Here is a 1,048,001-nt window from a genome sequence, read left to right as displayed (position 1 = left end):
GACAGCCATCTTCAGACTCACCGCCGTGAAAACCTCAAATCCTACACAGTGCATCGTCGGTAATCCTTGTAATTTAGCGATTATGTTTGAACAGGACGAAAATCATTACGATGTGGAACCTAATGTAAAAATGTCATCATTGGGTATTTATGTGCAGTAATCTTTTGCTGCATCTTTCAAGGTTCTGCGCTTATCGTAAATATTGTCACGTAACTAAAGTGACGTTACATTACCTGCAATTTTCTGATATATTTAGTGAAAATAACACTTTGTTATCGACTGAAGCTTGCGGGGGAGACGAGCCACGTTTGTGTACGTATGTAATGCGAGATAGTGTGACGAGTTACACATCCTCGTAAAAGCACTTCAAGGTCATCAAAGGTTAATTTTTCATTCTATTTCTTCGAAAGAATACTGTGACATTGTTTTCACAGACAGACCGCTTATTGCCGAAAGTAGTTAACCTTATCTATCGACTGACGTCAATAGAAAGCCATTTGTCATGATTCGATAAGTTCTTGGCAATGGTTTCGTAGCGTACTGTCACGGTAGTGTTTTCTTCGAACCTGGTTCATGTTTTGATAAGAAATAATTATGCAGTTTCGAAAATTCGATGCGTCCGTCAAGCGAAAAAGGAAAGTTCACCTACCTAGTCAGTGGGACCAGTTAATGCTAAGATAGCTCAGTCAGTAAACTGACTGGCTATAGGCAAAATGAGCCGGGTTGTATTCCCGAAAAGGGCGGGGACGTTCCTGATCCTCTTCGCCATCACGTGAATACACAATTTTGGGGACCTACGCAGGATCGCATAAAACTGGCACACGCGGACATTTCTACCAAGTTGAAGTGGTGGTCACAGCGTAAAGCTGCCACTCACCGCCAATACTGCACAGGTCTAGAATGAATGAATTTTTATTTCCGTGTCCCCATACGGCTTCATTACAAGAATATAAAGCATGTTTTAGCTTCATCTTTATTCGAAGTCGAATTATTTCTGAGGGGACGGGGAGGTCATAAATGCTGCCTAGGTACTGGGTCCTCTGGAGCATCCTACGATGAACAGACGACTAAAATGAGGAACATTTTACCCAAACAGAGCATTGATTTGTTTGAACATGTGTAAATGGTATATTACAATACGGAATATTAACCTTGTTATCAATCTCCATGTGTTGTTTTACAGAAGATATGGGCGGTAGTCATTTTGAACAAATACGCCGGATTCGCTAACTCATTAAAAGCCACTGCTGATTTATGTAATTGTTTAGTTTATTAAAATGTATTTAATTCATTGAATGTGGGTATACATATTTCTGTGACATCCTGTAGTTCCTACCGTTCTTGAAAGGATCAAGTATCACGCCTTTAAGACGTATGAAGAACTGGAAGTAGTTTTAAGAAATTAAAGTTGCCTAAAAACAAGCAAGACACAACGGTTTATCTGCAGAACGAGAAACGTTTACAGGAAGAGAGTATAAATGGAATAAACTTAACTTCCAAACACGTTCTTTCTCGCCTCTTCAAAATGTTTGTCCAGAACACACACTTCCCTAAGTTCAGCGGATATGCAACCATCTTGTAGGCAGAAAACAGACCAACTTTGGTTTGAATAGAATGGATAGACCAGAAACTAGCACAGCCAGGAATTCAACTTAAATAATTTCTTCTTCCCCAAAGAAAAATAACTACCAACTTATGAGAGAGAAAAAAGCAACAGAACATCGCTCTGTAAAATATTTACAGTTGTAACAAATAACGCGATCTCAGTCGAGTAGGATTCGATTTGACGACCTAACCAACCCGTAAGTTAAAAGTTCATTTTTATTGGGTTGCAAACTAATATCAGAATAAATAAACACGTTATTATAACACATCTGCAGGACTGGAAGTCTACACAATCGTGAAGTAGGTTGTATGAATATACCAGAACTCCTTGTTTAAGGCCACACGCCATTAGCAATGATATGCTCATTAGACCACGGAATATTAGGGCAACATATTTTTGTTCCGAAATCCAGAAATACTTATACCGCATTATCTAAACACACCAAAAACTCTATTTTTTATCACCCGTCCGACTGCCAGCTACGAGTTCAGTCAGGAAGAAGAAGGTATGTTAAATCTGAATATGACGATCGTCGACAACAAAAGGTAGCTTTCCGTTTCCCCATTCTTTACAGTTCTTCTAAACCATCCAGGAAAGAAAGTTAATAAACTATAAGTGTTCTAATAAGTATCTGCTTATTGTTAAAATAGCATTTGACATAAATGTTATAGACAGGACGAATGGTGAAACGTTGAATATTAGTGGAATCGCTAGGAGTCGTATGACACTCCTTATCGACATTACATATGAAGTTCTGTTATCGCTTAGGAAATTATTGAAATTATGTGCGCCAGACCCTCATACAAGCTGCAGCAAGCGAACCCTCTCGTTTCATGTTATACTTCTGGCCTGCTGGTACACAGCATGTCCTCTGCTAGTTATATACAATACATAAGTAAATTTGTGAAACTGTTCAAACATAAGTCGGGCATAGAAGCAGCTGATTCTTTAATCTGCTGATCCGTCGATTTCGGGAGTACCCTTACTGACTTCTTATCCATATGAGGTACAGCAAGATGTTCAATATACTTCTAATCATTTTGCCGAGTTTTACAATTGGTAAGTATGCAGGTATGTATAAATGAATCTGTGCAATTAATTAGATATAGAACAAGATTCCTGAATGTATTTTGATGTTCTTTACTTCATTAATAGACACTTTTCCAAGTCAAATAACTTATTATGAAGAACTGGAAGGCAAATATAGAAAAATGAAGACAGAAGTACTGGTTTTATTGTCATTTTCCAGAATACAGAGATATTCTGATTTATTAGAATAGTCATTACTATCTCAGCATAATCCTCTGCTGCATCCTACTACAAGTTCTTGCAACTAAAAATGTGTATATATAAATGAAAAGGGTCCGTCCTATACATGTACATTCCTGTTCTCAATGCAGGTGTTAAAAGCTGTAGAAAATGTAAAACTATTTATGAATAAAATAAAACCAAAAAGCACATTATCAGACTTATAAGGGAAAATATGCAATGGAGGGAACTGAGTAAATATAGCAAGTCATTAAAGAAAAGGGAGACAGGTAAATGTTGCTAAAAATTGGATTAAAAATGGGATGGTGTTGGGTCTTCACATAAATAAATCAGATGAGTCTTTATGGATGACAGTTGGTATTTACATTCAGTTGTTAACAGTTCCTTACAAAATGCTTAATGGACACTTGGGTAATACAAATATCTCTCTCCTCTTATGAAACTAAATTTTAGCATGCGATTAATCAAAATGAAGCCCTAAACATCAAGTATTCATTGGTAAGGAGTGCAAAATGTTAAAAATATGATATGGAAACATCATACATATTATTGCTTTCATGAAAGCAATTCTTTTTAGCTTTACTTCTAATACCTTGATGCAGTATCACAGACATACATACAATGTAATTATAAAAAGGGGAATTTCATTATGATGTAAACACACCTGTGTTTTGCTGTCTACCTGCAAACACACATTTCATGCTCTACACCAACATATCCTGATACAATTCTTAATTAATAGTACATGCAAAATGGTTATTTAGAAGAATTATGGCAGCCAAAGGCATGAAATATTCCAAAACTGAAACTGTTGCTTTTGTGAAAGCTGGGTATTTTGAATAGTACTTACTGGAAAATAATTTGATCTTATCTGATATTTTAAGAATTTTTCTACTACAAAGTTAAATTCAATGTTAGTAATTAAAATTTTTTAAGAGATTTGTTCATTCCTAACTTTTAACCAAAGTACCAACTTGTCATGCAATTCAGAATAACTTTAAAACATTTCATACCATAAGTATAATGGTATTTCTGATATTATTACCTCAGAAGTTTGAACTCATGTGTGTTTAAATATTCATGCTTCAAAGTGACATACTTAATGTGTTACTCCCTTACTAAAATACAAAGTAATTTAATATTTGTTGAAGAAACCATCAATGGGTATCTGTTTGAAAATAGAGGGGAAGTATGGTTATCCAAGGCAAAATCTGCAGAGTAGAAATATTCTGATGTCATCTGCAAATATTACTAGATCACCTGTTTCTAATCAAGCAGAAGTAGCCTTACGCTTGCAAACGTCTTTGTAATTGCCCAGTTAGGAATATCAGAACATTCAGTATCTTAGCAGCATTTGAGGTTTTCAAGGCCCTGAGTCTCAAAGTGGCTGTCTTCTGGGTTGTAGTGCCTTGCATCTTATCCAGTATCTTCTTGTTCCCGAAAGTGGCACACAAGTCTAAAATACAGACATTCAGTCCCACATGTCACTTTCTTCAAACTGTTTGTGTTTTGGCTGTGTCTTGGAGTCATCACTAGGACTGGAGCTAGTTGAATTAATACCACCAGTGGATTTTGCTTTTGTATTTTTGTCACTCACCCTGTCACCTGTTACTAGAGAAAATTTTAATTACACTTAAAATGATAATGATTGCACACGCTATTTAATGACACTCTTACAGAAATTATACTGTGTCAAATGAAATATGAAGGTTTTGTGGATGATGAGAAAACAAGTAGAATGTTGTGAAAAGCTGTGAAAGCATGCAACATTGAAGAAAATCTTGACATCTTAATCCTAACAACTCATTAACATGTTATGCAAAATTAAAATCTGTGGTCAGATACTTAATAAAATTCTGAATGATTAAATACATTCTACATGACCATTATGTCATCTCACACCAATATTATTTAATAAAGTTCACGGAAAAAGTTCAAAACTGGCCTGAAATCAACAAAGACTTCATGCAATGAAATCTTTAGCTAACAGTTTTAGAGCACAAAATAAAAATACACCAACTAGAAAATCATTAAAATTAAAACATACTTTAAATGTGGTCCACACAAATGAGAAATATATTAACAAAGTTCACAGCATTCAAGTATTCTGAATACCTTCACACAAGGAATGTCACATCATGCAAATTATCATAATGGACTATACAGGCTTCAAAACTGTCCCATCATACCTTGACTACTGGCTGCTTGCTTAGTGTGTCCTACAATATCCATTTCTTGCTCCTCTGGTATTGGATCAATAATTCGGTTTGAGTAAGTGGTCTTGCTGCAAGCATTAAGAAAGGCAGGTTTAGGAAACAATTTTCACTCACCTATAAATTATAAAATTAATCACTACTTACTCTCCAAAGCTTAGACTTCTTTTCCGCTTTGGAGCAGATGTCTGTACTTCTGGAGAATCTTCTTGAAGAACTTCTATCAGTCTTCTTTTTCTAACACTAGCTGTAGGAGAGGATGGAACTGATTGTTTGGCAACAACCCTCTTCCTCACGCAGGATGAACACAAGGATTTGCCACCACTGTGGGCACATTTGCAATTAGTTATTCCATCCTGGATTTGCTGATGTGCTGCATATGTCATCACTGTATACGTATCACTCTGCGTCAGGGTCTTCCGGACAAGAGATGCTTGGTTGCGATGGTGAAGAGCTACATATGCAGATGTGTCACTGAGCCATGCAACAAACACAGAACCTGCAAATACAAATTTAAGTCCATCTGCATTAACCAAAAACAAATTTCAGTCTGTAGAACAGAGCCTCAAGACTGTTATAAAGATGTGTATATTGTCTTAGTTAGTTCCCTCATCTTTCAAAAGCATCACATCATTATTCACAGGCATGTAATTTCCAATAAAATGTAACATTTAATATTTTTTTATCATAATACATAAATGTAATGGTTTTATTGTGTTTTTATTTCATATATATGTACAGCCAATCATTTGTATGTAAAAATATACATATCTACCAGGAGACTTTATGCAGCCACATTTACATATCCCCATTTAACCCATAAGGCACAAAATATGTCAAACTTTAACTTATCTTACGCACCATTCTCAAGGAACTTGACCCTCATGTTGGATGAGGGTTTACTGTATATATAACCAGCAGAAACTGCAAACACTTCATAAATTTTTTTGTGTGTATCCTTTCAAGTTTTCTTATACAAATTTATTTTCATGGTACCAAGTATTTGAACTTAAATATGTTATTACTGACCACAATTTCATTATGATGATAATCAAAACCTTGTACTTGATTATAATCAGTACTTATTCACTAACTTCTTTCCCGAATTTTAATCCCATATCTTCAATTAAATCAATTTAACTTACCGAAGGGACTGAAAAGTTGTGTGAGGTCATATGTTTTCCACTCTTTTGGAAAGCTGACAAAGAAAACATGATCACGACGCACTACAGCTGAAAAGTGAACAAAGCACATGTATTAAATATTAATGATAACTTTCAGTTGCAAAGCATAATGCATCAATGTGACTAGATACTTACGATCTTCACCAATAAGATTGATGTAAGGCGAGTCTTGCACTCTTAGGAGAAACAACCTAAGACCCAAGGAAAACATGTGAAAGAATAAGAAACATATTTGTACATATTTATAACCTGGAGTTTTCATCCTGAAATGTCAGGGTGAGATACATACATGTGTGCGTGCGTACGTGTGTGAGATAATTTCAGAAAATTACAGTGTACTTTACCCAACTAATAAAATAATTACTTCAATGATGTGCACCACTCCAATATGTGATAAATATATTCTACAAAAGCGTTACTTTTTACAGTTCTGTATTAACTGGCCTCAATGATCATTTACTGAAGATACAAATCCACTGTCATAAAGCTACACATATTCTGCAGACAGAAATTGTTCCTCCGATTTTCATTACAAAAATAATATACAAAACAGTTTAAAGTAAAAGTTCTAGATAATAGTAACCGTTATGTTTTATGCCATACACCAATTTTTGATATAAAAATCTGTGTTTCAGAAAACTGCTAAGTTTCATTTGAACTTCACGTAAGTAAGTGTGTCACAATGAATGACTAAATACCAAAATTAAATCATCACAACATGCAGACAAACAACTTCCCTATTATATATTCATATGGTTTTATACAAACATGCATGAAAAAAAAAAAATGTCATTTGGTTCAACATATAACAGGCAACTTTCATGTAATAAGAACTTGCATTTCTTCACATAAACTTTTGAGTTTCAACACTGGAAAAACAACCGTTATGTGATAGGCTCATACAGACTTAGTTCTGAAAATGCCATCTTTGGGTAAATATCGTGATAGGGGAGAGGGAAGAAGGGTAAAAAAAGATCACAAACACCATCTCCTATCTCCAATCATTCAGTCTTACATTGGCAAATGCTTTGTACCTTATTATACTGATCTTGGACATGAACATCTGATACAGATATTGCCACACTGGTACACTATTTTTATAAAAGTTTCTTCCTTAGGTAAAATTGAAGCACATTTAATTGCTTACTTGTTCATATAGGGATTAATTAATGGTGATGAAGGAAGTACTGGATTAACTTCAGGCTTCTGCAGGGAACCTGCAAAACACAATAACTACACTCAGAAACAATTAGATGTGGTAGAGAAAAATAAAATAAAAAATCCTCCCTTCATATCACATTCAAAATAAAGTAATATTTATAAACACCATAATGATGGAATGAATTGTTTTAACAATGTTACCTAAGTGGTTGGCCATTGTAATAAAACAAAGTCCTGTAATGTATGCATCATATGCAGCTTCATGATATTTATCATCCAAGGAGCTATATCCATGTCCATCTTCCTCTGATTCTGCAAACATGACAAAACAATGTACATTATACACATAACATAATACTATACATTACATTTTCCCATTATCATCTTAATTATTAAATTGTTTTGGAACCAAATAACATTAAAATAATCATGCAGTAAAACATCTATATTATCATATTACAAACATCAATTTTCATAATGATAATGTACCATCAGTTCATATGTATAAACAAAATTAAAATAATTTGCTAATTTTTCATAACTGTCTTCTATGAAGTGCCCTCACAAGTGACTGATTCAAACAATATTGAAAGTCTGGTTAAAAATAGTCACAACCAACTGCATAACTATTTACTGTTTGATAAAATAGTAACCACTAATTAACAAACTCCATGGAGCACTGTCCTTCAGGAGGTAACAGCTACTCAGCTAGTAAAGAAATTCCCCACCTTTTATGTAACCACTTTCATTACTGTATTTACAAAAGCAGACAAATGAGGCACAAAATGTAACATTTTGTATCATACCAGTTTTTTTTAAAGAAGAGCTGTTAACCCCCTATCTAACCCTCAAGCTGGAGGATTACCCCTTGTTGACTGTACACAACTGCTTATCCGATAAATTTGCAACCATTCCCCATATCTGGAGGCCTTCTTCTCCATTCAGAACTATGTCCAACACTGTAAATTATCTAATTTATTTGACACAAAGTTTCTGGAATCCACTGTACTGTCTTCAGGCGATTACTGCCACCATAATGAGACACTTCCATTGTATGCTAAATGGCATACCATATTGTGCACAGCACACACACTCTGAGCAGGATTTGGGGCAGTGGCTCAAGTTTTGTCTTCTTTGAAACACAGACTAAACAAGATATTCAAGATCATTAAAATAATAAATGAAAGAATTATTAAAACTTACTTGCTATGCACATCTTGAAAGGTTCTTCAGACAAGGTCTTAAACAAATGGCCCAATGCATTTGAACTAATTTTATCCTTGAACAGAGGTAAGTCAGACATATACTTTGTATCCAGCAAATTAGGGAACACACATCTGACCATTTCTTTGAACTCTGAATAGTCTTCAGGTAATGGAAAGTAGCATTGATTGATAACATGACATACATCAAGCAGCATGTTATGTCCAACCACTAACTTCCCCTGCAACAGACACAATGACCTTATACATTTAACAGCTGAGCTCAATCAGTAGTATAATACGAGGCGCATCCTCAAAGTAAGTTTCCCTGGGGTCGTTTACAGAAACAAAACACAATTTCATGGAAATATTTATTGCAACAGATACAGCAAGTGTCCAGCTATTTTTCAACATATTCGCCACCGGAATTGAGACATTGGTCATACCGTGGGACCAACTTTTGAATACCTGTGTCGTAGAAGTCTGCCGCCTGGGATTGGAACCACTGTGTGACAACCATCTCCGCCTCTCTGTCATTCTCAAAACGCTGACGCTGACCGGACAGGAATTTCTTGAGGTGTAGGAAAAGATGGAAATCACTGGGAGCGAGGTCCGGGCTGTAGGGTGAATGATTAAACACCTCCCAGCTGAACTCCTGCAGGAGACTTGCTGTCCGTCGAGCCGTGTGCGGCCTAGCGTTATCACTGACCGCACTTCACAGTCGGCGGGAGCTGGAATAAGAACCTCCATCTTCAACAGCTGCAACGATGCTACTGTGAGAACGCGGGAAGTACCGTTAGTGCATGCGCCATGCTACGTCATTGCTCTATCACGTACGCACAGTCGCTTCACGCAATATAAGGTTTGCTAGCTGTGGGACGAGTGGGAAACTTACTTTGAGGACGCGCCTCGTAGATTAAACAAGCTTAAAACTGGCATATGCCATATGCACTTGACATTGTGAAGAGCTTCATCATTTGTACATTTCATCAAATATTATTATGATTAACAGATCAAGAAGGGTGAGATGGGATCAGAATGTAGCACACATATCAAAAATGAGAAATGTACACAAAACTTTTGATCAGAATACCTGGAGGGAAGTGTTAATTTGGAGATCTGGGCATAAACAGGACAATATTAAAATTAATCTCACCCAATAATGTGGGTGGGATGATGTGGAATGGATTCATTTAGCTCAGGGTGGGCACCAGCAGTGAACCCAGTAATAAAGGGAAGTGTGAGAAGATGGCACATTAAATATATTAAAAGTCACATTCTTCATGTATGATGTAAATAAACATGTAACTGTTATCTTCCTCCTCTTCTAACCTACTCAGAAAGGACACCACACAGAGTTCTAAAGCAGCCCACACATTTTTACATTAAAACCACCTGTACCAAATTCAGTAGATGTGAGGTGGCAAGCCTTAAAGCCGACTACACACGTACAGGTATACCTGTACGTGTAGCCGGCTTTACTTTCATTTCAGAGGGAATGATTCTGTGGTAGTTTGAAGTCATATTTTTGTGAAATATGGTAAGAATGTTAATCAATATAAATAAATTATTAATGAAACCAACCGACTCTGAGATCTTTCTCAAAACTGAAGTGAAGCCGACAGCATCCTCGAGATCCTGCAACTCCTTATCCTTCTTCTCTTGCTGTTTCTTCTTCCTCTCTTCTACACTTCCAGCCCGCGTCACGACCATAACACGATTCCTCTTGTCTGTTAGACGTGACTCCAGTTGCACTACACTGCTATCAAACCGCTGACCCACTGTTTGGAAGATAAGCTTCCGAACAAATGCATTGCAGCAACCCAATACCAGCTCCTCTGGCTCTGAACTGGCCAGGAAAGTCTTGATATGAGCGCTGGAGACAAAGGAAAATGTCTGATGTGTTGACTTACACCATATACAAAAGAAAATTTATAATTCATAATAATAAAATACAACATGTCTTTGATAATCTACTATAAAACATACAACCTGATGCTGAAGATCTTGCTACACATAAATTATGTAAGTGGTCATCCAGCTGAGAAAGCAGACCACAGGAAAAATGATTGTAACTTATACATCCATGTGGAAATTTTTGGAATATATACAGAAATATCAAAAAGAATAAAGTTCTGATAATTCAGTTTGCAGATTGTCACACAGAAGTGAGATATTCCATAAACAAACATTATGCAACTAACCAAAGACAAACAGAAGTGATTAGTATTATAACAACATTAGTGCGTATCTATGGGCAATCAGCTATAAAATCAAATTATACTCCGAAGACTTAAATAATATGAAGACAAGAACTGAATTCTACTGCCATCAAAAATGTTATTATATCATATTACTTTACTGGCCAATAACATTTTTTCATTTAGTACTAATGCAGCATAGCCGTGTTCACAACAATAAATATACTTATGCAGACCAGCCTTCCTATATGCTTTTTCTGTTATAAACTCAGTGGTTACAGCACTGCAGTCTCACTGTGGCAAAAGAGGTTCAGTTGCACCTGCAACTAGTGTGACTGACAGTAAACATAAAAATAGCAACAACAAAAATTATATGAACAAAAATACTACTGAACAAACTGTCTCAGAAGAAACAGCCATGAACATAAAATAGACTGGATGACCAGCTGTCTGGACACAACAAAAAGAGGACAAAATTTGTGGATGTAATATATTTGTCGGGGGGGGGGGGGGGGGGGGGGGGGGAAGAGCTAATGATAACACAGTACATGAGAAATGCACTTTTCATTACGTAAGACGCAATTCTGGTTATTAAGAATGTATCTAAATATTATACCCACCAGCTATAGCAAAATCAATCATATTACAAACAAAATTTTAAAACCATAAACTTGTAAGATTTGGAAAATAAAATTGCTCACACAGAACAACTAATTCCAACTTACCAACTGTCTTCAATTGTAGATACATATTCATCAGGAATAGGAATGGGTTGAAAAGAATCTTCATTACCAGGGGAGGAACTGATTGTATTGTTACAAGATTTATGTTTCTCTTCCAGATGTTCACGCAGTTTCTGTTCCTCTGGCTGCGTCAAGTATGATATTCCTAGTATGAAATATTTTTTCAATAAAGTTATTATTCATTTAATGCAATGAAGTATTCTAGAGCTGCAACCATTGCAGACCAGACTAATAACATGAACATGTAATAACTCTGTTTGTCTCATGTCTTTCATACCATTAAAAACTTCAAAACCCAATATGCTACAAAAAAAAAGTTTTAAGTAGTAAGCTTTTAAACTTTTATCAGTTCCTGTCATAACAGACTTTTAACAAATGTAGTAATACAGAACCTACAATAATAGTTTTTACATTAAATTCTGATCACAGACATTTATATTGGGCACAATGTATTATGATGATCCCATGGTACCACATAAAAATACTAACCCTCTTTGAATACTTTGTTAAAATCAAATCCTTCAGAAGCAAGAAACTCAATACTAGAACTCTGGCAAAGAAATCGTGGATCAGGAGCTGATCGGATCTGTGGTGACTTTGGAAATATGTAGAAATTGTATGCTTGATGTGTGTACCTGAAAGAGAAGAAGTGCTGTGTTTACTCTGAAGATTGCTACATGAAGATAGCAGAAGACAGATGCTACGGTATAAGTAATGCTATAACACAACAGTCAATGATGAGGGTTTTAATTTTAAAAATTCATCTTAAGCAGTAGTTAATTTTCAGTGAAGGACAAAATCATGCGACATTATTGTATGCACAGCAGAACAGATTTTTATGGTAGAACAAACAAGAACAGGCCAACTGATGAGGGTTTGACAAGGCACTGTTTCTTAAGTTATGAGTCTCAAGTATACCACAACATTATGAATTCAAGTGTGTTTCTCTTTACTTAACAACTGTCTACAATGTATGATAACAGAAGTGAGGGTTTTGTTAAATGTTTTCAGGAAAGAGATAAAAAAACACCAAATGTATGGGTACTGCATCCTTCCTCTTATACCTCCCTTCCTCTCAAAGGAAGGCCCTTCGAAGAAATACGTCACCAGTTCGTGGTTTACCTCCAACTAAGAATAAATACAACAGTGTAGGCGACTTCTGATAGCGCGTACTGACGGTTTCAAACACATGGTCACCGCATTGAGAAGTTATACAAGTTTAAACCAACTTACTTGTCATTTTCCTTATCGTAACTGAACGCACAAAGACCAAACTGAACCAGCAGGAAGTCCATCGAACCAGAACGAAGTTTAGAATAATACTGTGATGGTGTGTCAAACGCATTTACATCCTGGCCTGTGTGCAAACCGGTAAATTCCCCATCTATGGCAAGGAACTCTGCTGCCGGTAATATTCTCTCCAACTTTAACAACACCTCACGGAAATCTATAATCAAGTTATGTGCAATGTATAAGTTGATCAAGAAATGTCGAGTTCAGTTTTGAATTATCAGAGTCAACTTACTTCCTCTTGTCACTTCCATTGTCCAGAACCTTCCTTCCAAAGGAATCAGACATACGTACAGCAGCACACACTATAGTGCCTTCCAAAACCAGTAATCTTCAGCAGTAGTGAACTACGAAACGATCTATCGGGAGCTATCTGCATTAATCCTGGGTCGCAACCACTGCCACGTCCTCAGTCGATAACAACGTTAACTACCACGCAGGGTGAAGTACTATGAATGGTCCAACCTCAACAAACAATAAAAATAAACTGCAGATCTTCTTTCAGATCTAATCTACTCTAAAAGAAGTGAAATGATAACTTACCAAATTCAAAGGTCAGAATCTGTTATTCTGGAAACTATAGGTGAAATAATTGGTAGAATGAAAATGTGAACAAAACTCTCACTGCAATTTTGTAAGTCACCCACCAACCACATATGGACTAGCTGGGTTCTGTATCCATGTTCAAGTGCTGGCCATGAGATTTGCTGTACAGTTCCTCTGGTTTTATTATTTTAATACAGTTAATCATAAGCATATATTAATAAAATATTCATAATGTACAAATTTTACATTGTCTTCCAAAACAATAAAACATGCATATTCTTTCCATATATCAGTTTTCAAATAATGTGTGGGAAAAGTATTTCCTAAAGAACAAAAGCACTGATGGTTACCAGTCCACTTCTCATTTCACAGATGGCTTGAGTTTTGTGTTAACCATAACAATCTCATTAGCTGAGAGTACAGAAAGGACATCTCTACTTACTTAAAACATGTTAAAATAGCAAACATCTTAAATAAAGACAATTTTCCACATTACAAGACACATACCTTTCCCTTATGTGCAGAGTGGAACAAGACATGCTTCCTTAAAAACCTGCATGAGGAATGTGCATGTGTTTATAAAAATTTTGTTTAATTCCTGAGAAGTTGAAATTTACACTCTTTACAATGAGTTATCATTACTCTTATAATACAATAATATTGGGCACTGTCCATTATGTGAGGTATACTATGCATTGTGAAGTGGCTGTAATTTTGTCTTCAAGTGATTGTTATTTTAACAATTAATATTTCTTTTTGGTTAGTGGCAATGATCGCATCAGATCTGAAATGTTTTAGTGCTAAATTTGTACAACCCCATAAGAGATTACTGCATACTAAATTTGAATGTTAATAACCAGAACAGCCCTTTAAGTACCAATTTTCAATATTAACTACTGAAAAGAACACATGTGGTCTAATAGTTACCACAGTATTCAAACATTTCCATTTCTGATCCTAACTGCTGCCACAAATCTTGACCACCCCTAAAAATGAAACATACCTCAGAATATGGACAAGATCCAATATAAATGTGGTCTGTCACATCCCTTCAAAGCAGGCGTTCTCAACGCTTTCCCGTCCTAGGGCCAAATACACCCTTGCTTATCACCTTGTAACTGCATGGCTATAAATGAGGTCAGTTTATTGTAACTTCATGGCAGTTTATTTAAAATGCTGCAAACTTACTACTGAAAACAAGTTCACATGCATACAGTAACTCTTAACAGATTGTGTTTTCTGACATCAGGAAACCTTTTCATCATATGGAGAGACAATGTTACAAAAAATGTACATGGGTCACACACAAACCATCTTCAGGCCAGATGTGGCCCATGGTTGAGAACTTGTTTTAGCAAAATCAACACTAATCTTTCCATGTTCTCTCCAGAAAGTAACAATGATGTGCTGATAAGGAAGTGAACTCCTGCACCAGAAAAACATAATGTGGAAATTCAAACAACATATAACAAAACTGTATATAACAAGGATTCATGTCCTTCCTTCATACCACATATGAAAATGGTAGATGAGTGCATATGATTATGAGTAATCCTCTGTTAATTTTAACATTTTATTCCAATTCTAGATCCTGTCATGTTAGACACAACATTTAGAATACAAAAACCATATCCATGACTGAAATGCACAATTTACAGCAATGATAACTCAGCATCATATATTACAAATTTTATATTCCAGGATCTCAATATCAGAAACTCTGTATCAAAGTGTAAATAAGTTATGAGAAAAAAATGATACCTGAATGATTTTAAGGTTTCACGGCATCTAACATTAATAAAATCTTTTCATATACATATATAAGCTATAAGCCTGGTCCCTGAAACATCAATTTTTAACAAACAGACATGGCTTGTAGCCAGAGATTTTATTAAGAAATGAGAACTGTACACAAGATGAAGAATGCCAAAATCATAAAGCCAGTTCCATTGTAGCGAGTCAAATCACAGTTCTTTCCACATCTTAACCTATGATCCAAGATGCTAAACAATCCCAACAAAGGACAGTTTAATGGGAAGAAGTTTGAAGTGGTTACAGTTGACTGTTGTTTCTCCAAGCTTGCCTAAATGCATATGGGTAGACTTGGATGGCACTTTTTATCTAGCCTTCAAAGAAATGCAGATATCTGGCCAAATTAATTCCCTCCATCACCTTACCCTTGCAACACAGCTGGCTGAACAAAATCTGCTCATCTGCCTTCTGTTGCAAACCTTCTTCTTGACATCACTCTAGTGAGAAACATATCATATTAGAGCTGAAGATCAAATTGTTTTGTGACTTCTGTAATTCTGTGGATACAGACACATTACTTTTCTGTGGATGAAAAGGTTCTGGAACCATATAGATACAGTTAAACCAGCACAAAACAGAAAAGTAAGTAAAAAACACTGTAAAATTATGTTTGATGAAATTACTTTAAAATAGAAACTGAAAGGATGATTATTAACACAAAAGTCAACCTTGACTTGTGTTCACATAATTTTGTTTTACATTATTCTTGCTGAAATTCTTATTACAAGTTAAATTCCTGTCGGTAATAACAATCAAGAAAATAGGTGCAGAATACTTTAAAGTACTACTGGGGAAAAAACAAAAATACATCATTTTTCTTAGATGAAATGTTAGTTACCAATTAGTTGGTCAATTAATCAATTAGTAGCATACAGTTCAGTGAATAACATATTAACAGAATGTACTTTACATTATTTTTTTGACTCTGCACAGCTGAAGGATGTCAAGATGTAATACTCTTACATTTTTTATACAACCAGTCCTCCACAAGACAAAAGATGCTTCTACTCAAATGCGACAAATGGAAGGGTAGCATACATCTAAAACTATAAAAATCTATTCATATTTCAACTTAAGTTCATGTTTTTCAGACTTTTCTCTAATCCAAAACATGTTTGTGTAGTGCATTTAGGTTATACACCAAATGTATAATTCTGAACACGTTCAGAAACTTCTTCTGGAGGAAGCACTGAACAGTGCTAAAATCTACAATGCCTGAGCTTTCTTACTGCTACATTACCACATTTTTAAAAAAATAATTAGCCTGAGCACTTCAGATGCTGAATGACTGGTAAGCTCTGTATGTACACCATTAAGAAAATTACTAAACTGAACCAACTTAAAGATCACACTATACCACACCTGTGTCAAACTTTAAAAGCTGTTCAATTACCTCTTTTGGTAACATACAATTAATACTTAAATAAAATCTTCCTACCAAAACCAATTATTATTCAGATAAACTTACCAAATTCAGAAACAAAAATACAATAAAGATTCAGCATTAATATTGCAATGGCAAAGAAATGTTCTTCTTCCAACACCATTTCTTCATGTTTATTGGGCAGGAAAAGTTATGTTAACCTACAGAATATGCATTCAGTGCCTAATATTAAAAAGGTAAGTCTCCTTTATCTAAATGTATATCAAAAGACATAAAGGGTCAAAACTTCCACATAAAAGTTATGGTTGTTTGGACAAGAAAATTTACAGTTATGTTACAGCTGGTGTTTCAAATGGTCATTTTCCACCTGACATGTGGGTACTTACTAAGCAATACATTATTGAGCTGCCAAAATAATGGCAAACGCAAAACACGTAACATATATATGACATCAACATTTTGTTTTGTCTTTATCTGTCTGTATTTATGATACAGAAAGTAAGAACTTGTTGAAAATAAATTAATATTTTTTCAATTTCCTTTATTGTAATAATTCATTTTAACGGACGATTTCAGTTTTCTCTTCTAATATCTGTGAGCATGTGTGGTCTGAGGAAACCATTAACACCATATGGGCGGATTATCTCCCAACACAATGCTTGTTTCAAATGCCTTGCTAGTGGTGAGGTTTGAAACAGATATATACTCTAATTTCTGACATCATCATAATATAAACCTTCCTCAGCAGGGTCAAATTGCAAAAGTCATCACATTAAGGTTTTTCTGTATCTGTGAAATTCTGACACAAATAGTTTCACTTTAGCAAAAGGTTATTATAGCCCCATTATGACGTTATGTGTGGAAATTGTGAAAATTTTGGCATGCTTATGTGTCAAAAAGTGATTTGTCGACTACTGGGCTGCTCTTGCTTATTAGATGCTGGAATAAAAAAAGTTCAGCATTAAAATGCTTTCATGTGTGATTCTGATTGCTGGCACTAATATAGTAAATTAAACAAGTTGGCAAATGTATGCACAGTGTGACACTTTAAGGTGCATATACCATGGTTGATTTTTGTCAGATGAAATATTTGGTGAACACAGGTCACAGCTTGGTAAATATGGAAAACAAACAATAGTAACTGTGCTTATTTCTTAACTGTTGCAACAATAAGCTAGGTTAATGATGTCATCAGGAATGATAAAGTCATCATGGGTGTGGAGGATCGTAATGACATCATCTAACTAGTTTGTGCCCCAAATATGTTGGTATTATCAATTATAGGAAATTAAAAAGTGTGTACAGCCTACAATGATGTAATGTTAATACCAAATTTAATGCAAATCTATTCAGCCATTCACAATTTACATACATAGTCTACATTGTCATACAGGATTCAGAGGATCATGGGTAATGGACTCTTTATGGAGCATCACCCTTCTGCCACAAATTTTGAGCATCCATCACACTGGTATTAAAGAATGCATAAGATTAAATGAGGTTGGAGTAGCCTAAATGGTATAATGTGCATACCAAATTTTATGAAAATCCATTCAGCCACTCTCGAGATTTTTTATGCATACAGATGGATGAACTGACAAGGTGAACATAATAGGCAGTCTGTAGGGTTGCTGAAAGTGTACCTAAAAAGTAAGAAAATCTCGATCAATGCATAGGCAGAAAAGAGGAGCACAGCCAATTATAAAAGCTATTGTGTATGTTCTTAGAAACATAGCAGATTGTTGCACTAAATGGTTTCACATGATTTATTACACATTTTATCAAAATTTAATTTAATTTAGTATGCACACATTTCAATGATCAATTTTCTCCAGTACAACCCACTTCATAAGATATACTATTAGGAACTTGGCTAAAACAAAATTTTGACATGCTAAATATCACGATAGCATGTTCCAATATTTCTCACAGTAAATGTATAAACTGTGAATCAAACAAAAAAACAAATTACAAGGAATCTCATTTTCAGGCATTTTAAATGTAAATATTAGACTTTACTTATAAACAACTCACCACCAGCAAGAACTCTGGCCCAATTTATGGGATTCACAAACTCCTAAACCTTTATATGTTATGAGAGAAATGGATTAGGTTGAGCTGAAGGGAGTAAAGGAGTTGGCAGCACTGGGCGATGAGTAGGTGCAGGACCCCATGCACTTTCTGTGCTCCCCTGGCTTTGTGCAACACTTCCAACAAATGGCTGCTGTCTAATTTGATTGATGCTTGGCCGAACCTGTTGCTGCTGCTGTTGGAAGAGGTTAGGTGATGGTGATGGTGTGACACCAGCAAATGGATTTACTGTTGCCATTGACAGAGCCTGTGGCACTGAAAAAATTCCATATTTCAGTTTTATTACAGAAGCAAATGTGATGTACAGTGATGATAGCATAAGGTTTAGAAAAAGTCAAATTTAAGTCAAAATGGATGAAAGGGTAATCGGGTCCACTGGAAGTTTTTGGTATTAGTCATGATGACCACATATCATATAGAGGAACAAGATTTAAACAGAACATGCATGAAACTAGTTCAGAATCAAGTCCAGTAATGGGGCACTGGCAATAGCAGTTCTTAACTCACTGGACAGGCAGGACAAATAATATGTACAGATTTTACTGGGAAAAGCTTTTGGAAAGAGGTCATTGGTAAGACCTTTCAGGTGACAGGAGGCTGGTTTACCTGGTGAAGGTGCCACTGATGGAGGTTTGCTGACAGTCACTAAATTGTCCAGGTTCACAAGAGCAGAATTCTCACCCAGGAAACTATGTGGAGTCTTCTTCTGTGGCTGCTGCTTGTTCTCTAATGAATCTCCCAGCAGACTCATGTCAAAAGGGTCAGGTGACACTGCCCCACCTGTATGCAAGATACTTGCATCAGCAACATTCACCTTCTAGTGGATTTTGTACTACCATTTTGTAACAATAAAAACATTGATAAGACAAAACCTAAAATCTCTAACACACAAACAGTGTAAGATGGCAATTTTGTGTATCTTTATTCTGTAACCCTTTCTTCTTTCTTTCATGCTATGTAATACATTATTCAACAGATTTCAATATGCTGAATTTGTGAGTATGTGATAATTTCTTCTGTTTGTGTGAGATGCCTGCACACATCATGTGCATGGTAGTGTCATTTCCTGACAGACTATGAAATTACATTAATCCCTACTGGGAGCATATGCAAACAAAACAAGCAAATATTAAACTGGCTTACAAATTTCCTACAGAACAAAACTAAACATGTTCAGAAATGTCACAGGATTCCTGTGACACTGGAGAGCCAAGGAATCTAACTTCCAAATCTTACATGAAAATGTCCAAAATGTACACATTTATTCCTCAAAATACAAAACAGAACTGAATGCTGGTAAACAAAATGCAAAATCTTTTTTTTTTTTGAGATATCTGAAAACAAAATTACATATTATACTTGAACAAAACATAGTTAATTTCAATTTAGAAGTTCAGTAACACAATCAGTATGTGTACTTTTTAAAATTAAATAAAGAATTAAAACAACTAACCATTATTGTTAAGTGAGTTAACATTGTTGACCTGTGAATTGTTTAATGTTGGTCTCTCTCTGTTAGTTATAACATCAAACTCATCCAGATCTCCGTTTGGGCTCGAGAGACCACCTCTGGGACTGGCAGTACCAGGGCTGGAGTGGTCAGTGTTTGTACTAGGCGACCAGGGATCATTTGCAGGTACAGCTGGTTGTGAATGAGACTGAGGAGACACTGCACGCCATGGGTCCACCACTGCTGCTGTATTGTGATGGGTGGGTTCTATCGCAGAGGAAGGTACAGGAGCCCATGGGTCTGCTGCTGGTGTGTGAGATGCAATTGTTGAGGCACTCGGCACTGAACTGGCTGGACTATTCCATGGGTCATTCTGTTGGAGAGAGAAAATTGCATGTGTGTATGATGTCATGATGCTGTAATGGTGGAGGCATTAATTTGGTAAACGCAGAGTAAATTAATTACTCACCATTTATTATTAATGTAATTTCTTAATCTTACAGAAAATAGATATAAAATGTGTTACATTTTTCTCCATAAACTTGTGTTTGAATTATATTTTGTTCCAATAATTACATAGAGGTTTGGTTTAAGACATATGGAAATGGCATATGCCTTCAAGTAACTTGTCTGTTACTGCCAGAATGTGCTGACAAATTTTAGTAAAACTAACCCACATCAGATTTTATAAAGCTCTGTCCAGTGGTTGTTCAATACTTATATGCACAGAGACAGGTGCATTTCTGTAACTTTTAGCTGCAAATGTGCCAAGAAAAGAAAACTGATGATATTTGTGTGACTTCTGGTTCTCAGCGGTGAGTATGAAGATGACTGTCTTTCTGGATGTTGCACTGTGCAGTCTCATAGATGGTTACCCAGATAATGGAGGCAGCAAGCACTTGTGGAATGTCTGCCAATTTCTACGAGATTACATGGTGCAACATCCCAGTAGAATGTCATCTTCCTGGTGCCAATTGCTTGCAGACCCATAAACTGGCATGTTTTTGATGCATAAATATTATTATTTATATTAAAAAATCATCAGTTTTTAAATATTAGTTAAATGAATGTTTATAGAACATATTTCAATTTCAATTTTCATTTTTTGCTTTTCAACTTCAATCTATATAGCATCAATTCTTGTATAATTATACTTATCTCAAAATGAAGAGTTGATAAGCAACAATTTGTTATAAAGGATTATATGGAGTCATTAATCAACAAAACTGAAAAGGAACTCTCTGGAATACAGACATTCCAAAGGTGATTTTCATACCACATGGACACTGACATTAGCAGGGTGACCAAGGGAATAGCAAATGCAACAATCACAACAAAGGCACTAATGTAATGTGAGGTCATTGCTGAATGACAATAAAGTAACAATAACAAAGGAAATAACAAAAACACAACAAATGAAAATAACAGTAAAATTACAATCAAATGTATGGAGGAAGTAAACACTTACCTGTGGTCTGGTTGGTGGAGACTGTGGCACAGGTTGTGGAAAACCCCATGGATCCAATGTAGCAGCATGTGCTGGTTGGAGAGATGGGTTCCCTAGGTTTACATCTAGAAGGTCCAGCATGTGACTCTGCTTCTCAGCACCTGCTTTCCCTTGAGGATGACGATGTCTAGTGGGAGTGAAAACAGTATGTCATATTGCTTCCCTCCAACGAAAGACCTAAGACTGTATGTTGGGGGGGGGGGGGGGGGGGGGGTTGTTGTTAAACAGCTTTAAATAAAACTGGATATTGTTTTCATTAAAAATCTTTTGAACTATTTAGTTTTGGTGCATGACAAAGGACAACTCTCATTAAGATCTAACACATTTTTAAGAATTTCAGTTCTGTTCATTCAAATTTCCTAATGTCATCATTAGAAGTATGGACATAAAGTTGACAAAGACACCAAGCATTAATACATGAACCTCACAGACAGCCTAAAAAATTACATTCTTTAATAAACAAATTTCCCAACTGGCTAAAACAATAATCATATGCAAGGAAATAAACTTAATGAAGGGACTTAGTGTGACTAGGTGAATCAAAACTGTGGTTAAATTCTGAAACCATGAAACAGGGAAACAAGCTGAAACATTTTGCAATTTTTATCATGTCTTTTGAATGTTCACATAAGTAGTTCAAAAAATGGACTGAGAAAATTAAAACAAACCTTAATGGACATGATATATGTAATTCATTTTCAGCATCTGTGACATGAAATGACACATTAGATAACACTGGCTTCCACATGTAGAATTCCAAATTCTCAATAACAGATGTTTCTAAGAACACGTACTGCTACTCAAACATTCTGAATTTTCTTTTGGATCATCACATGCAAATAGCAAATAGTAAAAAGTGACAAATAACAAGAGGATATAGAAAGCAGTATAATTACATAGTTTCAAAATGAATGAAGGATGAAAATAACATAAGATATATAGTTGTAATGGCAACTGAACACAATGAAATCTCAGGTGATAAGCTTTGCAAACATGTAATTTGTTTCAAATGCAAGCAAAAAACCCAAAACTAATTTCATGCTGACATAGCTAACCTCAAATGAGGGGAAGAACTTACTTGAACTCCTCTTCACTCTGTGAAAGTGCCAGCTGGAGTCTCACATCGTCACTGCGTCTTCTCTGTTCTTCTTGCTCTGCCTCCTCTCGAGACATTGCAAGTGCCAACTGAAGTTGTAATTCTTCTTCCCCAACAGTCTGTGGGCGGGCTGTTTCCAATTCTAAAAAATGCCCACTTCACATCAGCTCACAACATGTAACAGTGTTTATAAGGGATGACTGATTATTCTTCTTCATGTGTACAATGTCACACGATAAGCATATTTTGTACTGACTTTGGAATACCACTTTTCTTTCCTTTAATTTACACCAATAACAGAAAATAACACTCACCTGCTGTCTGGGAACTTAAAGTATTGTAAACATTAGGAAACTACAAAGCAATTTATGAACATTTGTGCACACTACCATAAAATGAATCATGTGATATATAAGAAAGTAGTGTAGGTAATAATGATGCAAATTATTTAATTGAAAATTGGAGTAAAAGTGTTGGAAACAGTTGGACTAATGTAACTGTAAAAATAAAATAAACTACATAAATATACAAGTCATAAGAAAACTGTATTAATCCCTGAAGTCACATTTTACATCACAACTACACTCACTACACTCTGGAATAGTGTTTGAACTGCTGTGTAGCAACCTGTTCAACACTTTGCCATATTATGTAAAGTATTCAACATACTTAAATGAATTTTTGTGAAAACTTCCATTTTGAGAGAAAGGTAAATACCAAATAAATGAACCTACACACACTAATTATTTCCGCACACAAAATATTTACCTCTAGATGTTGGTTCTACTTCACAAGATGACCAACTACCTTGGAACTGAAAAAAATAAAATAAAAATTTACGATCAGATGTATACACCATGTTTCATAAAACTAAATAATCAACAAAATAAAATGCAGAAATACACCATGTGAGAGTTCAAATTCTTAAGGTGGTGGGTATGAAGATGACTGTTATCTGGGATTGTGAATCATGAAGTCTCATAGAAAGTGACCTAAGTTTCAGAGGTACTAACTGGAGGCAGTAAGCATGTCTCAAATGTTGGTCAACTTCTACAAGACTACAAGGTGCACCATCCCTGAGAACAGTCATCTTCAGAAATACACCTTTCTGTTCTCAAAAGTGACTTCATAGCCAAACATCATTCTATATATTTAATGCAAATGATGATGCCTCTTCAATTTATATGCCACAAAATATGTTTTAAAGCTGTCAAGAAATAGTTATGCCAGTAATAATTATATCTGTAGACTACTATTTGTGCTACACAATGTACAACAGGAAACAGACCTCCAGGAAACCCACTGCCATTCTATTGGCCCATGAATCAGAAAATGTTGAGAACTACTGAATCATAACATTTCCTACCAGTTTGCCAACAAGAGACAGATTATTTTAAAAGGAATGCTGTTCCTGGTTTCTTACTTATATCACCTTTGCCTCTCCCATGCACCTGACACTAGAATCTTCCTGTCATTGCCTTACTCTATCCAAATCACTCTCTTAAATGATAAAGTAGAATAACTAGAATAAGCAGTAGTTCTGAAATGGAAGGCTGTCCACATAACAAACAGTGACATACATGTCTGATCTGTAAGACTGATAATTTTTAATTACCTATACATGTTTAAACTGATTCACCTGTCCTGGCTCTAAATGTAATTCTGAAAGTTCTATCTTATGAATTTTTAAAATTTAACTACAAAAGGTATGAAAACATAATCACTTGTCTCTCCATCACTTCCATGGACATACCACATATCTTTTTCCCTTAGGCTATTCATTAATCACTTCTGAGATACAGAAAGGTTTTATTCTTTCTAGATATTTGAACCATTTTGTATGTCTCAGTTTAAAATATTTTCAGTTTCCTTTTTCTGCACTGTTCACAAAGTTTGTATAATCTGTAAAAACATAAGCATCTGGTCTCTACTTATAGTGAATACACACCCAACACCAATTAAAAAGTATCTTGTAATACAGAAGTTTTTTAATTATATCAATATATATATATATATAAAATTAAAGAACAGAGAAACCAAAGTGAAACACTCACACCAGCAGGGAAACTTGGACTCGAAGGAGAGACAGTGTCCTGCACAGAAACATCAAAACAGAGAGGTCAGTGTTAGCTACCAACAGGAAAACAACAAACCACATTAAGCACACATCAGAAAAGCAATTTTTAAAGGCAAATTATGCTAGTGTGATATAACGGCATATAATTAATCCCTACCATACTTGGAAATTAAATCCCAGTCATCCAGTCTGTAGCCAGTTACTTTATGACTGAGTTGCAAGTGATTATATCAGGAGTTATGGATGTGAATTCAAGCAGTTCTTAATACAATTTATTTTCACAGATTTCACATCACAATATCACTAAGCTGTTTTACAAGGATAAATAAGTTTTAGAATAGATGTCTCATTTCCAAGACTATTTCATACAGTTCCTATTGATTTCTTAACAACCATAACCCAAATACATTTTTAATTGGGATACAAAGTACTTGTAACTAATTATAAATTGACTTTGCAAAAAGATAAATAAAGGATCATCAGACATATTTTTGGCCAAGTCACACATGAGCACCATAAACATAAATACTTTCACTAAGGGCCACACTACTGAAACTTCACTTACCGTTCCCTCACTTCCAAACCCAGAAGCTGCTTGGGCAAAGCGCTCCTTAGCTTTTAAAGCACGTGCTCTTTCATTACGTAGACGCTCATCATCCTTCAACAGCAACACGAGCTGTTTTGCCTTCTCACGCACATTCAATCCCTGGTCCTTGCTCTCCTCAAAATACTGAAAATCCTTTAATGTCTGAATTGCATAGATATTTTCCTTACACTGCTGAGCAACCTGAAATATGACCAGTCATCAAGACACAATGTTCCTTTGAACATGGGAATCCAATGTCATACTGAACTCCCACATATGACTTGTCTCCCATGTACACCCTCCTTTCAGGTTTCCAAAACAAAACTTAACATGAACTTCAACTTTCACACATGCCAAATTTAGTAACAAAACAGAAAACCATATTCTACACATTTTATAAAGATGTAACAATGGTTGATTCATTACATAACTATGTTAGACACTGTCAATGGCTTAGTATCCACAGTATACACAGTGTTTCATAAGTCAGCTTATGCTTGTCTTTTGGCTGTCAATGCACTGACAATACACAATACGAATGACTGTCAGTGACGGATAAGGAGTTTACAACATAAAGCCCCAACCAAACTGTAAGTAAAGCTCACTGAATCACTGCTGCACTCACCTTTTCTGTGCCAGTTTTAATGAGGTATTCTAGAAGAACAAGGGCTTTGTAAACATGCCGCCAATTACGGCCATGGTCATTGAGCCGCTTCCATATCATCTGCATGATCTCGGTGAAAGCAACCACATTATATGTGAGGTCAGCAATCTCTGACATGAGGGTACTACTTGGGCCCCATGGATCATTGCTAGTTGCTTCACGAACTTTTACCTGCGCATCCGAGTAATTGTGCGCAAGATTCTTAATATTTCTTCTTAAGCCCGCCACGTTGACTTGCATATCTTCCTTCTGCCTCCGCATCTGCCACAAAAATTAAACACACATGATATACTCAGACACTACATTTTACTTCAGTGACTTAACTAGCATTACAAGAAATAATTTGTTGTAATTTTCTGTATTTCCAGAGTTAACTGGTGATACCGATTACAAATTATACAATGCATGTATTAAACCAAAACACACAAATTAAAAGTGAAAAATAAATGGCCTTTTTGAAACCCAAAGGTTCATTAATATATTAACAAGAACCAGCCATGTGACCTGTCCTGAGATGTTAAATAATTGTACTATATTTTACAATGCATTCAGTACCTAAACTATATATTGTTTCCAACACATCATTTACTAATCATTCTACTATTTGATGCTATGTAATCTGAGCTACTCATCATTAAATAAATCATAAATACAAACAAATTTTCCTACTCCTAAACAAGGAAGAGTAACAATACTGCCACAAATTTCTTACAGCAAAACCAGGTAGAACATAATATAATACCTGAAAATAATAATCCTGTATATTGCTTAATTTTCTAGCTCTCCATTTTGATTTTGTTACAACTCAATACCTCATCAGATTTAACTGAGATCATAGAATTTCCAAGTTTTATAAACAATTGTAAATTGGTTTTAATAGGAATCATTCATAATGTTCTGTTGTACTACCCATATTGTATGATAATTTTCCAGGATATTTAGCACCAGAAAATAAGGAGACATGCAACAAATACAAGCCACAACCACAATGATTTTACAACAAAAAGAAACTAAAATCCTTACCAAAAACAGAGACTAGAGTCCCAAGAGTCCATTATAAGACTGCAACATTTTATCAGAGAAGTGAGATAAGATACCATGATTCCAAAGAGTCTTTTGTGATAAAGATAAAGTTCTACCATACCTACCCAAACATACTGAAAAGAAGAAAGCCCACCACAAAAACTTGCCACACTTACAATTAAGTCTTTGCCGACCAACTACGTGTATCGCCCTGTTGACGTCCTATATCCAACACCTGTGGTGGGGGAAAAACACAATGATGAAACTGTAACGCACATAACTTACTATATTGGAGGATTATTATGTTTGAAGACTAGAGATAAATCTGTCTCTCATTTCTCATTTGTGAAGTTCAGCTGTCTGTATGCATTTCTAACTGGTAGGTGAGTCAACACATATTACATGATATGCCAACTGGTTTGCTATTATCAAAATATAATTTACATGGTTTTATTTCCCTCATCAACCCACAGAGGCAAAAACAATCATTTTAATCACACAGAATCAGCTACATGTGGCACATTTTCAACAACCTTGAGGCATTAGTCTTACACCCTTCAAGGTGTTCTTTCCGGGTGCAACATAAAATTCACAATTCAAAGCCAGGCTAACGTAAAGGCATGCTTGCTCTACACATGTAACCTCCCCAACAAAAGACCTGAAAGAGATTACATATTAATTTTTACTGCAATAAATTCCTTGCATTTACCCGACTTCCTTCAACACCTTTCATTGTTATGGATATCACACTTAATACACAAGGAAGAGAAAATTGGGTATTATGGATGCAACAGTTCTGCAAAGGTACAGTGTGCTACAACATGGACCTTTCTTTGCTGCCCGTAAATATACTGACATAGTTTAAGTTAATCATAATGGAGGCTAGTCACAGTCACGTAATTCTTAATTTTAATGTAACACTTTTGAAATATGCATAAATGAAAATATTTCGTTATGTAAATGCTCAGACTATGGTGATTACGGGCTAACATACAGCCTATCAACATATATAATCTTATAAACAGTGAAAGGGTAATGGACTCAATCTCAAAATACTTGTGTATAATCATACAGTTGATCAACTATGTAAGTTTTTTTACTAACAACAACAACAAAAATCCACCAACTCCATGCAGCAGAGTTCTTTACTAGCTAACAGTTCAAGAAATTACCCTCTTTTAAATATGAAGATTCCTTAACTTGTATACTAGAATCTTAAATCCTTTCATATCGTTATATATCCAACAACTACTAGCACTGAGCAGAACTATATTATAGAACAAAAGCGTTTTGGCCCCAAGGGGTCATCATCAGACCAGAAAAAGTACTCCCTGAGAGGATCATCTGATTAATAGTTAGTGAAGAGTAATTTTTTCCTTCCTTGACCCTTGTACTTTAGCATACGATTCTGAAACTTCTGAACACTAAAAATTGAAATTAATATTGCTTCGCTAACATCCAATATACTGTCCTGAGCACTTTCAAAAACCAAAAGACCTATAAAAAAAATTCATACATCATGGTCCTGGACACTGTAAAAATACCAAATATTTAGCTTTATGGTAAGACATAACAAGCATACTTTTCCAGGTTTCACTTCTGATCATGGGATCTGTAATTTAGTACGGAGTAGGAAGGTCAACAAACAGACTCACTTGTTCAAAATTGCAGATGTGGCAAAGAATATTAATTACTCAGTATACACATCAAACTTGCCTACCATTAGTTTCACCGGGGGTTGGGGGGTAATAAGATATATATATATATATATATATAGAAAATAGTTTATAATGCTGCACTCTGATATATTTAAGATTTTGTTTTGTAACCAAGGATATCTAATTGCAAAATTTGCACCAGAATAGGTGAAGAATGTGTGAAGGTAACACTCCATTCCCAAACATAACTTCACCAAATGATGCTTAATAAAGATGACTTCACCTTTACCTTAACTTTTTATTCACAATTTACAAACAAAACAAAATTACAAAAAATGCATAATACAAGAATTTCATACGTGACCACAAACTAAATTGTTAATCACTTGGTTTCTCTTAACTTGAGAAGAATAGCAATGTTTCATTTCTACTTCATTTAAAAAAGCTTTCATAAAAAATCTATCATATTGTGTATGTCAGTCTTCTGGGCAGTAATTCCATGTGGACTTACAGGCAGATACATATGTTTCAGAAGAACATTCTGCCTACCTGTGATGGTTCCAGCATATATAGTGTTCCACACTCAACATGGAAACAGTTATCATACCATACCACGCCATAGCATAGCAGAAGCAAACAAATTACTGAGAAATGAGTCAGTCAACTAGCAGGAGACTGCTAATGCATGCACAGTAGGTAGACTCTCTATGCAAGGAAAATTTCTCTAACCTCAGAACCTCTGCTTTACGTGTAGCAGATTATATTTAAAAAATTTCCAGGGGTAAGTAAATCATGACAGTTGCTAGGATTTACTTACTGTGCTTCTATATTAGCTAAGCCAACATGAAAAAATGGAAAATATGACAGCTGTCACAAACAAATTCACATCATTTTCGCATCAGTGAATAATGCTGCAATATGCACAAAATATGGTTGTGAAGTTACGTACCAACAATTCAGTCTGTCTTATAAAGTATTTTCTTTGGGAATGATCTGTTGTCTGTACTAAGAAACACATACAGGATTTTTAAAGTCAGCTATGAATCTTCGTTTAAGAGATGTTCCTTTTACATGAATATGAAGAGTTAGTTTTCAAAAAGTCAGAAAACATTTGATTTACACAATGCGCAACTTTGTAAACCTTAAATGTTGTACCTTTCTTAAACAGTATATTATTACGAGTGGAATATCAAGTAGTGCAATGCTAACGAAAAGTCACATACCTACGTGAGTATTTTCCATTAAATTCTTACGTAGGGCTTGAGCCTACTATAAGATATTACACCCAGAAAAGGACGTACTGCGCTATAGTATATTAAACATTTTACACATGTCTGTTGAACAACTATTATGGAAGGATAAGTAATACGTTATTCTATCTGTCACAGTGTTATATGAAATTACGAAATTGGCCTCGAGCATTCCATAACCAAAGATAGGCGATTTGGGCTTGCCCAAAGACCAAGAATTTTTACAATATCCATTGGTAGAAATTACCTCTGACAACAATTACTGGGTATCGGAGTAAAATATTCAACTTGTACACGAAATAAGTAAATTTATAAATTGCTAACAACCAAAATGAAACATAAGTAATGACAACCCCATTCACTTCTGACGAATCACGAAACAGTTACAAAAATGGCGCCTACTTCCGGTTTCGTCCACATTAGATCAGACATAATATCACTTATGAAGTTTAATAAGTTGCGAAAACATCATCTCCGATGGTCAATATATAGTTGTATAGTTCCCAGTTCGTCTTCATGCAAATTTTATTTTTTTCTGACGGGCAGTAAAAATGATTTATACTAAATTAGCCAGAATGTCCAACATGAATAGCCAAAACTGTGGTTTAACATCGTTGATTGACTACATAGAAGATGACTAACAGACACGGCTGACAACCCGAAAGTCATCATACTGAAATCGCCATGAAAGTTTCAAATTTTACAAAATAGCCAACGTTTGTTTTTGTGACATAACATAAAATTACTTATTTACTTAACCAACACACCGTTGTTAATATGAACTACTGTGTTCCACGATTCATTATGTTATTTAACTCCTTTTGTATTACCTATACATTTGTAATTGGATGACACTCATTTAGTTGGCCAACCTGATTATCCGACAGCGTTCAGTAGTAAATGTGACGCATTAAGTGCAATTAACATGTTTTGTCACCGTCTTAGGAGGGAAGTTTGAAGTGTTGATATAGGATTTGGTTCCCGAAACGTCGGTTAACTACGAAACAATAAATAAATTGTCATAAGGTACAATTAAATGATTTTTTAATAGTACTGTAGGTGTTAAACATAGGAGATTCCATATAAACGAGACACGTATTAGGGTTGTGTGCAGAACATGAAAATATTACAAAGACCTGAATATTAAAATGCTTTCAGATGTCAACCAATCAAAAAATTCTTACACTTGTTATGGTGCGTAAAGCAAATGCTATTCTGCTTGGACTCAAGAAGAGGGGATTTGGGGAAGGTAAATGGAATGGATTTGGTGGAAAAGTTGAAAATGATGAGACAGTAGCTGAAGGTGCTATCAGGTAATGCATATTTTGTTAACTTTTGAATCAATGTATTTTACTCTGTCGACTATGTTCTGATTTCAGTCATATTTAAAATTACAGAGAGCTTGAAGAGGAAAGTGGTCTTGTTGCAAAATGTTTGAAGAAGGTTGGAATTTTGGAATTTGAATTTGTTGGTAACCCCATTGTACTTGAAGTCCACGTATTTGATGTTCTTCAGTATGAAGGTGAACCAGTAGAGACAGAAGGTAATACATAGTGTACCCAATAGTAATATTTGAATAAGGACATATTACTTTTAATGTATACATATGGTTATATGAGTAGTGTGTTAAAAAAATTTGTTGCATGTTTGCTTCACCTTTAGAACACTATTATAATATCCCATGAATGTACTTGTAGCCAGATAAGAGAACTTAAAAGTTTACAATTTCACCAAGTTCAAGGCTGAAAGTGCAAACGTAATGTTCATATCCTCCACATGTCTGAGAAAGAAGTGGCATAAGTTGTCCCCATGACTTAGCTATTTAATTATATGTGGAAACTAGACTATTTTTTTTTAATATTTTTATGTTCATGTGAAGGAGAGTTTGTGTGAAGCAAAGCATCCTCTGTTAGTACTGTAGTAGATTGTTGGTAAAGTTGGAAATCACAAGAGGTGGAGAAGATTGATGATATATTTTCAACTTCATAACGCATCTGTAACATATTCCAGAAATGCAGCCTCAGTGGTTCCCTGAAGATAGTGTCCCATATGAGAAGATGTGGCCAGATGACATATTGTGGTATCCTTTATATTTAAAAGGCATTAAATTCAAGGGTTATTTCCTGTATCAAGGCCACGACACCATTCTGAAATATACACTGACACAAGTGGATCATTTGCCATAATAATCAGCAAGTTTGGACCTACTACAGTGAAGAACTATTGAGACAATCTGCATATATCATGGTGTCATGTATGCAAAATTTATTGAAGCTTTCTTCTGGTTTTTAATTATTAAGTATACAACCATTCCTTCAGGACTCAAATTTCATTTCACAGGAGAATTATATTTTTGGTTCCAGTATCTCTTTCCCTCTCTATAACATGCCAATGGAATTTGATAATCTGTCAGTTAATTCTGTCAAGGTACAGAACAATATAGAAACTTCTTTCAAAACTACACAGTATGGTAACTCCTCAATATGAAAATCTGTAAAGGTAATGATATATACCTTCCTTTGATGAAGGAAGATATACTGGTTAACTGAAGGGTTGAGATTTCATGTTCTCATGCTGGTGAGTATGAAGATGACAGTCTTGTGGGTTGTTATGCTGTGTGGTCTGGCAGAAGCTTACTAATGTTTCAGAGGTACTTGCTACCTCCATCATCAGGGTGATGCCTGATGATAGAGGCAGCAAGCACCAGGATGTCTTCCATGAAATGCATGTAAAATTTGTTCTTGCAGAAATAGAAATTGTCATTAGTAATATCCAGAATGATCTTAACCATTACATTTCTATTTCACTGCCAAACTGTAGCAACTTTTTGCAAGTTATGGTTAGTAGAATAAAATACTTGGGTTTGAAATGTTTGTTGCATTTCAATGCAGTCATATTAGTTCATTAATTGAGCTGTTCAATTTCTGCATCCAGCAACACACACACACACAAGACAATTTGGTTTTTATTTATGGTCCCATGAAAATTATGTCTAATTGTTAGCACAGCTCACGGGGGAGGAGACGATAGTAGCAAAGGGCTGAAAACTTCTGCTGGATACGTTCCAGTTTGTTGGCATCAGTAGTCATAATAGAATTCCAAATGGCAAATGCATACTCGAGCTTGGATCTAAGGTTACATATAAGACAGACAGTCGAGAGTAGAGAGCGTAAGGTTAGTGTGTGAACTAGACCCAGCAACTTAATACACTGTGAAAATATGTGGTCAACATAGTTGTGAAAGCGGAGCTTAGAGTCGATACATATTCCCAGGTCTTTAATAGCGTCAGTGCGTGGCACAGGGGACTGAAAAGTTTATAATCGAAGATCAAAGTAGTAGTCTTTCTGCAGAAAGAAATTACTGTAGATTCCCATTAATTGGGTCATCAGTTAATCGGGACAGCCGTTTATTTGGGGCAAATCTTAAAGAACAAACCTTTTTAACTCTTTAAGTGGAACTTACCATCATTGGGGCAGGCACTTAATTGGGCCAAAATGTTCTAGTCCTGATGTATCCCAATTAACCGGAATGCACTGTATTAAGTTTCATGAAGTTAGTAGTGCAGTCGTTAGGAGATTCTGTGGCACGAAATATATTAATTGCTGCGTATATCGTCAATAAATAAGCTGAACAGCAGAGGACCAAAAACAGATCCTTGTGGAATGAAAGAGAGCACTATAAAAGGAGACGGAAAAGTTACAGAAACACGAACCTGAGATTGTCTGTTGGTTAAGTGACTACGAAACCAGTTTACATAACGATCAGAAAGTGTGTAATCACCGAGCTTTTTCAGTAGTATAGTATGAGTGACAAGATCAAAATAAATGGCATCAGCTTGACCATGGGAGCCAACTATTGGGGTAATAAAGTCTAGATAAGTTAATAATAAAAAGGACCCCCACCCTCTTCTCAAAAGTAAGAGACCTAAATGTCCACTGGCAATAAACAATTTAATAAAAAATAAAATAAAGTGGAGAACTGGAGGACAGTATCACAAATTTCTTAATAATTCTTATATAAGATAAGTACTTCGGTTATTCTGAAAGGTTTTTAACAGCACAAAAGTATCTCGTCTATCACGCAATACTTTTAAAAACTATTCATAGCTGTTCTTTCCGATTGTTGACGTCAATATTTACTAATACAATAATGCCGACGAAAACTATGACGTAACAATTATTGTTTCCTCCATAAAGGAACTGTAACCGGGCGTCCGACTTTATTTAGTTTTTTAATTAATTTTGTAAATTTAATCGTTACTCTTCATTAGGTTATGAGCCTTTTATATCAATTTATTAACATTTTTTATTTCACATTCAATCCTAAAGGATTTGTTCAATTTAACACGTGTTTCTGCATCACGCAACTCAAGGTGTTCATTGCATTAACAACTAATAATACTTGGGATTTTAGCACATGTTTAGATCGGAAGTGGACATCCGCTTCTAAGGAGTGGAAGTAAGGCCAGATCACACTACATCGAAGCGAACCGAACCAGCAAAAATACTTCCCGATCTTATTTCCTGAAATGTTTCGCAACGGAAAACTCAATTCAGATCTGCGAGGTATTCTTGGATACCCAACCTCTATCACATGCTCCCAAATTGAAAACATTCACCATTTTACAAACACCAACATCACGTCCACCCCCGGACGGCTGCTGCTGTGCGGTGTCAACTAGCGGCACCTTGGAAGTTAAACAGTGGACGGTTACAGAATGGAGTGCATTTCAGTTTATACAGACAATTATATAGCACACAGATTATTAATAAAAATAAAACGAATTCTTTGCAGCTCGCTCAAAAGCTCTAACAAAGTTCATGGGTCAAGAAATCTAAAGTGATAGAATTATCTTTCGTAACAGAGGCCCCATTAAATTAACCATTTGATGCCGAAGCTTGTCTAAATATCATTGGAAAAATTCAGTCCGTACCGCACAGAAAACACTACACTTCACCATTACAAAGATCAACCGTTTAATGCATTTAAAGGATATTATTACTCTTTACCCTAAGAATCAAACGAATCCGACAAATGCATAATGAAAAGCTACTGACTGTTAAATCAGGCAAGTGGTATATATACTTGCCACCAGGCTTTCAAGGGTTTGAACAGTTTCATCAAGAATTTCGGCTACTAAAATGTCTTGTTGCTTTAGAAATTCGAATCCCACACTGTTTAACGGAATTCATTTATTATAAATGATGCCGTAAACAAACAGAAGTCAATGGAATAAAAAATTGAATTTGTGTTAAAAAGAAGACAAGCCTAATTCTCTTACAAGAGTTCACAAATGTAAATGAAAACCTGTAAATGTTATAAGCAATAATAATAATAATAAATAGGATGCTCTTACCTCACTCTTTCTTCAAGATGCCCACCTGCAAAATAAAATGGAGGGAGTGAAGAACAAGTCAAGAATTTCTTAGTAATTCACAGAAGATAAGTACTTTGGTTAATGTGAAATACTTTTAAAAGCACAAAAGTATATCGTCTACAACACACTTCTCCTACAAGCGATTCACAGCTCAGCTGTTTCCATAGTGACAAAAACGGATTGTTGACGCCAGTGTATACTAATGCGACAATGACGAAGGAAACTATGACATAACAATTAGTAAAGGAATGGAGTGCAATACGGTTTATTCAGTCTATTATGCTGCATGCATAAGAAATGATCCTTATGGCATGCTCAGTCAATATTGTTGCACGTGTGGTTTAGAAATTCCAATACTTATTATTACATTGTTGTACACGCAGGTGTCCATATAAAAGCTGACCATTGTCATTCTATATTTACACATTCTTTTTAATTAAAAATAATACAAAGAGAATTACTCAAAGATATAATTTGGTTACATTCCATGCTAACTGTAAAAAGCATAAATTAATATTAAATATTTTCTAAGCAGGAAATAAATTTAAAAGTAATGAAAAGAGGCATGAAGAAAATGTTACAATTTCATTTGCACTTATTTATAAATAACTTCCGGTTTTAGTATACTTTCCAGGGTGCTGTTGAGTCCATCTTTGGGTAAGAGAAAAATGTTTCCTTCATTCAATTCTCGGCAAAGATGTTTTTTGTTGTTCGGATAGTAAGCACTAGGAAAGAATGGCACTAAGGCAAATTTCGTTTGTCCCTGGGAAAGGATCTGATTAACTAAGGTCACAAACCCGAAAACTGTCCCGAGTTCCAGAAGATGAATTTGTAAGAAACTGTGGTATTTCCCCTTAGTAAATACTGCAGAATTTACTGGTCACATGTAAACTCGAAATTGAAGATTCACATGTTTCTTTACTCGTGAAGAAGAAACCTGGCGTAATTATACCTTAAGACAAATGAGAGTACAAAGAAATGTCAGAACTCTGAGAAAAGTGTCCAGAGTTCGATTTCCGGCAAGAGCGGTTCCTTCAACTCCGAAACTAAACAAGATACAACAATGGCACCAGGATCAGAGTTTTTTACTTGGAAGAGGAGATTACAGAAACAGACCTCAATACTGATAAACTATCTTGGATTCAAGTCCTGACAAGGATGGTTTCTGTTGATAGGATCGTAACTGCGATAAAAGAACGATGCCAAGGCAAAATACGTTTGTCCTTGGTTCGAGTCTTTCTTAAGATGTTGCTTATTGGGGTAAATTTTATTGGCATATTAAAGAATACACATTAATGATTAGGCCTATAAGCTTTACTGAAATTAACATTGATAAGGAATGTAAGCAGTTGTCTGAAGTTCCTGCGGTACACTCCAGGCACTGTTCGAGTAATAAATAGCCCAAGCATTTTAATCACTCACTCACTCTATGGTGCATCACAGACGACAACAGAATCACAATAATAAAGAAGGCGGCCATGTTGATTTCGGAGGTTCGTTTGATTCCCAGTCGTAGGTCAGAAACAAACAACATTCACTCCCCCGCATTTCTTAACAACCTGGTGCTTGGTTAAGCATCACAGATAACTGTACTTTCCCCTTAAAATTTAAAAATAATGAGGCCTTCATCTTCGTATTTTTGTTTAAATTACAACACAAAACATGAATATGGTAGACAAAGAACACGAGCAATAAAAGAAGTTACAGAGTACCGGGGATGAAGGAAAAGGGGCTACATATCACACTTTGCGAGGTCTCCTCACCAAGCCACCCCTTTGGATGCTTAAAACTGTTGTGAATTTTTCAGTTAATGTAAGCCTACAAAAACCATTTTTCTCATGAATCCACTCAGCTGTACAAAGGTTCAAATGCAAAACATGAAAACCAATCAAAGTCTGAAAATTTATGATGATGGTGCATTATAATATGTGAAATTATTATTTTGTATTTCGTCCGTCATCTAAATTATAAAATGTTTCAAAAGCTAGATTCCGCTTCTGTCTCAATCTGTATCGATTATTCTTCGAATTTAAATTTGTATCGCATATTTGCGGTGGCAGAAAGTCTTCGAGCCGACTTAGGACTCCTACATATATATATATGATACCCAGGTGTTTTATATGCTGCTTTGTGGAAACAATGTACCGAAACAAAAGACTGCTCACTCATCCATGGCTACTATTTACATGTCCTAATATACAGTAAAACCTCTCAAGTTGGACACCCCTATGTCCTGGACGCTTTTAATTGGAACTGGCGAATACCCTATAATTTTACATGTCCACAATACCCTGTATCTTGGACACCATTTTTGTTGTAAGTTGGACAGGTTCGTGCACTTAAGCTTCAGTGCTATTCAGGGAAATGTTTACAGTTACATATTTTGTTGTTTCGAATTACTGACTGATGAATGTCTTCTGTCTGGAGGATTAGCCTATGGTTCAGGGGGTAAGAGACATGAACCCATCATTGAAATGCAGTGAAAGTGTTTAGTTATTCTTTCTTTGAACCCACCACTGAACTACGAAATTGCAGACACAGTTTTAACTCCACCAGCACTGCGCTTGCATTTGAGTTCAATCTTTGTTAACAGAAACAGGATTTTCTTTTTGCGACGGGGAAAGAAAAATTGATGGAATTAACTTTATAAAATTTCATTAAGTCTGGGGTGTAATGTGCAATGAATGGGAATGGGTTTCAAAGGATTATTGATGTTATTTTTGACGGGTATTTCCCCAGTATATTTTATATTAGGAATCAAGCAGAGCTCGCAGAATGCGTACGAAAAAAAAATGTACAAAATTATGCACTATAATTCTGACAGAAATGTGAAGCATCAATAGAATGTTTGGAGCATATATTCAGTTTGCACTATGAACATCGAATTAAAGGTTTATTTGCACATTCCTCTAGTTCGCAAACTTGGCCTGTTCTGTGCAGACAGAATTGCGCTGGCGTTACGAAAGCCTGAGGTCGCAGATCAGCGTATTGCGTGGCATCACAATGTCACTAAATCACCTCCTCTACTATGCGCAAACAACAACAGTTTAGCTTCTAGCTCCTCAGAGACTAATCTTTCACTGTCCTCTCAGTGACTGGCCCACGCCCTCCGCTGCAATGTACTGGTGAATACCTCGCTGCGTGGTGGTGCGAATTTTAAATATACATTCCAACTTTGAGCAATTTTTTCGCACCCTTGCACAGCACATCAGCAGCTGAAATTTTGTGTTCATTACCAGGTGGGCTCTGTAGACGAGCAAATTTTCAGGTGAGGTTTCGGCATGACCAACCGGACCATTCCCTTGTAATGGGCACTGAGGGACCTTTTCCTGAAGGTAAATTGACGATGCCTTTGGTGCCTATGTGACCCATTTCATAAGTCAACAAAACTGAGTATTATTATTAACTGTTATTTATTATGTATCAAAATGGACAAAGAAAAGTTATGATTATTTTATTTCTGTAATCAGAGGCTGAAAAGTACAATATCAAACAGTAATGCTATATAGAACATCAATTTCTGTAAAAGCATTGTACTATATGATTACCAGAAATATATTGAAATTATTTCTGAAACTTTTGGTGTCTTTCTTTCTTTCTTTTCCCCCCCGGCTTAAGAGTCTCTTTCTTGACATTCATGACTGGTGGACGCAAATGCATGTGTTCAATCCACAAGGCATCCTTCATGATTGAGAGACCTCGCTAAGTTGCGTGCCAAAGCCAATCGGATCAACTTCACCTTTTCTTCCACGACACTGTTTGTATCAACTGACTGGTCTTGTACTGTCGTCAATTTGTTGCTTCCTGGTGTGTCTCCAAAGTCTGGAATCTGTCCCTCTCCAAGAAGCTCCTCCATGCTGTTCAGTAATTCATATGTGTCTTCAGAGGTAAGAACAATGTCATTTGATTCTAGAAGTGGCAATGCGTCTGTCAGAAGAGTCATCCAAAAGCTGGAAATAAAACATGACAATTCCGTGATCTTTTAAAAAAAAGAAGAGTGAACGTGCTTTTAGTGAAATAATTCTAGAAGGCGAAATACATAGATCTGGGAAGAGACAGGAAATTCGGGGTACACAGTGCATGAAAGAAAGAAAAATTTAAGAAAAAAATGTTTGATGAAAACTGTTATGTCGAACTATATAAAGACTTCAAGGACCAAAAATTGGAGGGGATTTGGGTATCTAGTAAACAATAAGAGATACATTGTGGGTCTCAATGAGGAGAAATGCATGCACCTTAATGGTGATTAAGAATAAAAGTATCCCCAGAATAAACAATAAATGTCCTTTAATTCCCATTGTTTTTCATCAGGGATTGATGACACCTAATGATGGGGGCAAAGACAGGCTTTGAAACAATGGAAATTTATTCCATTATTTTCACTAACCTTTTAGGAGCTAGTCTGGAAGCAAGAAGTGACACAAGTAACGCAGCTGCATCTCGAAACTCTCCGGCATGATAAAGCTGATGAAATTCACAGTACTTCCCTGTTGAAAATACAGATTTAATTAAAAAGGACCACCAATCAGGTTTTGATTCCTGTTTTCCTCATTTTTTCATTTTTATGCATTTGTTAAAAGTATTTGGGAAAATATTTGAACCAAAGAAGGGTGCAGTTTAGGACATTATATGATGAGGGACCTTATGATTTGTACAGGCCATTTAGTACTGTTTGGATAGTGAAATATAGGAGGCTATGACAGACTGGGCTCAGAAGATAAGAAAATGGGATGGAACATCAGCTTGGATCATAGGGATGTAGGTTGTGAAGACTAAGGATTGTGTATTAGTACTGTTGAAACATTAGGTTCTGCTACCACAACGTGAATTAGCATATGGTACAAATGCTGATGGATCTGAACTTAAACTGAAATATAATTTATGGGGCACATACGCAATAAAATATGTATGTACTTCCCTGCTTCAAACAAATAAAGAACTAAACTGTGTAAAGACTACATAATGAAATAAAAAGGAAGGATCATACTTGGAGTGTACATTTCACTTACCCAAAAATGTGAGTCTATCACTGACAAGCATACAAGAGCCAAGGTTGTCAAGTAGATCCAACGAATGGAACTTTCCTTCTCTGCTATATAATTCAAGGAACTTATTAGCCAGGTATGTAGCGAAGCCAGCATCTTGTGACCGCAGTGCCCACGTTAGTGCATTGCCCAAACGACGCTGTTGATAGGATCGCATTCCCATAATCTTGGAGGTGCTTGCAACTGAAACATTGATAAGAATTAATTTTACAACTTTCAATTTTATGTTCTTAAATTGTTTTTCTATAATCAAGGCATGTGGCAATTATGATGATGTTCCACACATGTTATATTTAATACTTAAACAAGATAATTACTCTGTACAAGCATTTCATAGTTAATTCTTTTCCTGTTACATTATACACATATTTCAGATAATACATTCTTATTTCTAGTCTTCACACACATTTTTTTATACTTCATTCAGTTTTATAATTTTTGTCCGTCCGAATTCATTAGAAAGTACTGCACTCAGAACTAGCATTTCTTTTAATATTACAGAATAATGTTAATACTGTCGGTCAGTGAGACTTAGGTTGTGTAGAAGTTGATTATTTTCAAACTTGGTTTTCTAATTATTTTTATGCTTTGACAAATTTCAATTTTTGTTATAATAATGTAGGCGTGTTTATATCAGATTCAGTTATGTATAAAAATTATTAAGTTCCAATTACAGATGACTAGGGATATTACTTATGTCATTCAAGGCTGGCTTCAGGTTTCATGCTCATGCCAACTACAAGGAAAAATTAATTTACATATGGCTTTCATTGTTCACAGCATAGCTATGTGTTGCATATGTCTCAAGCTGGACTGTTACAAAAACTTTTAATATGCATAATTTATGTGGTAAGTAAATTCACTATTTTATTTATTTATTTAGTGTTCTGTCTGATGACAGGTCCATATGAACAGGATCCTTCCACCCTTTTCTCGGACTGGGACCTGTTCATATACGTTCTTGGCAGATGATCCAGAAGTGGTTTGCCATTGCCTTCTTCTGTGTGTGAATGGAGTAATTGTTGGGATGCCACGGACAAACCGGGGAAGCCCCCGGAGGAAAACTCCGTGTTGCCTAGACCACGGCCTTGCCCAACACAAGTTATAAATTCGGGCACCGCCGGGAATCAAACCCGAGACCCCAGGATTACAAGGCCAGCGTTCTAACCGCTAGACCACTGTGGCTATAAATTCACTATACTAACAGATTAATTCAGCTTAAGCTCACCAATGTTATGCAAATCCCTGTCACGAGCCACTTGAATAATTTTGAGTGCTCGTGCCTCTGAACCAAGAGGCAACGTGGGAAGGAGAACTTCTATGTGGGCACGTCCTTCTGCTGAACAGTGATCTAGGTAACTGATGCCAACTTGCCAAAGAGAGCGATGAGACATCAGGAGTGTCCCATAGTTGAGAAGTAGTTGCTCATGTAAGTTTGTGGCCAGACTGTTACAAATTGTAATGTAATCATTAAATACATGAACAAACTGCACCTTTCACAGTATGAACTATGTACATTAAAAGAATGTTCAGGAAACCCAAAATAGTTTGGCTTTGTCATGGAAATTCTTAATGAGAAATTACAGAAATAAGATACTTTCAGTATATCACTGACCCAAATAACTGTTTGCGATCTGACACTCCAAGCATTCACAAAATGTTTTCAGTCTTAACAGGGAAACTAACCTCACCGACTGGTTCCCTTGCTGACTGTCAAGAATCTTAAGACAACCACAATGATGAAGTAGATTAGTAAGATGAGCTGCAAACCAACCATTTTCTGATGTTTGCTCAATCAATCTGATCACCTGAAACCATAGTAATAAAAGTATCACTACATGAGTAGAAAGAGGTACTTCAGTTTTGTGTGTATATGTATGTAATTCTTCATATGTGGTCTTTGTGATTTTACAGACATACATGTGAACTTATTGCTGATGTAAATCTTTTACACTCTATGCCCCCCCCCAAAAAAAAATCAAATCAAACACTTTAAACTTCCTAAACCAATCCACAATCTATGAGCTTTAAACACTGATATAATTTGTCTCATCAAGGATTTAATATTACATACCAGTTCCACATAGGCCTGAAGAATCTAATCAAACAATTTATTATAGTTGGGTGATTCATCACTACTTTATAAGCTTTCCATGTTCTCTGTTCTTCACACTGTATCATCAGCAAAGAACAACATAAGGTCCTATCCATGTCTGTCTGGTTTTCCAGCAGTAGTGGGCCCAGAAGTCATTGTTCCTTTTAATGATGTTATTAGATTTTTATAACAGGATAATACTGGCTGTTGAAGGTGGTCAGTGATTCTGAATCATATTTTACCTGAAGAAGAAGCTTTGTCAAAAATCTCAGAGCCTTCCTGGCATTTTCCACAAATGAATGTCAGATACCAAAATGGACAACTAATCTTAGATTTCAATATGCATGTATAGTTAAAAAAGATATGCTTTGGAGACCTGGTATATCACATAAAACATTGTTTTATGAAACTTCCTCTCCTTCCAAGATCAGAATTACGTCCTCAAACAAATATCATTTTCATATCATACTAAACACAAGTTTCATCACCTCTTAGGATGAAGAGAAATCAATTTAAACAGTGCTTCACCATTATATATATAGTTACTACATGAAGCATAAATGTAACTGCAGTCTCTAACGAAGTTAATGACTACAAAAAATTCATACTGCAAGTAAATTTAATGAAAAACTAATGACTGTAATTACCAGATTTTTCTCTAGCTATTTTAAAGCAACTTTTGAATATTTTCTATTTTTCCATTCCTCTACCATAAAAGTTAGGGTGTGAACAACTTCACTAGTTACAAAAATCATGGGCCTTCTACTTATTTTTGAGTTCTTGTGGATTTATTTTTTCCTAAACAGTACTAGTGCTGGACTATGACATTTTCACTTGCATGCATATCCATATATGAAAGTTGTCAAACTTAACCTCAAAGTTTATCCGTGGTGTAAGGGTCTTGCAAATTCTAAGTCAGTTTCTGTTTGCAAGCAACATAAAGAGCATAGCAATCTCTCTCTGGCCATAGTTTTTTCAACTACATATATCAAATAACCAGTTTTCCAGTTGTAACCACTTCACTACCTGCTGTATTTGATTTTCTGTAACTGACATTTCTTATGTGGGGGAAGGGGGAAATCAGTAGCTTCCATACCAAAAGATTACATCTACTAGAGGTAAAGCTATAATGACAATCAAAACCAATTTCTAGCTACCCTATTACAACTGAGATGCAGCATTTTAGAATACTTTGTTATATGCTACATAAAGTACCCATAATTTTATATGTAGTCACACAGTTGCATTTCTTTTACAACTATTTAGTAATTTATATTGACATTACTGTACAGAAAATATACTTTTATATGTGTATAGATGGAGTATGATCAAAGACTTGGTGTACATTAGAACAGATTTCTTTGCACTTTTAGAGAAGATACTGATTTATTTCAATGAATAATATTTAGCTCAATACTGAGAAAGATTACCTGATGAAGATCAGATTCCATTAGAGCAAGCAGGATGAGATCACTGTGTTTCAGTCTTGAAATACCACCAAATTTAGCAATGCACTGGTGAGCATGATAACTGAGGTCAAATGATTTCACAGTTGGTTCTGTATACAATAACCATGATGCCATGAACTGATACCATGTTCCACACTGATCTTTCACTTCCAGAAATGCTTCTTCATCACCTACCATCAGCTGAAACAGACATAACACCTATGAGCCTATACACTTAAAGTTCCCATTCAGTTTTATTATATTTTTCATAAGCGCATAAAACTATCAAATAATGGAAAAGCTTTGTCTGTCTGCAAATTTCCAATGACTGGATTTCAAATACAATGTAATACTTTGAATCTACACTAAAAGCTTATGGCTCGATTTAATGCTGTCCAATACAACTGCTACCTTATATTCAACCCAATCCACATAATCAAAATCCACTTGACTGGTCTATTTTAATATTGGCCTCCCATTCACTCAATACTCTTTAAAAGCCTTGATCTCCAGCTCATAATAACTGGTCTTTACAGTATTATGAATGGACATTAATTATGGCATTCTTCCTACTTCCCACATCATTAAATTCTCTTGTCCTTACATTTTCTTTCATGCTTTGTTTTCAATAAATATAAATATATATCCAGTGTTTCCTAACTTATGACTTACATTGAGAAGAATTTTCATTGAAAAGATGACAGTTACTCTGGTGATCAATGAACTCCGTGCTTTTATGGAAGCCAAAGCTCATGTTCACACAAACCTGTTACTGGACTCTCCTGAGTCTGTTTAATCCACTTCACACCTTCACATACTATTTATTTAAGGCCCATTTTAATATTTAACATTTACATATATATATTACAATATATAAGCAAATAAAAAGGAGTTCATGCTAATCTGGGCCTTCAATATAACATTTCAGTACATGAACTTCATACTTTCATTATAAGCTCCAGTTCTTTCCTGGATGCAAATGTTCCAGCACGAAGTTTACATGCAGTTTCATTCTGCCAGCCTTTCCATCTCATGTTGAATTCTGTCAGTGATAAACCTCCAAACACCTAAGTAATATAAACAAAGCATATAATTATATTTGCACTGAGAACATGCTAGTAGATTATTGTTATCTTGTAACATCAAGAAAGAACCCAGTTTATTAAGAAACTAATTAACATGTAGGATTTGAGGTTTTCATGGCAGTGAGTCTGAAGATGGCTGTCTTCTGATTAATGCCCTGATGATGGAGGATCAAGGACTCTGAAACGTCAGTAATCTTCTACCAGACTACATGGCACAACAACCCAGAAGACAGCCATCTTCAACTAATTAACAATTTTTGTTTTTACTCCTATCCCTAATGATATATAGAACTGGAGCTTCTCAGTAAAACTGAAGCCCAAAAATACAACTTTCAAATTAGATCAGCTAGTCAGGGGAACCACTTTACTTGTTAACAAGTGTTAATTTTTACAAATATTTTAACACATGCTAAACTGAAAAATGCATCCAACAAAATTTGTAGACTCAACAAATTATAAACTTCTGTATGATATGTTTTAAAATAAATGTTTATCAATATCTATAATGATATTGCTGACAGCACCTTTTAATTCTATGTGGTAATAACATATAATAGATAACCTATCTTTGACACAACAGAACAAACATTTTCAGGCTTAAGGATAAAATGAAATGATAAAGTCTTAATTTGAAAATTTCAGAATCTGCACATCGCTATTACAAAATCATAGGATAAAACATTTATAAGTAACTCAAAGTATCAGTATTCCTTATGTAACATTCAACTGTTCTACAATGGCGAGTGAAAGTACAGTTCTCCCTGTGCCCGAGCACCACATCATGAAGCATAGTGGATGCACGAGTGGAGGTAAAGATCAACACATTCTTAACCTTGACACTAGACCAATCTACCTCCAGGAAAAGAGCCCTTGGTTCCCATTAACAGGAGAATGTCTGGATTTCAGAATTTATTCTGCTCCTCCAGGGGATTAAAGTCCAGATGTTCAGGCAGTATCCATTCAGCTTAGCAACTGAGTTATACCGGCTCACACAAATTCTAACAATAAAGCAAATCATATTTTGCAAAAACATTCTTTCCCTCATAATAAACTTACACTATATTGAGGCATGGTCCTCATAACATAATCCACTGACTTAAATGGCTCACTAGGTGATGCAGAGTGCAGTTTTAATAGTGCTCTTGCACCATCTAGTCTGCCCTGAAGAACAAGACCAATTATAGTATTCCAATATTCTGGTTCATTCTCTGCTCCATTATCCAGCACTGAGGAACCATATTCACCACTTAAAATGCCTTTTGCTTGGCGTTCATAGTGGAAAAAGTGAAATTTTATCCATTCCATTATCTGTGGAAGAACAACATCACCTGAAAAGTAAATGGTAATTGTAGGTTAAAATTTAAGGAATAAAATGAACATGAAACACTTCAACACACTACTTTACACTTCACTTCAACCAAACCATACAATCTAGTAGCATAAACTGAAGGTTCAACACCAATAATACAGAACTCCACCCAGGATAGGATATGGACTTAGTTCCATCCATCTCCTATTCCAACACCTTATTTCCTTAAAATGTACACCAACACTGCCTCCTTCTCTGTCCTCACACTGGCTAAAGGTTATCCAGTAACATTCTGTATTTTTTTGTCCCCTCCATCAGCTATAAGTCTTGCCCAACATAACCTCCTTGATTTTGCTACTCTATCAATACCAGATGAGCTGTACATGCAATTCCTTGTCATGTAATATCCTCCAGCTGCCAAGCATGGGTACAGTTTAAATTTAATTTTCTTCTGATCTGTTATTTATGCATCATTTTAAATAGAAATTTAATACTTGAATGACAATAAATGCAAAATATCAATTTGAAAGGATGGGATCTTTTTTTTGGTTCATTCCATATAATTAGTTGTATTCTTACCTGGAATGACATCTACATAAAGAATTTCACACAAATGCCACAAGAATTCAACATTGTAGAAGATTACCACCAACTCTAAACATACTTCTTTACGGGAGGACTCAATCTTTGAAGCTTCTGACTGCAAATTCTCCAAGCAAGCTCGAACAATGGACCTCATGAAACATATGACAAATATACACAACTAAATACTGAAAAAATTTCAACAGTGCAGAACAGACACATCCTTACAATTCACCAATCAAAATCATCCTGAAATTCAATATTAGGTAACCTATGAGTCAACAAAACAATGTTAAACCACGACTCATAAATCACACAGAAACAGTGGCATATCCACAAGAGAATGGATTAAACACGATTTTTTGTTAAAGACTACTGTTTGTGAAAATATTCCAAAATAATAGCAACCTTTATGATAATCACTGTAAAGTTGCAGGTCCTGGAAACCTACAAAGAACATACAATAAATTCCAGGAATGAATTTTTGTTTGTACTGGTAAGCTTAGAATGAAATTGTGAAACTCGGCACATTACATGTAGCATGTATCTCACATCTGAAGGCAGAAGTATGAATTTACAATTTTATTAATTTTATTGTCTTTAAGATTATAACAATCAATCCAGTATGAAGCCTGACAAGCTACTCAATGCTGAGAGTTTCCAGATTTAAAATTATCTGACAGGTGTCTGCAGTAGTCAATAACACTCATCACTATTCAGGGTGTCTAAATTGTTTGCATATATTTGGGAAGATTATAAGTCCACTCTTGATGAAAACAGAAGTGATATACTGAAAACTGCTATCACTGATGCAAATATTTGGCATGCCCAGACCAATATCCTGTATCAAATTTCTCAAGGAAATAGGCTGGGAGAAGCTTTAACACCTGCCTTACAGTTTATGACTTAGTTTCTATCAATTTTCATATCACTGGGATACTCAAGGAGTCGACAGCAGTAAGGAGGTTCAGTAGCATGTTCTTTTGGAGGCTTAAAAAAGTTTTATGAAGGTCATACAGTTTCAGAAAATTGTATGTGGGATTAGGTGATTATTTAGAGAAACAAAGGTGTTATAACTATTGCAATATGTTTACAAGGTACAAAATAAAATCAGAGCCTGGAATATAGTGCGTGCCCCTGGTTATGGAGTGAAGATATTCTATAGAAAGTAGGCATCAGTACTGCACAGAATTGCCTGTCTTCCAGTAGAATGTACCTGTACTGTCGGCTAAGTTTCAGCAGTTCACCCCTAATATCAGTTCCACCTGCTTGTGCTACCAACTTCTGCCCTGCCAGAAATGTTCCATTGGACTCATTAATAAGTTTGCGAGCAATTGGATCAAACAGCATCACATCAAATCTTACAAGATGAACCATAGCTTCACATGGTGCAAACTCACTATACTTGTCTGAAAGAAAGATAGATACACTGAGAATATGGATTACTTTTGTGACTGGCATCAAAAATTTTCCCTTTCTCTTAGCAGGATGTAATTTTTTGATAATGAAATCATTATCTTCCAGTCTGAATGTGTTAACTGCTACAATAAATATATATCAATATGATGCTTCTTCCTGAGTTAATAAATACTCATAGCTGAGAGATGAGCAGCGGCAAACATATCCCAACAAAGATCGGTGGAAGAGGAAAAGAGTGTGATGGGAGAAAACAATGCATGGTACATCCATGAATTACAATTTTACTTTAACTGTTATTTTAACAAAGATGAGAACTCCAGTGTCTGTATTAATTCAACCGCTTTGCTTTACTAGGTGACCTTCTGTCGTGAGTAACAAACAAGTAACTTAACCTCACATTTTACACTTCCCGAACTCATTACCTTGTGAGTGAGCAGTAACATGACGGTAAGCATGTGCAGCTAATTTATTGCTGGGAAACCAAACAGCTGATAAACCAGCACGCCGACAAACTTTATCAGGTATCACCTGAAAAATAATTATGGAATTTTATAGAATGCCTACCGGTAATTCATAACATGTAGTTCAAAATTCGAAAATAAATTATTCTCACATACTACTGAAATTGGAAGCCGATATCATACAATAACATTTCTTTCTTTGGCATCATTCCATATTTACTTACAAACGTTCTTGCTTTATCCATCTTCAATTTCACGTAACTCTTACTTCCTAAACGCCATAAACACAAATCATAAATACCACGGTCGATTAGGTGCTGCACTCTAATGGTAAATTTTATTACAATCCGAACCCGTAATGTTGCAATGGCTATGAAAATGCTGACATTAAGAATATCGGTATGCCTGTACGTCAAATTTGAACTTCTACGATCTGTCATGCTGACGAAGCTACTATAGACTTCGTCTGTTTTCTGTTCAATACAATGGTGAATAAATTACAGAAAACGCGAAAATCACCTTTTGACAAATTGTTCTATATGCTGCTGATAAAGGCAGCAAGAACTGAAATGACCAGGATGCTACAACCCCCAAGACAGCAATCTTCTTTTCATTTTCCTTTGTTTCCACCCCATGTAGTTCATATTTTCTGTACAAAACAGCAACTGTGTAACTCTCAAGCTGATTTAACTAAGAATGGAGTGCCAATGTATTTGGCTTTTTTATTTATAGGTATGTGACACCTCTGTATTTCCCAAACACTAAACACTACATATATACAAGGCCAACCTAACTAGGAATGAGTTACTCAGTAAAAGTATCTCTAGTGATTACACTTTGACTGAACTGATAGTTATTTAATAACACTGTTTGCCACAAAAGATGAACTATACCTAAGCAAACCAGCATCATTACTTCAGTACATTTATGTTTAAACAATGATATGCATTATAAATATGCTACTGCATTTCTACAGACTCCAGTGAATGATGTTTTCTAATTTTGTACACACTGAGCAAGAGACAAGCTGATAAACAGAGATAAACCACACAATACAGGCAGCTGTCATTCATTGGTCATATTTTTCCTTCTAAACTTTCTCTTTGTTGTCTGTCCCTAAGAAATTAGTAGGTCAGTATTGTCTTTACACTCTTAGAATTTTGTTCAGGGGATAAGCAGTTTGAATCTTCATCATGTTACTGGCTATTTCAATTCAGATTTCTCACAGTTTTCCTCACTCCCTTCATTTCAGTACTGGGATAGTACTGTGACTACCACTGTTCAAAACCTTACCTATTCATCATTTTCTCATCTCACCTGACACTACATAATCCATGTAGTTGAATCAGTGTTACTAAATACTCTACGAATCAACCAATTCAACACCCTGAGTACAAGGCATGATAAAGAAACCCATGTGCAATTTTGTCATAAATACTATTTCTATGCCTTGTATGTGAAGGTATTGTATGAACAGTTCTCTCAAAAACACTTTTAGATGCATTATTATTAGGTTGATAATACATCCTAAGGTTAAGTGAAATACAATCTGAAAATGCTGTAATGAATAGCTGAAGCGTGACAGTTAAATTCCAGAAAATCCATAAGATGTTACAGCCATCTATCAGTTATTCTGGCCATTACTCCATCTGCACCTGTCTTCCCAGAAGAACTCGATTCTTTTGGCACTTTATTACACAGAAGAAACATTTAAAGGGGAAAAATATATACATTCTACAACAAATATATATAATTTAATAATAATAATAATAATAATAATAACTGTCATCAGATTAAGAAGGTACATGAAACAGCAACAAATACATAGGAATATTATAAGATCTAATAACATATTTCTAATCAATCTCATTATTATTACTATCATCATCATCATTAGTGGCACTAGTCACTGTGGTGATACTTCACTGGTTGCCAGTTGGTGATGCTATAGTTACTTTACTGTGGTGATATTTCACCAGTTGCCAGGTCTGGATATAATTCTGCTGCCACGACATCCAACAATGTGTAAACCAACTGCAAAGAACACAAAAAGGGAAATTGTACAGAATGAAGAAACACAAAATTCCTATGAAACAGGGACAGCAGAATTAAACAGAAAATATGTTTAGTCTGCCTCTTCAGCTTAAAACAGAAAAAAGTATAGTGATCCCTTTCCAAAAATAAGGTTTACATTAAAAAACCCACAGTGATTGGTAAGACTTGGAAATTCAGGGTTAGGGCAACTGCTACTGCTATTAACGCTCGTCAGATCTTAACTAAGCTGCCTATTTTATAACTAAACACAAAATATATGTAACATTAGACATAAAACATAAAAAGACACTGATAAAGTAATCTGGAAGCTATAAAATTGATTTTGGATGTCATTACAGCCCTGTTGCAACAAGTGTGTGTGTGTGGTATGGAAACCTATGATTTTTCCATATGTACAAATTAAAAACCACTGGTATAGGAAACCAAACATGACTGGCAAAATTGGATTAGAATGGAAAACAGTACATACTTCAAATCCATGGTTGGCATAACAACAATTGCTTAGGAATTTCTGTATTTGTATCTGTTTTCATCAACCACTGCATGTGTTGTCGCAACCAAGAAACACAGGCAACTTGTTCTAACTAAACAGACTGTAGATTCCTAGGTGGAAGCAATTCAAATGTCAGTTTTAAGTTACACTGATGGTGAATGTAAATAAGTGTGATTTCACAGGTGATATGAAAAATGATGAACAAGTCTTACCTGCTTATTCAGTGCAGGAGACTGCAGTGCACTGAAGAGTGTTAGTAGGCCTGCTTGATATGCTGGTCCAGCCCAGCGAGCAACGTAATTAGGAACCAATGTCTGCAGCTGAGCTAGAGCTCGAGAACCTCGTAATTCCAGCTCTGCTGGTGATGGAGCTGATCCTTTAGGTTGGAAAACAGCACCTAATAACAAATGTAACATTTTCACTCACTAGTAAGGCTAGAAAAATTGTACTATTGATGAAACTAAACTTTCATTTGGCACTCCAAAGTCTTTGAAAAAAAATTACCTTGTTATACTAGCCCATTATAAAATGTTAGCCTCTCAAGAATAAAAAAATAAAAACTCTGGGTTTGCATTCCTGTTAAACTCACCCATGGCTAAACAAAGAACTACTAATTTTTTCCATAGGAACTCCAAAGTGAACTGCCTTATAATAAAACTAAAATGTCACTTGAAACTTATGTCTGTACAATATCAATTAATATATAACATAGATGTTATTCATTTTCAAATTCATTGCCTTCCTATATACCAAAAATTTTTCAATTCAGACTCATTTGTCTTTTTATCCAAAAACATAAACATTAAAATATATAAAATAATATGGTGGAACCTCGATATAACACAGGTTTCAGGGGACTTCAGTACCCACATTATATGTGAAACTGACATTGGACATGATCACAGCCGTGGTATATCCAAGTCCGCTGTATAACGAAGTGGAATATATCAAGGTTCCACTGTAATTCTGAGGGTGTGTGAAAACATGGTGCTGAGGGGAGTACTTGGAGGAAGTTACAGGAGGCTGGAGAAAAATACATGAACAGCAGCTCCATAATTTATACACTTCATTGCATATCATTACTGTGATCAAATGACTGAAAGTGAGATAGGGAGGGCATGTTAGCATGCATGGCTGGGATAAGAAATTAACACAAAACTTTAGTGAGAAACCTGAAGGAAACAGATCATTTATGAAACACAAGCATAGATGTGAGAATAATATAAAGATAGATCTTACAGAAATAAGATGTGAGGAATGCAGAAATTATAACAGAAACATGCATTTTCTTGCATGTCTCTTACTTCCCTTTATTGTGGCCTGCTACTTTACATAGTTTTCAGTACAGTACCTTGCAGTAATCTCACAAGATGGGCAAGTCTTGGAGCAATGAGAAGTTTCCTCAATTTGCGATCCAAATAGAAACCAAAAAGTGCATTCACAGTGTTGTGTGCCACCGCTCGGATTGCCATGGCCACCCTCACAACAGTCTGTGGTGCTCCGAACACACGCACAGCTTAAAAGAGACACATAAAAATTAGATAGTCTGTTCAAAAATAATATAGTAAATATACAGATTGGGTGAGAAGTGTGATGCATTTTATACACATGCAAAATTTTAAAAATGTGAATAATATTCTTATCATTTCACGTTATAGACAGCAAGAACCCTAGAGCTGTACCTGAAGTCAGGTTCTATTGCTATGGATCAAAGAAAGTTTGAAACAGTTTACAATATCAACAGATGTCCCTCCAGGAACACAATACTCATTGAAAATCAAAACGATTAATGACAACAACCCTTTAGATGAAGCTAAAGGATGATTTACATGTTTTCCTGTCAACACACAGGCCATTCAAATTAATGATGTAAGTACCTTTATTATATACCAAAACGTTATTTCTATATAAAATATAACATGTCAGACCTCTCAGGCATTTTAATGCACTGACATATACCCATTCTTTCATATCCCAAATTACAGTGTAATTTGTGCTGAGGAAACATCTATGTAGCACTCACCAAGATAAAGAAGGCAATCAAACACCCCCTGCACAGGCAGACTGCTGCTGGAAGGTGATCTGCTGGTAGAAAGAGCAAACAGGGGCTGGTTGCTTGCCACACCAAAGTTGTTCTGGAATACTGACTTGGTGAGGCAACGGACTCTTCTTGGGGACTCCACATTCATATCTTTCCATTCATACTTGCTGTGAAAAGATAAATGTTCTGTAATAATACTGTCAAATAATTAGCATAACAGTGTATTGATGTTGGTCTTCTGCAGAAGAACACTGTGAAGACAGCATTACAACCCAGAAGACCAACGTCAACATCTTCACTGCTCTAAGAACATCAACCCAGATGACAGCCATCTTCAGACTCACCATTGTGAAAACCTCAAATCCTACAAGCTTTTACTAGTTTCCAAGAACTTTAAACAATCTGATTTTATACAGAGATACTTATGCACCATACCTAAATTTATTTTGCTTCTATAATAAATCCTGGCTCTTTAATTTTGATACATATTCATCAATTAGCTGCTGGAAAATGGATATCAAATGCAGTGAGTGATGTTATGAGTCAGTGTTAGCATCATGACTGTATTAAAGCTGTAACAGTCATAGGTCAGAATTGACAACAAAAGAGGTAGTCAATAAAAAACAATGCTTGGTCAATAAAATATTTTCCAATTATTTTTGCCAAAAGACCTGTCTACTATTTCATCCCAGTCTGCCGGTGCAAGAAAATATTTGAATTTGAAGTGATTCATATATGAAGAGAAAGAACTGTAACAATATAACTATGCTAACAACTATACTTCAGTATATAAGAATATAACCTAGTCTTTGTTTTGCTGCCCTCGGTTGAGGCTACAAATGCATTCAGAAATGTATCAAGATGCTGTCCTCTCTCCTTTCTTAGTCGTAGTGGAACAGAACGTCGAATTATGCGGCCTAAACCCTCAGGCATAGCTCCTGCAATGCCCCCAGGGCCTGCAGGAACAAATTCTCCTGGAGAACGCAGGAATGAATGCAAGAGATCACTTCCTCGAAGAGTAGGCTTCTGAAGGAGACGCTGCACAAATTCTTCAAACACCTGTTTCAACAAAAGGACTTCAGGACAAAAATTTAGTGACTGACTGGATTTTGCAGAATCTCCCAACTTTGTCACCACTCATGGTAGTATGCTTTTACAATTCAGAAACCGAGTCTGAGGTACAACATAGGATTAGAAATACATAACAGATCTAAAATTCTTTTTCCAGTCACCTTTCCAACATATAACTTACAATTATGTTTCCCATGAATGTTCTCATTCTCATTGTGTCTCACTGAACACAGTGATGTAATGGCTGGCACTTCTGCTATAGTACTGCAACACCATCTCAACCTGCCTGCTTTAAAAAACAGTTCTCCTTTTTTTGAATATTTAACACTACTCTCCCTGAAGTGCTACAGTGAACACACACGCTTTCATATTTCATTTAAAAGTGTATGACGGCTTCAGTTCTCCTCAACCTATACACTGTGTTTGAACAATAAACCTTGACTTCAGAGTACTAAAACAGGCCAAAACTGTTTCTTTCTACATTATTTCCACTTCTTTATTTAACATTACCACCTCATAAAATTCAATACGTGTGCTGTTGAAAAATGTTAAATAGACCAAGTACCACTAAGAGCATGTCCCTTGTATTTTTGTTTGTATGCCTCCAAGGTTCACAAAGTTAAGTACAGCTTGATAGATCACACATAGGTTGACAAGGAACTGTGTTTAGGTACAACAGGTAGAGAAACATTTTATAACTTGGGCCATTATATACAAATCAGAGATGTAAGAACAAATACCTGTCGTTTAGATTCCATAAACTCAATACCACGTGGGCCAAAGAGAATGCGCTTTGGAGGCAACTGGGTGTCAGGAAACACTCCATGAAACTCAGTCAGTTTTGACTCTAAAGTGTAGAAGTCATGGTAGCGACGATCAACTGTCCAGTGGTATGATTCAGGATCCTCTGGCAGAAAAAATGCACAGCACTACACTTCACTATCTCCTAAATCTTTTACTTTGATGTGAACAACTATAACTAAAGTACAGATCTTTCCCTAATAATATTAATAAAATCTTAACACTAGAATATGATATATATGATGGATGCCCACATACCTGAGCATCTTTAGCAGGCATTCACTAACAAACACCTCACAAAATTAATAGAGTACGTTATTCAATCATACTAAACTTAAAACATATGAAACTAAATTAACCTAATCAAACATAAACTGCCCACAAATTTGGATTTGTTAGGAAATACAAAGAAAATGTTCAAATATTACAATAAATGTTTTTGTTGGTACTGCTACAAGTATATGATTGGAAGAAGTGCAACTACTTCAAAACATTTCACATCTATGAAACCAGCAACCAAAGATGGTGAAAAAGCCTCCAAGTTTGGAAGAAGAAGAAGAAGGGAAAAAAAACACACACATTTGAACAACAGCTCTATTTAAGGACTTCAGACTTATGATTTTGAGTTACAGATGTTCACTTCTGAGGTGCAAAATTAAGAACACTGTAACAGTGACCTTCAATTAGTCACTCCCATTAGAATAGCTTTTGATAGCCTTGTAAATGTCTTACATTCAAGACAATGTATTTATATATTCCAGAAAAGTTTCAAAGTTAAATTTACATGCATTAAGAAAAAAATGCAATGAGATGAGCAACAGTGAACACAGTAATGAACTTTATGGTTCCATAAAAGGTAGGGATTTCTTGACCAGCTGGGTGACTATAAGCTTCTTAGGAACCTTGTTCTATCACATTAGATTACAGTGTCTAAAGCTTCTAAATATAGCACTCTTCTGTTGAACACACGAGCTCGGAAGGAAACAGCTGTGGGTCTATTTTGAAGTTATTCCACCATAGCATTTGAACGGAAGCAGGAAAGTTATATATGAAGATTCAAAACACCCACCTCCCACACATAAAGCAGTTCTTATTTATTACCACACAACATGCACTGATAACTCCTTCACTTTTAAACTTTCAGGTTCATGCAAATCTTATACACACATCCCCATAAATATTTATTCCTGTATATTTGAATTTCAGATACCTTCAGACTTCACATCAATTCGCTGAACGTCAATGTTAAACACTGGATACGGTTTATTGTTCACATCCTGGCGAGTATCGACACATGGAATTGATACTCTCCAAGCACTCAGGTCTCTGTAAGATTCTGATGAGTCAGACAAGTGAAGATCCTCAGCCTGGAACATACAAATGCAAAAATATGTCTTCACACAACTCCATATTTCCAAAGAAGAAAGATCAAGTTTTCAATCTGCATTTTGGAATGTGAAAACCAAAGTTTATAACTGCACTTACAACATACATGATAAAACAATTGCTTGTAGATAATATTTAGATACTAATATTTTACAAATGTAACCAAATGTTCAGACTGTAGGATTTGAGGTTCTCATGGCAGACAGTATGAAAATGGCTGTGTTCTGGGTTCTAGAACTGTACAGAATTGTAGAAGTTTATCAACATCAACATCAGCCTCTGAAATGTTGGTAAACTTCTACAGAATACATAGCACTATAACAGAGAAGAAGACAACTTCAAATGTTCAGATTTATTACATTATCTATTCTTCTTTTAAATAATCTTTTATGTTGTGATTTTTGGCAATGCATGCTTTGGTCATACATTTCAGTCTTCAATGATAAATGGTTCGAGCATTATTATAATAAGGTTACTTCAGATTTGAAACAGAGATTTTCTGAACATGAAGTAGAATTTCTAACCACTAAAACATGACATTTAAGTTTTCAACAGCTGTCAGGAACATACTGCTGACAGTGCAATGACAAGTTTCCCAACTGCTTTTCTCAAAATCTTCTGTTACATAACATACCAGATGCAACTATAATGTTGCCACAATACTGAGTATACTGAAAGATGAAATAACATTATACATATGTTTGTATGTAATGCAGATTTCCACTAATGAACAAGAGTGGAAAAGTGTACTCCAATGGCATTCACATATTTTCCAAATGCATTCTTTCCTGTTTAGCATATTTCAATGGCATAAATGTTCATTTATTGCAAATACAAATATATTGTTGCATAGATAATCATACTACAGTTATCACACTGTACAAAGTCTGAAAAAATGTTATTTTTTCGTCATTAAATACTCATTACACTGGCAAGTTGAAAGTTATAAATCTTTATTAGATGTACAAATTTTTATGTTGTGTACTAATCAGTTTGATTTCAGCTTCATTTAAATCAGTGTAAATTACTGTTAAATTCAATGACCAATTTTAGTACAGAAAACCCATTAACAATATTTAATCAAATCCTAATCATCAGTCTGAACACCAATTTATGTGCTTTGTGCAAACAATCCATAGTAACCAGTCTGCTGTAATGGTAAAGCTACATATGCACAATGAGACATAAATTATGTAAAGACATTTACTCACGTATTCCGTCTCGCCCAAATCTAATGCTGAATCAGTGTCATATACATGTCCCTCCACAGGCTGTGTTCGCAGTGCTCCCTTGATCTTGTGCAGTCGACTGCTGAGGCGAGCCACTGCCCCTCCGTCACTCCATTTCTTCATTGACCTAAAAGCAAATGACATAGCATGTAGACACAACTATTATATATTTCAATTATAATAGCAGACTGGTCTAAGAGATAAGGAAGAAGATAAAATCTTTAACTGAAAAATATCTAATGAGGAAAAATTAAACACCTGAGAAATTAAAATATATACATGCATTATAGGAAAAAACACATTATGTGAGTAGTAATTAATGGTTTTTATAACAACAGATTACTTGCTTCATTAGCCATTATTTAAAGAGCTTTCATTTATGCAAACTAATTAAAATCAGTGTAAGATTTAAGGTTCTCACAACAGTAAAGATGTTGTTCTTTTGGGCTGTGACATCATAATGGCAGATACCAACATTTCAGACAAATATAGTTGTCAGATAAGTCCATGCAGTGTCACAACCCTGAAGAACAATATTGACATAACTAAAGTTAAAATGATTTCAATTTCCAGTGATACAGAAATAAAATTAATTCAGAATTGCTTATAGTTGTCTAAATATAGAAAAATATAGTTTTGGAGGTATTAAATGCATTAGTTACATCTTACTATTACCTTCCTTTAGCAGGAGATCCTTGCAGCATAGGAGAACTAACAGACATGTATATTAGAATATAATTAAACATGATTATAAGAAAGGACACCAAATACCAATTTTAATGCTTAAAGTAGACTATATTATTGTGATAATGGGAGGAGAAACAACATATGACTGTTTTACAGCAAAGAATACTGGGACAGTACACACAATGGAAGTCTACTTGTAAAGTAAATTTAAACTCCTTAAATTCAAGTCCAGAACATGCCACACAGCATCAATATTACAGGTCTGAGGCTCACACAACAAAGTGGAACAATAGACAGGTTTTCTGTCCTTTTGACCTGATGATAAAAGCAGAATCAAGTTTTTAGAACATTGTGATATTATAATTCAGATAATGAACAAAGTCCAAAAGAATAGTTTTACACATAATTCTACTGCCACTTATTTGTCAATGCAATCTTATGGCACAGAGTTTAGTGCCTTTACAGTTCTGTAAATAAATTCCTGAAACATACTGCATGAAAGTTACTGAAGCTATAAAGTAAAGACATAATATGTATGTATTTAACATACAGAGATATTAGGTGGTCCATATGCATGACAAGACAACAGAAAAATCTCAAAATAACTGAAACACTGGTTTTGAAATTCTTTTTTTAATAGCTGAATGTGGGTGTGAATCTGGAAAGGTACTTGCATGTAAAAACTGTATTGGACTGAACAAGTCAACAGCGCAGTGCACAGCACATTGTGCATAATAAACAGCAGTTTCGGAGGGATACAGCATGCTGTAATATCGATCAATCTTAGCTGTTAGTCAATATACTGTGGCAGGTAGCCTGATTACAACTGAGTGCAGTCACAGACTTGTAAATTTTTGTTTTAAATGTAAGAATGTTGTAATAAAATCTATGAGGGTGAAATATAACATGACATCTAAACACTCACAATAGGTCTACAGTGATTACTGGATAAAAAAGGCTACTAACCAAAATATTTTCACAAGCAGTAAAGGGCTCAATTATGAATGATTTTAAAGAACCACGAGGAACAATACACTACCACTGGACACCAAGTATTTTCTCTGATATTTATGGAGACTTTGTATATTCTCACTGTGAAAATGCTGAGATAGTGCATTTACATAATCCACAGCTGTGCTGCAATCTGATATTCTATAATGTATGTAGTTGAAAGAATAGACTTAAAAAACCAGGAAAAAACAGTGCAATACTCACCTTGATCCACTTTTATTATACCCACTGGGCAGCCTCTGTCCACACAGTAAGGTGTAATACTGTTAACAGATCAAATGACAGAAAATAATACAAGCACAAGAAATTAACAACTGATTCCCTGAATCAGTTCTTCAGGCAAATAATATGAATGCAGCTTTAAGCACTTGGGAACTTTTTCTGAACCCTTCAATTTCTATAAATTACATATCCTGGAACAAAGCAGCAGCAGAAAAAACCTGGATTAAATTTTATCATATTGTCTATGGTGAGATGTCTGGAATAAGTAATAAAACAGTGAAGTATTTATTTACTAAATTACACATGGGAATTATAGTCACTACACCCATGCTTCTTTGAATATATGACAATCACAATTAATGTGGCCTACAAAATGTTTATTTGAAAACCATACAATGATGCTCTATGACCTACAGAGGTATTAAAAAGTCTGTGATGAGATAAGACTACAATTACGTCAACAGGCTTAAAAGATGTGTTGGAAACAATCATTCCTATCATAATGCACTATCTATCCTAACACTAACCTGGCACACCTGAAATAATTTAGAAGAGCTGAGTATAATATTAAAATAGATGTTTGGGAAACACAGTTTAGAGTGTGGATTTGATTAATTTGTTGCAGTACAAGGACCTATCTCAAGCTCTTGTGAACACAGTGATGAACCTTTGGGGAACTTCTTGACTAGCTGAGCATACCATCAGCTTCTCAAGAAGTACTCTGTTCAATGGAGACAATTAGACACCAAAATGAAGATTCAACCTTCACACCTCCCAAGCACAAATCATTCATGTTCCTACTAAGTTAATATGTTATGATGCATCTGCATAATATTACTCACATCATCGCTTTCATGAAACAGGGGGCAAAGCGAGTTTTCCAGGAGACTGTAGGCATACTCATAGGCTTGAAACAATGGCGGTGTAGTACGAAGTTTTACAATGTTCTCAGCTGGCTCCTGCAATACTAAAACAAAACTGGACATTTCAAGAAAGAAAATGCTATTTCATAACAAAAAACTAATAATTCCGCAAGAGATCTATACTCTACACTATTCTTAAAAGAAATTCCATGTCCACTGCTGGTTTAAAGAGCCCATCATCTAACACATTCCTCCAAGAGCATAAACAAATACAAATAAGTATGAAGACTATTGAGAGATTTTAAAAAAACAGCAGCACAAGCCCACAAAATGACAAAAAAGTGCTGAACACCACACTTTGAGAGACACTGACAAATATGTGAAAATTAATTTTAATTCAAAATGAAAATGCACAGCAGTTGAGAAACAATGCATTAGCAGAGCTTGTGGACATTTACAGGGTTTGGCCAAGAGAATTATGTTACAAACAAGATGTTCTGTGTTGTGTCTGTGAGAGTGAAAGCAAGGGTATACCTGCATGCATCTCAGTGACAACCTGCTGTGAGAAGTGAATCCTGTCAGGGGACTCCAGGCTGAAATACACTGAGAACAGATCCCAAGCTTCCTTATACAGATTTTCAAGGTCCTGCTTATTCACATCTGGTGTCAACATCTTGCGATTGAATTCTTCTGCAAACAGATATATATCAAAAAACATTAAACAATCATAATTAACTACTTGATGCTGGCACACAGTTGGTCACAACAATCAGTTCTGTATCAGGATTGCTGGATGTCATAAGATATGATGATTTATACATAAAACCACTTTGTAATCAACCACTCTTAAGCAGCAAGTTATGAATACGTATGAGAAAGTAAAGACTTAGTTTCACACATTCTCAACATTGTAAGTAAATGGAGATTAGTAGCCAACTTCACATCCTAGCATTTCACCTCTGAGGAAATAAAATCTATTACCCACTGGATAGAAGGCTGGTTGGACCCACAGCCAGTCTTCAAGACTAAAATCCTGCTCCTGCCAGGAATCAAACCCCAGCCATTACACTGACTAATATACTATCTCTTGTCAACACTGTAGCAGAGTGTTTGAAGCCTTGTATCTTACTATCATGTAAGGCCTTGGTTACCATGAGAACAATTAATGATGGTAGGTCTGTAAGTTAAATATGCAGTAACTGGCAAGGTTGCACAATGCTTTACATGTTTATAGGGAATTCACAGCAATACTGAAAGGATTTTGAGGAAATGATTTCTAGATGATTTCATAAATGGCACAGATGCTGGAAAGAGTATAAACAAAAGATAAGCACTCTGAAGGTGATCACATTAACTAAAGGTTAGTGATATGTTTTTATTTACAGAATCAGTCTGGTTATTTAATTGTCAGATTTCAAATGTTGATGTGAAAGTGAATTACAAAATAAACAGTTGATCTAAGTGTAACTTAATAAAGAATAAATGGCTTACATGGGAAATTCTTACATCCCTTTTAAAGGCTTACCACCTACCTAATGGCTACAATCTCCTTGCATGACACGACCTCAAAAGAAAAGAATGTCTTACCAACATCTAAACAGAACTGCAAGATGTTTACACAGCCCTCTACCTTCAGAAACTGCATGAAAGGATATAGCAAAGACTGGTCTTTCAGTACACTTGAAAGATCCAGTCTCAGGGCCTGTAAAAGAAAATAAAAATCATGTATCATACAATTACAAGATTCTTTCAAACATTTCACTTTCAATTACCTGTTATAAAGAGGTAAAAATTGAAAAATTCACAAGTCATTAAAACTCATCTTCAGAACGTAACATATTAATACATAACTAGAAACTCTTGTTACAGTAATCATTAATCCAACATTACAGTATGACCAGTGATCATCAGAAAGTAGATTTAAATGTAAAGTAGTTAGTTTCCGCATTAATTCTGAGTAAGAACTGATCAAACAGCTAAATCCATGAAAGCTGAAGAAGACTTGTTCTATTATTTAATTCTCTACCTTTGTTCTCATGTTTTGGCCACTAGAAAAGTCTTACTTTCCTCTAAATTCCCAGTCAGTGACTGTGATCCTGCATTTTTTTGCATGAAATGAAGCAAAATGTAGCAAAATTATTTAGTGTCTTCCTGGCCAGGCCAATGCAATGAAGACCTGAAAGGGTAAAACATTTTGAGGCATTCTGTTGGGAAGTTAAAAATCCTTTTTAAAATGAGTTCATTAACCATGAGCAGAATGACAATGTCTCTGCACCAGATGTGTTGATGAAAGCTCAATCTTTAAGTGACAATTATGGGCTAGAAGGTTAAGTTTAACTCCCAGTAGGGATGCTGAGATATTTTCTCTTCCATGTTCATACAGAATGATCCTGGTGTTCACCCAGCCTCCTATTCAGTGGGTACTAGGGACTGTTTTAATGGAAATGAAGGCAGATGGAACATGAAACTGACATCTCACATCCACTTAGTTTTAAGGTTAAGAAATATACCTCCATAACCACTATATACTTTCATTTCATGGTGCAAATTACAAGGTTAGTTTACCTTACTGCAGATTCAAACAAGACATTTAATTAAAGAAAACAGCAAGTAAAGTTCAGCCTGCAGACCACATGCAGCCCACACTCTGTTTGAGACAAAATGGCGCATGACAGATTTTCTGGCATCAAACTCTATTATGCATTGAGATTTCCATTTTTAAACTACAACTTTTTTAAAGTTTACTACATATTTGCTTTCCTGAAAATTTATCTGATACTTACAGAACCATGAGAAACAGGAACAGATGAAACAAACCGTGCTAAGAACTCAACTCTTGTGGGAGGCCGATTAGGATACTGTGAAAGTGTGTAGTTATCCAAGAGAAGCAAAAGCAAGCTGTTCACAACTGCAGGATCTGCTAAAACATCTGTTATTGGGAGGAGTATCCAACCACTCAGCAACTCTCGAATCAGTACACTGAAGTTCCTGCCAACACAACAAGGGTGGAAGAATGTACTCAAAATTGAAGTACATACATTTTCCAATGCACGCCTTGCAATTTTGTGTATCTCGTTGGCTTTGCTGTTCATTCACCACAGACAGAAAAATGCTGTTGGAAATATATCACACTGCATAATCTTCTCCTTAAAATGTATCCACTTTATGTGGGTTAGAATTAGAAATCATGTTCTTTTTAATTATATTAAATATTCACCATGCAAAAGAAAAAACTGTTTCAAATATAAGATACATATCTTAATGGGACCTACATTTATGGACTTATAATTTGTTTGTAAGAAAAATTGATAAGTCCAATTCACATAAACTAGAGGTTATCCTGTGACCAATATGTACCAATACCAAACACCAATATCTACCCCAATCAGTTCAACCATTTTATTCATCTTGTGCAAGGAAAACATAAGAAACTAAAAAATCATGTGGCAGGTACAAAGACAATATGAACACTTCTTGCACCTTTCCCAGGACACAACCATATCAATGTTAAATTCATGCTGTGAGCTCACAGATGTGGCAGAACACTGCCTTTCTTTCTGTCAGGAAGATTTAGAGTACACATTACTGGTACGTGTATATTATTACTCACCTGCAGTGTAACTGGCTGGATGGCAGTAGCTGCGGAAGCAACAAAGCAGTGAGCTGTCGCAGATACGATAGTTCGTTGTCTCGATTTCTAGCAGCAGGATGGAGACGGGGACCTAGATACTGAACAGCAGCCTTATCCAAGGGAATTTGCTGTCTACTGGACAGCCGCAGAACACCCAGATAATCATCTAAGTGACTCAACCCAGCTGGGACTAACTTGTTTATAATAACATAAGCCAAATCTACCTGATTCAAGGAAAATATCATAATTACAACAGAACTGTCAAGACAAAGTAAGAAAATCCCTATAAATAGCAAGTAAATTCTTCAATTATCTCTTAACATTAATGTTAATAATTATGTTGATATCTACAAACAAGTCATTTTTCACATGGTTTATTAATGCTTTCACTGTAGTAAACAGAACATCCATTTTCATTCATTAGCCACACACCATTTGCTCATTCAATGCCACATAATTTTACAATTCATAAAGTAAATAAACTAAATATCTACCAGTCAATCAATGCTGTATAAACTATGCAGTCAAAGAAGCACAATACTGTAAACCATGTAAAAGAGTTCAGTAATAGGTTTCCAATGACACACAGACAAAATAATAATTTTAGTATATGTACACGTTTTAGAAGATACCTGTAATCCTCTGCGAAGTAACACGCTGGCAGCATAACGAATGCTTTGCCTTAGTTCCAGTACAAAACTCTCATCAGGTGACAGATTGTTATACCATGAATATACAAACTCCTTCAAGGTCTTGTTCAGGAACTGGAATATGACAATAAAGTTATCAACAATTTTTAACATTCTTCTTTAACTCCAAATAGTGATAAATACTATTAAGGAAACAGCAACAATATCCACTGATTAGGCAGGCAGGTGTGCTCCAAAGCCGGTATGGGCACTGTGGAAAAAAAAAGTCTAATGGAAACTGAAGGCTGGTCATCTCTCCCATATCTAGAATTTAATATCTGACACTGCATCTTCACCTGTCAAATGCCAACATTATAATTTATAAGAAACCCTGTGATACAGAATACTTCTCCAGGTATGAAATTTTACAGTCATGGGCTTTGATTTTACAGTTTAATTTTAAAAGTCATATTATATTTGCTTATATATGATATTTATTCAGGATAGGGACCAATGGTGGGCTCCTGTAAAGATGTTAATGAACTCTGGATTCCACTGAAATGCTGAACAGATGTAATATTCTACATTAGTTAAGAAACTTATGTATTGATGGCATTTAGGATTTTCTCTATTTGGAAATCTTTGTCAGATTTTGTGAAACATTAAAAAATAAAAAAATAAAAATTGAATCACATAATTACAAATCTAATTTTCTAATACTGCATGAACTTACATCTTCAATAGCTTCATCAATCTCATCTGGGACTTCTAGACCAATCCATGGCTGCCGGGTATGTGAACTAGGGCCAGCACGATGTCGATTACACTTACCACTGCCGCACACTCCACACCATGCTTTTAATTGTATTACAGAAGGTGTGCCCCGCTCTTTCCCTGTCAGTATTGATAGGAAATTTGGAACCTCAGATCTGTACCTGATTACATCAAAGGGCATTGCATAAGTATCACAATCTAATCTTCATATAACAGTCAGAATAAAATTACTGTTAAAAGCTCAGTACAAGTACCAACTTACTTGAACACAGAATTAAAAATTATGAAACCTCCAATGTAAGCTGATAATACAACAATTCCGGAGAGGAAACTGAAATAGTAAAGAAAGTGACCTTCAAGTATAGATATACACGGGATATAATGAGTTCTGCTTTCAAAATTGAACAGCTAATGTGCTAAAGTACAAACCTAAACATTACAGACATAAACAGACACAATATTATAATAACTAAAATCGACGTTCGGGACAATCTGTCATTCCAAATTAAAAATATAAGTGTCTTGGCTTCATTCTCGTCCATTTTCCAGATGGAAAATTAGGATCCCGATTTTTTCAATTCTACTCCCATTAATTCACAACTGCTTATATTATGTTCATAAATCAGAACATATTCAAGTATAACTTAATTTGTTCTTACACACCTCCCACCAATACCTTTGACAGGAACAGTGAACTTCGTATTAGAAATTTCCCTCCGTCCAGCAGAGAATTTTCTTCATATAAGGCTTTCAGGGCAGGTAGTCTTCTCAGTTGTAACATGCTCACTTCTCCTACCAGAGTGCAGGCCATATAGTGAGCTCCTCAATAAATTTTTACTATAACTAAAATTAGATGCTTATAATTACAAAAACAATTGTTCTGCATTGAACACTAGCTTCCAGTACGTCTTGAATGGCGTACATCGTTTATCAATAATCGCTTCGTAACTTAGAACTCAATATTTTGTCTCCCAACCTCCCTGAAATTAGAAAACAAAGATTGAACGAAAGTAATACCAAGCCCACCACTTCCGAAGAAAATTTGGAATAAATATTCTTTGCGCATCATGCATTGCCAATCCAAAAATGTCTAGCCTGTTACAAACAACTTGATTTCACTTCCAAAAAAAATATACTATATAATCTGCATAAGTCATTAATTTATTCACCTCGTTATCATTTGTAACGGACAACAAAGAAACTCAGATATCCACAATATACAGACATAACCTTCATTTACCAAACACTAAACTTTGTAAATGTAAAAAAAGGAGTTTACTATACTAAAATTAAATTATTCAATAAACTTCCCCCACTATATATATAGTCTGAATCACGATATAAAGAAATTTAAGCCAGCACTAAGAACATCTATCTCACTTCTTTTACTCCACTGAAAATTTATCTCAACCAAAATTTCTCAGCTATTATAAATACATGTACACAATCGGGGTTATCATTTTTCATGTAATTATTTCTGCTGTAATATTGTAAATTACTGTTTTGACCATATAATTTATAATTGTATTAAAAACAAGTGTTTTTGTGCTATGATATGTTCAACATCTTTGGCTTAGGCCTGCAAAGGATCTACAAAATGTAAATAAATTCTATTCTATTTATCAGGCGATACCAACCAATGGTCACCTACTACCTCATGAGATTTTAATATTTTTCCAAAAACAACATATTATTAGAAGCTTGCTTTTTTATTTTTTCCCCTCGGTGTAACATACATTTCACACCAGTACAAAAATGGTAAAATTATATTTTCATGTTATAATTTTAAATTATTTACAAATCAGATGAGACAAACAGTTTTTGTACTTATTTTACTCCTGAAGGAAATGACATTTCAGGCATTGGATTTCACAATCATCCAAAATATGCAAGTGTACCTTTTTGGGTATAACTGGCTTTTTCAAAACAAGTGCCCACTTTGACTCAGAAAAACAAGAAGGTACAATGAATGCTATTGCAAATATCTGCAGAGTATTAGACAAAAGCATACAGCAATAGTCTGTAAGCAACCATGCACCATTACTACGCTACTTAGATAAGGCTGCCTACTTTCAAACTGCAAATTAATTGAAGATTTCTATCTTCTGGGTTGTTGCGCAACAACCCAAAGACAGAAATCTTCATACTCACCACCGTGAAAACTTCAAATCTTGCAAATTAATTCTTAACACATATTATAATGCCTATATAAAACCAATAACAGGTACCCTGTTGTCCAGTGTGAGTGTGATATTGCAGAATTATGAAGCTTTTACTTAGAACTGAAGAAGACTACAAATGAAACCCCAACTTTTTTATTTTGCTTCAATGCATTTAAAGAAATACTGAGAAAAGAGTGAAAAACAATGTATGCACTGCAGAGATTAAACTTTAAATCACAAACACTTTTTTAAGACAATATATTACGTCAGGGCAAAAAGCATCAAATATTACAGTTTGTCATAAACATGTGTTCATCATGAAGATATTGCTGTAACCCAGAAGACAACCATCTTCATACTAACAGCTGTAAAAACCTCAAATCCCATGAATGTTCATGAGCCAGGGAACTGGGGGGGACTACTCATTGTAAAATACTAACATATAATAAAATATTACAAGGACTCTGATGGATTAAATGATTCAGGAACTGATCAACAGCAGGTTGTTGTGAATATGGTAATGTACCTTTGGTTTGCATAAAAAGCAGGTAATTCCTTTATCAGATTCTCAAGAAAGTCTTCATTTCATATGGTTAGCTATAAAGGAGATGAACATGCAAAGGATGGACACCAGTGTTGGGCTTTGATCCTACCGTTTCATAGCAGACTTTCTAGAACAGATGCACATCTGTTAACTGTTCAGGGAAAAACCTGCCTCAGAGAACGATATAGTGTTCAGATCAAATGCCCACTAAAATTAAAAATATAAATGAATATTCAAACGTTCATTCAAGAATATAATGTATGTCAGCATAGTTCATACATAATTCACTTTATTAATGCATAAAGTGGACTTCATGAGTAACTTTAATCTTCCAAAGTAATGTTATCTTGGCAAACAGTACACACTTCCATTGTCAGTAAGAATTATGATACTAATAAAGAAATAACAGATATATGCAGGCTTATGTATTAGAGAAGATAATTTTAAGCAATACTATAGTCTGCTGACAGTGATTCAGCTATTACATGAAGATTTTCTTCTTTCTTAAACAATGAGTACATTTACAATACTTCGGTGGCTCAATGTATATGCTACCAAAATTTATTGCTGTAAATATCTTGTCTTAGTGCTAAGTAAGATGTCACACTCACCACATTTACTAAACTTGAATAATAATATTCTGCACGCTTTGACTACAAAAATTACACTTTATTGTCTGTTACCAGCAACACTCTTAACAAATTAAATGATCTACCTCACGACTGAATTCTTTCGCCTTGTGTAAGTGTTGCCTTTGAACTGACGGACTGGGTTGAACACATATAAGTCTTCTTCAGGGTTCTGAAATCTTGGAAAAGCTTTAAATTTGAATCTAGTATTTTTTACCAAATGACCAGTTCTGATATTGTTGAAGCTACTGCTTGAAGCACTAGCATTCACACCTGTTCTGACTGCAATTTTTGAAACATTATTTAAGTCTGAGCCCATTGAATTCCGCTTGGCAGATTGAAAGTGTTCACTTTGTTTACACAGTCTTCGTTTCTGACTACTTCTTGTAAATCTTAACTGTAGGCTAAAAGAGCTATTTACAGATCTGTCATAACTAACATCAGCTACAGACTTCAAATCTGTAATGAAAATCTTCCTCATTGCAAGACATCTATAGGAGCTAATGGGGCTACCACTCCAATTCAATTTATGTGACTCCTCTGGTGAATCTCTGTATACAACTTTGGCACACATATACAGGAACCAACAAAGAGAGCAGTTGCAAATAAGAGTGAAGGCATATTCAACAGGCATCACTTCCATTAACACATGCATAGCATCACAAATGAATTTCTTTATATCTGATTCTTTTGATGAATTTGACAAAAAACCCATACTCAGTTGATGGAATATTACATTAAATTTCTTTTCCAGTACACATCCATCAGACAGACCAAAGAATGAAGTAGAGCCAAGTTTTACAGTAGCACGGTCTGCAGGACCAACTTTCTCTTTTTCAAAACCTGGAGTACATGGAAGGGTAATTAAAATTCCTTCACTTGATGTTGAAAATATCTGTTCAACAACACATGAAATAGTAGTTATTGTTTGCTGCATATTATTGTACCAAACTTCATTATCTTCTGATTGAAATGGACTGATGTTATCCTGAAGCAATGCAGCAACAAAGTTAAAAGTAGAATCTTGAGATACATTAAACACATGTTCTTGAACAGCAGCACTCTTAGAATCAGCATCATCTAATGCAATAACATTTGGCGAATCATCTTCTAATGCAATAACATTTGGCGACACATCTTCTAATGCAATAACATCTGGTGAGGCATCTTCCAATGCAATAACTTCTGGTGATGCATTTGTTTCATAACAGGACTCGCTGGATTCATTTACATTTTTTGGACTTTCTGAATTATTACCCACATGATTTGGTATAATCACATATGTTAATACATTATTCATATTATAAGAACTATTGGGAGACCTGAGCACATTAGTGTCAACAGGAGTCAATATACATACATGTGATGATTCACTTGCTATACTGTGAACAACTCTTGAAAGCTTTGTTTCTGAAGATTTAGATTTATCAGAACTTATATCCGATATTTTTACACGTGCTGTATAACCTGGAACTGCCTGATGTATAGCAAGTTTAGTGTTGGTTGAGATCTTTTCCTCATTATTTTTATCCATGACAATTCACTATGCTATAAGGTGTAGTTCAAAAACCAATGGTTACAAATTCTGACTAACAACTAAGTAATAAATTTCTACTTTCCAGAAACACACAAAGCTCTGTTTACATCATAACTTACACATCTTAACTATAATTCACTATAATACTCTTTCTGTCTATATTTACTGTGGTAAACACAAATTGTGCCTAATTTGGTAAAATCCAAACTGGTTACCATTTAATGTTATAACACAATAAAGCTATTCAATAATCTTGTTCTTTTGCAGTAATCCTGTAACTGACTGTAAATTACTGTCATACCTAAGTAATTTATGTTTGTACTAAAAAGAAGTATTGCATTTGTGCTATTACATGTTCTACAGCCTTGGCTTAGGCCTATAAAGAATCTACAAAATGCAAATACATTCTATTCTATACAATTCTACAAGATTACCAGTGCCTGATATAACATCACAGTCCAAAACTTGTCTTTAAGTGACAAATGTGGTGTAGCTGTAGTCTCTAAGAATGTCTTGACTCTGAAACAAAGAATGTGAAATAAGGTTACATGAGGAGTTCACACATGGCATCCTGAGTGTATGTTTGAACTGTAAGAAACACTGAATTTGTAATATGTACCAAATCTACAAAAAGCCACTTCAATCACATTCACAATGTGCCAATGTTATGTTGCCTGAAAATACATTATTCACAATCAGACAAAATGAATATTCATGTGAGACATTTGAGGATTCAACGGTGATGCATATTTTCTCTGTGATGTTCTGGTTTAGCACAGTGCTGGCCACAATCCAAATTCATAAGAAATTTAAAGTTTTGAATGACAGTGAAGATTGTTAACACTGGGCTTCTACCATGAAGATGAAGATGGCATATTTCTCCGAGACGATGGTACCTACCTATAAATCGACATGACGTTACAAGTCAGAAGGCCATCATCGTCAAATATTCAGAAGTATAATACACATGTGTTCCTCTATGTACGCTCAATATTTGAACATTTAATCCTAATTGTTGACTGTACCTTGTCCCAAAAAAAATGACGGAATAACTAGAAATACAATTATTTACACATACACTTGAAGAATGTTCTTAAAGACCATAACCTTACATGAAGAAAACTCTCGTTACACCAAACTACAACCTTTCCAAGTCAGCATAATAAAGTAAAGCATATAATCCCAAAGCGTCCTGGACAACAAACATTTCATAAAAAGTAAATATTGTGCAATATAACACTTTGTATCCCAAACAACCTTTACTACAGCACACTAAATAAGATCAAGTTACTCTTGGTTACGACCACAGATAAAATAACGACTGCCGTGATAAGTAAGGTGTGTTCATGCGCTGCTGACGTGACGTAGTCTTGATCATCTTCCACCACAATAATCAACTCTGGAATGGATACTCGATTTTAATAACATTCAATATTGAGGAACCTAACGAAACATTGGCGAACCATTTAAATGTTATTTTATATCGAATAATTTTAATGGTTACCTTACATGACACAATAAACAATGTTTTGAGCTTATTTCAAACAGTTCAAGAGAAAAGAACGTTTGGAGGAAATGGATTGGATTAATATGGTTTAAGACAATAGCCCCTGACTAGTGCTTGTGAACGGTAACGAACTTTCGGGTTTCGAATGACTTATTTGTAAAAAGTAAACATGAACAATAAACTGAATAATTAGATTTAATCTTAGGTCTATTAATATTTGATGGCAGCCAGTCACTCCTCTGTTCAAGAAATTCTCCCTTTAAGAAATTTGACCATTCTTTCCATCTTGAATCCAGTCACCTTAGTAAGATGCTGGAAGACTCGATACAGCGAAGATGATATAGATTTTGTTTTGCAGCTATAATATTCAAAGTAATATAGCAATCGTGGACATAAGATGACTTAAATATTGTCTTTAGTCGTCATTTTTACTGCCACATTTAAATGCTATTTCAGTTCAACTGCAATTACATAACATCTTTTCAATACAGTTGTACATTTATATGCATAGAAGAATTAGATAAATTAGTAATAAATTAAAATTAGTGAATATGATAATTGTTGCTATAGTGGTTATATTTTAACGTATGTTTTATAACTTATATTGTAGGAAACTGGACCTTATTCATGAGGATAGTATCAGTTTAGGGTAAAGACTTAAATTATCAGTGATTCCAAAGATGGTTTTAATATATAACATTAGTACTTGGTACACACAAATTATACATTTGCAGTACTTGATTTTGACAACAAAGAGGAGGCAAAAGTGACAGTATAGGAATAGATTGTTGCATTTGTACATGTATTATTATTTAATTTTCATATCATCAGCAAATGCATTATTAAAATATCTTTTACAAGTATTCATGCTGAGTAACAGTTTTATAACAGTAGGTTCTCATACAATAAAATTAACAAAAATAAATCTGAGTGTTCTGTTTTTGTTCACTATGAAGTGATTTACTGTGTACATATTTCAAAATTGATAACTTATGAGTGAGGTAAGAATTTGTCAGTTCTGCAGAAATAAAAAATACATACTATTTAAATCTTCTGAGAATATAAAGACACAAAATGGAGACAGCACATTTATAAACAAAATCTGACAAGCAATTTTGGATACAATTTGTTTGAAAATCAAATTTATATTAAAAACAATACATGTGCCTAGAACATATACAAATAATTTTATGATTAATGGGTCTTCCTCTGCTTTAAAATTATGAAGTACCTTTGGCTTATATTTGAAGACAAAAAACAGCTACATGACTTAAAATGTATTTTTATTTTAGTACATTTTTTATATTTGAAACTAATTCAATTGGTATCAATTTTATTTCTGTTGCTATGATAGAAATACATAGACAAAAGGAAAACTCAATTCTGAAATATGCAAAATACAGTTAACTATTTTTGTACATCAGTGATATAACCAAGCCTCTTACAATTGAAATGATTTCTCATATTATCATACCATTCTTTAAATGACTATGTCTGAACAGAGAAGAATGAAACCTATTTTAAGTAATTATGTGCCCAGTACTTTGAGGGTGAACCGTAACATACAGTTCAATTTGATAAATATTTTTCATATTTCAAACATAGAAAATATGAAAAAATGAACTGCTACATTAATATTTACTTGTCTTATAAAGAGCTCCAAAATATTTAGGTACCTACATTGATGAAATCATAAGCATATTTTATGTTACAAATTAATCACACAATTATTGATGTATAATAATACATAGAATATGTGGGTCATATTGTTCACAATATATCAAAATATAGCCTATAATATATATTTTTATATACTGATGTTATTAGGCTTACATGGGATAAGTGATAAAATAATTAGTATATGCTGGAAACCCGTTTTACTCATAAATATGCCAAGTCAACAATCACTGCATAGCATTAGCAATTATATGTACAATATAAACAAGAAACCATAAAATACAGTGTTCATTTATGTTCAAATGGAAATATTATATGTTCAGGAATATACTGTAACTAGCTGAAATACAGTACTTTCAACACATAAACTTGTGCGTACAATGTACTGGTTAGAAGAAAATGGACAACCAATTTGGTCAGCCATATTCTTACCCAGTCAAGTGTAAGATTTTAGTAAATTACTCATTATTGACACCTGAGCATATAAAATAAGTTTCACAATGTTGCCACACTCCACCCTTTGGAGTAATTCCTTGATCCAATTGTATGAAAACTGAATCATTCACATGATTTTGTCAAAGACATTTCTAGTATTTTTAAAATAAAATACAATTTTAATTATCTCGTAGAAGAAAATTATTTACAATTAGCAGGCTGTAAGTAGTGAAAACAAGATTGGAAAGGTGTACTCTTCAGAGTACAATAAAGTTCCAAAAGTGTTCTTCATGCCACATTATGGGCAGTGATGTCAGCAGGTAGCTTTAATGATAACCACATCTCAAAATAAATGTGGACTTATATCATCCCCATTCAAAATGAATAAGAAGGACAGCAACAATGGCATCCATGGTCATTAATGTGAGTCAACAATGATTTGGTCAAATTTAACTGTGTTTCAAACTTACTTAGACTTTAATGTTAGAGGGGAAAGAGAAAAACATGACATATTATAAAGTAACAGTTTTCTTGATATCGTTGCAGTATGGTGAAATGAGGATTTTATTATTCTGAACTTTATTACTTTATATTAAATGAGAGCACTGGAAGTGAAAGGGGCAACAGTACTACATGATGTAAATTCAAAACTGAAAATGTTATGTGGTTAGATAAACCAAATACTTTTCTCTTCTGGGAAAATTTTTATGAAGGAGAGAATATGGAATGTAGGAAGAAGGATATTGTGAGACATCACATGTGTAATATACAACAAACAGCACAGAAAAATGATTGGAAGACAAAAGCATCTACTGACACCTATATAAAAATGAAGTGTAAGTCATACGAAAATCATGAACACATACAAAGAAGAGTAAATGGTAAACAGAATTCTTTTAGAAAATATATTATCTATATTTCCCAGGGAAATTGTTAAAAACTCCTAAGATTAATGATAATAAAAGATAAACATATGCTAGAAAAGTAGGACTCCCATTCACACTTTCAATAACATGCTACATCAAAAATCAAACTCATTCATATAATCCAGTGTTGCCATCTAATTACAACATTTTGTGCATTTCAAACAAAACTTTGTTGCAACAGTAGTGTTCTCACGGAGAATACCATGTAAGACAGAGCATTAACAATTACATATGCAGAATATTTTAAATTATAGTTTAATATTGCAAATAAATATAAAGATGGTATGTCATTGACACTTTATGAAGTATTTTCTGAATTATAAGCACACTTGACCATTAATTGCAAAATCCAATAACATTTCACACACTTTTACATTAATCTATGAAGTACGGTAATAACAGTTTGGCAATATCATAATATATTATAGTTATAATTTTTAAAACATGCAATCTTTGCCTGATATAAAAAGGATTAAATGTATTTTGTTGTTCTGTACACGCCTCCAGAGAATATATTTGATTTGACTATTTACTGACACATACATCACAGTGACAGTGGACCATATTAAACTGAAACAGCCAAGCAAAATTAAACAACATTATTGATCGTTTTCTACCTAAATGAAAATAAATAGCATTCTCATACAAAATAATTTTCTCATAAAATAAACATTCAGACTTGCATTTCAATTCATCACTTCTTAATTCAAATTTTGACATTTCATGATTTTCCAGTGCCATTCATGTTTAAAACATATGCTTTATGGCTATAATGAGAGAAAGTCACTCTCCATGATACAGCAACTGACAAATATAATTAATTGGTCCTTTCAGTGGAATGTAAAACCATAAGTGTTTATATTAATATACAAAAGCTTGGCTGAACATTGTTAAAGTCTTGTAAGTTATATTTACACAATTTAAACCGGAGAGAGGGAGAGGCTATTTATTTTTCCTGCATGTCATTATTGACTTTCTTTGGTGGTTACAGGAAACACCACAGAAGATTTTTCAGATTTTATACTTTATGAAAAGTCCAGTTAACTGTAAACATTCTTTGTAACAATTAAGAATACTTTTATGTGTTACCAGATATTACCCAGTGTGACTGAGAAATATGTCTAAAGAACTTCTGAACTCGGAGCAGAAGATACTTTGATTGTATAAATAATTTTAATAGTATAATATTTACTGTGTTTTTATAAAACAGATATAGATCTAACACATTTTGACAAGTCATACAAATCAAAGATCAATTGTATTAAAAGTTGTATTTCCTTCAAGTTATCTCTTATGAGTGTGTAGAATCAGTTTGTTGGTGCATTCAAAGGAGAATATATTTAAAAAGGCAGTATATAGAAATCACTTAAAAATTCCCATAAATTCCACTAATCTTATAGGCCTACATTTGTACTTTCCTTGTTTCCATTCACTTACACTGGCCTTCGGTAAGACATCTTTAAAATATACTTTCTTCTGTGGTAATTTTTTCAATATAAGAGCTTAACCAATGAATGCATAACAATTTAAACATTTTGCAATGTTATTTCACAATGAATTCAGCTTGTAAGTCACAATGCAATGTTAAAAAAAATTATATTGTGATTATTTATTGATTAGCTCTCACAACATCTGCGCAAACAGAGTGTAAATATAAATATACACACCATACTCTTTAAATGATTTTAAGTAGTGATTTTTTCGGCTTGTGCTTCGTTAGAATTGCTACTCATATTTACCAGGGCATCATGTTCTGAAGGCGATGACATGACGATATGCGCATCTCCACTACTACTTATGCTAGCACGTGGAGGCAGTTGGTCTGCTACACTATTAATGCTTCTATCTATAAGGCCCATCTCAGCATTAACTAATCCATCAAATTCAGCTGTGATGTCATCTGTTGTAACTGGTTTTGTTCCGTTTTGCATTTCAACTTGCGCATTTTTCTCATTTTCTGTACTGGACTGGGCTGCTGGTCCTGAATCTCCCAATGCAGAGGCCTGGGACTCATCCTTGCTCATACGCTGAAGAATCTGAAGTTGTTGGCGGCGTCTCATGTACCATGGTAGCACCCAACACCTGAGGGCAGTAAGTACTAAGCCCAGAATCATGAGGAATCCGCCAATGGCCATGAGGTAGTAACGATCGCGGTAACGATGCTGGTTTGCATCGGCACTGGGTGTCAGCTGGACCAACCCAACAATCAGCAGAATGGCACCAAGGAGAAGCGAAACCACAACCAGGTGCAGGATTGACACCTGAAAGTAAAGAACAAGGACTAATGCGAGCCTTTAGATGAATGCCTATGTTCAATTATTAAACAAAACAGAGTGTAAAGCAATGAACTGGATTTAAATGGGTCAGTATATTCTTTTGTGAATGCAGAGAAAAATATTCAGATTCTTCCCTGAAATATTCACATTTCTTAAGAGAATGGAAATTTTTGACTAGCTGAGAAGATACAGCATTGTGTACTTCAATAACAAACAATAAATTTTGTGGCACTAACAAGTTTATATAAAAATGTGTGAAATATTTATTTAAAAAAGCATCTAAATTAAAATAAGATGCATGTGACTTATTTCAATGTAGTAAGATTTGAGGATCTCTCTAGGTTCTATAGCCTACGAGCCATTTATCTTCATTTCAGCTTAGTAGGGAGACTGATACTAAAATGTCTGTTACAGAAATAGGGTGAGAGGGTGTGTATTGTACTGAAGTGGTTTTAAGTCGCCGATCCAGATTTACGTTGGCTTACGTCCAATGTTCTCTTCAATTTTCTCGGTATCAGTTGTAGAGTTGCTGCCTCTGCCTTTCTTAACTTCCGGATGAGTTTATACGCATTTCTATTACTTACTTAATGTCCACAGAACCCCAAAATAATAGGTCAGATATCGCTTTCAATTGAATGTCGTAAAATCGGTGAAGTACTTAATTTAACTTCTCTCTTTTCGGACTGAAGTAACGCTCAAGTTCTTCATCAACCCAGACAGATCGTCTCCGATGCTTTTAGCCAAGAACAATCACTCTTCTGGAATCATTAGCGGAAAATAAAATCTTCTGCCACAGATAGGCCATTTCTCACACATGCTGAGAGCAACGACTGATTATTGAAGTATAAAATAAGAACGATTAAGTATTCTACATATGATGCCTAACTGACAAATGCTGGTCCATTTATCACGCCTTTCCATGATATCTCCACATGGAATTAAGATCCGAAACTGTACTCAGTTTCGGATCTTAATCTTAATCTTAAGCAGCGATATTAAGATATTCTTAATTACAAAGGTCTTAATTAATTTGTAATTTCCAATATGTAGTTTATAGAAAATTGTATGTAAATAACACACACAAATTAGATACTTATCATAAATTTTATCGTAAATTAAAGTTATTATGTCCGTAGTACACGTATCACCATTATTTTTATTTTATAAACATAACTGGACATGAAAGTATGACACTAAGCGTGTTCAAAATTATGTTTAACGCGGGTCTTAACATTAGTCTTTACGCAGTTTGATTAGCGTTTAGAATATTTTGTCCTACTGGATTATTATTTAAGCAATCTTGTGTATTTTGGTGCATATATAAAATATATTCAGTAACTATGATTAATTGGGCGTTATTTAAATAATTTAAGATGCATTCACAACTAAAAACTGTAAAACGTGCCTCTTAGCTTCGATTGTCATAAGATTTGCCTACACATTCGCTTCTTTATTAATAATAATACGAGCTCACATGAAGACCTACACGCTCTTCTGAGTGCGTACGTTGTCTAATTTACTCAGGGATTCTTCTTTCAAAATAGGCCCATCCGGCCACCAGGACATAAAAATGGCAAGCTATAAAATGTTTTAATCAGTCCATTAAAACGGATAGTTGAATTTACAGTAAAGGGAGCAGCTTGCACAAAGCTAAATGCCAGAGGATTCTACCCCCAAAAAGTTAACGGGACGAAACTGTGGAAGATGAAAAAATATTAACTTCTCACGTGCCTCTGTATTAGTCGCAGGTGCATTAAAACACACGAATAAGAACCACATAACTGTTCTGAATCTCGACAGAAAAAGAAAATGAAACGAAACAAAATTGTTTTTCTTCAACTGACCTTATTATAAAACAAAGAAAGAGGCACATGTCTGGTTTGCATTGTCAGACACGTCGTGAATAAAAATATGTACCACGAAACGTACTTTCTAAACACAAAAATTAAACAACAGAATATATTCTTATATTCGTATTTTCGAGAAAGTACTTGGAGTTAATTTTATCAAAAAAATTCTTTAGTTTTCATGTTTCCGTGGTAACTTAAAACGCTTCCTGAAAGGTTCCATACAATTTGATGGGTGACAGAGACTAAATATCGACAGGAGGAGGTGCGTGCTTGCGTGTGTGAAATTACGAATTGTCTCCCCGTTTCTTCGTCACATCATTTATTTTTAAATCGCAATGCCGGAAGCTAGGCGCACAGAACCTGTAAACAGTTGCGTCTGAATCTTCAGCAGAGCAGCTAAATGCTGCGTGGACCAGATCGCCTCACCTTGCCACAAATGTAGAATTCTTGGGGTGTGTCATCGTTCTGGGTTGGCGGGCTCTGCAGAGGACTAGGGGTTGGAGACGACCCTCTGCTGGGGGGCGAAGGGTGCTTCAGCCCATATCCTCCCAAATACAGTTGACTCGGTCGTTTGCTTCGCTTTTCCTGTTTTCGTCGCTCGTGGCGTACCGCCACAGCTGGCATTGCCCCAATCATTGTTACCCCTGACAACATGAAAGTTACATTAAATATTTAAATATAGTGGCGATTAAAATTATAACTGTCGAGTAGGTAAAAGAATCGATATCAGGATCCGTGAACACTACAATCGACTATAACTGTGCAATTGTTCTTGCAAACAATAAAATAAAAATATTGTTTTCTGGATTACTTAGTTTTTAGACTTGTCCATCGTCTGGTATTCTAAAAAAAACACAGCGTTTCGGAGAATGAATGTGTTCGTCCTCAGGCGACTGGTCCAGTGACTGAGGTTAGCTGTTCTAACGGCTTAATAGAGTACCTGGACAAAGTTAAAAAAAACTCAGCAATCCAGATTTAAACACATCATTGTCAGACTCCTTTAAAAAAATTTCTCGCATCACACACAACTAATAATTTTTACTATACACTTACCTTTACAGAGAAGTCTGCTAGAAAACTACCAATATTCTTAAATGAGTGCCTTAAAACACCTAAGTCGGCTGTGAACGGAAATGACCGTAAGCTGTTTAATGGCGTATCATCTTTGGATGACTTTGCTTGTATCTTTGATAGGCTCCTTGATCATTTATTAGCAATCATAACTCCAGAGAGCAGAGGCCTCGCTGAGAAGCATAGTAGTTGAACTGGTAAAAATATGTCCCACATTTTGTGAATCCCTAAGGTTTACTCAGCTTGCTCACAAGATATCGCCAGCACAGCCCTATCCTGAGCCAGCTGAATTCAGTCCACACCGTCACACCTTGTATCTTTATTATAATGAGCTGGTACCTTATGAGATACAATTTATGTTTCACATTGCAGATTACAAACCCTGAAACTTGTTCACAAATCCCTTTATTCTTTGTGGGCAATTTATGCACATTTTCAGAATTCTCGTTGCAACACAAAAATATAAAAAATACTAAATCTGTATTTTTAATGATGCTTCTAACTACAACGTCTCCATGTGATCTCCACCCTCCCATCCCCACTAAAATTGTATATGCATATCTCGTCCTAGTGCCTGCTACATGTATCGTCCATCTCTTCCTGGTTTTTAACTGGAGAGACTGAGGAAAACCACAAACTCAGCAAGCAGAGGAGGTGTCTGGCCAGACATTCGAAGCAGCGATCTCCCGAATGTGAACCAGGGGTGCCGACCAGTGCACCACAACACGTCATGTATAATAATTGCAAACTGTCAAAATATAGGTAACTTCGTAAGGACCTGTATAGAACTAAAATTTGTAACAGCCTGTGCGGTCTTTGTTTGATTTCCTTGTAAACTCGAATCTTTATAAAATCCAGTATTTAAGAAATTCAATTCTATCAACGACGAACGATACGCTTCAGGTGGAAAGGCCGGACATACTTACTTCCTCAGTCTTCAGTAACATCCAATGAATTCAGTCCAAAATGGCAAATGCTCCTGAGCGAGATATCTCGTGCGTAACATGGAAATGACGGAATAAATAAAACATTTAAATGTGAGGTTATAAGTCTTTATTAATTGAAAGCAATATATACAAAAGTCATATAGAAAAAATGGCTTAAGAATGTTAGTTTTATCATCACAACTCTAGTATATGGCCATGCGTTGCAATGCAGTGTGTTTGTAGAGAATGTGATAGCATAGTTTAATGAGCACTCACTAAAATATCAGTAAATATTACATTATAATATAACAATTAAAGATGATCAAATTACATAAGAGAAACATCAATAATAATAAAATTACCTAAATGCAAGAACATTTATAAGAATATTAATGCCAGTAATTCTGCATCAACCCAGAGATTCTGAAAGAATAAATTACTTTACCCGTAAAACCCACATGTATTAACGTGCAAAACTTTGGCGTATTATTCTTAGTTGTTTCCATTCATTTTCACTAAACATATTAAGTTACAGATGCGGTGGTACCACGACAAATACAACTTAAACAACTTTGATACAGCTACTAGACGTAACAAGATTGGAAAGACGTACTCTTTGCTTTACACAAATATTCCAAAGGTGTTCTTTACGTAACCAAGGCTCAAAACAACTGGAGCTTAGACCACTCTTCCTGAATAGGAATACAGAATTGAACAATTGTATCTAAGATTAACGTAGCGATAAAGTGATCCTAAGACATCACTGTGAGCCAACAATAATCTCGGTTCATATTTTTTAATGTCTTCTGGAATGTAGTACCGAGCAATTTGGTAGAAACTGACCAAAGCTTCGCAAGATCGTACTGCTTCCATCATCAGATCACCAAGTGACGTACACTTAGTAAGGAACTGTTTGTGTTCATACAAATTGTCTCAAGGGGTTTGGCCAAATTTTGCACTTTTCAAAACGTGATTTAAATTAAGCATTTTGTTGTTACAATGTCATAAATGGTAAAAATATGTTTAAAATATATGTATTTAATTATGATTAAACTGGTCGATGATAAATTACTTATACACAGTATTAGAAGAGAAGACTACATATTATACATCAAATATTGATAATTTAAAATAAAATAAAAGCATTTTCATAAATTGTTATAAATGCGAAGCATAATTACAATTCCTTACTTCTGCGCAAAAAAAAATGTTTTTACATTATGTTGTTTCACACTAAAGTTGGAATTGATAACATTAAACTCCATATAAATTCTAAATGAAATACATCCACATTTATTATATTGTAACCGCTCATCCGACTTTAGTTTAGTTTTAATTAATTCATTTTATGTATTTAATCTTAACTCTTCATTAGGTTATAAGCCTTTTATATCAATTTATTAACATTTTTTATTTAACACTGATTCCTAAGCGATTTGTTCAATTTAGCATTTGTTTCAGAATAACACATCTGAAGTTATCCATTGTATTAACAACTACTTGGAGGTTTAGCACCACATGATTAGAACGGAAGTGGACGTCCGCTTCTAGGTGCTGTAAGTAATCCTTACGTTACGTGTGCAGAAAACGTATTTAGGGATTTACTTAGTTTTTGATCTACATCTAAATAGTAAATTCTGTTTACTACTCCACACAGAGTTACATTTAGGAGAAAGCATGGGAAAGCAGATTGTGCTAAAGTTGTCTCTCTCTCAATAAAATCTTCCCGGGCAATCAGCAGCGTTAACTGGTTACCGTAGTAAACCGACGTTTCGGGAACCAACTCTGTCCCCATCTTGAGGGTACTGATGTGACTGGATATCTCGGAAGTCGCCGCGAAAGTCTCAAATCCTATAAGTCTCTCTCTCTTTCATAGAAAAGGAGTGGTTCTTTACGCCAAACTCGGACCCTACGCCAATGGAAATTAGTGTTATATCTTTCTTGTTTGGAGTCTGCAGTTCGTTATCCAATGAGAAATGATTTGTGGGTGTTGGGAGTGACGGATTTCACTTCTCATTTGGCACTTGGCACTTTGCTTTCGGTAAGAAGCAGTTGGATTGTCCCTTCACTGCACATTTTGTAGCCTTAATTAGAAAACTTCACAAACTACAACCGAATTTCAAGTATGTAAATTACCAATAGCAACGTAAGCGATTAATAGCTTGAAAAACTTAAATCATTATCTGTAACTTCAGTGTGAATAAATAGTGGCGACTTCCTCGAAATCAATCAAGTGTTATTCATTAGCTGCTACGAACAGACCGGAGTCCATAAAACGACTAGCTAGGCCCCAACAACCATTTACCCTGAGATGCCCAACCTCAGTCACCTGCCCCCAAATTAAAGCATTATCCGTTAAACAAACACCCACATCGCCCCGGGAGCAGAGGCAGTTCGACGTCCACCCCGAGACGGCTACAGCTCCAGGGTGTTCAACCAGCGGCACCTCGGAAGTTAAGCAGTGGACGGTTACAATATACATTCTGTACTATCACCAATTACAAGTAACAACGAAATCATAAAGACATTTAAAAGTAACATACAATCAGGTTCCATCGTGAATATAATTACAGTTCATTAAAATATAGTCTCAAACATCCCTATACAAATTAGTACAAAGGTACACAATCAGTCTTCAAGATAGAGGCCGTCAACGCCGACACATCACATTTTACCAACAGTTCTATAAACATATCAACACGAAAATTCCCTTACACAATCCATAATTACGCAATATCAATTCATTACCACTTACAATATCGTCTGATGGCCTTACACGTGTTTTTCACAGAATGAAAAATTTTTGTTAATAAAAAATACCCCTCAAAATTTGTAACGATGGTGCATTACAAGTATTGCTGCTTCTCTGAACTTGTCTATCCTTAAATATTTAAAAAAATAAAGCCGTTAACCTTCGGGGGCTATTTCTGCTCCCGTCTTCAGGCAAGAAATATTTATTCTCTTAGTTCCGACGGAAGGGGCTGGTCCCAATCAAAGTCCCTTGTATCAGATCCAAAAAAATAGACATTTCATCTGAGAAGGGATCAGAACTAGCTCCCGAAACGTAATGGCTTGAATTTTAGAAAACTGAACGATGAATCATGTCTAAGCAGCAATACTGAAGGAAATGATTGCCAGAAAATACAAAATTTTAGTCATTACACTTTGAGTGTATAACGTCATAACCTACAGCATTTTACATTGTTCCGCACCTAAGAAAATTAATATTGATTCTATTACTTTCATGTAGCTACGAATGTAATGTTTTAATACCGACGTCCATGATGTTTCCCTTATGAAGCTGAGATTTTACGAGTATAAATGGCATTATTAATTTCAAGGCAATTTAATTGCGTATGAGATTATATTTTCTATCGCAAATGGTAATTTTAAAATTGCATTTCTAAAATTTCGTCGAAAAATTCTTATTTATAAACACTACAATACAGATTTCTCTCGATAACTCCAGATTTTAATTGTAAGCTATTTTCCACTTGAATACAGTTTTGTCTACTGCGATGTTTGGTTTTATGTATCAGCAGTTTTAAAATTTGTGTACACACGAAAAAATCGGTAATTTCCACATCAAGAGACTATATGCTGGTAATAGGCCTGAAACGGGATCATAAAACGGTTTCAAAGCTCCCAATTACCATAGCGGTACGCCTCTTTGTGGTATAATTTATTTTTAAACATGTTATTACGCACTTCCGGTCTTTCGTGAAGAAAGGGGCAACTTACACTTTGATATTTTAACGGCAGTTCAGGTTCCTCTAACCTCAGATTTCCCATAAAGCATTCAACTTTCTAAACTAAGCAATTTTCATTGACGTAAACTTCGCGGTTGGCAAGGAATCGCTGTATAGCAAAAAAATTGCTGTATTATTAAAGATACACAATTAGGATTTTCCGATAACCTCAGAATGTATCCCAAAAATTCATTCCTTCTGATCACTTCAGTTAAAAGTCAAGTAGAATGAAGGTAAACGTAAGAATTAAATTGTGCCATTGAATTAAGAATTATCAACCTTCGTGAATAGAATGTATTAAAAATTTTAAATGTATTTCTTTGAGTAGTAAAAGTGTTACGCGATATAAATAACTTACATAATTATACTGTGAATTAATTACTGTAATATGCATCAATACACTTCAAATATACAAACAATGAAAATATACCAGTATATAAAACATTTCTATTAATATGTACTTTCTTGCAAATATATTATTGTTACGCTTTCATTTTTAATTTATAGTTAAAATTTATTGGAATTAAGATAAGAATAAACCTTACTACAAAATTAAATGTATTTAAGTGATAAATTGATTATAGATCTCAACACACAATATCCGGTTTTATGAAACATATGTAGAGACCGATTTATTAAAATGATATGTGAAAGAATGGAATAAGTTGAAAGCAGTAGAATATTGTTGTAAAAACGTATCGGACGATCAGACACTTGAATCCGGAACACAAGTCTGTCATTTTGCAGACCATTCATGTGTCCATCGTCATTCAATGTTGATCGAAGTTATAGTCCGAGTACATACAGTGTTCTGTTACTCTTCATTCACACTACAATGGAAATATTAATGTAAATTTTCATTTAAATACTCCCTTTCAATAACCAACTATGACAAATTACACCAACAAAGAAATATACACAAATGTAACGTTTAAAGTAAAAAAAAAAAAAAAAAAACAGATCTGCCAACATTCCGAAACATGTAACAGCTTTCATATTTAATACGTCGCAATATTGTAAAGTAGTGCGTAAAATTATAACTTCTGTGATTTAATTTATATATATTCATAAATTTAATACATTCGTATGGATCTAAAAAGTTTTGCATTATCAGTAATTATTTAAGTAATGTTAGTAGTAACTGTACAAATGATGAAGAGATTAGTTTTAAACAACTCTACAGTCATCTTAACTTATATTATATATTATCATAATGTATAAGAATTCTGTAAGTACAATGAGATGAGGAATTTCGTATATGTCCATATTTACCTGTTAGACACGCGTAGATTCATTTACGACTAATGAAGGATGTGTAAGTTACTAAAGTAGTGTAAACAACACATATGAACCTTGATAATGGAATATAATAACAGCGCTTGTCTGTTTTACTCTGTCTTACTTTTAACAGCAGGTCACGCGCACTTACGGAAAGAAAGAACATTCAACATGAAGTAATTAAAAAAGTAATTAGTCAAAATTAATAATCCTAAAATTAAATTAGTGTCATAAATACTTCATTATAAAATACACAATGCACGATATAAACGACATATTTGTTGATGTGAGGTCATTCAGCTAGCACTGTTCAGTAAGATTTTAGAAATCCGCTTTGAACTTACTTTATAAGAAACCGAAAACACGATTGTGCAAATGTACTTAATGATTCACAATTCAGATATTAAAAAGATCATTCATAAAATAATATTAATTACTTTTTATTTTACCATTCTTTGTAAATGAGTTGGTGTTAGTGAGTAGAAATGACAGTTTATATAATACCTTTAAAAAACTATAAAAAATATATATAGCAAAATACAAAGTATTCATAATATTCTGTCAATAGCAACAGAGCTAAGAAAAACTGGAATTTGAACTATCATAAAATTGCAATAACCCAGTAGAATCAGAACAATGGCATCATCAATGTTACTTTTTTCATTACACTAAAATTGAGACATATAAGCAAATCTCGTTCAATGAACTGATAAAAATAATACTGTTACGTCATTATATGGAACATTTAGACGATTAGGCTTAATTAATTGCACATTCCAAACTTGTGCATTTTAATAGCATTTAGTATTTATATGAAATACATGGAACTAATAAAAACAGTATATCGCTAAATATGTAATAAAAGTGAAGAAGCTGTCAAATATGTTGTTGTCCACTCCATGCTAAAATAACATTGTTCTGATTCCATACATAATATTAAAGGTCAAATCGTCTGTTTATTTAAACAATTCATTGCGTTACTTTTAAGACTTACAGTGAACTAAGTCATGAAAGATGTGCATGCAAAAGTGCTCAATATAATATTAGTTTTATTTCTATTCTACACATATACCAGAATAATGTAATCGTTAAACACTGAGGAGTGATTTCGTGACGTGAAATACGCTCTTCGTGTCAGACATTTCCTAAAGTGCTTATTACTATGAGTGCAATGATTACAAAGATATTAAATACGATACTTTGGTTCATGTTTAACTTGTAAAGATTCAGAATTAATATACTTTCGATAGTCAACATCGGAAAGAATTTCAGAGAACCAATTCATCTGTCGATATGCCAGACATGTCTACTATCAATATAAAAAAAATATCAAACAAGTAAATTCCATATAAATTAAGTGCACTAGTACCTTGAATTATACAACGAACACCTAATAATATGGGAAAATGGAAGAAACAGTGAAGGTAACAAATGTCTATAAATCCCCATTTCCCACCCTGCTCTGAACATATCAAGGAATATCTGCCTCTAATGCAAACAAACGCAGCGTACGTGTTCCTACCTTCAGGCCGGTTGCATCGTCGTAGTATCTTTATTTCATTCTTGGAGCAAACTATAACATAAATGTAATATCACAATTGAATTTACAGATGTATTACGACTGAATAATCGATACATAGCGATTCCAATATGACGGAAGAACCTGGATTCTGCCGCCGGTTCCTTAAGCGTTTTCATTTTAACACCTATCCTTCATGCAAATATGCACAGAGATGCGTATAATCAGAAGTGTGGTTATGAAATCCATAATTCTTACAGGTAGTCTGAATCTATTTATGTTCATGGTAGCTCGTGTCATGAGTTTAATACGGAATATTTCTAAAGTATTCGATCATTTTTATTTTTGGATGACTACCTTTGTCAGGTTTGGACGTCATTATAGTTGTAACATCATTCAATGCAATACAACTACCTTATGAGAAGCTTAATTGTAAAATATCCCTTTTCATAGGCGATATTTAATTTTATTTGAATTCTTCAGCCAGATAAGTTTAGTTAGATTCTGGATGTCATAATATTCGAAGAATCGTCTAACAAAATTCTTCTCGGATAAGGGTCGTACTGCATTCCTTGTTCTCATATTTTGGACATTTTAAGATACCTCCCTGTTCCCGAAAGCAATTCATGGGTTTCGGACGGTGTCCCAGGACTCATGTTTGTTGTGCTCGACCCATTGGATATTATTTCCTTATTGAAATAATCCATCTTCCTAGATTCCTCTTCGCCTTTCTCTGATATCTCTTCTTCCATTATTTTATCCAAATGTGGTGATATAACTGATTGGACGTCACCATTCATAATTCGATGCGGAGAATAAATTGGCGATTTCTGAGGTGAATGGACAGGTACCACTTCTTCGTCCTCAAAACACATTTGCTCTTGTCTTCTGAGTTCTTCTTCCCGCTGCTCCATCTTCGCTCGCTGATCGTGTTTTGTTGTAAGGCATCCAGTCTCCACATCCCTAACCAGCCTGTGCCCAGACCTGGATCTTGTTAACTGTCGTTGTACGTATTCATTCAGATCATCTTCTTCGCGTTTGGATATTATTTTGTTGAGGCCAATAAGAAATATACCGACAATAAAAGCAAAACCTCCCGTAAGAACTAACTCGTTAAACCAACCACCCAAAGATTCTGAGCTCCATTGCGTCAAGTCACCGGGGATAAGTCCGGAAATGAGCAAGAAGGCTCCTAAAACCAGGAAGACGACTCCAACGTGGAGCATGCCTATGCTGGTAACTACTTTGGAACCCACGTCGTCTCCGGTTTGCTGGTCTCCGCCACTGCCGTACCGACGTCTGCGACCGCGTGTCTGAACGTCCAGACTGCCGATGCTGTTCCGCGGACTGGTGAAGCCGCTCTCCGTGGACTGCGAGCTAAAGCGACGCTCCCGGGCTCTCTTCTGCTCTTCCCGTCGTTTCCTCTGACGCTTGATGGCCAGAGCCGAGTGCAACCCCATGGAATGCATCCTGGAACTGAGCAAAGAATACGCACAATTGCAAGATAGCACTCGGTCACAATCAACTACAAGAAACAGACTAACTAGTCGACAAACTACAGCCACGTCTTCTTTCTCGCGAGCAGCCGTATAAGGAATTACAACAACGTTTCGGAGACTGTCTTCACCTCCATCAAAAGGGTCACTGAATTCGGTCACAACAAATTAACTGCATGAGGAAGGGTTTCTTTTTTTTGAGAAGCTAATAGTCACTTAGCTTATGGCGAAATAACTCGTATTTACGGAATTCAAAGGTTAATTACTTTGCTCAGAAGCCATCGCAACTCTGTTCTTTCCTGAGTTTGTTAAATCCAATCCACACGCCTAACCCTATGTCTTTAAAGTAATGTATTTTAATATTATTCTTCCCTGTACGACTAGGTCTCACAAGATGGTTCTTCCCTTTTCTGCATAAAATTTTGTATGCATTTCTCATTTCCCCATGCCCCACCAATTTGGCTCTCCTTTGCGTAATTCTAATTAAATGTTTTGTAATACGAGCCTTATTTAAAAAAATACAATTCGTCGCTTATAAATTTTATCTGAAGGGGGCGTTATACTGAACTAACAGGAATTACAATTACATTAATTTGACAATTTTAGTGTTGATTGACAATGCCGGATAAATTTAATAGTTCGAAATTTATTCTAAAGTTTATGTAATGCCCGTTCAATTGCACAGATAAGACAGAGTCAAATGATAAAGTGACTGGTAGGTAGTGAACTGGAATGATGAGTAAAGAAGCTGTCTTGGTCTAATTTAGGATATTATCCTAGATAACGCCTGGAAAAATTGATGAAAATCACATCAGTCAGAATAACTTGTCTCAGCACCGAGATATTCACCCGTGACCTCCGAAATACGTAGCAAGAATGCTAACCACTAGACCGCGACAGATATTCAGTATCTGTATGTGATCTTGTGTCTAGGCTGAGACACATATAAGACGTGACGTTGCGTCATCTGAGCTGTAGCATAAACGCATGTGAGGGATGCACAAGACAGCGATAGGGGGTTGGGGGAGGCGAGGGTGACGGTTGAATCAATATATCCTGCAGTTGCCATTAAGAGGGGGCGTTGGCAGCTCTTTAGGGGCAGAAACATCCCCCATTTGGGACAGCACACTGCACCTCAACGTCCCAAATAATACTTCTTAAAAGAAAATTTTATTTATGGCAATCTTTCATAAAAAGTGTTCCGTCGTTTTTATATTTAATTAACTATATGCAAGACATCAGAACCCCGATTATGGGTACAAAAATTATTCCCGAAACGTTGGTTTCTTCGTGTAACCACTTAAAGCTTCTGATTACACAAGAAGATTTTATTAGAATTAGATATCAACTTGTAAAAGTTCTGTTGTTGACATCTACATAACAGAAACCCATTTACGGGAGAAAGCTCGAATGATATGAAACTGAACAACGCTCCTATAACACAAGTTAACAAAGGAACAACACAAGATCTGAGGTTCTCAAGGTGGTGAAGATTTGATGCTAATCTTCTGAGTAGTACGCCACGTGGGCTTCCAGTCAACAACAAATTAATATTTGAATAACGACCGACAAATTATTCTAATGATTTAATTGCTTGATCATGTTATAATTCGTAGTTAACGACAAATCGTTCTTTCACTGCGTCTGTAATTCAATAAACGTCGAATTATATAAATGAAAGTAATAACGCGTTTTCCAACATAAACTTTCCTACGAGCCTTTAAAGTCTTCTGTTTTAAATTCTTCCACAGTAACCAGAGATTTCTAATATTGAAAACTCAGAAGTCAAAAGCCAAAGTCAATTTTTCAATTTTAAGTTCCGAAACGCGACAGACGACGTTTAGTGTCACCGACGCCACTAACACATTCTAAATGAGACGTCTCGTTTTCAGTGTTGAAAACGTTATGTTCATAATTGGAGCTCCGAGCGAACACATCAGAATGCAAATAAAAGAGAATAATTCAAACTAGTGTAAATATTTGAAAATTTTAAAGTATTTTAATGGTCATTACCAATTTAACTCAACATCTGTGTTATCATAGATCATAAACTGTCATTCGTGAAGTGATAAGTCAGACAAAGTAAGATTTAAGGATTTGCCCGCCATCTCTCGAGTTATTTGTGCTGTTAATCAAGCATTAAGAATATCAAGTTGTGCAACGAATAAAAACAAGAGTAGAAATGTTCTGCAATAGGAGTGTCCATAAATGAGGTTTCGCCCCAAGAAATATATATTTAAATTTATTTGCTATAATTTAATTTATGCCTGTATGCTATTTGAGCACAAGAGTACAGCAACCGACATTTAATTAAATAACTGTCATTTGGAAATGGAACACGTAATTCGTTTGTAATTTCATTTTGTTTAATTATTTACTGGAAGGTTTTTAAATTAATTTATATTCGAATCAGCCCACTGGATGGAAAAGCTGCGGACAGCTTGATTAATGGAGAACTGACCACTTGTGGATGTCACTGATGGATAAGAATAATGTTTGCGATTAAAACTGTTACTTTATGAATTTTAAACCACGTCAATTAAATTACATTTCGATACAAAGAGAAACTAAACTGTCATGTGGAAAACAGACAGAAACAAAATATTATCGATTTGAACTCGAAAAATGTAATATTAATTAAGTTTAAACGCAAATATTATATCGAAGATATGATGAGATTAGCACGCAATTCGAATGAGACATTCTAGAAAAGCACACGCAATTTTAAGTTGAAGTCTAAGCAAGAGATATCTTAAAAATAAGTAATCAGCCATGGCTACATTCAACTTCAGTAACGGTACGACGGACATGTTCCAAGGAAACCAGAAAAACGTTACTGGGTTTGTTACTGTCCGTAGTTCAGTAGAAATTTATTCAAAGACTAGAATAAGCTGTAATAATGTTATAATATACCTATTTTACTGATATATAGGCAAATATCTGGACACTCCAGCTCCAAGGGAATTATTATTTAACAACAGCTTATGAACGTTTATTCCTTACAACTGATATAATCTTAATGAACTTCAAAGTGAAAGTAACAGGAAAAACATAACAAATTGTACAAAATACAAATAATTATACAGGATACAGCTCCTAAAATCTACGACTCAGAACAAATGATGTAATAAATCATTAATGAGTGTGATATGAGTTTATGGATTTTAATTCAAACTATTAAACTGAAATAGGAATATGTTTTTTTGGTTTATATAAACTTTTGACATGACATTTTTTCGAAAATAAAAATATCTATACAATATTGCTAGCAGTAAAGATACGACACAGTGACCAATGTATTGTCCCTCCTTAAGCCTAGTGCAAGAAAGATTTCTGCATTAAAATCTACCAACTTCCAGACTAAGTAATATTAATGTTCTATTTTAAATTCAATTTGTAACATAAATCTACAGGTTGCTGATAGTCAAAAGAGAAGATAGCCGTAGGAATGGTTTAAATCTCATTATAAAAAGGCGACAAATATTTTAAAGCAAATAATATGACAGTCACTTACCTTGTTACTTAAGTTCTCTGTTCAAGAAATGAAACAGTTCCGAAGCTTTGGTCCGTGCACAGGTACAGGCTTATGAAGATTAGTTCCGGGAAGATGTCAACTGACACAGAAGATCCTCCCTTCTTCTCCTTACAAGTAGCTTTAAATTTTTGTTTTCATACAGTCACTGTAGTTTGGGAGTTTTAAAGTGAAACGCACAATTCTTCTCTTCGCAAAAATATTCAAAAACAAGATCTACATGGCACTTCCGGTCATCATATTATTCAAATACATTCCTTGGTCTTACTCTCTTTTCCAGTCTTGTATACGCAGTTATAATATTGCTGTGCCCCGCCTATGGGTAGGCATCCCGTTTCACGACGTTATTGGAAGATATTGTGAACGTTTCTAGCATTATTACTATAACTAGAGACTCATTCGTTTACATATTTTGTTATTCACAAAACTACGCTACACACTTGATAAGCTTAAACATTATTTTGTGCAAATATCGTGGTTGACACGAGAGAAGATTTTATTTATCTGAAAACTGTTCTGTGACAGAAATACGCCACGTCCCGTAATGCAGTATTAATTTTCACAAAATCACGACACGCAATGGATGGGCGTTGTACTCATTCTACTTCACGTTTGCTTCATATTACGCCTCAGAATGCAGTGCGTTTGTTTTGCAGTTCAAAGTTTACACAGAATTACTGATGTTCAGTGCTCAGATAATGAGATAATTTTGGCAGGAATCACTCTAATTTATATCTGAAACGATAAAAAATATTTTAAAATCCAAACTAAAATAAATATTAGCAATGTTTCGTAATGTTTTATAACAAAATCTTCACTTTTGTTCACAACTCGAGCGTAACAGAGGGCGGCAGAACATAGATTAATCAACGGAAAAATAAATTAACGTTTCGAAATATTGCGCCACATGATGAGTCACTTTCTGAACACAAATCTCAACGACAGTCCTCAAGCAAATTCATTACGCATTTTAAACAAAATGTTGAATCTTGAAGCAACTTTCACATCTCAATTACTATTTCGTTCCCAATATATCTGAAAAGAACTGGAGACAAATTCGGGTGCCGCAACTATACACGTCCCGACAGCAATAATGCACAGGGGTTTGGATGAAAACCCTGCTAGCTGGGTTTGTTTTCAGCAGGAGACACAGGAAGTTGGCTGAGTTTCCTCGTGCACTTCTGCGCCGTATATTGATTTGAAGCTCAGACGAGGGCAAAATATAGGGAGGAGGGATGGGCCGGCAGGTTTCATGAACACATCGGTGAAGTATTTCCAAGAACGGTAAACGTTTTTGTTTCGTGTGGCTAAGACTACAAGGGATAAAATTATGGCTGGTTATGACAGATGAAATGTAAAATCAAATTCAGTACTCTTCTTAATTCTGCCAAACGTTAGGGCATTTATCATGTTTCAGTCTCCATTATGGACGCCATTTAGTTATTTTAAGTAATTCATGTTCACAGGTTCAATGAATTATTTTAACAGATCATTAGTTTCTAACGACACTATCACAACTACAAATGCTAATTGCAAAATATAATTTATGGTGCATGTGGTAAAATTCGGAAAACGTGTTCAAATTATCATTGAATCCTCCAATAACAGGGTGACGCCCTGATAATGGAGGCAGCAAGCACTTCTGAAACATCGGAAAATTTCTACCGTACTACAAGGCGCAACAACCCAGAAGACATCCATCTTCGAATAAAAAACGTTCAGTTTTTACATGAAACATAGTACACAGCATGAAATAATCTTCAGAATGACCAGTGGGCTTATTATGTGGTTATAAACTAAACTGGGAGCCTTAAGATCTATGTGACACACGATCCATAAAGAAAAAGCATAAGAATGACCCTTATTTTCAACTGTACTCATACGTAAAATAAATTTCAAAGCCAATATTCAGTCTCTACATGATAATCATACAACCTTTATTTAAATGTCAGAAATATTTTAGCAGTGATTAAACCTGCTGATATACTATACAGGATTACACGAGACCCGTCAGCATAAATGATCATGACAAAACAAACTCCAAATAGGTAAGTCGGTTTTTTGAAACGCAGTCTCTGAGATCATAAAGAAATTCCCAGCCTTTTATGGAAACCGAAGCTGCATCACCGCGATCTCATGAGACTACCTTCAGACATTAGCCTAAACCATCTGCAGCCAATCCACCTTTGCACTCTGTTTCGATACATATTTCTGTATTATCCTCTCAGGGACACTTAGAACTCCCAAAGCAGTCTCTTTCATTCAGGTTCCCCTATTAAAATGCTATGTACAATCCTCAACTACACATAAGTTCAGATTACTGTAAATGCATAATTCATAGAAACAGCGTAGGAACGTAATTCGCTTTCCAGAAGAGTAGTTAACCTTTACTAAATGGCCAGCACTTCTGTTCCCTTTTTCTCCTTTTATATCTCCTTCCCGTTCCCTACTTTTTTCCCTTTGTTTATTTCTGATCTGACTTCGAGTTCAGTGAATTACAATATTAAAAAGATCATTTGTAAAAGACGCTTTGCATTGCGCGGGATAGAAGCCGCTCAAGTTTCAGCATAGTTATGAATTTGCAGCATTAATCGTTTAAAGAACTTCAGTGTTTGTCTTGTCATCAATAAAATTTGTTTGAACACAGTCATCATGGAGCCATCAACCAAGTGAAATGATCACCAACAAAACCTGCATTTTTTAAAATTCTATTACTACACACAATATCAAGAACTTCGCGTTTCTCCTGACTCTCAAGTTCGCTCGGCCGCCATGTCGGTATTATGTAAGATATAAAAGTGAAAACTAAACGTTGCGGTCATTTTTGTTGGCATTATTTTCACGTCAGGTTTTATAAAGATCCGTCCATTGGTTCAAAAGTCATCAGACAGAGAGGGACATCGGTATGATTCCTTAAGCATTTTCCGTTTTACAAGAAAAGCAGAGTAACTAGGTCCAATGATTACGTATTCTGTGATTGCATGGTTAATGCAATAGCACAAACGACTTTAATCCAGGCCTTGGATCGTGCAGGTTAACTCGTAGGTCGCAGACAGCGTGGTACAGTGACCTGTGACATTCGCTCCACTCACACTTTTCAGGAGTTCGGTGATTGTTCACCATGGAAACGCGTAACATGGCGAAGCTTGAAGGAAGGGAATGGAAATATGTCAGAGGTTAATGACCTACTATTTTTCTGATGCCAGGCGTCACGTGTCATTGGTGCCTCTACAACAGACAAAACTTCCTCGGTAATTGATACTTGTTAATTATTTCCGAAGAAATCAGATCTTGTTTAATGGTCATTTTATATAGGAAAGGAATAATGATAAGCACACCACTGTATAACATGCTTGGTGCAGGATCTTAATGCACTTGCAAATACAAAGACGCAGGAGGAATTACTTAATCTTAAATAAGTCTATTAATATGGAGTTATATAGTTCAGAAACACTATTGGTTTTAGTATTAAATGGCTAATGTTTGATGCTACCACGCTAGCAAAATAACATGTCTTGAAGATGGCTGTCTTCCGGGTTGTTGCGCCGTGTAGTCTGGTAGAAGTTTACCGATGTTTCAGAGGTCTTTGTTGCCTCCATCATCAGGGCGATGTGTAAGCCGCGCGGCTGCATGGTGCAAAAATCCAGAAGACAGCCACCTTCAGACTCACGTCCGCTAAAGCCTCAAACCCTACATAAAATATTTTGTTTAATATTTATGAATTACATACTGAGTATTCATGACTCTTCAAAAAGTATCGATCACCAGTCTTAGTAGTGACAAGAAAAAATAACTGCTTGCTCTCGTCTTAAAATCTCCGCATGGAAAAAGTTAATAAACACTGATAATTTGTATGAATTCTCTGCGAAATTATAAATAAAACGGAGGTGCAATTGAGTATCTGTCAGGCCACGTGTTTCACCTCAACAAATACTCAACTGGTGTCGATAACTACATTTTATACTGAGGTCTACAAATCTGTCGGCGGATTTTATTTCGGCCAGTATCGATACAAAATACAAGACACCAAGATCGAATTTAGTTTTTCTCAGCGATGACTCATTTTAAAAATTATTAATGCATACGGCAAAATGAAGATTGTGTCAACACCTATGAAATTATAATCCTTGTCTTTCCGTGCTTATGTTATGTGTCGTGTGAATCAAATGAAAGTTTTTTCGAAAAAGATTAGCTGTATTTTTCAGAGGAAATATAAACATTAACAAATATTTGTTGGGAAAGAATGGAACATATTTATTATTTATTTAGTTTTCTGTCTGACGACAGGTCCATATGAACAGGACCCTTCCATCCTTTTCTCGGACTGGGACCTGTTCATATACGTTCTTGGCAGATGATCCAGAAGTGGTTTGCCATTGCCTTCTTCTGTGTGTGAATGGAGTAATTGTTGGGATGCCACGGAGAAACCGGGGAAGCCCCCGGAGGAAAACTCCGTGTTGCCTAGACCACGGCCTTGCCCAACACAAGTTATAAATCGGGCACCGCCGGGAATCGAACCCGAGACCCCCAGGATTACAAGGCCAGCGTTCTAACCGCTGGACCACCGTGGCTCCTAATGGAACATAGGGGCAACATAAAACGTACTGGAGGGCCACATGCGACTTGAGAGTTGCGAGTTGAGTATCCTTGATGTAACCAATGGTTACCATTAAGAAAGTGGTTAAAGTGTTTCGTATTGGTTACTATGAATCCACCGGTTTCAAATAATTGCAATCAACGCTTAATTGGGAAGCAGTGACGTAACTTGTACAAACAACCAGCGTAATCACATCGAAATCCTCTTAATTAGACTGAGCTCTCTGAATTTCCTTTCGAAACTTTCATCTGACCATGCAGATTTTTTTTTACCCAGCTTCAGAACCAATCTCCATTTAAAGCAGTCGTACTTACCGAATGTATGTCTGTACGTACCCCCCGACAGCAGTACCTGCAGGATAAGACCGGCTGAACGACTGCGCAGCATACAGTGCGCCGCCAAACTGCAACAACACGAGAGGCATCTTCATTATCTGTTCACGCACTTCAATATGTTCAACAAAAACCAGCCCCAGAGCGATTATCAGATCTTCGAAGGGAAAAACCAATTAAGCTTGAAATGGGAACGTTCTCGTGTCTCCCGAACCAGGACCAAAGACTTGTTTGTCGGTTTGTTGTACGACTTTAGCAGATGTCTTACTCAGAAGCATGAAGTTACAGGTTGTGGGATACTGGGCACACTGTACGAAATTCCACGATAAAGGCATCACGCGGTTTCTGGGTCCGTGGGATCGTGGGATGCTCGGCTCAATACTACTTAAACATATTTCAGACAGGTCTTTGAGTAACAAGGCGTGAAGGTGTGGACTGGATTCAGCTGGCTCAGGACAGGACACATAAGTAGGCTCTTGTGAACACGATAATAAACATTCGGGTTCATATAAAATGGGAATCTTTTCGGTCACCTAAATGACCATTAGCTCTGCTCCATTGAGATACTTCTGTAAGTACGTGACGTACAGGCTGCATTACTAATATCTGATAAATTGTCTGACACCAATCAAGTAACTGGTTGCGTAATTGGTGATTAAACATTTATCAACTGGCTGGCCTTATAACTTACTAACGAAATTAATTTCCGACTAACTGGTCAATTAACAGACTGACTATTAACAGTATTCGCTCAATCAGTCCATATTATTATAGCTGTCGTCAAATAACTTAAAATAAAACAGCTGTAACTCCGAATTCAGACATGAGATACAATTACATTTGTAAATCGAGACGTTCTAATAGGGCTATTACCGGTTCTTCAATTTATGCGGTAACGGCCATGCTTGCATTGCGTGCTCGGCCGGGTGCACTGTTGGTGTGGGAGAGAGATAGCGTGTTCTTCCCGTGAGTCACCGGCAAATCAGTTTCAGTGCCGCTAGTAACAGCGAACTACGAATATTTCTCGTCACTAATACATGTTATTACATTAATTGTTCTTACCTTAAATCACAAAATATGTTCAAAGTGACTTCCTTGTGCTCGCAGGCAAGCTTCACATCTCGTTAACATATTTCTAAATACTCGACAAAGCTCTTCTTGGGATATGCCGAAACGAATTGTCGTTTCCTGTTCTTATTTTTATCCAAAACTGATTCCGTACTACGAAATTTTTTACTAAGCTCTCTATCATGGGCCTGCTAGGAACACTTTCACCAGGAAAATGTCTGCGATATTTACGACGGCATCTTCCGTAGGATGAATATTTGGCGTATGTTTGGACTAAGAACACACGTTGCTTAATACTATACACCATATTATCAACGTCAATCCGCGACGAGAGACGCAATGAAACTGATTCGCCGGTGACTCACGGGAAGAACACGCTATCTCTCTCCCACACCAACAGTGCACCCGGCCGAGCACGCAATGCAAGCATGGCCGTTACCGCATAAATTGAAGATCCGGTACTTTATGTTTCGGCGATAACAGAGGATGATAAGTATTATTAAGCGTTTTATTTGCATTTAGTAACAATTGCGCTGAGTTCGAAAGCAACTGATTTGTTTAGGTGTTTGTAAGCAGCTGCAAACGTTCTGTGACTTGTCACACAATTCCTGCTTTGGTGAGCACGATTTCCATTAACGAAAGTAAATACTTGACGCGGGAAGAGTGTTGATGGCGTGAACGACACTTGAGCTGTTTTTCAAGTTTGCTCACGTGCCCTTAATTTAAATACAAAACTTCACTTGCATTTGTGTCACTACCTATTTATTATGTTTCATAGGAAAGTTTAGGCCTTTAAAATTAAAACGGAATTCTATATTTTCAAGTAAAGACCAAAAGTCGAATATTTATGCTGTGTTTTAATAACAACCAATAAGGAATTTTATTAAGCGTAAAGAATTTTAACACGCGTGCAGATAAACTTTTACCATAGCTTTGTGCTGCTGTTTGCGAGTTCGTCTGAAATACAGCTCTGTTGATGTGTAAGATTTTTAATTAAATGCAAAATTGTGTCTAGACTCAGTAACAGCAGCAGAAACTGCCTGTAGTCGATACTTTTTAATAACCAATAAAAATTAAGTGGAAAGAGACACACACTTCAACGCTGGTAATTCTTGATTTCAACAAAATGTTGTGCATTCAAGATAATTGTCTTCTGGGATGTTACGCCGTGTAGCTCGGCAGAAGTTTATAGACGCTTCACAGGTGTTTGCTGATCGTCACCCTGATGATGGAAGTCAATAAACTTCTACCAGACTATACGACGCAATATCACAAAAGACAGTAATCTTCGCACCACCGTGGGAAACTGAAGTCTCAATTTATATATTGAAAAACGAAACATTAGGACACCACAGTTTAGTACTTCCGCCATGTTGTCATTACTAAAAGTAGGAAATAAAAGTGGACGGTTGGGGAGTTTTGGAGTGCCATACCGTCCTTGCCAAGTTTCGTGTAAAACGACCAATTCATTCTATAGTTAAAACAGGTGGTGAGAATTTTTCTTTAAGAAAATAAAGCTATAAAAGCTATCTAACGTCGATTCGGCACTAACGTAAACGAAAGCATGCAAAGTAAAATTATGACTGTTTATAAGGAAAAGCGCACGTCTGATTCAACTCAAGGTTGCTATTTGAATAAAATCAAGGTTAAAGCAACTTCAAAGATCGCACAATTCAAACACGATAATGGTATATTTGCTGTTGTGTGACAGCGGGGAAACCCAGACAACAGTGTACAGTCTATCCCAAAAAGCTTCAAACACATTATAGTACGGAATGTTAACCTTGTATTAATGCTTACTTTAGAGATACCTGTATAAAAAAAACACATGTTAATTTAACTACAGCAAACAATTACGTCACAAAAAGAACTTTATCCTACATCTCTGGCACTGGATGTATCAATACGCTATTTAAACGCTGTCTAAGTCAATGGATGTTCGCTATGTTTGGGATTCTTTCGCAAAGAATTGTCTTTGGACCCACAAGCTGCAAAAGGTAAGAATAGAATAGTAACACGTCTGTCGCTTTGAAGCTTACTGGCATGGTACAATTTAGATACGAATTCAAATCATTGTTGCATTGTATACTTTCTTGTAAAAATCTGTTTATTGTGTAAGATTTGAGGTTTTCACAGCGATGAGTATGAAGATTTCTGTCTTCTGGGTTGTTGCGCTGTGTATTCTGGTCGATGTTAACCAACGTTTCGGAGGTCATACTGCCTCCGTCATCAGGGCGATTCTTAGTATGAATATTTCTGTCTTCTGGGTTGTTGCGCTGTGTATTCTGGTCGATGTTAACCAACGTTTCGGAGGTCATACTGCCTCCGTCATCAGGGCGATTCTTAGTATGAAGATTTCTGTCTACTGGGTTGTTGCGCCGTGTAGTCTGGTCAGACTACACGGCGCAACAACTCAGAAGACAGAAATCTTCAAATCTGTTTATTGATGGTGTTGAAGACGAATTCAGCAACCTAAAACTTCCTCTCAGGACATTTTAATAGCAACAGTCGTTACTTCAAACTTCTTCTGGGCGTTGGTGCCTTATAGACCCGTAGGTAGATGTCATTGTTTTGGAGAAGCATACGGTCTCCATCTTCAGGGCTGAGATTGTGATGCCTGAAGTGGAAGAATTTAAAAAAAGTTATAGTAATTGATGGCTGAGGGAGTGAGTCAAATCAAAGTTAAGTCGAAGATGGAGGCAACCTGTTTCTCCGAAACGTTAGCATCTACCAAGGAGTGTACACGTTGCCAAAACCCTAAAAAAACATCATCATTTTCAACTCTGTGGAAACCTGAAATTTCTTAATAAATTATTTACAGTCATCCTCAACATATTCGGCTGATACGTCGTTACACAAATTAATAACAGACAACCCGCCATTACTAGAGGCACAATTGATGATTATGCATTTTGCATGTTACCTGCAGCAATTATTCATTCTTATTACATGCTTCCCTAAATAAGAAAACGAAGCACTTTTGTGTAAAAAAATCAAACACCAGTGTTAGTTAAGTGGCTTAATAATGGGCGCACCTGTTTCAGAGTATCAGCAACATGAGTTCTATAAGCAAGATAAAATCAGCCTTGGCCCTAACCATATGCGCTGTAGTGATGTCTCTGCCGGAAGTACACAGCGCTGCGGTAATTGTGTTCCTAATCAACTTATAAATAATTTCGCCTGAACAATGTGTAACATTTAGCAAGAAACACTGCATCTATTAGGGATCTGCCATGTACTTCATATTACTGGTAGTCAGTTTCAGTGTTTGTAATGTACATTTTTCAAATTTGAATAATAACAGTTAATGATATAAACTACGCTCCTCCATTTTATTTAACGGACCTCACTTACAGAGGATTCTTTTAGAAATGTGCATGTTAAATGAATTACTTCGGTGTCGAGATATAAAATGAATTGTGGCATTATTTGATTTCCACATTCTAACTCCATGTAACACAATTCGTTATGAGAAGCTGATAGTCATTCAACTGTTTACGAATTTTTTTGTAACAAGAAGCTTTTACAGTGTTCAAAAGATTTTCAAGTCAGTTCCTTCTACCGAAGTTTTTTCTGATCTTTGGACTTGCCACAAACTTCTTCCTTTCTCGGTTCGATTCCGTTGACACATCGGGCTGTGACACATGGACTACAATCTGAAAATGTTATAATGACGAGCCTGATAATATTTAATGAGCAATAAAGGAGAATAGGTAGGCCAGACATGTAGAAAGCATGGGAGAGATTAATAAATCATGGACGATTTTTACTCGGAGATCCTGAGTAGGAAAAACAATTTGGGAGGCCCAGGTGTGGATGGGGGGATAATATTAATCTTGATATTAAAGAAAATATGATGGGAAGGTGTGAACTTGATTAATTTAGATCAGGATAGGGTCGAGTTAATGGCTCTTGTAAACACAGTATGGACCTTATGGTTTCATAAAAGATTAGGAATGTATTACGGAGTGTCCGGCTATCAGCTTTTCGAGGAAGCTTAGCTTCTCCATAAAGTTAATTACGGCTTGTACTGAACCTTAATATTAACAAAATATTTAAAGAGAGACAGTAAACAATCTGTTAATCAGGCTTCCTATATCATACGATTTACGGAATATTAAGCAATATCTGTTATGTTCGCAGCAGCCAATTGAATTCATCAACTGTAATGCCCCAGTTATTGGCAAAGATTTAAGCTACGCCACAGAAAATGGGCATATTTCAGCACTCACAGAGATAAACGGGACTATGTTTCTGTTTACGGACAACGATTCATCACCCAAGGTAAGATGAATCAAGATGATGATAAAGCGACGCCTTTCAAACTGCGTGTGTTATACAGCGTCGAATCATAAACTAGGAAGCACGTGCAGGTAGCGGCCGTGGCCCACTTAATCTGCTTGTAACTTCTTCGTGAACGTAGTTTGTCGGTGCAGACTTCTTTGCTTGATTCCAACCACTACTACTACTACTACTACTACTACTACTACTACTACTACTAATAATAATAATAATAATAAGCCGTCACTTTCCGCTTGTAAATACGTGTGTATTAAATTAATTTTACGCAACTTCACTTAATAAAGAATGCAAAGACCCAGCGTAAAGTGACATGAAAATCCGTTCTTACACGCGGACAGACATGACGAAGTGAACAAGACATCTTTGCAGCTTTGTTGCTAAAGTGACTGGACACAAAGGGGTACAACATCACAAAGATCATCTAGTATTTACAACCTTGCAGTCGTAAGATGATAAGACTTATTAAATACCAAATAGGTAAATGCTAAAATCTCTGACAGTCGTATATTAGCATAAGTGTGTTTTTGGACATTGTACATTCCAAACAGAACACAGCATGACGTTTCGACAATTATATCTTCATCCTTTGGTAGAAGAGTGGGCGTAACTACTGGGCCCGTTAGAAAAATACTTCTTAAAAGATGGTAGCGGTAGGCAATATGTGATGTTTCTGGCCCGCTGGGTTCATTTTACAGTTTTTGTTGTAAATTTTAATATCTCTCGTCGACAAACCAGAGGCTTCTGTAGTTTTAGCTGACTTACTCTGGTTGCACATTGCTTTAGATTATCTGTTTCTAACGGGGTTATGGAGTAATTTCTAATCGAATAGCTACACCCAACTTTTCACTTCAAGACGCAAACCGATGCGGTGTTGGAAACGAGATATAAGAAGTGTAATAAGTTCTGAAGCACAGCTCAATCACTAATGAAAAACTCCGCTTTATGCATTGTCTAATTCATGGTTTGTTCTTTTCTTGTTTTAAATTTCAGTGGCTTTTCTACATGGGAGATTTCGACATCAAGTCACATACACGTAACTTAGGAAACCTGACGGACGTTCGAAGAACTGTACTTGACCTTGCATATACATTAAATGAAAAGAAATATTGTCTGCGACTTTCGCTGTAAACAGATTACATTAAGTGTATTTTTGTACCTTGTAAGAATTATATTTGTACATTAAATAAACGCAGATGTTTTAATATACGCTGTATGATATTAAAAATATTAAACTTATTTTTATATATTTAATAAATAGACAATTCTTTGTCGTTTCGTACAACTGTATGTAAATTGGACGTATCACAAATAAATAATATTCTAAAACTGTCAACCAAGATGTTTAAAGCGTCTACATAATATTTCACAATAAAGACAGAGTTACTCATGACCACGTGACAAAATAGCGTATATCACTGAGATTGTTAACATTTTATACTGTGAATGGCTAATACTAAGTAATTCAATTCAGTTCTTTACTTTAACGTGCTAACTCAACACATACACAAACCAATTCCAGGGTCAACGTAAGAAAATAACACAGACATAAAACGCAGAACACAGCAAACACAGTAAAACATTGCAAAGTACATAACGATTCTGAGGACAGTAAAAATGGAAATTTCCTATTAATCGATTTAAACAAAAGATTTGTGTTAAAAATTTTGTTATCAAACAAGTTGTTATTATGCAGGATTTGAGGTTTTTGCGGCTGTGAGTCTGAACATGGCTGTCTTCTGGGCTGTTGCGCCGTTAATTCTGGTACCAGACTACACGGCGCAACAGCCCAGAAGACAGCCATCTTCAAGTTGTTATTAGGAATATTACGAATCTCACTGCCAACGGGGCATTTGCCGGGTTAAGACGAACTGAGCAAAGTACTGAACTTTCCAAAGTTTCTGTTTGGATTTGTGATAGAGTTTCCAAAATCGTAATGATAATAATATTGTGTACTGGGGTATGCTGTAACACACACTTTTGACATTTAGCGTGTTAAATGGAGGGCCCCTATAGAATTACGTGTTCACGTAAGTGACAAGGTAGAGTATAAGTCTTGAAGGACAACGTTTCTTATCTAAGAACGTGAGTAGGACTGGACATGTGACTTGGAACTTCAGTTCTGTATTCTCTTGTAGCGTCCTTTGCAACGGAAGGGGTTTGGAAGCTTCTCAGCAGTCGCCAAAACACAAACATTTCCTGCAGTCTGACACAACTTGTAGCAAGTGAGGACATATTTATCAGGTAGATCGTAGAAATAAACTGATCACAGGATGTGCTATTAGTGTCCCCCGCTCCAATTTTCAGAATCAAGTAGCCTAGTGAAGTGTTTCACGGACCGTGAGCCGTCTGCAAATTCTAGCAAGCGTCGTATCATATAAATTACTACAGCTGGAAAAAGTACTTTTTAGATCGTATGAGGAATATCTGACAAACGACAGCTCGGAAATCGGCCATATTCCTGTCTCCTGGTGGGTATTTTTCATAACATTGACGTACGTATCTGTTGCTGATTCTGTTTTAATATTAGTGGCGACAGACGGGGTAGAACCCGGACATTTTGAATACTGTGTTAATATACTAACCACCAGACACTGACAGAAGTCTTGAGATATTAACTGGAAATAATTTATTACAATTTTAGAGCAAGGTGCTTTTTCAATTTTATTTTCGGGATTAAATAGTAAGCGTGTGGTAAAGTGAATCTACATTTCTTTGAAGCTGAAACTTGGAATGTTGTGGTATCTGAAGCAAATTAACCTACCAAGTGCCTCACTCGTGATTTATAATATTATTATTTTGTTTTAGAATTGCTACCAAATGCAATCTGTCCAAATCATGGTGCTATTTATGACAACACAATCATTTGTTTTCCTTTCATTTCTCCTTGTACTTCGGAAATATGACGTAACAGTGAGTAGAAGCATTTCCAATTTTGATATTTTTAAACCTCAAGTTTATGAATTTCGGTGTTTTTACAATTAACAAGCAACCACGATTTATAAAACTTCCTTCTACGAGCTTGTACCACACATTCACCGCAATTTACGTTTCGGGAATAATTATTTATGTTTCAAATGAATGGCTTCGCTGTTTGACAAAATGTTTATTTCCAACCGACTGCACTGAGTAGCCTATTGAGGGCGCCAATTGTTCTTGCGTCTTAGTTTATTCAACGATGCAGCAGACGAGAGAGAGAGACGCGAAAGCCATCTTCGTAGTTGCCGCCGTGAGAACCTTAAATCCGACTTTTAAAAGTACAATATGCAATGCACGTGACATTGTAATTTGGTTGTCACGTTTCAACTTTTACTTCCAGTGGGTTTATTATCGTTCGATGTTCACTTTGGCGAATGGTACCAACCTTTAAAACCAGACACAGACAAAGTTGTGTTCGAGATAAATTTCACTGTCGGCAACACGACACACTGCAGACGATTCCACATCAACAAATCCTGGTAATAGTGAAATACGTCGCTGGTAAACAGGGTCATTTTTAGACTACGAACTTGAATTATATGTGAGAACATCGCACCTGGTGGTTGATCTTAGAAAGTAAGGATTGTGAGAACATCTCATCTCACGAGAATTGAAGTTGCTATGGCTGTGTATATGCGGATCGTGGTATCTGGAGTTATTTCGGAGAAACGTTATGAATAATCATCTACAAGGCAACATGGCGTCATAGCCTATAAGACCACAATCCACAATGTCGCACTTGCGTTTGTACGTATAAAGTAAAAACTGTGATAACATTGCATCTTGTTTTAGAAAGTGAACGATTTTTAGAACACAGCACGCTCTATTTGTCAAACAATCTGACAACTGTAAGAACATCGTACCGTGTCTTTTGGTCCATCAAGTTGAAAGACTGGGTAAAATGGCACCATACATTATTGGTATAAGAACATTAAAACATTTGGAGAATAAATCATATTACATTGAAATACTAACGTGAAACAGAGTTTTTTAACACAAGCATTGGACTGCAGGTAGAAGTATCGAGCTTTCTGCGATTGCCATTTGAATTGCAGAGACATCTAGCGGCCAACTTATAAACTACCAGATACGGTCCAGATAAGGTAAATGTCTCCTCGAAATGGAAGTTCTCGCTGTTTCCATCTTGAAAGTCAATATCGAAACATAATCTAGTTAGACAAGATCCGACAACGCCTGAGAAGATGAACCAAGATTATCTGAAATGTTGCAGTGTAGTTACAAATTAATTGAAAGAACATCAGTATAATCTATTATAGGCATGGCTTGAGAATTAAATTATTTTAATTTGTGGGTTGCAATTCCCAGATCCGAATATGATGAATGGCCTGCAGCGAATTTAATTTCGTAATAAAATTTTGTTTCTACAAGCGAAATAAAGTCCGTCTTTGCTTGACGTTTCCTTTTCTGACGTACAAACACAAACGCATTAAACGTTTTCAAACAAAAAATTATTTTGAGGACCTTTTCGCCTTCATTCGACGTCGTCAGTGTCAGTCAGAGTTGTTAAACTGGTTCAAACGAGTTGATTCTGAAGGGTTTTGACGATAGTGTAATACTAACTAACTAACTAACTAACTAGATGGCTTACCGAACCCGAAGGTTCATCACCGAATTAACCAAAGCCCTCCACCGGACCCTGTCCTGGGCCAACAAAATCCAGTTTCCTTCAACTCCTATCTCGGATAGATCCCGCCTGAGATTATCCTCCCATCTACGTCTAGGTCTCCCCAGCGGTCTCTTCCCTTCAGGTTTCCCAACCAGTACCCGGTGCACACCTCTTGTCCCATCCATGCGCGCTACATGTCCCGCCCATCTCACTCTTCTCGACTTAATCACCCTCACAATACTGGGGGAGCAGTACAGATTTTTAAGCTCGTCATTGTGCAGTTTTCTCCACGCCCCATCGTCTTCCCTCTTAGGCCCAAATATCCTCCTCAACACCCGATTCTCAAACACCTGCAATCTGTGTTCCTCCCTCTGAGTGAGAGACCATGTTTCGCACCCATACAAAACAACAGGCAAGATTATTGTTTTGTATACTTTAATTTTCAGGTTCTTAGAAATCAGACGGGAAGACAAAATATTTTGGACTGAGAAGTAGCAAGCATTTCCGGAATTTAGTCTCCTCCTAACTTCCTCACAAGTATCATTTTGATTTGTTATTGTTGTTCCCAAATATTTGAACTTTGTAACCCTTTCAAAGGATTTATTAGCTACCCTAAGATAATTTTGCCCGCCTGTCTTCTGATGACGAGATACTAACATGTACTTAGTTTTTTCTGAATTTACTTCCAGCCCCACTTGTCTACCAGCCTCTAGTAAAACTTCTGCGTTCCTCTTTATTGTATTTATATCGTCCCCCAATAAATTAACATCATCAGCATATGCCAATAGCTGATGTGTCCCGTTCAATTGCAAACCCTCCTGCCTACCTTGGACCTTCCTGATGGCGTATTCTAGCGCAAAGTTAAAGAGCAAGGGAGACAAAGCATCTCCTTGTTTTAGACCGTTCTTGATGAGGAATGTCTCAGATACATATTTACCTACTCGAATTTTGCTGCAGGTTTCATTTAAGCACATTTTTATTAGACCCACTAGCTTCTTTGGTATACCAAATTCAATAAGAATATTATATAGCACTTCTCTCTTCACAGAGTCATAGGCTTTTTTGAAATCTATAAATAACTGATGTACAGTCCCACCGAACTCCCATTTTTTCTCTAGTATCTGACGAATGCAAAAGATCTGATCAATCGTTGATCTGTTTCGTCTGAACCCACACTGATGATCCCCAATAGTTTCATTCGCATATGGGGTTAATCTTGCCAAAAGAATGTTGGATAGAATTTTGTATGAGGTTGATAGCAGCGATATTCCTCGGTAATTACCACACTCAGTCTTGTCCCCCTTCTTATAAATAGGAATAATTATGGATTCCTTCCATTGATGTGGCATCTCTTCCTTATCCCAAATTAACTGAATAAGCTTATGGATCCTCATATGCAACCCTTTGCCACCTGCTTTAATTAATTCGGCCGGAATCTGATCAATTCCTGGAGATTTATAACTTTTCAACTTCCCAATGGCTAGTTCCACTTCATCTAAGCTAGGTTCTGGCACCAACAGTTCAGCTGTATGCATTTTAATCTGTCTAATATCACCAGTATTATGAACATTTAAGAGCTCGCTAAAGAAATTTTTCCACCTATTCACAATTTTTATTGGATCTGCAAGCAAATTGCCACTATCATCCTTTACCAAATTAGTCTGGGGTTGATATCCTTTCTTAAAGTTATTAATGCCTCTGTACAGGTCTCTGATGTTTTTTTCCTTATTATTTGTCTCAAGTTCAGCAATTTTGCCCTTCAGGTATTCCCTTTTCTTAGTCCTAAAGGTTCTACTAGCCTCACGTCTCACGTTACATAGATTATCCGCATTTGTTTTGTTTGGGTTCTGCAACCATTGAAATTTTGTTTGCTTCCTTCGATCTATTAATTTTGAACATTCTTCATCAAACCACGGTTTATTTTGCTTTCTCCTGTAGTATCCTAGTTTCTCTTTTGCTGAAATTTTGATGCAGTTTCTGACATTTTCCCACTCCCTGTTGATGTCCACACTTTCATTATCCTCATTTGTCTCTAAAATTTGAAACCTATTCGAAATTTCAACTTGATATTGTTCCTTTGCCTCTCCCTCACTTAATTTTTTCAAATCAAATCTTTCTGTGTCAAAATTTTGTTTAGTTCGTCTACTTACTGAAAGCCGCTCCCTCACTTTTGCTACCACCAGATAATGATCAGTGTCGCAATCTGCTCCTCTGAATGATCTCATACGATCTGGAATATTGGGATTTTAGAACTTGTCCATCGTCTTATGTTATAAAATACACAAGTGACAGAAATCATCTCATTCTAACAGACCCCGACATTTCATTCTTTTGTACCGATTCTTTACACAATGTTAATTAATGCGCATTTACGTAGGCGTATAATGACAAACTACATTAATTATAGCATAAAGTTGCTTTTATGATTCCAGCTGGAATTTTGACTGATGTAGTCATTTCACACAGTACATCCCAATACAGACAATAATGTAATGCGTTATATGAAGTTGTGACGTCAACGGGGTCTCGAAGGCATAGATATTACAAATCTAAATAACTTCATTAAACTGGAACCATCATTCGAAATATTACTGGCATTTATTATACGAACAGAGAAACAGTTGATTTGATGTAACACCAACCTAGAATTTCTGTTGCCTAGCAACTGATAATAATTATAGCAGCATAAAATATATTTATCGCTTTCGGCTTTCTGGCTCTATATTCATTTCTTTCCACATTTCTTCTGTATTTCACAATTATTTTGCTTTTATCTTCCCCTGTTCCTTGAAAACTTGAAACGCAGAGAAATTTCCGTTCCTTATTTAAGAAACACTATAAAGACTCGTTATGTTTTGTTCTATATAAAAAGGATCAACTGCAGAAAAAAAAAGTTCGGCCAATAAATATTTAGATTTTATTTCAAACGAAAACCATGCTTACTTTTACGTCAGCTTTGATGGCTGAAGTTTGGAATATATAGGCTTATATGTTTGTTCTACTTATTAATTTTTCACGAAATTTCTGAAGGGACAAGGTGAGGTGAATTTATCCCTCGTACTTAAATAAGCATCACGCCATGAAAGGGTGTAGGGAAGTGGAGTTATAGCTCCACTCTTTCTTGACCTCGACACTAGATGGGGGTGAGCGGTCAGCTTCACGCTCCAGCCCGCTTTACCCCCGGGGGAAGAATCCGTGGTATCACTGAACAAGAGTCTGGGCGAGCCCCGAAACTAGTCTGTATGCGGTAGTCAAGAGAAACATCTCAACACATGCCGGGAATCGAACGCAAGTTGTCCGGTTCTTAGTCTAGTCATTAATTTGTAAAATTACCTCAATATATTAATATATTCATCCGACTGTAAATCGCCTAAAGGAATAATTTCATAGCTGAAGGAGAATTTGCAGTGCGTTGCATTTCTGTGAGGCTTCCGGTTTTTTGCCTAAAATCACAAAGTTTAAAATATACAAACCTATCGAAGTTACTCGTAACATGGGTAACAAGGGTGTTTAAGAACGGGATGATAAGTAGAATATTTGGGCCGAAGAGGGTTGAAGTGACAGGAGACTGGATAAAACTGCGTAATTTCTATGTTGGCCACTACGATGACGAGACGGACGAGGTTTGTATGTACAATAAAAGAACACCAAGACCTTCCTGCACTTCTTTTAATCGCCGAGGGTTATTTACAGGAACGGAATTTCTGAAAAGTGATGGAGTTAGAGTTCATAAGAAAAGGAAATAAGGAACATATTATGCAGTGACTAATTTATTTTCCGTCAAACAACTGTGATCTCATACACAGGGTTTACGTCATGTAAGTGGCTAAAATCATAGCATAAACACGTGACACAATGGGATCAAAATAAAGATCTATTGTTATCTAACATCTCACTTTAGTCGCATATCGACTGAGCAGCTTGGAGGAGTCGTAACACGCTTATCTTGCATTTACTTATTTATGTTTCATTCGACTACGCTGTTATTAGTTCAAAATATGGCGTCGGATTATAGGATGAATAATGGATTGGAACGTACATGGAAGGAGAGGCCTAATTTTAGATACTATCCCGGAATTTATCTGGAAAACCCTAGGAAAACCACGAAAAACATCGATTGATGCGTTTCCCAAAAATGATATTGTTGCAAAAGTTCGGCGATTGGATTTTGCTGGCCCAGGACAGGGATCGGTTGAGGGCTTTGGTTAATTCGGTGATGAACCTTCGGGTTCCCCAAGCCAACTAGTTAGTTAATTTACATAACTTTGGATTTATTCAGTCCCCTTTTGCATGCATATCACAAGGCTTCATTGCGGTTTCTCCCCTTTCAATCGAAAAATTATTATTTATTTAACGAATGCGATATGAATAAAATGTTCACGATATTTAAATTATTCACGATTTCAAAGTTTCACGCTAAGTAACAGTGGCAAATAATACTGCTCATGTACACACACATACACACAAGCACGCGCGCTCGCATTGCGTCAGTGCAAAAATCAGGGCTACGACTCATTGTATTCCAAGAAATTGGTAATCAATCGGACGTTTCATCTACGTCACTGGTCCTGAAAAGCTTCCTGAGGAAGAACTCCATTCACACACGTACCCAAATGAAGTCCAGCGACGTCCAAGGAACCGAATATAAAACAGTTTACAATTTAACTTCGCAGTATTCTGCCATCGTTTCAACAAACGAAGCTGTCACTACATTTCAAACAGAAGTGAATAGAGAGTGGATGATGGGTTCCAGTTAAGTGAAAACTTAAACAAATAAATGACAAGTTCATTCCATTATTAGGGCCACCTGTAACCTTGGGGTCAGGCAACGCTTTCCTGGGTCTGCGCTGTCTGTTCAGGAACAGCCAGATAACAGCGGGTCTCTTCGCCAGACTTTCCCTCAGCTCTGGCAAAGGTAAGACGTGGACGTAGGATGTGCCAGTCCTGCTTCGACATTACGAGGACTGACCCTCACAGCATTACCGAGGACAGAAGACATTACGAGGACTGACACATGCGGATGAACGTTAGTTAAGTCGGATACAAAGACACGTCATCTTATGCTTCAGTCTCAGTTCACCATTCAGAGTAATCATTATCATCTTCGCCATTAATTTGTAAAGTTGAAACGATGCCTTTCAGTAATCCATGATATCAACAGCGTCAAACTCTCAAACGGAAATAAAGATTTGTAGCCCGAAATTGCTTCCTAACAGCGCTACGGCTGTACAAAATGTTAGGTCCTTCTCAACGTAAAGACCCGAATTAAGGTCCAATCCCACAGAGTCGACGTGTGATTTGTTGAAGACAGACTGGTACTGGGGAAGAAGATCTTCCTCCCAGTAAGCCCGTTCTCTCTTATTATTCATCATTCCACTACGAAAAACTTCGGTCCTTCCACCCGGCAGCTAGGCCGAGGTAGAGCCCTCAACTTCATATGTTATTCTTCCTTATTACCTGTTAAACATTCACCACATCTAAAATATCAAGTCTATAAGTCACAGACGTGAAAGATAACATGTATTTTATGTTGTGCAGTTTTTTGAAAGAAGGCTCAATTTTTAGAACGGTGATAAATTTCGATTTCAGCTTCATGTGAAGTAAGGGTTATATTGGGAAGATAACGAACTGAAATAAATTTTGCACCGTAACTCTTATTTTAGACAAGAATTCAAAGTTTGGCCAATTTCCGTTCAGTACATTCGGAGATCGGAGTTTACATCTGTGAGGCTGAACCGATGGACGCATTGGAATATATCAGGCATTCATTTTATGCACTTCGCAGAAAGACCGCATTGCATTAATTGCAATTCAATATAACTCAATGCGTTCGTCTTGTATTGATCCATGAACATCACTGGTCGTTTTATGAATGTACGAGCCAGCTTAGCTTGTAGCTCTTTACGGGTCACACAGGAGGTATATGAACTCTTTGTGGTACAGGCTACAGTGCTATTACTCAGAAAATTCACTTCCGTAGGTAAATTAACTTATGACATTATTTCCGTGCTGTGATGAAAAAGCTAATTTCAGTCGCTGGCGTGTTTGTTAATGATGGGGTGAAGAATATCTGGCCAATGGGCCGCCTAGTTTTCTGAATGACATAGCCCAGGGGCGGAGAGTTCAAGTTAACCGTGTTAGCTCGGCCAACACTTCGAGAAATGAAACATTTTGAGGTTCAGCTGTATTATGTACACTGAGACACAGCAGAATCGACCACATAATAAGCATAGTTAGCGAGTTCCAGCCAGGCGTTGTTAGCCAGCTAGTTGAGGCTTACCTGAGATCCTCCGCCTAAACGATATAATTCGAAATAATCCATGAAACTTGATAAAAGCCTGAATATCGATCAGAGACCATGTTACAACATTTTTTCTTACTTGTGATAATTCGTTTTAATGGCCTGTTAGAGGTTCGTGAAAAGGTCAGAGAGTTTACGGTGTACAGACAAGGCACGGATGGTGTTTCCATAGCAACAAGAAGAGTGGGCTTTGATGTGTCAGGAGAGCAGGATAAAAGAAGGGAACCCCCACAAAGGCTTTCAGCGGGTACAAGTTGAATAGTACTACTATTCGAAACGGAAAATGCGACTCTATCAAAATGCATATTCTCATTTGTTTCATTCAAAAAACAACCGAAACAAACATAAATGCTTATACACACATCGAATATTACTACCAGGAACTTTGTGTATTTTTTAAAAAAATTATGCTCTTTTTGCAATGTACATAAAATAAAATTTCGGTTTTAGGTTACTTAATTCCACCGGTTCTAAAACTTAAGTTCATCTTTCACCGTCACTAGTTTCCTTCTTCTCTCCGTTTCTGGCCTATTTGTTAGATGCCCATAAACTATTTGTACTGCGTATTCTGTAAGTCCAAATTTCGAATCGTCACCCGAATACCGACTATAATTAGGAACATAATCATAAAACAGTTGTTAATAATAAGTGACAGATTCAAAATAAATTTTCGTAAGATTTATAACGCCGTGGCCTACCGCTGTTATAAGTTGCTTTTGTAAGTTTCCACTAAAATATATAGACCGAATGAAACGCAAAGAGGTAGCTCAGTAGTTCTTCGTAGTCACTGTTACTGTACACCTCAACTTCACAGCAAACGAGGCCTGAGTTTATAAACGAGTTATCTCGTTCTTAGCATGCAGAATGTAGTTTTACGCAAGAGTATTTCGGGGAAACTTGTCCTGAAGGGAGTATGAAGTTCGTGACACTGGCCGGAGCGTCAAATACAGCCACTTTCAAAGGTGAGGAAACAAATATGAAGGCATATCACATCGCACGTGAAGCCCTATAATAGAATTTGTGGGGAAAAGTGTTGTGTATTCAAAAATTTTATAAATAATGCATGTTTTATTTTTTTACTGTCTACACTAACTTTACAAGTGATGCGAGTGGATGATACTAAATCGAATAGTACTACACTATATGTAAAAACTTTTCTACCTACCTCAGTGCTGATGGAATTTAAAGTGAATTATCTGTCCTAAGAAGCGCTGCGACAGATAAAGTTGGTCACATTGAAATTTCCAACCTAAAAAGAGAATAAAATAATAAGATAGTAGGTATAAAATAAGGGTGAAATGCTTAAACATAAAATGTCATTAAAAATGATAACATATATTTAAGTGTTCTGGGGCTGTTTACCAGGCAATACAATTAAAATGTAGATATTATTAAGCAATACGTTTTAACGGCAGAGGTTATGGGTCCAGAGAGTAGATTAAAATGGAAGACAATCTTAAACGAAGAGTAGATGATGATTTTATAACCAAGCAGTCGTGGCCTATTGTGAGGTAATATATCCCATACATTTCTTTGAGAAATCAGTTTACAGTTGCTAATCAGGATAAGATTCGCTTAACGCGCGCATAACAAAATCGGGAAACACAAAGCAATCGCCATTTGATGTTAAACTAGCGTCAGAATTACTGCATCTCATTGCCTGACAAGACTGGATACCTTTCGACGCAGGTAACAGTCTTAGAGTTTGGCCGCATATAGGATATTGATGAAGCTCCTCATGATACTTGAATAAAACCGCGGATAGCAAAACCGCGTCTAATGAGAGTCAATGTAAGCAAATTCATATGCTCTTACCACTTATATTCTCTTCAGAAGATAAACTTTATTTCATCACACGACAGAAACATGATGTTAACGAAGAAAAATTGACACGCGTAATAAGTAAGAGAAGAAATTATGTTGAGTGGGCGTTTCGATGCAAAATTTCTAATTTCGACAGCTTACAGCGGGCACAAGTCTTTACTCATAGTAATTGCCAAACACTAAGATATCCTTGAATATAACTTCTGAGTATAAATATTTATTGCTGAGTCTGAACAAAGAACTGTTTTCAGAATCTAGAAATAACGCACAACAAAGAAACCTGCGTGAAGGTTAGACTTATTCCCTAACGCTTTCAAATTAAGTTTACTAAACTATACAAGCTCTGTTTAAAATCCTGCAAACCCCATTTTAAACTTGTAAACATTATTTTACGAGCTGGTTAGCTTAAGTGACGCCTTTTCAGATTTGAACCCGGATGTACCACGTTCGTATACCGGCTGCTCTCTGTAAGATTATTCGTGATTTTATTGGTCCGTGGCTATGCTGGGCAGTAGCTCTCGTCCCCACAACGCGCATAATAGATTTACCTATATCTGCGTATCACAAACCACAAACTGGCCACATGACCCACAGCGCTATCCAACTAGTAGTTGATTCATATTGAATACAGTTTCTGTATATATCTGAATTACATGGACGACATCCACAGTAAGTCCGGACGCCGAAAACAGACCCACCTCAAGGAATCTAGTGTTGCTGTACAGTGGTCAGCACTCGATAGAGGTCCTAGACTGGAGTTAAGTAAGGTCTGGAGACTGACTGTTATTTCTAAGGTATTTGCTGGCTTACCTCAGTTCCTACAAGAAGATCCTGTCACAGGACCTTAAAGTAAGTCACGCCGTTTCCTTCCTGCTCCAGCACTCATTATCATCCACCATTCGACAAAGCAACGATTTGTTAAAAAACCAATACACGTAACACTTCTATAACAAGTTAGAATAGCGAAAATTTATATTCAGAAAGTAGCCAAAAACGGTTTGAATTCCGGCCAGGTTACCGACTGAGGCTTGATATGGTTTTACTCAGTTATACCACAACCGCCTCCTTCAGTTGCTTGCCTATTCACAGGACATGATAATTTTACCCGTTACGCAGAAACGTCGTGAAATAACACTCAATCATCTGTGCTCACGCAACTAAACATTTGAGTTGCATTCGTCTGTTCCACAGCCACGGACGTGACAGACATGAATTGGCGTAGCTTTCGGAACACTGCATGCAGATTGTAGTTTTTGAACGATAACACGCAGATATGGCAATGGGTGGGAACCCTGATCGATATAACGGGAGCTACGTTCGCTGGCCACCCAGTTCACTTCCCAAACGACATCACATATTGGCCTATCCACAGTGCAAAACTAAAACCCTGCCAGGAATCAAACTCAGGTCGTCCAGCTCATGGAATATCACTTTATTATGTCATTTTAGACCGTAATTTTTATATATAGCATTATATGTTTAATATTTCCTTCAATTTTGTGACAAATGTGACGTCTTCTTCGTAGCTGAGGGTACGGGTAAATTCCAAATAAATAAAATTGGATAAAGAAGTTAATATTAATTATAGCTTAAATTTATATCTAAATCCTTGAAATCTTAGCTGAAAGCAGTCTGCATGGGGAAGAGAGAGGATTTTAGAAGTTCATAAATTGGGGCACGAGGTGGTAAATGTCAGAAATATCTTCTTGTCTTGCAATTGTTTGAAGCACCCAGCTGCAATGCCTCTACTCACAGAGGAAAAACTGCAGTGAACTTGAACTTCCATGTTCGTACACTCGACTGACTTACTGTGATTATGTACACACACAGTTCTGCACATCATTTTCATTAGTTTCTTAGCAAGATTATTTTCTTCTCACTCACCGCTGTCAACTCTGAAAAGAAATTTCTTGTGTCTTTATGGGACAAAGGCTATTGTTACACTTCTCTTCCTAAAATAATCTTCCTCGCAACTGTTATCTTATAACCTTTCATATGAGTAGTAATATCGATTACACAAACGTTCCAATTAAGCTCGGCAGCAAAACCCCAACGTTCAACACCGCCAACACCAAAACCCGCGATCCTGAGCCAGTTATATCCAACTCCCACCCTCAGAATCTAATTACTTAACATCCACATTAGTGTTTTCCTTCCATTTCCTTTCTGTCTTCCACGTGACCACTTTCAAACATGTTTTCCGACTAAAATTTTGTAGTACAGTATGCATTTCTTGTCTCCCCAATCCGAGATAACTTCACAGTATCACGTAATCAGTATAAATCATAAAATGCCTCGTTACTCAACCTCCTAAATTGTTCACTTACTTCTCACTGCTTAAGGTTAAATATTATCTTCAGAACGTTCTATTCAAACAAAAGTTTATCCAGATAAGATACCGTGTTTCACACCCATACAAAACAATTACTATAATAATGTTCGTGTAAAATATTTCACTTAATGCTTTTTCATGACAGAAGTTTAAAAGTCCAACTGGAAACTACTTCAAGTTCGAATAACTAATCAGAAATTAAACTACATAATTATGCCCGCATATAACTTCGAAATACGCCCAGCAAAGTAAAATGTAAGCCCTTAACCCTTTAAAGCCGAAGATGAAATAAATAATATTTAATAATCCAGTTCCTACGCCCAACTAAAAACATTTTCCGGTTAATAAAATAATTGCTGTTAAGGATACAGCCATTCTTTATTATGAAAATCACATGAAACCACAAATAACATTTGTGCGAAAAATGCAGAGTTGCTAAATGATGAGGCTAATTCGATTTAAGTACCTGATACAGTTTGTAGTAAAAACCATTAAAAGGAACACCTTTATGTAGGTAAAGATTTATGTGAGCTACCTTACACAAACGTCCCGGCATAGTTCCACAGTAACAAGTTTAAGGCCCTTTCAGATACCAGACATGAACAAGGTGCAATTCTATCTATAGGGCCCTTGGAAATAAGCCAGAGGTCCAACGCAGACAATTTATTTAGTTTCTAAGACATGTTTGAAGTAAACTGCGATGAAGCAAACGTCAGTACAGTGCAAGAGTTGTTCTAGCTTACAACGCTTGCTTCGTATTCGGGAGGTCCCGAGTTCAAATCTCGACCCAGAGGCCTGCTATCCTGACTGGGGTTTCTCGTGATTTTCCTCAGTCCCTCCAGGCAAATGCCGGGATACGAGGTCGCGGCTGCTTCCTTCCACATTTATTATTCACTATATATTCGATGCTATGTAATCTCCTCAACTACTGACAAATTATCGTTAAATAAAATAAATTAAATAAGAGCTCTTCTACTAGGAGAACATCATTTCATGTGATTGCAGTGCTAACTTCAATAAAATGGCACACCCTTTAATCATTGCAAATTTCTGCTTTTATTTTGTTTGTAGTAAAGCTCTGCGTATTAAATTAATAAAATTGCAATTCTTTCATCACCACGAATTATGTAGGTTTAGTCTCACTTGCCTGTCTCTTGGCCCTGCAAACGCAGTCGATCATCTCTCAGATCTAGTATACGAAATATGTAATATAATAAACCGAGTTAAAAGAAAACATCATTAATGAAATAAAGGAATCATAATCTGACCAATAAATTATAAAATTATAATACGTTTTACACATAATTAGACAAAAATCTATTCCCACACACGCTGGAAAAGTATATAATTAGTTCTTTACGCCAATCTGTAATTATTCAGAAAATCAACAATCAGATTTAATTGTTCTGAGTAACTTGGATTTGGAACGGCTGTATAAAATAGCATTAAATGCAAGATTTTAACTCGTTTTAAAACAAAATATTTTGAAAAGTGTATCACAATTCTTATTAAATAATTCTCAAATATAATTTAGTATGAAAGTAACTGCCAAACGTGTCATGTTGAACGAATCACTATTATAATGCATGAACTTGTCCGATTTTAAATAATTTTCCCTTTCCTTCCCACTTGATAGAAGCAGAACTAGGTTACAAACGTGCCAAGAAGTACAAACGGGAAGAATTTAATTAGACATTTGCGAAACACTTCTTTTGTTTGCGTCATACACCTGGATTGAAAATAAAGCATCAGATTTCGTGTTTAAGGCGATTATTATGAACATCGCACAAGTTCATGAACTATTTTTGTGACACAAGATGTGAGAACTATTCTTTGCGATATTAATACCCAGGACAGGCAAGTTTAATGTTTTATTTCAGACGCAAAACACCTCAGAATTTCCGAGACTACTATTTTTAAGACGGAAGCTACACATCTATATCTTTACGTAAATGACAAAAACTGCGACCGAATCCTAAACTTGTTATCTTTTATGACGACCAATAGACTATAGTGCATTCAGAGGGTTTCAATAAAACACAGAAAACTATTTTACAATCTGCACAGTATTGTATCTCCATCGGCGATCAAGCCTGTTAAGAGCTATTTTACATCTACAATAAGTGCACATCAGAACCTAAAATACACAGAACATCGGAAAATAAATAAAATAAAACTAAGTTCACAAAACGATCACTTTTATCTTAGCGATATTCACTAACAATCAGTCCAAATAAAAGGACCACGTATAAATAAAGAGTACAGTTTATACTAAACACATTTACTACTATCGATGACACGCTCCTGCGAAATTTTACTTAACACGATTCTTTGTTCAGAAGGGAAAAACTTGCGGACTCTTTTGAGAATCTAATTTTGGAGTCTTGTTAAAAACACATTCTCTTTGCTCTGAGCTATCAGTAAGTGATATTAAACAACTATATTAAAACATTGGCTTTACTGCAACAACCGGTGAATGTACGTCGTTAAATGCAGGTGACGGTAATAACGGCCACGTGGATTTTGCCGTCCTTTAGTTACAAAGTGCTTTGTGTTAACAAACCAGCGAACCGAACGATCTGGAAACTTCAATGAGCACACTCCTTTTTGGAGTGCAAAACACTGGAAAGAACAACAAAGGGCTACAACTACATGGCTTAAAGGAAAATGACCAGGCAGGAATAATAGTGAAGTTAAAATATGTATAATATTTACAAAGATGATTTTTTCTGTGCTTAAGCGCCGCGCCACGAAGACGTGCCGAGAGACAAAGGCAAAGCTAATGAATCCTTAACTTTGATACAAGACGGATGTGAGTGCGTAACTTCACGCTTCGACCACTTTTCTGCCAGGGAAAAAGCCCTACCGTCGTTATCCGTAAGACTGGACTCGGGAAGGACCTGAGAACCGGTCTCGACTAGGCGGCGGATGAAAATCCTTTACAACACGGGGAATTGATTCTCTGTAGACCAGCCCGAATCAAATCACTTTTCTGACAGAGTTATCCCGATTCTTATTTAACTCGCAGGCCTAGACTGTGAAATTTTAGTGAATTATGTTGAATCCAAAGGTTTACTACCGCGTTTGGAAGCGTTTGAACCCCATCCCGAGCCAGCTGAAATCAATCCACACGCTCATTTTCTAATATACTAAGACAAATGCTCCCGTCTTCCGACTAAAATATTACATGGCCTAAATCTATCTCATCTCACCCACGCGTGCTACAGGTCCATCTAATCCTTGATCTGATAATTTAAATAGTATTGACACTCTCTCATTAAAATTTTCTGTGCACCTCTGCACTAAGCACTATCAGACCCGGTACATGATCACTCAATTATTGAAACAGATAACTTAATAAACAGTTTATTATAAATGATTCTGTTTAACAAGCACAGTTAATTGCTAGAAAATAAAACCGTTGTAACTGGTATTGCTGTAGAATCAAAGCGAGCCATCAACAGAGTGGCCTGAACAATCGTTTGAAGCGTGTAATTAATTTTATTTGACCGGATGCTCAAACCAATAACTCAGCCCCCGCTAATCGCCATCCATCACATTCCCTTCCGTCATTTCGCATAACAGCTGTCCACGGATACCAGCAATGAGCCATTTTAATCAGGACAGTGAATCTAATGCTTAATTTTTCCTTGAAAGAGGGATTTTCTTTACGAGCTGGGCCACTCTTACCTTCTATATAAAAACTCAAGTTGGTTAGCTTGAACATCTAACGTTTATTCATTCTATAACAAACACACACTTTAGAGGCTTAGTTCACTCTGCTTTCCATGAGTCGAAACGCATTTTACATCAAAATTTAACCCGCCCCTAAGTGCACAGATTTGCTCATCAACTTGATACAGGGAGGGATGAATTATAAGCGACTTCTTGTGGAAGCTGAAATCAGGACACACGTCAGGCGCGTCTACTGTCAGGGGCAGGCGTCTGCCTGCTGGGCGTCAAGTGGCGTCTACGTGCATAGATTTCGTTGTGAGCCCTTGAAATAATTTCTCTTTGCGCACTTAGATTGTCCACCAGAACACGACCGTCATTCCAATGAGGTCACTGCTTGTATGGCACAGTAGGCTTTTAATGTTCGTGGAAACATACCGGATTATGTTCTAATGATACAAGTCGGTGTTCAGGAACGGAATTATTCGAGTCATAGAATGGCTGGTGCGTACATCATGAATAATGTTCTCATATCTCGGGGTAGGACGACAAATAAATACAAATTATAACTGCAAATTTCTTTGTACGTAACGAAACAGTCCCTGATACTAAACGAATGATTTTATTTCTACATCGATGAAGGTTGTGTTCAGTTCTTTAAAATATCGCAGGTACATGTTTATATCCACTATTTTAATAACTTATATAAAACATGCTGCTTACATTATATCATTAACCGAGCCATATTATTCATCATTTTCTGAATTGTAAACCTTTTACCCTAAAACAATGACAAAAACAATATATTGAACCAGTTGAATCTATTAGAAGTTTTGAAGCTTCTAACGATGGCACATTATAACGTTTAAGATAGTCTTTTCTGGACATTTTCCACCGTCTAAATTACAAAATTACAACTTTTCGAAAAATGTATTTTACAATTTTATAGTCCAGACGATATACAAACAAAGATACCGTTGAATCCAGTCTACAACTTCACAATGCATTCTAAAGATTCTTCTTAATGGTATATTATAGCTGCTCTCGATGCCTGGCGCGCCAGTTGCCCTCTTTTCTTCAGGTGTTCCAAACTGAAATGCATGCACTTATCACCTATAACAGTGGTATTCAACCTTTTTTGTTTGCGTACCCCCACATATAATTTTTCTTCAACTTTGTACCCCAAAGTTGTTGGTGTATAATTCAAGTTATATATAGTATATAATCTACATCTAAAACAAATTAAATAAATTACATTACTGATTATTTAGTGTTTATCATAAATTTTTTTTTTAAATTTCACGTACCCCTTAAGATGTCTTCGCGTACCCCAGGTTGAATACCACAAACCTATACCATGCGAGCTACATGTCTCGCCCATCACAGCCCTCTTCATTTGATCGACCTCATTACATCTGATGACAGTTATAAATGCTGAGTTCCCCAGTCATAAATTTTATTCTTGCTATTGTTACGCCCCCTTTCTTACGTCCGGATATTCTCATGAATATCCTGTTCTCACACACCTTCAGTCTAAAGTGCACACGTTCTTCCCTTCTAACGTGAGAGACAGAATTCAATCGATATCCATCCAGCTTTATGGGTGCTCCTGCCACTCCTTGAGACAGACATGCACACCTGACAGGACGAAGAGTTGTCACAGGAATTTTTATTTTCAAAACTAACCCCAAAATGATCACTACAAACATAATTATCGCAATAGATTAGTACAGTAATGTCAGGTGTTTGTTCGCGATAGGAGGTAATTTATATAACATTTCAGTGTGCCACTTTGACTGAATACAATGACATTTTCTCAGCCGTGTGAGAATTCAGTTAATATCCAACGTCAATTACTGATTAACTCCACTCTCTAAGGCTGATAATTCTCCGGTTAACTGCGATGCTGACATTAGCCTCTCCTACTTCAGTGGCTTGTATGGACAATGCTACTAACTGAATTTCAGAGGCCGATCGGTTCTGAGTGCAGTGCGGTGTTGAGATAATGCACGATACATAACACACGGCATGTTCGCTTTACTTCATTATCATTACGTGTCAGACACATACATTAAGAGAACGTGATGATGACGATGATGACATCGAAGAATAACATTATTATGAATACAACAGGCATTGTGTGAGAGTGATGGATTTAATTGGCCCGCGTTAGGGTCCAGCAACGGGCTCCTGCAAACACAGTCACAAAACTTTGCCATTTCTTAACCAACTGAAGAACTATTAGCTTCTACGCATTCTTATCCACGGAATTACCTGCCTACTTAAGTACACGAAAGTCTACATAATTCATGATATTCCATCATCAAGACTGTTACTGAACCGATAAAAAAATGTTGTCATTAGACAGAACTTAAAGATTCGTCTCATTGTCTACAAAAGTCAGCCATTTAACTGTATCGTAAAGTTGCTAAGTCCATTTAACATTTTGTTATACAGAGATCTATTTTAATAATACCATTAATCCATCTCCTACACATTGGAAACAATTTCTCTAATAATGCATGAATTGACTGAACAATGTAGTATTGTGTTTTAACAAACAAGCAACTGCGAAGCAGATCTTGGCCAGAGTTTGCTCTGAAGTATTCTCCAGTTGCTGATTTCCCACTTAGGGATTCACCACCAACGAATTCCACTTGTGGGGATTCTCTACCCAGTCACGCGTGCAGAAACGCTTGTAGGGCCTCATGTATTGTCCATTATAATTATCCTATTTCATCCGAAACTGGAATATATCGACAAATTTTAGTAAATATCAACAGTGTCAGATTTCGTGAGAATCCTTTCAGCCAATCTCGAGTTATTACGTACGAGCAGACGGTCAAAACGTGGCAAAGCTAACAGAACAATCTTTGCAAATTTTAGTTCAAACGTCGCCTAAACGCGACACAGCCCCTTAATACGCACATTTTTTAAATTAGAAACTAAACGTCTTCATTTCGTTGATTTTCCAAAGCAATTTAGATTCTCATTATTTTGAATTGTCTAGAGAAGAAGGGAGACACAATTTTCATTGCCGCGACTTAAGACCAGAAATATTCACAACAGATGTAGCCCGTATTTCTGAACAAGTGATCCCCTCACAGCAAGGAAATGACTAATTAAAATGTATGTTATTTAACAGTGCACTTAAGTGTAATTCTCGCAGTTACTTCAGAAATAACGAAGTAAGCCATTAGTAACTTTTCAAGAATGATGACCACATGACCTAAAAATAAATAAGAAAAGAATTTTAAATGAGCAGGTAAGGAACAGGTTAAACATTCCTTTGTGTATATATATAGCGCTTTCAAAAATTTATAACTTTCAAGATGTCGAAAAATAAATTTCAGATAAAAGATAATAATTCGGAAAATTGATTCTATGAACGCTCATTAATTTAGAGGTGCAGTGAACTATGAGAAATTTAATGAGGTTGAAGTTTAAACAAAAGGCATCTGTGTGGATATTTTAATTGTATAATTTTCGTTCCTGTTTGTGTTCTCTCTACTAACGGTGTCTTGATCTTCTATGTAAAGAGCTGTTTAAGAATATTGTTCCATTTACGTGAAATTTAAAGCTGGTCTTTATAACTTCGAAGTTTCTTCAACCCGTTCAGATGTAACTGCTGTTCTTTAATTATGAAAGTTCAATAACCGTAATTTAATAGGCTAAAATTCGCCGTTCTAATACCCACAACGGTAATCACAGGGATCTTTCACTTGGCACGACTCCATTACGTAAAAATGTCGGGTTCGGTAACCCTGACTAAAAGAATGTTCGACAGAACTCTAAAACGGGAAGCGATGCGCACAGGCCATTACAAAACTCAATTTTATAAACATTCCTTGTGTATTAATTTCACGGCAAATTTGTGACACTTTCAACAAGCTCGCTCCTGTGATAACGTAGCGAGCCATCTGTATGTATAAAGCGTTCCAGCGTTTTTGGCCGCTGAAATTTGTGAATTGGAACATCGGAGCGAGTCACTTACCAGAAGTTTGCTGGAAGGGATGGCAGCAGGCCGCATAAAGAACACACCAAATAAAATATCACCACGGTATATAACACAGTAATGTCTATTTCACTGCACTAAGAATCACTAGAAAAATAAAACTGCAGAGAGTATTAGATCATTTTATCTTCTTCACAACTCTTCGGTCGTCTTCCAATTCTTCCACTCCCACAGACCATCGCTTTCTGACATCACTCGATTCGTCACTACCGCTTTTGCCGTCCGCTCTATTATCTTCAATTATAATACGTTCAATAGCGTCTTCGATTATACCTTCTTGCTAATAATAATTTTATTCTAATTTTTTCACATGCTGACATAAATTATCCCATTCCTCTTGCCTAATTTCTTCGAATCTCTGGCGACACAGATGCTCGACGTCTTATTTTTTAAATGTTGCGTTCTTGCTTGCAACCCATTGTTTTACGTCTGCCCAAAGAAGTTCAATGGGGTTTAAATCGGGAAGGTATGGCGGAAGTCTCAGCACAGTACGTTCTTTGTCTGCTAAAATCTGATCACTCACATAATATTTGTGCTTTGACTTATTTAATTTGATTAAATCGTACGGTTGAACTTTCAACATGTCACAAAATGATATGTTTATTTCCAATAGCCAGGCTTTCACTTCGTCCTTCTTTGATTAAGACGTCGGAGGTTTGTGTGTCTGAGTGTTGTGATACGAGGCGTTGTCAATGCCAGAAAGGTGATTGTAACGAACAGGTGGCATGTTGTTAACACAGCACAGTCACAAGACAAGAATTATCAGGCTTCTACTCTGCTGCACTGGCACAGACTGTACTGACCGACGAAAACTCCTTCTTTCCTTCATTGAGTGGTCCGCATACTGGGCTCTCCCTAAAAGATCAGCGGCCATAATCGGTGGATCCAGTTCTACGCATAAGAGGAGGTCCGGTGAAACAAATTTTAAAACTAAATGCTGGTTTGACCACGCTCCTTTATCTGGATTATTTATACAGTCAGTCTAAAATCAGAAGCATAGGCGTGGATGGGATGATAATATTAAAGCGAATATTATGAAATAGGATGTGTCTCCGTGGATTGAAATAAGTTGACTCATGAGAGGGCGTGGTGCTGAGCTCACGTGAATACAGAAAATAATCTTCGATTTATATTAAAGACAGAGAATTTCTTAGAGGGATTTAGATTTTGACGGCTATGAGGACGAAGATGGCCGTCTTCTGGGTGGGTTGCAGTCTGACAGAATTTAAAATTTCTACCAGACTGCCATCTTCGGGAACTTCTTAACCAGTTCCTAGGGAATTCATAGTTAACGTTGTAAATGTTGGTTATTTAGCCTAATTCATTTCACGGAGTTCGTTACAAAGGACGCCCATTGAAAGAGCCCCAAAGCAAGCAGAAATACTTCGGGTTTATAGCCCTTCGCTGTGGCAATAAAAGATTCTATTTACGTGGCTTGACGCTTCCACCTAACGTATGTCATGCCTTCCTGACTTCCTTTGTGTACTATCGAGCAAATCCTCATAACATTCTTCCTCTTTCATCAATACTGAGCGAATTTAATTAAATGAACCCACGTTTCTGTAACTATCGTACTATCACTACAAATTTATGACATCTAATAACAATTCTTTCATGCTACTTAGGAAATATTACGCTTGCAAGCTGTGACGTGTATGGATTTATTTGGTGTTTGAGAAGATCAGTGAAAGAAACGTGGCCCAAAAACTCCCAAAAAATACTGCTCGTTCTTTTATTCTATGTCTTTCTTCTTCCTTCTTATTTTCGAGGTAAAACTGAAGCAAATTACTTTAAATAAATAAGAAATAAATAACTTCAGAAGTCAGTCCGCATACGATGGTCCGTATGATGTTCAACATCGATTTGTCAATGGAGAGACGACACTTTCTTTTGTGGGCAAGAGAGAATATTAAAGACGACAATATTCTCTTACGCAATTACTTATTATTTAGTATTTATTCATTGGTGAAATAACTGTGAAGAAATGCACAGAACCTTTTGGTAGAGAACCTCAAAGGACGAAGCCACCTTATAGACTTGGAAATAGAGAGTAAAAGAATATTAAAATGGGGTTACATAAATCTATTTTAAGAGGTTAACTGGACTCAACTAAGAATATAATACATTGGCTAGCTTATCTGACACGATAATGAATCTTCTGGTCCCATGAAACAGGGAATTATTATGAACTTTTAGAAGATACATTGTACCGTGCAGTTTATAAATGTACTGAGAAACAGATATATGGTACATTTATTATATATATCCCTTACATTAATTCAACTTCAAGAATAGTAGTGATTCTTGCACAAGGTCGGCTGCGTGCGTTCACTTGTGCTATAATTTGTTATTTAATGGCAGGAAATAAATCGTGTAATTACATATTTAAAGCAACTAGGAAGTCGACAAATATTTGGCGTGTGCACAATTTCTATGAAGAATACTTCGAAATATTTAATTATCTTTAAATTCTGCAGATCATCGCTGTACAGTGGTTCGTATTCCGTAGGACTCGTATTTGATTCACAATCCGGATACTAACTATTTTAACTTAGTAATTCCTGGTCATTTTAGGCAAATGCTTTACTACAAACAACGACCGCTATAACCATACTATCAGTCATATATATGGTCAGTTATTCCGTCATGGCGAGCTGCGAAATGTATTGAAATGAACGGCTAAATTCAAAGATTTTGTCAGTGCATAAGACGAGCTAAAAGAGAGAGCAAGACAAGGGTGCTTTGTGCTTTGCGTTTTTGACAGGCAGGCGGGGCTGGAGGAATTTTCCATTGCAATTCTCTCCTCTCCAATAAATAACCATCTATCTTTCATACAACCGAAGACAAATGCGTTTCTAAGAACTAAAAAGTGCAGACAGACCGGCCCATTCTTCAGAGGCATTACGATCACTTTATTTTTCGTATAAACATTCTATCACGACGTAGGAGTTTTGTGTATTTGGATAATAAGAAAATATAGAGAGTTTTCTATAGAGGCCCTGTTGGATTTTTTTTATTTTTTACAGAAAAAGATGATAGAATTAATAATTTCTACATTACTTGGAAGATTCTCAGGCAAGAAGTATTTGCCTTCAAACACAGTGATACTCTACTTGAATTCTCAAATGTGTTTACTCTTTTATTTTTAAAAACCGACAATCTCTCATCTCTTATCAAACAATGAGAGAAAACACAACATTTAAGTTGATAAAGACGTCTCAGAATGATTTATCGTACTTAGCCAACTCGAAGCTCTGCAGTTTCAAAAGTAAGTGAAATTTGATTAAATACAATTACTACCCTTAAAATAATTCTCGTGACCAACTGAGATGTCTGGGTCACTTAAACGTGAGATGGACATCGTTCAATATCAAAACATATTAGTAAATGCATTTATATGCCACGTAAAAAAACCACGACTGTTTGTAAATAGGTTGATGAGGAGAATATCTGGACCAAAGAGCGAAGAAGTATATTAGAAGACTGCAGAAAACCGCACAACACGGACCTTCATAACTTTTACTATTCATCAAACCGGCGACCAAATCAAGGAGCATGATATGGGTGGGGCATGTAGCACGTGTCAAGTAAACGTAAACATATATACCACTCTTAAGTTTACATTAAAAGAAACAGTGTTAGAATATATCTGATAAGCAACGATGATAATGACAGCGATAATTATGACGACTGTTTCAGTAATATCAACAGCAAAGTAACAAGATGCAAATAAACTAGCTTAGCCTGTTTATTTAAACCAAACCGAAATGTAGCACTGCTTCTGTGGAAATTATATAGCTAATCACTTAGACTAGATAGTAGTAGCAATTGAGGTATTCAAGCCAAAGTTCCTCTCTTCACTAATCAGTTCAGGGCTACCACCTGTCAGCCCTTCATGTTACACGCAAGTAAGTTAATAAGTTAATTACGAAAACACAAAGGCAAAGTATACATCAAAACAATTAAATTGTATGTACCCACAACCAATTTCATAAAGATGTTCTCTGAACAGCAATAAACATACAACTGTGGATAACGTCATGTATCCTTTATTTAAATTAGTTGTATGTAAGTAACATTCTATAATTTAACTACCTGTCACATCAATAGCTTAAATGTATATCTCCAATTATAGATTACAAAGTAATTCAGCCGCAGACAGTGTTATTTTAGTTACATAAGGCCGTTGATTATATTTATTACCATTTTCACAGAGTATAACCTGGACCAAAAGATCTATGAGTTATGTACAAGAACGCTTTGGCCCAGAGAGTTTAACTTTTTACATATCCATCACTTCCAAACTTTGTACATTCGCGACATCTGATGGCATTGACAATTAACCCAATATAATGCTACTATGGCGCTGTCATTTGGTTTCGTAAATTTCCCGGTAAATTTTCTTTATGACTTAATACTTGATAAAATAATTTGTTCTGTTAAGTTTGCGAAGGCCTTGTTTCTTTCTGTCATGTGACTGAAATTCAGTGTGAATTTTGGGCGATCTAATGCGTTGTTATCTCATATTCCCTCGCCGAAAAGGAAATTCACTACGTCGATTTATAATTTGTTACTGATTAAACGCAACCAGGCTGTTTTTTTTTAAAAAAACTATCACTTAAGACCCTCAACAGTGTTAAGTGAACATAACTTGATAACGGCTGGAAAGAAATTTATGGAATTTTGCATGCAAGTTCTCCCATCGGTCGCTACTCCAGACTCTATACCATCGTGACAAATGCCCAAATTCGCAATGCGCGATGGCGATGATTTCTCCATAGGCACGTTCTTCAGCGCATGCGCATGACAGGTCTAACAAAACTTATTCAACCGTGATAACCGGCTGTACACTTTCAATAACTGTAAGGATATTTCTGGTAATCTGGTATGGACATTAGGCTATATTAGCTACTCCAAGCTCAATCTAGCGAAGCCAGAATTACAGCAAAACTATTTAGACGTTATAATGTGTATGTACCGTCCAAATCATAGATTAATATAAAATAACATGATTATAGAATAAAACTTGCTGGCAAAGACAATCACATTAATATCAGAGTACAATTTCAGCGTACCTGAGGCTTGTAAGTGACGTAAAACCTGAGTAGAGGACTGCAAAGAAAATTAATATTATTTGACGATCAATTAAAGCCACGCCTGTTTGCGTTAACGCCCTCTAGACAACGAAAACATTACTCTCGAGCAAATTAAATTACCCCCCCCCCTAGTGACACTTCAGACATTGTTGCTACCAAGCTCCCAGTAACGTAAAATCAGCCCAGCCTTTGAGAAGGTCATGGCGTTTACTTTACCTTAAAAACTTCAAACTTATTATAGGATAGTTAAATTATGTTTCACAGTTTAGTGATCTATTCTGTGCATACTTTACATTACAGATTTGTAATGCATTAAATTTCAATGCTACGCACTGACGCCATATTTGCCACTGGTAACAAAATCAAATTTATTTCGTAATTTGCGTGCATGTTAATTACCTACATCCATTCAAAACTCCATGTTCCTAGCTAGAATTGTTCATTAGTTAGTGCCATGAAGACGGAGGATAAGTAGGTATAAACTGTACGATCACGCCAGAATATTTTATACCCAGTACAAAATAAAAAGAGCATGAACATTACTTTCTTCCTTTGTCAGTCTTTTGTAACTGAAATAATGGTTTTAGAATCTAAACAGAACAGTAAAACTCTCCTCCGGCCGTACCATAGCTCAGGCGATTAGTCGGTAGCTTTTCAGTTTCTCACCACGGAGACCCGCGTTCGCGCTCAGGTCAGTCCCCGTGGGATGAGTGGAGGAAAAGGTGGCTCCTCGTCCTTTGGCGTTCCCCTGTCAACACAGCGTAAATTCTACCGATGTTCCATGTTCACTCATGCGTCATCTGATGGACGGGCAATGGGTCCGTTAGCGGTGAGTTCCATAGAGAAGTAATCTCTTCCTCATCGGAATATTTATAATGTTTCCGGCTAATTCCTATCTTCCTGTATTTATAGCAGCATCCTAAATGGGAATTTTCTGAATCTGAGAACTTCTACACAATTCAATCGATACGCCGCTAGAAACTACAGATAGATGTACCGTAGACTGACAAATTCGTTTATTTGTCATGGTGAAATTCAGTTTATTTACACAGTCTCTTACATTTCTTCTTACACCTTTATAAATTCATATTTATAAACAGAAGAACCTTCTCCACATGTCACTCTGTCGTATACGCTGAATATTATACAGAGTTGTTACATACACAGTACCTCAATGCAGACGTTGAAGACCATCAGCGGATAATACAGTTTAGAATGTGTGTATCTTTCAAAAATGTATATTTTTACAACAAATCCAGCTGTTTCCAGTAGAACTATTGGATTCTATCGAGTAAGAATGTAACAGAAATTCAAAATTATGGGATCGAACAAAGCTGTGTAGCTGTAATGCAGTGCAGTATTTGACGGCTAGCACGTTCTGACCTCGGTCGAGTTAACTGCTCTCTTGAATGTATCCATGTTTTTATTCAGCCATACGCAATTGTGGGCTATCTTGAAGTAGACGACGATCGCCTCTTTCCAAATCCTCACGTTATACAATCTATGTAGATTAAACATCGTCTATTCAACTAAATATTACAAGACTAGGCATCATATTTTATTCATAGGTTTATTATTTATTATGCCTACAGAACCGTTACTCAGATTCCGGGGTTTTTCACCCGAAATATTCAAGTATACTTCGTTCACAATAACTGCAGAGTGAAAATAAACATGAGTTGGGGAGGTTCAACAAAAAAGAAGGTCTCCTGCTGATAAAAAACTAGGCTGTTGCGGTAAGAGCTGTTTATGCAAGTTTTTTCCCCGGTAGATCAACAAACGTTTAAGATACACAGTAATATATCACGCGCACAGTGATGCAGTCTTATTTATTATTAGTAGGTAGGGAAATTACCGGTGATTAGCTGTGAGAAGTCGTGTTCAGAATTCTTCAACGTCTTTCCTACAAATGTAACAAAAATGGAGGAAATAAGAAATGTACAAAACATTTAAAATGGAAAACCTGAAGCGACAAGACCACTTAGTAACATTCCTAGGCGTAGATGACAGGATAATATTAAAATATATACTACATATATGGTGTTTGAGGGTGTGTATTTTGTAATTTGGCTCAGGATACGATAAAATGGCAAGCTTTCGCGAATACGGATATGAACAGCCATCAAAGGTAAGGAATTCCTTGACCAGTTCACCGACTATTGGCTTCTTAAGAAGGACCTATCCTATTTCACACACATAACAATTCTTTATACTATGAGCCATTTTTGAGTAATCCGACAAGTTCGATTTTAGTTTCATATTGAGCATGGGTTATATTGAATCGATATGAATGAGAATGAAATTCCTACACTTAATTTAGTGTGGACTTCAAAATCAAATTAGTCGGAATTTTCAAACAGCTAGTAGGCAGACACAGTCCTCTCGTAATGCATAGATTTTATGCACTTCTTTTAAACAATACGCAATAATCGTGACTTATTTCGGAGCCTAGCGCTGCTGTGATATTGCATCATTCCCACTTGAACCTATTTTTCTGTACAGACAATTTATATATAATTACAGGCGTTCTCATTCGGAATGCTACTTGAATGTGTCTATCCATTCTTTAATCTATTTCCTACTCAGATAATTTCGATGCATGCCTAATTTTTCTCCAATCGCTGGTATTCGCCGTGCTCCTGCGGCAACTTCTCCACCAAGTTTGTAAGCCAGGTAATCTAACACACAGACTTCACGCTTACCGTGACATTAATTTTGTAACGAAAACATGAAACCGCTCATCGTTGGACCGTAACCTGAGCGAGTTTTCTTTTCTTCTTTGTACCTGAACTCTGTCCACGTGAGATACTGAATCAATTTGATCCACGTTATAAGCCTATTGAGCTTAAAATTAATATAACAATTTGTTAGAACTTCGTAGATGTTACTAATTCATCGGTTCCGTGACAAAAATTCTTTTTGTATTTTATGGAGATCTTGTAATTCTTTTCGTCGTTGCGATGTTGGTGTGGAGCTTTGTTCGGGTTGATTTTCCGTCTGTTTAGGTCAATGGCTGAACCCCCAACATTTATCATAAAATCTTTATAGACCTGCATCTTGGTACAATGCTGCAGTTAGCATGGGTTTCAGGGGCGCTCACCCCATATTAGATTTCTAGTGAAAGAAGCCGGAAAAGAACCATGTTTATTTCGACCGTCTTCTTTCCCTTGTGTTTATGGTACTAGTTTCCTCATCATCCCCTAATTGCCACCAATAATTTCGACTGCATAATGAGTTCTACGTAGGAACATATAGAGAAATTGGGCTAAATTCTTGTGACGTAGTACTTTAGGTTGAGAAACACGAATTTTTAGAAAAATCAATAATGCAGAATCGTAGTAGGACAATGAAATTCTACGATTAACAGAATATATTGCTTGGTTTAGATAAAATACACTAAATAAAGTGATCATATAGGCACAGAGGCCTAAGCTTAATCTGAATTAAAACATGTAATTAAAAAATTTATCAGGACGTTAGAAGTAGAATCGATTGCCGAAACAGATATCGATAACTTACAAGATTTCGATTAACTGAATAAAGCCAAAGATGATATTCGAACTGCTTGGTGGACCTGTATGAACAGATTATACAGACTGCGACATTCTGTGCCACAGAACCTCAAGAACTGTTACCGATTTTAAATAATCTATTTTGAGAGTAATTTCTATTTGAGGCTATATTAACCGTTCGATGTATATGCACTCCAACAAATGACGCCACGCCTAGTTCAAATTATTTTGTTCGACTTTAAAAACAGTCGGGATTACTGTTATTATTGTCTGTATACAATTAAGATGTTCGAACGTGGTATACGATATAATTCGATGATATTCATACCAAGTTTCATAACAATTTGTTTTGTTTCATACTAATCATATGGAACAAATACACACAAAGACATATTTTCTCCCGTAAGTAATAAAGTTTAGAATATATATTATTTAAATCTTGTCCGTCTAATCACAATAAATTCTTATTAAATATTAAAATATTACAATAATTAACATTTAAAATATTTAAAATATTAAATGATGTTCTTTATCGAAATATTCGATTTACAATAGACCATCATTTTTCACGACATGTTTCAGTTCCTAAAAGAACTATCTTCAGGTGTATATAATTATATAAAAATTCAATTCAATAATAACTTAAATACAATTTCTTAAATACAATTTCTATATATTATTTTAGCGTACTTCTTGTTACAATGCACATAATTTTACTACTTATTTAAGTACAGGAAGGAAACTTTGTTGTTACGCGTTACTTTCCACCTATGTCCATCTGACGTGCCCGTCGTTTCGTTAAGTAGTCTACATAAATAAAGTGCTTGAGTAGCAAGCCCGGCGAGGTTTTAGCTCAAGGTTCGTTTCAATGTGATTGGGAGTTCAAAAATACCGACAGTTTATGCTTTAAAGCGAATCACACACACACATGGTAAAGACAAACAAAGCTAGTCCAATCTCATTCCACCATTTTATTTCTGAAACTGAGAAACGTGTGTCATACTTCGGCACTGGCCCAATAATACACGACAGTCTACATACAATCTGAATTTCATTTGTGTGCAGATTCTATATGTCCCATACGGAACTATGACATTTTGATTAAATACATCACTTCATATCGTGTGATTAAGAGACGGCATTTATAACACTAAAAGCGGGTTATAATTGCGGAATGCTTGTTATCATTCGGTTTATAATCTATCATCCTACCGTTGACTACCTAAATCATTAAAGATTTAAATTTACAGAATAATACGATCGCATACTGAGAGTGTTTTAAACAAAATTCTGAATAAAATTTCTAGGTCCAAAACAGAGCAAAAGTAATTCTATAACAGAAGCTTGGTGAAAATTACATAACGAGGAACTTATTAATATGTGCTCTTCACTTTTCAAGGTACGCGCAGTGTTTTGAGATCGACACGGAAAACACAGGTGTAACACGCAACGTGGACATGGAAGATATAAAATTAATACAAAAATTTTAAATGGAATATCTAGAGGAAAAAGACCTGGGAACTTATGAGAGGATAACGTTAAGACGAATAAGATAGTGTAGTTGCGTCATATTGTGACTTATTAAATTAAAATTAAATTATTTGGTTATTCCGTCAAATCACAATGTATTTAAAATAAGATAATTAAAATAATTAAAATATCATTCTGTGTTCCATATCGAATAATCGATTTTAAATCTTATTTTAAATACATTGTGATTTGACGGAATAACCAAATAATTTAATTTTAAGTTAAGACGAATGTTAAAAAGACAGTATAGAGTCTGGAAGATGGTCCAGTTAAGGACTTTTGTAAACACTGTAATAAACTTTGGGAATTCATACAAGGAGGAGAATTTCCTGTCAGATGTAAGTCCCTCTCTTACATTCTTTTTTCTGAAACAATGGAATTTTAATATGAAATACACACCTGCTACCTTCATGACTCACATAACATTTCCAGTGTAATTCATATTTCTCCTTCCGTTCAAAATCATTCCCTCAGCATTTACTAGCTCGTATTAATTCGGGTGAGAAGTGCTGTAAAATGTATAAAATGTGCTTTTACCTAGAGCATATCCTACCAAAATACCAAATGCACGAATGACCGCGTGCTATTAACACATACACAGAGGCAGGGATTAAAAAAACAATTCCTACGCTGCTGTCGCACAGAGGACAAAAATCTGGCTTGCGTTTTTCAAATGGTAACCTTATTTTGAACATTTCAGGGCAACAGTGATTTTCTATGCTAACCTGCTTTGAAATAAACAAACATACCCAAAATATTGCCTACAGTGTTTGCCAAGTGTAATTCGCATCGTAATTTCGCAGCTTTGTTGTATGTATAGATTCTACATTCCTGGCTCTAAAAGAATCTATACGATTAAATTAATGCGTATTTCAAAATAAAATCCAATTTAACACATTTACGTTTAAACATTATTAACAACCACAGGATAGAAAAACACATTGAAACAAAATACTGCTACAATGTACTTTTACACTAACAAAACAGTTTAGTACGCTAGACAATTCGTTGATGTTGTAACCCGAAAAATAAAAGTTTTCACAGCTGAAATAAATCTGATCAAGCAGGATATTAAATGATTAAATGTGAATAAAAACTTTCCAGTTTAAAACTGGCACATACAACAAAGTGACAATTTAATAATATGTCACAATTTTTTTATAGTAGATTTTTACATAAGCCTCATCGTAAACATATGAAAGGTTTTCCATCCCGATCCCAAGAGGACTGGTACATGAGTGAAGATGGAAGGGCAGTGGAAAGATCGGAGAAGAACCTATTGCATGCAACTTTGTCCATCACAAATCCCACTTGGACAGCCCTTGGCGAACCCAGGCCTCCGCGATGAAAGGTAGTCGACTAACCCTAAGAGTTATGTTCAAAGTTAGTATCGTTTCTATCTGATACTTCTATTTGATTTTACATTTAAAATTAATCGTTCAGAATTAAAATGTGCTAATAATTATTCATAATTAACAGGCCTACTTAACTAACTAGATGGCTTACGGAACCCGAAGGTTCGTGACCGAATTAATCAAAGCCCTCCACCTGACCCTGTCCTGGGCTAACAAAATCCAGTCTCCTTCAACTCCTATCTTCCATGGATCCCGCCTGACATTAACCTCCCATCTACGTCTCCCCAGCGGTCTCTTCCCCCAGGCTTCCCAATCAGGCCTACTTATATAATTTATAATTAATACGAAATTTACTTACTGCTGACGAAGATGTAATTCTTCTTAGTAGAAATCTCTGCAGAATCTTTCTCTGATGACTTTATATTGTTACGTAACACTTTCCTTCTGCAACAGGTCCTAAAAGACTCTGTCGAACACTCTCACCCACACTCACATGCAAGGAATCTGTCCAAACAGTCAACTATTATTACTTTGATATTTCAAGGAAAGATCGAAACTGGTGTCATTCAAAGTTTGCCGCGTAGTACTTGAATCTTACAGTTCGATTCTTAACATTCAATTGTCAATTGTTTAGTAAGTTATCATCCACTAAGCATTACAGAACCACTTTTCAATACAATATTAACTAACCAATCAATGTCCATGCATTCTGTTGTAACAAATAACTGAAAAACGTACGCTAACACTATTTACATAAACAAACCACAACACCCTGCTAAACAACCTAAAATGACAGCAGCCACCGTTGTAACCACTGTAGCACTACGAACTTTCATAAACATCCACCCTGCTACATGGCGCTAACAGTCAGCAAACGAAAGAGACTGAATAGGGATGTGCGCCGTAACCGTAACAACCATCCCCCTTCAACCGAGAGACGACAATGCTAACGACATCTATCATTAACAAAGTAAAATTACTTAAATAAATTATGTATTCAGTATACGCTATAACCAAAAGATGTCGATCATAACCCCTCTTGTTAGTTGGAAACAAGCAGAGTAGCTGCGTTTCAAATGATGAAAATAAGAGTATAGACGTTGAAATTATCCGTGATAACAAATAATTACACATGCTTCGCGATGTTTGTTCATGAAAACAATAACTGTACAATAAATAATTTGGAGGACTTATCTATGACAGATATAAGAGAATTAATAAAATGCACATGAGTAGGAGCAAAATGATGTTAAGTTTTTTTAAAAGTATTAACAGAAGCAAAATAATTCTCGTAAGACTGACTGTAGTTATAAACTAGCATTATGATTGCATTTTCAAATTTACTTGCATCAACTGTAAAAGTACACAACCCAGAAGTAGATTATGGCTATGTGAAAATGGAGACAGGGTTTACAAACAAATGTTTGTTAAAATCAAACATGTCAGTGTTTACAGAGCAAGTCAAATTGCTCTTTGCTTGAGTTGATTAGTGATATACAGAACAAATATTTTCACTACACCAACAGTGTAAAAGATAGACTTCCACAGTTCATTTTCTATAACTCTGGCTCAGACCAATGGTACATAAAGTCAGTGTGATTTAGTTTTGGTACTTATGTTTCCTACAGCATAAAATTCAAAAGGTTGTTGTCTAAATCCACATAAATTACCTAAGAAAATGCAGTAAAGTTTGTATCAATTTTAGAATGACATTAATTATAATTCAAACTATCCCAATAAGACTTACTGAAATAAGTGTCATTGTCACAGATCAGTTAGTAAAGCACACAATTCTGTAATACAAACTTAATGGCAAATCAATGTATCTTTATTAATGGTCTGACTCACATTTTACAATCTGGCACACTTGACCTGACAACCACAATCTACCGAGACAAAATATGCTAAATTTCTTCTGTTGCAATTAACTTAAATCTCAAGAGGATGACATTCCTGTATATTTTTAGGATCAGAACAAAATAGATGACTAAGCTAGGCATACAAGCTTTACATTGTGATTTTCAACCAAGAAGTTAATTTCTTGCATGTGGAGTTGGAGACAGAACAAAATCAAATGTAATCATAATATTTCATGTTGTGTTGTATCTGTTGAATTAAAACTGTACCATTCTTAAATTAGCATACTTTTATTACTTGCCATTTGTTCCACATTGACAAGGTTATATTTACTGTTATTGAAGGATGGAAAGTAAGAGCTTTGAAATCTTAAATTCCTTATTTCAACATCCAATTTCCTGACTAACAGCAATAACTTCTTTAAAGTACATAGCTTCAGAAACTTTAAACATTTAGAAATTCCAACAACTCTAAAACTCAAATGTACATTATATGCATATTGAACAGGTGACATGTGATTCAACAGACAAGAGAGCAAGGAGATGACAGAAAAAAATTCTAGAAAATTACTGTTAAATCTTTCTTTATCACCTTAGAAGTTTGATGTGATAAATATCTAGCCGTTTCCAACACATACATGGTTAAGTGCTACGTTGAATCCTATCTCACTGACTATCAACCTTACACCTTTCTTCTGAAACTATACTACTGTCCAACAATCTTAAAATCAGAAGCCATATTCAATTCTCTGTCTTAAATATTCTTCTGCTAAGGAAATTAACAAAATGGAGTCCATCCCCAAGGCAAAGGGGTGGTCTTATGTCATTACAATTAAATTATCTGACACTTAATTTCAACTTTACAATAAAAATAATGCTAAGATTGCCATGACATACAATAATGTCTTTACCACAGAAATAAATATAACTCTACAGTGACCCTGTCCATTTTACTTCAAAGATAAAAGTAGTTATAATTATTTCATGTTAAGAAAACTCAGGAACTGGAAAAAATATTTGAAAGGTAATTGTGATAATCATCACAAGGTGATAATCACAGCAAGTGTAATGTTTCATGCTGTGCTGCCAATTTGTGACTTTCTTCAGTTGTTCCAAGCAAATACCAGGGCAGTACCCTAAATTAAGCCATGATCAGTTACTTCCACATAATTTCCAATTAATCATTCACTAATAATCCTACAATTTTAACTATATATAATCAAAGCTAACAACAGCATCATTAAATAAACCACAAATAAATAAACAATGCCAACACACCTCATACATTTGCTGAAAAGTTTATGGAGCACAAAATTCTGTCAACTGTGTTTTTACAATTCACAAATCTGCTTGCACAAAATATATAATTACAGAGCCTGCTGAGATTTTGACAGCAATACTTTAAAAGACAATGACAATATAGTAGAAGAATATATGCAACATATTATATTATATAACATATTACACTTAACACACATCACCAATGTCTTGTACTAAAAGCTTTTTACAAGTTTTGATTAAGGTAGATAAAGTTTTAATAAACTGGAAGTCATGTTAATTTGTATCAGGAACCAACACAATTCTTTCTATAAATTTTAAGTTTACAGTCACACATGTGCTCATATCAGAAGTCTCTTTGCCTGGTCCATGGTATAAAGCAGGGGTGTCTTAAATTAGAAAATCTCTGCTTGTATACGAGGCGCGTCCCAAAAGTAAGTTTCCCTGGGGCCGTTTACAGAAACAAAACACAATTTCATGGAAATATTTATTGCAACAGATACAGCAAGTGTCCAGCTATTTTTCAACATATTCGCCACCGGAATTGAGACATTTGTCATACCGTGGGACCAACTTTTAATACCTGTGTCGTAGAAGTCTGCCGCCTGGGATTGGAACCACTGTGTGACAACCATCTCCGCCTCTCTGTCATTCTCAAAACGCTGACGCTGACCGGACAGGAATTTCTTGAGGTGTAGGAAAAGATGGAAATCAGTGGGAGCGAGGTCCGGGCTGTAGGGTGGATGATTAAACACCTCCCAGCTGAACTCCTGCAGGAGACTTGCTGTCCGTCGAGCCGTGTGCGGCCTAGCGTTATCGTGCAGGAAGACAATACCGGCACTAAGCATCCCGCGTCGCTTGTTCTGAATGGCCCGTCGCTGAAAATTGTCTGCACCAGCGACGCACCATCTGCTTGCTCATAACGTTAGGCCCATAGACCCGGCACAGCTGACGATGAATTTCGATCGGCGCTATGCTCTGTGCATTCAAAAACTTTATCACTGACCGCACTTCACAGTCGGCGGGAGCTGGAATAAGAACCTCCATCTTCAACAGCTGCAACGATGCTTAGTGCCGGTATTGTCTTCCTGCACGATAACGCAGAGATGGTTGTCACACAGTGGTTCCAATCCCAGGCGGCAGACTTCTACGACACAGGTATTAAAAGTTGGTCCCACGGTATGACAAATGTCTCAATTCCGGTGGCGAATATGTTGAAAAATAGCTGGACACTTGCTGTATCTGTTGCAATAAATATTTCCATGAAATTGTGTTTTGTTTCTGTAAACGGCCCCAGGGAAACTTACTTTTGGGACGCGCCTCGTATTTTCATGTAAAAAAAGTCGTTTCCTGCACCTATGAAGGCATAAAGTGACACAGATGTAGAACTCCATACATTCTTAACCTCAGCACTTGACAGACATGAATGGTCAGCTTCACTGTGGCCACTTTATCGCCAGAGGAAAAAATTCTGAAGCCAGGCATATACTACAGCTGTTGTAGATGATGTGAAAAACAAAAATTCCTGCTCCTATCAGGAATCACACTCTAATCATCTAACCATAACTAATAAACATTTACATGATCTGAAAATATTAGGCATATTGTTTCATGAATTCTCTAACAAAAGATTAATTTGTTAATGGTTCAATATTAATGCAAATATCAGTGCACTAATGTTAATGAGTAATTAGTTTATCATAATTATAAATTTTTTATACTACTTAAAACAAATGTGCTACATTTAGGACTGTAAATTTCTATGACTTCTGTGTATGCAGAAAATTTAAACATCCATACAAGCCGAATGCAAACCCCAGAAATCAGGCAGTTTTGTTACAGGTCCCATTTATAGGTAGCTGCAACAAGAGTAACATAATAAAATATTTAAAGACAAAATAAATAGTCTCATGAACAGAAAAGCAAATAAAACAATAAAAAGCATAACAAAGGAAATCGTTATTCAGGTTGGAACGTGACTGGATGATATATGTCACAACTTCTGATAAGTATTCTCTTATCCTCTGCAGTCAAAAACGCTTCACATTCATATGAATCTGTATTACACATAATGAAAGCACTGTAATATTTCAGTTTCTGTATGGAACTCTCAAGACTATGAAGACAACCTTGATGAAAATAAAACAGAGCAGAAATGTATTCCTATGTATCTACACACATCTTTCCCAAATGCATTCATTGTTATTTTGCACACCTCACTGACCTTAATAATCACCTACTCTACACAAAAATCTACAGTTGAAAAAGTTTCCATACTAGTCTAAATATCACGATTTTCCTTGCATTTCACTTAACATTCATCATATCAAAAACATTTAAAATAAAGGTTTCAAATCTTAATGAGAAGTGTTTTATTTCATATACAAATATTTTGTAGAATTATTTGTTTTTAATAAAATCAATGAATGTGAAGTAAACATTATGCTAGGCTGATATTTTTAGTCTACATCCCCAACACTAAATTTCACAAAAATCTGTTTCAGTTCTATCATAATTTGACTTTTACAATTTCTTAACTTATTAACATAGTTAGGCGCATATAAAATAGAGTAGGATTTCTATGTTATTCTCACTCTAATCCCTTTGTTTGTATTTCAGGTAATCATGTTATACACATATTGAGAAGGCAGTAGCATGTGTCCATTCCTTAACAAAATTGTAGTTTGCACTGAATATTCGTGCATACCATCAATTACACTCCAAGTCAATGACTGAACAGGGAGCAATTCATACAGCTTAATAAATAAACATATTTGTTAAAATTAAAGGTAGTTAAGTTCAAAATAGTATTTGCAGTCCCAAGCATTGAGAATTCTAGTAACATTTCCGTGTAACATCAACTTTCGCTTGAGCTGTACAGCACAAGTACACGTTTTGTTATACCAGCACTTACCTAGTTTTTTTTGTTTTGTTTTTTTGTCATGTGCAGTTCTGCCAGGTGGATGAGTAGAACTACCTCATCATCTCTCAATCTGTGAACAGTATATCAGCATCATACTATGTGAATATGAGGTGCCAACATCTGCCATAATTCAACGTGGTGAACCAGAAGGAAATAGGCACATGCTGATTACATTTTCAATGTGGAAAAGTTGAACAGCCTTCTAAACTCACTGTTGCACTTCTCACTTAACTCCGTTGCTCATTTTTCTGACAAGAGTCCGTAATAAGTCCTTCTGTTCTGATGTTAAATGACACCAAAGTTCAGCTTCAAGGATGCACAATGATTCCATATCATGTGACTGGCATGCCATAACTAGAGACTGGAGTAGAAGAAACTGATCTTCTGTCAGGAAACTCACTGCAAATATTAACAAGTCAATAATGAACCTTGATAAATACTACGTGAAAGTGCAATAGTTTCGCTCAGCCATTTATATTTTACAGTTAAAACTTCAAGAAGTACAGAAAAATATGTTTCAGAATTCCTTACTGCTTAACCTGTTAGCACCATCTGACATGGAAAGTACTACATTAAACAATAATTCCTCTCACCCCCTACATGTCTTGCCTACCATGTTTTAACAAAGCTGATAATAGCTGTGTAAAATACAGCGATTTCAATCTAGGCAATTTTGTGAGTATAAAGCCTTATCTTCTTTGCCCTCAGGATATATAAACTGATTTAAATGTTATGATCCTGAAAGGCTAAGCATGTGAACATACCCTTTAAAACAGATTGAAAGAAATTTAATTTTAATTACCTGGCACTTTTCCATCCTCACCCCAAGCATACTTCTCCAGCACTTGGGCGAGATCTTGAGGCAGACGTTGTGCTGTAGGTTGCAAAATTAACAGGAGTAGAACGCGTGTTACTTCACACCTTGAAGAAAACAATTCACTTTTTTTACAAATTGGGTTCTTCATGGATTTTGTACCTCAAATAAACACATACAAGAAAGGCCAGAACTGAATTCTACAATTCCTTCATGCAGTTGTTGTCAATGTCTGAATGTTATAAAGAAATAATCTTAATTTCCTACCAATGTTAACAACAAACAACTGAAAATAAGTTGTTGGAAGTGGGGTTATATAATGGTTTAGTGTGCTTTTAAAGAGTTTTATGCTATAAAAGTCATCTTTCTTCTACTGCAGTACAATACTCATTTTCAGCAAAGCACTATAAAGCAGATCATGTGCCTGCAGGATAAGTAATGTGCACAATATACCTGTGCATGATATCACAGTAAACACCCAATGGTGGCTTCCCACCATATTCAACAACTGACACCATCTCGTTAAACACAGACAGAGCGCCATCAAAGTCACCTGAAACAGAACATACTGCTGTTTCTCTACATGTCCTACCATTCTGATGCAGTCAGAAATTCTATTTACATCTTCCACAAATTTATGTCACAACCATTCCCGTAAAACTTATCAACATGACTGTTGCAGATTAAGTTATAATTACATAAAGAAGTGAATGCAGTTTATATGGAAGTACAATGGAATCCTACTACAATATGGTTTCATGCCAACTTCACGTTCTCGAAAAAAAAATCCATATAATAATGCTTTTTGCAGATATACTGGGAAAATAATCAACCAAATAACATCATGGGGCATAGTATTTCTTGAAAAGCTAAGTCAGTAAGGTAGTCAAGAAATTACACAGCTTTTATTTGTGGAACCCAAAAGATCATTACTGTATTCAAGAGCCTGCCACTGGTCCCTTGTGTGAGGGAAATGGAGCCTAATCACACCCTCACACCATATTTCCTTCAGATCCAGTACAATATTATCTTTCCATCTATGCCTGTGTCTTCCAAGGGGGCAATTTCCTTCAGGTTTTTGGTCACAGTACATATGCCACTTTCTATATACTTAATGTAACCATGGTATGTCATTTCGAAACTAAAACTGAACACACTGTAAAATTAAATGGTATTCAGAAAGTCCTTCTTCTGCAGGTTGGAATAGCAACATCTTACTTACTATGGCAATCACTGTGATACACTGTCAACACAATGTGAGATTTCAGGTTCTCATGGTGGCGAGCATGAATAAAACTGTATGCTGGGATGATGCACTGGGCAGTCTCACAGAAGCTGACATGCTTCAAAGGTCCTGATGATGTAGGTGGTAAGCACCTCTGAAATGTCAGTCAATCTCTAGGAGAACATGCAGTGTAACGTCCCAGAAGGCAGTTATCTGCCAATATATACTTCATCCCAACAGTTTACCGAAATCTTTGCTACAAATGATGAAAGCATTATAATTTAATGTAAAATAAAATGTGATGGCAAGCCTCCTAAAGGAGTTTTAAGTAATGAGTCTGACCTAGTTCAATTTTGCAGGTTGCTAACAGACCCAAACTGTTCAGCTGCTCAAGGGGGCTGCTCCGCTGCATATCTGCTGCATGCCTGTACTGTGTTGCTGCCTCTGCTATCCTGTCCAAGTCTACCCTAAGTGCCTGCCCCAATTCCAGCGCTAGGCCTGCAGCCAGTGGAGATTGTGACTGGTGACTGCCACTCAGTGGTTGGTCCTGGTTATGCTGGTGTTGCCATCTACTGGCAGCATGTGAAAATGAGCTGATTGCTGCCTGCAACACAAAACAGTCAAATGGTACCTGAATAAACCATAACTCAAAGATTGGATTTTTGTACCACGATGATGTATAGGACATTGCAGAATATTTTATATTATTCATGTTATGCAAATTATGACATGCACAGATAAGATATCTTACTCTCACTGACAAACAAAAGCAGAATGAAACAGAAATATAGTTCAGAAAATTATAAAGAAACTGCTAGGAGCCAGACATAGGGAACTATACAAACCAAGCCATTCAGATGTACGAGGGAGTGAAAATACAGCTCTAAGTATTCCTAAGCTCAGCACAAGACAGAAGTGAGTGGTTGATTTCATGCCTCAGCTGTTACATCCACAAGGACACAACCCTGATACCTACACTTTTACTATTCAACCATTTTTTAGTACATACACATACATCTGTCAGTGAGGGGGAAGAAAGCATATTTTATCTTCACAGATGGAGCAGAAGCCAGCAGCTTTATTTGTGTATTTTATTTTTAGTTTATTTAATAACGCTCTCAGCAACTCAGATATAGCATAAAATGAGGGGTTGGTAGAGAATAATGAATTGTAAAGGATGTGGACAGAAGTGGCCATAGCCTAATTTAAAGGTACCATACCAACATTTGCCTGTATGGACTGAGAAACCCCACGAAAAACACCTCAGTCAGGATTGCTGGTGTCTGTAAGAAGATTTTAACCTGAAACCTCTCAAACACAAAGCAGGAGTCCTAACCTCTCTACCAAAATGTTTGATCACAAGTCAACGTTGTCAGCTATCCAAGGAATAACAGCAAAAATCATCAGAAAGAACCATGATAGAAATGGTACGAAAGGACATGGCATTTGGAGTTGGAAAGGCATTGGGGAAACATTACCTGAGGGCAGTAACAGATTATCCAAATATTTAATGTGTTTAAAGTTACTACAGATAAGTGCTTGATTACGACCTCACCAGTTTATTGGTCAATTATTTACTGGGTTAGTAATCCAAATATAGTTCAGCAGTGGCTAGCAGAAATTAATCCAAAGTTTCTTTCACTTAAAATTAATTCGCAAATAATGCTGAAGTAAAATACAGATATTTAGTACCTGAACATGTTCACCTCCTGGACTTGGGCATCCAAGGTCTTTTGCACAGATTTCTGCCCTCAGAAATTGTCTTCCCGCACGAACTAAGTCCCATGCTTCACCAGAGGCATTTCCTAGTGAACTTTCACATCTGGCAGCTGCTATCCAACACAACCCTGCATATTGTGGCAGTTCCTCATGCTCACACTGAAGTGCAAGTTTTCCTGCATACACATAATACAAAAGATACATTACGTACATCGCACAAACTATATTAAAACTTTTAATCTGCAGACTTACACTGTTACATAAAGAAACAATTCACCGATGCTCACCAAATTGATCGCTAGCTTCAGTTACATTTGGTTTTCTAAGAAATCGCCTGAAACACAAAATTAATGTAATTCTTATTTTCATCTGACATATGACAGCCTCATTAACACCACCCAGAACTATCACGACCAAACTTCATTACACAAAATAACTTATTTGCTTTACATACTTCTTCAATTTATTCGAAATTGCTCGATAGTATCCTAAAAAGTCATTACAACCACTGCCACTATCTGCCATTTTATTCCTCCTGCCCTCTATCTCAGAATACTGAAACTACATGAAACAATTGAGGCATGCATGTAGGTATCGCTCAAACAGCATACGCAATAACATACGTTGTGACATCTTTGTGTCGTTATCAGGAACGTTGATTTAAATTGTTACTCCCATGCGTCACATAACAGCCTAATAAAAACCATATAAAACTTTTAAGACCATGCTTCATTACATAAAATTATTCTTTCATTTTATTTACTCTTTAAAGTTGTTATAAACTGCTCGGTACTGTATTACGACTATTAAAACACGACATCATTTTTACCAACTGCCCTCCTACGGAAGAATTATGAAATTACATTAAACAATTGCGACGACTAAATAACTCGTTGGTGCGAACACTACGTCGTCCAGTGGACAGCGTACGTTGTGACATCTTAGAGTCATTGACAGTAACTACTACCACCAGAAATCAACTTATACACAACAGATGTCGCAAGACGTCAGCGGTAGCGAAGATTTGTAATGTATATTCTGTATATCGAATGAAATACACTTGGGCTGCAAACCGCGTAAGCTTCTCTTCATATACTCTGTTTAATTTGATCATCTATTACATTCATGTCTTCGTATTTGGCCATATTGGTATCATTTTGGTAGTCGCTGACGTGAAAACACCAACAAAAATGGTTTGGAGTGTTCGGTGTATGTTGCGGAGAACATGGTGCTAAGATATTCATTTCTAATTCAGTAGTGTAGCGTGCTCTTCCGACTTGCTGGATTTCATCACATGCCAGCATGTTGTATTTTCTACTTTAATGTTTAGAAGTTGGTATCTTACATATAAATAGGGACAAAAGTAAACTAACCTATTTACTTGCCGTATGTTTTGTAGTGCTCGAAGTAGGCCACGTTATGTTAGAAGTAAATGTAATGTTTGTAGATAATGAAAGAAGTAAGAGAAGTAATTCTGACAGGCATTTTTAATGTTGGAAATAATATTTTTGTTTTTCTTTTCCTTTTTAGAAGAACAGCAAAAAATGGCCACTTGGACATCAAGCATGGATGTATTGGCGGATCTGGATATGTTAGCGGAATTTTCGGCCGGATGTAATTATGCAAAGGATATTCCAATTGTATCGTACGGACGTGGAAGCCTTATAAAAGAAGAGTCTTCAAGACCACCATCACCATTGTTTAATATGGTAAGACTTTCTTCAGCAGGTGTCTGTTATTGCAGTAATTCAAATTATTGAAGTGTGTAGATTGTTTCATGCAAGACATTTCTTCATTCTCTGTTTATGCAGTCTGCTAAGTTATCTTCACCTTTTCCTTAGGTGGGAGAGGCAGACTTACAACTGCCATCAAGTTTAGATCTAGGAGTTGGTAGAGGAGAGCGAATTTTGGCTCGCAATCAACACCGATGGGATGCATCTCTTCAAGATCAGATAAGAATGGTAAAAATTTACCCAGATTTATAAAACTTGAATTATTCTGAAAGTAGTATTTTGAACTGTCTCTATACTTCATTATTCAAGTCTGTACTGTATTAACTGCAATGGTTATGTGGAATCAAAAGGTGGTATAGTCAATCCCAGATACATTGCACTTCTCTATGCCACCACTCTCATATTGCATTTTTGAATCTATGATAACCTCTGAATAGACATTTATTATGTAATTTTAGAGAGAACCCACCCAGTAAAACACATGCCTGAGCTGCCATCCGCCAATATCTGGCAACACAGATGTACCCTTAAGCACTGTAATCAAGTCCAATGCAGTGCCATGCTATTTTGTTTCCATTGATTATACCAGGGGTGGCCAACCCGCGGGCCGCATGTGGCCCGCCTTGAACATTTTTCCGGCCCGCGAGATTCATCACACTTTTACAAAATATATTTATTTTATAATGGCCAAAGTAGTGAAAACCAATGTATTAAAAAAATACATTATTTGTGCATTCATATATTCAAAAATTATCTGTCGAAATTATGAGAAAAAATTAACTTTGATTTTAAAATAATATTCTTGCGAATATATGACAGATATTGCCTGGTTCAACTTACACCTGCGAATCGTTTTTTTCGAAAATGAAATTGACCAAACACAAAACACGCTCAAACATAACGGACGCTAACCTGCAACACCAATTACGATGTGCAAATACCCAAATTGAGATCGATTTGCAAAAGCTAAGTGAAAGAGTGGAGAAACAAATATCGCACTAGTAAAATAAATATTTTTTAATGATTTCATTATTTTTATTTCATTCATATTTATATATTTTTTATATTTAATTTTTAGTGCTATATATTTCTTTACAATGTACGCTTAGTATCATTATTATTATATTATCTATGTTTACATGTAAGAATAATAGTAAACACAATAATAATAACTCATTATGTTTCAATTTTTCACTCCAAAAAAATGTCTATAGTGTATCTAAATCTAATATGGGGATATATAATTTTATATGTGGCCCGCGGAGTTATGATGCATTTCCAAAGTGGCCCGAAAGATCATTTGGGTTGGCCACCCCTGCATTATACAGACCAACTGCCTGGAATTCTGCATAGAAATTAGACATCTGATGAACTCCAGGTGTCTCCCAGTTCTGTTTTGTTTTTAAGCTGAAGGAGAGATCTTTTGTATTGAATTCTATTTCATTGCATGATGATCATCATTATCAGTATCACTTTCATTGTCATTATTGTTCTTGTCATTATTTCTGTTTCCAGTGTCATTAATATCTTTACTATCATCATCATCATCATCATTTGTACATTATTATTATTCATCTTTCTTTATTGCAGGCTATGGGCCCTGGATATTCTAATAAAATAATAGAAGACTTCATACGTGGTGGTAAGTAGCATTAGGATCTACTGATATATATCAGTTTACATTGAATGTTTTAAATGAATCATTACCCTGATGATGGAGGTAGCAAGGACTTTTGAAACTTAGGTAAACTTCCACCAGACTACCAATTATGAACCAGTGTGTGTTACAAATTCTAATTATGAAGGATAAGACATTGCTTTTTTTGAAGTATGACATACGAATATAAAATTTATTTTTAAAATTTGTGATACACCTGAAACCTAGTGGTGGCACACTGGTTGCAGAACACTGCCTAAGGTGAGTGCATCATTTGCCTAGGTGATGATGTTTATGTATAATTTTTATCCCTTCACTGATTTTGGCAATCTCTTATAGGATACAAAGTTTATTCTCCCCAAAATATGAACATTGAAATTTTGATGATAATACAAGTGTTTTGGTTTGTGTAATGCATATATGAAGTATTTTAATCTGCTGTGCTTACAAGGGTGCATGAAAATGTTAACTGATGCCCACTTCAGATTTATTATAATGCACATCTTAGCACTGCAAAAGCACTAATCAGAATGTTATATATTTGTCATATGGTGTATTGATAAAATATGCTTGTTGAGGTAGCTAATTGAGTTACTTAACACTGTTTCAATTATAGAATTATGGGAAAAAAATTGCCCACTACTCTTGCTCTCTGGGAGAAACTGTAGTATAGATCAAAGAACATGAAACCACACTTTGCACCCATTTGTTGTCTTTTAATGCTGTGATGATGACATTTTACATGGTTCTTATTAATGTGATTACTTTTTCTAGAGTCTCCAAATGACCATTCAAACGTGGTTGCACAGTTTGATGATGCTGAAGAAGAGAACTCATGTCATGAGGCAACAGATGATGACGCTACTAATACAAAAGGGACATTGTCTTCAGCTGCGAAGCCTGAGAAAGCAGAAAGTAGTGATTCTGATCCACCTGCAAACCGCCTGATACCCAAGAAGCCACTGGGTCGTTGTAGGAATGCTCTTCTTAATAGTTTGGCTAATTTTAGTACAGGGTCAGTTACAGAATTTGATAATAAAAATGAAATTAATTCTTCATCACCAATACAAGTTCATAACAGTAGTTGTAATCAAGCTTTAACCCATACATATCCAATTTCTGACCATTTTAAAAATAAGACTAAAGAATCCTTTCCAATACAGATTGGTGGAATAAATCGTGATGTCATTACAATGCCTATAAGTAGAGCTGATGTTGGTTATAAGTTTAGAGAAGAGGATTTTCCACCATTATGATATATTGAGATACTTATTATTCCCAGCCCATAGATGAGATTATTTGGTAGGGCCTGCAGGCACCACATTTACAAGAATGTAAGCCATCCCCCCCACCCCAAAGAATTGCTTAACCTTAGGCTAAGTTGTGGTTTGTAATCAGAACGTTATTGTGGCAAGATAATTGTTCTGTATTTCCTGCCGTTAGGAACTGTTGCTTCATAGTATTTGACTTGCATAAACAATGCAAATATTTCAGTAATGGGAAATATATAAATAAGTTTTTTGCTCAGGAATGAATGAGTGAAATTGCATGAAATAATTCAGTTATTTTATTTAAGTGTTTAACAACAGCCAAAAAGGACAAGAACAGCCATTCACTAGGTAAAATAACTGTTTTAAAGGTTGCATCTTGGTTGATATTTTGGCAGTGAGGTGTGTTGATGCCGTTGAACAGGAAGTGGTAGAGGAGGTGCAGTTATGAACTCTTTTAAATAAACTACTTTTTAGCAGTATTATTAATTTAAAAACTTTGATGTGGGATGTAAATGACATTTTACTTTCATTTTCTTCTTAAAATTCAGGAGCAGCTTATTTTCATGTAAATGCAAAGAACTGATATGATATTACTACAGAAAGTACGGGGGTATAAAAAATAAAGGGGCAATTATTGTAATTATGTAAGATATTGAATGGTTAAAAAAATTATTGTGCAGAGAGTAAATTAATAAATGGTGCAATAGAAAGATCTTGAAAAGTAGAGTAAAGAATAAAGAAAATAGAATTTGAAGATAAACACCTGGGGGGGGGGGGAAGTTAACAAATAAAATAAGATGGAATTGACATATTACAAGAATGAATGCAGAGGGAATCCTAGTGTTCAGAAGTGTTCTGCAAACATCTTTCACCTCTAGCACTGCCTGATTTCTCATACAGGCATACCTCATTTTATTGCGCTCTGCAGATATTGCATTTTTTACAAATTGAAGGTTTGTGGTAACCCTGCGTCAAGCAAGTCTATCAGCGCCATTTTTCCAACAGAATGTGCTCACTTCGTGTCTGTGTCACATTTTGGTAATTCTCGCATTGTTTTTTTTAGACATAATGCTATTGCACACTTAATAGACTACAGTATAGTGTAAACATAACTTTTATATGCACTGGGAAACCAAACAATTCGCGTGACTTGCTTTATTGCCGTGGTCTGGAACTGAACCCGCAATATCTCCGAGTACACATGATGGCACACCACTAAATGTTGCCTCACAAAAAGGGGAAATGAAACCCTCTGTGGCCATAATGTGTATCTACATATAAATACTTGCCCTATAAGAATGCAGGATTATAAAAACAAAACTTTATATAGGTTGGGTAAAGCTATTGAAATTGTTATAACAGAGAACAGCTTTCATTTGTGAACACTATAGACATTATCTTAAGAAAACAACCATGTCTGAAAAAATGTCATTGTTCCAATCATTTTGTGTGCTGTACTGTAGCAAAGTTATAAATTAACTAAGTAACTAGATGGCTTACTGAACCCGAAGGTTCATCACCGAATTAACCAAAGCCCTCCACCCGACCCTGTCCTGGGCCAACAAAATCCAGTCTCCTTCGACTCCTATCTCCCATAGATCCCGCCTGAGACTATCCTGCCATCTACGTCTAGGTCTCCCCAGCGGTCTCTTTTCCTCAGGCTTCCCGACCAATACCCGGTGCACACCTCTTGTCCCATCCATGCGCGCTACATGCCCCGCCCATCTCATTCTTCTCGACTTAATCACCCTGACAATATTGGGGGAGGAGTACAGATTTTTAAGCTCATCATTATGCAGTTTTCTCCACGCCCCATCGTCTTCCCTCTTAGGCCCAAATATCCTCCTCAACACCCTATTCTCAAACACCTGCAATCTACGTTCCTCCCTCTGAGTGAGAGACCATGTTTCGCACCCATACAAAACAACAGGCAAAATTATTGTTTTGTATACTTTAATTTTCAGGTTCTTAGAAATCAGACGGGAAGACAAAATATTTTGAACTGAGAAGTAGCAAGCATTTCCACAATTTAATCTCCTCCTAACTTCCTCATGAGTGTCATTTTGATTTGTTATGGTTGTTCCCAGATATTTGAACTTTGTAACCCTTTCAAAGGACTTATTAGCTACCCTAAGATAATTTTGCCCGCCTGTCTGCTGACGACGAGATACCAACATATACTTAGTTTTTTCTGAATTTACTTCTAGTCCCACCTGTCTACTAGCCTCCAGTAAAACTTCTGCGTTCCCCTTTATTGTATTTATGTCATCCCCCAATAAATTAACATCATCAGCATATGCCAATAGCTGATGTGTCCCATTCAATTGCAAACCCTCCTGCCTATCTTGGACTTTCCTGATGGCATATTCTAGCGCAAAGTTAAAGAGCAAGGGAGACAAAGCATCTCCTTGTTTTAGACCGTTCTTGATGAAGAATGTCTCAGATACATATTTACCTACTTAAATTTTGCTACAGGTTTCATTTAAGCACATTTTTATTAGACTCACTAGCTTCTTTGGTATACCAAATTCAGTAAGAATATTATATAACTTCTCTCTTCACAGAGTCATATGCTTTTTTGAAATCTATAAATAATTGATGTACGGTCCAACTGAACTCCCATTTTTCTCTAGTATCTGACGAATGCAAAAGATCTGATCAATTGTTGACCTGTTTCGTCTGAAGCCACACTGATCCCCAATAATTTCATTCGCATATGGGGTTAATCTTGCCAAAAGAATGTTGGGTAGAATTTTGTATGAGGTTGATAGCAGAGAAATTCCTCGGTAATTACCACACTCAGTCTTGTCCCCCTTCTTATGAATAGGAGTAATTATAGATTCCTTCCATTGTTGTGGCATCTCTTCCTTATCCCAAATTAACTGAATAAGCTTATGGATCCTCATATGCAACCCTTTGCCACCTGCTTTAATTAATTCTGCTGGAATCTGATCAATACCTGGAGATTTATAACTTTTCAACTTCCCAATGGCTAGTTCAACTTCATCTAAACTAGGTTCTGGTACCAACCGTCCAGCTGTATGTATTTTAATCTGTCTAATATCACCAGTCCCATGAACATTTATGAGCTCGCTAAAGAAATTTTTCCACCTATTCACAATTTGTATTGGATCTGCAAGCAAATTGCCACTATCATCCTTTACCAAATTGGTCTGGGGTTGATATCCTTTCTTAAAGTTATTAATGCCTCTGTACAGGTCTCTGATATTTTTCTCCTTATTATTTGTCTGAAGTTCAACAATTTTGCCCTTCAGGTATTCCCTTTTCTTATTCCTAAAAGTTATACTAGCCTCACGTTTCACGTTACATAGATTATCCGCATTTGTTTTGTTTGGGTCCTGCAACCGTTCAAATTTTGTTTGCTTCCTTCGATCTATTAATTTGGAACATTCTTCATCAAACCACGGTTTATTTTTCTTTCTCCTGTAGTATCCTAGTTTCTCTTTGGCTGAGAAGCAAAGTTATAAATATTTAAAGAAATTGTATGAGTGTTAAAATATTGTATACCTAAATTAATTATTTTTATAAAGAAGCAAAAAATTGTTATTTTACTTCATGTATGAAATTTAGAAAAAATGAAATAATAATAAAAAATGTATATACATTTGTATTATAGTTATGAGATGGAAAGACAATTGAAATAAAAAAAATTTCATCAGTGTACCAGAATTTTTACCTTTACAAAAGATATTTAGTTAACCAATGAAGTTCTGTTTCAAATTTCTGTACCATTCTGCCATTAGAAGCAGCCAGTAGCATTTTAAAACTAAGGACTTGAATTTTTGTATTTGACGTTGGTTCTTACAGTGGTGAGTACAAAGATGACTGTCTTTGGGTTTGTAGCATTGTGATGTCTGGTTTACCCTTATGATGGAAACAGCTGGGACCTCTGAGAGCTCTGAAATATTCGTATACTTCTACAGACTACACGATGCAACAACCCAGAAGACAACCATCTGAATTTTTGTCATTCCCAAATTAAACCCATAGTAGAGGTTATCACTTTGTAATTATGGGCCATGTCATCTTACTATTTGCACTCCAAATTAATTCCAATTTCTGGAAAGTACTCTTCCAAATTTACCCTTCAATAATATTTTACGAATACATTTGCTCTTACTAAGTAATTTCTAGCTCAAATTATAATGATAATAATTTCTTGGAATAATTAATGGAACTGGCTTTGTGCAATATCAGAACTTAAAAATGGCGTGCGTTGTAACAACAAATAGGGTTAAGTTGGAAGATGAAAAGAGACAACTTTGTGCCCAACCAACAGATGGCAACACCGAACTACTTCATCTCAGAGAGGGGAACGACTAGTCTTCCAATTTTACAAACAGATGGCAGCAGGAGATAAGTAGGACCAACGGAGATTGGACAGAACTTCAGTAGCTGTTAAATAATAGCACACCTTTTCACTGATGAAGATACCGATCCCCTCAAGTCTTCTTTTGTATTTGCTCTATAATTCACAGATGGCAGAATATATGACTTTTGTCGAAATTTTAATCAATCACAACAGTAAGTCATCGGAGTAAAAAGTTTTGTCGGAAGTGAGGTTTTGCCAACCGTCATTGTGTACAACAGAAATTTTCCGTAGGCAGATGACTCTTGGTAAATGAGCGCAAACTAAAATAATTACAAGGGCATATTAAATTATTTAATCAAAGTACACTCAATGATATCCGGCTATTAATATGGCTCCGTGAACCCATTTCTGAGAGAACACCGACAAATTCTGACTCAACACCCGCAAGGTCACATCATTAAAAGCGATTGTTTTCTTTCGAGTACAATTATCTGTGCATAGAATCTTAACGTTCAGTAGCCTCCACTCCTACACAGCTTTCGGTTCCTCAGTCCACAACCATGTTTCGTCAATGTCATTCATATTTTAAAATTTCGTGATTTAATTGAAGCTGGATGTTTTTAAGTAGCCTAAAATGACTAGTTACAGGCTGGATGAGTGGTACGATTCCGCCGGGGCACAAGTATTTTTGACATCAATGTATAAATCTGTGATTAGGAGCCTGGTAGCTGCCTGCCAGATATGTTTCGAGGAGTTCCTTTCATGGTTGTATAGCGGCCTGACCATTTACCGCCAATTAACGCCGAAATTAAGAATACGCGGAGATTTACCACAAATGACATGGTGGCTAGATGCTAGGACAGCTACATATCTTAGAGGCCTATAAAAAGCCAACTACTTTTTTTTAGTAATGTGCGGGCCGGCATATATCAAACGTGGGCCGCTGGATGAAAAGCACTGCTCCGTGATGTTTCGGACACGACTGGTGAAACTGATGACCAAATCAACGGTCAGATTGTACTGTACTTAAACATTAAAATATTGTCTGTAACATGGAGTTGTAATTGATTTCACACTTTAGTGATTGGCAGTGTTTTATTTTTCCGTAAAGGTTCTCATTCGATTCCCGGGCTAAATTTTAAAAAAAATCTTTCACCGGATGTACAAATTCTAGTAGTTTTTCGTCGGCACCCTAGCCCCCTGATTGTCTGAAAGTGATTTCGTAATTGTCTTCCCATCTATATCTCTTTTGATGAGGCTTACTGGCCGAAATTCGTTTTGTGTTTTCAATATCATCCAATGCGTAATGTATGAAAGGTTTATCTCATTTTCCTTTATTTAATTGCCGTAAAAGTAAACAGATGACGATGACATTCTGAAGCTTGTGTTTACATCATAAGTTTGTCCTTCTGTTAGGTTTAATATTTTAGGACAAATATAGTATTTCTCAAACACCCCAAACCATAGTTTAAAACAGTGCATTTTTCGCGCTCCTGAAGAGCATATTCTTTAATTAAACCATCAATTGTTTACAAACTACCATGGACAAAGGCTGTTTCAGAAGGAGAAGGAGAGGTTACAAGTGAAGCTAGCACTATTTTCCGCCCAAAGTTCGCGCCTGTTGTTTGCGTTTAATGTCGTTTCTGTGTTTAATTTGTATGTTTTATCTAGTGCAAACAGTTTTGTGTGCCTGTTCCTTTGATAAATTAGCTTCTGGAAAACAACGGAATCTGAAGTCGTATAATGTAAGTAATGTTGCTTTATGGTATTGGATAATTAAGTGCAATGACAAAACGGAAATTTTATTATAGTAATTATTGTGCGTTAAGTAATCGACTTCGGATTTCGGGCATGAGTCGCGTTGAATGTTCAAAGTTGTCCAACGATTCTTCAGACACTGTAGTTTCCAACTTGAGGGTGAATATTCACCCTGAAGATGGCAACTTCATTGTTTGCCGAAACGTTGTTGTTGATTCCTAACCTTATCACACAGCACACGTCCGCAAACGTTTCTAGAATACAGAATAGGTTAATTAACAATATATCAACAAGTAAACTTTTCTTAAATATTGTCACAAATGCTCTCACCAGTATCATTTTTTAATGTCTTAAGGAATTATTGCTTCAAATGTGAAACTGTATGGTGCAGAGCCCTTTTTTAGAAGCTGACAGTCACTTAACTAGTCAATAAAATCTTTGCCATTCATGGAACTAGAGGGTTCACTACCAGTGTGTTCAGAAGGTAGTACTACCGAGTGCTGTTCTGCACCAGATGAACCCAGTTTTCACTTTCATGGCCCCTTTATTTAAGATTCACTATAATATTGTTTACTAATGAATGCCCAGGTCTGAAAAGTGGTCTCTTCCCTTCAGATTTCTTGACTACAATTTTGTATGCATTTCTCATTTTCCCCCATGTCTTTGAAGTATACCACCCTTGCTGATTTCATCACCATAATAATATTTGGTGAAGTGCTCATTATACAGTTTTCCCCTTTCTTATCTTTCTTCCTTCGTCTTAGGTCCACGTACTCTCCTTAGCATTTTCATTCTTTGTCCTGTCTCCGTTCTTACCTTGGTCTGAAAGGTCAATTTGCATTTCCACACAAAACAATACATAACATGGTATTTTTGTATATGGTACCTTCAAGTTTAGATATTTTGGTGTGGGACTGGGGGATGAAAGTGACATTGGGTAAGATTTAATTTGAAATAGCTGACAAGAAATTAAAGAACTGTATTAGGCTAAAATACCATATAAGATTGCAAGTTGTAGGAAATGGATGATAGTGTGGCTATCAATAGGGCTTGGTAAAGTATTGTAGAAAATATTTAACCTTCAGCCAAGTGTGGTTTAGAACATGTGGAATAGGGCTGTTAATTTTGTCTGTTGTCCTACAGATGTTCTGACACTGTGGGAAGGCCATAAAAATACACAGTAACAAACAACCTTTTCCTGGATATGGAGGGTTGATGGTGTTCATGATTAGTTGGGTGTGACAGCAGCATTTTTATTAGGAGAGATTTTAGGTTCTCATGGCAATGAATATGAAGATGGCTATCTTCTGGAATGTTGTGTCATGTTGTCTGTAGATATTGACTGATGTTTCAGAGATGCCTACTGCCTCCATCATCAGGGCAATGACCCTGAAATATCATTCAGTATCTGCCAGACTGCATGGCACATCCCAATTCTTCAGCACTTTTATTATTTTGTAAGGTAGCAGTAATTATAAACATTGAGTATTTAAGTTTGGAATGCTTTTTCTAGTGTTCCATAAAGAACATAAATCAGCCTTTCCAGCTGTGTGTTCCTCTTTTTACATCTTGGTTACATTGTGTTGTGAAATTTGAATTCGTAAGATGGTACCATCAAAAATAATGAAAATCAAGTGGAACTATTTATGAAATAGTATTCAAAATACTATTTAATAAATAATGTCACTTGAGAAGGAACACTAAGCAGTTACGAACAAATTGAATATGTAAGACAAAGTAAGTTTCAGAGAAACAGTAGGATGATGACAGCACATAAGAAGTCATCAGATTAGAGGAAAGAAAATGGACCTCTTGAAGCATCTTTTGCATTTACATTTGAAATTAACTATGTTGTTTAGATTGGTAAGATCAGTTTTACCAACACAAGAGGAAACACATTTTAAATACTGTAGGAAAACTTATTTTTTTCAGATTGTTATTTCAGAATTTTCCACTATTTTAGAATTTTGATTTGTGTTCCATTTTTGTGCAAGGTCTTTCTAATGTGGAAAGTGACATATTTTGGGGGGAAATCAATTGTCTGTAGTTATTCTTGAAATAAACTCTGCATTCTTTTAAAGAATTAACCTGATACAAAATTTCACATCTATTTGTTTAACAATAGAAATTGCAACAACAACAAAATTTAGTATGTGTGCCTATTTGTCTTCATGATTCATGGGTGGAATAAATTTACTACTTTAAAACCATTTTCTAATCTGCATAGGATTACTTGAAATTGTGCGAAGGTGCAATTCCATCAGTTCATTGTGGTGCTGACATTATTAGTCAATGTTTATAAAATATACACATTTAACACATAGAATGAGTCTTAAAGGAAAATTGAAAACATAGGTGCTTGCTGGTTGTTACTGTACAGTTCATATAAAATGCCACTTTAGCCAACATAGAATACCTGTTAGCCATTACAGATACAGAGCCTTTGCTAAATATGTATGAAAAATAGAAATACAAGGGGATGCAATGATATAAAATACGATGAAGCTGTTTAATGAAACAGTTTTTTATGTTCTTTTATATATTCACTATGAAATCTAAATCATTTTGATGTCTGGCAAACTTTTTTTTCATACTTTCACATCATGCATACCAAAAAATGCTAATGCAACATGAGCAGATGTTGCACCTCCAACCATGAGTAAGCACCGTTTTCATGATTTCACTAGAACAATGGCACAGTTTTGTTATTCTTCTGCTGCCTTTAGTACTATTTCAGGCCAAACGAAATTAGCATTTAAAGACACATTTGCAAATTTTTTCTAGATTTCTGAATAAATCCTCTAAAAAATTTCAATTTCATAAAGCCTCTGAGGTGAGAAAGTAAGACATAATGAGGAATTTAGTAACATAATGTAATACACAACAGTGTTCTAGGAGTGGTATTAAGATCATAGAAACGGAAAACTTACCAGGTGAGATTTTAGGTTCTTATGGCAGCTAGTGCCATCATCTTCAGAAAACTTAAATTTCTCATGTCAAAGTCTTTAAATGTTAAATCCTTATTATCTCTCATCTGCACATTGAGACTCTACATCAAATTCTTGAGGAGACGTGGTACAAGGATCAGTAGCCAGTCACCTTACAAATGCGTGCCTTATGGAACAGAAATTACAGTTTAGCCCGAGAAGAATTATTTACACGTTGCGCAAAATTACAGTAGACTGTAACATCAACTTATCTTACAAGATTGAAGGTAATGGCACAGCCAGATGTTTGGCAGTACATCATTAATGTTGACTAAAAACACTTTTAAAGTATCTGATGGGGAATCTGTGGTTAAATTTCCCAGCCTTTTGATATTGCACATAAGAATTCTGTTTGTGTTTATGACCCATACTAAAATAATAGATTTGCTGGGAGAAAAACATCAAATTCTTTTAATATATTTTAATTATTTACATCACTAGAAAATACTTAGTAATTATTTAATCATAAATATATACTGAATGTATATCTTTGCTATTAAAATACAATATGGTGTTTCTTAAACAGATTATTTAAATGGAATGGTATTGCTAGTATAATGTAGACAGAATCTTTAGACAGTATGTACATGCAAAGTATTAATACATAAATATAATCTTCAGCAACACTCAGAAAGGATTTTGAGAGAATATTGGACATTTCTCTAGAGTGCTGTTAGACATTGTCTGCATAACTGCAATTTTATATACAACAAGAGTGAAAATGCAGAAAAACTTATGTTTTCCACATCATTCATTCTCACTTTACCATTCGGAGGACTATGAATACTACATTGAATGAAATCTGATCATTAAAACAAAGTAATATTTGTCTTTTACTTAACGTAATTAAAATAACATATTGCGACATGAAAATATTTTATACCGAGACTTGAAATCTTGTTTTTAGATTTTCATTACACAGAATACCATATTGCAGCCTCTTCTTTATTTGAGCTTAGAAATACATTACATATCTAAAAACTGTTAATATTAAATACATTCATGCAGTCTGTTTGCATTTAATAATTTTAATGAGTAGCAGAAGATGGAATAATGAATTAAACAAAATGTCTTTGGTGTTTTGTATTCGTGAAATTCAACAAATTGAACACTTCAATATAGAGATAATTACATTTTATATGTAAGAAAAATATTTCTATAAGTTTTCAGATATTTTATAAACATTTACATGTAAAACACCAGCAGCTGATTATAAGTCTACAGGCTATTTGATTACTCATTTAGCGTATTTAACAAAATTATGTCTTGGATTCTATTTGCCATAAATTCACTCACAGAATTTATAAACAAAGATAAATATGACTTCGATGTCATAAATATGAGTAGAACCAAATCATAAGAAAGGTACACAACATATTTTAATAATACCTATTTGCGAATATACACACACATGTCCATATAATACTAAGATGGCAAATACCATATCAGGATAATTCTCTTTATGGTCATAGGCCTAAGACCATAAAACTGAGTATGAAGATTTAGTTTTTATATTTTAGGTTCTTAACGAATGTATTAATTGTGGGTATTGGACAGTTATTAAATTACTTTGAATGTGTAGTGTATTCAGTATGTATTACATTATTTTCGGTTTATTATAAAACTGAATTTTTATTTAATATTCAGACTGAGCTCATTCTTATTTAGAAATATAATGAAATTGAGAATTTTAAATAACTGTTATTAAACAGGGAATGTATAATCATATTAATGCAAATTGCATTGTCTTGGAAAGTAACTTACACTCTTTTAATGTACTGCAAGGAAACCAGTTAGGCTTTATCTGACTGAGAATCTAGAGAGAAGGTTAATACTTCAGGTTTATTCAGTTTGTACTGTGAAATTTGGAGGTCTTTTACTGTTAAAATCTACAATTATTAATATTTGGAGCATGCCTGCCAAATGATTTTAATTTTTGTTGGTGAGAGTAGACTCGTTGTGGTAGTGAGACTAAACACCACCTCGAGAAATTTTTGTGGGTACCAATTTGGATACTGTAAAAACAGGAAGAATTTTATTGTTAGTTTTGTGTATTTTGGTTATGAGTCATGTTAAAGGGAAACAAAAATTCGACATTTCGCGACTGTCCATGTTTGCCAACGTCAGCTCGGAACTTTAGGGTTGACGTCCCGGGAAGACTATATTGCATTTACTGACAAAGAGAACCTAAGATTTTGCACAGTTTACCTTGAAAATATATTTATATTTATTACGTTTTTCATAGATTTCAGAACAGTTTCAACTTACAATATTGAAACCGTGTGCATGTCAGAAAACGTTGCCTTTACGTGTCTTAAGAAGCTGTGGGTTTTTGATCAAACTACCCTGACTGCATTTATTCGTGATTTTCTTCACTCCCTCCAGCCGAAGGTCTGAAGAGTTCTTTAACGCTAATCATCCTTGCGTAACATTTCGACGATAAATAAACTTTACAGTTGAGATTATAAAATTAAATAACTTAATTTGCATCTTAAATCTGTAGTGTAATGTCACTGTTTATGAGTATTTATATGAATTTAAACTTATGATCTGTATAATACATTTTTTTAAAAATATGTTTGTTTACTTTGGTCTGCACGCCCCTTAGGAAACGCACGTATCTGAGATTTGAGGTTCTTACGTAGGTAAAGATGTCGATTGTGGGATTATAGATTGTGACGTAGTGTAGTATTTTAGGTGCGTACTAACGTTTCGGATGAACATATCGCTGCCTTCTTCAGACGTCACGCCCCAGAACACCACAGTCATGAACATATATTATGGTCCCTATTAGAAGAGGGTCACATTGTGAAATTACCTGCAGCCCCATAGTTTTAAAGCAGCTTTTTTGCGGGTGAAATAGAAGCAGTAGTTAGTTGTCAGTTCATGTTCGTGTCTGTAATTATACGTCACAGTTGCGAAGAAGACTAATGACATAGTTAGAATTCTGAGGAGCAAGTTAATCGTCTCCAGTTTCCCAATACCTTCACATTACATTTTTCCCACTTCTCTTTACACCTGATCTTCGTACGTTTTTCGATGTCGCCCGGGTCGCTGCTTCGCCGTAGGGTCTGTTGCAATCTTGCACTCACCACGCTTCAAACATTTCCTAAGCGGTGATGTAATACTCATGTCGTTTCTTGCACTTCTCTCGCATGATGTAGCAAAGTGCTATGGTGATTAAAATGGCGATGGTGATTCCCATACCAATGCTTACCCAGATGATTTCCTCGTTGATTCCACTGTGATTCCGGCCTTTGAACAAAGAAAACGCTGCATAAATATTTGTATATAATATAACGCTAAGTGCACTGGAATGCGAGCGTCGGTCTCAGATTACTTTTAGGAATCATCAGAGAATTCAGCAGTTATTAAAGACAATTTGACGACTAATACGGATAATATAATCAAAGAATATGCCATTACGTAATTTTATGGCTTGTCACCGTCGGTTATGTTTTAATTAAAACATTTATTTAATCTGTTTCTAAACAGTCCGCAGACCTGTTCGTTTAATGCCATTTTTCGTTATAGCTACTTTATTTTTGTCATGTATCTAAGTCCTGGTTAGTCATTTTATAAATTCTAGTGTTAAAAAAAGAAAAGATTTTGAGTCTGTTTCAAGTTTCGCCCAAAGTTCAGTCGATTCGAGATGACAGATCAGATTTTCATTTATACCTTAAATTATCTATGCTTTGTTGGCCACTTACGCCTAGTTTTGTTAGGGATTTTGAGTGTACTATTAGATATAAGGCAGTGCTCTGTCTTATATAAAGAAAACATTGCTTTTCTTTAGTAATGCTATATTGTATCTCAGAAATTGTACTGAAGAATATTTTTGTATTATGTTTTACAGTGTATCTCTAATGAAGTAAACACAGTATTACCACCGAGTTTAGTAAGGAACTGCTGATTTATATTCTCTTGACACATCTTATCTGTAATAGTTTGAAGTATTTTGTTTACCCTGATTTGTGAGAAAAGTGACAGACTAGACCGCTGCACCTGTGTTTGATTCCCGGCAGGACTCGGTGATTAAACCGCCTTAGCAGCCATTTGACTTCCCTCGAATACCTAGGCTAAGTATACGTGGAGCCTTGCCTCCATTCATGATGCTGTGCTTAGGAAGACGGAGAAAAATTTCTTTACTTGCTTTATAACCCATAAGAGCAGTTCGTGTTGCCGTTAAATGCTGACGTAACTGGAAGTTTGATACTGCGGTTATTACACGCGACTTCCGTTAAATTTCCAATTACAAACCGTTATTTCCCTATTAATATACTTTTATTACCGCATTTAATGGAAAATTACGGCTTTCATTAGACGTGGAATGTCTGCTGGTAATGATCACCCTCAGTTTCTTAATACGTGTCATATAAGTTAATATTTCACCACTAGAGCGTGGCTGTTATTGGTGCTATAACCTGTATGCAGAAGCAACGAACAGTAAAATTCATGCCCATTAAACCGACAGGATGAACCACGAACTCGGTTCACAGTGATTTTTCGTGTAAATCAGTAGACCAGTAGGAAACTCACGATAGCTCATAGAATTAATTAATCCCTAGAGTCCCATGTATTTGTCATGCGACACACCGCTACATCCATTTTGGTTTTTTTTTTGTTTCAACCTCAAAACGCTCGGTTCGGCTTAGCATTGGAATAGAACGCGATTTTCAGGAATGTCGAACGTGGTCGCGAGGGCTTTATCAGAGTCGTATTTAAGTATTGCAATAAGGAGCGTGTAATGCGAAAGTCTATTAAATAATTAATTTTAATACCAAATATATATTTATAGGTGTAGCTGTAACCGTGTAAAGTTTTATAAGAAAGTATCTGGTTCGATATAGGATTTGAGACTTTCACGGCGAGTACAATCAATAAAATATTATCGGGCAATCAGCCACGTTAACTGATTACCGTAGTGAACTGACGTTTCGGGAACAAACTCTGTCCCCATCTTCAGGGTTCTTATGTGACTGGATAGTCGGAAGTCGCCTGGTAACCAGTTAACGTGGCTGATTGCCCGAGAAGATTTTATTTATTTTCTGGTTCGAATTTGGGCAGGGTTACAGGCTGTCCTCGTTAAACATTTTCGTGCTTCTTCTCAGTATACCCAGACAGATTGCAGGATTGAACCTTAAAATAGCAGTGAAATAGTTTTACCTCCATTATTAATTGTGGAAGAGAATTTCGTTTAGTTTTATTTGCTAAGGAAAATATTTGGACCTAAGACAGGGGAAGTAATAAAATGGAGAGAAGTTTATATTGAGATGCTTCGTAATTTTTTCTCTTCAAAAGATATTATTGTGATCAGATCCATTTATTTATTTTAAATGTAGGACCTGAATATGTGAACAAAGGGCCGTGTAAAATAAGGGCTCCAAAATTAATTTATTTTGTACGTAAATAAATAAATAAATAAACATAGACAACAGATGGTTTGGAATTAATTTGCATCTAACGTTAATAAATAAGGAATCAAATAAAAAAGGCTGTTCCGTAATTAATGTGTCGATTGCAAGTAAGTCGAAAACACTTAAAAAATAAGTAATGGACAAATAACAAGTATGGACGCTATTTGCAGCTCAGTGTGTCGTCTTATTCTAGACGTTTCGTTAATCTGGATCGAAGCGTTGTTCGGTTATCAACATATAATAGTCAGTAATCTTTTAATTTTATTTGCTTTCGAAGATTGTACAATAAAATCTCGTTCTATACTGTTAAGTGCACTTTAGCACGAACATTCTACTCCAGCATTATATTCAATCAGTATTTTACGGTTTTCACGATGATCGTCACGTATTGAAGAAGAAAAGAGTTTTGTGTGGCGAAGTCTGAAAGTCTGGAGAACATTCGCCATAAAAATCTGATTGAAAGTACCGCTGAGACCTCACGACCAGACTCTCGTGACTTATTCTCTGGAATAATTAAAATAAATACATTAACGGCGACCCATATACAGATTTTCATGAAATTAGGCCGATTGCTTGCGTGTAGGCAATTGATACTCACAGGCTTAAATCGACGTCAAATGGAAAGTTATCGTGATCTTAAGAATCGGCCATTAGGCGGAGCCAGTTGAATCCACTGCCCACATATTACTTCACTAATATGTGGATGATGGTATTCGGGGTCTTCAGGGCAGAAGACAAGCGCTGGTGTGAACCTAGAACTCCACGCGGTTTCACAGCCGAGAACACGAACATCACCTTCACCGCCGTGAGAACCTCAAATGACATTTACGTCTCTTAGAGCCGTTTAATATTACACTGCAGCCGACTTGTACGTCTTCCAAGTCATCTCATACCTTGACCCGTTGTCTGGTTTTACACCTACAAATCATTCTGTCCTTCCAAAAAGGACTTTTCCATTTCTATAAATCGTAACCTGTTACGTTACATTTAATGTATTTTGACTCTGTATTCTCGGGTAGTGTAACAACTTAATTCGCTAACAACTTCACAGTAAAATTGCGCTACGTGATTAGTAAAGGTGCTGTTTAATGTTCCCGTCAAATTTTGTAAAATTTAATATTGCGTGCCAAAGCTTAGCCGAGCCAGTGAACCGTTAATTTAAGTCGGTTTGGCGTCATAGCAACAAAACAAGAGTTTCTGTCATTTCATTTTATAATCGTCCTGATAGATGATGGAGGCAGTGTGACCTCTGGAACGTTGGTAAACATCGACCAGACTACACGGCGCACCAGCCCAGTAGACAGAAATCTTCTTAATACAAAGATGTTTGGCTTGTGTTTAGAACGTCTAAGTTTGAGTGCAACTAACTACGAAGAATTTCAATGTTGATCTATTTTATAAGAACGTATCGCTGTGATGAAAAATGATACTAAACCTGACATTTCTTTGTACATGTGCCTTTCTTTATAGGTAAAACTTTATCTCAGATAGGAACATTTATCAAATGAAATTTTGTGCTCTCTTAATCGGTATTGTTCGGTACAATTTCTCTGTAATTTTTATGAGAAGGAATATTCACGTGACAGCGTTGAAGGTCCTAAGTTCGACTGTCGACTGAATATAACCAGACAGAAATGCATGCTCTTTAGCGACAGTTTAGTGTGCTTAAGCATCATAGATTCCTGGCTGGCGAGTTATTTGATAAATAATACGTTACATATGTATGTGTTGTGCGGTGAGTTTTAATGTAGGTCTACATTTAAAGCGAACAGTATTCAGGTTCTTTGGGATTCGATTGCAAACTTCTTCAGTGTACAATTTTTGCAGGCAGTGACAGCTAGAGAAACTGGGGTAGAAAAGATCTGAAGCAGCAGTTCTTAAGCCAGAATTGAATTTTAGTTTTCTCTGATAATGCTGTTCTAGGCAGACCCCGAGACGCGTAAGACAATGTTAGGTCGCGCCCTCCCGCATTCAGTTCATCGTTCATAGTCGTCGTACGTTAAAATGCTCTATGCGTGTATGCAACTGTGGAAGCTTCCTGTAACAAACCAACAAACTAACCGACGGAACAAACAATGTCTTTTTTAAAATTTCCAAAATATCAGTGGGATTTGAGGTCTGGTGGGAGTCGCTACTCATCTCCCTGATAACAGAGGCAGAAGAGACCTCTGAAACGTCGGTAAACTTCTGCCAGACTACACGGCGCTACAACTCAGACGACGGCCATCTTTATACATATCTGCTTGTTAGAAGGCTGGGATGGGTGGTAGAGCCGGTCTGGACTAGGTGACGAGGGGTGAAATACCTGCCCAGCGGGGGACTTTACCCCACCCGACCCTCGTATCCAGTCGAAACTAGGATTCACATTTTCCAGTCTCTCTTTCCGTTGCCTGAGATAGTGTTGAAGCGGTGATGTCTGTTTGTCTAGAGACCGATATACGAAGATGAAGAAAGTAGTGTGGAAAATTGCTCTGTTTTTATTTTGGACTTTCGTGATGAGGATGACGACGAAAGGATTCACAAGCCCACAGCACAGACATTCTTATCTGACGCTCTCAGGAGCGCTACACAGAATGAGATAATCTAACAGCGGTTCTGGGTATTTGGTATTGATCTGGGTTGTTTATCGTTACAGTTCAAGGGCGCGTTACTGTATGTTTCAGAACGTTATATACGGGCGTTAAAGAGCACAGAACAGTTGTTGAATGTTCAATAAACATTTTAATTTACCGATAACACTCCACAAGAACTTCATATTGCCCCAGTTTCTATTTGTTCATCATGTCGTGGTCCTGTTCGAATGTTTGGTAGTTACCATCATCACACAATATTTATTTACATATAAACTAATACACTTAGCACATTTACTTCACTGTAACACGAAACAAATTATGTTCTAAGTTCATGAATTTGTTTGTAAACAATTCTTGAGCGAAGACGGTAACTATCGAACATTAAAATTGCTTCGTCTGAAGGAATTTTTCATTGCAATAACGTAGCGACTTTCAACGTCTTGATCGCGAATATACCTTTCATAGATCACAAAGTTAAATTAGATAATTTAAATGTACTGTGTCTTATCACTAAAATCTAAAGGAAAGGAAATTAGCTATCAGCTAATGATTTTATAATAGCATATAAGTGTTTGTGATAGTGAGCCATCGAATGTTATATTTCGAAAAACGAATAGGGCTGTCTTATGGGTTGTACAGTCGTGTAGTCTGGTAAATTTGACGAACTTTTCAGAAGTCATTGCTGCCACCATCACCAGTGCACTCATCGCCCTGATAATGGAATCAGCAATGCCTTTGAAACGTCAGTAAATTTCTACAAGACTCACGGAGCTACAACCCAGAAGACAGGCTTTTTCGTACTCAACCGCTGTCAGAACCTCAAATCCTACTCAAAGTGGGTCGCTTAGTCTGAAAGGTTGAAAGTGCTTAAGTAGGAAGTCTGTTTTATAACATTAAACGCGAAACATTGCGTTCATTTATGGTAAAAAGCAAAGGAAGAAGACCTTCGTTTCTGCCCACCGTGCTGGATATTGAAAGGAATCACGTTCAAAAACTCCAACTGACTCTTACTCCAGCATTAATCAAGCAGCTCAGTTTGAAACAGTGGAAGGAAGTTCTTGCAGTTTTACTGTCCCCTTTTCCTTACAAACAAAACTCCCCCCCCCCCCCCCCAGCTGTAATCTATGTTAAACCCTGAATGTTGGTGCAATGCTGGTAGACTGCAGACAGCAAAACAAGACATTTCTTCTTTTTTTTCCCGTTACGTAAGTTTCTGGAGAAAATGGTAAATTATGGGTCCCACTGGAATTGACCGACTTAAACTTTAAACTAGATACGGCTATTACGATGTTAGGTATAAATCGCGATGTCAAACATCGACTGAAAAAATATGTCGAGGGAGATTTGGCTGCGGTCCGTAGGTACACCGGATGTTTTTGGAATAGACATACCGTACGGAATTCTAGTCACCTAAACGATCGTGCTTTTAGGCTTGGGAATTTTCTACGAAACATAAATATGCACTGAAGTTAAGGCACAGGTCACATTGTTTTATTAAGAAAATGCTGCTTGTAATGACATCCTGTCTGCGCTAGAGGGTGTGTATGTGTTTCGTCTGTGAAACTTTTCCGCATAGACCTAATTACTATCCAACTCTTTTGCTAATTAATTTCCAGCAATTCAGATAAGTTCCTTTAATCTGGAGTTAGTTGTTTCTCCTAATTAGTTCAGGTGATACTCTAGCTTTTGTCGGGATATGCGACATGTAATCCTTCGGCCGTCGGCATGTCGTCGGGCATTACACGCGCCCACTTGTAAACACAGGGGCACGTGGCTTCCGTTAAGAGGTTTCCTGTGCCATTCGGGGCGTGAAACTTTACAATGCACATTCTGTTGCTTCAGACTGGAGCATGACGTAGGCGTTAAATTAAAATGTTCCGCCAGCCTGTCATATATGGGGTTATGGTATTACGTCATGTTCTAGGTTGGTACTCCTGAAATATAGCGTAACTTTGAAACGTTGTCTTATTCACATTGTTTAATCTCTGAAGTTGTATAAAACTCGAGTATTAAAAAGGGCTGTCCGAGAGTGGACATTGTTTTAAATTGCGTTTGAGATAGTTTTGATACGCCATTAATCTCAGTGCAGATGCAGATGCATTGGAGCGAAGTCACTCACAGATATCACATTTCATAGTCAGTATTATGTTCCGCGACTTTTGATTTTTGAGAGCATGATTCTGAGGAGAAAATTTGGATCTAGGAAAGAGAAAGAGAAACTAACAATGATGTAGATTACGTGACGATGGCTTAATGATTTGTACTCTTTTCCGTGTATTTTTAGAATGATCAAAGAATAGAGGATGGAAATGGATAGGACATGTAGCACGTATTGGTAGATGCTTACAAAATTTTAGTCGGAAAACATGAAGAGACCATCAGGGAGAGTTAGGCGTAAATGTGGGACTAATAGGAAGATGGGTTAAAAATAGGATGTAAAGTGTGTACTGGATTCAGCTAGGATAAAGTCAAGTGGCGTGGCGGGCTTTTGTGAGCGCTGCAATAAACCTTCGGGTTCCGTAAAAGGTAGATTTTGACTATCAAATTCTAGAGAAGGTCTCTTGCATAGACATAGATGGTTTGTAGTTTGCTACATATTCACTGTATTTAATTAAACTGAGACTCTTACATGTGCTTCCGACCGGGTTTCGATTCCATGAAGGAATTTCTTTCTGTTAGGAACCGTGTCCAGGCTGACTCTGTATTCTTCGCAGATTCCTGTACAGTGGGTAACGGACGCTATTTACGAAGGGTTAAATCGAACGGAGCATGAAGCTTACCGCTCACTTCCATACAGAGCCGAGGTTAAAGATGTGTGGAGCTATACTTGGATCCCCGTCTTCATGGCTTGGTACTTAGCTAAGCACAGAGACGACATTAGTGTTGATGGTAACGGTTATGTGTAAAACTTCATGTGTGTGTGAGAAGATTAAGGGGTATTTTGGTCATTTTCGTCTTTCGCAAGAAAAATCAGTGTGTCAGCGGTTTGGGGGCCGTGAAATTACACGACGATAGAAATCACAATTTTCGATAGTAGTAACAAACAAACTACTTTGTTATAAAATGCAGTCTTGGTAACGAAGAGAAACAGGTGGAGTTGACGTTCACGTGAAGATATTACGTGACTAGGTTTTTGTTAAATATTTTAAAGTTATCATTATTACTATTTATACAGTTGTGTTTAACTTTCTTTCATCTACATCTTAAGATTCTTATTCAGTGACGCCTTATACTTGCAAAATTGATTTGCCCGGAGACATGAAAAAAACCAGAAGCTGCTGCTTCTTTGATGTTATGTGCAAAGCAAAGAAAGGCTGAATTTATAATTCCATCTGCCCACATTCAGCCCTCGACATGGGAAATTGTAGAGGAAAATGTGTCTGTTTTCATTCATTATAGTGCTGGTAACATATCAAGTCGAATTGTGGATACACTTTTGCAAAGTAGACCTAGGTCGTTTTGCATAATATTAAGTTAAAATTCTAATGCGTTATGTGTAAAAGAGTATGATAAAAAATTTGTTAAGTAAGGAAGGTAAAAATAATATTTTAAAATGTTAGGCGTAAATTTTTATTTTCTTTGTAACAAAAACTTTGTTCTTGTATAATAGAGTTTCAGAGAATTTGTAGTTATAGAGGGAGTTGCTAAATTGTAAATACACATACACTGAGGTTGTATGTTTTAATGTTGTTTCCTCTTTTAATTTATACTGATTTATTAAGCAGGTATGCAACTTCCTGATAAACATTGCTTCCATTTCAGACTAATAATCCACTTCATTAAATGTGAATTTTTATTACGACAGAAGAACTTCATATTTCCAGGTACATTAATTTTCGTATTCTGTTGATTACTTTATTGTATTACAGTTTACCACAGTAATGAATTTCGCTTTTAGTAATTCTATGCTAGTGTACCGTGTGCCTGAGAGGAAAGCCACTTAAAGAGAGGCGACAAGCAAAAAGTTAAATAAGCAACTTTGCAAGGCTACAGTTGTGAAAGCTCACGCCTGACTTCGTGAATACGTACAATTCTCTCCCGTACAAGCTGGCCGCTGTGTGAATAGACGCCAGTGCGGTGCACAAGGAAATGGAAACGTTTGTTCAGTTTATGTAGTGCATTGAATAAGAAAGCATTTCATCTTTCGGATCCTGACCATTGTTTATCGTCACATCGTCAAAATGAGGCTTTTGAATGCCGGCACAACAGTGCAAGCTTTATTCTGTGTTAGACATTTAGAAACGTTAATTCTCTACTGCTATAGAAAAGCTGAAATCAGAGACATGTTTAATATAGGTAAAGACATTCTATGATTCCAATAAATTTTGATAAATAGTTTGGAAAATTAGAAAGAAACCGCCTTCCACAATTGTAATTTCGTTGCCGACCGAAGAGGGCCTTGGACGCACCAGAGGCGACTTCTGGCACTCTCGAGCGAGAATTTTGTAACGAGGTTTTGGGCCTTCGATGTTCTTATAGAAGTTGCAGTTTCATCGCTTCAGACTAATAAGGGTTATGGGGGGGGGGGGTGCAGATTGTTCTGAGCCAGCGTCTTTTGGCGTGCCGGTCGTGCGAAACAACATGACAATTCGATTCAATCAGAGGTCTTAAGAAGAAAAGAGAATAGAAAAACGTGGCAGTTTGGAGTGCTTTGTTTTCCTCTCACGTGCGAAGTGAATCAGAGACTGGGGTGTCGCTGATTTAGTTTTTGCTTGTCCTTCGCTCAACATTTCTTTTTCTTTGAACTTCTTCGACCGCGAGTTTGTCGGAAAAAACGTGGGATGACCGGAGAAACAAAACATCTTGCAGAAGAATTTTTGTCCGTTTGGTATTTGTTATGTTTTTTTCAAATTTTCCCCGTTTTAAATATAAAATGGCCAGAAAGGAACCATTATTATTAGACACTATTATTATCATCATTATCATTAATATCATTATCGTTATTAATGTTGTTGGATAAATAACCTTCGATTATTCACTGACTTTATTTTCTCCCGTTTTGCCTTATCTTACTGTCATATTTTTTTATTTATTAATACACGTTATAGTCTAATGTAACATTTTTAGTTCTGCTAAACTTCGGTTTGTAACAGAATGATTTAATTTTAAAAAACTATGTTACGAAAATATGTCAGGTGTCAGATTTCTTTTAAGTATTTTGGAGTTGAAGAATTTCTTCCCGAAAATACTAACTGAAAGAATATTTCAGTAAAATCACTGCTTTTAAACTGGATCATAACACTGAACTTTCGGTTTCCATAACATAAGAATTTCTTCACCGTCTACGCGTACTGTCAACTTCTCATCAAGGCCTATGCTCCATGGATTTAGTTTGTGACGTATTATAATTATTCTGACAGAAATTAATGCTTGTCTTGTCAACATTACTAAGCCGAAATGACCCCAATAGCATTTTGTTTCAGTAGGCCTACTGTACAAGGTGTACCAACCCAACAGAGACACAACTTTGATGCTGTGTTCTATTTGTCTGTCTAATTAAGGTTGAGCTATCTCCAGCACAAACTTTGAACTACCATGCCTGTTATCACAGAAACTTCGTGCAAGTTTCTCTTTAACGCCAATTCTATAGAAGCCACCAATCCTCTCTGACGGTAATGTTGGGAAACCGCATTTCCAGGGGGGGCAGTTGCACTGGAGAATAGTTTACTCTGTGATTGGTTAGCAGTGAGGGGAAGGTGGGTTAGTAACTGGCTGTCCATTTTATAGTGTGGTGTTGTTAGTGTCGTGTTCACGAAGGCCCGTACTTGGGCGCTATCCTGAGGGAACCGAATCCACTCGCCCCATGACGCCGTATTTATAAGAGGTACGCTTAAAATTATCGTCCCATCTATGCTTAGATTTTTTCCATTAGCGATTTTTCGGCTACAATTTTTGTGACCATTTATCATACAGCATGAAGTATGTGGCGCTATAAATACATAATTACTTGCAATTTTCAAATTACTACGTTATTTAAAACCCAGTCTTGATTCTTAGTTGGTTTAAAACGCATTCCGACTGTCTGTATTATGTACCTTAGAGAGGTAAAGTGGTCTGGGATTGATAAATTTGAACTGGTGCGGACGTAGCTTTCCATACCATTAACAACAAAACAGTGTCCTGGAATTTGGCTGGAGGGACTGTAAAGGCTACCCCTCCAGTCAGGACTTCTGTCGTCCGTGGCGAGGTTTGAATTCTGGGGCTGCCGAATGAGAATTACTCTGTAGGGACGTTCGATTTCTGATCTGTTGCAGGAAACACATATCTTACTGTTTGAGAGGGTTGCTGGAAGACAGATAAGAAGATGCTCTTTCTTCACAGTTGCGTTTTATATATGACGAAGACAGAATATTCTGTATTGTACGTGAACATGTGAAATAATCTTAACTTCTAATGGCGCATATAAATTATTCTGGCGCTCGATTTATTTTTATTCTCGTGCCCAGCATTTATCTCCAGCTGCGATCCACATAAATTTGTTTATAGGACAGAACTCTCCTGTTTGTTGCTTTGTGCCTCATGGCTTCGGCATCTAATTAGAATTCTGAAGGGCCAAGTTAAATCGAAGTTCTAATTCCTCTGAATTTTATTAGCGCTCCTAGGAGGGAACTTGATGAAGCCTTTAGTAGTATCTGATAACTTCATCCCCATTGAATTCTGTATACTTCTGTATATTTTCGTAATTTATATTGTTACTGTCGATTTGACACGACCTGTTTTCCCAATTTTTAACAAATGCATAAAAATGTAAGAAACTGTAATTTTACCCGTTTTCCTGTTTATGCGCTTTGTACACGTACGAAATATGTCTGTTATCTTCGGAGAACGTACTTTCAGAACGAGTGTGTTTGACAACAGTGTGCTGGGAGGAACATGTTGAATGAAGTGGATACCGGATAAAATTGCATAGTGAAGAACTTCATACTCTGCACTTTTCAGCAGATAATATAAAGATAATTATAGGAAGGAAGTTTAAAGGGGCAGGGCATGTAGCACGCATTGAAGAGATGATAAATGCGTATAAAATTTTATCGGAGGTCGTGAAGGGAAGAGCCAACTTGGGAGACATAGGAGTTGATGGAGGCAGAATTGTAAACGAAGTAGAATGTGAGGTTTGTGACTTGATTCATCTGGTTTTCTCGAGTATGTCAGTTGTTTTGATCGCTTACCATTCTGTGTGGCAGACATGAAGCTCATCTTTCCCAGCCCTCTTCCTCCAACTGCCATCTTGTTTTCTGTTTATGACCTCGATTGAACTCGAATCCCGACCTTCAGACTCTGTGACCCCTCACTTCTGGTACAAGGTGTGACTCCGTCTCCGCTCTGGTACTGGTATGGTCTATTCAACGAAAGAAAAGTTGATTGCGCAGTCGCACTTCTTTAGTGATCAGTTTTGTTTAGGGTAAGGTATTAACCCTTTGGTGGTTTCGCTGTGGAACCAACAATGAATTCCTGTCTGTTACCTAGTGATAAAGTGGTTACATATACAACCACCTTCAATTTGAAATTTCAGTGGCTGAATATTTCCTCGTAAGTTACGTGCTTTAGTGATGAACAGCTTAAATATAAGGCAGTGTAAAATCAGACCTAAGTTCCAAAATTAATTCATGCTTCAAAGGGTTAAGAATAACTTTATATTTAAGTTATGGGTGGAATTAGTACATACAGTGATACATCGTTTTGTGACGTAATTGAACTCTCTTCTTACATGCCCTTTTATGGAGTCAGGATATTATCGCAACATTTTTAGCTAAAACAGTTAGGCCAAGGTGTCCGCACATTACCACAAAGTACTACGTACACAGACAGCCTTTAATTTTCCAATATTTGATCCAACATCTGAATTATCTTGGTCTTTGCATAAATATAATTAAGGAAAGGCAGTGTTTTAAGAGGCAGGGCTTTCTTTGTGGGGAGCGAATGCGTGTATGAGAGTTTGTGTCCGTCTATTTGATTGTCCACGTGTTTCTTTTCCGAAACTGCCGAACGGGTGCAGATGAGAATTCAAATCTGCTTCTCTTCACGGTTTCCCCATATCAAGGTTATCTTAACACAGAATTCGTCTTGAGAAGCTGATAGTCACTAAGCTCGCCTAGAAATTCCTTTCTTTTTACAGCACCAGAATGGTCATTATCCCTCGCACACAAGTGCCAGTCACTGAATCTCATTCCGAACTTGATGAATCAAGTACATAACCTTACATTCTGTTTGTTTAAGACGCATTTGAATATTAACATCCAATCTATGACCATGTTCCCAAAGTTGTCCTTTTCTTCAGGATTTCCGTCTAAAATTTTGTATGTAGATCTCATCTCCCTATAAGCTCTTCTCAATCCATGCTTCTCGACTGTAATGTTCTAAATGTTGTAAGTTGTACCAGAGTACACATCGCACTTAACAGACTGTAACACTGGGAGGATGCAACTTACGCTACCTTACTTGCATTGCATTGAAACTACGAAGGCGGAAAGGGGGCGTAGATGTAGAACGCCATGCACTTATTACCTTGGCACTAGCTCTTTACCTGACCCGTTTTAATCTGAGGAAAAGAGGTCTAGATAAAATGAGGAATCAGAACCCGTTTCGACGTTGCGGTAAAGATAAAATACTTGCTCCTGCAGGGAATGGAAATCTGAACATGTAGACTGTAGCCAGTCGCCTTGCAGAACTCTTACGACTCACACTGTTAAAACATAGTTCCAGTTGCCTCGATCTCTTTTTTTTTTGTACCTGAGCTACAAAGCAAGGATTGTACGGTGTTAATTTATTAAAAAGTTCTACGTGAAATACTTTATTAAAACCTTGTTTTTGCGTTAATTTTTATGAAAACTTTAAATTTGCATATTTAAAAGCTGCAAATTAATGTTTCAGCTGTCGAGGGAGATTTTGTTTCACTGGTACTGAGTACATGAAAGTTGCGGTTGAATGAATGAATTTAATTTAAAAGAGTTCTCGTATTTTTCAAACCCCGTCGAACCGTTTCAAACAAAATATTACGTGTCAAGTGTCAGTTTATTTTTACAGTTGTCTGTTACATATTATTCATTCAGAGTTCAAATCCTAAATACCTTTTGTCAGTTCAGTATTCTTTGTCGTTTTATTTGATTTTCGCGTGGATGTCTCTGTTCATCGCTCGTAGATTTCTGTATGAAAGATGATGTTTTAAAGATCACAACAGAACAACTTACCGTTCTGACGTGAAGATATAATTCCAATTTTCCCTGCCACCCGGCCTCCCACTGGCATTCTTACTTCCTCTTGAAGATCGAGAGCGAACCAAGCAGTAGCCAAAACGATGCAGGAGGTCGGTCAGCGTTTACCAGCAACAAACCTCCCCAGCATCAAATCGATCTGAAAATAAACAAAGCATTCTGGGAAGAACTTAAGAGTCTACTTTGCTTAAATTTGTCAGTATGTACAATGAGCTGTGAGTTAATAATTATAGATATTAGTTAGCTTACGTTTTGGTTGCTCAGAAGTGGTGCAGTGGACATGTTGAACCTGAAGCCACAAACCGTTTCAGTGCACAGGGACGGGCCCTTGCCACGATATGGTGTAGTAACTTGTAAGCAGTTACACAGTAAAGACCCTTCAGGGATCTGTACCATGAACCTATAACTCTTGTTTCTTAGTAACGTGGCCATTTTCGAGTGAGACATACAAGATTGTGTGTCAGGCAAAAATGTTCTTATGATTGCAGTTACATCTTGTCTTTTTATGGGGATATTATTTTCTCTCGTGGTAGAACAACTGCACCTTACATTAGAAATCCGTATTCTTTTACAGATATTGTATTAAGATATATTTAAAGTGCTTCTCTTTATTTCTTACAATTAAAACCTACGAAGATGGCTGTCTTCTATGCTGTAGCGCTGTGTAGTCTGTCCTTCCGCCTGTCTATTCGTCTATCTATCCAAGTACGGTCTCCACCCACACTTACGTCCGTTTTTCATCTCCATCATCCATCCCTTCACCCTGTCATTTATCCAGACATTTATTTATTCAAAACTGCTTCCATTCAGCCCACAGTTCCGTTGTACAGGCATTCACCCATCCATCCACCATTCACTAATCATTCTCATCCTTTATCCACCCTTCTACTTTGTTATTATTTTATCCAACCACTGATTTATTCATCAATACATCCATCCACCATTTCTCCATCCATCTCTGTGTGTGTGTGTGTGTATTTGAGCGTCATGGTAAACAATCATTGAAAAATGTTGTTGAATCTACCGTCTTCACACAACGAAATTATGCTCTTCGGCACTTGTATCTTATGATAGTAAGATTGGGGGGAGGGGGTAATATACATTAACCAAGTGCGCGTGAATTTTTTAATTGAACAATTTGTTGTGTGAATTCGGTAAAACCGCCAGTATATTTCAGTCTGTCTGGGTTTACTTCACGAGTGTCATGTTTCTGCAGCTCACTCTCTTTGCTCATTAGTGTGGCGAAGTCCTCTCATCTTTTTGCATCAGACCTGTCAGTCGCCTTGCCCCCAGCCAATAAATGTGCTTCGTATCATCACGAGCATTAGTTAGATACAGCGGTTAGTGGTCGGAACTCAACATTGTGAATATTTATGACGTAACACCTGGTTACCATTTCATATATAATACGAGTTTCCTTGCATAACATGGGCCACTGTGGGTGCAGCACTTTGTAAAAGCAAAATACTGCTCCCAAGGGATATTTAATTATTATGTAATTTCAAGGCGCTGTTTCAACTGCAGAAACTATACTATGGAAGGAAATGGGAAGATCGTAAATTATGTGAAACAGGCATGTTGATGTAGGATATAAAATTCAAATTAGTTATTACTGGGAAGGGAGATGCATCGCCCTGAATGAACTGAGGAGCAGAAGGTAATAATTGTCGGCCTATAAGGGATTTGATGAAAGTCGGGCACAATATAGACGAGAATTACAGTAGGTCTTGTGTCTTCGGTGTATGTGAATCAGGCGCTACGTGGCACCAACAGCAGATACGGAGTGGAGCATAATGCTGGCTGGCACTAATCAGAACAGAATCTCTAGTTTCGTACTGAATGCACAAATGACGCTCGTTACACCGCGATTCTCGTTTCGTATTCTGCCCAGCTCTCTGCTAGATTTGCTTTGTACAGGCCAATCCTTCTATTTCTTAATTTCCTTCCATCAGTATCACCAACATGGCGGCCATGCGAATTTCGGAGTCACTTAATGCAGTGTCCTGAAATTTTGTGTAATACTAGACCGAATAATGTAAGATCATTTCTTGATGTACTTTACTTTGTAGAAGGCTCAATAAATATTTATACAGAATGTCCAAAAAAGATGTATACACACATTCAGTGAATGAAATAAAGACATTTTAAGAAACTAAACCTTTACATACGTCAGCATCTGGCACTTCGTTAAGTAGAGAATCAAGTGTAGGTGTTCAAAATGACCACCGTTAGCTTTGTGGCACAGTTGCCAGGGGTGAGAAACTGACTGACAAGCAGCCAGCAAAGTTGCTGTTGTGTATACATCTTTTTGGGACACTCTGTATTTATGATTTGAGGTGTGTAGTCTGGTAGATGTTTACCAACGTTTGTACGTTGGTAAACATCTACCAGACTACACAGCGCAACAACCCAGAAGACAAAAATCTTCACTCTGTATTTAGTTCGTCATGGATGTCTATTAGATTCTCGGATCCGGTGTTCGCCGTCCTCTTTTGATACCCAACGACAATGGGTACCTGTCGGGTGGGGCGCGACGCAATATCGTGTGCAAGCATATGCAAATTAGAGCCCTGTTCCACAGCCTTGATAGACGCGTAATATGCCTGGTAAACGCCCAGGTCTTCAAGTAAATGCACGAACTGTAATACAACAGCCTTCCATAGAAGTCTCTGCCTGCAAGTTGTACGTTTGTGAGGTTATTTAACGACGTTTTATCGTCTTGATATAATATTAGGAATTTAAAAGGGTGTGAATATAAGCGACAGTGGTCATTGTTAAGGCACTGTCACTCTGTTTGTTTGTAAGAACTTGGAAATTCGACAAATAACGTATTTTCAAGTGTTTTTCACTGCTTTTAAAGAGCAATTTTTGTGAGTTGAATATGACAATTACATATTGTGTCGATAAAATGATACAAGTAATATTTATTTTAAATTATATTAATTTTAGTTATGAATGTAGTTTTGGAAAGAAAATCTAGATATATTTGCCCGCCTTTCACTCTGCCCGCCCGTCCTCTATAGTCTATTTACGTTCTGGGTGTATGCAAACAAACAAACAAACAATGACAGGCTAAATCGAGAGACTTTGAATGCGAAGGAAAGGATCAGGGAACATCTTGCAAGATCCGTAGCCTTGATGATTTCTCTGAACTCTGAATGTATGCTGTTCGTGGATTCAATTTAAATACTTGAGATATTAGGATATTAATCCGGCGTACAATGTAAAACTAATTAAACAACTGGCATAGTAGTTGTAAAGAGAAAGAGGGTTTGATTTGAATGGATGAAGATGAAAATGCTTCACGTTTTAATTAAAGTCCCAGGACGCGAAATTTACATTTCAATCAAAGCCATCCGAGGCAGCAGAATGGCTACAATCGGGACTTCTAACACTCAATTTGGAGTACATTCTGTGGTACTTCATCTGACACGGGGAATTCGTTCTTTCAGGGTCTGCGGAGAAGAACGCGACATGTAAGTTTTTAAGGTCTGTAAATTATATTCATTCCCTTATAAATAAGTGATTATTTGTATAGCAATATTGCAGCTGAAGCAAAACATCCATTGCACTTTTTCGGAATTATTTCTTTATTTAAGACACAGTGTAGAGGCGGACTCTTATCTTCATGGTAATGGACCCTTTAGTTCCAAAAAGAGCAGAGAAATTATTTACTACAAAGAAATGATTTAACCCTACGGATTTAATCTAGTTAGTCCAGTTATTAAGTGACTGGAATGGGCTGAGTGACCGGTGTTCGATTCAGGGCGAAAATATTAATGTATGTTTTCGCCTCCACTGTGGATCCTGCACAGTCTTTTGTTCAGTAGGTATCGAATTCATTATCCCCGGCGGTAAAGCGGCCCAAGTTCGGTAATGTTCAGTGACCTCTGTCTTGAGCAGACGTTAATAATTCTTGGCGCTAAACCTCCGCGCCCCATACGTGTTCATGGCGCTGTGATTAAGTACAGGTATAAATTTAATTTTATTAGTTGTATATTTATTTTTTATTGGACCTTTATAGTTGTAGTGTCTATGAAAGGGTAAGGAACTGTTAGAATAATTACCATATATTAAAAATTTAAATTATTACAAAGAGAAGTGGAATAATGTGTTTTTTATGATTGTAAAATAGAACTTTAGAAAAAATATAAATAACAAAATTCGTTTTAAGATATTCTTGTAAGGAACAAGAATTTACCACACGTAGAGAGCGGCTTGGGAACCGCTCAATTCGTTACGTATCTTGAAGTAACTGATTAGAATGCCGCGTCAGCTTTCTATGCCCCAGCAGTGGACAAGAGGCAATGGTAGCACAGGAAAGTCTGATTGGTGCGCAGGAAGAACATTCCTAACGCCATAGACGACTTTCTGCCTTCGGCGTTTTAGTCTTTAGCCACTGATTATGCAAAATCCCAAGATAAATTTTAATGTGGTCCTAATAATTCTTCCACTTCTTCTTCTTTTCCACTTCACTGAGTATGCAGTATTGTTTGTTAAAGCTTCAGTGATCAATAAAACTTTCCTTTCAATTTGTCATCTTTCTCTGCGTCTACATTTTAATACATTTTCCTTTGGAGGTTGTAAAATGTTTTTCATATTTCGAAGATTTCCACGACTTCGTCTCTCAAAAATTGTTTGTTAGACGAATACTGAATCAATTTTCCCCAAAGAGAACCTTCTTTTATTGTTTGCTAATGAAACATTTATAGTTCAATTTTTTCGAAAGCTTGTCCTAATTTCAACCAGTCATTTAACATTGAATTTAGACGATAAATTTAAGGAAAGGCAGCGTTAACTTTACTGAATATACGTTAAATCAGAAGGACGGACGGACGAAAGAACGGATGTACAGTCAGGGTCTAAGACAAATTTTATTTGCCAATTGTATTACAGTCTTATTTGTTCAAATATGAGAATGTCGATAACGCCTGAAGAAATTCCTTATACTGACCCGCTTAACAGATGTGTCGGAGAAGTTGCCGTGCAATCACGGCGATGTCTGTCGCAGAAACTGAAACGAATATAAGGCGTATTATGCATTGATCCTTTGTCCCATAAACAGCAACATTCCGAAAATACGCGCTGGTTGTACAAGACGAAATTGATGGGCACTTTTACAGAAGTTTAGTTGGCAACGCGCTTAAAAATCGAATTTATTTTCGTGAGAAAAAGTTGTAGAATGTTTCCTGTTATGGTGCCTTAACACTACACATCATTTACTTTTGTGGCATGATGAAAGTAAGCCGATGATTAATTAAAGTAAGTGTTCATTATATCGATAACACATAAGTTTCTTTAACTCTGTTTTAAGAATTGCTTATTTGCCCTAGACGCTGAAGACTCCAGCACTCACAACTGTCTTCGAGGAAATGATATTACTGTTTCCGACAGAAAGCCCGGTAACTTTCTTGCTCCCTTACAATCCCCTGGAGCGGAAGTTAAATTTGTTTTCGTTTATTTTCTTGGCCAGGGAACTTGCTTAGAGAAATCTGATGATGAGATTAAGTCCCAGGCGGTTTTTGTCGTGCGTGGAAACTGGGCCCAGCCCAGGCATTGTCGTTTGAGTGTATTACCTTGATTACTTAAGTACAAGAAAATCACATCAAGTCAAGTTTTTCATAACTCATCCCCTTCTCGATTCTAATAAAAATTTTCTAATTCGTTTGTTTTGTGAAGAGAACGAATCACAGAGGTCGGTGTGAAGCAAGGTCCTTCATTCTCCAGCCGCTTCAGCCCTCTTAAGGCCAAATATTCTGATCAGCACCCTCAATCCATATCCTTCCCCTATTGTGAGGGACCAAATTTGACACCCATACAAAACAGCGGACAAATTACAGTTTGATGAGCTCTTTTAGACTACCTCTATAGGTGGCAGGTGGGAAGACAGAAGATTCTTAACTGCTTGATATCTAACATTGCCCTAACATAATCTGCTCTTAGTTTGTTCATGAATATAATTTTGATTGGTTACTGCTGTTCCCCTTCAAAGTGTCAACAGGGTCTGTGTTTTTATTTTAGGTATTTATGTTTTCGCCCAATAAATTAACATAATAAGCTCATGTGTCAGTTCCATTCCCTCCTTTATTTCTTCGACTTCTTAACCGCGTGTTTTAAAGCAAAGTTTGAAAACATAGAAACAAGTTCTGCATGCACAGTCTCTTTTGATGCGTGTTTAACCGTATGACACCCCTCAGTCTCGAAAGAAAATGGGACTAAAACGCAAGAGTTACGTAAAAATAGAGAATTACTTTTCCTTTGTTCTTACTTTTTTGACTGGCCTGTCAAAAGTTTGATTTTTTCTTTACGTTTCTCTTATCCCGTTGGGAAATCCGAAAGCAAGATAGTGTAAAATAAAATCCGTGAGAAACGACGATAGGAAGGACAGCCGTGAGGTCTCTGTGCGAAATAACATTCCTCCTTCGCCTTTCCTTCTTCATTCTTATGGTTTTATGTTCTGTAAATAGTCATCGTATGTCAAGGCACGAAAGCAGTGATCCCGTTCGGGCATCTACATGTACAGAAGCTGCAAGTATCTCGGATCGGCAGAAGTGTATCGCCGCATATCTAAATAAATTTGTTTATATCATAGGATTTTTATTCGATTTTTGGGTTTCTAAAATGAACACATTTCCTTATCAGGCCGTAAAATTAATTTGTAGGAAAATTCATATTTTATTATCTAAAATAAGTGAGATAGCCCGTTGAATATTACCTAGTATTAACGTGGGACAAGCTCGTTCATGAAAACGCAAAAATTGCTTTGGTTTTGTCACGTGTTGCTATAGATCGTTACTTCCTCTACAGCGTCTCAGGAAATGCAAATGGAATATTTGCCCAAGGCATGAGGATTTATTGGAAAGGGTCAGTTTTATGAAATAAATTATGTGACATGTTCTGCACCTTCCTCTTGTCGTGTAGACTAATAATAGTAACAAAACGCTAAAAGGTAACTGTCGTCTAGGATGTATCGCCATGTAGTCTGGTAGAAATTTACCGACGTTTCATACTTGCTGTCTACCTCAATTTTCAGGGCCCTATAATCCAGGAGAAGTCCATATACATACTCATCACCGTGAGAACCTACAGTTCTACTTAATACACTTCTCACGTGATACAGAACTGTTAAACATATTTATTTTAAGCTGTCCGTTTCGGCCTGTTGACTCTGGTTTATTCCCAGTACAATCTTTTCCTCGTGGATATCGATATTCGGAATTTCGACACAAGCTGATCTCGACAACCAGCTTATTTCTAGATTGCCGTCTGGCGTACGCATTCTCTGCGGGCACATTTCCAGGAACTACACGCTGCATTTGATTAATGGAGATCAGAAATTAGACTCGTCTGACGTCTGTAAAATCGGTGATGAACGATGGTGAAGAGAGTTGTGTATGCCGAGGTACACAGATCGATCTTTATGAAACGTTCTCCACAAGCAAACCACCATCACCCGTTGCAGAATGTTCATTCATAGATCAGTAGTGATAATTTTAACATATAAAAATTAAATTTATCGTTTAATTTGAACAATATATTAAAGTTTCTGTAATCCAATAACGTTAGGAAGTTTCTAAACCTTGTACTGTGATTATGAATAGTGAATCAGGCTCTTGAGATGAAACTGATCAGTAATTTTCATAACAGTTCTATTACAGTTTCAGACGTTAAAAAGCGACAAATGAAATGCGATATATTCCTGAAATTTGAGTAGGCAATGGTTTGAAAGGAGACGGTCTCTGCCTGTTCAAAGATACTGTCCTAGCAGTCGCCTCGAGACAATGGGTAATCTACGAAGGCATCGCTTAAGGATTAAGATGTTGATCTTCTGGGTTGTGACACCGTGTGGAGTCGTAGGCAGATGCAAAAGTTTCGAAGAAAAATACTGTCTCCATTCTCAGAGCTGAACAACATCGTATTCCTCACCGCCGTGAGGACCAAATGTCACGTCGGCTAAGGAGTTTGTTACAAAGGAGCTGTAGACAATTCGAACGCTTTCTTGAATTGTCTCAAGTCTCGTCAGCACGCTCACGTTTGCCGATTGTCGATGTGGGTAGGGCATAAAGGCGGTTCCCTTGTGAGCCTCTGCGCCTTTCACTGAGCTGAAGCGTTCGAGTAAGTCCACATCGAAGTGAGTGCGATATTGATGTGAGTCAGACGCCGGGACTCGAAAAGTCGCAAAACGCCTCCGTTTGGCTCGCAGCGAAGCAAATGTGGACCGCCTACGATTTGTCGGATTGACCGCACAGCTTCATCCTGCGTCTTCACATACGTCATCTTTCGCTTTATTTAATTTCTGTTCACATTACAGTTCCATCTTATATTTATATTTATGCCATCATTTTTTTATTTTTAAATTTCTAAAATATATAGAATTGTTTAAGAAGCTCGATTCTCTGCTTGCTGTAATATATTGTTCCAGCTTAAATTTGAATATAATTTTTTCCCGCTATTTATTAGTCCCTTTTTTCCTCGATCATATTTTCCTTCTTTCACCGTACTTTTCTATAATTTGTGCTCGTGTATTTATCTTTTCGTTCTTTTATTATTCTCTTTACGGAGTGATCCTTAAGCAAGGGAAACATTTTACCATTTCCAATTTTCCAGTTTCAACGTTTTCAGGGCGACTTCATTCGTTTATATTTGGACAGTTAATGACTCACGCACATTTACGCCATCCTCACTATAACTTTCATCAAAACGAACATAACTTGTATATGATAATGATACCAAAATAACACACGTTCTGGTCGATTGATACTTTCCTGCAATAGCATATGGAGAAATCATATATTCCTTAACATTAGCTTGCCTCATTAACTTTCATATTAATTCATCTCCATACAGTATGTTTTATAAGATACTGAAGTTGATTTATTATCCATTGTAATATTATCTTTCTATCTACGTCCGCATTTTCTAGGTGGTCTCACTTTTCAGGGTTTGGTCTAATACCGTACATGAGCGTTTGTCATCCCTCATGCGCGCTGAGTGTTCCTCCTGTGAGCCCTCTCGATTTGATTACCGAAATTTGTATTTGGTGAAGAGGACGTGTTACGAAATGTGTCGTCTTTGTTCTTTTCGTCGTTCTGTCGCTTCCTTTGTTTCTGTTCTAGATATTTTCTTCAGCACTGTACTTTTTAACAGCTTCGATCGATTGGTCGTTATCCACCAAATGCTCTAATTCATTAATCACTTTCCTCCTGGCAACTGACGCGTTTCGTTTGAAATCGATAATGTAGAGTTCGTTACTGTACTCGTGTTTCTTTGACATCAGACCCCCAGCACTGAATCAGAAAGAAATATGGCCACTGCTTCCATTCGTGTTTTAAAAATCGACTTAGCATTTCATGCTGAACCGTTGCCATGCCAAGAGAAGTGAACAATTCTAGAACAGTTCAATAACTGTCGGCATCCAATATAGATTCTGTTGGCTTTCAATTCGTTATTTGCAAAGAAGTTTCTGTCTCCATGCCATATCTGACTGTAGGTGACTTTAGAAGTCACCAGTTATAAGCTGGACTACCGTGGTTCTATTCCCTGCGTGGTAATAGATTTTCCTTTCGTTTTCTGTCACGTCCATACTTGTTCTGGACCAATCCAGTCTCCCACTGAAGTCGACAAATCATTTCCATCTAGCACCAGGTTAAAAATGCGCTATGCTGTACGCCAGTTATCCGTGTGCCCCTTCATGACGTGGAGCGAAAGCCCAGAGATTGTACCTTTATATTACCGTCTTGTTTATTAAATTAAGCCTGCTACTGCAGTCTCAGATTACCGCCGCTTTAATTAATATGTCCAGAAAACTGTCAGAAGAGGACAGCGTTATCTGAGCGTGTCGTCTGCCTTGATGACATGATGCTTTATCACCTACAACCTCGAAACCGTGCGCGTATATCATCATCTGTCTTTTTGCCTACAATATTCTGTATCGTCTTCTTATTCCCTTCCCTTAAACATTTTCTTCTAGTTTGTTCTATTTTTATATCGCATTCCTCATAACATATGTGCTGTATTTTTTTTTATTTCTGAAAACTTTGCCCTAAATAATGGCTGTTCCGAGAGTAATCTCGTGTATGTACTGTGTACTTCGTCTAATGCAACTCGTAGAGCAGAATTTTTCTTTTTCTTGTTGTCGTTTCGCTCTCAGGTTCTAACAAGTCAACGAGAAGAGGAGGAAGATACGAAATAAATAACATGGTGCATGGCGAATAACATAAAACATTAAATAATTCTTATTAGGTTTCAGAACACGCAAAACTTGACCTAAAAAATGTACGTAGAAAAACAAGTAGAGTTTTTTATCTGTTGCAAATCTTGTCTTTCATTTCGTGCCTGGAGTTAGAATAGAGAGTTGAGGTTTTCGATCCCACGCGTGTTCCTGCTCGTTAAGATACCTCTTCTGTATTTAATAAAGATGTCGAGGACTAATAATTTTCTCCTGTCTCGCAGATCCGCCCCGTCTGATCGTTAATAGCTCATCTCTCTGGAATCGTGACATAATCATCAACCCGGTATCCATTCACTGAGCAGAATGAGCTGTATCAACTGCTTTTGTAATCAGCAGTTATTATTAACTTAAGAGTGCTCGGGGCAAATGCTTTAGTATAAGCTCTATATCACGTTAATTGAGTTAGAGCGACGGACTCTATCTTCCGAGGAAGAAAATAGATGTTAGCCTTGGGTTATTTCGTAGAGAATCAATCTGTGTTCATTATGTTACTTGTTGAAGGGTTGAACTCGAGACGCGTTAATTTTACTGGTTCTCTACGTCATTCAATGTTTATAAATGTCTTCGTCCCTCAAGTGCTTTTACGTAGCCATATTTTGAAGCGAGACTTTTTAAAAAAAACGCTGATGAAGGTTAGCAGTCTGCTTTCTTTCGTATCCATGACGCAGAACATTGTATTTCCATTAGGTCGTCTGCACGTTCAGTCCGGAAGATGGCGCACATCTGGATGTTATTCAGTTTTATATGAAAATGAGAGGCAACTCCAGGCGCGTACAGACGACTAACGTCCTTCGCAGCGTATACGCCGAAACATGCAGCAGTTGATTTCATCTCCTCTCTGCCGTAACCAAGGAAACGGCAATAAACGTTTTTATACCATCCGACCATGATAAGACCAGTGTAATCTACATTAACGTATTGCCACACTTTTTATTCCTTTAGTTACTGGGGATATTTTAAATGTAATGAAACAAACCACTTTTAGAGCAATGTTATCAAGAATAAGTAAATTCTTATTAAGGGGTTACTTTTTTTAGCAACAAAAATATTTAAATTAGGAAAATGCCTTAAATACGAGTACCTGACATAACTAGATCTATCAGATTTTTAGAATAGAAGATAATTTAAAACGAAGATTAAAATACAACCTACAAGGATAAAAGATTTACTAAGAATTTCAGAAAAAGATGAACAAATTATGAAACTTTGGAACTCTAAAATTTCGAAAGGCGTAATGCGGGGCTCTGAAAAGTAATGAACGAGGTTAGAGGTTCTCACAACGGTTAACAAGTCCATGGTGGTCTTCTGAGCTGTGACGTCGTGCGGGCCTGTATGCGGGTACCAATGTTTGTTTATGAGGAACACACTGCCTCCTTGTTCAGGGTGTCACAAGCCAGAAGACCGCCATCGACACTGAAAAAGAATATTCTTTCTCTTTCATGTCCTATGTTTTTCCTCACTGCGTTTTATTCGTCGCTTAATATTATTAGCGATACCAAATGAAGTAGGATGAAATAAGCGGTGGGAGGACCAATTGGGAAACATAGAGTACAGCGTAATTTCAAGGTGGTTCTTGGAGATACGTTGTGTGTGCTGGGGACTGGATTGAACTAGCTTAGGACAGGGTCTGATTGTGTTACTTTTCTAAATACGGTTCATTAAAACTTAGCAGCGAATTTCTTAACCGTCTTAGTAACTTAACTTTCCACTTAAGATCATGAAGCATTAAGTTTATGCGATAGAACTGGGTAAGATACCTTAGTTATCGTTCATTGTAGGGTTATAAATATGTAAACGTGCTAATACGAAGACGGTCCCGCTGTCTAGGGTTCATAGACCAGGGACAGACTACTTGACGGGACATAGAAGAGTAGGCCTGCTTACAAGGCGACGAACCCATGGGTGATAGCGATTCTTTGATGACGCTTACCTGTGTTATCGGCCACCCCGTTCCTCAGGTTCTCAACGAGCGAATATGAAACTTCTCGTCCGTATTTTCTGTTGTAACACTCACCGCCTACCTGAAATGAAGGAAGAAAGATAAAGAGATTCCCAGGTCGCATAGAACAATATGGACGGAACGTATTCAAGAATATAAACTCTGTTTCATTCTTACATCTGAAGTAATTAATGACGTGCACTGACTGCTTACAAGGGATAGGATAGGAAGTAAGTACTATGATGATAAATTCGCACGAAATGTAAATCACTTGGTACAGCCAGACATAGGTGAAGGGGTAATTTTAAAACATGTATGATTTCAGGTTTTCACAACGGTGAGTATGAAGATTTCTGTCTTCTGGGTTGTTGCGCTGTGTAGTCTGGTAGATGTTAACCAACGTTTCAGAGGTCATACTGCCTCCGTCATCAGAGTATGAAGATTTCTGTCTTCTGGGTTGTTGCGCTGTGTAGTCTGGTAGATGTTAACCAACGTTTCAGAGGTCATACTGCCTCCGTCATCAGAGTATGAAGATTTCTGTCTTCTGGGTTGTTGCGCTGTGTAGTCTGGTAGATGTTAACCAACGTTTCAGAGGTCATACTGCCTCCGTCATCAGAGAATGAAGATTTCTGTCTTCTGGGTTGTTGCGCTGTGTAGTCTGGTCGATGTTAACCAACGTTTCAGAGGTCATACTGCCTCCGTCATCAGAGTATGAAGATTTCTGTCTTCTGGGTTGTTGCGCTGTGTAGTCTGGTCGATGTTAACCAACGTTTCAGAGGTCATACTGCCTCCGTCATCAGAGTATGAAGATTTCTGTCTTCTGGGTTGTTGCGCTGTGTAGTCTGGTCGATGTTAACCAACGTTTCAGAGGTCATACTGCCTCCGTCATCAGAGTATGAAGATTTCTGTCTTCTGGGTTGTTGCGCTGTGTAGTCTGGTCGATGTTTACCAACGTTTCAGAGGTCACACTGCCTCCGTCATCAGGGCGATTCTTAGTATGAAGATTTCTGTCTTCTGGGTTGTTGCGCTGTGTAGTCTGGTCGATGTTTACCAACGTTTCAGAGGTCATATTACCTCCGTCATCAGGGCGATTCAGGGCGATGGTTCATTACAGAGGCCCACCACTGGACCTTATCCTGAACTTCTTGAACGAAGTACCAACATCCTAACATTCAATTTCTTTAAAATATGTTTTAATGTTATCTCCCCATGTGCTCAGTTAACCTGAAAAAATTCATGCAGGTGGGGTTTTGTTTTATAATTTAGTTCAGTATGAATTAAAATCTCGTCTGTAGTACCCTCTTTGTTTTCATCAGGAATATAAATGACTACTTGAGCAAACAGTCGTATTGAATGTTCTCTCCAACATAATCTGGATTTCTCATTTATGTGTTCAGACAAGCTATGTCGTTATATTTTTACGACTTTTCCGATATAAACCGTAGGTAAATTACGCGGCTAAAGACAGTAGAATCGCCAGAAGAATGTATCAACTACACCCTACAGAACGGCAAACTGAAAGACTTAAAGCGATTATGGTAAATGCGGGATACACAAACATTACGCATTTCAAAGTTACTGCAATCGTAATGTAAGCAGATTCGCTTCAGAGGCCGTTGAGACACTGCATGATCCAAATTTCGTGAAATCGTAAGGGCTTGAAATTTAAACGAAGAAGGTTATTGTGAAATAAGTTACCGCTCTGCGCTTTCCTCATTCTAGAACGCACGTCCTCATCTGGTGCCTGCCGTAGCAAAATCAGTCATCCAGAATTAAAACTTTCTTCGAAATCCTGCGCATTGCCTGTGGATTTATAATCATCACCAAGCTCCACTCACTACGCCACGCTTTATGCAAGAAGCTCTGTGAAGTCTGTGTCCGTAGTAATTGACTTTGTTTAGAACTGCAGTTTCTGCAAGGCTCTCATCTGGGATAAAATTGTCACTCATTTACAGTAGAATCAAGGGCGTAGCAGAGAATCCTAGGTCATGTAGCGGTGTCACTGTTCATGTTCTACATGACAGCCAAATATATCAATAAGGAAATGCACTTACTAGAGGGCGAATATATTAGCAGGAAGAATATAGGAATATACCTGCTTAAATACCTTGCATAAAGTCCATACTAAAATCAGACCTTAACGTTCTGCCCAGGCATCCATGCCTTTTTCGTCCACAAAGTTTGAGAATTGGTGTAACCAATCTTCCCAACTTCCGTCCACTACGATACATGCTAGTAATGCCACTGTTAGTTGTGAAAACATGAGACAGACTTATATGTGATGTGAAGCTTTCACTGCGGCTTTCATTAATAAAGTCTTCTCGGGCTATCAGCCGGGTTAGATGTTGATTAATCGCCGACGTTTCGAGGACCATCTCTGTCTACGAGCCACAGTCAACAACAGCCTTGAAAATGAGGACAGAGATGGTCCTCGAAACGTCAGCGATTAATCAACATCTAACACGGCTGATAGCCCGAGAAGACTTTATTAATGAGTCAGACTTCTTTTACTTCCATTTTTCTTAAGAGCAGTGACACCTGTACCTGTATAAGAATCATTAAACAGGCGAAATTTCTGGTTCTTACAGCGACTAGTATGGAGAGGCTGTCATTACCCTGATGATGCAGGCATTTAAACACCCCAGAAACAGTCATCTTCCTAATTAGAACGTTTATTGGGGTAGAACCGTATTTGCACAATCGTGATCGCTAAATTCAGCTCAGCTTTTGCGACAGCCTTTCTGCGACTGCTGGTGTCCTGTGTAAAGAGATTAACGACGAACGGAACATAACTCTTCCTAGCAACAAATCCGCATTGCCATTCTGGTTGCAGATCTTCACAGTTTACTCAAGAATTTATTAGGCTGGCCTTATTCCAAACTTCACTCTTCCTACTGTAAAACAGAATTTCGCCTTTATAAATGGCGCCGTGCAAAGTTAGGTCTAGAATATGTAATCTAGAATTAGATTCGAAAGTTTCATAAAAATGTGCACAATTTGTATTCGTTGTTGGAGTTGAAAGTTTAGATAGCTTTAGAGGGAAGAAATGTATGAGTCAGCGTTAAGTTGACGAAAAATTATATTTGCCGTGAAAATTTTGTGTGTTTCCTTATATAACTGCTTTTATTTAAAAATATTATTTAGTAGCTATTAGAATAGTATAACGGAAAAGGACCGCTTCCTTTCATATTCGTTTTAACTTGTTATTCAGTAATTATTTTATCGTCCGACGCTAAATAATTTAACCTACTGACAGCCATATGTAAACCATAAATAATTTAAATAAACAATACATAAGTGAATATAGTTTTGAACAGCGGGATTGCTTTGAAATTAAAGTGGTCGGAATCTACTACATTTCTAGGAAGTGACTTTTTATCGAATAATTTAAATATGGAGATGACATACAAAACTTAATTTCAATTCTTATTCGTATGCACCTTTTTATCTCCGATATTTTTTCTTGTTTCTACTGTTTCATCTTTTGATCATAGGTTCTTCTATTTGTGGCAGAAATAAAGCGCGCAGAGAACTGCATATCCACAGAGAACGGAGTTCAGACATCTCTGTGGGTGCTACAGTATCAGGAGAGACAAATAATTTCCTGAACAGCATCCAGGCTTTGAAAGGTTTAATCTTCCCCTCTCTGAGAAATATTATTTGGATTGATATTTCATTCATGGAAATAAAACTCCACAGTTTATTTACAATTTGCCAGATGTTATAATATCAGGCATGCTTTTACAGTTTCGTCTTTTATTGCATGCTAAACCTCTGTTACAGTGATGAAAGAAGCGGAAGACAGGACAGTTGTTGTTTCTTTGATTCAGACATTCAGACGGTGTAACTTGGCGTTTTGTTTTGGCTCGCATCCAGAGCTTTCCAATGTAGGCGCCACTACGGTACAGTAAGGTTAGTCCAGTTTCCCAGAAGGAGGATTCAGGAACTGAGAGTTACGACTTCTTGTGTTCCGCTAAGTTGCCTTTTGCGTCTAAAATTTGTAGCTTCGTGGGGATGAAAATTTATAATCTAAAATTAATATCAGTGGTCGTTATCAAAAAATGAAACCGAAAGAAAAATAAATGTTTTGTACGCATTTGTTTCTGTGATGAACTTTGTAATTTTCGCTATATATTTAATTCATATTATACACAAGGATTTATTGTGAGTAGAAACAGATTGTTGTTGATGATGTTTGAAGTGGCATAGGACAAGAAACGAAATTTTGCCAATTAAAATAAAACTACACATATGGTTGAAATTTGGCCTAAGTGACTTAGCTAATACGTCTCTGAAGAAACTGTATTTAAATTAGGCGTGGAATTAATGCACTACGATTCACATGGCTGGCCACAGGCTAACAACATCCATATAGGCTGCTTTTACACGGCGAAGTTCTGACAGATATACCGACACAATTTTATGGCGTTTTCATAGTCTCTGAGTGCATGCAGGGCTTGTAAGCGCCCTATGCAGAAAGATATATGCATTTCCGAACTGAGTATATAGATGTATTTGTGAAAGCTGAGCAGCGGAAGTTGACTTGGTTGCCCTAGCAACGTCCGATATAACATCACGAAACTCTGCTCTGCCCGGTTGCTATGGTGAAGAGAGAGATGACAAAACAAAGTTGACAGGTTACATGGTTCTCAGAAACTCTGACCTGTAAAGGCAGAACGCTGTTTCCAACATATACTATATATTATATTAGGTAGCCAATTTTTATATGTGACATGCCGTCAAGGGTATGAAGTCGTGACGTGCATTTCGTTTAACCTCTTTGGTTTTCACACGAGATGTATGGCCCCTTCTCCATTAACCCTAGTTTATGCTGTTCCTCGTCTCTCGTTCCTCACAGTGATGCACAAAATGCGTTTTGGCCGATATATCGATCAATCGGTAAGTCGTTAGCAAAATATCGATGCTTGAAAAAGTTGGTTGTAAAGAGTAGATAAATGTTTATATTAATTATGTACCGAATATACAGGGAATAAGAATAATTGCCATTTAAGGGAAGATGAAGTCGTTTTTTCGTAAAGCTTGTACATTAAGAATTGTTCATATTTACTACTTACCAATTATAACTACCACTACTACTGCGGAAAGAACTTATCATACCAGAACACTTTTAAGCTAAACTTGTAAACTATCGCTGCTTCTTCCTGTATTCTTGTATTCTTAGAAAGAAATTATCGATTACAGATGGCTGTCTTCCGGATTGTTGCGCTGTTTAATCTGGTAGAAGTTTGTCGTTTCAGAGGTCGTTGCTTCCTCCGTCATCAGGTCGATCGCCCTGATGATGGAGGCTACACGGCGCTACAATCCAGAAGACAGCCAGTTTCATGCTCGCAACAGTGAAAATCTAAAATCCTACTAAATTACCGATTGAATCTTGTCATATTTTAAGTTTTTTTAACTTACGTTACCTGCATAATGCCATGTGTTAGAATGATTTTGAATTAGAAAGGTTAAGAAGAAGCGATCAGGGCCATCTTTGAAGCCCTATTCCTGCATTTGCGTGAACAGACGAAGGGAAACCACGATAAACCATAGGGCCGCCGTTTTTCTGACCGAGATTAGATCCCGTTGCCACTCAGATATGAAACAGGAGCACATATTGAACTGTTCTTTGCTGCACTGGGTTGCTGCAAATGTAGCGCATCTAGATAGGTCATGAAAATCTGACAGCAGTGCCCTCTGGATCGCGCTCTCCCGGGAATGTTACTGAAATCTTAAATGTTTGCTGAGCACACAGTGCCTCGATCCTCTTCTTCTGCGATAGAATATGTAAATAACAACTGCACATCTGTGTGGAAAATTGAAATGTGGGAGCATACATATAGCGTATGTGTGTGTAGGTATACATATGTATATATGTCTATATACCTTCATAGTGAAGAGGTTGAGAGAGAGAGAGAGAGAGAGAGAGAGAGAGAGAGAGAAGCGAGCAAGGTCGGAATCGTCTAGAGTTCGATTTTTGCCTCTTCACAACTAACGCAATACATATTCAGTCCGGCGTTCAGTAAATGATTACGTGATGGATGCTGTAGAGCCGTATGAAATTCGCGAAGACGGAATTTAATGTCTTACAGTTTCTGCAGGTCTCCAGGGCAGGACGTGTCGTATGCACTAGGAGACGAAAATGCATGAAAAATGTACGTCAGAAATCCACAAACGAAGATACAGTTTGTGTAAAGTAACTGGATAATATTAAAATGAATATTAAAAATAAATAAACTGAGAGGTGGTGCAGTGGATTAAATCGGTTCGAAATAGCATCCGATGTTGGGCTATTGTGAACGCGGTGATGAACACGACTGTCTTCTGGGATGTTCATCATGCAGTCTGGAAGAAATTTAACGAAGTTTCATCTCCCTGATGATGGAAGCAGTAAGCACTTCTGAAACGCTGGTCTGTTTCTACAAGAGTGCACAGTGAATTATCCAGAAACAGTCGTCTTTGTGCTTGTCACCGTGAGAACCTGAAATCTCACAAGGTTATGTATGAGTCATTAAGTTTCATAAAAGGCGAAGATTTATCAGCTGATAGAGTATCAGCATCACAAGAAGGCTGAGCTGCGTGGATTTAATTATTAGTTGTCTGTATTAATAGCGTGTTCTAAGTACGAAAGGTGATTAAATTTGTACGTTGGGACCTCGATATAACGCGGGGAGCAGTTTCATTACCCGCGTTATAACTTACCGACGTTACAAGTGAACGTCGTGAAACATGTAATCGTATTGGGGGACAGGAAAGAGGGATAAAGAAGGAATTAAAGAAAGAGAAAGGATGAATAGAAGGAGGAAATAAATGCGGAAGGAGAGGAAGAAATATTACGCAAGGAAAAAGAGGAAGTTTATTGAGAGAAATAAAATGAACGTTCGGGTGTTCTTGAGGAGTAAAAACAGACTGTCCTGCACTGTGCCGTGAAGTGCGGAGGTTTGACACTGCCTTGTATGCTACAGCTTCTCGCCCGTGACTCTCATCACCGTATTCTCGGAGGGCAATGTTGGCACTCTGGTTATGACCAACCATCCCTTCTCTTTGATCAACGAGCGCCAGTGGTGCGGTCGCTGTCCCTCAACGCCAAGTACCACCCGGCAAACAATAAGCTTGGAAACAGTGTGCGCCGAGCATGACTTGAATTACGGACGTAGGGAAGAATCACCATCACGGCCGCCACATCACCGATCACAGTCCTGCGTGTCAAACCGAGTGCTTGGGCAATGCCACAAATAGTCTGTGGTCGGCTTTCGACTCCTTTATCATCCTTCTATTTCCTTGGGCATTCTAAATTTAGAAGTTGAAACAGTGTCGTTAAATAACTCACATGTTTTCCATGATAGATGATAAACTAATCATGAAAAGTGTACTTTTCGTATTTGGATTTAAAAGTTATTTCATGGCAGTTTCTCTGTATTGGTTCGGAGATGCCATATCAGATTTCTAAGACGTCAAGGCTCACCGTCTGGGGTGAGATCACATGCCTTTCTAAATGTGGCGCTTTATTTTCCACGCTTCTGTAATTTACTCCATCAAAAATTCTATTATTTTCGACGGATGCCATTTGATCCAAGGCACACAGACCTGGGATTTATTATTTACCTTGCTTTATTGATCTATGCCCGTTGGCAATCACATTTGGCCTTCCTGTTTATTGGTTGAATCGCGAGTGATGTAAACAGCTCGCTTTCACCTTTCGGCTGTTGGTTGTTCCCGCTCATTGTTATGCCAACTGCAGAATGTTTATTGAAACCGTTTAAATTCATTAACACACAGAGAACCGCTGTAATATCAGCTACAAATGAACCCGAACTGATGCCACAAATTATGTTAACAGATTTTATAACAGTTGTTAATGATATTCTTTCCTTTAAACGTGTTCGCAATGTAACATCGATTTAACCATTTATATCCTGCCAAATGTACATTTGTATTTATGATATTGTACCATATCCATCAGAAGAACAAATACATCCACCATTTTGTTAATTGTTCTGTAAAATAAAATGGCGCTATTATGTATAACTTCACGTTTCATTGTTTTCACTTTGAGCGGAATGACTTTCTTTCTAGACGTTATTTTCATAACACAGGATTAAATACTGCAGGAATTTATTCTATTAGCCTAGTGGGCCAACTTATTTACGTAATATACGAAGAAAGACAATTATTATAATCTAGCAGACCTCGTTATTGTTGAGGTTTATATGACGTTATGGCTTAGTGGCCTGAAATGGGTGGGCATGTACTACAAATGTGGGAATGAAAATGCGTACATGGAGGTTAATATTGAAATGTGTCTTAGAGAAATAGGGTGTAAGGGTGTGGGCTAGATTCAGCTGCTTGAGAATGCAGTATAGTGTAGACCTTTTGTGAACACTGTAATAAATTTTCGGGTTCCATGAAATTTCTTGGCGAAAAGATTATCAGCTCTTCAAAGACTAGGCTCCATGAAGGTACATGAGTTTTTCGCTCATTATAGAAAGCACTGTAAAGTGGGGGATAAGTAAGTAGCTTATAAAACAAGAGATTAATTACACCTGTTGGTCACGTGTAAGACCTGGATAATTTAGTTCCGTTACAAATTTTCTCCATAATTCTAAGGTTTTTGGTCTTCATTTCACGAACTTAATTCTGCATGTGCAATAAACTATTTTCATGGCTAGAATGCATATAATCTAAAAAAAATACACATTTTGGAAATCTATAAATTTGAAACCAGACTTTTCGTTCCCTTTGAAACGAGAGGGGATTTCACACAACGAGCGAGTGCCATGGGCCCACTCCAGCAACTGGAGCTTAACTTTTACTGTATTATCAGGTATCATTCGAGTGGCAGAATGAGATAAGTTTTTGTATGTAGTTCGCATTCGGCAGACTGAGAAATGCATACAACATTTTAATCGGGAAATCTGAAAAGAAATGACCACTTTGAAGACTTAGTTAGACAAGAGCATAATATTAAGATTGCATTTGAATGAATAGTGTGTGTTGTGACTTCTTGTGGTCTTGTAAGTAATTACCAACGGCAAGACGAACGTTTCGCTTTCATATTCATGGTGAATATAGGACTATCTAGCTTAAGATACGGACTGTTGGCAGGGTATTGTGAACTAGGTACCGTAAACTGCTGAAAATATCTTGACTAGTTGGGCGATAGTCACCTTCTAAATAAGGACTCAGCTTCATGGGCGTTAGTAAACTTATTCGTTGATTTATCCATCAAAGGGGAAAAACTAAGAAAGGAGTGGTACATGCGAGTTTACGCAAGTTACTCATTGCGCACTTGCTATTGAACCCTTTTAATTTGAACTTTGTACTAAAAACACTTAGATCGGTGTGTAATCTTCCCAGCGGTAACAGGAATTTTGAAAACTTCTTACGGCTTTTGCTGAGCGGAAAGATATTGTAAAATATAAATAGAAATGAGTTGTATTTACAGTGGAAAAATAAACATACAGAGTTTTAAGATATGGAATTCAAGGGACAGTCAGAAGGGAACCTGAAGCTGGTTGTTATTTTAGCCGAGTGGCGCTCCGTCTTCTATCACGGCATTAGCAAGATCAAAGTTGTGAACGTTTCAGATAAAACAAAAAATAACAAAAGTGATGAGCGCGTTAAAGTATAACAAACAAGAGTAGAAACGAAGTGTATAAAGAAATGAGAACGTCTGAAATGTCGTTGCTTTGACTAGAAACCAAAGTTCCATACAAATTTTCCAACTTCGTTACTTCATCTTCACGTACATAATCAGTCTTATTGTAAATCACAAATGTCATTCGATGATGATTTTTATCCAGTGTAATTCTCTCTCTCTCTTTATCATTAATACTGCAGAAGCGGCGGTGTATTAAATAATTCATTGCTCTTTCTAAAACTTCTTTTCCTGTCCTGGGAATTTAACAAATATGCATACGGATTTTCCTTCCATTTTCATTTTTTCTTTTTATTCGTTTTTTCTTCAACTTTTCATTGTTCTTCCTCTTGTTATTTCAACACCGTTTACATATAATCCTATAACTGAGCCCTTTTTAAGACGTTAACAGTCGCGAAGGGTGTGAAGAAATTTCCGCTAATTTAAAAAAAAAGAACCGGAGGTTCATTATCGTATTTACAAGACCCGTCCACTGGACCTTATTCAGAGCAACATGAATCCAGTCCACACATAAATAAAAAAAACATGCTGAACTCTGATACCTGCTCCAGTTTCATAAAATTATTTTATCTAAAAAATTTAAATTCACATGAACAGTTGTATAAGAAGTCAGTTGAATGTAACGAAAATCTGTGTCTTTTTGTGTTTAATACTTTTATCTTCTTGCCTCGTTTATCCCGAATTTCTTTCCCCTTTCCACACCTTAATTTCCCTGACCCTTCGCGCTTTTCCCAGCTTTGTATCGCCCACAACTTGATTTAATGGAGCTTCTTCCATGTTCACACGTTAAAAACCTTAACCAAACTTCCTAAATTAAAATATAAATATTTAAACATGCGGCCCAAACGCACGTAGTTGAAGACTGATGTAACATGCCTACTCTATAATCTGAGTCGAAAAGCGTTTCTAGGTAAAATTATTTCTTAAAGTATGCCGTTGCAGGAAAGCAAGTTGAAATTTTTTAATAAAACTCGATAAAGACCTCTCAGGTAAAGAGCCGTGTCAGTTTTGGACAGAAGCTCAACGTTTCGGAGACCCTCTCCGCTTCCATCATCAGGGAAACGTTGGGTTGACCGCTATATGACCTTTTAATACAAGGTTGATATCTCCCCCGGTGGGTAATGGCAGCCGAACCCATTGGTCAGAGGTTGCACAGCGGACATATCAACCTTGTATCCAAAACATCATATCGCAGTTCACCCAGTATAAATCCCCTGATGAGGTCTTCGAAACTTTGAGTATTGTTCCGGCAGATTCCATTAAGCGTGAAATGTATGACCTTGAGAATTTTAAATATTTGTATCTGGCAAACTTTGGGCCGATTTTGTCGTGACTTCCACATAAGCTTTACCGAAGAAAATGGGTATTCCTAATTTGAAATTTGTGGTCTGGATTGAACATGTATAATCTGGTATAATGTACTACAATACGCCATGTAATACATTATTCCATGTAATATGTTTATCTGGAATTATTTGATAAACTGTTGACACGATTATGCCATTCTCATCCATCATATTTCACTTGAGCGAAAGAATAATCCTGATTTACATTACCGTATCCCATAACTGCACTTAGAATAATCTGGATATACGAACATTGCATGAACAGGAAAAAGCGAGGAAGTAAACGCTGTTTAAATAAACGCAGCGGTAAATATTTCCAATTAAGTATAGAGTTATAGGCCTAAATACAAATGGATTATATCCGTGAATATAAATGAATTCAACCTCTCCTTGTTCTGTTGATTAGTTTCATCATGTATAAGGGCAAAGAGGATATTATCGAAAGAAGATTTTTAAGCCGGTAAAAGCAGGTAATAGGCCTATATAATAATAATAATACAGACTACTAATTTTGTATGTATTCTATAAATTACAGTTAATTGCTGGTTTATATCATCGCTTGTAATTGGTAATTAATCGCAGCCATCGGTACTTGATGCTGTTGGAATTATTGTCCAAGAGGAGATATGCCTTTAAATTCCATGGAAGGGTTTCTCTCGTTTCAGTAATAACGATGTATTAATGTACACATAACTTTTAACTACCTGATCCGTAATTTGAATTACTAATGTAATTGTGAAGTCTTATTTATGACCTCTTTGAATTATGCCAATGAAGAATTGTTTTGATATTAATCAAATCGCGTGATATAATTAAGGTTTTGTGGAGGGCATAGACTGGCTATTTTGACTAAGGTTCTTTGTGATCTTCCTTAGTTTCTCCAAGAAAATTCTGGGACTTTACCTTGAAATAGTCCACGATCCTTTCCTTCGACACTCTATTCGCATTCATCTACAGTTGATATAGCGTCGTTATGTAAATCAATAGTCAGTCAACTCCCACATTCATTTCATAGCATTTGGTGCCATATTTGTAGTTAAATTAACATCTGAGGTCCGTGGGAGTTTCGTCACCTGCTCCAGAGTACAGCCACTTATTCGTCTCGGGTCAGATACGCGGGTTTCCCTGGGGCTTGTTCTATGCTGTAAACAAGGTGCACTTAAGAACGTACTGATTTTTGCTGCGTACTTCTGCCTGTTGGCCTGAGAATAAACGCTGAATAAGCGAAGTGTATGTCATTTTATCGTCAACAAATTCGACAAAAACAAGTTAAAATTATGTCCACGAAGAAATTAAGAGTAGATGGAATTCGGAAAATTTAAAGATTGACTGATTTTACCAGCTGTTTCATATGGTTGTCAAAACTTACCCCCTCTCCATAAAAATATATTGAGGTGTTCCAAACGAAAATATTTAGACCTAAGAGAAGAATAAACAGGAGGTGAATAAAATTTCAGAATGAGCATCTTCAGTATTTATCCTTTTTACCAAATAGTATTACAGGGATCAAGTCGGGGAGGACGAGATGAACGGAGAATTTAGCACACATGAGAGAGATGTGAAATACACACAAAGTTTTAATCGGAAAACCTAGAGGAAAGAAACTCTTCGGGAAACACAGGCTTAGATGGGAGAATAATATTAAAACAGGTCCTAAAGAATAACATTTGACGGCGTGGACTGAAATCATGTGATCTAGAATATGCTTCAGTGGTCGTCTGCTGTGAATAAGTCGAGTCGACTTTTAGGTTTCATAAATGGTTGGAAATTTCTTCCCTGACTGAGCAATTATGAATTTTTAATAAGGACTATTTAACGGATTTGTTTCATTTTGAGAAATATCCGGACAGAAAACGGACGCCTAACAAAGTTACAATAAATATATCGAATCACTTTGACAGTTTTAATATTGAGTTTCTTCTTTTTTCCCAGTCAGCTGTTCAGCGTTGCGTCATGATTTACGATTGTGCCCAGGATAATTCCTCCCCGTAATTTTCATGTGACTCCTTGTTATGTACCGACTGTACATTACGCAAATTTATCGCTATGAGTTGGGAATCAAGCAGTCAAATTATTGACGTAACGCATGAAGAGAACTTTAGGTTGAGTGGCTGTACTAGAACACGGTGAAAATTCGTAATCAAATTTGTAGACCTTTGGAGCGGTTTGAACCTCGTCTAATTAGAGGCATGAGGAAGGCTACAAAGAGGTGGATACTGGAGGCGAATACAGTTCTTTAGTTGGGAAAATTAGCGTCAGTAGCCACTTCGGCGTATATAAACAACAGTGCGTGTTATTGAGGATGTTTTCTGCTGGTCTAATTTAGGTATCTCTTATAAACAGGTGAATGTAGGGATAACGATATTTATTAGAGACTGTGTTTATGCTGAAACGTATGGACGAAAGAATAGTATACTTAATTCAAGGATCGTGATATATTCTCTTTCTTTCGGAGTACAACGGATATGACATAGAGCGTTTCCTGTGGTATTCCACAGTGGCAGTTCTACTGACCTTGCCCTGAGCTACAATGCAGATAACAGAAACTAGATTATATATGTGTCCAGAGGGACCTTGCTATGCAGACCTGCAGACTGATGATATTCCGTAAGCAGTATTACGTGTTAAGAATGCTATGAGGAGTGAAGGACACTACAGTGCGGGTGGTATTTGATGCATTATTCACACAATGACTCTCGAACGACGGTCTGTTCATAAACACTTGGAGCGTCAATGGGGTCAAAGAGTATATTGAAAGCCGAAGGTTGTGGTCGAGTCATTTTCAAATTGACCGCCGAGAGAACCTGAAATCTTACTATGTTCTTTTATAACTCTGCACCATCTATTTTAAATCAGTAAAATTTAAATGTTTATCAGCTTCGTCACATTTAAATAACTTGCAAATATAGTAGAAAAAATATTCGCTTTGTTGTTCAAATTAGATAAACAACTTTATTCTGCTTTCAGGTGCTGATATTTGCGTTACATCGTCCTGGTGAGTAAACATTGAATTATTACGTTCTTAATCAATCTGTTACACAAGTATTTTAAATATCTTGATATAGCTGTGATGTGTCAGGAAAGTCAGTTTTGTAGTATTGGGCGAAATATTTTCAGCTGAAACAATGGATCACGTATTCCTTGTAAATTGATAGCCACAAAAATGCTTAATACATGTGTTGATCATAGCCATCAATAAATTAATTGATACCACATTAATGAGCTGGGGTGGACGGGGTCAGGTTGCTTGTAGCTAGCTATCTGCTGCATTAAAACACGGGTAGACGCATTATACATATTCGCCCAAGGTCTCCCTAGTTACTAAATTCTCCAAAACTTTGCATGTCATGCATAATGTTGTTACCTACAAGACTACATGATGTTTTCCTAGAACAACACAGTCCTCCTCTTCAATACTTTTTTCCTAGTAGTGAGGTGTAAGGATAAAATGTCGGCCCGACTGGCAGATAGCTTGAGGATTTTCTCTGTTTTCCTCAGTCCTCTGGTAAAATATTGGAATAATACCTTAACATAGTTGACGACTATTTCTTTGCATATTAGGTCCTATACCATTCTCTACAGTGTGCCTTCGGCTGCTGAAAGGGCATCGTTAAGTAGGTGAAGACTCGCGTTCTACTGAAGGCACCGCCATTGTAACTTAAACAGTTCTTGCCCTTTCGTGTCACTGTTTAATAATGGACTCGCTGCTGCCAGTTGTGCGTGTTCAAGGAAAATTGTTGAAAAGAAGCTTAATTAAAATAGTTTTCCTTTCGCTGCAAACCTTTCTGCGTTTCACTCCATTGCCGCCAGTCTTCTCTTCGTCAGGCCCCTCTTAAACCACCTTCGGTGGACTCTGAATAAGGCGCATTTTGCTTTCTGCTTGAAGTGAATATCCGAATACAAACAGGAGACACACGCAAAGCGGAGCGGGTCTGTGAATCGACTTTGAGTCTGTAAACGCTGTTCATTCGAACAGTTAATAGCCAAAATTTGTGTGTTCGGAATCTGTTACAATGAATTGATTTCCAATTAAAGAATTTGTGATTGTGTCTCCGACGTTTTACTAAAGTAGAAATTTCTCAGCACTGGTCGAATACTGCATTGGACTCTATGAAATATTCGTTGCAAACACGTTCAGTTAATCGTTTGCACTGATTTGTTTAAAAAAAATATTCCGCATTTTGAAATACTCTTGCTAAATATGCATGGTTTCTGAAGATTAGATACGATCTCTCGATGTACAGAACTTTCACGAGCGTTAATTAAAGCTAACAAAGCCAGTTTCATATTTAAATTCTGACGTTCCTGTCGTTTGTATGGTTGGACTTTTTTTTCAGAACTGTTTTGTTATGAACGCAATTTGTTTCATTGTTTAAAATAGTCAATATTTTGAACGTCGGCCGCTGGAATGGAATGTTATAACTCAAAATAAACAGGGCATAGTGTACAAGTGAAGTACGATCATATACATTTACAAATAATAAAGCGTGTTTTGTTATTAACAGAATTATTGGACAACAGTTATTTCAAGTCCGACTACGATTATAACTCCACGCGTATTTGAATCAACAATGCGTTAAAACACTGTATAATTTCTAGTATTATTCATTTGTTTGCATTACTGTGCGTAATTTTAATAAAGAAAACTGTAAAATATAATGGTTTTTTCCCAATGTCCGCTCACGTAATGAAAAGTCGATGTTCTTTTGTTTATTGGTTTTGTGCAAAGAATGTGGCCGATCACAGTGGCCGCACGGTCTTGGATGGTGGAACACCGTAATCGTGAATTCGAATTTCACTCGACGCATGATTGGCGTGTTCGCCATTCTGTGTTTTGCGCTCTGATGGCTTTGCGGTGGGCCCGTCCCCCATGAGAGAAATTCTGCCAAATGTCTAAAAGGTTAGGTCAGAAATTAATTTTGAACTGTAATAGGCCAAAAGGACTTAACTGTAAATAATAAAAAGAAGATTTGTACAAATAACGAAGCTTCGTAGCATATTTTTATAAAACCTTTGTTAGTATAGTTGTAATTATTTTTCTTGTATCGTACACTAATATGAAAAGGCGGGGTACAATATCGGAATTTGTATTGATCACTGTTGTTTGGAAAGTACTATAAGAAATTTCTAGTATTATTGCTGCTGTCGGAGGTGAGGAGCCATTTGACTCACGCCTAGTTATAACAATATCTATGCGCTGAACTGCGTCAGCTGGGCCTGCATCGTGACAACAGTCAGAGCTGACGTCACGATCACAGTCAGCAGTCTGAAGATGAGTGTCCGGTCAATATCAATGATTACTAGAGGGTAATGACGCAAAATTGAAGTGTATTTACACATTAACCGCTTGGAACATTAACCCTTCACTCGCTCAGCAAATTATTCCGATAGAATGATGAGCAGGTTTATTGTAGTATTAACATGATATTCCAAGTTCGAATTTTGTGAATTGGATCTGAACAGATTATTCAATAAGCGACAAAATTTTGAATTTACAATCGAAGTCTGAAGGTTCCTGACAATGGAACGTCGTAATATGTAAAGTGTCTTTTGGAATTCGTCGATCATATATATTATAAAATCGTGATGTAACAACGTTTTGGAAGCTGGATTCCGCTTTCATCATTAGGTAACGAAGGGAGAAGAGGCCAGAAAGCCTGTCTGTTGGGTCCCCTGGCCGAGCCAGCCTCACACCTAGACCCTGGTCGTCTTCTGATAGAGAAGCACGTGGTTTACAATTCTGCAAACCCACGCATTAGTGATGATTTCTTTAATAGTGGGCAGAATAGTTCCTGATAAAGCCAGTTCCTTTCCGAAATACAGATTGATGTCCGGTATTTAAAACATTCGTTCTGGACCGCTTAAGATCAGTTGCCGAACATTTATGCTGCCATGAAGCACAGATGGAGGCTGTTGCCCCCTTTCCAGTACCACCGCTTTGATGTTCTTCACTTTAAAATGCTAACGAGTACCATAGCCTCGCGTCTAATAAGATCTAAGAGCCCCCTACATGATCAAATATGTGGAAACAATATTCAGTCATTACAAGTAACATTTTACGGCGTTAACTTTCAGCGTTTCTAAGCACTTAATAGTCTTTTAATTGCGTTCTATAGTATTGTTTAGTGATTTGTTCTTATGGCATTCCTGCATTTCTCTGTCAAGTAAAATTCCGAAAGAAGATTCTTGGCTCTTTCCATGCTATGAACGAGCTATATAGATTTCAATCCTGTCATTCCCTGTATATTGTTGTTTAATATTAATCTATCGTGTGTCGTGCAGGCTCTTGACAACTTAAGCTGAACATTTGCATCTTCTTGCAGATTTATCTGTATATTACCGTGAAATTATAATAAATGTATACCTCATAATGCCGGCATATGCACCATTGATCAATGCGTAGTGTTTTCAAAAACGCTATTAATATTATAATAATAATAATAATAATAATAATAATAACGACGTAGTATTGTGCAGAAACGGAAACGCTGTAAAGGCGTCTGCGATCGTCAACTTGCTGTCGTGTTCTCTCATATAAACAGGCGAAGCGCTTTATGGCTCAAGGGAACAGCTTTTATAGTGCAACTCCCAAGGTTGAACTCTCCCGCGCTCGTTTGCTTTAATTTGTTAAATTTGGGCCCAAACGCCCGATGCGGCTGAGTGGACTTTAATATCGTAACAAATCAACGTAACAAGGCTCAAAACACATGAATGTTTTACATCTTTCGCCTTAATCACGTGGCGGAAATGAACACTGCCAGTTCGTAATGTAGAGTAGTGTGTTTTGTTAGAGAAAGTGGAGGACAATTCATTATCTCTCCATTTTATTTTATATAAACAACTGCAAAAGCTCCTGGTGTTTTAAAATAAACAATACTGAAGGAACGAAGTTCCTCGTTTATTGTGACAGGCTTATGAATATGCATTCGGGCTGACTAAAAATTGTTAACCCGTTGAGTCTGTAAATAATGTGGTTACTTCATATTTAGTATAGCGGTCTTTTATAAAAGTATGTTTTACTCCATTTTTAGTCTTTCCATCAAGCACTTTGCAAGAGAAAATGCAGTATTATTCTTACTTATTATTAACTTCTGAAAGGAAATGCAAATACATATTTTATTATTTACGACTAAATCGCGTGACGTTATAGTTTAGTTCAGTCATTGTGCTCTGTAGGGTCCACCGCAAAATGGAGAAAATTTAAAAAATAGACACGCAACTTATATTAAAGATTTTAGACCCAAGATCTCAGGTAGTTCTGCAATTTCAATATTCAATACACGTTTTAGTCTTGTCATATCTGGGATGTTGCGCCGTGTAGACTAGTAGTAATTTACAGACATTTCAGATGTGCCTACTGCGTCCATCATCACGGTGATTAAGACAATCATTTCTTGATGATAGAGACAGCACCTCTGAAACGTCGGTAAATTTCACCAGATTCCGCTGTCTAACATCTCAGAAAACACGCCTGTTTTCGTTTTCTTCGTCCTTTGATGATGCACTGTTGCACCAGATTTGTGCTTAAGACCAGTGAAAAGGCATTGACTTCTGTGTTTTTCTGCCCTCACTTAACCGATCTGTAGCTTGGAACGGCTGATTTTTATGTTTTACGAGGGCTTATACACCGGAGTACGACGTCACATAAAGGCAAGGCCGGTATGAAGAGAAGCGCGGACTGCGATAGAACTCGACAGACGCAGGGAAAGGTTTGGTCCAAGGTAAGACGAAGTTGATTAGTGCCGTCATTATAAGAGCGGAATATGAATCTTAATATTTCTTCACTTATGGAGCCGAAGGAATCTTTGAGGCAAAGATTAATCACTTGCATTGCAAAAGGGAAGTTTGAAGCACTTATAATGATAGTAGGCTATCCATCAGAAGGACAATGGGGCCTTTAGTGTGGGTAAAACTTGAATTAAAATAAAGGGGTGCATTTAAAAGAGGAGGAAATCACGTTAAATATCTTTGTTTAAATATGAGTTCTGTAATAATTGGAAACATCCTTGGGGTTTACTTTATCATGAGGAGCTTCGTAATTTATAATCCTCGCTGATATTAAGAGTTGTTAAATCAAGGAGGATATAGTGGGCGGAAGATGTCATGGAAGAACTGAGACACATACAAAGTTCTAGTAAGAAGACCTGGGGAGAAGAGACCACATAAGTACCTAGTTTCACATGTGAGGATAATATTAAAATTGATATTATATAGGGTGAGACGATGTAACCTGGATTCAACTATAAATAGACAGGGCTCAGTGGTGGGCTTTTGCGAATATTTTGATGAGTCTTTGGGTTTTGTGAGGGGTGGAAAATGTTTTACCAGTCAGGAAACTGAAATATACTTAATATCACACCATCGATCAAGCTGAATGGAGCAGGGATCAGATGTCGTTCTTTCATGAACACGTGTTGAAACTTCAGATTCTGTAGAAAACTATGTATTTCTGGACCAGGCGAGGAACTATTTCCTGAAAATGGCCTCTCGCCATTTGGTTTCATTCATTTCTAGCCAAATTATGTCGAGGGTCATTAAAGTCGAGGTGCGCGTTGGAAACTGTTGAACAGGTTGCCTACCTGTAAGAACCCATTTAAGCTCCTCTTATTATCACTGAAATTAGGTTTAACCGGTTTAAGTAGTACTTGCGGTATTATGACCTTGAGATTACGTAGTGAGCGTTGTCGAAGTTCTCTCTTCCGTCCCATCTAATGCTCTTATGTACGCAATATATCCTTACAGTTCAAAGCTTCAGAAACAATAGGCAAGGATAGGACAAATGAATAGTTAGCAGACTATTAAAATGAAATATGTAAGGAAACGTGTATAAGGTTTTTTGAGACGTGTTCTTTCATACAAGAAACGGACACCGTTTCGCAGTTTTCTTGTACGATATATCCAGCACTGTGAAGGGAATATGGTAATATGACAAGCGCCATCTTACCTCTTCGATTCTACGTTATTAATGTTGCACAGTTGTGGTGCGATACTTACGCCCATAAACACTGCACGTTCTCTTTGGTAGCACTGAGAGTGTTGATTGTGTTAGAACGTCACGTCGTCAACCAAGTTTAAAGTAAGTATAAACAGCAAGACATTGCCAACGTGGATATGGCGAAAGTTTATTAGGAGTAACTTGTAATTAGTCTCAAAACTTACCAAAGCATTTACTTGATTCATTAATTAGTTTTACTCTCTAGATAATGAGCCGGGATAGCTCAGTCAGTATAGTGACTAGCTACGGGCTGGACGACCGGGGTTCGATCCCCGACGGGGGCAGAGGATTTTTCCTCTAGCCTCTGCGTCCAGACCGGCTCTGGGGCCCACCCAGCCTCCTCTACAATGGGTGCCGGGGTCCTTTCCCGGGGGTAAAGCCGGCCGGGGCGTGATGCTGACCACTCACCCCCATCTAGTGCCGATGTCAAGGAAGAGAGGAGCTATACCTCCACTCACCCCAAACGCCTACATGGCGTATAGTGGGACAAACTTTACTTTTACTCTCTAGATAACGCGCAGCTTCTAAGATTACGTAATTTGGAAATGAATAGATGGAATGCGTAGAGGATAGCAGAAAATAAAGTAACACGTTTTAAGGAGAGATTCCAGGTACTAAATTCTGCGGGTTTAAAGACGATTTTTTGTGGGATGTTGAACAGTGTAGACTACTATAATTTTACCGACGTTTTAGAGGCGCTTTCCGTTTTCATAGCCATGATGAAAAGCCCAGAAGACAAGCCATCTTCATGCAGCATAGAATGCCAGGAGAACGATTCGGGTTCTACAGCTTGAAATCGAATCTCCCGAATACAGGTCGCCGCGTTGAAGAGAAGCCGTCTGAATTAGGAATGACGGATATGCGGTCACTGCAAAGTGCTGATTTGAGTACGAGCCCGAGCCCGAGGACCTGCTCATGAGACAAGGGAAGAGCTACATGCCGTCATGCGCGTGTTTACCTGTCGTGCTTAATTAGACCCTGTGGGACTTGTGTCTAGATTTCCATGGAAATAAAGGCGATATGAAGTCGATACGGCTTACATTATCTAACGTTGTAAATCACAAGAATGTAACGACATTCCGCTATTTGGACGTGTGATCGGAACAGACATATCTGAAATCGGTTCCGTTCTTCCACCTCTTGATACATTTTTACGGAATTTAGTATGTGGCACTCATCTCTTTGTTCCTTCGTTGTAGCTAACACCAAATATTCCATTTCGTTTCACCGCATGTCTCTAACAGTATCAAGTATGAACTAACATAAAGTAATGCAGTCACCAATGTTTGTGTAATCTTTCTACGGGGCTATTTAATTACAATCGTCTATTTTTTTAATCCTCTGTAACTTATGAATTAGAGAATGCGTCGTTAAATAAACTAAAATCTAAGGCATGTCTTCTCTTTTGCAGTTTCAGATGTTAGCGACCTTTACATATAAATAAAGAATCCATTTAATACTTTAAGCTCTTTATTTAAACGCCTTGTTTTATTCACAATATTTTGTTTAATATTGAAAACAACCTTAAATATTATTTTCAAAAAAGTTTATAATTTTAAGGATAGTATTTATAAGGATACAAATATTAATAGGTCTAATAAATTATAGCTAATACGAAAAATTTAGTAATTAATTTACTCATGTTTTATTTCAGTAAATACTTTAATGTATTTTCATACATTCTTTATGCAGTATTATTTCATCTTTAATTCCATCAAAAGTTAAAGGATATTACTAATATAATAGAATTTAGCAAATGTTTCGAACAATATAATAATTTAATAACACTTCACTAATTATTTGGTACAAATTTTTCTGTACTTATCTGCTACAGTTTCACAGCTTCTTCATGCAGTATTTAATTTTTACTTACATGTGCAGCCCTTTTCCTATTTTTATCGTAGAAGAACTTGCAGTGTGGTCTGGTTTGAGAAAATCAGACGAGACAGTGACGTAGGCTCGCGTTGCGGCTGCAGCGACAACTACAGCAGTTCCCTCGTCGTAGTCGAGATACGGACTGGCTTGGAAATGAGCTCCTGCTCCGGCTCCAGGTCCAGAGTCGCAGCTTCCCCCTCCCATCCCACCCCCTCGCAGCATCCCGTCACTCCACTCTGCATTCACCCCAGCGTTCTGTTCACCTCTCCTAGCTTTTTCATTCCTTTCTGCCCAAACTGTCCCTCTAGCCTCATTCCTCCACGACTGACCTTCATTCTTTGTAAATCCCATCCCGTCGCTACCGCCATTTCATCTTCAAATGCCTCTCACATCTCCAAGCAATTTATTATCTTCTAAGGTCGGGGCCAGAGAATTTACAACGTACCACAGAAATACCTATTATTCTGCTTCCTCTACGATTCCGTAATAGCAGTAGTAATAAAATCGCTCTATCAAAATTACTTTCTTCTTTCAAAAATATTGTCAGAAATGACGGAATGTTAAGTCTGTACTTATACTTCTTGACAAACTCCACGGAGAAGAGCTCATAAGCTGATAGTCACTCACACGGTCAATTTATCTCAATCTTTTTATGGAAGTCGGAAGATTTGTTATCGTGTACACAAGAGCTTGCCAGTGGATTCTGTCACGAACCATTTGAAACCATCCTTCACCCCATTTCTTTAATATTAATTCATATATCCTCCCATCTATTGCGTACCTATCAGCTAAATCACTGCAATTTCAAGCAGTAGGCTGATACTAGTAGAACGCCGCGATGGTGCGGCAACTTCACCATCTCCTCTGTTATGCGTGTAGGCTAAACACAGTGTCTCAGGCGGTTCATGCATCTAACTCGCTTGAATGTATTTCGACGTTTCCTGAGTTGTTAGGCATGAAAAGTAGATTTATCAGAGCATTGTTATTTAAATCTACCTTAAGTACCACGTCTGTATGTTCCCATCTGTTTGAGCGCGGATTTAATACAATAAATAGAGCTGGAGCGTATGGAAATAAATCCGCTGGCATTTTTGCAGACAATCATGAACGTTCGAATGCCATAAAAGAAGAGAATTTCTTGATCAGATTGACAACTATTGCTATAAAAGTTTCTAACGATGGTATGTTACGTTCATTATCGTTTTTCTTCTTGAACAGATCCATTGTTCTGTATATTTAAATGAAGCCACGACGTTTCAAGGGCTGACTGGCTCTGTTCCCTGTCTTCAGGTGATAAGAACATCACTATCTCGAGTCATTAGAAGATTGGGATTAGCCTTTCTGTTGGACCCAACAGAGTAGCTTTTCTTATCATATGAATAAGGTTGGGGGGGGGGGGGGGGGTTATCAGCTCTTGAAACGGCGCGGCTTCATTTAAATATGCAGAACAATGGATTTAGTCAAGAAGTAAAACAGTATTGAAATATTACTTTCTCGAAGGAATCTGCTCCATGGAGTTAGCTGGATAGTTAATTACTTTGTTAACTTGTAGTTAGTTATTTAGCTAGCTCGTTAGTTTGCCAGCGAGAGACGCACGTGGAACATAATTGAATGAACAGCAGTAAAGCAGAGAGAGAGGGAGATAGAGAAAGAAAACGAAGCTAGGCAACACAACAGATCTGACCCCACATCCTGCCAAGATGTTTACTACTTTAATCTCTCTTCCTCGGTCAACCAGAGCGATGGACAGACTAAATGTTCGGACCAGGCTTGTCGGATGCTCTGTAATTTGTGTGCTTTTAGTCGCATTAGGTTACCATTTTCTTTCTGCTTCAGCTTTCCCAGAAGTAGACGTTACAGTAATCGGATTAGGGTTTCAAAAGAATCGAATGCTACATTCTAGTGACAGTTTTATTTTTGTTCCGTCAGTGGAGATTGGAGAAGAATTTTAAGAAAGATATTAAGTATATTGACGTATAAAAGAGTTCTTTCATTAGTTTTTTGTGGTTGTTAAATGTAATCTCATACTTTGATGGAAGATCACAATTTGCAAGTCTTTGAAAACAAAGCGATTATGAAATTAGTAGAACCTAAGGAGTATGAATTAAGTAAGCACTTTAGAATAATGCATAGCTGGGAACTTTGCGATTTGTATGGGCGACATTTTTGTTTGTTTGTTTAAGATTGGAGCTGGATTTGTGTCTCGGGTAAAGGCATAGCGGTAGAGACGCCTCTTTTAAAGGGGTTGCCAATCGCATCTGAAATTATTTAATGATACTAACTATAACATGCACAAAATCAAAACATTTTACCGTATGTACATTGTAATTTAAAGGTGGAAATGCACTTCCTGCATTAAATTTCCCGGTTCCAGTATTCTACTTTCTAGAATTGTATTCCACCGTTAACACACTTAATTTGACATGTAATAAAAATGCGTTAACTGTGAGGTCAGACAACTGTTTTCTTGACGTTACCGTGAACATTTCTGTTCCTTTATATTGCGTTTCTATCTGGAATTATTAGCACTTATATTCTCTTGTTTTTCTTCTCTTATTCCGTCTTACAGCAGACGCTGTCAGTCTTCGCCATTACGACGTTGTCTCTATCATTGTTTTCCATTTTCTTTCGCCTGGAATCTTTCTTATCGTCACTGATGCGCTCTTCGTGATTTGTAACTTCCGATTTCTTTAGATGGAATGAAGCATGTACTTTTTCTATTAGTGTTTACAGCTACAAAGTTCCTCAGTTCAGGTCAGTTGAACGTACGTTAACTGAAGAGACGCTTTAAAACACTTTTGAAATAGTCCTTCACGTATCGCAGTGCCTTGTGACTCATCGCTAACTATCTAGGTAACTGTGGCTTTATGGTAATCTCAGAGTTTGGTAGAGACGTTCTCAAGTTTAAGGACGTCTGTAGCTGAGTCACCGACGTGAGTGGAGTAAAGAAAGGCCATTTGCTTGACTCCCACAAAAATGTTCACGTTCTTAATTGTTAATGTATTTTAAGTGGGTAACTCTGAAGCGCACAAGACAGCATTTGTCTCTTAGTATTTTGTGTTTTACAGCAGTTATAAAAATGTGGACAAAGTTATATTACGCGCAATATTTCATCAGCGCACAAAAAAAACATGAGGAATTAGAGTTCGATCTTTTTTTTGCCTGTGGTTATTAATAAGAAATTGTGTAAATTAAATACGCAGGAACGACCAAGTGTGCTATATTCGTATAACGAACAGCACAGCCTTCTCTTTGGCCCGAGCCGTATGACCACTCATCACTCATAAGCAGATATTTTAGAAGGGGATATTGATACTTATTTGATTTTATCCATAAATGTTATTTATTTTTATTCTTTGTTTCTGTTATATTAATTTCCTTCCGTGTGAGAGCTATTTAATGAACTCTGCCATCAGCCACCTTATAACCTAATACAGAACTCCATGTGTAAAGTCGTAGCTTGTAGTTGGTAGTAAGGACTTTTGCCCATTAAATTCCTTCTCGCTAAGTTCCAGAAGCGTTCCTGCTGACGTAACTAAATTACCTTTGAAGTTCTTAATTAAGTGAACCTTGGACTCCTTCGGGGTCTCCTGGTACCTTGGCAGAGCTTAAATTTACTTTGTGGTTGCCAAGAGAACAGACGGGAAAGAAAACTGAATGCGTTATCATTACCGACGCTAAAGTTTTATATATTTGTTTACATAATTGTTACGAAAGGTAAAAATGACATTTTAGACCTAAATGAGGCAATATTAAGTTTTTTCCTTAAAAACTTCATATGAGCCTAATTATGACCCCTTTCTAAAATGGTTGAATTTTAAATTATTGATGGAGTTATACTTGAATCTAAAAGCAAGTCTGGTAGAATTCAAGCGAGGAATCTAAATTTTAAATGAGTTCCAATAGCTCTCTACACCAATGAAAAGTAAAAACACAATATGGACTATAAGGATGAATGGGCCCATTGGAACATAATAGGCAGTAACACACAACAAAACCTAACACAAACTAAGGAGACTTATAGAAAAACCATTTACAAAGATTGAATTTAACCCTGTTGGCTTTAGCCTTTAAATCACGGAGACCTGAAGAAATTAAATAGGACATTGCAACATTTCACATGGTACGAGGACACTGAAGTGAAAGAAATTTGCGTTTTCTATGAATGTCTGTAGCTACGCAAAACTCTAATATTAATATGCCTTTCGTGGTTCTCACTTTTGAAATTCATAGAACCGCCATGTTCAGTGGCGCGGTGTTCTGAACACTAATGAAACTTCCGTTTTCACAAAAGTAGGGGAATTTCTTGGCCAGGTGACTATCAGATTGTCAACAATTATTCTGCTTTATTGCGTTATTTAATTGTCATATGGTCCACAAAGTGTACGAAAAGCTGCGTGCACTGAGTTCAGCATTTTTTATCCATTCTTTTTTCTAGAAATCCATGCACACAGGTCAAAGCTGGTGTTCTCTGCTTGACAAAATTCTCCTTATTTCACAGTACCTTCATAATGCCAGTTCATTTTTATATTTAATAAATAGTGATAAAGACATAATATGAAATAGCTTGAACTCGGCTAGACTTAATTGGATTTCCCGGGATCTATAAAACGTTCAGCAACATAAATTCCTGACGTAAATGAGAAATTCCACGTCTTTACACTACTGCATTGAAATATAATTTCTAGCCCTGAAATAAATTTCCAAGTAATGAAGTTAAGTTTGCCTCACATAGGATATCGTATTTTCCGTATGAATAATTATGCCTCATATTTTCTAATGTTTAACCATAGTATGAAGCCTCATGGAGAGTTTTGCTATGTCAGGAACTAATAAGCTTTATAGTGCGCAAATAGGTGACTGTAAAAGTGTCGTTAAAACATGTAAACAATTAATGGCAAAGAAAAAGATGCAATGATTCAACTACAAGAAATAAACATGAGACGGGTACGGAGGTTGATTCCAACCGTCGCTATTAACCTCATAATAAAACAAATTATGAACATCTGTATATGTAAAGATGAGATTGAAGGCGTGCGTATTATGAATCCAGTACACGTCGTCACCTATTTCCTTGATACCTCATTTTAGTATCTTCCCGTCACGTAATTCCAATGTCTTCCAACTCCTATTTATAATTTTTCGACGTTTTCAATATATAACTAATGACAAAATAATGTTTCTATGTGTACCGCTAGTAATTTGACAACTGTATACAGTACTTGTATCTGCAGTAAATGACAGTAAGTTCCAGTGATCGCAAATAACCCATTTTTGAAAGCTTCGTTCTTCTGTTGTTTTGCGGTGTCGTACAGGTACAGCGCATTGATCTTCCGTGTGTACACACCGTGAAGCCCAGAGTGCTTGCTTAAACCCTCGCTCACATCAATTTCGAGGCGTTGTAGCTTTTTCTAAATTCTTAGCAACAAGTAGCGCACTCTGTCACGGCTTCGATTGCTGTTTCTTCGGTCAACAGTGGGTTATGTTCGATCGTGGTCTTACAGGTGGTTATCGACGTTTCAGAGGAAAACATCGGCTCCGTCTACTCCGAAAGATACGTTCCACAGGTCTAGGACATTTAAACATAATATCTGAACTTTCGGTGTTAATAGCGAGGGAATTTCGTGACCAGCTGAGCGACTGTCAGTTTATCAAGATGGACTAAGATCAAATTGTTTTACTAAGGAATAATTTATGTATTCTGTCGGGTATTTGTGGTGGTCAGTCTTAAGGAACATATCCTATTTCGTAGAATTTGAGGTTTTCAAGGCTGTGAGCCTGAAAATTGCTGTCTTCTTGATTATTGGGCCGTGTGGTCTGGTAGAAGTTTACCAGCGTTTCAGAGGTCCTTGCTGCCATTGCCCTGATGATGGAGGCAGCAAGGACCTCTGAAACATTGGCAAACTTCTACCAGAAGGCAGCAATCTTTGAACATATCTCGCTTTTGCATTCGTCAGTGTCGCTACCTTCAGAGCAGCAAGCGGTTGGAAAGGAGTTGGGTCTGTGACCTATTTCCTGCTGGAATAACAGTGAGCTGTTCACCATGGAGTACGCTAATTTCCAATTGCTTTCTTTGGGATTATTGCACACCTCCCTGAAACGGTGTATTTTTTTTTAGAAAGTCACAAGTCGTGTAATTAATTAATTAGCGCCATGACACTAAATTATAGGTCAAATTTATGATTGCGCGTCATTTTGTTTTTATAAACTGAACTAACGTAGTGTGACCCGTCATAGTTGACGGGAATAAGATTTTTTCTGTTGAAGAGTAATACAGTTTATTGCGGAATTATATTTACAAATCGCATTGAAATTGCAAAATTTACAAAATTTCTTTCGTTGTATTTCTGAAGCCAATCTTTCCTGATTTTGTTGATTATGGTGATGATAATAATAATAATCCCGGGCGAACACGACATTAGGGAACTGCAGAAGACCGCCATTTTGGAATCTTCATACATCATTTCAAAGACGCTGTCATAAAATAAAATTATATACTACATGTAGCAGTTGCTAAAAACAATATATATCCCGAAAATAGCTGCTGCCCTATGTACATTAGGGACAAGGTCTGTCTCGGATACATGGAAGTACATATCTCATAAAGTGGTGAATAGATGGGATAATAATAATACATTTTTCCGAGTAAGTTTCTGCAGTTACATTTCATTACTAAGCTTTCCCTATCCCAGTTCTGCTACGATTATCTCGGTAAGAAGTAGTTTAACATAAAAAGTTTTTTGTTCGTTTTCGGGCCTGAAGGTTTCCTCCATCTTGAAAGCAAGATGGGCCCATTACCTTTGTCTGCACTTAAGACCGACGCCGTCTTTTATAGCAGATATATGAAAACTGCTTTTCTTAACATCGATAAATAGATTTTGTATCGCACAAAGGACTTGTTTAGTGCACGTATAGAATTCCTCCTCCAATAATAATAGCAGGAAGACTAAAGTAAAACACGTTTCATCCAAAGCATGATCTAGTATGTTCTGCCACTAATATGTGGACGCATATCCCTTCAGACACACCTAAGCAGGTTTTCTTCCTACGACATAACGTGTTTATATCAGGTCTTTATTTTCCTGCTTGTAAGCAGTGGTAGACTACATTAAGATGTTTATTAAAAGCTCTTCAAGAAAGACCAGACACTTTCTTTCCATTCGTCGCATTCACAAGCGACGTAGATACAATATTCAATTTGATATGAGACAAAATACTAGGCCTATGTAATTGAATGACTCAGGTCTCAAAGGGTCGTAAGCACGTGTAAACGCGTTCTCTCAGAAGTGGTTTTGTTATTGCCTGCTGTAATATTTATTGCCTTCTTCTGTTATATACACCATAAATTATTTATTAATGCAGACTTTCAACATCAAATTTCATCCAGATCTCTTGAGTAATTCAGGAGATAAAACATGCACGATATCCTCATTATGAATTCATTTTAAGTATTTGTAAAAATAGCAAATAATAGCAAAAACATCACTTTCTGTGATATCTTTAGTGGTGAATAACGTGGGATTCATCACCCTGGTAATGTAAACAGCAAGAATGTGTGAAACGTCGGTAAACGTCTACCAGACTACATGGGCCTAGAACCGAGAGGTTTGCCATCTTCGTAATCACTGCTGTCAGAACATCGAATCCTGCGAAGGACTTGTGGTTTGCAGAGTGATGACGTTTCGCCTTTATATAGGTTATGGCGTATGTAATTAAACTTTGAATAGACTTGCGAATGAAACATTAACGAGGGCGTTCACTACATAGGTCTTTATATATACATGCATGTATATATGTATGACCAGCACTTAACACGTTTGCTTTTATTTGGTGATGGTGCTATGTCAGAGCGCATCTGAACAACTAGAAATTTCAAACGTGGTTTTAATGAATGAACTTAATTATAACGCTCTTTCACGCAATTGGTAGATCATTAAAACGTGACTAGTACTGTCGTGTAAAAATACCTTTTTATAAAATAAAATATAAAATTAGAAATATGGCTGTCATTCTTTTTGAATGTAAACTTGTGTTGGAATATGTCAGAATTGACAAAACGGAGAAGTCCGTGCTTATAGCATTCAGTGTGATCTATTTAGAAATATATATATATATATATATATATATATATATATATATATATAAATGTATACGTGTACAAATATTCCCGGATTTACTCTGAAAACTGCTGCAGGACACGAAAATACGCTGCTCTAATTCATATTCTGAAAGGATTTTAGTGTTGAAATATTCGTAATGGTTACATCCACGAGTGTAATCATTGTTAACGGTAGACTTGGTGACTGTCAAATTTTGTTATCTAAATGAGAAAAAATATTGTAATAATATATTTAAGTCACTTATGGCATGAAATATTCTAGTAAATTTACATAAAAATATTATTTATTTAGTATTATTTTGAGTTTGAGAAACATGCCTCTTTAACAACTGAGGATGTTCGACGTTCATTTCTGTCCCCTTATTCTGCGTTGCCTGCATCAAATGCTCGAGAGACCCCAAAATGGACAGTCCGTGTCTGTAATTATCATGTTCGTAGGTAATGAAAGAATTTCGATGAAATTTTTTATTGGTGGTCTATAACAAACTTAAACTTTATTGGTAAATTAAATACCCACCTTACAAAAATCGTGAGCCGGGATAACTCAGTCAGTATAGTGACTAGCTACGGGCGACGACCGGGGTTCGATCCCCGACGGGGACAGAGGATTTTTCCTGTATCCTCTGCGTCCAGACCGGCTCTGGGGCCCACCCAGCCTCCTATCCAATGGGTACCGGGGTCCTTTCCCGGGGGTAAAACCGGCCGGGGCGTGATGCTGACCACTCACCCCCATCTAGTGCCGAGGTCAAGGAAGAGAGGAGCTGTACCTCCACTCACCCCAAACGCCTACATGGCGTATAGTGGGATAAATTTACTTTACTTTTACCTTACAAAAATCTCAAATAATGTCATAAGTTTTGTGAAAACAAATGTTTCGTAGTGTACGAAATTGTTACTTGGTTTAAAATTCAGAAATAATTAATGAATATCTGGCAGTATTTCTTCGGATGGTGAATTTCGAAATATGAAATTTGTTATGATGTCTGTTGCGTAGTCACAGCTTTGCAGCAGTAGGTTTGTCGCCTTTCGCTTCTTACAGTTAGGCCTTGAGGCCTATTCCAATTCAGACTTGCTTCCCAAATTACAAAACAGTTCAGACATTTGCCAGGGGTGTACTAGATTTATTTGTGGAGTAATTGAAAATGACGGATAAAGTCGTTAGAAGCTGTGTACTGTTCGAATCGGGAAACAACTAGCTGCTTTTCGTTGTGAACAAATGTCAGATGACTCAATCAACTTCCCTTCCGACAGAACTTCGGTCGAACGGAAGTAAGTGTTCATCGTAGAGAAACGTCCGGAATCTAAAGTTGCGACTCGTGGTTCCACCTTACGGCGAAGTAGAGAATTACTCCAGCTCGTCATTGCAGTCACGTGATCTACACCCACGTTCGATACCGTTCAATTACGTTCTGGGTGTCGCTGGCGGTAAAAGGGCTGCCGTAATTAGGAATTGAGGTTCTTACGGCGCTACAACCTAGAATACAACCATCTTCAGTCCACCCCTGTTTGTTGAAGGTTTGCTTTAATATTATCCTTTGCTCTCGTAATTGTTACTACGTCAGTCTTACTTATTATGAATGCTGACAACAGTGTTGAATTAATATCACAAAAGAGGCCTCGAATCTGTGGTCCTGATCAGGATTTTGACTTGATACTGATTTTTATAAAGGTATACGTTTTACAGCAGTGAGTTCCAGTGCAACGTCAGTCCTTTATAAAAATGTCTGCCCAGAATTCAGAGTGGTATCTAACCTGATGGGTGGCACAAACTGTAAGGATCCTGTTTGTCGTTGCTGTTTGTAGGATTAGGGGTCTTCATGACAGTGCAAGTTGTACTGCTTTGTTGAGGACTTGCCGTATCAAAACATAAGACCACATTCTAAATGTAACAAGTGTCTAATTGTAAGAAAGTCCTCGTTGTGTTCTGGAATATCCTTGTAAAATATATTTTTATTTGTTAACCGACTTAGTATACAGAATGAAATGTTCTGTAAACATATTTGGAAACACATCGTGGCTAATTTTATTGCATTTATTCGGGATTGGTCGCAGGTGCAACTTACAGGGACCACCACACCAGAAAGGTCCCCAGATGTCCGTTGCTTCTAAATTTACAGATCACCTTCAGCCTTTACACCCTAATTGAAAGTGTAATACTGTTTTGCAATTTATAATTACATTTCGTATACACTGCACTGCAAATTGTCTATTTTTACAGTAGGTGGTGATATTCATCAAATGTAATTACATTTAACGGATCTTATGTTATTGTTTTGTGCACAGCTTTTACCTCAGACTGTACACAACGAGACATGAACCCGGAGGCCTTTAATTCGATCAATTCCAATCATAAAAAGTGTGGGCATTGTGGTGAATTTCAGTTCTTCACCGCTAGAGTGTATTGTGTGCCTTGCACTGGAACGTTAGCTGTTTCAATTTGCTGTTCGTTTTGTCCCTTGGGGATATTCAGGGTTTATTCGTCTACCTGCAAGTTCACACAGCTCTGTTATCAGAAACTACGGCGAACTGCTCAAAAATAGTTAAAAGATGTTGAAAGAGTTATTCATTTACATTCCTCAATGTTGTTCTGTAACCATCAAGTCACCATATGATTGACTGTACAGGGTTTTCCGTAGTTCACAGTTGATCGATCGATGCATTGACCTCGGAGTTTAACTAACGTTTATCAGTTGTTTAGGTTATGTGTTGATACGGTTTTTGTATAATAAATTATTCATATGTCCCCTTTACTTCCTCTCTCTTTGGTCCAAATATTCTCCCAATATTCTTTTTAGTTACCCTCAGTCTGTACTCTTTCAGCAGATTGCGGGACAATCTTTATGCTTTATACTGCGTTTTGCGCTGACGAAGTTTTTACACGTGCAGAGAGAGAGACAGAAATATTTGTTTTACGTGACATTTCTGCGCTGACGAAGGAGTTAGAGGTGACGCTGTTGGAATTTATAAACTATAAGGGGGTGAGTTGCCAGGTTAATGTTCTGGTCGTCCTTATCTCTGGGGGAAAGCTCCTGGTCCTGGTTGATTAGAACTCTAGATCGGAGCATGCAGACATTATGGACCCACTGCTCAAGGGGGATAGCTACACAAATTCAAGGTTTTACTTACATTTGGAAATTACACATTTATGTTGGATAATAAATAAATCTGAAAAATACCGAGGCAGCAACACTTTTACAAGGATAAATTAGGACAGGAGTCTAAGATGACAAAACAGGGCTGAATAGGAGCTCACTGTTATTACAACACGATGTGGACTAATTTTAAACATGTGTCAAAATTTTAATTCATTGTCGGGCCACGCAGTCTGTGGTACAGATGTTAATAAATTTACAAACACTGAATTACCGAGTGTATGGAGGTTTGACTTATTTTACCAGATTCATTCACACGGAAATAATTTCTATAAAGAATTGTCTTTTAATCTGTTAAAGTTTGTCATGTTTAGGACGTTTGAATAGATTCTGAACAAATTAAAGTGTTTCCGCTTTTTGAAATGCTTTCGTGAAATAATGTGAGCGGCTGACTCCGCTGCTGTAACTTCAAACGTTTGTCAGCACAGCCTTCTCTTCCTACAAAACGGAAAACTCTTTCCAGTGCATTGAGTCCGCGGGAGGAGAGTCGCATTGTGTTCAGAAAAGGAATTGGATTGCGAGCGACAGATATGAATATTCTCTAGCGTCACAAATTCGGGTTCTTTATACAGGCTACGAGTTAAAAAAATAACCAGCTAAAGTGCCCGTTTTTCTTCCGGGCTTTTGTTGAAATAATCGTCGAGTGGCAGAAAATTCTGATTGATTAATTTAGTTGATAGTTTAGGAAGTGCTTGCAACCAAGAATTTCACTGGAGCGACTGGGGAAATAACTCGGGATAAAGTGTGTTTGGACGTAAAGCCTGCAGTAGAAGCTCGGGCGTTAACAGCCAAACAGCGAGGATGTTTCGGTTTGTTGAGCGGGGATTTTCCTTGGCTTAGCCCTCACAGGCGATTAGAAGGTCTGTGCATTAAAATCAACACAAACGTTAAATCCTTCTTTCGTTGTTAATACATATGTAATCCGAGAATATACATTGATAGTAGTAGCAGTAGCAGTAGCTGCTGTGGTAGTAGTCGTAGTAGAAATAGGCCTAGTAATGTGGCGTAAAGCAAAAGTCTGTTGTTTTGTAGGAGTAATGCAAAAGTAGCCTATCGGGTTCGACTGTCCATCTGTACGGGAAACGTATAACGACAAATACTTCTTTAGATAACTCTCTTATGGGATGTTGCGCCGTGCTGATTGGCTGAAGTTCACTGATGTTTCAGAGGCGCTTGATGCGTTCATCTTCAGGGCGATGATAACTGTTCCGCAGACCTTACTATTTAATTCGTACGATAGATGCCCTCAGTGCCACGTACGAATCCTGAGTTGTGTACTATTTGCTTTCCCCTTTTTGTAACAAACGTAATTATGTTGCCAGGCGGACGCAAGTGAGCACTGAATTTTTGAAAACGGAGCCATTAATCACAGTGCCAGCATTTTACCGGACGTGACGCAAACAAGCCGTGGCGTAGTGTTCGGTTCGTGGAGAAAGGGCGGCGTGAGTCTGGAGCGTGCCGTATCGATCTGGTGAGCAAGAAGTCCCGGAAACAACGTCACGCAGTGAGTCCAGGTTCCCCGGAAGATGAACCTAGGCCTAATATCAAAAGTCAACACGGCCTTCTGCAATGATATTTGAACTTTGTGCGATTTTAGACTGTTAAAAGGTCGCAGTGGTCTCCACGTTTCAGCACCGCTGTTTCTGAGCAAATTAACTGAGTTCATGAAAGTTTTTGCACTCCTATTCCATCATTCGGTAAACTCTGTCTTCGACGAAATAAATAAATATATCCAAAGTGATATTTTTACTTTAATAGCAAGGGAATGTTTTATTACACGCAGGTCGTTATCAAAGTAAATGATTCTTACAGAAGCATCCGTAGCAGTAAATTGAATATTTCGTGTACTCCTTCGTTCTCGCTTGAAAGCACACAACGCGGCATGACTCCAATTTCAGTGAAACAAACTACTTGTGACTGCAGCCACGATGTTCTCACACCAGCACTTACAGCGACTTTTTACAGATGAAAAATTGTGAAACTAAAATACTGCCAGAACTGGAACCCTGTGAGCCATTCAATTTTTATTTATGTTCATTTCAGATTATCCATGGGACCACCCGTTATTGTAGCCAATTAAGCCGTGATTATGTTTACAACATCTTTTAAACCTTACAAGTTACAGGCCACGGCTTTGGAAGAGGGTTTACTGTAATTTAGTTACCTTAACCCATGAAGGTGATGAACTGAAGAAACCAGTTGTCATTAAATGAGGTTCCTGGTCATTCAGTGTGCGGTGGATTCACATGCAACGCGCTAAGGATTGTTCAGATAAATTGCCTTGTTTATTAGAATCGTGGAACATGTGGACAGCCTGCGCTCTGTTCTCATCTTATTTTGCGGTGAATAGAAGCAGGGCAGCTCACGACAGATCACCTGTAGGGGGTTTCATTTGTGAGTAAAGCTACATCACACAGCGCCATATCATTAACTGTAATGTGGGAATGTCAGAAATGCTTTGTGTGATTATAATGAGTGAAAGAATGGATCGGCATTTTGAACGTTTGTTGAGAATGTCTACGGGCCAATTACTGTGACCAACATAGATAAATAAGCCTTACCTCTCAGCTGTAATTAGCGTTAACTTAATTGAGAAGGTGACAGGCACTGACCATGTCAAGAAATTAAGGTTCCTTTCTGCCTACACTGCAGCCCGACATAGAACATCACGTTCATTGCATTTCAAATCTTCCAGACCCATTTGTTTAATAACCATTTTAATATTATACCATCTTCTCGTGATTTCTCTAAGAGATATTTTAACTTCTGGTTTTCTGATTGAAATATTTATCAAATCTCCTCTCCTCTCTTTTAATGCAGCATGGCAAGTCAATCTCAACCAAATATTTGATAACTAGTTCAAATTATGAATTTCTTCACTGTGTAGTTTTCTTCATTCCTCTGTTGTTTACTCTCCCTTGTGCCAAAACATTCTTCTTAGCACAATGTTCTCAAACACCTAAACCAGAGTTAAATGTGAACTTTTCCCTCGTGTTTCCTCCTCTTTATGCAGGTGCTGATATGTTGCAAAGAGCAGGTCACGGGGTTTTCCGCTATGAGACATGCAGTGTACATTCTGCCGTCTTTCAGGACGTGAGACCCATAAAAATCGAGGGATAGGGCGCTCTTGTGGGACACCGTTTGGTACCACGGAGACAGAAAGCGGTGACAACACACAGACGAAACTTGAAACTGTCTCACGCGGTTTGAACATCGGGAGACATGTGCTTAAAACTTTACGGACATTTAATTATATATGACAGAATATCACCGTATGATTTAACCCTAACAATATCGATGCATTTATCGTTTCTTCGATTACCAATGGCGTCTTTCATCACAATCTGTTGTTATGCTGAGGGATTATGCTGAGGGATTATGCTGAAGAATTGTCCTTACGAATTATGCTTTGAATAATGCTGAGGGTTCTTGTTGAAAATTTTGCTAATGATTGAAGACAATTCAAGCTGCACTTTCATAGAGCAGAGTCTGTCTTGAGAAGCTGACAGTCGCTTGGTTGGTCAAGAATATCTCCCCTTTTATGGAACCTGCAAGCAATTAATCGTGTTCACAACAGCCTGCTGTTTGACCCTGTCCTGATAACTTTCAATCCAGTCCACATTATTATCCTCTTCCTACGGGATACGTTTTAATATTATACTCCCGTCTACGCCTAGTTCTTCCTAGTGCTCCCTTGCATTCAGTTTTCCGGTCGAGCTTTAATATGCATTTCTCAATTCCTTCGTGCGTGCTACATGTCCTGTCCATCTCGTGCTCCTTGATTTCAGACCGATATCTTCGGTCACGTTGAACCCGTGTATCTCAAATACGAAGAAAGAGTGCGTAACTTTTACTAAGCCCTGTGACAGTTTTCAGAGCGGAACCACGTATATGACCTTTCATTGAAATGCGTTGAGTATTGTGGGCGATGAAACGTTTGGGTGGACGTACACGTGCAGGCGAGACTGCTATGGGGCCGCGTCTGGAAAGAACACAAATATTTTCCACCTTTCTTTACATCCTTGTTTCAGCATCCACGGTTCGCACACGTCTCGTCTTTATTATGATTCTGAATTTCGATTTTGCAGAGCAAAGTTGTAGTAAGTAAATAAATATCTCAATTTTATTTTATTTATTTAGTGTTCTGTCTGACGACAGGTCCATATGAACAGGATCCTTCCATCCTTTTCTCGGACTGGGACCTGTTCATATACGTTCTTGGCAGATGATCCAGAAGTGGTTTGCCATTGCCTTCTTCTGTGTGTGAATGGAGTAATTGTTGGGATGCCACGGAGAAACCGGGGAAGCCCCCGGAGGAAAACTCCGTGTTGCCTAGACGACGGCCTTGCCACAAGTGAATATTCAGTAACAGAAAATTATTATATGTTTTGACAGCGTATGTGGGTTGGCATAGTGGTAGAATTTGTCAGTGAATCGTATTGATTTACTGACATGCGATTGGCAACTCAGGACATTAAAACAACAGAGTACGGCTCTAGTCATCTGTATTTCAGGGGAAAATACGTTAGAAAATCACGAATATAACTTGCAAATAATATAATATTTCTTTGATACAGTAGCAAATTTACATAACCATCTCCAACATATTTATAAATAGCATACATTTTATATGACAGCGGTAATGAATTCATTAATTTATTGCATATAAGCAAATTATAAAAGCAGTACATTTGTAATCAAACCAAGAACTTACATGCAAATATTGGACCTATATATTTTACACTACTACACTGAACATACAGCAATTAATTTAATTTCTTCAAAGAAACATCAATAATCACAAAAAGTGTTTTGGTTTCTGGTAACCCCAGAGTGCAATGTCAGCGGTTAGCTTAGAAAACTGGTTAAATGATCACACTTTCACAGCGATATCGAAATGTTGGTTGTTTGGACGAGGTGAGCGTTTGTATTAGACCCGTGTTATGCCTAAACTCCAAAGTGCTGCTGTTGTTGGCATTATTGGAATATTGTCGATGATAGCCTGTTTCTTCTGATTGTGTCCACAACTGACAATAAACACTTAGATTTCGCTGTTTAACCGTCGAGCATTGGCATTGTCAGGGATCACCTGCCGTGGGACGCACCAGAAACTTATTTCCACTTCAGGTCCCATCGTAAGATTAAGTCAGAAGAGTTTTATGAATTTGCTTTGAAGGAAATAAGCCAGACCCCCCCCCCCCCCCCCGTGGAGCTACCCTCCAATATGCCATTAAAACCCTCTATGCTGAACATACTGAAACCGGTGTTACTTATGTTAAGATAATCCGGCTAAATTCAGAATCGCGTGTTTACCATCGTATTTTAACCATACAATATTATTTTGGCTGATGTACATATTAACCGGATGAACTTAACACTAGTATATTTATTAAGTAGAATTTGACATTTTCATGGCGGTGAGTCTGTAGATGGCTGCCTTCTGGGTTGTCATTGCTGCCTCCATCATCAGGGCGTTGATTATCGCCCCGATGATGGAGGCAGCAAGAACCTCTAAAATGTTGGTGAACTTCTACCAGACTACACGGCGCTACAGCCCAGAAGTCAACCATCTTCGAACATACTGATTAATTTAGCCGTAATATATAAACCCACAAACTATTTCAGTGCTGTCAGCCAAATATTTTTCTGCCATTGCTCGCTGTATGTGTGATCACTTCAGCCAAGTTTTACAGCAAAGTTTATTTGAGCAAATAGATTTAGGCCCTAAAATATGTTTTCGTTTAGTATGTCGGTGTTTTATTCCTCTGCAAAATAAGATATATTATTAACTTCTCTCAGAATATGTTGATACGTCGAAATATATACACATGGTATGTTAGGCATTATTATGGTTTAAAAGCGTCTCCTATATAGTAAACGCAATTTCACAGCAAATTTGTGACAGAATCCTCTAAAATATGTCCTTAGCTATTTTTATACCAAATTTTGTGTGGATGCCAGTACGCTTACGTTTATGGAAATATTAACTTAATATACACCTATACATGATGTGAAGCTTTCAAGGCGGCTTTCATTAATAAAGTCTTCTCGGGCTATCAGCCGTGTTAGATGTTGATTAATCGCCGACGTTTCGAGAACCATCTCTGTCCTCATTTTCAAGGCTATTGACTATGTGGCTCGTTAGCCCGAGAAGACTTTATTAATTTACACCTGTTGAAATAGTTCTTTCAAAAAAATAATGCTCCATTGTAGTTTCATAGAGTTATCTTTCAATTTGTAGCACAAGACACTGATAAATTCAGCAGTTTGATGTTGTGCTACCGGAGGCCGTGTCGTCGGCGAAGCAAATTTACCGCTAACTTCCGACGAAGTGAAATTTCAGGTTCTCACGGCTGCGAGTTCGAAGATAGCTGTATTCTGGGTTGTAGCACCGTGTTGTCTAGTAGAAGTTTACCGACGTTTCAGAGGTCCTTGCTGCCTCGATTATCATCATCGCAATAACCCAGAAGACATTCATCCTCACTTCCACCTAGTTCTGAGGTTAATAACGCGTTCTGTTTTACCTCCACTCTCTATGCCTTTGTGCTTAAACAGAGAGATAACTTTACATTTGTAGATTGCATTTTGGAGCTGAATTTACTTAAGCGTTGCGATATATCAGAATATGTATAAAAAGTTAACTTCTAAATTAGACGTAAGTATTATTTGGTTGCGATATTGATTGTGTTTAGGTATAAGAACATATGCTAGTATACACATATAATTCTGTGTTCAGAGATAATTTTTAAATAATATATTTTATTTTGTACAGTAAGTTAATGAACTTGGTTTTAGATAAAAATTATGCAGTAAAACTTTCAGATTGCAAGAAATTGAACTTGAACTTTTATTTACATGTTAAATTAGTTAGTCGTTTTTACTAATGTTAGTTTTAAAATGTAATCAGTTTATTTTGTTACACAATTAAGCTTAAGTACATGTTATCACCAATGAATTAAAGGAGGTCACTATGAAATTATAAAATTATCATCATATGTAACGTAAGCGTAGTTTAAATAAATATAAAGCATATTAAAGGATAGAAAGCACACCTTCTACAAATTTGCAGTTTTTCCTAATTTCGTGCATTTCACGAACCAAATCATTCAAAGTACAGGTCTAATGTTACAGTTACAAAGGCATATACTGCTTACAGGATTAATTACATTTTATAGGGTTTTACTATTCAAATTGGCATTAGCAGTCGATTGGAAGAGATAGACAGATATCGATTACTGAATGTAGCGCAGGTCGTGAGCTCACGGTTGCCAGTGGCAGAATGAGAGAATGAGTGGTCTTGTGAGGACTCGAAGGAACACTTATGCATTAAGAGAAGGCACACGACACGTGGATCGTATTTAAACATATTTATGATTGATACGGAGTTATAAATAATCATTACGTGCATTTACATAGGGGGAGTTTGTTAAATGCGATGTAACTTTATTTCGCGTACGTATTGAAGTAACAAAAATGTGCGATACGAGATTTAAGTTGAACTCTCCACATTTAATATCAAAAATAAGTGTAAAGGTTGATTATTAGCGTATATACGGCGAGATACGTCTCGAAACTATAAAAAGATGTTATTTGATTTAATCTGGTTGGTAGAAGGATCTTCCTTCTAGAAGAAGTAAACATGTTATACAATTTAACAAGTTCTTCTTAGCAGTTTTGCATAGTTTAATCCATTTTCAAAATATTAATGCGATTTGTAGTTACGTCTACTTCAATTTGTATGTTGATAGGATTAATATGTGCGAGCGTGCGCTTATTCGTATGTATTTGAACTGAATGTCAAACCGGGCAATAATATTATAATATCGTAATATAAAAGCTTTGCAGGAAGTGTTGTGGAATTACATGCTACAATTCTTACTAATGTGTGAAAATTCATACTAAAACTAGAATTATTTATAAAACGTACACATATCGGTTATTGACGTATTGATTATTTACTTAATTTGGAATTAGTTCGGACATTTCTTCGGGAATAAGCATTCTGTTGGTATTCAGTTTAGTGTCATATCCATTATTGTGGATTTTTAAGAAAATACTTTAGTTGTCCAAATAGTGCCTCCAAAATGTTATTTGTATCTTAACGTATTATTTTTTTAAACATTTAATATTTTAGCTTACTTTCAGTAATCTTCACTTAAGTGATAAATGTGACTTTTCAAATTTTACAACTTCCTTCAAAACTCATCTATTACTTAATTTATATTTATATGATTTTGTGCCATAAGTTCTTAAAACCCCAACATTTAATTTTTATACATTTGAAAGATAATATATTGTTTAACATTTAAAGTAAATTAGTTACATTAGACTGTGATTTTATGTGATAAGTCAGAAAGTTATAAAGTGATATAATAATAAAACTTGCCAATTCATGAAAGTAAAAGCACCTTTTCTGAGGGGAATATTACGCTGGAGGTACAACAACTTTTAACATGCTAGCTACTTCTCAAATGTTCCCTAAGTTGGTATTTATAGGAGCTGGTCAAAACGTCGTCCGTTTTTTGTTTTTCTTATTTCCACATAAACATACATTTGATACAATTACGTCACTCTCATTATGACATTCAGCGAATAATACATTCAGGAAATCATTAGCGAATTAAGCTGTGCGAAGGCAAGTTTTATACAAACGTGCAAACATTTATAAAACATTATTTTACATTTATTTTAAATTACTAAGCGTTTCTTTATAAAATAGTGGGCCATTAAATTCGCTTGTTGCCAGAGTTTTCTATCTATCTTTTCTTTCTGCGGCGTGTTAACACGATACTAACGGCACTACGTGGAGACAGTGTTTAGCGTACGATCACAGGAATAGAAGAGAGATAATGTAGTTTGTTCCCATCAGAATTTATCACCGTATAATGTGTATAAAATATAAATTGCCGTCATTTTAATTGAGTTTGCCCGTGACTTGCACTGTGTACTAACAGGACGTCACGCTTCGCTGTTTAAATGAATAGAGTATTATATGTCCTCGCACTTATACGTATGTAGCGTGATTGAATTTATATATAATTATATCAGTTCACTAATAATTATTACAGATATATAAATTTTGTTTTGATTAAGTCCAAGCAACGCTCTTTACTTGTTGCTTTGAAATAAAATAATTTCATGAGTTGGGTTTAAATTGAAATAGAAAATTTCGGACAAGATTTTGTTTTGAGGCTTGCAAGTCTAATTTTCTAAAATTTACTCTTTAAGCACATCTCTTGAGAGAGAAGTACACCAATAAATACCCACTACTCTTTGTGTTTGTGTTCAGAACCCTGTTGTACAATGAAACGAACAGTTTCAAAAACCTATTGTTTGTTAACGTAATGGAGGCTAAGAGCTCGCTCTGCAGTATATGCTGCCTTTTATGTGCACATCAGTCGAGTTTACTGATACAGAACTCGTAATGTTGAAAGGTTTTCGAACGATGATTTGTGGCAGAAATTCGGTAGGCTAAAATGTAATGTGTGGAAAATGATCTTATGTGGTATTTAGACAATGATATATTGCTTACATAAATCCTCAATATGAGGAAATGTAATTTCATAGTTTATTAATTATATTAAGTGAGTGTGTTATATTAATAGCATCGTATTCTTAAAAGCAAACAATAAAAAATTGTGTACTCATTATTGATTAAAATAGGTTTGTAATATTTAGGCTAACTTTATTTTAACTAAAATAATCATGCTTTTATCTTGCAACATTACAGATTTATGCTAAACATATATAATGAAATGTAGTTCGTGTTAGGAATCTTCAGCCCTAACTTGTCTTTGTGCATAATCAAGCATGAAAAACATTAAACATTAATACTTTCAAGTCAAAATAAGCATAATGCAACTCCACATAATATCTCCAGCATGTAATTAGACGTAGGTTTAAAAGATATTCTCATTTAAATTCCCAGTCTCGACTTACTTGAGTTACTCATGTCTGCAGTGATGTCAGTAGATGGAACTACAGACTGCCAGGAACTTGTCTCCTTGCAATTCATTCATGTCCTTGTGTTTGTTCATTTTCGCATTTGTTCTTTGTGCCTTCACAAATTACACAGAGTGTATATGAGCAATCAGATATTTTCTTAATTACAATTAAGACATTAAAAAATTGTAAATTTCAGGTTTTGGTCCCGTCTTCGTGATCACTTGTTTATTAATTCACACACAAAGGCATAGGGTCATGTTCTGACCACGAAATATTTAACATCCGTTCACAAATTTGCCGCCGAGCACAACACAGATTAACATAATAAACACACACATTGCATCGTTCTTGAGAATAGAACGCGATATGTTAAAACGGAAATTGTAACTTGCAAAGATGTGTTGCTTCACAAAGCTATTTTGACTTCCAGATTAATTGTTAGTATTGAATACGCACTTAACTTCGTAAATCCATGAGCGGTGACAGTCATTGAACTGCAGTGTTGCTACATTCCCTTTGGAACGTGATCAACAAGAAATAAAATAAACCTCAAATTTTACAAATAAAATAAAGGAAAACCAATTTTAATAGTCATGAATTTAACCGTAATAACTGACCGGCTGTACTAATCATCGGTATTATTTTAAATTATGTATTTTTCCGACATTTCGTAAATAATGTTGGGTATGTGTTTGTGAAGACATAAATTTGTTGTTACATTACACTTCCATGCAGAATAAATAACTCAACGTTTAGCGGTCATTAAATACATTGATTTAACTGGGTACCTGGAGAATTCCATGATCATTATAAGGTTACTATTAATGTGAGCATCTTAATTAGTATTCGCACAACCCCTTCTAAATAGGGAATGCTTAAAAACTCAATTGCTTCATTCACATAAGAAAAACACATCATTATAGCTATTATTATTGTGTTTGAAAATTTTTAGAAAAATAAGAGTCAGGTAGTCATATACTTGCCTGCAGTGTTAATTTTTGACAGGGCCTGCAAGTTTTATGCTCCTTTTTAATATATGTTGATCAGTTAAACTATAAGAATTACTTTCTCTTTGGCGTTATAATACTGTGAAGTTCACAGTACCATTTACATTTCAGAAAGTTTAATACTGGTTTACTTTTGTGTTGTAAAAATGACAGCCATAGTAGCATACCCGCCTTTAGGTAGGCAGATCCATTCAGAATATCCACTATTTGTAGCCATAGGCAAACAAGATAGATATTTCTGTACTCAAGAGAATTTTTGATAATGAAGATACATATTAAAATGAATATTCTATCGGCCATGAACAGAACTTATACCAGCTTTAATTTCTGTACTTACATTATTAAATTTTATGTTAATTTCTGTTAATATTTAATCCTCCATTCGAAGCTCAAAGGGACTGTGCCAGCTTTGAAGTCTGATGAAAAGCAATCACACGCTCTCATTTTTGTATTATATTGAACTTAAATTACAACCGGCAGAGATGCTTATATAATTTCAGCAACTGTTGGCACTAACTGTAAACAGACGCTGTTGCCGATTATTGGGCAACTCTGACAGAAATTATTGGCACGCGTTTGACTGTTCCGTGATGAAGGAACTTCCCGTTTGCTGCAATGGGAACACGATTGACAACAAATTTTAGTGGTTATTTGTTCAAATTCACGTTTAGCGTTGTAACATTTAAAGCGGGTGTAATTGCACTTGTAGGAATGCTGAAAATCTCCAGAAGGAAGGGATAGGTGACGGTCATAGCTGCCACGTATAGAATACGACTGATAACAGATATAATTTGCGCTTTGAGGAGCCGATGACGATCTTTGTGTTGAAAATACACTGTTGTCACAGAATGAGCTCGTGTGACAAAAGAGTTGATTGGCAGTCTGAGACTTCTGCCGGCCTGCGTCAGATGTGTGTGTGTTTTTACAGCACACTGGACCATGTTGACACCAACGTCGCGCTGTGTTCGGTGAGTTCTGTTGCAGCATCATCCCAGGATATCCTCTACTGCCACAGCAATTACAGAAGTTGGCTACGACGCTGCCTGACACATCACGTGTGGATCTGTTGTTGCTTATGAAGGCGCTGCGGCTACGGCGAAGTGGCCTGGGCTGGATGGTCACAACGCGTCCGGTCTGTCAGCCGGAGTGCCTCCAATTCTAGGCAATTGTGACCAGGTGTTCTGGTTCGGGTGACCAGCAGTTGTCCGACAACCAGCAGCCTATGACGACGGTCACGAATCCTATCAGGAGCGCCAGAACGATGTACGGTTCGGCGTTACCTGCACAGATCCGAACATTGTCACGTCTTATTCGGCTAAAAGAAAGCGTGTTAAAACGCGCATGAGATTTTTGGATTTGTTTCTGCACCCATTTTAAGTTGATTCTCTTATTGTACTTATAGTTCTCCTTACTCTCCTAAATATTAAAGCGTTTGAGACAGAACTTAGAACTCGAAAATGAATAATATTTTGCCACAACATGGCCTGTTTAGAATTTTAGTTTCTCACGGCGTTCAGTATGAAGATGGCTGTCTTCTGGTTTGTAGCGCCGTGTAGTCTCGTAGAAATGTATTGATATTTAAGAGGTGCTTACTGCTTTCATCATCAGGGCCCCGATAATGTCGGCAGTAAGCACTTCTGAAACGTCGATAAACGTCTACCACTTGTAAGAAAACGCCTGAATAAAACAATTATATTTTCATTGTCTCCATTTAAGACCACGCTCGAAATCTTCACTACCCTGGGAACCTCAAATCCCGTTTCCATTCATATTAATTTATTTATTTAAATTAAAATAGTTCCCCTGTATGATGCAGGGTCATCGTGTTAATAATATCTGTATAACACTCTGGCCGGATTGATTTGTAGTGGCAGTTTCCGGCTCGTGGATATTAGTTTCTGTCCATCTGTATAATGTATTTGCTGATTGTAGTATCTGTTCTGTCAACATCAATTATTCATGTGAAATAAATGAACACTAAGACCATTGAGAGGTGAAAAGAGTGCACATTTTTACACTGGACGCATTCCTTCCGCTGTCGTAACTAAACTGCGCAGAGAGGAGAATCTCATTCGTTTCTGATACTCATTTTCGATCTCCATCTTTTCTTTTCACTCGGATAGAATTGACCGTAGTCTGCAGTTTATTCCGCCATTTTCACTGCATGCATTATTTAGCGACATGTCCATTACGGTCTGATACAGACCCGGCACAGTGTTTTGCTTGTGTGTTATCAGGCCTGCATACTAGATTTTCTGGGACTCGCAGTTGAAAGGGAGGGGGGTGTGCGGAGATCACCAAACGTGGAATTGCATTGTTTATGACCTCAATGTTACGTCTTTTCTGCTTGGTGACTGATAGTCCTGTGTGGTTTATTGATGTTCTAGATCAACGGTACTGTTCGCTTCAAAAGAAAGTGATCATATGTCAAATGTGATGTATCATATCAGTTTCCATATCAACTATAATGAAGTAAAAAGCGTCCAGTGACATCACAAGCATATTCCAGCCTCGTTTATAAATGACATACTTAATTAATGAACTGTTCTCTTGGAAAATTTATATCTGATGATTGTGTTTTGTGAAACGGAAGGACATAAAGTAGCTCTGAAAATGGATGTTAATTATTTGTTCAGAATTCTTTTCATATTTGTTATTGCGCGTAATTATTTAGTTGTCAGTACTTCTTCTTCGTATTCAACAATTCTTGGGGTCGAATCTCAGCCCTGAGTCTTTCTGTCGTGACAAAGTATTTTGGTAGTTTTCCTGTGTCATTCCAGTCAAATTAATTACGTTATTACCAGTCTTCTATGCGAAGATGTAGGGTAATGACACTTGCAACCTACAACTTAACACGTAACAAAATGGCTGTTTCTTCTTACCCAGTGGTGTTCTGCTCTTCCACAGGCGGTTAATGGGATAGGGGTCGCCTCTTCCTTTGCCCTTCTTAATGTTGCCACCACCTGGGCCTGGGGTACTAGGTGACCCCGCCTGGGGCTGTCCGTGTTGGCCTTGTGGGGCCGGAGATCCACAGACTGCAATTGTGAGAACCACAAACACAGAGAGAAAATAAACCCGGGAAAGAGTGGGTATGAGCATCATGTTACTCCGACATCGTAAGGAAAAAGCGTGGGTTGGGATTGTTTGAGAAACGGTGTTAAAGGGAATTGCTGATTATGACGTGAGAGAGAGGATGTAGCAGGATGCTTGAGAAAATTGCATGAGGAGCTTCATAATTTATATTACTGTTAAATATTATTGCGGTTATAAAATCAATAAGGATGACAGCGGGGCATGTAGCACGATATATTTATTCAAATATTTCCAAATTATCTCTAACAAATTGCATCTGATGAACTTAATGAATGCTCAATTGAATAAAAAATTTCTTGGATATTATCCATCGTCTAGTAAATATAAAACGTAAAACGACGTTTCGGAGATGGGACTCTATCTCCGTCTTCAGGTTCCTACACAGTTGGGCCCACTAGATAGAGCTAATCCCTATCTCCGGACCGGAGATAGAGTCCCATCTCCGAAACGTCGTTTTACGTTTTATATTTACTAGACGATGGATAATATCCAAGAAATTTTTTATTCAATTTACTCTTCACCATCGTCAAGAAGTTTTAGATTTGATGAATGCTTTTATTTATCTGGTAGAATCTATATCAAAGAGTGACAGATATAGCACATCTGCCTTACAGGACTGTCAGTCACAGAGCGACGGGTAGGATGTTTCTTATATGCAGCCTTACACAGTAGGCTGTACCGTAATACACTACGGTTCTCAGGTTACGCGTCCTTACAGTCGACGTCGCCTGGGAAGTGCTGTCTGCTAGTGCAAGTGACGGCACTTGTCTGCCTCCGCCTGAAGCCTCCTCCTTCCTGCCTGTCACTAATAGCTCCTGCAGAGTTTCTTTGATGACGTTTTCTGTGCTCCCTAAGGAAAGTCATCAAGTTGTCCCGGGATTCCCCACACCTTACTTTGGCGGCACGCGGACTCACCTTTCAAGAGTTGCTATGGACATGTACTGTTGAGGTATAATACTTGATTTGAATCTCGGCTGATGTGCTGTGGTTTTTCCCTAATCTCTCCGAGAAAATGTTGGAATATTAATACATTAGAGCAGGTAACTACTTCCATAAGTCCTTACTAGCCATATCGTGTTCGATATTAAGTAACCCTATCAGTTGAAACAGCAGCAGTAAATAACAATGGAAAGGCGTGCTCTTTGGAGTCCAATCCGACAAAGGCATGACCAAGGGGGTGGGAAATCAGGGGTAGCAAGCGGTTATGACGTAGTTGAGCGAACAGAAATTGTCTGGAGTGAGTGAGGAAGACGATGAAAACTTCAGTTAAGGTAGCCAATGTAAGGGCATTGATTTGAACTCGGTACCTCCAGAATACGACGCAGGAGTGTCAACCCTCTCAGCCGCGATATTTGATCATTCTGTGCCCAGTAACAAATCATCGCTCAGTTTAATAAGGTTTGGTGCTATTGTATAATAACGGCGTTCAGAACGTTATGTGGGTCCTACTGGCAATTCAGACTTGTTTCAATTATTAGAGACTGGCGTTTTTTCTCTCGCTGAAGAAAATAAAACTATGTAAAGGAATGGTCGGGTAATAAAGGTGAATAAGACGACCTTCTATGTAATGACAGCTTTGCTAAAACCCACCTCGTTCGTACACTGTTTCATACGAAGAAAGGGAACAGAACATAATTACTTTTTCGTCACGGTGTCATCTGTTTGTCTGTGTGCATGTTGATTGCTATGGAAAATGTTCTTTTTATGGGCGACAACATACTTCTTGTCGTGTTGAAATTAAAAGAGAAGGGCGACTATAAAACAACGTGTTCGCCCTTACTAGACGCGTTCGGGAGAAGGAATTATAAAAATTCCAAGACCCATATTTTTTACATATTCGTAACAGGAAATACGAATATATGGCTAATAAGAAAGAGGGTAGAAGTGGCTGTAAATACAGATGATTCACTCAAAATGTGCATCGGTCTCTAGTGACCGCATCCTTTTATATCATATTAAATTTCATAATTTATAATCCCACCATTCGACGTTTGCAGTTAAAAAGTTTCATTAAACACCCCAGAAAACTACCAACAGTTTTTTGCTGTTGATACATTTTCACCACTCCCATTAACACTTGATCACAAGAGAAGACTTGAACATGAGAGAAATGTAGAAGTGGCGGAGAATGTGAGAAACGCTGTAATTTGTTTTAAGCCCTATTTTAGTAGATAAATATCCTTAAACCACATGTAGATTGATTATGGTATTAAACAGGGGATACGTATTTGTAGGACGTGGCGTAATTTCCACGTATAAGCTTTTTCGCCAACAGGATAACTTATAGTAGCAACGAACTTAAATACATCTGTGAACTCTACTCTGTAACAATTGTAAATCCCTGGAGTACCAACTCGTCGGCTGTGTTTCGCCCATCGCACTCTTGCGACTCGATCTTTATGACGTGTACAATTACAAACGAAAGAGGAATATTCGATAAGTACGTTGAATGTTAGTGGCAAGGAACAGAAACTGTTCCCGCTAAGTAAGTGTATTAAATCACTCTGCTCCAGGTTTCACATCGTGTGCTAATTTAATTTTCCTCGTTGTCTAGACCAGTGGTATTCAACCTGGGGTACGCGAAGACATCTTAGGGGGTACGTGAAATTTAAACAAATATATATTTTAGTTTATGATAAATACTGAATAATCAGTAATGCAATTGATTTAATTTATTTTAGATGTAGATTATATACTATGTATAACTTGAATTATACACCAATAACTTTGGGGGTACAAAGTTGAAGAGAAATTATATCTGGGGGTACGCGAACAAAAAAGGTTGAATACCACTGGTCTAGACTGCACAAAATCCATAAGATGTTTCTTGCTGAGGATTTATGAACACGTAACAATAATTACAGGATTCCAGATAGTCCATAGGTACAATATTTACTATAGAGATGTTTTCCCAACACTAGTCGATTTTAGTTAGGATTTCTGTGTGCATTGTTTTAATTAAAACATAAACTAGTAAAGGTATTAGTTAGATTCCCCAGAGTGTGAATATTCCATATTTACTGTTAGTATATCCCAGATCAATAGCATTGGCGATTATTATTATTATATGCAAATGAATTGAATTTCTCACCTAGACTTATATGCACGTAAATCTACAAACGAACAGCTCTGTTCATCTGTAGCAATCAGAGAGGCTTCTCACTGTGCACTTTTCTCCAACCCCGGTAATCTTGGATCTAAACATTTTCTTCAGCACCCTGTTTTCAGCCACGTACATTCTGTGTATTCTTCCCTTAATGCAAGAGACCAAGTTTCACACCCATGCAAAATAGAAGTAACTTCATTAAATGCTACCAGGGATTCTTACCCCAGACTAAAGTAACAAGAGGCTGAAACTGGCCTTTCATGCGCTTCTAACGCCAAGATCTAGCTTACGTGGATCTTTATATTATAGCTCCTGCACACGTTTGTGACGCGGGGTTTAGGCATAGGGCAACATTTACGTTTCTGTGTGAGTTTCAGATTTCAGAGCTTCAAGTCGTTCTAACACAGGCATGCACGTTTTCGTAAACATTTGTGCGTGTGTTTGTATATCACTTTAAATCTATTAACACATAATCTGCAGTTTCATATTGAAAGTTGTCTGAATGTTTAAATATATATAATGAGATTTTAAACGAACCATTAATTATTAGAAGGATGATCAAGCAGGCTGTGAACAGCCGCTTCATGACGTCACCAGCCGACAAACCAATCAAAAGACGTACTGTTTAAGTTTCGTAGTGTATCTACACCAGCGCTACCTGGAGGCCATCTTGGAATTCGTAATGTCCTCGACAGTCTGGGAAGATGGTCCTGAAAAGCAACATTTGTTTTTAATTTAAATACGGGACTGAACACAAACACTTCAGTGTTTGTCACACAATTAAAATCACTCTTTAGGAATGTAATTATTTTATTGTTATTATTTTAGAAGATGTGTATTTCATAAAAAACATCTGTGTATTCGTTTATTGTATAATTTTATACTTTTTATTTTAAAGATTCATGTTCATATTGTCGGCTGAATTCATAATTTAATTATTGAAAAATTAATTGTGAAGTTAAATGTGTTTAAAATTTACTCACTAGATGGCAGGTGATGGCATTCTGGAGAATTGGATTTATCTCACAGACAGCTGATGTAGATGGCATATTGATTGAGTTGAATCATTGGAGAAGCGAGTGAAAAACCGCGATGAATAGTCCAAAAACTTATATATTTTAAAATCACAGTCTTTTGGTTAGATTCTTTACTGTAGTGTTCGATTATTAATGTATTCATATTTTAAATGCTTTAAAGTCTTAAGGCCCATCACCCGTACCTGAAAAGTAACAGAAAAGATTGAGTTTTAATTCGGTATAGAATTTCTTACCGAATATTTGTCATTAAGCATGTTTAATAATAAACATTTGTTTTAAACATATACGATCTTCTGTCTAAATTTAATAAATGATCGAAATATTAAATGTACGATTGAACGCGAAGTAAAGCAGACGTCCGATGTAACGAAGTAATACATATAGACACTCCAGAGGGGAACTGTTAGAATTTCTTCACATAACTTCGGAATTTTTATTAAATATTTTTAAATGCATTAATATTCGAGGCTCATTCTGGCGTGGGTTTTTTGCTTCCAAAACCAAAGTTTCAGACATCACAGCGTCCAAACAAGTGGTTGTAATTAAGCAATATATTGAAGAAACGGGATCGATTTCAAAATATGTTTTCACTTAATAAAATTGAAATGGCCCTAAATATATATTAGGACCATTTCAATGCTGACACTCTGTCTCACTAATATCTGCTTTTATTCGTACTCATCGCCCTGATGATGGAGGCAGAAAGTACATCTGAAACCTTGGTAAACTTCTACCAGACTACTCGGCGCAACAATCCAGAAGACAGCCATCTTATGCCACGAATATCTGGTAAGGGATTTGTGTTATTCCGTGCAAATTATAGGCGGTGATTGGCAAACAGTACAGGTCTCTTGCTTATTCTCACAGTTAATGCTCAGCTACACTCGCGTGACATTTGTAACACAAACTTCTCGCCCAGTAAATGAAACAACCCAGGAAACTTTCTGGCATTCTGAATCCAGTTTAATACTGAGTATGGCAGAATGTACGTATGACCTGCATCCGCTTCAGCGGGACTGAACACTAGCTTTTCCTGTGAATAATAAAAACTAATAATTGCTTATTTAAACTTAATTTCTATAAAAGCACAATATTGGAAATCCCTCGGTGCTGTTGGGCAAAGGTATGTTCTGTTATGGTTGCGTCTGGCGTTTTTGTGCTCGTTCTACGTTTCAATTCTGAGAGGCACACTTAAAAACTAATAATTGCTAACAGTGCATTGTTTCGCATTATAATGCCATACTACGTACTGTATTCAGTCAGTATGATACGTTAGAGTCTGAATTTATTTCCTCTACCTCGTGTGTTTGTGATATCAGTTCGTGTGTTTATGGCATATGCAAACAAACTTTAACACACATTTGGATACAATATTTATTTGTTTATTTGCATTACATACTTGCAGAACCAAAATGAAACTAAATGCTTCTACAGTTTTTATGGAAGGAAATTGCTAAAAGCAAATAATATGGGAACTCCAAATTGGAACAGTTTTCACAGTGGTAAAATATTTCTGTGTATCTTGTTTAGTTGTAAAATATTATTTGTATAATTACAGTTCATAAACAGGTCGACTTTCTTTCGTACGTTAACATATATATATATATATATATATATATTTAAGTGGACAGTTGAAGTTGTAATGAGAAAAGGTGAAATATCAGATATAAGTTAAAAGTTACTGTTTTATAATAATAACAAATTGTTGTTGTGTGACAGAATGTTATACGAAGATGGCTGTCTTATGGGTTGTAGCGCCGTGTAGTCTGGTAAAAGTTTACGAAAGTCATCGCCCTGATGACGGAGGCAGAACGTTGGTAAACTTCTACCAGACTACACGGCGCTACAAACCAGAAGACAGCCACCTTTCGACTCACCGCCTCGAAAACCTCAAATCCCACTTAGGATTCTATACGTCAATCTCGTATTCTCTTAGACTATGGATCTCCATAGTTTGGTGAGTCTGAGGCAGAATCTCTATATCATTTATAAAAAACTGTAATTACCAGTGCAGGATTCTTAATGAGCTTTTTATTTCCTTAATCCTCATGACCAAGATGAAGAACTATTACCCATTCCAATTTAAGCATGCTTAAATGATTGATTTATCAATTATAGCTGTTTGGGGAAGGGGCAATTTTTAGACAGACAATTCTTTCCACTTCTGCTATCATTTAAATTAAGAATATTAAAGAACCTAAATTCGGACGGAAGGGATCAAGGTAGACATTCGATGCAAATGAGAGCACAGCCAATTGCCCCAAGGCAATCTTGGTTTTTGCTTAAAAGACACGTGCACACAACAATTACGGCAACAACAACCAGAAGTGCTATGATAGCTATAGTGGCAGCTGACAGCTCATCAGAATCTTCCGCGTCAGACTCGTCGTTGTGATCTCTGTCCTTTGTAGCGCTCACGGTTTTCATTTCATTTCTGTAATTGCAATTCGTGCTCTCAAAGAATATCAACCAGTCTGTTTTATGGTCATTTTCAGAGTTTACTTCACATGTCATATTTTCAAATTTGATTTTTTGCGCCAGGAACGATATATATATTTCTTTTAAGCTACAGTGGCATGGAATAGGATTATTTTCAAGATTTAATTCCATCAGGCTTTTCAGAGAAACAAACATATCTATGTCAATAGAGTGTAAGTTGTTGTAACCAATATTCATTATTTTAAGATTTGTTAACGAATTTAAAGAATCCCTACTAAAGTAAGTTATTTTATTATGCTGCAAATATAGTTCTTTTAAGTTAGTTACGCCATATTTTATGGTGGTTTGCTCTATCCTGGAAATGTTGCAGTAACTGAGGTCAAGGACTTTCAATGAGTTTCCACTGAACATCAAACCATTCTTTAATGACAGAAATCTGTTATTTGCAAGTGACAGTCGTGACAGTTTCGGGGTAAATAAAAATGTTTCAGGGTAGATGAATTTGATATTGTTCCAAGAGATATTAATTTCTCTGACACGATCCTTTCCCATAAAAGCAAGTCGGTCGATACTATCGATAACACTGTTGCTGATATCGATAACCTCGGCCGACCTATTCCACAGGCTGTAGCGCTTTACACTAGAAATTGTGTTGTGGGACACGTTCGTTGCCTGCCAGTAGTCAGCAGGAAACGTTGTAAGTGAAGTATCAGGGCTCTCTACTCTTTCTTCTGAAGAACAATTGCCGTGATTAGGACATTTTGCTGTCACTTGAAAAATAGAAAGGAAAAGAGCTAAAATAATGTATGACATGATCCTCTTGTTATTTACAGCCAGTTCTTGTAACACACTCCAGCGAAAATATCTTGAAACAGTCCGGATAGATTATGTTGTAGATAGCCAAATCACCTTTGCTGCAACACTTCTTTTTTGTCCAAGGGAGTACAATTTACGAAACACAGTTCCTTGGAAAATGGGTTAATATCTATTATGTGATATTAAGTGAAATCATATCGTCACCGTCGCATTTAAAGTGTATAGGTTCAGTTACGCGAACTTGCTAAACTGTACTCAACCTTGCTAAATTTACACGTCTAGCCATAAAATAAAATATTTCTGCTTCTTTTCTGAAAACAATTCGAAGTATATTCTCTCCAAAAATGTGCCCCGTTTCATTTAATGAGTACTAAATCAGTGTCATTTGGGTGTTGCATTTTCTATTGGTCGTTCATTCACTTCTGGTTCGAGATGAATTATTCTCTTTAGACTTAATTCACGTGTTTTAAAGTTAAGTGTAGCGAACCTCCTGTACTTACTATCGTATGGTACACTTTTTAACGTCTTTAGTTTTTAACTGCATTTAAACCACAACACAACACTTTTCCTGCATTCAGGCCCACTGCACAATTTCACAGATCGTTCACTCTTCCGTGAACTCATAATTGCACTGACTGAAGTAGGTGTCGTTCATCTCACATTTCACTTCTTTGTAGCTGGATGAAGAATAATTTTTGTTTCCCCACGAACCTATAACATGAATTGCTAATGCGTCTTCGGTTACAGAAAGTGCACAATTTTGTAAAGTGCTTACATCAGAGTATTTTTTTTCTGGCCCAACAGATACTAAAACATGGCCTCCACAGAACTTCGTTTCCATTGTGTATTGTATCTCTGTTTTATCTCACCAGTTATCGCAATTCAACTTACTTTATGTCAAAGTCGAACCCTAAGGATAAGGTTTGTGATAACGATAAACGGTTATGCGGTTCCCTCATTTGTCTAGCAGCGTCAGGTCGGTTTCGTGCAAAACTTTCCAGAATGTAAGGCAATCCCCCTCCTCAAAACATAAATTTATGGAGTAATAATGATTCCACAGCCGTGTCTGATTTGTTTAAGATGCTGTTTGATGGACTTTAGAATCACATATACAGTTGATCTACGTTTACTTGTCGACACTACCCTTATCAAAAACTTTGAGCACTCACACTCCGTCCATTCTAGGTAGAATGGTAGTTTCGAAACACCTTATGTAGGCAACTTTGTGGACGCGTAGTCTTGTATATCCAACGAGATCTCTCATGTGGCGTTCCTGGTTTCAGGAGTTTATATTTTTAACAGTTTCATAGCAGCCTTCACGATACCATAGATTTGCATTTGTATATAATATCGTTTTAAACTGCCTTTCAACGAGGAAATTCCCGTTTAAGGGAATCTGTCACAGGTAGTTACGATTGAAAAGAGAATTACGTGTTCTTTCTGTTTATTTCTCACAAGCATAGCACGAGAGAATAAATGTTCTTTCTTCTGTTATGATGGCAGCAGCGCTGTAATGTCGTCTGTATCACCATTTCACGAAGTAAAGCAGTGAAGGAAATTAGTTACTAATTTGAAGTAATTTTATGTGCTTCATAGCTTTTAAGAATCATTTTTCTGTGTTTCTAGTGTTGAGTACCGGATTCTACACATTGTTTTGGTGTGCTATTTATAATAAAAATATCAGTCAGGAAAATATCGTTTTGTCTGGCAGCCATCTTAATTATATGAACCCCGTGTTAAGTTTGTCATGATTTTGTGAAGGTTGTCAGAAATACGTTTTTCTAATACGGAAGATTATAAATAAAAAGAATAACGAGAAAGTATTACCGCACACAACTATAATAAAGCGATATTGCAATTAATTCGTGATTCAGAAAAATCCTTATTCTTGACAAAGAGACAGTCGCCTTTCGAAAACTCATTTATCTCTTATTTTGTTCAGTGTGTGCATATACGGGTTCTATACCGAGAAGGGTATTAGAATTAAAGTAGCGATAAAGGAGAAGCAAGGAACGACCCAGTAGACGACGGTTCAGCCAACCAGAAGACGAAACGCTGGCAAGAAATCGTAAATTGAGGACCGAACACTTTTCGAGCTCGTATAAAATAGAAGAAGGAGGAAGAGAAGACGAAGAGGAAATTGAGGTTTTACGTTGACTACCGGAATGTAGAAATTACACCAATGGAGTGGCTTAAATAACACATTCGTAAGACCAAGTAAGAACGGATAATCAAATTTCCAGCATTATCTTATTGTTTTTTGTTTTATCCAAGTAGCTGGTAGAAATTAAAATGAAACCTTCGAAAGAAGTCGGCCACCTGTTGTTAGTATCGGTGATAACGTCCGTCCGTGCGTGTGCGAGCCTCGGCAGAGGTTGGCGTTCGCTTATATCGAGCGGCTTGGCTCAGAGCACAGTCCATTTGTAGATTCGCTCTGGGGTCTCGTACCTACCTCTACAGACGAAAAATATTCGCTGTTTCACTGCCAGATATGGGGATCCGACAGTTGATTTAACTCACACCGCAAACAAGAAAACACCAGATTTCCGTCTTCTGGGTTGTTGCGCTGTGTAGTCTGGTCGATGTTAACCAACGTTTCAGAGGTCATACTGCCTCCGTCATCAGGGCGAGTCAGATAGGCAGTATGACCTCTGAAACTTTGGTTAACATCGACCAGACTACACAGCGCAACAACCCAGAAGACGGAAATCTTCATACTAAGAATCGCCCTGATGACGGAGGCAGTATGACCTCTGAAACGTTGGTTAACATCGACCAGACTACACAGTGCAACAACCCAGAAGACAGAAATCTTCATACTCACCGCTGTAAAAACCTAAAATCTTACAAGAAAACACCAGCTTGCTCGCAGGTTCTCACACGTGATCTTTATGTACGAGGTTATGTTCGTAACCTTACAAGTAGGACTGAAATTGCAGCCATATGTTCGCTTATAAGTCTGGGAAGGACAAACTAGTTTGCCCCAGACTTGACATTCCTATGCCCTGAGACCAGGAGGAGATTTTATAAAGGTCAAAATTCTGAAAATTGTCCTGGCTTCTATTCCCAGCGATGGTGGTTTCTGTAGTTAGAAAACTAAACTCGATAAAGAAATGATGTCAAGACCATTGTTTACTTCGACGACGAGACTGGAGGAAAAGAAGCCACAACCCTGAAAGAAGTGTTTGGGTATTGACATCGAGGGTCGCCAAATACGTCATTGTCAACATTTCTTTCTCGCACTCCGCCTTGAACAAACCTAACCTAATTTAACGAAACCCGACCACGATCACGTGCCTCATGGGGAACACTGCTGTTATACAAATAGCACATATTAATGTTCAAATGTCACATATTTTCTATTTCTTGACTCATTGAACGCTGCCCCGGCGTTTTTTTAAGTATCTGAGTAAAACTACGAAGAGCTTTATCAGGCTGACATTCGATTCGTCAGTTTACAGTGATGCGCTGTCTTCATTGAGTTCCGTAGTCATTCTTATTAAGCGCTGTTGTGTTTCAGGCTTTGAAATGATTCACTGAAGCCAGTGACGTGATTGATGAGTTAAAGTGTGTGTCTGTCTGTCCCTTTGCCCTCGTCGTGAAAACTGGTTAGATATAGTAAAGGGAAGCTGAAATACATCGTATTCAGGAGGTCCTGCGTTTGATTCTCATCTCTGATATCGGCAATATTGAGTATATTTGTTCGTGGTTAGCCTCAATCGGTCAGGCTAAATGCTTATATATTAACTTAAAGCAGCCCACGGCCGCCTTTTTTTTTTTTTTTTGATTCATTTACAGTCATCCCATTCGACACGATGCAGTTGCTAAAACGCCGTGAAATAACGCACCGACGTGCTTTAGGATGCGTGTACGGTTCTGTATTGCGTCGTAGCTTTCAAAGGCTCTGCATCTCAGAATCCAGGGTTATGCAACGGCCTTGTTGAACTATAGACTCATTTCGGTAAATCAATATCATGATATACAGTGTTCTGCAAACGGTATTGTTAATTTCCAACGTTTTAATGAGCCTATGACGCCTTGTATTACTTGTCTCTTTGTCTGTACCTATGTATAGGCATCACTGCTTCTCCCGCCTAATTAATGTTTCCATTAATTAACATTATATTATGAGACTATACATCACACATCCATTTATGGGCCCCACGAGAGAATGTTTGTAATAAATATTATGATTTACAAGCTCTAACGTAAGTAGCAGGCGAGATTTACTGCAGGATTTAAAGTTATTTTTCAGTATCAAAAAACTAAAGTTGCCCCTGTGCTTAGGACGTTTAGAGACGTGGTGGTTAAGCACTACACATTCTGGATCTCGGATTATATGGTAGTAAGTAGACTGCTTAAAGCTTTAGCACCTGATAAAGAAACTCCTGTATCCATTTGGTGTGAGGTTCCGTAGACCTCAGAGCAGTTTCAGTCTGATGGAATTTATTCATAGACTCGCCTTGGTAAAACTCTCAGTTTCTACGTGTAGTACGTCACAGCATTTCGAACGGACGAACAAAGAGATTATAATTCATTCCGAATGTCTCAATCGCGCTACACTTAAAATCGTAAGATTTTTCGTGAATCTCGCAATTAATGTGGTGACAGCGTTAATTCATTATAACTGATTCGTAACTTTGTGATTGAATTATAAAAACAAATTAATGCTTGCGAGCAAAGAAATGTAATTGAAACATACAGCTGCATTACTCCAAACTCTCCCGTTATAGCGGGCAACACGGTAGGAAATAACGAATAGCCAGAATTTGACCTTTGACCTATGTATATTGCGCGTGACGTCAGAGTTGTCTAGGGCAAGTGGTATTTGTCCCCGCGCGCCATAGTATTTATGCTCGCGTCAGAAACTCCCAAAATTTGATTTTTTCCTCCGATGAATGCAGGGGTTTTTAAGAAATTTGTTTTTTGTATAGTCAACACTTACAATAGCTGTGTGTCAGTGGCACGTGGATAAGCTAGTTAAAAGTAGAGAGAATTTAATTTAATTTTCTATCCACTGCATCAAATTCCGAACTACTTGATCTAATAATTCAGTTAAAATGCGAGAAATCCTTTACGCTACAGTTCTTGGTTGTTAGGACACCGGCACTGAAATTACGTGCTGTATTACCGACAAATATATTTCTTATAACGAAGTAAGCTTAAAATTTATGTCTGCCCTTGTGCAAAACTGGTCGTTAAAATTTTCCATAAAAATTTTCTATAAAGAAACCACTGAAACCCACAGCGGCTTAAATGGGTCAACCCAGCAGTGAAAAGAGACATAACCGCTTGAATCATATAGTGTTTTCGCAACGTTATGTGTGTACTCGTAAAAACAACTCAAGTGTAAAATAACTTCAACTTATAATTCTGGATGCGAAAGATGTTAGTGAACTATAACGGTAAATAGTTATGTACGTGCCAATTATTCCTGTGGGAAAATAAATCAAGTTTTCTCAAAAGTGGATTTGTGAACTCCTTTGGTTTTGCCGTTTTCAGTTTTAGTGTAGATGAAAATAAACGACTTTGGAGAATCGTTGGATTATAGTGTATATATTTTACAGAAATCCAACATGAATTGAGTTTTGCGTTGGTGTATTTTTTCAGTGCATAACGTACAAAAAATGAGCTCGTATGAAATGTCACTGGATGCCGGACCGACATTGTTCTTCGAAAGTAAATTGAACTTGCCGTTTTTAGCAGAGTTCCAGTTTTGTTTATTCACGTGAAACACGCTGTTCGGAGCATTCCATCTCTTGCATCCCAATGGCCTCGCACACTGACCGACCAACTGCTCCTATTTAGTCCAGTTTGTCAAGCACACTTGTTATTTTGCAGACCGCTGTCACTGCGTAATGTTCAATGCTGGAGCATTTCAAGAGCCAATTTCCATCAAGTCTATTACCAGTTGGTGAAAAATTCATTACACTGAGCTTTATTTATGGCGGCAATGTAAATTTATAAATACCTGTGTTTATGTTCAGCTCTATTCGACAGTGGAAATTAACAGATCTTGAGAAAGAAAATAGTATTTTCTGTTCAAGTTTTAGACTACTTCTTTGCATGCATTTCTCGTTTCCATAATGCTACACAAAACCTGCCAGTCTTCTTCGAGCTGACAGGTGGAATGTATGAAGCTCTATTATGTAATCCCTCCTCATAAAATTTAGTAATTTGAGTGATTTCCGAGATTAAATATTCGGACGAGCAGGGGGGGGGGTGTAGATGCTTCCTTTCTATTACGTTCATTTCATGAAATTCGTGAGAGGAACGTATAAAGTTCTGAACACAATAAACGTTTTTACATCTTAATAAAAATTCTGTCAGATGTCGTATCCGTGTACTAGTAAGCTGCTTCCATTCGACACGGATACAACTGAGTGAACTGGCATGGATCTTGGAGAACTTAAAATTAACGTTCTTTTTGTAGAAACCCTTTAAAGAGCGTGTCAAAATGTGTGAGAAAAGGGGGGAATGTGCATTGTGATAGCCGTACTAGATGCCACGAATCTAACCGCGCCTTGGTGCTTTTCCTCCGCTCTCCCAGACGGAATAAATCCTTACCTTAAAACGCCAGGAAAGTGACATCTGATGCTGACAGACGTGTGAGGGGGTGGCTATATTGTTAGAATGTTACCAGACTTCGCTCATTCGGCCTTCTTTTAAGGGCATTATGAAAATGAAGATGTTAGAGAAGTAAGAAATACTCACAGCCAGTAAGTTCTCTTACTAAGATTTTACCCGTTTAATAGAACAGTCTAATAGCATTTATTTTAATCGAATTTATAACAGAAATCCTTAATCTGAATTAAGGATGATCTTTACGCAAGGTAAGTACCGGTATAACGTTTGATACTTAAAATTTGGAGGCTGGATAAGAATGCTACAGCAGTATGAATCTGTGAAGTCGTCACAAGATTCACTTAGAAACAAATTAACATCAAAAGCACACTCTTTAGGATAAATCTCCAGTCACAGAACGTTGAAGTACGCAGAATTTACACATAAGTAGTTACCACCACCCCTTCAGGAGTTAAATTTAAATGCACAGTAGTGTAAAACTAACGAGCTGTAGAATGGTAATGCAGTTTTAAATGTAAAACCTTTAATGCGTTTCCACTATAAAACCACCGAATCTGGAACAAAGTTTCTTTAAAAATATTTTGACAGGTGGAATCGAAGCCTGTTTTACTGACTCAGGCTTCGTAGGCCTATGATAGATCACAGTTTACGAGATCTCTCATTGTCGCTTGGCTGAGACGAATTGACGATATGATTTATAGCAACCACTCTTTTCGCAGTCTCCCCTTCCCATTTAGAAGCTCAATAGCCTAATGCTTTCAGCAGCTGTATAGAAGATGTTTCTCCTGGGTGATGCGTCGGCACAGTTCAGTGTTGTGGGTAAAATCGTTCATTCGTGAAACGTAGGGGAGAAGGGGGCTAGTTGGTATACGGGCAAGTTGTTATGTTTTAGTTTAAAAATCACTCATTTGCAGCAACATCTCATGAGTCAGCAGCTGATGAAGTCTCTTCTTGAAGAATCTCGTTAAAACAAACTACTAATATATGATGAAAATGTTTCATATGTTTGAAGTTAATTTCTGTAATTAATTGTTAATTGGTATATTGTCTGTAATTAATTACTTAATAAAGGTCAGAATTGTTCCTTCTGTTTACTAATACAATATGTTGTAACAATTTTTCCCCTCACTGTAACAACTAGCACCATAACGGGGCACATTGTTACAAACCGCCTTTTCTTAAATAAACAAGTTTTGTGATGAAACAAAAATGAATAGGCCTTTGAAAAAATGTTATTAATTTAGCCGAATGGTAGTAGTACCTGAAACCATAATTACTAACTTTGTAAATTTTAAGAATAAATGTACAAAAAATTGTAAGAACTAGCCCCCTACACCCCTACTCTGGTAAAGCAAATTTGTTACAAATGTATGTCTCGTAACCCTGGTGATATCCATAAAGATGTCTGTCGTCTGGGATGTTGAGCCGTGTAGTCTGGTAGAAGTTTCCAACGTGTCAGATGTGCTTACTGCTCTTCATTATAAGGGCACCCACCTGGAGTGACTGAGGAAGATGACAGAAATCGAAAATACGTGCGACCCCCAAAAAATAAATCCATCTCTTAACCATTGATAACTGCTACTAGACATCAGATATTTCGTATGGTGAAAGAAACGTTTTGTGTGTACTGAACATCGCAGTCATAGAAATGCTACGGGCGGGTTTTATGAGGGCTTTCCCTATACAGCAGTCTGTTATTAGCTCCATCGATTTGCCCAGTCTTCTCCCGCCACGTACGTTGCTGATGCTGAGTGATGTTCATCTTGATACAGATATTTCAGTTTTATTTTGCAGAATGTTCCTTGACGCGCGTGCGAAATTCGGTCAGGCGGGTGGAGGGACGATGTTTAACATCGAGGTGCTGAAGATAAACTATTCGGATTGTTGAGTCTTAACGTGACAGAGTAAGAGAAACAATTATGAGATGAGCTTGCTAATTTGTACCACTTCACATCATGTTGTTAGGGTGAAATGCGTGTAAATGTGCAAGTGGGAAGGAATTAATTTGAAGATCTAGAATTGTATGAGAGAATGTCATTAAACTAGATTTTATAGAAACAGGTTGTGACTGTTTAACGAAGATTTAAATGTCTCAGTAAAATGTCTATTAGCAGGATTTTGTTAATAAGAGAAAAATATAAATTCTGAGTTGTACCAAACGCCAGAATCTCTTTACCGTTCTAATAAGTCAAATGGAGACTGTTGTTCATTCTCTTTAATAAAAATTGCAGTATTCAGCAAATAGGTTACGAGTGCCATGACATTATTATGGACAGGAATAGAGAATTATATAAACGAAAAAGAAGCTAAAGCCATCTGTTGTAGGAGGATTAGGCATTGGGAAAAACTGGAAAACACAAGAAAGAAAACGCCAGTTTGTTTCTTTATAAAACAGCAGTTTTATGCAGCTCAGTAAGTAGTAATTGGTCTAGAACCTGAACTGCCAAAGATCGATTTCCAGTACCATCAGGAATTTTTCTCTTTGCCTCCGCCTCAGTCTGGAATTTCCTATTCGAATTGCTCGTGGTATATATCCGTTTAATAGCACCAAATTTTCTTCGGCGTGTGTATTCTCGAGGCACTACAAATTGCCTCCCTGGGTCAGGTTCTCCGCCCAATTTGCTGTTGTGAATCATAGCGCCTTTCCTTCGTTCCCGTCTTCCATCGCAATATTCACACTCACTCGTTCATGCATGCGACAGCTACCAATTACGTGGAAATGGCCACTACGAAGGCGATGTAATATAAAAGAAGTTGTTTGTTTACGCGTTGAGGCCATTAAATAGACGAACAGCATCCTTGAATTGTCAGAGAAAATCGTAAAAATGTTGCAAGAAAAACTGGAAGCACTTTAGCGCAACTCTTGTCTTTATCTCTCTAGTTGTTCCGCTTGAGGTTTCTTTGCAGAATTTCTTTGTTTACGATCGCACGGCCTCAACTTCTATGGCGAGAATAAGAACAGCGTGCTCCGTCGCCTCTGCAAATAACGCAGTATAAACCTTATTAACCTGAAACTAAATCATAGCAGAAACAGCCATTGTACAATTTCAGAATTTCAAACATTTCCGTAAGAAACTTGCATGTTTTATAGCTGTTCGATAACTCCACATTTGTATTCAGAAAGAATCTGATTCATATATCGCTTACGCTAGGCTGGTTCGACTTTTTTGCCTTATGTATCTGAAGGCGAATGTCTTGATTCTACATCCAAATAGACCATGACCACTTTTCTCCATGTCCTTTCAAACTCATCATTATTAGTCATATAGCACTGTAACTTTTTCAATTAAAAAAGTGTCGTTAAATAACCAATAATTTATAATCAAAGCCGAATTTTCATGCAGGTAATATCTTGGAAATGATGTCCCTGGCAATTTTTTAAAATTTAACTATCAGGAACTAAATGTCTCTGCTTTCTCGTCTCCAGTTATTAAACTATTGCGATCGGTAACAGTGGCCATTGACATGCCAGAATTCTACAAAATAACTTAAGATATAACGCAATGGTGCAGGCTAGTTCTTCGATAATATAACCTATAATTTCTCAACTCGACAAGAAATTCTTCACCTCTTATGGAAGACGAAGTTTCAATAGTTTTCTGAAGAGTCGTTCGCCACTGGCCCACAATCTTAAGCCAGTACAATCCAGCACACACTCTTTCTCCCTATCCGTCCATCTGTTCCTTCGTCTCCCAACTAGTCTCTTTCTTTCAGATTTTCCGCCTAAAATGACGTTTTCATTTTCCCTATGTGTTATACATTCCCCAGCATTTTCAAAATTCTATATTTAATCAGCTAATAATACAAATTAGGAAGTTCCTCAGCGTGTTCTCCATGTTTTTGTGACCTTTTATGTTCTCAGATGTGCATACTCTCCCTTCACGTGACACGAAATTCGAAACACTCCCACTCAACGTCCCTACTTATTCCTTAGGGCGAAAAGTTTCTGACCGGTGAAGTTCACTGATATGTCTCACTGGTATACAACTAGCAGGCGCGATAATGATGAATGATACGGATACGGGATTTCCCTCTGGGTCCTGACCGTTTACTGACTTCACGCGTGGCCCCATATTTTGAGCCAAGAACTCGAGTCCTTGTGACCGTCTAGTAGGCCTTTCGTTAGAATATTTAAACTGAAGATTTTACGATGAGCTGGTCATGTAGATCCGATGGGGAAGACAATAAGTGTTACACAGAATCTTTGCGTGATAACCTTTGGAAATATGGCGCCTAGAAAGGCCAAGAAGAAGATCGTACGATAATATCAAGATTGGTTTATAGATACATGTTGTGAGCATGTGAACTAGATAGAACCACCTTAGGATCTTCCAGTCGTAGGCTTAGGAATTAGTGTCAGACAAGTATTTCGGCTACTTGTATTGTCATTTATGTTGTATTTTTGTATCGGCTGTATACATTAGTAACGCGAATGTGAAATGCGATGTGTTGATTCAACACGACGCTAATGTGCCAAGAAGGGACAAAGTTGTGAGCTTAGAGCCCTACTAGATCCCCGTCTCTCAATGTCAGTTCTGACGACGAGATCAGATACTGGACTAGCCCTAGTGCATACAATATTATATCTGTAAACGTTTAGTTTGTAAAAGTGGCATATAAAATGGTATAATCTAAATTAATCACTCCTTAAAATGAACTGCAAAATCAATAAATAACGACACTGAGCGGCACCATTTTAAAATCGTAATAGAATTTTATATTGAATATATTAGAATCCTCAGAAGATGACCCTTTGTCTGCTGTCTAAAGAAATGTAGTCTAAGCCTGTTAACGTTCATTACAAGTAATATACTTGGTCCGAAATGAATTCAGCGAGCGATCACCCTGATGGTCGAGACTGTAAGTACCTCTGAAACGTCGTCAGTTTCTGCCAGACTACACAGTGCAACATATCAGAAAACAGCCACATAAGATCTACAGTATAGTTACAGTTTATCATTCGAGAGAAATTACCATCTGTCTTACACTGCTGTAAGGCGAAGTTCTTGTTTCTACTCTTATATTTCCAACTCCACGAAGCAAAATTCTTAAGAAACTCGTAGTTGCCTACCTCGTCGAGAAATTCTCCGCCTGTTATGGAACCTCGAGATGCACTGTTATTTTCAAAACAGCTCTCCATTGGAACCTACCTTGTACTAGTTGAATACAGTCCACAACCTGACACTCTACTTCTTTTAATGCTGTTTTAATATTATCCTTCCATCTGTGACTAGTTTTCCTTAATAGCTTTTGCTTTCAGGTTGTCCTACTAAAAATTCTGTGTGGTTTTTGTTTTTCACTATGCCCAGCTCAAATTATCTTCCTTCATTATGTCGCTCTAACAATCCTGATATTTGATGAGTACAAATTATAAAGCTCGTCATTATGCAACGTTCTCATTCATCATATTGTCTCTTATTATACAAAGTTGCGAGTTATGCAGTGTTATTACATTTATGCTCGTTCTTATCAGGTTTAACTTGAAATAAAACCCCTACCCGTCTAAATGTTATAAGAAATTAATGTGCGGTTCAGGGCTGAAATAAAGTTTTAATTCATCGCCATGTAAGTTTCTCTCCCCTAGCATCGTTTAGACGCGTAACACATGCTGTGGGCTAAATTAAAACAGGTGTGTCCAAACACTCGCTTATTTTGATGCGACACTGAAACACTCTGAGTTGGTTATTTACATCCATGACATCGCTGCTGCAAAATTAATTTTTCTTCTCAGGTCTTACTTTGAAGGACAGATATGCTTATGGTAGCATCACACGCTAGTCATATATATTTAAGAATTAGTAGGCGTCAGCTCTTAATACGGCCTTCTGTTGCTTTAGTATAAATTGGTTCCGATTTTAAAATTTAAGTTTTTGAGCTGAAGAAAATATAAAACTTGTTCAGATATATGGAAAACTAAATATTTCGGTGAAACATGCAAAAATTATTGTCAATAACTTAGTCTCTCATAAATATTTACTCACAGGAGACTGTTCCATTATTACAGAACTCTGTAATTGAACCACGACAGAATGGGATTTTGTACAGAGATTCGTGTAACAAATGTACTTGGACGTTTTGCAGCAACCGGAAGTCTGTCAGACGTAATTTTAAGTTTAATACTGTAGAGTGGAGCCCTCTCGAGCACCAGTCGTATCTAGTTTAGAAACGCGAGTGCCAACCTAATGAAATTTAAATCTGCAAAAACGAAGCCCTGCTTTTCTGCATATATAAATCAATTCTACTGACTGAGACATTGAAAGCCTGCAGTACGGAGTTGGGATCTAAATATTATATTTAGCTCAAAATTCGTGTTTAAATTTTCGTATGTATGCATGTTTGTGTCAGTGCGTATATTTGTGAATTTTGTATGTGCATGGGCTGATCAGTTGTTTAGATTGTAAACTTGGATTTTATTTTCAATTGCAAAGTCTACACTTTCGTTCTCAACACGTAATGTAAGAAAAATTACGTTGAAGATGGCTGTCTTCTGGGTTGTTGCGCCGTGTAGTCTGGTTGGTTTTGTGCATTTCCACGATACCTTTGTTATTTATATTAAGGCCAGATGGAAAGAGATGACAGCACATTTTCTATTGAAAATGACAGCCTTGTGGCATATTATGGCATGGGATTTTCCACAGAGCAATGAACCCTGATGACGGAGGCAACAGGCACCACTAAAACGTCTGTCAACTTTTACGAGTCTACACGGAGCAATATCTCAGAAGGCGGTCTTGCCATCTTCATAGTCGCCGCCATGAGAACCTGAAATCTCACTTAGAAATTATATTAACTGACAAAAACCCAGAAGTAGGAGCTTCTGGACGAGATATTGCGTTCGTAACGTGGAAAGAGTTAAGAAGTAAAGGAATGAAGAGGGTCTGTGTGTGACACTTTTGGCCGAATATCCTAATAAACTGCTATAAACTCTTCTAAGTTTAATTTTTTTGTTGCTGATTATGACAAGTTGAATCACGTATTTAATTTACTTCAAGATATGAGCTTTCAGGTTGTCTATTTGTAATAATTTCATCAGTTATCGGCGGGTTACGAGCGACAGTTGTTTAAACATGTCTAGGAAACAGCTTCTTGTTTCCAGAGGGACACGTCATTCGTCAGTTGCATTACGTAAGTGTGGAAATCTTTGAAAATTAATCGTTTAAACATCGTGCTCAATAAATTTTAGGTAAGTTTCTTTCTGAAGTACAGACCCTCCCATCGGACCGCGACATTTTCTGTGCAATGCATACTTTTAGCGTATACTCAGTGCAGTGACCCGATATGTTTGCCTTGAGTCATAGCAGTGAGGCAAAACGTAAAATGACAATTCACTGCAGCCAGTGATGGAGTGTCGAATGACTAGAAATGTCACATTTACATGAATGATGGGAATGAAAGATTAATGGGTGTCATTATATAGTTAATGTTTCACTGCGCTGAAACAGCTTCAACTCTCAGACTTTGCGGCATAATGTTTGACAGCATCAATCATTGTATCCACTCGGGTACGAAATTATAGTAGTCTAAACACCGAGATGTGTTGTCATGTAGCACTTCGAGAGACGCGCTGGAGCGGAACACACGGTCTTTCATGTGGTATGAGTAATAATGACTTTATTCTTTTGTTAGGGTCAGTGTATACGTATTCTGTGTGTACCCTAGAAGTTTTAAAATTATCAAATCTAAAACTTCTTGACGATGGTGAAGAGTCAATTGAATAAAAATTTTCTTGGATATTATCCATCGTCTAGTAAATATAAAACGTAAAACGACGTTTCGGAGATGGGACTCTATCTCCGGTCCGGAGATAGGGATTAGCTCTATCTAGTGGGCCCAACTGTGTAGGAACCTGAAGACGGAGATAGAGTCCCATCTCCGAAACGTCGTTTTACGTTTTATATTTACTAGACGATGGATAATATCCAAGAAAATTTTTATTCAATTGACTCTTAAAATTATGCTTTGCAATACGTGGCTAATGCTCAGGCTGTTGCTTCGAGCTGCTACCACACCGTGCCTCATCCTACTCCAGCATAGAGTCTCTGCGGCACCAAGTGTACTCCAGAAGAGTACACATATTTTCCAATTTCTTTCCTTATTACTTCCCCTGCACTCTCCAAAGCACGAAAAATGACAGCGAAACTTTAACCAACCACAAATGAAAAAAAGATTAATAAAGGAGTGTGTTTTATATCCTCTTAAATCATAAACTTTGCTGTTGTAATTACAAAAGTCCGTTAAGGAATTTGTAGAAAGTTTGTCGGAAAATCCATGTTAGCTTGTAGCCTGTTGTGATGGAGCAGGTTATGGGAGTTTTTCTTTCTTTCGTTATTACTTACAGTATGGAAGGATTTTGCGACGTAATAAATAATGCGTGTTGAAGGAACTACATTTCACACTGAAAAATAAGCCAGTATAATTGTTTAATATATCTGTATAACAATAATTTCTGTCAGATTAACCATTTCATATCTTCTGTACAACTCAATCCGATATGCTGTCAGAAGTAAATTGAAACCAATGAAATGTCTTGGTTTTTTTTTATGGCAATTTAAACTGCCTAGGACACGTGTCTTCGAATTATGGGTTTATTCGTGAACGAATAATTGGAATTGATTGGGAAGGAAGCGGTCGTGGTCTGTTTCAAGTCACTCTGTCGCCATTTATCTAGAGAGAATGAAGTAAACCACTTTTGCTTTTAATATTGCAGTACTGATGAATTTGCTTATGATTTTCGCCCTTGCTGTTCTTTTGTTTCAGGTAAGCAGACAATATTTTGTAGCAGGCTTACTCGTGCAACTCCTTACAAACGTAAGTAGACACGACCACAAGTGTTGCTTTAGACATTGTCAGATTCATTGAGTGTGCGTGCGAAAGATGAACGCCTCAGACAACCACGGAAACATCAAAACTTCGCACGCACTGACGAAGAATTAGCCACGCGGCAGAGAGAATAACACGAGATTGATGTCATGCTTTTCTCTCTGCTGTACGTGGTACCAGCTGAAGGTTCATGGCTCTGTCGTTTTGATAAACTGCACACGAATCATACACAGAGTTATACACCAATGTAGTAATTTATTAAATTTAAGATAATTATATTTTATTTAAGTAATGAAAGCATTTTTTCTTCATTCGACTCGTATTTCATCACAGACCAAGACTGTCTGTAGGAATTAAATTTTCCATTCCGATGAAGTAAAGCGATATTTTACTGAATTTCAGCATTGAAAGATTATATGTACTTTTCGTGGTTTGGTCCAGTGAGCTGCGTGTAAGCCTTTCTCTCCGCTGACCTGTACATATATATTTATCAATCGTGACACATGTCGAAGGTCGTTGAGTAACGGTAGTGGGCGGAAGTAGAACCGCGACTTTGGAATCAATATGCTACAACTCGTAGCAGCGTCTCTCGCCCTTCTATTTTTGCCCACAAAAGCTTTTAATATCCTTCTCTCCTTCCTGGACATGCCCACGAGAATTCTTCTCATCCCATGATATATTTTATCCCCAATCCTTAAACGTCATTACAATTCTGGTACGGGCTGTTCCAGAGTATGGGAGCAAACATTTATCTTTTTATATTGGTATGCAGAGAGGCAAACTACCTTTTCAATGTCACCTGACTTTTATTTGAAGTTGTAGCTTAAAAATAACAGCAGTTACCATGAACTCTTCACTTTTAACACTGCAAGCCTATATGCTTTCCAATCCCAAACTAACTATGAAAGAGCGTACAGTTATTATAGATTTTTCATTTATTTTCAAAAGATTTGTTTCTTAATTCGCATTTACAAGTAATTGCGCTTTCATCATATGAACTTTCTACTTGTCTGAGCTTGTACCACAAGTTTATAAGGTAGTATATTTGCGTCATATTGTGAATTAGGTTAATATTTTAATATTTTCCGTCAAATCACAATTTTTAATAAGATAATAAAATATAAAATATTTAAAATATCATTCGATGCGGAACGTGAAATGATATTTTAAATATGATATTTTAAATATTTTACATTTTATTATCTTATTAAAAATTATGATTTGACAGAAAATATTAAAATATTAACCACAAGTTTGCATATAGCAAATTTTCTGTTAAATATTCCAAATTCAAATTTATACTACTTAACTAGTGATTTATTCTAAATTTATTTCTCTCTGAGAATAGAACAGAATTTGCTTTAAATCACTTCTACAACTATTTTAGTTATAAAATACAACAGATCAAAATATAAGACAATTATTACTCAACCTAATGTAGACTTAAATGCCGTGATCCACACTAGGATTAAAGCGCCGTCAGAACCTGAAAGTTTTAATATTTCTTGTTGCAATTTTGCTTGGTGATGAGAAAACCGTCCATTAATAAAATTGTTTTAAAACATTCATTGAAGTGGAACGTTCAAAATATCCATAATACACGCGGTCAGAGGCAAATCGACTTACGTTACGATTAAGGGTCATGGTTTTTGATTCGTTTATTAGATAATACAGCGTTCTTAAATAACCCGTATGCCTAGCTTATATTTTCCACTGATTTTTAATCTTGCAACATGTCACAGACTGTATATCACAGGGCACACTGAAGGATGAGGTACTGATTATAGTTTAAGAAAACTTACGTTATAATGTTAATTTTATAGGTGAAACGACATTTCGTATTTAAAAAAGACACCAAAATGTTCGTCATGATGAAAAGGCTATACATGGTTTTAATTGGCCGTTTTGTTTTAACTGTTACTTTCGGTTGTGAATAAATAATAGGTATAGCAACATATTATATTTCATTCTAGATTTCAGTTGATAACAATGATAACTTTTCCCATGCCTGTGTTGTATTCTTGTTTAAAATTTGACTGTAAAAATCATTTCTCTACGTAAGAGACAGCATATTTAATGCACATAAGAGTTCGTATGCAAACTGTAGTGTATTCATTAAAATAACAAATGCACAGAAAAGCAAAGTACGTGATGTGGCAAACTGGACTGAATAATCGCTGTCCATATTTCGATATTATTATAGGAATACATTGATATCTTTAAGACATTTGCTTGGACATCCTAATGTTCAGTATACTATGATATAAATAAGGAATAAATTTTTAAATTGATTAGTTTGGTACTTTAACAGTAAACATATTTATATTATATTTAATGTTACTTCAAGAGACAAACCGTGGACATTGTGTGAATTACTTGAACAGTATAAATGCACATTATAATGCAGTATCCGGGGTAAAGCGGCCAGAGCGTAAACCTGACCATTCACCTCCATCTAGATCTGAGATTAAGAACGCATGAATTTGTTTCTTCATGGCTTGAAATTTAATCAAGATGCAGCATGTGACCTCAGTGGTAATCATTAATTGTTTTAAAAAAATGAGTTAATTATTTTATTACAGGCTTGTACGTGGATTTAAATTAAATTTCAAAACGTCTGCTGGTTTAATTGGTGTTTTAAACACTTGACGTATATTGAATCAGATGAAATATTCAAAACTAGATCATTTAAACTGGCAAGTACAGCAGCGAAACAAACGTATACACAATATATCGAGGAAGGAACAAATGCTATTAAACATACAACTTCCATTTAAGCTCGAAGCGAAGTAGTAGCACCTAGTAATTGCTATGGTGGGAAACTTACCTTGTCTCAATAAGCGCTCCGTTCCACTGAAAATCTGAAACGTCCTGCACTTCGCGGAGTCCGTGTGGTACTTGGTTTGTGTCCCAGTTCCGCGAAACCAACTCGCCCGCCATCTGAGAGAGGTTCAAGCAAACTGCATTTCCTCCGTACGAAGTACCACTACACAGCTTCCCTCCCCCATCGCCTACCCTTCGCGACTGCTCCTGTTTTATCCCTCTCCCACGCACCCCCCCCCCCCCACCCCCGCGAATACAGCGGCTACTTTGTCCCAGCATTTACGTCGGGACATACGCGTGAGTTTCTGGAACCAAGTAGAACTTTTCCGAGGGTCGATACCCTCTGTGTCTTACATTTTGCGTTACTGTCGACAGCCTAAGCATGTTCAATTACTGTGTGATAATTAACGAATTTAGGTAGCGCTGACATATACTGGGAAATACGTTTTAGTCTGAATTTCTGAAGGGCAGGGACCAGTTATACGTAGGCGTAGATGGGGTAATAATATTAAAGTGGATTTTAAATATATGAGGACGGCGACTGTTTCAGATAACACAGTAATGCCAAGTGGTAGGTTTTATGTCCAATGTAATGAATCTCCGAGTTCAATAAAATGGAATTCCTTGAGTAGCTGAGCGACCATCAGATTTTGAAGAAGGGCTCTGTCCCGTGGAGATTTTTATGCGGCGTTAAACCCCAAAGGACGTTGTAATTATCCAAGTTAGTCATTTGTAATGCACAAAGGTGTAATGAAATAATTATAAATGTTCACGTACTCATTCTTGGGTTTGTAACGCAACTCGACTTTCTTATTACTTTCTTCCCATTCTGTCATTCGCACCGCTGAACGAAATGAAGTTACAATATTGGACACAAACTGTGTAGTTGACGAAAGTCGATTAAAAATCCGTACTGATAAATCAGTAACCTTCCCACTTAACTAATTTCTTGGAGCACAATCGTTGAGAAGCCCATCATCTCGCAGTTCATGCCTTTTATGAGACCCGAAGATTCATTTCCGTGGTCATACCAGCTCACCACCAGTCCTTATCCTGCTAACTGAATCCATTACACACTTTCCTATCCTTTTTCCCTATGATCAATTTAAATAATATCCTCCCATCCCAGCATAGCTCTTTGGCGTGGTTTTTCCCCTTCAGAAGGTCCGTACACAATCGTGTACGTAGTTCTCACAGCCCCATGCGTGCTACATGCCCTGCTATCTCACCCTTTTTGATTTGTTCTTCCTAAAAATATTTGGTGAAGTGCACATCTGATGTTTCAGCCACAGTAACATCGCAAAATAGAATCCGAAAGCGTAAACATAAAGTAATGTTGACGCGGGCCACAGGTTGGGAAACACTAAATGAAATCTGTTGAGCGCAATGTTGTACTGTCTGAATCAGTGCAGAGTGAGTCACTGACGGAAAATAATGTAGTCAAACTTTTAATTATGTTTTCGGGAAACTAATTGAAACAAAAGTTTCAAATAAGCGGCCGTATTTCCGCTTTACTGACACGCCAAACCACGTGTACTGAATGAACCAGACAAAAGGCATATTTTGTAACGAATTGTGTCTGTTTGCAGTGGTCACATCTCGCTGAGACCAGATGTTCCAACGTCCTCGCAGTTCTTCTTTGTGACACTACAAGGCACTAACAAGCACTGATCTTCCATTTTGAATAGTGATTTCACGCATTCTTTGATCAATCACAAAGCTACGCCCCTCTAGTACTGACATCTGAATTACGATTATTCCGCGGTCCACTTATCGCCCTCAGCACCCAAAAAACACGGTGAAATATCACGCACTGAGTTACTAAAGCGCCCGTGAACAGGACCTGCCACATCTGCAATATCTCACAATACCAGAGCGAAATATGACTGCAGTTTAATGAGGAACAAGTATTAATTATGCTTTTCCTAACCGTAATTTTGCCTTTTTGAATTATTATTCTCATCTTCGTCTTATTTTCTTATACATTCCCCGTCTACCCGTTCTTCTTACCAGTAACATGGTACCAGGACTTCTCCAGGATTTCTCCAGCACTTCTCCATGACCAAAGATCTTCCGCATAATCTCTCCAGGACTTCACCGCCACTACTTTAGGACTTATCCAGGATTTCTCCAGCACTTCTCCATGACCAAAGATCTTCCGCATAATCTCTCCAGGACTTCTCCGCCACTACTTTATTACTTATCCAGGATTTCTCCAGGATTTTTGTGAGCTCCTCTGCAGTGTATATCCTTGTACACTGAGCAACACAACGTCACCGAAACCTGGAAATGTCTATTACTTCAGCCGTCACTTCTTTTCAGACGTTTAATAACAACGCGTGCACATGGATCAATTTAAGTGACTGCATTTCTTTGTCTTTTGCTGCAAAATGTGAAGATAAACGTGCAGGAAGAGACAGGCGAAATGTTTTGATGATATGAATTTCGAATGTCAAACGACATAAAAGCAGGTTCATTTTCAGGGTACAGTAAAGATTAAGATAGTCTTGAAGTTCTCTGCGTTGAAAAGAAAGGCGAACCGAGTTTGAAAAGCACTCCTTCTAGTATCGCTTCGAAGGCTTAGGCTGTATCGATTTTAACCTTTTCTGGTCGACGAACACGGTATCTCGCTTAGAAGCATTGATCCTCCGGTTGGGATTCGTTTGGCTTTTGAAATTGGTGAAATAATTGTGTCCCACCGTCTTTCAAAAGTTTTTACAAATGCCAGGTTCTAATAGTAGACTACGACCTGAAATACTGAGATTTTTTCCTTTTTTATTTATCCATAGTCTGGCATTGTAAGGTAAAACAAGATTTTGAAAACTCTTAACTCTTTGGTCCAGTGTTCGAGATTAGGTATTCCTAACGGGCCCAACAAAGTAACTGCCTCTCTGTCCTTCGCCTGAGGACGAAGACTTCCGGCTATCGAAACGTTGTGTGTTCTTTTAGAATACCAGACGATGTACAAATTCCAAAACTCAGTAATCCAAATTGAAATAAACAGTCGTCAGTAAAGTACAGGTTTTATAACGACCACCAAACAAATTTCACGTGTTAAGTCGCATGAATAAGCTCATACTTTTTTTGGGAAAGAACATAAATTTCATATTTTTAGAAAAGTTTGGGAAACTACTTGGACATCTTGGGCTGTTGATGGCTGTCTTCTGGGTTGTAGAGCCGTGTAGTCTGGTAGAAGTTTACAAACGTTTCAAAGATCCTTGCTGCCATCATCGACAGGGCAGTCCAGTTTAGAAATGTTTTGTCCTCCCATCGGATATTCTACCTGAAAATGGAAGTGGAACCAACAACCGAAACATTGTGGTTTTATTTACTACACGCAGACGATGGATGAAGTCTAACAATAATATAACATAACGTAAAATAATGTTAATGGCTGTCTTCTGGTTTGAAGCGCCTTGTTGTCTGGAAGAAGTTTACCAACGTTTCAGGGGTCCTTGCTCCCTTCATCATCAGGGCAATCTACTTAAAATAACGTTGCTTTTCCTTCTCAGTTTCTCATTTTCCCGGCTAAGACGCAGTCTGTTCAGTTGGCACAACAGAATTTTCTTATCTTGTCACACAATAGCGGTAGAGAACAAAAGACTCTGCTTTTCGTTTCAGGATGCTTGGTGCTCAGAAACTTTCCAAAAAAATAAAATAAAACTTTTCGAGTTTTTAACTTAGCAAATTTTTGTGTTGCTAAACTTTACTGGTAAAGAAAGTCTATATAGTATTCTTATGCTTGTAAGGGCTCTCCCGAAGTAAAGCCATTATGACGTCATATACGAGGATGCTTGTCAGTTTATCCGAAAAGTTAAATGAAATATGTTTCTGATCCATATTATTAACGAGGGACACGTTTCTGTTCAGAACACTCCTCATCGAAAGCGAATACAAACGAACTCATAACTGGAAGCCAAAATCACTTTATACCTGAACATTTTACAAGTCTACATTAATTTGTGTCAAATTCTGCAAACACACTGGTAGCACAACCAAGGCGAAAGTCTTGCAACCATATTTATAACAAGGAATAGACGGGTGAGGTATAAACAACAATTTTTGAGATCTGAGGTTCTCGCTCGGTGACCACATGGCTTTACAACCAGGAAAACCATCATTGACACAACAATCTTGATGAATTTCTGGCAGTAAAGTGGTTAGTACTATGGAAAAATGAAACCAGCATATTTTATACAAAGATACGTTTATAAAAAAACTGATAACTTCAGTTTTAAATTCTTGTACAGCACTGAGCTGACACATCCATTTTAGATTCTATTAACATAAATAGTAAATTTGCCCAAATGCGTACAGTAATTTGTAGTATGAAATATGCGGTCGGAAAAACTTACAAACACAAGTTTATAGTTTTGATGCGTCATGTTTGTGTTTATAATTCACATATATATTTATTATTCAAGTCATATACACAAACTTTTAAATTTTGATGTTAAAATTTAAAATTTAAAATTGATATTACATCGAGATAACGATGAATGGCGCAGAATATCAATTTTAAATTTTAAATTTTAACATCAAAATTTAAAAGTTTGTGTATATGACTTGAATAATAAATATATATGTGAATTACAAACACAACTTCGTATTATTCATTCGTTCAATTTATTCTGTGAACAGAACGAATACAGCTAGCATACTGTGACTGACGTACCGACTAATGAAATGAAAACGTAACTTCCAGTATTCGATGAGAAAAGTACGCCCTCGCCCTTCGCAGAGGCAGATCTAATCTGCGCTTCTGATCTTCATTGAGTGGTTTAACGCAAATCCCTTGCTTGCCATCACCGCTAAATGAGCTGTTTATTAAATCATTAAGTTCATATCCCTGGATACCAGATTAACCGGCTGAGTTTCCTCAAGTTTCTGGTAAGATTCCATAGAGGACCCGTAATGAATTATTGTGAGTTCTGAAACCTTGGGCCATGATTTAATAATTCTTGATCTAAAGTAATATTTGTTAGTGTGCTTAACTGGAATACTTTATCGTGCTTTTAAAAACATCAGTATTTTGACGTAAATACGTCATTTCGCAAAAAAGTGTTACGAAAAAGTGACAGGAAAATGTGTAAGATGGTTACCTAGGAAATATCAACAATTTGTAAATATGGGCTGAAAACAATGGTCAGCTTGCATGCATTGTTATGTTACCTAGGAAACGTCATCTGTTTACTCTGCATTGTTGTGTTACATTACTGCCGTCAACAATCCGCTTTTGTTATTGCGGAAAGAGCTGAGCTGTGAATCGCTTGTAGAAGAAGTACGTCGTAGACTAGATAATTTTGTGCTGGTAAAAACCTTTTACAATATCACAGGTACTTATCTTATGTAAGAATTATTACATTACATTTCATTTCATTACATTACAGAGACGTATTTACGTCAGATTCTCCGGAACCGTGGTTCCACTGTAACATTTTATCACACACATTACAAAATACAAAACATGAATAAATAGGATGCAAGGGTGTGAACTGAATTCAGTAACTCCGGCGAAAGTTAATGTTCTTTACATAGATCAGTTAGTTCGTGCAGTTTAAAAAAATAACAGCTGTTTATTCCGAGAATCATGCAGAACATAAATACTCTTCTTAGGCAGAATACAGAATGACATTGTCAAATCACGTGGTACATACACTTACCACTGGACTTTTAGAGGTCAGTGAAACACTCCAACACAGCATGATTCGAACATCGCCATATTCACAGAATACTTCGATGGGCCTGCCGGAAGATACGAACGTCACAGATGTTGTATCAGTGACCGCCCACTTGCGTCAGAATGATCATGAACGTTTATCAGTTTGCGAGGTTCTTTATCATACTGTGAAGTTACGTGTGATGTTTTATCGTTTGGGTTGTCGGTTAGTTTCAATCTTATCATTTCTTCAACAGAAATAACCTGCAGTTCTGGATATCCGTCACACCCATTTCGAAGAGACGGAACGAAAAATTGGAAGAAACCTGAATATAGCTGCTAGATAGCAACGCCACGAGCCAACGCATAGCGTATATAAAGCTCAAGAACCCTTAGGTGCATGCGTTGTGCAGTGCGCAACTTTGATTCGTTCTTCTGGTCAGTTCACACGAAATTAGTAGCACAACACAACATGGTGATAACCTTAGATTACAGAGAACAGTGATTTGTGGAAGAGGTTAATCTCTGACCAAGAATCAACGAAAACGGGGAATTATTTATTCCCAACGTACAAGATTATTATTTCAGTTTGTAGCCGTTCTTGTCCGTAACCGCGTGGCAAGAGACAATTGTTAATTTATAAATGGCGCCTCTTCCGGATTATAGGGCCACAGACACAGCCACTGAAAACGGTTTCCCTGCAGAATACATAGTCGCGATAATCGTAGGAGTGTTCGTGTTGCTCTGCGTCATTATTTTCGTTGTGTACGCGTCTGGGAAATTCGGACCTTGCGCCTGTTGTGGGCCTTGGCTCTGCTGTTGCTGTTCCTGTTGCTGTGAAAGCACCCCCAAAGAAACAATTCCCGGTCTCCCTGTAGAACGAAGAGAGAAAGACAAGTGCAGTTCGGATACTCCAGCTTTTCCGGTTTTCGTATGGACAGGCTGTTGCGACGGCGATGGTGATTGTTGTGGCGGCGACGATGATTGTTGTGGCGGCGACGGTGATTGCAGTGGCGGCTGCGGTGATTGCAGTGGCGGTGATGGTGATTGCGGTGGCGGCGGCGGTGATTACAGTGGCGGTGGTGGTGATTCCGGTGGTGGTGATTGCGGTGGTGGTGATTCCGGTGGTGGTGATTGCAGTGGATGTTGATTTCGTGTTTGAAAAACGTCATGAGATTATCAACACTGTGCCTAAACACGTTGTACTGACTTGATAGTGAGAAGATAATAGAAGTTACAGAACACGCAGAAGTCAGAAGTCCCTTGATGTTGACATGATCAGAATAAAGTTTGTCAGCAATTTACGCTTAATATAATTATAGTGAAATGCAAACATTATGTCACACGTAGTTAAAACAAACAAATTGACGTCCAAGTGTTGCAGAGTCGTATATACAATTTAATGTGCGTTCACTATTGACTTCAAAATGTTGTTTTTAAATAATATATTTGTTTATAATAAAAGTTTTTTAATGCATGGTTTCGGTAAGTTTGTGTTTCGAATAGGTTAGGAATCTTAATGTTAGTTTTGCTTTCACGGCAGTTAAAATTGGCTTGTGGTCTTGTAAACTACGACGTCGTAAGTTGTAGTCTTGTAGGTGGTTACCAACGTCCCCTTAACCCAAACGACCACATTTAGGATACTTTTAGTCCGCCTTCACGTGTTTTTGTTGTCATTCATTGCGACCCATTCAGAAACTCTAATATGCCTGCCGTTTGCATTCTGATGATTTTATGCGTACATACGAAAGCTCTTGTGTTACCTGTTATGCACCATTCATTTATATTTGCCGACATTCATTCATTTGCATACCGAAAACTTTTCTAATTGCATAGTCCTTGGCCTTCTTTGGAAACTGTAGTTAAGAAATAATCCTCACATCTTCGCCCAAGTTTATCAAATTTTTTCTTCCCTTAAGTGTTTCCGACCACCATTCTGTATACAATTATTACTTCCCAGTCAATGTTATCTGGTTCTCTTATATCTTTTAATTTATTTATTCACAATTATATCATTTACATTTCACAAATTATGAAGCTCCTCATAATGTAATTGTCTCCATCCTTCTGATTCTTTATCAACGAATTGTTAGCATTGCTACTTCGTATTCTGGAAGTACCTCTTCCAGATCTCAGCCCAGAGATAGGCTATCCTGACAGGATTTTCGTAGTTTTCCTCAGGTCTCCAGGGAAATTCTGCTATAGTACCTCAAATTAGGCCACAACCGCTTCCTTCCACATCCTCTCCATTTCATTATTCAATAGTCATTTTATCATACGGCTCTATGTAGTCCGAGCTAATGATAGCGTATTTAAATAAACCACAAATTAAAGAGAAAGATAAATTGTCTTCCTTTCCCTTTCTTGGGTCACCATAATATTCTCCTCTGTGCTCAGCTCAGTTGAGCCCATCTTCGTCTGTTTCAGTCAGACCGCTATAAATACGTTATGATCTGATCCACGCGGCCGAGAAACTTGAGTCAGGATAGACGGCAGTTACTCTAATCGAAATAAGTAGACCGACGCTAAGCTTCCCCACAGGCCCGGAGAATTTCTGGTCTGTGAACTATCAGCGGCAGCAAGCTTCAGCCGTTAGTATTCTCAGACAGAGAACTCGAGTAAAAACCGTTCCCGAGTAATGCGCTAATCATTTAGAATTTATGATTTAGGCCGTATATTAGGTTAAGTTGATCTGATTGAAAGTGCAAGCTTTAAGATTTATAATCTTCTTCGAAATTACATTATTTACATGTGTGACAATTAGGCATTGTGCAGTGATACCAGACGCTTATCGGTATCGCCTCGTCCAACTTCGATCTTTTGTTACCATACTGAATTAACGTAATTCCAGAGAATAACGATGCTTAGCAAAAAGTGCCTATTTGTAACAAGCCGTAACAATGCTGCATATCAGAAAACGGAAAGCTTGTCTATAACAGGATAAGCAAAACTATTTCCGTTCGAGCGTTCTCATACGTCATTCTACTAAAATAACTCACGGACCCTTCGTATTATCTTCGCGGGCACACAGGAGTCGCTGGTTTCTAGGCTGGGAACCTTACATGTTTATTATATATCTCATAAAGTGTTCTTCAGATAAATGCAATGTTACTACCGATGATAAATAATGCACAAATCGTCTGACTTATTAAATGTGAACAATTTTAGGATTGGAAGAAAAACTGGGATGAATGAAAATGTGTGAGATTCGAGATTCTGTCGGTGATGAAGACATGGATGTTGGTCTTCTCGCTTGGAGCGCCGTGGGGGCGGCAATTTCGGAAAGACATCCTCAGGGCTTCCTAATTGTTTAAATATTTTAAGCAGTGCATCGCAAAGAATTATTTTCGTGGTCAGTTGCTGAAATGTAATTAAGAAATTTTAGTGTACGTAACTTCTTATCTGTCAGTAAAGAACTAGACACATGAGGAATCGGAAGTGTTACAAGCTACGCGGTTCGGTCTGATGGCGTGTTTTATTTTTAAAGCAGAAGTAACATCAGGTTTTCGCTTAGACGCGCTTCCACGATTTACGATGCAGTCACTAAAAAAGTTGTCTACAGTTCGCTTAACTCTCGGGCTGAGAAAGAATCCCAGACCCTTAGATTTTGCATCGCTGCTCCTTATTCGAGGTTTGCAGCCGCTCCTTATCCTCGTGCATCTGCTACACGTCATATCCTCGTCTGCCTAGGGTCGTATTGTTCCCAGCGTGACATGAAACTGTACCGCGAAGCTTAGCCCGAGCCGTAATTTTCGAAAGTCTCCTGAGAAATGCCTTCACAAATTCTGACTCGAGACAGTTCCGTGGCTGCTGTGGCTGGACGGCAGGGGTTTGATTCCCTCCATCGGCTGGGACTTGTTTCTTCGCCACGCCGTCTTTTTCCTACCCAGCCGCCTGCCCCGATGTACGGGGTTCTTTGATCGACGCCATGCTCTGATCAGTGAATACGAAGCAGTAATGTGTTCATTCTTGTTGGTTCCTTGTCAGTAAACGCTTCGTACTGAAAACTATCAAAGCACAAATTCTCCTTCATGGCTGTACCAATATCGCCGCTAGGATACGATAACTTTAATTAATCATTTAATTAAGGTCTGAGAGCTGATATACGTTTATAGGTCATTACTTATTTCAACACCTTCGTGATAAAATCTCTGCTTCGCAGGCGGTTAAAAATTATGACACTTTCCACTTTCGATTTGCACGTAGTGTGGAGACGGTGCAGAACGTAAACTTAGTATTTGCTTTAGGAGAAATGTGGATATGGTTTATGAGTTTGTTGCTGTGTAAATGTCACGGGTATATCAGACTTTCTTAAAACTGTTACATGGAAACCGTAGGTTTCAACTTGCAACCTCAGTAGACAGATGAAGCAAATCATAATTACAGTGGGGAGGGGGGGGGGAGGCATTTATTTTATCCACACCTGGTACAGTAAACAAATTATAAAATTTTAGAGGTAGTCGTCCTGTTGCTGTTGGCCCATATTGTTTCAGTGCTACTTCAGTTTCAATTATTTTACTTGTATTTCTTATTTTTGTATTCATTATGAGCTCTTTACAAAGTGTTCGCGAGGTGACTTCATAATAGGGTTACCGTGTCCGTCCATCTGTCCGAATTTTATGTCTCCGAAATTATTGAATAGACAACTTAACCCATGAAACTGGGTTCTTCTTAAGAAAATGATAGTCACTCGGCTTGTCAAGAATTCCCCCCACCCCCGAATGTTCATTACTTTGTTCACGAGAGCCCGCCACCGGTCCCTGTCCTTGTACTTAGTTTTCTCTGCATTTAGCTGTTCCTAGACCGACCTTCTTACGGCAGTGAACAATTGTACCGAAGTCTTTCAGAAGATAATTAACTAAATGTCCTTCACATCTGTCCATCCAAACTCTGCAAATTATTTTCGATTTGACGGTTTGTATCATCATATTGGATACCGTCTTTATATACGTCGTTGTTACAGAAAGTGAACACTTGCCTTCAGCAGCGTTCTTGTGGACCACAAGTTGAGTACCCGAACTGTATAGTTTCTCACAATTCCTCGCAGATCTCCGTGGGTCAGAAATCCATTCTCGAGCCCTGGTTAATAATTGAGGCTAGGAAGGCGTCTTGATATCGGAGTCCTCTGCCTCGCACTGCTAGCCCCAGCATCAAAGACGGGTCGAGATGTGTGCATTGAGGCAGGTGGTGATCTTCCCCAGCCAGTTTATAGGTCTTCTTGTTTGTTTAAGCAGCTTAAGGCCTTTCACATCTCACAATTACTTTTATAAAAGTATTTTAATTAAATAATATTTAAATGTTAGACCCGGTAAGCAAACTAATAGGCCAACATGTTTCAATCAGTACAATGTAATAAACAATATCTTAATTACACTGTTTTAATGTTTTTGGACCGAGACTAAAATGCGTTCGCCACAGATTTCCTTTTGTTGGTGATATTTCCCGACCAATTAATCGGGCTGCTTGTTTGTTCTTGCAACGGACATGCATTCTGAAGAATTTAAGCGGGTTTAAACGTGTGATTCTAAGTTCGAATTCGTTTTATGCAAATATCTGACGTCTTACAGGTCGGCAGAATCCCTTCACTCAGCAAGTTATTCCGGATTTCTTCCCCTGAAGTTCTAGGGGTTACAGAATATTACCTGCTTGAGTGCTCCCTTCCCGACGTCGGAAGCATGTGGTCTCCACTCCATTTCCTCGGCATTCACGTCTCAATTACTTTGGCGTGCCCTGAAAGTTATGCAGGTTAACCTCTTGGTTCTCGATTGAAAAAGTTAGAACGGGATTCTGACACATGACTTCAAAACCTTCTTCACGTAACGGAGCACCGTGTCTGTCTGTCTGTGTTTGTCTGTTCATCGTCTTGTTTCATGTCCGAAACTGTTCTGTGGATTCCACTTAAATTTCATATTGTGCTTCTGCACTAAATCTTTTCGAAGAAATTTTATTGCTTTCTATCGGCCCAGTATAACGCCTGCTTTAAAATGCATTCCAATAGACATGTGACACGTTTACATAAAATACTTTCCATTGCACGTCCAAGAATTTGTACATCACGTGAAATACAGAACTCACAAGTTCTGCGACCCTTATTTGAAGAATTTTAACAGTCTAATACGAGACCAGTATTTGTTAAAATAATTCGGTTTTCATCATATTCAGCTTCTTCCAATGTACATCTTAAGGGAATTTCAAAAACGAAAGTGTGGTTCATATTCACTACGACAATGGAACAGTTTGTAATGGAAATTTCAGTCGGTATGAATCCAGACTGGGTGAAAATTAAGTTGAAAAATAGATACCCCAATATTCATGAGACGGTTAATATTAATACAACCCAAAATAATTTACGACTCCGTGCAATTTGGTATGTGCAGTATGAATCAGCTGTGCTGTACTTGCATTGAAACAATATAAAGGCGCCCAAACAGAAAATAAGGGAGTAACGGAAATTTTAATGTGGGGTCTCTGTGTACGAGCATGGAGGAGACAGATTTAGGGTTATGGACAGAAATTTCCTGTAGAAAGCTGTCGAACTGGTCATTTCTCCATTATCTTTTTGTTTAGTGAGGTTTGAGGATCACACGGCGGCGAGTATGAAGATGGTCTTCTGGGTTGTTGCTCCATGTAGTCTGGTAGGTGTTCCCCGACGTTTCGGAAGTGCTTGGCGCTTCTGTTATCAGGGTATTGTCCTGGAGGCTGAGTTACGTTGAGGAAGAATGTTCAGATGGAGCTGGAGACGCGGGGCGATAATAAGTGACAGAGCTGATCTCCGAAGTACGCCAGGCGATACAACACGCGGTCTGCCCGATGCGTTTTGTGTGGCCCGCGTACATTTTTATATTCTGTCATTCTATGTGATATGTGAAATATATAGGCCTTGGGTTATATGGTCTGAATATGAAGGTTAGTACTAGTAAACTGTGTTTACATTCTTACATTTTATTGTTTACAGTACTTAATCATGTGGTCTTTACATGGCTGTTGAAAATGAGCTATACATATTCTACCATTAGTATATAAGTACATGCATAATACTTTGACATATTACAAAAGTGTGGAACGTAAATACAGTTTTAATAATGCCTCATCCCATTTTATCTACAGTTTCTTTGGTACAATGAATGTCGGAAAAGTTACTTATCCCTGAATTAATATCATGATAGCAAGTTGTTAAGAAACACATGTAATACAATAGGTATATTATCTTACAATTTCTTATTAAATTTAACATTTTTCTCGTATGATTTACCTAGATATTGTCAACTTACTTGGTTAAAACACGTGTCGCAGAAGATTCAGAAATTCGCACTTGCTGCTTTGTAAGGCTGTTGTCTGGACGAATTTAAGATGAAGGATACCCTTGTGATCTAGTAAGGACTATCCAGCATTTCCTTTGTGCTCGATGGTAAAATATAGACGAATAGATAACATAGTTGCCTTAGTTTTCTTGTGGGTTAAATTAAGTTCTGCCATCCACTCATTTGGAGGAGGTAACTCTGGTGGTAAATTGGATTTATTAATGTCGTAATTGTCAATATTTATATCAATCTGAAAAAAGAAACAAATGATCGATATGTTGAGACTTAATGAGCTGGATTCGAATTTGTTCCTTAGAGTTTTATACGTATAGTTTATTTTCTAAAATTTTAATTTCTATCCCTCTTATCTCAACATACGTATTACTACTTGCATATTTAAACTGTGTTTTCTTCCTTATTAGTCATGCTAGAACTTGCCGAAGGACTCAGTAGTTAAACTATGTTAATTACAAAACTAAAATGGTTCTTAAAGTTTATTAAAGATAAGACTTGTTAATAATACTTGTATATTGTAAAAACCATGTACCCAAATCTGTTAAAAATATTCGGAATATGTACGTAAATCTCTGTCTGTTAAGTAAAGTAGCAAGTATATATGATCCAAATTGAATCAGAGTCACAGTACTTCGTCAAAATTTAGTGTAGTTCCGATATATCGTGTTTGGTGGAAGTATATGAAATAATTAGAACCCGCTGCTTGTGAATTCACGTGGTAGACACTGAAGTGAAGGTGTCATGGAGACATACCCGGTTATTGTGGTTGTACGATGTTCCGGCAAACGCGGCAGTGCAGGTCACAAGCAACAGAGCTTGTTTGGGCTTGAGGAAGAAGGTCATTAGGGCGAGTTGAGTTCTTACCTTGCCGACGCGATGCTGAAAAAATCATACCGACCGTCGCGACGCCCAGACACAAATTAACCCAACCTAAATTAATATAATCTAACGTAACCTAACCTAACCCAATCTAACCAGTTCAAAAACAACTCGATTTAAACCAACCCAACATAACCCATCCTAACCTATCCAAACAAAATCCAAACTAACCCAACCGAAGCTAGAGACACACAACACGATGATGGAAAACCGACGCCGAGCGTTGTGACGTCAACAGTAGAATCCGAATGAAGCAATGCCCTGAGTCTGTTACAGTGGGAAGGAAAAATGGCGTTCTCTATTCGCCGGACCTGGAAGTATTATTATGATGCTTGTCATCCAAACGTCCTGTAAAAGTGTTGATCGAAGTCTTGGTGTGTCACGGTGTTTATGTGATAATCGTGTTCTGTTTTATCGATTTACCTGCTAATCAAAGAAATTGTAATCCTCGTTCTCCATTTCCCTGAACATTGATATTACTAATTTCCCTCGAATTTAGGCAACTCGATATGTGGATCTGTCCCCGGAATTTGTAACTTGTTCACCATCAGCATATTTACCTTTTTAAGGGGGCATTTTCTCGGAAGGCCGGTGCACCTGCTAATTTCTGCGTATACTAGATCGTCGGCTGCAATGAAATTACAGAGGCTGGTCTCGGGTAGAGCTATAGGCCCTTTTCCGTAATTGCCGCCCCCAATCTTCTGGTATGTTTCCATGACGACCTGAAAATAATATAAATTAAGTAAAATTACATGATATGTGAAACAGAATAAAATATTTACCTGGACAGTATGTGGCTGCTCCTCAATTTCTAGTTTTCCGTGGAATTTTATACCGTTAGTGTTACAAATATAAAAAAAACATACATTTGGAATTTAATTTTTTAGGGTAGTTTATTGTGCGCTTATGCTCGTAGCAGGTTGTTCACAAGTGCCTGTTAAATAGAACTTGCAGCACATTTAATACACACACACACACACACACACACACACATATATATATATATATATATATATATATATATATATATATATATATATATATATATATATATATATATGAGGATGGCGTTATATGGTCTCAGTGACGCCGTAGTGAATAATTTAATGGAATTAGTCCCCGAATAAAGTTGTGTAGACGGTTTTATCATTGATATTTGATTAATTACGCAACAGGATGCAACTATTAGAAAAGGAATATCAAACATACATGCCACTTGATAATTTTAAGAGTTTTAGCAACATGGTACCTTATATAATATATTTAAAACCACTATAAAGTGTTATTTTTGCTCGCCATGTTTTAAGATCTCTAAAGTTTGCACTATAAATAAATACTTGCACAGAATTCCTTAATTAATGTCATGTAGTCGAATAGTCATATGTTATAGTCTTCGTCGTGTCCTTGGCGTATTTGTCACGAATTTTGGTCTGTTCTGTCATGTACGATGAGTTGTAGAATTGCATTGTACTATCGCTTCACAGCATGATAACCTTTACTTTATGTGAAATCTTTATAATATTCTGAATTGCATTTGTCTTTGTGTTTTGTAATGTTATGACTTATTCCACATCCTATCGTCACCGTGACTAACTTTTGGATCGAAAGTACGGCCGACCCTGGAGGAGGGGGTATCGACCTTTGGGAGGCCCTTCAAGTAGCTTATAATTTTCTACATTAAATTTGTTACTTTAAATTCTCTTCAAATTAAATGTCTAACTTGGGCGATTACTGTGTTTTTTTTTCATACAGAGTGATACAGTAATACAAAGACGTAGACCATATACTTATCGTCGGGCGCTGGTGGAGTCCCCACGTACTGTATGATCCTGTTCTGTTAATTGTATGTCACGTTGTTTTAAACAGGCTGTACCCTAGTAACGTAATAATCGAATATGATATACTTACCGTTGTGTCTTCTGGAATATCTTGCAAGAATGAGAAAGTACCTTTGAGGACCGACATTGTTCTGTTAAATTTTGCAGCTTTCAGACTTTTGAATGATACATATTTTCCATCCCCATAAGGTTTGTCCACCCTCGTCACTTGAAGTACGTAGTTGCGCTACAAGCAGATGAATAAAAAGATTATTATCAATAGTAATACAGTGTCAGTTGTAGGAGATAGAGCAGAAGTAGTAATAATATTAGAAGTGGTAGTAGTCATCACACTGCCAGATTGAGAACTCGTTATTCAATGCATCAAAATTCTGGTTTAGCTTTCTTTCAGCCCCAGACGGAAGTTCAGTTTCAAATTCACCATTAAGGGACAGTGACAGTTTCTACACATTCTTCTCTGAGATAGTACGAATGGGGAATATGATACGTGCGTATGAAATGTCTTTATAGGCTTGTGTTGGGCAAGGCCGTGGTCTAGGCAAAACGGAGTTTTCCTCCGGGGGCTTCCCCGGTTTCTCCGTGGCATCCCAACAACTACTCCATTCACACACAGAAGAAGGCAATGGCAAACCACTTCTGGATCATCTGCCAAGAACGTATATGAACAGGTCCCAGTCCGAGAAAAGGATGGAAGGATCCTGTTCATATGGACCTGTCGTCAGATAGAACACTAAATAAAAAATAAAAAGGAGTACGTCCTTTCTTACCTTCTTAGGCGCAGTTTCCACATATATTATTAGGCACGTTGCTATCACAAATACGAGAGTGCTAGTGACAAGGCGTCCTACACTCATGTTTCCGTTTGCTTCCGAGGGTGTTCACGCAGTAAACAGACTGAAACTAACCAAACGGTGGTTAAAATTGTGAATTTATATATTATGGTAATTGTGCACTTGTCGTTTTGTGAATTTTCCATATGACTATTCAGAAAATATAAGGATAAAAATTCAGTGTTCGTGATCACCATGCGTGTCAGTGAAAGGCATCCTTCTTTGTGTTCGGCACAAAAGCATACAGAATGCAAGTTTAATCAGATATCATTTCGGATGACATAATATAAGCGGGGAAGAGGGGTGAAGGAAACGTATAGGCAATGTTTGATTTCTAGGTCTTTCCGTGAGAGCCTGAAGATGCCACTTTATCACGAGGGAAAGTAAGAAGTTGAAGATTATTTTAACTTACATGTTGGCAGCACTGAAGGATTAGAAAGATCGCTCATATAACACTTATAGAGGCTCTGTTATTTGTACCTTGTCAGTTTTCGTTGTCTTATTGGTAGTAATAATGTAAAAAACATTTTCAATGGCTACTCCATTAGTAGAATGCACCAAAGAAAAACAGTGATCAGTATGAAGTTATTGAAATCAGTTGAAGAATGAAATTTCAGCGAAAGGAAAATTTATGAATGGGTTGAAAGATTTAAGGGCGGTGTTGATAAAGTGCGGTATGAGCGACAATCAACTGTAATATTGTTGAACTTCTTAAAAATGTCAGCGTATGCAAGGCAATCAAAGAACTGACAGTTGTGAAACAGAATCTGAAATGATCATCAGTTATGGAAGAATCTCAAACTTCCCAATTTAATGGAAAAGGTACAGTGTACAAAAATGAATTCAGGATACACAATATAAGTTTAGATATCATTAAGACTTAAATTGCTTTCAAACATTTTTCATTAATGCAGAACGAATTAAAATAGTGTATAACGCTGTTCAACACAAGGTTTTGATGTTTGCAGTATATAGCGTCAAATCCAATGTGACGTAAAAATTACTTTTGGAAAATATGCGTTGCTCGTTTGAGTTTACCTTTCTACAGTTGTAACACAGGGTGCCCCAAAAAAATATATATATACATAATGCTGACATGTTTGTGTACTTCTTTTTGGGACAACCTATATATATGACTTTTCATGGTATAGTTTCGAAGCTGCTTGGATGGAAACACAATTGTTACACAGTCACACAGGAAATGCTAAAAAAAAATCTCAGTATTTGAATTGACATTTTAAAAGTGATCTGATTACATTACAACATTTTCATGTTGTAACCGTATACATCGTTTAATTTTACATTGTTAAATTCGTACATATTCGGAAGTTCGTAAAATAAGGCTCACTAACTGTATAACTCACGTTACACACTTGTTATTGTATTTTACAAAACGGATGTCCTGTTCTGTAAAAAACAACTTATTAACAAATATTGCAACGTTCATGCCAGAACTACATGCCGTGCAATTAAGAATCTAGTTCTCCGAAATACTGAATAAGCATGCTCAGTTCGACACGCTGGGCAACTACAAGCTACATAGAGCTAAAGGTGATGTTGCTCAGGCGGTCAATAAGTTCCCTGACCTTCATGGAGCCAGAAGTCTCATTGCCGTGTTCACAAAATCCCGCAACCGGACTGTATCTTGAGCCGGTTAAATCCACTCCACACCATGTTTCTTTAAGATGTTATAATATTATCCTGTCATTTACGCCTATGCTTCCCAAGTGACATCTTCTAAGCAGGTTTCATGGGCCAATTTTGTTTCTCCCATTAATGTTACATAACCCTAATTGTATTAATGAATAATACGGACTGTGATTATATTATAACCATACACACAATAAATTGTCTGTTGATACTAATTGGATATGGGCTTCTTTATTGTCATGTTTTAACCCTGGGAAACCAGTAGGCCCAGAGTTGATTTGGACATGTGGCAGGAATCAAACTCTGGTCACTGAGCCCATAACCTAGTCATCATACTGTCTGTGTTACCTCAGCTATAGTGGAATATTTCATACGAAGAAATTGTATAACTTCAGTTAATTGACAGAAAATAGGTTACATTCCTGAGATTTCAGCCCCACCCCCATCCTGATATCAACATACAGTTGATGTAAATATGGTACAAAAATAATTGTTATCACTTAGTTCATATTTGTCTGCAATATGTAGTGTTCTATTTAAATTTGCTTGTAAATAAGGACAGGCAGTAACAAATATTGTCTTATGTATGATTTGCAAGTGGCCACAAACTGCCTTCAGAACAATAACAGTGAGAAATTGTCAATGTCTTAGAGATCTGCTTGCTGTGATCAAATGGCTTAGAGCAGTTTTGGGAACTGTTGACCTGTACCTGCCCGAAGTGTATGTGCAGACCATCTGGATAAAAGACATTGCAGAAGACTGATGGCTACCCCCCACGACCCCAACTTTGAACTTTACAACATTTATCACTGTAACTTTTGCAATTGTTTGTCCAGTTTTGTAAGTCATATCTTAAGAAAATTCAATTAATGATTTTAATGAGAAGTTCTGGGATTGATTGTAAGAAGGTACACCCTTTGCCTTGTCTAATGTGTATAACATTATATGGTGGCCACGAAGCTGTGGCTGCTCTGGAATCTTAGTTGAATCCACTCTTACAAACCTACATGCATAAAGGAATTTCCTGATGGTTGCATATCAGTGTCGAGTGTTGAGCATTGTGATACCACTGAGCATAAATATCAGGTGATCGTTGTCCAAATATTTTTAATGTCAAAATTTGGTGTCTGTAACTCTCATTGTTTATCCAGAATTTCTGGAAGGAATAAGAACATTTAATTCCCCCCCCCCCCCCCAATCTACAGCTGCTTCATGATGTCATTAATAAACACCCATCACTGAGAGTTTAGGATATGTCAAACATTTTTCCAGAAAAATATTGCTGACTCTGACTTTGTGCTGGATGTACTTTATAAAAAGATTGGTTCACAAACAATATTAAACCACTTTCCACACAATTTTTTTAGAAACACGTTCACTCCAGCATCTCTCTTACACTTTGGTATCACTGACAAAAATTTGCTGACTGTAACATGTGATATGTCTGACATGTCCAGAGTTGCCTTCTGACAAAATTTTCAGAATTACCTGCCCTGAGAATTACAATATAGGCAGAGGGTATTTTTATTTTTCAAACTTTCATAACAATGCTGAGATGAAGGAACTTTTTACATCAGTCAGAAGATGAAGCAGCCCTCTTATTTATGTGCATGGAGTATCCCTGATGCTTGTAGTTATTTCCATGAGCAAGAATGAAATCTAAATTGCTTGCATATATATAAAAATATGTTTTCAAGATACTGGCTTCTCAGTAACTCTGGTCTTAATTTCAGCCTCTTAAAATTTTCTTATAACAATTTTTCTGAAAAATGTTTTATATCACACATTCAAAGGATAATCAAGGTTGATTAAAACAAGCTGAATAAATGAATGAATATATTTATTTGTCAAAATGTACAGGTCATTTTACTTCCTTCACTTGCAGACCTGGGAAGAGAGAGAAAATATCATTACACCAGCATGACACTGTTGTTCAATTCAACCGTTTAAATGCATATGTAGTGGGATAATTAAATCCATATTGCCTGGCAAAGGCGACTCAAAGAATCTTCAGAGTAATTACACTGTACAACATAAAAGTTATTTTTCTACATAGTATCTGTGGAGACTAATTAGATACTCAAACAGTCATATTATTTGAGCTCAAATTTTACTGCTGTTTCTACCACATGTTTAGTTATCTCTGTATTTACTTTTAGGTTAACTAGCATCTAATAGAGCTTCTGTATTTATTTTTCTTTATGCCATTTAACCTTCAGCAATCAGAAGCAAATACTTCAAATAAAGGCAACTCACCAGGTGGCAGAGACTGTTTCAGTTTTTCTGCCTTTTCTTTGTCTGTGATAACCAGTGTGTAGAGAAACCTCGAACAGCGGACCTTAAACTTTACATTCTCAGCATTCTTCTTAATCTTTACAGCTGCAATTAAAGAGTTAGTGATCAATAATAAAACCAATACCAAAGAAGACTGTGGAGGTATAACCTGTGTCAGTTACCTTATGTCTTGGAAGTTTTAGTTACATTTCTAATTCAATATACAGTGGACATGATCATAACATGGTATCAAATGGTAAACCAGTAGCAAGGCAGAATGTCATTTACATGTAGTGTAAACCTAGCACTACAAGTCTCAACATTTTATGAGCATAAACTAAAATGACATTGACCTGTAATATAACATCGAAACTCTTTAATTAAAGTACGTACTTACATTTAGCATCTTTCCTTCTTGCTTTCAGGAGAAAGTCCTTGATTTCTTTAATTTCACGTGGCTGTAAGAAAAATGCCTTTAAGTGACCATGCATAAAAACGCCAAGCTTTAACCAACCTATTAACCCTTTAAGGCACAGTGGTACCTACATGTACCACGTGCTTTAACATTTTCGAACTTGTTTTGACAAAATCATTGTTTGTAAGCGAAAAATATGTTTCCCTTCAGGAAGAACCTGAAGTTTAAAATATTGGTTCACATGGTTAAGTTACATACCACTACTTGACATAATTTACAAGATCGCATGCAAAATGAACTGATGCTTACCATTTTTATATTTACTCAAAGGCAAGAATGAAAGAAATGTACTGCCAAGTTTCCTTCTGAAAATAGAAAACAGATTAATTAAGCTAACCAGCAAAGAGTAGTACATCATGGAATACAATTTTCATAACATTTAATAACCCGATTATATGGATAAATACTGATACTTGAATGCAAAACTCAATACAATTCCGGGCAGGAAAATACTTACAACCAGCAAGAACCTTACAGATTCATTAACAATTCTACCAACATAAAATCGTACACAAACAACAGCACGGTCAGGCACATTACATTGACCCCCTAGACAAATGTAAGTGGAAAGTTGGCGACGGTGCTGTTGCTAAGTGTAATATGTTGGCAGCTTTCGATCAATTGACCCAATAACAAAGTTGCTATGTAGGAACGAATCATATGGCAGGTATTGTGTGTACTCTTTGGTGGGGAGTAAATAATGTTTGATTTTGTGTTCTGTTTTTTTAAGTGTTGACAGTAGCTCATAACAATTAGGATGTGTTTCTCTGCTTGTAGATACTAGCAGTATTGCTGTCGAAAAAATGGCGTTCTTCTACAACACTAATTCCTATTGAACATTCCTGCTGTGCTGTTAAAAATGAAGCTAGTAAGTAGTTATATATTGTATCACTTTAATTGAAACTACGCTATGAATGTGTATGTGGTAGCATATCCACCCACTCTGCTGTATTTAGTAATGCACGAGTCTCCTGGTAAAATTGTAGTATACAAAGCCACGACATTGTTTGAAGTTTGTAGCACCAAAAATTTGCCACAGTTCCCAACCAAACTACAGTGTAGTGCCTTAAATCAGCGTACTAAGCTATCCTAACCTAACTAACTGTTAGATGGTTGTGATGGTTGGTGGCTTCTGTTTTCTGGTCGGGTTCTAGTTGCTGCTATTCTCACTCATGCTGTGCCTTGTTTTAGAGTATGCTTGTGATCACTAAATGATTGAGAACTAAAATAAAGAACATAAATTCTTGTTCACCATTTACTTCTGTTTTTGCACATTAACACAAAGTTCTCCCTCTGCAATACTGTTAGTGAATCGTGGTTTTATTTACATATCAGTGACATAAGCTGCCAAACTGCAGTAGTAGTAATTCTAATGACAAAGCCATAACATATTTTTTGGTTTATTTCAGTATTGTCTGAGCAGTGATCCAAACAGGCCATGCTATGTTCTTCGTTTTAAAGAAATAACACTGATGTTAGACTGTGGTTTGGCAACACAGACAGTGCTGAACTTCTTGCCCTTGCCATTAGTTCCTAGTACAAGATTAAACAACTTGCCAGGATGGATGCCACGTGATATTTCAGACCCACAGCTGGAAGGTGTAAGTTTAGATTTTTTAAAGGCTATCTGAAATTTAGCTTTTATGTAGCACAAAAGGATAAAGGAAATGCAATTGAAAATCATAGATGTAGTTATTGTAGCAAAAATTAAAACTGTAAACTGAACTGACCTAATCCAATGTTGAAGTAAATAGAGGCAGTATGTTTTTGAAAAATGTTGATAACTACCTTCTCACATTGATGAGCTCCCTATATTGCATTCCTTTCTTGCACTTTGTTCAGATAGTGCAGTTAATGTCTTGATTTTATATTTGCTCGAGATGTGATATAACTTTGTCCTTGTCCCTAGGAACTCAAGGAATGTTGTGGCCGAGTATTTGTGGATTCTGCCCCAGAGTTCTTCCCACCTCAACCTAAAATAATTGACTTCTCAGAAGTTGATGTCATCTTAATATCCAACTACCTTTGTATGCTGGCTCTGCCCTTTATCACAGAAGGCACAGGATTTGCAGGTGTGGTTTATGCCACGGAACCTACTCTTCAGATTGGAAGGTTAGTTCAATGCCATTATCAGAATGAGGACAAGAATAGTTCAATCTTTGAAGTGACCACTAGCAACATACTGGATAATGAGGGTATTATTCCCAGCAGGGAAAAATGATTTATTTCTTTATCATTATTTTTAGACTATGTATGACACCCACCTCTTTTCCTATCCTTTCCTTTGATCCAGTGTTGGGATAGTTCCTTAAACATGCATCCCATTCACATCCATCAGAAGGCCTGTATTTTCTCATTCTCTGTGCCATGGTCACTGCAAGCATATGTTTCAAAAAAATGTGGAGTACTTTAAGTGATCTATGAGTGATACTGTGAAACTGTTCTGGTAAATTGTCTAGGCAGCAGGTTATGTCTAGAGCCCATGAAGGTAGTAATTTATAGATAGAGAATGTATATAATAATTACAATGTATTTTAGGCAAAGATGCTTTACTAAGTCATACCTGAATTGGGTAATATTGATTTATATTAGGGTACGTCTCTTTGTCAGAAGTCTGTGGCCTTCAAAGTCAAAACGTAAGTTACTATTTATTTGGATCATTGGCCTGTATAAAATTAAAATGTTGCTGGAAGAAGAAGTTATTTAGAATTTACTGAATTTAATAAATACCAGAATTGGTTTAAATATTTTGAGAGCCCAACTAGATGCATTCTTAGAATAAAGTTGTTAATTTTTATAGAAATAAAGCAATATTAGAGTATGAGAAAAGGAGAAATTAGTTATGTATTTTCATTGTGTTGATACATGAAACTTAATCATATTAGTGGGGTATGTGGGCTTTATGTTCTTGTTCAAGGAGTTCAGTATAAGAAATAGATTGAAACCTCTGGTATAATGTGTTGACATCTCTGAATAACTGTTGCATTTGAGTCAGCTGTTAGTCAGTTAATCAATCAATATAATTTGAACAGACTTTTCTTGGAAGAACTGGTCCAGCACATAGAGCAGACACCAAAAGCGACACTGGCCAGTCATTGGAAGGAACATCTGCACGTATTGCCACCACCATTGTGTGACAGTCAGAAACCTCGCAGCTGGAAGCATATCTATAACATGCGTGCTGTGAACAGTAGTCTTGCTAGGATTCAGGTATGCAGCATTTGAATATCAATACTTCAGCTGTCCATGACTTCAAGATTCACTCAATTGGACAGGTGCAATACATAATGTTGAACACATAGTTTACATGTTTTCATTTTACCTAGGCAATCTGAGTGCTCCTGTTTGTTCCATATAAATTTGACGAAGACTTTAATATACAAAATCCTTTTCTTTCTCTCCCCTCACTCGTCCATCCTGGGTCTGCTGAAGTGGCTCTAGGTCCAAATACAGTTCCTCATTCCATGGCTTGATCCTCCTCTTAACCCTTTTAAGGTATTCCATAACTGGTATTCTTTAACATACTGAGGGAGAACATTTTCTGGTATTGATGATAGATATAGGATGGTTTGATATAGGATGTACAAATTTTAATGTTGGCATACATCCAAAAACAATTATATAAGTTCATAATTCAGTGGCATGAAGTAGTTCACTTTATAAGGTGAAAGTTTGCTATGTATTTTGCTCAGTGTTTAGTGTAATTAGTTTGTAAGCTGCATTTCAGTTGTATTTGCATTGTTTTTTTCAAGCCTATACTAATGAACCTTTGTTTTCCAGATGGTTGGTTATAATGAGAAACTCGATGTCTATGGAGCTGTGGGTGTAATGGCAGTTAGCTCTGGATACTGTCTTGGTTCTAGCAATTGGGTCATTTCCTCTCACTATGAAAAGATCACGTATGTTAGTGGCTCCTCTACGTTGACAACCCACCCACGGCCCATGGATCAGACAGCTCTGAAGAATGCCAATGTGCTTATTCTCACTGGTCTGACACAGACTCCAACTGCAAACCCTGATTCCATGCTGGGAGAATTGTGCATGACTGTGGCCACAACACTGAGGTGTGGTGGTAATGTTCTCATTCCTTGCTACCCATCTGGAGTTGTCTATGACTTATTCGAGTGCCTCTCCAGCCACCTTGATAACTCAGGGATGACAACAATACCCATGTTCTTCATATCGCCTGTGGCAGACACATCACTTGCATATTCAAACATCTTGGCAGAATGGTTGTCAACAGCAAAGCAGAACAAAGTGTACCTACCTGAAGAACCATTTCCTCATGCTTTTCTGGTGCGTAATGGTCGCTTGAAGCATTTCAAACACATCTATACAGAAGGTTTTAGCACTGATTATCGCCAGCCCTGTGTGGTTTTCTGCGGTCACCCAAGTCTTAGGTTTGGAGATGCTGTTCACTTTGTGGAGTTGTGGGGGTCCAATGTTCTAAACACTGTTGTCTTCACAGGTAAAGTGTGATCTGCACTTCAATATTGTGATATATGTATCTTAGATTTGTTATGCACTGATTGCCAATGCTATCCCATTTGTTTCAGAACCAGATTTTCCCTACCTGGAAGCACTGGCCCCATTCCAACCTCTATCAATGAAGGCAGTACACTGCCCTATTGACACTAGTCTCAACTTCACACAGGCCAACAAATTGATCCGGGACCTCAAGCCTGGCACACTTGTTTTGCCTGAATCATACACCCAACCTCCTGTGACAGCACCCCATCGAATTGACCTGGTAGTGGAAACAGACCGACCAATTATATCATTCAAGCGAGACGAGGTTCTTACACTGCCTCTCAAGAGAAAGCAAGGAAGAGTTGAACTAAGTCCAGAGTTGGCCGAGTTCCTCTTGCCAAATGAAGTGCGGACTGGAGTTTCATTGTCCACGCTCACTGGGAGCCTTCAGGTCAAGGACAACAAGCACACCCTCAAGGTAAATCATAGTTTCCTGTCTCAGATTTACTGCCTTGGTTATTGGTGATTTTATGATGCTATATCCATAGAAATGAATTCCAGTACTGATATATCTCAATTTACACAGAATTTGTATTCCTTAGAAAAAAACCCATGAACCAAACTCATTTTCATCAAAGACTTAGCTTTATGGACTCATGTTTAAAATCAGAGTCAGCTATATTCTGAATAAAATATTTTCAGTGGTTAACTAGATAAAAAGATTGGAGACTTATTGAGGGTACAGTGCTAAGGTTACTGTGCTTTCACCATGCTGTACACACTGTTGTCCATGCTTATGCCTCCATGTGAGAGATTATGATGTCTGGCAATATAGATGAGTTGTAATTACCCACAGAGCATGGCATGAAATGTGTATATGCAGAGGATAAACAGTGACTGTTCTTAGGGATCAAGACCACACAAAAACACCAATTGAATGTGCATAACTCAGGGTACAAAGAGCTAAAGGTACTGCAGCACAACATAGTACTCGTGTGAGCAGAGTGTCGGCTACGAGGAGGAGTGAGAGAAGATTAATCTATAACATACAACATTTACATTTTGAGTGCATAAAACGTGTCTTGCATGGCACTGAAAGGTATCAGATGAAATTAAGGATGAATGCCAGTTGTAAATTATACCATAACAGGTTTCACGCAACTTTATAATGATATTGAAAGGAACATTTTGAAGGGAATAACTTTCATTTGATCCAGAATAAAAAGATCTCTCTATGCATGTCCATATAAGACTCAAGTCATGTAACTGGTCCCACAGATGAAAAATATGGACAAATGGATACACACACTTGGCCTCTACTATATGCAGCCTACTCTGCAATGAGAAGCTAGCAATGAATTGCCTGTGCTGTGCTGCAGCCTGGCATGAGGTTACTTTCTTACTTTCAGCACTTGCCTGAATATCAAACAAACTTCTGATACAATTGTTCTGGTGTAGGTTTTAGAAGAAGGAGAGCCAAAAGCTGTTAGCACAGTAGGTAAGAAACGAATTCGGCTTGTGGAAGATATTTTGAATAAGAAACCAAGTAATTACACATGGGGATCACTGGATATTGATGAATTCATCCAGAAGATTACCCAGGAAGGAATTACTGATGCCAAGGTTGAACAGGTTGCCAGTGGCTACATAATTCATTTGGTAAGAAAATCACAACACTTTATTAGTTCAAAGGATAATTTATTATAATGAACCGACTGGAGCATTAAATATGGTCTCATACTCTGTTGGAAGGATATAAACTGCAGGTGTCTGAAAACAAAGTGCTGAGGAACATATTTTGATCTAGGAGGGAAGAAGGAATTGGGAAATCAGAAAGAACTCCATAATTCTTATCAGTTGTCTGATATTTTTAGGGTAGTCAAATTAAGTAATGCAATATGTTAGAAAAGATAAATAAGTTCTGAACACAGATACGTTATGATGAAACCTCTTTGAAAGTAGCCACTTTGAAGACAGAGAAAAAAATTGTTTCCATACTGAGATTTTCAGTGTAGATGCAGACATTTTTTATATATATATTTCCATTGTAATTTATAAATTCACTTTGTGAAATGCTACAGGTGGTTAGCTTGTGTGGGAAATAGGCAGAAACAGGGTTTTTTCACTGATAATTCCTTAAACCAAAGAAATGCAGTGATGATTTAAAAATTATATTTAAAATATGGGGTGTGTTTAAAAAGATAATTTCACAAAACTTAGTATGTACATCATGCCACTGGAGGCCTCATCATTAGGACCCGTGTTATTAATGATGCAATTGCAGTGGCACACTGTGTAAATTTGTGGGATGTGAACTGCACCAGCAAAATTTGTAATTTTTTTACAATGATTTTTTTTTCATTAGCTATTAAGCATCGAATGACAAGATATAGTGAATTGGAAAGGATGTGGAAGGAAGCAGTTGTGACCTAATTTAAGGTACTATCCCAGCATTTGCCTGGAAGGACTGAGGTAAACCACAAAAATCTCAGTCAGGATAGCTGATCTACAGGCCTGGGACCTCCCAAACACGAAGCAGGAGTGTTAGCCACTTGACCATAACGTTTGGTAATTGGTATGGTAACAGATCTTTGAAAAATATCACTGTTTAATAAGGCTGCTGTTTTTAGGAAAATGTAAAATAATAACATGACTACATTATGAAATATGTTGATGTGATTACAATAACTGTTGTGTCAAGTAATTTGACATGTCCAGGCAAGAAGGAAATGTTTCAGCACTTCCCATTTTCAGGCCTGCCGCAATATTCGCACATCACAGTGGCAGTGGAGTGTTGCAGATTGGTTCTTTCCGACACAGGGCAGATTGTACTTATATCATGTAACAAGGCTTCATAAGATATGCCATTAATGGTAATATGTGGTGGCAATGAGAATGCTCAGCTGCTATATACAGCAGACAGTAAATCCAAAGGGAGTGTATTTGTGCAGACCATTGCACTCTAGTGTACATACAAGAAACTTTTGAAATTCCTGTTGTAGGTACAAATGTAAAAGACGGTAGTAAATTAACAGGTTTGATATTATACTAAATAATGTTTTCTCTATTTCCAGCAAAATGAAGACACACTGATTCAGGTGGAAGACTCATCAACACACATTTTCTGTGAGGGTGATGAACAACTCCGTCTTCGGCTGCGCAACATTCTCCTCCAGTGCCTCAATAAGTTCTGATGTGTGCACTAAATGCCTGTGATTTAGTTGTATGTAAATAAATTACTATTATTATAACCATCATCTTTATCAATATTTCCAGCAGGACTGTTCATCTAATGACAAAAACTTTCCCATATTTCATGTAATTTTGTCCACACTATGTTCTGTAAATTATCTCTCAATTTACCAACTGAGTAGGTACCCCTCACCTGAAGATGGAAACAGCCAGTTACCAAAACGTGGTTTCTTCTTTTAAACAAGGCCGATGGAAAAAATCCAGATAGTGAGTAATTTTAAGTGAAATCCACTATCGCCAGAACTCTTTAGAATCTAATAATTACACCATATTTTTCCAAAAGAAATCTGTGATTGAGGCAGTGTAACTTTCAGTGTTAAATTAAAGCAGGTAAATGAAGATTATTTGTTTGTTCATAAAGGACTTTTTCTTGTATTACTGATAAACTGCCTGACATTGAAACCCATAAATTTGGTATAACTAATGCTGGTAGTCATTTGTGACTAATACTTGCCATCTGACATGATTCTAGGGCCTAATTCACCTCATTGTTATCCTCTCTTGAGCTGCCTTCCACATCTCCACCAAAACTCTGTTTCTGTCCCGTCAATCTTTAAAGTCCAGTCCATTATATCCTTCATTTTACTACTGTAACAGTAGGTAGGCGACCTATGTATGAATATGTGTACATTTGCTTATGGTTGTTTTGGCCAATTGCTATTGATATGCATGGGAAAATGTGCATTTAGAATAGAACACTACAATTTTCCAGTGGGGGTGATGGATTTAATGGTAAAATTGAAATGTTTTTCCATGTCACGTGCTATTTTCAAATCTACGGCGTGTAAACATTTCAGTATCAAACGAAGCAATGGCATTTCTTTGTCTTTTATTTACTCATCGTGTTGTGTTGTGACACGTCCGTGTTAGCACAGTAATGTCAGAATACAAGTTCGCCAACATAATGTTTACAAACATGAAATCATAAACATTAAACTGCTACTGGCTTTGTTTATTTACTTATATATTCAACGCAGTTCGCAGAGATATGAAGTTAGTGTGTATATTATTTACAACTAGTAACACAATGTTGATTCTTATGATACTAACGATTTTTGCCTGTAACATTGGCCTTACTGAAAGTGCGAATCCCATCACACGTGTTAAGAGGGACGAGTTGTGCAGAAAGTAGTTGAATTGTATGTGATTGTTTATTTCTATTAGATTAGGGTTAATGTGTTGATTTAGCTTCGTAATATTTTATATGCAATGTGGTGATTAATTTTTATCATTTCTGAGCTGTTTTTCAGCTGAATTGTGCAAGAAAATGTATTTTTGTAAGTTGTTGCTCAAGATGGCCGCCGGACTGATTTCTTTGACCGCGATCGCGGCTGTAGTAGCCGGCAACCATATTCCGTGGATTGCGATGGAATATTTTCTGTTCGTTACACTGTTTTCATTGATGTGCAGACTTTATAGATATGTTGGTACAATCCATGATCATTTTTAATTGGCGTGGTGTGATTATATCGTTAGCTTTCGTAATGGATAATCAGATAAATGTGAAAGTTGTGTTGCGTGTAGGTCGTCAGGTTGGAAGCGGAATGCGGGCGAGGCCTTGTTCACGATTCCGGCGGGTGATGGGGGGATCGCCGCCATGTCGTGAGGGACTGGTCTCGGTGACGTGCGAGGCAGGCAGGCAGGCAGGCGGGCGGGCGATCCCACCGCCCCAGCCCCGTCTTGATCATCCGATGTGGGTCGGTAACTTCGGCTAGCCTCGGACTGCGTGCCGCTTGTTACACCCGGGCTTTAAGACCGGGAAAGATGTGGTTGCTTGAGCGGTAGGCTCACAGCCTGAGAGCCGGTGGATAAGGCGTCTGAGTGCGGTGTACAGTGTTGGCTTCAAGATCTTCGCGTTTAAATAATAAAATTGCATACTATTTAGTAGTTTGTGCCAAGTATTTTATTCATAATTTTTATCGGGTTTGTGAATTGCATTTAGAAAATTATACGCTAATTAACGTTTTCTGAGGCCCAGTTCGAGGTAGATGATTATATATATATAGGTCCTCATTTTAATGTTTCTTGTAGCAGCGTCACTAGATCGAATTCCGATTTAATTTGACAGTTTCATTTCCAGAATTTGTTCAGTTTCACATAGAATATTATAAATTTGTAGTATAAGGGCCTAATGATTATAAGCAGAGACTGACCAACCAAAGAAAGACAAATTGTTATAGATAGGAAGTAAGTTGGCTCCTGCTGATCAGAACATGTGTAATATTTTTAAAGGGTTGAATGGACCTAATTATTTTTACAGTCTGCACACAAAGTTATCTTAACCCACCATGACAGTTGCAAAGTTATTCAGATGTTTGTGGCTCTACATCCCTTGAAGGACCTTGGCAATCTCATATGTGGTGTTTATTAAGCTGTTTAGACATTTGGTAGGACACCTTGGACAAGAGATCAGTTAGGCTGTCCCAAGTATTCTGCCTACATAGGACAACACAACTGAGGACAAGCATCTATGTCCTGGATAGATTCAAACCTAGGTTCCCATTGTCCGAGCAGTCAAGACGCACGCCCCTGACCATGCTGCCACAGTGACCAGCTTCTAATCATATTGCCCCACAGTGCACATTAATTAAACTAATAATCAAACAAGGTATATTAAATTTGATATGGTCATCTTGCCCCATAAATATCGTCATCAATAACTTTACGGATTGGGCCATTGGGCCTGTTCCATCTCCTCGGATTAATCACATCACTAAATGCAACCAATGATTTAAACATAAAACTGAAAAAAACAATAAACAGCTTCAGTTTCCAAGCCTGCAAGCCCAGAGATGCTTAACCAAAAAATTTCCAATTTCCTCTCCTTCAAACAGTAGAGTCTATATGCCAAGGAGACAAATATCCACTGCATTAGACAAATAAAAAGTTTATTTATACTACATTTAATTTTCTTAAGCATTGTGTTGAGCAAAATTGAACATTTTCTTGTCCTGAATTGGTTCATGAAACACAGTTTGGGAACAGTGCCCTACAGACAGTCATTTTATTCTGTTTCACAGCATCAGAGCTGGGGTATATATTTATATCTCATTTACAGATTATGAAGTAATGGTTTCAGAAATTTGCAAAAAAAATTCTGTTGTTTCATATTGGAAATTTATTGTTGGTCTACAGCTAGCTAGCACCTTATAGATAATTGAATTTGAAATTAATTGATCTTACAGCACATACTTCACCATCCTGACAATGGTGTCCAAGAAAAAGCGGCCACTGTCTCTTGACGTAGAAGTAACAGAATCTGCAGGCAAAAAGATGCGGTTGAATGACAGTGGAGGCACGAGCCACAGTATTACCTCAGTAGCCAGTAAGTCTTCCAGGACCATTGTGGGTGGATCACGGAGTAAGAAGTCAAATGATGCAAGGGACCCCATTGTCAAAACTGATGATGATGATGTAGTCCAGACACATCACACAAATCAGTCAAATGTTGGTGAGTTAATCCATTTAGTTTTGCCCCATGAAGTGAAGTGTTTAACCCATTGGCATAAAAGTTCAGTTACTCAAACCCTTTCATAATTTGGATTTCATGTATGTAAAAAATTATTGTAAATATGTGTTTGTCATATTGTATATTTTGATGGTGCTCTGCAGGTAGTAAAAATAATTCAACATCTACATGTATCTAACATGATTGTAAGATGTTAAAAATTGATGTATGCAGTAAATAATGTGATTTAAAGATTATAATAGTGACACAAGTATTATTAGTCTGTGATGCAACATATGAGCTGAGGGTTATTAACCTTGTGCTGTATGTGTTTCTTCCTTTGATTGGATCTGATATAGTTCCATTTTGAGGAAGATCTTTGTGCATGCAGTTTTCTTATCTGTGAAATTTCTTTCATATGACACTTTCTGATTCACTCTATAATATAACCATTTATGTAGAGCATATCATAAAGTGGAATACCATTATATTTGTTGCAGATATTCCTGACTGGCCAGAAGCAGACCTAATGGAACTCATGAAGCGTATGGAGAAAGATATTCCACAGAAAGACAGTCTTCGGTTTGACTCCCGTGCAGACAAACTCAACTGGGATAATGTAAGGCAGTGTTTATTTCTTAATTGGCTCAAATTCTAGATCCAAAATGTTACTTGCTGAGTGTAAGACACATCAAATTACAATTTTCGGCTAAACCTTGTGCTTTCCATCAAGTGCTTGTTTTATGGAGAGGTTAGCAGAAATTTATAGATCAGTAGTTATGTAAATTCTTTGATGGTTCCTTGTATCCTTCCGAAAACGTTTTAATATAATGTACGACTCTTAGAGGCATTCCTGTTTGGAATTCCTCAGTCTGAATCAGTCACAGTATTAAATCAATTTCTTTAAAAGCTTTCCTGTGTTTCTTACTTTCATCTGATGTTCTGATGATGGAAAGAGAGCTAGGTTCATGACTGAAATAGATATTTTTCTCTTCAGTACCACATCCAGAATGGCTTTTGGTTCCATGCATCCTTCTCTCTAGTGGGTCTGGAGGGCTCTTCCCTTGTTGGTACAGTGTATGGGTATCAGCCTAATCATCCTGTTACCAAGGTTAAGAATGAAGCTTTGCCACCATTGCTACTGGTACATGGTCACCTTCACCTTTACCTGAGCCTTATTGTCTCTGTCACTGTGTCTGATGGCTCTTGCTGTTCCATTTCTCAACTATCCAATTTCCATATTAGCTGCTTGGTGTCAATTGCTATTTTGCTCTTTCCAGATTAGCTTTGGAGGCTATTCAGCAGAGCAGTGTAAAGAAATGTGGGGGAAGATTCAGAAGAGACTGCGAAGATTCCGGTTATTGCGGGAAGTGCTCGAAGATGCAAAAACCTGGGTTTCTAAACCATGGACTAACTTCTATCGCAGTCAGAAACAGGTAGAGAATTGTTGTCGAGCATTATTATTTTAAGAAAAAAATTACTTTCTTTTAAAACTAATAAATTGTAATTCTCAGATATGTGTTTGTGTCTGTCCATCATACATTTTGAAGCACTTGCAGGTGCATTAAAGATTATGCTTGCTATAAAGGACAGTTAAAGATGAACTGTAATTTATAATAATCTAATATTACTTTAATGTGCTTGAAACAATGTATAAGTGTCTTGAACATATTGAAGTCTCTGGTCTTTCCCAGAACCGACACCCTGATCTGCCTAGACGACCTCTCTCAACATACATGCTCTTCTATATGGAGAAGAAAGACAGGGTTGCTAGAGAGAATCCTGGATTGGAGATGGTGAGTACTAATGATGGTCAGATTGCTGACATTTTTCAGGCTGTTTTATTTGCTAGTTTTATTACTATCAGCTGAATTCTAAAAGTTGAGATTTTTCCATGAGTTTTTAGTTTCATGAAATATAATTAGTTTCAGTCCACAATACATTATATAATTCATGAGTCATACTTTTTTCCACAGACTTTTAGTTTTATAATTAGCGTGGCTACCATTATTGTTTATTTATTTTATAATGCGTAACTATGTAGGTTACTTAGTGTGAATGCAGGATTTTTATAAATAATAACATGGAGGCAACCAGTCTGTGTCCTATTTTTAGGGCCTTTTGCAATATTTTCATGGAGGACTGAAGAAAATGATGACAAACTTCAAAAAGATGGCTGCCTTTTGGGCTGTTGCGCCATTTAGTCTGGTAGAAGTTTACAAGCATTTCAGAGGTCCTTACTGCCTGCATCATCAAGGTATCATCACCCTGATGATCGACTTCTAAAGTTATTGGTAAACTTCTACCAGTCTACATGGTGCTATAATCCAGAAGATAACCATCTCGGACTCACCGCCATGAAAACCAAATCAAACATGTTTCTGTGTTTTATGTTGACTACAACAAGTAGGCATATGTAAGTGGTTGACTTCATTTTGTTTTTATCATAACTAGGTAATTCAAAATGTACACAATCTCAAGACTCACTTCACTCAATAGCCAGATATCATGAGACCAAAAGCAAGTTGGTGTAATATGCGGTGGTCAAAGTAAACTTATATATAATACAGTTTTGCACACAAATATGTGTACATACTTATCTAAGGTTTGAATGTTTACATGAAGAGGCAGGAGTGTAAAACTTCTTTCAGACAGGTGTTTCAAAGTGCATAGCTGAGATGTACAAGAACCTGGCAGCCAAGAAGAAGCAGAAGTATGTTGACATGGCAGCTGCTCAGAGAAGAGAGTATGAACAGAAATTAGAAGAATTCTAGTAAGTTTGAAAATTTGCACATTAAAAATGTTTCTTTTTTGAGTGTGTTGGCTGTTGATGACATGGATTTTATGCCTTTGCAGCCGGGAACATCCAAATCTAATTCCAAAGCCAGTGCCTTCCAAGGAACATAAGCCAGGAACAGCAGTTGATATGGGACCACGGAAACCTACAACACCTTTCAAGGTACAACTGTTTGCACCTGTATAATTTTGGTGTTGGAAGTTGCAACAGCTTGAAATCGCCCCATTTTTACATCCAAGACCTTCATGATGGAAACAGCAAATTTGATTTCCTAGACTTGTTTCTTCTCTTATCTGTTTATGTCTCCTCAGACCACTCTCCTTGCCAGCTTATGATAGATACTTTGTGGATGTAATATTTTCACCTAAAAAATGTGCATGTAAACAAGCAATACAAAAATAAATTGTTATTGTTGACTTTTTGTTGAACAGAATCTTTGTTCACAACTTTACAACTCACTCCCCAAAGGAGATGTAAGATTATTTATAACATTTTTGTCATATAGCTGTTCTATGCAGACAAGGAAAATAGACATAAGAACGATCCAGACTTTGATCGGACAGAGCTGCTTGAGAGATGTAAGGAACAGTGGCGAAACATGAGTGACAAGAAGAAGGTTGTTTGGATTAACTGGGCACTTGAAGAGGAGACCAAGTACCAGGTAATTGAGAATCATTCATTAATATCAGTTTTGTATGGCATCACTAAGATTATGTATGTAACCCTTCTGCCTTTTTTCCAGACTTGCATGAAATATGCAGAAACAATCCTATTAACAAACAAACATTGCAAGAACCCTGCTGGGGGTCATATCTGATGCCCTTTTATTAAAATATGAAAAGTTTAAACAATGTGTTAATTACATGCATGCACATAGGACACCTCAAATAAGGCCACACTTTTCCAAAAATTAAAAAGTAGTATCTTAACATTGAGGTCAAGAAAGACCCAAGTAGCAGTTTTAAGGTGCCTTGATTTTATTTAAACATTTTATTCTGTCAGAAGATGCTTAAACAGCATTAAATAATTTTCTGCATGCCAACCATGATTTTGCCACTCATCATGAATGAGGAGAATTGTTGAGTAGCTTATTGAACATCCCTTCTCAAGAATGATCTTGGTTAGATTTTAGGTGTGAATGTTGACGCATGAATACATAGTTGAAGCAGATGAGGTTGTTCCGATGTAAGTGAATGATTGATCGGTTACAGGAGGAGCTGAAGGTATACATGTCTGAGAATCCCAACTTTGTTCCCACAAATGTGAAGGCTGTTCTGACCAAGGAAGAAAAGAATCTCAAAGAGAGGTAAGGAGTTAATTTGGTGTTTTTACTTGCTTGAAAGTGGCATGTTAATTAATCATTAAGATGTGGAAGCAGGTGCTTATGTTCTGTTTAGGGTAACTGTTTGGTCATGTAGATGATTGTCATTGAACCCCTGAAGGTACCACAGAACACAATTCAGGAATCTGAAACATTGAAACCTCTGTTTATATCCCAAGTAGAAGAACAATAAACTTGTTGCAGGGTGGCAGGCAAACCTGAAAAGCCCCCTAATTCTGGGTACAGCTTGTTCTCGCGTATCATGTTGGTGAGTCCAGAAATAAAGCAAGTGGCTGCAAAGGAACGTATGAGCCAAATCTCAAAGCTATGGAAATCTATGACAGAGACTGAGAAGAAGAAGTACCAAGAACAAGTAAACCATGTAAGTTAGTGCTGCAGTTTGTACAGCAGGCTATCTTGGTCTTATTTTCAGACAGTTAAGTGACTGGTTTGTGAAATACAACAAATTTAGTCACTGGCTACTCACCCATGATCTTACAATAATCCTTTATACAAATATTATTATAGTCATCATTCAGTCACTGATAACTCACTATGGTAAATAGTCTGGCATAATTTTAGAGCTGTGACAAGGTATAGTAACCCTTTGAGGCCGAAGGTTGTCTAAATAATACTTAATAGTTCAGTCCATGCCACAAAGAAAACATCACCCTTCACCATTAGAAAGATCAGCTTACAAATGCTGTTATGCTATGTTAATGGTTTTTTGGCAGATGCTGGATCAGTATAAATTGGAGTATGCAACATACCTAGAGTCACTTCCTGAAGATAAGCGACAAGAAGAGCTGCAAAACAATCAACCCAAACGGAAATCTAATACAGTCAAGCCAATTCCATACAGACCTGTCAGCAAGAATGTTAAGCCATTGATGTCACCTTTTGTAAGGAACCCTTTGTACAGCTTGACCTTAATTTAAATGTAATAAAACTTCTGTTTAAGTTACTCATGTTTACTGACATGACAACATAGGTCCAAGTGGTCTCAGGTTAATGCACTGAGTTCTCACTTGAATAATCTGCTTTGAGACAACCTGAGTCAACTTCCTTTTCCAGTCCCTCACCTCTGCAGAAGTCAGAACCTTGCTTGTGAGTGTTTTATAGGAATGTCTGGTTAGAAAGTAAGTGACTGTTTTCCCTTATATGTTTGCTGTATCCATCTGATCTAGCACTATATGAATTTTAATGTTTACAAAATTTAAGTTTGTTCCCAAGAGAAAGACATTGATGATGTCTTTGCAAGCCATAAAAGTTCTTACTACACTTGTGCACCCAAAACTCAGGATGCTTCCAGAAGTTGTAGAATACATAACTGGACTTGGTGTGCTGCTGCCTTACAGTTAGCTGTTATTATCATCACTACCATCATCATTATTATTTAATAATTAAAATGCACACAGAAATGAAACATATTTCTGTTGACAGGAGGGTGCAAAGAAGAAAGTAAAGGAAGTGTCTGAAGAAAAGCCTTTGTATAAAGGAGAACCAGAACCTCCACCTGTGTAAGTAATAATAAACAGTCATTGTGTGATGCAGAAATTAATACTGCAGTGTATTACAGATGACATGTTTGTGCTGGGTAGTGAAGTACTGACTAAGACGTTTATGTTTTGAAAATCAAACTGAATATTTAAGAGAGGAGAAGTTTTGTGGAAGTTCATAAGGTGATTCTGAGTATGTTCATAGTAAGTACTACATATTGTGATGTTTGTTGGTGATCATGTTCGCAGGAATGCTTATCAGTTGTTCCTGAAAACATTCATGACAGATGCATCACACATTGACCCTGAATATAGAGAAAGTGAAGCTCCAAGGTACTGGCAGATGCTGCCCGATGCAGACAAAGCGAAGCATCGAAAGCGATTGAATGACATCAAACAGAAATACATCAAAGATTATGAAAAGTTTCTTAAGGTAAATATACTGGTGCATTACATCAGACCGTCATCTCAGCAGCAGACTCCTTTCAATTATTAAGCCTAGTTGACCAGTTATTATATCAAATGAAAATATTGTTATTTTCTTTTTGAACTATGTAAGCATATTTCTTAGATTTTTTATTTTTCATATAATTCTTCTGTGGAGAGCAGCTAGTTCCAACTAATTTTGAAGTGGGAAAGTTTAAAACATTTTTGTATTTAATTTTTGAAACACCTATTAGATAATATTGAAGTTCCATTTCTCACTGTGACTAAAATAAGCATGATTGTGCAAAGAGACTGTATGTTAGTTCTTTTCTTAATAGTCCATAGAAATTTCATCTCTGATACTTATTATTTGCTTACTCTCTCTCACTCCATGTGCTAGTCTCTGTTCACATGTCAGAATAAAACAATGTTAAACAAATAAAATAATATAAAAAACTTGTTTCAGTGAACAAGTGTGGTTTGATAATGTAAATAGCTTCTTGCTGCTTCAGTTTATTTTGTGTATGTACCTTGCAGAGCCTGTCACAAGAGCAGTTGAAGGACTACTCTCTGCAGAAGGCAAACTTCAAGAAGGAAGAAGAGGACACCTCTGATGAATCAGACACTGAGGAGGAAGAAGAAGAGGAGGAGGATGATAATGATGAAGACAGTAGTGCAGATGGTAAAGATGGGAATTCAGGAAACCAGCAGGTGTGTAAATTTTTGTAAGGTCTCACATATTTAATGTTGCAGTTATGTACAAGAAACTTCACAGACACATAACCAGGAGTGGCCTGAGAATCTCAGACATCAGGAGATTGCTTTTGGTTATATCTTGCAATCACAGTGATAAGATTAATGTTCATGCCATATTTTTATGTATTTTGTATTCTTTGTATGAAGGACAAAATGAATGCATGATGGAAAGGCTCATGGGAGGCAGTAAGCAGTGTAACTGCTTGCTTTCATTTAGTAATCATGCTGTTCTGTTAATACAGTAAGTACACATGAAACAAGGCCATCCATAGCTGAGGCAGTTAGTTGCCAGCTTCTCACCATAGAGGCTGAGATTCACATTCAGTTAAGTTCATATTGAATTGTTGGTATACAAACTCCTCTATTATGTCTTCATTATGTTGCTGAGTGAAGAGAAAATTAGAAACAAGGATTGAATGTCATACAATATGAATTATTTGTTTTAGGGATCTAGTTCTGATGATGACTCCTCATCAGATAGTGGTAGTGACTCAAATGACTCCAGTGACTCAAGTGACTCAGGAGATAACAATGAGAATAATGATACTGGTGATTCATCATCAAGTGACTCAGACTCCGGTTGAATGGTTTTGAATAACCGTTGTTAAACTGAATGGACAAGCTGAGTTTCACATCATTAGGTAAATACAAACTCACATCATCACCAACAGCATATGGCCATGTTTGATTCCATTATCTTTTAAGATTAATTTAAAGTTGGTCACTGCAGCATTTCTTGGTACATCTGATGTTTCCTCAGGCTGTAGGTTTATATTGCTGTATTTTGAGAGGTACACGATTGAATCAACAACAAAAAAAGGTTTACCATCTGTTATGTCTATGATATTTGTAACATTAAGTTCTTGACGAATCTCTTCGTTGTGTTTATCATGTAATAAAGTGTAGCTTCCTCATGGTCTTAGCAGCTTCATTTCAGCAGCCTCTACCCTTTTCATTTGTTGCATTGTTAGAACCCATATTTTTGCCCCGTAATGTAACACTGATATGACCATAGTTCTATAGAACTTAGGGATTTTGGTCTTACTTTTTTGATTACAGATTTTTTATTGCACCTGTAAGTTTTTTAAATTGATGGGGCTTAGTGTCAATATCAATTGTTAAATGAATGAACCTGTTCTAATAAAACCCACAAGGGGGAGCATAATTAGTATGTTCAAGAGAACACAAGCTTTGTTATGACAGTTTGTTATAACAAACAATTACCACAAATGAAGGTTGTCTCTTTTGATTGTTGTGATTTATTTCTACCAGAATTTTAGATGGTTGAATGAAGTTTTCCTCTATTCAAGATCTTCGGTTGATTCACAAATCAATAGTTCCAATCAGTGATGTGATTCAAGTAAGTTTAAGTAAAGTCTGTAAGGACCTGAGCTCATTTGTTTCAGTCTGTCAGATAGCAGTACATTTCAGTTCAAGCCCCTGCCTCCAGTAAGGATATTGAAATGACTTTGTGTTAGTCTGATGGTTTTATTTATTCACATTCTATATAGAATCCTCCCCCTAAGAAAAATACTCTTACAGTTAGGTGGTTTCAGATCTTATTTAAATTGCATTTTGAATGTATCTTGAAACATTTCATCATGATACAGAGGAGGTATGATCAACAATTTAATGGCTCATCTATGTATTGCCAGTGAAACAGCATTATTTATAGTTTTATTCATTGGTTATTATGGTCATTCCATTACCCTTTCACTTGCAACCTCGTTTCTAGTTTCCAGAATAGTCTCACTGCGAGATGAACTCTGACGATATTCATTTTTGGTTTGCCCTTTACAGCAACCAGTATAACCTGATGAATACAGTATTTGTGAATGTTATGAATTCAAGGCTTCCTTTCCCCCCTAGAATCAATGTTAAAAATGGGTGTTACATTCCTGAGAGGATATTTTTCATTGGTAAACTGTGTGATGTGAGATTTTTCATTATTTGAAAGTGGCATATTATTGTAATAAGAAACAAAAGGAATTTAATGTAGAATTAAATAACAAATTAGCTTTAAAAATAATATTTGTTTGTTAACAGTACCAGCCACTGTACCCCTGGGGAAACAGCCCCTGGTACCCATTGAATAGGAGGCTGGGTAGGCTCCAGAGCCATTTTGGATGTAACAGTTGAGAGAGAAATCTCTTGCCTGTGCTGGGAATCAAACCCCACATGATCAGGCCATAGCCTAGGAACTATACTGACTGAGCTACCCAGCTTTTGTATACTGGATAGACTATTCCCCGTGAATCAGGATAACTGGAAATGGGCATTACAGTAATTGTGAAAAGTAACATTTTATTACATATTCTTTCTAGAAAGAATACAACAGTGGAGTCACCACTTTCAAGAACAGTTTTACATTTTAACAAATTACAATTTACATTAAAAATAAATTACCTGGGTACACTTTCACATGTTAACTTTATACTAGTTGTGCCAGATATAGGAGAAATACAGATTTATGATACATTTTAGTACAGAAACTTGTTGAAGAACACAGTTAACAAAACAATCAGTGCTCTAAATAAGGAAGGATGCCACACTTGATGGAATTCAACATAATCACACCACTCATATCAGACTTGTTCTTAATAAATCTCCCACCAGAATTAAACATCTAATATTTATGTTCATTATTTTAATTTCTTGAACTGATTAATAATATTAAATTCATTTTGATAACTACTCAATGAAATCCTCCAGTTCACATGCTGTGTATGCCGACATGTTTTTCATCTGTTATGGAGGGGTATGTTTTAAAAACAAAAACAATCTTAGAAATTGTAAGAGTTACAGTTAACAGTACAATGCAGTCTTTAGTAGCCATGAATTGTGAGTGTTGTGTCATCCCCTTCTTTTGTCTGACAAACCACTGATCGCTGGGAATGATGACTGCAACAAGATGGTGACTATATTACATGCATGCTACTAGATTACAGTGTTATCCGTTGTAACCATTCTGCATCAGTTATATGATAAAACATGCCTTTTTGGCATGAATTTGGGCACCACCAATGATCGAAATAAAACTCACTACACTTTATCTTACATTATTAAATCAGTCTAAATGCGTCCTTAACCCACTAAATTATAAATATATGTACTACACCAGAGATCTCCAGTTAGGAAGTTGTTAAAAATTCACTGTGCTTTGTGGCTATAAAAGTTGCATTTTAATACTGTGTGTCTGCAAAGGGGCCTGTAGTGCCAAAGATTATTATTAGTAGTAGTAGTAGTAATATGCAGATCACTGACCTGCTTTACACTGCAGCCTAGCAACATCTGCAGTAAACATGTGCTTCTGTTAATTAAGGGTCAGTTCAAAAACTTTTTGTTGCAACTATTATTTGTCATGCGTACATTTTTAAAATAAAAAAGCAAGGAAAATTCATATGCTGTATGTCTTCAAATTGAACATACTGAAGCCAAAAATATTATGCTTTATAATCAAACTGCACTTGTTTGTTTCTTTATGGCTGTACCTTCTTGGCCTTTATCGGCATACTTACATATAAGCTGAAGTTATGTTTACTGTCAATAATGGTCTGGAGAACATAACAGCTATTAGAACACACTTGCAGCCTAATGTATACTCTGAACCACAGTCTGATATTTCTGTTCCTACATTTTGACACTGTCAGAAATGGGGGATAGGAGAGGCATTTGGAAAAATTCACAATGCACCATTCAGTTTCAAAAGTCAGACTTGCATGATTATTAAAATTATTTGCCATCCACAAATCTGTAAATAACAGATCAAACTTCGCACTTTCTATGACCTACCATACTGAAAGAGAAACTTGTGAAAATTATAATGGTTTATCAAACTTTTAAATCATAATAGTATCAGGTATATTCAGTGTGACTAATTTCTTGTGCTGATGTGACTTACTCAGCACTGTACCATAAAAACCTGTAATCAGTTTTACAAAAGGTTTTGAAATCCATCTTTTCTGCTGGAAAGGACTTCGGGCAGATAATACGATGCAAGGAATGTGTATACACTGTGATAAAGTGAAAATGTTCATTTCTTGGATCATCTGGTTCTCATCAATTTCATCTTTGTCGTTTTGAACAATGCCTCTCAGTACTGTCTCCACCACTACCTACTAGTGTCTAGTTAGTAAATTAGAATAATGACATATACTGGAAAATAATTATAAGCTATATAAACAACACATTCTAATGTAATATAATACACAAGCCACCAGTTCACTAACCAGAAGCAATGCCAATTGCTACCCCAGCACTAAATGCCGCCAGGAAAATATGAATTTCCTTTACTTGGTATGGTTTCTCACCATTGATGAAAGTATGGTACCAACGTTTAGCTTTGCGCTCACTCCTCTTCAAGGTATCCTCTGCTTTGTCCAACTTGTGATCAACATAGCGTTCCACCTGACAATAAATGCAAGGTCAAGTTACACATGTACTGTGTGGGGTTCATGACTGCCATGTATGTCACTAACTCTACAAATATTTCCTGGAAATGCATAAGTTCATTTTGGTTCACAACCTCTTTCTTAATATTATCATACTCCCACAGAAGTGAAGACAGTCACAGAGACTTGACTTTTAAAGTATTTCTTTAAATAAAAATGTTGAAACTTATATTTTATTGCTTCATAATTTAACAAATGTTTTATTTATGTAAATCAGTAAATATTTCCAACTCTGAGTATTACACTATATTATAACATTGAATGTTTTATTAAACAATGCTTTGGCTCAAATTGTAACAAGCTTCTGATACACAAATTCCAAATAATGGCTTACTCCCACAGGTAATGAAAAATTGGATATATTATTCTGATTCATAACAAAAAAGTTATAGTCCTTTGTAGGATCTGGCAGCGAGTATAAAGATGGCTGTCATATGTTGTAACACTGTAGTCTGGTAGAAGTTTACCACAATGTTTCATATGTAGTTACTGCCTCCATCATTAAGGTAAAGGGAACTCATCACCCTGATAAAGGAGACAAGTACTTCTGAAATGCTGGTAAACTAGTATTAGACTACATAGCACTACAACCCAAAGAAGAGCCATCTTCAGTATTATTCCTTATCTTGCTCTTTCTTTGGTGAAAAATGGTTCCATTAAAACAGCAGCTTGACGCAATTTAGGGAGAAAAGAAATACCTAACAGAAGTACGCAATGTTTTATGAGGAGGCCAAGCCAAAGAAAAACCCCCCCAGAAACCCAGCAGCAGCCCAAGCATTCTTGCAGGCAAGTGCACCCACCTGCAACAACAAAATGTAAGCAAAAGGAGTAAATCATTTAGTATAAAATGGTAATCATAAATTAGCAATATAAGGCCTGTTTTGGTACTATATTACAGCATATATTGAAAAGTACTGTTTATAAAACATTTTAGATTAACATGCTGAAAAACTAAAAAATCAAAATTGTATGCATAATTAAATTAAGAATATTAAATTTTGGAAACACATTATAAGTTCAGAATATTTGTCTTCTGTTTTCCCTGTATCACTAAAATACACAAAGAACTATAATTTTATGTGGGTCTTAAACTTGGTCTCCTACTCTCAGAGAGAAACATGAAAGTTGTCTGAGAGCAAAGTTTTATAAAGATATGTACAGAAGAGATTTTTTTCTGGTGGTAGCAGCAGATGTAGGCTCTCCTGTCAATTGTATTCTGGCATTATTTCCAGTAACTGGAAAATTTCCAGTCACAAAAGCAGTGTTTTCTCTCAGCAGTTGCAGGAAAAATAAATAAAAATGTTTTAGGCTTTATTTCCTATGTGTCTAGTCTGACCACCAACCAATATTGTTCTTTCCTTCACTTTCAATGTGCAGATTTTTGTGTTGGTTTGGACTAATTTGTTGATGAAATTTTGAAAAATCCTTTATCTAATTTTGCAAGAAGGGGAAGTTACATGCACTGATGATTTACTAAATGATTCTCTCACTAGCCAAGGATATACAGTATTGAATGATGGGAAGAGTAATGAATAGTGTACTGGAAAGAATATGGAAGGAAATGGTCATGGACTAATTTAAAGTAAACAGAAATGTGGGTTAAGTAGAACAGTTATTTTATCACAATGGTTTTTGTCCATAAACATTAGCAGAAAACCAAACAAGTTTGGATCTGTATACATAGGATTCTGATAAATTTGATAGAATTTTACTTGTTGACCTGTGTGTAAGGTGCCAATGATGTCAGAGTGTGAGATTAATGACCTGAATGTACATGGGGTGTCTGGAACTGCTATTCCACTGTTCTTAAGAACTACCCATTTTGTTCCATTGCGGCATGTTTTACTGTCCACAGCATGCAAAATCATAGAGATAAGCTCAATATAAATCATGGTTCTCACCTTTTCCATCCACTTGGGGCTGTGTCCAGTAGCTTTATCCTCAACCTTCTCAACTTGTTTGTGTACTTTATCCCAGTCCACTTTGATGTAGCCTTGATGGTTTGCAACTTGCAAGAGTATTATGCTTCCTCCAACAACAACGGCAATTAGTTTTCCGACTTTCATAGTAATGAAACCTGTGCACCTGTAAACGAGTCCAAGCGGTTAGACGCTACTTGACATATCTGATTTTTAACACACAGGTTTCAATAATATAGGTTATGTGCTCTTGACATTTACCATCCAGAGATGCTTCCAAGTAGAAGTTGTTTTACAGCAGAAGATTTTCCTACGTCTCCTAATACCTTGTCAATGAATCCTTTAGTGCCATTGGATATATCATCAATATCTATCAAATCATTTTTGTCTTCTCTTTTGGACTTACTGGCTCCTGATGATGACGCCATTGGTTTCTTCCTATTTCTTTGTGAAATTAAGTTCTAAAATAAAACTAGAAATCAGAACAAACAGCCAAGTCACGTGTTACAAAAGAAGAGAGCGTTTTGACTTACTTTGCTTCTCATCGTATGTTGGTAATCCGTATCAGCGAACCGTCTTCTGTCATTTTATTATCTGTGCATATTTATTGTAGCCAATGGCGTAGATTAATGATTTCGTTGCAGCATTCAAAGCGTTACGTTCGGTCAGGTACAGTATTGCAGTGAACGAAGTATGTATTACCTGGAAAGGGTGCAACATGCTATGGGCATGAGAGAGTGCAAGGAAAGAAAATTGAACAAGAATTTGACGAGAAATTTATAGGTTAACATTTTAACCTCGTTTTGTACACAACACACATACTCCCCCCGCCAAAAAAGAAAAAGCTGGTACTGGACATGATTTTGTTTCAATTTCTACATAACAGAAGGTTGTTCCAACTTTTGAAGGTTGATCACGATATCTGGAAAGCAAGGAACTCTGAAACGTCGATAAACTTTACCAGATTACACGGCGCAACATTCAAGAAGGCAGCCATCTTCAAGCCTAAGAAAAGTTGCACGCAATTTGGAATTCAGGTGCAGGAAATTTAACCGTAACAGAGACATTTTAATTTAAAAACATGGTATTAGAGAGAAACGTGTATCTTTCCACACAGATATGTCGTTATATATGTGAGAAGGAAAGTCTTGTGTAGCAAATACTTTTTCCGTATTTATCACGGGACTTGTGGAGTGACGATACAAATCAAGTGATGCATCTTAAAGTTAAACAAGATGTAACTGATGAGATTTCAGGCGTTGAGAATTTGTAATTTAGAAATTTCAGTCGGGTGTTGCAAAATATTTTTGACTGTAGATTGATTGTGTTCTGTTCGTTCGCATTATCACTTCTCCTAATAATTAGCAGTTGTCGGTAGCTTGTAACAGTCTTCATCAACAGTGACATACTTATTGTTAACCAGTGGTGTTGTTATTTGGATTTGTCATATTATGTGCATTGGTCTGATTTTTCTCGAGATTGTTGTTGCTTTTAATTTAATTATTTTGTAATTGTAGTGGAGAAAAAATTGGCGGGGAAGATAACTCAGTCACTATTGAACCGTGGAAGCAATAATATTATTTCGTGGACAAGGTTATGTATTTAATTTAATGTGATATCGGGTGTTAAATGGGATCGTGATGTATGAAGATAATTTTAATCCGGTGCATCTAAAAGAAAAAGAAAAAATGAGTTAAAGCGAAAGAATCTACAGTCAAGTGTGTCACTTCCAGACATCTTGAAAAGAAATGAAGATGTAATTAAAATGTAGAAAGATTTTGGTGAAAATGAAAGGGGAGACTTGTATGAATCGGTTTTTTAAAGGGGCCATGCTAATCAATCTTGCCCAGCGCCACGCAATTGGCTGCACCGCCACTGGCTGTGACTTGCCTGTACCTATAGATATAGGCCTAGATACACGAAAGCTTCCTGGGAGGGCCTGTAGCAAATATTCGGTTTTCTTGTTTTACTTCATACTATCGATGAGAAATGAATGTTACCATGGTTACGTATTTCATTGTCACCAGCTTATTGTGACGTTAGTGACTGTCCTGTCCCCAACCGTCCTCCCACCCTGATATTACCTATGTAACAGCTGATTGAGTTACAAATATGTCTACCGCTTTGATATATTTCAACTTTGGAACTTCATACTTCAGACTTGAACTGCGTTGGAGGGGTCATGCGAGTGCTATGGGACTTCCTAGACCAAAGTCGAACGACCTTCAGATAATAATTATTTTGCGTTTTTAATACTCATAAAATGCGCGTTCCAATCAAACACGTTCATTTATAAGTTATTTAAAGTATTTCTTCAACTGATGGCATTACAAGCATAGATATTGTGTGTTATCAGAGATTTATTTAAGTATGAAGAAGGCATTTAAAATCTAACTTCCGAATACCCCATCAAACTTCTGTCTGGGAATAATAGGCGCGTGGATATTCTTCTCAAATAGTTTGTGGTTATTGATGGTTATTAGTGAAAGTGTTTCTTATTTTGAGTGAAAGTGAAGTATGAAGTAGTGTAAATAGTGCTGTGCCAATGATAAAACTGTAGACAATTGTTTCAGTGCCTTAAAATGGCGCAAGAACAGGACGATATCAATTTAACAAATCAAGAATTGCAGGTGCTGTCGGAACTTGACAGGTAAACAACATGGCCTCTGATCATCTGCTTTATGAGAAATTTCCCTAAAATATGAATATGATATATTCCCCCATTTATAATATTGTTCTTGTTTCCATGAGTCAGTTGGAGAGTACTGACGGAAGTTTATGACAGTGCTAATTACTCACTGATTCCCTTACAAGTGCTTAGTGTTATTCTAACCTAATTTCCCACATACTTGTTTAAAGTGGCCCATTCATTTTTCAGATATGTTTCATATTCAGTTGACTGTTCCAGTATTATCACTTAGTGACGTGCCTAGCATTTTGTCATGTCTCGCCCTTTGGCATATTTTGTACCCTGCAGCTTACATCTGTTTGTAAATAGTTGGAACATGTAGACCCGAAAAGGCTAACCTAGTCAGTGGGATATGTCATAGTAGAAACTACAAACATAAAATATTCAATTTGTTGTGATTTGGATAATGTAAGAGAGCAAATACTATTACTTTTCATCCAAAAATATTTATTAGAATTAAGTACTTTTTTTATTTTTCAGCCGGCAATTTGGATTTCTGAAACTAAACACACCAGAACAAGTCAAGAAGAAAGAGTTAGTTCTTAAGGTCTGTGTATTTTATTTTGTTTAGATCATTTACATTTGTATAAACATGACTTTGTAGTTGGCACAAGTAACACTGTGATAAATGTGCAACTCAATTGTACTGTAATAATGGTTTGTACAATAATGTGATGCTACTGCACATGCAGTAAATCAGAATTATTTCAATTCAGTGATTTTCAGACTGTTATTCCACAAACCCATTTCTGTAACCACAAGCCATTGGTGTAAAGGACTTTGGGTCCTAGCAAATCACTATGGTGCTTAAAATTGTCCTTGTGGGACATAGTATTTTCTTAAAATTTGTAAGGATTGTTCTGTATTTATGTATAATTGTACATGAATATATGACAGTTCTTAGAAAATTTTAAAATGCATAGTTTGTATTGCATTTCTGTAATCATATCTTCAATTCATGGCAGAATTGGAAATTCTCCTATTCAGAATGCATCATCAGTAAACAGAAAAGAATGGAATGTTGTGATTGACATAACTGGTAATTTGAAACCAATTACAGTCAATCTACATGCAGTGTACAGACTCCTGTTTTGATGGGTGAATGTAGGTACTTTACTGTAACATGTTCTTCACAATCACTGTTTGGCTTATGGCTTTTGGGGTTTTTGTATACAGTGTGTTTACTGATAAATTGGAACAAAACTGTCATGTCCAGGCTCCTGGCAGGTACAGCATGAATCACCACAAAGTGAATGGTAAAAACTTTTGTTTTACATGCAGGCGGTAAAATATCTTGAGCGAATGCTGGTGCAGGCTCAGAGAGAGAAGGAACGAAATAAACACTTGGCATTGGAGGAATGTGGGGGTGGTCAGCCGGCAGTAACTGCAGGCAAGGACATCAACATTGATCCTAAGACATACTGCAAACTCGGCCACTTCCACCTTTTGCTTGAGGACTATGCGAAAGGTGCGTAATAACATTTCATGTTGCTGCATTTAGAATAATAGCTGCTATCCAGCTAAGTCAGGGATATGAGAATGTGACATGAATTTGCAATTATGGATCTTTGTTCCTGTCCCCAGTTAACCCAGATAAATTTTAAAACTGTCCACAAGTTGTTTCTCCACTTCTTAATCTCTATAATACAGTGGTTCCAAACCAAATGTTGTGACCAAGTCAGGGTAACAGGGAAGTGGGGTCATGAAGGATCATTAGAAGAATTTTTGTAATACTGAAAATAACCTGAAAGATGACACCTGAATGTCAGGGGCCTGTTTATATTCAGCTTTGTAGAAAAAAATGGTCAGGTATCCAGTCCGTAGGTCTTGAGTATTAAATTTATAGGAGGTGTAGGTCAGATTTTTATGAAATTAAATCCTACAAGTTCTTATAGTTGGCCTTTTCCTGGCTTCTGATTTGGGTTTAACAAATTCGTTGTGAATTATAAGGTTCTGTTGTGGGCGAAAACAGATTTCAAATGGGATGAAGGTATAAAACGTATTGAAGTGTTGTATTTATTTGAAGTGTGTGAATACAGATATTGAGTGCTGTTTGGAGATACCGTAAGTTGGAGTGTCTTCCGAATTTTGCCTCAATTTTCTAATTCTGTGCAGTATATCAGTATTACTTGCCATTAATGCCTTTTGACATGTATGAATGATATATAGAAACTAAGGAGTTGTTCAGTATGAACTTTCATACATTCCTGTTTAAGTTAAAATAAGATAAAAAAGAAATTTAAAGAAATATTTCAAAATTAATTTTAAAAAATCACAAAACCTTCTAGCATTGGCAAAAATTGTCAGGCTGCAGAGCCTTTGCCATCACTGTTTCAGAAGCAATAGTACTTTGAAATCTGCAGATCAGAGGCTCACTATATACTGTCCATCTTTAAAATTAACTGAATTTTTCACTATTTGCAGACCGTTTTTAGTGGAATATAATTTCATACTGTGTGTGAAATTAAATAGGTATTTTTGAAATACAACAGCTGCAGATACTTTAAGTGAATTGTTTGAATTGCAACATATTTGCATTTTTGCAGCAATGTCAGCATACCAGAAATTCTTCAGCCTTAAGCAAGACTACTGGAAGGATGCAAATTTTTTGTATGGACAAGGACTTGTGTACTTCCACTTCAATGCCTTCCAGTGGTAAGTATCATGAAATATGTATTTATTGGAATTGGGGTGAACTGTTTAATTGTAGTATTGATTGACTGAAGTTGCTTGATTAAATAGTTCTGACATCAACTGAACTCTTACATGCTACTATGAATACATTAAATCAGTGAAATTATAGCTATAACTTATGTACTAAACTTAACCAAAATGTTAGTAGTGGCATTTCCTCCACATCAGGTATAATGATTTTACCACCATGAGTAAGTCTGTAGAGCTTTATTTATGGAATAGAGTGAGTGCACTGTATGAAGGTAAGGTTGATATTTTGGTAGTGGATCCTCCTTCTTATTCCCGTGATTAACATAATTAAATTGAGCTATATATCAAGTGAGAGTTTATTTTCTTCTGGAAGGTCACAGAATACTTTCTTGCCGTCAGTATATAATGTTAGGATATGTTTAGAACTTAAAATCCTTTGCATTGAGTTTTTATATAATTTGGCATTTGAATTATGAAGAATATTCCAAAAATGTCTTGATTATGTTCACTGTCCCTGAAGTAGAGGGGTAGCAGTGGCCGCGCGGTCTGAAGCATGGGCCTTGTACTGCTTGGTCACTGGGACCGTGAGTTCGAATCCCACTCAAGCCATGGATGTTTGTCCTCGTTTTTATGTGTTGTGCTGTCCTGTGTATAGGTAGATGCCTTGCGACGGGTCAATCCTTCGTCCAAGGAGTCCTACCAAATGTCAATAGATCATGTCAACAAAAAGTTGGGACCCGCAGTGCTCAGGCACTTGAAGAATGGGTCGTTCCCAGTATCCCTAGTGCCCAGTCCCTGAAGTAGTGGCTGCTATCAGCTTGTCCAAGTTTTGCTACATTTGTATAAATACTTTGGTTTTGTTTTACCTTATCTGAAAGTATATTCAGTGTTACAATCAGTATTTCTCACTGTTTAAAAGTGTGTGATGTGGATGCTTGTATGTGGAGTTGGTTAATTGGTAAATTTCAGAAAGAAAGCTTCATCATCATCATCATCATCATCTTTGTTGGTATTATCACCGCAATTTTCACATTCTATGATCATAGCTGTCTCATGTTCATGTGTAGCTTCATCAACTCTTCTTCCAGTGTCTTGACTGTAATTCCAATGGCTGATTATAGGTGGAAGTAGAAATTCATTTTGTTGTCATGAGCATGAGCTGTGTTTATTTTATTATTACTAAAATGTTGTTTGTATGTGACTGATACAAGTAGTTACTTGTTATTAGCTTTATAAAATTTGTGTTTGTTTTTATTCCACTGTTACATAAATAACTTTAAGCTGCATACCTCTCTCCTCCCATCAGAAGAACATAGGTTGAGAGTGTTGGAGAACAGGGTGCTGAGGAGAATAATTTGACCTAAGAGGAAGGAAGTGACAGGAGATGGGAGAAAAATTTAGTCAATGACAGCTTCCTTATGTAGGTTATAGGCAAATTGTTTCTACATACACAAACTGTGATGTAAATTAACTATTTTTCATTTGGACCCTTGTCTTTATTCTTGTAATTTACTTTCATTCAACCCTTATAATGGTGCCTGGAATGGTATACAGTGTTTGCTTTTGTTTTTTGTTTCTTTTTTACACCAAAATGTTTTTGTGTGTGCATACTTCTGTTCATACCAGTGACAGAGATCTCAGTTGAGTGTTGCCTTTAATTGAAGTGATATTTTAGACTTTTTCTTTTGTTATGAATTTTACCTTTTGTGAATGTTGTTTATATAATTTTCAGAATTTAAATAAGCCATTGAACTAATCCGTAAAGGCAATAAAAATAGTAAGAAAAACCAGATTGCCTTGAAAAGGCGCATTGCAACACAAAACCTGTCATTTCACCCCACCATATAGGTCTATGACCCTGCGGGTTGTTGGCACGTGCTGTTGTAACGAATATTTGGGGTGATTGCCAACAGATGGCAGCGTCTTCGGGAACGCTGGGTAGCTGTTGTAGAATTTGTCGGACTAGTCAATAGATGGCATGGTGTGTGTTTTGATTTACAAAGCCCACTTCCAATAGCAGAAAGATTTGCTAGTCCATAATGTGTGGGGGAGACGGAATTGCACTTTTTCATCGTGATGAAAATTGGTTTATAATCATCTGGCTCACAGAGCTCAGTAACAGTGTGAATGATACAGTCAGAAGGGCGAGGAAAATTAAAAGTACGAAGTCAGTATTTCCCAGAAAAATAAATAGAGATGACCTTTTTACCCTGAAGATGAAAGCAGCTTGTTCTTCAGAAATTATGGTAATTTACACGATGCCAGTATCTAGAAGACTACAACCTCACAGAATCCCGTCTGTGAGTTCTGAAAGAGCTCTTCATTCGTCGTGATGGTGTGTAAGTAGAAGGGCAAATTTTTCCGAAGACTGTGGTCTTATTCTGACGAGTATACTCTTAGGTAGTTAGCAACATTTCGGAGGAGCCTACTGCCTCTGTCTCTCACGTCTATAGGGTGCCATAAATTTGAACAACACAATCAGAAATTTCACCGCAGTGAGAACCTCATATTTCAACTTCACCTTTGCCCTTTAGTTTCTCTTTAATATGCTCAAATATTCTCCTCAGACCCCTGCTTTCAGACACCCTCATTGTATATTTTATTACTGTGAGATACCAAATACAAAACAAAAGGTAAAAAATTGGTAATATATGTTTTTTGAGGAGGTGGGGAGAGAGAGGAAAGTTTAAGAACTGATTGGTTGCAGTCATTCCCTGAATCTGATTTGCTCGTAAAACATTACATAGTTACGATTTGTCGCTGTTCTACCCATATATTAGGTGTTCGTGAGGCTTTAGCTAAGGAACTCTTTGTGCCGTGTTTGTCTGTCAGATCCGTTTTTCGTACTGCAAGGTTAGGCAACCTGCATGAACTGAGGTCTGTTGTTGAGGATGTGAGACCATTTGTATAATGTTTTCTCCTGCATTCCGGTGCGGAGACAATTTCAGTTTTGTCTTCTCCTGTGGTTTGGTATTTATGTATTAACTATGATACATTTTGCGCCAGCACAACTTTAATGATATCGGTACATTGTTGCTGATTGTAAATTGTTGATATAAACACACATGTATGACCCATATTTTAGCCTAATTAACACAGGGAGCGGAAATGTTCCATCCACTTTAATCTCTCCCTGATTTTATTGGAATTTGCGAACGTGTTCTGAAGCTATGTCGAAAAATCCTGGTCACAAAGCGTGTGCTTGTTGGATACCGTTCTGAAGGGAAAGTTCATCAAAAGATCCTTTATACAGACGTTACTGTAGATTTAGAACAGCGTATTTAGTATCATGAGTATGTCTCATTCAAAGAGAATGTTGTACAACACTTCTCTCTTAACTCAGACACAAGCTTTATCGGAGTCTGGACGGAGTTATATGTCTCTTATTCGGGATGTTCCGAGTCTTGGCTAGGATATCTGCTAACCTGACCGAATTTTTCCATGGTTTTCCTCATTTCCCCGGACTTCCGCTAGGGTAGTGCCTTATGTGTGAAAATTTTCCGTCACATCTGTCGGAGTTGGAACCCCGACCGTCTAGCAAGTCGAGCCAGTGTTGACGCTTGTTCACGTGTTTGAAGCTGCTGTCACTCATTCGATACCTGAAAAGTATTGCAGGGTACAAGACCACAGTGGGTAGACAAGTTTAAGTGAAGCGATTCATGGTCTTTACAGTGTTGCCAAATAATGCTGCATTGGGGTCATTCACATGGCCAACTAAACAGTGAGGCGTTGTGGAAGGTAGACGGAGTCAGACGGAACTGAAAATAAAACAAGTTGAAAAACAAAACCGGGAACTGGAGCCAAGGTCGGCCGAAAACCTTTCTCCGGTTCTCACTTTCGTCTGATGCAACAGCAAACATCTGTGCTTGAATCTGCCTTTTCACGACCCATAGTTCTGATATACAAGGCAGTGGAAATAACATGCCCAGTCTTCGCACTGAGACTTCGTTGTACGTATTACTTTGTATCGGGATGTCTAGAAAATGTTTTTTTAAGATACAGTATTTTCTTAACTGTTACTGTATGTGTTAGGTTTTACTGCACTGTTTATTTAACAGAATTCAGCATTTCTTGACTTCGCCTACGAATGTGTTCGAACTACACACGGTTGAAAACAGGCGTTCGTGTGTATCGTTCAGTTTATTTTCTGCTCAAGATATGAAAGATGAGTTTCATACGAACGTATTTTAAACATCAAGGTAACAAGCAAGAACAGCATTAAGGTAACAAGCAAGCACGTTTTATCTGCCAAATACTTCTGAGCAGATTTGAAAGTTAAACAATTTACTTGTGTCTTCTGGAACAGAATTTGGAAAACATTTATATTAATTTGTTCTTTTTCTGCCACATTTCACGTACAGGAGATTAAAAATGGAGAAGAAATTTATTGCATCGGGATTCGTACCCATTAAACTTTTCCGCGATTTTTCCCGACACCAACATACGATTTGTTAATGTGTGTATTGAATTTAACGTTTTAAATCCAACATTACAATTTCCTATTTTGGATTCAGAATTTCATTACCTTTGAGGCCTACTGTCTTTTGCAGTACTGCGTCGTGTACTTACCTGAAATTTCACCTTCATTAACTTTCTTTGCCTCCAGAAGGAGGATGTACAGCATTTCATACATTCTTTGTACGAAAGTTGTAAAATGAACGCACAATAATAACATCGACATCACATCCCCAGGACCACTCAGAATTTCGACGAGTTCTGATAATAGATGTGTAGGCCTGCTCGAAAATTTAACTCCTTTTTGTATCGAACCTCAAGAACTCCTACTTTTCACAGACTCTTACGAATTTTCTTAAAAGGTCTCATCGTAGAAAATGTTGGTACATGGCAAACCTTGGGGAAAATCGTTTTGTGTTTGGGTTAACAGTTTGCATTGTTTGAATTGACACAACAGTAGGTTTGTATCACTGGAAAATTTTACTGTTCTCTTTTGTTTCACTGTTAACTTTTCGATAATAGGTGTTAGTACTTACGTGCCTCTGCGTACCTCAAAAAGGAATAAATTTCGTGGTCACCATTTAACGCCTAGCGGTGACTATACGTACCACCTGCTTTTCAATCGAAAACCGTGTATTTTATATTTATGGATTTCCTATTATTGTCGTTGTAAACAGGGATTATTTTCTTCAAACAACTTTAACAAACAGATCCTTGTAATTGAGACGTTTTCTTTGAGGTACGGACTGAATTCTTGAAAGTTATTTAGATTAATTTCGAGCTTCAGAGTGGTAATATTGTATTTGCGGGTTGATGAACGACTCGGGTTACAAGCCTCGTCAGGTGGCTGAATGGTGAATAAATCACACCTTTTGTTAGCGATAACTGAATATATAAAGCCCAGTTGACTGATGGTTGAACAGAACTTATTTGGAAGCTGTGTGTATACGAAATAGGTTTAAAACTAGAAACTTTCTTGGATCGGCTGTAGGTTGCTGGAGTCAGAAACAGGGTATGTGTGAATGCAAATGGCCCACTGCTAATTTTAACTCCAGTTTATATTCTACGAGTGAACTGGGTCACGCGATATTCTCCTTTTCTTAGCTAGAAAACAAAATTCTTGTAGCTAAGTCTGACATTTTGAGATCAATAGATTGACTTTTGAGGTCATCGAACATGACTGTCAATTGTTCCTTTCTTAATACATTCAGCGACACTTTCTGAGATATATATGTGACGAGTTTATTGCGTCGAATAGGAGGAAAATTGGTATTTAGAAATTATTGTGGCCTATTTTAACCAGAGGGATGAGTAATGTTACGAACCGGCCTCCGAGCCGTCATCACAAATCGACCTATGGACTACTAAGAACAGACCTGACCAAGTTAAAGACCAACTTTAATTCACGCAGTTAAATTGCTGGCAACTTTAATTGACAGGATCATATATAATGTATAACACTCGCCAGTAGCAGACATGTGATGCATTCGTGGTTCCGAGGGTGTGGTTCTTATGTATTAAAATAATATAATTTCTCAGTAATTGGCATTTATGGACACATTTTGCTTTCTGTAACTTTTTTCTGTTGTACATCATTTAAGAGAGAGTCTTTGTGGCTATAAGCCCAACTTGGACGCATAGCCTACTAACTTCTGCACCCACCACAGCGTTGCGAGCCAATGCATTGGCGTTTTATAGGTCTACAACATTTATAAGTGTGTTTTAGAAAAAAATAATCTTATAGGAGATTACAATGGCAGGATTTGAGTATGGCGTAGTCTTCTGGGTTGCGCCGAATTGATGATGGAGGCAACAAAGACCTCTGGTAAGCTTTTACCAGACTACATGACGCTACAACCCAGAAGACAGTCGTCTTAGATTACAATCTTTCGTCAAACCATGGTGTTTGAGAGGCTGCCATGTCTTAATATGTTTTCTTCCAAAAACACGTAAAAGATGCATTTGTATACTTTAGTTACATATCTGTCCATGCAGATCTTGAATAACCTACTTTATTTAAAATGGCGCTGGTATTATTCCCACCTCATTCGATCGGTAATGTTGGTGAGGTGCAATGCAAAATAGGCTGGGGCTGTTCTCCAGTGACGCCATGATTTTATGGTGTACCACGGAAATTGACCAGTGCCAGCAATGTCGAGTTCCGAAATTTAGAGTGACGGACAGACACACACGCAGCTGCAGTAAGGTTCCGGAAAGGGGCAGAGTTTTTTTCCGGAAATTTAAAAGCATAGCTCGTAAATATGTTAAGAACTGCCCTGAAATAAAATATGAATTAATTGTTTGCTTTTCTCCACCGGGGTATTATATTTGCTAAATGCACTCATTACTATTTTCAGTAGACCTTCCTCGTTAGCATTGATGTTCATATTTTGCACTAATAAATCTGTTGTTTCAAAGGTAATCACATTATAGAGAGTTAGCAACTACGTTAAATGCACACCGTATCGAAAGTTACCCCAAATTATGATAAGTTAATCGTAATGAGGTGTGTTGTATGTCGTTAACACATTTTGTATGAACTGTTCTTGATAAAGTTGACAGTCTCGATATGAGACTGAAATTGGACCGGCAACGACCATAATTAATTTCAGCCATGAACTTTTGGCCCCAGTGCTGCATTTAATCGAAATTCATTTAGTAGTGTCGCATAATAAAACAGATACGTAAAGACGCGATGTGTACGCGCGCATTTTGTGCAGGGAATGCTTGATAATTCCATGGACCATGACCTGCGCTTGTGACACATTTGCTTATCAGGTAAATGCGAATTACGTGTTGTTAAGCGACGGTGGAACTTGGTTCACGAAAGAATGCATGTGGCTCCTTCACACGAACCAATTATCTCTTGTCATTGAACCCCCCCTGTGTTCCCCACCGAATGTCCTTGTCTAGAGATAAAGCATCCGTGCTTCGTATTCGGAGGTACTCGGTTTAAATATCGCCCTCACAATTGAACTGGCTGAAGGCAGGGTCCATTTGCAGACTTCTGCGATGAAAGTGATGGGCCATAGCAGTTTCTTACCATTTAGTAAAGACCCGATTACTTCTGGCTTGCCGCCTTGAAGAGGTCAACCAAATAATCCTCTAGTGTGGTAAAGCACACCCAGGACACTAGAAATAACTGCTGGCCTACTTTTTGTGTATGGCAATACTGCGACCCATAATCAATACAGGGGGCCTGCGACAGTGTTACCACACGCACAACGAGATTAATATCAGCGTGCCATTTATAAACGTCAACGGGGGTGTAGGTATATCGCTGACCTTGTGTGCGCAGAAGTAGAAAATGCCTTGTGTTCTAAGTCGGACATTGCAACTGCGCGCAAGTTGAAGGCCATGTCGTAACAGGATATTACGTGTACTATGAATGAATGAGAACGAAATCTGTATTGAATATTCTGCTCGCAGTAAAGTCCGTTACGATTACGATCTATAAACATGAGACGGTTATTTATAAATAGAAACAGTGGCATATTGTCGGTGGCGGAAGATTTGTAAACATTTCATTTCGGAAAATAAGTTAGCTTGCATTTCCTTGCAAAATTTATTAGGAGCGCGTGCCTGACTTTCCCCTGATTTAACTACTTCCTGAGAAGCCAACAGTCGCTCAGCCAATCAAGAAGTTCCATAGTTCATACCACCCCATCCTATTTCTCTAAGGACCATTCTAATTGTTTCCTCCCATTTATATCTAGGTCTTCCTAGTGGTCAATTTCCTTCTGGTTTGCCCACCACAACCCTGTATGCATTCCTCTTCTCTCCCATGCGGGCTACATGCCCTGCCCATCTCATTCTCCTTGACTTGATCAGTCTAATTATATTTGGCGAGGAGATTTAACTCCAGATATCAGTGTTACAACCACCAATGAATCGAACTGAAACTCGGTATTAACTTCATTTCTTCTGTGTCACCCCATCTTGGTACCTTGAGGACGACAGTGGGTAGTTGTATATAGAGGGAGCAGTTGTACTTGTGAGTTCGGGGAAATTTGTATGGTGACATGACCCAGATACTTCTGCTAGTAGAAATTCTCTTAATGTTATTTTGGAGATTTCCACATTCTTGTGAAATCTGCTTGAAATAAGGAGGAATTTCCATAACAGTGGCAGGAGTCTATTATTGTACCCATTTATTAAAAGGGTGATTAAAGTGATAATTATCGGGGAACACCACTCTTTATCAACTTCCTGCAGAATGTTATTCAGCCTTCTTCTCTCAGGATCAGCTCTGCATGTTGGAGAGACTGTTACGTATTATGATTGTGGACTCTACAGAGGCAAAATTATTTGCTGTCATCAGTATGGATTTTACATTCTGGACACACTGAACTACAGTCAGCTTCTCAGTAAGGACTGTTACTCGGTGAATTTTTGTTGTGTGATAAATGTTCAATATCGGCAGAGCTGTCTGCACAGACCAAAACATGAAGAGGAACGTAGTTCTATTACGTAGGATTTGAGCCCGAAGATGTCTTTCTTCTGGGTTGTAGATGTTCAACAGCGTTTCAGAAATACATTATCAAGGTGATGATCACCTCTGAAACGTCGGCAAACTTTTACCAGACTACACGGCGCTACAACCCAGAAGCCAGCCATCTTCGTAGTTTCATGAATTGCGCGACATTTGTACAATTGCCTTGCGTATCTTTTTTTTTTTTGTGGTCATGAGTTGGGGAGGTGTTATCTGTTTAAAATGCCCCCCCTCCCCTCGTTCTGAACATGTACTGTACTTGTTTCTGTTCCAGTTATTGCAGTTCTAGGGGTCATGTAGTCAGCAGGCCACGAGGGAGGGAGGTCAAGGCCGCGAGAGGCTGCTGGACCACTCTCTCCTCCCCTCCCTAACTCGCCGTCTGCCCCCCTACATTTTTTAAATTCTGTTTTGCAGGTCGTCATAAATTCTTTGTGTGTCACAATAGCGTGAATTGCTCGTGCAGGAAAGGTAATTCGCTTTTCAAGATTCCTTCTTCACTACGGTTATCCGCTTAGTTACGCAGAGATTTCACACGCTTGCAGCCGTACACAAATCTCGTCGTGTTTATGTTTTATTTATGTAAGTTTATTTTACAAGAACAAACTGTGTTTGTTCGTTGGCGTGGTGGGCTCGTGCGTGCATGGTCGTAGGTTCGAGTCCTTCCTCGGGTGAGATTTTTGGTCCCCTCAGTTGTGAAGGCTAATATTTTTATTGGTATTGATACTACTGTTGTAATCATCACCAGTGTTTTAATAATAATCATCGTCAATATTACTTTAATTCTGAGAAGAATTTACGTGTAGGTTCTGTTTGAGTTAAATTTCTCGGATAGAACGTCAAATTTCAGTGGTCAGTGTCATAACGCAGGCGGCTTGCTGAACTACGTTTCAAAAATGCTGCTGTTGGATTCGCCATGTCTGTCTGCATGTAAACAGCCCGAGATCTGCTGAACAGATTTTCATGAAATGCGATATCGAGGAGTTTTAACTGAAATTGGTAGACACATTCCAGTAAACAGTCTAGCAACAAACAAGGAAACAAAAGTTGTAGAAGAAAATGAAACACATTTTTTTCGTACGAAATGTAGTTTTCCGGATTATGAAAAGAGTTGTAATTGTATTCTGTGTCTTATCTTAACTCGAGAACCATTGGACAGATTTTGATAAGATTTTATACTGGAGGTCCTTGCTTATCCGCTCCGCCTATTTCGCGCTATTGACAGCATTTAAAATAAAAGAATATGAGATGGGCGGGGCATATAGATCGCACGGGGGATATAAATGCGTACAAAATGATGGTTGTAAATCTTGAAAAGAAGAGACCAGTCGGTTTTTGTAGGTTTTGTAGGTTTTTGTGGGAGGATAATATTAGAATGGATCTCAGGGAAGTGGGTTTGGAGGGTAGGGATTGGTTTTGTCCGGGTCAGGATAGAGACCTGAGGCGGGCTATTGTGATTTTGTGGATTCCATTAAAATCGTGAAATTTCTGGACTAGCTGAGCTTTCTGTTATTGTTTCTGAGTAAGGTCTCTGCTGCGTGGCATTGAAAGACGAAACATCTGGGATTGTAATGCTGTCCAAATGGGTACTTTCCCTAACTTGTTCAATTTAAAACGTACTTGTATCATTCTCTGGACGCATGACGTCACACGTCGGCTGTTGAACTCGAGTTCATGAACTGTTTTGTGTCTGTGGCAACGTTGCATTCGACAAATGATGACGCATATTTGCAGCATCTTCTCATTGGTAGCTGCATTGATGACGTAAGCTGATCTGTACATTGATTCGTTAAGTGTATCGCCGCGGTACAACTGATTTCAATTGGGATTCATAATGATACTTGTTGAGTCCAGAACTTTTCAGACACGGCACACAAGATTCCTACACAAGAAGAAATTAATACGCGCCTCGATATGTGTTGATCATCAGAGCATTAGGTGAACTGAGTTCGTAATATTTCAGGTGTTGTTGCCAGTTCTTTTCACGAATAATACATGAGCCAAGAAGTAGTGCGACCGAAACTCATATTTCTGTCAGATATTCGATGTTTGCTGCTTTAATTCGTCTGTTTGTAGGAAGAAAAGAATGTTTTAGCTTGAAAAGAATTGTAATTATTGAAGATATCAGTTCGTTGTTCAACTCCAAATGTTCGTTGGGTAATCTAAACGTTCTAGTAATTTATTTACTTCACACTGGCAAGAGAATGAAGGTTTTTTGATTGCTATCCTGGAATAATGTTAGATAGTTTACGGGATTATTATTTGAGCCCCTCAGAATAAAGTGGCATATTATTTTCTCCGGGGTTTAGGTGCATTCACATCCCCCTGAAGCGCGTATAAAAGTCCCTTTGTCCGTCTTTCCATCCGTATACACGCTCTTGAGAACGTGATAACTGATTTTCATGAAATTTTGTATTATGTAGTTTTGTTAAAATCTGAAGATGGCTGTTTTCTGGGTTGTAACGACGTGTAGTCTGGTTGAAGTTGACAAACGTGAAAATCACAAATCCTACGTGCAAAATATGTTGACACAATCAAGTTTTGGTAAACATCGGACCAAAATAACGGGTCTTTCTCATGCATTTCTGTGCTTATAAGTGACTGGCTAAGGATTTTCTCGTCCGGGCCGTTCACACAGTCAAATGTAGAATTCTGGCGAACGCTCCAAACTGTTACGCCACGCGTGCGTTTCTCAACCTGTTAAAATTCGTTACGCATTTGCGCATATTTTGTTGTTAGGCATGTTGTATTGAAGGCTAAGTAAATTAATTTGCACTGTCAGATCGAAAGGAACATTTCTGCTAATTGCAGTTGTGTGTGAATGCAAAGTCCGAATTCCTAAGCATCTAAGATTACATTGTCTATGCATCACTGACAAATGCCTGCTGGATATTGAAATAAATCGATATCGGTAAGAAACCGAACGTTACATAACTTCGTCAACTTCAGCGCAATTTTCCATTTGAAATTGTTATTTCCGTGCGTTTGGTTATGATGATCTGTTGGGCTGGGTACCGTCTGACACGATCGTAAAGTGACCTGTCTCAGTCATCGGGATTCCTACTTCCTCGTAGAGACAAAGTTCTTTTTCTAGTCCCCACGTCTAGGCTGCCTCTGGGTCTGTTCAGTCTCCTATACCATGGGTACCGGGTGTTCTCTTGCGCAGGGGCAAAGCAGCCGGAACGTGAGCCCAACCACTCTCCTCCATCTATAGCCCAATTTAAAATAGCACGGGCCTTCATTTTCATATCTGTCCATGTATGAATGACTGTTTGCCGTGATGCATAACACTGTGAACTTGCCTCGCGTTTCCGGGCTGTTTAAATGATGTGTTAAAACTTAGATGAGCGGTTAACTTCGTCCTCCATCTTAATTTGTTGAAAACGTCGCGTTTGAGGTTAAATAGGAGATTGAAAACCCCCAGGGCCCTGATGAGGGTCGAAGCGTGATTATTCAGTCTACATCACATCAGCAGAACAAATTGAATCTTGAATAGAATTCGTAAATTTAATTTGATACGATTTCTCTGACCACGTTCCTTGCATGACGTCTTCAAATTATACATTTTGTTGATTGTAAAACCCTTACGATAACGGAAAGATGAATGGAATATGGCAATAGGGAACCAGTTTCGGAGGATGCTGATGATAGTTCTGTATGCCAGAGAAGTTGTAGAAATTTTAGATGTGAGGTTCTCAAGGTGGTGAAGAAGTCAGCTGTGGTCCTAGAATTTGCTGTTGCGACGTTTCGGGAGAATGCTTCGCCTTCATCTTCAGTGGTGAAATGGTAACCAGTTACAAGATCGCGCAGTGTCAAAAGTAGAAGACTGCTTTCAGAATGTAGCAAGTTTTCATCGTCTTATTGTCTGCTTTGTTTTTGTGTTATATAGCATTCGGCGTATGGAAAAACTATGTGGAATTCGTGACCTATTTTAAAGTACTGTCGCTTGTTTCTGTGGATTATCTGGGGAGGGATACCAAACAGCTGTCAGGATAGTCGGCCTCCGGGCCGAAATTGCAACTCGTCTGTGGCGCCAATGGCGTAGGATATCTGTTTTAGGGAATTGATTTGTGACTATTACATTTTATTTTGAGGAATAAATATTTTACTTGTCCTCAACAATGTCCATTTTTATGATTACATTGTCACAGACGTATTTCAGTGGCAATTGTTTTCGAACTCGTGTGGAACTAATTAAGGTATCACTCGACGCCCGAGTCCCATACTTGGGTGTTTTTCCCCGTCACTGCAAGTCTTGAACTTGAGCGGATCAAACAGTTATCATTTGTGTGGTATCGTGTTCAGGGGACCGGGAACCCATCTCCCCTCTCTGCGCCACATCGACTCGTCCACTTCCATCCACCCCACTACTTCTGCTGCATTTGCTGGCAGACAAAGGAAACGCGACGCACGCAGGCACGCACGCACCGGTCGGGTCGGGTTGGTTGGGGTCGAGACTTTAGTTGAGGGTTCGAGTTAGATTGGAATGAGGTGTGACAGTGGACGGTAGTGTTGATTGTGTGTGGTGTGCGTAAAAATGTTGGCCTAAAAGACGTTTTTCTATACTAGTCCAGGTTTACATGTATTTGTTATTTTACGGTCAACAATGTGAGTTATTTGTTCAATGTGATGTAAAGAAGCAACATCCTCGATTGCAAAATTCACTGCCTTCTACAATGAAAACGTAACACAATTAAGCCGACTTAAATAACGTCACTGCCTTCCGTTACCTCAGTGTATTAATATTTGTGGTGAGACTTGTAAATGATAACATTGTGTTCAACAGTCACTGCCTTATTGTTGAGTTTATCTAGTCCATGTTGAAATATCTATCAACAATTCTGCTCAACAATCCACTAAAAACGTGTTCGTCGACCCTCCAGCCAGCCATTTAACTGTGACGTCATTGGTAAGTCAGTCACCTCAACGATTGCGCTGTTTTTAGCGCGACTGGGCATTATGCCAAAAATATCTTTCTTTTTTATGTTATGTAGCGGAACTATTTGTAATTTTAAAAAGTCCCAAACCAATTTCTATTTCACACAGGTCTAACTGATTTTAACACATAGTATGATGCACGTATGCATTGCAATTTGGCGCTTATACGATATTGTGCTGTTTCTGGGTTTGTGTAGTTGTTGAGTTAAAGTCTCATCTGTGGTTTTATCGTCGTTGCAGTTAATAGTAATAATATTAATAATAATAAATGATAAAACAACTACTGTAGAACTTCGCTTTCGTGAACATTAAGGTCCCATAGGGACGGGATATTTTACCGGTTTAGTAGAAACTGCGTAATGAATCCCTGAATTATATTCATTAATTTAAATTTATTTTTTTAATAATTCTCGCTTTGAGTTTTGTTCAGTTGTTGGACGTGCGGAATTTTTTTTTCGCTGTACTGAATAGCGGCTGCTCAAAGAGGATCTTGTGCAATAAAATTAATAATAACGCATCAGAAATTTGTGTTTTTGAAGAACAGTTGAAGTGTTGTAACAAAAACTCAGAAATTAAAAATAGCTTTTGTGACAAAAAAGAAACGTGATCCGTTCGATGGCCAAGATGAGGTACAATGAACACTTCAAGTTATGTTCGAGTACTCTGGCTTCTGTCAGTCGCACAGGAATATATTTCTTGATTTTCAAGAAAATGTATAGCTTCCGGAGAAGTTGTGGGTTGTTGCGTTAGCTATTCAGTTTCCAAAACTACACGGGGAAATAGTAATTCTGAACTTAGGTTAGTTTGAAGAATAAAAAAATTGTTCTTCCACATTCACATTCAAGATTCGTTGAGAATGGTGTTCCTTTGGTGTAGCGTGTATACCTGAAACTTCTGTAGCCCCTTTTTGATGAAATTCAGAGATCGACATCATTCAGTTCCTTTGTGACGGTAGTTTCCGGTTAAGATGAGCCTGTTGGTTGGCTTGAATCCAGGGGTACCCTACATAATAGAGGACTCAGGTAGACAGAATATATGGGTCGCAGTTCTCTTTGTTGATCCCAAACCGAGAGGAGTATTCGCTCATGTTCTTTAGAAACACATGTGTATTTTTAGTTTAGCCAGCACTGTACAAGGCATTGAACAGTCACGGCTGTGTCGTCATGTCCGCCATCTTCGTAGTGACATATTGCACGTCAACCAGAACACCTAAACTTGCTGCGTTGCCACTATCTAATGCTGTTGGTTCATGAGTTAGATTTTTTTCCCTGGATGGTAATGGCCTTCAGCTAATCCGCTTGTTTGTGTGGTTATGTATGAGACATGATCTGTTTGAGGGTAGACCATATTACTTGTGTAAGACTTGAGGTTCTCACAGCGGTGAGTATGAAGATTTCCGTCTTCTGGGTTGTTGCGCTGTGTAGTCTGGTTGATGTTAACCAACGTTTCAGAGGTCATACTGCCTCCGTCATCAGGGTGACGGAGGCAGTATGACCTCTGAAACGTTGGTTAACATCAACCAGACTACACAGCGCAACAACCCAGAAGACGGAAATCTTCATATTACTTCTGTTTGAAATCTGAGTGCCGAAGAACATTCTTGGAATTACGAGTGATGAATGAGTATTTTACGCAGCTAAGGGTTTCCAGAGATTTCAAGTTACGCGAGACTGGACATACAGCTGGTCCGGGGGTAGGAACGTTGTTGGCGAAATTCGTGGAAGGTGGGAGAATAATATTAAATAGGTTGTGCCATGGATTATTATCAGTGTTACTGGCGTCGTATCAGATTCCATTAACTTTAAGTTGGCTTCACTCCCGATTTTATTAAATATTGCACTCCTTAAGTCCCCCCCCCCCCCCCAACTAAGTAGTCTTCGGGATAGTGCAGCTGAAAAGTGATAACCACACCTTTGACTTGCGCTGTATTGTCTGTATGCGGGTGATGGTATCAGCGAGGTCACTGTTTACAGTTTCCGGACTGCCATAGGCTTATACCGGCCTCCCGGAACCGTTTTCAGTTGATGTACCCCATTGCCTCAGACCGAGACTTCACGTACTACGTCCCAGTGCCAAAAGACGTGTAATCGTTGTTTTAAATTAGTTAGGATACTCGTGACCACTTGTTTAATTGAAAATAAATTTTCGAAATACACATTTAAGTTTGTTGAAAATTGTTAGGCCCTGTTGTATTATTTGGCTGTGTATGAATCACCTCATGTAACATTGATGAGTCTTCACATACCCACGGGGGCACATGTATCCCAGGTTCAGGAACACTGCCATGTCACACTTATCCTATGTTTCATTTTTGAAAATGCCGTTATTGAAGAACCTTGCGTCTTATTTGGAACGTTAATCATCAGTATTACATTGTGGTTACGACATTTGCTGATTTGGAGGCCTTATGACGTCTTCTCCCAACAGCGAATTTGTGTAGCGTTCGATGAGATTGGTCGTTGCGTATTATACGATAATATGACGTGTCCGATGTAAGAGTATATTGTATGTTCTCTACAGTGTCAGTAATTGATAACTTTACCTGACTCTCAGTCTGCCTGTCAGTAAGTTATATTAATCCATTTTACTGAAAATCGTCTTAATAGATTTCATTACCCGGAAGTATTTCATTTCTGCGCAGGATTGCTTGAAACGAAGGGCTGGTGACTGAAGTTTTATGACGCCGACAGTGACTTGAAATTGAAACGGTTTAAAAGCCAACAAACTTGGTTGTAGGAAGAAATTCAGCTGTTCATTTTCGAACGAATATGGACTGTACTGTTTAAGTCAAAGAAACTGTCTCACGTAGTTATTTTTTTATAACGCTTTCGACAGAGATTACAAACCAAAGCGGCCATGGTAATGAAAAGGTTGGTGATTCTTGGTGTGAAGTGAAATAGGAATATGGACGTCAAACTCCTTTCGCACTCGATGGGTTTGTTGGTCAACTTCACCTTCCGGCAGTTTTATCTTGGGACAGAGAGGGAGATATCCCTCCCTTACCGATTAGATAAGGGGTAAATTTTGTTCCAGAGCCGGTCTGGTCGTGGTGACAACACAAGAATTCCTGCTTCTACCGGCAATAGGATTGCTGTAGTACATTTCGTAACCATTCGATTGCTGACAGCTGAACATTCGTATTGTGCAATGAGAGCAGGAAAAGATAGAAATGCGGCGAATGAAGGCCTTTCACAACAGATTCACTTGCGTTATCGATGGGAAGAATAAATAACATTTTTTTAACTTAGGGTTTTGAATGTGCTTAGTTTCGCCATGTTAGTGCTTTCTCCCTTGTCTGCGTAACTCGAGCTGTGGAACAAATTTTCATTTATTTTCATATAGTTTAATATTGGAGAGTTGTACTAAAATTTGTCTACACATGACAGGTTTTTGTTAAAATTTATCAGCTATAACATTCTTTACGTTCAGTAGCTGTAAAAGTAGAGAATTTCTCGACCAACTGAGTAACTACTGACGCATCAAGATATAATGTGCAGTGGGATTAGTTGATTAGACTGGAAGTTAATTCAGTGTAGAGCATTCAACGTTTTATAATCCAAGCCATGCAGTTAGTTACGAGGTCTGTGCGCTGTGCAGGCAAGTTATTTTATTTTTATAAATTTGTATTTCCTACGTTTTATTACAACTTCTCCACAACTTTCGACATTCAGTGCATGGAAGGAGTGCGTGTTACATCAGCAGTGAGAGTGCTCTTGTACTAGTTGACGGGTTTGATGAGCACCGGACGAACAGCTGTCTCACCCTGACCTGACCACATGACTCACACGCAAGATTATTATTTTCATGGAGAAAAAATCTGATTAATGCCTGTGTTGTCTTTATGCGGGCGGCGCTGTGTGGTTTGAGTTTTCAGAACGGCATACGATATTTGGGGAGATGATAAAGCAGGACACTTCCGCTAGGAAATACATGCCGACGTGTAGTTTAGGATTTGAGGCTTTCACGGCGGTGAGGATGACGCGGAGTTTGGCACCGTGTAGACCTGTTGGCATCTACGTACGAGTCTACACGGCTCCAGAATGCAGATCATCATCCTCAACGCGTGGGTTTTCCTGCTGTAACGGTCTAGATGTCTTGTAGCTGAAATTCAATTGGAAATTTAAAGACCGTCAGCTGCATAGGTTATAAATCTTGGCGTCGAGTGGTGGAAATTTTGATTGAGTGGAGGGGATATGAAAGGAAGTGGTCTTGGCGTATCGTAAGGCTCTGCTCCAACATTTTCCTGAAGGAGTCTTGGCCGATATTCGAACGCGACTCCTCTAGAATATTGAGAGCTGCCCACCAGGGCCACGACATTTTTTTCACTCGGGCCAAAAATAGTTTTCCCGTTGGACCCAAGGGCCAAGAAACCTCTCTTGGCACAATTTAAAGTCAACGAACAGCACGTGTACGTAAAGCAACAGCTCGAAAGGAGCACGGCGTTTATTAAGATATTTGGGGGCGAATGAAATAAATGTGCTGTTAGGATCTAGTAACAAACTAACAAATAATTTCGTGGGTCTGGCTTCGAGTGATATCGTGGTCGGTGGCTCGCGGGCCGCCAGTTGTAGACGCTTTGTTAGGCTTAAAGGTTGATGGCAGTGTGGCCAAAGTGCCCACGTTTTTTATTGCCTTCCACATCCTGGTCCATTGTTACTGCAGTGTGAATTGTGAGCAGAATTGGTATGTCCCTGCGGGCTCGGGACATGGAACCCCGATTTCTCTCTTCATGGCCCTTCCAGCGATCAAGGAATTGATTTATATCCACAGGGCGCGGAATTGCCTTCATTGCAACTTCAGAATTATCTGTCACACGTGAAATCTGGAAGTCTGATATTTATTGCGAATGGGGAGTTATAAATCATTGTCACTGGCTGTGTTCAACATGATCCTATGGTGAAGTCGTTCCGAAACTATGGTTCGCTAACCTGTTGTTCAATGCTGTCTGTTAGAAGGTATTTGCTGCCTGCATGGAGGTAAACGTCTACCAAACTACGCGGCACAACACCTGCGACAGCCGTGTTCAGTGAAAGCTGGTTATAACGGAACCCGAAAGGACCCAGTCACATTCCCATTTCTCCTGGACACATTATTGTTTGTTATTGGGATGAGTGACCCCGAATCACGCGTGTGCACAGTCCACATTGTCCTTGACCAATACAAATTTTCAGATTTCCTCATTTCTTTCTTCTTTCCTTTAGACAGACTCGTTTGAAACGCGGGCTGCCGTGTTTTGGAAACAGAAGATGGAGCTGTTGTGACTGCGTATAAACGAACACACACGTGAAGTGGAAGTAACAAGGGCTCAAAAGTTTTTTATTCATATCTGAAGTGGGTTCCTAGAAAGATCCTTTCTGTTTCCCCGTGTCCCTTCTCCGGGGTGGGGTGGAGCAAACTTTGTCCTACCCCTCGCAGCCAACTGGTGTACAGGTTATCAAGACTGTTTGATCCCTTCCAGGTCGGGCGACAGCCGGCCTGCTTCAGTTTGGGTTCGAAAACCGTAACTGCGCCGAATTTGCATTTCGTTTAGGTATACGAATTTACTGTGAATTTGTTTAAAGAAAATTTGTTGTTCGTCTCGGGGTAGGTATACACCGTTCCTATATGCGTTCTGTACTCCTTTTGCCTATGTTTATGCAATGGTTTTGTTTATTGGCGATACAGGTCTGAGAAATTGATTTGGTGGATACGATATTTTCTTTTTAATCTAAGGTTTTTGAGGGGAGTGGTAGCTTGACTAGGCTACGGGCATGGCTATGGCATTAAAATTATAAGTGATTTCAATGTTTTTGTCTTTATCGCCAATTTCTTTGGATCTTACAAACCTTAAATCGCTACGTTTCGTCGATGAATGGACCGGGTGGACCTAGCTATTTTCGAAACGTTGTTATTTTTGAGATACCATGGTGAGTAAAGAAAATACCAAAACAAGGGAAGAAGTAAGATGTCCTTCCATTACCACTTTTAAATAAGAGTTTTAGAACGTGGTTTAATTTTAATTTTTTTGCTAAGCTAAACACGTGGACCGATTTCTTTAGCCTGTTATGTGTGTTCATTACGTATAGCGCCGTCCTTGTCGAAAAGTGTTTGTCTGCAAGGGCGTGTTTATGTAAACAGCGGCTTGTTGGTAGCATCCACGTTGCACGATCTTGAAATGGTAACTAGTCATCTGTTTTTATACCTTAACGTGTGGCCTGTTTAGGGCCAGTAGACGCTGTCGGTTATCATCGTTTAGACTTAAAACTCCGTTTCTATTTTGGCGTAAGTTCATTATCACGTACGCAGCTCCGTATCGTTTTCATTTCCGCACAGCGTCAGCTGATCGAACCTGTTGCTACTTTGGACTTCATCCTCGCAAGTTACTATTTCATCTCCGGTTCGGGATGTAATGCGCGCCTTATCTAGGGGTTGGAGGTTATGATGGTACGAACTGAATTGAATTGACCGAGTATTGTGTCCAGGAGCGGGTTGTATACCTTCCGGTAGAAAGTGGGCGGTTTTAGCCTGTGCCAGTTGGGTCATCAGTAGTACGTTGAGTTTGGTTTGAAAAAGCCAGGCCACGGTCTTTCGTTGATCCGTTGTCGCTTAACCCAGCGAAGGAAATAAGGGGATGATACGACCTTCAGCTGTCAGTAACTGAATGTGCCACCCTCTTGCACCACATTTGTTCTACCTTTTCCTTATTGTTAAGAAACTGAAAGCTCTTACAACGATTGATTGATCCCGGAATAAGAATCTCGAATTGTCTTCGCCATGGGTCCCCTGTGTATGCTAGAATCTATTGTTATTTTATAAAGGAAGGCCCCGGTTTTTGTGGTAGATGGTCGTTCTTAGCCCCTGGATATTCCTGCCTGACTATTCTTTATGCCCAACGGAGTTCACGTCAACACAATGTGCGAAGGCTGTACGCTTCTGAATGTACAAAATAATTTTTGGGTTGCCTTTCGAGGACATTTAGATTTATTGGAGCAATATAACATTTTTTGCCTTTTTGGTTAGGATCTTACTATACTGTAAGATCGTTTTACGAATTAGTCGACTACTACCACACCCAACAACAACAAAATAATTCAATTTATTTATTGAAGTTCTTGACAATAGCCAAAAAGGCCAATAACAGCCAAGCACTAAACCAGAGTACAGGATAAAATATAATAAGTAATTAATTTATTTCAATAATAATAAAAGTAAAACAAACAAATGAAACTAAATATATAAATGTACCATATTAATAATAATAAGATTCATTTATTGAATCATATTTCACAAATAAATGGGCTAAATACGATACTTAAGTAATATAATTCAATTTAATAATTCTAAATAAAATAAATAATACTAAATAATAATAATAGTTAAATTACTTTGTTAAGTTAATAATAATAATAATATGTTTAATGCATGCAACACGTATTAAAAACAAAATGTATTTTAGAAATAACTGCTGAGCTATGTACCTTTGGTTCAAGGTTTGTCTCAAAGTATGCCAAAATGGTTATTCTAACAAACAGCAGTTTACAACAGATTTCGAACAATTTATCAACGAAACAGAAGAGATCTACCAAGTGATTTAACAGGACTGTCGTCAGTTTATGACTGTTGCAGTCCTACGGTGTTTGCTGTGTTGGTTAACTTTGCAACAGTAGATTGTTTTCCGAAAATAAATCATCTAGACATGTGTTCACTCATAGTGCACATTTGAACGCAATGTGTACGCACTACTTCAAGCTGTTTTTTCTGTGATGTCGCTTTGATGGGAGAAAAATAATGGGAGCCCATGTTTTCAAGGAAAAGTGGTGTTTGTTTGAACTGGAATTGTCCACAGTAAAAATCTGCATTCTCGAATGTACCTGTAAGTAAAGTTCTTGTCCGGCACTAATTCTGTTTGGCTCTGCCCCGTGACAGCTTTACTAGAAAGCGAGTCGTAAATGTTTATTGAAGGCATGCGAGGGTTCAGACAGTATAAATCAAGGTTCATTTCCAGAGAATTCTCACATTATATCTGAGGGTGACATTTGGAAGTTTTTGTGTCATAAACTTCGGGTTCATAAATTTCGAAAACCAGATATAAAAATAAAAGTGTCAAAATATTGAAGCTTTCATTGCATGTATTCCCAAAGAAACACCTTTAAAAGTTTTTCTCTCCTATCTCTTGAAAGAAACAAAGCCATTTCTTTGCGAAACCTTCCAAGACATTGGGCGTGTAGACACGGAGTTTCTTCGGCATATTCAGAAGGAATAAATCTCGATATTCTTTACTCGCTGTTGTTATTAATTCCGGTCTTTCTTTTTTGTGCGTTTTATGTAATCTGAAGGTTCATTACCGTACTCACAATATCCCCCCCACTGGTACCTGACCCTCATGTCCAATCGCTATTTTACCCATTTTAATCGTATCCTGTTGTCTGCTCTCAGGTCTTCCGAATAGTCTCTCTCCTTTAGATTTTCCGGCGAAAATTATGTGTGTATTTCTGATCTCTCGAGTCGCTAAACAAACCTCATCTGTCTCATTCTTCTTTCTTGATTTAATAATGTTATTGGTCGACATTGTGGAGCTCATTATGCAGTTTTGTCCAGACTCCGTCATTTCATCTGTGTTAGGGCCAAATATTCTGCTCCTTGCCTTTTTCTCAAAAACACTCATGTGTGTGCTTCGCTCATTTTGAGAAGCCAAGTTGCACACCCATATAAACGGTAGGTAAGATTAAAACTACTTTATTATTTCTTTACGTGTTTTGATAGCACACAGGGAGCCATTGGCTACATAAGGGGGGAGATTGACCTTCTTGGTTGGACCAGATTGGGAAGTTGTGTAACTTTCTTGAGGGTTGCTGTAGCTAGAGGGCGCGAGATTAACGTTGTAAATGTAATAAGTGTTTGAAAGACATGTCATTTCGTAGTATTTCCACACAGCCTGAGGGCCCTGTTTAACACATTTTCGACGAAGCAACTTAAAAATGTTCTGAGTGATTGTGTAGGGCGAATATGTAAGTTGTACATTATATCCTGTTACAGGGGCTGCATTGTTTATTTCACACGTGTGCCTCGTAGCCTTGGGTGTGCAGATAACACGCGCAGGCTTGCCAACAGCCATGGCAGGCGGAAATCTGAAACGAAAATTAAATGTGTTAAATATCGCTGACACGAGTCTATGATTTTTACCATTTTGTTTGGGTTTGAATTGCAGTCTTTCTTTTCTGGGGCAGAACACAGATTTAGGGTTTTTGAAAACGGGATGCTGAGGAAAATAAATACTTCTACTAAAGACAGATTATTTTGTATCGCCAATTTAGTTTTGTTCCTCGAGGTATTCCTGACGAAATGTTGAACGCATTTCTTCGTTTTCCCGATGAATGCCAAGTGATTCTGCAAATAAGTGAACACGTGAGACGAGATGCGGAAGTTTTGCGAAGGAGAGGCTTGTGACATGTAAGTGCACACCCGACCTTGAGGCCTGACGTCATGTAACAATCCCGACTTGTTTTTCTTGTCAGGCAACTCTGCTTGTGTCAGGGACATCGTGACGTCATAAGATCGAGGAAAAAGGAACTGGGTTGTGAACGTTGAGGGCGGGGGAGATACCGGATTGTGTTACTCGTGAGGTTTGCACGTCTCATTGTGTCTGTTGTCTTCCGAGTCTTCTCGAACCAGTTTGCTTATGGTGGTTCGGATCAGTAGACACCCCAGCAGTGTGGAATGAATCCAGTGTATGCTCTCGCTTTGTGGTAGTCGCAGATTGTGTTCATGTTTTCTCTGATGTCACCTCGTTTCCTAATTTCCCATCATTCTAATTAAATTTCACAAGATTGATCTTGAAGTAAAATGAGCCACATTAACTTGTTTTTTGGGAAATAAACCAGGTCCTTTCTCTCATGTTTATGTCCCAACGTTTCAGTTTCATCTTCATCGTCGCCACACGCGCTTGCGCACAGGCACACTATGTGGACAGTTTAACACTGTGATAACGTTGGACCTCGTAAATGATGACTTTCGCGGGTAATCGTCGGTTTTACTGCACTCAGACTTGTGATAAGCTGGGCGCATTCTTATCTAAGGCCTTAGTGACCTTAAACCTCTGAATAACTTGCATTGCTCGTGCGTAGGCGCAAGTGGTCCAATGGTCAGGTCTCCTGCATCCTTCCAGTAGATCGGGAGAGTGGCCGACGAAGAGATGTTGTTGCAGTTGCGTGTATTATGCATTTACTATACGTGCAACTGCAAGGTAAATGCACGACTGCTTGTATTTGCACATTTCAAAAAGAACGCTTGGAATTTCTTCTCTATCAGGCTAACGATGCATTAATATGATCGGGTTTTCGGTGTTCAGTGTATTAGAGTATCACTGAACCACAAAAGTAAGACCGAGTACTTTTTTTTTCGTTCTTCATTGTATTTGCTGAACCAACGCTGTTAACATGAACGCTCCGTCCTCGACTTGCACAGATTATTGATAACTCCTTCTACAATACAGGGTTTACACTGAGCTTTTTTTCTGCCCATGCTTTTAAATTCCGGTGTATACCATGTTTAAAAATGAAAAAAAGGTTTGAAAGCAGTTTTTTTAAGTGTGGAATTTCTTCTGACGTGTGCCCATGGATGCATCTAGATTTGTGTTAGTGGCGTGCATTGGCGGCTGTAGGATGTTGAAAGCTCGCGGAACTTCTCATTAGGCCTACTTTGTAGCATTGAAGGTTGTTCGGCGTGTTGGCGTGTCTGCTCATGGCCACATCACGATTTGATTATGCAATGGAAGTGATGCACGTGGAGGGGAGAGTTACGTGCCTGGTTTAGGAGTGATAATGTTAAGAGTGTGTAATTAGAAGTTCAGTATTCCGTGTTGTTTGCACGCCCGGAGCTGGCATTCCCTCTCAAGTGTAGGATAGTTACTGTAGGACATTTAACGACGCTGTTTCTATTTCTCAGGTTATATGCCTGGTAATGAGAATGGAAGATCATGATTAATATGGTTTAGCGAAGTTCTCATCCTGAAATTCGGTAGCAGAAACTAGGAAAACTACGAAAAGTTGGATACCTGGGAAACCGTCTGAGAATCGAACCGGGAATCTGCCGAGAGTGGTCAGAATTATAAGATTTTTTATTTAAAAGTGACACTCAACTTTGGGGGTGGATTGTAATTGAAGCTGAAAGTTTATCTTTAATACACAATTCCGCCATTGATTCACTGTCCTGAGTCAGTGGCATCTTATAAAAAGTTGTGATCAAGTGCTTACAACGCTGTCCCTCCCCTGTCGCGGGATTCGAATTCGCTGTTCCTTTATATAGGCTGATCGTGGTATTTAAATTTAACTTATTTCGTAACAGTTGGACTGTGGTATTTCCTCTGCTGCGCATGGAAAGGACATTGAACAAAGGATCTTCATTTGTAAGAGGTGAAGGCGTTTGCTTACGATCGTGTCTGTATTGCACCCAAGTCTCCACGCCCCGTGTACAGAAATGCCTTGGAACACGAACACTTGTTGCTGTGTGTTCTGCTTAGCGGATACTCGATATCCGGTTTCTAGACCTGGTCTTCAGCCGCTTATTTTGTTTTTGTTGCTTAATCAGACTTATTCCTTCGGTCACCACCCACCATTTTTGCTGTATGATCCGAATTGTTGCCTTGGATTCATGCAACTGCGGTAGTATTTTTCTCGAAATTTGATATCAGATGGTATTTGCCTCTTTTTGTTAGGATTTCCCCGATTTCAGATTACATTGTCATTTAATAAAAGATTTGAGTTCTTTCAACACTGACTCTTTTTTCACGTTATACGTTCGCTTTTCTTCACTTCTCTTTTTCTTTTCGCTTTCTTCTGTCTGTCCCCTTCCCTTCATCTTTTTATGTTATTTTTCATTTTCTGTTTAATTTCGTTCTTTTTCGTATGCAGATTGTACAGTAGACTTGCTTTGTTTCGGATCTTTATTCCAGCTTGCTGGTTTTAATAGGCGTGTCAAGCAGACTGAGCAGTTAACGTTGAGTGACGTTTCTGAGCCGATTTTAACACTTCCTCAAACCATGTTGATGAACGTTGCGTAGACTGTTTTAATACCAGTGTACAAACCACCAGGACATGCTGAAGTGGCTCGTTCCTCAGCCTGTTTGTCTTTCCGATTTCAGACGGAAATAGTAAGCACGTTATAGACAATTTAAAATGAGTGAACGTATAAAAATTCTACGGACGGTAGGCCTACACGTCAGGGCTAAGTTTTGAGATCGGTCTGTTTTGCGCGGAGATTTATGCAGACGCCAGATGGAAACCGACATCAACGTGTTCCCCCATCTGCTGTTCCTATTTTAGCGCTTTAGCCTTGGGGTGTGGAACTCAGCTCAGAGCACGTGTAATAAATAAATACATAAATAAATAAATAATCACTCGTCATTCGCATGTTACAGTGTAGGATTTCGAGATCAGGAGTGGGAGGAAATAGACTGCATTTGAAAGGAAAATGATTCCCTTAATAATAATAAAAATACGGTTTTTTTATTAAATTTGGGTCGCGCGGTGGCCCAGACAAAGTACTCGATCCTGGCGAAGGAAGAAGCACGAGCATTTGACGCATTCTCTTGGCTAGAACGGACCACCAAGTAAACGATGGTACGCTGGTAACGTACCTCGATACCTGCACGTCGGAGTAGGGACTTGTTCAAGCTTCTGGGTGGCGTATGACGACCCCCACACTTGTACGATGAGAGACCAAAAAGGCGATTGACATTTCACTGATGCTGAATCAACTGCATCTTATCTTTGAATTTTGGCAGGCCTTGGGAACGTTGACACATCTTAATATATTATCCAGGATGGAAATACACCTCGACGAGTGTATCCGGTTGCGTGGCCTTCATTTGATTCGGCGACCACCTGAATGCGAATCATGAGTGCTGACCACTGTAATACGATTGAATTTTGTATAACTTGAATCGAAATCTCGGTAGGAGACCCGTGCCTGCGGATGGACGTTTCGAAGTGTTGCTCGCTGAGTATGCCGACTGAAAATGGACTGGCGTGACGAATGCCTCTTGTCGGTAGCCGTGCAGCCCATCGTTACGTGTTATGTGCGATCAGGTGTTTCTGAAACGTCGGTCTTGACTTGTAAGGTGGTCCCTTTGTCAGAGGCACCGCTCCAGGATGACGTGGAATAGAGCTTAACGCATTTTAGTTCGAAATTGAGATTTATTTTCCATATCCGTCCACTTTATATCTCGAGTTTCCGTGCGATAGGAGGCTGGTTCGGTTCCACAGTCTGATCGTGGTGGCGAGGAGAAAGATCTGTCGTGTTCGTAATTTTTCCCTGGTCGGCGAACCCGTAGCCGCTGACTCTGCTACATGTCCGTCTACCTACCGTATTTCTGGTCTGTGTCTTATTATGTAATAGGTCTTTCCGTATGTTGCGAAATTCTCGCCTTGTACCATCCCGTATTTAAAATTCATTACAAGTTGTACGTTCGGTTCACACGTCTTCCAAAGCGTGTTGTTTTCAAACACTTGCAAGTTGTATTCGTTCATACACAGCGTGAGATGTTTGCTGTTCATATTCGGAAGTTGAGAGCAAGACTGTTTGTTTGGTGCATGGTTCGACCGTCAGATTCTCCCCTTCCTGTGGTATATTGCTGGAAAATATCGATTTGCAATTTGAAGTCACCCACCACAGTAGCTGTCGAAGCCTGTCTAGGACACGCTTGCCAACTTGCACACTTGCTGCTGTTGCCATCTCATTGTAGCAAACTTTGTTAGTCTTGTTTGTGTTTGTTAGGGTATTTTATTATTTGCCGTTCGAAATTTCTGCAGCGGCTAGGTCTGTGTAGGGTCTGATGAGGTGTGAAGATCTTTAAGGTAAGGATTTTGAAGGGTGACGTAAGCTACTATCAGGAATCTCGTGGCGAGAGAGTAGGACTGTCGGTAAGAAGATATTTTACCGATAGTTCGGTCTTATCCGACATTAGTCTCGTTTCCACGTAGTGTCCGGTTGTTCACTTGGATTGCTATGGTTAATTGCTGTTTCTTCGGTTTCATATTGCACTCGATCGCGTGGTCAGAGCTATTACTTTGTATTAGGAGGCCCCGTGTTCGACTCTTATTCTGGAGGCCATCTTTGTAAACTCTCTGCATTATTCTTGTTATTATTGTATTGTTGTTTTCTCTTCAGTTTGATATATTACGTTATTTCTATTGAATTTTGTCTCGTTTACATCTTAGAGCATTTCATTACAGACTGCATCACCATGTTTAATTTATTATTAACGTTTCCAAGGGCAAAATAAATTAGCACTCGATCGATCATGGACGCTTTTCCCATAAGACAAGTAAGGGAATTTTCTACTTCCCGCTTGAGCGTTTCATCCAAGACATATACATAGTCCTTCAGTGAGGTGCAGATTTTTGGACATTTTCAGCAAAAACGTTTCCCTTGCAGACTTTCTCGGCAGGAGAAAATGTTCGGCTTGATTATACATATTTTGCTTTGTTTTGCGTAGTTCTCTTGTTATTATTTATTAGTGTTTGCCGATCATAGGCTGTTTGCTGTTGGCAAACATTCTAATAAATAAATTATTATTTTTATTATTATTATTTCACTGTCATCATCACCACCACCTTTGTACGCCGATACGTGTGGTAACGTAATACCACGCGAGTTAAACCACAGCGTACGTTCTGATGCAAACAAAAAAGCAATGTTTGGCGTTAGTGATGCAGTTTCACAAAAGTTTCTATGAATTATTTTGACGATATTACCGGTGCAAAGCACGTTTTGTAACTACCAGCTGGTTGGTCCAGTTTTGTTAGGCTTCAAATTATTTGTGTTTAATTCCTTATGCGGATAATATGTATTGTGGTTGTACTTTGTTTTGACTTCAGTCCTTTAATTTTCTTCCTGAGGTTTCTATATCCCCTTTCTTCTTTATAATTAAGAGTTTCCATGTTTTTCTACAGCAGGGATTGCGGTAATCGTAGTTTCAATTTATTATGATTATGATTAGTGGTAGTATTGCTATCTACAAAGTTGGTGCTAGCATTCGTTTGTAGCGCACGTCACAGAACCTGTTGAGCTGGTGTGCTTTGCTGGCCACATGCAGGAAGCGGACACGGGTCTGGTCCTTGCACGTTTTGCTCCCCCCTCCACGATGCCCATTGTGACTCCCCTACATAATTCACCCTTTTAATCGAACTATGTAATATCGGTACCAGGAGTAAGACATGCGAATATTATATTATGAATAAAATACAGGTGTTTGACTCGAGGTGCCCGGAACAAGTGGTCATTGCGAACAGCTCGTCACTGTGTCTGTCAGGACGCTGGAATAAATGAGATAGGATGCGCCTCAGGGACCTCTTTCTGTCTTTATGCCAGTCCCAAGTGGTACAACACGCCACTTACAGAGCCACGAAAAACGTGAAGGAAAAGCTGCAGATTCCAGGGCCTTTAATACCGATGGTTACAGAAAATTGTTTATTTATTAGCCAGCCATTGCAGTTTAAGAATATTTCAATCTAAAGAAGTGAGAAAGTTAATGAGGACCTTAAACAATTTTACTCTTCACTTTTGTCTGGCTGAAGGACTAAAGTTGCTTACAAGCATTTTGAATTTAGCCTGCGGAGTTCCAGGTGTCCTCATTCTTAGAAGCCCTTGTTCCAATCCGAGCTTCATACCAAATGCATCTGCATCATATCTTTCATTTCAGTTTCCCCACAGTACCACACATCACAAGTGTTTCTCCTCACTTTGCCTTTCTGGGTTCCATATGTTTCCCTGAGAATTTGTTTCCAAACACTCATCGGAAGATGGACTCCAGCGACCGAGGCTCCACACGTCTTTGTTCTTTGTGTTAAAGTTGGCATTTCTGAGGTTCAGTAACCTCTGGGCAGATCTTGACCTTGAATCCAGACAACAGCTGACACACAACGCCCCCATCTGCTGGGGGGAGAGGAGATCTTTGTCTGCAATGCTGGTAGCCCTGCCGGAGTACAGCTGTCGAGGGGAGTAGGGTTTATCGAGACATTTCCAGGAACCGTCTGGGATCCTCTTGAGAGATTCCTGCAATCGCTGCTATAGTAACTAAGCCGCATGTGTCTGCTTTCTTGTTTCTTTGTGCACTTTTTCTGTCTTCAGCGTAAGAGTCTCGGAATTGTAACCGATACGTCGTCGCACGTTTGTTTCCAGTTTACTCCTGTAGCTTGGCATCTCTGCTTTAATGTGTGCGTTTCGCTAAATGAACTCGTAACGAAGGGTTGTGTATAGACGTCGCCTATCCATCCGCTCATTACAGTGCTTGAATTAGCAAACATATTACGAAGTTCTCAAAGCGGTAAAATGTCCATGTGTCTTCTGACCAACATGAGGAAATCTGATTTTAGTTCGTATCCGACCGACATTGGGCCGGAATGTTATTTTGCGATTGGCTGTCTAAATCCGGCAGAGAATCTGATGTTTGTCTCTCGCATACACAGACTTGCTCATTGTCATTCAGTTGTTTGAGTGCGCTTCTGAGAAATAGGGCCCAAACTACGTAACGAATTTCGATCAAACTCAGTTTGGTGGATTTAAAATGTATTTGTATGTTGATTTCGTTTCGGTAATTTTAAGTAAGTTTACTTAAGGGTGCAAATGAACTTGTCTGCCTATTATCCTGTTGCGTGATGAACTTCTGCTTGTGTCTTATGGATGCGGGTGTTCGGCTAACGTCTTTTCAGTTTTCTGTCAAATTTTGATAAAACCGTTTCACGTGGGTGCTGATTAGGACGTGTAAATTTCAGTCTTTTAATCGTGAAAGTATCTGGGTCAGTCAGTCGGTGGTTACTGTGCGTCATGTTGCCGCCCGCTGATCCTGCTTTAAGTGGATGCTTTGCTTGTCAGCATGAAGAATTGCTTCTACTTGTGCAGGCCTATCCACGTGTCTGGAAGCAACTACGTAGCTGCCCTCCATCATGGCAATCATCTGTCCCGAACGGCTTTGTGTGTGACATCGCAACAACTATAAATTGTTACCAGGAGCATACGTCGTGCTTTATATCAGTTAACCCTTCCCACGCTCGTTTTAATTTAAATTGCAAGAAAAAGAGATTGTTAAATTATACCTCGAGCAGTGATTATAAGAATTCTTGGGGAATAGAATTGTATGTAAATTAGTGTGTGTGTATTTAATTAGCCCGTTCTCAGCGTTTCGTTTTCGTTCGTGGTGGAGAATAGAAGATGGACAGTATTTTACCCAGTGACCTGTAGTCAGGAGGGTTCGTAAATTCTTTGTAAAGTGAATCTGTTCGTAGATCTGTCGATTCGTGTTGTTATTTAACTCTTTTATGACAGTGACCTGTAGTTTTGCAGTGACAGCTGTTGGGGTTTTTTAAAGGAGGTCAAGGTTTCCCATTGCTAGTCGTTTTCAGGTAATTTTAATAACATTGCGCTCCCTACACCCAGCCATCTGCTAGTGCGGGATTACGTCGCGTCGTCCTTCCCCCTTCCCCTTCCCCTTCGCAACGCCATGTTTATTTCCAGCCGCGTCTCTTTCTTCGAATTCGCTGCCCAGTTATTTTGGGACAGCCGCCGTTCTGAGTCTGAGGAAGTGACCCTGGACGAGAGATTACATTACATAACATCCAGAATACTAATAAAGCATCTGGGTGTTTAATGTGGCCTGGTACACAGTTTCACTCTTAGTTTTCGCCGTTCTGTGAAATTAGTGGAAAACAGTGTCGATAATGATCACAATCATTCACGGCTGTACATTTGAGAATGAGTGGAAGAGGTTTTTTATACACTGTCGTTATTAGCAATTTAGCCCACAATGTGACTACTTATCTGATGTTGTAAAGCTGATTCCACTGCTTAAAATTATAAATTGTTCTTTCGTGTATATCATTTAACGCATCGAAAAGTCTTTACAAAAATTTATGTCGTCTATACCTTGTTCACATCTATCCCGTTATTAAACGTTGCGTGTGAGTTTTATGTAGAAATTATATTTGTTCCTTATTCATCAGTAGAGTTCAGTTTGAGCAACAAATATGAAGCTACTTAAGGGATGTCCTCTGTGGTTGTTGTTCAGGTCTCCTTTTAGTATAGACCCTCCTTCCCCCTTGCCCAGTTTGAGCTCAGGCAAGATTTGAGGTCGAATAACATTTCTGACAATTATATGCTCTAAATAATTGGCGATTAGGAGGCATTGCGTGACATCTCAGGTCTTCCGTCGAGAATAATTGGGCATTTTCATAAATTTTGTGTAAATGCTAGTTTCCCGCTTTTCGGACCGCTGTTTGGGGAACATGTCATAGTGCGTGTGCGGTAAGTGTACGTAAGAAAACGAAAGCAGACCGGTATAAGAGCACCTGCAGTTTATTCCTTTGACAAACAACAGGTGACCCCGTAGAGTGGACAGCTGCATCCTTAATTCGAGACTTCCGCCCCTCGCGCCTGAAATGTTCGTTACTGCGGATGATTTGATTTTCACGAAATGTTTGAACTTGAAAACGCCTCATAAATTAGAGGGAGGCTAGAGAAAACAGTGACAGTTTCGCCTCACAAGAATTTCTTTTAAGAACTAAGTAAGTCTAAAGACGAGTCTTCTGGGTTACAACGCCGTGTAGTCTGGCAGAAGTTTACAAACGGTTCGTCAGGGGAGGAACATCAAATCCTAATGAGCAAGTCTGTTTTGCTTCTCAGAATGTTTCCTTCTATACACGGAGACTAGTAGGAATAATAAATTATGAGCTCATCGCTCTGATTGATGATGGAGGTAGCTAGCTCCTCAGAAACTCCATAAAACGTTTACCAGACTACACGACGGAACAACCCAGAAGAGCGAACCACGCAAGCTGTAGCCGCGTGATCGGTTATATCGTTCGATCTCTGTCTGTCCGTCCTAATGTTGACTTTGTCGCTGGGTTTGACGGACGGACTGTTGGATTAGAGCAGTGACGAGTGCATTTAATAGGTGCAGGTATAAATATATAGTCCAGCTGTAGGTCTGTTAGTATGAAGCTGCGTGAAGTTTCCTTTTGGCGTTGAGCTATAAAAACTGGTAAGACATTTTTTACCTGTTGGCGTTGCGGGTACCAGCAGTGTGCAGATATTAGATAGTTCTACGAATGAGAACAAATTACAGACAAGGTAACTGAAAACTGTAAAACCTGCACGTTGATTCGACCACACTAATAGTAGTTTTTTCCCCAGACGTCAATACTTGAAGGACCATAGACGTCAGAATCTAAACTAGTACATTTCCCAAGAATACCTTCTCTGTGTGTCCGATTCGCAGTAAGTTAAGAAGTGGAAACTTGCGGTTTTAACGAGTCATGTGCAAGTTCACCCGAATCTTCCATAAGTCACTTATTGTCGAAGTTTGTTTTACCAAGTTTATAGTTGATTTACCAAGATTCGCGTGAGTTTCGCTCCTTGTCTTCATGGACACGTAAGTGGAAGCAGTGGTTGACTATGCATTTGTCTGGGTAGACCGATTTGTGGGTTCAGATTAGAACCTGGAATCCCTGCTGGATACCATGTGACGTTCTGGTTACGAAGGTGGCTACGTTACACTGACCATGGCAAAACCATTGCGAAGGCAGGCTTCGAACGTCCAACCCCTGGTGACCTTGATAGATTTGGGAACGGTGACTGCTTCCGGGTGTACGTGATACGAAACATTTGTAACATGGCGGCTCATCCAGCGCACGTGCTGGGGCTAATCGATTGTTAGACGCCAAGTGCGCACGCAATTCATGAGGCATTGCGTTTGCCAGGCAACCACTGAATGGCCGAAGGGTTACGTAACACAGCGCTGTGATGCATACAGTGTTGTCGAATTTGTAGCTTTGTTAGTGTACCTTTGAGATACTGACAGGGTGGCATATTTAATTTTCTTTCGGGTGGGACAACCGACGTTTTGTGGCAGTCGAACGTGAACCGCTGCCTCAAGTAACTGCCTCCATAGCGCAGTGTCTTTTTTGAAATGGTTTATGTTGGCCAGGTGGTCAAAAGACACCGCTGTTATATATGTCATATATGTACCACCTGCTTTACATTCTGCACCTCTGTTGTTGGTTGCGTATGATTTTCAGAGTGAACAGTTATTATTTCCATAAACAGTATTAGCCAATTTACCTTCGTAATGGAGACGAGTTAAGTAGGCGAATTGATGAGCGTAGGGCTTAAAAGTGTTAATTAAATAGCATTAATCACCTGATTTTTGGAATTGACAAATGTGTATTCTTTGAGGTGAGAACTGAGTTTTAAAATATAATTTAGATAAGGTTAGGATTTGGAGGAATAACGAATGGTTAGTCAGTGGATTTGAATCTTACTACGATGTGCGAAGTTATTCTTTGACAAGGAACAAAAGGGAATAGAGTGCAACATAGAAGCTCGTCCTTCAGTTCCTGTTCATGTTTTAGTATAATTTAATCGTGTAATGCTTTCACTGCCACGACTCGATCTTCTGATATAGTAGCAGTTCCTGAACTTCAGATACTGTGATTTACCTCACCAACATTTTTTCTTGGGTTATGTAGTAATGTTTCCGCCATGACGTGGCCTTCTGTGTTATTTCTGCTGCATCCGATGTAACGGACGTCACATTGTCTGTTCGTCTTGAATTATTTTCATTTCCTTCCCGCGAAATGCGGTTATTTTGACATGACTCAGTGCCAAGAGTATGATGGTGTTTGTAAACGGACCGTATCATGCCGAGGTGGATTGTGGTACCGTTGCAGTTTCTTCGTAACGGACCGGCTGGAATACACACGCTATGGCTGCCACCTGTAATTATCGCAAGGTGTGCTGGCTTTCTGTCCGGTTTAAGATGGTATTCACCGTCGCGACTTGGTGCAGGTGGCGCGCACGTGGCATCGGTGCGACACCTGCTGGCCCGCTATAGACTGTTTCGGACAACACTATATCTATTTCAAATTGCTTTCTTTATGGAACTGGCTGACGATGTGTTATATCTGTTTGGTTCTGCTGTGTATGGAGTAACACTAAAAGGCTAAAGCAAGACAAGTTTTTTATGTTTTTTAAATTGTTAGCAGACCTACACGATCAACATGAACGCTCCGCCCCTGTAAGGAACCAAGACAAGCATGTCTAAACGTGTTTATTTAAAATATGATAAGTAGTGCTTTTTATAGATGAGCATAAAACCCCTTATCATGTGCACGGAACATTCGCAACTGAAATGTGTGCATGAGGGCATATGAAATCAGTTTCTAACCTAGGGCCGCGTCACAATCTCTGGGATACTGCAGGCGACACCAGAGCACATCTTTCGCGTCATTTCTGTGTCACGAAATCGGCAAATCACAAGAGAAGTTGCTACCTATGAAAGATTAATTTTTTTAACCGTGGTAAAATAGTGGAAGCTGCCATCTTCTTAGAGCACTGAAAACCGTTTTGCTCTGTAAGCGCGGCCACCGGCTGAACACCTTCCTGTGGCCCTGAATTGTCATTTAAGGCTTCTGTTTGAAACGACACTCGATAATAAAACGTTAATTGATTCTCTGGCCATGACTGCGTCTGCATGTCACGCTGATTAATGCGACAGAATGTCTACGTCTGATATGACTTCGTATCATCGTTTACTTATAATGCGTATGCAAATGATGATTCACGTGTTTTATCTTGTCAGAATTAGAGAAATTGTAATTATCATTGCTGATGATATGAGAATGTTAACTGTGCCCCGAGTGTGACAGGTTCTTGGGGCCACCTAGTGTAACGGAACAGGTGGCAAATTATTCCTTGCTGCAGGCGAAGCAAGAAGTTGCATGCAAGTTACAATGTCACGAAGTCCTGCAGCCATAATGATCGGATAAGGACGTTGCTTCAGCGTCTGAACTTGGGTCAAGGAGTACATGGCAGGATAGTGGTGGAAACTCTTCGTTGTTGTCGTGATTAAACTACGCGTAACTTTACGGAACGTTCTCCACAGATGTGCAGATACGTGAACCGTTTGATCAAGGAGGCAACTGGAGTCGAACTCCAGCCTAATAATATGAACTGAGCAGGCCATGGGAACATCTCACCCACTCCCATAAAAGAGAACTGCTGGAAGTCTCTGCCACAGGCCATGCCGATGGACCATCGCAGATTGTTCTCCTCAGAGCACAGACAGGTCCTTCACAGTCTTTTTCATTCTTATTTACCTGACATTTTCCTCCAATATTTGTTTCTTCCGCACTCCCCTTCCTCTCTGGTCTTGATTGAGGGTATTTTGCGGTTTATCTGAGTGTCTCCATGCAAACACCTGGATATTACCTTAAATTCGACCGTCTCCGTTTACTTCCCTATCATTTTCATTCTGTGTTCATTTATGACGATATTATTCGACGCTACAGTCTTTGCCACTGACAGCGTCGTTGAAGTACGGATAAAAGAATCTCCATTTCATTTGGAATCGTATGAGGTTAGAAAATGCACGTTTTATGAACCAAGAGTCAAGCCAAGGGATCCCGAAGCACGTTTTTACGTGTGTCATGTCTCAGCCCGGAGGCCACGTGTCACAATGCCTAGGACAGTTCGCGTGATTATGCCACAAGTAATAGTAAAGTAACAAATAGGTCGTAAGCGATCCTTTGTTTGCACCGTCAGTTGTATGGCGTGTGTGTGCGGGGGGGGGGGGGGAGACAGCTTTATTCCAGATCTCGCACAACAAAAACCAAAAACCGCACAGGGGAACTCCCTTCACTCTTTGGCGCCAACGTAACAATTAAGGAAATTACACTGTTTGAGGCAGAACGTGCATCATGCTATCGGATAAAATAAAACCGAAAGATAATTGGTATCGTCACCAGGTTGAAAGATCCCTTTGTTCTTCGACTGAGAGGAGCGTCCTTTGTGGACTGAACCTGTTTAACTAGTACCTTTACACCTGTCTCGGTGGATATAGCGGTTAGCATCGCCACAAGGCTTAAACACTGCATGTCCATCATCGCGCCATGAAGGCGTATAGGTGAAGTGGAGGAAACCTACCTCGGTGTGATTGCTTCATTATCAGCTTTATTTACCCAAAACATGCATCGGCTGGGTGTGTGTGTGTGTGGATGTCATTTACGTAGGCGTTTAAAATATTTGAAAAAAATGTGTTGAGACATTCCGATTTTAAATATATTCAGGCAGAAATAGCACTCACTTCGCGTGAAGGCCCGCGTGGATTTTCGTGCACGAAGTGACTTTACAGATAATTCCTGCATGGAGAATAAGCAGCCAGCCGGGTAACTACTTGGGGGAATCCCCGGTATGACGTCATCGTACGGCGTCTGATAATTCAGCCTGAGAAAGGTTATTGGCTCCATGCGGTTGTGACGTCACAGCCGGTATTCGCGACGGCGAAAGGTCAGAATAGGGCAAATATGCCAGAATTTTTGCTCTGTGTGTGCATTTTCTCACTTAATTGCGTAGGCTCCGAATATAGAATTCTATCTACAGTTGATGAGAAGTTTCTTGAATGAAGAACACTTGGACGGACTGATACGAGCGTCCCATTATGCTTTCAGTTTATTCAGTTCGCGTTGAGAACGCTTTGAAATTGAGGATACATAGAACTATTTGTTCTTACTTAGTCTTCTTGGGCGCACTGACCTGACCACCTGCGTCGTGTGTCTGGACGTAACAAATCTTTATGTTTAGCGAACAGAACTGGGCAAGTCTTAATTTGCCTGCTCGTAGTAACGAACGGTTTGTTATTGTAGGAACTGGACTCTGTGAACTGTTAATGTAATAACAGTTCAGTGTTTTCCTAAAAGAGATAAGGAGAACGTGGCTTCGTACGGGTGACACCAGTAAAGTATCATTGAAGCCAACAAGACCCACGATCTGCTCTAAAAGCAGAACGTACTGTCGCTATCAAACACGTTGTATCCGGTGTGAGAAACTTATTCACCGGGAACATGGCGAATTATGAGTCAGTTTTATCCTTGAATTGTGTGTCGTGATGTATTGCATCGCTAAAGTGTGACCTAAGCTATGTGCAACCTGACTGGACGACCGGGCTTTGATTCTACTTGGTGGCGACATTTCTATCGTGTCCATAATTCACTCCTGCTTCGTATTCGGGAGGTCCCTGGTTTGAACCCATGCCCGGAGACCGGCTGTCGTGACGGTTTTCGTGGTTTTTTCTCAGCCTTTCTAAAAACACGCCTTAAATTGGGCCGCGTCCTTCCATATTCATTCTAGTTCATTATTTACCATCATCCTCTCATTAGACTCTATGTAGTCTGAGCTACTGAAAAAAGCGTCGTTAAATAATTTCCGTGGTGGAGGCTTCCTTTCACAGGTGATCTGCGCGTGTAGTTGGTCACTCTTATTTAGTTTCAAAGTTTAGACTGTGTGGACCCCATATGAGGTCAGGAACCGCTGAAGTGACGGTCTGCCGGAAGGCCATGACCTTGATTTTCTGTCTAAACGTCTGCGTACTCCGATGGTAATGTGATATTTCCCGGGAGTAAAACAACCGGAGCGTGAAGCCGACAGCTGACGAAGGAAATGAACAAATTTGCCAGCAACAAATTGAAAACCTCGACTTTGTGGGAAGGAAGGGATTTGAGAAGTGTACATTCGCATTGTTTCGAAGTTTTCATGGTTTGGGGTTGCAGATTTTAATACCGCCTAAGACCGTGGTTTCCTGTGGTGTTCGACACCAGTTCCGGCAGGCCGGGCCTCATGTAAAGTACTGGGCAGGAAGGGGCAGCTTTGGCGCGAGCGACCCGTCAACAGTCAACGCAGGCGCCTCGGGACCTGCAGGCTTATTGATTTCTACAGACTCGGTCACTTCAGGTGGTTCAGCGCTTCTCCAAGAAAGTTAATTGTTAAGTTACACACGTGTGTGTGTGTGTGCGCGCTTTAAATTGTCAAAATTCCCTGCTAGCCTGAGATCGGTCCGTTGAAATCAGTGGGAAAGTGAAAGTGTCAATGCTGTATCTGATTCCACGAAATTAATTTCTAGATCCAAAAATACGGAAATAACTGACGCAGGATGAAATTATTCAGGCGAAAGAGTAACGTTTAAGGGTTTATTGTGGCATATAGTTGAAAGATTTCTGTCTTCTGGGTTGTTGCGCCGTGTAGTCTGGTCGATGTTAACCAACGTTTCAGAGGTCATACTGCCTCCGTCATCAGGACGATTCTTAGTATGAACATTTCTGTCTTCTGGGTTGGTGCGCCGTGTAGTCTGGTCGATGTCAACCAACGTTTCAGAGGTCATACTGCCTCCGTCATCAGGGCGATGAGTATGAAGATTTCTGTCTTCTGGGTTGTTGCGCTGTGTAGTCTGGTCGATGTTTACCAACGTTTCAGAGGTCATACTGCCTCCATCATCAGGGCGATGAAGATTTCTGTCTTCTGGGTTGTTGCGCCGTGTAGTCTGGTCGATGTTAACCAACGTTTCGGAGGTCATACTGCCTCCGTCATCAGGACGATTCTTAGTATGAAGATTTCTGTCTTCTGGGTTGTTGCGCTGTGTAGTCTGGTAGATTTCCACCAACGTTTCAGAGGTCATACTGCCTCCGTCATCAGGGCGATGAGTATGAAGATTTCCGTCTTCTGGGTTCTTGCGCTGTGTAGTCTGGTCGATGTTTAGCAACGCTTCAGAGGTCATACTTCCTCTGTCATCAGGGCGATGAATGCCTGAAATCCTACATGGCACACAGCTATTGAATGTATGCATGCGATTGTAGACTGTTTAGACAATAACATCGTAGCAATTCGAGAACATGTTTTACAGAAGTTGTCTTGACGCTAGTTTAAGAAAATATTTTGCAAACCTAATAAACATTCTAACTGCATTTCACACACCGACATGCAGCTGTAATGAGCATTTACATGCATGTGCGCACGTTCGTGAGGAGGCCACGTACTTTTATACACAACGGGACAAGGCTGATCGAAAGTTATTTGAAGGCCGATGTTCCGAAAGTTGTTATGGTAACCGTAAGTCTGATTGAAAAATTGTTGTTCTAGGCATCAGATCGTCTGTGCGTTTGTAAGCTCTTCCATTCATTCAGTTCAGTCAGCGGGAGATGGTTCAGCCAAAGATAAATTGTGACGTGAATGTGGAAGCCTACTCCGTGTGGATTCACCAGTTTTCAAAATTCTTGCTTTGAAATGTGTCCCTCCCCCACAGAAGCTTATCTAGTGCCGAGATTAAGAATGCGTGGTGTTTTTCGCACTCACATTGTGGCGTGGTCTTTGATCACAGGGACTTCATATTGAATGGCTCTGGTGTTCGCGTGGTTCAGTCAAGACAGGCATGCTACCCGCCTCCCATCACACGAACGCCGACATTCGATTACCGAAAAGAAATCCCAAGGTTGTAACGGAAGTGGGTAAAGTCTGTTTTGAATCATTCGTGGGTGTATCTGGTGACCGCAGATGAGAATCGCCGATTTAATCTGTAGTGTCAGTTTCACGCTGAGAGGGCAGTTGCAATTCCGATCGTGTTGTGCTCATTAGAACACTAGTGTGACGTCACACTCACGACCTTGACCTGGATTCGTGCCAGGATTTTTTTTACACCATCTCGTTTATTCTGTACTAGTGTTATCATATCGTGCCGCTAGAGGCGTTTGCGTGATGTCGTAAGGGAAAAGAGCATATTAGCAACGGAAGTACGTGTGTGTGGGCGAGTTCCTAAACTGGGGTTAACTGCTTCTTGATTGTGATATCGTTGTTGTAAAATTGTATTGTTTGCAGCCGAGGCCGTTGTCAAGCATACACGCATAAAAACAAATTTTCTTTCACGAGGCGGTGTTTCGCAGGGGGCGGGATGTTCATGTTTAGCTGTTGACAGCGTTAGCCCGGCTAACACGATGCCTTGGTCCATTAGTAAGTACTTCATACCGTGGCCAGAAAATGCATTTGGACAGCTCATGTCAGCCCAGCGTTGATACACTCGCGGCTACCTCAAGCCTCATCTAGCCCACAAAGAACGCCTGGCTCTGATGTATTCTGCTCTGTTCCAGCGAAAGGAGTGCCGCTGAACGAAAGGGAAGATGGCAGATTTCGTTTTTCAGATTGTTAGCCGGGCTAACATTGTCAGCATAGTCCTCAGTTTTGTCTTGTTCAGCTGTGGATGTATAAGAATGTTTCTGAAATACAAGAAAACCTTTATTTCGAAAAAGTCCTGATGTTCCGAGAATGTTGAGTGAATCCCTGAAATAATATAATACCCGTCGTGGACGGCACGGCAAAAGGGGGGAAACCCGGCGTTATTTAACTTACCATAGTTTGTTCCAGTCTTTTCCATAGCTCAGGCGGTTAGGTTGTGGTCTCCGTTCGAGTACTTGACACACTGGGAAAATTCTGCATGCAATTGGTTCCGGGAACAATTGCTGTTTGGATGGCAGATCTGTGTATTCCAAGCTTAATTATTCCTGGAATACACCCTTTAATAAAAGAATACGTGGTCCTCAGTGTAAAAGCATTGTGCATGTGGGCCTATGTATAATTAGGAGGGTAGAGGATACGAGAGAAGTCGGACAAAAAGATGGAGACATTTTTAATCCTGGAAAAGACCAAGAGTTTAATCTGTGACGCTCTTAATTATGAACATGGTGAGTCCTTTCTCTCCGTTCAGATGCCCATTTGACAGTTTCTGGTGCCATGCAGCAAATGTTTGCACATTTTTCACACAACCGATAAGGTAGAGTGCATCTTTAGCAGCTCCAGCCGGTCAGGCGCTGTCATGAGGAAACCTATTTATTTGCTTGCCCCCTAGTGATCGCCTAAGTCGGTCTGCTGTTGGTGCAGTCCTGTGGTTGTACATGACGTTACTGAATTCCCAACGTTTCTAAGCCTCTCTCCCTCCTATCAGGTTGACCGCCGTGGCCTTGCGGTGTAAGGCATGGATCTCAACTCCAACAACATTGGCATCGTGCGTTCGAATTCCACTGTCCGCGTTTTCGCACGTTGTGCTGTTCTGTGTAGGCAGAGGCCTTCGTACGGGTTGATCGCTTGCCCAAGGAATTTGATCACACGCATAAAAGTCATCCTCAATTTAAATAGTAATTCTGAATTGGAACAGACCACAGGGATTTATTCATAATAGATGGTAGAAGAAGAAGAAGAACAGAGCACCACAGCCGTGTTATTTTTATGAATTTGCTGTAGAAAGTACTTGATTATGATGTTTTCCAATCGCGAGACACACTATGTCGTGTCATGCTTAGTCTCCTGTGCGCAGAAATGGTGTTCCAGGTTTTGGACTGATTCTAAGAAATCGAGGCATGCGATGTAACAAGTATGAATCAAGAGAATTCTTCCACGAAATCGAAAACAGCTCGTGATGGCGCGCGGTAAAGTGGGGGCTGAGTGGGGTCGTTGGTTAGCAGTGGGTTTAGAGCCCTGAGCGCCTGCATACTACAGGCCGCGACACATTTTCGGTTCTCTTGCGAAGTTCAGAACGTAGCGCCTAACATTTTGTTTGAGACAATATTGCACCTGTATTCACGATTAAGCGGAGTGGATTTAAACGGTGAGTACCATTGTGTTCAGTTGCCTTCATAAGTTTCATTTTAGGATTGGTAAACGGGAACTATGTTTTATCCAGCGTACCGCAAATGTAGGCCAGTGATCACCGGAAAAGCGGGTACCCAGCCACAGTTCAGCCGAGGTGCACTTGTTCGTTTACGAAATTGTGGGATTAGAAAGTGTTTGTTTCTTTTTATTCTTCGTCAAATGTAATTGAAAATATGTTTAACTTAAAGCAGTATTCGGCTGGTATTCACTTGAAAACAATATTATACACCCTGATTCAAAAAGGACTTTACAACTTTGAAAGTGTATATAAATTTAATCAGAAAGCTTACAGAATCGGTTGAGGTGTCATTTTGTAGCAAAACAAATAAAGTTTGACTCGCGTTGTGCTGTAGTACCGAATTCCGTCACCGCGAGCGCAAGCGGCAGTGCATTTGAAAATGGCTACTTTCACAGGTGCGGAGCGCGCTCGCTGTGTGCTGTGGTTTGAAGAAACGAAATCTGCAACAATGGTTCAACGAAATTTTCGCACCCAGTATGGCAAGAATCCTCCCAGTAGACCTACAATTTACTCTTGGCACAAGAATTTTGTTGAGACTGGTTGTTCTGTTCGCCATGACAAATTTTCAGGTCGCCCGCGTGTTTCTAGTGCTGTTGTGGATCACGTTCGTGACAGCCCAAAGGTGAATGTGTTTTGTGCCCTTAGCAAAGTTAAAGTGTACGGCCCGTTCTTTTTCCATGAGAGAACCATCAACGGTATCGTGTATTTGGATATGCTCGAAAATTTTCTCATACCACAGTTAGACGAAGATGACCAAAAAGGACGCATTCACTTCCAGCAAGACGGCGCACCACCTCACTACCTCACAGAAGTCCGGGATTTCCTCAATAACCGTTTCCCAGGTCGGTGGATTGGTCGAACAGGGTCAATAGCATGGCCACCTCGTTCTCCAGATTTGACACACCTCGATTTTTTCTTATGGGGTTTCATTAAAGATCGTGTGTATGTTCCACCCTTACCTGCCAATCTCACTGAGCTCAAAGCTCGAATCACCGCCGCAGTTGCAGAAGTGACATCGGATATGCTGGATCGTGTTTGGAAAGAAATTGATTTCAGGTGGGATGTCTGCAGTATCACCAATGGCAATCACATCGAACAAAAATGACTGTTTGAGTTAAGACTTGATTTGTTTTGCTACAAAATGACACCTCAACCGATTCTGTTAGCCTTCTGAATAAATTTCTATACACTTTCAAAGTTGTAAAGTCCTTTTTGAATCACCCTGTATATTTGTCTAATAACCTTTTTTCAGAAACGAAAACGTGAAAGAATGTTTTTATATCGGCTAACTTCCCATGTGACTTGAAGGGCCGCCTGGAGGTTACATGCGCACTGCAGGTTGTCAGCCCTGCTGTAGACGTTCTGTAGGATTCTTTGAACGGGGGTTATCTGAAAGTACGATTTGAGGTTCTCACGGCGCTGTCTTCTGGGTTGTGGCGCCGTGCAGTCTGGTAGAAGTTTACCAACGTTTCAGAGTTCCTTGCTGCCGGCATCATCAGGGTGATGAGTGAACTCATCACTTGGGGTGCTGTCGGAATCATCATAGGTTATAAACTCAGTACCGTGTCCTTGGTCGCTTGTGTTGCGCAAGTGAAACGTGGTTATTATAGTTTTATTTATGTCTTCTCCAGAAATTATTTTCCTAGTTTCGGCTACTTGGTCCTGATGTACAACCTATTTGATGGCATGTGGCTATGATTTAAGGCCACCGTTTGTGCAATTGCCGGCTGGCGAAATATGTTCTTGAATGCTAACGTTTAAGTTCCACTGTGCGCGTAGAGGTTAGTTAACAATTATTGGCTACGTGACGTCAGTGTATTCCTGTGAAGACCTACGTACGATGTTTTGAGCTGTTGTCGGAAAGTGTGAGACACGCTATGTTTCATGCCGTGGTTTCTAGGAAGAATTTTCGTGCACAAATTTAATTCCACGACATTTCACAAGTTTGAAACGCGGGGTGAACGCACTGCATTCGGCATGGGAACGTTATCTCTAGGGGTCAAGATGCATCATGAGTTATTTTCGGTACTTCATTGTCGGTTTCCGTGCAAGTTACGCAGGTGGGGCCTACGCTCTAGGCGGTTCTGTCATGTTTCAGTATATGGAGTACCACTTTTCTTTTCTTTTCTTTTCGTTTAACAAAGTGTTAGCCGGGCTGGCACGGTTAATATGAAATCTCCGCCTCATGTTTCACTCTCCCACCAATCTCTAGTTGTATCCGCACATGGAATGCCTTTGTACACAGTTACGTGGATCACGATTTTCACCTCAGATTGAATTTGAAAGTTCTTCAAGAGCATTAGGCCTTCTTCATTAGTTGGACTAATTCAGCTGATTCATGATTTTCGAATGTTGACGTATTCGCAGAAGCGCACCAACAGATCCTGTGCCGAGCCATTTCCTTCCAATTTGCCCGCACGTCTGCTTAGGCCTTTCCTGTAATTTAACTTTTGATGTCCTGTTCTCATCTGTGCTTACGTTCTTGTCTTGGTCTTTTTAAAATAGAAATTGTGTATGCCCTGTGCATTTCTCGTGCTGTCCTAATTGTTTGTGTTGTTGAAGTTGCATTACTGCAGTGTTCTTGGTCGATTTGAAATGAATCTGATCGAGCTGCCTGTCATGACTGAAGTCATTCGTAACTTCTGCGGTCTGGCGAGACGACCCCGTGGTTGGAATGCAGTCAGCGCCGACTTTATAGTTTCTTGGCTTGATTTCGGAAGTCATTGACCAGAACAGTCATCATGTCTGGTGTGGGTCGCTTGCGGCGCTCCTGTCGGCAGTAAAGTGAATTTATCGTGGGGAAGGTCATGTCACTCGTGTTATCCCCACAGAACTGGTTTCATTGGTTATTATGATTATTAGGAAGAGAGAAAAAGGAATTGCAGGCAGTTCGTGGTCTTTTTGGTGCAATTCTTCCTCCGTAGGCTAAGCGAGTTTTCGTACCTTTCGGACATTCATGAACATTACACCAGAATTGGATCTTTGTACCTTTAACTCTTTGTTATAAGTTCAGGTACTAATAATATGGTTAACGGAATTCGGCAGAAGAATAGAATTAACAACATGACGACCGCGCAAAATATTTTTGTGTATTGGTAACTGATGACTCAGTAATTTGGCATGAGAAAGTTGTATGTTGTCGCCATCTGCTGTACGGCCTTAAAGTTTCCGTGTAGGAAAGTATTTTAAAATTGCTCAGTCAGTTTAAATTAGTGCGTAAAATTTGTGCGAAGACTTGTCATGATTGCATCTTCTACGCGTGTTGGTACGAGTGATATTTAAAACATTTTTCGGGACCCCAAGCTCACCGCACCAGTGACACGCTTTTCATTTATTCTTCTGTCTGTATCCAGATGGTGGTGGAATCCCCGTTCCCGTTGTGAACCGGAAGGAGTTTCACGCTTCTCTTCCTTCTGCAGTTTTTGCGTCCGGCTACGCTCTGTGCCTCGTGGATATCTCACGGCACCAGTACTTCCGCGTGACGAGAAGTTCCTCGTAACCCATTCATAAACACGCGTTACGATGTTACTCACTTCATGACTCATTCATTCATTCATACCAGAGTCTTCCACAGTCATCCATGCTTTACTCTGGTGCCAGTCGTAGATTGACTACGCATCGGTGAAGTTGTCTCGTGCAGCCAGTGGTGTTGGTGCAGTTTGCTTTCTTCGTCGTGTAGTTTTATAATTGTGACAGAATTTACCGACCTTCTCAAGTAAGTACTGATCGGTTTTTTTTCTTTTAAATGAATGGAATAGTTAGTTAATAAATACAGTAAAGTTTTACTAGAGGCTGGCAGAGACAGGTGGGGCTAGAAGTAAATTCAGAAAAAACTAAGTACATGTTGGTATCTCGTCGTCAGCAGACAGGCGGGTAGAATTATCTTAGAGTGGCTAATAAATCCTTTGAAAGGGTTACAAAGTTAAAATATTTGGGAACAACAATAACAAATCAAAATGATCCTCATGAGGAAGTTAGGAGGAGATTAAATTGTGGAAATGCTTGCTACTTCTCAGTTCAAAATATTTTGTCTTCCCGTCTGATTTCTAAGTGAGATGGGCGGGGCATGTAGCGCGCATGGATGGGACAAGAGGTGTGCTCCGGGCAGCCTGAGGGGAAGAGACCGCTGGGGAGACGTAGATGGGAGGATAATATCAGGCGGGTTCTATGGGAGATAGGAGTTGAAGGCTCAGGACAGGTGGAGGGATTTGGTTAATTCGGTGATGAACCTTCGGGTTCGGTAAGCCATCTAGTTAGTTAGTTTTAGTTATACGAACAATTCTGAAATCAGACCACAAGTAGGTTTAGGTTGTAACTACTCATCTACTACTGCATTGGTCATATGCGACTGTAAGCTTACTAAAATTACACCGAAACAAATAAATTTCACTAGTGAGACGGGCGCAAGTTTTGATCAAACTCTGTTCTCTCACTTTCCATGTGACCTTGGCTTGCCCTTCTGCTGATTCTTATTATATACGTTCCTCTCCACATCACTGTCTCAGAAATTATTAATGATATAAAAATCCTCATGTTATCAGAGGTAGGGAAAGGTAAAGTCCCGTGCTTAATCACCATGACATGAAGAAGTGGGAGCTGAGTCAGCCAGATAAAACTATTAAGAAAGTAGTTTTACCTTCAGCATTTGCCTGAAATAGTGCAGAAAGTTTAATTGAAAATACTTCAGTTAGAAAATTGTAAAGGCCACGGAGCAAGTAAGTTGTACTTTGTTGACAACGCAGCAAGAGCATGCTTGAGGATTTTGTTGGTAAACATTCTGTAGACTATGAATTGGTTCATGGCCTCACATGAGGCAACCATTCTGAGTTTCTCTGGCTGGCACAGTGTCCAGAGCAAATAAATGTCAAGTGCTCTGCATTATACCACCTGTGACAGCTTTATCCTGTGGAAGGAGATCTCGGCATCTGTTAGACAGATTCTTTGTCATGAAGCCCGTAGTCACCACTTCGCTGATTGAGCTATCCCAATTCATATCCAAGGGTTAAGAGCGCTGTTTGAAAGCTTGCATGAAGTGATTTGTTGGTTTTTGTGGCATGGAATTCAAACTAGAGAAATATAAGTACGCGAAGAAATGGATGAAATTCGGGATAAATGTTAAAGCTGTTCCTTAACATAAGTTTCTTTTCTTGTAGGGCAGTGAAGGCCTTTCAACAAGTGCTGTATGTTGATCCTGGATTTTCCCGTGCAAATGAAGTTCATTTGCGGCTTGGGTTGATGTTCAAAGTGAACAATGACTGGGATGCAGCACTGAAACACTTGCAACTGTCCCACATTGATGCTAGCCCAAGCACCTTCTCCAAGTTAGAGAGTGAGTTGTGATGATACCTTGTATCAGTGTGTTTATTTCAGTATTGCATAGGAGGAGTTGGAATATTATTATAATATTAATTCAGAATACTATTTGCCATTTGTTTTTATTCATCAGTGCGTAACCTGTCGGTTCATTTAATTCCCTTCGCTTCAAGATGCATGAGATGCTAAGAGGTATCGACAGTGGCGCGTCACCTTTCCACTCTGCAGATCAATTCAGTTGTAATGATTTGCATACAACAATTTGTTCATGTGGTTTCTTTATCTTGTGAAGGAAATATCTGGCAAGTAGAATTTCTGTGTAATTGGTGAACTAAGCCAACATTAGTCATCTCCTGACTGTATAGACACAGCCACAAATGGCACCAGTACCACAACTCTTCTTCTTCTTCTTTCCCATCTCCCTTTTTGCCTTTATAGCGTCGGGGTTGATTGCTCGGTCCACCTCCTCCATCCATGGAAGCTGTCCGGCCGAACAATCTTTATTTCTCTGAATCATATTAAAAACCAAATGTGGGTGATTGGCCCAGGTTTGGAGGGGCTGCCTCCTAAGCCACCCGGTTGGCCGTCCTCTGTGTCGAGGCCGAGGTTGGTCATTTTCTACCACCTCTGTAGTTCTGGTTTTCCCGCCAGTACTCGGGTGGCTGATCGCAGTGGCATCCCACTGGGCGATGGGCCAGAGTACCGCAACTCTGCAGACTTATTTTCTTCCCCACGCAGTCATTGATTGTGTATGTTACTTCATTTTATTCCAGTTCGTTTCCACATTGCTCACCTGTATGAAGTCCAAGGGAAATACAAGACTGCCAAAGAGAATTACGAGCAATTGCTGAAGGAGAAGGACCTGCCTACACACTTGAAGGCTGACATATGCCGTCAGTTAGGTTTGTGGATGACTTTGGTCACTTTTTTCATTCAGTCATTCAAGACAGGTAATTATTGCCTTAAAGGTAGTATCTCTGTTGAAGTGAGATTCTTGTTTCTGTCAGTCACACAGAACACAACACAGACTCTTGTGCTGATCCAGTTTCATTTAGTTCTTTGTAGATGATAGAAGATGGATGAGTAGAAGCTCACATGGTAAATAAAAGAGGAAAGAAAATTTATGAAAATTGTTTCACCCACACAGAACATAATGGTGAATAAGGTTTCCTGACCTCGGTACATACTGAATCTTACTGCCATTACTTTGCTCTGATCAATTGATTGTGATAGTGATACACGATTTCTGTATATGTACCCAGTTTGAATCATGGTGCAACTATTGGCTGATGTTTTATGGTTTTCCTCACCCTTTCCAGTTGAATTTCAGGGCCAATGCCTTCAAAATCCTTACTTACTGACCTATTATTGATTATATTTCCAACTCATTCAGTACTGTATAATTGATGTAGTTCATAAAATAATTATTTATTGAAGTATTAGACATAGATTAGTGGTCAGTTATGATAAATAGCCTTCAGAGTTGCACTTTTTTTGCTACAAGTGTGCCAGTTAATTGTTCACAAGGTTTTAGGGTATTTTACACTTCCACTTTATAGGATTCACAAATGAATTCAGTACTACTTGGTTTTTATTTGCACTTCACAGGACATACTCTTTGGAACTTACGAACACTTCGCACACAAGTTTTTTTAATCCTCGTCTGGTTTTTCCTTCATGTGTTGAATGCGCTGTAGGGTGGATGTACCACTGTGTGGAGTCGCTCGGAGAGAAGAGCCAGCGTGAAAGCGTGGCCATTCATTGTCTGCAGAAATCGATTGAAGCCGATCCTAAGTCAGGACAGAGCCTGTATTTGCTGGGACGCTGCTTTGCTAGCATCGGCAAGGTGCATGACGCCTTCATTGCGTATCGTAATTCGGTCGAGAAATCTGAAGGAAATGCTGACACCTGGTGTTCAATAGGGTAAGTTCAGGGAAGCTGAACTCTAGAGAAGTGTTGTCACAATTGATGTTACAAGGTTAGTAAATTAATTACATATCAGCTCATATGCGATTGCAATTCACAACTACCAAAATGTTGAAAACTGAATGTTAACTTAGTTTAATTATTATGTTGGTCTATTCTCTATGAAAAATAAAGTTGACACCATGAACACTCTTCTTCTGGAATTAGAAATTTCCTCCACACCAGATGTAAAAGTAAACTGCTATTACTTTGTGCCATTAGGGCTGTCAAATTACACACCTAAAACAATGACAGGGCCACAAATGGGGAAGAAAAGGAAAAATTGTTGTGAGGTTTGACATTCTGATAGTGACAAGTATGAAGCTGGCCATCTTCTCGGATGATGTGCCATGCAGTCTAGTGGATATTAAATGAAGTTTTACAGGAGCGCACTCCAGCATTGTTGATTTTAGAATGGAAGTATTACCCAGAACAATCTGCATAGAATAGCAATAAATTTTCAAGAATTCTAGAAGAAGAGGCACAGATCAATCCCCTTTTTGCCATGTTCTGGTTGGTTGATCAATCTAATATTGAAATGGCGATGGATTTTTTTACTGGTTTTAATACTGTAGCTTCATTTCTTGCTCACAAGTACAAGATGGACTGTAGTGAATTTGGGTGTGTGTTTGTGTGCAGTGTCCTCTACCAGCAGCAGAACCAGCCTATGGATGCGCTGCAAGCCTACATCTGTGCCGTACAGCTTGATAAAAGCCACACTGCTGCGTGGACAAACTTGGGTAAGTCAGGGTCGGCATTGTTTGGTAGTTTGGGATGCCATTCTGTTTTATTAAATACGAAACAGCCATAGTGCTTTGATACTAGCTGAACATTACAGTGTAGTTGTTAGTACTCCTGCTTCAAGTTGGAATCCCAGCGCAGAGACTGGTGCTCCTGAACAAGGATTTTTATTTCTTCTGTAATGTGTTTGCTAATGGTATTTTGGAACTAATTTCCTTATTTTGAATTTAAGGTTTGTAATTACCTTCAAAACTGACATTTGGAATGTTGAATCCTTCTTTGTCAGGGCCAGATTTAAGGGTCATCCTGGGGCCTCCACAAAACAGCGGCTTCCATAAAATTCATGTTCTTTTATGGTGAAAGGCGTCTAGGTAATCATCGCTAGAAACCAGTCATGAATCTGTAACTTGCATAGGGCGGAAGAGTGGAGGCATCATCTTCAGCCAGGTGTATGTGACAATATAAGCTGAGTTTATTTATACTGATAGGGGCCATTTTAATTGCCCTGGGACCCCCACATCTGTAAATCTGGCCCTGTCCTTCTTTATCAAGTGTAGAGGGGGGCCTCTACTCCTTTGGATCTGGTAGACTGATATATTCCTGATCCGTGATCCACAGTTACCCCGTCACCCTGTTGGTGACAGTGTGATTGAAAGAATTTCACCGTCCATAGTTAAGACTGAAATGTGTTGACGTACAGCTAAGCTGTGAGTGGAATTTAGATATTTAATCCTGGAGTGTGGGTGTTTAAGACTGCACACTTTAATGCATGCAGTCATCAGGATTGGCAGTAATGACTTAGTTTTTGAATGCCTCATAATGACTTATGCACTCTTGTGATCTTGTGACTCAGGTATCCTTTATGAGAGCTGCAACCAGCCACGTGATGCATATGCCTGTTACGTGAATGCAACACGTGGGGGAAGCTTAAGTCCAGGTGGGCCTGTGAGCCCAAACAATAACAGCGTGAATAGTAACGGAGGAGCCACACTGGTCGTGACATCAACGCCGGGTGGCCGAGTGCCCGGGGGCATGAATCCTAACCTGGAGCAGAGAATCAAGTTCCTACAAAGTCATCTTGCCAATCCACCCATGCCTAGTGTTACCAGCAAGTGAGTGCTTATCAAATTTTCTTCCAGTTCTCAAAATAGACATACTGAGGCGCTAGATTTGTGTATGGCACCTTAAGCGTTGGGTCTGTGCCGTATCAGGGTGTTCTGAATAAATTATTCTTTTGCTGTGTCATTAACTCTGCTTCCTGATACCTTTCTGAATCTAGCATTCATAATTATTATCCTGTCCCTTAACCTCGCATACTCTGTGCAATTGATAGTTATTATGTAAACTGAGATTCAAGCACTCCGCTTCTAGGGAGGACTCTGAAGATCTATTATGTTAAAAGTTTAAATTGCACATTTGAAGCATCTGCTATGCTACTTAGACTCAGCAAAACACTTAATTTCTTTTAAACAAGCATTGTGTTGTAGAAGCTAGAAACGTAACGAACCCATGACAGTGGGACGGGTAACAGAGAGAAGGAATAGACTGCCTGTGTTGTAATGGAACAAGTCACCAGGGTGAGAATGGTGCATTAACTGTATATCTGCATTGCTGTATGTTGTGTGATGTTGCAGTCTGTAGTGCATATTCGCACCTGCTCCTTTCTTAGTGACTTCAAGGAGGTTGAAAGAAATAAAAAAAATTCACACTCAAGTATCAAATAATTTGATCACAGTTGCCAATAGAGAAAAAGTAGAAGCAGTTTAATTACCAAGGTAGAAATCTACGTTACATCATACAGCAGTGTCAGATTTATACCCTGCTTAAAGAAACATGTACTCTGGTAACTGGGAGATTAACGAAATTGTTGTTTGCTTGAAGACCAAAATAAACTTTGTGTTTGTGAAAGAATCTGTTTGTGCAGAAGGATTTTGCATGTTTGAATTATAGACATTTGAAGTGAGATGAGTGTAAAATGTAATTATTCTCCATCACAAATTGGTAACACCAATCAGACTTCAGTCTTCTGCAGAACACATTGATTCAAAAGAAGGGTTCATAAAATATGGTCGTAGACAATGGGCAGACGCTATGCAAGGTACATGCTTGTAGATCAGAAGGCATGCACTAAAGAGAAATTGACAACTGACATTACTCTAAGCGTTGAAGGGAATGGATGGTTGGTTGCAGATTTACTGCAGAATTGACTAAACATCGAGGAAGCAGAGCTGGAGTTTTGTTACTGGACAGATACTTTCTCTTGTTGGACATCTTTGAGTTATCTCGTTAAAGCTTTGTATCAATGATTTTGGCTCCTGCCATCAACTCTGGAGGTTGACAGTTGGTCTTTAACCACAAGATAATTGTGTCGGTAGGCTGTTAAACACAGCATTTGATGATTTTATGCGGAATGGATTACTTTAGGCCACAATGAATAAACATCACGTGGAATGACTGATTAAGAACCATTTATGTGATGTAAGTCCTTCATTGCCTTAGCATTTGTGCGTGGTTAAGTGCACCCACTTTACGTGTAAATATGAAAGTGAGAATTGCATCTCCTTTACTGGCTTCTCTGCTCTCTCCAGACGTCGGCAATTGCCATCGATAGAGGAGGCATGGAACCTTCCAATCTCTGCTGAAATGTCATCACGACAGCAGCAGCAGCAACAGCAACACCAGAATTCATCCATTGTCCAGCACAGGACAAGTGGCCCTGCTTTTCAAAAAGGATACACACAGGTAAGGAAGGGTAGCTATGTGGCATTATTAATACTGTAAGGAAGCTTGGTCAGTTGAAACAGTACTGTGCATAACCTCACAATTTTCATATGAAGCTTATATATAATATTGTTTAAAGGTAGGATGTGGGCACCTTTGTTGGCCTTAAGAATGAGACATCAAGTGTGTATCGGATATGACATTAGTTTGAAGGGTTTTTCCTTTCTCCACTACCTTGGATTTGAATATCTTTGCATGGTAGTGGTACAGTCCCATCCATTATGGCTAATATGAATGTAGAAAAGTGACAAGTCTGCCTGTGTAATGAAAATGAATTGACTAGATGGAATGGATGCCAACCCTGAAAACATTATGTATATCAACTATGCCTCAGGCAATAGTGTCAAACAATATACATATAATGAGCCCCCTGTCATCAGAAACTTTTAGAGAAAGACTTTAAATAAGTGTAGGTTGGGTTTCCATTGCTTTGTTGCTAGGCTGGGCAGCAGCAGTTTCACAATGGTGTGAATGGTCATCATCAAGTTTCACCGCAGGGGCCACCTCCACCCTACCCAGTGCAGACAGCGAATCAAGTGACAAAGAGATTTAAGGTAAATATTGAACATGGATATTGTTAGAACTGATTGAAACTATTGACAGTACTGTTTCTTGAATCATTTTAATGGAACTATCTTTGTTCCAGAAGAACATAAAACTTTGCACTTGTTCTATGAGTACATTCAGGTACATGGTCACTTCTGTTATGTATTCCTTCAGTTTGAAGTTTTTTATATGTTGTGTGGGTTTGACATTTAATTTTGTGGTTTAAATCGCGGTAAATGACTTTACTAATGCAGATTGAATAATGAATGTTCTAAGCAGTATAAGAAAATATGTAAATTAAATTGTATTTTATAAATTTTGTTTGTAAATATGGTTGCAGCTGTTTGATCCTCAGGCAAAATAACTGGTCTGCACAATGGTGTGAAGAATTTTTAAAATGGCTTGTATGTGTTAAACTGATGGCAGTATCTGGATGATAGCTATGTTTATACCTTTGAAAAATTATGAAATGAATGTTCAGAAAAGTATATTACTGGACAGCAGACGTGCCCAGATGTAGGTATTGAAGTATTTGACTTAATATCGTGCATGTATTTTAGAATAGACAAAACTCAAGTGCTATGCCAAAAGGATATTGCAAATTTCACTTGCTGTTCATCGTGTGCGAACAGACTGGTGGAGAGGCGATAGAGACGAGTCCACCTGGTGCGCATGTTCCTCCGCCTGGCACTGCCCAACAAAGAACTGCCCCACCTCCATTTTACCTGAATCAGCAGCAGTTGCAGATGCTGCAGTATTTACAACAGAATCCTGCCAATCTTACACCTCAACAGCAGGTATTGCATAGTCCTTCACCATTCACAGAAAATAATGTAAGATCATCAGTCTTCAGTGTTAGACATAGTTACCTGTGAATAGCATGGAACAGAATTATGATTCTCTCAGGTCTTCCTGTGAACTGAGAAGTGTTCATATTTATGTATTCTTTGTTTAAAGTGCACAAAGTAGGGATTTGATGTGTTCACCCTTGTGTGTCATCTGCACAACTACATAGTAATTGAATTAAAAATTTTATATTACCTGTCCCCTTCCACACTGTAAGCTGTTTGGTGAATTTAATTATGATTCTTCGTTATTCCTTTTTATACTCACTCTTTTGTTCTGTCTTCTGTGCATGCAGTAGAGCCAGCTGCTTCCTTATCAGTAAATGTTATGTTGCTTAGCATGGTTGGCCTTGTTTCTCCAGGGTTTACTGCAGCAGTTGCAGGCTCAGTATAGAGCAATGCAGCAACATCAGCAGGTGAGGTTGCAGCAGCAGAGGGTCGGCGTTGTGCGATTGCAACAGCAGCAGCCGCCGCAACCAAGTCAGTATGGCAACTATCAGCAGCAGAGTTCCGTCATCAAGACATACACCATGCCACAGCAAACGGTGAGCTAAGGCAGTGATTTTCTAAAGTATTCATCTAGAAAAGGATTTTGTGAATGTGAGACAGTATAATTTAAGTTTGTTCTCTTCTGTTGCATTTGTGAATGGTTTCATTGACTGTACATCTACATACATACATCTTTATTACATTCCATGGATCCATAAGTTAGTCAGATGACAATAGGATGTAGAATAAGTCATAATAATACAATACATGTTATACAAATACAAGTCATATAAATGTCACAAAAATACAAACAAAGGATAAATTACGACTTACTTGTAGACATTAGGAATTCATCGACAGAGTAAAAGGAGTGTGTAATTAAGTATCTTTTCAATGCTGTGTTGTATATGTGATTGGTTTTGATGTCCACTTCTTGCAGATACCAATTTTTTTGTAGCTCGGGTAAATGAAAGTCAAAATACTGCACTGTATAAACTCAGACAATGTTTCTGACAAAGCTACTTAAACAATAGGGTATTTGTTCGACTCTTAAGATGATGCCTTTAGCTTGTTTTCCTTTTTGAAGAAAGTCTGCATATGAGATAACCATACTGTATGCACACCTGTAAGTTCACAATTACAGCCATGACAGTTGTGCTGAACTTTGAGATTTTACCTGACAAATTTCCTGTGGACAGATTCTGCCCATATTAGTACTTGAAGCAGGAAGGCTGGACATGCACCAACACAGATGTCAGCAGACTAATGTCAGCAACATATTTGATATTTTGAATGTTGTACAGCTACATCTGTATGACCAAAAAGTAAACTTATCAGGATAGTGGTTACCACTCCTTCATATATGGAAAATCTTATCTTGTAATTTCAGTGTGGAGACTGGCTGTTAGGTTTTTGTATGTTTTCTTCAGTCATTTGAGGCAGATTATGGTGTTGTGCCTTCTAAGAGGCAGTGAACAAACACTTCTGCACCCTTTCATTTGTGATTTACATTTCATCTTGCTAATCAATGCTTTATAACCTTTACAGTTCATAAATTAATTTGCTGAAATTTAGAATAACTGAAAGTTTATTGTGATGTGAGAAATGATGTTGAGGTTCTAGAAGATAGTGTTTCCATTATCCTCAGCAAGGGACAGTGGCCCCACAGACTGGGTTTGCAGACACAAATGTCGGTTACTCTGCGGCAGCCACTGCCAATACACAACAGTCACCTGGAATGCCTTATAAGTCTGCTACAGTAGAGCACCAATTGGCGTACCAACACCGCAGTGCCACACAACACCACCAGCAACCACAATACCAGTATGGTGGACAAGCAGCAACTACTGGCTACACACAGGTTTGTGCCTCTTGGGGTCCCTTTTTAAATGTACTAATATGTCAAGGTCCATATACTTGGCTGTCTATCTAAGCTTTTGCTTCTAGCAGAATTTTTAAAACAGCATTTTTAGAGTGAATTATAGTCCATAAACAAATTAAGAAAATGTAATTATATAAAGACTGGTATACAGAGAAATGTTTAGAGAATAGGTAGAACTATTTATGTTCATGCTTCGTAAATTATCACTTATGTCTCCACTATTAGATTTATATTGCTGTAAGGAAATGCATCACCTTGTGTGTGCACAAGTTGGAAATTTGTTGTGTTCATAAGTCAGATTCTGCAGCAATGTCCTGAAGCCATACTGTCCAAATTCAACAGCAGTTCCATTTACTGAAAACTTCTGTTTATAGTGATACCAATATAATTGTATAGTTGCTGATCTTTTGCTGCTAAGTGTAACATTCAGACTTCCTGTTCTTACATACTGCCTAGACTTGAACTACAAACTGTCCTTGGCATCTACAAGAGGTTCATCCAAAAAGCAGAGATATCTGTCACTAACAATAATTCCTGTTGTACATTAGGATGTGGCTTTTGTAGGGTGCTGTATTATAATTATGGTCCTCAGTGTGTTAATCTTGCCAATTTTGAAGTTGTTTCACTTTATTCAGGGTAGAATTTGAACTGAAAGTCAATTTGTTGTTACAGATTTCATCAACAAGCACACCCTCATCCACCACACCACAATCCCAGGAACCCGTATCATACCATCACTCCTTTCCATCCAGCTCTCCCTCGTCAAAGGAGATGCCTGTCAGTGATCAGGAACTGCAGGCTCTGCTGTCACAAAAAGATATTGCCACATCACTTGCTGAAGATCTGCTCAAACAATTTGGTTCCAGTAGCGATGACCTGGATGTGAAGGAAGAGGAGTCTGCTACTGCAACACAGGGCATTGTCAGTTCTGTGTCTAATCAGAATTCTACTAACACACTCAGTTCTGGTCCATTTTCCCCTTCAAATCTTCAAGACACGACAATAAATACCACCACTAATAGTGTAATTACGATGAACTGTGCAGTGTCTACAACAGTAGATAATGTTCATATAAAGCAGTCACCATCACCTGTAGCATGTAGTCTGACCAGCCCAAAACCTCTGGATCACCAGCAGATAGGAACGCCAACACCAGCCAGTTTACTATCATCCAGTATTGCATCATCTCCAGTGCATGAGAGGTGTTCAGACACTCCCAAGCTTGAAGCATCAAGTGTTCACAGGACCACGCCAACTTTGCGGCAAGACCTGAAGATGGAAGCGTCGGTGCTTGAAGTATGTGAGCCCCTGCCAGAGATCGAGTACAACATTGAGATGGATGCCAGAGCAGTGCTTGAATCTTGCAAGTGAGTATCACTGAATAAGAGTTTACACATGAGTCTTGAATATAATATTATTTGTTTGATCCCTTGAACTTTTGTTTATTAAAAATATTTACTTTTTAGGCATTTTGGGAACATTATAATTTTTTTCAGAGTGGGAGATGTTTGTTTATTTGTTTGTGTTCTTGTTTTTTACCTGGACTAACGTGTCAGTGTGTACTTCCAAACATTGCCACATTGAGACTATTTACCAAATGATTGTCACTAATAGAAGACCAGAACTTGTTTTTTGTAATATTTTTTAGATCTGTTTGCCTATAGATGTACTGCAGAACATGGGGATAATTTTGGTGGTATGAGAAATAAGTTGTGGACTTTCTGAGGCCTTTTTGGGTTGTAATAAACTAGACCTGGGCTCTACTTTGTGTGGCTGTACACTAAAATGTGTTGCTAGGAACTCAGGGGTTTTTCAAGAAATTCTGATGGATTCCACAAATTTCATTATGGTCACTAAGTTTGTGTGATTACTTACTAAAATTATGAGTCCAAAAGCTGTTTTTGCAATCATAGTTGTCACCTGCAAGTACTATGTAAGGCACTCAAAGTGCACTGCTACCATGAGTTTGTGTAGTAAAATAGTCATTGTTATGAAATCTCTTACATAGGTATTTTTATATAAGAATTGCATAACTTGTCTGATAGAGCAGAGTAAATTTGATCTAGTACAAAGCTAAAGAGAGGACTGTGATGTGTAATGCAGGATTTCCTGTTTTTATTTGTCATTGGTCACTTTTGTTTTATGCCCTTTTTTATAACGTAGTTTTGTTCTGTGTTTAGTTACATGGGCATTTGTCATGACCAGATATCTTACATATTCAAAAACGTTTGGGTAACACCCTGTAATGCTACTTGAATATGCATGAGCTTCAACTTATTTTCATTTTTAGGGGCCATGGTTTGAATGGAGTTCCTAACTGCAGCATTCTGTCTGATAAGGCACCTCCACCACAACCTCCAGAACCACCTCAGCAACGGTTGACAAGAGAACAGCTCCTTCCCCCCACTCCTTCTGTTTACTTAGAGAATAAAAAGGATGCATTTAGTCCACAGCTGCAGGAGTTCTGTCTTAAGCACCCAATAGCTGTCGTGAGGGGCCTGGCAGCTGCTCTCAAGCTTGGTAAGCGAAAGTTTGAGGCAAATGTTTGGTTGATCAATAGGTGAAGCAGTAGAGTGGACCTCACATTCTGGAGGTATCCAGTCTCAGACCCTGCTCTGAAATCCTGAAGTTGTATATTGTTTTTTTGGTCCTAACAAATTCTGATTTAATACTCTAAAGTAGACCATAGCAACTTTTTGCCTCTCAGCTTCCACCCTCTCTGGTTTATCTTTCAGTCTTATAGTTCTAGAGGTTTGTGAGATCATTTATAAAGATATCATGGTGTAAGTACACTCCTAGGTATCATCATAGACATAGTCTGCAGTCCAGACAATTAACCTTACTAAAGCAGGTGATGCAGCATAATAATGTAAGTGAATAAAGAAAGAAAAACTGAGGACTGGCCAGTCTACCATGAACATGTTGTACTTACTCGTCAAAGTGACTTCGAGTGGCATTGCTGTTCGCTTGTTTTACAGATCTTGGCTTATTCTCAACAAAGACGCTTGTTGAAGCAAACCCAGATCACAGTGTCGAGGTACGAACTCAGATGCAGCAAACGTCAGATGAAAATTGGGATCCACAGCTGGGCCGCAAAGTCTGGGCTTGCATCAGCCATAGATCCCACACCACAATTGCCAAATATGCACAATACCAGGCTTCATCATTTCAGGAGAGCTTGAAGGTACGATCTGTTCCTTGACTCGATGATGATTTGTTATTATCAGAGAGTGACTGATAATCCTGTATCTTCAGGAGGAGCGTGAGAAGGCGGCCGGCATTCATAACAGCAATTTATCGGACTCAGACTCGAAGGACTCGACCGGTAACGTGGTTCGTCGGAAGAGCAAAGGTAGTTTGGGAGGAGGTGGGGGCCCAGGTGGAACAGGAAAAACAGGACCCAAGATGCTTCGATTTGGGACCAATGTTGATCTCTCGGATGAGCGAAAGTGGCGACCTCAGCTGCAGGAATTGATGAAGCTTCCTTCATTTGCCCGTGTTGTCTCAGCATGTAACATGTTGTCTCATGTTGGTCATGTCATTCTTGGCATGAACACTGTCCAGCTCTACATGAAGGTGTGTATAATGTACAGCCATCCTTGTGCTTTGAGATGCACGGCATTAAAGGAGCTCCACATATTTTAATTTTTGGCATTGTATATTTCTGAGTGGTCAGTTTAACAATACTCTGCCAACTGCAGTAATTATATAGTTGATGATTGTGAATACAGAATTACTAAGAACATAATTGTGATGGTGGTCATAGACCATTTTTACTGTAGGGCATAAGGAGAACTATGAAAAACCATAGGAAATTTGAATGGACAGAATAAGAAAGATGGTTAAGCCAGATAACTGGAAGACCCCAAGAACAGAGGTTGATCTAAATATAAATGAAATGAAAATGGTTTTGTGGTGAAACACATAAAAATGGTTGCTTATATTTTAGTAACATATCGTCTATGCCCCTTATGACTGACTATCAAGGTTTTTCTGTTATGTGAATAGGTGCCAGGCAGCAGGACACCTGGCCACCAAGAGAACAACAACTTCTGCTCAATTAATATCAATATTGGCCCTGGGGACTGTGAATGGTTTGCAGTGCCAGATGCTTACTGGGGTGTAGTGTATAGCTTATGTGAGCGGAACAACATCAATTATCTGCATGGGTCGTGGTGGCCTTCACTAGAAGATCTCTATGAGGAAAACATTCCTGTATACAGGTTCCTCCAGCGCCCTGGTGACCTTGTTTGGGTTAATGCAGGTGCGTGTAGTAGAGTACAGACATGTAGCACACATTGTGTGGAGGGAGAAAGTTGTGATATTTTTTCAGTCTTTTTAATAATTCAAGTTTTTTTATATCAGACTATGAATTTTTTTATTTAACAATGTGACACCTCACTGAAGTGAAGTAAGGTCTACTACTCAGTTATGAAGTTCAGTAAAATAAGAGTAAAAAATGAAGTAAATTTATCATTGTTTCAACAGGATGTGTCCATTGGGTACAGGCAGTGGGGTGGTGCAACAACATAGCATGGAATGTGGGCCCCCTTACAGCACGCCAATATCAACTTGCAATTGAGCGCTATGAGTGGAACAAGCTGCAGAGTTTCAAGAGCATAGTTCCCATGGTGCATCTCTCTTGGAACCTTGCTCGCAACATTAAAGTGTCGGATCCAAAGCTCTTCGAGCTCATCAAGTGGGTGGTTGAATTACAGTTCTTGATGCAGTATATGTATCTAGCAGATAGTTATGTTGTGTGGTAATATTTGTAGTAGTATGACTGCTTAGTACTTCTGCACCATACTTGCCCCTATTTACTAACAAATTTAAAAAAAGAAAGTTTTAGTACTTGAGCACTACACCATGAAAATGTATGCTTACCAAGTAGATAAAAGTGTTTGTACACTGTCAGAGACTGTAGAATATCTCTGATGTTGCAGTGTGTCTAGCCTAGTCCTGGATATCAGAGGCTTAGCAGGCCAGAGGTTGTTGCATTTGGAATTGGAGTCTTTGGAAAGATTTAGAACTTCTTAGATATATTGTAAAACCATATTTACTATTTATGTTTTCTTGGTCTATTTGTGGTTTTCCTACTCACATCCAGATAAATTCTGGACTAATGCCTTAAGAAAGACCATAACTACTTTTTTTTTCACATCTCCAATGCATCATTTAACCATTGTGCCATTAAGTATAACCTGTGTGGCTGACTGGTATGTTACTTGAACCAATTTGTTGAGACAGCATCTTTAAATAACCTACAAACTAACCAACCAAACAATGCTCCACTGTATGAGGCAAAATGCAATGTGAGTTTTAACCCTTCAGCGTGGGAGCATTTAAATCCCAAGTCTATACCGTGCTGTGGGAGGAGTTTCTGCTTGGGGATTTAATTTTGAGCTGAAAGTGCATCATTTTACTTATATGGGCACAACTTCCCTAATAATTGATGAATTTTAGTGAAACTTTGAACAAAATGTTCACAACACACTATTCTTTATAGAAAGGTAAAAAATTTACCTTAAAAGTTGAGTTTTGTGTGGAATATCTTGAAACAGCCACACTCGGTAAACTGCTCCCACTTTGTTCACCGTCATTGTATTCATTTTCAGATTCGTCACATGTAAGAAATTCACGAACAGGTAAATCATCGATTACACTTGATTCATCATCTGAATCGAACACGCTACTTTCGGAATCAGTGAGAGGTTCGTCTACACTTCTAGCAATGTCTTGAGGAGACAAAAAACGCCTGCTACTCGAAGCCATATTCACGGCTGACTATATGTACTATAGAATTCTGTTCTTACCAAGGGGAGAACAGAGAATGCATTGACTAAGGTCGTTGACATCATATACCGTTAGAAAGGTTGGAATGTGTCCCACACAGCCGTCGAAACCTTAAATATATTACTCCATTTGTCTTCCCTAGAGAGAGCCACAAAGCAGAGGCTGAATGCAGTTGAGTTCAAAAATCGATCTATGTTTCAAAGTCGAAAAACACTGGTAAAATCGATCTGTCAGAGTCATGTTATATATCAATCGATAGCCAGATTCTTTCTCTACACGGCTACTGGAGCCAGAATACATAAAGTACAAGGTCAGTTGCTACGTAGAAGGAGAAATCTTAGCGCGCTTTGTGCGAGCAGTGTTCGGCACTCCACGCCATGGGTCGACTACGTCATGACGAGCGATGTTCGGCACTCCACGCTGAAGGGTTAATTAATAATTTTTAATGACCGTTACATTAGTGTGCTATTCTTTCATAGTGGTGATGATAATAAAATGACCAAAAATGACACTACAAATTTGATTAAAGTGTGTGTTCAGTTAAATTACTAATTGTTTCAGTACATACTGTGAATGGTGTTATGATGTTTGGTTGTACCTTGTGGCACAAATGCACAAGTATATGATGTATGATTTGGGCAAATGTTATAGATCTTGTGACATAAGAGGTTGCAAGTAAGTTTGCCTATTAAAATGCCATTACATTGACACCTGTTGGAAATTTATCGCTGCAGCCTAGCCACTTTAACATAGTAGCAAGTTTTTGCAACTGTATTTTACACCTTGAAATACTAATATTTCAGAGATGATTGTTTTCATATGTAAGCAAACTGTTCACATTGATGCCATATTGTGAACCAACTGCTTACTACATGTACAAATACCACATTAAGCATTTCTATATGCATGTAATAGAAGAAATGTCTAAATACTCTACAGTCTCCACTCCAGTGTAAATTAAACCTGTCTGTTATATGTTCTCCAGAAACTGTTTGCTACGGACATTGCGTCAATGTTCACTCATCTTGGAATTTGTCAAGTCCAAGGGAGTTGAAGTGCGTTTCCATGGGCGAGGAAAGAATGAAGCATCTCACTACTGTGGGCAGTGTGAGGTTAGTGCACATAGTTTTTGATAACTTCTATAAAATGTGTGATTTTTAGTTTGATTTTTTTTTCATTCCCATTATTTCAGTATCTATGCTGCCACTACAGTCTTAACCTCTGTACTATTTTGTCATAGTATTCAAATAAAATATTTATGAAAATATTGTGTAGTACTTGTATCTGAAAAGTAAATAACCTTTTTGATTTATTAAATATGATAACAATTAAAACATACCTCTTTAAATTATTTTTTCCCTCTTATTGTTTAATTTGTTTGTGTCGAAAGTGTTTTTTTGATTTGAAAGTTTAATTACATACATTTCTAAAACTTAGTCATGTCATGCTTATTTTTTTTTAACCAGAAACCTGTCGAGAAAAATACAAAGACTATAACATATACGTGTGTGCGAACAAAGCTTTTGCATTCTTGGGTATACCTATGGCATTGGTTATATAGCTGCTTACAACTATTTTGAATGATGAAAATAAGTCATAAAATAGACAAGTGTGTTTGGTTTTATACTAATTTAGTAACACTTGCATAGAGAGTCAGCTTCAAAGCAAACAGTGTATTTAAATGTTTTGCATTTATGGTATATGAATTACATAACTGAAAACCAGCCAGATCAGAATTTTCCTTCACTGCTAAATCACTTCACTGGCAGAAAAGTGTTTTATGTGTAGGCCCACAGCTTGCATTGTGTTAAAACTGTTGCATGGGTTCCTGCAGATTGAGGTGTTCAACATCCTGTTCATACGTGAGCAGGAGAAGCGTCATGTGGTGCATTGCATGGATTGTGCCCGTAAGCAGGCCCCAGGTTTGGAGGGTTTCGTGTGCCTAGAGGAGTACCGCATGGATGAGCTGTGTGAGGTGTTTGACCACTTCATGCTGCAACCTGTGGTAAAACAAATGTTACATTTGTAACTAGTTTGATGCCTTATATTGAAATGTTGGTGAAACATGCATAGGTATTGCTTTTTACATTTTCTAGTCTTCATTTTTTTTATTTTGGTCTCATGCTGTCATATTTATTTTCTTTGAGATGTTTGAATGTCTTTGTCATATATTTGAGTCTCACACTAGGCCTTTCAAATCATCTTGTATAGCATATACTCTGTTTGCCTGAATATACTGTACCCTCTCTGATTTAGCATTTGAAAACTGACTTGTAATTGTAAATAAAGTAACTAGCATAATATTTCAAATGGTTATGAAGGCCATCAGGAATGGTTTGTTGGGTGTGAGTATTTTATGAATTACTGTCGTTTGTAATACATATGTTAAAGTCAATGATAATGGAGCAGTGGGAGTTCTGCACTGAATGATGATCAAGTATTAATGCATATTTGAATTCCCTGTTCCCTTCTCATAGTTAAACATTCAAAATCTTTATTATATGGTTTGTAATCCTATTATGTTTAGTTTTTCTTCAGTCTCATTTCTGTTGTTTGTAGTTTGGTTAGATGTTCAATTGTTAATGTCACGAACCCTGAATGTATAGTACTGTCAGAAGTCAAGCATGTCAAAGAATGTGAAGTCGTCTCAGTTGCTGTGTCTCATTTAATTACATGCCACATACTTCAATCATTCTGAATGGTAAGGCAGGCTGTGTTATATCTGACATTTTTAATTGTTAATTATTGCTGCATTGGATGTTAAAATTAAATTATATAATAAAAATGTTCGATACTTTCCAGTTATTTTCTCTGAAGAAGAAACTTACTGAAGTCCTGCAGTCCACTTATAACTTAAGAATTTATTATGTGTGTTACAGCAGAGTCCTGGCACCAGCCAGGTTGGAAATCTTGTCTCATGATGACGGGAGTCAGTAGCAGTCGACTGATGGGATGGATTTTTCCGGTCTTTCCCAATTAACGGAATCTTGGAACATTGAATAATATGGCATCTGTCTTGTTCAGTAGCCATTGTGTTAGAGGCACCAAAAGACACGTGCATAATTTATGTTATTATAAAGGCATTAGACAAGAAATATATTCGAAACCAATTTTAATTTTATATTGGTGATGACTGTGAAGAATACATATATGATCTCAGAACATATTTTAACGAGTTAGAAGAAGAATTGAGCAATGTAACAAGATAGACATGATGAACATGTGGCCGGGATAGAAGTGGCATGTATATCAGTTTTAAAGGTTAAGTTGAAATTTGTCCTCATGTACATAACATAGAATTGAAGATAATGTAAGAAATTACTTATGTATGAAACAGAAGAATATGCAAGGTGGAGATAATTTAGTTCATCAAAGAATTTTGGGTGGATGTATAAAGAAGAGCTGTACAAACTAAAGTGGTAGACATTTGTAAATAAAAGTGACTTAAAACTTTATATGAAATGGGGGAAAGAAGTAACATCGAAAACAAAAAGAAAACTTCTGAAACGGGTGATCTCATGGAATATTTCCCCCCCTCTACCACGCTTGTAACTTATTGAAGAGGATGCTGAAGTCCATCATATTTGGCTGCTCTCAGAATACCGAATGCTTTAAACTGGTAATTTCAGTTCTGGAAAATAAAAATGCTGGTTATTTTTATGCTCTGAAAAGAGAAATTGTGAATGGAATGTGAAGTACATTGAAATCAAAGATTTCCAAGGAAAAAATCATATCCATTGTTACACGAAAAACATGTTTTGCATGTTTCACTTTGTTACTTGTGTTGAATTATTTCTCTTTTTTAGTGTCTTTCACTGGAGGAATGTTTCTACCCTTTTTAGTGAATATGAAAAAAATTGTGTTCTTTCTTATAGATTGTGTGCCTGGTAAAGCTACATAGAGTCAAGCCATTACAAGCTATGGGGCATTAAATTTTAGAACGATGGCCCACATCAGACTTGTTTTCTATATGCCATGGCATTTTTCTTATTTAAGTGAAGAACTCAAGTGATGCAATATACTTTAAGAAATGTGATTTTTGTGATAAAAGACTGATGTTTCACTGCCAAAAACTTAAACCTGACTTTTTTTAATGCAGGAAATAAATTATACCATTCAGTTGAGTGCACACATGTACCACTGCCTGTGTATTGAGTTTATTCTCCATAAGAATGGTGTTGGGGTTGGTTTTAAGGTCAATCTGATGTTTCAGTTAGGGCTGGCCATTTCTTTTTCTCTCTTGTTTCCTATTATTCTACCTAATTCATGGATGTGGTTTTCATGTGGCCATTATACTTATGGTTACAATGTGTTTAATACGAAGGAAAGCTGACATTGTCTTTTGACGTAAGTTTGTGTGCTGTTTATTGTTTTGTGGCTGTCCAAAGTGATACGCAACATGGTAGTTCCAACTGCATAGTTTGAACATAAAAACTTTTGTAAAGGGGAATTTTTTTGTTCTTTTTGGCTGGTTTAAATTTAAACAAGCTTGGAATACCAGAATACACATAATATCCTCATGCATTCCTTGCAGTGTGCACTTAAAGGTATTAAATCTGACTTGTTTGATGGTTCCCACTTCGGCCATGATGTCACAGCACCCCAGTGTTTACCATACAGATTCCCTCATGTTATTTTGTTATAACCACTCATACGATATTTGAAAGTATGGTTTTAAGGTCGTGCAGAATAGCACAGTCTCCATATAAATTTCATTCAAATCCATCCATTGGTTCTCGAGTGGAATAGACTGGACTGACAGATATGACCAACCCATAAAGCGTTCTTGATATGCCCTTAAAGCAAAGAACATGTAATAAGGATGAAAATACGCAGTTACGATGAGTAAATCAAATTTAGGAATGCTACATAACTGCATCATGATTTATTTTCAGTTTATATGTAATTGAAAAGTAAGATACAGATTTGTAACCACTAAATGTAACAGAAAAGCTCCAGTTCATTTGAAAAACTGCTAAATACTGCTATTCTCTCTTGTTTCCACCAGCTGTTTTCATGAATGGTAAAATTAAAGTCAGATTAACTTTTATTAAGGTGGTATCAGATTTGATTTTAATGTTGAGATATATCTTTTTCTGCATTTCCTGTATTAAAATGTGTCTTTTGCATGTCCAATGATTGGAACTTTTATATACTCCTATAAAGTTCAGAACATTTATATCAAAGTATGTTAACCTGAATATGCTACAGAAAGTTTTATACCTCTAAGGTACTAACAGTGGTGTTTCATTTCCACATACTCTTGTACATCTGTGAGTGTAAGTGTTATGGTACATTTCATAGGCAAAAGTAATCACTGATATGAATTCTTTTTTAATTCTCTCAATTTTGCACTGAGTTTGAGTTCAGGTACTTCTTTAATGCATTATTTATAAAGATGTTGCCTTAACATTGGATATTTTGACCTTCTAGTTGCCGACCATTTGGCATGGTTCCAGTGCAGGTCCATTTTGGGCGAATTGTTGAGTTAGTGGCCCTTGGTGGACTAATGGTTAGCGTGCTCGCCACTGGACCCAAGGTAGCACAACTTCCTTCATAGATTTGTCATAGATTTATGACATGTAAAAGAACCTTACGAGCACAATACGAGATGTTTTGTAAGCAAAATTTAGCAGCCATTTCTCACCCAAGACTCCATATTAACTTCTAGATGGCTCTGGCAGTCAAATCAATATTGAGTAGAAATTGTGCAGAGTCAGTGGGCTGGTCACTCAATACTTCATGACCACTACCAAGAAACCTCAGAAAAGGAGGTGACGAAAACCCACAACGGTTGTAGAGCTGAGAAACAACTTGTTGGGTTAGGAAATTTGAGTGGACTGATTATTGTAGCATTACCATGGATGTGGTTATATGTGTCATGTTTGAGGACAGTTCATTCCTTTATATTTCAGTAACCAGCAGCATACACTGAACACTGGCCAAATGTGACTACCATAATGAAAAATTCATATAAAATAAAACCGTCAATGCAACAGGCTACGAGAGTAAGTGCAACGCAAGTGAGTTATAGCAGAAGTAAACTTTTAGAAAGAATAGAGAAATTACTGTTGCTATGGGTGGATGATATGAATCGAAAAAACATTCCCTTGACTGGAGTTTCAATTTACGCCGGTTCCTCCAGGAACGCATACCCGGCGTAAATCGAGGATTACCTGTACGTGGTTAAGACCCAATTGTATTGTATTACACAATATATTTTCAAGCGTATGTTCGTTAAGGAGTCTATTCTTAACAAAGCATGAATGCTTAATTTGTGAGTGGTATGTTTTCAGTATTCTTAACTGCCAACCCTGATCACTCTTGTAGGGTGCTAAATCCAAGTATATTTGGTTCCAGTTAATATTTTTGTTATTCTGTTATGTGATTTGGGAATGTCTGAACTCTATGAAAACAGGCTGAGAAGACAGCTGTTCACATTCAGTCAAGGACAAAGCATGCCACTTTTAGTTGGGGAAGGAATCTGAGCTGAGTTCTACCAAGTTGCCTATTGCAGTATTTGTCTGTCAATGTACCTGAATCCTTCAACATGGAAACAAGATTCATAGTGTAGTGTTCGGCTCTGTGACTTGTGCAAACCTGATTGAAAGCAGCGAGGCAAAGTTTTGTACATGTGCACAAAGTCAAGATTTTTGTAGAAAATGTTTGCACTTTCATTAAAATTTGATTTCTGAAATCTGAGGAGATTTCCTCGTCTCTTCATGAGCCAGCTGTGCCTTTTTTTAAGGTGGGTGGGTGGGGGTGGGCTTCAGCACTTCTATTGTCATTCAAGAAAGTAAACCAAAATGACACCATTTATATGGTGGCCAGGTATGTCACTTCTTATGAGCAGAGCTGTTTTCCTTTGCAACGTTGAGCTATCAGTTGGTGTATGATCTGCAGTGGTTATTAATTTCCATGGAGGAGGACTTCATAGCATTGTCAATGAAACATTTTCTAATCATGTTTTTTCATTTTACTTTTTTTCAAATAAACTTTGCATTGACTACTTGCTCTGAGGGTGGGTGTAGGGTTTGGGATACACATGCTTCTGTTGTTCTTTGTTCTTATGGAGAATAAATGTGAGCCTGTTGAGAATTTTGCCACCATGCTTGTTCAGTTGTAATACACTGCCATCATATATCACGAGGCACACCTGGTGGAGACTCGTGAAAAGTGAAGTAAGCAATCAATCACTGCCGTGAAGAAACAGCATCATGAACTTTAAATAATAAATGTGCATGCTTCTTGTTAAATTTTGAAAGTGATAAGTAAATTGAGTGACATAATGTTCTATGAGAGGCTGAGATGGTTTATATTATGGTTTTTAAAAATCAAGCTTGAGAATTGGTAGATTTATGTAAATAGTACATAGCAATGAAGGAGAGTGATATAACAGATGTTGTTTTTCAGTAGGACATAAAAAGATACAGTTATATGATGAAAAAGTGAAAGTTTTTTAATGAAATCAAATCCTTATTTTTCCTCATGTATAAAAGATGAAAAAGTATCTTTGTTTTATTTAGCATAAACTGTATTAATTTAATTTAGTGTTTTAATTTCCATGTGTGAGATGTTATTCATAATTGCCAAGTGCCACAATATTGTCATAAGAGTAATGTATGCCATTCACACCTCAATCCCATAACTGCTACCACTGCCAGCACTCAGGACTTTTGGAAATGAAGTAGCATTACTTTGGTTTAGCTACAGTTTTGATTGTCCACTTGTTACAGATTATTTCTAAATATAAAGGCAATAAATATGTTTAACAAGTGAATAGTACCACATGTTTTAAAACCTCATTATATCATAAATGTTTGAATACTAGCCCAGGAAATCACAATTTGTAAATGATTGTCATTTGAGCATGACTGCTATTTAAATGGTGGCATTTAATGGAACATCTTACAGTTGTTAAATACATCTACTTTTGTTATGAAATGTAATGAAAAACATGTCTTCTCAAATGCTGGGCCCTCCACTGGAGACCTACCCACCAACAGTTTGCAGTTTTTCTGTTATAGCATGCATCCACTATGTTAGAACTGCCCACTTTATAATTTCTCTCCGAGTACTGATGACTAAGGTCTGGCCATAGTTCCGATTCTAAACTCAAAGCCAGATTTAAGTGCAAATTAAATAAGCTACAGCTTGTGCCTAAATAGTATTTATATTTTCATTAACATTTAAAAGTCCATAAATTGTTTTTTACATTAGCTGAGGACTCCCATATGTCTAACTCTATATTAATACTATCATAGTTACCATTGGGGTCCGCAGAAGCCGCGTGGTCTGAGGCTTGGGCCTTGTATCGCTGGGACCGTGGGTTCAAATCCCACTCAAGCCATGGATGTTTGTCCGTGTTTTTCTGTGTTGTGCTGTCCTGTGTACAGGTAGGGGCCTTGCGACGGGCCGATCCCTCGTCCAAGGAGTCCTATCGAATGTCTATAGATCAAGTCAACGATAAGTTGGGACCCGCAGTGCTCGGGCACTTGAAGAACAGGTCGTTCCCAGTATAGTTACCATTAGAGAACTGGCCATTGCAAATATGTGGTAATACTGGTTGCTGTTTGTGAGATCCAGTCCTGACTTCATATTTCTATGCTACCACTCAACTACAGTTTGAACACAATTTAAACTGTAAACTATCGTTCATTGAGAAATTGGTCACCAATGTGGACATTCCACTGGAAATATTATAATTGAATACTCCTGCGAGTCATTTAAATTATTTAGGGGTAAGTGTTTCTTTATAACTTTCATGTTCATATTTCATGCATATTAAAATAATAATGTGTAATATTTTCATAAAATTATCTAGTGACATGCCAAAAGTGATTACTGTGGAAATGTGTTTTGTATACTTGTGCACGCTTGTTCATATCGTGAGGTGATGTAGTACTGCTTTTGACATGTGCTTCATAGTGGACGGATATTGTAGTAGTATTTAAATAATTTGTGTAATAATTCTCGTAATTTGTTCTGATGTAGTGCCATGGGTGATTACTAGAAAGACATGATTTCCAACCAAAAAGCTAACTAAGGGCAGAGTCCTGTGCAAGACATCGTCCCTTCCTAGTTAACACCATTCCTGCGTACGAAACATTACTGGAAATGGTAAACAGAGCCTTGTAACTAAAACGGGAATTTGCTTATGCTAACGGTTCCGTCGTGGCGGGAGCCTCGACCATTTAAACTAGGGTCTGTTGCTGCTGATGGGAGGTTATCCCATCAGGCAACTTGTCCAAAAAAATTTGGTTGGTTGGTTCTGTGGGGTTTCAACCCAGAGAGGGAGGGACTGCTTTGGCTGAAAGCCTTTGTCATAGAACCTTATTAGGATACTTTGGCAGAGGGGCCAAGGAGGAAAAATTCCAAAATTTAAATTGTCATAACTTTGTTACAAATTGAGCCATGTTCTGTTAAATACCAAAGTTTAAATAGTTTTCAGTATTACAAGGTAAGTATGGCAGTACATGTTTTGAAACTCAGACTTCATATTTTATAATTAACAAATGCATATTGAAGCTGAAGATGGCACTGTGTGGGATTATATAATTCATGTATATTAACTGAATGGGAGTCCCGTATTATTTAGCTTGTTTAACCCTGTATGTCATAGAACTTAATAGTCAGAATGAGGGTTAATGACACACTTGTTACAGGAACACATTTATTTGGGAAGTGAAATAAATTAAGTGAAATGTATGGAGGGGTCAGCAGAGAAATGCAAAACTTCTAAATTCTGTCAAATTATAAATGGAATAATATGAAAGAGATCTGAAATCAGTGCAGAGAAAGAATTCATTAAGCAATTCCTAAACAGATGGAAGTATTGGTAACAATGGCCAATGTAATTTCCAGAACAGATGGAAAGTCTTGTTGAAGCAGGCTCCACTCTGATAAAACAATCTGATTCAAGCAAGGTCATAAAGAGGTGAACAAAGCAATAACATTTCAGAAACAAACAGTGGTAGCAGTGACTATGTTCACAGTGAAAAAATGGAAAGTAAATCACTGAACAGATGAAGTAAGTAGAAATTTGTCTGAAAAAATCCAGAATGTATAAAAGTGGTTAACACAGTAATCAGTCAATTTATTTTGGAACAGTTTGTACATAATTCACAATATACAGTTTTACATTACATCAATAAGCCCTTCATGTTGTCGAGACATTACTGCGTTCAACAAATGTTTTTATTTAACCCTGTTACTGTCATTCCTTATAGACACAGTATGTGCAAAATCTGCCATTGCATGTTGTTGACTTATAAATGTTATTTGAATTTAATATTTTGTATCTCTTGTTTAGGATTGAAGGAATGTATTTCTTGCTGCTGCTAATGGAAATTTTTGCCTCAACCATAAGGGGATAATATATCAGTACAAAATGTTGGACACATCATATATGGATGATAAATGTACCTATTCTGTTAATCTCATCAGTTTTGTCACTGTGAAGATTGATGCTTTAACCAGCAGTTATCTTGCTCCCAGTGTGTATACATGCATACATAGATCTTTATTACATTCCATGGATCTATAAGATAGTCAGATGACAATAGGATGTGGAAAAAGTCATAATAATAATACAATACATATAACGTACAATTCATACTATTATATAAATTTCACATAATACAAACACAGGGTTCACCTAAAAAAAGTAAAGCTGTCCCGCTATACACCATGTAGGTCATTTGGGGGGAATGGAGGTATAGCTCCTACTCTTTCTTGACCTTGGCACCAGATGGGGGTGAGTGGTCAGCATCACGCCCTGGCCGTGCTTTACCCCTGGGAAAGGATCCCGGTACCCATTGTAGGGTGGGCCCCAGAGCCGGTCTGGACGCAGAGGCTAGAGGAAAAATCCTCTACCCATCGGGGATCGAACCCAAGTCGTCCAGCCCGTAGTCAGTCACTATACTGACTAAGCTATCCCGGTTCACCTAAAGTAATGATAAGTTACAAATAAATCTACCAATTACAAACAGAAGATAAATTATCACTTATTTGTAAACAATAGAAATTCATCGACAGAGTAAAAGGATTGTGTAATTATCTTTTTAATGCTACATTAAATTGCGTCTTTTTATTTACAAGACTTGTGAGACTTGATGGTAGACTGTTGAAAATTTTGATCCCTGCGTAATATGCACTCTTCTGAAAACATGAGAGGTTGGCAACTGGTCTATGAAGCTGATTTTTATTCCTTGTGTTGACAATGTGTATAACAGAATTAGTTTGGAAAAGTTCTTGGTTATTTACAGTAAAGTTAATTAATGAGAATATACGTATATTCACAAGGAAGAGCTAAGATCTTTAATCTTTTAAATAGACTTGTACATGAATTTCTAGGTTTGACACCAGCCATTAATCTAACAATTTTCTTTTGTAAAGTGAATATCTTTTTGTAGGATTTCAGGTTTTCACAGAGGTGAGTCTGATGACAGAGACAGTATGACCTGTGAAACATTGGTGTATATATACCAGACTACACAGTGCAATAACCCAGAAGACAGCAATCTTCGAATATCTTTTTGCTGTTAAGATGAATTGCCCCAAAAAATTATTTCATACTTCATTATACCGTGAAAATAGGCAAAATATACTGATCTGAGTGTGTTGCTGTTCTTGGTTTATGAACGAGTTCTGTTCCAAGACGTATGGTTTTTCCAGATATGATCTTAAAACTGAATACTATGTATTTTGGTGACAAAGAAGGTGTCGCATATTCTGATGACTTATTCATAGCTCCAGATACAAATGTAGAGCACAATAAAATGTTAGAAGTTGTGAAATGTGCACTAAAATATGAGATTCAATTTCAGGAATACAAAATGCAGCACTGTAAAAGAGAAGTAAAATACATTGGATTCAAATTTAATAATAAAGATGTTTAATGATGAAGATAGAATCAAGAAAGTTAATGCATTGCAAGAACCAATCAATAAATGGAATTACAAAGAGTACAGCTAATTATTTATGGAGATATATTCTGCTTGAGACAGAATTGCTCTTCTGATCCTGTTTTTATATATTTTAGCTTCAACTGTTTTTGAGAACATGAAATTTAACCACTATTGGTATGTCTTAAAAATGGTACTATACATTGAAATTTCTTTTCTTTTTAGAGTTTAGCAAGTCTTTTTTTTACAAATGTGTTCCACCTTGCTTTTTAACATTTATAAGAGTCAACAACTCCAGGACAACAAACACAGCCCTCCTTATCACATATTTTATTACACCTCTTTATATAATTTCTTTCATTCCGTGTAATTATAAAACAAAAATAATTAATGCAATTATTAAGAACAATAAGTATTAAATTGTATTTCAGTTTCCACAGACTCAGCCATTTAGGTTTTATGACTTCCACATATTCTTCTATGTTAATTATTATTCCCCCTTAACTTCTATCAACTGAGTAACATGGCTTCCACATGGTCAGACTGACTGGTTGTGCATAACAGTAACATACTGCTAAATCATTAACCCTGTAGTTAAAATTTCACTGGCAGCTCCATAGTACAGGGATTTAAAGCTCCTGTTCTCATATGATAAAGGTTAACAGTGTTTCATGAGTAACGATAGTTCCAGTCATTATCCTAACCCTTCTATTTCATATTACAATAATATTTATAATGTAATTTATTCCTTTAATATTTATCAACTGACTGTCATGTTATTATGGTTCATATATACATATATATCCACACACAATTCCACTGCTGGTTTCTACGGTTACACAATATTCATTGGTACTACATAAACTACATGCACTACATAAACATAGTCTGTACGACATAGTTATTAAAGTAATGCTACAAATTACAACAGAGTTCTTTCATTTAATATGATTTGTGTATTCAAGAACAGATTTTAGTGATTAATTTTATTACTATGCTTGACAGCTATATTTTAATTATTGTTAAACTTTAGTGCCACTTGTTTAAATGTTCTGAAAACTCTACATCTGATTTTAGCCAAACAGATCTCACCTTTCCTTATTAACATTTTTCAGCTTTGTTCTGTAACTAGCTCAGTCACAATGAAATGGTTCTGAAGGGTAAATTTTTCACATTGTCTGAAAAGCGGGACAACTTCTAAATTAAGATATTAGCACTTAAGTAACTGAAATACCTGATGATAACTGACTGCAATCTGAAAAATACAAAGTAATGGATATAGCAATATGTAACAATTTTTTTATATGTAGGTCTTTGTTTCGATGACTTTCTGGAGTAAAAATATACATGTTTACATATTTCATACACAACAGAAACTCACAAACAAGAACAGCTTAGATTACACTGAAAATTCTCTCTACAGCAGTATATAACAAAAACAATGTCTTGTGTTAACACCCACATCAAGTAATAGAAAATTACTATGATATTTTTATACATCTGGCACAATGTTAATTCACTTTAGTCAGTAATGATCATTAATTGTTTATGTGCCCCTTGCAGCTAATTCATCTTCATATTTCCAGCACTATTTGGAATTTCTATGTCTCCTCATTTCATATTGGTTACGTTCCTTACATGTTAAACTGCTATTATTTTCAATGACACTTCATCAAACTTCACAGCAGGTAAAGTGTTGGCGAAGTGGACACCCAGTATAATAAGCCAGAAGGGACAATGAGCATGAATCCAAGAACAAAATCAAAAAATACTGAAGATCTGTACAGAAACATCAATTAAATTGCAGGATACTAACCTAAGAAGAATATATAAGTAACTGGAATGACACAAGATACTAACTTAGGATGAATCTGCAAATAATTGGAATGATAATCTGCTTACAGATCTTCATGGTATTCAAAGTAATTAATTTATAGTATGGTTTCAGGGTTAATATTCCTGCTAAGACAGAAATAAAATTTCAGTTCCTGTAAACATGTTAATCAAGTAATACAATATTCAGCTTTCCAAACAGTGGCAACAAACTGGCATTGGGACAAAATACAACCAAATTCACTGAACACAGTGACTTATTTTGCATCCCACATGACTCGCATCATGTCTGTATTACTGTAACATTCTAAATGATAGATTCTGTTGCTTTATTGACTCCAATGAACTAAATACACCAGTGAGGCTAAGTCTGTTAGCAATGGCCAGTGACCACATTTTATAAGTAATAGGTAAGTACCTTAGTTATTCTCTTGTGTAATATAATACTTTATGAAGCTGGACAGCTTCTGTTTGTGACCTGAATTACAGCTGGCTTTGAATCTGGAAAATGTAAACAAACAAAAAAACCAAAATATTTGCCTGATTTTTGGTTTTTATGTGGTATCATAGGTTTACCAGAGAAATATGTTGCATAATTTAGGATTATTTACCAACCATTACAATGGTACTAACAGTTTTGTTCTCTCATGTGAACTTCAGAAGGGTCATACAGGACTTTGGGCTGAAAATGCAGTTGGTAATGAGGAACAAAAAGAATCTAAGCAAATCTGCTTTCTGTTTCAGTAGTCACTGACCACATATTCCATGATCAAATGCATTTTAAATGCACCCTCTTAGACATTTCAGTTGTGTTTATATGCAACATAGAGTACAGTAAGAATGTGAGAAATCACTATCAAATAAACTAGCACACATCAACATTAATTGTTCACAAAGTGCCAAATTATAGCAGGGTATTTCAATATAAACTTGGATGTGTTCAAAGTTTTGCTGCTTTTGACATGGTGATACACTGGAAAAAGGTTTCAAGTGACATCTAATCTCATACTGGCTTATATTATAACTGTGTGAAAATAAAATAACATATTCTCTGTAATTTTACATGCCTCACTGACCCTTGATGTTCATTTATTTCTGATAAAAACTTGTACACACAAAATTATTTCTCATTTATATCACTACATCGGTAATCTCATTGATTTAAGTCTGGAATTGGATATCTCCTTCAAATATGTTGAATTCCCTTTACTTCTATAATATTTTTATTTACCTTTTGGTTGCTATATCTACCACCAGTGTTTACTCTCCTGGCCCATAGAAGGGTTCTTTTCTGACATAATCTTCCTCTCTGCTTTCCTGTATGGGGGCTCTTTCATATTGACCCAAGACAATCCACACTTCCCCTCTTTATCCCTTGTGTTTTAACCAGACAATTCCAATTACCTGTTCTTCTTTAACCCCATATTATAAATCACACCATTCCTCACACTCTTCACGTCCTGAAATGTTGGTAACCACCTAAAAGACCACAGCATTGCAACCCAGAAAACAAAACTGCTATAAAATACCTGTCAAATCATTGTATATCTTAAGTATGGTTTCAGGTTTTGACAGTGGTGAGCCTGAAGATGACAGTTGTCTGGGTTGTATCACTGTGTAGTCTGTACAAGTTTACCAGTGTTTCAAAGGTACATGTATTCATAACTTTAGCACTAGGTAGAAGTTGTCAGCTTCATACCCTGGGCACTTTACTCCCAGGCAGAGAATATTACTGGATAGGAGGCTAGGTCAGGATATAATGGCAAAGAAAAGAATCCTGCAGTGATGGGAAATGAATCCTAGTTGTCCAGCCTGTAGCCTACTGACCGACTGAGCTGAGATTTTTATGATTGTCCATCAGCAGTGAAACATGAGGAATTAGTTACTTTCACTTTCCTGTACTTGGAAGAATGATTATTTGTGAAGTTGTAGCACTCAACACAATTTGTCCTGCATGCCATAATAATGTTATCTCATTCAGCATAAAACAATTCTTGGTCAAGCACACTGCTGCACCACTCACTAAATTTCCAACTGCATGACTGTTTTATATTCTCTAATCTGAAATGTACCTTAAAATAAAAGGGATTTCTGTAGGTACCATAGATCATACAGAGTGATGTGGGAATCAAAACATCATCCTAAAGGAATACCAGATATAATCCAACAAATGGCAGGACTGCTGGCATCACAGTGCACAATCGAAAAGAACATTGTTTTGAAGTGGATAGATACATTTGATTAATTGTTGTGACCTTTGGTTCAATATTAAGACAATAAGTTCTGGACCTTACTAACCAGAATTCATATTAGAATTGTTTACATGAAAAGCATAGATTTTATTTTACACTTGCAGGCAGCAGAATCACCACATTTTGTTCGGCCAATGACAATCATTCTGTATGTTACATCAACAAATGAACATTTTATAACATTTAGTGAAGCAAATTCTGGATTACTTATCACAGTTTACAGAAAAAAGTTAATTTATTATACTGTAACAGCAAAACAGTTTTGCAATGGTTTTTCTTTCAGTTTCAATTTCATAGCTATGTTTAAAATTATACAAAACTCCATATACATAGAACCATTTATGTTAGATATGGTATGACCATTTATATATGTTATTCCTAATTTCTAAGAACACTGTTTTGAAGTGGATAGATACATTTGATTAATTGTTGTGACCTTTAGTTCAATACTAAGACAATAAAGACAATAAGTTCTGGACCTTACTAACCAGATTTCATATTAGAATTGTTTACATGAAAAGCATAATTTTATTTTACACTTGCAGGCAGCTAATCAGCACATTTTGTTGGGCCAATGACAATCATTCCGTATGTTACATCAACAAATGAACATTTTATAACATTTAGTGAAGCAAATTCTGGATTACTTACCACAGTTTACAGAAGAAAGTTAATTTATTATACTGTAACAGCAAAACAGTTCTACAATGATTTTTCTTTCAGTTTCAATTTCATAGTTATGTTTAAAATGATACAAAACTCCAATTACATAGAACCATTTATGTTAGATATGGTATGACCATTTATATATGTTATTCTTAATTTCTAAGTACAGTAACACAGACAACAACATTCTGAGAAACAAACATAAATCCACTACATAACCTACTTCCAGAAATGAACACTGCATATTTACTGAGTGACACATCTTAACCACATGAATTGGAAAATGTTATCCAAACATCTGACACTTCAAACTCACAACAAATAACAAACACATATTAAAAGCACCTGGTGCATGTAGGGTTATGAAGGCTTGGACCTTGAAAGTTTTAATGCCACACATCCTACTAGCAGATGTACTTATCTCACTTTAAAATTTTGTATGTCAAGTTACAAGTCATCAAACTAAAATATTTTGTGCGATTACGTTACTTTCCATTATCCCCAAAATGTTATGTTAAAGTCACATACTTTAAAAGTCTGTCACCATACAAAAATTAGACCCTTTCTGCTTGGCACTAATGCTGTTCTCAGCTTACAAGTTTGCTGGTTGCCATGTCGATATTGTATGTGACAAGGAGTTAAAATTTATGTATTTAATGGCTTGATGTTCATACCAAGTTTCACAGAACTCCATTAGTATCTGTATTATTGATTTCTATAGCTGAGTTATAAACAGATGTATGCAACTCACTAACAGGATTCTGAAAAACTTTTTGTGGAAACCTAAATGGGTTTTAGACCTCACCCGCCTGAGCCATAAGCAGTGGGAACAGCCTTTTTACAGAAATGCGGACATAAATCAGGATTTGCAACTTCAACAACATAAACCTACAATGGTTAGTTTAGCTTCTAAATTCAGAACTGCAGTTATAAAGGGTTTGCACCACTGGTAAATGTTACTTTGAAGTGGAAAAACAAATGGCAATTCACTGCCTGCAAAATAACTGCAACTTTTTCTCTCAGTTTGGCTTTCTCTTTCACCACTTCTATATTATGAACAACTATTTATTAATACTCAAGGTCATGCAGACAGCAGAACCTGTTCACAAATAATACACAACATTCAGTCAAGAGATTCTGAAGTCTTCTTATTTCATAATCTGTGCTTCACTACATATTGTGGATATTCACATTGCTCGATAAGGCCCCTGCATCTTCAAGAAATGGATAACAAGAGAGGGGCCCCCTGCTACAATCTCAGGTGGTATCTGTGACAGTGGGCTGTTTTCAATACTCATGATCTGCAAGTTTGTACAGAGGGCAAGTTCAAATGGCAAATTGTGCAGACTGGGGTTGTCGTTGATGTACAGTGACTCAAGATTCTCCAGTGTTCCAATTTCTTCTGGTAGGTAACTCAAGTTATTTTCACCAATGCTGAGGTACACAAGGTTTGTAAGATGCCCAATTGCTCTGGGTAGTGTAGTTACCTGATTGGACTGGACTATGAGTTTCTGCAAATCACGCAAGAACCCAATCTCATTTGGCAGAGACTCAATCTTATTTTCTTCTAGATCCAGAACCCGCAACTTACGTAGGTTTCCAATACTGGTGGGGATTCGTTTCAAAATATTGTTGGACAGTATGAGTACTTCTAAGGATTGCAGGAACTGGATGTCATCAGGAATCTTCATCAGCTGATTTGTACCAAGGTTCAACTCCACCATGTTAACCCATGTTCCCACATCCAATGGGAGGGATGTAAGCAAGTTCTCCTTCATGTTGAGTTTGGTTAGGTTCTTAGCACGTGAGAATATGCCATACGGAATCTTGTCAATCTGGTTGTGCTCCATATTGATAGAATACACACTTGTGAACTGAGCTGGGCCTCCAGATGGGTAGGAAGTAAATCCATTTCTTGATAAAGTGAGACTGGTCAGATCACATAAACTTGACAGAAGACCATCAGGAAGCTGTGAAATAGCATTTCCTTCAACATTAAATTCATCCATATGCACACAATTACTAAGTGATTGTGGTATTGCACTCAGACGATTGTACCTCAGGCCCAAACGTGTTAATGCTTGCAGGTTGCCAATCGATTCTGGGATATCCAACAGCTCATTGTGCTGAAGATCCAAAGTTGATAGCTGAACACAGTAACCTATTTCCATAGGCAAATGCTCTAAGTGATTGTGGGACACATCAAATGTTATGAGATTTACCAACTTTCCTATACCTGCTGGCAGTTCTTTTATTTTGTTCTCCCGTAGACTTAACATCGTTAGATTGGTTAAATTCCTGATATCCTCTCCTACAACCTTGATTCTGTTAAACCTAAGAAACAATGTTGTTAGTGATGTTAACTTGTAAACTACATCAGGAATCTCATTCAGTTTATTATGCCTGAGATCAAGGACTTTAAGAGACTTCAGATTTGCAAGTGCATCAGGCAAACTTGTAAGAGAGTTTTCACTTAGAGCCAAAGTATGAAGATTGACTAAGAAACCTATCTCTGGAGGAAGAGTCACTAACTTGTTGCCATAAAGGTAAAATTCAACAAGGTGGGTTACTTCCCGTACAGTCGATGGCAGCTGAGTTATACTGGACTTGCTTAAATCCAATATAGTCTCACCATCCTCTTTACACCTTAAAAAATCTTTCGATACATCTAAATCCGCAAGTATGGGTTTATTCTTTTTAACAGTTGGCTTCGGTTTGTTGGATTCTGGATGTTTGACTGTGACAACCTTTGGTCTCGCGCCATCACCACCACCAAGTGAACCCGACGACAACTTGAAATATTTCGTGTCCTTCGTTGTTGTACCAGAAGCTTGCTCAGCCGACTCCGGCATGTCTGCTGGTTGTGGTTAACACCACCTATCTCTTAAAGTGATTTAAATATTATCTACGTCATAAATGACATATCTCTCATCGCACAATACTTGCCATCTTCACCTATACTAGCCACATAGCTTCCTTGATTCTCTCAACTGAAAGCGTAGCATAGAAAACGATACCCCGTTTGTTTTGACGAAACGGCAAAATCGCATTGCTTAAGTGGAGAGAAACTATACACTTGTTAATTAATTTTTACAATTCTCCACGTCGTCAAAGAGGTTATGAAGGTGAACTGTTGCGAAATATGACAGACTATTATTAATCGAAGGACATTTGAACTGAAGTGAATGTGGGTATAGGAGTAATCCTTAGTCGATTAACTGGATAAGTGCAATTCTATAACCAGCTCTGCTGTTTGGTGTTGACATATTCATTGGACATCTTATGTTCACGATGTTGCGGGTTGGGCGTATTTTAAATTTTCCACGAAAACGAATTGAATTTTCAGTAGTAAATACAAGGTGAGAGGTATAACCTAAGGTGTTGCACAGTAAGTGACTTTGTAAATCTTCGATGGTCATTAAAAATGAAGGGGCTTTTATGTCGAAAGTTGCCCATCCCAGATCATAGTAAAATTCAATACATAAGAAGAAGTGTTGAAAATATTTTTCCAGATGGCTAGCCACGGCACCTCAAGTGGCGACGAAGGGAGAGGAGGTGGAGAAGGCCACTAGTGGGGCAAAGGAATCACAGTCATTCACCATGAACCTCTTTCGTGGTGTTATGGAGACTGCGCAAGTTTTCCCATTCCCTCAAGTTCTCAATGAAGAACAGAAAGATACTCTGAAGATGTTCATTGACCCGACTGCCAAATTTTTTGAGGTGTGTATATGTGTGAGGAGAAGAAAAATTTATGTGATCAGTTGTAAGGATGCAAGAGAATGAAATTCCATCTTCAGAACTCTGTTAACAAACTGCCTATCTGTTTGCTTTTTCATCCTATTATTCACTTAAGGACATCATTATAGACACTGATCTGACATTTTCTTCAGAATTCTTAAACTGAAACTATATCTTTGTTACTTTTTATTACTGTTCTTCAAAAGTACCGCAGAGGGGACATATTAACTTGTGTGCTGGGAACAACACAAGTGGCATATAGTTTAAGATTTTAAAGTTCTGTGATGATAGGTCTGTTTATTGATATAGTTATTTGGGATGATGAGAAGAAGAAGGTAACTGTATAAATCATTTTGCTCTGTTCATGATAACTGGTGATTTATTCTAATTTAGCAGATTATATATTTATGATGACTTGTTATAAAAACATTTCTGTTATGAATGGTATTAAAACCTACAAAGCCTTGTCCTTCAGAAACTTTAAATGCCCAACACCAATAGTAAGTACTTTTAAAGCTCAGTCAGTACTTGTTAAATTTCTGTAAGTTGTGTCTGTCCACTCATTACAGAGAATTACACTTATTTCTCTAGTAGTTCTGGGAGAGGCATATGATACCTACTTTTCTTTCACAGCTTGTAGCAACATTTATAAATTAATAATTATTCATTTAAGCATTAAATGTTGTGTAAATTTTTTGTTACTGTAGAAGTTCAATACCATATTTGATTTTCTTTCTTTCTTCTTTTTATATGTATACATGACCTGAAATGTTTGTACAAGTTTGGGGTTTGACATTTCAGCACGTATACTGTTTCTTACAGAATGTGTGCATATTTTTACAGTCTATCTATGTATTAAATTTAACGTGTGTATTGTAATTGGGCCTGATGTGAATTTTTAATACTGTGTAGTTCAATTACAGAAGCATAGAATTTCAGAAAATATGTAATTTAATACATATTAATACATTTAATGCATTGACTGAACACCCATATATTTCACCAATTTAAACTGATGTAAAAATCACTCATTGCTTCTGTACAAGTTTGTAACAGTTTATTTTAATAGCTGATTATGTTTCTCATTGGCTTATGGACAGTTCTGTTAACCAACATTCACTCATTAGCACTGGAAATACAGGGAGAATATTTGGTGGTGGTAAGTTACACAATGATGGTGCATAATGAAAAGGCCATCCTCTGCTGTACTGCAACCGAAGCCACCATATATCTCACTCTAGTGTATATAGAAGTCATCTTTTCGTAATTCAACCCCTTTGCCTCTGATCTATGCTGATGCTTAGAAGCTGGTTTTCTGTTGCATAATTCAAATCCATGTTACATGTTGGAACCACTGTGCAGAATATCTTTCACTGCTTTGTGCTTCTGTCATTGCTTAGAGATGAATATTTGTATGATTTACAATGATAGTTTATCAGTTGCATCATATGGTAAGTAATTATGAATTGAGAGTTGGAAAGGATGTGGAAATGATTTTTACCTATTTTAATATATTGTATAGTGTATCATCATTTATAAAGACTGAGTTAAACTTACAGTTCAGAAAGAAGTCAGTATTTGACTGTCACATCATTTTAATTGTGATGTTTCATGCAGGAGGTAAATGACCCAGCTAAGAATGATACTCTAGAGAAGGTGGAGCCTCAGTCTTTGGAGGGTCTGTGGGAATTGGGAGCATTTGGACTGCAGGTCCCACAGGATCTGGGTGGCTTAGGACTCAGTAACACGCAATATGCACGACTGGTGGAGATTGTGGGAGCCCATGACTTAGGTGTTGGGATCACACTTGGTGCACACCAGTCCATCGGATTCAAGGTAATGTAGTTGGTGTTGGTTTATGTTCAGTTATGCCTTGTTTAGCCTTCTCGAAGGTATCACCACCTTGTCGAAGGCAATCAGCCGGGTGAGGAGGCTTGCGTGCTCAAATGACCCTTAGGGCTATGCCGGCCTGAGCTTCGGCTCATGGTAGGGTCACCCAAGCCGGACAGGTCTAAGGAGATGCGCTAGACTAAGAGTGATACCCTGGTCCTCCAGGTTGGGGGTTGGGTGTAGGGCTAACAACCTTTCACCTTTAAAAAAAAATATGTGTTACGAAAAAATCAACCAAGCCTCGGATCAGGACGGACTCTTTGGCACGACCACGGCAATTGAAAAAGGACATGAGATTTGGTACCTGGAACATTAGGAGCCTCTATAGGGCTGGGGCACTGAAATCAGTGTGTAGGGAATTAGGGAATTATAAGTTAGACTTAGTGGCAGTGCAGGAAGTGCGATGGGAGGGGGAGGGCACGATCCCAGTGGACAATTTTACATTTTTCTATGGAAAGGGGAATGACAATCATCAGCTAGGGACGGGTTTTTTTGTTCATAGCAGAATTAGGGCAGCAGTTAAGAGAGTAGAATTTGTTAGTGACAGGTTGTCTTACGTAATTTTGGAAGGACGTTGGTGCGACATCATTGTCCTTAATGTTCATGCCCCAACTGAAGACAAAAGCGATGATATCAAGGATAGCTTTTATGAAGAATTGGAATCAGTATTTGATACATTTGGCAAGTATCACATGAAAATTCTGCTAGGAGATTTCAATGCAAAAATTGGGAGGGAGGATGTCTTCAAACCCACAATAGGCAGCGAGAGTCTCCATGCACTTAGTAATGATAATGGCGTCAGAGCAGTGACCTTCGCTACGTCAAAAGATTTAATTGTAAAAAGTACAAAATTTCCACACCGTGATGTTCATAAATACACTTGGACTTCCCCAGATGGCAGAACACACAATCAAATAGATCATGTTTTAGTAGATAAGAGAAGGCAGACAAATGTAATTGATGTGAGATCATTCAGAGGAGCAGATTGCGACACTGATCATTATCTGGTGGTAGCAAAAGTGAGGGAGCGGCTTTCAGTAAGTAGACGAACTAAACAAAATTTTGACACAGAAAGATTTGATTTGAAAAAATTAAGTGAGGGAGAGGCAAAGGAACAATATCAAGTTGAAATTTCGAATAGGTTTCAAATTTTAGAGACAAATGAGGATAATGAAAGTGTGGACATCAACAGGGAGTGGGAAAATGTCAGAAACTGCATCAAAATTTCAGCAAAAGAGAAACTAGGATACTACAGGAGAAAGCAAAATAAACCGTGGTTTGATGAAGAATGTTCAAAATTAATAGATCGAAGGAAGCAAACAAAATTTCAATGGTTGCAGAACCCAAACAAAACAAATGCGGATAATCTATGTAACGTGAGACGTGAGGCTAGTAGAACCTTTAGGACTAAGAAAAGGGAATACCTGAAGGGCAAAATTGCTGAACTTGAGACAAATAATAAGGAAAAAAACATCAGAGACCTGTACAGAGGCATTAATAACTTTAAGAAAGGATATCAACCCCAGACTAATTTGGTAAAGGATGATAGTGGCAATTTGCTTGCAGATCCAATAAAAATTGTGAATAGGTGGAAAAATTTCTTTAGCGAGCTCTTAAATGTTCATAATACTGGTGATATTAGACAGATTAAAATGCATACAGCTGAACTGTTGGTGCCAGAACCTAGCTTAGATGAAGTGGAACTAGCCATTGGGAAGTTGAAAAGTTATAAATCTCCAGGAATTGATCAGATTCCGGCCGAATTAATTAAAGCAGGTGGCAAAGGGTTGCATATGAGGATCCATAAGCTTATTCAGTTAATTTGGGATAAGGAAGAGATGCCACATCAATGGAAGGAATCCATAATTATTCCTATTTATAAGAAGGGGGACAAGACTGAGTGTGGTAATTACCGAGGAATATCGCTGCTATCAACCTCATACAAAATTCTATCCAACATTCTTTTGGCAAGATTAACCCCATATGCGAATGAAACTATTGGGGATCATCAGTGTGGGTTCAGACGAAACAGATCAACGATTGATCAGATCTTTTGCATTCGTCAGATACTAGAGAAAAAATGGGAGTTCGGTGGGACTGTACATCAGTTATTTATAGATTTCAAAAAAGCCTATGACTCTGTGAAGAGAGAAGTGCTATATAATATTCTTATTGAATTTGGTATACCAAAGAAGCTAGTGGGTCTAATAAAAATGTGCTTAAATGAAACCTGCAGCAAAATTCGAGTAGGTAAATATGTATCTGAGACATTCCTCATCAAGAACGGTCTAAAACAAGGAGATGCTTTGTCTCCCTTGCTCTTTAACTTTGCGCTAGAATACGCCATCAGGAAGGTCCAAGGTAGGCAGGAGGGTTTGCAATTGAACGGGACACATCAGCTATTGGCATATGCTGATGATGTTAATTTATTGGGGGACGATATAAATACAATAAAGAGGAACGCAGAAGTTTTACTAGAGGCTGGTAGACAAGTGGGGCTGGAAGTAAATTCAGAAAAAACTAAGTACATGTTAGTATCTCGTCATCAGAAGACAGGCGGGCAAAATTATCTTAGGGTAGCTAATAAATCCTTTGAAAGGGTTACAAAGTTCAAATATTTGGGAACAACAATAACAAATCAAAATGATACTTGTGAGGAAGTTAGGAGGAGACTAAATTCCGGAAATGCTTGCTACTTCTCAGTCCAAAATATTTTGTCTTCCCGTCTGATTTCTAAGAACCTGAAAATTAAAGTATACAAAACAATAATCTTGCCTGTTGTTTTGTATGGGTGCGAAACATGGTCTCTCACTCAGAGGGAGGAACACAGATTGCAGGTGTTTGAGAATCGGGTGTTGAGGAGGATATTTGGGCCTAGGAGGGAAGACGATGGGGCGTGGAGAAAACTGCACAATGACGAGCTTAAAAATCTGTACTGCTCCCCCAGTATTGTGAGGGTGATTAAGTCGAGAAGGGTGAGATGGGCGGGACATGTAGCGCGCATGGATGGGACAAGAGGTGTGCACCGGGTACTGGTTGGGAAACCTGAAGGGAAGAGACCGCTGGGGAGACCTAGACGTAGATGGGAGGATAATCTCAGGCGGGATCTATGGGAGATAGGAGTTGAAGGAAACTGGATTTTGTTGGCCCAGGACAGGGTCCGGTGGAGGGCTTTGGTTAATTCGGTGATGAACCTTCGGGTTCGGTAAGCCATCTAGTTAGTTAGTTATGCCTTGTTTAGTGTGTCAGGTAGCTCAATCAGTAGAATGTCTTACTATGGACGGGATGACGGGTTGAATCTACAGTAGGAGCAAAAGATTTTTCAACTAGCCTCTGATCCAGACCAGTTCTGAGGCCCACTCAGCCTCATATCCATTAGGTACTGGGTCCTTTCCAAGGGCTGAAGTGCAGCTAGGACATGGTGCTGACCACTTACCCTCATCTAGTGGCAAGGTCGAGAAAGTGTAGGAGCTACACCTCCTCTCCCCCAAGTGGCCTTATGGAATGTAGTGGACAGCTTTTCTGCCTGCCTTGTTAGCTTTTGAAGGAAGTTTTTTTCTGCTGCCATTACAATAGCTGATTAACCATTAAGCTTCTCAAAGGACATTTACATTTTTGAAAGTCTGTCAAGGTTTTATCATGTTGTCAGGCTGATATCTACTGCCACAGAAGTATTTGAATCTCAGTATATGACACAGTGTCACTTTTCTCATGTTTGTTTTCTGTGAATCACTGAAAGCTTTCCAACAGTCCTTGATTGAACTCTGATAAGGAAATCATCAGTTTGTGTAGAATTCCTGAGGGAGGTTTGTTTACTCTTTGTCTTCAGCGTGTAGTGTAACTGTAATGTGACATTCCAATACTAGTCAAGAATTCAGGGACAGTTTCTTCTGTAAGTAGGTAAATAAAGTATACTGCAAGTTTCAGATTTGATGCTGCCATGGTGGCAGTATACTATAAGTTTATTGGAGAGTGGATTTTGTTAAGTGGCTAATAGATATAAGTTAGGTTTCTGGAGTCCTGCCCATTAAACTCTGAAAATGATACACTCTTACTAAATAAAATATACTACTGTGGCTTCTGTGATTCTGTTAACTTACCAGTAAGAGGTGTTGGTTTCAGGGCATCCTACTCTTTGGAACTCCAGAACAAAAAGCAAAATACTTGCCTCGAGTAACAACTGGAAAAGAATTTGCTGCATTCTGTCTCACAGAACCTTCATCTGGCAGTGATGCAGGCTCCATCAGGTGAGAGGGCAGTGATAACTAGAGACTGATTTTAAGTACAGACTATGTGAGTTCAGTACTAATATTTTAGCTAAATAAATAAGTAATTAAATGTTGTAAAAAGTTTATGAAATGTGTGGCTGTCCAAAAAATTGATCATTGCATTTTATTAATGTCTGATGTATTTATATCTGACTTCAAAGGAAAACATTTTCCTGCACTGAAGTTAGTAAGTAAATATAATTGAAAGATGTGTACAATGATTATTGCTGACTGACTGACTGACTGATTAACTAACTTTTTACTGTTTGACTCATTTTTCCAATGACTAACATATGCTGTGGCACATGTAGGATAGTTGATGAATATCCTGATGGGTAGATGATGCTATGTTGTCATGGCACTGTGTCCTCAGATGCCTGCCATTGAATCCTGTCCTGGGTTGTTTCAGTCCCATTCACAACTTGAGAAACTATTAATCTGAAATCATACTTCAATCTTCACATTCCTCTGTAATGGGCGGTTTCAACAAACACATTGTATGTATTTATAGTTTTATCATCATATCTTGTCCATCTTGCCCTTGTTGATAATATATAAAACAGATTCCACCTTGCTTCTTCTTGTGTTACAGATCGAGAGCAGTGCTTTCTCCAGATGGCAAACATTACATCCTGAATGGGAGTAAAATTTGGATTAGCAATGGAGGATTGGCAGAGATTATGACTGTTTTTGCCCAAACACCCATCTTGGATGAAAAAACTGGTATGGTAAATTGAGAGATTGGCTTGTAGGTAGATTTAATTTGTTTCAACTATTTTATAACCAGACAATTTAAAGATTATACAGTCAAAATCACTAGGTGATAGTTCAGGTTCTTGCAGTGTTATGAAGATGACTAGCCTTCAGAGACATTGCACTATGTAGTCTTAATCATTGACAATCTCAAAAACATTGATAAAATTCAGAGAGACTACAGCACAACATTCTAGAATACAGCAGCACACAGCATGCCCATAAACCATGCATATATAAATATAAGCGCATATTAGCCAAATCAAAGTTACTGTGTTAAACTTGTTTGTACATACATAGTTTATTTTAATTTTTATGTCATCATACTCATGACTGGGTTGTGACTACTGGAGAATTGTGTTTTGTACAGGCAAGGAGCGTGATAAGGTGACTGCATTCATTGTTGAACGCTCATTTGGTGGTGTGACCTCTGGTCCTCCAGAAAAGAAGATGGGGATTAAGGCATCCAATACAGCTGAAGTTTTTTATGAGGATGTCAAGATACCCATTGAAAATGTGCTTGGGGGTGCTGGACAGGGCTTCAAAGTATGTGACTATTCATATGTTATTAATTTTATGTTAATGAACAGAGTTTAATTTGCAGTATTTAATGAAATCATATTTCATTTGGAATGATATGAAGATAAAAAATTAAAATAAAAGCTTGTAACTTTGCCACTGAACTAACTGAGTTGAAGCTGGTTCTGTTAGGGTTGCTCTGGTCACAGAAATGTATTTTTCGTTTGCCTCTTTCATTAAACAGCCAGGCAGTTTTTGCAACATAGATATGAGAGCAGGTTTATTGAAGGTGTAAAGAGATTAATATGCTTGCATTTTATAGTCTCTTAATTATCTACAGTAATGGAACAGGAAATTGATACAGGTGATTCAATACAGAGGATTCCCCATCTCCCCAATGGTGGATCTTCAGTTTATGTAACAACAAATTGTTCAAAAATGTGGATTGTCCAGACTGTTCTGATCCTCAGTTTCATTTGTTTTAATTTTCTGGCTGTATCTGCCAGATGATTTCACTGCCGATCAGTGCTTTGTAACAATTGACTTCAAACTGCTGTTTATTGTTGTAAGTATTGACATATCATGACCTTCAGTATGTTTTTAGGTGATCATGGATAACACAACTATGGAATTTGTTTCCTCTTTGAAACTGAACTTGAATTTCTTTTACATTGTTTGGAAATATTTTCCAAGATTTGCCGTATGTTAATTGGCCTTAATATTTTATATGCCCTTGTTGGTATTTAATGCCTTAAGCTTCTTCAGAAAAATTGTAAGTTCATTATCCTCATCCATGTGCTTATGAAGAATTATGCCCAATAAATGCTTTTTCATTGTGATTCTTTTCTATGTTACAAAATGTTAGTGAAAATCTTATTAGCAAGGAATCACTAGAACATTCAAAGTTACAGTGAATACTATATTGTTTCCTAATATTAATATTTAACATTTCTGATAGAGTTTTTAAACATCTATAAAATTTGTATGGAGCATATTCTAGATTTAAGTTGCAAATCTGAAGTACAGAGATTATTAAGTGTCTGTCTTCCTGCAGGTTGCAATGAATATACTCAATAATGGTCGTTTTGGAATGGCAGCATGTCTTGCTGGAACCATGCGTGCTGTAACACGAAAGGCTGTGGATCATGCTACCACTCGGCTACAGTTTGGACGTCGCATTGACTCATTCGGGACCATCCAAGAGAAGCTAGCACGAATGACATTGTTGCAGTATGTTACAGAATCATTGGCATATATGATCAGTGGCAACATGGACAGTGGATCTGTAGACTTTCATCTTGAGGCCGCTATTTCAAAGGTACTGTTGTGGTGTTCTTTTGAAAGGTTCTGACATTGTTACTTTTTAATCCACTCACTGCTTCCTGCATTACAGTACATGGGACAAATACTATTCATTTACTTACATAATTTCTGTATTGAAATGTGGCTCTAAATTCTCCCTGGAGTGAGTGGAAACAAAATTATTCCCTTTTTGCCCAGGACAAGACATTAGACACTACAGGAAGAAAGATGACTCTTTGTTTTGGTATCAACCATTCAAGTACAATTCACCAGCTGAGACCTTAATTGTGTGCAAATTTTAAAATCTGTTATTGGAGACAAATTACAGTGAAACCTCTATCTATCGTTCCCGGAACTATCGTTTTCCCGGATGCATCGTCCGTTTTGTTCGGTCCCGAATACATCCCATATAAAATAATGTTACATTTTCCCGCTTCTATCGTTCCTCGAACTATCGTTTTATCGCATCGATCGTTCAAAAATCTTAGTCCCGGCCCACAATTTTCCCGCAATGATCGTTTCTGAGAATTCAAAATGCTGGGTTTTGAGATAAATTATTACCGAAAGACGCACAATGTTTTTGGAATACGCAGTAGCGGTAACCTGTTATATCGCCCAACCAGCACATTCTTTTGGAATGAGGGTCAGCGGTGCAGGGGTGATAGTTGGAGTGAATGGCGGTGCTCATTGTCAGAAATTTTACGATTTTAATTAGGGTGCACTCATATTTCGTTCCAGCGATGCCAAATGGCATGTGCACTGTGAATTTCTTCACAAATGCTTTTATTACAAGTACAAAGGAAAGGCTGGCGGCACTTTTCATTCTTCTGGTTCATCTCGTTTCCAGTGGTTCAGTGTCTTCTACGGCTACGTTTCGTCGTGTTCGGCAGTAACAGTACTTCCATTCTTCCTGTTATTGTTCCAGTCTATACTTTTGTTGTTGTTCCCGTAAATATTTTGTTATTCCTCTTACTCCTGTTAATTATTTTGTTATTATTCCTGTACCATGTCTCGCCCACTAAAGCAAGTCAGAACTCTTCAAGAAAGATTAAAAATCATAGAAGAAGTGGAGAAGAATCCATTTGAAAAAAGAACCGACATTGCTAAACGCCTTGGATTAGCACCATCTACTTTAAATTCAATAGTTGCAAAGAAGAAAGAAATCCGAAAACAAACTGACAAGTGCGGTAATTCATGCAAAAAAAGGAAATCCGGAAGAAAATCAACTTTCAGTGAGCTAGAAAGTGTCCTCTTCACTTGGTACCAGCAATCGCGGGCCTCAGGAATTCCTGTTGATGGCAACATCTTGCGGGAGAAAGCCAAGACGATAGCCGCAAGACTGAATATTGAAAATTTTGCAGCGTCGAATGGCTGGATTAGTAGGTTTAAAGAACGACATGGTATGGTCTACAAGAAGTTAGCCGGCGAAAGTGCTGCTGTGGATGTGGAAGTAACGGAGCTGTGGCTCGAGAGACTGCCAACACTGCTGGAGGGATATGAGCCGCGGGACATTTATAATGCGGATGAGACCGGACTTTTCTACAACGCCCTCCCGGATAGGACTCTGGCATTGAAAGGTGAATCTTGCCACGGGGGAATACGTGCAAAACACCGAATTACTGTTCTTCTGTGTGTTAACAGTGACGGTAGTGACAAGCGGGTTCCGATTGTAGTTGGAAAATCACGAAAACCGCGTTGTTTCAAAAACATGAAAAAACTTCCGGTGAAATATCACGCCAACAAAAAGGCTTGGATGACAACAGACATCTTTACGGCGTTTTTAAGTTCTCTGGATGCCTCCATGGGCGCACAAGGCAGAAAGATTTTGCTGTTTGTTGATAATTGTGCCGCTCATCCGAAGGACACGACATTTCTACGAAATGTGAAAGTCGTGCAGTATCCAGCAAATTGCACGAGCGTCTTGCAACCGCTTGATTTGGGCATCATAAAATCTTTCAAGCAGTTGTATAGAAAGCGCCTTATGCAAACAGCTGTATGTGCATTGGATGCTGGGAAGGATGTCAACATGAAAATTGACGTGCTACAAGCAATTCATTTCACAGTGGCAGCTTGGCGGCATGTCTCCCAACCAACTGTTCTGAATTGTTTTCACAAAGGTGGCTACGGGTGTGAACTTCGCGCAGAAGCAGACTCTAACGTCAGTGTGGATGAGCATGATGGCTTTCACGAAGACTGGAATAGATTTGGCGCCGTGAAAGACGTGGTTAAATTTGGTGACTACGCGGCAGTAGACAGCGAGCTTGCTACATGCGGAGTCGACACGATTGATGAGTTGTGTGACGATCGCGAAGGGGGTGGGAGCGGTGAGGAAGACGACGAATGCGAGCCCGAAGCTGTGCCGAGTTTTGCCGAAGCACACGCTGCATTGGCAAAAGTGAAGTCGTTCTTTTATGCCCATAATATTAGCGAACGTGACGAGGAAAACATTTTGAACGTGGAAAGTACTCTGTTTGGTCTAAAACGTAAAGTTTCGACAAACCAGTTGTCCATTAAAGACTTTTTTGGTAAAAAGAAGTAACTTTGAAAGAGAAACATTGTTTTTTTTAAAATTTTTAATGCTTTCCCGCATCTATCGTTTTTATTTCCCACCCCCGCCGAAAACGATGCATCGAGGTTTCACTGTATATGCTGAAGTGGAAATAAGGAAGGGAGAAAATTACATAAAGAATATTTCAGTTTGTACTGTATACATAACAGTATTAGTGTGATTCAAGGATGTGATGAGAATGATAATTAGAATATGTGAGGAAACAAGAAATAGGTAAAATGTTTGGTAGGAAAAGCTTAAGGGAAGAGGTCACTTAGAAAATATAGGTATAGGTAGGGGATGAAAATGTATTTTGGAGAAACAGTTTATGAAGGTGTGACCTGGATTCATCTGGCAAGAATAGAGTTAAATGCCGCACTTTTGTGAACATAGTGATGCACCTTTGGACTTCCTTAAATTGTGGATTTTTTTTGGTTGATGGAATGAGGTTCAGCTGTTCAGGGAAGACTGTGTACTCTGTAACTGGTTAGGTCATTGGTTGGTGAGTTTGTAAACTGATTAACTTCAGTGTTAAATGAAGGACACTTCTTGTGTTTACAGGTATTTGCTTCAGAGGCTGCCTGGACAGTGACTGATGAAGCCATTCAGATCCTTGGTGGAATGGGTTTTATGAAGGAATGTGGCCTTGAGAGGGTCATGCGTGATCTTAGGATCTTCAGAATTTTTGAGGGAACTAATGACATCCTGCGGCTCTTTGTAGCTCTCACAGGTACTTTATAATACAAACATCATAATGACAAAATAAATGTTGTACTTGCTGTCTTCTTTCATGAATGTAATTATCTTCATGGTGCATTGTCTTTCTTTATTGTAGTCCCCATATAGCAGAATAAGTTGGTGATTGTGTTATTGGTAAATGTGTTTAATTCTAGAGACAGGTGGACACTTGCAGTTCATTAAGAGGGTTCTGAAAAATCAACTTTTGCTTCTTTAGAATCTTAAACAATACACTTTTTTATCTGTTAACATTTAAGATTCATTTGGTAATGTACCTAATTGTTCTGTTGCAGGAATCCAGTTTGCTGGAGCACATCTAAGGGAGCTGCAGAAGGCATTCAAGAACCCAGCAGCAAACCTAGGACTGATCTTTGAAGAAGCAACCAAGCGAGCCATTCGATCAGTTGGTCTTGGCAGTCCTCCTTCCTTGTCAGAGCATGTTCACCCAAATCTTGTGCCTGCAGCCACCCTTGCTGCCAAGGTGAGTGTGGAGTTTCTTTCTAGCATTTGGGGAATATCAATTCCAGGGCAGCAAGTAGCAAGAGTGGACACGTGCTTTACAGACATGCTGTTTGTGTAGTTACACCACTCTGCATGGATTCTTGATGAACATTGCAGGTACAGATGTTTTGTTTTGTATATTTTTAGGTTTTGTCAAACGTGTCTGCTGTGGTCCTAGAAATGTGTTTCCAAAAACTCTTCTCTGCAATATTATCAAGACTTCCTATGTATTGAACGTATCCCAGTCGATAAGTTGCCTTTCATTTTCATGTTTTCATCCCTCAGTGTGATACTTATTTCCAAATTTATCTGTATGAATGTGAACAGATATTTTCATTGTAGGTATGATGCAGTTTATGGTGTGAAACATTAGGTCTTACTGGTTCAAAAGATGATAATTTTTAATGGTATTCCATAAAATTAAGATTTTGATTTGTAACTTTATTGTGTATGAAAGCCTTTCAGTAGACAGTGAATGTGACTATATTTCTGCCTGAACTTATATTCTGGTTTTGTGTTTTATCTATTTTTATTCATTTCTTAATACTGTATACAAATTTCATCTCTCCTGCTTGTAATCTGCTTACATCTCTCTTACTCCTTGTTCACATTTCTGCTCTCTAGGTCTAAACAGGCAAGTAGAGTATCATTTTTCACAACCCTTAACCCATCCAGTCCAGCTTGTATCTTTATACATCAGTATGTTACTGTCTTTACAGTTGTTCTACATTTTAATTCATATTTGGTCTACTTATGTGGGAATGATGAGTCGCGGTAGCTCAATCAGTATAGTGACTGGCTGCGGACTGGACGACTGGGTTTCGATCCCTGATGGGGCAGAGGATCTTTCCTCTAGTCTCTGTGTCCAGACTGGCTCTGGGCCTGACCCAGGCTCCTATCCAATGGGTACTGGGGTCCTTTCCCAGGGGTAAAGTGCGGCCAGGGCATGATGCTGACCACTCACCTCCACCTAGTGCCAAGGTCAAGAATGAGTAAGAGCTATACCTCCTCTTCCCCCAAATGACCTACATGGTGTGTAGTGGGATAGCTTTACTTTTTACTTTGTTTGGAAATGCTGTTATTAATTTGTTTTGCAGAGTGTTGAAGCTTTTGGGCAGGCAGTTGAAGCTACACTAATCAAGTATGGGCGTGGTGTTGTGGATGAGCAGTTTGTACTAAATAGGCTTGCTGGTGCAGCCATTGACACCTACACAATGGCTGTAGTTCTGTCTCGAGCCACCATGGCACTACAGAGAGGTTTGCCTTCTGCACATATCGAGGAACTCATGACCAAAGTTTGGTGCAGTGAGGTGAGATTTTTGAGTTTCTTCTGTGTGGCAATAGTTGATTTTACTTTATCACAGTTTAAACACCAACTTTTAGCTCCAGACATTGGCTGTTTTCCTGTCCCACTGGCTAGTAATAACTTGAAAACATTGCATGGGTGTATACTCCTGAGATTACGAATTAATTACATCGCTGACACTGCTTCCAACCTTAGGAGTGAGTAGGATATCTTTATCTGCTTCAGTGGGGTCCTAGGCATCACTCTTGTCTAGAAGTGATTCAGGTCCTTGGCACAACTTCAAAACTTAGGACTGAGAACTATGGCCATAGTTCATGGACCATAATGCAAGTTCAGTGATGACAGACCAAGATTGTTGTCACAGTTGCTGTGCACCTGATTTGTATCCCAGTTGGATTACTGGATGTCCTCACCAAGATTTATAGTAGTTTTGCATAATTCAGGCAGTTGTGGGTATAACTTGAAATATGCCATGACAGTTTCCTATCTGGTCTGTTTCATTTCAGTCTGCAGAGTCATGTATTCTTCTTATTTTGCACTAAATAGCCTCCAGAGTTTTTTCAGTGTCATCATTTACAAACCAACCAACCAGTCATCCTCATACATATTCTAAGGGTAAAATCTTATTGATCGTTATTTTAGTTAGTCAAAATTAATAATCTATTAACCAAATAACTGCAAGAATACAGCAAATATAAAGTTAGTATGAAGCTATTTACCTTTACAGGCATCTGAACGAGTGGCTCAGAACTTGGGAGCAGTTCGATCTGCTCAAACACTAGAGAACTTCTCAAATCTTAGTGCCATTGCCAAGAATGTGTGTGAGAATGGGGACATTGTTCACATCAATCCACTGAACTTTTAAATATGGTAATTCTCATGTTAAAAAGGTAAGGTGACTGGTATTGTATCGCAATATATAATCTTTTATCACTGTTGCAGCGTTTCAGTTGACAGGCGTTTTTATGTTATTTTAATGTTTTATAATTTATGTAATTTTCAAAATTCATTCAAAATGATTTAACCCATTTGGTTTTGGTCTGGGTGCTAAAAGTCTGTAATGCCCTGTCATGGGTAAAAATTGAGAAAAATGTGATATTTTTTACAGTAATTTTGTTCCCATTAAGATTATACTGGAAATTTATTTTTCCACATTACTTATGAGTGTGTTCAGTGTCATTTCAAAACAGAAACCAATTTTGTCACATACATTCACTACACAAAACATCTTTGTTTTTAGAATAGCCTGTGTATGGGCCTTGAAAAAGCTTTATTATTCTTGATGAGTTATAATCATTTACTAATGCATATGACACAAGCTTATTTTGTGCTTTATGCAAAGCAGTTCAGTAGTTGTGAGAAACAATCCTTGAGATCAAGCTCTGCGACCGTAAAATGTCACACAAGCAATGAACAGGTTAATAAGTCTAGACTCTAAATGTTTCCAGAATCTGAATGCATTATCTAATCTAGACTCTATTATTAAAACAATACTTGTTATTTAAATTTTAGCACAGTAGCATTTTGTACTGAATGAAGATTTTGGTGTGTTTTGTAATTTTGGCTTGTTTCAGAGTATGTGTTTTTATAGACATGTTTATATATTATATTTTTATATTCTTTTAAGATACTGTAACCATGTAATAGTAACTCTAGTTAAAGTCAACATCAGTTGCCTTAGGATTTGTATTTATAAAATGAGTAAAGACTGAGGGAAAATCAGATTTATAGTCTGAAGACATGTGTCAGATTAATATACTTATGTTTTTTGGGTTATGATACTGTCTTGTGGCACATACATTATTAGTAGACAATGAAGTTCTTGCATATGCCATTTATTTCTGGAATATGATAACAAATGTTTGAAAGGTTTGTTTTCTGTGAAAATTCTGCAACTTTTAAAGCAACAAATATTTTTAGCAAATAATGTGAATACAGTCCTATATAGCTTGAGCATTATATACAATAAAGTAATCTGTATTACAACGCTAAACTTATTTACATTATCCCAGCATATTTGGCCCACATCAGCTGAGTATATGCAGTATGAGAATGAGGAGAACATCCTGATAGAGGGATAGGAAGGAGCAGCAGTGTATGATATGGTTCAAAACCATTGTCCAATAGATGTTTTAGTTATTGGCCAGTATTGTTATAACACACATATTGTAGGTAAATGCTGAAGGACATGTAATCATTATGGATGTGTTTTATCAATAGGAGTTTAAATTGATAGTACTGAATTTGTTATTGCGGAAATTTGTCAGCACTTTGCTCTCATTTAATATTTAACAGTTGACTTAACTTTATCAGTACTTGGAATTAGTTTAGTTTTGGAAACGTTTATTCTCTCGTGTATGATTTGAATGGAAATGTATATTTGCTATTATTTTGTCATCAGTAGTGTACCTGAATGGCTGTGCCCACATCTTGTACCAGGTCTAGATTGAAGGTGGCTGTCTTCTGCATTTTAGTGCCATGTAATCTGGTGTGACATGAATTTTGGCACTGTAATTATTACCCTTCACCTAACATTGTTAGGATAGTTAAATCAGGGATAAGATGTATGATAATACATAACATATATGGGATAACAAGTACAGCATGCAAAATTCTGGTTGTAAAAGCTCATAGGAAGAAATAGTGTGAAGCCTAGTGGGAAGTTTCTTAAAGCAGATATTATAGAAATGCATTGTGAAAATATGCACCATTTTGAACTGAAAGTGACTGGACTGAATAAAATCCTCTCAGGCTGCAAACTATCAGTTCTGGATAGAAGCCCGATGTTTCAGAGACCCTCTCTGCCTCCATCATTAGGGGAACGATGATGAGATTTATGATCACATGCTAACAGCAATCTTATGTATGTGTGCAATCTCTGTGCCAGGTAAATAACTGCTGTAAATTTGTCACAAGTGTTATTATTTTTAATTTTTTAGAGAAATTTACAGCAATTGCATACATACAAAATATATTACAGTCCAATAGGGAACACTAACTGCAAAATTTAATATAAATGTCATGACAGTTGAAAACCTTCATGTATTCTTCCCAGAAAAGTTTATTTTCATGGATTTATCTGTGCCAAGACCAACATTTCGTATATAATTATGACAGGAAACTGACACAAACAGAAAACGGGGCAACAGAAAGTTATAGCACTTGTTTAAAGTTATTGCTGCATTAGACAACCAGTACAGCATCATAATATACAATACAGAAAGTGAATAACAATAAATCATAGTAAATTGTAACACTGGTTACAAAATGTGTAACATATGCACATCTGCCACCAAGAATGTATGTGTTGGTAATTAATTTTGAGAAGACATTGCATTTGATTTAAAAATCATATTCTAACCTATTTAACAGGAAACAATAATTCACTGCTGATGACTGCAGCTGTTATTCATGCAGGGTTGTAGTTGAGCCAGGGCAGTGCTTTAGGTGCTTGAACTCTATTGTGTTCACAAGAATCATATGTTAATTCTGTGACCTGCAGTGTTCATTTTTGCATTTAAAAGTGTAAAGCTATCATTAAATACTATACCAGAGAGATTGGCCTCTTATCATGATTCATGCCCACTTCTTTCAACCTGGAACTGTGTGCCAGACTGTCCTGGCACTTTTATTTTTAGGACTACAACCCTGCACTGAAGCAAATGTCCTCCCACAGTGAACTTAGTTATGATGTACCCAGCATTAAGAATAGACTATGCTGTCTATAGGTTTTTCTAATTGCACCATGTCTGTTTTTCAACACTAGACTACGATTTAATTATATTTTCTCTACAAGGTTATGAAAGAATTCATAGTTCACTTTTTACAAAACTTAATTTTTTAAACAATGTCTTCCTCTTTAGATTATTGGAACAATGTTTTTTAAAAGTAACATCCTTGACCTCTGTTGCATTGTTTTCACATAATGCACATGATTAATCCAGAAAGCTCCAAAGGGACTGGAAACAAGGTTTGACTTTCCTGCCTTTACATGGTGAAATGACTGTGTTGATACATGCTGACTAATGCTGCAGAACAGAGAAGTTTGTGAGAGGAAATATACCACCTCAGTATAACCCTGAAACCAGTGAAGTCTTCCACACTGACTGTGCAAGTAACTTGTGAGTACTGTATTTGGGTGATGGGTGCTGTGCTTGCACCGTCATACTATTTGCTGTAATTTTGGTAGGTGAAGAACAATGATCTATTCTAAATGTTACACAGAAATATTTGTTTTTTTTCAACAGATTTCATTCACATTCAACAGCATCTTCACATGTCCTAGTACAAGCATTAAAAGTAAAGAGAACTAAATGTGTATTGACTTTTGACATGAATTTGATAGAAGTGTTATAAAATAAAAAAAAACATGTTTGTTTAACCATGGCTTCCTGACACGCCGGTTTAATCTTAAATTTACATTTGAAGACAATTATTGCCTTGAAATGGATGTGTTAAACTATGCACAGTAATTTGAAACTGGAAAGCTTACCAATTTACATTAAAGGATAACTGACTACTCTCTGCCATCAAAAATTGTATTCCTTTCCTCCAACACTCCACCACTTTACCCTTACTGCAAATGTTGGAGACCATCTGTCAACCACTATTGGACCGTCCAATGTAATATTACAAAATCATGTAAGATGCATAGTAATTATTTATACCACAAGTTAAATGTCTTGAAGCCCTCTCTGAAGACATACTAGTCAATGAACTGCACTTCAAGATTTCATGAATAACACCAACATCTGAAATGCACTTTTATATTATGGCAGTCATGCAAATGTAATTGAATATGTGTCCAGTTTTCAGTCAGCTTAATTCATTGACATAAAAATGTGGTAAACTTTCTTGTTCCTAAGATGATCCCACTTTATGTGGATCATCTGAGCAAAATTACTGTACTGACTACAAATACATGAATTGCCACCATGTAAAGGTTTCTTTCTCACAGCCTAGTAAAATTTTAGGAAAAAAATCGAAGCATATAAATAAATGTGTGCATACATACATACACATACACTTGTAGCACAATGGACCTTCCAACACTTACAGGCTCAAAGTTTCAAATTTACAGTGTACCTTTCCTTTCATTAAATATATGTACTCAGAAATTCATTATGAAGTGGAGGTTGCACCTGCTTGACATTTGTAGTTTATGTTGGTAGCTCTTAAAATAATTTTGGCAGTATTTTGGAGGAAATATTAGGGTGAAGTTACTGACAAGGTAGTACTGCAACACACTTCTGAATGTTGTCTCCCAGTGTTACACCACAGATATTCAGATTTTTTTTAGATTTAGGGGCCAGTTTCAGAAATCAGAAGCCACGATGAAAGTTTAAGAGACAGTGAAAATATATTATTTTTGTCAGTGATTATAAAATACATATTATTTTCACAGAAATATCACATTATGACAAGATATTTTTACATAGTTATTTTTGCAAATCCAGTATTATTTGACTATGATACAAGGCTGTCTTCAACAGGGTCTGACTTCTTGATGAAAATTCTAGCATGTGGCTGGAATAAGGTGTTTATCATAAAGGGGACCTCTACAATGCAGAAGCAGATTAGTTGCGATAGTTACAAATTACCAGTTATGCCAATCAAAACCTACCTACCTTAATCAGATGCTTCATGATGAAATTAGAATTATAACCGACAATGACAATTTTACAATTGTTCAATTTCATTCTGCTCTAAGAGCATTATGACCGATTGATCTTTACGTTAACAATGCTGTTTAAACTGCAGAGGTAATATATCATCAAATGAGATAGTAAAACAAAAATATGATTGAGGAGGTGGTAAATATTTGTAATGGGGGACAGGCATAGCCTGTGTACTATTCTACATTTACCTTTGAGAGACTGAGGAAATTTAAATCTGTTAGGACATCTGGGCAGCCTTGCTTAGATTTTAACCAGGTACTTCCTGAATACAAGTCTAACTTAAGAGTATTATCAGTGAGGGACAGAAATTTGTTTCTAAGAATTTTTATTAGCTACTTTAACAGTCCATCTTGGCCCAATTTCCATGTGAACCTGGAAAACAGAATTATCACATTCAGACTCAGTCAGATATTTCGGATGTGGTTGATGCTCTATCTGACAAACAGTTCTCTCAGTATGGTATTGAGAGAGAACAGGCAACATATTAAAATAGTGACACAAATGTATTAAGGCATGTTCCAAAAAACATATGCAAAGCTATTCTTTCTGGAAAAATAGTTGTAATTATGGGGTACAATGATGAACTTCTGTTGTGTCTGAATTTGTACGGAATTCCATAATTCAGCAAATAAAAAATAATTCAGACAGTGGGAGAATCATTATGGGTAAGTTACATACACTCTTTGTGCCAGGACAAGAGTCAGTCCAGTTGCAATGCTTTTTTTGGAGATGGAAGGGGAGACAGGACCAGAATGTAACTCAATTATGAAGACATTTCATCATATGCAAGAAAAGTTCACACTGAAACAGTAAAGTAACAATTAGATACACGCCTGAACATTTAAATTAATGTTTTATGTAATGTCAATTTTGGAGAACATTTCTCCTTTCCATGCAATACATATACAGTAGTGTTGGAACAACTGGACGAGCAGCTCCTGTTCATCCAGAAATTCAATATTCTCGATACGTTGTCGGTCACTAGCTGGGAGAGCAGCATACACTTCCACCATGTCCCATGATAGTGATCCATTCCACCCAGCTCTCAAAAACCTAGAAGAAGGCAGCCAGGTATCACAGAAAGATTCAGTAATATCCCTGGTCCCAAAAATTAAGAAAGCGTGGAAAGATTGGAGCAAAGATTAACTTGGAGTATTTTTTATCACCATGCCGAACATGTAAGTTTTCTATAGAGCCATCATCTACATCTACAGTCTCATGACAGCACAGTAATCACTTTAACGTCCTGCTAGCTGATGTGAGAGATTGAGTCGGCAACTACCCTCTCATTGTGAATGTGATAAACTGCATGGGACAACATTCACCTTGCTTACCTTTCACCTTTTATCACACTGATTTGGCAACTAAATGTGAAGTACATACTTTAAGGGCTTGGGTACCTGGAGGGGCTAAAGAACCCCTTCATAGACTGTTTTTGATTTCTCTGCTGCAGATTCAAACCAATTTATCATATTAATCATGGATAACCATCTGCAAGATTTATTCGGTGCAGAGGAAGTTCATTCTGGCAATCTCATGTATCAGGAGGGAGTGAGAAAGGGTCAAAGAAAAACTGAAACAAAGGTGGAGAAATGGAAAATAAACAATGAATGAACAGAAGAAAGAATGTTGTTTTAACTGTCATTTAACTCAATTAAAATTCTTTGCTCTGGTATCAGATAAAATGAACAGTTGTGACTAGAACATGCACCTCTGTCTCTGAGTGTTGAGGCTCTGGCATGCACCCACTCCAGCCAATGGACATCCACGTGCCCGAAGGTTCCGTAACATTACATCACCAAACTTGTCTCCCATATTTACCTGTAACAATGTGCACATCTCTATGATACTATGAGCCAAGTAGAAGCACCATTAAATATGTTGCATTTTAAGGCTCTAATGGATTTCTTCCTGTATATTACAAATTTAATACAAGTAAGGTTACTGTCATTTATCATTTGTCTGTCATTACACAAAAATATTTTGTGCAGTCATCATGTTATTTCTTTTTTGTAGGAAAGTACCCAAATAAAAATTTGCATACTTGACTTTGCTACATAAGAACCCTACAATGATCTGATGCAACTCTGTGCACAAGTGACTTAGTACAATGCCTGTGGCATGATAAATTGGTAAACATCAGTTCTTCTGTATATACTTCCTCTCATGAGTTGTTCATGTTTTCAATTTGAGGTCTCTTTTAAGGCCAGCAATAGAAACCAGAAGAATTTTAATTTTAGACTTGCAGTGACAGAATGGTTCTTGGGTTACTTGTTATAACCATATTAAGCTACTCAATAATTCCCATCCCCCCAACTATGAAACGTCTGAATCACGATATAATGAAGTTCAAACCAGCACTATACGAGTATCTCATATCTCACTCCTACTCTATAGAAAAATAACCTCAACCAAACATTCTCAGTTATTATATATACATGTAAGCAATAGTGGGTATGTTTTGTGTGTAATTATTCTTGTGTTAATACTGTAGTTGACTGTAAATTATTGCCGTGACTATGTAATTTATATTTGTATTATAAACAAGTACTGTATTTGTGCTATGACATGTTCTATATTCTTGGGCCTATGAAGGATCTATGGAATGTAAATAAATAAAGTCTATTTTAAGACAACCAGAAGGGTTGGTCCTACTACCTTCTTAAAGAAACATCCAGGAAGGCATACAACTACACACCTGTTCATAATTAACAAACAAAGGTGAATCAAACTTCTTTGCTATCCAGCTGAGCAGCTGCTCTACCTTGGGTGCATCAATGTAGACCAGAACACACTCTGCTAAGAATAAAGTTGGCATGTTGAACTTAACCTCAGATTCATTTAGTTTCACCTCAACTTCATGCAAGTTGCGAAGATCAACACCAACAATGTGGTAATTTCCTGCATGCAGATCTGTGGCACTAAGGCGTACCTCTCCATCTAAAAAAATCCAAATAATTTTTGTGACTTCTTAATGTGACATTAACCTGCCTGTTTGATATTTAAATTGTACTCCTCAAACAATGCAGTGGTCTGGTCATACAAATCCATTGAAAGGTATATAAATATAAACCAATTTATATTGTGTAATTTTTAATAAGCATTTAGGAATGTTGGGAATTTTATATTCAGCATTATGTTCAGAATAACTCCAGATGTGACCTATTCACTTATCCAATGAACAGTGGGGCCATTTCCTTGGTAATAAAGTGGTAAGAGCATGATGATAACCACTGACACCATTTATGCTGAGGTTAAAAATGTGTGTTACACAATACACAATGACTGTAACTTGTCTGACTTCATATTTACTATATCAATAATATACCAAATAAATAAAATATTCAAGAACCTTCCATGTGTATTTTGTCAAGCAGGACTTTGTTTCTCTTTATTAAGTAACATTTTCTAGCAGTGACGCTGGGAAAATCCACCTCAATGAAATTTGTGACATTTTTATTCGAATCCTTCAATCTCCAGTATAATGTATCAAAGCCTGATCCCAAGTTGACAATTTGACGTTCACTCCCACTTTTCTGGAATGCGTAAAAATGTGTGTTAAAGCAGAGTCAAGAGATAGTAAAACAGATGACAAGAAACGACCAATAAACACTATACCTTTAGAAATTTGTCAATAAACATCTCTACCCCTTTAGCCCTAGCATAATATCCACGGTTTATTTCGGGAGTCTTTTTCTCTCCGGCTCGTACAAATAACGAAATGTACCGATCTTCCCAATAACCCAATTGAACTGCGCAGCGTTTACATTCACTTGCATCGTCATTTGTAGCTTGTACACCTTCGTTGAATGCCATAGAACTCATAGTAAAAGGATATCAAATGTCTCACAACAAAAAACACAAAAATTAATCTATGATCATATTATGTGTTCCAAACTTCTCTTTCCCACTGTGGCCATATTATGTACGACCATTATTGCCACACGACGAAAAGGTAATTTAGGAAAATTGCTTAATTTTATCATGCTTTGAATTAAGTTCTTCACGCTATGGGTTATGAACACTAAGTTATGGGGTTACACGGTTTTAAATGCTTCCATGGCCTGTACGGTTGTGTTTAATTTGTTTCGGTTTATACACACAGAGTGTTATAATGCTCGCTATAAACATACAATTAATGTTGGTAGTGTCATGGGGCAATACTACGTACAGTTTTAGAGTATATTTAGAGTACATTTTGGTTAGTGGTGATGTGATACGATTCAGATTCGATGTAAAAATGTAACTTAATGTTATTTTATAATGAAATATATAAAGGTATTAATAGCATTGTTCTTATTAATTTGAAATTGTTATATTAACACACTTCGGATATGAAAGTTCGTCATATCCTGTTTATTGGGCGTATGACATTCTGCATAAGATAAGCGGGAAATGTCATAGTTACCATGGATGTTCAATCAGTTAAACTGTATCTTCAGAATATTGAAGAATATGTTATGGATGAAGATAAAATTGTGAGTTAATTGTAGTATTTTAGTCGCGTGTTTGTTTAGAATATTTAAAATGCTAACGCAAAAATTTATTTATTTTTCAGGTTACGTACAAATGGCTGAGTAAAAATCTGGGTATCCATGTAAATACAGCAAAACAGTAAGTATTTAAACAAAATGGAACAGTGAGGAGGTGATAAGATGCCCGTAAATTATGGCCCGATGTTGCATGATTTCCGAATAAGGTGTCAAGCAGAGGCCCTATTTGCAGTATACAAGGTCCGCCACAGAAAAAGTAGCATACATGAAATGGGGCATTCTCCGTTTCGGTGACACCTTACATCGGATGTTTACTCAAAACTGTATATTAAATTTGAGCTACATGGGACAAAGAATCACGTATTGGATACTAACTATGCAGTTTGTTCATAAAGTCTGCCATCATCTAAAGTCTGTAAAATGTATCTGATGTAAGGAATCTTGCAGGTTACTGTACACCTTTGCAACAGAACAAAAGATCAATGTGAATTTGACATACCTGGTTGGAGGTGTGCTGTGTGATGGAACTGGATGCAAGGTACAAATTGTTCGTGAAGAAGACCTGGAAAAGGCGAAAGCTGAGTTCAAAGCTTTGACATCAGAACATGTTTATAGTGTTCAGAAGGCAAAGATATTACCAGATCTTGGAGTTTTATATGCAGTAGACTGCCACAAGAGAGATGAAAATGAAGATGGTAAAAGGTTAGTTGACCAAGTAGGATCATTTGTGAGACAACTAGAATGTAAGACTTGAGGTTCTCACAGCGGTGAGTATGAAGATATCCGTCTTCTGGGTTATTGCGCTGTGTAGTCTGGTCGATGTTAACCAACGTTTCAGAGGTCATACTGCCTCCGTCATCAGGGCGATGAATATGCCAATAGGGTGTGAGGAGCTGGATTTATAGGTCGGGAAGTGAAAGGTGTACCCTGCCCCGAGCCAATGGGAGCAGGTATGGGAGTGGACCAATGGTAGCACGTGGGCGAGAGTGGGAGAGGGAGAGAAAGTAGAGAGAGAAAGGTGAGTTTGGTTGTATGGATAACGGCCCTGAAAAGGGCCGAGTTAGTGGTCTGGTTGGTTCTGGCGGCGCACCAACCAGACCACTAACTCGGCCCTTTTCAGGGCCCTTATCCATACAACCAAACTCACCTTTCTCTCTCTACTTTCTCTCCCTCTCCCACTCTTGCCCACGTGCTACCATTGGTCCACTCCCATACCTGCTCCCATTGGCTCGGGGCAGGCTACACCTTTCACTTCCCGACCTATAAATCCAGCTCCTCACACCCTATTGGCATATTCATCGCCCTGATGACGGAGGCAGTATGACCTCTGAAACGTTGGTTAACATCGACCAGACTACACAGCGCAATAACCCAGAAGACGGATATCTTCAACTAGAATGTACTCTGTTGTCAACAGTTGATTCTTTGCCCAGAACAATCACTTTACAAGATCATGTCTTCAGAGTTTGGTTTTATTTTAATGTAATTTATGGTTTAGTTTTAGTTTTGGTGTCATGATTTTGCATTGGTCTTTTATTGAAGTGCCTGAGTACAGTCATTGTATTGTGAAGTTTGCCTGTTTGCAGAGTACATTAGGTTTCCTTTGTCAAGAATCCACCCTGATATCTTGGTATCTCTGAACATATTCTAAACAAGAATGAGACATACAGTGCAAAATATGTGGTATTGCTTTCCCTTGTACTATTGCAGAAATGATTATGGAGGTTATGGGACAATTAAAGATATATTGTGATAAGTCTGTGGAAGAGATTTCTTGAACAACTACAGAGAAATGTGTTGATATAGCACATATTTAAACTTGTTAATGTATATCAAAAAGTAATAATTGCAGGTTACTAAATGGTAGCCTTGATGAATTATTTAAACATTTATATAATGCACTGGATCAGGTATTAAATGAGCATATGTATTTACTAATATGAGATTAACGCAGATGTCAAATAAAATAGTTGTGACCATAAACAGTTATTAGAAACTGTAAATGTATATAATTTAACATTAACCATAAATATTGTGAACATGAGTGTGCAGCATACAGACTGGAAATATTGGCAGTTTGACAAGAAAGTAACTAGATTGATTCTAGATCTATTATGTGTGTTTAGTGGTGGCAGTATTTTTGTATTCAGCACATTGGACTTGAAGTTTGCAATGTGTTTGTGGTTCTAAAGTTTCTACAACTGCATTTTTGTCCATTGTGTTATACATTTTACAGTGTCATGAAAATATATTACTTTATCACTTGTCACACACCAACAGGTATAACATTTTGTCAATAGAAGTTTCTGTCCTCTGCAGCAGTCATTTACTTTAAGTGCTAGGCCTATGGGACATAAGTTGAACTGATTTTTCTTTCATCAATAATGAATGTGTCTACGGAGGTTTGGTATGTGTCCATGCGGGACATTTTTACAGTATTTTGTACAGTATGCAGTAATAGTGTGTCTTGTGTCAGGCTGAGTGCTATCACATGCAGCCACTCAGTTCTTAGGCCCCAGGAGGAAATTGGGAGACTGAGGCTGAAGGCTCGAGCTGCCACATCTACTAGGGATGCAAAACGGTGGCCCACAGGCCATGCACCAAGTAAGAAAACAGCAGAAGCACACAGCAACAGTGAGGTACTTCTTGTCTCTTTTCACTCATTTTATTATTATAGGTTTGGCTATTCAGTGCAGGATTTTTACATGCTGAAATATTAGGGGAATGGAGAAAATTGCATGGGTTTTATATTTAGTATTTTTTGGACACTTAACTTTTATTTGCTGGTTTATGCTTGATCTGTGTACCTGCATGAACTGAACCATAGTTTTTGCTTAAATATGTTTTAGTTGAACCAATTAGTTTTCTGAGTGTACTAAATTTAATTAATTTTACTTACATATTATCTCTGTCTTCTCAATATAGAACGTGAAATGGGAAAATGATCTGGTTTTCAATATCCACTCTGAAAATATCCAATCATTTCTTAATTAGTTTTGTCTTTTTCCCTGAAAAGAAGCATGATCCCACTGACTTCAGATAACCTAGCAGCAGGAAGGCAATAAATTTAATTATATATTTCCCTTGCTATTTAAATAAATATAATGAACTTTTCTTTGTAAAGGTTGCTTCTACAGATGGATCTAAGGGCAAAAATGGTACAAAGAAGAAAGAGTTGAACACAGGGATAGCTGCCATGTTTGCAGCACAGACATGTAAAACTAAGCAAGGTGGCCCAAATGAAAAGGTGTGTTGAAAACATTTTACTTTTTCTTGTGTTGATAGACTTACATTGGGGATGAACAGAACCAAATACTGTTTGTACATCCATCCTTTCAGCATTTTGTGATTTATTGTTGCATAATATTTTAATGCACATAGTTGTATACTAGCATACTGAAAACAAGTGTCAGAGAAATGTTAAATCTGTTATTATTAAATAGTTAAATGGTTTTTTCCCTGGCATTATTTTCACTACGTAATATGCCAATATATGAAAATCATCTCATTATCTTTGTTACACAAGTTAGATTACAGAGTTAAATTCATGGCAAGGATGAAAATTTCTGCATTCCTAAGTAGTTTCTTCACAGTTCTGTACAACATTAGGCTTAATTGAATTCTTCCATATATTGTTAGTTTAATTCCTTACCTGTGAACTTATTTGGTAATAGATCAGTGGTTTTCACATACCCTAACTTGATTATATACTGTTATTACAGGTAGCCCTTGATTTGCGCTGTTTCAATTTACGCCAGCAAGTCAAAAAAGTGAAAAAAATATAGTTTACTATTATTTATAACGTTATACAGTATATCTCATACTGATTTTTATAAATCGTAATTCTTACACCGCTGATTTGGAATAAAAATTATGAATACAGTCGTCTCTGCAATTACGTATGTTTTGTTAATGCGAATTTGCTCCAATGGGATCGATGAATCGGTAAAAGCTGTTTGTGAAATGCAGACTTTTGCATATATGAGTTTGCTCTTATGCAATTTCATTCCTGGCGCTTTAAACTTTCATAGGATTAATTTAATCTCTGCGGAGGTACCGGGGTTATTTTTACTATGCGATTTTCTATAGGTCGGCGTCTTACATGAATGTAACTATCGCATAACAGCAGAGATGACTGTACACATCAATCATGTGAAAGAATCGCAGTCAATCGTGGGGACCAACGAATTGCCGATTGTAAGTGTATAAAATATATTTTTTAAATTCCCTTTATTTTATTTATGTTATTTCAGAGCTTTAAATGTATTACCATTATATTACTCGTCAATGTTTGGGTGCTGGGAACGCATGTCATTGACTTCCCATTGATTTACATTATAAAAGAGTTTCAATTTATGCCGGTTCGTCCAGGAACACGTCCCCGGCGTAAATCGAGGGCTACCTGTATATTCATATGCTAATGAGATTTATAGCAGACCTATCCTTAACATGTTTTATAACAAACCTTCCAACATAAATATATTATTTAAATCTATTATTATTATTAAGTGTTCTGTCTTACGACAGGTCCATTGCTCTGCCCAAAAAGAGCTCTCCAGTTGTCCCTATTCTCGGCTTCTTGCTTTAATTCCTGGAACTATTTAAATCTACTTATTGATAATTAGCACTGTTGGTAGTTAATCATTATTATGTACTTTAATGTATAACTATGTTTATATAGACATTAGCTTGGTTTTTGTTGATGTGTTTAATTTTCTTGTACTGACTCAATAATTGGCTCATGCAGCTATTGCATTAGCACTTAAAAATTAAATATTCAGTTGTTGTATTTATGATTTTTGTTCTCCTGTGCTGTATCAGTAATTGGCCACCTGGCTGTTCTTGAACACACTAGTAATAAAGAAATGAAATGAATTTCTTACAGCCTAAAGCTGCAGAAAATTCATCAGACAAACCAAAAACTAGCAGTGGCATCACTATGTTTTTCAATCGTCAGACAGAGAAACCAATAAAACCAAGTGTTTCGGCTCCTAAGGACAGTCCAAGCAGTGGATTAAGCCCCAAAGATTCTCATGGCAATGAAGTGGATGCAAGCTGTGCATCAGAGAAGCTGAAAGAGAAACAAGAAGGCAATTCAAATAAGAAAGGAAAAGTTTTAAGTAATGTTAAGAATAGTAGCATAAAAAACACTGAGCAGAAGTGGGGAGGGGGAAAGGGTAAAAGGGTGAACACTGATGAAAAGCTGCTACCAGCAAAGAAACGAAAACGAATTGTTGTTGTATCAGATTCAGAAGACAGTAGTGATGATGGTGAGTAGAAGCTGGACATTCATATTATGTATCCTTCATATCTCTTCCTTATTGCAGTAGGTTATGGGTACATGTCAGTTTTTGGTATACTGCTTATAAAGTGAACTGAGACTAATTCATAATTGTTTGTGGCAGATGTATTTGGCAGAGATGGTGGTGATGCCCCTGATATGCCTCCACTACCTGAAGTTGCTCCACATCATGAGAGCGATACTGATGATGTGATACCACCCACTCCAGAGGCTGAACTGAAGAGAGGCCGCAAACGTGTGCGTAAAATGAAGGACAAAACATACGTTGATGAAGATGGTTATATATGTAAGTATGGATCTGCCTTCACAAAGGTCTTTTTAGCAGATTATGTATGGCTTGACTGTGATACCTCACTGACCTATAGACTGCATGGATGGGTCTTGATTCCTGGTAGGGACACTGGGATTTGTATCTTTCCTACAATGTCTGTAGTGCACGTAGTCTCCTGTCCAGTGGGTGCTGGTGTAAGCAGCAGACCTGCACTTAGTACATCAATCATCAATGTAGAACACGTGAAGTTTTATCCCCCCCTCCCCCTACTATGACTTCATGGGCACAGAACAGCTTTTATTTTCTATGATTAAATTTGTCATAAGGCCCGGGTAGGGGTTTTGGGTATATTAGATAAAGAAGACATTTGTCGATTAAAAGATTTGAAGTGAACTCTGCTACATTTGTCAATGCACTAAAAATGAGACTGTTGTAAACCAAAATTTGGTAGCGTTATTTTCTCCAAACCATATGTAATGGTTTCAATGCCATGGCCTAGTCATGTTGTGTTAGATGGTTGCATTTCTATCACATTTGATGTAATGGTAAACACAGACACATTTGCTAGACTCTTGCTTTTGATTAAGGGTGTACCGCTTGACGGATGACCTGGGATTCACTTCTCATGCAGTATTTTTGAGCACGGAAGTTGAGTTTAAATACATTTTTGGTATAAAACATTCATATATAATAGCTTCTGTTTGTAAATGCATATGTTGTTCAGAGATACTATTTAATAACAATACATTAATTGAACCTTTCACATCTAACTTCTCTAAAATCTGTCTTAATGTTATTCTTCCATCTGACTCTTTGTCTCCCAAATGGTTTCTGCTCTTAAGGTGATGAAGAGTAAAGATTATGAAGCTACTCATGATGTAATTTGTTATATTTTCATATTACTTCTTCTTTCTTGTCTCCAAATATTCTCTTTAGCATTTTGTTCTGGAACATCCTCAACCTCTGTTTTCCCCTCAACATTGCACAGTTGGAAACAGCTGAGAACAGAGCAGATACTACAAGCTCGTAATATATTTTGTAGTATGGTGTTTATGTTGATATTATTGTCTGTTGCAGTGACCTGCAAGGAATATGTATTTGAAAGCTGTACAGATAGTGAAGTAGAGCAAGAAAAAGAAAATGAAAAAAAGTTATCAAAAGGAAATTGTGAACAATTTGAAACAAAGAAATCTGAAAGTGTGAAGCCAGTTAGTAAGGAACCACCAGCAAAGAAGAAAGCATCACCACAAAAAACTAAGCAGGCAACTCTCATGAATTTCTTCAAGAAAAGCATCTGAAGTTATATCACTTTCCCAGTTAATGTGTGTGTTATTTTTGAGAAGTTTGTACTTTTTTGTCAACTGTTGTTGAATGCAAAATATACAGAAGTTCAAGGAGGAGGGTAAAGTAAAATTAGTTACTTTCCCAAAAAGAAGTTGTGTTGTTTTATGAAGATTTAAAAAAAATTAAATTAGAAGAAAAGTTATTCATACATGACCGTTGAAGTATTTAATGTCACGTGCTGGACAGAAACCAAAGAAATTGTGTTGTAAGATCTTTTACAATAATTTTATTCTCATTGACATTACAGTGGAATAGTCACTTTAGAGTTTATGCATTCCCTAATTTTATTTCAGCTAATATGGCTAAGAAACTTACTATGTCATTTCAGAGTGTGATGTCTTGTCATTAATGTATACTGTATGCTGCTTTGTGATTAAGAAATGCAAAATTTGAGTCACAAAAATTTGAATACTTGATTTTTACCACAGACTTAGCTGCTAACATAGATATTGATGCTTTGTAGTGTACCATATATTAAATGTTGGTTTAGCCTGAATTGAAATCAGAAATTCGTTTTGAACATTAATGCACAAGTGTCACAGTTTGTTATCAGAGATCATGTTATTTCATTGTTTATGAAAATATGAGACAGTTTTTCTCCATTTAAGCACGTCTGTATTTCTTGCAAACATACTTGCATTGCGTCCATAACTTCTACAACTATTATCCACATTTGCACAGTTTACTGCTGAATCCATAATTGATAATACTGTAAGGACATCTTACCACATTGAACCCAAAGGGATTGGCTGCTTCTTTACATTTTTGCATTCATTTACTGAGCACCCTGAGCCAGGGGTGGCCAATTTTTCAGAATTTGATTGTTTTATGCATGCTTGGAGTCAGTTAACTAGAGAACAAACACTTTCTGTATTATTGTAAAAGTCATAGTGGTGCACCCACTGTTCAAAAAGAATAGCAAACTGATAAATGCAAATTTGTGATCAAAATTATTCTGCCTCTTTAGTATTTTGTAGGACTTCATTTTTACTTTGAATTACATGTTAATCAAATTTAAAATATCTGCTGTAAAGAGCACTTAAACTTGCATGTTATCACTCAGAGGTTAGCAGTACTTAAAATTATACAGGATTTTAAATCAGTTTGTGTCAGATTATTGAGGGTTTGCTAAAATCAGTCAGGAAATATTTTATTATCTTAGAATATATAAGTGAGAATTACTAAAATTGCTGTATTCATCCAGTTGTACAAGATGACCTTAAATATAAGATGGCTGCCCTCAGTGAAAACTTGTGAAGAAAAACTGTATAACTTGTCTACATGTATAATCCTTTCGTGCAGCATTAATTTTACATCTCTTCATAGTGACCTGTTTTGGATACACAGGATGCTTCTCTGGTAGAACTTGCTCATGTAGTAGAATCGGTGAAAGAATTGACACAGGTAATGGGAGTTACAGCCTACCCCCACCTACCTAATCTGTTACAGGGGGATGGACCTGCATTTGATCTGATTTTTGCACTGTAGTATATGAACATTGTTGGACTGCATTTTAAATGGTACTCTGTGTGTAGTTAATTTAATCTCTTTATTTTTAGGTAACAAGTGGAAAGGCAAAGGATTCTGAACTGCATCATAGGATTTCCCACATTTAATCTGGTCTTCATTTCTTCATGAATCCAAATTTTATTTGTTTCCAAATATTTTAACTTTGCCACACTTTCAAAGAATTTATTAGCTGTCTTTAAATTCTGCATAAATTTTATGAACTTCATTTAGAAGTCATATAAAAATCTCATATTGCAAAAAATTTAATGAAGTGCAAGCAGTCATGTTTTGATGTAAAAAGTAAAGTAAAGTTTGTCCCACTATACGCCATGTAAGCGTTTGGGGTGAGTGGAGGTATAGCTCCTCTCTTCCTTGACCTCGGCACTAGATGGGGGTGAGTGGTCAGCATCACGCCCCGGCCGACTTTACCCCCGGGAAAGGACCCCGGTACCCATTGTAGAGGAGGCTGGGTGGGCCCCAGAGCCGGTCTGGACGCAGAGGCTAGAGGAAAAATCCTCTGCCCCCGTCGGGGATCGAACCCCGGCCGTCCAGCCCGTAGCTAGTCACTATACTGACTGAGCTATCCCGGCTCATCATGTTTTGATGTACAATTTTGAAATTTGTTACATAATTTTAAAAGTTCCATGTTCCACAAAAAATATGTATTAAAATATTTTGTACAAATATGGTTCTTTTAGATGAATTTTTGATGAGATACATGTGAGGTAAGTTTTAAAATGTTTGTAGTTTTTCATTTAAGTGGTAGTTAATAGTGCAAGATTTTAATTAAAATTTAAATTGGTAGGCAGGTTTTAGTAAAACTCCCATATATTGTTTGTCATTACAGGATGTCCAATGGTTCTTGAAGTGAAGCTAGTGGACAGACAGATGTACTGATGAGCACAGCTTCCCTTAGGTGTACACAGTTCATGCACATTGTACAGAACTCACATAGGAAACCAATAACTCTTCACACTGAATTTACAAAGGTATTTTAACCATACTGTATAGACTTTATGTATAAATTTGTCCAACACCAATTTTGTATAACTTTATTTCTGGTAAATGCTCCTATTACATGTGATGATTAGAATTACACTGAAACAATAAAAAGAGCATAGATGGAATTAAGTAACAGTGTTTTGGGAAGAAAGTTCATATTTCTTCCAGATACAAAAATGTAATATTTAAGGAAATGGCATTCCCCTTGTACCTTCATCATTGGTCCAATTCAAAAATGAAATACTGGTAATTGTTAAATCTTTACATGAGATTTCATTCACAGTTACCTATGTCTGTCACAGTGTACACTCTGTCACCCATCAATAAATTGAACAAGGAATAACAATTGAAGGGTGCACAGATAATTCTCAATCCAGATGATTTGTAAATGGATAATTGGAAATATACTGTTCATTCAGGGATTTTAGACATAGGACTGGTAATGGATATGCAAATCCAGCATTGTGCATAAGATTTCCATCTTGAGATTTAAAGAACTTTGTCATCTCAAAACACTTTCATATTTGCTCAGGCATAAGACTAAAATTGATCAAGGTTTTACACTTTAAAAGTCAACAGATTCAGACCCATGAGACTATCTTGTAGCTTGATCATTTCAACCAGTATATAAATTTTAGTAGTAATTTGAAATATTTATATATCAGTGCATTTTTTTAAAAGATTGCCTAAGCTGTTCTCTACCCTATTTTGTAAGACATCAACTGTCCTTGACATAAACTACAAGAACAAGTGTTAAACCTTTCCCTGCAGGTATATAAGAGAGAAGTTGAAAGTTAACAACTTCTGGTCTGAATGTATTAACAATGATTAATTTTCTTGGTCCCTTGAAAATTGTACCAATCAAGTTTCAGTGTACTAGTTTTTGAAATAACATGCACATTTCCTAGAGACAAACTATACAGTTTAATTGATTTTAACATATTTGACATTGTTGAACATTTCTTTAATCAGAGACTATACTAGCATGTCACACATTGTCTAGTAAGCCCAGTTTTAAGCATTGCCAAACTACATGAACATGAGCTTCAAGAATCAGCTTAAGATTGAGCACACCAGGGCCTGGCGTGGCCTGGCTACCTGTGATGGAATGTCTTTTTGTATGAGAAATGTTGCAAAACAATTATAAATAAAATAAGCTTTGTAAGAGTTGAGGTTTTCACAGCAGTCAGTATGAAGATTTCTGCCTTCTGGGTTGTTGCGCTGTGTAGTCTGGTCAATGTCAACCGACGTTTTAGAGGTCATACTGCCTCCGTCATCAGGGCGGTGAATTACCCTGATGACCTCTGAAACGTTGGTTAACATCGACCAGACTACAGAGCTCAACAACCCAGAAGACAGATATCTTCAAAAGAAGCTTTGTTGAATGATGTGGCAGTTTATAAAAATAAGATTAAATATTATTACTCAGCTGTAGGGATGGGTTATTACCAGTAAATGAGATGTGAAGTGGTAATCTTAGACAAAAAATATGTCATCGGAAAGTCATACTCTACATTTTATGTACTAAAACTGACTGAATTCCTTAATAAAATATCACAACAATAATGCCAAGGCAAACTTCATATTCAATACTTTACACTGAAGGGACAATTAAGTGCCCCTTAAAGACTGATAAAATGAGAACTACAGTCAGACCAATGTTATATGGGTGATATTTTGCATATGATATCATGCATGCAATAAAATTTACAAACAGATTATCACTGATCCTGTTATATTTATGTGTATTGTATAATAAGAGAGGTTTTGTTGTTTGATTCTTAGTTGTTTGCAAGGTTATTGCTTCTTTGTAAAATAGTATTCGCTTGTGCTAGTTTAGCAGAAGGTTTCAGAAACAGGAAAACCCCCTGAAGCATCTAACAAGCTACAATAAACATTTTTTTTCATATGGGTCCCCATGGTACGATGTCACATTTCCAACATTTTGGTCTGGGATTGGAATTTTGATTTTATTGTTTGAAATATCTGTCACTTAGCAACAAACTCTTTAGGGACTTTGAGCCTTTCAAAATAGTGACATTATTGACTTGTACAGTAGTCATCACAGCAGATTTCATGTTGCTAGTTGTGTAAGGTGTTTGTTCAGTATGTTGAGAACTATATTTTCACCACTATGATTATACTTATTACCTAATGTAATGTCTGCTGTGCTACTCCTCAGTTCATTCAGTTTCAATTTCTTAAGTAGTTGTGCTCCATGTCAAAACTGAATGGCCTCATATTGCTTGCTTTGTGAGTTTGAATACTGGCACTAGATTAAAAGCTAGTATATATTTCCTCATCACAAGAATTCTACCAAAGGCTGTTGAAATATTGGTATAAATATGTGCTTAAAGAAATTTTATTATAAAATCTTGCAGTTGCTTGAAAAAGATATGGCATTAAAAGGGTAAAATATTTTGATTTCCAATGAAAGGAATTTTATATCCTTGCAAACGTTATAACATCTGTAGGATTTGAGGTTATCATTGGCTTTCATACCTAGTGTGAGTATTTATGTTACATACTTACAGGTTACGTGCATGTTAGTCAGTGTATCCATGAATTGGTACCTCTAGTTACTTGACAGCCAGTGTTTTTTTCTCCTAGAACTTACTAAGTTGCAGCTGTTAAAGTAAATGGACCATGCAAATGGAATAAAATGCCAATAAAGTAAAGCAATATTCAAACTGAATCCAACATAAAATTTTGTATCTTGATAGCATTTTTAGGATGTTTGGTTATTAATCTTGGTCCTGTTAAAATCTTCCCAAATAATTTTAAATTGAGATTACTCAAAGAAGGCAGACATATTTTACAGACATCATCATGATATTTTGGATTCACTGTGACTACTATACAAGGAATTGTTTGTGCTGCCTGCATAACCCATCCCTGTGTTTGGCATTCAAAATAGCTGTACATAATGAAAAACCATGTAGTTGTTACATAGCTATAAATTGACGTGCTACTAAAAATATGCCTCATAGAGATGGCAGCAACATTTCTGAGGCGAGACACGTCTTCCGAAGTGCTACCTTGCCAAGGCTCAGCACCTCCTCTAAGCGTTGCACTTTGGAGCTGCATTTTGTCTTGCACCGTCGCCTAAGCTTCTTCTCACGCCTTTCGAATTTGCTCGCATGCTCTGAAACATTCAAGCATTGCATGTTCATTATCTTGTACTGTTATTCATGTGACAGTTTTGTAGTTGTACTTCACTCACTCACAAAAGAAATTCACAACCTTTTGCATTACATGCAAAGATTATTCAAAACTACAGGCAAAATTATGGTTTTTATACAGCAGACAAGAAGACAAAAGGTTCTGAACTGTGAAGTTGTTTGAAAATGGTATATACTCCAAACTAGTTCTCTCTTCTGATGTCTTACTTCCAGATGTTGTGCCAAGAGGTACAAAATGGAACTTATGTCTCAGGTCCTCGAAGTTGCTTGCAGTGATTGTCTGCAGTTGGAAGGAATGGACGGCTCCATTTCTCATCACCCATGAGTGCAACTCAGTTTCGCCTGCCTTAGCATCTGGATGTTGGAATGCATACTGTAAGCAAGATAGTGACAGTTATCATGAGAATTGAATTTTGTGTAACCATGAATTTGTGTTAAATCTATATTGAACTGCAGTGTTTGTTGGTTGGAGAATGGATGCAGATCAGGACCAACTTAATTGCTGTTTGACAATTCATACAAAGATTTAAGTCAAAGTATTTATCAGACTGGGTTTCTTGTCAAACCATAAGAGTTACTGGCTGCTGTTTATTAAGTTAATATATCATATAGCTTTCTGAGTGAAGCAAGCAGTGGTCATTTCATGGGGAATAGAAATTTGGAGATGACTTCAAACTTATCATTCTGTCTTTGTCATTCTGTTTTTTGAAAAAGAAGTGCATAAAATGAATGCATGAAGGGAAATATGTGGTTGTGTGTGTGAGTGTGCATGTGGTTCTTTTCTATATATATTTCTTAGGCTAGACAAAGAATAAGTGACAGACTTGCACATTTGCTAACCAAACTACACACCTCACAGTGTTAGGTGCCAAAAATACTTATAAGTTATAGTGTGTTCTAGTATATTGCTTTCATTCACACCAGTTTCTTGTTTAATGTTGCTTTCAATTAGAATAATAATTAATATTTTTACTTTTGAATGTTTGGGGCCTCTTAAATTTGACACAGCTTAGGGCATCGGAAGGTCAAGTCTGGCCCTGCAAAGAATGTTAGTGATATCTGGTACTGAGGGTGTATATTAGAGGTGAATCTAATTTTGGTTCATATTAGTCCTGCATAATGGTATGCATAGAAATTAACTGACAATTTCTGACACATGAGTGTTTATGCTTACACATAAGAGGTTCGTACTTGTGGGTATTATGATGTGACCAGAAATAATGCTTTGACTCATACAGCTGTGAACTCAAGACATGAAAAGGGATACAGGCATTATATTATGTGAATTCTGTAAGCCAAACTTGGACAGACATATATGGGAAGCGTGAAGTTGAAGTCTTGGATATGTTGGGCATCTACTGATTTTAGCATTACCTTAAGATGTAACTTAGTTTTTTAATAAACCCTGTACAGTGAAAATTGTGATTGAAGAAGTCAAATGAAAGGGAATGGAAGAAAAGAATAGAAGAGAAGGTAAAGAAGAATAAAAAGCAATAGAATAGTACAAAACTCGAGACCTAGAGAAGCAAATAGAATAGAATAGAACAGAATACAGGAAACAAGTAGACTAATAGGAAGAAAAGAGTAGACAAGAAAATGATGAGAATGGAATAAAGTAAATAAATAGAAAAGAATACAGTGAGGCATAATCATCTTATTTTATATTTGATTTTGTATAACGTAGGAAGTCAACATGGTACCGTTAAATAAATTAAGAAATAAACACATTGTTATGACTATACGTGAAGATACAACCTGCAGAAACTCTGAAAGATTTCCTGCACCTTGGGCCCGGTATACAACCAGCTCTGCAGCTTTAGGGATGCACTGCAGTGCTCCAACTTCTGGTATTCCTTGTTGTACTGCTGACATAACTGCAACAGTGAGGTAACATCATAGACTATATGGAAAAGTGTTCCAACATTAATTACAAGGACATAATGATCTATATAGGATTTGAGGTTTTCACGGTGGTGAGTCTGAAGATTACTGTCTTCTGGATTGTTGCAAAATGTAGACTGGTAGAAGTTTACTGATGTTTCAGAGGTCCTTACTGCCTCCATCATCAGGGCAATGAGCAGCATCATCTTGCTGACATATAAGTTAATTTAAATATGCAATTATGCAAAGTCTGCTGATATCAATAACTGTGTTCCAAAACTTTAAATATTGTGTGCTTGGTTAGGAAACCTTAGAGAAACAGACTATTCTAGAGAAGACAGAGGTATATACCGAAGGATATCAAGCTAGATCTGGAGTAGAAACTGAAGTTGGAGACTGGATTTAAATCTCCTAGGATTGGGACAGTGGTGGCCTTTAGCATGGTAATGAACCTTCAGGTCAGATTTTTACTAGATTATAAGCAGGTCATTTGCAGTGTGACATTTAGAACCCAGCAGTTTCCTTTCACAAAAGTGCTACAAAGGAACAGGATCTTTTTACAAGCTATGGACATGTACAGAAGTGAAATCATGTGAGATGTATAACAAATAATTTTTTAGAATTATAAGAAGCAGAGTTTGAAGGAGGGGTTTTGTTTTATACATAATTTGTTCCAGGGTGTATTGTTTAAATCTGTTATTAAAATTTGGAATTTTGTTACTTCTTTATGTTTAACAAGGGACTTCTGTGTGTTTCATAAAATTAACTTGTGCTCATATTAATCTCCAGGTACCAGTTCCCCTATGGCCATCCATGCCTTCCTGTTATTTGAATAATGTTTGTTTGACAAGGGTATTTTAAATTTGGATTCTTGTATTATTGGAATCAGTGATGATTACAAATCTGGCTTTTATATTTATTAATACACACATCACATAATTTTTAAATAAAGTAAACTGCACTATAATACTTCATTGCTATTTAGGTAGTCAATCAGTTGATTAATTTATTAGTTAGATAGCTGAGAAATCAGTTAGTAAGGCAAGATTGATCAGTCAGTTGTAAATGGAAGGATAAGGTTAATATTGATCACAGAAATGTAGGGTGTTATGGTGTGTGACTGGATTCAGTTGGCTCAGGACATATCCTGTATTAGAGCTATTGTGGACTTAGTAATAATCCTTTGACTTCCGTAAAAGATGGAATTTCTTGGGCAGCTGAATAATCACCTTTTCAAGAAATCCCTGCCTCATGGAGTTATTTTTTCAGTTATACCTGTAATGGGGCAGATAGGGCAGCATTGACCAAACTGCTTTGCCGGCTTCACACATGGCAGTTCTGCTCGACTTGGACACTTGAATCTGTTGCACACAATGTTTCCAGAGTTACACTGGCACATGACACAATCCATTGGACCAAATGGACCAATCACAGGATGCCATGATGACCCATCTAAATAATATCTGTAATGCAGAGAAGAAAGTGACAGAACTTTTCAAACTATTAATCCTTTCCCTGTAACAGACTCTCACATATTATACTATGGATGAACTGATTCTTCCATATATGCTGAGTTCCATAACACTGATTTCTTAACTTCAGAAATACCACAGTGAAGAAATAAATCAACTTCGCCATGATGTTCGGTTCTATCCTGTAAGTGTTACTAAGTTTTCTTAACCTACATCCCTTATTTTAAATGCAGATAAATTCAGAATAAAGGAATATGGACAACTACTTATTTGTTACAGTTATCATCGTAGTGTTGGTAATTAGTGAATACATATATTGTGTGAAGATTGCTGTCTTCTGGGTTGTTGAGCCATGTAGTCTGGTAGATGTTCACTGACGTTTTAGAGTCCCTTGCTGCCTCCATCATCAGGGTGATGTGATCTAAAACGTTGGTAAACATCTACCAGACTACTTGGCGCATCAACCCAGCAAACAGCAATCTTCAGACTCACCATTGTGAAAACCTCAAATCCTATATATGTGTGTGTTTTGTTTTGATATGGTGTCCTATCACTATTTTTTGTTTATTATTGACCAGTAGCGTTTTGCAGTTCAGAAAGTTGACATTCATTGCGTTATACAATATACAGAGTGTAGACCTGGAGACTTACTTGCCAGCTGATATGCAATCCTTGTCTCGTCGGTCCCGTGGGGCAGTTGGGTCCTTGAATGTCACAGGGGATGATAATTCTCTGTTACCAGCAACTTCTGCAGAAAGACAGATTGATTGGGTCCTGGGTTAGGTAGGGTTCAGTTTGTTTATTATTGTGGGATGTTGACAGCTAGATATAAATTGAAATATATCTGTCTACACAGATATCAGATTGTAATTAGTTTTATTAATTTTTAACGTGTATGATTAATAGCAGTTTGTTATAACACAAATATAAATGAATATACTGGAATTATTTATAAATGTATCTAAATAGTTACTGAAATATATGCAACATGAATAGTATAGTAGATTTATTGAATGTGCCTACAAGTAAAGATAAGTTATGGTAAGTTGATAGCGGTAACATAAATATGATATGCTGATGTGCTTGGCCAGGGTATCTCAGTCAGTGTGCCACCGTATGCTGCAATGTGGGTATAGACTGCTACAACATTTTGTTTAACTTTCAGTTGTGTTTTGACACATTTAACAACTTTTCAGATTCTATGCTTATTTTGTTGTGACCTGTTCTGTCCTCCAGCCTGTAGTGTTGTTTCTTTAATTGTTGCTGCATTGATATTTCTTTATGTCATTTACTGAATTTTTTTAGAATAGTCATTTTTAATCCTAATATTTATTTTACCAAACTCTGATTATTTAATACTTTCTGTAAAATGTTGCTAATCTGTACTCTGCGTGCCCACAGTTCACACTGCATACACACAAGCCAGTGTTCCTCTTTAATATCTTCAGAATATTTGCCAGTACACAAGGACATTCTGAGTCATTAGTTGCTGGCATTAATCTCATCTGAGTGAGTTATGTATGGTACTGTGTATTTCATCTGTCTCTGAATCTGATGAAGTCTGATTAGGTTTATGTGTGATGTATTTTATTTATTTATAGCTTATTTAATTATACTTTTTCAGTAACTGAGGTTATATAGTGTGAAATGAGACAGTGATAGTGAATTGTAAAGGATGTGGAATGAAGCAGTCATGGCCTAATATAAGGTACTATCCTGGAATTTGCCTGGAGGAATGGGAAACCACGAAATATCCCAGTCAGGATAGCCAGTCTCCAGGCTGAGATTTGAACCAGGGATCTCCTGAGTACGAAGCAGGAGTGCTAACTTGACCATGATGTTTGGTATGTGTAATGTAGAATTCAAAGGTCTGAATAATTTTGATGCTGACTTCTCTCCTTTCTGAGAGTATTTCTCATTAGGATTCCTTCAATTATGAACTTGTCATTGAATTTCTAGTGGATGCTGGATGTAGGATTGCATCTTTGGGCTCCATAAAATGCAGGGAATGTACTTAGTTAACTATTGCCTTTTCAGGAACAGCTTTTGTCCCTGTAGTTAATTATGTATGATATGCTTCTGTTGTGATGTTATATATCCTTGCTAAGAATTCACTGCACTGTTCAAAGTAAAAAACTTGTGTCCCAGCAATGGAACTTGGAAACTTGCACTGGCCCTCACTACCTGCTTGAGTAACCCATATGTTTATTGTTGTCACACTAACCTGGGCATATAGGGCAGCAGTTGTCAGGACTGTGCATTGGTTCATGGCAGCTTGGCTCCTGGCATGTCTGTACTTCACATAATACAAGTCCTTCCTGTGCATAAAGAGAGATATGCAGAGATCAGTAGTGTTGGACTTTCTGTTTCACACGTGTACTTCAAAATGGATAGGTGTAGTTTGTACTTCCTGAACTTAAACCATAATGTCAAGAAAGAGATACCTGGCACTTGCATTGGACGCACTGGTTGGGGCTGTTAACTTTCATTCCAGTCGAGTTGGATGGGAAGTTCTGTCCATCCTTGTAGATACGTCCATTGTGGATGCACGCCACAACATCAGGTGATGCCGGCCTGTAGTTGGATGTTCGTGACTCTGCAGCAGTCATTTTATCAGTTGGCTTATACAGTTATGAAATTTCTCATACACTGATGAAGAGTCGGTATGAATAGGATGAGCAGGACAGAGCCTCAACTGCCTTAACATGATTTTCAAATGGTAATATAAATATGTTGCTTCAGTACCTAAACATGAAGCCATAAAAGTGACAAAGACTCATCAGCAAATCAAATTCTTTATTCTCATGGGCCAAACCTGCAAGCACCCACAGGGTGTGAGGATTCCAGACAACTGATTCATGATGGTTTATGATTATAACACCCACTGTGAACTTATAATAAACGTTAATTGTATTATATTTTGCTTCAGGTCTTGCCTGGTGTTGAACTCTGCCACTCACCATGTCTGTCGTTTATCTGTAAAAAAACTGTAACCATTTGTGAGGTGGAATTAATTCTTCCATAGAGTTAAAGAAAGTGTGAACTTACCTGTGCAGATCCTACAGCATTCTGAGGAATCCTCACTGCTGGAACATGTGATGGGGCATTCCCTGCTAGAGCAGTTCATTCTGCCTCCCTGCAAAAACAGAGCAGAGTGAAATTATGAAGCAAATTATGTTCCAGGTGTATGGCAATCTGGTGTCTGCCCGTAAGTGATGTCATCGTTGCCCAGACTGAACATTTGCAATTAAAATGTATTATTAAAGTTGTCAGATACCAGTCTTCCAAACATCTGGGGTGAAAACATGACTCATTTCCCATTTCTAAGAGATTCAGTGAATGACAACACAGCCCTGTGTCATCTCCGTCGTGATTTGGCATAGAACACCATTAAAAGCCGCAAAAGGAAGAGGGGAAATAATTGTGATGAAACAATCTATCTAGCCATTAAAATAAAAAAGCATTCAAAAAGCCATAAGTCTTAAAGTAGTAATGTTCCGATTCAGCTAGATGTAGTACTCACATAGCCATGTGTTTGAAGATGGATGTTGCATTAAGTAGTGTGAGAGATACTGACCGATGTATCAGAGGAGCTCACTGCCTCCAACATCAGGGTTATGATGGAGGCAGTAATTTCCTCTGAAACGTCTGTCAGTATCTGAATAAACAGAACGGGAAATCTAATTTCCACATGTGCCCATTTCAATTGGATGTTAGTAAAATTACAACATTCGTTAATCGAAATATAACCCTGTTAATGTTATAAAATTGTATGCTCATGTGTGGACGAGTATATAGGCTGAAAGCTAATTAACAGGTCCACTGACCACTGGTTGAGAAATCCTGTGCTAGTACACAGTTTGTTGGATCTAGGGGAACGTCGAAGGTTCACATTTAAAGTGGATTTTGAAGAAATGTGATTAGAAGTGGATGGAATTGTTTCAGGGTCGCCAAGTCTTATGATTCTGCAAGTGGTGCCACACCTGGTAACACTGGCAAGTGACGCAGAACACTGTGCCCTGTGTCTGCAGACGCGGGTGCCACGTTTGGCCTACGTCGTACTCTGCGCCTCCGAAACGGCATTTGGTCGGTGGGTCCTCGCTTCGGGTCCAGTCTGCGAACAAGACACATGTTTGCTGGTAAGTAATGCATACAGTTTTAAATGCCCTTACGAGCTTTTTGTATGAAATCGATTATCTAAATGACCGTGATCACCACAGTGGCACTCCATGCGATTACTGCACAAAAATTTGAAGCACGAAATTAAGCTAAATATTTTCTAAAATTGTAGTTCCCTCGAAGAAACAATTGATCAGTTGGTTAATGCCATTTATTGCTGTTTATTCTGAGAATGATGTGAAATCCATAAATATTCGGTGGGCAAAATACAGAGTTGTTGAATGTCAGAGTAAATGGTAATGTAAATTACCACGCTGCTTTAAAGAGTTAAGGTGAATGATTGCAGAAGTGACAATGTGTAGATATTTCCTGTGGAATATATGTTTCCTGCTTGCGTTCTTCGCGATTTGGCGTGTGCTTCAGCTGGAGTACACAGTTCTGCTTTTGTTTGCGTTCAGTGAAACCCAATCAGCGGTGTATCGATTACGGAGATGATCTCCCACGTCTTAGGGGTGATTGATGGACGGGCGCGCGCAGAGATTCTTGCTTGATTGGAGCCTGCTTCTCTTGTACGCACTACCGCTGGCTCAACATCCACCCTTCCGCCCTATCGACCCATATATTTCATATTAAACTGGTATGAGGGTATTTTAACAAATTCAGGGTAGGCTGTACCTTGAAAAACTTAGAGTAAGCTAATTCATCTCGTACGGGAATTCCCAGATTTCATGAAACACGAACGTTTATTGCCGTGTTGCATATTTGTGGTTTATATGGCGTCAAATTATGATTAAAGAATACTGCATTTTAAAACACGTGGAATGAAGTGGTCGTAATGTAAGGTACTATCCCGGAATTTGCCTTGAGGGAGTGAGGAAGACCACAAAAGATCTCAATAGGCGTTCTCTGGGCAGAGATTTGAACCCGGAACCTCCCAACAGAGAAGCAGGAGTGCGAGCCACTGGATATTACCGTGTCAGCAAAATCTCACTATTGAGCCCTACTCTGACCTAGTTAAATTCGGTCTACAGGCTCACATCTTACGTCTGTAAGATCTGTTGTAATATTATACTTTTTGTAAGCCTACGTGTACCGCGAGGTTTTCCAACTGAAATGACGTTGACATGTGCAGTTCTCATTCACCTTGTGATAAATTATAGTTTTTGAAGGACATATTGAGTTAAAAAATCTCTGAACTTAATGGTACACGAAGACTGTACTCGGAGATGTGTTTAGTTTTGATCCATTTCAATACAGTCCATAAATATAAATTAACCGGTTTTCTCAGAAACGTCTTATTGTACAAACATGCGCAAGGACATGAATTATGTAGAAAATTGAAGTCTGTAAGTTTTATTTGAAGAGTATCCGTCCGTTTTGTGTATTGAACGAAATATGAAGGGAAAATACTTGTGCTCTGTAATATCTGAAGCGATCCTATCTTAAATACAAAATTTGAAATTTGATTTGGCATTATATAGACTCTCTGAGATGTAAAATTCTATGAAAGGCCTTCGTAATATTTGTGTAACTTATTTAAATATTCGGCCTTATTCAGTAAAGAATAAATGAATCTCTACGTAAGAAGAATTGTATTTGCTTGTATGGAACTGCGATGATAAAAATTTATCAACGTCAGTTATAAATACTGACACAGTATCTGTATTGAAAAGTTAATTTGTTTATCTCTCTGGGAATATTATTAGAAAAATTGAAGGCAAAATGTCCTTAAGCACCACATCACGGCGACGTATAAGAGATATGGACGCGAAGCTCCACTCATTCTCCTGGCGAAGAAAGATCTCCCCCTCTCCATCCGGAATCCCCATGCACGAAGTTGGGCGGGTTGCATGAGGCGCCAAAGAGATAAATCCCTGTCCTCGACAGGAATCGAACACCTGTTGCCCGCCCCGTAGCCATTCACTTTACTGTCCGAATGATTTTGTCTCATAAAATTAGGTTAATGTTTAAGTCAAGAGGCCGATAAATTCTCAGATTCTTGTTATTATTTCGTGCCAAAACTGTTCTGTGCTAATTTCGTCATCCAAATTATATTTACTGGTAAGCTTGGAGAAGTTTCAACGTAGGTGATATAGGCTATACAATTTGATCGCGGTTACGAAATTGGTGCTCTACGTGATACTGACATGAAGCCGAGAGTCAAAATTTATCTTAAGGATTTAAATTGTGAGAACGTGAACTGGCTCAGAATCGAGTCCAATTGGCGAACTTTGGTATTGGCAGTTTTAATCCTCACCGCTGACCTAGGAATGGATGGTAAGAAAATATCAAAATGAATGTTAAAGAACAGAATACAGGGGGTGTGGACTACATTAAATAGGACATTGACAAATAGGCGGGAGAGGAGGGGGGTTGGGAGCACGGCAATGAACCTTCAGGATCCATAAAAGGCGGGGAATTTCTTGACAAGCTGAACGACTATTGATCTACTCAAAGGGTTCTTGACATCGGCCCTAGTTGTTGGGGATGGTCGTCGTATCCGCTGAGGGACGCGATGCTATCTGTAATGGCCGGGCTTGGCTCCCCGCTGCGCTGGCGGGAAAGAGTGTGTGTGTACTTTTCACTTTCATAAAATACCAAGAATAGAGTGCACTGGTTACAGCCTCAGTGTTTGTTCTTGTATCTGTTCTTGGCAGGACCAATTAACGTGTAACGAGTTTATGTGCACCGGCACGGATAGAAAGACGATAACTGCAAATAGAATTTTAGTCGGAAAACCTGACATGACAACTTTGGAGATCGGAAATAATATTAAAATGTATCTTAAAAATATGAAATTGAAGATAATGGAATGTATTATCTAGTACGGGACAGGAACGAATGACGGTTTCTTGCGAACACAGAGGTGAACTGCAGAGACTTCTTAAACGACTTCGCTATTCAAGGACTGTGCCCCTTGGAGGTAGTTGATGCACACGACGTGCATACGATAGTCTCCAAGATTACGAGGTCCAGTCTGTCCGTCCACTAATTGACCTGCTGAAATGTTTGGTTACACAATTCCACCCGGTATTATTGAGAAATAGGTAACATTTCTTCTGTCTTCGGAGAGAGATAAGAATCGGATATTCGCCTTACTGAGATCAGAGTCGATAGCTTTGTAGATTGGAAACAGATAACCAGGTGATGTGTTCACAGTTTTAGTTTGTGTTATTTAGTAAAATATACATTTTTCGTCGTAAATAATAAATAGCAAAATAGCCTAATACCTGTTGGTTGCTTGGTTAATAATTTAAAGTAATGACGCTGGTTTTCTCCTGTGGACATTTTAATGAAGGGAAAACTTAAGAAAAAGAAACACACGGAATAATTACTCATAGGGCACATTTGAGCAGTGCGACTTCATTCAGTACACGTGTGTCTCACGCTGCCACGACTCGGTATTGCGGAATCACCTCCACTAGAAATGCAATCCTTATGTCGTCATGACGTTGTCGTTTAGAATTAGTGATTGCATGTATTTTTATTAAATATATACTTCATGGCAGCTGGATGTTCTCTTGTACACATTGACATGCCTATATGAGATTCTAAAATTTGATAAGTGGTTATCGCTGCCTCGATCACTCACAGACCATTACATTTTAGACTGAATTCGATATTTTTTTTTTCTTAAAATGATGCACTGTAGAGCTGAAGGTAAAGTTTACCTAAGATTGTAAAGAAGAGTAAACGAATCGTATCCTCGAATTCTGTTCAATTTTATTCATTCTTCCTGATGGCGGAATGAAAATCGGAAAAGGTGTTCACCCTAACTCATGAACTTATAACCTATTTTTGTTGCGACAGAAGTGCGTGTTGACACGCTAGGCAGCGCGAATAATTGCTAAATGAGAATTTAGCGTCGTCTAAAATCGTTACAATGTGAAAAATTACTGTATTTTTTGTATTAATTCACTACAATTATTATAATTTTTAATTCGGTGTAGGTTCAATCTATTTATTTATTTATTTAGTGTTCTGTCTGACGACAGATCCATATGAACAGGATCCTTCCGTCCTTTTCTCGGACTGGGACCTGTTCATATACGTTCTTGGCAGATGATCCAGAAGTGGTTTGCCATTGCCTTCTTCTGTGTGTGAATGGAGTAATTGTTGGGATGCCACGGAGAAACCGGGGAAGCCCCCGGAGGAAAACTCTGTGTTGCCTAGACCACGGCCTTGCCCAACACAAGTTATAAATTCGGGCACCGCCGGGAATCGAACCCGAGACCCCAGGATTACAAGGCCAGCGTTCTAACCGCTAGACCACCGTAGCCGTTCAATCTATACAGAATATAAAATACATCGTTTATTAAATTATTCAAACAAAATAAAATAGAACCGAGTAGTTAAAATTATTTATCCTGTAAAATCTTGGCACTGTCATAATCACCAGTCTAGAAATTTTAGCATGTTCTTACAGTTTCTGTGTTACCACTCGGATGGTATTTTAGTTGAAACTGTTGGTTACAATTTTTCTGCTAGTGTTAAAATAAATTTCTACTACAGGCTACAGTTTATACCCCGGAGTTTTGGGTGTACCATTATGAATGATTTGGAGTACCGTTGATAAAATTGTAACACAAGGCTGCCTGTAGTAGGAAATGTGAACAGCTGAAACGTTAGACTGATTTACTCTCCGTCTAATAGAGTGATTTTGCGAAATTTCTGTGCCCGGTTGACACTGACCTAGGTAGAACTATCCTTTATAAAGCTGCTGATACATTTTCAGAAAAATGACAGAAATAGGGGTGGGTGATAGAGGGATGGGGTAGTTTCAACGCTGAGCCATGGGTACTAGAAGTTCAGTAGTAAAGAAGAAAACTTTGTTCGGACATAATTTTGATTTTGCAGAAGTCGAGTCCCGTCGACGGTGCCAAGAGTTCTGTTGCAGATATTAGTGAAGATACGGCCGACAATGAACGATAAAGATGCGGGCTGTAGCAAAAACAAATAAACCTATCAATTTGAGCGAGTGCTAAGGTAAAGTTGCGCATGATTAAGAGAATTAAGCTCTGACCGAGCCACTGTCTTTGCTGCAGGAACTTCGTCACTGGTACGGTAATGAATGAGAAAAGAAGTCAGCGTAAAGACCGAAGGAAAGTGAAATAAGTAAATGAGATAGAAAGGGAGGAGAGAAAAACAGAAGGAGGGTACAGTTAGAGAAATAAAGGCGGGAATGAGTAAAGTAGCAGAGAAATAAAGTGGGAGAAAAAATTAGAAATAAAGAAGGGAAAAACGGAAGAGAGAGAGAGAGAAGGTAATGAAGAATGTAGTAAAACAGAATGGAAGAAAATAAGAGGAATTAACAGAGATACGAGGCGAAAAGAGATAAAAAAGAGAAGAGGATAGGAAGATAAAAGAAGGCAGAGGAAATTATCTGTCCAAAGGGAGAAAAAGAAAGGCAAAACGGAAGAAAAGGATAAACGAAGGTGACAGAAAGAAGAGAGGAAAATCGGCAGACACAAAAACAGAGAGGCGAGAAGTAAGCAGTAGTAAATAAGTGAATCAGCATTTGGACCTAAGTCCCAGGATGCTGGAGAGGTCTTCATAATGAGGAGCTCCATAATTTCTACCCTCAGCAAATATTATTAAGATGAGGTGGGCGGGGCATGTAGCGCGCAAGGGGAAGGTGAGAAATGCATACATCTTCGTCGGAAAGCCTGAATGGAAGAGGCAGTCGGAAGACCTAAATGTAGATGGAAGGATAATAGTAAAATGGAGCTTAGGAAACAGGATTGGAGGGTGTTGAATGGATTTATCGGGCTCAGGTTAGGGACTGGTGGCAGGCTGTTGTGAGGACGGATTTGATAAAAGTGGGGAATTGCTTTAACAGACGGACGACCATAAACTTTTGAGCAAAGGCCCTTCTCTGTGGACCTTATTAAATCTTCAGGAAGTTGGTTGTATTTTTAGGAGAACAGAAAATAACGATGAGGCTGTAGCCCGAAATATTTTTACTTGATGAGTCATTGTATCTACTTTTATGTAATATTTATACCTTGGTCCATTGCAGTGTGGCGCTTGTAAAATTATAAAATTCCGGGAAAATGTTCTGTCTAATGTCTGCTAAACAGTTCATCCTATGGTTCGTTTCGGGGGGGGGGGGGGGGCGAATTACAGTCGAAAGCTTAAATTTCTTTGAACCTACAAGTTTAATCTTTCGGAACCCTAAACCGCAGCACTCCAGTAGCGAAAACTGTTGTCTCTTGATGCACCAACTTCGATTAATTTAATTCTGAACACATTTAGTGTATATTTGACGACAAATGGGGCCCGGTAATCTTTAATGTTCCTTAGCTCGTTAAATGGAATATTTGTCTCTGCATTGAATGACCATCACTGGTTGCTATATCAAAAAGAACGCATTTCGAAACTTCGAAAAGGAATATACTTTTGAGCGCTTTTAAGTAACAAAAGAGGAATGGAGAGATCTGGAGACAGTTGGCTTGCGTCGTTCGGATTTGCTGACGTAAAAGCATCCGTCTCTCTGCATTAATCATCGCAGTGGCAAAGTAAACATGTGATTCGTTTCTTATGTTTTTGAGGTGAGAGGTGTTTTCTGTTGTCAGCATCCGTATGTTTCAATATTAATGTTTGCCACGTCTCAGGCACTTTGATTCCTTTCAGACAAAGAGTATGTCTATAAATCTGTTAGAGACAGTTCCATATAATTTTTCTGTTTCGTAGAAGACGGGAATTTAACCACTGATGACGTACCGGGCTTTTAGTTACCATATCATCGGCCTGTGTCTTACCACTGCATTGTGTTGACAAATACTTCTCGGCAGCAAGTGTATAGATGGCGCACAATGTTTGCGGATTCAATTCAGATGCAATTTTAAAGAGACTACTTATCTAACAGTAGCGGAGTTTCTTCCAAGAGAGTGTACGTGCTAAAAAGAGGTACCTCGTTTAGAAACAACCGTTTTTTAAACTTTACATTAGGGTTGTTTAATATTTGTTTTATGTAGGCCTATGCTTTGTTTGAATGTATTTATTAATGTGAGTTACTACGGGCTGGACGGCCGGGGTTCGATCCCCGACGGGGGCAGAGGATTTTTCCTCTAGCCTCTGCGTCCAGACAGGCTCTGGGACCCACCCAGCCTCCTCTACAATGGGTACCGGGGTCCTTTCCCGGGGGTAAAGCCGGCCGGGGCGTGATGCTGACCACTCACCCCCATCTAGTGCCGAGGTCAAGAAGAGAGGAGCTATACCTCCACTCACCCCAAACGCCTACATTGCGTATAGTGGAACAAACTTTACATTACTTTTACCGGTGACGTTGAGTCGACCTGTTAACCAAGAATCTGAGTTACAGAATTTGGGATCTGAAAGGGGTAAAACCTGCCTGGAGGAATTTCAGCTTCTGGATAATATGTATTACGTAAGATTTCAGGTTATCTCGGCTGCAAGTATTAAAATGACTGTCTTCTGGGATGTTGCACCGTGTTGTCTAATAGAAGTTTGCCGACGTTTCAGAGGTAATTATTGATGCGGGCAGTGAGCACTTCGGAAACATCGGTAAACTTCTACTAGACTACCCAGAAGACACCCATGTTCAGACTCACGCCGTGAAACCTGAAATCCTACGATGGGCAGAACTTCGCAGACCGTCTGTCGGTTGTGGTATTCTGAGTTTTGAGCCGACTATTCTCGTAGGTAGTCGCCAACGTTTCGGAGGAGCATTTGCTCCCATTTTTAGGGTCAGAAGACCACACCGCCGTTAGAACCATAAATCTAAGCTTGATTGTTGGAACGATTACCCGCAAACGAATGATTAGATGAGTGGAACATAATCACTCATAGGGGAATTGATTAATGACTATAAAATGATGGTTGTAAAACCTCAAGGAAACAAAAAATATGATAGGTCGGGACATAGATTTGAGACTGCCGTAACAATACATTCAGATAATTTTTTTGTCAGTTGCCTAATTGGAGATACATCGTCGCAAACCCTAACGATCACAAAGAGAATTTAACGAGAAAGCTGCGTAGAAAAAAGTGGAATGGGGCTGAATTTCGATCATGTCGATTTCCGGGATTTGACGCTTTGTAAAAGCGGTGGTGAACTTCCGGTCTCTGATACCAGAAGGTCAGTTAATTAGTTAATATAGACGACACATTTTGAAACGATAGCTAATGCCAACGACTTTAAGTGAAGTGGTCAAAATTGAAGTTGCGTTGATCGGGCAGCCGTCTTCGGAAGATTAATCTCCACCCCGTAAGTGCAAGGGGAAACTGAACAGCCATTAGGGGTGGGCGGGGTCGGATTACTTTGGGGTGTTGGAGAAACTCATCCGTCACGCGGAACAAATGATTCTTCACTTCGTCGGCCTCGTGCCCTCGCCGTGTAAGAACTCTGCTGTTATTCTTCCCTGTCGCTGTTCTTCCAAATATTATATAAACATTTATCGAGACCGTACACCATAATAACATATTCAGGGGGGAAAAACGTAACAAAACGACTTTAAAATCACGGCAGCGCGTTGCGTAAAACGTTTTCATGGCGATCTTGGACAGAAACGTTATGGAAAGTTCCGGGTTCGGTTCTGATCGCCGATATCGGTAATCCGGACTGAGATTCTTGTAACGTTCCTTAGTCCTCCCTTAGAATAGGCCACAGTATATTCTTTGTACTTTTTAATGATCGTTCTTTTATTAAATGATACGTGAACTTATGCAGCTGAAAGACTCGTTGAGCAATCTCTCGACTATTCGTGTGGACAGCTATTTTAGGCCGCAGTTTCGAATCCCGCGTAGGATCTTGATGCTGATCGCCTATATAAGGAGCCATATCGCTTCTGTAAGTTACAGAATGCTTAGTCGAAATAAGCAACAAGAGGATTTTCGAACTTTTCACAGAAATGTAATTGCTCAAAAACGTTATATTCACTTTTCTATTAATTTGATGGAGCTTCATATTAGTAGGTGCGTCAGTGTTATTTCAGATTCTTAGAGAAACAATCTTAAGTACCTGTGTAACGTCTCGGTAAGTGACTTATTCACTCGGCTGATCATTAGTCAGTGAATCAATCTGTCATCCAGCCGGCCATTACGGTCCTCAGGCAGTCAGCGAATCAGTCAATATTTAAATTTAAGCAACGTTTGTTTGTTTGTTTTAGTGTTTATAACAGAAGCAGCTAATGTATTTTATATGTACGTCTGTCTGTCTGTCACAGCTTTCATGAAAGTCTGTGGTCTGAATGAAAGAAATTAAGGAGACGTGTATCTGAAGATGTCTGTCTTCTGGGTTGTTGTTTCGTGTTGTTTGATAGAAGTTTACCGACGTTTCGGAGGTCGTTGCTGCCTCTATCATAGAGACTACACGGCGCAACAACCCAGAAGACAGCCATTTTCAAACTCACCGCCGTGAAAACCTCAAATTCTATACAGACGTGTATCTGTCGCATTTTTGACTTTGGTGTTGTTATAACACAGCGTCATACAGAGTATTTGAATTTTCCTTATAGAAAGTGTTGAACTTCGTATAGTCGGCGTCTCTGAACTTACCTAGCATCTGGACCGCGACGAGTAATATCATAGCCCTGTGCAGTCTAAATCTTCGAGTTGCCATGTTGAGCATCCTGTAACAGAAATCCAGGTTTTAGGGACGTGGCTGGCATAGTACGCACATCGCATTCTCTGAAGTGATAATTGCTGTGTTCTGGGACGTTGCACCGTTTAGTCTCGTATATATTGACTGAGAGTCATCACTTCTGAAACTTCGTTCAATTTCTGCGAGACTACTTGGGGGTAACACATCAGAAGATAAACATATTTGTACTCGCCGTCTTGAGAACTTGAAATCTCACAAAGTTTGAAGGGAATTTCTTCACAATGGGCGACCCGCAGTGTTGTCACAGGTTCCTATGAATACGCTGAAAACACTGTCCTCAATATTCTCGCGGCATCGTGTCCGGTTGGACGCCTGGATAGGAAGCTATCCCACACAACTGCAGAGTCGGAAAGGTAATCTAACTGGCACGGCGGTCTCTAATATTACTGATTCCTTTTGTATTGATAAAATTTGATAAACTGATTTGGCCTTATTTGATGACACTGTATTGATAATTAAGATATGTAGCGTACATATTTGTGTGAACTGTCACTTCGTTTAACAAACCGTGTGTCTGGTCGAGTTTTCACGCATTTGAAATCCATAGAGATAACTTGAAAGGAATGCGTGAAGAGAATTTATCACAGTTGTGGGCCTCTAACAGTTCTATCTCCGTTTGATCACGCAAGCTCCGATGCAAGAAGTTTCGTTGGTGACTGGTTTTCTTTGTAATAAACAGCGTGTTCTTAAAAATATGCAGAAATAATCGTGATGCTAATCTTTGTGAGTTCTTAGATATTCTTATTTTCTGTTTGCATTTTTTTCCACTTTGCATAAACAATATCAACAGCGCGGCTTCGTGCAGTTATTTTTCCCCTCCCCAGAAACAAATTTCTGACTCATGGAGATATCAGGTTCTCACGGTAGCTGATATGTAGGACAACCCGAGACCCGATTATAAGGAGGATCGCGGAATTCTGCTAATCCAGCCCGAAATAAATATGAGACGCAAGAATTAATGACAATCGATGTTGTAGTGAAAGACTGTCACCTAATTTTCGTTCGTAATAAAACGCCACTACCAGATTCCATAAATCGAGACATATGATTTGTTTACCCCAACAGCGAATAAAGACACATAACCACATGAGTCATGCAGTGTTCTTTCAGTATTATATGGGTACTTGTAAAAGCAACACGGGTCCAAAATGACTGAAACTTATAATTCCAGATGCAAAAGATCTTGGCTGTATAAAACAAAATTAGATACTTGTCAGTTATTCTTGGAGGAAATAACAGCTCGTCTAAATGTTTAAGAATTCAGTCCGCACCTCCAAGAAAACACTTAAGAAGGACCGATTGGTTAATGCTGTGTAAGGAAATAATTCATTTGTGCAATACGAATTATACGAAACTGATAAATACTAAATATGGATCAAGTGATTGTTAAATGAGATGGCACATATAGTTACCACGGGACTTTAAAGGGTTAAGTGGTTTTTATATGTAAAGAATAACAAAATTTCTACCACTTTGCTGTTGCAACAATGTCATTATAACAATATGGTTTATAACTAATTCAAGTTACCACAGTGAAGAATAAAGTAACAAAGTTTCAGCCACGTCGCTGTGGCAGCATTGTGACTGCAGTGGTGTTTAAACGAGTCATATTTTTACCTTGCTTATAATAACAAGTACTAACAAATGTGCTACCGCGTTGCTGTGGTAGCACTGTGATTGTGATATCTCTTACCTGGTTGCTGTCGGACGGACGCCGTCTCTATGCTGTGAGTTCTGGTAGGGCGTCGAATTTATGCACACAAGAGCGTCGAACCTGTTGCTCGGCGCATGAGCACCCCGGCACCGTACGATTCTGGGAATTGATCAAATTTTAAACGTTTGGTTATTGTGTCGAGACTACATATTTCTTACATGTTAAATGTTTATTTTCCGCCAAACATTTATTTAAGGAACGTGCTCCATAATCATGACTTCTCATACATTTCAGTCCAGTAGCATAAGTTGTCCTGCGATATTGCAGATTTTGTGCCAGTATTCGGCCACTATATAAAATTTCTATGTAAGTACCTGGTCATTAAAAAAGTATTTATTTGCTAGTATCGGGTCAGTGTTTATTTCTATCTAGTATTTGAGACTTGATCAATATTAGCAATTATGGTACGCTACATGAGACTCGGGCACTGGAAATTTCTGGCTAGTATCCAGCTACTTTCTGATGCCCGGCTTTTATGTGACATTTCTGTCTTGGTGCCCGGCTACTTCTTGGGACTCGAAAAGTTTTTGTGCTAGTATAAACGCTGATCCGCATTGTAGGAATGCTTACTATTGAGGTTGTCTTGAACGTGATCTTTCGTATGAACACAGCTTTTCAAAACTGTAAAGAAAACTTGTCATGATAGTGAGCGTCCGAATAGCAGGAAGTCTATTGTATTAGACCTGACTATTGTTATGGTCTAGCGGTTAGAACGCTGGCCTTGTAATCCTGGGGTCTCGGGTTCGATTCCCGGCGGTGCCCGAATTTATAACTTGTGTTGGGCAAGGCCGTGGTCTAGGCAACACAGAGTTTTCCTCCGGGGGCTTCCCCGGTTTCTCCGTGGCATCCCAACAATTACTCCATTCACACACAGAAGAAGGCAATGGCAAACCACTTCTGGATCATCTGCCAAGAACGTATATGAACAGGTCCCAGTCCGAGAAAAGGATGGAAGGATCCTGTTCATATGGACCTGTCGTCAGACAGAACATTAAATAAATTAAATAAAATTGTTAACAATATAGCCTATTGTATGACCTGTCAAACGTTGGTGGCAATGAGCTTTCATATGTTGTAAACATTAATACAAAACGTTGCGTTTCAAATATAAATATTTATTTGAAAACTGAATTATATGTGAAAATATCTTCACGGCGACTGAAGCCAGATTCATGCCAGACGCACCAACGCCAAGATATTATTTAGATGAGTTTCGCCCCTAAATTGATAATAACATTAATCCAGTAAGGGACATTTTAATGGAGATGAAAACAATTCCATATAAACAAACTAATATGCACTATATAACGATTCTTTTCCTGTTAACTTCACCAGCAGAGTTGAAAATAATTGAAACAGCCGGCCGATGCTGCACCCGACATTCTCGTGTTTTGTAATTCTGTTGATCAGTTTAACCAATCCGGCCACGGAGTGCACTTTTTCGTAAGGACGCCAGTGTTTCTTTGATTGGTACCTGGTCCCTTTAGGAGCGAGGAGAAGGCAAGGGGAGCGTTACAAAGAAAACGTCAGCATTGTTGTATCCTACCAAATGAGTTTTCTGCAGAGGCCTGTGGGCTTTGTAAAGTGTGCGCATTTAGTTTCTTCATGTTGTATGCCGTTCCACAAATCGACTTACCGTCGCGGTTGCTTCAACGGTGGTTTCTTTTTCTAGCCTTCTACAAACCGCAGTGATATCTCGAAATAATAGGCCGTAAATTTGTCGCCCAGACCGTATCCTACGTAAATCTTATTGCCTTACGTCACATACAGTTTCCGCAACATAACTCCGAGCATGGATGACTGTTTCAAGGCGGAGGGGGGAAGACGGCGAAGCGATAGCGCATATGGAGAGACAGCCTCCACCCTTCTTTCTATACTGTCGGATATGAAATTGTTTCGTTCGGACTGTAGAAATAGCGCGTGCTGGTTAAGGCTTGTGCCCACTTTATAAATGCTTGAAAGTTCCTTTCGTCTACAAAATACAGTGTAGCATAGAAATGTAAATGCCACCGACTGTGTCGAAATTGAAAGGGGAAAAATTTCACAATACATGCGAAGACGGACTTTGCCGTCATGCCCTTCCCCTCTTAATGTGACGTAGCTGAATCTTGCAGTTATTTTGCGGAAACTGTTGAGACGAATCATAATTCGTCAGACAAGTCATACAGTCGATGTATTGTCTGATGGTGTATAATATTTTTGCTTGAGACTATATCAACAACTGTCTTAGTGTTTCCCACCCGACCTGTAACTTTTCCTGCCTCTCTGAAGTGAAAGTCCACAATAAAATAATCGGACTATACGCATCGGATTTTCACAGTGAATGACACGGAAAGTATTGTAGTACATTTCCCGGTATTGTGGGTGTCGTTCATGTGTAACGTTTCATTAGTTACTGACTTCGTCTATTGATTGGGTAATATAACCGCTTCGATTGTCGGAGTTAGTAGCACTATTTTCTCAAGAACATAACAGCTTGAAGCAAATAAAATATTAATGAGGCTAACTACTTTTGAACAGAAAGTGGAGCAGATATTTCTTTATCACCACTTGAAGTTGAACAACTGTTTGACTGCACAGCATAACTCGTGTGTACGTATGTTCTTAGGGCAGTATTTTGGACGTACCAAGGTAATTACTGTAAATAAATCGATTTTTATTTTTGTATGTTCACGTTATGCTGTTCGGAACCATTTTGAGAACTATGTATGACTGTCCATTACGACTAATAATTGAACAATTTTCGTGAAACTCGATTATTTGAAATTGCCTACACCTTTACTTCCTGTTATAAATGGTACCACTGTGGCGAACGTAAAACCTTCTGACGTTACGAACACTAGTGACATGCAAGTTTTCTGTTGTGAGAGACCTTTGAAGAACACGAAATTCTTACGAATTACTTTGGGAAAGTGTAATTCAGTTATATCACGCGAAATATATTCATTTGAGGAGCCACCGAAATGTGGTCTGGACGTGAACATTGATCGTGGGAAATAGGAAATATATATATATATATAGAGAATTTTGGTTGAGAAATGAGTTGGTAAGCGGGATGACAGCATTGTAATCATGTTAGAGAAATAGGTCGTTAGTAAACTCATCCAGATTTATTCGCACCCGATTGTGAGATTCGGTATTTACGAGGTTGATGGGAGAATAAGATTTTGCTCGTTACTGCAGTTTCACATCCAGCTGAAATCGAACTTTATAAAATTTCTCAAGAATGTGTCATTGTATAAAAATGGATACAAGTCATAAAATATATTTCACTACGACCACATGCATCTTAATTGAAACTTTATTCGATTTGTCATATATATAGCTTGTAACATAATCTAAGAAAAAATAATGTTACACCGTTATGGCCCTATAGTGTAATATATGTGCTGTTGATGTGTATCTGGAATATATGAATATATAGATATACGTAATATCGCGAAGATTGCATTTCGAAACTTTGTGTACTCGGAAAGGGGACTATAATCAAAGTACATGTATCACTGTTAGTACATTACATGGAGATGTGTACTCTGGGGCGTACTGTAGAGTGTTTTAAGGTTGTTGCGACTGGATTCTCTTACACATCCATTCTGTAAATAATGGAAGAAATTTCCCATTGCGCGGAGGTGTGTCTTCCGCCCTGAGGATTGCTGCTAATTGCGCGCAGGGCAAAGCTTTTGTTATCCAGTAACCTTCGAATTTAAGACATAATTGTCTCTCGCAACATATACATTATGCTGATACTGGTTTGGCGGTGTTGAACCTTATGGTTATGTTACGACAGATGAAGTTATGCACTCATAGCTGGTGACAAATTAAGAACGGGGTAGCAGAATGTTCCTGCACCTTGCCATCTCCCTCCACATCACAGTTTCCTCAATTTCGTAGTCGTCTCTTCAGAGAATAAACAGACAAACAGACGCGCTTTCAAGTTGAAGGCGTCTCGACGCCACTCCGATTTATGTTTTCTCTTGATTGAGGCGACACGGCGCGTCGCTTCTTAGCGCATGCGCCTTTCTTTAGGATATGATTGATGGTTACGGGTCCTCCAATCTGAAAAGTTTTGCAACATTTTTCCAGTCTGGTGTATTGATATGGAAAACCTTTGGTTCGAGCCAGTAAAATGCAAAATGATCCGAGCGGCTCACCCCTTCAAGTGCAGAATATTAACCGCCCATCTGTAATTTTCGTCAGTATTGGTCTCCGCTTTTAGAGTAATATTTTGAAAAATATCGTACAATATTTTGTTCTCGCTGAACTTCTCCGTCTCTTATGTATATGATCACTTCTGCAGTTTCACTTACAATTCACCATGAAATTGTGACTCTTTCCAAATAAAGTTTGCATTGATGCTGAATAACTGATGTGTCACATCAGTTACGTTGTTAGATCGATAGGACCGTACTTGTTTATAACTAACTAGTACTAAAATTAGAAACTTCTTAAACTCGTAAAACAAACGATGTTTTTGTCTGAAAATAAATCAACTAAAAAGAGAGAAAGAAAGACGAGTAAACGACAAACGAAAGGGAGGGGGGAAGTTGGTGTTATTTCTTGCCATTTCTTCCTTCTAGTGCAGATTTTGTTGATCTAGTAGTTCCCCGACTTCCAAGATGAATGTTTTCTATTGGCGTAGGGACGGGAAGTTTTCTGGTAACAACGTACACGCCGGCAACCTTTTCAGCGAGGGGACCCTGAGTTCTTATCGATCTATTTGTACTTTTACCTTAACTTACACAGAATGTAAAGCCTTCGTGGGAGATAAAAGTAAAGTTTTATTTCGTAGTGTAAACTAACTGCATGGTACAGAGTCTTTCTTCAGAAGGTAATAGTATGCTCCGGTCAGAAAATCTCCGTTCTTCATGAAGCACTGGGTTCAGTTCAGCGGTTACAAAAGCCGACAACCGGTCCGAGACCCGGGCGTCGGTGTTTGTGCCATAGTTGACGGAAAGTCTCAACTTGTTTCAGTTTATGCGTATGATTCTTTGGGATATTTTATTTTATTTTTAAAACTGAATTGATTATTTGTGTATATCTTAACTGGTGATGTGTCAAACGTCAAACAATAGACGTGCTTTTCCACGTCTGTAGGCAGCTGACATATTGTTGATTGTTAGCCTTTTTCCCCTGTCGGTAGGTGGCCTTAACTAGTCGTTGTCTCTCGCGTGAAGCATCAAATCTGCAGAAACAAGCTACAGACTATGTTTCATTATTTCAAATTGGAAGTGTTTAATGATGAGCTCGTGGACGGAGTTTTGAAGTCTTTGTTGGTGGATGTGAGGGTAGACTGTGGACAGTAACTGTTTCTTAGTGAGGGGAAAGCCATGAAGAATTCGTAGTTAGTAATAAAAATAAAATAACAATGATAAGAATGAAATTATACGTGTAATATGATTATCTGCTTTCTTCCCGGATTTCCGAAATTCGTCGAATCCAGGTACAATAACTTTTTAGGAATCTTCAGATTTTTTAACTCATTGGAAACCTTTCAGATTGTTTTGGGATAATATGGCTGTAGTGGAAACTTACACAAACTTCTATTAATTTGAAATAATCGAACTCGCAAATCTATATCTTGTTCGGCATAAAACCGTGAACTACGCGTAATCAAATTATTATTAACAGTGATATTAGTTGCTGTGTATTCAAGTTCATGTTTTGTGGCGACGTCGCAGGAACAAACTTTTACTGTTTGTGCTGTGAGTCTCCAGTGTCTCGTCGAGGCACTCCGAGCCTCATGTACATACAACTCTGCCGCTCCATGAATCTATCTAAAAAGCAAGGAACTCTACGATTGCATAAAATTACAGTACTGATAATCACTTCAGTATTTAGATGCGTCGAACGCAGTAGCGATTTGATATTAATTTCGTATAGCGAATACTTGCATTGAGTGAGATGCGTGTATCTGCAGTTTTAAACTTACAGTCGTCGTTATTATTAACAAATGTTTAAATTACATATTTAATTTTACATTTTATTTCATACGACACTTTCCAGAGTCATTTTTCGCCTTGTTTATCTAATATCCATACCAATATTATCCTCCAATCTACGCCTGTGTTACCCAAGTGGTCTCTTATCTTCAGGGGGTTTCTTGGCAAAATTTCGTAGGCTATGAATTTTTCGTCTCCCCCAGAAAGCAAATATAATTATGAAACAAATAATAAGAAAGCTTTACACGCTTTAAAAGCTTTAAAAGGAACAATAGGAAATTTGCAGATCTGATGTTTTAGTCATTCATCTAAGCTGGAAAATAAAATATAACCTACAAAGAATGGCAGACATCAAAAACAAGGAAACAGACCCAGACAGAATTGGCAAGGAAGTATTCAGAACAACATGGAGGGAATGGAATATGATGGCTTGAAGCCAAGGAGTAGGAAAAGTGACGAGTTCTTTGCAACACCTCTAAACCATTCGGTGGAAGAAGTAATTAGCATAAAGGCTTTGTGTTGCCATTTCCTTTAAGTTGGCTGCAGAGGCCCGGGGGGCTCTTCGCGTCTCTTGTCTCAGCACCACGACTCTTTTTTAACATTTGCTGTTGCTCCACGATGGGCCGTCGTCTACAGATTGCGCCACTGTCTGAACTGACTCGGCACCTAATTCCTGTAAATCGGTTTGTGGTGTTGCATTGCAGTAGACTGAAATACGTACACCAATTGTTTCTGAATGCCAACATGTTAAACGGAACTGAAATTTTGACATAACTACACTTGGCATTTCCTTCACATAATATTTCGATTTCCGTTTGCATTGTATTTAACTCTTTGACGCGGAGGGGCGTCTAAATAGTATTTAAGAATTCAGTCTGTACCTCAAACAAAACACAGCGAACCGGATCCTTTGCAGTACAAAGTTGCGGGCCTGGTACTAAAACACGATGGCGGATCTTGAGTAGCGTGGGTGGGCGTCTGTGGTTCTCTTCATATCTATTTGTCCGGATACAAGTACTTTAATGTGCAAATCTGCGGTGATATGAAGATGACGTCATCAACTGTTTGTACGTATGGACTTTAATAACTGTGGGAATTTAGAGCTGTTAAATTGTTCGTGGGCGTATGCGTCAGCTTACACAAAATATTAGATATTAATCTAATCAGCATCTCTGGAGTTCGTTGATAGAGGTTCCAGGGTCAATTACCCTGTGGAGGACGTCGTAATGTTCGTGATAGTGTGTTTAATGGCGCTGTTTAAAGAAAAAGGGTTTTAGAATGCGTTGTTTGCGATGTTTCATGTTTCGTGGACAGATTATGCCCACTACATTCGCCAACAAAAAAAAATCGGTGTAATCGTCCGCTGTATTAAACTGTATTCGCAGAATTTATTGCTCAAGCCTGAATGAGAAAGTCTGCTAAAGAGTAGACGTAACGGAGTATGGAAGTGTGGGCCTGTATTACAGCAACAGCTTGTTGATATGTGAATTTCTGCAGGGTAGGTTCCATTTGGCGGGATTTACTGGACACGGTGATAAACTTTCGGTTTCCGCGAAGGAATTAATCTTCCTGTCAGCTAATTAATTGTAATGTTCTGAGCCATGACTCTGCGCTATCTTGTAGTTTACCTGCGGGCTCCGTATTTACTCTCATGCTTTGTTTGTCTTGTATTTTATCTGGAAATGCATTGTTAGTGCTAGCTGTAGTGGCATTTGTAGAAAGACAAACATGAATGATGGCATCTATCGACCAGTCCTCACGGTACCAGAACCCAGATCATCATCATCGTCATTGTGAATGATGAATTCACACGCACCGACCGACTATGGTCGCCTTCGCCCATTTCTTGCGCGTAAATATCTAAAATCATTATATTTTTTTGTCTAAAATCGTCATATGTTGTTATATTCTATCATTTATTTCAGTCGTTGAAGGATGAATTTCCATGCGTTTGTATCCTAAAACGTTTGATTTTATCAAATACAGCATTTTATATACTTCCGTTACATGCGACGAATATGAAGGTGCAGACTTTTAAATGACGACTTTATATTTTGTTATAAATGCTGTAACGGAACTGTCAAGCCTTTGTTATCAAAGTATGATAAATTAATCTTTTCCTGCTTTTGATATCTATGGTAAAATATAAGCCTCTGCTGGTTAAAAGCTGAAACGTTTTTTTTAAGATAACTGAATCATTTTACGTAAATTCGTCTTTATATCTGATAGTGATTCAAAATATATTGTTGAACTAAGATGCAAGGTTATAGAAAGTAGTATTGTAGTAGGCGTAGTTCACTCCGCCTTTTCTAACACAATAGAACAGAAGTGAATTTACTTGCTGAGAGACTCTAGTAGCCTTCTCGTACTTAAAAAAGAAAAAGGCGAAACCGAATACTCTCGACGCCTCACATTTGAGTGAGAGGGTTGTTTATTTGTCGCTTTGTATATCTAGCGACGTATTATCAGTTGAGTAGACTCTATAGCGTCAAAGACAGGTTAGGTTAGAAGTGATTGAGAATGAAAGTAGTGAAGTTGTCATATAGTGCATTAGTAGTTTTGGATAGCAATGTTTTTGATATACTTATTTGCTAATTTTGTAAACAAGCACAACATTTGAACTAGAGGGGAAGGTTTCAACTTTATTCTCTTTTACAGAATTGAATTTCCTGGACACGACCACAGTTTTTGATACTTCACGTACTATAAGAATTCGCTTCATCATTACGCCTACTGTGAGGAAAACTTACGATAGGGAGGTAACATTTCTGTCAATAATCCCATTGTGATATAGAAAAAGCTCTAAATGTTAATTTAATTTGCCTTTGCCTTTCTTGTACGTACAATAACTATTTTGCATGACCAAAGTTAAGAACAGCTCTTGCTTGGAAGTAGTGTCTATCTATTTCTGCGATCTTCGTGAGGTCAGTGTATTCACTGTTACCACAATTTCTTGTTTTTCTCATTCCGAGAATAAAAAAGCTCTTTACGCTTCTTTCTCTCTTTGCCTTGTTTTCGGTTTGTTTGTTGTTTTTTGTTCTTTGTTTTGACCTTTATGAAGCTTTTTAGTAGAGTTTGGAAGGCCGGAAATAAATCATTGTGTGGATAAGTCGAGGAGATATGAGTGTATCCGTAAATCAGTTTACCACGAGCTTGTTGGAGGTCTCTGCAATCTTCCTATACCCTAGCGAGTGTTATTTATTGTTGAACTACGGTACGAAGACAGATTGACCAATCAGAACGTTCCCAGCCGCAAACGTATGTGACCTTAACAAACAAGAAAATATCCCAGTCTCAAAGTTGTTGGGGGGGGGGGGGGCTATAATTACTTGCGTGTGTGGGTTGGTGTCTTTCTCTCCTTATTACTTGATTTTATTCAGTGGTTTGAAACAGGTGGTGTTTGGTTTGCGAAGTTTTAAGACTGGAGCAGGACTGACTGTAATTTAACGTAGATCGTAGGCGAAAGGCGTAAAGCGAATGGTTTCGGAACCGTCGCAACGAACCCTTCGGATATTTCATAAAGGAAAGATCAAAATGACAGACACTGTGTGCCAATATTATTCGAAGGCAATTCTGTAAAGGTAAATTTTGTAGCTAGTCCCAGTTGTGTAAACAGGGTCTGAGTTCAAAGAAGCGAGAAACTCACAGTTCTTTTACTTTTGAATCGCTGTGTTTAAATGTGGCTGAATTGGGTTCAGAGAGGTAAAGCGAGTTGTTGGGTCATTTGTGAACTTTATTAACAGTTAATATGTACTTCTATTGTGGTGAATATTTAACGAAGTAAGATACGGAGATTTCCGTCTTCTGGGTTGTTGCGCTGTGTAGTCTGGTCGAAGTTAACCAACGTTTCAGAGGTCATACTGCCTCCGTCATCAGGGCGATTCTTAGTATGAAGATTTCTGTCTTCTGGGTTGTTGCGCTGTGTAGTCTGGTCGATGTTAACCAACGTTTCAGAGGTCATACTGGCTCCGTCATCACAGCGATCGCCCTGATGACGGAGGCAGTATGACCCCTGAAACGTTGGTTAACATCGACCATACTACAAAGCGCAACAACCCAGAAGACGGAAATTTTCTTACTCACCGCTGTGAGAACCTCAAGTCTTACGAAGTAAGATACCTCAGAACAATTTCGTTTTCTGTGATAACCGTTACTGCGGTTTTTTGTAATTTCCTACGAAAGACTTCTCAAGTCATGGAAGCTTTTAAGCGCATGGTGCCAGTTTCCGTAACTGATATAAGAAATAGAAAGATGACGGTGATTAGTGTGGAAGCAGTCATGTACTGGCAGCCGCGGATATTCGCATTATTGAGGCGGACTTGTCTTTTACCAGAGGACATCATTGTTGTTCGTGGAATTGCTATGAGCCCGAACCTCTTGGATTTTTTTTTTCGACTGAGGTCGGCGAAGGAATAGACAAAAGCATCGTGATAGCTTTCTGAAACTGCGTTTTGAGTTGTTTGGCATATTTCTGGTCTCTAGCAAAAGAAGCGACCCCCATCGCTTTTGTTATTTGTTCTAGTCTGTGCAATTACAATTAAAGGAATATTAAAATATAAAATTACAAAGAATTTTGCCATTTGCACTATGACAGCATACATAACCTATGGCGGATGTTTAAAATGTCCAGTATGTTACAATAAATGCAAAGACAGGTGTCGCAGTGAGGTCCACAGATAATGTTGTAACATGTCTCATAGATGGCGTAGAATCCGCGTCTGTCAGAGAGTCCATGGTTTGCCCAGAGGTCATTATTGTTCGATGCGGGAGTTTGGTAGAATTATGGGTCAGTTTGGTGCGGTTGGTATTGGCATCTCATGTGAATGAATAAAGCCAATAGAATCATTGCGTTCCAACGTGAATACTTTCATTACATTGCTTTTAAATATTCAGTTTTCCCATTGTTTTAATCACTGTTCATTTAATTTTCACTGCATAATTACTTTGCTTTGAAATATCAAAAATATTTTGTATGGTGTTTGAACCAAGTTTCATGAAAACTTGCCTGTCCATGAGTTGAGCCTCTTTGAGGAAGACAAAACTGACAGATGCTATAATCCTTTAGTATGTTTTTCATTTTGATCTCAGGAAAGTGGGCTAATAAATTATTTCGTTTCTTTAACCTTTAATGTAGTATAAGAGAGGAACAATGTGGAAGATTGATTATATTTTCAGGTTATGGAAATAATGTTGATATTGAGGAGTTCATTGACATTTGAAAATATAATTTTTATTTTTCAGGATGATGTCGCCCCTTGAGTAAAAATGAGTAATAAATATATTTAAACATGGCATATGAAGTTCATGTGCTGTGTGATGGGTATTCCAAGACAACAGAGGAGGGTATGGTTGCAAATTGTACTTGCACCCTCATAAAAGGCCAGAAGCATATCATCATAGTTGATACAATGACACCTTGGGATAAAGAAAAGATCATTAAAGGTAGTATACAGTATAATTCATACAGTTTCTTTTACTGTAGCTGAATACCAGTTCAGAACTTACCAGATGTCCCATTTCTTTTGTAATATTGAATTCAGAGGATGTAGAAGGTAGAGAGAGACATTTGTGTCACTTTATCATGCCACATTCCTAAATATTTTACAAATGGGAGTTAATCACTGCTTAGGCATAGTTTTATTATAATTTGTTGGCAAAAGAAAGATGTATTGTATCCCCCAAATTCTACAGGTATTGATTAAACTTTTAACTGTATTTCAGTATTTGTTTGTTATCTCATGCTATTGGATCAAGGATAAAGTATTACAGTCATTATGACTGAGGTTGTGTCTATCTTGCCAGAGACTTTCAGTGATTGTTATCAGTTCTAAGTGAGTGCCAGAATTAGTTGTGAGGTGAATTTTGGTTTAATTTGTATTGGTCAAATATAATGCCTACTTTCAATGCAGCCCAAATAAAACTATTACATTTCACAAAAATTGTTTATCATATAAGCATTTGCTCTATTAGTTTAAATATGGGTTTTATTGAGACCAATACTTTTATTTGAAACATTATGTGAGTTTTAGTTTAACACCTGTTTTAAGCATGGGGTGATTTTAACTTTGAAGTATACATTAAAAGACTTTGGGTGTAGTTCAAATGGATCATCTTGAAACCTTGCATACCGTGCAGTGTTATCTAAATATATGCATGATTTTATATGTTAAGACAGATCAGTTTCCCAGATTCTTGTTTTTTCATAAGTTCTGGTTCTCTGCACGCTTTGTTCTTGTCAGCAGCAGGTGAAGTCACAAGTATAACTTAAAGTAAACTAACTCTGTTGGTTTTGAGGTTTTAAAGCAACGTGAATATTCTGAGTTGTTCCCACATGCAGTATCTTGGCTATATTCCAGCATTCCAGAGGGAGCCTTGAAGATAGAAGCAGCAAGGTCTACCAAAACATCGGCATATAGTCAAAATACTACACAGTAGAACAATCTAGCAATCAACTTCTAAATTAGTTTAGTTGTATATACTGCATTGCAACATTGAATAAATGTATTTGCAGGTCTGTGTCATTATGGAGTGGAGTGCAATGATGTTGATTATGTTGTGTGTTCTCATGGACACTCTGATCACATAGGCAATAACAACCTGTTTCTGAGTGCAAAACATATTGTTGGGTTCAGTGTATCATACAAGGACCTGTACTTCATTCACCCGTTTGAAACAGGTGAGTTTCTGTTACTTGTAATCCATGGGTTATTTATGACACTAAATGAATATTGAAGAGACCAACAGATTTTTGATTGGACAGCATTGTTGTAAAGTTCTTAAGGACTGGTTTTCTGTTTGACTTCAGGTGAACCGTTCGTAATTGATGATGATGTGAAGGTGGTGCCTACTCCAGGCCATACTCTGACAGATGTGACTGTTCTGGTCAACACAAAGGATAAAGGACTTGTAGCAGTTACAGGTATCTGGGAGTAAGACATTGCATATTACCAGTATGCAAAATGAAATATCTCCCTGGTAATGAAAACTGAACAGTCGGGCTAGGTGATTGGTACTCCTACTCCATGTTTGGGAATTCCTGAATTTCATTATCATCCCAGTGGATGGTTGACTGAGGTTTATAATAGTTTACCTCAATTTATGTAGGCAATTGCTAAGATATTACCTTAAAATAAGCCTGGACTCTTGTTTTCTCTCTCAATTCATCATGTATATTCATTCATCATTCACTAAGACTTGAAACTTACTCTCTGGTAACATAATGTGGGAAGTTCAGTGCCTTTAGTACCAAAGCTTGCTGCTAGTGGAGATTATCTTCAGTCAGTTCAGTCCTACTTTTATCTTTACTACCCTTTTCTAGGATCCATTTTCATATTATGCTCATATTTTCTCCTTGTCTTTTAGGTGGCAACTGTTTTGCAGTTCCAGTATTTAATGGGTATCAGGCCTTTTCTGTCAAAATTAATGTAATGATTTGTATTCTTCTGGGTTGTGACACTGCACAGTCTTGTAGTTAGTGACCAGTGTTTCAGAGGATAGGGTGTCTTTAAGACTGAGGCTGAACGTTCCTCCAAAATGTTGGTACCATCTAGAAGACTACACAGCAAGTAATTTATCTTATTTTATTTTTTGTGTAAGTGAATTTATCTGGTTATAATGTGTCATGGTCCAGTAGACTACATTCCACATTTTCGCTGCTGTGAAAACCTCAAGTATCATTAAGTGAATCTAGCTGACAGTTTTATTTCTCTTTAATTTTGTCATGTTTGTACATGTACATACATATAAACATTTCTTCTAATTATGTGTGAATTACTGCTTATAATTCAACAACTACAAAAATGACTGCTGGATAGTCCTATATTGTATCCAATAAACTATACGTATAACAGATTTAATATAGACATAATCTGTAGTTAAGCCATAAAGATATTATTCCCAAAACAATACACCATCACTGCCACCAACAACAGTAAAAACAAGTCTATAACATATTTACAGTTTCAAGTAATAAACGATTCTGATTAAAGTATGATTTTAATGATGAACATGTAAACACAAGCCCAGCACATTAATTAAAGTGTTTCTAATTGTTGAGTTATAAACTGACACTGCCTGCATATAACATTAATTATTGAACTCAAGACATAAGTAAGAAGCTTTGTCAGTTTAGCCCTGAAATCCCTGTTCTTTTCCCATCTTTCGTTTTTGCTTGAATTATCATAATCAGCATAGTCTAAGATGATGGGGAAACAATGGAAATAACTAATGTGAAGATGAGTTTACATAATTAGGATGTTTTAAGAGCACTTGACAGATGTTGACTGGTCTCAGCAACTGGTATTAAAAAGATTATCCTTCATTTCACTATGAGGAAGACTGTGGTCCGTCATAGCTATATCTGTGTGATGTAAATATAGGGGGAAGAGTGTTGCTTAATCTGTAGGACCAAATTATCGTATGTATTAACAATGGCATGAAATTCAACTTAAGGAAATTTTGCTGACATGAGTTTTGTTACAACTGATACGAAGTTGGTGATGTCATCTTCACAGCTTGTAGCTAACCAGTTTCTGAGGTGTTAAAGAGACTTAACACACATGTAAACATAGCAAAGATAATTTAAGTAGTCCTTTGAATTACCGTAGATGAATGAGGGCAGGTCTTGGATTTTTCCTTTGAACCACTTCCATTTTAATATCTGGAATATTATGGTGTTCCTGATATTCATAAAACTTTAGTGAGAACATTTCAGAAGATATCACCTCATGGTGATCTTCAACTATGGGGCAAGTTGCAAATAGCACACTCCCCACAGACATGTGAGGAAGCTAGGAATAAAAGGTAACCAGAATAAATAGCTTTGACCAAGATTTCAGTCTTCTCAAGGTGAGGGAGAGTAATTAAGTGGCATGGTTACAATCTGAATACCACAGAACCCAAAGATGACACTGTGACATGGCAAGTAATTACTGTCATTAAATAAATGCTACTAATACAGGACATATGAGGCCTGAGGTTTAGTAATGACAGCCTATTTAAGGGATTATACCGTTAAAAGAAAACCCTGGTCCTCCATGTTGGGGGTTGTATGTTGTGATACTCAACTTATTGTTTGCTTGAAAGCACTAGAGTATCAGTTGTATAGATTATGTAGCATTTAATTAAATCAAAGAACGACAAATATGTTGAACAGTGTGGAAGGGAATGGTCATAGTTTATTGTAACACACAATTCAAGCATTTGTATGGAGGAATTGAAGGGAACTGTGAAAAATGCATGATCTAACTTTTCCAATTGATTGTTATTGAGTTCATCAAAAATTTTTTGTTCACAGGTGATTTGTTTGAACAAGAGGAGGATATTGCTAACCCATCATTGTGGCAGTATGTAGCTGGTAGTGATGACCCAGAGAAGCAGCGACAGAATCGAACTAAGATTATCCAAATTGCAGACTGGATTATTCCTGGTCATGGACCAATGTTTAAGGTTACAGAGGAAATGAAAAATGGTTCTAAATAAAATATGCACAGAAAAATTTTCTTAGATTATTCATTACACCAAACATCTCAGTTCCCTCATCCTGGAGGCAAACTATCCTGCCAGAGGTTTTTCATGGTTTTACTTATTCCCTCCAAGCACATGCTGGAACATTACATTAACACATTCGCTGCCAAGTCAACTTAGGTCAATCTGCTAAAACTTGTGTAAAATTGCCAGCATTGACTTAAGTCAATCTAAATATTCTTCTGTTCATTGTTTATAAATGCACTATTTACATCACAAGAGTGCAAAGTATATTTGTTCAGGAGCAATACCTGCCATTCTAAGAGGTAAATAAGTGTAACATATTTTTTTATTTTTGCCATTTAAAACTAGTCAGCTCTTTATATACCCAGTAGTGAATGTGTTATAAGCGCTTGGGGGAGAGTTGGTATAGCTTCTACTTAATCATAACACTAGGCAGGAGTGAGTGGTCATTGTCATGCCCTGGCCATGCTTTACCCCCAAGAAGGGACCCTGGTACCCACTGAAGGCTCAGTGAGCCCCAAAGCTGGTCCAAATGCAGAGGCTATAGGAAAAATGTGCTACCCCTGTCGGGGTTTGAACCCTGGCTGACCAGTATGTAGTCAGTCACTATACTGATAGCTATGGAAAGCCAAATTTGGTTTTGGATGCTAGAAATATGTTTCAAGAGTTACTAATCTGCTGTAACGGCAGACGGGAAAGCGGGAGAGGAAAAAAAATAAATGGTGCATAGATGTATTTTGTAATTGTATTACAGCTGTTTAGAAAATGTTTATATACAGTTGTAGTAATGATATGTAACAATTGATATTCAATTTTTGCACTATATATGGCTGTCAATAGGCAAAAATTATTTTTTTCTTGAGCCTCAAGAACGTAGTCTGGAGGTTTCTGGTTCTTTCGGCCGCGATGAAGTTGTCATCGGATATGTTACACCGAGTATTCTGGCAGAAGTTTGCTGACGTTTCAGAAGTACTTGCTGCCTCTGTCATCAGGTATCACAACATCCAATGAGACAGTCAAACGTCGTGTTACCAAAGTTGCTAAGTTAGATTGGTTTTCTCGGGCATATAGGGACTCTTACATTAATTATGTTGGTATATCTGTGTTGATTATATTGGTAGGTTATCTATGCTTGGATCTAATCCAACTGCGGTTAGTCGCGTGATACATATGACCGCAAACGTAGTAGTGTCGTAGGGCCGAATGATTGGCACCACAGCAGGTGTCGTTCGTACTTAATTCTGTAAGGGTTGCCAATAAAGTTGTTCATATGTCCCCAAAATATTGAATTAATGGGGACTTTAACGAAACGTTTAGGGATATAATAAACGTTTTATGTTGGTGTACTTAGTAATGTAAACATGGCGGAAGTGGGTGTAATGCGTGTACTTTTATTATTTTCATCATTTTATATATTTATGTACTGTGCAAATTCTGCTGCAACGGATATTGAGCTCGATGCTAAAGCACAGTTTACACATCGTATAGACAGTTTAAACTTGCTTTTATACACATTTTTGCTGATACTCACAGTGTTGACAATATGGTTGTTCAAGCACCGGAGATTCAGGTTTCTTCACGAAACAGGATTAGCTGTCATCTATGGTTTGTATAAACATTTGTTATATTCAGAGCAACGTATTGTACCAGTTTTTTTGTCATTTAACATTTCTCTTGCTGATAGTTGGAGTGGCGTTGCACTTTCTGAAGCGTTGAAGCTTGCTATTTGTTCATTATTTATTACAGTTTTATTCATGGATTGTTTTACGTTTATAATTCGTGAAGAGCTCACATACAGTCGACATGGTCATATTCCACTAACCATCTTAAACTGTTTACTGATGTGTCCCTATTTGCCACATGAGTAGGAGTTGAGGGTTGATTTGGGTTTGGTAAGTTTTATGTTTAGTGCCTTTTTTGGTTTGTTGTACAATTGGTAGTGTATTATTAAATAAACCAAGATATACAAATTTACAATTTTCCACTGGCCATGCAGATCTCACAGGAATAAATAAGAACAATACAAAAGTTACAGACCAAGGTATTGCAGGTTAAGCAACACATTATAGTGTATTTTAGTCTGGAATCCTGAATGTGTAGTGGTTAGAGTTGTAAATTAAATAAATAATTATATTATGTTTCATGTTTTGTTGTGGGGAAATTTGATTTGCTAAGTTGCAACAACATGTCAGTTATAGTCACACTAGAGTACACCAGGTGCACTTGCCTCTTTCATAACCACCACCACCACCACCTGTTGATATCCCCTTGTATCTCATGTTTATTTGCTGCAGGTCTGATTGTGGGAGCATTGATTCGCTATGCAGGCAGCAAGACACCAGTACTCCACATGGCAGTCTCTCCAGAGAAAGACAGCAAATACAACCTGTCACTGCCACCAGACACACTGTGGCTTCGATTTCCCAACAGAGGTGGTAATCCACCTCTATCCAACAAGACCTATGCATATGCCTTTCGCGAGGAGATCGTGGATGTTGAGGATAATGAGATGGATCTGAAAGCAACATTTGATCCTGAGATATTCTTTAATATAATTTTGCCACCAATAATATTCCATGCTGGTTACAGCTTGAAGCGAGTGAGTATTGACTCATTTGTTCACCATACAATATTGCCTGCTCTAAATTATCTAGCTACAGATCTGTACGGTTCTGATGACTGTTAATAATGAATTCTTTGAAAATGTAGCAGAGTTTAGTATCTTGGAATGTTAACAGTGGATCATAGTGTTATTCATTATACAGATTATACAAATTAACTTCAGGAAGGTCTTGCTGCCATTCAGTACAGAAGAGTTTTCTACTTGTGTCTTTATAAAACCCTGAAAGTTATTCTATGCCAAATCAACACAGCCATTCCATTTCCATTCAGTCCATATTTATTGAAGTCTAGGTCACTTTTAAGGCAACTTTTGTTTTATCTTCATTAGATTTAGATAGGGGTTCAGTGAATGCTTATACCTTATCATACAGTGAACATTTTGCGCCAGCCATTTTTGAGGACATTGCCAATAATCAGATCCATTGAACATTGTCAAATGCAAAATGTTGTTTAATGTAGAGTTCCATATATTTCTTGATACGCTGATAACATGTTAACCTAGTTAGAGTAAGGAAATGGAGTTATCAGTATATGTAACCATCCATAAAAGAAAGAGGTCATTTGGAAACTTTCTCCACAAAATATGAAGATAGCAGCATAACGGGCTCTGTAGTGCATTACATTTTAATGTGCATCAAAGTAAGTGATTTTGCCATAACAAGCATTAAACCACTTGGAATTTGCATGGTGCATTTGAGAACTGTGAAGAGATTTTAATACTGCTTGCACTAATATTAGATTAGTATCTGACTTGTTACCATACAAATTTTGGATGTCATGTTGCTGTGTTTCTTTGATTAAAGCAATTATATGTAATATTTTGTGTGCTTGCAATTTTAATATTTTTCCCATAAATAAATTCTGTAATAAGGTTGGAAAAATTTACATATATTTCACTGTAACTTGATAGTCTATATTGAGTAGTGGCTACTTAGTTTTTATAAAATTTATAACCCTAATTGAATGAGGAGAGGCACACAGCTCACTAATTGTGTTCTGAGAGATATAATGTGGTAAAAGTATTGTTATGTCAGAATGTAACTGTAATTGTTTTTCCTCTTCCCCTCCCCCCCACCTTCTTTATGTTGCTCCTACCCTTGCTGTTGGCTTTCCTGTACTTGGAACTTTAAAAACTGTATCAGTAAGTAGAATGTCCTGTAACTTATCATCATTCTCATTTCTCCAGTTCCAGTTTGAAGTGTCCTATTATTAATCGTGATGGTTAATCATGGATTTGTAAACTTGTTTTTTCTTTCTTTCTTCAGAAGTACTTCTTCCGCAATCTCGGAGCTATCCTGACTTTTGCCCTGATTGGTACGACCATTTCATCATTTGTTGTGGGGTAAGAGTTTTGTTGAAAAAATGATTGTAGATTTTGCCTCCAGTTAGAATAAGTTTTAAAAGCTGTTGTGTGGCAAATTCGTATCTGGGTCTGAATGTTTTAGTATGATCTTAATTACAGTGACCATATGGCTATTTATAAGGTATGAAATATTCTTTTATGCTGGTCCAGTCTGAGGCTCTGATTTCTGTCTCCACCATGTTACATAAATGACTTATTTTGTCTGCAGAGCCCTGATGTATGGATTTACCTATCTGATGCCAAACCTCAAGGGCAGCTTCACTTTCTTGGACACCTTATACTTTGGTGCCCTGATTTCTTCTACAGATCCTCTTACAATCTTGGCAATTTTTAATGACCTGCATGTGGATGTGAACTTATATGCCCTAGTGTTTGGAGAAAGTGTCCTGAATGATGCAGTGGCTATCGTGCTTAGTGGGTGAGCTTGTACAGATTGATAGATTTTTAAAAGAAATACTTATTATTGATCCATATACCTCTCTTCTAGAAGGTGCCTGACATAGGATTTAACACATTTATTGACAGGTGTTTAAATGTGTGATCCAAGCAGTCTTATACTAAGACTAATGTGAGTTCTCTGAATGGAAATAATGGGAAACTTTGATGACAAAGTTAAGACATTTTAAGCTCTTATTGGCACAGAGTGAGGAGGCGGTAGAAGCAGATGTGTTAACCTAAAGCAGGATACGGTAGTGATTATAACTTTATTACAGCTGCTAAATGTTGCATCACAGTAGTCAGATAGTAGGGTGAGATAGTCATTTAATTATTATCTTCAGTGACCTTTTTTTTATCAGTGGCATTATGTAAAGTGGTAAGTTTGTACAATAAGAGTTAGCATTGAGGTAGACCGCATAATCTAGCCAGCTGTGGAAGAAATTTAATATTAAGGAATTTGAACACTAAATAAGTTGTCTGAGACTTTAATTTCTTTTTCATGAGGCTCGTTATCTGTAGTTAACTTATAGATTTTGTTATATTACTGAAAATTGTCTAGCCAGTGCTGATACACAGGTGCTCAGCTAAATGTATCTTAGTGTAAATGTCTTAATGTGTGTAATTACTGTCTAATACAATATACTTACATATAATTAATATATGTTTCAATGTTTCCAGATCAATACAGAACTATGGAGAACGTTACCAGTCAGGAACAGGTGGTTTTGAGACACAGGCCTTCTTCAGGGCACTGGGTGACTTCTTTGGTATCTTCACCCTCTCTCTTCTAATTGGAGCACTTATGGGCTGCATCACTGCTATCATATCCTTTAACAACAGTATATAAGGGCTTGCTTTTTGTATTTTATATTGTATTGTTCTTAGTGGATGTTATGTGTGCATGTTTTTCTTGGCTGCATTTTCATCATTTATATTCTTAACCACTCCCTTGACATGGATTGCTGTTTTCATTTATGTGATTTAAATACAATGAATGTTAGAATAGTGGTCTGAAGTTTTATTTACAAATTGTGTGCATTTGCGTATGTTACTGCTGTTATGGCAGTCCCTTTATATTGTGTGGTGGGATATTTTGAGCTGCATTGATGCATAGTCATCACAAGTTAAATGCAAAGCCAGTGCTCAGTCATGTTTTAAAACTGGGCTAATTGCCATTACCCTGAGATGGCAGATTTTCTGTTATATGAAGAACATGTGTGCTTTATAAAAATGACATTAGTCTTTTGCTTTGAATGAAAATCATTTTCTAAGAATCATTTTACTACATAAACACAGAAAGGCTAATTTTTTATTTTTGTTTTTTGGAGTGCACTGGACCGCTTACTTTCATGATGAGTAAAGACAGTGCATTAGGAGAGAATACTGCTACTTGTAGCAAGTAGGGCATTGATAATCTGAAAAAGGGCGTTATTATTATTGTTGTTAATAGTGTTGGTGTTCTCGTTATTCATTTCCCATTAAAATAGGAATGGCTGATGGGCATGATTATAATGATGGAATATGAGTGGAGGTACATAATGACTTTCTGACCATTGCTAAGCACAGTGTGTTTGATATAAGTTTTAGAATGGTTATTGTGTTTACTGAAACATGGATTTGTATCCTTAACAATCCAGCACTTAACCAAGTTTACGCATGTGCGTGACTTCCCACTACTAGAATCAGCACTGTTTGTGCTCATGTCATACAGCACATTTCTCATAGCTGAGGCTTCGGAACTCACAGGTAGGTGCACTATTTAGTATGGTTTTTGTCTTTATTAAGTTTGAGAAATAAGTACATTGTTGCACCAAACCTTGTGGTCAATTAACTTACACTCCTGATGCATATTCAGGAGGTCCCTGGTCCAAATCTCAGCCATTCTGACTGAGGTTTTTCATGGTCTTCCTCAGTCCTTCCATGTGAATACTGGGATAATACCTTAAATTCAGCCATTCACATTCCTTCTAATTCATTATATACTGTCATCTTCTCATATGCTGTATAGTCTAAGCTACTGAAAAAGTGTTGTAAAATAAACAGTAAATAACTACATTATGGCCATCACTTCATCTTGAATGTGGAGACTGAAACATTTCTGGGAAAAACCTCTGAACTGACCTTCTGTGTAAGCCCCAAGAAAGATAAGTTTTTTGCATATTCTCTGATTTAAATCTTATTGTCTTGTACAATCATGGGACTACATATTTTGTGAACCTTGCAGGCAAATGTATTAGAAATATTGAAATTGGTTACATTCCCAACCCTTCCAATCAGCAACTATTATATCATTGTCTTAAGTTTATGGTACATAACATTGGTAGGTAATACAGCATTGTGTAAGCCATTTAACAGCAATGGGAAGATGGAACAGCTTTATGATCTCTTGGCACTTGTTTGTATGATGCTTATTTCTTTTCTTAGAAAGTACAGTGAAGTACACCAAGTTTTATATTTCTCTTTACAGGTGTAGTGGCAGTATTGTTTTGTGGGATTTGCCAGGCTCACTACACTTACAACAATCTGTCACCAGACTCTAGGTCGCGGACCAAGAAACTTTTTGAGCTACTCAATTTCTTAGCAGAGAACTTCATTTTCTCATACATTGGAGTGTCTATGTTCACATTTCCTAAACATCATTTTGATCCTGGTTTTATCCTTGCTGGATTTGTATCCTTCAGTAGCACATCAAAAAATATATTTAGTAGATACAATATTAAATAATGTTGGAAAAGAGTACTTTAGAGTGTGGTTTTCTGTGATACCAGATTTCATACTATGTTGGCTATCTTGGTAGTTTTACTTCAAGTTTAGAATATTCATGATATTCATGGTAGAATTTTCAGTTGTGTGGTACACTACTATGTTTTTTTAAGTGGATTGATTTGTTAAACCTGGTACAAGTGAAGGCTAGACAGAGACACATGACTTTTATGTGAAAATATAATTTTTATGCAGTTCAGTAATCAGAGTTTCAAGAAGTAAATGTTGCCACCACTGGGATGTAAGAGCAAAACCAGTAGTAGGGTTTTCATCATGTGACTCAGTTCACAAAGTGGACTTGAAAGTGAAATTTAGTAACACTGTTTGCTGTGTGTTTCCTTAACAGTTGACAGTTTTGTGCCATGCTGGGGCGTGCAGTTAACATCTATCCACTGTCATTTATTTTGAATTTAGGACGCAAGCCAAAGATACCACTGAATTTTCAGCACATGCTGTTCTTTGCAGGTACACTTTGCTCTATACAAAATCAAATTTTAAAAATGAATTTTCATCCATTTTGCTGTCATAATTTTAGCACTAACATTTCTTGTCAGTATCAGCCACTGCATCATGAATGAATAAATAGTGAGGCATTTCACAGTTTTTTCTTCACTTAATACTTTGTAATTTGTTCTTTGTGTATGTCAAGACTGAGGATGTGCAAGAAGTTTTGTCTTTTGATTTCTGTTCTTTTGCTAAAGGATCCTTCTCTCATTTAACTTCTAGTTGATCAACTCTGTATAATAAGAGTAAGTATAGAATTCTGTGACTTTGATGATTTGAGATTTCTGTCTCGTAGGTTTGCGTGGTGCCATGTCATTTGCTCTGGCTATTCGGAACACTGTGTCAGATGCAAGACAGGCGATGTTAACAACTACGTCACTGATTGTCATTGTGACTGTGATAGTGCAGGGAGGGGCCACAATGCAGCTTCTCACTTGGTTCAAAATACCGTAAGCACAAATAAAAGTGTCTCCATAAACCCATCACCAAAATTGTGGGCCATTAACCCCTTTCACCAAACCAACTACCATTGTGTGTGTTAGATTGGTTGGGCTGTTTTGTTATATTGAATAAGATTTACTCTGTACAAGATAAGCATGAAGTGTTTGCAAAGGCATTTTGCATGTTTATTCTCTGTGTATATTTTTCACTGAACTTTCTGCAGTAAAAAAGCAGCAATTGTTTTGGATTGTGGCACACCTACCACAACTTTTCCTAGCAACTCAGGCAAAAAACTAGCACTTGAAATGTTAATTTTAATCCTATAATGAATAGGGTTTTCTGTCATGCCTGGTATTTTTTCTTTTGTTGCATTTTAAACAGTTTCAACAAGCATGAATTTTTGCCCATACTGCATTGCTTTAATTAATCACAATCCATATATTGTGCAAAAGTTTTTTCTTTCTTTGTTAATTAATAGTGTGATGTTACACTGTTGAGAGGAAAACATGATTATGAGGTGTATAAGAATATTGCGAAACTTTGTGTCAGGATAGGAAATATTAAGTCTTATAGTTCATAAGTCTTTATTATTTTGTTATGGAAATTATTTATTTAAAAGTAATGTGGTGTTATATTATAAGTTGTTGTTGTTTATTGGCTCTACAACCCGATTGTGGGTTTTTGCTGCCTCCCTTTTCGAAGGTTTCTTGGTCTTCAAGTGTGCATTTGTGATTAGTGAGTAACCAGCCCATTAACTCTGCAAAACTTCTACTCAATCCTGATTTGACTCCCAGAGCTATCTAGCAGTTAATCAGGAGGCTTCAGTGAGAAATGGCCGCTGAATTTTGCTTATGAAACATCTTGTATCATGCTCATAAGGTTCTTTTACATGCCATAAATCTATGCCGGCTTTACTTCTCCTCCGAAGGAAGCTGTGCTATGGATTTTTATCACCCTTATAAATCCACCGACCTCAGCCGGGATTGAACCCTCAAACCTTGGGTTCAGTGGCGAGCACATGAACCACTAGTCCACCGAGAGCGATGGTGTATTATAAGTAACATGGTGAATTACCATAATGTATGAATTTCCCATGTACATTGGATATTTGTGATTGAATGTTGGAACATGTTCAGTAGTGCAGTGTGAGAAAGGTGTTGATGCATGTTGTTTTTGCAGGGTTGGAGTGGATGAGGAGGTGGAGATGCTGCCATACACTGGAGTGAGGAGTGTGAGTATTGTACTGAGAATGGGAAAGGAATAGGCTAATGTATCAGCAAGGTTGTTGTTTTTAATTGTCTGTGATGGCATGATGAGCGAGCATATTAGTCAGATTGTATAATTTTGTAAACAAAATTGGAACTATGTCAGACTTATGCATTTGGAAACAACAGGAATAGACAAAAATGAGATTCATGAAGAAATTATAAGCGTAATGAATTTGAGAAACACTTCTTATTAAAATCAGAAACTGTTATCTCATTTACTATCCAAAGTGCCAAATATCAAGATGTATAAAACTTTTTTTTTTTCCCCTGTATGTTTGAGAAATGTGGTCTCTTACTTGAATGGAAGAATGTAAATGACAAGTCATGGAAGACAGAGTGATAAAGAAAATATTTCTTATTAGATCACACAGGAAAGTCACAGTATTAGTATGGGTTCTATTGTCTGTTGTCCAAAGATTGAAATATACAAAACTATAATTTTGCTTGTTGATTTATATGGGTGTGAAATTTCATCTTTTGCTGTAAGGAAACAGCATATATATACTGGTGTTGATGGTATCTGAGAACAGAGTGCTGAAGGGAACATTTGAACCCTGGTGAAGTGAAATAATAAAGGATTAAATCAAATGCATGTATGTCTGGTAGGACAGTACGTCGTTCATAATGTTTATGGAGTGGGTATAAACATAGACATGGCATCAGGTGTGATTACTGATTAACTGGTTTGCAGTAAACTGACAGTTGTAATAAAGGAGTTGTAAAATTCTGAATGCCACTGATTACTAACCCCCAATGATACTAAAATACTTATGGTGTGATACTCTATGAATAATCTATTTTTACTGATTTTCTGTCTGCCTGTCTTTCTACCATAAGGGATAGAATTATACTATTTGGATGTTTCCTGTCTGAAACTTGGTATGGTACCATTATTTCATTGGTACTTGTTTGGTATGTGTGTTCATTCTATAGTCATCATGAATGACGTATAGTTTGTTTCTGATTACTTTGTTTTACAGACGCTAATTATCTATGCATGTTTCAGATAATTGTTCGTGTTACATTAATATTTCAAGCCAGATTATCTTCTGATTAATTTGTATTTTCATAGCTTTTAAACAGTCTAACTAATGAAACATCTAATATCTGTCTGTAGAGGTTGGTATCAGCCTTTCAGTATAATTGCATTCTCAATACAATAGATTGTATAATATAGAGATGTAGTGTCAGCTTGATACTCCAAGTCTCATGGCAGTATTTTTTCTTTCTTTTTGGATGTGACTCGTCACTACGTAGGTTTACAATTCGATGGGGACGACAGATGTGGTAGGTATTGCTTCCTAATATTGTTTGTTTTTTCTGTGAATTTGTTGAGGGATAAACATATTTTTTGGTGTGGAAATGGTGGAGGTGGTATACCTGGTGGAACTAATGTCATATGTCTTGACATAGCTTATTATCAGAGGCTAATTACCTACTGTTGGTTCCTGACTTGACTTTATTGCAATATTTTGCCTGAATGTTATCCATTGTCTGTTGTTTAAACATTTAGAATTTATTTTTTAAAATTAGCTTTATCTGACAGGCCATATTGAGTATAACCCTCTCACCTGAAGATGGAGACAGAGCCAGCCTTTGAAACCCATTGGATTTTAGAATTTTTAAACAATAGACAGTGGATAAGGTCAAGGAAGATTATAATAATACCAGTACATTGTTATAAGAAGACTCTAGAATAAATCCGAACTTAACTGCTTCATTCAGATGGAATATGTTTTCAGGAATGTTTTTAAGCCTTTTTGATTAATTGGTTGATTACAGGGTTTGTATAGCACAAATGTGATGGGAAGATGATCATGAGTTGTGAGTAGGTTAAGGATTAGGAAGGAAGTGGTTGTGGCCTATTTTAAGCAGTCAACCATTCACATTCATCAGTGTATGTGTATAGCACACCATTCAACTGATGCACTACCATTAGGATAATGATTGGTAACATTGATTACTTCACAACTCCTTTGTTACAATTATCAGTTCATAGCAAATTTGTTGCTCCTGCTGCCTTATCCATGTTACATCCAGTATTAAATATGCTGCTTCGTATCAATTGACATTGGGTTCGATTTCTGGCTTGAAGGGTGATTATCCTGGCAGTGTGATTGTCCTCAGTACTTCTGGGAAATCTTGAGATACTGCCTTAAAATAGGACAGAAGGACTACCACATCCTTCCCAATTCATCATTTGTCCCATTTAGTGTGCCATTATGTGGACTTGGAAATGAATAAGAAAGATTTGTAGTGGGTTGTGAGCAATATATTTCATGGTTTCATTTTCAATCCACATAAATGCACCAGTTTTATCCTTCCACCATCTGTGCCTCAAATGATTGTTGCTGTTTTATGCTTCATCATTATAATGTGTGTTTGTTTTGTAAATTGGATATGAATATTACTGCAGACATATAAAAATATATCAGCAACATATTAAGAGTTTCTTTGATATTTGCAGTCTCAAATTTTGAAAATTGTTTAGTAGAAGTACATAAACATGTTGGGTAAGATACTGCAGGTACTCATTAATACTTTCTTTACTGAAGAAGTACAGTCATCTATTCAGTGGTGTGTATTTATTTTCTGGGAAATTGTTTGGAGTTCTTTCCTGAAGTCAGATATTTAGGTGGAATGTGATTTTGCAAATCTCAGTTCGATAGGCACTCCCCTTTGAGGTTCAGTTGTATGAGTATATGAAACTTCACCATTAAAAATTTAAATTTATTTTGTCAGCATTTGAATTTTGGAAAGTCCAGTTTGATATCAAGTGGAACATAATTTTCCAGATGTTGGACTGAGTCTGACGTGTTACCTGTATCGGTCAAATATATGATGTGCTTTCATTCTTACCTGGTTTTTTGGTTTTTCTGGTGTTGTGGTCACATGTGATGGTATTACAGGCGGGTCCATCAGTGGAGCAGATTTGTGGTGATGGAGAAGCAAGTCAGAGGGACAAGCAGAGTCCCATGCTTGGGGTGAGACATTCATGCATGTATAGAATTGAATTTTCCTTTGAACTGGATGTTTTGCATTGTGCTCTTTCCTTGGGAGTAAAGTGGCCAGGGCATGAAGCTGTTATGCATGTATAGAACTGCATTTTCCTTTGAACTGTTTGTTTTGCATTGTGCTCTTTCCTTGGGAGTAAAGTGGACAGGACATAAAGTTGACACACTTGCCTCCATATAGTGCTGAGTTCAAGCATACATGGCACTATATCTCCACTCTACCATATGTCCGCATGGCATGGTTTTTTATTAAGCACAGAGAGAGCATTACTTACCAGTCCTTTCAGACAAATCCTTGGTTAAACTGTAGTCTGATCTTGAATTGTAGCACAGGAATCGTTTGTGGTAGGAAGCATTAGTGATTGTCTATTTGATAATTCTGATAGGGTCAGTATTTAATAGGATAAGACAGTTTTTAGATAATGTTTTCATATGTAGCATATTTTCTATATTTCTATCCTCTGTAGCTCTGAATCAATTGATGGATTCTACTCGAGCTTAGTGTGAGCATCTTGCCACTAGAGACCATAATTTCCTGTCATCAGCATTACTAGCTGGTGGCCATCTAAATTGCTGAAGTGGAAGTGTGTAATAGTATATCGTAGGAAAGTATGTAATTTCCAAAAAGGTACTTTTTATAAGAACATAATATAATGTGGTGGCTGCATGAAATTTGTATTTAACTTTCCACTTGAAGGTAGTAAATTGTGACATTAGAATTGGGCATGCAACATTTTGTATGAAGATAAATTTTAAACATACCTGAAAATTGTTCATGTTAACAATTAGCAAACATGGTGGTATTGTGAAAGGTTTAGATATCTGATATGAGATTTGAAGTTTTTGTGACAAGGAAGATATGTTGATCTAGGTTGTAATGCTGTGTGGGCAGTATTTTTCGCCAAAATGTTGGTACCTTCTTAGAAGTCTGCTCAGCATTACATCTCAGAAGACCCCCTTCAGCATGTATCTGACATATTTTTAACACATTGGGAATCTGTACTAGCATAGATTTATGCACACACTCTCATTAAGTTGTGTAATTATTAGTTTAGTTTGTATGTCTTGTTAGCCTTTCTATATACATTTGAAGGAAAGTAGGTATCTTCAGATCTTCCCAGAACTTTTTGTTTACATAATTTAATGAAAGTAGAATGTTTTATTTTAGGCAATCAATTTTGCAGATTCAAAGTAGTGTATTATTAAATTCTTGGACTTGCATATTAGCATAGATTCAAGTTGTAACTGGTTACAAATCCAGGCATTTTAAGTAGTAGCTTGAATATTTATTGTATATAATTGTTACAGCATGGTTATGTATATAATGGTTAAGTAAACCAAGAAAGAATGTATTGCACAGTATCTGAATTATTCCCATATTTGAACCTGTATTTGTTTTGAAACATTAGGGACTTACTAGGCACAAGAAAGTAATTTCAAAACTGAGTAAGGTTACCTGTAGTTAATACTATGTAAAACATCTGAAGGATATGTTGTGGCATGCTGATCTAAAGTCAAGATTTTCATTGTGATATTTCAGGTTCTCATGGCATTGAGTATGAAGGTTACTGTCATCTGGGAATGTTTGTACCATGTACTCTGGTGGAAGTTTACCAACATTTCAGAATTACATATGATCACCATTATCAGGATAATCATTGATGATAGAGGCAGTAAACACTTCTAAAATGTTGGCAAACTTCTACCATACTACACAGCACAACATTACAGAAGTCACCTTTGGAATTTTCTCTCTTTGTAGGAAATTGCAGATCAGACACGAGAAGGCAGTGCTGGAAGCAAGTTGAATGACAAAGCATGGCTGGCTCGCATATGGGGTGACTTTGATGTAAAGTACATGAAGCCTTTCCTGACCCATGCTCGGCCCACTCTGCTAGAAACACTCCCAGTGTGCTGCAACCCTGTAGCTAGGATCTTGACTACAACAGAACAGATGACACAGGTACTGAATGCCATCCACACTTCTTTTGTTGTTCTCTGTACTTGTTGCATAAATTGAATGCATTATGGGTGATCATGTCCACCAATATGCATGTTTCATTCCTGAAACCGATTTGCCAGATTGTGATGAAAGTGTGTTGGAGATTTACAAGTCTGCACTAAAAGTTGTAGGGTGCATTTAATTTTGTTTGTATTTATTCACTATAATTTACAGGCTACCATACAAGCTCCATGTTAGATATGAATAGTGAAGACATGCTCTGATTTCTTTACTGAACAATAAAGAATGGTTTAGTACTGTTCTGTTTATTGTAGGAGAATCTGTCCCGATCTCGGGTAGACTCAGATTCTGACCTCTGTATTGATGAAAATGAGCTCAGCTATGGAAATCAGCAGAGAACAAGTGCCCAGAGGGTGAGTACAGAGTACATTAAACATTGTGAATGTGTTCTTGGGAACAAAAGTGCAAACTAAATTAGCATTATGCAAGTTAATTTTCATGTAGTACTTTCAGAATTTTGTTCATCATTTTTATTAAAGTTACTTACAAAATATTTGTTCTTCACGAGATATACATATGTTATGATGGGCCTGGTTATGGCTGATTTACCAAGGAATTGCCCTCCTTGAAGAAGACACCATGAGTTGGTTGACTTGATTGAAGTTATTCTCAAGAAGTAGGATTTGAGGTTCTCATGGCAGTGAATAGAAAGATGGATGTCTAGAGTAGTGGCGTTGAATGGTTTGATATAAGTTTGCTTGTGTTTGAAAGATCCTTGCTGTCTCCATTATTAAGGTGATGAGTCATTGCTACTTGATGCTACAATCCAGACAACAGCTATCTTTTTGTTCTTGAGAGGCATTTCTTTGTATTGGGTGTCAAAGAGTGTTTTAATGAATTAAGATTATACAGCGAAGAATTAGATGGAGTATTACTGTGATGTATTTTTGGCTTACCAAGCCACCTCCAGATGGCCAGATACTTTATATATTATATTGTGAGATTTCAGGTCCTCTTAGCTGCAAGTATGAAGATGAAAGCCTTCTGACGAGACGACATGGCTCAATATCCAGAAGGCTGCCATCTTCATACTTACTATATTAATGGTGCAGTGAATATTGTTGCTTATACAGCAGTATGGGGGGAAGAACCAGAAGGGTGAGAATAAGAAGCAAAAACTTAGAATTTATAGATAAGTACCTTAGAAGCAAAATTAACAAATAATAGAATAAGGAGGTATGAATATGAAGATTTCTGTCTTCTGGGTTGTTGCGCTGTGTAATCTGGTCGATGTTAACCAACGTTTCAGAGGTCATACTGGCTCCGCCATCACAGCGATCGCCCTGATGACGGAGGCAGTATGACTTCTGAAATGTTGGTTGACATCGACCAGACTACACAGCGCAACAACCCAGAAGACAGAAATCTTCATACTCACTGCTGTGAGAACCTCAAATCTTACAGGTATGAATATATTTTAAAAATGAATGAAGAGAGAATCTCAAAGAAGAGCATGAAAATAAAAGGAAGACACCCAAGAGGGACGCTGAGGTCACAGTGGGAACAGCACATTAGAATTCAATTCCACTGCATGGGTCAGTTTTACTGTTACAAAATCTTTCAAAAACTAAAAATACAGTAGTGGAAAAATGCTAATAAGAGTTTGATGTTCATGTTAAACCTTATGTTGATGTGCTTTATCAAAGGCACCGTGAGAATCTGCAGACAACAAGATTAAATATTTTTGTTGAAGGCAGCTTCACCATTGATGTGTACTCCATATATTCTGACCAGTGGTTCCTAATCTTTTTAATTCACATGCATGGTGTACCTTATAGTATTAGACAAAAGTAAATGTTCTTGATTTGCTTACTTTCTATAGTGGTGTACTTTTTCTTTGGTGTCTGTAGGCGATATAGTAATTCATACTCACTTTTCTATCCTTCAACTTTGGTAGTGCCTTGATTCATAGAAATTTGTTACTAGACCATCACATTTATACAGTTTCAGTAAAGAGAATCAAATTCAGTCCATAGCACATAAATGATCTTCTCACTTGATACTAAAATAGGCAAGAATTTGACATTTGTATTAAAATTCCCATGTTACTATTGCATTTTCATGGCTAACTCTGTTGTATTTATTTCTTAACTGGAAAATCCAAACAGTGTACATCTCAGAAGACTAGTTTCACCAAACAAAGATAGCAAAATGTTATGAATGTTCAAAAACAAAACAAATGTAAATGCATGTATACCTCGGGTGATGTCGCATTAAGAAATATGTATACATGATTACTCATCAAAGGATTAGTGGGTAATGGGGCGTGATGAATGTATGGGCAGTCATTGTTTGAAGTATATTGTGCAGCTTTATTAAAGATCTGTTCATTGATGAAGATGAATATTTTTTCTCAGATTTGGTGGTGGTGTGGTGCTGGAGTTGTCATTGATGGTCTTCTGGGTTGTGTCTCCATATGGTCTTGTAGGTGGTTACCAACATTTCAGAGGAGCATATCATCCCCATCTTCACTCTTTAGATAGAGGCAGTATGTTTCTCAGAGATGGTAACTACCTTCAAGACTACATGGTGACATAACACAGATGACTTCCATTGCCATGAATATTTTAAGGGTTTTAAATTACGGTATACTATTAACGCAAACTTAAATACCGTATTGTCTTCGGCATGAACATAAACACAAATATTAAAGGAGCTGTGACTATATAGGACTCTGTAGATAATTGCTAATCCTGGTTGGGTGAATACAGGGAGTAATAGTTGATGCCATAACACATTGGCACGTTTGCATGTGGATTGCCCATTCCCCAGGCTTACATCAGAGAGTCACACTAGTGTGAACATGAATTCGATCATTTAAATGCCTGGTAGCTCATCAGTGAACCAATCTACTGCAAATATGACTAAGTGCCTGGCATGATTGTTAATGGACTGTGTAGGAAAGAAAGGATATGATGAAATTATGTGATACCTGTGAAGGCCCTTGCTGGAGTGGATTATGATTCTTTGCAACTTTCTTGTTGCATGTGAACATGGCAGGAGGATGCAGACATTCGCAGTCAGCTAAGTGTCGAAGCCCACAATTTCATGTAGGACTGTTTATTTGTTGCTTGGAGCATTCTACTTGGGTATGTGTTACAGTTGTTACTATGATGTGGTTTCTTAATGTGTAGGTGCAGATGTTGCATGACTGTATGCAGTGGACATTCTTTTGTTTATTAGGACAGGTTTCCCATACCCCCGTGACACTGAACCAACTCAGTGGTGTACATTCCTGTTTTTGTGGCCAAGGGGCCAGTGATGATCTTGGAAAAGCTTTGCTGACCCCTGACCACTGAAACAAGGAGGGTCAGGAGAATGCAGATAGCAATAAATGTGTTGGGGACAATATGTGTTAGCTTACATTTTCATACAAAGTTTAGCGCATCTTGTGGTGATGGACCTTGTCTTTCTTTATTCATTCTCTTTTTTGCCATCCCTCCAGTTTTTCTGTGCTAGGTGACACCTAGTTTGTCTATCAGTAAAACCAGTCATGCATGTTTGTACTTATTTGAGTTCTCATAGGTTAGGAACCACTGCTCCATATTAAAATATTTTGATGAGTAAGATAAGACATGCATCTTTGATTCCCATATTGTATGCTCAGTTGAATGGCAGCTGTCATAATTTCCAGTGAATGTATTAAACTTATCTTTTTATAAGCCACGTATTTTCCGTTGCATGTGTGTTAATATAAAGTTAAATCCTTTAAAATATATTGAAGTTCAAGTACTTTTGAATGACAACAACAAATCCTGATGAAACTGGTAATGAAATTAAGTGTGGATTATATTCATACATAATATTGGTTGGAAAACCTGAAGGGAAATACCACTTACAAGATGTAGCCATAGAGAGAAGTAGTGAAGGTGACTGGGTTTAGAAGTTCAAGATAGAATGCAATGATGTGTTCTTGTGAACATGCTGCTAGACCTTCAGGTTCCATAAAAGAAGGACATTTCTTGACCAGCTGAAGAAACAAAACTTTAGATGGATTATACTGTGTTAGGAGTATCTTTCTTCCATGCTCAGTGTTCCTTTAATGATCGGCCTAGCTGCCTGGGGCTGTGTTGAGCCAGTGACGCTTTTAAGTGGTAGGTTTACTCTGTCATTAAACATGGACCATTTCATCCTCTTCCTGATTTTCCTCCACCCCTAGCTGTCATCTGTAAGTCTCCCTGTCTTTCGCAACCCATTTGGGAGTCATCTTGCCCTTTGTGCATTTACAGAATGACTTACTAGTGAGTTGTCATACCCTTTTCTACAGGCTGTGGCCCACACGTTAGTTGTCCTTCAATATTGTTATGGGATTACTCACTGGTAGGTCATCCCTTCTCAAGCCATACAGTTCTACATGTGAGTCAACTCTATTCTGTACAGTTACAGAACAGCCCACTATTAGTTTCCTCAGGTGTGAACTTAGTAATGCGTTTGGTATGAAAATTGAGAGAAAAATGTCTTACATATGTGTTGTGTGCTATTTAACAGAGTGACAGTCTAATTGCCTCTGGAGACCTGGGCCTAGGTAGTCGATTTGTGGATACAAGAGTGCGTGTGCCTGGACCTGGAGGGAAGGACATGTAGGTGCGAGTTGTGATTGTATTGGTGCAATGGCTGTGAACATTAAGGGCTACTAAAATGTAGATTTTTGGGTTCTTTCTGGGAGTGCTGTACAGTGCAAGATAGAATCTAGCACCACATCAGCTACCGAAAATTTGGTTGTTATTGGGTGTCATCTGTTCGGGAGGTGCCACACACAGCACGTCATTGAATTCAGCATTGCTGTAACAGCTACTGAAGATTTTGGTTGATACTGGATGTCCTCAGTTTGGGAGTGCTATACAGAGAGTACATGATTGATTTCAGTATTATATGCATCAGGTGTTGAAGATTTAGGCTTATATTGGCCTTCAGTTTGGGAGTGGTGTACACAGTGCATGATTTAATTCAGTATTACTTTTTCACATCTGTTTAAGATTTAGGTTGTGGGTGCCTTCTGGTTGGTAGTGCTGAATACAATGGAAAATTTAATCCAGCATGTGCATGCTGCATAGCTTATGTTTTCCATCACAGACAAGTAAAATCCTCATCAGAGACTAGAGCAGTGTATTTTCTATCTTGGCTTGTTATCCATTACCCCCACCCCTTGCTATAAGGTATAGAAATGCAAGGTTTAATCAAAGTGATGAGCCTAAACTTACAGAATGTATTTGCACCTTATATGCATATTAATATTTTGCGTTATTACATGTTGCATTTTGTATGTCAAGTTCAGTAGCATTTGCAATTGTAAAAAAACCATTCATCCATATCATCAAAAGAAAAGGTGGGAGTAGCTTAGTGAAAGGGAAAAAGATGTAACAGCAGGATCTGTACTTAAACATTTAATCATGAGCTCTATATCTTTCTACCAGACAGAAGCTGAATGGTAGAGTTCATATTGAAAATTGTCCTTTGTAAATATAAATCATGAAAGGCATAATCATATGTAACAAGCTGGTGATATGATGTTCTAGCCAGTAATAGAGCAGAATTTGTGTCAGACATACAAGGGGGGCAGGGGGGATATCAGTTTTATGATGTATGTCTAGAAAGAATTTAAGATGCCTCCTTTTGTTTGAATACTTATTCTAAAAAAGGAAGTGTTCAGAATTTATCAGGTGATAATTATACTACTCACTGATATGTTATTATAAATAATTTTTGCTTATATATATTTCCAATACTGAAAATTGTACTACATAATTTCAAAGTTTTGTATTATTGCTGTGTTTGTAATTTTGTCACAAACTTCATAGTTTTTGTAAATGCCTGCGGCCACACCAAATTTGAGTTTCGTAGTTTTAGTGAGAATGTTATCACTTTTTCACACTGGAAATCAACTTGTAAGTTTCAAGCAGTTGTCAGTTTGTTATGTGGAAGATGGGGAGGGAAAGAGGTTTGCCTAATCGCCATGTTGGGGAATTAAAGTACAAAGGAGGGTGGTCGGCAGTGGTTTATGTTTGTCAGTCAGTTTGTTAGGATATTACTGGTGGGCAGATTCACACATAGACATAATAATAATAATATTCCTGTGAGGTAAATATGGAAATGTTTGTCATCTTTCAAAATATCTGAAGCAGAAATGTAATTAATCGAAAATATACAGTAGTTTTAAAAATCAAGAATTCAGAATCTCTGCATTAGAGGAATGCCAGTGTATAGCAAATCAACTGTTTTCAAGAGATGATAGTTTGGCACATGAAATATGACCTGATGTGAAAGCAGGAGGAGCTTCCAAAAAAATTGGAATTTTATCCAACACACATAGCTCAGCAAGAGAGTTATATAAACGTGGTTGTCTGTAGCATAGTGTTGATACTGCTGTTTGGAAGGTGTTTGTTCTCTCTTTGAGTGATTAATTTTTCACACTAGCCATTATACTTGTATCATGAATGTCTTGAAAGTGCATTGTCTAAGTGTATGGGTCTTCAATACATTCACTGCTGATTGTTTAAATGCCAGTTTAAACCTGTTGTTGAAGCAACAATCATAGTTAAAGATTCACACAAGTGTCTATTAAATTATGTCAAAAATCAATACATTTTGTATCAGTGCAGTATTTGATCAGATGATAAAAACAAATTCTGCTATCAAATGCATGTTGAAAGCTACATATAGATCACTTCCTTACAGTTTGTACTATCTGCATTTATGAGTCCTACTTGTTGCTGATGTTTACTTTTCATTCATTTGGCAGTTAAGTAACATATCTGGCAAATTATTTAGATGAAGTCGTTTAGCTATGATGTTTCAAACTGTATTTAGTTCTGGAGAGCATATTTGACAGCTTCTTTTGTTGGCAGTGAATGTGTTGGATATACAGTAGCAGGTAAAGCGATACATGCGAGGAATTCAGCCACTTCTGTTTCAGATGAGTTTGCATGTGCAGAGCTAATGTACAAACATCATTATGTACCTTGTGCCAGAACTTCCTTATATAGGGCAGCACATGTTGGTGAAGTGACTGCATTAAATTATCTTGCTGTATTCCATTTTAATTGTGTTATCTGAAACTTCTAGTAACCCTTAATACTTGTCATATATAGTCAATGTTTTTTTATGTATATATATTTATGACTAGATCATTAGATGTGTCTTATTTGTTTTCACCTTTTCATGAATTCTGTGTTGTGTCTTTTCCTCAGACTCTTGATATTGGTACAGAATTATCTTTTGTCTATTATATTACAGAATGAAATGGTTATGTGAGGCCATTTTGTTATTGCTCCTTTGAAGTTTATTCAGGTGATGTGTTTATTGTAGATAATGTGTGAGATGGAGGAAGTCTGCAAGATGGGTTCAGAGGGTAAGGGGCACTGGACAGTTTGAAAACACCTGTAGTGGTGTGGAAAGAAAAACTTTTTCTGGTGAAATTACATGCAAGAGAGAATCACAGCTGTCTATAAAGGAAGAAATTATGTTAATGAGACACTTAATGTTTTGTCAGCCTGAATTCTCAAAAATAATCCCATGTAAAAATTGCTATTCCTGACTGAAGCACTTGAAAGTTTGCATGACTCCTTTGTTCCCATTGTGACTTCTGTTAGAGATTTAAGATTTTGGTCCTCTGATGCAAACTCATTTGAATGTGTTGCTTAGGGTTGAAATTTAGAGAAAGGATAGAAGACCAGACCCAAAAGGAAAGTAGTGGTGTTTGCTAAATCCCAGGAAGGAAACCAACAGCTCCAGAGAGTTCCAGTTCAAAATAATAGCAACAGTCTTATTACTTTCCTTCATAGTTATCTCTTTTGCCTTATTATCACTGTGAAGTTCTCAATTGCATATTTTATATTCTTCTTGATAAGCAGTCTTGATGTTAAAGAAAAGAGTTGTAAAAGCTGCAGTGTAATGTCCAGTATACATTTTCTTCAGTTAGTTTCTACCAGTGAAAGAAATTGGCATTCTGGAGTGTTTATCCTGTTGTATACAGGTTGTCTGCCTTCCCCCATCACACGATGAAACTGGAGGTATTAAGAGAAGCATTATGTGTAATATATATCATTCAAGAAGTTATAGAGGCCTACATAATTTATTTGTTATATTGTAAAGAGAGAATATGAAATATTGTATATAAACATTTCATGTTTCATATGTGTGTTTGTTCAAAGCAGTGCCAATCTGAATTTAGAAGAAATGTTTAACTTTGAACTGAAATTTATTTCCCTCAGAGTGTCTTTGTATATATTAATACATGCAGGAACACTTGTATAATGACCATCAGCATTGCTTGGATCATTATATTAACTTTTCTGAAAAAAAGTTTTATAATATGGCATCAGTAAAAAAGAATTTAATTATATTAAGGTTACCAATGTTAAAACCAAAAAACTGAGACATTCTGTATTCTCCTTTCATATACTGATAGAAATGTCAGAATTATCTGAAAAATAATATGTAGAATTTCTTTATCACTTAGTTTACAATTTGTGTGCTTAGTATTAGGTTACTAAATGAAACTGTTTATATTATCTGTTCTAGTTCTAGCCTTTGAGCCCACCCAATTATTTAACCCCCACCATTTAATGAAGTATTAAGAATATCTGGAAATTCTTATGGTGGCAGGCAAACTTTCAGTAACATCCAGAGGGAACAAGTGAAACCGTGATCTTGAATTGCAACGTATGGAAATAGTGTGGTCTGTTACATACAAAACACTAGAGAGATATGGAAGGAAACAAAATTGAAAATTAGTTAAAGAGGTTTAAGGAACTGCTAATTTAATGGCATATAGAATTTTAAGTAATAAAGATTTCCTAATGTTTTGTTGTGGATAATATGTTATGGTAGGTCAGTTTTGGAGACATAGAAATCTGAATCATAAATCTTTAAAGCTTGAAGTTAATCAGGAAGCACATTCAGTTACAGAATAATTGGTTAATGCTATTTAGGGATATATCACTGTTTGTTCTAAGAATGGTACAAAACCCATAAATGCACTCTGTGCAAAATGCAGAGTTATTTAATGTTAAAGATGGTTGTACATACAGTTACCATTGTGATTTAAAGGGTTAAGGATAAAGTGATATGGAGACAGCATTGTCTCAAAAACTTCAGAAAACTGGCTTGTCATAACATAATAACAGTTTTGAAGATAAATGCATCTCATATTTACCATTGTTTTATTTTCATGTCTTGATTTGACAACTAAATTTGAAAACAAGTACATTCTGATATTGGTGCCAAGTGGAGTAGTGGTTTTGGTGCTGAACTATCTGAGTTCAGAGCTTAATTTATGAAAGTTAAGATAATATCTGCTCAAGAATTTAATCCGTATTTTTGAAAGTTAGTTCATGGAAAAAGAATTAGAACAATTATTAAATTTATCTCTTTTCCAGGGGTGTAAATACTACATAAATCAGAACACATCTATACTTGAAGAAGCTGAACTATTTACATGTCTGTCTGACACTCTAGGATGTACTCTTTGATTCAGTACTTCAGTTATGTACTTTGTAAACCATACAGTAATCCTATTGTAGCATTTCTGGAGTAATTATAACCTACTGTTGAGCCAAATGTACAGAAAGAAGCATACTTTATAAATGTGTGAAGTGATCATAAAATGCCTCACTGTTATTCTTTTCTATGAGAATATGCAAGTGTCCAATATTAAATTGTGAACAGGATTGCCAACAACAGAATAAATTGTAGTAGTGCATACTTTAGCATGTTTTAATTTTTTAACCTTTTCTTTACTGTGGACATGGCAGTTTCATTGTATGGAAAAGTAGGGAGTAACTTGTGCAGAATATACAGACAGCTGTGAGAATTGGTAAACATATTGCAGTCATTTTCTTCACTAAAAGAGTCAAAAAAAGGTTTAGTAAAAATATTATTTTTCTTAAAAGTAAACACAATTTTTAAATACTTGTATGAGCAGGTGTAGCTCAGTCAGTATAATGACTGGCTACGGACTGGATGACCAGGGTTCGATCCCTGATGGAGTGTTTGAATAGACATGTTGTTGGCAGTCATGTGAGTGACTCATTAAGGAGGTGTATTTTCTCATATGAATATAAGTGTTTATATGTAAGATAATTCTCTGTAATGTTTTGTTGTTGGTGCTTTTGTTGTTTTCTTGACAGATGCAGATTAAAGGTTGTGAAGATCCATAGCACAATTGAACTGACCTTCCTGTCCATCCTGGTAAAGCACCTAGTGATTGTTGAAGAAAAACTTTGAAGTAGAGTACACTGCATAACATCAACATATACAAACATGTCTGTCAATCCCATATGCTTCCCCTTCAGACATAGGATAGCTTTGCTCCTGAGCTTCAGCTCCATCTGCATTCTCTGTCTGGAATTGTGGTTCCATTCAACTAGCTTCTTCATATTTCCCACATTTAGTATAATTTAAGGCTTCTCATATTTCATCTCTGAACATTTCTGCATCTCTCTCTACAGTGAAAGTGTAGCTTGGTCTAGGAGTTTGAGTTCTTCTGTTCTTTAGTTTTATAGAATATGTTGCTGGCAAACTGGTCGCTGACTGCATTGGGATAACATACGACAGTCTGTCATTAGACCTGTCATCAGAGTCCTCATATGTCTTGAATCTTGAATCTGCGCTGTACACACGTCTCTTTTTTAATCCTGGCTGGTCTGTATCATCATGTATCAGGCTTTCTTGTTGCTCATTGTTTTTATCTTTATGTGTCATGTCACCATGTTCATTTAAAAGAGCAGAATTTTTATAACATTCTTTTTCAGGAAAGAATTTTCTCTTGATTTTCTTCATTATCCAGGCTATAGCCTCAATGAAAAGAATAAAGGCTGCAATTCCAAATCCAGCACCAAGCAGAAGAAACATTCCTGTTACATCTTCTAGAGTTAACTGCCGTTCCTCTGCTTTTGTAGCTTGCAGTGATGGTCCACTAGAAGCCTTCAGAAAGAACAAAAAGTTATGGTGTTAACACACATTGGAAGTCAGTTGGTAGATTGTGCTTTTATTATTTTTAAAAAGCAGCACATTTAATAGTAGGACTTGTTCAGGGTTTGTAGTTCCAGAATGATCCTAATCAACAGTATAGACAATGCAGTCCTTTTTCTTTGTTTCTGGTATATCATTAAATACACATCATGTTAAGAAATACATTAAAAAATTTCCAGTCATAACGAGATGCAGAATTTGTGTTATACCTTCATTTTCTGTGTGATAGAGCCTTCTTTATAACTTGATAACTTCATATTTAGCTTCACTTAACTCTTTGACACTGAAGTGTATCTAAATAAACTGGTTAATGCTGTTCATGGAAATACTTGCTATTTATTCTGAAAGTCATACAAACTTCATAAATACACAATGAAAAAGTGCAGAGTTATTGATTGTTGAATATAATTACCAGAGGGCCTTAAAAGGTTAAGTAGGAGTTACTTTTGATAAGTGCAGACTTAAATAGAATACTCCTGATAAGTTAACTGTATTTAATCCAGATCCATCAGCAGTTTGGAAGATTAAACATGCAGATGATAAGGGGTTCACTTTATGCAAGCACTGACCGCAAACAGTTTTCCTGATGATGTACGCTGTAAGTCCCACTCCATGTCTCGCTTCAGTTTCTTGAAGAGGCCACTCTGTATGATGCGCAGCAGCATCTGACTCATCACATTGCTGTGAGGTGACGTGGCCGGGAACATGAACACTACATTGAAGGGTACAAAACAATCTGTCCCCAAGTGCAGGTATGAGCGCTTGCCTTCAGACCTGTGGCAGAGATAAAGTCAGTCTTGTAGATACTTACCCCACAAAAGTTATATAACATCGAAACCCATAATGATACAAATACTAAGTAACTGACCAATTTACACCTTGATGATTCAGTTCAAGGTTCAGCAGCTGTTTTCTGTGAGATCTATTTTGAAGTTAATCCTCTCAGTATATCAAGTAAATACCAATTAAGTGATTTTCCTGTCAGGTTTGTGTATGCATTTCTTGTCTACCTTATCTGAGTTACGTGTTCAGCACATTGTAGCATCCTAGATTTCTGATCTGGATAAATGACAGACCTTAGAGTTAAGTAGATTGCTTGATATCCTTTGTAGATCCAAATATTTTTTGTAAGCACTTTATTTTCAGATACTTGTCATTTGTTTTATCTCACTATCATGCAGATGCTTTTGTATATCAATTTTTTAGTGTTTCAGGAATGGTTGGTGGTAAGAGTTTCTGTTGTATAATAAAAGGTATCTTAAGAATTTATTCTCCTCCTAATTTTAAGTTAGTGAGGAAGGCCATGTAAGCCTCAGTCAGGATATCCAGTCTCTTGGCCAAGATAGAATCCAGGACCTGCTGAAGAGTACCAGTCACTTCACTGATGAAGTTTACCGACCTTTTTGTGTAATTTATTCGGATGATGTAGTCGAGGAGGGACCAGGATCCCAGGAAAGCATAGTCTCGATAGTAAGCCTTGGTGATATTATGTAGTGCGGACTCAAGGTCAGGCAGGTATTCCATCTTCTCAAAGAGCTTGGTGGTGGCTGGGTCAGCAGAGTCATTGAACCATTCTTGCCATCCTCCATGACCTTTATATAGAAAACATGTTATCGTTGTTTAAAGTGGTTGAGAGCTATTGCCTAAAATGTAGAGACTCCTCAGTGTAATTGTACATTTGAAAGAGAAGGAAATTATGGAAATAGGTTGTAATTCTTGAAAGTTCTGATATTTTTAAGCCCTTAAATGCTGCACGCAGATACGTGGTACTTGTTTAGGTGTAAGACTTACCGAGAGTTCCAACTCTGAAGTCACGATCTAGCACGTCATAACAGTTTTCCACGTAGGATGGGTAGACTGCCAAAGTGATGAAGGCAATGATGCAGCCAGTGTAGCATGCTGATATTATAATGCTGAAGACCCAGTATGAACCTGGTGCTCAAACACACAAGTAGACAGTAATCAGTATCCTAACATATGCACATTCTGAGGATATTCAATGTGGGAAATGCATGCAGTTGTTCAACTTGAAATCTCTTATTTTCTTGTCCCTTTCAAAGAGTGAAGGTTTGCTTCAGTAGATGACAATTTTTTTATTCATTCTTTCTGGTTTTGCATACCTCACTGGCCTCTATTTATTTCTCACTGCTGTGAAAGATTTACCCCTGTATTGTGTTGATTGTACTCCATGGCAAGAAATATTTAAAAATTTGTAGACTTTAATGAGCTCTGTATTTTATGGCACATGCCATGTTCTTTGTATAATAAGCATTTTAAAATAATTTATAGGGGTTGATTTGAACATGAAGTGAGTTGAGTTATAATAGACTAGATTTAAATAAAATTGTTAGTAGATTTCTTCATAAACCTATAGTGTAGACACTTAATCCTGAATTTCATAAAAATCTGTTAAGTAATTTTGAAGATGGTACAGATGGACAGGCACAACATTCCCACTGCATGTTCATTTTACAAACTTTATTCTAAGAACACCATATAACCTAAAGGTTGAATAACTAGAAAATTGAGAAGTATGACACTGGGGTGCCCTCCAGTGGCATAATGCTCATACCAAGCTTAATGGAATTAGTTAATGGATTTGAAGTTTGGAATGGAGAAGGAAGAAGGCCCTTTCTGTTCATTTAAAGAAAGGAAAGTCAGCTAAAAACCACATGCAAAATTTTAATTCTTATATACAAGTTCCCTTAATAACAATATGGTGGATGATATAACTTGTGAGGTGTGAGTGATTTTTGAGATAGTGAAACCAAATCAAAACTAACAAAAATGAGAAATATGGGACTATAAGTCTTCTTGGACATGTGGCATAGTAGGGACCCTTACTACAATTAGAATAAACAATTTTACTGAATATCTTTCTCAGGACTACATCGTTCTCTCACCTATAAGCATCCTTGTGGCTGCTTTGTCAGACTTGCTCCAACTCCACTCTCCCTTGAATGTGAAGCAGTTGGTGAATGTTCCAAATACATACCAAAACATGTTCTCCACCTGCCAGGGGTCCTTCAGCAGGTGTTTCAGTGAATGGTTGTAGGAGAATGCAATGGGGAAGATGGCGAGAATGTAAGTCAGGGTGAGAGCTAGCCACACCGTCCAGTGGAATGGTCCCATTATTGCACGATACCTGCATAAAGGAGCATGATGTAGTATATTAAGTATGGAGTGTTTGGGAGAGGCAAACTGACAGGTTCCATGCTTTACCTTGGCAATGCAGTAGAGGCGAGTGTCATAAAAGTCACACAGTCCTGTGTGTGTGGTGATGATGTGATGAGTACTGCTACTCGTGATGGAGTTGTATAAATACCAGCCACTCCAATGTCGGCCCGACCTGCCAGGAGCTCTTTCACGACAGCGCTAGAAGCTTCAGGCCTGCAGCATTAGCAGTGTTTCTCATTAGAGCTGAATTGATATCTGATTCTAAGCATTGTGAACTTACCTTGAATTCTAAAACGCAACTGACAGACTCCTGATGAAGTAACCCAGCACCTATGTTACACACCTCACTAGAAAATTCCCAGATTTATTTTAAGGTTCACTGTGATAAATGTTTGCCATTGAAACCTGTCTTGTGGCATTTTAATCCACTTCACATCCTTAAACCTATTTATCTGTGATGTAGTTTAATATTATTCTCTCATCTACATCTAGGTCTTCGAAATGATCTCTTCCCTTGAGTTGTCTTAACATAAAATTTGAATGTGTTTTATATTTTTCCTCGAGTGTTACATTTCCTGCCCATCTCGTACTGTTTACTCACAGAAGCCCGCTGCTGAATCCTGTGCAGAGCGCACCAGTCCAGTTCAGAACTCCACAGTTCATTCTCTAACACCTATTTGAATACTGTTCTCCCATCATTGTGTAGGTCTCCCACATTGTTCTCTTTTTTGGTTTTCCAACTAATCTTTTGTATCCATCTCATGATTCCTTTGAAGTTTTGTTGCATTACATGGTTCCCCAGTACTGTCTTGTGGCCAATTCTTCCTTCTTGATTTAATTACCCTGAAGCATATGAACTGGGAAGTTCTTTGGCATGAAGTTCTGTCAGTTCCTATTGTTTTGTCTTTATAAGGGTGAAATAAATATTCTTCTCAGTGTTCTCTTCACAGATACTCTTAATTTAAATAATTTAAAAAAACTTTGTAATTACATGCGTTGATAATCATGTACGTAATCATATACATATGTCTGTCTCTGATCATCGTAACTTACAAGAAGAGTGCATCCTTAGGTTCTTCAACAGTGAAGGAAAAATTTAGCACCTTAGCCATGAGCCATAGAAGCCTGATTTCTGTCCCATCCCATGAGGTGACAAGACGCTGTCCATCAAAGAACTGCTCCCTGCAATGCAAAGCCGGTTTGGATACAGCCTCCATATATATAACTTGCCTGATGTTCCAATATTATATTTTGTTCACCCAAGAATCAAAATTGATGTGTTACAGTTTGAGTATAAGTTAATGTGTTGATATTTTGCAAATAACCCTTAGAGTTGAATGTTCTTTAAACTTATTAGTAAGTAATTAGTCAGTGTATGAATGAGTCAACTAGTTATACCTTTTCACCACAAATGGTGGCTGGTGACCTGCAGCAACCACAAACTGGTGCCCCATGAAGCCTGCACGCAACTTGTCAGGGAAAAGGTTAACTGTTGGGCGGGTAAGGGCACCACACCTCCAAGCAGTCAGGATCCATACGGAGCTCGAACCCAGGCCATTCACAAACAGGTCATGTGTGTACAGGTTGATGTCTATGTTTTGTTGCTTGATAGAGTTGGACTGGAACAAGCAATGAGCTAAATATATCTGGCTAATAAAAAACCCATGATGTCTTGCGCAAGTACATCAGTATTGTATGTATGTTTCATGTCGGAAGAACGTGATTTTTAATTTGGGTTAGTATTGATTAGTTCAAGGTCTTCAGTAATTTGTGGCCTGTTGAATTTTTCCAATTAAATATCCACAAAGGCAAAATAAAAATAAAAAGTGCCCTAAGATAGGAAAAAACTGCAGAGTAATGATGAACAATATAAATGGTTCTGTGTTCACGGAGTTCCTTATGCTCTAAAAATGAAAAGTTTGGAGTTAAAAAGTGACAAAGTATTTATATCGATTTACATTAAAAATGCCAAATTTTCAGATTTAAGGCCTAGTGTACAGCAGCTAAGCAAATTGAGACTAAATATAAGAGCTGCATTTTATTTTCTGTGTTAGTTTCATAGACCCACTCTTTACGAAACCAGATCTGTGACTCGCCTGGCTCTGTTTACCGATGACCAGGAGGTTCACTAAGTTGTGTGACAGCCTGGAGCTCAAGAACTCTCGTACGCGCCACCTGGAAGCCTGCGTCACCACGATGACCCTGCTGGTGCTTCGCCCTCCCACCACTGCCTGTGTCGTCTTGAGGTCCCTGACGAGGAGTAAGAAGTTCCTACACCTCGAGTCTGGCGGGTCGGTCAGACCTTGCTTGCCGACCTTGCCGTGGAAAAAAGCCAGTGGGTATGTGCTGAGGAGAGCTCGCAGGAGGTGGAACTGATTCTCGTAGAAGTCATCATAAAGGATCACAGATATGCAGTTGAACAGGTACTGCTCTGCTATGTAATTGAGTAGTTTGACAACGGAGGGTACTTGGACGCTATCCGAGGCGTTCATGCAGTTCTTTGCCAGTCTGTGCCCCGATGTCAGCGTTATCTTGTCTGTCAGCAGCCTTACTAACACCGACTGTTGAGCAATAGTATCTTGAGTTGGCAGCGGCGCTGAGGTTTCTTGTATCCTTTTGTGTGATAGCTCTTCGGATTTGTCACGTTTTCCATGATGAAAATGGTAAAATTTGTTTTGTTGACTTGGCAACAACTTAGACATTTCCTGTTCGTTCCTAAGCAACGCACTTCTTGAAATGCCGTGGCCGGACTTGTAGTCTTTCCATATTTGAATACTATTATTTCGATGTTTTCTTGGATTAGCGTGGTCACTTTTATCGAAGGTGCTATTGGCAGTGTGTCTAGAATCCTTCATTGATGTGTCGTCATAATGGTTATAATTGTTATTTATATTAGAATTATTCTCCAATTCGTTAATAATACCGAAGCCATTTTTATGTGGTATGGCTGAAACTCGAATTATGACAATGACTAGCAGAAACGCAGTTGTTGCCGGATACATCTGAATTACACTTTTAAGGCCTAGTGAATGTGACGCAGTTATTTCATTTTATCATAAGACGGAAAATGCACGTCACATATTGGGCAGTGGATGTTATAACTGAAATTAATTCTTAAATATTTCATAACTCTATTTTGTAGTTCATGCTTCACGTACTCTCTCACGGGAATTAGTTCCATATATAACTGACTTTCTTGGAAACACGCAACATTACTCTGTTATTAATCCCATTATTACGAAATCAACCCGTCTCGTATTGATAAATGGAACAAAATAATTAATGAAGTACGTTAGAAGTTGAAAAGCTCAACGGAACTTAATTTTATCGTCCCATTTGCACAAAGAAGGCTTTGGTAGCCGAGTTGTCACCATTAATTTGCTGTAATCTATGCACTTTTGGTTCTGATACAAACGGGCCGTTACTGTGACTGCCGCCGTATTTTTATTGGTATCCTTAATTGTTGTTTTAAACATTGTGGGACCAAGGACACGGCTTTTGCCATTGTCAGGGAATTTTATGTTATATATTATGACGAAAGTTTGAGCTGTGATTTAGTCAGTGGAGAGAAATTTCCTCCAGTAATAACAATAGAGCGATATAACGAGTACATATGGCATGATGGAAATGCCTACGACGGAAGGTGTTTTAAGTGTTGGTTATGAGAAAGATCGATGTGATTCATAGTTTGCTTCTATGAAGAAGTCGTCTGTGCCACATTTCATTCCAGGAGACTTCTGGAATAGTCTCTTTTTTTCCCTTCTCTTTCTTCGTGAAAGAAAATTCTTCTCCCTGTCCCAGTTTGGACGTGCAGTCCTCTATTGCTTTCACATTGCTGCTCTTGTAGAGAAATTCAATTTCAGTGCAAAGCTATGCTAGGCTGCCACCACTGGTTTCCCTTGTCTGTGGATTCCTCAACAGGCTTTAAGACCAGTGAACCAGTTTAAACGATTCAAACTTAGAACATTGTAAAAGCAAATTGTTTATTGTTGTTTTTGCCACCTGCTTGCTCATGTTTGCCGGAAGTGTATTGTGCATTTTAGTTTTAAATATTATTGTCAGACTTCATTGACATAGTTGTTAATTATACACATTCAGAACTTAAACATCACAAAACAACTTTTTTTCAATGCTAAAAGTTTTTAAGATTGGATCATACTTCCAGAACAGAAATTATGGTTTATTCGATTTTTGTACATTTTAGGTTTGAATTCATGTTTCCAAAAAGAGAGAAAAAACATGTACTTTTACATAATTTGTAAATTGTATCACAACTTATTTGTTGTACAAAGAATTGACAAAATTGTATGTTTCCAGGATGTAAGTATACCTGGAAACAGAAGTAAATCTATCATACACCATTTACATATCTATAGGAGAGCTCTTGAAAACCAACCAACTGTTTCACTCTTCTTGATTTTCCCTGAGAGGCAGAGAATCCCAGAAGTCTATGCGATCTTTAAATTTGTCAGGAACCACACTTATATGTAGTGGCTTGATGCCATAAATGGGTTCAGCTGGGGCATGATCCAACACATAATACACCAAGGTATTCTTGTTGGCACCGGCTGTTGGCCACACAACACCTTGAGGTGCGGATTTTGCATCAGGTGTTGGGTTCCTAATGAACGAGAAACAAGCGAAATAATTAATACAATAATGATGATTATAACAGCCATAAAACAAAGTGAAGTCCAATAAATTTGGGACAGATTGTAATTGGATGGATTACTGTACTGTTCTGTGGTGATGTTAATTTAATAGACAAAGACATCAGTAATGTAAAAAATACTGCAAACATATTAGAAAATTGCTGGGAGATCAGTCTATAAAAAGAAATACGGAATACAGCGTGTCTGGTTCATCAGGGGTCCGCAGTGGCCGCGCGCTCTCTGAGGCATGGGCCTTGTGCCGCTTAGTCGCTGGGACCGTGGGTTCAAATCCCACTCAAGCCATGGATGTTTATCCGCGTTTTTCTGTGTTGTGCTGTCTTGTGTACAGGTAGAGGCCTTGCGACAGGCCGATCCCTTGTCCAAGGAGTCCTACCGAAATGTCTATAGATCGAGCCAATGAAAAGTTTGGACCCACAGTGCTCAGGCACTTGAAGAACAGGTCATCTGGTTCATCAGTGTATAAGACATCATAATATAAAGTTTGCTAATAAATCCTTTGAAAGTGTGGGTAAATTCAAGTACCTGGAAAGAATAGCAACAGACCAAAATTATATTTATGAAGAAAGCAGATTTAATTCAGAAAATGCTTGCTACCATTTAGTTTGAAATTTTGTTATTTTCCAGTCTCCTGTCTGGAAAACTAATGATCAATTAAAACATATAATACATTTCATGTGTCATGTGTAAAAAAGAATGAGAGGGGTAGAACATCAAGTATGTGTGTGGTAGAATGGTGGGAGGAAGACACCATACATCATTCTGGTTTGAAAGTAATGAGTGGGGTGTAGTGCAGAAAGAATTGTAATTAAATCAGTTCAAGTTAAGTTTCTGCCGAATACTAATAGGATGATCAAATCAATGAGGATGAGATGGGTGGAGCATTTAGTGTGCATGAGGGAGATAAGAAATTTATACATAATTTCTTTTGAAAAGTCTGATGAGATTGAGGTACATAAAAGGCAGCGAATTAATTTCATAACTAGCTAAGCTTCTCAAAAAGAACTTTGGTGGTTCTTGGAATTTGTTTAGTTTCTAAGTTCTACTGTGATAAGATTTCAAGATACTTAGGGAAATTGGGCTGAAGTTTATCAGCCATACTAGAGCAGTAGAACGTTTTGAAGGTTAGGGCCACATCAGTCTCTTTCTGCATTTAATTAACCACAATCTCATCCTGAGGACATCCCCTAGAGTGTCTTACCAGTGTGTTGCAAAATTTGTCCACAAGGTGACTACAGCTTCAACTGTTTCAAGGTCAGGGTGACTTGGCTGCCATCTGTCTGCCATCAAAGATGAACTCAGAATAAATTCCATCTCATCTATATGGACAACTCCTGAAATAAATCATTGTTTCTTCTGTTAAATCAGTCTGTAATCACATGAATAGTACTTACATATTATCAAGGAAAGAAAAGTTTTACAATTAATTTATAAGTACATACTGTGGTAATCATGTCTTTATCTCTGCCTGCCAGTCCCCGTGCTGATTTAAATTAAATTTGTTATTGGAGATTTATATTGAAATTTATCAGGCCAGTTTATTTATTACCCCTGTCAGTTAACTTAATTTATACTTTACATAAACTAATTCCGTGGAAAGAATTAATTGTTTCTGACTAAAGTGTTGTATACTTTTTCATGTGCCATGCATACTACATTCCCTGTCAATCTCATCCTTTTTGATTTTATCACTCTAATAACAACTTCATGGGTGTAGAGTACATGTTTATCTGCTGTTTTTAGAGGCTGTTTTTAAGATGTAACCATCAGAAACTGAAAGAGAATCTCCTGTTTATCTCAGACATTTTTATGGATTCAATGTCTCATTTTACATAATGTGATTGTGCTGTCTTTTCTGTTTATCTGTAAAATTTCATTTTGTGCACATCATGCAAGGAATGTGTGATAATGGTGATAAAGCTATCAGCAATGAAATTGATTGCCACAGCCATTGTTTATGATGGTTAACAAACAAATTTGTGGTGTGTGTCCTCAAATTAATTGCATTTCAGGAGGAATAAACTAATTTGATAATTAGTAGTCACAATTTCCTTGAGCATCCCAAAGGTTGCTGGTATTGTTGAAGCTTTTACACATTTGGGCTAAACTAAAGAACCCTTTGAAATAAACTTTACTTATTTTTTGTATTGTGTAGTGCTTTAAAATGAATTAATGGCCATCCCATGGATGATCCTGGGGGTTTATATGACTTGATGAGTGGCTCTGTTTTAAACATCGCATTAACTTGCACTGAGCTAGGTAACCTCAATACAGCCAGCCGTGTCTATTGCATTACCTACCAAGGTCATACTGTGTCTCTCCATATCGTGCATTTGACAATGCACTGTACTTCCCACGGTAGCGCAGGTTGTAGAGGTAGATTTTGTCATGGCCTGACTTGAGGTGCAGTTCTACAGACTTCTGTACATTATGTTGCATGAACCGGTCCGTTGCTGCCTGTTATCACCACAGAAACGAACATTATTTTTAAATATATGACACAACAGGTGATGACGTGGAAGTCATAGTAAAAGGGAGGGATAATATTTTAAATATACATCTGATACCACAAGCCCATCTTTCCTTATGAAGTGGAGACAACAAGCACCTCAGAAACATGAGAAGACTTCTACTAGACTGCACAGCACAACATTCCAGAAGGCAGTCATCATCAATATTTTTTCCCCCATACTTCTGATTCGAATTTGAACTCAGAATTCTCCGATTATTTCATGGGACTTACGTCAATAATGTTGTGCACAGTGGCTGGGGTTATGATGCGGTCGCCGTCCAGGTAGAAGTCAACCACCTTCTTCCACGTGTCAGAAATATTGTCTTGTGGCACGCTTTCATGCAAGAAGAACGCGACTCTGCCAACGTCGTCCAAGTGGTCATTCAAGTAATCGATACCAGCTTGGGTGCTGACGAAAGCTGAGGAGAAACGAAACTATCCAGATTTACGACACATTGTATGCTAGAAAGGTGTACACTGTTAGGTGAACACATATTTTTTAAATGTATACCATTTCTTTGAGATAATTTATTGGCCTCACATTGCAGATATCACTGTGCATAAAATCTAACTACTTTCCCCGAATCCTTTTTAAGTGGATAAAGAACTCTATTAAGTCTTCACAATCTAAAGGAAATCCCAAAAAGATGTATACACAGCAGCAGTCAATCAGTTGCTCACCCTTGTCAACTCTACCACGAAGCTAACGGTGGTAATTTTGAACACCTGCAGTTGATTTGCTAATTCACTCCGTGCCAATGCTGACGTTTGTAATGGTTTACTTCATTTTTGTTTTGTTTCATTCATTAAATGTGTGTATACATATTTTTGAATACCTGCACATTTAAAATCCAACTCAAAAATACTCTTCAACATACGCCATTGTCACTTTTCCTAAATTTATCCAACCAAACTTTTGTGTGCATATGTTGTGACATATTTAGCTTTGCATTTACGTAGCAGGAATAAGGATCCTTCATGAGAGTTGGAGCCCAGCAACAATGGCACCCGGTTGAAGTCGCCAGACTTGATGACTTCTTGAGGAGGTGCCGTTAGGAAGGGCTCTGGGTTCTCAGCGGTCTTAACTTCAAGCACTGGACGCCAGAACATATCATACTGCACAAAAAGAAACGGTCTGACTGTGGTAACTCTTGAACTGTGCAGGTCAGATAAAAGAAATGTTGTAAACTGTCAGATTGATGAGTAGCCTACAAGATTCTAGCCCGATTTCCTTATTTTATAGGCTTATAATGTAATTATGGCAACACTAAAATGTTCCGCATTGTTGACAAGTGCTTATAAATTGTTTTCTCAAATCATAATATTATTATATTAGCTTACCAAGCAGAGAAATAATTGAAGGTTTCCTGGCTGTTCGTGACACTGAAAGAAATATTTTTTCGAGATATTAATATACATCCTATTAGTATTGTCCTTATTGTTCATACAATCCATTCTCCCATTGACAAGTCTAGTAATGCAGGCTTCAAGATTTGTACAGAAGGAGTAGTGAATAAAAATGTTGTGATTAATCCTCTTACTCCCAAGGTCTAGACGACGCTGAGGCAAGTCTGGTGTGATCCTGAAACGTAAGATTGGCTGTAACGTACTTACGTCGTCCGGTTGATTTTTCATGAGAGTGTTGACATCCACTGTCCTCAGACAGCTGATGAGTTCTTCTGTGTTCTCCTTGGGGCACCCAACAGCATCCGCCAATCGTTCTGCCTGCGAGAGCATGCCGGTGGCGCGAAAGGTCAATGGCATAAGTGCAGACCCGCTCTCCGAAATGGCCGCCTGGAACAGCCCCTTGCTGACTGGCGACAGAATGTGGAAGTGGGCCGACATAGCCCCTGCACTCTCTCCGAATATCGTCACTCGGTTTGAATCACCGCCGAACGCTTCGATGTTCTTCTGGACCCACCGCAGGGCTTCGGCTTGGTCCTTTAGACCAAAATTACCTGGCGCTGCGTCGTCTCCAGTACTCAGGAAACCTTTTATGGAATTTATCGACATACAGAACGCGCAACCTGCGGTTTTTATGGCGATGTGATTTTATGTAGGGGTTTTGTGAGTTTTAAGCAATTTAGTCCGATGTTTGTATATCCACTTTTCGAAAAAAACGTGCTGCCTCCATTTTGAAAACTAAAGTGAGGATAAATAGGAAGTTGATGAGTTTGTCGGGTTAGGTAGAGGATCAGTTCGGTCTTCGAGGGCCTGATTCTCCGCTGAACCCTGTTCTACCCACCAGCTTCCTAATACAAACCGAGGGCGCACTTTAAAAACATTATTATCCTTACTTTGATGCGAAACTAGTTCACATTCCAAGTTATAAGTTCAGACTGATTAATATGATGGATCAACTTTTACTAAACTCACCCAGAACGCCAAGACGATAGTTTATGACGACCAGGATGATGTCTTTGTCGAGCAAGTAATGAGGACCGTAATTAGGAGCCCTGTTGTTTCCTAAAATGTATGCTCCTCCGTGTATGAACACCATGACAGGCAGAAGTTCTGCAGTAGACTGCAATGCAACATTAACCAAGATCATGTTAGGTAAAATTCAGTACTAAGGAGGATGGCATGGATGAATGAAAATGTGAGAAAACAAGAAGTGAGAGCTTTGTCAAGTTCTCTTTTAAAACTGCAAGGGAACAGATGCCTCAGTAACTTAGATGGGACGATAATGTTAAAATGAGGCAGTTATACTTCCTAATATACTTTTGCAGGGCATCGGAACGAGCCAGTGAAATAAGGCACAGCTCCATATTTATGGGGCGTGTGACAGCCCTAAAGCTGTGAGGTCTGAGATAAAATGCCGAGAAAATTATTTGGGCGTAAGAGAGAAGAAACTGTAGAAAATTCAGAATCGAACAGAGCATTGACAGACCTAAGCGTGGATGGAATATAATATTAAGACTATTACAACAATACGATTTGAGGCCGGGATTGGATTGAACTAGCTCACGGAGTCCAGTGGATGAAGGTACGGGTTCCATTCAAGGCAGGGCATGTCTTGACAGACGAATGACTGTGAAGGACGGTCGTAGCATTGAATTAGCTTACCTGTGAGGTGTATACATTCAGATAAAGACAGTCCTCACTGCCGAAGTAAAACGAAAGAAAGCCTTGGGAACATGGGTTGCCATCTTCTGTTGCATTCAGTTCTCCCGTCCATGGCCCTCCAGGCAGCGGAGCCTGCAGCACAAATCAACGCTCACTGATCCGAAACACCTCGTCTTTCCAGGTCCATTCCTCTGAACACTCGTGTTCCTCCCTCTGCCATGATTACACTGCAGACATTGATAGTTTGATTTTTCCTAAAACTGGGTATGCACGTTTGAGATTTTACAGCTTCCCACTATTTTAACTCTAGTTAGTTAGTTAGTTTACTATTTTGTACGTCTGACAGAGGTCTGGAGGTAGAATGGTGCTTTCAGCTCTCAGTGTATGATATTATTCCAAACCAGAAGATTTACTCACCCTGAAGCGCAGTTCCCCTACTGGCGGCTCAGCGTAAGGAATGCCCCTATAAGAACAGAAATCTCTTCCGTGAAGTGACGTCATCACGGAACCCCTGACCGCACCCTGAGCGATGTTGACTAGACATTCTGCCTGAGCTTGTGACGCCATGTACACCAGCAGCAAGGAGAAGTGCCAGAAGAAGAACGAGACAGCTTTTGCCATCACTGTGACTTGCATCGTTTTCTTTTTCGTAGTAGAAGACGTTTTTTGATACTGCGATGAAATCTCAATTTAACCTGTTGATTTATTTGGGTATGAAACTTGATCTCCACATTAGTGAAGAACACATATTGAGAGTGCTTGAAAACAGGTTGATGAGGATAATATTTAAACCTAAGAAAGAGGAAGTTCCAGGAGGCTGGAGAATATTGCATAATAGGGAAGACTACACGAAAATTAATTTATGGTAGCACTAGAAGAAAATAGTGAATATTTCAATGGAATAAAGAATGTGTTTTTGATACACAGGTCATGTCATCTCCTAAACCACGATATAAACATCCGTCTGTCACATCTAAATATACATCCATCCATCGTACTTGTTCATCTGTCAGTCCATCAATCTGCCTTCACTTAACGGAGAGACGGAAACAAAATATTAACCGCTTACAGTGGGTTTAATTAATAACTAACTAAAAAGACAGACTGACGTAAAAATAAACCAGAGGAGATGACGTGAATTTGAAAAGAAATGTTTTGGTAACCCTGGACTTAGAGAATGTGTATAGTTCGCTTACCTTCGAAACTGAACAACAACTGATGTTATTTTGTTATGCAAAAACTACTTAATTTGCAGATACGATTTAATAACCTGCAATAATAGACATTTGACCTTCGTTCCATTAGAGCTTCAATCTTGAGAGCTGAGATAATATTATCATCTACGTGTTTATTTACAGATTCTTTTTGATAAAAGTGATTTATAAAACTCAAGCTGAAATGGAAAGACCGTACAAAAATTAATGTTAAAGAAACTGTTTTCAGGAATGTCAGATTGATTTTACTGACACGTACTTTTATGAATAGATTATGAACTCTCAGGTTGAATAATTTCAGGTTCTCACGTCGTTCGAGTATGAAGATGATTGTCTTCTGTATTGTAGCGCCGTGTAGTCTGGTGGACGTTTACCGACGTTTCAGAGGTAATTTCTACCTCCACAATCGTCATCCCTATGACTACACAGCGTTACAACCCAGAAGACAACCATCTTCAACACCTAGGTTGCGTAACGCAGGTAATTTCGTAACCAGTCGAATTACTGCTAAATGACCACCTAAAAATAATGCATTTCGTTAGTAAATTAGTTAAAGACGATATTTCCTAGCATCCATCGTGTTCATGAAAGGTACACTGTGATGAGTTTATATGTCCACTCCAGGTAACAGAGCGACTGGCGAGTAGCACATCATTAATTCAATATTTTAAAGAAGTGTAGACCGTTACATGAATCTACTTGATCAGAAGAAGGGTTTTATTATTCCTGCGGTCTGTATGAGTTAACGTGGTTCGTATGAGAAATTGACTTAAACAAAGAGCACTTCATTCACGTAACAAGATACAATATAGAAACATTGGTATGAATACTAAACTTTGTCACTTCATCAGTGCTTCTGGAGATAAGCACAATTTGGCATTGAAGCAGATACAGACCTATGAAGTAAACAGTTTATTTTATACATATCTCAAGATATACAAGAAGTTTACTTATTGAGGTTTAGATAATTAAAGAATTTATAAACTCCATGGTGAAATTTCTACCGCAAGAAACTTATTGTAATCCAGCTAAACAAGAACACCCTTTTACAGAACCGGAAGGTTCATCACAATATTTATAGAAGCCGACTGAATCCAGTTTGTAACGTTACAATTTTTTCCAATAGCCTATTATCGCCCAAAGTACGCATTGAATCAGTTCCTTTGAGGTTCCTAAAAAATTTTCCACTGATTTCCAAATTACTACTGTATGTTTTCATCTTGTCTTTCTAGCAGTGTCTTTGGCGATAGGTAAGTGGAGATGTATATGTAAATTGTTTGCGCAAAATGAATTGTACTGTGGATTTGTGAGTGCTCGTTCATTTTTGAAATCAATAACTATGCGATGATGTTCCTTTTATTGACGTAAATACGTTTATACGGAAGGGTCATTCGGCAAAAAAACTGTTACGAAAAAGTGACAGGAAAATGTGTAGGAAATATCAACAATTTGTAAATATGGACTGACAACAATGGTCAGCTTGCATGCATTGTTATGTTACCTAGGAAACGTCATCTGTGTACTCGGCATTGTTATGTTTCATTACTGCCGTCAACATTCCGCTTTCGTTATTGCGGAAAAAGCTGAGCTGTGAATCGCTTGTAGAAGAAGTGCATCGTAGAGTAGATAATTTTGTGCTGGTAAAAACGTTTTACAATATCACAGGTACTTATCTTATATAAGAATTATTAAGAAATCTATTGTTGCATTAGTTGTATAGATATGGTGTTTGCACGATATGTTGATACTCTAAAATGTACAAATTTTATAACATATTTCAGCTACCACAGACCCATCTTAAGCGTAACTAATTGAAGTTAAATAAGCAATGTCTTACTCAAATTTTAATCAATTGTAAAGCGTGTATAAAGGAAATATTTAGAATAAAGCCACTATATAAACTCATTACGGTATAGACGTATTTACGTCAAATTCTACGGAACCGTGGTTCCACTGTAACGTTTTAATCACTTATGTGAGTGACTCATAAGGTTTGCTGCAGATTCAACTGGGACCCCGAAGTCACTCCTTCATGTGAGGAAATTGGGTCTAATGTTCTGAGTTGCAAATGACCCCGCTGGCGGCATCTATTATGAGTAGTAGTAGTAGTAGTAGTAGTATGAATGATTAAAATAACTACACCGTCATTCATAGATGTCACTCACTATGTTGCCTTCTTGCTTTTAGCGCTACCTGGCGAGATCCTCTGTAGACTAAAGTAAAAGTAACGCATCATTTAGCGAGAGGTAATACAGTATTGCCAATCATAAGATATTGTCGTCTGTATTTAGTACACTTACTAAAACACAAAAACGATCGGATATCCAGTAATTGTAAAACTAACACGTTAGTACTTCGTTAAATAGTTGGATACACGTAAGTCCATATGCCGTATGATAACCACGCACCTTGTCATCCAAACATCTATTGGCGACATTGAAATGGACGAGTGATATAGTTAATCGGAAACCAAAAATAAAAGCTTAGTTCGAGAGGTGTGTTATAAATTGTATATTTGTTTCATTGGGGTTATAATTGTCCTTAATTAAATTCAGAAATCAAAGGTTTGTTTAAATACGAAATTAATTAAAATAGAAACAATCCGGAAGGTCAACGACTTAATGGTGTTGGCTTTGGTTGGTAGCAGACAACGCCTCTACATCGTAATTGATGTAATGTTCGTAGTTTCCAACGTTTTGGAAAAGTCGTTATTAAGGTATAAGGTTGTAGTGTACATTTCAGAGATTTTAAGAGCTATATATGAGTACGTGATTTGCACCGTTTGTAACTTTTCGATCGTCAGGATCGGACAGCATTATCTGTCACGGATATGATGCAGTGTGTTCAATGAGAATAGTGTGACCTCATATAATTAGTGTAGGCATTGATATATCTGAATACAATTGGTTTATTTTTCCTGGCGACATATATTTATAAATATATGTACGAAATTATTTTTAGTAGAGTATATAACTTCAATTCACATGTCATTTGTATTTTTCAGCATTCATCATTTGTACTGTACATATCCCTAGGAAAGAGACATGTCGAAAAAACCAAATCAACAACCTGCACTTCACAAAGTTATTATGGTGGGAAGTGGAGGTGTTGGAAAATCGGCCCTGACACTTCAATTTATGTATGATGAGGTTAGATCTGTTTAATAACACGGTTTTGTGCTGAATAAAATTTGGCAGAGGGAGAAGGTCAGTAATTTTATCGTATTGTTTTCAGTTTGTTGAGGATTATGAACCCACAAAAGCAGATTCATATCGCAAGAAAGTAGTATTGGATGGAGAAGAAGTACAGATTGATATTCTAGATACAGCTGGACAAGAAGATTATGCTGCTATAAGGTGTGTTTCTGTGTTTATTGTAGTGTGTTCGATAAAAAATGTGCAGTTTTCTTTCTCTTTTGTCAGTGTTTATTTAATATTCACTGGTTTCAGGGACAACTACTTCCGAAGTGGAGAAGGATTTCTGTGTGTTTTTTCAATCACGGAAGATGAGAGCTTCCAAGCTACTCAAGAATTTAGGTGAGGAAACAACTTTAGTATTTTAATATAATGGGCCTTAGTTTAAGATTTCCTGTTGTTTTCTGAAATAGTATCTGAGAAGCAGGTCCTTTATCTGAACCATCATTTGCATAATAACCTCTTCAATGGGGGTAATGGAGTATGCATTGTGGGTGCCTCCATATTAGAATGGGTTATGTCTAGATTTGTCTAGAGTCAGTAGAGGTCATGAACATTGTACGTGTAGCATACATGTTGTTGACTTACACTTGTAAAATATTAATATGATTTCTACCAAATTTCATGCATAAAGCAGGGTGACAAATACAGATTTTTATGCTGTAGAAGCAAAGTCATCAAATGGTGAAATTATGAATGGCATTGTTCCTTGCTTTGCATAATTAAAACTAATCTGCATTGAACTGCATACCAAAATGGGAGTTATTGTTATTATTGAAGAATTCTGGTGTTATGTGTTGCAGTGTGATGCTCTTTAGTAAGTGGTTGTAATAATGACATTATATCAAAACATTATATAGCTTATAATTGTTACAGAGATCAGATCCTGCGTGTGAAGAATGATGAGAATATTCCATTCCTACTGGTTGGGAATAAGAGTGATTTGGATGAGAAACGGAAAGTGTCACTTGCTGAGTCTAGTGCAAGAGCGCAGCAGTGGGGTGTACCATATGTGGAAACTTCAGCAAAAACGAGGGACAATGTGGACAAGGTGGGAGCTTTTTCATTGATTACATTAGTAGTAATTCTACATCTTTCATATAATAGTTTAGAAATAGCAGCAGCCACCACCAGCATTTCTCTGCAGATTACATGCCAAAGATTTACCCATTATTCACAACTGTTTGGTTTGTGTTTACATTATATTTTGCAAAAAACCTGTTTTCTTTGGTTTGAAATTCATGTTGTGAGAGTAATTAGGTAGACTTTTTGATGAAAGTACTGCATTTTGCATGCAAGTACTGAATATAAATAAGTTGTGCAAAAGATATAAAGGATGGTAGAATGTTCCATAACATTTATGCCTGGTAAAGAAAGAACACATGAATTGCATATCAAGTGAAAGAATACACTACATTTTCCAAATTTCAGATATGGATGTTTTAAAGAAGGATGCAGCAATTGTGGTAAATGAAGACAATATTTTCTCTGTTAATCTCAGTTGTGTGGGTTAATATATTGTTGCAGTAAAAAATATTGTAGCAGGCACTATTTATCCTGTCATATAACTTGTCCAATGAATAACCTACAAATGAACCAGTCAGTCAATCAGTCATAACCATCTTTATTCAAGATATGTTTTTGACAAGAGAATTATGTCTAGTTATTTGGTGGCCCTGCAACTGTATCTGAAAATGAACACATACACTACTGAAATTTTAATGTTATATGGTATATATAAGATTTGTAATGTGATTTTGAACCACCACATTGCACAGTGAAAATAATTAATGTGTGATTCAAATGCCCAAGTGTGTTCCCTGTGGTCTAAACTGGGACTAAAATAAAGTACTTTTTAAATTGCATTTCATGTTTTGGTGGTAAATGTTAGTTTTTGAATTTTGTCTGCTGCTTTTGGTGTTTGCTTTAAAACTGATGTATCAACCCCTCGCAGTGCTTGTTTCTTGTGTAGCTACTGCTATTTCTGTGTATAGTGTGATGTAGCATATAATGAAATTAAATATTTATTATCAAGAAGGTGCCAGTTAAAGAAATATGTTCACATGTTTAGGAGACAAAGATATTCCAGAGTTAACACTGAAGAAAGATGCTTGTGACATTTTCATATAATTCACTGAAGGTGGTTTAGTTTGTAATGGTCTCTGTTAGTTTGAGGGCTACCAAGATCTCATCCAAATGTGACATTATACAGGGTTATTACAAGTGAAGTGTGCATTTTTTAGAAAAGTATTTTGAAGAAATTGTCATTTAAAGGTTGTAAAAGTATCAGTTTAAACAACAGTATAAAATGTTGTTTAAATAATGGCAAGTTGTTTAGTTAAGAACATGCTATGTAAGTTTTTCTAATGGTATATAAGCATTTCCTGAAGGATTGTTTGGCCATGACCTCAAAAGATCTGTTGTAACTTGAGTGGAGTTCATTCTGTGGGGTTATGTTGCAGTATGTATATTCTTATAACTGACTTTGATGACCTGAAACACCAAATTGTGAAGCTATTACATCAGTTGAACCGGAAACCTTGTAATAGACAAGTTCTTTGAATATTTCCAGATGACAGCTGAAGTCATCCGTGAAGTTAAAAAAGCAGAGCTGTGTTTCTGTTGATATTAGTTTGTATTATATAACTATATACCGCAAATGTTTAAAGTGTTACTTAATTTATAATAATACTGTGTTTAATTATTTAATGTTAGTGCCCTTTACTTTATACCTGTAGTTCTTCACTTGTTAAGACTGGCTTGTTCTACAACACATAAGGCATGTTAATCAGGCAGTTTTTTATCGGCATAAGGAAAAGGGCAGTAGAATGTTCTGTAACTCACTTTTTCCTATGTTCTTCATGTAAACAGTTCAAAGCTTCTATTATTGTGGTACTTTATTAAGTTGTCATGTATATTTCTTACAGTAGGAGGAATAATTTTGCAAATTCTTGTAAGTTGTTACAGCAGAAGTAAATGCTGAAGTGGTAACATTGGATTGGTTTGTGTTTATTTGTGGTAGGACTATTTAGACATTGCTTGGCTGTGTCATAATTCAATTAACATCATTGAGGCATGATGTAATTTCTTTTATATTAGTACACACTGCATGAATTTGGTAGAATTTGTTTTCTGATCAACAAATTAAATTCCCATGAGAAGTGCTGAAGTGTTACTGTCTTACTAGCTGGCAAACATAGTAATAATTATGCTCCCTTAAAGGAATTTCTGGCTGGCTCTTTTAATGCTAGGAAAATTTATTCCAACATAATTTTCAAAGCAATTCACTCATAGAAACCTAATGTCAGGAACGCTGTGGACAAAGAAGTGTGTACATCCTGAAAGCTTCCTTTAAAGGAAATTAACATCTCATCTCTTTGTGTATAGGGTGTTGGTTTTTACAGATTGAGCATCAGCATTTCTTGATTTGGCCTCATATTTGAAACAGTTTTGTCACATGACTTCAAGATAATGTTAGAAAACAACACTCAGAAACATTTAGAGTGGGTACTCATTAATGCCACAATGGAAATGGTTACAGTCATATATGAAGGAACTAATGTGTGGATTATTTTCAGGAGTTATGATGAACTTCATAGTCAGGAGTACTTTTTCTCCAGTGCCCTGGCATTTACTACCTGAGAATGATTTTAAAAGTTTATAATTTGAAGTTCTTGATAAACATAAATTTAATAACACATCATGCATGATTTGAACTATGTTCATTGATTTAAGAGAGGCAGCTTTTGTTTTGTGTAGACATATACAAGTGGAGTTATGCGCATTTACAGGTGTTTTTCGACCTTATGCGAGAAATTCGGTCCCGGAAGATTGAAGATAATAAAACAAGCAACGGCAGAGGGAAAGACAAGAGCAAGAGGAAGAAACTGAAATGTGTCATTCTCTAGGTTTGCTTTATTTGCTTCCATTTTTATAGCATTATATATTTGTATATCATTGGCACCTTGTATCCAAAGCATTGAGTCAGTTTTGTAGTTTTGCTCGCTTACTGTGAGGAAATGCTTGCAGTTTACCATCACAGAGCTTGTACCACAGCTTATTTACATGTTGGTTGCAATATTAAAAGAGATTATTGCATCTTTTTCCCATCCCTTCATACATTCTAAAGTATCATTTTATGTTACATCACATCAGTGTTGTTAAGCATTACTGAATATTCCAGTAGCCTCCATTTGAAAAGTAGTAATATGGCTTGGAGATATCTCACCTGGTTTTTAGGTAACTTATTTTTTGTGTAACAAGGAAAAATATAGTTATCAGCAGTTATGATGAAGAATATGTTTTTTTCACTTCCTTATGCACTTTTTAGCATTTCATTAAAGTGAATAAATGATTGTAAATTCTTAATTTCAGTAAATAAGGAAGTTACAAATCTTGGAACTTTTCACAGTTGGTATATAAAAATATAAAAACAAACGTCCTAAAGAAATGTTGTCTCTATTATTTTGAAAGGAACTACATCTTTCGCAAGTATGAAAAATAATGTCCGCCCATATGCAATTACTATAATGTTTTCCCATGTTGTGATCTCAGTAGGATAAAATGGATTTGAGTGAGTATCAGTGGATATGAAAAAATAATATGCTTTACTGCATTATTTGATTCTTGTCTTTTATTATGAAGGAAACTCTACTTACTTGTATTTCCATTCCAATAATGTATTATTCAAGGTGATTACACTTTAATTATCAAACTGTTTTCAAATGGAGTGAGTTACTGTGACTTTGTCCTCAGAGCTTGCATGTGCTTATGTCTTGTCAGCTGATATTCTGCATGGCAGTCTTGAAGCATTCTGCAGACTAGAATTAAATGCAAATAAATAAGCTTTCATTCTAGCACTACAGCACTTTTATTTAAATATCAATGAAAGCTTCACATTTAACCATGTGACAGGGTATAAATAATCCTTGCTTTTAGTATTTCTTGCACAAGATTTTTTTTCAATATGATATTTTTGTTTTTGGTATGCCTGTTATGTAAAAGTTTCATGTTGTGTTGGTCATGGCATCTGTTGGTCTCAAATTTCTTCACTCTTTGTGAGACCATATGTCTTTATTGTGTTCAAAAAGATGAAAATGGAAAACAAACACAAACATTATGAAGGCTGGAGGAAATATTTGTATTGTTTATACATGTAAGTTTGACAATCATTCTGTTTTCATTGCTGTTTGCAGGTTTTCTTTGATCTGTTGCGTAAAATTGTGGCACAGAAAGCTGCTGAAAACAGTGTGGAGAAGAAAGAAGATACGGCAGCTAAAAACTGTTGTGTGATTATGTAAAATTAAAGTATAGTAAAAGAACAATGTTCAGAAGAGGTGAGAGTGCCTGAAGAAGTTGTTGGTCACAGTCTGGCCATTCATAATTGTACAGTGTGTCCACAAAGTCCCATCGGGGTTTTGAAAAATTGTGGCGCACAGATAAATTGAGCTAGCCACATGCGGTTTGCGGCAGATTACAGTGAAACTCTGGAAGTTTTTTACTGACCTCAGTAGACCTCGATGTGGGCTCCCTTGGTAGCACGGAGAACGTCCAGACGATATCCAGTGGTGTTATATTTGGTGAACGTGGAGGCCAAGGCATTGGACCATCTCTGCCGATCCATCTTCCTGGAAATGTCCTGTTTAGGTACGTGCGTATCTACAGACCCCAATGAGGTGAAGCACCATCTTGTTGCAGAATGATGTTTGGCTGTAAGTGCTCAATTTGTGGTACTCCGTATAGTTCCAGCATGTCCAGGTTGGTGTTCATGTTGATCGTCTGCTCTTGAAAAAAAGAGACCTGGCAAGAGCTCGAATATCGTCTGGACGTTCTCTGTGCTACCAAGGGAGCCCACATCGAGGTCTACTGAGGTCAGTGAAAAACTTCAAGAGTTTCACTGTAATCTGCCACAAACTGCATGTGGCTAGTTCAATTTGTTTGCACGCCACAATTTTTCAAAACCCCAATGGTACTTTGTGGACAGACTGTACTTGTTAAAATTATAATCAGAAGCAAGGAGAAATCAGTATATTTAAATGAAAAGAAGCTTTATATACTCATATTTACAAGAATTTCATGATGTTTGCGAGAAACATCAATCAATATTAGTTCTTGTTTCTTTTTACTGTCAAAGACATTGAGTCCAATCTGTTTGGTATAATTTATAATATATGCTTAATGTAACTGCTTGGTAGGTGCGTCATTACACAGATCATTTCAACGATCTCATTAGATGACAAAAATCTTATCAGTCATAGGTAACAAAAGTTGTAGATTTTTGCTACCTTCCTAATCTACCACATTGGATTTCTCTTCCAAAAATAGAAAACTTAATTATTATTGGGTAATTATACATTTGTAAGATAAATTAAAATTCAGAATTTGACCTCCCCCCCCATCATTGCCATTTTGTACAGTATGCAATGATCCATCAGGGCAGATTGAATGAAGAGTTAGAGTTTTACTAGGTGACTTCTCGTTTGGTTCTGTGCTGATGTTGAAAGAACTCGGTAAGGTTGAGGACAAAGGGCACAGTGAAGTAAACAGTTATCAGTTATTGTCATGGCCAAATGAAACTTTTCTACTTTTGTAATGATTATGTGAAAACCTGTTTTTAAAGGTTGCTGGTATGTGTTCTTTATATGGACTACTAACTGACATAGGTTTGCTGAATAGTTAATGAAACTTGTTTCAAGGCATTATGTCTTAAAAATTATACCCATACTTCCCTATGCCTCTATTACAAATACATTATTGACTGAAATCTGGTATGCAGTTCATTAAACTTATCATTTGCATTTTATCTAATTCATTTTTCATTGTTATCTAGATTTAAATATTTTGCAGTAGTATGAAATTTGCAGCATGTTTATTTTGGTAAAACAAACATACCATTAAAGTATTTAAATTCTTAACATGTCTTTAAGTGAGAACACTGAGCAATGGAGCATGTAAGTATCAGTAGAGGAATTATAGAACATCTGATACATTGAAAACTGTACTTTCAGGATGTCACCAAATTGCAACAGAATTCATATCTAGTCCAAGAAGAAATATCTTCTTTGTATTGTACGTATTTGTGTGGACAGAGTTTTTTTCCCGCCTTGTGTTGCAGCTGTATTTCCATTAACATTTCATTATTATACATCTGGATTACAAATGATGAAACTTGAAATGTGACTTTTAAAACTGTTTACATTTTGTGCATGGTTAGTAAATTATAATACTTTGTATTTCATCATGAGACAGAATTTGATGACTTCCAGAGTCCATTATAGTCTGAGCACATTTTTGACTATATAGATGTTCAGAGCTGGGAAGGTTGATTAAGAAATGGATTGGTCAGTCTGAGAAACCTAGATATTGCTTATATCTGAAGTCAGATGAAATAAGTCCAATCTTCAGTTGGCTTTCTCTCTCTCTCTCCCCCCCCCCCCCCATATTGTTATGGCTTTGTTGCTAAAATGTATCATATCCAAGATATGAGTCTTGTTTTTTGCATTAGGGGATAGGAGCATTAAGATTTAGAATACAATGCAGACTTTAATGAGGTTATTACAAATGATTGTTAGATAAAGTTTACCATCATTCTTGGAATTGTTTGCTTATTCAGGATGTCAATCACTGGAATGGCTTGTGCAATAAGATTGTGAATTTTCGCTGTGTAGATGATATAAAAATGTATGCATTGTGAATATGAACGGAACTTTTTTTTAAGCTGTCCCACTACATGACATATAAGGCAAGGCATAGGGAAATTATAAGAAATAATTATCCATCTTAAAAATGCTTTTTCGATCTGAGTGGTCACAAGAATTCTGAAGAGTAGCGTTTCCAAATACACAGACACTCACTGAATAATAATTTCTTTATTTTAATGTGCTGACAGCATTTACAGGAGCCAATTACAGAGTCAGCACAAAATGATAAAATAGGTGTGGAGTAATAGCAAGACCACCACCACCACCATCAGTAACAACAATAATGATAAGAATAAGAATAATTATGATGGTGGTGATGTTGATGACACCACCAGTACCAACAACAGCTATGATGGTGGAAGTGATCATTCCTTTATTGCAGAAAGCCTGTTACAGGCAAACAATAACAGTAACAATTAAACCAAACATTTGTTTAAGATCGTGTTCAGTTAATGTTTTTAGTTTTCTGTAAGTAATTTAAGCCAAATATGTACAATCAACTCTCTGTATCTGGGACAAAATTTTCCAAGTAGTAATCCACATTTAGAACAAGTCTTACATTGTCATGAATACAGCCTTATCCATCATTATTTTATCTTTCATTGCTTCAAGTAAATGAGAACAAATTCCAAAAGAAGAAACTGATCTGTTACCCGTTGTGTGGGCGCAAGAGGGGGAGGAATATAAGGATATTGAGTGAAAGTATAACACTAGCAAAAGAGGAGGTAGTAGCACGGTAGTGACAGCTTATGGAAAATTTTAACCTTCCAGTACAGTGAGACTTGACTGCAGTTTGGTATTACACATGGCTTTTGCCATTCTTCCATTAGACTTTTGAATGTAACTAGCTGTTTATATCTAAAACTAATTTACTATACAGATTCCCTCAATACAATCCAAAAATTTGACCATCCTTACTTGCAGCTATCAGGAAACTGACACATACACCGCCTAAATGGTACATGTCTGTGGGTAGACTTAGCCAAATCTATAGCACAGCCAGAACCCAAGGGCCCCAACAGAGTAACAGATCAATATAACTGGCAAGAAATTAAATTCCTATTCAGCAGTAGTAGTGAAGTGAAACTTTGTTCTGTTACTAGCATTGCTGTACATGGTTAAGAGGCATTTGTTATGCAAAACAATTGGACAAATGAATGTTTATTATATTTAATTATTAAAAGTTTAAAATTATTGAAACTAATTCAGAGTTGAAAATAAAACACATTTTCTATTTGATTTAGTGTGGTCACAAAGGCTGAATATTTCGTTACTCATGTGTAATAGAGGCATTATTAATCAAATTTTGTATGTGGAAAATGTAAGAGTCTGTTTAGCTATGAAAGCTATCCCATTGTGCTGGTCACATATTCCATCTGTTTGCACTGATTTACAAAATGGGTTTTTGCATACAGCACTGAGTGTATGTTCTTTAATGTCAGTATGTCAAGATTTAGCGACAGCATAAAACCACAGACAACATAAACATATTCTTAAAGATGTGAGGAAGTAGTTTATTATTCTTTCCTGTCTCTGACTTTCGTATAATTGAAATTGTGCTGTAATTCTAAGAGATTAGTTTCTCAGAAATATTTCTCTAACATTTAACATTTTGGCCTTAAGGTTATATTTCACAGTTGTTGTGAGTGGTTAAGGATACTAATGAATAAACATGTTATTTCTAATAAAAGTAAAGTGGCATGAAATTTAGTACATTTAATGATGAGGGAAGTTTTGTCACTATCCCCCAGAATCTATATGAACTATAATTGAGTGATGTAAGGAAAATGATATTTCTGTACTGTAATGATCTTTATCTTTTGTTTGGGAAGCAGTTGGTCTGCAGTCTGGATAACGAGAGACTTGTCAATAAATGCCAGTCCTGATTTATATAATCTATGCATCATAAATACTGAACAGTTTAATCTTGTCATTGGTGTGTTTGTTGAAATGTCAGCTAAACTGGTTATATAGCATCAGTCAGTTTTTAATAAATATAGTACTGTATAGTTATGTAGTATGTACTAAAGACTGTTTTTGTGAACAAGTCTGAAAATTCATTTGAAGTTGGGATACTGAAATTGTATGACTTTTGCTTTCCAAATTCAATGAAAGTTCTGAAGTAGTGAAGAAACGCTAGAAAAAAGTGGATTCACTGCCAGTACTTAACTGATATACAGTTATTTGAGATTTCAGATATTCTCTATTTACATATGTTTTATTAATAAGACATTTTGGCATACTCATTTGTTGCTAATTGTTATTTGTATGTACTGTATTTTATCAGCACAGTATAGTTTTTCTTTTCTGCTATAGAATATACATAAATCTGAACATTAAACTCAGTGTTGTTTGCTGGCACAATGCAAACGAATGTGATACTAAAGATATTTTCACAATAATTCAGAAATAATAAGAGTTATAGTGACACATTTTTATGTATCCTGTGTCTATTGTCTGTAGTCATCTTTAATTGAGAGTCAGAGGTGTTTCTTATCTAAGGCAAGGAGCTTCTTGCATCCCAGTATATCAGAACCTGTGTGTTGGAAGTGTCCCACCTTTTACTAACCATATTCTCAGGGACTTCAGTGATTGCATTGTGTTCTATATCCTTGCTAGAACTGACACTGTCTCTCATAGAATAACCTTAGCTTTGAAAAATATAAATGAGTAAGACATGTAGATAAAAAGAGCTTCTAAACTAATGTTAATTTGTTATTTATATGCTCATATTCATTACTTTATTTACTGTATTTTTTTCTTCTTCACATATTTGTTGTGTCTTACTATGGTAAAACTCTTCTCTTTTGCTCTGACTACTGTTTAATTTTATTAAATACATATTCTAAAAATTAACTTATGTAATGTACATTGCAATTTATATCAATTATGTATGCTTTTATTGTTAGCTATTGCATTACATCAGCATTATTTTTCATAGAACCTTACATGATCCTTAATCAGTTGAACTTCATTGTAAATAATAAGTAAACAGTAACTGTATATTGAGTCCTGCATGGGATTGATGGAATTATATAGTTTGTCTTTTCAGATGAAAAGCATGCACAGTTCTGTAGCATTCATACCTAATAAATAGATTTGTGAAGGATCATGTACCAGAGTAAAAACTGGCATCCACCATATGACTTGGTGGATTTGTTATTTTCAGAATAATGAATAGTTTTATTGTATGAGTTTTGAAGGGTCCATGTTCAAGTATTTCTCAATTTCTATGCTTGCATCTAAAGGTGAAGTAAGGGAAATTTCTTAATGGAAACTTGATGTATAAAAAAGTGTTGTACTGATTATTGCCAGTATATTATTAGCGACCCGCATTGTATGTATATGAATGATATTAAGGATAGTGTATAATAGTGAATGTTTACTGTAGTCAGTGTGACAGGAAAGAGAATGATGAAGCAGTATTTGTATAATTACAGAAGGTTGAAAGCCTTAACATTGTATGGTATTGCAGTTTCTTCCAATTAATTTGTACAAGTTTCGTGCAGTATAAACAATTTTTTATTATGACTAGATTTTTAAATATAATTCATATGGTTTACCTCAAGGTGATTATTGCATACAAATTCAAAGGAAAGCAGAAAAATTAAAAGGAAAGTAGTGCTTAAATGCAATATAAAATGTGAGGAGGTCACAGTTTAACATCGTTCCTTCTCTGAAGTTAATCTGAGCAAGTTAAGAAAACTGTGAAATCACTTCATTGTAATAGGCCTATTCAGTATTGTGTTATGAATGAATAACTACATTGTGCATTTAATTACAATAAAACTGCTGTTTGTATTATTTGATTGCTATATTGGGCCCCATTTAGTTGCATACAAGAGACACTTGCTCCACAATGTAGCTGGTAGTGAAAATGTATTCTAATACAAAAGAATTCATGTGAAATACGTATTGGCGAGGGCATGAACTAATGTAAAGAAAAGTGAACTGCCGCGCCATCTATTGGCGAGGTGATGAAGTAATGTAAAGATAAGTGGATTGCCGTGCCATCTGTCGGGAAGGTATTAACTAATGGGCCCGTGAAAATTTTCTGACCCGTTTACCTCCTTGGATATCCTATTACCCGTATAGAAACACCGAAAAATCAAATCTAGGTGACCTGCTTCGCCCTGTATTGGCAAAGATATGAACTAATGTGAAGATAAATAAATGGATTGTGGTATTCTTGCTTATTGCACTGTGTAGCCATATAGGTGATAGGTGTTTTGGAAGAATTTATACCTGAAGAGGAAGGTAATACATGTAAGATTTGAAGTTTTCACAGCGGTGAGTATGAAGATTTCTGTCATAGCCCTGATGACGGAGGCAGTATGACCTCTGAGACGTTGGTAAACAGAGACCAGACTACACAGCTCAACAATCCAAAAGACAGAAATCTTCAAGGTAATACATTCCTCAAAACCCTTGTTACCTCCCTGCAAAGTTACAGGGCATGATAATGAAGCTGATGCATTCTTCAAAAACATAGTAACCACCTATAAGACCACGTGGTATTACAACCCTGAAGACATTCCATTTGGACAAGTGGGAGGGGGTCATTCAGATGTCAGGAAAGTGAAAATATTTAAGAGAGTGTAATTTTTAAGGAAAGTTCAAGTTTTACTACAGGCCTGGAGAGCGAAGAGCCTTTACCTTTCACACAGCCAGCATATATATATAAACTTGTCAAAATAAGGTGGAAGGTGAGACTATAGAAAAGCCTGATATTGTACTACAAGTATAAGACAATGACCAGATTGATTTGATGATGAAAGACTTAACTGGATAAATGATGTATTTTAGTTCTCAAATGGGTAAACTGAATAGTTTTATTTGTAAAACTAAACAATTGATAAAATCTAAAGAGCAAGCAATATATATACTGAAACTTCTTGATGCTCTGCTATAAGTTCATTACATAAAGAGACACTACAAGGTAAAGATGCAACAGAAAATCCAATATCTACACCAGTGTGACAACCTCAGATGTTAAACATTCAATTTCAAGTACAAACGAAAGCAAAGTCCAAGTACTGATATGAAATGTTTAAGAAGTATAGGGGGATAGATAATAGGATATAATTTTGAGGTTACTTTTACAGAATGGAGGGCTCAGTAGCAGATGGCTATGATGGTGAAGCTGAGATTGTCAGCTTGTTATAGGAGAAGAACTGAAAAATATAATGTTGAAAGATAGTGTATGGACATAGAAGAATGGTGACTTGATAATTAGAAGTCATCAATTTTGTTCTTTGTTCGACATATGGATATAGAATAATTAGAAGAGCATTGGAATAGAGAAAGTGGCCCATGGGATGACTTAGTACAAGATGGTTCAGCCAGGAGCTAGGAGACACCAAGAAATGAGGGAGGAACTGGCAATAAATCGAAAAGAAACGACTGTAAGAATATAGAAGTGGAGCCTTTTTGTCCATAGACCCTCATGAACCGAAACGACACTAGAAGACGCTGTGTGTCGCTTCAGTACTCTATTAACATTAAATTATGTAAAAATTATAATACTATGTAAATTATACAGCCCATCATGTAGAAAACAATCCATTTTTCTCTTTTACACAAAAACAATAGTAAAAAAACAGGACATACATTTACCGTTTCTCACGTGACACGAATGTGGTATCAATGTTATGAAACGCTGTTGGTTAGGAGAGGGGAATATAATCCATGATAAGGAGCGATGTAAGGACAATGATAATTTCCATAGAGTCATTCTTTGATAGTTATGTGTGCCTGTAAGACGGCCCGTTATTTTTCCGTAAGTCCTAAATTATGGAATTTGTTTTGGGTGGAGTTGCTGCAATAGGTGCAGGTTTTTTTACTAATCCCTTGGATGTTATTAAAACGAGACTCCAGTTGCAGGGTGAACTGCAAGTCCGTGGAATGTATACCGTTCATTACAGAGGCTTTCTTCATGCCTTTTATGCCGTAGCGAAAGCAGATGGGGTTTTAGCGTTGCAAAAAGGCCTTGTCCCTGCATTGTGGTATCAGCTGTTTTTGAATGGTGTGAGGTTAGGAACGTACGACTTCGCGGAAAAAAGAGGGTGGACGACGGACAGTTCGGGAGAGATATCGACACCAAACTGCATCATTGTGGGAGCATTGGCCGGTTGCATCGGTGCTGTCACCGGGAGCCCCTTTTATTTGGTAAGGTTTATCACGAATAATGGTATCGAAAATTCACTCATCTACAAGATGTCCCTGTCTATATTTAGGAACTGTATGAAATCATAAACGCAACCTTTATTGTATGGGAATAGGGAATTTAAGCCCCATACTATGGGTCTGCTGGCTGGACTTAAGCTATAGAGTTAACAGTTTAGTGTTATGCTAGTGTGCTGCACAGTTCATATTGATCACAGGTAATCTGCAACATACAGATACAAACACGAATTATAATGGCCTGTCTCCAGTCAGAGATTTGGTTAACCTACATAGCATTGTAAAGAATTTGAGCTTTGTGATCACCCATTGGTTTAATAGTAATCACAACATACATATAAAGCTGAAAGTACCTGCAATTTTGTAAGCTACGTAGGTCTCTTGTCACCATGTCATATTTATCGGTTGCAAAGAAAGTTGGTGACTGGATGTGGGAAGTACCTATTAATGTGTTGAACAAGCTGTGGCAGCCAACAAGGAGTGATCCTCCAGCTTCTGAACTGGGAGGTTTTTTACATGCAAAAGAAAATAATTAGCATAATGGCTGGTGTCAAAAGCAGGGTATCTTGTAGAAAATTATTTCGTAAATTTAATATACTTCCACTTGCAAGTGAATTTATACTCTGCTTGCTATCATTTGTGGTGGAAAACATGGATAAATTTAAAAGAAATACAGATGTACATAATTTAAATACAAGACGTAAACATGATCTCTATGTGCCAAATGCTAACTTTACTAAATATCAGAAAGGAGTGTACTATACAAGTATCAAGTTATTTAATAATCTTCCACCAACAATTTAAAGTCTAAATTATGATATAAAGGTATTCAAGCCTGCATTGAAAGATTACCTCTTTACTCAAGCCTTCTATTCTGTAGATGATTTCATCTCTGCTGAAAATGTTTAAGCTTTATATCCATAATCTACGTATATGTAAAGCAAGTTTTGTATTTATATTTAAAATTCTGAGGTTTATGTATATTAATTTGTAAAATTATTTTTTATACTTGTATTGCAGAATCTGAAATTTATGTACATTGATATGTGAAATACGTTCTTGTACTTGTGTTGAAAGTTATGAAGTGTATGTATATAGTATGAAATGACATGGTCTACAACCTTTGGTTGAGACCAAAGAAGGATCTATGGAATGTAAATAAACTCTACTCTACTCTACTCTCCTCTAAATATATCATACTGTAAAGCACACTCCGTAAAGGGTATTTGAAAGGACTGGATTGAACTGGCTAATTTTATTTAATTTATTATATTTCAGTGGTTTCCTTTTGTGAATATAATAATGAACTTTGGGGTTTAATAAAAGCAGGGAATTTTTTGGCCAATTGAGTAACTATCACCTTTTTAAGGAAGACTCTGCATCATGGAATAGAGTTTGTGGGATAATATTTATAAATTTTTTGCCTGTTTTTGGTATGTTTTTCAGGTGAAAACACACCTGCAGTCACAGGCTGCAAACAGCATTGCAGTAGGCTACCAGCACACACATACAGGTTGCATTAGTGCATTATGGAAAATATATCTGGAGCAGGGCATTCTGGGACTCTGGCGTGGTGTATTTGGAGCAGTGCCTCGGGCAGGCATTGGTTCTGCTTCTCAGCTTCTCTCCTTCTCCCTCTGCAAAGACTACTTAGGAAATTATGAAGTAATTATTGCTTTGTTGCATAAATGTTTCATATATGTTTTACCCACTAATTGATTCTGGAGCTAAGTTGACATCAATTAGAGCCAACACAGGAAGTCAGAGATTTTTGTAATACAGAGTGTAAGTTCCAGAAATGCTTGCTACTTCTCAGTCCAAAATATTTTGCCTTCCCGTCTGATTTCTAAGAACCTGAAAATTAAAGTATACAAAACAATAATCTTGCCTGTTGTTTTGTATGGGTGCGAAACATGGTCTCTCACTCAGAGGGAGGAACACAGATTGCAGGTGTTTGAGAATCGGGTGTTGAGGAGGATCTTTGGGCCTAAGAGGGAAGACGATGGGGCGTGGAGAAAACTGCACAATGACGAGCTTAAAAATCTGTACTGCTCCCCCAGTATTGTGAGGGTGATTAAGTCGAGAAGAGTGAGATGGGCGGGACATGTAGCGCGCATGGATGGGACAAGAGGTGTGCACCGGGTACTGGTTGGGAAACCTGAAGGGAAGAGACCGCTGGGGAGACCTAGACGTAGATGGGAGGATAATCTCAGGCGGGATCTATGGGAGATAGGAGTTGAAGGAAACTGGATTTTGTTGGCCCAGGACAGGGTCCGGTGGAGGGCTTTGGTTAATTCGGTGATGAACCTTCGGGTTCGGTAAGCCATCTAGTTAGTTAGTTAGTTAGAGCGTAAGTTGTATGTGACAGCATTACTTTGGGAATTTACTGTTATTAGACTTGTTTGTAGTGTTTCCATAGTACATTCATGTTGCTTGTTTCCATCCATCTCTTCCTTCAAACCTTGATTCTCTTCACATTTTACTTACTTTTTGGGTGGGGAATATTTTTGCTAAAGACATACAAAAATTATAACTGTCACTTTGCTTGAAGGCCTAAATTAATTTTGTGTGTGTGTGTCATGAAATCCCTACATGTCTGCTTAAAGTTTTTCCTCATCCAGGATTTTGTTTCTGTTCTCTTTTACCATCTATTTGGCTTAATGCTAACACACCAACCTTGTATTTATTGAAGATTTCCACCTTCTGGATTGTTGCGCTGTGTAGTCTGGTCGATGTTAACCAACGTTTCAGAGGTCATACTGCCTCCGTCATCAGGGCGATGTATTTATTATTATTTATTTACTGCAATTGGGTTTGCACCCGTGGCAGTGGTCCTTACACTGCACAATTACAACAAAATACATACAATAAAAACAAGTACACTCCATAGAACACCCTACACACATAACTAGAACATCTACCCCTACAAAAACATCCACACCTTACAGGGACACACACAATACAAAAACACACATCCATTAAGTAATCACAATACTTTAGAGTAAAATATAAAGTCAAACCTCAGTACATGATACTTGATACTTTTATCCCAAAGAATTAAAGTCACTTCGAGACTTCACTTCCCTTATCACAATCTAATCCCCACTTAATAACCCTTTGCTTGTAACTACTTTCTTGACCCTCTTTCTAAGGGTGCTTAATTTACAGGGGAAAGACGCTAGTACGCCTGGAGGTAATTGGTTCCAGCTTTTTATGGTCCTATTTACAAAGGAATATTTGCCAACATCCATTCTTTGTTTTCTAGTCCTAATTTTCTGACTATGATAGTCCCTGCTCAGGTAGCATGACTTTAGTAATCTATCCCCTATCGTTTTCCAAGCCTGGTCCCCCGTGTACCTAATGATGTATTCAGTTTAGATCTTGGCCACAACACTTGATATCACCAAATATCATGCTCCTGCTCTGTGTGTGGAAGATATGGAGTTCAAATTTTGTTTCAGAAACATGCTATTCTGACTGAGGTTTTTCATGGGTTTTCCTCAGACTTCATCCTATAAATGGATTCTAGACTTGCCTAGGATTGGCATAGACCAGGAAAGGTCATCAAGGCTATTCCTGATGACTTTCAGTTCTAGTCAACTTTCCAAAAATGTTGTGGCACTGATGTCTACTCTGTGTAACATGGACAGCAATACATATTCCAAACTTTCTTGGTGTTTGATAATGCAGGCACAACAGTATGAAAGTGCACATTGATTCACATAGTCAACAGACACAATAATGGTTCACTTTATGTTTTTGGAAAAAGTGTCTGTTTCTACCATTCTCCCCCTTTCAGGCATTAGAATGCCATTTAGTTGACTGTAAACACAATAACATATTTTCTGTAATACTTATAATTGCCTCAAAGTGTTCTCACTTCAGAATTTATTGTCCGTTATTATTGCAGATCTTTGCCAAGAGGCCTCTGTTGAACACATTTACATCTAGTATGGTCGGAGGAGTAATTGTAACTATGTTTATAACACCATTTGATGTGGTCATGACTCGGTTGTACAATCAAGGTAATGTTTGTATTTTTTCACATTTTGAAATTTGATTATGAAACAATTTTATGATATTTGCTTGAATATTTAGTTGTTCTAGATCAGCAAGCAGTTACAGAAATGAAAGTAAATTAGTGATCCAGGAACTAAAAAGAATTAAAAATAGTAAAAATCATACTGTGAAGTTTGTTGTGGGGATTTAGTTCTGTTACCTGAGTCGACACTGTATAGCCTGAGCTACTGCAAAAGTGTCTTAAATAATCTATAAATAAATAAATGTTACCAGGTCACCTACAGTGCAACCAGCTTATCTTATAACTAGGCTTACATTATACCATATGTGGAAGTCATAACGTTCATTTTTTTTATACAAATTAATTTTTAGTTGTAATCTATTTACAAATGAAACTGTGTGTATTTTGCTGCTAGAGACATTTATGAATTAGGTGTCACTTCTGGGGCATTTGATCTGCATAAGTCAGCAGTAAACTGTGCCCATGATAATCTGTTGCTGATAATGGTATGTGACCTTGGTTCAATGATAGTCCAACTTATTGCATCACACCATCATCAAAACTCTTTAGGCTTAACATAGAGTATTCTTAGTTATATTATTCTACAGAAATCTCAGTAATAAAGGTACATAAGGTACAGGAATTCCTGTATGGATTTGTACCTGCACACATGTGTGTCATACTTATGAAACATGTGTCTTACTGTAATTGTGAAAGTAAACATTAGTATTTAAAAACCGCTATTGCTGTGCTATGGCTTTCTTTAGGAAAAGATAATTTGATTGAGATTTTAATGATGCTGTTTCTGTGACGTTTGTTACAGGTACTGATTCACAGGGACGAGGGTTGTTATACAAGGGTGTAGTTGATTGCTTCATAAAGATGTGGAACACAGAAGGAGTGTATGGATTTTTTAAGGGATTCATGCCAAACTACACACGTCTTGGACCACATACTGTTCTTTGTTTTGTATTTTGGGATGCACTTAGAGGACTTCAGACTAAGTTTGTAAATAGGCAACATAAGAAAGATGGAACTGTGAAAGTTGTGAGGTCATAGTAGCAACTAGTTTGTTGTCCTGTGTGTTTTAGGTGTTTCATTGTGTCTTAGCTTACTGTTATCAGCGGAAGAACATTTATATTGTTACAATCTGAGCTGAACTACTCTGAGGCAACCTGGACACCCAAAAATTATAACAAATAATTTTTATTCTGTCAATATTGGTCACCAGGGTTGTAACACCATGTCAACTTGTAGATAGATACAAACATTTCAGAGGAAAATATTGTCTCCATCTTCCAGGCTGAAGAGTTATTTCAGAGCAGTCTCCTTCCACATTTTACTGTGCAACATTAATGAGCTCTTCAGTAATAATGAATCTCACTGGCATTTCAAATGTTTATATAGTTACCTAGACTGAATTTTTCTTATTCCCACTTTTCTTCTTCTGTGAAATTTGTGTGTATAATTATTTACTTGGTATATTAATTCAGTAATAAACATATTTTGAATACAGGATAATGCTAGCAAATTCTAAATATTCTGCATCATTTCTATACAATTGTTGGTAGTGCTTTTATGTAGAAGATTAGGTCTGTTATAGTGTATTCTATTCTTGGGACATGTTTTTATGGTACTAATTTATGCATAGGTACTTTCTGAATATAATATATAATAACTTGACTTGTACAATAATTGATGAAATTATTATTTTATAATTTGTATTAAATTGTGCACATAATTTTTCATTGGTAATAAAATAGCAACAAGTGGACTATATCTTGCTTGAAAAAAGACGTGCTTTTTAATATAATAATAAGGAAATTAAAATGTTAAAACTATATGTGAAACTAGGTCTGTCACTGTCGACATATTGAGGGTGCTCGAGAAGAGTGTTGTTTAGAATATTTGGACGTAAGAGGGATGGTGTGACTGGAGGCTGAAGAAAACTGCATAATGAGGAATTCCATAGTTTGTACTGTTGACCATATGTTGGAGTGAGATGGATGGGACATACAGCATGTATGAGACAATGGACAAGGGAAGGAGATTTGTGTGAAATATTTAGGATTTCAGATTATGGTGTTGACTATGAAGATGGCTATCCTCTGGGTTGTATGGGAGGTAGCAGAGGTACCCACTGCCTCTCTGTAGTGATGGAAGCAGCAAGAACTATGAAACGTCGGTAAACATCTACCAGACTACATAACACTACAATTTTGAAGACAGCCAAAAATCAGTAAACAATGTTACCGACTGATTCAAAGATTAAGTCATAAAAGTGTTGCTGTAGATCATGTTGATAGATGGCAGTAATGTCAGATGTGATGTCAAACTTTGTAAACTATGTCTCGTATACTAACAAAATTAACTATTGACCTTTCGTTTTCACGGTGACTGGCATTACTGAAATCTTGTTCTATCAGCTGTATTATTTTGTTAAAAACGCGAGATGTTCATCCTTGCAGATTATCTGCCTCCAAAAATTAAATAATGAGTTCAGGCTCTCGTCCATCTCCCAGAAAATAGAGGAAACGACAGTCAGTTTCTACTATTCGGAACAACATTTCAGAGGACAGTTATCATTCTTCTTCTTGTTTCTGAGGTTTCCTAGTCTTTGAAGTGTGCATTTGTGAGTAGTGGGTGACAAGTCCACTACCTCTGCAAAATTTCTACTCAATCCTGTTCACCATATCAAACTATGCTCTCATCTGTAGTACCATAATACTGTTCATTAATACCATCTTATCGCTACAAAGTACAGTTTCTACTTGGAGATGAACGATGGGTTGGCATTATTGACAGTTGGGACGCGACATAACACTCCATATGTTATGTTGGTATAGTGTGAGAGGTTATCAACGTCTTTGGTAGTCCGTGACATAACCTGTTCCAAACACAAATGTAGCATGAATAACCAAGAATGAATTGTGACAGTTTCAGTTAAAATGTTGATGTGTTTACGTTGAATATATAGAATACTCTGGATTTTATTTGTGACACATATTACTGCGTAAGGCAGTAGTTAGACCAAGAACATGTGAAGTTCAAACAAGAAACTTGTTTTAACGCAATTTAAGGAGCTTTATAGGTTAAAGTTGAAATTTGACATCCATTACAGTGTTACCAATTGTAGAATCAGCACCAGGATTACAGAAAATGTCGTCTCGAACTATGTGCATTACCCAGGAAGGTCCTGCAAATGCGCTTGCACTTAATAAAGATTATTCACAGGTTGTCATTGCGGGGAGAAATGGTAACACCTTTATTATAATGTATTCCGGCATTATAAATTGTGACCAGTATCCTTGCTTGAGAATTTAGGTTTTTGCGGCGGCGACTATGAAGATGATCTTCTGGGATGTTGCATTATGTAGTCACATAGAAATTGACTGACATTTCAGAACTGCTTACTGCCTCCATAATCAGGGTGATTGCCCTTCATCCCAGAAGAAAGTAATTATCATACTTGCTGCCATGAGAACCTTTAATCTTGCAGGGTAGAGGATTGTTGTGTTTGTATTTTATGGGGGCTGCCAAGTTTTGACTGTGCTGAAAACTTGGTTTATCCTATTTACTGCTGAAGAGAATAAATGTTGGTTAGTTTGCTGATGGTTACATGTGAGGTAGTTTGTGTGGAATTGTTAGCAAGCATAAAAATTCAGGCTTTTAATGTTCTGCCTATACAAAGTAAACTATGAAGCAAAAAATTGCATAGCCATGTATGGGAGAAGTTGTGGCTTCTCAAGTGTAGTTATACAGCAGTAAAATCCAGTGTTTTTTTGTAAGCTTCCATGATAATTAATGAAAAATGTTTATAGCTATGCTGCTAATACCTATCCCTCATTTTCCACTTCCAGAGGTCATTGTCTTGCTTTCCTTCACTACTATTACCTTCTTTCCCTTCTTGTACTTTCAAGATGCCATCAAAAAAGTAATAGACCAGACACTGCATGTAACCAACAACATAAACATTATAACTGCAATAAATCACTTTTCTTCTATGTAAGAACATACGGACATCCCTCCCGTAGGTAACTCTAGAAACATTATCAGCTTCAGACTGTTGGATCTCTTGTTTTGGATATTTGTATGTTGTCATGCCTAAATCTTTATCCTGATTTACCTTTACAAAACAGACCCTTCAAAATCTATCATCCATTTTGGAGAAGTCTGTTACATTTTAATACCATTGTGTGTATGAATGACAATGAAATTCTTATTTTACAGTTTTCAAAGTATTTTCTATTGAAGAAGATGAATTTGTAGAGAACTGTAATCTCAGAGTTGGAAAGAACCTTAATCTTAATTTTTCCTGTAATGATGTTGCTTGGAACACAATTGAAGGTATGATAATGCATGTAATATAAACAAAAGTTTTGTTCTCAGTGTAGGCAGTTTTCCACTCTAAAATTAAACTTGTTTTTATCAGAAAGATTATGATGTGTTTATGTAATAAATGTTAATCAACATAAAGATTTGAAATAGTTATTGACTTTTTGTATGTTCAGTAAGACAAATATAATACTTCACTAAGGTCTTCAAGCATACTGGCAGTTTTAGTTGTGTAATATAGTAAAAATTTGTGTCATGGTAGTAAGCTTTAGTAAGAGTCCTTTACATACGATTGAATGAAAATACTCTTGTTCTAGTCATGTACAACAGACAAGTATTGTGTGCCCATTAGGCAGTGTTATAAATTTGTGTGTAAGTAATTTAAAATAGAAATTCATTAGTAAACCACTGTCAGCAAAATGAATAGCTTTCGCTTTCTGTCCATATATTTAATAATCATTCTATTATCACAGACCATATCTTAGCAACTGCTGCTACAAATGGTGCTGTTGTTCTGTGGAACCTGAATCGACTTTCACGATCAAAACAGGAACATGTATTTATGGACCATAAACGAACTGTAAACAAAGTGAGTTTCCACACATCTGAACCTACTTGGCTCATTTCTGGCTCTCAGGATGGGACCATGAAATGTTTTGATCTTCGAACAAGAGAAGCCACTCGTACATTTTACAGGTAATAAATGCTTCAAGGAATGATATAAGTATCTGTCTCAGCAATTATGAAGTTCATAAATTCCTATCTGTAATTTCTCATATACATAGACTTCATGTTCATGATTGGAATTATCATAATTTTAAATTTCACAACTTTTTTGTAGCTGTGACAAGAGGAAGAGATGGCATTTGATGTTGTTTATATACTGTGACACCAAACCACTGACATTGAATATTTAAGTAGGTAACAATGTGCTGCCTAATATTCCATTTCAGTAACACTGAAAGTGTCCGTGATGTTCAGTTCAGTCCTCATCTCCATCACACCTTTGCTGCTGTTTCTGAAAATGGAAATGTTCAGCTTTGGGACCTGAGACGTCCTGATCGTTGCTATCAGCAGTTTACAGCTCATAGTGGACCAATATTTGCCTGTGATTGGCATCCTGAAGTCACTTGGCTGGCCACTGCTAGTCGAGATAAAACAATTAAGGTGAAATTACGCATAGTTTTGTACTTATTCAAACCTCCTGGTTTACTGATTGTGATTTTTGGGCCTGTTTCAGTCCTGCTTGGTAAATGCAGCATTTAAATAAATGTGACTGCTTCTATTCACATCTGTACTGTATATAACCATATGTTCATTTCACATTGGCGCTACTAACATTTATAAGTGACATGGAATGTTGTACTCCTAACAAAATAGCCAATGTCAATCATGCTTGGCTGTATAAGTGCTCTATTCATGCAATGTGGAAAAAAATAAAATAAGTTCTGATGGTGGTTACTGTGCTAGAAAGAATTGCAAATGAGGCTGTGGAGGCACATATGGTGGGGTCTGGCAGAATGTATGTTTATCAGGAGTCTGCAGTCAGGCAGTTGGTGCATTTGGCAGGAATTTGACTTCAGTTGCCATGAAGATGTATTCACATTTGATTTACTTTGTAAATAAATGTAATTTTACTGCAGTATACAAAGATAATACTGTAGTCAATTGTATTACTGTTCAACACAAAAATTATTTATTCCCATACTCTTCAACAGGCCATACTACATTAGTCATTAAGTAAAAAATAAACAGTTACTCCATTGTTGAGACCAATGGTATTAAAATTGGACAGTAATTTATGTTGGTGTTATTATAAAACAAAGTGCAGAGTAAAAATGTAATTGATAGAAGGAAAATGTGTGGGGAGAATGGAGAAAATTACATAATAAAATGACATTTTTTGTACTGTGCAATGAATATTGTTACAATTAATTACTTGTAGTTAATTTAAACTAATTTTCATTTGTGTAGGTTTTGTAGTGCTAAATGGGAGAATGGTTATAAATGATGAATTGGGAAGGATATGAAAATGCTTGTGACCAATTTGAAGATATTGTCAGCATTTGCTTGGCAAGACTGAGGAAATCTACAAAAATCTCCGGGTGCAAAAGCTAGAAGAAGAAAGAACGCTCGCTTTTACTTTACCTTAACTGTACTCAGAGTCTATCATTGTTTGTTTGGCAGTTGGTATAAGAATGACAAAGAATGCATCTGAAAAATTTGTGTTTCTCTGATGTACATTTTTCCACTCATTTATTGCAGGTGTGGGATCTTGCAGGCAAGCCAACACTTGAATACACAATACACACCATTGCATCTGTAGGACACATTAAATGGAGGCCTCAGCGGAAATACCACATTGCCAGCTGTGCCCTGGTGGTAGACTGTAGCATCAATGTTTGGGATGTGAGACGGCCATATATTCCCTTTGCTGCATTTAATGAACATAAAGATGTAGCTACAGGAGTTGCGTGGAGAGGTGACCCTCATGTCTTCCTGTCAACAAGCAGGGTGAGATTTCTGAATTTTTACTTCGGTTGTGTAACAGACCCCATGTATTTGTGGAAATGCATATTTTGTTGCATTGACTAAACATAATTTAGTTAAATATCACATAAAGGTAAGATTAATTTTCCTTGTATGTTGGATGTAATACTTATGGTTTTTATAGCATGTATTTATACTGCATAGCATGCTTATTGATATTAATATCTGAACTCTGAACATTCAGTCCTTCTTGCAAAGAAAACACAATGTGTCTACATTAAAAGTTGAGTTTGTCAATGCAATACAAGAAAATAATCACTGTTTTTGCTGAGAGTCATACAGAAGCCATAAATATACTATATGGTCAAATGCATAGTTGCTGAATGTTAAAGCACTGGTCTTTAAATAATTAAGCATTATAAGATGAGAAAAAGTTATTTCACTACTTGATGTAAATTTCCATGGCACATAATATAAGCAGAGTTATTCATGTAAACATAAACTGATGAGAGAAATACTGTGCTTAAATTTTACATTATGTTAACCACAACTGCTTCCTATAGTTAATGAAGTGGGATCATGTTTGGGTATGATTAGCAAACATAGTGGTCAACATACAAGAATTTCTTCACCAGCTGATAAATTTCAGTTGCTTCAGGGAAATTTTATTATATGGACGAAGTAGTATAATGTATTCCATTTTGTATTCAGGACTGCACCTTGTACCAACATGTGTTCCAAGATGCAACACGCCCAGCCAGCAAAGCAAACCCTCAGGCAATATCTCTGAACAGCAAAGGAGATGTGGCCTATGCTTGTCAAGTAAACATGAACCCAGTGCGAGGATCAGCCAAGCTGTCTGGTATCCTTCGAAAGGCTCCCCCTCATAGTGAACAATTCTGCCAGGTGAACAGTGTCATGCACCGGTTCTTGAGTAAGAATCCGCGGGAGATGCGATGTTTCCACGAATGTGCCCGAAGGTACATCCTGACTGGTCGGCCTCTCTCAGATATTTGTGATCATAATGCTGCAGTAGCCAAGGATCTTAACAGACAACATGTAAGTAGCTCATTGCAAGCTAGACACATTTCACCCATTTTGAGAGAGTTTCCATAGTGGACAAATTTAGGGGTTCTGCTTATCCAGTTCTCTGATCTTTTCATTCATTGTATTTAAAAGTATTATACATGTGGTTGGTTGCATTGAGATCTTCTGTAACTGTATATGAAATGAATTTGATCAGTTGAACTGAAACAATGTTTTGTCATGTAATTCTAGATACCTAGACAAAATATCTAGGAAGAATCATAAAGCTTGGTTTTCCTTATGCCTGTAGCCTGTAGTTCCAAATTTTTTCTCAGTTAAAATTTACCTCTTTGTACTGGTTGCAGGTGAGTCTGGTATGGAGTGTTGTGAAGACGCTATATAGTAGCAAAGTGGGTGACTTTGGGCAACAAACTCCATCTGGAAATGTATCAAGAGAGGAAACTGGTTTGGGTGTTCCGCAGACAACATTAGGAACCAGCACAGGGGCAGAACCCATCAGTACTGGTGTAGGTGGAGATGGTGATCAGCACTCATTACTTGGTGGTGGTGGAGGAGAGACACCCGGGGGTGCAATGAGTGCAGGGGAAGATGAAACTGAAACAGATGAAACTCCAGAACAACATTTTAATGGGAGGATTGGTTTGGGAAATCTGTCCATCCCTCAGGGAGACTTTTTCTTTGGTGACGGAGAAATGGATCCATTAAGCGTGGACTTTGACCGAATGAATAATGGTATGATGGGAATGAGCCTTAGCAATGGATTGCTTGGAGGATCACACATATTGCTAGATGCTCAGGTGCAGCAGGACTGGACGCTTCCAAGCGAAGCATTTCCCTTGAGGCATGAGATTCAGGATCGTTCACCACCACCAGAGCAGTTTCCAAATCATGGATCACCAGATCTAAATGATCATGGTAATTTTTATATAGAGTGAAATTCACTCACACCTCTAGCAGATCTCAGAAATTTATTTGTTCAAATGGACCAGGTAATTTATATTTTAAATCAAAGTTTCACTATGTTGTATTGAAATGCCAACAAATCAATTGATTTAAATATTTGGAATCCATCACTTCTGTATGTTGTACATGGTAGTAACCATTTAAAATGACTGCTGTTTGTGGTGCAGGAACAGGTAGTAAATTAATTATTAATATCTTGAAAATTACGCTGTTCTGTCTAAGCTGACAAAATGTCACATTTAGCATGCAGACCATAATCCTGGTAGGTACTAGATATCATTTCAAGTAGCCATGTATTATACATTTTATCAGGATGGGTGTACAGAGCATATCAGTTATTCAGTATGAAAATAAGCTTTCATTTGTATTGGTATTTGAAACTTCATAAGTGTGACATGGATAGACTGAACTGGCCATTGACAAGGTCTCTTTTTGGGCTTTTGCTGCTGTGATCAGAATCTGTAATTCTGGCATTTCAGGAAATAATTAAATACTTGGTTTGATTCACACTTCAGATTCTCAGGCTGTAACTGTTGAAGACCAGCCATCTTCCCTTCTGAATGTAACAACTGTACCCCAAATTGGACTATGGGATCCAAGCCATATCATGGTGGAAATGTTGAAACATCATGCATCTCTCGGGGATGTTCAGACTTCAGCATCTGTTTTATTAGCTCTTGGAGACCAGCGGCGAAGTCTCACTACGTTAGATGAAGCAACTCAAGAACAGTGGCTGCTAGGATACCTGGATACCCTGACAAGGTATCGACTTTGGGATGTGGGTACACAGGTAAATATTCTGGTTTGTGATATCATATGGTGGGTACCAGTGTTTCAGAGAAAATACTGTTTCCACCTTCAGGGCTGAAGATTGACATTTTCATCATCATGAGGACCTTTAGTCTCTTAAAATGTCTTTTGTCCCAACTGGTTTTCAATGTGTATGTGTAGAATCCATGTTAAGTGATCTCTTCTCATCATGGCATATCCTCTGGTTACAGACAGAAGCCATGGCCTCCAAATATGGAAGGTTCCTGCATATATACTGAATAAACAATTACAAGCAGCTGACAAGAGATGGCTGTCCAATTTTGGGGTTCAAAATGTGACAAAAGGCCTTTGTGAATACCATGGAATTTGACCCCCCCCCCCCCCCCCCAACACCACCACTTTATTTTTTATTCACTGAACCTCACTGTATGCTGTGCACTGCATAGGTTTAACCTCTAAACAATAAATCTAAACTGCACAGCTTAAGAACGCTGCTGTAATGTGAAATTGCCTTCATGAATCCCATCATGGGCTAGTGTTTAATCACTGGAGTTACAAATGAGAGACTGGATTTTGTTGGCCCTGGGTAGGGTCCGGTGGAGGACATAGGTGATGAACCTTCGGGTTCTGTAAGCCATCTAGTTAGTCAGTTACAAATAGCATCTGTGCTACTTGTGATTCTAATTTAGTCAGTAATTATTATGCTATAGGCAGCAAACAGTTTGTTTTCTTCATTGATCCCAGGTGATTCAGCTTGCGTGGATCCCAAGTGTGATGCAGTTAAACCAGCAGTCCACAACAGTACACACAAGCTGTGGACATTGTAGCAAACTCTTGCAGCGAACGGGATGGCTCTGTGACCGCTGCCACAGTTCAGAATGTGCAATGTGCAGTGTATGTCACCAAGTTGTGCGTGGCTTGTATGCTTGGTGTCAGGGCTGCTCCCATGGAGGACATCTTGCCCACTTGCAGGAATGGTGGCAAGTCAACAAGCAATGCCCTACTGGCTGTGGACACATATGTGAATATAGCTAGCTGTGATGCAGATACCACTGTGAGTTTTCCATCATTATGCAGAGGACAAACATGAGGCAAGTTTAATGATGGAGGGAGACACAAAGCATAGATTGGTTTAACAATGCATAATCACATTGAGGTTATAAGGAAACCTGGTAAAATTATAAAACTTGCCCCTCCCAAAATAATGTGCAGAAATTAAAAATCCTTAAAATAAGATATATCAAGAAAGAGGAAAAAGATGTGCTAAAGTAATATGTGATATGTCAGGTAAGGTATGTACAGTTTTATCTGTCATATAATGCTTAAATGATGGTGTTAGAAATTGGCAGAAGAATTATCAGACTTTTATGTAAATGATGATCATATATTGTATCCTCGCATTCCCTAATGATCAGATGTTAGTTGCTTGTATAGGAGAAAATTTCCAGAAGCCTTTTATTTATTACACAATGCACTTAATACAGTGGAAACTTCCAGATTTTATTTTGAAATTATATGTATTCTTTCACAAAAATGCCATACTGGACATTGTTTCAGAATAATAATGTGGCACTTAATCTCCTCTGAGCCATAACTTGCAAGAACATACTAATACAGCTGAAATATGGAAAATCTTAACTGTGAGAGTATGTTATTTGTGCTAATTTTGTGGAAGTGCCACAGCATAGAAGAATAAAAAATGTTGTTTAATGTGAAGCTTTCACAGCAGCTGCTGTCATTAATAAAATCTCGGGCCATCAATAATGTTAGATGATTAAAACTTGCAGATGTTTCAAGGACTATCTCAGAGCTGCTCATGAGTATGAGTATTCCTGAGGATGAGGACAGATGGTCCCTAAAACATTAGCAAGTTTCAATCATCTGACCCGGCTGATGGCTCAATTAGATTTTATTGGTAAAATGTTAACAAATATCAGACATAACGGTCTTAAGAAGTCTGGATTATTTATGTCAGAGGGTAGTTATTTGTCTTCAGTATGGTGATGATATTCAGTACTCGGAACATTAAACTTTTTGTGTACTGTAACTTGTGCATTAAATAATAAACTACTGAGAAGCTACAAGGTTACAGTTCACGAGCAAGGTAACTGTTGGCCCAGATTTGATAAAATATTGGCATAAACCATGGAAAACATTTTTATTTTGCCTACTGAGTATTTACATACAGCCATATGTATGACTAACATGCCGGATATATTAATATCACATAATGCTTTTCAAATTAAAGTGATTGCAGAAGAACCCAGTATCCCATTTCAGACAGGTTTCTGAATATACATCTATATAAAAACTGCATAGTACAGAATGCATATGCCAAACTACACTGGTGCACATGGTTTGATATCCTTGATCTACATTGAAGTGACTGAAAAATGTTTTGTGTTGGTTTAACCATTGTTGTCCATGTGTCACAACTTATGTGTGGTTTAGCTGGTGGTAGTTCACACTAGCTTATCACCAAACTATTAACCCTGTAGTGTAAGTCCAGCTGGCAACTTCATAATATCAGAATTTAAATCACCTATTCCCATATGATCTATGTTATGTAGTAGAGTAAGTGGTTAAAGAAAGGTTGAGTTCAAATATGTTTGATAAAAACATTTTCCATTCAAGTTTGCCCATGCTATGAAGTAGTTTGTTATGACATTTAAATAAGCAGATAGTAGATTGATATAGCTGAACTTTTGTGAGGAACCCTCATTAGGAAGTAGCGGTCACTGCCAAATGGTCATGAGATGGGTGAAATCAGCCACATGCAGTCATTTTTATATTCAGAAGGAGTAAGTTTTGAATTGGTTTGCGTTGTTGAGGTCGGTTGTGGGAATGTTTCGGTTGAATAATAGCCGCTGTAGCGACTGAGCAATTGGGCACTCTTTGTGTTGTCACTATTTGGGGGGATAGATGGCAGGATGTACACTTTCCAGTGTTGGTGATCTGAAGACGACGTAATCATAGTTAACCGCTAAACGGAAGTGCTAATTCAGTGTTCTAGGTAAGGGAGATGTAAATTACGAGATGCGTATAATGTACGACCATATTGTAAATAATAATACCTGCTTGTATAATATGTGATGCCTCCTGATTTGTTATTATACGTGTTAATTTGTTTCAGAAAAACATGTTCATGCCTGCATATTAAATATGAGTGGAGTGAGGCTAGAAGTTCAGTGGTCTCCAGTTCATCCTGATAAATTCATTACTTGGGGAACGGAGATATTTCTGTATGAAGTAGCTTCTCTGAAAGATGCTACGAAATTAGCATGTAGGGCCGCAATATTATTTTCACCAGTGACATACATTACAGTCGGCTTTTTAGAATGTAAGACTAATGCATTTTTTTAAATTAGGTTCAAAGGTATCAGATACAACAGCTGCAAACTTGTTGGCAACGAACTCCAATCATCATTATGTTAAATGTGTTGACATCTACCCACAACCAGAACCTGACATTTTGTTGGCTATTGGTCAAGCTAATGGGAAAGTAGTTCTCACAACCTTTGGCCCTACTGCATTTGATGCACTTGGACTCACAGGCAAAGAATTAGGTAATAATTTTTAAAATAGGCCTAATTGTTGAGAGGAGAAGCTAAACTTTGTACCATAATTGGTAGACCTGACAAAAGTTACTAGGGTATAGATATCTATGTGTGAGTGTCTTAACTTTTTATGTTGCTTGATATATGCATTTTTACCATGTCAACATTCTTATCTTTATGTAAGATTTGAGGCTTTCTTGGCAATTGAATGCAGTGAAGTGTTCTTGGACTTTCAGCTGTCTTTGGTCAGTGCCTCATAATGGAGTCTTAGAGAGGGTCCAAAAAATTATACAGGAGTGTCTTGTGAAATTTTCTGAAGTGTTATTATTGTTGTTATTATTATCCCATATATTCACCTTTTTCAGGGTATTTACTTCTATGAACCTGAGACAAACCTTGCCCCTGAGGTACATAGTGCAGCAGCTATTTATGAAATACATTATTTATTATTATTATCATCATCATTGTCTTCATCTATTTATACACAACAGTTGCACTTAATGTCATTTCAGGCAAGTTGTGTCTATGTGGATAATAGTAATGCTGATGCAACGAATCACTTGAGAAGACTTCATTACAATGTTTTCTTAGACTCTGATGAACTTATCATAATCCATATAATACTATGAGTTATATCTTTCAGTGCTGGAATGGAGAGAGAACTCCAGTATATTGAAAAATGATGGTTTGATTTTGATTCCAGTGCCACGACATGCAAGACAGTGTAACACTGTAGCTTGGAACCCTGTGGATTCCAATCTTATAGCTGCAGGTCTGGACAAGTACAAGGCTGACCACTCGGTGCTCCTGTGGGATGTACTTAAGTGCCCTCATCATGGAGATGGAAGAACAGGCATGCCAAGTGTCTCGTATCAGCATCATGCTGCATCACAAGCACTTGAACTGGCCCGTCCAGTAGCAGAGCTTGGTCTGTCAGAAACAGCTCATTCTCTTGCGTGGTTCAACACTCAGTCTAGGAGTCTCATTATTGGCATGAACAACAAACATCTGAAACTTGTTGACCTTCGAGGTACATTTATGAAATTCATTAATTTCAGTTCAGTTTCTTTAAAGAGTATAAGTGCTTATGAAATTGTTATCAAATTTAATGTTGGAATGTTGTAATAGGACTTGAGTACAGAATGTTACTCTGAAACTACTGTAGAAAAGTTGTCTGGTGCTTTAAAGGGAACTACTAATCTGCTTGCCAGTGAAGTTCAGTACTTAGCTTGAAGACCAGAAGTAATATTTTAAGAAGCTTCATTTCATATTCTCCAAATAAAATAATGGTTTCAGACAACATTTTTATAATTAAATATAGTTTGCAGTATATCACTCACTTTTGTTCAGAACACCGAACCACAAATGTCATTTGAAAAAAAAAATGGAGAAAACCATGGAGATTTTTGAGGATGTGATGACCCAACCAATAGATTAGATCTGAGGTTCTCATGGCAGTGAGGATGTCAGTGTTTGTCTTCTAGGTTGTAAAGCCATGTGGACTTGCAGGTTGATACCACCATTTTTGGAGAAAAATACATGGATTTACAGCCCAGAAGACCAGCACTGACAACCAATGGACCATCACATGATTAGGGCTTTCATATGGATATAAGATTAGCTGTAATCAGATGTTGACTTTTTGTTCAGAAATATGCTGAAATATGTAATTATATAATATGCATTTCAGATTCTAACAAGGCAGTTAATTCTACGCCAACAAAGGCTGTATATGGGCTTGTAGTTGATCCTCACAATGATCATCAGCTAGCATCTTTTGTGGAGAATCAAATATCTGTATGGGACACAAGGAATTTTGAAAAACCAGTTCTTACTCTTATCCACAGTAAACCAGTTATTAAGGTCTTATGGTGTCCAACCAGGTACAGTTCCAGATTGTTATGTAACATTTATATGCATATATAAAATGTCAGTATATCCTTCACAATATGATGATTGTTACAGAATCTGTGTTGAACTAAATCTGTAGGTGTTTGGTGTGAAAATTCTTGGTATAACATACAAGATTAAGATGGCTGTCTTTTGGGTTGTAGTGCCATGTAGTCTGGTAGAAGTTTACCAATGGGCCCTGATGATGGAGACACCAAGGACCTTTGAAACATTGGTAAGCTTCTACCATACTACACCACGCTACAACTCAGAAAAGAACCATCTTCAGACTAACTGCCATGAAAATCTCAAATCCAACATACAAGACATTTATGCCCATGTGCAAGATACTTTTCTCTTTTGGAACTATCTTGTACCTCACTTTTCTTTCAATTTAAATACTTTCCCTTAGAAAGAAGAACAATTATAATAACAATAACAGTAATAATACAAAACAGGTCATTTAAAATTGTTAGGATAGTGAAATCTGAAAGGCTTAGATGGGCTGGTTATGTAGCCAGGTTTGGGGGGAGGGGGGCAATAAATGCTTCCTATAGTATTCTTTCCATTTTATCATTTAGCACCATCCTTCAAATTGATGCTGTATACTCACTGCAGTTGAAAAACATTATTAAATAAACCAAAATAAATCCAAGTGGTATAAGTTAATTGAAAAAATAAATTTCCTTTCCTGTTACAGGCACAATCTCCTGGGATCTTTATTAAGAGACAGCACTAGTTTACATTTGCATGATATTCAGTATACTGTTGTTGGCAATGATGAAGTTGAGCCTTTTGTTCAGGAGCAAAGTGTGCATCCTGGTACAGCAAATAACATAACATCATTTTCTTGGCATCCAACACATGAAAATAGGTTGCTAACCATAGCTCTCTCAGGTACCATAACAGACTATGTCGTGTTTGAAAGAATTACAATCAACTGTTCTCCAAATACCGAAATTGTATGGACACATGGCCGTTGGATTTTGAAACTTATTAATGATAAAGTTGCTGTGTTTAACTCCCTTGATGACATCTTAGTGATATTCAAGAGGAGGGCTCTGAATGATTATGGACTTAAAGTAAGTAGTATGTTTTTGATGACAAATAATACAACATATCCTTCCATCTACACAACTTTATTCAATATGGCATATCAATATGATATGTTTAAAGTTTTTTCCGTCTTCATGTCTCTTTTATATGAATTAGCACACATACTTTATTCACGCATCATACATAAGTACTTATTATCTCTCATTGCCTTCAAATGTTTTAGCCTGAGCTGTGGCAGAATGGTGATCTAGCGGAAGAGGAATCGTTGAAAAATTTGTGGCACTGGCTATACCTTAGTAGGTCACTTGTGGAAGATGGAAGTATGCGAGGTGTTGACAGCAAGCTTCCAGGCATCAGGTGAGATTTGACAGTCAGCAGTGTGGGTGATGGCTGCATGTATTGAAATACCATACACCCCTGAATGAGGTTTGTGTTCAGGTTTTACCACTTTAAATGCTAGTCTAAATCTCTCAGCCAAGTAGCCAGACTAACACAAGTTTGTATGTATATATATATGTGAAAGCAACCACTTGTATCCAACACATATAAAATATGTATTCTTTGTTTTGTTAGATGAGGTGTGCCATTAAACTGATACAAATTCTTGAAAATTTTCTTTCATCTGTTGCTTAAACAAATTTTAGAAGCAGATCCAGCTCCTGAAATGTGTGTTTTTTTGCCCAACAGATAAAGGAAAATGTCCAAAAATATGTGTAAGTTCACTGACAGTTCGTCTAGGAAAAATAAACTAATTGATTTTTTATGGTAGTAATGATAGTTGAAATGAAATATCTTTCTCTTAAAATGTTTCCACTTTATGTGGGTCATTCATAGTATATTCTGATACAGCACTCAACAGAATGCCATACAGAAATGAAAAGAGAAAAGCCTAGTTGTGAAAATACAATTACATCCTCAAATGGAGTTTTTAACAAGTATTTAATCACCTCAATATAACTAATATAGGGATTTAGAGTTAATAATTATACTTTGTATGTTTAGATGTGTCCTGAAAATTGACAGTAATGAGACAGATGGATCTGAAATGATAAGTAAACCCTGGGTAGATCTAGGGAAGTCAATCAACACTGTACGGATTTACAGGTGATTATTTTACACGCTTTTATTATTAATTCAATAGCTTACGATATTTTTCTCTGATCTGTATTTCAGTGTTTTGTATGGAAAGTCTCTAATTTTTCAGGGCATAAACTCCTGACCTTTGATATGTGTATTTAGTTTCAGACCTTAATTCCATCTGGAAGTGTTGTAGAAAGGCATGTTTGGCCCAAACTACTACTTTTACATCAACCTGTCTTTCATAAGAGATTCAGCATTTCTCCTCGACTGCTAATTACGAAGAAGTGAGATTGATGACAGTAGCAGAAATAGTCTGCCAGTGTAATTCAGCATAAACTTACCATCATTCTTCACCCCGGAAATCAGTTCACAGTAATTTATCAAACATGCCCTAAAGCTAAACATTTCAAATTGACATTTTGCAGAACCCATTTGAGCCACCAAATAGAAAGCTCATTGGAGGTTTAAAAATTGAAAACCAGAGCACATGAAAGTGACTTTGAAACCTGCTGTAAGCAATTGGATTTCTTAATTTCATTTACCCATTTTTAACTGATTTTGATAATAATAGGCTATGAAAGATTGTTATATTCTGTTCTTCCAAGTTCCATTAAGAACTATACTTGGAAGTGCTCAAAATCATTGCATCTAGACCACACAAAGTAGGATCACTTATTAGCTCCCATTTGAATTGTAAACATGTATTGCTCTGTAGAAATTAATTGCGTGTAGTGAAACATTTCTTTATAGCAGAAGAAGTTATGAAAGATTTTGCTGTAATAGGTTGAATGTCAGGGAATTGTACTGGTGTGTGGCTGAAAAACATTAAATTATGAAAAATACTACTCATTTTGTGCTGTATGTATTGAGATTTTGTGACAGAATCTGATTTTCCAGGAGTGAAAATCGTGAAAAGGCAATGCAGCTTTGTGGCTGGAAATTTGACAAAGAATCATCATTGACTTCATTCTTGGATCGATTGGAGTCTGAGGGGTTGTATACAAGAGCTGCTGCAATTGCCGTATTTAACATGAAACTACGCAAGGCTATTGACATTTTAAATCGGGCAGCTCTGTCACAGAATAAGCAACAGCTGCCTTCAAACCTGAATATTGTGGCTATGGCTTTGTCAGGTGAATAGATTATTGTAAATCGCTGATTGTTCTCAACTTGATGTTCATTTCAGTAACATTCTACTGTATATTTATACCATATTAATTATCTTTCTCAGGATTTTCTGATGACAGAAGCAGCATGTGGCGTGAGCTTTGTCTTGCCTCTCGTTCCCGGTTGTCGGAGCCCTACCTTAGAGCAACATTTGCATTTCTCACTGCTGAAGCAGACAACTATGAGAATGTGCTGGTGAGCCTACATAATGATGATGCATAAACATTATCATGATGGAAGTTGTTAGTATTAGAATATCTGCTGTGTATAATCACATTCACAATTAAATATTTCTCCACAGATAAGCAAAGTGAATATGGGTTGTAATTATTGATGTATATATTGAACTTTTCGTTTCAGAATGAAAGTGGGGTTGCTGTGGAGGACAGGGTTGCCTTTGCCTGTACTTTCCTTTCCGATGTGAAACTTAATGAGTATCTGAAGCAGTTAACAGCCAAACTGACTGAGGAAGGAGACTTGGCTGGAATCTTACTTACAGGTTTGTTGTCTTTTCAATTTTCATGGTACATTGTTTCGACTTATGTTGAAAAAGAATTTTATGTGTGATGGTTTGTTGTACTGGTGGGGTCTTCCCCCCTAGGGGTAAAGCATGGCTGGGGCATGAAACTGACCACTCTTCCTCATATGGAGCCAAGGTGAAGAACAAGTAGGAGCTATATCTTGTTACTTCCCACAAGCACCTTCATTGTGTGTACTGGGGACAGCTTTATTTACTTTACTCGCATCAATATTAGTGGTTTGGTCTTCATGCAAATTGTTAATATTAGGTTTTCTAGGAGTAGTATTTCTGTATGCTCTTGCAAATTAAGTGTTCTGGTTGTACTGTGTTTAGGGACAAGCAGTGACGGTGTTCAGCTCCTTCAGAGGTACCTGGATGTGACACGTGATGTTCAGAGTGTCAGCTTGTTGGCTGTCCGTGTATTCCCACGGGAATTGCTGCTTGACTCAAGAGTTCAAAACTGGATTGATAGGTACAGAGGGTATCTGCTATCTTCACCATGCATGCTTAGAGGGATAAAAAATAGTGTTAAAAATTCAGGATTAGAAGCAGCGTTTTTCATACCATTTACTGAACAGTATTACATTATATATATATATATATATATATATATATATATATATATATATATATATATTTTTTTTTTGTGGCCAATGATTTGAATGATTACATACATGTTGTACTGTTTGTAATCATCACTCTTTGGTGTCAGATTTGTAATCAAAGCAGCTGCCAAATATAGGACAAGGGACTTTCATTTATATGGTCAATATTTTGTTTGTTTTCCTTTTTCCTGCATCTATAATATAATATAGCTTGTGTGTTTCTTACAGTGAAACAAGAAACAGGCAAACAAGAAAGCGGTAATGTACAAAGTACAGTGTACATGACAGAATTTGTTTTATGAGAGTGATTAAATTGTTAGTGTGCAGTTAACTGTACTAGTCAAAATTTTGTAACTCCCTTGCAGTAGCTGTTGGCTCACTGACTTACAGTTTTTCCCTGACTGGCACCCATCAAATATGTGTGAGAAGTATTATAAGCATATACCCTCAGTTCCACTGAATACTTTTACTTTTATTATGAGATATTACAGGCTTATGTTTATAACCAGGATCTCCACTTAATTTTTCACCAGTGGTGCTTTTTTTATTGTCCATTAAACTGAAATCACAGGATCTCAATATTAAAATAAAGGAAAGAAATTATGAAAACAGAATGTGTTGGTAGCATCTTTTGGCCTACCCAATGAGGGTAGAACTGTACAGATATATGGAACATGGAATAAATTGACCAAATAAATGAGGTTATTGTTTTTATATTTGCAGCTATCGTGTTCTGCTCGATGCCTGGCGCCTATGGAATCAAAGAGCCCATTTTGATATATTACTTAATGCTTGCTCTCCAAATGACAAAGCACCACAGCAAATATTTGTGTCTTGTAACTTTTGTGGCAAGAGCATCTCAGCCCAAATGCAGGGAATCATCAGAAACAGAGGAGCCTATGCTCGTCTAGGAGCAACTTCACAGAAACTTAAGGTCAGTATCCACCAGTATCTTTAGTTAGGTGGGTGGAACTTCACTTCAAACTCATTCTCTGAACAATGAGTTAGAGAATAAGATTCTTATTCTTTTGTATATAGTACTGAGAAAAAGTCCAGCCACACAAATTCAGACTTTGTGTTTTAAAAAATTTGGTTCTGTGATTTAAGCACAATGGACAGTGTACAGTTGCATGTAATTTCAGTATAAGTTTCTCAAAATGGTGACAAAGAATATGCGTATTGTGTATAGTTCTAATTTTCTTTGCAGAGAACACAATTTTGAGCAGAATAAGCACCACAGTAAATTATATCTAAACAGAAATTTTTTAATGGATGAGTTTTATTTCATAGTTTATTTAATTGCAGTTTAGTTTAATAAAAATTGTTGTACTGACTGTATTTTGTGATTTCCAGTGTACAAATACTGTTAATAATCTGTAATGTCTGCTGAGTATGATTAACGATGTTTCTCAGTTGTAATTGTGCATAGCGAAACAAGAGATGTTATGCAACAAGTTTCTAGATGTTCCAAAACATTCAAGCAATATTTTGCAGATGTCATCGTGTCCCCAGTGTCGCAAGCCTTTGCCTCGTTGTGCCATCTGTCTAGTCCACATGGGGACACCTTCTGGGCTGCAAAACAATAATAGTATGAACAGCAATGGGCGTTCATCAACAGCCAATAATAAAATGGCAGAATTTTCATCTTGGTTCACATTTTGTCAGTCATGTCGACATGGTGGACATGCAGCCCACATGACTCATTGGTTCAGGTATGATTTTTACAATCCAAGTAAAGTGATCACAGATGACATTTAGGACTCTATTTATGCTACTTTCCAGATTATAATGATTCTGGTATGCTTATTTGAGTCATTTGCTGTAAGGTAATTTAAGAAAGGAAACAAACAAATATTTTGCTTGTTTTGTTTCAGGGAACACTCAGAATGTCCTGTAACATTCTGTACTTGCCGCTGTTCATCTCTGGATACGGCTCGTGAAGCAGCCTCCATTATCACTCATATTGCAAGAGTACAGCAATAAGCAGTTAATTTCATGGTAATTATGTAACAGAAACTGTTCACTACATATATTTTTGTTTCATATTCCATGCAGGACTTAATTTAAAAATATTATCTGATTTGAATTAAGGAAACGCCTATTACAGTGTGCTTGTATAAATCAGTACCCTTACTATACTTGACTGTATTACACAGACGAGGTTCCGGGTTAACATCTCATTCCAGAGACCAGCTCTCCTGACTGAAGTTGTTTATGATTCTCTTCAGTCCCTTCAGGCAGATACTGGAATAGTACCTTAAATTAAGACATGATCACTTCATTCCATATCCTTTCCAATTCATTATTTATTAATTGTCCTATCATTGAATACAGTCTAAGCTACTAACAATGTCATTAAACCATAAGTAAATAGTCTTGTCGGTTAATTGAAGTGATCAAAGGATTGTGAAAACATACAAAGCAGAATTACAAAATAAATAATATCCACATACTTATGACTCTGAAATGTGCACTAGTATCTAGGACTTGGAATGCTTATATAGGGCAGGTAGTGGGTGGTGAATTGGATTTGGTGGTGCCGATTATAATGGAAAAGCATATGCTCTAGTCCAGTTTGATTGTAGCCTACCATTCTGGTCCACCAACAAGCACCATCAACTCACCACCCACTATCTGCTCTATATAAGGCTTCCATAAATATCCAGTCATTATGTATTAACCTTGAAGATGGTAACTACAATGTTTGCCTTAGGCAAACTTGCAACAGCTAACTGTGACTGAGGTTGGTGTCAGTCTAGGGCAGGGGTGGCCAACCCGCGGGCCGCATGTGGCCCGCCTTGAACATTTTTGCGGCCCGCGAGATTCATCACACTTTTACAAAATATATTTATTTTATAATGGCCAAAGTAGTGAAAACCAATGTATTAAAAAAATACATTATTTGTGCATCCATATATTCAAAAATTATCTGTCAAAATTATGAGAAAAAATTAACTTTGATTTTAAAATAATATTCTTGCGAATATATGACAGATATTGCCTGTTTTATTCATGAGTTTACAGTTATGAGTTCGCAGAATAATTAAACTATATTCTGCGAACTCATGATGCGCGTGCATCTTGGAACATCTAATATAACAGGTTCTATGTTTCACTCTTAAGTGCCAAATGTCTATAGTGTATCTAAATCTAATATGGGGATATATAATTTTATATGTGGCCCGCGGAGTTATGATGCATTTCCAAAGTGGCCCGAAAGATCATTTGGGTTGGCCACCCCTGGTCTAGGGTGTTGTCATGTTACAGAAAGCAGCAGAGTACGTAATTGTAACATAGTCCCCGTTCATAGTTCCTTTAACAGCTTGAAACACTTCTGACCTTTTAGCTTATCTGTACCATGTGTTCTGTGTGACTTTTTTTATATTTACTGTGTTAGCACTGGTATTCTCAGTGAGATCTTAGTTTGCCATGTTATAATTTTCTTGTACAGCAAGCTCCTTTTGAAAAAAAGTATAAGTTCACCTGAAGACTTATTGTTGTCCTCCACTGCTGTTATAATGAAAAAACAGTCACTTCACTGTTCTTTTGTTTAAGTCTTAAATATACAAAACCTTACAAACTACTTTTCAGGTTCTTTGTATAGGTCTCAAAAATTAAAGTGGATAACAATCTACATAGAATTATTATTTTTATTAATATATGTAAATGAATTCAAAATTAAATTTAGTCATTATAAGCATTTTCATCCAGAATGTGATTTCCAGTTCTTCAAGATACCCATTGATTGGAGATGGTGTTCATTAATGTAAGTGCTTCATTGTACTGTTCAAAATCTGTAAGACACATATAAACAAAATTATTAACAAGTGCAGCCCAGATGAATTAGGGTGATAATGTTCAATAATATTTCAGTAATTATTTCATAAATTTATTTTCATTCTGACCCAACCATCATAAAACCAAGACAATGAAATGAGGCACTGATGTGGAAATTTTCATGTTCAGAATTACATTTATTGCAGTCCTGGAATGACTTCAGCTGACTAGTACCATCTTATCATCTTGTCCCTGGCTTCGGCTCAGTCCAATTCTGTCTACAGGACTGTTGCTTGGAATATTTTGCTATTTTTGTTATGCAGAATAAATAGTTCAGAAACTAGGCTTGACATAAAATATTCAAACTCAACTTTCTCCATCAGGACTAATGAAAACTGAGATGAAACTAGCATTGGGGTGGTTCCTTTGTGGTATAACCCGTCAATTCTCAAATTTAAGTTCTCTGCTTCAAAAGGTACCGACTGGTGACAACACAAAGACAGTATGCAGTCAATCAAAAAGTGAACTGTGCATGCTCTAAGGAAGGGTAGAGGGGTGAAGAGAAGAAGTTAAGAATCTTGATAAGCAGTTATTTGTGGTAGGAGGTACAATTCAAGAATTGGAAGGTTGAAGTGGTACACACATGACTATAATTTGAAACTGGAACATCAAGATTCTGGAAATCTGCATATTGTATCAGTTGCCTGGGATGTTTCACATCCACTAGGAGCCTTGAAGCTGGTAAATAGTGCATGATCTGAGGTTCTCAAAGCATCAAGTATGAAGATGGCATGTACCAGAACAGAATGTGAAGTGAGCAAGATTATGTAGATTAGCAGATCCCCAATCTACATGGTACAAAATCACAATACCTAGTTCCATTTATAATTTCACTGAAAGAGCTTATAATTTAGAAATTGACAAAAAGGAACATACCAAAATTTTCTGTAATTTCGGGGGGTAATGAGATATAGAAATCACTTGAAACAGTATTCTTTCCTTGTACTGTTCCATGAAACTCCACTAATCCTGACAACGGTTCTTGCAGAGGTTCTTGCATTTTTACTGTCACAACCAAGTTGTCAACTGTTTTGATCTCTACTGAAATTCCACTAGCATGAGTCTGTAACAAATCAAAAATATTTTTGTGACTTGTTGATAGTGCTGCATATCTGTACAGACATTATGACTGACCTGGAGAAATTTTACAATACAGTAACCATGTATACTTGGCACTCAATGTAAGATCAATTTAGTTACTAGACTGAACAGTTCCCATAACTAAATCTGTGTTGTATTTTATGTAAAGTTCTAATACAAATCACTGCAATGATCTAATAACACTAATTCAGAGATAGGTTAAGTTTTTGTGTTGGATCTAGCTTTTCCTTATAGCACTTTCCACAATTGTATTGAAATGAACAAAACTTCAATCAGCTTTCGTGGGCTGCATTTCAAAAGCAGACCTAAATTATTCATTGACATGTACTTACATCTAAGAAAAATTCATACTTTTATCATGCGAAAACTCACGTTTAAAACAGTTCCCATTATGCTAACTGGTTTTCCCATAAAACGAGCCAAAGCTACCCCGTTTACTCGCACCCTGGGTTCAATCATTTGTTCCTCCATTGTAACATATAAGTATTACACAGATTTTACGAAAAACCTTTAAAAAGCTTATTAAATTAATTGTAATAACACTTCAAATAAAATCCCGCAAAAAATAATTCATGTTAATATTCTCTGTGATTACAGCTTTCTTAATTTGAACGATTTCGATTGCTTGTCCGTTTCTGTGTTTCATAGTAATTTTTGCCGTGCGTATCCTGATACTCTTTGCAAGGCAGTGAACACAGGATGACCAGTATGTGTTGTGGTTATGTCATTGCGGTCCTTTTTAGTGGGGTTTTATACGGACTCCTGAATGTGAATGACTAGAAGTATGTCAGTTATGAAATCTTCGGAATCAAATCATTCTAACATAACTACAGACACAAATAATAGTGCGACACCCGGTAGCAAAGAAACACTAATGGATCTGTTCATAGATCATCAGAAACAAAGATACCCGTTTTGCGTTATTTGGACACCTATACCACTTCTAACGTATGTAATATAAAATGTATAGTTGTCAATATAGTGTGATAGTTATTTAAATGCTTAAGAATAAACTAAACTAGTGAGACCTCCGTTGTTATGAAGATGTCCCCAGAAATATCCCTCTTCAGAAAAGTTGTGGTTATTACTTTACAATAAGGTATCCAATTGCATTACATTGGTTAGAATTCACTGTTAGCTAAAGTAACGATGGTGAATTATTGTATACAAGTCTAGTAGTTCGGAAATGCAATCGCAACACAATGCTAGGGTGCTACGTAATTATCTTTTTGGTTGTCTTTTTCATGCCAAGTATTTCCTTTGTATTCCTTCAGTTTTAGTGATCTGACAGCATGCTACTAGCCAAACCAGGAATTCCTCAATGGCTAGTAACAAAAGAATGGGTTGATTAGGGTAGTTTAAGTTAGGCATAATTACTGCAAGTAAACACATACCACATTGTGACACTTTTTTAAACTGAGTAAAAAGTTTATAGTTTAGATGCGTCATGTTTGTGTTAAAACTCAGTATATATTTATTTATTATTTCAGTCTATACACAAACTTAGTTTTTAAAATGTTGTTGTTAAAATTAAAACGATGAAAAGCGCTAAATTTTAATTTTAACAACAACATTTTAAAAACTAAGTTTGTGTATAGACTGAAATAATAAATAAATATATACTGAGTAAAAAGTGTTCATAAAAGAGAGGAGACCCATCCAAACCATTCTAACTTCTAGTTCCATACCCAGTTGCTTAGTCTAGACTTTACTTCTAATTACAGCTCCAAATGCCACATTGCAAGCCTTTTTACTCTCTGTTTAGTTCTGATTAACTTTGTGACTTTTAAGTCAACTGATATAAAACAGCTGTTGTGTAATAAATTTAATACAGCCTTCAGCAACAGGCAAATGAACTTGCTTCTGAAGATTAACTATACTAGTGCTTAGTTGTAATTTAATCTCAAACCCTGCATGGATTGTTGAGGCCAAAACCAGTCATCTTCAGTGAGATTACTTCATGGTTGTTACTTTATGCAAACACTGATACAGTTATTTTTGTTTTTCCTCTCACATAACTAGACATGAACAAATGAAAATATTTTTGAGGACCAAGAGCTATAAAAAAATATCTGGCAGAATTGAAAATATGCATAGCCCTTGGTTTAGACTCTGTATGTAAATTGATTCACTTTACCATTACAAATTACTTAAGTGAAGACTGAAAGCCATTTGCTGAGTCAAAAAATTATTGATTTTGAAATGTTGCCATGTTGATACATTATCAACACAGACTTACTAAATTAAGCAGCAGTCCAAATTTGTGTCTGCTTATAGGTACACACAGTTATGACTTTTCCTTGGTTTCAGTTAACTTTGGTTTTAGTTACCTCCCAAAATGTTTATACCTTTAAACACAGATCTATACAATGTGTGAAAACTGGAACATGTTGACGAGGTGCTGAAAGAGACTTATGCTTATGAGATATTATCACATTTACATACTTCTTATTGCTGAGTTAAAAAATTAACTGAAGACAAACAATTTTTTGAAAAATTTGATAGGCCTGAAATGTTAAAAGCCATTTGAAAGAAAGAAATAATACTCAGCATCATTACTGTGAATTGAAACTGACAGATGTTTATCATGTAATTGGTTAGTGTGTTGGAAATATCGGTTGGTATCTTAACATCTCGCCTCACATCACCTTTTCTACCTATATTTGCTTCCTCGGTTTCTCCGTGGCATCCCAACAATTACTCAATTCACACACAGAAGAAGGCAATGGCAAACCACTTCTGGATCATCTGCCAAGAACGTATATGAACAGGTCCCAGTCCAGGATGGAAGGATCCTGTTCATATGGACCTGTCGTCAGACAGAACACTAAATAATAATAATAATACTGATCGTACCAGTCATCCAGCATGCAACCGAAAATGTTGTCAGTATCATCTCTGATATACTCTTGGAGAACTTATGTGTGTTTTATGAATACAAAATTTAATTATGAGAAATAATTTTTCAGATGGCTGTTTCCATTTATTGGCCACATGGGAATTGCCATGTCATCAGGTATAATACGAGACTTTGCAGGTCCATACTTTGTATCTGAAGATAACATGGCATTTGGTTGCCCAACAAAATATTGGCAGTTACGACCCCACCTTGCAAGAGGGGGGAAAAATGGCTGGGATCATGCTGTTACTGAGGCTTCTGAAGAGTATAAAACAAGGATGGTTAGAAGTTCCATTTCATGTTTTTTCTGTTCTTAGAGTAATAGAATGCATGTGTATATATTTGTGTTAAGTTATGTTTTAGATGTGGCTACTAGAGCATACATGGACTTAAAATGTGAGGCTTTAGCTTCACTCACTTCTGACCTTCAGGTTTTATGTAGTGATGCCAAAGCACCAGTTTACACTGCAGTTAATTTCTGTATGTTTGTTTATCAGACTTGTTTTCAGTCAGGGTTATGTCAGTTTAGGTTAGCTTATTGAATCCTGCTTGGGCTACCTTGCCTTTGCTACTGTTTTGTAACCTTTATCATCCAGCAGATAACATAACTTATGTATTGTCCAGCTGGCTGTGGATTCCACTAGCATTCTGCTAAACCATTAATCCCGGAGCAGAAGTTTGGTTGGTAGCCCCATAATACGGGAATTTAAATCCTCTAGTTCCTGCACGATAATCACCTTCAGTGGACCAGTGGTTAGTGTGCTCCCCACTGAACCCAAGATTTACAGGTTCAAACCCAGCCGAGGTCGATGGATTTTTAAGGGTGATAAAATCCATAGCAAAATTACCTTCAGAGGGGAAGTAAAGCCAGAGGTCCCATGTAGATTTACAGCATGTAAAAGAACAGAAAGAATCTTAATGTTGCATATGTGTGCCATTCTTTTTATTATGCATTTGTAAATTGTTAGTTGATACAGGTGAGCATCTTTGCTTTTTACCTTGAAAGGACACGAGTTAAAAGTGTATATCAGTGTATTATGCAGAACGGAAGAGCAGTGTGAAGGGTTGTGGGTTACTTAATCTCAGTTCTGTTTAGATTGTAGAGTTAATATTCAGCACCTTGTGTGTGGAAGACTGACATAACATCAGCTTTATGGAGCTAGGGTAATGCATATGCACAATTTCTTTAATATTCTTTCATATGAGCCAAGAAATGAGCATTATTCACACTGCAGTTTTTCTTATATATTTTTTCAGCATAATTTGTGTTGTGACAACTGTCACTCCCATGTTGCCATGGCTCTGAACTTGATGCATTATGATGGAAGCACAAACTGGAACATGGTGAAATTAGCATTTCTGATGCTGCTTAAAGGTAAATACGTGAGGTAAGACAGTTGTGTTTTTTAACTTGGTGCATTTGTGAGTGATAATGAAGAAGTTTAGAGTGCTATTAGTGACAGATATTTTGAATGTACCGACCATTCAAATTGAGCTCTTTCTGATGACATGTTCTAGAGCAAAATTCCTGGATCTATTACCTCCTTTAATTGATGGAAAGGTTTTGTCATATCTACATCTGTATTATGTTCTTTTCAGTGTTGCAGGCCTTCTGAAGACCTGGGTGCCATTCGTATTACTGGTCTGCATTTTTGCTATTATTTACATGTTTGTATGAACTTAATTTCTTTTTAAATTAGTTGGATGTATAAAGATTTCTTGGAAGAGTGAAAATTGCGTCAGTGTAATAGTGCATCAAGCAATATTTGTATAGCGTTAATATTATATAATGCATAACCAGTCAGTCAGCATGCATTTGATATGTTTTGATTTAATTTGTCCACCCTCTGTAAATGAGGTATTCTCTTTTGACTGTATTCTCTTATTTTATTGCTTCATTAATTTATTTAATGTCTATAATGTGTGTTACATTGGTGATCTCTGTGTATGTATCAGCTGCTATTTGAATAATTTTTATTTCCACGTACATCATCATCTCATTGTTTCTTTTGATCACTCATGTTTCACAGTCATGTATGTGTGTTGACACTGTGCTTTATATAACTTCATGTGATTCTAGTCTCTCCTTTCCTTCCATGACTCAGCAGTAATTGTCTTCATATATAATTGAGTCTTGTAATCTTCCATTCAATACCTGTCTGTGCCTAACTTTTTCATTTTATATCAAAAAACATGAACGAATGCTCTTGCTATGTGGATGGAGAAATATTTATTATATTAGTCTTTAAGGGCTGTTTTTTTATAAAATACCATTGTTTATATAGTAATGTGTGCATTATATTATTGGATAACCATATTTAATTCATTTTAACTTATCTGTTTTTCAAAGTATTGTTTTATATCTTGACAGGAATTGGTTGGTACTGTGGCAAATATTATGGTGGGTGAGGTGCATGGCATGTAGCAAAAATGGGATAAGATTATAAATTCATACAGAATTCTAAATGAAAAGCCACAGGGAGCACACTGCTTGGGAGAACTAGGCATACATGGGAAGATAATTAAAGTATTTCCATTACAGATTTCATTAGCCATTGTCTTAAAAACAGTTCAGTGTATCAATCAGACATGTTGTCATATTCTAGAAACTGTACATGAAACCTACAATACAGTAAAATATTTTATGAATTATTCACAAACATACATTTCTGCATGTGTGATTGAGTTAACTGGTTTCCCTTTTATCTTCACCCTTATTTGTTAAAACTTGTTTCAATATTATTCTCCTAGCCATGCCTCTGTCTCTAATTTTTTAGGTTATACTTTCTTTGGTTCAAACTATAAAATTAAATGAACTTTCATCATACAGGGATAGGGCCTGCTGAATTGCCAGTTCAATGCATGTCCATCTGAAGTGAGTGCAAGCTGCAACACACACACAGTAAATGTTATCAAAACTAAATGTAAAGGCTGGTGTTATAATGTTATATTTAAAATAATATGTCAACCAGATCACAGAGCTGCATAGGGACAGGCATTCTTAGTTACAAAAATGGGTAGAAAAAAAAAGTATCTTGGAACTCAGTTTAATCATGAAAAACACATTTACAAAATAAATCATTTAAAACACACAGTAAGAATCTGACTGACATCTGAGCACATTTAGTAAAACTTTTTCAGTTCCAGTAAAAACAATAACATGAGCACTATGTGCTATAGGGTCCAACCACTTTCTCAGGTACATTAATGCTATTACATATCAAATAAATCACTGCTTCAGTGTCACATTATGATGTGTGAAGGAATGGAAGTAAAACTGCACACATAGCTAGTTTGAATGCAGCGGTGAACATGAAATTCCTGCCCAGCCACTCTCTTCATTGAGCTATTCCTGTGGTCCTCATGAATAGTCTGTGCTTATGAAAGCAACAAAATGAAAAAGCAGCAGATATTGTAGCATGACAGGCAAAGAAACAAAGCTAAGTTAAGCTGTGTCATGGCTAATCCTTCAATTATCTTCAGGTTGATGTTTTTTGCCTGTGCCAACCTCTGGAATAGGAAGAGTCAAATTCTTCAGCATGGGCTCTCAACAGGTGGATGCCATTATGATGATAGTAGCTGGCAAAGTTTAATGTAGGATTGGAACCACAATGGGAGTCTGGTATTCTTTACATTAACAACATTTTATTTGTCAGAGATGAGAGAAGCGAATGGTATGCAGACAAATCTGCAATGCATCTCGCTCATCTCAAACCTGAAATTTTCAGCACGGTGTTGAGAATCTCGAGTTCTCACAGCCCTCTAATGCTAATTTTATATTCTGTGCAATTAACACATCTCTATACTCATCCACTAGCTGAAAAATCTGAAAAAGTTGCTAAAAGAACAGTGTGCTTCTGATTAACCCTAATATCTCAAACTTAGAGCACCATACTTTTTTCTACCTGAAAATCATATTCAAATGATTCCAAATTTAACTGCAATATATGTGATAAGACGTCATTAGCATGAATCCTACTTCCATTCACTGAATTATATATAAACGAACCGTTATCTACTGTTAGCTTAAATGGTACTCCATATAGAAAATTTTGATTCTGAGGAACGTTCAATGTGCTATTAGTGGAAGAATTCGGGGGAGCTTTACTAGAGTCTGGAACAAGTGAATACGGTAATTCGGGGTAGTGGCAGTGTCCACCATATCTGCTGTCACTTTGCGTATCTTCTTTTTTATCTACAAAAACGTAGTCATCACTATGTGACTCTGTAGCATTCTCTGGTAGCTCTGTATCAGAAGTCTTCTTCTTATTACTAAAGAACCACGACAGTGACATAGCGTTAATGATTCCTGTAGTACTCTATAAGAGAAAGAAATATTGGTTTATAAATGTTTAACTCCATTTTATCTGTATATGAAATCCGAATGTCAAGATACCTGTTCGGCTCAAAACAAAATATGATGGAATGAACAGGATGTATATGGATGATGACGAAAATAATAATATATACAATAAACCAATCTAAACTGTATGAAGTAACGTAAAATAAACATTTAAAATAATTTAAAACCTACTTTCTGATACACAATATTACTCGCAGGCTGCCAAACTGCGTTTCTTTTCAAATACAGTGATACCAACAAATAGAACAAAGCATTCATAGATGGCAGTAAAATGCAGTATTGCATTAGGCGGGGATTGCAAAACCATTTTTATATCTTGTGCAGAATATGTTGATTTGTCCACCCAGTCTTTCTATGAGAGGATATTTGATGTTTATTGCTACCCCAACATATTAAACCAGTTTTGAACGCTGGGTATCTTTAACACTCGTTGACAATTGGAAGAAAGAAGTTATGTTCAATAACACGAATTCTTCTTGCTAAAATTGTTTATGATCCAAGTTTCTTTTTGTAACATCTGGTGCATTTATCAACAGATAAAATATATATGTTCATACCATATTGACGATGCCAATAAACTTTTCCATATTCTTGTGCATGTACAACAGGCACGATAAGGACAATTATGTAGTAATGATGTATGTATTTAAATGGCATTAAACTTATCGTGAGCATTCAGCTTTTCGAGTCTGGTCGTCACGAAGTTTAATCGTGACAAGTGACAGATGCTGCTTTCATTTTGAATAATCATCTGTGATTTCGCGGGACCAAAAATGTATTTTGTCCTTCGCCCCCACTTGCACGGCAGTCAAAACCACCAACCATGACTTTAAATCCAGAGGGAAACTCCATAAGATAGGCCACTACTTCGCCGCTGTTGCATTTTCTCACTCATTGCATAGAACAACTGTGGAATTTAAAACTAATTAAACAGACGAAAATAACAAGGCTGTTAACTGCAGCCTCCTGTTTTGCAATATGTTGTTTTTGCTCTACAAAATAGAATGAGAGTGAGAGGCAAATATTAAAACATTAGAGGAATTTGTGTCTATAATTCACGTCCGTTGGCAACCATGATTGTTGTAGCAAATGGTCTAAAGATGGCAGTTCGGAGGTTTGTTTTTGTGCCTGTGGTTGTGTTCTTGTTGTGGGTTTTATAGTGAAACAGCTTAGTAATTTATATAACACTCTGGTGAAGTGAAGACATTTAAGAAATTTGGAGGTAAGAGTTTATTTTTCCTATCATGTTTATAATTGAACATGTTCTATTACAGGAAGTTTAAAAATTAATGAACCTACTGTGCAAGTATTCGAATTTACGGAATGACTTAGAAGGCATGTTGCGACATTTACTGGCAGCCTCCGTCAATTATTAATTAACACGCGGTTTAGAAATTTGGGGAAACACACTTTCTTCATTGACACGTGTATAATTTTAAAATTTGTATATAGATCTCTTTTTCTTCTCACCCCTCTCATCCTTCACACTGGCATTGGGACATGCAACATGGTTTACAGGTTGTTATAATTAATGATGTAACCATTACGCATATTATTTCGTTGCCTTTAATGTTGGTAGTTAGCCGATTCATATAGGCACAAGTTGCTTTGTAGCATTAGGAGCAATTAAATGGGCAGTGTATTTCCATGTAGATAATATCACATAAACTAAACACACTCAGGTTTTCACAGGATTGTACAATAGAAGGCCATTAAAACTGAATAAAAGTAATTCACCAAATTTTAAGTGTGTTGAACAATGTTTTATCTAGAGTATTTATTTATTATTAAACAGTTTGTGTATTTATTATTGGTCAAGATTCTTAATGAGAATATTTTAAAGAGGTTATTATCCTTCATTTTAGTGTGGTGGTTGGATTTATACTGAAGAAGCTGGGATAACTCAAAGACTTTGACAAAATTGGAATGTCATAGTATGCTTGTCTTTAGTCTGCTGGCATTTTTATTCTTTTGACCAGGTGATATGTATAATATTGTTAGTGAATTAGCTGATATGAAAAGTAATTCTGACAGACAAAAGAATGTGTGAGAATGTGCAAGAGATGGATATGTTGTATATGGAATAGCTTTGAAAGTGAGTTTTATCAAAAGGAAATTAATGATCGCATGAGATATGAGGCTGTCATAATGGTGAAGATGTTGATTGTGATATTCTGGGTTGTGATGCCAGGCCTACATGATACCATAATGGTGAAGGCCATGGTTTAAATTAACTCATGTTTTTGTGCTATTTATATGTCAGAAGTTTTATGACCTGCATTTTTGCCCAGTGCCTACAGGAAAATCTGATAAAGTATAATTTGAGTCATAACTGAATATGTAATGATAAATCATGTCTATTTTATGATTCAATCTGGTATCTTGGGTGTCAGTCAGAAATAAGAAGTTTTATGGAAAAATATTATTTTATCCATTGGATTTAAAATACATATTGTTTTCACAAAACTTTCAGTCTTACTGTACAAAATGTTTTTGAGTAGTTACCTCTGAGTCTGGTACTGTCTGTTAAAGTGTTATAACCAGAATAGGGCTGTTTTAGAAGCTAATAGTCACTCAGCTAGTTAAGTAATTGTGTGCATTTTATGGAACCTAAAGGTTCAATACACAAATTATGCCCACCACCATCCCTGCCCCAACCTATTTCCATATGATCCAGTTTAATATTATCTTCCCTTCATGTAGATCTTACAACTGATTTCTTCTTTTCAGGCTTTCCAGACAGAATTTTGTATGTATTTCTTACCTCCCACCATATACATTATATTCCTTGATTTAGTCATCCTGTTAATAGTTGTTGAATAATTCAGGTTATTGAGACTTCTCATTATGCATTGTTTTTCGTGTTCCTTTTACTTCTTCTCCTTTGGTTATCCTTAGTACTCTGTTCTCAGACACCTTCAGTTTATATGTGATAAATTTTAGAGATGACGTTCAACAGATGATTTTATAGTTTTACATTTTGTAAAATTCCCATTTTTAGGTAGTAGTCAGGAAGACAAAAATTCTGAACTTTGTGGTAGAAGCATTCTGCAGATTTAATCTGCTGTTATTTCTTTGTGAATGTAATTATTTTAGTACCCTGTCATTTCCAAATATTTTAACTTTGTCATAATTTGAAAGGGTTTATTGGCTATCTGATAATCTGGTAACAAAGTTGATATCTTTTAGCATCCTAGACAAATAGCAAGATGTAAAACAGAAATAAACAATAAAATAATACATTAAGTAAACTTTGTAATTACCTTTGATGCTGATCATCATATGAAGAAAAAGTACGGAACTTAAAATTTCTAAATGTCAAAATGTTTCGGGACTTAATGGCACAGTTTTCAAACCATCAAACGTTCATAAAGGCAGTCAAATAAAAATTTATAATATCTTAGGCTTCCCAACAAATTTATGTGGGAGTAAAACCTGTACTGTGAAAGCAAGAGACAAAAGCAGAGTTTTGGTGGCTGAAATGATATTCACATAACAAACAGCAACATACATTTGGATGTGATAATGTGCAAAGTAATTATAGTCATAAAATTAAAACTTGTAATTGAATCCAAACTATAAATGGGCTTCATACCATTGACCTTCCACTAATTACCTTCCGAAAATGAATATCTTGCATTAATATTATTTTATTTATAGTTTTAGATTAAGTTTGCGCGCACAGGAAAATATGATACGGAATGTACATGCCATTGTTCTGCACTTTGCCCAAAATATGTGGCTAGTAAAAGAAATAGGTGATGGAACGTGGAACCCTTAAATAAAACACGTGGGAATGAAGAAAAACTGAACAGAAGTAAAAGACAACCCATTAGCCCAAGATGCCATGCTACTAACTGAAGACAAAAGGTCCCCATTCACGTGATAGTCTGTCAGGAAATTTGCTGACTGATCACATTGTCGATTTCGTTACACTCACATCAACCATTTGTATTCAGTACCAAGTATTGCCTAGTTTGCTTAGTGGTTAAACCGGCTGTGCTGACGTCATTCTTTGAACCGAGCGGTTAATACATGGCGTGTTTCTGTTTAACCTAATCATTGTAGTTTAGAGTCACATGTTTATGAAATGAATTACATCAATCCACAAGCCGCAAAACTTGTTTTATTGTTTTCAAATGTGTTTCGTCGAAATTACCGATCCTGATGTTATCCTTCAGAACAGTAATGCCACCTCTGCGTCCTTGCTTTTGACACTTGTTTGCGGTAACTGTAAGGAGGGCAATAGCCAGATATTACACCATGTTTCCGATTCTGAGTTAGAAGTCTGCTGGGTTGTGACGCCGTGAATTTGCAGTTGAGTGCCTACTTTTCGGAGGAACATGCTTAACTTATTGGAAGTAGTACTTTTAGAAACATGTTTAAGCACGGGAAGCATGAGGAGGACTGAGGTGTTGAACGGACCACAGAACATCACGCGGTGTGTAGATGAAAGAATTTTGCGTAATTCGGAGATTTCTTTTGTCAGTAATTTTCGGATTAAGGTCAGGCCAGGTTTCGCGTATCCCCCTTTCGTCGCTTTCCTGTTGGAAGGCGTTGTATCATGGGCGTCGAGTAGTTTTGCCGTGGTGCTCAGGCGTCCCTTACGTTAAAAGTTAAGTTTTATTAAATAATTTCCTCATAACGAACATGTCTATCTTCTGGGTAGTAGCGCCGTGTACCTTGGCAGACATTTATCGTCGTTTCAGGCTGGTGATTGAGGCAGCAAGGATCTCTTAAATGTTAGTAAACTTAGTAATCAATGGCGTGAAAGAGTCAAATTCTACTTTATCGATGATCAGTTTTAATCAGCACAATTACGAGTTGGTGCTAATTTGGGCCTAGACAGGTTTTTTTATGTGTATGTGATTCAATGACTCTTCCCGCCTCAGTACTTTGATACGAAAGGAAGTCAGTTTAGTTGTACGCGTTAGTTTTGTTGATATTCGTAGGTGGCAGAGGCGAATGAACACACCACGTCTCAATTCCGTGTGCTTCTTGTATTTTTTAGTGCCGATTTCGTCATCGGCTGCGTTTTGAGCCCTCTGAGATAGTTTGCGAGGAGAATTTGTAACGCAAAGTTGGGAACCACTGAAATTTTGAAAAGTCGGCGTCCGTGTAGCTAGTGTACCTCGTTTGGCTAAACCATGTTGAGTTAGTCTCACTCGCCCATAGCAGAAAATCGACTCTAAAACTGTGTTACTGAGGAAAAGTTATGTAGTCAAGAGTGGATGTTTCTCGAACTGAGACATCACATTCTTAAGATTGTTCCCCAGACTTACCAGTTTTTGATTATATCCGTCGTCAACTGCTCTTTTAAACGACGCTGTGTAACCTGCTGCGTTGTTATGATGGGAAGGCATAGCATCAATTTATAAAGTAAAAGAGGATTTGGTACTCATAGATTTTTAACCATCTATTTCATACGTCTGTCACTTTTCGTTAAAACCACACTATTTTGTTGTTACACGTAATGTTGGTATAGTTGTTCATCATATATTATTTATAGCTTTTTGTCCACCTTGTCTGCCATTTTCGCAGTATTGACCAACCATTACGACACGTGTTTCAAGAAATGAGTAATGTACGGAGAGACATTTATGATACAGTGCTTGTCTATTTATAGACGGGAAAACCGATTTAGAAGGTTTATGACCTTGTACAGTGTAGAGTGAGCGTAGCTTACGACATACATGAGTAGCACTTTTTTTTGACTTAAATACATATATATTTTAGGGTCAGTGTCATTCGGCAAAAATGTGTTACGAAAAAGGGAAACGAAAAAGTGTAACTTCATTGTTATGTTACCTAGGAAACCTCATCTGTTTACTCGGCATTATTGTTACCTAGCAAACGTCAACTGTTTACTCGGCATTGTTGTTACCTATAAAACATTTCATTACATTACCTTACATTCGACACAGTGGTCTAGCGGTTAGGACGCTGGCCTTGTAATCCTGGGGTCTCGGGTTCGATTCCCGGCGGTGCCCGAATTTATAACTTGTGTTGGGCAAGGCCGTGGTCTAGGCAACACGGAGTTTTCCTCCGGGGCTTCCCTGGTTTCTCCGTGGCATCCCAACAATTACTCCATTCACACACAGAAGAAGGCAATGGCAAACCACTTCTGGATCATCTGCCAAGAACGTATATGAACAGGTCCCAGTCCGAGAAAAGGATGGAAGGATCCTGTTCATATGTACCTGTCGTCAGACAGAACACTAAATAAATAAATAACATTACATTACCTTACATTACATTACTTTACTTTACATTCAGCTACCACAGACCCATCTTAAGCGTAACTAATTCAAGTTAAATAAGCAAAGTCTTAATCAAACTTTACTCAATTGTAAAGCATTTATAAAGGAAATATTTAGAATAAAGCCAATATATAAACTTCCTTTCCGTATAGACGTATTTACGTCAAATTCTCCGGAACCGTGGTTCCACTGACAACGTTTTGTTTGTTGTAAGCAGTGATTGGTATTACTCAGCGTTGGATTTGTGTATAAGCTGAATAAAACACAACTTACGGCTCCAGGTATGAGGGATCTAGCAGGAGAGAGTGTAGCATAGTTCTTTGTACATAATAATTATATAATTTTGAGGGCCTGAATTGCGTTCATTGTTACTTGGTTTTCGTTGCAGCTCTGTTATTGATCGTTTAAAACCAAGATTTCGGTAATACTTATATATTTTTTTGCCTTGTTTTACTACAGGACTTTTGGGAATATCGGTAACAAATCATAATCGCTTTTACGAAGAAATTAAAAGCAGGTTAAATTCCGGGAAAGACGATGCAGTTCAGAATCTTTGTCTTCCCGGCCGCTGGATAAGAATTGAAGATTAATCCGTTCAAAACGAGAATATTACCCGTTGTTTTGAATGGGCGTAGAATTTTGTCAAGTTAAGGGAAGAACACAGACAGGGTAGTTTGAGTAGACTGCTGGTATGAATGTGTGGGCCCAAGATGTGTGAAGTGACAAGGCTGGAGAGAATCCCATAATTCATAAAATATTCAGATGATCAAATCAACGGAGGATAAGATGGGGAGGGCATGTAGCACACCAGGGGAGCTGAGACGTGCGTACAAAGCATGGTTATAAATAATGAAAGAAAGAGATAACTTGGAAAACCTCGGCGTAGATGGGAGGGTAATATGGAGGTGAGTCTTGTGGAAGTAGATGGAGAGTATTCATTTGACTCAGGAGAAGGACTGATTGGTTCCATAACGGCTGATAATTTCTTGACTAGCTGAGCGACTGATAGGTTATCAAGAAGGACTCTGCTTTGTGGAGTTAAAGAATTAGTGTAGTTCACGCTGCCGTGGTTGTTCTGTTGGATTTAAAGCAACAAGTTATGTGGTGTGAGCTAAAACTGTCCCATTTGACGTAGCTTACAAGAACGTGAGTAATAAACGACTTGAGTTAGAGGCACAAGGATGACTGCACCTGTTACTGTATCATTATTACAGTGCTTCTAAAATAGTAGCCTGTAACTTCATGGAGCAGAATTTTTATTGAGATGGTAATATTCGGTCTAATAATGATGGAATTGCCCGCCTTTCGTGGTTTGTTACCGTGTTCGCAAGAGCCAGCCAATGGATTCTGTCTCGAGTTAGATGACCTCACCCCACGTCATCGCATTCTGTTACTTTAACATTCATTTTTAATATTATCTCATTTGCATCAATTTCTTTGAAGTGACCTCTTTGTCTCAAGTGTCTCAATTGAAATCACGAATGTATTTTGAACATATTCTTTGTACTTTGTCCTGGTGTCTCAATCACATTTAAGGGAACGACCCAACGTACCCATGAAGTCAACCCCATGTCGTATAGGCATGTAAAAAAATATCTGAAAGAAAGGGACAACGCTTTCGATCTGTATTTATCGTTACTGCTCTAACATCAGGAAACTGAGCGAACCAGTTCACAGTACATCGAGTTCATTCCAGAAATGAAAATGCTGTTGCCTGGTCCATTGACGGCAATCCAAGTTTCTTTTCTGCTTCTTTATCTCGAGCTAACCTTGAAAAAATTGTGATGTTTACTAGTCATTTATCATCTCACAATTTAAAGTTTAAAATGATGTAACAGCAAAACCGCGTTATAGGAGGCCCGAGATTGTTTGTAGTTCTGTACCTTTTTAGAGCCTGGGTTTGTTCACATTGCCCTGACTGGGTTAACAGTAGCAGGAAATGGGGAAACATGTTTCGCCAAGCGCTAGTTCGCGTTACAGGGTCTGTGTATGTTCTGTGGTGTACAAATATGGGAACTGGAATCATTACGCATTCTTGCAAGGCTACTCAGTATCCAGGTACTCTGAAGGACAGCCGATATTTTCTCAGAATTGTGTGTCTGACGAATACCGCTTTGCATTGCGTTTGTTTTATTAATAGTGACATCTGTAGCACATTCATTGCCAACAGTCCGTTTGCCCAGGAGCAAACCACTAACACTTGGACTGGCGTATTTTTCTCCTAGATGGCAATCCTTTTTCTTCACTGTCATGTCAGCTGGAGCGCTTATATTTGTGTTCATAACTCAAGGTTCGTGGGTCGCTTGCGACTCGCCTTCACCTGCCGACCTTAATTTTGTGCTCAGAATTACGTACTGATGATTACAAATTTTATGTTTTAAAACAAGACGTCACACTTTTCTGTGTTTCTTGTAAGATTGTTCGTTTATGTATTTGGAAGCTTCTGTTACCACTGCACCTTGCATTTTACAGCCATTCATGTAATGTGCTTAAATGTGTTGTCTCCTTAGGCGCCCTCTTCAAAGAGCCTATTCGTATGAAAAAAAGTTGACAGTGGAACCATGGTTCCGGAGAATTTAACGTAAATACGTCTATTCGGAAAGGAAGTTTATATATTGGCTTTATTCTAAATATTTTCTTTATACACGCTTTACAATTGATTAAAATTTGAGTAAGACATTGCTTATTTAACTTCAATTAGTTACGCTTAAGATGGGTCTGTGGTAGCTGAAATATGTTATAAAATTTGTACATTTTAGAGTATCAACATATCGTGCAAACACCATATCTATACAACTAATGCAACAATAGATTTCTTAATAATTCTTATATAAGATAAGTACCTGTGATATTGTAAAACGTTTTTACCAGCACAAAATTATCTAGTCTACGACGCACTTCTTCTACAAGCGATTCACAGCTCAGCTCTTTCCGCAATAACGAGAGCGGATTGTTGACGGCCGTAATGTAACACAACAATGCCGAGTAAACATATGACGTTTCCTAGGTAACATAACAATGCATGCAAGCTGACCATTGTTTTCAGTCCATATTTACAAATTGTTGAAATTTCCTACACATTTTCCTGTCACTTTTTCGTAACACTTTTTTTTGCGGAATGACCCTTCAATATAGACGTATTTACGTCAAAAAACAGACGAAAGCGACTGAACGGAGTTTTAAAACAAAAACATTTAGAAATTTTAGTGAAATTGTCGAACCATCTTAATTTTCATTTAGATGGTGCAGTTTTAACTATCGCTTTACATAAGAGCATTTTATTGATGTAACGCTGTTTTCTTTAACAGCGTTAACCAATAACATTTCGGGTTCTCAAGGCGGCGATTATGAAGGTGGCTGTATTCTGGGTTGTTGCGTCTTTGCAGTCTAGTAGAAATTTACCCACGTTTCAGAGGTGCTTGCTGCCTCGATCGTCAGGGCGATGATGTCGCTCTACCAGACCACAAGCCGGAAAAACCCAGAAGACTATATTCAGCCTTCAGAATCTGTAATCTCACACAATGTTACGACTGAGTTTCTTAACATTAAAACGGGGAATTTGTGCCAGCGAAAGTATTTTAATTCAGACTCAGAATAGTGTGAGGGAAAAGTGGGGAGGAGGAAGTTCATTCTGTACACACGCCTAAATATCTCTGGCGACGGTACTAAGTTCCTGTTAGGTTTCTGTTTTTGCCCAAATTTAGTGCAGCTGTGGAATAAGTAAGAGGTGTCTTTGGTATCTTTCGATATGAAAGATTTGTGATAAATTGACAGGCCTGTATGTCTATTCACGTAGTTCAATATCCACGGATTCAGAATTCTCGTCACTTTAATATTCAAACAGCTGCATCGTGAGGCCGAAGTGCGAACTTGGTCTTCGACTGGTGTTTCGGATGTTGCAAAGTTACTGTGACGTGTTTTTGCTTGGGCAGACAGTATTCTGACATTGTGTTCCTCGAACAAAGCACAAAAAGTGAAAACATAAAACCAAGGTCGTGTCATTCCGTCTGACAACAAGTTTAATGGACTGGTTTCTGAAAGTCGCCGGAAGGAACGAAATCTTGATTTATTTCAATCCGGCTTTAATTCACATGACGCTAAATTTGAACCGTATCGATTCTCTAAAATATGAAATCGCGCGATCATTTTTCATTTTAGTTTATTGTGTTTTTTAACGACTTTCAAGGAAAGCATTCCCGTCTGTGGACCGTGTGATTTCTGTAGTGCGGTTAGTTTTGCAACACTGGATTTGGATTTGTATGTACAATAAATTAATATGAAGGCCATCGAAATAAGGAAAGTGAAAGACAAAAATACAGGCAGTTTTCTCCGTACTTCTGATGGAGGTGCACTTCCACACTCTTATTTTTGTTTCCTTTGTCGTCTGTCCTGATGAACTGCGTGACTGACATGGCAGTAAGTTCGCCCGTTTTCTGTTTTTTTTCTACATGAAAGTGCAAACTGATGAAATAGTGACAACGTTTTGAAAATTTAAATCCCATTTCTAAAGAGAAGACTTAATTTTGAAGATTTATGTCTTCTAGGTTGTTGCACTGTGTAGTCTGGTCGATGTTAACCAACGTTTCGGAGGTCACACTGCCTCCGTCATCAGGGCGATTCTTTGTATGAAGATTTCTGTCTTCTGGGTTGTTGCGCTGTGTAGTCTGGTCGATGTTTACCAACGTTTCAGAGAGCATACTGCCTCCGTCATCAGGGCGATTCATCAGCGCAACAACCCAGAAGACAGAAATCTTCATACTCACCGCTGTGAAAACCTCAGATCATACAGACTCAATTTTGTCTGCCGAAAGGAAAAGTTGTGGAAATTATCGTTTTCTGCTTGTAACTGATTTCTTATATGCAAAATTAAATAACGTCCTGTTCAAAACACACTGAAATTGTAACTTTCATGCGGTTTTTTTAGTGGATTGAACGAAATGAACGCATGGTAGTGATTTGTCCGTCCGAAGCTGATGAGCCTGTTTTGATTGGGGGTGTTTATAAGTTTCTTAAAAATTGTTGATTGGACAAAATAACTTCGTCCAGTACACAGCATTTATTTGAAACATTTTATTGTGTTGGAATATTTAACGAAATAGGTCTACAAAGAGCGTGATTGGAAATGCGTGCTCTTCGGTTTACACATAAATTCCAAAGGTGTTCTTCACGCCACAGCACGGGTGGTGACGTCATCAGGTAGCTTCGTTGATAACTACGACTCAAGAGGAACGGTAGACCTCTTTATGAATCTTTTACGTAAAGGCGTAGGAAATGCAGTAGTGGTACAAAGGCAACAGTTAAGTTCCCCGATGTCATTGTTGTGTCACAACAATGACCGTGATTCCATTTGTTGGACTCTGGGTCATGCTGGTTGCCTATTTCGTAGGAAAAAGTAGAAGGTTGTGGACGGGCCTTTATCATTTCGGTAGATACGTTAAGTGTCTTGGGGTACACATATCGGATCCTGTCGATACTTTGTTGTTATTGCGTTGTTGTTGTTGTATGTAGGTCGAAGGAAAAACTTCACATTTATACTCAAAAATTGTCAGAACGGCGTGTTGGACAGGTACAAAGTGAAGCGGTCATTACCGAACTGATAATAGTGTAGCAAGCTGTCACCGAATAAGTAATGTCTGTATTGTTTTGTCAGAAGTACGCATTTTTTTCGAGTATGTCCAAAACATATAATGTCTCTCGTGTATCGCGCCAAAAATACTTGGTTCTTTCATCTGTTTGGACCCTAGAAACTGCATTTATCGGGGCAGCCGTCTCTGAATGACGATGACGTTGAGGATGTGATGTCCCGATTGCAAGTGCTTGACTAGATTTTTTTTTGCTTAGGCAGCGCGCTAATTTCTGCTCGGACAGGTGCCCAGCTTGGTGGTGATGTAGAGGAAGACAGTTTTCGACTGCTTGTGAATGCGGTTGTAAAATTCCGTGTTACGGACTCCTGTGCCTACCCTTCGGAACATCCATCGCAAAAATTCTTAGTCGGAGAACTCGAAGGGAGCTGTGCAGAAGTAGGTGTGGATTGGACGTACCTGACACCAAGAGCGGGCTCATGTGAACACGGATAATGAACTTTTTGGTTCCACAAAAGGCGGGCATTTTCTTGATAAAGTCGACGAGTACAATATTTTAAAGGATTCTACTCCATGGCGTTATATTTATTTTGTGGAATGGCTCGTGGACAGTCGTGTAACAAGTACTTTATGCCAGATTGCTGTGGTTTTGTAAATGCGATGCAGATACATGGATGTTACTGCAATTGTTGATTCCAAGTTGGTTTTCCCATGACCGGTAGGTACATCCTGAAGAGAATGTTTTACACCACTGCTACGCCCGTAGGTTGTCACGAGAGCAGAAACGTGGGTTAATCCTTTCAGGCACAGTGGGCGGGTGTAGGCTGCTTTTATTGGACCTAATTTTGTACATAACAAGGCAATTGTGGTTAGGATGTTTTACATACCTTCATATGGCCCGACATGCTCATTAATAGATGTATGCCATTTATGGAATAACGCGGAGAAACACCTGACTGTAGAAAGGTTACAATTATTGGGGGCGTAGATGGATCTATACGATGGCCCCAAATCTACATACCACATTTAATGCTTTATTTCTCCTGAACTATAAGGCATAGAAATCTCGTTCAAATCGGCATCCCAAGCCTTCAATATTGCTGTGTTTCACGTGAATATTGGTTTCTGTTCTTGCTTTTAAAGGCTTTGAAAGTAATGGTTCAAAACTGATCCTGTCTAAATTTCTGAAATCGCGTGCCTGCCCCATCAAAGTTTGACGCCAAACTTTACCTAGAGCGCTTTTCTGACCTTTCACATGATCGAAGGTATTCTTCGATGTTGAATATCCCCTTCTCGGTACTGCACAAAATCGAACGAATGCAAACAAGTTGTGTTGCTAGCCATTTTGCCTTGAAGCTCTGGAGGGGCTTCTTCGGCTAGAATCTGAAATAATGCTGAGTGACCGGAAATACCCCACGATTTGTCAGCTGTTCGAAATGCGTATTTCCCTTTTTCATACGGGAGACTCGAGGTCCTCATGGTGGTGAAGATGTTGATGTTCGTCCTCGGGGTTGTAACGTCGTATGGATTTGTAGGTAGATTTATTTTTATTTAGTGTTCTGTCTGACGACAGGTCCATATGAACAGGATCCTTCCATCCTTTTCTCGGACTGGGACCTGTTCATATACGTTCTTGGCAGATGATCCAGAAGTGGTTTGCCATTGCCTTCTTCTGTGTGTGAATGGAGTAATTGTTGGGATGCCACGGAGAAACCGGGGAAGCCCCCGGAGGAAACCTCCGTGTTGCCTAGACCACGGCCTTGCCCAACACAAGTTATAAATTCGGGCACCGCCGGGAATCGAACCCGAGACCCCAGGATTACAAGGCCAGCGTTCTAACGTGGGCCTACTGTCTCCATTTTCAGGCGTCTTTCGTATCAAGTCTTGGAAAGTTCCGGAATGTTATTTTGAAAGAGGCCACCCATCTTCATTACACTTCCCTTCTGTTTCACCATTCATGATCATGTGCCGTACTTATGCGAACACCACAGTTGATACTTGAAATAGCAGCATGTTGATATGGATGTTCCAAAATACACAAGAAAATTCAGTCTTTGGGTATGTGAAAACATTTAGGCTCTGAGTTTGTTAATGTATACAAAAACGGAGGTGTTCAGCATTGGATGAAAACTTGTTATATTATTTATGAAAATAGCTAGCGGCTGCACTTTGTGCGACGCTGCTGCAGATGATGTGCTTTTCGATGTCGTACGTAAGTATGTTGGATCATATTTTCATTGTAGTGACACGTGCGAGGTCTGACATTTGAAAACGGGACTGAATCTCCACCCCTGTAGGTCTGTTTAGTGAGTAGACACCTTCAAAGTACTGCCCTTCTGATTTTACACAGGCATTCCAACGTCTGTGTCTGGAAATATTGCTGGAAGCCAGTTTTCCAAAGCCCGTCCCGCGCAGACTTCACATTGCTCTCAATTTCATCTGCATTTAATGCTGGTTGACTTTGTCTTTTGGCCATATTTGGCTTTAAGGATTATTTTGCGTGGAGGGGCACATTGTATGGTACAAAATTCACTTGCCAAATAAATGGATTTTTAAAGATGATTTCGTTGCCGTAAACGTTGGAAAGGGTAAGTTAAAATGTCTAGTTCACCACTTTGAATGAAAGCAAAATCCGTGGGTAGGAAATCCGTTTTATTTAAAGGAGCAGGGTAGTTTGATTTTGACCTTCGCTCTTTGTGCTGGCGTTTTATTTCTGAGTTGTACTGGAAGACCCATTTATCACTACAGTTCAGTCCTCCCCTCCCTCCATTAAAATACCGGATCCTTACAAAAATTTTCTGAAAGTTGTGATCACATTCTTTTTCCTTCTTTTTGACAAACAAAACACTCCACCCCAAAATACGTGGCTACTGCAGGGACCACCAGACGCATGCCCGTTGACACCAAGGTGTCCGCGAAAGCAGTTTAGTCTTTGCTTATTATATTTATTTTATTCTCTGACTTTCTTATTTAATTATTTCTTCTTGTATTTTGGATAGGGTTAAAATTTGGAAAATGCGAACGTAATGCCCCCTTAATCGCAAAATCATACGGTGCTGAATTTGAATTGAAATATGTTGCTAGTTTTCCTCACCCAGAAAAGGTTGGCGCCCCCTGGTCTATTGAATCCCACCGACTGTTTGACGCAAAACTGCAGAATTATGTAGTCATGTAATCCAGTGGTATTCAACCTGGGGTACGCGCGACATCTTAGGGGGTACGTGGAATTTAAAATATATATATTATTTTATGATAAACACTGAATAATCAGTAATGTAATTTATTTAATTTATTTTAGATGTAGATTATATACTATACATAACTTGAATTATACACCAATAACTTTGTGGGTACGCGAACAAAGAAGTTTGAATACCATTGATGTAATCTACCATTCACCATCGCACTAGTGTTGCCAGTTGCTACACAAAAACATAGGCCTGTTTGATTGATTATCAGACATCGTATGACGCAGTAGTCCTAATATTTTAGTTTTATTTTAATTATTTCCTGTCGTTTGAATCTTTGAAAATGTGTACTTATTCCCCAGTAAGGGAAGTTCCAAGTGTTATAACCTTTCTGTTTTATTTTCAGGGGGTGCAGGTGGAATATGGTGGTAGCCCCGATGTGACTTCATCGGCTGCATGAAGATCCAATATGTCCAGCCAGGCCAACGACAGCTCAGGCTCTGGTAAGTTCTGTCTTCTTTGTACATGCTTATTTGTTAATATTTTGTAGTTGACTGTCTTATTTGTTTTTGTCTTCAGCGAGTGCCCGTCAGATTGCTCAGTAATGTAAAAACCCAAGTACTAGAATTTGTTGCGTGTAAATAGAGAGTTGGAAGAAATATCTTTTCATTATCAGAGTAACGCAGTGTCGAAGGCCGTATTTGACCTGATGTGTCTGAGGTTTAGTACAACTAAACGGAGATTCAGCAGGAACTTAATAATAATGCAGAAATTAGCGAATAAGCTCAGTTGAATACAATGAAGGAAGGTGCGCATTAGAAGGACAGGAAGACAGCACTCAGTGCTAAGAATAAGATAAGAGCTATAAATATATAATGGGCAGTGCTGGTACGCTCGTGTACAGTTTTGAAGTGGTCAAACACCGAGCTTTGTGGTTAACGCGTGTCTTATTCGCACTTATCTTGCTGTATTAAGCAAGAAGAATGTCGCCTTGACAGTAGCATCAGGCAGAGGCTTGTTGAAGGAGGCCATTTGATAACTGCAAATTCAAAAATTGAAACAGAGCAGTTTGCAGTGTTGCGCACTGCTTGGACAGTTTTACCCTGTTGAAATGTTGCAGTTACAGATGAAATGACGAGAGTGAAAGGGATTTGCTTGAAGGTTGGCAGCTCTTAGATCACCTGGATCAAGAAATGGTTACACAGTTACAAATCGTCGCATTTTCTAAATTTATTCTGTTTCGCTTGATTCTATGGGCTTACCTTGTCAGTACGACTTTCACCTGGATCCACGGCTGAAGCAGCCCCCTCTGTTTCATAAAGACAATTCGAAATGGGGTTCAGAAACATTGACTAAAAAGAATTCAGCCTTGTACCGTTGAATCAACATTATTATTGATGTGGAATAGTGGAACATAGGCTAAAGCTGTGTGCACGAGCCGTCTTGTACAGGGATCACGGTCATTTGGTCAGTTATTCTGTGCTTGCTGGCGGGACTGTCAAGGACAGTTCTTTTTACATGCTTACAGGGACCCAGTATACGATTCTAGGCGATTTTGTATTGGCACGTGGAAAATGAATTTTGTAAATCAAGATTTTTCCGGCAAGCATGTGGCTCGCTTGCTGTGCTTTGGGGAGTGCTCACCTGGAATGCATAATCTCCGAAGATGCAATTGCATCTAGTTCACGTGAGGGCAAAGTAAAGGGATGTTTTATCGCAAATACACGCATTTGTCGTCTGTATCATGCCATATGGAATATTCAGAAGTTATCAGGATGTGTTTGAATTGAAGAGGCTGGTAATGACGTTGGCTTATTAGACGAAAGGTAAAGTACCGATGCCATAAACGACAATGAGATATTTTTACGATTTTATCACAGGTTTTACCGGATTTCCTGGATTCGGGCGTTATTTTATCAGCACAGTGGTCCATCTTGTGACCAACTCGCTACAAGTGGGAACTTAGGGCAGTGACGAGGATGACTCAACCAACCAACCAAAAAGCCAACTAAGGGCAAGCGTAAGACATCGTCCCTTGTTAGGTAACATAATTTCTGCGTACGAAACGCATTGCTGGAAATAGTAAACAAAGCCTTATAACTAAAACGGGAATTTGCTTACGCTAACGGGGGTTGCGAGGATGACTGGTGATGATAAACGCATAAAAGCTCCATGCCTTACGAAGAACTTTAACACGCGACCACGTAAGCAAAAGTCGTAAGCTTTAGACAACCGTAATCACCATGTCGTAGCATGAAGCTCATCGACACGCCATGTAGGCCAAAGTACGGTTATTGAGGGCAGCTACTAGGGCCTAATTACAATTGCTGATAAATTGTTTTGAATTTTGATAAATTCTTGGGACCAACAAAGGAAATGGTGTTCGCAATGGAATTAATTAAGCAGTAATTTCAGGAAGTAAGTTTAATGAGTTATCTTACGATGTGTGCGCTCCGTTTCATTTCACTGTGAAATGAGTTTCGTATTCTGGTGGCTGACCTCATGTCTTAAAAGAAATTAAGCATTTGGTCCTGTGAAGTTGCATAACGACGAATTTGTTGTAATTTTATTTAAGTAGTTGGTGTGAATAACGGAGAAAGTATTTGTTATAGAATTTTAGAAGGGAAACCAGAAGGAAGTCGGGCATTCTGGACGAATGTATCTGGCGAAAATGGGTTTGTTGTAGTTGAGGGTTCGATTTGAATTGCTGCATCAGTAATAGTGTATATCAATGAACCTCGGGGTTTGATAAAAGCCGGTGAATTTATTGACAGTCTGAGATGTTTCCGGCTTATCAAGAAGGACTATTCGAGAGGAAACGAGTATTCGTAATATATGTATGACACATTTTTCATAAAATTAAATATAGGCTATTATTGTTGACTTTGCGAAACTAACAGCGGTAAAAGACGGTATTGACACTTGCAGGTGGAGGAGTCGTATTTGCGAGACGTACCTAGTTGTCCTGCAACCCGAATTAACGACGTAGCCCGTAATGACGGACGTCTTAGCCAATTTGTAGAACACCGGATGTTTACATTTTCATTTCCTTGTGACTCTAGTTGTGTAATAGTCGCACATTATTGTAGTGGAAGTTTCCAAAATTTGTTCTGGTGGCTGCAGTTACGCGTTACACAGTGTAGAAGTTATGTGTTGATCTATCTGTCCGCCCGCACAAGTGAAATATGGATTTAGATGAAATTTGATATTGGGGTACGCACTAAACGTTGTCAGAATAAATTAATTTTAGTGCCCATGTTTAACATAAAACTCAAATTTAATATTCCTAAATATCAGCTCGTCGGACAAAACATTAATGAGACCTACATGACGTAGATATTGACGTAATTGAATTATACAATTTTAATTCCAAACCTCGTTGCAAACACGCCTAAAACCAAAATAATAAATCTCTAGTTGTAAGCACTGATGTGTCTGCCTAATAGGCCATTTATTCTGACTGCAATTTTCGGAACTGCACAAATTAATTCCTGTGACATTACATGAGATAAAGATCATGCGTTGTAAACTGGAAACGATGGTAAAGCGGACGAGAACTGTTTGAATAGGCCCTGTAGAATATTATCGCATGGAACGGCTTAGGTAAGCGTCGTGATCCCTGCGCGGTGTTCGGGCCGTCGTCGCTGCCTGTTCTGTATTTTTCTGGGTGGCCCTAGAGTCGTCCTGGTTGTGGGGTGAAGTTTCCCTTGGGTGGATATCCATTCTTCATGCTTTCACTGCATCATGTCCCAGCCTTACTATCGGTCTCCTGTAATGAAAATCCTGTCGCCTTGCAGCATTACATGGCGATCATGGCTGGCGATATGATCTTCGTGAGTGGTTGCACAGATGTCATTCGGTTCTTCGGAAGTGTCAGAGAGAGAAAAGTTGATACATACAAATATGCTTTTAAGCCGTCGCCTTTTGGCATTAGAGTAAATATGGCGCCGTTCTTCTTGTGGGTTGTGACGCCGTGTGTATTTGTAGGTAGATATGCGTTTTGGAGAAACATACTGAAGCCCTGAAGAAGGAGACAGTATATTTCTTCGATATGTTGATATCTTCCTACAAGTCGTAGCCTAGAACATCTTCACCGCCGTAAGAAACCCAGATCTCAAAATTGTTATTGTGTCAAACGTATGTGTCAGGAACACGTCGTAAATCTTGTAGGCCTACGTTATGTATTATGTTGCTGTAACTTAGGTTCTTGTACCAAAATTAACAAACATCCTGAGTCTGAAAGGTTACTTAGTCATGTGACGATTTTTCTGAACGTTCTACCATTGGAAGTTGAAAGAGATCTTCAATATTTGTTTTGAATGCTGTATTACATAAGCCATTCCAAGAAGTTTATATTTTTAAAGACCGATTTTTTTTTCATGTTTTGTCCGTCCAGAACACTTCCCCAGTACAACTGTAACTCGTGTGCCACATTTCTTGTATAAATTTCTCAGAATTCGAGTGTGTGTTTATGGTAATAAGCCTGTTTCCTCAAGGTCCTTTGGATATACGGCAGCAGAAACGGTATTTGTGCATTTATATGTTCATTCATTGATGGAACAAATTCACTTATAATTTATGAAGTGTCACACCAGTGAAACCATTTGCATGAGTTATGAGGCACTGGTGGAACGAGGCAAGAGATCTTCCGTTAATATTGATCTCCATCAAGAACAACAACCCACGGGAACCTCATTTTTTGCTTAACACGTACATAGGCCAATATAAAGACACTTACATAATGTCTGCCGAGGTAACCAAGCTTATTCTGGGTACCAGGAGTTTGGTCGGCTTATTTTTATCATCCATCAGCTTGAGCCTGCAAATACAAGTCGATGCACCCAATTCCAGCGGGATTCAGAACTGAAGGGAGTATTTTCAGCTTTGGTACTTTATATAATGCATGTTGATGTGACGGTCTACCAGAAACGAGTATCTGAAAATGTTGGCCTTATAGGCCTGTATAATACACCATTGTTCATCAACTGGTGGTCCATGGACCGCTGTAGGTCTGTGACCTCTACTTCGCTTTACGTTGTGTATATTTTATCACAGCTTTAAAAAGACTGTTTCAGCGAGCGTCTCTTTCGATTTCGTTTTCCTTTAACAAGCAAGTAGTTTGTGTCGATCGTTACAATTCTTTTTGCAGAGAAATCTCTAATATGGAGAAGAGTCTTTAGAAAGCGATAGTCTCGCTTCTTATGGATACAAGAAGGTTCATTACCGTGTTATAAAGAGCCACATGAATGTAGTTCACATGCTTTCACTATTTGATTTCGATAAATTTTAATTTTATCTTGCAATCTACTGCTACGTATTCCTAGTGGTCTCTGTTTTTCAGGCCTTTCAACCAAAATTTTGATCGCATTTATCACCTCCCTGTGCGCACTATATGTCCCGCTCATATTATCTTTCTTGATGTGATTATCCTAATATTTGGTGGAGTGTACATATTATGGGGCTTTCTGTTAAGTATTTTACTTTACTCTCTTGTTCTATTTTCACAATGCGAAATGCCAAGGGTCGGACCTCTAAGGAATAGACGGTAAAATTATAATTTTATGTTTGAATATTTACGTTTTTAGATAGTAGGCGGGAAGACTAAAGATTCTGAACCGAAAACATAAACCATACGCGCCTAAGTAAATACGTATGGGCTTCGAAATGAGCCTATAACACCGGCCTAAGATTCGGGAGATTATGTACTTTATATAACGTGCACGTGCAGGCAACCGCGTGATTATCCATTGCATTGTCTTTCCAGAAAGTACACTTCCGGCCGACACACTGCAGAATTAATGATTTCACCGGGTCACACCAGGTAATTCAGTTCTCTTCTGTATTTTAAAACCGATTCTACAGGTGCGAAGGAGGATGGTTGTAGTCACAAAATTAAGTATGTGTTCTCTAAAGCAATTAGGATACCATTAAATGTTTTGCTGCGTCTAAGAGGAAGCTTAGAATAATTTAGTTTTGGTACGTTTTGGTCCAGTATAAATTACGTTTTTGCAGAATCTCAAATAGACGGGGCCCAGAATTAACATGCCAATTTAAGTCAAGAATTCTGAACAATCTTTCATGTTTAGTTTGTTTCGGGTGGTCATGCAAAGAGACTTGTAATTTAAGAAAAAATGCTGTTTACCCTGAGTATTTGTTTAATAGTTCTGATGTGGGTTTGCTCCTTGGATCAGCTTTTCTCGAAGTGCAATCTCCCCTTCTCCCTGGGAGCCTTGAAGCTTTTGTCGATGGGCTGATGGCCTAATTATAATACACACATTTGTAAGAAAAGGCCTCATGATAATTACAAACATGGCTTCATAGGAAGCCTGTAGCCTGGTAAGTTACCGACGTTTCGGAGGAACTTGCTGCGTACATCAAGAAGGCAAATCATTACGATGATGGATGCAGCAAGCACCTTAGAAATGTCGGTATACGTTTACCAGGCTACACTGCAAAACAACCCTGAAGACAGCCGTCACCATGAAAGTTCATTGGCAATTATTTTTTAATTGGCAAAGTACATTTTAAGTAATTTTTACAGATTGTTTCTTATTCTCGTCAAGGGAGCCTCAGACCGAAAGAGCTAGGGAAACATTGCTTTAGATGTCGTAGCACTAGCAGTTTTTCATTCGAACAGCCAGCAAGCCGGTCAGGTAGGGTGCTGTCGATCGGCTCTCGGGGACGTGCTGGATTCAGCATCGTTTCAGTCGACGAGCGGGCGTCTCAAAGTAACAAACATCAAGGTCAGCGAGTCGGAAGTGCGGTTAGGTCAAGCTGTGATGGTGGGCGGTGTATTTTCTGAATGGCGTAATCAGCATTATTCAGTTTTTTATGCCACGTGTGTGTGTGTTCAGAAATAAATTGTGTTGTTAATAAAATTCAGGGTCTTGCTGCTAGGCTTGGTGAAGGCCATCCAGTTCGCTATTGATCGCGACTATTTTTAAACACGTCGTCGTATTTTGTGAGCGTGTGCGCGGTTCCCATAGTAGCTGCATTGACCGCGGACGGAAATAGAACTGCGCAAAACAGAAAGAGACGGAGGCCGAGGTTCGCCTCTTCTCTTCTCATTCTCTCGTCTTCGTACTTTCAAACCATTCTTTTTTTAAACCACGGTATTCTGTTCATATACCGTTACCACCCTCGCCTCCTGCCCATCCCCCCCCCCCCCCGCCCAAGGTACCCCTTTCCTGACACCACGCCCCGTTTTATTCCACTTTTGTTTGTAAAATGAATTTCACGTTGTGTTATGTAGAGAGCGCCTGTAATTGGCTTCGTTGTTCTTCAAACAAAACTGGAAGAAGCCACCGAGCGAAGAGAATGTCTGCGTATGCTGACAAAATAGGCTCTTTGATAAGATTTCGGCTTGTTTGAATAATATCATTATCCAAAGTTGGACTGTACTTATTAGCCCACTTTCTTTATTTTATAGACAAATAGGGCGACGTGTCTGTATCTCTTCCTTCTAACAAGATTTCAATAAACTGACGGATTTTTATGAAAATATGTCGATTGTATGAAACTAAATGCCTGCAGAAAAACCGAAACTATTTTTAATAAGACCATAATAAGAATATGGCGGTGAGGCAGGGGTTACATTACTGCCATTTGTTAAACGGCCCTGAAATTGTTTAAATTATGACACCTGTATGATCGAAGAACATAGAACTTATGTCAAGGCCTTTTTCTTTTGTAGAATGTAAAATAACAACTTTGCGGTCGTCTAAATTTTTCATTTAGCTTTCAGTTTGACAGGAATTAATAACGGACCGCTGGAGCTACGATTATGAAATTTCGTACGAAGAGAGGTTAAACGTACCTAGAAATTACGTATTACGTATTAATTATTATTTATTTAGTGTTCTGTCTGACGACAGGTCCATATGAACAGGATCCTTCCATCCTTTTCTCGGACTGCGACCTGTTCATATACGTTCTTGGCAGATGATCCAGAAGTGGTTTGCCATTGCCTTCTTCTGTGTGTGAATGGAGTCATTGTTGGGATACCACGGAGGAAAACTCCGTGTTGCCTAGACCACGGTCTTGCTCAACACAAGATATAAATTCGGGCACCGCCGGGAATCGAACCCGAGATCCCAGGATTACAAAATATTTAGTATTGAGGTTCTCACTGCTGCGAGTACGAAGATGGCTGTCTTATGGTTGTAGCTCCGTGTAGACTGATAGAAGTTTACCGACGTTTCAGTTGCTTCTAGTCTCCGTCAGGGTGATAGCAACGCTTCAACCCAGAAGACAGTCGTGTTAATATGAAATATTGTTTATTATTTGCAGATTTTTGGCATTAGCATTAGCAACAGTAGGATAGTAGAGTGTGTGCACTAGGAAGGCAGGGTTTGTGAGTTCGGACTGGAAGTTTTCATTTTGACCATCTGACACGGGATGACCTGACCAAGTGGCCTAAAAATCCAACCGAAGTATTGTATATCAAGTTTGATCAAAATATGTCATAGTATTCGAAATACGAGGCGCGTCCTCAAAGTAAGTTTCCCTGGGGCCGTTTACAGAAACAAAACACAATTTCATGGAAATATTTATTGCAACAGATACAGCAAGTGTCCAGCTATTTTTCAACATATTCGCCACCGGAATTGAGACATTGGTCATACCGTGGGACCAACTTTTGAATACCTGTGTCGTAGAAGTCTGCCGCCTGGGATTGGAACCACTGTGTGATAACCATCTCCGCCTCTCTGTCATTCTCAAAACGCTGACGCTGACCGGACAGGAATTTCTTGAGGTGTAGGAAAAGATGGAAATCACTGGGAGCGAGGTCCGGGCTGTAGGGTGAATGATTAAACACCTCCCAGCTGAACTCCTGCAGGAGACTTGCTGTCCGTCGAGCCGTGTGCGGCTTAGCGTTATCACTGACCGCACTTCACAGTCGGCGGGAGCTGGAATAAGAACCTCCATCTTAAACAGCTGCAACGATGCTACTGTGAGAACGCGGGAGGTGCCGTTAGTGCATGCGCCATGCTACGTGATTGCTCTATCACGTACGCACAGTCGCTTCGCGCAATATAAGGTTTGCTAGCTGTGGGACGAGTGGGAAACTTACTTTGAGGACGCGCCTCGTACATCGATAACATTTTCAGAACATGACGAAACTTAACAGGTATTTTTCGAGGATATTCCTTTTTAACGGCGCTTAGAAATACGACTTTTTACACATTTTTATATTTGTTTTTACTATTGGTACCTGTATCAATATATCGACTACATCAATATGGCATAGAAACGCAGTCCAAGCCTGACTAGTCTGGACCGTCTGCGGAGCGCTAATCCAGTGCCACTGTCATGTTCAGTGGCGGAATTTGTTGAAGGAACCTACTCTGTATTCACGTTCATTGTCGTTTGCAGACGCCTACAGCCGTTTCTCATGCACCACTAATCCTGTTCTGCAACACGTGCCAATGGGAAGCGGTCGATACGATTTTGAATGCCTGTCACACACACGTCCCAAGATTCGTCGCGTGATTGGTTCTCGTACCAGTTGCTTGGTAATGTTCCGCAAAATGTGCATTAGCATTAAAGTTGCAGATTTGGTGAGATGCAACTACAAAGCAAGAGAACATAACACACACAGCCTGCAGATGTTGAGCTGTGTCATCATATGCCGAGCCCAAATGGAATACTGTTTAATTATATTAAGCAGAAGACGTGGTCGGTTAGTTACGCCCTGTTAGATTTACATGGCTGTCTGCTAGACACCTGAGTGTCCATCTCGGTAGTTGCTATGGATAAGTCAAGGACGATTCTGTGGCCCCACGAAACTTTAATCTGTTGGAGTAGTAAGAAACTTGGAACGTTAGGTTGGCCATTCAGTACGGTATAGTGCCAGGTTATGATGACGTAAGGACCTGTTTCTCCATGCCTTCATTTCGGGCTTCTTTGTAGACGTGCTTCATGTTTTGGGTCTTAAATTAGCCTGCCAGCAGCCTGAAGAGAGTGCCAGATTGTAAGGTGTTGAATGATAAAGTTGCTGAAATCACATTGCACGAATGAAACGTAATTTTCTGATCAGTTGCGCTAATTTCGTTCATTGTTCAACATTATTTAATTTGTTTTTCTGTATATTGTAGTTAATATCTGCGTCTGGAATAAGGTTAAATGGAGTTGAAAAAGGGAAGTTTGATAAGTAAACTTTAGTTTCTGGAAGTCATCATGTTACATTCGTCTGCCATACGAAGGGTCAGATCCACATATGGAAGGATAAGTGATTTCAGTAGCGCGCTTTCTTCAGTTGAGGGAAAGAGGACATACTTGTACCTTATTTTCTTGCTATGGAAATATGAGGGCGAGGAATTGTTTCGCCTGGGGTCCTAAGACCAAAAATGTGATCACGCATTCGAGGTTTTTTCTTCTCATATTAATCAAATTGGTGTTATTAAATGTAAGACAATGCGGACACAATACGAATTTGGTTACAAAGCAGAATAAGTCATTCAAAGTTCTCCTTTAGAACACATCTGTACCGAGGCAGGTGGCAAAAGTACTGTACGCAGAGGTTCCGTCGCATTGTGACAAATATTTAAAAGAACTTGCACAAATTCACTATGTTAGGTAGAACTATTATACCCATAGACCCCTACTTTCAGCATCGCCCTCAAGAAGGGTCTTGAGATTAGTGTCTCGCAATCACAAACTTTTGTCCGTACAGAAGTATGACGGATGATGTGTTTATAAGTTGATTGTGTTTGTATTTTTCAGTCTCCTTAGTACTTATACCCAACCGCATCACATGCATGTTGAAGAAGTTGCCGGTCTGGCACGGCGATAGGTTACAGCAACAAGGGGAAACAGAAAGAGGGCAGGTGTAATTAGGCGCTTCTTTATGCTATAAAATAAGTCCACTCTTCTCCCAAATAATTTGAACTGGTATCATTTTCGATGTGACTGACCCCGGGGCCGCCACCAATTTGATTGTTTCCTCGAGTGTCTTCCGATTATAATCCGAAGACACTCGAAGAAACACGATAAGTAATGGACTACTGATTATTAGTCCATTATTTATCGTTATTGTATTAGATCGACATGAATTCATCGATTGTTGAATGTCTTGTTTTTCACTTTTATTCTTTCATTCTGACTCTGTGTAGAATTCTAAATACCGTTGGTTTAATGCTTTAGAATATATTTTTAATAAAATATTGTGAATGTAATTTGTATCACCCAGTACTTTTAAGCGACTTTTTCAGATTTCGACACATTCTTTTTACAGTTGCATAAAACGAACGCATAATACAGACATTCTGTGTGTCTGATCGTTTGTTGGAATGTTTGATATCCGAAGTAACTGTAATCCATCAGTTGGAATGGTCGGTAGTGGGGGCTCACGAAAGTAATTTTGGATGAATTTAATTATGTGCACTGACCATTATAACCTCAAAAATTGAATTTTTATAAATAAAAAATCGACGAAAAATATAGTACGTGTCATAACATGTGTTATAGAACTTAGTAAAACTGAACATTTGTTTGAGACGATTTAGTTAGTGTGAATATTTAAGGAAGTGCAAGGAAACCCCCGTCTTACCTTCTACAACAGATTTTTATCTGAAGTAAATAAACGTCAAGGCCAGTGAAATGTGCAAAACAGAAGAAATATGTTTTCTTGTGGGTGTTCACTTCCACTATTTTCCCGTGCTATCTTGTGGAATACCCGAGTGTAGGATTATGGAAAACGAAGGTGTGTGGTGACGTCATTGGTATATGCTAGGTTAGGAACATTGAACCTGGAAATGCTTATTTTAGTACAGTACTATGTCGTCATTGTTTCTTAAATTTGGTTTTTTACTGCTTTATAAGGGAAGATGGATCTGTACTTTATTAGGCACATCGCATGAAGAGCGAATCCCTGTGATTAATTAAGCACCATGCCACGGAGACTAGCGAACGGATTTACAGCTACACGCATTTGTATCCTACGTATTAGGTGAAGGTTAAGTGGTCGCTTTGACGTTTCGGCCGCTTTGCCCGTGTGGCAGAGTCCCCGGTGCACGTTGCGTGGGCCTCAGAGCCGATCTGAACGAGATTACGTGATCACATTTAATTTCTCCAAGCCAGTTCTTCGATTATAGTTTTGAAATTAATTGTCACCATGTCCTTCCACCGTTTGCCGTGAGTGAGTTTCTTCGTAGTTTCTACTATAGTCCCTGTAGGCTAACGTTAGAATAGTGTTGTTTTGTACGGGCGTGAAACTTGAGAGCAAAGTACCGAGAAGATTATTTAGACTTCAGAAGAATGAAGTGACAGAAGGCTGGAGACAACTGCATGATGAAGAGGGCCATAATTTGTATTCTTTGCCGGTGACAAAGTGTGTGTGAACTCGTTAATGAACTTTTGGTTCCATAAGAGGCGATAAATTTCTTGGGTAGCCGAGTGACCAAGAGCTTATCAATAAGGATTTTGCTCTGTGGAGTAAGAACCTCAACAAGAGGCCGGAATCGTTTCCTTCCTGTGCTTCCGAATTAAGCGTCACAGTCATTTTTCTATTCGACGCTATGTAAGCAATTGATAAACCGTAGTTAACTTAACAGTGAAACAAGCAGGCAGTAATCATTCTGCGACAAGATGTATGATTTATGACATCCGCTAGTTTATCTCTTTAAACCACAGAGATAACTATGTGTACGTATAACCAGCTTTAACTTTCATTCATTCATTTTGCACACGTGTTAATGATTCTCAGAATAAACACAAGTTTGTTCTGTAAATAGCGCTTGTTGAGGTTTGTAATGGAAATGTGGTGTATTTTATTCGAGGTAGGAACAGAATTTTTAAGTATCGTTTAGATGAGCTTCGCGCTTTAAAGGGCATACGCAAGCTCCTTTTAGAAAATTCAGATTGACGTAAAGGTTAGGTTAGGTTATACAGAATACGTTCTAATCGATCCTGAAGTCTACCAAGTACAGGTTATAACTCCTGTCTTGTGAAGCTTGTGTTAGACGCAGTCGGACGTCGTCTGCATTGTGTCTTATTTAGCTATATACCATATGTGTCAGATATTTGTTATTTCAAGAAAGAAAAAGGTGTCTGCATGAGTCACTGCTTCCCACAGTTTCCGTTCTGAGAGACATTTTCGCCCTGACTGTTAGGCAACCCACCCAGCACTCATAAAAGCGTATTGTTTATGGGACATAATCTGAAGACACACGAGTTAAATCTCATGAACTGATGATCAGGTTACTTCTAGACAAGGACATTGAGTAGTAGGCGAAACTCAATGTATTTCGTGATCTAAATCAGATGCCAGAAATGCGTGCTATTTGTGTAATGTCTGACCGTCATTTCTCGAGCCGTCTGCAATGTCTGGTTGCTCAGGAATGTAAACCACTGTGTGGAATGTTACGACTGCTAAGGTGCAGGCCTCTTACGCGTCTGCGAAGGCGGGAATTGGCTTAGAGAAACTGAATATGATCATGACAGCAGGCAGAACTAACAGATCCGCATTCTGTTGGTTTCCTGACTAAGATAACATTTACATAATTGAGTTAGAGACGGATTGATCGGGCAAGAGACAGATTCTGCGTGTGACCATTCGATTGATCGAGTGGGTGATGTCGAATGAATGAGAGTGAGCCGATGAGACGCATGCAGAAGAAAGCACTTGATATTGGTGCTTGTCCTTAATACTTTGTTTCTTTGTTGCAGGTAAGTTCTACCATCAAGACGAGTTACAACAGTAAGTTCTGTTGCTGAGAATAACGCTTCTATTTCTGTGCATGAACCGCTTTGTTCCACAACTCGCCCATATTCTTATTTGTATATTGTCGAATCATATTATCGTGATTTCATACAGTCCAAGGGATTGCTTCCGAGGTCCGAACCCACGACTGTAGCTTTCCCCAGGTCTAATGCCATTCGGCCGTTCGGATATCTTACTGTTCCCACGGATTGTGAATGGCGTAACGAGATTTTGTTGGTCGTTTGAATGACGTGCAGAGGCGATTATTACGGGAGACTTACGTTTCAGCAGAGTTTCGCCATTGCCAAACGATTTTATGTTCAGATTTCTTAAGTGTCCTGTTGCTTGTTATGAAGTGCATTAGGAAAGATGGAAACCAATACCATGATTATTTAAATATTAAAAATACATCGAATTGGAAAGTCCTTTTCATTGGAGCATTTTATAAATGAAATAACTTTTTATTTTTATTTAATTGTAGGTTTTCGAATAGCGTAGTCTGTAACGGCGATGGCCTCGAGAGCGTTTTCGTAAGTCTTCTTTAAGAAATTAGGTGGGAACCATGTGGACAGCCTTTTTGGACGATTCATTTCTCCGAAACGTTGGTAACCACCTACAAGATTACACGTCGTCATAACCCAGGAGACCACAGTCCACATTTTCCCCGCAGTGTTAACCTGAAATCTTAAATACCAGTAATGTTGTTCTTATTTGTGAAGCTTCACGCAGTGTTAAAACTAAAACAAGCTTTTTTTTTCGCACACCTCCAAAGTGTAATTTTGAACACACAACTTCCGCGCCATCTTCGTTTGCCGTTCCAGACGTTGTTACAAGTTTTTGCGATCTCAATGACGCTCACTTGCTGCTAGTCTGGCTGTTCAGTGGTTTTCGCGGTATAAATACTAGCTAGTTGTGTCGTGCATTAGAGGTCAAAATAGATTCTCCCTGGTTATGAAAGTGGAAAGAGTAGGATGTGATATTTCGGAGTCTAAGTGAGCCACCCCTTAGCTCTCCCTCCCGTGTGTCCCCACTGTACACGCTCCCATTTATCTGCGCACTGCAGAATACTTCATTTATTACTGTATTCGTTCAACAAACTGCGTCTTCTATGTGTCTCCGAAGCCTTGCTGAGATAACGCAGTTTAAGCTCGTTACTGAATGAGTGTGATGTCATTTGTGTCCTGGAGATGTAACAACGCTGGCTTCTTTCATGTGCTCGGTTAATTTTTCGTTTGACGATATTCTGGATTTTGGCACCGTGTATACTCGCCGGTAGGTGCCAACGTTTCGAAGAAACATGCTGTCTCATCTTCAGGGCTGAAGATGGAGAGTTGGAATCGGACGATAAAAGACGCTTTGTATGAAGATGCCAAAGTGACATCGAGTAATTCATAGGCAGACACCCTGCCCACAAACCACTTTGGGGAATCCACAATGATGACGTTATTGCAAGCCAGACAGACCCCAGACACTCCGCTAACCCAGGCGTCATTGATCCTACGCAACCCTGATATCACACGCGCCATTTTCAAAGGTCGAAGGTCATATCTTGAGGAAACAAGCAGCCTGCCATTACTATTAAAAGTACTTATTGAAGGGCGTTCACAAATTAAAGATCTAGAGCCATTAACAGCACGAAAGTTGTTACGCTATACTTACGTTTCCTAACTTGTTCTGATAAGCGATCAAGTAGCGTAGTTAAGAAGAATGTTTCAGGTTGGGTAAGCTTAACATTAATTTAAAATATCATATTTATTTGCATTACTTCCTACTCGCATATACAGACTTATTTTCACTCCTCGTAATTTCCCCAGCGATGTGTTCCTTTGTCACTAGCTTCAGAAATAAGTAAATAGTGTGTTAAGATACCTGACTTTTCACCCCGAACGTGCAGTGTAAGCTAATGCTAGAGCTGGAAGGAAGGAAGGCGTCCTAGGGAACAGTTTGCTTTTCTCGGAATGTGGCGATAAAGGAAAAATAAAGAAATAAGTAAGGGGGAATCATTGTGGAGGGTTTTTGAGAAATAAGCGCGCTTCACATGCAGTCCTACGGCTTATTTGATCGAGTCAGACCCCAGGGTGAATATCTGCCGTCCAGCTCCCTGTCATTCACATTTGAGCTTCAAACCGCGGTCCGTCCTTGGCCTGCAGGAATAATTCTTTTTCCGAAACAGTCTGTCACCCCAATGAGCTGGAGTTTTTACTTCCTGTAGAGTTCGTTTGGCGTTGAAGAACACAGGAAAATTGTATATACCGGTAGTGCATATTTGAAGGTCTGAAGAGTGTAGTGGCGTTGGAGTATTTTTAAGGTAGCTTTCTCAGATTTTTCATTTGGTGATATTGAGTATAACCACGAATATCGTCAGGATAGCATGTGTTGCTGTTGAGATTCGAATGGAGCACTTCCGGAATAAGAATCGACGCCTTGCGAACTTTACCGTGGCGTGACGTGCTTAGTACACAAGGGGAGTGGAGGACAGCATGTCAGGAATCGTAATGGTTTATACCAAAAATAGCACAAAATTGATTCTGGGAAAGGAAGTTTTTTAGTCAGAACGTTACATGAGCGTTCTATTTCTGAAGAGTGAGCACGCCAAGGTGAAGTGATTGCTCGTGGAACTCCATACGTGAGCTTTGTTCAGCAGAAGGTTTTGAACACTTTGTTGGCTGGAAGAAAGAAAAACACGATGTGTTCGCAAGATGTGGCCCGCTGGTCAGCGCTGATGAACTGCTAACAAGAAAGCATTCCAGACATCATGAGAGTGCAAAATACTTTTGCTGTCTGTTGTCAGTGTTTGGCCTGAGATTCTCAGCACAAGTAATTCTAACCGCCGCCTTTTTTGCGTGGTTTCAGAGGACATTGAGCTGTCATTTCCTAGATTCAGAACTGATTACTTTTACGGTAAGTATTAGCTATGTTAGTTGTCATTTCCCTCCACTGCTTGCTTTCCCAAGAAATTAGACAGGATGAGAAGTTTAATTAGTTGACAACTACAACTTTAACTTAATCGCACGTGAACAATTGGTTAAGCCTAAACAAAATAAGTGATTGCTTCGTCATCCATTACAGCAAAAATTACAGTATGCGTGCGAACTATCCCAGCCTTCAGTATTAACTACACTACTTATTATTGTTCACATGAACACAACTGCTGCTCACTTGACTTTAATTGTAGGAATATTTAACTCACAAAATAAATAGTCCGTTCTCAGCCGGTTTTCCTTCACGTATGCCAGTAATTATGTGGGTTTAATGAATTATTCTCGGGTTCATTCTCAGGGTAACCTGAAGACGGGGGGCGAAGACGGTTCTCCATTAAACCACCCTAAACGGCTTATAGGCCTAAGTAGAATCATTGTACTCAGTCGCCGTGAAAGCTTCAGATCATACAATAGTTTGGGTTGTTTGGATTTCCGGTGCTGTCATTTTTCAAGTGATTCAGTTGCTTACAGATTATAAAAACACTAGCCTATGTTTAGATTCTGGTGCGTGGCTTGTGGAAAGGAAATCAATTAATAATTCTTTTCTTGTAAAGCTGAGTCATACTGTGTGCCGTGTGATCTACACCGGCATGACGGGGAAAGTTGTGAACGGCTGCAGAGTTTCGCTGGGTGCGCCGTGTAGTCTGGTAGAACTTTCCCGACGTTTCAGAGATGCTTGTCACCTCCATCAGGCGATCGCGATCTCCCAGTCAGTACAGACTAGACCACGAACTATACGAATGGGATTCGAGCCGCAGCAAGGCTGGTTAGCTGTCTTCTCCGCAACGTCCAGACCGACTCAGGTTCACCCAGTGTCCTATCCAATCTGTACCGGAGTTGTTTCTTAGGAGTAAAGCGGCCGGAGCACAAAGCTAACCGCTCACCCCTTAGTGCCGAAGCTGAGACTGCGTGGAGATATGTCTACACGACGTGGTGTATGGTTAAATACCACGGATAACTTCACATTTTGCAACAACCCAGAAGACAGACTTAAAATCTCACAAGAACAGTATGGTATAAGGCAAGATTTGGAAGGAGTGTAGGCTTGCTGTTCGCTAGGTAATTGTCGTCCCGTACTTGACGTCTGGGTGGGAAAATAGATTTATCTACAGTAAATGAACTTCAAAGCTAATGACGTGTGCATAATCGCAAGGAAAATGCACTTCAGTTTGAATAATGCGCTTGTTAAACAGTGCAAGTGGTCACAAAAGCTTTGAGGCTTGGTGTTATGTCCGCTCCAGTCTCGGTCTCTGGCCACAGACAATCCTCTTATTGCGGGAAGGACGAATTGCTGCTGTCACGATATCTCGTGAATCTCCTGTGTTGTGGTATTCTGTTGTAATTGCTGGCTGGCTAGAGACGGATTTAGGTGTAAATCAACGTCGGGTCGTTTTCATCAAATATTTTAACGCATGCTTATAATTGTGAAGAATCTTGAATGTTATGTACTCGTTTTTTTAAGTTCAGTAGATATATGCTTGGATTTATTTTGAATTTTAGTCTAAGAACCTGAAAGGAAGAGACCACATGGTAGACCTAGGCGTAGATGTGAGGATAATATGGATTCACCTGGCTCAGGATAGTAATCAGTGTCGGTCTCTTGTGAACATTGGTTTCTTAAAGTTCGAGGAAATTCCAGACTAGCTGAGCGAACTCTTTTCCACGAAGGTTTTTATTTTGAAGACGTTCTTAATCTCTGAACGAACATCGTGATGCGAACTCTGAGGGCTTCGTCTTAAAATCTCCCCAAGCTTGGACTGCGTAACTTCTCCGATGCGTTTCCAAAGTCCTTTCAGAAGTGTGTTGGTTACTCAGTGCCCATTACGATGAATTCATAGGTGGCCATGTTTTACAGAGACGTATTTTTAAATCATGCCTGTGTTCTGTTTCTGTTTTGTTACTTCCATGTCAGGTTACGTCGAAGGTGTTTGTGGTCTGTTGGTCCGTTTGTCTGTGTTGGCGCAAACTCGACAGTCCTCGCTTGTTTTCAGTGACAACATCTCTGGCAAGTGGCCCCACTGGGGTGGGAATTCTCTGCGGAGATAATTAGTAGTCGTTCATCATAACAACCGATTCGATTTACGTCTCACTTTTATCGTTTTTATGTAGGCTGTATCTTTCATTTGATTTTTTCTTTCTGTATTCTGTTATGTCTTCTTCATTGGTTCTGGTTATTCGTGTTACCAAGTTACCTTACTTGCCAAAGTTAGTTCTCCTCCTCGTGTATTATAACCATCCTTTCAGTTTTTAAAAATTCTGGCTTCAGTTATGCAAGATTTATATGAATTTGGTAGAAATTAGACCACTTTAAATAAGAAACTGTGTTTTAAGAAAAGGACGTATGGAATATATTCTAGCTGTTCGTTGTTTGTTCTGTACTGTTCGCCGTGATCATTGCTGTTGTTCACGTTTAATCCTAATTCCTCGTTTTGACAGCCACACTGAAGTCGAAGATACACACGTGTTGTTTGTAGGCCAAGATATTTTACCCGCTGCTTTACCGGTCCGTACTTTGGAAAAGATCGATCATCTACCTTATGGAGCTCACGATTCGGGTGAACACAGTTCGAAGTCGGGATGGAGTTACAAATTTTTCTCATAAAGTGATTCTTCAGTGCAAGTATAAACTTAACTAACACTGGTGCTGGATTGGGTGGGATACGGTTCACCCCCAACCATCTCTCCTCTCTAATTCTCTGTCAGTCTGTTCTCTCTCTCTCCCTCTCCCTCTCTCTCTCCCGCCCGGCCTCAACTCGGCGGCTGTGCTAAATATAAACCATCCCATCTCTGTAATCTCAGCTGAGAATAGAAACCCCGCACCAAAATTAGCTTTTCCACTGCTGTCGGCCTGCTTGTCACTCAGTGCCTAATCTCACCTTTGATTAATTTAACGCACGAATAAAACAAGAACCTTTTATCACGCCTTTTCCCACTTCTTTTGCTTTAGGTCAGGGATGTGAATTAATTTTCGACTGCGCACTGTATGATGCAGTCTAAAATAGGATTACATTGAAGTTACTTTCAAGTTTTCAGACATCCCCCCCTCCCCCCATCCCCCCTCCACGGTAATATAACCAAAACTGTCCCGCGGCCTTCGAACTTCGTCGTCCGCGTTCTACAGCGAGGAATACGTGTGTTCTAGGCACCAGGGACGTAGTCTCGTAGATGTTTCGGAGGATTCCTCCGAAACGTTGGTATCTACCGACGATCTACACGGCGCCAAATTTCAGAAAAACATCCTCTAACGCAAAGTCTTATCATTTTATCATTTTTTTTTATTATTATTATACCAGAAGCCAAAGGTGGGATACACTTCTCTGTTGGTTAATTCCCAGTCTCATATTTTCGATCTCGCGTTCACTTATTTTATAATTGTTTTGTTTTCACACGAAGGCTAGACTTCATTCTTCGAATTTATTTTTCGATTTAGGTCATGACCGTCATGTTAAACGTGGATAATAAGGTACCTGACGCACTTGGTGACGTTCGAAAAACAACTTTTGTTAGAACCATGAAGTCTATTGTCCTGTATATCATTTTGTCATTAGAGGGAGGCCAGTCTCACTCACAAACAAATAATTATGCTACCTGTCCTCTTTGTGCGGAGTTTTGGCTTGGTGGGTCTACACGCTGCCAGTTATACAGGGTGTCTCAAAAACACGCAGCCGCAATTTTGGTGGTCGCTTGTCAGTCAGTTGCTCACCGCTGCCAGCTGTGCCACGAAGCTGACGCAAGTTATTTTGAACACCCGCACTTGATTCGCTAATTTACCAAGTGCCTTTCCTGACGTATGTAATGGTTCAGTTTATTATAATGTATTTATTTCATTGTTTGAATTTGTGTAAATATGCTTCCCACGTCTGTCTCATCCTGACACCATGTGACCAATACAAATAACATAATTCCTGGTTGTGTAATATTCTAAATTACTGAACTATCTGAACCTTGTGTTGAAGGGAATTGTACTTCAAGCTCTACGCCCCAGAGAAAGAGAGAACGTGAGATCTGAGGTGATCTGGGTTTTGGCGTCGTATAGACTTGTAGGTAGATGCTAACATTTCGGGGGAACATATTGTATCCATCTTCAGGATTTAAGTTAGCCTAGCTAGTTGGCTAGCTGGAGATGGCTAACGATTCACATTTTCTCGTCAGTTCTGCTGTAGGGGAAAAAGTCTGGTGACAACGATAAAAATTTGACAGTCTGTACTTTCATTTAACATTTGTCTACGATACTTCCAATATGGCGGTCTCGTGGTCACGTAGCTCGAAAGATGCCCAGATGTATTGGCGAAAAAATAATTTTAAAGGCTTGATTTCTCTTCTCAGAGATTGTATTGAACCTAAAGAGGGAGCCATCTTCTTTGTCGTTTTATGTTGAGCGCTGTACGTTTTGTGAGGTATTTTTGAGGAAGTACGAAGCCGGGAAAATGAAACGAAAAGTTGGCACTAATTGGAAAGTACAAAGTTTTCCATAGTCCATGCATATTATATGCACATAGTCTGTTATGCAACACTCTCATTAGGGAACTGGTAACGATTTGCAGGCCACCTGTTAAGAAACATAGCAACTGAACTGTGACTGACGTAGCCCTGTTAGCTGCCATTTTGTTTTAGAATACGTGTTAATAAGTGATGTGACAAAAAGTTTTGCTTTGGCCAATGTCCGAAGACGGATCGAAAATTTTGGTTGTGTTATAGACGGGCCGCCGACGACATAAGCCGAGGTTGGGTTGGCGTGACGTGTTCCTGTCACCACTCTGCAGTTTCGCACTTCTCGGCTTTCGGAGATAACCGCGCCCATTCTTAAAGGTTTTATAACATTCAGGCAAACTTCGCTTTTGCTATCATCAGTATATCTGGGGTGGAGTAGGAAGCACATGTAACTATGTGACGGTGGAGTTGAGTGGGAGGTGACATGTGATTGGGTGAGCTGACCGATTTTTCGTCGCCTCTCAAACCCTAACTCTTTTCTTAGCTGCACGGTCGCTTGTCATTGGATAACACTGCTCGCCCTAATCACGTCACCTCCCAGTCAACTCCCACTGCCAGGTATTTATTATGATTTGTCACCCCGTCGCCCACAGACATTTTCGCCGAAGGTGATAACTGCGGTTTATGCCGAAAAGTTTGAAAATCTCCAACGCGGGCTGGTCCCCGAAAGCCGAAGTTTTGAATTAAACTCCAGCCGGGTAAGTCCGCGGACTAGAAGTTGCACGTCGCTGTAGTGGTTTTGGTCAAGGTGGTTATGTTTAGTGACTCCACTTTATATGGAGGAAAGGATAAGGTAGATTTTGTTTTACAGCTCCGAAAGAGGTCTTCACGGCGGTGAGTCTGAAGATGACTGTCCTCTGGGTTGTTGCGCCGTGTTGTCTGGTAGAAATTTACCGACGTGTCGGAGGTCTTAATGTCTCCCTGGTGGTGGAGGTGTCAAGGGCCCGGAAGACAGTCATCTTCAAAGTGTGACACTTAAAGCAAATTGATTTGCGGTTACAGAATTGATTCACCCCTTGCGTTTATCGGAATGAAATGAGGACGGATTTTAAATCTCTGCATTGCAGATCAGCCTCATCTGTGTTTTGCATTTCTAAGTGACTTTGCGATGTGCACGAAGTTATATTTGTAGTGTGGGCAGGGGCGGAAGAGGGGGTAATGTCGAGTTCAGCTAATATTACTACTCTTTCCCTGCGGTTGCTGATTTTTTTTTCGATCTTCCTGTCGCGAATTGAAAAACGGCACGTGCAGCACTGTTTGAAGTGTTTATCACAGAGCTGTACGAGGTTTTCAAATGATGTTGCAGTATGCTTCCTTGTTTGTTTGTTTTGTTCACATTGAAATTATAAATGTTGCTTTTTGTTCACAAGACGCCGAAGTAATGTTCTGCTACACTTATGCTTAGTTTGTTTCGCAGAAAATTATATGAAACCTTCGTCTAATTAGGATAAATGAAATTACTAATTACTGTCATAGTTCGGGGTCTGGTTAAATTTCTGCTTTTTACCCCTTGTGTGTGCTGTAGGAATGTCCAGCAGGTAGTTTACTGGGGATCACATCAAGACTGAAGTGGACGAAACCTTAGATTTTTACTGTGTGTGTAGAAGTTGCTGATTTTGTATTTTATAATTTTATTTTGTGGGCTCATCAAGTTACTTTCGTTGTGGCCGAGACTTCTTCTGTTTGCATTCATGTTATGTCAATTTGTCCACACTTTGCTATTGCGAAAGAGTTTGGTATCTGTTCCACGCATTGCTACATTTTTTTTTTGTATCTACACGAGATACTGCACTCTGGCGACTTTAGTTAGAACTGATAGTCCCTCGGAGATTTAGCGTTCTTGGGCTGGATGGCGTGGCTTCCTGAGGAAACGCCGAACTTTTCACTGAAATAGTTCTGCGTTGCGTGTTTTAAAGCGAGAAGATGCCCAGATTCCTCGCAGACTTTAGAAGACTGTCGTAGGTTATGTTATAATGTCATTGGAAAGTTTTTCATTATGATAAACGTTAGGCCACTTTCCCGCAGGCCCGGCCCGTCTTAAATAATCTGGGTCCCGCACACAATTCAACTTCACAATGTCATTTCCTCCCACACGCTTATCCCATCCGAAGCCACCCAGAAGCTCTCGACGCCCGTTGCCAATAATCGAAATTTTACAGACCAGGGGTGGGGAACCTGCGGCCTTAAGACCACATTTGGCCGCCTTCTAGGCCCTTAAGTGCGGCCTTTTGACTGAATCCAAATTTTACAGAACAAATCCTTTTATTTTTATTAATACATTTTTCAACACGTCCATACCCATCTAGAGGATCAACTGAAACTGCGGACCGCCAAACTGCAACCAAACATTCAAATGCTTTCCAACAAAAAGCAGACACAACAAAGTCATTAAAAAATTAGCTAACTTTAAAATTAACAAATAGTTTTCATTTTTTGAAATTATTAAATACATAGTAGTTAGATTTTTACAAAATAATGTACATTTTTAAGTATATCTAATTGAAGTTTCTTGAATGCCGCCTTCCAACATGAAAAGGTTCCCCATCCCTGGTACAGACCTTTTGAATAACCTTTATGTCCCTTTCATAGAGTATTTTTTGTTTACGTGTTGTTACACGTTTTATCTTCTTTTAACGTGTTGACAAAATTTTTAACATGTGCAGTTCTGTTTGAGGTCAACTGTAACTGAACCAACTTAGTAAGTACCCTACATGGTGATATTTCAGGTTCTCACAGCTGCGAGTTTGTCCTAGGATCTCGCGCCGCTTATTCTCATAGAAATTGACCGACGTTTCAGGGGTGCTTACTGTCTTCATCATTAGAGCGGCAGATGTGAATACCAGTAGAAAAATGTCGATTGCGCCCTTTTAACAGCATCGTGTCAGCTTGCCTTTCATTACTTTAAAGGGTATTTCGAAGTATAGCAGAACTGTTTTCATGTCGTGGAAACTGAAGGAATTTTTGATGACATCTTCAGGAGTGTATTTTTGCACGGATTCTAGCAGTCGTGTGTATGCGCAAAACTTAACTGTATGGAGCAGACACGGTCTTCGAGAAACTGATAGTAACTTACCTAGTCAAGAAATACCTTTTCTCTTATGGAACCCGAAGTATCATAACCATGTTCACAAAAGCTCTCAGTCACTATAATCCAGCCCACTTCTTCGCACTGTTTCTCTAAGCTTCGCGGTCGTTCAAGAACCTGTAATGGTGGGGCTCATGTGCCCAGGGTTTGTATCACACGGGCAGATTTGCATAGTTGTACCCATAAATGACTTGTATTTGCCGACGAATGCCAGTCAGTGTAACGCGTTCTGCAGTCAAAAACCCGACCACTGCGTCATTTCCACGGCTGTAATTCAGAGATCCGTTATGACAGAACTGTGGAACTCACCTCAAAAAGTGCGGAGAAGTCGAATCATTGGCACATCATCCCCGAAGACCTAATGTCAGTACAGGTTCGTGACGTGTGTGGAAACGTGTTTCTTTCTTTGTTGTTGGATGAACGTACGAATTGGTACTCTTTTTGAGTTATAGCACTAATGCGAGGTAAAAGGATGCTTATAAATAGTGTGTGTTTGTATTCAGCCACTATGAACGCACTCGTAGGGATACCAGCTGCTATATATAGCGTTCGTTCCATGTGGTGTGGCCCTGATTAGTTATCGTTTTCAGTATTTCGTATCGTGTGTTTTGTGTTGGAACAGTGATGTGGCAAATGTATATGACCTTGTTGTCTATTTTTACGCGACTTTGTCATTGGATGGGTTCACGTAACGTAGGTGGTACAGTGCTAGTAACTTCAAAGTCTGAACGCTAAATGTCAAAATGATGCGAGAACAATGCTCGTTTCTGTGCCATGAACTTAATTTTAATGATTTTCGGGAGTGCTTGATGATGATGATGATGATGATGATTCAGACTTCACTCCTAAATGGTAATTACACATATTTTGATGTTAGTCGTTTTCGTGGGTACTGACGCCTCCATCTTCAGCGTTGGGCCGTGAAGATGGAACGTGCCTTGCTTTGGATCTTTATAGAAGCCCGCGTTCCTATCAAGATATCTTTGCTATAATTAAGGCAGCGATGCAAACGTTTTGTCTGTTTGAAACATGTCAAGTGTGATCTGAACGATGAACTGAACTTAGAATGTTTCTAAATTGCGAACGTCGAGTTCAGGTGCTTTTAGACTCTGAGTATTTGCGTTAAAAACTATTAACGTTGACATTTATAACGCTGTTCATGTAATGTTTCTGCCAGGAAATTCCTTATGTACCAAAGAATGCTGCAGTAGGCATTCTTTGCTAATATCATTTCTGATGATGGAAACTCAGCAAGGAATAGGGCCTATATGTTATTTTGAATTACATTTAGAGTTATTGTAAGCTTTAATTTTGTCGGTTTCAAAGGAAGCCAATGTTTGCTGAAGGTGCTGCAACCCGTGACCTACTTAAATGTTTTACTTGCCTCAAAAGATTAACGGCGAAGCTGTTGCCGGGTCGGGTCACAGCCGTCACGGAGGGTGACGTACCTGTGGCATTGCGTCACTGTTTTGTGATTATTTTGTGGGTTTTATGAAGTGCATTCCCGGTCCTTCAACTTTCCTGGGTTCGGTTTCTTGGCTTCCGTACAAGTTCTTGGAAATATATTAAAAATATTAAAGGGATCTGTTGAGCAGCTTAATGTGCAAACGTGTTTGCCGTATTAAATTTGTGTCTCTTTACTTAACTAGTGGTCGGTATGGTGAGGTTAGCAACAAGTAATCTTCAGTGATTGATTTGTGTGCATAATTCCTACTAGAAAACTCTGCACTTTTCGACTTCAGTTGAAATTGTCATTTAGAACTCCATGCATTCGTTTCATCACCATTTTTTGTAATCATTTGTATTTTTCTGGAGCTTAAAATACTGTGTTTTGTGGTCGTAACCGTCTGTTGTAAACTCTTAATGTTATGTAATAAACATATTTGCGCGTATTTCCACAAGAAGGCATCATACTTCTGCGTGTTTAACCTTATTCAGATAAGGAAGTAAGTTCTTGTTAATATGGAATATTCGTAACTCAGATATTTATATCTTATCGTAATTCTGAAGGTGACTATAAAACGAGAAAAAATCTCGTGTCTCGCGCGCATCCAAACTGGGCACTCTGTTCATTAATCTTCAGACCTCAGATCCCACGAAGCCTTTGTAGTCCGAAACATGTTCGTGTGGGGATGTGCACTGACGATCAGTTTTAGTTTTAGAAAACGAAATGTCTTTTGACCATTTATCGTCTAAAAGTTTTCGTCAATTCCGCCACTCTATGCGCAGACGATTGCCACGGGTTCGGAGCTATTTTTATGTCGGCCAGACGCGCCCATTTGTTTGGAATTACCTCTCAACGCAGACATTCGTTACAGAAAACGAAAAATTTCTTGCTAACATCGACCGTTAATTCGTAAGCGGTTAAACTAAAGCAGGACCTGAACCTGGTCAGTATATTTCCACCTTGAACATCTGTCTAATAGCATATTGTTAGCGAGTATAGCCAGCCGATACTAATGGGCCGAAGCCAGCTTATTAAACTGCCAGTGGTGTTTTATTTAGACTGCGGGCGACCCTTCTGAAACCTAAATTGAGCGACACTATAAACAGTGCATGTTTGTGGTGGTCGACAGATGAATGCTTCAAACTACAAGAAAATTCGTCAAACACCCATGAGAAACTATAAGTGTGATGTATTCTACTTATAGTGCTGTTTAATGTTATCGGCGGTTATCTCAGTGGTTTTCAACGCGTGGGTTCGGTGTTTCAGAAAGCCACTTGTGTTCAGAGCAAACCTTAATTGCTGTTATGTATTTCCAGTTGCGTAATTGAAAGTAAACTCGCTCCGAAATTAGCGTCGGAGACAGAACTCGTTGGAAGCTCAATGGTCCATTGATGCAGTAGAATCATCATCTCCGCTTTGCGTTTTAAGATTCTTCCAAGGCTGTCAGTGAGCTGAAATGGAGTTTCTTGTAGTTTTCCTCTTTTCTGTCATGGGTTCATATTTGTATTTTATTTTTTTATAAAAACGCTACCTGGACGAATGTATAATAGTTTTTAAAGATCTGTTTCAATACAAATTTTGATACGAGCTTCGTTTCTTCAAGTGGAGGTGGCTGTGCTTCAGCACATTTCTGCGATGTTGGTAACAATGACAGAAAATTAATGAGGTAGAAATGCGGTGTGGCCTGTAGTGATTCTTTGATAAAAAACCTTGTATGTTTTTCGAATATTTATTACCGTAGATCATTTCTGAATTCTATGTTATAAAGTGGCGCTGGTAATTGCTCCAACCTCACAAGTCCGTCATGCAGGTGTTACTTACTGATGGTCGGAAGTTAAAAATTACGAGTTCGGAATAGCTTCCAGTTGCAGAACGTTCATACCACATTTTATCAGAATCCTTTCACTTGTTCTCGAGTTGAAACACATGGACAGACAGCAAAGAACGCGTAACGTAATAAGCACTGAGTTATGCTGCCCTCGAGGGGCACGATGTTCGTTTCTTGCAGCTACTAAGCCAAAATTATATAGCCGTGATTGAACAGTGAATTTGAATGGGACTAGAAGGAAGCAGCCATGGTCCACCAATCCCGGATTTACTTGGAGGGACTGATAAAAATTACGGAGAAAAATTCAGTTATGATGGCTGATCTACAGACCGAAATTTGGACCTGAGACCTCCCGAGTACGAAGTAGGTGTAGTGACCAGTGTACCGCAGCGTTAGGTACTAAGATGTTCTGTAATTCTGGGAGGGGCAACGGACATACATACATACATACACATTTTTAATACTGTTTCTTGAAAAGTTCCGAAGAAGTTGTTCAGCCAAAACCCTCAAATGTCAAAAATGGAGATGTCGAGGAATTGAAACATGGCGCTCGTAGGGCTGTACATTCGACAGAACGTCTTATTTTTTGCTCAAAATACAATAGTAACGTTTATATTATTCAAAGCAAGGCGCAGTAGCACATGACGTATAGTGGGACAGCTTAACTTTCACATTTTTTTCCGTCTACTTTAGATTTTTATTACTTGAAAACTATTGGATACAGTGTCAGAGTTTCTATCCCCCACAATTTTGGTCTCGTTTGGCGCCCATAAATGACGTGTGTTTATGATGTCTTCATACCAAATTCCACATTCCTACCATGTAGCCCTTCGGTTATTCCTCGCTGACCCAATAGTAAAAGTAGGTTAACAGTTTCATTCATCAGGCTTAAATATAGATACATTCACTTTTTGTCAGTTCAAGTCTGCAGCTAAATGCGTTGTAGGCCACTTAATAAAGCGACGTGTAAGTAAAATGTGAGAGCTGCTAAGCATAGTTTCTCTAGTTAAAGAAATACTTATTAGGTCCTATTATTTTGATGCTTACTAACTAAGCTGTTTCGTTAGTTAGTCGTCGGCATTCTGGCAGCTATTAGATTTGTTATAGGCTACTAAAAATACGCATATAAGGTAATTAAACGTTTTCAAAATAAATGCTTCTGAATTATCGTGAAACTCCAACTTGGACCAAAGCGTACTATATCTATAGCGTTGTAAGTGAACTACTCGCATTTCCGTTTTCATTTGTTGACGTTTCACAGTCGTCAAAAGCAACCAGCGACGCCAAAATGGCCTGGCGTCTCGGATTCGTCAAAACATGCCGACAAATTTACAGCTCTAGATTTGACCATGGAACCACTGCCCCCAAGACAATGTTTAGGTCAGGGAGAGTGAGCCATTTTGCAGTCTGGTGCCAAATTTACGCCACGTTTCTATCAAGAAGTGGTTCAAGCGTCCTTAGAGCTCTGTTACCTCCCTGGTGGACTTACAGGATGTCTGATGCTGCACATTTTTAGACAGTTCTTGAATTCTTGGCGTGTGTGTGGTTGTTTTGAAAGCGACTTAAACGATACTCATTTCGTTTGTGAGACTGTTTCTTAAATCTAATTTTATGTATTTCTCGAAGTGAAAATAAATGGCAGGAAACTGTATCGAAAAGAAAATACAGCGTTGTGTTTGGTTGTAGCTGTTTTTCTGTAGGTAAGCAAACATTTCAGCATTCCGAGTAGCAACAACAAACATGTTTCTTGCGCAAAGAATTATGGCTTCATGAAGAATTAACTGTTACATTCTTCCAGTAGTCTTTCTTGGCTGTGTGCCAACGTTTCGGCGGAACATACTGTTCCCACCCTCAGGATTCTTTTAATCTTTTTAGAGGAACAAATTTCTTCCATGTTTATGGCTGAAGTGTGCCCTGAAGATGAGTACAGTATACTCCATTGAAACGTTTTCATACAACCAAAGTAGCTTACTACACGGTTAAACAGCACTTTTGACCAACATCTGTTTTGGTTTAAATATGTACAGTAGTAGATTCCATTCATTGTTTTTTAATACGTTCCTTTTTGGAAAATAAATAAATGAATATATGGATTTCTTAGCGTGTTTTGCCACCTGCTTGAACACGTTCTGACATCGCTGAAAAGGTTGTGTTTGTTCACGATACAAGAACTCTGCTATCCGAACAGTGGCTGTAACAAGTGGTTGTTTCGTTTCCTTTGGACATCCTAAGGGTGAGTAGTGGAAGGGAAGGGTCTGCACAGAATGCATTACAGGCATGAGCCAAGCGGTGGAAACACTGTTAATAATTATAACATTCTATTTGCATCTTTTATCGTATTGCCTGGTTATGCCGTATAGTAAACATCTCCTGAGTTTGCTACACTGAGGCGCTGCGGGGGAGGCGAACGAGTGATACAATTTTGAACACCTCCAACTCATGTATGTAACAAAAATAATGTTTTCGCTCATCACGTGGTGATGCTAGCGACTTTTCATTGCGTTCCGTTGGTACGTGTGCTGGTTCTCAGAATAGTTGTTTAGCAATCACTCCAGTGCACGCCCGAGTCCGTAGCTGGTCGCTTGTCTGTTGCTCAGTAGGAAGTGACGTTGTTTCAGTTGTGTTGATCATTCATCTGAGTGTTTTGTGCGTGGGGATGGACACAGCAGTAGGTACGCAATGTTGTTGTGTATGTAGAATCACGTCGTTAAGTTTAAGAATGTATTTAGACTGTTACGTATTTGTGGAATAAATGCCGTAGTCGCGTAAGTGTAGGCATTAATGGCAAAATATAAATTAATTTGTCGGTGGTAGACCTGAAGGTGTTTTTGCACAAATCTGAACAGGAAGGGAAAATGCTTTTGTTTGTTGATGTTTAGAAATTAGTTTTGACATCGCGTTAGATTTTTGTTGATGTCGGTATGCATTGAGGGTTACAAACGGTGTAGAGCCGGTTTAGTGCTGGGGCGCTGTATGTATTTTGGGTGGAGAAAGTATGCCAGACGAAAGATAGTGTAGTTTTGCATTATTTTTATTGCAGCTTTCAGTGCTGACAACTATTTACACCACCACCTACGTATTTTAGAGTTTAAGTAACAGGATTATATTGGGGAACTGTTTCCAACTTTTATGCAGAGATATTTTTCGTAGTGAATTTCGTATTCTGAAATAACACGAACATTTTATTTGTGCACACCGAAAACATTTAAAAGTGCTTTGTACAGGTGGCGATGAAAACGTTTGCACTGTTTGTTATTAAATATCTTTTTTGTCAGATGCTAAATTATAAATATGTTATATTGCAATTTTTTTTGTTTTGTAATGTAAAGAAACCGGTGCAGGGAAAGGAAATCGTTGAAAAGTGTGATCAGTTATAAATTCACTTTAATGTTCTAATCCGACATTCCGCAAATGTTATTCCGTAATTGATTACCGTTATTACCTGTGCGAGTTGCTTGCTCATTCCTCGTTTAACGGCATGTACAAGACCAAATATGCGTTCCTCGAGTCTTTCGCTTTGTGGTTCGTCCGGTGTTTCTTTAGGCATACGAGTGAGTGCTTGTTTATATGAGCTACAAACAAGCCGTTCAGTTTTACGGTCTTCACGAACATGGAAGGGCAATGAGTTTATGGAAATAGCATGTCCTTCCCGTCCTTTGTGAAAAATTCTTCTTTTAGAAAGGAATTTACAGGAGTTCTAGCCTGTGGATTTCAAACGAAAATATTACTTTGAGGTGCTGTGCCCTGCTTGAGAATGGCGAGTTCTGGAGGGAAATTTCAGCAGTTTTGTGTAACACTTGCCAGACAGTGTATATACACGATTATTCGGACCAGTACACAACGAAGTAGCGAGAGCCCAAAACAAGGGAAATGCCATTTTAAATTACACAAGTAAGGGCTGTACCGAAGTGTTGGTGGCCTAATGTTTAGGACCTAAACTGTCACGTAAATGTACGTTTCTGAATTTTCATGATACGTGCTCGGTATGAACATCACGCATCTTGATGCCATGTCACGTGTAGTCTCCGTAATTTGCTACCATCGTCTTTCAAAGTGGCGTCTGAACGAACTTCTGAGTAGGGGGCGACACTGGTTCTACTTAAATAAAGTAAGGCATCGAAATCGCTGCGGTAATGACGCGTCTGATCATACGCTTGTTTCTTTACTGTTTTTATGGAATGCAGAACAGGAACATGGCGGCCACGCGATAATGTGTAGTTGTTCGTATATGCCCAAACTACTGTAACATTTACATCTAGCTTCTCACACACCCATTATACTACATTTCTTAATTCTACAGAATTTGTACAATTTGTCGTCCTATTTTAAGCTACCACCTAAGCAATAATAAGCAATTTTTTTACTCAGAAATGTTCCATCTACTTTCTCGTCTGGATACATTTCATACAATGTGTGAAACACCCTCTTCATCCCTACTCAGAGGGAAACTTCCTGCCTCAAATCCCTTTTCATCATCTGTGTCAGTTTCCAAATAGCAGCCTTTAACCAAGCCAATCGCTTTCACAGTTTGAATGGTAATAGTGATGATGATGATGATGGTGGTGGTGATAGATATAATACTAAACGAAAAAGAAGTGTAGATACGTCAGGTAATTAGAAAATTACATTTAAGTGCGGATTGGCAGAAGAATATCAGACATTTCTTTGAAAGAAGGAAAAGAATGAAATTATAAAGAAACATACCCATTAAATGAAGACGTCAGATAAGGCCGTTCTGTTTTTAATATGTACGTGAACATATCTTAGTTGCCTTTACAGAAGGGACTTTTAATTACGACATGCAGAGGCCAAAAACAGACCTAATTGTGTTTAGATACAAGTAGGCAAAATTGCTTGAGATTAAGAATTCTTGCGAAGTGAGGAATTTCCATTAATTAATCTTCACTATAAGACTGTGCGAGAGACGGTGATGTTGGTATGAAACTGAATATATTTCAACGGAACGAGAAGGGAAATTCCAAGTAAGAAACCATACCAGATTTCTGTAGACTAATACCATGTCCTGTGCTTTTATATTAATCTGGTATTTTTAAGAATGGAAGAGACGAGAAGGACAAAGACGGCTGACATGCGTTTCATAAGAGTGGACTCAGGATAATAAACATAATGAAGGAACTAGAGAAATAGCAGATACCGACGAGCTTATTACCCAGCTTTACCAGTGTACACAGGTTAGAAGGTAGAATGTGTGGCGAATAAAGAACCCCAACGTCACTGTTCTGGGTCCATGGTTTGAGACTAGTCGTACTAGGGGCCGTGCAAAAGTACAATTCTTCATCTTGTCACCTGACACAATCAGTTTCTGAAACGAATTGGCTAAGAAAAGTGGGGCGAAAATATTAGTCTTAAAAACCCTCCGTTACTTTACAGTCCGCCGGGATGATCATATTAAAATACCCACGACTGCTTCCTTTCATATCCTGTACAATTAATCATTCACCGCCTTCATTCCTATCCACGCTGTACAACTTACGCAGCTGAAAAGTCTTTAAATAAGAAATAAATTAACTTGAAGGCGAATGACAGGTTTGCTATATTGATAATGATGGTGGACAATAACAGTGGTTACATCATGGGCCCGAAGGTTCAGTACCGTGCTTACAAAAGTCTGTCATCCGTGTCTTGTACCCAAATAATAATCCTTATAATTATGCTGTTTTTAAATTTTGTTTCGAAAATTAAAGGGAGTGCTGGGTAATGATCAAACGGTGAAAAGGCCACCGGGCGACATGTTTCCAGAAGTATTACTTCACAAGATGTTGATTTGTCTCATTCGATGTAAGGACCAATAAAGATTAGTCTACGAACCAGGTTAACCCATCTCTCAGCGCTCATAAGTGAAGCGTAAAGAATGGCGGAGACGTTTCGGCACGTCTGTTGTGAGCGAATTTCCGGCGTCCCCTGGACGAACAGAAGCCACGTGTCGATCCATCGACTGTCCGGTTAAGATTAAAGAAACCTAGCCAAACTGCTAACTAACCTTGTCCAAACCCTAGATGGGGCCGGGACAGATTGTCGGGATGAAGACGGTCCAGAATCCGAGACAAACCCTGGAAAATCCAGGGACGGAATTAAAAAAGAATATTGGGCAAAATTCTGTAAGAAAACTGGAGATGAAACGAGAACAACGTCCACGACAAATACCGGGACCACCCCGGGACCGTCTGGGCAGAATCTGGGACAAATTTCTGCACAAATCCGGGACAAATACAACAAAACGTCTGTGAGGAAATCCGGGAATAGAGCAGTGACAGAATTCTCTTTTCATCCATACTCTGCTAATATTAAGTTTAAGTCTGTTGGCTCAGGATTGTGGGGAAAGGACACGCGTTCGTTTGAATTTACTGATCTTGGTGTATAAAATAATTAAAGTAGGCCGAACACATTACTTGGAAGAACTATACTGGTATATAGAATGTGTGCGTTAAAAAGACGTCAGTAGTTTTCCTTTCTCTAATGTGCATTACACATTTGCAGATCAGGAATGCGTAAGAAAATATTAGTTCTCTGTAGCATTAGTAATGCAATGTTTACTTTTGTAGGAACAAATACTTTGTTGTGAAGTGTGGACGAGCTCGATTTTCTTTGAAGGACTTCATTGTGACTGTTGTTTTGTGAATCTTGTGCGTGTTAAAGATCATTGAATGCATGAGGTTCATTGGGAAAATATTGTGTAGCTGATACATCTATGGCACTGCAGGATTATGGTAGCTTCAGCTGTACAATGCACCACCACAACCAATTAGGTACGTATGCTGTTTGCACTGTTTGTTTTCTTGTGAGTGACCAACAGCGAAGAAGGATTTGAATTTGACCATAAGATCAGACGTACAACTCAGAAATTATTTTTCCTTGTATATAGTTAACTGTTAAACATACCCAAAATTAAGTCTCGCTAGAGTTTAAGGTTTGTATGAGAGATGTTTTTGTACCAAATTTCAGATTTCTGAGTACAATTTGATTTGAACGTCATGCACGTAAGGGTTATATTAATCAGTTATGAAAGAACATTTTTAAATTACCAAATTCAATTGTAAGTCTGTTACGTACTTTCAAACATGGAATACTCCATGAGGACGGACAGACGAACACGCCTTCTATTATGTATTCAGTTTCTGCAAAGAACACATAATTTATTCTTACAACAAAGGGCAAATTTATTATGCGCACAGTCCGGTGTCAGGGCTTGTAATAGTTATGTAACTGTTCTTGACAGGTGTTGAATCAAGGTGAAGCATACGAAAGGCTTTGATCACACGGTCTACTGGACACTGCTTCTACACGTCAGTGTTCTTCAACTTAGGTGCTGTAACATGGTTTTGTGTTTGTTGCCTGCCTTTATGTTCCGTACCTTGGACCTATTTTTCGCTTTGTCCACCTTTATGTTTATTGTTATACCTGAAGACTACGTATTAATCTGGCTCCTACTTCCTGAGCATCCTTTTGGCTGGATATTGCACCAGTTGGGGTGAGCCACGTGAAGTGACATTTACGGGCAATGAAACATGTGTTATTCACGTTAATTAAATAATGCAGTTTCTTCATGCAGGAGTAAGATCAAGTATACGTACCACTGTAATTGAGTGCTTAAAACAGGATTTGACGGTAACTTGGAGAAAGGTCTATATGAGTCGATACTTCAGTACTTAATTGGCGGTGGAGAATTTCCATTTATATTAACGTATTTGGAATGGAGTATCCTGTGTGTAAGTAAAACTTTGCAAAAATCCTGCATGGCGTATAGTGGGACAGCTTTACTTTTTCATCAGTTATAGTTGCAATTGGGAACGAGACGTATATACACTGGTAAACTTTGCCACATCTGAAAGTGTAGTTGTGAATTTTACAATATGTATAGATTCTGTCGTTTATAAATACATTTTTAACTTCTCCAGATTGAATGACACGCTCATATTTACAGCTTCATAAAAGGCGACGTTAAAGTATAATCGATGTTTGATATTTTAGCTACCTGTGATACTGACCACTATCTGGTGGTTGCAGAAGTATGGGAGAATCTCTCAGTAAGTAAATTAGCAGCTTCAATGATTTGATATCAAGTCGCTAAACATGTTGAAAGGTTAACATCTTAATTCGGTTTTCAGTGTTTTGGAAAAGTGTCTTACCGATGCGCTGGGACAGAAAACCACAATATAACGGAAGTATGCCCAATGTCGTACCCATTTTTGCTTTTTTGTCGTAATCTGTTGACGAGGTAGTTTCGTAAAATTGCGAAATATTCGTATGGTTGGTCTCCGCAAGAAAATTTTATTTATATTTTATCATTATCGTATTTGTGAAATGTTTGATGCTAGTAATAGTCTAATAGTAATGGTTGTGTGTGAATATTTTTATGGAAGTAATGTGCAAACATGTATGCAGAGGCAACTTTTTTTCGCCTCAAAATATTTCAGAAGGCCCTTGTCTTACCTCGGCTTTGGCTGGATGCTGTGTTGCGAAAAGATTAACGAAACGATGAACAAGAATATTCATTCGTATTGACAGTCCTTGAAATTTATTCCGAAATTATTTGCTCCTTCCCTTTAACTACAGTGCTGTAATTATGCAGTTCATTTGTTGCCAGCACACAGCCAAGGACCCATAGCAGTTATCGACCCTTCGCTAAACACACGCGGCCTTTATTTGAAATAACTTGCTTATAGTCAGTTTTTCTTGAAGCTTCAGTCTCCATTCTTACGTCTGAGCGAAACGCTAATGCTGATAAGTTACAAGTTATGAGGATAGCCTATCTAATCTAAGAGCAGTCTAATTATAACTAACTCGATATTTTCCGCAAGGACTTTAAAAATCATTTTTCTGAATTAGAGAGAGAAGAGAACATATTTGTTAGTATTTTTCGCAACTTTTACTGTGTTTATTAGTGATGCATGCATTTATTTAAATGCTTCCACATCGTTATGGAACTGTATAATGTGAAGATTCTAAAACTACGGGACATGAAGGCTGTAAATTAATTACCATATAAAAACCACTGAGTGTATCCGTGTGAAATCTCATTGTCTTTATTTTCTATGGAAAAGTTTATAACTTCTGTTTTTGGGGTGGGGGTCAGAATCGGGTGCGCAATAATTTTATAAGGGTTGGTGATGATATGAATTTTAAAAGAAAATGGATTCTGGTGAGAATTTCATGACACCTTTTTTCAGGTGATTCAGAATAGCAAGAATCATTGATGCGGTCATAGATATAACCTTCGAGTTTCGCGGTGTCGCCATGATTGTTTTACCATCTAATAATGCTGTACAGTCCTGGCGGCTCGGCCGCCAAATATCGGTACTATAGATCTCGAATTATTGATGGCAGGAAATTTGAAAATATACTGGTTGATATCCACTGGTAGCATAATGTGTGTATCAATATTTGTGAAGGTTTGTTGGTTATGAAGTTGTAGGATTTAAGGTTTTCACGGCGGTGAGTCTGAAGATGGCTGTTTTCGGTTTTAAAGTTATTAGGAAGGAAGAAACACACACAAAGCGCCTGTTTTTATGTATAAAATTTTACCAAGTTGGCGAACTTCATACTGACCACTTAAGTCAAAAGTCTTCTGTCCTGTTGCCTGATTTAAGTTTATAATGACGAAAATAGGTCAGACACGTGAAATAGGTTTTGTTGCGGTTACGACATTTGTTCTGGTGACCACCTTTTATCGAGGTTGTTATTTTACAATCGAGTAAAAATAGCCACACTTATCACTTTCTTACAGCAACTATTGATTTGTACCAATAATTTCGAAATGAACGGAGTTATCAGTCATGAGACTGTCTTATTGATAAAGTGTTGTTCACTCTTTGTGAAATAAGAAGTCCATTGCCTGGGAATGCCAACCATCGTATCTGGTAACTTTCCGTTTAAAACACGGCCGGTAGTATAAATAGTATCGTTAACACAATTATGCCGGAACTAAGCAGCCTATGTCCTTCAGCATCCTCGTTTCAAACAGCGTTGCAAATAATCTTGAAGGACTCCAGTACACGGTTAACTTGCTTTGGTTACAGTAGCATAGTGCAATCTAGTGACCAGGGGCTCTTCTAGTACCTCAGACAATCACTTTCGTTACCGGTGCGATGTTTTTGTCTTGGCGTTCAACTCCTGATTCTATAATTTGAAATTGCTGTCGGCCAGTGGCGTCACAAGGGCACCCAGTGCTGGTCCAGGTTTGAGTCTGCCAGAACCAGGGGGCCCAACGAATTGGCTTTCATCTTTCCCCTTTTTACGTGATGACGAAAGCATAATCCAGCTTTCGAAACGCTGTAATGTTATTATCGTCTTGCAATTTAAACGATGGACAGTGTCCAAAAGAACACAGTGTTAAAAATTGTTATACAGTTGCTTCTTAGACGTCTGTACGAAAGAGTAAATTTAAGTTTTGAGCTTAAATGTGTCATGTGCCATATCGCTTCTCGTTAAGAAGTCGGAAGAAGTAAAATTCTCACTTCATTTGTCAGATAACTGTTCTCGCTGTAGAGTCCAAGATCTGGCAGCAGGGCTACTTAATGTAACTGTACTGGCATCTAGAAACACACATTTCATTTGCAATTTGATTACTCACCAGATGTGCCAGGAGGGTTCTTGTATTGTTTTGTCGTGTCTTCGAGTGTAGTCAAAAAGGGCTTATTCTAATGCGTGTAAATTAAGAACCTATTAGAATAGCTGACTGTCGATTTTCGCAGGACATACTGACAAACAGCAATGCCTCAACCTTTGCAGTGTAGTGACTAGGTTACGGATTTGACGACCAGGGCTCGATTATCGGCTGGGTCAGGAGGTTTTACTGTTCACTGTGTCCAGACCAGCTCTGAGGCCAAACCGTGTCTCACGTGGGTTTTGACCACTCACTCCATATAGTGCCGAGGTCAAGAATGAGTGGAGCTATACCTGCAGGCCCCCTTACGTCTTAATAAGTATTGGGGACAACGTTACCTAAATGCAATGAAATGCGTTATTTTATAGTCGGAAATTACACGATGTCTCGCAATTGACCTAATGATGTAACGGTGTAGTTTGTTGCGTTGACGTATGTAGAGCTATGTATAGAAACAGAGTTATATAACAGAAAATTAACTGGTTTATGGTTAGGAATACAAGTGTAGAAACAGTTTTAACACACAGCTTTCGTAAGTATTGATGCAGTCTCTTGTTCTTGATTTGTTGCTTTGGTACTTATGTAAAATACGTATAGAATCAATAGCACGTTCAACCAGTAAGTCTTCCATAATTTAATTCAATTAAATTTATTATTTTATATTTTATTGACGACAGTTATACACTTCATGCACACAACTGTTATTTGCATCGATGTGCAATTTGGAACTCGATGATGATTATTTTAGGTCGAAACATGTAGTTCAGTTTTTACGAACGCTTGAAAAACAGTGAAACGTGTGTGTAGAAGTGGCAGTTGTATGGAATGGCTGACATATTGTGGACGTTGTTGCGACATATAATGAAGTACTCAGTAAAATGATTAATTTGATTTCACGTTTTTCTACTGAGGGCACAGCAACAGGAGAAGAAAGACTACGACGAAAGAGGCATGAGAAAAGTCGTAAGTCTGATATTTACTTTGATCGCAATAGAAAGGAAACTAGATTCATTTGTTGCAACGAAGTTTGAATTCTTTTATGCCCGTAATTTGGTACAGTAGTGTCATAGAAACTGTATATTTCTTGAAGCTTCAGTAATTACACATTTCGAGTACAATGAAACCCACAACCACTGTGGTAAAAATAAATATCCTGCTTCCACATCGGAAAGCGGAGCGTGATATCTCCAGTGGATTTTTGTGTATGATATTACTGCAGGAAGTGCCTCTATCAAGTCTGCATGTGCCTGTATTTATTTATAACCTGTGGGAAAGGTGAATTGCATTGTAGAAACGAAGAGATAACATAATGGTAAGGGTTTTGTGTGGACTTCATTATTCTGCTCCTACATAAACGCTAATTTTCATGTAGGATTTTTTGAGGTTTTCACGGCGGTGAGTTTGAATATGTCTGTCTTCTTGGTTGTTGCACCGTGTAGTCTGCATCCATCATCTGGGCGATCGCCCGGATGATGGAGGCAACAAGGACATCTGAAACGTCGGTAAACCTCTGCCACACTACATGGCGCAACAACCCAGAAGACTGCCATCTTCGTTAATTTTCATGCCGACAATTACTGGGACTTGGCAATTTAGACATTGTTTGGCATTCTGCAATTTGCGGTTCCGTTTTTCACCTTAAGATACTGTTGAACTGCTTACATTTCCCCAGCTTCGAACTGTAGAACCTTGAAGGCGATGACTTGCGAAAACGATCCCGAAATCAGAGATCTACAGAAAATGTAAAAAAAAAAAGTTCTGTTTTTCGTATTTATTATTATTATTATTTAGTGTTCTGTCTGACGACAGGTCCATATGAACAGGATCCTTCCATCCTTTTCTCGGACTGGGACCTGTTCATATACGTTCTTGGCAGATGATCCAGAAGTGGTTTGCCATTGCCTTCTTCTGTGTGTGAATGGAGTAATTGTTGGGATGCCACGGAGGAAAACTCCGTGTTGCCTACACCACGGCCTTGCCCAACACAAGTTATAAATTCGGGCACCGCCGGGAATCGAACCCGAGACCCCAGGATTACAAGGCCAGCGTTCTAACCGCTAGACCACCGTGGCTATTTCGTATTTACTGAAATAATATAGTGAGTGGGACGAGGAAAAAGTTTGTGTCCAGAATACAAAGATTTCAACACTTCTTTTCCTGGATCCAGGTTGGGATAGACGTTGTTGTTTATACAGGGAGTCCCACCCAACTCGGAACCCACCTGCTAGCATGCGACGGCTGTGACTTTACTTGTTTCCCGGAAGTTGGCCCGCTGCTGTTGGACATGCTGTCGTGGCGCGTTCCGCCTTAAGTGGGACACACTGTATATGACAATGGCATGCATTAATGCTTGTTTGGTCACCTGCTCGCCGCAGTACACCGAAGGGGAAATAGACACTGTTCTGTTTCGCTCTTTTACACCATAATGTGATTGACAACTTGCTTGAATGGTGTTACGTTTCTTCACTTTGTTTCTGTTGTTCTTACATCACCCAGAAAGCTTCGCTGTTCTCATTATAGCCGACATGCTTGTGTGTGCTTACGCGGTGGGCTATTTCTGAACCCTTGCAGCTTATCTGTCTTTCAACAGCCAGTCAGTCATCTCTCCATCCTTTAGGCTTTGCCTCGTGTTTAACTAAGCTGCCTAATCTCATAGACCTACTAGTTTATATGAAACGAACATTGAACATGTCTGTCATGGTTGTCGACGTGAACGCCAATGTAGCAAGTGAAGCAGGAAGTCCAATCAACGTTGCGGAAGAAATGTTTAGCCCTTCAGTTTGATTTTATATTTTAAATATCGTCTCCGAGTAATCCAAGATATTTTGACAGTGACGTCCTTGTAGGCCTATAAACTGTAAATGAAACTAAGTTGTGAAACGCTTAATATGTAAGTGAAGAACTGGACAGAGTTGTAAGAGGCCACAGGATGACGCCATCTTGATTCGTTGCTGAGTTTTTCGTGCGTTTAATGTACAGTTATCCGTGAATTGTCCGTATTAGTCACAGAAGTGACGTGCATGAGATTTATTTTATTTTGTTGTCATCCACGTGCTCTTAATTTTGCGGGTGATGGAAGGACAGCTGGAGCAGAGCGAGTAGGACGACGTCGTTCGGGGTTTTGACGCCGTGTAGACTCGTGGGTAGTAGATACTAGCGTGATAAACTATGTTCATCTCCAGGGATGCTGTAGTACTTTTGTCCCAGTGGACGGATTTTTATGAAATGTTGTATGAATGTCATTTCATCGAAAGCTTTGTGATTTCTGATTTACGAAAAATCAATAATATTTTATTAGCGCGAACTTTTTAACTAGGAGTGGTAGTTGGTCGTGTACTATTTTCAGATGGTGTGTCATGACGGATAGACTATTTGGATAATGTGCAACGAAAGTTGAAGAATTTTTTTTTAAATTTTTCAAATAACATGACGGCTCCGCGCAATCTTAAATTTGACACACCGATTAATAGCCCTTAATGTTACAATTAGACCTTTTTAGTATGGAGACGTTATAAACGTGTCTACATATTTTGTGCAAACATGGCGACATTGCGAAGCGTTGAAATTTTGTATGAAAGACATAGAGGACGTCGATTATGACGGGAATTAGGCCATTGTATCGAAAATGACGACTAAAAGATGCCTAGGAGGAACTAAGTAGGGGACAGGGGCATAAGTCACAGTCCGGGTGAATTTTTATAAATTAGGAAAGAAGACCGCTGAATGTTATCTTAGTCAAAATGCACGCGAACTGTGCAGATGTAACAGCCTGATATCTATATAGCCGACTTATCGGAAATTTTCCATCGTCCTTTGTTTCGGTTCTTCTACGAAATGCAAATTGAGGAGGGGGGGGGGCTTTGTTTTCCCGTAGATACTGCCTACTAGCCTCTCTACATATTAAAACGTTTAAAGGGAAGTTGTGCCCAGAAATTCTTGTTACTTATGTGGGAGCGAAGTCGTGTAACTCTGCCTTGAATGTAAAAATACGCTCTGCCGCTGTTCAAACAATTTCACTGTTATCGCTGATTATTGTGAAACGCCACAGACTCAGACACGCAAACACTTCGACTCTTTCGACCTTTCGTAACGCGGCACCTATAGCCCATGGAGTGGTTCAGGAACTCGGTGTTCCCGTTCGTGCCGGCGTTTCACCCCACTTTCCCGGTAATCAAATCGCAAACAACTCTCCACAAGCTAATATTTACTACAGACTTGTTATCAGCCGTACCTTTGACCCGGCTAGAGCCTTGATGGTTGCCCTGATTCTATTTGTAGATTGGTTTAATGACTTCACATCCAGTTCGTTATCACGGCTATGAAGATGCCAGTGGTTTTCTTCTGGTTGTAACGCCGTGTGGGCTTACAGGTTGATACAACCTTTTCGGACAAACACACTGTCTCCATCTTCAGGGCTGTTACCCCAAGACATTGGTATCTTCCCACAGCCCAGAGGACCAACTTTTCGACGCATTCAGTTCCTTCATTAGACAGATCAGAGTATGGTCGTTAAATTCTCATGTCTCTTTGTGAAGTTGAACGAATATTCTGTTCAGGTATTCGTGAATATGGAATGAGGTACCAAGACGGCTACTGTGTGAAATTCCACCTGTAGCCTGACTTGGAACTTTACTCGTATTTACTGTTGGAGTTTGGTTACGTAAATCTTATGTAAATGCTCTACCTAAATTCGAATGGAAACCGACCGTCGCTGTGTTATAATTTCGGCCCGACGTCTCTTAATTTTATCTTGGTTTCCATCATCTTCATCTTACCTACCCTAGTGATGGAACAGTGGCCTATCTTAAAACAGGTCTTCCATATTTATCATCGTCTCGCTATTCGACATTGTGTATTATGGGAATACTGTATTGGGTATTGGCCTTTGTCTAATGTATATTTGATATGAACGACGTTTCGGGAGTTGACACTATTCCTGTTTTCAGGTGATAGATTGTCATGATACTGATGATGTAACTGCAGTCTTTAACGTAGTAACCTAGCATTGGGAAGCTCCCGCGTTCGATCCCGACCGTTGTCACTAATAATACAGAAACGGGATCAGTCCCAACTCCCGAAACGTCGTTTATATCAATTTTACCTCAGACAGTGGATAATGTTTAAAGTAGTGTTCTTGTAATGAATCATGCATTGCCACCGACCTTTAGAGAATCCACACGTACGTATCTTGCATATGGGAAAATGCTGTTAAATGAACCAAAAGCAGATTTTAGGTAACATATTTTGAAAGAAAGATCGAAGTTGTGTTTTGAGTGGACGAAACGTAGACAGTTTGAATTTCATGTTTTTCAGCGTTTCTTCCATTATTTTGTGTTTACGTGATTGCCACCACCATCGCCGACCATCACTTTGGCTTGGTGTCTCTTTTCGTGTTCCGTAGGTGATGGGATTGAATTATGGCCCGTGGATCGCCTCTGTGGGCTGTTGGTTGGCATTGTCTTTCTCAGCACCTCGGAAGACAGCAAGCCAGCCACAGCTGCTTCTTCCGACGTCCTTCCAACGCATAATCCACAAACCAAATGATTCTACCGTGTTGACGCCATAACTGAAAAGCGCTCTTAAATAAAACATTTTATATATTTTTCGTTTGAAGTCAGTCGACTTTACATTGTGCTTTTTTGGAGCAGCCGTAACACTGCGAACAAAGATTTACACTGTGTTTGGTTCATGTGCGTGTTTTGGTCGCTAGAGATTGATCATTGTAATGTTCGGCGGAACTCGTGATTATGAAATGACGCATTCTGCAATCTGAAAAGTGAAGTCAAGGGGACTATTATTACAGATTCATATTTTTCGACGTGGCCCCGCTTTGCTTAGAAGTACGGCTTATTCTTTTCTTATCCCATTTTGAAGGAAGAGGTTTGTGAAATACCTTTTCACGTTTATTGGGCTACGGTTTAGATAGTTGGGTCGTAAAAATGCCTTTCTCTTTTTCAACTCCACTTCTATTTCGGAGCCCATTTCATTAGGTCATTTAGCACCGTTCTCCCGTCCGCCTATCTGTCCTTGTCACGTGTATTTATAACACAGCAGACTGGATCTCAAAATGAAGTCGAAGCAATTAACAAGATCTATTTTGAGCTCTTTTGTTTTTGTGACTGTTTTGGCAAAGTGTAGCAAGATAATGTTATTTCCAGGAAATCTAATTCGGAAGACCGGGTTCTTTTTATTTTTATTTTTCCAAAAAGAGAACATCATACTTGCTGGGGAGGGGATTAGGCAGAGTGTGGGGTTTCTAGTTTTCTACTCTGAATTGGATTTCCTGTTAATATTTGCATGTGTCTGTCTCTACGGTTACCACTTGTTAAACCGGCGTATCATTGTTGTTGTTGGTTTGGCCCGCCTCCATTTGATGAATTGCCATGGGATCTTTACAGCTACGACGAACCGAGATGCGCGTATTTCCTCAGTCTGTGCTTGGGGAAATTTAACGCGTCAGTTGAACCTGTGAATACACACTCACAAATGGCATTTTTTTTTTTCAAGTGTCTGTTTTCCAAGGAGCGATGTCATATTTTTTATTTACTGTAGCGCAAAAAAGTTTGAAAATATAATAATTATTAACTTGTTTAAACATAATAATCTAGGCATACATTATAAAAAGTTGCGAGCGGAACTACTGCGCCAGACTTACAGTCCTTGAACGGTTTGTTGTTTATTTGTGGTTAAATAACGGCTTTGTCATTTTCTCATGTAGCGTCGAATGATAGGCTGATTGATGAATAATGGATTAGGAAGGATATGGAAGGATGCGGACATGTGCGAATTTAAGGCAGGCCAGGAGAGGCACGAAATACTTATTAGGGTAGTTTATCTTAGGACCGAGCCGTGAACCCAAGGCCTCTCGAGTATGAACCGGAGTGTTAATCATTTTATCACTGTGTTCGATGAAGTTCTTCGTGGATGTCAAACGCATGTCTGTTATTTGATTATAAAATTAAATGTAGGTACTGAGTTCATATGCAGAGCACGAGAACTTGTTACTCTGGTTTCGTTTTGATTCTGCCAGAGCTAAGCGTCATTGCCATGTCTCCGTTTTTGATTTTTAAAGAATATTTTACAGGCCTATTTAACATTTAGGTAGGAATGTTTATAATATATCTACATGATAAATTTCATATTCCTAGCTTCGTTGGTTCATTACTTATCGGCTGTCATACCGAAAGCTGGGTAATATTTTTGTGCGCTTGCTTAAAATTTTTCGAAGGTCTGTTGCCATACATTATTTCACTATCCAGTATCAACTGATGATGTTCTTGCAGCTACATGACCAAGCTGGTAAACCCACCGTGTTTTTTCTCTGGTTGTAAGTTGGGATTAGTCTCCATTGCTATAACGTCCGTACCAAATGTCATAAATTAGTGAGTTGATTCAAATGTTGAGAGGTGACACAGACATCCTGATGATCCCAAATTATATTATCATGGTAGGATAATTGGATAGAAATATCTAACGTCGCGTAGCCTTCATACGAAGTTCATGAAGGACCTTCCATTGGGTCAAGAAGACGACATTCATTTATTCACACACGTAAAAACACACGGATATGGATATGATATAAACCTGTTTCATTTATCGTCTGTGTATACTGTTGGAATTGTCATAGACACGCCATGTGCTGTTCGTCACGAAAGGTACTTAACCGAAAAAACGTACGAATTTTTGCTGCAAGTGCGTCGTGTCCTGCCTGTCAGGAATGACAGTGATCATTTTTCTGGTTATGCCTTCATAGAGCAACATGTACTACGCTTCCGAGTAATAATAAAAATTGACTTCAAATTGTAGTTCCGTCAAGGACGCAAAATGCATGCATGTGAAGGTCACAGTTACGTAAACTCTCTTTTTATTGTTTCTTTCAGTTATTATTTGCATATGATAATTCATGGAAGTTAATTGGGAACGATAGTATTGTTTAGGGAAACAAGAGAAAACAAGAATTGAAGCCGAAGAAATGTGGTTTTGGAGAAGGCTAACAAGAACAAGTTGGACGGAAAAGAAGAGTAATGACCAAATACTAAAATAAATGAAGGAGAAAAGGAAATTACTGAAGGCAATAGGAAAGTGAAAATCGAAGCTCCTTGGGCACATATTGAGACATGACACCTTCCTCGAAAACATTTTTGAAGGTTGAAAAAATCGAGGGGACGACCAAGAATTTTACCTTAAGAACACGATCAGTGAGATGGGATGCGCTTCATATGCTGGCATAAAGAGGATCGCAGAGGGCAGAAGGATGTGGCTGCAGCGACAAGGAAATGATGATGAGTATTGTTAGCTCGGCCGTAGATTTCGATACGCCAATGTATATATACATTTAATAAACTAGAATTTACGTTATGCCTGTGCTTATACATCTCACCGTGAGATTATAGCTGTCAGGGAATCTTCAAACTGTAGAGGAAAGATGTAATGTGGAATGTAAGTTTTATATTGAAAACGGTTTCGGAAATGTTATATCTAATACGCTACGGAATTTTTGTACAATCTGAACAACTTGAAATGTGATACACAGTTTGGACGTTTGTTTAAAATGTTTATTTACGACAGAAATTTCTTTGGTACCTAATATGATATACTACAACAGACAATACTCTGTTGCCACTTTATGGAACCCAGTTGCACTTTAAACTGAAGAAGCGTGCAGTTCTCTGTACCTGAACATACAGGAAACACGCCGCGGTCGACAGTGAACAAAAAGGTAGCTGGTGTCTGACTTATCGTCCTGATGATGGAGGCAGTAGGCACCTCTGAAACGTCAGTGAACTTCTATCAGACCAAACGGCGCTACAACCTAGAAGGCAGCCAGCCGTCTTTTGTGTACAGTACAGTTTCTGAACGTCGTTTATTTATTTTGTGATGCAAAGTGGAGCTTCTGAGAAACCAGTGAATGCCTTTCTCGGTAAACAATTGCCGTCATATTTCCGTCGCTTCAAATTCAAATTACGCTAATACAACGCAGGTACATCGACTATGCCCACTGTGCGGGCATAGAATTGACTGAACTGTGGTGTCAACTTTTGGCCGTGCAGTAATTTGCTTCAGTGTGTTAATGATGACGGCGGCGGAATGCGGATCATTTGAGATTTGAAAGGAAGTGATTGTGTAGGCTAGTTAGATCCCAGATGTTTCTCCGGAGCACTGTAAAGACAGACAATCGATATTCGCCCATGGCCTCAATGACTTTGATGTCATACGCGTGGTGGCCTATGGAACGAAAACAAATAGTTATTTTTGAACACACGTGTTCCTTTTGAGTCCTTTTGCCCGTTCACTACACTAGAAACAAAGCAACGCCAGTCTCGATCAGGACAGGAAGACGTCACGCTAGCGCACACCAGAACTTGACTTATCGGTAAGGTAGTTGTCCTAAATTTAGTAAAAGTTAATAAACAGGTTGCCTGTGGCGTTAATTAAGCACCGCACCACAAATACATGTCGGGGAGTGGAGGTATAGCTCCACACATTCTTAACGGTATTGGATGAAGGTGAGTAGTTTGTTTCACGCCCCGGCCACTTTATTTATGAGGAAAGAACTCTGGTGCCAATTGAATAGGAGGCTGGTCTGAACGTTGCGGAGAAGACAGTTTACCCTGCTGAGAATCGAACCCTGGACATCCATACCGTAGCCTCGTAATCTTTGTACTGAATGAGTTGTCTTGGATCTTTACTTAATGTAATTGCGCAGTAAAACCTACTTATAGTAAGTAGACCTGTACAATATCCGTTTCCGTCAGGCCACATTTTAACCCAAATAGGCTAGATATTTCATTGTAAGTACATGTATTTTTATAATGCGTATCTCTCATTGGCGAACTTTTATTAGACGTCACAACTCATAAGCCCATTCCTATATACATCACATTGTTGTTTTGCAGTATGCGTATTCCTTTTCTCTGTTTTCCCGTCTCTTCATCTTTCATCTTCCTGAAAGTATTTGCACTTTTTCGATCTGCTTTAGTTCTATCGTAGTTGAGATGCAGACATTCGGCATCGGATGCATTTCAGTAATCACGTTTCGAAATAAAGTCACTGGCAAATACTCGAACACATTGCTATTATTCTTCGTTAAACGCGATGTTCTTCACCTTGAACTGTTTCCATTTATTAGAGGTAATTTAGCATTAATCTTCACTTTTGTTCTTGGGGCCAGATGACTATATTTGCATTTCCGTCTAATCCTGATTCCGCTTCAAACACGAACCTCTGTAGCTCTGATGCTCAATTTTATGAATAACTGTTAATTTCTTGCACGGGTTCAGCTTTGGTTCGTTCGGCATTGCGTGAAAGAGGTTTTTACCCATGCTTCCTGTTTCAGAAGGGACAGATTAATAAATTCGTTTATCGTTCATAGTTAATTGATTGACTGGTTAGTTGTTTAACTATAGTATTTTAATCGTGGATGTTTTAAGCTTTGAATGACATTGAAATAAGAATAGGCAAGGTTTTGGAAGGAAATGATTTTGGTCTAGTGTAAAGTAAAAAGCTGTCCCACTATCCGCCATTTAGGCGCTTAGAGGAGGGGATAGGAGATATAGCTCCTACTCATTAGTCCCTGGTAATCACCTAGAAAACTTAGGAATACCACGGAAACCGGTCGAGATTCGAACCGATTATCTACATTGTGTTCTTCAGTCCACTCGGCGTCACAACCCAGAAAATCAACATCGACCTACATCCATTTATTTCTTTGTCAGACTTACATGAAACACTTGTTTAGTCCCGATTGTTATGGATGCCGGTTACTTGTCTTCAGAAACCACGGCTGAAGTGAGGTGATGTTGCGCTGGACCAGCGCTGGTCCTCTCATCGCCCTGACTGTGGTACACCGAACTTATTCGATCCAGACCTCTCGTAACGTTTCCAGGTCATCCCGTTTAAGAAGTTATTTTAGCATTCCGTAAAATACAAGCAACATACATCTTTCTCCCACCACGCCGCTACCCACACTCTGTTCTTGAGTCACGATGCAGCAGTCGCGTGGGATATTTTGGATCTAGTCCAGGGATGACGTTTTTTCTATCTTCCAAATGGGAAATCTGAATTACACTTTAAAAAGACGGCACAGTGAGTACATTGCTATTTTTAGATGCATTACAGTGGACTTTCAACGGCAATGTTTGACGCTAGCTTGCCAAATTTAATTTATTTAATTTCTAAAAAGACCTGTATCGATTCTTGTACACTGAAACCTGCCTAAAGCGGAACGGAAATGTATCCGTTGACCGGAATATGGATTGAAAGTGACGTAAAATAGCATCTTACGAATACAAACTCTTTAATGTGGAAACGCAAGTGAACTGTAATTTAATCTAATGCAGCCTGATTGGATATTTTGTTCACATAATTTTGTTTTGTGCGACCTGGAACATCTGTCACAAATGGAAAAGAACTGAACCCTGAAGGTTGTCTCGTATCGCTTATTTGCTGCGGTCCCGGAAATCTCGCTCAGTTGGTGGACGCATTAAACAGTGATTTTCAGAGGCAGTGTTTATCTACGTTAGAAGGTTTGTTTTAGTTTGTTTGACACAGAAGGTGTTACAGTGGATACAGTTTTTTGAACTTTCGACGAACAATCGTTAATGTCTTGTTGGCAGAATACAACGGGGTGAAGTAACCACACGAAGAAAGTACTTTCGTACTTTCACACACTCATTAAAATGGCCAAAACATTCGGAACTCCTAATATTATTCATCACATGTGAGACAATTCACAATTCTGCCTAAATGCTGGTCCAGGAATGTTCTTTGCCTCTGTTCCAAACTTAGTTTACCACTTGGAAATGCACGTTCCGCACTCAGATGAGGGTCTTGGAATGCATGTCGCTTGGAGATTAATTAAAAAATCTGTAACTGCTTCTTTCAAATCTTGAACACTCACCAACTGCTTGTTGTGTTGTGTTGCCTACAAAAAGGGGACTTCATAGGTAAAGAAACTTCAGAGTGACGCATTTCAGACAGCCTTTTCGAGGACAGAAAGTGTGTCTAATGGGCACAGTCCAAAAGTAGGGATTTATTTTTAGGCTTGAATTGAATGCTTAAGCAGCTGAGTGTCTGCATACAATTCACGGACTCTAAGCAAAGATTATGGAGGCCCTCGATGTCTTGCAATATGGTTATTACTAGGGTTCGGATGTTCATGACATGTCATATTTTTATTGGGGCTTCTATTTCCATTCTAAACTAAAACTAAACACTAATTGGGTTATTATAATCACAATTAGACTGTTTTTATTTTGCATATAAATGCGTATTTAGATTATTTACATGTACTGTGGGCGACAATAAGATTTGGGTTTCGATTGATGAAACAACGGATGTCTGAGGCAGATACGTAGCGAATGTCGTAATTGGCACGCTGTTTGCAGACCGTCCTGGTGACATTATTCCTTCTTGATACATTAAACCACTCCTCTATCGCTGTAATTTTTGATAACGCCGTGAAACTCTTGTGGAAAGGCGACGTTAAGCGAGACAATATCCTCTTTTTTGTAAGGGACGCTGCACCGTATTTGGTAAAAGCTGCCAAGGGCCTCAGTGGTCCATTTAACATGTCTCGTTCGTGCCCTCCACAGAGTTGCCGAAGAAATTAGATGTAGTTATACTGAAGTCGACAAGTTGATCTCGAACGTTAAGAAAATGTTCGTTAAAGCTCCATTGAGGGAGCAGAAATTCAAACAACTCGCACCTTCATTGCCACTTTCTCCTCAGCCGGTACTCACTTGTTGGGGTACCTGGCTCGAAGCTGCTGAGTACTACTGCGAAAACTACGCAGTTATTGAAGAAATTGTTTACAGTTTTGACACTACTGAGGCATTTCCTATCAAAATTGTTAAAGAACTATTTCCCAGTAGTTTGACAGGAAGTCTGGCGTATATAAAATCTAACTAGAGACAGTAGGGGCAGATATACATGAAAGTTTGGAGCTGATCAAGGGACTAGAGTGCGAGATATGGCGAGCAAGAGGCAAAATAGTGTTGCTGTGAAATCAGAACTTAATACAGTGCTATGTCGAAATGATGGTTATGCGACAATTTGCAAAATAAGCGACATCCTAAGCGGAAATGAAGCTACACTGGTAGAAGATGAACCAGCGTTAAACAGCAATGACTTAACCCTCTTCAAATATGCTCCGGTGACGTCGTGCGAAGTCGAAAGGAGCTTCTCAAGTTGGAAGAACTTATTGAGCGTCGAAGAAGATTTTCATTCGAGACCTTGAAAATGCACATCGTTATATACTGTAATGCTGCCAAGAAAGAAAAAGGAAGAAATGCACGTAATATTTTGAATTTTATTAATTTATGTAATTAATGAGTTTGATATGCATGAAAGGCTCTTTTAAATTTATTTTCTTTTTATAGGAGCACGTATTCTCAACATCTGTTGCTGATCTAAAACGAGGCATTTACAACTTAAAGCGACTTACGTTTTTGATTAAAATTGCTAGGAAGTCATGTAATGTAATAGTTGTACATGCATATGTAAATAAATAACATGATTGAAATACAAAACGATTTTTTAAATTTTAGCAAAATTTTTTTTATAACAAATTAGGTCATATTTTGCCGTTTTTGGGTCATATTTAGCTATTTTCTGGCGCATATTTGCATGAATATTTCTCGGTTTTTTAGGTCATGAACATCCGAACTCTAGTTATTACACACTTATATATTGCTTTTAGTTACATAGGACAAGCACGCCGTAAAATAACTGAAAAATTGTGAGATTTTTTTGGAACGTTATTTCCAGCAATTCCAACGTTGTTCTGTTTTTCATATTTAACCACGTATTTGCTATGTTACTTTAGGCAACACAAAATAGTTAGTCACTTTATAAATTACTTTATTTGTAGTCTATACAGGCTGTTGGCGATGGCCCATTTTAAATAATTTTCCTCTGGAATGAAACAACTGTTATGGAAGAGGATGTACTTACAGGGAAGTTTAATGTCCGTTTCATTCACCATTTGTTTTTAGTTTTTGTTTTTGTTTTCTTTCCATGTATTTTACTTTCTTTCGCATATCTTCCCCAGGCTTAGCTATTTACAGATAACTTTTGAAATGTGAAGTGACTTTCACTTCTCAGACCTGAACTCCGTCTGACCGGTCCGACTGAACATCGATTTCAGTGCGGTAACGTTCGTGTGGAATGGACTTCGTCGTTTGCCTTGCTGCCATTAGTCACACGCTGCGCGTGTTGGTATAATACAGTTTATTCCATAACGTAACTCATACTAAACTACAGGTCCACAGAAGGTTCTCGTAAATTGAGGGAGACGTGCGAAGAGTAATTCCAGTTTTTGTTTTGGTGTTTGTATTTACTTTTTTCTTGTATGAGCGAGGCGCACACGTGCTGTCTCAGAGACTCCTAACTTTTTAGGTAGGCTAATGCTGTTGATCAGGTTTGGATCATTTCGTTTGAAATTTTTTTGGCGTTGTTTTAACTTTGAGTTGAACTTGTATAGTCCATGCATAGTTAACTTGTGCTGCTCTGTTCGTAACCTCGTAACAGTGAAGACTGGAACGGGTTTAACAGTCAGCTGTGTAATTCACTTGGGACGTAGTGTTCTGAAGTGTGCGGTGTAAATACTGAAATTAATGGTGTGTGTCTCCTGACCCAGTCGTGGAGACTGGTATGAAATTCGAGAAGGAGAGCCTATCGATTAATATGATGGATTAAAACCAGAGACAACCGATAATTTTAGGTGGGTGTTAATATTTGGAAGGTGCCTGGTTTTCAGGACTTAGCTATTTGCTGACCTCTTTTGGAGTGGGAAGACACCTTGTTCCTGACCATTTCCCGTCTTTTAAACACCAATTTTTACACACTCTTAGTTTCAGAAATTGTATTGTTCATATATTCTCTGTTTTATCTACAAAATGGAAGACATATTAAGATGGCTGTTTTCTGGGTTCTTGCTCCGGTAGAAGTTTACCGACGTTTCAGAGGTGATTGTTGCCTCCATCATTAGGGCGGCCAACTTAGTACTCGCTCCCGTGATGGTTTTAAATCTCAGTTGGAAATCATGGAAATTTCAGGAGTATTATTCTTGGTATGTTAACATCGTTGTGAAAAATGGAAAATTGTTTAAAAATAATCCTCTGAACGTGTTGTCAGCCTCGTATTAAAACTGGAAAGCACATTAGTTGGCAGAAATATTGTTCTGTGTATGTTCCTAGATTTTTCGAAAACTGCAACACCCAATAAATCCATCTTAAAACTTAAAAGTAGGTCAGCAGCTGTTTCAGGAGAGTGCTTCTGTGTTTGGACAGATCTAAAGTGTAACAAATATTCTTCTGGTTGTGTTGTAAGCTTCATCGGAGCAATGTAAATGGCTTTAGGCTCAAAATATTCGGCCGAGCGTGTTTTGAGTTTTTTTAAAGGCTTTTTCTTCGCTCTTCATATTATAATTGCCGGCCTGAAATAATATTCCCGGTGCTGTCAGTATTTGTTTTCACTGGAATGAAATTCAGCCACTACGGTTGGTTTCCGAAGAATTGCTACTGTTGGATTTGTGTAATTGAAATGGTGTGTTGGATCTTCCGCAAGAACGGCTTGTATACAGTAAGCTGCTGAGAATTGGCGCTAGGAGGAGACGTGGACGCTCCCAGCTCTGTGTACTCCAAATAGGTGCTGAATACTTGACTAGGGACTGAAAATAACTTCGCAATGAAACAAGTAGGCTTGACTGTACTACTATGTATATATACGTTTAGCAACCTTGACGTAAGTTCTTTGCTTACATCACGTGTTCAGTACAAACATAGCTCTGAAGCAGCATCCTGCTTGTATGGAAGGAAGAGAGAGACGTAATCAGAATATAATTTTTGTTCTGTCTTCTTAGGTTCTTCTTACTTTATTTTTTGGGAGGGTAGGGGGAAAAGGGGGGAGGGGGCACGCAGAAACAGAAAACGCCGAAGTCTCCATCTTGTCACAGTTGTCAAAACAGTTGCCAAATGTTTCCCTCGGACACAACGTATGACTTGTCAAAATGTAAGTTGACTTCGGTTTAAAATAAAAGTAACGAATGCCCCGAAGCGTCGATTATTTGGTTTGCTTATTCCCATTTTGTTTATTGCAGACCCAAGGTTAGATAGAAGCTAGTTTTGAAGCCATTAGAACTTCGTTTTGAAACCAAAATGGGTGTTAAGAATGAGTTATTTTTTGTCTGTCTTAGAAATAATCGAAGTGTTATTTGTACACTTTAAAATACATCTTATTAACAAGAGAATTGAATTTTGCTACTGTTTTTTACGACGAGAATGAACGTGCTTTCGAAGCTATCTGAAACGCGTTACCGTGGTCAGTTTTCTGTAAGGAACGCGTCCCCTATGCGTTCCTCGACTCCTCGACGCAAGACGCAGCAGAAGGGCGGGTCGCTGTACTTCCTTGTAATGCAGAATGCATTCTGTGCGTTTTTGCATTCACACCGAGCCATTCAGTGCTGGTTCGCATCGTAGCACAGCACCGAGATAAATTATCTTCGTTCTTCAATATCCAACAAAAGCTTTATTAAAGTACTTGTAAATCTTGTTCTGCATGCACTGGTAAATCACGCTAGATCTTCCTGGTTACAAATAAAGAGTTCTCGTATTTAGAATGGATTTTAGTGTAGGTTTTCGTGCAAGACGTATGCGAAATTCTTCGTGAAGTGTGGTTCTTTTTTATTTTATTTTTAACTTGTATGAAAATTATAAATTTATCAGTACACTTTTGTCAGTCCTTCAAATTCCAGTTGTAAGGTCCTGGGTCTACGATCCTGCTGAAAGTCACCTGAGTAGTATCATGATATTCCTGAGTTCAGCACAAACTGCTTGTGCGTGAAGATAAATGGAAATAATGGACCCGTCGTGTTACGTGTCAGAATTTTAAAAGTTTTCAAAATGCCCAAGGAAACCACAATTACTGAAGGTGAACCACATTAAAATATCCTTGGCCGCGTAGCGTATGGATTTTTGCACTATGCTTCCAGTGACTTTCATTTAGACAGACTTTGAGGTTTTACATTCTGATCAGTGTATCACTTGGTTTGTGTGATTGGGGGTTCCCCAGATTTATCAGCCAGTCTGACACTGATATCCTGAACGTTTCATGATTAATGGACGCATTCCGTGTGGCCCACGTCACGCTGCTCCCCTGGCCACCCCCCTTGCTCGGTCAAGGTCACTTCGAATCAGGGTTGCTCGCAACCTGTTTTCCCCATCTGACAGTGCCCGTGGTCTCTTTCTCACCTGATCGAGTGGCGCGTGGGACAGAGTAACTGCGAATCGAACAAGGAGTAGCGTCCTGCAAACATTTCGGTCCTTGTATTTGGCTTCCATATTGAGAATATTTATTTGTTCACATACTGGCTAACTGCCACGGTGGTTTAGCGGTTAGAACGCTGGCCTTGTAATCCTGGGGTCTCAGGTTCGATTCCCGGCGGTGCCCGAATTTATAACTTGTGTTGGGCAAGGCCGTGGTCTAGGCAACACGGAGTTTTCCTCCGTGGCATCCCAACAATTACTCCATTCACACACAGAAGAAGGCAATGGATCATCTGCCAAGAACGTATATGAACAGGTCCCAGTCCGAGAAAAGGATGGAAGGATCCTGTTCATATGGACCTGTCGTCAGACAGAACACTCAAATAAAAATAAATACTGGCTAATTAGTGTGCTGTACGTCTTTGTTGCGTTCGTAGGGTTTTTCTTTGTGGTTGTTATTATCCACACGAGTTAATGTTCGCCTGTTATGAACATTTTTGTTCAAAATATTCCTTATGATCGAAGTGTGACATCCATGCAAGGACGTATCAACAATCCTACCCTAAAAGAGGAGGTTTGTGCCTGTTCTTATGAAAGGTAGGTCGACGTTAACATTTGAATGTTCTGCTGGAAAGTTTCTTCGTGGATGTCCTAGATTTGCTTCTCATCCTCATTTGAGCAGCGTGCACAGACTTCGTGCCAGCTCATCGCTATTTTTAATAACCGAGCACTGAGAATATCCTGCGAAGTAAGAAGAATTTGCATATTCGATCAAGAATGGGAGGAAAAGCGGAAGCATAGATAGGAATATGAAATAAATCAGAAGTTGAAGCAGCCGAGGAGATTGTAACCTGCTCGTGATGCCTTGTTGTTCTTCCGGCGTGCATAACTTCATTTGAAATTGAATCTCTGGACGGACATGATCATAACATATTGCTGATGCTCGTAAATATCAGTTTGGCGACTCGGTGATCATTATTCCTTGTTACCGTCGCGTAAATTAGGCGAAAATCGTGTTACATCCACTGATTTCTGTATGTAATTCTGTTGGGTTAATTGATTTATAATCTGGTTACAGCACTGGTTCAGATTGAGGTCTTAGCAACAAGAGACCTAGTGCTACTTAAAACTAACTTGGCCCAATTTGTTGTAATGACATTTCTTCCACAGCCAGCATAATTGCTTTGTTGCTATGACTCGGGTTTCCTGAAATAGATTCAATAATGACATTTTTCTGTACCGGATGTAATGATTATGCGCTGACTCTGGTCCTTTAATTAGGTAGTGGAATTTGCTGCAGTTCTTCAATAAAGTTTGTGTGTTGTTCATTTCTAGTATTAGTGAAGAAACATCCAGAAATTTAGAACTTTTGCATGAATTATCGAAGTTATCCCCATGTCATCAAGGCAGGCTGCGGCCTGTATCGAAAATGTGTTGAATAAACGGTCGAAGAGAGAAGGGATAGTCTTCCGGCTTGGATTTTGCCCGTGGGTTGACAACCCTTTACCCCGAAAAGCTAGAATGTTACGAAATGTCAGGAACAGCTTCGGAATTGCACAGAATTTGTGACATTATCTGAACAATGAAAACTAAGAACGGAACTTCGGAAGCCTTGTGAGGCGATGGGAGTGTGGTTGGATTCGGGTGGCTCAAGATGAGAGCCCATTTGGCGCGTTCTTGTGAGCGTGGTGCTATGAACCTTTGGGTTCCTTCAAATCGACGGTGGTGGGGGTGTTTCGCCAGCTGAGCGACAGTCAAGCTCTCCAGATTTAATTTCAGTAATGAATTCATTCGTTACTAATTAATTGATTAAAATAAAATACATCGAGGGATTTGCGTTCTTGTGCTCAAGAGCTCCCAGTGTGACGCACACCATTACAAAGTCTGAAAGGAGAAAAACTTATCTCATACACATTTTCAAAACATTACGTTATAAATTGATTTGAAGTACTCATTGTGTTGCTGCTTATCTCACCGTGAAAATTTGGCGAAGATTTGAAAAGCTGAGCGGGGAGAATTTTGTGATTGTTTTCATAAGTGCGCGAAGTCAGGCCTAAATTTAGTTCTGTATCAGGGGTGGCCACCATTAGGAAAATGGATGAGGCTATTTCGGGCTGCCGCGGCAGAAGGAAATATGTTTATGCGATTACAAGTCTTTCCTGCTTCTTATCCGGGAAATACAGTAAAAATTGATAAAGAACCTTTTTTTTTTTACAATAATTCCTGTGGTCGTGTTCTGCCTACGCGTCCTGTGGACAAGAAATCATTGGTATCCTACTAGTAGTAGCGCTCCTTGTGTCCCAGGAACCAGACCTTCGTGATTTCGTCTGTGTACTATTACGGGTCTGAAAACCCCATGAGTTGTTGGGTCATACTAATACTGAGAATATTTCAGTGACGCACTGTCCGGGCTGTATCACTTACTTCCGGATCTCATTTGCTGTCACTCTACCAATGTTTCGATTACTCATGGAAATACATGATGTTCCAAAATGATGTACACACAGCAGCATTTGTGGCCGCTTGTCAGTCATTGCTGTCAGCTGTGCCGCGAAGCTAACGGCGATAATTTTGAACATCTATTACAGCAGGCTCTGTAATTCAGTAAGCGTCATTGCTGACGTATGTAATGGTTTAGTTTATTAAAATGCTAATTTCATTCATTGAATGTGAGTATACTTCTTTTTGGGACAACCTTTATTTCGTTTGCATTAGGTGGTCAGGTTAGGGACTGGTGGCAGACTGCCGTGAACATGGCACTGAACTTAACGGGTCGCAAAAAACCGAGAACTTTTTTCACTAGCTGAGCGCAGTCTTCTGTCACCTACTCAATGACGACTTTTCTCCATGGAACCACTTTTAGGTACTTTGAACCCCACAATGTCAACGGTTTAAATTTACACGTGGTTTGCTATTCGAACCTTAATAATAGGTATGATGAAATTTCATGTCATTGAACAACTGTCTCCATCATCAGGATGGCGAGAAAGCTGTCGAGGTTTACATAAATAGAAGTTCTTGCTTGTCGCGATTATGTAGTTCCTCTTCAGATATACAGAGCGCGGGTTTAAGCTAGTTGTGTTTTGAAAACTCCTTCTGGTCCTTGAAGTGAATTGCAGAATAGTAAAAAGCATGTAGAAATTATTATTAATAAAATAAATTATTATTTTGCAGTTTATTTGTATTCGCTATTTTCGCTGACCGTACGTTTTCTTGCTTTTCAGAAGACGTGGGGTCATACCGGAATGTGGAAATCAGTTCAGCCTTCTCCCATCTGCCACAAAAAGGTAAGCAGAGACACCACTGTCGTCACTGCCTTCAAATACAAATCGAAATGAAGTTTATTAGTGTTTTAATTCATAAATCCTGTTGTGAATATTTTCAAATACAAATAACAAAATTGTATCTCCGTCTCGCAACAATATTAATTAATTTATTAATAACTTGGTGATAAAATGAGCTACATGTTTCGGTTGCATTGGGCCATCTTCAGGCTTTGCGAAAATGTAATCTGAAAGCATGGTGTTTGTGTAGCATATGTATAAACAATTTCAAATAAACTAGTAATTTATTGGATGGTGTGTTACAAGTTATAGGTTAAAACATTTCATTTGACTTGTAGAACTGTTCATACAGGACCTAGAAGGTTTGTGTAGTTTTAGAGAGTTTTCGTGAAGATAGTTGCACCCCATCACAACCTGACTTGTTTCCAAAAGCACTGGCATAATTCGCAAAAATAGATCTTGGCTTGAACGTAAGTTAAAAATACTTAAATCGTACAGGGAAATTTTAATGAAACATGTAATTTCTAATTCGTTCGTAGTGCCAAATGACTTGCTTCTCATAACTCAATTTGTTAGAAGTCACTTCTGCGGTTTCTTTCTTAAGTAGACTTCACTCATTCCGGATTGATAAGATTTGTCACCTGTTGAGAGTTATGATCACTTTTCGTGTTGTAAACATTAGTAGAAGCAAGATTTATGCAACTCATGTAAAATGATGGCTTCTTTAAAATAAAATTAAGTATAGAATACCCATCAAATTTTGTGGGAACAAATTAATGACTGTAATTTTTTGTAAATCATTGCAATAAAATAATCTTGCAGAATACAGGGACGAGGAGGCCTGTACACAAGAAAGAGCTTGGTCTCGCGGTGGCGTCTTTGCTTGTCATGTTCATAATACACATCGCCCTGATGATGAAGGCAGTATGCACCTCTGAAACTTCGGTCAGCATTATCCCAGAAGACTGCCTTCTTGCTTGTAAGAAAGGTTTCAATCTTGCCTGGGCCGAGTTTATCTCTCTAGTCGCTAAGGTCGTGTGAGGTTTTCTTCAGCTGTTCCCGCAGACGTGTTTTTGAGGCAATCTTCCCAGCGTAATGCAGGCGTGTAGAGTCACCAGACTGTAATTTAGGCCTTACTAATGATTGACTTCGCTGCTGCACCGTTCATAGAATAGAAAGGAGATTACTGTGTTCTGTTGGGAGTGCTTCTCTCAAAAGACGCGCGTCCACGGCGCCGTTATGTAACTCGAAACGGCTGAAATAGTTGACCCCAAAAATCCATTGATAGATCCATTCAGAACTAAAAATACACCATTGCCAATCAGGAGCGGATTCACAGCGTTGCGTTCTACGGAATCGAATCTTCCTCGAATCTAAACAGTTTTTGAAAGAGCTTCTGTTCCACTTTTTAAACATTTTCTGCAATGTTATGTTTCCTGGTTGTGCTCGGTGCTGGGGGATGTCCAGGTAGGTGTGGTCGCACGTTACGTTTTGAAGACGATTGTAAGGAATTGCTTTATATTTGCGTTTCTAATCGTTTTCATAGTGAAATGCAGATTTAAATGGAATCTGAAAGTTAATTGCAGATTATGTTAAGTTCAGAATCGTTTAGGCCATCTTCCCGACTCGATTATAAAAAACTTGTTGACTGAAATACATAGCGTAATTGTTGTTTCATAAGAGAAGAAGTGATAAGAATGTTTGGCTTGAAAGAGTACAAGATGAATGGTTAGAAATCGATTTATGATTAGCATTCTTCACCACGTGGTATTATTGCGGTCGAATAAAGGAAGATGAAATGAGTAGGACATGCAGCTCGTATTGGAGATACGAGAAATGCATGAAAAATTTGAGTCGGATAACATCAAAGCAGTAGAGCAGCTGAGAGACCTGGGCTTATGAGAATGACTCTAAATGAATCTTAAGTAAACATGATTTAGAATGTGGATTAGAATTATCTGGTAAAGACTAGACGGCAACCCAGACGACATCCAGCCATCTACTTAGTCAAGACTAGTGCTGGTGGGCTGAATTCTGTGGACAGTAATGAAGATGGCTGTCTTATGGGTTGTAGCGCTGTGTAGACGGCCTACACGGCGCTATTAAAAAACTTATATAAATCTTCTAAAGGACCCCTGAGGCACTAATCTTGGACTTCTCCAGAATTTCTCCAGGAATTTTCCAGCACTTCTCCAGGACACCCCGCGACCACCTGATCAACACTAGAAATTCTCCAGGACAACCCAATGCATCTTAAACCAACACAACACTCTCTAACGTAACCTATAAAACCTAACCTAACTAAAGCTAACCTAACCTTACATAACATAACAAAACCTAACCCAAAACAACGCAACCTAACCCAAATTAATGTATCCAAATCTAACTGCAACTAATCCTACCTAATCGACAGCACTGGTTCAAACACACACAATAAGGACTTCCACAGAACCTTTCCTGGACTTCTCCAGCACTTCTCCAGGATTTTTCCTGCACTTCTCTATGACTACAATTTACGTAAATGCTCTAAAGGACTTTTCCGGCATTAACCTAGGTCATATCTAGAATTTCTCCAGGAATTCTTCAGCACTTCTCTAATACTTATCCAGGGCACCTCACGACCACCTGATAACACGCTAGTAATTCTCAGTACACAACCCAACCCATCACAAAACAACACATCATTCTCTAACCTATTCTAAGAACCTACCCTAACCTAACCTAACTCAAACTAACCCAAAACAACGCAACCTAAACCAATGTAACGTATCCCAATCTAACTTAAACAAATCCAACCTAACCGACAACACTGGTTCAAACACACACCCTAAGGACTTCCACTGAACCTTTCCAGCACTTCTCCAGGAACTCCAGCACTTCTCAATGACTTAAGAACTTACGTAAATCCTCTAAATGACTTCTCCTGTACTACTGTAGGAGTTATCCCTGATTCCTCCAGGTCTTTTTTAGGAATTCTCCAGGACTTCTCTAAGACACCCTACGACCACCTGATAGCACGCTAGTAATTGGCTGTCTTCTGGGTTGTTACGCCGTGAAAACCTGAAATCCTACTTCACAAATGAACTTTCGGCTTGCACACACACAAAAAAGGGGGGTTCTAGGCCCCGTCACTGTTTGCTTCTCAGGAAGGATTTCTCCATAAGGGTTTAGATTACAGAACATGAGTCTGTCTGTGCAGCATTTAAGTTTGGTTCGTACGCGTTACAGTCGAGATGCCGTTAATAATGCTGTGTAATCGACGATTTCCTTGTCATCCTGTCTGAATACACAGTAGGTGTCCATTTTCAGGGTACGGGCAACGTGTAAACAGAATTGCGGCGCCTGACTTTGTAGGCTACACGTACGACCTTATAAATATTTTAAAGACTGTCAGGCGCGATCATTATTTTACGAATAACAAGTTAGAGTTGTCTGTGCCGTAGTTTCTGTCGTCTCGTGAACGTATGGAATGCTGCATTATTGAAGATAGTTCTGCTTGTATATTTATAGCTGTATGTCGTTTCTTAACTATTTGAACGGCACTTTTCGGGCTGAGAATGCCTTTTGTGATATTTTGAAATATTCTGCTCTGGTTAGATTTGAAATCTGTGGCTTATAGAACATGTTAAACGAAAATGACGACTTGTTGGCTGCATTTCAGACGCGAGAGTACTTGTTGCTCTGATTTGGTACCCCGTCTTTGCTCTTTCTTCAGACGGATAAATACTGGATATCATCTCAAGCAGCAGGTAAGTTACAAATGTTTCAGAAACCTTACGTTTTTTGCACAGAGTTAATAAAACATTGCTCCTGCTTCGTGTCCGAAACTACTTGACAGACTTCGATAAAATTTAGTTTTGGAGGGAGTAAGTTAAAGTTGTTAGCGAATTTGGTTTTGATTCATATGGATCGAATATTCCAGGACAGGGTCCGGTGGAGGGCTTTGGTTAATTCGGTGATGAACCTTCGGGTTCTGTAAGCCATCTAGTTAGTTAGTTATGGATCGAATATTATCCCAGATTTAGAAGAACACACATTAAACTTCATTGTTTGTAAAGAAAAGTCAGATAAATTCGTGACATTAAAATATAGATCTGATTGAGGTCTAGAACTTTTCTATTTGTAACGTTTATCAGTATGGTGAATGACATTTAAGAAAACACAAGAAAAACTAATTTCTGTACAGCATTGGGGTTTATTTTCAATAGACTGACACAAAAGGCAGTTGGGTATGCATAATCGGAAAGGACGCCTGTGGATAATATTTGCCCTAGAAACTTCCTATCCATTTTTTACATTTTCATAACGTCGAATGTAATGTGTAGTTACGCCATTGTTTAAAAGTATCTGAATTTAGCACAGACCAATGTGTGCACGTGGTAGCCCCGTTAAGAAAGTTGACATACAATGACAGTTTTTATAATGGAACTCTATTGTACATGTTCGCCATTGTCAGGTGGGAACTTGATAACCCAAGGCTTTTATAAACATTTCAGCCGCTGGCCTCCGATACTCGTAAAAACCGCGAATATTCCACGTGATTATAGGACAGTGCCAAGGGCAAGACAACTATTGTATGGTGCAGAAGCACGATACTTCTCCAGCTGCGTTGATTGGACGGCGTTGAATGAAAGGGCCGTAGTGAATGAAGCAGTTGTGGCCTATTTTAAGTCGAAGATGGCTTCTGCTGGGTTGTAGCGCCGTGCCAACGTTTTAGAGGCCATTAAACTTGTACCAGACTACACGTCGCTACAACCCGGAAGACATCTTCGGACTTCCCGCCGTGAAAACCTCAAATCCTATTTTAAAATGCTTTTCCACACTGTACTTCGAGGGACTGAGGGATACCTCGAGAAATCATGTAATGATTCGAACTGAGAATCGATTTCAAGGACTTGTCAGTGGGTGATAAGATGTAGCGTTCCTTTACGACACTTCCTTCCGCTTGTCGGCGTAGGCAGAAGCCGTCCGGCATCGTCGAGAGTTCACCACGTCCGTCTGATGTCATGGTTAAGAATGCATGGAGTCATACCTCTACTCCTGCCTCGGTCTTTATGGCTCGATGCTTAATTGAGCATGGGAACAACTTCATATTTAGTGTCTCCGAAAATTCGAATTTTGTCCGCTGTTTTTCTGCACACGAGGTTTTTAACGCATTCTGTGTGTAGTTAATGTTTGATTGAAAGTAATTTTCGCGTAATGTGAATTTAACATTACGGACGCGATACTCGAATATGTATGCAGTTTTCTTAAATTAAAATGCCTTCATAAGAAAATGGGGCTCGCATTGCTGATTTTTAAAACTCTTAATTTGATGTTTCTGTCATTCATAAAGCTTTTCAGCGATAATATCAAGTGGGCTAATTGGATACACAGAAATGGCGAAGGATGGATGTGATTTTGGGGTGTTTTTCAGTACAATTTTTTTCAGCATGCAGCCTACTCTATGCTGCATGTTCAGAAGAAGAATATGCGTTTGTGAAGCACCGAGTCACTTCTGTATCGTCGCCTAGTTACGAGTGACATTCACGAATGTGGCTCATTTGATCTCTGGTTCGTCTTGGTAACCATGGAGAAGGAACGACGTATTTTATATACTCGATTCCTGGAATCTGTGTACAGATTGTCATGCATTGTGTCGATGTTTTGTGTGGGACTGCATGCCAGCGACACTTTATAATGCCTGTTTTGTGGCTCGTTATCAGTTTTGCATTACCCTCGGACTGCTTCTCCCGTATTTGTGAGGTTCAGGAATTTAAAGGGCGCACACTGAACAAGTTATTACGTATTATGGTAATGATGTACACTTGTATTCGGGATGTTGGCATACCTGGTTCGAATTGTGACCGAGTTGCTGGCTACCCGAATGAGCTTTTTCGTGAGAATTCAATTGTCTGATATGGGGGCAGCAAACACACCCGAAACGTCGGTCGGTTTCTGCGACACTACTCTGCGCAACATTTATCTTTAAGACTTTTGGTTGTTTTACTTCGTCTCTCCAGGCGAATACTGGAATAATATATAAACTGCCACGACTGTTTAGTTACAGTCCTCACGTACTTAAAATTTATGGTCGTCTTCCCAGTTCATTCGACGTTTTTAGCGTTGTTGAACCACAAGAGTCAATCAGTCATCTAAGGTCGCTTTTGCGAGTGCATTTTTTGCCTACCTACGTAGGCTGTACGGACTTTTACTTAACGAGAAGTTCATGCTTGTGATTACGAAAGGCTTGGGGATAGCCATTCGTCGTTCGCCGTTCGCAAAGGAATTGGTCCATCATACCACGTACTTCTGGTGAACGAGTTGATGAGGATCGAAGGTTGGCAGTGTCTTCGTTCATTGCAAACTCGTTCTGTTTCACCGCTACCCGAATTTACACTCGGCGATTCGCTCCGTCTGCTCTATGCCTTCCCCCTCCTCACAATCCGATCTGCTCGGATCCAGACAGACTCCCCTCCACTTGTTTCCAGTCAAAGCCCGGTCGTTGTAGCAGCTTGGCCCTCTTGTAGGAGGTCATTGTGGGCCTTTTCCACAGCGATCTTTTGAGTTATGGTTGCCGTTATGATCTTGTCTTAAAAGCCGACGAGCATTTCGAACAGGACGCTTGTAAACTTCCTCCCCCCCCCCCCCCCCCAAGTTTCATCGTTTAATTCTTCGAGGTCATTTTTCAAGAATGCGCATTAAGTAATTTTGTAATGCATTTTCAAAATCGTACCTGAAAAACAAAGTTATTTCTTTTAAATGTCAGCGTGCTAATAATTTAAGCTTGTTCTTGTCGGACGTTTGTATTTGACAAAGGATTTAATGCCCCGGGAAAGGCTTGGGCCACGCGAAGAACTTGTCCTGTTTCCTTTATCCAGTCGAAATTTTTGCAGCGTACAGCAACTGTCAGCACGGCCTCTATGTTGATGACACTCGTGATTGCTGCGGGCAAGTCCGGAGTGAAAGGCGGTAGACAAAGGAAATGATAGATTGCTTTACAAACAATTAATTTGTTTAATGTAACGCATAAAATGACAAATGAGGATAATGAAAGTGTGGACATCAACAGGGAGTGGGAAAATGTCAGAAACTGCATCAAAATTTCAGTAAAAGAGAAACTAGGATACTACAGGAGAAAGCAAAATAAACCGTGGTTTGATGAAGAATGTTCAAAATTAATAGATCGAAGGAAGCAAACAAAATTTCAATGGTTGCAGAACCCAAACAAAACAAATGCGGATAATCTATGTAACGTGAGACGTGAGGCTAGTAGAACCTTTAGGACTAAGAAAAGGGAATACCTGAAGGGCAAAATTGCTGAACTTGAGACAAATAATAAGGAAAAAAACATCAGAGACCTGTACAGAGGCATTAATAACTTTAAGAAAGGATATCAACCCCAGACTAATTTGGTAAAGGATGATAGTGGCAATTTGCTTGCAGATCCAATAAAAATTGTGAATAGGTGGAAAAATTTCTTTAGCGAGCTCTTAAATGTTCATAATACTGGTGATATTAGACAGATTAAAATGCATACAGCTGAACTGTTGGTGCCAGAACCTAGCTTAGATGAAGTGGAACTAGCCATTGGGAAGTTGAAAAGTTATAAATCTCCAGGAATTGATCAGATTCCGGCCGAATTAATTAAAGCAGGTGGCAAAGGGTTGCATATGAGGATCCATAAGCTTATTCAGTTAATTTGGGATAAGGAAGAGATGCCACATCAATGGAAGGAATCCATAATTATTCCTATTTATAAGAAGGGGGACAAGACTGAGTGTGGTAATTACCGAGGAATATCGCTGCTATCAACCTCATACAAAATTCTATCCAACATTCTTTTGGCAAGATTAACCCCATATGCGAATGAAACTATTGGGGATCATCAGTGTGGGTTCAGACGAAACAGATCAACGATTGATCAGATCTTTTGCATTCGTCAGATACTAGAGAAAAAATGGGAGTTCGGTGGGACTGTACATCAGTTATTTATAGATTTCAAAAAAGCCTATGACTCTGTGAAGAGAGAAGTGCTATATAATATTCTTATTGAATTTGGTATACCAAAGAAGCTAGTGGGTCTAATAAAAATGTGCTTAAATGAAACCTGCAGCAAAATTCGAGTAGGTAAATATGTATCTGAGACATTCCTCATCAAGAACGGTCTAAAACAAGGAGATGCTTTGTCTCCCTTGCTCTTTAACTTTGCGCTAGAATACGCCATCAGGAAGGTCCAAGGTAGGCAGGAGGGTTTGCAATTGAACGGGACACATCAGCTATTGGCATATGCTGATGATGTTAATTTATTGGGGGACGATATAAATACAATAAAGAGGAACGCAGAAGTTTTACTAGAGGCTGGTAGACAAGTGGGGCTGGAAGTAAATTCAGAAAAAACTAAGTACATGTTAGTATCTCGTCATCAGAAGACAGGCGGGCAAAATTATCTTAGGGTAGCTAATAAATCCTTTGAAAGGGTTACAAAGTTCAAATATTTGGGAACAACAATAACAAATCAAAATGATACTTGTGAGGAAGTTAGGAGGAGACTAAATTCCGGAAATGCTTGCTACTTCTCAGTCCAAAATATTTTGTCTTCCCGTCTGATTTCTAAGAACCTGAAAATTAAAGTATACAAAACAATAATCTTGCCTGTTGTTTTGTATGGGTGCGAAACATGGTCTCTCACTCAGAGGGAGGAACACAGATTGCAGGTGTTTGAGAATCGGGTGTTGAGGAGGATATTTGGGCCTAAGAGGGAAGACGATGGGGCGTGGAGAAAACTGCACAATGACGAGCTTAAAAATCTGTACTGCTCTCCCAGTATTGTGAGGGTGATTAAGTCGAGAAGAGTGAGATGGGCGGGACATGTAGCGCGCATGGATGGGACAAGAGGTGTGCACCGGGTACTGGTTGGGAAACCTGAAGGGAAGAGACCGCTGGGGAGACCTAGACGTAGATGGGAGGATAATCTCAGGCGGGATCTATGGGAGATAGGAGTTGAAGGAAACTGGATTTTGTTGGCCCAGGACAGGGTCCGGTGGAGGGCTTTGGTTAATTCGGTGATGAACCTTCGGGTTCGGTAAGCCATCTAGTTAGTTAGTTAGTTAATGTAACGCATAAATGTGTTGTTATTAAAATGCTCAGTTTATGAAAGCGATTAAATTCTTTTTATTCAAAACGTTCGTTACATTTTGTAGCAGTGAAAAGTCTTTTCCTTCATAACGCTTCTTACATTTTGTGGGAGTGATAATTTGTGAAGTTTCTTCCTTTAAAACATTTATTGATACAAGTTACAAAGTTTTACTTTGAATGTTTAGCGGCGCATAAGCAAATTCCCTGATATAAATGGTTTTACCTGTGTGTTTTAATTTGTAATGAAATATGTAAAACTTCTAAGGGTTAAAGGTTTTATGTTGTTCCAGTATTGACGCACCTGCTGTATCGCATTTGTGAGAATATTTGTAATAGGAGCTCATCACTTAAGTCAATTATTATGAAAATAAATTGCTTCACTATAGGCTACTTAGTGCGTTTATGGAACGCGTACCAGACGTAAACTCGGGTGTAGCTGTATTAGAATGATTTTTACTCTGTAACTCAACTTATAGTCTGCTTTGAAAGGAATGTTTATAATCTGTCAAGTCCACGCCTGGGCATTAACCTTTAAACGGTAAGGAGCAGTTGTCTTGGCCGTGACCGTCTTCGGGTGTATCTACCTGTCTGACCTGACAGTTGTGTGTTGCTTGTTGCAGATATGGCGAGGGACTCCCCTGTAGGCAGTCCTGTCGTGTCTAGGAGAAACGATCTCAATAATCTCAACAACACGTACCACATTGATCCTGGCCTGCACGAGCAGGCATTTCAACAGCAGATCCTGCAGGTAGGTCTGCGTGGCACGCTACGTTGGTTCACGAAGCGGCGAGACCAAACGAGGCCGTCTCGGTTTAATTCGCTTTGCTTTTTGACACTGTAACAGGATCTTCACGTTGGTAGCTGAGCAGAGGACGAAATAACAGGATGGATTATGGTACGACTGCATGCAGGCTTGCCAAAGGAAATACCTCTGTGAGATTTCAATTCCTCACGCTGGAGACAATGAAGATGACTGTCTTCATGGATGTTACACCGTGTAGTCTGGTAGTTTATCGACGTTTGCTGGTTTGCTGCTTCCACCATCAGAACAGATCGCCCTGATGATGGAGGCAGCAAGTATCTCTGAAATGTCGGTAAACTTCTACAGGACTACACGACGCAACAACCAAGAAGACATATAACATTATGTTTTTTGGTGTGTGAGGTGGAAGGATGCTTTAGCGCCACTCAGTATAGGATCCGGGAATTATGTATTGAAAAAGAGCTTCCAGAAATATTAATTGGAGTAATTGTTTTGCAGAATTTAAAAACTCGTTATGGCAGCCACGTGATATTTCATTATATTTTAGTTTGACGGCGTTAATTAATGAACTAGTGAAAATGAAAATATGGAATTTTTCGTGAAGACACATAAACTTTCCTACAATTTATGATTGAAATATTAAACGTAGATAACTACCATGCGATCTTTGAGGTTGGTTATATCCGATTTGTTTGCTGTAGACAGAATCTGTACTGAAGTTATACTAAAAATATATAGTAACAGTAACAAGTCATTTATAACATAAGAAGGCATGTGTGGAGTTACAAGTAATAGAATATTTCCGTTTCAAAATAATACTCGATCCTACAATAATCTTTACACAAGCTCAAGTCGCTGACTCATGAATTACATTTCATTTTTTAAAAAAATATAAATTGACATTACTTAAATTTTGCATTAACAATGCAGTATTTATATAACAGTAAATTTTGAGCTAGAAATTCTGGTGTTAAACGGCTGACACCTGTAAGTCCCTCGGGTTTACGTTGTCTGTTCTGCTGTATTGTACTTCCCAGAATGGCTTACGAAAATCGTTCATATCCGACCGAAGCTCGATCCGCTTACAGATGATACACCATCCTGTGTTCAGAAGAAGGTTTCGTCTTCTTGGAATTTAAATTGAAAGACAAGCATTATATGCTATTGGTTCTTGGTTTGCTACCCTGTTATATCTTCTGACATAATCACTGGAAAGGCTCTGTGAAGAATATCTCTCTTTACCAAACAGACTGATGGAATGGAGGAATCTTCTTATGGAGGGGCTTTACATTTTTCAGCTAGTGCCTTTAGGCAACGTTGAAACGCAGTAGACTAGGATATCATTCAAATGTGCCGATATTAATCAAAAACAGTTGACTCGTAGTAAGTTAGAATGACAGTTTAGCTGCCTCAGATGGGTTGAATCTGACAGTTCATTCTCTTGAAGGCAGCGTTTTCATCTCAAGTCCACATATCACATTTTTAACTCTTAATATAAATTAGTTGAATTTAAAATTGTTTCGTGAGCCATTCGGCGCTGGTCAGCGGCCGAAAAGTTGGGTGTTCAATTATTAATATCAATCTAGTGGGTACTGGGTTGAAAGCGGCCGGAGCGGGAAATCAATACCGACGGCCAAATATTTAGTGCCGAAGCTTAGAATGTGCCTTTGTGCCCGTCGTGTGTAACATATTTGTTAGAATTTAGGTGAGTGTAAAGTACGAATAAACTGTTGAATGAATTCTCTGCCACCTGTTACACATTCGAGGTGATCCTCGCGGGAGAACGTTACAAATTGAGAGCGGTACTGAGTTCATTTCGTTTGATGTTAGTGCACAGTGTCACGGTTTTGAAAACAGAACTAAAATTAAAGGAACACCGCGCCTGTAGGAAATTTTCGAACGCAGTCTCGTTATCAGGATGGAGCTTATTCAGTCATTCTACTTCACCACAGCCCCCCCCCCGCCCCCGCCTCCCAAAGAAGGAAACCCCTTTCTCATTTTTCTTCGTCTGAATTTTGCCTTTTTGTAACCTGTAACTTTCTCCTTTCGCTGCTTGAACTCCATTACGCCAATAATGGGAGAGTCCTTGTGGTTTACAGCACGCCAATAAAATCTGGGTCCTGAACCCTGACATTGACTGAGAAGTCGTGGCGTGACCCACCATATTCTGATCATCGGTTTGTGAAAACTCCGATCTTGATAATCGGTCTGACTCTTGCGTGTGGATGTGGCTACCGCAACACACGGAACAAGGTCACTCAAATGCTACACAGTCATCCGAACCTTACCCGAAACAACGTCGTGTTAGTACAGTACATGGAACCTCCTAAATAAGAAGCCTTCAAGGCAATAATATATAAAAAAAACAACGAAAAAGGTCAGAGGTTGACACTGGCATTATTTGCACTTTATTGTTACCTAATGGCAGTAAAAAATCGGAGGTACAGAAGGTCACTCGTGTTAAAACGCGACTTGTATAATAAATTGTTACTTTTTCGGAAGGAAAATATTGGAGCGTTGGCAGTTTTTAATTTCATAATTTATACCATTATATTTGCAAAGAAAATTTAACCAAATAATAAACTGATTTTCTTTGAAGGCGTGTAAAATTCAGAATCTTTCCGTATTTTTTCCCTGTTTTCTTGAAATGTGTAGTGTCTGAGACGTTAAACACCGAACCTTCGGTGACATTAAAGATAAAGCGTTTCTGAGCGAGAACCAGGTGCAGGTTGTTGCATAACAAACTTACTGAATGACTGAGGATTATGAATTTCCGAGTCTAATAATATTACGCAGGTAACTTCGTCTTTTATCTGAAATAATGGTGTCTTACATTGCTCACTCCTCATATTCCGAAACTTTGAAATGAGCCACAATCCTGGAGAATATAAGGGGGCAGTTACATGTTGATACACGTGTAATTAAGCTGTAGATTATAGACACATGCTTCGTTGACCAATAGAAATACATACGTAATATGAGGATTTGACTGTTATTGCCGTATGGCGAGAAAGTTCCACATACACCATTTGATTTTAAATGATTTTTAACAAAATCCGGAAAATGTATTTGTGTACGCGCAAAAAAAAAAGTTTGGTAATTTTGCGAAAAGAATTCAGTTGTAGGTTCGTGGACGATCAAATACCGGTATGTGAAACTAGGGGCACTGCAGTGCCTGGATGGAAATGAGCGAATTAAGTATAGGATAATGTCTTTTTTTCACTAGAGGCAAATTATTGTATAATTGACATTTCTGTTGTATTTACCTGAAGACTGATGACTATACGTGTATCTTTGAAGTGGATTTGTGTTGAAACTGTCTCATATCATATCTTCACACTCATTATGACACTGCAACTTACCGCCCTGACAGCCACACTGATAGGTTTACTCACTAACAGTTCCCATGTCTTCTCTCGCAGCCCGAGATTGTCTTGAGGAGACGCGGTTCTCCAAAATTCCGGTTCCATTTTGTACCGTTTTGCCATTTTCTGCGTTCCAACACAGCTCTGTCCCTGTTTTGAACATATTTACAGAGTCGTATAAGCCAGTGGTATTCAACTTTTTTTGTTCGCGTACCCCCAGATATAATTTCTCTTCAACTTTGTACCCCCAAAGTTGTTGGTGTATAATTCAAGTTATACGTAGTATATAATCTACATCTAAAATAAATTAAATAAATTACATTACTCATTATTTAGTGTTTATCATAAAATATATTTTTTTTTAAATTCCACGTACCCCCTAAGTTGTCTTCGCGTACCCCAGGTTGAATACCACTGGTATGAGGCATATCTGTACACAGAACACACACATATGCCCACCAAGGAAAACATGCGAATGTGCATACAAACAAACAAACAAAAAAAGTACTTACGTACATACACGCATGCGCGCGCACGCCACGAAATACTCACTCATTCAAAATAATATTTAAGTCTGAGATACGAAAGAAGTTGGAACCTTAACCCCTTCAATTTCAATAAAATTTGCTCATGCGTGAACTAACTTTTACAGAACATGTTCCTCAAATTGCGGATTTTCAGAACATAATTTGATAGCTACGTTTTCAATAATAAAAGCCGCTTGTTAAAAAGTAAACTGTTACTTAAAGCGTTCTTAAGTGTCTCGCTTGTTAAATTAGATAAATCAGCAGCCCGATGTCGTAAGTCAACCAAGATTTAATCTTAACGAAAATCAAAAGTTAAAGTTTACGCTCTGCAGTTCTGTAAACGTCTTTCGTACTAAGGGATGGGACCAAGTTTTGACTGGATTAGTTTGTTTTATGTGTGTATAGTTTCATTAAAATTCCCAGATTATAAAATTTAGGAACAACAGTTTTTTTCTTAAGTGTATTCAGCGCTTTTGAATTTAGTTTTTACCGTAATGGCCCCAGTTCTGGGAAAATAATCTGAATGGTTTGAAAGTTAATGATGTACAGAAACAATGCTAAAATACTGTTCAGGACTTGAAACACAACAGACAGGATACTGCACTTAGATTTTGCGTAATGTTACAGCTGTAGAATTCGAAGCGTTTCTAAAAGTACTCTACTTCTGTTGAGATGAATGGTTACGAGTTTGGCTTCCCTTGCGTTTGTCATAGAATCTATTGAAATGAGATCGGCTGAGGAAAGGTTGCGACTCGGAGAGCGGAATAAGTAAGCAGTTTATATTCTGATCACGCATCAAACAACTTTGGACTTGAAAACTGGTATGTGTTCGGAAAAAAAAACGTGTACTGTGTCTGACGCTGACAGAGGCAAGATTACATTTACCAAAAATAATATAAACAATAAAAATATATTCTCAAGGCAAAAGTATGTGATTTCCGTGAACGCCATTAACAGACTGATTTGTATAATAGAGAGACTTAATCTGTAAATATTATTTTGATGGACTTCGGATTCAAAAGGTTAATTGGATGTTTCCCGCAACCCACGTGTTGGCACCCCTCTTTGGTGCCGGGAACAAAATTAGCTGCGGCATCACGCCTCGGATTTTACTGCCACTCTAAGTTTTGGCAGTCTCAGAACGTTCTACCTCTTCAGCGCGTTCTTATGGTTAAGATTTCTAAGGTACTCCGTTGCGTTGCCCCTCTCAGAGTAGGCTACTTGCGCAGCATTCGAATGCAGGGCTGCTTTATCCAGTGGGCAGAGTTGGTGGCCCGTGCCTGAGCGTCGGTACAGCGTGCTTAAACTTTCCCATATTATTTCTGGATATGTCAGGGATATATTTACGAATATTTTCGTTTGTTATAGTAAGTTTCCAGTTATTAACGCCAGGCGTGTTGTCTGATGTTACGTGAAGGAGAATGTTATTTTGCTGTTTTTACCAAAAAATTTAAACGCATAAAATCGGATTTGTATTCTGCAGTTTACAAAATCGTCGGTCTTTAGCATTAATGGCAATTGAAAATTAAATTTTTGAGCTGATAAACCTTAGTGATATCACTGCTGATACTGCTAAAATCAAAGCCAGAAGGAAGTTTTATTCCAATCTGCAACAATAAAATACTTTTTTTTTTGTTTATAGAATTTTAACATTCTTTAATGGCTAGTTCAACTCGTCCCCCCCCCCCCCCCCCCCCTGCGTTTGGACTTTCATTCTTTTGGGTTCAATACAAGCCCATAAAATATAAAATATTTTGTTTTAGATATAAATATAAACTTAAATGGTTTTTAGATTGTGATTTTAATCTTTTTATATTATTTCCACTCTTTCTCGCGTAAAATAAATGTGTATTGCTATTATATTTTAAAGTATATTTTTTTTTTAATTGAGAAGAGGATTGACCCTAAGGCCGTATCTTGCCCTGAGCCCAGCAGTCCCTTAAAACGTTTTAATTTTGACAACTCTTGGGACGGCGACTGACTTTTCGACTTTACATTGATGTGTAAATATTAGCTTATCTTCAGATCCTATTTTTTCTGTACTTATCACTGCCACATCCGCTTGCACGGCGTAAATTAGTGACGTGGAGTAACTACTGTGATTTCTTTACTTTGAAACACTTTTAAGTGTGATTTAAGTTGTTTGGATTAAAAAAATCAAGTCAGACCTACAAAGTATTTAATCAGGCCCAGTCTGGTTTTAATTGTTAATAACTACGGCGCGGAAGTTAACAGGACAAGATTAGCCAGTCTATACTAGCGGATATTGTGACCAGAAATGTGTCTTTTAATAGTATGGCTTATAATTTATGGTTACGTTAGCCTGATCTTACTGATTGACGCATTTGAAGAAAAAGAATCACACGTATTTCCATGAAGTTTGTGTTTATTCGTTATCTCTGTATGAGTTTTGGAACTTACCCCAGAGATGACCATAAATTTTTATAACGTAAGGTGCAAGAAGGGAATATGGCCTCGCTGACATTCTCATACGGGAACAAATATTGCTTTATCCGAGATTCCTACCACTGCAATAAGACTCGGGCGAAAGGTCAGAAAAAGGTGAACACATCTTGATAGGAAGTCAATTGTGATGTTAACCTTTGATGTTCCCAACATTGATCGCTTGCATTTACTCCCCAAATTAGAATGGATACACAGCGGTCTGAAACAAAGAAACCGACCGACTGTTGTATTTTTACTTGAGTATGGCCTAATTATGATCGCTTTGCAGGCGTCGTTAATGAAATATATTTAGACGCACTAGACTAGGGGAGAATGGGTAAATGGCGGTCACTTAAGAGAAAAGCTTGATAAAACGAAGTCACTATTTGAGTTGCAAAATGTCACTAAAGTAAATAAGATAATGAGCGAATAAAATGTGTTTCTTAGTAAGTAATAGGCATTTTTCTTTGCTTACAAAATGTGTACACGTCTAAATCATTTTAAATTACAAATTCTAACAGAATGTTAAGATAGAAGTTAGATCACTGGATCACAAAACAGACACATGCAACTATCTCGGTAATTGTACCGGAAGCAAATAGCGGAATTCGCTGTTGCACTTCACTGAATGAATCACTAGATGTCAGCACCAGCTTGAAGCATCTATCTGATACCGTTCGTCAGAAAAGTGCCTGACCGCCATTCCCCCTTTCCCTATATTTTTTTTTGTTAATTTTGTTTTACATGTTTTCTGGCTTTCATAATGCTCATAGTGCATATAAACATAGAAGAAGCGTTATTTAATAATCGGTCACAACATGAAATATCTAGACAGCTCAGTGTTTGTGTAGTAAGTATATGTCAAGAACCAGTAGTGCCAAAATCACCGCGTCATGGTTGTTTAGTTGTGTGCAATAGACGGACGACCGTTGGGACAGATGAAGCTAGTAAGTCACATTCTTGGGAAATGGGGAGAAATAAAACTTAACATGTAATTCCCACTATATATAACGTATTTGCTATATGAGGCATTGGTTATGATTTTGAATCGTCGTTGCATAAATAAATGGAATATTCACTTGCAGTCATTTTTATCTTGAAGTAATACTTCTGTTAAATAGAAATGTGCCTGAAATGGGTAGAAGCTCAGGTTCTATTATAAGCAGGTTTTGCTATGCCGTGTATTATTGATTGCGTTTATCTTGAAGATGATGGCGAATAGCAGGAGGTTTGTGGGATTTGGGGTTTTCACTGCGGTGAGTCTGAAGATGGCTGTCTTCTAGGTTGTTGTGCCATGTAGTCTGGTAGAAGTTTACCGACGTTTCAGATCCTCGCTCTGTAAACTTCTACCTGACTGCATGGCGCAACAACCCAGAAGATAGCCATCTCCAGCAGGAGGATTTTGTGTTGTTAAGAAGCGATTGCTTGAAACACTTTGCTTGCTTTGGCGTTGTTTCAGTTGAAGAAGCAGCAGCAGTTGCAGCAGCAGATTCTACTGCAACACTTTCAAGCGCAGCAGGCACAACTCGCAGAACAACATGAACAACAGCTGCAGCAACATCTCAAGGTAGAAGTGCAGTTTCACTTGTGCCTTTGTCCAGTGCAAATATTTGAAAATGGAAAGCTCTAAAACATTGCGCTGTGGTTGTTCACTTTTGAATATATAATGTTGCGAGAAGGATGATCTCAGTAAAGGATCGAGCAGGGAAGGGGAAGATGAGGGGGAGGGGATGAGAAACGTAACAGTTTCGTAACTACTCGTCCTTGAAATTAGTGTTTTGTATGATGCTGTATTTGTGAGACCATTTGACATGTACGTTATATTGAAAGAAATGATGCACCAAGCTCCAAATATTTTTGATTTACGTAGAATGTATCAACTGGGTGACATGCTTACACAATCCAGCTGGCTGTGCCAGGCCGTACATCACAGTAGCATACTGCAAAGTTGTTTAACCTCAGTTAACTGGCAGCCCCTTAATTTGGGGGTTTAAATTCACTTTTTCGTTACAATAATGCTTAACTGTGTTTTGTGAAAGAATGAAATCTTGTAGCTGATTGGTTCGGCAATAATAGGGGGAGGGGGAGAATTTGTGATGAAAATCATTATTAATGTTCGTATTTCTATGTTGCATTTACTGACATTGGTGAGTTGAATATTTGAAGTGAATGGGCTGGCCATCAGTGACGGGAAGACAAGGTATCTTTATAAAATTGTGCTGGTTTTATCTTTCTGTCTCATATCTAAAAACGTGAAAATTGAAATGTAGGAAACTTTTTCTTTTAACCGTTGTTTAGTATGGGCGTGTAAATTTGATTCGCAAGTTGTCGATAGAGCATAGATCGAGGGTATGCTATTTTATAACAAAGTGCCGAGGGAGATATTTGGACCTAAGAGGAGGTAACTGGTACCTGGAGAATTACATAACCGTACTCTTCTTCAAATATTATTAGTGTGATCAAATCATGGTAGATAGTTTGGTGCAGCATTCAGCGTGTATGGGAAAAATGAGAAGTGGATATAAAATTTTATTTTAAAATGGGAAGGCAGGAGATCAGTTATAAGATCCAGACATAGATAGGGTTAAAATTAAGGTGTATCTTACAGAAGCAGGTTGAGGGTGTTGACTGAACTCAGTGGGACCAGGACAGGGATCTATGGTGGGCTTTTGCGATTGCGATAATGTTACAGCCAGGTTCCGTAAAAAGCGAGACATTTTTTGACTGGCCAAGAGACAGTGTCTTAAGAGGACTTTGCTCAGTGTTATTAGTTATACATCCATATTTTTACACACACACAATTGCATCCATGTATATACATAAGGAAGTGTATTATAAAACAATTTAGTTTCAGAACTTCTTGGTAACTGTAATGCTAGAAAAACTTTGTGAATGAAGACAAGGAATAACAATGAGCTGATTTGTTTGTTTCTCTCTGGTTACCTTTATAATAACACAGTTATAATAATTGATTATGCACATAGCACTTGACACTTTGAAAATTATAGTTTCATCATGTACTGATTACTTTTCTGTATGAAGATTGTTTGTTAAATGTTTAGAGCTTCATTTTGTTTGTGTGGAATCTGCCAAAACATTCACTGTAAAAATATTTCAAATGTTGACACATTATGTATGACTCTCTGAATGGTAAGCTCAAATACTCGTGTTACAAACACATTGATTAAAGCACAGAACATTGCGATGTCAGACTGTATTCCTTTCCCCCCCTACAATTCTCTAGCTGTATCACATACAGATCAGTTTAATTTCTTATTCTGTGGTGCCATTTAATTGCAGCTGTAAACAGCATGCATCTTTGTTTTTAAGTTGATAAGTCTAAGACATAACTGGGAGTATAATATTAAAGCAGATATGGATAAATATGTTATTGTGAAATGGTTCATGACATGGTCCAACCATGGGTTTTGGTAGTAACTAGGATGATATTTTAGGTTTCTTGTCAAAGTAGAATTTCTTAAGGAAATAGCATGTAATGTCAGTAGGAGATACGATATGCAGCAAACAGGATTAAAGCAGTAGTATTTTGCATTTATCAGCTTGTTTCTATTGGTGTTGGGTCACAAGATCTAAAATTTAATGTATCATTAGTTGTAACATCTAATCCTTCAGTTACTGCATACAAAAGAATGTTTCTTTTTGGTGCTTTTGTCTGTGCAGAATGTAGTTGGTCTCTCGTCTAAAATGCCTGGATATTTGTTAGTATTTTAGTATATGCAATGGGTCACAATGTGGCAAATTTAATTAACTATGTACTGAGAGTATTTGCGTGAAGGTAATTTTCGTTACATTTCTTCATAGCCTGTTCTTTCGTGTGTCAGTTCTGTTAACATAACCAATGCGCATTAAACAGTAGTCTTTGATTACTCTGTCCATTACCCAAATTATTGTTCTGGTAATGTTGTAAGAACTTGTGAGCACATCAGGGAACAGTGGAGCTGAGAGTGTCTCTTAGATTTTGTATAACCTTGAAAGAAAAATACTCAGACTATTACTTTATAGTCTGTTGGAAACATCAGTGTATGACCTTGGCATTATGTAACAGGCTCCTGTTGCAGACATTCGCAATTTGTTTATGAATTAATTGTGATTTACCATTTTTTATTGAAACGAAGTATTGCTGTTGTACTTATACTTATGTTTGGTTTTATTAGTTCTTTCTTTATGTGCAGTTTAAGTTCTGAAACACTGAGGAGGAAAACTTGACTGCCATTCGATATTAAAATCGTGGTAGTTATTTTTTTATTAATTCATTCTTTGTCTTCTTTTCCTCTTTACACCTACTTACACCAAGAAGGCAGAGAAAGCAGCTATGCGATTCCATCAACAGCAGGCTATGGTAAGCTTAAATCTTAAATTTGACAAAAGTCCAATTATATTTATTATACTAAAACAAATTCTTAAAAGTAATGTTCCTACATGTAATGGTTGATTTAGATTGTGCACATGCTGTTCCACTGTTCCCTGGCTACTGAATGAAAAAAATAAAATGTTTTTGAATATTTGAGATGCCCCATTTAGTTATTTTTACTTTGATAGGAAAGAAAAGGCGTGTCACTTGCTGGCAATCAAAATACTCACAGAAGTTAAATTATTGACTTTGGTATAGAATTGATACATTCAAGGATCTCAGTCTGTAGTAATAACAACTTAATCTCAAGTACATTCTTTTTCCACACGTGTTCTGTAGTGGTCCTCAAGTAATCATCTGTTACAGCAGCATTATAAATTTATTTTAGTCGTTTCTTAAAAAGAAATGCATGTTTGTTGGCATTGAATTAGGAAATTTTAAATTGGTGCTGGAATTCTGTTTTCATTTAAAGGGTGTTTAATTAAATGTTAGTTACAGTGTAGGAGTGTCTTCTGTTTTAAAGTATTATAACTTCTGATCTGTAAGCAATGAAATCTAATAAAAAGTAAGTTTCTAAAATAATGTCAATTCTAAGGATGAATGCAAACTCTGTACTGTTTTTAAATTTTGGTCAGATTAGACAGTTTTTGGTCAGAGTGGGCAGATTTTAACAACATCTGAGTGTGAGTCTTGATTTCTCTCCCCTGCCCTTACAGAGACTATTTTGCATATTTAGCCGATCATAATTAAGCCTTTATTTTGGCCGATATTTCATTTTTAAAGAGCCATTATGCGACTGAGCATTTAAGTGAACTCTGAAACAACATATTGTATTTTGAATACTTTTATTCTAGAAGTGAATTATATATATTTCTTATGAGCTACCTATATCTTATGACACCATTGCGTACATTAAAGAACCTTTGTGGTAGTGTATTTGCTGCTGCTGCTGTAGTTGGGTTGTTTCCTGACAGGAGTTCTGGGAACAGCAGAAGCAGTTGGAAGAACAGCGTGAACGACGTGAGAAAGAGAAACTGGAGGCCCTCAAGAAAAAAGATAAACACGAACACAGTGCTGTCGCTTCCAATGAAGTTAAGCGGAAGTTGATGGTAAGCCTGTGTCATACTTGTTAATACTAAAATAGATGTGTCAGTTATCTGCAGTCTGACCTTTTGACTTGTTTTTTAATATCATATACAGTATTTAGTGTTTGCAGTTGAATAACCCAAAGACTATTTAAAATTCAGATAAACATCTGTTAGATAGAATTTAAAATATTTAGCTAGTTGTAGAACAGCTGTGGAACAGTAACTTGTCAGTGTCACTATATCTCTAAGATACAGTGTGAAATAAATTTTAATTTTCCTACTGCAAGATTTTAATCAGAAACAAACACCAAGACCAATGATGTATGTAAAATTCTTATTATAACTTTCGTAATACTTGTATGCGTACTCCAAATTTCTCTATTGTCATGAAGTATAATTGCTGTTTAGTGACGTCATAATACAGATCTTAACGTATTTGGCTCTTGATATGGCTGCTAAAGAGTAATGTGTGCTTGCCTTTTTATTTATGATGGTGAAAACAGCTTAATGAGATCTCTTTTGTTGTTTTAGGATTTCCTGCAGAAGAAACAGGAAGCTGCAGCTGCTGCTGCTTCTAATGGAACACTGCCTGTCAGTTCTCCCTCTGGATACAGGAACTGGTAAGTTACAAAGACGTCGAACTCATGTTCGCAGTGGTAAATAGGTTAAGATGAAGCACAAAAGCAGTAAGTGACTTACAATTCTGGCTGTGGGTTCCTTGATGACGTTTTCTTTTTGTGCGTATTAATTTTTTGTATATGTGATCACCCTAAAAAGTAACCTTGTGCCACTTTTGCATGATGCTTGAGAATAAATTCAGTTTGTATTAGTAATAGTTTCTTTTATGAGTTTTTGGTAGTGGTCCAACACTGGAACAGATGAATTACTTTTGTAAATATGTGACAGACATTAACTGTTTCCTACATTAAGGTCACTAGTTATGCCGTACAAAATATCATCAGTCACTTCTTTTATGCCAGTTAAACAGATCCAGTGTAAGTATTTTTGGAAGTGAAGATACAGATATCAGACTGAATACATATCAGAGGATGTGTGAAACAAGACATAGAACTGTGAGACAAACAACATAAAAAACACAAATAAAAACTTGTCAAGTGATGGTAATGCCTGTATTCAATTACAGCTTCAAAAATTGGATAGTCAGACAAAAGCTAGATCAAATCATCTGAAATTAAATTACTACAATCAGTGACTGGATTTACCCTCCTGGATTTTAATTGAAATATAGAACTTTGGAACCATTTAAATATCTATAATCTGAATGAGAATAAAGGAAATCAAAAGAGAAATGGTATAAACAAGTTTTAATAATGGATGCAGGTAGACTTCTCAGAATATTATTAAATTGCAAAGTGGAAGGACACAGAGATATTGGAAGACTCAAAACAAGATGGAAATATGATTTAATAAGACAATGGGAATGTTACATTTATTTGTATCAGTCTGAATGGATGGGAAACAATATTCCTTTGGCCCCCCCCCCCCCCCCCCCCCCCCCCGCGCGCGCGAGACAGGCCTATGTATATGCAAGTGATTACTCGTAAAAATAATTGAATTATGTCATTTTTACAGGTGCTTGGCCTTTCCTCCTCACTGTAACAGACAAAATAGAGATCTGAAAAATATTGATAATAGCTCACACTTGTATTTCTTTGTTACGACTTTAAATTTGTGGACATAGAGGCATTTATAATTGATTGTTTATAGGGATGTACTACATTCGCTCGTCACCACTGCGCTAAAGACAGAATGACTTCATATGTTTCTTTCTGAAATGAAGGTCAGAAATGTTGTCAATTCATTCATTCTCACCATTGAAGATCTAATGAATTTAAACTGCAGTTATTCATCTTCTTACCAGACTGAATATGACATATAATTCTGTTCATATTTAAGAGTGTACAGCTGCCCGTTACTGTAATGTGTCATATAAATTTGTGTGTGAACTGAATTAGGCATTGAACATAATTTGCTTAATCTGATATTCTGAGTTTGTGTAGCGAGTCGATAATTTTCACTGAGTTGGTAGGTGCGCTGCCTTATGAAAGTATGTGGATCGCCTTTTCCCTCCCTCAGTCACATAGTAAACAGTTGGTTTGGCAAGGGCATGTTCATTTTAAACTTGGTGGGAGGCAGGACAATCTATTTCCAGAGCTCAACTCATACATCTTACTTCACATGCCGCCTTGCACGCTGCAAATAGCCAGTAACTGGGTGCCTGAAAACATAATTACATTTCATTCTTTGCAAATGCTGATAAGAACTAATAATGTTGAAGGAATAATTGGCCTAAGGCAAAAGTTGGACAGTTTGTTACGGGAAATGTTTGGTTGCTGCTGCTGCTGTTTGGGGTCTGAAGGATGAAACTGCAAGGACCAGGAAAGAACATGCGCTAGGAGGTAGATTATTGTGGGAGGGGGATCAGACTTTGTGAGAGACAAGCAGTAAAAAGAAAAGTATAATTAGTTGTCACCATCATCTGTGTGTTTCAATTGCCAATATGCTTGCTAAAATGTGAGCATTATTATTTCATGGAATATAAAATAAAATATGAATATAATAGTATTATGAGTTATATTCCTCCATTTCTTCTTGAGATTCTTCTGTTTGTTAGACCTTGTGGTATGCTACCAGCCTTTCACAAGGGCAAGGCTAGTGATGGGGTTGCAACCTTTGTTTTTAGCCTGTGGGCAGGCCATAATTACAACATTTCCTGTGCACATAATTTAATAGTTACATCACTGTGACTTTGTAATCAGAGCCATGTTGGTATCAATGGGAGGTGTACCATGGGAGAATGAGGCTGACACTAGGATATCCCATGTACCTTTGTAATCCCTGACATTAGGAAAAGCTTCAGAGTTAGAAATGTAGTTAAAGAAACCTACAAAGGTGCCAACAGAATTTGGAGAAACCATTTTAATAGATGGAAAAAGACATGAGTTTCACAATTGACTTTATGTTACTGAGCTGCAGACTTAACAGCATTCTGTCCTCTGCTACTTCCTCAAACTTAAGAACCACCATTGAATGTACAACAAGACTTCAGACAACAAAAATTGTAGTGAAGAGACCAAGATGTTGTGATGTGCAGACGTGTAGAAGGGGACAAACAAGAGGCAGGTACCATATGAATAATTATGGGGATGTTGCTATTTTGACCTGAAAGTGACATCTTTTTTATTTTCATCCTCACTCATACCAGGTACAAATTAATTTAGGGGGGGGGGTGCACTTTGGTGGCTTATTAATGTACACTCCTGACAGCTATTATTTGTATATAAGAACTGACGAATACATAATACTTGGCACTCATTCATAATGTGGTAAGACTCTATAAAGTTGGAGTCAGAATGCTCCTGCCAGTGGACCTGTTCTAGAAAATTTAGTATGGGAACCTTTCAATAGAGAATGGGGAAGGGTTAATACTTGTCTACCTTTGAAACATGAATACGTGGTGACAACAGTGAAACCCAAGTCATTGTTTCTTGTTTTCTATGCATTTGACATACAAAGGTTTGAGTGTGATATTTCTTACTGTTCAACAGGAGTGTACTACAAGCTCCGCAAGGGAGTGATGCAAGTTCCTCTGCAGCAAATATCAACCCAGCTGCGGGAGTTGCGCACCCATATCGGCTGCAGCCCATGATGCCCAAATATGATGATGACTTTCCACTCAGGAAAACTGGTATGTAAAACCACAACATTGTACAGTTTGTGATTTATCAGAGTGGGGAGTTACTTACATTTACTGTTTGTATTGGCATCATATATGTGAAATTGCTGTCTATAGAGGGTAAAAATCTGCAGGGTGATAATTTGAAGTGATCTTATAATTGTAATGTAATTGTTATAAAAGTTTGTTTTACCTTCAGATTCATATGTCTTATTAATTTTTCAAAAGGTGAGGTTATTGTCTTTGTCAGTGTGATGCATGTGTTATTTTTTTTACTGATGTTGCATCCGTAATAACATTTATAAATAACAGTGTGCTGGTAAATGTAACTGTTCAATTGAAATTACTGAAGTGATCCACATGCTTTGTGTCTTAACAGTGGCTGCATAGAAACTTGGAAATGTGGCCACCATATGTATGCCATTCTCATCAGTTTGGACAGTATACTGAGTGTTTGTTCAGGTGGTTTATAGAAAGAGTACAAAAATAAGCTGTGAATTTTTCCTTTAAATATAAATTCTGATGCTGTTCAAGTCATGTTTCGTGGAGTGCAGAAGATCAGCATTCCATGTTCTGCTTGGGCACTGATTGTTCTTATTTCTGAGTATTAATAATTTAAAGAGATTATGTTGAGATTTCAATTGTAGTATGCACATAAATTGAACAGTAAGGTGGATTAACAAAAGTTTTATAATTCCAGTCTGTAGAATTATTAATTGCTTGTGAGTTTTCTTCGCATCATTGTGTTTGGATAATAGCATGTATTGCCATTGAGATCAAACTCTCATACATTCTGCAGAAATCTCATGTTATATTTGTCCATGACAGATGTCCAGAGAAGGTAGACACAATGCAGCAACCAGTATTTCTTCTTAACTTTTATCATATGTGATTAGGGGATATAAGCCCCTGTACTATAAGGCTAATAGCTGGACTGTAACTTGGGGTTCATTGTGTAGAAGTTTACAAGTGTGGTGCGTGGTCAGCTGGATCATGCACAGGCCATGATACAAGGTTGATAAATATTAAAAATATCTTATAGTAAGTACTGCTTACTATGTAGTTTAACAAAGCTTGGTTTTAGGTTCTCATGGCAGTGAGTATGAAGTTAGCTGTCTTTGGGTTGTACCACAAAGTTTGGCACTTAAAAGAGACAGCTTAAAAATTATCATAGTTCACGTAAAGTTGAACTTCTTAGCATTTTCCTTGTTCTCACTAGAGGTGGAAAGATACATGATACAAATTGGGAGAAGCCTTTTGTCTGAACTTGTGTCTAAAATACAAGTGTAATGTAACAGAAAAAGAAATTAACTTATGATTATCATACTCTGTTGTAATAACCAGTGTTTGATGTTTGTTTGGAAATTTAAATTGTGTAAAATGTTTTCAAACTTTGAAATGTATATGAGTTTGATCAAAGTAGTTCTAATGCTGAAATGTGGCTCTAACTTTCAATATGTCTCTTCCTTCCCCTTGTGCTTTCCTGCCATGCATTTTCCATCACACAGCCTCCGAGCCAAACCTCCTGAAGGTACGCCTCAAGCAAAGAATGACCAGCCATCGCAATAGTCCCATGGCCAGGCGCAAAGATCGCCTCCTCGCCACACAGAAGAGGAAGTCGCAACTAGCAAGTACGAGATGCATTACTTTTGGTGGAGGTGTAGTTCCAAATATCAATGCTCCGGGCTTATTTCTGTCCAAAGAATGTGTCAGAAGTTGTAAATCACTGAGGAATCAGTTGACATATTTTTCCTTACTTCCATTCCTTACTTCTGTTGTCGGTAAATTACAAACTGTGTTTTATTAACTGAGTATGTAATAATAAATTGGTGGATGTCTAAAATATTTTCTGTAAGAAAATTACTCTACTGATTTATCCTCATTTCAGTTTGGAGGCCATAATACTTTGTTTCTGGGAATGTTTATATTTCTGAAAGTGAAGTTAATATGGCATGATGGATCTGTGTCCTGTGCCACTTACATTTTATTACTTTCTGTATTGGACACCTTCCCTTCAGGTCAGACTGTGGTGTGTGGGATACAATGAGAACAGTGTGAAAGTATTTTAATTTTTTACTTGAAAGTATGAAGAAGGAAATTGATGAATACATGTACACACTAAGATAAAATTTCCCCCCCCATCTGATTGTAGCAACTTTACATTTTATAAAATTATGTAGAAAAGTAAAGCTTCACAAACTGTGTGCTTTCATGCTGCTTGTAGAAGTTAAGCAATACAACACAGTTATTATGCATTTGCAGTGTCAGTATAAAGTAAGAGTTGTTGAATTTTAGTGTCTTGTAGTATAATGTGAGAAAATTATATAAATATATTATCCATTTTATCCACAACAAACACATCTCTTATCTAGTAGCAGATTTACATTATAAAAGTAAATAAAGTTAATTATTAATGTTCAGCATGTTGTAACAGATGTATGATATGAGAGGTTAATGATTCATTATGGCAAAGTTTATTGCTCATTACTAATAAACTTTATTTATTTTATGTAAACCTATTACTTTTTAAATAAGACTGTTGTGTCTAAGACAACATATTTATATAACGTTACACAGATAAAATAAGAGATTTCTTAGCTTCAGTATGTGAAATTGTTATGAAAGATAAACATAAGGTTTATGGTTGAATTGGGAATGCTTCCATCCTTAACAGAATCCTTATTTCATTATCATCTTTCCAGAGACACTAAAAATTAACATTAATTTTACCTGTTGTTTTCTGTGGCTCTAATTGGTTGAGAATAATGAAAATTGAGTGTTTGAAATTAAGGTACTGAAGATAAAAACAACAGAGAAGCAAGTAACATTGTTTCTTTGGTTGTTCTCATCAAGTGAAAATGTTAGTGTGAGTAAGTAAAGATGATTGAGGTGATGTGTTTGCATATACCTAACATGGGAGACTTTAATAGATGGTACTGTACTAGTTTTTACATAACACAAACATGATTAAATACTAAAATGTGTTCATGTTTGATGCTAAAAAATTATATACCTATTTCCTGTTCAACACTTTAATTTTGCTTTACAACTGTGGTAGGCACTAGTGTTATATGCATTTTAGTGTATCACAGAAAATTGTTTTTCTGTCATACACAGTGTTGAGTGATGTTCAATACATAGGGTAGGATCACTGTAGAGGGTCCTTTTTTGAGCTGATACAGTAAATATGACACAGTCATGTCTTCACTTTGGTTACACTGTGAAGGGGAAAAAAAGGTCACATAAATAAAAGTTTCCACCTTCAAAGATTTACTTGGCTTTTGTGCATTGTAGTACTAACTGCATGTCATGTCAGCATATAGTTTTGTACATATGGAATGTTAACTGATTATTGCATGTTTGTCATCTGAGTTTAATTTCAGTTTTGAAATTACTTCTGTTAATGAAACAGAAATCCAATATTGTATTTCATTCCTTCATGATTCTCATTACCTGCCATTATAGTATGGTGTGTTATGTTATTGATGCTGTTTGTTTTCCAGTTGACACATCAAATAGCAATCCAGATTCAGGCCCCAATTCCCCGCCCAGTGTTGCCAATGCTCAAGCTTCCCCAACTGCAGGCAGAAATACACCCATACAGGAGGTAAGATCACTGCTTCATTCTCTGGAAAATTGATGCAGTAAAATCATGAAAATAAAATTATGGTCTACTATGCAACTCGAAGATTTCTATTCCCATGCAAAAAGTGCATAGATGGCTGCTGAAACAATGCTCTGTAAAAGTAACCTATAAAGCAAAAAGGAATATGTAGTCTACCTCAAATTTAAAAACCATTGGTGTACACAAACAGAAAAGAGATACCATAGCCTTGACTCACATTTTTGTTTGTTTAGTCCCTCACGTAGAACTGGTCCAAATCATATACTTATTCTAGAAGTACTGAAGGATGTCTTTCAGTCTTGCACAAAGAAATGGTCATATATCTCATTTCACATCTGCTTAAGAGGATTTATGGATATTTGACTGTCACCCCACCACAGCTGTCTTCTGCAGTTGATGAAGTGATGGAGGACACAAAGTAGTGCCTTGAAAAGAGTAGAGGTTAATAACAGGATATCTCATTTATAACACCTGTTTTTATTTTGCTATTCTCAATGGTTCCCAAAGTATTCTTGAAAAGAATGTAATATGTCTGAATTTTAATTTGTAGTGCACAGACTACACACACAACATTTTGCAGGAAGGTGAAGTTTCACCATATGGACCACTGGCCAGCAGTAGTCATCAAGGCAGTATGAGTGACCTGTCTTTGTACAGCAGTCCTTCTATGCCGAACATCTCCCTAGGTCGGCCACCCATCCATTCATCAGAAGGAGCAAAACTTGCACCAGTCTCAGAAGCTGAAGTACGAGCCGCATTTACAGCTCGATTGGGCATGCCTCTTACAGGACAAATGTTGCCTGGAACTCTTCCTTTCTATCCTACTCTACCAGGTTGGTACTGCTCAATACTTATGCTCCTGCTTGTTGTTTGAACATGATTTCCATAAGAATGAACAGGCTTGATCTCCTGATATTCATGCTGTCACCATAGCTGCTGCAAAGGAGTGTGTGGAAATTACTAAATAAGTATATCAAATCTAAAAGTTTGTGACTATGGTGAGTTTTTTAAATAAAAAGTTTCTTGGATGTTATCCATCGTCAAATAAAATAATAAAATTGAATGACGTTTCGGAGATGGGACTCTATCTCCATCTTCAGGTATGCCTACTCTGTTGGGCCCAATCGATAGAGCTAATCCCTATCTCCGGGCAAGGCAAAAAGTGAAAGTCCCTGAATATATGCCGAATATATATATATGTGTGTGTATATATATATATATATATATATATATATATATATATATATATATATATATATGGATGGTTTCAGTTATTGATGGTGAGTACAGCAACCCCAACTCTCCTGGTTACATTCATAAGCAAATGCAGTCTCTGGAACAAGCACGACCAGGAAACTTGCTGCCAAGTGTGTACCAGGGTGCTCCAATCACAGATACTCAGGTACTCCTATTGATAAACTTGTATAAAAGCATGTTCATGTGAAAAGAGAAATGTCTTTACAGTGTGTGTATGTTTATTTATAATATAAAAACTTTTTTAGTTACTATGACTATCAAAATATTGTGAGACTTATCCTAAACCACATACTATATAAATTCAAAGTTATTGCATAGTGTAACACTTCTTTACCTATTTAAAAGTGTTATGATGTGTGTAGTGTTCTTATTTTCTGCAGTATTCAGACATGCCATGTTGACTTTTCAGATTTTGCCACTCCTGCATTGATACTAATGTTCAATGGATTTGAAAAACTTGGCGTCAGTTTAATATCTGTTGTCTTGAATGTGGCTAGAAATGCTCAAATATGTATTACAGGTGGCACATGCAAGATTGAACAAGCAAGGTCATCGCCCTCTGGGGCGTACGCAGTCAGCTCCGCTACCTCTGGGACATCCCATGTTGGCAGGAAGTAGCATTGCCATTGTTCCCACTCATTATGAGGAGTACCTTCCAGAGAAGCAGGTTTATGACCAGCAGCAGGCTCACAATTTCCTCAAGCAGGTTAATCTCAGCATTACTTACCAAGTAACAAAAACTTATGATGCATACCTTCCTTGAAATTATTCAGTCTGTTTGATGGGCAAGAATTATAAAGTATTATTTCATTAAATACATTAGTGAGATGCATTGTATCTCTCTCTGTCCATCTTTCTCCTAAACTACAGACAGTTTTTATATGCAGTCTTTGCAGCTGCTGCAAAGGTGTATGTAAAGCTACAAAATTTACTTCAGATTTTACCTTTCAGTTCATTGTCTTACGGTATGGAGCAATTCACATTCAGTACAGTGATACATGGGCTTTATAAGTCAATGAATTGAAATGTCTGGGAATATTCACAAAAAATATTGTTTGATTTTATAAAAATAATTTTGTTTTTATTTTTCTGCAGCAAATTCGGCAAACAGTGTTGACTAGGGCTGGAAGTAGAGGCCAGTCAAGTGGAGGTCAGTTGGATGAAGCTCCAGAAACTGAGGAGACAGCTGAGGTAGGCACAGTAGAGTCAATAAGTTCTTTAGTGCTGAAGTGGTAATGGTTCTTCATAATTCTTTGTTAGTAATAGGAAAGGTTATTGAATGGATTCATCACATGAAACATTTATCTAGTTCTTTCTACCAGACATATGAAAACACCAAAGGTTTTAACTTGAACTTTTGCACACTGGCACATGAACATCTATAATTATAACTTGAACATTTTTCTGAGTCAAATTGAGTAGTAATGAAGTATAGTCCAAATAACCATTTTGAATCGGTTTATACTGTATCAGTAAAGTTTATTTGGAACCACCATTCTTAACATGAAATTTTGTTTACTGTTCATAGAGATGAAGTTAGTATTTAATTATGGCTTTTGGGGATAAGCCATGTCAAATTTTGAAAGCCGAAGCCAAAGTTATACATGAACTCAGTTACAAGAGCCTAAGAAGAAGAATGGCGTGAAATTATTTGTGAAATTATAATTTGAACATTATTGAAGATTATTGAAGATTAGTGAATTGGAATCCATTGTTTTGTGAACAGGTCATAGATCTGACAGATAGAAAAGGGAGTGAGGAGAGCGAGATCTCAAAACAGCAACGAGACCGAGAGCAATTCTTGCAGCAACAGCGAGACTTGATGATGAGACACACACTTCAAGTCAGTGAAGGTAAGCTTCTATTACTGTATGTGTGTGCAGTGAAGATTACTTGAAATGTGGACATTGTAACAGAGGTGATGATGTAACTGATGTTTCAGGAACAGAAGAATGATATATATTTGTCGGAGTATTCTTCAATATCATTTGCATTACAATAAAAGTTAAACAAACATAATGTAAATTTTCATGCTAATGGCATTTCTTAAACAGCACATATGTGAACCTGATTTGTTAGAATAAAGTACACTACATGCAGATATAGTTGACAGTTTGAAAACAAAAGTGTCCCTGAAATGCACGCTTGGTATTTTCTGGTACAGTTCTGTGCCTGCCTTTTGTCATTCTGACGAATATATTTGCCCTGCATTTCCATTTTGGGTTAAAGAAATTGTGTATGTAACATGGATGAACTATTTCTTTTTTATCACGAGCAGAGAATACTATAATAAATTCTAAATCCTGCATACTTTTTTAAACATCTGAATCCCTATCACCTTGTGATTAAAGTAAATGTAAGTAAAGAAACATTAAAGTATATTAAACACATTAACACTGTAAGCTATAATTTCAGAAAACTCTCTGTTAGGTTCTGCCTTCAGTCCAAGGTCATCGCATATAGCAAGACCTCTCTCACGGGCATTATCCAGTCCATTAGTAGCCCTAGGCCCAACAGACATTCCTGCTTCATCTTGTGTCCCAGTCAACAATCACTGCAGCAGTAAAGTGGGTGGATCTGGACCACACAGACTCACAACAGGATTGGCATTTGATAGCCTGATGCTGAAACATGCATGCATCTGTGGTGATAATTCAAGTCACCCAGAACATGGTGGAAGGCTTCAGAGTGTGTGGGCTCGTCTCATGGAAACAGGCTTGGTACAGAGATGTGATCGTGTGAGATCCAGAAAAGCTACCTTGGAAGAGATACAAGCTTGCCATAGTGAAGCACATGCTCTGCTGTTTGGTATGTTTTATGCTTGCTTGAATTGGTACTGTAAAATATATATATATATATATATATATATAAAACGATTCAGTTTGATGTTCCAAAATTCTGAATAGATTGGGAAGAATACGGTATTGGTACTTTCATAGCAGATGAATGAAAGGGTATACTTCCATGTGAGCCACTGTGAAAATTAAAAGTGGAAAGGGAGATGCAAGGAAGTGATTTCAGAAATTGTTTAATGACACTTTCTGAACTGTGTAGGTTATTTATTGTTGAATAAGGAGATGACCATCAATAATGATTTGGAAAGATGAGACATTTTATCTGAAGGGACTGAGGAAAATCATGAAAAGTTTCAGGATTTATCTGCTTGTATTGCAGCACATATCAAGCAAGACCCCATTGTTGAACAGACAGACATTTTATCCATGTTGTGAGCCTTTACAATGTGAATGCAATATGTCTCTTACTGTGCCAGTATTCCACTCTCCCAACTGGAATCAATTTCTGATATGCTTATGTTCCCTAAGTTTTGTTTGTAAGACTTAAAAAATTTCTGATTTTACATGTACTGCAGTTTTTCAAGTATCAGTGGTCTGCAGTAAATACTTAGCTAGAAGAGACAAGCACTTAATTTATCACCAGCACAAATTTGTAACGGCTAGGACTTGAATATTAATTTTTGTGAGGCTGTTTTCCTTTATTTACCAAAGACCTGACATCTTATGTGTCTTAATATGTCTCTGTTTATTCTACTTCTGATATCAAAGTATAAAAACTATCCTATACAAATTATAAACCAGTTGATGTACGCATTTCATATACAGTAGAAGCTACATAGCAGATGTTCTTATCATTGTCCAGGTACAAATCCACTGAACCGCCAGAAGTTAGACGTGAGCAAACTGTCACAGCTTCCCATTAAGAGCTTTGTTCGTCTGCCTTGTGGTGGTATTGGTGTAGATTCAGACACAACGTGGAATGAACTGCACACCGCACCAGCTGCTCGAATGGCTGTTGGCTGTGTTGTTGATTTAGCATTCAAAGGTGAGTGCTTGCAGATGTACAACTGTTGTCCTGAAATGTAATTTAAATTGATCATTATTGTACTTCTTGTAAGAATGACTTGCTGTGGTTTCAAGAGATATTTTATTCGGCCTTATGTGACTGATATTGGCTGATAATATTGGTACCAGATGGAGTCAAGTGGTCAGCTTCATGCCCCACCTACTTTATCCCTGAGTGAAGAGCTCTTTTATCAGTCTGTCTTGACATAGCAGCAAAGAGGAAGATCCTAACTCCTCTTGGGAATTGAATTTTGGCCTTCCAACCTGTAGCTTAGTCATTATACTAAATTTGCTGTCTCAACTCCTCTGTGGAAATATGAGAGTAAATTTATTTGACAGGCATTATGTATTTGTTAGACTGTACTTACACATCTGATCACAGTGAGCGTAAACACCAGTCACATTTTAAGATTCCTCTAGAATCTTGTAACTTGTTTCCAAGCAGTTCTTAGCATGCTAATTCACATCGGGTATAAATGGTTTGTCATTAAAGTTCCACATTTTTGTAATGCTATGAGCAGCATTTTTATTTTAGGACTCTTGTCATTGTCCTTTTCTAGAGAGTATGTTTTCCTGTAAGGATAGATATAATGATATGAGGAATTAGAAAATATATTTGATCGGTTTCTAAATACCTTATGAACACTTTCTTGAACTTTCAGAGCAAAAGTAGGAGGGGGGATGTTTCAAGCTGACAGTTGGGAATGTGGTGTGATTTGTTCCAGCTGCTACAGGAGATATAAAGAATGGATTTGCTGTAGTTCGGCCACCTGGGCATCACGCTGAGGCCTCTCAGGCAATGGGCTTCTGTTTTTTCAATTCAATTGCTATTGCAGCCCGTCTTCTGCAGCAGAGACTGGACGTCCAGAGGATTCTCATTGTTGATTGGGTCAGTGCATCTTTTCAGCATGTTCAAATAATTTCATTGTAGCTTTTAGTGGGAACAAATATACTTGCCTCTTAATGCATCCAAGCTGGGGTATGCATCAGCCACTAGTTTGCATAATTGTAGTATAATTAACCCTTTACAAGGTACATTTCTATAAGCTTATCTTTTTCCATATAACTTATGTCACAGTTACTGGCAGAGACATGAATGTGACATAAAATAAAGAAGATATTTCTTATATTTTGAACTGAAAATGTGTAGTATATTTAATATATACAGCTAGTAGTGTATGAGATTATGTTATGTCTTTTAGAAAACCACAAAGGCAAAGTGTCATTTAAAAGTTCTAAATGAAGTTATATTTTTGTCTAATGACTTCCTTGGTGCATGGTCATATTTATGATCATTCCAAGGCTCATGAAGACAAAGGTGCATAATGATGTCAACACTAACAAACTAGCAGACTTTACTTTATTCCTCTTTTGTAACATGTTTGGTATTATGTTAGTTACTTATGTTCACTTGTTTATTTTAGGATGTGCACCATGGCAATGGAACCCAGCAGATGTTTTATGATGATCCAAGAGTATTGTATCTCTCTATTCATCGTCATGATGATGGTAACTTTTTCCCAGGTACTGGAGGACCAACAGAGGTAACTGTTATATCACAGCTTTTGTTTCAAAGGAAAGTGTCCTGTAGTTACTGTATCAGTTTTTACATTCCCAAATAGACTTGGCAATAGCAGTAACTGTACTAGAAATTGCTGGATACGTGAATTAGGTTAGCTGTTTCTAACAGACCCATCTGAGTAGATAACGAGTCCAGGTTGTGCTTTTCTTTCAATAGACATTCTCCTGTCTTTAAGAAGATAGGCATTATGCTCATTTCACAGTTACATTTTCAGGTGTAGTTTGCAGATGATAAATTTACTTGTCTTTCTGACCTTGCAAAATTTCATGCACACGTGTTATTCTGTACTCTTGGACTTGTGACAAAAGACTTTTGTACTTAAACTACCATCAATAACTGACATAAACGTGTCTGGGCATAAAGCAACATGTCGGGACATCTTCACAGCTGTGCAGTGATATTTATCAGAGATGAATTTGATCAGACCTTGTAAGACAAATAACTTAAATGGCATTATTCTTCCAAACATTGATGTTAATATATTTGTGACTTGTCACATACTTTGAAAGTTTTCCAGAATCAAGAAATTATCTCTCAGAGAAAGCATTGTCATGGGACTTTGGATTTAATACCAGTTTGCTACCTAATAGTTCCCATAGTATCTGCAACTAGTTTATTTCTTATTCATTAGTGTGAATTTGTAATACCATGTCAACATCATTTCTAGATTGTTAATCATGAGTTGGGCATCTTGTAGGAAGGACTGAGTGGGTCTTTATACAATAAGCATTGATAGTATGAAATATGGAAATCATGAAGTGACATTTTTCCCCTTATTTTCATGAGCTGCATCATTTTATTTTATATAGCAAATTTTGCTTTTTTGTGTAAAGAATTTACAGCTTGAATACATTATTGTGACATGCTGCTGAACAGTGTAGCGCATTTTGATTTTTCTCTCGTTGCAGTGTGGTGTTGGTGAAGGAGTTGGTTTCAATGTGAATCTGGCATGGTCTGGTGGCCTTGCTCCGCCTATGGGAGATGCAGAGTACTTGGCAGCTTTCAGGACTGTTGTCCTGCCTATTGCAAAAGTAAGAAACAGATTGGTGAAATTGATTCATTAAAATGTGAAAAGTGTGTAGGCATTCTACTTCAAGAAAGTGATGTTCAAACGTATTTGTTTATATCTCATATTGGTGGGGTATTGAAGGGATGGAAGGTTTATTAAAGCTGGTACTTTTAAAACAAGATAAACGTTTCATTATGTAATTTGGCCTTGCCTAAATACATTGTGAAAGATGCGGTTACATTGGAATTCATGATTTTATGAATGAGAAAAAATGTGTGTGGTGTACAGCATATTTGAAGAATGCTTTACTTTTTTATGTGTTATATTTATTAATTGCATTAATATTTACTTTACAGTTTTGGTTTCTAAGCTGTAATATTTCTAAATAGAACCTAATGGTCCATTACACCCAATGTTATCATCATTGACAACAATCCTGAGCCAGCTCTCTGTCTCTAATCATCACAACATATTTCCCTAAGATCCATCATAATATTATCCTCCCATCTCCTCACTGTTCCAAGTGGCTGTATACCAAGAGGTTTTCTACCCAAAATTTTTGTATGTTTATTGTCTCCTCCATCTTAACTGCTTGCCCAGCCCATTGTAGTGTAGAGTTCGGTATCCTAACAGTAGGGCACCTGCAATTTTGTAGCATTGTAAAAATGCGGAATTGTCTGTTAAATGGAGTTGATCAACTGAAGGGAGTGGCTGTGGTTAAAATGTGCAATGTTAGAGTTAAAATTTATTCTCTCCTTTTATACAGTATATTCTGTATATGTTACGCTTGGCAGAGGATATTCAATTTTTGCTGTTCTGCTGCAGCAGCTTTAGATGTAGGAAAGGGTTAAAATTTAGGGATTCTTGATAGCAGGAAATATGATCTCAAAATACATACTGTTATAATGATTGCACAACAGAGTTTGACACTGTTGTACTTTTCAGGAATTTGCACCAGATATTGTTCTGGTGTCTGCCGGTTTTGATGCAGCTGCTGGCCATGCTGCACCCCTTGGAGGTTACAAGGTGTCACCTGCATGTTTTGGTCACATGACACAACAGCTTCTCAAGTTAGCTGATGGAAAGGTGATCTTGTCACTGGAAGGCGGGTATGATCTTCCGTCCATCTGTGATTCAGCTCAAGAATGTGTCCGTGCTTTACTTGGAGATGAACCCAGTCCTTTGCGGGAGGAAGAGTTGAGGCGGTTGCCGTGTCAGAATGCTATTGATACATTACAGAAAACAATTGCCATTCAAGTAAGTTTCACACAAATCCAATGTCTTGGTACTGTGCGTTCTATATTTTGTAGTAGCCATACTTCTGACAAATGAGTATTTCAGCAAATATATTTGATATGATCCAATCTCAAATATTTTTTAATTAGGACATAAGGTATTTTATGATTAACTGAATATGATTCTGAAAACTGCACATTTTAGTTCCTGTCATTATTCTTCAATAGTGCTTGCATCACCATGTCAGCAAAATTTATCATATTAAGAGCTCTGCATGCTCCCATGCAATCACATGTTGTTAAAACGTACCACAGAAGTAAAAGGATTGCTCATTGAGAAATGCTGTGATTTCTGGAATTCATCATGTGTAGGTATTTGTGTGACCCCTTGTATCATTTTCCTCCCCTCTGCCCATTATATTTGCATAGTTGGACTTTACTTTGAACACTAAAGTGTTGAGCATTGTTCAAATTTTGTATCATTTGGAACAGTTGAACTGGTTTCCTTTACCTTATTGTGGTCAGGAAACATGAGAGTTTAATTCTCACATTAATATTTCCAGTTGTGTTAACTGGAAATATTAATGTGAGAATTAAACTCTCATTTTCAAAAAGTGCAGGCGTCCTTGCATACAGTTACAAATGTAACAGTGTGCACACAAGTTCATTGTACCTTTGGTTGTTGTTTTCTTCAAGCTTCCGCATTGGCCATGCATTAAGCGTACTGCACACACAGCCGTCTGTTCAGCTGTAGAAGCTATACAGAAGGAGAAAGATGAGACAGAGACAGTAACTGCAATGGCTAGTCTGTCAATGCAGCAGCAAAGCAACAGTTTACAGTAAGTGGAAAATCATTACTTGAATATTGTCATATTTTTTGTAGTAGTCCTCAGTTCAATAAAATATATTATTCTTTTGGTGCTTATACAGTTTTGCAAGGATAAGAAAACATTTGAATGTTCAAATGCTTTCAGTTTTTAAGGTGCCTGGCCAGTCATGCACAACATTTTGTTGTAGAACACCTGAGCATTCCCGAGACTCATCAGAAGAACCAATGGAACAGGACGATGCTAAGTGAAGCTGTTTGCACAGGACTTCATGTCTGTTGCTGAATAATGGACTACGCTGCCGTGTGGTGGGAATATCAACTAGCATTGCAGATTGTGATTCTGTTGATGATGGATATTTGCTTTGTTATTTCTCTAGCCCAGATGCTAGAAACTATGTGCAAAAGCGATGGATAATGAAATAGAAGACTGTTGTCTGTGGTTTGGCTTCTTTGAAATGAAGAGTTGGGCTCACACCATAACTTGAAAGTTGATAGGTTTACTCCTCTAGTGGATAGAGTTCAGTTTTCACCAGTGACAGACACTGTTGGTATTTAAAGAAACAAGGCTAAGAAATTGTAATGAGGCTGTGTCAAAACTGTTGTGTTGGGAAACCCCGGTGAACTGCCAAAGTTTGCGTTAATTAAAAATTCCTGATGAAGATAGGGTGATGGTACTGCAGCCATTTGTGAATGCTTTGCAGCTGGTAAATAAATCTGAGATGGGTGTTAAGTAGTTGATGTTTGGTTACCTTACGGTAAAATGGGATTTACTTTGTAAAAAGAGAATGGACATCATTTGTTCATATTACACTGTAATGAATGTTTGGGTTTTTGTGACCAGTCAGTTTTCTTGGACGTTGGTTGCTCAATTTCTTGAGAATTTTTCTCTCTTTTTATCTTTTAATTGTCGGTATTTGTTAGTGATTCTGCTGTAGACAGCAGCGAAGCTGGTTGGTCATGTTTGGTGCTTTGAGGTCTTTAGAACGAAGGGGTCAAATGTATTTCATGAGTGTCCTTACAAAGGCAACGAAATACTATGAAACTTGTTGGACCAATTGGATCAGAGAGTGCCTCAGGTCAAACAAAGTTGTTTCATTTAATGTAAAGAAAAGACAGTAGTGTTAGTGAGCTAATGCTGAACACTTAAACACATTTTAGGTTCAGCCATGTAATAGCTTATAATTAGATGAAATATTATTGTCATTGTATTTATAGAAGATTATTCATATGAAAGAAATATTTAAAACATAACAAAGTGCAGGACACTTCTTTATAGAATTTTCTAAGACCCTTGGAGAAAAGTTTTCCATTTGTTAAAAAAATTGTGACATTGCAAAACAATCGAATTGAAACATTCTGTACAGAATGTTCCTATGATAGTTAATCATTAGGGCTGAATTGAATTATTACAGTACCGTTTTTATCAGATGCTGAAGGGACAGAAGTATCGTACAGTTGTTAATTTTGGTATTCATGTACCATGTATGTATGAAACCAGCTACATTGTTTTGTATGTTTGAAAAACAAAAATAACAAAAATAATGTGTGATAATTGTGCATACAAAAAGAAGAGCATTTATTTTTATGTGAAGCATTTTAAATTTGAAAAAGTGTTGTAACAGATAACATTTTTTTAAGATAAATAGAATGTGGAATATGGAAAAACATAGGGAAACATGTTTTCAGAATTCTGTTTTAAGATTTGTGGTTGAGGTAAACAGATCTAATACAAATATAGAAGTCTTGCTGCCCATGCCTCTGTTGAAAGTGTGAGAGATTTTATTGTAAAGCTTCAGAGGAAGCTTGCCTAATATTGTTAATTGTTCAGAATATTTTATCCATATGGTTAATTCTTAAAGAATAATGAGTGACAGTAGATAAAGTGCAGAGGGTTGTGACTGGATGTGTATTAGTATACTTGGAATAATAAGTTTTATATAAATATTGTCTTACATTCCTGGTGTGGAGTAACATAAATTAGGTTGAAAAATGTTTTCCATACTTTAAGTTGATTATCAAGAGGGATATTTGCCTGTGCAGTTTTGTGTGCAGGACTTCCAGTGCACTGTTTCTAAGTTGGAGATAATGTCAAAGTTTTATCTTGAAAGTAATCAAAACTGTATCATACTTAAGTTTCATACATGTTCAGTATTAATACCAACATAACATATGCTTAAATAACTAATTAATTTCAGTTGATAAGCAAGTTGGTATTTAGTTATTTAGATATTGGCTGCAAAATTCCAGTGTCATTAATAAATACTTCGGTAATAGAAAATGGGCCTGTGGACATAACACCTAATATGTAGTACACAGCCGAATAATAGAATGCATTAAATTATGATGATCATTTTGATCATCATTCTTTAGTATGATACTGGGTCTATAAGATCTGGATTCTCATAATTTGTGCTATTAATTGAATGGGTATATACACAGAAAACTTTTGAGCTTAGCTCATATTGATTTATACCAAAAATGTTAGCATCTTTGGAATGTAATAAATGATGAAGCAGACTTCATAATGGATTGTTAATTTGTAAAGCATATGTTGTTTGTACCATAATTTCAAAAGTAAAAATTGTGATATTTAACTTTCGTATATGTATAGATAAATATTAAAAACCTGTGACATTTCTAGGATGTGGTATACAGGTGTGCAGGAATTCTAGACAGCCTGGTGTGCATTGTTTATCCCTTGTGTGCTCTTTGATATACAATAACTGTGAAACCTTTTTGGTGTGATGAGATTGGATGACTTTCTTGCTACGAATATTTTAATAAAAATAAAACAAAGAACTATCCAAAAATATTTTAAGGTTAATTAATTATATATATATATAAAACAATTTTCAAAAACTCTCAAGCAGTGTCATGTAAGGTTGGCTCGTTTGCACTACAGAATTAATCTACACAGTAAATACTGAACAGATAATATTACTCCATATAAAATGGCAGAAATAATTATTAGGTACACACAGAAAATAAGGTCCAACTAAAGATAAATTTATCATACTTATGTAGGTAAATATACTTAGAAAAAAGTGTTTTAATGAAAAATGTTATGTCCCTATGTGTTCTTTCAGGAATCATCTCAAATATAAAAATACAGTCAAACCTTATCAGTCTGTTTGTAAAATGAAGTGTAATTGGGCCTTTATAACCGATGTGGCATATAGTTAGGTTAAGGACCATTAGACAAGGGATGACATAATTTGATAATGGTAGTATAAATTGTGCAAACTGATGGCAGAGTTAATTGAAACTACTTCTCTTCAGAAACAACACACCAGTTTCTTGAACCTTTAGTGATGTAGTCTTTCAGAATGAATGTCATTTTGTAGCTGTTCTGCTCAGAAATTTTGTTATATTCAACTGTGTTATATATTGTACAATTTAAATATTTTTCTTGCATATTTCTAAAACTAGCATGAGTCCATCAGATAAGAAAGCTTTGAGCATGTTATGTTTTGCCATACATGCAATTAGAGTTCACTGCATATGAAACACACAATAATTTATTGCCACCAAGAAACTTTATTTCATTCCATGGCGTTGTACTATTGAGTCCTTTTCATATTTTTGGACAGGGAGATATAGTGACTTAAGAAATTCACATTTTACATGGAAAACATTTGTCTTTGTGTTACAGAATTCATAAATGTGCTTATGATTGTTAATTGCTGTTCATTTTATTCACAGAACTACAGTCACATGGTCTCTCAAGTGGAAATTACAAAAATCAAAGTTCCTTCCTTTTAGACATAGTGTTTGTGGAACTAATTACTTTGTGTCAAAGTGTCAACCATTCTGGTGAATTCATGTTTTGTGGCATAGGAAAATATTATCTCTTATGGAAACCAAATGGTTTATTTCAGTGTATAAAATTTTCTGATCTTGTATGTGGTATTCTGTGTTTGGAATCATCATAATATGACATACCTTTAAAATGACCCTAAATTAATTGTACATGGCTTCTTTTGGTACATTCTGTTACACTTTTTAGATCCCTCAATGTTTCTTACAGTGGATTGAGTAATACATTCATCTTCAGGCACTTTATCCATTGTCCTACTTCCACAAGACTCAGTGTGACTCCCACTGTTTTATTTTTGCCATTACGTAAAGTTATGTGAGTTGCATCACTGTGATTCACTATTTTGTATTATCTTTCATGAAAACAAATTCTTTTCTTGGGATGGTTCTTTGTTTAACAGTGGATGGATGCAGGATTAATTGCACTTGGTTCTTCTAATAGCACTGAAAAATTATATATCAAATTGTGATTATCTTGACATTCATAGTAGATGATTATTAAATGTGTATGCATAACTGCTTTGTATGTTGCATACATTTAATGTCTCAGCCATTACTGTACTGGTAAATTCTTGGTACATTATTCAGGCCTGATCCTTGTTCAAAGCTGCTGGTAAGCAAAGAGGATAGAGTTGGTAATAATGTGCCATTGGTATTGCTTAGCTGTTAGCAACTAAATATGGACTGGCAGGCCAGTCCTTTTTAATAGATGATATATATCTTATTGATTGTTGTCTAGAATAATATTTGCTTGTAACATATTCACATCTTCATTGTGATTTTACTCTCTAGTATCACTGTATAAGTACATTTGTATTGTACATATATCACGTCACTCACCTAATGCTTGTTTTCTGCCTGTGCTCAGACATGGTATTTTGTGAATGAATGAGGCAGAATATTGGAGCTTATGTGACACTTCTCTATTTTTATACTGTAATTTCTTCCTTATGTCTCAGAGTTAAAGAGAAATGTTTGAAATATTTAGTAAGTGTGTTTTGGATACATATTTGGAAGAAATGTAATACAGCTACTCTTACTGTTGAACAACTAACTAATGTATAGTAATTTTCTTCAAAAATTACTACTTACACAGATAATATTTTTTTGGTACTTTTCATTTTAAAATTAAATGCAAGTCTGATAAATCAGTAATAAAATAGTAATTGAAAAGAACGGAGAAGACATTTCAAATAATAATCTGCTCATCTCTGATGGAAACATATCTTTATCTGAATATTCACATGTTTACTTGGATCACACAATATGACTGATGGCTAGGTGGTGCAATAAACCTTCAGCAATTTAAACGACAGAAGTTACACTGAAAAAATCTTAACATTTTAAATTTAATGGTTGTACTACATTTCTACTTGTATTTTATCTTCTTTCAGTACACAAGTGCAAACTAGTCTGTTTTTTAATGAACTTTAAATACAGTAGTGATCAACTGATGTTTTCTATTTGGAACAGATTTCATTCAGATTTTTGCTTGTAAATGTTATCCTTGTTAAACTTATTCACCCATACATACCATTTATCCTCATGAAAACTTTTGTTTAATTTACACCAATCTAATTTTATCATAAATGGTTCTGAGAAAGTTTGTACTGTCTACAAACGTGAAAAATTGAATAAATATTACATTTCTTCATCAAATTTGTTCTGTCAAGGATGGCCAGCAGTAGAACCATTTCCACCTTTTTTGTGCACTGTGTTTCAATACTTTGTCTTCTTTTGTACATTGCCGTCAGTTTCTTTGAGACTAGACAACATCTCCCTGAATTCATATAATTGTGTAACACAGTGAAGGCTAGAAGGCCTCATTTTCATTTTTGAACATTTTGTCTTCTTCCATATTCTGACAAAAAAGATACGATGTTGGAGTTGGCAGTAACAGAAAATGCAATAAATTCTTTTCAAAAGGTAAGTGGTTAAAAGTGAAAATTATATAATGTTCAGTTCACTAAATTGCAGCAAAGTAATTTTAAATTCACACTTTATATGTATGTAATAAGGCAGAAAGTAATATTTAAATGCAGTGAAGTCTTCTTGGGTCATAGGCCACATAAATATGGAATTACAATTTAATGTTGTGGAGACTGACTCCATCTTCAGGGTTGATGTAATGAATGACAAAACTGCCCATTTTATTTTTACATGATACCTGACTCTTGGAGCCTTGTGTCCTTGTCAGAGCCAATTCTGGGTTCAAATACAATGAACGGTCTTGTCACTCGTTACATTAATCCTGATGATGGAGCAGTTTCAGTCTCCAAAACATTGGATTGTAACTCCGTAATTACATGGCTGATCACCCAAGAAGACTTCATTGCATTCGAATGCCATAAAAGCTTCAAATCTTACATAATATTTAAATGGTTTGCTCTTGTTCAAAGCTTCTGAGAGTCCAATTTTAAAATTGTGTTTGATAAGAACATTTACAAAATTATATTTGTTAAGATATTGATGTCTCATGCTGCTGTTTATAGCTATAAACTTTATATGACAACTCTGATAGAACTTTGGTTACATCATCAATTTTACATTTGTACTAATGATACTGTGTTAATTATGCTTGTTTCTCTGCATTGTTTTGTGCAAATGGTTGACAACCATATTGGATATCTCAGCATTGTGAGACTATAAGTATAAATATCTTGGTTTTTAGAATTAGAAACCAGGATGCATATAACTAAAGTGTTAAAATCTATAAATTTGGTTGGACTGAAAGTGTTTAAATAGTATTTATAATTGTGATGAGATCACAAATGAATATTTGATTATATTTTTTGTAATAACTGTTTTCATTCTATAATTTTTATCCAAAGTTCCCATTTATTGTCTATTTCATTCAAGTGAACACTTTCATTAAAATGAATGACATGTGAAGCAAGCAGAAATGTATTTTGTGTGGTGTGTAGGTGCATAGTGGTCTGCTTTAAGTTTTACCCAATAAATGAAATGTTGATTCATGCTTGGATTAAAGTGGAGTGAAAGATATTTTATATCATAGAATTATATATTCTTGTCTGTACACCAAAATGGTACAACTTAATGTGCAGTATATAATAAGAGAAAAACTTGTTGTAAATATTATCTTCATGCTGTTTTCATTGTCTTCTGTTTATGTTGGTTAAGAGATATACGTATGTATATGAATGACGAACACACAATGTTATATCAGAATGCAGAAATATGGGTGGATTGTATTTGATAATACACTATATAAGAATCTTAAACAAGTCTCATAGTTACTTTATTGTTATGAATATGTTTATTTACTCTGTGCTCATGATCACAATAGCCCTGTGTTAGTTTAGCATTTATTACTATTTTATTTTTCAAGATTATGTAGTGTTATCACAACCTTTTGTGTACAATGTTATATCAGCAATTCATACAAATATTCTTATATTTTAAATGTTATGTTTAACTCTTAACATACACTTCTACAGTTATTGTCCCAGATAAAGAAAATCTTTATTACAGTGATCAGATTTGAAACTGGAGAATAAAAAGAGCTATTTCTGTCTGTTGAGTTGGTTTTTTTAATACCACCATATTGACAGCCTCCATACTTCTTGTGTTCAGTGGTAGATGTCAATGTTTCAAAGATCATACTGCCTTCATCTTCAGCCCATATTTCAGTTGCCTTCAACACAGAGATTTCAGGTTCTTATGGCAGCAAGTATGAAGATCTGTGATGTGCCATGTAGTCTTGTAGAAACAGACCGACATTTCATAAGTGCTTACTGCCTCCATCGTGAGGGTGATGAGACAACATGGCACATCCCTGAAGACTGTCATCATCATGCTTTCAACATTGTAGCCAAGCCCTCTCTGAGGAGCAAACTGTTGCTCAGCCACTCAAGAAATTACCAACATTTTATGTAGCTCGAAGGTTTATTACTGTGGCGTATGCTGAGTCAGATGAATCCAATCCATACTATTTGTAGTTGAATAGCAGGTAATAAGTCCCTGTGATGGAGGAGGTATGGTTCTCCGAAATGTTGGTGTCCACCTACAAGACCACAAACATCGTAATCCTGGAAACCAACATTCCTTCCTTTGAGAATCTCAAATATCATATAAACAAACTACCAAATGAGCTACCGCTGCTGAAATGATAGTTACAGTCCTGCTTTGTGATTGGTCCAGACGATCACGTGGCTTGGGTCATCTGTTGTTAATAATGGAAGTTCTCATAGCAGCAGCAGCAGCAGTAGTGCTATGAATGGTGTGGTGTATGAAGTATATTGTATTGCCGTATATGAGTTGAAGAGGTTAATTAGGCCAACAACTCGATTCCTGAAAGTTGATGGTACGTAATGTGAGTGTTCCTGAAATTTGAAGGTGTTGGAGCATTAGGAAGTTCTTTATGTTCAGTGTTATTATCGAAATAAACGCGTTACTTTTCGCTGTGCGATTGGACTTTTCTCACCTGAAGCAGAAACTAATGATGAAAATAAGATAATTTCTGCTGTTAGACTTTAATTACTAGTTATGTACGGTCTAAGTTCAAAGAGGTACTTCAGGTTTTAGGTTCTCACTTCGGTGACATCACTGTTGGTCGCCAAGTTGTATTGGCATGTGAACTAGGTAGGTATCTACGTTTTGGAGGAATATGCTGCCTACATTTAAAGAGCCGAAGTGGACACGGCATTATGACCTAGAATACCGGCATGTGCATAACTTTGACAAATTTTTTTCAGTATAACGTTCTAGACAAACCAGTGCCTTTCATGTTATATTAAGAAATATGTTATCAGTTGTATGCAGTAATCCATTCCATGCCTTAGTCATTGGTACCACATACTAATTGCTATATGTGTGTGAGCGTATGGGCACAGTGCATTACAGAGAGTGGAATGTTACAGTGATTTAAACTTAACATTGGTTTCTATAAAACTTCCACTATATGTTACTTCCCAGGTGGTGTTATCATGTAATAGAAAATTTCCAGTTGCTGAATGAAGGTAATACCACAGTTCAGAACTGACTTTACTAATATTTCCTCATATGAAATTCAGATTTTGTTGCACAAGCTGACAGTTCTGAGTCACAGGTATGTAGTTCTTCTGATCCTGTGGTTAGTACATTAACATCGCATGGAAAATAAATGGTGCCTCAGTCTAGTGTCCCTAATTTGTTCAGAAATCCTTGTGAAGGTGTGTTAGCCAGTCTGCCTGATCATGTCTTCATACAGGAGTTGGAGGTTTTGTGCAGGGAGTTGACCTTTTATCATTGGAAGTTGAAATATTATTTTACCGTTACTTTGATGATGGTATAGAATCAAGTTTTGAATTATCAGACATTTGCCGAATCTTTGGAAGGGCTTTAACAAATGATTTATCTTATACCTGAAAGTCATGCTATACATTAGATACTGGCCATGGAAACCTAAGGGCAAGACATATAGATTTGATTCTTCACAGATAAGGTCAAAGACTAATAATAGTTCTTGAGTGAATATGGAGCCGTATTGTTGTATGTGATGTATTTGTTATTTATGTTGGACTATTTGTTTTTTCAAAAGATCTTCATTTTGGGCTTGGAGGCCAGTCCTCGATATACAGAATGACAGTTACAAATTTACAAAGGACCATGAAGGAAAATCCAAAGGCAGCTAACTTGTTGCCAGTGTTAATATGTGCTGTTGCTCTTCCTCTCTCCATGACCATGTGGATTGGAAATCTTGCCTTTTCATTTTTTGCAGGTGGTGAAAATTCAATTCATCATGAAGGTAAGAATTTATTTTATTCATTTATTTTTGTTATTATAATTATTAGGTATTGTTATAGTATTGTATGCATTATATAACTTTTGCATTACTGTAATGAAACTAGTTGTTTATAGTAAGTCATATGAAAGAAATTGGCTAGTTTCATGTGTAGGGTTTAGTAGGTTTATTTCATCATATAAAAATTGTCAGACACACCTGTTCTTGGCAATCTGCATACCCTTTTCTGAATGGTTAAGCCATTGCCAAATGGCTGGTTATACATTTAAATGCCACAAAAACAAGACAACAGGAATGTAGTGGTGGTCATTATAATAACCACTGAGACTTTTTCACAAAACTAAACTTTTTCATTTGAAAAGATCAGTTTAAACCTAAATTTGTCTAATAATTTTGATAAAGTTGTTTAATTAAATTGATATGTTTCCATGGACATTCTCCTTCTTCAGTTAGTGTAAAAACACACAATGTTTTTGAAGCTAGTTCTGCTACTGTCATCAGATGAAACTATAGAACCTAATTAGTTAGGATTTAGATTAGTTTTTCTCATAGCTGATTATTTTGTATTGTTTCACCAGTTGGCAGAGAAGCAGGTCCAGCCACTAAAGGTTGTGTGCTTTTAAATTAATAGACAAAGGAAAAGAATATGCATCAGTTTAAACCTGAATGTAATACCCTTACCCAAATTCAGCAGCCATATTACCAAAATTAACATTTGAGGATGTATGACCATGAGTGTAATGAATCTCAGATGGCAGTTTCATTGTTGCACTTGGCAACAAACAAATTAAAAACTAAGTTCAGCTACCAGTACATTATAATGTAGCACTTAAGTGTTTCACTCATGGTAGTACCTGATTCTAATTCTTGCCAGAAGCATGTTATTCTGACAGGTGTTAATGGGTTTCCTCAGTGTTTATAGGCAGATATTCTCCTGGTTTATTGAAATATGCCATGACTGCTTCATTTCAGTAGTACTAAGTGTACATATACTTTATGGCATGTTGTATGTTGATGTTGCTCTTCTGGGTTGCAACACCTTGGACTTACAAGTACTTACATATGTTTGAAGGAACATATTCTCTACATTTTTAGGGTAGAATGTTTCTTCAAAATATTTGTATCTTCCTGCAAGTCCATAGGATGTAACAACCCAGAAAATGAATATTGGCTTCTTGACTGTCATGAGGACCTCAAATCTCTTGTATGTTATTTGCTTGCAGATGGTTTTGTAATTCCTCCAACAAGATGGTTTATTTCATTAGTAACTCCACTTGCAATAGCAGCATGGGGCATTCGCAAGAACAGTTTAGTCGTATCTGGCGCTGTCCTTGGTAAGAATCCCAGCGGACAAAACCTTTTCTCTCTCAGGACATGACAGCTTTAGTAAATCATTTAACTGTAATAATGTCCAATGTACATGCTGTATCTGAAAGTTAATAAAACTGAATTCTTATATCTACTTTTATTTTAGTGTTCATATTTATTTGCTTGCTATAATCATTGTTTCAGGTTTCTTTGTTGGATTTATACTGACACTGACAAGTTACTCATTTCTCATGTGTCTCATGACATTTTTTGTGACATCATCCAAACTTACAAAGTTCCGAAGTGAGCAGAAACGGAGCACAGACGAAGACTTCAAGGAAGGTAAACATATAATATACCTTCTTACTAATGAGAAAGATGGGAAAATGTTCTCATGTATAATGATTTTTTAATGTCAAAGCAGCTTTTTATTAAAAGTTATGGATTTTAAGTTGTGAGTCAGTTGGAATGAGGCAAGATTTTTAATTTGTGAATTAATCTTATTTTATGTAATTTATTTTCATTTTGAGACATTTAAGCCTGACTGTACCCACCTGTGTTAGTGGAACAGCAGAATAAAATGTTAACAATGTTGAACATAATAATTAATTTGTTATAAATTTCAGTTTACTGAATATAAATTGACAGATATTTGTTATTAACACATTCATTACTTAGTTGCTAGTTGAATTTGAAAATTCTATGATTATGTTCACATAAAAGATGGTAACAACCCCCCCCCCAAAAAAAAAAAAAAAAATGTAGCATTTGTAAATGAAGCTGTGCTGAATCAATTTTTTTTTTAATATTGGTTAATTTGCAAAGTAAATGCTGCCATTTTTAAGTCACATTCTTTTCTACAAGTAAAATTCTAGAATGTTCATTTGGAGGTTTTAGATATTTAGGACTAATTAACACTAGCTAGATGCTTTTTATGTGAATTTCTTTACATGTGATGTTTTGTCATTTGTTTGAAATTTATTTACAATATTTATAATTGTATGATTTTTTTATTTTTAATCTGAATAGGTGGGCAGAGGTCATGGGTTCAGGTGCTGAGTAATGGTGGCATGGCGACACAGTTAGCTTTCTTGTACATGCTAGATTCAGGCTGTGGGGAGCGACCAATAAACTTCATCAAAGATTACCGGGCTTCCTGGTTGGGTCTTGGAGTTTTGGGTAAGTTTCGATATAATTGATGCTTTCATAACATGGCACAAGTGCTGGAATTGATGTTTTGAAATTTTCTTATAGGACAATTCTGTGAATGGTGGTAATATAGATTTGTACATATTACACAAGTACTACTAAGAAATTTTATGTGTTATGAATGTCCTTAACCAGTCTATATCAAGTACTGTGAAAATAAGATTTCCGTCTTCTGGGTTATTGCACTGTGTAGTCTGGTCGATGTTAACCAACGTTTCAGAGGTCATACTGCCTCCGTCATCATCGCCCTGATGACGGAGGCAGTATGACCTGTGAAACGTTGGTTAACATCAACCAGACTACACAGTGCAACAACCCAGAAGACGGAAATCTTCATACTCACCGCTGTGAGAACCTCAAGTCTTACACTGTGAAAATAATTATAATACAGAACTGATAACATTAAAAGTAACAGAAACCACACAGAAGATGACATTAGCTATGCCAAAACCTATTCCATCTTATGTCTCAGAGTATATGAATGTGGCACATTGGCAAAATATTTATCTCATTAAGATGTGTAACTTATCTGAAACATTTGTCAGTTGATGTATATATAATAGAATAAATTATATTTATCGTTTGAGAATTAAATATAATGTTATAAATATGAGAGTTTTTGTGCCAATGCAAAATGTCTGATAATGCTCTTAGTAATGTTGTTCAATTTAATTTGGAAATTTCTTATGTTTGAATGATTTAATTTCACCTTTTTCTGAATTTGTTTTTTGAAGCTGCAACTTATTGGTCTGATATGTTTTCTCATATTTGATGTCAGCAGCAATGCAAATTCTTTCGGATTTGCACCATAATGTAATGCTGTGTTCTACGTAGTTGCTTTGTGCTGTGAATGATGCTGAAATTTGTAAAATTAAAATTTTAAAATAGAAATTAACATGCTGAGTATTTCTTAGAGAATGTATTTGTAATGCAAAATGTTTTGTGAATGTCAGTTTGCATCTGTGAGAATTTTGTGAACTTTATGTGGAGACTTAAGTTGGATATTTTGTTCATTTTGAAGAAAATTATGGGTACATAGACCACTGGTTAAAGATTGAGCAGGTCTTTTTATTCATTTGAAGCCAAGTAAGTTTTTATGATTCTAGGTGCATTAGCATGCAGTAATGGTGACACCTGGGCTTCAGAATTGGGGACTGTCATTGGTCGAGCGGAACCATTCCTTATAACAAGCAGGCAGAGGGTCCCTAGAGGTAAGCACATGTGATTCTGTAAAGTTTTCTTAGCACTTTGGAAATGGTTTTAATGCCACATGTATAATTTTACATCAAACCCCCTCACAAGTCTGGGTCCCTGTGTGTTTTTGTTGTTGTCGTGAGATGTTAACCATTTGCCCAACCACCAAGCTTGAGAATCACCTAATGTCATTTGTCTGCTACTGTGTGTTCATTATGTTTGCAGCTTCCCTCCATATATGATTTCTTTTTCCTTTGTTCACAACACAAATGTGCATCATGTTGTGGCATTAATTGTTAAAAAAACTATTGTGAAAAACTAAGTTTATCATCCACCTCTGTTTCTTGCTGTTCCAGGTACTAATGGAGGTGTAACCATTGCTGGTCTCTTCTTCAGTTTATTGGGTGGAACTGTTGTCGGTCTGTCGTACTATTTGTCTGTTCTGTACTTTGTTGATTCAACTGTTCTGGCAGCCAGTCCTCCACAGTGGCCACTAGTGTTTGCAGGATCATTTGCTGGTCTTGTTGGAAGCCTAGTGGATTCAGTCCTTGGAGCAACACTCCAGTATTCAGGCAAGTGTTCTGTATCTATACAGATTTTACATATGAATTTTAATGGAGTGTATTTATGCTTCAGACACATACACACACTCAGAAAAGAGGCTGAAGGAAGAACTTTAATATATGGCGAGTTGGCGTCGTTGCTCCGAAATGTAGTGCAGCGGCCGGCTGCCCAACTGTGAATTATTACCTCTTAACTTACTATTTTGTTTGTCCTGTAAGTGAGGGTGGATTTTTTTTAAGAAGAATAAGTAAAAATAATGATTTGAATTACATAAGGAAACTTGTGTACATTACTTACTACTTTTTTTATTATCACTTAACACAGTTAAAGATTTGAAACAGTGGCATTGTAAATTTTTCCTAAGTGATATTTTATAGTGTATGAAACTGTTTGAATATATGTATAGTACCATAAATAAAGGTTAATGATAGAAGGAAAGTATCGTTAAGAAAGAAGAAAAGAGGTGAGGATTATTGTTGCTACTGTGACTGCGGTTAGGGTTTTACCATCCTGGTGTCTGTCCTGAAGGTAAAAGTATATGTTTATGAGGACAGAGTACCCATGAAGCAAGTACTGTACTTGTCTGGAAACACAGTTGTTTTGTTTCAGGTTTAGATGAACGGACTGGCTGTGTGGTGGAGCATGCTGGGAAGGGCATTCGCTACATCAGTGGGGTACAGATTCTGGATAACAACAGTGTCAACCTCATCACAACAATTGTGATGGGCCTCTTGACGCCTCGTATTGCTAACATGTTATGGCCTTGATAGTTGAGAATATTATTTGAATATGGTTCCTGCTGTTTCTTTCCTATCTAAAGACAGAATAATATCTCCCTTTTCTTAGAGATTTAATGATATATTGGCATCTATTTTGAGATTCAGAGCAGGGGGTGGTTGTGGGAGAACATTTGGGTTTATCACATCAGGCCATTAAAAATATTGACAGTGGACATAATAATAACTGAAAAGTGAGGAGGAATTTATATGTGAGATTCAGAGTTCTTGTGGCTGTGGAGATGCGTTGGTTCTGGCACCATGCAGTCTTGTAGGTGGTTTACAGTGTTTCTGAAGAATGTGTCCACACTGACTTACTGATGATCTGGTCCATGGATCTTTTTTTTTTTGGTCAGAATAATAGTGTCCTGTAGCTGGATGTGATTGCCTGGTGCTTGCTACTTCTCAGTTCAAAATATTTTGTCTTCCCATCTGAATTCTAAGAACCTGAAAATTAAAGTATACAAAACAATAATTTTGCCTGTTGTCTTGTATGGGTGCAAAACATGGTCTCTCACTCTGAGGGAGGAACATAAATTGCAGGTGTTTGAGAATAGGGTGTTGAGGAGGATATTTGGGCCTAGGAGAGAAGACGATGGGGTCTGGAGAAAACTACATAATGACAAACTTAAAAATTTATACTCCTCCCCAAATATTGTCAGGGTGTAAGTCGAGAAGAATGAGATGGGCAGGGCTTGTAGCGCACATGGATGGGACAAGAAGTGTGCACCGGATATTGGTTGGGAACCCTGAGGGGAAGAGACCGCTGGGGAGACCTAGACGTAGATGGGAGGATAATGTCAGGCGCGAGCTGTGGGAGATAGGAGTTGAAGGAGACTGAATTTTGTTGGCCCAGGACAGGAACCAGTGGAGGGCTTTGGTTGATTCGGTGATGAACCTTCAGGTTTGTGAATATTTCTGATCTTCCTAATAGTAATCATGGTTAGCAGTTTACATTTCAGCTAAGGAGTAAGGCTTTAGCTAAATGATGACCATTTTTAAGTAATGTTACAGGTACTTATTTATATACATATATTATGTGTTTGTTAAGTTTGTTATGTTACATGTGGTAGAAGTGAAATATCAACTTTCTTATTCCTAATTGTTGTGTTCTCTTAATATATTACTAGTATTATATATTGTTCATAAAAAATGTAGAAGTGCCTGTGCTGGATAAATCTATACACACACACAAATGCTCTCGGTATAGTCACATACAGCCGGGCTCTAGTGGTAAAGGTGAAGCCCTTGGATTTTGCTTGAAGTTAAATATTCAAACCTCAATATTGTGTACAGAACAGTGTTCATGTTAACCGTGTTGCTAGCTGTGTTAGCCCAGCTAACACCTTAAAAAGTTAAAAATAAAGTATTCTACGAAATCTTACAAAAAACAAAAACCTCGAAGTGTAGAAATGAAGTTGATTTCTGTAAAGATTTTATTCTCCAGCCAGTTAGGCAATTGCTGTGAGTGTAATTCTGAATTAGTTGGCTAATAATTTAATTCAATTCTTTATTATTAGTGTGTCATACTATATGGCGTCAGTATTTAATTTTATACAGTATGTGCCATTTAAAGCTCAACTCCAAAACAATCGTGTACTGCGGTGCAAAAATTAAATCAGAAACACCTGCTCTCCCATGTAACAGATTTTCCCACCTTCCCCCCTGATTCGTATTCACCAGGATTGCTAGGTCTCTGCTTACGCCAGTTGCGCAAAAGCTGTGTAGGTGCGAACATAGTGTATTCACGATCGGAACGTTTGTTTATTATAGAACATTGTTTTGTTACAACATAGTTTGCTGATGTTCGTGAAGCATTTAACTGTGTGTGTTTTGACGAGGAAGTGCCGAATAAGACTATATACCGATCGGTAATAAAGTTTCGGGTAACAGGAAGTGTTTGTGACGAGTGGCGGGCGTCGTAACTACTGTAATTTCGGTCGTACCGATTTCAAATAGTGCTTCAGCTGTGGGATGCAGCTGCAAGAATTAAGTATTACCTTGGTTTCTTTTGTGCTGAAGGGAGTTCGTGTGCAGTAGGATTACGTTTTACACGGATTTTAAACCTGCGTTAGTAACGGTATTGGCATACCTGGTTCATATTGAGTTTCACAAATATTGGTTAGTTTCTATCTGTAAAGCTGACAATTGCGGTTGAATGGGGACAGCCGACACACTAATGAAGATAAAAGTGAACTCGATGAGGTGTTAAGACTATCCAAAATAATTGTTGTTACATAGCACGAATACTTTTTTGCTACTGAGCCGATTGATCTGACGTGGCAGGTATAAGATCCCGTACTCGTGTCCATACTTTCGGTCAACAGATGCCAGCACATGGCAGTCGATTAAATTCTAAGTCAAAATTGTAACAATCGTTTTCGTGTTCTGTTTCGTCTCGATGTTGACGCCTGTGTTCGCTAGAGTGGCGGCATGACAAAGTTAGTGAAGAAGCGAATCGTACTCAGATAAGCGATTTATTTAATCGTTAGTGAACTAATCGAAGATGAAAAAAAAACAGTCACAGTGACGGATAATGTGATGCTAGTGAAATAATCCTAATAGATTCTAAAGCAAACGGAAACAACATTGATTGACAGTAGGTCGAGGCCCATTTTAAGAAATATCTGACCAGAAACATTCTCAGTGTAATGACATTACAAATGAATTAGTTTAAATTAATTTATATCTTAAACAGTTTTATATGTGGAGTGGTCAGTTCCGTGGCTTTCTTAATTATTAATTTAACTTAAAATTATTGAAGGCATAAATAAGGAAGACATTACTAAAATTTGCATATTTCAAGACACAAACTTCGAAATTTACATTTTTGCTAGGCCTCTGTTGTCCAGAAGTGAATTTGTGATGTGCAGTGTGTTTCTCCAGGGTCTTTGGAATTCTTGTCAAGACTTTGTAGTGCTCATATTTCAAGAGTATGGTGAGTACAGTCTTTGAACTATGTATAAGTAGGCATAAGTGACTATTGTTAATGGTTTATTAAAATGAAAATTTAAATTGTGGAAAATCATGTGATTATGTAATTATCCAAAGAAATTACATCAAACATTCCACAATATGAATAAAATATGTAAACAGGAACGTTTCAAAACATACAAATATCTTGCGTCCGGGATTACTTCTATCCATCTAATTCTCCGACTATTTTAGATAAAATCGTATGTGCAATGAGGGTAGGCCTTAAGGTGAAGTGGTTCTTTGTCGATTCCCGGTTGTTCTAGCAACTGTTAACTGAACAGCTTATATGGCATTGAATGATGTGGGAAGATCATAAAAGGTGAAATTTAATTTTCCCATGGAGGCATGTATGAAAATGACTTTTGGGATTCTATACCGGTAGACGTTTATCGACGTTTCAGAGCTGCTGCCGCCATCATAAAACTTCTATCATCATCGCTCTGATGATGGAAGTATCGAGCCCCTCTGAATAATCGATAAACTTCTGCCGTACTACATGGCTCGACATTCCATAAGACACCCATCTTCATGATCATAAAAATTGCAGGTAAGGGTGTGGAAGAGTCAATTTATGACCTATTTCGAGGCATTATTCCGGTATTCGAAAGGATTGATTAAAGAAATACACTAGGAACCTCAGCATAGCCAGAAACTCGACCGAAATTTCGTATAACGTTTCATGGCCCCCTCACTCATTCATCATGTTGAATGAACGACTGCTGTTTAGAGGCATACACACAAAAGGTTTTCAGTTAGACTAACACGTGTTTGTCACTCCGGCCTATAACAACGACCATCTGTTTACATGTCACAGTTTTACCTTCACATTTTTAAATAGGCGTATGGCGTAGTTAGTTCTTGTAAAATACAAAAAGAACTGGGAGTAATTTTAGGGCACCATATCCAACGACGCTGTATGAGCCGGGATAGCTCAGTCAGTATAGTGACTAGCTATGGGCTGGAAGACCGGGGTTCGATCCCCGACGGGGGCAGAGGATTTTTCCTCTAGCCTCTGCGTCCAGACCGGCTCTGGGGCCCACCCAGCCTCCTCTACAATGGGTACCGGGGTCCTTTCCCGGGGGTAAAGCCGGCCGGGGCGTGATGCTGACCACTCACCCCCATCTAGTGCCGAGGTCAAGGAAGAGAGGAGCTATACCTCCACTCACCCCAAGCGCCTACATGGCGTATAGTGGGACAAGCTTTACTTTATATGCTATTACTAAGGATGTATTGAGACTGTTTCGTGTAGAGGTGTCCCTAGTAATCTAATATTAAGCGTAGTTTGCTTTGAACAAAACTGGGTTATGTCTTTAAAATGCAGTGACCATTTACCATCTGAAACATCCATGATGTTTTAATGTAATTATACTGTTTACTGATGAACGCTAATAGCAAAGTTAATTTTTTGGACATACGAAATTCTATACTTCTTTAATTAACTTTAATTACTTCGGTCTATTTTACTTTCCGTTATGTTTCTGCTGGATCTAGTAAGATCCCCATTTGAATAGGATAATCGCTGGGACCCCCCGCATTCGGTCTGGACTCGATGGGTAACAGATAAATCCGTTCTCCTGCCGGACATTCGGTCAGTAGTGACACAGTTTCCTTTGTTTTGTTTTGTCAGGGAACAGAAATGTAGAGGAATAATAACACGACTTTTTGTATTAAGCCGGCTACACACGTACAGGTATACCTGCACGTGTGTAGCCGGCTTTAGAATATTACAATTTTTTGAGGGGCTTCACCCCACAGCGTGACGTGCTGTAACCATGCGCCCAGGTTGGCGGGCAGGCCGTGGAGTAGCTACTGCGCTGAGTGTTTCAGTCATCGTGTGTGTGTGCCACGGAACAGTCTGCACGCCACAGTTGGTCGCGACTCCACCCGCGGTCTCCTCGCGTGCTCTTCAGGTAGGGTGCGACCAGTATATGCGCGATCAAATGACGCATTTATTCGGGTGTAATTGTTGATCGTATCACGTCACGTAAAGCCAGATCCTCTCGCATGTGAACTTGGTGTGTGTTTTCTTAAAATAACCATACATTATATGTCGTATATTCTAGTGGATCATGATACAGAATATTGAGTTGTAATAAATTGGCAATGCGGTGTTGTAATGTTTTGGCACAAAACTTTTCCAGTATGAAATACAAAAATAAGAGAACACACACGATTTGGATTGCCATGAACGACATTTATTTACGTCCGCTCAGATTTTGAAATAGATGTCCATAGGCCTACTATAGGATAAACCTTTCGTGCTACTCACAAGTTATATGTAATAATGATGTATTTAACCGTGTGGAGGAAATGCGAACCCCTTCATTGGCAGTGCAGTGGGTTTGATCGCGTAATATACATTTTTATAATCACATTGAAATAATTTACGTTGAAGGGTTTGCTACGTCAAAGTGCGTGTGTACTTAGACAACCCCCAATTACTGTGACAGTACACAAGGGAATTCCACTTAGACTCATTATAGTCTCTCGCAGTTTCAGTAGGAGTGAAATGAATATAAAAAGCTTTGTCACTAAAACAAAACCATAAACGATATTCGATTTAAAAGGGTTGATGTATATCGACGCATCCATGCAATTTGATAATCTGTAGTGGTAGAATATTGTCGAGGTACATTTTTAATAATACTTTCGGTACATATATTTGACCATGCATCAAAGTAAAATGGCATTTAGAAATTACAGTGACATTCTTCACGGCCTCAACATTTAAAGTTTGTTTATTTAATTTGTTACCCTCGAACATGTGAAGTGTGCGTCATAGCCGAACTCTGACATAATGAGCTGCGCAAAACACGCTTTTTTTGCAACAAGTAAGAAAGCTGTTGTTGAAATAAACTACAGCATTAATATATAGATCTGGTGAAACATGTATGACATTGCTTTGAACTAGGGGGAACTTACAGTGAACTATGCGAATTTTACGAGATAGGGCGTTTCCTGCTAAGCGGTAATAGGCCTTTATTCTTGAATAGAAAAACCTACAGAAGAACAAAATGTCATAAGAAATAGCCGATTTAGTTTCTCATTGTTTTATGTCATTACAAATGCATTTAAATGTATGTTGTTCGTGAGTCGAATGTAAACGTGTAGGCCACATTTAGACCTACCAGCTTCATATTAGGAACAACTGATTATGTGCGTGCACCTGTGCGTATGCATGTACGCACTTATGATTGTTTGAAACACAGGTGATGTCTTGAATATGGCAGTGAATTAAGAATTAAAGAGAATAAGGAAAGAAACATTTTCAAATTGAAGCTTAATGGACATCTATAAGGAGAGAGCGTACAGAAAGATGACTCTTGACATTTAATAACGACACACGTAATTGTCTTGGTGTCTGCTTTTAGTGTATCGTATCAACTGTGGTGAACAGTACACACTCATAGATTAACCGGCAGTAGTGAAATGTTCCGGAGCATTTGTTATACAGGATGCGCCATTTAAGACGCAGCACAATAGTAATTACCACGGAACAAAATTAAAATCTGGAGAACGTCCGCCCCCTTGTAATAGATCTCCCGGTGACAACAGAGTCAAGGTCACACTGCTTAATAGGCCGCCGCCCACATAGTGTATTTGTGAGCAGAACGTGTTTATTGTTTAATATTACTTAATTATTTATAACTTAGTTTGCTGCTCGTGAAGCATTTAACTGTATATCCTGACAAGGTGGTAGGTACCGATGAAGACAAAATTTCGGGACATGGGAGGTGTTTGACTGTGCCAAGGTCTCATCGAGCGGCGAAACAGCTGAAATTACGACCGTTAAAGCCATTGGTTTTGTCGTTTTGTGCATGGAAGTGTTTGTGTGTGGCCAAGTAATTCGGGTTGCGTTTTGAACGGAACATCGTGTATTGAATTTGATAATGAGACTTGATCTGTTGATGGACCCCCTCAGATAAAGTTCACCCTTGCGCTTGAAGATGGAGATGGAGCCAATTTCCGATAAATAGCAGTTTAAGAATAAACTTAGAACACGGAAAATTTGTAAGATTGTCAATCTGCGCCTTTGTCAGAAATGAACGAACTACACCTACTTGTTATAACTGTTACGCGCAATCTCTTCCCGTCCAACCCAACCTATCACAGCCTTAATTTCCGGTTATTTGGGTTCAAAATAATTCACTTTGTTGTATCACGTGTATGACGAGTGGAAGGAGGTCACCATCTCTTATTTCCATATCCTTTCCAATTCATTGTTCATTCGAGGGTATAAGCCGATTTTTGGAAATTGAAATTGTTGTTAAATAAACAACAATAATAAATAGGAAATACTCTACATGTGATTGGTGAAAAGAACGTTTGCTGGGATTTATTGCAAACTGAACGTACCGGTATGCATTTAGTAATTCTTCGCGGTTTTATACAATAACCTTATTCCGACTGTGTTTCTTACATCGATCTGTGGCCACTTAGACCTACCGAACACAAAGTAGGTTTGCGAACCGCCCATCTGTGACGTTTGTTAAGTTGATTGGTTGAATGTTGCTGATTGTCAAGCTGACGACTTGAGCCGTTGCACCAGTGAAACGGACATATATTCATATTTTTGTCCGTGTCGATCATATTTCTTGTTATCCGTATTTTCGTCAGTTACTTTTCATGTGTCATGTTGCCTTAGAATTATATATCATGTTCCGGTGTGTCTTTTTTATTATATTTTGCGGTACCTGGTCATGGTGATGAAAGCAGTGGCTGGAGTAGCCTTTTTACATGTTATTATAAATGTGCGCAACTAATTTGTCAGATTTTCAATAATTATGAGTGAATGAAATAAAATTACACGATACATTTATATGAACGTAATGTTCTAGGGTAGCATTACCAGTGTGAATTCTGGAGAATATTTTGTAGGCCTTGTCAGAGGCCTGTTAAAGATTTCAGTTCATTTTAATAAATTCTAAATAACTTTGAATAACAAGTGGCCGTTTAAAGAGATGTTCCCACCGAGGTTCTGTACGCATTCCTGAGCTGTCCAGTTCATTGTGGATTTCTGGATGTCATTACCTTGGCAGTGTTAAATGACAATGTAAAAATGCACAAATTACCAAGTTTCTGGTAGTGTAATTTCCGTATGTTTGCTGAAACATTTGTTTTCGATCATTTATACTTTAGTGATATATTTCTCTTAGGTTAAATTACCACGTTTCACACCTACATTAAAGATACGTCTGCAAACAAGGTTTTGTGCGGTAATGGAATTTTGGAATTGAAAAGAAATTATTCTTTGGACTGTTTTTATAGGACCTGCAATAACACACGTAACTCATAAATGGTTCGTCATTTCTAGAGGTTATGAAACTTTTATCTTCCGTAGAGCCTTATTATTAGTAATTTTAACAAATTAACCACACCGACGGCTGGAGTTTTTAACACGTTTGAAAACGTATCTGAATTTTAATGCGAAATTCTGAATACAGTTCATGCCTTTACACGATCTATCATGAAATGTTCTATGGTGACACCATGATTACGTTATAAAGTCCCTTTGTATCGAGTATGTAACATAATTCTGGATATCTAGAAGCTAACGGTAGCGTACCACCGCATCATTAGAGTACACATAACACAATTTGGGATTTATACAAGCCTGCTGTGATTTCCCGCCGGGCTAACAAAATTTTGGTAACGAGACGTGTGAAAACGAATTAGTTAACACTGAGACGGGGTTGGCTCTTGAGTGTTGAAGTAATTATAGCCGTTGCTGAGGTGCAGCGTTACCAACTGGCAGAAAGCTATGAAGGGCCTTAATTGGTCCACTGGTTTTCAGTAAAATTTTCACCTATTTACATCACTAAAATTTAATAAGTCAGCTAATTAATACTAATTACTGTCAAATAATATAAGGCATAGGAAACTCTGCAATGCTTGAAAATATCGCAAGTTGTAATATTTTTTTAGAGTTGGGAATGATTTTTATTAACTTTGACTGCAATTTCATGAGCAATAATTATGACAAACATTTACGTTACCTGCTGTTTATTAAAAGAATTATCGAGTGAATTATAAAGTACATTGAATAAATTTGTTCTATGATTCGTTATGTACTTTTTCGAGATCGCGTTTCGGTTTGCTTAATGCTTTATGATGCTGTCTCCAAGGCAGTGAGTTTAACGAGAGTTGAAGAAGTCTTCAGTTTTGAGATTTTAGGTTTCGCACCTTGAATTGTTACAGATAAAACTCTATATTTGATAAATCTAATCAGTATTAGATTTGTTACTCTGCCTGATCGGAAATAAAATTGTTGGTAAATCTAATCATGCCGAATATATTATCTTTTGAGATAATTAATTATTTATGTGTTATTTAAAATAGGTTAAAATAAATTTTAAAACCACCTAGTGTGTATTATTGAGAGGTAAACTGTTCTTACAATCAGTACGCGTTAATTACGCACCATCTAAGGCCAAATTCACACTATTTAGCCGTGACACGACAACCTTAGACACGTTTAATTGGATTGCCGTTTATGGGAAAACGCACACCGGTTAGGCACGTGAATTGAACAAACGCATCTTTTATAATTGTCTAAGAGAATAATACTTGTACCACTCTGATTGGCCATTATTAGACAGCGTAATGACACAGACTTATATATGTGATCGTCATATTGACATTACGAATCAGAATTTGGCAGAATTTTCTTTAAGTGAACAGAAACTTCCTAAATCTCGTCCCCTGTATAAATTTCCATGTTGTTACATTCCTTTGATTCTTTTAGGCGATGAATCAGTCGACTGCATTCAAATTTTGCGAGACTATTTTTTTTTAAAAAAACGAATTTATTATCTGACGGGTTTAGAATATGTAATTATGGAATACGCAGTGAGGTAATTTCCGCATCCGTTCAAAACGTTCGGCAATTTATTTCCATTCGTCTGTTGAATACTTGCTTTGAGTATAAATTGAGTGAAGAATATCTTTTACTGTCTTGCATGTTTCCGTTACAGCACATTTGATTATCGTAGAAAAAACACTAAATTAATAACGCAAAGATGGATACGTAGCTAAAATTGCCAATAACTTATATAATTAAAAGAAATATTTTAGAGAATATATGTGTTACCTTTATATCACGTAAAATAACATAATTGTAAATTGTAAGTATAAGAGTCTGTAGTCTGTAAAAATGTGTAGCAACTCAGTCATTAGAGGGCAACATATTACATATTTAGCCTCAATTAGCCGGCTAACGACGGCTGGCTGGAGGTGGTTTGATGTATTTTATTTGAGCGGTTTTGTTGTGCTCCAGTACATGGAGTACCACTGAACCACGAAAGTGAGCAGACTTTTCATTTTTCGATTTACAAATTGTTAGCCGGGTTATCATGGCTGACGTAAATATGCAGTGGGATACTTCAAAAATAATGATTTTGTATGCATATGACCTTCATATAAGTTTGATATTTATGTTTTATCATCAAATTAATTGTTGGTTTCGTAGGAAAAATGAGTGGTTTTCACCTCAGAATTTCGCATTGCTACCATGTTATTATGACTGAATATACCGGCTGATGTGTTACGGTCCAGGACTGATTTCGAGTGGTATGAACTTCTCAGAACGTGTTGGCATAAACCTGTTTTGCCTTATGAGAACAAAATAATTTTCGAAGTTTACCTTTTGCTGTAGTGAATAGGCGTGTTACTTATTCATGCAAGTAAACGATAATCTCGTTATGTCTTATGTGCTTAGATGCCATGATGATGCTCTGCTGATGGATCAGGTGGGCATGTTAATTTTGATTTTGATTTTTGTCAACTTTCCCGTTGGAAATCATTTTCCTTTTGTAATCCATCCCACAAATTCAGGCAGACAGTCTTAAATTTTGTATCATTAATTTTCTGACTCTTATTATTTCTAAATATTGGTAGGAGTCAAGTACAGTGACTAATTTGAAGTTGTTTTCCTCAGACCTGTACATCCCAGCAACATCCTCATCTACTTTCTGTCCATGATCAATCCTTTATCTCGTTTAAGAGTACCCAAGTCCATTTTATTTAGCGCTGTTAAAACGGATTAACACACGTTTCTGATACAATTGGAACTTCCTGTAAAATTAGGTTTAACAACGGCACATTAATTAAACAATTGGCGTCTATACGCGGAGATTCACCAGACGAATACAGATGTGTTCTTTTCTTTCCACAAAGAAACGACTGTACACTGCACGATGGGGTTCATTCTATGGGAAATAATAAACAACTAGGCTTCCTGTCAGAGTAAATGAAATTTCGCATCGTTTGCCCTTTCAGGTTGTATGGAAAAAGAAAAATAGATTTACTCGAAACTTCGCCAAGTATATATGTAGTTGCACTGTAACTCTGTAAAGGTTTATGCCTGCAGTTGATTGATTATACTAGCATATTATGTTGGAACTTTGTTCGTTGTCCGAGATTCTTTTGGTATACACAATATTTCGATATTTGACTGGGTTCAGGTGACTGGTTGTCATCATACTGACATATTTAGTATGTTTAGTCTACTAAAAACTGTTGAGATCAAATTCAGGAATTCGGAGAATTAGTGTGTTAAGCTGGTTTTGGTTCTGTGGTTGAGGTGCTGGGGCAGTGTTAAGAAAGGTTTTGGGTTCGACAGTTTCTTCATTCAAAGAGTCGAAAAGCTCGCGAGGAAAGGCTCTTGAAACTTACGCTAGAGCAATCGAGTCCGACATTAACACAAATACTGGTACTCTTACAGTAATGATGATAACAGTGATGATAATACCATACAGCCTAAATTGTTGGATATATGATCGCAGAATTTTATTGATTTAAAATATAATTTCAAATGCTACATTTTAATGCGCCTCGAGGAGAAGGTTTGACTCTGGCTCCTGGACAGGACGTTGTGATGATGATAATTCAATTCAATTCATTTATTTAAGTGCTTGGCAACAGCCAAATAAGGCCAAAAACAGCCAAGCACTAAACCAGAGTACAGGATAAGATATAATAAATAATTAAATTAAATAATAATGAAAGTAAAACATTACAAATACAAGAACAAACAAACAAATGAAACTAAATATATAAATGTACCATATTAATAATAATAATGATAATTCAATTCATTTATTGAATAATGTTTCACAAGCGAATGGGCAAAATACGATACCTAAGTAATATAATTCAATTAATAATACTAAATAAAACATTAAACAATAAAAAACAGAAAAAACTTATAAAATTAAAACCACAAAATAAGATGTACATACATATAATAATAATAATAATAATAATAATAATAATAATAATAATAATAATACACCTTATAGGAGTTAAAAGTGGAGAGTAAAGGACTGTTAAATCAGGTGGTCTTAAGGGGTTAATTCTTCACTTGAGGCTCTAGATAAATTAAAACTTATAAACACATCCCAGGAAAAGCACGGCTGTACTTCAAGCAAGGACGAATAAATTAAAATCATTTCCGTTGATTCAGACTGGCTTCATACTCTGAGCGACAATGAATGACAACACTCCCCGCACTGGTCATTTCGCTTCAGTCTCTCTAACCGCGTGTTTCTGTGTGCGTGTTAGTGAAGGGATAGTAAATATTGTTCTTGCTTCCGGGCATAACAAATATTGTTGTTTCTACGTAATTCTTAATAGAATAAACTCATCTTAATAAAGTCTTGACTTCACTCACGTCTTGAAACTAAAATATGCATAGCCTCTGCGAAGTGATAATTTACAAATAAATACGAATATGCACCAAAAGGCGTTCTTTACTTGGTTATGGAGTGTAGTAACTTTATTTTTCCAGGAATTACTAATCTCGATGTCTAAGAACACCTTCGGAAACAGTGTCGATTATTAGTCATATTAATGTGAACTACATGTTTGAGAACAAGGGATGCGCCAGATAATGTAAATACGGTTCTTGGCGAAATTTGGAAAACAGTAAGTTCTGGAAACACGTTGTGCAAACAATATGTTGGACTTGTTGCAGGTGTCTTTCATGTGGGCTACACGACCTTTTGGGAGTTTGGCTTTACTCTCGTCAGCAGGCTTTAATTGTTTCTGTACTTACACCTGTAGAAGTTTTGTTGCTTTATTTTTAGTATTAATGTCGACAGTTGGTGTAGCACGTGCCTAATATTAGTGCATATAATGAATCACTTACTGTTACAAACCTTTCGAGTATCTTTTATAGGTACTTGATGTTATTTAGACCAGTAACGTTTGTTTCTCATTCTGCTTTGCAAATTGTTGTAGGTAACTTATTACATTCTCATCTCGTTAATAAGTTTTGCATCTTTGTGAATCAAGGGGTTGGTGAAGCTTAAGTTTTTTCACTTTAATTCTGGTTGTAGCTGCCTTTTTTGAAGTTATCGGCAGGGTCACGATCTATGACCTTCCTCCTAGTTTTTCTTATTCCTTATTCTCTCCAGCTGAATTATGGGGTGGTTTATTTAAATAGATTACTATTAGATCTTTTAATTTCTATTCCAGATTACGGCGAGCAATCATTATCCCACCCATCACATTAAATTACGTATATTCATTGCAATTAAAAGAGCGTCGTTAAATAGAAGAACCTGTCACAACCCATGCAGTTAATATCGCCATTATCATCATCATCATCATCATCATCATCATCTACAGTGTTAATGTTATTTCGCTTTTGCATTTATCTAATGTAACAAATTTTGTTCTAAGAATGATTTAAAGAGTCTTTCTTTAGTGTTTAAAGTAAGAATCAGTTCTTAGGTTAGGTTAGTATGTCAATGGAAATGTAAAAATGTAAGACGGAATTCACGCTCTTGTTCGAAATGTCAGAATGTTCGCTGCTGCTAGTAGCAGATTCGAGATAAGCCATCATTAGCATCTGAATGAGTCGATTTGCATTGAAGTCAAAGGACCGGAAATCACTCAAACATACGCTTGGAGAGAGAGATACTGAGTAACAGACCATTCTGGAGTTCAGGTCATCTCTTATACACGAGTTACATGGCAGTGAACCGACATTATATTACCCTTCAACCTACAGTGGTTACTATATATACCACCTGCTTTAACACTCAACAATTCTGTGTTTTGGCCGAGTGTATTCATATGTTTCCTATGGTTCTCCAAACGACATAAAACCAATTGAAACTTGTAATAGAGACAAGTTTTCCCTTTAGGCAAGAACTACTTTACTTTGCAGCAACAAATTTATTAAATTGTCTAGAAGTATTTTTCGCTTTAAAGGATTAACCAGTTTACAGTACAGCGATTAAATTTAAAGATTATAATCATTACAACTGGTGCATGGATTAAATACCTCGTTCCGAATGTATTCTATCACGAGAGTTAATTTCTGTGAAAAGCTTAAAATACCTTAATTAAACATTCTCAGTACTGTGCTTACTACAGTCAGTCTGACGAGAACAACACTAGGGTCATTGAAGATAGTATTTTGGAGTGTTGTATGAAAAATATGCAACTTTTGTTCTTACTACAAATTTAAAATAAGATTACCAGAACTGAGAGAAATATTTTATTTAGTAAAATGTTGTAAGTGTAAAGTGTCACATATGCTCGTGCACAAATGCTGTTAAAATATTTTTGTCTTGGCTTCGTTACGCTTTACTGAGTGCAAAATGAAAATATCCTGGCAAAATTGTAGTTCCGACGCATCTATCGTAGTTTCGTATTCCTGAACGGTTCGCTGCAGACAATGAAGTTTAGGGCCAACGGTATTAATTTCACATAGGTAATTACATAGATACTGGTTACGTCTCAGTGCGCAAATTAATACCCACAGTATCTAGGATAGCAGGATTGAATTTCCCTCGGGACATGGATGTTCGCTTGTCAACGACTTTATATTTACCTTCAAATATATGGACATTACGTTGGCCTCTTCCTCCATACAAAGAGCTCTAATCTCCTACCTTATTAAATATTTCGAAAAATCACGACGATAAAGTTAGCACTTGCTAGTCTATTTATACACAATCTTTTGAGGCCCTAAAATACACCACGCCAACAGCGAGCGTTGTTAATGCTTTTCTTCAAACTCCGAACTCGTTAGGGGAATTTGTGTTTGTCAAATTACACGATTCTTGTCATTTGTAATGGTCACAACTTTTGTTGTATCGACGTCTGCTTCAGTCCGCAGAAGTGATTACCAGTTTATATTGCGATGTATATGAAATTTTTTTTGGTTCTGTATTTGTTAATAATAGAAAAGTAGATGGAACTCTTATTAAATTAAGAAACGCATTAATGCATAGGAATAAATCATCTTTTTCCGTGTTCTGTAGAACAACTGTGTTTCATTATATAACCACTGAACATTGTTTATACAGTTGCCTTGTAATTTTTGTGAATATATCTTGCCACTGTATTAAGCATACTAAGATGGTTCTATGGAAATTGTTTGCTGTAATAAGGACGTCTGTCAATTAATTGTCCTTGTTTTATAAGGAAAAGTAGGCTTACGAATATTCTATTTATATACACATGCGTCTGTCCCTCTAATACTTTTGTTTCCACAGCGACGAGTATGAAGATGGCTGTCTTCTAGGTTGTTGTGTCTTGTAGTCTGGTAGTCGTTTACCGACGTGAATTATCGTCCTGTTGATGGATGCAGAGAGTACCTCTGGGACGTCGGCAAACTTATATCAGATACACGGCACTACAACTGAGAAAACATACACTTTCGAAAGGATACAAGATTGGGATTTAATGCTAGTTGGGTGTAAAATGTCATGTTTGTTGGAAAGTTATTATAATTAACCTAATGCAACTGCAGCGTTTCCGAGTTCCAAGTCTTATCTGTTTTGCTTTTTGTTAGTTCTTTCAAAGCGCGTGACAGAGTTGAAGGCCCTGAGTTAAGATTTCTGTACAAGCTAAAATTTTGCGATGAGGGACTGTTACCTTCCACCCTCCCAAAACATACAGTGGAGGATCACCCCTTGTCGATAGTCCGAGGCTGCTTATTGAATGTACTCGCATTTACTCTGGTGGTGACAAGGGATACTTCGTAACTGCACTGAAGAACTGGTCTGATTTTATCAACAACTGAGTGCAGAGAAAGCGTGAACTGGTTGAACTTAGAAGCTCACGAAACAAATTTGCAGTAGTAGCATCTACTTTACACCAGATTTGTTACGACAGAGTCTTCCAAATGTTCTTCCCTCGGGCCAAGAATAATCTTCCCATTACATTCCAGGGCCAGAAAACACCTCGTGGTAAAAATTTTTAAAACCCATTGCGAATTTTCGTTATCTTTTACTTATTCAGAAATTACAAATTACCATAGTGTATGCTCAAATATAAATTTTACTGTAGAGTTACATGTTATTTTAAATTTTCTCCTGCAATGCCTTCTACCCAACACTTTTTAAATCTAAAGACCTTTAAGCCAGGGTTTTAAGTTGAGTAGCATTTATGACACTTGCTTATAAAACAACAGACGAGATAATAATAACATTTTTTTCTTCAAATTAGTTGGAGTAAAGAAAACAAGTGAGCTTGTAACTCCAGTAGCACGTAACAAATAATTTCGCTCCTTTGTTACACGTGGTTTCTGGTCACATATGGCTCGCGTGTCACAAGTTTGAACAAGCTGGTTTACGGTATCTGAAGTAGTGTAAATAGGAAGAACTACATGATGATGATGATGATGATGAATGGAGATCTGTCTGCGGGAAACTGTTATTAAAAATGTAACAGTTGTGTACGGCCTACATTTCGGTAGTATCCGCCATCGAAAATGCATGAATAATAAATTTATGGGCAATAACATTAAGCTGAAGAAATTTGGGAGTATAATGGGCTTTGAATAATACACAAGTCTACAAGAATATCGGTCACCAAGTAGTCGCATGTATTCCTAAATACATCCAGATAATTTTAGTTTCTTTAAGTACAGTGCTTACCTAATTGAAGTGCGTTTTATTTTGGAGCATAATATAGAGAATGTAGTTGGTTTTCATATGACTTAACAACAGCGATTACTTCCCTATACTTTAAGCAGCTGATCTGTGTAAAACAAATGTCAGACTACTCGGCGCAACAACCCAGAAGACAGTCATATTCATATTAGCCTCCACACGAATCCGAAATCTCAATTAGATACGTTTCTCCGAAGTAAGAACTTAATTATACAGATGAAATTCGGGCTCCAGAGGGTTAATATAAAGTTGTTCCTCATATAAACTGTTTATTTTCATTGCAGGTGTAATGGCTGTTTCATCATCCACTACTGAGGCCCTACCAGAGGTAGGACTTCAACTGAACGCTTTCTATTTTTAGATAAATTTTATTTAATTTTTACTTTTGTGTCATGAAACCAATTTATTCGCGTTTATGAACAAATTTGTTACATGAGAACTTGTTTAGAACGCTAAGAACGATTATTTCTACTTCGTTTTAAAAAGTTCACAGTGATATTATTAGTGTAGACGGCAAGAATCGAAATGATAACAGATTAGGTTAACTGTAACTTCAGTATAGCTCGTGTCTGATGTCGCCTAATTTAAATATTACCCCGGAATTTCTCTAGAGGGTCTAAGGAACACAAGTAGACTCTCAGTTGAGAAATTGGGATAGGAAAGGCGTACGAACTACCCAGCAACGAAGTTCGGTTCTATTAAGATGTTAAAAAGCACCGTTCAATGGCTATACCAAGTACGTAACTACAAAATTGTTCCCTGCAAAAACTGTGATCCATTTTTGCATTCATATGCGAGTGGACAGACCATTCTTGCCAGAGACATTGCATTTGAATGAGGAAGGTGGGAAGACGTTGTGATATGTAGCGCGGAAAATAACCTGCCAGTCTGTATTTGTGCTCCCGGTAAACGGCCACATTAATGGGGGCATATGGTTTTGTGGTTGGGGAGGTTATAAAGCTATTATACGTCTATTTGTTTAGAGCACACACGAAGAAGTTGTTTTCCCGATCCGATGTTGCCTGTTCTCCGAATTTTTCGTTATCTGACTTTCCGTAACTTTATTCATGAAAACGGGAATATTTCTTGAGGCTGCTACTGAAGGTGTTTGAAGTGCGTTGCTGTTGAGGGCAGATCTATTCAAACAAGTGGACATGATAAATGATGAACGTAAACATCTGATACTGGCGAACTATGACCCGAGGCAATATTCAGTGTCATTCGAATCTGGTCTACGCGATGGATGTCTGTGTTTCGATTCGTGGCAGAATAGGATTTTTATCTTTGCTTAACGCCCAGATTTGCTACATCCTCGTATCGCGTGGTTGTCGTGGGAGGGGGGGGAGTGAAACTATCTGCTAATCGCCCTGATGATGTAGGCAGTAAAGACCTCTGAAACATCGGCAAATTTCTACCAGACTACACGGCGCAACAACCCAGAAGGCAGCATGTACGGCTCCATAGGAGTTGAATATGGAGTTATGATCTGATTGTGTCTGTTTTAAGATTGATTGAGAAACCGAGGCGTAAAGAAACGATTATTTATTGACTTCTGTGACAGAAATTGTGCATTGTATTTGCTTTGCGCTGTAGTGATATTTTCTGATTCCATGACACAGCTGAAAGTTAATTTACGAGTCAGTTATGTGTTCACAGAAATAATTTATATTATAGTCTGTGTCCAGTGAGTTATTTCTAGGGACACGGAAATTGAGGAGCCAAAATTAATGTTGTATAAACTTGATAGTTACTTTTTTTTTAGAAAATGGGAATGGATCGCCAGAATGAGCCAAGTCTCCAGTTTGCTCGTGTTATAACATTCGTACGTATTGTCATAATTTAGTTGAAGGCTCACTTCCAAACTCATTTCTTTGTATAAAAGTTTTAAGAGAATTCTAGTCTCCTACCTAAGGCGGCAGCTGTCTCGAGCGCTTTTCTCGTCACGATACGTTGGGTTAATCGTATTTACCAAGCACCGTCCTACTTAGTACCTCTTGCCAGTGTCTACAATGTCTCCGTGTTGCTATCTGAATGGGAAAGACTGGCTGATATAATTACAGTGTCGTAAGATCACAGATGGCATTGACACCTCTCCAAATGCTGGCTGTAGATATGCTGTTTACCAACTTAATTGTAATTTTGTGACTGTTGGCAATTGTTATGATCTCTAATGGAGGGGGGATAAATAGATGAGAATTATCTGTGCTTCGAGGGATGATGTGTTCTGTTGTGTGTTGAACGTTCAGTTGACAATCCGTCTACACAACGGTTCTTGAATATAGTTTCAAAGTTTATTAAAAATTCACTACATGTTTCGATCTTAATTTGTCATCTTCGGGCGGTTCTCTATAAGTGTTCAAAACTCAATAGATATGACAGCTAATTTGTATGCACATTTTCTGTTGCTATCTTCACGTAATGGACTGTGTCTTAAGCAGCTTACCCAATTTAGTAGAATGCACTATGGAGGTGCAGTTACCGGTAGAAGGCTGTAGCTGAACTATGTATTATTTTCAGCACTTAAAAGAAGCACCTTAAAATGACCAATTAATGTCGGAATATGTGAATTCTTAATAATCAGTTCTTCTCAAGGAGTGAACTAATTGAAAAATGTCACACTTTATAGAGCCAGAAATGATTTTTCTTTGTATTTTATCAAATAGTAACAACTTTAAAACCATTTAAAATAAGAGTTTAATATTTTAACCAGATCTATTCTTACTTTATTTACAGTTCCTTACAATCAGCCCTTTCTGAGAAAATCCATAAAATCCTTTAAATTTTCGTATGTGGAAAGAAACTATGAAATTAAATTTGCCACACAACTTGATGTAGAGACTCCCCACCCCCACTACTAAATTTAGTTAAAGTAAGTTGGGTTCTTTCTGAGATAAATATACAAACGGATGGACAGAAACTGTCTTTCTATACTCGTAGACTAGTTGAAGATGCCCCGGAATATAGCGGGAACACGGAAGATGAAGAGTAAACGTGCCTTAGATTGTAACGGGTAAAGTTGTGTTTGACAGATATAAATATTAATGCTTGATGGTGTTACTTGTTAACAGTTTGTTGCGTAGGGAAAGAAGGATTAAAATATTTGAATAGAGAATTAAGAAGGGAAATGACGCAGTTCTTGGTTCCTACTTGACGTAAATTCCTTTCAAGGCCCGCAGAAAGAAATAACCTCAGTGTTCTTACGTTTGTTAAAAAGATATAAATTTGAAGTCGTACTGACAGGCAATTTAAATTCTCATCACTTTCTGTCAGAAGTTCGTCTTTCATCTCACGATTATCAGGGTAACTTTTACTATTCTATAGGTTACCATGGTCGCCCACGTCGCCATATTGACTTCTCGAAGTATCACTGCAGGCACTCTGCTTTTATATAATAAGCCAGTCCGTACCGCAAAGAAAACACCACACTTCACCATGATGAGGATCAGTTTGTTAAATCTGTTTAAGGAAACTATCGTCGTTTATATCGAGAAGTACGTGGGGTAGATATGTACTACTAGGCTTTAAAGTGTTGATGTGAGAGATCAGAATTTTCATCCATACAATGAAACGGGTAAATTTGTGAATTTATATGTTTTAATATGTAGGCTTTTTGATAGCAGACGGCAAAAGAAAAGATTCAGAACTGCGTGGCAGCAAGCGCTCACGAATTTACATTGATTTTAATTTATTCGTGGATTTAAATTTAAATTTAATTTCGTGGTAATCGGGAAAACAATAGTACCGATTACCACCACCAGATAACTTTCACCGTTCAGAACTGCGTGTGAATAAGACAAGAACCAGCTCGTGTTGGGAATTGGGCCAAGCGGAAAATTGAAGAGCAGGAAGGGACTGCGGTGTATGTGCCCGAGTGGATGAAACAGAGCCGTGTTCTTTATCCTCCTACACGAACAATTCACGTCACCTGTCATGGCAATCCTCCTCTGACGGCTTCTACTCTACACGAACATTTGTAAAACAGAATTCCTTGAGCGCTTTCTCATAGAAATACAAGCGTCATGGACCTATCAGTTATTCTTTTCTCCATTCCTTGCTTTTCCCCATTTTTTTATGTTATACACAGACTCGGTTTTTATCAGAAATATTTAAAATTGCTGTCTCCATGACAGAATATACCAAAGAAGAAAAATTACCTGCAGAATCTAATGAAATGACGGGAAAATGACAATTCTGTATGATACTAAAATTGTTTACTCAAGAGGAAAATTTACAAGATTAAAAGAAGAACAGATAGGTATTGCTATAGCAGTGCCACCAAATTTCATGTTTAAAGGTCACAGCAGAATCGAACAATATTATAACACGGACACCGGATCCCAGGTGAATGAAGACTGCTCGGAACTCGCATCGTAGCAAAGCTAGCAACACGTTACTGGTGACTTACAGTAGCTTGCTGAGGGGAGTGAAGTCTTTCGTCGTCTTGAAGCATGCGATTTGATGACTGCTGCTGTAATAATGTGCGTTCGGTGCATCTGGGAACTGACTGTAACGTGTTCAGGGTGAGAGATATATTTTATCATCGCGTTAGAATTATAGGAAAATCGGAATTAATGAATTTGAATCTAAAAAGGAATCAACCAAGGAAAGTAGAGATGCAGGACCAACCGAAAATTAGTTATTCTGTTGGAATCTACATACTTCTGAGAAATAGCGGTACATACTTTTGGAGAAATAGCGGTAAAATAAAATAAGTGTGTTTTGTAAGAAAATTAAATTGGCTTTACTTTTTGAAAGCACATTTCCCTGGACCCTGTCAAATTCTTCAACTATATAAAGAAACTGCTATTATATGCTGCTTTGATAGACCCTTTGAAATGTCTATAGCGCTAACACTGTAGGCACAAACTAATGATCTTAAAACCATAACAACCTTGAATTACGTAAACCACTCAAGTTGTTCTCATACTAATTGGAGCTTATCGATTTTGGCTGAAAATCAGGAATGTCGTGAAGTGGCTCTTCTAATTCATATGTGAGCTGTCATTTTTGAAATGAATTAGAAAAATATGATCATGACTTAGAGGCACAGTAAACATCTTGCTTCTCTGCAGAAATCTGTCCTGTCATGATTTACAACCATACGAAGGAAACACGAGAACTCTCATCAGTTTGAGGAACTCGCCAGACGACTTGAAAACCTAGGTTATTTTCCTCCCTACTAAAAATACGAAGTTCGTCTTTTGTCAGGAATTGATGATGAATGTGCTCAAAATCTGGCCGTATGACAGGGCGTGCTGTAGTACTGTACCAGATGATTATGCAGTCGGCGGTCCAGACGCCTACTTAAATGCTTTGAGACCGCCTTGGCATTTATTTTAAAGGTAGTAATGTCAGATATAGGCTCCATCATTACCCTGATGATAATTGATATGTTTTTTTTAACAATATAGAGACGTTTAACGCTTGGAAATGGGAGTAAAAATCTACACTATATTCTGATAAGCTTCAGAGAAAATTAAATATGGCGAATGTTTGCCTCACGACCTTTTGCATTTCTGTTTTCTTACTAAAAACCAAAATTCTAGAACGTGTAAAACTGTAATTCTGCCTGTTTACGTAAAAAGTGGCTAGTTTGATCTGTTTGTTTGTTTGTTTGTTCAGGCTTAAGAAAACACTTATTTTGCTAACGTGTTTCTGTAAAATTGAACATTTTGGAGTTTTCTTTATTTCTTTTACGGAGAACCGTACATAAAATTGTTGAGTACAAACGGACGTGTCGTTAGTCAGGTAGGTGTGTTTGTGATTAAACATGCAGCTAATTCTGGAGTGAGGCGCTTAGCTATCAATCCCATCAAGAAAGCAAACACTACAGCAGTTCACGAGTGCGCAGTGTTAGTCTCTAACCCAAACACTGAGGGTTTACGCATTGAGGCCCACGTTCTGCTGGAAGTCGGCCCTGGGATGCAAGAAACCTGGGTTTCTCCTAACCATAAAACAGAATAAAAATTTCGTTTTAATTTCAAGGCGTTAAAGATTATTTAGGTCAAAATGGTCGGGAAATGAGCACACTGAAATCTGCTTATAAAGGATTTTTACTGGGCTTCGCTTTATTCAGGCTCAGATTCCCGTTTAACGCGGACGCACTTCTGGATAAAAGACAGTTGTTGCAGAGTATGTACCCATAATTCAAATCATAGGTAACAAATTTATCCCAGATATGTACACTACAGTAAATTACATTGCACTGCGCTACACTATTAGTGAGCAGCACATACAATCCTCAGTTACATTTTTTCCTTTATTTTCTCCCTTCTTAATTTTCCATCATTCTTTCTCTGCTTTTTTTTCCTCTCATTCCTTCTCTGTCCGTTTTTTATCACTCATTCCTTTCTTCATTCTGTTCTTGTTTGTTAATGGTTTACTATTTATTCGTCTGTATTTATAGCACCGTGATTTTTTAAAATTATCGTGCGTGTATTTTACCACCAGCGTGGCTCAATTTCGTTCCTGAATAAACACGCATAATCCTTCCCGTAAATTACATAAATAAAAGTTTGTACCAGGGAAATATATCAAAATTCTCCTGAATAAAACTAGGACTAGGGAAATTGATATAGTGATAGGGCATAATAATGGAAGTTTTCGGACTGCGAAGTATAAATAGTTCAAAATTCTCCGCTGCTAAGTAGATCTCGCACATCCACCCTACGTACACAAAACCGATGATCTATTTTTCTGAGTCACGAACTCATTTAACGAATTCAATGAAAATCCCTTTCAATCTGTTCTGAATATTAAACTACCTGTAATAAAAATTTTTGCACGTTCACATACATATTGTCGTGAAACGAGAGGAAATTTACGACTCCAAGCAGATCAGATGGTTCCGCCAATAGAGATCCCAATACTTCTCCCCCACTTTATTTGAAAATTGTGTGTTAACGTAGAATAAAAGATGGATTCTGTATCGATCGCCTTGTTAATACAACCGGGCATCAAGTTTCATATTTGGATTCCATCCTCTTGTTTATCTTCGACGGCGAAAGTGCTTCGGGCTAACAGCCCATCGTTTGTGATGTAAGTTATAGTTCGCAGTCAGTGACCGACAATTCTAGTTTATGTCCTTGTGTACACAATTTCCAACCAAGAACAAGCATTGTATTTTAAATGTAAACAAATCTTTGCTTTAGATTGAGATGGACACACCTCTCTTGGCATGCTACAAATAACTGACTCTCAGGATAAATGAATGAGTGAATGTGGAGTGTAATAATATTATTATCACCTTTATCAGAATTGTACAGTTTATTGGTAAAATTTCAGTTTCCGACGGCGGTGAGTATGAGGATGACTGTCGTCTGGAATGTTGTACGGTGTAGTCGCGTGTGCTCTGAAACGTCGGTCAGTTTCTATGAGACTACATGGTGAAACATCCCAGAAGACAGCCATCTTTATATGTAACATGCCTTGAAATGCCTCAGTGCATTCAAATTGTTTGCATTAACTTTCGATAATTATCATTGCCTAGTAAATTCTGTCTTTAACACACATTCTTCTCTGAATTGGAAACCTTCTAAGTGTAATAAGTAGAGTTTATTGCGACATTTGAACAGGAACTGTTGGCTTGTTTGACCGAGGTTCGTATACTTCAAGGATATTTGTTTGAGGTCTCATTTTTAGGTCTATTTAGGAGATTTCGAATACAAATCTCGACCAGGGGGCCATCTGTTTGGCTTACGATTTTCGTGGTTTCCTTCAGTTACCTACAGGCATATGCAGCTGCTGCTAGTTTTTAGAATTACCTTCTTATTACTGACTAATAATGTTATCATTCAACACTATATAATCAGAGATGCTGAAAGCGTCATTAAATAAACAACAAATAAATGGATTATAGATGTAGTAAATAATGTTGCATTATTATTTTACTTTGTGGTTGTTTTTCGTTTTTATGGACAAAAATTCTGTAATTTTTAAAAGGAAGGGTCAGATAGTTTTATTTAAACTTCTCTCAGAAACATGTTGTAAACAGTCCTCGCCATCAAACAGCATATAATAAACGCTGCTTCCCATAAATTAAGAATGATATCGTTAGTGACTTACAGAGTAACAGCCAAAGAGGATTAGTTTCAAAAGCTTCTTTGTAAATACGTAAGTAAAACACAGCTGACCTTCATTTTAACATAAGAATAAAAAGCTATAAAACTGAGCTGTACATTCCTCTGTTTGTATTTTTCGTGTTTCTGTAGGTCATTAGGTCGTTCTTTCTCTTACGTAATAAGATTAGCATTCTAAAGACTAAATGGAATGGGAATATTGTTTCCTACCCAAAGGCGCGACTTCTTTATTCTGCCAGCTGTACGCAGATGTCGGTTCTGAAGTCAAAGCTCTGCGCACCCACAGCTGCTGGACCATTTCCGGTGCACACAACACTCAGGACACAACCAATGCAATATACAGCCTCAGCCCATGTTTATGCAAATGAGCAACACTGCTCCACTGGCTTGCGAAATTCCCGCAGATGGCTGTGGATAGAGCATTCCTACAAATAGCCGCTTATGTGCCCTACAGCACTTCCGTTACCTCTTCCTTCAGACGCTGATTTAATCAAATGCGTATTTAAATTGCTTCGAAATAGTCGAAAATTATACGCGATGTGTGAAATACGGGGGGTGGAAAGCTTTTACTGCAATTTGCTGTCAATATAATTCCCGAAAGTGTTGTTTACGGTTCTACATGCCACATTGTCCTCGCTGATCATTAATTGCACGCATAAATCAATTATTTTAAATAAAATGTGTTATTAAGAAATTTATAAAACCTGGCTACATCGTCACATATTATTTTTCGCTGTATTTTGCGAAATATTAAAACTTACGAAAAATATTTTCAAAACCTGTAAGCCTCATGGTAACAAGGTGTAGACTTCTGGTACAAATGTAAGTTACGCATAAGTAGTTTTGAACTGTGATAAGCTTCTTTTGTCTAAGGAAATTAACATTACTTTATTTAAATATCCGTTAGCCAGCGCACCTAGTAGGTGTTATTGGGGAATCAGTGAATAAAACGAAATTCGATCGATACATTAGTATTTTAAACGAGATATTAAGTTTAAAAACAGATTTGTAGTTTGATTATGGTTATTGTTGACTATTGTCAGTGAAATAAAACCTTTAATCGGTTCTTGTTATCATTGGACATTACGAACTATTTTTATTGTTTTATGAATTAACTTGTAAATGTGCAAATAAAATATACCTTTATTTTTATTGAGGATACTTTTGCGCGAATAGTGTCAAAGATCTGCAATCATAATGCCAAATATGCAGTTGCGTTGAACAGAAACTGAATTCTGGGTTGTTGCTCCGTGTAGTATGGTAGAAGTTTACCGACGTTTCAGAAGTTGCTGCTGAATACGTTATAAGGGCGATCACCATTTTTATGCTTGCCGTAGTGAGAACATCAAATCTCAATCAGTAACGTTGTTATAAGTCAGAAACTCAGACTTTCCCTCAATATTTGTATCCATGATTACAAAACAAAATATATTATGCAGATAGAGCGTATTAGAGTGAAGACATGTCACAGATGTATTGTTAGTCGGTCTATTATTCACGGCGTTGAAAATAAATATGTATTCTGTTAAATGGAAACCCATTCACGCACAACGCTGAGCTTTGTTTCTGCCATAGGTCCTCCGAGGCACGTCAAATATTATTCGGTGATGTATTTGCCAAGGTTCGGTGCTTACAAAGTGTCAACACGGCAATTCAGCCATAAATTTCGCAATCCCATTGATACACAGTTTTAGGAAAGTGATGAATACTTGATCGCTCAGGTCTCCGATGTGGCTAACCCAAGCGACGACAAACAAATCGCGGCAATTGACGGCGCAGTTGGAGAACACATTTCGAAATGAATTTCTACGATTTCGCATACGTCATTAACCCATCAAAGCCCAGTGGTTTCTTTCGATGTCATGAAAGTATTCTTTTTAAAGTTTTAATGGTTGATCAATCGGGAATATCGTACTCTTAGTAAATAAAAAAAGGAAACGATTTTAAAATAAAACATGCGTGAATGTAATTGTATATATTCTGGGACAAAAGGAAGGCTCGTAATGAGTGATCTGGAACACTTCAGTAATATGTAAAATTCCTGTGTGAAAATCGTCTTGATACATCTAATGTCATACGTCGTTGGTGGCTGAAGACACGTGAGGTGGCATGAAACCTAAACAGCCTTCTGAAACGTTTGTGCATCTGAATAATATAGACCAATTCACTTTAATTTGAACGTATAACAAAATTACATTGTGAACACAACTTTCATTTCGTGTATTTTTATTGGCGGAGGTTAAATATAGACAAGTATATTTCACTGCCTTGCTCTTCTGTCTCAGATAAAGGGAGAAACATCATGTGAGGTAATTTTGTTCCTTACCTTTATATTCCAAAGAAAAATAACTTCAAGATGAGTAGAATCGATTTCCAGAAAATGTGTAGAACAAACAGGAAATTAAATAAAAGAGTTCACAGAGCAAACTTCTTCCTTGTTCAAAATGAAAAACATGCTTTAACACAAAAAGCTTTTATTAGTCGGTATCATTTAGAACACATGGTCTTAGGAAATTCTGAATCCCAGGCACTACCATGATGAGTGTCTTTAAAAGTTTGCCATCTTGGCCATAAGGTAAAGACTAAATTGTCCCTTGTGCTTAGCCAATGAACACGCCATGCGGACTCATGTTGTGTAGCCCCACGCATTAATAACCTAATGCAAAAATAGACAAATGTTTAGCGTCAGGCTGCTGTCGGTATTATCCATGAAGGAAACATAGCAAATGCCCAGTAACAAATTACATGAAGATATTCTATGATCGGGCGTCAGAAGAATTTTATTTATTATAATATGCAGTTTATCCTGGAAGAATTTTCTTGGTTATGTTTATTATACGGATATTTTTATTTTACGTATTTAAATATTATCTAATAGCGATAATGTTGCCTCCATCATCAGGGCGATGAGTCATCACCCTGATGATAGAGGTAGCAAGGACCCCTGAAACGTCGGTAAACGTCTACCAGACTACACAGAGAGAACCCAGAAGACAGTCATCTTTATAAAATTTCAAGTGCACGTACAGCGTGAAGATGAGGACACACTCGATGTAAAGGACATCATCCGAGAATTCAGGTTGTATGGGGTGAACCACACATGACGTTTGGAAGGGGTCTAGAACTGTCCGAAACAAATTTGATACTAGAATTGCGATTCCAACGCTGTGGACGTAATGCCACAACTATTCGTGCTCTTGTAATTGCTGATGTCCATTGGAAGCGATAATTAAACACTGTAATGGCCTTCGGTAAAAAGGAGAGGGGACTCAGTTCACTGCAGAATCATTACGTTTTGTCTGTAACGGCGAGTGGGCAATTGGACGAGTTTCATTGTTAGTAGCTAGCACGTTGCAGTCCGAGGAAAATCTTTGTATCGGTCGTAAGCACAAGGAGTTTTCTAGACAGCGCTGCCGTGGATCGTTCTAGATCGCCCCGACTTGATGACAGGAGCGCACAGTTCTTCTGCCTGAGTCCACGCTCGCAAATGAACTCACTGTACAAGCAGAAATCCGATCACAAACGAGCTCCTTCCAGTCATTCACTTTCAAAACCGATTTCGAGGACGAATACAATGATTAAGAAACGGTGAAATAAGGAGAAAGGTTAGGTTAGGTTGTGCATTTGCCCTCTACTTCTTTAATGATTTTTTTTCGGACTTTCCATCGTCTAGATGTTTTCAAAAACCACAATATTTCCGAAGCTCGACCTTCTTCCGTCTTCAGGTGATAGGAAGACAAAAGTCTAATCTGGGTAGGTTTGATACTGGCTCGACGAAGGGGCGTAATGCGAGATTAATTCGTCTTCATGTCGTCTGAAGACGGAAGGAAAGCCAACTTCTGAAACGGTATAATATTGTAAGCCATCTAAGATTGATAAAGTAAAAAAAGGAAGCAGTTTTACGCATTGTTTCGCACTGTCGTCAGAAACCTTAAAATCCGCCATTCTTCTGTTTAGCTTCAACGCATCCCTGGTATAAACAGATAATAATAATGTGAGGTTTGAGGTTCTGATGGCGTTGAATATGTCTTATTGGTTGGAAACATTAAGTAATAATTAATGTGCAATTGCAGGCTGGGGAGACCTAGACGTAGATGGGAGGATATGTCAGGCGGGATCTATGGGAGATAGGAGTTGAAGGCGACTGGATTTTGTTAGCCTAGGACAGGGACCGGTGGAGGGCTTTGGTTAATCCGGTGACGAACCTTCGGGTTCCGTGAGCCATCTAGTTAGTTAGTTAGCTTTGTCCGGCACACAAGGAATGTATAATTAATTTGTAAGTAATAGTAATCAATTCAATTCATTTAATAATGATAATAATAATTAGTACAATTCCTTTACGCTAACGTGTACATTAGAAGTAAATTAAGCAGAGCTAATTGAAACAAGTCTAAGATAAAAACTGCTCTAAGTACTTTATCTTATACAGAAAGTGACTTCATAGTAAGGATTGTTTCTGCTAACAATGTCCAATAATGAAGCTTTCTGTCTTCTGGGTTGTTGCGCTGTGTAGTCTGGTCGATGTTAACCAATGTTTAAGAGGTCATACTGCCTCCATCATCAGGGCGATTCTTAGTATGAAGATTTCTGTCTTCTGGATTGTTGCGCTGTGTAGTCTGGTCGATGTTTACCAACGTTTCAGAGGTCATACTGCCTCCGTCATCAGGGCTCACCGCTGTGAAAATGTCAAATCTTACAATGTCCAATAATGTGTATATATTTTTCGCAGCCATTGCATCTTTCTCAAAGATGTTAACTATAATATGAGTAGGCAAAGGCAAATGTGTATTACAACATTTTTGTCGGACGATGGAAGGGATGAGACTATTTGGGAGACCTAGGCATAGTTGGAAAGCAGGAGGTCAAATGTTAACGAGGGCGACACTGAACAGCAGACGCGATCACTGAACCGGAAGAAAAACAAATGGAGTACGCTCTTGTACATGGAGGGTAAACAATGAAGAAAGGTTTTATCACGGAGCAACCAAAAAAATTTTTTTTAAAAAAATTATTCCAAAGCAAACTGCTGTTCTGTATTTAAATTAACTACACACGTTGTAACCTCAAAATGGTTGATCTGCTCATAACAATATATAGTACTCATTTGTTTCTATTTAATAACAATGGATGAAAGGAACACAACTTTCATTATCCGTTCTTGTTTGCTTTGTAAAGAGATTTAGAAGTTCTAAAGTTTTACAATATTTCTTAACTTTTAGTACTGTTGTAGACGTTTTGATTAGTAGTAGATTCCGTTATAATAACAGAATTTTGTGAAATGTACGAAAGTTCAGTAAATAATTTCTTTAAAATCCTTTTAGAATATGTGATAGTTTAAATGAAAAATCTTTTCATATTTTATATGCAACGAATCATTACTTCGCCAGAACTTCAATAGATGACGCATCAGAAGTCTAAGAAAAGTGGTACTCATCTCCAAATCTAGGCTACGTTTACTTTAGTACTAATTGAATAGTATTAACGTATTTCATCAGGGTCCAAAATGCTGTACCCATGGTAATTTTGAAGGGGAAATCTATTTGTTCCTCAGTTTAACAATTTAGAATAGGTTGCTTACAGCCACTTTAAGATAAAAAATAGCAGCTTTTTTCTGACGATGGTAACAGTGGCCCATGTAACCAAATTTACAGCGCATTTTGCATCTAAAATATGTTACAATTGATAGCTCTTTCGTCTTGTTCAATTGTTTGCACCGACCTATTACACAGAACTGAATAAAATAAAGTATTCGTATGAGGTCAATATTAGTACTTCATGGCTTATAAGCTTACAACGAGAACATGATAATAATTAACTGAGTACGCTGTTCATGGTTGAAGTAGTTACAAAGTTGACACTTAAAAAATGTTTTTTTAGATCAAATAGGCCTGGGGAACACATGAGATGAGATTTAAATGGGAAAATGGATTGTTCTCTTTTTCAGGATCAGGTAAAACATTAATGTTTACTTTATAATAAGATGGAAAGTAATTTAGTTTTAGGATTAGGCCTAATTATTGCTCACGACTTTATGGCATCAGAACGTATAAAATCATCATACCGTTAATATATCATTGCGAAGTAATCATCTCATTTTTATAATATATTTTTAATTCCCCAAAATTTTGGAAAATATAAACTGTGTGAGATTTAAGGTTCTCACGGTGGGATAATGAAGATCACTGCTTTCTCAGATGTAACACCATGTAGTCTTGTTATCGCCCTGATGATGGCTGCAGCAAGAACTTCTGAAGCGTCCGGAAACGTCTACTAGACTATACGGAGCAACATTTAGAATGTAGTAATCTTCATACTATGAACTGTACGTCGGTGGTTTTCTTGTAAATCCCTCTGTACATTTATCATCAGTGTTCTACTTCAGACGTTCAAGAAACTCTGCATTCGGCAGTGCAGCTAAGTGAACCATGAATCAATCTCTCAGTTCTCAGGTTTCGTATGTGTTCTTTTCCGTATCATGGCTTTACATGAAAAAATGTTACAATGGAAGTCAGTGAGTAAGAGTGTTTCGGCATTGTATTGAATTTTTCCAATCTCAGTAACGTACATTCTTCAGACTTCCATTTCTGATTATTGTCTAACATGTTTTGCTTTCAATATAGGTCTAATAAAATGAATTTCTGTTTGACTTAAAAGTCCTGTTAAGCTTGAAAAGAAAAGTTACAAAATTATGTTTAAAATGGAAAACGTGAATTTTATCAAAGGGAATATTCTTACATACTTCGGTACATCTTTCTGTGTGGTGTCTCATGACAGGACATCGACAGCTTTTTCAGATGATCTTTCACTGCACAACCTGTGTAAAGAACCAAGAAGTACACAAACTAGTTGATTTTGTTCAAAAAATAAGGTTATTTCAATAAACGTTCGGTTGATATTTGGATGTAACTTAACTAACTTCATGGAGCACAGGGGGATCCTCTCTCATCCTATTTAAGATCCATTTTAATATTATTCTTGCACCAACCCGTAGTCTTTCAAGTAGTATCATCCATTCATGTTTCCCAACCAAACATTTTGCATGCATTTCTTCATCCTTTCCACGCGAAATATACGTTCTCCTCATCTCATCCTCTGTGATTTGATCGTCAAATAATATTTTATGAAGAAAACAAAGTATGAAACTCCTCGTTAAGGCGTTTTTGTAGACCTTCTCTTAGTTTCTTTTATTTCCAATTATTCTCCTCGGCGCCCTGTTCAAAACCACTCAATGGTCTATGTGAATTTTCCTTAATGTGAAGACTAGGTTTTGCACCCACACTAAACAAAGGCAAAATTATGGTTTTGTATATAGTATTTTAATCTTTACGTTTTTAGTCAGCAGACAGGAAGACGATTATAAACGGAATGGTAGTAAGTTCTGGGCTAAGTTAGTTTCCTCTTAATTTATTTGTGAATCTAATTTTCATTTGTACTGTCGTTTTCAAATATTCGAACACTGAAACATTTTCGAGGGATTTATTAGCTATGGATCATCTTACGCGAAAACAAACCAGTTCAGTAAAAATTATTTCAGCGCTTTTGTTTTGTTTTTACGTGACAGCTAGAGTGGTGGACACCGTTTGCAAACTTCTATATATTGTTTTGAAGCGAGCGCGTGTGTGTATTTGTGTGTAGCACTAAACATAGAGCTATCAGAGATTTTGAGTTCTGTTCAGTATATCACTGTAACTTTATTTAAAACCTTCTGTAATTAAATTGGAAGTCGTAGACTATAAAATATTCACACCGTGCAAAATGGAACTGCCTATGCTACTAGTGGTTTTATTGGTGAGTGCAACACACAAATGCGGTTTAGTGGACGTATCATGACATTTTAATGATAAAGTAGTTAAATTTTGTTTATTTTCTAGAGGTACAAGTTAGTAATGAAAAATAAAATGTTTATATTTTTATCATTACACTGAATGTTGTTATGGAGGATGTCATGACATGAAATGTTAAGGTGAATTTATTACTTGAAACGAAAACAATTATACAAGATTTTAATATTACGCGATGTTTATATTCGACATTCCGAACCCAAATATTCAGTCACATAGATCTTTGAATTTTCAAGTGCTTTAAAATACTTTATACTTATTTATGGAAATGGAAGGAAGTACTCAATAATGTTTAAGTTTTTCGTATATTTATTAACAGGACAACAGCAACAAATGAAAATTAAATAAATTGCATTAGTTTACGAGGGAGATTAATTTGTAGAATTTTCAGAAAGTGATTTCAGTTGATTCTTATGGATTGAAAGTGATGAAAGTTGTTGAAAGTAAATGATAGTGATTGATGTTGTTTGACATAGATATAAGTCGATTGAATGCGACTGAAATATTTTGGGTCATTGAAAGTTTTTAAAATTGATTGAAATTCATTGATATGTATTTACGGTTTTGTGGTGTTTTAAATGAACTTTATTGTTCCATATCGACATCCATAATATTAGTCTGGTTTAGCATAACAGACACCAATCAGGGTTATGCTTTTATACTCATCGGTTCTATCACTTCTGTAAACATTGCATTTTATGCTTATAATTTGCATGTCGGTTGCGCATATTGAAATTCTAGAACCTTATCGATGGTCATAGACGAATTGACGAAAGGGTCAGGTACTTATTGAATGGATTTTAAGAAATTTAAAATTTGCAACGCTTATCCAAATCTTACATTACAGGGAGCATTTCATATCTTCGGTAATATTTTAATGCCTTTAATAATAACATAGGCTGTTCTGGAAATCCCAGTTTTAATAAATGTTTTCATTAGCTGCCCGTAGGTTCTATTACTTTTGTAAACACAGCATTTCATGCTGACAATTTTCTCATCATTTGCTTATAATTTAAATAAACTGCAGTTTCTTTCCCCCGTTCATAATTATACTCACAAAATCTGGCATTTAAACACGCCTTGCTTTTCAGGTGCAACAAGATGAATATCTAAGAACATCGCTTGAAGTAAGCTTTATCTTGTCTTCAGTAAATAGGATTTGAGGGTGTGAATTGCACTAAGCTTACTGAGAATAAAGAATAATACCGGGTTCTGCGCGACGTTTTATTGCTATATTTACAAAAAGTCATCAGTTAACCGTATTCTGAGCCATCTTATTCAATCCAAACACAGCAATAAACAGCTGAGTGCCATAATAAGCATGGAATTTCTTGAACGGCTGAATTATTATGTGGATGACATTACTGCTTTTCTTTAGTAAATTTGTTAGCTGGGCCAGTGAGGTGCTTGAGTTTAATTGTATGCACATAAATTCCGCTGACAGCTCTGCTAAAATTGATGCTTTTAACATTGGCGCATTTTTCTATTATTAATATCACGTTTCGATTACGAAGGGTAAATTACCAACATATTTTGTAATGTAAAAAGTCACTTATAGGCTGCAAGTTAAGGGTTTCGACCTTGTAATTTAGTGAGAGTAAGATCGATACATAAATTGTAAGTTTTAATTAATCCTGGGAGGATTCTCTCATAGTTAATCGACAAGTTGATACAGCGCTCACGAAGTACAAACTGAAACTGATCGAGCTACCCTGACCATGTCCTGAAGGGTAGAGAAGCAGAATGACGTCATATGTTGTCTAGGCGAATATGACGCTAGAATGCTTCAGCGGACATTATATGAAGCTTAAATCTCTCCTAACCATTGTCAGTGGAGCCTGAGGGTCGCCTCCCCCCCCCCCCCCCCACCAAGACACTAGACACGTTGACCAAATGTCGCCTCATTCGAGAAAAGAAAGAAAGGTACGGAAAATTCATCGCCCTGATGACGGAGGTAGTATGACCCCTGAAACGTCGGTAAACTTCTACCAGACTGCACAGCGCAACAACCCAGAAGACAGAAATCATTGTCTTCTATTATAAGCACATAAGATAATTTTTACGATGAAGTTTGTATAAGTTTCGTTGCTCGTGTCAAGACATACGTATGTCCCGTTACTCTCGCTGTTATACGTTTGAATTTTGACAGAGCATAAACTTCCTCGTCGTACTGACCGCAAAATAACTTTTAAGTACGTAGCCTACTTGAAAACACGTTGCTTCATTAAAAGAGTCAAACACTTTAGTCTTCGGATTGTATGCCAACGTTTTGGAGGGAAGTGCTTCTTCGAGTTTTAGAGTTCAACCACGTAAGCCTACAAATAATCTGTCTTTGCCTATCAACTTGCCTCTTCGCACATGCCGAGAATGAAACAATTCAACACGACTCTCTCTTTGCACCATGTTTATTTTCAGCAGTTGTTAATTGTCTGATTGAATTTCATAAATAAAACAGTGTATTTTCGGTAGTTTTTTTTTACTAATTTCTCTTTTAGGTTGCTGCCTATTATTACACCAATATTATTTTTTAATTATTTTATATTACTCTTGAGATAAAGGGCAACAATATGAATCGATCCATAATCCTTTAAACACTGACCTTGAATTTTACATATTGAACCAGTAGTAATCAGTCGTATGAATACGTCAGAAAATCCATCTCCCGCAACGTTATGTATCAACTAAATGTCTACCTAAATTTAGTGTCAGTCACAGGGCTCAGTAAATTATACTTGCGAGTTTTGTTGAAAATTCAAACTGAGTCTGTCTTTAAGAGTACTGACCACGTGCCTGTAGGTGATGCATGCATCGGAGGAACGCTGTTCTTGTGAAGCTCGTTTTCTCGCTTTTCCTTGATTAAATTCGACGAAAGCAAAGATCTTCTTGGCATCTCAAACAATCAGAGCAGGTTCGTAGTAGCGAGGAGGAACATATTTGAGTGGGTGTGACAATATTTAATCCTCTGTATACAAGTATTCAAAGACGTGTAACGCATGGGTAGTTCTTTATGACACAGTGAACTGAGCTCAGAGTAAATTTCCGGACTGAGGTCTGTTTTACTACTTAATCCTATTATCGCTTCTACGACAACCACCCTGCAACTTCCACGGTTTCTTAAAACTCCCCACTATTCTATTAAATGTCTTTAAATTCTTGAAGTATTTTGCCTATTGGACTAACTGTCGTAGTAAAAGCTATAGCAGGCTGCAGTGTTTAGTGGGTGATTATTGAAACCAATGGAGCTATTGGCATTCTGGTTGTCACGCCCCGAAGATGGAGATTGTCAATCCGAAACGTTGGCACTTACATGGTTTTACAACCCAGAAGACAACTGTTTTCCCCTGCGAAAAACCTCCAAAAACACACATAGGCGAACACTGCACTGTATTGTTCATGCATGTGTCGATTACTTGCGCTGTTCGATTCGCACAATTGTCCCGTTGAGAGGCGTGGGAGGAAGCCGGGTTTCCGCTCAAAGCAATTAGCCTCTTGCGGCGAATTCATGAGGTGTGCTGTCCGTTACGTTTGTTGAATCGTTTGCCCCTCGACACAGGCCCACACACCTTGCAGTGCCTGTACGATAACTTTAATTGTATTCCACTCTTTTAGTTTGCTTTAAATAAAGGCTGGATTTGAGGTTCTCACAGCGGCAAGTCCGAAGCGCGCTGTCTTCTGTTGTAGGGCCCCGTGACGGTCTATACTTCCCTCGTTACAGCTTAAGGCCACGTAACTGAGCAGGTTTATACGAAACATCTGCAAGGATGTTCATTTCCAAAGGACACAGCCGGAAATTTCTCTTCAGCTTATCTCATTTCCCTGTGTGCGAGTCACTGAATTCGTTTGAAGCAAAGTCACTGTAATTTAGAATTAGATAACTAAGCTTTGCTAAAGAGTAATAATAAGGTATCACGAGTTAACAAGTAGCCTGTGTCTTACCATCAGCTTGTGGCAAAGCATTGCAATCTGCTGAGTAGAAACATTGCTTTTCTTTGAAGTGTCTGATATTCTTCGGTTTTCTAGTCAGTTACGCCTAAATGTGTAATGAAATAACTGTAACCCCTGGTGGCCACACTGGAATTCGGGGAGGGGATGTTTGCGGGTACAAACCGGTCGATTTAAGTTATTCGCTGGTATACTCTGTGTTGCTGTTCTCGTTTATTTACAGGTAATTTCACATTACTCTCCTCCTTGTGTTCTCAAAACTGTAGAATCCTGCCGATGAAGCATGTTTCCCTGTAATTCCAGCTCCCAATTTAGATGGGTTATAGAAATAAACCATAACTGTGGTGACGGAAAAGTATTTGAAAACTCGTAGACGACGAACTGTGTAGGCAGGATGATTCAGAAGTCCCTGTGACAAACACGCCCTAGGCGGAAATAGGAAAAATGCCTGGATAAAGCAGGAAAAGCCGACAGAATCAGTATAAAAATTCAAATAAGAGACACAACATGAAGGTAGAGGAAGGATTACAAAAAGACCAAGAAAGAAAATAAAATTGTAAAAGAGCTTGATTGATTTAATGTCGTCCGCATAATACATACATTGCTTAAAAACCCGTTGCTTCAGAGAACATGATTAATTTCCACAAGACCTTGGTCTATACGGGATCAATTCAAATCACAGTCTAAAAAAGTAGTAAATGTTTACGGGGAAAAAGCTGGTCTCGGCCTGATTTACCACTTCTGTCCGTTGCAACATTCAGAGTCTGCTTCAAAACATGTCCGTCTGAGGAAAAGCAAATTACTAGGCACTGAATGAATTCGTCTTTCATCATAATCAAGGGAATGCATTGAAGACGCCAGTCGGTATTCACTGTGGCAGCAGCAGAGAGGTCTCTGGCCATACAACGATTCGTTCTGTCACTTGGACTGTGTCCGGTCTGTGTGCAGACGGAACTCGTCTGTTTTACACGTGTTGCTTTTGTTTGCTCACAATTACTAGCTACCAGACGCGCCATCTCCATGTTTGTGAATTACAGTGACGACCAGAACAAACGTTGCGATGTGTAATTGTAATTATTTTATTGACCTTCATTCATAGTCTAAATGTTTTTAAACTACTACGTCAGGGAAGGTGGTACTACTTTCGTCTTTGGGTGGTAAGTCAGAGAACAAAACCTACTCTGATGGAATACCTATTCGAGATAGTATTGGACTCCCACTTCAACCACTCACCTGAGGACGGATGTAGAACCAGCATCCGAAACGTGATTTAAAATATTTAGACGACGGATATGGATAAGTTCAACAGCCTATGCATATTGTGTCGCAATATTATCAGAAACATTTGAACTTCACTACGTTTGCTATTTTTAATTTAACTTGTAACTACCTTGCTCTTGGGATTAACAAGAGACCCAACTGACTTCACGGAGAATTTTCCTTCTTCAGTAGCTGATATTTGGCCAGCTGGTCAAGAAATTCTGGCATTCTTTTAACCCGAAGTTTCATAATCGTATACAAAAAGCCCGCCGACGGTCCCTACCCAGAATCAGTTTTATCCAATCCACCATCTAGCACACTATTTCTTTAAGATCCATGTTAAAATTATTCTCCCAACTTTGCCTAGGGCTTCCATGTGGCTAGGGATCTTTGATAAAATGTTTTATACATTCCTATTTATCGGCTACCCCACGCTGTGCCAAAGAATGCGTTCAAGATCAAGGCTGTACGTGCCACTTCGTGACGTGCTAGGCTTTCGATATATTATCATTTCGTCCAGTCACAGAGGTGGTGAACCGCCCACTATCGGACGTACGTGAATGCTTAATCAGCATATTTGTAGCTACCCTTGACACCTGTAGGCCACATCATGCCGGGGCTACTAGACCAATTAAATCCTAAAAAACACGTTTAACTATTTTTCACGACGTTGCTGTTTTAAAGTATGTATCCGTGGGCTGATATTTCAGAAAGACACATAAGGACATTTTTACGTATGTTACTGAACGTCTGTCACAATTGGTTCCTTGTGGCTTAGATCTGGGCTCGGTAAATTTTTCGTTATTCACATTTATACTTCTGTTGAGGATCGCAAAAAATGAAGTTGTTTTCAATTAAATACTGGTTATAGTCTTCAAATTAACTTATTTTCCTTACTGTCAGTAGGTGGAAATACATTTATTTAACTGAAAAACTGTAGATGGCATTCACTTGAATACGGTTAACAGCTGCATTGCTAATTCAACTAAGATTGGTCCCTTTTGAGAACACTCCATTTTCTTCGGTTAAGTGAGTAGATTGACGATTTGCTTTAATTTAATTTTGTTTTGTTTTATTCTTAATGTATTTTTATTAGTATTTTCCCGTTGCGGGTATTTCTCTGTTGGCAAACACACTAATAAAGGTATCATCATCACCATCATGATCATCATTCTTGTTTGGCTGCTGCCATGCACGTGTGTAAATGAACTGAATTATTATTAGCAGCAGCCCATGCGCGAAGGAGTGCTGAAGATATTAAAATTTGTAATATATAATAGTCAAATTACTCCTCAAATTCTCTTCTTTTCACAGGATGGTGCATGTCCAGCTTAAAATAAATTGCATTAGGCTACTCGCGCATTCCACCACAACCTTTGTTATGAGCAGTGTTGTGCGTAATGGAGATTCGTCGAAAAGAGATTGAGATTGGGGATTTAGAGCTCAGTTTTCTATTAGAAACCAAAGCTTCTCTTCACTCGAAATAACGGTACTGGAAGACCATTAATACGATTAAATCTAGAGATCGTAGAAGACTTGTGACCTCATTCACATGCCACAATTAAGCAGGACCTGTGACTGACGCAGAAGAGCGCAAATGAATTACTGCATGATTGTAAAACAAATTTGAAGCCATTATCTAGAGTTAAATGTTCACGTTTTCACACCTGTGTTTGACACACGTTTGACATAAGTCTAAAACAAACTTTTCAAGGCATTCTACTACTAATACAGCTTTTACACAGTGAGACTAAATTACACTTCTTGTAGGGAGGTAGAGTGAACTGGAATCGATTATGTATATAAGACAGGTATAGTCAAGGACTTGGGGTCCTATATTGTCCAAGTTTGGAAGAACATTGAATTACGTTACACGAGAATTATTTATATAATGGAATCCATTGGATAAAGTTAATCTAAACATCCGAAACTGAAGTTTTATGATGACATCTGATGACAAGACTAGAACTGGCTTTTGTAACGTTTTGCGTTTTTTAACTGACAAGCGAAGGGAACATTTCAGTGTTTACTTCTTGGTGTCGATCTTTCGAAACGTAATTGTACTTATATTTATGGCAGTATTATTCAAGGATATGATTAAATGTCATAACTGTGTGTACGTGTGTGCGTGCGTGCATGGGAGCGCTCCAATCCAGATAGCCAGATCTTGCTGTAGTGAATTCTTCAGAATATGTTGGGAACTGGAAACATCCTTCAGCAGTGAAGGGGACGCTGCTTTCGAAATAAGGAACAGCAATAGAATTCTGTGTAAAGCGAAATGAGAAATCTTCCCAGTGGGTACTTGCTGGTGGAAAATAACCCCAGCAGGGGGCATCCTCCATTTTGTTTCCATTGCAGTTTTCTGTACTTTTTTATCTTTACGTTTGTAGTTACAAATACAAACTTACATAAACATTTCATTTATAAAAATACGAGGACTGTAAAAGAAAAGTATACAAAAGAATGTGTTTGTAAGTTTAAGCAAACAGATGGGGAAAAGCGACACTCATCGTGGAAATATAAGTATAAAAGGTCGTAATGAAGTGACAAGAAACTGGACAAAAATTTCGCAGCAAGGGACTTTTTCTTAATTTATAGCTACTCTTTATCTAACATTATTAATACGATAATATCAGGGAGGAAGTAATTGACAGGGCATGTAGCGCGCATAAGGAAACGAGAAGTTCGTTTTACGAAATGAGTCTTATGACCATCAACCCCTGTTTCTTCTGGGGCAACACAGTTGCTTAGAACCTCCACTGTGTTGTTCACCTGTAAATGCTACTTGTCTCAAATCTAAATGCAACCGGTGCATTTAGCAAATTCTGACCCACTCAGTTTAACGTTCTCTACTGTATATCTGAATATAACCAGATTTATAGTAGTTAGAAATTATTTGTACTCTTAACTAAAAATACTGACATTTACTTCTGATCCCTGCCGTGCTGATTGTTCTAACACGTGGGATGTTTCAGAGAAGAGAATGCTCTTGTGCCATGTAATATTTCGAATTGACGAATCTAGTGCTGCATGCATCGTTTTGCATTACTAACGGAACCACCTACATTACTACTGAATGCTACAGGTTCATTATTCAAATGGGCACGTAATTGCACCGTTTACATTTCACGTACTTGATAGAAGTAGATGAAAGTAGTTGTATTTAAGTATAATATACCGTGATTTTGTTAACAGCTGTTACACCGGATTTATAAATTTTACCTTTCAATAATGTAGATTACTTCAAGGTAAATTTCACAAACATCAGATTCCATTTATGTTGAGACATTAGGAATATAAACAATTCCAGGAATGCTTGCTGCAACTGTGTTCAGAAATTTTGTCTACGCGTCTGTCATCTAAAACCAAACTTTATTACTTGCAAAGCCATAATTTTACGTATGATATCTCTCCACAAAGAAGGAGGGAATATTGAGGGCATTTGAAAATGGGATCATGAGAATATTTTGACTTAAAACGGATGAAGTGGTATGACGCTCCAGAAACTAATGCGACGAAGAGCTTCATAATTTGCACTTTTCAGAAAAATGCTGTCACAGGATCAAATCAAGAAGGATAAAAAAACGTGACTGCAGCAAGAATAGGGAGATAATATGTCTGTATAAAATGCTAATCTTGAAAGGTTGACTGGAGTAGGTAAGATTGAGAAATTTAAATTTGGATGTGTGGATAATATTAAAATGGACTGAATTCATGTAGCTCAGTAGAGGGTTTAGTAGCGGGCTCTAAATATTGTAATCATCATTCAAGGTTCATATCATTTAAAGTTCTTAATAATCTGTGCAACTGTCAGCTTTTTAATGAATACTCTTCTGCAAAGAAATGCTTATATCGTATGCTATTTAAAGCCGATGTAACGTCTTAGCCTGTATATTGTATTTAGTGTCCAATTATTTGCGTCTTGTAATTTAAAGTGGAACGTTTGAAGCAGCGAATTGATAATAAACTTTCTGTCGAACTTTTAGGCTTACATTCTGAACTGAGTGGGTTAGAATAGTATAAAATAAACTTCTGACAAAGAGCATGTCGTAAATTGTTTAATGATCCTGTATACTCTGTATGTTTTGTGTAACGTATAAGTAGCTGGATTGTGCCCAAATTCCAATCTGGACACCTGCCTATTATTTGAAGTTGTCTACTTTTAAAACGTTAAACTTTACTTGTAAAATAAAGTGATCAAGACTTTTTTGAGAGAATGAGAGAGACCGCGTAATAGGGCGGACTGTTCCCTCGGCATGTCGGGTCGTCCTGTAAGGCTTGTTTAAGTCTGTCTCACCGCTGCGCTGTCTAGAAAACTCACCATATAACTTCATACTAATATTTATACATGGAGTACCGAATAAGGGTGTGTAATTGTTGACAGTTCGATTTCGTATTGAAAGACCTAATCTTGGTCATGAGACTCGATATTTCGACTGAGAATTTTCACTTTCTTTATCAGTTTCTTCAGGAAAATGTCGTGACAGTAGCATGAAGCGGGTTTCAGTAAAGTTCCGTCCCTAGATTTTGTAAGGTTACCAGAGTGTCAATCTTCTGCACCCGCTACCACTAAAAGTAGCAAAGTGCTGGCTGCAAGAATCAGGAAATCAGGGTTGTAAATATGCCCCTTAAGTGTGATATATGGCCTTATTCTAATCAATTTAACGAAGCAATTTTACAATGCTCATGGAAGGTATAACATTATCGTGAACTGTAATATTTTAGAAGGACTAATATGTTACAAATTTCCTGATTTCTAAAATATCATCGTTCATGGTAATGTTATACATATATTATCAACTTTATTCTTGTTTCATGCAAAAGAGGAAGTTTTATAAACCAACGCGTTTCTCATATGAAATACACAAGCAATACAAATATGAAACTGCCACTGATAAAAATCTGAAATATATTAATGTGTCGATATAATTAATTGTTAGCGTTATACTGTAAATTAAGTTTCATCATGAATATTAACATATTTTAAGACATTCTTTAAACATTTAAGAAAACCAGTGAACGGGCTACAGACAAAAATCCAAGCCCCATTGCGTTAGGGTTTCATGGCGTAGCACACTGCGAGCTTGCATTTAGCCTCTGACTTTTACTACACTTCTGTCTCCATTAACAAAGAACCGAAGCTTCCAATTATTCGCATTTACCCTCACCCTCTTGCGGTTCGTTCCTTAAAGGACAATAAAAATAAATCTGCTCATTTATCTCGATGTTTTTTTTAGGAAATTGACTTTCTTACGATTCTCTCTGCATTTACTTTGAAGAGCCCGTGCAGAGTAACGTGAGTAATGCATGGTGCGTGTACTTCGCAGGTTTCTGTATGGTTCAATGTAGAGAAACACAGTAAAAATTTATTTATTTAATATTTTTTTTTGTTCTATGAATATCTTCCTTCATCCCCAGGATAAATATTATTGTATTGACTTTCTTCTATGTCAAATATTCCCTAACTTACATAATAGAACACAGAGTAAATATAAAAATAATGTCACATGTCAGTTACATACTGCCCTGAACCATATGAAACAACTCGATACCCTCACTTACTGTTTACTTAACGACAGTTTTAATAATATCCTCTCATCTGTACCTAGATTTCTTAGCGGTCTCTTGGTTTTACGATTTTCTTCTTCAGTTTTGTAAGGGTGTAGAATGAATGGCAGTAATTAGTACGAGTACAGATTCCCGCCTGTTGGTAAGTTGCTGTGGAGTGCAGTCAGGACGCCACTTCGCTCTGTCTTCCTCTGAAACACATACAAACGGCCGTCATAAATACGCCTCCACGGTACATTCCAGAGCTTCTCCTTTGTTCTTGTTCTCTTTAACTACCGCCGTTTCGTCTACGAAAATAATGGTAATATAGGCTAATTCTGCTTTAGTACTTGACCGAAAAGTTACTTTAGAATCAAAGTTCTCACTTTATCACATAAAGGGAAAACGCGATCATCTTTCAAAATCTTGTTATTTATTTTCAAACCTGGAGAAATGCATAAGCCTATGTATTATTCAAGAAGAAATATTTATATTAGATCGTCAATAAATGTTTGAATATATTACAATAAAATAAAGATGAATTAATTAGCTATTCCTCCTGACAATCCTTAAAATTCATTAAACACCAATTTTCCCTCGCGTGAACAAATGTAACCTTCATATATTGTCATTTCAAATGCTGTGTGGTCAGAATTTGCAGCTTTAGTTGCAAAGGGAAAGACATTACGTATTCGTATTGATAAAGTACTGTCTCTAAAGTCCATTAGACAGTTTCGCATTGTTCCTTGTAGTAACTTTCCATTTCCACGCAGCTTAAATCCCGTAAAATATGCCACGATAATAGCACACGGAAAATTTAAGTCGACGCCATTTATCATATGACTGTGAACTCTTTTGTCAAATTCTATCACTAAATTTTCTTAATGCACTATCTAATATTATCATGAAGATGGCACGAAATACGCTATTTTCTTCTCTTTAAAGCCTGAAACTAATTAACCTTTTGAAATAAATTTAAAAAGTAAATTAAAACTTAAAGCTAAAGATGGAGACAGGCTAATAATAGGTTATAATAAAGCATTAATTCTAATAGTATCAGCGCAATTGGAAATAGCAACATATTGTGGTAAGCCTTCAGGCAATAAAGACTGATCTGAAATGTAAGCAGTTGTCGAATTTGGCCGCAGTAACGCTGTGGTCGCTGGTAATTTCAATATACAGCGTTGCAGTAATTTTTACACATTTTAGTCACGTATTCAAGAGCTGTTCTAACACATTATCGTATTTTTAGCTTATATAATGTTAAACAACATGAAGTGCTAAGCATGGAAATAGGAAAGTGATCCAGGTAACATATTGAGCCATCACGTGAGAGAGTTCCTATTAATTTGTAACCAGAGGCCGTGAAATGCTTTTGCTTTGTGAACAGAAATGGCGGAAATGGAAGAAGCATGTACCTATATACGTTTAATGCTGCACTGGTTTTAAATTCATTTTTATCTTTCTCTCTCACTTTACAAATCTTTCTTTCCTCTTTCGTTGCATTATATTTTCATTCCTCTCTGTAAATTTTTCTTAAATTTATTTGCAGATCTCTGAAAAGTAACACAGAATAATCTCTCATGCTGTCAAACTTACTTTAAACTTATTAGAGTTAAATTTTGGTGAATTTTGACTAATTTTTAAGCAATTTAATAAATTATTCTGGCGCACCGACAAGAAATTTTTGTTAAACTCGTATTCACTTGCCCCTGCCGTCAGAAATGCGCTTGTAATTGATTATACTTTAACCCCACGTATAAGCCATTGTCATTTATCTCTTATTCTTGTCCGTAGTCAGTCAACCATAAAATTTTACAGCCCTTCCAAGATCCAAGGCAAGCCATTTCGTGATGACATTTTCCATCCTCGTGACCCCCCCTCCCCCCCACGATTATATCATAATGCACATCCGTACGAACAATAGCTAAGTATTGTGTTTATATTATTACATTATTTTAACTTTTAAACATACTATCTTTATTAAATTGCATTTCAAATGTGTGGTTGTTAGTCGTTAGTGATAACTCAGTCGGTAAAGTGGCACACTAAATTACACATGATGGGGAGACGTGATCGACTGCATGTTTTTTCTCCGAAACGTCTCAGTGGATTTTGATATAATTCTGTACTGCGTGACTTGCACTGAAAAGTTTTCAGGAATTCAGTTTCAGCGTGTTCCAGTCAATTTGAGCCCTCACTCTAAATGCCCAAATAGGACTTACCGCATAGGTGGAGAAATGACTGCAAAATAAAATAATTTTGACATTATTGCACAGTGAATTTGAATATAATTGCCTTTGTAATGGTAAATATTCATATGCAAAAATGAAATGGTGGAAAATAGTTCAGATTGTCCGCAAGTGACGTTTATACGGAATGTACAAGTGGTTTTCTGCACTGAAAGATGATAGTTCTGAGGAAGACACGTAACAGAACGCAAAGGATCCGAAATAAGTACTCAATTTTAAGATTTTTTCTTCCACTCAAATGTAGGCATAAACTCAAGGAAAGCCACAGGCCCTGTCTTGATTAGATCATTTGTTTTTCGGCATTAGTGATTAGCATTAGCATTTCGGCGCTCGGCATATTTATAATTGTAATGGGATATTTAATGATACGTGCGTCAGACTCGTTGGTTGTGCAGAACCTTTGACTTGAACACGCGGACCCCCCACTGAAATGGCTTCACCAGGGTCGTGCGTGAGCACAGACTTCCCAATCAATAACAGCGCACGTGTGTTGTCGGATTCAACATGAATCTTCTGTAAAAGGATCAATCTGGGTTCAAAATATTTGTAAGCTGTAGGCCAATTTGCATTTTAAAATTACCACAATTTTTCTGTGTTTAAAAATTTATATTCATGGTCGTGTGGTTACGATGTTGTTCCAAGAGCCCTTTGTACAAAAACAAATGTTTGTATGTATTGTGTAAACATATCTAATATGAAAAGTTTGTAACTGTATTTTTTTTTAAATATACATTTATATTCAGTATATCCCCTTAATTAAAGGTTGGCTTATGATGTAATGCCCCTGTTTATGTCTGTTCTCATCCAATCGTTTTTAAAAATATGTGACGGATTTTTATGAAATTTAGTACATAAACCATTGCACTGTAGTGTGACTCGTCGTCATACTTTCTAAATTCCTTACCTCAAGAAAATACCAGTTATACCAGAAACGAACTTACATAAAAGTGAAAGGAAATTATAAACCATTCATTAGATAAGAATTCTATGTTAGTTTTGCGTGAATGTTAAAACTTTCTAATTGAATAAAAATTTTCTTGGATATTATCCATCGTCTAGTAAATATAAAACGTAAAACGACGTTTCGGAGATGGGACTCTATCTCCGGAGATAGGGATTAGCTCTATCTAGTGGGCCCAACTGTGTAGGAACCTGAAGACGGAGATAGAGTTCCATCTCCGAAACGTCGTTTTACGTTTTATATTTACTAGACGATGGATAATATCCAAGAAAATTTTTATTCAATTGATTCTTCACCATCGTCAAGAAGTTTTAGATTTGTTAAAACTTTCTGTTTTGTCTGAATGTCATATCACACATTATGTTCAATATTGCTTACACATCTGAGATTAGAGGTTCGCCGGACTATTGGTGTCGATCGTGAATTTCTGGGGTTGCGACGCCAAGTAATTTTGTAGATTCTTAGCAACGCTTCGGTGAAGGCCAGAGTCGACATTGCTTCTGCAAGCTACTATCTGCGAACAGTCCTTTCGCCATGATGACTATCGTACTAGTGGTTCCTGCTGCCTTATTCTGAGAGCATGGTTTGTGAAGTTGTAATTCTGCCTTCCCCATTCTTATTTCCTGCAGTATACAGGAATTCTGAAGTTACAGCACATACGAAACGGAGCTACCCTTATAATTAGAGTACTAGCTTGTATGTTATCTGATTATATTCTGTTTTCGACAGAGCTAAGCTGCAGGGCGTGCTTTAGAATTCTGATGTTGTACTTAAGGAAAAAATGCGTGCTCAGTTTCCGTGCCTCTCACATACGGGATTGTGCAAGTGGATCAAGTGATTGTCCATTATATTCTGTAGAGAGTCGCTTATCGCGAAGGGCTGTTCACATAAAGATTTAATGCTGATGAAGTAGGAAATACACTCAGATACCCCAATTGTGGCCTTTATAGACAGAAAAAGCTAACAATGAATGTTAAATTATATTATTTCATAATGCGTTCATCAAGACAGATGAAGGTACATTTGTTTGACTTACTTCATGTAGCAGAGCCCTTCTTCCGAAGATAATAACCCTGAGTCCATTTGACTACCTTTTATGGCACCCTGAGATGAATTACCGTGATTAGTAGTCCGAGAATGGTCTCTGCTTCGAGCCACTTTTAACCGTCTCATAACTTCTTATCTTCTCTGTAAGATCCATTTTCCCATCTGCGTCTCCCAAATGGTTTCTTCTCTTTCGGTTTCCATACTTCACATTTTATATACATTTCTCATCGTTAAAATACGTTCTATATTCTCCACTCATCTGATCGTCCTTGAAATGATCACCCTAATAATAATCGATAACGGTCTGGAAATGATCTTATGTTGTGTTTTCTTTTAACAGCTCACGATTTCACAGTTATTACAGATTAGCTGACCATTTGTCCTCTTAATGAAAATTCTGTGTATAAACCGACGTGTATATATATTATTAAATAGGATTTGAGGTGAGTCTTCTGGGTTGTTGCGCCATGTAATCTGATAGAAGTTTACCGACGTTTCGGGGATCCTTGCTGCTTCCATCAGGACGAACTCCCCCGAAAGAAAAATAGTATTGTTGTTGTTATTGTTATTATTATTATTATTAGTTAATATTTTTGTGTACTATTTTTCATTATTATTTCATTATTATTGTATGTATTATCAGTGTTTGCCTGTTATTGACTTCTTGCTGTTGGCAAACACGTAAATAAATTAATTGAATTGAATTGAATTGTTGTTGTTGTTGTCCTCGTCTTTCTGTAGGCTGGTTAGGGCTTTTGAATTTAGGTTTCAGTAGGATACTGGTGTGGTCCTCTATACTATTTACACAGTCGATTAGGCCAATTTGGAGTGCAAGATTCAAAGAACTAACTACCTTCCTGGAAAGATACTCGTGGTGGAAACGTTGGAGCGGTTCATCTCAGCTGTCGGAAATCTGGTTTAATTTCCGGTGTACCTTTTCGTATATCGATGGCCATAACATTTTGTAGCGTCAGTGATGTTATTGCTCACCAAGATAAGCGACATTAAATGTGTGTTCTGATAGAGTTCAACGTGCGCAGTTTCCATTAACATCGCGGGCATCAACACGTCCGTCACTGGGTTACTGAAAACGTGACCAGCACAGATAATTGAGCGTAAGAAATTAAGTTATGTGATATGAAGTTCTGACGGCGGTAAAGATGACGATGTTGTTCTGATACTAACTTTTTGACTGAAGATGGAGAGAGTATGTTTCTCCGAAATGTTGGTAGAGATGTATCACTGTAAGCAAGTACATGACCCTGTGTGTTCAGAAGTCGGGCGCTGCAGCTGTGGGCTCGTAGGAGAAGTCCATGTCAAAACTTACAGCAATTTGCCTCTGCGTACACACTAGTCCAAACACGCAACAAAATTTTGTCGTGATTATCAGTTGTCCTACAATTACATCTAACGCTTAAAAGTGCATGTATTGGTAACAAAGTAAACCACCCGGCTTAGATTATTTAAGAAACTTGGTGCTAAGAATTGAGCACTTGTTAGTTAATTCATTTATTGTTCTGTGAAATTCACGTGGACACGTTTCGCAGGTTGTATTTCAGTAGCGTTACGTCACGTTACCTTGCTGGGTGATGGTAGTGATAACTGAACCAACCTTTTGCCGACATAAGATTCCCTTATGATGGAAGCAGCAAGGAAGGACCTCTGAAACGTTGGTAAATTTCTACCAGACTACACGGCGCTGTAACCCAGAAGACTGCTATTTTTCTGAGGATGGAAGAGTTTATGCCGTTAAAAAATTCAGTAGCCTTCGTGAGATCTGACGTTCTCACAGCGGTAAAAATGGGATTGTGGTCTTACGTGTTGTCTGGCAGGAGAAATAAAAGTTGCAGAGGAACTTACAATTTCCAGCTGTAAGTTCCTTCCAGCGTTTCAGAGGAAGAGGGTTAGGGGTAATTACTCAGCCGACCGGCAGCCTGAAGTGAGCTCTTGTGGTAATATTTTGTTACAGTCAGAGGACTGTAGACAGCCCTTAAGCTCCGAGTAACTTGAAAATATGATTTTATTTTAAGAAGTGTTCTTCCAGACAGATTGTTTATTACTCCACGTATCTTTAAATATCTCTGTGTGTTCATCATAATAAATAAATTATGTGGTACGATTTATAATGTCTTATACGCTCTTCGACAAGCACAAGTATTATTAGGATGCTCAAATAAAAGAGGATGAATGGAAAAGACACAGAATTTCAGTTTGAAATTTGAAGGGGAGAGAACACTTTTAGCACCTAGACTTACTCGTATATGGAAGAACAATAAGATCTCGCAGGAGTAGAGTGTGAGGGTGTGAACACGGTAATGATTATTCGGGTCCCATAAAAGCCGGTGATGTTTTATTGGTACGTATTCTCAAGACGGTCTCTCATTCATTGAGTTAGTTGACATAATCATTTAGTGATAGGTTTTATGCACTGCGCCGTTCTTTTATAGCAGATGGCTGGATGCCACCGTCAAGTTCCTAGACAGATGCTCCGTCGGCCTCCTATGATCTGCTAAAAATACATTTTATTGGTTTCAATGTGTTTCCATGACTGTTTATATTGTCAGAGCATAGATCCAGTTCCGCTTCAAATTTTTCACTGTTTAAGATTAGGAGACACGTGTTAGAGAAGGCCTATTATGTAATGCTAGGGGGAGAGGTAGAATCAAAATATTCAGTTGGAGAATCTGTACTTAGACATTACGAAGTGTTCATGAAGACTTTTTAAAATGTTTGTGTTAATATTTGTTTTTGTCGTGTGCTCTCGAAGAAATCTCATATTTGTGTCTGTGTTACAAGGCAATGACTGTATAAATAAATTATTGTTCCCACTTTCTAAAATTGCTAGTCCTGTTGAAAGGAAACTTGACAAACGTGCCTATCAATAATTTCTCATTGCATTATTTTTAAAATAAACAAAGTCAAATCCCACTATTATGATTAGTTGATGCATTGATACAGCAACGGTAGGTTTAACGGTTGCTTGTAATAGACAGCTAAGTATTGCTGTATGTTATATCTTTGCTGTAACATTATTATAAATAAAGCAAGAATTAAATTTACGTACGTACTGCGTCGTTGATCATCGGACTTGGCGTGTTATATCGGTAGTTGTCATGCTGATATAAAATTCAGCATCCTGATGCTGATCATGGAAATGGGACTTCTGTTTCACCCCACAGATGTACAATTATCTTTAATTGCAAGCCACTTACCATAATTAGTAAATGAACCAAAAATGAAGTATTCTAATGTTTAATTAATTGCTCAAAGAGATTTGATCTCTACTTTACAGTCTAGAGCATCAATTACATTAATTGTACGTATTTTGGAGCTTCAAATTGATGCCGTTTTTGGTGATACGCTGCTCTTGATATATCAGGGCGGCTCTTTACTTTGAGGGTAGTTGTGTGTAATTACGTTTGGAGTAGTGTGCACTTGTTAGTACTTAAATTACGATTTACCCCTTGCATTTAGTACTTGGTCTCGATTGTAGAAGTGTTGGGAAAGTGAGAACCATCAACGCCATTGTAGGGTGATCTGCCACACGGATGAATTTCGCCTCAGAAACGTAATCTGTTCTACTTTGACGAACCAATTAATTGCGACATTGTGGAAATCGAATGTGTGAATTCTGGATGGTGATGTTCGATAGCGCAGCAATACGTGTGTATACAACAGTTAAATTGAGAGACGTTTTCATGGCCTTTCTTCTGCTCCACTTGTTACATGGCACCTAACTCAGCTCTTTCACAGAAGCAGCGCGAGATGAACGCGCCCCATTACCATGAACATCGCAGCGAAGTGAAGAACCAATCTATTCCTACTACGCCGTGGTAAATAGGCAAACATAGCGAAGTTAAGAGCAAGTGATTTAAAGGACAGTCAGTATTAGAAACTATTTGAGCCAAACTATTACAAAGTTTTGAAGCCGTTATACCGTAATGTTTATATTAAAGTGACATGATTATGGGAAGAGAATAATAAGCATGAGTTAGAAGTTTTGCAGATAACTAACCGATACTGCGTGTAAAATAACCAATGATATTACCTATTATGGGAAATACAAATATTATAATCATAGCTAATCGTGAGACAGTCTTGCTTCTATCATTATCTCTCTCTCTCTCTCTCTCTCACACACACACACACACACACACAAGCTCGTTTGTAATATACATTATTCATAATCCGTGAGAACCTGAAGTCTCACTTCGAAACATTTGGGAGTATATTAACAAAGTATGAGCTTTGGTGTAATGAAGCTTTTCAGACATTTTATTTGCATTTGTATTTTTAGTCGTACTTAGGCTTCGGGATCACCATATTTTCTGTATGCCCTTCCTATAATCTTATGAACTGTAAGACTTGAGGTTCTCACAGCGGTGAGTATGAAGATTTCCGTCTTCTGGGTTCTTGCGCTGCGTAGTCTGGTAGATGTTAACCAACGTTTCAGAGGTCATACTGCCTCCGTCATCAGGGCGATTCTTAGTATGAAGATTGCTGTCTTCTGGGTTGTTGCGCCGTGTAGATTGGTCGAAGTTAACCAACGTTTCAGAGGTCATACTTCCTCCGTCATCAGGGCGATCGCCCTGATGACGGAGGCAGTATGACCTCTGAAACGTTGGTTAACATCGACCAGACTACACAGCGCAACAACCCAGAAGACGGAAATCTTCATCTTATGAACTATTTGACCGATTTTTACGAAAGATGGTATGAATGTATGACAATGGAGGCCACTTCAATGACAGTTTTCTACTATCAGCAATAACAGCATGGCGAATGCACGAACTTGTGAGATGATAACAACATTAATGCCACATAAAGCCTATAGGATCCTAAAATGGTGTCTGGTAATAATATTCGTCTCAAGTTGCTGCATTTTTGTACATCATAAAAGAACAACGTGGCGGCGAGCGAAAATGTTCTTGATATGTAAAAATTTGTAAACAATTCAGAAAAGTTTAGCGATTATTTCAATAAGTAGACTGTGTTTAAGACAGCTGAAGAGCTGATAAACAGAATATTTGGTCTTGAAAAAGGAAGGAATTAACAGGAGAGTGGTAAACATTACATAATGAGGAACTTCATAATTTGCACTCATCACCGCGTGTTATTAAAGAGATCAAATCCAGGAGGATGAGATGGAAGGGGCATGCAGTTGGCATGGAGGAGACAGGAAATGCTTAGCAGAAATTTAGTGCAGAATATGAATGAAAGAGGCGATTGGGAGACCTGAGAGTCGACGAAAATTTATTAAATACAGTTTAAATAGAGTGTAAGAGGATGAACCGAATTTAGCTGACTCAGGTGAGGACCCATGTAAGGAAAATGGGAAATGACACAAAATTTTGGTTTGGAAAACTATAGATAGAAGATTACTGGGAATAATTTGGAGTAGGTGAGGATTTTTTTAAACTGTATATTATAAATTAGGCTCTGAGGATGTGGGGTGGACTCATCTGACACAGGGTAGAGTCCGGTGGAGGGTTCTTGTTAACATCTTTCTAGTTCCATAAACGTTAGCTGGAGTATTCTGTTCCATGCAGGTAGTTATTAAACCATTAAATAATATATGTAAGAAAGCTTGATGTTATTGTACTGAATATGTGTTCTGGTGTGTGCGACACACAGTAAAGTTTTTCTTCTTCTTCTTCTTCTTTTTTTTTTTTCCCCGTTTCCGATCTATAATATTGACTGTTGTGTTCAGCTGCATTAAATTGAACTCGATCACAGTTTCTGATCATGCCGAATGTTTTAGACTTTACACATTTACTTCTGGTTCGAAGAGTCTTTTGGATAATTTTGACGTTAGAATTTTGTAATTCCTAATTATTTATTTTGAAAAAATATTGTTTCTTGTACTCGTATTTCATCCGAACACTATTTAATGAACACTATTAATAAACATATTTCAAAATAAAATTATTTAATTATCCATGAAGTTATTGAATCAGTCACATTTTATTTCCGTCTCGTTCCCGTTTGTCTTTTATGGCTTCTTTTCAATTGCATTAAGTTCATAAATTGTGTAGGCGTTTACATAGTATCGTACGACTTCTGGCAAGGTAAAGACAGTTATTAACTTCGAAAAATGCTATTGGGAACGTGGGAAATAATATTAAAGAGAGTCAGGAAGCCATAAATGAAGGCAGGAAAACGTTGAAATTAAAAGAACCTTAATAAAAATTATATAAAATGGACTCCTGCGTGCATTCGATTAAAGTAATGCACAACACATTTTAAAAGCTCCGCGTGTGAATTATTTCTTACTGCTCAGAGTTCAAAACGTGCGCGTTTCACGACATAACTTCTCCATTTTTGTTGAAGTTGAATCACAGTCAAACTTCATGCACAGACAATGAAATATATCCAGCGTAATACTGTCATAACAAGAACGTAAGGGAATAATTTTTTTGTGGAATCACATCTCGTTTAATGGTTACATTCTAGTGCACAGAGCTTCAGTAAAATTGATTCTTGTTGGTCGCAGTATTCTTTGCGTTGTAGATAGATGCAGTAGTTTTTCCTGAAGACTTCGCAATTATCGGAGGGCGATGCGATCGCTGGCGTGTCTGTGGTAAGAAGCAGGAGAACAGTATTGATGACATTGTTATAGTCCACAGATGGAATGTTTATTCCGGATTCTGCGGAACATGTTTTGTACTGAATAACCACCGATACACTGTGGTGGGCTACTGCCACATTGTACAGCCACCACAAAAACTGACTGAAAATACAGAATTAATTGTTTCAATAGCGCCAACATGTCCAATTAATTAATTTTCATTCCGCCCTTAATGAGGAAGGCCTACGGTTATTATGATAGTTCGAAAGTGCAATTAATTGTAATTTTGAAAAGGGAAGCAGATGACTGGAACACAAAATCACAATAGGTGAGAGCTGATAAATGGAAGTCACCTAAGAGAAATGCAAGATAAAGTATGCACAAAATTGAAATTTTGTATCAAGTCCGCTTAGGTCTAGTCTAGTCTAGTTTAGCCGAGTCTGGGTCGAGTTCAGGTTGGGTTGGGTTTGGTTTGGAACGGATGCTGAAAAGTAACTGTCTTAATTCGGAGTTTGTGCCATCCGTATCACAACCTGATTTTTAGTATATTTATAGGTGCATCAGCCATAGAAATGAAAATCCGTTAAACGAGACCTGACACAACTGAAGTGTGACAGAATAATGAGGTGATTTCCCTGTCGTGTCACATTCTCCCATCCATCCATTTCCATAAATTGGATCGTTGACGTAGATTTGAACCACAGGTATCCAGATTATAGAGTCTTACGCTAACCACTACACCAAAATTTCCAAAAATCTGTATGCGTAATTCTGCAAAATTATCAATCTACCCAACTTATTTCTGTTCATTTAACGACTTTTTTCAACTACGCAGACTGTGCATTGTCGAATGGAGTGTCACTATAAATTTTTAAATGGTAAAGAAGCGAATGGAAGCAGTTGTGGCTTACAAATCTCAGACAAGATAGTCTCCGGATCAAGAATCGATCCCGGAAATTTTCAAGAACAAGCAAGAATAGTAATCACTCAATCTCATCGCCTTGTAACGTGATTAAGTGCTAGTCCTGTTAAATGATATTGTTCTCTGTCTGTGCCTTTATATTGCGATTTCTTTTCAAACTTTTGACAGAATAATTTCTACGTACACATTCTCTTCGACCTTATTCTTGCATATATAAAAAGGAGCTTTTTCAGCCAACACTAATGTTCATAAAGTGTTAAAGTCTACTGGGAAAACCAATTTTAGAGGGGGGTTAAGTTATTCCCTTTGAGATTTTGCGTATATTCTAGTCATATATGATATCCTGGTTGCGACGTTAATGCGATTCTGTTATAGATCTATATTCATGGTACACGAGATGTTACGGAACACAACACCCATTTTCCCTGAACAACCAGGACGCAAAATTCTAAAGCAACCAACCTGAAAACTACTTGTTATACTCCCCTGAGAACCCCATTTTAAACAACATCTTTAATGTATACAAGATATTCCTTTAATGAGACAGGCGATTTTTCTTATTTTCACTTCAGCCATTTACAGTACCACAAAGGCGAGCTCATTTTTGTTTTAAAAAAAATGAGATATCGTTGGTCTGAGTTTTGTTCAACGACGCTGTTTTAACGCACAGATTACTTAACGATGAACTGTGATTGATGAGTACGCCTTGAAGCGCTGGAGATAAATAAATTGCGAACCCAAAATATAGAACACAAAACTGTGGAAATTTTTCGATGAGTTACCGCTTACTTGATTTAATAATGACCGATGTTACCTATTAATTTGTAGAAATATAGAAGGAAACGGTTGATACTTATTTCAAGATGCAATAGTCTAGACCAGTGGTCTCCAAAGGTTTTGCTAAAAAAAAAAGTAGCACACCCCCGAATTAAATAAATAAATATTGAACTGTAATTACTATATTTATTATTTATTTATAAATAATTTTAATGGTATACATTTATATCTAGCATCACATCATAAAATCACAAATACAATTCAATACAAGGATGCAAAACAAAATTAAATTGAAATATCTCGCGCGTCCCCATGGACCATGTCACGTACCCCCAGGGGTGCGCGCACCCCACTTTGGAGACCACTGGTCTAGACGTATGAAAAAAAAAACTTACTGAGGAAAGCCTGACTTCGGACTGGGCTGTACTCGGGTCTTCCCGATATGCAGGAGTGCTAACCATAGCATCGCAACGCGTGACCTTCGTATCGAGGTAGTTGAATATTCGTTGGTCTGTTGATTAACGCAATAGTTTAATACTCAAAAGGTTCCGTATTCGATCCCAAACTTGGTCATTAATTTCTGTGTAAATAAATTAGATCTTCAGACTGTGGCAGGCGGTACAGCTAGGAATGACGCAAGAAATTGAGGTGGATAGGTATTGTGTAAATTAGTGTGTCACCTTCTCCATTACGTATTGTAATGCAACAGCCTGTAAAGCATTTACATATTGATATTTGCATCGAGAGGGATTTAGCTTGCGGTGGCTAATCCTCCTTTAAATTGATGCTGTCATTCCGTAATGCTGGAGTTGTGTTAGTGTGTGGCATTGATACATAATGGCATTCCTCATTACAGCCGTTATTGGCAGAACATCTGCAAACAATGTGGACACAGAGTACATAGAGCTGACTTCTGTTTTTGTTGTTATACCAACGCAGAATTATGTGCCCGCAACTGTTCGCGAAGTACCGTATAGAATTTAATATCATAATTAAGTTGTTGATAAACGCAATTTGTTAATGCATTGCAGGTATATTACCGTGTTGGATTGAATATAGCTAATACCATTTTGTTTCTGAATAAATCACGAAAATTCACTGTGCATTTTATTTACTTTTAAATTCTTAAAATGTTTGAGAACGACAGTAACAGGTCAAAATTACATTCATAAAAATGTTAAGAATTGGTTCAGTTACGGGAATTCTTTCTAGCACTGAATTTAGAAACGCTACCGTCGTGTCAGCTAAAAATAAATAAGCCTGTAAAGATAAAACTATACAAAACTATCATTCTTACCTGTTATTTGGTAAGGATGTTAATCTTTATCTGTTACTCCAAGAGAAGAACACAGATTTGGGGCATTTTAAAACAAAGTTTCATCTAAGACAGAAAATACATTTAAAATTTTGAGTAAAACAACCGAACGTTTTCCCTCTTGTCATTCGCCGGATACCAAGCTCAAAGCTCAGTTATGTGGTGAGATGTTTATGACGCACGAATGCTGCAAATGATCCACGAATCTAATGATCTTTCAGTTTAAATGCCGATAGTAGAAAAATATAATTATTTATTCAAGATCTATAAATGATATCAGTTATTTACTGTAGTGGTGTAGAGCCGCCAGAAATCTGCTCAAATTGTAGTGACACCAAACTCTACTAAGCCATGCTACGTCTCTGCCTGATAGTGTAATCAGCTCATGTCTGCAGAGGAAGTCTTGCGCTGGAGGAGACAGTAAAAGAACAGCTTTATTGCTCCTTTATATGGCATTTAAATCCAATTCTCAGACCCTAAATCACTGTGTCTAAAGAAGTGACTTTCATCAGTGTAAGAAGCGTTTCGATGTAGATGGTGTATTATGCAACATAAACAACTATTTGAATACTGTGTTACAAGGCAAAGCACAGTTCTATATTGTGGACTTGAAATATGGACGAACAGATTGACGAACGGATTAATCAATCCAGTTTACAAACATACGAGACATGTGGTAATTTTACTTGTTGAAACCCCCCTCAAAGTTTCGCAGGCCACAAGTGGCCCGCCAGACTTCAAGTGTTACGCGCGGACTGGGTGCATGAACGAAAAACTCGATATTGGTTGTCATGGCGGCGAGTAAGATTTTGACTGTCTTCTGGGTTGTTGCGCCGTGTAGTGTCGTAGATATTGACCTACGTTCCAGAGGTGCTTACTGACTATCATCAGGGCAATAATGATAGAGGTAGTACACACCTCTGAAACGTCGTTTAGTTGTATTGATTGATTTTCTGGATTGTACCGCCGTGTGGACTTGTAAATAGGTACATGTCCACAATGCGTTGAACGCAGAGAATCATAAATCTCATGGAACGAAATGTATGACTATTTTACACCACCGTGATATCAGATGTGTGCTGCCAGTTTATTAAAAAAGGGGTTTGCACCATCAAAATGTATTTTCTTTTTCGTTCTCGTTTTGGTTTTTGTATGTAGCGACGGGCAAGATGTATCTATACATGGCTGTATAAGAATCGATATTTTAATACTGGTGAATGGTCATGTAATGTTCCCTGTGCCGATAACGAAGGACTTGGATAATTAGCCAAAAAATATCAAGCGGTCCGCGCTGGCCCCCTCCGAGTCCCCTGTAGCACACTTAGGTTTTCTTTTTTTCCTGATATCAGCCTGTAAACCATCGCAAAGGAAGAAACTTAATTTGTGATGTTGTTGCAGGTTGTACAGAATATTTCGGACACCGTATCGCCGCTGGACAAGTTGCTTTCCGAGAGACAAGAGGAATGCTGGCTGATGCTGAACAAAACCTTCAGTACAGGAGCTCCAGGTAAGGATGTTCTATTATGTTACGTCGAGAACAGTGGAGGATGCAGAAGTGTTAATAGAAAACTATTTACTGGGATACTGGGAACGACCCGTTCTTCAAGTGCCTGAGCACTGCGGGTCCCAACTTTTCGTTGACTCGATCTATAGACATTCGGTAGGACTCCTTGGACGAGGGATCGGCCCGTCGCAAGGCCTCTACCTGTACACAGGACAGCACAACACAGAGAGTCGCGGACAAACATCCATGGCTTGAGTGGGATTCGAACCCACGGTCTCAGCGACCAAGCGGCACAAGGACCACGCCCCAGACCACGCAGCCTCTGCGGACCCCGGAAAACTATATAGTAGATTAAATCATTTGAATCTTACTGTGTGTATTTATAAATCAGTAGTGACGTATTATTGGCATTAATCGGTTACCATGCCGTTTAATTCGCCGACGGTTAATGCTGTACATTATTTTGCATCTATCGCCATCTTTGGGAATGGAGGTCGTTAATAATTAATAAAGTAATTAAATGATGACAGAAGGAGACATACGGAATTTAACCTACTTTGTCACTGATGGCGTCAGTGTAATGGGAGAATGATAAATCTCGGCACGGTACATAGACCATCAAACATCAGTTATGGCGTTCAAGTGGGAGTTGGGTTAGAAATTGGAAATGAAACTGCTGTAAAATGGATGTGTGAACCTGCAGAAGACACCATAATTTCGTACGGAGATTAGTGACAGACACATTACGTTGCGTTAAATTTGTGCTTTGAACTTTGTCCACCGTCTAGATGTTATTAAAGCTACAATGCTTCGGAAGTTGCTTTTATTTACGTTATCAGCTGAAAGGAAGACAAAAACCTAATCTGTTGGGCTTCTGGCCGAGTTATCTTAGCGTACAACCCGTAAAAGTTTACGAAAATTAACTTTTTGTGTCCAAGACTAATGCAGTTTACTGCAGCATAATCTTTGTATGTCTCACTGAACATTTAACATTTATAATATTTCTTTATCAACTGAGTTGAATGCGAAAACGTCTCTAGACTCCCGCCAAACGCAGACTCCGCTGGACCCCACCTTAGCCTCGTTTGCATTTTTTTCTACTAAAGTCATCACTGTCAGAACTTTATTTACATTTTTATGCATTGCACGAACCGCGCATTTATGTAGCCAAGTGTGACGGATATTGAATATTGTACTAGGGATAGATACGGTCGCTTGTCTCCACATCATTCTATATTATGTAATATACGGAGTTTAAGACGTGTCCCTTAATAAACTAAGAATCAAGTAATAAATTCTGTTGGACGCCAGTGTACGTTTCACTGACGCCTTATAGTTACTGATAGCAGACGACTGGGCCCATTCATTATTTGTAACCAAAACTTGATGCCGACAAATAGATAAATGTCCGTCCAGCAAACTTTTGTCTTATTTTCGGACTGAACAACTGATTCTTGCTTCTATTTTCGGCGTCACTAATTTTTCACGCAATAAGAGGATACTCCATTCCTCATTTTCCTGGTATAATCCTTGTATTTTCAGCAATATCACAATCCTTTTACAGATATTAGTGATAAGAGGCCATTAATGTTTTATACATAGGTTGCTGTTCATGAGAGGGGAGAAGGCTTTAAGGTTGGCACTTGGAAGCTGAGGGGGGGGGCGGGGGCGGAAAAGTTATTTGAGTAAAGAGGGCGCCCTCTGTGCACAGGGGATGTTTAGTTTTATATATTTCATTAAAACGTTTCGTGCCGGGGAAGGAAGTACAACAGTTTTTTAGTATAGGAATTTATTTATTGTAAACGTTGAAGTAGCTTATATTAACAAAAATGTTCCGAGGCTGTAGAATTAAGGAATATAGGAGAATACGTTTTCACGTTGCTAAAGCAAGACGTAATTGAAACAACAGAATTAGCAAGATATAAGTTGGTAGGGCAGGTTAGTTTTGTAGTTAACATGAATATTGATAACGCCGTCAGGGGTAGTCATACTACGCTGAGATCTGCAAAATCCCGGTGTTAGACTGCCGTTTTATGTATAGAGACGAGTGAATACTTTTAAGTAGTTGATGGAGTAATGTTAAATACAATTTAGCGCACTTTACGGTAGGGCAGTATTGTTTTCTTGTTTGCAAGATGGTCTCTGTCCGTGTAGCAGTGGGCTACTTAGCGCTAATGTGATTCGGGCTGATAAGATCTGTGGCACCAATCGAGAAAGGCAGACGAAGAATTCGATCAGTGACAAATCCCATCAGGAACAGCGGTTGGAACCCTCGGAGCAGACAGCACACATCCGGGAGTAGCTGTTGGTTAAGTCGATCACGGAGGTTTACAATTCGAACGCTGGAAAAGAGAAATTGACTGGCAGGGAATCCTGTAAAACAACAGCGCTGAAGACAGGGAGGTGTCGCAGAACAGACGCGCCTGCAAGACGCTTGTAGGTGTCGTCCTGTAGTATCATTTTCTGTGCACGTCTTTGTTTTATGAAACACAGTTTCGTGTTAAATTCGGCAAAACTCCTCATTAGTTTTTATTCATTGGATATTTATGATGCTTGGAACCGTTCGTGTTGTTCTCATCTGGGATAATGCTGAGATAGGGATGATGATATTTTCTTTCAGTAAATCTAGGACAGTGCTAGGGCAGGGCAACTAGATCCTGGGATCGGCTAAAGTAGGTGCCTCCCCTCGTTTACCAGAAGACGATCGAATCGTGATTTTTTTTAAGATTTGACATTTCAACGGATTATCTATAATGTTAAAAGCAAAGAAAGTAACAGTGAAAGTTATTGATAATTTTTGGCCTTGCACACGATGACACATTTCTGATACTCCCTGTCTGACATACGCTCCAATAATTGAAAAATAATACGAGTTTTAGATTAGTTAGCCGTTTTCAGGGTAATCATAACTGTGTGAACAATCACATTTAACTTCCACTGATTCGTCGTGTTGCTCATACAGACCATTTATTTGTTTCGACCCTTCTCGGAATAAATAATAAAATTGCCATTATACATAATTAAGAGACCGATATTTGTCATGTATGCAGATGGTTGCTGCGCTGTGCGATCTCCCTGACTATGGAGGCAACAGACACCTCTGAAACGTCTGTAAAATCGTACCAGATTGCATAGCACAATAACCCACAAGACAGCCATCTGCTTACCCTCCGCCGTGAGAAACTTAAATCTCACCGAGATAATTTTTTTTTGTGTGTTTGGAGCTTGAGTATTGAGAAGGTAATAAGACTTAAAAATGTAAATGTTATTATTCTCACTTAAAGTTACCTCCTATTCAAGTTATTAAATGTTGCATGTACTTTTGGTTAGTTTCACTCTGAATTTCGTCCTGTTGATTAATCACTTTTTTCGATCCATATTTTGTTTTTGCGTGTACATTCACGCCACTTGTCTAATACATTTTCTTGTCCCTGTTTCTAGTGCGTTATATTCTATCTCACTGTAGCGTTATACTCGTGCAAGAACTTTGTATAAGTTTTTCAGACTTTCTATTGATCAAATGGTTATTTATTTTCTCTGTTTGCACATACTATTTTTCCACTGTTTGTTGTTGCAGAATAATATTCACCATCATTCTTGTTTACAGATTTCTCAAGGTGAACAAATACATCATTCTTGACAATATGTCATTTACAAATTTCTTTGCAGATTTCCAAGAAAATACAGTATCATAAGCATAAAATTTATCACCGTCTCTTTCTTCCTGTTCTGTTATTTTGTCCATCCATTCTTTCACTTTGTGTTTTGTTTCCTCTTTTCTCACACGTTAAATCATTGAACACGATCATCAATCATTTAATGTCATCTTTCTTCTTAGTGTCATATCCATCAACTTTCCTTCCCATCTTGGAGTTCTTTGTCCTTCTGGTTTGGTGATTGAAGATATCTCCTGCTTCAAAAATTTTCTCTCATTCCACTTCTTGTGATTCTTTTCATTTATATATCCTGATTCTGGTATTCGTTTTTCTAACTTCTCTTCACATTTGACAGTACTGAGTTCTGAAGTAGCCGTCAGCAATTTACTTGCTTGAAGACACGGAAGGACTCCACCTTCCCTTTACTGCGCGTTTGAAAATCAATTGTATAGTTTTTTTTCTAGCTACGCTGCGAGTTATAAACTGTCTTCACTCGCCTAAACTCCATTGTTCGTGTTACAGCGTTGTACCATTTTGTTGTGACCTTAACGCATGCAATTTTATGATTGCTACTGTAATTCCATTCTCCACTATCTGGTAAGAAACAACAGCTGCTTCGTTTACCATTTATTGGGGGCAGTTCTACTTTTACGCCTGTCAGAGGGCTTCTTATTTCAGTCTTGTAAAGCGAGATGCATGGCCTATGTTCCGAAACGCTGCTAATAACCTACGCACTAACGGCGCTACAGAACAAAGGCATCCCTGGAAGTTGCTCAGCAGCTTTCAGAAAGCTGGAGGTGTTCGTAGTGCTGAAATGTTGTATGAACAGGAAGCACGAGTAATTTAAGGCGGGTGATTAATTATAGTGTACAATAATGCAGAGCTTCTTAACGCGTAGCTAAAAGCATTGCAAGAACTTGGACCACCCAGATGTCGTCAATCACTTTTAGCTTATCTGTTGAATTCTTCCGGAATAGTACGTTCCCGACGTTCTTATTAAAGTTTAAGTAAGAAATTAATGAATTGTAATTCAGTCTACACAATTAGTTTTATTTAGAACTAGTTCCTGAACTAAATGTTGGATACAAGCAATGTAACATTTTTATAAAATTAAAATTTTATGTGATAGATATGATAGTGGAGAGGAATTACAGGTTAGTTTCGGTACTGAGGTGTTTAGACGAAACGGTCAAATTTCGGGTTCTTGGTCTGGAAGGTGATATAATATTACTACACAGGATTGTGGACGAGAACTCTAAACTTCATAATCAATTATCATCGATGCTGTTTGTAGTAATATAAATTTCACCTAGACGTAGATTTCGGCCTTATTGGCTGCACACAGAAATATATCTATATATTGTATCGATATATTGTTATTAATGTATTTATTCTTGTTAAAAAGCGTACGCTTCGCTAAGGACCCTATTAAATCTTAGTTTTGTATACAGAAAATATGTTTTTCTTGTGTTTGCTTTCGCGAGGAAGATTAATACGCAGCGCCAATAGATACTAAACACCTCTTCCCCTCATTAAATATTGTTTACATAGTCACATGTTGGTAATTCCACCCAGTGTCTCCCAGAATCTTTATTCTTCAAAATCTCGTTACTTTTAAATGGACAGACATGAAGTGACGTACGTGGTGAGAGAACAGCAAAATAACAACTCCACAGAGCGTAATGAACTTTACTTCCACAAGCGATGTTTCGTCGGGACGCAATTTCGAATTGAGGGTAGTTAACAAGTTTTCATGCTTCATCAAGTGTTAAAACGTAAATCTTATGGTCTTATGCTGTAATCTATGGACATATTTTAAATCGCTGTCGCTTTATATAGCATGTCAGTTTTTCTAATGTAAATATGTATTGAATCTGATGAGGGTGAAGAGTTAATCAATTGTGACCTGCAAATAGCAGACTACGTTGTTTACTTTGAATGTGTTATTACGATATTAACTGCTGGTAGCGCGGCGTACCTTTTAACCTGTAATTCAGATGGTGTCGTGCCGTTTCAGTGCATGTTCTGTGAATGAATCTGTAGCTTCGATATTCTTCTGTATGAACACATGGCATTCTTTACATACCTCCTTCCCGCCCTTTCCAAAAATAAATCCTTTGGACTGAGTTCGGATGAACGGGGATGCCAAACATTTGGTTCTGCTTTATACATCCATTATTCGGAAACTGGGCATTCATTAACTGCATCACTACGTTGCCGAAATGTGGTGACGCGTCATATTTAACGCAGTTATTGTTGCGATACACATAATGTCGTGGAAAAGCGTAATTTTCCAGTATGTTTGCATATTGCCTTTTGTTGATTTTTCTAAGAATAAACGGGCCTGACATTTCTCTGCTCCTTAGTGCACACTTCATTCACCCCAGAAGCTTTTATTTATTCTGGCTTCAGTGTTAGTTTGATGTCATTGAGTCTGCCTTCCTCATATGTTACCTTCAATGCTTATGTATTCATTCTGTATACATAATTCATACACTTACCTAAGATATCATCCGATTCTTGGAACTCTCCTGAGCCCAATGTCGTGACTTGCTACACAGATTTCAGTCACTAAGGCTTCTAACGGGCTTTCATTTGAGCAAACATGAGGCAATTCTTAGCGGTTCCCCGTGTGAAAACTATGAGAGACGCTTGAAAATGAGCCGATTTCTTCAAGGGCATAAAGAATATTCACGTGCATCTTTGGATTCCGTATACAGGTTTCTTAGGAAAATCGATCTGTTGCAGTATTATGGTTATTATTATTATTATTATTATGAATTGTTTAATTGGTCCACAAGCAGCCAAAAACTTCAGGCGTGTTGCCGTCATAACTCGGATGCTTGCAGGCCAGATGAAACTGTAGTCACGGCTCGAACCACGAGATAGGCGGCTACAGTGAGTTGGGGTCGTGCGCACGTAGTAGTCGGAGCGACCCAATTATATTATTATTATTATTATTAGTGTTCTGTCTGACGACAGGTCCATATGAACAGGATCCTTTCATCCTTTTCTCGGACTGGAACCTGTTCATATACGTTCTTGGCAGATAATCCAGAAGTGGTTTGCCATTGCCTTCTTCTGTGTGTGAATGGAGTAATTGTTGGGATGCCACGGAGGAAAACTCCGTGTTGCCTAGACCACGGCCTTGCCCAACACAAGTTATAAATCTGAGCACCACCAGGAATTGAACCCGGGACCATAGGATTACAAGGCTAGTGTTCTGACCGCTAGTAGTCTTATGGTAAAGATACAAAATGGAAACAAATTATTTCTGGAAGCAAATACGCCAAGTCCTGACTTTTATAGACAGATATTTTAATTAACAAATTAACCAACTAACAACCCGGTTTTCATAAACTGATATAATGTTAATTAACAAATTGACTAACCGACAAACAACATGGTATAGAGTCCTTTTTCATAAGCAGATAGTACTCTCAGCTAGTCAAGTAATGTTCATTACGGGTTCAAAACACCTCGCCTCCGTTCCCTGTACTGAACCAAATGAATAAAATCAACACCACCCAATTCCTATCCCATCTTCTTGTGGTCCGCTTCTTTCACGCTTTCCAACCAACATTACGTTCACTTTTCGTCTCCCCCCTCTCCATGAACATCGCATGCCCCGTCCATCTTATCCTCCTTGATTTTATTATCCCAATAATATATGTAGAAGCGAACAAATTAGGGAGTCCTCATTATGCAATTTTCTCGAGCTTCCTGTCACTTCATCCGTCTTAAATCCAAATTAATTTTAACTGACAGAGATTTAATTACTTCGCAAGTTAGCGTTTCCTTCGTCAGTGATGTAGATGTCAGTAGTATTCGTTGTCATATATTGACAAAAGGTAAAGTTTCGCATGTGCTTAATTAAGTACCAAGGCATGAAGTTGTATCTCTGTCCTTAATGAAGTCCTTACGTATCTTCTGCTGAATTTATCGCCACTCTAAGAGGACGTATTACTGTGATTAATCAGAAAGTCATGAAGAAGTTTTGGAAGCTGAAGAATAGCTCCACGCATTCTTAATTTCGTCATTAATTTAACATTAAGGGACAGCTTCATGCCTCGGTCTTCTGTATTCCTGGGATCTGGGAGTCCCGGGCTCTTGTGGTAGTAATAATTCAAGTACTATAAAATACGGGAAATATCTTGACCAGCTTAGCAACTACCAGCCTCCCAAGAAGGACTCGACGACGTGTGTTTAAAAGTGCAAGTTCAAGTAACAATTAGCTTTCGAGTAGAAGAAAAACGCATGTACTATGTAAACCAAAGACGTTACCGACATATTAACTGAGACAGCGAGACAAAACTTATTGTCGCTAAGAAATAATGTTTATAGTATGGACAGTGAGGTCTGGGTATATTACACTCTACCGTTGACAAAACAAAACGCATACGTAAAATTGCTTGTCACAGCTCGTTAACAGAATGATTAATTTTCAGTAGTGAAGGCACAGCGGAGTCGTACAGAGAGACGCGTTATACGAGATGTGTACCTTTTAAAAGGACGAAGGTTGATTTTTGAAAATACCAATGGCAAATGTTTGAAAGTAGCTTTCAGTAAATTGTAGTTTACATCTAAAAGTTTTTATCTTCCATAAAAGTAATTAACTAAATGTTAAGGGGGGTGATGATATATGCTATGTATTCGCAGGGTATTAGCGTATTGAATGTAGAACAGAAATAATTATTCTATTTTACACGTCCGGTGTTTCTACAATGGCGTCTCGTAGACATCAGTTACACTCACTTTTCAAAATTGACCTGAACAGATATTGCTTTATGTTTGTGTAATGCATCTTTATTGTTCAGAACTCTGCCGTATACACTTGTCAAATTTTATTCCACCCACGTCATTCAGAAAATGTAGGTAGATAAAAATTGGAATTCGATAACTAGATCAAAATTTGAAAGCAATATCTGCACAAAACAAGCTTACACCAAATTCCTAACTGTGATAGAAACTGAGGCCAAAAATGTTTACCTACAAAGCTTTGAGGGAGAGGCGCTATTTTAAAAATTGTGTCACTACCTTTATACACTTGTATTGTGTTCTTGAGGCCATTTGCCACACAATGAAACAACGCTGGATACGGATCGTTACGGAAGTTGTAAGATACGTTACACGAGAACTTTGCGGAAGAAATGTTTGTGGTCCCTCAATATCAAGTTATATCTCAGGCTGTTTGATAAACGCAAAGTTGTAGTTCGTTGTTCAGCGCTGTCTTGTGGAAACTATAGCAACACTGCCAGATACACAAAAAAAGTTGAAACACATTCATCAGCAACACAGTTTATGTAACAGACGTGGTTGTCAGACACTGGCCCTACATTTCAGAGCTTCGTCGTTTTATGTGATCTGTGCATCCATATAAAACGACAGAAAAAGGAAAAATGGGAGTTATAATGAAAGATAGAACACATATTTTGATATAGTTGATTAATCAGAAAAACGTCATGGAAAAGAAACGGCTCTGAGTTAAGGAGTAGATAAACATTGCCGTAGTTTAAGATGAACGTCACACTAGCTCAAAACAGATTCGATGTCCTGCTAAAAGGAGTTCGGATCAGCATTACTCAGTGACTAGAATCCTTCCCCTATTCAGCAATCTCTTTTCACAAGGATTTGGAGAAAACTCTTCCAAATGGATAATTATACTTAAAATATATTCGCATATATTTATTAAACTGGAAGGAGAACATATTTTGAATTAATTTTAATTCCGTCAAATACAAGTGAAAGTTGTGATATCGTAAATATCGTTGAAATCTCTTTTAAAACTGTAGTTTTAAGAACGTGCAGCTCCTGGTAGCATCTCCTTACGCGTTCTTTCTAAGGAAGTGTCATAGTCCCTATATTAAACTGTGTCAAGGATTAGGCTGTCGCCTCTTCCGGCTTCACAAAGGTTTTGCGCCGTCCTTGATACCTTCTATGTACGCTGATAATTTGGATATCCCTTTTAGTAATATTCCGTCTTCCACTCTTTGCAATGGCGTATCTATTATGTATTTACATGTTTTTATTTATTACTCTGTGTTTAATGATTTAAAACTTTATTTTTATTGTAACTGTTATTACACATAATTCAAATACTTTTAATATTTTAATCCCTACATTTTGAATTTATTTTTTCGTTTTAGTAAGTACCCGTGTTCGTGCTGTATATAAATTGTGGTGATAAAATTTATGAAGTCTGAATTTATATCATTTTCTCTCATAGTGTTCTTATATTGTTTTATATACAGATCGAAATAAGTGTAACATTGACTGTTTATAAAATGGAGCGTTCCGACACGACACGCCGGACATAACAGAATGAATGTCTGTTAACCGAAGGTCGGATAATCGGGAATTTACTATATAACCGAAAATTATTATTAAACCACTGTAAGAAGCAGGCACCCCGTTTTATTACACGTAACATTGGCATGATTCCATGGTCGATTCGTATTTATACGATTGCGTAACTCATCACAGATGATGGCTACCAGAAAGGAAGCTGTGTCTTTGATATTCAGTAGTACCAAGAGCAAAAATACTGTCCACTAGAAAGCAACACGTGCAGAAGAGTGTTTCAAATAAAGTTAACGTCCAGCGTAGGTGATTTTGTAAGCAGGATTCTGCTCTTCCTGACTTTCCTCCAGTTTTCTATGAGCTTAGTGTTCTTCATAGAATGTTTAATTAGCTATCACTTCAGATCGGAAAGACAGAATTAAAAGGAAGAAGCTGCTTTTTGTAAGATATATTCTAGTTAGGGTATATTTTGCGCACTAAATAGAGAATTTAATACGAGAAGAAAATTCTGAAATGTAACGGAAAGAAAACTGAATATCCGAAGGAACCTTGACTGGCTAAAACAGATGTTTTAATCAGTTCATATTTTCTGGAAGTCGTAAAATAGTTATAACTGTAGTGAAACCTAAAAATGGAATCACTGCGCTACAGATAGTTAGGCAGCATGCCTGTCTGCTGGATGAGTGGTGATTCGTTTTATGTCTTATTTAATGATCGGACGAAATCGCTCCATTTTTGGCCATAGAAAACTTCTTTATGATTCAGACTTCCACATCACTGTTCAACATCTGATGCAACTTCTCAGTCGTACGTAGGCTACACGAACACATATGGTTATTAAATGACGTTAAGCAATATGTGCGGTGATGCATGGTTTAATATTTGTATTTTTGCAGAATGTTACTTGCAAATTAAAAATAGGCATTGGTCTTCTCTCTGTAATCTTTTGTCTGCATATCAGCGTTTTGGAGGAACTTCCTGCCTTCATATTCAGTACGCGACTACGCAGATCACCGTCTACGTTTACGACGTCATGAAAATCTAAAAATGTATATTTTTATATTGATTTAATAAATAATTAGTAAACTGGATTCTGATTCCATGAGATTTCAAGTTCTCCTGATGGCGAGTATGAAGATGTCATGATGCACTGTATGCGGGCATTTGAAGCTGGAGTAGACTAAACTTTGGACAGCGGCGTCAGGTCCTTACGCAGCTTCGCCGTTCCACGACGTAAGGTTTTTTATGCGGTGGAAATGTGAAATTTTATATTTGGGCCGTGACATTATGTAGTCCTGTAGATTCTTATCAACTTTTCGGTATGAAATTGTTGTCTCCATCTTAAAGAGGACAACCCTTTTGAAGCTTTAACTGAGGTCAGACTTTCAGAAGGAATATTTATTTGTATATGTTCAATATTTAAATTTTCACATCAAATTTTGGTTTCTGACAGCATGCAGTGGCTAAAAACAAGCTTCATATTGTGGAAACAGAATGGAGGAATCATTGCCGTTCGTCCTGTTACATTGTTCATGAAAATGTTTTGCTGTGGGAGTGTTCAAAAGAGAAAGCAACAGGTTGTTTGTTGGTGTCTGCTCACACGATACGTAATGATTTTGTATGTGATAGGAGGGTTTTTATTCGTTCTGTGCTTAACGTCGTAAACAAAGACTCCTTTGTCGTATTTAGATACAAAACAAACATCTCTTTTGCAGTTTGGTTAGTTCTATGTAATTTATTTGTTTGTACATATCCGTAAGTGATCGTCCGATGTTGTGTACGTGTCTGAGAAGTAATTCTAAACTGTACAATCAAATCTTTGACTCTTATTTAGTCAACAGTTGGTAATTTATTACGTAAATAAGCTTCTGGCATCACCGCATATTCATATTGTTTAAGCAGACATTTTATTAAACATTCTCTGAAAGTCTTGTAATTAGATTCCACTGCGTACTTAACAAAAACAAATTAAAATACTGGTTATCTTGTGAAATATATAGAAATTGAATATTTTATTTCTTAATGGGTTCCGAAAATGTGCAATTATTTTGAAGCAGTTTCGTGTAGAATATAAAATAAAACATGACTGTCGTTGTTACATTTATAGGCGTTAACTGGTCACAGCTGTTGGATCCGACTGTTTGCGTTTAAATTACGCTGGCTTATAGCATAAATATTTATTTGAATGCTTAACAGAACTTTACTGCTGCCGGAAATATCGACCGGGGCTTTTAAGTGTTTTGCCCTGTTCCCGATATTGTCCCGCTTACGAAGTTCGTGCACTTTCCAAACTATGGGATTAGGCAGTCGCAAACTCCAAATCTGTGCTCCATCTTATGAGATTAGACGCTGCTGAGACTATTTGGTGCAGCAATCATTGTGAAAGCACTGAACTCCTGGCTGTCGCTCGAATTTCACATAAAATTAATCTTGGAAGTTTCTGTATTTTACCCTCGTTTGTTCGATAAGACAACGCCAGCTTCGTGTTTCTTTTCTCCCCAGTCTGTAATTTAATCTAAGGGGTGTCCAGACATGGTTCTCAGCACATCTAGCCAGTGTCAGAGTTTTTCCACCGAATAAGTCATATACTGTTAAATAGATTATTTACAACTTTTATATCAAGGATTTATGGTAGACCTAAATCTGTGGGATGAATCAGTGATAAGCCTGTGTTTGTGGGCTAAGTAAGAGGCCGGCAAAGGGAACGGTCTTGAGAAAACAAATGAAGCGCATTGTCTACCACAATCCGACAAGAAATGCCCGATCTAGAACTGAGGTCCTTTTATTGAGAGAACATCGCTTTTATGACCCAGTACGTAAATAGAGTCGGAAATCTTACACTAGCAACGCAGTAGTCTGAAAGCTAGACGGTGCGTTTGAAAAACACCAGACGTCTGACCGTAAAGAAAACGTTTTCCTTGTTTCTGTGTCAACTTGGAACATTGGCAGCCCTGTTTCTCGACCAAACGTGCAACTTCAGGTTTCGATTATCTTAAGATAAAGATTCGTCTTGAATTAGTCTCCTCTAAATTAGCTTGAAAATTAATATCAGAGCTGGCAAAGGCTTCTGCATTGAAAGCGAGATGAAACGAAGTTCCTGAGACTGCTGTTACAGGGAAATAGGGAATTTTCCTCCGCTCAGTTCTTAACACTGTCCTTCCGTATACTTCTTGTATTTCACCTGTAGTATCTTTTTTGTATCTTGTGAATAATATTGTGTGTTGTCAACTTGTTTGTTCCAAGATTGCTTTATGTCTCGACACTCAAATCTGAATTAAAGTAATTTTATTCTGCCCGCTGTTATTCAAGACCAAATATTGCCCCAGTATATTTTAATTAGAGTCTCAAAATTTTCAAATTTATAAAACAGCAGATAACATTTTTATTTAATATTTTCGATTCTATGAATAAAACAAATATAAATAAATACAACTAAGCACAAGTGTATCATCCAGAGTTTATTTTTCATAATAGCTACTCGCTTATTTGAATACTGATGTCTGTTCTCTTTTGACACATAAATATTTTAGAGCATTTCGAAATAAGTATGTTACCACAGGAGCCAAATCATTTTCACAAACCTTGTGCATCTGAAACTTGTTCAGTCTGCCGAAATAAAAGTGAATCGCAATTACATTAACTTTCCGCTCGTGTGGAATTCCTGTCGATGTTAATCCAGGTGATTCTGGAACTGTAAATAACTGCTGGGGAAAACGAACACATATTTCCCATCACGAACCCTAACTGAAGCACTGGATAATAATGTTTTAAAAATCGTGAATCAGGAGGCTGTTTAGATAAAAGGTACTCATATTTTGAAATAAGCGAAATCAATAACAGATTGAAGAATGTCGGTGCATAATTATGAGTATAATAATATATACACTTCATTTTATATTAGGGACACAAATGAAAGAAGGTGAGGTTGATGGGATATATAGCATGCACTGAAAATATGGAAAGTGTTTACAAAATTTTGGCCCGGTAGAGTCAAAGGACATAGTACAATGTAGAAAAAATAATTTTAAGTACATGGCTTCTGAAAGTAATAATCTGGCTGGGGAATACAGTTTAGATGTGCATAATAACAAGTTTTCGGATTCCATTAAAGTAGAAAATTTCTTGACTAACTGATCAAGGAAAGTCCCGCACTATATAATTAGTTGGCATGTTAAATATTTTACGATCAGAACTGGCAGATAAACTTTGCTTAGCTAAGCACTACCGACAACTTTATCTTACGTTAATTGTCAGGTGACCTAATTACTTGAAACTGATTAGGGTCAACCTATATCTTACCTTGTACAGTAGGTTTTAAATAGAACACAGGGCCCAGTTAATTATAATAATTATCTGCTAGCTGACTCCTTATTGTAGATTCTTCCGTGAACACTGAACAGATATTTAAAAACGTCCTGTTGTTATCGAAACGGGAGTTCATCACTGTCTAGTTTGTACTAATCTCCTAGGTCCTATATTAATACATTTTTGCCTTCATTTTCTGATGTTATCCTTTCTGAGAGTTTTCCAGAGAAAATCCTGATTCGATGCAACTTTCAAACATACTTGCTGATGATTTATGCTAACAGTAAACACAAATGGAAAGATGTATTCAGATTTGGAGTACATATTTTAATATTCATATGTATGTTACTCACCTCTGGCGTTTATTTATTTAGGCTTACTGCTGGTGAGAAGGTTATATCACGACAATTTCAAATTATTTCCTCACATTATTACATTTCAGTGTTGCTGCTTTTAGTCTTTGGTAAAGATACTTCTGTTTTATGTGAGCCGTGTAACAACCAAAATTGTCCATAATATTACGAGGATGATTGTTTTCTGATAGCAGGTTCAGAATCCACTGTCAGCTTGTCTAACCTGTCGCAGCTTAACTGCATCTCAGCTAGCAGTCCGTTTTCCGGGTTCTTACAAGATCATCTCAGCCACCTTGGAAGTGCCAAGGACAATGCCTTCCCTGCACTTCGTTCTGACAAATTTTCTTCTGAATGCCTTTCTGCTTGTTGGGAATCCCCAGGTTGTGCCTGGGACCTTGGGAATCCCCAGTCACCAGGACAATTGTGACACCAGTCGAGGCATTCGCCAAGGCCCAAGGTCAAATTATGGATAATGCGCCAGATTTTCAGTGCTGTGCCTACATTTCCGTACTTATTAAACTTTTGCAACTTATATTTAACCGACTAAATTTATAGTCGTACAATAACACGAGGACAGGTCATCAGTGGATCTGAATTGTGAATGATCGATCTGACTAGTCTCCTTCAGTTCCCGTTCCATGTGTTTATTTGTCTCTGTTGACAGAGGTAATATTCTGACAGAGAAATCATTTGATTTTGAAGAGAATGCGAGCCAAAGCATTCGTCAACAGGATTTGATTTCCATTGCTTTAGCAAACACTAATTAATCTCGTGTATTACAGGCGGATTGCTGGCGTGCCGTGAGTGTAGGCCTATTATACCCGATTCTCGTTTTTCCGTCAACATTATATTTGTTTAAAGCTGAAATTATCCTCCCCTGTCACGGTGTTAAAGCTCAACTAACATGTGATTAATAACACTTCCATCTCCACCTTTTTTTCAGGACTGGCATGCACCCTAGACCGGGTTTCTCTTTGCAGATACTGAAATCTGCTACACCACTATTAGGTTTCGCATTTGCCTGCAAAAGAGTTTACTGAATTATTTGAGCAGACGTAAAAATTCGAATCTGTAACGAATATATGAGACTGGACTATTTTTAGTTGGTCCTGAAAGGCTCACTCTTTGAAGTTTCTTTCTACTGTATTCATATGACTGTGCACACATGAGTTTACATAAAAGTTTAATCAGGAATTTGTATGTCTGTGATTGTATTACTCGCACATTATTGGACAAAATATTTTGAAGTAATGGAAAAGTGGGATACTTGTATAATACTTAACAAATAATTCAATGCTGATCTGTGGGCTCTATCCAGGCAGACAAGTTGTTCTGATACCGTAGAAAAAAGTTTTCAGTTTTTGGAGTGTTTTGGGAAAAATAAATGTCCACTTTTTCAGCATTAAATTATCGAATACATGACAAGCGTGCCTATGCATTTAGTATCTAAACGAAAAATCTTTCCTGTCTGTTTTGAAACAATTTGCGACTGTTGCAAGTCATTAAGATTACAGCATCTATCTACTTGACAACTTATTTAAAATGGTTCTCAAAGTAAATCAGTAACTCGGTATCTATGTGCGTAGGCTAATTAGAATTCGGTAGAACACCAGTCTCAAAGACAGATGTGTAAATATTGACTCTTGTTACTAGCACTGTATACAAGCTCCCAACAAGCGTAATCAAATAAAATATTTTGGTTTCTCGCCGACTTAATGTGCCTCAAACTCTCTTCTTTCTGATTATCTGCTTCCGTAGGTTGATTTGTCATAATATTTCCGTATATGCATATGACGATACTGGAGCAACATTTGTTTAACCTCACTGTATAAAAACTAAGAAAAGAGGAGGTAAAGTTTAACATGGCGTTATAAATAATATATTTAACAATAAAATAATTTTTAAACTTTTATTACATGTATTAAAATTATGAAATAAAACGTTCACACCCAGTTTCTTATCGCTACCTAAAAAAACATTCTAACTCTCTGTATGTTCGACCGGCTTTAAAAATCAGCAACTCTCAATTTTGCCGAAAATATGTATTTGCGGGCTTCATATTATTCAAAAACTAAACAGCGGTTTACCCCGGCTGCTGTATTTCCATAAACACAAGTGAATATTTTGTATTTTCAATAGAGATGCGACATGTTTTCTTTGCGGTAAGGACTGAATTTTTAAATATTAGTTTGACGAGCTTCGGCTTCAGATCGATCATTTAAGTCTGACTTTGCAAAGCTGCGTTTTATGTCGAATGCTGCAGTAATCGGCATGTTACAGCCCGGCAGAACTGCAAGCCTATAAAAGCGTCACATCACGAGAAACGGCTCGGCGTAATTCTGCTACACTGGTGAAGATGGAGACGTAACGGGATTTTCTGACGTCAGTTGCAAGACGATCAAAACCCACTATTCGTTGTTAAGAGTGCTTGCACCAGGTTTTATGTGTCACAACAATGGATTTCCGATAACATTCGTATGAATGCAAGACAGGCGTGTGTGATATAACGTTGAATGCGCATGATTAACAGTGTTGTGTGCGTGCGCCGTACAAAATTAGCCAACGTTTCAGAGGAGCTTACTGCCTCCATCATCAGGGCGATGAGTGAGCCGCACTATTCTGTAGATTCAAAGTCTGGACTCTGAGATCTAAGGGTTCACAAACGGGTGTGTGTATTATTGAAGTTTACGGTTTGGCCGTCGCCCTGCTTTTCTCTAGCTGCAGTGCCTCAAATTTGTAGCGTCGCTTACTTTCCCATCTCTCTTCGGTCATCAATCATTGTTGTCCTTACACGCTGTATAGATTAATGCAATGCCATATATTCAGAGTACAATAAATGGTCTGCCTATTTTCCCATTGGATCGGATTTCAATGTCTTTCATGTGAAGCTCATTGTGCCTCAGCGCACATATTTCACTTAACTCAAATTATTTAGTACAGTGACTGAGTTGGGGGAGGAATATCGTAGTTTTATTTCCATCTGGGACGAGAAAAGTTTTATTATAAAATAGGGTAATGAAGACAATTACTTATTGGAAACCTATTTCTATAGCTACTAATATACGTAATGGGGCGAGAAATTAGCGGCTTGAAGTAATAAACGTATAACAGGAACATAGATCTCGTGTTTTTCCTGTTTTTAAATTAGTACAGAGAAGCTGAGATGCTAATTATACATTTATATTTGTTAATTCCAAATTGGAATAAAAGTTTTTTTCATGCCACGCGCTGTTAATTTCTGATGGACTAAATGTGTAAAATCGTAAGAAATTTCATTTAGTGACTAAACTGTATGCAAAAGAGTAGGGTATTTTTTCTTCCTAAGACACGCGCTTCCATACCCAGCTCTTTAGCGCGCATCCATTCAGAAATCGAAAACATAATTTCTTGTCCAATAATAATAATCAATGTAAGACTTGAGGTTCTCACAGCGGTGAATATGAAGATTTCTGTCTTCTGGGTTATTGCGCTGTGTAGTCTGGTCGATGTTAACCAACGTTTCAGAGGTCATACTGCCTCCGTCATCGCCCTGATGACGGAGGCAGTATGACCTCTGAAACGTTGGTTAACATCGACCAGACTACACAGCGCAATAACCCAGAAGACAGAAATCTTCAATAATAATCAAATTTACATAATTTCCATTAATGCGTATAACCAACCTGCTACTTAAATATTTATTATGCTAATAACTGATCTTGTATTGTAAAACTCATTTCCCTTGCAAATCTGATATCTATATGCCTATATAAAATTAAAATAACGTTAATGTCCCTTGACTGAAAAGGTAATCTTCCTGACCTCGGTGTAGCTGGTAGGATGGACTTCACTCTAAATAAATATTTTGGGAGGATGTCGACTGGATTAATTTTGCTCTGGACAGGGACCAGAGGTGGGCTGTTGTGAACACGGTAATGAGCCTTCTCTTTTCACAAAAGAAGAAGACTTCCTTTACTGGACAAGTGCCTGATAGCTTCTCAAGATTCTCCATGGAATTGGTTGTATGTTGGCTATTGATATCTTTTATTTCCATTTCTGCTCTAATATCTTCATTACGTTTGTGTTCTACGTTCTGTATCTTGCGAGCGCTCACAGAAAATGTATTTCTGACGTCTCCATTCTTCTCATGTCTTCTTTTTCAACGTCCAACATTCGGATCAGGTATAATCTCAGGTAACGGGTATTTGGCCTTCTTCATTCAACTGTAGTAAGTTTGCTTTTCGCTTTCCTCACAAACATACATCATTGTATTCTCGTGTTCTTATTTATTTATTTATAGTTTGTTTAGGGACATTTTAAATAGCTCAGACTATACAGAGTCGAATGAGAGGATGATACTGGGTAATGAATTGGGAAGGATATGGCATTTTCCTGGAGAGACTGAGTAAAACCGCAGAATACCTCTTTCCGGATAGCCGATCTCCGGGCCGAGATTTCAATCCGACAGCTCCCAAATGCGAAGCTGGACTGATGACCACTCTACTGCGAAGTTTGTTCTTTCATGTTCTGCTTGAGACATTTTTCACGTCATGTTTAAGGTCAAACCGTCTCTGGTGTTGACCTCTTCGGACCTATTATATAAATATTTTAGATACACTTATTTATATTTTTTATATTTCTCTATTCCATATTCGAATTCCTGCATTTTATATATTTTTTCCTACTTTATTTACTGCTCTGAGTAATTATGTCTAATTTTTTCATGCTATATATACATAATTCTGCTGACAGGATCTTCTTTTAAATGGACACTAAGTACGTCGAATTTTCACAGTTTCTTTGCCTTATTTTGTTTACATTGTGCTTGTGTAAATATTATTTACATTAGCCGAAACAGGTCTGAACTAATATTATATCATTAAAAATTCTTGTATCCTGTACCAGAAGTGATGTTTTCATATCATTCGGCAGGTAGAACAGATTTCTTGGCAGACAAAATTAATCTTAAGGAAATGGATTGAAAGGATGTTGGGTGTATTCAATTCGCTCACGATGGGATCCAGACACTGACTGGTCCGAACGCAGTTCCCATAAAAAAACAGGCATTTTCTTGGTCAACTAAATAACACCATAGACTTGGTTGATTTGGTATTCTGTTAGTTTGTATAAACTAAAGCAAAGAAAATATACCTGGTGTGTGTGAACATTCTTCTGCTCCATCTTTACATTTCACAGAACACAGCTTTGGTTGTGTTTCTGAACGACGGTGTTTCAGCTGCAGATGTTTCATATCGTATAACCAGAAGGAATAGTCAACTGGATCTTAGAGTAGGTTGTGGCCTATTGAGGGTATTATCCCAGCGGAGGACTGGGACAAATAACAGGAGAGTGTTAGGCGAGTAACTGAAACATGTAATAATCGAGATCTCCGTATCATTATCAGATGAATCAGCGCCGTGAAATATCCAAAGATCCAAAGTTAAAAACACATTAAGTCAACAGCGAGAGTGCTTGTTCTCAGTCGTCTTTCACCGACACTCTTAGTTCACTTTTGCTCTATGTATATGCACAGCCGAGCACAGGACATTACTTTGAAGGCAATGAAATATTATCCGCAGCTATAAAGACGTCATTTAACGCGGTTGCAAAATTAATGGCTTAGGGTAATTGTTATTTGCTGAAACCCCATGCTACAACCGAAGTGAACCGGTTTGCGCTGTCGTTTTGAATTAGCCTACTGCTGTTTGTTTGAAGAGCGGTTAAAACATTTGTCACTGATTTTTCGTTCAATTAAGTTATTATTACGTTGTAACTGGTTAATCGCATTACGTTTTACTGAAGCCTAAACTTCGTTCTTGTGCACAAATCGGCCTGGGAGAAAGGGACACAGCCTGCAATATCCACGGGTTAGTCAAAGAAACGTATGAGAGATAAATTCCTTTATGATTCTTCGCAATAACATTAACAGCAGCGAATGTTTTAAATTAGGTTAAGTTACTTTACGTTAGTAAGGTTTGAATCAGATATTATTTAGAAGAACTTCAGCTTTAAAAGGTTATAGAATATTGCTTAAATTAGTAATACATTACTGGAGATGAATAAACGCTTTGACATTATAACTTAGTCATACGTTTTTGTACAAAATCTTTTCTGAAATAAATGCCCACTAGTTGCTACTTTTTTCAGACAGAATCTCATGGCCATGTTTCTAAAGTTAGTGCGAAACAAAGTAGAACATTTTTAACTAATGTAATTATATCTTTGATCTGTCTTCGATATTTCACGATCATATTGCAGTGGTTCATAATGTGCGTTCTTTCATTAAGAGGGCTTTTCCACCGCAGTAGCAAAAGAAAAGTGATCATTTAAAAGCACAGAAAGTAATGGCAAAGACTGATGTCGGGTGAGTAGCCATGATCAGCCACACTGAAAACGTTTAGAAAGAGGTTCACTCTTTCTTATCATCTACTAAAATAATTAGGTGTGTAACGGGTCCATTAGGAGTAACGATCTTCCTAAAACAGGATTCCCTTCAAGTAAGTGCTTTTTCGGAACTGCTGAGTAATTTATTTCCCTGTGTCAGCTTACCAGGCTTCCCTAAAACCATCGATTTGGAAAACTAGGAATTTTTTTTAGAGTTTGTTCACTTAGAGAACGTTATTTTACTACGGCCCAAGGCCTCACCTATTTTATTGACAGCATTTATTTAAAGGACGTACTTATTCTTTGTGTAACAGTGTTGTTTTGGTCTTTACAGTATTGTAGAATTTTGACCACATCACCGGCTATAATCCCAAGCCCTGGTGGTGGTTAGGGGCTTCTTATTAAGGCTGCCACTTCTTCAGAGCTTCCTCGTGGCTCTATGACGAGTCTGTTATCTGTCACGCGCGACCACGAAAGGCTCACTTCGTGTTCGTAAATCTTGTCCCAGCTTTTCGTTCGCAGTGCTGGAACGTTCGTCGTCTTGAAGCACCCCGCCCTTCCGTGCAGTAGATGTACGGGCAGGAGACGACGTAATTACTGGTAATGTTGATCAGACCGTGTTAACTGCAAGAGGTTGTTTCCTACTTTGCTTTCGGAGCGGCTTAATGTTGGAAGATCCGATTTAAAAACATTTTAATCAAGAAACGTCACTAATAAATTTCTCTGTCTTAACATATTCTTCAATTTCGTCTGTGACTGGAAACGTACACGCATTTGAAATTGTCTTCTGTTTCTGAAGATTCTCTATATACGTAGCAACTGAATTATTCTTGATGGTGTATTAATATCGTGTATATATATCACTACAAAACACAGTGGAAAAATTGTGAATGATGGCGGTCGGAAATTCATTTTTATTTAAATAATAGCTCTCTAAATGTGAAACATATATTTGCTACCTCCCCGTGGTCATCCAATTCTTTAACGCGAATTAATTTTAACGCAGAACAGAATGCAGATGTGAATCTCGTGTTGTAAAAATGGCCTTGTTTGCATTCTGACATTATCCCATATAATAGAGTTCTGAGCCTGCTCACATATCAGTACTAATTATGACACTGCAGTATGAGTTGGAAAAAGTCTGTCTTAAACAATCAATCCACCAGTCAGGTAAACATCCTTACGTTTCGTTGCAAATTTAATGCTTCTTCGAAGAATCATAAGAATTAACAGATTGTGAAAATAAGAAATTTTAACATTTACCGAAGCGATATTAAGTTAGGCCTAATGGGTTTAACGAATGTTGATTGGGTGTTGGAGTTTGGATAGAACACGCCATTGCCGCGGAGGATAAATGTAATTTTCGTCGTGGGTTCCGTTTGAGGAAGCAACGCTTTCTGATCGTGTATTTAATTATTAAGCATGTCCATATTGCGTTTGGTGACGTCAATTTAAAACTGTGTACTCTCCACGATAAAATGATATTCAGTTCACTTTGTGGTCGATCATGCAAAATTCGCTTCTCTTTTTAGCTTTTAACAAATTAATTATCCATGTTCCGCTTCACGAATTCGAAACTAAAGAGAGTGTGTATTATCGGTTAAAAAGTCTGTTTTTGATATTTTGATATTTTGATATTTTTTTCCAGTGTCATCAAGTTTGTTTCAACTCAACAGGTTTAAAACAGTTAACATAACATCAGAGTTTGTATGAACAAATAAAATAAGCACGTGTAATTATCTACTGTGTCTAAAATATGAATGAATCATACTTTTATTACTTTGTAGTATTAGATTACATTGTCTGTTGTGGAGTATAAAGAACAACAATGTAGAAAAAAGAAGAAGAAGAAGTAAGACTTGAAATTTACACTACGACTGAACTCGATGAAGTATTCTCAGGCAAAGAGAGCCGTGTCAGTTGTGAACAAAAGCCCGACGTTTCGAACACCATATTTGCCTCCTTCACCAGGAGATTCTGCTGGCTCACTTTAGAGCTTAATTGATTGGAATGGCGAACTTTTGTGTTGAAACCCCGTGTTATTTAATACCTAGGAGTCGGCTGTTTAACCACATCGCTTATTGCTACATTGTTATTAAACATGAACTTATAAGTGAATGATGATTTAAAAATACATTGATTTATGATTTCATGGATTCAAACAGTTTTTTAATGGAGCGTCGGATATTATTCCGCGTATGATGACCACCATTTTCAATGTCAGCCTGATCAAATATTCACGACTTTCCTGGTTCCCTTTGATAAGGATTTTATAGACGGAACGCATAGCCTAATTAAGTCCTGTGATGGTTAGCGCTGCAACTGATGGTGTTCGTAATAACCTACCGCTGTATCATTATCACGGCTTCTGCACGCAGCAATACACCTACAGTGACCATCACAGCTTCAGTTGTTGAAGGATGCGGGACAAAGCCAGGGAGGCGAAAATCGATGTCACATTCAGTTCCTCATTGCGCTATTACCTGCAGGTATGATGAAGATCAGCCAAATTAGTCACATCAGTTATTTGAGACAGTTTCCCCAAGGCGAGAGCTGGGGCCCTCTGGGGGAAATAGAAACTTCACCCAGGGTGGGTGAGTGGGGGGCGCTGAAATGGGTGGACAACGAAGTTGCTAAATTAATTATAGTTCTAAATAAACGATCGATACAAATAAAATTACGTTAAATGAAAAACAGTTTAGTAGAAAAGTAGTAAATAAATATTAGAATTTATTGGTACACATTTTTTAAAATAATATATATCATATTTTAACACAATTTTATAGGATAAATATAAGTAGGGCTAGTTAGTTTGCGTGAATATTATTGTACTTTTTCTCTCTACCTTTCACGGCCATTAACGGTATGATTAGCCTTGTGGTAAGGGGGAGGAATATTTTTTTCTTCAGAAATGGTACCTGCATGTCTAAGGAATGGATTCGAGCAGCGATACTAACTCATGGCATCGGAGACTAATATTTTTTGGCGTTTTTAAAACTCACTCGTGAGAGATTTTTGTTCGTAAATGTTCAATGTGGATGACTGGGTAATATCTTTGTCTTCATCATAACATAAACACATTGATTGTTACGTTGTGTGCACTCCTGTGTCGAATTCAATATGGTTTTAACGATTATATGTAATTTCAATTTCTCTTCCTGTATTCCTCTGGATTATATAACTTTATCCACTCACCTGTAACATTGGGGAAACATCGCAGGTAAACACGTTTAAATATACATACTAGTAATAATTAGATTTTGAGACTGTTATTTGCAGTGTGCAATGTAAAGTGGTAAGGTTAGGTCTGTCTGTCTGTCTGTCCCTAGTAATTCCACTGCTACTTTGGCGACGAGTCAGAAACGTTGAGACACACATCCATACGCTTGAAATCCTGGATGTACACAGGACCTTGATGTCTGCGTGGAACGAGTGCGATAATTAGAGTGTATAGATAATCGGCCAACTTCCTATTGTCCACGAACTCATCCTCAGTTAATGGAAGTTCATGTGAAGATTATTACCAATTATTGCACACACAAGGCGATATATAACAGAACACTGATCAAGCAAGTGTTGGTTAGTGATCATTCATCCACGGCCTTCTATGTGCATGTACTTTTGTCATGGTCCACTATGTACACTCAGCAACAAAAATCAAGCGCTTGAAATTTTCTAAATCCAAATCTGGACGTAAGCCTGCAGTTGGCGTCGTTATTCCGATCATTTGTAATCTGTCTGTGTTTTTCCGGACGTGGCTTTTCTCCAAATCCCTTAAAAACTATTACTTATACCAGTTGTCTGTTAAGCGAAGTTTGAGGCACTACGTGAATTAATGGTAATGAGTTTTACGAGTCGTATTGCTAGAGAGTAAGCACCTCTGAAATGTCGGTCAGTTTGAGCGGGACTACACGACGCACATCCCAGAAGATTATCGTCAACATACTCGCCGTAGTAGGGCCCTTAAATCTCACTTAGACCTATGTGAAACAATGTTAATTAAGTACAACATGCAGGGTGGGTAGCATCAGAGAAACACTCGTGATACTCTTGGAATCTGAGTGTTAAGACCTGTTGAGTACACTACACAGTATATTTACTTAACTGTCTGTCTTGCACCGTTGTAGATTATGAGGCGAGATGTTGGAAATTGAAGCCAAGAACTTTACTAATCAACGTCGCCTGGCCTCAAGGGAGAAACTACTTAGGACATGTATACATTTGGGCGGGGCGAGAATGAGTATAAGGCGGTCAACTGGTAAAGACGTATTTCCAATGGCAACGATGAGGTTATCAGAATTCGGAGTATTTCTTGGGAAACTTAATGACTGTTTAAGTGCTTACGCCAAGTAGTTAGATGTTATCTTCGTATTCATTCTCTTCATACAGACATTGTCTGTCACTGCAGGGAAGATCATACTTCTAAGACGTAGGATAATAAATAACAATTCAGTATTAAAGAAGTAGGGTTGAGGGTGTGGAATGGATTTAAGTAGCTAGGATGGCTGATTCTTATAAGCATAACAACGGTATTCGAGTTACATAAAAGCAGCAAATGTTTTGTCCTAGTGAGAAATTGTTGACTACTTAAGGACGCTGAAGTTAAATATTAAAAATCTTACGTAATAGACGAAGTCATGAGTTCAATGTACAGAAGTTGTCTGTTCGTTTGAACAAGAACTTTTGGACACCGTATGTAGGCAGCACGTGCTTTGTATTGTCACGTTGATTGTGTAACCTCTTTCAATTAAAACTTTCCGTAATGTGTTGTCTCCTTTTATTGATGCAGTCAGTAAAACACAACGCTTTTATGTATTAAAAATAGCTTTTTAAGATAATTTAATTAATAAAACTGTTATTTGAACACGAATACCTATTGCATTATCAGAATTTCCTTCATTTGTCATTTCGATATTATCAGAATTCTGATTTATTGTGTTACTGAGTTCCTCTACATTGTTCTGTCTGTACACACTCCTAATAGAGCATTCACTCACCTCCGTGTGTAACCTGGATATCAGCACTGCCTCGTGTTTGTTTATTCAAGTTTCTTGAATTTACTCCGAGTGTGTTCTGATGCCCGTATAAGCTACATCATGTCCAGTTTCCTAACTACAAGCAAGTCTATCGTAACTTTCCCCACATCCTTACTTGAAATTTTAGTTTGTGCTTTGTTTGATTTTGCACATACTGTATACCATAAACCTGGCGTTTATTGTTCTTGATACAAGGTTTCAAGGCGGGTCTGTCAGTTTCATTTCCAGAGCCAATACAACCCGCGGGCCATTGCTTTCACTTCCATTATGTAACGTGATCTCAGATCTCCTGGGAGTCATGCTCTCTCTCCATGAATGAACAGCTACTTGCAATTGGTTATCCAAAATTCATGCCTGTTTCTGCCTACGTTCTTTGTTAATCTTTAAGGAACACATTTTACAGAAGGAAAGGTTATAGGCATGATAAAGATAAACCATGAATTGGATGGAATGGTTTGTAGTAGTACTTCTGTATCAGCTCAACTGCGTCGCCTGTTAGGTCTTAGACAAAAACCAATAATACTGATCCTGACGACGGTTCTATGGGAATAGCTTGTCACATAAAAGAGACAGCTCTGCCCGCGCGTCCTCGTTATGTAGACGTCAGAATCGTTTCATATTTGAGAAAACAAAGTACCAACTCAGCACAAAGCATTGCATTATATGTCGGCGCACAAAACATAGAACCCAAAGACATCATCTCTGATTTAGTTTCTATTTATTTGGCATTAACATTAAATTCAGAGCTGACTCAAAGAATGAAATCGTAGAGACACGAACATATGTGTTCATACGTTTTAAAATAGCAATTATAAAGCCTAAATGCACCATTTGAATACAAATCATAGCAGTTTAATAAAAGGGATCAAATGGACATAGTCTATAACAGTGTCTGTAGCCTATGACGATGATAGTTGCCATAAAATTTTACTAAAATGGAAAAAAAACCATTGTTTAACTTTGGCAATATTTACTCAAGCTTTAATAAAATACTTTGGGCGGATCATACCTGAGAAGATGATAGTAGCCCAAATGGCCAGCCTATCTGTTGAAATTCTATGCGATTTCACGACATAATTTTGAAAATTTTTACATGTAATAAAATCCAATTACACGCTCTGTGCGATGGAGAATGTCTATTTCGGAGACAGTAGAGTGTCGTACTAAGTAATGTTCTGAAATGTCCTTACGTCTACAAAATAGCGAGGATGTAATTGCTTTCTAGAACCGCATTTTAAACATATTTTATGGGCGTGCGAAGTTTTACGCCAAGAGCAAGTAGGTTACTCTGTTCTCGATCAAGTACCTGAACCCGATGAAAGCGAAACTAAATATTGTGTTTCGAAGCATGATTCAGCCATCGTTTAGAGGTGCCATTGTCGAAATCGTGACTTCGATGAGAGATCAATAGAACTTAACGATTTTCAATAATTCTGCCCAAATATCGTGCCTTTAATTAGGAGTGCAGGTCTGTGTTCTTGCACATGTATGGCATTTTGAAGGAAACTTCTTTGAATCCTGCTTTGTACTGCGCACTGGCTGTCGTTAACACGGAGAATCCCTGGTTTTCGTCTAAGTTCGCAGAGCTTCAGGTCTCTCGCCCTCGTACGGCAAAGGGTCCACAAGTTACAGGGTCAGTAATTTCTGTTGCAGGTCTGTTTTGTCCCGGCACCTTCGACGGCTGGTCGTGTTGGCCAGAGACGCCCGCGGGATCATCCGCACATGCGCCGTGTCCAGATTTTGTCACCGGATTTGATCCGACCCGTGAGTGAATCTTCTTGCATTTCATGTAATCTTTTAAAGATACCAAGCAGCATAGCATAGCTTCACCCTACGGCCCCTTCATGTCTGATATATGGTTTCCTATTATTATTGGGTATGAGGGTATGTTGACAGCATATTAATGTTTTATATCTCTTCAATTGAATTTTCTGCTATACGCATAAACTTCAGGCTTATTTAAGATACATAGGTCAGATTAATTAATGACAATGTGGCGAATGTTTTATGTGACTTGGGTCGATCATAAATGAACAATGGGATGAAGGTTAGGTTAAAGCTGAAAGCCGTTATATTATAGATTATTTTTCAAGACCGTTATGGATTACATTATCAGCCTCTTTCTAACTTTAGCCCAGCATATCCTCAGCAGATAAATAATTGGTCCATTTGGCACTTTTTCGATCCGTGCTGTCCAAGCCGTCTTGCAGTGATCAATAATTTAACATTCCCAATCAAAGTATAAATATATGCGTGTATGCATATCCGTTTTCGTGCGTTGCGGGTGGTTTCAGCATTCGTTCCGTACTCTTAAATCCTTGAGGGAGATATTTATGCATTCGGCGCGGAAAAGGGCGCCCGAAATGCTGCTGGCGCGGTATGTGCAATCATCGTCATCGTTCCTAATGGCTCCTGGGGCAGAGGGCCGCGATGTCTGTGAACTGCAACACTTGTTTGACTACATAGCCTTCAGCACGAACAACGAAATACAAAAGTCATCTCACAGTTTATGTAGAACAAAGAAATTTAGTTTTAAGAAGACTATTTTACGATATATTGTTCCGTGTAATCTGGTAGTACAAATGTTTCAGAGTAGCTTATTACCTCCATCATCAGGGCGATGTTTTACTGGCACGTTATCATAGAGGCGGTTAGAAACATAATGTTCTGTTTGGTAAACATTGGATTATTTTGGCTTGTGTGGTGTCAGTTATTTCAACAGACTCTTAATACTGTCAGGTCTACCAGGAATAATTTCAGTAGATGTATCAAAGGGATTACGGTAGAACCTGACATAAACAGCTGTTGTATTTTTCATAACCCAGCCTCTGTAGAGGCGAGAATGCAACCTTGTGGGAAATCCTATAAATAAAAAATGAATCAAGAATAAGCGCATCTCCAGACCGAGACTGTGAACTAACAAGAGAAAATCTCGTTCCTTCTCTTGCCTTAAGGCCGACGGTGGAGTCAGTTTCAACAGATTTCCTCTTCGGTTTGTGGCTTCTGAATCACAGAGCACGAGTTATGTAACGTCTGGGCTGGGGAGATAAAACGAATCCATGCAGAAGTTACTTTCATGATTTGAAGCAAGTGAGAAATCTGTTGAACTCCACCTCGAAAGCAATTGCTGGCTGCTGGGTGTTCTAGAATTATCTGTTGCATGCCCAGAGTTTAATTATGTCTTACCACGCATTTTAATTGTAGCTGTTGTCCACCATCAAAAATGCATCTACAAGACCTGGAAATATGTTATCTATGTTTCTGTGCAACTGCTCTATAGCAGTACTGATAAGAGAGCTGTCTTCTGGGTTGTTGCGCCTTGTAGTCTTAAACGTCGGTAATCTTCTACCAGAAGACAGCCATATTCAGTTTTTATTATAATTGCGGCAAGTGCTTTATTAAAGCTGTGTTTTGTTGGTTCGTAAAAGCTGAGAAGGAAAGAAATTGGTTCTTTGCGTTTATTTTTCGTCACTTCCCGCGCTATCGGTTCATTGTCCAATCACTAGAACATGTTTCGATCCGATATGGCCATCACGAGTTCAATTACCTGCTTTTATACCATTTAACTGGGGATCGATTTTCCTTCTTCCGATGTCAGGAACAATGATAAAGTTCTGTGTTAAAACTTCTTAAATTAATTACAACGATTAAAGAGTTTAAAACTGTCACAAGATGTCATAAATGCCTCAAGTTTTCAACTTTTTACGCGCAACTTGGTGAGAAATTGGTGCCCACACTCTTCAGAAATATTGCTGGAAGAACTTGATATTTCGGAAGAATGCAGGCTGGCGTTGGAGCTTTGGTACTCCAGTACGAATCGGAAACAAAACGCTATATCTCTGATAGAAACTTTCAGAAGTAGAAGACTGGCGAATATCATACTTCAATAGCGACAACGGCGCCTATGAAAGTCCACTATCTGTATCAGATCAGTTTTCATCATTTCTGCGTGTAGAATTTCTGTTATGTGACAGTGTTCTCATCTGGTATTCAGCTTGAAACAGTAGTGCAACCGTAAAGTGAGAGTACTTTCACAGGTAGAGAGAACAAGCGTCGACCTTTCGCTGCTGTATTTACAAATGCAAAAAGATGATATAATAATATAATATAATATATTTGGTTTAGACTATATACAGAGATCTGTGGCCGCCTAACACCAGGTTTTCACGGCCACAGTCCTTACATACGTAGCACTATTAGCACTACTGCTTACTACAACTATTCACTAATGCTACTCTACATGACTATTCCTTAATCCCTAATACTATTTACATAACTCTTTCTTATTGTCCTCGTGCCTTCTATCTCAGTGGCAGTTCTAAATTCCTAATTTTGACCTGTCTTTTACATCTTACTTTGTACAGAAATTTCCCTACATCCCTGACCTCCGTGTCATTCGTAGTGCTTAAAATTTTCTTGAAGGCCAACTCTTCGCCAACGGTGAACCACTTGTTCCTCAGGAGCTGTTCCCTCCACCTCCCGGTTTCCGTACACTTTAATAGTATGTGAATCTCGCTTTCTGTCGCCCCACATAAAGGGCATATTTTCCCATCCATGCCCCCCCTCATCCCTCTCAGCTTCCAAATACCCGCTCTGAACCATGCCCATCCCTCTCTCTCCACCCTCGTACAGCAACCAATGTAGCCCTGTCTACCCCACCCTGATTTCATCTCCCCGTACAACGCCAGAGATCTCAAAAAGATGATATAAAATGGCAAGTATCGCTATATATATTGTCACGAATCACTGGAAATTATAATGTCGTAGCTACTCCATATTTTAAGCTAAAATCAATTGCACTCATTATTCGTAGAGCTTTAAATAATTAAAATCGCGAGCTTAAACTTCGCCTAAATATTGGTTGTCGTATGTTTACCAAACCAAGTGTTCTTATTGGTCAACCCGCTGCTGCAGAGATTCGAACGCTGGCTAGAACGAATCCTATTGCAGATAGTGGTTGAAAATTAATGAGTGTTTGGTCTAAACACTCATTACGAAGACAAAGTGTTGCTCCGAAACTTTGGTATCTACCAACATGTCCACGTGGCGTCACCAACATCGACATTTTTACAGCCACGAGGACCTCTGTTCTTGGAACTGATGTTCAAGCCATTTATTGTAAAATGAGATTGTGGGTACAAGCATAAGCTGGAACCCCTGATGGAATGGACTCTCGTCCCTAGCGCTGCACTCTGTGAAAAACGATGGGGCGCCAACTCTCGTGTGATGCAGGGGTGTACAGAAGTGTTTGTGGGATCAGTACACATTGACTGCTGGAGACAGGAAGAAACAGAGAGGAGGAGAGTTCTTAAGCATTTTATGATTTATGTAAAGTAACAATCCGATAGTACACCGGAAAGTTTAAATACCGGTATTACTAGGTCCTGCCACTGATCACAGTCCTAAGACAATCACATACGTCTGCGAACTCACATCCTGTCTTCTGGATCTCCGATGTGATATTATCTTTCAATGTCCTCTCGGTCTTCCAAGTGAATTCTTTACAAGAAATTTCCCCCTTATCAATCCATATATAGTACATATTTCATATCTAATTCTTCAGGGCTTTACGGTCTTAATTTCTTAATGATCCTGTTTCAATCCTAACCAGTGTCCTGGAAAGCATCCAAGTTTCTATCCCCTTTAGCGGCAGGGATTATTTCCTGAGCCACCACGCCCAATCCGACCTCCTGTACGGTGGATCTAGATTTCTTGCCCTGACGAAAAGAGGGCATCTGACAAGTCGCATCCAGCTGCACTCGGAAGGCGTCTCACGGATTTTATGTCGTTTGGTTAATCCATATTTAGTCTGTTTGTGGAACGGATTAGCTGTTTGTATTTCGGAATTTTCCCATACAACGGTGTGCAGTGGTCAGGGAGATCAAGGGGTCTATTTATGGACTTTGAAGATAGTCGCAGATTATAGGATCTTACATACATATATCTTTATTACATTCCATGGATCCATAAGTTAGTCAGACACCATAGGCCACTTTAGAGCAATGCATAACATTTATACGTGTTATAGGCATTTTTATTTGCAGTTGAACAGCGTCGTTAAACAACAATTTTAGGCACCATCTCACCTTAATACTGACATCGATGTTTTCCCTTCGAAGTAGACTGAAGCTTTGTGTATAAATCCGTGGGAAAAGTGATGTATCGAGCCGAACTCACAAGTCAGAGCCCGAAGTTGACTGTGAGTGTGCTAAGGATTCTTTTTCTTGTCTTACAGCAAAAGAAGTTTAAAATGCGTGTATGTGGCGCTTCGTATCTCCTGGGATTTGCCGTCCTCCTCCTGTAACTTTAGGTGCAATTTCTGTGGCAAACAAGACGCAGAGGAAACGAAACGAACTCGCGTGGTTTCTGCAGACGCCGTCAGAAAGAGACATTAGTTTGATCCCACCTCGTAGCATTTCTTACTCACCCTTTTATATTTCCCGTATCAATATCAGCATTTGGGAAAGAGTCTAATATTCGAAGATACGGAGACATGAAAGAATATTTTTTTTTTCCATTTTACAAAATGTCTTTCAGACATGGAGGAGTAGATACTTGGTATGCATATGTTACTTGGTTCTGCTGATAATGGACTGAATTTCAAAAGAAACGAGTATAGTGAAAGTACTGTGTCGTAAGGAAACACGTTTTTCAATTACTTTCTCTGCAACCTGGGTACGCGAATGGACTCTATGTTAGTTTATTTCATATAAAATATCTGCTACTTTAGTCATAAAGCCATTGTTTAAACTATAAAAATTCGTGATTTGTCGTCTATCAAAAAATGACGTCATCAAACAATGTTACGTTATATTTGTTTACTCGGCATTGTTTTACCAACACAACAATGCCTTCGGGGGGGTTAGTTTAGTGTCTTACTCAAGATTTTAAAATGCAACCAAACCTCCCCCCCATTCGGGGGTGTTAGTTTAGTTTCTTACTCAAGATTTTAAAAGTGGTTTAACCGCCCAATTCGGGGGGGGGGGGTTGTTTTTTAAAAACTTGACCAACCCCCCGAGGAGATCCGAAAGGAGCGCTCTGCTCTAGTTGTTTAAAAATGAATCACATTGAATTGGCAGAGTCATAAATTACTTCTTGCTGTGTTTCGTTAATATTATTCATGTTGAAGTATATTTCAAGTGAAAATTTTAGATCTTACTACAGGCCTTACACCGCGTAACTACTATATATTCGTGAAGAAATTGTTGTGGTCTGTTTGAGCTTTATGTAAATTTGGGGTGAGGATGAACGGTCATAAATTGTAATAACATTGGACAGATATTTGGATTTAAACAACAAATAGGCTTATAATCGAAATCATTCGAGGATTTTGAGATGAATCCTGTGTTCGGAGAGACAGACAGAGGGTATATCCTTAAACAGACACTCATTTCATATGCGCTGTGCTAAGAACATACTCAGACGTATTTGTATGGATAAAGGCTGATTGGAAATGGCAGGTGTTTTTTAATGCATGCGACTTAATGTTCTTGACAGTGTACCTGTCAGGGATAAAGGTACTGATGTCTGTACGTCTAGAATAAGATTTAAATATGACACAAAATTAGTTACGTCGATTGACATCAATAATACGCGCTGAAAGGTAATATTGTTTGACAGGCAATTGCAAGGCTACGTAATATTATTAAAACTGGATGAAGTGCCGAAGAGTTTCTCATTTCCCCTAGGTGTGTAAATTATATTTTGATTATCTCATCAGTGTAGACGCTTTTAATCACTAAAATTGAAGTTAATGTCTTGCGCCATTTTATTTATTAAAAGTCGAATAATTGTAATCCATGGTTCAGTTTTAAGTCACTAAATCTTAAGACCAGCCCTTTAAAGCCTAGTAGTAAATCTGTGTGCCAGTCACTTTAACAATGAGTGACTATTAATTTTTACCTTTGTAATAGCGAAGTGTTGTGGTTTCTTAGAGGTACGGACTGAATTCTAAAATATTAGTTAGACGAGCTAAGTCTTGAGTGGTTAAATATGTTACTTTCTGCTGATCTATAATTAGGAACGTATGAAACATGTCTTCGTTCATTCTCTCATGAAAGTTATTTCTGTACGAAAGATTGTAGATTCTCTTCATGAAGACCTTCGTCGCGAAGTTTAAAATAAGCTTTGCGTGTATTGAGTTGAAATGATATTCTTTTCTCTTTCATTCTCACACTTAAATCTCGCCCACAGTCCTCTGAAGCGCTGTGCACTGTTGTGAAGAAAGCTTTCGCTGTCGAAATAAAATTAAACACGATTTTAAAGTTTAAAAACGAACAAGTATTTGGTCTGTGTAATGCGAGGAAGTGCAAACATGCTATATTGAATTCCATGCATTTAAAGATAATAAAATGACCAAATGTAGCAAAATCAGCGAGAGTGGATTTTATGAAGCATGAAACACTACGGCGTGTTCCTGACGATTCTCTGTTAATATTTGATGTTCAGTTCTCACTCTCATCAGAAAAAATGTTGTTTCAGCTGACGAGTCCTTTTTCAAATGTAAATCACGCTTAGTTCTTTCAGACGGTTTCGTTTGTAACATTTGAGTGGCTTGTTATTGTAGTTACAGCTTTTAATTTGAGACTTGCTTTTGTCACCGTATCGTTCTGTTAAGTATTAGGAGTGAGGCTTTCAATTGTACGCCCGTTATTAGCTCTCGAGGCATTAAGAGAAACTGCAGTGTTGAAATTTAGATCGTATCTGTCTCTCCAAAACTGTCGAACGGAATTTGATGAAATTTAGTATAAATAGTGTACGCAAAAATCACTTGTATGCATTTAATATTGGTCTTTTAATCGTGAATTATTTAATTTCATTTGGTTCAGGTCTTCCATTTTTTGTGTCGTTAGGTTTGACTGTGAGTGCAGTGTTGTGTGGACAAGAAATTGGAATAGGTTTCTGAAGGTGGAGACTCTGGTAGGAAGAAAGTAAATCGAGGCTGTGACGGTGTCTGTCGGAGTCTGATCACGCGGCTCAGTATTGTGTTGTAGTATTTGGTATAAATCTAGGAGGCAGGACTGATAGCGAGCTCTGAAGTGTGTATTTCCCTCAAAACCCCGCAGAGCCAGTAAAGCGCTGCCTGGGGGCAGAATGAACTCTTCGTGAGATTCTGCCTTAAACTTTTCAGTATCGTTCCTTTGCTGCCACGTATTACGAATTTTCAATCAATGTAGAAGGTGGAACGTCTGCCTCTTCTTGTATAACGAAAGACTTGGAGCGCGAGACCTGCAATCTGCTCGATCGGAATGGAGAAAGATGATGTCGTGGTGCGGGATATTGTATTCTGCTTGCCACATGAGAGAGCACTCCACGAGATTTGCGTAGTGCATGAGGCGTGTTAGCTCTGAATGTCTGCTGCGTTGTTGGCTGGAGTTAGGGAAACTGTTCACCTCCTTACTCATCCATGACTCTCCAGTAAGAAAAATGGTTTCGACCGTCGGTATTTATTTAATTTGAAGTAACGTTTTGAAGAAGTTTCGAAACGACGAGGAACAGATTTTAACACACAACTGCATTTTTGGGCGCTCTAAATACATTATATCATGTACGGAATTGAACCTTGGTCAATGAGAAACCCGACGTTGAAAATAAGTTACGTAAATGTGTAGTTAGGACTAATGTGCATATGTAGAAGCTTGTCCTTTGGGTTGTGATAAAAGAAGCTTAAAATTTCGTCTCGTCTCTTTTCTACTTTATGTATGTCTAGGTTAAAATGAAATAAATTTAAATTTATTCGAGTGTAAGCATTATGCAAAAGTATAGAAACGTAGTTTCTTACATAAAGCGTCTCATTTAACTAGTGGAATTGAACACTGTAACGTCATTCAGATGATTTAAAGAAGCTAATGGAACGAAAACAGAAGTGATAATAAGTACATGACGTAAGTGAGATTACAACCAATATTCGTATTTCATTCTAAGCACTTTTTTTCCAGATTCCCAGTACATTTTCCGCGTCCCCTCAACAGAACTGTCACAAATTCATTTCTGTAGAATATTAAGAAAAGGAGAATGTTATGAAAGGAACCATCATGTGGCATAAATGACTCTGATTCCTTATGTCTTTCAGAAAACCGATACAATTTTCATGCCAGAGCAATCTATTCAAGACTTCTGCAAGAACATATTTCTGTGATTGTAACTAACGATTCCCAGTTGAAATAAGATATATTCATTTTTCACTGTCAGCAAAAATCTTTTTAGCTGGTGAGTTTTATTCAGATGTAAAATTACATTTGTCAGCGACATGTGGAAAATGAAAATTGTAATCACGACGACATTAAGAACATACTAGATTCGAAAATTCTTGTTTGGTTTGAGACGATTTATTTTAGAATTTATTATCTTCTCGTAGCATCTGTAAAAACCTGGCGTCCCACCGCAACAGATTAGTGAGACCTAGTTCAGGTTTTTAAGTTTTAAAATACGTTATATGCTTATTAATAGGCAGAGACATATTCTGTTCTTGGCAGCGTGTGAGCAAATGGTCCTACTATTTCGCTACCAGGAAAGTACGGGGAAACTTTACGGAGGCGGGGTTTAACTCGATAAAGAAGCCGAGAAGACTGACAGCGGAGTGTAGGTACATCCTACTGAGAAGAGAAAAATTCTCCACACGTAAATGTCTAAGTAAAATCACTGAAATGATATTAACGTGTAAGATTTGAGGTTTACACAGCGGTGAGTATGAAGATTTCTGTCTTCTGGGTTGTTGCAATTCATCGCCCTGATAACGGAGGCAGTATGACCTCTGAAACGTTGGTAAACATCGACCAGACTACACAGCGCAACAACCCAGAAGACAGAAATCTTCATACTAAGAATCGCCCTGATGACGGAGGCAGTATGACCTCCGAAACGTTGGTTAAAATCGTCCAGACTACACGGCGCAACAACCCAGAAGACAGAAATCTTCATATTAACGTGCTCTGGCACTATAATAACAGAAATCTGAATACGTTACAATTTATATACGACATACATAGGCCTATGATGTCATTTTATCTAGAGGGGCCGACTGAATTGATGATCACACGAAAGGGTAAAGTGGCGGGACTTTCTGAACACGGTAATGAACATTGGGGGTCGATAAACCGGGGCATTACTTGAGTACCTGAGTGACTGTCCACGTTTTAAGGCAGACTATCGAGTGTGTGACTGAGTGTGTCTATTTTTGCCGTCGTAGTGATGAAAGCCCGAGGATACGCTTTGAGAGGTCACGTTCTGTCCCATCGTTGTGTCAGTGAGGACGGGGGCATAGGGGGCGGGGAGGTCCCATTTAAAAAATATCGCGATGGTGGAACACTACCGATAACTTATGTAGGTACTGTGTCATTTTGATTTCTGTTGTGTGCAGTCTGTATCTGCGCACACAAATTTGCACCATCTTCTGTATATTTGACTTTCATAATACCACACGTCAAATCTTTATTGTGCACCTTATCGCTATTACCGATATTAAAGCAGGCCTATGTTGTATACCACCCAGTCCTTAACATCAGGTAACAGAATAATTAAAACAGAGTACAATCATAATTTGTACTAATCGCGAATGTACATTTGGCTGATAAAATTAAGCAGAATTAGATACACGTATTTTAGCCGAGAAACATGAAGAGAGAACTCTTTGAAGACATAGGCGTGAATGGAAGGATAATATTAAAATTGATCTTGAAAAAATAGAGGAAGAGGGTGATAATATTAATTGAATTAAAGTGGCTGAGGAACTGATAGCGAGCTCTGAAGTGTGCATTTCCCTCAAAACCCCGCAGAGCCAGTAAAGCGCTGCCTGGGGGCAGAATGAACTCTTCGTGAGATTCTGCCTTAAACTTTTCAGTATCGTTCCTTTGCTGCCACGTATTACGAATTTTCAATCAATGTAGAAGGTGGAACGTCTGCCTCTTCTTGTATAACGAAAGACTTGGAGCGCGAGACCTGCAATCTGCTCGATCGGAATGGAGAAAGATGATGTCGTGGTGCGGGATATTGTATTCTGCTTGTCACATGAGAGAGCACTCCACGAGGTTTGCGTAGTGCATGAGGCGTGTTAGCTCTGAATGTCTGCTGCGTTGTTAGCAAAATGTTTCATTTCCTTAGGTGTTCAGGACATCCTGGGGCCAAACAGTTCTTATAGAGACAACAGATTATCGAAGTTGTGTTTTGCTTTTTATTGACTTATTTAACTTGCTATAATTTTGTATAAAAGTATTTAAACTATGAAACAACATTTTTACGGGGAAGTGAGCTTTACTTACAATTAAATATACTGAAATATACACATTTGAACGTGAATTAATGCGAAATCTGACATTGTATATACGGGCGCTACAATACTACAATAAATGTCTCTCCTAAGAATGCCCTGTAAATAATTATTCAACGTAGAGAAAGAAGCACTTAGTAAGACCACGAAAAAGATGATAGCAGTTCCTCTCTTTTGAGCCGCGGTGTTGACGTATCTGCCGTTTTCTGTTTTATGGAGGTGCCATCATGGTACTTGTTGCTACGCAACCGCGGGGTTTAATTACAATAGGCGTACACATGGCGAACTAATCGTAGCTTCGGCACCAGACATCCACATCTGTTGTGGACAGAGCTGTAATGAAAATCAAATCAATTTGGGTTTCTTTAATACCATTGTTTCACGTTTTTGGCACTTCAATATTATTATTTCTATCTAGGCGATTGATTTTAAACGTGCTGTTTCGCGTGTTTTGTGTTTTAGTAAACGAATGTGCAATGTAGTTAGGTGCTGATATGTGTTAACAGCGACCGAGGTTCTCTCGCTCGCAACTCTCCATAATTACTCGGTCTTGCCGATAGCGGTGATTACTAGAAACTTATCCTGCGCCTTTGATATTCTCCAACATAATCCTCATCACAGTTTTAGTGAGGAGGATTATGTTGGAGAATATGATCTCTGCATAGCTGTTTCTCCTCTCAATGTTTACTTAGGGAAGAGTTGCAAACACGCAATTTGTGACTAAACAAAACAGAGTAAATATTATTTTAGAGTTATTTTTGTATTTTTTAAAAAATCTTCGTATATTACTGCGTGCACGTATAGGAGTTGCGTTAGATACCGCCACCCTAAACTTCTGTCTTTCATCATTCAGCTTGAAGGGACCGGTGCAGTGTAACAGCTCGAGGCGATAGACAGAAATAATCCGGGTAGAAACCCGTATTAGAAATACGGCCTTAATGGAAAACGATTGAAAATATGCTTCAGTCGGCTTTCAACGAGTTCAGAAACTTATCTACTTCTCCGATTTGAAGGTTGTTGACTATAGACACGTGAATTCAGCTAGACTGTAGATAGAAAAATGGCTCAAATGTAACTGAAGAAAGATTACAGAAGTGTTGTTCCATATATTGAGCCATTGTAAAATGAGTAAATTACGTTCAAAAGATCTTTGTGGGAAATTCAGTAAGAATATGAACGTGATTTTTTCCCTTGAAGATGTTTAGTTTCTCTTTCGAGTTCTGTATTAGATAAAGTACGAGGATAGGGCAAAAATTATTTTGTTTGTATAATCAAACTTGAAATAAATCTTAATAACTGAAAGCTGCAAAAATATATAATTCAAGTTAGATAAATTACGTAACTGTAAAAGAAGGCTTAGTATCATGTTCAATCGATACATCGATATCGACGTGTCTAACGATGGGCTTTCGATCCAGTTGCGCGATGGTGACCCCCTCCCGGGTCATGCAGGTTCCTTACCTCCGTAGGGAAACCGTGAGACAGACAGACATGGATGGACCCACGAGGATGCGTCATGAGCACGAAGACAAGGCTGTATGTAAAATGATTTCCAGTCGTCACTTCCATTAGTGTTACTAGCATCGACTGTCGTTCATCATCATACTGCGTCACTTTCTAACATTCACTTCACGCTTCTGGTGAGAATAAATGATTGGACGGAACAAAATGAGATTTATGTTGTTCTTCTGAAACTTCTATCTAGAAAATGTTGTGTGGCGCCATTAAAGAGAGTCAGCTGTCTTTCTCTCTCGTCGTTATCATGTTATTTTCACAAGACAAAGAAGTGATTGATGGGGAATTCCGTAGGTGTAAAATATTCTTGATATCTTCTGTCACCCATGCTTGTGTTAAAACGGGTTAACTCCCTTTTATCCAAAATTTTAAAACTTTATGATTTCAGAGCTCTCGAAAGATAGACGTGTGTACGGAGGCCAGAATTCATTTCGTCAAAGGCTACCAAACTAAAGTCATCTCGACAACTCTAAAAATAGACTAGACATTGTAGGAATGTATTTCGTTAAAGTAGATTAATATGCACTTCCGCATCTTAATTTTATTTAATTTGTTATACATTTGCATTTGACATGTCAGAGCAATGAGTTGTAAACATTTCATCACAACGTCTTAAATAAAACAATAAATAGAAACCTTATTTTCACTCTTCCATTAATTATTCATTGATTAAAGAGCTAAGTAACTAGTTAACTACACAGGGTAAATTTCTTCTTCAGAAGCTAATATTCCCTCAGCTAGTGAAGAAAAATTCCTCTCCTTTTGTGCAACGCAAAGGTTTACTACTGCTTTTTCAAGAACCCTGTCATTATTCCTTATCTAGAACCACACGAATCCAACTCCCTCCATCCCATCTTATCCTTAAAACGAGTAATGAATGTCACGCTCTTCATTTGCATTCTTAGACTTGACTTCAATTCCATTCCAGCTTCTTTGCAATTAAAAACTGGCTTTAACATTCACCTTCAAAGACTAAGTTGAAGTTGGAAAAGTGGATGGAACTTCTGTGTGCAGAAACACGGAATACGAGAGACAATGTCTGACTGTAAGCCAACCCTATGAGCCCATACCTCAAAGAAAACATAACACTTCTTCATTACAAATATCAACTGGCTGGTGCTGCTGAAGAAAATGATCCCTTTTTCAGTGACAGTCATAGGAAACCCATGCACTGCGTGACTGTAAAAGCAGGTGGTACATATATTCGCCACGGGGCTTGAAAGGTTTAAGGCTGCAGCGAGGTTTTAATTGTATCTGACTTTCTGTAAATGTCAAGGCACTTTCGTCTCTATTGTGAACTCTGAGATTCTGAAACTCCTAAAGTAGTAGCAAGCAATAACTGTTTCCTTTCATAGAATATTTAAAGCTGAAGATGGTGTTATTCAGTTGTCAATTACATCAGAACAGTGAGGCAGTTGTAGTTGTTTGTGGGGAAAATATCAAATTTACATCCCGAGTTTTGTTCGCAGTGTCACATTTGAAAAGATGATTGCCTAAAAGATCACGAACGAGATATTTTCTGTTTCGTTTGATTTTAGAATCTGTTGTAAGGCGCTACTGATTTAATTCCCTCTGATGTAACGTTTTTCTACAGCGCAGCCGTCGTCACACTAAAGTGGAAGAAGCAAGTTAATGTTATTCCATAACAATACTGTACCCTAAACTTCATCTACACTCAATGACGTCACTGACGACGCCTCGTTTTCATCTTTGAGGACATTAATAATGCAACACGTCACACGATGGTTTGCGTTGTAATGCATCATTAAATTGCATCTCCTTCCCCTGGATAAAATCCTTTCAGTCCTTTGATTGTTTAATTTATTGTAAACGTATCTTACTTGATGACTGCGTTATGATGTTGAGAAATACGATTATGAGACTACGTATAAAGTGATGTTTCGCCACGTAACTTGATAGAAACTGAAATATGTTTTATGCAATTTTCTCCACCCTTCTGTTATTTATTCTGTTTTGGATACAATAGACGCCTTTAACTTCTCGATCTATGTTTTACCTTAGTGCAAGACACCGACTTTAACATCTATTTCAAATAATTAAAATTGGAGATGGGTGTATTTTGATTTTTATTCTTGTAGGAGACTAGAGGACAAATGTATGTGAACTGAACTTAAGCGTAAAAAGTATTTGTAGTTGAAACATAATATTTGCAAGTAATTACATCGCATGGAATGTGAACGGCAACTTAACATGTATACACTATCTTCACTGTACTCGTCCCTTCAAGACAGTATGTTGTCTCGCAGTGCGCAGTGCTTAAATTGTAAATGTATTACACTCACTCGTTTGAATATCTCCAGTCCCTGGTTCGTTTGATAGTCCAGCAGCTACAGAGCTGCGTGTTTCAGTTATCAGATTAAAGCTTACGACACTAGCATAATGAGCAACTGTTGTTACGCACGTTACATTTATTAAATGGGCTCTGTAGTTTTAACATCAAACGCCGTGAAATTTGAATTTACAACAGTGTCCCTAACGCAGTTAAGTTATATGAGCACGAATTATGCGTAGTTGTCTCTTTACAGTCAGGGCTATAAATGTAGGGTCAATTCTTTTGAGGCACAGAAACCCGGGGTAGTTGAGTTACTTTTCAACTCAACGCTTCGTATTTGCATTATTTCGGTTCCAGTTTCTCCACCTATCAAAATATCAATATCTGTCAGGAGTTTTGTTGCAAATCAAATTCTGCAAGTAGTTCTGCACACTTTATACTATAGAACAAATTTCTATCAAATCCGGGATCAAAGATTAACGCCTTTAATATTGTATGTTGATGCTTGTCGTGGAAAGTAGGTCTCATAAAAACCGTAATAATTCCTCTAAGTTTTAATTGCATAATCACGATTTCTGTGAATTTTCATCGATAAATCGAAAAAGAAACTTTGATTCTTGAGAAATTTGCTTTAACAAGAATACACGCTATCGTATTATTGCCTTAAAAATCTCCTCAGACGGAAATGCTTCTGTTTTCCGGAATACTGCCTTGTAACAGGTCACCGCCAGTTTCTTGTCGTTCGAAAGAAATAGAATAAATGGAGAGGTGAAAATACGTATAGAAAAGTGGCCAAGAAAAGGAAAAAGTTAGCTGTCATCTGGGTTGTTACGCCGTCTGCTAGTATGGTAGAAGTTTAGCTACTCTTCAGATGTACTTTCTGCCTCCATCATCACGGAGATACATGTTATTAGCATTGCCATGGCAACGGTTTATCCCACAAGGCCCAAAATATCTCTCAGCAGCAAATGATCTCCAACCAGCCAAGCTACCACCCAACATTGCTTATTATATAGACAGATTTACATGTTAGGGCAGAGCTTCTGTCTTTTATTGTTCCAACAGAAGCGTAACTGCCCATTTACTTGAACAGTTTATGCATGGATCGGCCGATAATACAGCGAGCTGTATGTGATTGTACTGAAGAAGAAGAAATGTTATTCGGTGTGGTTGTTGTTAAAGAAAACCAGTTTGAACGAGGTGACGAGTGTTGATTATATGTTCATAGGAGCGTCGTTTCTCATAGCTTTTGGCCATTAGCGAACTCAACATAAACGCTGGGAAGCTAATAAAAACAACGGTCAAGGGAAGCAATCAATGGCGTCCATATTGCAAAGCCGAGTGGAATAAGAAGGACATTAGTGCTCGTTTTGTGCCAACAGGAACCCCTGAATATGTAAATTTGGTTTGAGACGAATAATGCCTACAGTCTGTTAATACTGTTGCAGCAAAACACGTTAAGAAATTACTGATTATATCTCTAACTCATTAACCCGCTGCTGTGATGTATGTTCAGTCAGAATGTGTTATACTATTGAAGGGCCAGTGGATTGAAGATATGCTGAACTAAGTCACATTTCCGAGTATGTGAATATCGGTGGGTGACACTACTGGGTATTTGTAGGATGTATGCAATGAAACACGCCCAGAAAATTGTTTTTTGTTTATAATGAAATATAGTTAACGTTCAGGATTTTGGCTGTCTCTTGGGTTGTAGCGTCTGATGATGGAGACAGCAAGGACCTCTGAAACGTTGGTAAACTTCGATCAGATTGTACGATTCTACAACACAGAAGACAACCATCTTCGGACGTAACGCTGTGGAAGCCTTAAATCCTACTTAGCTCTTTATTCGTTTCCCCCCCCCCCCCCCATCCTGAATGCGCTTTCCGTGCTTCCCTGTAACCTATCGCTGAGAGAAACACAATAAATCTTTTAAAAAGACCCACAGTCGCTGACTGGTCTTAACCCACGTTCTTTACAAAGCTGACCAACTTCGAGGTAGGCTGCCTGTCCAGTGCGTAGTTCTTAATGAATACAGACCCGCAAAACAAACTCGGGCTCTACCTGCGGGCCATATTACTGCACTGCACCGACTTCAGTTACTGCACTGATTGAGATCCTTCGCAATTTTCCTATGTAGTTCCAGTCAGTTCCAGAAGAGTATCGTAAAATAATTCACGTCAGCTTGCAGGTTCCTTTCGCCCGAATGTTTTAACAGTACGTATTTTGAAAGAGATATAAGAAGATATACAAAAAGAATGTGGCAGAGAAAGTATGGGCAGAAAGAAAAATATAAGGCGAGAAAATAAGAGAGACGTAAGTAGAAAAGAAAAACTTCGATAAACTGAAGGGAAAACGTCGATTTTATGCATTAGTGTAATTACAAAGGAATTCCTTTTCGTGCCAAAACATGGATCGCGTGACAATTTCTCGATATCAACGTCGAGATGATTTTTGATTAAACTGAAGGCGAAACTTTTCATGTGTCACCACCCATCATCATAATCATTATTATAATCGAGAATGTTCCATTCAAGAGCTCGTGAATGTTTGTAAAGTCTAATGTTCTTTAACGACCCAGCAGTCAGCCGTCCCCCGAATGCGTCACCTCCTCTTCTGTTTAATATTGATGCGATGTTTAACGGCACGCAGGCTGTTCACAAAAGACGACGTAATGTTTTTCGTGGACCCCTTCCTATATTTTGAGTTAACAGCCTGAAGGTTGCATGCAGAACAAGCAAATGTTGCACTTACGAGCAAAGCTGGCATCTTTGAGGCTGAAGCCACACAAACTGCTTCCGATTAGTAGTTAACACAGAGCTTTTGTTTAGCTGTGTATGTTTTGTGGCAAGAGATTACTTGCAGTTATAACAAATATAGTTCTTCTATTAATTTCTTATTTATTTAGAATGGATTGTTTTCTAGTAACAATGTAGTTTAATTCAGATGGCTGTCTTCTGGAATTTTGCGCCATGTATTCGGGTAGATATTGACCGATGTTTCAGAGGAGCTTACTGCCTCTATAATCAGGGCGATTAAGGTAGTATGTACCAGACTACACTGCACAACATCCCACAAAATAGTCATCTCCATATTCGCCACCGCGAACCTGAAATGTACCTAGGATATAATTAGTTTTATCTTGGTTGATGACTTTATCAGATACTTTGTTATCGTCATTATTTACGAATTACTTTTGAATATGTACGTCGTATATCATGACGCGAAAACTTGGAGTAGCAGTGGATAAGCTCAGAGACGTAAAGACTTTGTGTGGCAAGGCGGCTCTCAGTTACATAAAACAGGTGAAGAACTTGTTAATACATAATATTTACGTGACCGCCATTTCATGCATACATTTGCGTTCTTTATTATCGAGGGTTTAGTTCAACAAGGCAACTAACTACGTTTTGTTTCCATAAAATCCAAATGTTTATAACTGGCACTGAATTCTATCCTCAGCCAGCTGAATCAAATTCACGTCATTATATAATATTTTATCAACATCCATTTAAATATTATATTCCAGTATACTATTATGTTTTTCAAGTGACATCCCCGCTTCCGATTTTGTGATTTATATTTTGTATATACATTATACGGGTTCGATTCCAGGCGGTGCCCGAATTTATAACTTGTGTTGGGCAAGGCCGTGGTCTAGGCAACACGGAGTTTTCCTCCGGGAGCTTCCCCGGTTTCTCCGTGGCATCCCAACAATTACTCCATTCACACACAGAAGAAGGCAATGGCAAACCACTTCTGGATCATCTGCCAAGAACGTATATGAACAGGTCCCAGTCCGAGAAAAGGATAAAAGGATCCTGTTCATATGAAACTGTCGTCAGACAGAACACTAAATATATTTATATATATATATATATATATATATATATATATATATATATATACACATACATTTATATATCTCCTACGAGTGCACATGTCCCGCCCAACGCCTCCTTGATTTAGTCACCCTGACAATGTTATTTAAGAAATTTAAGTCCATAACGTACCTCATTCTCGTTAAACTGATCATTTAAGAGAAAACTGTGCCCCTCGGGCCATTTCATACATATGCTGGTTTTCGGAGCGAAGTACGAAATAAGATCAGGGCTTTAAGAGAGATAATGTTTATGGAGGTGTAAGTTACTGTCTTCTGGACACGTCTTCCCTGGTTCTGAGAAATGTGACTGCAGTGTAACGTGACTGACCCTGCATTGTCTGTACAAGGCATAGAAAAATTGAACGAATACAGTGAATTTTCTCGACAGCGCGAACGTATGCGTTGCGGGTCGGCTGTCTCGAAGGGAGAGGCGCGCAGAAGTGGGTAAATAAACGAGGACTTTGCGAGACGCTTGAGTGTCATTCAGTCAATGCTCCTTGTGCACGTAGAAATGTGTAACCTCTTTTGGCAGCAGCAAGACAACACAGCGCCCCTCTCACGATCATTTATTTATGTGTTCGGCTTCCCAGACGGTACTCGAGGGAACAAGATTCCTGTTGTCTGAAAACATGTAGGCTATTTCACAGTATTTGTGCTGTACTTCAGAGCTCGAACAATGTTCTGCCTTCCTCATTACATTATGTTAGCAACATAAGTTATAAAAAGAACTTCTAACTCCTTCTGTCTTTGTAATGTTTCAGTTTATGGGGCTAAGTTATTAATAACCCTTAATTAATAAATATGCAATTTAATAATTTATATTTGTGAGGGACTGTTGAGTGGATTAATCTGGCACGGCATATAGATCATTAGCTCTGTGTATTTTGATAGAAGTTTACCAACGTTTCAGATCGCCTTGGTGATGGTGGCAGCAGGGATTGCTGAAACGTTGGTAAAATTTTATCAGAATACACTACCATCTTTGAGAAAGAGATAGCTGAATTGTTGTGAGCCGTGTGTACGTGATACAAAGAATAGATAACTTTACCTGCCAGGAACCATAAAGTGAGCATAGGAAAGTCGGTGTGGCATTGCAGTGGTCTGTGAAATAAAAGAAATATCACACACCTTTTTCACAGTCGTCTCGGGTTGGAATCCCAAGAGGACGCGCTCCCGAATTGAAGAACTGACCGTGCAGTGTGCTCAATAACTTCGAAATTCCTTTCCTGGTCACAACAAAACTTGCCCCTAACTTTTTATTACGTCGCTGTCCTGAAATTACTGAGGGTAGCTTCAAGCCAAACGTCTGCACTTTTATCAGTGATAGCTTACTTCACTTTCAATTTCTGCAAAATACTTATTTATTTATTTACAGACATGCTCGGAAAATGCATGACTAAACCTGATAAATGGTTTTAGTAATGAAGGTGCAAATAGGCTGAGTTCATTCTGTTAATGAGTTTTCTCATCATCACGCACACATTAATTTCTTTTTGTTGTACGTCTGTGAGCATCAGGGGTAATTCAAATCAAGAATTAGTTAATTTGTTTCATATTCTGACTTCGTTTCAGGGGTTATTACTTGTATTATGGATTTTCAAAATTTGATGTCCATAATTGCTGTAGATAAGTGCTTGTAGTTTGCTAGTAAGATAAGTTAAAAAGGACCGGTCACATTTCTGCCGATAAATATTTTGTCTTTATAAAATTCTATATACATTTCGAAATTGAGTTGTGAAGGATGCTTGAATTCATACGTCATCTTTAATAGAAAAATGGAGTATTTTAAGATACTAATGCATTATAATTAATATATGTCATCAGTCTTCCGTTTCTCATGAATGTCAGTTTTTATTTTATTTTTTCTCCTTATCTTAACGTGTACTCAATTCTCCCTCTTTTTTCTATATTTTTTCCCTGTCCCATTGAGTGGAGTACGCGCAAATAAATATTGGTCCATTTCCTTCTACATCACCGAGAGTCAGCTACTTCTGTTGTATTTGAGGACATTCCAGTCTTTTTAGCCGAGAGAAAAAGTTTGCATTGGGAGCTAAAAACGGTGAATATTTTCTGTTTATAGGCTTAAAATACCTGCAATTAAAAATAAATAATCTCCTCCGTTCTATGAATAAAGACATTCTTCAAAACACTTCCTTCCATATCAGAAATAAAACGCCCAAGTATTTCTTTCCTAATATTTAAAATTGAAGCAAGAAACAGTTTTGATATTCATTCAGCAGCTATTGTAATCAATTTGTGGTTGAGATAACGAAGCATCTACAAACCCACTGTGATTAATCTTAACACTCTCTTATCAGAGTAGAAAGGTTCAACACGGCTAATAATAGAGTTCGTCATTAAACATGAACCGGCGCCACTTGGATATTCCCCTGCAACGAATGTACTTAGGATCAAACTTAATGCCATTTTGTCAGATATTTCACGGTCTTCAAAATGACCAGTTTTCTTACAGTAGTTCTTACCAAAATTATACGACTATCTTATCTGCCTGTTCGATACACTGTAATATCTTTAAGTTCACATCCGTAGCAATACTTTATGATCGTTCGAACATCTAACCGCGGTTTAGAACCGGAGAGAACAACTGGGAAATGCTACGACGAGCCGAATTTTATTCCCTTAAATATCCAAGAAACTGTAATTCAACGCAGTGGCCTTCAGTTACGTGTTCTCTGGATTTTATAGACTTCAAATTCTGTCGGAACTTCATCGATCAGTAATTTTACCTCTCGCATAAATAACCAACTTTTATAGTGGATTGACAATTTTCCCTATATTGTAAATCCAAACACGCTGCGAGTCGATATGAAAACTTGGAACGCACGTGCTATTGGTCAGGATATGAAGAGGCTCGCATTCACGATGTTCCGATAAGCTTCACCATCGACCGATCTGACACCTACTGTAGGCGCTATCTTTCTTGAACCAAGCCGAATAAATATAAAATCACGTGATTAGCCCCAGCTGCCCTCTTTCCGGGTGAATGAACAATTTTGTAAAAAAATGCAAAACACGAGGAGTTAGGATGACTACATTGAAATAAAAACATGAATATCATATGAAGGTTATGTGATCTTACTCCAGAGAAAAGCGTATATGCGCCGAATTGCATATTAGAGAAAGGTTTGTGAAATAACACGGATCTTACAGAAAGTGAAGATTTCCGTCTTGTGGGTTGTTGCGCTGTGTAGTCTGGTCGATGTTAACCAACGTTTCATATTCATCGCCCTGATGACGGAGGCAGTATGACCTCTGAAACGTTGGTTAACATCGACCAGACTACACAACGCAACAACCCAGAAGACGGAAATCTTCATACTCACCGCTGTGAGAACCTCAAGTCTTACTTACAGAAAGTGTTTACAGATGCAGGGAAATTTTACATTTTCTTGTGAAGAACTTTATAAAAAAAATAATGCGTAATGTTTTCCATTGTTACGTTTCTGATCTGTTACTCCGAACATAAAACTCGTTGGTATAATTTGAGGTTCTCACGGCTGTGAATACGAGGATTCTACCAGACTACACGGCGCTACAACCTAGAAGACAACCATCTTGATAAAAAATAGTTGAGTGCCGGAGGATGAGTTTTCCACATTCAGTTCCAATTTCTAGCCTAACTCAGTGGAATTCTAGGGCGTACATGGTGTAAAGTTACTGCCACCGGCTGTAAACTGGATTTATTCTCACATTTACAAGTCACTCGTTTACAGTAGCTAGACTACACATGTGTTCAAAGCTGTCTTTGTAATCTATTTTGCTTTGTACCACTGTTATTTCCATGTGGAAAAATTAAGAGAATGCGGGACACACGTTTGGAAAATCTTCCATCGCACCGTCAACTAACGAGCTTTAGGAGAATTTGCCATTGGCTAGTGAATTTCAGAATGCATAGGTTCTGAAGACTTCTCTGGCTGCTACTAAATGCCGTTTCATCGCCACCGTATAAATTTTAGACCCCAAATTACAGTGTTGACAAAAAGGTAGCTTGCGCGGTTGTTGGATTGTTTTCGATTTCCTTACAAATTACTTCAATGAAAATTGCATTCTTTTGAAACAGCAAGCATTACGAAACTATGCACCCGGTTTCAGTTACATGTCAACTCGATTTGCACAAAATTTGGTACAAATGTTATTCCATTGGAGACCACCGTAAAATCCTCGTACCTTTTACAATGTTTCTTTAGGTCCATCTTAATTTTTGATACCATCCACAAATGTCAGGATTTTCGACTAATTTTCTATGTGCAGTTCTCATCCATTCCATGCGAGCTATATGCCCCACCCATCTTCGTCTTTTACTTCTAGATATTTTGCCCATGTTTCAATCCCTTTTTAACTTTTAATTCGATGATATTCTTGGCAGTGATTGATCTTATCCCATCCCCAAAGCCGGAAGTCCTCTCTTAATCTCCTATCCTGACTTGCTCATACCTGGAGGAAGTTTCCTTCATACACAACGAAAGGAGCTTACTGTATCCAAGTATTAATAATTTATATTTAATTAAACTCTTTCTGTATTAATGGACTGTTCCTATCCTCTGTGTGTATTAATAGTTCTCTTGTCTCTAGCTGTCTTTAATATGTATGAAGAGGTAGATGAGTGACATTGTTGGTTATTTCTGGCGAAGTTCATCATGTTCCACCATTATCATTGTCATGGCAATGTCCAACATTAACATTTTCATGTAATATCTTGAACACTGGGATGTAAAATAAAAGTCAGATGTTCAGTGCAAAGTTCAACCTCTTTGTTGTTACATTTCTATCTCCTTTCTTTGCTCAAATGAAATTCTCGCACTGCCCATTCCATCTGGTTCTCATTGCAAGGGAAATATACATGAAATGTCGACTTCCTGCTGCCTGGTACGTGATAAAAGAAAATGTGCTGCTATCATCCATACTATCTCGTGACATCTCCTGGCGAGACGTCACTCATCACCTTTGTTCCGAGACATATAAAAGTCTGGCACTGTGTCTTCAACAGTGTCACAACAAGAACGACGTACAAAGCGATTTATCTTTCACCAGACGTTAGACTTGAGTAAATTCTTTAGCTGTAAGTAAACAGGTCTCAGAAGCCCACTACGCTGTTTCCGGTGGAAGGGTCATAGTCCTCAATTGAAATTTGATTGCCACGACATTATTTTTAAAATAATGCTTAGAATATGAGCCTCTGAGTGTAATGTAATTAGTGTAAAGAGTAGGCATACTAATTCCCCGAATACTACGTGAAGAAATTTTGGTATTCTTACGCCATTTGCATCCTCTGGAAGAACTTTTCAAAATTATTGATAACACTCACATCCTATCGACTTATCGTGAAGTACCTTTCATGGAAAAGTAAAAGTACTATCGAAATAAAATAAAAGCCTAACAGATAAATGTTCTTTTGTCTGTCAGAACGCTTCATCTGTAGAACTACAGATTTCGAAAAAAATTGGTGTAGGGTTTCGCTCTGAAATTTTTCAAGCTCTATAATTTTTTGAATGCCGGTCAGTTACGTCTACTTTATATGAATCCAGAATTTAATTTTATCAACGTGACTGTCTTCTGGGATGTTGCGCCGTGTAGTCTGATAGACGTTTACCGACGTTTCAAAGGCCCTTGCTGCCTCCTTGTTCAGAAAGTTGATAATGGCCCTGATGACAAAGTGACGTTGAAAACAATTTCATATCAGCGATGCAGGTACAGGAAATGCAATTAAGCGCCCGAAATTATGTTTGCAAATGCAAATTGAAAGTGAACAATAGAGACATAGGCCTATTAAGCGCAATGTGTAGGGCCATCGCACGTACGGCACTTCACGTCTACACCTCGTGTTGAGACGGTGAAGATAAATTTGAGGCCATGTCAACAACGCGATTTTAATCGCGTCTACCGAACCGTGCAAATGGCCAAGTGTTCAATATTTTGTGGTTCAGACAAAAGAGACATTCAGTGTGATGTTATCTTGAATTTTGTTTAATGTCGTATGCTGTGAACATTTGCAGTGCACCATAGTCTTAATCAACTGAAGTATAAAATAATTTTATATGAGTTTTGTGAGTTTAAATGTTGTGAGTTGAAATGTTTGAGCAATTTTAAATTTCAGTTGATGACGTTTCGGCCAGTCCTGTGTCAGGTTATATTAGTAATGGAAAGAAATTCAAGCTGTGAAAAACGAGAGTTTGTTCTTTGTTAAACATTTTGCAGGTAATAATTTATGCAGAAGTATAATAAAAGGCTTCAATGAAACAAACAGGAATTAGCATAGGCCAATGTCTAGGATTCCATACTTGGTTTAAATTAATTATAGTATGCACGCCTTCCACATATATGTTTATAAATGATATACATTTTTGTTTGACATCAGATTAGGAAAATGTTGCTTGTAAACAAAAATAATAATATAAGTTATAATTAAACCATATATTATCATCCGTACAGTCCCTCTGCCATCTGGTGAGAGACGAATAAGACCACTGTGTCGAATTTCCACTGTCGTATGAATACAAGAACTACATTGAAAATAGGACCTAGTAACTTTACAATAAAGTACGCCACTAGGACATAGTCTGGTATAATATTACCGAGGTTTCAGAAGTGCGTGTTGCCTTTCATCGCAATGATTATGAAGGCAGCAGAAACTTCTGAATCGTCGGTAATATTATACCAGGCTACACGGGACGACATCCTAGAAGACAGCCATCTTTAGATGTCAGGCATAATATTGAAAATGGTCGTGGCCGATTTTAGCGTCTGGATCCCTGCTGTCACATTTGGGGCGGAATGCGTTAAATCCCCTCCTGGCATCCAGCTCAATTTCCTCGAGTGACAGTTATTTAAATTAAGGAAAGAAGAATGAGTAAGCAAGAAAATTAACTATTTTCTGCGGTCCTTAAACCACTCTTTCGGGTCGTGCATGAGAACGTGTCCTAACTCTGGGTCCTATAGAAACTCTTCCACTCTGATCGTAAATGAAATTTATTTGGCCTCCTTCTACTGGGAGTGGATAACATACAAAACACAGACTGAACTGTCCGCTGCACCCAAAATAACATCCCCCAATTTCCCATCCCCCTCGAACCCTCAAACAATTTTCTAAGGAGGCGTGGACAACCTACAAACCTGATGTTCTATTTGTATTGCACCGTCAAGACGTAGACGGAAATGAGTGTACGAATCACTCCGTTCTTGACGAGACTTGTTTACACATCGAACGTTGTCCTCTGAATAATTTATCCCTCAATTTGAAACTATGCCACCCGCTCAACAATAAATGTATCACAGGCAAATGGAACAGAAAAGCAGATGGACTGAGTTCGATCGAAGTCGGGATTTTCTTAGTGCTAGGCCAACACTGTACTAGACCAATTATGCAGACGATAATATAAGAATACGAAAACAATGAAGTGCCTCAGTATAATGCCAGGCAGTTCACTTGAGAATATAACTCTCGAGAAGTTGTGTTTATATATTGTAGTCCTACTTCAGACAATGAAAGGTTTTCAACGCCATGTTGGTGTAAGTGAATTACATTTCTGTTTGCCTCGAGCTTTGTCCGTGAGTGAAAGAAGGTGGCGTAGGAGTGCGTCAAATACGAATTATATGGAATTTCATGACCGCGTGCATTCATTATCTTAAGTGATAGAGACACGTAAGCAGGAACTCAGGCTTTGTGTTTTGCGTTTGTTTTAAAATCGTGTGAAAACGATTACATTAACAATGATAAAAAGCACACGTTGTGGAGTGCTTGCCTAGTTTTCAGATTTTGTGATAACTTTTTCAGAAATACTTCAAATATGTTTTCAGCGAAACAGTAATGAATTAACTTTTGCAAAGCAGCATAAGCTCGTGGATAAGTGCGTTATGAAACGACCTCAAATAAAAAAAATACCGGCAGGGATCATTATCTCTCGTATGAATTATATTTGTTTCTTACGAAAAGCTTACAGTGCAAAATATATATTACTTTACACACGCGTATTCTCGTTAATTTCTGCCCCAATGTAAGATAAACTGATTATTAAGCTCACATCCATAAATTATTCCGTGCCAGAGGAAGCCGGAAACTGAAACCTTATTTTCTCTGTAATTAGTACGGTGAATAATTATGTTTACTTCCTTCCTTGTTTTGGAGCAAAATCCTTCGAATACGCGTACTAATGTACCAATAACTGAACCACAAAGAAACAGAGAAACAAAAGAATTTCGGGTGAAGGTATTTGTTTTTCCCCTCCCATTTCCGAGTCCAAATCGGCTCTGAGGCCCACCCAACCTCCTATCCAATAAATACCCCGGAGTTAAAACGGTCGGGGCGTGAAGCAGACCACTCACCTCCATCTAGTGTTTAGGCTAAGACAGACTGGAGCTGACCCTAACTCTTACATTATACTAAAGAAAATGTTAGTTTATCACTGCGGGTTCTCTTAAAATAAACTGCATAGCTAACTGATATAATTAAATTGTTTACTTACTGTAAAACTGTAAACTTAACATAACACTTAACGTAACGTAATACAACATAACTTAACACTTCTTAATCTAACCTCACCTAACCTGCCATAACTTGACCTGAGCTAACCTAAAACTAAATCAAACCTATGGATCGTACAGACAGAAATCTTAACCAATACACATAGGTCTCACTATAGATTTCAAATATCCAAAATGTATTGTTCAATTGTATTACTACTATCACACCACGATTACGATTATCGACATCATCGCCCCGATCACAGTGGGAGTGCGATACAATGCTAGTGTTGCCCTGGGACTGTGGGTTTGTTTTCGCTCGAGGCATGGATGTGTGTCAGCGTTTATCTGTGCTGTGTTGCGTGAATGTTGGTCTGGTGATGGACGATTTTCTGTCCATGCAGTTCTGTACCAGATACGTAAGGATTTCTTCGAGGGCGTCATACCAGAAAGACGTATCAGCGAAGTAGCTGATTTACAGAACACCAAATTCTTACGATTATTTGATTTTGTGACTGTATCTCTGTGTGTAGAGTAGCATCAGCATTAGGCCCTTCTAGCACGATGCCCTCGAAGAAGCATAATTTGTGAAAGCTGAAGATCACTACTACCTTCTCGTTGCACTCAGTTTCGAACTGAATTTATGGCTTTAATATTGTTTCGTTGTCCTGATCCAGGAATGGCTCACAAGGAATGCCTAGAAAATGGGACCTGGTTTCGACATCCGTCATCTGGTCAAGTGTGGTCAAACTACACCACATGTGTGAACATGGACGATTTGAACGTAAGTTACGTCATCGTAGTATTTTAAGTAGCAATTTTGTATTAATTTTTTAAAAAAATATTTAAAATTGATAACAAGAACCTGCCATTATTAGGGTGATGAAATCAAGGAATATTAGGCAGTAGGCATGTGTAGGCACACAAAGAATGTGGGAAATGAGAAACGCAAAGAAAATTTTAGTTGTAGAACCTTGGAGAATCATATCAAAATGGATCTTAATGAAAGAGGTGACAAGTTTTGTGCTGATTTCAACCGGCCGAGGGTAATCTGCGGTGACGAATTATTGTAGACTCTTCGTATTCCGTAAAAGGCGTGAAGATTCTTTGGATTTTTTTAAGAAGGGCTCAGCTCCATCTATTTATAAACACAATGTTATAGTTTTTACAGGCAAATCGATTTTAGCGTGAACTTGTGACTGTAAATGCGCATCCACTGTACAGTTTCTGTGCCCAAGAGCCTGATACGTACGTCAGTTACTTCCGAGTCGTTCAGTGCTGTATTCCGCACACCCAGAACAAACGGATGATCGACATGAAGTAAGTTCTGTATGAACTAAATATAATAATCGATAGTTCCGGAAGCCAAACAATTACATAGACTGAAATCAAGTCTAAGAATTCTATAGATAGACGAAGGAAAGTCCATTATTCCCGTAATTCACAAGCCATTCACTATGACCCTATTCTGGTTATAAGCTAGGGATTCATAATGGTCCTTTCTGTTGTAAGTGTAGAAAGGAATTCTAAGCTCCAATATTCTGTCGAATAAGTTTCTGCAGGCTTTGCCATTCAATCTTTTGGCCTCTGTGCCGTAGCCTCTGTTGGGAATGTCGCGTGACATGAACGGTGGCTCTGACTCTTCAGCAGAGGCAACGACCATCATCTTGTAAGCACGTGCGACAATTACGGGTTCACATCGCACGCATGTCACAACCCAGACGTGGAGTGACACGGATTGAATGATTGGACAAGTGAATGCAAATGTTTTGTGCTGACTGAAAACCTGACTAATAAATTCTATTCCACTTTGCTAAATTAACGGACTGGAAACTTGTAGCAGTAGGTAGATAAAACGAAATCAGCAAACTTTCCACCTGTGTAGATGGAAATTATTAAAAAAGAATTTTCTAGACCTGTGTGAAATTCATTTCTCTTTCAGTTACGTGGAGCTCTTGTACATCAGATAATACAACAGTCAGGACCACAGAAAGCGATTGAACAGGCACTTTTTATGTTCTTCATGTATGCATTTTGTTTCTAGATTGTGAATTCGTCTGTACAAAATATAACTTCCTCTGTTACGATAGAATAAATCATTGCACCAAGTTCTTCCTCCAGACCTGCGCACCAAATACTAACTGAACAGCCGAACAGACGTTGGCTTGTTCCATTTGCAGCGACAGAACTAATTTTTCTCTAAATGCGTGTTACTGCGGTGTTTGTTAAATCACTTTGCCTTCGAACGTAGCCGTCATCGGTTTGTTTTAATTCTTAAATTAAAATCCTTGCAAATATGGATATGTCTTCATTTTCAGGTCGAAATGTTTGATCGATAGTTAGTTACTAACTCAGTCTGCTTGTGGGTAAACGGATTATGAGCACAGAATCATAATTGAACATTAAACGAAATTTTACTTTATAATTTAACAGGATTAAGTAAGGAATTTTTATGTAGGCCTTAGTAATATATCTTAGGTCAACCGTATGGATTTTTGTTTAGAATCTAAATGAACTTCGCCGTTAATTAGCTAAATACACACAATAAAATGCCTTTGTAACGTTCCATCTGTCTGGAAATAAAGTATGACATTGTTTTATAAGTTCTGACAACCTTTGCTAATTTAACCCGCTTTGGTCCACATCAAGCATCATTTTAGCTGGAATACATTTAGAGTGGCACTGTACTTTATACCCACTCTGAAAATTAGTTGATGATGTTCATTTTTATTGCGTGTTTGTTTCAGTGGCGCCAGCAGGTGAACAGAATTTATGAAATCGGCTACTTGGTGTCGCTCGTGGCTTTGCTCATTTCATTAGGAATTCTGTTCTACTTCAAGTAAGTTTATGCAATTAGTAACATAAAGTAACAGAAGTAGTCTACAGCGAAATGAAAACTATAAAACTAACTTAACTATATAATACGTTCAGTTTGTGCACTCGATGCAATGAACAAGTACAAATGAAATAACTTTGGCAGCTTACTTGTTCCTCCTGGACATTTGTTCCCTTCAGCATAAGAGTGATCTAAGTGCTTGTATTTTTGTTATGCAGGCCCCTGCGGTGCGCGAGGACCACTTTACATATGAACCTTTTCGCGTCGTTTGCAATGAACAATGCGCTGTGGCTGCTATGGTACCGCATTGTGGTCAATCAACCAGAAGTCATCGTGGAAAATGGGGTGAGTTTACTTGTTCGAAGCCAATTTCTTTGGCGAAAAACCTCAGGCTGTACCGAATGAACTATGGTGTCTGAACTGCGAACTACATTTATTCGCTTTATATTGCTGTGCGCTATTTTATATTTCTATAGTCTGTACCTACAGTGGAATATGTAAATATCAGATGCAGCCCACTTGGGATTACTGTCTAAGCATCCAGAGAATCAATTTACCCTGCATATCTTATCAGAATGTGTTCTTAATAATGTTATTTTCATTTTCATTCAGTGCGAGTAACTGAAAGTTGTTTACTGACAGTAAACGTTTTATTGAAAGGCTTTGCGGTCCGCTGTCACTCAAAAATACACGATTCAGCTCCCCGTAAAAATTATTGCCGTCCTTGTCCTAGAGTTCTCTTTGTTACCACGCACTGGCGCGGCCTCAGCTTACGACTCCACACGTGGGGGTTAGCTGGCAACAGTTAATCACTGGCAACCTTAAGGGTTCTTCTACGGCGTAGGCGCTGGACGGAGTACCAACGCTTCATCGTAAAAGGACTATCATGATTTATGTTCCACGGGGACTCGGATGGGTTTTGTACGACGTAAGCAATGAATTAGTCGGAAAACCTGAAAAGACCATATGGAACTAAAGGGCGATAGATGTATATTATTAAAAAATAAGCTGTGACAATGTGCACTGGATTCAACTTGCTCACGTGTTCGTATGATTAAAATAGCTGAGAACCCATAGCCTCCTGGAGTTGAATCAGACTTGTACGCCGAGATATACGGCAACTTCTCCGACTCTCGAGAGGAACGTGCAGTCTAAACATACGTCTTCAGGCATCGTGTACTTCAAGTCCGGAGAGCAAGTGAGACTGGGCCCGTTCGCAGCCAAATTTCAAAAAAATTCATTTAAGACTTTAACCTTGTCTGTGTGTCCGTCAGCATGTGACATTTAGAAGGCTGATGAACGGATTTTCATAAAATGTTATATTGCGTAGTGTTAGGAGCGTTACTACAATTTGGTGACACATTCAGATCTTGGCCAAAATTGGTCGGAAGTGACGACAATATTTACACTGAGACTCACATGCGTAATACGTTAAGAATTTATCGGTGCGAGAAATGTTGCGAACAAACTTTGTAGAGGAAAATAATCCATAGTTTATGCTCAGTACACTTTTATTTATTTGAAAGATGATTAAACAAATAAGAGTTTAATGTCTGTTATGTCATAAAATTAAGGATGTGTTGAGCTGATTTTGACCAGATTTATTTTGGAGGTTCCAGAATATCATAAAGGTTTGTTTTGGCGAATTTAAACTGTAGGGGCAATAATACAGCGAACACGTCATATAGTTACGCTGTAGTCTATTATTAAATTTGAGACAGGAATGCTAAACATGCCCATTGATTTCATTGCTAGGAGTAGGCCATTAACGCTCATTTGTTACTCTAAACAAAATGTAGATAACTCGCTGAACACAAAGTATTTCACTCTTCTTTAGAGCAACGTTTTATAGCCCTTAACCATTACCTTTGTACCACATTATGAATCTTGTACGATAAAAGAAAAGTTTCTATAACCTGCAAAGCACTTTTCTGAGGAGAGTTCCTCTTCTTTTCATGATCAAAACTTTAAACTTGGAAACTTTAGAAGTCAAGTTTTATGCCTTCTTTTCAAGTTCCTGCGCGTCTTATATATTTCTTTACCTTCACTTCTAGTGAAAAATATTAAGTAAATTTGATTCGAAATTGCACGCACGTGTTTATATAAAAGCTTTCCCATCTATTCTGCTTATAGTTCCAAGGAATACACTCGTACTTACGTTGTATTAGTTGTTTCTGATGTAGGGTTTAAGAGGGTCATGACTTTGTACCAACGCTTTGGATGAAAATGCCGTCTCCATATTTAGTGTTAAAATAAAGGCAGCATATTCCAGCGAAACGTTGATATACAAACACAAGACTACCTAGCACGTCAATCTAGACCGCGGACTAATATTTCCTTCTGCTTCATAAAATAAAAAACTCTTGATTCAACCGTGACATTCGTGCTGAAACTGATTTCTTACGAACACTTGATATGTTAAAGTTTTGTACAGGTACAATTGTATGCGAACAAGATTTTCAAAAAAGGCTTACTTGTAAATGAATGACGGTGTTTGCTATGAAATTGAACAATTGTGCAGTGAGATGCAACATGAACACAGTTTTAATCAAGTCTCTATGTTTGGTAACATAAAAAAAAACGTGGCAGTAAATGTACTGAATGATTGGATTCTACCTAAATTAAAGTTAGCTTAATTTTAAATTCAAATCTGTATTCCCCTGCATCGAAATCTGTCCCGCCTAATCCGGTGTGTACATTCGTTTGACATTACAATCGTGATGAAAGGTTCAAACTTTGCTTCTGTTAGCAATTTCGAAACTGAGGTTCTCCGAGGAAAGCTGAATCAGGTTCGTCCTGTGTGCTGACAATAAAGAATAAGTCCACGAAATATTTATGAGAAATACGAAGAATAGCGCGGCAAGAAGCAGTCGCGTAATTGAATTTATCACGTTTTGGTAAGTGGAAAATGGTGCTCGGGTATAATCGGTATTGTGTGTTGTAGAGCATGATATTGTCATATTTTCAACATACATTTGGAAACGTGAGAAGGCGGCTTTAAGTAGATAAACGAGCTGAACAAATGTTGGATATGGAAATATCTTAATCTTAAGATGTTAAACAATATGCTGTTGTAGGCTTTGGAAAACTTTATAACGTGGACATGAGTAGGATTTTGCCAAGAATTACAGGCCATCAAATCCTCAGCTAAAGAGAGTCTAGGATAATACTTTATTAAAGTAGAATGAGCCATTGTTTTATGAACGACGCTCAAAACTATTACAAAAAAGGAGTTGAAGTGTTTGCAGAATTCAAGCCTAATTAATGGAGATGATGTGAACAATGTAAGACGCGGAGGTGGTATCCGAAAGACAAAAATTTATGAGCTTGAAACACAGCAGACATAAAACATGAGAGATCCGAATAAAAATATAAATTAACTTAATAATTACCTTAATCAAAAAGCATTTGTTGATCTGCTTGAATGTTGATATATCACTAAATAATATTAATCGGACTTAAATGGTCACAGCTGAGTAATTAGGACCCGAAATGTTTTATTGGGCCCAAATTGCTGAACTGAAGAGAACGTCCTGACCCGCAGGAGGGCTGTAAGATCCTGCATGTGGTCCTGCATTTCTTCCTTATGACCAACTACGCGTGGATGCTGTGCGAGGGTTTATATCTGCACACTTTGCTCGTGGCTGCCTTCATCTCCGAGTCTCGGCTCGTCAAGTGGCTCTACGGCCTTGGCTGGGCCATGCCTCTGGTCCCCACTGTCATCTACACGTCCTTGCGCGCGGCCAGCTCCGACGAGAACGACACCAAAGAGTGAGTAGACCTGCTGATTTACACGTGATGAGGTGGAGGAATAAGGCGATAATGTGTGTATGATCTGAAGCTTTCACGGCGACTAAGTATAATAAATTATTCTCGGGTTACCAGCCCTGTAAGGTGGCTTAATGAAGAAAACACCAGTGTTTCGAGAACCATCTTTGTTCTCGTCCTCAGGGTCTGGTAGCCCTAGAAGTATTTATTATAAGAATGCGAGTGTCTTTTACGATGCTGCGCCATAAGGTCTCGTAGACTATATCATCGATGAGCATCGCCCTGAAGAATGAGGCAATAAGGACTTCCGAAACGTGGGTAAATTTCTACGGGACTACAGGGCGCAACATCCCAGAAGACATCTTCAAATAGGCCGCCATGAGAACTTGAAGTATCACTTCATGTTTGTAGTACTTTTACTGTAGTATTTTGGGTTATAGGGCTATGCAGGCATCTACGTAGATGATTACCAACGTTTCAGACGGACATATCACTTCCATCTTTAGGGGGAGAATCGGGAGCGATAGGTTTCACCCTAACGCTGGTAATAACCTACAAGACTTCAAATTGTCGTGCCAGTAGGTGAGTTGTAATTTCAGTCCACGTGCCGTGGTAGTCTAAATTTATTTTGTATTTTAGTTTGTCGAACATCAGCCATTTTACCAATAACGGCAGAAATACAAGTTACAAGAACGCTCTACGTTATTGTGAAATAAGAGGGGCCTGTGGGAAATTGGCGTTTAACTTTTGAAAATAAAGTTAATCCGTGAAACGAAAACTTGTAGATCTCCGGTTTTCCCTCCAAAGAAACCAATAAACCTCCACGTGTGGCAGCCACACCTGTCAAGAACTACACACACTGATATCTCATGTTCAATACAGTTGTTCTGCCAGACACATGATGCAGTGGTTTGACTATTAGCAATGCAAAAAAATTCTTCGCCATTATAGAACAGCCTTTCACTGGACGGTATGCAGAGTCCATTAAATTTAGTTCATTTTTCCACAGTATAATCTTTGCTCAGATACGCCAGGAGCATTAAGCCAAAATATGGCCTCGAACAAAGTTTAGTTGAACCTAAGCTTTCCAGACGCAAGACGACCACTATGTAGGCTTAAAATCTGCATCCAAAAGCTCTTATTTCAGAGTTACTCCCACAGTCTGACCTATAGATAAATAAAGGTCTTAACTCTTTAAAGTTCAGTGGGAATTCTGTGTACCAACCGCTTTAACAATTACTAACTCCGCATTTTGTATTTACGACTTCCGTAAGATACCTAGAATTAACAGCATTTTATTTCATTAAATAGCATTTTTTTAAATATAGAATTGTTGTTTCCTTTGGGTTATGGATTAAATCTTGAAATACTTTGTGAACGAACTTCGGCTTCAAGGAGTTAATACTGAAAATAACAAGCGATATCTCGTATATTAACACAAATTCATATTGGCTCCCGTAGCTTTTTTAATATTAGCACTTCGTGTTGTTATGCCAGTTTTCGTCTGCATTCTTCTCGTCTAAAGTTTGATTGGATTAGCATAGACTGTGATTGGCTTTGAATAAATTGCCTCGCAGCTGCAATAATAGCTTTTAATTTGCAATAAATAAACATTATGCCAGTAAAGAATGCAGAACTGCAAAGAACGCGTTTGGAAATTATGTAAGTGGAGTAAACTGACATCCTTTTACACTTATCAATAATTTTACTTTTGTGCTATGTTCAATGCCTGTGCAACACGGACGTCGTGTATAGAAACACAGGCTACCCGCATAGAAACACGTAAACATAAACATATAACATGAAATATTTTAGAAATGGTTGATACGTAGTGCCAGTCGACAATAATTTCTTTTATTGAACTGATAAGGAACATTGTCTCAGGCTGTTTGTTCCTTTGCGTAGACTTGGATGAAAATATTTCTTTACTCCACAGTCGCCCGAAGTATGTAAAGAAATATGTTTTTCAGTTACAGAAACAGTTTAATAGAAGTTCCCATAAAATGATACAGTGTAATTTTATGTTAGTGGACGTCACGATGTCGTATTCGACAGACTGCAGTTTGACTCTCGGACAGAGTACTGATTAATCTGACTGAAACGATGTGTTTATTTGGTCACAGTAGGTTTACCCAATGCGACAGATTACGAAACAGATGAAATCTGCTGCATCTGTTGTCCCCAAATGTAGGGTTCTGTCCCAGTTCAAAGACATGTGACTTCTCATAACTCACCGAGTTTGAAATTGTTACGTATGTTCAAATAACACGCGTTGGGAGAGATAAGAAAATCATACGAAATTTCGATTGGAAATCTTGAAGGAAAGATACCAATCGGAAGAGAAAACGTAAATGGTAGGATAATATTAAAATGGATCGTAGGGAAGTATGTGAGTGGGTGCGGACTGGAATCGTTTGATTTCCGAATAAGGGTCTGTGGCGGGCTGTTGTGTACATGGTAATGAACATTCTATTATTCTATTATTTCTTGGCTACCTGAGCGTACTATGAGCCTCTCAAGGGCTCTTTCTCATGAAATGTTGCTTACTTATTAATTTTCTAAGAATATTTAGATGAAATTTCGTTTTTTCAAGCCTGGAACATGAAATTGATTTCTAACGAATTGGCACACTGTTCCGTTTTAGCAGCTTTGTTCAGGTTGCTGTGAATAAAAGATTCTCACACTGTTGGTTGAGGGGGGGAGTTGGTATTTTATAGTGTCTTAGGCCCTCGAATTTAACGGTTCTTGACATATTTTTTCTGAGAAAACGTAGAAAGTTCAGTTTATGGAACCGTGTAGACGGTGTTGAAACGTTGAAGTACAGGCTTACACCAGCTATTGAAACCAAAATATCATAAATGCAAGAACGTGTTTGGACCGAGCCATAATATCGTAACACACGTTCTAAGTGTGTGTCGCCATGTTTTATTTCATTCAAATATGTATCATGGATACCGAAATAAAACCCTTTCATACACTTTCTGAGCCCCACTGTTACGATCTACAAGATGTGATATAAAGTCGACAAGGAAAATGAATTGAAAGTAGAGACATGGAGTTAGTTTTTAACATCGATAACTAATGAACCATTAGAGTGAGCTTTATAATAATAGGCTAATAACTTACTCCACTGGGACGTTAGCTTGAATTTTACGTGTGTTATAAGCGAGTTCTGTTAACGATGGCTAGTTAGCTGCAGAAACGCGTAATGCTTAGTACATGAAATGTGAGTGTTGTTTTATAAAATCCGATAGGCTTGTGTGTTATAAAGCCAGCGGTACACGAAGATTACAATGTCTACATTTATCTCAGTTCACAGCCCAAATTTATGTCAAGATTTGCTGGCTTGTATGTTCTGTCGTATAGGAGATTTATTGAGTGCTAGAAGATGGAGCCATCTTTTATATGTGTTAGAATTATTTATATGTGGATTTTGTATATTCTAAAAAATCACTTTAAATTGTGAGATAAATTATGTGTTACATTAATCAATATAATGTGTATTCTGGTAGAAGTTTAGCAACGTTTCAGTGATCCTTGCTGCCTGCATCATTAGGAATCATCGCCCTGATGATGAAGGCAGTAACGATCTCTGAAACGTTGCTAAATATCTACCAGACTACATTGCGCTACAACCCAGAAGACAACCAACCATCTTCGTACTCACCCCCATGAGACCATAAAATCTCACGGACCATAATCCCTTCCTTTCACATCCTTTCCAATTCTACATCCACAGTAACCCCATGCTAAAAATGTAATTAATAACCCTCGGATTAGTCAGGCTTCTAGTACATGCTAATTAAGCAAAAATGGCTCTGTCAGGTCATGAAGACGGATACTTGACTTTTCAGACACTGTGTGACTGGATCTGAGCCAATTCACGACAGATGTTTCTCAACACTACTGACTAGGTCAGCTCCAGATTTTCGAGCCAAATTAACTCAACCAAAGTATAAGTAGGTCAGCAGTAACTGCTACTCGCCATGATGATCCCCACGATAAAAACACGTTTTATATGGAAATCGCCAATTCTTCCACATATAGCATGCATCGTTCCTGTATACGGTACAGATATAGTACACAAGCAAACCTTTCTACAAATACAAAACTATCTGTAAACATTGTTTCGATCTATTGGTTCGATATTTAATCTAGATTAAGCAGATTATTTTCCTGTTATTTTGTTATGAATTCCTGAATTCGTTACTATTGTGATTGTTTTTTTTAATTATTTCACGACGCTTTTTATCTGCATGTGGAATGATGAAGGGAGCCCTAAGTACCTCAGTTGCTAGTGTAGTAACTACTATACGATCTGGGCAAACGGGGTTCGATTCCCGACATATTTAGAGATAATTCCTTCGCCACGACGTGTTGTTCAGCTTTGCGACCCACCCAGTGGGCACCGGGGCTCCTTCCTCGTAGGCAACACCGCCCGGGCGTCGAACTAACTCACGTCCATGAAGTACTGTTGTTAATAATATGTGGAGCTACACTTTCACTCCCCTATACATCTTCATGGCGTGGTACTTAAACATAAGGGAAAGTTTACTTTTTATTGAATGATGAATTGGAAAGTACATGGAAGGAAGTAGTACTTGCCTGTGTTAATGTAACACCTTATCATTTACCTGGAGAGACTGAGGAAATCCACTAAACCTTCTAGCCGGAGTCTGGGTTCGAACCTGAAACCTACCAAATACGAACCTTTTCCTCGCGACGTACTTTTTTTATTGCTCTGTGATATTGGTGCCAATGGATGAGGAACACACAGTACGATTAAAGGAAGGACAGAGAAAGAGACGCGGAATTCCAACGTTTTGTTTTCAAGGTAACTGAGAAGTATATTTTGGTATATTTAACACACCCGAAACCTAAGTACCTTCTAAACTGATCTTCTGAAGGCAACTCTGGTACATTCCACAGCATAAAGCAGATGTAAAATTACATTTATCGGGCTACTTTGTCGGTGACCGTCGTATTATGCCTTCAGTCTTTCAAAATGTTACACGAAATATATTTTGTACATGTTGATGAAGGCGGCCCTAATTTTATTTCAATACATCTTAAGTGTCGGCCATTTTCATATAAATGTCAGAAGTCCGTGTCGTTGATCCAGCCAGCATCTCACACGACGTCCCTGTGTGTGTGTGTGTGTCTGCAGGTGCTGGATAAGCGAGAGTCCTTACACTATAGTGCTCATCATCCCAGTGTGCGCGTCCATGGTTCTGAACCTCATCTTCCTCTGCAATATCTTGCGGGTCCTGCTCATCAAACTGAGGGCTGGGCCCCACGTCGGGTCATCTCGTCCTTCCAGCACCCTACTCCAGGTTTGTTTGCTTCCCACCTATCAAATCTCGGGCGCCCGCTGTTCGTACAAATGTCTGTTTCTACATTACACTTATTTTCACATGCTGCTTATTAAAGTCTTTGTCTTGTTTATAATATTACAGAGCTGTTTGATGGCGATTTTCTTACTTATTTTATAACGTGAACCTGCAGTTTCGAGAATTTCATATTTAGTGACCATTTTCATGGAATTATAAAGTGTTGGAAACAGTTGAACTATAATCAACATCTAGCGACATAAAACAAAACTATCAACCTACTTTGTAAGAAACTGGTCTAACATTTCTTGGGAATACATAAAATAATTTGTTTTCATGGGGTCCTTTCACAGTTTTATGTTGAGCGAGCTGTTTCACTAAACAGGTTCTGTAACTAGCGAAGATGAAATTATTCGCAGAAAACTTGATGGCTGATCTTGTCTGTAAGAAGGATTTATTTCGCCTCGCAGCGTTATCAGTCAACTGTCATTTGATGGCTACTTGTTACAGGCTGTCCGGGCAACACTGCTGCTGGTACCCCTCCTGGGGCTTCACTACCTCGTGACACCATTCCGCCCATCACAAAACCACCCCTGGGAGGGTGTGTATGAAGTCACATCAGCTATCACAGCTTCATTCCAGGCGAGTTTCTAGTCACATGTACGCACTTGGCCTCAACACGAGATAACAGAAATTACTCGAATGTATTCTGACTTCAGGTAATAGTCCGAGCCTCTGAAGCGTGACAGAAATGCCTGAACACGCAATGGATTTGTATATGAATAATATATTCTTCTAGCCACAGAAACTGGTTAGTTTAAATTAAGTCTGTGAACCTCGATGCATTTTATTTAGCCTATTTATAGTTCAGCGACCCTTCAGTGTCTCAGAATATGGTTGAATGACAGGACGGTTAATGGACTGGAAAGGACATGGAAAGAGGTGGTCATGGAAAAGTTTAAGGTGGTGGTGTGTCATTTAGTTGGAGGAAATATCTCAGCATAGTGGATGTCCGAACCGAGATTTGAACCCGGGACCTCCCTATTAGGAAAGAGCGTTGGTAATCGTGGTATATCGATACCATTATCTCAGACAATGTTTAGTATACTGGTACCACTGGTATGGCATACTCTTTAAAAGGCCAGTTATCGAAAACAGGCTCCACATTGACGCAGTGCATCTTACGGTACCGAAATATTAAAATTTGTTGGTGCAGAAACACAGTATGCAGTGGTCAGGATATCACAGCCTCTTCTCATTACATCCCGTCAATGAGCAGTGTAACAGTTAATACAACGACGTATTCCGCATTGAAATCGCCGAGTTTTCTTTTAATGAACTGACGAAGAGGTTACGTTAGCAGGGATGGAGGCAGCACGTTCTCCAACGCTGTTGTGAAGCTTGAAGTCCAAACAAACCACTGCAGGCGTTAAACCTGACGACAGTCCTCAAGTCTAATACGATGCGACGGGTTCCTGGGAACTTGTAACGAAGGCAACTTGAAACAGCTGAAATTAGTTTTCCGCCACTTTGCGCTTTGATGTTATTTCAGAAGTGAAGAGTTATTTCAGTAGGAGGGCTGAACACTATTGAGGACCCTACTTACAACATTTGTATCCGAAACGAAAATAAATTTATTCTAAATGGTTCTTAGGATGTTTTATTACAATCTGGATTACAGAATTGGGTCCGTTAGAAAGAGATAATAACCACAATCACTGAATTGAGGTTCCTCTCTTTCATACACTTGAAGTTGAGGACAGATCATGTTCACGATACTTTGTGTTCTTAGAATAACAAACAATGGACAGAAGCTCAGTTATCCAGAAAGGAAACTGCCTGATAAAATAATGTAAAGTTACTTGTGCAACTTTTATATAATAATTCTCAGTGACCGTCTGTCTGTCATGACATTTTGAGGCACATTCAAGTAGAATTAAGATCTTAAACTTAATCTGCATACTTCAACATATCCCCTTGTTAGTAGCTAGATTTATTGAAAATCCCGTGAAAGTGTCATAGGTTCGAATCTCTGGGCAATTATTTGGGTGTTTTTCTACATTCCCAGTCTTATAAAGGGAAAGTTTGTGAGTAAAGAGATGTTATAAAGTAAATAAATTATTCACTTTCAAATATTGTTAATAATTATAAGCATTTAAGCAACTTGTGTTATTAACTTTCTGTTTCTGTTACAGGGTCTCTGTGTCGCAACACTCTTTTGTTTCTGCAATGGAGAGGTAATTTTCCATCCACTATTCATTTTCATACATTTTACATTTAACATTGAAGTAAACTATAAATTATTTAGATGTGGCCAATTTTAATCCTTCAGTGTCCCTTCACTCTTTCTGTTGGGCCCATTTATTGAGCCAGCTGAAGACGTGGACCAGGATTTTGTGAAATTGTTTGTGTTTTACGTTCTAGGTAGTAGCTCAAGTTAAGCGAAGATGGCAGCATTTAATGTTTCGACCACGAGCCAATTCTTGTACTGCCACGACGGTTTCGGTACGTCAGGTTAGGTTAGGTTAATTTCTCTTATATGTTCTATGAAATGTTGTGTGGTGGCTATGTTAAGCATGATATAATTTTTAAGCCCATGTATTATATTTGTATGTATTTTGTTATTTTTACATAAACTTTGTAATGAATAAAATGCATTATGACATTTAAACTCTGGACGAACAATTGGAAATGTTTCAGTTGTGTTCCATCCGCATTTTATATCTACCGCCAATTCACAGTGTGAAGGTCCACATTATTCACAACGGCGCCTGATAATAAATTTAAATGGTGGTAGGCCTGTAGGCACTCATCAGACGCAGCACACCCGAAAGAACGCTTTAAACGGCCCATTCAAGTACGAGTCTGGCTCGGCGAGCTTGACTCGTGAGCCGGGCTCGGATATATTTCACCACGCATGCGTAGCAGACTCCCAGACTCGTGACGCCCCACCCACAAGCGACTTTGGCTCGATGGAACCCGAGCCGAGCAGGACTCGTACGTGGATCGGCCTAGCTGTTGTACCATTCTTGCACTGCACTGGAAAATGGAAACAGATACAGTGTGATCATGATTACCAACCCCCCCTTACCCGTTCACGCACATACAACAATTAGAAAAATGTAACAATGGTATTCAGTTTTGCATGTTCTATTAGTATCTTTGTAGCTGACAAAGTTTAACATTTACTATAAATGTGTTTGGAGGTAAAATTATCTTTATTCAATGACGTTGGAATCATTATTTATTTTTCAGATTGTGAGATCAAATGGCGCAAATGGAATCTTAATGGATGAGGATAATGTGTGATACGACAGAGTGCTATGTAGGGGACCATATTGACTGCTTCTGTACGTACGGAAAGTGAATGACATTTGGCAGATGTCTTCAGCAAGGTTTAGTTATTATTGCATCCTCATAGGCGTACGTATGCAGTATACAGACCATCTGTATCTGCCAGAAAAACTGAAATTATTTTCAGGTTTTTCCACTTTTGATCATTAAGGTTGTGATTTTTTTTTGCTGAGATTTTAGTTTTTCATGGTGGTGAGTCTGAAGATGGCTGTCTTCTGGGTCGTTGCACTACGTAGTCTGGTAGAAGTTTACCAAGGGTTCAGAGCTGCTTTTTGCCACCATCAACATAGTACGAGTAAAACTCACCGATCGCCTTGCATCCATCATCGTCGCTCTGTTGACAACGCATTGTGCATCAACCCAGAAGACAGAGATCTTTTGATTTCTGTCTCACTGGGTACTTATTTTAAAGAAAACTGTGAACAATGACATTCTGATTCATAAATACAGTGGATTAAGTACAAATTAGAGGTATAACTTCTTTGATGTAGTTATTTACTACATGAAGATAAAATGGCTGTGCTCGAAAAACAAAATCTAATTTTTATCTACATCTCAGATAAAAGTTTAAAAACAAACAATAAGGAAAAGGATAAGAAGGCAAAGGAACATTTAAAAAACATTTAAATCTGCATATAGCTATCATGTTCCAGAATATTCTTTCAATTTATTTACTGCGAGTTTCGTCAATCGTGCGAAATAAGAAAGGAACTCGTAATAGTGAGCGATGTGATTCTTGAGGATCAGACACAAGGCATGAAGCATCAGTATTCTGTCCTGCATGTCATAAACTTTAATTATTGATCTCCTAGATTGAATGCGAGACTCTGAATCTCTGAGTTGTGGATTTTACATTTGCTGACCAAATGAAAGAAATTTACTTGACTGTGATTAATGTGGCAGTGAATGCAAAGTAGGCAAAAAATAGTTTTCTATCCTATAAATGTGTAGTTAAACAGTCAAGACCTTAAGAAAAGTGCATTTGCAATTGTGTTACTTTTGTAGATTATATGTTTCAATAAATATAACACAATCAAATATTATCCATTTTCATATCCACTTTAAAAATGCAGTTTCTCCTCACAGATCATATGATTTTACTGCAATCTACTGGTAGACGTTTACCAAAGTTTGGAGGTTCTTGCTGCCTCCATCATAGGACAATGACTCACCGCCATGAAAGCCTCAAATCCTACTTGACAGGAAAATAATTTTAAACATTGGTTTTAAAATTTGACTTTTGCATAATTACTTAATACCTTCAGATTACCAGGAAACTACAATTAAAGATTTGACAAAACATTATTCTTCATTAATTATGAATACATATATATGTAAAGATAGTTGGGGTTTATAGCGCTGCATGATATTTAAACCATTTTTCAGGGATTTTGACATCTGAACTATTTTTTCGTTTTAGGAACATTTGCAATGAAGTTTCAAAACTGCTTCCTGCATTCTTTGTTTGTCTACCGACAAGTAACAAGTTAACGTGGATTTTAATACTTGGGAGTTTTTGCTAAAATATTTTGCAACGTTCTGATTTTGTTAGAAGGACAGCACTAAAAATCACTTACACAGAAGACTATAAGTGTCTCATTCATAAGTTACTGAATATTTATCAGACAGAAAATTTTTTTCAAACAAAAGTTATAAAGAAATAAACACCCATTTTATATCTATTATAGATTGTTTTTCCCTTAAATCTTGCTATTTTCAAGATAACAAAAGAAAAGGGAAATTTATGCTATGCTTTTTGTGCAGGCACCAAAGTTAGCGTTAGCGAGCAAGCTTAAAATCTAGAGGAAATAACATCATGAACATTCCAGAACTGTAAAACTGTGCAAATGTTAAATGCGTTGTAATTATTTCATGCCATAATTTTTTTGTATGAAAGAGAATAATTATAAGACGATGTTTGTTGGGAAGGGATGAAAATTAACTTGGTTATTAATTCTGAAGGGTTCTAAAGGCTGTATATAACAATTAAAATTTCTGGGTTTATGGATTTTATCCATTTTTCTATTCTGAACAGAACAGCTGCATGAGTCCAGAAACCTATATATTTTATCTGAGACTGGAGGTTTTTGGCGTGGTGAAGATGTTCGTGTTCTTCTGGGTTGTGATGCCAAGTGGACACAATGTACTTAGTATGTGGCTAGAATTAAGAAGTTTCGCCTGAAAAAGAAGTTACGGGTACAAGACAGACTAGATGTGCAATAACGATGCAGACAAAATATATTCCTCCTAATGTAAGTTATGTGGCCAGTGCTTCCAAAAAATCTTCTGTAATTATAAACTTCTTGAATTATATTTAATGTATGTGGAAGTGTAAATATTAGTGGAAATATTCTGTTCATTTGAGATATTGTGTAACACTGTAAATAAATGTGTGAGGTGATAGTTTTGAATGTGAGCAATACAGAACTAAATTTATTTTGCAGTTATTGCAATATTATGAAATCTGCAATGACTTGCAATATGAAAGGAAATAGATTTTAGTTTGTGACATGAAATGTATTTGCAGAGAAACAAAGGCTGCCCATATATTTTGTGTGATAATGAAACTTGTCACCACCATCTGCATCTTTCATTACTTTGGGTCACCTACGCTAGGAAAATGCAGTACCTAAAGGTGATTGTAATTATTTTCAGTATTTTCCTTCATTGTACTTTTAAGTTCTTTGACTGGTCTCTATATTTTACCAGAAGCCTGGAAAATGTTCTACATCAAATGGTATTACAAAATAATTCGTAGATACCAGGTAGGAATTCAGAAGAAATAGATAAACATAATTGCACAAGGAACTAAACAGATTACAGAGATGGGACAGAATTGGAGAAAGCTGTTAGAATTTTTCAAAGATCCAAACACCAATCGAACATTTACTTTGTGCACAACTTTGGTTATGAAGGTTATAAAATGTTTCAGAAAGCAAAAGACATTGTGGTGACTATGCTGAGGACAATGCTGCAAAGAACTTGGCCATGTTGGTTACATTCAAAAGTGTTATAGAACAAGCCTGAAAAAGATTATGAAAGATGACAATGCTGTGGAAAAAACTTGTATTGGAGCAGTTGGGTAATGTTCTGATTAAGAAATTAGCTATTTGAAGGAGCAGTAGTGATTTTCAAGCAATGAGGTGAGCAGTGTGGTAAACTTCTTTCCACAGGTTGAAGATGACTGTCTTCTGGGTTGTAGAGTCATAAAATCTGGTAGAAGTTTACGAACATTTCAGAGGTCCTTGCTGCATACATCATCAAGTTAACGAGAAGACAGACGTCTTCATACTTACTGCTGTGATAACTTAAATACTACTATTTTTACTGTGAGATCAGCCAATTGCCAGGTAAGAGATGAAGCCTCTACCTTAACATTTAAAAATATTCATTTAATTAGTGTCTGCTCCAGCAATTTACAATACTTTAATAAAATATGTGGAGTAATACGTCCTACCTTTGATGAAAATTAAAATTCAGTCTCTAATATTAATAAATTACTTTGCCTGCAATACATAAATGCACAATGCAAAAGTAGATAGCTGTATATTGTACTGAGCCAATGTTAATGGCTGGCAGGGAGTTGGTACGGATTCCACTAGATGGTGGTGCATTGACGAAGTTAAATAAATTTGGCGCCTGCGCGATTGCTGGCTTTCAGACGGAAAATGTTCCTTCTAAAAATCAATAGGTTAGTGCAGTAATTCCAAAGCTGTGGTTCACGAGCCATGTAATTCCATGCAATATAGTACTTACCGAGAATCTTGTTGATTCCTAGTTAATAAAATACGAAGGTTCATTACCTGTTCACAAGGGCCCGCCACTGAACTCTTTATCTTGAGGTAGATGAATCCAGTCCACACCTTTACAATCTACGATTTCTGACCCATTTTAATGTCGTACCATCTATATCAAGGTTTCCGGGTCGTCTCTTTCCTAAAGATATTGCAACTTATATTTTGTATGCGTTTTTCATCTTTCTCATACGTTGTAGGCCTAAATGTCGCGTCCGTCTCATCTTACTGAATCTCATAATTTAAACTAAAATTTCAGTGATTCTAAGCAAATATGTGGTGAGTATTTTGGAAATGTATAAATAATGCTAATATATGATTTTAATATAGTTATGATTAATTTTTACATGATGTATAGTGGGACAGCTTTACTTTAATGGAATAGGCCTGTTTATTTAACAAACGTGAATAAAATTTACGCTGTACGAAAACACTTTAGGACAGACTGAAGAATTTAATATCTTTATTTTCTGTTACTGATGCACCTGTGATCATGAAAATTGCCACACGGCCCTGGAACATAGTTAAGGGTCAAATATTTCTTCTGGATACATTTCAGCTACAATGCTGTCTTGAATTAATGTTTTTCTATACATTTATAGGGAAGTATGATACGTGCGATGAAAAATTTATGTCAAGGCAAATGAGAAGTACAAAACCCTCAATATAACGTAATCGGAAAGGAATTTCATTTCGATATTTGAGAAACTATTAGTGGGTTGGTCAAATTGGCTGTCTGCTTTAAAGCATACATAATTAAAACGACGGAAAACTTTTATACGACGCTAGTAACGTCTGCCTGGGGCAAATTACTAATTAACGTTCTGAGAGTTCTAGAATCCTGTGCCAACTTTTCTAGTACCGAAATGTAATTCTACACTTTAAATAAATAGCTATATAATTATTTCAGTAACAACCAGACGCAGTGAATGAGCTCTTAGTTCTCCTACATCGTAATCGGGACACTGCAAGTTCGCTTATTGTTGCCCTAAAACTGAAAGTTTTCGTGTATTTTCTCAGTCCCTCTAAACAAATTCTAGGATAGTATTGGCTCCTTCCACATCCGTTACAACCTTGTACAATATTCCACTCATTACATGATGACATGTAAGCCAGACATTTGAGAAATCATTACTAAATAAATGATTGATAAATACTTCCACAGTATTTGTGCAATCCAAGACATCATATTAGATTTACTACAGTGACGTGCTTTCTGCCAATCAGCTTCATGGACTCGAAAATATCCGACGTTTCGAAAACTCCACACATCAGTGCCTCATGATATAGAGGAGTTCAGATTTTTTTCACGGTCTCCACCAAAATTTTGTGCTTATCTTTTCCATGATTGCTAGACGCCCACTTCATCTCCTCTTCCTTGATTAGATCGTCTAAACAATATTTCGTGGGAATCACAAATCATGACGTTTCTCATAATCTAATTTTCTCTAGTCTCTTGTCCCTTCTTCCTTCGAGGGCCCAAATATTGTCCACGTCTTGTTTTCAAAAGTCTTCAATTTGTTCTTCCTTTTATGCGAGAGACCAAGTTTTACGGCAATACAAAATTACTTGATCTGTTATAATTGCGTGTATTTCAATCTTGATGTTTTCTGCTATTATGCGTTGTCGCATATTGGTCGAAAATTTGTTATGATGTGATTCTCAGTCCATCGATTTATTTTGTGTGATGAAGATATACTTTCTGAGAATTTATTTTTATGAAAAGGAAAATACCAAACCTCTTAACTGCTAAAAGAGTGCAAATAAGCGTTGATGAAAATAGCGTGGTGCTTCTGTTTCAGATTTAAACTACGTCTTGTAATTACACGTGTTGATCAAAATCCATTGATAGATCAGACGCGTTGTTCTAGAACGAAATTGCTTGTAGTAAGACAGCCGACGCTCAAGTTGCTTTGCTTTCGTATATTTTCAGGAAGAAATGTAATTTTATTCTGAAATAAGTTAGAATACATCTTTTCTTTACATGCGTGATTAATTAATTTGTTTCGTAATGTCCTCACGTTTCGTGTAATATTCTTTCTATGATACGATTCAAAGAATGTTCATGCATACATTTTGTCGGTTTAGTGGGTGTTTAAATAGAACTCTAATTGGCTCCAGGTACTTTCTGAATAATGAAAAATATAATAGCATTCCTGCTGCTTTTTAAGCGGTCTCGATTCCTTTATCTCAAAATCCTGGAAAAGTTGTTATTCATCAAACAGAATGGTGTGGGTGAGGCCGGAAGTTACCCACATTCTTTATCAGCATATGTTATTCATCCTGTGTTAAAAGGTTATGTTCCCTCGGGAAATGTTAACTGTTTTTTTATTGTAAAAATTTACTTTATTTTTGAAGCTTGGAATATAAAATTACGTTTTGTTTTGAAATGAACGTGGCAGTATTAAAAATGTGCGCCTAAAGGCAAGCAAAGGAAATATAAAATGGAAAACGATGTTTGTTCTCAAATGTGCCAAAGAAATGTTATCACTTACTGAACTGTGTCTAATTAAACGAGTTTTGATCACCGGTACAGTATAAATGTTCTATTTACATCAAAATCGTGGATGACTGATTGATTGATCTGGATGGGTCATGTTTGAAAGTACATTTTTCATAATAATTTAGAAATACCGAGGAATATCACGTATTTTTGACTGTTTATGTAGTCTAATTATTTAACTAGCATGTCGTAACAATTAGAAGACTTGAAGTTGGCTGCCTTCTGGGTTGTAGCGACTTGTAGTCTCGTAGAAGTTTACCAACGTTTCAGAGGTCCTTGCTGCCTTGATCATCAGGTCGATGAATGTGACTTCTACCAGATTTCACGGCACAGCAACTCAGAAGACATCCAACTTCGGACCCGCCGCCGTGAAAACTTGAAATCCTACGATGCAAGATTTATTTTACGTCAGAAGCAGAACATGTGCTGCTTTAGCTCCCACATCATTGAGATGTTGGAAATGGCTGGGAATAAGCTGGAGTTGGTAACCGAAGTGAGAGAAGAGACGTCCCATTTCAATAACCACGCCTAAATGGTTTTAATTAAACTCGTTCCGGTTGAATAATGATTTCTTGATACCAGGCACTGCCATTCGAATGACCAGTGTCGGACTGGTTGTAGAATGAAAGTCGTTGACAAGGTGACAATAGTTTTCTCTCGTGGCCACCGAATGTTGAATTATTCGTAACTAACTGACGTCTTTAGCGTTGCTCCCATTACCACTGAAACGTGCTGGAAACCAGCGCCGATGATAATTTTTGTCTCGTAATCGGGCATGATGCAGCCAAACATTGGGACGTTAAGATCTATACGTTGGTAACACACCCGACAACATTTGCCACCTTCTCTCATGTCTGTTATCTTTAGACTATGTGGCACTGCTGCTTACATGTGTGCTTTTAGGACAATAGCGCGTCTGTAATCAGCTGTCTTGTGTCTCACACGCGTTCAATTTCCCCATTAAATAGAATTCAAAATTAAACTCATTTGAAAATTTTATTCAGGGCTTATGGATTCAATATGAATGCAGTCTGTACATCTGAATACATCTCCGGTGTATGTTTTGCACGAGAGAACTCCATCATATTTGTGGAAGAATACAGAAAAGTGTTTTGTGCAAAGCTGGGATATTTTGTTGCGCATGTTTTATCATTGCCACAAAGCTCCTTTGATGAGAGTAGAACACTCGTCTCTTTTATCATCTCAATCGTGGACATAAAAATTCGAAAAGACGGAAACACGAGAAAATACGTATCAACAAAAGCTTCGCCATAGATACATTGATTTATGTGAAAAATTATCAACCCTTTAAAACCCAATGACAACTATATATACCATCTACTTTAATGAGTACCTCGCTCTGTATTTATGGGTTTCTTATGGTTCTCCAAATAACAATTATTTCCATAAACATTACAAACCCATTAATCTTTGTAATTGGTATGTTTTCTGTTTCCGTTGCTGTAAGAACTACTTTTTTAAGTAGCATCCAGAGAGGCTTCGCCTTCAAATGTTCAGTCTATTACAACCACAACTCAATGTGATTTACATGACGCGTTAAACAATTTACAAAATACTGTCCCATAATTTGGTATATTACTTTTGGTTATAGAGAAATAAAATGGATGTCGAAGATGGCTGTCTTCTTGGTTGTTGCGTTGTGTGGTGTGGTGGATATTTATCGACGTTTCAGACGTGTTTGCTGCCTCCATCACCAGAACTCATCGCCCTAATCACAGAGGCAGCAAAGACCTCTGAAACGTCGGAATACTTCTACACGGCGATAAAACCCAGAATACAGCCATCTTCGTATTTGGCTCCGTGAGAACTTAAATCTCATTCAGACACCTTACATATCCCACCCCATACCCTCACACAAAGTACTCAAGACGTACTTTAATATTGTCGAGGTAGGTCATCTGAATTATAACTCCGTTTCTTTACACCACGTTTTAACCCACAAGATCAACATCCTCAACTTTGTCCAGATTTATGTTAAAAATTAATAAAAGTGGCGAATTTTCTTCGTTGTTTCAAACATTCTAGCATCCTGGGATTCTTTTCGATCAGTATCAATGATCAATATGTGATGTGAGACATCCACTGCACGTGAAATTCTACCCGGAGTCTGACGCGCTCCTGCCCCACGACATGGATATCGGAAACCGTTACTTCTATTGGGGCACGCTGATCCACTCTGGAAGGGCTGAGTCACGCTTCCCATTGGGAGTTTCCCACTGGAGTAATCTAGACGGATAGCAGGTTTGTTGCTTGGTGGGGCAATACGCAACAGAGGTCATGTCAAGCAGAAGGCAGCTCGAGAATTCAACAAGGTAAATGTCTGGAGGCTACGAAACATTTGGGACATAGTTCTGCTACAAAACAAATATTTTAACACTTTTTAACTGAAAAGGAGAGAATACATTTGATTGACGTACTTTGAAGAGAAGTCCGATTGTTACACACTGCAGTAAATGGGAAAATGTATTTTACACTACTTTCTTTAGTTTGTGACAACATAGAGACTTGTTAATCATGTCCGTGTGTGTCACTTTTACCAACCAATTGACAGAGTTATTAAATTTTGTAACCAATATTATGCCATTAAACATCTCCAATTTATGTAGGATCTTTAGAGTAATACGGCCCAGTTATAATTGTATTTATTTTCAACGATGCATTACGCATGCTATTTTGTGTCGTATTGCTGTTCAGTCTCGTTAAAAATCTGCTGTTTCTTAGTGGCAATATAATGCTACAATTATACTCTGAAGATTGAGATTGCAGTTTCCTCCTAACCTGGTAACCACGTGGTATCAAAATCTAAAAGAGCAGAGTCTAAATAGTAATGTAATGCTTAAAATTATTCATTGTCAGGATTTTTTCCATCGTCTGTTATTTAAAACCACGACGTTTCGGGGGCTGGTTCTGTCTTTGTCGTCAGGTGAGAGGAGCCTCCAAAACGTCGTGGTTTTAAAAAACAGACGATGGAAAAAGTCCTGAGAATGAATAATTTTAAGTGTAAACTACCGTCGTCATAACCCTTTAGAATTGAGTAATGTAATGGCTAAAAGGTGACGTCACAACAGAAAATGTTTCGCTTTTAATGAAATTTTGCCGGAATCTTCGCGTTATAAAAGTTCAGTGCGTCCTCAGTGTGCTGAATTCTTCAGCATCCTGAGATCGAGAAGGAAGATGACAGCCCGAGAAGAATTCTGTATAATATTTTAAGTAGTCTGAAACTGTGCTAATGAGAAGTACACACATAAACTTATTAATAATTTATATAGGCGTAATTATTAATTTGTAGTTTGGCTAGATTGACTGTAGACATTTTGGATTACTTCACGGAAAGTATTCCTTCAGAAACTTTTTGGTTTTGACTGTTTTAATCGATCGCTTATTTCGTTTACTGATCCTCTGTCCACCTAATACTTCATTAGCTTAATTATAATATATTTAAAAGAATCAGATGTAATAGCCTGCAGTAAAAGTTGCCCACATTCTTTCTGCAAATGTTATTGAATGTGATGGCTGTTCCTATCGGCAATGTAAATGGTTGGTGCAGATTGACTGAGTAAGCAGACTGTGTCTGAAGACAGGTCTGCTCTCGAACTAACGAGACGCAGACTACTGTCCCATGCCAGAGAAGGCAGCAGCAATCCATCTCCAGACTGCAGATCGACAATCGCTTCAACTGGTTAAAGAAGACAAATCTCCGGTAACAAAGCGCAGATGGCTGTATTTCCTCTGGATCAAGATTTTCACATTACATGGCATACAGCATTGTCTGTGTCTGTCGAAGTGGCAGGTAGTTTCAAAACACGTGATATATCAGGAATGATATTAGAAATGATAGTTAGAATGAGCGCTACACTTACCATTTCTCCAGAATTGAGGAAGTCTCAGAATGAGTTTAACGAAAATAATTTTTGAATTAGTTGTCTTGCGAGTACAACGCCGTATCTGTGAATAAAATTAGTGTCGGCATTTGGGAGTAATCTTCTGCTTCATTCGTTACTGTATTCATCCTGACAACATATGAGATTCAAATATAAAACATTAATACTACCGGCGTCTCGGAAAATGCCTATCTTCTTCACCATTTAGTAGGAAGAAGAACAAAAATAATTCCGACGTTTCGGAGGAACCAGATTCCTACTTCAGGATCTTAATGATGTTTAGGAATAACAGTAAACGTATAATAAATTATACTATATATCCGAGAAAATGTTACTTGGTTTCATTTTCCAACCAAATGTGTCCGTAAGAACTTTAGATTTCAAATGAAGGCTGTTGATCCGATTAAGGTGATGCGAAAGGTTTACAGTTTCTCGCAGTTCTTACGTCATCGCTGCTTACAGACACAAAAATGCAGCGTCGTTTTGATATTCTACATTTTACAGTTCTTTGTTAAGAGAAAGCTCGACAAGAGACGCCAAAATCCAAAAACGTTTTTCTTTTCAACGACTTGTAATTGTTTATTTCTCGACTGGTCCTGTTCCTGATCCATAGCCACAGGAAATGAATGTGAATTTCAATCTGTGTTTATCATCTGTTTGGATCAACGTTCAATTTACACATCGACGCAATTATTGTTACGTCTCTTTCATACAAATCCCTGTTTCACGTGCATTGAATTTAAAAACTAGCATTAAAATTACCAATGTATTGATACAGCGATGCCGGATGTTATAATAAATTGACGAAGGGCCAACAGCTGGATATGATTTATGATTCTGTTCCGACATAAAAATAGTTCTGCTCGGTTAACACATTACTGTACTATAGAATGATTTGAAGATCATATAACCATTGTAAAAATATGAGTTGCATTTATGTGTTTCTTTATTTAGGACTCTGATACAGTCTCCTTGGATCATTTTATAACCTAAACACGCGCTGAATGAGACTAAAGATCATGTGTTGCTTTTCAGACTACAGACTTTTCCGTTAGCTGTTGACAACTTCACACGTCATAAAATCCTACTGTGCATTTATTAACAGAGCTAATACACAGCTGAGTTACTATTTCTGAATGTCTATGACGAGGTGTGTTGCAATTAATTTACAAGTCTGTTATTTTCTGAGTTATAATTATTAATCGTCCTGATCATGAAGAAAGCAAGCACCTCCGAAACGCCCGAAAAATTCTTCAAGACTACACGACGCAAAACACCAGAATACAACCATCTTCACACTCGCAGTCGTGACAACTTCAGATCTCACGCAAAATAATTTTAGTTTTATAAACTTTTTCAATCGTCTTAACTTTGTTTTCATGAAGTCTCACAAACTGGATTCTTCAGGAGGACAAGAGCGTGTGATACCTAATCAGAGATTTTGTTACAGAAGGATAAATTCAGCCACCAAAATTAACGACGAGAAGAGAGAAACTGCAAGGTCTAGAAGGATTAAAAGAGAAACAATTCACTGAGAGACGTGTAATAAACGGATCTTCAAAGTAAGTTATGTTATTTACACCTGAACATATTCTAATTAGAAACGTGTTTAAAAAGAGTGCAAGTAAACCGCAAGTTATGATTGACGAAGTTTTCCAAATAAATTTCCTTTAGTGTCAGTTGGTTCAAAATCTCTTTTTCAAATACGTGTAATATAGGACTATGCAGATAATAAAGAGGAAATAATACAAAATATATAAAAATTATAACGTGTAGATTCACGATTTATGTTATCAAATATTATTACGATGATAAAATCAAGGTTAATAAGATGAGCTGGGCATGTAGTATTCATGGATAGATTAGAATGTATGCAATATCGTGATCGAAAAACATTCAAAAGATTCAGGAAGCATGGATACAGATGGAAGGATAATATTAGTATGGATTTTAAAAAAACAGATAATGTATTTAACTGGTGGAATATTTTTGAACACGGTAAAGAAATTTTGGACTCCATAAAAGTCGGGAATATTTTAACCAAATGTGAAGCTATCAAGTTTTCAAGATGAAGTCAGTTTTCTGCTATCAAATTGCAGCTATATAACAGAAGCTTAAAAATTGGAAGATTTTACTGAAGGAGAGACAGACGTTGACGGGTGGATGACAAATACACACAGACGTATACGATTTTACCATGCCGTAGGCTGGAAACGCCTAAATTTATCCAGGGAGAAACCAGACAGTCCTTTTGAAATATGCTTGATTTGAATCTATCCATAAATTCCCATTCGGTCCCACCAAGTCGGCTACGGATTCTTATCTAGTCACACAACCGTCTCATATTCCTCCTTATCAAAATTGTATTTTAAAAAGAGTCAACAGTGGGTCAGATTTTTTCTATGGCAGTTTTATGAAAAAAAGTGGCAAGTTTCTGCTTGCAAGTCCGATTACCAAGCAAAGAGAGTCACTTCTATGAAAGGCAAGATATGTTTACCGACTTGTCCGACTGTGCGTTTCTGTCTCGTTAACGACAGTTCAGGGCGCACGTCAACACCCCTCAACTTTGGACTCGTGCGCGGAGTAGCTCAGTGTTTGGCCGGTTGCGGACCGGTGAGGAGGTATCGTGAGGTGTAGCATTCTGTCGCCAGGGTGTGCGTCACTCACGTCAGAAAGAGCGGTGTGGTTATATAAAAAACTTCTAATAACTAACCCCCGTAACTGAGAGTCGAATTATATTTTCTGATGAAAAGTGGCGAACTAATAAGGAAATACGTACTATCAACGCAAAGAAATGTTAATTCACGTGCATAGTTTGTCTGTATTTATGAATTAAATATAAATTAAATTTCCATTTAATTTAATATATAATCTTCTTATGCTCCATAAACATTAAATTGCGTGACTACACACTCTTAAGGTTTTAGTGTTTAATGTAATTAACACTAGTGCCACGTTTAGTAATTTATATTACGACAGCGAATATAATTTTTAAATAAATATTTATATATTATATTTTATTATCTCCTTCGAACGTATCCTTGAAACATTTTTACGTGATTATTGATCATTGTTTGTATATTCGAAATTTCTTTTAAAATGATACCATTAAGGTTGATAGAATTTTCGACTTTGATTGACAACTTACGATTCTGATTATTAACCCGTTATTGTGTCAGAAACGTTAAATATCAGAATGTTGGACGTATAACGTAAATAACTTATTTGAAGTTTGAAGATCCTAAGGAATATCTGCTCGATGTCACCGTACAATGAAGACGACGGAAGAACCCGTCACGCCTCTGTTCCAGACGACATGTGTTGGTAAGTCAATGTTCAGTGACAAGTGCCACACCTACACGTAGAAACCTACCCACATACATGTACCTGACCCAGTTGCTCTCATAGAACGCAGGGATGCCACTTATGATTGTTCTACGGTAGACCCGTTCAGACATCTTTGAATATGAGATGTGAGTCTCTACGAGGGCAGCAGCTCGTAAATCGTTATTCATTTAATCTTTTTAGATGCAATATTTACCTGAAGTAGGAAGTCATAATTAGGAATAGTTTGTTCGAAAAATGTTTTGGAAAGAAGATAGAAATGTATTTATTACACAGGAAGTTGGTAAGTTCATTGATGAAATGTTATAATTTGACATGCGACCTCCATCTTACAAAGGTATTCTGGAAATCTCTTCAAGAAAGAAAATATTTTCTTGTTATATGGATTATAACTCTACTACCATAGCAGATTCTACTTAGTGTTTTAAGTAACTGCATAAAAGCACTCCATTACATTGATGCATAAGCTTATTCTTCGACATTTTTCTTCTTGTATTAGTTAAGTTTCTTAGTTTAGTACATTATTTAATGTTATTTGACAAAATAAAGACGGTATTTATCATCGAATGATTGTTTATTTAACGACACGATTTTAACTTTGACACGTTAGGGTAGAATGGTAGAATGTCAAGCCGTGTACTCTGGTAGAAATTGACGGACACCCTGATGACGGAAGCAGTAATAACCTCGAAATATCCGCCAGTTTCTAGCAGATTGCACGGCCAAAAATTCCTGAATACCTACATTTTTATACCCGCCGCCGTTAGAACCTAAAATCTCACAAGGCTCATAATTATATTTTATCTCAGGACTTGACTGAAAGTCTGAAAGTGTTTGCGGATTTATTGATTGACTATAAAGAATAGCGTAACTGACGTTTGATATATGTTATTGTTGAAACACTTATTTTACTTTTACGAGGCCCACATATCTTTCAAGACATTTGATGTGCTTACTGGAGAGTCGATTAATTTTGTACGAAACGGCATCTATATATTGCCTTAAATACCATTATATCCGCAATTCATAATGATCTAACCGTATATTACTGTGATACCTATGTATTAGTTGACACAGCGTCATTAAATACAATAATAAGATGTAAAATAAGTTGTAACTTATCTTTTATTCGATATACCAGTAAAACAGAGCATTCAGAAAGTTCTTGAGATATTTTATTGGCCGTTTGCTGTTTTATGTAGGAGGGGTGCAATGTCTGAATAGTAGCTAATATCCTGATTGCAGATATTAAAAAGAATTTTTGTTTGTTCTAACCATATTTGTTCTTCAGTGAACTTTACTACATTTCCACGTGCCAAAACAGGACTTTCGCCTTACCTTAGGTCGCCTTCATTTCTAGAATTCGCTAACTCAACGAGCGCCATCTTCATTTCTAGTTATCACACAAGAAAATTTGGCGTGCTATAGCCTATCCGTAATTTTAATGCTATGTGTCAGTTTTACCAGAGAGAGCTGAGCTCATTCTAAAGGAATAAAAAATTAGACGTCCATTTCTTTAATTACCTTAACTTTAATAATGTCGTAACTTAGTTTGCATTAATTATAATTTAAAACCCTTCAAAATCCTTTAAGTCTTGTTGTTTTATTTCTAACGTAATTATTAGGTCAATGTTAACTTTCTGGTGTAGTATTCCCTAACGTCTAAATGAAAATACACGCTCATTTGTGTTACATCAATAACTCGTATCTCATTTTACACGGATGCTGGAGGGATTTGTACTCTAGTGGTTTCAAATTTGAATCTAGTTTGGAATACCGGGTTTCCTTAGTGAGGATTTTCGTGACTCTCATTTGAATGTAAACAGAGTAATTGGGTAATGAAAGCCTACTTTTATATCATCATGTAATCAGCAACTTTTATAGAATAATAATGTGAAAACCTGAGGGATCTATCGCGCAGTAAAAATGAAATTTGTTGCAAATTAAATCTGTCTACTAATTTTTAATAATTTAGGGCTAAGTTTTGCGGGAAGACTTGTCTCGATACAGCCTACAACATTGGCAGATTTAATGACCTCTGCAGCTAAAACGGCTTCATTAAATAGCACAATTAACTATCATCGGGGATGACAGACAGAATATTCTGAACGCAGAATTTTAAATTAGCAGATTTATATCATGAGTCTATAAACTCAAAATTCTCCACAGCCGTTCCTACTGTAGGTGAATCCAGGACGAAACAGACTCTGGAAGTTTCAGTGAACTGGCTCTCATTCTGGATACCCTTGAATTTTATCTGGAACAGATCATTTAGTGTAAGCAAACTCACTGATAGCAGCTTACAGCTCTAGTTCCACAATTCGTGTCGACTCATTGTTAATTGACCATATAATATCAATAGCCATAATTCCTACCATGATTAACTTAGTGGTAAACTTTAATGACTTACTCTGAAGTCACGGCGTTTCAGCACCTAAGTTTAATCAGTCTCCGTCTTTCCTGGTAAACGATAATTTAAAATTAAATAAAAGCACACACACTGTACTTCATATTTGCATAATGTGTGATTGTACATAAGTTTCTACAATCTTTACAAGTTAGGCCTACTTATATTTCCGACGAAAAAATCTTACTAAAACGCAGCAAATGAACGATACGAATTTTCCTTGAGGAATATTGAAAAGTCATGCTTTATGCGCAGAACCGAACATGGTAACAATCTTTCCTGACTGAAATTCGTGGCCTAGCAGTTGGCACTACTGTTTTGCATTCGATAGGTACCGAGATTGCATCTCGGCCCAGAGACCGACTGCCAAACTGTGTTCTCAATTCCTCCAGACATCCATTGATATCTCAAATTAGGCTGCTACCGAATTCTTTGATTCTTTAAATCTCAGTAGTAACTCTACGTACCACCTGTTTTAGAAATCAGTATGTCTGCATTTTGTATTTATGGGTTTCGTATGATTCTCAGAGTAAGCAACTATTATTTCGTTAAACGGCATTAAACAACTGATCTCGTGTTTTCTTTGTGTTGCTGAAGTGCTATGAGATGTGTGAAAGAAAAAGTATAAAAATTATGCTCATTTAGAACAAACTGCGCATCGCGAATTAATGAAATTTTTATTTATAATTTACTACAAAACTAAGAAATATCACTTCTTATGAGTAATCAGTTAAGAAACACGAAGGAAATTTTTTTGAAGCAAATAGGAATTTTTTATTTTAAAAATTTGTTATAAGCGACTGACGAAATAAAAGGAATGAAGTAAGGTTCAAAAGATCTGGGAAATTATCCTGACTGTACATGCATGTCCATTATGACAGTTGGAACGACTGTCAACTCATGTTGTAGATGCTGTGACGACAAAATTGTCTATCAAAATTCATCTAAACAGTACGGCTGATGGTTACTTTCAATTATCATTTTTCGTCATCATTCGGACATTCAAATCCTCCCACTCCAACCACATCTGGCGATTAGTCTAATTTCCTAATTGCAAAAGTCACTATCAATCTCCGTATTCATAACAGAATATGTAAGTCGGAAGTTGGCAGTATTGGGGTGGGCGACACAGGGCGCCTCAAGCGTCTGAGACATGTACCACAGGCTCAAAAGTTTAAAGCATCAGAAAAATGGAGCGAAGTGGTGTGGAGTAGTTTAGTGTTATTAGCATATGTGGATATCAGTATTAGAGTGTTCTAAATGATCGTGATTAACAAGCAATATTATTCTGTTACTGAAATACTGCAACGATTGTTTATAAAACCACCGTGCGGCGGTTTAATGAGACGAGAAATGTTGTAAACTTACTTTATCCGTAACACGTGTTTCTGAACTCCAGTCCTGTGCTTCCGGTTTGAACGAACGTTCTAGAAATAATCAAGGCTGAAGCAGAATAACATCACATCGCTGACATGTAAGTTAAATACAACTGTGTAGTAATACAATATATCTGGTAGCCTTTAAGGAATAATGTTACGAAAACTTGAGGAATCTGTTATGAAGTAAAGATGATTTTTTTTTGCATATTAAGCCTCGCTACTAAATTACTTTAAGACCAAGGTTTGCGGGAACACTTGTCTCGATAAGTCTGCAAAACTGACAAAATTAATGAAAATATGAGGGCATTGATAATGATCCAATAATAATTTCACAACAGATCAACACCAGCAGAAGTCCATGTAATTAGAAGCATAATAATCGTCTGTAAATCTTGTAGGTTTATTGAGACTAAAGAAGTAAATTTGTTGACTCAGCGCTGTAATGTATAATCTGTAGATTAGTATGAAGATAATTTTATCACTTAAAATACTTCTAAACAGGAAGACTGCAGTTTATGGCGTGCATGAAATGAAAATTGTTGTTACTTTTATTATTATTGCTGTTGGTGGTATTAGTAGTAATATGGCAGTAGTAGGAAGTATCATAATAATTCCATAACAAATCACAAATAAGTTTCAGAAGCTGTAGTTTATTGTAAGGAACATAACAATGTTCTTTGGAAAATTAAACGTAGTCTTCTGTATTCTGGGACAAATTGTTGTCCATACTGACATTTGTTCGTGGTTTTCCTCGATCGCTTTAGGCGAATGCTTGGGTAGTCCCGCAGATAATCAAGTATCGCTTGATAAGCCATATTATCTGCTCATCAATAGTCGTGGTATTCACATCCTACCTGATGCTGTATAGCCCCTACAGTTGAAGCATCATAATCGTTTAACACAAATATCAATCAAAATAATATTTAGTTTATCCGAAGCGGAATCTAGCGGGTTAGCACTGCGATAAGGCGTTTAATCTAGCATTGCAGATCACACTAACTTCTGCGTGTCTGTTAAGAAATAAAAATATAGTGTTGTTTGAATATGCACGTAGGTGGTTAATCAAAAGCTAAGGAAATAGCTCATGAAGTACATGTATTACATAAGGAACAAGACATTTAACGTTATGTTCGTTTAAGACTTGCTCAGCCAATCATTTATAATGTAAATTGTACAATAGGGGGACAATGATGTATTTTCGTCTGCCCCCCCCCTCCCCTTCCCTGACCCCGTGAGAAATACATATGATGCTTGTGTTTCCGTATGGACTATGTTAGCTCACGGGCGTTGCGTTGTTAGACTCAAGTTGATTCGTCAGTGCGTGCGTTGACCATTCGTTTTGCGTTGTCATGCAGCTGTCTAGTTAACCGGGGATCTGGATGGAGCAGGAAGGTGAACCTTTGTGTTACTGTTGACTCATGCTGCGGTTTGTTGTAAGCCGAGATTATGCAGCGAGGTCGTGTTCTGTGAGGTCGCGAGGAAGAAATTTAAATTGTTTTTAAAAAGAAAACGTCTTTTGATCCATTTCTAGTAATACTATGACGATCGTAATTTAAAGCTGCGTCCGTATCTGTGTGTTTAGCCTTAAGATAAGAGAGTAATGTAGCAAGGGGTTCAGCTCGTATTTCGAATTTCAGGTGTGGATGAGACGGCGAGCATTCGAGCGAACGGGTTGCACGTTTGTGATTAAGCTGTTCTTTGCTACTCTTGTATATCCACACCTCGTGTAACGTAATATCGTTTGATGTTTTATGTAAACAGACAGACAGCATTGTGGATCGAGCGGGCTGTGGACAGAACAGGAGAAACGTCCACACATGTGCGTTCACTGTTACCTGTAATGTATTTGAGACGATATTGTTCAGCTTTAAACATGTAACATGAATAGCTCGAAATACATATATGTATTTTAACAGATTAAGAACATACTTACAGCCAATGAACAGCAGTAAAGTAACCTTGGTCAGAATATGAGTAGGCCAGTATGTATTTAATTCATATTTAACTGTAAGTGAAGATAATATATTCAGGGCGTTTTAGAACCAAACGTGGAGGATAAAAAATACAAGAAAGAGGAGGTAAGAAGATAGATAAGATAAAGTAAAGAAGAATTTCATGTGTTCTAATTCGAATAAAGACGGGTGAAATGGGTATGTAGCAGGAATGGGTAAATTGGAAATGAGTACAATAATTAAATTGAAGGAGACTTCTCGATCTAGTCTGAACACACCATTTCGACCTTACAGAGGATAACGACTTGATTCTTTGGGGTCATAACAAGACCCATTGGCGGAAATATATTCTCAAGAATTTGCTCCTCGCATACAGAAATACACACGTCATAATTCATGTACTCTGTGGCAATTTCTAAAGTGTACAGTAATTGTAAAACCTTGTAAGTTAAGTGGCAGATATGGGATCACGATATTATAAAGGTAGCCCTACTTTAATTTTATTTCGCATAAAGAAAGATAAATTCTTAAACTTTGTAAATTACGTCATGAAGGGGTACTTTCAAGAGACCGAAGTACAGAGCCATTGTAATGTATAATTATTCCACTTAAAAGATAACTGGGACGTTTATTTAATTTATGTAAGTTTAGAATGTTGTGCTTCGTGGCATCTTTGCATCCTCTTTCCCTGCAGCCACTTTCATTGGTTGTGGAATGTAAACAGATACGAAACTAAAGAAAAAGCACCTGTCCAGAGCGCGGCGAAGCACCTCGTAAACGAAAACATCTGATATTTGCTTCATAAATCCGACGACTAACTACACATTTGAACTTTGCAGGAAAAAGAACTGTAATAAAAACAGAAGGACGCAGCGATTTTGTTGTTTCTGTTCTTCGTGCGCAAAAAGTAAATTTTATGGGCAGTGCACAGCAACTGGCATATTCCGTCATACATCAAATGAGAAATTTACGACTATAGTTTCTCCCTTCAAAATCTATTACTTAGTCCTGTACGTTATTTCAATTTTGGAGACTATTAATTTCTTGCAGAAACTACATACATCAAAAGCATAATGTGATCATATCCATCCGTCCTTATTTTGTATATCAAAACCATATTTAATGGATTTTGATCAAATTTGCATTTTGGTATGCGCAAAAATTTGTCTTTATATCGCATTTTTTGTTCAGAACGATCAACAATAACGGAAGATTTTAGAAAGGCCTACATATGAAGATTCCTGTCATCTCATATTTTTGTATCGTGTAGTCTGGTACTGCCACCATCTTTGCCCTGGTAATGAAGACTTACTGTCAAGTTTGTAGGTCAATGTCTAAGAGAGTAATGGTGAAACATCAGAGAAAACAGCAATCTTCCATATTTATTGCCGTGAGAATCTGAAATCCCATCACCCACGCAAAGGTGGGAGTCCCCAGACAAATTTGAGATTACAGGCACCTTTAGCAAAAGGAAAACTAAAAATTGTGTTTAAACGCGTCGGAATTGTGACGTCATTTCCAAATTTCGTAACATTGCATGTGTCATCTTAGAAAATATTTTTTTAAACAAACATTAAGATGTATTAAAAATAACGAAGATTTGAAAAGCGTGACCAAACGTGACAAAGCGTGACCTGTCTTGACGGCGTGACGAGAGATCACCATACCTCTCGTAACGTGACAAAGATTTACAAGGCGTGACAAAGCGTATCTAGGCGTGACAAACGGTAACGGTGTGACGATATGTGGCCATAACTGTCGTAACGTGATGAATATTTACAAAATGTTACCTATGCTAACAAACCTAACAGACCTAACATAACTTAACCTAACCCAAGTTAACCCAAATTAACCTAACCCAAACTAACCTAACCTATCATAACATATTCCAACCTAACCTAACCCGGCCTAAGATAACCTAGCTTAACCCAGCCTAAGCTAACCTAGCTTAACCCAGCCTAACCTACCCTAACAACCTAACCTGTTCTAAGTTCATCTAACGTATTGCAAAATAGATACAATTAAACGAGCTTGACTTATTTTAACGTAAGCGTGACTTAGTGTCCACGCGTGCCCAAGTGTGACAAAGCGTGACTAGGCGTGACGAGAGGTCAGTATAAGCGTTAAAGGACTAAAGCCTTTTTAATAAAATATTATACCTAAATGGCACCTACAAATCTAAAGGAAAGAAAGTACGTATTTTTCCCTTATTGCATACATGTTAACGACGAAATTTTTATCTTGCAAGTTTTTCGTAGTACAAAGAGATGTGGAAAATTACGTTTTATTTACACTTTTAAAAAATATAATAATCATTAACTTCTCCTAATATCTTCTTTGATTGGGCATACATACTATGACTTCATCCCGTATCCTATGAACAGACTTCTTCTATTCCACAGATAATATTTTGAGCGTGTAATTTATTCTGATGTCTGTAATTCATTTGTAATACAGTCATATAACACCGAGTAAAGATTGTACCAACCTCAATGTTGTTTTTAAGTCTTTGTATTTCTTTCATTTTCGGCACGCTTCACTATCACATTTCAATGTTTCTGTTGCTTTTATCTTGTATATTCATATTTGATTTTCGGTCAAAATTTGTCTTTCAGGATAACTTTCAATGTTACCATTTATTTTACTGGAGGATTCTAATCTTATTTGAAGATATATTCTATGGTCTGCGATAAGGCATTCTGGGTACTTCGATTCTGATGCTTGATAGATATTTTGCCGAGTAAGCGTCACGAGTGGCCTGTAACTTCCCTAGATTACAGATGAGTGAATAACAATACAGCACACCAGTGCTTTATTGCCAAAGTTGTGCATTAAAGAAGGGACGAGCGCCATTGTGTCTTGTTACAAGACATTCAGTTATCTTTGCGAACAGAAATAAGTCAACATACACATTACAAAGACGGTGGCGTTCACTTCATGCATTTCAAAGATGGATAGCAAAGATATCGAAGTCTAGTTTGAGATGCAGTACACTTCGTTGCATTGATGTGTTTCCAGGAAGGCCTCGGCGGTACTCCTTGTTGTTTTCCATTATATTGTAGCATTATCTCCGTCGTCCATGTTTGTATTCGTTTGTGACGCCACGATTATTTAAGGACGCTGTTTCAAATGCGCAAGTCGCATGATGTCGCATGAGTGGATGGATTACAGTAAATCTGAATAAGTTTTAAATTTTCTGGAGATTGTGGTCACCTATTTGGACGTATCATCCCGTTATTCTTTTGGAGAATGATACGACTTTGATGTCTGAGGACATAGGTAAAGATGATTATTTTATTTATTTTCGTAATCAAATAGTTTACCGAACGGCGCAGTTAAGCATCTTTTTTTTTTTATAAATTTTCTCTCCTATTTGGAGAATTAAGATTTGAATCTCGGCATAAAGGCCGGTTGCCTGTACTAAGATTTTTAGTAGTTTTATCAGCCCCTTTTTTGGAAATGTTAGGATAATACATATATATAATAAATATATTTTGATTTATTATTCACAACCATCCTGCTGTTCAAAACTACATAGCTACGCATTAAAAAGCGTTATGAAATAACCCAAGAGTCAATAAATGTGGCCAGTTTAGACAAATAAGTCACTAAACACTCCGGATCTTTAATATGCTCGTTATAATCCTGAGGAAACCAAGTCTTCTCAAAACCCATTGTATAACATGACGGTGCATACGAAAGAAAGAAATGCAGACAAATATTTTATTTCTTCTACTTCACTTCATAGTATAGCCACACAAGCCTGTCCCGACCTCACATATTTATTCTATCTTATCCAAGGTCTACCTCTGCCTCTTTTTCCTTTTGGTTTATTGGATTCCAGAATCTGTTAGGGAAATCTATCATCTGCCTTTCTGTCCAAATGCTTTAAACCAACTTTGTCTGTGTTGATCTATTTTGTTTCGCACTCGTGTTCTTTCCTGATATATTAATTCTTGATATGGTTAGTCTTTAAGTGTTCTTCAATATTTTACGTGTTCTTTTTTATTCACATCTTGAAAATTGATGTCTTTGGGTTTTTGCGCCATGTAGTGTGATAAAAGTTTACCGACGTTTTATACGTGTTTGCTTCCTATACATTAAGAAATATGTCTGAAAAGTCGACAAAATTCTAGCAGGCTACACGGCGAAACAGCCCAAAACAACAGCCATTTTGATACTCGCTGCAGTGATGACCTGAAATCTCACTGTACTCTGACGTAAATTCTAACGAGCGATTCTGCTCAGCTGGCGGTCCGAGTACGTGAGCTTTTTGAACCCCGGAACCTAACCTTGAACAACTGTGAAATCTACGCATCATGGCGGAACATTTCCTGTTTCATTATTGGCTCGCCTCGATTACCTGTCGCTGAAATATTCTGCATGTCGTGTGCACATATACGCACGCTCGCACGGTGCTGAATATAGTGCCGGCAAGGAGCTCATGAAATATTCTCTGTAGCTCTTATGGGGTTATATTTTTATGTCTTTGCGACGTGATGTTCTATAGTTAATTTATCATATTGACTAACACGCACGCACACATACAAAATACAGAATCTCTATCAGTGACACATTTCTGAAGGCTGTTTTAAAGTACACATTTATGAAAAGTGATAAACGCTGTCAGTGCCATTTTGAATACAGCCACTGGACTGGTAACAAATGCCTTTATTTGCATTTTTTAAAATTAGGTGAATTTCTTGTAGAGTCAAATCTGGTATCTGAATTTATGCCATGTTTAAGATATTTTTAGATTTGTCCGGGCAGGAAATTATAATATATGCAGGTCTATAAAGTTATTATCTTTCCAACAGGCTTCTTAATTGTTGCACTAAAGGTTTGAATCACTCCGTATAAATGGTGGAAAATCAAGTCTAAATAAACATTTTGGAGTAAAGGCAGTTTTAATCGGTCTAATCCACAAAAATGATGACGATAGTAATCGGCCGGAATGTATGGCGAGTTGGAGAACTCTCGATCAAACTAAGAGAAATGTGGTAAAGGCATCTGCTGCAGTTAATTTCCGAAGAAAATTTAAAGCGCACACAACTTTTTTAATTAAAAAGTTAGCTTCAGTACGCATTGAGTCCGGTTAAGTGCCGGGTTACAGGTGAAACTAAAGGAATTAAGGTTGATTGTATGGTGGGGGCCATGCGAGCATAGAGCATTAGTGGTAAGCAAAAAGGCAGACAGCATCCTAAGTAATCTGAGAGCAACGTGCCCAGTATATACCTCACATGAACACCCTTGGGGTTCTCTTATGTCGTATTATTAGTACGTTTATGTAAGTCTAATTTTTGAGATTTTGCGATGTTTTTACAAAGACTATCATGAAGGTAAAAGTGCATCCAAGGGCAGAATTAAATCAGTCCGTTTTATTTATTGATGACATCTGTTTATCTACGTATTAACGTTAACTGAGATATGACGTGATATTCCTGTAGTTTTTATGATAGAATCTCTTAATATAGTGTTGATAAGTAGGATTTAGGGTTTTCACGGCGGTGTGTCTGAAGATGGCCGTCTTGTGGCTTTTGCGTCGTATAGCCTGGTAAGAGACTACACGAAGCAACAACTCAGCAGACAAACATCCTTAGTGTTAATAAGCTGCGAAAGAGATCCAGTGATGGAGGTTTACGTAAGGGATGATTTAATTCCTAAAACAATTGTCTATCATAATAAAATGATACGTTTACACAATAACTGTGTCATATGTGTTGCATTTGAAATTCCATCATAATCTAAAAAATATAAAATGTCACAGAGGATCATCGAAGGTCCAGAAAGTTGGTACTTTTTCTTCATTCATTTATTTTTTATTTAACATCGCTGCCAACAGCTCAGATTATGCAGCACTGAATGATAGAATTGGTAATGAATAATGAATTTCACGCGACGTAATGCGTATAAATATTTCGAGGACGACTCTGTAGAATGTAATTAGTTAACTCTACATTCTGGTCGAAAATCTTCGTTACAATCCCAAGGATTGTTTTATAAACAGCTTCCTGTTGAGTTACTCGTTCGTGTATCCAACGGCGTGTTTATAACTTTGTCTTTCGGTCTACTAGATTGGAAAGCTCGCACATTACTGGGCTTAATTACAGCAGGAGAAATATCACAACTGTGCTCTGGTTGTTTATTAGTCCGCTTATTTTTTATACATAAGGTAAAACACTGCAATTACTTTTTAGATTTATATTGTCCACGTTAATACTGTATGAAGGTTAACATAGCTGTAAGCAAACTCTGCTTGCTAATACCGTCCAAAATAACATTTTTCCTTTGCAAGCTGCGTGTACTTTTAACAGTAGACCAAATCTCGCCGTGTAGAATGTTTTTAGACCGGTTAGTATCTGGATTTCTATCCCATTGCATAAACAATACCGTAACTATTCGAGCTAAAATTGGTAGCAAATTTAGACTCTAAGTAAACTGACTCTAATATTAAATACATTATGTGCAGGATTGTTATTTTGATTACAGAATGAAAGTTTAAAATGGGTTGCAATTAAAATTTTCATGCGCTTATGACATTAATAGCTACGTGAAGATCGCTGGAAAAGGCATTAATAATTTTTTTAACGCATTCAGAGTCATCTGGATCTCATCCAGACTCCCGTCTAATGGTTATCCCCGCTCTATGCACGTTGTGGTAAGTCGGCTGGAAGTTTAACCTCGCTTCCTATTTCCATCTGGTGCCTTGACAGATGTGTATATAAATCGCTTATGTTTTTTTTCCCATTGCGTTGTGCTTCACATTAATAAGACATATTTATTGCTAATAGAACTGTTATTTGCTGTACTGGTAATGCCGGAATCCGTTATTCGAATTTGATCATTTTCTTGTTCGTTCAAGTGACCGCTTTCCAAATTTTCTCCACCATGTATCCATTTTATATTTCTGATCCGAACCACATGCAGTGGCGTGAGTCCGAAATGTATTAATCCTTGGAATATAAAACAAAAATTTTGTAATTTGATACGTAATTGGTTCGTGAAGTGTAGAGCCGCTTGCAGGTCGTGGCATGACAAAGCATGCCCAGAGTGACGGAAGCCACGATTACTGTAATTCTCTCCCACAAATGCCTCATTGTCATAGACAATGATTTGTTTGCATGTCTCGGTATGAAAGTTAACAGCGGTACGAGGTCTGGATTGCATGTGGCCCGGCTTATTGATCCAGTTCTCCAGTCCATCGACCAGAAAATCTGGCTTTAGATTACGACGAATGTAAACTAAAAGTTGGGCTCCATCCTCTGGTAAAACTCTTCTTATACTTGGGGTCGCATTCACTCAGGAAGGCTGAGAATAACCGCCCAGCGACCTCAGATAACAATTTAAAATTTGACTATTGTGCAGTACGATTATGAGCTACTGCTGATGTCCAAGTATGTATAGAGCGTCTCAAAAGATGTATACACATTACCTTGTGTGTATGTATCTTTTTGAGACACCTGTATATGAGACACCAAGGGGAATCACTGGGTCTCAATACGGTGAATGAGTAATGAAAGTAATGTATGAACAGGTATAATCTGTAACTTATAAGCGGAAATTTGTTGAATTTGGTATGGGCGGTCTACACTTAAAATTGTTGATCAAGATTAACAGCGATTCATTCTTCGTTGCAAACGTGATTTGTGTTTTACCTTATGGTTGGTATCACTGGTTTTTCAAAAACTGATACTGGACTCTAAAACATATCTCGCTAAGAGTCTGGTATAACTTCGGATATGCTTTAAATATGTCGGGTTGTCAGTTATTCTACTCCTTATTCCGGAAGTTGTGCGTTCATATCCTTCCCCGGATACCGCTTGTCCTGACTTAGAATTTTCGTGATTTTCCCAAGTCCTTCAACGTACTTAACAATTAATTATTTATTAATCACCATATCATTGAACGTTGTTTAAATTTAACTGTGAAAGTGTAATGCAAATCCATCATAGCTTTCGTTGTTTTTTTCCTTGGTATTAATTAAATAGAAACAGCACTGCTGTGTGTAATCAGACATGCACTTGTAGCAACATTTCGATGTGTGTAGCAACATGAACTTTCCTGATGTTAATTTTCCGTGAACACGAGAGTGGACATACATTATGCAAGTGATGACTTCGTGGATATAATACTTCTTAATGTTACGAAGATCCAAAATCCACTAAAGCTCGCGTTCTTACGGTGTATAGGATTTCTGAAAATCCAATTAGTGGGGAGACTTGTTGGCGAGAGATAATGCTATAAAAACAAAGAAAACAAAGCGGTATTCAGCAAACAGGTCTAGCTAAATCCTCTTCGTAATCTATAAAAGGTTACGAGGCAATGCGATGTTTAGAGCATACCAGTGTACTGGCTTTCGGGAAGAATTGATTTCGTTCAAAACCTCATTCGTAATTTATTTCAGGGAATCATATTTTTAAATCATTGATGTGTTGTTATGTCTACGTGAGCAAAAAATATGACTGTATTTTGCAATTCACAGTGTCCCTATATATAATTTCACAATGTAATGTCAAGGTAAAATATGTGATGGATTTATTAGGAAGACGGTAGACTTCTGGAATGTTGTGCTGTGTGGTCTGGTAGAAGTAGAGTGCGTAATACGTGATGATGCATCGCCCTGTTGGTATGGGTAGCATGCACCTCTGAAACGTCGGTCAACTTCTACCAGACCACACAGCACAACATCCCAGAAGACTGTCGTCTTCAGTGGTATAGTTGTTTTAACTAACTTTGGAGCACAGTCCTTCCTGAGACAGTGTTATGAGATGGGAAAGAAATTACCTGCGCGTAATTGACCACGAAGTTTAATTACTTTGGTTACAAAAATCCGCCATTGGTTTCTATCCTAGATTTGATGACTCCAGCCATAACATCACAACAAGTTTAAGACTCATTTTAATATTATCCTCCCATCTGCTCCAAGTGGTCTCTTTCACTCAGGTTTATCGACAAAAATGAGGTGTTAATTTATCGTTCCCTTATGCCTGCTGCATGTCCGGCTTAGGTTCACATATGGAAGGATAAAGTCTGTCCAGCAATCTATGCGTTTATTTTATGCCTTTCGTGCAAGGAATGCATTAAATGTAATTGTGAAATGACACATTAAAGAGATTTAGTGTCTACAAATGTTTTATTGGTCAATACATTATTCCATAACGCGCATTGTGCTAACAAGCCGATTAATAAATACCACAAGTAAGATTCCAGCACTTTGTTTTATCACACCCATCTATAAATCCGATCCGGCTAGACTGTGAATGTGTGAGGTGAATGTTTAACAGACGTTTCGTGCTTCTGTGTGCGATTACGCAAATGACCCGGCCCCGGTCAAAGCGCAGTTATTATACTTGTATGAAGCAGTGGCTGTCCAGAGGGAGCCACAAAGTGCATTTCTACTTTGATGTACCTCCGCTTTACATCTATATGGGCAACACAGATGCTTGTTCTACTGAAAAATTCCAATTTAATTTCACGAGTTTCCTCTGAAACAAAATGGTTGCCATTAATTCGCTTTTATTTCGATTAATAATGAAATTCTTCTTGGACATTGTTTTAGGGGAAATGCCGTAGTCGTCCTAAAATGTCAAGAAATTGGAATATGCCTGATACTCCTCAGTGCATTATTACATAGCTACATCCTGGGGTCTCGGGTTCGATTCCCGGCGGTGCCCGAATTTATAACTTGTGTTGGGCAAGGCCGTGGTCTAGGCAACACGGAGTTTTCCTCCGTGGCATCCCAACAATTACTCCATTCACACACAGAAGAAGGCAATGGCAAACCACTTCTGGATCATCTGCCAAGAACGTATATGAACAGGTCCCAGTCCGAGAAAAGGATGGAAGGATCCTGTTCATATGGACCTGTCGTCTGGCAGAACACTAAATAAAATAAATAAATACACATATTATAACCAAACTGCGTGGTTTACACCTCCTGATATGAAAAAGACGAATGGCATGCTCTATGCGATGCATTTAGTTTATTGTATTATTATTGTTATTGATGTGTAATTTTAGTGCTTGCCGTTTACAAGCGTCTGCTCTTGGTAACTGCTATAACAAAGGAGATGAATTGAATTACTATTGTAGGAAACGGCGTATCGATGCCATATTTCTTACAGAAGTTTTTAACCCTTTAAAAGAGAAATTAATTATTCTTCTGTTTTGCTCACTGCATGCTGAGGGTTTCCAAAATGTTATTCAGTGGGTACCGTTTATTTAATTGTTAGAAGACGTACAAGTCCAGTCTGTCAGAAGTGCCTTTATTATTAACGTAATTATGCAAGAGAACAGACATCTTCATACATCGGTAGGAAAATCGGTGGCAATGAGACGGACGGGACATCTAGCACGCATGGCGGAGATGATATATATGTTAACAGAGCTTTGGACACAAAACCTAGATATAGGGATTCTTAGTGTCAGCGGGAATAATTCTGAGAGGAATAGATTCTGAGGGCATGAACTTGATTCAGTTGGGTCAGGGTATGATCCAGTGGCGAAATCGTAATTAATAAGGACTGTGTTTAAAATTGCTCTTTTGGCTTTTTACATAAAATTACGGCCTTTTCGAAAGCCGGATCCTGCTTTCGACACCAGGTTAAAAGGGACGAGAGCACACGGACAAGGCCCAGAAGAGTTTATTATAACGCACCATCTTCAGAACCTTTCTGACTATATTGACAGCTCAGAATATTCTAGCGTACAGATCTGGACATAAGTTCGGCAATTTCGTTGTAGGCTCCGACTTGCTGATCCGAAATTTCTTTCCTTGTTTCTATGTGATTGGGAATTAGAGTTTTTGATAAAACGGCAACACTTTGCTTCTTATCAGTAGTATTCTGCACTTCCTATAATTAATGATTTTTCTTATTTTTGTTTTTATAATTATGTCAGATGTCTTCCTCGAAACCATCATAAATTCTCTGTGGCGGTTTAATTGGATCTCACAGAAATAGAGTGTTAGCGTGTTGACTGCATTAAAGTGGCATAGGAAAGGGTCCATTATATCTGCCTTTTAAATAAGGAACTGAAACTTCCCTACTTATAGTGTACCGAGGATATAAACTGAAGATGTAGGCCGAATGGACATCAAAAATCAAAGCTTCATTTACTAAATGTGACTGATGATTTTCATCAGATCGCAACGTAATCAGCTGGTTTATTGACCAGTTATACGTGAGTAACATTACTTTGTTTATGTGTACGTTGTGGTCGTGTTAGCGGTTGGCGTGATGGACTGGTCGTCTACATTATTACTGTGGAGGTCGCTAGCTGTTGTTGGGATGATGGTTATTCCAATGAGGTCTGTGTTAATAGAGATAACAGTATTGGCAATTTAATTCCTCTGTCGTATTCACAAGGATCAACTTTGCGCTGTCTTGTACTGTGTATTAGAACGTAATAATGTATGAATATTTTTCAGGCGATGGAATTTCGTTCAACTGTGGGAAGTTTTTTTTTTTGCTTTCAAAACGCTGACCCTTGGCTTGGAAGATTTACACATAATATAATTGATATATAAATAGTACATACACATTTGCAGTCGTCAGTTCATAAATTTATGAAACATAAATAACGTTTAGGCAGATAAGTTCTTATTTCGCGGTCTACAAAAGGGTTAACTCCGACATTTCAATACTCTTATAACAATCTTTGCTTTGTCACCATGATCAAGTGCCTGTATTGCCTGACGACAATCGTACCAATTGAAGGATTTCAGGATTTTAGTTAAACCTGATATTAACATATGTCACTGAAGGCCACTCCACATTTGTATTTTTTAAATTTCGTTCTGTTAATAATACCAACATGGCGGAATTGAAAACTTGTGAGATAGGAATGATATTAGGCTCACTGCTAGAAACGTGGAATCTTCACACTCTCTGTGATAAGAGCTCTTTCAAAAAACGTATGTAACATTTTTGCAAACTGCAAAGTAACATAGCTTTATGTAAATTTGTTAATTGATCTTGTTTTATTCTATAGCATATGAACAATTAAAGATATATTCATATGACGTTTTGTATGGAAATTAATTATTAATGTGACTGTAATTGATTATAAAATATTATTTACGTATTAATACTGTTGTAAGTATGAAGGCTGTGTGAGAGACTGAGGCACTTAATTCTATCAGAACCTGTGCTGTGAGCGTTAAGCACAGAAATGGATGACAGAATCTTAGAACTGTTAATTTATACTTCTCGATAGTTGTGTTACAAAAAACTGAACAAAGTGAACGAAAATAGGCGATGTAAGTTCCCAGAGAACTTCTTTCTAGATAAAAAGAATTTACTTCAGTTCGCACTAATAGTTACTGTTACTTTTCTCAACTAAGGCGTACTTTGTTTAGAACTAGAAGCAGTGTATTCCACTTTGAAATCTCGGTTTTCCTAGCAGAAAAGATTCAGCGTTCTCTAGAACACAGCTTTTCCGAGTACGGTAACAAATGGTCTGTTGTCGCCGTGTGTCAGCAGTACTGCAGGTCACTCTTGTTACAGTACCTTGGAGCTACCGGGAGTCTGTTGCAAGCGTAATCAATTTCCACTTGTTTCTGGCCGCAGTATCCACTGACCGCACTTAAGCCCCAGAAGGATAACCCAGAGACCAGAAAATCAATGCCTTTGTATGAATTATATATCACATTCCAGTGGATAAGTACACTTAAGTGGAAAGTCTGATTGTATTGCTTTCAGTGACCGATATTCCTATGAGATTTCTGATGCCTTTCTCGTTATTTTGATTTGTGCAAGGTAGTTGGACTGGAGACTTAAGATTGACATGAACTGGCTCAGGAAGTGTAATTAAGAAAGTGATACAGGATTTTTCTTATATTCAAAGATAGTTTGGGCGTGGTGCACCGGAATACTGAATACTTTTGGTAAAGTCACAAAGCTGGATCCTGGACAGCCTACCATGAGGACGTTCCTGAGTCCTGTAATTACGCGAGATTTTGGTGATGATTAAAATTACCTGAGTTTTAAATCCAACCAACTTGACTATTAAAACGCATTATACGCGTGCCTTATATGGAAAATGATGGAGGCAGTAATCACCTCTTAGGCATTTGTTAACTTTTACCTTACTACACGGCGCAACATCCGAGAAGACAAATAATTTTTATACTCGCCAACATAAGAACCTGAAATTTACGTGCTGTAAAATGGGCAACGAAAGGTTCGCTCTAGACCCATTAAATTTATGTTTCGCATTAAATCGATGCCATATTGCATAACTTAAGTACTTAAAAACACGTTATTAAATGAATTAAGATAAGTTAGGTAATGTTTTAATTTATCCAGGTAGTCATTGTGCCTTTGTGATAGCTGACGCAATATTCTGAGGTGAGGACAGTGATAAGCTAAGGGGCTGCCATAGTATGTGGGGGGCTCCATATTGGATTCACAACGAAAGCAAAGTCGCTGACAAGGGGTCTTATCCAAGACGACATTAATAATGCAATGGCTTATATGTTGATTCAGTAGAACCAGTCTCTTGATATGGGGCCCCGTCTCATGTATTTTCTCTTCTTAGCCTCCACTGCCTGCCTTGCCTATGTTAAGTGCAGAAATATAACTCGACCACACTGGAAACTTCACAGACGAAATATGTGGTTTCACAGGCCCAAGAGAATTGAAATGCATGACTCGACTTATGAGAGAAGACGACATTCCCCGTCTTTTATTGAACCCAAAGGTTCTCAGGATCTTGCAAATATACTTTGTACTGAATCAAATAAATCTAATCTACTCCATCACATCCCATTTTTTAAAGAAACGTTTTAATACAAAACATATTTCTTTTAGCTTATCCAGATTAACTTTGTGTCTATGTTCCCATGCAATTCTCCTTTTACTATCATAACAGTAAGCCTTAGCTGCTGAATATGCCAAATCACGAAGTTTATTTCTGTGTAATTTTCTGCTATATCCTGTTACGTCTTCTTGCGTCATAGATCTTAGTAATCTCCCAAAGATTCGTTCTGAAATACTCTTTGTGTATGGTCGATCAGTAGTTTTCGGCGTCTAAGTATGTGAGTGGAAAACATTCTTGAGATGGAGGTTGCCGTCTACTCCACAGCACGGGCGAACGTTTCTTCGCTTCAAAAAGAATCGTGAACCGATCAAGTTATCTAGTTTCAGCGTTCGCCCTATTTTATTGTGCGAGGTAAAAGGCGAAACTGAACCACACGAAAATATAGGTTAACGACATCCTATAGAAACGGAGATAAATCGAAAATATGGGAGATCGATTTACGTGGGAGAGTAGCTGCGTATGGTAAAACGATAGAAGGGTAAGAGAGAGCTTAAAATTGAAATTACCCGTTTAAAAGAAATACGATTTTAAAAGAAGTAGACCGAGAAATAAAAGAGGAAAGGAGAAAAATTGCAACTGTTGAAATGAAAACAGTAGAGTAGAAAGAAGTTCAAGTGAAAGATTTGGAAGTTTACTGAGACGTGTGTTTGATTGGAATCCATTTGTTAAAAAAACCTTTAAGGTTGCAGTTTCAAAATGTGTTCGTTATTGAGCAAATGTTGAGGGTAGGTCTAACAATATTTGTCATTAAACGTCGTTGTTTAGTAGTGTGTATTTGAATTTTACAGTTTGTATAGCTATTTTATCTCACAAGCTGAGTTCTTGTCAGTGTAGTAACTTAAGGGGTTATTTAGCGTGAGGATGCAAAACACTTTCATTTATTGTCTTGCCATATATATGTGTGTTAAATATTCTCGAAACTTCCCTCCTTTTATTATCTGGTTATATTTTTATAAAATGATAACAATTTGTTGGAGGATACTGTATATAAATTCATTGTTTTGTTAATATCCACTTTCCTTATAAATTCTTTTCAGAATCGCATCATCGGATTGTCTATCCATTGTCTGTTTTCCTTTTCTGCAAATCGATTGGATTCTCTGTTTGTTTTTTAAATAAAATTGTCTGCTCTTATTCGTTGAACGGCGTGCATTATGAACTTCCCTTAAACGATGTTTCAGCCTACTCTGTTGCTGTCCTTGGAATTACGTCGATATACTTTCAGACGAAAATTTCTTTCAATTAATAATGATCTTGTTATGTTTCCTAATCCATTCAACCAATTGGAGTAGTCTGAATGAGTTGTTTACTATAGTCCTATGGCAACGAGAATTGGCAGAGAGACAATAGGAGATTATGAACAGGTAAAATGTAAGATATACAGTTCTGACAAGTTCGTTCTGTTATTATCGCTAGATTCTGTTGTTATCGGACACGAAGTTGTATGTAAAAGTTGCGCGGCAGGTATGTTTTTTTACATTGTAAAAAATTGGCCTTAACAGAAGTGGCATATTTTTCGGCGATCTGATACATTAACAAATTTCAGGACTTTACATCTAGTCAAAGTAGTACTGCTTCAAGACTGGTCTTCGCATTGCTTCCATGTTGTTCGTAATGAGGGGAAGGAAACAAAGAAAGCACAAGGGAGGGACTTTGTATAAATTTTAATAACAATCGATCAGCTTAATCGTGATTCAGTAACTCACAAACAAAAGACAAAATGCTGCATACTTTTACTTATAAAATACGGAAGATAGACTGATGATGGAAATTATATGTGAAAATTAATTTTATAAAAAGTAAAGTTGTGAAACGCCAAAACCAACCTGAAGATTTCTGATTTCAGGTTCTCACAGCAGAGAAAATGAATATGACTATCCTTCTGGGATGTTGCGCCGTATGGTCTGGTATAAGTTTACGACGTTTAAGAGGTGCTTGTTGGCTCTATCGTCCTGGTAATGGGGATAGCATGCGCCTCTGAAACTTCGGTAAACCTCTATCGAATTGCGCGGTGCAACAACCTAGAAGACAGGCATGTTTAGACAAAAATAATATCCCGCAATGCTAGCAGAGGAAGACAGAATGGTGGTAGTACTGTAAAAGTAATTGAACAGCTGTGTTGGACACTGCGAGATGTGGCACAGTGGAATTTGTACTGCGGAAGTTTTACTCAGCGCTTAGGTTTATTTCGTTGATTAACGTAGTTTCCCTGCAGCTGCACTGCACAACCAGAATACAATAAAGTTTTTCGCTCGCTCTGTTGCTTAAACGAGCTTTGTATTTATTCTAATTTGTTAAATCCAGCGATATTTCAAAGCTTTGTGAGATTGCGAAATCAAAGCTTTACATGTGTGGGAAAGATTTTAAATATAACTTTCTAGTTAGTGGGGGTGTTCGATTTCTTGAACACCTGAAATAGACAGGCTGCGTAGACTACTGTACCATAGTAACTAAGTTACTCGGTGGCTTGGGGAAACCGAAGGTTCATCACCGAACTAACCAAAGCCCTCCACCGGTGCCTGTCCTGGGCCAGCAAAATCTAATTGCCTTCAACTCCTGTCTCCCATAGATCCCGCCTGATATTATCCTCCCATCTACATCTAGGTCTCCCCAGCGGTCTCTTCCCCTTAGGCACATCTCTTGCCCCAGCAATGCGCGCCACATGCCCAACCCATCTCATTCTTCTTGACTTAATCAACCTGACAATATTGGGGGAGGAGAACAAATTTTGAAGCTTATCATTATGAAATTTTCGCCATGCGCCATCGTTTTCTCTCCTAGGAATGTACTGTATTGTTTGCCTTAATTAAATTTTTGTGACCAACAAAGCGCATTTTATTCGGGAGCAATGAAGCGAAAATTGTAAAATCTGAAGTGTTGAAAATAAACATACTGAACTACATTATACGCCTTAGAAAGAGAGTTGCCAGTATTCGTATTGAGAAACACCGCTTTATGATATTCCGGACACTGGTATTTAGGTGCTGTGAGGGACGAGGAAACGATGTGAGGAAGGTAGATTCCCTCTGTATAGAACGGAAGAAGATTATGTATATATATATATATATATATATATATATATATATATATATATATATATATTATTAAAGTATTTGGAGACAAAGAATTTAAGAGAACGATTTTTGAGAATGAAACGGCTTATTAATAATGAAATAGCTTACAAGAAAAAAGTAAGTTTTACCAATACTGTATAATTAAGAAGTAGGGAAAATTAAATTAAATGTTAATAGTAGAATAAAATCTGTAATTTAAAACTGGAAATGGAGAAGGGGATAAAATTAATTATTGCGCTAAATATTATCCACAGCAAGTAGAAGATTGAGAAATAAGAAGTTTTCAACCGCGCCCCCCGGATTATGTCTTCCACCGGCATAACGATACACGGCGATCAGAATAAAAGTACATGCAGTTAGTATGCTACATTCATCTTAAATTTCACCGGCTCGTTCCATCTCATTCTAGGTCTCCTCGCCTTTCTTCTTCTCTACGGTCATCTTTATAAATTGTAGCAGAAAATGGTTTCCGTAATAATTTAAGAAAAAAATATCACAAGTATTTATTTGCAATTGCTGTCTTCAGACTCACCTCTGTGAAAACCTCAAATCTTACAGGGTGTCTCCTGTTACAATTCTGTTAGTTGTTTAAAACGCTGTCATATTAAGGCTGTGATAATATTACGATTATTCATCTAGCTTTCGCAAGACTAAAGAAAATTATCGCTGCATTCAGCTAATAATCTGGACCCCAGGCTTGTCCTTCGTAAGTTGGTAATCACGTGCTCAACATTTTAGTTAACTAAAGATTTTATTATCGTGTTCACAAAATCTCGACACTACCTTACCTCATCAGATCTAATGCCAATGTTCATACCTTGTTTGTGAAATATTTAGTTTTACAAGTACCTGCCTGAATAAGTCAGAAGCTTTACTAATGTTCTAATTGTAAGCAGAACATTTTTAAAATCTAGAACAAAGAATTGTATCAGAACACTCATGTTCCCTACGAGTTTAGTTGCTTCCTTCGGCCCGACCTATTTTATCGATCCATTGTGTGTGCATGAAACCAATTTCGTATGAGGTTTCTGGTGAACCGACTTGTAAACCTTGAAAATCTGTGTTCGGTTTTCCGGCCAGTACACATAAGATTCATTGCGGGTTTCGCTATTTGCAGAAGGGGAAATAATAGATATACTGTTTATTCTGAACCAGAGACAGTATCTCCTCTCTGGTAATATAGGGTGTCCCAAAAAGATACATACACAGCAACAACTTTAAACGGCCGCTGACAACTTTGTCACTAGGTTTGCTAATTTACTAGGAATCCAATGTAAAGATTTAGTTTATTAAGATGGATTTTGTATTTATTTAATGTGGTTGTACATCTTATCGGGGCATTCTGTAGACACTGGGTAAAATCAAGACTGCTTCTTGGAGTGTGTGGTTTGTAGTAGGCTGATAAGTAAGATTTAAAACTCTCAGCGTTTTCGTGAGCAATCAATGTAATTACAAAGTAACACAAACAATAACATAGCTCATTAGTGCTGGCTCAGTAGATGAGTTCAGATGAAAACGTGTGACTGACCATTAAAACACTTATACGTGAATTTTATTTTCCTGCAGTTTCCACCAATTTTACTTTTCCTTTAAGCTCTTATATAATGGGTTCGTTTGTTTTTGTTTCTGTAATTTTCCATGCTTGAAATTAAGTGCTTTCATCGCATAGCTTCAGTGAGGTTTTGCCAGTGGATTTGTCGTCTCGTATTTTCTTGGTGAATTGACTCTATTTTAATTAATTTTATTAAATTAATTATGTGAAAATAATTTTAATATCTTTACAAATGCAGAAAATGTATTTAATGAATATTCTTAATTTATTTGCACCCATTTTTGGATATCTATGAAAATACGTCGTGGAAAGACACAAGCTCACAAACAACGCAAAATAGATTTTCCTTTCAGACTACTTGTACTGACTATATAGCATTGATTTGTGCCTCTGTTGAAGCAATGGCCCCTTTTAGCTCTGCGTGCAACAGAACTGCCGCAACCAACAATTTTTTTTCTTTAAAATTTTCGCCTCTGTAGGGGTAATACAACGTTTTAAAATGTCATTAAGCATTACAAAGCACAGTGTATACTTTATGATGACTTTGTATTCCATGATCCCAAAAGTAATAACCATTAAACTGTCAATAACAATCACACTTCAAACGTAATGCTGTATGACAATAATTCAACAAGCCTGCGTGTGAATGTTGATTTTGTAACACAGCGAGATTTTGTAGGAAAACATGCATAGGAACTCAACTGATTCGCGCCATTTACAAGGTTCTTCTTGAGGTGGTATTTGTTTAGCTGCTCAAGAAATTACCCACATTTTATACGACCTGAACGTGCGCTACTGTGCTCGAAGTACCCACCTATTGGGCCGTGTCTTGAACCAGTTGAATTAGGTCCACCACCTCACGCGCTACGTAAGATCTATTTTAATATTTTCCTCCATTATACACCTACGTGTATCAAATATTGTCTTCTCGTAGGCGTTTCCGACTAAATTCTTGTCCATATTTCTTTTCCCCTTCATTCGTGTTATATGTCCCTACTAGTTAGTCATTCGCCACGATGTTGGAGGCAGCAGGGACCTCTGAAATACTGGTAAACGCCTACCAGACTACACGGCGCTACAACCCGGAAGGAGGCCATCTACGTAATCACTGCTGTCAGATCTTCAGATCCTGCTTAATCATTGTCTTTGATTTCTTCGTCGTAATAATGATTGGTGAAGGGTGAAATTTATGAAGTTCTTTATTTTGTAATTTTCTCTGTCCTGCTGTTCCTTCTCTTCGAAGTGTAAACACTCCACTCAGCACATTCTCCTCAAACACAATCTATAAAGGAGGCTATCTTTTGGGATATTGAGCCGCTTAGTCTGGTAGATATTGACGGCCTATCAGAGAAACTTACTGCCACCATCATCGGAATTTTGTACAATCGCCGCATATCTTAATAAAAATTATTTAGTCCTTTTTCGTGTGTGTTGGTACGGCATTTTTATTTTGTGTTCCTGATAACACAGGACAGTTAGCCATCCTTTTGTTTGTAATATTTGAGGTTTTCACAGCGGTGAGTATGAAGATTTCTGTATCGCCCTGATGACGGAGGCAGTATGACCTCTGAAAAGTTGGTTGACATCGACCAGACTACACAGCGCAACAACCCAGAAGACGGAAATCTTCATCCCTTTGTTTGTCAGGATTCACCAGTCCTCTCTTGCTCCTTATATTTATAGCTGAATGTTCTAGTAGACAGAGAAGCTTGTTTGTTTGTTGGTCGCGCACATTCATGAGCGGAGTTTACATTAAGACAACATACAGCGTTGTAAATTTGCAATGCTAATTCTATTTTACAAGTGTAACTTATGCTTTGAGCTAATCCGTTGGATAAATTCCGAACATGGAGCCCTAGATTTCTCCATTGCTTGCGACGTTTGTTCGAAAACGTGGCGTGGTCGCAGTGAACACTTCCGGAATATGTCCATGAGTTTCTGTGGCGTGTCAGTTTTATTCTCAGCTTTTAACGGGGTACTTAACAACTCTGTATCAACTGGAGAAGTTGTGTAGTGTCGCTCGAGAGAACCCTTTGACCGAAGACAAACAGCACTCCTACTTAAGGAAAAAATTCCCGTGTGTTTGAACGGTTTTAACAAAAATGTATAAAATAACTCAACAGAAAGCACAGTGAGATAGTCGGTTTCACCCAAAACACGAGGTATTTTCCGAGTCAGTTATCTTGGGACCGGTAGGGAGGTTGCTAGAACGTGATCTGCGTACTCTCATTTCTGTACTATCGTCCAAAATAACATTTCTCAGTTTCGAGCCCAGTACGTGCAACAATGGAGCGAAGACCACCGCGTCGTATTTGATCGGTAACTACCTACTGTGCCGCCCCGTTGCATAAACCAAGCCGTTACGAGCCGAATCAAAGTGACTACTATGGTGTGTTGACCCGAAATAAACTGACTCAGGTAATAACAAGAGTGGAAGTTCATTAATGGAGTACACATTCTCAAAATTCCATGTTGGATATAGTATGAATTATTGATCTTAATATTTATTATAGCGGACAGACATTTTTGTTGCAAAGCTAAGGACGAGGAATTATAATTTTCATGCCCTGTATTTGGTTAAATGTTTATGGTCTCAAGAAACGTTTTAAATAAAAGTCTACATCTTCTTGGAACGTTTATTTTTGTCATATGTGACTTCGTAACTTATTTCCGTTCCTTCCAGTAGAGGTAGCATAAGATCAAAATAACGAACACTGGAAATGGTTTGGTGCCCTTAGGGCGCGACCGCCTTGTTAGCCGTGGTAACTGAACAACGCCACAACTTCGACTTAACTTCCTCTGACAAAAGTTGCGGTCTTTTGTGACCTCTCTGCATTAAATCAGTAAGCCTGGCCACAGAGGGAACCGGTTCCATGAAATCAGTTTAATTAAATTGAAACGTGGTTTAATCCAAGAAAATCGTTGTTTCAAAAATGGAGGTCACACACACACACACACACACACACAGAGTTACGTGAAAATATTGTTGCGCAAATCTTGTGTCATGTCATTCTGAATGTGTCCTCCAATTTAAGGCAACGGATTTGTTTCGATTAAACCGTATTTTCAGTTTAATTTAACCGATTTCGTGGAACTGATTTCCTCTATGCATCGCTCGAATTAACAATTGTAAATTATAAAATGTTACACATCTAAATATTGTCGTATTACAGAGAGATTTGAGGTTTTCACAGCGGTGAGTCTGAAGATTTCTGTCTTCTGAGTTGCTGCGGTCTGTATTCTGGTAGATTTCCACCAACGTTTCGGAGGTCATACTGCCTCCGTCATCAGGGCGAACTTGTGTGTGTATATATATATATATATATATATATACAAAATTTATATCCCTGAATGAGTCATCCGCAAGTATTTGGCTACCGGGTTGATCAGAGGCGGAAAACCTTTCGTTGAGTTGCGTAATTGGTATGAGATAAGTCGTTATAAACACCGAGCATTCATACTTGGTGTGCCTTTCCAGTTAGTGTTTCCTGTTCTAATCGACCTTCTGACTTGTTTGCTCTCCGAGGAAGTACGCGTCTTCATTTTGCTTTAATGCGTTTGTCCAGAGAGACAGCCAGACACCTTTCCTGAAGAATGGAAGGGACGGTACTGGACACCATTTCGGATCCGAACAATTACTCTGCTTTCTAACGGAATAATCATTCTTTATTCTCATTTATTCAAGATAATCCATGTTTATTGTGATATAAACTCGTGTCATGTTTGGTTTAGCCATTCTTCTGATCTTCTCACAGTACCTTACAAACTTCACAGATAAAAGCCCGTATCTTAGAATTCGAAAGTATTTTATCGTGTCCGCAAAGGCTTTTGATGAATATTTGTATTAACTCATTGTAATTAAGCACCCTCGATTTATTCTTTTGTTAGGGGTGGAGACGAAGTTGTGTACCCTTAGCGTTAAAATAGCAATAACCTATTACTCTCCAGTTTATAATCTTGCTGCGTTTTAAGTTTGTTGGTTTAAAATCACGCCATCTCATAGGAAAGATAACTCATGGGCCGAAATTAAATTGTTTTGATTTCGCTTTTAAATCTGGGTATCTTGTGAGTGAAGAAGATAGTTATATTACACTTTTAAAACATAACCAGGAGAACTGGTGAGGAAAAGTTTTACTGAAGTTGTCAAAAGTTGTATATCGAATAGCAGATAGACGTTCCAGATGGTTAAATTGTTCCGTGTTATGCAGCCTACCGACACAAAACAGCCATCCTATGGACTTCCATATTAAAAGTAGTAAGACTATGTGATGTGCCTTGACTGTTGAAGTTTGTTTTGGTTGTAACTTCTGTTTGACTTCAGTTTGAAATTCTATCCAGATTTTAAGCGCCACGAAGCGCTTCCGGAATTATGTTGTGTGTTGTATTCGAATTGGATTGCATTGTGTTCCATTGTCTTAATTTTATTGCGTTGTGTTCAGTTATAAATATGGCTGTATAATACGACTTCTGGCAATAAAATAATGAAATTCGTTATGCGTAGACAAACGTAACTTGTCAAAAAAGTGCATGCGTCATTAACTTTATGGAGTTTTAATGCAATACCATGAATATATGCAATTATGCATCAGTTAAGAACATACTTAAAATTAAAACTGCGTACTGCTTTAATCACCACATCGCCAAGATGACAGAGGTAGTAATCACTTCTGAAACGTCGGTTAGTTTCTGCATGCTTCACGTTATAGTATTCTATAATTCCGTCATCTTCGTGACTAATTTGTCGTTAATATTTAATAAAATAATTCCATTATTTGAAAACGATAATTAGGCATATATTAATTCTGGTATGTTTTTCATGTTGAAATAAGGCAGCCGGCATAATATTCGTGATTTATGTGGATATTTAGTTGTGTAGGTGTATTCCTCCGGGCTCTCGTTAGAATGTTTGAACATTAATGTTTTATGAAATAAAATTGTCAGCACCAATACTTGTATCCCACCCCTGCACACACACATATGCGATTTAGTGGGGAGTGTACAGTATAAATACTATTAGCTTTCTGTAACCGCCCACATATACAGCACAAAAAAGACTCGAGTACAGTAATATTTTGTTGGCGTAATGGTCGTGTTGTCTCCAGGGCAATTTATATGTGCTAAACGCCATACACACAGCATTATACGCGCTGAACAACTACACAGTCACACCTCGGATGGGCGGCAAGGACTGAGCGCAGATTATAGAAAACTTCGCTCTCCGGACGATGTGGACAGGGCACAGAGTGAAACTACCATGTCTATTGGATTTGAGACTTTCGCTGCGAGTACAATCAATAAAATCTTCTCGGGCAATCATCTGCGTTAACTGATTACCGTAATAAACTGACGTTTCGGGAACAAACTCTGTCCCCATCTTCAGGGTTCATTAAACACTTTCCCCCCCTGCACTATTACTTCTTCCAGACGGTTCTCCTTGAAAGAAGTGTGTTTAATCTGCCTTTTATCTGTATGTTCGATATTCACATAATGCAAAGTATGGATTTAAAAAAAAAATTCAAAAGACGAAATATCACTTAAATGTGAAAAGCGTTTCTTCTCCTTTCTCTTGTTCGCTATTAATTTTCATTGTTGGGGCCTGGAGTTGCAGTGTCTCATTAGTGGATTCGTGGGTTTTGTTCCCAGAAATCTGCTGAGGCAGAGGAAGGTAAATTCGAAGTGTAGACTCCGTCTGACGTGATTGGTTTTATGTGCGATGCCTTGTTCTCCAGTTGGCATTCAGTTCAACTGTCTTCGTTCGGAATATGCTCCTTTTCTTAGATAAGATGATAATATTAAAATGTATCTTAAGGAAAAGTGGGAGGGTGCGAACTGGATTTACCTGTATCAGGACTGGCACTATCTGGCTCGTGTGAACGCGGCAATGGAGAGTACAGTTCATTAAAAGGGGGGGGGGGACATTTTTGACTAGCTGAGCGACTGTCAGCTTATAACGAAAGAATCTGCTCTGTGGTGTCTAGCTTTTTTTAGTTTGAGTGTTTTATGTTGCTTTTTATTATGAACAGAAAGTAACATTTTGCCAATGTAAATGACACGAGACGATTTTTTATTACTTCCTGTGAGCCATAAAAGTTGCATCTTTTATGATACTCGTCACACCATCATCATCCGAATGATGAAGGTAGCCGACGTGACGGTGTGTCCATGTAGGCTGGCGTTCATATAGAAATATTTGAGCGGTAGACCTCTTTGTGCGCATGTCTTACATGCGAGTGGTTCATTGCGGACTGTCCATCACCCTAAACTAATGGTCTTTGATTATTTACACCCACGTGACCTGTAAACCCACGTTGTAGGTGTCTGATTAACTGAGTTTAGCATATCACAAATATTTCGGACCTGTTTCCTTCCCAGTGGGTGCTTCTTTTGCCTTCTGCTCTGGCCGTCTTTTATTGAATTCATATTTGGATTGCAGGATGAAATTCCGCAGTTCCTTGTCTGTTATGCATGTTGTAAAACTTTAGATGATCTGCCGTTGGGCATTACTGGCTGGGCGTTCAGCATACCTGATTTATATTCGGAGGTACCGTGTTTGAATCAGAGCACGGATACCGTCTGTACTTATTGTTCGTTGCTTTAACCAGATTATCTAGAAACATACTAGAATCTTACCTTTAGACAAGTCATTCCTGATTTATTCCACATCTTTCTAAGTATCTAATTTATCTTCCTCCTATCATTCCGTCACGCACAACCTATGAAATTAAAAAATATTAAATAATCCACAGATTAATCAGACTGTCTGCCGATATACCATTAAGAGAAATATTGTTGAGACTAAAATAGGGTGCATGAGTAAAACTAAGATACTCTGCTACACTGTGTAATATGTGATTTTACCAATTCCTTGTCATTTCACTCTGTGTTTCAAACATTTAGATACAAATGATTTTACTAATAATGAAAAGAAAAGAATAACGTTTTTTAAGTAGGAACGTAAAGTGTAGTGTATTTAAAAGATATACTTTAAGACGTGTGCGTTCAGATCTACCTCCAGTTCTGATGGCCACTTCTGAGTAACTGCTTTATGGACAGTTCTCTCTGTCTGATGTTCGCTCTTCTACGAAAACAGAGTAGAGCTGTGGAACCATCATTCGAAGGCTGTATTATTATACTGTTTATTGTTCTGCTAGCATGAAGCACCTTTTTCTTTATTTCAAGCGCTCGTCTGTTATACAATTCGTTTATCTTCGTTGAAGAAACTGAAAATGTATTCACATTTTAAAAAAACTGAATTTTATACATGCACACTTAATCCCACCACGATACCTATTTACACTGGATGATAATTTTAAAATAGATCATAGGGGAAAATAATTTGAAGATGCAGCCTAGATTTACATCCCATAATAGGGAAAAGAAGCTGTAATGAAGCTTTGGGTTCCATAAAATGCGTGACATATCTTGGTTAGTTGAGTGACTGTTTCTCAAGAACAAGTATGCTCCATGGAGTTACTCGGGCTACTTCATAGATACTTAATTGTGGTATAGTATTCTAACAACGGGCGAAATTGAACATTGACAGACCTGACTGCACCACTAACAATAAGAATCTAGTGTGCAATTCAGAGTTCGGATTTATTTTTTCCTTTACTTATTTTGATTCATCGTCTTAGATCAGACGTATTCTCAGAGTCCTTTCTCGAAGACGTGTTTTCTTCCCTTAGAGAAAGACCAGTTTCATCCGCAATCCAAAATAACAGATAACATATTCAAATTTTAGATTTTAAGTGTCGGCATTATTCTGGGTTGTGACGCCGTGCCACTTGTAGGAATAAATGTACATTTTATCCCTGAAGATGGAGAGAGTACAGTATTACCAAGCATTGACATCAGTCATTCTGCTTGTAGTTAGCGGACTTAAGTCACTAAAGTCGAGCTGTTGTTATCACATGTATTAGCTCTGTAGCCAACTGTCAGCTTGACCCTGTCTCGTGCACAGTGAGCTCAGCAAAATGAATCGCGTACTCATAACCCGTTCAGGACAATAAAAATTTTGGCGTTCACGAGAACTGAGTACCATCAGCGGAAATCCGGGTCAAGTGACCATTGAAATAAATCCGTACAGTTTTAAGTGCAGTGTGATTCAATCGCATCATGACACCACTGCATACAACTTCTTTGCTTTCATATGTGTGTATTTTAGAAGCGTATGACTTTCCTTTGTAAAGTACGCGGTTCGAGCCACGATGAGGAGAATAAGCTATTCTGACTGAGGCTTTTCGTGATATTTTTCACCCACTGCTGGTCATCCTCTGACCTTCTATACTTTCTAGTTGTTTAAATACGCTTTCTTTCAGGTGTGTAACATCAGCGGTATTTGGGTTAGATTTGGTTTGCCTCGGGTATAGTTGCTCGTAACTGGGACCGTATAACGTCTTCGATTCGATTCCTTCAACGGATTCATTTCGTGACAATAATTTGATTGCCTTTCATTTGGTTTAGTGTGTACTTCAGACCCTCGATGCTTATCGTTCTTCAGCATTTTATGTCCTATCTCTTCGTGAGTGTATTTATGGTCCTGACTAGTGCGCACGTGTGGCGGACGCTTCCTTGCGCTTTGATTTGGGTCAGATTTGCCCCTGGCTCTGTCTTGCTTCCTTCATTTCCTGAAGCAAGTTATTCTTTTGCTCTGTGTAATTCGTTGTCAGGGCTATGTTCATTTCTAGAGAAACTAAATGATCAATGTACTGTTCTCTAAAGACGTATGGATTTTTTAATGGTAGTCTATATTGAATATAGCCTTCTGTTGAGGGTATGTAGACCCCTACTGATTTATTGTGTATGGAAATTGAATCCGATGAAGTGGAGTCCGAAATGAAAGAACAGATATATTCAGTAGTGCTCGATATTCTGGTTGAAAGGTATTCGGAATTCCGTACAAGGCTACTTTATTTTTCCTCGCCTATCCTGTCCCACGATAGAAAATAATGTCTTCCATATTTAATTTGGTGATAACTTGAGTTAGTAAGAAACGTGTTTTTTAACTGCTTTACGTTTTTTGCATGGTTGGAATGTATGCTGAATCTAGTACGAGATATATATGCTCTGTGAACTTCTTGGTCAGGGTGTGTCGCATGAAGAAGATAATAAGGAACTAATAGATAATTCACGCCACTATTATGTGTTGGAAACAATCTAATTGCCTGTTTTAAGAATTACATAATGTTAGTTGGGAGCAAAAGACAGAAACAAGAAATGCTGTGACTAACGGTGATATAATTACAGATATTCGCCCATGATTTTAATTTGTCATATTTTCCGTAGTTCTGCTTCGTTCTTTCACTCCGACCATACAATTTTGGTCGGTTTAAAACTCTCGAAGTTTGATATCCGAGATTCTGACAGGACTCGAAATGTCCGTGTTTCTTACGTTGTGCCTCAATGAAGATGATCTGAAAATTGAGGCAGTATATTCCTTCGAAAAGTTGGTATCCACTTACAAGCCCTTACGGTGTCACATCCCACAAGACCACTATGGATATTGGCCCTGAAGATGTAAGCAGTTTGCTTCTCCAAGATGTCCGTTCCCAGATTCAAGTGAACATAGCGACACAACTCAGAACTTCCATTCAAGATAATCAGTTTATATGCTATCCTTTCTCACGTCTCCGATGCGTGCTGTATGTTCCTCACATCAATTCCCCTTTCATTAAATCAGCCTAATAATGTTATGAAGCTTTCTCCAATCATCTGTTATTTCCGCGCTTTAAAGTTCAGGTGTTCTCTTCAGGAATTCGTTCTGAACACCCCAACATTTTTTTTAATTTCAATTATAATGAGAGGCCAAGTTTCATGCAGGTATGGAACACATAAAGTTACAAAATTTGTATATTCGAGTTTTAGATAAACGGCAGGAAGATAAATGTTTAATTAAATGGTATCAATCATTCTTCAAATTTAAACTGCTCTTAATTTCTTTGTGAATGTAATTGTTATTTGTTAATCCCGTTATGAAATAGTCTGTTTAACCTTTGCCACGTTTTATAGAGATTTTGTTGATCTTTATATTATTATAGTTTCGTATTTCATACAAAAACATTTTCTCTGTTCGTCAGTAGACCAGCGTCCTTAATAGGGTACAGCGGCCCCTATATTTCTAGGGGCTTTGTTCTGCTTCTTGCGTTTCACCCAAATAAATTAACATCACAAGGTTGGCCAATTTGTATCTTTCATTTCGAATTACCTACTCTATTACGTCCCGGATATGCAACAGGTGTTTCAAACATTAATGTATTCTCCTGTCCGTGCTGTGTGTATACGAATTAATCTGCTGAATTAGAAGTAATCTGAGACGAAACAGTTTTTGATTTTCGTGTTTTTTTCGTGTACTTAACTGGTGTTAAGGTCGGCGAGCTGCTTCTCCTCCCATACATTCTCTGCCCTCCGGACTCACTTCCTGCGTTTTAAATCGGAGGATCCTCTGGATTGTTTCGGGCTTCTGTACAATGTTAATTTGCTAGTTGAGTTTTCCACCTCTGGAACATGTCGAAGTTATACTTCAGAATCTGTATTCAGGATTAATTTTCCAGATCCTTTGATGAGATTCTCCCTTTAGCTTGAATGCTGCTTACGTACATGAAACTATACGGTCATAAAACAACTTAATTACATTCATGAATATAATTATTTAAAAGGATTACTGAAGTTTTGAAAATGTCACGCAAGTTGCTTGAAGAAAACGTGTACGTTTGTCAAAGTAATCCAAGTAATATTCAGTCGCGGGGTTTGTAGAAGGCCGGAAATTTCTTGAGCACTGAGCGTACAGTCATCTTCACAAGATGTGCCTTGATCCAAGCAGTTAGTTACTAAGAAACAGAACAGTATAGAAATGTTTTACAGAGAGACTACAAACTGGAATGTCTGTCTCCCAAGCTGTATTCTAAAGCTAAATATTAATGAAAGAAAATGGTTGTCTGAAATACCTTTATCGGGTGGAAAATGTAAAAGCTTTCTTTTTTACCCCGTTTAGTAGTAACAAATTGTTAACATGGATTAATTGTACTAAGATATAATTGCTTACATTAATGTGTCAGTTTTCGTTCAAATTCAGTGGAAAATAAACTTCATTTAAATGCTGATAGATGTCTTCACGACAGCGAAGTCGAGTGTATCGGTCGAAATTCTTGTTTCATTTTCCGAGGGAAGGGATTTCAGAGTTGTCAAGCATGAACCGCAGATTGTCTCCCTCCATACGCCCTTGATGATCCCTCATGAACTTTCTCATTATCTCGAAAGGCTTGTAAGACAAAATCGATTGTTTCAAGGCGATACGGCATAGGAACTGAGCCAGCGTCTCGCTTAGACTTCTAGTTTAATGCAGGTTTAGTTGTTAGGGATTAAAAGCAGTGTCTTGTGTATTGCAGACAGCATTTCTTTATTATATTCAACACGTCTGAAGAAGTAAAAGTGTAACTAGGTAACTCCACAGGGAATTATTCTTACAAGCTAATGGTCGCTGAACTGGTCAAGAGATCCCTTGCTCTTTATGGAACCCTAAGCTTCCGAGACGTGGTATATCTTTTTAAACTGACAGACCAAGCTAAATATCATTCGGCAAAAAAGTGTAACAAAAAAGGGAAACGAAGATAGTTATCTAGGAAATATCAACAATTTGTAAATATGGACTGACAACAATGATCAGCTTGCATGCACGTTTCCTAGGTAACATAACAATGCATGCCAGGAAACGTCATCTGTTTACTCCGCATTGTTGTTACCTAGGAAACGTTATATTACATTTTATTACATTACATTACATTTCCTTACAGTACATTTTATTACATTACATTACTTTACATTACATTACATTCATCTACCACAGACCCATCTTAAGCGTAACAAAATCAAGTTAAATAAGCAATGTCTTAATCAAACTTTACGCAATTGTAAAGCATGTATAAAGGAAATATTTAGAATAAAGCCAATATATAAACTTCCTTTCCGTATAGACGTATTTGCGTCAAATTCTCCGGAACCATGGTTCCACTGTCAACTTTTTTCCCATCACTTTGTTGACTGAGTAAAATGTAATAAATATTTTAAAAACCTCTCTTAAGTGCCTTTTTATTTTAAATTCTTGAGTTAGAGGTCAATCAATATTTTGTGATATTTTATGAATGCATCACACTGTAGATACTCGTGCTGCCAGAGTTTGATATTGGATGCTTTCATCAAAGTTTCTACCAGGGGAATATACTATTGTATTCTGTGCTGGTATTCAGTTCAGGATCTGAGAAAGCCCACCGGTGCTTCCAACTAGCTTGCCAATGAGCCGTCATCGCCACGTTAGACAATGCATACGGCCCAGCGGAATAACAGCAGAAAACAAGGACGACAACAACATCGCGCTCCAGTACGTTTGTATACGGCCAAGTGCAATCTGAGAAAAGACTGAAATGATTCAGATTACTTGTTCACCCTGATGACGGAGGCAGTATGACTTCAGAAACGTTAGTAAACATCGACCAGACTACACAGCGCAACAACCCAGAAGACAGAAATCTTCGTACTAAGAATCGTCCTGATGACGGAGGCAGTATGACCTCTGAAACGTTGGTTAACATCGACCAGACTACACAGCGCAACAACCCAGAAGACAGAAATCTTCATACTAAGAATCGTCCTGATGACGGAGGCAGTATGACCTCTGAAACGTTGGTTAACATCGACCATACTACACAACGCAACAACCCAGAAGATAGAAATCTTCATACTTGTTTTCTGTTTCTTACAATGTTGTGTGCCTTTGTGGACGAGGATTATCAATATGGAATGATAGTGGCATAGCACAACAGCGTCCATCGGTCCTGTAAATAAAATAGCGGTACTAACCACCAGTGCCTTGCAGTCTGGTAACACCCCTTGATCGTAGACAGCAAAGTGTGTCTTTGACATTTTAGGTTCTCACGGCAGCGATTATGGTGATAGTCTTCTGGGTTGTTGCGCAATTTGGTATGGTACGACTTGACCGATGTATCAGAGGTGTTTACTGCTTCTATCATCAGGACGGTCTGATAAAGGAGAAGTTCGGACAAGGCAAAAGATTCTCTGCGAAGCGCTTATAGTCTTCAGCAGTTGGGTCTGTTATTAGAGACAGCAAATCAAGGAAAATATATCTGGCGGTTCACATAGTTGGATGTTTTAGTTGGATAGCGTTGAGGTAGGAGATTACTTACGAGATCTTGGCATAGAGGAGAAGGTAATATTAATATGGTAGTTGAACTATTTCAGTGTGTGTATTGGTTATCTCTCTTGTGAATACGGTAATGAAATCTCAAGTGTCATAAATGACGGAGAATTTCTTGACTATCTGAGCAGCTTTTAGCTTCTTAAAGGAAACCGATTTGTGGAGCCACGAGAAGATTCTGAAGTCTATTTGTTAGATTACTGTAGTTTAACCTTCAATATTCAAATCGCTGTAGGAAGAAAACAAAAACAGAAAACAAAATTCATTGTATACATATTTCATGTCACATTACTATCCTGGATAAGGTAAGACATCACGTTTCGTTACCGCAAAATTATTATTATTACCATTGCAAATAGACTTTGGTTTTTTCTCTGGTTTTCTTGTTTTGTTTTGTTTATCGCTTAAGAAAGATGACTCCACAGTTTAAATTTAAATTGATGTTAATTTAAATTTACTTTAGATGTATGTATGTGTATATTTAGATTAGCTTCATGTTACGGCGTGACAGAACTACGTAATACTCGAATAAGGATTCGTTATGCTTTGATATGACTTATTTGTGTCAGTTTATAATTTGTGACGATTTAGAATGGAGGAAACACGTGATGCCTCAGAATGCCTGATTACTTAACGTACTTTCGTAGCAGTCTTTAAGGAGAACACATGACACACGATTGCGTTGAACGAGTTGGCTGACTGTAATAAAAAATTGTGGAGACAAGATGCCATTAGAGATCGCCCTTCCTGAGTCGTCATTTTATATATCTGCCGTTAATGTTTCAAAGATCGGAGTGGTACAGATTTTGATGTGAGAAGAATGAAAGTGACACTCCGTGAAATTTTGGAAGACGATAGACATTTGTGAAAAACTACACTTTTGTTGGAAACGTTTATGTTATATGACTAATATCATGATGGCGGTTGAGCGAGGTTTTATTTTAACGACACTTTACCGATTGTTGTAACTGGAAAATTGAATTATTTAAATTGAAATATAAACAGATTACCATTTAATGTGAATTAATTCTTTGTATGCTAGAAAGTGGCATCATGACTACGTAATCAGTCTTTGGAAACATATCGGGACAATAATGGCACCTCTACACGCAGGATAATAGAAGTCGCCGGTAATTGGCAGTCATCTGCGCACATTTTTAATGGTGATTTCTCAAATATGTTTAATTTTTAGGTGTTTCAACAACGATACCTCAAATTTCGTGACATACAATTTCCAATTTAAAAATAAGCTTTTTTAAATATGCCGAAATCTGGGTTTATATTATATTATTTTGAATTAATTATAAAAGGTAAAGAACATTATTGTGTAATTCTGAGGTAAGAAGCTGTGACATATTTTGTGATGAATACAGAAATTATAGAAACGAAACATTCGCTACTAAGATGCCCCTATGTTTCGTACATTTTAGCCATAAGATGGTCGTTTTAAGAGAAAAATATTATGTACAAATATTTTACCGCCGACTAAAGGAGGTTTGAATTCAAACGCGTTCTAGTATCTGTTCACGAAAACTTTATGTAATAGGCCGTAGCCTCCCTAATAACTCCATGGAACAGAGTCCTTAAAAAGAAACTAGTAGTTGCTTAGGTAATCAATACATTTTGCGCGTTTTATGAGACTCAGATATTCAGCACTGTGTTCGCCAAGGCCACCACTTGCTACTATCCAACACCACGAAAATTTAGTTCACGTTCTCACACCAATTTTTTAGACTATTTTTAATATTTTTTCCTATACACGCCTGAGTTTGCGAGATTTCTCTTCGTTTTAGGATTTCGTACTAAAATCCTATATATTTCTTATCTGGTTTGCTAATAATACTTTTTATCTATTACCACGTCTTTGAAATTGAGTGTACTCTGATACTTTCGGACAAGTTAATTTAAACGTTCCTCCTTTTTACTATGTACACACATTACGCGTTACACATAATATTTAACTTGAAGGTGTTCTACTATGTTAATATCAGGAAAATGTTAAAGCACACATCCTCAAGTGTAACAATTGTTTACACTTAAAATAATACATACATCCTAATGACCAGTATAGTACGTGTTCGTTATATGTTATTTAACAACATATATACATATACAATGTATGACAACAACATCTGTTGCTTATTTCTTCAGTATTAATTTACCTAAGAAACTACTGTCAAAGAAAATGTAGAACAGAATTCCCTCTGCATTAAAATTCACTGCAACAAGTTCTTAAGACGTGCAGTGTCAAAATTCTGGAGATCATATTTGTTGTATTTGCAGGATAAATTCTTTATATAACACGGAACACCGGTTATAAATTTTTTGTGTCGTCTGATGTCACACTGAGATAGCTCAAAAATATTTACTTTTCTTATAAAAAGTGGTCGTTAAATCTGGTATAAATAAACACTGAAATGTCTTAAACATTTTCGGTGATTTTCTCTAATTCAAATAACAACAGAATTGGTTTATCGGTTGATTTTGCGCATGTCGTAACTGAAAATTAATCTGAACCTATCCCATCGACAGAAAAACTAGTCTACAGTCCCAACTTCACTTCCCTAATGCGGCTAAAATCTGAGCACTTTTTCGTCATATTATTCGTTGCCATGGAGACGACAGAAGATGGCTGCTGTCGTCACGCTGTTCGTGTTAATGTTTTAAAACTTAAGATTTCACTTGTCAGCAGATAAAAGAAACCCTCACAACCTGAACGTAGTTCAGGGAGGTAAGGAACGATTTATTGATTAGGTCATTTGCTACTCGGTAATCCCTTGGAAGTGGGAAGAATTTGCAAAGTGTCATTTTGAAGCCTGAGATGTGATAGCTCAGTCAGTTGTCCATTGTGACTAGGCTGCGGGATAGACGACTGGGGTTTGATTCCCGGTAATGGTATGGATTTTTCTCTTCGTCATCACGTGAATGTGATGAATCATCTCCGTCCAATGCCGACGTAAAGAATACCTTCACTCCCACATACGTCTTCATGGAGTGGTGCTTAATAAAGCACGGGGGAATATTTAATTTGCAGACATTATAAGACTAATTATCACAGAAAGAAATGCTCACATACTGTAATTAATCCTTAATGTGCTTCTAATTTTTCGTTTTGTAACGTATAATTTTAACATATCAAGGAAACTGTTCATAAAACGTTGAGTTTCTATTAACATTAGGCATATTTGTCTGTTTTCATGCGCTTTAACGGTGGAGTGGATAGACGTGAAGCGTCTGATTCACTGTTCTCTTACACTGACCCTTCAAAATCCAATTTTTTTTCAAATATTCTTCTGCAGAGACATTGAGATTATAGAGAAGCATATTGGATTTAGCTGACCCTGACTTTCAGAAATCGAAACACGTCATCTGCGTTCCCCTAGGGACTCCCTCTGACTGGGTATGCTCGCAAGCAATCCCAGGAGCTACGTAGCAAACATCCAGCCTTTCCGGTGCTAAGGATATACGGGTGTCTGCACACATTTACTCATAACTAACTAGATGGCTTACCGAAACCGAAGGTTCATCACCGAATTAACCAAAGCCCTCCACCGGAGCCTGTCCTGGGCCAACAAAATTCAGTCTCCTTCAACTCCTATCTCCCATAGATCCCGCCTGAGATTATCCTCCCATCTACGTCTAGGTCTCCCCAGCGGTCTCTTCCCTTCAGGTTTCCCAACCAGTACCCGGTGCACACCTCTTGTCCCATCCATGTGCGCTACATGCCCAGCCCATCTCATTCTTCTCGACTTAATCACCCTGACAATACTGGGGGAGCAGTACAGATTTTTAAGCTCGTCATTGTGCAGTTTTCCCCAAGCCCCATCGTCTTCCCTCTTAGGCCCAAATATCCTCCTCAACACCCTGTTCTCAAACACCTGCAATCTGTGTTCCTCCCACACATTTACTCATACCTACAGAAATGTGTGCAAAATTACGAGTGCAACTTTTACCAGATGCTTTGAATCTTAAATGTGCAGAAAATAAATTTGAAAATTGTATGATATAAATAATGTGTAATTTCAGCTGTGTTTGTGTATTAAAGTTTTTCGGACGTTGCAGTTGCCCTAAAATTGACGAAACGTCTACGGACGACGCTCCTAACTCCCGAAGGTTTATGTAAAACACTAACGTCTCGCCTCGAAAACCTAAGAACAAGAGTAACGTAAGTGTTAGTTTTGTTTCGGTAATTTCGCGTGTAACGCCATTCCTCTTCTTGTTCTGTATTTCGCTAGTTAGGAAAGTTATTTTCTTTGCCGGCCTCAGTAAACTCTGGACTTTCCTCTTACACTTCGCCTTAATAGATGCGTGATTCAGTATCATCTTCATCCTCCTGTCTTCATTCATTCCACCTAAATGACCTTTGTCATTCTTCGTATATACCCGTCTCTCTTCAACAGTATTTTCTTCATCTGTTCACATCTTTTACCTCATTTACCTTCACCTTGTCTCATATTTCTGTGTCGATTTTTGTCTCTTTCCAATTTGTAGTATTTTGCGTTCTTTGCGTTAGAAACACGAAATTTTGTCCAATTTCCTTTTGACGTTAGAAAGGTTTAAAAATGCCATGAAAATACTCTGAAGATAAAGACATATAATTCACATAAAATTACAATTTCGTTAAAGATTTTTATTTGTAATTGTACATGTTCACGAATTCAATTCCATTTTTCACATGAAACACCAATTTGTCTCTTAGCCCGTTGGTTTCTGTGGCACTCGGTGTCCTGCTAGAATGTAGGAACAGGTTGAAATCCAATCCCCGTCATTCCACAATCTAATGCGTGTGTAAACGCAGAGAAGCAAAGGAGATGTAGGTAACTCTGTCAATAGACATAGTGAGAGTGCTAATATTAGTCGCACTTTGCTCTGTTACAGGTGAGTTGTCCCATTCTTTGTGCTTCTGTTGTCACCAGCAACTGTTCTCTGATTCGCGACACCACATCACGGTAACGTACAAACAAAAGCTTCTGTATGTTTCATAATATAGAGTGATCGATTATCGAACTGGCTTACGTTAAGTACGTAGGCACAGATAAAACGCGCTTAAATTTACGAAGTGTCTTAAAAAAACTTTTTAGGTCCGGTACTTACTTCGTTAAGTTGCTTAAAGGTAGGAATATACGTAATACACTTGGTTCCAGTAAGTCGGAAATGAATGTCGGATATACAATAGTATACAAATGAAGAAGTTTGTGAGTGTGTATTGTATTTTCAGAGATTGGTTAATTCTTACATACTTCGTGTTAAATTAACTTGGAACTTTGTCATTAAATGTTGTGTTCAGCTTACGGTAAGTCTGTGTTGTAAGAGTATGTTTGGGACACGGTTTAAATTACTTTTTCTCTCTTACTTCGCGTTGTATATTTTTAAGTCTGTTCTGGATTTTGTATCTGGGTGAAGGCGCGATTTAAAAACTATGTTATATTGCTTACGTTTCAGAGATTCGTTAATATTTTTTCCATCTTCAAGGTGCTTTCTGATCGCAGATAAATAGTATCGCTTCGATATTGAACGGTTATGAAAACCAAACCTGAGATACGTCAGTATGGCGTCACAAATTTTTCACCCTACGCCATTTAACTTATTTTCCATATGACACGGAAACGAATTATGACATATCTCTCACTGATTTGAACGCCGTGACTTTTACTTTTATAAAAATCTCTTCACCACCGCCTTATGAAGTAGCACTTCTTCGAAATGAATGTTGGTTGTGACGAGGAAAATTTTCCTTTCAATAGAAAACTTGTTATAGCAGTTACAACTTATAATCTTCTTTTCACAATCAGTGCTTAGTATCATGAGAAATCCATAGAAGACTACATTTCAGAAGGAAACTTAGGACTTCTGTTTTTATATAAAATTTGTAGGGTGATTTCTAAAATGCTTTTTTGTTCTTGGCATCGTGTGAAGGCCTTGTAACGGATTCCGTTAGTAATGAATATCTCATACTTATTCGATATTTTTATATTTAAATCCATACTGTTTGTACTGTCGTGGAGAAAAATTTTTTAATAGTAAAACGCAAAATAAATAGACTGCAACATGCAGAGACATTTTTACGACGAACAGCAGGGCTTACCCCATCTTTAAAAAAATAAATTAATGTTTTTATAAATAAAAATCGAATCTTTATAAAATTAAGGACATGTAGATAAAACTAAATTGTTTGAAGAAGTACATCGAGTGGAAGGCTACAGGTTTCTACGATAAATGGCGAAATTTTAAAAAACACGCTTATTCAAAATACTACTGAATGTAATTTAATGTGAAAATATCTTATTGCTGATATCCAATGATGAGAGCGGGTGTGGTGGACATGTAGAACATCATGAAATACTAATTGAAATGAAACTCAGTCGCTATGAAGCAGACCATTACAAGATTGTATTGTCGTCATGTTTGAGAGGTCGATACAGCGAAGATTTTCATTACGCAAGCATTTTCCCTTCAGTATAGTTATAGAGATTGATTACCATCAAGTACAAGAAATCCCTGTGGAGTGAGGGTACATGGCGACATCTAATAGAGCGCCTGGCATCAGAAACGGCTGCCTGCTACACGCCCAACAAAAACTAATCTTCGTGTCACAGTCACGTGTGTTGTTATTCGAATTTTAAAATTTTTGCAGTTAGTGAAGTAGCATGACGTAAGGAGCCATAAAAGAGGCTTTGTTTAGCGCGGTGATTTTTAGAGTTGATACTGAGTAGATGTTTCAGGATGAATTCTCTTGTTCCAGTGCGATAAATAATGTGCTTGTAAGAGCCATCACACACGAAATACAAAATATAAAATTAAACGAAACATGCATAATACAGTTCAACTCAGTTTGCAGATTTTGTTGCTTTTTATTCATACTCGGGATATTTTTTGTCATTACGAACGAACCAAACTGACAGGCATTTTGTTTCATACTTATGCGTGTAAAATGTAAATAGGATTAATGTTCTCAGAGCGGTGAGTATGAAGATGGATGTTTTATGGATTGTAACTCGGTAAACTTCAACCAGAACAAAACACCGCTTCCTTCCACATTCTTTCCAATTCATTATTACTGGAATCCTCTTATTCGACGCTGTATAACCTGAGCTACTGAAAAAGCGTCGTTAAATAAACTATAAACAAATACACGGCGCTACAACCCAGAATTCAGCCGTCTTCAAGTAAAATATATTTTTCAACATTGTAGGCACACTTGAGTCTGATTTTTTTCCCCATAAAATATACAATCCCCCTTACGTGTAATGATACGCAATCTTGAAAGCCTTATGTAACGCCAATCTTTACAAAGTTACGTTGCTTTACGTTATATATAAGCCGGATGTTGACGAGAGATCTTAAAATGGAAGAGATCTTTGAAAAGTGTCTTACAAAAATAGCGTTTTGTTACGTTATTTCTATAGAATTTCGAATGTCCATTTCAACATAATACTACGAAAATTACGTACGTTTTAGTAAAAGCCTGCTTCGTTTTCATTCATGTACCTTATAAACTCTCCTTTCGTCCGCCGTTGCACATCTGGTTTTCACACACTGGGAGAGGATCGGCTGACTTCACGTTTGTCGTCATCTATATTGAAAGTTTGGTAACATGTGAATTTATACTGTCGCATAATTAAAATATTTTAAACCCTTCGTAATCTACGACTATGACTGTCAGGGTATTAAATTGAAAAGGTAGATACGTTTGTACGTACAGGGAAAGATTTTATCGAATGTAATCGGTCGTAGTGCCAGCATAGAAAATGCTTTGAAATTATAGTGGAAAAGGTAATAGCGCATTCCATACTAAATGGGCCGTGTATCCATTTGATTTGCCCACCTGTCATTTTCGTTTCTCGTTCTCGTTCTCATTATTGCTTCCACAAACAAACTACTCAGTGCTTGTTGAACACACTGTCATCTTTCTAACTTCTCTCTCGACACAATACGAAAACGTCAGTTGATACATCTTTAGACAGCGAAACAAACGAACGTTTTCAGTACAACAGTAATGAAGCTAGATTAGTAAGTTCACTCTAAATACAAACAGAAAAGTACACCAATTTTATTTACAAAGACTTTTATGTACGGCAAGCAATTTTCTAGTAACAAGATCAACTACATCCTCGTTAAGAAATGTATAAAATGCCTTTGTCGGTTAATTCCGGTTATTTCTGAAATTTTGTGTTTGTGCGAATCCCTTCCGTCTGTTTGAAGAGACGAAAATCTGCACTAATAATGGCTACATATACAATTTTGTTAAAAAAAATTTAGTTAAATTTAAATCGAAATAAGAAAAAGGATAATTATGGAAACTTCTATGTAGTTTGGGCCTTTTGAGGATGGAAATAAGCATCTGATCATATGAACTCGTTTGAACGCAGGTGTGTGAATAATTTCTGGGCGATATACTGTTTTAGAAGAAATAGAGCTTTTCCAGTCATGTTGTAAATACGTGGCCACGTGAATTGATTACTGAAAGGACGGATTAGGTATATGAATTATTTACAATCGAATGAATAAATTCATCACGTGACAGCCTCCCAGCCCCCTTCTGTTCATCCACCCATTCTTTATCTAATCCATCAGTGTAATGAGGCGAAAGACTCAAACGAATCTGTTATTCAAAGTACGCCGTTCGCCTTCCCTCGCCACATTCCAGCTGCTCTACGCCGACTGCATCTGTACATCGTACTGTTCCCGTGTATACCCCCACCTCCAGACTAATAAAGTGTGAGCGACCTGTTAAATGAAAATTGAATAGCGGAAAAATAACAGCACAACAATCAGTGTTACACCTGAATAAACAGTTGGTTATTTGCTGAAATCATAAAATCGAGAGAACGAATAATGAACACAGAACGAAGTATATTAATTATGTATAAATTCGTCCTTCTGGGATGAGCCGCGTAGTATGTTGGACATTTTCCAACGTTTCGGCAAACAATACAGTCTCGTTGTTTAATGTGAATGTGAAGATGGATCTCTTCTGGGTTATAGCGCCGTATAGTCTGGTAGAAGCTTACCGACGTTTCAGATGTCCTTGTTGTCTCCATCATGACGGCGATTATGTCCTTGCCGCCTGCATCAAGAGGGCGATGAGTGCCCTCTTGATAGAGACTACAGTGCCCTCTGAAACGTCGGTAAGCTTCTACCAGACTACACGACGCAACAACCCGGAAGACAGCCATCTTCAGACTCACCGCCTCGTCTTTACTGGGCGTTAGGTCGCTCTTACACAATCCTAGCAATGGGAGACGAAGGACGTGATAGGACAAACATAGAAGCGCGGTGGTATCCAATGGGGAGCGAGAACGTTGAGGTGGTTGAGGAGAAGAGGTACTAGGAAGACTTTTTAAGAAACTTTTGGCCATCACGTAATTATGAAGAGAAGTGACGAGCAGACTTTTAGCGACTCGGAGCTTAGGAAAAGGATATGAAAAGACTTTCCAGTCATGGAGCAACACAGCACAAAAATCTTTCTGGTTTAAACATTTCGAAAACCGTGAGTATAGCGGTAAAATTTACTGTCTAGCCGACTGAGCTGTGTCACGTTAAAATAATAAGATGTTTTTAGAAAATAATAAAACTGTGGTTACTTGATAGTAATTTGAAATTAAGAGTTTTTGTAAAAAAAATTACCAGGTAAATGTTTCAAGATATTAAAATGGATCTTAAGATAACGCGGTTGGAATGTGCGAATTATATTTATCTGGCTTATGACAGGCACCAAAGGCGAGCCCTAGTGGACACAATTGCGATTCGTAATTCCCTGTCATGCTTTTGTATGCTTTGATTCAGACTGTACTACCACTGCATCTAAGGAAGAATCGGATAATAAACATAATTCTGTCAATATTACCAGTTTACGGATATTTATTATACACAAAATAAATGCTTGCCAGAAATATCAAATATGTATAAAATTTTTGAATAGTATATTAGTTGAACAAAATCTTTTTGAAACGTATTTTTGCTATGGTTGCAGAAGTTCCTGATGAAACTTGTGGCTCGTCTTCTGAAACTCCATCTGGCACTTTGGCTTTTCATTTATAAATCTTGCATATATACATTTGTCAGTGATGAAATTTAAAATTTGAAGCACCGTTGGGCCTGTTGACAATTGATTTTTCACAGCTTTTAGACGCCCTGCTGTTTCTAATAGCTCTGCGCATTTCCAATTACTTGCCGACTAGACTCTGTTCGATACGTTCTGGCTGATAACGTCTCTCTGCTTCATTATCCCCTCCGAAACACGAAACATTAATCTTCATTAGTCACTGTGCATCATACATTTGGAATAGTCATATATTTCTATAAAACTGAAAGACGTTTTTGTAAATTCTGTTTAAGGGATAGGAGATACAGATAACACTGCTTCTGAAGATTTCTGGGTTGTTGCGCCGTATAGTATGGTAGATGTGTACCAACGTTTCGGAGATCATACTGCCTCCGTCATCAGGGCGATGAATCGCAACGACCCAGAAGACAGAAATCTTCATATTCACCGCTGTGAAAACCTCAAATCATACAACACTGCTTCTATTTTGGTATCACACAAGAAAACTTTTGAACAAGATATTTAATTATACTAAAATTACCACAAAACTGCGTAGATTATAGATAATGTTGTTTTCTATTTACTTGTTAAATTAGACTCGTTCAGTTTCGATATTAAAACACGGGATTGTCTGTTAATTATTAGACGATGCTGACCTGTGTCTGGTTTTGAAATGACTTGAACTCTCTCTCTGGAGATGGAATTATTTTGAAAATATCCCTCTACTGTTTAATGAACGAAACGAGAATAAAATTAATGCTTGTCTAAACAACATTCGAAATACTGTTACACATTGCTGTACCGACATCATATTACGTATTCGAAGGTAAAATCATTATTTTGCTTCTCTCCGAGCAAACCTAATTAAATTATGACTTGTAGATGTAACCGATTGTAAGCATTATTCATTTCCAATTAAGGAAGAAATTAAATTAATACAAAAAACGTCTCTTGTAATGAACTAAAACATGAATCACTCATAAGGAATAATATTTAAGCATTTCAGTAATAATATATTAATGTGTGTCACGGTGTGCAGTGGCATCCCTAAATCCCAGATAAAAAACACCTTTCTGTAAGAACCATTCCAAAATTTCTTCGTTGCCTGTCGTTTAACGCACGGATGCATAAGTGTACATTGGAAGCCGTTGCCAGATTTTCCTTGCACAAACATGGATTAACGTTTCAGAATTGTTTACCTATTAGTATATTCACTAAATTGTTAATTTTCATCTTTCAGGTTTTGTTTTCGACAATAATGTTAATATTGTGGTTGTACTTAAACCCCGAAATTGGAACTGTCTGTCGCCATTTAATTTAAGATACTGAATTTGTGCATGATTGTTCTTTAAAGACGATGCAACTTTTGTTGAAGTGTTCCTTTTGTTGAGCTGGTAGCTGTGAATATGTTGATGGACGTTAAGTGTGTTCTTGTAGTTGGAGGAGTTACAGGCAGCGGGTTACGTTAACACCTCTGTGTTAGAAAATGGCACAAAGGACCTCGTAGGAAATCGTCAAGGCAAGATATCACTGGGAGATCGGAGAGTATATGGAAGGATAATATTAAAATAAACTTTAAGGGAATCAGTTGTGATAATTAGAATTGGATTTAAATGTCTAATGATAGGGTCCAGTAATGGACGCTTATGAACAGTGAACCTGCGAGTTCAATATCTTGACCAGCTGAGTGACTATCATCTTCTCAAATGGAGTTTGCTCCAAAGAGTTACTTCATCTTTATGTAATAACAGTTAATACTGGTGTAAAATTTTGTACAGATATCGATCACTGATTTGTACAATTATTTACATATAATTGTAGTCAATCTCTGTGTACGGATGAAAGCTTTCAAAGCGAAATAGGCTCAGATGGTCTTCTCAGAATTTTGATATCAGTTAAAACGTTACTATTGTCCGTGCGTTAGTATTGAATAACATTTTCTGATCCAACGAAGCTTTTGAATTGCAGTTCGCCGAAGGGAGTTGAGTTCGAAATATCGAGTTCCCTTTGTGTGTTTAAGCTTCGTTCTACGCGGTGTGACATGTTAGGACTTAACATCGCCCCCGAAATATAATTTATTTCCTACTATTTTCCTGTGTTGTGAAGATTGTGCGCAGCCAATTTATGAAGAAAGTTGATTTGATTAATTAAGTTAGCAAAACGTTAAGATTTATCTGCTTGAAGCATTGTAGAGTTATGTGATTCTCCACCTACTAAACTAGCCGTAATGAATTTATATGCTGTCCCGTCTGGGTGTTTGTTACGCGCTCCGTATACTACCTTTAGAAAAGCACGTAATCTTCATGGCTCAGTGCCCATTACGGCTATTTGATACGCTAACGTTTTCTATATTTAAATATATATCCTTCCCTTAAAAAAAATGCTGGTATCTTTTTCTTTTGGTAAAATGAATCTCGGTTCCTAAAATCTGCTGCCTATTTCAGCGGTATTGGAACATTCAGTGATAAAATGAAGGTATTTTGCAGACTACATGTTTAACACAGACAGATTGTAAATAGTGAGATTTCAGGTTCTCACGGCAGCGTGTATGAAGAACTGTCTTCAGGGACGTAGAAATTATCCGACGTTTCAGAGGTGTTTAGTACTTCCGAGATTTGCTGGTTATCACTTGTTATCTGACTGCTAAATATATCGACTTAATCGTAAAACGATAATGAATTTGTCCACCCCTGTTCTGTGTACGTCAAGCTTTATGGACGCTGGGAGTTTTACAAACAACTGATGACTGAGACAGACAGACCGACTAGATACGGAAAGTGTCATGTCCATGAGCTCGGTTTCATTAATCAAAATACTGGGGGCAGGAGAAGGGTCTCGTATTGACGAAGAGTGATAAATGTTTCAGCGAACATGTTGCAGTGTGCTTCACGCAACTTTTACGCTCTCAAACAATCCTTTGTATTTAAATCCGAAACGTGAATATTTTATCCAGTAACACCTGTAAGTTGTATGTAAAATCTTCGGGGCCAATTTGCTAAGACATGGAAGTCTGGGTTATAACACGATAAGTAATGATAAGCTTTTATTATAAATCTTATAACATCGAGGCATTTTACGTACCATAGAGTGATAATGTCATACAACAATGGACTGTCGTTCTCAAGATAGAATAAAGAATGCCAAAATGTTGATGACATTGTTGGGAACTGCGTATGGGAATACATGCTTTATTAAGCATTTTATAACATAAAATATACAACTGTGAAAGCGTGTTACACCTGTGTCCAACCCCAAACAAGGAGGCCAACCCCTTGTCATTTCACCCACTAGTCCTTATGCGTATTGCATTTATTTTCCATACCTAAGTGAATGATCTTCTAGATACAGAAACTGAATACGCCCATTAGATGTAATACTTCATATAAGAATATTTAAGCATTTAAGTACCTCGGAACAAATTTAACGAATAAGTAATGGAGTCCATGATTCAATTAATTGAAAAGTATACTTTAATTCAATTAATTAATTCAATTAATTTATTTACGTGTTTGCCAACAGCAAGAAGCCAATAACAGGCAAACACTGATAATATATACAATAATAGTGAAATAATAATGGATAATATTACACAAACGGATTAACTAAACTTATACATGTACAGTATTAAATATAACTGCCAAGTACAGGCAAACCCAAAATAGAAACAATATTAACACAGAGCAAAAAATGAAGGAATATAAATAAAAACAAATAATCCACCTAGGGAACACTAATATAATTGTAAAACTTTAAAAAATATAAAAAGACAGATAACGAAGCTACATCATTTCCCTTGTTGAGAACGTCCGCTCAAGGGAGACAATGTTTATGCTAAATACGTCCAAAGATTTACATACGTCATTTGCAGCGATGACGCACCTGGCTGAAGGACTATGCCTTAGTGCACTGCTCACACTAAAAGTAGAAAATTCTCTTATTTGCCTCGCCGGCACACGTAAACCAACAGCGTCCATAATGGAATGGCAATTTATTTTGCCCTTAAATACATTAATAAGAAATAACGCATCGAGATGTCGTCGTCTGGAATAAAGTGTTCTAAAATTTAAAGTAGATAGGATCAGTTCATATTTTCGGGGGATATTAAACTGGAAAAATCGGTAATTGCATAAACTGGCAAGTTTTCTTTGAATATTTTCTAATTTATTAGAATCTGTCTGTGTAAGATTATTCCAAACGACCGAGGCATACTCAAGCTTTGACCTAATTAAAGCATTATATAAAACAACAAGGCTGTCTAAAGAGGAAAAATTATAAGTAATAAAACGAATAAGCCCTAAGGTCCTTAGTGCCTGGGAATGAACACAATTTACATGACAGTGAAAATACAGTTTACTGTCTAACAAGACACCAAGATCTTTTATACAATTAGTACGCAAGATTAAAAAGTCACTAACAATGTAATTAAAATGGATACTGTTGGTTTTACGTGTGAACGATATAATTTTGGTTTTCTCTATGTTAAGTTCCATATTGTTATCATTACACCACTCATGTACGGAATTGATATCTGCTTGAAGAGCTCTGCAGTCATGCACAGATTTAATATCGTGATATAGTTTCAAGTCATCGGCAAATAAGAGAAATTTAGAATACTTAATTTTGTCGCAAAGGTCGTTAATAAAAATATTAAATAAGAGAGGTCCCAAGGTAGAGCCTTGTGGAACTCCAGATAACACCGCGTAGAAAGAAGAAGACTGTCCTAAAATGCGAACAAAGGCAGATCTGGTTGACAAATAACTTTGGACCCACTTGACATAAGGAGAAGATAGTCCAAATTTATTTAGCTTTTTCAAAAGAATAGAATGCGGGACTGAATCAAAGGCCTGCCTAAGATCAAAATACACAGAGTCGATCTGTCCCTGTGAACAAACCGACGGCTGAACATCATTAAGGTAGGTAACTAAATTAGTTACCGTAGATTTTGATTTACAAAAACCATGCTGACTGGGGTGTAATTTGAATTTGAAATAAAAGGAAAGGTGATCATGAACAATCACACATATTTAATAGTCTTATAAGAGGTTAATAATTGTCTTTGTTTCGATGCCAGAAAACCGCTGGTACTGTTGAAGGGACCTTCAGAACCCTGTCGTAGGCTGTGTTTATTACACACTGTGTCTCCTAGATGGCTCTGCGAAGCAATTGTCGTACATATCAACACTAAGCCACGTTTCGATGATCGTGAGATTATTACAGCCAAGTTAATTACGTGAAAATCCTAATTAAGCATACGTTGTCACAGTAATAGTTGTAATTTCAAACAGCGGCTAAGTGAATTAATTGTCGCTTAGTGATGGCGCAGTTGTTCGAAATTATTAACACAGTGACAATTAATTTGGGCCCAAATTCTGTCCGTTTTCATAAATTCATTAAAGATAAACAATAAGCCTGCGAGTGTTGTGATTAGACCAGAAGAGTTCTTTGTCCTTTGACTGTAAGTCCAGAATAATTATTTGTAAATCAGCAAGAACATAAGTGAAGTTTCAGGTTCTAATGATGACAAGTATGAAGATGTCTGTCTTCTGTGCTATTGAGCCGTAGACGTTTACAGACATTTCAAAATTGCTTCCTGAATCCATCGTTAGGGTGATTGTGGAGGCAGCATTCACCTTTGAAACGTCGGTAGGCTTCTATCGAACTACACAACGCAACAATCAAGAAGGCAGTCATCTTTGGTAAAACACATTTCATCCCAAGTACTGTATGTTTTCTGTGTTCGTAAGTTAATTCTTAAGAAATGAAATAACACACGCATGTGTCACTTTCAAGTAATATTTCTGCATAATATCTTTTTAATCAGTACTTAATGTTAATTCTATTTTTCAATAACTTTACATAAATACTATAGCACCGCTATCAATTAGTGTAATCTATTTTATTTTGGAAATTAAACCCCAAAATGTTTTGAAAAATTTACTTGCTTTGAAATATATTTTTTATCAAAGTATTTATTATGTAAATTGTGTTGGGAGTCGGAAGTAGTATCTACGATATATAAGAGAGAAATAATCTTATATTAGACAGTTTTCCTGTTTCATATACAAAGATTCAACTGCCTTGTTTTGACAGTTTGTGTTTCCTTTATTGTTTGTCTTGTTTTATTTTCAAAGGATAGAAGTGTGTGGAATAAACTTTGATTACTTCTTGTGAAACATTTTTCTGCAGACAAACAAAATTCTGGGGACTTAAAACAAACCCATACCTTGTTTCTTAAGCTTTAGAATACTTTATTCTTTGCTTCACAACTACATTTGCTGCTCACGTATGTGGAAAACAAGAAAACAAATTTCTTGAAATATGGTTTCATTACCTGAGTCTGTGGTGGTCTTCTGGGAACAACGCCACGTAAACTTGGATGTAGATATTGACGTGTCAGAGGAACATGCTGCCACCATCAGCATATGGAGCTTCACGTGTGATGAGGATATATTTGTGAGTCGATAATCTGTGTTGGCCTTGTCCAACAGATTCGAGACCCTGAACCGCATTCATATTTTGTTGTTACGTAATGTAAATATTGGTCTCGCCGTTAATTTGTTCCACATTCTCTTCATGTTTGCTAAGTGAATTTTCCACTCCACTCATTTTACTTTACACCTAATTACTTATTATTTTTATACTTTATAAACGGCATATAAGCTGATCTGGACGTTTTAACACGTTATACAAATCTAACTAATATCAAAACTTACGTTGATTCATATATAGGCTACATAAAATTGAAAAGTGATACTTCTTAAAACAATGCGTGGTGGTTATATTGTCATTAGTGCATTCCTTAATTAGATAGTCCCATTTTCCTGAAACCTCGCCATTTTGGGTCTTATTGTTTGATAATATAAAATGTGTTAAGTGACTTAAACATTGGTGTCACTGTCATCCAAACCCACAAATGTTAACGTACTTTTCAGTATTGGAGTGGAATTATAATTTATTAAGCCATTACATATTTACTGAAACCATGGTCAACTTGTGTCTTGTTGAAGATGACACTAATTACAGCGATGACCATCCTGACGATGGGGCCAGTGAGCAACTCTAAAATGTCGGTCGACTCTACTGCGCAATATCACAGAATGCTGCCATCTTCATTATCGCCACCATGAGAACCTGAAACCTCATTTCTTTTCTAATAGTTTTGGAATATGTATTAAGAATATGTCTAGTGTCTACCTGACGACGACGTATAAGACACAAGAAACTCGAAGCTTCTTTACTGCCTTATTGCGTCTAATATTTGGGAAAAATCTTTTGTCTGTAAGAGCAACTCTCTAGAATCACATTCTGAGTTGCGTGATTCGGATTACCAGTTTAGTTTCTTGTGGCTTTACTTAGGCTGTCCGCACTGATGACACGATACCTTCAATTTGATTACAATCACCTCCAAGCTCCGATTTCACAACCATGTTGACCACATATTTTCACATTGTATTAAGTTGCTGGGTCTTGTTCGCACATTAACCTTTTCGTTCTCTTCTCTCGATTGCCTGTATATGTTATATGTAACCTTAGTTAGATCCAAGCTCGAGTACGCCTCGGTCGTTTGGAATTCTATTACGACTACTGATGCCAACAAACTGGAACGTATTCAGCAGAAGTTTGCAGCCCTTTGCTACTATCGTTTCCTCCCCCAAGTTCATTACAGCTACGCTGATGCGTTAGAGTATTTAAAACTCCAGACCCTGCGTAAGAGAAGGCATTGCAGTGATGCACTGTTCCTTGTGCAGGTTTACCGCGGTTTTAAATGCTGTCCTTCCCTTCTGGAAGCTGTCGGTCTCCGCATCCCTGCTCGGAATCTGAGAGATTTTTCTATGTTCAGTTTTAGCCCCTTGTTCAAAAACAGTCCTTCTGCTAGATGCGCATCAGCTGCTAATGTTGTCTGCAGGGATTTGGACATATTCGAGACGAAAATTGTCACACTTAATCATATTCTATAATAGCATAATTTACTTAATTGATTCATGTTATTTTACAAATATCCTAATGTAGTTAGTAGTAATTTTTTGTGTACTTTCCGTATCAATGTATTTTATATATTGCTTGTTTTACCTTTTATGTTTTACTGTGTTCGTGAATTTATCTCTGTGCTGTATCTGTAATTGGCCACCAGGCTGTTGATACAGCACACAAATAATAAAGAATTGAATTGAATTGAATTGAATTGAATAAACGTGCTCATCTTGTCCAACGTCTTATAACCTGATAATTTGAGACACCTTCGTTAAATAAACAGCTGCATAATTGGTCTATAATAATAGAACAAACACGAATTTTGAAAATAAAGATACATGAAAAACCTTACCTTCGGTAATAAAACGAAATGTGTCTCTTGTACGTTTCTCACAGCTTAAAAACGTGTGGTCGATCTTATAGGGCAGAGTAGCGAAAAGGTCTGAAAGCGAAGTGTTTCCTTCATAGACACAGGTCACGCAATGTTTCGTGACATCTGGTTTTCAAACCTTAGGAAAACAAACATAGAAGTATGTTGTCTCTCAATCCAATTTCTTCGTGTTCGTTCATCCACTGTAACATGGGTCACGATGAGGATTATAGCACCCTGAGACAAGACGGGCAGCGCACTGACGTTCTGAGTGGCAACAGATTGGGACATTCACTACAGAACCACATTGGGTATAATTAGTGAATATGTAGACCTACTGAAACAATGTTTTATGACTTACAATAATCAAGAATTCTTACGCGTTCCTCGAACGAAGTGAATGAAATGCTTGGGTAATGGAAAGATATTATGAGTACGCCCTCATGTTCCATCTCCGAAACGCCTAAATGAATGCGCGTTTTATAATAGAAGTTTACTCTGAAAGTTGTCGTAAGACTTTAAATGCTTCTTACCGGCCTAGTAAAACCTATTCTTTAAATGAAGTTTTGAAACTGAGAGTAACTCAGTTAACTAAAGAAGTTTTAGATCGTGCGCAAAATTAATAATGAAATATACTTCTCATTCTGGTCTGCTACTTTTGTTTAAAACACTAGCAGGAGCGCATAGCCTTTTTGTGTTGAACAGCAGTACAGTTTATTATACTATTATTTTTGCGTATCGCTTTGAAAATAAGAAAAGAAAATTACACTTCAAATACTTTGCCCCTGAGGAAAAATTGATAAATGGTTGGGTAGTCACCAAAATTTTGGTCTAACCGTAGTGGCGAGGATAGATAGAATCGAACCTCGGTCCTTTAGCCAGGGATAAATCTGAACATAAGAAGTAACAGGCTACGGCAGGCCTGTTTATTCGGACTAGAGACATGACCTTCTTTAAGATTCTGGTACATGTTAGGTGCTGTAGCTGGTTATAAAGAAAGCCTTGTTTCGGTCATGCAAACTCTAACGTACACGTTCTCCTGTGCTGCTGGGGTTTGAGAACGTTTAGTTTCTGTAGTCCTGCAGGCAATTCAACACCCAGAGGCCAACGGTGAGTTTGTGTTCAATATCCGGAATTTTGTAACGGGTGGTTCATTATGCATTTTCTGGTCACTAGCTTCAGTACACCCATAAATGCTTAACGACCGATCTCAGTAATGGTCCTCGTTTAATGAAGCAGGGAAAGGTTCTTAGCGCATTTTATGAATCCGAGCTAGGATATTGATACCGTGCAGTGCCAGGCGACTGCCTCCTGCGTTCACGCCTCCAACCTCTAAATTAGTGGTTCAAGGACATTGTCTGCTGAAAAGGTATTTTAAAAAAGATTATGTAGAAGGCGATGATAGAAGTTTTTGATTTTGGTCTTCTGGGTCTTCGTAGATCTGCCTTAGAGATGGGGGCCAGTGGTTCCTCAGAAAAGTTGCCCTAACCATCTACAGGACTACACAACGTCACACATCACAGTCGTTATCTTCACCGCCTTCTTGAGAACCTGAAAGCTCATAAGATAATATTTTGTTTCTCATGTTTTGTGGTTCCATTCTTCTCTCTGTTGCACTGTACTTTGTATGGCTTTTTGTGTATGGCGCACTTCGAAACCTACAGTCATGAATATCTCTATTTTTATAAACCAGGCCCCGTGCTTTAGCCGTAATTTTGACTGATTGTATGTAGATACCATTACATGAATCTGTTTAACTTTATTTTTAAGTATTACATTTATTTCCTATTATTTTCGATTGTTTGTTGTTGTTGTTGTTATTGTTGTTAATACACACTCCTTCAGGGAGGTGAGTTGGAAATATATGCAGATTTGCGTTCATAATACAAAAATCTTTCTTACTGTCAGTCGTAGTGACACATAACATTAGTTAGTACTTGTTTATAAAACCTAAGATACGTGTTTCAGAAATGTATTTAAACGTCATGCTAGTTAAAATTACTAATAGGAATTCCTTGCATAACTATTCTTCTATTATATTTGAGTGTGTTTTGTATTCTGGTGAAATATTAAGGCGCAGTTACGTAATGGACACATTCTGTACAGATAGACAATTCAAACAAACGTATATCGTTGATATGGTGAGATTTTGTTTTGAACTAAGATAATGTGTGTACACAATACGCATGGTAAGCGGTTTTGTCCAGTTACTCTTCATTGTGGACAAGTCCTGTATCTTGCGCTGTGTAATAAATTACTCCAGGGCATTGCTTGATAACGTTGTAACCAACAGCGATGTTCCTTTCAAACTCTGGACTAGTGTGATAACTCCAAGGGGAACTATATATGTTGAGAAAATGCAAGTCTTTCGAGGTCGAAAAGACTTAATTATTATTTGGGCTGTCTGTCGTTTATAAGATAACGTGAAAAATACAATGAACGTAGCCTTTACACGTGCGTCACCCGAACTGTTAGGTTTCTGGCAAATCATAATTATAATTGGTTTATCTGATACTACGTCATGAACTCTTACTCCCACACATTGTGAATGGAAATTATCTTGTTTATGTCTGTTCTTTTAGAAGAGTTGTCTGTAATACCGACCGCTGTCTCATTGTGAGACTTTCGCGAAGTGAAGGTTGAAAATAACGAGTGTTATTCAGAATTATTTGATCTTAATATACTGAACTTTGAGCAAGCTAAAAATAGCAGAAGTTTGCCTTCTATAACAAAGTTGACATAAGTGAAGTTCTGAAAATATCAGAACGAATATAAAGGGGATATTGTGAATCTAAAAAAAATAGACCATATTTTGATTAAAGGTAGTGTGTAGGACAACTGCGAAAAAAAGCAAGCTTCATGTAAATAATGGAATAGTTTGACGCACATGAATGAAGATGTTTTTTTTTTTAATTTAGAAATTCATTGCTTCTCCAAATGTTGCTGTGATCAGAAAGGAATAAATTGACGGTGAATGTAGCACGCATGGCAAAGATGATACTTTTAATTGGGAAGCTTGGTGTAAATATTGAGGTCTGGATTTACCGATAACATTAAAACGTTTGCTGAACAAATCGGGAGGGCGTGGCCTGGCTTAAAATCGTTTGTGGTAGGATAAATTCCCGGATTCTTGTAAACATTAAAGTTACGTAAAACGGTGTAGAATTTCGTGACCAGCATAGCTACTATGAAGCAGCAATTTAATTTTGTATTTTATTGTAATTAACTTCATAGTTTGTATTTCCATGTATATTAATTATAGTACCCGATGAACAATATTTGTATTGCTCCCAATGTATTTTAATGTCGTTTCAAAACAGCGTGAATAATACTGATGCAGTGAATGGGATATACTGAATAACTTCATTACAATATAGTAAATGTTAATTTAAATTGGTAAACCACATTAAGCAACCTCCTAAATAGGATTTAGTCCTATCCTAACGTCTTATTCTTAGGAATTCAGCAACGTCACTCATTTAACAAAGTTGTTGGAAATATGGGATACAAAAGGGATTTTAAATTCAATTTAACTCCTCTTTGTTACAGGGATCATTACTTCCACGTGAGGTGGTCATTTTCGTTTATTAAATATCGGCTGCTAATAAATAACAAGGATTAAGTGCCGTGTAGTCTCGTAGAAGTTTACAAACGTTTAGAATGTCATTGCTGGCTCCATTATCAGGGCGATGAGTGATCACGGGTGATGATGGAGGCAGAAAGTGCCTCTGCAGCGTTACAATCCAGAAGACAGTCATCTTCCGACTCACGCCTTGAAAACCTGAAATCCTAATGATATGTGAACTTCACCTCGTTATGCGTCATTATTTGTAATCAGGTATTGTTTGACTGTTCTGTGCCACTGTTCACGTAAATTAGGATCATGATTTGCCATCATCTTGTCTGAACGATTTCAAAAATAGAATATGGTCACTCCGATGATACAACGGGGTTGAGATAATAACATGTCTGTCTGCTCCCAGTGACGTAATCCAGCAGTGAGGCTAATGCCAGTGAAGATCATTGTGAGTTCGTTCCCTGTGGGGCTGTGCTAGTTAGAATGGCAGCCTCGGCTACTCGCAGGTTTGCGATTCAAGTCGGAAAGAGGGGCAAACGTCAGTCCGTTTTCTCTTACTTCACCCATAAACGAAACGGCACGTGAGTTGAAACTTAAAAGCTGGTTGCATGAATGCAGGGGACAGCCGTTGTCTGTAGTGGATTTGTGACCGGATTTTGACAAGTTAAACAACTGGCTTTTCTGTGCCTGAGTTACTTGGTGTGTTTCCACGTTCCTTGAACGCATAACTTAACGAGGCACTGGCTACCGCTGTGAGGAGTTGGAGATGCAATTAACGTAAACATTGGTGGTCTCCAGGTTACCGTATTACGAAATACGGGTGACTTAACCTTAAATCTCTCCGTTAAATTAAAGACGGGAATCTAAACGTAATTGACCATCGGTGTATTGCTCCTGTATTCATGTTAATTGCTAAGTTACAGGTGTAGAGAACAGTTAATATTTTTAAAAAAAATTATAATTTACTTAACAACGCCTTTCATATATCTGCAAGGGGTAGTGTCCTTGAGAAACTAATTATCGCTCAGGTGGTAAATAAATACTTAAATTTTTTATGTACTCCAAAAGGTTCGTAAAAATTGTTCACAAGAACACGCCACTTAAGCCGTATCCTGAGCCAGTATAATTTACACTGTACTCACAACTTCCATTGTCTTAAGTTCTGTTTTAATGTTATCCTCTCACTCGCTTATAGATCTCCATTGTTTTGTTTTCCCCAGGATTTCCTACTACTTTTTATTTATTTTTTATTTTTAGCATCCGTACTACATGCCCTGCCTATCAAATACTTGTTTATCTTTCCACATTATTATTACTCCATGAAACGTAAAAATTACGAAGTTTCTCGTTATGAAGCATTCAGCTGTTCCGGTTATAGAGAGTTGATTGGACGATGATTTTGTGTGGTAATGAAAGCTGGTGTAGCTTAGCGTTTGCCTGGAAATGCTGTGCTATACCACGCAAATTCTGTCGGGCTGAAAGTCGAGCACGGACCCTTCAGGATAGAAACTATTGCTGTCTTACAGCGACGCTTTAATCCGTTAGAGTTTGTTAGTCGTTTCTTTCCAGAAGCTTCCTACTTTACAAGATACACATCCTTACTCTGTAAAGTTGTCTCTGCCTTTGGAAGCCTTGTTGTCTTCGCATTTGCATAACAAATTGTTGTTTTTCCACTCTTAAAGAATTTTTAGTATAAAAATCATGAATCGTTTCCAGTCAATGTTAAAAACACAAGGGGCTGTTTGAACGACATTTTACATGAGACTCGCCCATGTCCATTATCAGAATAACGCCTTGTGTAGTAGCACAGTCGGCATTCATTTGTGTGATCACAGAATCTAAAGCGATGCAATTCAATTTACGGCTATTTGTGTTTGGCCTTCATATCACGTTGTTCGCTGGGCTGCATCACAGCTGTAAATGGCGTTAAATCTACGGGATTATCTGTACTTAGGACACAGATTAAGTTGCTAATACAACAGCGCACTGATCACAATGTTGAGGACTCGGAATATTTACAGTGTCTCTCTGGGCTGGCTGTATTTAATTGAATGAAGGATGATAGACACATAGAATAGGTACAATCATTCACTTAATTCACGTCTCGCTATGTCCTTTATGTATCAATCATTTCAAATGTGGGATCCGAGGTAACTAAGTAGAAATATATGTACAATATCCTTTGTTTGATGGGATTTTAATTTGGTTATAACATTATCGTATTTAGACAAACAATAACGTACCACGCGACAGTTTTATGGAACTATATAGATTTCTAGGCATAAATTTAACTTCGCTCATACCTTAAAATTTTAAATTACTGATTAAGTAAGCAGATAAATCATTTTCGTGTTACTCTACTTTATTTTCTCACACGTACAGCTAAAAATCTTATTCTACTTAAGAAAATGACCGTCTTCTGGGTTGTTACTCCGTGTAGTCTGGTAGAAGTTTCCATTCCTGATAGAACACTACAAATTTTCGTTTCTTCTGTATGATTTTGCAGAATTGCAGAATGCTTTCCACTCATTTGCATGTCTAATGAGAGCTCATCTTTCTGTAGATCAACGCGTAAAGCACATCGCGTGTGTCTGTATATTGATAAGAAGGCCTCGTTATTAACTTCTGATTTGATTTTTAGTGGACCGTTGTAATCGAATGGTTAGCACCTGCTTCGTATTCAGGATACATGGATACCGGCCGATCTACATGAGTCTCTTTTTCAGTCCCCGCACACAAATGCCGTTGTAACAGCTTTCTTCCGTATATTTACCAGTTCACTGTTTATTTATCATTCTCTCACACGATATTCATATTTTTGAGGTGTAAGTAATAGTTAAATTCTTGATTTTAGGGACAGATCCAAAAGCTTAAGTAAATTTTAAGCGTACGTTGAAGGACCTTAAAGACGTCTGTAATATTTCAGGAAAAAAATTATGCGGCAGGGAAGATACCGATTACTCCTGTTTGTCGCAAATAATTATGTCGGCACAGAGCGGGTTCTTTTCTGTAGGGCAGAGAAAGTAGCGGACTTGTGGCATTTGCTCTCTCATGAACACGCGAAGAGACTATTTCTGCTGGAAATTCCGGAAAAAGTTAATCTTGAGGGAAGACAGGAAGTCGGGGAAATGGGTTCTATGCACCAGCGCAAATTGCTTTGCAGAAAATGAGGCGTTCTATGGCAGTGACGGCGTTGAAAATGTCCTAAGTTATTTCTGTCATAAAATTGTGAGAGTCCTTCTCAGTTGTGTATGTTTAGGTCATCAGTGACATATCACAAAAGAGAGCTTCTGTGTTTATGATTGATCTTAGTTTATTATTTAACAGTGGCTTATAGGCACGTTGAGAAATAAAAACTTTAAAAAATGTGCCTATCGTGTTACCTCTGTCTATCCGCATGTAAAAATCTGGAAATTGCCAAGATATTTTTATGAAATTTTATATTGAAACTTTGAAATCTTACAACAATAACGATGTTTTACGTGCAGATACCTCTTGTGATTTTGCAGACAGGAGTGAGTAGCTGGGTGACCCGTTTCTCCAATTTATTTGATGGAAAAAATAACTTGTAAGACATACGAGGTGCGATCGGAAAGTTTCAAGACTGTGTCTATAGAGGGCGAACCGGATGTAGTACGAGCGTCTGCCGCTAGGGGGTGCGGCCTACATTCATAGTGAATCAGTGTGCCAGCCGGCATCATCGAATTAGCATTTGTTTGTTTTGGTAGTGCATTACACCGACCCTCCTGCGATTTCGGAATGGCGTGTGCATCAAATTTTGCCAAAGACTCGCCAAAACGGCTACGGAAACCTATGAAATGCTAAAGCAAGCATTTGGGGAGTCCGCAATGGGTCGTGCACAAACTTTTGTGTGGCATTCACGTTTTAAAAATGGCCGAACCTCTGTCGATGATGACGAGCGTTCTGGACGACCATCTTCGAGCACAACGCCCGAAAATGTTACGAAGATTCGGCAGGCCATTCACGAAGATCGACGTCGTACCATCAACGACTTGTGCGACATTGTTGGGATAGGCTATGGGACCTGTCAGCTGATTCTAAAGGAAGAACTCCACATGCGACGCATCCTGTCTGAGGACCAGAAGCAGAATCGACTTCTCGTTTGTCAGGAGCTCAAAGATCTTGCAAGAACCGACCCCAACTTCCTTTCTAAGCTCCGTGTGACTTCTTCCTCTTCCCAAAGATAAAAATTCAGCTGAAGGGAAGGAGATTTGAGACGATAGAAGAGATTCAGGCAGAATCGCAGATGGTGCTTGACAGGCTGACAAAGAAAGATTTCCAGGGATACTTCCAGGCTTGGCAGCGGCGCTGGGATCGTTGTGTTCACTCCCAGGAGAACTACTTCGAGGGTGATGGATGAATTTAATACCTGAGATAAGTGTACGGGTTTTTATACGCGCATTCTTGAAACTTTCCGATCGCACCTCGTAGGCGTAGATGGAAGCACAATATTAAATTTGATCCTGGGAAACATGGTTCGAGGGTAGGCTCTTGTGAGCATGATAATGAATTTTTGGGTTCCATAAAATGTGGGGAATTTCATTATGAGTTAAGCATAGTATCAGCTTCTTTAGAAGGACTGCGCCCCACGGAGTTAGTTTTTAGTTAGTTAAACCCACAAGATACAATCAGTATTGTTTGAACATGAAACGTGTCGATGTTAATCCAACATTGAAATGGAACGTGACATATTCAAATATTGGGCCGTGTGCAGCAAAAAGCTCTCTCTAAAATCCGCTTATTTGAGCACACGGCGTAAATCCTGGATATTAACTCGTTCACTGTATAGAGCTGAGTCATTTGCGACAAGCTTATGGTTGCTCAGCTCGTCAACTTTCCCTCCTGTTATGAAACTCGAAGGCTTATTATCGTGTTCAACACAGATTGCATTTGTTGAGCCAGTTAAATTCATTCCGTAAACTTCACAACTTTTTTCTTTAAGACCGATTTTAACATGACCTTCCCATCTATGCCTGGCTTTTCCAAGTGGTATGTTCTCTTCAGGTTTTCTTGTTAAAACTCGGTGTGCATTTCTCATCTCCACCTTGTCTGCTGCAGTTTTTGATCAACTCGTCCTGCTTGATTTAGTAGCCTTAGTGAGCGTCCAGTGTCTGAAGTGGTTACATTCGAGGCTGTTGCCGATTGCAGGATCGTTTGAATATGAAAATGACCCCAGCGGGGTGTGGCGTTCATGGGTTTACAACCTGTCACATTAAAAACAGTGATGTATGAGTAACACAGAGACAAAGCCATGTGAATAACACGAGGCGCTGAATACGTAGTTAGGATTGACAAATAACATAACGCGTGTGTAAAAATAGATCACAGGGAAAATGGAGTTTCTGTAAATATGTGTCTCGTGTATTTCAGTTGATTCAATGAGCATTTTTCGACCGAAATTTAATTTGCGTATTTTTCGTTCTGCAGATAGAAAAAAACAGTTTATTGTGACAATGCTAGAAAGAAACGCCTAGTTTAGAAACATTAGTCCCTCTGATAATTACGGCGATGAGTATGAAGATGGCTATCTTCTTGTGTAGTACCATGTAGTCTGGTACATATTGACCGATTTTCAGAGGAGCTTACTCCCTCCGCTATCAGGGTGTTAAATAAATGACATACAGGACGGTTTTGGTCCATATAGGAGCATGATGACGAGACTTTTCTTCTGGAATGTTCCAACGTGTAGTCTAGTAGAGGTTTCCCGACGTTTCAGAGGTTCTTGCTGCCTCCATTATCAAGGTGTAGGTTGAACAAGGCAGATCTCCGGCGGAGCTAATGACTTAATCATAAACCATCATCAGGGCTGTCATCGACCTGATGATAGAGGTAGCAAGCACCTCTGAAACGTCGGTAAACTACCAGACTAAAGGTGCAATAAGCCAGAAGACAGCGATGTTCATGCTGGACGCCGTGAGAACCTGAAACCTCACAAATGTATTTTATTTTAAAATGAGCCACGCTGTTTTTAGAGGAGCAGCATGGACTCGGCTAACGTGAGGCAGTCGAATCTCATTACATGTAAAATCCACTTTAAATCCACCGAGTCAGCCACAGTAGTAGTTCATCTCACTCTCAATTGGATCCCGCCCTGGCATCGAATCTTCTGATTAAGCCTCTTTTATCAATTTACCTACGAAAATCCCGTAACGATACCTAAATTAAGCTAAGATCGTGTCTTCGTTCATCCTTTAGTATCATGTTCGAAGTTACATAACCTTGTATGATTTGAAGTTTTCACAGCGGTGAGTCTGAAGATTTCTTCATACATAACCTTTTTAGTTGATAAAATCCCATGAAATAAGAGATCGGCCACCATCATAATTGTTTACCTCTGGACTGTGACCTCCGGATGTACAAAAACCAGCGAAACAGCAGTTTAGTGATGCGTTGAATTGTTGATCAGTCCTATGGCCGACTGCTGATCGCCGAGGAATGAAATACAAATGGCAGCGATCACAGCGGGTAATAGAGAAAGGGCACTAACTGAACAGGCGCGTTCCATCACAGATTATTACATTACGATATTGCAGAGTAGGTGCAGTTACGGATAACATAATGTTTTATCACTCTGATTAGGCCATACATTTTTCTTTCTCTCAATAAAGAAATTAATGCTGCTTTTATGATTAGGTATGGTTGTTCTGTCAGAGATTGGAGTTAAAATGTCTCGTTTTAGAACGCCAGATTACTTCGTTTTATTAGGGTAGTTTTAATCCAGGCGTTATGTTTTGAAAGGCATCATCATAAAAGAAAGCTAGATTCTAGTCGGGTGTAGAAATGATTGTTAGTTGACACATCATGTTCCTCTTTTGGGTTTATAATCAAATGCAGTGGCTGTGATAGGGACGTCTGTACTAACGTTTCTTGAATTAAGGACTGTTTATGTGATTCACACGCGTTCAGAATTACAAGGTCACACACTTCTGTTTGCATCTTAATTTAGCTCGCACTTTATCAGTTTATAACCTGACATTAAAACAATAAAATACGCAAATCACAGAACTGCTGTCAGCTTCAGGTGGTAGTAGTAGGTAAATATGGAACTTACTTTGAGCAAACATGTGAATTCACTTCAATGCATTAATGATTGCAAGGTTCTTAGCAAAAAGTTTGGGGTTTTAATGAACACTGGAAGAACGTAGGTCTGTGTACTCACTATGTGTCGTTGTGAAGCCTACCTGTGTTGCCTTACGGTAGAAGTGAAGTCTTTCGTATGAATTAAATACCATCATTAAAACACCTTGATAGAAGCATGAAGTTGGGAGTTAGAACGACATCTAAGGTGATTTCTGGAAGAAGAAAGTACTTAGCACTTTACTCGCCGAACTTTGGTCGCGCGCAAGGCGACAAAACATCTCGTCCTGTACACACCGTACCAGATAGATCGGCAGCGATAAAAGTAGGTCCCAGGATCGAATTTCATCGGATTATCGGTCTTTCGTAGTTTTTCTTAGTCACTCCAAACCATTGACGTAACACAGTGCTATGGAAAAATCACGGGCACCTACTTCGAGATGCTTAACCACTAAATTCAGTTGGCCTAGTGGTATAGATTTTTAATCGGGTGGTCCTCGTTTCAAATCTTGATCGGATTACAAAGTATGTTGAAAAGTATTTTTTTATTTTATTAGGGTTTCTCAAAGCGGATGCTAGTATGGTATCTCGAGTCGAGACTGCTTCCTTCCGAATTCTTTCCATTTTGTCATTCATAGTCATCCTTCAATTTCATTCGAAGACTTACTACACAAATTAAAGAATTTCAATAAATTAGAGGTCTGTGAAACAATAAATAGCTACTCTTCGCAGAGACGACATTGATGAATAATACGTAATTACTAAAATTACACGAATTATTTGCAGTAAACACGAATGTAACGCTGTGAATGTTTTCACCGTGTTCATTTAATAATATATTATTGTATTATTTATAACTGTGTGTCAGTTTTTGTTTACTCTGAATTATTTCAGGTTTAGTGAATATAAATGTTGTAACTCTCGAAAAAAGGGCAGTTCTTTTCCGCACATTACATTGCATCGAATATTGAATTACTCTGAGTAATTTGTTGCACAGTGTCGCTACTGGATGTCCAATATGTTGCTGTCCACTAAGCCATTAGGCCTACTAGAAAATCATATCTGACCTAAATGTGTAAAATGGAATTTTACTTGCGACATTTTCTTAAATACCCAGGTCACATAGCATCGAACGAGAATATGATTGTTAATGAGGAATATTAAAGAACGAACGGGCGTAGTATTGGCGTGTTTAAAGACTGTCCCAGAAATTGCCTGGAGTTAGGAGGAAAATCACAAAAGACTTCACTGAGGATCATTGGTTTCCTTGTCAAGAACTGAAGAGTAGTTTATCGTATAACGATTGTTAATGTTAGCATTGTGTGTGTGTGTGTGTGTGTGTGTGTGTGTGTGTGTGTGTGTGAATTTCTGTAACCATGGTCTAGAAGTCTTTAGACAACAAAGTTTCGGAAGTTGATTTCACTTCTGTCTTCAGGTGGGAAGGAAAAGAAATATAATGGTGGTGGTTGAGGGACAAGACAGCTGTGTTTCAAGAACCTTCCTCGCCCTCGTCCTCAGGGAACAGAACGTCAAAAACAAAAGCCTAATCTGATGTCTCCCCTGGTCGAGTAAGTGTCAAATCTGGGCTCGGTTTGAGTCTGGGAGTTAAGAACTAGGAAAAAGTAACAAATACTCATGTCGCACCAACATCAAAAGCCTTCAAACTTCTGTCAGTAATGATAACGGTTTTACGGTGACTTTTAATAATGATAGTTTGTGAAATGCGGAATTCATTGCATTAAAGCAAATATTCAAATAAATGTAGCATTTATACGCACAACAGTTTCTCGCTGATGAGTGTAGATCGTTTTCACACATTATGGACCTTAACTGTTGCGTATAAATGATCGAATACAACAGAAAACGAGATCCAGTGTAACACCGCTGAGAGAACTGAATTGTGATCCAGTTCCACCGTGTTTGTGTGGTTTCACAAACACCACAACACACGTAATTATTACATTAAACAGTATTTCTGTCTTCCAACCTGTAGATACCCGGACTTTTTGAAAACCGTTCATTGCTAATTTTCCTTTCTCCGTGTTTATGATATCGAACGTCGCTATCGAGTGGTTAGCACTCCTGCTTCGTATTATGAAGTCTCAGTCTGGAGACCGGCTGTCCTTTTTGAGATTTTGCATGGTTCTCTTCAGTTCCTCCAACCAAGTACCGAGACAGTGCCTTCATCCGATACTTGTAGTCAGAACTACTAACATACCGTCTCCATCTTCAGGGATGAAGACTAGACAGAATTTTTCTCTTAAATGTTGGTATATATCTACGAGTCTGCACACCGTCTCAACCAAGAAGAACATCATCATCTTTACCGCTGCGAGGACCTCAAATCTGACATAGGGGCGGATAGACCTCTACATTTTGTACAGTGTTATAAATGACGCGCGCAGATGATGTAGTACTGGACTAACCATTGTAACTGGACTCTGACTGTACATGTCAAGATTGAAATAGAAGCAAGACGAAAGTGTGCAGCGCGCTGACAGAAGCACTTGGCAGATCCATCTATCAAGGGTCGTCGGTGCGTGCTGCTAGCTGTCTTCAGCACGAAGGACGTCGATTATGTTCTGGTTGTGACTGCCTGCCCATGAAATGGCGTGGTCGCGATTCAACTCCTCGATGTGAGCAGTCCGTCACAACGACGCTGAGAACAGAGCCTACTCAACTTAAATCAGGCAACTGGAGCGATGATAATAGTGAACGTCTTGAGGAAATTTTTGATATAGTATCTCATATATTAAATCTTGTCCGTCTAATCACAATAATTCTTATTAATATATACTTATTATATCACAATATGACGCAACTTTACCATCTTATAGTATCTCATACACCGCCACGGTGGTCTAGCGGTCAGAACATTAGCCTTGTAAGCCTGGGGTCCCGGGTTCAATTCCCGGTGGTGCTCAAATTTATAACTTGTGTTGGGCAAGGCCGTGGTCTAGGCATCACGGAGTTTTCCTCCGGGGGCTTCCCCGGTTTCTCCGTGGCATCCCAACAATTACTCCACTCACACACAGAAGAAGGCAATGGCAAACCACTTCTGATCATCTCTGCCAAGAATGTATATGAACAGGTCCCAGTCCGAGAAAAGGATGGAAGGATCCTGTTCATATGGACCTGTCGTCAGACAGAACACTACAAAAAAAAAAGTATCTCATACAATTAAAATATGTTTTCGAGAAGGTTCTGTGCTAAATATGTATCGAGAAAGAGGGACAAGGTTGTACCCTGCTCTATATTGACAGATAGTCTGTAACATGGCGAGGAAACAATAATTTAATAAAAATTAAAGTAACAACTTAATAACAATCATTATGATTACACATCTATACATAGGCCTGTGTAAATTTGAAGTGAATATTAAACGAATAGGATGGGAGGATGTGGACTGCATTCAGCTGGCTTAGGAAAGAAACCGGTTGCTGTTTCTTGTGAAGAACTAAATTAACTTCCGAGTTCCATAAAAGGGGCACTAAATTTTTACACCATTTGTGCAACTATTAGCTTGATAAGAAAAACTTTGGATTTAATGAAGCCTGAAGATTCCTTTTCGTGTTCACAAGAGCTTGCCACTGGATACTGTACTAAGCCACTTAAATCCATTTCACAACCTCGTTCTATTTTGCAACATATTGTTCATAAAATTATTTTTAATATTATCCTAAGTATTTGTAAGTTTTCCGACTAAAACGTGTGTATGCAGTTTTATTTTCTCTGTTTGGTTCTGTCTCCCTAGGTGCACATATTCTCCTCAGGACCCTGTTTTACCTTTTGAGCAAGAGAGTTGTTTTCGTATTGACACAAAGCATGTAACATTACAGATTATGTTTTAATCTTTATGCATATTTTGCGGAAACAGCACTACTTGTTTTCTGGGTTAATGATCATGGCGTATACGCGCTAAGCAGGTAATTCCGATGCTTTCTGTCGACAGTCATTTTGCATTGTAAAAGTCCTGTTTTTCATTCTTTGTATAAATACGCGACTAACAATTGTAAAACAAAAGGCTTATGTATAAAGTACGCAGAAGAAACTGACATATTCTGCATTGGAAGTGAATAAATCTGTCTCCGTTTGATTACTAGCAACAACCATTACTTTCCAAAAGCTCTCCCTGACCGTATGAATGAGAAAATCCAGTTTGTAATAACTTCTTTTATAGGTCTCTTAAATTAAATCTGTCGCAGCACATTAAATATTTATGTGCCGTACCAGCAAAGTAAGAGAGTGTTTCATAAACGTGATGCGAGCAGTGGCAAAAGAATAACATCTGGAGCAAATATGTAAAGCAATAGACTCTGTGTAGAAAATTAATTAATATAATGCCAGACGCCACCTAGCAGGCGGTAACACGTTTGCTTAGCATTCTGAAAGTAGTTTTACGTATCGATTTCCTCCTTGTGTTTGGATGTTCTAACACAATTTCTTAATAAAGTTGTCCCTCCTGCAAAATGAAGGATATGTTCTTACAAATGAGACAATAACGCTTTATTCTAGTCCTTTACAGTTAATCGTGCACTACTTTAGTGTTCCGTGCGTGCAAAGAATTGGAAGTAAATGGAAAGATGTTGTCTAGTTGGTAAGATCTGAGATTCTCTCGGCTGCAACTGTGAAGATCACTGTCTTCTGGGTTAGAGCGCCCTGAATTCTAGTAGAATTTTACAAAAATGTTGTAGGTGTTTACTGTTTCTATCATTAGGGTGAGGATGGCATTCGTCGCTCTGATGACGGAGGCAGAATGCACCTCTGAAACGTCGGTAAACTTCTAGTAGATTACACGGCGAAACATCCCGCTGCCGTGAGAACCTGATGTCTCACCGGTTTTTTCCTTTAAGAATCTATTTGGGAACGCGCTCTTACATTAATCTACATTTTCCTTCCAAAATCAATTGAAAGTACTTGTTAGTACGAGCCACAATAGAAATACGTACCTCGGTGATGTACCAATCATTAACTAGATGAAATATGTAGAATACGTTTTTGTGTCGTCGATTGAACGCAAGCCGCCGGACCAACAGTTCCGTCCTCACTACGCAGGCCAATTGTGTGGTTTCGTGAATGAGCGGGCGTCAACTCGACATTGTTTCCAATAAGGTGGATCTATCGGACCTTTACCTTGAAATTTTCATTACGCTATTGGACTCGCAACGTCATCTAATGGGAAAAGCGTGTTATGTGATAGATTCCGTTGAATTATTTCCTATGTTACAGGATATGACATTTCGAGTGTCGCTTTTCTTCTTCAGAACTCTGGGCGGATTGACATTTCGGTCACTGTGTGTGAGTAGAGAATTGAAAACATTTCTTATGCGGCAAAACATCAAAGTGAACATAGGCCTACTAGTAGCAGTGTGATACTTGAAGTTCTCATAGCGGTGAACATATCGATGTTGGTCTTACGGGTTGTAACACGGTGTGGATTTGTTTGTAGATAACTAGGGATTCAGTTCTGAAGATAGAGGCATTATGTTCCTCCGAAACGTTGGTATGTACCCACATGTCAGCACTACGTTACAACTCAGAAGACTACAATTTTTTTCAGTAATAAATCTGCATACATGCATACAAATAATGAAGTCACATAACGTAATGAAACGAATACATTTTAAATTTGAATTCTTAATCTCTGTAACATTTTGGAATGGGAGGTGTTAGCACGATTTTGTATAAAGTCAAAAGATCGGCTAGCTTTGCGTCGTATGTGAGCTGTTCATTAATAGTCTGTGTGTCTCAAATTTCGGAAACCCGATACTCTGGTTTTATTGCACTGCTATGAAACACAAAACGCCATTATTTTTTTATAACCTTCGAGTGTCATACCGTAAAAATTGTTGTGCGTTTTCTTTAGCACGCGACTGTACATTGTTAAACCTTAAGTGACAGCGCGATGTGTGTACAGTCTTCACAGTTTGCATTGCAGCGCGCCCTGATGTCCATGCCGCCCTCGTCAAGAGCATTACGCGGATGGTATTTCGCCAAGGATGCTCGCGAGGAGCATGAATCAAAATGAATTACAGCATAAAGACTGAGTTATAGCACACTAAATCTAGACCGTCAGTCAAAATGCGGTATCCTGTAAATATAATTTTGTTGACATGTCCATTTGACCTAATGCCATCAATATTATCTTTAAAAAATTATGACGATGGAACATGAGAGAGCATACAGATGTTTATGACCTAATTATGTATGTAGAATATTGTTATGGAGTTCTAAGGATGTTACCTTTTCTTCAGTTGTGTGTAGGATCTGGCAAGAAGGCACTCGAGATATTGAACAATGAAATGACGTAAATTCTACAGAATGTACATAAAGTAGGTACCACTATATAAATGTTTCCTTAGCGGAGCTTTTAAACTCCATCGCAGCAGCACGGCAACCTCCCTTACACATGTGCCGCATCCCAGTGCAAATATTTGCACTGGCACCTTCCCAAGAGCGTCGCCATTTATTGATGTCTGAATTCGTTCACTGGTAAAAGGAACACATGTTTCGAACCGTCACGAAATTTCATAAGTGATATTCCTATTATTATTATTATTTTCTTCATTTAATTGGTTACATTCTTAGTTAGTTGATTTCTTAACTACATAGTTACTAGTTAGTGAAGTAATAGCTCATTTACTTACTTAGTTACCTGGTTAATTTGCTTACTTAATCAGTTAGTTAGTTATTTACTTATTTAGTTGTATACTTCGTTAATAATTTGATTTTATGGTCAGTTTGTATCAACTGATCTTGATTTCAGTAGTGTCTGTTACCCTTTGTTTCGCTGGGTCTCCGTTTTGGACTCGCTGGATTAAAATGCCGTGGGCTGCCAGCATGGCAGCTACCCTCACCCTTAGCAAACCAAATTAATAATGCAAATAGAAGATAATATTTCATGTAAGTGAGTTGGAACTTTAAATATTCAATGACATGTACAGAAGGCACGGCTTTCCCAGTACCTGTTCAGTTATTTCTGAGATCAAAAGCGAGTATTCTGAAGTCCAGGGTTTGACAAAATAAGGTTTCTCGTGTTTTAATTTTTTCATTCTCTCTAGACAAATGCTAGAATGGTATCTTAAAATAGGCCACTGCTACTTCCCTTCATGTTACTTTTGTTTGTAATCATCCACATTTACTTTTCCATTCGACACTACCTACACATGTGATTTAAAAGCGTCGTTACATAAGTGGAGTATCACCTGTTTATCGCAGTACTGTTTCCCCTGTACACTAAGTAACTGTTGAGACTTCGAGAAGTTTTTCTTTCTTCTCTGTCCGTATTCGTTTCGTATTCAATTCCATTCTCGGTTATTACATTTTTCATTTCCCTAATCTTCTGTATTCCTTGAAATATTGTGTAAATTTACAACGTACATTCACACAAATGAAATTACCTTCAAAGAGCGATTTGTTCTACCACTCCTATGAACTGCGGCTCCGTAACACAATCAATTATTCTATTTAAATTCAATTTTTCGGTAATATAAAATAAATGTTTGTGCTTATATTTCGCTAGAAGCTAATTCAATATCTGGGAATAGCTCTGTGTCGAGCAAACAACTGATGAGACTTAGGTCATTGAATGCCGGCCTCACTAAAATACGGCCCGCGGGCCGCATTCAACCAGCAGGGTCATTTAATACGGTCCGCAAACATTTATATTCAGGAATTTTTCTTACGAAATACAAAAATCGAGGCGTTCAGTAATTTTAAATGTGACAAATTAACTATTTTCTTTAGGAAATATTTTTTTACCGTTTACGTTTTATTATGATAACAATTCATGTCAGGTAAAAAATAGTTGGACCAGACATATCGGAGATTTTATCGGAAAAGATAGTAATTTATTCAATTCATTATTCCATTTTAATAATAAAGTCGTATAGGTTATTATTTTTGGTAAATTTTATTAATCTTTTGAAACCGAAGCTCGTCTAAATATTATTTAAGAATTTAGTCCGTACCGCGAAGAAAACACAACACTTCACCATTACAAAAGACAACTGGTTGACGCTGTTTAAGGAAATAATCCCTGTTTACACTGAGAACAATACGAAACCCATACATACAAACGCAGGGTTATTAACTGTGTGAAGCAGGTGGTACATATAGTTACCACTGGTTCTTGAAAGGTTATAGAACTGTCGGTCTTATAGTGGCCCACTTATGAAACTTCTTCGAGGCTTCTGAATTGTTTCCTATTACATTACATGCTACGAGTGTGTCCGTGAATTTCTGTAGTATATTAGATTAACAGATTGTCCCATTCGTAATGTTTCAAAGTAAAGGATAGTGTATAAGACGATCTGTTTATAGCCTTTAACTATAATTTATTGCCAGTAAAAAAAATTAATTAGTTTACGTCAAAACCACTAACAGCGTGACATTATCTGTAGTAATTCTTAATAAATTATCGTTATTATATGCAAAGTGTTCAAGTTTGTTGTTTAAAGTCATGAGGTGTATAATTTAATGTTTGTAGTTTAATTCTTTATGATTTGCGGGCTGCATCAACAGCCTGAAGGCCAATTCAGATACGGCACACTAGAAGAACACAATAACAAATACATAAACGTAACAGCAAGGAGATTATCTAAAATTGCATGATTATAGAGGACATTTATACATAAAGGCAACTTGCCACTGAATACATGTTTTTTTAATAATAGTTTAAATTGTTATTTTTCATCCTCGGTGTATTACTGGACATCAAAATGTTGCCGTTTTCGTGATATTGAGTCTGATTTTAACTTATCATAGCGTAGTGAGAGATTTTAAGTTATTATTTTCTGACAAAGATGCATGGTGTCCTGTCGTAATGTCAATTTTTATTTATTTTAAACATATATTAACCAATTAATACACATGACAACAAAATGTCACATTGTATTAGTGATACTATAGTCGTTAGTTGCTGTTTTGTAATGTATTCGAACTGACCTCCGAAATTGGTTATTATTTTCCTTCGTATTTCCAAGAAGATATGAAGCATGTAAGTAAACGTAAGAAGTGGTAAAGACTTGACGAGTGCAAAAGTGTCACAACTACTTGTCCTTGAACAAATTTAGCCATAAATATGAGAACGTATAGGCCATATTTAGTCTTTCGGAGCTCGTTCCGAATAAACTAGAAAAGAGCAACTTTTATTGATCTGCTGCAGTCCATAAGCAGTGAAGTTGTTTAAATCTGTAATTTGCATTACAGTTGGTGTAACGAGAATTTCCTCGCGTTAACTGGAATAAATGGTAAGGTCTCGTTCCCCCCTCCCCTCCCCCCGTCTGCGTCGTCTAATGCCCTCATCCTATACAAATTAGAGAGAAAGGGGGTGTGCTGTAAACAGGCCTATATAAAATAGAAAAATTATAAACACTTCCATTAACATGGAATAGAAATAGAATAAAAGTAGAAACAACTCAGATTAATGCAAGCAGCAGTAACAAGAAAACCTCACAACTTCGGTTTTGGAGGATGAGCATCGTCGAATGTCGAAAACTATCCAACGTTTCGGCAAACATTAAAATTGTCATTTTCAGGGTGAGTATGTAATGGTTTGGCGATTTTAGAAGTCTTATGTAGGGTAGGCAGTAGCACGATTTTCTGCTTCATCAATCATCATCATCATCATCATCAAATCGGGTTCTCCATCTACTGCATGCTCTATATAAGGCTTCCAAATGCATCCCTGAAGATGAAAACTGTGGTTTTTGGTGGAACACTCTACAATTTTCAACATTCGACGTGGCTTATCGCCGCAGGTAGAAATTTTACATTTAACTCCAGCCGTGAAAACCTACAGACAAGAGTGATATTAGATGCTGCGTGGTGTTAGTTACGAAGTCAAAATTAATGAGAATATTTTGGGGGGACAGTCTATAGGAAGTTGACGTTGTGTAAACGTATCCATATGGTTTGTAGAAAGTAATGGTTTCTTCTCCACGGGCCTTTGCATCCTCCTTCCATGGAATCCCCGTGTAGCCCCCATAGGCGAGACCGCCCCCGCCCCATTAGACCCCAAGAGAGTTGACCATACGTACAGGGGCAGTGTCCCATTACAGGAATTTGGCGATTAACTTGCAAGTAGCTGTGGTAGAATTATGTGTAGACGTCAGCTCTGACATGCGGTTTGCTATGCCTTGTTCCCGTATTAATTGCAACAGGATGCACTGTTGATACTGACTGATAAGCTCGCGTTGCCGGGGGAATTTGGTAAGAATATTGCACGCCTTCATGTATAATTAACTCGAAGTTACGAGGTTGCTTCCTGTGTAGAAAGACTCTCCAGAAGCGATATCCTGTTGAAAGGGGGTGTCAGGAAGCGAAAGATAGAAAAGCAGCTCTGGATCTGCTTTCGCGATGTTTCGTGGCTTACACTGAATGCACTAGCAAAGACGGAAGATGTGAAGGAATGCATCAGGGGAGAAATGTATGTAATACGACAGTGAAATTAACGTTGTAATGGATGAGAATACTGAGTGACAAAGTAAGATAAATTACGTACCCAGTTTGAGACATCCTGCTCGCTTTATTTTATATTGAAAAGGAGCTTGTTCAGAAGGAAACGCTACACGGGACTGCGTGAGAGCCAGTAGCTTCAAAGGCAAAGACAGTGTTAACTGTCACACTGAGCGGAAAACAGGGTTTAATAGGAAGGAGCAAAGACACAATTCAAGCATCATTAATGATGTTGCATCAGTTAATGACAAGGGTGACTTTGCGACGAGAACACGATAATAGGAGAGTTAACAAATCTGGCTTGGCCGTGCTTGCAGAATGAGCTCTGGTAGCAGAATTGAAGGAAGAAACGAGTATTAAGGGGAGAAAGAATCAAATGAAAAAAAAAGTGAGCGAAAGAAAAACTAATAGAAAAGCAAATAAATTCAAGAAGAAAAAGTGATCGTCTTAAAATATTGTAAAGTTTATACAAGGTGTACCAAACATATATAAACCCATTATAATACGGAATATTAACTTTGTGTGTATAAGCCTTTTTGCGACATCGTGTATTTTAATAAAAGTTTTATATTTTCCGATATTGAGTACTGAAGATGGATGCGATATATTCCTCCGAAATGCTGGTAAAAGCCTACAATACTACACGGTATGACTACCAAGGGGATCACATTTGGTATGGTTGTGAAATAAACTGTACCAGGGATTAATTAGTGAACGTGTTCCTTCTTTCTTAATTAATTGCTTCTTGGTCAGTCAGATAAACGGTTGCCAAGGATCGTAAAATAAAACTTAAGAATTCAACCTGTACCGCGAAGAAAACACAACTCTTTTCTATTACAAAGGTAATTTGGTTAATGATCATCAAGGAAACAATTCTTATTTAAAGTGAAAATCATATTAAATCTATATGTACAAAATGAACTGTTAGAGCAGGTGGTACATACAGTTAACACTGAGCTTGGAGGGTTAACTTCATTACATTTTTATATGAATTTTGATTTTAATGTACCATTAATATTAACAGTTAATTACGATGTTTAAAGGAACTGTGACTTTAGTTAACATTTCTCAGGAAATTAATGTACCAAAATAAGTTTTGTTTATCTTAGAGTTACTGAATAATGAGTTTATAATGAGTATTGCTCATCATAACGCACGTGCAGTTTATTCAACCATACCCCTTTCATTTATATAGGCTATAGAGTGTCTCAGAATAATATTATCGCCTTTCAAATACTTGCTTTTTAAGTAAACATTACAACACTCAGCTAAGAACTGTTATATTAGCCGTTATTCTAGAACACTCTGTTTTGCTACGTAGGTATGATTGTTATTCTTCATTAGACAATATACACGCAGAATAATAGGTTACGAAAGTACTGAATACAAGAGACACATTACATTAAAGGAGTGTGTATTGTTACATATAACGTTCGTGTTGGTAGCATTGTCATGTGTTTCTCTGCCTGATTTCATAGAAGATACAAATGTGATTTAGAAATTTTCCGCTGAACTGTGCATTTGTAGCTGAGTCAGAAATAAAGGAACAAACAGAACAGAGTTCATTGACGATAAACGTGCAAGCTGAAAAGTTACCCTAGCAATATTCACACTTTATTAAGTTAAGGACGTGAATAATATATAGTCAAGGATAGAGGAAAATTAGTTTCGCTAGCAGATAAGTCTTTGATGCAAAGGGAAACAAAGGAGTATTATTCACTTTATGAGCGCGCCTGTTCGAATTTGACTTACAATGATGAATTACTATAAAAACATGCACTACTTTAAGCAGGCGTTTGAATTTCACACTGAAATTTACGCGTAGATGGGGACATTTCTCTCACGGGTTAAATGTTAACAATAGCTATGTAGGTATATTGTACTAACTCTCCTTTGTTCAAAATTTGTAATGATTCCCACAGAAGGACAGTTTTTGATTCAGAGTTTAGAACAAGCCTTCTGATAAGCCTGTCCGAATCTCAGATATTTAACATGGGTACAGAAATTGACCGAACAAGGAGACCAATTTCTGATTGGTGTCTACATTAGAACACAAAATATCTACTGTATTCTCGTCGCTTGACCTTGAAAGATAAATTAGTATTTATGAGCATTTTATGTGCTTCACGGAGATGTATCTATTTAAATTGCATTTCTTTCGACCTGTCTGTTCGGAGTTTTATCTCCCGTTTCATTCTAGCCTATGGATTAAGATTAAATTTGGTATTGGGGATGTATATGAAAAGTTAGGTTAATTTAATTTTGGTCCATTATTACACATATTTTCAGTGTCCCGTAAAATAATAATGAAATTTAAATAACGTACTAGACCTGTAATTTCGTTTTGAAATGGGAATGCAGTCGCTCGTTTTGAACTGATTCGGCACATTTCGAGGTATCAAGGGAACGGGCGATTGTAGTTTAAAACTTAGAGTAAACATGAGTGACTTCTAGTGCCAATTTAACGACACATCCTGCAGCGAATGGAGATTCCGAAAGCTGTTAGTAACTTCTCACTTCTGTAAATGATGTCGTGATAAGCATACAAAACTTTATATCGTCCATGGAACGTCGTTGTCGCTCAGGTTAGCCAAGAAATTATTCTTTAATACAACCAGAAGATTACATATCGTGTTCACAAGATCCCGCCACTGGGCCTTATCCCGAGTCGGATGAATCCAGTCCACCTCCTCCGATGCTATTCCTGAAGTTGGAACTGCAATAGATTCTTGTCCTTTGTTGTTCTTTGGCGTTGAACCTTGGACTCTAATTGGCTTACCACACTGTTTATTCATCTATTTATATGTTCATTGACTTGGACAGACTTGTTCCGTGCATTAACCGACTAAGAGCCATTTGCTGGTTTGATTGTACTTGGCCTTTGTATAAGGGCTGTAATAAAGTACAGTTACGTTCAGAAATTACGGCACGGAATATAATGAAGGGCAAGTAAGTAAACAAACAGATAGACAAAGGAAAGTTACCAATTCTAATTTTTTTAAGTGAGTGTAACGGTTACATAACATTAAAATTCGAAGGCGTTGAACATTGGTTGGACTGTGTCCTCGTAGATCGTCATATCATTGTCTCGCATCTTCTCTTGCGCAGTGCAATCCTCGTTATAACTCAGTGGCGCCTACATGAAAGCGAAGTTCCTCCTCTTATCATAAAATAGAAATGCATCTTGAAGTATCATTAAAAGCGCACAGTACATATGACTTCTGTTTACTACACTCGCTCGATTAAATTCCTTGTCAACAAAGCACTTTGGTTTACACGCTCTGCTGGGCGAAATTTCTTGGTATTTATGACTTACTGTAGCCAGAGAGTAAGTGCAAAACTGCAATAACATGTATATTTACTGGTACTTACGCAGTACGGTAGTAAAGCAAACAACACTCAGCGATTCCTGAATTAATTAATGTTGATTCGGTTCTTTGACTACAGAGAACCAGTTCCATGGGCTGTATACTGTCATTTGCTACATGGTGGGATAGTAATGTACGAGGTGCGATCGGAAAGTTTCCAGATTGCGCGTATAAAAACCCGTACACTTATCTCAGGTATTAAATTCATCCATCACCCTCGAAGTAGTTCCCCTGGGAGTAAACACAACGTGAATGCCACACAAACTTTTGTGCACGACCCATTGCGGACTCCCCAAATGCTTGCTTTAGCATTTCATAGGTTTCCGTAGCCGTTTTTGCGAGTCTTTGGCAAAATATGATGCACACGAAATTCCGAAATCGCAGGAGGGTCGGTGTAATGCACTACCAAAACGCCCGTAACTAAGAAACAAATGCTAATTCGATAATGCCGGCTGGCACACTGATTCACTATGAATGTAGGCCGCACCTCCTAGCGGCAGAAGCTCGTACTAAATCCGGTTCGCCCTCTATTGACACAGTCTGAAAAATTTCCGATCGCACCTCGTATGAGGAGTAAGTGATCTAAGTGAGATTTCAGGTTGCCACTGTGCCGATTATGATGATTCCTGTCTTCTGATTTGTTGCCGTTAAAATTCACAATTTTAATCCAATAAACAGGAATGTGTCCTCATATGATATTTACATTGCACGTAACTTGAGTTAAGAATTTGGTTGAAACATTATTAGAATTATTGGATATATAACATACTCTTTGAGAACAACACTACTTGATCGAGAAAGAGATATTAATTACTTCTAGCCGACGGGCGGACGCAAGCGTTTGTGTAGGTTTTTAAGTAATTATAAACAAAAATATAACATTTGATTAGTCTTTGTCCACAGTGTTTAATTTTATTTCATTGCATTATATTTTGTTTTCGTAATCGAAGGTGTAGTGTTATAACATAAGCTAATTTTTAAATAACTGTGCACTTATTGCTAAATTCTGATTTTAGACTCGCTCAGAATAACCTGATATTTTTATTCAAAAGAACTGAGGCTGTAGTTTACTGGACGAACATGTTTATTTAATGCCTAAAGTTCGTATAATTTTAGCTACTTTGTTAGCAATGTCCACATCATTGTCAAAAGAATACCATTAGTAATTTAATACACGGATGACGACGAAGTTAAGAAAGTTTAGTCGGAAAACGTAAAACCATTCGCAACGTCTCGACGTAGACGTGATGGTGACAACAATTACCTTACTTCGAGAGCAGCAAAGTTCTAGGTTAGAGATAAATCCCGTGATTTATGATGTGCTGCTTTGGTCAGAGCTATCGCACACCTCGTGGGGCGGTGATAGATGAGTATGGAACATTTCTGGAATGATAATTAGCAGGAAGAAAACTGGGAGAAACCCTGCTTCAGTGTCACTTCATCCGCCATGAATCTTACTTGAAGTTGCTCAGTACTGAACCCGGGTCTTACAGTGAGATGCCAATCTGTGTGGCACGAAGAGACTTAGATGGATGCTGCGGCAAATTTTGAGTCTCGTAACGTGATCGTGACATTTTGTTTTGATAATATATTAATTTTAATAGTATGCTTCAATATGTGTTTCTAATAAATGCACAGAAATCCATCTACGCAGCGCCTGAGGCTTTAACATGGATGTACCCGAGTTATTTATTGTGCACGTAGAAACCTGTAAGCTGGTGTTTGTATGCACAGTTGACATTCTATGCTACACACGAGATATCTCGCTCAGAAGCATTTTTTTTACATTGCATTTTATATCTGTAAGAATTTCGGCGCCGAGTGTGAAGATGGCGGTCTTCTGGATTATAGCGCCGTATAGTCTAGGAGCAGTTTACCGACGTAACCGAGGATCGTGCTGCCTCCATCATCAGGGTTTCCAGAAGGAGGTCATGTTCATTTTTATTTGATAAGCTCAGTGAAATAAAGGTCACGTCATCTGTCAACAAATTAAATTATTATTGGTTTTTAAAAATTTTATGTCAATTGTTATGACAAGTTTTCTTTAAATAGAAAACACGTGCAAATATGCGTAACTTTTTATCTCGCTTAGTTTGTTGAAGATGCGGGTTTTGAATCAGTCCGAGAACCGTGTTAATGTTTTGTATACGAATTTCTGCCGATTTATTTCTGATTACCGTACATAATCACTTTTTCGTCCCATTTGATCCCCGTAACTCTCACAAACTAATCGTTGTGTGTGTGTGTGTGTGTGTGTGTGTGTGTGTGTGTGTATATATATATATATATATATATATATATATATGTGCTACGATAAAGTCTTAGAATCAACCGTGGTGAAACTAAACTGTAGATTAGGGTTGAACTTGGCTTCTTCCTAATCGTTGTCAAAACGTGTAAGAACAGTCTGTTTCAAATTGTTGTTATACCATTATGTACAGAGTGACTGGGGAAGATACAAGTCTCCATAATCTGGACAGTCGATGTAAAAATTCCTATCAACTTCCTCCATAATACAAGTTAGATGCTTTACCGCTTTACGTAATTTTCAAGTTAGTAATTCCTTCGTAGAGTTTCTGTAGCTTTTATGGGTCGACCATATACTCTAAATTTAGTACAAGATAAACGTCAGATAAGACACTCTTACACAATGTACCATATTCATGTGTTATTTGCACAACTCAGGTTATTAAACAATTTCGTCTGTCCTCTTAAATGGGCTTAATTTCGTCCTGCGTGAATTATAAAATACTGACTACAAGGTGCGATGTGTTTCTATTGTGTTACAGGCGAAGGAGCTAGGAGCTAGCAAACATTCTGCTGATAACAACGGTGAAACAGAAGCCTTGGGTCTGTCTAGTGTCTCTGGTATCAGGATAACTTGCAGACTCGTGAGCCCAGTAGCAGGAGATTGCTAACAGATTCAAAATTTGGCAAGTCTTCAGTGTCTGATTGTCACATGCGCACTGCTGAGGATTTTACATATCACTTCGAGGATATTTACCAACTCGATGAATTCTTTATACTCTGAAAGATTATGAGACATGTCAGAAAATGTAGCACAAACAAATATCGTAAGAGTTATTAGTGAATGTTTTTTTGTAAAACACAACATAGTTGATTTTGTTACGTATTTTATGTAATAAATTAAATTACATATTTGAAACTCCAACCCTCAAGACAACTGAGTATTCATGTTCAGAAACTGAAAATGTGAAGTGACGGACAGACAATGTAGTCTGCTTCAAAGTGTACAGCAGCCGAACTGCAAAACAAAGCAAACTTTTTTAAATGTATTTGCGAGTGATATGCTAAAAGTGATATTCGTGTCAGAATATCAGGATTATAGATAGGCTTATAGGTATAGGTTAATATTACGAATCTCATTAAAAATGTATAATGGCTTACCAACACAGTAAAATCGTGAATTTGCAAGTGAAATTTTGAAAGTGATTTCAGTGTTAGGATCTCCGGATTTAAGATGAGTGACTTTGACGGTGTTACGATGGATAATATTGAGGAAAACAGTCTGAAAGGATTTGCAGACAACACGAGCGTGCACAAAGAAGTGGAATGCTTGTTGAAAGGACTGGAGTCTGATGACAGCGGCGAAGGAGGGTCGATCTTCTGTCCACCCTCTTACGACACACTCCTCTGCTGGCCGGAGACACAGGCTGGCACGCTAGCAACCCTGCCGTGTTTTGAAGAACTGAATGGCATTAAGTACGACACAAATCGTGAGTATTCTTACACAATTCGCTTCTTCATCTTTAACCCGTGCATTATATTTTGCAGTAGTTGTTAAAATTGTCTTTAATCATTTGTTGTTTGTTCAGTTCAGCAATTATTAGCTGTTTATGTGCCTCTCTCTTAGATTATGATATCATTAGATGTAAATGAATTATTATTGAGATTTTAAAATGAATTAATATATCCTGACGGCATCTTTGGTGTCTCATAAAATATTGATTCCGAAAATTATTCTGAATAATGTCGATGTTGCCTTTTAACTCGCTTTTAATGTCTTTCTATTTTCAGTGTTTTGATAAGTTTGGTTGTGGGATGAGGAAAATTAATATTTATGGTCTGAACGTTACGCTACGCAATGATTACTAAAATTGCACATTTATGCAGTGCTTCCTCATTATTTACTATTTAATTTTGTGCCTAGTATTAATTTAAACGCTGCACACCCCAGATTCGACACTATTTGCATTGCATCTATGCGTTCTTGGGGACGCCAATGAAATTGATTTTACGTGTAGTTTCGTTCGGTTCCATATGCAAGTCTTCACACACAAATTATTCAGCAGTGCACTTCGTATTATTGGTTTACTTACACATCTGGTGTTCGTACAAACCGGACAGAATTCAGGGTGTGGGCAGTGGAGAATTGCCACGTGCTAACGTTGTGGCAAGAGTAATCAGGTCAGTGTGAACAAACGGCAACTCAAAATGCACAGAAAATGTACAGTATGAGGCGAGGAAAGGAGTAAAATGCAAGAGGATAGCATGTCTTTGTTAATCTAATAATAATTTAAAACAAACCATTGTTTGTTATATGCGAATTTTACAAAAATCAAAGTTTACTCTTTTACACATTCTTCCATTAACCTCTCAAAATTAATTCTAATTGAAAGTGGTCTTAGAAACTTCTGTTTTTTTCCAAACTACGATGGTCTGGTGTCTGTAATTGAATGGAGAGTATGACTTCTTGCTTTTGGTTATATTATTTCACAGATAATGGTACCTACGAGTTAGACATTTTTTCCGATGACGGCCAGGATCTCTCCTTTAGACTCTGAATAGTATTTTCTTCGTTATTGCGTCTAAACATAGATATACGCAATTTTATGCAAAAAAAAACGTGAATCTTTAATCCTTAAGTTAAAATACAGAATATGAGAAATGGTTTTCTGTTAAACATTTAACATTTTATATGAAGATGCGAAAAATTTTGTGTTGAGAGCAGAATACGTTTCAGCGAAGAGCGCTGATGTTTTTCGTCACCTCTCGAGTAGTATGTGCTGGCAGTCGAAACCTGGCACTTCAACTTCAAACACGTTCACTTCGCTCAGTACTGAACTCTGCGACAATGGGATGAAGTACTTATTCAAGCACCATCAAATTCCCAAACAGAGCATTTGGTTAGAGGACTGTTTTGCAAAAGAATAATGAGGTACATGAAGCAGCCTTTGACATGTGCAACAATAAAATTGCCCGAAAATTGAAATTAATTCAGTTCAGTTTTTGTTCATATTTTTTATAAAACATGCTGTAATAAATCCTTCAGAAATATGGCAGAGTTTACATATTTGGAGACAACATTAACGAATCAAACTAATTCTCTAATAAGTTACGAGAATGTTAAATTCCGAAATGTTACTTATTATTCAGTTTAAATCTTACAGTATCCAGTTTCCTAACCGGAAACATTAATATTAAAATATACATAACAACAATTTTACCTTAAGTTTAATATGGAACTGAAATTTGGCCTCCGTACTGTAAAGGAAACACAAATGATGAAGGCATTTGCGAACAATTGATTGAAATGATTATTCGAACATTAAGAACAGGGTGTTACAGAAGAATGGAGAGAATTACATGAGGGGTCTTATTTATAAGTTGTTATACGTTATAACAACTTATAAATAATTCTGTTTTTATTTCGAAAATTAGCACCTTCATAGCTTCTTTCACGAAAGTTATATAGCCTAATAAATCGTTATTTATGTCACCTACTAATTTTTACAATACGATAAATTTTATGAGGATTAATTTTTGCCACTCCAAAAATAGACTAAACTAGTGGTCTTCTTTTCTACACTACTGTTAGAATTTGGGGTTTTGGGTCATGCTCCTGCCCATTACAGTTTCCTTCAACACGCTTTACAAATAACTATTTACAAAGCACCTTGGCAATTGACGAAGATCGCACATTAACACACGCAGTTGCAAAAGCGCGTCCTATACTCCATTTAAAAGCCGTTATGTACGTTTGCAGCTCGCTGACGCTGAATAACCAGAATTATCCCGACAAGGTTTAGTGCAGTCCCCGACGCAAAATTAATCTTACAAACAAAACCTTCCTGGCAGATGTTAATTTATTTCGGTTCGTTCGAATGAAGCAGAAACAATTTAAAAACAGATGTGAAATGTACAATAGGCCTATACACTTTGAAGGACTCAGAGACATAACTGCCCGTCACGGCAGATGAAATAACTGACTCCAAATTGATCATAGTGTACGGTCTGTCCACTTTCCACAGTGTTTGTTCCCCTAGGAAACACGTCGTAACTTCAGCAATTTAACTTCTGTCCAACATGCTTTCGGTTTTTATTGACTTGTTCACTCTCTGAAATTAGATTGAATTAGTATAAAAGTGTTTGTTTGTTGTGAGCATTGAATCGGATAGTCCCGTACGGTGCATTTATCATCCTGGCACCAGTAACACCGTTTAATTTTAGTGACATAAGTAATGTGAGTACAGACGACATATTTTCTGCCTTTAAGAATACTGAGACACAACTTTTGACAGATACAAAACCTACTTTTCTTTTTAAAAGAATCCTAATCGCTTTTAATTCTTTTCCAATTAAGTTTTTAAATATGGAGATAACGCAATTTTGTGAATTAGATTACTTTCCAGAAGCTGATAGTGAATTATGGAACCCGAACGTTCAATATTTCGTGGTCACAGGGCCCTGCCATTTACCTGATGGGTTTGAACCCTATCAACACATTCCTATCCTCGTTACTTATGAGCCGTTTTAATATTGTATATCATCGTTCCCATATTCTTCAAAGTTGTCCCCTTACCTTCCAGTTTACTGACTAACATTTATTGCACATCTCATCTCTTACATGCGTGCTACGTGACCCAATCCGCATTGATCGAACCACCATAATAATATTTCTATAGGACTATAAGTGGTTAAACTTGTCAGTTTGCAATTTTTTTAAGTTCTTATTTGTTAGTTCTAAACGCCTAGTTCTGAAAGTCTTCTTGATTAAATCGGTAACAATATAAATTATGCACGTTGTCCGGTAATTTCTAAAACTAAAATTAATCAAAAGTTTTGAGAGTTGGTAGATAAAGATTTACTTCATCAAACACTTGCATTGGAGATATTTATTTCTCCGTAGTCCTTGTGTGTGGTGAGCTCAGACAAATTAGTCTCCCCCTTATTTCAGTTTGTGAACTTTGTGCTGAACCCTTGTCGCGAAACTATTTCCATCAAGTTTTGAAATTTTTGCACAGCGTAATAATTCTGAAGCTTTCACCACTCTTTGACCCTTAACCTTCTGACCCCACGCGGGAATGCCCTCCCCCGCCGCCTAGCCACTTCGACGTATAAAACTCTTTTTTGTCGTCATGCAAATCCCATCCTGTTGCTTTCGATCATAATCAGAATTGTAGCAAAACTGTTATCAGATTTCCTGAAAGTACGTTTGGCATTTATCTAGCTGTGGAGTACGTGCGTACTTACACACGTAACAGACGAACAGAGAAGTCCTAAATGTTTGCGTGGTCAACAGATCTGTTATTACTGTTGAGTATTAAAATAATCCGTTCAGAGATCGTAAACAGATATCCTGTACAATGTGAAGAGATAGACTCACTGGTGACCGTGGCCTCGTAATCAAGATTGGTGCTGTAAATTAACCACGATGCCTCAGCATCCCCTGGGTTTAAAGCACCAGCTTGTGTTATTGTCCTCAGGGTGTAACGTCTGCTATGTCACATATTCACTTCGTGGTGTGCCTCTATTCTGAATGTGGCACACCTATCACCTTGTGATTATTTGGTTAATAACGGGAGTGGTTCTGATTTGACGTACATCATTGGTTTCGAAGCTCTGTTACGAACTAACCAAATCACACACTCCATGGCGCACGATTTTGAATAGCTTCTATTGTTATAGTCACTGTCTTTGCGTCTTACAGAATGGGCGGGAGGAAGTAGTATGACACGCTTTGCACATTCTCTGATCAGTACTACGGTCCAAAATATAATTTCTTCGTTGTGTGCACAGAAAATCATTATACACTAGAACGAACGAATCATTTTCTGTGCGAACAATGTAAAAGTGGAACTAACATTTTCGTACCTGATTTCTTTTTATCGACAATCTGTCTCTCTGTCCCATGTAACACTGCGAGAACTGATCAATGGTTTTTCATTAAATTTCATGCTGGGGTTTTAACAACATTTTGAAAAAAATCGGATAATAGTAACGGACATCTTACATGCAATGGAGTCTCCAGCTAGGATCACGCAGTCACATGAAGGATTGTTCTGATTTTATCACCTAGCTATAGATATCCAGACACTCAGTTTACGAAAACGTAATTAGCCCTAGGCATTTCTGACAATCCTGGAGCCATTCAAAATGCCAAAGGTCATTTTTTGATAGCACAGCCTGTCTCCTATGACAGCTTTCATAAACAGCATTTGCGAATTGAAAATCTCGGGGTAGAAACAGCGAAAACTTGTCAGCATGTGTACGCTACACGTGCAAAATCTATCATATTTATTTTTTATATATAAAACAATTACTCTGTTTACAAGTTACGTTTAAATCGTCGATGTTTGAACGTTTTACCACTCTGTACAACAGTGAAAAATTAAATTTCTATTCGTAACCAAAATAATTGTACCCCACGGTTTCCGGTACAGAATATGGGTCCGTATTATTTCTATCAATCTGTGGCCTGCGGTCCGTTTTCATTATATTACAAAGAGACGTCCTGGTTACCGTTCCGACTGTTTTATTGTAACACCCAAACATTTCTGTCAGCCGTGTTTACTTTTGTATTTGGCCAAATATAGAGGGCATATTTTAACCATGTGCTTCATTTCGTTGCTTTGTATAAATTGCTCTAAGTTAAAATGAATTATCCGTTTCGTTTACGTATGACGTTTGTCTACTGTCTTTTATCTACCTGTGTATAATTATCTTTCAGTTTCACCGTTGAGGAAACCAAATCACGTGAAGGGGTTATAACTTTCTATTTATGGCCCTAAATAGAAATGACTTGTTGGATGAATAACAAATTGTTCCCAGAATCAATTAACACTTATTGTAAATTACGCTTAAAATATAAAGAACTGTTGGTGCACACTTGAGTTAATGGATAATGCTGTCATGAATTATTTCTCTCGTAATCAGCGGCATTTTTGCAAAGATCCTATAACACATGACTTGCGTATTTTATAAACGGACCTAATAATCAGGGCTGTGGAGTCGGTAGTAAAATCTCCGGCTTCGACTCCGACTCCACAGCCCTGCTAATTAGGATTTGAGGTTTCCACGGCGGTGAGATTGAAGATGGCTGTCTTCTGGGTTGTTGAGCCGTGTAGTCTGGTGTAAGTTTACCAACTTTTCAGAGGTGTTTGCTGCCTCCATCATCAGGGCGATGTTCTGAAACATTTATAAACTTCTATTGGGCTACACGTCGCAGTATCCTAGAAGTCAGCCATTTTTATCACCGCTGTAAAACCCCGAATGTCAAGAACCGGTCGGAGACAAACTAATTATCGAAGACTTGTTAATCGGCATTTTACAGATGTTTTCAGCCCGAAATCATTAACGTTGTACAATAAATATTATGTTTGATCAGTAATTTGCTAGACGCTCGTGACCTGTGCCTGCCCGTACGCCATCGTAATGGGCACCAGGGGGTGAGTATCCGTATTTCATATTGCCCGAGGGGAGTGGTCGTTATGTGATGTCAGAGCCGTGGCAATGTAAATACGTTTTTATGTTCTTCTCTTTTCGCATTAATTCCACCTCAAGCATGAGATGGACGGTGTGCGTCAAAGTGCTTTGCGCATTGTACCGTGCAGACACGTTGGGTGTGCCTCCGGGAGGCAGGCCCGGGGCGACGGCGTTTGCAAAATAAATAAACATAATTAAACAATTATGTGTCGTGTAGGTGTTTGGCGAGACGCAGTGACTCGGAATGTAATGCTGCAGCAGAGTGGTTAGCATTCCCGCTTCGCGTTCGGGAGGTCCCAAGTTCAGATTTTGGCCCGGAGACCGATTAAATTAACTGAGGAGTTACGTGGTTTTCCTCCTGCCTCTAATTCTGTAATCACCCTAATAATCGTTCATAACATATACGCTACATAACAAGTATGAATTTTAAGGTGACCTTTAAAAATAACAATTTCAGGCTGGATGTGTAGCAAGCCGTAGACTGACGTCATACAGAAATAATAGCTTATGTTCAATACATATATATATATATATATATATATATATATATATATATATATATATGCGCTTTCAGCTTGTTACGAGTGCTTTTTATTCTGCAAATATTTGCATGCATAAGTGGCATGCGTGCAAGTTTTTAGTTACACTCGAGGGGCAAAATAGTGTCTAGTACAAGTCGGTATCGTTGGTCGCGCAGAGTTCTGCCGTGAAACGCTGGGAATTTTGGGCCGCCATTCCGGTCAGGGCACTGACTGTCCGCGTTTTTCTATATCTTATGTTGTATACGTGATCTAATCAGCCAACCCATTCTGCTGCAAGTCATCACAAGGTTCCGTAGTCTGTTTAACAAAGGAGCTGCCACATCGAATCAGGCTGTAGCGCCGAAAAAGAAATACGTAGAACGAGCTGCAGAATAAGCTGAATAGACTTCACACAAAAAAGGGTCACGTGGTAAAGAGAGAAAGAAACGAATTAAATTAATGATCTTACTGTTAGTAGAAGTTCGAATTGCGGAAATGGTTGCTGGCTGTCAGTTGAGAATCTTCTTGCATTTATACGTTCTATCTTTAAAAAAAACGTACAAGTACCTCTTTTTATATGGTTGTAACATTTGGTCTGTCACATTAAGAGAAGAAAATTCTGAGAAGCTATTACGGTTAATGGTGAGGGAATAACGCCAAATATTGTTGGGAGAATGGGAATTCTGGACGTGTAGCATGCGTGGAGCAATAATAAATATATATAGAATTTTAGCCTCAAACCTTGATTAAAGAGACCACTATAGAATATTCATGTGTGGGGTGGCGCAAAACTCCGTTTGTTTGAATCCGTGGTAAAAGTGATCGGCTGAATGGATTTGCCTGAAACTCATGACTAAGTCTGTGTACAGAATTTTTTTCAGTTCAGTTCATTGTTTATATACAAATTATTTAATTTATAAAATAAAGTAAATTCCGTGCTGTGATGTGCCTCTCACTGGTTTGTTTGAATGTAAAGGCAGCATGTTGAGTACGTGTGGAGTCTGGGAACGCGTAGCTTTTTTGTTGGGAAAGAGGTAAGCGATGTACCGCGTTGTCTCTGGGCTCCTGTTTCAGTATTTCAGCGTACTTTATTTGCCCAGAGTCCTCACCAAAGTGGATCCGCCTTTCCACTTTGTTCTTCAGGAAAAAAAAGTTGCCGTGAACAAAAAAAGACTCACGAGTAGCGGGAATTGTTCAATCGACTATTAACTGACTTGGATAATCTGTGTTAAAATATATCTTTGTCCTTACAATTGTATGCTATTAGCAGGTGGGCTCAGCGTGACAGAATTGACTTGTATTTAGAAGTATCTACTTCGAGTCTTGGATGGGGCACACGCTGCCTTCACTGAATTCTTCGTGATCTCACAGGGAGAGATTTTGCTCATTAAACTGCTGATATTTCAGACTACCAGTGTTAATCGGGTGTCATCTTACCACGGCGTCCTCTGGAAAAGAGCCATCCCTATCAACCGCGGTTTTATCAAACACGTGTTTCGGTTAGGTCCTCTTTGCAGTTTCCCATTTGTAATTATTTTTTTTTGCAGCAGCATTTAGTTTTAAGTGTCCACAGATTTTAATTATGTACACGCTGAAAAAATCCGTCTTCAGCACCAAGGGACCCCCATTTGCTAGGAGCATTGGGAGAAAACTTTCAAAGGGATTTTAAGGGAGTTGGGTTAGAGGACGTGAACTGGGTTCATTTTGGATCAGGAAAGAAGCCAGTGTCGGACTCTTGTGACCAGGTACTGTAACATGACAGTTTGCCAGTCGACGTTGTCCTAGTTTTGTTTATTTCGTCTTTCTTGTAATACCTGTTCCTCCCTTCACTACCGCTTCTCCTTACTCTGAAAAGACATCCTGCTGCCCTATAAATAAATCCCCCTTTGCTGTCACGTCAACTTGAAAGCATCGCCGTAACGTGTTATTATTGACAGTGTAAAGAGTGTAGCGCCTTACCAGCTAGATTTAGGTAAAAATAAAATTCAAACACTTTATATCGGAAACTCATGATTTGCAAAGTTTTCCTCTTTACAATTTTCCATATTTCTCCTAAAAGCTTAGCTGTCGTCTGAGACTGAACCTATGGGACATTCTGTATGTCTAACCCTGAAGGTAGGTTCCGTACTTAAGCTGTACGTGGCCCCTTCTTGCTTCAAATACATTAATGGAGTTGACATCTATCCGACTTGTGACACAGATACATATTCTTTCTTGTTTGGTTCTGTTTGCACGAAGCCTAAATAATGCATTCTGGTCACAGTGTCCATTTTCACAACCAGTCGTGAACCCAACACAAACTTCTATTGAACAGCAAAGTTTCTTCCTTGGAAAATCTGTGCTTGTGAGTCGGAAAACACATGCAGCCCTTTGTTCTGGTGTGTTTGTACTTTTGGGTTATAACTTTGTCTTGTAATTCTCCTTTTTGTGTAGGCCAGTGTTTTTCATGTTAGTGTCATCTCTGAACACGGTCGGGTCGACGTTCATTTAAACTTTGTCGTCATGTGGCCTTTCCACTGTCACACGACACAAGACGAGTTTAAAAAGACGATGCCTGTAAATGTTCTTTCTCTCCAGGAGATTTCTGTTCAAATCGCAGTGTTCTCCGCTCAGTATAATCGGAAAACGAATATTTATAACACAGATGTGTTCATATTGTTGGTTTTCTTTCAACGTCATACACTCATCAGGGAGATGAAGATTATCGCCCTGATGATGGAAGCAGGAATCATCACCGAAACTTTGATAAACCTCTACTAGACTATATGACACGACCTTTCAGGATAAAGTCATCTTCAATAAAATTATTTAAAAACATGACATTGTTTCATTAATGTGATGAATACATGAATTACAAATAAGATTTATTTATTAATAAAGTATTCTCGGGCTATCAGCCGTGTTAGATGTTGATTAATCGCCGACGTTTCGAGGACCACCTCTGTCTTCATTTTCAAGGCTGTTGACTAAAAGCCACATAGACAGAGGTGGTCCTCGAAACGTCGGCGATTAATCAACATCTAACACGGCTGATAGCCCGAGAATACTTTATTAATTAAAGACGCCGTGAAAGCTTCACATCATATAAGATTTATTTAATTAGTGAGGCGGTGATAAGCTAAGTTGTTCCGGAAAACGGTGAATGAAGTCGCCATTTATTGTAACAAAGATCTAATTTTACTGTTTCGACTATATCACGGGTTCGTATTCTGTATCCAAGATCAAAGTCACTTCATTATCGACTCTCGGACCACTAATATAAATGTGTGTAATTTATTGAAACTATATTTTCACACACGTAAAAACTTTAAATAACATTTGTTTTATACTCCACGGCGGACTTGAACAGGGTGATTCGTTACCTAAGCTGTTTTAATTAAATTTTGCGTACAATATCTCATCAGAAAAGTCTAAGAAAATTATGAACGGCCGAAACTAAATCAGGTGCACTATTCTGGGAACGTCACTTTCTCGTATGAGAATATAAACAGGCTTATCATAAACAACAACACAGTAGTTTCTCAGTAGTCTGCTATAAACTTTCGTGACATTATATGTTAATTTATTACTAGTTCTTAGAAGCTCATTGGCTTTATTTACTTCGAAGGAACTGGTTCTTATCTCGTCTCCTGCTTTACGTTCATGTGCCACACATGCTAATGACTTTGAAACTTTACCAAAAAATGTTAGTTTTCCAGGTAAAACTTGTGTCAGATACAAAGTGCTTCAGGTAAACTTTTAAAATAATGTGTAAATCTATAGTAATTTGTACATATGTAAATAAACATTGAAGTCTGTCTGTGATAATTTTTCATTTCTAAATAAGTATAGTTAAAGACAACGAAAATTAGCCATGAATTTTTAAAAATAGTGACAGGAGGATTTTCCTGGCGCTTGGAACCAATGGTAATAATACTTCTGGTCCCAGGGAAGAAGATAGTTTGCCCATCCGTTTACGCATCGCCGACGTAGTCCTGTCACGACGGCAAGAGATTCACTTTTGCTTTGCTCTAATGCAGAAGTAAAGGCTTTATACCAAAAAGTTGTTAATATTATGAATGTATAATATTGTAAGTAGAGAGACCATAATCAAGCCGCTGGGAAGATTTATAAAGCGGAGAAGTGTGTTCGGACGTTTCTTTTAATTAGTTTGCAGAATTTTGTGTGTTTTAGCAACTCCTTGCGAGCGAAATTTACACCCCCACTCTAAGGGAAGAGAACAGACGGGTGGGGGGAGGTTTGAGAAAAAATATAAATACTTAAGGGAGAAGAAGTAACTAGATGGCAGAAAATGTTAATAGTGAAGCGCTTAGATTGATGAATTGTATTTTTCACCAAATATTGTTAAGGTGATTGGATTTTGGAGGTGAGATTGGTAGGGTATTTAGCACGGATGGGAGAGATGTTAAACGGATACAAAATTGTTGGCTTTAAAAATTTAGGGGGATATGTAATTTTGAATGCCTATGTGGAAATATTCGGTTCAGTTAAATTCGTTTTATTAGAGTGCCAACTACAAATAGTCTATAACAGGCAAACACTAATAAAATATATTAATATTAAAATGAATGTATTTTTGGAAATAGGGTGTGAGGTTATATACTGGATTCAGTTGGCTTCGAATAGGGAATCTTGTGAAAACGAATTGTTTAGATCAATATAAGTGATGTATTTCTTGGCAAGTTCAGCAAATTTCCTCACCTTCACAGTACACAATCTACTACTCTTGTTATGCGTAAATCCTGTACTCGACGTATATTTAATTGTTCTATTATTCTGATCATGTGCTAGTCTGGTAATGCTTATATGAACTTCAATAAAATCTTTTCGGGCAATCAGCCGCGTTAACTGGTTACCTTAGTAAACCGACGTTTCGGGAACCAACTTTGTCCCCATCATCAGGGTTTTGATGTGACTGGATGCCTCGGAAGTCGCCTGTTACACAGATTTGGACAGAGTTGGTTCCCGAAACGTCGGTTTACTACGGTAACCAGTTAACGCGGCTGATTTACCGAGAAGATTTTATTGATTGTACTCGGCGTGAAAGTCTCAAATCCTATATTACCTTACCGTACCTTAACGCAGTTTTCAATGTATTAAGTGAGAGTTAAACGTAGATTTCTCTCTAGCGTGTAATTAAGTTCAACGCCATGGAGACGGATGGGTTGTGGATGTACAGCTGCAAGCATTCTTAACCTCGACATTTGATGAACGTGTGTGGTGGGCGTCGCAACCCGGTCGCTTGATGCCCTCGTTAAGCAGGAGGTATTTCAAGTGAATTACGTCGTATTCATTCTGCCCAGTACAGTTTTATTATCGTTTTGAGAACTACAAAGTAAAACGTAATATGGCTATTAACGAATTGGGTTATAAAGCTCGGGGCAGCGGTTGCGTGTAATATACTCCGCAGTGTCGGCGACACTAATCAAGGACGACAAACATTCCTCGACGTCGTCATAACGCGGCTTTCGGGCAAATGAACAAACCGTTGTTAACTTTTGATATCCAAGGAGCTGTTGGTCGGCCATGTCATGCTTGCGGCCTGACTCAGTGTTTCGAATTTACACGTTATGCCACACAAAACGTCACAATTCTAGGAATCTCTAAAGTTCTAAACACTTCTAAAATAGCTGCTGGTTTATATTTTAATTTAAAAGGCAGAAGTGAGTGTTTAATGAATTTCACGTTTGTACTTGTGGGAAAACAGAGGAATGAAAAATATATTCTAACTTTAATCTTATAATTAGTAAAATTAGGCAGTTATATCCCACAAACTTGTGATGACGCACAGACCAGAAGCCTATCTTTTTAAGCGGTCTTAGTAGACGTTTGAGTTTGGGTTGACATGCTCGTTCTAGAACATCGTCCTTCATGACAGCTCACGACACCGCGATTTGTGATTGGAACGTACCCATTTTGATTCTCGGCTGTCTTGCCGTACATGCTGAAAGAACTGTATCGTGTTCTTCCACAGACTTTCCAGGCGAATGCCAGGATCTGCCTTCTTAGTTTATATTGACAGTTCTGTTACAAAACATCCACTGGTAGGATCAAATTGAGAGCAAGTGAAGGGAAGTGGTCGGGGTTTATTTAAATATATTATCGAGGCATTTGCCTGAACGGCCTGAACAAATTGGTAAAAGGTACTCCTTTCTTGGTAAAAGAAAACTGTAGGACAGTAATGGGTAAATAAAATAAACAATTTTTGTGGCCCTCGTAATGAAAAGTTGATCTTTATTTCCTAGGTAGGCCAATTGCAAAGAGAATTCACATACAGATAACATTTTTTTTTTTGTTTTAGTTTAATTTGCATGCATTTGTATGTTGTATGTTTGGGCGGAAATGGATGATTTCAAACAGAAAACTTGTGTTGCTGACTGTTGTGATGAATTAAAGGCAAAAAAAAAAGTCACTGTCATGTCCGAAGATCGTAAGTTATTTTGCGGGAAACATGACGTTCGTGTCTATTTTAATTTTAATTAAATGTTTGTACATTCGTTTGTGATCCCTCTGCTTGTTTAATCCTACGCATCTGACAGAGGACGTCGCTGCTGTGTTTTTCAAACCTTGACTGAGAGGGAGTGTATTTGTAATTGTATTTTGAAACAAAATAAAATGAGCCTGTACATGAGTTGCCCAGCAGTTTATACGGTAGTGTACTTCCATGTCCTTCCAAGTTTGTCTTTCATTATCACCCTTCCATTTGACACTAAACAAACTATGCTTAGAACTTGGTATTCAACAATTACCCCCATCCACTTGGTAACAATGGTATGTTTGGCTCTGTGTCTGATTTACTTTGTAACGCTGTATGTGTTGTACTACAGACACCAACTAGGAGCTAGGATCATGTGTCCACTTCGAGGGTTAAATGGGAGCTTCCTCACGTTGCATTTTATTGGAGGAGATGGATTTTGCCTCAGAGTGCCACTAAGGAAATGCAGAATATTGATTATTTGAGCTTAGACTGACGACCTTCTCAAATAAAATATGGTAGAATAATTCTTCGGAACTATTTACGACAGCATTAATGAATTAATACTTCGCCATTTTGGATCACAATAGTTACTTTTAAAGAACAGTCTAGGTCATTTTCTTGTTAAGTTAATGTGATGTAACAATAACTAGTAGATCCAGTAGTAAAAATGATTGGCTGGTAATGTTATTGTATGTTATTACACGTTAGCCACTGTGGTCTAGCGGTTATAACGCTGGCCTTGTAATCCTGGGGTCTCGGGTTCGATTCCCGGCGGTGCCCGAATTTATAACTTGTGTCGGGCAAGGCCGTGGTCTAGGCAACACGGAGTTTTCCTCCGGGGGCTTCCCCGGTTTCTCCGTGGCATCCAACAATTACTCCATTCACACACAGAAGAAGGCAATGGCAAACCACTTCTGGATCATCTGCCAAGAACGTTTATGAACAGGTCCCAGTCCGAGAAAAGGATGGAAGGATCCTGTTCATATGGACCTGTCGTCAGACAGAACACTAAATAAAAAAAAAATAACTACACGTTATGAAAGGCATTGTCATTAACGTGATGTAGTCACAAGTTTCAAGATGGTTGTCTTCTGGCTTCTTGCGCCGCCGTGGTACTCTGATAATGGAAGGGAACTTTCACCAGACAGCACTGCGCAACGTCCCTGAAGACACTTATGTTCATATTCGCCAGCTCGAAGTTCCGGTCCTACCCACGTCTGGCAGTGAAGCTGCGTGCTATTGTCGTTCAACCTTTGATTCGTTTTATCGCGATCTACGGGTCTGCGGTGTTTCATCGATCCACTCAATTGTAGCGAGCGAGGTCTCTCTTTTAGCTCGGCTGCAGCCTTTAAATGAGCTTTGAGAGCACTCACGCTCATGTATTAAGAAAGAGCGGCTAGAATTCGAACCGTAGAGTACACACTGCGATGTTTACGTGCTTTCCGACCCCCTTTATGTGCTGTATTTTTGTGTAACACGATAATAAGTAGAAATAACTCTGAGAAGTTTAAAGTTGTTTGCATTTTGTGATAATCAGAATGTAGTAGTCTTTTCTAAATGAAGATTTAGGTAAGAAATCCCTGTCTAACTAGCTTAGTATAGCCCGTCAAAGTTCACGGGAATGTACTTTTCTAAATTCTCTCTGAATGTAACAAAATTTATACAATTATTTCTGAAGTGAATTAAATGTGAAAACATCGTTACGACTGAAACCAGACTCCCGCCAAACGCAAACATTCCTGACTCCACCATAGGTGCCACTATTACAGTCAAGCGTGACGGACATTGTCTATTATATTGCATTAAGTTTTCGCTTGATTTTAAATTCTCGTGGCTGTGAAGTCGTGAATGTTGAACTTCTGACTTGCGTAAGGTATTTTTACAGATGGTTACGAAAGTTTCGGAAGAACTTATCGCCTCCACCTGCAAGGTTAAAGATGGAGGCTATAAATGTACAAGGGAAAGTAATTTTTGTGAACGGTATGTTATGTGATTGGATGAGCGGACACACAAGTAAGTCTTTTGTGCCGGCAGTGTTGAATTTACTGATCATGAACCCGGATGTTCAATTTACTCATGCAGCTAAGGCTGGGCTGATTTCGTGTGCACTACTGTATGTGACAGGCGCTGGAGAGGCCAGTTTTTGATCCGTTTGGAAAGCCATCAGTTGCTGGGAAGGATTGATTGGATCAACCCCGCCCGATGCATTACCCGCTCAATTGCGTAAGGGCTTATAACACGCTAGGCTGTCATTATCAGCATGCAGCGTTAGTCCGGATTTCATATGCCTAAGCCTTCTAAGTGTGTGGGATCTGAGATTCTCACGGCAGTGAAGATGTCATTGTTTGTCTCCTGTGCGGACTTGTAGGTATATACCAACATTTTGGAGTTATATATTGTCGCCATCTTTAGATTGCATTGTGTAAAACAGGATAATGGCGGTCAGTGGGTAACACCGGTCAGGCAAATCTTTTTAAAACGATAGCAGATGCTTTCATTTCGTGTTGACACCTAGTGCTTGAATCGATGAAGTGCAAAAGTAAAGTCTGTCATCTGTTTCCTATGCAGTTACCGAGATAGTTGCTTATGTTTTTTTTAGCGATGAAATACTTTTGACTCGAATATCTGAGACTTTAATTTAAAATTTGTACGTTAGGTGGATTTAGATGTGTACACATTTGGTGAGCTAAGTAGCATGCCTATTAGTAGTAAAACATTTTATTCGGTTATTAAACTTGTATATTCTTGTAATTGTCACATTGAAAAATGTTGCTTTTCTAAACAATGAACTGGCCAGAGAAAAGCTATGAAAGCTTTCACATCACGCCCGCGCTGCTTCGCTCTATTGGCCACATTTGGTCTGTAAAGCGTAAGGCTGGTCGTCGAAGCGACATGTAAAATATTGGCCGCAGAGGTAATCACAGGCCTGCCTCTCTTTAATCCCTTATCGTTCGTATTCATCACTGTGTTCTTTCTTCCGTTCAAACAAGGTCTCTCTCTGTATGCAGTTCGTTCTGCTTCACCCCTTACAACTCTCGATCCATTCGCTTTTGCTCATGCAAATAATATCTAAGAATTCGGTTCCTACCGCAGAGAAAACACAACAGGTCTTAATGATGTGTAGGAAAATAATTACTATTCGCTCAGGGAATTATACGAAATTCATAAATTCAGTGTTTGGAAAAATGTAGAATTTGTGAAGATTTAGTCATGTGGTACATATAGTTACCACTGACCTTTTAAGGATTGAAATTAGAAGATTATTTGGAGTGAATAGTGGCAACTAATTTTACAACTGAACGTCATCCATCACCTGTCTGACAGTTCAGTAGCCGTACGTTCCCTGAAAGTACACAAACAAGAAATGCATTAGGGTCGATTCGTACATCATCCCTGGTACCTACACTGATGCGTGCCAGTAAAATTGGGAGTTGATACTGTTGTGCCATTGCAGTAGTAATAGAAGCATTTCTTCTTGAATCAAACTCATTAATTGCCTGCACTAACCCACATCGCTCTTATGTTAGCTTTTCGGCTGTTCTGTGATGGGAACAACAGTTAACAACGAGAGAGGTCTGCCTGTTACAAACCAGTCAGGGCAGTTGGAAGTGACTGGTTAGCTGGTTAATCCTCTGTGAGTCTTTTTCTGTTCTTGTTTTTGTTTGTTGTGTTTTGTTTTGTTTTTTGCCTACGTTATCTTTTTTGTGATAGCAATTGAGAATAGTCCTGTCACTGCCCTGTCCAGTAAATTTAGTCAGCATTGGTAAACAGCTTGATATATCGAGTTATATGTATTTTATTTATTTATTTCATTGTAATTTTTATTTTCTAATTTTAGTAATTTGATACTATGTTGTTTCGAAAATTACTTTATCAAATGGGTTTAAAAATTCATAATATAGTACTCTCATTACAAGGTTTATTCTTCCTGCTCACGTTGGAACTAGGGGATTCTACGTGTAATTTCATATGCATAAATAAATAATACAGTTATTTATAACCAATAGGTTATTTGCCATGTTGAACATAGTAAAAACGCATAACTAACAAGTATGAAAAGCTTAATTTAGTTTTCCATGGGTATTTCTCTCGATAATGTCCCATAATCACAATAATGGTACATCAGTTTTGTATTCAAATACATTTTTATTTTGTTATTTATTGGCTACATTTTAAACAACATAATTTTACCATTTTAACACTTACAAAATGATCTCGTAATAGCGGTAATATGAAGTGATTTTATCACCAGTGGAGACAGGCTGACAAAAAGTTTAAAATACTTTATAGACAATTTTATTTTAAATTGTAACTACGAGTAATAAAATCATGAAAATTACCTGTTGAGAGTCTCTGTAAATATTAATAATATTGTAATAATGTAGGTTCATTAGAACACAAATTTAATTCTGTTTCTTCTGTAAGATGATTTTCTTCTCACCAAAATGTAAAGTGAGTTTGAGAAGCTGGAAATTCTCCAGCACAAGTTGTAAGCCCCTTCAAGAAGAATAAGAAGAAGATAGTGCCAGGTATTAAATTAAATTCGGAGCCATTGTTCAATGAAACTTTCAGTATTGACAAGAATATGAAATCAAGTTGCAAAATACTTTCCGCTTACTCAGCTAAGTTTAAATGACCTAAAATCCCGTATTGATCGTTAAACCGCCACATTACACACTCTTTCCTCACAGAAGAAAACAACATTTATCCTGGGTTAATGTAGCAAACTTCGATTATTTATATCAGAATTGATAATACTGCCTTACTGCATCTTCTGTTCCATATAACACGCATTCAGGAAATCAAGTTATATTGCCGTCTTTTTTTTCTATCTGTCCATTTCTTTCTTCTAGTATCAAGGAACAGTATCAATATAATTGCATTTATAGCGTATTGAAATAAAAAAGCACAACACAATATGCTGTAAAACGCAGTTAACATAACAGATGGAACTTCGAAACATAAGCAGCTTAACGCAAAACGCTATCAAAAAGTTGTCAGAAATGAACAGGAGGTCCTGTTGAAACACTGTGTCGATCATTATGAGAGTTCTCTTTGAACGTACGCCACAAAAGATGGATGCAGGATATTATCGGAGATTGAATTCAGTCTATCTGAGTCATCTCTCCCCTTGGACCTTTCAATATTCTCGCAGTTCCAGCTCCGTGTCTAGCATATTTTCTTAACACTGTGAAAATATTTCCATAAAGAAGTGGTCATTCCACTTTCCCCTTTATTTAAAATGTACGCCTCCCAGGCTGTAGTGAATAGCACGTATCTATAGAATCCTGTCTATTGGCACAAATAATACAGGATGCACGGAAAAGAACTTTACACATTCAAACTTAGAATTTTACACCCACACCAGTCGACAGAAAAGCTTTCAAAGTTTTCTTACAAATTACCCGGATAAATATTGTCGTTGTGGTCCTCTGCTAGATGGCGATAGTTTTAAAAATTTATAACCCACAACAGAGGAGTTTGGTGCGTAAGTTTACAAGAAATTCGAATCAAAGTTGCCATAGCTTCCAACATTAGGGACATCCTGTACAAAGTTTGAGACAAGTTGGGTTATCGTTTGACATTTATCATGTGAGTCGCGGAGAACATATCGAGTCTCTGTGAGATTTATACAAATTTTCTCTTTTAATCTGACTCTTTATTAATTTTCCTTCTTGCCTTCGCACTTCCAGTATGAGGTTTCTTCTTATGGACTGACTTTGGTAAAGAATTCCTTGCATTTTTAACACCGGAGAACTACAATTTAAAGGCAATGGTGTCAAAAGTCAATCTGAAGTACTTGTAAATTACAACTTCTGTGAACGTACTAACACGCCCCAGATTGAATAAACGCAATTAAGTGAAAAAATAGTAAAATAATTGTAAAACCCCAGCACAGTATTTCAAGTTTCCTCTCACGTTTTACTTTGTCACAAAATAAAACTTGCATAATTTTCGAAAAAGAAACGAAGGACCGCCATTATGTAGGTAAATGAAACGAACGGGCGCCCGCAGAACTGGATCTTTTCTACAGGTATTTGCTTTTTTAAATAGTTTTAAAAAGTGTAGTACTTGCAAGACCTAGGTATAGAGTGGATGATCTTAAACCAACTGGTTGTTGAACTTATATATGAGTGTGTGAACTGGATACCATCAGAGACGGAATTTTCTTTGCCAGCGTAGCAAGTATCAGCTTATCAAGAACTGCGTGTATTTTATTGAATATTGTGTTAGAGTTTGAATTTAAATCTCCTGTGAAATGTAAAATAGCCGAAGTAACTGACAGCTGCAGAGTGTATATGGTCTTAAATGTAGTAATACGCGGATTATACACATGTTGGAAAAAATTTGTCTGAAATTGAGTAATAATAATGTTATAAATGTGTGTGGTTATTTGATACAAATATTTTAAACTAGAACGTACTTCACGGAATCAAATGAAATATTCACAAGAATGATTCTGCAGTTTCGTTGTTTGGATCGGCGTGTTATTAGTAGCGCCGCGTACATGAATCCCATTACTGGGTGTGAATGTCTCTGTCGTGATCATGTTTTAAGACATTGCTGTCGATATATTCTCGATGGCTGCGTGTTAAAGACAAATAGTAGTGTCTGAAAAAATACTTTTGGAAGGTCATGAGTGCGGATACTGTGACATAACATGCGAAGTTCGCGTCACGCGTCAGTTCAAGGGCGAAGTGCAAAGGTTCTGCTTTGGTAATAAAGTTGTGTGTATGCACCGGTGGCTTATATTTCCTTCCTTACATTTTTTTGTCTCGTTCCTTCTTCCTTTGCCTCTCTTTCTTTTCCTCTTTCTATATTGTTCATTCTTTATTTCTTACCTTACGTCTAGGTTTCTAATTTTCTGTTTTTTATAATTTATTTTCTATCTTGCTTTTTGATCAATTATTTCAAACACAGCCATGACCGCTGAGAGGGTTATACATTTCTACTGTGACAGTACCACAGTACGTTAAAAGTCATATACATATAGTTTCTCTCTCTCTGTCTTTGTAATAGAAAGTCTCTTGGACTCTATACGTTATATAGATTACGTCCCAACAAAAAGGTAAACTTTTCACAACGCGGAATTAACCATAAAAGGGGTCTGAACGTCAAGGTTAAAGGCTAATACGTTGCGGTAATTTGGTTCGCGTGCTCTTATAGTTTTAAGGGGTGTCCAGAGTAAGCTGAAAGTATTTTCATTATAAGTCTAATAAACTTTAAGGTATGAACCTGTGTTACTTTCCGTCGCCATTGGAATTATTTTGATCTCTTCATCGTTTTCTGTGTCTTCCATTCATCTAAGGATGAAGACGTCCGGTTTTCGAAAAGTTGTATTTTTGTTTTTTTTATAATACCAGAAGATGGACAAAGTCCAGAAACTCAGCAACCCAGATTATACTTCACCATTGCCAGAACCCCTTAGAAACACCTAATATTTTTTTAGCTCTTGTTGTCAATGTCCAGATTTGTAAGTAAGTAAATAATTATTTAAACAACTAACGAAGTCTTTTTTGGTAGATTAGCCAAGTCTGAATGGAATCGCCTATAACCATTCACACAGTTAATTACCTACTTAGCAAGATTGTAAGTTATTAGTTATCTATTATGCCGGTCACAGTAGCTTGTTCCCTAGGACACTATGACCGTGTGTTCAAATCCCACTCAATGCATGGATGTTTGTCCTGCGTGTAGGCAGAGGCCTCACGACGGGCTGATCACTTGTCCAAGGAACCCTACCAAATATGTATGATTTGAGGTTTTCACAGCGGTAAGTATGAAAATTTCTGTCTTCTGGGTTGTAGCGCTAATGAATCGCCCTGATGACTTAGGCAGCATGACCTCTGAAACGTTGGTAAATATCTACCAGACTACACGGCGCAACAACCCAGAAGACAGAAATCTTCAGCCCTATCAAATGTCTGAATATATCAAGTAACCTTCAGTGTGGCAATTCAAGGGCAGTAGAGCCACAGGTTGTAGTTATCCAATTTGTTAGCGTAGTTAATTACTTTCTGTAGTTGAACTCCCACTGACAGTGGTCTTGCTTTCCTTCGCAGAGAACGCCAGCAGGTTCTGTCACAGCAACGGCGAATGGGACAATTACACGAATTACAGGACGTGTATCGATGTGCCGCTGGAAGGGCAGACCGAGACTGGGGTAGAGATGGCGACAACCTTATACTTCATCGGCTACTCCATTTCCCTCGTCGCACTCGGCATAGCAGTCTGGATTTTTCTCTATTTCAAGTAAGAAAAATCTACTAGTCACCAGTCAGACCCTCCAAAATCAGATTTTAATTTTCGAAGCTCTGTTACATCTCAAGAGAAGACAAGTCTGATGAGATGAAAAGCACCTCAGGGAGGTTTACATACTGCCTCCATCTCCAGAGCAGCCAGGAAAATGGAGGCAGTATGTTCCTGCGAAACCTTGATATCGACCAACATGCTAGTCCACGTAGCGTCACAATTCAGACGAACATTCAACATCCTCAGCTTTTAAAGGAAGTATGAGGATCTCAGATAAAGAATAAACATTTTTAAAAACTTGTTCTGAAAAATAATAATGAAAATGTTGACTTTTCAACATTAGCCCGAGGTTGCTTCACCAGAAACTCATTTAGCAAATGACAAGTCAAATACGGAAAATTTAAAACAAGGAATATAATTACCAAACTCATAGACTTAGAGGAAGTTTTAGTCTTTTAATCATTTCGCGTATGCTTCAAAGTTTATGTGATTCACGCAGTAATTATTGAAACAACTGCGTAAATGTGTCACATTGTATCACAAATCACACATTATTGGTAATTTTTGGATAACCGATTTGTGTGTGTGTGTGTGTGTGTGTGTATGTATGTAATATATATTCCTTCATATCCAGTGTGAAACCCAAATAAATTATTATCTGGAGCCTCAACACTCAATCGGTAACATACATTCGATAGTGAATATAAGTGTAATAATTGTCGCATTCAGTTTTGTCAACTTCAAGTGATTCGTTATGCTGAGAATGGATATAAACTTCCTTTAATCATTATAGGCCTATAGTTATTGACCAATCAGAAACGCTTTATCAGTTTAAAACATAATCAACATTATCGTCTTTTAGACAACCACCTCTTCAGATGAAGTGTTCGGTTGAGTGTCATGTCTACTAGAGGCAAATAAATACCAATCCATTTTGCTTTCACTAAATCCTCTTTATACTCCAAGTTACTATCGCCTGTACCATAAAATTCAGCATTGTATTGCTGGCAACGTTAAAGGAATGGGATTCAGTTTACGTCACTGTAAAGCACCATGTGCTTCACTTGTACCTAGTCATGAGTGCGAAACGTCTGTATGTATGTCTGTCTGTCTGTCTACCTGTCTCGAGAATGTGTCAAAATCTGTCATCCTCCTATATGCCCACATTGCTGACGACCCTTCGCTGTAAAAGCCGATCGATTTTACATATGCATTATACATAAAGATTCCTGATAAACTTCACAAATGCAGACTGCAGGTGGCAATGTTTTTACAAAAATGTGTTTATGCAAGGAAACATATCATTCCTATCTTAAAGCTTTGGTAATTAATATCAGAATATAATAAAAGTCCACACGGCTTTGGAACCCAGAAGAATACAATCTGAGTTAACACTTCCTTGAAAGCCGAAAATCCTACAACATATATGTCCATTTCAGAGGGCCCAGTGGACTGAAGAAAACAGCGATATCCATTCAGGATAGTCAGTTTTCCCTGGACAAGATTATAACCCGGTTCCTCCGTGCCACAAATCACGTTTTATGGTTGAGTTCTTCCGGTTAGGTGCTGTAAGAGATTTCAAAATATGTGTTGTGATTGGTCTGAAAAGGTGACGTCCTTTCCTCCTGTGTCCCCCTGTATAGTGACTTCCAATTCAACGATTCATTTAAGACATGTCATGTTGACTGCATAGTGTATCAAAAAATCTATTAATAATGCCTAAAATATTCATGCTTATGGTAGAACCATGGGCTATAGAGTTACCAAGAAAGTCACTCGTCTCGGTATTATACTTCCGAAATAATGTAATTGTTATTGGGAATAAGAAAAACTGTAGTTAGTACGTTTAAGGAAAACGCGCTTGTATCAATCTTTGTGCGACCTTTCGGATCTAAGTTCAGTCAATGAAGGATGTCAAAAGACACAGAGTTCGAAAACCGACACCGATCTTAGCGACGCCTCTCGATCGGAAACCGACGCAAGACATTGTATATAATGTGTAGAAAAAATACAAAGGTAACGTATATATATCATATATTACACAGTTTATATATTGAACTTTATGTTTCCCGCATACAGACCAAATTTTGCCGTAGTTACCCGCACAACCAAAACGTTAGGGCAGGCCTGACCTAAACCAACCTAACCTAACCTAACTCAAACCAATCTAACCAAACAAACTCTACTGATATCTCTTATTTACTCTCTTCCTTTCTCATATTCTCACTTAACTTGGCCTATCATATCCTACCCAATTGCCTCATTTCCTTCTTCCTCTTCTCTTTTTCTATTCCCACATCTCTCCTCTTGGTTCTAAGTTTCACCTCTCCACTTTTATACTCTCTTCCCTCCTCTCCTTTCACCTTAGAGACGAAAGCTTCAATATCCTATTTTCCATTTCAACGTCATATGGAGATGTATCTGTAGTAATCTGGCGTCGTTTCGAGACTTCCCGGTCTTAGGCGTCGCGGCAGGCGGCGACTTTCTGGCATCGCTTCCAACGATCCCCAAGGGCTTTGGTCAAATTTCTGGCACCTGTAATGACGTCGTCACGCTAGGCGTCGGTATTGCATTTTTGTCTTCTGTAGACCGAAGTCTCGCTGGTGGTAAATTTGGTACCTCTAAGAGTCATCGCAATGCTTGGCATGGAGACATTGAGCGTCACGAAGCCTAGCGTCGATTTCAGAACATGACCACTGTTATGACAAACGCTTCACGACGCCATCTCAACATTTCACAAATACGACGCCCTTTTTAACGTTGGGAAAGTTAATAGATAACCGACGCCAGGCGTCGCGACGACGAACATCTCGACGTCCTCTAATTACTCCAAATTCACCACAGATGTCGCTAAAAACTCAATTAGAAAACCGACGCCGAGCGTCGCGGCGCCTTTCGTCGCGATGCCAACAGAAGACCTAAGGAATTTGAATCAAGCCATTCGTATAATATTAGGGCGACTTTAGAAAATAGACGCACGGCGTCACGACGCCTATCATCATGACGCCTTCAAATGACGCCAGGTTTGCAGGAGATTAGTTTCCAGATGACGCTGAACTCTGAACTGGACAACCAACGCCGAGCGTCATGACGCCTCTCGTCGCGACGCCAACAGAAGACCAAAGGAATTTGAAATAGACCATTCGGATAACATTGGGGGCGATATTAGAAAATCGACGACCGGCGTCGTGACGCCTTACTTCACGACGCCGTCAAAGTACGCCAAAAGATATATATAAACTTTAGAATCACGTAGGGCGAGATGTAGAAAAATCGACGCCAAGCGCTGTGACGCCCTACGTCATGACGCCATCAAAAGACGCCTGAAATGAGGCATATACCCCTGGCATAACTTGGAGTATCATGTAGGAAAATCGACGTCAAGATTAGCGACGCTGTCGGAGGGCGAAATTTTACCGAGGTGTACTCTCCCAATCTTACCATCACGACGTAACCCAACCTAACCCAACCCAACCTAACCTAACCCAACCCAACCCAACTTAACCTAACCCAACCCAACCTAACTTAACCTAACCTAACCTAACTCAACCTAACCCAACCTAACCTAACCTAACCCAACCCAAACTAGTCAAACCTACACTACTGATATCTCTCATTTATTCTCTACCTTTCTCCATTCCTCACGTCTCTTGGCCTCTCTTATCCTGTCCTATAATCTCCTTCCCTTCTTTCTCTTCTCTTTTTCTTTACACATCTCTTCTCTCTCAAACGTCATTTTCAAAGGCACCTCGAGGCCCACGTACGCTAAATATGAGCTTTTTATTTATGGAGGCGTACATTACACAACGATGCCAACAGAAGACCTAAGGAATTTGAATCAAGCCATTCGTATAACTTTGGGAGGGCCTTTTAAAATTGACGCCCGGTGTCGCGACACCTATCATCACGACGCCTTCAAGTGACGCCAGTTTTGCAAGAGATTAGTTTCTAGATAACGCTGAACTCTGAACTGCACAACCGACGCCGAGCGTCGCGACGCCTTTCGTCGCGATACCAACAGAATACCCAAGGAATTTGAATCAAATCATTTGGATAACATTGGGGCGATTGTAGAAAATCGACGCCCGGCGTCGCGACGCCTATCATCACCACACCTTCAAATGACTTTAATTTTGCATAAGATAAGCGTCCAGATGATGCTGAACACTCAACTGAAAAACCGACGCCGGGCGTCGCGACGATTTATTTCACGACGCCGTCAAAGGACGCCAAAAGATATATAAAACCTTAGAATCACGTAGGGCGAGATGTAGGAAAATCGACGCCAAGCGTCGTGACGCCTTTCGTCGTGACGCCATCAAAAGACGCCTGAAATGAGACATATACCTCTGGTATAACTTGGCGTACCGTGTAGGAAAATCGACGCCAAGTTTAGCGACGCTGTCCGAGGGCGAAATTTCACCGAGGTGTACTCTCCCAACCTTATCATCACGACGTAACCTAACCTAACCCAACGTAACCTAACCCAACCCAACCCAACTTAACCTAACCCAACCCAACCTAACCTAACCTAACCTAACCCAACCTAACCTAAACTAACCCAACCCAAACTAACCAAACCTACACTATTGACATCTCTCATTTACTGTCTTCCTTTCTCCAATCCTCACTTCTCTTGGCCTCTCTTATCCTGTCCTTTGGTCTCCTTCCCTTCTTTCACTTCTCTTTTTCTTTCCACATCTCTTCTCTTGATTCTACGTTTCACCTCTCCAATCTTCTACCCTTTTCCCCTCACCACAACTCCTCTCATCTATTCTCTTCGCTCCTCTAGCCCCTCTTCAATTCTTCTCTTCTTTATTCTTCTCTCTTCACTGTATTTCTCTCATTTCTTCCCATCTTCTCTCTTTTCCTAACAATGTCGTATATGTTTTCAGGTCTCCTGTTTACTTCAGTTCCATTTCTAGGTCAGCCATAAAACGTGATTTGTGGCACGGATTAACCGGGTTATAATCTTGTCCAGGGAACTGACTAGCCTGAATGGATATCGTTGTTTTCTTCAGTCCATCGGTACGAAATTTGAGGCTTAAGTTTATATAATGGAGATTATTTGTGGCTCGTTGTATTCTTCTCCACACAAAATATTTATAAAACTTTATAATGAACAAAGCAAACCATTGAACTTTGTGTAGTGGCCTAAAGTGTTATTAAAGTCTTCATCCTTTTGATACTTAGGAATAACCTTGTAATTATTTAAAGGTCTTATAGATAGGCTTCTTATAAAATCCTTTTGCGTTCTTCGTTTGTTTACTGAACGTTATTTCTCATCTGCATAATCGAATGAGAGAATTAATAATGAAATTTAAAGGAGGCGACTGTGAACTACTTCAAGCTGACAATTGGAAGTGCTGTTAAAAGTAAAGTTATGATAGTTTTTCGACCTACGGGTCTGGAATCGGGACCCGGAGGTTCATGACATTAAAAACGAACTGTAGCCACTGCACCGCGGAGTTCGGTATGAGGCGTTCAGCGTGAGAGAAATTTGTTTTGAGGAACTTGTGACAAACTCACTTGGGATCTCGAAAAAGTAGTCATTCAGGAATTTGCAGCGCTCAGCTTGGCTCGTTTGTTCTTCCAGCATTAAAATGTAGACAAATATTTTTAAGTCTGGAAGTGTTGGGCGATTTTCAAAGTTCGGTATGATCTTTATGCATTTTGTGCTCATTCAACCACGTATTTGTTTAAATTATTATATTCTGTTATAACAGCACAGCAGACATAAGAACCTTGTGAGGATGGAGAAAGAGACAGAGAGAGAGATATATAAACTTTTCTTAGAAACATTAACTCCACATATCTGAAGACTGAGGCAGTATGTTCCTCCCATATTTATTTACAGTTTCATCCAGAAGACCGACTTGCAAATTTCCTATACGAAGCCGTTTGTAAATTTTAAATATGTCCCGATAAAACACACAAATATTTCTGAAAATATTTCGGTTGAATCCTGTTTATGATTGCCTTTATAACCCAATCAGAAGCTGTCACACCAACTTTCGGGATATCGAGCAGATAAATGTCGGGCTTACACCTTCAGGGTAGAACATTTCTACGTACAAGACAATAATGTGAACAAAATTTGCCTTCACTGGGTGTAATAAGTTGTATGTGCGAATATTTAGTAGCCATGCCAAGAGCTTCATGGTAGAAGGGCGTATCACCATTTTTTCATAATCGCAGATATTTTTGGTCTGTCGTCATCAAATAGTGGGATGTATGTCATGCCAGAAGAGCGTAATGCTGATGGTGCTGTACACACAGGGATACAGCGAGTTTTATTTTAAAACTAAATTAGCGTTAGAATTTATTCTCCTCTAAATAAGTCGTTTTGTTGATACGCCCTTCTGTATTTTCTAATTCTGTCTTACATTTCTATATTTGTCTTCCCTTCAGGGATCTCCGATGTCTGAGGAACACAATCCATACTAACCTCATGTCCACATACATGCTGGCGGACTTATTCTGGATTCTCACGCTGACCCTCCAGGTGAGTCCTAGAATAACAACGTATTTAGAAAGCAAAGAATAGTAAATTAATATAAAGTAGCGTTATATAAATATCTGCTTTGTACTTCGTCGTACAGGCATTCAAGCATGTTCTGACTCACTAAATAATTTCATTTTTTATAAGATCTGTCTCGAAAACGGCATCCTTCTGGGTTATAATGAGTAATCTGTTTGGGTATCCTATCATCTGCCATTCTATTCAAACGGTTTATATTATTTTGTGTTCATCTGTTTCGTTTTGTACTGATTGTGTAAATGTGTGAGAAAGCAATACGATAAGACGTCTGTTGTGGCACTAAAGTAGGTTCAATTCTGACATTCACTTCTATAAATACATTATTCAAAACAAATGGCTGTTTAATCGTCTTTGGTGCTAATATTCTTTCAACATAACAGAATATTTAAATCAGGGCTGTATTTTTAAACTCAGTAGAAAATATAAAATAGGATACCGACCTAAAAATCAGCTCAGAGCTCAGAAGAAGAAAAATGACCAGGGTACATCGTTTGAAATATCTGAACACACTTCAGAAAGGAATTTTTTTTTTCCTGTTTGATATGATAAAACCATTCTGTAGGTTTTTATAAGTTTTTTAAACGTAACACGTGATTGAAATTACGTTCTATTCGGTGAATTCACACAACAAAATGAGTTGTATTATTGGCACAGCGTGGGGCAGATACGACTTTCCCATTAGACGCTCCGGAAAGATATCGGGCGAGGGGGTTAATTTCTCATTTGCAGACTCGTATAAAGATCGCTCTGATCCGTGTCGTATACTCTTAACCTTGGCAGTGGATGAAGGTGGATGGCCCGTTTGACCTTCAGGGAAACAGCCTTCGGACGGGAGTTACGCCCCAGAAATACTTTTACACTTTCGTCCACAGTATAAAATAACTACATGTCTGTTGGACGAAAGAAACGCATGTTTTATTTCCATTATGTGTTCTCTGTACGAAGTGCAGGAATATTGTGTCTGTTCATCAATTTGTACGTCTCCGAAGCTACTCAACGTGTTTAGTCAATTTTTGTGTCGGTTCCACTAAACGTTGTAGAGCGAATTTTATTTGCGTTGTATTTGTCCAATATAATCCATATTGTAGGATTTGAGGGTTTCACGGCGGTGAGTCTGAAGACGGCTGTCTTGTGGGGTTTTTTTGCGCCGTGTAATCTGATAGAAGTTTACCGACGTCGTTAAACTTCTACCAGACTACAAGGCGCAACAACCCAGAAGATAGCCCTCTTCATAATCCATATTATACACGTGTTATAGTTGTATGCATGGCGATCATGTGAAGCACCATGTGTTGCCTTTATTAAAGGGTGCATCGTAAAATAACTTGATATTTGACCCATATTTTAGACCTCATTAAGGTCGACAGTTTTTATCTGAAACTCGTTTCCGATGTAATGAATATATAACGAGAAAAAAAGAAACAAATGTGTTCTGATTCTTTGTGATGTGAGACTTTCTTTGCAACTACGTGTTCATAAATGAACGCTAAGGCCAGTGAGGTATGAAAAATTGGGAATAACGCAAATGGTAGATACGCGAGTCTATCTACTCTTGTATGTTTTGTTGCCAGTAAATGATGAGTCTTTGTAAGGTAGGGTAATGGAGTGAAGTTCTGTACGGCCGGAAATTGTACGCTTTCCTACGAGATTTTCCTATATACGTCCACCATCATGCCAACGTGGCAAGCCTCTGAAATTACGTGCTTTCTTTTACGCATTTATTGAAGAGAAACGGAAATATTATGGTAGTTCCTTAGCAGAAACGATTTGTATAAATTAAAAGTACGTCGGAGTTTTGTGTGATACGACTTTCGCAGTTATAATTACCAGGTAAGAGCTATTTAACATTTAGTAGACACAGTTAGCAAAATGACTTTGGTGTGTTGGTATCTTCCGTAATAATACAGATATATTTGAAAGGAAATTTGAATATAAAGTTAGTCTTCTTATTTTTAAGAGAAACATATATATGTATGCGAGAAACTGGGCCAGTCAAAATTTTTCATGTTACGCACGAGATGATTCGCTTATAAGAACTGGCCCTTCTGTCCTAGTGTGCTCAGGGTCGACAAGATCAAAGAAGGAACGTGTTCCACCGTCCCTCTGCAGTTAACGGGCAAGGCCGTGGTCTAGGCAACACGGAGTTTTCCTCCGGGGGCTTCCCCGGTTTCTCCGTGGCATCCTAACAATTACTCCATTCACACACAGAAGAAGGCAATGGATCATCTGCCAAGAACGTATATGAACAGGTCCCAGTCCGAGAAAAGGATGGAAGGATCCTGTTCATATGGACCTGTCGTCAGACAGAACACCAAATAAATAAATATTCTTGGTTTTTCAGCGAGAGATATAATACGTGCCATACCATAACACTGTATGAATTAACACAAGTTTCTTGCAGTGGTCATTTAGTTAGCTGAGGGAAGTGAGTTTCGGTGGCATTACAAGGGTGTTACATGCCCTCGATCCTCATTTATTTGCACATTTTGGGTGCTAATAATATCTGTCTTCGGTTCATTCAAAACGGCTCTGTAGCCGTTAACGATGTAAGTTATTACGTTCTCGCCAGTAAAATGCCTTGTGTAACGGACATAAAATCCCTGCCTATGGCACCTGGCACCGATGCTCGGATCGATGTAACCTCCAGCTGTTCTTTATATCCTGTGTGACGCTTTGTGACGTGTGATATTGCTTCTCCGCAGATATCGGTGCAGGAAGACACCACTTCATGCGTCGTCCTTGTTGTTCTGTTGCATTACTTCCATCTCACCAACTTTTTTTGGATGTTCGTAGAAGGTGAGTGAGTACGTGTGTCACTTTGTTTGATTTTATAAATTCTTTAAAGTTAACGATAAAAAAACAATAATACGCTGCAGAATTTGTCATATGCCTGTATGAGATCTGAGGTTCTAAAGGTGGTGGAAAATATACGCATTGGTATTTTGGGCTGTAATGCCCTGTGGACTTTTACGCAGATCCCAACATTTCGGAGGAATATACTGAAATCATCGTCAGGGTTGAAGTCCCTGCGGAGAACTGCTAGCCAGCCCTGAGCATTTGCCACTGAACCATGTAAATATCTCCATGTAGCAGAGTCCATCTTGATAAGCTGATAATCCCTCAACTGGTTTAGTCAATAAAATGAAAACCAAAAGTTTATTACAGTTTTAAAAGAGCCGGCCACTGGACTATGTTATAAGTCGGTTTAATACAGATGTTGTGAGTAATAAAGAGGTCAAAGTTAAGATCAATGTCAAAGCATCACGCCTTAAGCGGATAGAGCTCCACGCATTTTTAACATCGTCATTAGGCAGAGGTGAGTTGATCAGCCGCTATAACTCCTGTACCAATTTAAATGAATGCTGGGTGGATCTCACATCCGCTTTCGACTGGGTATCGAGAAAAACCCATGTACCTGCTTATTCTTTCGCTTGAATCGATTCAGGATTCAGGGTCGTTTAGCCCTCAGCTACTATATTGGCTGAGCTATCGCTGTTCTATTGAAATTCATGTATGTGTAAAAGGTGTTGGTGAGGGTAGCGATTCTGTCGACCGGCTATGTTGAATGGCGTGTACTAGCATCATACACACTCCATTCAGGATAGCGGTAGTATCTATAAATCCATCCCGTCTATACCAGAAATGTTATCATGGATACAGCAAACTGCTGCATTAGACATGATGAACTATTCACGTGTAAGATTGTTTAGATAAATCAGAGAACGATTTACAAATTATGCGCACCAACTAAACAGCTTTGTAAATAAATTTAAGGCGGAAATACGTGCCATAGAAACGAAATCAATGAGAACATGCGAAAGTAGACAGAAACAAGTCAGAAAATGTGAGAATACCGGTTGAGGCAAAGAGATCGGGTGCCTCGGATCTACACATGGGAGAACCCATCTGTTCTTTCTGAATAGTGTCCTATAAAATGCAAGTTTTGGGGCCTCTAGCACACTCACGAATTTCATTCATTATTCTGATGATGGAGGCAGAAATCGTCTCTAAAACGTCGGTAAACTTCTGCCATATTGCACGACGCAACACCGCAGAAGACAAGTCATCTTCACATTCACTGACGTCAGAATCTGATATTTCAACTACAGATAAAGTTCTTTGTGCTTTGTTTCGCGCTGAGAACTCCAGTCAGAGTACAGGAACTGTTGGCTTATCCAAGGATGTTTTCAGTTTCTCAAATCAGGTCTGTAGGAGCACTGAATGTTTTGCTGGTTGGTGTATAATGTTTTTAAAATGGTGCATTGATGATTTAAGTAGTAGGATATGATGTTTTAATTAATAATTAATTACGCTATTGTTATTCGTTTAGCATATTTATGAAATGTGCTCGTTCAGTACGTTACGAATAATTTTTAATTAACAATTTTTAACTATACGAATTTTTATCCACAATAGAACACAGACATAAAAATTTCTTTGTGGAAGTATTTTGTCTTGTTTGTGAAGAAGCACATAACACCTGGGTAGAACATTTTTTAGAATCTGTTCTAGTGGAAATTACGAGCTGAAATTTAGTGATAAATTTTAATATCTTGCGAGCTTCGCGACGTAGATCAAAACATACGAAGGAAATGAGCCCAAACATTTTCCCCAGGACTTCTTTCGCTACAAAGTAGGCCCATGAATTTATGTTTCCCTCGAGTTTTCATCCCTTTCGATATATATATATATATATATGCTCTGTGCAAGACCACTTCTGTTTCTCATTCACTGGTACGCGGCTTGTGATATATTTCCTCATCCTGTTGAACGTAAATAATTTCAAGCTATTACTTGGCCAGTCGGAATTTGGGGACAAGCGGTGTCTGCGTTCACCAAAAAGCAGGACCGTACACAACGCCATCTTTTTGTAGCATCGTTCCGTAAATATTTATTTTTCATAGAATGAGTGGATTCGTTAGAGTTTGCGTGTGCTTTTCCATCAGTGACAAAAATTCTATCTGAGAGTTAAGAGTCCGTGGTACGATAGTAAGCAATGCCGTGTTCTGTATGACGACATATTTAACTCTACACTTAACAATTGCTGGCCGTGCTTTCACCAGAATAGCTTCAGTGTATCTGCTTACTGAAAAAAGGCGATACTTGAAGCAGGTACCTCTTTATTACTTTATGGTGGTCTCTGGCCTTTTCAATAGAGTGAAAATAAAAGTGGAATGGGGAGCAGGAAAGCTCCTTTATCGCTAGCGGAAGGAGAGCTTCAGCGTAACTACAGACATTCTGGGAAACATTGACCATTAATTACTGTCATAGCTGAAGTCAGGTCTTTGCTCTTCCTGGCGGCGTGATACTTCAGTGCATATTTGAGTGCTGGAAGCCATCATGGTAATTGGTTTAATGACGAGGATAAGGGTGTGGGAGGATATGAAATACATTAAAGAAAAAAAGAACGACAAAATCTGTTCACAAATATAAGAGGACATAGGTCGTTAGCACTTTTGTTATATAAAATTGGAGTAGGTGGGGTAAAATATGACTAATTACAGTCCCTTATCTGATATTTGTCTTTAACCATATTCGACCCTACGTCCTATTAACGTAGCTGTTGACTAGCGATTTACCAACAAATATTGCAAACCGTTGTGAATAGTAATTTAATCTGAAATGTTGATTTCTGTGTGTATCAACAAAGTATTTTTGTGAATCCTCGGAAAAGTAGAAGACCTCTTTCTATGAATTCTTTTTTAAAAAAGTTATTTTCTTGAAAAATTGCAGATTACTCTTTTCTAAGCTCAAAATACACTAAACTGTTCATCATATAATGGAAACTCTTCTTCTGTGTTTGAAATTTGAGACTTTTAGTTGCAACTATGTCTTTTCCCTTGGTAAATCACGTATTTTAAAATACTAAGAATAAAATAATTTAAGCATAATTGTGAAAATTTAGGATGTTCTAAACGAACGTATCTTAAGCGCATATTTCTCTCACAATTTTCAAAATTCACGCCACAGTTGCACCAGAATGTTAGTACTATATTAATATCATTTGTTCGTTCATAATTCAAGGATTTCCACGTGACAGAAAACGCCTTTTCAGTTTCAAGTGGACTTCCATTAGCCTGACCCCCTGATTCTGCACTTCCCTCAGGATCAAAGAGGCACGGAAGCCCTCTCACTACGTCAAGGTTACAGTCCATGAAGAGGGATTCTCACCCCTACCTCAGCACTATCTAACCTACCTACCCTTTATCTGAATCTATTCCTGTGTCAAATAGAAAAAATGTTGCTCCCGTACAAGACCAATGCCAATTCTATTCGTAAGAAAGTGTCGTGTCAGAGACGTGATTTTGCGCTACGAGCCACACAGTCAATAGCCTTGATAATGAGGGCAGAGATGGTTCTCGAAACGTCGGCGATTAATCACCATCTAACACGGCTGATAGCCCGAGAAGAGTTTATTAATCTTCAGCTGTACTTTCGACCTCCGTTGTACGCAATTATCGGCAAACTGATCCATCCTGATAGTAAGTGTGTGAAAGTGAAGTCGACTGATGGTTCCTCCCCGGGCTGATCAATTAGTTCTTTAGTCAGTTAATTGCACCGATAGTTCCTGCTGTACTTATTTCCCAGTCAGTTACAAAGTTAGATAGTTACATGTAATAACTTAATTATTTGCTTGTAGGTACGGCAAGAGACTTTCCGAAGCTAAGCACAAGGCAGATGCCTGCGTAACTATAAGCAACTCCATTATCAGTGCTGCTCGCATCTTAGTCATTAATTTCCTTCGGTGTTGGTTGTTAAAGTAATTTCAGTAGTTAAACACTTCCGGTTTTGTTTCAGAATCAAGAAATCCAAGGAGCACTTTCCCTCTGTTCCGATGCCCTTCACGAACAAATTAGACTAATCGATAGCTTGCCTCTTCCTTGTTTTCCTTCCTTTCTTTCCTTTTGCCGTTCTCTACTCCATTTTCATTTCTACCTTCGTTGAATTGCTGTTGTTCTCTTTGTCTTATTGTGTTTTCGTTTCCCTCCCTGCAAGTTTACATTCGTTTGGGGTGAGTTTGAAGGTGGAAAAGAAATAAATGTGCACGTTTCTAGGTCCCAAATTCCCACGTTAAGTTAAAACCCTCTTTTTATCATGCCTTCGTAACTCTGTAAACATTATGCAACTTTTCTTGTCCAAATGTTTCTTCTTATCCTGTTAATGCTCTTCCGACACCTGCAGCAACTTCACTTTCCAGACCTCGGAGGAATTTCTGAAGAACTTCATTTCCGGAAGATGTAATAAATGTATCTGTTACATCAGTATTTCTCATCCTGTGTTCTGTGACATGGAAATATCGTGTTTTCTTTACACTTAAATCAATTTACAGCGACAGATTGACAGCTTTTCCATTAACGGTTCATTAAGTGCTTAATGAAAATTTATAATTTGTGAGGATGGGTCTCAAAATTATTTCATGATCCTGTATGCTTCTTTTGAGAAATCATCATCATCATCGAATACGTTCTTGACGTTTTTGGCGACACTGATTATTTATGTTGAACGTATTATTGGAATCTTCTGAATTTCTGTTTGTATTAATAAAGCTGAGTCAGGATTCCGTTTTCAGGCACTTTTCCAAAATGTTCTAGCCATTTCTCCTAATTGCGTGTTATTACCATAGTAATATCTGTTATTCCCTGATTTCTCTACGATACTCATTGCATTTTAAACCCCGATTCCTTATTCAGTATCCTGTTCTGAGGAAACGTACTTCTGCATTCTCCAGCCTTCTTATTTGTTGATATATATCTTGTGTGTTGTAGAATTTTACCATCGTTTCAGAGGTCCTTCCGGTCTCCATCATCAGGGCGATGACTCATCGCCCTGAAGATGGAGGCAGCAAGGACCTCTGAAACGCTTCGGCCACTGAACCTTCCCCCACGAGCCCCTTGTTTCACTTTGGACATAATGCTAGTTGGGCGCCAGAACAAATATAAACCTCGTACCAAATACGTACAATTTTCGAAACGTGTAACTTCGGTTTTAGGGATTGAATAGCGTCGAATATTGAATATTGACCAACGTTTAGAGATTCATTGCAATTGCCATCTTCAGTGTACATTTATGTTGCTTAGGTATGTTTGAAATCCTTACATGGGACAGGGAATAAGACGCGGTACAACTCCGAAGGCGGAAGTTACGAATTAAACTCAATCTGCGGAACCCTTAAGAAGAGAATTTCCGAAATTTCACCTTTTCATATAGCATTAAGTCCATGATACGTTTACTTGAGTAGCCTGCTCGTGTCCCTCGTATCCTATGGAATTCGGTCCGAGTGGAAATTTGAATTATGAGCGCACTTCCGGAGGAAACATGTGTTTTTTTTAACGGAGTAACGTTTTACGAGCAGTGGGAATTGCGAATGGAATAGTGTGGGAATATGATGAGATGAAACAGCGCCCCAGAGGGCACAGGACGTACATTGGATGGAGGAAGCCCGAAGGAAGACTGAGAGAAACAAAGCACCGAGAATGGAAGGTCGGAAGCAGCGCAGATGAAGCAGTGGGTTCTTTGTGTGCGGAAATCAATTCTAGGCCGCAGTCTCAGATAATTAATGTAATCATATTGTAACAGAAATTCGCTCTTTTCTTTTATTGAACTTTTCATACTCATTTAAAAGCAAGATATTAGTAAAACGCGTCTGACGTATACCAAAATGTTGGAATTAACCAAATAAGTAAAGTGACGCTGACGAATAAACATGACAAGACATAATATAAGAATTTTAATTCAGTAGCAAATGGTAATAATGAAATAGAATAAGAAACAAGACACGTAGTTTACAATAAACACTTATATTGATATATAATTTAAGATTCTAATGGTTTTACTGGCAAATAATTTTAATTCCCTGAATAATTCCTGTACTTCATCGTGTTAAGTTAGCACATACTTGACGCTGTAAGTCTAATGGTAACGCTGTGTACCACCTGTTTTAACATTAGCTCTGCGTTTGGCATTTAAGCTTTTCGATTCTGCCTCCGAAACGTTGTAATTTTATAATATTTAGACGATGGACACTGTTCAAATGAGCAATTTAACACGACTAATAATTACGTTTGTGTTTCTGTCAGTCTGACTACGTAAATTGAAACTTTTGAAAGAATGTAAATATCAACCACTTTTCCTGTAACATACTTTTACACTCATTATGTATATTCGAGAGATTTTTGATCATTTTATCTGTATTTAAATCTCATTCTTCTGGCTCAGATGCTAGACAAAATCTCTTTATATCACGGTATGACACACACATGGCTAGATCCCAGAAATGTATAGTTGTACGTCATACGAGTGGCTTTTAAATTATTCTTCGAAAATATCGTTCTGGATGTCTACTATACTGCATTTTAAATGAACATGAACTGCAGGGAATGAAACAGTTCGGAGACTTGGTAGTAGATTGTAGGATGATATTAAAATGGATATCAAATAGATTGTGTATTTGTGTATGTCTTTGTTTGTTGTTAGTAAGCAGGTTAATTAAGCCTGTAGCGTTGGTTTCCTTGAACCGCGCGTGTGGTTTTAAGCTTCATAATTCTGCGGGGTGCGGTCTTCTCAGTTACCACTCTGTGCAGTTTTGCAGGTGGTTACCAACATATTGAAGAAAACTGTAGCCTCCCTTCTTCAACTCTGAAGATGGAGGCGATATATTCCTCCGAAATGTTGGCAACTACCTGCAAGACTCGTGGTTTAAATTTTCATGGCCACAAAAACTTAATCTCACATTCATGTTGTTTGTTATTTATTGAGCAATACAGACCTCAGAGTACTTAGTTTTGGTCGAATGATAAATACGTACACATCGATTATCGACTATTATCGTTGCTGTTTGATTTGTTTTGAGTTAGACCAATTTCGGCTTTTGTGACTACTACTACTTATAATTACTTTCGATCCGTCCAGACGTATTGTCGAACAGAACCGTTCATCATTTCCTACTCATCCGTCAACCTTCCATTTCGACCATTTGAATTGCTTTCCTTGTCAGACCGAGTTCGTAGGCTTTATCGCATTGAAATTGATCTGTGTTGAGGACATTCACATGTAGACCGGTCCGGTCAGCCCAGTGAATGCTCCGTGGTCATCCATTGAGGACATTTCACTGGAACCTCTAAGTATGTTTCGAGGTTTTAGTGATAGATACCGCCCGTAAATAAATAAAAGTTAGAACCTCAAATCTCCTTTTTTTTATGGAATTCACTTAACTAACACTTATTGGGCAGTAAATTAAGAACCTGAATATTTAATATAGGAAACTGCATTCGTAGCATTCCCTAAACCTTATAGTTTTATTGATAGATTCTGTCGATTAATAAATCTTGTAAATATGCCCCCTGTTGAATTCATTTCTTGCGTGTCTTTAAATTCCAGGCCTGTATCTCTACATGCTGGTGGTGGAGACGTTCACAGGAGAAAATATAAAACTGCGAGTTTACGTTATCATTGGCTGGGGTAAGTGAACATTTTTAATAATAATGCCAACGTTTCTCGGAAAATTTCCGGTTCTCTCGCCCTGATGATGGAGTCACTTAGCATCTTTGAAACGTCGGTAAATTTCTACAAGACTACACGGAAAAAAATCCCAGAAGATATTTTCCATCTTGAAGTTTACGTAACAAAAGTAAACCTGTCTGAAATTGCGTATTTTTCCTTTATGGAGAAGTTTTACTGCATAACTAACTCCATGGAGCCGAGTCGTCAATTAGAAGCTATTAAGTTCTGCCCTGTTTCTTTTCACTTAAAAATCTCTCATGTCTGAATATTGTCCACCGTGCTTTGCTGTCTCTACACACGTATAAAACGTATTTATAGATATTTTTTCAGGAAGTGATGTTTCTTATTAACGTGACCTGCAGCTGCACGGAATATAAGCCGTTATGAACGTGTGCGAAACTTTCGCAGAATATCAGAGCGTGGTGGAAAAGCTGAGCACTTTATCTTCCTCCTAAGTTGTTGAAGGAACTGCCCCCGCGCTGTGACGTCACACACCCTTCCACTTCCGTGAAAGGGCGAAGCGTCCCTCTGCCTTTCTTTCGCCCTGACCTTATCGTAAGTTAACGCTTTCGTGTATATAGACTTGACAGTAATGAAATAGGTATTCCGCTACCCGGTCGACGCGTCAGTCACAACGACGTCCTGAGAAGCAAACACTAAAAGCATGTCTTCTCACGTTTTAGATATTTCACGAGAATTTTCCGGGAACATGAGTTCGTAACATCATTCCTTGGAATTCCGTGAAACTGAAAATTGTTGACATGATGTTATTTTGTGATGCCAATAAATTGCAAATAAGTTTATAGCGATTTCACACTCTGACTGCTTTCTTCTCAACAGAGTTTGGAAATATTTTACAGTTTAATGTACCATTTCTTGTTAGGTACAGGTGTCTCGCGTAATACACGGGGGATGCGTTTCTAGGTACAGCCGTTTATAACTTAAATGGAAAACGTATGACAGTCGCCATTTTCATGTTTAACTGGAGTAAGAACTCATTGATTCAAAGGTTGTAATCTGCAACAATTTCCCTGGCAAGCCTGGAGAAGATTTGGCTGCGGATATACAAAACGCGTATAACGAGAGTCACATGTGTAAGGATGTGGACTAGATTGAACTGTCTCAGGATAAGAGCCAGTATGCATGTCTATATGTATTAGAATATTCCCAAAGTTCCTCTTAGCCTAGCAGTTATATTGTCTGTGAAGAACTGATGTTTCACGTAGTAGTCAACTTCTGTGAACTTCAGACAAAGTTAACAGAACTTTTGTTTATCCAGTTTCGAGCGAACTACTTCGTCCGTTACGTCCTCATTTATTGTTTATTCTGCTGTCTCTCAAACAATAATTCGCGGATTGCTGGAGGCTCGAGTCTTATTTATGACGGTGTGCAGGTTAGGTTAGGTCTAACGTTATACACGTTCATTTTATTGCAGTTGGAAAAAAGATTAAAATTTTATAAATGCCAACCTTAATCTTTGCTTCCTTGTAGCGATTAAAGGCGTATGTTCATATAATTAAGTACTTTTGTTACAAAGTCTGTTGTTAAGCCACGATAAATTACGGACACCTTAATTATTTTTCATTTTCCGTCGTGTTAAATGTTCAGTGTCTCACATGGGCGATCGTGACATAATTTCGATTTTAATAGGATATATCACACAAGCTCGTTAATTTGTGCTCGCGCTAGTAATTATTACATTCACGGTATGCATTTCTACTGTACAATACGAGACATGATACCTATCCTTGGAAAACCCATTGATGTTACATTGATCCGGTGTTGGAAACCACTGGTGTATTCCACTAATATTTCAAATATGTCATACTACTACACAATGGTTGAATCGTATCGACAATAATTCATGTTGACACACCCATAAGCAAACATGTATAACTACAGTGTAGACACTACAGCCCTTGTCCCCCCTCCCCCTGCACGCGTAAGTTTGGGTTTATTTAGAGCAGTGGTATTCAACCTTTTTTGTTCGCGTACCCCCAGATATAATTTCTCTTCAACTTTGTACCCCCAAAGTTGTTGGTGTATAATTCAAGTTATACATAGTATATAATCTACATCTAAAATAAATTAAATAAATTACATTACTGATTATTCAGTGTTTATCTTAAAATAATATATTTTTTTAAATGTCACGTACCCCCTAAGATGTCTTCGCGTACCCCAGATTGAATAGGACTGATTTAGAGGACCCTGTTCGTAGAAACAGCACAAGGGTCTGAAATATTTTCCTAAGCCCAAATGCCCTTTAGGTTCAAAACGAAGTCCTGTGCTAGAGTGAAGGTGGACAATCAGAATCGTCTCGACGGAACAAATGAGTTGCTGCAAATTGTGGTTTAATGTTCATATTGCGCGTGGGATAAATCTTGTTTTTTCTCCGTTTTGCTAACTTCTGAATAAATTGGTCGACTACTCAAAGTTATCTGATCAGAATTACTTGAATATATTTATTGCTTCTGTTGTGTAATTATCATTGACATCGACGTCTTTACATACATGTATAACCCTAGCTTATCAAACGTAATAAATTGTACATTTATTGTCGGTGTGGATGTAAGAATAAAATAGTATTATAGAAATACATGCCTTACTCCGTAATGCTGGGGAATATTTATTTTACCATAATCGATGTAAAAACTAAATATGTCTGTAACCAAAAAAACTAATTTGTTTCTAGAAATATTTTAGGCTTGTTCAGTAACACGTTTACGTACTGTGTAAATATTTAGTTACGTGCAACTTCGAGACCACTGTTTTCAATTGAAAGCGGCGCGTATAAACACGAAATCAGAAACTACAACTGACTAAATTCATTTAACTTATGTATTTCTTTATTTAGGATTCGACGTAATGGTAAATTTGTGTCATGCATACAGATTAGCAGGAAATGTGGATGTATTTTCTTAGGTTGTAGTCTATTTGTGTTTATAGAACAGTATGTGTTTGTTCTTTGTGCTTGGAATAAATCTGTAGGCTATTATGTTTATTCATTGTTTTAGGAGCTCCTGTGTTTATCGTCATCTTGTGGGCGATTGTCAAGAGCTTTGCGCCCGCGCCAACTGAACCACAAGTGAGTATCAGTGTTTTTAATCGATTTTTTGGTTTTATTACGCAGAATTTGCTATTTAAAAACGCAAACAAACAAGTCATTTACTGCGGTTCAAAAATGGTCCACTCCGTGTAACAGACTCCTCTAACCTCCCCCGTGACTCTCGAGGCAAGGTCGTATTGGTTGCTAGGCCGCTACTTGCCTCAGTTTCACAAAATCTGTGCGGGTACGAATATGGCTAAGTACCGAAATTATTTGCCGGTGATCCTGAAGCGATTAGCAACGCGAGTGTTGATAAGGGAGTACCAAATTATGTACTAATACACCAAATGTAACAAAATTTCGGGACACAGGAAGTGCCTGTCTGTGATAAGCGCTCACCGAGCGACAAAGCAGCTGAAGTTAGGGCCGTACCGATTTCAAGTGGTCATCAGCTGCATAACGAGATACAGCTGCAAGAGTTCAATGTTGAAATCGGTTTTCAAGTGTCGTATTTAGGGTTGCGTTTTAAATAAAACATCCTTTATTACATTACACAATGACGTGAGATAAGATATATAAATCTTGTATTTCTTTCTAGACGCTGAATATAGCAGACATTTACTCTTTTTTCTTTATTATTCTGCAAATATTATGGCTTTGGATGGAAACTTAGGTTCACCCATTTCAACTTTAATCATGAATCCCGGAGTACATTATCCCGTAATTATTTATACTCTACTACTAATTTAAACCTACTTACTTGATAAGCATGACACTTCTCGCTTAAAACACCTCTTAATTTGGTTTGTGGTTGAGAGCCTGGAAAGTTCTCAGTCCATTTGTAAACAATTGATTGTGCGTCTTATGTAATAAACAGTCTATTATGTGCTGTCGTATAAGTATAACAACAGATAACCTTGTGCCATGTTTTATTGAGAGAAAAGCAGTAGACCCGTACAAAGGCGGTGAGTAAATCTTTGTTCTCGTAAATAATCGATACACATTCATTTCATCGTCGAGAGCAAGAGATTAGGTATTCGTAGGGACGAGAACATGAAATATTAATCTCTGTTCTTGCCCTTTGAACGTATCAGAAACCTGAGAATTTGTCACTGATGTTGGTTTCATTTGAGAACATTTTGATTCGTTTAATTCGCCAATTCAGATTAATTCGTTACGTAACTCTTAGTTGACCTTGAGTTAGGGACTTAAATTTTGAAGCGCCTGTGGGTTATTCTTTGTATATTCATTTAATTAATTTAAGATTGGCCTATATGTCAAGGTATTTATGTTTAAAATTAGCGCGCTGTTACAATGTAAATTCATTGTACATCTACGTATGTCAGTAAAAACAATATATCTTGGTACGTAATTTCTGTATTTAGTGAGGTTTAATAATTCAGTACGAATAGTTTCAAGGAATATTTAGCAATAAATATTTTTATATAAGTCACTCATGCATTGAAATTTGGTTATCATTACCGTACCCCTGAAGCCTGGTCTGGAGTGGAAAATAATAAAAATAAAAGAAAAAACACAAAAGGTGGAACTTTGTGTGTCAGAAGTATTCAGACATCCAGTCCGTAGAATTGCTTGCCATGAAGGACAATTACTTTTATCTTCACTTTCAAAAAAGGATATATCTAACGAACCTTTGAAATGTATCAAAAGATGGTAAAAGCTTTCAGTACACAGATCGTAACAAATGGAAGTTTTTAAGCACAATTGACAGACGAAAGGACATAACGTTCTTTAAATCGATTCTTGATATTTATATCTAACATGTATACTGACTTTTGTGCCGAAGTAATTCTTTTGGGTTAAGATAATTTTTAAGAAAACCCGCCATAATTGTGCATCTGGGAATATGTGGCAAACGGTACTGAACTTGAATGGGGAGTACACAATCCAGGGGCCAGCAGTGACCCGTTTAAGAATCCGGTCCATGGTGAAGTTGATGTGTTATTAATATGAACATTAAAGTTTTCATTCAATTCTGTTTATTTCCCATGCATATTATTGACAACAGAAACACGAATAAATAAAAAGTTAAAGTCTTCGAGTTATTAACACTTTGAAGCCGAATATTTTACAAATAATATTTTTCTTCAAACAAACCAAAACGCGTCTTGTTAACAAACATCAGTTGGTTAATTCTGTTTAAGGAAATAATCGTTCCTGATTGAATGACATTGTGATGTCAAATCTTAATTTGCGAAGGTTGTCTATACATGAAGTGGGAATTTTGAACGAGATAAGGGACTGCACGTAAATCTCATATTCCTGTTTTAGTCTCCCAATTGTAACAAACGTACCACATCAGCGAAATAAAAGTGTGATTTTCATTTACAGAGATTTTCCGTTGTATATATCATATGCAGAAGATGTCGCAGTTTCGGCTAGAGGCACAGTTTACTTTATTCATTTATACTGACCCATTTGCATAAATGCATTCGGTAAATACACCCGACCTCAATAACCACAAATCAGATGTTTACTGTTGAAAAGCAGTTATGAATAGGCCACTTGTTTAATGTAACTAAAAAAGAAGTCCTCTGTGAATTTCGAAAGTTTCATAACGTTTTATGAATTAAGCCATTTGATTCTAAACCACTAAATACGGCCTATACGTATCTGATGGTTTAACACTGCAGTGTAAAACAGATTATTTCTTTTGTGCTTATGGCGATTGAACAGAAATTGTGTACTTCGGAATTCATATGAAAGCATCGAATTAAGCGACGTTGATATAGAAATTTATATTTCTATAGACATATGAAACAATGTATAATGTTCAACAGAGACATATCTGTCTATTGTAAGTCGGTTTCGCAGCAAATTCCCCGCTGCTCATCTCTACACATTAGCCAGAATAAGCAGTGTGATGCTTACACCGGAGGTCCCGGGTTCAAATCTCTGCAGCGAAAGTAGTTATTCCGATCGAGGTTTAATTAGATTCTCCGGAAGAAGTATGTCACTGTACCTTCCGCATGCATTCTTAGGCTACTTCACTGCTTTCAGTCAATTCAAAACTTCTTCAACTGACGCAGTCAGTACGTAAAATAATCCCTGCAGGAAATGATTTATTCATTTTTATTCCGCGTAAATTCAGTTTATTATGTAGCCCTCGTGTTTATTTACCGTAGGTAACAAACCGCTTTCTTTTTTGTCCACAATTTACAGAGCTCTTGTGGGTAGCACTTCTTAACGTAGAAGAACAAATATTTGTGCTTCCCACTTCTTTCATCACCAACCAGTTTCTCTGTTCAGCCAATCATATCCCATACATCAAATTCGGTATCTATTGTCTGGTCTGCATAAGACTTCCAAAACCCACAGTACACACTCACCCTGAAGATGGCAACTGTAGTTGTTGCCGAAACGCAGGATTCGACGCGACTTATCCCCGAAGGAAGAAGTTTCACAGATATTTCTGCACATGGTGGAGCTGCTTAGAACTGTATTGTGTATTATAATGTTTAATTTCTTAAAGTATCGGCGCACATATTGTAAACAATTTCAAATATAAAGTTTTACATCTTACTTAGAGCTACGTTCTTTACATCATTTACGTCTATTTTGTACGAAAAGCGGTTTTTGATTAATTTAAGTTAGATCTGAGTTTCGTGTGAAGTTTGCGTTATATCAGGTAGATACAGATCGAAATTAAATTTCACAGACGCTTATGAAATTTATCCGAAATTTGTTAAGTAGTCTAGAGATGAAACACGTGAACTGACGGACAGAGACGACTGCCCAATGACGCCCTCACTTTAAATGTATCGTGAAATATGATGTAAGTGCTTAAGAATAGTTAATGAAATGTAGCTACTGAGCCGTCGCTCAGTTAACGCTGTTTTGTGGTTGCCCTGTGCTTTTACGATGTATTACCACTCACTGCCTGTTAAGCCTAATCACGTCCACTCATTAGTTTCATGTCAAAGAACAAAGAGAAAAGAGGACGGTCACTCATCCTTGATACTAAATGTATTGGAGGTTTAAAGCTTCAAATTGAACTATAATCGCAGAGTAATTCAAATTAATGCACAGTAATTAGTTCTGTGTGGCCCTGTAAGTTCTGCACTTACTAGCAGATTGAATTATGAGAATTCTTACTACGGTTCAGTTCAGAATCTTTTATTTTTTACATTTCCAGTCCAGAAACCAAAAAGTAAATTATACAAAACTGTAATCGTGCCTAAGTAATATTTGAGATTTCACAGCGGTGAGTCTGAAGATTTCTGTCTTCTGGGTTGTAGCACCTTGTAGTCTGGTGGAAGTTTACCTTCGTTTCAGATGTTATTGCTGCCTCCATCTTCAGGGCGCTGATGATAGATACCCAGGAAACAACTATCTTATAATTGTTTCTTACTTTTATATGGCTTTAATAATTTTGGTCTGTCATCCTAAATCGAAAATGTTGATAGTATCTGATAACAGAGTGCTAAGGAGGATTTCTTGATCAGGTGATCGACTGTTATCCTGTCATGAATGACTGCTCCGGAGAGTTAATAAGATTTCTAACAGGCAGTTCACTCTAATATCCTCAGTGTGTAACAGGTAGGAGTATACGGTTTATGTATTGCCTGTCGGACACACACTATTCCCACTGTCCACAGGTACCAACCATAGACCCTGGAATTCTGCGTAACTGCCCGTGGTGGAGTCCCCATGCGTATGACTGGATTTACCAAGGGCCGGCCATGGGAGTCCTGGCAGTCAACTCTGTCTTCCTCATCCTGATTATGTGGGTCAGTAAACAGAACATACTATCACGCTAACACCGTCATTTTTCAGTATTCTTTTTATTGGTATTTAACCTTTTAAAGCTGAAGCTTGTCTAAAAATCATAACATATAAAGTAGAAATTGTGACTTCATATGTTTGTTCGTTTATATCTCGAGAAAAGATATATCGATTTTCACCAAACTTGTATTTTTTTCCTGAGTTCGATTTCCGCTGAGCTCGAAAACTAAGCACGATAATAGATGGGGTTTTAACCAGAATTATTTGTTTCGTAAGTTAGTCTTGCTGTATATTAATACTGTTGTTTTATTTGAACGCATGACAAACCAGAAAGGCCTCTCGTTCTCATTTCCTCGTTTCTGAGGCTGAGAGGGATGCCGCAGGCAGCGAAGTTAACAGACGCCTGCAACTCTAGTGGACTTGAGAGACTCTCCAGCCTCCCACTCGCTTCGTATGAATAGCAGGAGTTGTGTTGGAGAATTACGGATGAGTCGCGAAACAAAATGGGAGGTGCGAGACGTTTAATCAGGCTCAAATTTAAAATTTAATTTTTAAAATCGTTAAAGTTGGAGGACGTAATAGGATGGAGAAGATTACGCAGTTTAATGATGCTCTTAAGCTTATGTTCTGTATTTCAAATTAGATATTGTTAGAGCAATCAAAGCAAGAAAGGTGAGAGGGATAAGCAAATGATAGGGATGGGAGAGATGCAAAATGCGTACAAAATTTTAGTCGGCAATCCTGGTAGAAAGAGAGAACTCGAGAGATCTGGACGTACGTAGGAGGGAAATATTAGAGGCTGATTTAGATGTTCTTGTTAGGAAATCCCTGTTCGTGGTTCCATTTGTGCCAGCTCTGAGCCGCTGACTGCCTTTGCAGGTTTTGATTACTAAGTTGCGGGCGACCAACAACGCCGAGACCCAGCAGTACCGCAAAGCCACGAAGGCTCTGCTGGTCTTGATCCCTCTCCTTGGTATCACCTACATTCTCGTCATCACTGGACCCGCAGAGGGTGTTCCTGCTGAAATCTACGACTACGTCACAGCGGTACTTCTCTCAACACAGGTAATTCCATTGTTTGAAACTTTCGTTCAAGTCCACCGGAGACTCAGCGACCAACTGAATAATTCTTTGTCAATTTAACGGACTCGAAACGGGGCATGGACTATTTTAATGCAGCACTGCATAAATCTCCCGAAGAGAACGCAGTATTTTGGAGAGTAATTTTGTGTGTATTGTTTGTTCAACAGGGTTTTACCATAGCACTCTTTTATTGTTTCCTGAACACGGAAGTCCAGAATACTGTGCGCCATCACCTGGAACGCTGGAAGACGGCCCGGAGTTTGGGTGGGAACCGACGTTACACGTATAGCAGCAAAGACTGGTCCCCTCGCTCCAGAACGGAAAGCATTCGGTGAGTTGGCTGCACTGCCTATACGTTTGTTGCTTTACAAGTTAAAAATCAGAAGAACCTTTTTCCCGTTGTCTGTTGCTTGAGGTTTTTGCAGTGATTTGTTGAGACTTGCATTTTCATTCTTCGTGCTTTGCGAGAGCAAAGTTTACTAACCGTACTGTTTTTAACGACGCTGCTAGAAGATAAGATTATATAGCGTGGAATAATAGAATAATAAATAAATTTTAAAGGACGTAAAAGAAGCCGTCGTAGCTTCGAAATGGGAAACGAAGGTGATAACTCGTTTTACACGCATTTTTTCTGACTGCATTAGGAACTGTGTTACTGAAAACTCACGAAGTTTCAGATAATTACTCCATCTTCCTACTGTCTTTAATTCAGAGATAAATATCTTTAAAATATTAAGAATTGAGATCCTTTATAACTGTGTTTTTGGAAAATTATGGAAAGAAATTCTGCTTAAACTACCCATTAATCATGATTAGATAAAACATTTCGTGACAGCTTTTCTACCGACTGATAATTCTTATGTAGTGCTTGATCTGGTGGCATTTGAATTGCATTTGTTGAATGTCTGTGTTGTACTGCATGCTTAGCTTGCATCTGTCTGCTGTTGTCGGACTGTTCTGTCAGTGTATCACATCATAGAAATATTACGAGGCGTTCAGTTACGTCTTTTTCAAGGTGTATATTGAATATTTCAAATTTTTTATTTATGTGCCAGTAATTAATATATAAGAATTTTTAAATAAATTACATGATATTAGTGAGATGCCAAAGAAACTCACGGAATAATGAATTTCGGCAGCTGATAATTATTTCGAAATTCGAGCTCGAATAGTCTACGTTGCGGTTACATCCGTCTGTTCATTTTAGTGAATAAAACGGAAGATAATGTTGTATTAGTCTTTTCTGAAACCCATTCTGCACATTTTAGTCTAATGTGCTTTGGAATTGAATGTATGTCTGTCCGTCTGTCCACATGTTCCATCTCCAAAACCACCGAACGTATATCAGTGGAATTTAGTAATGAGGGTATGCAAAAAAAAGTTGGATAAATTTAGTTTCCGTTTGTATCGATCAAATATAACCCTTTGTAAGCTCAGATATAATTTATTTTTTCGTATTCACAAAAACAGCTCATCGTACAAAGAAATTGGCTCATGACATGAAACGTAGGTCTCGTCCAATTCTTAAGCTTTTATTTCGAACATGTTTGTGTGTGGTGTTCATTTAACCTGTGCCTCCTGCCTGCCCCCATCAGGTCACCCTCTTGTATTCGTTCTATATAGATGATACAGCGTCGTTACATAAGACACAGAAGAACACAGTTAATATTTTTATTGGGAAGTTATTTAGTTGAATTAATATTATACTTCTAGAAGAATTTTATATATCGTAAAAATATCTTTATTTATGTATTCGTAAATCCTTTGCGATCTATAGGCGAATATTCAATCTGATATTTCTCCAAAGGCTTTGATAAGTATCTGTTATTGGACGCTACGACTTCACATTTGAATATACTGGTACTTCGAAGTCGCTTCCACCACACCACACATGATCATTCGACTCTGTTATAACCTCTGAAAACAGAAACTGTATCGTTAAATTACGTAGAGACTGAATCATGTTATATATACTCAGGGAAGGGATACAGGATTTGCTGCTAACGTGCCAAAAATTGTCCCTATGGCTTGCTGTGAAGTAATCACGTGTACTGAGATACATGGGTATGTTTTAAACCTATGTAGTATCGGTGTGCCTAAAGATCAAAGGCACGTTCATTTCAGGCTTATGATTAGCTTCACGAAACTCTGACAGTCAGTACTGTTGTATCCAGACACACAGAAAATGCCCTGAAGGCGACTTCATCGTTTTGTGTCCTTCGGTCTCCTTTATTAAAGGTAACGAGAGGTTATCCCAAAGCGCTATGAGACTTTTGTTTACTGTTTATTGTATGATACACCTTTTTTACTTTTTCGTCACATATTTCCGTGCCTCGAGCATAGAATTTTCAATAATTTAATTTAATGTTCTTTCCAACGAAATATAGGTCATTTGAACCATTATGTCCACGTGTGTGTGTGTCTGCCTCTGCTCCCTGATAACATTTTAACTTTATCATCGTACGTAATTAATTTTGTACCACGCGGTAAGAGAATTTCTCAGTGACTGCTCCGTAGAGTTATTTACTTAGAAAAAGAAACAACGCGTGACGAAAAATGATAGAGATAAATAAGAAAGGAGTTAGGCACAGGAAGGAAGATAGAATGAGATAAAGCAAGAAATAAAGTGTAGAAGGATGAAAAGAATGAGAGACAACGACAGAGAAAAATCATTAAGTAACAATATAAGAAAATAATGAAGGAAGAAAATTAGGTAGATATTTAGACGGAAGGGTTGGTAGGTAGGCACAAGATAGAAAGAATAAATTATTAAATAAATAAATACTCTAAACACTGTTTTGATGGCGTCAGGTTAGAACCTGAATATTTCAGTAAACAGTTATGACAATGTGAGATTTGAGGTTCTCACGGCGGGAAGTCTGGTATAGTTCACCAACGTTTCAGAGGTGCTTGCTTCCTCCGTCATCAGGACGATGATAAGCCTCGCGCGGCAACATCCCAGAAGACCGTCGTCTTCAGTTATGACAGTGCTCCGTATCGCCGTAACCTGCCGGGTGACATCTAAAACGCCAGATCGTGTCAGTACACGAAGCTTCTGGACCAGTGGCGTTACAGACCGTTTGCCATTCATGTGCTCGGTAGTCTGTGCACGGAAAAGATTGGAAAACCGTATACTACTAAATTGCTTTCCCGCCTCGTGCACTTGTGTCAGATTTGAATTTCTTACGTAAACTACGTCGTGCATTTTACCATTAAACTCTACAATTAGTCCATAAACTGGTAACATATTCCTTAGATAACGACATCTGGCTGACCAGATAGTCTGTTCGATTCCACCAGAAAGATTGATAAACATAATTTGTTGGGTTTGTGTATTTAATATCTAAACGAATACATATTCTAGTTGCATTCAAAATAATTTTTTCTAATTTTAGAACCTGTGCTTATTCTTACATTTGATTCAAAACAAATACGTTTTCTATAGAGCTGTTTTTATTTCAATGTGCGAGACTACTTGAAGACCTAGATATAGATGGGAAATCAACACTAAATTGGGATCTTAAAGAAATCGTCTGGTGTCAACTGGTTTGTGATATGGTTCAGTGTTGGACAGTTTTGAATATATAATGAACTTGTGGGCTGTATAAATTCCCGAAATTTTATAACTAGCTGAGTGACTACGGATTATTACGTATTATTCAAACGGGCTTCTGCTTCAGGAGATTAGTTATGACATCTAGGATATTCTATAAAACACAATCTGACATTCACTTTCGTGACTTCTCAATTTTATGAGTTGTATAACGCCATTCATTCTATTGGTAACATTTGATCACTCTTTGCATAAATAGAGTTGTGTATCTGAGATAGTTATTCCATGATTTTTGAATATTCACACTTAACGAACCTAATTTCCTTCTTCGGTCTTTGTTCAGAGCAACTGAGGGATGTCACGTAATCCTTATTAAAGTATTTGGTAATGGTTGCAATTCAATACAGGTTAATAAGCACGCATTATCACTGTGACTATACAAGATCTAAAGCAGATCACGTCATGTTGTAACCTTAGCTCACCAGCCCGTCAGCTAACTTTAAACAGTCGAACTGCAAGGATGTTTTCTACACACGGGCAACGAGTGTTCATTGTCGAAAACTTTCTGGCATCTCGTTTTTACTTAATTTACCAGAATGACTTTTGGGACACACTTAACGATACCCCTGTGTCAAAGAAATCGACAATATGTCGTCTAGCGAACCGTTTCTCTGATATAGGATCTCTTCACTTGCTTAAATCAGACATCAGGAAAAGAGTAGACGTTTGCAGCGTTGAAGGTAGTGGACATTCCCAATGATTAGTAAAACATTGTTTTCTGATTTCAGTACAGTTTATTTGTCGACAAATAGACCATGTGTCAGGACTTGGTCGCTTGACTTTTCGATTGTTCTGTATGAGGTTTAGCGATACGTGACACAAAGAGTGTCTCCATGGTTTTCGTTGAGGCACATTTGTTCATCTCGAAATCAGAGATAGTAGCATTTTTACGCCAAATGAAGAGTACTTGAAGTGCTTCACAGTTTCCCCTAGAGATCAATATCTCCTTGTGGTTGATGACTGCGTGTTGAAACGAGGTGGGATATAGCGGAAGCAATTTGTGAGGAATGACGGAGAAACGGTGCTTTGCAGAGATAGCATTCGCTACGTCATCTAAATTCATGAATTCGTTCTTGTTACAGTGTACTCTGCATAAAGCAGTAGCAGTTCCAAGATTTCTTCTTATATCATAAACCTTATTTTCATGAAAGTTGCATTAATTTTTATTCCGCGCATTTACTTAGGGGAGAGGTCCTATCAAACTTCTGCCTGTCTTTGCTTTGAATATTTTATCTAATGCTTGTAATTCCAAGGCGTCATTTATTTTCCATCTAACTGCACAACATTAGTACTTGCTTCTCTAAAGTCTTTACGAAATAAAATGTGAGCTGTAACATTCATCGTCGAACTTGTCTTATGAAACGACGTGAAATTAGTTTAATGTAACAGGCATTAAAATAGTGGAAGTACGAAGAACATGCCAAGTAAGGCCCAAAGGGGCGAATAAAGATAAATTAGCATTAAGTAATTTAGCAGGGTTGTATATATTTGTTTGCTATCGAAAAAATGTCCGTCGGAATTCAACGGGGAATTATTTATTTCCTATTTCTATCCCCCGTTTCCCTCATATTCTTATCTCTTTCGCTCCTTTGACATATTTTCGTTTTACAATTTCTTCCATTTGTTTGATATTCTTGCTGTATTGTCGTAACGTTGTTCTGAATGTTTTGCAGTGATTGAAAATAGCGTTAAGTGAGAGATATTTCTAGTTTCCTGAGCTTGAAATTTACGTGGGACTACATCAGGGAATTACTGTCGATAACCCAACGCTGTTTCTTTCTTCGCTGCAAATTGCTTTACTGTAAATGCTGTGTTAAAAGTCGCATAGATATGCTGCATAATCTTTTTTGTGACATTTGATAACTTTCGAAACAAACGTCCCTAAACTTTGCTTAGTTGACCATTTCTAGGGACTAAAATCTTTACAATCTTAAAAAACCTGGACATTAGCTTGAGAGATTTCGTCGTTTTGTTCTCGGGTCTTATTAGAAGGCCGAAGTTTTAACATCAGTCAGTATTTCTTTTCTTGCTGAAATGTGTGAGCAACATTTACTTTCTCCTCGGGTTTGTGACAAAGAAACAAAGCCGCCAATAAAAACAGCTACTGTGACCATAAATGGACTGAATCCCAATTGCTATTGACTCAAAACTGCTGAATAATATACTCGTACAAGCGCGAGACAATGTGGTTTGTTGCACAAAACAGCAATCTAGTCATTTATTAGACCTCGTATGGAAATTTGCCCGTTTCGCTGACCCTACGAAGTAAATGTATAGGAGCTAATTTTAGTACTTTCAAATATTTACTTCTTTATATTCCTACTAAAATGTTTCTCTGTGATCGGCCTTGCCTTAAATTCCCTTACTTGTTTGTGAAACATTTACAGAATACATTTTCTAAACATATTAACACAGTAATCCACTGAGTGAGTAATTAAGACTCATATGTAGAAAATCTTACTTCTGAGATTTCAGGTTCTTACAGCAGCGAGTAAGAAGATGGATGTAGAATGGGTTTCAGCGCCGTATAGTCTAGCACCATTTTAACGACACTTCAAATGTGCCCTGCTGCTTCCAACAACAGCACCCTGATGATGGAAGCATCTGTAATCTTCTGCGTGACTACACGGCGTAACAACCCATTCTGCAGCCATCTTCAGAGACTTTGCGGTTTAATATGCGACTAGATCACCTGCGGGAAGTTTTTCTCTGGAGTACCCCTGTGTCCTGCATGATTTCTTGTTCCATTGTCTCTGCACTTGTAGTGTTGAAGACTCCGTCTTGCTGTGTTTCGGCAGAATGTACCATGTCTATGGAGAAGGTAGCAGCCGTCCGGGCTTTCTTCTTAGGGCTGCCCCTTGATGACCGCTGCTGCAGACCGAGCATTCTAAGTTGTTCGTCCCTAGTAGGTAACTCTGCTCCACTGGGTGTCTGATCTTCAGCTTCTTTTGTCGCCAGTCGGTTGATAAATATTCAAGTTCTAGTTTAACCTCACTCCTATTGCCTTCTCAATACAGGGAAAGGGGAATCTTGGTCTTTCAACACGTGTTCTAGTAATCCCTGTTGTCCCAACATTCAGAAGGACGTTTTGAGTGGGCTGAAAGCAGAACTTGATTATTTATCGGACGTTTGGTGTTATTTTTGTTTTTTTTTCCAAATTCGATGTTCTGTTTGTTATCATTTTTTGGCTCTTATTGTCGTTAGTAGTGTTGTGTACTTGTGGAATTTAGTATTCGGAGCGGAAACTTCTGTGGATATTGCAGAATAAACGTATCTTATACTGTGTAGAGGCGATGTGTTGATTTGCTAATGTTATGACCACTTTCTTCAAATCGAAAATATACAGAAACTCTTAAATATGTTTCGAAATGTTTGTCAGAATACTAAATTCCGTAAATGTGTTTATTCCGTTATGTTCATGATGATGGCGTAAGTGGTACTGCCCTCTGTAATGTTAGTGTGAAGCCTTCAGGGGCTCTTCGGACAAACATGGCCTCCTCCCCCTCCTCCTCCCCCTCCCCCAAAATGATTGCACCGAAAGACCGTCATTAATCACAGACAAAGATCTCCTTGCAGTAAATTCTGCTGTCTTGTTCAGCAACCCAACTATCCATGTGTACGCAGCAGCGAAGTAATTCAGGTGTAAAACAGTGAACATAATTTCAATTAACATAGTGACAAAGGAAGATATTTTAATTCACGTATATGAACATCATGTTCTGGGAAGAACTTGAGTTTGTGTCTTCCTTCAAATGTTTTACTCTACATGATAAGACTGGAAATAAATGCAAATTAATAATATACAATTCAATAATCTATTTTTGTTCAGATTCGGAGTACTTTAAGTTTCCGCTACATAACCTCAAAAGTTCGAGCCGTCGCCATGTTTCTAACACTTTGGCAGCTGAAAGAAGACATTTACCACATTTACTACTGTACAAGTTCTTGAGCCAGTTCTACCCACCTCCGATCCACACAATATTCCATCTTAATCATTAATATATAAAAAGTTTGTTTATATAATAGATAATTTGTATGTAATTTTATTATCCGTATCTGCACAGCATTTCACATTGTCATCTCCTGTGCTGTATTAGTATCGTCATCAAACTAGAAGCTGAATATCTCCAAGACTTTTGTGTCATCGCATTGCTGTTAAATAAGTAGGGTGTCACAAAATCCCTTCACTGGGTACTGTCTTCAGCCAGATGAATCCATTCCCCATATTTGACTACCCATGTAACCCTAGGTCATTCAAGTGGTCCTTCAGATTTTCCAACTAAAGCATTGCATCCATTTCTTTTGAAATGCAGAGAATGACTTTAATTTTCTTTTTAGTTTCCGTCCAGACCTCTTTCAAGACATTTTATTGTGAATTAGCAATTCAGATGGTTTTGTCAGCGGGCCTATTACTCTGACGTAAGAGCAGCATTGGGCTGCAGAGGGCTGTCATTCTCTTGCAGTCTTTTCACTGTCGACCTCTTTACTCGGTGGAAAAATATGTCAAGTACAGATTTGTTCCCTCCCCAAGATAAGAGCATGAGGGTGTTATCTCGGCTTGTTACAGCAGAGTTGTTATATCCTCAGAGCGTGGTTTTGTCGTCTCGCTTCCACGATGACCTCCATTGGACTTAAACTAATGTTTCAGAGCCGCTGCCACGCGGATCAGTCTGTCGTCCGCTCCGGTCTGTTAAATGATCTGGAAGAACAGTTGAATGGATCAGTTGAGATGGAATTTGTAATTAGTTACCGGAGTTCGTTGTTAAGGGGTGATAAGTAAAGAGGGGTGAGATTGTTTGGACCTGCATCACAGAGGCAAGGAAAAAGAAATGTACAAGGTTCTGTCAACGATAGGAGACACTTTGTAAACCTAGGCGCAATCGGGAAGATAACATTGTAATTGATCTCGGAAAAGACGCACTCTGAATGTGCGTGGTTAATTTGTTGTTTGGAGATGGCTGTCTTCTGGGTTGTAGCACCGTGTAGTGTAGAGTTTACCGACGTTTAAGAGATGTTAGCTACCGCCATCATCCGGGCTATCACAGTTAAATCCTACCTAATTTGTGGTTTATTTAATGATTATGTTTTTAACTTAGACTATATTTATTAATAATGAAATAGAAAATATAGAGGGAAGCGATAGTGCTCTATTTTAAGGTGCTGCTGTCACAGTATTTTATGGAGGGACTGAGTAAAACCACAAAGAACCTCGAGTAACATTACTACAACTTTACATCTACATTTGTGTGTGTTTATTGAATGAAACTGACAGATGACGCGAGTGACGAAACGGTGGTCTGCATGGTGTCTTGACTACTTATATTAGTAGTGTAGTGTAGTGTAGTGTAGTGTAGTGCAGTGCAGTGCAGTGCAGTGTTAGTGCACGATGAATGTTATTAAGAAAGTGGCCTGATGCGAATACTCTAGTTTCTTATTAAAAACTTAAAAGCAGTCAACTGCAGTCCTGTTTTTGTAACACGTTCCGTTTTGGAGATGCACTACGCGAAACTAGCATTAGGGTGAAGGAAATGTGTTAAGTAGTTTGTATCTGTTCAGCCAACCGAAAATTACCAGCTTGTAAGAAATGTGAATGCCCACTGCCCTGTCCAGTGCTAGTTCAGTGTAGTTATTTCTTCCACACACTGTGTCTCGTAATCTCTGTTTCTTATTATCCTCTCAGCTGCTCCATGACCACCCATGTGACTATTTCCCTTGAAGTCGGAGTGAGATTTCAGGTTCTCACGGCGACAAGTATGAAATATAGGTATTACGTATATTATGGAAACTCCATATACGTTTCTCCATTAATTTCTTTAACGTTTACCTGGTTATTTTAAAATTGTTGCTGAATGTGGGTCGATGAGAATAGTTAGTTATTTATCAAAGGTCATACAGAAAACACCAAGCATAATAGACATGATACGCTTTTTTAGGTTAAAAGTGAGTCCCTTTTAAAAGCAAAGTCCATCCTGCAGGATTCAAACCAAGGAATCTGTTATTATTATAAATCGCTCGATGGCGCACAGGCTTCAACTGCTTCTCGCTTCTTGCATCGTTTGTCATTACTGTTATAGCATTATCATATGCCCACTCGTAAATCATTCTTGTCTGTCTCTCTCACTCTCTTTTTGGTATTTTCATAACATCGCATCAACTTATACGAGTTTTTTTGTGTCTCTTTTACCACCATGCCCCTTCAACATCCCATAATTTCTCATTCCATCGCTTTCCTTCCTTGTCATCTCCGTCATGATCACGGGAAACGGATGTCGGTCTGCGATTCACTGCACTTCCGGCCAAACTGTTCCGTTCACACATGCGCACTTGTTGCCGTGGCCTGAAATCCGCTTCGTGAATTCCTCGCCACGACATAACAACCACTGTCCCCCATGAATCTTCACCCCATTTTCTCTGCCATGTTTATTTATCTATGGCCGACTTTGGATGCACGATCTTCATGTCCGCTCTGTTCACTTGTAATTGCACGCACGTCGCTGCCTGACATGCTCGTATTTTTCGTTGTTACATCGCGACACAATATCACATTTAAAAATTCTCCTTTTAATTGGTATCTTTAACTCCTGCGTTGTTGTTCTTCACTGATATAATTCTTATTCCAAATATCATCTTAAAACCTGTACATAATCGCCGGCATTGATTGCAATATTTTGATTTGTCCCACCAACCGGCGTCCGACTATGTAATTTGTCATTATTATCCCGCGAAAACTATTTGTTTAATTCTTTAAACTATTAATGTAATGTTAATGTTATGCTCTTATTTATGCACACCTTATCTATTTGCAAAAAAAAAAAAAATGCCTGTAACATCTATACATCACGTATTCATGTATTTTTCATCTTGATAACATAACCTTGATACTTCAAATCATACAAAATTCTTACACACAATTTTTGTACTTGTACGAACTCGATCTTCATGTCCCTGGTTCGTCGATGATCTTTGTTTCGTTGACCTGCTGACCCGTAATTCTTACCACCGACCGAACCAACCCCTTGTAGCCTATACAGCCAACCAGCTAACCAATACAGAAAGCGGGAGTCCACAGTCAGCGAAACGACGACGACCACCCTTGTAGGAGGAAGCAACTTGAACAACGGATCGAACTCCATCTCTGCGAAGTTGTCAAATGGAGGGTCCACTGTCAAGGTCACGTCTGTGAGTACGCTGATCGTGGCTGAGAACGCCGTGTGAAAGGTTTGTGGTGCCCCCTTTCCCCGCACAGGAAACTTTGTTTTATTGTGTGATGAAGCGAACGTGTATTGAAACCTGCAGGCTGTCCATAAGAACTTCAAACGCATCTGGCATCGGCGTGTACGTACCTGCGGCAGGACCCATCACGCCACCGACGTATGGTCCAAACCTCACCGTGGAGAACGCTGTGTGAAGCCGACCAAACATGCTCAAGACACGTTTCGAACGTTTTTCTTAGTGACTTGCTGATGGACAAGCAATTCGGTTACGACGCCAGTCATAGAGCACTTATGCACTGACAGTTAAATCACATTGACTTGGTTTATTCACCCGTTTCAAGTGGAATTGCTTTGTACTTCCCATATGGCGACGTCGTATAACCGGTGCCGTGAGCGTGAATGATGCTTAGGACGGGATAAAATTAACACACGGTTATATAGATATCTTTTCATGTATGATATTTGAGGTTCTCACTGTGTTGAAGATATCAATGTTGGTATTCTGTGATTCAACGCCGTGTGGATTGTCTGGATGGCCTTGAAGATAGAGTCAGTATGTTCCTCCGACACGTTGATATCTACCTGCTAGTTCATACGGCTTTGCAACCCAAAACACCAACACTGACACATTTTATTCACAAGTTATCGATAGTTCATAAAACTGTGCACGTAATCATGAGTTTAATTGGTTTTTAATTGTTTCGACGAAGTTTAAATAATGTGAGATTATGCATTAACAGTGTCGAATAATCGTTATTATACTTTAATTTGTAATATATTGTCTCATTCTTTAGCGAGAAGGTTGCTTCACCATTCTGCAAGACGTCGCTCAACATTTGCATAATTTGCGATGACAGAGTACTTAATTATAAAATAACAAAACCATGTTTTAGGGTATAACCTAAGTCTGGTGCGATTCAGATAACATCAGATTATGTAAATGTACATCAACTCATTACAAGGTTCGTTATCGAGCAAGTGCAAATAAGTCATGTTATTATGCATGATATTTGAGGTTTTTACAGTGGCGAGTGTTCAGACTGCAATCTTGTAAATTGTAAAGATTACACGATGTCACAGTTTAAACTTGTAGACTATATATCTAAACTGTTATCGGTCATTGTATTAATATTCAGTATGTTTAAAATGTGGCATGTTATACAGTACTTATTTCTTACCATGTTGAAACATTGTTCATTTTGTATATGTTTTCATACCAGTGCAGGAAATTTGCATTTTGTAACTGGCTGTGTTCGTGTTGGCATAATAACTGTGACAGGAGCTAAAACTTCACAGTGGTGTGTACACTAGCTTTTCTGTTTATTTTGGCCTCTCGGTTAACATTGTCATTGGGCGAGCTTGGCGAAATAATTAGTTCTCGTATTGTAAGAATTCGTGTACAGGTGATTGATAAACCGAGGAATTTTTCGGTACAGTCCAAAAACCCGGGGACCAATATAAGCTTAGACGCCTGTCCTTCTTAATCTTCTGCATTGTTGCAAATACGTATATATATATATATATATATATCAACTTAAATGTAAATAGAAGTGATAATTGAATTCAATCAGCTTAGTAACTCCAGTTTTACCATAAAAATTCCTTGAAAGTAAATTCATATCTAATCTGCTCTTATGCTTGTTTACTTGTTTTATCGAAGTGTTTTGTACCTTCGTGACTGTCTATTAAAGTCTACGTATGAAGCAGTCTTTGGTTCGATAAAGAGCTAAAAGATGTTACCGCGGTTTGTTGTAGACAAAAACACATCAACACGAAATTTTATTCAAATCTTCGATTCAACCGTAAATTTAGAAATAAATTATAAATATACATAATATTTTAAATCATACTGGAAGAATGTCGTGGTTCAGTTATCGTCGTTTCAAAAATTTATGACGCAAATATAAATTAGAACACTTTTCTTCGTTGTTCCTTCCACCCTTTTTTCCAAATAGCCTGATCATGGCAAAGTGGTTACATAAAAAAGAGTAGAGTGACTGACTGGCCGACAACACTCCGACACTAATTTTTCTTGGATTTTATGTATTTATGTTGAAACCTATAATGCAAATAAAATAAATGCAGTTAAAGTAACTCGAGAAAAGTGTGAGTATATAATGGTGATTCTGCCTTCCAGGAACCGTAACGATTATGATGTTTTGTGTACGTGTTTCTAAGGCGTATTACCTACGTAATCATGTATTTACAGATGCAGTTTTTACATTTATATATTACTGCCACCTGAGTTAGTGAAAAAGGCAGTTTTATTCAGTCAGGATTTTTGAATTATTTACGAACATAGATATTTCTTACTTCTTTCAGAAATTCTTCTGCGAGATAATACGTTCTGTCAGACAAACAAATGTTGGATGTTGATTGATGTGAACACTAGGTGATACCAGACAATGTTCTGGTCCCTAGATAATGGAAGGGATGTGAAGGTAGCTAGCTCTATCGTTGTCTTGTCTTGTTCCTTGCACAGTCATGTCAGAGTTGTCACTAGGCGCCCCGCGGCGTGCAAGTTACTGTCATTGTTCATTTATTTGTGTGTTGTTAAGTCATAACAAGACACAAGTCCATGATCAGGCGAAATGGTCTTAGTAAGATATAATAGAAAAAGTTTGATACAGTTCTGAGCCGAAGTTTGTAGGGTCCGGAGAAAGTGGAAAATAGTTAGGTCGATTATATTTGTCGTATCTTCAAATGAAAGATCACGTTTTTCATTGTTCTTAAGCATATTACTCGATGGAAATTTGTCTCGAATCTAACGTGTTACACTCCCAAACTTTTAAACGAATTACAATAGTCTTTGAGGCGTTATGTAATTTTAATATGATTTTTGAGGTTTTCACGACGGTGAATATGGCAGTTTCTTTGCGTGAGGACTACGTGAACAACTTATAACAACCGCCTTCGAATTGGAAGACCATGAATGTATGCAACTGTTTCACGATACAACTTATTATTTAAGCTAAACATTAAATACGAGATTTCTAGATTAAGTAAGACTGCATGGTAAATTATAACTGAAGAACAGAAATGTTGTTTTTTTGTAATTTTACAAGCTTTTTAACGTGCTTGAATTAAAAAATCATCAAGGCTTGAGAATGTATTTCAATGCCTTCGCTCTGATTTTCCAAACGTTTGTAAAAATAGTTTATTCTTATAATATGATGTTAACCATCGTCAATGTCTGAGATATATTTATATACGCGACGCTTCGGACACTGTCTTTGTTTCCATATTCAGTGATTGGTTAGTATTATCTTAGAATATTTGTATTAATTTTAATATTAGTCGGGATAGATGAAATCTAACCTAGGACTTTTTGAATGCCATCTTAGTAGGTAACTTCGTGATCTGGTGGTCGGGCTATCACAACTTTATACCTATAAATTTTTTATGGGTTTTATTCCAACCAGCTCTCCTTATGTTAAAATATGAAAGTAATACGAAATCTATGACAGTGAAAGCCATTTAGCTGAAAACAAAAGTCGAGAAAATTGTCGAAACGGCGTGTACATTATATTATATATATATATCAGATAATTGGTTATTTTTTGTAGAATATTAATGTCTACCCCATTAATATGTAGATCACTGTTTAAAATAAGGTTGATTGTATAATATTCTTATAATAATGGTTATTGAAGAATGTAATTCATATTTACCAACAGATTGTTATTTACAGTTTTCCAGGATGATATAAAAGCATATATTTGTATTCACCCAGAGAAAGTGTCGTACATTGTTGCACTAATGTAGCAGAATCTATATGTAAAACATGTGAAATTATTCCATGGTATTATCTGTATTCTGTACTCTTCTTTTGGTAAGTGCGTATTGTATGTACTGCATACTTTTGTACTTCCATCTTTATATTAGTGTCCGTCATTCTGCCAGCTGTCGGTGTTGGATTGGCTATATTTATTCGGCAAATGTCACATTTACACGATATTGCTTAAAGTTTTAAAGAAGGGTGTACAATTAAATAAATGCTATGTCAGCCTGAGTGTGACTTCGGTTTAGGTAACATATTAGTCATGGAAATACTATGAATAATTTTGTTATTAGAGGTTTAAAAACTATAGAATCGTATTCTCTGATCTCGTATTTAGTTATTAATTTCATTAACTTGGGATATATTTTATTATTCTGTTATATATTTTTTAATATTTCTTTACATTTACCTTTACTGGAAAGAAACAAACAAAGGCAATTCGTTTAGCAGAATTGATAGTAAATTATTTAACTTATCAAACCTTAAGTAGTATTAAAATAAAATGAAGGCTATAATTCAATATCGACAAATTTAAATCTCATATTTATTCGTTCATGTGCCCTGGTAAACATGAATCGCCTTTGTATTTTAAAGACCTCATAAGAACGAGAAGAATGTGAAACATTTCTAGTCCAAGGAGAAGTTCAGCCGGGGTATATGGCAGTGCACATTCTAATGTGACACGTAGGCTACCAGCCCAACACTGACGATAATCGAGCGACTGTTTGCCGCAGTGCTGCGTGCGTGCAATCAGCAGCAAACTATGACAATGTGCTGTATTTATGAAGCATGTCATGAGTCCCTCAAATCCAATTGACTGGCCTTTATATTCTGTAACATTTCGTATAAGTAGGCATGATATATTGTCTGCTATGAATGCTACGATAACTGTATTTATCAGTAAGGTCTCTGCATTGACAAATAAAGGGACTGATATGGCCAGAATTAATTAATTTATTTTTGTTTCATTTTGTTATAAAATGTATTCTTGACGTGTATGAGCGTGTCACTAGTATTTAAAAGTTAAATTTAAGGCAGAAAACCCAAATTTTGGGTCAAAATTGTCTCTTTGAAATACCCTGTTCTTTCTTACCGATCACAGACGAAACATTTTAAAACTGTATGGTTGTAATTACACGAAGTTTCATGGAAGTTACAGCCCGATTCGAGAAGTCCTGGCCCAACAGCGTGAGTTCTATCGTTCACCGTACCTGACCTTCACGTTCGATGAACCACAAAATGATCTCTCTGTATGTCAGCGGCAATGTGTAGGACTTCGTGTCTACTCCAGTTCTAGCAGACCCGAGGACCTGCGGCGTCGCTTGCAGAATCCGGTGCTGGACAGCTGCCTTTACTATCACGGTAACATCATCTCTTGGGTATGGTACCCAAAAGATATTAATATAATTTATTAATAATTTATCTTAAATTAAAATTATGTTCATTATGTTTATATTATGTTTGATAATACGTTTGTAATAATTTTACAGTGAAATGTATTTATGGCTTGAGGTTTTCACGGCGGTGATTCTGAAGATTGCTGTCTTCTGGGTTGTTTCGCCATGTAATCCGGTAGATGTCCACCAACGTTTCAGAGGTCTTCAGGGCAATGAATGACATCGCCCTGATGACGGAGACAGCAATCTTCAATGAAACGTGTAGCTTTAACTCTGGTTTAATTTGGAGAAAGCAGGAACTCCACAATCATAAAATTTAATGTTTCTAAAGCAATGGACTGTATCGTCTTTAGAGGTTAGAGTTTGTCCGCCGGATAAATCCTTTTAAATTAACGTATTTAGTGTGTCTGGGACTTAGTATTTAACTCTTTAAACACAGAAGCTCGTCTATACCTATATCGTATTTTAAAATTGAATTTCTGCCTGCAGGAAATGCATTTAACCTCAATCGGATATGTATGGAAACAGTTTGCGTCAATTTTTAGAATCATGTAAAGGCTATGTCGAAATTCTGATACATTTAATTTTAAGCTTTTGGTATATACACTTACCACTTTACTCTAAATAGTTAAATGACTAAACATATTTCATCCCCTTCTTTTTATTGGTACCCAACCTGTTGCAAACGCAGACAAAATTAAGAGCCCTTCAGTTTGTCTGCTTATTTAACAAAATTGACTCATCAATGATTGTTCTTTATTCTGTATTTTCTTAATGTATATGCATGTCATATGAAACATGTACATGCATAGCAGCGAACCGTGTCACAGGCTGAGTGTGACGTGTGATCGATATTTAAGGTATGGCTTGGTAGGTGTCTGCATCACGTGAAGCCGACAGTTCATGGGCGTAAGAGTAGTTTCATTTGGATCATAACTGTAATACTTAAATGCGTATTTCTATCATTTTATTCAGGATTGTTTGATGCTATGATTATTTAAACACATTTTTTTCAACAGCGTAGGATGTATTCCTTACATATTTAAATAGACAGGAATAGATACGTTGATGTGAGTGGTAATTTCGAAAGGCTGAAAGTATATGGAGATGATAAAAAATAAATATTACGCTTCCCTACCAAAAGCAACTTTAAAAAGCTTGAAAACTTAAATAAGTGAATAGAAATCGAACTGAAAATGTGCGAATAATTAACGGTGAATCTCCGTCCCATCAAACCCAACATGAATTTTCTTTCATAGACAGTTCCCTCTGCGAACAAACCAGCGCAAGCATACTGCACAGAAACTGTAATAGAAAACTATCGCGCATAGTTGATTCAACTTCGAAATTTCTTCACTCGCCGTGACGTCGCGGCAACTTCTCCGGCACCTTAGTCATGCAGGTGGCCTGTTCAACCATAATCAGGCGAACTATCGCCTTGAATCGTTTCATAAAAGTATTTTACTGCTGTAAATATTTTTCAATTTGATTATAAAAGTCAGTATTTTCATAAATTGATAATCAATAATTTTTCCGAAGTAAAAAAGAGAATTAAATAATTTCTTTACTCAGTGTAATGCCCCAGTGCTTCTGTAACACAGAAGAAACTGCCTTCTATAGCCATCAGTTTTATGTCCAAAACCACACACACACACACACACACACACACACACACACACACACACACAATGGCTGTTAATAGCGAAGGCGTTGTTGAAATCTTCCAATTTAAGTTATACTATTTTTAAAGTTTCCGTCTGTTAATGTGGTGTAGTTTGAGATATATGACTCGAAGTGGCCCAGTAGTGGGCGCTTGTAAACACGGTAATGAACGAAGTTCTTAAAACACGTCGAATATGTTGATCTGTTCACTAAAACACTTCGAAGACATCCGTGCCATGGAATTAGTTGGGCAGTTAAATGGGTAGCTAAGTGCTTAGTTTTATGTACTGCAACACTTACTGTACAATAAGGCTTAAAAAATTATATATTCACCTGAACATCATTTATGTGTTGTATCGGGTTGATTGACCAAAATTAAATTCGAAAGAAACATGATAATGTACTCCCTAGTATAAAATATAATAGTATAAATCGGTTAATTACTCTCAAAAATGAAATTGTAAATTGAAATACAGACATACGATTGTCACTATACGTTACTTTAATACATGTTTGCGAGTGATTCATAAAATCTTTCGTTGTCTTTAATATTTAAGCCATTGCTTGTGTTGTATAATGTGTAGTTTGTTTTTCTTACACAGTCTGATCCCCTCCCTCCCTCCAGATCAGAGTTCGTTTCTCATTATATTCATGTTGGCTCTTCTCATATGCCTGTTACATTCACCAGGAGATTGTTATGTTGGAAGTTGATTCAGTATCGTCAAATAACAGGATTATCGAGTCATTATCTGAACAGGAATAGGAAAGAAGGAAGGTAGAATGCAAAAATGTGTCGCGGAGAGCAGACCGGAGGAGCTTCGTGTTGCAGCTGCTGTCTAGATTCAGCTCAACACAAGCGAAATGTCTGTAATCACAATCCCGATAGTTGAAAGAGGAGTCTACATCGACAAAGATGGAGTATACGGTTCTGTAATTGCATTTCTCCGGGACGTAATTAACGTTCGTGCGTTCGTTTGTAGCCTCTGCCAACCCACCTCGCCACTTCCTATCGCCCGTGCTTTCTCGATATTGTTGCGTAATTACGTTTAACCTCCCTAAACCATGCGTCACACCTCCAGCCCTCTACCTTGAGGACCTCCAACCGATTCCCTGCTGAGTATCAGCTCTTAATTGTATTACCAGAAAAAGACAGCTACTTAGATTCCTTCTGACGGTGCTCTTCGATCGATGGTGAACCAAGGAACGCTCGGACTTATTCACGTGTCTTCCGTTGGATTCTGATTGTTAAGTGGACCAAGGGTCACTCGAGAAAGTCCACGTGTGTCTCCCGCTGGACTTCGAATGTCAGTCAACGAAGATCATTCGGGCGTATTTATGTGCTGTCCATTCGACTCTCGAGTACTCACTGTTTTTTGAAACTGTATGTATATTTTAATCGATAGTTTTAGCATAGATGTAATATTGAAAGTATTCTGAATTCGATCGACAATCAGCTTTCAGTTCTTTTATACATGATAACAGGGACTGCGAAAATGAAGTTTATAAACTTCCATCAGGGTTCCATATGTTGGCATTTCGGCTGCGTGTGTCATTGCAGTCCATCTGCATACATTACAGTCGTTTACTCTCCCCGTCTGACTTATACGTACTACCTCATTCAGCGATCAAAAGTTTATTAATTATTCCTGAAAGGAACTTCTATTAAACATCATTCTCGTACTCGTTAAATATGCTGGGTTCCATAGTGTTCATCATTGAAATACGCAGGGATTAAAATTGAATCAGTACGATTATTTGATGCAAGCCCATAGGGTGCTGTCTTCCAGAAGACCATTAAATAATAAAAAATAAAGTAGTTTAAATAATAATATTAACATATCTTATGCATGCATACAATCATATAATATTAATTTTACATGCGTTTTCATACTGACTACACTTCAGTCTCCCGCCACGTTTAACAATTTGAGGACCAATATACCCATATCTCATTACGAAGATCGGTTATTTGGCAGGATTTTTCTACAGTCTCCTTAAGACAAATGCCATGGGCTATCGAAAGCGTCGATAAATAAGCAATAAATAAATACAATTTATCGTCTACGTTTCACACTGTTTATATGTAACCATCAGAGTTTCGTCATTTCGTTGAATAAACTGAAACAATCAGTTAGTGACCGTTCGTTCAATTAAATCAATATTTGCCATTAATTTACATTCTGTATTTCGATTCCGCATAACATATGCAGTTGATACAGTGTTGTCAAGTAGAGGAAAGAGTACTGGTATGTCGCAACTTGGTGTCAGTTATGAGTGCGTTCAGGTTAACTGGTAGTGAAATATCCGTTGAGCGGGACATGTAGAGAAATGCACACAGAACATTGATCAGTAAACCCGAAGGGAAGAGATCATTTGAGGGACGTGCTTTAATAAGAAGGTAATATTAAATTGGGTCTTCAATAAATAGGGTAGAGAGTGTGGACTAGATTAAGTGCGAGCTCGTTTTAACGCGGTAATTAATTTATAAAAAGCGGAGGATTTACTGGTCAGCTGAGCTCAAGGCAGTCGGAGATTGACGTGGGTATTGTGGTGTTGACTGTACACCAGAAATATGGTGAGGGGCGCAAGGATAGAGAGGAAAGTGAAATGAATCCAATTGGAATGTGTTTATCACCTCCGCCCTCCCCCCCCCCCCCCCCCCAACACCCGTACTCTGGAGTTCTCCGACTATGGCCCTCGAGGGTAACCGGATTTCCGCTGGAAGGATGCTTTGTTCTTGTACACGACGTACACTCGTCCTCGTCGTCCGGGACACAAAACACGTAGAGCTGTATTATCAAGAATACGTCGCGTTGTCCACTCGAAAACACCATAGTCACGTTGATGCAGCGTCGTTAATAAAATTACGTGCACCTTTAAATTCGCAGAGCCCCTTTAACATCACCGGCCCTGCTCTTTGTAAGTCATTTGCATGGTTTACATTTGATTACTCCTGATCGACGTTTAGTGTCGAGTTTCCGTAATTATGTATTTGAAACGAAAGGAAATAACGTAAACTCAGTTGTGGAGGTTTTGTCTGACTGTCTGTCCGTTTTCGAAAGCAGATGGCTTCTTGGTCTTCCAAATGATCAGTTTGTTCAGGTTTTGCTACTAGAACATGTACATTTCTTATTGTCGTCCCACACGGGCTACATTAAACATAAATCTAATTCTTCTTTATTTAATTATGATATTCTAAGGGCATGTGAATTATGAATACCGTTTTAACAATTACACACTAAAGTGTCTGCATTTTTTTAGTGTGAATTGGTTTGTTGAAAGTGTATAAATATTGAAGCTACCTAGAATGCAGAACAGAACAAAAATGGCCGTCATTGTCAATTTTAACGAACTATACTTAAATGTCTAAAACGCATAATGAACTCCGTGTGAGCTCAAAGATGCCTGTCTTCTGGATCGTTTCGCCGTGTAGTCTGGTAGAAGTTTACCGACGTTTCAGAGGCGATTACTGCATCCATTCATCGCCCTAATGACACACGTTAAAACCGCCTCGAAGACAACCATCTTCGCGTTGAGAATTATACTTCCACGTGCATGAGCATCTTTCCATAAGTTATTTCTCGTACCTTTAAATTGGAGGCCTTGTCGGCCTTACAAGTTGCAATAATTGGGACTATAAGAACGAACCTCGAAAGAAAATCTAATTTGAACATTCATTATATCCTGAGTGCTATTAACAGAGCCATCCAATTAATCATATTTTGTACGACGGTCGCAAAGTGCTGGACGCAGAGGACATGATATTGATTGAAATTGATGCTCCAGTAGAGTGTTGGACCTTGGGTGCAGTGGCTCTCCTTGTGTTCACGGCTGAAGACAATAGGCAGCTACTGAAAGCGTCTAACTTCACAGCTCAAGGTCTGTTTAATAAATTCTCAGCTGTCATGGAACCCACAGCTGCATTGCCTTGTTCAAAAGAACTCGCCACTGGACTTAATTCTGAGAAAGTTTAGTTCAGTCGTCATATCTACGTCGTATTTCCCTAAACGTACCTTAATATTATCCCAGCTACTTTATGTGTTTCGAATCGTTTATTTACTTTTCCCAGTGTACCAGGCTACTACTGAGCACCCCTAACGCCCCGTCAGGTTATCAGACATCCTGCAATTAGTTCTGCGCATACGTCGAATGAAGAGTAACAGAAGAGTCGATAGGAATTCGTCGACACTGTAGGAACGAACAATCGATGATTTAGCTTGCTTGGACTGGAAGCTCAACGATTTGACCCTTCTGACGCTGCTTTCTCAAAAATGCCTTTTGAAATATTTATGTATGTTGAAATATTAGTTTAGAGTCCCATTCGGAGCTTTCGATTTTTGTAAGGTTTGCAGTAAATAACGTTTCTCTGTTTAAAATTTGATTATGCTAATTTTAATGAGTATAAAAGAACCTGCAGAAAAGTCGATATAGTTAACGTTTGTTGGAAGAATTTCTTGAAAGGAAAATACGCTTTATGATCTTTGCTTTTAATTTTTGACCTAAAATTCAGCATTAAGAACAGATAACAAAATCGATGGGGTTTAAATTTAGTCATTGTAACTTCAAACATAGATACCATAGAAAGTTATAAGTACCAATATTGTAATTGGCAAATTTTTAGAAAACTAAGCGACGTTGCCAGAATACAGGGCGATATTGAGGTCTAATGAATCCTTCGCAAATGTCGCAAAGTTAAAATACTTTGGAACTACAGTAAAAGATCAAAGTTATATTCGCCAATATGTTAGAAACAGATTAATACCCAATGTAGAGGAAGTGACAAGAGGATGAATAATTACGAAATAAAGAGTTTATTTTAATTTTCACCAAATATTGATGTGATATCAAGGCGAATGAGGTAGGCGGGGCTTGTAGCACGCATAGAGATAAGAAATGAATTACAAAATTGTAGTTGCGAACACCAGAAGTACATGGACTACCTGGCAGACTAGGTCTAGACAGAAGTCAAATATTAAAATGGGGCTTAGAGAAATATGGAGTGGTGTGGACTGGATGAACGTGTGTCAGGACACGGGCAAGTTTTAAGTATACGATAACGAAACCACAGGTCCCGTAGATGGCGAGAATTCTGGAAGGTATGCTTCATGGAATTAGCTTATACCTCTTCTTCCTGTTCGGAAGGTCTCTGGTTCGAAACTTGTTCCACACATTGTCTATACTGACAGAGAATTTGTTGGTGTTCTTATTTTCTTCAAACAAGTGTTAGCACAGTGCTGTAAAACAGGCCATTACTGCCTTATTCCACACTCTAATTAACTTTTATTCTATCGCTTGGCGTTAGGTGACCTATCCTACGTAAAGCGTCGTTAAATGAACCGTTGGTGAGCAGTGATACGTTCCATAACACTAATGTATTTTCGAGTGAGTATGAAGACTATTTTCCTCTCAGAACTGTAAAAACAAATGTAGTTCACACAACAACAATTCTAAACTTCTGTATCCGCGGCTAACGACTGTTACAAACAATAAGTCTACTTCAAATTTGTTTTTTAATAAGTTTCGAACGTGTTTTGTTCTAGCACAAATGTGTTTTGGACGTCCAAATGCAGAGTCTGGAGAGGTGGGCTTACACCGGCGTCCACTTACTTTAAACTATTCCCAGGTTAGCCTAGACTAATATCGTACAGAACGTGTTTCAGAGGCATGCCCTCTTGTAATTGAGCCAGATGTAGATTACCTTTTCCCGTCGCGCATGGCAATTGCGCTACGTTTGCAAGTCGGTACCAGGACACCGAGCGTTACTTCGCCTTTATATTACAACTCTACGTGTGTTTATACGATATTATTTTGTAAAAAAAAATCCTTTATTTTTTCCTTCGCCTTTCATTATGGCCTAATATTTTTTTTCTGTAACCCACTTCTTCTTAGATATCTCTGCCTCTAGTTACGTTGTCGTCTTCTTTCAACGGCATATTCAGATAACGTGGTTCTTTAATCAAATAAGATTATAGCATGGAAAATATTATCAAATATTAAACCTTGACAACTGTACAAAGGCTTGTGTTTTGAGGTTTTGTAAGCCAGTTTTAATTGCGTTCCTTTATATATTTTGGATAACCCATACCAAACTAATCCTTTAACCCAAGGCCCGCCTTGGTAACCAGGTAGGCGTATCTGACTAGAGAGAATATTTATGAGTAGTCCAGTGAATGAACTGATCCTTTTAAGGTTCCAGATAGACTTTTGTATGTCGTTTTCTCTACTTCAGATTTAAGCTTAAACCACCATCACCAGCTACCTGCAGCCTCTTTCTTCTACAAGAACGCCTTTGTGGCTAAAGCTCTGCATGCATGTCTGTACTCCTGCTACCAAAATATTTGTATTTTCTGATAATCTGTAACTATACATGATTGTATGACCTTAATGAAAGTGACGCTAGTGTCTGTCTTATCTCACAAGTTTGTTCCCCCGCCTTGTTGGTATCATTAATTGGGCATTTCTTGTGTATATCCCAGTGGCAGAACATCAGTACAAAATTTTATCCAAATCTGTCCAGCGTTTCTCGAGTTTGATCATGCTGACAGACAGACAGACAGCGGACGTTACCAGCTGTTTATGCGTTTATTTCATGCACATCGTGCAAAGAACGCGTAAGAATTTATAAAATGTTTCCTTTTACTGCTAACAAGACTTCTTTTGAAACGCTTGTTTAATCAACCACGGTTTCTCATTTCTCATCTTCTCGGTGATAATTGAAGTGGAAATAATATTTCAAAGCTTCTAGATGAAGCTACTTAGTCTTTTGTCACTTGTAATCAATAATTATTGTTAATTGTGCGTTGATGTTAATAAAAGTATTTGTTAATGTGTCAATAACCGAACGTGCTGGGAATAGTAACAAATAAACTTAAACGTTGAAAGTATGAGAAGTAATAAATATTTGAACTTTGAAGATGGAGACAGTATGCTTTTTTCCGAAACATTGGTACCTGCCTACAATTTCACACGGAGTTACAACCCAGGGGACCAACATCAACATCTTCACTGCCTCGAGAACCCCAAATTCTATACCAAAAAACGTGTGTCTGTGAGTCCCTTTTTCTCGAAACCGGAAATACGGACTTGATTTGATTTCTGTCTCCTGTTCTATCAGATGTGAAGCACAAAGCAGGGTCGCTGCGGAATGAGCAGAAGAGAAGGAGTTGGCGGCAGCTGGCGAAGGCATGATTTTCGATTAGGTCTCTCTGTCTCGCTCCCTCTTCCAAAGACCACAACTTCAATCTATCCCCGATGCGGTATTAAAACTTTTAGCGAAGTCAATTAATTTTCGATGATGTGGCTTTGGAATTTTTGTTTTTTGACATGCGTCACTAATGCTGGATCGTTCCAGAGCGAATATTCGAGAACACTTTACTGAAGCTCTCATGAGTTCTTTGAGGATGACAATTGAAACGGTACAAGCAAATCTGGTACAGAACCGTTAAACGAAATATGATACTAAATTACAAGGTTGTCAAAAATATGAAACAACTATTTATTCAAATTATTCTCTAAATGTGTGTGACAGTGGTTGATTCATTATAAGAACGCTACGTTGTGTGAGGTATCCTTGATTTTCACGTCGATTTGGGAGTTCGCTCTGGCGTTTTCAATGTCCCAAGTTCGATCCCAACCGTTGTCATAATATCAAAATAGAAATGTGACGAGAATCTGTCAGTATGACAGTCATTCACCGAAAGTAGGAGGACCAACGTCATAAACGTCATTTTCAGACAGCTGGTAAAGTCCAGTACAGTATTCTTGTATGCGTTCAAATCTTATTTTGTAGAAAATTGGTCTCGACTATTCTTGTTCCTGGACAGGTAAAACAGGTGTTTGTTTGCCAGGAAGTCCCAATTCCTCTATCTGCCCAGCACTGCACGGTGTAAATAACAGTCTACAAACGTAATCATCACTAGCAAGTCTGAATATCTATACTTACCAAATATCATTCAAGAGCTTTGTGTTGCTGAAATAGAAGAGACGCCATAAATACTGACAGTTAAGAATTTCGCACGAGGCCGTATGAAATAATTTAAATTGTAAAATATATCCATCTTTCAAAAACCTGGGGTTTCTAACACGGATACACATCCCCATTTTTAGGGACGTAAATACCCGTCCACATCTGCGTGTCCTCTTCTTTAGAACTCTGTCGACGCCAGATAGTCTGAGCTACTGACAGCGTTGTTAAATAAACCACAAACAAAACCCTGCTACTGTGCAGGTCACGGAATCATATGCAGCAAAAATGAAAAAAGGGCGAAGTATAAATGTTCAATAGAAATAATTTAGTAATTTAAAGTTAAGGAAAAACTAAAAAAATTTAGTTACAAATAGTGGGCTATCATTTATCCGACAGCAAATGGCGACCCATTGGTTGAGGAAAACTGTTATAAACTAATCAAGTATTTATAATATAAATATTAATGCCACTAATACTGTATCGTACTGAAATCCTTTTCTGTGCTGACAGTCAGCAATTATACAATAATCTTGTAGTTATAAATTGGTGAGTAATGGATCACAAACGTGTCTAATTCTCCAGGTCAGTCCAGTCCGCAAAGACGTCGATGCCATATTAACATAGCACTGTAACACGTCTTTTTAAAACGTTTCACAACGACACTAACGTTCGCAGAGTATTGTATAATTTCAACTCGAAAATTAAAAACTCTATTCTACATGAATTTGTAAACAAAAGCAGTAATGGCGGAACATGTATATAATTATCGCACGTCCATAAAGGTTTACATCTCGAACATCGCCAACTATTTTACTGCTTCCAATATCTAGAGTATTCTGTTTCATTTTCTGTTTCGTTGCCAGTTTATTTAATATTAAAACCTTGATTAGAATACGAGGCGCGTCCTCAAAGTAAGTTTTCCTGGGGCCGTTTACAGAAACAAAACACAATTTCATGGAAATATTTATTGCAACAGATACAGCAAGTGTCCAGCTATTTTTCAACATATTCGCCACCGGAATTGAGACATTGGTCATACCGTGGGACCAACTTTTGAATACCTGTGTCGTAGAAGTCTGCCGCCTGGGATTGGAACCACTGTGTGACAACCATCTCCGCCTCTCTGTCATTCTCAAAACGTTGACGCTGACCGGACAGGAATTTCTTGAGGTGTAGGAAAAGGTAGAAATCACTGGGAGAGAGGTCCGGGCTGTAGGGTGAATGATTAAACACCTCCCAGCTGAACTCCTGCAGGAGACTTGCTGTCCGTCGAGCCGTGTGCGGCCTAGCGTTATCACTGACCGCACTTCACAGTCGGCGGGAGCTGGAATAAGAACCTCCATCTTCAACAGCTGCAACGATGCTAATGTGAGAACACGGGAAGTTCCGTTAGTGCGCGCCATGCTACGTCATTGCTCTATCACGTACGCACAGTCGCTTCGCGCAATATAAGGTTTGCTAGCTGTGGGACGAGTGGGAAACTTACTTTGAGGACGCGCCTCGTACATTATTAGACCAGCCAAAAATAATTAATTAAAGAAGGCACTGGGGAAATGTAATTACATTTCTCCATCATTTTCGGTCATGTATTTGTCGTTTAGTTGCGCCCATGTGGATTTTCTGCTCATAATAATTATGCCCTACTTACTAGGGAATGCGCACATTGTTCTTCTAGTTTTCCTTCTTAAAACAAACTGTACTATAAGAAAACTGCATATTTAACGAATTCTTGCAAATAAATTGTCGTTTACAAGTGATCTGTTATTTATTTATTTATTTATTACTGTGCAGCCACTTGAAGATCGCTTGAAGTTCGCTTGAAGTATGTAACAAAAAGCAAAAGAGTAACAGGAATCTAAAAATCTGTTTATTAAGGGCAATCTTGAGTTGTGAAGAGAGAGAGAGGCACAGCGCACATTGAGCTAATATTATGAAAGTACTCGTTTTCTTGTGACTGCAATGGATCATTTGAATTTTACAAAATAGAATACATAACACCTGAACTCTGGTGGCGTGAACTTTAAACAAAATGTGGTTATCGACAAACTTAACTCACCGCAAGTACAGTAGGCCATGAAATCATTGATACCAACATATTTTAAATGGTACAGCACGGTATGTTTAGATATCAATACGTCATTGTCGTTCGTAGTAATGTTAGGTAGCAAAGTCGTTTCTGTATCAAGACTAAAATGAACTTTTATTTCTACAAAGTCGAGTGTTTAACCTCTGACAACGTTACTCCGTAAGTTTTTAACGTATTCTAATGGGAAGGTTAATGTGCATTTTCACGTTATCCCCGTCAACCTAACCTTATTTCCTTAATGTCTTACAAATGTCAAGACTTTTCATATAAATTATTCTGAACTATTGCAGGAAAATCTTTCAGGTCCACATCGTGTGGGCATGAGCAGTTTCCATGCTATTGAGGCAGGTGTTGCTCAATGAGGACCAAAAGTTTTGTTCTATTTCTTATTTGTGTTGTGGCCACCAGTATATTTCTCATTCTGGTAGGCAACCAGCGCCCATCAATCCAGACAATTGTGACAGAAACTCACAAGCAGTTGAACAATCTAAAGAATTTCAAGGTAATGCAATTTCAGAAACTTTAGTTTATTTTTGTAGATTATTTGGTTATGTAAATTTCACATACACACAGCTGATAATTCAAAGACATATGAAAGATAGTGAGCTGGAAAAAACGTTTAAGGTGATTCCTAATGATGAACAGAATAAATGCTTTTATTTCAGGAGAACTTGGAAAATGCAGAAGAGAAGAGATTTTTAGCAGATGACAAGTATCTTACTATGTTAGGATTTACAGACAGTCCACGACTTTATCCAGCTGCAATATGGAAAAATACTTCTCTTCCCATAATTGTCACTTATGTAAGTACCTTTATTATATATATTAAATTGATCCATTGGATTTAGAGGATTACAAGTGAGTCTCCATCACTGCTGTAGTGATATTCTTTTGTTTAAAAGTAGCTGTTGCAGCAGTTCTGTGTTTCAGGTATTGGATGGACATGAGCAACAAGGAATAGGGTTTTCAAGGAATGTTGCCCATTTCCTGCCTAATCATACAACATTAATCTACAATTTGGGATTGGGACAGTATGGACTTCAGATGGTAAATGTATATAATGTACAAAGTATTAAGTGACATACATTTATTGAACATGCAGTGGGGTAGTTGTCTCTTTGTGTCCAAGGAATTCATTCAAATCATAAAATAATTTCTGTCAACCAGTAATATAAAAGCAGAACAAAACTCAACACTGAGGAATAGAATTGAATTGAATTGAATTTATTTGCATTCCACAGATTCTTCATAGGCCCAAGCCAAGGATATAGGACATGTCATGGCATAAATACGATACTTGTTTCTAATACAAATATAAATTACATACTTATGGAGACCTTTTCTGTGTCATTGTCAGAATTATGGAAGTTTTTCAAGGTTATCTCATACTATAATGTTAATTAGCTGTGAAAACTATGCTATTTCATAACCACTTATTCAAAATAGCATATGACTAGTTTGTTAATTTATATTTTAATTTGTTAGGTGACCCATACACTTGTAAAAAAAATGTCTAAAGGCCTCTAATAACTGTCAACATATCTTATTTCAGCTTCAAGGTCACTGTAACAGTAGTCGATGCAGTGTTGTGAATTTTGAGCTCAATTTCTTTCCTTCACATGTGGAAGAGGAAAGACTACATGCATTTCGTCCACTTGTAATACAGGTAATTTTTATGAATGAGTGGTAGGTAGCTGTATAGTCACACATACTTTCATGTGTCTAACAAATTCTCTAGTGTTCTGGAACTCTACCTTCCAATGTACTCACCCTCCATTATCATGACCTACTAATTAGGTCGATCTTAACATTGTTCTGTCATATCTGCTCTGCCTCCTATTTTGTTAACTTTTCATTGCTTGTTTTATTGTCACCCATGCGAGATATATAGCTTTATCATCCCTCCTTTATTTGTTCAGATACCACTAGGTGAAAATCCTCATTTAGTAATTTCTATACCTCACTCTTAATTACTCTCTCATTATTAAATATCACCCTAATTCCTTTCTCAGATATGATACAATTTGCTTTTTCCCTTGTGTGTAAGAAACCTGGTTTTACATTCTTGCAGAAGTATGAACAAAACTACTGGAGAAAATAAAAAAGTTCTGAATAGTAACTACAGTTTTGTAAGATATTTCTGCGTTCAGTTTCATATTGCCACTCAGTTTTGCTACCATTTTTATACCTTTAACAGGTCGGATAGAATTATTTTAACGTGAGTTTGATTAGAATATGATTGTGAAAGATCTTTGTAACTTTTTTTAAATATACAAGGACTTCCCAGTTGTCTTACATGTATCATATTGAAGCAGTTAGGATAAAGCATCTTCTGAATTTAGACCATTGTGAATTATCAATGTCTTCATCAGTTCAGCATGATGACAATATCAACTTTGCAAGTTTGAATCACCAGCTCATTCATTGTAGGTTTTTGAAATTTTGAATGGTTGTGCAACATGTATGGAAATGCATTTTGTAGAAAAGTGAAAGACAGCAACATGGTGATTGTGTTTATTTATAATTATGGTATTTTACACCCAACAGGATATTTTTAGAACTTTCATTTGTACAGAAGGGATAATGTCTGCACTAAATCATTCAGTTATGAGTTCCCACTGTTTCACATAAAAACAGATCTGTTTAACTCATAATTACAATGAGACTGGAGAAGTTTGTTTCCAAATAAGATTTCTTATAAGCAGTGTATTTAATACATCTGGATGTTCTGTATTATCTAAGAACATGTTGCAGTACTATTGACATAAGAACAGTATTCTATTTTAAAAGTCAGATTGGCCATAATAGTATTGGTGATATTGAAATACAAAGGGTCCAATCTTTTAGATCTGAAAAGGCATGAAACTAATGGCAAGTGTTTTTGAAATCTTACCTGTCCAGTGTTGCCTGTTAATTAGGATGCTCTGAACAAGGCTGGTGCTGTCCTGTTTCTGGAGTCTGACCAGCGCCTGATTACTGGACACTTGGAGCCTCTGATTCAGCAGGCTTTAAGAGGTGCAGGGGTGGTGAGTTGGGCCACTCACTATGCCACCTCTTCCCTTACTCATCCCAAGATGTTTGATTACTTCCACACCAATGCTGATAGCTTTTTGTTCCTGCCTATGGTTGAAGCGACAAGGTTACTGTTCTACAACTTGCCTGGTGTCCATAATGGCCTCATACTGCCATGGGTTCAGTGTGCTCTTACTCAGGATTGTGTACTTCCAATTGGTAAGAGTTGTTCAACCTGTTTTGTAAAGTGATCATATGTACTCAGTTTCATCTGGGCAGTTCACCCTTGCTGTGATCAAATAGAGATGATACAAACTTTGCAGTCTTAATGTATTAATTATATTTACAATACATTTTTTCTATAGTTATCAATAAACTTCTTCTATCTTTCAGGAATAGTTTGAAGTATGTTCCTTTATTCTTTGGAAACACTGTATTATAGAAGTAAGCATTCTTATCTTCCTTCTGCATGGATTCTTGTCACATAGCAGTGAAAATTCTTTTCTATAAAACATAATTTCTAGCTGAGTGCACTATCTGCTTCTCAATTGCTTGAGTCAATTTCAGCAGCACAATGTTTGAGAAAATGATGAAGAAACATATTCAGATGTCAGTTTTTGATATAATTACAGAGAGTCTGAAGTATATGTGATTCTTCAAGTAGCAAATATGAAACAATTCTTGAAAGTCATTCAATATTGGCAAATCACTGCAGTACTCACTAATGTAGCTGTTTACCATCTGTCTGTCAAAAGAGAGTTTGGCATTTAAATCATTCTGATTTTCATTGTAACATTGTTAACTGGTAGAATAATTGTTATTTAATATCATTGAGCAGCAGTTACTGCAGCAGAGGATTGAGGGATTTCCTGTTTGTATAATTTTTATATTTGTTGCTGTTTCTAGTAATGTATGTTTTATTGTAAGCAAATGGATATAATTTGATTATAGAAAAGTTATAATGTAGTTGATGTCATTAGAGAGATGAACACACACAACTTTAAGTTTTAAGTTACATTGTAGATTAAGTTCAAGGTACGGTACTTGCAGTTAAAGTTTGCTCCTTAATTTTGATCATATTGCCATTTAATATTAGGTGCTATCTGTGAATTACTCTGCCCATACATGTGCACACTTTTCCCATCCTTGCAGCATAGATTTGTTTAGGATGGGTTCACAGCCAATAGAGAAAGTAAGAAATGGTTAACTTCCAGATAAAATTTGAACTGCCCTTATGCATTACATTTTTTCCTCTATGTTTAACAGGTGCACAGTCTGGTGGTTGTCGTTTTAATAAGAAACCACAGTATCGTTACTCAGGATGCCATCGGTATGACGGCTCTGCTCTCAACATTGCCCTTGGGCTTAAATTTGGGTTTGATGAAGGACAGTACACATACAAAGGTCGTGAGAAGTTCTTCAGGAAAGTTGGGCCAGATGTTGTTGCTGCAGAGATGGCAGGGTTGGATGGGAATGCTACTGAGCCAACAATTATGACGAGGGATGGCATCTGAGAAATCTCACTAAATATGTAACAGCTGTTTATCATTGTTCTGCAGTACTAATGACTCTGAAGTCCATTGCTAAAATATACTGTATCTGATCAAATTCCACCTGTCAGTGAAAGGAAATTGTTTCAGTTATTCAGAAAACTTAATTGAGTTACTGGAAGTGGGGAAAAAATATTTATATCATAACTGTTTAGTAGGTTAACTACTGTTTTTTTTAATAAGCCACACCAAATGCTACAGGTTTTCCATTGTTTTGGCTGATACTGCCATTTACATCTTCAGAGTGAATGTGTATTAGAGGGTTTTGGAAGCCTTTTATACATCAAGCTGCTATCCAGTCCAGGTATATGCTGGTAGTACCCTAAAATAGGTCACAAGCCCATCATTCACAGTTCAGTACTATGTAGCAGTAACTTGTGCACTTGATAAAGTGTCATTAATACACCAAGAAGCAACAGAGGAATCAGGGATTTGAAGTTCTCAAGGCAGAAAAGATATTAGTTATGGTCATCTAGGTTGTGGTACTGTGTAGTGTTTACTGACATTTTGGAGGAACATGTCACCTCCTTCTTAAAGTTGAGATAGATGTGATATATTCTTCCAAAATGTTAATGACTGCCTACAAGACTACACAGTATCACAGCCCAGAAGATCATAATTGATAACAAATCTTTACAATGTTACTTACAGTTACAGGTGTAATCACTGTGTTTGGTGTTGTGGTGTAATAGAATATTTAGGTTCGGATGTACACTAAAGAATCATCACCACTGTTTGCTCCAAGAGAAATGTACATTTGGAAAGGTTCAGATGTAAAATTGTGACCCATCAGAAAGTTGGGGCCAGCAATAGATTATTCGTGTGGAAAAAAAGTTGTAGAGTGGTATTGAAGCCAGAAATAATATGAATATAAAAATATTTATTTATGTAGTAACTTTTCAGTTTTGGATTAATTTGCATAAATATGTAAATGTCAATAAAAATAGAAAACTGAAGAGAATATAGTAATAACATACTTAAAAAACTGAAGTAATTTACAGAACAATGAAGGTTGAAAAGTTGATCACTATACACAGAGTTTTAGCCATGTTATTAAAATGGCTGAACCTGCCCATTGCAGTTTTTGAAGATTTATAATGTTTGCATACAAAACAAAGTGCAATAACTTGCCTGAAAGCTGTTCACTTTAAACCATGTGGGACCTATTTTACTGAGGAGGATCAATAAATCCATACTCATTGCTTATATTTTTTGTGAATTAGAAGTGATAAACCATTGAAAGTATGAGACTTTTCCACAACTAAGACAAAGAATATTCTAAAACAATTGTGATTTCTAACATTGAACTTTGAGACATGGTAGACCACTTTGTAATATTCTATCTTGTGGGCAACAGTGAGGCTTATATATACCTGGTACTTTGTTTAGATTCCAAAGTGTGACTTCTGTTGGTTTAAAGTTGCATACTGTGTATTTGTTTTTACATAGCAGTAATTTTTTGTAAATACTGAAATGTCTAATTAAATTTACATCACTAGCCATCAAATGACGGCTCTAAAATGTATGTTAGTTTGATCTGTATTCATTCTACATTATTTCATTCCCAGTAGAAGACGTAATAGTAGTAGTAGTATAGGATAAAGTGCTACTTTGGCTTCCTGATATAGGGAACAGTGGTCAAGCATTACTTATGGACTTGTATCTTTACTTCTATAAGCACATAAACTGTTCTAGTAATTTCCTGTTGAGAACAAAGACATTGTTTAATAATTCCAGTTCCAATATATATTGCATATACAAGTGTGCATGTGATAACAATCACATAATAAAAAGGACATTATTTTCTGTACATATCATAGTTACCATATGTATATAATTTAATTTATTTTTACAGTCTGTTATGATTTAGGATAATACAGGAAGTTCATTATGTGATCTTAATACAGGTATTTTTAGGGCTTTTTTATAAAGACAGAACATTGAAATAGTTCCATACACAAAGCAGTAGAACAAAATAAACTATACATTGCTTTAACTTTGTCTTAATCATAATCTTTGTTTTTATTATTTCTATAATTTAGTAGGATAAAATTTTGTGAAAAATTAACCCATTGGTTTAAAGAGGTGGTTAAATGTTCTCTCTTCTAGGATAAATTAATGCTGGGGGCTTCCTCTGTGAACCTGATTTCCAAAGAAAGAAACTTTAAATTTACTGAAAGTAAAATCATAGTTGTGTCTAAGATTTGAGGTTTTCACAGCGGTGAGTATGAAGATTTCTGTCTTCTGGGTTGTTGATATTCATCGCCCTGATGACGGAGGCAGTATGACCTCTGAAACGTTGGTTAACATCGACCAGACTACACAGCGCAACAACCCAGAAGACATAAATCTTCGTAGTTCTGTCTATGCTATTGTGAAGGGAATACAAATTAAATTATAATTTTTAAAATTAAATTATTGCGTCTTGAAGTGTTCTTTATCATTGCATATTACAAACTACCAAAGAGTTGTGGTATGGCAAAAATTAAGTCTGATACATGAAATTAAATTAATATCGTCTCATAAGGATTATATATTTGGGATGGATGGGAATGGGTTATGCAATGTTATTCAACCTGGTCCTTGAACTTCAAATTAATGACTTCAAATTGCTATAGAATAAAAGAAATTATTTATGTATTATAAGCTGCTGTTCTATACACAATACTTAGAAATAATTTATTTTGCTTCACTATGATTTTCTCATTTTTATGAAAAGAAATTATTTATTACATGATCCAAGGTCAGAATGAAATAAACTAAATTAAATTGATTTTTTTTATTTCAGCCATATATATTTTGTACTCAAAACTCTTTATAATTGTCTTATTTATTTATTTTTCATCGAGATATTCATCCTTTACTACTTTCAATCCTTATTTGAACTGTAAGTCTAATATGAAGACTTTATATTCAGGAATCTTGCTTGAGACTTGAAGTGTTCACAGGATTCTGTATTGATTGTAAAGTTTTCTGAGCATCACATACACTCACAATTAAAAACATTGCAGATATTTTGGTGGAATTTAAAAATTCCTCTGAAATTCAAATAAGTTTCATGATGGGATACCCAGAAGACTGAACAATAATTTCTTTTACGTTGTATGTTCTCTAGATATTAACTGGTTTGATATTTTACAGATTAAGGTGTGTTGTTTCGCATGTGATTTGTGGGTAAAATTATATCAACATCACATAATTTTCTCTTCTCAACCACATAATCAGTTTGTTGTCAAATTCTGTCAGTCATTTGGAATAGTCTGAATTTTATGTAAGCAAATACTGATAAACTTTGCAGAAAATAAATTATATGCCTTAAAATACAGTTAATTTAGGAAGAATACTTGTTCCTTTTCATACACATGTGAGGTGACATTTGAAATGTGAGGGGAAATGTTTTCATGTTTCAGATTTGTTATAAAAGTGTTTTTGTTAAATTACAACAGATTTTATTGTACATATGTCTATTGTGACTGAAATCCATTTAAGGCTAAAATAAACCATTTTCAGTGCCCTTCTTTATCAGTGTACACATATGATTTAAAATTATGTATTTTATTCAAATTATAATTCATTTGTTGATTTAAAAAGTAGACTATAAGGATTGTAACAAATTGTTTAAGGAACTAGAATAGACCCTAAATAGGTTTTGAGGTTTCCACAGCAATGAGTATGAAGATGTCTGTCTTCTGGGTCGTTGTACCATATAGTCTGGTAGAAGTTTACTGACATTTCAGAGGTTTTTGCTGCCTCCATCATCACAGCAGTGAGTCCATTGCCATTGGTGCCATAATAGAGGCACAGACATTGAATACTGAGTGCTGTGTCAGTATTTAATGCATTTAACCCTCTTGGTTAATTGTGAGCAGGCATTAGCATGGCAGTTAGTGATGCCCAATAATTTTGAACTGTCAATTTATGTGTTGTAACCTGTCTGTGAACTTTTCAGTAGATTCAGTCCAACATATAGGGAACCACATTCCAGTCTGTTATGCAAATTTTACAGCATAAATAGCATCTCAAGGGAGTCCTTGTTCAACACTGACATTTGTAAGATCATGTTTGAGACCTGTGTTGGACTGAGCCTGACATTTCAAAAGTTAAAAGGAAATAAAATGGAACTTATGATATAAGAAATGCTTAAGGAAGTGGACCTCCTAGGCTTAAGAGTGTCATGTGTTTTCATGTCGGTTTATCCTATTTTAATTTTTTGGTATTCCGTAGATGACAAATATTGTGTTCCTGACAATGTAAGAATCTGATATTGTGTAATATTATTTTGAATATAACAGTGTTGAATTACAAAAAGATGAGACTATTCTGTGATTCATGTAATTTGTTTTACTTCTGTTTCAGTTGAGCAGATACTGAAAGGTCTGGTACAAAATACCAATCTGATCACTTCTTCCGGAGAGCAAGGTTAGTACCACATTGCTACTGGGTTTTCCTGTGTGATTTCCACAGTTTAAATTGTGCATGTGACTATGCAGTTCAAAAAAATTTGGAGAAGTGTGTCATGCAGCTTTACTCCTATTTCTGAATGGATTTTCATTTATTTAATATAAGGAAATTAATCATGGATTATTATTATTGTGTACAAGCACATATTTGGAGTTAATGTGGTATACCAAATGTACATACTTCTTTATACATTTTCTTGGATGGAGTTTAATGTATAACAATCTTTTGGGTGAGAGCCATGTCGAATGTTTGGTGTTAACGTTTCAGTACATTCTCAAGGTGGGTATGTGGTGGAGCCATTTATAAGGCCTTATAGGGCAGGCAGTGAAACGTTCGTACGGAGTTTTATTATTTTTATTTTATTCCTGGTCTTTGAATGACACTGGAATTGGTGCGGCTCGTCTTGAAGAGTTTTACATATTTAATGAGGGCTAATATGTAATAGGTCATTGTTTACGTGTCTCGTAAATTTCTGATTTCACAGTTTCCGCTCATGAATGAATGCGGAATTATGTGGTGACATCAAATGAAAAACTGCTTTCAGTTTTGGTATTCGTTTATTTTATGTAGAATTTAATATATTTACTTCGTATTAAGTCAATATAATAATAAATTAACGCACTGTTGCAATTTATGTTGTCTGTTTCGAGGTATTAATTATCTAATATATGTTTATTTTGAAACATCTGTTTCGTCTTGATCACCTTGTTTACTTGGCTGTAGGACATGGATGCTGGTGGAGATTGTATAGTACAAAGTAGTGTGTATTGGTTTCTCTTTGTTTATTCTCATTTTATAGTTTATACTGTATAAACATACGTATATGAAACAGAGAAGACAATGCAAACGTACACGGATTATCCAAGAATGGGTCATTATGATCCATCCGTGACTACTTCAGCAGGTGAAATGTTAAGTATGTACTAACAACATTCGTTTAATAGATTGTTAAAATGAATGATATTGTGTTAATTGAAAATAACATGTTCAGGAAATAGTTTATAAATTCATCAGTTAGAGGAATGCTAATTACTGCTTACATAATCTTGTAATGAATCGAACAGGTGCCGTAATAATGTAATTCATCACACATCCTTTATTACACAGATTTCTTGATCTGGCGTGGTAGTCGCTTGTTAGTGTAGAAATCTTCCGATTGTGTATATTTTACATGAGAAAATAAACTTTGCAAGGAGAAGCTATCAGTTTCTTGAAGTTTCCTGTATTTCTGATGGAGAATAACCTTTTTATGAGTTGAATATGTATGTAATTAAAACATAATTTAAATTACTTGCATTTCCTTGTAATTTTCACATATGACATTTTCCATTGACCGAAGTTTAAATGTACGAAGAAATCTAAACAAAGTTACTTTTCCTGATTTGTAAGGTTCTAAAAATAAAATTAGACATAGAGTGTTATTAAATAACCATTGGGAACTGAAACACCCCTTAATTGGTTGCTTTGCTGACCAAGCTATCTTGCCACATTGCCTCATCAAATTCATTTGTCTAATGCCATTTGGTTTTCATCCCATTTAGTGTACAGTGATGGCAGTGCACATTATCCTTTGGAAGAAGATACTTATGAATTACCGAGCGAAGGGTTTGTTCCTACAAGTGAGCATTTTGCTGAGGGTTATACAAATGCAGAGTTCCAAGAAACACACACTATTCTTGCAGATGGGGGGGATCGTTTTGGAGTGTCAGCAATTGCATTTGATCAGCAAGAAGAATTACTATGGATGGGTAATCAGGGTGTAAGTATTGTAAAAATATATGTAATGTGGTGCAAAGAGACCACTAGCTGCTGCTGCAGCTACTATAATTTATTTCACTGTACTGTTCAGTGCTAATTTCAGTACTAAATCACAACAATAACAATATATTACAATGACTTTTCAGGGTCATGTCACATCTTACTATGGACAAGGCCTCCAGAAATACACTTCTTTCCAAGTGCATGCAAATCAAGAGGTCCGACATATCCACACATTTGAAGATGGGATCTTAGCTTTGACACAAACTGCCCTTCGATGTCAAATTCGAAGAGGAATACCAGTATTTACACATAGGTAATAGACAGTTATTTGTTATATTTGTTAAACATAACTTGCACTGTTCATTCCATATTGATTGGCTTATCTTCTTATTAAGGAATGAGGGTTTGGGAATTTCTTGATATGCTTCTCAAGAACTCTGCTCTATGAATTTAATTATACATTTCTTTAGTTCTTTAAGAATTTTATTGAATTACCAATTGTCCTGGCTTTGGGCAGGGTGCCTAGTCATGTACCTACATCCAACAGGGCATGTGAAGAAGGACATTGCATGCCCTTGAGACAGCAGGCTGTCTGATTACATGGTAGTAATGTTCCTGGAAGAGGCAGAAATTATGAGAAAATGTTTGAAACATCTGGGGTAATACAGTGAAACATATTTATGGTGTTTGTGTGGTGACAAACAATTTTTAACGCTATAACTGGGAATATTATGTACAGGAAAAATATTTTTTGCCTTATAGATCATACATGAACTACTGAAGATACCAGAAACATGATGTAGAATATGTTCTTATTCATCACGAATGACATATTGCTGGATGTGTTGTGTGTCCAATTGTTTAATTGTTTTGGGCAGGATAATTTCTGCTGTATGTCTTTGCCTGATGCAGGTGTAGCCAACCTTACATCAGTCAGAGAAATTAATTAATAAGAATTTAATTGAAGTGTATAATTATTTAGTAATATAATTTATAGAAATTGCGGATTTTAGTCTTAGCCCTTAAGAAATATTTTCCATGTGTCCTCTTTTTCAGCTTTTGATTTAACATCTTGGCTGCAGTGGTAGAGTGTAACTGGCTATTCCTATCAAACTCTGCAGATTTATTTTATGAGTCATATTTACTCATTCCTTTCTTTATTTAATCCCTAAGCCTGTGTCTTGTTTTAGGAATAGATTGAAATGTGTTACTAATTTTTGGTCACATTATATTATGTTAATAAGAATTTTTAATTATGAAACATTAGCACCTCAAATGCAGTATTACAAAGCAGATCCTAAAAATTAAGGCAGATGGTTGATTGATTCATAGGTTATTTAATGAGACTGTATCAACTTCTGAGGTTATTTGGCATCTGTGAGAAGAACATGAAAAGACTGGAAATAAGATTTTGTGATATACTTCAAAGTATATTGATTTTTTGCAGTTCTGATAACATGGAAGAAATGCAGTGCCAGCTACAGATTTCTCGAGATACATTACTGATGGGTGGGCATCAAGATAAAGTAATCGAGTTTAATCTCAGTCAGGGTCAAGAAACAAATCTGGTATGCAACATTCCCCACAATTCTGCAATTTTAATTGGACAAAAGTTTCAACATGTTACTTATTTTCTCATTCTGTTCTGTATGCAGTTAATTCTAACATCCTTAACCTCTTCAGGGTTATAATCTCACTGAACAGCTGTTGTATTGCATTATGGCAGAAATAAATTGATTGATTTTCTTTCCTACAAATTAATGAACATGTAATATGGTTAATATTTTCACTAATGATGCTAGATGGCAAAATGTTCTGTATTTGACCCTAAAAGTGCATTGAGTGGTTTATTAGTTTCTGTGGAATAAGTTTGTGATGGATATTGTATGTTATTACATTACACAATGAGGATGTAATCATGTTACGATGTTAAAAAAACTGAAAAGTGTTTTTGATATGTTAAGTCTGCCTACATCTGTTCATTCATCAGGAGTGAAACGTTGCATATAAATACTCTGTTTGTGATAATTTTAAATGTTCTTACTTCTAGTTACATGTGGGAAAGAATGGCTGTGCGATCCTGCGGCTACATCCTCGATTTATATGTGCTGGAGACCCAACTGGTAGGATCGATCTTCGTGATCCTAGCACTTTGAAAGTGGAGCATACGTTAGAAGCACACTCAGGGAGTTTATCTGACTTCGATGTACATGGAAATCTATTGGTTACCTGTGGATTTTCAAATAGGTATAGTATGTTATATGCATATACAGATTGTAAAAAGTTACCATTGTAAGTATTTTTCCCTTCATTCTAACTGAATACTAATTACTGTAGTTGCTGCTGTATAACGCATGCGTGTATATAACACATACCCTTGTTTTTGATGCAGAAGAAAAGCCACTTCCTTCCCCTCTTTAAATATATGTTTTATGCCTTATATATATGCTAATTTTAAGAACAATTAATTTTTAAAGGAAAACTGTGTGTTATACAAGAGTAGGTATGGAATCTAACTAACTCACTCCATAGAGTAAAGTTCTCAGCAAGTCAAGAAATTTCCTACCTCTTATTGAACCTGAAGCTTTACTACTATGTTCATAAAATCCTGGATACCACCAACTGTCCCTATCCTGAGCCATATAAACCCAGTTCACGCCCTCCAACCCTGTTTCCATAAGGTCTGTTTTAATATTATCCTCCCACCTATGTCTGCGTCTTATGAGTGGTCTCTTCCCTTCAGCTTCCCCAACCAAAATTTTATACACATTTCTTATCTTTATCATGCATGCTGTATGCTCTGCCCATTTCATCCTCTTTGATTTGATCTTTTGGTTTCTGCAATATTTTTCATTATTTTTGTCATACTTTGAGAGCAATTATAGGCGTAGTTTGACTAAAGTTAAAGTGTACTTTGCCTTTGGTGTGTGTGGTTATCAAGTAAAAATACTTTTCTGTGGAATAATTATGTATGAATTATAGTTGTATCTTGTAATTATCTGCTTATATTTTGATAGTGCATACTTTTGTTCTGTTCAGACAAGGCAGCTTATCAGTAGATCGTTTCCTCATGGTGTATGATCTACGCATGATGCGTGCTGTGACACCAATCCAAGTGATGCTGGACCCTCTGCTACTAAGGTTTATGCCATCTTTTTCATCTCGTCTAGTCACTGTGTCTGCTCTTGGTCAAATGCAGCTTGTTGACACTGTTGCTCTTTCACAGCCAAATCTGTGTTTATATCAGGTATTATGTCGACTGGTGAAATCAGAAAATAAGTACAGTACAATAAGTTCCTGCTTTAGAAAAACACAGTTAAACCTCATCAGTACAAACATGCAGGGACATAAATTTTTATAGTTTTTAATAACTTACATTTATAGCAATGAAACTGAAAAATATTTAACTACTAAGATAAGCTTTTATTTTTTACTGAAATTTAACTGTTGTCCAGCTGCTACATTTGTAATTTCAGGTCTCAAACTAAACTCGTGTGACTATGCAAAAAGCAACAAACACAGGCTGAATATATGAGGAATAGAGTAAAGGCAGTTCTATTTTGCCTTAAAAATGATGTTTACATAAAAAATTATATATATATTAACAGTATCAACCTTCCTTCATTTGCACCTGATTAGTTTTTATTGTGTTTGGAGTAATTATATTATGACTGTAGTCTGATTTTGTTGTCATGAGATGTGAAAAACCGTGTAATTTATGGAAAAGTGACAGTTTAATACTGCAATACTTCTATGAACTGGATTTAAGTTTGCGAATGAATAGATGATAATATTATTTTATCAGAACTTAAAATTTACCTGTCCTTGTACCTAAAGTTAAATATCTGCTCAAGTATTGTCAGTTAATGGTTACTTCATTTTTTTCACCATGTGAAAATTTGCCAAAATCTTTACTGTTTTAACTGTTGTAGAGATGTAGGTTTATGACAAAATTGTGTGGAAGTACAGAATTTCACTGACAGATCACATAAGCTATTCATAGATTTCAGTTTGTTTTGTTTGAAGTAGAGAGAATTGTGTGTTTGAAACACTGTGCCATAACATATTAACCATGAAAAAATCCATCAATATGAGATGTAAGGTCCTTACAGAAGTGAAGATGTTGATGCCAATCTTCTGGGTTATAACACCATGTGGACATGGCATTTAGATACTAATGTTCCTCTGAAATGTTAGTACCCGTCTGAAAGGCTACACAGTGACAAAACACAGAAGACCAATGTCAACATTTTTAATGACATCTCATTCCGCTTCCAGGTCAACACAGCTGGCTCTATGTGTTTGGCACTCGATGTGTCATCGTCCTGCCAATGTATGGCTTTTGGTGATGGTGGAGGTTCTATCCATTTCTATACATCCAATCCACATAGAGCCATGTTCAATAGCTTTTCTCGGGAGACTGAGTTTGCTGATCCAGTTGAACCTCTACCACCAATTAGTATTCTGGATGATGTTACACCATTATCTTCAGTTCCATTACCATATTACCAACCAGGGAGTATGTTGCTCTCTGATTGGCCAGAGCAGTATTTGAAGAAAGTATACAGGTAAATACTGTCTTGGAATTCCATCATTTGACATAGTGCCAACATAAAAATAGTACATGTTTACATCTTAACTGTTAGTGTCTCATTGTGTACACGTTGCTTTCTCAAATCAGATATAAATTTATATGAGATGATGAAATTAACCCAGCTGTAGGTAACAGTTTCACATTGTGATATTTTTCAACTTTATCTGTCAAATGCCTTCTAATTATTATTTCAGACGGACACCGCCAATTGATCCAGAGATACTGAGAACCATGAAAATGCAGGGAACAATTGGCTATGCACCAAACCCCATGGGCCACCGAAGAAATCAAGTGAGGTTTCAGATTTTAAAAAACCCTTCATATCGTATATTGTAGTTTGATAAATCTGAGTGTTGTGGTTATTCTAGTATTCATAGTTGGGGGTGTGCAAAAATTATTTCACTTGAATACCACACATCCACATAAGCTTCATGCAGATTCAAAAATTAAACAAGGGCTCCAGTAATATGGTTAAGGTTTGGTTTCTTTTGATAAAAACAGGATCCCAGCTGAGTTAAGGCTTTGTCTGTACATGAACATATGTTCTGTGGTGCCAGAGATTAAGTATGTTGTTAAATTTATGTACTCAATTGTGAGTGATTCTGTCAAAGACATTTATTTTCTTTCATATTTGTTATATTGCTTCATTATGTATTGAGCATGTAATCTCAAAAAATATTACTGTGATTGTTAATATTATTTTTGCAAGAATCAAGTACAGCCTTACATTAGGTGAAATTGTTAGTCTGTTAAGGGTGTTTGAGCCGGATGTGAAACATTGAAGTTAATAACTCAAAATTTTTGTTGCTGAAGTTCAAATTTGAATTTCAGCTTAATAACTTCAAAGCTTTGACACCCCGTGTTTGTTAATAGCTATGAAATTGCCATATTAACTTATTCAGTACTCTTTAACTGTATTTATTATAACAGTAACTGAAGTACATCTAATCATTGTAGCTTAACGTATAATGTACTGCTTACAATGGTACAATCAAATAAAGGTTACATGAACAGTCATAAACCTTTCTTTTTACTCCCTTTTGCCTGACTTGATTCAGTGGGATCACTGTTGCATCTTTCCTTACTTCTTACATGTTCTTTAGTGGGTACATTTTGTGGTGATGTACATTCTACGAACCTTGATCATGTTTAACCCTCGTTTGTTAGTACACATCGTAAACCATATTGCACGTTACCACTGGACTGCAAATAAAGTGAAGGTTGTATGGTTATTTCAGGTTAAGGGATATTTAAGTCGATGAAAAATGTTTTGTTGCATTCGTGTAGTTGTACGTGATGATAAATCATCATAATTTACACAACTTAATATGCGTTGCTGAAGGTTTTATATGTTCCTTATTAGATACAGTGCATAAGTCTCAGATTTAAATTAAACACATTTCAATGTAAAGGCACTGTTGGGGCTGGTAAAATGCCTTCATTGATGTACTGGGTCTTCGAATGAGTGACTTGTAAATGTTTCTGATTGAGGTACAGTGTAGTAAACAAGATCAGAAAGGTGAGTTTACATGTGCATTCTTTTTCCTTTTCTCAATGGTAGTAGCTTAAATAGAAGATGACAGTAAATTACATGGGTTGTCATAAGTAGCATCCACTTAATATTCCAAGGGATTGTAGATGATGTGAAAACATTAGCATATGTTTTCCATGAAAGATAAGATTTATTGATGAAACCTTTTGGAGAGCATTTTCATTAACATGAATATCAGGGAAACAGGTCATTAGGGATAGAGTTGGATGGAAGTGGCTCAGGATCATGGCAGGCTTTGGTATGGAGTTATGGATCAAAATCTTGAAAACCAGAATTTTTTAAAAAGTTTTTTTACATTGTTAATTTTATTTAAGGTAAGATAAGCATGTGTGCTTGAGAATAAGATTTTCAGTGTTATTTAGCATTAAATGATGGATGCCTTACATTTTTGGATTATTTTTGTAGGCATTCGTTTCTTTACATGATTGGTTGGAGTAAAAATTGTATTCTAGTGGAAGGTTAGTTGAGTTAAAATTGGCATTACTGATTCTATGCTGAAACGCTGATTCAGTGAACTTTTATTTATTCATTTATAGAGCAACCATACTGAAATTTCTGGTATTTGTCTCATTGTGTCTGTATGAAATTAAATTTTTGATATATGTTGCCACAAACAATTCCATAATATTGGATGCTTCATTAGTTGTCTAGCATTAGTCTCAATGCCCATAAAAGAAGGCTGTCCTCCACATAATCAGTATAAGATTTGTTCTAAACATTAATGGAAATATGTACTTGGATTCACCACAAAATGAGGCATCCTTCCTTATATCCCCTTCTTACTAAATGCCAGTTTTTCAGTTGAATCAATATTATTGCGTAACCTGAAAATTGACCTTGTGAAATACACAAAATAATTAAAATTATGAAACTGAGCAGTTAAACTGTCACATAGAACTCTCCATTCTTTGTTTGGGTAATATGGAGTGCCTAAATATTCTGATGTTCTTACCTGTTGAAGAGCAAGATAATTTTTTTTTTATCCTTACAGGTGGCATATAAATTGCAGAAACATGGTGGTGGCCATAGCCAGATAAAGCTATTTGGTAATGATTCCCGAACAGGTAAATCAGGAGAAGAGGCAAATTTCATTGCAATTCCAAAACGCTACCGTAAGATTGATGTTAAGTATTCAAAGATGGGCATGAACGACTTTGATTTTGACCAGTACAACAAGACTAGATTCCCTGGTCTCGAAGCGACTCTTCCAAACTCCTATTGCAATGCAATGCTTCAGGTATGTATGAAGCGATGTGTTAAGTGGCAAGGTTGCACTTTATTCTCAGCTGTCACTGTGTTTAGAAGTATGGTGTCACTGTTGTGTGAAACATTCATTGTAAACTCTGCTTGAGGTGGTTAACCTGCCTATGCTCTCTTTATTAATTATAACTTGACTAACAACACGTGTTTCTGATGAGCTCAGTTGTTTTGCTTTATACTTTGATCTTCGGGTGGATACTTGTATTTGGATACTCTCTGAGAATCTCGGTACATACAAACACATTCTGTTCCTTGAGTTTTAACACTTTAATTTAAAATTAAATACTTATCCTTAGGTTTTCGCAGCTATTGTTTATGTATTATTTTAGATTTTGGGAATAAGTTGTGTTGAGCGTTGAATGTGTTTCATTTTGGCATACCTTTCATGTTGAATCATCCTGAAGTGTTATATTGCTTTGAAAGCGTAAATAATTATGTGGAGCCACAGGTTTTACAATTTTGTTTCTTTGTCAGGTGCTGTACTACATGAGCCCTGTCCGAAGTGTTCTGCTGTCACATTTATGTCACAAGGAGTTCTGCCTGGCTTGTGAGCTTGGCTATCTGTTCCACATGCTAGATATTTCACAAGGATTTCCTTGCCAGTCCAGCAACTTCCTTCGAGTTTTTCGCACCATCCCTGAAGCATCAGCACTGGGTCTTATACTTTCAGACCAAAATCCTGAAAGCAAAAAGAAAGCAAACTTAATCCAACTCATTCAGGTACATTTATATAACTACTTGCTAGATGAGAGGGAGAGGGTTTTCTTCAGGCTGGAGTGTTCAAACTTATTCTTAGTTGCTTTCCATCTCTCATTGATCTTGATGTTCACTTATTGCCAAACTATCTAATAGTACAAATTATACATTGTGTAGGGACATAAATTATGTTCCTCAGATGTCTCCAGAGGTAACAGTGTTTAGGATTTACGCCTAATGAATCACGAGGCAATAATCACACTGTGTGACCCTACAATTAACAAGTGTGTCAAGGCATGTTACGGTAGAGTACACATATATTCAAAGTGCTTATGATTTCACATACCTGACACTAGAGATGTGACACTACATAGAGTAAAGAAATTATTTGTCATTGAGTTCTGTTAAATATTCCCCACTCCAAACAATGTTTCAGAGAAATATTACATGCATCAGTGAGATAAACATTTTATGTTGTGTGTGTATATATATATATATATTTTACAGTGAGCCATTTTTTAGAATATTTATTTATTTGGACCTGAACTTCATATAAAATATACATTATGTGGGACCAATTCGGGGTCTGCAGTGGCGTCTGAGGCGTGGGCCTTGAGCCGCTTGGTCGCCGGAAACGTGGGTTTGAATCCCACTCAAGCCATGGATGTTTGTCCGCGTTTTTCTGTGTGGTGCTGTGCTGTGTACAGGTAGAGGCCTTGCGACGGGCCGATCCCTCGTCCAAGGTGTCCTACCGAATGTCTATAGATCAAGCCAACAAAAAGTTGGGACCCACAGTGCTCAGGCACTTGAAGAATGGGTCGTTCCCAGTATCCAGTATCCTAGTGGACCAATTCAAACTGGAATAAATTATATTTCATTAAACATGCATATTGTGGCACCATATTTAAATTTTAATAACTTGAAGTTCTGCATTGTCAACTGCAAAATTTTAAATAATGGCTTAAATTATGTTTACACTTCTGCTTGTAATGTTTTATATGCATGCCGTCTGTTACTCTAGTTTTCCTTGCATTATTTTCCAGAGTTGGAATCGTTTCATCCTCCATCAAATTCATTATGAGATCCTAGAAACACGAAAACAAAAACTGTTGGAGCAGCAGCGGCAAAATGATTTATCTCAAGCAGCTGATCGCGACTACTTTGTATACAAGGAAAAGGATTTTCCCAGCATACTTGGTGATATTCATACAAGACTTGTACCCAAGGCCAGTGTTGACAGTTTAGCCATCCATGATGCAGATGAGAACATAAGTAAGATAACCCGAGTCTTTCCCAGAATTTTGAGTGACATTCATTCACATCTTGTGTCCAAAACACTGTCAGCAAATGGTCATAGTTCCAATGCTTATGGTGAAGAGGATGGTAAATATGCAAGGATATCAGCAGCTGCTGAAGGTAGAGTAATGAAGAATCTGTAATATTCATTTCAATATTTACAGGATACAGGATGATTTTTTAAAATTGAGCATTAAGAATAAATTTAAATTCTTGAAACTGATTCCAGAGTAAAGCATTAGTGTGATGATGGCTATCTTCTGGGTTGTTGCACCAGTTTACTGATAGATGGCTGATGTTTCTTAGAAGCTTATGCTGTACTCATCAGGGTGATATCTACCAGATTACATGGTGCTGGATTCCATAAGGGAGCTGTCTTCGCACTCATCACCATGAAAATCTCAGATTTCACATGAAAGTTCTAAATATTTAAAGAGTTTGGAAATTCTGGTATCTAACGTATCAGCAGATTGTTGTTTATGTTCTGTCAGGGTTGACATAAAATAAAACTACAGGATATGACACATAACTTGGATTCCACATAGTAGCATACAGTGGCAGTATTCTGTGTTGTGACTGCATTACCCAGTAGTTTGCTCACCACTGCTGCAGTATTCTGTCATGGCAGTTTCCATGTTTAGTGGGACATTCTCTATTTTACATAGCACTGACTTCAGATGGGTCGGAGTGAGTAGTACCTTTGCATGTTTTTTACACCCAGTAACTCAGTTGAAGTATTACACTGGCAGTAGTTTAGTATAACACATTTATGATGGATGTTCAAGGAAGGTTTGGAATGAAATTATTTCAAAACCAGTGTTTCTGTCCAAGCCCCTTTTTACTCTGAATCCAGTGTCCCTGCCCTGTTATCTTTTTCATTGTTACGTGACATGCTTGATGCCTTCCACATCTATCTCCTTCAAAATATCCTCCCTGCTCTAACAGCTGCATGTCTGGCAATGATGCTTTGTCTGTGGATTCTGCAGTTCAGTGATCAAAACAGGAAGATGCCACATGGGGCAATGTATGTGTTGTATTTTGCTGAAAGTCGACAGGATGTGGGATTATCATGGTGAAACTAGTATTAATTTTGAAGTTCGGGACTTTTCTTGCGGATGACATCCTGTATTCAGTAAATTGGCCGACTCACATCAGGGTTCTCTGCTGTTGGAATGTTGCCTGCTTGCCCTGCCACTTGCCTGCTGTGATGCCACCATCTCATGTGATGTATTAGCTCTAAGTGCTTTGAATGTTTAATGGAGTCAGTGATGAAAATGAAGAGCAGTAATTCATAATAATTTATGAAAGGAAAATGATGATCTGAACAATACCGCATAATATATAGCCGTTATCAAGTCTATAAAAACTTGTTTTTAGTTTATGATTGGAGATGTGATACTTTTAGGATTCCAGATGATTGGTAAAATCCTCCAGTGCAGTGGTCCCCAACGCGGTGCCCGCGGGCGCCATCACGCCCGCCAAGGCTTTTGGGTGCCCGCATTGTTACAGAAAGAAGTTATACTGAATAATGAAGGTCGTTCAACCATGAACATTATAAAATCAAAGCACAGATATCGACTTAGTGATGCCCATCTTGACGATTGTTTGCGAGCAGCAACATCATCCTACACTCCCAAATTTGAAAAACTGGCCGATCAAATGCAGTGCCAAACATCACACTAACTTCCCACTTGAGTAATAATAATTGTACTTATAAAAGTACGTATTTTTGATTGCATGGTTTCTTGTATCATTAAACGTCGTGTTGTTTTGTGTATTATTTGGTGTCCATATCTTATTTGTCCAGAGAAAAGAAAATTTGGCTTTGTTAATTGGTTGGTGCGCGCCACGATCTCATAAACTCTCAAATGTGCCCGTAGGCACAAGAAGGTTGGAGACCACTGCTCCAGTGTATAAAAACTAAAGACTGCTTTTGTAGGACCTTTAGAATATATTTGGTAATGCTTTCAACTACTTAGTATGCAAAGTAATGTTTAAATGCAGTGCACTGTTATTGGTATCTTCACAATTTGAAAACACAAGCATTATTACATTCTGCTACTATTGTCAGTTCACTGCATATCAGTCTCCATTTTGCTTCCATCATCATACTAGAACACTACTATAATACTTCTAGTGTTACTTGCTGCTTGCTGAAGTGTAACTTTTGTACTTAGCTCAATGCATGATAGAATAATTTTGTGTTAGTAATGTGTCATAATTCAGTTGGTTGGGTACAGGTTTCTCATTGCTGTGGTCTTGTTTCTATCTCACTGCAGTTCATATTGAATTTGTGGTGGACGAAGTGCTAAGACAGGTTCTTTTTCCTGCTCTTATTATTCCACGAATGAATACTGTGTACTTATCACTGCTTAGTAGGTACATGGTACGTTTGAAACCAGCCGGTATATCGTAATATCAGTTCTCATTTGGAACATTCCTTTTGATCTAGCATCATTGATTACCAAGTGAATATTTGTGCAAAATGTGGTCATTTTCAAGAGTTGCTGTTTAGTTTCTGATATAAACAAACATCCAGGAAAGTGTCTGCATGTAAAATAGTGTAGTTAGTACTTTCCTTTGAAAGGAAACAAATTAGGCTTATGAAATCACCATGCTGTATGCCATTCTAACTTTTTAACCGGTTTTTACAATACAACTCTCATGAATGATCTTGTCTGAAAATATGAATCCCTTTCTGTTGTATGTGAAAAGGTAAGAAACGAATGGAAGGAAAGACCAGCTCCAGAAGGGAAGCAGAAGATGAAGAAACTGAAATTAGCCGCCTGTTTGGGATGAAAAAAATTCATGTTCACAGATGTCTGAAATGTGGTCATGAAATTAGCAAAGAGTCCATAGTTCTACTGTGCAATCTCATATATCCAGACATTACTTCAGGTATGGGTTCAGATATTCTTAGCCTTTTTCAAGTCATGATTCTCAGTAAGTTGGGATTCTCCAACCATTTACAAAGGACAAATGCTGCAGATTTTCTTTTTCCCCATAAATTAGTCTTGATTTCAGTTGATTTCAATTAAAGACTTGAGTAAAGAAGAATGTTTTGAAATGTGCATGCCATCATATTATTTGAATAAGTGCCAAATGCTACTTATTGATGCTCAGTAATGTCATGTGTTGTAGGCAAGGTGGAATTTAGTTTCTGTGATGTGCTACTACAAAGTTTGTGTCCAGAACAGACAACTCCAGCATGGTGTGACTCCTGTGACAAATATCAGCCGACCTTGCAGACTCGCCAATTAAAAGTTCTACCAAACATTCTTACAATGAATTGTGGTCTGGACAATCAGCAGGTTGGAATATTCTTTTAACATTTTAGTTACGAAGGGAAATTTAACTTGACTTGCAGGAATAGGGGAATTAAACTTGAATACTATTAGCTGGACTTTAACCCCAGGATTAGCAGTTTAGTAGTATGCTGCTCTGATGTAGAACCAGCCGGACTGTGCATGGTGGATATCATATGTTTTTCTATATTAGGCACTGCAAAGAGTTTATTATTTCAGTGTCATCCCATGTATGTACTTCGACTGATTAGCATATACTTTTAGTGAGGTTTGTTGGAGGATAGGGTGGCACTGAAGTAGTTTTTCTCTCTGAGTTCTTTGCTTTTTCTTGGCTATTTGTCATCCCACCATGAATTTGTACGTATCTGTCACAGCTCCACGAGGCATATAGCGGTCTTGACCAAGTAGTGCATTTTCATATCCTTGGTCTTCAGTTAGGGACTTTATCTCTGACCCAGCACTTACTGGTAGTTTAGTTTTTAGTGTCAGTTATAGTATGTTCAAATTGTTTCCTGCAGAATAAGTGTTTCTGGCAAACACAGATGGACCAGGTTGTTCAGAAAGTACTAAACCAGACCGGCATCCAAGGCGTCAGTGGTCCATCTGGTAGACCGTGTCGGTATGGTTCCAACTGTTCAAGACCAGGTTGCCGATTTAAGCATCCTGGCAAAACAGGAGGTAATTGTTATTTCAGAGATTTTACTGTTTTCTAAATTTATTTTCATGAATCTGTCAGTGTGAGGTTATGTCCAGTTATTGTAACACATTTTTATAAGAAAACATATCGATACTGCATGTAACCAGAAAAGAAGTACTGACTTTTATGGGAATGGAAGTTTAAGTTTATCTTTCTGTACAGTTTTAAATCTGAACCAGAAATTTTAAAGACAAAGGAATGTTTCCTGTAGTTAGGATTATGTTTACAATATTTAAGAGGCTCGTTTTGTCTTTATGTTCAAGTAAGAAGGTAGGGGAAATACATAATCAGGCCGATGACCCTTCTTTTTTTTCAGAAAATTATACTGCAAATACAGGTCTTCTATATAATACACATTCTTGGCTTCCTATGCATATTCGAATAGAGTTGTTAAGAAAGGGAGGAGTTAATATTAGGAAGATACCGCCAGTGGATAATGAACCACCAGAAAATGTGAGTATTAAAAAATCGTAGACTCTATGGATTCATATTTTTATATTACAGTATCTTTTTTGTGTTTAATTTTAATTTGCTGGTGCTGGATGAGTCATCAGTCAGAGATGGTTTTTTCAGGTCGTCATGTCAGAGGATGTAACACAAGCTATCAGTTATGACTTGGCTGCCATTGTGTGCTACATTGATTATCCTCATCAACATGAAGGGAAGAACTTGGTAGCACTTATTAATGTGGGGCCCAGCTATCACTGCAGGGCAATGGGATCACCCGTCAGTCAGTGGTACATCTTTAATGACTTCAGGTGAGTTTTACGAAGGAGTATAATGGAGATGGTTTGATTTGCTTCGTGAGAATTACACAACATTCAGTCTTGCTGTACCAATAAGTGATGACATGTGTAAGAGGAAGTGGAAAGAAAGGGGACAATAGGATTTGAGGCTTTCACGGCAGTAAGTTTGAGGTTGGCTGTCTTCTATGTTGTAGCGCCATGTAGTCTGGTAGAAGTTTACCAACGTTTCAGAGGTCCTTGCTGATGAGTAACTTATCACCTGATGGTGGAGTTAGCAAGGACCTTTAAAACGATGGTAAACTTCTACCAGACTACATGGTGCTACAACCCAGAAGATAGCATCTTAAAGGGGAAGATGCTAACGGCTTATTTCCACACTCTTCATTCCATATTAGAAACATAACACAGGATTGTAGGTGTTTTTAAGAACATTCCATTTCTTTTCTTGCTGCAGCATCTCGCCAGTTCCTGCCCAGGAAGTGATTTGGTTTAGTTTGGACTGGAAGATACCCTGTGCCCTATACTGGGTGAATCGAGACATGCCCAAGAATATGATACCACCTGCTCATAATCCTATCACAATAGATGTGTTTCTGGAAGACAGGTGTTTAGCGCTCAATAATGGGGCCAGAAAAATGATCACATTCACACCCCTGGCAGCAGATGAAATGCCTGGGCAAGGTAAGGGATTGAATAGCCTCTAATCTAACCTCAGACTAACAAGCTAATTAAAAGAGTCAATAGCAGTTGGTCTAAGAGTAACTGTTTATTCAGGGGATCAAAAATAATACAGTGAAAACTCTATCCATCGTTCCCCGAACTATCGTTTTCTTGGAAGCATCGTCTGTTTTGTTCGGTCCCTGATACGCCCCATGTAAAATAATGTTACATTTTCTCGCTTCTATCGTTCCTCAAACTGTCGTTTTATCGCATCAATTGTTCAAAAATCTTAGTCCTGGCCCACAATTTTCCCGCACTGATCGTTTCCCGTATTCATCGTTTTTATTTCTCTCCCCCATCAAAAACGATGCATCGAGGTTTCACTGTGTATAATATTACTTAAAGAGTGTGGGTGAGTCGACATTGTTAAGAGGCTGATATATTTAAGTTGTAATTGTGAAGAGATGAACATAGTAGTAATGAGAAAGCCCCACCCTTTTGTTTGTGAATGATCTGACTGTTGGAGCATATGATTTGCCGGATTAACCTCTGTTGACAATGTGTCATGGCTTGCCCATAGCCCTTCTGGCTGTGCATTGCTGTAGCATAGCACTAAACCATTAAACCGAGTAGTTTAATTCAGGCCAGTAGCCTGGTATAGTGGAGATTTAAATCCCCTATTCCATTATGATATAAAATTTTTCTGTTACAGGTGACATAGTAGCAATGGATGCAGAGTTTGTAACATTAAACCAAGAAGAAGCTGAACTTCATAGCGATGGTAAATTATCGACTATCAAGCCATCACATATGTCCGTAGCTCGTATCACCTGCATACGAGGGTATGTATATAAATGTAAATTTTGGGAACATACGAAATAGTGTAATTATTTGTCACTTCATGTAACTAAAACAGTATAATGTGAATACATTTACTGGGAACGACCCGTTCTTCAAGTGCCTGAGCACTACGGGTCCCAACTTTTCGTTGGCTCTATTTGTTGACAGTTGGTAGGACTCCTTGGATGAGGGATCGGCCCGTTGCAAGGCCTCTACCTGTACACAGGACAGCACAACACAGAAAAACGCATGGTTTGAGTGGGATTCGAACCCATGGTCCCAGCAACCAAGCGGCACAAAGCCGACGCCTCAGACCGCACAGCCACTGCTGACCCCGTGAATACATTTACAAGACTTAAATTACTGTGTTACAAGACACAAAAGAAGTTACGGATTAGTGTCGTTTGTTCAGACAAGGTGTTTGATATTCTGCCTTACCACAGACACTTTCGAGAGAGTCGTGATTTGATTTGTTGCAGTTATGGTCCACTGGAAGGAACACCATTTATTGATGACTATATCTCAACACAGGAACAAGTAGTGGACTACTTGACACAGTTTTCAGGCATCAAACCAGGAGACTTGGATGCCAACTTCAGCTCTAAGCACCTCACCACACTGAAAGCCACATACCAGAAACTTCGCTTTCTTGTTGACAACGGGGTCAAATTTGTTGGGCATGGACTTAAAAATGACTTCAGGTACAATAACTAGTCGTGCCCCACAACGTCCTCACTCCTGTGTCAAACTTATTTTGAGCAAAGAAATAGATTACAAAAATTATAAGGAAATGGGCGGGGATCCTTAGACTAAAATGTGAATTCAGTAAAATTGCCTTTTGGTGTTTTATGTAGTCTACGAGGTTTTCCCTCGTGGCCTGTGAATTATCATTTTTATGCACATTTTGTTTAAGAAAATTTAGTACATTTAATTGTCTGCGAAATAAATTTCATTGCACTTATGAATCATCATTCAGCTTCAGATAATTACCATTTGGATGACTCATTTCCTTGCGACACCATTATTTTTTGTCTTCACCCACATGAGTAATGTGTACGCTATACATGACCTGACATCTTTAATTTAAATGTATGCTTTGAATGTACAGGAGAAAATTGGAACAGGGAGAGTCTGATGTTTCTGAACAAATGTAGAAGTTTCTCTCATAAAATTTCATTCCAAAGGCCTGAAAGCAGATAGTGAATTAATTCATCACAGAATAGTGAATATGAGATAATGCAATATGCTTTGTGGGTGCACATCGTATCAGTTGTTGTTTGTAGCTTTGTGCCATGTTAATTCCAGAATGACTTACGCTGATATGTGATGTTTTCCGATTCGCAGAGTGATCAATTTGGTGGTTCCTGCAGACCAAGTAATAGACACAGTTCTTCTTTTCCATCTGCCACACCACCGCATGGTTTCCCTCCGCTTTCTAGCGTGGCATTTTCTAGGTAAGCGTTACATAACAAAAATTTGTATGCTCTGTAGATATATTATTTAAACAAATGTGCTTATCATAAATTTGTACCTCAATTCTTTACAAAACACTACCACACTGTTTTAGATTGTCCAAGGAATTTGTGTTATTTTTACGCATGCTTAATGATTAAAACTAGAAACAATTATGACACGGGTGTCCGACATAACTCAGAACCAACGTACTTGCATGCATTGGCTATGGTCTTCATCGTGATTTCCTCATTTCCCAGTAGTTTGCTGGCTCCACGTTAATTGCAACACCTGTATAATAAGTCTCCTTTTGTACCTCTTCATGCAATATTATAGAACTGGTGGAACACGCGGCAAATGTATGTGGTGTGATAAATGCATACAAAATTTTAGATTGAAAATTTGAAGCAAATTTACCATTTGGGAGACCTGGATTAGAGGATAATAATCTAGATGAGGGGATAATATTGTAATGATTCTAGTGCAATATGTACCGGCACGGTGGTCTAGCGGTTAGAACGCTGGCCTTGTAATCCTGGGATCCTGGGTTTGATTTCTGGCGGTGCCTGAATTTATAACTTGTGTTGGGCAAGGCCGTGGTCTAGGCGACACAGAGTTTTCCTCTGGGGCTTCCCTGGTTTCTCCGTGGCACTCCATACACACAGAAGAAGGCAATGGCCTTGCCTAAAAAACATATGTGAACAGGTCCCAGTCCGAGAAAAGGATGGAAGGATCCTGTTCATAATATGTCACCAACCTCCTGTAAAGGAGATGGCGTAATAAATAAGAAGAAGTAGTGCAATATGGTGTGAATATGTGGAGTGTATTTGACTGGTTCAGGGTAAGGTCCATTGGTAACTTCTGAGTTCCAACTGATCAACTGAGTTTTTTAGAAAGAACCTGCACCGTGAGGTCAGCTGATTTGTATTGCATTTTCTTGTGAATACCAGAATGTAGGCTATGTTGTTTTGTTTTAGGATTAAAAATTCAGTCAGTCACTCACGATTCCATTGAGGACGCTCGGACAGCTCTTCAGTTGTATCAGCGTTATCAACAGGTAGAAGCCGAAGGCAGTGTGACTGCCACGATGAAAGAATTGTATGAAGCTGGTAAGCAGTTACAATGGAAAGTGCCAGGGGTTGATACTTAAGACATTTCGGTAGTTGGGTTATGAAATCCTGCAATAAATTTAACTCTCATCAAGAGAATATTTTTTTAAACAAATATTTTTTGATAGTACTCACACAAAAGAAAGACATTCAAGAAGCATAATATATCTGAATGATGATGAAATGCTAATTTTTCTGCTTCCAAATGGCTAGTGTCTCGTGAAATTAACGTCATCAATTTATAACACTGTTTTTTATTTTTATGTTTTAAATTTTAGCACTTTACCAAATTATTACAGATTTTATGGGAGACGTCAGTGATGTTGCGTATGGAAAGTTCTGGTTTCAGAATCTTTGCTGTACTTGAATGGATGTTAGTATGTATTCTTTTTAGGAACTTGGTTATGTAATATATGAATGTTAATGTTTTCTTGTGTGTTCTATCAACAAAATTAAATGCTCATTCCATACATCCAATAAAGATGTAGTTATTAACAATTTAGAGTTCTTTTAGTAGCCTTTCAGTGGCTATTTAAATGAACTGCATGTTTAGTATTTTTTTAGGAAATTTCATATAGGCTAGTATAGATACATATTTATCTGATTTTATCTCATACAATGAAAGTTTTTTATTTTTCCTAATATTTAACTGATATTATATAGCCTATTTGTACCTCTTTGAATTATTTGATATGGGAGTATGTTTTACCTAACTTCACTTCGTGCTAGGCAGTTACCAAAAGTGCGCTATTTTTGGTTGCTTGTTGGAGCTGCAAGTAATGAGATACATTGAGTTCAGTATCGTAACTACGAAGGCATGATATATTAAAGCTTCCAGAAACTGTTAGCAGGATAGATATATACTTTTATTAAAATGTTTATTTGCCTTTTTAAATTTCCATTCTTTTGTATTTCACCAGCTTCAAAAGCACAAAATATTACGGAGGTTTAATTATCAAAATCAAACACTTCAAATAATTTCTAAATCATAAATACATTATCCATAAAATCATTTGTAGAAGAATGATGTTAACAGTTACAAGCAGGGCAATAGCGCTAAAGTCTGAGGAAGTATCTGGCAAATTTAACGCAGTAAGAATTTGTAGTACCATATCAGAAGTTATGCACAGAAGTTGATCACTACACTGCATAAAAATAAATTCATAGGTATTGCTATGTACACGTAGATATCAGAACCGTCCTGCCTTTTCCAAGCGCTAAATGTAATTCATAAACGAGCTGGGAAAACTGCCCTGTGGAAGCAATACTGCCAGAAAAGTTGGTTATGTTGTCCTCCGAATGAAATAGTAAACTGGGAATGTTGTCAGTATAAAAGTGAAATTCCAATTATGAATGTGTCGTAATTCCATTTGCACTTGAACAGTGTTTATGAAGTATTTGGTTGTGTAACTTTATGCATCGCTTTGCTTTTCGTATGTGATGTTCAGTTAACTCCTGGCACTATTCTGCAATGCATTTGATGTGTTTGGTGATTTAGTTGTAATGATAATTCATATTAGTAGATTTATTTTTGTAATGCTGATTTACATCAACGTTTTAGTATTTTTTTAAAAGAAGTTATTCAACCAAACATGAAACAGACAACATTCCGTTGTACTATGTCTTTAACTTAATTTTAATCGGGGTATAAATTAAACGTTTAACCTATTATGAGAGGAAATTATATTTTCTTAGATTACTTTTTTATAAATCAAAGACAGTATTTAGATTGACGTGTAATTTATTCTCATGTAGGAAGCCAAGATATACTTGACTTAATCGTATTTTTCGGCTCAATATTTTATCATGTATGTTGTGGTACACATGGAATGTATGATTTTAAATAAAAGAAATTACTTAAATATTAGTATGTCATATTGACAGATCAGGTTTCTTTTTCAGTATCTGCCATTCTGGAAATTAACGTTCATAATGTTCTGCATTTATCAAGTACGAACAACACTGAATGCATTTGTTGCAGAGTGTTTTAGATTTTGCGCCACGTCAAAAGTGAAATGGCATCCGGATGCTTTGTAGAACCTGCTGCATTCTTCAGGATAAAGGCAGGAAGTAAGTTCAGATATTTTGTATCTATTCAAGGTGGTGCAAGATCTGAAAAACTCTGCCAACAGACTGGACTGCCGTGAAAACCGTAAACGTCGCGCAACTTGTTTGGTTTATAGTTGTGTTTAATGTGACTTATTTTGTGTTTAGGTGTGGGGTTTGTGCCTATATTCTCTGGAATAGATAGAATATTTGAGGCATATGAAAGTAATTATTTCATTTAACATTTTTAAATACATTTTAATGTGTGGCTGTTGAAAGAATACAAACCAGTATATGTAAATTTATATTTATTGTCTTACAGGTTTAGACATTTTTTGTACTTTCATTATTTTTAAGACATGCCACTCAAATCTGAAGACAGTGATGGACCAAGTAAAATGCATCACCTATGCAAAATATTTTTTAATAACCTCAGATTATTCATCCCCTTCTTTGTTCTGCTGGAGATTGTAGATGTAAAAATGTGCTCTGCATTACACATCAGTACAAATATAATTATTCCACATCAGAAATGTTACTGAAAAAAGACTACAGTATTTCAGGAAAGTACCTTCGTCATATACTGGTATTAAGTGCAATAAAATGAAATTAGTGAGACCAACATAAAGTAGAAATTTCCCGGGAAGAATGAAGAAAAAACACTTATGTCGTGCTGCGGTATGAAATTCCTGTCATCTGTGTTGGTGACATTAATAAAGGTGAGATTTCAGGTTCGTACAGCAACAAATATGTTTTACGATGTTACGTCATGTATTCTGCTAGAAACTGACTGATGTTTCAGAGGAGCTTACTGCCTCCATCTTTGTCGCTAATAAACTTATCATATCTGAGATAATGCTCAGTGCAGAAATAATTCTGTATTCTTTCCATGGCTCTGATCAAGAATGGAATCCCCATAAAGCTAATAATCAAATAAATTATTTCATTAATTGAATGATCCGTGGAGCTGAAGAATTATTCTTTAGCTCTATGGATTAGGACATGTGGGTTATTCTGATGCAGAATCAATTATAAAATAATTAATCTTTCAGGTATTTGGTCCATAACAAATCTATGTACAATACATTTTCACTGTTACTGTTGCAAAGGGGCACCACTGCCTCAACAGAACTGTGGCTCGTATTAAGTCCATTGTCCAGTCCCCCAATAATACATGAGTGAATATGGATTAGCAGAGGAATGGTACTGACGGGGAAAAACTGAAGAAAAATCTGTTCTGGTTTTCTTGTCTACCATAAATCCCACATGGACTGCCCTAAGCACAAACCCAGGTCTCCATTGTGAGAAGGTGGCGACTAACCTCCTGAGCTGTGGTATGGCCTCATAACACAATACGGGGAAACGGGCTTATTTTCATGCCCCTGAGCGTGAATTGGAAATATCAGTATTAAATGGGTGCCATATGATACACTCATATACAAGCTTAAATTCAAAAGGATAATTTTATTTTTTATGACAAACCCCACACTTACTAATGTATGTAATCAGCTTTCTAATTTAAATAAAATTATTTTTTTAAAAACTGTGTATGTTTTAATGCCCAAAGACGTCATTTGTGGGAGAATTTATTTTTGTGTACATGTAGAATACTGCATTTGTGAACACCACAGCTTACAATTAAATACAGAACATTGCTATCTTACTGATAGTTCTGCGGAAGAGTAAAAGTGTTCTCATATTACTGATATTTTCAGTGTTACTTATTCAATTATAGTCATGTTTTAAAATTTATAATATGAATTCTCATTTTATTATGAGCAAGATGTAAAGAAGAAAATATTTTTGTATGTACAAAGCTGGAAAGTTAAATCACAAACTGAGAAGATACGTATTTTATTTTTAAAATGTTGCTGTACTTATTTGGTGTACTTTCATTTTTAACAATGTACATTTCATTATTTAAGTGGTTCAATACTTGTAACATTTCAAAACATTCCTTGTACTTTACTGTGAGAAAGATTGTGTGCTGTTTTGTAAGCAAGACACTGAAATACAGTTAGAAAACTCTGAGTAATTCATCCAACATGATTGTGATTATTTTAATCTTCCTTTCTGCTTGTAGCATTTTTTTCTATTTCTTTTTGCCCATCCTTGTGAGAGACTGTATGTTCTTGATTCTGTTGCTCTCTGTTGCTTCCCCACCTGCACTGCGATACCTACTTTAGCGTTTCCGAAGACTAAAGGATAACTGTTGATGGAAAGCAACAGATTGGCAGAAATGACATTGTATGTCCAAGTAATAAGGAAAAGACAAGAGAAAACAGAAGCTATCCCAGAATAATTTTATTGCACAGATGGAGTGACAACACATTAGTGGAGATGCCCAATTTACAAGTCCATGGATTGCACAACAGAATATGTATTAATAGACATCACTGAGCCCAGTGCCTAATTTGTCTTATGCAACGTAAAGCGCTCATGATATCGTATAAGAAGAGAATAATCACTGAAGTCAATATTAGCAGAATGCTTCACAAACACTAGCAAACGATTTCGATGTGAAGAAATGCTTGAGATTAAACACGTTCGGTTTCTGAATACACCACGTTCGCACTAGCGCAGCCAGGGTGACCCTGACTCGAGTGTAACGCTAGACGTTCGTAGTCTTTTGCATGGGGACGAACCTGTTTCTGATTTCAGTTCTGTACGTGATTATTGTTTCTTTGCCTTTTAAATGATACAAACGTGTCTTTGAATGAAATGCGAAGCATCGAGAATATTCGTCCACGGCAAGCAGGCGTATTACGGACATGATATAATTATAAAATTCCATAAATTGTAATATTCGTGTAGTAATAAGTTTCGTGAAATTTACGCTGCCGAAATTTCCTTTTGTAGACAAGTGTTATTTCCAATTTCCTAAAAAAAAATAGGCGGCGGGGAATATCATTAACGCTTCTGTAAAGAGCACTACTGGTACCCCTCGGTATTAATCATAGATAATCTGCCATGTATTAATAGAGTAGCAAAAGACAGTAGACCACATTCATTGGCCCATCTGTTGGGCCTTTTGTAAAACAACATTTAATTCTTGGAGTCATAGGAGTCGTTACTATTCAGAGGAGTAGTGACGACATAAATCATTTCACGTCTACGTTCGTTGTCACGTTACTAATGTGCAGTGTAGTTAAGCTTTCTTGCAAAAAACATTTAAGTATGGAAATATTCCTGTTTGTTTTATTTGTGTGTGAAACTTCTTCTGCCACCGCAGGGTAAGGAAATAAGATTTAAGATTTTGAGAACGAAGTGCTGAGGACCTAAGAAAGAAAAAGTAGGCGGGTAACAGATGACATTTTTAGAGAGATGTTAAGATGTCTGTCTTCTGGGATTTTGCCCCGTGTTAGTCTGGTAGACGTTTACCGACGTTTCAGAGGTCCTTGCCTCTAACATCGACCTGATGATGGAGGCAGGAAGGACCTCCGAAACGTCGGTAAACTTCTACCAGACTACACGACACAACAACCCAGAAGACAGACATCTTCAGACTCACCATCTTGAAAACTTAAATACTATACAGAGAAATTTTATAAGGTATTGAGTGGATTCAATTGGATTGGGATAGGTTTCAATGGTATACTTTTGTGAATGTGATGATGAACCTATGGGTTGCATAAATACAGGGAACGTCTTGAACTGTTCAGAAACTCAGTTTTTTGAGGAAATCTCTAGCCATTGGAATGAAATCGGTCAGATTACTTTATTTTAACTGCCCTCATGATCACAATTTTTTATATCCAAACTAGGTAAGGTTAGGTGTAGTTAAAAAGTATAATTTATGTTATAATGTTAATGATATGGGTGGCTTATCTCAGTGTGATGAAGTGTCTTAAAATTATTTTCCTTCTTCAAATGTTTTTTTGTCTTATTTTACAGCACATTTAATAATATATACTGTTTTGTATTATCTTGGTAGATTATAAACTTCAAGACAGGACAGTAATTTAGATAGTGTGGTACACTTATATATTTGTGCGTTGCCCACACTCCGATGTTTGTTTCTCGTATTACTGTGGTTCATCCTTGAAAGACTGGATGCTGCCAAATTGACCATTAACAGAATGGTTTATGCATTGATAGGGATGACGGTGAGATGGAAGGTGGCATATCATGTGCCTTTCAAATGACTTTGTAATAAATCTCCTTAAGTTTTATTCTCAGGGGAATAATAATATTAATAATCACAAGCAACGCAACTTAAAGTTTGCAGAATTTGAGATATAAGGTCATTTCATTATCAGTTGAAGGCGCTTTCATGACAACAAGTTGCTCATATAATGTGCACCAAATTTTGTCACACTGCTTAAAAAATGTGTGTAAATTCATCTGTAACAGTTCAAGTATCGTACTGGATGCCTCCATTGCATCATTAACTAACTCAAGAATCATCAGTCAGTCATAATGGAGATTTTTCAATTAACTTCTGTTTTTATGTATACACCGTGGATAACTGACTTAAAGACGTGTGCCAAGTCTGACTTGTGCCTTGATTGAGGGGTTGATTCAATTATTGATTTACAGACTATTTAATGATTCTCTACCAACTGCAGGAGTTTTAGCTCTGAATGAAGCATGAAAATTATTTAAGAAAGGTGCAGTTATTTCACAAGCAGATCTGCATTTTCAGTAAATGAACATCAAGGTCAGTCAGGCACTCAAAGTAGCAAGGAATACTTTTGAAAAATATATTTATTCCACTGAAATACATTTTGTTAGATGATTGAAATAGCTGCCTGCACAACGAGGGTCCAGTCCCCAGGTTTTATGTAAGACAATAAGAATCATAGGTTCTATTTTCTCTTATACACCACATTAATTACATTTTACACTCTCACTTGTTGAAGATTGCAAGTAATTAGAAAATAAATATATTTTGGACATGATACTGAATACAGTTTTAAAGTTTTTGTGAGATTTGCCTGGTATTGTGATGTAAGAATTTAACCTGGATATTATACAGGTTATGTTTACATCTGCTAGGCCCAGTTTTGTTTAATGGTACCAATCGACTAGGTATTTCCTCTCCCAATTTGTTTTGTAACTGAGGATAGAGACATTGTAGACATAACCTCTCTATGAAGTAGCGTTACATCTTGATCATTAATTAAACACGTGACTGCATTACATTCTGAACACTATTTAATATGATTATATTTTGTAGAATGTGTTAGACTGAAGAAAGACATAAAACACTTTTCATTTTGTTTTCACAGAATACAAGAAACACTGCTGAAACTGTTGATTATATTCACAGAACTTACAGTTAATTCTCTTAATGGAAAGATAACAATTATTTTTATTTACTTCAAGTATTTGTTAAAAACATTGTATAATATTTTAAATGTTTAATAGAAATCAGATAATAAAATACAGTAACTTGAAAGTACTGCATTTATATCATTAAAAAAACACTTGTATAATAGAATTCTCTAGTTGAACAACGCACGCTGGACTTTTATGAGAACAGGATGATTATAATATTTAGATCTAAAAAGCAGGAAGTGACTGGAGGCAATTGCAAATTGAGGAGCTTCATAATTTGTGTTCATCTTCAAATATTATTATGATGATCAAATCAAGGATTAGATGAGCAGGACATATAACATTCATGGAAATGAATACAAAATTTTATATAGAGAGTCATTTATGGGAGAATAATATTAAAATTGATTTCAAGAGAATTGAATGGTAAAGAGTGGATTCAGTTGACTCAGGATAGGGACCAGTGGTAGGCTTTTGTGAACATGATAATGAACCTTCAGATTCTGTAAAGGCAAAGAATTTCTTAACTGTCTGACTGACTATTAGCTTCTCAAGAATGACTCTGCTTTGTGGAGTCAGTCAATGGATCAACAGTGTTTTAGTTGTTTGGTTTTTACATCAGAGAATTATAAAGGATGGAAATATAAAATATCTTATTTAAATTTTTTTGGTTATAAGTTCATTAAATTCAAATATTTTCTTTATTGTTATAGTGAACCACAGGATCTTAAGTTCACATAACAATATGGCCTGCTAAATTCCATTTACTTGAATTACTGTAATTCAGGATATTATAACATGTAATGAAGAAAATATATGTCATAATGAAATGTTACAATGTAAGGAAATAGAAATGCTTTATGTGATGTTACTGTCTGAAGGCTTAATATGCTTATTTTTCTAAGCAGATAGATTAAAATTATCGAAAAATCAACATGGTTAGTTTAATGACACTATCAACCATCAAAATTGTTAAACCCTGGGAATATTTTTTGTAACAAGCAAATAATATAAATTTCAGTGAAAGTAATGGCAGAATAATTTGGGGAAATCCCAAGACAACTTATTCAAGTGCAGTTTTGCCTACCAGAAACCAATATAGATTTACCTAACATGAAAGCCAGCGCAGCCCTGCTATATTGGCATGAATTCCTGTTTCTTTCTCAGTTACCAACCAGTACATTTTTATTACTAGTAAACAACATTACATTCTCATTTCTTTCAATATTTCTCTCTTAGAGCCTGAACCTTGGCAACTGCGTAAAATTTAATCTCTACGAAAACATCAAATTTTTTACAAATCTCTTTTAGTTTAATAGTTATATTATAATTTATTTCCTTGCAGTACTCTGTGCAAAGTACAGAGAAATGGGTGGAAGAAAGTTTCGAGAATACGGATATCGGTCGCGTATGACGACAGTGGGACACTGAACATTCAACTTTTTTTGTGAGGCTTCTTTGGTAAGTTAATGACTGATTTCAGTCACTATAGTTTTTAGTGTAGTCGTATTATTTATCATCAGTCGTTACATCACCTATACAAAAAAAATACCATCAAACAATTGCACACTATCAAATGAGCAGTAATAGCCAATTATACATCTAGTGACTCAACAAAGAAAAATTCAGAATTATGCTACATTAATGGTCTCACAGCAATTAACAGCTGATGTTTCCCCATTTGATTTCAAACTGAGATGTCGCTATCAGGTCTTCTGATATTTATACTGGAACTTACTGTCTTGTATCCCCCCCCCCCCCCGCCTTAAATTCTCTCCCATTTCATACAGGCTAAAGTCCAATCAGCATTTATGTTTTATATCCGGTCACTCTTAACAGTGATCATGGTATGGAAATGTTCTTTAATGGTTCTTTTCGAATTCTCAAATTCCCTCTTCCATTCACTTATTTTTTACCAAAATCTATTCATTACAACTGTTGCTAAATAAATTTATAGCACCTTTTACGTCATATCAAATGTATATTTAATGCAAGTAAAGAAACAAAGTGTCCATTCAGATGCATTACTTCGAAAGTGCATCATTTCAGCTTCAGTATCTCCTTAGAAATCTGACTCTTCGCTTTGCCGTGTCTGGTGAAGAATCATCCTCGCTTCCATCCATCGAAGTCCTCCTTGACGTGGATTTGGTTGGTGTTGCTGATCCACTCGGAGTCAGGGCATGCTCTTTGGGTGTGAAAGAGTGACGTGTGATTGACACAGCAGCGCCCATGTGGATTGGGAATGAACTGCGGCGTAATAATGGTGGTGGTCGAGCACCTATAAGATTTGGTTCTTGGTAAAATCGAAGCAATATGTCACATAAATTCATTCATATTCTAAATGTGAAAGAGGAAGATCATTTGGGTGGCAAGGGCAGACGTCAAACACTACAACTTTCACCAGGGTTTCATGCATTGCCTAATCCCTGGGAAGAAGAAAGAAAGAAAGGAAGAAAGGAAATATGTGTGAGCTGCTTTTCAGGAATTGGGTGAAATTCTGTTTTATCATGCAGGGCTACGGTATTGCCCTCGAGTACAGTAGGGATTATAGCGAAACGTGGAGGACAAAAAATATACTCGTCTGATAACTTTCTGCGTAGATTTGCCGTACAGACAGTGGCGGCTCGTGAATCTGAGCAGGGGAAAAAATCAGAATAGTATCTCAACACATAACGATATAAATAAATGAAAAGTAAATTTACATCAGGAGAAAACCCATACATGATCGACGATGTTTTAACTATTTGTATGTCCGGAAGAGGGCGGCCATGATTTTTTAAAATCATTTTTCACTCAAAAACAATTTATATAAAGTAATTTGCCGTAACGATGATACACTTCCTTTGCTCATTACCATTATCAGAACAAATAATAGTCAGTACACAGAATTATTAAACACTCATTAACAATAACCAGTCTAAAACACGTGGTACCGGACAAGGTTGTTTCCTATAAGTCGGCTGCGGGGACTGCAGCTCCGATACGCGCTGTACCAGTGAACTGCCCCTCACTCCACCTCACACCGCGCTCTCTACTTTTGACCGGCTAGCCGCGCTGAAATCCTTGCAACCGGATGATAGCCCCGATCTGACTCCCACTCATCGCCCGTGGACTTTTACTATCAGTTCAGCCGATTAGTGGATAAAGACAACGTAAGGGGCAATATTAAAATAATGATATAGAGGAAATAAAGTGTTACAAATTATATAAAGACAAAAAATATTTTTTTTCAATTTTTGAAAAAATTATAGGGGGTGCTGCGTACAAAATTAATTTCGAAATCCGTGAAGTGAAATATGCGGACATAAATAACATACTTGCCTAGGAGTTTCGTCTGTGGGCAAAGTGGCGCCACGGTAGAACTTGTGTTGTAGCTACTGGGTTCTCGGGGAATCACCTGCTGTATCGACTCTCGCCTCACGTGCCGGCTCGCAGTTAGGTCGGCCAATGAACAGCGCCGGTTGTCCAGCAAGGACGAGTGGCTTCCAATGGCGTTGATCCTACCATCACCGATAATGGATTGTTGTCCCAACTGCATGCAACGCAATACAAAATGTCCCTCGATCTACTTTTTAACCCAAATTACGACTTGTCCATGAGAAGGCGCAAGATGGGCACAGGTATTCACAAAACGTATCATGCTGCAGAATTTTAGAACCAAGCCCCGTCTTGAGACCGAAACTGGCCTCTGAAATTTCATTTGAAACATATTTTCAAAAGACTGCGTTCATCAACATAGTGTGTCATCTTCAAGAAGATGATGCATATATATTGACTTACAAATCTGGATTTTCTTTGTCCTAGACATTGATTTTATCACTTTCTACAAGTGTAATTATGAATGTACGCAACAGATTGAAACAATTACATCTCCAAATCATGCATCACGTTCTCGTCCAGTTGCTGCCTTGTGTAATCTGAATTTGTCGTTTCTTCACGATTTATCTGTAGATTGTATTTCGACTGCTTACGTCGATTTTGTCCCGTGTAGTTTGTCGATTTACATTGCTTAGTACAGTGGTATTCAACCTGGGGTACGCGAAGACATCTTAGGGTCTACGTGAAATTCAAAAAAATATATTATTTTATGATCAATCAGTAATGTAATTAATTTAATTTATTTTAGATGTAGATTATATACTATGTATAACTTGAATTATACACCAACATCTTTGGGGGTACAAAGTTGAAGAGAAATTATATCTGGGGGTACGCGAACAAAAAAGGTTGAATACCACTGGCTTAGTAGACCAGTGGTTTCTAATTTGTGGTCCACGACTTCCAGAATTTGAGTTTACTTACAGTTTCTGCCATGTAATGGCTCATGATGAATAATGTTTTGAATTTCGCTACGTTGTTGTCACATTGCCACCGTTTTATTAGCATAAAAACATTTATTTCTCCCAGAAACCCGGTTAAATATTCCGGTCCCCCTCCTGAAGTATCTGGTACGTCATGAGGTTGGCTTTTCAATGTTTAGTTAGAAATATTTCACGTTCGAAGGTCCAACATTTACGCTAAGACATAGTATATTGTATTGTATTGAGACAGTTTTTCTGTTAACTGAACTGTAACGTACCCCTCTCCCCTGCGTTGGATGGGGGAGACAAGGAATGAATGTAGTATTTTTATGGTGAAACATTTTGTAAAAGGGCACTTAGACGTTCGATGAGGAGCATATCGGTAAGATCCGGGCCGGCGCCAGAGTATTTTGAGCTGTGGGCGAAAATTCATTCTTGTATCCCCCGACTCCGCCATCCCGTCACCCTGTCGACTTCAGCACACATAACTATTTGTATAATTTAGTTGTTTTTTTTGCCGATCTAGCCTTCCGCCTAGTTTGCCTAGTAGTTAAATGGCAGTGCGTAAGATGATTCTTCAGGTGATGGACTGTGAGGATTGCGAGTGGACTGAACTGATTCGAGACCGTTTTTAATATCGTACTGTTATTAGCGGTGTTAAACTTCAGGTTCTGTTCCCTCAGTCTTAGTTAAGCTGAAGTATTTCACGGTCTATTTGACGGTATTATCACAGCAGACTTAAAACGACAGACATCCCGGTTGGAACTCGCGGTGTATGTAAGTGCAGAACGTAACTGACGCACCACCTAGGTGTGTGTGTGTGTGTGTGTGTGTGACGACGTTAACAAGTTCCTGTATAGTTGTTATGTGTGTTCATTGAGCACAGCCGGTAATTGTCTGGGCAGTTGGCCTAATGGAACGTTATTGGTTTCAATAGCATTATTACGATGGCCAAGACTGTCTTTGTATGCTGTCTATATTGTCTAGCCATCTGAAACATCTATTCAGAAATCCGCTCTTATCCGTACAAGACCTCTCAAGACTTTATTTCTTATAGGACTATTTCGAATTTGAAATGTATGATTCTGAAATTTGCTTGTTTAGTTTTACAGTTTGTAATAGACCGCGTTATCTGTGAAGTATTATAGTTTTTTTGTTTAAATGTGTTATATTAGAAAACGTGGGTAATTTAACGCTTTGAGATTCTCTGTGGGACCCAGACTTATATTCGGAATGTCGCATTCTAATACAATGCGATACGATCCTGACAGTGTTAAAATAAAGAAAGTATTTTGGTGAACTGAAGCTGACCTCGTGATTATCTTTAGAGATGTATCGCACATTCGGAAAATTACGTTTCTGTGAAGTATCTGGCGAACGTGCTGATCAGAAGAGAAGTGAAAGTATTCGAAAGAAACAGCGTCTAAACTTTTGCCGCACTTTGGCGGGCTCCGAAACGTCCAGATGAGTTGGCAGATGATGTCCAGAAGTTCGTAATAATTTTGATGAATTTATTTTGAATATTCGAATTTATTATGTTTTTTGCATATAGATTTTGCAACTATGTTATTGTTAAATTTTATTACATTATCCCGTAAATTTCCTTAGGTTTTAATTTAGCTGGAAATAAACAAAATATAAACCGAAAATCTGCTAAATTAACAAAGAAGAGTTCTATAAAGCAGAGTTTAAATACTTGGCTGAAGTTTATATTTTTACTCACCGATTAAGAAAACAGAACTTGAGATGTTGTTACTCGTAAACAGACAGAACTCCAAAAGTGTGTCTCACCATGATGGTAATTAATTACCTGTTTATTAGACAGGCGATCTCTGCACACTTCAAATAAAGCTACGGAAGCTGAAACTACTAGCAAAGCAGCCAACAAAACATGGCAGACGACAGTTGTAGCATTGGTCCCAGTCTGCGTCTTGTTGTTTCCAGATTTATATTGTTGATTGCTGTCACCAGTTTCGGCGTTGGCAGAATTCTCCTCTGTCGTACGTCCATTTTCATTCCTGTAATTGTCGTTTTCCACCTCGTAAATCAAGTCTTCGAATGGCATGAAGTTGCTGTCGTTAAGATATGATTCCTCTCGAAACCTACAGCGTTTAGTGAGCACATTGATGACAGTAGTACTGTCAGAAACACAAGCATTTCGTGGCGCTAGATAATCAGATTCAGTTTTACTCTTAATAAGACAAGGATATCCGTTATCGTTTATGTAGACACAGTCCTGAAATATTTGAGAAACTATTCCATTTTCTGAAATATGCTCTAATAAACTGTTTCCTACATAAAAACAAACATCTTGATATTTTATAGTTCCAAATACTTGGCACAGTCTAATTATACCATGAAACTGCTTTAGTTTCTGTTTTGTTGTGTTTTTATAACTTTTTATTCCGTTGTCATCTTTTTGTAAATTCCACCTACAGACATTTGCTAAATAGACGGGGCATACGTCATGAGCTTTTCTTTGAAATAATTGTTGATACAGAAATTCTGTTAGGGGATTTGTCGTCTTATGATTTTCAGATGGTCCATTGTCTTTTTCGGTGGAATAAGTTATGTGTTCTTTATCTTCAGACGGCCTTGTAATATTGTCCACCATGTAATAAACACTTAGCGCTAAAAATAGTGAAAGTATAGAGACACCTATTAGGACAGGCACACCACTTTGTTGTACAGCCATACTGTTCAAAATAAACTACCAATATCCCACTATACGTAGTACAAAATGTATAATGCGTCACATTATAGAACCAACATAGAATTACACAGACGCAAAAGAAAGCTGCTGAATCTTATGCCACCTCACTGTAAAAATAGTTCCATCGTTCACGTAAATCAAATAACGAGGAAAATTTACAAACACTGACAAATACTCAGTAAGTACACATACGTAATTTAATAATGTTAGTTTTGTAACACTTTAGTTAAGCCATTAACCACAAAACATACCTTTTTATAGCTGAATTGATAACATCTTGGATGCACCACACGCAATTAAATACGTATTTAAATGCTACTACGTATATTCTGACTATTAAAACTAACTATATAAATATGTACAATAGACCTCTGCTTTGAAATATCAGACCGGTCTCAAATTATCACTGAGGAAGAGCAGAAACAGCCATGCTCAAGATTTTACAAGGCTTTAAGCACTACATAAGTAGCAATTCATATTTGTAACTGTTACACTCGCCTACGTATGCTACAGTATTACGTATTCAAAGAGTGTATCTCCAGAATGAAGTAGCTACGTCACAGCACACAATTGCACACATTCGAGGCTTCGATCACTGACACTTATCTGTCGTTTTCTGTTCATATTTACAAACAATATTTCAGAAAATAAGAGACAGAACCATATGGCAATATCTTGATGCGGGTGTTGTACGTTGCATCTGAAGGGATCAATATTTTGAACCGGGATAAAGCTACTGCGCATGCTTCTGTTTTGCTTATTGTATACAGTACTCGGTAATGCGCAAGCGCTTTTTCAATTGCGCTGTGCGTTCTTTATGCGCGCTCTGCTTAGACATGGGTAACGCAGATCATCGGAACGAATTTCCTGTTCCCTAACATAACGACTCTGACACACAGAATTAAAATTGTAATATTTAAGGATGTGTCAAAAATTTAGCAAATATTTTCGAGTGATCCAGGCTTGAGACTGGCTCAGCCATGGGGCACAATAGATAGGCTTTTGTTCTTTTATAACCTGAAGATGGATACAGAACAATCTTTCTAAAAGGAAAGACCAGGTCACAAATGAAGTAAATAGAGGCAGCAAGGACCTCTAAAACGTTGGTAAAATTCTACAAAACTACGAGGCGAGGCGCAACATGCCAGAAGACAAGTTATCTTTAAACTAGCTGTCTGTAGTTGTATTGAACGTCGTCCTTAATGGACGATTTTGGATTTAGAAAGCCCGTTAGCCAGTAATAAATTCCGCTCTCGATTCGCGTCGTGGTGTTGTGGGATTGCCTTCTGAGTAGTTTGGGTAAACAAGAACAGGAATTCCCGCAGTAGGAAATACTGAGATGGACATGACCCTCATTCCTTTGAGTGCACTCTCGTTGTATTTTGGTTTCTTGGAACAAATGGTGCAGCTTCAGTGGAACCTAATGAAGCTAACCATAACCTCCTACCAGTAATCTCATTTTTATGCATGGCAATTGGTGTCTGGTTTATATGACACAAGAACAACGGAAATCACTTGTGGAGATTCCAAAGCCGTTAGTTTTTAAAATCCTATATAGCATCTAATTTGTGTAATAGTTTTTTTTATAAAGTAACAGGTTTTAGCAGCTATAAGATAGTGTACCATCTGTACACATACGTGTAGGCACCTTTAATTAAGGAGCTGAATAAAATTTGTAAGAACCTAATACGACTAAAAATTGCTACTGAGAAATTGACACTTTGTTGCTGGGGTAGTAAAGTTGTAGATCTCTATTTGGGAGATTCCGGATCGTATCTCGTTCGGGTTACTGTATATCTTGTCTGAGACTTTACGTGGAGTTACCTTTGTCTTGCCTTCCTAATAGCGGGGTGGTTCTTATCTGTTCACAGGTACGATAACATTAGACAAAATTACTTAAGAAATTAAATACCTGTTTATGTCGTTGTTTCTCTGAGTTGGTGACCCAGTCGGGGATGAGGAACGATAAGGCCGCTCCCTCAGCCTTCCCTTCGTTTAACTCTGTATCAATTCCTCCACTTCTCATTGACTCTTCTACCCTGAGGCTGGAGACAGTATGTTCCTCCGAAACTTTGACCCCTAACGACGATTCTATACGGCTTCAAACCCCAGGCAAACATCATCATTCTCATAGCCGTGAAACCTCAAATATCACCTAAATTTCTCTTTGTTTGCCCAGCAACCTCAGGGTGCTTAGCACAGGACACACATGACGTTGAGTTGTGTCACGTTGCATAACATACACAACCAGTGTATTGCCAAATGGTAACAACAGCTCGTAGCCCAACAGACTGCAAAAATTACAATTGAGGACGCTGACGACTGTTTGATCTCAGATCTTCTGACTTACCCCTTTCTCTCCGTCTTAAATGAAGAGAAGCCCCACGTACTTTCCCAACGTTGAATAGACAAGCGTGTAATACTGTTTTCTTATTTTTACTGTGGAGTCACCGTTCCTTGTTCTCAGTCCACTTGACATCTTGTCGTAGGTTATGGTGTGAGCGGAGAATTTGTGCTGTGGTCCACTGTGTTCGTCGTGTTATTTGATCTGAAGTGTGCGAACTTTATTATCAGATTTAAGATATTTTTATTTATTGTTCGTATTTTTGGTCTACTGCATTCTTTATCGTTGAGGCATTTGATTGAAATTATAATTAATCCCAAAAGAAGCTAATTTAAAGTAAGAAAATAATTATTTCTTTGGTATTGTTGAGCACCTGGAAGTATATTCCTTGTAAAACAGTGGAAGTTTAAAACGCATCACTCTAAAATAAGCATTCATTAAATATATTTAGAATATTACACTTTGATAAACGCGTATATTTTGGTGAGGCCTTGAAAATTCCAGAATTTTATTGAGATACGGTTTTGTAAATACGCCAGGATATAGGCTATAGACATGGTAGTAATAGCCTGTATTTAACATTCATATCTACGAATTTAGTGATTATATGAAAGCAAATACTGTCTTATTATAGACTATATTCCATAGTCAGAACCAAAGTAAGGCAAGATCAGAAATGTGGGATAACTCCAGATTCACCGATTCTGCTGGACCTGAAGATTCTTCTGAATCATAAACAAGAACACATCGGACGAATTTCCTCAATTTTCCGCCCACGAGAATAGATCAAGACGTAAATGTGCATGGCTGTTCGCGCACATGTCAAGAGCTATTTGTACGTGACAGAATAAATGTTAACATTTCTGGTCATCGGATTGGATCTTCCTGCAGTGGACCGAAATGCATTAAATCACAACTTCTAACGACTTCAAATGAGCCTATTAGAAGACCATTATTGAAACATTGTTTGGAAAAATATATGACTGTACGGTGCATCAACCCACATGAATCCTCGTATTTAAAAAGTTTGTCAGTTCAGAGGAATCAAGAGAACTTGGCAAAATACATTCACCCATTTCTCAGCGCTGATCGGAAGGACGTTGTCCTGGAAGTGGAATGTGGATCAAATGAAGGGCTACTGTACCCGTCGCGTATGCGCCAGGGTTCCAAAGGAGCCTGCATCTTGTTCCAGAAGACTTGGTTGACGCCAAATCAGTTCCAGGCAGTCAGTGGGCGTGAGAGCGCAAAGGACTGGAAACGTTCCATAACACACCGCGGGAGGAGCGTGAAGCTGCTGATGGCAAAGGGAATTCTGGCACAAAGCCCTGCGTATCAGTGTCAGACTTATTCTAGCATGTCCTCGACTCTACAGGTGAGTTAGCCTCTCCGATACGGTATTGGAACCAAGTATTTCCTCTACGTCAACCTTCTGGGTTTAAGTCTCTGCTCAGTGTAACAAACTGGTCGGATTGTGTAGCAAAGTTACAGGACCGTCTGTCTCGAGAATCGTCAGGAATGTGCTCTGTTGTCCCTGCATGCATCACGAAGTGGCCTCCCCAGAGTTCAGCCCGGCAAAACTCATTCATGCGAAGAGAAAGTTCTCGTTGACAACGCGGTTGACCATCCTGAACGAGTAGGCCGACATACAAATGAACATTTTTCGTTAGCACGCCAACGGATTTCGCAGAAAATAAACCCAGACGAATCTCGCGCTAAGCAAAGAAAAAACTGATCTTAATGAACTGTGCTTGTGTCTATAAACATGTGTTATCGTTGCGCCAGTAGCCTACCAGTTAGGAGTTTCCATGCCTTGAGATATTTAACTACATATATCTGATGTGATTATTTTCTGGTGTTGCTTGATGTGTCGTCGTGAGAGGAGATTGAGGGTGTTAGAGTGCTGAGGAAAACATCTGGACCTAAGTGAGGGGCGGTATCATTGGGACTCAGATAATTAAGCTCTTCATAATTTGCACTCTTGACCAAGTATTGTTCCTATCATGAACATGCCTTATTTATGTGCCAGTCCCTCACTTTGTTTCGTTTGGAGACGTGTGTGCATCAGTAGTGACAGCTTACATGACCTTCCAAAAGTAAAACTCTATTGCCCACGGAATTTACTGGCTTTTTAGAGTAAAACTGCGCGATTTGTCTGTATGGTATGAGACAGCAAAAGAAACAGCCTGAGTACTTAAATTAGAAATATGTGCATTATTTTAAGTGTAGATTTTATTAGAAGTACAGTGTAAATTATAGGTTTCCGCGACTTTTTTTTACAGTTTGATTATTAAAAAAATTGTATTTTTTAACAGAATGTTTTGCTGTTATTATGTAATAACTTATAGTTTTATTTCAAATAATACATAATGAAATGTTACATTCGTAGATAAAGCATGTTCAGGTTTTTCTTTCAAAAATTGACAATTCCATAATCTAAAAAGGAAATGCTTATATCCAAATAATTCGCCTTTGCCCTTTCCTTAAACCATTGCGTAAATTTCGTACAGCTGGTTTATAATAATATAACAATGAAAGGTTTTTTGTACTGTGTGTGTGTGTGTGTGAGATGTGGGACTTCCCCACATATAATTTCATGTATCTTACTGGTACGTGAATTAGTTTACAGTTAGTTGCTATCTCTAATTTGTCCAAGAAATTTTTCGTTACGTGTTTGGTGTTTAGTGAAATCTAGTGGTGAACAATAGGAGTCAGATATATTTGATTTGACTTCTGCTATCTTTGTGTAGTCAGTTATACGATTCCGTAATTTTTGGCCAGCCGCCTCGTGGGGGCACTTTGGTACGTACAATAAATCACTCGAAATTGCGCATTAAGAGATGACTTTCAGACTTTCCTGTATACTTTAGTTGTTGGTTACCACATCTAATTGCACTATGTGAATTGTATAAAGGAAAAGTGTACTCTCTACACTTGCATTCCGAGAATCAGTTTTACCTCTCAATTTTCAGTTACTTTTTTGTGTGTAGAAGTCGTGTACTGTCGTCAGAAGTAGCGTGTGGCAAACTTCATGTCGTTTTCGCCTATTCCTCTAGAGCAGTGGTATTCAACCTTTTTTGTTCGCGTACCCCAAGATATAATTTCTCTTCAACTTTGTATCCCCAAAATTGTTGGTGTATAGTTCAAATTATACATAGTATATAATCTATATCTAAAATAAATTAAATAAATTACATTACTGATTATTCAGTGTTTATCATAAACTAATATATATATTAAATTTCACGTACCCCCTAAGATGTATTCGCGTACCCCCGGGAGTACGCATACCCCAGGTTGAATACTACTGTTCTAGTTTATGATTCCTTCATTCCACATTCCGTCAGCGCAGTGCAACCTGTTCAGTTGAAAGTTGTCGTTAAATGTATAAGTAAAATTAGTTATTGCTTAATGAATTATTTCTTAGCAGCTGGGTGTCAAAGCAGTTACTATGTAAGTGCTATATGTCCCGCCAATCATATCCTTTTTAATTAGGTCACTTTTATGTCTGAAATACTCCTGATTCGTACTCCACAGATTTCGGGTCGAGTAAGGACTTCATTCGTTACAGTTTCTTTAATGACAGGGCTTGGATAAAGCTGCCCTCAGAATCAGGTTCAGTGGGGGACTGTGTCACAAGAACTGTATCTTTGGAGTATATTATCAGAATGGCTGATTAAATATTTAGTTAGGTATTTGATTTAATTATGACCAGTGAGTTGATCAGTTACTTTATAGTTGACTACGTACGTTCGTATTAATTATCGCAGTGTAACGACGTTTCGGTGTAGAGCAATACTATGCAAGGACCGAACGCGAAGTTTGTTTTACCCTAAAGGAGATAGTCACGCCGGTGGTCTCAGTTTCAGACCGGACAAAAACCAACACCAGAGACTAATAACTTCCGCCTGGGTGTCATACATGACGCACGTACTATGGCAGGTGGCGCAGAGTACGTGCATTCGGGGCGCTTGTTCATCAATCACGTGCTCAGCAGGTGTCATCCATTAACCTGTCTACTGTGACCTAGCTCATTTGCCAAGTTTTCTCTTGCACAGACTTGATATTCAAATTGTAGTGCATGCTGAGATCAAAAGCTGACAATTGTTCGATCACAGCATCGATTTTTCGGAATTTTACCTCGATAGGTCGATCCTTGTTACACGGATTTGCACTGAAGCTGAAAGTGTTCGACAACAGTGCCGAGACACATTTAAATTTTAAAGTAGTTTTTTTTTTTTTTGTGATTTTGCGTATCTTAGATCTACCGGTGCGTTTATTCTGGATACAAATATTTTGCCGAAGAATTGATCGAAAGTTCAGGATCACATTGCATAAATTCATTCATATTAGTCAACAAAATTTTGGATGACAAGAATACAAAAGTAGGCGAATAGAACTCCCCAGACAAACAAAACTAAAACCATGCAGCAAGGAATATTTGACCGTTATTATAAAAACATCAGCGCCCGTTTTCGTTTTTCTGTCTGCGGTCTTCGCATGTAACAAGGACATGTTAGTTGAGCCGCGTCTTTAAGCTAGAGACCGTATTTAAATTCCGTGGCATCTGTTCTTGTTTTGAAATGCAGTTAATAGCATTCTTGCGTACTGCTGACGTACATTGTAACTTAAATTCCAGATGGAAAACAATACTACATTATAAATGTCATAACTTGATTTATTTATAAATCTTGAAGGTCCTTCCGGACATATAATTTATCACAATTCTTTTTTCTTACTGTCCTTTCATTTGAGATAAAAATAAATTACAAATCTCAGACTTTGCAACAACGGTCTAATTATCATAGTAAACTGCAATCCACGGAGACAGAGACAAATGAAGATGTGTTTACAGAACCAGTCCAATAAGAGTGCAGATTCCAAGAAAAGACCAGAAATACTACGTGAATATTCGACGGCCAGTTGGCCTTTGTTTGCCTTGCAGACTCGTCATTTGACCTTACAACAAATGAAACGTCTGTATAAATCTCATTTGTCAGCCATCTTAGACAGTAACGTGTTTATCAACAAACGTCGAATGTCACTGCTGTGGTGTTATCATTCTTGCTTTGTATTCGAGGGTGCCGGGTTCAAATATTGTTCGGGAGGTCCGCTGCCCTGACTGAGGGTTTTCGTAGATTTTCATAGTTTCTAGGGCAAATGCCGAGTGTCTCGCATCATTTTCAGTTCGTATATAGAAATCATTGTATGATTCGACGCTAGACAATACAGGTAGTTGAAATAGCGCCGTTAAATAAGTCATTAATCTGCCAGCCTAGAAAAAAATGTTTGTATATTTTGTGAATGCGATGAACGAATAAGCGAGCAAATGTTGTCCTTTATATGTTATATTATATTTGTGGCTCAAATCCCCCTCCCTCCACACAAAACTAATGCGGTTTGTCGGATTATATAAATGCACATCCCTACAGAATTTTAGTCTAAAAGCCGAAGAGAAGAGACCACTTGGAAAACCTAGTAATTGATAGATGATAATAATAAAGTTAGCCCAAATAAAGTAGGTTCTGAGAGTGTGGACTGCACGAAGCTAATTCAGGATGACTTTGCTGCGAGATTTTGTGAACATGGTAATGAACTTCCGAGTTCCATAAAAGAAGGAAAATTTCTTCAACAGCTGAGCGATTATCAGCTTTTCAAGGAGTCTGCTTTGTGGAGTTTTGAGTATAAGCCCTACATTGTAAATAGATAATTGGATTAGGTGAGTAATAGTACTTGTCACTGATAAACAAGACCACGCAAAAACGATAAGGTAGCCGCTGTAATAATCGGACAAATCAAATGTTGCAGTGTAAAGTTCCGTAGAAGAAAGGTTAATGTTCTTTGCATCTAGACAAAGGAGGAACGATTTGTTATATCGATGAAAGAAAATGATATCCATTGTAATGGAAAAATAAAGATAAGAGTCTCAAATGAGAGATGTCGATTTTCCTACTAAAATATAAATAATGGGTGTCCTACATAAGCAATTAAATTAATGTACTATATGGTATTGATAAATTAAGAAAGCGCTAATTGGATTAGAAATGGTACGTGTAGAACCTTTTTTAAAAGCTGATAATTATAAAGAAATTCAACATCTTTTATGGAAACCGAATTTTTATTACCGTATTCACAAGAGCTCGTTATGCCACCCGATCCTATTCCACACTTTCATACCCTGTTTCTTTAAAATTGGTCTTAATATTAACTTCCAAAATACGCCTAAGGTTTTATCTATAGAAATTATTTTGAACGAAGGCTATTTTTCGTAACATTGGCCTTGGAAAGTTTTTCAACCTATTAAACTTATACTTCTCATTTCTTTATTTTCAGTGCGAAAGGGTTTGTATTCAGCGGATCAAACTTTTATGTTTTATTATGTATGCGGTTCTTGTGGCCCCGAAGAGGTCAGTTATTGTAGACGTTGTTGGCATACCTGTGCCTCCCGATGTTAGAAGAAGCTAAGCTACACCTATATACCTTGCTTACGCTGGGTAATAAAATAAGGAGTATTTGATTTTTATTTTGTTTAGGAGAGTTTCCCATATTCTAACTTAAGGCTGAATGAATCATTCTCGGTTACAGATTACCTTAATCCTTTAAAGTCCAGTGGTAATTATATGCCCCTCCTGCTTCAGCAATCAATAAATCTGCATTCTGTCTTTATCGGTTTTATGATTCCCACTGTAAACAGTGATTATATCTTAATCAGTTGATCTTTGTAATGGTAAAGTGTGATTGGTGTGCGACGACTCCAAAGGGTAATGATGTTCCACTGTAACTTCTTCGCGCTTTATTAATTTAATCGGACCACATTCCGTTTAATTAGTATTATTATAAATTGTTTACTAAGTAATGTTTGTTGTAGGCTTGAGAAATTCCACAAAATGAACTCTTTTTATTTGTATTTGAGGTAACTCTCCAAAGTGGTCACGTGATTTTAAATAAGGTGACAAGCAAAGTCTGTACAATGAACATCAGGGAACCCGTTTCTTCCAAAAGGTTTTACACAATCCTCGCAGCGTGAGGCCTTGCTAGAACTTATCTATGTGGAACCAGCGTTTGTCAGTAAGACCGTGGTCCATATTAAATGGATTAACTCAATCTAAAGATCATCCTGTTTCTAACATCGCCGTCTAAATGAATATGAGCTTTATCAGATAACCGAATAAGGTTTAAAATTTGTTTGTTTTCGAACTTATTTGACAAATTTATTAAAAACACCAAACTTCTTCGCTTTTTTTCACGGATATACTTATAAGTTAAAAGGGCAGGCCTTTATGTTTCTCAATGTGCTACACCCAATTTTAATTTGTTGCGACAGCCAGAGACAATTTTTAGGCCGTACTCAGAAATTTTGTAGTTAGAATTCTACGTGCCATTTTATTTCTCGTGTTGTTTAATTTTTTAACGTAATTCAGTAAAATTAGAGAAATTCTATTTTATGCTGACTGTAAATGGTTTAGTGAATAAAACATCCTGCATTTGCAGCTGGTCATGAACCGTGCGATGTAGTTTAAGGACTGACAACTTGCTTGTAGTACGTGTGAATCACCCTCGGTTGTAATTGCCATGACAAGGGCTAACAAAATTCAGCACGCTTTGAGAAATTGACCGAGGTGATGTTGTATCGTGTGTAGGAGGCGAGTTAGCATCTCTGGCAGCCAGAAGCAAGGAGAGCTGACTGCTACTCAGATACCATCACAATTACTACCTTTGGGATGCAGTAACACCATCTGTCGCTGTAATATAGTTCGGGAGCCACGTAGTAAACACTTTGGCAGGTGTTGTAAAATATTACTCGTGTCTGCGTTTTTATTCGGTGTCTGTGGTAAGACTTATGATGCTCTGTAGTTTCTCATCTTAAGGGTTACTGGTGAGTGCTTTCACGTTTACGTCATAAGAATTCATAACCAGTCATGAAGATGGTTGTCTTCTGAGTTGTTGCACCGTGTAGTCTGGTAGAAGTTTACCGACGTTCGGAGGTACTTGTTTGTTGATAATGGAGGCAGCAAAGACCTCTGAAACGTCGGTAAACTTTTACCAGACGACAGACGCAACACACCAGAAGACAGCCATCTTCAGACTCGCCCCCGAGAGAACCTTAAATAACCAGTCATGTAAATTTTAATTTTTCTTACGTGAACAACCAGTTTTATCCAGAAAATTTTTATTTCGAAAGTCATTAGATGACTGTTTTAAAACAGTAGTGTAGGTTCAGTATTTGCCCTGAATTATAATTATGATAGATATTAACTAAATAAAATGTCGAAGAAAAAGATTGTGAAAGTAGGTCCATTTCAGGTTTTTTAAATTAATATGATGGCCTATAAATTGTTGTGAGTCTGATCATTCTCTCATCACGCGATAAGGTAAAGTTCACATATGACATCTGACACCATACACTAACCTTTTCTCTTTCTATCGATAACAGAAAAGTGCGTCTTCCGTTGTAATTTTAGCACGTAGTAGTTGAGCATTTTCTTTCGGAACCAAGAATTATACTAGACCCATGATTACTGATTGTTAAAGGAGGTGTTACATATAATTACCACTGGGCTTTAAATTGTTAAGTCAGAAGTACAATTCATAGGTTGTGTAGTGGTGGTGGTGACACTTTCTTGGCATTCATGGGGGAGACTGAGGAAAACCCGGGGCGAGTACTACAACTGCATGTAGGCTACGAAGCTAGATCATCGCCACTGTTAGTCGCGACCAAACTATTTGGTGGTTCTTACATCATTTTTGCACCCAACAGGTTGCTGCTGTTGTATTGACTACACCTTCGCTCTTTTAAAACCACAAGCACAATAAAAATAGAAGAATGAAAATAATAACAAAAAGTAACTTGTAAAAAGATGACAGTAATTTTCGTTCGCCTCTCCGAGTGCATGTGATTACAGGTGGCAGCACCATCCTGCTGTTTAATGGCGGCCCATTTGCACCTATACACATAATGATAAAGTAGCTGGAAGCAAATTAGAGCCAGGGTTCGGAGAGTAGCAACATGTTTGGCGGTAATTTAACTTTTATTTAAAGTCTCTTGGAAGCGTGAATGACTTAAGGTTTCTCCTTAACGATACAGGTTATGCATAAATCATTGCCCTCAGTAACGTAGCTATCCCGGTATGAAATTGAGGTACTGTGCGTATTGTTGACCAAAGGTTTTTTTTATTAGTTTTTCGTCGAGTTTTTTCTTATTATCTAAGTGAATCGAATTTATTTTAACTAAATTTCAGAACGTTTGTTTAAGATTAAGAATAGAAGCATTAATTTTGCTTACTAAACTTTTCATTGCGAATCGGGTGGAATTAAACAGTTGACTTCTTTGGCCAAGCGTCCTTTGAAAATCGTAACTGTTATCAGAAGATCTTTCTAATTTAACTAAATAAGAATTTATCTTCTCTCTTAACGTATTCATTTGAAGATGTGAAGGATGCCTAAAATTTATCATTGCTGCTGATACATACAGTGTGGCCTAGATCTATAGAGCCATTTGAGAGACAAGTGTAGGTACAGAAGGACAATTTTTTTAACTTTCCGTTCGTGCGGAAAGAATGCTTAGACCTAACAGCATACTTCCCGTGTGCGCTCATTGAAAGTCTTACACCGGCATGACTAATGGGACGTTTCTTATTCTATAAATAACAGGCTGTTATCGTAAAAGAGCGAGGGTGACGAAGCGCAACCAATTAGGGCCCTATTTCATTTTATTTACTCCACTTACATGGTTATAATTAATTAAATAGTACAAAACATATTCCTAATAATTGTCAGAAAATGTTAGTGTAGTTTGAAAATGGCTGTCGTCTGAGTTACTGCGCCGTGTAGTGTAGTAGAAGTTTACTGACGTTTCAGAGGTGCTTGCAGCCTCCATCATCAGGGCGATGAGTGCATCACAACAGCTCAGAAGACAGCCATATTTATACAATCCTCCATGAGAACCTGAAACCTCACCATTTTAAAGAATGTTGGCAACACAAATGCCCGCGTGTATGAAAAGAGACGTACCTTTCCCAAGTTTCTGCCGTTGAATGTCTGAGTTCAAGGTTAGATATTCATCATTATCCAACAATTGTTACAAATGAGATGAAACCAATCAAAAGATAATTTTAATTCATCATGCGAATGGATGTAAGATCTCTTCAAATAAATGATTAAAGGAGTGCTTCGCAGTTTGTGGTGAAATACTTCACTAGCCAATCAGCTTCGCTGAAGTATTTAACTTTCCGTCACATCACGCACTAAATTTATGCTTTGATATTCCTGCCTTGTCATGATGTTGCAGTTCCATCGTGTGAAAATGTCTGGACGTAATGAGGGTCATTGCGCCCCGCATCGTGATCTCGTCTTTCGCGAACTTGGTCCCCTAACTTTCACAAAGCGAATAAACCCGAAATAACGCGGGGACATTCAGACTGTAAAAGGTTGGCTTTAAACCACTTCAGTTTCGTTCAAACAAAAACAGAGGGACCGAAAGTCGCGACCGAGTGGTTAGCACTCCACTTGTTATTCGGGAGGTCCTGAGTCCGAATATCTGTCCAGATATTTTCTGTATTTACTGGTATTTTGCGCGATTTTCTGAGTCTCTGCAGGCAAATTCCGCTATAGAACCTTAAATTGTGTTACTGACGGTCCCTTTCGAATTTTTCCTATTTCATTATTAATTAATTGTCCTATCATTCGACCACGTCATGTGGTCTGAACAGTTCACGGCTTCGTTAAATGAAGCTTATAAACATATCAAAAGTAAATGATCAGGAGTGTCAATATAGAAGTACTCCCATGGAGTACACATTTCCAAAATCGTTTTCTTTTGTTTTGCCTACGTTATAAAGCCTAATGCTAATCGCTCTACAGACGATACAGTGTATAATCAGAAATGATTGTCTCATATTTCGTTAGATACGTATTTGCCATATCCTAACATTTTCTAAATTAAATTTGTAGGCCTGTATGTTATTATGCACATTTTATGTCGCATATGACGACCGTTGTTTTAGAAAATGGATAAATGTTGTTAAATAAACATTTCTCCAATTGGTCATACCTGTAAATATATACGGGTTTGTGCATTAAGGACTATTTATAACGGAATCGTAAGGGACTTGTACTTTTTTCGTCTCAGTTTTCCTTCAGCACAGGTACTTACAGATAAAGAATATTGTACTGTGCATCATAGTTTGAGATTCATGCTACACATCACTCTTACAGAGCAACTCGCATTTTAATTCTTTATTTTCGTCTATTTTTCCTCTTTCAGTAGTCCATTAACGTATTCTGTACATCTTTGAGCTTAGTTTTCTCATTTTTGAAAAATATTCATTTTAAAATTACAGGGAGTAGTGTAATGAAGAACAACTATACGCCGCTGAACAGAAAGACGTATATGTTCCCCATTTCCATTTATACAGAGGTCATTTCAATGTAGTTAAAGAGGCCGGAGCATCGAGCTGGACAGTTCCATATAGGGCTGGCTTTAAACCTGTGAAACCTCCCTAAAATGTCATCCTGGCACGAAATAAATGCACAGTGATCAACATAACGATGACTTTCCTTTCACGACCTTTTTACTGGGTGAACGTAGTCTTAAATAGAAATAAGTGAGTAGATGAATGAAGGAGTAGGTGGTTCGGAAGTTTAAAAAAAAATATACTAATCCATGTTACCGCAGTCGTTAATGTGCTAACACGACTATTTCTCTCTATGATTATTATTACGTTTTTAAGCTACCTTTCCAATTCATACCTTCGTTGTGCTTATTTTGACTTCTGTGTGAATATAAAACTAAAAGCAGAATCAGTCCACAGTTGCAACAAACCTCGTTTTAATGTAGTCGCCATTCAATTGCAAATCTTTTCTCTACAAACTAATAGAGACAAACCGAAGCCTTATACACAATACATCGTTCCTTGGTACACACTGGAACAAACGCTGCCCTGTCTTTTCAAGCAACAAGTGATAGACTTGTTCAATTACGTAACCTCAAATTAGATAGTCTGGAAATAACTTTATTTTCGTACTGTTAACTCCAGTGATTATATTGTCAGTGAATCGAGTCATGTATGACCTCAACCAAGCCATTCGCTCGCTTTCCGCCCTCAGATTAAATTAAGTAACTCTCCACGCTCCGGTGTAACCCAAACGTTCAACCTCGGAAGCAATATTATTATATATATATTTTTTTTAGTGTTCTGTCTGACGACAGGTCCATATGAACAGGATCCTTCCATCCTTTTCTCGGACTGGGACCTGTTCATATACGTTCTTGGCAGATGATCCAGAAGTGGTTTGCCATTGCCTTCTTCTGTGTGTGAATGAAGTAATTGTTGGATGCCACGGAGAAACCGGGGAAGCCCCCGGAGGAAAACTCCGTGTTGCCTAGACCACGGCCTTGCCCAACATAAGTTATAAATTCGGGCACCGCCGAGAATCGAACCCGAGACCCCCAGGATTACAAGGCCAGCGTTCTAACCGCTAGACCACCGTGGCATAGCAGAGTTGCACAGTTTTCTCAAACACATTTTTGGTGTGTTGTTTTTATTAAGTATTCACTTAAGATTAAATATTTCGTTTAAGCGGCAAGCATATTTTCATTATGCTAGGTGATACTTTATAACTGAAATGTATGCAAACCGCACACAACACATCGGCGTGTCGCACGCGGGCCGTAGGTTCGTAATCCGTTGATCTAAATGTTACACTCCCACCTTGTTTTATGTATTCCTAAAGTAAGCGACACGAACGAAAGCAGGCTGGCGAGTAGAGGGAGAGGATATACAAATTTCTATGTTTTTTAAGCAACTGAATACTTTATACACCAACTCCCTGGACTGCTCGTGTAAAACCTGAATTCGTGTTTTAATACATCAATTGTATATCTGATGCTGAATACCAATAATTTGCTTTACGATCTTCATATTAACAACAATTAATTAATATTGGAACGTAGTTGAACCAACTGAGGAAAATATTGTTACATTTTGACAAGCGCCACGTAACAACAGCGATGCTTGTCCGTCGTCCGAGTGTTGTGAACCTTGGCGGAGTGCTGGATCTTTTTTGATACTCTAGCACGAGAAATAAGACATGCGGAGAATCAAACAAGATACATAAAAACTTCCCCTTGATGTGACTAATTTTTCATTCGATACCCTGACTTTATTTCTTCTGTTGTATAATACAAGAATAATTTGTATGTCGATTATTTACACATAATTTCACGTAAAACATTTATTTTCTTTTTTTAGAGGGCATTATGGCATGGTACAGTTGGTGAGTCTGACAGGCAGCCATTAGAAGATGAGAAAGTAAAGGCATGGCCGCCTTGTGTTCGCTTTTGGGCTTGCTCAGTCGGAGGGCGCTGATAGGTTTGTGTTCAGCTGCGTAAACGGTTCAAGTCACAAGATGTTGTTTGCACGAAGACCATAAAGCTTCTATGCAAAGTGTAGTGTATCTTCTGCTGAATAATCTTACTGGAAGTAGATTTGATGGTACTCGGTAATATAATAGTCTGCTTAGCATGATTATTAATTAGCTGTCAACAGTAATGCAGTCCTATCTGATATATATGGACGTCAAAACCAATTTCGGATAAAATTCTGAATAACGTATTTGGAAACTATGTGCACCTTTCGACTCTGCTTCGTCATGGTTACGTATGGAACTAAGACTTTTTTTGCAGATTCAGCCTATTTGTGTAACTAGTGTCTAAATTAGTTGGCTGTTTATATTAATATCTAAGAAATATCTTTTAGACACATTTCCATGTTAGAATGGCTGGGTATCTAACATTTAAGTCTACTCTTTAAAGACTATATTTCAGACAAAGTGAGCTAAGAGATTTTTGTCTTGGTACATTAACGCGTATCTCGGTGACACGAATTTTGGTATTACGGTGCGGAGAAATGCGTGAAATCTGATCTGCAGTCAAAAAATATTTTTTTAAAAAATGCTGCTGGTAGAAGGTTGCAGAGATACGGCTTGGGTTAACACAACAAAGGCGTCGCCAGAAGGCTTCCTCTCTCAGTTACTTTGTCTTCTTGTCTGTATATCAAGTATAGAAGTGAACGATCTGTAGGAAGGT

At 37.5% G+C, this 1,048,001-nt stretch overlaps 43 protein-coding genes, 5 long non-coding RNA genes and 1 pseudogene across 147 annotated transcripts; 26 read left to right on the top strand and 23 right to left on the bottom strand.

Moving 5' to 3' along the window:
- The first annotated feature begins 1,383 nt into the window (after positions 1 to 1,383).
- On the top strand, positions 1,384 to 5,798 carry LOC110832774 (uncharacterized). Its single transcript, XR_002544043.2, has 2 exons — positions 1,384 to 1,802; positions 5,336 to 5,798. It is a non-coding gene; the product is annotated as an uncharacterized LOC110832774 (long non-coding RNA).
- LOC110832771 (poly(A)-specific ribonuclease PARN) lies at positions 2,819 to 13,284 on the bottom strand. 2 transcript variants are annotated; one of them, XM_022070059.2, is made up of 13 exons: positions 13,105 to 13,284; positions 12,813 to 13,026; positions 12,069 to 12,214; positions 11,562 to 11,724; positions 10,220 to 10,511; positions 8,637 to 8,877; positions 7,635 to 7,745; positions 7,420 to 7,489; positions 6,408 to 6,463; positions 6,234 to 6,320; positions 5,236 to 5,587; positions 5,065 to 5,159; positions 2,819 to 4,480 (listed from the first exon to the last, which is right to left on the bottom strand). In XM_022070059.2, the coding sequence occupies exons 1-13, from the start codon at positions 13,121 to 13,123 to the stop codon at positions 4,347 to 4,349; spliced, it is 1,980 nt and encodes a 659-aa protein (XP_021925751.1). In that variant the 5' UTR covers positions 13,124 to 13,284; the 3' UTR covers positions 2,819 to 4,346. The 2 variants fall into 2 exon arrangements, with proteins under 2 accessions (XP_021925751.1, XP_021925750.1); XM_022070058.2 differs by having other exon boundaries at positions 2,819 to 4,486; positions 13,105 to 13,283.
- A 288-nt stretch (positions 13,285 to 13,572) lies between these two features.
- Positions 13,573 to 35,536, bottom strand: lqf (epsin homolog lqf). Of its 6 annotated transcripts, XR_002544041.2 has the most exons (12): positions 30,261 to 30,409; positions 27,282 to 27,340; positions 26,044 to 26,343; positions 25,398 to 25,619; positions 24,810 to 24,848; positions 23,524 to 23,569; positions 22,738 to 22,897; positions 21,621 to 21,786; positions 20,156 to 20,525; positions 19,309 to 19,482; positions 18,646 to 18,957; positions 13,573 to 18,254 (listed from the first exon to the last, which is right to left on the bottom strand). XR_002544041.2 is itself a non-coding variant. In XM_022070061.2 (11 exons), exons 3-11 carry the CDS (start codon positions 26,341 to 26,343, stop codon positions 18,704 to 18,706), a joined length of 1,731 nt encoding a protein of 576 aa, XP_021925753.1. In that variant the 5' UTR covers positions 27,282 to 27,340; positions 35,370 to 35,536; the 3' UTR covers positions 13,573 to 18,703. The 6 variants fall into 6 exon arrangements, 5 of the variants coding, with proteins under 5 accessions (XP_021925753.1, XP_021925752.1, XP_021925755.1 ...); XM_022070061.2 differs by lacking the exon at positions 30,261 to 30,409 and adding an exon at positions 35,370 to 35,536 and having other exon boundaries at positions 13,573 to 18,957; XM_022070060.2 differs by having other exon boundaries at positions 13,573 to 18,957.
- LOC110832773 (oxidized purine nucleoside triphosphate hydrolase) lies at positions 29,304 to 35,368 on the top strand. Of its 2 annotated transcripts, none has more exons than XM_087357337.1 (4): positions 29,304 to 29,544; positions 31,172 to 31,326; positions 31,411 to 31,556; positions 32,024 to 35,368. In XM_087357337.1, the coding sequence occupies exons 2-4, from the start codon at positions 31,172 to 31,174 to the stop codon at positions 32,197 to 32,199; spliced, it is 477 nt and encodes a 158-aa protein (XP_087213463.1). In that variant the 5' UTR covers positions 29,304 to 29,544; the 3' UTR covers positions 32,200 to 35,368. The 2 variants fall into 2 exon arrangements, with proteins under 2 accessions (XP_087213463.1, XP_021925760.1); XM_022070068.2 differs by lacking the exon at positions 29,304 to 29,544 and adding an exon at positions 30,404 to 31,039.
- A 3,292-nt stretch (positions 35,537 to 38,828) lies between the features above and the next one.
- On the bottom strand, positions 38,829 to 49,395 carry Nup75 (nuclear pore complex protein Nup75). Its single transcript, XM_022070143.2, has 12 exons — positions 49,059 to 49,395; positions 48,796 to 48,901; positions 48,171 to 48,363; positions 46,952 to 47,106; positions 46,120 to 46,391; positions 44,923 to 45,045; positions 43,961 to 44,179; positions 42,122 to 42,243; positions 41,664 to 41,881; positions 40,400 to 40,618; positions 39,778 to 39,877; positions 38,829 to 39,340 (listed from the first exon to the last, which is right to left on the bottom strand). Exons 1-12 carry the CDS (start codon positions 49,272 to 49,274, stop codon positions 39,055 to 39,057), a joined length of 2,229 nt encoding a protein of 742 aa, XP_021925835.1. The 5' UTR covers positions 49,275 to 49,395; the 3' UTR covers positions 38,829 to 39,054.
- Positions 49,396 to 50,321: 926 nt separating this feature from the next.
- LOC110832803 (sorting nexin-14) lies at positions 50,322 to 66,384 on the bottom strand. 2 transcript variants are annotated; one of them, XM_087357333.1, is made up of 19 exons: positions 66,157 to 66,384; positions 65,990 to 66,058; positions 65,687 to 65,888; positions 64,957 to 65,088; positions 64,304 to 64,548; positions 63,477 to 63,681; positions 62,281 to 62,395; positions 61,228 to 61,383; positions 60,673 to 60,797; positions 59,813 to 59,871; positions 58,586 to 58,621; positions 57,893 to 58,037; positions 56,506 to 56,662; positions 55,235 to 55,401; positions 54,226 to 54,482; positions 53,406 to 53,590; positions 52,734 to 52,898; positions 51,595 to 51,779; positions 50,322 to 50,868 (listed from the first exon to the last, which is right to left on the bottom strand). In XM_087357333.1, exons 1-19 carry the CDS (start codon positions 66,267 to 66,269, stop codon positions 50,791 to 50,793), a joined length of 2,796 nt encoding a protein of 931 aa, XP_087213459.1. In that variant the 5' UTR covers positions 66,270 to 66,384; the 3' UTR covers positions 50,322 to 50,790. The 2 variants fall into 2 exon arrangements, with proteins under 2 accessions (XP_087213459.1, XP_087213460.1); XM_087357334.1 differs by lacking the exon at positions 58,586 to 58,621.
- Positions 66,385 to 68,673: 2,289 nt separating this feature from the next.
- LOC110832785 (uncharacterized) lies at positions 68,674 to 71,956 on the bottom strand. 2 transcript variants are annotated; one of them, XM_022070093.2, is made up of 2 exons: positions 71,500 to 71,956; positions 68,674 to 71,118 (listed from the first exon to the last, which is right to left on the bottom strand). In XM_022070093.2, the coding sequence occupies exon 2, from the start codon at positions 70,594 to 70,596 to the stop codon at positions 69,145 to 69,147; it is 1,452 nt and encodes a 483-aa protein (XP_021925785.1). In that variant the 5' UTR covers positions 70,597 to 71,118; positions 71,500 to 71,956; the 3' UTR covers positions 68,674 to 69,144. The 2 variants fall into 2 exon arrangements, with proteins under 2 accessions (XP_021925785.1, XP_021925786.1); XM_022070094.2 differs by having other exon boundaries at positions 71,712 to 71,956.
- Positions 71,957 to 72,774: 818 nt separating this feature from the next.
- LOC147872354 (uncharacterized) lies at positions 72,775 to 78,498 on the bottom strand. The gene has a single exon (XM_087357667.1). The coding sequence runs from the start codon at positions 77,277 to 77,279 to the stop codon at positions 76,830 to 76,832; it is 450 nt and encodes a 149-aa protein (XP_087213793.1). The 5' UTR covers positions 77,280 to 78,498; the 3' UTR covers positions 72,775 to 76,829.
- Positions 78,499 to 81,377: 2,879 nt separating this feature from the next.
- On the bottom strand, positions 81,378 to 138,258 carry LOC110832786 (uncharacterized). Of its 3 annotated transcripts, XM_022070096.2 has the most exons (4): positions 137,739 to 138,258; positions 115,210 to 115,293; positions 97,753 to 97,841; positions 81,378 to 89,289 (listed from the first exon to the last, which is right to left on the bottom strand). In XM_022070096.2, exon 4 carries the CDS (start codon positions 89,280 to 89,282, stop codon positions 88,392 to 88,394), a length of 891 nt encoding a protein of 296 aa, XP_021925788.1. In that variant the 5' UTR covers positions 89,283 to 89,289; positions 97,753 to 97,841; positions 115,210 to 115,293; positions 137,739 to 138,258; the 3' UTR covers positions 81,378 to 88,391. The 3 variants fall into 3 exon arrangements, 2 of the variants coding, with proteins under 2 accessions (XP_021925788.1, XP_021925789.1); XR_002544044.2 differs by lacking the exons at positions 81,378 to 89,289; positions 97,753 to 97,841 and adding an exon at positions 111,498 to 113,200 and having other exon boundaries at positions 137,739 to 138,235; XM_022070097.2 differs by lacking the exons at positions 97,753 to 97,841; positions 115,210 to 115,293; positions 137,739 to 138,258 and adding an exon at positions 92,824 to 97,300.
- Positions 100,684 to 104,344, top strand: LOC110832787 (uncharacterized). 2 transcript variants are annotated; one of them, XM_022070104.2, is made up of 4 exons: positions 100,684 to 100,835; positions 101,883 to 101,981; positions 102,985 to 103,122; positions 104,131 to 104,344. In XM_022070104.2, exons 1-4 carry the CDS (start codon positions 100,770 to 100,772, stop codon positions 104,266 to 104,268), a joined length of 441 nt encoding a protein of 146 aa, XP_021925796.1. In that variant the 5' UTR covers positions 100,684 to 100,769; the 3' UTR covers positions 104,269 to 104,344. The 2 variants fall into 2 exon arrangements, with proteins under 2 accessions (XP_021925796.1, XP_021925795.1); XM_022070103.2 differs by having other exon boundaries at positions 102,982 to 103,122.
- On the top strand, positions 105,109 to 107,084 carry LOC110832788 (uncharacterized). The gene is made up of 2 exons (XR_015537530.1): positions 105,109 to 105,381; positions 105,946 to 107,084. It is a non-coding gene; the product is annotated as an uncharacterized LOC110832788 (long non-coding RNA).
- A 928-nt stretch (positions 138,259 to 139,186) lies between the features above and the next one.
- Positions 139,187 to 147,755, bottom strand: Hap40 (Huntingtin-associated protein 40 kDa). The gene is made up of 7 exons (XM_022070221.2): positions 147,650 to 147,755; positions 147,483 to 147,529; positions 147,169 to 147,371; positions 145,819 to 146,080; positions 144,705 to 144,804; positions 144,240 to 144,358; positions 139,187 to 143,836 (listed from the first exon to the last, which is right to left on the bottom strand). Exons 1-7 carry the CDS (start codon positions 147,718 to 147,720, stop codon positions 143,661 to 143,663), a joined length of 978 nt encoding a protein of 325 aa, XP_021925913.1. The 5' UTR covers positions 147,721 to 147,755; the 3' UTR covers positions 139,187 to 143,660.
- Positions 147,756 to 148,128: 373 nt separating this feature from the next.
- Positions 148,129 to 153,346, top strand: LOC110832843 (uncharacterized). Of its 7 annotated transcripts, none has more exons than XM_022070226.1 (5): positions 148,129 to 148,271; positions 148,726 to 148,904; positions 149,037 to 149,156; positions 150,519 to 150,570; positions 151,360 to 153,346. In XM_022070226.1, exons 2-5 carry the CDS (start codon positions 148,740 to 148,742, stop codon positions 151,839 to 151,841), a joined length of 819 nt encoding a protein of 272 aa, XP_021925918.1. In that variant the 5' UTR covers positions 148,129 to 148,271; positions 148,726 to 148,739; the 3' UTR covers positions 151,842 to 153,346. The 7 variants fall into 7 exon arrangements, with proteins under 7 accessions (XP_021925918.1, XP_021925921.1, XP_021925917.1 ...); XM_022070229.2 differs by lacking the exon at positions 148,129 to 148,271 and adding an exon at positions 148,281 to 148,404; XM_022070225.2 differs by lacking the exon at positions 148,129 to 148,271 and adding an exon at positions 148,281 to 148,423.
- Positions 153,347 to 157,385: 4,039 nt separating this feature from the next.
- Positions 157,386 to 282,087, top strand: LOC110832816 (uncharacterized). 5 transcript variants are annotated; one of them, XM_087356966.1, is made up of 4 exons: positions 157,386 to 157,934; positions 204,278 to 204,305; positions 260,237 to 260,287; positions 281,946 to 282,087. In XM_087356966.1, the coding sequence occupies exons 1-4, from the start codon at positions 157,824 to 157,826 to the stop codon at positions 281,960 to 281,962; spliced, it is 207 nt and encodes a 68-aa protein (XP_087213092.1). In that variant the 5' UTR covers positions 157,386 to 157,823; the 3' UTR covers positions 281,963 to 282,087. The 5 variants fall into 5 exon arrangements, 4 of the variants coding, with proteins under 4 accessions (XP_087213092.1, XP_087213089.1, XP_087213090.1 ...); XM_087356963.1 differs by lacking the exon at positions 281,946 to 282,087 and adding an exon at positions 275,349 to 275,568; XM_087356964.1 differs by lacking the exon at positions 281,946 to 282,087 and adding an exon at positions 269,039 to 270,258.
- On the bottom strand, positions 161,318 to 178,245 carry LOC147872353 (uncharacterized). Its single transcript, XM_087356968.1, has 3 exons — positions 178,113 to 178,245; positions 176,094 to 176,263; positions 161,318 to 164,189 (listed from the first exon to the last, which is right to left on the bottom strand). The coding sequence occupies exons 2-3, from the start codon at positions 176,149 to 176,151 to the stop codon at positions 164,044 to 164,046; spliced, it is 204 nt and encodes a 67-aa protein (XP_087213094.1). The 5' UTR covers positions 176,152 to 176,263; positions 178,113 to 178,245; the 3' UTR covers positions 161,318 to 164,043.
- On the bottom strand, positions 178,225 to 212,479 carry LOC110832817 (uncharacterized). Of its 3 annotated transcripts, none has more exons than XR_002544061.2 (3): positions 212,179 to 212,479; positions 190,298 to 190,388; positions 178,225 to 178,275 (listed from the first exon to the last, which is right to left on the bottom strand). It is a non-coding gene; the product is annotated as an uncharacterized LOC110832817 (long non-coding RNA). The 3 variants fall into 3 exon arrangements; XR_002544062.2 differs by lacking the exon at positions 178,225 to 178,275 and adding an exon at positions 182,987 to 183,150; XR_015537371.1 differs by lacking the exon at positions 178,225 to 178,275 and adding an exon at positions 189,574 to 189,780.
- Positions 233,116 to 265,343, bottom strand: LOC110832819 (uncharacterized). Of its 2 annotated transcripts, XM_087356962.1 has the most exons (6): positions 265,133 to 265,343; positions 263,127 to 263,239; positions 241,586 to 241,821; positions 241,140 to 241,312; positions 237,286 to 237,438; positions 233,116 to 235,683 (listed from the first exon to the last, which is right to left on the bottom strand). In XM_087356962.1, exons 4-6 carry the CDS (start codon positions 241,186 to 241,188, stop codon positions 235,562 to 235,564), a joined length of 324 nt encoding a protein of 107 aa, XP_087213088.1. In that variant the 5' UTR covers positions 241,189 to 241,312; positions 241,586 to 241,821; positions 263,127 to 263,239; positions 265,133 to 265,343; the 3' UTR covers positions 233,116 to 235,561. The 2 variants fall into 2 exon arrangements, with proteins under 2 accessions (XP_087213088.1, XP_087213087.1); XM_087356961.1 differs by lacking the exons at positions 241,140 to 241,312; positions 241,586 to 241,821; positions 263,127 to 263,239; positions 265,133 to 265,343 and having other exon boundaries at positions 237,286 to 237,752.
- Positions 242,996 to 245,734, bottom strand: LOC147872352 (CD180 antigen-like). The gene has a single exon (XM_087357171.1). It carries the CDS (start codon positions 244,889 to 244,891, stop codon positions 243,857 to 243,859), a length of 1,035 nt encoding a protein of 344 aa, XP_087213297.1. The 5' UTR covers positions 244,892 to 245,734; the 3' UTR covers positions 242,996 to 243,856.
- LOC110832818 (uncharacterized) lies at positions 266,130 to 269,044 on the bottom strand. Its single transcript, XR_002544063.2, has 2 exons — positions 268,786 to 269,044; positions 266,130 to 266,405 (listed from the first exon to the last, which is right to left on the bottom strand). It is a non-coding gene; the product is annotated as an uncharacterized LOC110832818 (long non-coding RNA).
- On the bottom strand, positions 275,704 to 279,739 carry LOC110832813 (uncharacterized). Its single transcript, XM_022070169.2, has 4 exons — positions 279,582 to 279,739; positions 278,885 to 279,040; positions 277,537 to 277,698; positions 275,704 to 276,332 (listed from the first exon to the last, which is right to left on the bottom strand). Exons 1-4 carry the CDS (start codon positions 279,666 to 279,668, stop codon positions 276,162 to 276,164), a joined length of 576 nt encoding a protein of 191 aa, XP_021925861.1. The 5' UTR covers positions 279,669 to 279,739; the 3' UTR covers positions 275,704 to 276,161.
- Positions 282,088 to 283,117: 1,030 nt separating the features above from the next.
- RpL38 (ribosomal protein L38) lies at positions 283,118 to 284,596 on the bottom strand. The gene is made up of 5 exons (XM_087356967.1): positions 284,501 to 284,596; positions 284,293 to 284,348; positions 283,966 to 284,026; positions 283,551 to 283,673; positions 283,118 to 283,181 (listed from the first exon to the last, which is right to left on the bottom strand). The coding sequence occupies exons 2-5, from the start codon at positions 284,293 to 284,295 to the stop codon at positions 283,156 to 283,158; spliced, it is 213 nt and encodes a 70-aa protein (XP_087213093.1). The 5' UTR covers positions 284,296 to 284,348; positions 284,501 to 284,596; the 3' UTR covers positions 283,118 to 283,155.
- Positions 284,597 to 284,618: 22 nt separating this feature from the next.
- IntS9 (integrator complex subunit 9) lies at positions 284,619 to 291,726 on the top strand. 2 transcript variants are annotated; one of them, XM_087356955.1, is made up of 9 exons: positions 284,619 to 284,710; positions 284,821 to 284,911; positions 285,453 to 285,644; positions 285,953 to 286,155; positions 287,076 to 287,253; positions 287,824 to 288,511; positions 288,600 to 288,991; positions 289,972 to 290,172; positions 291,588 to 291,726. In XM_087356955.1, the coding sequence occupies exons 2-9, from the start codon at positions 284,903 to 284,905 to the stop codon at positions 291,705 to 291,707; spliced, it is 1,983 nt and encodes a 660-aa protein (XP_087213081.1). In that variant the 5' UTR covers positions 284,619 to 284,710; positions 284,821 to 284,902; the 3' UTR covers positions 291,708 to 291,726. The 2 variants fall into 2 exon arrangements, with proteins under 2 accessions (XP_087213081.1, XP_087213082.1); XM_087356956.1 differs by having other exon boundaries at positions 284,626 to 284,706.
- Positions 291,727 to 294,972: 3,246 nt separating this feature from the next.
- On the top strand, positions 294,973 to 302,928 carry LOC110832764 (nucleolar transcription factor 1). The gene is made up of 14 exons (XM_087356954.1): positions 294,973 to 295,216; positions 295,714 to 295,832; positions 296,494 to 296,649; positions 296,908 to 297,009; positions 297,865 to 297,986; positions 298,070 to 298,172; positions 298,516 to 298,671; positions 299,222 to 299,316; positions 299,536 to 299,713; positions 300,066 to 300,233; positions 300,775 to 300,851; positions 301,080 to 301,263; positions 301,794 to 301,967; positions 302,459 to 302,928. The coding sequence occupies exons 1-14, from the start codon at positions 294,973 to 294,975 to the stop codon at positions 302,594 to 302,596; spliced, it is 2,016 nt and encodes a 671-aa protein (XP_087213080.1). The 3' UTR covers positions 302,597 to 302,928.
- A 1,371-nt stretch (positions 302,929 to 304,299) lies between these two features.
- On the bottom strand, positions 304,300 to 308,917 carry LOC110832814 (FUN14 domain-containing protein 2). Of its 2 annotated transcripts, none has more exons than XM_022070170.2 (3): positions 308,644 to 308,913; positions 308,365 to 308,548; positions 304,300 to 306,419 (listed from the first exon to the last, which is right to left on the bottom strand). In XM_022070170.2, the coding sequence occupies exons 1-3, from the start codon at positions 308,808 to 308,810 to the stop codon at positions 306,237 to 306,239; spliced, it is 534 nt and encodes a 177-aa protein (XP_021925862.1). In that variant the 5' UTR covers positions 308,811 to 308,913; the 3' UTR covers positions 304,300 to 306,236. The 2 variants fall into 2 exon arrangements, with proteins under 2 accessions (XP_021925862.1, XP_021925864.1); XM_022070172.2 differs by lacking the exon at positions 304,300 to 306,419 and adding an exon at positions 306,619 to 307,263 and having other exon boundaries at positions 308,644 to 308,917.
- A 1,761-nt stretch (positions 308,918 to 310,678) lies between these two features.
- On the top strand, positions 310,679 to 383,764 carry Utx (Utx histone demethylase). Of its 8 annotated transcripts, none has more exons than XR_015537369.1 (24): positions 310,679 to 311,032; positions 311,552 to 311,618; positions 312,353 to 312,539; positions 313,618 to 313,726; positions 361,284 to 361,459; positions 362,217 to 362,345; positions 363,141 to 363,366; positions 364,048 to 364,148; positions 365,003 to 365,261; positions 366,738 to 366,891; positions 367,371 to 367,484; positions 368,109 to 368,273; positions 368,684 to 368,866; positions 369,958 to 370,170; positions 370,864 to 371,558; positions 372,482 to 372,711; positions 373,170 to 373,375; positions 373,447 to 373,767; positions 374,200 to 374,455; positions 374,680 to 374,890; positions 376,970 to 377,096; positions 377,819 to 377,989; positions 378,544 to 378,685; positions 378,867 to 383,764. XR_015537369.1 is itself a non-coding variant. In XM_087356948.1 (23 exons), exons 1-23 carry the CDS (start codon positions 310,965 to 310,967, stop codon positions 378,903 to 378,905), a joined length of 4,407 nt encoding a protein of 1,468 aa, XP_087213074.1. In that variant the 5' UTR covers positions 310,679 to 310,964; the 3' UTR covers positions 378,906 to 383,764. The 8 variants fall into 8 exon arrangements, 6 of the variants coding, with proteins under 6 accessions (XP_087213074.1, XP_087213075.1, XP_087213073.1 ...); XR_015537368.1 differs by having other exon boundaries at positions 378,864 to 383,764; XM_087356948.1 differs by lacking the exon at positions 378,544 to 378,685.
- A 2,295-nt stretch (positions 383,765 to 386,059) lies between these two features.
- Positions 386,060 to 395,668, bottom strand: Sur-8 (leucine-rich repeat protein shoc-2). Its single transcript, XM_022070298.2, has one exon. It carries the CDS (start codon positions 395,491 to 395,493, stop codon positions 393,829 to 393,831), a length of 1,665 nt encoding a protein of 554 aa, XP_021925990.1. The 5' UTR covers positions 395,494 to 395,668; the 3' UTR covers positions 386,060 to 393,828.
- An 81-nt stretch (positions 395,669 to 395,749) lies between these two features.
- Positions 395,750 to 412,190, top strand: Acadvl (Acyl-CoA dehydrogenase very long chain). The gene is made up of 11 exons (XM_022070297.2): positions 395,750 to 396,000; positions 396,154 to 396,361; positions 397,997 to 398,215; positions 402,392 to 402,516; positions 403,130 to 403,260; positions 403,661 to 403,836; positions 404,864 to 405,127; positions 408,221 to 408,389; positions 408,691 to 408,878; positions 409,996 to 410,208; positions 410,932 to 412,190. Exons 1-11 carry the CDS (start codon positions 395,924 to 395,926, stop codon positions 411,067 to 411,069), a joined length of 1,908 nt encoding a protein of 635 aa, XP_021925989.1. The 5' UTR covers positions 395,750 to 395,923; the 3' UTR covers positions 411,070 to 412,190.
- Positions 412,191 to 413,247: 1,057 nt separating this feature from the next.
- LOC110832872 (leucine carboxyl methyltransferase 1) lies at positions 413,248 to 419,830 on the bottom strand. Of its 3 annotated transcripts, none has more exons than XR_002544075.2 (6): positions 419,501 to 419,830; positions 419,235 to 419,418; positions 418,581 to 418,822; positions 417,594 to 417,703; positions 416,561 to 416,935; positions 413,248 to 416,254 (listed from the first exon to the last, which is right to left on the bottom strand). XR_002544075.2 is itself a non-coding variant. In XM_022070302.2 (6 exons), the coding sequence occupies exons 1-5, from the start codon at positions 419,705 to 419,707 to the stop codon at positions 416,737 to 416,739; spliced, it is 942 nt and encodes a 313-aa protein (XP_021925994.1). In that variant the 5' UTR covers positions 419,708 to 419,830; the 3' UTR covers positions 413,248 to 416,254; positions 416,716 to 416,736. The 3 variants fall into 3 exon arrangements, 2 of the variants coding, with proteins under 2 accessions (XP_021925994.1, XP_021925993.1); XM_022070302.2 differs by having other exon boundaries at positions 416,716 to 416,935; XM_022070301.2 differs by having other exon boundaries at positions 413,248 to 416,935.
- A 300-nt stretch (positions 419,831 to 420,130) lies between these two features.
- Positions 420,131 to 427,899, top strand: LOC110832871 (DNA polymerase delta subunit 3). Of its 2 annotated transcripts, none has more exons than XM_022070300.2 (8): positions 420,131 to 420,160; positions 420,441 to 420,496; positions 420,823 to 421,077; positions 422,852 to 423,014; positions 423,500 to 423,622; positions 425,261 to 425,645; positions 425,781 to 425,963; positions 427,026 to 427,899. In XM_022070300.2, exons 1-8 carry the CDS (start codon positions 420,146 to 420,148, stop codon positions 427,244 to 427,246), a joined length of 1,401 nt encoding a protein of 466 aa, XP_021925992.2. In that variant the 5' UTR covers positions 420,131 to 420,145; the 3' UTR covers positions 427,247 to 427,899. The 2 variants fall into 2 exon arrangements, with proteins under 2 accessions (XP_021925992.2, XP_021925991.2); XM_022070299.2 differs by lacking the exon at positions 420,131 to 420,160 and adding an exon at positions 420,213 to 420,360.
- Positions 427,900 to 429,822: 1,923 nt separating this feature from the next.
- Positions 429,823 to 451,850, bottom strand: LOC110832822 (chordin-like protein 2). The gene is made up of 11 exons (XM_087356957.1): positions 451,776 to 451,850; positions 449,977 to 450,050; positions 440,322 to 440,452; positions 439,387 to 439,474; positions 438,783 to 438,934; positions 438,563 to 438,656; positions 436,990 to 437,086; positions 436,142 to 436,329; positions 434,741 to 434,859; positions 433,193 to 433,358; positions 429,823 to 432,948 (listed from the first exon to the last, which is right to left on the bottom strand). The coding sequence occupies exons 2-11, from the start codon at positions 450,047 to 450,049 to the stop codon at positions 432,788 to 432,790; spliced, it is 1,269 nt and encodes a 422-aa protein (XP_087213083.1). The 5' UTR covers position 450,050; positions 451,776 to 451,850; the 3' UTR covers positions 429,823 to 432,787.
- On the top strand, positions 440,338 to 467,231 carry LOC110832823 (metallo-beta-lactamase domain-containing protein 1). Of its 5 annotated transcripts, none has more exons than XM_022070180.2 (5): positions 440,338 to 440,477; positions 462,977 to 463,177; positions 464,247 to 464,411; positions 464,541 to 464,654; positions 467,031 to 467,231. In XM_022070180.2, exons 2-5 carry the CDS (start codon positions 463,024 to 463,026, stop codon positions 467,213 to 467,215), a joined length of 618 nt encoding a protein of 205 aa, XP_021925872.1. In that variant the 5' UTR covers positions 440,338 to 440,477; positions 462,977 to 463,023; the 3' UTR covers positions 467,216 to 467,231. The 5 variants fall into 5 exon arrangements, with proteins under 5 accessions (XP_021925872.1, XP_021925870.1, XP_087213086.1 ...); XM_022070178.2 differs by lacking the exon at positions 440,338 to 440,477 and adding an exon at positions 462,487 to 462,592; XM_087356960.1 differs by lacking the exon at positions 440,338 to 440,477 and adding an exon at positions 462,517 to 462,535.
- A 1,094-nt stretch (positions 467,232 to 468,325) lies between these two features.
- Nhe3 (Na[+]/H[+] hydrogen exchanger 3) lies at positions 468,326 to 491,816 on the top strand. Of its 10 annotated transcripts, none has more exons than XM_022070216.2 (16): positions 468,327 to 468,829; positions 469,519 to 469,823; positions 471,112 to 471,188; positions 471,418 to 471,627; positions 472,326 to 472,470; positions 473,288 to 473,393; positions 474,115 to 474,317; positions 474,764 to 474,875; positions 475,210 to 475,363; positions 476,535 to 476,586; positions 477,881 to 477,910; positions 479,533 to 479,607; positions 481,400 to 481,600; positions 481,915 to 482,013; positions 484,661 to 484,749; positions 486,149 to 491,816. In XM_022070216.2, the coding sequence occupies exons 1-15, from the start codon at positions 468,586 to 468,588 to the stop codon at positions 484,712 to 484,714; spliced, it is 2,067 nt and encodes a 688-aa protein (XP_021925908.1). In that variant the 5' UTR covers positions 468,327 to 468,585; the 3' UTR covers positions 484,715 to 484,749; positions 486,149 to 491,816. The 10 variants fall into 10 exon arrangements, with proteins under 10 accessions (XP_021925912.1, XP_087213128.1, XP_021925908.1 ...); XM_087357000.1 differs by having other exon boundaries at positions 491,038 to 491,098; XM_022070220.2 differs by lacking the exon at positions 481,915 to 482,013 and having other exon boundaries at positions 468,326 to 468,829.
- On the bottom strand, positions 491,601 to 498,961 carry LOC110832800 (ionotropic receptor 21a). 2 transcript variants are annotated; one of them, XM_022070134.2, is made up of 9 exons: positions 497,905 to 498,960; positions 497,207 to 497,427; positions 496,862 to 496,990; positions 495,854 to 496,021; positions 495,535 to 495,776; positions 494,423 to 494,563; positions 494,031 to 494,223; positions 493,201 to 493,405; positions 491,601 to 492,583 (listed from the first exon to the last, which is right to left on the bottom strand). In XM_022070134.2, the coding sequence occupies exons 1-9, from the start codon at positions 498,808 to 498,810 to the stop codon at positions 492,068 to 492,070; spliced, it is 2,721 nt and encodes a 906-aa protein (XP_021925826.1). In that variant the 5' UTR covers positions 498,811 to 498,960; the 3' UTR covers positions 491,601 to 492,067. The 2 variants fall into 2 exon arrangements, with proteins under 2 accessions (XP_021925826.1, XP_087213124.1); XM_087356998.1 differs by lacking the exon at positions 491,601 to 492,583 and adding an exon at positions 492,912 to 492,972 and having other exon boundaries at positions 497,905 to 498,961.
- LOC147872350 (uncharacterized) lies at positions 498,163 to 504,306 on the top strand. The gene is made up of 2 exons (XR_015537374.1): positions 498,163 to 498,231; positions 502,951 to 504,306. It is a non-coding gene; the product is annotated as an uncharacterized LOC147872350 (long non-coding RNA).
- LOC110832801 (juvenile hormone esterase) lies at positions 499,968 to 507,336 on the bottom strand. Its single transcript, XM_022070135.2, has 11 exons — positions 507,253 to 507,336; positions 506,474 to 506,751; positions 506,057 to 506,188; positions 505,367 to 505,514; positions 504,605 to 504,981; positions 504,332 to 504,373; positions 503,947 to 504,106; positions 503,222 to 503,409; positions 502,779 to 502,935; positions 501,680 to 501,812; positions 499,968 to 500,429 (listed from the first exon to the last, which is right to left on the bottom strand). Exons 2-11 carry the CDS (start codon positions 506,690 to 506,692, stop codon positions 500,213 to 500,215), a joined length of 1,773 nt encoding a protein of 590 aa, XP_021925827.1. The 5' UTR covers positions 506,693 to 506,751; positions 507,253 to 507,336; the 3' UTR covers positions 499,968 to 500,212.
- Positions 507,337 to 508,817: 1,481 nt separating this feature from the next.
- Rala (Ras-like protein A) lies at positions 508,818 to 521,968 on the top strand. Of its 9 annotated transcripts, XM_022070121.2 has the most exons (8): positions 508,834 to 508,935; positions 509,458 to 509,516; positions 510,275 to 510,419; positions 510,505 to 510,626; positions 510,720 to 510,806; positions 511,341 to 511,515; positions 514,256 to 514,372; positions 515,660 to 521,968. In XM_022070121.2, exons 3-7 carry the CDS (start codon positions 510,315 to 510,317, stop codon positions 514,370 to 514,372), a joined length of 606 nt encoding a protein of 201 aa, XP_021925813.1. In that variant the 5' UTR covers positions 508,834 to 508,935; positions 509,458 to 509,516; positions 510,275 to 510,314; the 3' UTR covers positions 515,660 to 521,968. The 9 variants fall into 9 exon arrangements, with proteins under 9 accessions (XP_021925815.1, XP_021925813.1, XP_021925810.1 ...); XM_022070123.2 differs by lacking the exon at positions 509,458 to 509,516 and having other exon boundaries at positions 508,818 to 508,935; XM_022070118.2 differs by lacking the exons at positions 508,834 to 508,935; positions 509,458 to 509,516 and adding an exon at positions 509,517 to 509,646.
- Positions 521,969 to 522,483: 515 nt separating this feature from the next.
- Positions 522,484 to 530,751, top strand: LOC110832795 (solute carrier family 25 member 35). Of its 3 annotated transcripts, none has more exons than XM_087357004.1 (5): positions 522,484 to 522,571; positions 524,118 to 524,332; positions 525,794 to 526,012; positions 528,258 to 528,372; positions 529,192 to 530,751. In XM_087357004.1, exons 1-5 carry the CDS (start codon positions 522,499 to 522,501, stop codon positions 529,425 to 529,427), a joined length of 858 nt encoding a protein of 285 aa, XP_087213130.1. In that variant the 5' UTR covers positions 522,484 to 522,498; the 3' UTR covers positions 529,428 to 530,751. The 3 variants fall into 3 exon arrangements, with proteins under 3 accessions (XP_087213130.1, XP_021925807.1, XP_021925806.1); XM_022070115.2 differs by lacking the exon at positions 522,484 to 522,571 and adding an exon at positions 523,771 to 523,867; XM_022070114.2 differs by lacking the exon at positions 522,484 to 522,571 and having other exon boundaries at positions 523,874 to 524,332.
- A 440-nt stretch (positions 530,752 to 531,191) lies between these two features.
- Positions 531,192 to 540,058, top strand: Wdr24 (WD repeat domain 24). 2 transcript variants are annotated; one of them, XM_022070260.2, is made up of 9 exons: positions 531,192 to 531,624; positions 532,599 to 532,715; positions 533,177 to 533,399; positions 533,657 to 533,870; positions 534,969 to 535,217; positions 535,905 to 536,252; positions 536,585 to 537,155; positions 537,719 to 537,965; positions 538,719 to 538,858. In XM_022070260.2, the coding sequence occupies exons 1-9, from the start codon at positions 531,528 to 531,530 to the stop codon at positions 538,720 to 538,722; spliced, it is 2,070 nt and encodes a 689-aa protein (XP_021925952.2). In that variant the 5' UTR covers positions 531,192 to 531,527; the 3' UTR covers positions 538,723 to 538,858. The 2 variants fall into 2 exon arrangements, with proteins under 2 accessions (XP_021925952.2, XP_021925950.2); XM_022070258.2 differs by having other exon boundaries at positions 531,193 to 531,624; positions 537,719 to 537,993; positions 538,719 to 540,058.
- Positions 540,059 to 540,195: 137 nt separating this feature from the next.
- On the top strand, positions 540,196 to 550,301 carry mio (GATOR complex protein mio). 2 transcript variants are annotated; one of them, XM_022070255.2, is made up of 15 exons: positions 540,196 to 540,987; positions 541,108 to 541,257; positions 541,343 to 541,540; positions 542,235 to 542,561; positions 543,222 to 543,414; positions 544,122 to 544,503; positions 544,701 to 544,834; positions 545,480 to 545,581; positions 546,455 to 546,690; positions 546,789 to 546,919; positions 547,085 to 547,223; positions 547,578 to 547,716; positions 548,573 to 548,783; positions 549,344 to 549,561; positions 549,724 to 550,301. In XM_022070255.2, the coding sequence occupies exons 2-15, from the start codon at positions 541,137 to 541,139 to the stop codon at positions 549,830 to 549,832; spliced, it is 2,640 nt and encodes an 879-aa protein (XP_021925947.1). In that variant the 5' UTR covers positions 540,196 to 540,987; positions 541,108 to 541,136; the 3' UTR covers positions 549,833 to 550,301. The 2 variants fall into 2 exon arrangements, with proteins under 2 accessions (XP_021925947.1, XP_021925948.1); XM_022070256.2 differs by having other exon boundaries at positions 540,196 to 541,021.
- Positions 550,302 to 551,481: 1,180 nt separating this feature from the next.
- LOC110832858 (replication protein A 14 kDa subunit) lies at positions 551,482 to 553,404 on the bottom strand. The gene is made up of 3 exons (XM_022070270.2): positions 553,160 to 553,404; positions 552,563 to 552,749; positions 551,482 to 551,643 (listed from the first exon to the last, which is right to left on the bottom strand). The coding sequence occupies exons 1-3, from the start codon at positions 553,256 to 553,258 to the stop codon at positions 551,579 to 551,581; spliced, it is 351 nt and encodes a 116-aa protein (XP_021925962.1). The 5' UTR covers positions 553,259 to 553,404; the 3' UTR covers positions 551,482 to 551,578.
- A 61-nt stretch (positions 553,405 to 553,465) lies between these two features.
- On the top strand, positions 553,466 to 558,350 carry LOC110832857 (transmembrane protein 222). Of its 2 annotated transcripts, none has more exons than XM_022070269.2 (4): positions 553,466 to 553,735; positions 555,757 to 555,967; positions 556,944 to 557,061; positions 557,286 to 558,350. In XM_022070269.2, exons 1-4 carry the CDS (start codon positions 553,560 to 553,562, stop codon positions 557,300 to 557,302), a joined length of 522 nt encoding a protein of 173 aa, XP_021925961.1. In that variant the 5' UTR covers positions 553,466 to 553,559; the 3' UTR covers positions 557,303 to 558,350. The 2 variants fall into 2 exon arrangements, with proteins under 2 accessions (XP_021925961.1, XP_021925960.1); XM_022070268.2 differs by having other exon boundaries at positions 556,944 to 557,074.
- A 2,549-nt stretch (positions 558,351 to 560,899) lies between these two features.
- LOC110832859 (histone deacetylase 4) lies at positions 560,900 to 679,907 on the top strand. Of its 18 annotated transcripts, none has more exons than XM_087356990.1 (24): positions 560,900 to 561,271; positions 575,486 to 575,582; positions 633,729 to 633,788; positions 643,523 to 643,650; positions 651,462 to 651,569; positions 654,318 to 654,362; positions 655,349 to 655,483; positions 655,994 to 656,082; positions 659,032 to 659,171; positions 660,668 to 660,790; positions 662,663 to 662,766; positions 663,365 to 663,617; positions 664,056 to 664,186; positions 664,562 to 664,747; positions 665,137 to 665,232; positions 665,768 to 665,894; positions 666,457 to 666,849; positions 667,699 to 667,881; positions 668,627 to 668,790; positions 669,326 to 669,445; positions 670,392 to 670,514; positions 671,438 to 671,749; positions 672,424 to 672,566; positions 672,745 to 679,907. In XM_087356990.1, the coding sequence occupies exons 2-24, from the start codon at positions 575,549 to 575,551 to the stop codon at positions 672,803 to 672,805; spliced, it is 3,258 nt and encodes a 1,085-aa protein (XP_087213116.1). In that variant the 5' UTR covers positions 560,900 to 561,271; positions 575,486 to 575,548; the 3' UTR covers positions 672,806 to 679,907. The 18 variants fall into 18 exon arrangements, with proteins under 18 accessions (XP_087213116.1, XP_087213115.1, XP_087213110.1 ...); XM_087356989.1 differs by having other exon boundaries at positions 633,726 to 633,788; XM_087356984.1 differs by lacking the exons at positions 560,900 to 561,271; positions 575,486 to 575,582 and adding exons at positions 605,142 to 605,285; positions 609,177 to 609,380.
- LOC147872349 (uncharacterized) lies at positions 625,470 to 626,566 on the top strand (annotated as a pseudogene).
- Positions 679,908 to 680,539: 632 nt separating the features above from the next.
- LOC110832856 (transmembrane protein 19) lies at positions 680,540 to 688,268 on the top strand. 5 transcript variants are annotated; one of them, XM_022070264.2, is made up of 9 exons: positions 680,570 to 680,696; positions 681,308 to 681,351; positions 681,912 to 682,118; positions 683,339 to 683,449; positions 683,628 to 683,765; positions 684,453 to 684,602; positions 685,739 to 685,843; positions 686,183 to 686,398; positions 687,000 to 688,268. In XM_022070264.2, exons 3-9 carry the CDS (start codon positions 681,953 to 681,955, stop codon positions 687,155 to 687,157), a joined length of 1,044 nt encoding a protein of 347 aa, XP_021925956.1. In that variant the 5' UTR covers positions 680,570 to 680,696; positions 681,308 to 681,351; positions 681,912 to 681,952; the 3' UTR covers positions 687,158 to 688,268. The 5 variants fall into 5 exon arrangements, with proteins under 5 accessions (XP_021925953.1, XP_021925957.1, XP_021925956.1 ...); XM_022070261.2 differs by lacking the exon at positions 681,308 to 681,351 and having other exon boundaries at positions 680,540 to 680,696; XM_022070265.2 differs by lacking the exon at positions 681,308 to 681,351 and having other exon boundaries at positions 680,557 to 680,705.
- Positions 688,269 to 688,411: 143 nt separating this feature from the next.
- On the top strand, positions 688,412 to 818,215 carry Dh31-R (Diuretic hormone 31 Receptor). 7 transcript variants are annotated; one of them, XR_002544070.2, is made up of 14 exons: positions 688,412 to 690,104; positions 704,337 to 704,380; positions 745,961 to 746,069; positions 773,733 to 773,843; positions 801,194 to 801,300; positions 803,264 to 803,355; positions 803,571 to 803,697; positions 806,897 to 807,123; positions 812,288 to 812,453; positions 812,961 to 813,092; positions 814,646 to 814,687; positions 814,875 to 814,964; positions 815,706 to 815,845; positions 817,840 to 818,215. XR_002544070.2 is itself a non-coding variant. In XM_022070247.2 (13 exons), exons 1-13 carry the CDS (start codon positions 690,032 to 690,034, stop codon positions 815,757 to 815,759), a joined length of 1,365 nt encoding a protein of 454 aa, XP_021925939.1. In that variant the 5' UTR covers positions 688,412 to 690,031; the 3' UTR covers positions 815,760 to 818,215. The 7 variants fall into 7 exon arrangements, 5 of the variants coding, with proteins under 5 accessions (XP_021925939.1, XP_021925938.1, XP_021925943.1 ...); XR_002544071.2 differs by lacking the exon at positions 815,706 to 815,845 and having other exon boundaries at positions 814,875 to 815,656; XM_022070247.2 differs by having other exon boundaries at positions 814,875 to 814,955; positions 815,706 to 818,215.
- Positions 818,216 to 818,548: 333 nt separating this feature from the next.
- LOC110832851 (diuretic hormone receptor) lies at positions 818,549 to 978,723 on the top strand. Of its 7 annotated transcripts, XM_087356973.1 has the most exons (13): positions 818,549 to 819,154; positions 824,148 to 824,434; positions 827,454 to 829,327; positions 912,417 to 913,364; positions 934,416 to 934,605; positions 941,017 to 941,110; positions 943,849 to 943,942; positions 951,524 to 951,604; positions 954,664 to 954,734; positions 959,315 to 959,446; positions 960,321 to 960,506; positions 960,692 to 960,855; positions 976,292 to 978,723. In XM_087356973.1, the coding sequence occupies exons 4-13, from the start codon at positions 913,109 to 913,111 to the stop codon at positions 976,545 to 976,547; spliced, it is 1,524 nt and encodes a 507-aa protein (XP_087213099.1). In that variant the 5' UTR covers positions 818,549 to 819,154; positions 824,148 to 824,434; positions 827,454 to 829,327; positions 912,417 to 913,108; the 3' UTR covers positions 976,548 to 978,723. The 7 variants fall into 7 exon arrangements, with proteins under 7 accessions (XP_087213099.1, XP_087213100.1, XP_087213097.1 ...); XM_087356974.1 differs by lacking the exons at positions 818,549 to 819,154; positions 824,148 to 824,434; positions 827,454 to 829,327 and adding exons at positions 832,947 to 833,229; positions 871,619 to 871,689; XM_087356971.1 differs by lacking the exons at positions 818,549 to 819,154; positions 824,148 to 824,434; positions 827,454 to 829,327 and adding an exon at positions 832,947 to 833,229.
- Positions 978,724 to 988,227: 9,504 nt separating this feature from the next.
- LOC110832850 (uncharacterized) lies at positions 988,228 to 996,327 on the top strand. Its single transcript, XM_022070244.2, has 7 exons — positions 988,228 to 988,402; positions 988,534 to 988,745; positions 988,909 to 989,046; positions 989,174 to 989,290; positions 989,796 to 989,909; positions 991,162 to 991,474; positions 992,522 to 996,327. The coding sequence occupies exons 2-7, from the start codon at positions 988,602 to 988,604 to the stop codon at positions 992,767 to 992,769; spliced, it is 1,074 nt and encodes a 357-aa protein (XP_021925936.1). The 5' UTR covers positions 988,228 to 988,402; positions 988,534 to 988,601; the 3' UTR covers positions 992,770 to 996,327.
- A 1,627-nt stretch (positions 996,328 to 997,954) lies between these two features.
- PAN2 (PAN2-PAN3 deadenylation complex catalytic subunit PAN2) lies at positions 997,955 to 1,021,324 on the top strand. 2 transcript variants are annotated; one of them, XM_022070091.2, is made up of 21 exons: positions 997,955 to 998,182; positions 998,808 to 999,025; positions 999,171 to 999,340; positions 1,000,475 to 1,000,595; positions 1,001,078 to 1,001,274; positions 1,002,067 to 1,002,274; positions 1,003,306 to 1,003,595; positions 1,003,816 to 1,003,912; positions 1,006,165 to 1,006,410; positions 1,006,908 to 1,007,153; positions 1,008,173 to 1,008,401; positions 1,011,141 to 1,011,323; positions 1,011,567 to 1,011,736; positions 1,012,249 to 1,012,408; positions 1,012,744 to 1,012,880; positions 1,013,001 to 1,013,185; positions 1,013,628 to 1,013,854; positions 1,014,546 to 1,014,675; positions 1,015,153 to 1,015,374; positions 1,016,018 to 1,016,127; positions 1,017,103 to 1,021,324. In XM_022070091.2, the coding sequence occupies exons 1-21, from the start codon at positions 998,107 to 998,109 to the stop codon at positions 1,017,273 to 1,017,275; spliced, it is 3,795 nt and encodes a 1,264-aa protein (XP_021925783.1). In that variant the 5' UTR covers positions 997,955 to 998,106; the 3' UTR covers positions 1,017,276 to 1,021,324. The 2 variants fall into 2 exon arrangements, with proteins under 2 accessions (XP_021925783.1, XP_021925782.1); XM_022070090.2 differs by having other exon boundaries at positions 1,008,173 to 1,008,545.
- Positions 1,021,325 to 1,023,969: 2,645 nt separating this feature from the next.
- On the bottom strand, positions 1,023,970 to 1,032,281 carry LOC110832783 (uncharacterized). Of its 2 annotated transcripts, none has more exons than XM_022070089.2 (3): positions 1,030,672 to 1,032,281; positions 1,027,878 to 1,028,092; positions 1,023,970 to 1,026,838 (listed from the first exon to the last, which is right to left on the bottom strand). In XM_022070089.2, exons 1-3 carry the CDS (start codon positions 1,031,554 to 1,031,556, stop codon positions 1,026,664 to 1,026,666), a joined length of 1,275 nt encoding a protein of 424 aa, XP_021925781.1. In that variant the 5' UTR covers positions 1,031,557 to 1,032,281; the 3' UTR covers positions 1,023,970 to 1,026,663. The 2 variants fall into 2 exon arrangements, with proteins under 2 accessions (XP_021925781.1, XP_021925780.1); XM_022070088.2 differs by having other exon boundaries at positions 1,027,882 to 1,028,092.
- Positions 1,032,282 to 1,048,001: the final 15,720 nt, after the last annotated feature.

The sequence above is a fragment of the Zootermopsis nevadensis genome, unplaced genomic scaffold (genome assembly GCF_977971745.1).
Source record: "Zootermopsis nevadensis isolate Lab colony 2312 unplaced genomic scaffold, Znev_1.0 Znev_ptg000028l, whole genome shotgun sequence".
NCBI classification, from domain to species: Eukaryota; Metazoa; Arthropoda; class Insecta; order Blattodea; family Termopsidae; genus Zootermopsis; species Zootermopsis nevadensis.
The sequence above is the reverse complement of the archived record's forward strand: the minus strand, read 5'-3'. Positions and strand labels throughout refer to the sequence as shown.

Bases quoted from the DNA above. Each gene is read 5' to 3' on its own strand.
- LOC110832771 (XM_022070058.2), bottom strand. The intron at 6,321-6,407 runs GTAAGTATCTAG...TTCACTTTTCAG, and splicing joins CAATCTTATTGGTGAAGATC to CTGTAGTGCGTCGTGATCAT. The intron at 5,588-6,233 runs GTAAGTTAAATT...TTGTATTTGCAG, and splicing joins ACAACTTTTCAGTCCCTTCG to GTTCTGTGTTTGTTGCATGG.
- lqf (XM_022070061.2), bottom strand. From the start codon at position 26,343: ATGCGGAGGCAGAAGGAAGATATGCAAGTCAACGTGGCGGGCTTAAGA. The intron at 23,570-24,809 runs GTGAGTGTTTCA...TATTTTTTTCAG, and splicing joins GTCCAAGTTTCCCTGCTGGT to TTCCAAGGTAGTTGGTCATC. The intron at 18,958-19,308 runs GTAAACCAGCCT...GAATTTTTTCAG, and splicing joins ATCAGTGGCACCTTCACCAG to TGCCACAGGCTCTGTCAATG.
- LOC110832773 (XM_087357337.1), top strand. From the start codon at position 31,172: ATGTCAACCAATCAAAAAATTCTTACACTTGTTATGGTGCGTAAAGCA. The intron at 31,327-31,410 runs GTAATGCATATT...TTAAAATTACAG, and splicing joins GTAGCTGAAGGTGCTATCAG to AGAGCTTGAAGAGGAAAGTG. The intron at 31,557-32,023 runs GTAATACATAGT...AACATATTCCAG, and splicing joins TGAACCAGTAGAGACAGAAG to AAATGCAGCCTCAGTGGTTC.
- Nup75 (XM_022070143.2), bottom strand. From the start codon at position 49,274: ATGACAGATCGTAGAAGTTCAAATTTGACGTACAGGCATACCGATATT. The intron at 47,107-48,170 runs GTACATTCTACT...ATGTTTCATGAG, and splicing joins AAACTTAGCCGACAGTACAG to GTCCATTGTTCGAGCTTGCT. The intron at 41,882-42,121 runs GTTAGTTTCCCT...AATTTGTAACAG, and splicing joins CAAGGGAACCAGTCGGTGAG to TCTGGCCACAAACTTACATG.
- LOC110832803 (XM_087357333.1), bottom strand. From the start codon at position 66,269: ATGGACGAGAATGAAGCCAAGACACTTATATTTTTAATTTGGAATGAC. The intron at 65,089-65,686 runs GTAAGTTCATGC...GTCATATTCCAG, and splicing joins TTGATGAAGCTATTGAAGAT to TTCCTGAACAAGACCTTGAA. The intron at 60,798-61,227 runs GTATACCCTTGC...GTTTTGTTTTAG, and splicing joins TGTCACTGAGATGCATGCAG to TATTGCAGGAGCCAGCTGAG.
- LOC110832785 (XM_022070093.2), bottom strand. From the start codon at position 70,596: ATGGATAAAAATAATGAGGAAAAGATCTCAACCAACACTAAACTTGCT.
- LOC147872354 (XM_087357667.1), bottom strand. From the start codon at position 77,279: ATGGCCATTGGCGGATTCCTCATGATTCTGGGCTTAGTACTTACTGCC.
- LOC110832786 (XM_022070096.2), bottom strand. From the start codon at position 89,282: ATGCATTCCATGGGGTTGCACTCGGCTCTGGCCATCAAGCGTCAGAGG.
- LOC110832787 (XM_022070103.2), top strand. From the start codon at position 100,770: ATGGATGTTCGCTATGTTTGGGATTCTTTCGCAAAGAATTGTCTTTGG. The intron at 101,982-102,981 runs GTAATTGTGTTC...TTATGTTCGCAG, and splicing joins CGGAAGTACACAGCGCTGCG to CAGCCAATTGAATTCATCAA. The intron at 103,123-104,130 runs GTAAGATGAATC...TTTAAATTTCAG, and splicing joins ACAACGATTCATCACCCAAG to TGGCTTTTCTACATGGGAGA.
- Hap40 (XM_022070221.2), bottom strand. From the start codon at position 147,720: ATGGCAGATAGTGGCAGTGGTTGTAATGACTTTTTAGGATACTATCGA. The intron at 146,081-147,168 runs GTACTAAATATC...TTTGTGTTGCAG, and splicing joins CAGGAGGTGAACATGTTCAG to GCAGCAATCAGCTCATTTTC. The intron at 144,359-144,704 runs GTATATTGTGCA...GTTTTCTTCAAG, and splicing joins TACTGTGATATCATGCACAG to GTGTGAAGTAACACGCGTTC.
- LOC110832843 (XM_022070222.1), top strand. From the start codon at position 148,584: ATGTTTTGTAGTGCTCGAAGTAGGCCACGTTATGTTAGAA. The intron at 148,624-148,725 runs GTAAATGTAATG...TTTCCTTTTTAG, and splicing joins TAGGCCACGTTATGTTAGAA to AAGAACAGCAAAAAATGGCC. The intron at 148,905-149,036 runs GTAAGACTTTCT...CCTTTTCCTTAG, and splicing joins CATCACCATTGTTTAATATG to GTGGGAGAGGCAGACTTACA.
- LOC110832816 (XM_087356963.1), top strand. From the start codon at position 157,824: ATGTCGTTTCTGTGTTTAATTTGTATGTTTTATCTAGTGCAAACAGTT. The intron at 157,935-204,277 runs GTAAGTAATGTT...TTCTGCTTTCAG, and splicing joins GGAATCTGAAGTCGTATAAT to GTGCTGATATTTGCGTTACA. The intron at 204,306-260,236 runs GTGAGTAAACAT...CTTTTGTTTCAG, and splicing joins ATTTGCGTTACATCGTCCTG to GTAAGCAGACAATATTTTGT.
- LOC147872353 (XM_087356968.1), bottom strand. From the start codon at position 176,151: ATGGCAGTTGGAGGAAGAGGGCTGGGAAAGATGAGCTTCATGTCTGCC. The intron at 164,190-176,093 runs GTAAGCGATCAA...CTTTGTTCAAAG, and splicing joins CATGTCTGCCACACAGAATG to GCCGGAATCACAGTGGAATC.
- LOC110832819 (XM_087356961.1), bottom strand. From the start codon at position 237,505: ATGATGCTCATACCCACTCTTTCCCGGGTTTATTTTCTCTCTGTGTTT. The intron at 235,684-237,285 runs GTAAGAAGAAAC...GGATCTGTGCAG, and splicing joins GAAGAGCAGAACACCACTGG to GTAACGCCGAACCGTACATC.
- LOC147872352 (XM_087357171.1), bottom strand. From the start codon at position 244,891: ATGTCATACATTATTTTAGCTCTTTTCCTTTCTATTTTTCAAGTGACA.
- LOC110832813 (XM_022070169.2), bottom strand. From the start codon at position 279,668: ATGAGTGTAGGACGCCTTGTCACTAGCACTCTCGTATTTGTGATAGCA. The intron at 279,041-279,581 runs GTAAGAAAGGAC...ATCTGCTTGTAG, and splicing joins TGGAAACTGCGCCTAAGAAG to CGCAACTACGTACTTCAAGT. The intron at 276,333-277,536 runs GTAAATATGCTG...TTCTTTTTTCAG, and splicing joins GAAAATGCCCCCTTAAAAAG to ATTGATATAAATATTGACAA.
- RpL38 (XM_087356967.1), bottom strand. The intron at 283,674-283,965 runs GTAAGTACGTAC...CTTTAATTGCAG, and splicing joins AAGAAGGAAAGATGCTAAAT to CTGTAAAGATTAAGAAGAAT. The intron at 283,182-283,550 runs GTGAGTTGCCTT...CTCTCTTCCCAG, and splicing joins GAAACAGTCTCTGCCACCTG to GTCTGCAAGTGAAGGAAGTA.
- IntS9 (XM_087356955.1), top strand. The intron at 288,992-289,971 runs GTAAATCATAGT...GTTCTGGTGTAG, and splicing joins ACAACAAGCACACCCTCAAG to GTTTTAGAAGAAGGAGAGCC. The intron at 290,173-291,587 runs GTAAGAAAATCA...CTCTATTTCCAG, and splicing joins GTGGCTACATAATTCATTTG to CAAAATGAAGACACACTGAT.
- LOC110832764 (XM_087356954.1), top strand. From the start codon at position 294,973: ATGGTGTCCAAGAAAAAGCGGCCACTGTCTCTTGACGTAGAAGTAACA. The intron at 295,217-295,713 runs GTGAGTTAATCC...TATTTGTTGCAG, and splicing joins CACAAATCAGTCAAATGTTG to ATATTCCTGACTGGCCAGAA. The intron at 300,852-301,079 runs GTAAGTAATAAT...TCATGTTCGCAG, and splicing joins GAACCAGAACCTCCACCTGT to GAATGCTTATCAGTTGTTCC.
- LOC110832814 (XM_022070170.2), bottom strand. From the start codon at position 308,810: ATGGCGTCATCATCAGGAGCCAGTAAGTCCAAAAGAGAAGACAAAAAT. The intron at 308,549-308,643 runs GTAAATGTCAAG...ACTCGTTTACAG, and splicing joins CTTGGAAGCATCTCTGGATG to GTGCACAGGTTTCATTACTA. The intron at 306,420-308,364 runs GTGAGAACCATG...ATTTATTGTCAG, and splicing joins GCCCCAAGTGGATGGAAAAG to GTGGAACGCTATGTTGATCA.
- Utx (XM_087356947.1), top strand. From the start codon at position 310,965: ATGGCGCAAGAACAGGACGATATCAATTTAACAAATCAAGAATTGCAG. The intron at 312,540-313,617 runs GTGCGTAATAAC...GCATTTTTGCAG, and splicing joins GCTTGAGGACTATGCGAAAG to CAATGTCAGCATACCAGAAA. The intron at 371,559-372,481 runs GTGAGTATCACT...TTTCATTTTTAG, and splicing joins GCAGTGCTTGAATCTTGCAA to GGGCCATGGTTTGAATGGAG.
- Sur-8 (XM_022070298.2), bottom strand. From the start codon at position 395,493: ATGCCGGAGTCGGCTGAGCAAGCTTCTGGTACAACAACGAAGGACACG.
- Acadvl (XM_022070297.2), top strand. From the start codon at position 395,924: ATGTTCACGATGTTGCGGGTTGGGCGTATTTTAAATTTTCCACGAAAA. The intron at 396,362-397,996 runs GTGTGTATATGT...TGTTTCATGCAG, and splicing joins CGACTGCCAAATTTTTTGAG to GAGGTAAATGACCCAGCTAA. The intron at 403,837-404,863 runs GTATGTGACTAT...GTCTTCCTGCAG, and splicing joins GTGCTGGACAGGGCTTCAAA to GTTGCAATGAATATACTCAA.
- LOC110832872 (XM_022070301.2), bottom strand. From the start codon at position 419,707: ATGAGTTCTATGGCATTCAACGAAGGTGTACAAGCTACAAATGACGAT. The intron at 418,823-419,234 runs GTTCTTGAATAT...GGATTTTTTTAG, and splicing joins TGACAAAATACACATGGAAG to ATGGAGAGGTACGCCTTAGT. The intron at 416,936-417,593 runs GTGCATGTTCTA...GCCTTCTTCTAG, and splicing joins CTCAACACTCAGAGACAGAG to GTTTTTGAGAGCTGGGTGGA.
- LOC110832871 (XM_022070299.2), top strand. From the start codon at position 420,292: ATGGATGTTCAATCAGTTAAACTGTATCTTCAGAATATTGAAGAATAT. The intron at 420,361-420,440 runs GTGAGTTAATTG...TTTATTTTTCAG, and splicing joins TTATGGATGAAGATAAAATT to GTTACGTACAAATGGCTGAG. The intron at 425,646-425,780 runs GTGAGTAGAAGC...TGTTTGTGGCAG, and splicing joins AGAAGACAGTAGTGATGATG to ATGTATTTGGCAGAGATGGT.
- LOC110832822 (XM_087356957.1), bottom strand. From the start codon at position 450,049: ATGCTCAACATGGCAACTCGAAGATTTAGACTGCACAGGGCTATGATA. The intron at 439,475-440,321 runs GTGTGGCACCAC...CTGTTTTTGCAG, and splicing joins TCACTTGCCAGTGTTACCAG to GGAGGCAGAATGAACTGCTC. The intron at 433,359-434,740 runs GTTGTATCTTCA...TCTTGCTTACAG, and splicing joins ATCTTTCAGAGTTTCTGCAG to TATGCATTCCAACATCCAGA.
- LOC110832823 (XM_022070180.2), top strand. From the start codon at position 463,024: ATGGCATATGAAGTTCATGTGCTGTGTGATGGGTATTCCAAGACAACA. The intron at 464,412-464,540 runs GTGAGTTTCTGT...GTTTGACTTCAG, and splicing joins CATTCACCCGTTTGAAACAG to GTGAACCGTTCGTAATTGAT. The intron at 464,655-467,030 runs GTATCTGGGAGT...TTTTGTTCACAG, and splicing joins AGGACTTGTAGCAGTTACAG to GTGATTTGTTTGAACAAGAG.
- Nhe3 (XM_022070214.2), top strand. From the start codon at position 468,586: ATGGCGGAAGTGGGTGTAATGCGTGTACTTTTATTATTTTCATCATTT. The intron at 471,189-471,417 runs GTAAGAGTTTTG...TTTTGTCTGCAG, and splicing joins ATTTCATCATTTGTTGTGGG to AGCCCTGATGTATGGATTTA. The intron at 474,876-475,209 runs GTACACTTTGCT...TCTGTCTCGTAG, and splicing joins GCACATGCTGTTCTTTGCAG to GTTTGCGTGGTGCCATGTCA.
- LOC110832800 (XM_022070134.2), bottom strand. From the start codon at position 498,810: ATGTATCCGGCAACAACTGCGTTTCTGCTAGTCATTGTCATAATTCGA. The intron at 496,991-497,206 runs GTATAACTAGTT...TTTGCATTGCAG, and splicing joins CCACCATTTGTGGTGAAAAG to GGAGCAGTTCTTTGATGGAC. The intron at 492,584-493,200 runs GTCAGTGCTTGC...TTCTTTCTGAAG, and splicing joins CATCAGGAAAACTGTTTGCG to GCTTCTAGTGGACCATCACT.
- LOC110832801 (XM_022070135.2), bottom strand. From the start codon at position 506,692: ATGCAAGTCACAGTGATGGCAAAAGCTGTCTCGTTCTTCTTCTGGCAC. The intron at 504,374-504,604 runs GTAAGTACGTTA...TATTTCTTTCAG, and splicing joins TGAAAAATCAACCGGACGAC to TGTCACGAACAGCCAGGAAA. The intron at 504,107-504,331 runs GTAAGCTAATAT...CTTTTTGTGCAG, and splicing joins TTCAATTATTTCTCTGCTTG to TATGATATGTTCTGGCGTCC.
- Rala (XM_022070123.2), top strand. From the start codon at position 510,315: ATGTCGAAAAAACCAAATCAACAACCTGCACTTCACAAAGTTATTATG. The intron at 510,627-510,719 runs GTGTGTTTCTGT...CACTGGTTTCAG, and splicing joins GAAGATTATGCTGCTATAAG to GGACAACTACTTCCGAAGTG. The intron at 511,516-514,255 runs GTGGGAGCTTTT...GCGCATTTACAG, and splicing joins CGAGGGACAATGTGGACAAG to GTGTTTTTCGACCTTATGCG.
- LOC110832795 (XM_022070114.2), top strand. From the start codon at position 523,958: ATGGAATTTGTTTTGGGTGGAGTTGCTGCAATAGGTGCAGGTTTTTTT. The intron at 524,333-525,793 runs GTAAGGTTTATC...TATGTTTTTCAG, and splicing joins CCGGGAGCCCCTTTTATTTG to GTGAAAACACACCTGCAGTC. The intron at 528,373-529,191 runs GTAATGTTTGTA...CGTTTGTTACAG, and splicing joins GACTCGGTTGTACAATCAAG to GTACTGATTCACAGGGACGA.
- Wdr24 (XM_022070258.2), top strand. From the start codon at position 531,528: ATGTCGTCTCGAACTATGTGCATTACCCAGGAAGGTCCTGCAAATGCG. The intron at 531,625-532,598 runs GTAACACCTTTA...CTTATTTTACAG, and splicing joins TGTCATTGCGGGGAGAAATG to TTTTCAAAGTATTTTCTATT. The intron at 532,716-533,176 runs GTATGATAATGC...CTATTATCACAG, and splicing joins TGCTTGGAACACAATTGAAG to ACCATATCTTAGCAACTGCT.
- mio (XM_022070255.2), top strand. From the start codon at position 541,137: ATGAGTGGAGTGAGGCTAGAAGTTCAGTGGTCTCCAGTTCATCCTGAT. The intron at 544,504-544,700 runs GTAAGTAGTATG...CAAATGTTTTAG, and splicing joins TGAATGATTATGGACTTAAA to CCTGAGCTGTGGCAGAATGG. The intron at 547,224-547,577 runs GTTTGTTGTCTT...TACTGTGTTTAG, and splicing joins GGCTGGAATCTTACTTACAG to GGACAAGCAGTGACGGTGTT.
- LOC110832858 (XM_022070270.2), bottom strand. From the start codon at position 553,258: ATGGAGGAACAAATGATTGAACCCAGGGTGCGAGTAAACGGGGTAGCT. The intron at 552,750-553,159 runs GTGAGTTTTCGC...GATTTGTTACAG, and splicing joins TAATGGGAACTGTTTTAAAC to ACTCATGCTAGTGGAATTTC. The intron at 551,644-552,562 runs GTATGTTCCTTT...TGTGTCTTACAG, and splicing joins CGAAATTACAGAAAATTTTG to ATTTTGAACAGTACAATGAA.
- LOC110832857 (XM_022070268.2), top strand. From the start codon at position 553,560: ATGACTAGAAGTATGTCAGTTATGAAATCTTCGGAATCAAATCATTCT. The intron at 553,736-555,756 runs GTATGTAATATA...ATAATTTTTCAG, and splicing joins ACACCTATACCACTTCTAAC to ATGGCTGTTTCCATTTATTG. The intron at 555,968-556,943 runs GTTAGAAGTTCC...ATATTTTTTCAG, and splicing joins AAGAGTATAAAACAAGGATG to CATAATTTGTGTTGTGACAA.
- LOC110832859 (XM_087356979.1), top strand. From the start codon at position 609,323: ATGGCACTGCAGGATTATGGTAGCTTCAGCTGTACAATGCACCACCAC. The intron at 643,651-651,461 runs GTAGGTCTGCGT...GCGTTGTTTCAG, and splicing joins TTCAACAGCAGATCCTGCAG to TTGAAGAAGCAGCAGCAGTT. The intron at 662,767-663,364 runs GTAAGATCACTG...AACATTTTGCAG, and splicing joins GAAATACACCCATACAGGAG to GAAGGTGAAGTTTCACCATA.
- LOC110832856 (XM_022070261.2), top strand. From the start codon at position 680,606: ATGAATGGTGTGGTGTATGAAGTATATTGTATTGCCGTATATGAGTTG. The intron at 680,697-681,911 runs GTACGTAATGTG...TTTTTTCAAAAG, and splicing joins TCGATTCCTGAAAGTTGATG to ATCTTCATTTTGGGCTTGGA. The intron at 686,399-686,999 runs GCAAGTGTTCTG...GTTTTGTTTCAG, and splicing joins AGCAACACTCCAGTATTCAG to GTTTAGATGAACGGACTGGC.
- Dh31-R (XM_022070246.2), top strand. From the start codon at position 690,032: ATGTGCAGTGTGTTTCTCCAGGGTCTTTGGAATTCTTGTCAAGACTTT. The intron at 801,301-803,263 runs GTAAGTTACGTC...TGTTTGTTTCAG, and splicing joins TGAACATGGACGATTTGAAC to TGGCGCCAGCAGGTGAACAG. The intron at 813,093-814,645 runs GCGAGTTTCTAG...TTTCTGTTACAG, and splicing joins CTATCACAGCTTCATTCCAG to GGTCTCTGTGTCGCAACACT.
- LOC110832851 (XM_087356973.1), top strand. From the start codon at position 913,109: ATGAGTGACTTTGACGGTGTTACGATGGATAATATTGAGGAAAACAGT. The intron at 913,365-934,415 runs GTGAGTATTCTT...TTTCCTTCGCAG, and splicing joins CATTAAGTACGACACAAATC to AGAACGCCAGCAGGTTCTGT. The intron at 943,943-951,523 runs GTGAGTGAGTAC...TTTAAATTCCAG, and splicing joins TTTTTGGATGTTCGTAGAAG to GCCTGTATCTCTACATGCTG.
- LOC110832850 (XM_022070244.2), top strand. From the start codon at position 988,602: ATGAGGACCAAAAGTTTTGTTCTATTTCTTATTTGTGTTGTGGCCACC. The intron at 988,746-988,908 runs GTAATGCAATTT...CTTTTATTTCAG, and splicing joins ACAATCTAAAGAATTTCAAG to GAGAACTTGGAAAATGCAGA. The intron at 989,047-989,173 runs GTAAGTACCTTT...TCTGTGTTTCAG, and splicing joins TTCCCATAATTGTCACTTAT to GTATTGGATGGACATGAGCA.
- PAN2 (XM_022070090.2), top strand. From the start codon at position 998,107: ATGCAAACGTACACGGATTATCCAAGAATGGGTCATTATGATCCATCC. The intron at 998,183-998,807 runs GTATGTACTAAC...CATCCCATTTAG, and splicing joins TTCAGCAGGTGAAATGTTAA to TGTACAGTGATGGCAGTGCA. The intron at 999,026-999,170 runs GTAAGTATTGTA...ATGACTTTTCAG, and splicing joins TATGGATGGGTAATCAGGGT to GGTCATGTCACATCTTACTA.
- LOC110832783 (XM_022070088.2), bottom strand. From the start codon at position 1,031,556: ATGGCTGTACAACAAAGTGGTGTGCCTGTCCTAATAGGTGTCTCTATA. The intron at 1,028,093-1,030,671 runs GTAATTAATTAC...CGTTGCATGCAG, and splicing joins ATCGCCTGTCTAATAAACAG to TTGGGACAACAATCCATTAT. The intron at 1,026,839-1,027,881 runs GCAAGTATGTTA...CAAATCTTATAG, and splicing joins CCCACAGACGAAACTCCTAG to GTGCTCGACCACCACCATTA.